This window comes from Ooceraea biroi, chromosome 7, assembly GCF_003672135.1.
Source record: "Ooceraea biroi isolate clonal line C1 chromosome 7, Obir_v5.4, whole genome shotgun sequence".
In the NCBI taxonomy this organism is placed as follows: domain Eukaryota; kingdom Metazoa; phylum Arthropoda; class Insecta; order Hymenoptera; family Formicidae; genus Ooceraea; species Ooceraea biroi.
In genome coordinates this window covers 11,574,972-12,538,824 of record NC_039512.1, presented here as the reverse complement: position 1 = coordinate 12,538,824, position 963,853 = coordinate 11,574,972, and the positions used below count along the sequence as shown (strand labels likewise).

Below are 963,853 nucleotides of genomic sequence, written 5' to 3'. Positions count from 1 at the left end.
TGCGGCAAAGTTAGATATAAATAAATGTGAGAGAAAAGATATAGCGACAATGTGGTTATTTCAAATAACGGCTTCATAAATTGAGACATATTCTAGATAAGCATTGCAGGTTTTACGCAAATATTATTTAGTTTATTATTTCAAGTGTCATTTGAGCAAACAAGATAGAATAAAGCGTGAAGATAAATCGTGTAGCTATACGCCGAAAGTAGAATGTATCTCCTTGTGCGTCACATCTGAGGAATTCTATTATATTACATTACAACAATAACATCTACATCTGCTTGGACCTAAAGTCAGGAACAATCTTGAGTCAGGAGCAATCATGAAATTATCAAAAGGGCAACTATATTGGAAATCTTGTCAATGTATGACGTGTATGACGCAATCATTACCACCATCGTTTTGCCGCAACCTTTCTCGACTCAACCCGAGTGTCAGAATAAGAAGACAACCTTTAACTACTCAATGAACATCAAAATGGATGGAGAAAGAACACTGATGAACATACAGGATCCCAGTTTGAGTCATTGTACCGAAAATCACTGATTCCTGGCAGACGTCTCTGTGAGTCGCGCACCAGAGGACCCCCGCAGGCGACAGCAAACGCGCACGCACCGTTCAAATCTTCTTAAGGGATGAAGAGGATGAAGACGGACAGAACGAAGCAGAGGAGCAAGGTGTACGAGATGCGCAGGCAGGAAACAGGAAACGAGATCTCGGTCGGAATACTTACTAAGACCGAAGAGGGCTCCCGATGGCAGGGGCGTCTCGGCGTGTCTCTCCGTCGGGGTGGCTTTGGAACGTCTGCCCTCCGAGTCCTCCCCGCCACCGGGTCGCCGCGGCGCCCTCTCTTGCCGTCGTCGTCATCGTCGGCGGCGGCGAGCTCCCCGTGTAAGGCGCGGCAGGGCGCAGCCGCGGCTAGTAGGACCCAGGGATTGGCGGCGGTACGACTATGCGTCAGCCCCCAAACCCTCCACCATCGATGGTACGTGGTGGCGGCGGCGGCGGCGGCACCCGCCGCCGCGTTCTCCGAGGGAGAGTGACGGGGATGGCAAGGGTGGCCACACACGGCCGAGAGGGTGCAGGCAGGGAGGGCGAGACCAGGTATAACGACGACGGTCGATGCTGCGCGGTATTTCTGGCGTCAGGTCGATATCGGCCTCACCTGTGCGTGGCGACCGACGAGCCGCCCTCGCCGCTCACCTCGAGCTAGCGGGCGAAGGGGTTCTCGAGCGCGTGCTGCCGCGCGTTTCACCCCCCGGACAGTGCTCGTCAACCGGCGGCGCCTGTTCGTCGTCATCTGGATCAGGTGGACCTGATCTGATAAGGGTAGTAAGGGTGAGAGGTCTCGAGACGCTGCCTTGAACGGCGACACGGTCGCAAGCACGGTTGCGCTCGCAGGTTTTCATGAGATATCATCACCGTGCTTTCTTCCTCTGATCCTCGTTTACTGGACTTGATCCGGAGCAAGGATTACATAGTAGAAGTTCGCTGGCACTCGGCGCGAAGACCGAGCTTGACAATGCGATTCGATACATGGCGGAGATCGCGATATCACTCCGCTGGAATAATGGGCGGAATTTCTCCGTTACGCGCTAGTGCAGAGCTCCTCATCATATTTAGATACTGAATTTCGAGATCGAGCAGTAGTTGGCGAGGAGTTCGCGCTCGTTTGTTCTGAGTGAAATTGTAACTGACAACGTACATACGGCTAAATCAGATTTTACTTCATTATACAGCAGATGGTTAATACTGAAATATAACTATATTGACCCTGTAACATTTCATATGGAATGCCGCATTGAAGTCTCTATCCTCTTCTTTCCTTTCCGTGCTAATACGAAATACTAGAGGAACATGGCAAAATTAAGATTGCCATGAATCTTAATGAGAATCAAAATGAGATTTTTCCTTAACAAAGTATTGAATGAAAATTGCAAAGTTAATTCCAAATTTATTGAAAATTATTCTCTACTTTTTTTTTTATTTTTTATTTTATATTATCTGCTGCCTACTTTTGTGTTCTCTCTTATTTTTTCTTTTATTACCTATTTTCTTTTTTGCTCTCTTATATCATGCAAGATGTGAAAAAGATCTGGCAAATTTACGACAGGCACAACGATTTTTTTCTCTCGCGACTTCCAAGATTGATCTTAAAAGATTTTTATTCTCTCTCACATTTCTGAAGAACATGGAGGAAGGACACGGAGGCAAAGTCAATGGTAGCCAAGTGGCTACGCACGAGCGGGTTGAGAATCAGTAACGTTCGAGAGGGGGATGCGAGAGGTCAAAAGTCGGGTGACCGAGACTGCGTAACAGGTTCGTGCTGCTGGACTTGCTCAACTCCTGCGTAAACCGATCCATTTTCATTATCGTAGATAAAGTCAAAGGTATTTTTATATCGGAGCACGCATTACTTCGTATATACTCGCGGATATCAATATAAAAAATATCGTGTCTCTTACACGAGTGCGTTATTTTTAAAAGAATTGCATTATTTTTAAACAAACTACGTCAGTTATTTTTACATTTTCCAATTTTCTCTGATCTTTATTTCCAGAGTTGAATTCTATACAGAAATACAGAAATACTAAAAGAAATAATTTTGGAATCAGATCAGAACTTCCTACAGAAAAGCCAGCTCAATACAATCTAGAATCACGTGACTTACTTGCGACTAAAAGATGCAAAATATAACAACTACATACATATCATCAGCAAATTTCAACTTTCTAATGTAAACTTTATTGCGCTGCGTGTGATTGTTAATATGAGTTTGATATGTCTGAAGAAACAAGAACTGTTGAAGGTGGTAGAGCATCCTCATTAAAGATTACAAACACGAGAGGGGATTGAATCTTTTTAACAACTTTCAGCATGAATACGCCATCGGGGTTTCTTACCCGCGCGCGGGAGACCTATGCGCGTCTATTGAAGTTTCCCATATCGAACACGAGGCTCCAACTCTATAGCTGAGGAACCTCTCGAGAAATTCTACAAAGACGCAGCATGAGCGCGCCGCTATCTGTCATTATTATAATATTACTTAGCATTCATTGCCACCATTATTCCCCACGCGCAACCGTAGATTCTCCAGAACACGTTCTTCAAATAAATAATGAAGACAATTAAATACGAAGTACGATCGCGTGCACCCCGAGTAGCTGCGTTTTCCACAATTTCGAGCGGAGGCGTTTCACGCCAGGCGGAACGTAATAATTTTAATACAGCGGATTGTTGGACGGGAAGGAGCAGCGCAAGATGCAGGACGTTAAATTTAACGTTACGGGCGGTGTTCAACGTCTCGCTACAGTAGAATTTATAGGCAATCGTAGGTGAACGTAGAAATTCGCTGGGGATTAATACCGTGGCGATGCCGAACCACCACCCTTAGCTTATGGCGCCATCGCCCTTCACGCTACGCGGCAGGCACCGTTGCCTGAACGAGCGGATGTTAAATTAAGGCTGTTCCTGACGTCGGGTCGTTATGCCACTTGCGCTCTCGAAGTGTCGTTAAACGATGTTGCCAGATACAACGCGCAACTATGAGCAGGATAACCACCGAATGAATTAATAAGTGAAAATCCAGTTTTCTCCTCTGTCGACAGGCAAAAGAGACAGGTTGAATCAGCATAATTTAACTTGCTACAAAATATATGTCTATAGGACACTTGCTGTATTTATCTTACTGTTATCGTTTTTCTTCTATTTTTCGACCTCTTTCGATCGCACGATATCCACGTTAACTACCTGATTCGTGTCTTTTCGGGACCAAAAATAGATATCGATCAGCCCAGCCAGCTGTTGACCCAGCGGGGCAACGTTACACGTGGACACATTCGTACGTTCTTGTCCCGTCGACCATAGTGACCGCGAAGAGCACTCGATCCATGTCGCAGCGGTGCAACCGCGCAAAGAGCGAGGCTGTCACGTTTTCCCATTTATCGTGTACTTTCGCGCGAGTGCGACTCCTATTTTGCGGCTAAACTCTGGATGCGGGACGGGCGGACAGACAAACGTACGGGCGGACAGATGCTGAAACGATCCCCAGCCCCGATCGTCCCATTAACGTTTCTTCGAGAGCGTGAAAGGGACGCCGCGTTCGCCTGACAGCTCCGCTTTTCCGAATCGGAGCGACTTGGGATTGGCGGTCACGACGCTCGGATTCGCGACGCCCCGTTTCTGCGGCGTGAGAACGACAGCAGGATACAAAGCGGGTGCCGCAGACCAGGTAGGGTGAGATGTATGGCCCGTGATGGCTCGGACGGCTCGACGCCCGATGTTCTTGGCGTCTCGCAGCTATTACGTGATGCATAATACGGCGAGGTAACGCAAATTGGATCTCATTGCGCAAACGGTCGCGATTATATTTCTGTTGAGATATGAACGTGTACAAGATGCATTGGAATACCTCTTTCATACTTGCATCTTGGGATATATATTGCGCATTAGTGCAATACGTGAATCGGTACGAGCATGCAATCGGTATGCAGTTCCTCGTTAATCGTTATATTAATCGTTTTTACAACGCTCGGATTCCCTCTGACGCCGCGTGCTCAAGTCAACGTAATTTCTTTAACGAACGGCCATTTGGGAAGCTCGAAGTGGCGTGTTGCAAGCTGGCGAACTTCCTCGCAACGTCTTAATATGGCGATGAATAATTACGCAGCGCGCGTACGTGAACGCGTGACGAGTCACGTCCAAAGTTGCACAAGTCTACGCGATGTGGGCAATAGAAGAATAGGAGATAAAACGAGGGGTACAAATGAGCGAGTTGAATGATATATGGACTACCGTCGTTACATAATAATGTCTGTAACGAATGCATTGTCCAATCATGTTGCGCGTCAAAGAGATTCTCGCAAATCTATTTTCGATGCGGTATTGAGAAAGATCGAGATATTGAAATATCTCTTGTATCGTATCGCGTATTGATGTGAAATATAAGAGAAATATGTGTATAACAGTAAAATTAATAACGTAATTTAATAATAATAATATAATACCATCAATAATAATGTAATAATGGATAATAACTAATACATAAATAATAATTAATACATGATATGATTATTAAAATAAAAATTGCAAAAAATATAGATACATTTGCTTTACGGGTCACACGCTTCCGCAAAGTCCACGAAGCAGAAACGGGAGATATTTCGTGGCAACGGAATCCTCGTAAAAGCGGAGGCTCACGTCTCCCGGACGCGTTCATCCGTAATTACGAAAATGCGTGTACGTGCGTACGGATCGCGGCACGTTCCAGGTCGCGGAGTCGCGGCCGGGACTTGGCGGCCGACGCGATGGAGAGAAAAAAAAAGAAGCGGGAAGAAAAGAAAGCAGAAAGAGGAATCGGTACGCGCCGAGAGGAAAGTATCCGACGAGGAAGAGTCGGCGACTGGAATATCAAGCGAACGGCCCGTGTAATTCGGTTCTGTACGATCGAGTTCACAGAGCTCCCGGCTGGCGGGGGCGGCCGGGCGCCAAATCTCTCGCAAAATCTCGTTAGAGACAAAAGAGTCGCAGGAAATAAAATCCTGCCGGATTTCAGCAACCGGCATAGAACCGGTGGCGGGGTATTGTGAAATACCAACGTCTCTCTCTCTCTCTATCTATCTGTCTCTACCTCTCTTTCTTTCTTTCTCTCTCTGAGCGTTCGCGGTTTATAATGCTTCTACCATTGTACGCGATACCTAGGTCCGAAGTCGCAAGGCGAAACGGCGGGCAGCAGCGCGCGTCAAAGAAGAGTGTGATTCTCGCTTTGAGGATCGAATAAATAATGGCGAATAAAATATCAAATTGTTACGGAAGTATTTAACGCGGAGGTATCCAGCTCACAGGATGTTGGACGTAAAAGTCGAACAAAGAACACAACAGTTAGCTGAAGCTCCTTCGAGAGAGAGGGAGAGACATTAAACTTGACTCGGAAAGTTGGAGCACCCCGCATACGAGAAATAAAGCGAGTAATATTTTTTAATTATAACCATGTAAAGTTGGCTCTCACTTGTTGAACTTTGTTCGTGGGAATTACACGGAATATACGTTTCTCTTCCGCGTAGCCGTGGCATTATATCGTCGTAAAGGATGCTTCATCTCCGTAGTAGCTCGTTAGAATCGGATTGTCGGTCAGCCGCGCTTGGACGCGATTGGACTCCCGGCTGTTTAATAGCCGGTTAAAAACGGATTGCGGAACCCAGACGGGTTGCGGAACTCGCGTTTCGAGAGGACTTTGTTGCAACTTGCGCGCGAACGCACCAAGTGTCATTAGCATAGGAGAATTCGCGAGACGGACAGCTTGCAAGCGCGTCTGCAGGGGAATCAGTGCACGTGCTCGTAACATCCGTCCACCGTGCAACGCTAATATCGTAAAGTGTTTACTTGCGCCGCATTTGCGACACTATTATGCTTGCTAGCGGACACCTGTCACGAGAGGAAGCGACGCGTGACAGAAAATCGGAACATGTAATTTCGTAAAAATAGTTAATGAATTTGTCAGTCCAAGCAATTGGAAACGCTTTGCTTGAGAACAGAATTCAAACATTGATACACACAAACTTTTCCGATTAAATGATTGCTTTTTCGAGAACAACTATAATACATTAATACTAATTGTAAGGATAATTTTAATAATAAGTTTATTATATTAACAAAATAATTATTTTTAAATATTTTATTTCTGTTTTTAATTTAATTTTTAATATTTTTAATAACACGATCTGTACAATTGCTTGAATTTAGAATCCATTTTTGAAAAATAATTTCCTTCAAGTTACAATCTAAAAAACCATCATCTTTCAATCTAAAAGACATCATTTTATTAGGCATCACAAATGGTGCGTGATTTTTATATCTTGAAAATTTATTTGATCATCATCATCATTCGCAGAAGTCTTAAACAATGTCTTTCTACGATGTTTCAACAAACGTTAGATTAATTCAGCGCGCGTGAACAAGGTCGAAGCTCTTTCTTGACAACGAGCGTCAAGATCGTTCCCGGCCTTCGCGTGGATGCAACAGCGGTAGATCGCGCCAGCCAATGGCGACGGCGGCGTGCGCAAGAGACGACGTACACCTGACGTGTACGCGAACACTTATGGGAATCCGGGTGAGGTAAGACTCGCGCAAGACGGAATGGGGAGCCAGGTGGGCGCAACACAGAAGAGCATAAATCGCGCAATAGACATGCTGAGTTCGTCCGTGAGCTCGCCCACGTCGCGTTTCCCTCCTCTACCCCCTTTCCGTTTAGCCCGCGAGGTGCAATTAAAAACTGCGAAACGCGCGCCCGAGCCCGCGTTCTGCTCTCGTGTGCTCGTGGCATAAAAATGGAGGGCGCGCACCCGGAGCGGAAAGAAAAATAGGCCGACTAGCGTGACGATTGCGCGTGAGAACGACGAGCGAAACGTGCGCTGTTAATCTTCGTCCTCGACGGAAACAGTCGCGCGGAAATCTCCGTTTCTGTCGTTGCCACTTACTTATACGTACAACGTACGTCACTTTCCTTTTCTTCGTCTTCTCTCCGGAACATCGTTAACGCCTTTTCTCTTTCTCTTTCCCTCTCTCCGCCTTCTCTCTCAAAATTAACATCTTGCTTACCGCTGCACGTTTTACTCTCGTTTTTAATAGACTAATCACAAACCTTCCCTACTTAATCTTCGACGTATGTACTTCGTGCAAGCTTCTTAAGGCATGTTTCAAGTAATCTTGAGAAGCCTTCTTTCAACAAGTTGACCTCGTTTCTTATAGACCGATTTACATATATTTCCATGTCACTTATGTGATTAATGCGATTACATGCAGAGTCGGATATTTTTTAATAGAAAAACTTAAAGAAATTTGCATGTAACATTGTAGAAGGTTTTTCTAGCTATCTATGTATCGCGCAATGTGTCAGCATTATTCGGGCGCTATAACGTCTTCCTGAAAAATATGTTTGCGCGCCTATACAAGCGACATAGAAATACTGCATATTCATGAGTTTAACGTATCAGTTATCCGCGAAATATCAAAGGGCTCGTGAGCCTTGATAAGAAACCCAAGGTTGATAAGTTCATAGATCCAACCACTCCAAGATGGCGAGATCTGAGTGAGGCAATAAATCACAGTAACGATACGGAAATGTGGAGTCTTTAAAGAGGTAAAAATAATCCCGAGATCGGGAGAGAACGATCCCGCAAAGTTAATGTTCTATCTCTGAGCGGGAGAATAATCCTGAGAAACGCCAGTCAATGTTCCCGAGCCCATTAAAAAGGTACCAGACAGAAAATCGTTCTCGTATATCCGGCAGCCGCCCCTCGTCGTGCCACCCGCGCGATTCTCACCCACGCCACTGCCATCGCGCCGGCTCGCGACGGGGGAGCAAGGGGGTTTACCAGCCCCCGAAGGAAAGGGAGGGCACCGCGTCACGGAGGGGGATGAAACGGGTCCCTCTGTTTGATCCGCAAACACTGTAATTGCCTGGAATATTATATTAGGTACGCCGTTGCGGATGACGACGGACGAGGAGTGGATGCGCCTCCGCGCGCGCGAAGGGGTGGTTAGGGCCCTGAGGGGGGCTTGGCTGGAACAAAGGGGAACGACGGGGTAGGAACGGCGGCAGCCCTCCGAACGGTAGAGAATGCAAACCGGAACAATAATTTATTTTTGGCCTGCCTCGTAGAAGAAGGGGAAACCGTCTGGCCGTGGCAGGTATGTATTAACCTTCATCCTCCATTTGCGGGTCACTCCCGTTCAAATGAGAGAAGAATTACGCTGAAACAAAGTCCGAAGCACCGCGATTATCATTGATCGAATAATGCTGCAGAGGCTTCTTTGATCCTTTGAGAAGCACTCGTCCGTTATATCTTCAAGTACTTATACGTTTATGATGTCTCGCTTTGAGTAGTACATTTTGAAGTTAATTTGTTTCGCATAAAACTGAAAGGACTGACATGTTATTTATCGCGGTATAACTGATGTGACATGATACTGAAAACCGCGTATTGGACGTTACGGTAAAAATTATTTATAACAAAAAAATATTTTTGCAAAAGTTGATTTTTTATATTTATGCATGCGTATTAATAAACTTTTTACTTCTTTTAGGATTTTAAAATATCTTTATTTTTTAACTTAAGTGTTTTTCCTTTACTTTTCATGTTAATCTCTTGCATCTTTGAATTATCAATATCTTTTAAACGTTGAAATCCGTGAATACTTAATTATCTTATCGGCTGCTTTGAGAATTTCCCATTCACAACTTCGTTGCTATGAGCGAACGAGATTTGCATAAATTGAAAGATAAATTTAGAACGATGAGCGTTGAAAGCAGGAGAGAAGCGGAACACGGGCAAAGGAATAATCGGGAGAAGAATGAGGTTTGCTCGCACGAATTGAAATCTCCAGAGATGGGCGTTGCTTTTACTCCGTTACGTTTCCGTGTTCGTCTCGCTCATTGTTTCCGCACAGCCATGAAAATTAGCGAGATTACCATTTATCTCGCTCTTCTCCTTGCTTTAAGTGCACTTGTGAAAGGATCGAGATACCGCGATTATCGTGCAAACCCAAACGATGTTTTACGCATTTTTTGAGAATAATATTCATATCAGCAAGCTACATGAGAGAATTGGCAAAATAAAATCTTATATAAAGCTAACTTATAAAATATCACAATGATGACAAAAGAGCGAAATCGTCGAATATATTGTATAATTTAACACAGACATGATGTCGAATACATACATAAGTCAGATTTATGAAAGAATTATGAGTATTAAAATAGTAATAATGTAATAAACATACGCGCAATGTATAAATATGATATGTAATATATTATCATTTATATCTTCTTCTTTTATTTATTTCTTCTATATGTTTTAAGCATAAAGATGTCAGAATACAATATTTGACATCCTGCACGTAGTTTCACTCCTAAATTAAATGCAATTGCAGAATACTGCAAAATATTCTCTTTTGCATGTTCTTGTGAATCATTGTACTTCGCGTCCTTGGGATTCACGCAACGTCCGAGACGAACACATATCGTCTGCATTGAACGTGCTGCACCACGAATAGGTGAACTGCCAATGGTGCACAATTACGGAATTTCAGGCGGGCTCTGAAGTCGTGCATTGTCGCGCACGAAAAATCGGTTGCCAGCGCAATTATGCCGGCTTCGCCGTTCCGCCGGCGCCGGTAAAGAAAACGCCACGAGTGTTGCACATTGCGCGCGTTTGTCCCGCGCGCGGAATCGTAATCACCAACTAACCGGTTAATGGCATTTACGTAAGTGCGTCTCTCGACGATTCGCAAACAACGGTTTCATCGTGCAAACAGCCGAGCCCGCTTGACGAAGTGCGAACGAAGCGTCGACAGCTGGAGAAAGCGAGAGAAAGAGATACGACGCCGGTTCTCTCTAACGAAAGCGAATACCAAAATGTTCAACTGGACTGATAATAAATTTCGAGTTTCATTAATATCTTTAATATTTAATTCCATTAAAACGTAAATATTCAAAAGTTTTACCGCATTTTAAAAGTATTAATAGGTGTTAATGAAAAAATCGATCGCTTTTATGAATTTATGAAAACATAAAATTACCGTAGTTAAATATATAGAAATTTATATTTTTAAAGCAGATATTACACAGTACTATTACTTATTATTGTACTTATATTACTATTATACTTATTATTATACTATTAATATAATAAAATTGATATAATACATTAGTTTAATTATACTTATAATTAATTCTTATTTTTGCAAACCTGGTAAAGAATACCAGTGCCGAGTCTAATATCATATGTCTACACCGTTGATTTCATAGCACTTCATACTTCACAATCACGGTGTCGTCCAAGACATGAGCGCTCGAAGACAACTCGTGCATAGATGATCGCCGAGATATAAAGTCGTAGGGTATGCGCGATGTAAATCCGTGGTGACCGTGGCCTGCGCTCGCGGAATCGATTAGCTCTGGCCTTAAAACAGAACGCAAACATTTCGCTTAAGAATATAACGCGCGATCCCGTTCGCGCCGATCGATCTCGTCGTCGGCTAGTGGAAAGCAGCGACGTGAGAGCGCGACGCGGAAAACGAGCAAGTCCTGGAGTCCGATCACGTGACCTCCGTAATTCCTCGGGGATGACTCGGGAATGACAACGAAAAAAACTCTTCGGCCGAGTTGAGAAAGCGCGAGCGGACCACAAGAAAATCCCCGAGAGTATCCGTCGTAAATAAAGGATGTAACGCTTACGTGCAGTTACGGAATGATCCGGTAATGAAAAATTCCGAAGGACAATTTTGAATCGATGAAGCTGCGGATCTAGAACAAGAAGTATATTTCGACTGACCTCCGGATTCAATGAATCAGTAAAATGATATAAATTTCCTATTAATAAAAATTATTTCCATTCGTTATCGTGTAAGTATTTTTTATGTCGTGCATTAAAAAGTTGAAATTAAAATGGAATTAACTTTATATTTCCCGGACGATGATAATCAACGGGAAGTGCACGTGATTTGATGTGCGTTTTGTGCTTATTTATACCATCATAATATCGGAGAATGGGGAAGAAAATCTTAAATTTCTTTTCCACCCCCTCTGACAATTTTTTTATTAAAAATTTATATCGGTTACAATATTAGCCAAGAAACTGAAATATATTACGGAATGTTATTTCACTGTAATACTACCAGAATCATCGAACGCACTCGAGAAACTCGAGAGTCCGCTCCTTTGAGGATTCAATGCGACGGTTGCAGCATTATCGTGCGGACCCTGAAGACACATAGCTTTCCGGGTGGGTGCTTCTACAATTCCAACATCGCGATGCATTATCGTGTGTCATAGCGGGCTCGGTGTTGATTCGCCATTAGTCACCCGCTAATACGTGAGCGTTAAGGGGGGAGCCTGCTTTAGAACGTTGAAAATAAGGTATAATTTTACGAATTTTTTTGGAGAAACTATACAGCGGATCATTATAAAACTTTGATGCATTTATTAGTACATGTTTAAAGATAAAAAAATTATTTTTTGATTTGAATATATCGCCTGTAGAGGTCGTCCTGGAGGCATTGTAAATTGGTGAGCATTCTCCTGCCTCCAAATTTCATCCAAACTGAAAAATTGAAATATTTTCTTGTTATTTATGAATTCCCATCGTCGATGAACCTTTAATATTCATAAAAACATTAAGTTAAACAATTATTTTTCATGAAAAAGTTCAAAAACTTTGCCTAAAAATCGTACTTTTGTGTTCTAAGCTCCACCATTTTGGCACTTTTAAACTTTTTTCTTCTCTCTTTGGTTCATCGACGATGGGAATTCATAAATAACGAGAACATATTTCAATTTTTCAGTTTAGACGAAATTTGGAGGCAGGAGAATGCTCACCAATTTGCAATGCCGGTGACGCGGCTGCACTAAGATTTCTCCAGGACGACCTCTACAAGCGATATATTCAAATCAAAAAATAATTTTTTTATCTTTAAACATGTACTAATAAATGCATAAAAGTTTTATAATGATCCGCTGTATAGTTTCTCCAAAAACAATTCGTAAAATATACCTTATTTTCAGCGTTCTAAAGCAGGCTCCCCCTTAAGCGAGTCCGCGACGATTTAGCGATTCGAGCATATAAATTTTCACCGACTCGTCTCTCGATCGTGATACCGGCTTCTTTGTTCCTCTTTTTCCTCGCGATGCCAGAGCACGCGCGCGCAACTAATTAACCGCAGTGTATATACTCTATTTGGCGGCGCGTAAGAGAAAGCAGCCGTCGAAATGAATCATTAACTTCGATCTTAGGCTCGATTTCTGCGAGCGCGCGTTACACAAGCGTCGTAGACGTAAACAGGGACTTTGCCGAGGTTTTGCGTGAATCACGAACGTGGAAACCATTCTGTGACGCCGAATCTTATGGGGTATTCGGAAATACATACTCATCGGAAACTCGAATTAAAATTTTCGACAATCTACTCATTAATCGAAATTTCATTTTGGAAAGATCTACCGTGAGTCTTGCGCTGTTGCAATTTTCGAAAACCTTTTGTGCATATAATATTAAATAATGTTGAAATTGCACTGGAAAGTTTTGTTATTTGTCGTAATTACCTAATAATTACATAACATTTGATTATTGATTTGACTATTCCAGCAATTTTATATTTGTTTGAGGTTGTCTTGTTTTATCACTTGATGATTACGTAACTTCGATTCTTTTGACAGTTCAAACGAAACCGAAGGTGTTTATGGCATTCATCAAAAGAAGTATAGAAAGTTACTTTACACCATCGCGGTTCGGGAATATCGTGAAACTGCTAGCCGGAAGTACTTAGCCTCGGCCGAATATGCTTCGAGGGTCTATTTTGAAGGCGAAACCGAAGACTGGAGAGACTTTTATTATGCCTGACGTATCGTCGAGGAACACAAAGGTCACTTAGCGCATTCCTGGCGAGAGGTATCCAATTATGTAAAAAAGAGAGATGAGTTTTGCATCTTCAACCATGCGGAGACGATATCCGCGTGAATTCTTGCAAAATTCATGCGCAATTGCGAAAAAATCGAATCCTGGGGTCCTACATTGTGCGTCCAGCTCTTCCTCTTTTATAGTCCTTAATGGCCGTTTTCTGTTGCGTCGTACTGCTCATTCCAGCTTTCATTTTTCTACGTTACCCCGTTATGTGCATCCGCGTACGAAAATTACCGTTCTTGCGTAATTTCGCTTACGTGTCGGTCCCTCCACGTGAATAGATTAGTCCCGCGGCGGCGAAACGCGCGCTACTTTGGCATTAAACAACCGGAATAACACACCCCCAACATTGTCCGGGAAAGATATCAGAGAGTGGTCTCTAGGCAGACGTTAAACCGATTTATGTCACGTGAAAATTCACGCATTGGTGGATTTTTTACATTTCATATCGAACTCGAGGAAGGAGCTTCGCCCGGGATTCATTTTCCGAGTTGACACACGTCAGTCTGAATGAAAAATAAGATATACGGTAAATTATGAAGTCGATTTGAGCGGAATGGCGGGTAACAAGGTTAAATCGTGCCTCGCGTGATGCCGTGTCCCGAATGAGACCCGTTTACGGGAACACAATGCCGCGACAACTTGAATCTGTTGGCCATGTTGGAGCACGTAAACGAATGTGAGAAGAATCGGCGCGGTCGTCGATGTAGCGGCGGTGTCGATCCGACGTCGACGCTATTTTTGTACATTCGATATGAATTGTGTACGAAATATAAATCGCAAGGATTGAATAGCGTCTAGCGTGACTGCGCCATTGAGCACAGCGAAATGTTGTCAAATTTATAACTCATAGAGAGCAACATGGGAATTAATTCACTCGCTTGCATTTTAGTTGGGGCCGGCTAGCAAAACACGTTACGTAATACTGCATCCGCATACACCCGGGTATTACTCATTTAATTCCGCAAAACTCATTTTACTTAATTGCAGCTCATCTTGTCGTAAAGCGTGTTTCTTTTTTCCACTGTGTTTCCACATGGCTGTACACTTTCCTCTATTAGTACGTACATAATATAAATTATCACTATATAAATAATAATACTTTTTATTACTTTAATATAAATTATGCTATTATATTACTCCGATGTAACTTGGATGTAACAACAATTTTATTCACAAATGTTTAGACCAATTTAACACGAATTTCGTTCAGCGAAATGTCGAAAAAAATTGATATTAGTACCAATATGACGTCGACATCATTTTTGACTACTAGATTCTCCGACTTGAAGTCTTCTACTTTAAACAAAAAATATGTCAGCCATGCAGAGACACGAGGGAAAAGATCCTGCAACGCGACTGCGGATCAGAATTGCTCATGAAGGACGCCTGGCTCACTTGCGTCGATCCGTGCAAGGAACCGTTTGGCTGTGCGGACGAAGTCGCGTGACCGTTGCGTGTCGCGAATGAAGTCTCCCGCGTAATTCCAGAGGCCATGGTACTTGCGGCGTGAGATCGAGTCAGTGAGGGCTGCGCGCGCGCTCGTGAGGGTGAGGGTGAGAGGAGGGTCACGGAGAGGGATCGATGCGGTTCGGCGGGATACCGTGCATCCTGCAGACGACCCGTCAGGCCTCCCTCCGCGTCCTCCGTGTGCCTGCCGGTCTCCGCAGCGAGCCCGCTTTTCGGAGGCACCGTCGCGCCCTTCCGCATATCCTCTGCCGCTCGCCACCCTCGCCGCCCCCGCTGTCGCGTGCTAGGGACGGGGAGAGAGGAGAGTGGTTTTATTGATCTCGCGTAACCACGCCTTTCACCCTCGCACGCCACGCCCACGTCTACCTTCACCCCCTCTGACGACCGTTCTCCGTCGATCGGAGACCGGAGTCGAGCGGAACTCGTGCGGTGCACCCTGGATGTACCCCGCCGCCACCCCCACGCCGCACCCCAGCGCCGCGCGACGTAGTTATGAAATTCACCCTCTTCCTCCCCCAGCCTCGACGTAATTCGGGCACGTTACACCGGCGACCCGAGCCCTCCGACACACTCGCGAACCGCTCGCTTAGACACGCCGCTCGACCTGTGACGTCAATACTTGACCGTCTTGTCGTTCGTCGTGTAGGACTTTCGGGGATTCGGAAGGAATAAATTTTCAGGCCTGTGTAAGAGGAAGAGCTTCTGTCCGCCGTTCGCTGACGATAAATTGGGTATGAGACATGAGAAATCGAGGGTAATGTTTGTTCAGTAGTTTCCGTGTGTGAGTATTCTCCATACTCACAAGCGATAGAGGAATCGCGGATCTGGTATTTGTGAATGAGTGAATTGAATTATTAATGAAATAAAAGTTCAGTAAAATTTAAAACCGAGTAAACTTGATCGTTTCAAGTCTCTGTGTATTTTTCTGTGAACCCGACTGCAGAAATAGATATAGATGCGACAATATAAGAAATACAATTCTCCCCTTCCACGGCATCACCTGTCGTATTTATTCGTTCATCGCGCCATGCCGAAAGATAAGAATCCTACGCAGCACTTCGCTCGTTATCCCCTCTCTTTATCACGTCTTAAATCTTTCAGAACGATAAAGTCTGATATTGTTGTCGCTTCATCGTCCGTTTGTACACGGAAGATACACGGGGGAATGATATGATCCTAATAAAATATTATCTCCGAGGATCACCGAGGTGTTTTCGCGCGCGCTGCGAATAAAGTGAGCGAGCCACACGTATTTTCTATCAGTTTCCACGTCAGTGGAAATACGCGAATAACAGCACGTAACGTCGCATGGCTATATATGAAAAGTCGCATGCTATTTATATCGCGGAGTGAAACTTCTCGGCAGTGCTGAAGTTACGCCATACGTGCTCTGTCCCATAGACAGGAATCAGTATTACACTGGCGTCACCCTTTTGTAATTGATGCTACCCGCGTCTATTTTTATCGGCGTCTAGCCCACTGTGCCATTTTTCCACGCAAAGTGCAATCCACGTGCGCGATTCGCATTCCTTTCTGCCAATCCGGATACAGTTGCGTTCCGTATTAACTCCAAAGTATGCCAAACATCCCTGTCTATCAGCATTTCTAAATTGCGAGGCACTTTGTAAGAAATTACTCTATGTTATCAATATGCAAGATATTGTAATAATAAAACATTCTCACAGTTCCCTATCATCCGTTCGATCTTGTGCCGTAAGATGAATGCGTTCACAGGAAACCGTCCGTTAATGACACTTGACGTCTGATGCGATAAGCCAATCCCGACGGCATCATTAGTCACAGGTGCAAATGATTTTTCCCGCATTGCCTCCAGATAGGAAAAGGATACGTTTCTCTTGCCTCGTATCGTGGAGCAATCTTTGTCAACGTCAAACCAACATATCCACGATCACACGGATCTGTCTTCTATTATCATCCGAAGAGCTCTTCTTGCGAATATCGATCTATTACAAGGTCGGTCGACCGTAGGAACTTGTACAACATGCATATTCGTGATCCTCCATTGATCATTTATCAGATAATGGGTCGCCAATATTAATAATCCAACGACACATTTTTACGAAACGTGAATTCGCTAATTGCGGATGACGTAAATTCGAGGACGTGAATAATTGACGAGAAGGGTCGATATCTTCGCATGACCTTTGCGATACGTTACAGCGCGTGAATGAACACTCCTCTTGTTCCCGAAAAACTGATAACTTTGAAATTCCATTGTTGCCTCAGATAGATATTTTCATTTTAGATCAATCTTCAATTTATTACAAATCTTAATGTTTTTATATTCTCGGCAATTTAATACTGACATCCTCGGCAATTTAATATTGACTCGGTAGTAAAACAACAGAGGTAGTAGTCAATCTTTCCGGATTAAGATAAACTGCATGTAAACATCATCATATACCCGGAAACATCACTGTAACAGGAACGGATGCATTTTCATGTCATTACACGGAGAAGCCGCTGCATCGACATGGACATCACTGTCTTCGTCACGGACTGTATTTGTATTTGCGATCAATTATCAAGTATGCTTTCACTAATCGATCTTCAGGTATCGATGGGTTTTCGCCCGGAGAAAGTCATGTCGAAGTCTTAGAATTGGTAAATAGTCGCGTCTCTTGGCGCACTGGCTTCTTACGTGAACAAACAGGGCGAGTGCAGGAAGGCATTTATCGGGAACGATGCAAAGATCTTTCGTTATTTGCCTTCTTCGTTACATTACATCGCGTGACACCGTATTCAGAAATTCCATAAAATCCATGAAAAAAGAAAAATATATTTTGCATATCCAGACATTTTATTTTCGTATCATCATGTATCATTCTTATTTTTACAGGGACTTATCTGCTTCCATTTATCATTTGCATCTCACATCTATAAAGATTTATCCCTCACTATTATTATAAAATTAGCCAATGGGGTAATCTCAACGTCAAGGGGCATTCATAGCCGTAGGCACGGTATCTGGATTGAAGCCGCGCGACATTTCATCGGCGAAGAAATTCCGACGAGACGCTCATCTCGGACGCATCCCCCGAGAAACGTAGAGTCAGGTTTCACCGTAATACCGCCGTGAATCCGCGGAATCTGCTTCAGCTTACGTGAGATTTGGCAGACATAAATGGAATCTCGACTCGCGAGCGTTCATTTCTCGGTGCGGCTCTCGTCGCGATACCACGCGCAACACAATGTAATCTTAATGCTCGATCTGCTTCATGCACCATGTCGATGAAACTATCTTGCCGCGTGAGGATCCTTTAAACCTGACGCAGGTGCAAACATTATCCTCAAACAAACTCGCGAAAGCTACTCGCGGATTTTGTACACGTGTGTGCGTTGGATTTCATATATCTTCCATTTCATAATTAGTTGTCTGCATATATAAAAGTCACGTAGAAATGGAACTTGCTGATTAACAGGGCTCACTAATTAACAAATGAATGATTCATCTCTCATTACATTAATCCCGAAAGCATTTTATTATCCTCATATTTGTATTTTTGACGGTTTGATTGATTCATGTATTATAATTATCATGTATTATAAGTATCATTATAATTATAGTACTATAATTAATAATTTAAACTGACTGCACATTAATCTATCGAATCTACATCAATTCCGTATTGGATTCCAAACGAAAGAATCATTTATCGAATGTAACAAATCAATGCTGGTTAATTAATAGTTGCAGTTATTCATCAATAATTCCAATTATTCGAGTCCAGTCAAATCCACGTGGAACGGCGTTGTGATTAAGATGTCCGCGGCAATCAAGCAATCACATCGCGCAAGAAGCAATGGTGTGAACCTCGACGGTTTCCGTCGTCGACCCTTAGAGGCCTTTCTGATGCGAGCCGCGACGGACGTCCAACCGATGCAAAGGCGCCTCGTTAGCTGCGCTTCCTGACGCTCGGTGCCTTTGACAGCCCTACACGAACGTGCTTCTTGTACCTGCGTCAGCGAAAGAAAGTAACCGACGACGTTTACTCGTACGACCTGCCTAAGTGAAAGCACAGGCGCATTCGTTTACCGGGTTTTATAGTCACCATTTTATAGTTTACCGCGAGGTCCAGCGTTTTCACGCGCGATGCGTTGCGCCGCGTCGAGATCCGGCGTTTTTCTCGCGTGATATAGGATATCCGGTGCAACCGCTGCGGATTCGAGAGTTCCGTGTGCGTGGCGCATTACTCAGCATCACAGCGCACATTTTGCAGGCAATGTTGTTACAAATAAATTACGTAACAATTGAAATATCCTGCTACCTTTTTTCCTGGGAAGAAGCATCTAGCGAGGAATAAATATGAATTTATTGCGCGATTATAATCGTCATTAATAATAATAGCTTGCATCGTTTTTTAAATTCCAGTTCCTTTCTGCTATTGAAAAAAATTGATTTCACATTCGTGGAACGTATCTCTTTGCAATCTAAAGTAAATTTACAGTTGCAATTAATTGCATAACTCAGAGAAAGTCATAGAAAACGATGTTAATTAATAAATTAAGCAATTTCTTAAAGAAACGCGAGTTTGTCACACTGTAGCTTGTCTCGGCGATTCAATAGCTCGTGAGTGTCGGCTGTGAGAAGCATACATACGTGTAGATGCGCACGGTACGTGACATCGAGGTGCACCAGTTCATTAAAGATGCGACGCTCGAGAGAAATTTCCTTTCTGCTGTCTCTCTTCGGACAGATACGGAAACGTGCTGTGTATCAGCTCTTCGTGATCCCGGGACGGTCATAAATATAGCGACGATAATGTGCAGGCGTAACCGCAACTACCGGGAGCGACCTTTTGCACTTGCCGCTATTTTCACGTTAAAGCCAGTTTTTATGTCTTTCAATAACTATTTTATATAATCGCCAGTCATGATAATTATAATATTATAAAATTTGTTTAAAAAAGTTTGGAAATAATTCAGAAATAAATTATTAATATTAACAATTGCAATATTATAAGGCGATAAATTTATTATGAACAGATATGAAAGAAATTTTTTGAAAAAATCTATCTTTACTATCTTTCCAAGAGAGAGAGAGAGAGAGAGAGAGAGAGAGAGAACAAGTCAGTAATTTCATTTGGTTTTATCGCGTGGCTGCTATCTTGGCTATCTCGACCTCTCCGGCTGTCTTGCGCGGGATCATCAATCTATCTCCGACTTTCCGGTGAGCCTCCGAAGCGAGAAGCCTCGGCCCGTAGGCTGACAATCTCACCGAGCGATTACGGAACCCGCGTGGACGCACGACGGACGGACGGACGACGGTAACCGTGAAATCTCAGGACGATCATAATTATGACTTTCCTCTCGACGCGCGGGATATCGCAATGTCACCGACAACAGTCTTCGACATTCTCCGTTTTGCGCGTCCACGTGTGTGGCTGCGCGCGTAGACGCATCGAAAGTGTGTCTTTGGCGCATGTAGTCTCTATCTTGCAAGATGCATTAATATTAATGCTTTTCTAATGTCCACCCTGACAGTTGACACTGATAATAATATTAATATTAATAGATATTAATGTTGTAAATTTCGATGTTTTAAATCTACATAATAGTGCGGAAAGAGCTATAGAAACTTGATCATTATATAAAACTTTGATGTTAATAAAATAATAAAATGTTATATTATAACATTTTATTATTTATTATATATTATAAATTAATATTTACCGATACTAATCCAAGTCCAAGACCAAGTCGACTATCACTAATGAATTCAATGAGACGCGTACTTTATCATAACTTTTAATTAGAGTCAAGTATCCTTCATAATAAAGTGACGTGTAGAATTCCGAGAAAGATAACATCTTGCTGACCCATCTATCTCGAAAGATGGATCATCGTGGGACAACGTACATGTACAAACAATTATTAAGAAGCGGAGGCACAGAGAAAGAAGACAGAGAACTAATTGTGTGCTACTAAAATAGGAGAAGTCGCGATTACGCTGGCGCATGTACTTGACGAGCTGCATGATGCAGCCTGCATCAAGTGTACTCATGAGTACTGTGTCACATGGTCTGCGAGAGCCGCTCGTAGTGCGCGCGATCGATAATCGGATCGATACCACCACGTGTAGCAAATGAATTAATTGTGAACCTGTCGCCTACTGACGGCGCAGTTCTAGGTTGTCCCGATGTGTGTAACCCTCCCCATGTAGATCATGTCTCGGCCGAGCGAGAAGGGGGAACCATGAACGGGGAACGGGACGAGGGAGGAAGGTCGACGTACATCAAGTTATTTCGAGTTGCTTCGCTCATCCACCTGAATAAATCATGTCTTCGCTCTCCGAGGGTCCCGTGACGGTTATTATGACGGGAGGCCGACCTTTCGGATTAATTGCCCGTGATGTGAAGTGGGGGGAGCGGGAGCAAGAGGACCCACTCGACTCACGTCGACGTCGCGGCAGGCGTTGCGAAAGGACGCTCGTACACATTGAGGAACCCAAAGAAGAAGATTTAGATATACGAGAAAAAAGGGAGGTGCTCGTAGAAATTGTATGGCCACGGGGAGAATTAAAACTGCGAAGATACAAGTCCCAGGTAGCGAAGAAACTACCCAAGTATCCTTCTTGTCAAGCAAAAGATACGAGATCTAAATATAAATAATTTAATATTTATTTCTTGTGTTTCCACGTTCAATTTTACTGAATTTAATTTTTTTATTTCAGTGCGGAATCAATATCTGTTTTTTTAGTACACATAATTGTAGACGAGGTGTTTCGTTCTTTGATTGTCAGCTGTACAGATCCTTGAACTATTGGATTCCTTCTCTGTCCTCGAACGAATAAATGTATGAACGAGATCCGTAGAGTAAGAGGCGGCCTTGATAAATTTCGAACACAAAGATCGGATCAGGTTTTTATCGATCATTTTATTGATCTCGAATCTCCATGCGAGATGCAATGACTGACTCAAAAGAATCCTCGGGTTGAAATGAAATGTTCGCGATGTCTAAAAAAAACTGTACATTACGACACTTTCAAGCGTATAGCGTTTAAGAGACACGAGTAACCGATGATAACTGAAGGTCTGCGGTGATTGAATAATCATCATTCGTCACTTGGGATCTTGTTCTCGCGCAGAACGTACGCTAAGTATACGCATGCAAACTATTTTTTATTACAACAATATTTATGTGAGAGAATTTCTCCCCCTTTCCCTTTTCAACAAATGGAGTTTGCAATAAATGGAAATTACTTAGAATTCTTAAATTACTTAAAAAGTCCTGCCTTTTTTAGGAATTATCTGCAGATTTACGTAGTTTCGCAGTAACACGTTACACGGCAGTCACTCGGCGTTTATACGAAAGTCGCGTAGTTTTACGAAACCCGGAAACATTGCTGTTTAACACATTTACAGTTTAGCCGAGATAATTGAACGTTAATCATAGTGATCCGAATGGCGGAAGGCCTGCTCCTGCTAAATGCCACCTTCTTTTGCTTCACGCCGCTTCCTTAAGAGCAAAAATGTTACGCCATCGCGGGGAAATAGGTACCTCGTCGAGATTGCGCCTAATTATGTGTTACGGTAATGCATTGTTATTACACGCATATTAATTATCGCGCGTGTACATATGCATTACTCGCTGAAAGAATATTGTCTTGAAAGATTCATTATGCAGAACGCGAGAGTGAAGCACCGTGGATGTACGCCTTATGCTTAGCTTTATGCTTAACGCTCATTCTTCATGCCTTTATTCTTGACTACGCATTTCATTAATCATTTTTAAGTTTTATCGTTTTTGAATAAATTACATCAAACTACACGCATTTCATAAATAATATTTAAGTTTTATCGTTTTTGAATAAGTTACATCTCACAATAATTGTAAACAAATTATAGAATAATATAAAATTATATAAAATATAATAATAATATAAAAATATATGTATAAGAGCAGAATATTTCTGTTTATATTAATTAATACAAGTAGGTTTCACTGGAGAAACTTCGTCGCCGAGAAATCTATACCCAAACAGATAGACAAAGAATTACACACACATAGAAGAAGAAGAATGTGTGTGTTGTGTCTGAAATTACTGATGAGTTTGATGATTCTGCATGATTTTAGCCTCGAGGGGAATTTTGTTCTTAGCTGCAAACATACGTATCATACGATATTCAATTTTTTCTGTTTTCCCGATTCGGGTCAAGCGGAATCGACCGCCAATCGATACGCGCCATCTGGCCGAGGCGTTGATGACGAGCTTAGACATGGTGCGACACATGAATGAACGGCATTATAAATCACAAGGTACGCGAATAGAAATAACAATGACAGCACGTATATCGGACTATGAAAATATAACAAACTCGTCAAGCAAAAATCAATTAACTTTGCGGATTGGCAAATCTTTTAATTCGCCGAAACGAGAATCCACGGAACGGAAATAGGTAGTCGTAATACTATTTGAGCAAAAACAGAAGCTATCATCTACGCCGATGAAATATGCTTTTTTCGCGTCTGCCAGTTTGTTGCAACAATTAATGAGAAACGTGAAGAATCGCGAAATGCTAAAGTAGACAGACAGGAAAAAAGACATTATAGAATCCAACTGCTATATTGAACCAAAAAATTCTATTTTCAGTTTTCTGATGAAGCCAAAAAAATTCTATTCTATTATCCAAACGCGATTAATCGCATTCGTCATTGAAGCATATTTTAAAATCGATTATAGATGCTTCCAAGATCGTATTCAGGTATGAATACTCATTGCAAACATATCTGGTCGCAGACAGTGCAATACATATGCACAGCCAATTAGAAACATATCTATGTAGAAAAAAAGAGTAGCATTCATGCGCGCGGGTGCTTTCATCATCGACGCTCATTACGCGTCGCGTTCGCGTTGCGCACTGCCGACCGATATTTCGATATCTCGATATCTGGACATGCCGCGTTCCAGACTCCCAGGCCGGAAAAATGAATGAACATAGACGGCTATGTTGAAGTGGATCAATCAAACAGGTGTGCCGATCCCTCGCGGCGTGTCATAACGATCCGCGACGATCCGTTGTGAAACGCCGTCGGGGGCCCCCCATGCGCGGGGGGGGGTGACGAGGGGCAAGAAAATCGCTCGGCTCCGCACGAGAGCGTATCGCACGCCAATGTAATAATGATGATCCCTTTAATCAATTAGCTCGACGGCGCAGTGAAGTGAGGCAACAACCGCCGCGCTCCTCGAAGACGATGATGCACCACCGCTGCGCTCGCGCGCGCGGCGCGGCCATACAAAATGGTGGCCACTCGCTACCACGGATATTAATTATCTAGGGCACAGAGATGCGCTCGCGTACAATGCGCTCCGCGATCGCGGAGACGAAGGAGGGCGACGGCGAACGTGACTTTCGCTTTTCTTACTGTAAGTTTCTGCCGGTCCCCGTCCGCACGAACCCGTCGGCAAACTGCATCGCGGTTTTGTCCCCTCGTTCTCCCCTCCGAGGGCCCCCCCTCGGAGTGTGTGCGCTCGCGCGGTTGTTGCATTCGCGGCGTCGCGGCATCGCGGCGTGTCTAAACTGCTGGAAAAACTGCGCAGCGGCGCTTTCCTCTTGGCGAGGAGAGAACGAGAGTGTTGCACTTGCAAAATACTTGTGCCAACAAGGAAGCACGCGGCCGCGGCGCGCAGCGCGGCCTCTCTCGATTACCGAAAGATGCGTTTGCGTCACGATCTCGCGCGTATCTCCCGCATATCTTCGCGGGTGCGCGCGCGGAGGGAAAACCTGTCATTGATGATGCGTCGATGTCGATGCGACCCACATTTTCCCGGGGACTCGCGGAACTTAATCCCGATGTTGAGGACGCTGAAGCTGATCCAAGTACATTTAGGTGGCTGCGAACGTCTCGATCGCAAGCTGGTCCGGCTGAAATTTGCGAATTGTTAAGAACTTATTATACACCAGCGAAATATTTCGCGACACTCGGGACATTGCTTAACAAAGAAAACGTGCCAGAGAATACGAGAATCAATCGGCGGTTCTCAATCGCAGAACGCCACGATGCGGCGTAGATAAATGACGGCGAAAAAAGTCACTCGAGGCAATAGTGCGCTTTCTTGGAACGCATTGAATAGCCGTTCTGTAATTTCGCGCGGCCGTAGAAACCGTTCGCCGCCGAGCCCGCATGCAAATCGGATCCAACGAGAGTGCGGGATCCTCGATGTAGGATCGCCAGATCGAGAGATTTAATTCAGCACCTCTCGAAGGATCCCGTAGAGGGAGAGAGGGAGGCAGAGAAGTGCAGTTGGTCATGATCAGTTGTAATTACAGCTGCTCCTGTCAATTAACGGCCGAGGCGCGAGATGAGAAAAAGAGATAGATTTTAGTCTTCAATTTGAACGTTTGCATGATATCATCAATGACGCATCAGTATGTTATAATGTTAAAGAAAACAAAAGAAGTTACGTACACGAGAAAATTTTATCGCGCGTCACAATTTATTTTTATTATTTAAAAAAAGTAACGAGAAATATAAATTGGAAAAGTTCTATCCGATTATATAACTTATATAATATAATTATTGCAGTAGCTTAACTTTACTGTAAACATAATGAAGCCTGTTAGATTGCAACGCATTTTTCTTTCGGAAAGAAGCGTGCGAGAGGAATGCACCCGCTGGTTACTGTCGATGGATGATCGATTGATCGTCGCGCAGTAACACAGTGGATCCCACATTTTTGCGGCATCCGCAATGTCGCAATGATCAATCAACTGGCAGATCGGGAACCGGGCCAACGATTCCTATTACCGCAATGTGTCGTAGCAGACACAGGCGCATCTCGTGCCGTGCGCTCGCGTTATTGCTACATGAGCAATAATAAATCGTCGATTTAGCAACACGGCAGTTCTTTCAGCAACAACCGGTGAGAGCACCGTAGGTGTCAGGACCGTTTCGTGAACTTCGCGCTCGCGGAGATTCCTCTCTCGGCGTGACTCGTCTGTCACGCGCGCTAATTGAATCGATCACCGATGATTGAGGCGACGATCGACAGTTTACAAATCTCGTATCGTTAATATATCTGCGATTTATACATTTTGCATATTTTACGACACGTACTTACGTTTCCAATTGATTCGAAGACAGGATTACGACGTCGTTAAATAAAGCGCGTAATCAAACTTTAATATAACAATCTTAAATGCGATCTTAAATGGTGGAACAAAAATGTTCTCATCTTTGATAGGAATGAATATGAAAATATCACATATTTATTTCCTAAGTATCATACACACACATACACAACTTTGACTTACATACGAATAAATGCGAGACATTACTAAACTAGGAACGTCTCGAGCATTCTGCCGCCGGGTATACATTTCATAACTTATTAGTTTGCTATTTTATTAATCACCATTTCGTGACGACACACGCGTTAATCTTCGCGCATAACAAGCAAACACGACTCGGTTCGGGTTCTCCTCTCGTCAACTTGTTTCGCGTGTGCTATTAAGCTATTATACTTCGGCCGTGACGCGCGATATTGCGCCTCCGCTCGGATAACGAGCAACGGAGTGGAGCCCAAATTACGAACTGCCGCTATTACAAATTATTATTGATTGTATTATATGTGTTGCGCCATTCGCGTTTAAAGCGATGAGCGTACCCGCTGCGCTTACGCGACTCGTAAAATCGTTTCGCTTGTTCGCGAAGGTGGAATTATTATAAGAACCTGGACGAAAGTACCCCATCGTGTACATTTTATTAAGATTATTAAATTTTCCCTGAACCAAAGTGTAATCTAAGACCCTATTAAATATTTTTAACGATCGTGTCAGCTATTTGTTAAATAAAACGTACATATTTAGCTATAAAGTCGATCTGCTTTCTTCTTCAAGTATTACTCAATTTTGAACCGGGACGAATATTGACGACGTTAGCGGGGATATGTTTATATCTTGTGTTGATTTAGTTATCGAGTTCCTGGTGTATGGGTGTGCTCCACGAGTGAAGCTGCGCGTGCGGCGAATAACGAGCGGGCAATTTTCGATCGCACGTTACCCGCCTACTGATGGTCCCCAATAGACTCGCGTTTTGGAGAAAGGAAGTCTCGGCGAGGAGTGACGCTGAAGATTTTCGAAACCTCGCTTGCGGGAGTTCGGTTCCTGAAATGAGCGGCTCATAGCGCACCCAGCTTGCGTTGCACCGTCCTCGTAAATCAATGACTTGTACTAATTTCATCGACTCGTTATTTAACACGTGATATTCATCGCACGTGCCTTATCATGCGTGCGAGACACTTTTACTCAAACTATTACTCAAGAATACCCAAGAAAGGATACGAGACTTTCTATCCTCGCGATGCGCAAGGAGGATTACAGGACTTTTACGGCCACAGCCATTCACTGTGAGTCGTCACACAAATCACAGCGATTTACCGCACTTTTCTGCTGTCCGTGCTTTATTAAAATTGCAGCTCACTCGTCGGAGTTTCTCGCTCGAGTATCTTGCGTCTCTTCGATCTTGCGACGTCCCCGTTCCGAGGAGCGAGCCGATCGATCCCACGAAGTGGAACGTTTTATTTCTCATCTGTCCGAATCGTGAAGCCACTTGGCGCACGTGTTTCGCGCGTCGACAGTCTCAGCTGATGCTGTATCACTCTCGATGATCGCTCTGCTCCATCAGAGCCAGATGACAGCAAGGCCGATCATAGCGTGCTGGCCGGCGCGCGTAAGATTTCTCGCTGAGAAGAGGACGCCAAGCTCCTCGCGAGAGAACGTTCGCCCGCGCGAATGGCGAAAAAAGGGCCGCCTCTTCTCTCATTAACGGCCTGACCAGGGTCAACCGCGGGCACAGGGCATCGCCAATCCTTCCAGTGGTCCTTCGATTCCCCACCGCGTGCGATTCCTCGCGCGGTATCCGTTCGTCCATCCGTGTCCTCTTCGTCCCTTACGTCGCACACCCACCTCCGCAGTTCCCCCCGGGGTCTCACCTGGCCGGTAGCATCCTCCTGCACTCCCGGCGAGGACTTTCTCCGAAAGACGAGCGACTATATAAGCGAGATGCACACTGTTTGAAGCACGTTAGACGAAATCGCACGGGTGCGTCGAGAACAGGCCGCGTCGCCGTCGCGTCTCGAGCGTATCTGTTTCCTTTCGTTTCAATTTCCGTGTCATCATCACGCTTACTGCACTACGCGACGGTACCTGAGAGCGAGAAAGAAAGGAGAAGCCCGCGAGGAACGCAAAGGGCTAAATTCGTGCGTGTGCGACCCGGCACCGAGGGACTCTATCCACGAGGGTTCGACCGCTGGCCCAACCATGAGGCCCGCGAGAAATTGGGTCCCCCTGGCGACCGCGCTGGCCGCGACGGCTCTACTCTTGAGGCCCATTCACGCTGAAGGTGAGAGGAAAAAGGGAAAAGCCGGGAATATTCAAATTAATTTCTTATGTCTCGTGAACTAAAATTGCTGCTAAAATTTTCCGAATTAAAGTAAATTCCAATTTTGACTTTGAGGCTTCCGCGGCTATCAGTTTCGTCAGTAGTGGTGACTTCCAATGGATACCACGTTCCTTGACAACTTTGTGCCGACGTTTCGCAAATATTATAGTTTGCATCATCAGGGCTGGTATCGGAGCAATGTTTGCGCAACGTCGGCACAAAGTTGTCAAGGAACGCGGTATCCATCCGGAAGCCATTACTAAATTCCATAATCTTTGTTTATCGTTCATAATATATGCAAAAAAGTTGAAAGTACCAGCAGAATTTTAAACATTCTGATCAAGGGAAAGAGTTCTCAGCTTCCTGTAATATGGAGCAAACAACAGTAGTAGAATTAATTCTGCACTGGAAGGGAAAACATTTTAATATTTAATTTATGAGATCAACTTATTTTTCGTATTATCGGTGATTTTCATACTAATCATTTACTGTTACCGTGTTAATATTCTCCACGACAATAAAAGCAACATTAAAATATCCGGTATTATTTCATACGAGACAAAGTTTTGCATCAACAATTTCGAGCAGGATAAAGATTTTTTTCACCACCGACATTTATATAATGTTAAAACGTCACAGCGTATGTATTCTCTCTTCTCGTCCACTTTTTTAATATATTGTACATTTAATTCATCGTTACACAAGAACCACACTGCAGTATCATTTTTATTAGAAAACACAAGGTACGATATTAGGACAGTATTATGAGGAACGTGTGCCATACTTTAATGCTTCGGTCAACACTAATTTCACGGCTAACGCCTGCATTACGCGACATGCCCGTCACGTAATATTTTTGCGCGACTAAATTAGTGCCGGGACCAATTTGAGCGACCGGGTACCTCGGAGAATTTATTAGAAAGTTCGCCAGGACATTAAGTATAATAATCTTCCTTCGCGATATGCTTTATACCTTATTCTTGCACGGATAATAAATGAAGATCACGCGATGATTCGGATCGAGATTTTACAATTGGGATCAGATTTTATTAAGATTGTGAGAGTTGCGCATTGAATGTTATTCACAAAATAATTCACAGAATGTTAATTATTCAAGATAATTTGAAAAGGTAACTTCCTTTCGATATTATCTTCCTCTTATGCGTTCGCATAAGACGGTTACGGTTAGGATAAAACAGAAGTTAATTATTATTAAATAGCGACGCGCGAGAGATTAGATTCTTCGCATCGCTCTTGACACTTCTCGAGCGTAAATATAATATCTTTATTAAATTTTCTTATTAGATACACCAAAGAATGCGGATTAGAACGTTTCGCGAAGCAATTGCGTCTCGGATCGATGTGAGGCTTCGATAAAGTTCAAGCTATTTTGTGGCGTGCTATTTTACGTATAAGTTTCACACGAAGCGATATCAATTAAGTACTCGTGATAAAAAAAAACAGGCAATCTCTCGCTATTCAAATAGAGACGTTCAATATCGCGGACCGTGATTATCGTATAATTTGATCTCTCTTTCCACCCTCAGTAAATTTACTTAATTCCTCCAACGACCACGTTACTTCTTTCGCAGTCGCCTTCTAGAAGTAGTGCAGACGAATTTGTGAAATCGGAACGCGCGAAAAAGTAGAAACCGTGCGCGCCGAGCCTGAAATAGTCGAGCATTAGGGCGATGTGAGTTATCGGACCGACATCTTTTAGCAAATTGCGCGTAGCGTGTAAAATCAGTATATAAATCAGGTCGCTATCGGTTGCGATCTAGCGTGATTTGAGCTCGAGAACGCGCGTGTTAAGCCGAAACTTCGTCGGCACTCTTGCACGTCGCGATTGTCTCGGTCTCGTTAACACGTGTAATAAACGCCTCCCGCGCACCATTGTCGCGGGCCATTGTTGGAGCCGCGCTTGTATTACAAATTATCACAAAGCGTCGTCGCTCCCGTGAGAATCAACGAAACGCGCTCATTTAACGCGCGCGGCCGTACCGTCAAAACGCTGAAATAAACGCGGAAGGAAACGAGGACTGCGCACTGGCAACTTCTGATCACAATTCGTTTTGTCTCGTTTCATTTTGTGTGCCCCTATCTCACGTTTTACGTGTCATTCTGTACTCTACTCTAAAATAAAATATTTCCCCGCGTTTCCTATTCGCGTTTACGCTTTTAGTCCACGTCGTCCAACTTTCATTCGCCCGTCATTCGATCCGTTATCGATCCGTTATCGATCGTTATCGTATATTCCAGCGTTATTCAAGTCGGCAAAGTTCGCAAATTGTATGGTCCTCTTGAAATTGTGGCGGAAACCAATAAAATGCCATTTTTCATGCAAGATTGAATCGGATATCTCCGTCCGTGCACAATTGATGGGATACGGGAGAGAAGTGCAAATAGCAACCAGCGAATTGCTAATTCGGGATTGATTGACACGCTCGGTCGGCCTGTCACTCGGTGGCCTTAGTTGGCGATTGCCGACCCGGTCATAAATGATACCGGCGATGAATCGCCGCTTCAATCCTCGCGGTGAAGCGTCACGCTCGCGCGATAAATCAATCGGACGCGCGACGTTCGCGTTCTGGCGCATCAGCCGCGCGAAGAAAGCGAGCGTGACTCAATCGGCGTTAATGCACGTAAAAAATTCAACACACGCGATTATCATGAAAATTGCGTCGGTGTCGTGAAACGGCTAAGCGTTTGTCGAACGTAAATCGTTCGCTCGCGACACGTCGAATCAGCCGATATCGATGATCGCGTGAATGGGTGAAGTTTCGTTCGATAAAAAATTATGGTCACGGTCTGATTACGCTCTCGTAGCCAGTTGTGCTGCACGATGCGATTTATTAGAGCATTCTTCGCGATACGAGCACTTCATTTTCCGATTTGCCCGAGCGAGTGATTCCCTTTCGCCCGTGAAACGCGTACACGTCACGTGCTTTGCGAATCGAAGTGCGATTTCGGAAACGCGGCTATAAATAAATAACGGTCCTTCAGACCGACACGGACAACTTGCCGGATATCTATGACAACATAATAAGACCCACGTAAATAGACTGGCATTGTGCTGTTGACTTTCATTGCTTGCGGATGTGTCTTCTGTGTTCGATTTGACTTTTAATGTTCATTTGTTACGCTAGAAAGAATTTTTTACCTTTTACTTTGCGACATAATTGCTTCGATGTTTATCTATTATTTATCTGTGAACTTTTTGTACTATGTGACATGTAAGTTTTCAATATTTTCAAATTTTATCAGCGTATATTTTACCTTTGCATTAGTAACACTGTTTAACACTATTTGTATTCAATTTGTACAGAGCGAGTTAATGTCTGATTGTATTAATATCACCTGAGGAGGACCCGAACCAAGAGTCGAAACGTTGTAATTTGATCAAATATATCGCCAGTTAAGGCCGAATAACTTAACTTTCCATCCGTGTTTGTTCTTTTCTTATAAATAAGTATATTTCAGTTGTTTTGATCATGAAAATATAATGTCGATACGGTTTTACTTGTCTGATTTTACCACGTTACCACTTTGACAATTTGAGCTAACAACTTTTTTATAGAAGAGCTTTTATTTATTTTAATTGAAGTCTCACATCAGTCAACGTAAAACGACATTTGATTAAGCTGTAAATAGAATTTTATTGATGAAGCATTATCGTGAAACGAACTCAGATATCTCTCTATAAATTTCTACAGAAGGAGAAAACGAAGTTTTCTAATTCCTACTTTGTGCTACCACTAACTTCGCGATTGCTAGGAAGCCGCGTAAATGCTGCCGTCAAAGTCCCATGCTCACCGTTCTGTCGCTATCAACGATGCCGCAAACAATAAATGATTTGCATTAGCGGTAATTTCGCCGAGATATTGCGAATAATAAAAAGTCCCCAGTAATGCAAGAAAGTAAAAGTTCTCAGGAAGTGTGCGCGTCGAAGAGTAGACAATTGAAGAATAGCAATTTCTGAGGAAGATTAGCGCAACATTCTTCTGTAATATCAATAAAAGTAATCGAATTTTTAGCCGACGTTAAAGCATAAAAGGCGGTTTACGTATCCGCTAAGAATATTTGCTAGAGATGAGATCCTAATTCGAGGATTATCATTTGCAGCGCCAGTTTCGGGCAGCTACCTGCCTCCGTCGACCAGTTACGGCACGCCTAACTTAGGTGGCGGCGGTGGCGGCGGTTATTCCGGCGGTGGCGGTGGCAGTGGCGGTGGCGGCTATTCCGGCGGAGGCGGTGGCGGTTATTCCGGCGGAGGCGGAGGCGGTTACTCTGGTGGCGGCGGAGGCGGAATATCGTCGAGCTATGGTGCGCCACCGTCTTCCAGCTACGGAGCACCACCCTCTTCGACCTACGGAGCACCGTCCGGCGGTGGCGGTGGCGGAGGTTTCGGCGGCGGCGGCGGAGGTTTCGGTGGCGGTGGAGTATCGACGAGCTATGGTGCGCCACCGTCCTCCAGCTACGGAGCCCCATCTCGTCCTTCTGGTAGCTACGGGGCACCCTCACGTCCGTCTTCCTCTTATGGAGCACCTTCCAGCGGAGGCGGTGGCGGGTTTGGTGGCAGCGGTGGCTTTGGCGGCGGCGGTTTCGGCGGCGGTAAACCATCCACAAGCTATGGTGCACCTTCGAGCAGACCCTCGTCAACGTATGGTGCACCATCCGGTGGAGGCGGTTTTGGTGGTGGCGGTAGTTTTGGCGGCGGCGGTTTCGGCGGCGGAGCACCATCGTCAAGCTACGGAGCGCCTTCTTCGAGCTATAGTGCACCCTCTTCGAGCTACGGGGCACCGCGTGGCGGTGGCGGAGGTGGAGGTGGAGGCAGACCGTCGAGCAGCTATGGAGCACCTAGCGGCGGCGGCGGTGGCGGTTATTCGGGTGGTGGTGGTGGTAGTTTCGGCGGAGGTGGATACTCCGGCGGATCAGTGTCCTCCACGTATGGTGCACCATCGGGAGGTGGCGGCGGTGGATACTCAGGTGGTGGCGGTGGATATTCCGGCGGTGGTGGCGGTGGATATTCCGGCGGCGGTGGCGGTGGATATTCCGGCGGCGGCGGCGGATATTCCGGTGGCGGCGGCGGATATTCCGGCGGCGGCGGCGGATACTCCGGTGGCGGCGGCGGGTAAGATTAAAAAATTGTAATAATCAGATATGATGCTTCGAGTATAAAATATTAAAATAAATATAAATAATAGAATAATAAGATAAGTATAAAATAAGATATATAAAATAATAAGGTAAAAGAATGGACTCTTTTTTTCAATATCGATTCTAACCGGTTTTGTTTTGTTTCATTAAAAAATGATCGCGTCGCGTCGCGTCGCGTTAACTGCTCATGCATTCTTCAGATGATCGATTTTAACATGTGCCCTAGACCTCTTCGTATTACTTCGATCTTTCATTCGTATCGGTTGAAACCTAATTTATCTAAAGTGAAATTCTCTATTACCAGGATAAATTATTCAATTTGTAATTCGAGAAACATTATTGATTTGTGCTTTGTGACGCCAAATTTAAACGTCCTCTTAAATTTAAGTTTTAGCTTTCTTCTCGCGATGTTTCATTGTTTTACTGTAATTATTTTTCACTAACATTATTATTGAAAAGAAAATTTGTTGTGTCTGTCTGTGTTTTTTATTTCTTAATTATCTATATTTTTACATTTAACTATCAGACATGCCTCATGGTTCTTCTTATTGTCTTCAGCGGTTACTCCGGAGGTGGCGGCGGCGGAGGTGGACAGAGCTACGCCAGCAATGGAGGATACCAATACTAATCCAGATACGTGTTCACACGTGGCGAAACAATCTCCGTGCTCAGTCACGTCGGCTTCCCATCAGGTTTCCCAAATCGGATGGCATAAACCAGATCTGTTACAACAAGATTCATCAATGCTATCGATCGACTCTGCATACCATGCGTTATCACGAAGCGGGCTTCTGTGGTTCTTGATAGGCTCAGTTCTGATCGAAAAGTGTCTTTGATGGACATGGTTATCCAGATGTCTCAGATGTGGTGGTGGACAACTGAAGAGACTAAAGCATCTCATCGTTATCATCAGACTTGCCCTGAATAACTGTACAGACAATCGCGCGAAACCTTGGTGTCCCCCTTGGAGGACATGTTCATCTGACGGAATAGCCAACGGGAAATGCGCGCGAAAATCGTTCGCCGCGTCGTAAATTTGCGAAATTTTTGCGCTAAGGATTTAACAACGACAGGTTCTTAGTCGGAAAAATTGTGAGCGAGAAAAAAAATACTCGCCGAATGAATGATATCAGTTTTATGTTTTTTTTTCTTTTTTTTCTTTTTTAATGTGTTATCGTACGCTTCCACGCGCTTCCACGGGAAAGCGAGTGCTCGTGAAGTTTTCCGTCGATATCAGAAGATACGTAAGCAAAGCGAAAAGGAAGGAAAATGTATAAGACAAGGAAACTCAATTCCACATTCGGAGCCTGTAATTTATTTATTTTGTAAAGACGCTTTTTGTACTAATAATAAAACTGCTGTACGCTAATAAGGAATCTGATCGAGTTGATTTATTACCACTCCTTTTTCAATACACGTCGGAAGAGGGAAGAACTAATATTTCTAAGGAATCCAATTTACTTCACACAACAAACGTGTTTAATCATCATTAATTAATTATAAAACAAACCTAGAATTTACATCATTCCAACATTTCTTCCTTATAGCTTCTTTCTTTAAAGCTTTCATCACGCAATCATCTTTCTCAATTCCTGTCCCTTAAAATCCTCTTCAAGTTTTACGGCTAATCTTATCAATTAAGTCATCATCTTTTTCTCTCTTTCTAATGGAATAAATGGAATAACACAAGAAAAACCTGAAGGGATGCTCGGTCCTTCGTACAACGGGGCGAAGACGACGAGCGAAGCGGAGGAGCTCGACATAAGGTTAGTCGGTCGACGCGAGTGGACGGTCGATTTATCGATTCCCACGCCTCGGATACTGGGAACGCATGAATAACTAAGAGCTCTCTTTCTATTCCTGCCGTTAAACGTCTAAAAGTGCATATCGATATCGAGGGCTCCGTGGCCACCTCGATTCCTTGAGAGCGGGACGTGTCCCATATATTGCGTGCCCTCCGCCAGATTGGAACGTACGATCGAGATACGTGCAGCCGCTATGATGTCCATGGTGCTGAAAGATTGATGTTGCAAAGTTGGACGATCCATAAATATCAAGTTCGCTAAAACTTCGCAGTCCTGTTATTAACGTTGCGTCGCACATCTAGCATTAAGATACTTAAGATTGATAAAGATGATATATAAAACATTTATCTGTTAAAGAGAACTCGATATAATTCAATGAAGAAATGTCTTATATTATTTTTGCAGCAATTACCTAAACAATGTTTCTATAATTGGATATTGCGCTCCGTTCAACAGATTAATCTGAGTTGATTGCAGATTTTTCCTTTCAAATGCCTTCTTCTCCTTGAAAATTTAAATCTTCGTAACTTATTCGTTCTTCTCTTTGTACCTCTCAACTCCATGTACCTCTCAATATTCCAAATATCAGAGTTCACGCTCTTTAAAGAGTGTAAGGATAAGATAAGAATAAAAGTATAAGAAGCAACATCAGCGCGTTATTCAAGGTTGCTAAAAAAACTTTAACGTATTCTAAAATTATTATTCATACGACGATCTTATTCTATATCTAGTTTATTCTGAAATACGTGCACACCTACACACATACACGCGCGCGCAATCCTAAAGTGTTGAGTTGGAAAATTCAAACGCAAAACTTATTGTCTTAAGAATTAGTACAAAGTTTCGATTTTGCTAAAAAAGTCCGCATAGATTTTCTTGTCAACCCAATAGTTGTTATATTCTACTCAAGTGTAAAACGCTTAAGCTCACCTTACCTGCTTTTACGCGGTCTCCTAAGACGCCATTGCAAAATCGCCGCTTTCCAGCGTTGTCTTCGAACTAGATAAGCCGACTTTACTTTAGATCGAGTTCGAAGAGGCAACAAGTTCCAGTGGCACCTTGAAAACTATCTTGCGAGTCGTCGTAACTGCAAAACTACATACTTGCTCTGGTACTATAAAAACTTACGTCGCGATCTGGAGTGCACGTGGAATAAGAACTGCCGTCGAAACTCGTCGTTTTTATACACCGTTTATTTTTAACATTTACAATCAACATCTCTTTTTTTTCGTTTGTCAATTATACACGTATAATGTCATAATATACAGTAACGCTTCTGCAATACATATACATGAATATACTCTCCCGGACGAGGCAGGGACACGGGGAAGGGGGATGGGCTGAATTTCTTTTGGGATCTGCTTTATACATGATTAATAAATACTCTATTCTTAGGTAGTCACCCCGTGCGTTTGTTTGGGGACGCGTAACATCAGGTGTATGCCGCATTTTGGTCTCCAAGCGGAAAAGTAATCGACGATTCGCTGGGTTGGAGATCGTCCTCGTTCTTAGCTTTTATTGAGCCGCGCGTGCTCGCATTTACCTATGTCTCGTTTCTTCTTCTTGCTTGCTTTTATTATCGTACAGGATATTGGCTGCTGAGTCGCGCGATTCCATTTCGCGGCGAAACGACGTCGCTCCGTGGGCAAGAACAAAGCCCAGAAGTGCGCGAGTTCTTTCAAGATTAATCCAATTCTTTTGCTAATACGTTAAGAATATAAGAAAAAGTTTTCGTATTTTATTTTATTTTACGAGCACCTGGATGATAAATTAGGTATTCATGCATTTATCATGTAACAAAAAACGTTTTATTAGCATAATTACACATAATTGTTAGATTTTTATATCGGGGAGAAAGGAAATGCTCAAGAAAACGTTTCACGTCCCTACGCCTTGTCTCCGCGACTTGAATCTTGAGAATCGCCAACTTTAAGTAATCTAGAATATAAATTGATGCGACGTTAACGGATTTTCAAGACTCGACTCGCGACCGCAACGAACCAAGTACTTGCGCACTTACGGATCAAGGGGAGGACATTCGCGGCTGATAAGGGCGCGCGAGTGACCTCTCTCGCCCCGTTTTCAAAGAGCGACGAACACGTTCGCCTCTCAAAGGATGCATAATATATTAATATATTGTATATACATATGTGTCTCATATATATAGAATTAGCTTATATTACGCGCCATCTCATCTCCGCGCCTTAGACTAATCACCTAATATACAATAGAGCACACTTTATGATATGTATAGGTTTCTCGTTGCGTCGTTGATTACAACGTTACGTTGATTGATATGTAAATGATATGTGGCCGTCTTACGGGATAGTCCCGTAAGCTACAAATATCTACTTAGTTTCTATCGCGTTCTCAACACGCGACACCTCCTCCCTCAAATGCATACAAAAGAAGCGGTGGGAACTGCCTAACGCTCGACTGTTAATCAATCTCATTTGTCGAAGCACAATTATCAAACAGTCAAGTATAATAAATGCGACAACGCATCCCGAAATAATGCCCGTTTGGATAAGATCGATGTGCGAATGAATCTATGCTTGGTAATTAGTAAAATCTACTTCCTTCCTCATTTATATCATTACAATAATCTAATGAGCGTAGAAAGAAATGCTGAAAGACGAATGCAAAGGCAATATGGAGATCGAGAGAGGCGCGAGGATGCAAGAACTCAAGATATCAAGGAACCGAGGACTCACATCCCGCCGGTCGTTGAAGAATTCTCATCGACAGCGTAAGAATCTAAGAGTGCAAGGCCTGAAGATTCCATGTGGGTTCGAGCGTTCAAAGCTATCATCTAATAATTGGATATTCGAGAGCCCGTTCAAGGTCCTTATCCCATCGACATTTAGAATGAACTTTCAAGTTTCAAGTTTCTGTAATCCGGAACATCGAGCTTCGAGAACATTCAATGTGGACTTCGATTGATCGAGAGACTTTTATTCGAAAAACTTGTCTCGGAAAAGCCGCGAGAGTGTACATACAAAAATAAATGATCCACGGTACTTTCGTTTGTGACACTTTCCCGGCGTTCCCATGCAGTGCGAGAAGCCAGCGGTCTTCGCACGCGGTTCATCGCACCGTGATTAGCTTCGACAGAAATATAATAAGGGTAATGATGGCGCGCGCGCGTTGTCCACGAGCGTCTCGAATTAACTAACCGGCCCGCTCGTCATCGTCTCTAATATCCGAGTGAAAGTTCGCCGAGCTTAATGATGGATGAACGCGGGCGGAAATGCACGAAGAGAGACGCGGGCGAGCTCTTCGGCAAGCGCGTTGCAGCGCGTCTCTTCGCGCGAGAGCATCCTCCTCCGCTCCGTCCGCGTCCTCCGTCGCCCGCGTAATTTCACCTGGAGCCTCGGAGCTCAGCGAGCGGGTAACACGTAGGCGCGCGAAACCGGAAACGGCCAATGACTTCCGGCCAATCGCGAAAGATCCGGAAGGATCCAGGCGCGGTCGGGAGAACGCCTCGATTCCGTTGCGTAACGGAAGAGAGGCTCGCAGACGAGCGCGATCGCGAAAACAAAGAGAGCCTTCCGAATTCGGTTCACTTCGGAAAATTGAATTGTCAATTATTTTCACTGCTGACTAGATCTCGGCAAGTGCGTGAAAAAGAGATATTACATATCCGTAATATCTTTTAATTTAAAATGTTTTTTCCTAAAATTGATAATACATATAAATATAAAGTAAATAAAATTATTAACATTTTAGATAATTTAGAATAGGTTTGTTTATAGAGTTAACAAAGAGGAAACTTTTACCGTATACGCGGATTACTGCGTCGTTAAAATTTAAAAAGCCCCTTAGTTCGTAACATTTGGATTATAAATATGTTCTTCTTTCTTTTTAATATTAAATTATGTAAGAGTTTCGCCCAACGTTATAATTGATAGCATTGATATTAAAATTCTCTGATATTTTAAACATATAAGAATTCTCTATATACTTTTATATCTACTACATATCTATAAAAGTAGATGCATGAATTAACACATTTTACACATTTAAGAATTTAACACGGAAGCAAATCTGACCATGAATCCATGAATAAATTAACAAATGAGCAGAAATTTCTGACCATGAATCCATGAATGAATTAACAAATAAGCGGAAATTTCTGACCATCGGTCGTTATTCACTCAGCAATGTGAATGGAAATTACGATTTTACAAACAATAACTCTTCAACGAACGAAAAATGCTTTAACTTAATCGCGTTGCATGCGTGGGAATTACAAAGTCAGACGCTTGTCACAATTCATCTCGGGTGAATAGGAACTAAGTACAAAATCGTTCTACAATTTATGAAATTATCTAAAGTATCTCATTCCGTCACCGCGGCAACGTCGCGTCGAGATTCGGGAAACGAGTTCTCGTGAGTGCGTTCGCCGAAATTCTGCAAAAGAAAAGTCCAAAAGAAAAGTGCCAGGACGCCGGCGAATGGCGGCAGATGGCAAAATCACGCGAAAACTGTCGAAATTTGAATTTGAGGTCCAACTCAAACAATCGCGCGTAATAATCTTCAAAAATATGTCTTTCTTCTTTAATCTTATAACTTAACATTGCTTTTTTTATCTTAGCGCATTACGTTTATTTTAATACTCTCCGATTGCGTATCAAAGTCTCATGAAAATTATTAAGTTTTAGGTCTCGAAAGACGAGAACTTCACCGTCCGCCACTGACGCCGACGTCGATTCTCAAAGTGCGGCGTTTTCATGATCCATTTTGGCGGCAAATAATGATACAATACATGAGCAATATATAATGAGCGTAATATTATGTATTTTCCTAGGCGTTTATGCGTATTGCGTAGCTTCCTCACGGGGGGGATCGGCGCTATATTTTATTTTATATATATATATATATGCATGTATGTGTGTGAACGACGCGTAACAAACAGATCCCCAAAAAATTAACAATGACGGCGATAACTCGTACCTGCGATATTAACACCTATGGATTTAGTCTTCTGGTGTATGTATATAACGTATATTCGTAGGTATAATAATTTATATATAGAGAGAGACAGAGTGATCTAAGCTTTTTTTCCTCGTAATTCCCTAAGTCACTCATCTCTCTTTCTCTCGTTTCTTTTACTGCACTTTTACTGCTCATGATTATATCATACATTTTTATATATATACTATATGATAAACACAACGGACCAGCGCTACGAACGATCTGCCTGGTTAACGCTCTGCGACTCACGTTTCACACTCGAACGATGTGACGAGCGTTATCGTGTCTAAAAAACATCTAAACTAGGAATATGTAAATTTTCTGCAAATATGCAAGTATTATCTTCCTGCAAATAATTTGTTATGTTAATCAACATGCTAATTGATGTGGTTGTTCTCTCGCACTTTTTACATCAATATCTTATCAAGAGAACATTATAAAAAATATATTCAGATTTCTCCGTTTAGATTCTGTAAAAGAAACTCTGACGTATAATTGTTCAAGATGAAAGGCTAATCATGATAAAACGGGACGTCGCACGTGAGTCGCAAAGAAGCTAAATTTCTCTACGGCTAAACACGAGCGACCATCATCATCATCATCATCATCCTCCGGTGCCACTCGATTCTACACACGTCGCATTTATACACGTGTTTCTAAATGCTAATACGTGTAAATGGATATGTTTCGCATACGTGTACGTGTTAGTGTGTGCGTACCTCGTGTGTTCTTGTACGTTCGACTGGATGAAACGAGGGAAGAACGACGATCGATCGCAAGTACAAAAGCTTCGTTTTACCTCTTCTCCTGACACCGACACGGACACCCGACATTACGACGCACGGCAACTAATTATAGCACAAACTAATTGCACAGCGATAAAGGAGGATGGATGGGGTCTTTCTTTCGTCTTGAAGGAGTGACCGATTGATATGCATATTTATCGTCAGTCAATATATCAATATAATTATATAATTTTGAGAACAATATAATTTATCATTATTATTTGATTATTAATAGAAATATTAGAGAGTCAATATCTTTTACTATTGCATTCTTTCATAACATTCTTGATATCTAGATTGACGATGAATATAAATCATTCATGTGCCTCCTTCTATATTCCTCATGCGCCCTTGATGCTAAATATAACAGTCTGATTCTTCCACACGTCCTCTTTTCTTCAATCTCTTTATTTTATTCATTTTTATATATGTTTATATACTTTATATATGTCTTTATATTATTCGTCCAAATTTTAAATTAGACGGAGATTGTTGTATTTAGCATGAAACGCGGAGCAACGATTCGAAGGATGTTTCGGAGGCATCGCGTACCCTTTCCGTCTATCTAATTTCACAATTTCGAAACACGTGCATTGTTGTGAAGCTCCGAGTTTCGATCCCGCTGGGGTAACGCTTTTGACATTAAACGAGAATCAAAGTTGCATTATCCGAAAAGGTCAGGGATTGCAGTAGACCACGTAGACCTCAGCGACGACAAATCTCCTTTGTCGTTGCAGCGACTGATGTATGCAAAGTCAAGAGAGAATACGCGATACGCCTACGATATTCCGCGCATAATCCCGCATGAACGCTAACACGTTGGCCGCTCGATCTAATTAATTTTTAACGAAGAAGCCGCCGCCGATCGATCGTGCGGGAACCCCTCGACGGGAACCCCCACGATCACCGTCGATTTTCTCAGATCAGGCAGATCGTTCGCACTTCGTACGCCCTCAAGCAGCTTCGTTAAACTCTAAATATATATATATATATATAATATCTCTTCTCTTGTATGTATTATATGTATATATATATGTATATATATACCTATCATATATACCTATCATATATACTTCTCCAAAAAGAAAACAAGGAGATCACTAGGCCTAATTGGCGGTGCGGGATAGGGACGCCCGGCCCGAATACGCCTGAAGCTCCGACTTCCGGTTTGAAAACACTACGCTTATCCCCTTGTTACCGCTCGCGCCTGCTTCCCGGCTATCTTTATATTTCTCTCTCTCTCTTATTTTTCTCTTATCTTTTCTTCATTTTGTCATTGTCTATCACTTCTCCCATGTGAACAGAAACACGACGGGAGCACGAACGCGAGCGGACGCGGGCAGGTACTGATCGTTACACGGGCACCAGCAGCGTGCAACATACACACACGTATACAGGCACATACACACGTACACAGATACACCCGCGCACGCACGCACGCACATACACACGTACACACGCACACAAGTACGAAAGAAACTTCGTTTCGGACTTACCGCAGGCCACCGCATTGTTGGCTCGTCTTGGAGCTTCGTGGTCGTAGAGCGGGTAGGAAAAAGAAAAGCGTACCGGAAATACACTGAGGAGGATTTACGCAACGAGCCGGGAAAGTCGGAAAGTCGGTTAACACTAGAACGAACCCCCGAGATAGATAATTTGCTGCGCCACTGATAATTTCGATCATCTACGGTAATCGCGGTAATTATCCTCGTAATTCTCGGGGACGCGTGTCACTAGAGAAAGCAATGCTAGAGCTAGAGATACGCGATAATGGGCGCCGCGTCGATAGCGATTACGCTCGAGATGTGGAAACGATGCGGAAAAGCAAGTACATTGGACGTTCTAGTATTAACTGTCGTCCAGCAAGATTTCAGAATAGCGCTCAACAAATGACCTCAGTAAGCAAAAATTCTATTAACAGTAAAATATATATCTGTCAGTTATATATGAACAACACAATTAATAACGTGACAATCAAATGTCAGTAAAATTAACGCGCCAATAAAATCTTTCAACAAATACGTAAAACGTATGCAGAACAATCGTTGATCGCGTTCATCGGGAACTCGCGGCACCGGAAGTCTCTCTTTCGAAAGAGAGAAAAAGAACAGCGAACAGCGATTTTAATCGAAAAGATCTCGCTGAGGAAAGCTGACCGGAAACGGGGTTCCTCCGACGAAAGAAACCTGAATGTCTCACTGAACGAAACGTCCGGAAAGATAACGACGGAAACCAGGAAGAAGAAGATCGACGAGGGGGTCACAGGAGAGAAGGAACGAAAGAGAGGGGCCCACACCGCCGCACTTATTGTTGGTCACAGCATGCGATCACGGAACCGGGAATTAGAACGCGGTGCTGGATTGCGGTTGTCGGGTCGCACCGCCGGGCACGTGGGGTACCATGTGCCCTCCGGTGCCACCGACGCCGCCGCCACCGCCGCCACTGCTGACGACGCCGTCTGGAGCACCCCCGATCATCGTGCATCCCGGCTCCATGTCGTAGTCCGGCTCGAGTGCAGGGTTCACTCGGCCGTTGGATTCGTCCTTACTGCCGTACAGTCTGCCGACGCCGGCGGCCAGGACGGCCATCTGCTCGCCTTCGGCCGGGTCCGGGCCGACCCGCTCGACGTCCTCCGGGATGTTCACCACGCACCTGAAGACGTCGTAGCCCGGCGCGAGCCGTCCGTTCAGGAAGGCGTATTGCGTGCCGTACGACACGCCGACCAAAGTCACCAGCGACATCAGCATCGCCATCGTCCTGAACGGGAACATCTGTGTCGCGGTCTCCGCATTATAGCCTGGGAAGTGGATCAGCGCGGGCAGGCCCAGCATCGGCTCACCACCGCTGATCCGCACCAGGAAGGCGATTATGTACGCTGATAGGCTGCCGTAGGTGTTGCAGTAGTCCTTGAAGTGCACCACCATCAGCAGCTGCGGGAACAGGATCACGTAGACGAGGTCTGAGCACATCGACCAGAGGCCGTAGATCGAAGGTATCGTGAGGGCCATCACGGTGCTCAGCACGCCGACCACGCCAATCCCCGCTCGCATCACCCAGATGATCTCCATCTCCGACGCCTACACATGAGATGCGAGAATCGCACACCTACGTAGGTCAGTATCGTCGTCGGGGGTGGACGAAGATAAGAGAACAAACTCACGAAATTCGTATACGGATAATTCATCAGAAAATACGAAGAAAAGAATAAAATTAAAAGAATAAAAGTAATAATACTTTTCATGAATAATTAACGTATTGTTGCACGACCAATATTAAAAAAGTATCAAGAAATTGACGAATTTAACAAACAATGAGAACAGTAGAGTTGCCTAGAAAATCAATTTTTATCGTGACGTTCATCTTGATGCAAGAGTTTTACAAAGAGCTTGTTACACAAAGACTTCCCCCTTCCCCAATTGCATATGAAGAGAGTAGAGAGATATGCTTCGACACGCTCAACTCTCTCGAGTCGAGAGACTTCGCCGCGCGCATAAATGCACGGAGGAGAACGCAGCGAGAGACAAGAGCAGCTAATGAACAAGGAAGAATGCGCATAATGAACTCACCCGCTGACGGAAGATCAATTTGTAAATGTTTCTAGCAAACATCGAACTAGCAGAGAGGATGCTGCTGTCCGCAGAAGACATCACGGCCGCCGATACCGCTCCCAACCCGAAGAAGGAGACGAAGTCCGGCGTCAGATGTTGCAAGACCAGCGGCAAAATCATGCTGGTCTCTTGCTCCGTGAAGGGATAGGGACCGGTGTATCCCGTCTCGTTCCAAGCTGCAACACAGAAATGGCGTTTCTGCAAAGACTCACGAAAACCCTTCCTTCAATTCGCGCTTTTGCATCGAATATTAAAACATAATTTTCCTGCTAATGAAAGCATGATTGCGTGATAAATTAATTGTATCGCTTGACATATTAATATCTATCAAGTTACGTTATGCAAGCATTAAGTAATTATGCTTCACTGCTCCGTCGTGTTAGATAAATATATACATGACGTAATTAAAACTATATCTATCCTCTACGCAACAGAGCGTTCATCCGTTAATCCACTTTCTATCCCCGTGCCGCATATCATCTATCGTGCCACGTATTGTCATTCTTTCTTCAGTACCACACCCATGATCGTGATGCGGAGCTCAATGTTTCTTCCTCTTTCTCTCGTCGCTCTCGTGTCTCCACGCACGTGTCCGAGATCATTTCGCAATGATCGCATGCTGTACACACGCCGTATGCACATTAGAGTTAATACAGTTAGAATAACACGTACAGCACTTTCTAAAGCTTGCTTCCGTCGCTTCAATTTATCACCGCGATATCACTGCTCGCGTCTATTCGCGTTTCTTTGTTCAGTCCTCACGTCCGTAATCGCGTAATTCGATTTCTCGTTCTCTCACTTGCTCTCTCTTCTTGCCGTCCGCATGTTCGGGATCCTCCCGCGACATACCGACGCAGGATGTCGAATTAGTTCCGGCGACGTGATCGCACGTTTGCGTTACAGCGGCCGCGTCACATTACGACCCTCGCCCTTGTGAGGCTACGCCACATGGCGGGGTCCCACGCTATTGTACACGCCGCGGGGCACCGAGGCACCCCTCGATTGCCCGCGCCCTTCGCGACCATCCCCTTGGCTCGCCGCCGTGGTGCCGCTTGTAAATACCAGCAGTTCTCTCTTTGTCGCGCCACCAAATGTCAAGTAGCCTTCGAGCGCGAGGAGAAGCGTGGGACGACGGGCAACCGACGGGTTCTAATTCGATCCTGTCGTACGGGGGGTGAAGGAGACTCACAGAAGGGGCGCGTTACTGCACCCTCGAGCGAGACGGAGACGATCTCGGGGGTGGAGCGGACGCAACGCGAAAGAGACTCGTTTTATTATTAATGTACACGAATTGGACCCTTTCCCATTGCAAGAACAAGTCCTCGAGGCACTTTCTTTGAGAGAAAGCGAAAAGCGCTGTCTCTTACGCAGAACTAACTTCGCGCGTTTTATGATTCTCCAAAAAATTTATGTACGTATTCTATTCGAATATGTTGTACATTTAATTTTAATATTGTACAATAATTTTAATATTTTAATATAATAATGTATTTATGCGTGAATGAATATAAAATTACTTGAACGTTTTAAGTTGCTTTTAAATTTAAAGATATGAAGAAATATGAAGAATAAAATTTAGATATCTTCAATGGAGAAAAGTATAACGTAAAGCTGTTATTTAGTTTATAATGAATGAACGGGTTTCCGCTTTGATTGATTAATCTATAATTAAATTTGCAGTACTCACGTGTTGCCTTGGCGATTGCACCAATCAGAACGGGAGGAATAGCCATGAGGATGCAACCCATAGCGGCAACGTAACTCAATATCTGTGCCCTGCCCGCGGTTTTCGAGGAGAGGACGCGTTGGAAGTACACTTGCCAAGGTATGCCGCCGAATACCAAAAGTAAACCGTAATCCAAATAAAACCAGTACTCGTCGGGACTCACTTTGCCGATCCAGTCAACGTCCATGGAACTGAGAGACTCCACCTTCGGATTGGCCCAAGCGAACGGAATACACATCCACTATAGACAAAATCATCATGTTGCCTTTTATAAATGCGTTGCACATACAAGAGTATAATATCAATTTACATCAATATTCTCGGTAATTTTAATCAGTTGATACTGTGAGAAGACTTTCTGAATGTCAGCTGATGCAAATTATTCTTTCCACCATCTATCAACCACCAAAAGAGAACCATCTCGGTTTATCTTTGAAAGTGATTATCTTTCAAAGGTCTCTGATTTTATCGCGATTAATCACAGTTAATGGACGACGGTCTCATTCTGGAGGGACGAGTTTGCATTGAAAACGACGAAGGAAAGTTGTACAAAGCTTAAAACGGAGGCATCGTGAATGCGAAGTGAGAGTACCAGCTAATTAATAAAACGCAATTTGTATTACAGCAAAACGTACCTGGATGTATTCTTATATACATCAATGTATTATATGTTAAATAAAAAATATCTAGAATTATATATATTGATAATTTCTTTTAGTAATGAACATAATTACATATTACAAGAAAATTATAAATTTATATCTGATTTCTCTCTTTCTTTCTCATTAGAAAATATAAATTTGACAAGCATACAAATTTTACACGTTTTTTCCCTTACACAAATTTTTTAACGCCAATGAAGTAACTTGTGATTTGCCAGAAATATCTAACAAGATAGGATCTCTTTGAACAGTGGAGTTTTAAAGTGGAGTTTCCTTTGTAACGGAAGCCTCACTGATAGAGTTTCACACAAATAGTCTCACACGATAACGTTCTTCCGGGAAGTGGGTCACTACCTATATATCACCGAGTATAAATTTGGTAATACAAACGCTCGCAGTAGCGGGGCTGCGATATCGATTACCATCATATTGTACCAGAGATTCGTCCAACCGTACAGGATCGCTTCAGCGGTGCAACGTAATGTAACTTTATTTTTTCACTCTATTTTCCAAGTTCAAACGAATAGATTGTACTTCAACGAAAACAAATTCGATAAAAAGAAATTTTACTTATGAACTGAAGACAATCCTTATTACAATTGCGAGCACGCGAATCCGAACTTACCAGACCGATAAATATGCAAAAGAGCTGAATGACGTCAGTGTAAGCGACGGAGTAGAGACCGCCGAAGAGGGTGTAGAAAACCGCGATGCAGGCACTCAGGATGACAGAAGTGCCTTGATCCATGTCGATGATGACCGCCAGCGTGGCGCCGAGGGCCGCGAGGATGCCCGCCGCCCAGAAGACCTCACCGCACAGAGCAGGCAAAAAGAGGAGGCCACCCATGCGCTCCCCGAACGCGTCTTGAAGTGGATCCAACATCGTAACGTACCCCTGCTGTCGCATCTTGTTCGCGAAGAATATACCACCTGTGACAGAGAAATCGAAGCGAAAATAGACCATTAATATGTATCTATTTATATCACGATGATCGAAAGTGAAAATAATTTCATTAAACGTATGGAGTGATTCATAACTCACACAGACACTAAAAAATGAATAAACTATATAATTCTTAGAGAGATGAAAAGTCTTTGTTTTTCTAGAGAATTTACCTCGTTAGATAAGAGTTAAAATTGTCGAATGTACATAGGCATGTGCATAGGGGTGCTCGGAAAATTCACGACTCCTTTACTGGATATTTTAGCAGCGTTTAGACGCAAAACTTTATATTAATTAAATTCTTAATGCAGAGTTTTGTGTTTCAAGATGGCTAAGGAAGTTCACGTGGACTTTCTATTCAATCCAACATATTTGCATCTTAATTGAAAATATCTTAATAGATTAATTATTCTACTTGAACCGGAAAAAACTGCTAAATTAAATAAAGAAGCGGGGGTGTTCAATGTCAATCTATAATTTGGAAAAGATTTCGAAGTTCAAGTTTCAAGAAACAAATGTCCAACAATTTCTTCTCGTAACATTGCTGGATCATTCATGGACATATGAATAGCTTCTCAGCGCGAAGCTATACCTTCAATGGACGACTTATAGCGACGTTTATTCTTTGTCGAGAGGTCGTTCGGTCGCGCGCGAGACATTGGTAACAAAGTTATTGCCTTTGTATACGCGGGTGCCGATAGCGAGCACTCTGCCGGCTGTCTATTATATTACAGGAATTCTATTGTCGGCCGTTCTAGCGTCTACGTTTGATCATAAGAAGCTAGCCTAACATGGTCTAGCGAATGCCGCACCATCGACCGGCGATCGATTGAGTAGCATCTTTTCTTCACCGGTCTTTGCTGCCGCGGACGCACGATTACGAAGTTCGCTATCCGCCCGGCTGATTAAGACTGAACTTACACAAGTCGCTTGAAGAAAAAAAGTTTCGACCAATTTGTCATCCTGCACATTCGTGCGTCTTCCGCCGCCGATGCGCGTTATTAATATTTCCTGCTAGACCGATTTTGGCGAATAACTTTCAAAACGAACAATAAATTGCTGAAGGATGTCGAGGATTGTAATTTAAAAAAAAAAGATCTACGATGCCTTTCACCAGTTTGAAATTATTCACGCGATGCGAATCTTTATAAAAACATTTTTCGGATTTTTATTGCTAATTATTAAGAATTTGTATCATTAAAGAAAAATGTAATATTATAAAATTAATGATAAAAAAATGATTATTGAAGAAATAAGAAATAAAATTGAAAAAATAAAAAGCAACGCAATGTAGTTGAGGACTTACCGAAGACCAGACTCAGGGCGTATCCAAAGGGCGCCTGGCACCAGATCAGGCCCCTCGTATAGATCGCCTCGGCGGTGCCGTTGATGTAACCGCCACCGACCCAGGTCGCCGTCATTGTGAATATTCCGACGAAGAGGCCTATCGAGCGGCCAGCCAGCATGACTTCTTCTTCGGAGTCGTTTCCCGCCTCCTTCTTCCTGGCCGCCCATATTCCTACGCCCAGGATCAGCAGGTAGAACAGAACGATCGAGATCACCCCAGCGATGTTGATCATCTTCGAGGAGTAAAGGTCCACCGGCGCGAATTCGAGCTGACGGAGACGTAGGTCCGAGAAGTTCGGCGGTCGATCCGCTTTCGGATCGTCCGGATATCTGAATGCAATTTTGAAGAAATTCTCTATTGTACTTTGAATTTTATTCTTACTGGATAATTCAGAAAAATATTGCAATTTTTAAACTCTCAGCTACGATACTTGAGAAATAATGGTGATATAACATTACCTATTATCTACTAGAGTGCATGATAAACAGGTAAAGAAAAACGATATATAGAGAGGGAGAGAAAGAGAGAGTAAATAGATAAGAATAAATAAGAAGCGGTAAAAGCGCTCGATCGATATTACGAGTCAGAAAAAAGATTAATGAGTGTCCTTCGGTAATTATTAATAAAATATACCCTTTAATCATAAAACGCATCCTGTTAACAGCAATCCATCGTCTTAATTAAACTTCGCGAACTTTACAAGAATTGATCTTGCGAGCGTGACATTTTTTCTCCCCAAGATGCGACATTTTCTTAGCTGTGTATGCCAGTGTGCTTAAAGTATAGAAAAAATTATTCTAGCACGCAGATTCTTCGTCCGCTGCGGTCGACGGTGCTAATGTCACCGTGGAGATGCAAAAACTTCGATGTGGGTTTTACAAAGAACTTATCAATTTCGCGTAGAGTGTATTAAAGTCTTCCGCTTGATTAACGCCGTAGCCGTCACGCTCGCGCCCAACAAGTGCAGTTAAGCGCAAATATTATGCTCTACCCGAGGGGCACTTAAATCGCCCGACCGAGCTCACCCTCTGATCCTATTAGGCGCGGTTTACCCGAGTCGCGTCGCATGCAGCCCAGCTCAAAAAAAAAGTGTAGCTTCGACTAATACAAATATGAATCGCGCGCTTAGGACAAAAAAAACTGCAATTCTCTTATCTTGAGGAAAAATATAATTTGGACACAGAATCATAACGTGTTGCATAAATTATTAATTGTAAGTGCATCAAATTTGAATCTACTCAAGTTCCCTTTCTAGCTGAGAGTTATTTTTCACGGGGCACATGATCTTTTTTTCTTTCATATCAGATGATGATAGCGACCAAAATAATAATGGTCGAAAAGAAGAACTTGTTCTTCTGCATTTTCGAAGCTACCAAAATCGTTTCACACAGATTAAAGAATAAGAATTTTATATTGCAAGAAAATGAAGCTATATGCCCCGGCCGCGGGAGGGACCGGGGACGCGTGGCTGTATGAAAGGGGATGCGACATGTACCTCTGAAATCCCCGCGAGGTACAATCACGCAACAGCGGGGGGCAACCTCACACGGGCACCGGCGGCATGGCCTGATGACGATGCTTCCAGACGACCGACGACGACGTTGGATTGGGGTTTGGGGGACAGCAGTCGCCCCACCGGAGCGAGGTCTTCTGGGAGGGGCTATTCCTTGTCCTAAACGCGAGGCCGCCCATGGGCGCTGATGGCCATCGATTTTCACCCAACTCACTGAGCCTGCTGCTTCCCTGCCTGCCTGGTTTCTTCGTTCCCACCTCCCCTCGTTGCCTGCCTCCTGCGCCCACGGCACCGGGACCGATCGCGGGGATCAGCACGGTTCTTCACCTGGAAGAATCAAGACTACGTGCCGTCAGGGTACTCGACGCGAAGCAACGACCAATTACCGAGGGGGATTACCGAGCACGAGGATTTAAGACGAACAGATTTATTCAATATTTTGAACACTATTCTTTACTTCAGATTGAATTTTAATGAAACAGTAATACTAAATTGATTAAAAGGAAAGTTGTTATTATCGTTATTTTCTGATCAAACAAGTTTTTAATTTTTCAATTGACAATATCCATATTGGATTTATCATAATCTTATCTAATCTGTGATGATACATTTAAAGCTCATAAATAATATACGAGTATTTCCTAATTCTAGAAAGAGGTGAACAATCGGAGAGGCAAGGATTAAAATTGATTGACACTGATTGCTTTCCGAATTTATAATACTTGTCACTTTTCTCTGTATTGAGTTATATGACAGAAAAAATTTTTAAATTTAAAAAATACTCTTTTTAACATAATTTTTAAAACTTTTAACATAAATACGATATTTTTAAAATTGATTGCGATAATACTGTGACAAAAAGCAAAATGTATTTTGAGCATCTATCACTGCAATAAATTGTGCAACAATCAAATAAAACACGAATGATACAAAGGAGAAACTTTAACATTTCCTTCCACTGAATTTCGCTTCAGAGTAACGATCGAAATTCTTTTGCTCAGAATCACTAATCACAAAAAGATACTATAAATGACGACTACTTACAAGTGACTGCTTTTTGTTTCCTATAAACTTTTCCGATTCAGCAACCCGCAACGACCATGACTACTTCATTGTACGTGGGACCAGTTACCAGCGCGGTCGATGCGGCGACGACTATGGGGTACCAGCGGCCGAATCGGAGGATCACCGGCGACGAAGACGGATATAATCAGTTTCGCGTACAAGCGGAGAAAGTGCAGTCACCGGTCCCGGAAGGGGGTGAGCGACGGACCGCGGGACGAGCCGGGACCGGAGTGTCAGACGGACCGGCGTGTCGTCGTCGTCCTCGTTGTCGTCCTTGTCCACGTCCTCGTCGTTGCGGTCGTGATCGTCGCCGTCGCCGTCGCCGTCGTCGTCGTCGTCGTCGTCGTCGTCGTCGGAACGACGCTGCCGGAACGTGCCGTCGTCCCGTACAGTCGCGGAGGCCACCACGTACTGAGGCAGTCGACCGTCCGCCGTCCCGCGAGGACCAACGACGACGACGACGACGACGACGACGACGGAGGGAGGGCACCGGCGCGATATTGATTCCATCCCCGTGACGTCACAGCGCGGCGTCGCGCGGGGGTGCGCAGCAACCCCGGCGTCGGCTCCTCTCTCTCTCTCTTTCGCTCCCTTCCGCGCGTCATTCTCCGCGCGCGGAGACCCCCCGCGTCCCGCCGCGTACCTGCTACCAGTCCCGTTCACCCCTTAGCCTACCCTCCTCGTCATTTACCCCTCCGACAACTAAAAACCCCCGCCGGAGGCGAAGCGGGGGGCGTGGACTACCGGCTCAAGCTGGCTGCCGCGAGTCTGCGCCCCCGATCGCGACTCGCGAGGAAGATCGACCCCTCCCGCCCTCTCTTCTATCTTGTCATCCTCTTCAATGCTGTTCTTCCCTCTCACCCTTTCGCGCGGCGAAACGGATGAGCGGAAATTCGGCGGGGTTGACGCGAGCGGAGTCGGGACCGTTCAGGAGATGAAGCGCCGGTACTAATGTCGCTTTTTTCGAGTGCGTTATTTCCTGGCGAACACGGCGAGTCGCATCGGTCGATCTTCACCGCGAGGAATCGAGCGAAACCTGGCGTCTGAAGTCTCTCTAACACTACTGTCTCACGTAATACTCGGGGGTACCCTGAAATCATTACTCGTCAATCATCGATTACGATCCTCTGACGTGAATGTAATACCTCGTTAACTCGAACAGATATCTTCTTAACGGATTTCGTTACCAAAGTTTTGCTGACAGAAAGAAAATGGTTTCAACTTTGTCATAGGATTATCCGCTGAAGATTCCACCCTCGGGCTGTAGATTCCACTCCTACGGCTGACGTTTGTAGTAACATTTTGGATTCTCCAGGTGTGCGGACGCGTGGGCGCAAGTCGGTGGAGGTGGTAGGCCGAAGTGGGACGAGTGGTTGGAGAACGTATCGGTAGAAAGGCTCACGACCCAACGGTCGGATCGATCACTCCGAAAAACGTACGCCCGGACGTACAGATCGCTACGGTTAACCAAGTGGGCGAAAATTAATGCGTTTTTGATGAAGCCGCGATCCAATTGTTATTTTAAGGGGATGTATTCGGACGGCGACATTTCGCAGAAACGGGAACAGAAATTGGATTTTAAGCAGAATGTGAATGTATTCACGGAATGAATATCACGTGTAGAATTGTAAAATAAGGTTTGGGAAATACGATACGTCGCGTCGGTACTTAATTATTTCTCTGTAAAATAGACACATGCGCGCAGCGAAATATCGCGCGCAAACTTCACGGTCTGTTTTGCGATTACCAAAATTATAAATGAACATTTTGTGGATTTAATACTTAATGCAGCATAAAACTTGTATAACATCATAATGTACTGTAATAATATAATAATAAAATACTGCAAATGTAAAACGCGTTTGATCAAATAAACCTTTACAATATTTGTCATTTGTTTCTCGCTTGTTATTTCCTTTTAAGATAGATTCTTAATCTTTGTTTTATCGGTTTGCTATCAATTTCCTTGCAACATCAAGTAGCAGTAGCACGATTATCGTATTTCGTAGAAATCTCATTACCCTGCCTAGATTAGAAAATCTACTTAAGCATCGTACCCCCTGAAGAACTTATGAAACTTTGAGTTTGCCAATGTATTCCGCACGAATGCCAGGAATAACGCGCGAGTATCATAGCGTTAACAATGCTGACGTCAAAAGTGAGGAGACTGAAGGAAAACCTATTAATGGCTGAATAATAGTAGCGTTTGTTATAAGTCAATAGAAAGCGCAGCCGACAATATGGGTTATCTCGGAATAGTATGACAAATGAAAATTATATAATACGACGGAAATAATCTGGATTGGGAGATCAAAGAGGCAAGAAATACAAGAATATGTTTTCTGGCTTGTTCTCTCTTTCTAGTTTTAGTTTGTGGTCAATATCGTTTCGAATCCAATTTTCGCCTAGCTGGAAGTTGTAATATTTCTTCTCACCTTGCATTTTATCCATTCGTATAACAACATAAAATTAAATTTTACTCTGCATCTTATACTACAATAATAGTTTGTATTATATTAGTTACTTTCTATTAGTAAAAAATATTCGAGATACATTATAAAACGTTAGTAGTTTAGGAAAAGTAAAGATATTTTTCACAATGTAAATGTACAATTAATAAACGCTCAAGCTGGCTGCTGCCAACAAGGTACACAGTTTGCATTTTGCCGGGTGTCGCACTTGCCGGTATTCTAAAAAGAAAGATGTAAGTATCACAAAAATGAAAAAATAAAAAGGAAAATAAAATAAAATAAAATAAAATACAAGGAGACTCGATCAGAGAAAAATATCAAAGAGACTGAACTCTCATAACTTACGTAAAATAAATTCCTTTCATCAGATTCTCTCGAATCATCCAACTTTACAAAGACCACGCGCTCGCGTGAAGCGAGCGGTATCGCGAGCGATCGCGCGACATACGCATAGGGGTGGCGGATTAAAAGAACGACGACTGGTCTCGAGTGGGTTCATACGACCCCGACGTCCCGCTCGTCACGAAGTCAAGCACCGACGTCCGCGGAGGACCGGTGAATTGAAATTCGCCCGCGTGGTCACGTGTCAGGTGAAGCACCCGAGTAACGACGATATGTGCACGTGCACCCGTCGCACATCTCGTAACCGGATACGACAAAACGGGGGAGCAACTGTTATCGAAGGGTGGCCCGAGGTCGCGAGGTCCTAGGCCACGTGACGCACTTGTGGCTCTCAAAACAGGGTGCCGTGTTCCGGAACAAGATCGATTCGCGGCCCTTCTTTCTTCCCCGTGTATTGCACTTCCGTCGTTATTATGGCGAGACAAACTACCCCATAACGCAGAAAACACCCTAACTTCTGAGTATTAATTTAGGGCCCATTAGATGAAATCTTGAATTGGAAATATCAATTACTTTGATTACAAAAAGAGTGTTTTGGACAATATTAATTTCTTGATTTGATGATAAAGGCACACGTCATTTTTATTTCAGTTACTGCCTGACAAGAAAAAATAAATAATAATAATAATAATAGGATAACAATTATTTGCCACTAATATGGCAGTAGTAATTAAACTAAAAAATCCGAGAAGATACCAGGAAATATGTTGAAGCCACATTTTGCATAATTTCTTAGTGAGCAGCAAACCCTGTGACGTGATTTATGTCGAAGATTAAAAAAGGGGTAATTCAGAATTTCTCTTGCGACCGAATGGATTGAAACTTCTAACGTAATGTTGTACAAGTATCTTCACATCAATGTGTCATTTCGATAAATGATCTAGTAGCCGGGAAGCATTTACAAAACCTACTGCATGTGTTGTGAACATTACCGCGCACAAGAACGGGGGGCTGTAATGAGACATCGCGTCACGAGAGGACGACGAAGATGAATGAAATTGCCCCTGCCGCTCTTCGCATCGCGGGGTGGAAGTAGGAGGACGATCGATGCAGCGGGTGGATTTTCGCGTGATGTGCACTACTTCGGACAATCTGTGAAAATACCGTGAGAACCGCGACGCATTTCAACGTGCAACATAAACTGGAGGATACAAGAGGCAACCTGGCGAGAATTTCCGTCGGCGAATGGAACCGTAATCCCTCGCAAGGTTTATTAACACGCGAGTGTGAACGTGAAGAAATGGAAAACTTAAAAATTAACGAATCACTTATTCGCGCGAGTCGTATCTTGCTGATGCATTACTTTTGAAATCAGAAATAAATTTCTGAGTGTTTCTGAGCGAGAATTTGAAATTAATTTTGAGACATGAGCTCAAAATGTAAACTGTATATACAAATGTACCGAGGCAGATTTTGATTACATTTCAAATTTTTATTTTAAACACACGTTTTCCACGCAAGGAGAGTATGCAAAAGTTTATAAAGACGCACTTGCTCAAAATTGCATGTAAAAGTTGAAATTTACTTAAAGAATGTATTTAATTGAAATGAAATTTAATTAATTTTATTATATTCATTTTCTCGAACGGCAAAATTTCACGGGAGACTTCGATGCTTACCTTATTGAAGACTAAATCTCCCGGACACGCGACAGTGCGAGGACCAGATTCCTCGCATATGATGTACTGCAAGCAGTCCAGTGGATAAGGCAAAGTGACCGGGGTATCGCCGTCAGTTTTTGTAGCTGGACATTTTGGGGTTCGACATTGAGGAGACAGGGATTCCTCGGAGTCTCCTGGCTGAGGGAGTGGTGGTCCAGCGACGACGAAAGCGATGATCAAACAGAACACCAGCGCGGACTTCATCATCTTTCTTATTTCTGCAATCAATCATTTTATACAACATCTACTGACGTAAATTATAAAGTATAATATTTTATTTCGTACAAATAAAATAGTGTAACGCAAAATGTACGCGCGACGTCAGGAATGTTTGTATTTCATTAGCAATTTCTGAGTTATTAGCTAAGTTAATTGCTCAGTTATTCAGGAGTTCAGGAAGTTTATGTAGATATATATTGCGCGAATACCATTATATAGATATACAAAAAGTTAGGTTCTCATCTATATTTCTATCTAGAGTCAAGAATGAAGCTACATACAAAAGAAACACGCGCATTGTTGGTAGCGCTCGCTAAATATTACATGCAGCATATTACTTTATGAAGATAAATTGTTAAAAATAGAAAAATATACGTTCTGTTAGAGAAGATTCTCTACTCTTTTTATACGAGCAAGTACAATCAACCCTCGTCACACATTTTCTCTTGGCATTCTAATCTCCGGTAGAGTATGTAGCATGAGGTAAACCTAAACTTTCTAGCCGCCTAAATTATTCCTCACCAGCGAATTGTACGTGCTGGTGAAGCCTAATGTGCGTGCGCTCCGACAATTCCTATCATCTAAAATATAGCCGCTTCTACTTCTTCAAAATACGCGTTGCAACCGATGCTTTAAATGCAAGTATGCTATTAACGTTCGCTTAAGTTTTCGCAGTGTATATTTCGCTTTGTATATTTCAAGGAATTTTAGTTTCAATTTTTATTTAACTTACATAAAAACTTGGTTTGAAAACTATAACCCAATTAATAACGATGCTGCAAAATAAATTTTATGGCACCATATCTGTTAACGGATTAATAGAACGACAGATTAATAGAATCAAAGACTTTAAAATCTCACCTTGCCGGAGATGCGACTCCAAGTTGTCGAAAATGAAGATTACCGCGATCTATGCGGCGTTCGGCCTTCTTATACCTCCCGACTCCCTGGATACAGAAAGCAAGTTTAGAATCCGGATAAATTCGTGTGAGGGTCAAAGATCGATGCACGAATTAACGTTAGTGAAGGAAAAAAAGAAGCTCTCCTTCTCCACAAACCTGGTCCGACGGGTTTCATAATTCATGTAAGCAAAATACACGCTCTCGCAAAGGTGTCTCTTTTAAACATGAGAATCTTTTGTTCTCTCTGCGACAAGTATAATCCCGAACTGGAAAGTCCACACTTGCAGATCCATATACGAAAGAAAAGATTTCCGAGACACCGTATATAGAAACGTTCCACGAGTTATTTTCCACGAGCTATATATTTAACTCTTTAAGTTAATATGTAAGTTTTGTATTCATAAACAGGTTGAACGACGATATTTGAGACACCACACGTGTGTTTCTTACTCAATCTGGAGATTATTCCAGTTCACCTTGGCCTTAAACTTATAACGAAGAGAATATCATTGCTTCAAGTGAGCGATGAGTTTAATTAATATTAATATTAATTAATATTAATTAATATATCATGATTATTTTTATTAAATAACATTTTATTTATAAAATGTTATTATTATTTGCATTTTATCATATTAAATTTTACATAACATTGTTTTTTCTTAAAAATTCTCTGGATTAATTTTGATATTACGTTTAACCAAAAGAAATACAAGTAAATATAAAAAGTTTAAAAAATTAAATATGTAAATGTAAAAAAATAAAGTATTAAAAATTAGATTCCTGAAACACTGTTACAATGTTATAATGTAAACATGGACTTGAAACTTTCAATAATGCTTAATAAAATTAAAATTAAAATTAATATTTTGTTTGCTTCGCAATACATGCTACAATATGTTAATAACAGAAAGAAAATATTTGCAGATTCTAAACTCGCAAAACCGGATTTCTCGTATCCTTCAAAAGAACGGAGTTTTTCTGTTCTCTTGAAGTAGATACAAAGCGCGCAGAAATGCTCGGTAGTCGATTTCGAACGAGCCACCTCTTTCGATGGAGAAGCATTTATGTACGGCGTCTAGTTCTCTGTTGGTGATAAGCTCCAACATCCGCCTAACCGACAGTGCCTTCATTAATTGCTCCTTGGAAACGGTGCCGATATTTTCTTTATCGTAGTTCTGCACGAAACAATAATTAACGAATCTTTCCTTTTCTTTCTTTATAACATGCAAAAAACTAACAGCTCTATGCTTTGAATGTATAGTATATGCATGCTATGATTTATTAACGATACACTGAGAAAAATTTCCATCGAATAACCGATTAAATAATTTCCGATTGTTAATCTTGTCGTATATTTGTCCGTTTATTACTATGTAATTGACTATCCGATTAGATATTTTTCCCAGAGTATATTCATACCTTGAAGAGCTCCTCCAGATTCGGACTCTGCACTTCGCACAGTTTATCCATCGCGATTTCCACTGTTTTACGTTCGTCGAAGTCAAGGAAGGTCCTGCTGCTCGCTTCGGAGGGCACATGCTGCACGGGAAGGAAGAGTGGAGCCCTTTCCAGACCGCCAGTGGCTACGGCTTCTTCCACGGTTGTTGCGAATCTCACGTACTCGACGAAGTCGGGTCTTCGGGAAGAAACAAGATCGTGATGAGATTACGAACACAGAATAAAGCAGGAAGTACAGCCCTCTTCGCACCCGACGACGAGCAGTTCTGGTAAAGATTTAAACAAAGAAGAAGGAAAGCGTTTTGTACGAAAGAGACAAGAAATGCAAGGAACACGAGTCATAATTTAATAAATACAGCCACCTGTTCGTGCCATCTGTTTGCGACTTTTGCATGGAATATTATTTTCTTCCTTTCTGTTTCAATTTTTAATATTAATCATCATAATGTCTCGTACCTCAGTGCTGCCTGAAAGATCTTCACGATCGTGTCTACTTCCGCGGGCGTCAAGTTGCAACGCAGCTGATCCAGACTCCTGACAAAATCTGGCTTTGTGATCACAAGATGATTATTCCTGTCGAATTGCTTCATGAATTCGAGCACCTACGTGTAAAATCAGCGAATTAATTCTTAAACACGACTGATCCTGTCTTCCCATCAATGAAGGAGACGAACGGATCATTGCGACGAATTACTTTGATCCTTTCGCGCACGACTTTGGCCTTAATTTTAGCCAAGATCAATACGATGTTGGTTTCGTCATCGCGAGGTTCAGAGGGTGGCTTTTCGGCGTTCAGTCTCTTCTTTTCCTCCAACATTCGATGATACAAAGGTTCCGCGATCAGTCGAGCCTCCAATTCCTGCAGGAATCGATTATAATCGAAGCCTAGATCGTCGTTGTATCTTCGTTCCAGTGCGAACACTTCCTCCGGAGACAAAAGTATGATCGCCGTGACGAGCACCTGTCTCAATTGAGCTCGCGACACGTGACCGCGATTGTGCCTTAAACAGATACAATTGTTTAGCGTAGGAAACTGCGTGAATCGATTTACAAAATTAATAATGATACTTTATTGCTATTAGCAATATATTTTATATATTGATATATTTTTAATCGAATAAGTGAATAATTAATTAAATTACTTTGAGATAGTAATATTTGTGAAGAGATTTAAATTCTCTTTAAGATATTGTAATTTTATTTAACTTTTAATTTTATTATAAGGTATAATATATCGTACCTTATAATCACGAATAATCATAAATATATATTACAATTATATATCATAATGTGGCATTTAATACAATAATTTAGAAATAACATACTTGTCATGATTTTTGAAAAATTTCTTCAGGAAAATCCGCCTCTCTTCGACTCGCTGTCTTACTCTCCGCAAAACATCCTCGCAAAGCTCCCTCGTATCTTCCGGTTCGCATCGCCAATTCGGTGCGCCACTTCGAGGAAGTTCAGCTATTTCCTGAGGTGGCGACTCCACCCTGAGATTTGGCAGCTTGTCAAGTCCCTTCACGGTGAAGACTAAGGAAGAATACACAATAAATAAACAAATCAACATAATTTGCATTTCTTATCGCACCTCGATCTATATCGTCCATGAACGTGCGCCAGCACACGCGATCAGGATCACTTGGGTCCCTATAAAGTGCGATCACAGTATCGATTTCCGGTTCGACCAGCCACAAACGGCCCAGGGACGATATTTGAAGCGCGTCCAGCGCTCTTCGGAATTGCGAGACGGTCACTCGGCTGGTATTCAGATAGTCGAAATCCTGCAACAATTCATGAGTTCCTTAATTGCGGGTAAATCGTTACGGTCGTACATCAGGTTTGCGCGCGATAACACAGCGGCGCGAGATAATCATCGAGGCCGAGTCATTGCACGCGATAGTACATCGATTCGCCCTCCGGGACACGTGAAGTTTCAGTCACGATATAACGCTGGCTGATCCACGAACGCATTTGATTAATTAATTCGGGGTAACTTCAGTGTAATCTTATAATCTTATAATTAGTAACTCGTGCAATCGCGCGATATTATTAGATAAAAGTTTCGCGACTTTCGAATAATTATGCAAATCAGGCGAGCAAGAACTCGATCGCACTTTAAGCTCTTATTTGCTCGACTTTCATTATTGTTTTATATAAATCAACTCTGTATAATTATTTTATAGCAACTATTTTGCAAATAAATAATTACAACCTTGAAGAACTCGTGAATCCGTATTCGTTGCTCGAGGATGTGCCTCTGGATGCGTTTGATAACTTCCAACGTGGGCATCGTGTCTCTCGCCGGTTCCATCACTGGATGGAACACCGTTTGCCTACCAAATATTTGACTGGGTCTTACTTTGCCTATTTCCGGTCGTGGTAGTTTCGGCAGCTCGGCTGTGATGATCCGACCGGGAAACTGATCGAGCAGTTCCTGCAAAATGCAAAATCCTAACAAACTAAATTACGCTTTCGCAGATACATAGCACATGCTGAAGAAAGACTAATTTTACACATTTTACTTAAGTGACAAACTATAAAATCACGAGAGAAAGATTTTAAGGGGAGCAGTACCCCACTGAGATCCACCATTCCATGCTCCTCCAAGTAGCATTGGACCTCGTCGATTGCCTTCAGGAATGCCACGTAATTCACGGTGTAAGCATTCCTGGCAAACCTTTTCACGAGCAGACGAAACTCCTCGGCACCGAGGACGATGCCCAGAAATTTTAAAATCCGACCGAAATGCGCGATGGTGACCGCGCCGACATTCTTTGAAATCTGCAAAGTATTTCTCCGATTAAATGAAGGCTATCATTTATTTTTCCTCCATATTTATTTTTCATGTTTATTTGTTGTATTTATAAGTTACATGTTTTATATAACAGAATATACCAGCTCGTAATCTTGAAAATACGGGCGCAATGTAATTTTCCTCTTGTTTATCAGTACAGCGAGCTGAGTGATTATCAGATTTATTTTTCGCGTTTCTGTGCCGCTCAAAATATTTACGCGCAGCGGATCTTCCCATTCCAAACCAGTCACGAGAGACTTGTTTTTTGTAAAATCAGGAACTATGGAAGATATAGCAAACATATTTTGCGAATTTGCATGTTACACTTGACATTTAAGAAAAGAATTATGTTTAAATAATTTTAAAGTTTAGAATTTTAACAGAAAATCGTTACATTTATTACGTAACATTATGAAATAAGCATAACTACACGAAAGATTTCTTAAAAATATATATTATATTGTAAATGTTGTTTATACCGCTGTCGTGAATAACTTCGCAAAATTGCGAATAAAAAATTCGACCGTCCTGAATCCGAAAATAGTCCGTCAGATCGCAAATTTCTTTATCTGATAAACCGATCACGCCTTTCAATGGTCCGGCCAAGACGGAAATAAATTTGGATTCTGCGGATTTAATAATGATTATACACGTGTCTTAATTAGAGCAAGCCGTAATACAATGACGATATAAGATAAATATATATCTGCTCACAAAGATATTAGTAAATGTTATTGCATCCACACAATTCAATTTTGGAACTTTCATTTTACTAATAAGTTATTTTACTATTTAATATCTAGTTATAGTTTAGTATTTAATAGTTAAACGTTCGAATTTCGAAAAAATGTGGTTATAATTAAGAAAAATTTGCATATCTTGAAACTTGCAAAACTGATTGTTCATCAAACGGATAATTATACCTGATATTAAACAGTGCTTGTCAGGAACCAAAGGTTTATAGTACTCCCACAAATCAAGCCCGACGCGAAATACGGCAGCTCGTATTTTATTACAGGTACGCCAGACATCCTGCAGCTTTAGAACCTGAAATCATCCAGCTGTTTGTTAGAACATATTGGTACAAACGTCCAGTACAAAATCAAGACCTTTTACTTCTCACAAATCACACGGAAGAATTTATACCTTCTGTTTTTCCGGCATTTGTAAAATTTTATGAAAGTTCTCCTGAGGATCTCATCAAAATTTTATGCAACGCTAAAATTGGTTAGGTTAGGCGAACTGAGCATAAATTCGCGAAAATTTTATTATAAAAATGACAAAAATCGATCGCGATGGAATAATATGCATAGACAGTTAAAGAAATAGATTGACGAATATTTTCTTTTATCGTTGAAATAAGTAACGAGGATTACAGTTTTAGAAGTATTTTATAATCATTTTATGCATTTTTAATATTAACAAAGTAATATTGAAAAATAATGTACAAATTGTTTGTATAAATTGTGATTTAAAGAGTATCTCTTTCTTGTGCTCTGTTATCTATTATAATTACTTAAAGTAGATTATATTAAACATAAAATACACAAAATGTTATATAATTTTTATATAGCAATAATGAAAGAATATAATTTTGTTCAAAAATCAAGTTTTACCAAATCTCATCGCTGCCTGTTGAGTTGATTAACTCATTTTTCAAGTTAAGACAGTAGAGGCTCGTAGCGGAGTTTACTGGAACTAATTTCTGCGACTTGCTATGAGACTCACGAATCTGCAGTTGTAAGAATGCAGTTCGAGCAAACTCTAATAGATGACGCAACAATTCCAAATTTTATTTAAGGCGCACATGCATTGCAATTGTATAACATTAAAAATCATCTAATTTATAATATTTAAAATACAATATTTTTTATTATAATATTATAATAAAATATATCGTATTTTGGAGCATTTGTAGCGCTAGTGGACCGCTTCTTATACATTGTGCTTTGAATGCTCCTGATTCCCTTCACGCAGTACATTCCTGCATATGGTGGAGTATGTATGGTTTTGTTATGCTTGTCTTATTTCCAAGAGAAAAATTCTTTGAATACGTCGTGCCGGCAGATATTTTGTGGCAATATAAATTTGTTTATCCGCATATTTATTTGTTCTTTTCTCACAAATAGGTAAGAAATATTTCGCAGCGGTTGGCTCAGGTTAATAATTGGATTAAACTTATTAATAAGACTATTAAAATAACATTCGTAGACGCATATAGCATATTTTTGCGATCACTGAAATGTATATACGTTTGCGGCATACTCATAAATTTTTCGTAATTGATACTCGTTCGATGTTGTGTTCAAAAACTTGTCGAGTTTCCTTTACGTCGAATCCATATATGTATTGCCATCCACTTTATTTCAGAATAGAATGTTTCATTTGTTAAGAACCCCGAGACGTTTCCAATGTGGCAGAAACTGTATAATGTTCTAACATTACCAATGGAGACTAAAGTGACCAGTAAAACCAGCAGCCTGAAGGCTCTGCTGCTACGAGCATGGCGAGAGCGCTGGACCGATTTAAAGTGGGGTATTAATATCAAAACGGTGAGCGATCTAGCGTCTCAATTTGTCGATCAACATCTTCGCCCTGTTTTCTATAACGACACAATTTCTCAGATTCTTCCGAGAGGAGTGAGCGGTGATGTATATAATTTAGCAGACTGTATATTGCAACAAGCGTTAGTAGGACTAGGACCCAATCAATTAGTGCTGTCGTATCTAAAACATTCGTTAAGTTCACAGGTTTGTTTGCTACGTAGATACACTTTGTACGTGAATTAAATGAACGTGTCAGATTCACGTTTAACATTATTCCACAGTTGGTATCGTACGCGGCAGTATTACAGCGAATAAGCAAGTACGACGCTTTCCACAAGCCCCACTGCATCGTCAGTCTACTGGAGTTCTTGGAGTCCATACAAGTCGGCATCACGTGTCGCGGCAAGCCAGAGGAGGATCTCCTAGCCGCGGCGGTGCTGTCCATTGTTCATTGGTTGTTGCAATGTTACTTGCACACACTGACGAAGGCACCTCAGAGCAACCCGCTTGCTCCGCATCCCAGTGAGCTTATCGACAAACCCGCCAGTATTTTACAGCAGATGCTGAATTCGGACTTCCTGTGCGCGATGATGTATCTGGCCAAGTACGACGACAAAGGTAATCGCGATGTCTTTTAAGGTTTACACGAAAACGCAATCAGTACCACTCACGTTTCTCCGTAATCCTCTAGACTTGTACGTAGAAGTAGTGAAGAAATGCCAAGAGATAGAGACACTGTTGAAGACGAGCACCCAGAAGTCCGTGGTGCCGATAGAGGATTCCCTGAAGAAGCTGTGCAATCTCGAGATCGAGACTTTCTGCCCCGAGAAAACTAAAATGGAGTCCATCACCCATTGTCTGCAGCCGCTCTTCGCCGTTCAGGTGTTACTGAATCCCAGCACCGAAACGACCGTGTTCGTTAACCAACTGCTGATGGTGCAACGACTGAAGAGCTACACGAACGCGCGGCTCTATTGCGAGATCATTCGCGCCTGCTTCATGTGCCTGCACAACGTAACGGGAACATTCAAGGAGTCGCAGTGGGGAACCTTTACGTTTCTCAAGGTGCCTCTCATACTCAAGGAGTTGCACGCGGCTAGTCTGAGTGGTGAGTGAGAGAGAAAAGACCTCTCTAAGCGTTTTCAAGGGCTCAATTTCATAGCTGATCGTTCGCACTGTCGTAGCTGACGAGAAATTCGAGTACTCGCAAGATATTCTGGACGCGTTTGAGCTGCTGCTCCAGTTCACGCCTCTGCTCGACATTATGGACACTACGTGCTCGTGCAATTGCGTGGAGTGCCTGTTGGACGAGTTGCAGAAGGTGAACCTCGTCACGGAGAAGCAGGCGAAGCAAATAAGCAGTAGGAGGTGACGTATGCACGGACGAACTAGCTTCTCGCTCTTGTTCAGGATTTATATTCCCGATTTTCGCGCGATCGTTGCAGGGAGGGAGCGACACCAGCTTTGCAAAGGTCAGAACTCTCGAGCACTCCGACGTCGTCGATCCCGAAAGTCATTACACGCGCGGAACCAACACTGGCTGGGATCTTGAAGACGTTGAATGCCGATTACTCAAAGATCCAAGAGCCTTTGCTGAAGATACTGTATCAAGTCCTCACGGGAAACAGCTTCGAGTTAATGCTGGCGGTAGCAACCGCGGAGGGAAAGTTGAAGACCTTCGTTACCAAGCTCATCAAGTTCAACGAGTGTAGTAAGCAGATCAACGAACCAGTGCCTGATAAAACGGCGGCAACGAGGGCAATGTTGTTCGACGTATCGTTCCTGATGCTGTGTTCTATCGTACAAACCTACGGCTCCGACGTAAGTTTCGACGTTGACTCGCATTCGAATTTTATTTCTATTTAATTAAAAAAAAAACAATTTATTTAACCCTTAGAGGGCCGGGATTTGTCCAGTGAAATTTGAAATTTTTTAACGTAAAATTTATGCATATATGCAACCTATAGGTTCCGTAAAGTTCCCAAGTTCGTACCTGGCCCATATATGGGCCAGTCCGGCCTCGAACGGTTTGGCAAATATTCAAAATTTTCAGATTTTAAATCTTAGTGTTTCTAAGGGTTTTTGATATCGCTAATCACGATTTTAAGATCAGATTATCGCAATTTTACATAGGAACAGTGTTGCCAACTTAAATAAGCCTAAATGAATAATAACAGTTACATGCATGTATAAAACTTTCTTTGGCGTTATCCAAAGCTAATTGCATGGACACAGAAAGTTTTGTAGCTCCTTTTTTATTTTATAGTTTTATATATACCTATATATGCACATTAAACAGTTATTTATCTTGTAGCCACTATAGTGGCCCATATAGGGGCCACCCCGGCCCTCTAAGGGTTAAAGAACCACATAAATCAACTGAACTTTGAGATGCACTTTGAGATTATATTCCGTATTGATCTTCGACTTTCAGGTTGTTCTGGAGGAAGGCGGAGACTCGTTCTTCGAGCAGTGGGTGCGCGAATGCATGCCGGAACGGAACAAACCCAAATCACCGCAGAGAATGTTGCATAGCCTCGATCCGGCACGCGTGGACGCTCTGCTGGCACAGATCAACTCGCCGGATCCCGACTTCAAGTCGAGCAACCTGAAATGGCACGTGATGTGCCAATCGGCGATGGGCGCGGTGAAGGAGCTGCTCTTCGCATGGGAGAGCGGTGTGTTAGGCGCGGGCGATGTTAAACGGGCGCTGGATGGCTTGCGTGCAGCAGCGTGTTGCCTGCCAGTCTGCGCTGCCGCCTGGCTGTGCGCATACATGAGCATCACGCATCAAGACGCTCTGCTGAAGCCGATGAACATGGTCCAGCACTTCCTGACGCCATTACCCGGCGACGAGATGCCGAATAATCTTAAAGAGAGGTACTCGTGCATAGAATGACGCGTGAAATAAATATAAAATTACTGAGATGTACCTTATCAATAAAGAAATAATTTTCTGTCCCTTTCCAGGTCCAGTCTGATGTTCCAGATTATTCGGAAGATGCAATACAACGTACATCCGCCTACGCAGTCGAAAACGAAGGTGTTCTCGATGTCGCACAGGTTACTACAATGTTCTCCAAAGACGAGTTATCGCGTTCCTCCGTTGAATTCTCGTTGATTTCACGAGGTTCTTGTACATTTTCAGTATTATATCGCGGCAGCCAATACTGGAGCAGCTGGAGTCTGTCTGGCAAAACATAAATCAACGTGGATGGATCAACATACAGGCCACGCAATCGTTGGAGTCTTTATTGAATACTGGCGGCTCATTGTGGTTCGTGACGAACATAGTCAAGGAGGTGCTAAAATATCGCTACCAAGAGGAACTGGATCAAGCTGTGGACCTGGCTTTCGCCGTTTTCCATCTCGACATAGAGAACTGCACTATAGATCTCATCAATCATATAATACCGCAATATCTACACAACTCATTGCAGTAAGTAGCATCCATCCATTACATTTAGATTTACATAAGCAGGTATAAAATAATGTAAATTTCTCGTTACGCAGGAGCGATGAATTGGTGGAACCACAATCGTCTATCTTGGCGAAATTGTGCGTGTACTGCATATTCTCCACTCTCGAGTACAACAACTCGAATCCGTATCGCGGGAACAACCGCAAGCGCGTGCGACGCGATTTGGACGTTGACGAGTTGGACGCGCTCGGTGTTCCGAACAAACTTCTGCGACTGAACGAGACGAGTGATAGCGTTCCCTTGTTCGGCTCGCAAAGCCCTCAAGCGCAGGGTTCGAGCAACGGACAGATGTCGGTGGTCCTAAGAGATCCTCTGATGACAGCGTTGAACAATCTGTTCACCATATTCGCCCTACTCGCCGGTAGGGACGGCGAGGTGTCCCAGCAGACACACTTCATACTCCAGTTCTTGCGACTCATGGTGCAGTGCGGGAAGGACAGAACTCGTATCGTGCTGCAAGGAATGCCGCAAACGCTGGTGCGGTATTCATTACAATGAAAGACCCTCTTTTAGTTTCCAATTATGCACTTTAGCTTTCAGCTATGCAAAAAATTTACATCAAATTTTTTGATAAGACTCACACTGGAGAGGCTCAGCTGTCGTATTTTACAGTTCGTGCATTTATTTTCAGGTGCCCTGTCTTCTCAAAGCGTTACCCGAACTGTTCACCACTGATATACTGCTAAGGTTGTACGACATACAATCTGCGACCGGGCGCAAGACAACTGCGCGGGACTTGTGCATGCTGCGGAATATTAATCTGAAACCGACTAAGTAACAACGCGAGCGTGACGCGGAGCATAACGTCGTTTCGCACACGCACTCCGTTATTTCCGAATGAACGTACTGTAGATATACGCACAAAATTATTTATAATAATATATACATATGCGAAACTATGGAACGAACTTTCAGTATGCACTGCTATATTAGCAGGACAGCTGTTGCTCGATTTAGTTAGAAGCACCTTAAATGCCTCAACAGTAATATTGAAGCTGGTATGAATGTGACAATATTTTGTGTCAATACATGTCTGTTAAATCTTTCAATTTATCAGACTGATACTCCCGACATAAACATCGTTCGAAAATTGTGTGAAAAGTTAATTACATTATTATTTGACGGTTTATCATACCTGTTAATTCGCGGGATTAAAGATACAGTACAATATGTTTATAATTTATGCAATCTACTTTAAACTCTGCGAATACTTGTCACGTGTTTATGTATAAAACTAGTTGTATGTATTTGTCAAAGAAGACGTGCCAAGTAAATTTTGCAGTGGAACTATTTGAAGTATCTAACGTACATAGAGATATAATGTCGTAGTGTGCAGAGTATGCCTCTGCATTAAGGAATTACTGGAATTTTTTAAGACTTATATTTTTGTAAATAAAGACTGTTTTTACGACCACAGGAATTATTATCTAAAATATTTTATGTAAATTTCAATGATATTATACGTATCCATAATTTACTTTGAGAATGCATATTAATAAAAATTTAGGTTGTAATATTTTTTTGGAAAATTACTAAAAGCGGGATCTTTGCAAGAACTATTTTATTTGATATAATTCATATATATATATATATATATTTGAAATTGTCAGGTCACTTATAGATAAGAGCTATTAATCAGGTGTTTTTCTCTTTTTCCGCCTCTTAACGAGAACTCTCGCGTATCAGATCCCTACACACAAATTACTTAAACGATAATTTACTTACAGTCGAATGAAATACGCTAAAAGGGAACCTAAAGTGCGGCTTTACATTACACTGACGTGTGCATTGACAAATAGTGCGCCGTATGTAAAAACTACGGATAATGTAACAAACGTACACGATAAGAGGCGGGTCATTCAAGTATATAAAAGTCGCTTAGAGCTTACACGTAATTTCGTCTTACCGTGCTGTACATGTCTGAAAAGATGTAATATGTATAGCAATATCATCTTATATAGACTATAAATACTATCCCTCCTATCGTCTAACGTGTATCTTTGTCCTCTTCCTAACAAAGTGTTCCAATCCTAACTAATTGTTTCGAATGACAGTATTACATAGTATACAATAATCCAACGAGTGAGAGAACTAATAAGATTATATCAAAATGATCGCAATCTTAATCGTTTTTTCACTCTTCGGGAGCGTGATTTTTAGGCCGGATATAGTGGATTTTTACAACCACGGATGCCACGAGGGGTCCATCCTGCAAAGATTGTCATGACTGTTGGCGGCGGCGACCAAGGTGCTGACCTTGCTGTCGACACCGTCGAAATTCGCCAAGGTGTTCAGTCTTGTGACGATGGCGCTGACCGCGCGGGTTACCATCGTTATCAGGAGCTCGCCTTTCGGGTCGGTCGGTGCTTGTGACGTGCCCTCTGCGTCCTCCTTTCTCTTATGATCCGCGATTACCTCGTCCCGCAGTATCGTACGGAGTATGGCGTGCACTTGGAACGATGGTTGCACCAGACAACGCGCCGTAGCGATTGTACTAGCGGTCAACGGTCCGCAAACTCCTGCAGAAATAGAGCATATTTTAATGTAAAAAACCTGTATTTGTAACTAGATATTTTTCCAACAATAGACTGTATCTCATTACTCATCACTGACCTGTAGCTGTAAGAAATTCGAGGATGTTGGGCGTTAGGCGGAAGGGTACCGGTCTGTTGGCGTCCAACTCCCCTGATGTGTCGTCGATATCGAATTTGAAGTATGCGATATTGATCAAGCCGGAGTCCTGATGTATATACATCATATCGGGATTGAGTCGCGTTAGATGAAGTACATATTCAGCAAAACAGTTTAGAGACAACTGCAATGTGAACTGAAAATAGAAAGACAAAGATGTAAGACACAACGATCATAGTTCCATATCGATTTTTTTTGTTCCTCTTTATTTCTTTTCAACGCTCGATAAATCAAAGATCATTTTTTCCTCGTTTCCTCCTTTTGTCAATAATAATAAAAAGACATTTAGAAATAAATGATATACAGTAAGATGTAAAATACATACTATTTTTCGAAATGTCCAGTAATCCGTAGCGCCAGGGAATGCCTTCACTGCCCAATTCTTGAGCATGGACTTGGAAACCATTGAAGTTTCCACTTCCTTCAGAATATCCCGTAGCACTTGATGGCTGGCCTGCGCGCCTCGCGCTTGTACTGCCGCCAGTTTCTCGTAATACCTGGCGATAGGCGCGTCGTGTTCAATTCCCGACTTGGCGCAACCCTGCTTGTAAATGTCCAGCAGGGAAACCACTGCCGGATTGTCCTCTACGAGTCTCATCTGTGGTGACACTGCGACTAATCGGGGCACGGTGAAATGGAGGAATCTGCGCGAAGTTTCCTTCTGTTTGCTCAGGTAATGATTCAACATGCGTAACAGCTGAAGTAAACGTTCCTCACGTCTCGCGTCGCCCAAACCAGCATCGTTTACTACTAGATATGGATAAAGACGGCCGTTGTGGCCACGAATGCGCAATCTCCTGGCAGCTGTATTGTAACGTTGAACGACTTCGACGCGTGGCATAAATCTCGCTATCTTCACGGAATAATGCGAGTGCTGAGACAAAGAAATTTCGAAAAATATTAGTAAAATAAATAACTTTCCGATCGTAACAAACTTAAAAATGTACCTTTCATTATTTAAATAATAATAATAAAACTATGAATGTTAAATATAAATATTTCTTACCCTAGGTATTAAAAATTCACCAGGTAACTCAATTTCAGCTGTTTTTAAGCTGAAGTTACTCAAGAAACGGCACTTTTCTTCAATTAGGAAGGATCTATGGGACAACGTACGAATTTATTAGTGAAATCTCTTTTAAAAATTCGTGCATAGGAAGACAGTGGAAAAATAAACATTACTTTGGCAGCTGCTTCGTTTTTTCCTCGAGAATCTTTATCCACTTTTTCAATTTGTTGATCAAGTTGTGCAGCAATCTGGCTCCAGGCACAGTAAAGTCGAAGTCGCTCGTAAACTGTCCTTTCATCTTTTGGAAGACGGGGTCCTGCACGGTGGCTTGCGCTCTACGTGCCAAGGACTCCGATGCCGCCGAACCAAACGTGCTCATATTTTGCGAGGAAGATATGTTTTCTGCACACCGTAAAATATTTACTTTAGGAACTTGGTTCTACTCTTATTTAATCTTCACTTTATCATAAAACAAATCGCTTTACCAATTCCAATACCAAAAGTCGATACAAGTTTCTTCACGAAATTCAATGTGTGCGGCGTGATAGTAGCGTCGCTGACGGCACCACGGTTTTCAAATGCTATTGCGTAACATTTCGCTAGTCCCTGCCTTAATTGTCTCAGAACTTCCTCATACCATGTCTCCCTTAGCCAAACCATCTAAAACATAAAATTATAATGTTATTTCTAACGATATCCTAGAATGTTAAAATTTAAAGATATGTAAGAATAAAAATACTGCTCGAACCAACCTGATCAACGATACCCTCCAAACTAGACAAGATAGTGGGGTGAATATCTCGTTGCAAGTGCATGATCTTTGAACATCTCCACATTGGAGGTGTGGCACGAACTGTATGACCAGTTTCCGGCCCCTGCTCCCTAGCCTGCTGCGAAGGCACATTGCCTGATACACCGGGACCTCGATCTTCGACACCGTCTTGACTTTTCCCTGCTGCCAATTCATTGCTCTTGTACCGTTCTCTCTGTTCTATCTTTAATGACAGATACAGAGTACGTATGGAGAAATAGACGGCTTGTGGAAACATACGACCAACTTGACTTAATAAATTCAGTATTATATTGCCATCGTAACGAACCAGGTACATCATTAATTGCGGTACCCAGGGTAACCACTGAATTGCTGGCACACCTACAGCGTACTTTTCTACGGTATCAATAAGAGATGATTTATCGTCGTCGTATGTAAGTAACCATAGAATTTTGGCGATATATTTCCTGGATTTGGTTTCGTTCTGATGGCGACAGGCGTGCAAAAAGCAGATGAGAGTATTCACGCCGAAGGAAATCTGTCGAGGATCGCGTATAAAGATATTTTCAAGATAGTCGCCCCACAAGGCCCAAGCTTTCACCAGAGTATCGTGAAGCTGTGTCGCGGTAGAGAACGCCTTGTTGGCATCGTCCGAGCGGCCGAGTTGCGAAAGGAGCAGACCTTTCAACGCGTAAAATTCAGAGATCATTTCCTTCGTAAAATAACTCATGTTCGTTGATTCGAGTACGTTCAGAGCATCCTGCAATTCGGTCTGTCCACCCATCGTTGACATCTGCAGGTAACATTTTACCTGTTGTCGTATCTTCTGAAAGCAATCTACCATCGGCACGCTCGTAGGGATCGAATAGATTTTAGCCAGCGATTCTAAGCACACTCCACTAAGAGACTGCTTTCTCGCAATCTTGCCGAAATGAATGATTGCTTGCATCGATGCATGTACACCGAGCAAGGAATGGTTGGTCGTTTGATCCTGCTGCGAATCGTAGTGGTTGGAGATGAAATTGTAGTGATGTTGTCGCCAGGCAAAAATGTCCGACCAGTGACTGAGATCGTCAGCTATCACGGGTAATCGATTACGCCATGTCTTTACGATAGCTTTCATATCGTGCAAGGATGTACTTCTGCCATGAAGTAATCCTTGATGTATTTGTAACGCTTCCTGAAGCTCCATAATCTGTTGTGCAGCCTGCAGCAGCGGTAAATGGACGTGACTAACGATACGTGGCAGTCGACGCCATTCACGCATACAAAGACCAGACGCAAGCTCCACATAACGTTCGACTGCGGTCAGATGTTGATCCTCGCTGTTACAAAGGGCTAAGTATCCACGGTATAAATTGATCTATAAAAATATACAAAATTAATCAGAAAAAACATACTGTAAAACATCCACTTATGAGAACCGAGAAATTAAAGCAAAAAATAAAGCTTTTGTCTTCATCTTGGAAATATATTATTATTATATCGTAAATACGTATACGTATATTTAAATACATACCTTCCAGGCCATTTCTTTTGGACAATTATGTTCGACCTGCGCGAGAGCTTCCTTCATTACCGTCCAATTAGGGATACGCCACGCACTTTCCAAGACAAGAAAGTAGTTTTTGTATTTCGGATGACTACCCAGTTCCATTAGCGTGTCCCACTGATTGAGTTGCATCGATACACGTTCCCAATGCTCTTCCCAGACCAACATTTCCTTATTGTAATGGTAAGGCGCCGGATTAGGTATATATTCCTGTCGAAATTTGTTCATGCAAACGTCATATGCACCTTGAGCCTGCTCGAAAAATCCCTGCTGCTCCAACGCGATCGCATGCAGTGTCTCTTTGTATTGAGGTGGCCTTTTCTGCCAAAGGCCCGACCACATGTCTTCCTCGCGTAGCATCGAATACATTTCCGAGAGCATGTTCATCAGCTCATAGTGGGCACTGAGACCCTCGACTTGTTCAGAATCGAAGCAATCAGGCTCACGCCTGCTCTTTGCTTGACTCGCGTTATCGTCACTTTCCAAGGCCATTTGCTCCAAGCTTAGCGTTATCCGGTGCCATATGTTGTGCGATTTGCCTAAGTATTTCATCACAGGTGTAGCTATCGATACCGGTGGATTGCAGTGAAACAGTGCCTCTAAAAAGGTACCAAGAGCACTCGGATGACAGTCCTTTTGGATGACGTGCGCGCCACTGGCGACGAATGGCACTACTTCTCTCTTTATAGCGTTGAAAAAAGGTTCCTCCACGATGGACCATATTCGTGGATACATGTTCAACCAAACACTTTCCGCCAAGCCTGTGTCCATGTGACACAGTTGGGCAATCGCCAGCAACAGTCGTTCCGTTTTGACCTTTTTCACATCCTCCATAAAGCGACCCTGCTTTTTGATCAATTGCTCCAAGGTGGGCTTCTCGATGATCTCCTCACTGACTGTGGGATCCGATATAGAAAAATTAGACATCCAGGCATCCATATCGAGCAATGTCTCCTTCACCTCTCCTTCAGCTATTTCGACAACATCCTGTGGCTCCTCTTTAATGGGACCGAGACGACAAACAAATAGCTTCTGGTCCCTGTTGTCTTTTTCTACACCATGTGTCATAATAGACCCGACGCCGGGTAGCAAGAGATCCTGATTTGTCATTTGTATTTGAGTGGTATTAACAGCGGTAGTTAACAGCAACTCGATGCATTGCTTAATCCAGTAATGCGGTCCTATATTTTCCCAATTTTGACTAACAATGATGTACAACATACGATCATGCAAAACTTTACTTATCTCCGAATTAAACACCTCGTAAAACTTCATTCTCACTTGCGGCTGGACGCAACGCAAGCCGGCCATGAAGGCCTGCTCCAATTTGCAGGCCAGATCCGACTTGTTCAGGCTCTCGTCGCGATATATATAGTTGACCAATTCCAAAAACTGTCTGTTCAGTTCTAGATCGTCAGGGAAACGTTTTTCCACATACTGCATCAATTTCCCCAGTAGAATCGATTTCTCGCGCAAGCTGGGTGCCTGATTGATGGCGATGGTGGTTTTATTCTTTATCCATTCCTCCAATATCTTTGTGATGGCTTTCATCACTTTGACGTCTTGTGTTTTCTCAATCAAAGTGACCAGGATCGTGCCTATGAATGACTTGCGCATTTCGACGCCCATTACTGCCACGCGATTCTTCACTAAATCTAAGCTGAGAATCAGCAGCTCGCTCGTTACAGGATTCGTCTCAGCTTGCGTCGTGTGCAAGTGTTCTTTCGTCATTCTGTGCAATACTCTCATAAATGGAATTATCAAACGATCGATATAACTGGGATTATTGGTACAGGCCGCTTTAAGCATCATCAGTGTGCCAAACAGAGAACTGGGTGTAGCCGTTGTGGTTTTTTCATACGTAGTTAACCCTTCGGCAATAAATCTGCCTACAGTTGTATACAATGTGTCCAATTCCTCGTACTTGGAAGCTACACTTGAGGCAGTAGGTTCAGCCGGAAAGATAGTCATCAATCGAGATAGTAAACTGTGCACCAGACGAATAATTTTAGTATTGCTACTAGCTATGCAGGCTCCTATACCACGCTGTAATGGTTTAAAGCTCGCGAGTATCTGCTCGCGCTTCATCACGCCCAACAAAAATGTTAGTACTTCCAGGGCTGTGCTAATATTACCGAAATTAGGTTGAGTAGAATCCACACTAGCAAGAACTTTATCGAGGAAGGCTAACTTAAGGTCGCACTGTTCGGCAACCCAGACATCAGGTTTGAGAGCCATTTTGAGCAGATTTACACAACGTCTTGACAATTGCTCGCCTGGATTACCATGAATCGTTGTTACATCATTCACCTGACAAGCCAGACGCAGCAAGAAATTCAAAATGGCATCCGCATGACCTCTCTCAATCGGTTTCGCTGATCCTGGCTCTATTCTTGGTAAAATGAGAGGCACGGGACTGTTGCCGGATGGTACCTGAGAGCTCATTCGCTTACCAGATGAATCCTCGTTAACTGAACGTTTAATATTACTCAATTGTCCAATCACCCTGCCAGTACTAGATTCTGCAGCCTCGGCTTCCTCTTTAATCCTATACAATTCCCATTTTACGATGACTTCCGCCAGTTCGACGGCCAGTCGTCTATGCTCGAGAGTAGAAGTGGGGCTGAAACCCATCCGTTGAATGGAATTCACTATGTGCTGGACTAGATGGTGTCTTACTGGATAGTAGACTTTGTAATGTCTCACAACAAGCTGTAAGATATGGAACAGTTGCTGCATTGAATGACCTTCCTCGACAATGATCTTCTTCGTCCAATGTGTTAGCATGGTATTACCATCTTCCATTCGTACTGGCATCGCTGGTGTCAATATCTCTAACGCCTGTCGTACAACATTACGTGCATCTACAGCATGTGCTTTCAATAAACTATGAAAAACTTGCAGAACAATACGTTTATGAATAGCAAACTTTGCGATAATATGGCTAAGAAGAAGATGACCATGATATCTCGTGGTTGGATCCACGCAATTCTTCCCCAATAGGCAGGGCCAAGCAAATGTCATCAAGCGACGTAGTTTATTCCCCTGTCTCTTATTAGTAACGTCATGAATGTGTTGTGATGCCTGTTCCACTAAGAGACAAGAGAATTGTAACAGAGAGATGCGCACACAGTCAGCGGAACCGAACGGATTGTCCGGATCGATTATTTTGCTAATAAATACCGACACCACATTTTCAGGGTTGTCCTGATACGGCATGGGTGCACCTCCTACTAGTTTAGTACCCTCGCCCCTTTCGAAGCTTACTGCAAAGCAAGGAATGATAATCAGCTGCAACACATTGGCTTTCAACTCTTGCGACATATTGTTGGTGGGAAAATGTTCGACGAAACGGAAGAAAGCGCTTCGCTTCCATTCGACTGTGTATTCTTGTGCCACCGTGTTCTCTAGGAAGTCCCTCAGGAATTGGAAATCTGGGACAAACCGATCACACGTGGCTCGCAACAACTGGAACAGCAAGTCAATATCATTCGGTTGATGACGGAAATAATGCAGCAGGATCTTGACAATGAGCTTCGGTTCTTTCCAGTGACAATATTCGACGCCCTCGACCTTCTTGTGCATCACCTGATAATCATCGTTGCACCAAATCTGTTTGAGAGCGGCTACCAATTGATTCTGCGTGGATAACCACTGCTCGTCGAATCTGATAAGTATGGAAATTATTTTGATTGCGCAATACTGCAACTCGCTTTTTTCCATATGAGTTAGATTAGAGTTCGTTTGAGAATGCGCAAGTAACATTGTAACAAGCCTCGTTGTACTGTTGTGCAAAATGTCTCGTAAAGGTTTACCGTCCTTGTGTTTGATAAGATATTCCAAGTATCTGCTCCACTGTTGATCTTTGATGCAGTTGTCATGCAAAAATAGATTGAGCGTTTCCATCGGATAACGAAGAAGGAATTTCATCAAGGGTGCTCGGAAAGGACTGGATAGTTCTACCAACAGCGATTTCTCAGCTTGGAGTACGAGTCTAGTGAGCAACTCGACGAATTTCGGACTTGCCGATGGAATCAAGTGATATATGCCTATGATAATGGTAATTTTTTGTTCGTTTTCGCCGGACTTCGATATGCCTTTATGAGTTTGAACTAGATTGTCCAGGAGTTTCTTGACATGTTGTAATAATTGCTCACACAAGGTAATGCTGAAGGTGCTTGGGAAAAGTTGTGTCAGATACGATAATCTTCTAACACAATTCAAGCTGAGATTTCTATGGTCACCCAATGTGAGCAACATTGGTCGCATAATTGAATGCACCATTTCCATGTCCATCTGATAACCGGCGATAAACGTTTTCATGCACTCGAAAGCGGTTTCCTGTAGCTCGGCATTAAACTTTTCCAGAGCTTTATAAAGAACTGCGAATATCTTCTCTCGAAAGCCTACGATGTAGTGGCAGGCAGCGAGTGCACGTAACGCCGATTTCCTCAGGGGCATTAAATTAGTAACAGATTTGTAACACGCTAATTTACTAAGAGCCGCCTCGTCTGCTTCGCAGAGAGTTAATAGTTCTTGAAAGAATACCTTGTGCTCCCCGACAGACAAGTCGACCGTGAATAGACGTGGATTCAACGTCGTGCAAAATGTATTTCCATCCATTAAGCCAATCTGCGCAGTAACTGACTGATGTCTCAAGAGATGTTTCCTAGGTGGTATCATATCTGCAAGTACTTCCTTATGTGGTTCCATCACCTCCGTTACTGATTTGTTTTGTATTTCGGCGAGTTGGCGCAACGAAGCCATGGCCTGTTCACGCACGATCGTGTGTGGCGATGTCACCTGCTTGACCAACTCGCGAGTAACTTCATACAGGCTCTTATTCTGTGCTTCTATTAATTCCGCATTACCTTCTGGGATGACAGGCTTAACACAGACTCGTAGCATCTTTTCCAGATTATCTTTCGCCATGTCGATAGCACCGTTTGAGACTTCATCGGTTAGATCCATCATCACAAATATAAGAGCTTTCAGGAAAACAAATAAATGATTCAGGACCCATTTGGTAGCCATTCGTTCAAAGAGGAACTTAATCGCAATACAGCCACCTAACTTAGCGTACCAGGCGCGTTCGTAGCACAATGAGCACATTCTGTCCGCTAGATATTCCATGAAGGGCAACTGGCAAGCTCGTTCCTTCGAGCCTAAAATGTTCGTGGCAGTGTCCAATATTAACACAAGCGCCAAGTAGCCCGATCTGTACAGCTCCCTCTCATCATGAGCCATTATGACAGTGATGGCATCAATTAACACAAGCGGATCTTGTCCTTGCATGCGGACATCTCGTTCTGCCCAAGAAAACAGGCCAGCTTGTTGCGCTATAGCAATCATAGTGTAGTGTCTCACGACGGAAATAACGGTATCGAGCACCATTGGTCTCAATTCCTTTACCTCTGCAGCGATAAACATACCGGTCAACGCGGTTTGTTGTACATTTCGTGCGACAATATCGGGGCACTTGTAATGAGATTCCTGGTGATGTGGTATCTCGCCGTCCTTAAAACTCGGATGACTGAACAAGCTATACCATAGATCAGCACTGTCCGTCTCTAATCTCATGGACGCCGCTAAGTAGCAGTATATGACCTCCCAACACTGCTTACGATAGAACAGATCTGTTGTGCTGGACTTCAATGCGTTAAACGCGGTTTCAAGTACTTTTTCTATCGGCAAATCAATTGGCTGAGAAGCTCCTTGGAAGTGAACGACTACAGTGGGTGAGTTGGTCTCGCGGTCGTTGTATTCCAATTTCTGAGGCTCAATCATCATCTTCCTATTACCACCGCCAAATTTGCCAAGGACTCTGAAAGCTACGTGAGCCTGATCGGTAGAATTGTGTAACGTTCTCCACAAGGCTTGCATTAGATCAGCACGTACCGGTTGTATGTGCTCGTACAAAAAGTCCGGCTGAAGATTATCAACGCATAATTCAAGTGTACGAAGCCCTTGGCTCACTAAACAGTAACTGCCGTTCAGAGCGGAAACCAAAGGATCCATCAACATAGGCAGATATGGTAAAAGCGAACTGAGGCGTACAGGCACAGTTAAACATAATTCGACAAAAAGATCTTTCATGTGTTGCCTGTGCAGGCCAGACTGTAATCTGTTGAGTCCTTCCAACATGTTAGGCAGTAAAGGTAAAAATTCTTGATACAACAGATCATGCGAGCCACCACCTATAGAGCGAAATAACGCTCGTAAGAGCAGAAAATAATTGTACGGCTCCTTCGCAGACATTGCGAGCTCCATGGCGCGATTGACAATTTGATTCAAATGCGGTCTCAACATGTGTTCATTTTCCGCTGGGAATAATGAGACGCTGCCGAACACGAGCTTGAACAGTCGCAGGTACAGGTTACTTCGTTCAACGTTACAGCCCATGTCGCTCATGCGTTCTAAGAGATATTCCACCAATATCGTCGCGAAGGTGGAGGAAATGGTGGGACTAGATAAGAAAGCGCTACCAATAATCTGTAAAGCGCAATTCTTAAAAATCCTTTCAACCATGTAATCTATCGACATAGAGAATATCTCCTGGAATGTCTGAGGATTCATCTGCGTAAATACGTTGCCGAAAAGCTCCAACACTTCTTTTTCTTCGCGTGTTCGTATAGTCTGGGGTTGTGCAGGTCTACCTGATTGCGCAGGTGCGCCAATCGTTGGAGGACCTATCGTATAGATATCCAGGGCTGGCAGCGCCCATTTAACGAGCTGTATGTAAATCAGCGTCTCTTTCGGTTGAAATTGATTCGATTGCAGTACTTCGCTGGTCCTGCTATTAATGCAATTAGATGTAATAGCCTTGGCGCCGTGCACAAGACTTTTCACCAGATTTCTGTAATCGGCCACGTTGTAACTCATCGCTTGGCACGTCGGGAAGCCAAATTTTGATTTTGTCTCTTTTTCCTCGTTTACGTCGGCAATCGCGGGTTTCGCCGCATCTTCCGCAGTTGTAGTTTCCGTTGTAGCAGGTCGCAACTGTTTCGTTTTATTTCGCAGTATCGGGATGTAGATCTTGGCGATGGTTTTAAATTTTAAGACGAAAATTAGAAGTATTCGCATTAACAACTCTCGTCCCTGGCTACTATTTTCGGCATCCGATCTTTGTCGTACGGTGTCCACGAGATTCATTAATAATTTGCAGGACACCATTTGAACGGCGGTGGGTAAAGTCTGGTCAAGTAAATTCTTGCTATACAAATGCACCGCACGCGAAACGTCGGTTAGTGGTAATTGCAGTCGAACATGATGAACGAGATCGGCGAGCGTGGAATAAGCCAGTGGTCTCAAAGCCTCGTGAGCGGTCCAACCGTGTCCGATAAAAATGTCCTCGTTGAAGAAGATCTCCATATGAGGAATGAACTGATTACGTAGCTCGGTTGCAAGTATATGACGAGAAGCAATGACCAATTCTTTCCGCAAATGCGCCACTTCCATAGGGCACAGAGTAAACAAACCTAGAATGCCTTTGACTAACATCGCGCTATTTTGCGATATTACATCCTGATACACTCTTATCACGTATGCGAGAAAAGACAACGTTTTAATTTGCGCGCCCATAAAATCAACGAATACTTCCTTATTGAATCCTGGAGATGCTCGATGTTGCGGACTCGGTTGTAGAGATATGGTTGTTATTACAATCGGAACAAAATCCGATACGTCCTGATGAACGTTCTGTTTGTATAACTGGTTCATCAGCACCACGATTATCGGTAATTCTTGAAGCACTTTGAGGGACAGCACTGCCTTCGGGATTAAATTGTACTGAAAATAATAAGAAATGCTTTCTAATTTTTCCCACTGTTTTTCCATTTACATTATATTTATATTGTTTACCTTTAACTATAATCTATATATAAATAATATAAGATGCTGTAACATTTTATTGTTAAAATGTAAAATATAAAGAGATTACTTACTGTCACGACAGTGCCATCCGCTGCTTTCTTTTCACTTTGTATTGCTGTGATCGTAAACGTTTCTTTCAATAGAGCTTCTATGTTAATTTCTGACAAATCTTTTACTCGTAAAGGAGGACGTGGTTCAAATATTTTCGACAAATTCTTTGGTAATTCGCTATACACTGATTTGACAAATTGGAGGAAGTATTGTATCTAAAGATAAAAGGACAAAAATTTCAGAGTTAACAATATATGAAACAATATATGAAATAATATATAAAGATAGTTTAAAAATATGTGAGACGCGATGATTTATAGAAAAGAGAAATTGTTACTCACTTCTGGATTAAATGTTGGTTTATACTGCTTGTGAAGCTCAATAATGATGCGTAAACAGACTAGCACATTCTCTTCGTTATCCGTTTCTAGCAATTTCGACACCAGAGTCAGAATTTGCCTGACATATGGACGTAAGTATTCAGTATTTGGCAATCTATGTATCATTTCCAGAATCAGTTTTCTGACTTGTTGAATGTTGTATTCCGATATAAAGTGTGGCTCCCCTTCTTGCAATATCTTCAGAAAGATCTTCATCATGTGATCGAGGAACCCCGGATATTGTGACGAAGTTATAATTATCTGCAAAAATTAATTTTTAAATGCATATACCAATTTCTTTTTGTAAGAAATTAATTAAAAATATCATGGAATTGAAATAATCTTGCTTTTGAAATAATTGAAATAATTTATCCTTACGTACCTCAAAATTTTCCGATAATTCCTGAGCTGCCTTCAGTTTTAGCTCATCCTTTGAAACTGGATCAGCCAGCATCGTCACATATGAACGATAAGTGTTCATTTGCGTTACTGGATCGGGTGCCATTTTGATTGTTACGATAGATTCTTGACAAGTATTATGAATAGTCCATTAGAAAATATCTGTTTAAAAAATCACCGTTTGCAGTATAACAAACATAGTATATGCAAAAGTGCATAAAATCATTTAAACTAAAATTAAGCATAAATTGGATTATCTGCCTCTTATCAATTTTCAAAAGTTTAAAATAGGATCTTGTATATAAGATTACACACACATTTATGTTAATTGTAGTATCAATTAGTTAGATATTAAATAGCTCACTTAATACAATCTACAAGTATTTCACACAAATGTTAAACTATCTACAAGGATATATACATGTCCTAAAATCAATGATTCTTCTTACGCTACGTAAACAAGCCTTAGCAACCCTTTCGTTCAGTGAATCAGAACTCATTTCATTTCTAATATTGTACATGCTTGCATTTCAACAAAATATGTTTTAATCCGTGAACTAACGTAGTAATAATTGTAAGATAACGTAAAATAATAATATGATGCAGATGATACAGAGACACATAAAATAGAACGTTTGAAACACAAAACTGTGCTATAAATTTCATGGAATCCAAGATACTATATTCTTGTTATAAATGTATAAAACATAGGTGACGCAGCACTGGACGTCAGACGTGTCAGTTTTTTGGCGTTGTTGCAAGTGGCAAGATGCAATTTTAATTGACCTCAATTTTCAATCTCAGAGCTGTGTGTGTCGCATTAAGGGATAAAAAAATGGATGAGACAACAATCGACTCGATCTTTTCGGGATCCTTGAAGTCTTTACCACCGGTTAGTTCCAAAATAGTGCGGATATTTACAAGTTCAACATTTACCGGTAAGTTATTAATGCTCGCACTAAGAAGCAAACATAGAAAGATAAGAATAATGGAAAAAGCAATTTGACATTAGAAAACATAAGGAAAATATTGAATTCGCGCGCAAAGTTACGATGTTAAATAATGATCGATATATTTCAGATACAACAATGGAGAGAAATACTTTGATGGCTCAATGTTATCCCAAACTCAAGGATTACTGCAGAGAAAAGCACGGTTTAGAGTTTCAGGTAAAATTTGTTAAATAAGAATAATAATAATGCAACGCAACCCGACAAGTTGTTCACACTCTGATGTATAGCAAAACTATGAATTATATATCTTGACAGAGAAATTGATTTTCACGGTGCCAGGTACCAGGTAATATATACTGTTCGACCTTTTGACATTAATCCGTGATAAAGATCAAATCAAACCTGACACCTACGTTTAAGCATGCATATATCATTACAATTTATATCAAATGTCAGGTGTGACATTTCATCACATAAACTATTGGTACATATTGCTATGTTTTAATGCAATTGATCTTATTATATATATGAGAACTTTTATATATGTATAAGTAAAATGTCTATTAACGTAAGTTAAAATATCGTATATTATTCATGAATATTAATAATATTATTTATTATTAATAAATATTAAAATTTGCCTTACACAATGATTAAATCTCCCTTCACAGGTCGTAGACATGAGATGGGGTGTACGCGATGAAGCCACTGACGATCACATGACTACAGAGTTATGCATGAGAGAAATAGAAAATTGTCAGAGACTGTCCATGGGACCCAATTTCGTTGTTAGTTAAATCAATTACTTGCTCTTAAAAAGTTTAATCGTTCCAAACCAGTTTTTGTTGGAATTTAAAAAATCTTTCGATAACTAATAAATTTATATTTGTGTTTGTAAAACGTAGAGAAATTTCCATGATCAATTGTTAAAGTTATGACAAACACAGATACGCAAGTACTGTTTATCAGTCTATGTTGGATAACAGAAGATGAGAAACTATGTTTAGGTTTTTAAATCAAGGTTTTAATGAGAAAGTAGCTTTATGAAAAAACATCATTGATATAGTATTATAAATGAATATTTTTATACACAGGTATTCCTTGGACAGAAATATGGGTATCGCCCTATACCGACTTATGTCCTCAGTTCGGAATTGGAGATGTTAAGGACGGAACTGGAGAGTCTAGGGATGGACGTTAGCGTTCTGGATAAGTGGTATAAGAAGGACAGCAACGCTGTACCGCCTACAAGCATATTGCAACCGATCTCGTCTATCCTCAAAAATTTTAACAATAAAGTAATCAACTCTCATACACTTAACTTTTCTAATTATATTTTTCTAACGTATTAGTCAATTGATTATTGTGTAATCATCTCTTTCTTACACTTATATTTTTTTTCGTTTAATTTGTATCTTTAAGAGAATACCCAAGCTGCAGCAAGAGGATCAGGCAATCTGGTGGGATACCATGTGCAAAATGCAAAAGTTCTTTAGAAAAGGCGCGCAATCCTTGTTCAATTCTGGAAAGTTTGACAAAGATACGATGCATAACTATTTCATGTCTGGTATGTAATATAAATATCGCTTCTCTTTGCTGATAATTCTTATTGATATATGGACATACTTTTTCGTATCATGTACATGACATCCTATTGCGTTTTGTAAATTTCACTGAAATCACGAATAATAATCAGTAATTTCGAAACAGTGACCGAGCGAGAAGTGATTAATGGCATATTGAATGTTAAAAACACGAAAAACCATTGTCTGGCATATGTGCGATATATAAACAACATCAATTTACAAAATCTGAGGAAAGCCAGTTTGTATATAGATATAGCCAACAGAAGCTTGGACAATGAAGCTTCAAAGTTGTTGGCCGATCTCAGAGATGAGAGAGTAACGAATAAGATCGAGAGCTCAAATTTTCAGAGGTATTCTTCATAAATGGAAATATGCGAAATAAGCGATATTACATCTCGATTACATGACTCATACTTTATAGGTACACGGTGGAATGGATTGGCAGAGAAGGCTTGGATCCTGAAACTCATAGCGAGTATCTCCAGCACTTTATAACTCATTTTTACAAAAACATGATAAAGCTCGTAGATCGTGCAATGAGAAAAGAAGACAGTTCTGCGCAGGGACAGATAATAACTGAGATCTTACAACATTTACATGCTTGTAATAATTCTGTGAAGGTACGAATCATTTGTGATAAACACATTTACGAAAGCGATCGATGAAATCAATCGAATTACTGATTAAGCAATATGTTTCGAATAATGTTTTAAAAATCGCTAATAAACATATCGATATTTCTGATCCCGGTCACGTTCCGTATATTCTGTCGCAGGTATTTTACGGACGCGAGGATACCTTGGAAAGAATAAAAAATTACATGCTAGGTGACAGCGACAAGCCATTAGTGTTGTACGGAGAGGGTGGATGCGGTAAAACCTCCCTCTTAGCGAAAAGCGCGGGTTTAACGAGTAGCAGTTGGCTTGTAGGTAAAAAGCCGATCAGTATAATCCGATTTCTCGGCACTACTCCCGATAGCAGTGCGCTCACACCCACATTGATCTCGATCTGTCAGCAAGTGAGTGCCACTCTTGCATTATTACTCTTTCTTACTCTTTCAAAGGATAGAAACGAAAATTGAGTTCGTTATTGTTCTCAGATCTCATACAATTTTGGATTGTCATTTGAAGACATCCCCGACGACCTAGTACCACTCACAGCCCACTTCAAATATCTCTTGACTCTAGCTAAGATCCAACAGCCCATCCTACTGTTTCTGGATAGCGTTGATCAGTTGACGGGTGTACAGGGTAACAAATTGTCGTGGTTGCCTACGAGATTGCCACCAAATTGCAAGGTAGACATGGATGTAATTATTATACATACAACATCGAACATCTATTCGAGATTTATAGGCTTGGAAATAAGCAAATTAGTTTGTTTGAAAATAGAGAATGTCTCTAATCTTACTCGTTGCTTTAATTCTTCATTGCAATCGACTATCTTAACACTACTAATATTTTAGTGCTTAATGTTTAGGATTTTATTATAGAAGAATCCTAGAAGATTTTACATATGCAATATGTATGATTCACGATCAAATATGTATTTCAGATGATTTTATCATGCGCGGCTGAAGAATCGAACCCGGTGATCTCGAGAGATTATCAGCTGCTGCGCAGGATGATAGATACCGAAGAAAGTTTCATCGAAGTGACTGCTTTGGGTGAAGATCTGGCTATGGACGTGATCAGGTGAAAAAGTTGTCAATGTCAAATTAATCACGGAACATTCCTTTAACATTTTTGCTATCTATTTCTCATTAAACATGATAGTTATACACTACATTTATCGTTGTACATTATTACGAAGATAATTCCTGCAGGATGTGGATGAAAACAGCCAGAAGGGATTTAAACAACTATCAATGGCGTCTGGTGGCGAATGCTATATCAAAATGTTCCCTACCAATCTTCGTCAAACTCGTGTTCGCGGAGATTTGCAGGTGGCGTAGTTACACCAAACCAGCGGATACGCATCTGGCCAGCACGGTAATGGACAGCATAATGATGCTGTTTGAAAGGATCGAGAAACAACACGGCAAGATCTTGGTCTTCCACGCTTTGGCCTACATCACGGCTGCCAAGTCTGGCCTATCAGAATCAGAACTTGAGGATCTGATCTCCTTGGACGACAAAGTCCTGGATGATGTCTATCAGTATCATTTGCCGCCAGTAAGACGTATCCCACCTCTACTCTGGACTAGAATAAGGAACGACCTGCCGAACTACTTGAGTGAGAGAGAGGCGGACGGCGTGAGCGTTCTAAACTGGTACCACAGGCAGTTTAGAGACACTGCTAAAGAAAGATATTTCAAGAACATGAATATGGCTATGTATTTTCACTCCATGATTGCGGACTATTATCTTGGAATCTGGGGCGGTGGTAAACCGAAACCTTTTAAGTACACCGAGATACAGAGACATCGGTAAGCACGATTATTATGACCAATATGATGCTTGTGCCACGCATTTATAATAAAACATTTATTTCAAATCGATCAAAGAATCTACCGCTTGAGACATATTACATTGTGATAATAAGTTTTGTATTATGTTTTGCAGATTTAATTTAACAGACAAAGAAGGTGTAGCGGACAGGAAAGTACCAGAGCAACCCCTTGCGTTTTATTCCAAAGAGGGAACTATTTCGCGATACAATCTGCGAAAGGTAATACTCGAATATTGATAAAAGAATAGTCTAATATTAATTAAAGTAATATTGTAATAAAAATAAATACTACAAATATTTACTATTTCTTCCAAAATTAAAGTTTGGCGAGTTACCATTTCATCTGGTGAGAGCACGACGTTTCAAGGATCTTTTCGCAAATGTGCTATTTAATTATGAATGGCTGCATGCTAAGTTAAGCTCTTGTCCCTTACAAGCTGTGCTTTCCGATTTTGAAGACGCCTGTAACTTCATCGACGACCAAAGTTTAGTGAGGTATACCAGCAAAAACGGACTGAATTTTTTAAATATAGTTTATACAATAGAAAAGTTTATAAAACATATCAATGTTTCTTGATATTTTCTAAATGTCTTTTAGATTTATATCGCCTTTATATCGTGTTTGAATTCTCTATATATATTTAATAATATTTGAAAATAATTCAAAACATCTTTTTAGAGAGCTTATGTTAGTCGCTGATGCTCTAAGACTAGGTGGTGCAATTTTGGGAAATCATCCAGACATGCTCGCGCCGCAATTGATTGGTCGGCTGTTGCCAGAAATTGGTGCAAATGTTAATGTAAGAATGCTACTGCGGGCATGTGATCACGATGGTGTTAAGAATTGCGCTCTACTTCCTCTCTATCACTGCTTGCATACGCCTGGTGGACCATTAAAAGTAATTCATGTGTTTATTCATGTAACAATTATTTTTTTATATTTGTCCAATCCTCTCAGTTAAATTGTCTAACATTTCCGAACTCAAAGTGTTAGAATCATGAAAAATATATCCACGAATTACAATATTTTTTAGTATTCGTTGGAAGGCCATCAGTTTGCAGTATTTGGATTCTGTCTGACATCAGATTACCGCTACATAGTATCGATATCTAATAAGTTCATCACTTGGGATTTGAGTACCAGTGACATGACGAGGGATGTCTACCCTGGTGTGGAGGGTATGATGCAACAATTGGTCCTAAGCCCAGATAACAGATATGCTGCAGCTTCCACAACTAACTCTCAGGTGCTAACATTAATTCTCAGGACTTAACTTGTTAACTAAAGAAGCAAGCAAGGAACTTGGAATTAAAAAAATAATTTAGAAGTTTCTTTCGTATTTGTATAGTTAAAAGAAATTTTATTTATGAAATTTCTTCATTTTTTTACTATACCCCTAACTTAGAAAATATTGAGATCCCAATATATTCGCTAAAAGAAGACCAATTTCAGATTAGTTCAAGAGTAAAAACAAATTGAGGTATTTCATTTTTTCACAGACTGTCGTTCTGAATACTTTGACGAGCGAATTCGTTATCATCGACAATCCTTTATCAAACGAGGATGCAGTATGTGGCGTGCATTTGATGAATCAGTATGCCTTTATCTACGGCAAATTAGGCTGGTGCAGGTTCGACCTGCGAGGAAATTTACTGGACACTCACACCAATCCTGAGGACTCCAACAAATGGCCGATTTTGTGTAAGACACTTTCACGCTCTATACATTTCATGCGTTGCATATTTTTCATTCTTGTACTTTTTACATGCAGACGTAGAATATACGAATCTGGATCACTACAGAATCGTATTCTGGTCAGGCAGCATCGACGACTCACGGATGCTTTTGCATACGTACAAGAAGAAGATATCGTTGGATCCGTTTCAATTTCACAGGTATATTTGTTCACAAAAAAAAAGAAGACACATATTGAGAACGATCACGTTCAAGAGAAGCTTCATAATACATTTTAAAAACTCAATAATGGAAAACTGTTTCAGCGCCATGGTTATGACCAAGGACAAAGGTACTTTGTACGCATGTACGAGCAAAGAAGATTACAAAGTTGTCAAATACAGGAACGATGAGATTTCGTCCTATTGGGAGAAGGTCCACGACATGCCGAGGGCGTACAATGATGACATAGAGTATCTGCTACAATTGAAGCTGGACAGAGAAGAAGAAATGCTGTTAGCGACGACCGGAAACGGATTTATCGTATGGTTCCTGGAGAGTAAAAGCGACGCACACGTACTGATGCTACCGAACGGAGTAAGAAACATTAGTACGCGTATGATGTACTCAAACTCCATCATGGTCAGCGGCACCAAGAATTATGCTGTCGCTGGTGTAAGGTGCGAAGATTGTTTATCACACATTATTACTTTTTTCAGTTTAAATCTTCCTAATCAGCGAGAAAACATGATAACTTCAGAAAGTATTGCGAGATTTGATAATAGGTGCATTACAAGGCAATATTCAATCTACAAAAAAAAACGAAATTATTTTTCGAGATCAAAAAGGGCGAGAATTATGACGCCAAATTAAATTTTAATAAGAAAAACCTTTTCAGTCTTTAGAAAGAAATACTATCCTTATTTGAAAAGTGCTATATGTATTTGAACATTGTGTATAAATAGTAAGGAAAGTAACAACAGTGTAATTTTTTCATAGGAAAAACCTATATGTATGGTCACTCGAGACAACAGATTTGGTGAAAGTACTGGACGCGCACTTTGCGAGGATAATCCAATTGGAAGCGCTGACCATTGGGAATTGGAACAGCGTGGTAACATCGAGCATCGACAGGAGCGTCAAAGTGTGGAATATCAACAACATTTTTGAACAAGTTCACGTTATCGACAGACATGAATTACAAATTGATATGATAAGGTAAATAGCGACAAATTAGGCACCAGTAAACCATTCATTGTTTATCTCCATAGTTTCTCCTAATGTCTACCTTAAAGAGATGCACATGTCCGTTCGACTTACTCTATAAATTACAAAACAGTTTAGCCGAGCAAGGTAACTTGGCCGTTACGGTCACCAGAGATTGCGTGGGCCTTTGGGACTTGCAGACAGGCAAATTAATATCGAAGCTCGCCGATAGCCCATTAGGAGCAATCGTTACACATGCCTGCATTACACAAAATAGCAAGTTAGTCAGGTTTTTTTCTTATTAGTGTTATCAAGTTATGATCGGATCCTTTTATTGATAGCTCGCTGTATATAATAGAACGAGAAAGAATAAGAAACAACTCTTATTTCAGATATATCGTATCGACAGAATCTGGTAACGTTTTGGTATGGAATAGAATTACTGAACAAGTTTTGTTCAAGGAGGAACAACGGAATGTCAAGCAACTGACGCTGATAGAGAACTCGTCGAAGTTTATGGCCGTTTCAAGGCCTAATAATCCTGCGGGAGTGGAAAACGTGCGAACTACAGCGACCTTGATCATGAGAAGCATTCCTGGTAAGCAAATTATTTATAATTAATAAAAATATGATTCACTAATTATGTTTATCAAACAATAGTATAATATAAGCATAATATATAATAAAATTTCTGCTAAAAATAGCTATCATTACTGATAGATTAAAAACTGGAATTAAATAAATTTGAGAAATTTCTCTTTTAATAAACATACAATAATATAATAAATATTATAATATATCTAATCGTTTTATTACTCTGTGAGGCACTACTTATTCGTATGAAAACTATGATAAATATCCCAAATAAGTTAATAAAAGCTACTTTGTATGTACATATATCACAGATGGTAGAACTATATTCTGTTTGGAGTACCCTGTAAGAAGCAATACCGGTACACCCTTCCGACAAGTTGTGATAACATCAGATGATGCCTTTCTGGCGGTGCCAGCGGCCGACAAGGGTAACAGAGATTGTGTTATAATTTATAGTGCAAAAACAGGAGCACTGGTCAGCAAAATACCTATAAAGCTGCCTGGATTTAAGGTAATTAAGAGCTTGTAATAATTATAATAAGTGTACTTGTAAATGTATAATAGTATTATCAAAGCTCATGTTAACAGGATATTATATGTATCACACCTATGCCTAACAAACCGCAGTGGATAGGAATCATTGGCTCCGATAAGGGTACAATTCTTGATATCAACAAGAAAAAGTTTATACGTACAATTCCGAAATGGAGTGGAAATATCAGCAAGGACGGCAAATACACTTTGTACGCTCCTAGCAGGTATATAAATATACAAGTATCGTACTATTAATTGTATTGAAATTAGCTGTATTATTAGTCACGTACTTGATAAAAATAACTAAATATTTTAGGGGTGGTCTTGAACTCATAGAGCTGAAGAAGGGTACGACCGTGAAAACATACATACCTAAAGTAGCCGAAGGAGTGTTCACCGTTATATCAATGTTTAATCGAACTGACGAGTACGTGCTTTACTACCACAGTGGCAGAAAAACCATCAGAGTGTTTAGGCAAGTATACATTTACGACTGTGATCAAAACCTGGAGATCGTAAAACTGTTTCACACAAGTTTTATTAGTCTGCAAAAGTAAAAACAGGTAAAATTTTGTGTCTGTCAAGATATATATTCTATATAAATTTCTTTCACAGATCTTTGGACTGTGAAATGATAGCAAATTATAGAGTGCAGGCAGAGTTGAGTGCCATTGACAGCACGTATGACGGCAGAAGCATTGTTCTGGGAACAGTGGATGGTTGTGTGTCGGTACTGGCAATAGCCGATCCTAAGAAACCTGAGATGACAGAGTACCTCGCAAACGTTCCGTCTCGCGATGAAGAGGTGAGCGAGAGATCGGTGAATAATGCGATTACCCAAATTTTAAAGGAATACCTGTGTGCCTTTCACTGATTCCCTCATCTGAACCGCCTCATGCGTCTTCATTGAAACAAACTTATCATAATACCGTTACACTCATGTTTACAAGCGTGTTCCACCGTGTAAAGGTTATATAGTATTTACTATTACGACACGAGTACCTAAGGGCCGCGAGACCCAACCGAAGTTTGCGCGATTGAAGAGACAAACGTAATGAAGCATGCCTCAGAACTTACCTGTCGAAGTATCGTCGTCTGTCACACAAATTTAGTCTATATCGAGCGTGTATCGTGTACGAGACTTTCACCTCGAACGAACGCGTAGTCTCCCGGAATTCCGTCGGCTTTGGGTTCGCGAGATCGCGAAATCGGCTCCTCTAGCTCATCAACTTACTTATCATTTTTCTCGTACGATCTGGAAATCGAGACGGACACTCGTAACACGTTTTCTCGAGTCGTACACCTACATGTAATGCACGTGCAGCTCACCTGTACAGCGACAACACCGGTGCGAGAAATTTACGTCCTCGCGCTGCCGCGAGTCGTCATTTCTCGCTGCACGCGCGTGCAGCCGCGCGTTCCGGGGTGTTGAACGGCGTAATTCGTAGTGAAGCGTCGATTAGCAGGAACGAAAGTAGCTTCGATTCTCGTTCACTTCGGGGACGATGCAACACTCGACCGCCGCTTTCGCGCGAGAACTCTAGGCGAAGTAGCGCTCGTCGTTATCTACATCGCGACTCGCGCATGCGCACAGTTCGTCCGCGCGCAATGAGAATTAGCTTAGCAGATTGGTGTGTTGCACTCTTCGTATTGGCTCGTTCTGTCTCCTACCGACTTCTAGTCTTTCTCTTTTTCTCTTTAACGCGCGATCTGTATCCATTTCATTTTAAGGGGATGCTGGAGTTGCTAGTGAACTATTTTTTCACTATAGCGATGGTAATTGCAGTTTCGAAAATTCTCTTTATTGCTTGTGCAGAATAAAAAATCCTTTTCCACAAATGAAGTATAGATAGAAAGAAAGTCTGCTCTACAGGACTTTATATTCAAAATGGAAAAAAGTTAGAAAAGACAAATGCAAGTTTTTAACTTTTTTCCATTTTGAGTATAAAGTCCTGTAGAGCGGACTTTCTTTCTATCTATACTTCATTTGTGGAAAAGAATTTTTTATTCTGCACAAGCAATAAAGAGAATTTTCGAAACTGCAATTACCATCGCTATAGTGAAAAAATAGTTCACTAGCAACTCCAGCTTCCCCTTAAGAGCGAGTACAGTTTGCACCATTGACATAGGAATATATGGATGGAGCCTATGCTACGAACTTAGGCAAGGGAGTTCTGAGATTTGCGGTAAGGAGAGGCTGCTGGCAAATCGGGCGAGTTCGGCTGTTCTCGACATCGCCCGAATGATACTCGATAAAGTTTTGTAAAGTTGTGATACTGAAATTACATGTACGATGAGTTATTGTGTTGTGTCGGAATGTAGTAATCGCATTAATGCAAAAAGGAAAAATTGGCAACAACTTATGAAAGAAAATGATCCGAAAATTTCTTTTCATCTGTAAGTAAAATACATACAATTGTAGGTTATACACAATGTCGGTAAAACGTTTCAGATATTGTTATGTGTTTATTATTATTTAAATTTATTATTATTGTGTTAAGAAAGAATTTTGGCTTGATTATACACCTAGACCGAGTAATGGTGGCACCGAAAGACAATCTTATTTAATTATTATATTTTTAACGTAATTTAGATGTAACATTGTCACCTACTGAAGAGGACCACATCCCGTATGGTCGAAACGTCGTTCTAACAAAGAGAATTATAGCCAGTTGTGTCGAATATTAATCGTACTCGTTTACTGAAATTATCTACTGGCGGTGTTAAGAAAGAATTTTGGCTTGTTTATTATTATATTCATATGAACAATTGTTCAATAAGTTTTTCATTTATAGTTTTTATTAATTCATATATTTAATAATAGATATATATATATATATATATATATAGTCAAATGGTATATATTATTATTAAATATATGAATTATAATAACAACTATAAATGAAAAACTGTTATCGAACAATTATTCATATGAATATAATAATAAACACTGGCGAAACCGAACATACCCGAACAGCCGAAGTTACACGAAGTGCCAGTGCTCTCCCCTTACCGCTAATTTCAGCTTCCCCTCGTAAAAGGCTCCGTCGATATATTTCTATGTCAATGGTTTGCACGCTCTCGCGCTGTCGGCGTCAGTCTATCTTTGTTCCACATGTGAACGATAGGCTGCAGCGCGAAAGCGCGCAAACCGAACGCAGTCAAATCAAACGTTCAAATGCACTTTCAATCGCAATCAGTTTCTAATATTTTAACAGTATTATAGTTAAAAATACGTATGTATTGTGATTTTAATAAACGCAGCTTGGAACTTGTTTGATATTTTGTCCATATTGTAATGAACGTAACAACTTTTAGGAAAAAAAGTAATAGAGCTACATATGTCCGAAATTTAAAGTTAGAGAGAAAAAGAAATAAAGCAGCGCGATTAAAAAGTGCAGCTAAAAAGAACAAACTTCACGTTATAGAACATATAATTTTTTAGTTTGAAATTCTTTTGAATTATTTTGATTATATTTTGCATGTTAGGTGCTTGCAAAAGTTCGTATGATATTAAAGCCATCCTCCTTCCCCTGCATCTTTTTCACTGCTTTTAAATGGCGGGATATGTTAATTGATTCATTAACTACAAGCAAGCACCTAATATTTTGTATATTACAATGCATATAATAATAATTTGGAATGAGCCACGGAAATGTGCGTTTTTTCGATACATCAATAGCAAATGCAAATCAATTGATCACATGTTTTTATTTAAATGTACAAACGTGCAAGAGATTTCTTCGACTTTCGCGTAAATAAAAAAATTGGCGGAAAACGTGGGAATTTTCACAAGAGCTTTCGAAATTTTTAACCTAACTTAGCCTTCGTGCTTTCCAGTGGAAGAAGAAAACCGAGAAGCATCGGGCCGCGATAAAATTCAAGGCTGCGGCGCGGATCGCCCGCGTAACTCACGACTTATCTACGAGCATCAAGTCGACGGGCAGTGTCTCGGAGACGATCGAGGAAGCGGACGAGAATCTGGGACGATAATTCATTATCGTGCACCTCGTAGTCTACCTAGGGTTCAATCCACCGCAGGGGACGCGGAAACTACGGAGAAAAAGAAAAGAAGATCTTACATCGATCGATCGATCAAGAAAAAGGGAAGGCGAACGAGCGACAAAGCAGAACTACAGAATTTATATTACATTTATTTATGTCCTCGTGTACTTCTTACAATCTCTCGCCCACTTGTTCGCTTCACTGCTTCTACTTCGGTCTCTCTTTCCATTCGAATGGTAAAAGACGGCACGAGACGAATTCGGTAAAATGCCTCCGCGAGGACGATGTTGGCCCCCGCGTCTTTGTGTGTGTGCGAGGCTTGATCAGCCTTGCGCAAGTCGAAATCCGGGCAGCGTTTCTCTAAATTCACGTTCGGCCTGCGCAAGGGGATGATATATCGCGCGCGGTCGTAGACGTCCCGTGCCTCGTGCACACGTGATAAACCTAGTCTTTTTCGACTCTCTCTCTCTCTCTCTCTTTCTTCTATTAATTGATGATTTCCGAAAGGTTCACGCTGTGCCGTCGGGAATAATGCGGAATATCGCTCGTGAACCCGAGCCTTGAAACTGAAACGGGATCGCCGCGTCGATCGTGGAGGTCGGTCGCGCAATTCGCAACTTCCGACTCGCGAGATTAGGATAAGAGGCACGATCGCCGACGCTGGTCACGACTACGGGCCGCGGCTGGTGGGAAAATTTATCTCCTACGCGAATCTTCTACCGCGAGTACGAAGCAGAAGCGTCGCATCGTCGCAAGAATAATTCTCGACGTAGAAGACTTTGTTCCGTTTCAGCTCGTTAGATTCAACAACAGCTGCGGCTCGTAACTTATACTCTGTATTTTGATGATAGATGAGATGCAGTGCTAAGTCGTAATTTATTATAATCGGGGAATCGATCGAAAGCAACTTGAAAGCTGCTGTCGCGACGACGAAGTGCTCGCGGTGCCGGCAACCGTGCGTCTTATCTCACATTCGTCTCGGTGTTGTAATGGCTGTGTGCGAAAGCTTGTACCGCTTCATACGGGCTTAATATCGGTTTTTTTTGTTTTTCTCTTTTTTTTTTAATGGACGCGCGGGCTTACGCTCGAAAAGCAGAATCGATCTCGAAATTCAGGCTAAAATACATCTCCGCCTATCGATGATAGTTAAACTGACCGTTAGAGTCAGTTGAAGATAGTTGAAACTGATTGAACCAACTGTATTTTGTTTTAAAACTACAATATATGTGGCTTGTTGATGTACACACTGCATACGAATGTAGTACCAGCGATACATGAGAATGCTGCAGTAGCGCGTTGAATCAATCCGATTCATCCGAATTATTATTCAGTTTCAGTAGTTTTTTTTTAGGCTGGTGACTAACAATTACGAATTGTACGTCTGACTGTATTTATAAAATGCTGCACATGCGATACTGAGTTGACAATACTCGGATCAAGAATGTGTATGATGAATTTTTGTTTTTTTTTGTTGTTGAATTTACACTTTTTTCTGTTCCTTTCCATTCAGGCGAACTGGATTTCGCACGAAGATGCCGATTTCTCGCGATAGGCTTATCTAGATTACGCTGCAGTCAGGCTGTTCTTATAAACTCTTCCTTCCTATTTCTCGTCAAAACATTGGAACCTTCTCAAAAGTTGTATTTTTTTGTGATCTCGATGATGTAGTGCCTTTTTGGACTCTTATTGCAGTTCGCCGCTTTTCTGTGTCTGCTGTTGTTCCCGTTGTTGCTGCGCTTGTAGTGTATCTTTAATGTGTTTCTCGACCTGCGAATAACAACAAATCACGAGATAAATCGGATACAATTTTTCTGATTTCTGACGACGTGTTACTCAATGTGTAATGTTGATGTGCATCAACAAAAGTAAAAAATTAAATCGCAAGAAAGAAATAAAATGTTCATAACTTTCCTAGACATCAAAAAATTCATATCATTGATCTCGTTATTGCTGCATGCACAGTTGTTGCAAAATCAGCGTTTCTTCGCCAGCGATATCATTTACTGATAAGGAATCGCGTCTGCACAATCAGATTTAAAAAAAAGTATCTATGTGCTGATACAGCTATACCACTTGCTAAAGATCTAAAGGCGTTCTGCAAATACGTACCACTTTTTTTACATGTCTATATGCCCCAGATTCTGTGTTTCCGTGAACATTGTCCACTTTGTACGGCGGTCTAATAGTGACATTATCAAATACAACAATATTAGCTCCACTCCACGTAATATCCTGTATAGTCTTAGAAATAGCAATAAAGAGTTTTTGTCCTTCTGGAGACGCTCCGGCCTGCAGAGCCATTACCAGTCTCTTCTTCTCTTCGATCTGGTTGCGAACTCTTGTGTTTAGCCTTTGTAAATTAAGGCTCTGTGGTGGTTCGATGGTAGTAGGACTAACCTCCCGTATCACTTGAACGTTTGACACGAGAGACAAATTTACTACATGCACATCGTTTAGTGAGGCTCTACCGTTTGAGGATGGGCATTCTAAGAAGGTAATTAATTAAGGAATACAACAGAGTATCAATAAATATCAGTTTGTGAATTTTCAAAATCTTGCAATTTTAATTTCATAGATATTCGTCTATGATTAATCAGCTGGGTAAGCAGCCACGACTTTATGATAAGAAAGTAACATATAATGTTGCATACTTTAAATATCTATTTTGATTATGATATCTGTTAAAAGCATCATTGGATTACAACTAATTTTTGCACTACTGGCACCCGGAAATGGGTAGAAATATGCGATCGCGTATATCGCTCGAGCTGCCAATTTGCTGCCAATCAGAAGTCTCATAGACAAATAAGATGTTCACTAGCAAAAAAGTCGACCGTTGTACCGCGAGCACGGGAATACGAATCAAGGTTCTCAGAGCGAGCACGAAATGATGATCGAAGGCGCGAACATCACGCCGAGCCGTGATGACGTGCCCGTCGTCGACGCGCGTCGGCGAGGGTGCAGCGTTGTTCACGAGCCAACAACAAAACGAACGCACGGGGGCATCCAGCATGGTCGATGATAAGCGAGCGAAACTAACCTGACTTGCGCTGCGGGTCTTCGCGTTCGACAGATTCACGAGGCGGTACGCACGTTGCGGCGTCCGCACGTATCCGTCCGGTATCGAATCGCGAGGGGCATCGCGCCGGGACGCGACGCGGGGCCGTCGCGACACCCGTCGTGCAGCCTCACCACCGTTATTTACACTGCACGGTGCGGCGCGCACGATGGTGAACGCGCGCGTCCGTCCTACCAGCGATCGGCACGATTTTTGCAGTCAAAAGGATACTTAATACCAGCATTTTCGTCTGTGGATCGAATGCCTGCACCTCACCCTCGATTTCCTGCTCGTGACAGGTTTTACAAGCCACCGTGCTTCCAATAGTAAACCAGTCGCTGGCCCCGGCCATTTTTGACTACCGACAGCCTCGCGAACGCACTGTGCGTCATCTCGTGGTCAATGTCGTCGCGACATCTCGCGGTCGCTTCCACCAACCTTGCGAGCATGAATTCACAGGCCCAATCTACAATAAATTCCTTCCAGCGTGAAGCCGCCGTGCGCTAGCGCCCTCTTGGCAACCGCTGCATTAGGTCCGTTCCTTGCAGTTGCACCACTGGTCTATCAACTTCTATTCTTTCTCCCTTTCTAAGGTCCGAGCATACGCGTAGTGCAAAAGTATAAAAAGTATTAAAAAATTCATACAACGAAGAAATCTCGTTACGTCTAGTGCGCTATTTGACTTTGCGGTACACTTCAGAATACTTTTCGATTTATCGATAGCTTCCGGATTGCATCAATCATGGAGCGCGGCGCGCGGTGAGTAACGCTCAAATAACTGTCCAATATCCACACTTTTTATTATCCGAAAGTAATAGATTTTCATAAATATCTTTCATAAAGTGCTGCACTCTCGTTGCGTCACATTAAATATCATATAATCGTGCATCGGACAAATGATACAACATAATGATTTCGTATCATACGAATACGTGTAATCGCGTTATCGATAGGATTTTAGGACGATCGGGTCGTATCGTCACATTATACTTCCGCTACTTTGAATACAAGGTATATTACAAGCTGTCGAGAGTGCGTTAAGCCTCATACGAAGTAATGCATCATATATTTTTTGACTTGAAGTATGCTTCCTCAACGATCCCGGCGCGTAAGAGGTGAAGTTGGCTGCCGCGCGGTGAGCATCGGCAATGTTCGCGACGTACGTCGGCCGTTCTCGGACGGTTCCGCGCGGTTTGGCGGGCAGTTCGTAGGTTGCATGGCGCGCTCCGTCCTCCAGTTTACGATCGGCGTTTAGATGAGTCGTGTCAACGAGTGTCGTTCGACCGGGTGCATCGTCGATCGCGAACTCGCGAAACGTGAAAGTGAAAGAGAGTTTTTTCCTCGCGCCGATCGATATCATGTCCTCCCGTAAAGATTCGGCGATGATCAGACTCGTACGAACGAAATGTGCACGCGACAAAATGCGACGTGAGTCACATTCGAATGGGAGACGACGAGCGACGGCGGATCGGATGTGATTCTTTTCCGCAGGGATCAAGATGATACCGCGCGAAGTGACGTGCCGGCATTAGACAACCGACTAATATACTTAATTCGAAGGAAAGGTATGTTTTTTTCTCTCGAATTTTATCTGTTTACGATCTGTTTGACCATTGCATTGGCTGCCATTACTAATCGCGATTATTGGCAGCAATTGATTGTGATCCATCTGTGCTAACTACCGGTTATCATTCTTCATTGACGAAGCATTACACAATGCTTTCTGATATTTTCTTAATTTTATACATTCCGTGATGTTAAAGTACACAGAACGTAAGAAATAATAGTAATGTCATTATATTATAAGCACGTTGATTGTCAGTCTCCTTTATTAATAAATTAAAGCGTTGATTAGACTAAATTACTCATATATAATATAAATTCTAAATGAAGAGATTAAATCTTCAATTTCAATTTCAGTGAAGAATCTATTTCTTAATTTCTTGTGCACTCGTAAAACTTCCCGTAAATCTTTCGCAAATTCATTCAGATTTTATATTCCGTAAATCTGCTGAAAATCCTCCATTCCACAATGAATTTCGTATATTTTTGCTTTGCTAGATCTTCGTATGGTGCATACCTGTTGATTCTCGATTCTGTAAAGCTCTCGCATACATCCCTCGAGCGATCGACGTCCAATTCGATAAACGCAAAGCCTCGCATAATTTCCTTTGATTTCCATAATAGACTTAATTTGCGCTTACTTATTTCAAGCTCCTCTTAAAACCAAATTAATACCTCTGATACTGCGATTACAAAAATGCTTTACGACCAATCTGCTTTGATTTAAAGGAGATTACTGGACTTCTCTGTCTTTCACGGATACAAACAAACTCTAAATTATTTTCTCGAGATCTCTCTAAATTATTTTTCTTCATTGCAACGATTTCTTCCGTAGCGAATTCTATTTTATTTCTTCCTCATTACGTCGCGGAACGAAATGCGCAAGATTGATTTGCATTCGCGTGCATTACTTCTTCAATAACAGATATTCAATCAGTACTCGGAATTGACGTAGACGCACTGCCAAACGGGTCGTCGTACGTTCGTCTTCCCCGACATGTTTACTCCTTTACAACTTGGCTCGCGCAAATAGATTTATTTTTCTGCACTGGTGAAATACAGTCGCGAGCGCACACGTACAATCCTACTGGTAAATATATCGTCCGGCGCGTCGCATATTCCGCGTCTATATCGCATGAGAACGAACGAATCGAGGCGTAAAGATTAGCCGAGTCGGTTGAATTTCGGTCCAGCTGCAGCGCCGCGCGCAGATCGTAAAGTCTGAATTCGCAAGACATACCGGCGGAAAATAATGGGTCATATAACTGAAATAGAGAGGAATCTCCTCTTTCTTTCTCCCTTTCACTCGCCGTTACTTATCATGATAAAATACGCGAAAAGACGTTCGCGAAATCCGTGAACTACATACGGAAAGTGGGATATCTTTTCGCTTCTTTCGAACTTTTATGTCAGAACAAGTGCTTCTGCTTCTACTTACCGCCATAAACGTTCACTTTTTATTCGTATATTACTCATTGATACTCGAAGATATTCGCGAGAAGAAATAGTGTCAGCGTTGAATATTTCACATCAATGAGCAAGAATTCGTAGATTTAACAATAATTAACTTCCGCTTCCAAAGGTTGATAATAATTATCACGTAGATAAACACTTCAGCAATTAGTATAGAACTAGACCGTCCGAGAATCTATAAATATCAAACGTGAGCGGTGGACGAAGCTTCTGCTTAACCCTGCTTGCTTCATTTCGAAATTCAAGACTTTAGATCCACTTCGTAAACTTGAAAGGGTTCGGGATCATTCCGAAGTTCTCCGGCCGTCATTTAGCGCGCAGCTTTGCCATGTTCTCCCTACCATTTTGTCGTTCAGAACACTCGGTCTGCTTCGTTGCTGATCGCTAATAAAATAAAGCGCATTGTAGTCGCTTAATGAACTTGGAAACTTGACGTGCCTTCTCTGCTGTCTGTACCGTCTTAATCTTAATCTTTCACGTTCTTCCTTTTATCTCCTAATTCCGTTAATCGTCCGGGGACTTCTTCATCTGCGGACAATCCGATCGAACGTTGAGGTAAAAACACGGACTGTAGAAGACTGTGATTGCGTTTAAATTGCCTTTGTGGATCAAGCGAATTGGATTAAGTGGTTAATAGCGTTTATTTCGAAGGGATGCGGATTATACAATACGTCGGAATGACATATTAAGCGTGTGATATATGGCACACCGTGTCGCGACGAAAGAGTTAAGAATAGCGCTTAAGCAGCTCATTCAGTTGCTCTCGTGGCCTTTGTTGCTGCAGAAAATGGCACTACTGGAAGTTATGTCGCGGTTTGTAATACAGACTTGTAAATGTCGCTATTTTGTCTTCAACATTTTACATCCTATTATTACTGAATTTCAATTTATGAATTTAATTACTTCATAATTATCATTATTATCATTGTTGCTATTCAATATTAAATTTTCTTTCGAGTTTTCCTATTTTAACTAATTAATTACACGAGCCATGTTTTAATGTGTCTTAAATTTAAAATTCTTTTGGGCACAAGGGAATAAGAAAAAGCACTCCTTTATAAATTATTACTAACATGATGTTCAGCTCATTCTATCGTGTAATACATTTTAGAATAGCTTTGCAGGCTGTTACGGGGTTGCTATTTCGCGGAAAGAATATAAAAAGCTGCGAGAGTAACGGCAATGCAGGATCATATTGTAGGCATTTCAAGACATCGTTACTAGAGATAACAAATCAAAATAATGTTCGTTCTTACGTTGCCGTTGAGTTGCTACCTCGCATGCTTACAATAAATCCTATGGAAACCATTATTATGATTGTACATTTCCAACTAACTTGAAAATACCATTGAATTATATTATATTTCGGTTATATTGTAATATCAATTAAATATCATAAAAGCACCGGGGACTGCGTGTTAGTTGAAAAAGTCCTCATTTTCTTTTCGTAATTATTATAAAATTATCACAAATTCTTTTTATAAATATTATTTTAATAATGCTCTTCATGATAATAATTTTTTAGTTTTTTAATTTAATATAAAGCCAAAGAGATAACGTTATATGGGCAGCCTGTAATTAAGACCCATATCGTATTACTATTTTAAAATTAATGAAGGTATTTCGCTCTCACGGTAAGACAATCTAAACGACCCAAGATACTATGTTTAAAATTAAATGACTTACAAAGTAGTCCCCATGAATCGTGAACAAAGACCTTAAGATGTATAAGAGAAAACTTCGTAAAAGAAAAATGAGATGAAAATTCTAAAGTGCAACTGAAGATAATGTGACATAAAACGCAGATTTACTCGCTGTCACTCTGAACTTCACGTGACGTTCTGCAAAGGAATACGTCTGAAAAATTACACGCTTCTTGCTTACTATCTACAAGTCCTAAAGGGAATCTGCATCCCTAAAATTGGTTCATCTTGTCTTGGGTAACTGTGTCCAATAATAGCTAGGACTTTAAACCTCTTTTTGTCGAGGGAACATTCAGAGTATATCTTTAGCGCTGAGCTCGCCAATGGAGCCACATTGCTCAATATGATGCTATAACAATAAACGATAATTGTCGCGAACCGCCGAATTAAGCCGCTTCGAAATTCGTGTGGCGGCAAAAATGTTTTTCCGTGATCGGAAATTTCAATTTAACGGCATATCGCTGCAGCTGGATTACACGTAAATATCAGGTTTCCGCTTTTGAGGATCCGGCTTTGTGGGATGAATTCTTCTCTGTCCATTCTCCTTCCGACTCATTTATTTTAGCGGACGCTGACAGCCGCGAGATTTCCTTTGCGCCCACTGAAAGATCGCGTCAAATTTTCATTTCCGCCCACGATCCGCTTTCATTTTTTCTTCTTTTCTTCTTTTCGTTTTCTCTGTTCCGCCGACGAACCTGTACGGCGATATTGAGTGGGCTATCCACGCCAGTCCCAGGAACAAGAGCGTGCATGGGCTTACACAAGACGCGTGGTGTATGTCGACCGTTGTAAATCAGCCTGCAGTGTACATATCATAGGCCAGCTAAGGCTGGCAGGAAGCGAAATTAGGGCAAACGGGGGATACTCCCGGACGTGTCATTCTCGATTCCGCGGTAAGGGACAGGGAGACCTTACCCGGAAATTGATTCTACATTAATATCATCTTACGCGACGCATTTCACACGCGCGCGCACGTGTATACGTACGAATTTAGCTTGAGATATACAGGGTGAGGCACCTGAAACAGGCCACCTGAATATCTCGGCTGTTATTGGTGACAGAAAAAAATGTGTCAGACCAAACTTGCATGGTTTCGAGGGACACATAATTTGTTCTAAATAGTTTTTTATTAGGTGGACGCGTAGAGGTCATATAAAGGTCAACTTTGTTTTTTTAAATGGTATGATATGTTTTTTTACGTACTATCTGTAGAGCGTTTGAAGATGCGCACATTGATCTACGGGTCAAAATCATTCGAGGTCACTGAAGGCCAACTGTAAGGGAAAATAATTTACTTTATATTGCCTAGAGTTCTCTGCTATTAAAAATACTGTAAACTCAGAAATGAAAAAGTACTAGCCCTTAGAAATTTGTTCTTTTTCCGCGAAGTTCTGAGTTGTTGTTATCATTTTTTATATTGCCTAGAGTTCTCTGCTATTGAAAATACCGTAAATTCAGAAATGAAAAAGTTCTCGAGTTAAAAATTTTTTTCTTCTCAGAGGAGTTCTGAGTTGATGATATCATTATTTTTTATATTGCCTAGAGTTCTCTGCTATTGAAAATACCGTAAATTCAGAAATGAAAAAGTTCTAGCCCTTAGAAATTTTTTCTTTTCCGAGAAGTTCTGAGTTGATGATATCATTATTTTTTATATTGCCTAGAGTTCTCTGCTATTGAAAATACTGTAAATTCAGAAATGAAAAAGTTCTAGCCCTTAGAAATTTTTTCTTTTCCGAGAAGTTCTGAGTTGATGATATCATTATTTTTTATATTGCCTAGAGTTCTCTGCTATTGAAAATACTGTAAATTCAGAAATGAAAAAGTTCTAGCCCTTAGAAATTTTTTCTTTTCCGAGAAGTTCTGAGTTGTTGATATCATTATTTTTTATATTGCCTAGAGTTCTCTGCTATTAAAAATACCGTAAACGAAGTTGACCTTTATATGACCTCTACGCGTCCACCTAATAAAAAACTATTTAGAACAAATTATGTGTCCCTCGAAACCATGCAAGTTTGGTCTGACACATTTTTTTCTGTCACCAATAACAGCCGAGATATTCAGGTGGCCTGTTTTAGGTGCCTCACCCTGTATATGAAGCTATAGTACCCGATCCCACAAATTTTCAATATCGACCCATTTCAATCTGGAAATATTATTCCGAGGATATTTGTATATAAATAAAGTGGAATTAATAATGATTAAAGAAATAATAAAATCAAATAAGGATTATTAATGATTATTAATGATCAGCACTTTCTAAAATTTTTACAAGATACCTGCTAGAGAAGTAGCTAGTTATATTAATAAAGTTGATTGATAAAATAATATAAACAAGAAAGATAGTAAAACATTCAAAGAGAAGTCGCATAATTTATTGTCAAATAACTTACAAAGCTAATACACCTATAAATGGTCTCCAAATGCTCTAAGAATAAGTTTTCGGATGATTAACGGGTAAACATAAATCACTCGAACAAAGTTATTGGAAAACCGCAACGCGCTCAATATCCCGCAGCCGAGCCGAAGTTACCATCTTCGGTGCGTTTGCATCCAAGATGCACACTGCGTTCTCATCGTCCTCTCGTGCTAACCACTCGCTCTGCTCGAGAGAACGAAATCGACAAGTCTGGAATCGATCACGAGTGTGTCGTCTTTCCTTTTTCCGTGAAATGCGAATTGATTATCCCCGCATGCGAGTACGCGTATCACGCGTATCACGGCGAGGCCACTCGGCCTCGGTGCCGATAGTCCTATAAATACAAATTTATGAGCGACACGTGCTACTCGTTTAGGGGCGTAAATCACAGCACTACCGGCGCAGCCCGTGGACAACGATCAGGTGGGAATGTGGGAAGCTTATCTCGTCGACGCTACCCGAGGGCAGCCTTGCGCGACATAAATCTTCGATTGAACAGGAGCGAAAAACTGAAATGCCATTAAGGTGCGCATTGCGGAAATAGAATAGGTCAGGCACCTTGCATATCGATTTATTTTTCTTCTTTAATCTGCTGATTTTATGCAAATCTATTCGGCTGCGAAATAGCCAAGTAGAAGGAATAGCGCGCGGTCGCACTTTGCCCGAGAGCCTGTTGTAAAATTTGGCAAATTATTAATATATTACAATTATGACGATAAATAAGAATATATTTTTTTCTTACGGTTAAAACTGCGTGCTTAATTCAATGATTAACGGAACGCTAATTCTCGCGAGCAGTAAATATTGGTCAGTAGTTGCCACTCCGAAGCGATTTATGCGATGTTTTTCTCTCGTAGTCTCATAATGTCATTCTCGTTTGTTTGTATCCGTGATCCAAGAAGAGCGAAGATACAAAGTGTAAAAGAGCGCGGTTTATCCAGTTCTGGCATGCGAACTGATGTCGCAACCTTTAGTACAAACAAGATGACAAGGTAAATCTTTGCCATAAAACGAGAATGTGATCTTCTGTCATCAGCGCATGATCGCACTCTAGTATTATCATAATTGCGTAACAAATCTACTTTTATCTATACTTAAAGATGAAGGAGTAAACGCTATGATATGCACAATTTGAAATTCATGCATATTCAATTTGCAAACGATGAATCGCGATCTTCCTGTTAACCGTGTCTAAAGACAAAATTATCTATTCTTTAAAACATTTTTTTAAATTTATGATATAGTTACGCACGCATGTAATCACACTTGATGATATGCACAATCTGAAATTCATGCATATTCAATTTGCAAACGATGAATCGTGATCTTTCTGTTAACCGTGTCTAAAGGCAAAATTATCTAGCTTTAAAAAACGTTTTAATATATATGTATGTAATCACACTCATATCAACGATCAACGAGAGCATGTTACAATTGCACAAAAATAAAATATCCGTTTCGCGCGTCCTCTCGCCATTACGCCACTATTGCACGTGGCGGAAGAAGACGATGAAGCGTGCGCGAGCGCGGGCCCGTTGCCAGCTGGCTCCAGAGAGAGCGGAAATCAGCGTCGCCGAAATAACGGCTAGTCTGTCGACCGGGGAACGTCATGGGATCAGAGCGAGGTTACTAAAAGCCGAATTGCTTTTTGCGCTCATGCAGTAGAGCCGGGCCGATCGTCCGCCGGCGATTGACGACGCGCGCGCGCGGCTGACAGCTTTAAATTAAAATCGCCGCGTCGTCATTGGCGCAGACTGACGACGCGCGGCGGCGAGCCGTCAGTCGCGAGGATTCGCGCATTAATCAACGGTGGTGTGTATATGTGGCCATTATCGCGAACGAGACGTCAATCTGCGAGCACGCGCACGCGTGTGCTATTGAATTAGTACGGAAAGAGACTCCATTATCGAATGAATCACGAGGACGAAGGATTGCACGATGTGATATCGCGATAAAAATAAAAAAGTCAATTGGAGCCTAAATTGCTGCGATCAGTGGGCGCCGCAAATAAATGTAACGGCTCAGGAAATTGGTTAGCAAACAACGCCTGATTCTCCAATTTGGATCCTTCGGACTCGTTAAAATCGCAGAAGATTGTAGATAAAGAATGTAATAAAGGGAACGAAGGGATCGCAACGCGAATAAAATATAAACGGATGTGTAAATGAAGCATTGGATGGAAAATGAGAGAGTACCACTGATTCGTATAAATTTACATTCTTTATAAAGGAAGTCTCGGACGTAATTCTACGTGAAATGCATTTCACGCATGAATTCCTTTAGACACGAAGGACACGTTCTATTAATGTGATCGTCTTGAATGGTTCTCACGTAGAGATTCATTACCGGCGGATTAATTTCGCCGACAAGGACGGGCATGTAAAGTTTCTCTAGCGGAACCGCCGCAGGATTTGCCGCTGATGCTTTTCTGATTGTGTTAGAAAGTTTGGCCAATTCCGCGCCGGTGCTTTTTCAATCCTTCATTATTGCCTTCCGCGCTTTTCCTCTCCGCTCGGTGCATTTCCTGCGATTCGCTCGCTGATCTATGTTTAATAACGGCTTTAATTTTTGCAATCGTCAATTATCGGAGACTTTGTCGCGTATTTTACACGAACGATATCTCTCGCGCGAGAGAGAAATAGAGACGAAGTGCAGATTTTCCGGAAGCGCCGTTGAGACGAAGGAAAGGTCGAGAGCGAGAACTACCTGACACTTCATTAAGGATCGAAGACTTCATTAAGTAAGCAAACACATCGAAGCTTGCATTCGTAATTTAGCGAATACAGTTCACTAAAGCAATTTGTCGCGCGAGGCGGTATCGTGTCCGCGCTTTTGTCGATACTCGGCGTCGCATTTCTGATTTTATTCCTGCTACTTCTCTGGCACTTTCCCATCGAAACGCACTGAGAAACTTTACTGACACTGCGCGATTCGCAGTTGACGCAGACAGATTATTAGCAACAATGCATAAGTCACTGTCGCACCGTTATCGACTACAAGCGCATAGTTCCACGAAGTATTGTCAGTCTAGAGATCGATATTGCCTTGTGTTTTATTTTTAGCTAATTGCAAATAAATATTCCGACCGATATATCAAAACAAATTGTGGAACGCGAGGAATGTTTTTATCATTGATATTTTCAAACGCTGAAAATCGCGAGTTTGACGAAAATCAATTTTGATCGCGATTTCGCATTTACGTTCGCTTGAGTTTGCGTTGCGCGAATTCTATTACGGGAAAAATGCCAACGGATAGAATTAGTTTCGCGCAATAACGTTAGGTAAATATTGGAAATGGCGGGTAATAGTCGTCGAAACTCGTCGATTGTCTATAAATTCGGAGATGTCCAGCTTCAGCTGGTTTTTCGCGCGTGCAGGTGCGCGATCGTTCGCGAGGCGTTTACTGTTCTCTCTCTCTCTCTCTCTCACACACACACACACACACACACACAATCAATTTTCGGCAACTGCGACACGTATGAAATATCATGCGTTTGACGTGCAACCGATTACTACCAGCTGTTGCGCGACCACGTGGTCACGAATTTTGATTCTTGCGTTTGAACAACGTGATCAGAATATTTAGTCCATTTTACGTATGCATTTATGATAATTTATGATAGTAAGCTATGATAATTTATGATAATCGAATAAGATGCGACTGCTCGAAAAGAAGATTTCTGTTCCGAAAGAAATGAACTTATATTTTGCTTTAGATCTCAGTTTTGCATTTTAATTTCTCCTGCAAAATACCTAGTAATAATTTATAGTTAACATTTCATATTAACAGTTAATAAAATTAACTATTAATAATGAAAATCCTGAATTTCTCCTAACACACCGTTTTTATTCGTATCATATTTTTTACTCTGTTCTATATTATCAGATATGGTATTATATTATTAGATATAGTTTATTCAGTCACGGAAATTTTCAAAATTTTCAAATGTATGACACTTGTACAAACATTTTATGCAGTATTTTATGCAGTAGTTTATGCAGTATTCCATTTTTTCAAGGTTATTTCCTGGTGCGATACGAAAGTCGCGTCATACACTATTTGCATATATGCGATTGTGGTATCTAAGCAAGCGCAGACAGTATTAAGCACATTATTGAGGGTTAGAAATGCTTCGTAGCTAATATCCGCTAATACCATCCTTAATGTTTAACAATTCACGAATCTCGCTATAGAATCAATGTTTTATTTAACTTAACTCGGAGGAACAATACATATTTCGCTCACGTAAAGGGTAAGAGAGGGTCAGTAAAGTTGGCAGCCCATTTTTTAGAAACCCTTTTTTTTTCTTAGAGTTCCCGCTTCTTTACGAAGAGTTCTAGAGTTCTAGCATAAAAAAGCAAGAGTTCTGCTTTATATCTCAAAATAATTAGAAAATAAAAACTGGGCTTCCAGCTTCTCCGTGAAGCTGGAAGCCTACATAACGAAAATCGATTTTCAACCAGTATTTCGAATAGATCTCGATTAATACTAGAGTTCCTGATAGTTCCCCACCAGTATAAACAAAACTGACAAAGTTCTAAATAAAAAACAGAAATGAACACAACTTTGGCAGAAATTATATAAGTTTCGATGGGCTTCTCGGCAAAATCGACGAGTTCCAGTTTTGAAAAAATATTTTTCTAACAGTGCTAATCATATTTAAGAAGTTCCTGAAGAGTTCCATGCATTATCACTGTTATACAATTTTTAAATAAATTAATAAATCCCGAAACACGCAGACCTGACATACTAGGATGGGCTTCCAGCCGAATCCGACGAGTTCCAGTCTTGAAAAAATAGTTCGTGACATGTACAATGCCTTTCCAAAGAGTTCTGATAGGAACAACGAGTAGAAAATTAAAAAAAAATTATTTCGCCCAAAGAGTGAACGTTTTCGACTTTACCAGTGAGACGCTGGTTGATTTTCGAGAGTTCTGTCTCACTGGTAAAGTCGAAAACGTTCACTCTTTGGGCGAAATAATTTTTTTTTTAATTTTCTACTCGTTGTTCCTATCAGAACTCTTTAGAAAGGCATTGTACATGTCACGAACTATACGAGAACTGTTTTAGAATAAGCAGAACTCTCGAAAATCAACCAGCGTCTCACTGGTAAAGTCGAAAACGTTCACTCTTTGGGCGAAATAATTTTTTTTTAATTTTCTACTCGTTGTTCCTATCAGAACTCTTTGGAAAGGCATTGTACATGTCACGAACTATTTTTTCAAGACTGGAACTCGTCGGATTCGGCTGGAAGCCCATCCTAGTATGTCAGGTCTGCGTGTTTCGGGATTTATTAATTTATTTAAAAATTGTATAACAGTGATAATGCATGGAACTCTTCAGGAACTTCTTAAATATGATTAGCACTGTTAGAAAAATATTTTTTCAAAACTGGAACTCGTCGATTTTGCCGAGAAGCCCATCGAAACTTATATAATTTCTGCCAAAGTTGTGTTCATTTCTGTTTTTTATTTAGAACTTTGTCAGTTTTGTTTATACTGGTGGGGGAACTATCAGGAACTCTAGTATTAATCGAGATCTATTCGAAATACTGGTTGAAAATCGATTTTCGTTATGTAGGCTTCCAGCTTCACGGAGAAGCTGGAAGCCCAGTTTTTATTTTCTAATTATTTTGAGACATAAAGCAGAACTCTTGCTTTTTTATGCTAGAACTCTAGAACTCTTCGTAAAGAAGCGGGAACTCTAAGAAAAAAAAAGGATTTCTAAAAAATGGGCTGCCAACTTTATTGACCCGGTAAGAGATCCATCCGCGTGATTTTTTTCATATTACAAAAAAACGTATTTGTTTAATTGATTAGCAAGTGCATTCCGCGCTTTAGTTAGTGAATAGTTTATTGCGACATTTTGCCCTCCTTATTCAGTCACGTTTTTGCACAGCCGCAGAAATAAAACCTCGAAAAACTGCGAAAGAGCTTAATTTGATGCGGTGTCCGCGGAAAGCTGTAAAACTGAATTTGGCGGAACGCGGGAGCAGCCAAAAGGTCGTTAATGTATTCGTTGATATACATATATTCGCGAGCTCAGCCGGTGAGCCACGTGCTTTCTGTCGACCACGGATTCTGAGGCGAATTCCAAGTCAATTATTCCTCAGCGAGGATTATTATTATCCCGATGGAAACAAGGTGATTCACAGATAGTCGGGATAAATCCTATTTGCATCTTGTTATCATAAATTGCCTCTTATGTCGCGTGGTTGTACGGTAATCAAATTCCAGAACTCGAAAGAGACGGAAAAGATAGAATGCACATCATGAGTTACTTCTTCAGTCTCTTCATGTATCATTGCGAGAATGTTTTACATAATTGATGTGAAAATCACATTTAGGAAGTACGCGAGAGATATCGCAAAAGAAGGAACGGTTCTTTTGTGATATGCGTCATTAGCAATCTTCATTATAAAACGATGTCGCATCAGAAGAACTACGTTGCAGTACACTGTGTCACACTCGAATGATTTTTCCTTCATTTTTCTTTCGTATAATACCGCGCTCTCTTGGGAAATGCATCGTGGATGCGACCGCGGTACATTTGCGAGTCCAGCTGCAGCATCACCGCTGGGCGCATTTGATAATTCGATTTTCTCTGTCGGAAATGGAATTCCCGCTTCTGGCTGGATGTGCCAAGCTTCCAAAAAAATTGCCAAATGCAACATAAAAGTAGCGATATATTGTCACAATAAGTTAAACATACTTCTTTTGTGCATAATAATTGTGCATACTCCTTTTGGCGCATAATTATTGATTATATAATTTTATGTCTAGTAATTTTACTCAGGCGAGATTATAATAGTTAATATCTAGAGATGTTATAAATTAATTAAATTAACAGTAATCCTATAATAATTCTGTTCTAAATAATCATATGCTAGAAAAATGTATTAAAAATATGGTCAAGATTGATACTAAAATGAAATATAAAAAAAGGACATAGAAGTTGTAGTTGGAATATTAACATAATTTATATTTTTATTAAAAATATAGAGAGCGTACCACACGTTTAAGTGCATAAATTTAAGTACAATATAGCACAATTTTGATGTAAATATTCGAGAGAATATTCCGTTTCTCGTCGTATACTACTATGTGTGCATAATATACGCTACGCAGGATTTAATTAATACTATAAGTAGTACAAATTATTCATGTAAATATCGCTTGATATTAATGCAATACAATAATGCAATACGGTTTTAAGGGCTCTTAAAGGCCAAAGCAACATGATGAATGTCCATCACTACAGTTCCACCATTCTGCAATCCCGTGCGCGATTTTTAGTTTGATCGCGTTCGCGCAAGCTGTTTTGTAAGCCGAGTTTAATGCATGGAATCGCAATGAAATGTACGTGTCGAGAGAGCCGCACATAAATGTTCGGAAACTATTACATCTTTCTATTACATAGAAAGCTCGTGAGCTTCCATTTCATTTGGAATCCTCGACTTGATGTGTGATCGCGCCTCTAAACGAAATGCAATTTTTATTACATCGTTTTCTCGCACGTTTACTCGAGAGCACTTCAGTGCAATATTCTTTAAGTTCCCGAGCGTACGCACGCGCGAATAAAAGAGCACTCTAAATCTTGATCCGCACGCCGTAGGTTTCAGTCACGAATCTAATATTCTTTATGATACGCAAAGCACGCAAAAAGCTATTTTCCGCGAGTGTTACCAGAAAAACACACGACACTTTAGAATTTCAGCTGCGGAGATCGATGGTTCATTCGAATTTGCTTTTAGGATGATTCGAGATTAAAATCTTCCTCCCGCGATATGAATTATTCAATGGTGCTTGACACACGGAGATCGCGTGTGCGACTCTTTTCGAATTGCGTTCTGGAATTCAAGCCTTGAAACGAAAACGAAAAACGGACGTTAGAACTGCTATTTAAAAATGAATGATACGACGCGATTTTTTCAATCATCAACTTCGATTTTTATTTTTCGACGCTCGGTCTTGATTTTGTTTCAAATCCTAAATTTACGAATGTTAGTGCACTTTATGCCCTGGTCGCGTTTATCGAGCATAAATCGGGCATAAATTGGACTCTCTTCCGTGAACACAGTTGTGTTCCACGTGTCTGCACAGCAAACACGCTCTGAGATATTGCGCGCAAATGTCGCCATGTTGATGTCGCGACGATGCATTTAGCAGCTGCATTATGTGACTGGATCACGAGGAGTAGAATGATCCATCATCGATTATCGATCGTATGAAGACGAACATTAATTCACCTGCGTGGGAAACGTGGCACATCTAACATTTAAGGCAAAGCCGTTAGGATCTCAGTCTTAAGCGCTCTAAGTATGCCAAGCTAAAGCCGAAGCTGAAGTTTCATTAAAGGAACTGAAAGAAAATGGCTCACGCTGATAGGCGAAACGAGTAATGTCCCTTCTTTCGAAAACAATCGTCGCTGATCTTTATTGATTGCACCGTTCCGAATGCATGCTTCAAAGTCCCTTTAACACTCCTAATTGAAGTCAAATACTTGAGTGTTTGATCGAATGTAAATCCACTTCGTGACTGCAGGAAAGAATTTAAGTAAAGCAATTCGATCACCTCTTACTTTTAAGAGACTTTAAAAGTTTACAAGTGGATAATTTTGCAGTTTTTTGAATTTTGACACATTTTTGCATATGTTTTATTGAAAGAAAACTTGTTCTTTAAACTTATTTTTCTTATCAAGGAATCCTTATTTTTTTAAATACCTAATATTGCAAAATTTATTTTTATCCTAGTCATTCTTACGTTATTAGAGATTTGAAGAATAGTTTCAAGCATTGTCTTTTCATGTTTGCAATACTTAAATCAAGATATTCTTTATACTATCATATAGAAGTTTTATATACAAGGTTGGGAAGGAATTTCTTTGAGAAAATAAAGAATTATATAATTTTGAAAACATATTGTGATATAATATAATCTTTTCTATTTTAACCTCTCTCTACTTGGCTGGATTTAATCCTGTTCCCAAGGTTAAAAAATATCTCAACTAATCCTGTATTGTTAAAAAACGAGGCAATTCGTTCGCTGATTCATAAAAATACTATTACACAAGTGCGTTTGATCGAACAAAGGTCCAAAGATATTGCTCGACCCTTTACAGCTGATAATTTGTCTTTGGTTTTTCCAGTGTGGTGACGACGAATTGCGGCAGGGAGCGAGGAGACTCGAGTGGAACAAGTCGTGAAGATACCTGCGAAGCAACAGGAAGCTCGCTAAAAGCTTTGCGATGCGTAAAACGTAGGGTTGCGGCACGTCCTACTTTCAGTCGGACAGCCCTAGAATTCGGCGTTTTTACATCTGCGCCTAAACGTTTCTCCATTTTTCGGACCAAGAGTTTTTGTCAATCGCGCAGTGAAACTGAAAAAAGTGATGATTAACGTAAATTCAAGCGTTACTAGATCTCTCTCATTTGACTGCTTCATTCCAGTTACGCAGTCGTTTCCGTGCACGTACCGCTTTTCCACCCTTTAAAATGCGACAACTCTAGTGAACCTTCGCGCCGCGAAGTGGTGCCGCGATAACGAGCGCGACTCGTGAGTACGTGACGATCTTTTCACGTGAGAAATTTTCAACTATGATAATCTCATCCGCCAGAATGTCGGCCGTCGATGAACTAACGACCGTCGCGACGGAGAACAGCAGTAACACGACGGACTTTCCTGATTATGACATGAACGAATCACTCAGTCATTTTGAGTGGTTAGAGCTGGCGCCAATGCTGACCATCTACAGCTTGACTTTTCTGCTCGGATTAGCTGGTAAGTTCCTTTATCTGTCTCCACTTATGTCACACGAAAGTGATTTGATAAATTGCATATCATATCGATAACATTGAAATAATGGTTGATCTAGACAATATTGAGACAATATTGGGGCAATATAGCTAATCAATAAATTTTTTCTTTCGCCACAATAATGGGAAAAATCATATCGAATCCCTCGCTTTCTGATGAAATGTTCCGAAAGTTTCGCCAAATTTTCGCTAATGAAATGGATGTGAAAGATAGCTTACTGGGAGGATTGGACTAATAGTGCGTGCCTTAAACAGGCGGATTAGATGCAGTGTATCGAGCGTGAATATTTGCGAACGACAAATCTCGTCCCTCGTGCCGAACCCATGGCGACGACGTCGCGTATGCAAACTGCGCTAATATGCTCTTAATTACGACGCCATGATTACGCTGCAAGTTACGGACACTACGAACCACTTTGAACGGCTATAAAGACCCGCTTTACCTCCTTCATCAATTGGAATGCATTTCCTCGCATTTCTCGATTCCGCCCTACATGATAAAATTATTTCATTCGCATAATCAGATTAATAATTACTCGATGATAGTTTGAAGGAGTGCGCGGAATTCATGGACCGCGGCCAATCAGCGAGCGTATTTCAATCTGCCGTAACATAATTTTCCGTAATGTAATCATTGCGATTACAATCCGAAATGCGATTTGTTAACAATAGCGCATTTCAAATTTTTCTAAAATTGAACTATATCTCCTAAACTTATGTTTGAACTATATATTACAATAAAAATACACGTATTATATAATTATAATGGAGCATCTCCTCTTTTATTATTTTACTGTAAGTGTTAAAATAACACACATATATACCTGTGTGAAGTTAGCACCCCATTTTTGAAATTTTGAAATTCTAAAAGTTGTTCCAGGTTGTTCTAGACTTGTACCCAATTGTTCCAGAAGATCAAATTTATATAATAAAAATTGTCGCGGAAAATTGAAAAAAACAATTTTTTTACCTGGCACCCCATTTTTCGAAAATAAAACTTTTAACGGTTGTTCCAGATTGTTCTAGTTGTTCTAAACATTGTTCCAAAGTATTAGATTGATTGGTCAAAACCTTTACGAGATATCGAAAAAAAAAGAATTTTGGAAAAAAATCGTTTTTGGACATTCTTTCCCAAACAAACTAACTTACAACATTGTCGATTTAGAATATAGTTATAACCTTGTAGAACAACTCAGAACAAAAATTTCAAGACCATAGCAACAATATAAGGTCCACTTTACTCTTTAACGGAAAATATTATTTTTCTATTTTCTTGGGTAAAAAACTTGTTCCAGGCTTCCCGCTTTAGAACTATCGTTTTCTCGAGTAGAACAACCGGGAACAAAATTTATACGCCCCGATTCGAAACCTAAGGGTGACTTTACTCTTGTAACCTACTCGAAAAATGTGATTTTTTGAGATTTTCTTGGACATAGAACTTGTTCCAGGCTTCCCGCTTTAGAACTATCGTTTTCTCGAGTAGAACAACCGGGAACAAAATTTATACGTAAAGTCACCCTTAGGTTTCGAATCGGGGCGTATAAATTTTGTTCCCGGTTGTTCTACTCGAGAAAACGATAGTTCTAAAGCGGGAAGCCTGGAACAAGTTTTTTACCCAAGAAAATAGAAAAATAATATTTTCCGTTAAAGAGTAAAGTGGACCTTATATTGTTGCTATGGTCTTGACATTTTTGTTCTGAGTTGTTCTACAAGGTTATAACTATATTCTAAATCGACAATGTTGTAAGTTAGTTTGTTTGGGAAAGAATGTCCAAAAACGATTTTTTTCCAAAATTCTTTTTTTTCGATATCTCGTAAAGGTTTTGACCAATCAATCTAATACTTTGGAACAATGTTTAGAACAACTAGAACAATCTGGAACAACCGTTAAAAGTTTTATTTTCGAAAAATGGGGTGCCAGGTAAAAAAATTGTTTTTTTCAATTTTCCGCGACAATTTTTATTATATAAATTTGATCTTCTGGAACAATTGGGTACAAGTCTAGAACAACCTGGAACAACTTTTAGAATTTCAAAATTTCAAAAATGGGGTGCTAACTTCACACAGGTCACATATATTCTTATTATTTAAAATAAAATTTATGTATTATATTATTTGAAAATTTAAGTAATTTTATTAAATGTTGATCTTATTAAAAATAGTCTTTATTGCTTAATGCTCATTGCGCTTAAAATTGTTCTATCCTGATGATGGTTTTACAAGAATAAGCGTATTAAAATCTATCAATGACGTTAATTGCAGTGTCTATATACAAGGTTGAACAATATCATTATGTTACTCGCTTTTTTATTATCAAAGGAAGTTTATTAAGGATTGAATACCTCTTCAGCTCTTCCTCGGAAGCTCTTGTAATATAGGGAATTCGTGCTTCTCATACTCAGATCACGATTCTTTTCAGGTAACGTCGTTATCATCGCTTCCACCCTTTGTCCACGGCTCCGACCGCTACCAGCGACGCCAACCAACGTTTTCCTGGGGGGCCTTGCCACCGCCGACCTCGTGCTTATCATATTCTGCATACCTGTGAAGGTAAGTGACGACATGCACTGCTTTTTCCTCCAGGACGACGAGCGTTGCTTCCGTCGAGCAATAATTACTCGTAATGACAGCTCCTCGTTCATATTTCACTCGTGCGTTCATATTTCATACTATATATTGACTTATTGCATCAAAACCTTGCACGCATGATCGCGCATTTAAAAATTGAGGAAGTCTAATATAATTTTTGGTAATTAATTACTTTAACGGACCCAGCTCCGATGACCTTGACCTTGACATGTTGTCAAGGTCACCCTTCTGAGTGACCTTGAAGAAGTTTTAGCCGTCGTTCGTTGTTTGTTAAAAAGTTATAAACAAAGAAAGTTTAATGATTTCGCACGAATTTTTAGCTGTCCACGGGAAGCAAGAACATGATACTGACATATATTACAGAGGTTACCTTCCCGAATAACCCGCACTAGGTTTTAGTCGTCGATCGTTGTTTGTTAAAAAGTTATTAACAAAAATGTTTAATGAATAAAGCATAATTTTACGATACCATATACGTCACATACCATGTAGGTCACGCCGGAATCCGTGGCGTGTACCAGGTGATCAAAATCTGCACGGTGAAATCTGTTACACTGGCCCCGGCGGGGGGAGGGGCTTTGCCCCTCCCCCCCACCCTCCCGCGAAGCGGGCTGAAAACGAGCGTATGTGTCCGGGGCTCCAGTTTCGGAAAATATAACCTAACCAGGTTAGGTTAGGTTAGGTTAAGTTAAAGCAGAGAATACTTTGTATTTAACTGTTTGTGCTTTTGGTTAAAGTGAAGAATACTTTGTACTTATATTAAAAGAAACTATTCTATATATTAACAATTCACTGCTTTAAATGACTTTCCTTTCTTCGTTCATATACATATTCGTCGTTTATATTTTTCAATATTCAATATTCTTTCAAAATAACTACTATATTTTCGAAATTTCTTTTGTTAATAACTTTTTCATAAACAACGATCGACGACTAAAACCTAGTGCGGGTTATTCGGGAAGGTAACCTTTGTAATATATGTCAGTATCATGTTCTTGCTTCACGTGGACAGCTAAAAATTCGTGCGAAATCATTAAACTTTCTTTGTTTATAACTTTTTAACAAACAACGAGCGACGGCTAAAACTTCTTCAAGGTCACTCAGGAGGGTGACCTTGACAGCATATGTCAAGGTCAAGGTCATCGGGGTTGGGTCCGTTAAAGTACATAATTACCTAATTTTTGAATGTTAGCAAAAAAATTTGAATTTATAGGTGATATTACCGCTAATCAATGTATTATAAAAATGCAAACCGCGCGAGACATTAACTAAACTTTCATCTATTTTCAATTAAAGCTTCCGTGAAGAAATTGATTTAGAAAAGATGATTTATCGTTTTGAGCGTGTAGTTTATAAAAGTTGGGTTGGTTCGTATCTCTAAACTAGCTTATTCACAGCGCCGTTTCGTGGCTCCATTTATTATCCTCTGTTTTGTTCCTCTTGCTCCGCGCATAACTGCCATTCCGCCGTTGTTTCCGGCAGTTTCAGGCGAATTCGCGCGTAGACGAACAAGCAAGCGTACTCCCGTCGTCGTCGCCATTTCTTACACGAATGAAAGTGGAAATCGCGCCAGCTTCTAAAATTAAATGGCCACTCGACGTGCGGTTTCGTGACGGGTCGCACGCGAGAGACGGCCGACACTCGACATGCCGCCGCCGTTTGCTTATCTTTACGCGCTCTTGATATTTTCTCATACTTCTATAAAAGCCTCCTTTGTCTTTGATCCTGATTGCGCACGAACTTCTCGATCCGTATCCGTTAAGTTCGAATGGAATTCGACAAACTTTGGCTGGCAAGCCGTAATTTCGTATTCGCGTTCGCAGCCATCTATCTTTGATAGTGTAATCTATGCACGCACGCGAATAGCGTGAAGTGTAAAAGTGTGCGTTGGACACAGTATTGTATTAATTATTATTGTAGCTTTTTTTATCTATGCAAACATTAAGTTTGAAACTTAAACCTGAATTTTTACAATGATCGAAGATTTAGATCCAAATCTGTATCACTAATTCGAATCTTCGATCTGGATGTCGATCTTAATAATGACAATTCATTTGTTACGCGTTCTTGATACGATCGTGCCTCCAAGCAACTTACGTTGCTTGTCGATTAATTACTTTCCGAGAGCGATTAATTCGCAAGGAGTAAGAATTCGTCTGCCGTGTCACGTGATGTCTTGCGGGGGAGGAGGAGGAGGTTCTTGCGGAATGATAAATTTATCAGACCCTGCAGTTTAATTGTTAATTTGTCGGTTGTACGTACGCGCGCACGATTAATCGGCACATTGTGGTTGATTCTTGGCGTGGGAGGGATTGCGGAGGGAAACGCCGTGTAATAATCGTCCTCGTTATCGGCGCGAAATGAAGCGAATTGCGGGACGGTCGCTAGAGGACCCATCGCGAAATCGGGAAACCCCGTTGCCTCGTATTCCCGACAATGGTTTAATCCTTAAGACCACGCCGCATGTGTCGACAATCTGGGTTAATTAACCTGTATTAGCGATTCCGCTGTCCTTTTTTAGATCGCAATCCCCATCTGCTAACAAATCGAGTTAAGGAGAGTTAAGCTGCTAACCGACTGCTCGGGGCGTAGTCGGGCTTAAGTATAAGTTTTAAGGAAAGCAAGGAGAGATTCTACATAGACGGTTCATTTTGTATAGGCTTGTCGAGATTAACAAGTAAAAAATTGAATCTTTCAATTTTCTCCCTTGTACTTTCCTCGTTGCACGGTTTATGTGTTTGTGAGAATAAGTGTCTAAACATATATTTACTGTACCTTTCTATTAAATACAAATAAAGTATAAATTAATGTATATTTATCTTATTTCATATTATTCTTCTATAATAATTTTAAATTTAAATATCACGATTTTAAAATACTGTCATCCATATTTACAAAATGTTGCAAAATATGGTAGAGCGATCGGACTAACATTTTTAACAAAAATTAATTCTGTTAAAAAAACACACCGTATTGATTTATACACCTAATTTTACAGTTTATGTTTTACAGTTACAATTTATGTTTTATCGCGCAGAATCTTTTTAACAACAGAAAATATGGCAAAAATAGAACATAAAATATGGCCGTGATATATGGAACATAGGGCAAGTCAGTTTCATCTCGAGTACCATGTAGAATCTTGTGAGCACGACATAGGTTCTTTCAAATGGCAACTAGCTTTCATTGCGATCTCTTCTATTTTTCAATGGCCAGCTGAGTCGTCGAATAATGGTAATAAAAATTTGATGAAAATTCGCAGTTTGTAGGTGATGGAGTGACGACAGGAGATGATCGGTGATGTACCCGACATCCCTCGGGTTATATTCTTATTACAAACCGCGTGATTGTGCGAAGAACATATTTACTTTCCCACGTACGCTTGCGTAAGCTCTCAATAAAAGAGATATGGTCGTGACATAAACGAAGGCGTGGTATAACGAAGATCGACGTTCGCCATGAAGAATCATCAATTTCAGTTTAGTTTCACCTTCCGGCCATTTTCTCGGTTCGTTGTTTTCTTTTTGACTTGTCGCGTATATTCTCAATTGCGTTTCGACGCGGAAACTTCTCGCTAAAGATCAATTATGAAGTTCGATCGCGCGATTAAGTGAATACTGTATACCGTTATATAATGTGACAAGAATATATTTACCATTCATAAGTCATTTAATTTTGCAATACACATGTCGCAGAATAACTGTTGTTCTAATATTTTAAGTTTGTTACAACTTTCAATCTTCAAGAACTGCAAAGCATTTAGATTTATTTGGCTCGTTAAATTTACTTCAGAGTTTTTAAGAGAGATTTATTATTTCGAGTATTCTCAAGTTCTTAAAAGCACACAGAATACCTAGATGTTGATACGGTTGTACATAAATGACCAATAAATAGTGGCAGCTACTCTTTATCATTTGTATAATTAGATTACATATAGTGCAATCGTTTAGATAGCTTAATCGTGGATTGCTCTTGTTTATGTCCACCATCTGGTCTACTTGTACTCTGCGTTACGCTATATTGAGTATCTCCACCAACAGGAAAACGATTCTTAACATTTAATTTTATTGAATGATTACTGACACTTAACCTCGATGTATCTTCACGATATAGCGTACAGGGTGTTCCAGAAATCTTCCTTCGATTACTGATTCCTCAACATGCTTGTATTATAATTTCAAGACTCCCCGTCTAAAAATTGTGGATATTCTGATATGTATTGGCATTTTAATTACTGTAACGATTGAACTCGCTATTAAAATATTAAAATGGTCGTAAATCCAACTTGAAATTAAGCAAAATCTTTGCATTCTCGTTAATGCTTAATTAATCCTTAAGTAGGAAAATACCTTAGTTTATTTCTACTTCCATGTCCGAGGAATTTCAGAAATAGAACAACGTTATTACCTCCCTCCCTCTATCTAAATATCAATCCGGCAATCCGTTTTCGCGATGTTATTAATGAAGAGAGCTCATTCGATGGTTTATTGGAAATAATATCGAGTTTATCGAACGTCGACGCGCGAGAGAGAAATTTGATATCGGAATTAAATTTAAATACACACGCCGACCGAATCAAATATATATTGAGGTATTTTATTTCATTCACACGTGTAATGTAAAGTACGGATGCGCGGGGGCAGCGGCCATAAAACTGGCCGCCACTCGTAAAATGCGTTGCCGATGTCGTCTGATCTTGATTAAGAATCGCGTGCGACGACAATTACGAGTAGGTTTCCGTGACACATGTCGTTTTCACTCGCGTGGATCGGTTTTACGGTTAACGATTCGATTGCTCTCGAGTAGCGTATCCGCGCTGCCGTTATATTCAGCTGCAATGACGCAATTGCGACGCGGCCACGTCGGGCAGCTGGAAAAATGATCTTTACGCGGAAAAGTCGAATATCCATGATCGAATATCCGACACCTGGCAATATTTTTACAGATATTTCCTCCTCTTCCCCAGCTATTCTCCCTTCATCGACAATTGGTGTCGTGCGAGCCCACACGCCACTGAAACTCATGAATGCGATTATCCGATTAGGAACGAGTGTGCCGGCTCGCGCGCTACATTTTCCAATCAATTGATTAATCCGTTTATGATTGATGAATGACCTTTCTGAGTGTGCGTCAGTTGCAACTCTGTAGATTACGCCATACTCGAAGGACTATACCGTTATTAGTTATCAAAACTTTATCTCTGATCTCTTCTTCATCCACAGCTCATTTACATTATACCATGTTACGTAACGGAATAAATTAATCAGCTCGAGGAGTCTCACGTTCACCAAATTATCTTTTAATTACCGGATTCTTTAATGAAACTCGCGTTAAATCCTCCTCATCGCGACAAATACGTCGTGGAAAAAGTTTTTGGTATTCCGCTACTTCTCAGTTTGCAATATTTATTTAGGATTTCTATAAATATCAAATTAAAATTTTGTTAAATTTCTGGATTGCAGAATCAGTTATCAGATGTATCATTCATTTGAATTCCAATTGAATTCCAATTGAACAATTTGCCGATGTTTTTTGCGTCTCGTGTTATTAATTTTTCAAAAACTTACAAATTTCCATATTTAAACAGAAACATGTTATCTAGATTGGCAAAAGAGTAATATCAATTACAATATAATAGGAATATGATATTTTTTATAAATATAAATTTTTTCATGGAAAATTCGAAAAAGAACTCGATACTCGCAGCAATAGCTACACAGAACATCATTATTGCTTGTCGTATTTTCATTGCATGACTAGTGCACTAATTTCCCGCAAGTGGACACGTTCGAGCCGGAAATTGTCCGGGATACCAGTCAAACGGATGGGACGTGGGGTCCTTCGGGATGCCTCCAGGCTATTTTGGACTCCGGTACTATTTGCGAACGGTACAAAGCAAACAGAGCATGGCATACATTATTTCTGGGCTGATGTGCTCGTGCGCGCCTTCACATCTGCATGATATTCGCGAGCAGACGCGCGTTACGTCGCGTGATTATCTCTCGCTGAAACATAATACACGAAACGTTTGTGGTATGACAATTTATGGACATTACCACCATCTTCATCGCCGTGCAAATGAACGTAGGATCTCGCGCGCGGCACTCACTCGATTTCGCTCGAGAGTGCCTGCGCCGATGAGTGCACTACGAGGTGCACCTGTTGCACGCGCGCAACGGCACTTCCTAAAACACGCGATGCCTCTCGCCGATTCTAATAACGGAGATGCAACTTTCGCATTCTCCCGACGCCGATGCGGCGGGGATTAATTTCTTTTCCCGGGAGAAATTAAATTACGTCGTTTTTCCTTCTTTCTGTGCTCCTTTCTTCCTTTTCTTTTTTTATGTATAGCAAGCGATAAAATTGGATTCCGCTTGTTATCCCGAAATGTATTTTTAGTTCAGTGATTTGTAAATGCACTTTTACATATACAGGGTGAGGCACCTAAAGCAGACCACCTGAATATCTCGGCTGTTATTGGTGATAGAAAAAAATGTGTCAGACCAAACTTGCATGGTTTCGAGGGACATATAATTTGTTCTAAATAGTTTTTTATTAGGTTGACGCGTAGAGGTCATATGAAGGTTAACTTCGTTTTTTTAAATGGTATGATATGTTTTTTTACGTACCATCTAGTAGAGCGTTTGAAGATACGCACATTGATCTACGGGTCAAAATCATTCGAGGTCACTGAAGGCCAACTGCAAGGGAAAATAATTTACTTTATATTGCCTAGAGTTCTCTGCTATTAAAAATACTGTAAACTCAGAAATGAAAAAGTTCTCGAGTTAAAAATTGTTTTCTTCTCAGAGGAGTTCTGAGTTGATGATATCATTATTTTTTATATTGCCTAGAGTTCTCTGCTATTGAAAATACCGTAAATTCAGAAATGAAAAAGTTCTAGCCGTTAGAAATTTTAGCCTTCAGTGACCTTGAATGATTTTGACCCGTAGATCAATGTGCGCATCTTCAAACGCTCTACTAGATGGTACGTAAAAAAACATATCATACCATTTAAAAAAACGAAGTTAACCTTCATATGACCTCTACGCGTCAACCTAATAAAAAACTATTTAGAACAAATTATATGTCCCTCGAAACCATGCAAGTTTGGTCTGACACGTTTTTTTCTATCACCAATAACAGCCGAGATATTCAGGTGGCCTGTTTTAGGTGCCTCACCCTGTATACATCAATTATGCGCATTTATTAATACATCCTTTATCGATATAAAATGAAGAGTGTGATAAAAACGTATGCGTTTCTTTGTCAATTTTCTTTTGCATAGTATTATATGTATACGATACATAACCGTAATAACAATTTTGATTATCGCGCATAAAACAATAATTTTTCACATTTGTTAACAGAAAAACGATGTACTTTTAATGTGCCAGGTGTGAAATACTACTCTTGATGTCTAAATGAAATATCTCAGTCATATTTCACATGGCCTGTCTTATCGAAATGTACTTACCGAAAACTTTTCTCGAGAGCCGAAACTCAATTCTGCGAAAGTTTCAAGCAGAAATAATAAGAGAAATTTAAAATTTTCAGTTGAGCGGAAAAGAATACTTTCTCACGGCTGATCAGAGTCAGGTCTCTACTACTGCACACTTCACGCTCACGCGCGGCTCATTTATCGCTTAATACATCTATGCCCGTATCAGTTAACTTCCTTTTCACGATCTTCTTTTTTATGCAACGGTTTCACCTACAGCCATGTTTTACTGTAATCCCATTAGAAATTCAAGATAGTGGACTGGTTTTTAAATAGCGAGAATAGTTCTTACGTCATAACGCGTTTACCTGTTTTATGTATTCTCGCATAATTTTAAAATGCAGCTCGGAGTTGTTTAGTTAATCATATATGAAACATTTTTTAACTACTTTTGTACGGCTAATTACAAAACAAAAACGCGCGACTGTACGGTACATATTTTGTAAATATGTAAATTGAGTTCTATTTCCCGGGTAGAAATTATGTTTGGTAAAAGTTAGGGCCGAGTAAGGCATGCCGGCTCTGACATTCGGTCCTGATTCGATAAACCCAATTCGGCCCGGATAAGGGGTGTAACGCATATATCATATGATATGGAATAATAATAATAATAATAATAATAATAATGGTTATGATAGGAAATAATTTACGCGCAAATGTCAAATGTAAAAGTTAAATGGGAAACTGCAGAAATTACGAAATTATTTTGAAATAAAGCAGTAATTTTCGTTTTTATTGCCAACCAAGATTCGTTTGTGAATCAACCAACTCATGTTGATTGAATAAATTTTAGGAATTAAGGCTGCTCTTGATTAATGGATGAAACCATTTTGGTAGGTCATTTCTGTATGGGACCCTCAAGCGCAATGATTTATGCACATGTTTTTCGCACGAATCTTTTTTAGCCGGGCGCCTCGCGTAATAGATTCAAACCGCGGGAGATTCATCGCGAATTAATGGACGCTCGAGTAAACCGCTTGTATAATAAATCTCGCTCGTGAAATCGACGCTAGTAACGATCGATCGATCGAGTGCGCGAACGTTTCCAAATCATGCCAAGTTTTACCGGCTGTTTTTAAATGCCCTCCTTCCTCCCCCCCGTCGCGTGCGAAGGATTGCGGGCGAGATCAATCGAGTTACATAAGGCACGTTGCATAATTCACTACAGCGGCGATCGTCCGTTTGAATCGAGCGAAGTGCCTATATCGCGATTCGAGTGCCGCGAGGAAAATCCGAGCGTAAAAATGACGTAACGCGAGAATTTTCGATCGCGCTCCATTACGTTCATGCACCTGGCACATACGCGAGAGATGATCTTTTTTTAGTCGCGAGTCGTGTGTTTATTTTGCATCCGCGCGTGTGCAATGTTTCCCCGTAATAAATCGAATGAGAGAGAGAGAGAGAGTTTCACGATACAACTAACAATTTTTACCAATTTTCAGAAAAACAATCTATCGCTGTTTGAATTGATCGTTTTAGTAAACCTTTTGAAAAAAATGAAGTACCATAAATATTTTTTTCGCGATGATGGGAGAGCATGATTATTATTAGTGAGAGATGCAATCTCTCGGACTCATCTCGCGATCAATCAGCACCGAAAATGTCGGGCGTGTATCTTCTTGTTTCGCGTAGCCGACGAGCACCGAGCGGAACGAGTGAACTCGTGGCTTAACGTTTTTACGAGGCTTTTCACATAGTTAAAGCGGCCAGCCTCGTTCGGTCTCGATATGTGCTTCGACGTGAGAACAAAGGGAATTTTTAAAAATATTCGTTTGACATACGTGGATCGAATTGCGAGCTGCATCCTTCACGTGATAAAAATGCAAATAAAGTATAATTTGAGGATTGTTGCAATGACGTTTTCCTCTAAACCATGAAGATTGATACTTTGAAATATATGGAGAATAATAATAATTTCTCACAAATATCGGGACGCATCTGTGTAAACTATTGTTTCCATTAAGCGGCTTAAAAATTTAAAAGCTCGAAAGAGATCGCATTGTTCATTTGGATGAATAGAAAATTGATATTTTATCGAAAATTTCTAATATGATATTTTATCGCATGCACGGCCATTATTAATATAACATTTCACATATGTGCACATATATCAATATTTTTTCATTTTTATTTTATAAAGCACATTTAGCAGTGAAATTTTGTGCGGTGATAGAAAATAAAAATTTGTGCAATAACAATTTTTTATTTATAGTATTTGCGGAAAACGAAGAGATTTTTGAAAAATTCATTCGTATTTTCTTTAATTAATCTATTTCTACGCATTGTTATTTCTCTGTCTGAAAATAATAATATAATAATAATAAGTGAAAAACTCTGCATCGCGACCATGACGGCAGAATTGCTATTAAGGTTTCCATCTGTTTCTTGTATTTTCCTCTGTTTCTCTTTTTCCTTTTTCCTGAATTCTACCACATCGCAATCGGACTCTGTTTTAATTGATTCTTTAATTAGCTGCGGAATTTTAAAAATAAGAAAATTTCGATACATAAACGTGTTTTATCAAAAGAAATTAAAATTATTCTGATTTTATTTCGTTATATAAATAAATAATATAAAAGCACATTATATTGCGCAATCTGTCTCATTTGACAAAATATTCTAATTGTTACTTATTTTGTATCCATCAGCCTCCTTATTAGCTAAATGTCCATTGCGTCGGATTTTATTAGAGAACGCGTCCAAAGACGCATCCGTGAATCTGCGGCCTCCTTTGTATGTGATACGCGATCGTGCTTTCTACGTGTCAAGCAATCCGGGGTGAATTATGCGTGGCACGAGTGATACAGCGCATGACACAAATTATAGTACGATTGTTTGCTAATGGATCTCCCGCACCGCGATAAATTCCCACCAACGCGTGAATTATCTTCGGCGAACAATGCCTTCTAATTCGCCGCGCTGCGTTTCATCCGCTAAGACCCCTTTTAATCCCTCTGCCTTGCACACACGCATACGTCCCGCATACACACGTATATACACACACTGGCGTTTTCTTTGAGATCGTGCAAAGTGCCTTCGTGACCGCGCATTTGATTATGTTGCGCTATTATATTATATTGATAAAATTAATATTGTGCATCAATTAATAATAAATTGACTGTAATACATGGATAACGAGCTCTAATCTAATTTTCTTTTTATACATTAGTATTGAGTTGTAATATATATTCATTTTCTTAGTATCTTTAATAATAATGATAATTACGTTGCAGATTAAACATATATTTTTATTATGCAAAGGACCATAAATCTAGGATGTCTCGCATCGTAATATTTTCTTCATCATAAAAATTTTAATAGAGACGTGACCTTATTCATTCACCGATAATCCTCGTGCAAATCTGCTAAATTGAATCCACCGTATCGTTGTTCGGGGCACCTGTTCCGCTCGGATAGAAAATATTGGCTTGCGTCTTATAGTTTATTCCCTTCACGTTCAGCCTCCGATCGTTCATATCGATCTCATGGTTCGCGATGTGTAAAACTACCACAGCGTAAATAAGATCGCATTGTTTGGCGTTTCCGGCGACGGTATGTCCACAAGCAATATGTCCTGTGCTGTGGAGGGCCCTGCTAGCTCGCGGTATTTTATTTTGCTTCATTCTGGAAATGAAGTGTGTACACCAAGCAGATAACACGGAGCGATCATTCGTATCTGCCGCGTCGTCTTCCAGCCACAAAAGCTCGACAAATTCGCAGACAATTTTTCTGTGGCGAAACTCGAAGAGTTCTTCCACTAAAACTTGCCTGCTGCACACTCCCTCCGCGAAACTTAAAAATTTTTGGAATTGGCATAAATCAAAAGAATAGCGTATACAGTTTACGTACACGCGTATGGATAACGTATACAGCATAGGCAACACATCTCTGGATCATCCTTTTCGTGCCTCGTAAAAAACGACGAAAAATGTGCATCATTATATTTATACATACTGCTAATACATAAAATATATATCAACAAAAAGGAGCTTTAAAACTTTACGGGAGCTTTGTAAGAACTTTATAGGAAAATGCGACAGAGGAGCGCTCGAAACTTTATGTCAGCTGCAGGTTTTTAATTAGGAACGTTAAAAGATACCTCGAGGTGATCGAGGTATCTCAGACCAAGATTATGTTGGATAGGGGGAGTCCCCGTCCATTACGAAGGAGCATGAAAATTCGTAGACGGCTCTAATAGATTGGCGCGGTGCCACCGCGATGCGTGTGGGTATGACACGTCAGGAGCTTGTCGGAGCAGCAAAGGCAGGATAAATAGACGTATTCCCGTGACGCTGCTCGGCATGGCGAACGACCGTGCCGTAAATCAGTTACCGTAAATTCACGCTGATGCACGGAATACGCGAAGAAAAGAAATGTGCTTGTTCCGCGGATCCGCGCGGCAGATCGCATTATTTGCGACCGACTTTCCAAACGATTCTCGCGGGAGTAATTTTAACGACGCGCTTATTGAAAATTGCCGTCGCCCCTCGACGAGAGACGAAACTTATTTCGCTATTATGAGAATAATTCGCGCGAACAGCCACCATTTCCGTCATTATTATTATTACCTACGCTCGATCGGGAAGTTCCGGCATCGCCGGTCATCCGTGTAACCGCATGCACCAGCTGCACTCGCGTTACTCGAACTTCAGAGACATGCGTCGATGATGAAATTAATATTTGTATCGTGTGCGTGAACGGTAAATTACTCCCGGAAAATTACTCCCTTACGTGCCTTTGAAAATCATCGTAAATCTTCCGGGACGGCGCGTTTTTCTTGTTTTGTGTTACTTCGGCAGGTAATTATTATTATTATTATTATTATTATTCGACGACGAGAGCAATGGATTCGTACACGCACATCGTGCGTTGTTACAAATCTCGTCGCACGATATCCGGTCTGAACTTTCGGTCAGCTAATGTGATATGTGACGTATCTCGGAGGACACATTCGGAGCGAAGTAGCTTTGGTGGTACCATCTAAAAATCACGGTGCGATATATTCTTCTTATCCCAGGGAAAGCACCAAATTGCGGCCACACACGCGAGTGCTCTCGGATGTGGGCTCGCGAAGCGATCGATTTCGTGCACGAGAGGCGGCAACGGCGCGGGCGTATCAAGAAACGAGTCCACTACTCGATTATTAAATCACATAATTTCAGAAAACTCTTAATTCGACACGATCTGTTTTCCATCGATAAACGAGTAGATAAAAGAGTATAGAGAATCAATTTTGTGTAAATCGTTCAAGTTGGCACGAAAAACACCATCTTGGAAATTTCATCTCGTCGTTCCGAGATTGAAGGAATCCTCGCCTTGCATAGGGATGACACAGTGGCGCGGATACGATATAGAAACCTCACGCGTTGTATGGAGATTTCGGCACGATCCGCACCGGACCCCTGGGACTGTAACAAAATTCCAGTGAGCACGCAAGGATTCTGCAAGGAAGACAAAAATGTGGGGTCATCGTCGGCCCCGTAGGGTTGCGATAACGAAAGCAACTAGCGCCTTGAGATTGTGCGATATGCGTCCCCTGCGAAATTCTTCCGGTGAGAAGTACCGTCCTACAGGGAGAACCACGAATGAGGATCCACGATCGTGTCGGGCACGAGTGAGTGGGACAATCCTGAGGATTATTGCCGCTAGATGAATTCTTCACGAGGAGGAAAATGTGAGGAGGAGGAGAGAATTGCTCCCAGAGTTGGGCGAACGTGCGGAGATGATTATTACATCGTGAATCGCGAAAGGGATTTCACATTCTTGCAGTAAATACTTCTGATTCTCAGTCTTGCATCTCGCGAGAACGCTATAATACGAATTGTCGAGAAAATAATTCTGCAGTGTCTGATAAAAGAACAACTCGAGCCCTCTTCCATCCTCAATTAAACGTAAACGTAATTCACGGAGGTTGCATCTCCAATTAAGTACAGAACGCAATTATGACGCAATTTAATTCAGAAATATTCAAGCATTTATTTTGTTCTTCGTTGTTTCAAATCTTTAAGACATTTTCTTCTCAAGTACCTCACTTTCAGGCAGAGCGCTAGAAGAGAGTCTCGTAATGCTCCTCTCTAAGGGATGTGCTTGAAAGATACGACAAAGTGACTGGAAAGAGGAAACAAAACGTAGAGACATTGTAACGTAACGTAAAGGAAAAGCTCTCTATAAATACGCTTGCCGGAACACAGAGATTCCGATCACGTGGAGATGAAATTGCGGTTGGTAGAGAGAAGCTGTGTCCGGCAGCGGGATGTTTGAGAAATAAGAGGAAACAAAACTTGACAACGTTTGCCGAGCCGACGGATATTTGTCTGGCGGGCAGATGTCGATTCGATGAAGTCGCATCTGCACGTGCTGCATCCGGTTTGTCGTCAATACATTCCCGTATACATGCACGTAAGTGCCGGCAGATACTCTTTCTCAGCAAGGCACATGAAAATCGGCTTAATTCTTCTTGAGGGTTCTATTCTAAAGTTACCGAGTTATTTCATTTGCTCAATTTCAAGTAAATACTACGCGCGCAAAGAGCTCAGTTCGCCTTCGGCTTTACTACTTCTTATTATGAAGTGTATATTTAACTTATTAACTCTGGGTTTATCTTGTTAACTTGGGTAACTCTCTCTACGAATACGTAGCGATATAGCATATTATCTCGAGATAGCTCGGACATTATTGAGTTGTTTCATATAAGTAAAGAATATGAAGAAGATACATATTTTATATAATACATATTTCATCTCATTTCTTTCCATTCTCTGTCACAATTCTCATTAAAAGGATTAAAAAAGAAAGCAGGTTCTTTTTATTTAATATTAAGGTGCAGACTATTATTGTTAATTCAGTAACAATCACATTTAAAATGTACATCGTTTAGTAATCCTACATGTCGAATCTGTACTTGCAAATCGCTCGTGTTTGCTGCCGTTGCTGAGTCGAGGGCTTCAATTTCACTCGATTTATTTTACAATAAAAAGCGATACGCGAGTGAAAAATGAGAAATGTGCACACAACTACCGAACATGAACAAAATAAATTTGAGTTGCGGCGCATGCTCGCACACGTCTTGCAATGTAATAAGTCTTCCTGTCGATCGACGCGATTCCCACGCGCGATACATGGGGATGCGAGACGTGCAGTAAGTGCAGTTTGCACTTCATGCACTTTGACGACACGCGTCATCACTCATCCATCGCATCGGACGTCTATAATTCACGAGGCTCGCAGCATCCGCGTACCTATATTCTCTTTTACTCTTTTATCGTTCGTATTCTCGTTGGTACGATCTTTTTCTAGATTAAAAGGGGGATGATACCGGCTTTTTCGGCCGCGCGGTTGCCCCATCGTTGCGTCGCTCCATTCCGCAATCCATCCATAATCCATGCACTATAAATCACGGAGCGTGCAACGGTACTTTCGGACGGGAAAAAATATCTGGAGGCGTTTCCGTAATCGTGTAAATGAAAACAGAAAATGACACCGCGTCTGCAGCGTCCGGTTAATTGAATAAACGCGTAAAATGCGCGGTTTCAATGCTCGTCATAGTTGCGAGATATACGATATCGTTCGTACATTTTTACATCGCTGAACGATGTATAAATATTAATAAATGGATAAATAAATATTGATGATCGTATCGCGAAGCGTATCGCGCGCGAGATGAATGTAGCATTTAACGACTCGTAATTTCGATCGCGCGCGAGGCAGATCGTAACCAGCGATTCCTACGTTTTTCTATAGTTAATGCGAATCGGAGCTGAACCTGCGGCGCTGAATGCACTTCAGTGGATTCGTTTGGAGGATTTTAAAAGCCAAAGAGGAAAGTTGTAGTCAGCTTTGCTAACGCGCTAACGCGACTTTACGTCGCGGGAAGAACGCAACTTTTCAGACACCTGATTTCATTAACTAAATTGCACTTTTTGCACTTCGCGCTCACAGTAGCATCGTAGTTTTTAACTCTGAGCGTACTGCTTTCGCACGGAATAAATTCCGCCTTCTGTCTTAATGTGAAGATCTTTCCGAACGATAGACGTGCGTGGGAGAGCCATGAGAAACAACCACGTCGCAGTCTCATTAACGCGGCAATCCTAATCTAATCCTTTACGTTTGGGATCTAATAAGACACGGGAGACGCGGAGGGATTTAACACTTTTAATCCCCGTGCGCCGAGTTTAACGCGCAGGCGGACGAAAGGCCACCCGTCAGGCAATCTGATCGTTTATTTGTCGAAAACCACAGCTTCATTGTTATGTACGAAGCGCCTTTTCACGAGCGGTAAATAAAAAACGAATTTCCGCCTACGGATCCGCGCGCGCACGTGCGATCACACGCGCCATTAGTCAAGAATACAACCGACGTTGTTTTGTTGCATAAACTCATCGGATACTTGAACGTACTTCACAAATCACTGTGCGCCCATGCGCGCAACTGCGTTCCGCAGTTTATTGGAGTCGTAAATCTCCGCGATGATTAACGCCTTTTTATTAACGCTTCGAGAGCACCAGCGATACATGGCGCTCCGGGAACCGGGTGTATTATTTCCAGAGCGTGGGTGTATGACGTAATAGAGATTTAAAACGAAGAGACGTAATCGTGTCGGCATCGAGCGATCATATTTCATGAATTAGAAGTGAAGCGAAAAAACGAATACTTCGCTCGTAATCTTAATCAGCATGAATATCATTAACTGAATCAGGGAAACGTGGGTTCGCGGAAATCAATTCGCAATCGAGCCATCGATCGCACGAATTAAAAATGGAGCGAAACGAACACTGCTCTTATGATCCCTATAATTTTAATTAGCATAAATATCATTAACTCAATCAGGAAAACGTGGGTCGTGAGGAAATTACTAGTCATTTTCAATGAACTATTTAGATTCAGTGATTCCGTCGATTTTCATGAAACGCAATACGCGAGATCTACTAGCGCGTATGCGATGACGGTAATCGCAAAGTAATTGTGACATTCTTCGATCTCGATTGCCTCGCGACATTTTTATAAATTAAATTTACATATTACATATCTTTATATATTTTTTTTAAATTATGTAAAACTTCATGCATCTAACCGTCACGGACACGAACATAAAAAGTATAATAAATTAAGAAAACTCTGTCGCGGTAATATGGATAGCAGATATTCTCAAAAGTATTTTCTTCACATGCATATCGCTATATGTTCGGAATACCTCGGACGCAGGAATTTCATACTGGCGGAAATAACGCGGCGATCACGCGGCTCGTTGTCGCGCAATTCGCATTCCTCTCTCGCCTTCCCGATTCTGCCGCGCGTATATTGTACAACAATTTACGTGTCGATATTTCCGCGCAAATTCGTGCAAATCGCGAATATATCTTCCAGTATCCTACCGTGGACCTATCATTCCTGTTAGCTGCGCCAAATTTCCTTCGTGAGTATACGAGCAATATTTCATACGATGGAAGCGCTCACCGATGCTGCATATTGCATCCGGTCATCTCGAGAAGTTGCCGAGAGCGCGCTTATGTTAATTCGTTTGCCGTAAAACTGATTGCGTCATTCAGTCGTGCATACAGACTACCTGGTGCACTCACGTGCGGGGATTTTTATTTGTTCAACGACTATAAGACATTTTTTCTTGGTAACGAGTGTACTTTTATCCTCTTTCTGCAGTTTATTAAAACATTTTTGTTTTATTCTTATTTCCCGTTTCTTTTTTTTTAGAATATTACGGTTTGTCTCATTAGAATAATTCATCGTTGAATCGTATAAACACAGTTTTTGCTTGGAAAGAATGCTTTATTCAGCAAATAGGACAATATTAGCGAGGGTTGTTTTTTATCATTAGTTATCTCGTTTAACGTTAAATCGTATAAACGAATTCTACTGTAATTGGAAAAAAGGGTATTTTATCGAGTAAATAAAGGAACATTTGAGATAATTGGCAGAATTATCTATAGGCAGGAATATAGGCAGAAGAGAGGATACACATCGATTTCGCTGATCGTTAGCGACCAGCACTTGATGAAAATTATGGTCAGGGCATGTTAAACATCTTTGAAAATTATACTCCTTGGGGAATGAGATTTCTCTCAACACCAGAGAATCTCTCACGTGTTTGTTATTCTCGAGCGATCGGCAATTTTCACGGGAATATTCATATCGACAGGTTGTGTATCCCTTTATACCCCAATTTTTCAAGCTTCCGGTCGTTATGCAGTTACGCGACGTAAGTTATGACACGCCGATATATAAACGCCCGTGCGGTGAAGCGCTCCATCGCGAAAATTTATGGCGTGGATCCGAGTACGTACGACTGAGCGATCGCCATGCTCCTGCCCGGATCATCGGCTATTTATCAATAAACACCGACATGCGGAAATAGATGTTCACACGGCTCATATTAAATAAATCGACAGGCGAGAACGTAGTGACGTTTCTCGACTCGAAATCAGCTTTACGCGAGACACTTTAATCCCGGAACATTGACGCGTTACGGACATCTCGCATATATTTCACGCGCGACAATTTGCATTCCGCGCGTAATTTTGACATACGGCCTGCGACAAAATGTGAACGAGCTCCGCTTTTGGCAGTTTTACGAAAAAAAGAAAACAGCACTCGCGCGTGCAGCCTTCAAATAAATCAACGAAATTTCTCTCGGGATCAAAAGGGTGTTATTACGCGAGAATAACAATTAATATTTTGTTTCACGTGAAAACAATACAGCAAGAGTACAAATATACAATCTTAATTTTCTCGTCGAGATATATTTTTCAATCGTTCTAAAATCATGTCAAAATATTTCTCTTGACATTGATATTATATTTTTATTATATTCTTTATATTATTTTCTTGGATATTATATATATAATTTATGCATAATTCCTAGCTTATGCGATACTACTCTTCTCTTCAATAAACATCGGCTCTTTTCCGAGAAGAAGCTAATTAAACGCGTTACGAATAATCCGAACAAGCGTACGGCGCATAGATCAAAGCGTTCCATCGAATTGTTCGCGATACTTGTCGGGTTGCACTTCCTGCCCGCATTGCGATCCGGCGTGCCCGCCCGTGTGCGGGCGGTACGCAGATAACCCGCTCGATAGCCGATTAAAATCCCCGCCGTGCGAGATGCGCTGCTCGACGGACAGGCGCGCGTGTTAATATTTGTTCTGGCGTCGATTAAGTAAACCAATTGTTCTACGCAAATATTTTCCGCGCGGTTACGGGCACGCGCGGCCTGCGTTTTATTGCTTTATTTATATGACCGCTGATTCAGCGACCGCTCGCGCTTATGTTTGCTAAGCGCAAATTGCACGAGGAGCGGCTCGTTAAGTTGAGGACCGTTTCACCTGGCGACGATGTTGGCGCGATTTCCGTTTAACACCGACATATCTCGCGACATAAGCTTTTTACGAGCCGCTAAACATCACCGGAGTAATCGGCAGGCATCAGAGCACTCGCATCGATTGTAGAAATCTGCCGAGTCGGGAAGAAATATACTTGCGAAGCAAGAAGCAAGATTTGGTTTTTTTTCCTTGTATGTGCGAATCTGTGAGAGGGTGTTATATACGATTTTTCAATTCTGGATGAAGTTCTTTATGGAAAAGGGCAAAGAGAGCATCTTCCCCTCCGGCATGGGATGCTTGAAGAAATCTTTCCGAATTTTCCTCTATCAGGGAGATCCAAGCACGTATTTTATGAACACTTTGTATATAGAGAGCAATTTCCCCCCGTGACTTCAATTGATTAATTCTTTATTATCTAGTGCTTTTGTCTTTATTTATTGCTCTTTTATCTTTTTCCTCATTTTAGCTCAATCTGGTTCTCTACTTATTTATTTAATTCTTTATCAAATTATTAATCAGTTCATTATTTGTTTATCCGTCCTAGATTTCACGTTTCAGGTTTTAAGCACGTCATTTGAAGTAAGTTAACAGCATTTCGAGTTTTACGAGGAAAGCAATCCACCGTGAATTTCGTTAAAATTTAGCCGAAAAGTACAGTTCCGAGATAGAGTGCTGCAAAAATGTAGGAACGTGTGTGAAAACTTTGCTTTCCAGCTAATCTTCCGTGAGTTCCGCGAAACTCGATATCAGTTGACGTTTAACATGCTTTCCTTTAACGTTTTACGCCGTAAAACTGGCATTAAGAATTTCCGCACGTTAAAACATACTTCGCCGTCGTGCTAGATTATGCACAACCGCATGACGGCAGCATCTCCTGCGATTAGTTTGACATTCCATGATGGCGATGTCGGTGAAGAGCCATAAACGGTTTTAGTTGGAGGTTGCGTCGGGTTTACACGAAATCCTCGTTTGATGCGCGAGAGATGAGTTCGGCTTGTACAATGTGAAACATGCGAAACAAACGTGCAAATCTTGCAATGGAAGACGCGTATTTGCAACAGTGCGTATGCTCATTTCATGGCATTACATCTAAAACCTGAAAAGTGAAGAAGATTAAGAACAGATTATTAACTTTGTTACATATTTATTTATACTTTGTTACATTTATGTACCGTATTTATGTACCGTAACAATTAAAAATACTATAAATTACGGAATGCAGCAAGCTCCGTTTAAATCTCTCGAATCCGATTAGGTACTTAAAAATTCAAAGTAACATGTTAATTCTGTTATATATAAATAATTTATATACAGGGTAAGGCACCTAAAACAGGCCACCTGAATATCTCGGCTGTTATTGGCTGTGATAGAAAAAAATGTGTCAGACCAAACTTGCATGGTTTCGAGGGACACATAATTTGTTCTAAATAGTTTTTTATTAGGTGGACGCGTAGAGGTTGTATGAAGATCAACTTCGTTTTTTTAAATGGTATGATATGTATTTTTTTACGTACCATCTAGTAGAACGTTTGAAGATGCGCACATTGATCTACGGGTCGAAATCATTCAAGGTCACTGAAGGCCAACTGCAAGGGAAAATAATTTACTTTATATTGCCTAGAGTTCTCTGCTATTAAAAATACTGTAAACTCAGAAATTAAAAAGTTCTAGCCCTTAGAAATTTTAACCTTCAGTGACCTTGAATGATTTTGACCCGTAGATCAATGTGCGCATCTTCAAACGCTCTACTAGATGGTACGTAAAAAAACATATCATACCATTTAAAAAACGAAGTTGACCTCCATATGACCTCTACGCGTCCACCTAATAAAAAACTATTTAGAACAAATTATGTGTCCCTCGAAACCATGCAAGTTTGGTCTGACACATTTTTTTCTATCACAGCCAATAACAGCCGAGATATTCAGGTGGCCTCTTTTAGGTGCCTCACCCTGTATAAATAATTTTATATAAATGTTGCAATGAAGAATCGTTGAAATGCTTTATGCTTTATAGCTATATCTTTTAAGGCAAAAGTTCGAACATTTTAAATAGACAATGTTAAGATTTAATTTACATCATTTCATACTGCAACATGAACATTTGTATGTACTTATTTATTTAACTGATCTTGAGAACGGATTCGTAATCTCAGAATTTCATGAATCGCTTTTGAAAAAGTAAGTACCTGAACTCTCATGTGCACAATAGCATGAAGAAAGAAAAGAAGGTGACGTGGGAATCGCAGGAATTTGTAATGTGCGCAAATCTTGGAATTAACTGAACAACAAAATCCCATTAGTTGAGTTGAGAGTTTTAGCAAGAATTATCAACTAATTAATTATTAACTTGCCATCTTAACAAATATTTGTCGATTGGTTATCTTATTGTTCAATAGCAGCAGTTTAAAGCGTATTTTTCGTTGTTCCTGCGCTTATTTTTCTATATGTATAAGGATTTTTCTTAAAGGATTCCTACCTGATACAGATATTAATTGTACCGCTTTCCCATACGATTTCTCTCGTGCATGTGCGCGCGCGCGTGATGGAAAAATTCCTCGATACAATACTCCGATATTTATTATCCTGCAAAATTGAACACGTGCAGCCCAACGCAATCATAAGATTGTCAGTGAATGCATGCATTTTTATATTGCCGAGATAAAATTACGTAACGACTCTAACGCAATATTACGACCTCGGAAAAAAACTATAAAAGAGTATAAAGAAAGAATGCCAAAGGGAAGCAAATTCGTGTTTGGCGATTGCAAGAGAAAATAGGATTTTGCATATCTATAATATAGAAAACATTTGAACAGAGAAAAAGAAAAAGGGAGAGAAAAAGAAACTTATAGAGATGCATATATGTTTTTACAAACATGTAGTTCTGACTTTTCGAGCGTTTTCTATATTGCACGCATGAAAAATCACAAGTGAGACCGTGCCTCAAATTCTGCAACGAATTATAGCTCTCAAGTGAGTTATAATTTAAAAGCTCAAAGTAAACTTTAAAGGACCTCAACGCATGCTTTCTTTACTGAATGACAAATATGCTCATACGTGATATCTATCGCTCGCGTATGTTATATAAATAATTTACGAAAATACATCGGAGTATTAAGGGTGGTATATCTCGCGGAATATTAATACCGCGGTTGAGGGTTGTTTTCCGAAAATGACGAGGGCGGGTACACTGCCACGAAGACGCGTCAGCAAGACGACTCCAGACACAGTAGCAGTAACGTCATGTTCTGTGAGACGAATAAAATGCTCGAGGGGAGGGGGGAGGAAACGCGGAAGATGCACATATGTGTCACGAGATGTGCAAGGGAGTCCCTTGTCGAGACAAATCGAGCATTCCGGGGACGCAATTTTCACACGGAACACGTACTTTCAGCATTACTCTTTTTCTCTTTCCTCGTTCCATGAGCGGCCGTGTGATGACGTTCGTGCGAAGCTGTCGCCACGCTTAGTGTTTAAACAAATAGCGATGAGGGCTTTTCTCCTCCCGGTAGCATCGCGCCACTGCGAGGTTGATGGCGCGAAATAATCCAACTCGCGACAATCGCAAGCGTTTCCGGTGAGTGAGCGCATTACGATGACCGTATCCGGTGCCGTACGGGCAAGCTATTTTCATTGTATTCTGACCTGGTGCCTCGCGATAAGGGAGGTTTAAAGTGTCATGTAGGGGACCCGCCACGATTTGCCGTCGTAATACAATCGAGATAGCGGAGATTATTCGCATGAAACTGGATCAGGGAATTTGGAATAAATCTTCCTTCGAGCTTTCGAGAAAATTGTACCTCTGCAAACTGAGAAACTTGAGGAGAAAAGGATTCTTATTTCGAAGTAACTCTGATTTCTGATTTAAGTACTAAGAAGCAGGACGCTGGAACATATGAAAGATCGTGACAAATATTGACAGAGCTTCCTCGGTACTTCTCTCAGGAAAATTAACCACAGATTTTACCACGCAAGAATATAACGCAGCGTTATGCGTGCGATGCACATCTTATTTGTGTAACCGCCTTTTTGTACGAGCGTACTAGCGTTGCTTATGTTACATTTCGATATATATATACAGTGCTGGCAAAAAGTTCCGGAACGGTTAAAAATCTTGGAAAATAATGATTTAGTGGAAAAATGTTTCAAACAAAAAGTATAGGGCTTAAAAAACTCTATTAGATGATGATATATATTTGACCTTGGTATGACCTTGGAAAGCCCGGTCATGGTCAACATAAAAATCTTAAATGGAAACCCCTATTTTTTATTACATATTCTTGTAGCTTAGCTCGAGAGCTTTCCGAAACGCTATAATAAATTTTTTTTCTCTTACGTATTTTTTGACTTATAAGGCTTGAAGGTTACACAGTACCGCCGGCATTAGAATTCCCCAAGGTGTACCGCGTGGAGGTTGCACGGTCGGATTTACACCTCTTGTGTGTGTGTGTGCGTGCGTGCGTGCGTGCGTGCGTATGTGTGCGTGTATAAGCGCGTGTGTGTTCTTCATAAAACTAATTTCACGAAAATAGTTTATACTCGTATGTACGAACAACGGCCGTCCGAATACCCGTGTGATCGCACACAACGATCGGGTCGCTTACACAATGCCGGTTGTAGGTGAGGTAAACACGAGCGAGCAAAATAGTTATCGGAACACCTCACCTATACGCGAGAAAGTTTATAAGTGACGCGCTTTCTTAGTGTGCGTCACACGTATTTTCGGATGGCATTAATGCCGTTGTTCGTACATACGAGTATAAACTATTTTCGTGAAATTAGTTTTATGAAGAACACACACGCGCTTATACACGCACACATACGCACGCACGCACGCACGCACGCACGCACACACACACACAAGAGGTGTAAATCCGACCGTGCAACCTCCACGCGGTACACCTTGGGGAATTCTAATGCCGGCGGTACTGTGTAACCTTCAAGCCTTATAAGTCAAAAAATACGTAAGAGAAAAAAAATTTATTATAGCGTTTCGGAAAGCTCTCGAGCTAAGCTACAAGAATATGTAATAAAAAATAGGGGTTTCCATTTAAGATTTTTATGTTGACCATGACCGGGCTTTCCAAGGTCATACCAAGGTCAAATATATATCATCATCTAATAGAGTTTTTTAAGCCCTATACTTTTTGTTTGAAACATTTTTCCACTAAATCATTATTTTCCAAGATTTTTAACCGTTCCGGAACTTTTTGCCAGCACTGTATATATATATATATATATAGCATCATATTTTAATATAGCACGCACGCAAAATTTGGTATTTCACGCATCAGGTATATTTGTACGAATAAGTCTCAAGGGGCGACATTTGTCTTTGAAATAGCTGGAACTACTGGACTGTTTTCGTATGAGAATGAGCTGAAGTAGACGGCAATGAATTTAATGTACCGCGAATATGTATGTGGCAAAATTTGCTTTTTATTGCGCCAAGATAAATCTCCCTACGTGCCATGCCAGTGGAAATATGATAAGCTTAATGAACAGCTGCACTACGGAAATCCTTGGCGCACGCGGAAATAGCATCATCCGCTCATTGCAATAAATGTAATTTACTTGCGTCATTTATATTCAAGTTACGCCTGTTCTTTATTTCGCGAACCTAATGGCCATGTCATTTAGGATTGCGATACGTTCAGAATTAAGAAAAAAAAAACAGATTTATACTCGATATCGTCAAAATACCGACAGTTGGATTTTTCTCAGAGAGAGATACGAGGCAACTCATCATTTAGTGTGTTCCGAGTGTGTTTTAACATCGTGCATTGCAAAATGAAATAAATTAAAGCAACGTCCTCTTAAAATGAGGAACGGTCTCTCTTGAAAAGCTTCTTATTTTTGGCCGTTATTGTAATTACTCAAAAGTTGTCGCTTTAATTTACGCTGGAAGAAAGATCAATCACGAATTGATCAAAGTTCCGTCCATTAAGGGGTAATGATAGAAGCGGAATGTTCTCAGCATACTCTGCATGCGATTGCTTAACAATCGATACTAATAGCGGTTATTTGACAAAGGAGCTTGTGCGTTTGCCAGATTTTTCCCACGAGCATTGCCAATTACGCAGATAAATTTAACGTGAGCACTGTAATTGATTTTCTATTTGAAGTAACGATGGCTTGCCCTGATAATCGCGTATTATCCGCTCAGTTTTACTTCATTACTCGTGCGTAATTTTATTTATGCTCTCTTCGAGATTCAACCCGATATTCGATGATTTCAACTTGAAAAATAAAACGCGCGTGAATATTACTGTAATTTCGCATATTAATTCATTACCTGTTTCAAAATTGTCAAAAGACTCGTGACGGTAATAAAAGTTGATATTATTGCATCTTTTACCTTTTAAATAAAGAGTACTTTTATTTCATATATTTTAATTCATCAAGTTTTGAAAAATCATTATTTGATTACTAATACAGTTATACTATAGAATTACGACCAATATTTATCTGAATATTGTCGTAATATTTAAAAATACAAAATATTTGCATGCAAAGAATTTCCAATTCTCAAAACTATGCAAGAGGACATCGCGTATCTCTACGCATACTTATTAATAGTTGCACTTTTTGTTTAAAAAAAAGACTTTTATTATGAATCAAAACTTTTTGTCTCACGATGGCACAATTAAAATTACAGAATCAATCATTAATAAAGCCTGAAACAAGCACGTTTTAACTATCATTGATACACGCAATAATTATTTATTCGTCGTCTTAGCGTAACCAAGTCATTACTCGCTAATTATCATAATTATCATAATTCCTCCATCTTGCGCTTAAACGTTGCATGCTACCATATCACAAGGTATCACATGCGTTAATACACGTCACCGCATCGCTTCCGAAATTAATTCGATAATCGGATGCGCAAATATTGTCACGCAACATTGCCAGTAACCATACGTTATTGAAGCCCGTTTGCATGTTCGTTACAGACATCGCCACGTTATTGCATTATTCGAGCTGCCGATCGCAGCTGATCCATGATTGTAGACACCACCGCAAAGAGTTTCGTTCATGATCCGTGCCGATAATTTATTTATTATACATGTCCCATTTCTTCATAAAGTTCATTCCGCGATCGATGATCTGAAATGCGTGCAACGTGACGAACGTGGCCTTTCGAAAGCTAGAACCGACTCCATCATCCTGTATCCCAGAGGCCAGATTGTCGATTAAAGTCTGAGTATTTGTCATCGAATGGCCTGCCGCGGGCTGCATTTGAATTAACGGGAGAACGTTTCCAATTGTTGCTCCACGGACTGTCAATACAGTAGTATTGCTGTAAACTCGCGTCCCTATCAGCTTTTCATCGTCGATAAATCTAGGCCAATGGAACATCCCTTAACTGGAACCTCGAAACATCATCATAAGCCACCAGTTTTTGAACGTTAAACTGCCCTCGTGATTAATCGCTCGAATTACGAACTCGATGAAACGAGACTTGACCGAAATTAAACAAAGAAAGCTTTCATTAATAATTTCTCATTTATCTCTTGCAACTTTCGATATTTAATGTCTCAGTACTCTCTATTTTCAGTCATTATTCTTCATCAAAGAGAAGAATAATATCTTAATTTCTGGCAAAGAAAACGATTGTTCCTTGAATAACCGATTCCGTTTCCGCACGCGATAATGGAATTTCGCAATCGCCGAGGAGTAGTTTCAGATTGTCATATCGGACGTTCCCCGTTCTATCTTCCGCGTGGAGCAAAGAGGAAATGGATAGAAATAAATTGTACTAGGACTGTTCTGATGAGCGGTTGGTACCGCGAAAATGAAAAGACCGAACGCTGCGCTCGTTATTTATAGCCCGTCCCGATTCGAACCGGTATAAAACGATTCCCGGAACGAATTGGCCACACAGGAGACACGCGATTGCGTTAAACCATGCATGACAAACTGATCTTTTGACATGATGTGATACGATTGACACAATGTAATATAACGACGCGAGATTCGCGATTCTGTAAAACTGGATATTTACAAAAACCCGTTTTATTTCGAATTAGTACACTCGAATTAGTTCAATTTCTTTATCTGGAATTATGCAAATTGTTTCAAAATAAGTCGAATGAATTTTTCCTTTGCAGAAATTTGATTGGAAAGTCTCTGTATAAACGATATCTTGGCATTTTCTTTGCGCACTTCTTTACATCCCTTGCGGTCTCAGAGTTTCTTTCACTTTTTCTTCTCTTTCCACGAGGATTTCGCAGCACCGTAATTAAGTTGCTCATTTCTTTCGCGCGTGTAACGCAAACCCTTGTTTCTTTCGCGCGATCCTTTCTTGCTGTGGCTTTGTTGCGCGCGAGTGATAGATTAATTATCGATTGTACGGTGAGTTTCTTGCCGCGACAACCCTCGCGCAGCCCTGACTTCGGCCAGGTCCTGCAAACAATCTACCGGTTCATTGCAGTCGCGTGGAAACGTCGTCGGCAATTACGGCGGAACTTGTCGCAAATTGGCCATTCCCCAATAATGGTGGCATCGCGCAAAAAGAGAAACGCCGCCGCGAAATTGGTCTGTCAGCGCGGGAAAGCGGAACACAGTCCTCGACTCGCGCGAGAAAATTAAATAAAAGAACTTTGACCACGTTGCTCGACTCGAAGAGTTTCCTTCTTCGGCGAGAGAAGGGGATTTCGGCACGCACCCCGCGAGGTTGCCTTCCGTTTCGCCCTTATTACTCGCGATGACGATACGCTAAGATTTCAAGTGTGCGTAAATATTGAATCCCATATTCGCATTTTTCGACAGTGTATCTCTTGTTTCGCATGTCATCGCAGGATTTATCCGAAATCTACATTGAACTATCGATCTCTCTCTCTCTCTCTCTCTCTCTCTCTCTCTCTCTCTCTCTCTCTCTCGTTCTTTTTCTCGTTCTCTCTCTTTTCCTAAGAAATTAGTGATAGGAATTTCGATAGCACTTCCTCTTCTTAATAATGCGAGTCGCGGCACCATCGCAATAGAATTCGATTTCCATGCGTCAACATACACGTGCGTGTGTGCACGTGAAAGAGAGCATGCGGAGATTAAATTTATCTCGCTCGCTTTCTCCGTTCCCCCCCCCCCTCTCTCTCTCCCTTCCTCCCTATCTAATTTCGCGGGTAACGCTGACATAACGTGTCACGCAGCACTCTGTATGCGAGTACAGTTTAATCGCAAACTTCGACTTTTAACGAAGTTCAAGTGTAAATGTTGAGTGTAAAGGGCTGCTTATACAAAACCGACAAAGACACCTGCGTCTAACACGTAGGAGGAGGTAGGTGGCACGTAGGGATGTTGATTAAAGACGGGATATCTTCTTTGACCCGGAAGTTTCGAATTTAATCCTTGCGACTAATCGAAGTGCTGCTTTTTGAGCGATAGGGCATTTCAACTCCAATCGCAAAATGGCTCTCCAGAAGTTACTCTCTTCTTCATAATGGAAAGAAATGAGAACGAGAAGATTTCGCTTCATTCTAATTACTCTAACTTTTCCTCGCAAGTTTCTATTTTATTGATAGCTGACATCGTATTGTTTAAAGAATTCTAAAGTTACTGGAACTGTGTCAAAAGTGCATGCAAAGGATATGTAACAAAATATTGAAAAATTTGCGTATATTGACTATTCATTCTATTCATTCAATGTTGCATAATAATAATAGCACAATTTACATATTCCACGCATTGTGTAAAAACAATTTGACGATGTGTAAATTATCCATCGTTTTCTTTCCAAACTGAGTTTTAATTAAAATGTTTTTTAAAATGCATGACAAACTGATTGCACATGCACATGCGTCATCGTTTTATGCTGTGAACATGAAAATTAAACATTCATCAATCTGCAATTGAATCCTTTGAAGTTGACAGCACCTCCATCACTCCACCGACAAGATCTATCATTTGAAACTTCGTTTGAAAAGTATCTTCAATTTATCGTTGCGCTTCCCTCGTCGATCGTAAAAGATATAGATGAAGGGAAGAAGATAAGATAAGAGAATCTCTAAAAAGGAACTTTAGGACGTTATTCATAGTCCATTCTTATAACAAAATAATCTTAAGTACACTTCTTAGATTATACAACACAGCTCTGATTGCCTACAAATATCTCAAGATCATCTTTAAGACGACCTAAATATATACAGGGTGAGGCACCTAAAAGAGGCCACCTGAATATCTCGGCTGTTATTGGCTGTGATAGAAAAAAATGTGTCAGACCAAACTTGCATGGTTTCGAGGGACACATAATTTGTTCTAAATAGTTTTTTATTAGGTGGACGCGTAGAGGTTGTATGAAGATCAACTTCGTTTTTTAAATGGTATGATATGTATTTTTTTACGTACCATCTAGTAGAACGTTTGAAGATGCGCACATTGATCTACGGGTCGAAATCATTCAAGGTCACTGAAGGCCAACTGCAAGGGAAAATAATTTACTTTATATTGCCTAGAGTTCTCTGCTATTAAAAATACTGTAAACTCAGAAATTAAAAAGTTCTAGCCCTTAGAAATTTTAACCTTCAGTGACCTTGAATGATTTTGACCCGTAGATCAATGTGCGCATCTTCAAACGCTCTACTAGATGGTACGTAAAAAAACATATCATACCATTTAAAAACGAAGTTGACCTTCATATGACCTCTACGCGTCCACCTAATAAAAAACTATTTAGAACAAATTATGTGTCCCTCGAAACCATGCAAGTTTGGTCTGACACATTTTTTTCTATCACCAATAACAGCCGAGATATTCAGGTGGCCTGTTTTAGGTGCCCACCCTGTATAGAACAGTCTATGAATACCGTCCTTAAAATAGAGAGGAAAATCCCTCAGATCGTGTGCTGGGAAACTGCGGGGAAAAGAGCAAGAAGTGCAAAAGGGAGGAACTGATGCCATAATAGCGATGTTTGCGCTATTTGATCTATGATCGCCTACAACCGATGTTGCACGAGCAGAGATCGATACATCGCAAGCAAGAGTTCCGAGATGTAATGCGCAACGCGGTCGATTAACTGGCCCCATGTGTGCACGCACGTGCAATTATATTGGCACTCGCGCGCACCCGCATAGGAAGGGGCGGCTTTAATCCGACAAATAGTAGTGTAGTAATTGCGTCGAGATATTCGAGTTGCGCACAGTAAGAGTACATGCAGGCATGTCCGCGATGTGCTCGGAAATGCAAGAGCGCCTGAGATTTCGTTGCTTCTCCTCCGTCTCCTTTCACTCCTTCATCCGGTTGCCCTTTCGCTCTGTCATGTACTCCAGACACGCGTAATAAAACTTAACAGACGCGCCTGTGACGAGACAACGTGACGATGAAGAGAACTGACGAATTATTTTTCGCACTAGAATAAGCTGACCGAGAATTTACTGTCTCTTGAAAAAAGAAAAGCACTAAGCAGAATCGAATTTTATTATTGTGAATAATAACTCCTCTGTCTCTTAATTCCTATTTTTTCCGATATATTAAGAGTCTTACTTCTAATACTTTGTGTGCATTTGGGAAAACAAGTAGTAAGATTGTTACTGCTAACTCGGATTTATATGCATGTATCTGTTTATTCTCCCTCCCCTGTTCTACAGTAATATAAAAATTATGCATGAGAGATTTCAAATTTTCTTGAAAGAGAGACGCTCGAGCCCAAAGATGGCTCCATCGCTTTGGTTTTCTTTATACGCACACGTGTACACATCTTCCTTCCTTCTTTCTTCTTCATATATTTTTATTAATAATCATGATTGGTTTGTTACAGGTAGCGAAATTGTTCTCCTACACGTGGACCATGGTCTCTTCTTATGCAAGCGGTGCACTACATGCAGAGTGTGTCGGCTATCTGCTCGGTCGTTACTCTCACCGCGATGTCGATTGAGAGGTAAGATTACGACTTCCATGTACTTTTCCTCCGCGCGAGAACGTCGGCATCGATCGATTATGTGTCGTGGTTATTATAATCGTATGTAAATCGCAAGCAGGTCACTCGGACAGTAAACATCGATTGTGTCATGAAAGGGTTTAAGAGCCGGTCGCAAGGGAGGAGGCAGAGAAGTGAAGGGTAGATAGTACTCGGGGGATAGCTAGCTATCTTTGCAAAAAGCACCATAACGTAATGTAACAATTCGCATAAATTGATCGGACCGATAGCGCTCTGAATTTATCTATCGAACGCTGATCTAAAATTGCAATCTTTCTAATTTGACGGTACACCGCGCGGTTAAATCGCGCGAAGATACGATCTCATGAATCTTGAAAACGATGACGTCACGAATAATTCTTGTAGCACTTGTAGAATACGTTTACACGCCGGTGAAATTGCAATGCTTCCATCAGAAGGTTTCTCGTTGCACAGTCATTTTATGGAATTTTTATTTAGTTGTGAATAAAAATTTGAATAAAAAAAGTGAAATGCAAACAGTACCTCGCACTAATTTTTGCCACGTCGCCGCCGAGATAATTGACAGTATCTGAGAACTCTCGCGCAATTATTTACGCAACTTCACGTACAATTAATGCAAGGGAAGGTTCGGGAACGTCCGATATGGACAATCTTGAAACTACTCCCGGCGATTGCGAAATTCCATTATCGGGCGGAACGGAATCGGTTATTCAAGGAACAATCGTTTCTTTGCCAGAATTAAGATATTATCCTTCTCTTTGATGAAGAATAATGACTGGAAAATAAGAATACTTAACATTAATATTCGAAAGTTGCAAGAGATAAATGAGAAATTATTATGAAAGCTTTCTTTGTTTTAATTTCGGTCAATCTCTTTCATCGAGTCGTAATTCGAGCATTAATCACGCAGGGCAGTTTAAACGTTCAAAAACTGGTGCTAGTGATGATTTTCGAGTTCCATAAGGGATGTCTTAGGCCTAGATTTATCACATGAAAAGCTATAGGGACGCGAGTTTACAGCAATACTACGATGACGTCCGTGGAGCAACAATTGGAAACGTCTCTCCGTTTAATGTCAAATGCAGCCCGCGGCAGGCCCATTCGATGACAAAACTCAGACTTGTAATCACAAATCTGCCTCTGGATACAGGATGATGAGTCGTTCTAGCTTTCGAAAGCCACGTTCGTTCACGTTGCACGCATTTCAATCAGTCGATCGCGGGAATGAACTTTATGAAGAAATGACATGTATAATAAATAAAATTATCGGCACGGATCAGAACGAAACTCTTTGCGTGGTGTCTACATGCATGGATCACTGCGATCGCAGCTCGAATAATCAATGAACGTGGCATGTCTGTAACCGAACATGCAAAACGGGCTTCAATAAACGATGGTTACTGGCAATGTGCTGACAATATTCTGCGCATCCGATATTCGAATTAATTTCGAAGCATCGTGACGCTGTATTAACATTGATACCTTGTTGATATTGGTAGCATGGCAACGTTTAAGCGCAAGATGGAGGATTATGATATTATATAATTTAGCGAGTAATGACTTTGGTTACGCTTAAGACGACCAATAACATAATTATTGCGTTGTATCAATATAGTAAAACGCGCTTGTTTTCAGGCTTTATTAATATTGATTCGTAATGTTTAATTGTGCCATCGTGAGACAAAAAGTTTTGATTCATAATAAAGTCTTTTGTTTAAACAAAAAGTGCAACTATTAATAAGTATGCTAGAATACGCATGTCCTCTTGCCATAGTTTTGAGAATTGGAAATTCTTTGCATGCAAATATTGTTTTATTTAAATATTACGACAATATTCAAAGATAAATATTGTCAATTCTATAGTATAACTTATTAGTACAAATAATGATTTTCAAAACTGATGAATTAAAATATATGAAAAAAAAGTACTCTTTATGTAAAAGGTAAAAGATGCAATAATATCAACTTTTATACCGTCACGAGTCTTTTGACAATTTTAAACAGTAATGAATTAATATGCGAAAATTACAGTAATATTCACGCCGCCGTTTTATTTTCAAGTTGAAATATCGAATATCGGTGAATCTCAAGGGAGCATAAATAAAATTACGCACGAGTAATGAAGTAAAAACTGAGCGGTAATACGCGATTATCAGGCAAGCCATCGTACTTCAAAATAGGAAAATCAATTACTGCTCACGTTAAATTTATCTGCGTTAATTGGCATGCTCGGGGAATAATCTGGCAAACGCACCAAATGCTCCTTGTCCAAATAAACCGGCTATAGATTCGATTGTTAAGCATCGCATGCAGAGTTGCTTGGAGAACATTGCCCTTCTTATCATACCCCTTAATAGGAACGGAACTTGTGACAATTCGTTGATTGATCTTTCTTCCAGCGTTGAAATTTAAGCGACAACTTTGAGTAATTACAATAACGGCCAAAAATAAGAAGCTTTTCAAGAAGACCTTCCTCATTTTAGAGACGTTGCTTTAATTTTATTTCATTTTGCAATGCACGAGTTTAAAAACACACTCGAACAACACTAAAATGATTGAGTTGCCTCGTATCTCTCTCTGAGAAAAATGCCAACTGTCGATTTTGACGAATCGATATAAATCTGTTTTTTTTTTCTAATTCTGAAACGTATCGCAATCTAAAGGACATGGCCATTTAGTTCGCCGAAATAAAGAACAGCGTAACTTGGATATAAATGACGCAAGTAAATTACATTTATTGCCAATGAGCGGATGATCTATTTCCGCGTGCGCCAAGATTTTCCGTAGTGCAGCTGTTTTTTTTTTTCTCATAAGTATCATATTTTCCACTGGCATGGCCGTAGGGAGATTATCTTGGCGCAATAAAAAGCAAATTTTCCACATACATAATCGCGTACATTAAATTCTTGCCGTCTACTTCAGCTCATTCTCATACGAAAAACAGTCCATATCAGCTATTTAAGCAAAACAAATTCGCCCCTTAGACTTATTCGTACAAATAACTGATCGTGAAATAACCAAATTTTGCCGGCGTGCTATATTAAAATATATCTATAATATTATATATATACAGTGCTGGCAAAAAGTTCCGGAACGGTTAAAAATCTTGGAAAATAATGATTTAGTGGAAAAAATGTTTCAAACAAAAAAGTATAGGGCTTAAAAACTCTATTAGATGATGATATATATTTGACCTTGGTATGACCTTGGAAAGCCCGGTCATGGTCAACATAAAAATCTAATGGAACCCCCCATTTTTATTACATATTCTTGTTAGCTTAGCTCGAGAGCTTTCCGAAACGCTATAATAAATTTTTTTCTCTTACGTTTTTTTGACTTATAAGGCTTGAAGGTTACACAGTACCGCCGGCATTAGAGATTCCCCAAGGTGTACCGCGTGAGGTCACGTCGGATTTACACCTCTTGTGTGTGGTCGTGCGTCGTGCGTGCGCGTGCGGGTTTGCGTAGTGTGCGTGTATAAGCGCGTGTTGTTCTCATAAAACTAATTTCACGAAAATAGTTATTACTCGTATGTACGAACAACGCGTTGCCTCCGAAAATACCCGTGTGACGCACACAAGAAGCGCGTCACTTATACAACTTCCGTTGTGTTGTGGTATAAAGGGAGTGTTCGAAACTATATTCCGCTCGTTGTACCTCACCTATCAGACCGGCATTGTCGTAAGGACCCGATCTTGTGTGATCACACGGGTATTGACGCCGTTGTTCGTACATACGAGTATAAACTATTTTCGTGAAATTAGTTTTATGAAGAACACACACGCGCTTATACACGCACACTACGCACACACGCACGCACGCAACGCACACCACACACACAAAGAGGTGTAAATCCGACCGTGCAACCTCCACGCGTACACCTTGGGGAATTCTATGCCGGCGGTACTGTGTAACCTTCAAGCCTTATAAGTCAAAAAATACGTAAGAGAAAAAAAATTTATTATAGCGTTTCGGAAAGCTCTCGAGCTAAGCTACAGAATATGTAATAAAAAAATAGGGGTTCCATTTAAGATTTTTATGTTGACCATGACCGGGCTTTCCAAGGTCATACCAAGGTCAAATAAATATCATCATCTAATAGAGTTTTTAAGCCCTATACTTTTTGTTTGAAACATTTTTCCACTAAATCATTATTTTCCAAGATTTTTAACCGTTCCGGAACTTTTTGCAGCACTGTATATATATATATATATAGCATCATATTTAATATAGCACGCACGCAAAATTTGGTATTTCACGCATCAGGTATATTTGTACGAATAAGTCTCAAGGGCGGACATTTGCTTTGAAAAGCTGAACTACTGGACTGTTTTTCGTATGAGAATGAGCTGAAGTAGACGCAATGAATTTAATGTACCGCGAATATGTATGTGGCAAAATTTGCTTTTTATGCGCCAAGATAAATTCTCCCTACGTGCCATGCCAGTGGAAATATGATAAGCTTAAAGAACAGCTGCACTACGGAAATCCTTGGCGCACGCGGAAATAGCATCATCCGCTCATTGCAATAAATGTAATTACTTGCGTCATTTATATTCAAGTTACGCCTTTCTTTATTTCGCGAACCTAATGCCATGTCATTAGGATTGCGATACGTTCAGAATTAAGAAAAAAAAAAACAGATTTATACTCGATATCGTCAAATACCGACAGTTGGATTTTTCTCAGAGAGAGATACGAGGCAACTCCATCATTTAGTGTGTTCCGAGTGTGTTTTAACATCGTGCATTGCAAAATGAAATAAATTAAAGCAACGTCCTCTAAAATGAGGAACGTCTCTCTTGAAAAGCTCTTATTTTGCCGTTATTGTAATTACTCAAAAGTTGTCGCTTTAATTTACGCTGGAAGAAAGATCAATCACGAATTGATCAAAGTCCGTCCATTAAGGGTAATGAATAGAAGCGGAATGTTCTCAGCATACTCTGCATGCGATTGCTTAACAATCGATACTAATAGCGGTTATTTGACAAAGGAGCTTGTGCGTTTGCCAGATATTCCCACGAGCATTGCCAATTACGCAGATAAATTTAACGTGAGCACTGTAATTGATTTTCTATTTGAAGTAACGATGGCTTGCCCTGATAATCGCGTATTATCCGCTCAGTTTTACTTCATTACTCTGTGCGTTATTTATTTATGCTCTCTTCGAGATTCAACCCGATATTCGATGAATTTCAACTTGAAAAATAAAACGCGCGTGAATATTACTGTAATTTCGCATATTAATTCATTACCTGTTTCAAAATTGTCAAAAGACTCGTGCGGTAATAAAAGTTGATATTATTGCATCTTTTACCTTTTAAATAAAGAGTACTTTATTTCATATATTTTAATTCATCAAGTTTTGAAAAATCATATTTGATTACTAATACAGTTATACTATAGAATTACGACCAATATTTATCTGAATATTGTCGTAATATTTAAAAATACAAAATATTTGCATGCAAAGAATCCAATTCTCAAAACTATGCAAGAGGACATCGCGTATCTCTACGCATACTTATTAATAGTTGCACTTTTTGTTTAAAAAAAAGACTTTTATTATGAATCAAAACTTTTTGTCTCACGATGGCACAAATTAAAATTACAGAATCAATCATTAATAAAGCCTGAAACAAGCACGTTTAACTATCATGATACACGCAATAATTATTTATTCGTCGTCTAGCGTAACCAAGTCATTACTCGCTAATTATCATAATTATCATAATTCCTCCACTTGCGCTTAAACGTTGCATGCTACCATATCACAAGGTATCACATGCGTTAATACACGTCACCGCATCGCTTCCGAAATTAATTCGATAATCGGAGCGCAAATATTGTCACGCAACATTGCCAGTAACCATACGTTATTGAAGCCCGTTTGCATGTTCGTTACAGACATCGCCACGTTATGCATTATTCGAGCTGCCGATCGCAGCTGATCCATGATTGTAGACACCACCGCAAAGAGTTTCGTTCATTGATCCGTTGCCGATAATTTATTTTATTATACATGTCCCATTTCTTCATAAGTTCATTCCGCGATCGATGATCTGAAATGCGTGCAACGTGACGAACGTGGCCTTTCGAAAGCTAGAACCGACTCCATCATCCTGTATCCCAGAGGCCAGATTGTCGATTAAAGTCTGAGTATTGTCATCGAATGGCCTGCCCGGGCTGCATTTGAATTAACGGGGAACGTTTCCAATTGTTGCTCCACGACTGTCAATACAGTAGTATTGCTGTAAACTCGCGTCCTATCAGCTTTCATCGTCGATAAATCTAGGCCAATGGAACATCCCTAACTGGAACCTCGAAACATCATCATAAGCCACAGTTTTTGAACGTTAAACTGCCCTCGTGATAATCGCTCGAATTACGAACTCGATGAAACGAGACTTGACCGAAATTAAACAAAGAAGCTTTCATTAATAATTTCTCATTTATCTCTTGCAACTTTCGATATTAATGTCTCAGTACTCTCTATTTCAGTCATTATTCTTCATCAAAGAGAAAGAATAATCTTTAATTCTGGCAAAGAAAACGATTTTCCTTGAATAACCGATCCGTTTCCGCACCCGATAATGAATTTCGCAATCGCCGAGGAGTAGTTTCAGATTGTCATATCGGACGTTCCCCGTTCTATTTCCGCGTGGAGCAAAGAGGAATGGATAGAATAAATTGTACTAGGACTGTTCTGATGAGCGGTTGTACCGCGAAAATGAAAAGACCGAACGCTGCGCTCGTTATTTTATAGCCCGTCCCATTCGAACCGGTATAAAACGATTCCCGGAACGAATTGGCCACACAGGAGACACGCGATTGCGTTAAACCATGCATGACAAACTGATCTTTTGACATGATTGATACGATTGACACCAATGTAATATAACGACGCGAGATTCGCGATTCTGTAAAACTGGATATTTTACAAAAACCCGTTTTATTTCGATTAGTACACTCGAATTAGTTCAATTTCTTTATCTGGAATTATGCAAATTGTTTCAAAAAGTCGAATGAATTTTCCTTTGCAGAAATTGATTGGAAAGTCTCTGTATAAACGATATCTTGGCATTTTTTTGCGCACTCTCTTTACATCCCTTGCGGTCTCAGAGTTTCTTTCACTTTTCTTCTCTTTCCACGAGGATTTCGCAGCACCGTAATTAAGTTGCTCATTTCTTTCGCGCGTGTAACGCAAACCCTTGTTTCTTTCGCGCGATCCTTTCTTGCTTGTGCTTTGTTGCCGCGAGTGATAGATTAATTATCGATTGTACGGTGAGTTTCTTGCCGCGACAACCCTCGCGCAGCCCTGACTTCGGCCAGGTCCTGCAAACAATCTACCGGTTCATTGCAGTCGCGTGGAAACGTCGTCGGCAATTACGGCGGAACTTGTCGCAAATTGGCCATTCCCCAATAATGGTGGCATCGCGCAAAAAGAAAACGCCGCCGCGAAATTGGTCTGTCAGCGCGGGAAAGCGGAACACAGTCCTCGACTCGCGCGAGAAAATTAAATAAAAGAACTTTGACCACGTTGCTCGACTCGAAGAGTTTCCTTCTTCGGCGAGAGAAGGGATTTCGCACGCACCCCCGCGAGGTTGCCTTCCGTTTCGCCCTTATTACTCGCGATGACGATACGCAAGATTTCAAGTGTGCGTAAATATTGAAATCCCATATTCGCATTTTTCGACAGTGTATCTCTTGTTTCGCATGTCATCGCAGGATTATCCGAAATCTACATTGAACTATCGAATCTCTCTCTCTCTCTCTCTCTCTCTCTCTCTCTCTCTCTCTCTCTCTCTCTCGTTCTTTTTCTCGTTCTCTCTCCTTTTCCTAAGAAATTAGTGATAGGAATTTCGATAGCACTTCCTCTTCTTAATAATGCGAGTCGCGGCACCATCGCAATAGAATTCGATTTCCATGCGTCAACATACACGTGCGGTGTGCACGTGAAAGAGAGCATGCGGAGATTAAATTTATCTCGCTCGCTTTCTCCGTTCCCCCCCCCCCTCTCTCTCCCCTTCCTCCCTACTAATTTCGCGGTAACGCTGACATAACGTGTCACGCAGCACTCTGTATGCGAGTACAGTTTAATCGCAAACTTCGACTTTTAACGAAGTTCAAGTGTAAATGTGAGTGTAAAGGGCTGCTTATACAAAAACCGACAAAACACCTGCGTCTAACACGTAGGAGGAGGTAGTGGCACGTAGGGATGTTGATTAAAGACGGGATATCTTCTTTGACCCGGAAGTTTCGAATTTAATCCTTGCGACTAATCGAAGTGCTCTTTTGAGCGATAGGGCATTTCAACTCCAATCGCAAAATGGCTCTCCAGAAGTTACTCTCTTCTTCATAATGGAAAGAAATGAGAACGAGAAGATTTCGCTTCATTCTAATTACTCTAACTTTTCCTCGCAAGTTTCTATTTTATTGATAGCTGACATCGTATTGTTTTAAGAATTCTAAAGTTACTGGAACTGTGCAAAAAGTGCATGCAAAGGATATGTAACAAAATATTGAAAAAATTGCGTATATTGACTATTCATTCTATTCATTCAATGTTGCATAATAATAATAGCACAATTTACATATTCCACGCATTGTGTAAAAACATTTGACGATGTGTAAATTATCCATCGTTTTCTTTCCAAACTGAGTTTTAATTAAAATGTTTTTTAAAATGCATGACAAACTGATTGCACATGCACATGCGTCACGTTTTATGCTGTGAACATGAAAATTAAAACATTCATCAATCTGCAATTGAATCCTTTGAAGTTGACAGCACCTCCATCACTCCACCGACAAGATCTATCATTTGAAACTTCGTTGAAAAGTATCTTCAATTTATCGTTGCGCTTCCCTCGTCGATCGTAAAAAGATATAGATGAAGGAAGAAGATAAGATAAGAGAATCCTAAAAAGGAAACTTTAAGACGTATTCATATTTTTTTCTATCACAGCCAATAACAGCCGAGATATTCAGGTGGCCTCTTTTAGGTGCCTCACCCTGTATATTTAGGTCGTCTTAAAGATGATCTTGAGATATTGTAGCAATCAGAGCTGTGTTGTATAATCTAAGAAGTGTACTTAAGATTATTTTGTTATAAGAATGGACTATGAATAACGTCCTAAAGTTCCTTTTTAGAGATTCTCTTATCTTATCTTCTTCCCTTCATCTATATCTTTTACGATCGACGAGGGAAGCGCAACGATAAATTGAAGATACTTTTCAAACGAAGTTTCAAATGATAGATCTTGTCGTGGAGTGATGGAGGTGCTGTCAACTTCAAAGGATTCAATTGCAGATTGATGAATGTTTAATTTTCATGTTCACAGCATAAAACGATGACGCATGCATGTGCAATCAGTTGTCATGCATTTTAAAAAAACATTTTAATTAAAACTCAGTTGGAAAGAAAACGATGGATAATTTACACATCGTCAAATTGTTTTTACACAATGCGTGGAATATGTAAATTGTGCTATTATTATTATGCAACATTGAATGAATAGAATGAATAGTCAATATACGCAAATTTTTCAATATTTTGTTACATATCCTTTGCATGCACTTTTGACACAGTTCCAGTAACTTTAGAATTCTTTAAACAATACGATGTCAGCTATCAATAAAATAGAAACTTGCGAGGAAAAGTTAGAGTAATTAGAATGAAGCGAAATCTTCTCGTTCTCATTTCTTTCCATTATGAAGAAGAGAGTAACTTCTGGAGAGCCATTTTGCGATTGGAGTTGAAATGCCCTATCGCTCAAAAAGCAGCACTTCGATTAGTCGCAAGGATTAAATTCGAAACTTCCGGGTCAAAGAAGATATCCCGTCTTTAATCAACATCCCTACGTGCCACCTACCTCCTCCTACGTGTTAGACGCAGGTGTCTTTGTCGGTTTTGTATAAGCAGCCCTTTACACTCAACATTTACACTTGAACTTCGTTAAAAGTCGAAGTTTGCGATTAAACTGTACTCGCATACAGAGTGCTGCGTGACACGTTATGTCAGCGTTACCCGCGAAATTAGATAGGGAGGAAGGGAGAGAGAGAGGGGGGGGGGGAACGGAGAAAGCGAGCGAGATAAATTTAATCTCCGCATGCTCTCTTTCACGTGCACACACGCACGTGTATGTTGACGCATGGAAATCGAATTCTATTGCGATGTGCCGCGACTCGCATTATTAAGAAGAGGAAGTGCTATCGAAATTCCTATCACTAATTTCTTAGGAAAAGAGAGAGAACGAGAAAAGAACGAGAGAGAGAGAGAGAAGAGAGAGAGAGAGAGAGAGAGAGAGAGAGAGAGATCGATAGTTCAATGTAGATTTCGGATAAATCCTGCGATGACATGCGAAACAAGAGATACACTGTCGAAAAATGCGAATATGGGATTCAATATTTACGCACACTTGAAATCTTAGCGTATCGTCATCGCGAGTAATAAGGGCGAAACGGAAGGCAACCTCGCGGGGGTGCGTGCCGAAATCCCCTTCTCTCGCCGAAGAAGGAAACTCTTCGAGTCGAGCAACGTGTCAAAGTTCTTTTATTTAATTTTCTCGCGCGAGTCGAGGACTGTGTTCCGCTTTCCCGCGCTGACAGACCAATTTCGCGGCGGCGTTTCTCTTTTTGCGCGATGCCACCATTATTGGGGAATGGCCAATTTGCGACAAGTTCCGCCGTAATTGCCGACGACGTTTCCACGCGACTGCAATGAACCGGTAGATTGTTTGCAGGACCTGGCCGAAGTCAGGGCTGCGCGAGGGTTGTCGCGGCAAGAAACTCACCGTACAATCGATAATTAATCTATCACTCGCGCGCAACAAAGCCACAGCAAGAAAGGATCGCGCGAAAGAAACAAGGGTTTGCGTTACACGCGCGAAAGAAATGAGCAACTTAATTACGGTGCTGCGAAATCCTCGTGGAAAGAGAAGAAAAAGTGAAAGAAACTCTGAGACCGCAAGGGATGTAAAAAGTGCGCAAAGAAAATGCCAAGATATCGTTTATACAGAGACTTTCCAATCAAATTTCTGCAAAGGAAAAATTCATTCGACTTATTTTGAAACAATTTGCATAATTCCAGATAAAGAAATTGAACTAATTCGAGTGTACTAATTCGAAATAAAACGGTTTTTGTAAATATCCAGTTTTACAGAATCGCGAATCTCGCGTCGTTATATTACATTGTGTCAATCGTATCACATCATGTCAAAAGATCAGTTTGTCATGCATGGTTTAACGCAATCGCGTGTCTCCTGTGTGGCCAATTCGTTCCGGGAATCGTTTTATACCGGTTCGAATCGGGACGGGCTATAAATAACGAGCGCAGCGTTCGGTCTTTTCATTTTCGCGTACCAACCGCTCATCAGAACAGTCCTAGTACAATTTATTTCTATCCATTTCCTCTTTGCTCCACGCGGAAGATAGAACGGGGAACGTCCGATATGACAATCTGAAACTACTCCTCGGCGATTGCGAAATTCCATTATCGCGTGCGGAAACGGAATCGGTTATTCAAGGAACAATCGTTTTCTTTGCCAGAAATTAAGATATTATTCTTCTCTTTGATGAAGAATAATGACTGAAAATAGAGAGTACTGAGACATTAAATATCGAAAGTTGCAAGAGATAAATGAGAAATTATTAATGAAAGCTTTCTTTGTTTAATTTCGGTCAAGTCTCGTTTCATCGAGTTCGTAATTCGAGCGATTAATCACGAGGGCAGTTTAACGTTCAAAAACTGGTGGCTTATGATGATGTTTCGAGGTTCCAGTTAAGGGATGTTCCATTGGCCTAGATTTATCGACGATGAAAAGCTGATAGGGACGCGAGTTTACAGCAATACTACTGTATTGACAGTCCGTGGAGCAACAATTGGAAACGTTCTCCCGTTAATTCAAATGCAGCCCGCGGCAGGCCATTCGATGACAAATACTCAGACTTTAATCGACAATCTGGCCTCTGGGATACAGGATGATGGAGTCGGTTCTAGCTTTCGAAAGGCCACGTTCGTCACGTTGCACGCATTTCAGATCATCGATCGCGGAATGAACTTTATGAAGAAATGGGACATGTATAATAAATAAATTATCGGCACGGATCATGAACGAAACTCTTTGCGGTGGTGTCTACAATCATGGATCAGCTGCGATCGGCAGCTCGAATAATGCAATAACGTGGCGATGTCTGTAACGAACATGCAAACGGGCTTCAATAACGTATGGTTACTGGCAATGTTGCGTGACAATATTTGCGCATCCGATTATCGAATTAATTTCGGAAGCGATGCGGTGACGTGTATTAACGCATGTGATACCTTGTGATATGGTAGCATGCAACGTTTAAGCGCAAGATGGAGGAATTATGATAATTATGATAATTAGCGAGTAATGACTTGGTTACGCTAAGACGACGAATAAATAATTATTGCGTGTATCAATGATAGTTAAAACGTGCTTGTTTCAGGCTTTATTAATGATTGATTCTGTAATTTTAATTGTGCCATCGTGAGACAAAAAGTTTTGATTCATAATAAAAGTCTTTTTTTTAAACAAAAAAGTGCAACTATTAATAAGTATGCGTAGAGATACGCGATGTCCTCTTGCATAGTTTTGAGAATTGGAAATTCTTTGCATGCAAATATTTTGTATTTTTAAATATTACGACAATATTCAGATAAATATTGGTCGTAATTCTATAGTATAACTGTATTAGTAATCAAATAATGATTTTTCAAAACTTGATGAATTAAAATATATGAAATAAAAGTACTCTTTATTTAAAAGGTAAAAGATGCAATAATATCAACTTTTATTACCGTCACGAGTCTTTTGACAATTTTGAAACAGGTAATGAATTAATATGCGAAATTACAGTAATATTCACGCGCGTTTTATTTTTCAAGTTGAAATCATCGAATATCGGGTTGAATCTCGAAGAGAGCATAAATAAAATTACGCACGAGTAATGAAGTAAAACTGAGCGGATAATACGCGATTATCAGGGCAAGCCATCGTTACTTCAAATAGAAAATCAATTACAGTGCTCACGTTAAATTTATCTGCGTAATTGGCAATGCTCGTGGGAATAATCTGGCAAACGCACAAGCTCCTTTGTCAAATAACCGCTATTAGTATCGATTGTTAAGCAATCGCATGCAGAGTATGCTGAGAACATTCCGCTTCTATCATTACCCCTTAATGGACGGAACTTTGATCAATTCGTGATTGATCTTTCTTCCAGCGTAAATTAAAGCGACAACTTTTGAGTAATTACAATAACGGCCAAAAATAAGAAGCTTTTCAAGAGAGACCGTTCCTCATTTTAAGAGGACGTTGCTTTAATTTATTTCATTTTGCAATGCACGATGTTAAAACACACTCGGAACACACTAAATGATGAGTTGCCTCGTATCTCTCTCTGAGAAAAATCCAACTGTCGGTATTTTGACGATATCGAGTATAAATCTGTTTTTTTTTTCTTAATTCTGAACGTATCGCAATCCTAAATGACATGGCCATTAGGTTCGCGAAATAAAGAACAGGCGTAACTTGAATATAAATGACGCAAGTAAATTACATTTATTGCAATGAGCGGATGATGCTATTTCCGCGTGCGCCAAGGATTTCCGTAGTGCAGCTGTTCATTAAGCTTATCATATTTCCACTGGCATGGCACGTAGGGAGATTTATCTTGGCGCAATAAAAAGCAAATTTTGCCACATACATATTCGCGGTACATTAAATTCATTGCCGTCTACTTCAGCTCATTCTCATACGAAAACAGTCCAGTAGTTCCAGCTATTTCAAAGACAAATGTCGCCCCTTGAGACTTATTCGTACAAATATACCTGATGCGTGAAATACCAAATTTTGCGTGCGTGCTATATTAAAATATGATGCTATATATTATATATATACAGTGCTGGCAAAAAGTTCCGGAACGGTTAAAAATCTTGGAAAATAATGATTTAGTGGAAAAATGTTTCAAACAAAAAGTATAGGGCTTAAAAACTCTATTAGATGATGATATATATTTGACCTTGGTATGACCTTGGAAAGCCCGGTCATGGTCAACATAAAAATCTTAAATGGAACCCCTATTTTTATTACATATTCTTGTAGCTTAGCTCGAGAGCTTTCCGAAACGCTATAATAAATTTTTTTCTCTTACGTATTTTTGACTTATAAGGCTTGAAGGTTACACAGTACGCCGGCATTAGAATTCCCCAAGGTGTACCGCGTGGAGGTTGCACGGTCGGATTTACACCTCTGTGTGTGTGTGTGGTGCGTGCGTGCGTGCGTGCGTATGTGTGCGTGTATAAGCGGTGTGTGTTTCATAAAACTAATTTCACGAAAATAGTTTATACTCGTATGTACGAACAACGGCGTCCGAATACCCGTGTGATCGCACACAACGATCGGGTCGCTTAACAATGCCGGTTGTAGGTGAGGTAAACACGAGCGAGCAAAATAGTTATCGGAACCCTCACCTATACCGAGAAGTTTATAAGTGACGCGCTTTCTTAGTGTGCGTCACACGTATTTTCGGATGGCATTAATGCCGTTGTTCGTACATACGAGTATAAACTATTTTCGTGAAATTAGTTTTATGAAGAACACACACGCGCTTATACACGCACATACGCACACACGCACGCACGCACGCACGCACCACACACAAAGAGGTGTAAATCGACCGTGCAACCTCCACGCGGTACACCTGGGAATCTAATGCCGGCGGTACTGTGTAACCTTCAAGCCTTATAAGTCAAAAATCGTAAGAGAAAAAAATTTATTATAGCGTTTCGGGAAAGGCTCTCGAGCTAAGCTACAAGAATATGTAATAAAAAATAGGGGTTTCCATTTAAGATTTTATGTTGACCATGACCGGGCTTTCCAAGGTCATACCAAGGTCAAATATATATCATCATCTAATAGAGTTTTTTAAGCCCTATACTTTTGTTTGAAACATTTTTCCACTAAATCATTATTTTCCAAGATTTTTAACCGTTCCGGACTTTTTGCCAGCACTGTATATATATATATATATAGCATCATATTTTAATATAGCACGCACGCAAATTTGGTATTTCACGCATCAGGTATATTTGTACGAATAAGTCTCAAGGGGCGACATTTGTCTTTGAAATAGCTGAACTACTGGACTGTTTTCGTATGAGAATGAGCTGAAGTAGACGGCAATGAATTTAATGTACCGCGAATATGTATGTGGCAAAATTTGCTTTTTATTGCGCCAAGATAATCTCCCTACGTGCCATGCCAGTGGAAATATGATAAGCTTAATGAACAGCTGCACTACGGAAATCTTGGCGCACGCGGAAATAGCATCATCCGCTCATTGCAATAAATGTAATTTACTTGCGTCATTTATATTCAAGTTACGCCTGTTCTTTATTTCGCGAACCTAATGGCCATGTCATTTAGGATTGCGATACGTTCAGAATTAGAAAAAAAAAACAGATTTATACTCGATATCGTCAAAATACCGACAGTTGGATTTTTCTCAGAGAGAGATACGAGGCAACTCATCATTAGTGTGTTCCGAGTGTGTTTTAACATCGTGCATTGCAAAATGAAATAAATTAAAGCAACGTCCTCTAAAATGAGGAACGGTCTCTCTTGAAAGCTCTTATTTTGGCCGTTATTGTAATTACTCAAAAGTTGTCGCTTTAATTTACGCTGGAAGAAAGATCAATCACGAATTGATCAAAGTTCCGTCCATTAAGGGGTAATGATAGAAGCGGAATGTTCTCAGCATACTCTGCATGCGATTGCTTAACAATCGATACTAATAGCGTTATTTGACAAAGGAGCTTGTGCGTTTGCCAGATTATTCCCACGAGCATTGCCAATTACGCAGATAAATTTAACGTGAGCACTGTAATTGATTTTCTATTTGAAGTAACGATGGCTTGCCCTGATAATCGCGTATTATCCGCTCAGTTTTACTTCATTACTCGTGCGTAATTTTATTTATGCTCTCTTCGAGATTCAACCCGATATTCGATGATTTCAACTTGAAAAATAAAACGCGCGTGAATATTACTGTAATTTCGCATATTAATTCATTACCTGTTTCAAAATTGTCAAAAGACTCGTGACGGTAATAAAAGTTGATATTATTGCATCTTTTACCTTTTAAATAAAGAGTACTTTTATTTCATATATTTTAATTCATCAAGTTTTGAAAAATCATTATTTGATTACTAATACAGTTATACTATAGAATTACGACCAATATTTATCTGAATATTGTCGTAATATTTAAAAATACAAAATATTTGCATGCAAAGAATTTCCAATTCTCAAAACTATGCAAGAGGACATCGCGTATCTCTACGCATACTTATTAATAGTTGCACTTTTTGTTTAAAAAAAAGACTTTTATTATGAATCAAAACTTTTTGTCTCACGATGGCACAATTAAAATTACAGAATCAATCATTAATAAAGCCTGAAACAAGCACGTTTTAACTATCATTGATACACGCAATAATTATTTATTCGTCGTCTTAGCGTAACCAAGTCATTACTCGCTAATTATCATAATTATCATAATTCTCCATCTTGCGCTTAAACGTTGCATGCTACCATATCACAAGGTATCACATGCGTTAATACACGTCACCGCATCGCTTCCGAAATTAATTCGATAATCGGATGCGCAAATATTGTCACGCAACATTGCCAGTAACCATACGTTATTGAAGCCCGTTTGCATGTTCGTTACAGACATCGCCACGTTATTGCATTATTCGAGCTGCCGATCGCAGCTGATCCATGATTGTAGACACCACCGCAAAGAGTTTCGTTCATGATCCGTGCCGATAATTTATTTATTATACATGTCCCATTTCTTCATAAAGTTCATTCCGCGATCGATGATCTGAAATGCGTGCAACGTGACGAACGTGGCCTTTCGAAAGCTAGAACCGACTCCATCATCCTGTATCCCAGAGGCCAGATTGTCGATTAAAGTCTGAGTATTTGTCATCGAATGGCCTGCCGCGGGCTGCATTTGAATTAACGGGAGAACGTTTCCAATTGTTGCTCCACGGACTGTCAATACAGTAGTATTGCTGTAAACTCGCGTCCCTATCAGCTTTTCATCGTCGATAAATCTAGGCCAATGGAACATCCCTTAACTGGAACCTCGAAACATCATCATAAGCCACCAGTTTTTGAACGTTAAACTGCCCTCGTGATTAATCGCTCGAATTACGAACTCGATGAAACGAGACTTGACCGAAATTAAACAAAGAAAGCTTTCATTAATAATTTCTCATTTATCTCTTGCAACTTTCGATATTTAATGTCTCAGTACTCTCTATTTTCAGTCATTATTCTTCATCAAAGAGAAGAATAATATCTTAATTTCTGGCAAAGAAAACGATTGTTCCTTGAATAACCGATTCCGTTTCCGCACGCGATAATGGAATTTCGCAATCGCCGAGGAGTAGTTTCAGATTGTCATATCGGACGTTCCCCGTTCTATCTTCCGCGTGGAGCAAAGAGGAAATGGATAGAAATAAATTGTACTAGGACTGTTCTGATGAGCGGTTGGTACCGCGAAAATGAAAAGACCGAACGCTGCGCTCGTTATTTATAGCCCGTCCCGATTCGAACCGGTATAAAACGATTCCCGGAACGAATTGGCCACACAGGAGACACGCGATTGCGTTAAACCATGCATGACAAACTGATCTTTTGACATGATGTGATACGATTGACACAATGTAATATAACGACGCGAGATTCGCGATTCTGTAAAACTGGATATTTACAAAAACCCGTTTTATTTCGAATTAGTACACTCGAATTAGTTCAATTTCTTTATCTGGAATTATGCAAATTGTTTCAAAATAAGTCGAATGAATTTTTCCTTTGCAGAAATTTGATTGGAAAGTCTCTGTATAAACGATATCTTGGCATTTTCTTTGCGCACTTCTTTACATCCCTTGCGGTCTCAGAGTTTCTTTCACTTTTTCTTCTCTTTCCACGAGGATTTCGCAGCACCGTAATTAAGTTGCTCATTTCTTTCGCGCGTGTAACGCAAACCCTTGTTTCTTTCGCGCGATCCTTTCTTGCTGTGGCTTTGTTGCGCGCGAGTGATAGATTAATTATCGATTGTACGGTGAGTTTCTTGCCGCGACAACCCTCGCGCAGCCCTGACTTCGGCCAGGTCCTGCAAACAATCTACCGGTTCATTGCAGTCGCGTGGAAACGTCGTCGGCAATTACGGCGGAACTTGTCGCAAATTGGCCATTCCCCAATAATGGTGGCATCGCGCAAAAAGAGAAACGCCGCCGCGAAATTGGTCTGTCAGCGCGGGAAAGCGGAACACAGTCCTCGACTCGCGCGAGAAAATTAAATAAAAGAACTTTGACCACGTTGCTCGACTCGAAGAGTTTCCTTCTTCGGCGAGAGAAGGGGATTTCGGCACGCACCCCCGCGAGGTTGCCTTCCGTTTCGCCCTTATTACTCGCGATGACGATACGCTAAGATTTCAAGTGTGCGTAAATATTGAATCCCATATTCGCATTTTTCGACAGTGTATCTCTTGTTTCGCATGTCATCGCAGGATTTATCCGAAATCTACATTGAACTATCGATCTCTCTCTCTCTCTCTCTCTCTCTCTCTCTCTCTCTCTCTCTCTCTCTCGTTCTTTTTCTCGTTCTCTCTCTTTTCCTAAGAAATTAGTGATAGGAATTTCGATAGCACTTCCTCTTCTTAATAATGCGAGTCGCGGCACCATCGCAATAGAATTCGATTTCCATGCGTCAACATACACGTGCGTGTGTGCACGTGAAAGAGAGCATGCGGAGATTAAATTTATCTCGCTCGCTTTCTCCGTTCCCCCCCCCCTCTCTCTCTCTCCCTTCCTCCCTATCTAATTTCGCGGGTAACGCTGACATAACGTGTCACGCAGCACTCTGTATGCGAGTACAGTTTAATCGCAAACTTCGACTTTTAACGAAGTTCAAGTGTAAATGTTGAGTGTAAAGGGCTGCTTATACAAAACCGACAAAGACACCTGCGTCTAACACGTAGGAGGAGGTAGGTGGCACGTAGGGATGTTGATTAAAGACGGGATATCTTCTTTGACCCGGAAGTTTCGAATTTAATCCTTGCGACTAATCGAAGTGCTGCTTTTTGAGCGATAGGGCATTTCAACTCCAATCGCAAAATGGCTCTCCAGAAGTTACTCTCTTCTTCATAATGGAAAGAAATGAGAACGAGAAGATTTCGCTTCATTCTAATTACTCTAACTTTTCCTCGCAAGTTTCTATTTTATTGATAGCTGACATCGTATTGTTTAAAGAATTCTAAAGTTACTGGAACTGTGTCAAAAGTGCATGCAAAGGATATGTAACAAAATATTGAAAAATTTGCGTATATTGACTATTCATTCTATTCATTCAATGTTGCATAATAATAATAGCACAATTTACATATTCCACGCATTGTGTAAAAACAATTTGACGATGTGTAAATTATCCATCGTTTTCTTTCCAAACTGAGTTTTAATTAAAATGTTTTTTAAAATGCATGACAAACTGATTGCACATGCACATGCGTCATCGTTTTATGCTGTGAACATGAAAATTAAACATTCATCAATCTGCAATTGAATCCTTTGAAGTTGACAGCACCTCCATCACTCCACCGACAAGATCTATCATTTGAAACTTCGTTTGAAAAGTATCTTCAATTTATCGTTGCGCTTCCCTCGTCGATCGTAAAAGATATAGATGAAGGGAAGAAGATAAGATAAGAGAATCTCTAAAAAGGAACTTTAGGACGTTATTCATAGTCCATTCTTATAACAAAATAATCTTAAGTACACTTCTTAGATTATACAACACAGCTCTGATTGCCTACAAATATCTCAAGATCATCTTTAAGACGACCTAAATATATACAGGGTGAGGCACCTAAAAGAGGCCACCTGAATATCTCGGCTGTTATTGGCTGTGATAGAAAAAAATGTGTCAGACCAAACTTGCATGGTTTCGAGGGACACATAATTTGTTCTAAATAGTTTTTTATTAGGTGGACGCGTAGAGGTTGTATGAAGATCAACTTCGTTTTTTTAAATGGTATGATATGTATTTTTTTACGTACCATCTAGTAGAACGTTTGAAGATGCGCACATTGATCTACGGGTCGAAATCATTCAAGGTCACTGAAGGCCAACTGCAAGGGAAAATAATTTACTTTATATTGCCTAGAGTTCTCTGCTATTAAAAATACTGTAAACTCAGAAATTAAAAAGTTCTAGCCCTTAGAAATTTTAACCTTCAGTGACCTTGAATGATTTTGACCCGTAGATCAATGTGCGCATCTTCAAACGCTCTACTAGATGGTACGTAAAAAAACATATCATACCATTTAAAAAACGAAGTTGACCTTCATATGACCTCTACGCGTCCACCTAATAAAAAACTATTTAGAACAAATTATGTGTCCCTCGAAACCATGCAAGTTTGGTCTGACACATTTTTTTCTATCACCAATAACAGCCGAGATATTCAGGTGGCCTGTTTTAGGTGCCCACCCTGTATAGAACAGTCTATGAATACCGTCCTTAAAATAGAGAGGAAAATCCCTCAGATCGTGTGCTGGGAAACTGCGGGGAAAAGAGCAAGAAGTGCAAAAGGGAGGAACTGATGCCATAATAGCGATGTTTGCGCTATTTGATCTATGATCGCCTACAACCGATGTTGCACGAGCAGAGATCGATACATCGCAAGCAAGAGTTCCGAGATGTAATGCGCAACGCGGTCGATTAACTGGCCCCATGTGTGCACGCACGTGCAATTATATTGGCACTCGCGCGCACCCGCATAGGAAGGGGCGGCTTTAATCCGACAAATAGTAGTGTAGTAATTGCGTCGAGATATTCGAGTTGCGCACAGTAAGAGTACATGCAGGCATGTCCGCGATGTGCTCGGAAATGCAAGAGCGCCTGAGATTTCGTTGCTTCTCCTCCGTCTCCTTTCACTCCTTCATCCGGTTGCCCTTTCGCTCTGTCATGTACTCCAGACACGCGTAATAAAACTTAACAGACGCGCCTGTGACGAGACAACGTGACGATGAAGAGAACTGACGAATTATTTTTCGCACTAGAATAAGCTGACCGAGAATTTACTGTCTCTTGAAAAAGAAAAGCACTAAGCAGAATCGAATTTTATTATTGTGAATAATAACTCCTCTGTCTCTTAATTCCTATTTTTTTCCGATATATTAAGAGTCTTACTTCTAATACTTTGTGTGCATTTGGGAAAACAAGTAGTAAGATTGTTACTGCTAACTCGGATTTATATGCATGTATCTGTTTATTCTCCCTCCCCTGTTCTACAGTAATATAAAAATTATGCATGAGAGATTTCAAATTTTCTTGAAAGAGAGACGCTCGAGCCCAAAGATGGCTCCATCGCTTTGGTTTTCTTTATACGCACACGTGTACACATCTTCCTTCCTTCTTTCTTCTTCATATATTTTTATTATATATCATGATTGGTTTGTTACAGGTAGCGAAATTGTTCTCCTACACGTGGACCATGGGTCTCTTCTTATGCAAAGCGGTGCACTACATGCAGAGTGTGTCGGCTATCTGCTCGGTCGTTACTCTCACCGCGATGTCGATTGAGAGGTAAGATTACGACTTCCATGTACTTTTCCTCCGCGCGAGAAACGTCGGCATCGATCGATTATGTGTCGTGGTTATTATAATCGTATGTAAATCGCAAGCAGGTCACTCGGACAGTAAACATCGATTGTGTCATGAAAGGGTTTAAGAGCCGGTCGCAAGGGAGGAGGCAGAGAAGTGAAAGGGTAGATAGTACTCGGGGGATAGCCTAGCTATCTTTGCAAAAAGCACCATAACGTAATGTAACAATTCGCATAAATTGATCGGACCGATAGCGCTCTGAATTTATCTATCGAACGCTGATCTAAAATTGCATCTTTCTAATTTGACGGTACACCGCGCGGTTAAATCGCGCGAAGATACGATCTCATGAATCTTGAAAACGATGACGTCACGAATAATTCTTGTAGCACTTGTAGAATACGTTTACACGCCGGTGAAATTGCAATGCTTCCATCAGAAGGTTTCTCGTTGCACAGTCATTTTATGGAATTTTTATTTAGTTGTGAATAAAAATTTGAATAAAAAAAGTGAAATGCAAACAGTACCTCGCACTAATTTTTGCCACGTCGCCGCCGAGATAATTGACAGTATCTGAGAACTCTCGCGCAATTATTTACGCAACTTCACGTACAATTAATGCAAGGGAAGGTTACTGTGAGGAAAACAAAAGTAAAATAAATGTCGCGTACGTAATAAAGGTACACGCAGTCGAAAGGTTACACATTCAAATTACTGCGGGCGGTGTAGGTGTAAATTTCAGCACTGTGCGCGCGAATTGCGAGAAAAATACGAGAGATGCACTTTGAAATATAATACCACGCGGTGCCTACACTATATCTCGCCAAAGCGTAAAAACTATGAATGAAACAAACTTTCTAGCTGTCAAACAAAATCCCGCGGAATAAAAACGGCACGGCTTGTGTTACGCACTAATTCTTGAATTTTATAATTTCAAGTTCTGGACAATATGTGCGCCAGAAGAATTCCAATGATTCTCCAACATCTTTCAAGATTTGCTCCGCAATATCATCGCGTGTAATATAAATTTTACGTAACGTAAAATACTATTCGTTTTATGTTAAAGAGACAATCTACATAATATTAGGTTTAGATCGCATGAAATGAGCGTGGAGACATATTGAAAAATTTTTGGATGTTATTTTCAATTTTGCATATCATACTCTTAGAAAGAAAAATTTACGTCTTTCAGACGCCCTCTCTGGAACGTACTTTTATAAAATGCAGCAATGCAGACAATAACATTCATCTCAACGCTATGTTGAATATCAAAAAATGGAAGAATATAGGTATAAAAAGAAATAAAAAGAATAACTTGTTTTAATACTCCTACACACTGTGCACACGCTCAATTGGGGTGCTAACTTAACAGACATCAATTGACGTCTGTTAAGTTAGCACCCCCACCACACAAAATCGAAATACTAAATATACAGGAATTAAGTGCTCTTTATGTGCTAATTATGTGCTCTATTCACGATTTTTGTGCTCAAGCGGTTTAGCGAGAAATCGCAATTAAAAATGGGGGTGCTGACTTAACGTAAGTTAGCACCCCCACTCATTGAAAATGCATACCAAACCAAAAACTTGGTACGCCAGAATTATGTGCTTTTTATGTGCTTTTAAGAGCATTACACAAACTTATCCTATTTGAAATAGTTTAGGAGATGCATGTCAAAAAAGATCGATACATACATCACTGATACAAGAGTAAAGTGCCCGTTAAAATAGAGATAGCGAAATGATTCTGGACTCAAAATGTTGCTCGATTTATGTGCTTTCGGAATATGCACCATGAGATTTTTGTGCTCATCCCTCTCGATCGACCAACCGTCCCGAACGTTAGCACCACCATGCTTACAAGAGTAAAGTGCCAGTTAAAATACTGTTGCGACAACGGGTGGCCCACCCGCACCCCCTCTCGATGTAGCGTGGGACTGGAACTCGCTTCGCGTGGAATGTTGTGGAAATCATACATTGTATTTTTGTATTACGTTTTTTTGTTGTTTTATATATATAATATATGTATATAAAGCATGAGCACAAAAATCTCATGGTGCATATTCCGAAAGCACATAAATCGAGCAACATTTTGAGTCCAGAATCATTTCGCTATCTCTATTTTAACGGGCACTTTACTCTTGTATCAGTGATGTATGTATCGATCTTTTTTGACATGCATCTCCTAAACTATTTCAAATAGGATAATTTTGTGTAATGCTCTTAAAAGCACATAAAAAGCACATAATTCTGGCGTACCAAGTTTTTGGTTTGGTATGCATTTTCAATGAGTGGGGGTGCTAACTTACGTTAAGTCAGCACCCCCATTTTTAATTGCGATTTCTCGCTAAACCGCTTGAGCACAAAAATCGTGAATAGAGCACATAATTAGCACATAAAGAGCACTTAATTCCTGTATATTTAGTATTTCGATTTTGTGTGGTGGGGGTACTGACTTTAAGTTAGCATAACTTAACAGACATGCTCAATTGTTTATATCATACTTTTAGAGTATGTATCTTTCCCCTTTTCTCATGCATGTGTTAAATATTGCTTTTTTAAATAAAAAAATGCTTAATATAAGCATTTTAAATTAAACACTTTTGTATTAAATTTATATTAAAAATTGATATAACTCATTATATACTCGAGAACTTTCGTGATAACATCATCTGAATATCACAGGAATTTCGCGATCTAAATTGGTCGGTGAAATTTTCAACACTTGGTGTTACGGTGTTTAAGTAGAGCCGTTCTCTTTACGACCTTCTGGCGGAAAGACGTTGACGAAAAAGAGCGCCGGAAGGAGCTGTCTTTCCGGTCGTCTGAGACGCCAGCAGGCGCCCTTCTTTCGTCCGAATAACACGTCCAGCGTAACGATCTTTATACCATTTTCTGTATCTACCCTCCACTCTATCTCTTTTTCTTGCGATGAGGACACGACCGGGTGCGATTGAATGAATGCGCAACGTGCGCTTTGAAATTGAATATTCGCCATTAACCCGAGAACTTTGCACCGCGCGCGCAAGCAGCAATCAACAAACAGCTCTTGAATCGCTCTTGAACCGGATATTTGCCGCTTCTTATCTTGCTTCTCGTTATCTTACAATACCAAAGCGCGACGGAAAGGATTCTCCGACGTTTTTCCTCGCATCGTCTTGGATCCAATGAGAGAGAGAGAGAGAGAGAGAGAGAGAGAGAGGAGAACACACCGTTCTTTGAAATTAAATAAGATTACGGCGATTTTCAAGCACCATCGGATCTTCGGAGGAATTAATGACGCAATCGTGTCAGCCTGGCACAGTTGTTGCATTCAGTAATTACAACAGGCGCCAGAATACTTTGCCACTTTGGCGCTAATCCAAGGCTAGCGATCCCTTAAACGGGAGGAAAAAAAGGGTCAAAGCGTCGGTCTCGTTCGTCTCTCTAGACGTATCCAGGTTACTAGCTAATAATACTGAGAGATATGTATTTCTTAGATTACAATCAGCTGTAATCCAGTAATATTATTTCAAAAGAGCGTTTTTCAAGCTATCGTTTTTCTCTTGTCTTTTTACGAATTTTACTTTTTGTCTTCTGAGAAGTCTGCAGTCAGAAGCCTGCAACATCGAGACGAAGATTTTATGATATAAATCCTCTGACTTGTTTTATAGCGACAGAAATATTGATGCTTAACATCGATATTTGAAGAATTGAAATTAACATAAAAATGATTTAAGAATAGTATTATGATGTAAAAGTGTGATGTTTATTTCGTTTTATTTCGCGTAATTCTTTCATATGATGACGATGATTAATGATAATGAAGATATTAGTTATTATTAGAACTGTAACAAGAATTTGGACTTGGGCAATACGAAGCAACATTAATAAAAATCATCTGATTATACGTGAAAAATAATTTCAAGATAAAAAAGAAACGTCATTGAAATTACATGAGATGTGCGAAGATTCTGAGTCGCGTGCTACGCCATTTTTTCCGGTATGCAGCAATTAAGGTAGCTCAGTAAAATGAAAACAGTAACTTTCCGCGATATCGCGGCCCGATTCAACCCACTTTCATCAAGGATTTCATGGTAGGTAAGTCCGAAGATATTTCTTTTATTAATGAGCTCGCATATTTCAAAATGATTTGGTGAGCACTTTGCTTTGCAGAAAATTAAAGAACTTATACTTGATTTTTTTGGTTTTTATTTATGAAGAACTTGGATTTACATATTTGCAGACTAATCATGTACATATTGCATAATTATACTGTCACATAATAATGCATTGGCGTTCTCAATAAATATTTCAGTAAGAAGAAAATTGATTCTCGAGTAGCCTGCGTATAAAATGCCGTGAAATGTCGCCGAGCCGTCAACAGTAAATTCATTCAATTCTTGCTCGATATTTACTCGTTAGGGATTTAATTCGCGTCGTATAATTACCAACCAAATTATCAAACAAATATTTACCACTGGTAAATCTGTAAAATGTCAAAGCGTCGCGATCAATCGGAGCGCACGTAAGCTGCTTAAATAAATCAAATTTACGAACGCAGCGGTGATCTAGCAAAGTGATGTAATCAACGGTTACATAATGCTGAACGAACAAAATCAATATGTTATACCAATTACTCTTAATCAAACGTATCCTCCTTTAATGATTCGGAGAATCGTACGAGTAAACAAAAGAGACTATCTCGATATTCGCAGAATTATCAGAACACGCAGATTTCTACGTTTACTTTTATCTCACACGTGTCACGATTTTTCCTTGAGACCAAAATACAAAATACAGGGTGTCCCATGGGAAGTTGCTGAAACTAATCAGCTGTTATTTTTAAACGTATGCAGTTATTGAAAAAACAAAAATTGCGTTGGAAAGAGGAAAGTCTGCAGTTTTTAATGGGTATAAATAAAATTTAGCAAAATGTTTGTATATCAGTTTATTTTATTAATGAAAAATATGCTAATAATCAAGTAAGCTAATGATAAATATTTTCAAAGTGTGCACTATCTGAATTTGTACAAAAATCAATTCTTTTACGAAAACTTTTTCTAACATGTCGTCTTTAATGTTGCTGACGACCTTTTTAATAGCTACTACTAAATCTGACACTGTTTCTGGATTTCCGGCATAACAATGGTCCTTAATGTATCCCCAAAGAAAGAAGTCACATGGATTTAAATCCGGCGAGAACGGTGGCCATTCTAGCCCCCCCTGGGCAAATTTGGGGTATCCCAGACCGATGACTCGATTGCCATAAACTTTATGGATTGTTTCGAAGACCTCCTGGGTTCGATGTGGTGTCGCTCCATCCTGCATGAAATGAAATCCTCTGACTAGGCCTCTTTTTTTGCATGAGGGAAGAATTGTGTTTCGAGAAGCTGCTTGTAACTTTCACTAGTGACTGTTGATTCGAAGAATTGCAGATAAATTCCTTTTACCGAGATCGCAGCCCATGCTGTTATTTTTTGTCGATGTAAAGGTTTAGCCAGGGAAACGTTGGGATTTTCCGACCCCCAAAATCTATAATTTTGTTTATTAACATAACCATTTAGCCAGAAATGTGCTTCGTCCGTGTAAATTATCAATTTTGCATCAAGTTCTCCATCTTCAAACATTCCATTTATCGTCTTGCAGAATTCCACACGTTTCGTCATAGCACGTATGGTTAGCAATTGATGCGATGTTATTTTATAGGGATGCATTTTCAGGAAATGTTTTAAAATCCTGTGTAATGTTGTTTTGGATATTTCAAGAGTTTGGGCAGCTTTCCGAATGGAAGAATTTGGATTCTCTTCAAAATACTTCTTAATATCTTCAATATTTTCTTCTGCAACTACAGACACAGAAGGATCTGGCAGATCATGTCTACGGTCTTGGATAGTTCCATACTGCATAAAATTATCGATAATTCTGATAAAAATAACACAAAACATTATTTTAATGCAGATTTATTGCCAAAAAATGGAGTGACGTAACGCATACGTTTAAAGAAATAATAAATTCTAACATTTCAGCGTGTTTTCGCTCTTAACTTTATGTGTTCTGTATTTAGTACGAAACCCCCTGTAAGCATTGCTATAAACTTTTCCTCTGGAAAAGAAGCACTCGACAAGATAAATCTTTTCTTCCGTCGTCAGATTACTCATTTTGACGCGCACGGACTTGCATCTACCACAACCAGAATAAAACTGCGGACACTCAGATGAACGATCGTTAACCGTAAGACCCTTTCTGAAGTCATGGAGGGGAGAACCAATCGTTTACTTTCAGCAACTTCCCATGGGACACCCTGTACATTTCTAATTTTAACATTAAGTTGACACGTGTATGTTTTGAACGTATCAAGCATGTCCGAAAAGCTCTTTACATAATTCATCGTGAAGGGGAGGCATCAAATTTTTGAAGTTTGAGTTATTGCCATATATTGAAGAGTGTATACGTCACGCTACTTGCCGTAACGAAGACGTATGCCATCCAAAGAATACGGACGCATATTATAAAAATGCTCCCGAATAGATTGGAAATTAAAGAGATGACGATTGCTCGTGGTTTTTACAGTTTTCTTTCCTTTTTTTATTTAATTTGTTTAACATGTTGCTTTGTTTATGTTAAACAAGTGTTCTTAGTACACGTTTATCCTCTTTACAATTTCAATTCTTCAGTATTAGGGGGGGAAATTATTTACCGATGTTTACCGTGATGCTGTTCGCGTAAACGAGGACGAGTGCCGCTCGAAAATGAACGGAAACGTTTGCGGCGAATGTTTATCGACCATATCAAAGGGATTAATTTCTCTTTTTTTCAGTTTTATTCCCTTGCTAGAAGCGACAGACGTTTTTATCTGAAGCCCAATTCGCACGAACCCGCATCGCCATATTTCGAAGCACCCTTAAAGCCCGTATCAGACTACGCACTGAAGATTCAGAGTTAAAGGTTGAGATGCGATCAAAATATGGCAGACATTTTGATTGGTTGCATCTCAATCTCCAACTTGCAATCTTATTCTTCAAAGCGTAGTCTGATACGGGCTTAACGCATAATTTCCCTCGATGCACGATGGAAAAGATCGTCGTCAAGTGACCGAAACATGCGCGGATAGTCGCGGTCGCATCCTCGCAAATGGTTATCGTCGCCATAAAACGCGAACGATAAAAAACCTTGCGGGAAATAGCTTGCCGTTCGTTTCATTTGACGCGACTCATTCGCCAACTGTTATCGTCTGATTGGCGCGAGCCAGTCGGGTACAAACGACCGAGCAATTTGCATTCAGTGCAACGATAGCGTCGCCAAAAACGAGATGGAGGTGCAGAAGGAGGAGGAGGAGCAGGTGGAGGTGATGGAGGTGGAGGCAAAGGCCTTCTATTGGGTTATTGGGCTCTTTTTGTTCTTGCCGCGCGCAGAGGAGAGGCCGCGGAGATGCAGCGCAAATGACCGGACCGATTTTCCGCGCTATTACGCGATTCGGTCTACTCGCTTATTATATTTTTGCGACTTCCATTGCGACTCGAACCATTGCGGAGTTCGACCCGCACGAGGCTGCCTTCTCGCTTTGTCTAAAACCCTGACTTAACTTCTCACAGGATGAGCCTCACACTTTTACAATGCAGTTTCCCTCGCGCCGACGGTTTTTCCGGTGTACATGATAGCCCACGCAAAATGCGGCTTGAACAATATCTCTTTTTCTACCTCTCTTTCTCTCTCTCTTTTTTTCTTTCTCTCTTGGACTCATTGTCAGAGATTATTCCTCTTGCAACGAAGCTTACGCAAATGACATTTTATTCTATACTTACGCAAATTACTTCATCTATTTTAGGACGCTATTTTTTCCATAACAAATCTCTTTACCATGCTTTGGAATTGATATTTGAGAATATCGAGAAAAAGATCATCACATTTATTTGTAATCTTTCGATTATCACCATGACATATCTTTTTAATCAAGTCTTGAAAAATAAGTTATTCTGAATAGAACTGTTTAAAATCTGGATTATTCGCAAAATGATATCATGATATTGTTTCAGGTATTACGCGATAGTGCATCCGATGAGAGCGCAGTATACGTGTACGATAAGCCAGGCTCGCAAGATCGTGATTATGACTTGGATCGCGGCGTTTCTCCTGGGAATTCCAATGCTGTTTACACAGGTATACTAGTGTTTTCCAATGAACTCGTAATTGATTTTTCTCTACCGAAACTCTGATTGCATTCCGACTGATAACAACTTTTCAATTTTTCTATTATTTTGTCAGATAAATGCAGATAGAAAGAGAGAGCTTAAAATAGAATACAAAGCAACAATTTATATTATTTAATATTATCTTTGATATTTTCATCTTGGAGAGAGCATTTTACGTTACATCACTCATAATACAAGAATTATCAATGTCTAATATTTTCGTGGAAGAGAGGTCGGCTTGAAGGAAAAACAAACAAGGAAAAATACGATTGCATATTTCGATTTGAAGTAATTCTGCATGCGGTCAAATTTACCGGCGCGTAAAGCGTTCAAGTAATTTGCATCGAGAAACGAAATATATCCGCGTGTCTATTAAAAACCTATTAAAGCTTCATTATGGAATACGAACAGTATCGAGGTTGCGAGCAACGTTAAATTGAAGGTAAATAACGGTCGAAGCGATACATTTTTGCAGTACAATTATTCCCGAGTAATTATTACTTCATTTATGATGCGCGCGCGGCCTTCTGCCGTTACTTTAACACGCGTTCCCGATACCGTGAATTATCACGGTACAGTGACACCGCGCGCTAACGTTTCGCGCATATCTCATGCCTCCGTACATCGCGACCGTGTAACTCGAGCACGGTACGCGATATGCGTATCGCTGAAGAACCGACAGAATCCAGATCCGCCCACTTAACCGCCGAAGAACGACGGTTTATCCGAACGTGAACGTTGAAAAGGATACCGCCGCGAAGCGGGGATAATAGGCGTAGCGGAAAATCAAGGGGATGCAACGTGATTGAGTTTCCATCTGGCGAAAACTTCCCTCAGGCTTGATACGTACACAATTGGGAAACTCGGAGTGTTTTCCGCTGCCGCTGCGTTATCCAAGCGCGCGGGGGTGTCTCAGCACGAGCTGTCGGCGTTGATGCTACCGGCTCAACGTCCGTTTGTTCTGCTCCTGATCTGCGTTTAAGGGGGGAGCCTGCTTTAGAACGCTGAAAATAAGGTATATTTTACGAATTGTTTTTGGAGAAACTATACAGCGGATCATTATAAAACTTTGATGCATTTATTAGTACATGTTTAAAGATAAAAAAAATTATTTTTTTATTTGAATATATCGCTTGTAGAGGTCGTCCTGGAGAAATCTTAGTGCAGCCGCGTCGCCGGCATTGTAAATTGCTGAGCATTCTCCTGCCTCCAAATTTCGTCTAAACTGAAAAATTGAAATATGTTCTCGTTATTTATGAATTCCCATCGTCGATGAACCAAAGAGAGAAGAAAAAAGTTGAAAAGTGTCAAAATGGTGGAGCTTAGAACACAAAAGTACGATTTTTAGGCAAAGTTTTTGAACTTTTTCATGCAAAAATAATTGTTTAACTTAATGTTTTTATGAATATTAAAGGTTCATCGACGATGGGAATTCATAAATAACGAGAAAATATTTCAATTTTTCAGTTTGGATGAAATTTGGAGGCAGGAGAATGCTCACCAATTTACAATGCCGGCTGCACTAAGATGCTTCCAGGACGATCTCTACAGGCGATATATTCAAATCAAAAAATAATTTTTTTTTATCTTTAAACATGTACTAATAAATGCATCAAAGTTTTATAATGATCCGCTGTATAGTTTCTCCAAAACAATTCGTAAAATTATACCTTATTTTCAACGTTCTAAAGCAGGCTCCCCCCTTAACTCCGTTTAATGCGCAGATCGCGAGAATGCTTGATTCTAAATTTTGCTCGTCCAATAATTATAGTTACGTAGCAAAGTTGCTCGAGCCGCGGTAATTATCGGATACGAGGGATGTAGGGAGAGTACTTTAGGTACTTTTAGGTGCTTCATCGGGATTCGAGTCTTTAAGGGGAGTTTGGAATTGTTTCTTCCTTGAGAGAAGTTTCAGTACTCCGTTAATCGAATTGTGCGCTTAATCGAACAACCTGTTGTAACATCGGCAAAAAACAACCGGTATCTCACGGTATTTACCGAAAGAGAACTGTTCCGATTGCACTCAATCAAGCATGTAGTTACCCCCTGCTCGTTTGGTAGATTAACTGAATTCTGATTACTTCGTTTGTTAGAGTATCGATTAAGAGATTGCGCTCTGTGCACAACTTGTTAATCGTTCTTTTTTACGTACTTCTTTCTTGTGTAACTTTATCTCGTTTGATACCCCAATCATTCTGTAATAAAACGTCGGAAGTAAACCTAATTCCGTAATCATGACGAAGATCGGGACGTAAAAGTTACCTCCTCATCAAGATTCTCGAATTAAAGTTGACCCGTGAATAAATCTCTCGTTCTCGCGCGCGCGCACAGAAGACGAAGGGTTGAATTAAATGAAATTTTTCCTCAGTCCGAACGTGAAAGCTACGAATCGTCACGAATAAAGCACAGAGGAAACGGAACACAAAGCAAATCGAAGCAAAACTAGCTTCTTATTCTCCGTAAAGCTTTCGGCAAATTACATTCATAAAGAAGAAGAGAGTGAAAAGCATCATGCCGCATCGCAATGTTGTTTTAAATCTAATTTTCTCGTGCCCGAAGTAACAAGAACATCTTTCTATTCTTGCGTGAAGTATTAATTAAAAAGTAAGTAGGTAGTGAAGATTTCTTGCCGTCTACAATTATACCTTGAACTTTTCTAGTTTAAACAAACGAGCTCGTGTTAGAAAGATAACTGACTATCCGTTTCTATTCTGTGAGAAGCATAATTCACTTTCGTTTCTAAGTGACAAGACACACTTTTTGCATTAGCAAATAAAATCGTTTGTTGAAAACCGCGATGATCTCCTCAGATTCAATCATGATTTAACTCGTTCTTTTTTAATGTTTTCAAAGATAAAAGATATGTAACAGTTCGTAAGAATATTTTCTATCTCTGAAATTGTTTGTAAAATATGTGAGCAGACGTTACTCGCGACGTTGCATGCGCATCTCTTTTTCTCTCTCTTCGATATCCATTGGAAAGTCACGTCGTAACGGATTAATAAAGTGCGACGACGAACGGGTGAGCTTTTTATGACGCCCTGAGGAAACTGGTGCGAGGGAAACGATAAAAAACTCCCATATGCCAACGATCTTATCGCCGGCATATGTAAATGCCCGTCTGAACGGCTTAATAAACTCGGCTGCGACAAAAGCGAGTCACTCGCACCGTCCCCGAGGGACGAAATCCGCCCTTCATGCGTCTTCTTATGACAATCGGGTTGCATATCGGGGAAGGCACGTAACCCACGTTGTCCTTTGCTCACTCGCGAGTGACGGGATAATCTCATCTTCTTTTCCAGACGCATAAAAAGGTCGGACTGCGAATCATTGCCTACTGGTGCGTGCGTGATTCTGAAGCCGGGCTACTTTGGCGGGCTCATGAAGTCTACATGCTCATCCTGGTCCTTGTGCTGCCACTGACCGTCATGGCATTCTGCTATACGACCATCTGCTGGGAAATCTGGCGTGTCATGAAGCGCCGGTACCACATGACGTCACGACACGCGTACGTTCACGAAGAATTCTATCTTTTAAAAGGAAAAAAATGCTTAACATCGGCAGGAAAAATGTTAATTTTCGCACATTAATTAAAACGCAATGATTAATTAATATTAATTGTTTTTAATAGTTTTAATAATTAATCAAACAATAAATTTGTATGTAGCAGAGCAAACACGATGAGATAAGATTTCAATCATGTAAAGTAGAATAGTGATAAAATCTCATTAATACATACATAATAAAAACAGTCCATTTAATTTAGCAGCGGAAGTGTCACAAAATGCGCGAGCAAACGCGCGCGTTTGGAAATTTTGGAAATTCGGACGATTGAATTTCCTCATCCTACGTATTCTATATCCCGTGTAATAATCGGTGCATAAATCCGATTGAATCGATCGTTAATTAATGCGTGACGTTCATATGGACGCGGACATGTGTAATCCACAAATGGGCATAAACTGCTATTTGCCTTTCATAGCGGCTGTTCTGAAGCTATCAAAAAACGTGTTTCCGCGTGTCTGACGGTGCTGTATGAAATGTCGATCACCCGCCCATTCCCCGCGGACGTCAATCACGTCTCGTGGAACGAGCGCAAGAGGGAAATGCCATTTTTCGGCGTTTAATGGGCCGTTTCGCGGCTGACCGAGCCGACAATTTAATACAAACTGCAACACGATAGCTGCAGATTTTCAGAAGCCCGCTGAAAATTCATATCGAGGTCGAACCACAGTAATGTGATCAGGGAAATCTCGAATGCATTTATGTAACGTATTTTACGCGCAGTTTTCTGCGATTATCATGAATTGCACGATAAAGTTCCATTACGACTCACTGAAGCGAGCTCATACATATTACCTCTAAATTCATCTAAGACAGAGAATATAATTAAAACGTAGTGAAAATGTGAAAATTTCAAAGGAATATTTTTATACGGACGTATCACGAAAAAAATACGTGATTTATATGCATAATTTGTATACTTAATTTTCAGTTTTACATAGGAAATCAAGAGATACACGGCGATACTTCGTGTCAAATTGATCTCTTTTATCTCTTTTTTAAAGCATTAATTTCAGATCACTTTTCAGCATTTGAGGAAAAGTCTGATATCGCGTTTCAAGTTTACCGACTTAGAAATTATCATTACACGCGTACGTATATGAGCGTACGATATTTGACTCGGGCAGAAAGCAAACCGCTCGTAATGAGCGCAGTCACGTCGTCGATAGTGCTTCTTTGGAAAGTGCAACCCGCAGGCGGTTCGCTTGAAATAGATCGAGGACGATCGGGCAAATATGATGGCAAATGTAGGAGTGCGCTTGCTCTTTATGACCTGACTTGATTTGATTCGCCTTCCGCGTCCCCCGCAGCTCGCAGAACGTTTTCGCAAGCGCGTGTCTTTAAGCGGCCGCTCGAAATAGATCAAGGAATCTTTGTCCCATCGATAATTAGGAAACTTATTTTGGAAAAGACTTACGTAAGTTATCCGAGCTTGCTCGAACTCGGACTGTTCCTCTTTAAGGAATTCGCTCCTTTCTAGTTATTTTAATAATGCGGAATGATCGTGAAATATATCTTTATTTGCTTGGAAAAAAAGAAAAATTGATTTAAGATTCTTTGGAAAATTAGACGCAACCAAAATAAGCATTGATTGTTTAAAAATAATAGTCTTAACTATAGTTGATCGATTTTAATTAGTTAGAATATTCAGAAATATTTTTTACCGTGAAAAAGTGTGGAAATTTCTAAGCACGCAAAGCCGACTATATTGGACTAAATGCACAAAAGGATGCGTTCCTGCTATCGATTGTCATTATTTCTGGGCCGCTATATATATGCAGAATATGCTGGATATTAAATTAACGCTTTCAATCGCGAAGGAAGGTTGCTACTTCAACATGTTCACAACGGGCAACACGGGCACAAAGTTTTAATATATCAGTCAAGTCAAAGAAATTCTTTGAGATAAAATTGCTGTCATACGCAAGGTCAAAGGGAATTTTATAAAGTGATATTATGACATAGTTAGTGCATGCAATATTTTGTGAACATAGAAAAGGTCTCTTTTTCCATGTAGAAACGCGTTTACTCGAGCAAAAATTCTCTTATAAACGATCCGTTGCATATTTCCAGACATGTAAATAATTTAAGAAAAAAACGAATGCGGGCAATAATTATAAATTTTTGCCAAAGAGAATTATTATTATAAGTTTGCAGTTTATTAGAAAATTTATAGTTTCGAGGTAATGTCATTTGTAGATTCGCGACAATTTATACGTGAAACATTTTACAATAAGTGGCTTAAGTTTTAAATAATCTTCGTAATAGCTATACTTTTTAAATCAAAATTCTATTAAAACATAAAATGTTCTCTTTTAACTTCGCAAAGCTAGTCGAATTATTTTTAAACAATCCATTTTATTTATTTCTGCATTACCACAATATCCCTGAAATATTTTCCGCATTATTCCCATGTGGCACAAAGAGAAGTGCAATGGATATGAACTCGCACGCATAATCAGAGTGCAGTTTTAATCTGTTTCAGATTAAATCCAAACAATGTGGAATCTATACCGATGACGCAGAAAGGTATGCCTATGAGGCAAAAGGGAAATGAACGCAGACCGCGTCGGGATGACGGTGACGATGAATCACGAACTATGAAACAGGTTTGACCTATCAATCTTTCTAAACAGAATTGAGAGATCGCGCATTTCGATGTTTGTAAAAATAAGTCATCATACATTCGCAAAACCATTACTGGATGCATTTTATAAATAAATTTATTATCACATGCTTTTGATTTCTATTTAGTCATCACGATGATCCGATGTTAGCTTAAAATATTTTTGCTGCGTGCTACTTTACATCATTCCTTTATTAAATTTTCGTCAACTTATACACACACAGACCCGACGCAATCATAATTATGGTTTGACAAATCATTACTCAATTAATTAAAACGTGATCAACGATTCTAAATTCGCAGGATTATTTCGGAAGAATAATTTTTGGAAAAATATCAAGATAAATACGAGTAATTAAACCAAACCACAGGGCCCACAAATTACTCGCGAACGCACCAGCGAGGCCTGAAAACAGCCTGAATGCAGCTCGGGATCGTGAATCGCGCACATTGTTTAGTAAATCCGAGCTGCATCTGGCTCAATTGCACCGCGATATTCGGTACACGACACATGCATTTTATCAGAGAATTCTGCTTTAATCGCGGATGATAGGTGGTGAAAATGCTGGTAGCGGTCGTGGTGTTGTTCGCTGTTTGTTGGGGTCCAATGCTCGTCGACAACGTGCTGACCGCTTATGGCTACCTGCCTCGCCTAAAGGGCGGCACGCACAAGCACCTCAACACCGCGTTCCAGCTGATGGCCTATTTTAACAGGTACGCATCCCACACGTACCTTGGAAAAATTAAACGCCCGGGAGTCGTTAATTTAAAACTGGCTTCGCGCCCCCGATCTCACTTTTCGCGCGTGATCACCGGTGTAGTGAGGAAGTTGCTGCCTCTCGAGAGTCGTTCCAGCGAGCTCGTGTTATCAGTAGAGGAGCCACGTCACTGGTCAGCCGCCGGTTCCATCCCGCCTAATAAATCGTGCAGTCTGCACGCAATTTATATGCTGTAAAGCAGGCAAGAGGTGCAAACGCGAGGTATTAATTTTTTTTTACTGTCCACACGTGAGCGAACAAATGCGACATTTATGCAGTTTGCATTTATGCAATCAAATTAAATCTTTATCCACTTACATTTTTAAGTAACATTTTATTTTAGTAGTCTGCTATTGTCTGCTTCGCGAAACCGCTCCACTTGGTACGTAAATGGAAAATAACACATGGAAAATAATAATTGCAGAAATTATATGAAATATTAGCAAGAATTACAAATTGAAAACACTCATTCTTATATACTGTAGTGCATTTATTTAATATTAATAAATGGAAATTGTTATGGGTTATAAATAGAAATGGATATTGTTGAGTACACCCATCGCGTTTAGAATTTCACGTATGAGTACGAAAACACTTTCTGCAGAAAGCGAAAAACAGTCTCTCGGTGCAAAACAGGCAAGGAAAGTGGCACACACAGAGACGGCGTTCCATTCATCAATTCACGAAGTTGTCCTTGCTGGAATACGAGACCTATAAAGTTAGAGACTTGGCAGTCCATATCCATATCTCTCTTTCTCTCTCTTTTTCTCTGTATTATATTTAAACCTCTTCCTCCGCGACTATTGAATCGTTCGTTATCCACGGAGTGCGAGTCGCATTCTTCGAGACAAATTTAATTGACGGTGCTTTCAACGCTCGTTGTAACGCTTCGTATATGCATGCAAGTGCCACATACGGAGTCCATCATGTGTGTGTGTCTGTGCAGTGACCTGTGCGCGATACGTTCCCGTGGAGGCACAAAGCCCGCTTTGATAATGCAAATGTTTTCCGCGATGTTTTTTCACCAGAGGCGTGAACACACGGAAGATTTTAATTCGGCCTCGTGCGCGCGGAAAAAATGTCAGCTCACCGATATTGAATCCGGCGTTTGATTCGGGGTATTTTTACGTGCGGGGAATTACGGTACATGCCGCGAGCGCGGTGCACCCGCGTCACCGATGTAAATCTCAATCCCTACGGTCCCATGCACACCCCGTGCACACGAATCGCAGCGGAAACACGCGCGGAATGATTTTTGCCGAATGCGTCCCTCACGTTACACGTTGATAACGCTTTAATAGTCCTCCACGACGTGTCACCCTGATAACGACTCCTATAACCGATTAGCCCGATCACGACTCGTCCCGCCGTCGAACAATCACGTGAATGGAATGGATAAATTGCACACTTTGCTGAAGCGATCGTTGCGAAAAAATATCGCGTTCCCCGCCTAGCGGAAAAATTTTTTCTTATTTATAATTTTTCTTAAAATTATTTTCACACGGTTTAAAGCACTTAAAATAATCCATTTGATAGGAAAACATGCTCATTTTTCTTTTCCTTTTTACACGGAAAACTTAATTTTTACGAAGAGCGTCGTATCATTTTCTGTGTTCGGTTACTGTTACAAGTTTAGCGAGGTATAGGAGAAACACCCTCTCACATTTTAAAGTAGCTCCTAAGTTTTCTCAATCGGACGGGGGAAATCTCCGTGCCTGAGTTTGGCGAGCTTCCCAAGTCTGGCTTGTCTCTGGATTTTATGAGTGCGAACATTCCCGTGTATGCCCTCGGGACAGTGTAGAAGCCTGTGTTAGTAACAAAAGCTGAATCTGTAACAAGTAATAGACAGAGATTCCGCTAGAGATATTTAATATTTATGATATTTAGTCGCAATATATAATGATATTATTTAATATCTATGTTTTAATTAATAATTTTAATATTATTTAATATCTAATAATATTATACATTATTTTAAACAAGTGTAAAAGATTTAAAAACGAATGACACGTTACAAGTTTTTATTGATTAAAATTCAATAAAAATTGAATAATAATGATGTAGTAACCACAAATTTTCGATTTAGCTTCAACGACTAGAAACTTTGACTTTACAAAGACTTCTATTTCATGCAAGCCGCGATATTTCCTTAAATCTGGCTTTGCTCGCGCCTCGTTTCTGAGCCGCGAGTGTCTAAAGTTTCTGTATAGGATCACGAAAATCCTTACATTAATACCGCGATACATCTGACATAAACGAGGCTCATTGTGATTCAGTCGTAAACTTCAATCTAATCTCGTTCGGTTTTCGGTTTCACAGTTTTAATGTCTCAAACTTCTAATCACTCGAATTATCGCAAATATCATATTCAGAAAGAAAGCATAAAAGAATTTATTAAATTCCGGGCATTTAATTTTATTCGCGTAAAATGGGAAATTGCTCAGATTCTATTTTTATAACGTTATTATTATACTTAATGTAAAAGAAGCATTTCGCTTAATATAATAATATTAAATACAAGATATTAACATTGTTATTATAAATGAATAGATTCGACGAAGAATTAATTAAAAGAATTAATCTCGGTGTTTGCCTCTCGATATATTATGATGTATTACAACAGAATTGCAAAAGAAAAGACATCTTTCGGGTGTTCTCTTTTTTGCGAGATATTTGCTACGCTTTTCCTTTCTGTTTTCGTAAAGTTGGACGTGTGTTGGTGGGATTCGCTACGGACAGTCGATACAGAATTTGCATCTAAATGGTGCGACCGATCGAAATCGCGAAGCGGTTACGCATTCCCGATTTAAACTGCAAATTTCATTTCGCAATTTCGATGCAACCGCGCGCCCGCAGCTATAGCTTTACGACAGGATAGACTTCATGCCGATTGCATTCGCGGTTTGCGTTTTTGCTGTTGGCGATTAACGCGATCTTCCGCCTGATCACTGTACCGGATGTGTGGTTTTACTATCAAGTGGGCCATTGCCAAGTTTCACTCCTGAAATCTCTCGGTATCCCTGTCAAATTTATATTTTACTCGGAATTACTCACGCGTATAGTTTTGCAAATATCTGCGCAGCAAGCTTGGAGAAGAAGATATTATTTAAATACGTTGAATTTTTTGAGATATATTGACAAAAGTACGAAACAACAACTAATTGTAAGGGGATGTTTTCCTGCAAATGTTAACGGTTAATGCTCGAAATGGTTTTATAATAATAATTTGTCTAAAATTGGAATTGAAATTCAGAGATACTTAAGCAATCAATTTATCCATTCCGCAATGCGTCACTCGGGGGATCTTCCGATCCCTCCGCACCCTAGACCTTCGCACTCCTGATCCGACGAATGTTTTGACGAAATCCATTCCTCAAACCGCGCTATCGGTATTACAGCTGCATAAACCCGATAGTGTATGGATTCATGTCGAAGCACTTCAGGGAGAGCTTCCTGTCGGCTGCCTGTGGTGGATGGCGGATCTGTTGTCCCAGAAGAGGCTACCGAACATCTATGACGAGGCACGCCAGCCTCAGCCAGACTAGGACCACCAGCGTGAGGTAGGTCCCAATCGTCAATTATTCGTTTCTCGTTTCGATCGAAGCCACGTATTTTCTTCTGCGCGCGAATTCGCCTTTGATTTTAATGTGATGTCGCCAGTCACGTTACATGTAACTCACGTATTCAAAGTAACGGTACAAACATTTTCGAACCTGTTTTGCGGAAATTAGAATTCACGGGATTCCACAGCACGAGAGTGCATTCGAAATAATTCACGTAGCTTGCGATGGAACCCGTTAATGTGCGGTTGCATTCCCGTTACAATTAGCTGTAAACTACGGACGCCTGACAAACGACGGCAAACAGCTGGTGTCGAGCTTGCTGTGTAAAGAACTTTTCAGTTAAAAGCAACGAGATGGCACGCGAGTATTCCGCACAAGAACAGAAGCTTCCGCGCGCGCGGTACCGCCGGCTTTTACGACAACCGGTACTATAAGTGGCATCATTGATCACACATTTTTATTACGGGGAGTATCTTCCACGCGATGACCATTTTACGATGGCTGTTAGAGGCCTGCAATGAAAGATCCTGTTTTTTTTTTTATCAAGATTACGAGGACAGGCAAACGTCCGTTCGCATTCTCTCGCTTTATTAATCTGTTAGATCTTCCTCTTGATAACTTGAACAAATTGAAGGATCGACTCGAGAGTTACTTCTCCGACTTCACTGAAAAATATCGTCTCGCTTAGAGTGATGTCACGACGGCCATAAAAATATTATGCTTCAAATGAGATTTGCGTGAAACTTTGATATCCTCCGATGTCGAAGTTCGGAATCGTTTCCGTCTCTCGGCGAGCAGGCTTCGCGGATAGTCCCTGTCGGTTTTGCAACTTAAGAATTTTCACCATTAACTTAAGCGGAGATTCCACCCGAGCAAAGTCCCATGTTTCTGCATGCATGATTCAGGTGGATTCGAAACTCGTCCCGCGAGTCGAAGTCACGAAACTCGACCGAGCTGCATCCCGTAGTCTACCCGTGAGACGCGCTCGCCGGGGCACATAAGTCCCCAGTCGACGATGAGACCTGGTCCTGATACTGCCAGGGACCCCCGAAAGCCCGTAACACGATCGCAACTGTCCGGCTAAGGTAGACGAATGGAGTACGATTCGATTCGAGGTAAATCAAATGGCCAGTCTGCGTCGCTATTCACTCCGCGCGTCCGTCCGCATTCGCTCGCTTCATTAATCCGCCGGCTCTTCTCTGTATCTTGATCTCTCGATAACGTGGACAAGTTGGAGAATCGAATCGGGATGATTGCTTCTGCGACCTCAAAAGAGGCGCTCAAAACTCAACTTTTCGCAATATGGGTTTATAATTTAGTAATTTGTCGAATAATGATTAGATTGTTAGTTGGTTAAATTATTTAAAAGTAGCGTTTTGCTCGGGGTCGCGTGTAGCTGAATAGTGAAAGATGTAGATCCAAAGATTAATATTATTTTCATAAGAAGATCATAGATTCGCGAAATTGCATGCTTTTGAGATCAATCGTTTTTCTTTTCGAAATGCTTGAGCAAGTATCAACAATTTCAGTTTTTCCGAGGTAACTCGGATTGATTTTGACTGAGATATATTTATTATGAGGAATATTGCGCATGTTTGTGTGAAATTGCAGCGAATTGCACTGTAACTTATTGTATTATACTAATCCTGAAATAACTGCATGTGAAAGCTTCTTTTAATTTAGTGGACTTGATTTTATAATTTATAGATAGTTTGCTTTTCTTATCACGAAAACATATAAATATAACAGAATTATATATTCTCAATGTGTTTTATTTTTTTTCTACTTTCTAAGGTATAAAAGATTTATTAATCAAATTTAATTATTCAGCTTTATGTCCGATTTTGTTTTGATGTTCTCACTCTTCAAGTATTACTTGCTTCAGATATCATTTTAATTTTCCAATTTCAATATTTTATGCATGAAAAACTAACAGGGAAGCGCCCTTTTGGCGTTTTTCAATTTGGCCTTTCGATTTATCGCGATGTCGAATGAAGAGATGCCCACATATTTGCAAATTGGGAGTGACCGCAACTCAGCAATTTAATGGTGATGGCCAAATCACGTTGCCGTGTGTTTTTTTGGGGAAATTTTTACTATAGCAAATAACGTTTTTTGCTCTAATTGAAGTCAGATTGATAGGATATAAAAGCTATTAATTATGGCCGTGTACACGTGTCCATTTCTTTTCGAGCGTTACGCTTTTACCATGAAACTTTTACGCACGTATCGAAAATATTTGATTTTAATTGATCTAAATTAATTAAATTGCAATTCTTTTCTATGTATTAAAAACTGGAATTCCGATACAACTATAAATATCGAGAAATATGACGACAATAATCAAAATACATCAAAAGCAATACGTACAGAATGTTTCCCGAAAATAGTAGAACAAATGGCTTTTCCAGCATTACAATTTTTAAATTATGAAAAGTTACATGTTAAGTGGATCCGTATTAAAGACAACAAAATCTAATCTGTCTTTTAATTACAAGCAAACTTGACTTAAAAAACTTTGCTACTCAGCTTCAAATTACTAATGTACTTTATATTAAAAATTAAAAAATTAAAAACAATGGAGCTCAAGAGAAACATAATTCTTCATGTTCTCCTGTTATGTCACTGTTAACAAAATTGTGAAAATTATTCCAGTCAGTCCACTATTTCACAATTTATTTCGTACTAATTGCTATTGATTTTTATATCTTTTGTACAAATGGATAAATTAGATTGCAGATTATTAAAGAAAGTTTCACCAATTACATTTAAATTTTTTACTATGATCATCAGTGAATATTACATCGTTTTTGCAAATATTGGTTTATCCGTAATATCTTATATTATATCCCGCAGGTGAAGATGTACTTTTCACGACTGTGCCGTATCTATGAATACAAATATGGTTCATTTACATTTATGTTCCACGACTGTACAGGGTGGATGACTGTGGAATCATACAACAGAATATTATTTTATTACAAAACGTCAGTATCAGTGACTTGAACATGACGGAGAACAGTTGCATGTAATTCCGTAACATAATAGAATTATTTCATGTTTTCGTTGATATTGAACTGTCTTCCAAGACTCTCGATACGTGATGTAGATATCCCGATATCGTAATTCCTCAAAGGAGAAGAGGGAAAAGATTCGAAGACGTTGGATCTGTTCCGCGAGTCCTCTCGGACCTGGCCATCGATCAGAAACTTCCGCAGCAATTTCGTACCTCATATTTCACCGGAAACATCATCACAGACCGCCAAAATAAATTTATTTATATATTATTCATATCGGAATAAATAATTATTACGATGATATCAAAAATCGAACTAAATTTCCAACAAGTTCATTTCCGAATGATTTCCGAGTCAATCTATCTGAAGAACTGCAATTCTTTGTGTAACACGTAATTTTGAATATCTTGCATGTCGAAACGGGCAATTAAGTTGATTAATTAACAAATCGGGTAATATAATTTTATTTAGATTAAAAATATTTGTTTTACACAAATGCCGATCTTTTCTTGATCAACGAAAATTCATAGATCTCTCTCGCGACCCCTTCATCTTCGTTGAAAGTCCCGATAACAATGTTCCAAGACGCTGAATGCCGAATGAATGATTGCCATCGAGCTAATTGTAAAAGTCAATTTGTGAGCGTTTGCTTTTCAAGCACGCTCCTCGTCGACGCGTCGCGACGCCTGTTCACTCTCAGCCTGATTCGCCCGTTGAAACGTAATCCGTTGCAAGACGCCTTTCGTGACTTGTTCTCTCTCCAAACGTTTGTTCTCACGCCGAATAATGAAATTCCATTGCCACTTGCTTTTTCCCTCTCTTTTCCCCTTTCTTTCCTCCTCTGCTCTCGCTCGTTTTCTTTCTCTCTCTTTCTTTCCATTCGCCGTTTCTCCGTCTGCTTCCAGATGGACTTGATTCTTTCTTCACCCCGAGTCAGGTCATCGAGGGAAGTTTCCGCGAGATAGGAGACTTCCAACAGCGAATGAGGCCGAGAGGGACCGCGATTACAGGGTTTGCGGAGGTGGAACACCCCTGGGGCGTCCTTGCGACCTTTCGGCCCTCGCCAACCACGACGGCCGTGCAGAAGTGAAGCGACATCAACAGTGTGACGGAAGTTCTCGCGAATTGACAGCAACTCTCTGCGATAGCGCGAGTAAAATCGCTCGCTGCGACTGCTGCCATAGTTAATGCTGATAAGTTCTTCCGCGGACTCACAGTCTATTTATCATGATCCCGTCGCAACTCGGCAGTATTATCGCTTCGCGTGTGCCGCACGTGAGATAATTGGACACTTGATTAATCGGGCGTTTGGACAATTGGACGTTTTAACGTATGGTCGAAGCCAACGTGGACGGGGAATGGATGGGGGTGAAAGTTGATTCGCCTAAGCGTAAGGGCAAGCTGAACACCCACACGGTGTCCGTGCGGGGTAGCTTCAGAAATGGCGATTATTAATGCATTATCAACCCACAGTGTGTCACAAAGACACACCTGGTGCGAATGCATCCGTCTCTTCAATTTCAATTCGTGCGTCTTCTCAATTTGTAACCTACTTAAGAATTGAATGGGAGCGAGATATAAATATGTAACGACGTAGATAGATATATACGACGTGTGTGTATTGTATATGATATTTATGTAAAAGATCTATGAGGAAAGATACATGTACATGATAAATCCGGGATTTAGAAGCATTTTCTCACCGCGTTTGTTTCACTAGCCCATGCACCACGATGCACCACAATGTCCGTCTGACCTTAAGATTTTCCAGATTTCGTAATGCATTCTACCTCGGTAAAAGTTCAAGCTCGACGGTGCACACTTTAGTTGGCTCCGAACGCATCACACGACTTGACGTTCAATATTCAATACTCACGGAATGCCAAATGCCGTTTTCGTGTTATCCAAAGGGGAAATTCGGAATCCGATAGTTATGTATGTTTATCGATAAATACACTGTGGAAACGCGGACCAAAGTGCGCCGACTAAAGTGCTCGGAGGGAAGTCACGTCGACGACCATTTACGAACATTTCCAAAGTACTCGACGCTTTATGTATCGAACGAATCGCGGTATGTATCGACGCGCAATCATGCGCCACTTGGGAAACACTTGCCCAATATTGCGCGCAAGCTTGCGCCCAATATCAGACTACGCATTGAGATTGCTGCCTGGTCTGACACGGGCTTTGCGGCAGAAACGGTAAACGCGATCGGCGGATATGTGTCGAGCAAACCTGTGCAAGTTTAGAGGCGATCGTCAGGTGAAGCTTCTACCAGAATCACCCATATTTGTATTCGCAGGCACGTGATTGTCTCTGAAATGGACAAGGTCGTAGCCGAGAGCCCGTGGCAATAACGTAAATTATTACGGACATTTGACGTAGCATATCATTCGAAGCTCCGAGCCATGCGCTTCACGATATTGTAATAATTATTAGCTCCATTAGGTAATTGTTAGCTAGATCAATTAGAGCGCTGTATCGCAGCGGGTCAATAATGGAAGGACCAACGGCTTCAAATGAGCATTCTCGGTTCGTTACTCCGGAGAACTCACGTTGCATTTTCTCGTTTTTCTCTGCGCTTGCGTGCTTTCCACGAGCCTTAATATCAAATATCAGGCTATGATTGTATATTAGTGTTAATAATAATAATAATAGTTAGTGATAATAATAATAATAATAACGTATACTATGAGACTTTTCTACTGTATAATATAATATCCTACGCGGCCGCATCTGCATGGGAGAACGGCTCTCCTTTCGTAGCGGTTCTTCGTGTCAGTAAGCCGCATTGTTCAAAATACACACTGGGGAAACCAAGTCGCTAATTCATGTATAAGAGCTACCTAAGATTACCTAGGCACTTTAAATTATCTGACGGACGTGATGGCCACGCGAGTTTGATGATGATTCTGTGCCTGCGACGGGAAAACTGGCTGCGAGTGCCATGAGAACTGTGCAAACAAGTTTCGGACATCATGGACGAAAGATACTTATATGGCTAAACGCGCAGCCATCAGCCTGTGACAGCACTTTTGGCACATTATCTCGCTGGCACAGTATTAAAGTCAACGTTTGTGGAGCGTGTAGCTTTTATCTCTCATTGTATCTACCTGGACAAAGGGATAATGCAAAGCGTTTTCATTTAGATAATATGCGAGAGAGAGAATGGTTATTTATATTTAAAAGCGTCTGTTATGACTTACTTGGCTTTAATCTCGTAACTGTAAGGAATACATTAAAATGTTATTAAATATAGTATTAAACCAACTGTCTCTGCGAGAGTGAGACAGGGAGAGAAAGAAAGAGCTTTAAACTGATTCTTCTGCTACGATTATTCTACAGTTAGTTGTCCTAGGCATTGATATCTTTCCGATTCTCTTTCTCGAAGAATTAATTAAAACTTTATTAATTCCAATTTTTACACATTGCTATATCCTATCTTCATGTAATGTGTCAATCGAAATTTCTTTTATTGAATCGGCAATGGAAAAATAATTTAATTGTTAAACTTTTATTGTTAAATTAAATTATTAAAATCGCAATCAGAATCGTAATTCTATTTTACGATTATCACAGAAAAGTATTAATAATATGTATAATATGTTGTATCGATAGCAATGACTATCGGATAATTTTTTATGATATGCATGAAGCTATTTTTGCATCTCAACTTTCAATTGCTGAGAATCACATGCGATTAATACACGAAATTAAAAATATTTCTTGCAATCGAGAGAGAAGATCAGAAACACAAAGTCGTGATTTTTATTTTACTTAGTAGTGGAAAAATTCAATTCAGACTTACAAGTTTTTTGCGAATTTTTCTATAGTGCAATATAATGCTGCAATGTTTCTCTTAGAATATTACATTAGATTTTAATTTCAATTTTGGTGTGCGAAAGTCAATATTAAAGAAACAGAATATGTTTTTGCTTTAATATTTAAATAACGTATAATGTATAATATCACTAAAAATTCGACAGCTTCAATATTGATACTATTGACTTATGTTGTATAATTTGCAGTAATTTATTATTGAATTTTTTATAAAAGCGTTAGCTAAATAAAATTTTGCTCGATCTAGTCATAAAACTCTAATCTTGTAAAATTGTTATATAACTTTCTAAAAAAACCTCTTTGATTATAAATAAGCTCCGGAGACAAGATTCAGAAGAATAAATGTAAAGCCAATGAATGCTTCACGATCTTTGCACATATACATAATTATACAATATATCAATTAAAAAGAGAATAAATGTAGCAAAGAATTGTATATTTTGGAGATATGCATGCGCATACGCATCCGCAATATGTAAGATAATTTATTCTAGGTAATGCAACATATAGCGAGTACAAACTGTATGATTTATATGATCTATACGATCTGTACCTGTACGACATATGTATTATCAGTATATGATCTCTACCCTCTCCTTCTTCCCCCCAAGATATCGCAAATGGCTTTAAATGTATTTAAGTTACATGCCAATGAACTTTTCTTAGCGCGAGCAATGTAGTTCATGTTACCCGAAAGCGAGTATTAGATAAATAAATGAAATAAACGCTATGGAAAATTATTTCTCATGTTTACACTGAAATGCACTTTATCTAGACTACCTAAATCAAAAGGATTATTTTATGCCTCATAACATAGTTTGCAGTAATAGTTTGCACATATAGTGCATAATCCGCACATAGCATAGTTGCGTGCATAGTTCGAGCGCGTTAGGTTTGCATGTTTAACAATGTTAACTCACTTTGTGTTACGAGTCGATAACTGGCAGCCGGTGGCTAATAGACCACGTCGCCCCAAATATCCAATGATCGTGTTCGTATAATTAATTAAGCCAGGATCCATTATGATCTGTATGTGGATTTTATCTCGCGCGGTGACTAGCGTTATCCGGTATACATAATATATTGTACGTGACGGGGATGATCAGGCGAATAGATATTCCTGTTATTATTCCTGTCATTATTCAACGGTTCGACGATGCGACCCTCGCATATTCCATTTGCATTCGCGTTGCTCAATTTTATCGCATAATGTCGCAAAAAATAATCGCCACGGGTCAATTCGCTGCGGAAACGTGGCAACTCTTATGCGAAAATTAACGATAGGCGTGCAGGAGGCTTGATCTGCATCAACAATCACCATCTGCATCAGCAACCCCATTGCAATCAAGCAAATACACTTGCCATCGAAGCGGACGTGCTAACAGTGACGCAAATGGTCGTGAACCGAATGTAGCAGAAGCGATACACCTCGGATGGAACGGAGTGGCGAGACTTTGGCTGGGTGGAGAGAAGAGGCGTTATTCGGGGTCAAGATGGAGATCCTGTCCGATGCTGACCAAGACGTTGGACAAGAAGCTCTGAAATATGGCACGATGACAAAACCGGCTGGAAAAAGTGAGCGATATATAGCTAATATGAGGGAGCCGGGCTAAGGCCACGTAATGCGCCTAATCATATCGTGTTGCAAGGAAGAAATACAATGGAGCTCCTACTCGAGGGCGAACGAGGGTGGAAGGGATGAAAGCATATCGGAGAAATAATGTCTTTGCGAATGAGACTACCGTACGATGTATAGAAATATATGATACATGTATATATAAGAGAACATTGCACAGAAACGGAATCTTTTGCTCTAGCAAAGTATTATATATTTATACCTCATCACATACACACAAGGACGCACGCATGCACATACAGAAACATGTTTATTCGAAAATAAATTTGTTTCTAATTAATTTTGTAACTAAATTTTGGTTAATTCGATTTAATGAATAACGTAAATTAAAATTTGTAAATTACAAAATTAAATAATTTTGGAATTAAATAGGAATATAATAACGCATACATTGTTTAGTGAAAAAGACTAAATCAGTGTTGTTATTATGAAGAATTAACTTCCTTTTAGGATATGAAAATGACAAAAGTTTAATTATTTAAAAAGGCAAATTGTTGATATAAAATTATACTATTAGGCTATTTTATTTTAGAAATTATGTGAAACTATATTCTTCTCTTTATCACAATATAAAAAACTATCAAAGTCAATAATATTAGCCTTTGTGATTTTCCACCACGAATTTCCTCACTTGGCAGATACCTACGTACGAAAAGCCGTAAAAAAGTTAATGCACCGTGCCAATTTCCAGACTGGGGACGTGGCGAAGTTACGGAAGGGATCAATCAATCGGCGTTACATACCTTATTTCCGAAGATTAATTACGTTCCCACTCCCTCTCGGATTCTGCGGGCGTAATCCAATATTCAATAGGGTGGCTTTGCCACTTGCTAAATGTGTAGGACCGCCGTATCGCGACCGGAGATTGTTTCCTGTTCGACTGTTGCTACCCCATCGCCGGATGTTGAATCGTGGACGGAACTTGATATTACTCCTGTCGAACCGAATGTGAAATCTTGGACCAGCGTGATGCGAAATTCGTGGAATCGACCACGGGGGTTGACGGAGAAGACCGCAATGCCTTACAGATCTCACGGACAAATCTGACGGCGACGAAAATTGGATTCGTCAACAGGTGAGACGATAACGCAACGGCAATCCATTCCGGATCAACAGGTTTGTCCTGAACATCGATGTGCCGAACGCTTCGGCATTAATCGCCCGTGGTGTTGTATCACTTCTGTCGATAGAAGCAACGGAATCGAGGTAGTGGAAAATTTATTTTAATCGCTTCAAGTGAAGTATTCATACTGCAGATACGTCTTTCTGCATCTGCAAATTATTCTATTACGTAACTTACTCTTGTTATAATTAATAATCTATTTATTTTGCATTCTTTCTTTTTTCTCTCTCTTCTGTAATAATTTAAACGAGGAAATATTTGAAGGAAAATATAATTATGTGATTACAAAAATTTACTTAAATCAATCTGCTCGAAATGCAAGTGTCATCAACGTGAGGATGTTAAATGGGCCAATTCCAGTCAGATGAAATGCAGCACTGTTAATTAGAGAGCGTGTAGATGCACCTCGTTAATCTTCAAGATAGTGAGCTTAATGTTTCCTTCTCGTGTTTCAATTACTTACCGGTCTCCCTCCTTACCGGTGTGAACCTGGCACCTGACTTTACCGAAATGAAAATTTTCGGGCATATTTCGTTTGTACCTCGTTTGTACCTGTTTGTACCATCGTTCGTTTCGTTTGTACCTCAACAGTTTAAAAGTTATAAGGGGTCAAACAATAGCCAGCACCCGACTAAAAGATATCCGAATTTTAATAATGCCATTCGAAAGAGCATCGTTTGTACCTTCAGGAACCATCGTTTAAATCGTTTGTACCTCAACGGAACCGGAAATACAAACTTTTAAAAATTTGAAAAAAACGTCCAAGAGGTAACATCGTAAATTTTTGAGATATCGCAAAATGGCCAACGGCATTCGAAAGAGCTCGATTAGCACCCGTTTGTACCTCCGTTCAAATCGTTTGTACCTCAAAGAAACCGGAAGTACACTCTTTTCAAAAAAACGTCAAAGAGGTATTTTCGCCAATTTTCGAGATATTCGAAAACGGCCAACGGCGGTCAAAAGAGCTCGGATAGCGCCTGTTTGTACCTCCAAGGAACCGGAAGTACAGCATTTTCAATGTAAAAAACGAATAGTTGTTCGTACCCGGTAACAAATTTTGCATGTATATTCATGCAGAATTGAATATACTTATACAAGATTATGCATAATCTGTGCAGAAAATATATAATTATAAATGACAAAGTATAGAACGTTATATATATTTATATATAAATGCAATAACTGCTACATATAAGATGCGCACTTTGCATACTTATATATAACCTTACAATGTTTTATATATAATTATATATGGATCTGTATTTATCTAATATATAATTATATATAAGTCTTGCATCATGTATAAATATACATAAACACAAGTATGATTCAGATGCCTTCATCTATAATTGTATATGATTCTATATAAACTAGGAATATGTCTTTTCGTTCCGCACCGTTACGTGGTGCACGCGTCGAGTTCTTACTCGACGTTAAGATTTAGCCTGACAGGTATATAATAAAGTTAATATACACGCCTTGGCATATTAATTTTTTTGAGAATTTTTGCGCTGCGGCACAGAGACTCCTATGGACGTCCATGTAGTTCACGCACGCAAGCAATTTGAAGTTCGAAAAATTCGGACTTCAGATTACAATAAATAATATATTTTATTACTTACATATCTTTAATAATATACAAATATATATATATATCCATTTATACATAAGCATATCCATTTATATATAAGCATATCTATTTATATATGGACAAAAATGATATATAATTTTGTATAACCATGAGTTTTGTCTGATTATATATAAAAAATTTTTTACTGGGTACCTCGACGTTGTTTGCAGAGATATCCGAAAATGCCCAACGCCATTCGAAGGAGCATTTCTACCCGTTTGTACCTCCTTTCAAATCCTTCGAATGGCGTTGGGCATTTTCGGATATCTCTTCAAACAACGGAGGTACGAACAACTATTTGTTTTACTTTGAAAATGCCGTACTTCCGGTTCCTTTGAGGTACAAACGATTTAAACGGTGGATTCTGAAGGTACAAATGATGCTCTTTCGAATGCCGTTATCCATTTTGCGATATCTCAAAAATTGACGAAGATACCTCTTGGACGTATTTTTTTCAAATTTTTAAAAGTTTGTACTTCCGGTTCCTTTGAGGTACAAACGATTTAAATGGTGGATTCTGAAGGTACAAATGATGCTTTTTCGAATGCCTTTAGCCGTTTTGCGATATCTCAAAAATTGACGAAGATACCTCTTGGACCTATTTTTTGAAAAGCCTGTACTTCCGGTTCCGTTGAGGTACAAACGATTTAAACGATGGTTCCTGAAGATACAAACGATGCTCTTTCGAATGGCATTATTAAAATTCGGATATCTTTTAGTCGGGTGCTGGCTATTGTTTGACCCCTTATAACTTTTAAACTGTTGAGGTACAAACGAAACGAACGATGGTACAAACAGGTACAAACGAGGTACAAACGAAATATGCCCGAAAATTTTCATTTCGTTAAAGTCAGGTGCCAGGTTCACACCGGTTCCCTCCTTCACGGATCGAACGCACATTTTAATTTAATTGAAATCAGAGCTATTTACTACTTCCGTGATGCTCAATTTCCTTGTAATTTAGAGTATCAAGAATCTTATCCGCAATGGGAAATGCAAATGGTTAACTCGCAATGAACTCGTAATGAGCATGATTTTTATCTGTAATGTGTGACAACAAAATATACTTATTTCTATTATTTAAGATGGATAATTGTGTATATAAATCTTATTTAATAACTAATTTATAAATTTTCCACGTAATATTAATAAAGAGAGATAAGTTATCTTTATCGTTTCATTAATTCTGCTTTGTCAAATTATCTACTTCAATAGTACAAAATATCTGGAATGATCAATACTGTTGCTGGTCTCGATGAGGAAATCGCAGGAATTGGAAGTCGAATAAATCGAATAAAAAATACCAACAATTAGTGTGTATATATATGTGTGTATATATATAATTATAATTTATTTTAAATAAATCTTCACTAACATAAGATCTTTATTTTAAATTTGTATTATGTATTTGATGCCAATGAGTAATTCACAATTTCTTATCAAACTCAATATTCGTTCGTAGGAAACTAAACCAACCCAAGCCAGACTATACATTTCAGTTGGGAAGCTCCTCTTTAACATTCGAGACACAATACTCGACCTGTCATATCGAACTGCTTCACGACAGGGCGGAAAAACTATAAACAGACTTCAAATATCGAAAAACTCTTCACTATTTCAGTAAAAAACGAAAAATAATCGATGAATTACTCATTGGCGCGTCTAATAATACTCTGTGACATGGGATCAGAACAGTACTCGGAGAAAAATATAATATCGGATTGTTGTACTTTTAAAAATCTTACTGTGACAATTCCCTATATCTCTTCGTCGTGTCGAATGAAATCGTCGGTATATAAATACAATGTACATACATGCGCGCTGTACCTTGATCGAACGGGAATTTCGTCGCAGCATACTCCCTAAATGAACTACATGTATATATATTGTGTCGTCGTTCTCCGAGGTTTGCATGCAAGGGGCGCTGTTGGCGCGTACCACGACGGAATCAACGGGTGAGTTTTACATTTATTATATTTTTTTTTTTTTTCCTTTTATCAACGAGTATGATAAGTTTTCCTCGTGTGTCTGCATGTTGTGTGTGTGTGTGTACGTGTATTGTGTGTCAGTCTTATTTAAATCTAGCATTACAAACGATAATTATCTCTATGTTTCAAACAAGCCTTATGTCGCATTTTAAAAAGAAAAAAAAAGTTACTACTACAGGTGGTCAGCAAAACTACAAAAATGTATACACGAGACACGTTATGTACACAAAGACGGATTTATTTGATCCTATCGTACTAGTAAGGAAGCAATAATCTGTTCGTCATTCGTTTCATATCTCGATCATTATGAATTTGACGTCTCTACCATCTATATCACGGCGCTTATGCGCGCCTCACAAAAAGCACATTGCCCGCTGTCTACTGATCAGCAAGAAGCATCTGCTTTGTCCTCGAAATCATCCAATGGTACGTCGTCGTGATGTCGACAGACATCATTTTCACTCTGGCCGCATGGCGACAAAAGAGCAGCTTATCGCTGATGAGTAACTGGCGAGGAGTGTGTCCTTTGTAATTAATCGGTTACATTTAAGTATTCATGATACGCGCGCGCGCGCGGGTCCACGCGCGGTGCTTTTTATGTCTGAGTGCGTGCGCGAATATCTTCACGATTATCGAACGAAAAAAAGAAAAATAAAGCGCATTCACATGCGTGTGTGTGTGTGTGTGTATATATGCTTGTTCATATATACAGGATGCAAAGCAAACGCGCGCCTCTATATTGCTGTCAATTTCTTATGACGATAAGTGGAGATGGAGGATCGATCGATCTGTAAGATTTCGGTAAAGGATAATGCAATCTAGTGGAATGATTGGATGAGTCTGGATGTTACGAACGGAAACTGCTCTTCGTGAAACCTGAAAATAAAGAAAGAGACATTTTTATTACCGAATTAACGCGCACGTTGCGTATATATTATTTATACATCGTGCAATAAGTAAATTAATCACGAGACATGAAAGTTTGACATAAAACCCCGCCCACAATGAAAGCAATAGCGAGTGAAGTATTTTCGTCGCATGCAAAATTATTTGTAGGATACTTAGCCGAGCTCACAGATGAATAATTTTAGCAATTAGAAATTGGATGATGATCACAAAAAGTCACAAAGCGAATCAAGGATAAGGAAAATGATAAGTTTCTTTTTTCTTTAGAAGTAACAGTTTAAGTAAAACAAAAAAAAAACAGAAGAAATAATTGTATAATTGTATTGTCTCTTTATATAAAAGTTTATACAAGTTCTAGATTGAAATTAGAAAAGTGGAACGTATGTGGGAGTTTCGTTTTCTGCAGTCTCTTAAAATCGATCATGACACATTTATTGTTTATCAAGGATATACAAATAATTTCGCACATCAAATTTTTTTGTAAACTCTTTTTCGTAAATATAAAACAATTTATTATCTTAGGAAATCCTTTATTTTTATAATAAAACAATATTCAGAGTGAGTGATGGAAGCAAGAATATTAGGATGTTGGAGAATGACTCACCGGCAGTTACAATGCAATTTGCATTGCAGTCATAAATAAGGATTCCCATTTAATAAGGCTGGTGCCTCTGGTTCTGACGACCACCCCTTTGCTTGCCGCCATAGCCTGAGCCTCCTGGAACATACCCACGTGACGCAGTGTTAGTTCAACCCTCCCACTCAGCTGTGTCCAACTTTTGTCTTTACAAGAGAAGTCAAACGAGAAAGTAAACTACTCATATAGAAAGAAAATCTCAAGTCGCACGCACGCACGCACGCATCTCTAAAAAGAAACAGAGCTGAGAAGTGATAAATAAAAAGAGAAGAGGCTGCAGGCTAAGTAGGCTGCTGTTTTACGCTTTCCCAGGTTTTCCTCACACACTTTTTGAGAGTTATTGACGATCAGATTAGACGGAGGGTAGCGGTCGAGAGTACAATTGTTAGACGATCATGACAGCTACGTGTTTAAGAAGGGACAAAAATACCTCGAAAGTCATCGGTTTTAAAGGGAAACTGAGAAACTGGGTATATTCGAATGAGGAGAGATTGAGAGATTGAGATGAAGAGAAAGGGAAAAAAAGACACAAATGAGACACGCTCGACTTTGCGAGAGCGCGAGTGAAACGGATGAGTTTACGTACGAGTACATATCAGAGTATATGCCATTTAAAAAACGGTATGCATGGAGGTAAATGTAAAAGTGTAACAACAGAGAAAGGACGCTACAATGCGTACCTTTACCGCGTGCACCACCGCGCCCACCACTGTAGCCACCATCGTAACTACCACCGCCATAGCCATATCCGTCTGCGTTTCATGAAACACACGGTATAAAGAGACAATTGATATCAGTTATCGGCATGTACTGAAAGGATGTTCATTTACTTCTAGATAAAAAAAATATATAATATATTTAACGTAAAAATTTCTCAAACAAAAGTAATTCAATGAAGAATTGTCTCAAATGACGATACACTAATATTTAATAACAAACAAAATCTTCTTTTTAAATGAAATATACACTCATGAGATAAATCCTGATGATATAATCAACACATAGGCATAATGCACTATTTTAGTATTTACATGAACCAAAAGACAACCATAAATTTTTCGTAAATTTTCTTGTTCGATTTCTGAGAACATAAAAAGGCTGACTTTAAATAATTTTAAGATAGGAGCACTCTATCTGGAATTATTCACAATTGTCAATTTAGGAATGGCATGCACGCAGTTAAAAGTTTATGCGGAAAAGCTATCTACGCCAGGCGAGAAATAATTGTGTACTGTGTACGCGTCATGAAAACCCGATGCAGAATCGAGAGAGATGTAAATTTACGTCGATACATCGAACGTAACGGAGTAACATAATAATCTTCTTAAAGAATTGAAAGAATGACTTGATAAAAATGAGGTAAAATAAAATCACTTTAACGCATCACAAATTTTGCTTTCTCTATTCGTTTCAACTAAAACTATCTCGGAAGCATGCTCGACAAGCTATAAATTTCTTGGAAACTCACATTCATACGCAAGCTAATCGTCATCATTCCCGTGTTCGTGATCTTATCGCGAGGACGAAGTCCGTGACCGTAATGAAAAACGTGAACGAAAGGCGAAATTTCATGCGTGTGGAACGTGACAGGATCGAAAGCGTGGTCGAAGGATTCTGATAACGACACGTGTATCGTAGTCGTCGTGATTTCATATGAAAGAAATCAGAGAATTCAGAGAGTTTGACAAATCATTAAAGAGTACGTTAGTTGGACATGATGTTTAGGAAGATTAAGACAATTTCGAGTAGAAGATAAGTTGAGTGTTTGCTCCGTGTTTTGGCTCTTGAAGCAATTAATTAGCTCATGCTACATATGTAAGAACATAATCTGAAAAACATATTTTATCAGTCCGAGTCATTCGTTTACAGATACGGTGCAGTCAACGTGTGACAATATTAATGAAGTAATTATCGGTGTCACTTTCCGCGGTCACGATGCATATTCATCGACTTCGATACATATCATTTCAACGTACGTGGACTGGCCTGATCTGTAAACCAACGCTCTCGGACTCGGTTAAATTATATAACTAACATCACGTCACCCTGTGTATACACACATAAAATGTCTTTTAATCATTCCACTCATCGCCATTCAGCAAAAAGAACGATATAGCATGTCTTTTTTATTCAAGTAAAACGAAAACTGCGCAGCACAGACGAAGATGCTATACCGGTTAATTACGGAGAAAACGACAAAAGTGAAGCGAAAGTTGAAGCGCGCAAACGTGACTTGAAGAAAAACGGCCGGAAAATTCGGACAGACATAATATGCGTGTATTTCCTGGGTATCTACGAGATCTGTTTTAATCTGTCTGTCGAGTACACTGGGACGGTAACAATGGTTAATCACTCTGTCGTTATTACTTTTTTCTCGAGAGGAAAGGCACGAGAAAAAAGCACAAAAAAAGCAGGAAAAAAAAATAAAGAGAGAGGATTCTCGACGGCAACATTGCCTCGAGACGCCAAAACTCGGCCGTCTCTCAAATTCTAATAATAGTCAATGAGGAATTACCGTATCCACTGTAGTCGTACCCGCCGTAACCTCCGTACCCACCACCACCGTAATAGTCGTATCCGTATCCATCGTAGCCACCGCCGTATCCTCCCTGGCTGTAGCCGCCGCCGTAGCCGCCGCCATAGCCACCTTGACCCCATCCTCCTTGGCCGAAACCACGACCGCGACCGCCTCTGCCGCCACGACCGCCACGACCGCCGGGCCCGCCGCGCATACCGATCATACCATCAGACTTTGGCGTTGCCTTCTTAACGTCAACCTGGTAAACCGAGTTTAGTTGCATTGTTATTTAAGATTTTCGTCAGTAATGTTAAACTAGAAACGTTATAAAGCTATAAAAGTCTCAGAACTAAAATATCGTCACACCCACTCAGTAGCAGAACTGACTTTTGGTATTATCATCATTTCTTCATTTAATAAACTTAGTGTTTAATTAACAAATGGACTGTAACGTTGTCAGTTGTAACACGATAAGTAGTAACATATTGTTGAATTCGCAATGGAGCTGTCTGAATTGTAATTTCATTTGTCTTTTGTCAGTCTTCGCCTACTCTTATCGCTTAATTAGGTGAGAAAATGCGACTCCTACCGATAACTTTGATATTTGATAAACAACAAATTAGCATCGACCGTTCGGAATATTCAAAGGGAATTTACACGCTGGTTCACTTACTTTATTAACGTGATCTTGTTACTTCATCTATATTTAAATATCTAATTCATTTGTATTTAATTTATATCGCGATCCTTATTTAAATAAATGTTTTTCTCATAATTGGCGATGCCATTTGTTCACTCACCTCTTTACCGTTTATCGTTTGCTTCGAAGTTTTCAGTAGCTCATTCACCACCTGCTCAGATTCGAAGGTGATGAAGCAGAATCCTTTCCTCTGATTCTTCGTTTTGTCGAACGGCATCTCCACTTCGACAATCTGCGGTTTTAAGTGTCTCACACTCGTGTTCTCGGGAATACACGTTCAAAGACTATTTAATTTAAAAATGCGCTTACGGTTCCAAATTGCGAGAAGAAATTCTTGATATCTTCGTCGGAGAGCTCCGTCGAGAGACCGCCGACAAATATTTTACCGTGTCGTGCCTTTGCCTTCTTGGGATCTACCTTTTTGTTATTGATAACGTGATCACCAGCCGACATAATCTGAAAGAGAAATTGTTATTAAATATATTGTTTCGATGTTGCTCAACCGAAAAAGTTGTGAAGCTACGAAATTATGAAGCTTCAGAACTAAAACATTTCGTCACACCCATTCAGTAGCAGAACTGACTTAGTATCATCATTTCTTCATTTACATGGAATAAGTACTTGGTGATATTGAAAAATTAACTATAATGTTGTAAGCTAACAATATAACGAATTATAAAAGTTAAGTATAACGTTAAAAAAAAAGGAGACGGCCTTACCTTGTCGAGAGATTCAGCCTTAGCGAAAACAATGAAGGCGAATCCTCTCGATCGTCCTGTATTAGGATCTGTCTTGACATTTATGCTTTCAATATCGCCATATGTGCTGAAATGTTCTCTCAGCTCCTCTAAAAATGCACAAAATTATATCGAATGTTTAATAATGTGCACAAGTTGTTTGCTGTATTAAAAATAACTATGTAAAAGATCATTAGGCTCAGTTCATATAGTTTCTTTGCATTTGGCCATCTAAAGTGCCATCTAAAGGTGTCCTAAGAAAGCATCATAGCCGACTAATTTCTTTTATATTTATATTCTAATTAGTTCATAATTTTCCAAGACTTTGCAAGAGAAATCTATGATCGAAAGATAATTTCCGGAAAAAGGTTACTTACTGTCAGTTGTTTCCCAACTTAAACCGCCAACAAATAATTTCCTGCGAAAAGAAAACACAAGGAAATTAAACTATGCGACGAGAAAGCAACCAGGGATATCTTTGTCTCATCAATCTTTAGCTACTGTCATGAAACTAAAAAATTAGTAAGAAATCTGTTTGTCGTTCCAATAAATTATTGTTTAGTTTATGATTTCGGCAAATTCTCAAATCTCTGCAACCGCGCGCAAACAGTTATCTGTAATAAAAACGGTAAGAGATAGCGGAGAGCAAATACTATTCTATGCCTCTTTCACAAGTGACCATTACAAGCTATGACACAATCCTATCTGATCCATCAATATACACCGTGTGGACATCTAACTTGTGTACAGATTAAGTGATATTCGTTATTTTGTATCGTCGCAATTTTTCCTTCATTGTCTTAACACCGTTGAGTATCGTTTTTTTAAAAAAAAAATAATAAAAAAAAATGTAATTAAAATTGAAAAGTACCTATCATTCAGAGAATCCTGGTTAGCCCCGGTCGACCTGTAAAGCAACGGAACGCATTTATTTTATCAAGTGAATTTCCCAAACATGTTAAAAAATTGATATTAAGGACTTAAGATCGAAGCAAAAATTTGACTTTTGACAAAGCTAAACAATTTCACTTGTTTGTTGGAAAAGAAAAATGAGTATACAGACAACTTGAACCCTGGAAAGATCAGAATCAGTGTTAAGGTATGAAAAAATTGAATGCAGACGATATGCAAAAAAACGTAACAGACCTGTAGCGTCATTCGCAAAAGGGGCACTGGATCCACTATCGGAAAGATTTAGGATACTTCACTTAAACAGTGTATATGTGTATATATATATAAATATATATGTATCACAACATACGTGTAATTATAAGACTATATATATTTATACGTACGCACATGTTTAAACTACGGCTAATTAGAGATCGCTTACGTTGAAATTTAGAAAAGGAAAAGATGCTTCTTACAGTAATAAACATAATAATCACAATCGAAAGCAATTGCAAAGTATAGGGAATACCATTCCTAGAATATACAAGTGAGAATTCGCTGACGAAAATATATCATAATATATGCATCTGCCCTTTGTAAAATAAAAGTTATATGAGAAACAACCATGAGAAGACTGCTTTGCACACCACAGAGACCTTGATTCGAACGATTTCGTTGTCAAAAGTGAAAAAAAAATGAAAGGGAACTTGCAAAAAGTAGATGTATATATATATCTAAAAAAAATCAATGCATCGAGAGAGCAAGATACTGATCATCGATGTTCATGTGAGAACCCGAGCAATAGTTATAACTCCAGTTGACATACAGCTGCTCCTAAAGGAAACAAGATTTAACTTTTCCAAGTGGTACTCTGACTGCTGATTGGCCCAAAGAATATGGCATACGGTAGGATAGACTCTGCAACTCTATATTGAAAAAGCTAAAAAAATCATTTCGTTTCATTTTCACATTACAATTTAACGAGATAGACGAGATTCCTCATACTCTCAATTGACATATCTATGTGCACAGAATACGGATCAACGAAGTTGATATTAGAGATACTTTGATTTTTCAATGTATATACGTGTTCTCTATATGTATATGTATATATATATGCTTGTCTCTCTCTTTCTCATTCCCTCTGGCTTTCTTTTTACAACACTCATTGACAAATGTACAATGCAAGGATTGTCTCAAGAGTCCCGATATTGATTCTCGTCCACTTGCTGGACTCTAAACAACGAGCTGCGAGCTCTGCTTTTTTTTTGTATTTTGTTATATTTATATATATCACTTTTCCGGCAGTGTCGACACGATATAATCGTCTGTACTTATTTACATTCGATCTTTTCGTTATGTATCACTTAGGGCTGGTGATAAATACCGTGGGCACCAGTCACTCGCCGGTAATCAGTTGTTGGTCGGGGCACGTTTTCCGCCTGCGAGCCGCCCGCCATGTGAAAACCGTTGTTGGCCACCTGCAGACCAAGCCACATAAACTGGGGTTAATGGCGTTCCGACCTACTGGAGGTTTTCGCATTGGCCCTAGTGACTCTGTGCTTTGGTCACGCCCAAACGGCATTTGCATCGGAAATTACTCTACGCGTGACCCAGCGGGCAAGTGTGTGTCTGTGCGAGACTTATCGATCTGACGTAATTGACTCGACTTCCAGTGCTTGTGTTGTGACGGAACGTGACGGACTTGAACTTGACGTAGACTTCTCACAATAATTCCGACTCAGAAATCACTGCGTAAGGCTTGGCACATATCCCAGGTAAGCTTATACATATTGTCAATCGTGAACAATTGACTATAACCAGAATTCAGCTGCAATGAACGTACGGGGATAGAAGACTCAGCTGGCCGAAAAATGGATATTCGAAAGTTTACGCTCTATAAGAACATTAGGATTATTATATTTATGCGTGATGTGTCGTGTACAAATTTGATCTTGACTGCGGAATCCAGAATTTCTCTTTAAATTACAAAAAACTGCAATTATAATTAAATAACTAGGTAGGAATAAAAATAAGGAATTCACACAACAAAGTTACGAAATTTCAAACAGATGTATATATACCTCGCAACAACAGCACATATACAGTTACAAACTAGCGCTTACCCATATGTACGCATACGTGTCTTATGTTGCACTTGGGAAATAATACAGCATGCAATATCTCGCATTCCAATTTTCTTTTTTTACCATCACAAACACGACAGACACAGTGGAGTACCGGCGTTTCTTAACTATTTTACTTCCGTTACTTCACACATAAAAGCCACGTTCCTCTCATAGGGGAACATATTTTTAGTTATCAATGTAAGAGAAAGCAGAAACTCACCGACCATCCCACAAATGTACATATGTATGCAATATGTATGTATCTATGCAGCCATAAAAACAAAAATGCTTGTATTCCAATCTTGCATTAGTAATACTAAATTTAACCACGGGGAGGATCCACTTTCTCTGGAAATTCTTTTATATACCTCTAAGTTTAATCTAACGATTGCTTACCCTTCTTTACAAAAACGTATTCCGAACTAGCGCACGAAAGTTTGCGAAAATCCACAAGGCTGTAGGAATATTAGAACGAAAGAAGAACAAAAAAAAATAAAGAACTGGAGAAAAATGGTTTTTTGCGACAAGTGCGAGCGAGGAAACGAAAAACCGGGATGTAATTGACTGAAGTATTTACATAGATATATACCAGTCCCGTATCTCGGATCAATCAAATTCATCCAGCTCGAGATCTCGTTAGGCTGAAAAGAAGAGATGAAAAAAAAGAAGACACGAGACAGAACGTGAACTTACAGTCTACGAGCACCTCGCATGAAACGTGCCAATACTTTTCGCCTTGGCGCATCGACTCATTTTGAACATACATTTTCTATCATTCAAATTAGAAATTCTATCATTCAAAGTCGTTCATCAAGCCATATTGCGCTCACTTAATTGTTGCAAATCCCGCGAACGAGCCCCGCGCGAGTGACTCATCATCCACTCATCACGCGCGGAGTTCCCGTTCGACGCACTCGCGAGGACCGGGTCCTCCATGTGCTCTCTCGTAACGGAAGTGACGAGCGCGCCCAAGTAGCAAGACGCGCAAGTCTTTTTTGCGCGGGCCGAATTACATCGTTCATTGTCGATATTCATCGCTCGCGTTCGCTACTTCGAATTATATTTTAATTTATATCGTCTTTTTTCATCTTTCTTCCTTGCACTCTTTTTCTCTCTACTTCTGTCTCTCTCTCTCCACTAAAAACTCCTGGACGCGCCCTTTCCGGGCCCGCCACCGGTACATCCACTCCGTCGTCTTTGTGCGGCCATTGCCCGCGTTAGACTATTCGACGAATAAATCCTAATCGCGAGGAAGAATCGGCGAACGACGGGTGTCCGCGTGCACGGCACGCCATGGCGAAGCGCGAGGGCCGAAACCGCCGGAACGTAAGCGCCCGCGTCACGCCGATGCGAACGGATTACGGCTCGGCGGCAAGCCGCGCGCCCTCGCCATTTTGTGAGACGCGCGGCGCGTGGCTTCGTGCGCGTCACGCGAGGCTAACGCCGAAACTCGCGCGATCGCCGGGTAAACGCGCTTGAAGACGTCCGGAGCGATCACGAAACAATCGACGAGCTGGCTTACGAGCAGAAAAAAAAGAACGGGAGAAATACTGGGGAAGTTACCTCTCCTCCTGCGACTCCTGGTTATTTTCCATCGCGTCGCCGTCGGCACCGCCGTTCTCGGCCTCGCCGTTCTGCTCCGCGAAGTTCTGTTCCGCGATATCTTCACTGAAATCCTTGTTCTCCTGATCGGCCATCGTGATACTTATCGTAGGTACCTTCTACGTTGCACAGTGCAAGGCACTTCCGCACAAAAGTGCTATTTCCGACACCGCACAACGAACAAAGCCGCTATGTACTGCCAATACCTTACGTGCACGTCCACACTGCCCGGCTGCCGAACGGAGAAGGAAGTGGAAGGAAGAGGCTCGCTCGTATTCGTGTCGTCTCGAGATTTACGCGCGAAGCATCATGGGATGTGCGCACAGCCCTCCCTTCCCAGATGCGACGCCGACCAATCACGCGCCGCCACTCAAACCCGTACGAAGCGACTGCGACACCACGATCTTTGATCTGAACAATCGCTGCGTCAACGTGCACTTTGCTACGCCAAAGAATAACGTGACGATTGCCGATTCCTTGATAAATTATGAAATAATATTATAATAATTATATTAATTGAACAGATTTCTTATTTGATTTAAATTTCTTGGTAACTTCTTCGTAAAAGTACTCACCGCGCAAGTTTCATTCATAGATGTGTGTAGCGAAAAGATTATCTTATAAATATTTAATTAAATAAAGTTTACATTTTGTAATATTCATATTCGACGATTACATCTTCTCCTCGAATCATTCATATCTTCTAAGTATAATGTAAAATTTTTTAAATTCCATCTATATATTGGAATTGAGTATTATTTATTGAAATTGGATGTTATAATTATACAAACGATATAAATAAAATTTATTTTCCATGCGAATTTCATAACGTAATTTGTTCATAGGAAGTTTCGTTACGTTAATATTCTTATTGGAAAAAAATTGCCGCAGCAAAACACATGGCTGAAGTAAAATGAACCAAGTGGTCACGCTCCTGATTACATTCCAATCGATGAATAGTAGCAGGAGATGCGTCATCGGTGAAAGGTGACGGAGAAGGGGAAGAAGGAAAAAAGAAGGAAACGGATTTAGCAGCGCGCAACAAAATTTTGGCACGTATAGACAGCAACGCAATTTCATCTGATTTTTTATTTATTAAACGAAATGCGCATAGGCGATGTAACAAGGATACGTCCACTTGCAGCTTTCCTTCCCTTTCTTTTCATTTTATTCCTCCTTTCTTAACGCGTTTATCGTATTGAGAGTCACGCAATTTGGAAATGAAGACAATACATTGCAAATAAAAAGTTTACCTGATCTCCTATCATGTCGTACTACGTGAATATAAAACTGCATCTGATTCATCGTTTCTTCGTACTATTGCTTCCTTTTCCGGCCAAAGACACTAGAGACTCGTAGTGGACTTTTTCATAATTAATTTGGAAGATAGCTGGTTATCTATACTCCGTTCGTACATTGGCCTGAGATATAATAAGATATTCGTTAGCCAATCAGATAGCAGTATATATTATTGCCGATATAAATAAATATGAATAATAATTATGTATTTTACGGATTTGTGTGTATTATGTATATCTGTTCATTATCGATAAAATAATTTGATTTAAGGGGAAGCTGGAGTTGCTAGTGAACTATTTTTTCACTATAGCGATGGTAATTGCAGTTTCGAAAATTCTCTTTATTGTTTGTGCAGAATAAAAAATCCTTTTCCACAAATGAAGTATAGATAGAAAGAAAGTCCGCTCTACAGGACTTTATATTCAAAATGGAAAAAAGTTAGAAAAGACAAATGCAAGTTTTTAACTTTTTTCCATTTTGAGTATAAAGTCCTGTAGAGCGAACTTTCTTTCTATCTATACTTCATTTGTGGAAAAGGATTTTTTATTCTGCACAAGCAATAAAGAGAATTTTCGAAACTGCAATTACCATCGCTATAGTGAAAAAATAGTTCACTAGCAACTCCAGCTTCCCCTTAATCATATGAATATGATTGCGACATTTTGATATTTCTCGCGACATCTATCGTCCTACCGAATTACAAAGACGTTTCGAGTGTCGGTATATCATCTATCGACATTACCGACCGTAACGATACCGACGTGTCGTTGAAGCTACCAGATAAAGATAGAGAAAAGTACTACTAAAATTACCCGTAATACAACTCAACATAAAACAAAGACTCTTCACCTTCGTGAAGATGATGATCTTCAACTCCTCAGGATGCACTGCGAGGATTTGGAATGACCGTGAACGCCACGTGAGGTTCTGCCAGCGCGGATAAACAATTCCGGATTGCCGAGACTTTGTTTTATTTCACTATGCATCTTTTATAAGAGGCCGCAATTGGATAGGTCTACGCCGATCGTCCAAAACCAATTTTTTAACTGTAATATACATTCTGATAATTTGTTAATGTACACTTATGATTGTGACATACGCTACACAGAATGAACGAACGAGACGTCCCTCCCCCTCCCCCCCGCCCCATTCATCCTTCACACGAGCGACAAGAACGATTTAAGTATCTACACTTACTCGTATCGCGCATGATCCTCAGACGAGACAAAGCTCGAAGAGCTTTTTCTTCGAATAGTGTATCCCGAAAGTTAAATACTCGAGGAAAGTTGCAAAAAGGGATACCACGGGGTCCTGCGAACAGGCGAAGGAAGTTCGACAGCTTCAACTGAGCGTCTACGTGTAATTCAATTAGCTGGAGAAATCCAACGCAAATCGAGAAGAAAAAGCACTTTACAGGAAATTCGTCTGGAATGTCTCAATGAAAATCCATCGGTTTCGCCAAAGCGTTTTTTTAATCACCAAAAGAACGCCGGGAGGGAAACTCCCGAGTGTGTTCTCGCCCACCATCATCGATTGTTAGAATATTATCGTGCGATCTCTTTAACTAGTAACACCTGCTCTTATCATTTTATATTGGCGCATTCATTTAGTCGCGGGTCTACGCGCTCTCGATGGAACGGGAAGCTAAAAGAACTTGGAAACAACACTGGCTGTCACACTTCTGAAAAACGCGGCCCTCGCTCTCGCTTCTGGAGAAATTGTTTCTAAAAATTTCGAAAAATGCAATTAATTCACGTGAAAAATATTATCTAGCCCACCGGAGTCACCCGACGATATTTCTCTACCGTAGGACACACTCGTGCGACTAAATCCATGCGCCGCGTTAGCTTAAGAGTATAAATTGACGACTATAAAATGCTTTGCTTTAGTTCTCGTTCGTTCAATATTATCTGCATAATAATAATAATAAAATAATAATAACGCTACTAAATTGTAAACATTAATATTAATAATATAATAACGCTAATTTGTAAATTTTTAATATTAAATATAATCAAAAAATATCTATCGTTATTACTTCTGTACTTTTTTTTCTCTCTTCTCTGCGCTTCGCATATTATTATTATTATTATTGTAACGCGTGTAATGTGGCCGGTGATAACGATGCAGCAGGGTATTACAAACTCCGATTATCGGCGATCGTTCACGATCGTCAACCTCGCGATTCCACGAAAAAGTATTCTCGTGCATCTCGTCCGGTGCATCGTATTGGTATTGGCTTTTTGTATCTCTCATCGTATGAAAAATTGGCAGCATCTCGAGGTCACACGTTTTAACTTCAAGTTTTTCTTTTCCGTTCGAGCTTTAATTCCGTTGAGTAGAATTTTTTTCATTTAAAAGGACAAAAGATTTTAAAAGTTACAATGGCATATTCTTCTCCTTTCCCTCCCCCCCCCCATCCCGGACTGCCATAAATGTTGCGTGTTTCCCCTATCACTCTCGGTCCCCCTTTCACACGGTTAAATTATCTCCCTCAAAATCACATTCTCTCCCTCTCTCGCACTCGTTCCCTCATTCTTTCGCGAGGATCTCGCTTTGCTAGACCCATTCACGGGTACCGCGCGCGCGGTCTCGCCCTTACATCGAGAGCATGCAAGGACGACCAGCCGTCCAGCGACATCCCTACGTCTTTCGCTCTGCTACAGTATCGTTACATTTAGTACTACCTATATAGTACCTCGACATATATATATATATATATTTATATATTTATATCAAGTAAAGGCCACGAGTGTGTTCAATATAAAATCGCTAATGTGTTTATCAAAAACTCGCGCGTACGAAAATAGTTTGGTACGGTAGTTTTTATCAGTAGTAAATAGGCCATGCCATCGTTGAATTGCTTATGTTTAACCTGGAGTGTGACAAATTGCGCTGCAACAAAGATTCGCGCGCGCGCGCGCGCGCGTGTGTGTGTGTGTGAGGCACAAGGAAACGCTCGCACATGCGATTCTCTCGCGAACACGACAAACGTCGACGAACGATTCGCCGTGCGAAAAATTGACGTAACTTTGGGAACTCGGCTGAAATTTCGGATCCGCATAATTGTCAAAATCTGGCTAAAAAATTACGTTTCCAACGTAGGACGAGCCACTTTGATATTTACTCAACAGGTTTTACTGGATTAATCAATTAGCCGGAAATTTCGAGCGCGAGACGTTGATCTGACAGATCGAGGGAATCGGATGTCCGCAAAGTTCCCTTGCTCGGAACGGTCGCTGCCCAGTAGAAACTCGGAAAGGTGGATTTAACACCTAAATCTCTATCTAACTCGCTACAATATAAGCCGCGTGCTCGATTGTTCTATGGCCGGTATTTGAGAGTAGCTTACAACGAATCGTCGATCGCTACCGGGTTTCACGCGAGTCCACGCGGGGGGATAAGCGGTCGGGATGACTCTCGCGGTCGAACGACCTGCCGAACGTACTGCACTCGCCTGTCTACAAATATGGCTCGAATTAAGCGTACTAATGCAAGAAAATCGTCCGTTAACGCGGGTAACAAGCGCGAGCGTCGACGCGACACATCAAGATAGGAATTAGTCGGTCAGTGCTGGTGGTTCAGACACTGTAGACGCTTTTCGAGGGCGGATCATCATCGAGGACGGATGATACGCGACGAACAGGACAAGATAGGTGACCAACGGCACGGACGATCGCGTGTCGCGACGCACGGATTAATGACCGGTAGTAGCAATACTTAAACGTGAAGCGAGATGATTGGCGTCTCGGTATTGGGACATCGACGTGCTGAGGAAGAGTCGAGTAACGATAACGGACTGATTCGGCCATGGAATTCTCGCGGCAATTCAACGCGTGCTCGCCCTCGGAGCGAAAGTAACAGACCGCGCCGTAGATTATCAGGACGGTGTTTGAAGCTACTCTCCGGTTGGTAGAATGGTTGAGAGCAAGGAATATCGTTCCTTCGCGAGGGCAAGACACTGCCGCGTAAAAATACAGCGAGGAAACTGACGCACGTGCCCGACGATTTTCCCGATTAGAGCCGATTAGATCGTGCAGCATCGATACGATCAACGTGGAAGCATGTGTGGAAGACGGTGCGAGTCGTTACGTTTCTCGCAAAAACAAAGAAACAAAAATGATCCGTGAGAGCTTTGATTATCGATTTGCGTGAGGGTATAGAGTCGTCATCTCGAGCTAATGGCAAATGTCACTCACACTAATTCGCGACACGCGACTAGTCGCGGGCGTCATTCGCGATTGAGAAAGATTCGAGTTGAAATGGAATTGATCGGAAGTATACAAGCGTTACAAGCGATTCTATTTATACATCGAATGCAGAATCTATACCTCTCGTTATCTCTTTCTCTCTCTCTCTCTCTCTCCCACTCTATCACTTTCGCTTTTTCTTTTTTTCTTTCTTTCTCTCTCGCTCTCTCTCTCTCTCTCTCTCTCTTTTTCTCTCGCATCTCATCATTGTCGTTTTACTGTATTCCCCGCTTCCGCGAAGTCAGGTGAGAAGTTAAAGATGGGAAAAGGTATGGATAAAGGTAAACGGTTAAATGCACGCGCGCGTTAATTTACATGTTCTCGAACTGATCAACGCGGCGTTTGGTGTTGCCTTTGCGGATTTCGCGAAGCGTCTTGTACTTGTCGCGGCCCTGGCGCACGTTTTCCCTGTGGATCTTGTCCATCACCGTCTCCTTGGACTCGTCGCGTGACTGGGCGAGATCTTGCTTCAGTGCCTGTCAACGAACCACGTTCTATTACGATAACGTACGCGAAGCGTCCTGTACACAATCTTTGAAATTATATCAAATTTGGATATAATACTTAATCTTTAGCTCAAAAAAGCTTGCAAAAAGTCTTTAATTGTAAAATGTAGTTATAAAATTATTCAAAACTGAAGATTAATCATTTAGTCAGAAAATCAAATTTAGAGTTGGAGAAAACAGGGGTGTTGACGTTAGATCCGCTATCAGTGTACCTTCAACTGATCGTGGAGACGCTCGTTTCTCTCCGCTAAGGTGCGCCGCTCCTCCACGGGATCGATTATCGACTCGTCGGTCGCGAGGTCCTTGGTAACATCGCCTTGAGGAACCTCGTCCTCACCTTCCTCCTCGCCTTCCTCGTTCTCCTCAACATGATGATGGTGCGGGGTCTGATTGGCCTGGTACTGCCGGTCAGCCTCCTCTTGTCTCAACCTTGTGCGATAAACCGTAACATGCAATTACTTCCGATTACGTCAATGCGCGAAGCGCTGAAAGATGAAGAAAGAAGGGGGAAAAAAAGAGAACAAAAGAAGATCGCTCGTACTTGGCGGCTTCGAACTCGGCCTGTAATCTCCTGGCTTCCGCGTCCTTGGCCTCCACCTCGGACTGTATGCGTTGCACCTCCTCCTGCTTGGCCCTTATTTCCTGCTCGAGCTTGGCGCGCTCCGCGGCCTCCATCTCGTTCGACAGCTCCAGCTTCTCCATCATCACCGTCAATTCCTACGTGGCACAAAAACACGCGTGAGAGACATTGCTAAATCCGCTTGACGGCTTGAAAGGGAAGCTAAATGAGCTCTCCCGCTAACCTTCTGACGATTCTCCAGCTCCTCCTTGGCGGCTTGCAATTGCTTCAGCTGCTCCTCCAAGCGCCGAATCATTTCCTGGGCCTCGTTCAACTCGGCTTGCCGCCTGTCCATCTCCTCTGCCATGTTTCTTAGCCTCTCCTCGTACTCTTGCTGTTTCTTTTCCGCGCGCTCACGTGCGGCTATCTCCAATTGCAGTTTCTCCCTCTGTTGCTGTTTCGCGATCTTTTCGTCCCTGGCCTGAGCCTGACACACACAAGGAGGAATCTCCCGTTTACGATCCGATTGCAATTGCAAGCGTGATAAGTCAGCGCTCGTCTCCCATTATTTCATCCCAATTAAATGAGGTGAATTTTAACGATCGCGCACTTGCTGCATCATCGCAGTCGCGCTGCTAGATATTAATTACTATAATCCTGAGATAAATTTAATATGCCATAACGATTATATAAGACGACGTCGAATATGTTAATCGGATGCCGCGATAACGTTAAAGTTACGTAATCCGGCTCTAGATAAGTAAATGTACCAGTAAATTCACTCCTTTACTGATCCCGCGGCATACGTATGATATAATGTTATTCACGCGTAATATGTCATACCTTCATCTGCTGCACGTCGATTGTGTCCGGCTTACGTCTGCGCATGTAGAGCTCGTGATTGCCCATGCATAGCGCGAGAATTCTCTTGTTAATCTTGACTCTGGTGGCGAAAAAGACAAAGTCCGGCGCCTTCTTGTCGATTGGCTTGATTATGAATTTCTTATCGTTGAACGAGATATTCCGTATCTCGGACCAGGGGAAGCCGATTTTCGGCGTGAGCTTATCGTCCTTCTCGTAGATGTTCAGACCTAAAGCATCCACACCCAACCAAAGATCTGTGCCCTTCTTGTTGCGAATTTCAAAGTAATTCACACCATACATCTCTAAGTCCTACGGAAAAAGCAAAAAACAAAGGAAAATGCTAAAACGATACCAGAAAAATCCGACAGTAGGCAGTATTCCTCAACTTCTCGCGCGACGAGATATTCGGTAAACGGGGGAAAAATAGGGCGGAGACAACGTCCCGGAAACGACCGGTTAAAAACTACTGCCTCACAGGCAGGCGAGAGTCGAGAGCTAAAGTACCATGATTACGCGAGTCGTTACTAAGCATAATTAAAGCGCGACAATCGTGTAATTATTGCAAAGTAAATGAGATGCAAGTCTGCGGGATCGCACGAAGACGGACATCATTTCCACGCGAGGAAATCCGTAAAGGAATACCGTAAATTCAATTTTTCAGATAATAATCCGCATTGACACGGAAACAGAAAAGTTTTGCTCAATACAAATGCCTAACGCAAACATCACAATCGCAATCGAAATTTGCCATTTGCTTCGGTTTTTCTTCAAGTCTTTCGCAGATCTTGAATCAGAATCCTGTATACACGCCACTTGAACAGATACCTGAGCAATTTTAAGATACTCCATCATGGCGTCCTCTCGCAGCATGCCACGGTGCTCCTGCCACCAGTTTGTGATCGAGCTGTCCCATTCCTCCTTGCTCATCTTATGCTGGTCGACGACGCGCTGCGGCAGCAGGCGATCGTTCGCCAGGAAGCCAGTGGGATGGCTGCCCTTCTGATAGTCTCCATGTCTCGCCTGAACCGCATACGAGGCCAGTAGGACGGATGTTTCCGGTGGGCAGTATATTTCGTCGGTGAGGATAGCATTCTTCACCTGCGTCAAAAGCATCAATCAGGTATATTGATAAGTAATATTTGAATAACGTTCGCATGCACGCACGCGTGAAGAAACATGATTGTAAAACAGCAATTTACGTAAGCAATTTTATAAAACATTCATATACCGATGTGCATAAATTTTTTTATATAATAAAATTGTTTATTACACGTTATTTATTGCACATTATTCGTGCTTGCGCAAGTGGCATTATCCCGCGGAACGTTATTCCTGAAGAACGCGATAACAGCCGGCTCAACTGTGCAATTCAAAGCGTGTTCCTTGTGCTCGTGCGTTCGCCGCGGGAAATAAGACGCGCGAGAAAAAGCTAATCAGGATAAACAGACGACTGTCCGACCGGCGAGTAAATGCGATGCATTGTTTTTACGATTGCACCGGCTTGCCTCTGGTCTCTCGATTCAATCTGAGGTCTAAAATTTACTTCGAGAGAGTAAGAAAATTAATAATCGCTGCGTCGCGGTGATTAATCGTGATGTACAGCTGCTCTTTACCTGAAGGTAAAAAAGTCGAAGCGTGATGTCCTGTATCAATTCCTCGGCGACGTCTTCGGGATAGAATTTTGCGCGGAACTTGAACTGCAGTGGCGTCTCCTTCTTGACCTCCTGGTTCATCACCTGAAAATATCAGAGGGATAAGTGCCAACTCTGGTTTTCAAGTGAGGCTCAATAATTCAACGCTCGACAAACGTGTAAAAGCGTGCACGGTGTTTACAGGTCGCATTGTAAGATAACAGTTGGACATGCGAACGAATAGTTCTCGTGACGTGATAATCATGTGAACGTAATGAACATAATGAGATGTGGAACTGAAGTTGCGAATTATTGAAAAGATGTTTCTCGTCGAAGAAGATAAAGCATTCTTTGAAACTTTAGATCTAATATATACCTTAATATACTATTTAACAAAATTTATAGTATATACTATATTGTTATAATTATAAATATAAATACTAAAAATTATATTAAATATAATTCTTAGTATATTTTAATAAAATGCTGATAATGTGATAAATAAAATGCTGTACATATTTGCAAAATATTCTATCAAACTCTCTCTTTGTCAACGTAGAATTTTAATCTTTGCGAGTATCTAAATCCCTTTCCTTGTAAAGATGTTCCATTCGTCGCGAATGATTTCACGTTTTATTGTCAACGTTATCACCTAAGAGTTCATCATGATTACGTAACGCAATATCAATGTCGCCGATGCGATCAAAGTCGAATATCTCCCACCGTTTCTCAAATGCACGTAGGAAATATTCGTTGTACTTTGAGAATATGCGTAACTACAATGAAAGTACACGTGCACTCGTGTGTTTTATGCTTCTTCAACAAATATATATGCCCAGCAGTTGTGCAGAAAGTCAGAAAGTGTTATCCCACTCGTTTCTAAATTTTTTACAACAACGTGTCTTATATTTTATTCCAAAAATTACGCTATTGTCGTGTAAAAGTAAGAAAAGCAAGATCAAACGACAAGACAGTCATTCATTGGCACAAACGATACTTCTGCATAATTTCTATTTAACAACAAACTGTTTACGTCATCGCCGGAATTTTCTGTTACTCATACAGCCTCGATAAGTGGAATTAATGATCCTTTTTTTAAGGACGGCAACGATCTCGACCGCGAATAATAGATCATAACAGATACAATCGGCATTATTATGTTACATTAAAAGCACTCAAAAACGATAAGTATCGTTAAAGTTATTAGAGTGCCAGGCAAGAAGGCACTTGAAACACCGGCTCCATACGCGATGAATGCATTTGCCTTAGTCACTCATTATCCATTCCAGAGGAAATACGTATCTTATCCGGGTGTATCACCTGGAAGAACTTACGTCACGACAATACTCGGCTGCTTGAGAGTTTGTTCTCCGCATCGTCGACTACTTTATCTATCTTTATGATTAAAGACGAGCGAAAGAGCCGGCATCGCATAGAACCAGCTTTACCCGTGATATACCAGAGATAAAAATTGAGAGCGTTTTTTGAATTGTTATCGTGCCGATAATTAATGCATTGCTCGCGGTATCTCTAAGCGCAATGGTAAAAAGTAATGTCTAACGTGTAGCGAACTAGTACAATAGTATGTGCAAGTCGTGTTTCCTACTTCCAGAATCGAATGAATTCGTGGAGATTTGTGTAATATTGTATTATATATGGATTTATTTATCTTTACTGTTATATTTTTGCTTCATACAACAACTGCCAAACATGCTGAACTGTCATGATTGATATTATTTCACAAGGAAACAACGTACTTTGCATTCGATTACTTCTACTTAATTCGAGGATCTAAATCTGGGCGCAGAGAACTCGTTAAAATAAAATGCAAGCATCAAAAGATTCTTTGCAATCTTACGTGACAGATTTTTTGGAGACCGCACGGAACCACCTGCAATTATTTGCCAATGTCACATATCATTTTCTCAATCAATATTATTGTACATATATTCTTGATCAAAGATGGTTTCCGTATTTATAATATGTATTATATACTTCATTATATTCTCCACCTCATTATAACTGATCATAAAAATCTCTTACGATCTTATCAAAGAGAGAGAGAGAAACTAAAAGATCGTAATAAACAAATCTCTTAATACACATACGTACAAACACACACGCAGTGCCACGTGCAGCGTACATCAATCAAGACAGAAATAACAAGGCATAATTAGATTATGAGTATGCTCGGCAAGCATACGTGTATTTTTGTACGGTGCACAGGTTTTTCGCGAATGCAAGCAGATCGTCAATTCGCGTCCGTGTGTCAGATACGTCTCAAGGACGGCACCTTCGAAAACTCACCAGTCATCACGATCGTGATCATGATGTAACGGAATTGCCCTCTTATCAAACAACGTGTAATTCATCGTTGCCGTTTTCATACGTACACGACAAGTGGTTCGAAGCGACGTATCGTTCGGCGACGTATCGTTCCAAGTCTGGCGAACGTAGAAACGCAGGCAGAAATGCAAGACTCGCGAGTAGTGTTACACAAGCGAAATATCAGCTTGGCAAGGGGTCTTTCAGGAAAGACGACTCGCTTCTCGTGAGAGAATTCGCAAGGAAACTCGCGAGAGAATTCACGTCGCTGAACGTGCATCGCTTCTCTGGGAGCATGCAACACAATTGATTGAAATGCTGGATCCATGTACTATTCTTAACAACTTACCCTAGACAAGAACGAAAGTCCACTCTTCCAGTTGTTAGTATTGCGGTTAGCATGCGTTCAAAGAATGAAAATACGGTAGAGTTAAAAGTATTGCGATATAAAGCGACCCGCTGTCTACCTCGACCACGAAATCCTTGAAATTGCCACGCGATTTGGAGTACATTAAAATTAAAATGTACAAGAGAATATGTCTAAGAAGGGAATGTTGTAGATTCTTCTTCTATTCGCCAATGCGCAGGGCAATTTTGAGGATTGTCGTGGCCAGGAACAGAAAATGAATCAAAATCAGCGGAGAAATGTTATGTCCCGCTCTTTCATTAATCATAAATCTTAATTCTAAGTTCTTGGTAGGGAGATTGTCAAAATTTGAGAAGTAAAATTTCAGTTTGAGGCTTGATTTAGGCTTGAGGGCAATTTCTCATCAGCCATTTATATGTCAACAGTTTCTATATCAAAGGCGCGAGTATTTCGCTCAAGTGAAACAAGTTTGTCATTAAAATTATACACATTCAACTTGAAAAAAAAAGTTCATCGCACACTCATACAAGTCGTAAATCCGGACAACCAGTCTCGAGTACATTTGTCGTCCCGGATGAGGTGACGTCTTCTAGATCCGCTAACACCGAAAATAACTGAAAGAGCCATGAGGTTTTCAATCTCATGCGTTCATCGATATATAAAGTCGCTATCGACGAATGATGTAGTTAACATATGCCTAAAAACTTTTCTACATTCGTTTTGAATGCTGTTTACGATTTCCTTAACGAATCATGAATCACTGTGAATATGAAACAAATTTTTGTAATATTTTTATTTAAACAAGCTTGGCTGAATTACATAAAAAGCAAGATTAATATGCATATTAATGCAATCCAAAGAAATATACGATGCCAAGTTTATCGTTCAAAACATTAGTTTCTTTTTATGATTCATATAATTTCTACATTAACACATTCACCGCCACGACATGCAATGTGTTGAGACATATGAATAGAGAAGCATAACCGGCAAACTGTATATGTATAAAGCTTAATAAGTACCTTTATTTATCAAAATTATAGAAATAATTACATGGACATCAATAAACCAATTGACACTGTAATTAATTGTGTCACTGTTTTGATATAAACGGAAAATCAGCTGAATTAGTCGTGGCTTTGTTAAAGTGAATCTGTTAAAAGAGCATACAAAAAGATATTAACAACATAAACGTTTAAGGATCAATGTCGGAGCCGTGGTGCTATTTTGGGCCAAAGTAACGGATTGATATCCGCATTTCAGCTTCTCATCTTAATCTGCAATCGATTCGTCCTGATTCTCCCGGTGTGCGACGCAATCTTGATTGGCGCCTAGCCGGTCATCTAGCCGGAGATGACCTCGCAGAACATCCAGGGTAACAGGAACACGGCAGATGAGGAGGAGATACGCTGGTGAACAGGCCGGAGTGACACGCGAGAAACGAGACGCTAGAATCCTGCTAATGTGCATTACGTAACAGTCCACGGTTCACAGGCGAGGAAGAGTGCACACCTGTGCGAAGCCGATGCCTTTTTCGACGTGCAACTCGTTACGATGGCACCATGCCAGCGATCAGATATCCTCGAGACTAGTCCGTGGCTCGTGGAGTCCTTGAAGAGACGCAGCCATCGTCTGCTTGGAAATGGGTCTCAACGCGTCGCCTTTATCACGCCGGTTTGTTGCGACTGCGCCATTCTTCTTTGACAATGACACTCGACAGCGACAATAAAATTAGGTGGTGTCAGAGAGAAGCAGAGAGAAGTAAGGAAAAACGAAGGTCGCACATGTCTTCCTTGGAATTTTCATCCTGGACTTCCTCGTCGTGAAATAAAAGCTGCGCTCGTTGCGTTATTCGTTTATCATGAGAAATCATCAAGTTGCGAAGTTCACTTTTGTCCATTTGTATATTCAGGTTTGATTTGTTCGACGTAGTAAAGATAGCGTATCTTTCATCTTTCTTTTATTTTAGTAGCATTTACGTTGCGGCGATGCAAATTGCAAACGCATACGTTTCATGTACGCTGCGTTCGTTTGCTCCATACAAAACGTCTGACGGTTCCGACATTATCCACAAAAAGAAAAAGAGAGAAGAAATTGATTTAATTTTCTGAAATCCGCGGAATAAATTCCGATGTCAAGCCGTGTCTAAAAGGTGCCTCGAAACGTTTGAGAGCGTCGTGCTTCACGGTCGCTACAACGAATTACGATCCAATTAGCGATAAATTCATCGCGCGGTTAATTGCGAAACGTGCGCTCCTAAGCACGATTGGAAGTATTAGCCGTACCTCGTACGTTACTCATTATCAGGGAATTCCGACCATGTCTTAGACACTGATAAAACTGTCATTCTTACATCGTGTATTAATAAAAGTGACAAGGACAATAATACACCGAGATACCGCCTTTTTACAAATCGGCGTAACGCTTTGTGAAGCAAAGGCAATGGTACATTTTTGTTTTTTAAAATTGAGAGCTTTTATTACTTGAAATAAATCAGAATTGAATAAAGAACGATCAGACTGAATTATCTTAATTTCTGACAGAGAGAGAATACGATTATTATATTTTATAAGATAGATAAATACGCGAATGACCAGTTAAAGAATGCTGAAATTCATAAGGACTTCCAGTTTCCATATACTTTGTTTCAATGAGAAAACAATATATTTTTCTTGCAGTATAATTCGCGACGGTACATTTCACTGCAAGGAAGAATTTATTCGTTGGGCCTTGACGGAGAAATAATACGCGCAACGTAATCTCAACATGCGTATCGCGCTGGCGAACGTTCGCAATTCACGCGAGAGTCGACCTTTATTAAAGGGTTAATATGAATCCTAATTGAGAGAAAGTGACGTGCCATAGGAAGACTCGAGAGAAAAGCGAGCGGAGCGAACAACAATTCCGCGTGGCAAATTAGGGTGCATAAATTTCTTGGGGAAAATTTCTTGCAGTCCAATTTCAGATACTTTGATCCTATCTATTACATAAATTATTATAGATTGTATTATATAAAATATTCTGATCTCCAATACATTCTGATTTACATTCTAATACAAGAAAATTATTTTTAGTTTATAATTTTAATATTGGACTTTGACCAGCGCATAATCAATCTTTCGCTCAACATAGATTTAAACGCAGTTCAGCTTGTAAATGTGAAAATGTAGTGATAAATTTCCTTTTTTTATAATTACTATAAGCAATCAGCGATTAAATGCTTCGCACTTTCTCGCGGAGAAATTCCACAGGCGACTCGTCGTCGCGTGATTCATCGGCCGGTATTTTCATACAACATGACGTAATACGCTCGATTGGATCGTTTAATAAGCGACACGCGTATCAGACAATGCGCGCGGGCGGTCAGTCGCGTTCCTCTTTCTCGTTTCTCTCCCTTTTATCGCAATCGCGATGCGATAAGCCGGCTCGCTTCTGCGGAGACCGGCGCCCTAGTTTCTTCTTTAAATCTCTGCACGCGAAATCCTTGCGAAACGACTGGCAACATCACAGGAACATATCTTTCTTCCGAGATGAGAATACCACACGATAAAGTAGGAGAATCCTTTTCTCGTGCCACTCGTGTAACTTTTTCACACTTCTGCCTGTTGCATAATCATTCCTATGAGAATTTGTTTAATCGGCTCTTATATATTCTTTCCCGATCATTTTATTAATCTTCAAGCCTTTTGCAAGATCTCATATTTTTCCAATTAATATCAAATGTATCTGAAATTTTTTTAGACGTTCTAAATATTTATTGTTTTACATACACGCAGATTTTTCCTTCTCGTAATAATGAATAAAAGATCATTAATGTCTTAGCATATTTTCCTCTTCGCAAAATGACCAATTTTTCTTGCCATCCCGGTTACGTATGCGAGACAAATATCACATTTAACATATAATTTACGATTCTCTATGGCTGACTGTAGTTAGTCACCGTCTTTCTGTCATTTGTCCCCTGGTACACCTTTGTTTCCCAGAAACGCGCGGAAGGGTCCCTTCCGAATTCTTACCAGGCCATCGTCGAATTCGTCGTCGTCCGTGTCCGAGTCCGAGCAGCCTCGCAGCTTTCGAACTTTCTTTTTCACCTCCTTCTTCACCACCCTCGCTATCGCGCTCTCCGGCTGCGTGCAATTGTCTCGTCATTAAGGGGGAAAATTTAACGGGTGCTCTAACAATAACGATACGCAGGATATCTCAACGGGGATACGCTCATGATAATCTGTGTCGAGCAGAGCTACTCTACGGATCTACTGCGGCCTAATGAACGATCATGTTGAATCACAAAATGATGAATCACAGACAATGCACTGCTGCAGCATTCGCACAGCTATCTGTAGTAACAGATAACACAATTGCATTATCTAATCTTCGGTGATGCTAAATTCATGTAAGTCTTTCGTAAATCAGATAATCTGGACTCGTCAAACACGCTTTGTAAATAAAAAATGTCTTAACCGTTTGAGACGCAGGTCTTTTCTGATACACACATGACCCGAATAATAGTGATAAAAATACATTCTCGCAAACGCAACGATAGAAACGATGGAAAAAAATTCTTGTGCAATAAATTACATTTGAATAATTAAGATACTAAATTCGTCTTTAAAATCCCTTATTCAAGAATTTACTAAAATATTCCATTGAAATGTAAATCGTTGGTTTACATTTTAGACAGTTGAAATGTCTGAAGAGAGATCCTCTTTTCTGACGAGTACGAGTCGCAACGAACGGTCGCAGACGGTCCCCCTCGTGCATTAACACGTTAACCCATATATTCTCTCCCATCTTTGTTCTTCAGCAGCTATTCACCGCTGGAATCTAGCTCTGATGTTTTATTTATCGCAGTGAAGAAGTGTGCGTAGCCGACGACGCATATCTAAATGCACTCGAAGTTCACCGTACGATGCTGCATATGCAACTACCGTAATTTACAACTCTGACAGGCAAAACGACAGACTGGATAGTTTTATTTCTGCACGCCTTACTTGGAATTTACAAAATGGAACAGCTCTTTACCATTTAACTCGAGAGATTTATTTCCACCTAATTTCATACATAAAAAGACCAATAAATACCGTTTTTAAGACAATGAATGATATAATTTAACTATTCTGTTTAGAAACTTCACTTAGAAGACATTCATGTACCGTTGGCGTGAAAGCATTAATAATTTCGCAATAATTCTAACAGAGAATACTGTTTCTTAAACATGCTTTAAACACGCGTTTAAACGTCGAGGCGCAAGAGCAAGAAAGAATGAGTCGCGTGTAATTTTCCAGCCGAAATAGATGCGAATGCTCAGGAGCGTCAAGACGGGGCCGCCTGAACGGGCGCTATTGCCCTGGCAGCTGGTTTTCAGCGATTGGTATTTGAGTGCACAGGTTTCAAGCGATTTTCACCTGGCGACCACCTGTCCCCACAGGTTTTTCCTCTGCTTTTCCTATCGCAAGCGTTTGAAAGTTCCACGAAAGGATCGCGTACGAGGACGTAGCAAGAAACCTGGAAACAGGTTCTCGCCGACGTGAAAACGACGTCGGACCGCGCTGAAAAAGGCGACCGGTCGCGAGTGAACAAGTGGCGACTGTGTCAAGGTGAAGGCGCGTCGTCTCTCCGGCTGTAACCAGCCGGTGAAAGCCGATCGTGCGTCTGTCCGGTCTGCAAGTAACTGTACTCGGGCTCGAAAACCGAAGTCACCCGATCGCGAACAGGTAGCAAAACTAGATGCTGCGATCGCTCACTGAGCATCGATATCAATCCTGAAATCGATCACATCTGATTAATTCAATCGTACGTGTACACTTTATGATGTCAAACCGAGAAAACGTTCTTCTTGAGAAACACTCTTATGAAAGACACAAACACATAATGATGAGGAAAACTTTGAATAAAGATTGCAGCATGAAGAATAATCGATATGAAATTGCAATTTTTATGATTAATTATGATGAAGGAAGTAGAGTGTCGCGTGTAATCGAACGGTAGCTTTTCGTGGGGCAACGGTCGCAAATGAATGCAAATCTCGCATAAGACTCCTGCGAAAGTTTCTCGAACCTGGTCCGATACGCATCGATAGTTCCAATTTCCTAACAAGTTACGACCTGCGAAAGTCGCTCGTAAAGTCTACATGTCGCATTACTTTAATAAACGAACGTAAATTAATACAAAGTCGAATTTAAACAATTAAACATGATAAGAATGATTATTATAAACTCTATTTCTCAAATATACTAAAACTTATTAATTTAAAAATTTGAAATATAAAAATAAAATAATTTAAAAGCAAATTAAATTTGATAACTTCTCCTAAAATTATAGAAGAAAACTCATCTATTATCTCTATTTATACTCTATTTATCTTTCAAGATATTAAAATTTTACGAGAAGAAATTAATGTACTGTAAAAAGAGTGCATTTTCGCACGAATATTTACGACTACCGCAAATTCATAGGAAAAGTTCGTGCGTTTCTGCGTGACGTCTTTGAGGAGCAAGAATCGTCAGAAAAACCACGCTCGTGGTACGCCGTCATCAGAAAAAAGAAGCATGAGAACGTCGGAACACGTGTCTCGCACTTGAAAGCCGATGACATCAGCATTTGTCACCGACGAACTAAGAAACCAAGAGCTCTTTTATCTCTGCTATGCATACGATGAAGTAAAAAAGCTATCTCGTCGGCCACGTACTGTGTATTCAATCAATTGAGTCCAATCAAGAAAACCTCGAACAGAAAAACGAGAAATCGATGAGAGAACAGAAAATAAATACCGCAAAACAAGACGCTAAGCAAGGGAGAGAAGGTGTAACGAACGGATCAAGAAATTTAAATGCCATTAAGCGAAACGAGTAGATCAACTGCTCGGTCCACTCGCCAGGCAGACCCGGCGAAATGCACATAACGGGTAGCATAATTAAAAGAAATCGAGGGGAGTAGTCTTAGAAAGTCCCAGGTGCCACGTCGCGGTCGCTTAAGCACGGATTTCGTGTGAATCGGTGCAACGTCGTGCGCCTCCGCCATCGGGTGCCGTTTAGGAACTCCACGCAACATCACCGTCAGGATACCCGCCGTCTGCAATTCCTTAGGAAGTCGGCAATTACTTGCTGCTCCGTGCATTAATTCCATATACTTTGCGCGTGCGCGTAAGCGTAAATCTGATGCACGCCCGACCGTGGAGATACCTAAATCGTATGCGAAACACGAAAAATATATCTGATATATATCTAAATTGGAGTTGCACACGGCAGAACTGACCTGCCAGAAGATGAATCCCCGGAGACGAGCCCGAGATTAAAACATTACATTACGAGTTTCGAGTGTTCTCCATCGAAAAAATTTGTTACATAAGCTGTTCGCGGACAGTCGTGAAATATATCTTCTTGATTTATGAAGCATAAGATGCAACTTTCAACTGCTCCTTTCTATAACATCTTATTTTTCTCAATATATTGAAAGTTTTTTTGTTTTTTTTTTCCAAATCGCTATCAGTTTTCAATGTAATGCAAATCAATGTAAAATAGAAAATATGAAAAATTAAGCCTTGCTGATAAATGCTAATATTTCATCGTTACTTTGGTTTCCTCATTTTAATATATTAATTTTAATATGTTTATAACGGCATTTGATCATGATTTCTAATCTACATCTAGCAATATATTGCTACATTTCGGAGCTTGATCATTACGATTCTACAATGTAAGACTGACTGCAAAGCAGACGCCAGCTCGCAACGGTCAAGTATCGCTCGTGGATAATAATTTTGACAATCTCCAGTTTTCATTCATGCTCGTCGACGACGTATCCACGTCGATGCACGCGGGTGAGCATGTCACGCGATGATGATGGCATAACCGCCGCTGCGAGATCCAGCTTTCAATACCATCAACAGCGGAAAGTGATCATGATGGTACCCTTACTCGCAGCGGACACCCTTAAACCGCCGACGAAGCCAGCGCGGAACTTCATAACCGGTTTTGATCCTCGCCGTGAATAACGTGCTCCAGAAATTATACAAAAGACGAGCAATGTAAGGCAGGTAGTCTTTATCAAGCGAACTCTTATTTACAGATCAACAACTCTGCAACAATTTTGAGAACGCTCGTAAAACCGGTATCAACACTGATATAAATATTAAAGAGAGAAAATATTGTTAAATTAATAATAATAATCACAAACTTCAAAATAACATAATTTAATAATTTAATATTTAATATAATAATTCAATATTTTTTAATATAATAATTTACTATTTTAGGACATTTTCCAGCAATTTATGTTCATCTATTTTTTAAGTATTTATTATTTATGTAATAACTTGTCGATCGTATGCTGGCTCGGAGAAGGCCCGTAATTCACGGATTTTCGGTTAGACGGTCATTGTGAGTAACTTAACCGACTCGGAGAATCAAATCCGGCTACGGGGGGAACAAGCAGGAAGCGGGACGAAGCGTTACGGGACGAATACGTAAATATATCCTACCTTCTTGTAGAGCTTGATCCAGGTGAGGTCACCCTTGTTGTCGGTGTACTGGAGACCGAAGAACCACACCTCGCGCAGCCCGATCGTCTTCACGACCTGGTCGAACAGCTGCTTGCCCGTGGTCGTGTGCTGGATCGCAAACTCCAGCTCGGCGTCCATCGTCGTCACCCTCACGTTCATCTACGCGCCGGGGCACATGCAAACAAAACGACGCCGTCAAGTCGAGTGCAAGTGAAACGCATCACCCGGTAGAACCGGGAGACTTAACTCTTTACAAACGCGCGTGAAGATACCGCGAGCATCTTTTTACGTTCTCTCTCTCGAAGCAGCGAACTCGCTTCGTCATTTTTCGCACGCGGGCTCTCACGCGTCGGGAACGAATTTGAATTTGAAAGACGCGCTACTCCGAGTGCGCAAAGTGCGCCGTGATTGCCGTGAAGCTTGCCAGTTTGAAATCCCAAACTTCAAGCAAACTTCAAGCAAACTTCAAGCGAGTCGGGAGGCATTCGAGATATCTTTTCGAGGTGTATGAAGTACACTGCCGATCGGTCGATCAAAGAGAAAGAGAGAGAGAGAGACACGAGTGAAGTTTCGAAATTCGAAATCGACGCGCCGGTACCGCCAACGGCCGGCTTACCATCTTGCCGCCGGCGACCATGTTTGCGAGATTCGTGGAGCACCTTTACAGCCGAGAACCAACCACCACTCCGACAACGATTCGCGCGAACTGTGTGGGTTCGGACACGCGAAAATTCCAAGCGCCGGGGAGCACGCGAACACACTCGTCGACGGCGCAGGATCGACTCGGCACGGATTGGAGACGGGCGAGAGCGCAATCCGCTTTCACTGGTCCCTCGAGCTGGACACAATGGTTCCCGACGCGAATGCAACCGGCGGCGTTCGCGACCCCCCTCCCTCCATCCCTCCTTTCCTTTCCTCGTCCTCCTTCTCAACCGCCGTCCTCAAGTTGCGACGCGCAACGGTGCAACGTTACCCCCTCCGCGGCGCGGCACAGATAGCGGTCACGTGGGGAAGCCGGTTCGCGACACGCCGACCAATCGCGACGCGCGAACGCCGCTAGCGCCAGGCGCGCGCGGAAGGAAGCGACCCCGCCTGGTTTGGGGCCCCGTACGAGCGTGCGTCGCTGTCGCGACGCGCCGACGTTTTTGGGCACCGGCGGCCTCCGATTGGCGGGATCCGCTGGCGCGCGATCGCACGCGCAAGCGCGTTTATTTGATTGCATAATTTTGCGCTTCTGCTTTTGCAGGATCTCCTGAGGATGCGGAAACTAAAGCTGCGGCGCGCTTGATTTATCTGCGCGCGACGGTTTGATACGCGTTGACCAGCGTCAATGAAAGCGGAAAAGCGTGGGCGACGCGCGGAATGCACATGCTACTCGTATCGAGTTAATATACAGGGTGTCTCGACGCTTTTATCGGCAAATAAATCGGTATCTTGTTTCACGAGGTTGCAGGACTCGCGGTTGGACTTTGCCCGGAAAACGTTTAACATTTATTTCGCAAGTTTTATTGCGACCGTTGAATAACGAGCAAAATCAAAGTTCAAAACTATTTTCCGATATAAATATGCAAATAGATCCAGCGCGTTCCTCTTCGTTTCGGTCTTCTCTGATTTCGCGAGTCATGCAGTTTTATTAAAAGGCACTCTATCAGTAAAACTATTGAATTTCACGAGCGGCCGCTCTCTCGGCGAAAGAACGCGCGAGATGGCTTCCGTACGACGACGCGAGTGAGATATTCCTCCTCGCAGACCTCAAATACGTTAAAGGCCGATGCCTTTCACGCGGCAATATATGCGATATCGCATTCCTTTCATCGTCATCGAGCTGCGTAAGGCAATGCGAATTGCCTGTAAGCGAGACGCGCGAACGGCAAAAGGAAGAAATGGTAACAAAAATTCTCGATTTCTTCTTGAATTGTTTAACAAACAAAATGCCGGAGAGGACAAGTTTGCATTACCTAAATGACTCGAATAACTTGTAATTTAAGTAACACAACAATTTCCAATCATCTTGATTAAAATAATTTAATACTTGTTCTTTTCTTGTTATTCGATTTCATTTCTGATCAATTTATGCAGAAAGATTCAATCAGATACAGAGTAGCTTTTCCTCAATTCGGGCGCATCGTACGCAAATAGACGGACAATTTCTTACATAATAAATGTACGTGTCTCGAATGGATTACGTAAAAAAAGAAGAAAATTCAGTTGCAAACGGCAGACGAGACACGTCTAAATAATAGAGTACGACGTTTTATTTCTGCGCGCAGGTGTTTTTCGCCGGCGATCCCAATAAAAGATAACGGTTACATAATGTAATGTTCGCAAAGTGTTGTCTTAAAAGCGATCGCCAGACCATTTTTGCGGACAAGAATAGACCACGTTTTCCATATCATTCACCACACGTCAGATAAGATGCACGTCTTCCTCCATGTACAGCAAATACGTACATAAAGCGTTTATACAAAAACTTTGTTATTATTTAATCTGGTGATTAAGACTGCTCAATTTCGATCTTGATGCTACAGCCATAGTTACGAACGTGAAGGAATCATCAGATAATTATTTTATCATTTCAATCTAGTTCGAATTTTTTCATTAAATTTCTGGAATCGTTCTTGAAAATTTTTAAATCGATAGCGATAATCTCGATGCACGTATTTGCTATCAATGTCGATAGAAAGTACAAATACTTTTCGCAACAATAACCAGGTATACATACCGGCTTCGGCATCGTGGCAGCTGTGTTCGCTCTGACCAAACAACGAAACTATCCCTCTGAAACACAGATAATAGAATTCCGATTAAAATGTAAGCCCTTCGACAAAGAAACACCGCCAGAGAGAATATTGAAATTTGCAGCGTATATCTACTCTCAAATTCTCTCTCCTCGCATCCTAATTTTTTAATCTCGATACTCTAATACTTTTGTAGTACATCCTTACTTATATTTTTACGAAATAGCGTTACGGCGGCCGTTACATTGTCGTTCTCTATCGCACTAACGTCTCCAACATGTAATTACAGCGCTTAATTAGTCATTTAATTACAGCAGATCGACTCGTCGAGTAAATTATAATAAAATTGCATGTACTCGTGAATAGAAGTCGACGGTATCAGAGTTGGCGGGTTTCGGATATTGACTTTACGTGAAATCGCATCTGGTTCAACAAGTGACGTTGAGTATTAATCATCGTCAGCACTAAACGTTATTAAGACGTCAATGAACCTCTAAAGACGCATCTTCTCTAATTTCATGTTAGCTATTATATTCATTTTAACATTAAAATTTCAAGGCAGACGGCGGATCTTACGTCAGGATAACTTTAAGCTTCGAATTAAACTTCTTTCGTACAAGCCACTTAACGTCAGTCCAAAGATAAACAATTTCATCAGGAACATTTTCTCACGAACAATTGATCGTAATGTTGTAATAACCGTAATTGATATACCGTAATCAGGATATCTTGTATGTCTTGTGATTGTTACTTCCTATTCGCACGATTTTAAGTATAGCGTGTGCGCCAAAGCCAACAAAAATTGTAAACAGCGACAATGATATAAGTGATCCGAAAGTTACGTAAGTGATCCTTCTTGTCACCGTTCGAGTCCGTTAATTATCTCGAGATAAGTATGTACATGTAATTGACGTACGCGAGATGATTTATATGCTAACGATTTATTCTGCCTCGTTTTATCATTCGATTAATAATAAATTTGAAATTATAAATATCAAAGAACGCGCATTCGTTGAAGATTTTTCACATAAGCAAAAAGTGAAAAAACACAAATAGTAAGATTGAGCAAAAAACAAAAAAAGGAATATTAAATTATTCCAATGATAAATGGAATATATAATTGTTTTAACATCGATAGAACTTAATCAACAACTAATGATAATGAATCGTTTCAGCGTTTTCACGCGTTATTACCGGTGATCTTAATTACGAACGGTGTCTTAAGCGCCGGATACGGACTCATTGTTATACACGTTCGTAGCACATAATGAAGATGCAATATTTTAATAACAAGTTGCTATCGAACAATTAAACGGTCAAATTATTTTTACATCTTACGTAACACTATAACGGAAACGCCCGCCTCGGTAATTATTAATTAATTTTTTTACTTTATCACGATGTTATCTCTGCAGACTTCCCAAAATCTTCCTCCAAGCTTTCTATGCCTCTCATGTCTATTTTCTCGTTTGTGGCAGATTTAAAGAGCCTAAGTTGAACGCACGCACGCACGCACACGAGGACGAGCCTCCGCGTCGGAAGCAGACAAGGGGACACGCGTTACAATGCAAATCCACGTGACCGACATCCGCCGCAGCGAGGGGAGTGTCCGCTGCGTCGTCTAGCATTCCCCTTTTTATCTAGGACCGACGACGTGCACGTTCGTTGAACCGGTACTATCTCTTTTTCTCTCTTTCTCCCCCTTGCCCCGAGTTGCCGGTCGAATCTTCGCCATTGAAAAATCTCGGTGCACGCGTTCCGAGTTCCGACACGAAGATGAGATGCACGTTCACGATGAACAACCGGAAACAATTCCGCGGTATCGCGGTTTTACGAAACACGGTAAAATTGCAACGTTACACGATGACGCGTTGGACAAACGCGTTGCAATAAAATTGCGACTCCCAAACGCTTTCCTCGAGCAATTCGGATTCTTCTTCGCTGTCAGTTTTAACATTTTTACGATCGAAATTATTATTTTTACTAGGCGTGTCGCGATATCGTATCTTGGACACACGTGGCGGCGCATTAGAAACGTAGGGCAAACGCTATCAAATTGTGCTATCGATTTATCTTAATTAATCGTCACTGTCTCAGATAATTAGCGTTCATCACAATTGTGCCGCCATCGTGATAAAGAATCGCCCCATGGCGATTTGTTCAAGCTGTAATACGACATGACCAATGCCAGATATGACCGTTTAATTATCATCCTGTGTTTACATTCGATGCGATCTTGACACTGAGCAAACAAAATACGGAATCACGCTGGCGACTGATTTAAACGCTTATCTCCATTTAGCGCCACTTAACGCTAAATGAAATCGCGGTGAGCGTAACGATACCGAGTTAAAGCGACTTGTAACATGAGGATTGCGTTTGAAGCCAACGTGAGATAATCGGCCGCTTTTTGCCGCTAAACGCCCGGCGAAAGCACAGGTGCCTCCAATAGCGCTAATGGTATTTAATCATCTGTCTCGAGGACGTTCATCGGGGAGCATCGGCCATCAATTGTTGCGCAAAACATAATGACTCCTTATTCCATAATTAATTAGTAACTCGCCTCCAAATGGACAAAAAACAAATGAGGATCGTTTACGTGTAATGTGTGCATATAAATATTAACGAGAGAAAATAAAAAATATTTCATACTGTAAATATGCATGATGATCAATATCCAATAATGTAATTCACTGAAATTTATGAGAAGCGACTGATCTGTATCGGTAAAATAAATTAAGCAAATTTGCATGACGATTTTACAACGAATTTATACGAAGTGTGATTAACACTTGATCGACGTGCGATTGTGAGTCTCATCGCACGACGAGATCATGGATCATCGTAATTAAATCAGGTTCAATAGGCGTGCAATTAACAGGTGATCCACGTGACGAACATCCGGACTGCTTCCGCGAGAAGCGCGGCGAAACAAAGCCCGGAAACCGGTATCTCTTCAGATAAAACTGTGCTGGATCTGAATTTTGTATATTTTCGAAAGTCGATTGTGTAGAACCGACAAATATCTTATTGTCATAAGACCTCGTATAAAAACAAACTATAAATGCCGTCCTAAAATATTAACAACTTAGCTCGTAAGCGGAAGGAAGCCGCACGATTTACCGCGATAATCCTCGTCACCGCTTTCCTGGTTATACTAGTTGTACTAGTTATTTATATTGCTGAGAGTGGTCCTTGTATATTCGTGTGCGAGAGTGATGATTCAATTGTGCCGCGGAGTCATAAAATAAATTAAGACGATGTCATCGTGAAAATATATTGTATAATAACGTTCAAACATCGTCGACCTCGACACATAATCATATGTAATACACACATATGTAATGCACATACTGTAGTATAAAAGTTCGAATTTAAAATGTTCAAATAATAGTACTGTTAAGAAAGAGAGAAAGAAAGAGAGAGAGAGAGAGGGAGAATGATATATAGGTCATTAATGTATTCATGTTTCTTATTTTTCGGTAACTTTAAGCAGCGAAGATTCTAAATATTATTTATAGTTACTTTATCTCAAGGAATACGTTAATGATGATCAACACACGCCACTGCTCGCCCGAACATTGTAAAATTTTATCAGTCGTAGTAATCAAAATTTGGTTGCATAGTTGTCCACGTGGGAATAAATAATGTTAATAATATTCGCTCGCATATTTCCTGTTTTTCGGGTTTCCCCTCAAGGCCGTCGCCGCCACATTGCTCCTGACGATTTCAATTTGACGTAGATAAGCGGGACGGGAGAGATGTATGAACGAGACATCCAAGGATCTCTCTCGACGCAACTAGTTGGAGAAGCGCCGCGAGGTATAACGAGCGTGCACACACGGGTCGCACGGGAGAATCTCCGCGCGGACGTAACCTCTATACGGTCTCTGGCGAGAGGTTAAGAAGCCATGTCGCGAGTACAAGATGGCCAAGGATGAGCAGACGGCAGACCGTCGGGAATAAAAATATTGTTAACCAATTTTCCGTTTCTCTCTTTCCTTCGATCGTAACCGAAATGTATTAGAAACGAAAATGAGACTGCAGTCCAATTGATGCTCCAAATGCTTCAAAACACTTCCTTTCCTTTTTTTTTTACTTGAAGGAGGGAAAAGGATAGACGGTGTTCTGAAGCACTTGAAACGTCAACTGAATCGCAGCCTGACAACCATCAACGGGTTAGGGAGGTGATTATGCATTTCGCGAAATAGTAAGAATTGCAGGTCAGCAAATTCACTAAAAAATCTATGACCTCATTGGTCGTCGCCTAGTAAGCCTGCAGACTCTCATCAGATTCTCATCACGATGTACATACGCTAGTTATGCACCGTTAGCTCGCAAATTGTCAAGGTGGTGGCCTCGTGATTTTCTCCCCATTGGCAAACGTAATTTTCTTGATAAATCAGATGCATTAATGACTTTCCTTTTAATATTTCAATTTAATTGATTCTTTGAGTGATTCGAGATCGACTTTCTTGTTCAGACAAAAACATTGATGAATACCGTGATTTACCGTAATTTACTTTCAAACTTCCTTACTACTTCAATACGAAAACTCTAAGACTCAAATTCAATTTCCGCATACCCCAAGTTAACACAAACGTGCTTGCCGTCTATTTACCACGTGAAAGCGAAGGCCTTCGCAAGTATATTTATCAAAATATTTTGCTCCGAGTGTACCTCCGTATTGATGAGTCTGCAGGCGGTAAATAGACAAAGGGAAATACTACTGGATTAATGGCCTAGTTAAACGACAGCTCACGCTCTTTTATCTCCTTCGAAATCACATGTCGAATGATAGTATTGATAAAGAAACTGGAAACGTAATTAAGCCCTAACGTTACTACGTGCCGCCAATCGGTGTCGGTCGCGTCGATCAATCAATTAGCAATTTCCCGTTTCATCTAATTACAATAGAGAACAAAAGGACATGTGGTTACGCGCGACTTGCTAATCAAATCGCCCTGCTTATTAATTCGCCATCTTTCATCCAACAGTCGAACAATTAATACTCCAATTATAAGACACGTAGCGCCGAGCCAGCCAATCGTCGATCAGCGTCAACCGCAGTTGACTTAACTGTTGCCATTAAAATGCTACTTATAACCAATGCATCACGCGGTCTGGCAAGGCGAGCCGACTGAATTTACATGGCGCGCGGCTCGATTGACGTGGATAAGAGCGGGCCCATTCCCGCTTTTCCTTTTCGCATCGCATCCCGCGCGGCACAGAGCCGAAAATGCGGTGGACTCGATTGGACGACTCCGAATCAACGTTACCGGCCAGGGAACGACGACGTCGGCACGTCCGGCGCGTTCGCGAACACCGGCGATCGGCGAGCTCTTCCTCTCCCTCTCGGCTCACTGCCGATCTGCATGGCCGCGAGACTCTCGCCGAGGCGAGAGACGAGTGCGAGCGACTCGCATCCTCGCACGTCGCGTGCGCTGCGACAACCGACGAGAACCGCCCGGGAAGGCTGGAGGACCGACGAGACGGCGCGCTTACCTCTGATTTTCACTTGCGACTCTCCCGGAGATCCCGTGACACGTGCGCCGCACCACATCCACGACTCACACTCGCCTGGCACTCGCGCTCGCGCTATGTTACCTCGCGGCAGCCAGCGTAAGCAGGAAATCGCGCGATCCACACCCAAAAATCCCGTCGCGCTCGGAAAATACTGACACCTCACTGATAATATGGCCGCCGCCGCCACCGCTGCCGCCTCCCGCTCGCCCGCCCGCCGCGCACGCTCCATACGACGTCGCGGTCTGGAGGGGGGGGGGGGGGGGGGAATCACGAGCACGGATCACGCGCGCTATGAAGACGCGCCCGAAAACGCGCGCGCGAATCGTGATGTGCAAATAATTTACGCGGAATTCTCAAACGCAGCGACCACTACTGCTCTCGATTTGCAACGAGATAAAAATAGATTAAAGGTGCGGTTCACTCGGCGCTACAAACGCTTCCAAATATTTTCTATCCTCTTTCTCTTTTCAGGCAAAGAGAAGAATGGAAGTCATTTTGAAGCATTTGCAGCGCGGAGTGGACCACACATTATATTATATCGATACAAATATTCGCAACGATCAGCGTGCAATCATGCGCCAATGATTCAAGGCGATGATTCCTAACCGTACCCCAGATCATGTTTCAGAGGGTACGCTATACCCCTAAAACAGCACCGTTCCTGACCTTCCGTACGTACGTTCCTGTGTCGTGGCTTTGTAACTGCCGCGAGTCGCGCGAGTCAGGGGCCGATGGAACCGTCGAAGACGATTTGCACGTATGGTATCGCGTTGTATGTACGCTAGACCTGCGGTGGTACGTTATGCCCGATCGTTAAAAGAGCCGAACGTGTGGTATCGATACTTGCACCGTGTCGCCGACTGGTCCGTATCATTCTGTTTCTGGAATAAACGGATGGACGAACCAATAAGTGGAAAATGTAAGTGAAACATCGCAGCGACGAAACGAATTGGATTATTCCATCGTTACCGCCGCTGTGCTACGTCAAACCTGATGTTGCATCGCCTATCTACCATCTCGCTCGCTCGCTCGGTCGTTCGGTTCATTCGTCGCGAACGTTCCGCGAGTGGAGCTGCGTTGTGCGTTAAAACGACGCGATAACCTAGCAATGCGGCGACTTTCAGGTACAATGACAATTTAAACTGGCCTTCGGGTCAGCGAATATTTGTTTGCAGCTTCCGTCGTCCCCTTTCTGCCTTATATTCGTGACCAAGCGTACGCAGATTTCGGATTGTAATTTTGCTCTTTTTATTTTCCGATTGTATGTATACATCGCGGTTTCGATGTACTCTTGAATAATTACCTCGTGAATAAGAAATGGTTCGGATCGTTAACTGAAGGTTACGTATCGTGATATTTAAGGCTCGATATCGCTGAAAGTGCCGTGACAGTGTCGTTCGTCGGGCAGAAAAATGCTAGTCGTCGCTTCGTGTCATTTGCGCAATGTCATTCCGAGTTCTCGAACGATCGGAGCGATTATGAACAATCGAACTCGCGCGTGTCGTCGTTGTGAAGTCGAAGTCGCTTCATCGCAATTAATAACGCGTTAGAAAAAGAAGAAAATGTAAAAAGAAAAGTGTCAAAAGGAACAGAGGAGATTTACTCATCTTGTTTTTCTAACATCTTTCGAATTTTCGGATCATCTCAACAATGGCGGAAGGCGGAAGGCTCATTTCGGAAAATTCGAACAGTTAACGGGTCAACAGTGTCGCCGAGTACGCAGGAAAGATATTCGAGTTAACCTCTTGACCTACGCAACGCGCATGGGCCACCTTGTAATCTCTTCTATTTTCCTTTTTTTCGCATTCCGCGCCACGTTGTTCGCAGAAGTAACGGAACGAGCACGTCGTGCGTTGCGCAACTTGAAATCACAAAAGTGAGTAATCGCGCGTAAAGGAGTTCACGGCCTTGCCGTAACCTGACACCTAGCAAATCTGTACACGACTTTCACGTTGCACGATGCATAATCAAAATCCCCAAAGATATATCGTCTGGCACGTGCTACCTTTATAAAAAAAAGAAATTCGCACGATTGGCAAAATAATCCCCCCTCTAAATTTCGAGGTTCCCGTGACGATCCGCAGGTGGCAGCAGTCGCTGCACCCCTTACGGCCGCCACGATTTGACTGGCTCGACCGCTCGCTCGCCCGACGTGTTATATCAGTCCGGCGTGTCGTCGCGCCTCGGGTAATTGTTTCGGCACGGCGTCCGCGCGAGAGAGCGCTGCTACGAAGAAGTACATATTATTTTTAGGACACACCACGCGTTCCTCACAAATAGCATGTCCGCCTACAAGACGAAAAAGAAAAGGGTTAGTCACGCTAGATACACGATTCTTACTGCGATATCCGCATTTGACCATGCTCGGTTTCATCCACGTGGATTCGTCGTCGGCGCTCGCGGGACGACGCTGACAGTCGTCCCCGACCGTTTCGCTTTACTGACGCGGCAATACGGAAATATACAGAAAAATAAACCGGGAAGAGCCGAAGTGCTGATGTACGTGCACATGTTGACTTGTCAGTTGACTCGCGTTCGGTAAAAGATTCTTCGCCCAGCTTGCAAGGCTGGTAATAACATCGCGTATCACGTGGTACTTTCAAACTGTCTGCTTTCTAAAATGGTCACGTACGTACGTGACACGAGTTGATCAATTATTACGAGGCTATCGTTGATACAATTAATCATGTTTACAATTTTTCGGTTGAAATCGTGTGATCAGGTGTATTTTTGCGTGTCAGTGATTGGATTGTTCATTGCTGATGAAACCGAGTGCATGTTATGACAAGTTATGACAAGTTTATGATATAATATTCAATTAGAGTTCAGTAATTGAATCATTTGGGCATAATACATTTTTATTTTGTAGTATATGTATAATTTATTTTTTAATCTACATTTATTAGTATTGTTAAGTGGCGCAAGCCAAATTGCATGCATGGTAGATTTATATTATCGAATATATATATATATATATATATATATATATATATATATAGTTGAAATCGTGGAAACTGGTTTCAGTTTGAAAATAAACAGCTTTGTCAATTTTCTGTCGAGTTTCTAATAACTCCTAGTAAACTGCTTGGGTTTTTATTATAATAATATTTGGCAATTTTACATTTATTAATTTTTTTATTAATATTATTAATTATTTATCGCTATTTTACATTTTTCTTTCATTACTAAAAAATTATAAAATATAAATTTTAATTTTTTAGCAAAATAATAACATAATATAATTATGTAATAATATAATAATATAATATAATCGGCTTAACTAATCATTTTGACTAATATCCCATCATAAATAATACAAATGCTTTTTTTAACATCCAAAAAACTAGACAATTATGTTAAGCAAATTAATAATACTGTTTTATGTGATAAGCATTCATTCCATGGAAATTTCATATCTGTGATTATACAGGAAAGGTCAGTAGAAAAGAAATGCTCCATCGATCAGTTGTCAGAAGAAAAACAGTTCAAATTCACGTGGATGATGTTTGGCTGGGGTAGTACCATCCATGGTGAGTTGGGACTGGGCGGTATCGAGGCTGAGAATATCTTCATGCCTCGGGCAGTGGAATTTACGGAAACAGAGAACATTGAGCAAAGTAAGGTTCTTGAAACATCCCTGTTGAAATAACAGTAAAACATGAAATTCTCATTGCGAGAAGAGTAGTCTGTAGAAGGTCGAAATTGTAGTTTCATGCGGAGAGAATCATACGGTGATCGTTACCAAGGATGGGCGCGTTTATTCCTGCGGTAACAACGATTACGGACAGCTCGGCCACGAGAAGACGAGGAAGAGATTCCGTGAGTATGATATGAAATCTCCGACCAAACGTGCGATTTGGACAGCTTCCACGTAGATCGTGTGAGACTTTCATCATCAATCATCTTTCACTAAGTGCACTGCTCTTGTACACAGAATTGGTATCTGGCCTGGAGGCGTTTGTGTTCAAAATGGTAGCGTGTGGTTTTTGCCACACTTTGGGGATAAATGAGTGGGGACAACTCTTCAGCTGGGGTTCTAACGGAAAGGGTCAATTAGGTAATATATATATATATATATTTTTATTATCTCTCGTGTAATCTCTACAATGAAATGCTGATAAAGTGGAGGTGTTTCCTGGAAGTTAACGGTAATAATAATTATCGCTTGTCTTGTGCCGCAGGTTTAAATAGCACTGATTCCATAGAGCGTGTGCCGCATATGATAAAAACGCTAGCTACAAAGACAGTAGTGCAAGTGGCGTGTGGCGTCGAGCACTCTGTCGCTCTGACCAACGACGGCGAGGTGTACAGTTGGGGTAGCAACATGGACGGGCAGTTGGGATTAGGGAGCAATGTAGGTTGCGAGTTAAAGCCCACGAGGATTCCGGCTCTGGCTGCTGTACCGATTGTGTTTATTGCGTGTGGCGGACACCACACAATAGCCATATCGAAATCAGGTTAGTCGATCTATTACATCGATGTGCTTAAGCAATCTTGCGAGTTCCAGGTAAATGCAGCGAATTCTGTTTTTATTCTTTCTAAACAGGAGTGGTGTATGCGTGGGGGCTAAACACCTTCGGGCAATTGGGATTGAATGATGACATTAACAGAAGCGGACCCTTTCAACTGCCCACCCTGAGAAACGCAAAAGTGTGCTATGCAGCATGCGGCGAAGAGTTCTCCGTATTTCTGACGATAGTGAGTCTCGCTTCTTCATTGCATCTTAGATTGCAGATTCTCGGAGCAATATGAAGCATCCTTTTATTCCGCAGGACGGTGGAGTGTTCACTTGCGGCGCTGGCATGTACGGCCAGTTGGGTCACGGGACTAATACCACCGAGATCTTACCGCGACAAGTTATGGAACTGATGGGTAGCACGGTGACACAAGTAAGTTGCTAGACGCAAATACGCTGGAATCAGCATTGTCGGATTCCTCTCTAATTAATTCTGCAATTCGAATATGAATTTCGTGTTGCGCAGATATGTTGTGGCAAAAAGCATACGTTGGCATTGGTGCCATCGAGAGGTAGAGTTTACGCGTGGGGTCTAGGTGGTGTCGGACAGTTGGGTAATCGCATCGCACAGAGCGCTACAACCCCGCAAGTCGTGCTTGGCCCATGGGCCTCGCCGAGCGGATCATCGGCCGTGCTCGATCCGTACTACAGTCCTCAACTTGACTGCGTTGTCAAGCATATCTACTGCGGCGGCGATCACTGTCTCGCCACAGTTACCTCGAGAAAAGTATGCGCTCCATATTTTAACGCGTTCTTTCGCCGCTCGCGAGAAGCGAGCAAGCAGGATACCTCGTCATGATAATACACGAGGAATCACTTCTGCTTAAATATTCCGCAGGATAATATAGAGCCAGATGACTGTAGAATATTAGGGCCATCCTACCAAGTTCTCACGGTGACGGAGGAGAAGCTGATCGAGTGTCAAAAGATTCCACCAGGCATGCAAGTTAATCATGAATTAATGACGTGAGTACATAGTACATCGTGCACTCTTATATCCGACAGATCGAGCCTATCGACCGCAGCTTTGATCATTCCAATCATGCATCATGGTGTCTCCAGATATATAGAGACTGTGTTCAGGAGCCAAGCGTGTATAAACGCGTCCTTCTTACTCGCTAACGACCAGCACTACGGATGCTCAAGTAAGAACCACGGTATCGATATCGAATGCGCGATTAAGTTGTTCGGGATCATCGCGGAACTCGAGAACAACACGATTCAGGAACTGGTACGTTGCGAAAACATAGCTTGATTGATATTTCAAGACGACTCTTCATTCTGGTTCTTCCGTTATTTCAGATATTTACGTGCATAACCGAAAGCTTGATACCAACGTTTGCCGTATCGCCGCCCGACGTGGAAACCCTGAGAGTGTACGTAACGTTGCCATTGTATCACGGGTTCGCGAATCTGTCCAACTACAAATGTCTACAGGCACCGTTCTGTAAGGCGTTGGTGTCTCTAAAGGAGGAATCGCGTCAGACCGTGAGTCAGTGGTGGGGCAACACCTCGAAGTATTACTTCGAGAGACTAGTGAGGATTTATAAGACAGTGATGCTGCAATTCCTGAAAGAATCGACAGTGAACAAGGTAATCGCGCGAGCTACATACGAAAGATACGTAGGGCCTCGAAAATTTCGAAACTCTAAGGCGGCTGTGTGTAAAGGTCCTTGCACAATAGGCGATAGCGATAGACAAATAGCAGAGGCGACAGTATAAAGCGATAGGCGAAATTCGGAAATTTTGTCGCCTTACTATTGCCCGTTTGATATTTATAGTGGGCTAAAACAAGGCGATGCATTATCCCCTCTTTTATTTAATTTAGTTTTAGAATATGCAATTAGAGAAGTACAGAAGAGTGGGGATGGCCTGCAGTTGAACGGTAAAACTCAAGTTTTAACATATGCGGATGATACTGCGTGGCTAGGCGACGATAAGGAAACGATTATAAGAAATGCGGAATTATTGATAGATTATGCTAAATATCTCGGTTTACAGGTTAGTGTGGAAAAGACCAAATACATGGTAACTAGTAGGGATTAGGATAACGATAATTTACAGGTTCGCGATAATATATTCGAAAGAGTAGACAATTTTAAATACTTGGGAACGATTATTAATTAGGGAAACGATACTGGGGTAGAACTTAAGAAAAGAATCAACGCGGGAAATGCAGCCTTTTATTCGGTTCGTAAATTACTTGGGTCGCGGTTATTATCTAGGCGTTTAAAACTTAGAATATATCGAACCATTATTCTCCCGGTAGCTTTGTACGGAAGTGAATCGTGGGCACTTACTTTACAAGGTGAAAAGAAATTTAGGGTTTTCGAGAATAAGGTATTACGGAAAATTTTCGGGGCGAAACGCGATGAGGAAACGGGGGAATGGCGGAGGCTACACAACGTCGAGCTGCATAAACTTTATGATAGTCCGGATATAATTAATGTAATTAAATCACGCAGATTAAGGTGGGCGGGTCATGTCGCGCGTATGGGAAAGAATAGAACCGCGTATAAAATTATGACGGGTAGACCAAATGGCAAGAGACCGTTAGGTAGACAATATTCAGTCGGATCTCAATGATATAGGCGCCGAGAGTGGGGATTGGGAGGCAATAGCTCAGGACAGGGATCGATGGCGAACTTTGGTAATTGCAGCTATGAACTTTCGAGTTTTGAATGCCAGCTAATAATAATAATAATACTATTGCCCGTTCCGTTTTCCATTCTGCTTGGCATTTTCCAGCGTTGGAATTCTCTGTTTCTATTGCTGTGCTATCGCTATCGCTTTATACTATCGCCTATTTGTCTATCGCTATCGCCTATTGTGCCAGGGCCTTAACAGTATCTTCAAGAAATACGTTCCTTGCAGCGCATTACATGGAACGAAAACCTGAGGTACGTTCTAGAAATGTTGTCCATTTTAAACAAGCGAAACAATGCGGACGATCGGATAGTACCTCACGAGACCTTTTACATGCCTGAAATAACGGAATACATAGACATTCATCACGATTATCTCAACTGGCTGATGGACGAGCTATATTACGTAAGTAACTTCGTTCCTTTACGTGAGCGCGGTTTCAAGCCCGCGATTTTGAACTCCTGCATTTGTGCATCCAGCGTGCACCCACGGCTGACATTACCTGCAATTTTTCAGCGTAAAATATACCTCTGTAACTATGCTTTCATATTTGACGTCGAGGCGAAAACCACGCTACTTCAACTGGATCAAAGTTTACAGGTATAAAAGAAAAGGAACAATGCACGAACTAAATCTAAAACTGAAGTAAAGTGTAGTACGCACTTGCTTGTTTAACACGCTTCATTTACGCGGGCAGATGCGGGGCGCAATGCAAGAAGCGGCAACGCGCGCAGTTAGGGAGATGTTGTCCGGTGTGGGCAACCTGTTCGTCGCCCATAACAGTCAATTTTTAACCCTGCTCGTATCGCGAGAAGACATCGTCGCGAATACCCTAGCTCAGCTGCCCCACTACAATTCGAGCGACCTGAAAAAGCCGCTTCGAGTACGTACTCCAGGTTCAAGTAACTAGATCCGCGTCTCGAATGTTAGAGCGGAAGATTCCAAGGACTTGCACGCGTATAGTTGCGTAGACACGTTTCTATGCTCTTTCCCCAGGTCAAGTTCAACGGCGAGGAAGCCGAGGACGTGGGCGGCGTGAAGAAGGAATTCTTCATGCTCCTCTGGCGGGAACTGCTCGACCCTAAATATGGCATGTTCAAGGAGTACGAGGAGAGCAGGAAGCTGTGGTTCAATTCTGACTCATTAGAGGACACGGACATGTTCACCCTGATCGGCATACTTTGCGGTTTGGCTATCTACAATGCAACAATAATAAACTTGCCTTTTCCAAAGGCCTTGTATAAGAAGCTGTTGAACGAAGCGATCGACCTGAGCGACATGGAGGATTTGTCACCGATAATGGCCAAGTACGTCGTAATAAAGCTCGCTTCTAGAACTAGCGTCTCAAAAGACTCCGCGCTGGAGTGTGCGCGCGTTGAGAGCGGAATCGTTAATGAGCGTTACGCGCGTTTATGATTACAGGAGTATGGAAAGTATACTCAACTACAACAAGCCGGACTTCGAGGTAGTGTTCTGCTTGAATTTCGAGATAGTCAGAGACGTATTTGGTGAGCAAAAAATTTACGAACTGATACCTGGCGGTAGCAAGATTCCGGTCGCGTTAAAGAACAAGTATGTATGGGTGGCGTCGATGCTGATGATGGATTGAAGGAATGAAAAGAGGGAGAGAGAGAGAGGGAGAGGAACAAAATGCTTTTGTGTCTGCAGGCAACAGTACGTGGACCTCTACGTCGACTACATATTCAACAAATCGGTGGAGTTGCAGTACAAAGCGTTCGACGACGGCTTCCACAAGGTATGCGGCGGCAGATTGTTGCAGCTGTTTCACAGTCACGAGTTGATGTCGCTGATGGTTGGCAATGAGAATTACGATTGGAAGCAGCTGGAGATGAACACCACTTATAAGGACGATTACTTCAAAGAGCATCCGACTATTGTACTCTTCTGGCAGGTATTTCACGAATTACCGCTGGAGGAAAAGAAGAAGTTCCTGCTCTTCCTGACGGGCACCGATAGAATACCTATTCAAGGCATGAAAGTTATCAAGGTAAGGACAGCACTCGCAGTATTGATAGAGTATGTTGACTCATCAGAGGTATGCAACAGTTCTATTTCTCTTTTATCAGTTCACTAATCAAACATTTTACTTCAATTCTCAGATTTTAATTTTCTAATTCCACGTCTTTAAGATGATCCAGGTTTCTGGCAACGAAATGATTGGACAAATGTTTGCAAGCCTCTAAATATATTTATTTATAATAGCCGCTTTCATGTTAAATTCGTTTCTGTTGCAGATAACGATACAGCCAATGAGCGACGAACGTTTCTTGCCAGCTGCACATACCTGCTTCAATCTGCTCGATCTGCCGCGTTACAAGACGCGCGAGAGATTGAAGTACAAGCTGTTGCAAGCTATTCAACACAATGAAGGGTTTTCGCTTGTGTGACAGCTCAATGTGCTACAAAGCCTCCTTCTTGACTACCTGCCTGCGATTTTTACGCGCTCTCTATTTGCGTACCGCTTCATTCACAAATTTTGACGAGAGACGAATGTTTATGTGACTTCGTCGTGCGGAATCGATCCGTGCGAGGATGCGTTGCCTCACTTTTCTGATATCTAGTCACAGATCAGTAAAGCGAATCTTACGTTGTCGGATACCAGCTCAGACCAAGCCTAACACAAGCTCAAACGGGACGCAAGGAAATCGAAAAAGGAGGAAAAACATTTTTTCATTGCGTTAAGAATAAGAGTTCGATCTTCTTGCCGAGATTTGAGCGGAAATATTTTATGCAATGCCTCATCACAATTAATGCAAATTGGACTGACACATTTTGACATCGTTGCTTCATCGAAGTAGACTGCAGAAAATTTCATGACGGAACTGATTGAGTTTCATTGCAACGTGAAAATCGGAATCGCATATCATTTTTATTATTGTATATGGAACGTTTTGATTAATCTGTATGTCTTTAATTACAAAGAGAGTCTAATAATTCGCGCTGGTGGAAATGATCGGTTGAGCGGTTGAGGAAACGCGTCTGATTATTTCTGGGAGAAAATGCTTGGAGTTTTATTTGAGTCAAGGTGACACGATACTCAGGGAAAGATATTTAACAGTATGATTCGATTTTTTTTAGCGCAATAAATTCACTACTTTTCGGGAACATATTCAATATTTAATTCGATATCTGTGCAGTGCGTTGTTCATTCAAAAGTATATTTTGAGCTTGCTGTGAAACACGAAGGATGGATATTGAAAATACATTATGTTTAAATGAATGTTTGAAAACTGAGCGTTAGACATGCAGACGTAACTTGATACTTGCGGCTAAATACATGCACCGTAAATAAAGCATTTATTTATTACGGCCAGAATTTATATTTATGTTTTTATGATACGAGGTTTTTGATAGGTGCAAGTTTTTAGGTGATTCGAGACGACATGTGACATTGAGCTGTCTTCATTTGTGATGTTGAATGTTTGAAACTTGATATGAAATATTTTGTAAATTGTTAATACTTAGATGCGTCTTATATGATAAATGAGAAAATAAAATTATCATTACCTACTCAGCTGTTTTCAGAATTCGTCACAAATAACAAGTGCACGCGCATATGACAGCAATATATGTCATATTATTACATATGATTATATTCAATTAATGATATTCATATAAATCGATAAAGATATTTATTTACTCACATCGATATGTTACATTATTAAAAATTATTCGTCAGTTAAAGTTAACGGGCAGACCGTTATATTCTTCTTGTCATTTTCGGTCGTTTATTTCGGGAATTTGTATCGTTACATCCCCATATCGTCATCGCCTCCGCGATAAAATTACAATCTGCCATTATCACTCGAAATCTCTTAGCAACTGCTTGTGTCCACCACTTACGATTTGTACGGCAAGCGTTAGTTTTGTAAACCTGCATTGTTCGCAACGTTAATTCTCTATCACAACATCGAATTCACATAGACCAGAAATTCCCAAACTCTTATGACGCGCTCTTACAAGTCAGAGAATTTCAGTTTCTAGAGAAATTAAGGAAGAATCGAAGCAGGCGGAAGAAATATTTTCTTAAAAAACCTTCCGTCTTTTTGCAAAATAAATATTTAAAAATATATTTCACTGCGTAGATCAAGAAAACAGAACGGATAAGTATGGGAACTTCTGAATGATGATGTCCAGACAATATAAATCGAATATCATAAAACAAATTTGATTTCTCCATTATTAATAATCAATTTACGCTATTGATGAAAAGCAATCGTGTTCAGTCTCTGTGTACACAGGTTTGTTAAAGTTCGAAGTCCGTTCGGAAGTCTCTAGAGATCCGAGAAGCGCATGGAGCACGCGAAACGTCTCCACGTTCGAGCACGGTGGACCACATTCTGAAAGAGCGACCGCACGGTCTCGTAAATCGTGCACAGATCTGTGGTCCAGCTAAAAAGAGGAAGTCGCACCATGAGGCGGAACTTCGCGACGCAAATTTCTTTTCTAAGTGGCATCGTGAGTGTTTCTAATTTTTTTATGAAGGCACAATTTTGCGAGTCGTTCTCCACGCACTTCTCCGGTCCTTCGCAGATCTCTCAGTCCACGTACAACGTCCTGAGCATCTCAGTGACCTCGACACACTCGCAAGCGATGATCCGCGATTGCATCACCCGTTCGTGCGAGAAACTCAGGACGATGCCTTAATGCTTGTTGCTTGAGATGGAATATTCGCTAATGATGATAAGCCGGGGTGAAGTACTGGGTGCCCGGTGGTGCTCGGTAGCCTGGATAGGTGCTGTTGAGTGCGTGCTGCGCGAAGAAGCCGCTGTAGTCCTTGCGCACTCGGCGCGGCCTGACAGCAGGGCCCCTTGCGAGTTCCATCCTGGCGCGGTTCTCCGCCTCGACCTGGGCCTTCACAGACGCCGGCGGCCACTTTAGGTCCCCTCGCATGTTGCCTGTTGCCGGAGCTTTGGTCGCTGCAGGTTGAGCTTGGTACACTGGTGCCGGTGCCTACGGATTGAAATATTCGATCAGAGAATGGATGAAGAAGCGAGGATACAATATTGAAGAGTTTTGTACCGTAAAGATATTAGTACAACTTTGAAAAATTTTATTTTACATTATTACGCCATTTGTTCATAGCCACTAACTCCTACAATTTTTTTGCAAAGTGTTATGTCCTCGCCAAAAAGAATTTAATGCATTAAAATCAATGTTATAATTTTATTTCATTTCATTTTTTAATTAATTTTGATTTGCTTAAATTTTTTTCCATTTTATATCGCCGTTTTTTACAAGTATTACTAATAACGTTAAAATCTAAAATCTGAAAATTTGTTCGAGGAATCTAGCATACGGTGAACATCGTAGATACATCTTCTAAAAGAACAACACTTTTGTTAGTGACGCAGGAAATGCTATTCTTTTGAAGCCGGATTGGAAGTGGCTAGATGCGAGGTATTCTTAGAGATAAATTGCGAACTCGCGATGTAATCGATGCTGCCGGAATGACGAGGACGTCGTATATTTAACGGCTGATATGCTGCCAAAGGCTCACCCCAACGCGTGCGAATACTTCCGCAAAAATATTGTATCGCATTGCCTCATCGACTACCTGACAGCACGCATATACTTTACGTCTTTCGCGCCTCCGCGATTCCCGTATTTTCGTGGTATTATGATGCGCAACGTTCACAGGCGTGTATAATATTACTATGATATTTTTAGCAAGATTAAAGGCGCGTGTAACATAATATCGAACGTAAATATTTGTTATACGCATCACGAGTTATTTTTTAGTGTAACTAACATGGATTAAAACATAACATCTAGATTAATTAAACTGTCCTATTTTTTTCAACAAATTCTCTGCCGACAAAAGTATAAAACCCGAACGTTAAATACTTGCAATATGTTGAAAACTTCTCTCTAAAAAATTATAGATATATAAATATATAATAAAATAATAAACAAGTAGAAACATGAATACGTAAAAATATAAATTTCGAGTACACGCACAAGCACATTCAAATATCATTGCATTACATCAAATTGACATTGACAGTTTGATTCTTCAAGCTGTCTCAGCTCTTCTAGCTCCTCACCTGCGAGATGGGCGGCTCAGGACGAAGAACGATAATGGAGGGTGGTGCCTCGAACGCCGCAGGGATGGACGGGTGGTAGCTGGGTTGAGTCTGCTGCTGCCTCTGCGGTGCCCGGTCGTAGGGATCCTGGGGGTGTTGCTGAAACGCAGAGAACACCGGTATGAGATCGCCGCGTCTTGCGTCCACCATCTATCACACCCACGCAAAAGTATGTATCTACGGCCATACCATACAGTTGCTACCGCGAGCTTCAGCGAGTTTCTTCGTCGCGCGATACCTCGCTAAAACCAAACACCTCACGACACATCGAATTGAAATCGCACGTGCGACTGACACATCTCTCTCGCATCATCGCACCGACGAAGGCATCAATCCTCTCATTCAAGCATTGCTCGCGCCATTTCTTACCGAGGAAGAGATCCTGCCGAGAGCATTACCTTCGGCTCCCCGGAAACCGCCAGCTGTCACGTCCATGCGAGCGGTCCATCCACCACTTACCTGCCGAAGCGGGACCTGCTGTTGCTGTTTCTGCTGCTGCTGGCCCGGGAACGGGGGATGTTGCTGCAACAGCGGTGAGGTCGCCGGGGGTGTCACCGGTGCCCAACCCTTGGCCGGTTGCTGTTGGAAGTGCGAGGGCTGTCGCAGGAGGGTGCCGCCAGGACTGACCGGCGACGGGGACGACAGAACGGCGCTCTGCGTCGACGACCGTGCGACCGTCGAGGGCGGTTGGGGTGACGGACCTGACGAGGGACTGCTCTGGTACGAGCCGAGATCACCGTATCCACGGGTCTTACCGGAGGAAAACAGATAATTTTGTAGGCTCGAGCGAACGCACGGATCAGCCTGTGGCCTTTTCTCGAAGAGGGGCGCGAGAGGGATGATATGCGGATTGATTGACGCTTGCGAGAATCTGATCGGATTGGAAAAATAATACGGAGGGTGAGACATGATGATCTTCTATCGAGACTCTCTTCCATCATGTATATCACCGGTTCTATTAGCGTTTCGTTTGTGCTTTCGAGGAAAATAAAAAAATTTACTATTCATTTTATTGTTGATTTATTTATTAATCAACAACAAAATGGATTAATCATCAGATAATAATTGAATTTATGTATAATTAATCTTATAATTGACAAAATCTTTATGCACGAATGTGATTTGTATAAAATATTTTTATAAAAACAGAAAGATACATATGTAGGTGTAACACTCATGATTCTCAATAATTATAAATTGAAATGATTATTCAAGATAATAAAATTTTAATAATCTGACCGCGATTCGCTCGAGCCAAATATCGTTTGATTCATCAAAACGATCGATCGTGCACCAATTTGATAGTGATCTTCCTTTTCTCTTTGGATTTTCTACAGACAATCTGTAGACCTGCCTCGACGACCGCAATGGTGTGGCGATTCGCGTGTTCAAGAGCGATCAGTTTTGCTCATAACAAGATTGGATGTCTAAGTCTATCTCAAGTTTTCCAACAATATCGATATTCATAGCGTGCACGGATTCATTGCGAATCAGAGATGGAATAACACTTTGCACACAACTCTTTGCTTAATAAGATGTTTATGCTTTACATTAATCAGTTTAGAATATTTCGCCAATTAACAAATAAACATAGAAAAATGAATATCTTATTCTTTATTTAACTTCAGAGTCATGTTTTAGTAATTTAATTTTGTTTTAGTTTCGAGATCTACTTATCGCGACTTCTGATATTAAAAATAACGGATGTAGATTACAAAGAATCAATTTCAATTTTAACAAAGAATAAATAACGGAAGATTCTATTTATAGAATTATTCTGTATATGATGCATTTTCCATCTCTGCTCCGAACGAAAGATACGCATACACAGAGAAGAACGAACGTGAGCAATACATAAAAGAAACACGTAACGAACATCGTTGCACTCACTCTACACGCATGGCAAGATGCAGGAAGAACTACTCGCACTAATTGGACATAAATAATATTATGAAAAAATGCATACAACAGGTAGACATTCAAAGGTATCCATGTTTCTCCGCAAATGCAAAAGGGTCCGTGTTTTTCCGGATGTTCTTAGAAGTAGCACGGTAATTTGCATTTAAATCGTTTGTCCGTTCAATTACGTTCGTCTATTATCAATATCTTTTTTCTTGTGAAATGACAAGTGTTGTTATTCCAAGAGAAACGGCAACAAGTGTTTGTACGAAAAATGTATATCTTTTATACATTTTTGCAGAAAATATAATATATCGCAGTTATATAAATCGCAAAATTCTCTTTCTTTGCAATTCTTATTAATTATTTTTATCGATATATTATCGATATTTCATCATTTTTACTATATCTTTAATTATATTAATTTGTATTATATATAACATGTGTGAGAGAGATAGAGAAGAGGAAGTAGGAAAAATTTAAACATTTATCTTGTATGTTGCCTTTTGCCTTATTGGAATAGTGTAAATGTGTAATGGAATGATGAAACAAAAACACGTAACGAGGAACTTGACTTTTTAGCGCGAAGATACGTACGCACATGTAATTACTCATCATCTTACCTTCGCTTGGACGGGAGCTTGCTCCACGTAGTCGAAGTCTTGATCCTCTGGAGGCGGTGGCCAAGTCACTCGTTTGAGATCTAGGAAACGATAATAATAGAAATTCGTAGGGGTTCTCGTGAAGCACGTCGTAGTAATCGATTCTCATCAATTTTTTTAATACAATTGATAGTGCAATGATCTCACGAATTAACAGACAGTCGAACGATGATTTATCAGAAATACATTATATTTTATATTTTCCGTGAGAATCACTTCTCTTTATATAAAATTTATAACACGATAGAGGCAGCAGCATATTTTTAGATGCTTCGTCTTTGTGGATCGATTCGGGTATTCAACATACATCAGATTTACATAATCTGAATTACGTATATCTTGGACCCTCGTACTATCACGTACTACCGAATCATCCCTCACTAAGATACCATCAATCAACACATATATCAACGATCCGCATCGTAGAAGTAAGAGATTACATCACTCATTCGTCACCGATTCTATCAATCACCAGCGTCATGTGTATCTAGCTATAAATGTGATATCATTCTCGTAATCGTCACAAGTCAACGTCATGAACCGTCATCAATTTCCATCGCAAGGATGGCACTTGATCCAGCTATCATCACTTCGGACGCTGATAATCGCTGCACCGTTCGCCTTCATGAATTTTAATCGCTTCATTCGAAAAATGATGCTTTATTCCAGAATTAAATGCTGCACGAGGTACGATGCGTGTCACGTAATATCAGGCTTCACAGAGATGATTTTACATCTGGTTCCCGTCGAGCATGTCGCAACGAGGGGTGGCCGAGCATTGCGCCACCCCGTATGGTGTCGCGCGTCATTAATCGCACGAGGCATCGCGCGGATGGCCCCGTTTTTCTGGCAACTAATAAATGCCTGGATATCACGCGTCACATACCGATTATTTGCGATTCTCTGCAGATCCGCTGCGCCGTCAGCCGCGACGAACGAGAGGAACGCGACTCTGCCAAAACGAACACCCGCCAACTACTAACGCTATGTTAGAGTCACCTGCACCCCTCATTATCGCGGAAACCAGCTGGCTACCGATTTTAGAGCTTTTCTGGTGACCGGCCAAGCGGTGGGGATTGACATTGTGCCCAGGGGTGACCGTGGTGGGGTCGCTTGCGCCCTTGAGGAGGGCCATGTCGCAAAAAATCTCGGGGGGAGTCTCCACGCATTGTTCTACACGCGTCTCGATGATCTTATAATAAACCGGATGATCCAGATTTATTTTTGCGCGAACGAAACACTGTATAAAGACTGCGAGAGCGTTGTACCACTTCTTCGCACTTGGATTAATTATTTTTATCCTTCGAACTGCACGCCATGGAAAGGTTCCTTTGATTAGAATAATGATTTACGTGATAGAGCAGTTTGAATATTTCGACAAAGTGTTTTAACGAAAGAATGAATCTTTTTGGTAAGAGGCCGTGTTTTTGTCGCGACTATTAGCGTGACAAAATTAGAGGAGTGAATTACCCTTAGCGAATAACTCAGGACTTCAGAAACACGCGTTGTCGAGACAATGACGAAACCTCCTCGCGTTCGTAATGGGACTTTTAGTGGGGAATTAATGCGGTGCATCCGCACAAGGCGGCCTTTCTCGAGCACAATGCTCGGTGTTTGCGGACTGAGGAGGCTTGTGTGTTTCGTGAAGACGTGTTACTAATCCGGCAGAGTTGCGTCTTTGTACCGCGGCCAAAGTGTGCGGTATACAAGAAACGGGCTGTGTCATGCTAAATTGAAAACACATTGCCAACGATACCGAGGCATTAATTTCGGTAATTGGTGCCGCCGCAGGCCAGTGATCGATGACTAGGCTGCAACGCATAGTTCGCGATATTTGCTTCTGATCTGTGATTATCGCACTCTTACGGCGATGAACAATGAGGAATTTTGGCATTTATCGATTAAACTTCTGAGTAAGTTCCTCATTTAGAGCAAAGAAACTTAAAAAATATGAAGTATTCTTAATTATGTTTGATGTTTCCTTAGAGATGCGTAATTTTTCAAGAGACATTTCTTCATACTTACTGGGTTGACCACCGCGCTGTCTTGCTTCTTCTTCCTCGAGCATACGTAGAACAGCACTGTTCTGCAGGTTTGCTGGCTTGGCCAACTGGCTGAAGTCGATCCTAGAAAAAGAGAAATTCGTCTTTAGCTTCAGTTCGCTAATAAAATTTCAAATATTAAGAGAAATATCTGTCACATAGGCAAATCAGATTGAACATGGAGTTCGCCCTTATTCTTCAAGAAAATAATGCAGAAGAATGGGGTTACTATCAGAAGTGGTACGAATAAAATAAAGCAACAAAACGTTTCTGTTTCTACTTTCCAAAGATTCATATAATTTACTTTATACTTTTATTCATACCACCCACTTCATCCCGTATTTTCATCAGCGAGAATCAACATCAATGTTGATCGAAACGCGAGAGGAGACTCTTCACTTGTCAACAACTGATGAAGTACAGTACCGCTGGAGGAGCTGCCAAGTTGGCATCACCAATTTGCGGGCAAGAGACGAGAATTAATTCTCGGGGGGATTTTCGAAAGGATCTGGGGCGCGTTCAATGAGATCGGCGGGATTCAAGAGCCCGAAAATCCGGTATGATCATCACCTCTTCGTGGCGATCATCCTGACAAGGGGGCGTCCCGACGCGCACGAGGATAGAACGAGAGAACGACAACGACGACGAGGACGGAGGCAAACCAGCACGCTCGCGGCCCGTCAAACGCGAAACTAAGTCAAGTACGAAGGGGACGATGATGCAGTCCCCCGTCGTCGTCGGCTTTGCGCAAGGCGGTGGCGACGCCGGCGACGATGAGTCCGGCCTGCGGCTGTTTATTTCCAACCGACCGGTGATTCGGCCTGCCGAAAATAACGCGTCGGAGAGAGACGTCGCAAACAAGAATTGACGACGGCTGATTCACGTGCGACGTCGTCGTCGTCGTTGTCAGACGACCGGCCGATCTGGGCAATCACGTGACACGGCAGGCTGATGCTTGATGATTGACGCAAGGTGGTCGCTGACAGTTCAGGCTCTTCGTCTCGGCGGGATTTTGGCGAGTAAACGCCAGTGAGTCACCGAAGGATCGCGGAGATCGATGCACCCGGGGGAGAAGAGGGAAGACAGGTGGTATCCCGTCTGGCTTACTAAGTTTTGCATCTCGGTCAAGAGTTTTGCAAGAATCAATTAATAGATGCAAGGGAGCCAATGCAATGGTTTCTCTCGCACAATTAATTGAATTAATAAATGGGGATAAAGTGTTGATGAAATAACTAGATGTTGATTATGGTTACAAATAGAATATAATAATTTTAAAAATTCTGTTGCGTGTTTATGAAGTATATAGAGCAAGAGTAGACTTACCCGACTGCACCGTTGGCCAACACCTGGGTCTGTTTATCCAGAGTCTCCTGTATCGCTTGTGGCGAGTATAAATTGATAGGAGAGTTGAACTGTTTGTTCACGAGTTTGGCCTTCTGCATGATGCCTTTTATTGACGCCTCAACCAATTTGTCTTCGAATTACTGTAATGTAAGAAAAACAGTCTTGCATGATTAAATAGTACATTTAACATTAGAAAATACATCAGTTCATTTACTTCAAGACTATTTTCAAAATGTTATGATCGTTGAATTTTGCAGGAACGATCCTCCATCATCACCGAAACGCTAAAACAATAATGTCGTGCTACGTGGACTGATAATAAAACGAAGAGTGATTTACGGCTGAACACGTATCTTCTCTTGTTCGTTCCAAGCCAGAAGGAGGGCGACGTTACTTATTATTTTCTTAAACCTCCTGCGAATGGCACGCGCGCCATTTATCTGCCATCGCTGCACATTCGCACGGGGGGATTCTGCCAAAAACCCACTGCAATCAGACCACGTGTCTGTAGAACCTTGCAGTCCAGATATTCATCTTATGAATAGCGATTGTATGCACACCCATAAATAAGAGTGAAGTGTGATGAATAATGAGGGTGGTTTTTTTTTGTCGTTTTACGTCGGGCAAAAACCAACCAACCGCACGGTGCTTTCACACGGGACCAGAATAATGTTTGCCTGCATTACAGATCTGCATTAAGGATAATCCAATATTTAAAAAAGGTGTGAACGTGATATCAAGGCACAGATTTATTAAATGTACATATAAAAAAAGAAGAAATGTAAGAAATTTTTCTTCTTTTAGTTTTCGGCGCAAGGATACGGATACCTATAAATAAATGCTAAATTGACGAAACCAGAGCCGTTTAATTGATCGCCGTGAAAAATGGCTGCCATTAATCTGTCGCGATCTGACAGCGACGAATTAACGTGACGAACGAACCAACCCTGACGAGTTCCAAATCGATCACGCGATGCCGAAGAGAGGCTGCGATTTCGGAAAGTGGGCCATGAGTTATTGTTCTGAGGATCGCTTAACGATCGTTCGGGAATGTTTATTTACCCAGTGAATGCGATCATCTTGCGCTGCGAGAGATTCTACAGTTTAGCTGGGAGCATTATTCCTGGATGCTCTTGCCAAGAAATCTGCACTGAGAGGCGCGCGTATAACAAACTTTATCCTCAAAGAAGAAAGTAATCCGGTGTATTTTTTAAACACGATTCAGTAATTTTGATTATTCCTACGTCCGGAAAATTAACAATTGTTTCCTTCTTTTTTCCTCTTCCTTCTCTCTTTAATAGACTTAACGGATACGTGTGTAATTAAAATTAAAAATTAATTATAATCGTTTCTCGCGTAATATGTTGATCTCTTCTGTTAATTTATCACGTAATGCGGCTCTTAATAACAATTTCTACGAAAATTGGTGTTCCTTCCCTCTCGCTCCACCAGTCAGAATAATATAACACCGTGATCACTCCAGTCGCGACGAGTAATCGCGAGTTCACTGACACACTGACACACGTGCGCGCGGTTTTGAAATAGCCAGACGTTTTCTACGGTTATCGTGTAACGGATCGCGAAAAATACACCGTGTCGCAGACGGGCATCTTCATCACCCCCGTCGTCTCTCCGAGAACGCCTTACATCCCTCTCCACACGTCGTTGCGAATTCGAGCACGCCGCGGCGCATCTATTTCGAAAGTCGAGAAAAGTGCTCGCCGAGCGGAGACATGATCTGGAGTGGTCTAGGGTGGCTCGCTAGAAGCAATAAATTTCTTCCGTGAATATCGATCGATGTCTAAAGGGTGCAAGTTTCTGGACGGTTTCGCTGAACGTGACCAGCGTGATACGTAAAATCTTTTCTTTCAAGGTTTCCGAATTTATTGAGATTATTTTAATAATTTATCGATGCTTTTTCGAATAGGATCGTATATTTCTTTTTCTTCCCACTCGGTACCAGAAATACGCTATATTTTCCACCAAATCCTATGGAAGTGAAAAAAATCTTCACGCTCATTCATTTGTTAATTACGGGTGTTAAACGCGCGCGCTTCTCGCGGGACAGCAATCTATTTCTGATGCATTTTCCGTGCAAATCTCGTACGCGTCTCTCACATTTTATTCATGTAACTTCAAGATATATTTATATCTCTATGTATCCCCACGGAAAGCCGTCGTTCTCCCGTTCCTTCCTCTTTGCTGAACATCTGAAGTATAGCTTCAGCAGTACAACTTCAGATGTATCGATTGTATTTTTTAGCTGAATAGGAATTAATTTTCTGAAAGAGTCAAGATTAAGTTCAGAGTCATTTATGGTATTTAATAATATCAAATTGCAATAATTCATACTTTTGTTCATATTTCTCTAGATATCAAGTATTATTCTTTTCTTTCTGCTATATGTTCTATATTTTATTATAATATAATATTTATATCTGACATATGAACAAAAATGATTCGCTCATATACCGCTTAGAAACTTTCAAAATATTAATTTATCTTTATATTAATGAAAAGAAGATGTAAAATAAATGCACTTTACGAAATTCTTCAAAAAATAAACAATTAATAGCTTCTCTTTCCTTTCTTCTTCATCTAGTTCATTCAAGTACACTTTTTAACATTCGCTTAATTGATTCTCGAGAGAAAGTGCAGAATGCGGACCTGTTCACGAGAATCTCGGATTCTCGCTGACGCGTCCCTGCTGGGCAGCCACCGGTGGCCTACCGCGGTTATTTTTGCCTAGAAATTCCTCCGAATATATCTACATCGTCCGCAAAATCTCTACTTCTCCCTCTTTCCACCAGCTGGTCGTTGGAGGCGCGCGCTCCTCCGGGTGGTATTGAATTACATTGAAGCTCGCGTGTCGCAATGAAACTCGTTCGACATCGAGCACGTCGGAGTGTACGTCGATTTAATGACATTCACTGACGGAATCATCAATCAGTTCCACATAACATTTTGCTTAACTTAAACAGTCATCTGAATTGTATATAAAATAATGTAAAATCAAATTGTACGCAACGTCAAGCATCATCCAAGCATTCAAAGATGAATGATACGTATTAAGATTAATCGCCGTCAAACTTAAGTCAGTTTACTTCTGGCTGATTTAAGAACAAGTGAAATATATGATAATGCGATCTTAAATGTAGGGGAGGTTGCCAAGGGTGGAGTTCAGAATCGAATCACGAAGCGAACGTGAATTCGTTCGCGCAGGGGCGCAAGAGCCAAAGTTCCTTTCAAAAATTCGCGCAGAGCCGACAATTAGACGAAAATGCATAGCGACAACTGTTTTCGCGTCAAATCCCGGAATCCATGACGGTTTCCTTTACATAACTCACGTCTATTCCAAGCTGCGTAGGTATTTGGACGACGCGCGACATCGCGGCCTCATGGAAAATTCAACTCGTCGTTAGTGCACATACCGTGCCAGATCTCACGAAAGTGATTGATCCCTGCATGAAGGTACCTGCATGCCCTTTGCTCATAGAATAGAACGTGGCCGTAATCAGCAAGTAGTAGCGATTCGCAATTCGAATCGCGTCGGATAAATGCTCTTCGGACTTACAAAACTAAAAAGAAATTAATAAAATTACGGATTCATTAAAGCTATTTATTTCAAAAATAATGAAAATGATTAAATAATAATTGAGAAATAATTAAATTTTTATAAAATGGAGATATTCATAAATCGTCTTTGAAAATAGTAAAAACTAGCAATTACAGATTTTGTATCTCAATCAATAATTTTTTTCATTATTGCAAAATAACAGAATTTAATTTTACAACACAGCAATGCTCGCTATGATTTAATACACGCGTGTGGTCGCAATAATTTCGCGTCACGAGATCGGGAGGGAGAGGGTGACGATTTTTCCGTCGTGTTGTTTACCAGCATGACGCACGACACGTTCGGCTATTTTTGACTGATTGTTTCAACGATACGATACAACATTGCATATAACAACTTTTGGCCGTGCAGATATTGTGACGGATTCATCGGTGGTGGTCGAAGCGATGCGAATAGACGGGACGGCGCGCGAAAATGCAGTTTAAATTTCAATCAACACTTCATCCGCATATCACGGAATATTCCCGAGATGACAAGACGTTTCTCTCTCTGTCGCTTTTGGCGCTAGACAATTCTGCTGTTAAACAATATAGCCCGCTGACTCAATCCTCAGATCATTCCATACTTCTTACTTGAATCGAGAATGAACGCAGCTTCTTCGTAAATGATCACGCAAGATGTTCTACGCGACGTTTGCAGTTGTTTATGACATATTGCTTGATTTATGTATGTATTTATGTACGAGTCGATGAACAGCATACAATTTAAGATGTATAAAGCAGAGTAAAGAACAAGCAAATTAATCTTGTCTTATTTTGTCTACGGTCAAATTTTTATGCTGATACGCAAGTGTCTTTTGGAATTGTTGATTCTGTCTAAAAATTCTCTACGACTTCCGAGAGTATCTGCAGCTGTCTCAGTTTGTAAAAGATAAAAATGTTTTCTAAGAAATATTTTCTGTGAAATAAACATACTTTGAAGCAAAAGTAAGAATCACTCGAGTCTGATAAGAATAAAGCTCTCGCGCGAATTATGATTGCGCAGATATCTAGATCAAGGTTTCAACGAAGTGTACGGATCACGAATAAATTTTGCGTAATAGATGTGCGGGTTATTAATAGCGTCGATAGTTTCCTATCCTAATTACAATTAATTTTGACGACTTGGCCTAGATTCTTCCGACAGTTAAGCAGCTAAATGCTAGGATGGTAATCGAGTACGACAACCGCTTTGCCAAGTAAGCCAATAGTTAAAGCCAACTACAGAAGGGTTACGCGAGTGTTCGATAATCGCGATCTCTTAAAAGAAAGACCAAATCTACAGAAGAAGAATATATAACGATTCTATCACGAAGCATTGAATTTTCTCCCAAAAAATTCCATCGACGACGTACATTACGTTTCAGTAAAACGTATAAAGAATTTACATCGCTCTCTATCGTGATTCTTTCGTTCTTTCGTTTCTCTCTCACGTTTTGCATTCTTCCTTTCACATTCTCGAGACATCCCGATGTCTCTTCCGGTCTTTCACAGATTCAAATTTTCTGTCTTGCTTTCTCCTCCACTCCGTCTGTATCCGCGTCCTCCTGTTAACGTGCTACGTTAACGCCTTCACTTTCTTTTCCATAATTTCCCTCGGATTTTCTCTCCCTTCCGACTTCCTGCATCCTCACTTCCCAAGACCTCTTCGCCGTGGAATGCAACAACGGTGGCGACGATTACAACGACGACGACAATGAATGATGCAACGAGAATGCGGCACCTACCTTCGCGCTGATATTACGTGGAGCACGCGGGTTCCTCGGGTGGCGAAACACACTGGACTCTCGGAAGAGCGAAAGCACCGGAGAGCAGCAGAAGACAACTATCCCTGGGTCCCCTCCCTCACCCGGAACCGTTGAATTCGTTCTGCCCCCTTTGCCTTCTTCCTCCGCCACGGTTATTTTCGACCGTCGAGATGCTCTCTCTTTCCCTCTCCTTGATATTCCCGACATACGGCGGATTTCCTGGCAATCGCGGGAAAGCCGTGGCTCACATTTTCCCGCATTTCCTTCCGAAAGTCCCCCCCCCCCCCCGTTGCACCCCGCCGTCGCGATCCAGGCGAGCCTGAACGACAGAAGCACGTCGCCGCATCGCGCAATTGAACGCGATTACTACAGGGTTATTACAGGGAGAGAACGATCTTATTTTTAGCAGAAGTATCGCGAGAAACGCGAGGAAGAATATTTCTTTTGGGTCTCTCTTCTTTTTATCTCTCTGCGCAAGCCGCACGATATAAAACCGCGTGTGAACTGCGCGACGTCGAATTTATGTATATCGGTTTCGATAGAATAGAAGTTGTAGAATAAACGCGGTTAATCTGCGCTGACATTCTCGGCTCGGCGAATTCGCATCGTTGATTTCTGGCAAACAATTCGGGGACACCACGCCTCACGGGATTTTGTTAAAATTTCCATATCTCTTTTTTCACGATTTTCTTCGTGATTTTTATGCGCAAGTTTCATGTGTGCTTTCTATTCGCACTTGCACTGTGCGTTGTATCGCTTTCTCTTGACCTGTATATATATATAAAAAGTTTTAAACTTGGAAAAGTCAGAGAGCATAAATTATCTACGAAAGACTGAGTGCTTCGAAATCTTCGCGAATGATCAAAACGCGAGGATCGCATGCCAACTTTACGTACGCGCTGAAGACTTGAAAATTCGAAAATAAGTGCCGCACTTGGAAACTATCCATTATTGATAATTCTGTTATTTTATTAATATTGCACATTAGGGCTTTTATTGATTTATCCGTTTGCATGTATGTGCTTAACGGTCTCTCTCATATATTTATTATTTTCCGATAAATGTTCGATAATTATCGAATAATAATAACAATTTACTATTCTTTCCTTTATCCTGCGCAATCTAACATTAGGACATAAGAGAGCCAATTGTCTATCCACATTCGATAACTGGGATAAGGGATTGCCGTACATCTAGCAGTAACATTGCTGAGAATTCCGCGCGCAGCGAGGCTGAAAGCGCGCCAGCACTCGCAGCCGGTAAATCGCGCGCTTTGTGTAATCTATCCCGCTAACGCAACGAAAATAAATCAGGCCGAAGTAGCTTGACGTCATGCTTTGCGTTGTTTCCACTTTCCAGTGGTTTCGAGCGAACCGCGAAGCGTTGTACATTGTTAAGCGCGGCGTTTATTATTTCAGTACTCCCATAAAGACAACTGCGAGCAAGATCCGTGGCTACAAAATGCCACGTAATGATGTCTTATCAATGGATAATCCATATCCGAATTAACGTAAAATTTTTCACGAACTTTAATTGATTGAATTGATGAAAATGCAAAGCACATTGACGATAAATGATTTTTCAACTAGCCTAATCATATTTATTTCTTGAATCATCCCGTTTCTAAAAAATATGTTTGCGATTTTATTTCCAAAAAAATAAAAGTTTTTAAGATGACAACTCGAGATGAAAACTGACTATTTGCTCGTCTTCTTAATTTTCGCATTGCTCCCGGAGAGATATTTATTTGCATATTCGAAGACACGTTCTAGAAAGCTTCATTTCCGGAGCAGATGTTGGAGAAGAGCTTCCGCTCCGCTTGCACTGCTGCTTGAAAGCTTTACTATCTTCGAAGTGACATTCATACAACGCGCAAAGTAACTTTAATATCAATTTAAAGCGTCACAATTTAATCAGCGCGTTCGCCGACAATATACACATCTTATCGCGGTGGAGGGGTTGTAATATCGTCGTCGAGATTTGCTTGTCTGTTACCCTGCGATAATATCGATTATGCGCAAGCCGCCAATGGAATTATGGTGTTCATTATTAGCAACTCTTGCAACATTATCGCATTATACCCCCCATGCGGCTTTGATCTCTGCATTACCGTCTCGAGAAAGAGATAAGCGCCTGTAACCACGCAACCAACTATGCAATACCGCAAGCTTGCGGCCTCATGCATATAAATTTCATTTCCCCCTGGCGCACGCAGATCATTATTTGGGAATTTTAATTACGGCAACTGTAATTGTGCTACTTCCTCGAAAAGATGCTCTCAAGCTATCTCGGCAATCGAATCGTGCAGCACGGAACGTGACGTTAATTTAATTGCAAGCAATATCGCGATCGATATGTATCGAGAGGAAAATATATCTTATCTTTGCATTATCGATATATATATATTTTTGCCGAGTGCGAGTTGCTCTGTGGCTGGTGGTAATCTGCAGAATTCGTGCGTTTTACCATAATTTTGAACGGTGCGTCTTTCAAGTGAGACGTAATAGGACCGAACGACTTAAAAGTGATTGGTTTTAATCAAGCAAGTCTTTCGGTCGCACGATTCAGCTTGATATAACGAAGGGGCTGAACCTGCGTCATCGGCAAGGAGATGTTTCATCGGCGAAGAAACGAATCGAACGCTCTCGCTCTCTCACGATCTGTCGATATAATATTTCAACATTGAAAACCAGCGGGACGATGCAACGCGTTATTTCGCATCTTTCGCGATAAATATTCGATCACGTGACCTCGCGATCTCGCTTCCAGCATCGGCAAGCTGAAAGGCAAAAGCCGAGGGGGGTTGCTTACCTCGGGTAGGGATCTCGAGCTGGCCGCGTCAAAAAGGGAGGTCGACAAGGCCTCGCATTTCCCGCCGTTGGGAAGAATGGAAAATCAATAATCGCAATCGCCCTTACCGACTCTCGCAACGCAATACCGCTCTAATCCCCCCCTCTCCTCTACATGTTCGCGCGCTCGTGTGCCGCGGTCGACTACTCTCTCTCGCTCTCCGTTCGACTCGCGGCGCGCCGATCGCGCGTCTCTCTCACTCGTGTGCGCGCGCGCGCGCGCGCGCGAGAGTCGCAGTTTCTTGCAAGGGGGCGCGCGGCACGTCAGTTAGCTGGCAGCGCCTCTGCCGCGCGCGTCCGCCGCCATTGATGGTCGACCGCCATTATAGATTCCGTTGTGAGTGACCGAGTACCGTGTACTGGCGATTGCGACGATTCCCACTCGGAAAACTCCGTCGCGTTTTCAACATTACGCTCCGTCGTGCACTTTGCCGCGAATTCGAAAAGCAAGTAGAAACACATCGCGCGGAGGGCGTGGGGGAGGCGAGGGACGGAGAGAGAGGGAAAGGGAGAGAGAATTAGGCAGATAGATCGCAAGCGGACGGACGTACGGCTGCCACCGCTGTCGCAAAGACGACGATGAAAACGTACAGCAGGAAAAAGGGCGACAGCCCGAGCAACGTGATCATCCACGTGAACGAGCTGTGCCGACTCTGCTTGGCCAAGGAGGAGGAGATGGTACCGCTCTACGACGACGAAACCGTGCCGCTGTCATTGCGAATACTCGCCTGCGTGAACATCGAGGTGGGTTTCGCGCGTTCTCGCGGAATGGTTGCGGAATGGTCCCGGTTGCGCGCGTATCGTATACCGTACTGTACTTTATATTACATCGTATCATGCATCACGTCATACGTCATCGCATCGCATCGCATCGCGTCGCGTCGCGTCGTGTCGTTCCGCTCGGCGATGACGCTCGCGCGAGCGACGATAATCAGCCGAGACGGCTCATCGAAAAATAGGAATCTAGTTTATCTCTCTGCGCACCGCACGGCGTCCTCTCGCATTATCTCCCGTCCCTCGTCTCACCCCTCCTTCTCCTACCCTCCTTTCCGTGCGTCGCTCTCTTCTACGGCATAGCTTTTATCCAGCGATCCGTGTGACGTCACGCGCGTGTATGTACGTACATACACGGTGCCCGAGCGCGCGTCAAATTTAACGGGTGTATGTGCGTGTGTAAGAGAGACACGTGCAATGTCGACGATACGACGCTGCGCGAAGCAACTACCGGCCTTACCGAGTTATCGACGAACTGTGCAATAGGTACACGCCTGTTGTGCACGTCTCGCCGCCTCATTACAGGAACCTAGGTCGTGCGAATCGCTCCGCGCGATCGTTTACCCTACTGATTTGTAGAGATCTGTAATATTAGTTGTACGTCGGGGGAACATGGTCGGCATGTCGAACGAGGAGGACGGAAGGCGACGCGCCTCCTTTCTCGATAATCTCACTTCACTCGATTGTAGGCAACTTCCGAGGAGAGTCCTACCTGGACGCGCGACGCGCTTCCTGGACCGATGATTGATCGAAACGATCGATTTCTTTAACGATGCTTTTAATGGGACAAGACTGTCCGAATTTAACGCACACACCGTACAGAGACGTTTCAGTCTTGAAGATCAGGTGTTACAATTTGGAATTTGAATTTTGAACGTTGGACGAAGATGGAGGAAAAATGGTTTTTTCCTCCTAGCTTCATCCTGTATCAGCATGCTCCATTTATACCCCATCTATATACCCTTATATGATAGATAGAAACCTGCAATGTTGATATTTGTATTAATCTATCAATTTGGATATTACGGTGCACACATGATACGCTTACGTACGTTATGCTCTATCTGTGAAATCTTAGAAGACAATATTATTTTCAATCCAATTGGAATAATTGCTCATTGCTCTTTGATGCTGGTTTTCACAGGTTTTTGAGCAGGATGGCCTGCCTAACATGATATGCCATCCCTGTAAATATCAGCTGGAGAAGTCTTATCAGTTCAGGAAGAAATGCCAGGCAGCGGACGCGAAGCTCAAAAAGCATATGAAGTTGATACAGCAGTTGACTGGACAGGACGAAGAGGGCGAGAACCAGGATAGCAAGGACAACTTGAAAGAGTCCACTACTGGCAAGTCCAAGCAGGTCAAGCAGCTGTTGGCTGACCTGGTATCGACCAAGGGTGACAGCAGTCAGGGAGACGGAGACCCCATCGAGGTGACGGAAGAGGAGCTCGTTGGCGGCTACATTTTGGGCATGTTTTTCACTATTGAAAGGAACAACTGATGTCGATGAAAGACATACGCGAGTATCTGGTTCATACGTGTATCGTTTGCCTTCACAGGGATGAATTCCGAGAATCCAGAGATGGAGGAGGCCGTGTCGGAGGATCCGGAGAACATCACGCTGGTACCAGCCGAGGAACGAACGGCGAAGGCGAGATGCACCATAAGGTCGACGCGCATCAAGCAGGAGCAGGAGTCCGAGGACGAGGCGGACGAGGTGCAGAGAGCGATCGCGAATGCAGAACACAAAAACGTGTACGTGATGGAGCTTACCAGCAACAATACCGGAGAGAGCGAGTCGCTCAAGTTGCAACCAATGGGTGATACGATTGGTAAGGAAACCCTTAACAGTGAATGAAAATATCGGCGAAGTATGTCGAGCAAGGGTAGATTAAACACTGTCCTAATCGCGTCGCACGTGTTCCAGTTAATGCGAATCCAGAACTGAAGGTGTTCCAGTGCGACAAATGTCCGAAAGCGTTCACGCGGAGGATATTGCTGAAGAGCCATCAGTCCGTACACTCTACGCAACGGGGATTCACCTGTCAGGCCTGCGAAAAGTGGTTCCCAACAAGATCGGCGTTAGTAAGACACGAACGCACGCACACAGGTTGGTACAACTTGGCAATTGCGAAATAAAAATTTTCTTCTCGAAGAAATTATTAAATTTATTGAACGCTTGTGTCTTTGATGTTGTTCAGGTGAGAAACCATTCGGCTGCAACATCTGCCACCGCGCCTTCGCGCAGAAGGAAATCCTGTTCCGCCACTTGATGACCCATTCTGGCCAGAAACCGTACCAGTGTCAGGAGTGCGAGAAGAGCTTCACGCAGCGGGAAGCTCTCAAGGTACACATGCGCCGCCATCAGAAGTTGAATCCGAACGACATTCAGCTGCACCATTGCCAGCTGTGCCCGAAAGCGTTCTGCCATGCGTCCGGTCTTAGCAGACACTTGGTTACGCACACTGGCAGAACGTACAAGTGCGTCGAATGCGAGAAAACCTTCACCGACAAGAGTTCGCTGCTCAGACATAGTCGTATACACGCGCCCAAGAAGGTTGTAGCAAATTGAGCAGTGTCTCATTGCTCAGTTTGCTACGACTTCCCTGGGTATTGCATGGGTATGACTTTTCTGAGCTCGCTAACTATGATGATGATGATTGTATCAATGAGAGAAATCAGCAAATTAGATTTACGAGAAACGTATGGTTATTTCATTGCAATAGTTAAGTCGCATAATTCCTACATAATACATTAAGTTACGAATTTAATGCTGGGACGCATTAAGGGCGTCTGCTTCGGCCATCCTTGTATAAGTACCATGGGAAACATACGATTTATATATACGAGAAGTGCAAGCAAATTTGCTTCTTTTCAGGTTTTAAAATATTCCATAAATAACACATGTGATGAAATAATATGTGTCTTTTAATGCAAATGAAACACTGAGAATTTAATGTTCAAGGTATGCCTAGTAGAATTATAAACTTGAATTTGATTATTATATTTGACAATATTTGTTATAAATTCTACGGAATGTGCGATCAGTAGACTTAACATATTATATCATGTATGAATAAACATTGTATTATAACAGCGCTATACTTATCATAATAATTTTTGCATCTCTATTACTTCATGGATGATAGAAATATGAAACATTCAATCCGTACAAACAAACATAATGTTGCTATTAAATATAACATATACAAGGATGATTGAAATAAGTCGGACATCAATTTTAACTTCAGTTTATTCATTTAATCGATAAGGCTTTATCTCGTAAGTTTATTATAAGAATTACAGCACAACTGCAGTTTTTCTATTTTACGATTAATCATATCTTAAAATTTGAATGTAACCGAACACACAAAATCTAAATTATAAATTACTTACAAAATAGAGATGTTATACAGTTAAGGAGAGATTATATTTAGTTACATATATATATATATGTATGTATGTAACACATTGTGGATTGTCAAGGGATTCAGTTATGTTTCTTAAGATTAACGAATGGCAGAAGGTATATTCATATAAATGTAAAGACGCGATGAAAGAGAGAACTTTTCCGAAAAAGTTGCTTATTGTAATTATGATTGATATATAATTTAGGAAATATTGTTGTAAAAAAATCAAACAATTGAAAAAAAACTCCAACTTTTTTATATAATATTGATACAAACGTTTCATTGCAATTAATCTAAATGAAACTATAGTCATTCCTGCAATCTGGAATTCATCAAAAATGTAGCAATTCTTGATATTTCTTTCGCAAGTTTTCTGAACGAGCGAAGAACGAGAAAAGTGCGAATTACTTCATATGTTTAGTGATCGATTATGAGAGCTGTCGAACTTGTATATGCATTGTGTACAAATAAAATGTATTAAGTATGTATTATCAGAAATTTGCAATCAATTTTCAAATTTCACTAAAGTATATAACACGTTATATATAATTCTATCGTCGAATTAGAAATAAACAACAAGCATACATAAAATTTATTGTCTTAAAATGATATTCAATTAAAAAATATTTCTTGGTGAAACATCATTTGCAAATACATTTTATCTCTCGTTGTTGAATCATGTCAGTTACAAATTAAACTTGTAAATTCTATCACAATTAATCATTTAGCAATATTACTTATAAAAAAAAGATTTTTCTACCAGTTGCTGATCAGAGTATATAAAAAAATAAAGCTACGTCTGATCTGCCGTTAAGTTGTACTACTACCTCATTCTTCACTTGAAGACAGTGGAGTCTCATAGCGGATGTTTTCCGAACTAGTAAAAAAATAATTTTTATCGAGACGCCTTTACTCGCAATTAACTTATTCAACGGACGAGGGCGCCTACAAAATGGCAACCCGTCAATGATCGTGAAATGGTAAATTGCTGTTCTGCAGGGGTCGTTGTCTACTTAAACGTTGCTACAGGCGCTCCGGAAAAATCCTTACTAATAGTTCCAAAAAATTCCGCTACGAGCCTCTACTGTTTTTGGCTGAAAAGTGAGGTAGCAGTACGAGTTAATAATGGATGAAAAATGTTATAATTGCACTTTCGAATAATGCTATTTAATGGTGAGCGTAAAGAGGAAATCTGACAAGTAAGTAACAAGATTCAGCAAAGTGAGGTTTTATAAAATGATCTGACAATGCTATGAAAATCTGTGTAAAATTTCCGTAAGGTAATATCAGTCTGACAAGGTCTGGCAAAATCGAACGAGACCTGTATAATAATTTTATAATATGCAGTAATTATTATTAACTCCGATAAATGACAAATATATATACTTTATTTATGAAAAGATTATTGCAGCTGAAGCAATACGCGCGCGATTAATATTTTAATGTTATATATAATAAATGTATGTGTTTTAATTCGAATAAATTTATACACTTGGGCCAGATAAGTAATATAGACACGTCATTGTTCAAATATATATTTTTATTTCTTCACTCAAATAATCCCTCAAGCCGAAATAATTCCAGTCCTACCAAAAATCAATACGCGATTTCCCCGTACGTAACTCGCTATCCCATCTACGAGAAAATCTGCAACTGTAACGTAATTGTAACGATGTAATGAAGACAGCATCAAGATGTATATTATTACATATATTATTACGAAATTCTCTAGCAAGTCATTGCTTATTTTGAAATTTAATTTAATTAAAATTTAATTCGTCCTATTTCTGTAGAGAAATCTGGATCAAGATCTAGCAGTTATTTATACAAATCGACAAAATTCTATTTCGAGAGTCTTTCGTATACTTTCCAATTTATATTATTGAATGAGGGTGGTGTGGTATGCAAGAAATTAATTTATTTTATTCACAGTAACAATCTGCCGATGGTTTGTGCGGATCCATTTGACAACTTTTATTCCTTACATCTGCTACGAATAGTTTCCGAATGCAGTTACACACCCTAAAGATATGATGATAAATAAATGATCGAAACGCTCCTCTAAAAAAGAGAATCCAGTTTATTGGACTTACATTTAGATTTGCCGTTTACGCGCGCTTTGTCACCTGCATATCGGCGTGTACATGCTTTTCATGATTTCCATGGCTCCTATAATCGGATAGATAATGAAAGCTTAGCACCTTATAATGTTAGTTTTTGACATTTACATCTCAAACTTGGGCAATGCTAAACTTGGGTAATTCTGTCTTATTATGGCATAACGTCTGAAATGAACGTAAAAGGTTGTAATTGATATTACTTTCAAGGCCATATCAGGCGCGATAAGGTTTCAGTAATATTACCTATCCAGAAATGAATTTCTCGTTCCACTAATGCGTAATCAAGTGAGAAAGCAAACGATCGTTCAACAAATGTTCCACGTAAAACGTGGAAGGGACGTAGGTTCCTCACATTAAGATAATTAATATGAGTTTTCGTATAAAAATAAATAGCAACATGATATTGAAAATGCAGTAATAACGTGTAAAAATATTATAATAATTACAATGAAAGAAAGTAACGAGACTGATGACAAAGTAATGCAGCGCAAGAGTATATAATGAAAAAATTATAAAAGTAATAATAATATATATGCATATGCGTGACAATGTAGTATTTGCGATTTGCGAAATTTGGTCGATTAAAGAAAGCAATTATAATAATAATATTGCAATTGCATGCAATATCGAGAGTTAACTTTATTTGTACAATAGCGATAACAACATAAAGAAGATGCGAGAGTATAAAAGCAATCGAAGAAAATCAGCGTTTCCGCAAAAACCAGTAAAAATAATTAACAAAGGATTATCAGTTATAAAATAATCTCATTTCTGTTTCTATATCTCATAGTTACATAGAAATTAAAATTAAATAAAGTTCCAATGCTGAAAGAGAGAGAGAGCAAAGAGAAGGAAAACGAGTCAAGGTGGCTAACACATACTCCATTTTACAATTATTGATAAAGCCGTAATTCCTACAAGGGTGCACAATCAAAAGAATCGTTCTTATCGGAGTATTTTTGTTATCAACAAGATACTCTCCGAAACTAAATCAGCAAATGTAACTACCTGAGTCACATATCTCCTTGAAATCCTTACTGATTTTGAGAGAATTACTGAAATGAGGATTTTATTAATTTTCAATAAAGGATTGACATTTGGTTGTCAATTAATCAATTAAAAATTGCGGAATATTACTTATTCTTTTTGTCTCATTACTTTCGATTGTAAAATATGACTATTTTTTAAATTAATTTTACTGGTGATTTTACTTACAGTACTCTGGGTATAGTAAATTTAGTTGTTTTTCAGTGAAAATACTGATTTTGGTCCAAAGAGTAACGTTGCTCGAGAGATACTACGTTATTCATTGGAACCGATCGATTAGCATTTGCGTGATTGCCAGGGCGTTGTTGAAAATTACAATGAGCTAGATTTACATTTGAATTTATGTTTTTCAATGAAAATACACTGATTTTGTTTCAGAGAGTAACGTTGCTCGAGAGACACTACGTCATTCATCGGAACGGATCGATTAGCATTTCGCGTGTTTGCCAGGACGTTGTTGCAAATTACAATAAGCTAGGTTTACATTTGATATGTAATGATATCTCATGACGTTTCCATCCAACGCATTTCCCATTTTGGAAAGCTGTAGGTCGGAATTATATGGGAAATTCACTGGAAATATACAATTCGTATTTAATGATACAAGTATCGGAAATATAATTTCATATGAGAAATTATATATGGGATCTCGGGATTTGCTTTCAACGCATAGGCCAGGAATCTAAGTCCTACATGAGATCTCGCATGTGGATCCCATGTAGAAATTAAGATTTTCTCTATGTGCTAATTCTGTGACCCTAATACTGGGTTTCCATGTGAATTTCCATAGGTGTGCAGGCGTCCATGTGACTTCGCATGGATTCCGGATACAGATATACTGTTTCATACAGATATCGATATGAATTTTTACACACTGAGTAGACTCCAACATGGGGTTTAAATGCCCATTTGGATTCTTGTATAGGTATGCCACATCACACGAATTCTTATATAAATCTTTACACACAAGGCGGATTTCGATACGGATTTTAAACATTCAACATGGATTCTCATATAGTTATACAATCCCACACATATTCCCATATGGATCTTTACATGTTACATGTGGATTTTAATAATAATTTAAAATATTCTATATAGATCTCTATGTGAGTAACTGGAAATTGTCAGTGGATTTCGTTCATCAGTATTCTCTCATCGTAACGTAATCCCCGAAAAAAACTTTTCAGTGCTACCTCATGGCTACATTACTGTCATCGATTGATTTCATTACTGTATTTAGTTACATATAGAATTGTGCATGTGTGTTTGTGAGTGTGTAACAAAGTGTGTAACTTAAGAGTTAAATATGAAATCGGTGGTCAAGCCGATACGTATGCCAAACATCTTGAATTATTAAAAGCAAGAGAAATAAAGAAGTATAAATATATATAAATACAATGCATATATAAGCGATTCTTCATTTTAATCTTTTAATTTAATAAAACGCATTTACAAAGTACGGTATTAATTTTCATTCGTTATTAATCCGTTATATTTAACATTTATCAAAGTTTAAAATGGTAATAAATGTAATAGCTGTAATTTTTATTCAACGTGAGTAACAATATTTTATAATAGTTCAAATTTCCGTGCGCGTGATTATTTTACACATTCATATCACATAGTAGAACTTACTATCAATTTATAAATTATGATTGCAGTTATTTTATCAAACTGAAGTATTACTGCGAAAAAATAAACGTGACATAAATCGCGAGAAAGGTCTCAACATATTTTACCCTATTTATTTTACCCTATATTTCTGAGCTTCTAATTTAAGATGTGTGACATAGTTATCGGCTCAAACACAATGCCAGGAATACTGTTCCTTGTATTGCATTGGTCCGGATCGCGTGAACCGAAAACACTATCAGTCGTAAATATCGCGCAACTAATATCAAATATAAACCTAATCTACAATTAGAAACCGTATGGCCTATCGTAGATCGAACCACGATATCTGAATATTTGTAGGACGAGGTTTGACGAATCGCGAATGTCTTCCTATTTCATCAGGAGCTCCTGTTGATAAGCCTTGGACGATGTGTTGACAGCCTTCGACGTGGTCTGATTCTGTGGAAGTTGAGATATCGTATTGTTCGCTGTTATTGCTGACTGCGGGGTTGACGCGGTAAATACAATTTCCTTTAACAAACAATTGCAATATAAATAACTGCAATATTACCGCTTGTAATGTTAATGAAACGGGGTATATCTCTATAATATCGGGCGTATATGTTACATAGAAATATTCTGCACGTTATTTAATTGCAACTAATTATTATTATGCATATACATATATATATTTTACTGATCATAATTTACATATTATAATAGCTTATAAATTATGTATATGTTATTACATAAATTCTATATATTATTATACATATAAATGAATATTATAATATATAGCATATACATCATATATATTGTTTTAGATTTTTATATTGTTTTTACTAGAAATTTTATCTAAAAAAGCTACAACTGAAAAACCGCTTTATAACTCTGCTTCTATTAATCAATAGCGATATTTAGTTAAATATTCTATCTCTCTTAATTAAAATGTGATGGAGTCAATTTGAACATCATTTTCCCGCTTTCAGTTTCGTTTTCTCAAATTTCAAAGACGAATCACTATTGTGTCGAAACTTCGAATTATATTTTGTATATCAAGTTTGCGATAATATTACGTTATTACAAATCCCTAGTATATTTCACGGTAATTTCTCAGGCTTGCGAAATCTAACGAAGCTGTGGGCGGAATTAGAACTTTCATGTAAGGCTATGCCCGTAGTTTCACAAACTTTAGCAATCTGGCAAGAGATCACGCAAAGTCCGAAAACTGGGGTAGAAGGCTATCGCTCACTCCTAGTCTAGCGGCCAGTCTGCATAGTCCGCTCACGTTCGTGTCAATGAATCTGGGAAATTGCGGCACGTACGCGAGGATTTAAACAACTATCTAAACAAGAAACTAAAATGTAAACATGAGACGAATAACGGCGTTGAATGGACTCGTTGTTAAAATAAAAGAAAGATATCAAGGCGCAAAATCTAAAAAAAATTAGATAGAGTTATTACCTCTTCCGTTTCGACCTCATTCTGCTTGTATGGCCACAAATCATCCTGCCTTAGCGCTTCCAGTTGATTCTCCAGCGGGTCGGTAGTGTTTCTCTTCACATGAACATTGTTCAGTTGCAAGCCGTTCTTCTTCCATGCATAAATTGGCCGTTCGCTCTCTGATCGAACTTGGTTATTCGACTGATCCATCTTCTCCGACCTAAAATTGTCGTCATGCGTCGCTTCTCTCACGTCATTTTTCCTCCAGTCGTTTCCGTTATAATTCTCCGAAGAGACCGCGGAGACCGCTATAAACGCGTTTTTCGCCTTGGCCGACGAAACATCGGCCGTCGTACCCGGTTTCAAGATCGGTACCGCCGTCACCTTGTGATAAGCAAACTGCTTCCACTTCGAGGGCCACGTGCCAGCCGAAGTCTTGCCGTAACCAATATTCCAGTCGTCGTTGATCTTTTGCTGCCACGAGTTCTGCTCAGTTTTCCAATTATCGTTATTCTTCCAGGAAGCCACGTTGTTGAACTTGCTCGCCCAGAAGTTATCATCCTTCATTTTCTGCGACCAACCAGCATTGTTCGGCTTGCCAACCCACGGATCCTTGTTCTTTCCTTTTGCAATCCAAGAAGGTAGGCCGTTGGAGCTCGGTGACCAGGAATCGGCATTGTTGGGTTTCCCCGGCCAAATGTCACCATCCGCCGTCCACGAGTCCGCATTGTTGGATTTTGGCATCCAGGAGGCATTATTGTCTACCTTCGATGCCCACGAGACGTTGTCGCCCATTTTTGAGTCCCACGAGGTAGGCGCGGATTTCATCCCCGTCGTCCAGAAATTCTCCTTTGTCTTGGATAGCCAGGAATTGTTCTCCCTCCAAAAATCATCATCGTTTATCTTCGCGCCCGGCGAGCTATTGTTCTTTGGACTGTACGTCCAGTATTTTACCAACCCCTCTTTACTTTTGTCTAACTTTCCACTCCACTTTCCATGGTTGGCACCAGCCGTATCGAAGGATGAGAAACGAGACAGTGAATTCTCATCGTTCGGGGTCTTCACTTGGTTACCATCCAATTGCGTCGTGGATAAAATTGATTGGGAATTCTTCCTTAACCAGGGATTTCCGGCAGACACTTCCGACTTTGTGTTCCAGGTGTCCACCTCGCTGTGTTCCAGCGAGTCGGATGTAGCTTGTGGTTTGATCCATTCTTTCGACTGCTTTATGTCCTGATACATCCACTTGGGCATCTCTTTCATGGATTCCTGTTGCTGCAGCTTCCTGTAATCATTGTAGTTGCTCTTGTTGCTGATCGGCTTGTACTTGAAATCGTTTGATCGCGTTAGCTCTTTTTTTCTCGCGTCTTTGGGAAAAATTGAGCTAGTTTGCTTCTCGAACACTAACTTCCCTGACTTCTCATCTTTGTCTTTCGACCAGTTCGCGTTGTCTTCCTTATCGAGGCCGAGCTTTTTTATTAGATCGGCGTTCGGGTTGTACGATTTGCCGTTTTCATCTTTCGGCCATGGTTTTGCGCTTGGTAGTTTGTACGGCCAAGTCGCGGGATCGGAGGTTAAACTGTTCCAAGTTTTCATGGTGATCTTCGGCAATACCACCTTGTTGTTGGTATCCTCCTTCTTATTCAATTCGGAATGATTCTTATTCTTTTCCCAGGTTATTAGCTCGTCGTGCCTATAAGGTTTCATCGTTTTATCTATTCGTGGCCACAAGGATGGCATTTCCTCCTCTACTAGCCACATGTGCGACTTGTCGGTTTCCCAAAATGGTGACTCCTGTTGCTGCCAGTCTTTGATCCTTGCTGAATTCATTCGATCGTCGTTCTTCTCGATTCCTAAAGTCGCCCAATGGTTTCTGTATTTCCCACGCGTTGGCCAATACCTAAAATCACTTTGCTGACTCCAAGGCCATTTGTCGGATGATACCGGGTAAAGTGGACGCTCATCCACGCTCCATGGTCGATTGTGCTTGTAAGGGATAGTCAGGTCCGGCCAGCTTCTGCTAATGGCGAACTCTCTGCTCGGTGGCTTGTACTCTTGATTACGAGCGAAATAATTCGTTTGCAGAGTCAAGTCATCCTGGTAATCATTCTCATTTCTGCGTTGCGGAAATTCGTTAGTCGAAGTGTAACGTAGACGCGGAAAAACCGCTTCCGGTGAGTCGTAATCAGCTAAGCGATCCGAATCTGGAGAGCATATTAAATAAATACATTTGTGCAATGTTATTAAATTTAATGCACAATAACATAACAAACTTATAGGTATAAATTTAAGTATAATCAAATATTTAATCCTTTTCTATTCTTCGAGTACTAACAAGTCGTAAGATAATCTGATTTGACATATTTTAAATATTAAAATTTTTTTTAACGACTAAAATTCTTCAAACACAGTCGAGTATTATTTATTTATAAATTGTATTTATTTATTTATACATTTTTTTCTTTTATTATTAACATTTCGGTTTGAATTCACAGCTATGTGAAGTCCAAAAAGTGAAATACAGAAATAGAGATATACAGAAATAAAAAACTACAGAATTACAGAAATACAAAAATACAGAAATACAGAAATACAGAAATATAAATACAGAAATTGTGCAAATATTTATATATTAATAACGTTAATATTATATTCGATATTAATAAATATTCGATATTAAAAAATATTAGAAATAACTATCTCGATGTTTGCTACGATAATATAATAAATAAAAAATACATTACATTTTTACCTGTCACAGGGATGAATTCCCTCGAATCTTGAAGATACAGTGGATGAGGATTAATCTTTCTCACACCTAACAATCGCGATTGAGTATTGGCTTTCCCAGAAGCATCCGAGAGCAAAGGTTTCTGTTCGACATTCGTCGTTCTCACAGTATTCTTCGATTTGTTTTGATCAACTAGGTCCCAAAGTGACAGAATGCGCGGTTTCGGATCGATTCGCATTTTCGCCACGTTTTCGGATTCCTCATGCGTGTTCTCTTGCCAGTGTGGTCCGAAGAGTCTCTCAGCTACGAGCCGCCATTGCGGTGTCGTCAACCACGTATCCGTTGTCGTCAAAGGCGACGTCTCAGGCATCGGAGTCGTTGTCGAGGTGGTCGTGGAGGTCTGTTGATGCCTCGGTCGTTTCTTCTTCTTCTTTGGCTTTTTACGATTCTTCTTGGGCACATCATTGGACGGGGGTGTGACGGAGAGCAACATCGTCATCGTCGTGCTGCGTTTCATCGAATCTTGACTCTTTGATACTTCCAGATCGTTCTCTATGTCAGCTGAAGAAACCCAGAATTGGAAAAGTTGAATAAAAAATGATTTAATTATGAGAAATTAACGTTTTTAACGTTGAAAAGAATGACGTGTATCTTGATATTGCAAGATCAGGTTCTTCAAAGGTTGCCGCAGAAACATTGGCAACTGTACAAACCAAGGACAGTAAAGTCTTCAGAAATAGTGCATAATTGAATTCGGTTGATTTCCGAATTATGGAACAAGTTAATTTTGACGGGCAATCGCGCGGACAGTAATGCAAACGACGGTCTCCTAATTGAGCAATTGTGAGGCTTTATTGAATTCCCAACCGACCGAACACTGCCTTTTCGCACCTACAGGAACTGTTTTCCCTCCGTCATTCCCCGCCCATTCGTTGGAAAAGGGGATAATCTAACCTTTGTACCTCTGAAAAGGCTCAATTGGAATTTATCGGTAGTACGACCGATGACCGGCGCGCACAATTCCTCATTCCTTCGTGTTGGTAGCATATCCGGTACGTACAGTAATTCCTCAATGAAACTCGGATTCTCCGCGAGCGTCTTGTTGCGCACTTCATTTCGCCGTCTTCCAACTTTACTTACTGAGAAATTTGTGCACGCGCTGCCATTTGCCCGGATCTTCCGCCAATTTCACCAAAAGTTTCAGCAGACTCTCTGCCAATGCGCCTTCTTGCACCTACACGGAAGAATTACATTAATAACATGATACTTGACGTTTAATTTTCGAGTTATAAGGATCCGAGCAGGAGAAGAGCTCCTAGGCAAACTGCCGAGATAATCAAATAGATAACAAAACTATATTATCCATTTAATTTCGCGCGAAATTTGCTTTAATAGGATTTTAACTCGCGGTTCAATTACGGTGATGCGAAAGATTGAATGTTACGCGTAATTTTACGTGTAAGATTGTAGAATTACGCCAATCACGAATGAAGAGTTTCCGCTGAGAATAAACTTTCCATTCGCCACGAGAAATCGATTTGACATTTAATGCGACTTATTCTATTTTATTATATGCATTGTAGATTATATTAGAAGATTGCTTTTATCGCGTTTACGCGTATATAATTATATTTTATTAAACAATGACACACCAACAAAAGTCGTGCAACAATCGCTTGAAACGATACGTGAAAACACTATCACCAATTTATAATAATTTTTCAACATATTTACCCCGAGTTCTTCCAACTTCCGTTGCCGCTCTTCTTCAGCTGCATTCTCAGCGAGCAAATACGCTTTGAGGTCCTTGAGAACGGTTTCCTGTCTTTTGTCCAGTCTCTTCACGCCTCCCGAAGGATTCTTCTGTTCAGCGTATGTATTATTGAAGCCGATCTCGCTCGAAGGTCTTTGGAGGTAAACGCCTTCACGCGACTTCTCTTCCGTCAGCTGGAAAAGTGTAATTCCATGAAATTGGTGAAAAGCTTTAAATCTTCTATTTGCTGCTTTTTGTTTGCGTATGCCGGAAATATGCGGGATGAATCCCTTGCCGGAAAGAAGAAAGGGTTGGCTTAAGAATCTCAGTTAATTAGTTATCTCAATCTGGAGGAAGCCAGGCTGAAGTACCGATATCCTTATTTTCCAATGCTCGAAAACATCGGGAGATAAACTGTACATAATTACATAAAGGAAAGATAACAAATTCCGAGAAGAAATAATCAAGAGCGTATTGATTTTGCAAGCCTGCCTTGGTTCTCACGTTTGCGTCTCGAGGAACTTGCACAAAATGTTTGCTGGAACGAAAGTTAGATTAGATTTCCGATGCTTTCGTCGCACTTCCGTACCCCTTCGCGAAAATGAAATAAATACATAATTATATTGTAGGAAAGATAAATAACGGCAAGATAATTAGTTGGCAGCGGATTTAGTTTACGAACTACGACGGAATGACTGAACTTTGCCTTGTTATCCGTGAAAGAGGAACCGACGTCGTGTTCCTCTCACCTTGTTTTTCTCCAGGTCCCTTCTGCGGACGTTGTCAGTTTCGCTGCTTAAATGATTCACGGGATCCTCGGAGGGTAACAGGCTCTTCGATACTTGCGTCTCATTGACCAATAATATTTCCTTCTGGGTGCTCAGCTCTTTTTTCACTGTCGGCACGCGTTTTGACTTTACTTTTGCGTCCTCTTTCATCTTATACTTTAGTAATTCTATTACCTGCAAAAATTTTTTTAAATATCTTTATCAATAAAATTATAAATAGACTGAGAGAGATAGAAGCTCGATATTTTCTTGATTTTCTCATAATGTCTAACAAAACTCCTTCTTAAGTAGCAATAAATTATCGCCGCTATAGTTGCTTGATACAAGAAGTCAACTCAAAGCACAAATAATGAATTATAATTAAATCTTTTCAACCTCTTCATCTTGAGCTTTCTTGATGACTTCACTAATGATCGCCTCGTTGGACACTATACTTTCATCGAACGTGTTCTCATTGCTCTTCTCATGGGAATCAAAGTTTTGCGCGCTTGACAGTTTTTCTCTCGATTGTTCATTTCTGATGGAGGATATATTTGGGTTTCTTGCTTCGTCCTTCGACATTGCCTCATGAGACTCCGCGACTGCTTTCAATTCATCCTCGTATTCATCATCATCATCATTATCGCCGTCATCATTATTAACATCACCTTCGTATTCCTCGTCCTCCTGCTCCTCGTTTTCTTCTTCTTCATTTTCTTCTTCCTTGTCTTCTTCTTCTCTTCGCTTCTTCTCTGCCTCGTCGTCATCTATTTCGCTTTGACTAATTTTATCCTCTTCAGAATCAGGTGTCCCTATCTGCGTCACATCATTGCCATTCTCTGTCAGTTTTATCGATGTCATTAAAGTAGTCAGCTCCTATAAAATGTAATGTTTTATACAATGATCCTGAAATTTTAGTGAACTTTTCTAGCTTTTCTAGACTTGGACGTAAGATGTTCTATAAATTTATGTATAGCGTTTTAAAACTGTAAATGCTTACATATGTATAATTTAGATTTTAATTTTAATAATATTTTATAAATCCATTTATAACGTTTTATATAAACGCTTATATACTTCAGTTTTTAATTTTAATAATAATATATTTAGCTAAACCGCTAAATTGTTAATAGAAATTACATTATCATTACTAACAGTGTTACTATTAGTACAATTAGTGAGAAACATCTCGTCTCAAATAAACTAGTACGCTTTCTTAAATTAGCCGGTGCTCGTTACCTTTCTTCAACGTAACTTCTAATTATGTTACGGCGAAGAAATATATTGGCTGACCTGTTTTAAGAACCACCCCGTGTATTCTAGGATGCCGGTACCATTCAAGCAGGTCAAAACAATGTTGCCTCGATTCTTATTTGAGAACAGGCCAATAACGATTAAGATTCTACTTACCGGGGCTGCTGTTGGTAATATTCCTTCCTGCTTGCTTTGGCCACCAACTGCAACAAGAAAGCGAAACGTGACTCGTTAGTGTCAATTTAGGTGCAAACGCGGCTATATCGAACCGAGGTTCTTTTTATTTGCCAACTGTATTGCATTCTTTCCGTTGCACCAAGCTGTATCGTGCTGCGGTGCGGAAAAGTGAATCAGAAGAGTATTGTGCGAGCAGAAGAACGTTTCAGAAAATTCTTCCGTCTTCCTGCTTCTAACGAAATGGCTGACGATGATATATGAGTTCATCCATTCGTTAAAAACTTTCTATAAAAAATTTTTCTTCTGAAGGTTTAAGCAGCTCTTTTTAACTAATTTAATTTCCCACATTTTCAATATTTGCTATAATTTTCTGTAAAGTTCGCACATTTTATATAACATTAAAAATATTTGCTACAATTTTCTGTAAAATTCGCATATTTTATATAACATTAAAACTATTTGCTATAATTTTCTGTAAAATTCGCACATTTTATATAACAGTAAAAATTCAGGTATAATACTTTCTCTAAAAAGACTGTGCAAATATGCAGAAATTTATTTGTTGTATCAAAGTGTTTCATGAAATTGAAACCGTCAGGATCTATTTTATGAACAATCTGTCCAAAATTCGTGATTAGTATAGACACAGTAGTATTGTGAAATGGTCTCGTTATATCGCGAAAACCGCTATGGCACGTCTAGGACTATTGAACTATCCTAGTTCCGAAGAGTAGTATCTAGGATGTGTTTGCTTAACGTAATTGCAGTCTGAGAACCGTCTATGTTGACTTAGTTACTGATACTCCAATAGCCGTGCATTAATATGCCTCGAATCCTTAAAGGACTGATAGAGAAAGCTGTGAGTATATCTATCACCGGTATTGTCTTCACTAACATGTAACAATTACATGTCAACAGATGACAAGAAAAACAAATTACTTTAACTGTTCTCTGTTCATCTAGCTATCAGTTAACTGATATTAGTTAGTTGAAATTATATTTTAAATAATATAATAACGCACACATACATATTCATAGAGATAAACAGACAGAGAAAGAAAGAGAGAGAAAAAGAATAATTGCAATATCACAAAATAGATGAAGAGTTCTCTTTAATTAGCTTTACATTCACATGGGCAAAATTACGATAGGAAACTACATTTCTGAGATTTATTAGAGCGCTCGCAAGATAAGGGTGGAGTAAGCGTAATAATTATTCGCCCAAGGTCTTCATACATATATTTCGCAGTGTAAAAACGCTCGCCGGGCGACGTCATGACCCGGAAAATAACGAGCGACCAGGGTGGTCGTCGAGACACGGCTTTTGTTCCTGACGACTCGCGTGAGATTAACTTTAAGACGACGGAAAAATAAATGCGCGCTTTTAAAAGCGCGCGCACGCTCACGGCCGTACGCGTGCTCGTCGCAAACTTTATTCGCAATTTACACGTTCCTAATGGCGCCTCGTCTCGCGCTGATATCGCACAATTTTTCCACACCCGCATTTCTTCGACTTAGCCGGCAGCCTCCCCCTTCTCCTAGCTTTGCCCTCCCGCCCGCTCCTCATTTCCGTCTGCCTTCTGCCGCATTCTTCTGGGATGCAAAACTCCTGCTTATTGCATTACACGGTAATAGGACGCCGCGAGATATTTCATAAGTTCTGCCTGCGGCCATTTTCCAAGTTCCACGATGGATACGATGATACCAGCGTTGCGTTTGATATTTCTGCCGGATGTATTTTAGAAAATTGTGTACGTATACAAATTGGCACAAAAAGCGCACACGAAAACTCATTAAAATTACTGTAAAAAGCCAGCTGTTTCAAACAGTGTCCGAAATACATGTACACTTATTATTTGTGTATGCGTACCTTGTTTAATTTAATAATTAATCTGGAGAAGCTAACCGGCACAAGATTAATTCGTGAGAAAAGCTAAATTTGGAACATTGCTCGGTTAAACAAAAAACTTGGCGCTGCGGATATTAACATGTGTGGGAATAATTTCTGACGAGGCTTGCACCCCCTACTTGTACAGTCAAATGCAGTCACGGTTTGTCTTGCGCTTAAAATATGCAAAATAATGCGAAGTTCACGAAGAAAAAATAAAGAAGCACACCCCCGCGCGCACGGAAGTCCTACCTCTCAGCAATTATACTTTCCATAATTCTTTTAATATGTAACATCCGGTCTTTCTAAAAAATGTCGTTCGTTCAAAGTAACATTCACTAAATAAAAGTGTTTGCTGCAGAATATGAATTTTCGCCAATTATTCCATGTAATAATGCGAATAAAATATTACGAGAGTAATGCTGCTTTTTCTTCTTTAAACGTTTCTAGAATATCCGTATCATTTTCTTTCCCTCGCTACCGCTCTTTCTCACTCTCTCACTCTCTCGTGTGGTTTTTCGCTACCATAATGGCGATGGTATTGTAATACCGCAGCCAGAATGGGGCGAGATGGTGAGACCAAGTTTTATGTATCGCATGAACGATGTCTCTATATACACGTCTCTCTGCTTTTCAGTATATATACGGAGAATGCAAGATGAATATGATACACACTGTTTCTGTCTCAGAAAGAGAAAGAGAGAAGAAGCTAAAGAGCTTTTCCCCAGATTCCTTCGCCACTTCTGCTTCGCAATGCTCGAAAGTGGGTTAAAAGATTTTTCTCCATATTTTATAATAACATATTTATACAAAATATATCACGAAACATGTCAGATCGCAGCTGCACGACAGCTATAATGAGCATTACGATATAATGACACAAAATGCATCAAGTATCTCAATTCGATGCTTTAGCCTGACTTGGACAATCCTTTTCAATATTTAAAAATATCATCTCTTTCGCACTTGATGTTGACATTAACGTTTATAAAATTATGAAACGTCACAACACGACAACACTGGTAAAAAAGAGATTGCCCTACTTCCTTTCTGTTTTGTAAATAAATCCTGAATGTCAAAATTGAATCCTGAAGTTTGCAAAAGCACAGAATTGATTCGTGGATACAGCACAATGATATTTCCTAAATTTGTCATGAGCGTGCACGCAATTGAAGTATTTTTTATCCTCCTGCGTTAGATTAATTTCTGTGAGTAGTGCAGAACGCGCATTTCAAAAGAACGCATACGGAGTTTAATCTAACCAGAATATCCTGAATGACTCCACAATGGCAAGCGCCTTTTGCAAATACCGCAGAATAAAAGGAGAATAATGAACATGATAAGAATACAAACAGCGTAATGCTCGCAAAAACCGCCGCGCCGTTTGTATGCAGTGGCCGAAGATTACGAAATGATTGAATGCGCGCGTAAAAACAATAGCGCCGGATAAATTTGTTTGCCTCGTGTTCGCGTAATGTAATTAATTAAATTTCAGTTATAATACGTTATACCTGTGAATTTAACATTATTCTTTCATAATGTTTGGTATCTGTAAATACTATACGCACACACGCGAATGCTAATATTTGTTAAGAAATAGAATGTAAAAGCTTTTTTTGCATTTTCGGGAAATCCATATATTTTCCGATAAAAATTTCGATAAAAAAATAAGTAAAAATGCTTGTTAATTTTTCTTTTTAAATTTTTATCCATGTTACTTGTGCAAAGAGTCGTATAAGGGGTCCCTCTCACCCCCTCTGCCTCCACGAGCGCGTATATGTATGTTTCTGCGTTTCTCTGTTGCGCAATACATTAAATTTACTTAATTTATCTACAAAACAGTATACTTTTAATCCGAGTGCATGTGAATAAACATAGAACATTGCCAGCAGCTGCTGGCATGTGAGTACAAAAACAGCAGCATATGACGTTTAATAGGAGCGCCGCGCCTATGGAACATCCCGATCAATAGTTAGACAGCGGCTTGCTCATTGGCGTTGATCGAGGGAAAGGGAAAGATAGATATACGGGGTGTCCCACAATCGCCAGAAGCTTTTTAATCAGAAATTTCGATCAATTTAAAAATGGCTCCGAAAGTGACCCTTATAGCGAAAATATCACTGTATAAAATCGATTGCATTCGTTTACGAAGAGAAATTTGTAATTCTGTACATTTTTAGTTTTTGGACTAATTATTTTTTTTGGATAATAGTTTAAAACTATTATCCAAAATGTTATTAAAACTTATTTGACATTTTTATTGAAAAGCATGATATTATATCATTTTTTCCTTTAAAGGTTATTTTGTTAAAAGCTGTTTTTCATGGTTGATTAATAATTACATGAGAAATCGTATAATTTCATTTAAAATTCAAGTGAATATATTTGATAATTAATCTCGCAAGGTGTAATGTAGAAATTATTGCAATTGCATTGATTACAAAGTCATTCGTGGAATGTGTTAATAAATTAATAACGTTTTAATTAATTTAATACGTTAATAATGTTTTAATAATTAATTAAATAATTTGTCACTAATTAACATAAATTTTAAATAAATATCTTTATCTCGTTTTGAGTATTCTTTTCTGAAACAGAGGATGATTGCTATATCGTGCAATTCAATTGAAGTTAAAATGACCGTTATAGCTGAACAATTCCATTTCCATCCAATTTCCACAAATTGTTTCCAAAATAAATTTTTAAAGCATCGATGAGAATACTAAAAAAAAGAGGACAGATATCTCATAGCATATTGCATTATTTTCACATTCTATATCCCCTGAGGCTTACCTGCAGTTTATTGATTTCATGATGAAATTTGTTGAGATTAAGTGAAAATCTTTTCATGATAGCTGTTTCACAATATTTGAATCTAATAATTTATTAAAAAATAATTATTAGATAAGTTATTAAAAGTTGTTGAAGTTATTTTTTATGCAATACATTTTACAAAATTACGATAAATGAAACATTCAAGAAAATCATAATTTTTCTTAATTTCAAATATTTTATATTTTTGAAATCCTGATTTACTTTATTGTTAAGTTAAAAATAGTAAAACAAAATCGGGCTTGCTGTTAATCAAGGAACATATTGTCCTGCTTGAAAGAAAGTACTGAAAAAATTATTAACCAAATTTAATTAAAATCAAATATGGTTTTTTAAAGTTTGATTATTTTGTACATTATAAGATCCAACAACATGTATTATAAATCTCGCAGAAACAGAAATCTATTTTTATCTAAAAATTTCGCTTGTCCTGTCTTTTTCGCTCTTGTAAAAGGTTGTATCTACCGCCCCGTCATCCCGCATACTCCGTTTACGAATACATTACACCCCGACGCAAGCATTGCGTGCGAATTGTCGATGATTGATTTCTGCAATCGGCAGCTCATGATTCGTCGCACCGCGATGCAGTGCCGCGCAGCTTTGACGATATGATCGATCTAATATGAGATACATTGCGTGAGATTACAGTCGAATGGCGGTACGGTAAATGCGGATTCATGTATTAACCCCGTTCGTACCCCCTTTCGCCCCTTCTCGCTCATCTGCATTTCTCCCTCGAAGTAATAATTTCGCATCCCTAATGAGGATGCACAAAATCTTTCCGGATTAAACATTAAAATTAGGACGAGCGGTACCTTCTTATAATCCACGTGATCATTAAAGATGATGAAAATATTACAGTTTGAGTTCTATAAATTATTTCGAGGAAGATCCAGCGCGGCTTTTAAGTAAATTCGAATTTGAACGAGGTAGATTGGAATTCTCTCTGGGGAACTTAGGGGAACGAAGATACATATCTTATGAGATATATATTAAAATACGATATAATCTGTACATGTACAATGTACATAATATTATATATACGTATTTATTTTCTTCAGCGTTTTGACAAGAAGGGAAACTTGGTTTACAATATTATTCTTTAGCCATACACGTATCCATCCATATTTTATGTTGCACATTTATTTTCTAGACTAATATGTATCTGTGTAAAATCCTCTTACTAACTTACTATAACTTATGCTTTATTCTTATTTATTTATACCTTAAATCTGCTTGATTTTCCTCTCATCCCTTTATTTTATTGCTCTCCTGATCCTCCTATTAAAATGTGTACAATATAATACTTTAACGTAAAATCAAAATCCGATTAAATACATCTTCACCAATTCTCCATTTGATATTATTTAGTTTACGTTATTTTATTTTTATTCTACGAGTCTTTATTAAAAGCTCATAATGCTTTTTGAGCTGTTTAGATTAGAATCTAATTTTTCTGTAAATATGTAAATATAATGTAAATATAAATGTAAATATGTAAATATAGTTCTGAAAACAATTCTGCAAATCTTAGTCCGTTTGTGGTTCCGAAATTGTTGTCTGCTTCAGATACTTTGGAAATGCAATCGCTATGAAAGAGAAATTCTCATGAGTAGTGCACGCTCGAGCTCAGCGAAATGATACTTGAATATTAGACCTGTTATGGGTTCGCGACTACTGAATTTGATCTCAATTTCAAACATGAACATGTTATTTAATAAACAGGTACACGATGTTATATCGAGAGAATATTTACATATATTCAGAAATGATAATATGGAAAACATCAACGGAGGACCAATAATGATTCACACAGCAGACGTGTTCTAGCTTGTAGTTCAATGGAATTCCTTTCATATTTAAAAGCGTAGGATACAAAACGAGAATAAAATAACGCCGACAAAATGGCGTCTAATTTGCAGCAGTCTGGGGCATACCGGCGCGTTGCAATTTGAAATGCAATTATATCGCTCACAGGAGATGCTAATTTCCCAGCGAGGCTTTTAAGAACGGTATAATTATTCCTCTTCTTTGCACTTTTTCTTTTATCATGTTGCACGGACGATACGAATGTTCTGATGTTAATGAAAATGTTCAAAATAATGATACACTCAAAACTTGTTTGCTAAAATTATTTAGATCGTCAAGTCAATGCACCATTAAAAATATTACAAACTTTATAATTATTGAATATAATGAAAATTGATATTACTTATTATTATCGTTATTATTATTAATATTATCACGACGTCAGTAATACACAATGAGAAAATAATTAAAGTAATTAGAGATAATTATCAAGTAATGTTACATTATTAATTAAAACACTTTTGTATCTTTTATTATAAAAGATTTTATTTTTTATTTTTTACAGTTGCAGAAATGATATATTAAGAGTACAGGCAAATAATGAAGGATTTTTTATTGAATACTCAGTGTAATTGATTCCTAAAAAGTTGTAGGTTTAATTTTAATTCTGGTATTAATTTTTAAAATTTTATTTTATTTTATCAATTTTGATTTCAATGTTGAAATTTACTTCAGATATTTGGAATTCAGAGATAATTTGGATATTATTAATTTTGCTTTCTCGTTTTAATTTGTGTTAATATTGATAGATTGCGATGTTATTTCATTCTAGATTTTTATGTATTAACACTTTTATAAATGTACATTTAATCTTAACTGGAAAATAATTTTCATGTTAATATTGAATGTTAATATTCAATTTCAGAGAGTTAATACGAGCTTGTAAAAGAAATCAGTCCTAGACAAAGCAATAGTTTTAAACACCATATATGCATGTAGGAATTATTGATCGGAAAATGTCGAAATGTCAGTCGCAGCAGTTTTTACTTGAAAAGCCCATAAGTCTGCAATAGGAGGATATTATTTAAAGCAATGGTTATCTTTGCGCAACTTCGAAAATAATACTTGTACATTTATATCTGCCAAAACCAGTTCTTGAAATTGATACTTTTAAATATTAATCTTCAAAAGTATTAATATTAATACCAGAGTATACGGGCGCGCGAGCATTTTATACGAGCATAAAAAATTTTAATACTCTCAGAAAGATTTATTGATTATTGAAACAATAAAATATTTCATGGCTAAATAAAATGTACACAATCTACTACCCTTTTATACATGCATATCAAATAAAGCTCGGAGTAGTTAAATTTATAAAACTTGTGATAAAAACTGATGTAACAACATAGTTAAATATTATTACATACTACACCGTATACGCTAGTCCCTCGAGATTTGACGTTCGTTTCCGTAGTTACACAGCCTGCGGGGAAATTAGCAATCTTCGCAAAGTTCTCCTACGATCGTTGACGCTTTTAGCTCTCGTGGAACGTTGTCATTTCGATAGCGGCTAATTAGTGGGACGTGTGCATCACGAATGCGTTCGACAGCGTGCAGCCGATTTAATCGAAAGCACTTTCGCTTCGTCGTGTCAATAATCGTTAATCAGATCGACATCAAAGGCCAGTACTTTGCAGCTCCCAGCAGGCGCGGGTGACGCAAACGGTGCATTAGAGATGCAAAAACTTCCGCGTTTGTGCAGAGTGCACGGAAACGTTATGTGCAACTCATGCGTCTCATGCATCATGACGTTTAATGCGCGGATGCGCTAACGCCACATTCATATGTAATTTCCATGTATCGGTTCCTATTCTCGGCAGAATTCACTGAAATGTAATCGTATTACTGGCCGTGATGACTGTGTAATCAAATTAACGATCAATGGGTATGTTTATTGAGTCATACCAGTAATAGTGATTAATGAATAACAAGGCAATGAAGGCTATAATAACAGTTTGTTCGAATTCAATTGGCGAACGTTAATCTAAAAATGATTACGCGTTTCATTGCGATCTCTCGGTTCAGCAACTTTATGTTCTCACTTTATATCACTCTATTTAGGATCCAATTTTACCAGCTAGATATTTTTTTATATTTTTTATTGCGGAAATATGCGGACGATTTTTTGCGTACGACTCGTTGAGTAAGAAAGGGACACAAGTTATCTTTCTCGTGCGAGAAGCAAGAGTAAGTGCTTGGAAAAGCCATTTTGCCGTAGTGTCCTTTCGTATAATTAAAAAAAAAGTAAAAAGAGAATTGTTGACTGAATAATTGCACTTTTTTTTTCCTTCTTCTCTCTTGTGCTCTTTTTCCTATTTTCCACTTTCCCTTATTCTTCCTCTTGCACGTTGTTTATTCTTTTCGTTCTTTGCGTGCTTTTTTCGCTCGTTCGCTTCCTCTTCCATTTTCTCTGTGTTCTTTCTCGTTCTCTATCTTTATTTCTATTTCTCTACCTCTCCTCCCTCTTTCTCTTTCTCTTCGCTTCTCTTGTAATTGCGTATTGAATATTACATCAAGCACATAACTTTTGAGCGAGGACTAGCTTGCGATAAACGGATCAGAAACTGTTATCGGCCAGCTCTTAAGCCAATTACTATTGCCCGCATCGTTATCGCACTAGCTGCTACGACACTGAACTTTGTTCGCGAAGTTAAACAGGACACATTCCGGCACTACATGTTACTCGATCACGTAATTAATCGCTTTAAACAGTCATTGATGCTTTATTGGTGCCCGTATTAAAATCGTCGGTATTGATAACTGCATTATTGAGCTTATTGTAACTTCTACGAAACGCCTGCTGTATCTGTGTTGTTAGGAGACTTAGTAATAATAAATAAGTAAGAAATAATAATAAATAATAAATAAGTAATAATAAATAATTTCGTTGAAGGAGACAAAAATACAGTCACGGTCGTGAAACGGGTATCACGTAATACTTCTGTGATTTATATCTACGTATAGTAGGTATATAAATTGAATTTTTCATGTTATTTTATTTTACAACAGAATGATTGACGATGAGAAAGAGTTTTTTGCGTAACAGAGGAAACCCTCTCGACGGAATTTGACACTTCGTCAATTTACAGTAGCTATTGACTGTGAATAAAATCAACGTATCCGATTGAACGAGAGACTCACGGCTGTAACGGGAAACGTGAAGTTTAATTACTTCAAAATATCAGCCTCGATTTCAACTGTCAAAAGCAAGGACTCGGCGACAAGGAAAAGCGTTCAAAATTCAAATATAACAGGGCTTATATCTGTTTTCACAGAAGTAACAAATAATTATTTATCGAGATCATGCAAATAGAAGTGCCAGACTGCAAAATAATGGAAAAATGTTTGAATTTTTCATTTTTGTCATTCCGATATCGTATATACTTGCTTTATTATGCTTAATATAATGTCTATCTATACAAAAATGGCAAAAATATAAAAAAATACATAACGTATATATGTACAGAGAGCTACAAAAAGAGAAAGTTTTATTAATCACATCTGCTTCATCAATCATTCATCAATCATTGTCTGCCTTTGTCTCTCATTTTACATTTCAGATTTTGCATGACATAAAAAATATACAGATAACGAAAATCAAGCAACGATTAAAGCGAATAAAAGTCAGGACGAAAACTTGAGAAACGCGGAGGTAAATGAGACATTATAGCGAGATAAAATGGATAATGTCAGAGGGAAATTTCAAGCAGTGGTAAAAGTAAATGAAAGATCAGCCGACAGTTAAGATAAATGAAGTATCGTACTGTAATTGAAGAAGTTGAAAGATCAGGTAGTACTTAAAGCAGATAAACGATAAGATATCGATAAGACGAAGAAGAAACTCCAGAGACTCTTAATCGAATGAAACGTTATTATACGGAATAAAAGACTCGCCTGCAACGACGTCGAGAAACGGTGAAACGGGCAAAAGGAACGTACGGTAAACGACCTGACGGGGCGGGTGGTCTCGCTAATAAAATATCGATTGGCTGCGAAAACGCGTAAATAATAAGATATAGCTAAAGGCGGATGAAAACGGCCGGGGGCACGAAACTCGCCCGAGTATCGGCTTCGTTATCAAAGATTGAAGCGGCAATCGCGCACCCGTATTTATCAGAGACCATTACCAACGATTGCCCGGACAATCTACGGCTCTATTATTTCAAAGGATGACTGGTCGCCGGCAGATATATAATGGATTAAAGAACTCTTTTATTTCTCTTGGTTCTGTGCTCTTTATTTTAAAGCGCCGCGTGCCACTTACCTCCAGCCTGAACATCATCCCACTGTACGGATAAGGTTAGAGGTCGTCGAGGGTTTATTAGCTGCTGACGCGTATTGTGATTTTCACCCGGATTTTATTCGTCTCGGAAGCGAGAGCTCACTCTATTCCTTCTGCGATGGCGGACTTTTATCGTGCGATCGAAGGGTGAAACAAGCGTCGAGTAGATTTAAGCGGATTCAGCGAACAAGTCAGAAATAACCGGCGAGCCATGGCTCTCGCGTATCCTGTTTGCTCGTGGTGAGGATAAATCAAGGATGCTATTTGATGTATTCTCTAAACAATGCATCGCCACTAAATTAGAGGTATTATAATAAATCATGCACTGAGATTATATTATTAGATCGTGAACTAAGTAATCCGGGTCACGTCACGTAGATGAATCAAACAAATACTTATGACAGCATAATAATAGCTTGTCGTATATTAATTTTATGACAGGATAAGCAACCTTTAAAAAACAAAAACGATATTTTCCAACACATCGCTACAATATTTATGCCGCCGTCTAAACGCGACCGGAATTATGTAGTTAATGATTAACGACCTAATATAATATGTAAAGAGAGAATTGATCACTGAAGAATTAATCACCGGAGACTAAGAGAATTAATTAATGGAATTATGCTGGATAATATGCGTCAATAATCTCGACGTGATATGCATTGTTAATCGCTTGATGGAAATGAGCAATTAATTCTTTAAGAGCGTTGATAATAATAGATTAATTTGCCTCGCGCGAGTTTACTGACGCACAGCAACGTCAATTAAGCACACTAACTGCGCTTTACTTAATTTGCCTTTTTTATTTACGGTATAAATTAGGAGTTTACATGATGCGTACTCTCTGCAGGATGCACCGTGCACCTCGGCATGTCGGACATGTTACGTAATAATATCAAAACGCAATCGCGTCTCTCTCTCGCGTGCGCTAAACGAGCGAAGAGGCGGACGGAGTGTGTCCATATGCGAGATTCACGTCTAGTTGAGAGCATCTAAAATTATGTTAACAATATCTTGACAATGCTTAATTAGATCGGCCTTCGAATACATACACAGTGCAGCGCGGTGCACATTTATTACATATTCATGCGCTTCCACATGCACGCGAATTAAAGCTGGATGCTCATATTCGCGAGCAATGAAGACCACGTTATCGTATCGTTAGCGCTAAATAACGGGCACTTCCAACAAAATTAATACAATCGCTTATCGCAATCGCGAAACGTAGAACGTGGAAGAAATATGAAATATTGATCAACATTTCCGTCGATGTAGTCGACGCTCGAGAGATCTGGAACAACGAGGAAATAATTGATGCAACGAGAGAATAAGGTAATCGGATTGTTCGTTCAAATACTGTTCATCCCAATGTGACCGATGCTGCATTTCTCTCTACGCGTACGTATGCAAGAAAAAGTTAAAAATGCCTGGGAAGCTTGCCGGAGGAACAAGCCGAGAACAACGTGTCTTCCATATATCGATCCGCGAAGCGGTCCGTTTATTCTGAGATCTGTCGCGGGTATACACAAAGCATTTCCAGGTGCACTCGGCGTCGCGAATGCCTCCGACTTCCCCGCATGAGATGCGTTTTCAAAACGCACGCATGCTGAATAAAGCGTAATTTCAGGAAACGATGACGCTGTTCTGGCCAAACTCGACTGGCGATGTGCAGTTACGCGATGTAATCAATGAAAGGCAACGATACCGATAATTGGCCCGTATCGTGACGTTTATTGCAATTCCAATTGCAATAATTTTATTTTTGAATATTTCAAAATTTTTCATTGGAAATATTAGTAATAATAATAATAATATTGTTGCAAGCTCGAAAACGTAACGATGCTATACAATCTCTTCATATTGATTTCATGTAGCATTAGCATTTTTTATGGTATGTTATGAAACTTTTTGCATATTAAGCTTAAAATAATCTCTTCGCACGTTTTCAGATTGCGGTGCAACGCAAGCTTACGAAAAACATACAGATCGTGCCGAATTTAGGACGAAAATGGAACGTTGCATATGCAACAATGTAAGATTTATCGGTGATGGCGGTATGTAAATTTTCATGATGGTATGCAAATTCTTATATCGATTTTTAAATGTAAATTTGGCAGTACCGCCATTAGCCGATCGCCTGCCATCAGCATTTATGCATGAGTTTCCTGTATTTACGTGCATCCGCTATTGGAAAATCTACAAAAAGCTATAAAGAGCGGAAAAGGCAGGAGCAGGAAAAAAAAGCGTCTATTTAGCCGCCTTTAATCAGTGCGAGCATTGAGCTCTGTCACTAAAAGTGAGCGGACATTACGCCCGTGCGCATTGCACGGATCGCAAAAATACGGTCTTTACGTACATGAAACAAAATGTGTGCCGCTCTCTCGATGAATATATTTCTAATTCTGCGCGTAATGTCACATCGCACATTACGTCAGGATTAAAAGATTGTTACAGCCTCCGTCATCCGCAGATCCAGAAGATAATTTTTAAAAATCTCACTGTTACGCAAAATTTTCTCTTTCCGATTTCTTCTCTAATTTCCATATTTCTGACTTAATAAACTCATGTAAAAGATATTTATTTTCTCTACGCGCAGTGTACGATTATTATTCATTTATTCATCCATAATTTCGATCAATTTATTTAGAATTTAAAAAACTCACTTAAATGATATTTTCTATTTAGCCGAAAAAGAGTGCTGATGGAGAAGGATTGCTTGAATGCTTCTCTCTTCATCATCTTTCCCTGCTCGTTTTTTCTTTTCACGTTTTTTAGCAATTTGCCGCTGCTAATTTTACGTCGAGTTACGCATTTTATGTAGAAGTTAAATAATATTCTGACGGCAAATCGTATAACGTTTAGCAGAAATTCAAGTAAATGAAAATAATTCTGACTGGCAAAAATTTTTGCGCATGCACAACGGCGCGGCACAACGGTGCTCGCTGGGAAATAAATTCAGGTCAAGAGGATACGTGCAATATATACGGCGGAATATGAAGAGATCCGAAGAGTTTCTTAACCGAAGAAAGAAAGCTGAAAGTATAACATAATATACATATAGAGCGAAGGTGGTTCCGGCGGATCTCTTATTTATTCATGCGCGGTGCTGTCGACAATCATGAATATTCTCGGGCACGTCTGCCATGGTTGTTCACTCGAGCTCTCTGCGAGGAAATCATTTTCTGCGGCGACGTGCCCTGCTGCTCAGGGTTTATACAAAAAATCGCAGAAACAATATTAGACCCGAGATCTGATCTTTCCGGCGAATTACGCAATTAAATGTATGAAGATATATAAGATGTCACCGACGCTAATAAGGATGAATGGGATTAAGTTCACGTCATTAGATATTAATATACGAAAAATGTACGCTGGAGAGTGCTGCAGCTTTCCGTGATTTAAGTATCTGGAAAACGCGCGGGTGGGAGCAACCCAATAAACCCGGTGCGGCTAATGCGGGGGCCGAGATCTTGTCTCTTAGCCTCCCCTAAATCAGCGGGGAAGCACAATGGAATGGAATGGTGTGGTGATGTACGCGGGATTTTCCGTGGGAATCGTCTGTTTACTCATACTGTTACCACTCACAATTCTTCGCAAAATTTCTCCGGAATTCTCGCAATTTCCCAAGATGTTCTTGCGATTTCCTCACGATTGCCCACGAATCTCGCGCTTCAGATCATTCCCCTCGTAGTCGTTCCTCAGCATTTTCTTACAACAGTTCGATTTTAATGGCGTTTTTGTAAAAGCAGCTGGACTAATTCGAGCGACTTTTGTATTAACCCCTTTTTAACTCGCAGGAACTTTCTATTTTTCGCTGCTGCAAAAACTCACGGGGAAAAATTCGCGCTGCGGCCAACGGCGGCCTTATGTGGTAGCAGACTTCTCTGTTTCCGAACAGAGAGGATGTACCAGTTGCTCGAAGGGAAACGGGGGCGAGGACAAAGTAGCAAAAAAGGAAGAGCTTACTGGGTCGTGAGTTTCCGTGGAAACTTTATCTCTCCCGGAACTTCCGGGCCATTGGAAAAGTAATTCCGCAAACAATACACAGACAACGATACACACATCACTGCACGGCGTGACAAGTGATCGATTCCTAGAGAAATGATTCCTTTATTTGTTAGGAAAGTTTTAACGTACATTAGTTGATTAGTTGAGAGATGTAATTAAAGTTTAATTGAGTGTATGAGTGAACAAATGTGACAAATCTATTATTTTTAATGATGCATTTATATTTAATACAAGAAAAGAAAGAGTTCTTCCACTTTTTCTAAATATAATAAATGTTTTTTAAATTAGTGATTAAGAATTTTATTATTTTTTATCTACCAAATTGCATAGAAAATTCAGATTATTTATATTATATATTTCTTAATTTAGTATTATTATATCTATTAAATTTAAGAAATGTAATAATGTAAAAAATTCAAATAATGTAACGTTATACCAGAAAAAATGTTAAAATGTAACGTTTAAGCGTAACGGACGGAGGTATACGTACAAGTATTTTTACGTTTCCTTCCGTTCTGTTATCTAACAAGAGAGACTTGGGATTCACGGAAAAAAAATAACTGCGCCCACGCTCAGAGTGTCGAACACCGTGCAGTTCTCACGCGTAATAATACACTTTTCCCATACGCTACTTTCCCCCGTATTCTCAACTTAGCGATAGTATAGACAGATAGCTGTAGCTCCTAACTCTTTTCTGGCCAGATGCGGCGTGTCCCAGAATCGTCGAGTGTCTTTTCAACCACGGCTCTTTGACCATTTGAGAGGTAGTTGTTGCTCCATCAAAAGAGGAAGTCGTCGGTTATCCTCCTATATTTTAAGTTGATGTAATGGACCGCGACAATTATCCAAAAGCCGATTATGCGAATGTTGAATATTCATCTGATGATGGACATCAATAGAGATCTCGAGTGTCATTTATCAAAATGTATCAAAATTCTTGTTAGGAATTAAAAAGTTTTGAGTTATTGCAGTGTGAATGTATTTAATGCATATTTTTCCTACGCATTTTATATATTGCGATAAAAACATAATTTTTCATTTGAAATTTGTTCCTGTGCGTCATGGCGGTACTCTATTTTTCACTTGAAATTTATTGCACAAAGTATAATAATGGATATAATTTAATGGAGATATACGAGTTGTGCAATATAGCTTGTCTTCGGTTAAATGTAATAACATATGTAGCCAATTATCATTTGTATGCGGAAACCGTTCTTCGTCATGCTATGGTATTCAACGACCGTTTGTGTGTGCGCGTTTGATGATAATTACGACTGGAATAATGTAATTGAACGTTCACCTGCTGTTAATTATGCCGCAGAGCTAACTTGTTCGTCATTCCCCAACGTATCCACTATACCTTTCGCATTTACAATTTATTTACATTTTGCATAATAGAAGTTTAATTAAAATTATTCTGACAAAGATTTATCGAAGAATCAAAAATTTAATCCTAAAACATTTAATCATAAATGTTGAAAATATTCTACTAAAACATTTTTCCACATATTTAATCTTAAATAAGGATTCTAAATAGATAGTCGGTAAATCAATATTTGTGAACCATCCGAAGAGAACCAAACCAAACAATTTGTTCCTGATATACCTCCTTGTATTTTTACTACAACGAAAATAGATAATATATTCGAATTAGAGGTAAAACGTTCTATATTGTTAAATTTATTGTCTTACGCTCTGACATGAAAGGGTCGAAATCAATTTATCTTTTCTTTCTTTCAGTTAACAGCATTCAGCTCTATAAAACTAATTCCAATTTCAATTAATTACGCGCTTTCTACCAGATTTGCCAGTTTGAAATATCACGCAGCCCGCCGATGCGATTCTATGCGGAGGAAGCAGGAGGGCCGCCATTTTTCTCTCCCATACACTCGCACGATCCAAATTTACGTTCTGTCCTTCGGCCACTTTTGCCCATTCCCTTAACTTCTTTGCAAATTACGGCAATCTGTTCTGGGCCTTTGGACCATCCTTTTCCACCATTCTGGTCCACGCCAATCTCCATTCCTTACATCATTCACCCGTCTCCCAGGAGGCAATCCCAGGAACGTCGCCATCCATCACGGTAAGGAACTTGTTCCGATCATGTCGAATCCTTAAATCGTTTCTCATCCGGTTCTTCTTACATACCAACTTCATCTTTGTTCTTCGACTGTGAGAATATAAAACGATATTGAATTCTTATCAATCAAAGGAAGCGAACTCATTCAGTCAGCCGAAGTTATTATTTAATAAGTCAAACGCTAAACGACGAATATTTTTCTTTTCCTTCGTGTCGACGTTCTTGCTTCACTTCTTCTGAATAATTCGTCACGTTGGAAGATTTCACGGAATTGCGACGGCTGAATCAAGCGTGATATAAAAATCCTTATTTTGTAGGGAATGTAAAGCAGCAGGTGGTAGACATTAATGCAACTGCATCGCAGGCATCCCATTATTATTTCATCCTATTGTTGTTATACAATCTTTTCTACGCACGAAATATGCGCGTCTGCATGAAAGAGAGGAATCACATGCACATCCGCTCGTTTCGTTTCGAGCACGAATACGAGCGACAACCATCCGGGGAAGACAAAGGTATTCGCGATTCCGGGCGCACAATGGTCCATTTCGTGCATGCAGTAAAACGCGGAATGGCGAAAATATTATGCTTTTAACATTATGTCGGAAACGACTCACGTAGATAACGCTGTGATAACAGTTATGTCATTTAACTTTAATTGCGAAACTCTTTATCTCTCTCCTTCTTTTCTCCTCTTTTCTCCTTCCTCCCCTTCCTTTCTTCACGATTACTGATTTCAGACACTAGTGACGGAGGTAGCTTTTAATCAAGGCTTCCTCTGCTCCCAGTCTGGTCGGGTCGCTAATCTTTTTATCAACGCCTAGACCAGTGTTGATGCTCGTAACGATGAGAGAGGGTCGTCTCACTCTCGAGTGGTTAAACGCCGTTTCATAGCGAGGGCGATATCTTCAAAGGATGTCGGTCCATTAGCTTTTAGCGCTGATGCAGCTTCCGCCTAATCCTCGACGACCTCATCAATCCAACGAGAACTCAATGTTGGAGAGGAACGTCTCCTCTGGAATTGACATGCTCCTCGTCGCGCCAGTCGTTTGTCAGAGGGGTAGTGATGGTGGAGAACGAGGTGAAATCCAAATATCCCGCAATGACGGCAAATCCGAAAAATTTCTTGTTTACTGAAAAGTTGTTACTGACAGCACACGTCGTTTTTCGCTTTCTGAAATTCAATTGGTTCCTATTTTTCGCTTTCTGCGGATTCCCATCGCGCGTTCTATCTTTCTGGAATTTTATTTTTAAATTTTGATATTTTTCATTTTTTATTTCGTAGAGTTTATATCGCATTTCTGGTTTTCGATGCCGAGGAGAGTCACCTAGAGTAATATGATTCTGAATGAATTTTTAGTATAGAAAATAAATCATCAACTTTCGACTAACGTCAGTACGCGCTGTAATATTGCTTCATCTTATACCTAATAATTATAATACCTACTTACACACTTAATGGTTGCAGGAAAGTATACACTCAGTGAAAAGATGTGAACGTGATTTTATCAATGGAACTTCTTCCAGCTTCAATTTACCATAATAAAACTCTAATAGCACTCTTTTCATGCTTTTATTAAATGTCGATGCAATCGACATTTTCAATTGCGGCCGGTCCAAATAGAATTGGCGCAGTCAATCTCGAGATGGAATCTGTATTAAAAAACAATCATAAAAGAGAGATTTCTGCTTCTACTATGTATAATAATGTTACCAACACTGACACAAACTTCTCTATAACAGAATATCGGTTGATCTCGTAACTTCGTATTACGACACTTCGACTTACGCAAATCTGCAGGAAAGCAATCTGCAGCTGCGTCTCTCGAAGAAGAGTGTTGAAAGACTTTCGAAGAAAAAGATTCAAAATTTGATTAAAGCAAAGACCCTACGGAAAAAAGAGAAATTGGGTCAGCGCGATATGAAGAAAACGCTCGTTTGGCCCACTTTTGCAAACGGCATGGTATTTACGGTCCGAAACCACCGTATCGATCCCTCGACCTTTGCACGACCGAATTTGTCCTTAGCGAAATCTCGACCCAGGGTCGACTTTTCCATTAGGCATAATGCTGAGGCCAGCGGTTTTCAATCATTTTCGAACACGACGAAAGTTGAAAACGCGTTGAAAACTTCAATAAGCGTGAAAAACCGACTCGCGCTTGTTAAAGAAACGTCGTTACAAAGTTCCAGCGTTGATTAGAACCGTACGGGAGAAAGAAGAGCGGTTGCGTGTTATGTATCAAGCAACTGCTAGCTAGCTAAAGAAATGCAGATTAGAAGGGAGCTCCTAATGAAGAAACTTGGTAATAAGAATACTTTCATTACTCTCAAGTATCAGAAAGTTATGAAAAAGGTGCACGAAAAGAATAAACAAACTTGGTCATGTTCAGAATATCCTAGATTGTTTAATTATTTATTTATTATCGCAGCTCTTCACGCTGTCGATCGTTCGCGTGATTGCATATGCGAAGAATTAACGAACGCAATCAGAGAAGACATTCTTCATCCTCAAAAGGCACACTTTTGTCTGGAAGAGAGAAAGGAAGAGAGGGAGAGACAGAAATAGTAATCTTTCTCTCAATCTCTGAAACGTGCAAATTTCATTACAATCAAATGTATTATTGCAATCTACTAAGTTCACTATTAATGCCAATACTAATCTTAATTTCAATTTTAGCTTTCTTCAGTTATTACTTTCGAATCTTAATCCTCATCCTCCATTTAAAGATTCCGTTTTATCTTGACACAATATTTTTCACGAAATATGTTTCAATCCGGCAGACCGATTTAATATTTAACCTTCCTTATTGCAGCAGCAGAAATATCATTTCTTCCGTTTCTTTCGCTCTGAATGTCATGTTCCTTTTTAAGCCGAGTGATGCAATTTCGAGGGAAAATCCCGCGAGTTTTCCCGCGACCTTCCAGCTTCGGCGAGCTTAGAGCGGCAACGAGTCGAGACAGCAACGAGGATTACGATAGCGTAAAGGTAGGAGAGAAGGATACATTGAACAGGATGCCGAAGACACCCTCTGCCTTGCAGACGTGACGTCAGCAGGTGATTTCTATAGAGCTCTTTCAATCCGGTTCAATGGTGAGAATTTTCTGTGCCAGTACAGGCCGGCAATTCAGGATCAATAATCTGCCTCGTTGAAAAACCTAAGCTACTCAAGTCGCGTAACACGCAATATCTACGTCGAATCAAGGTGATCTCAATCTTGAGAGCTTGCAACCCTAACGTGCTTCAAACGATGAACATTTATAAAGATTTTATAACATTAAGCTCTAAAAAAGATCTTATCAATCTTGATGTTGATCAATCGTTAGTTAATTTATTCGTTTAAAAGTATACATTATATGTTTTTATTAGATATATTAACGATAAATTAATTAGATATATAGTCAAGTGATTTTTTTCAATTACTCTTGTTTAATCATAATCATATTATGAAATTATAAAATATTAAAAATATTAACATATTATAATATTATAAAATATTAAGAGATTTATAATATAAATGTCAATTATACATCTTAAATAACTTCGCTTCCTGCTTTATGATCGCAAATCCCATGAATAAAACAAGAGCAATTAGCAATGTCAGTCAAGCGTCATAAATTAGTTACAGACCATCGAACTTACAGTATATCATTATCTTCATCTTTTCAGAGACGTTCAAGCGCTAATAAATTCATTTGTCGCGCCCATCTTGTCTTGAAACTGGTTCGAAATCAGCTTAGTGAATTCAGAGAGCGCGCTTCCCTTTATAAATTCCTAGTTTTTCTTTCTAGCTGCGCCGATCGAAGTAATTTCATTAAATCGCTTCGAATATTAATGGCTACTCATTAATAACGATCCAATAACGAACTGCACGTGTGCACTGCATATTTCCCAACCGGATTAGCACCGGTCGGCGCGATCAGGTGGCCGTACCATTTTATTACCATCAATTCCGTTGGTGAACTGGTGATGAAAAAATGACGTTATCTAATCTGCACGGGGATGACGCGTGACGTCGCTTCTCGTATCGAACTATTTTTTTTCTTTTTTTTTCGGAAATATATTCATGCATCCGGAGAGAGTCCCACGTGTTCGGTTACGGGATACGCGCGGTAGGCGGTTGCGCAAATATTTGCCAACATAGTAGATTGAACGCTACTCCGCACCAATATTTTTGTCATCCCTCCCCTTCCCCCTCAGCCATCACTCACCAATCATAGCGCGCATATATATATATATATATATATATATATATGTATATATAGGAAACACCCCTTCGCGAATACCAATCGGATGGAGGAGCGAAGCAACAATATTCTTTTGTTTTTACAACCGAGCAGGATATCGTCCGTCAATAATTCCCTTGGGCAGAACGGGAGAACGGAATGTCCGATCGACGGACGAGTGAAGTCTGATAACTCGGATAATTTGCGTAATGGTCCGTGCTTAATGCAAGGCAGATTTGAATTTAGGTCGCTCGCAAACGATATTTGAGGCTGACGAATCTGATGTTTGCACGATCAAATAACCCTTCGGTGGCGTTCGGTGTACATTAATAATTCGTTGGCAGCCACACCGCCAGGATATTAGCGTGAAAGCAATGTATCAGATATTCAGAGACGCTCGGGCGGAATGCAACAGCGTGTACGTTGTATATATACATAGTTGCATTTCAGAAATTATACCGAGCACAATAATTTACAGCGAGAGGTGAGCGCTGGATGGGGAATGGGGATGGGGGTAAGAGTGGGTACAGGGGGAGGAGGAGGAGGATGGGAGTGGAGATACAAAGATTAATTCCTCGCTACCGTGTAATTTCCATAAAGAAAACGTAATTAAAGCGCTTAAGACATCCAGCAGCAATTTAAACAAGACGTTAAGCGCTGTCGAGTCGCACGAGCCTTATCGAATCGAATTTATTATTAAAATATTAGAAAACTCGTGGGAGGCGCATTTAAAATTAACCGATCTGGTTTCCCGAAGTACGCGCGCACGAGTGCTTCCACGTCGCTCCGGATAAGAAGATTATAACAATTTTTTCCCTTTTGCAACGAATATCGAGAGACGCAAAAAACGCGAAACTACCACCTGATTTTTTTGCATTTTGGAATTCGTTGAAAAGAGATGTTGCAGTTTTTTGTTCATTGTAGAAATATTTCACAGTGGCGGAAGTATCCTTGGATATCTATCCGCTTTGAAGCTGACATAATTCTACGTAAAATGATATCAAAAGCACGTTTTTCAAGGCAGTTTCGTTATCTGTATCGACAACTAATTTATTACACTTATAATTCATTGTATCGTTATCAATAATAATAATAACAATAATTACGGAATATTAACGTTACAATGTGCGCTGCGCCGTCAAGGATATCACAGAGAAAAGCTATTTAACGTATCGCAATTCTGTTCAATTAATTTTTCAGGAATAATTAAACTGGATGCAACACTCTGAACATTTATTTCTAAAAATTCGGCAGAATTTTTACTTCGACATTTCAAACATTTTTCATGGCAATATTTTCCATTTTTTTCTCACTACCATTTTTCACGGATTGCATTCGTTCCATGCTTTCATCGCGTTACTTGTTACAACTTTTTCGTCAACCGCGAATCCTGTGTCCTTAGCAAACTTCTCTTTTGTATTTAGAATATTTCCAACAATAAAATAACGTATTTTCGAAACGTGCTTGGGAAATAATAGTGACCGATACACGCACAAATGCACCTGGAATTTAGTATGTACCTTTCAGAAATTGACATTACGTTACTCCGATATTGTTTACCAGTCCGTTACCGAGGCGAACTTACCGGAGGCGTAAACGACGGCCAGCAAGAACAGCAACAGCAGCAAGCAGGATGTGATTCTTGGCGAAGCCATGTTCGTCGTCACTTCACTAGCTTCGGAAAAAATCGTTTTCTCACTTCATCTCGGGCACACCGCACGATTAAATGCGGTAACGAGCAAACGCATAATGCACCGCTGTTGATAAACGTCGGCGATCCTACGCGTGGATCCTACTCGTCGCAGGTGAGCTTCCGCAAATCACGGCGCCAACCCCTCATCTCAGGCGGTCGAACGCGTACTGACAGCCCGCCGCGCTTTTACTCCCGCGCGCGGCTACTCCCCGTCTCGTACACCCCCGCTAGTCACGTGTCACCCTTGCCGCCGTACGTAAAACAACCGCAATTCATGCACGTTTCAAAGATACGTAACAAGTACGCGTATTATTGCTGCCGTTATGATTAGAGAGTGCTGCAATGTGCATTTTGCGAAATTATGCATTAGATCTGCAATGCCGAAACATTATTTTGTATAACATGTAGTTTTATTATAAATATAAATAAAACGACAGAGATTCTTTTCGGAAACAAAAGCGTTGATCTATGATGCGCTATAATGTATATTATGCAAAGTTATTAATTTGATTCTCAATATTAAAAAATTGTTCTGCGATCCATAATGAATGATCGCATAACGAGCATAACAAGCGAATTTTTCTTGAAAATAAAAATAAAACGTTATCATTATAGCATGCGCTACTACGTGCGTTTTGCAAAATCATCGATTAGATCTACAAAAGTGTTAAGAAAATTGTTTTGAGATTACGTATGAATTATGGCAAAATGAGTATAACAAGCGAGTTTTTCTTGGAAATAAGAATGTTTCACAGCATACTACAACGTGCATTTTGCTAATCATCGATTAGATCTAAAATAATGTTTCCAAAAACTAAAAAATTGTTTTGCGAAAACGTGCGACTTATCGTAAAATGAGTAACAAGTTTTTGTTGGAAATAAAAACGTTAATATTACAGCATGCTACAATGTATATTTTGCAAAATCACTGATTAGGTCTACAATATCAAGAAAGTCGTTTGCAATTGTTTAGGTCTACAATATCTAGAAAATTTTGCGATATGGTGCGAGTTATCATAAGATCAATGCAACTAGTGAATTTGTTTTATAACGAAAGAATAATATTATATACAAAACTGCTACAAGATGTTGCGAAATTTTGAATGTCTTTTAAACTTGATCCTATTTCAAATTGAATTATATGAACTTTTTGGTGATTCTCTACAAGGTTAAAGAAATGATTCCACTGAATAGATCTTTTTATATTATATTTATTTTTAATATTTATATGTTAATACATTTTTATAATATGTAAAGCATAAAATGTTTTATATGAATAATCAAGTTAATATATCATAGATGTGTGCATTGATATATATATATATATATATATATATATATATATTTATATATGTGCATGAATATATATAAAGGTGTATATATGTGCATCCATTTCGAAAAATTAATAATGCACTTCCCACCTGCGCCGGATATATTAGTTCTGGCATATTGGTTGGTGGTTTACAACTGTACAATTAAATGGGCATATATTATGAGTCACAACAAGGAGGCAAGGATTTATACACGTATAAATTATACAGCTTCTATCTGCAGCACAGTCGGTATTAACTAAAACATAACAAGTGTGATGATAAGTGTATAATAATTAGCATCATCGTACAACAAACTACATTTTACATTAATTAAACAAATTGCTTTAATAAATATTAATGCAATAATCTATAAAATAGATAATAATCTATAAAAAATAACTTATATATATTGGGTCATTAAGTATGAAACTTTACAAATAGAACATAAACTTTTGCATTTTTTGGCATATGGACATGATTTATTTTCAATCGAAGTATGCGCCCATGTTATCTACACACTTCTGCCATTTTAGTGGTAGTTGGTCTATGCCTCTACTATAGAAGCCAGGAGTACGGGAATCGATGAAGTCGCGGAAGGCTGTTTCGACTGCCTGTTGAGAATTGAAGAATTTTCCCACCAACAAGTTGTCCAAATTCCGGAAGAAGTGATAGTCGGTAGGTGATAGATCTGGTGAATATGGTGGATGACGGAGAGTTTCCAATTCCAACTCCTGTAGCTTTGCCACGGTCAGTCGTGCAGTGTGCGGTCGAGCATTATCATGCAACAGGATTGGCATTGACCGATTGACTAATTTCGGTTGTTTAATAGCAAGTTGTTGCATCATTTCGTCCAGTTGCTTGCAATATACTTCAGCCGTTATCGATGTACCAGGTTTCATAAAGTTGTAGTAGATAACACCTGACCTGGACCACCAAACAGTCACCATAAGCTTCTTCTGTGTAATGTTGGGTTTCGCGTGATGTCTCGGTGGTTCATCAGCGTTCAACCACTGATGTGAGTGTTTACGATTGTCGTAGAGTATCCACTTTTCATCGCAGGTCACAATTCGATTCAAAAAAAGATTCATTTTTGTGACGGGAAAGCAAAGAAAGGGAAGCCTCTAGACGTTGCGCCTGCTGCGCATCGGTCAATTCGTGCGGGACCCATTTGTCCAACTTCTTTATCTTACCAATTGCAGCTAAATGAACAATATGGTGGGTATAGAAACATTGAATATCGATGCCAATTCACGTGTACTTTGAGATGGATCGGACTCTACTACGGCTCTCAAGTGATCATTATCCACCTTCGTCTTTGGTCTTCCACGTGGCTCATTAGCGAGGCTGAAATCTCCATCTCTGAAGTTTTTGAACCAATTGCCCACCGTTGCTTTAGTAGTTGAACCTTCACCAAATACAGCGTTGATATTACGAGCTGTCTCCGACACTGTGGTTCCACGGCGGAACTCATATTCATAAATCACACGAATTTTGGACTTTTCCATAGTTCTATAAAAAAGAATCCACCAATAAAACTAATGAAGATATTTGAACAAACAAATATGACATTTGAAGAGCGAACATACATCTATCACACTAACCTAACCTGATATTGACGTCTGGCGCCAAATTTGAGGTAACAAATGTTAAAGATGGCGCTTTTACATTTGTAAAGTTTCATACTTAATGACCCAATATATATGTATATATCTTTAAATTTACTGAATTTTCCTGTATACTAGGTGTCCCAGAGCTCGTGTGACAGTCGTTAATGAGAGATTGTTAATGAAAGATTTTTGAGAGTATTTGGAGACGAAAATCCTAATAAGTACCAAAATGTTGAGGCTACAATAGTTTTTAAATGGGAAGCGTTTAACGGTGATCAATCGAATCGTCTAAACTGTCTAAAGTTTGCGCGCTCAGGCACGGTACATTGCACAGTAGTGACAGCCTCTAATTGTAAGTGTCCTGAGTCTGGCTCATATGCGATATTACAGTATCAATTTTTGATACTTCTTTTTATTTATACGCCAATAATGAATGCGTTGAACATTTTATTCATTCATTCTAACATCATTCAAACATTTCATAATAAGATCATCATAAAAGTTTAATCTGTCATTAAAAAGCATCAAAGCATGCATTAAACTGTCAAAGTTATCACATGAAGTATGTCAAGCGAACTGGCGTCGCTTATGATGCAGAGAGCGCGCAAACTTTAGACAATTCAATTAGTCAATTTTAAACCCTTGCCATTTAAAACCTATTGTAGTATTGTTCAACATTTTGGTATCAGGATTTTCGTTTCCAAATACTCTCAAGAATCTCTCATTAATAGCTGTCACACGAGCTCTGGAACACCTTGTATATATGCATGCATGTTCCACAATCATCGATAATAATTTTAAGGGCAAATTCTATGGAATACTCTAAGAGAACAATTGTAATACTAAAGAAAGCTATATTATAACTTCACATGCGACATTTCTGTATTAGAATTTTTGTTCTACAATGTTTTATAAAATCTCCTGTCGAAATTATTACCAATAGTTTCAAGATACTCTATATATTGTATTGTATTGAATTAAGAACTCACATCGACATGTAGTGGTTGTAGGGAGTCGCCGCGACGAAGTATATTGAAACATTGTTAATACCACGAGGAGACACAATATCATGATTGTGGCTCCTGAATAACGCATCTTGTTGTTATTGTAATTTATCTGTTAGAAATAATAAATAATTTCGAGCAAATAAAATTGAAAAACTAAAAAGGCATTAAATATAGTATCATTTTTCTTAAATATAACTTAAATACATGTGTGAATAACATAAATAACAACTAAACAAATAAAATGCAGTCTCTCAACATAGAAAAATATCCTTCTCTGAATAATGCAATAAGATATATAGAAAATATATAGATATAAGGTATGTAGAAATAAGATATATAGTCGTGAGCAGGGATCGGCATCAACGATATTTTCAGTAATATTTTCAGCTTTGATTAACAATTATTTTGATAATCAGTAATCAACTTCGAGAAATTTATTATTAATTGATTAATCAGTAATCAAGATCAACAATTTTTTAATTGCTCAGTTAATCAGTAATCAACATGAACAATTTCTTAATTACTCGATTAATCAGTAATCAAAATAAACAATTGTTCAATTACTCCAGTAATCAGTAATCAAAGTGAAAAATTTTTTAATTATTCGATTAATCAGTAATTATAGTATAAAATATTTTTGTTACTTGATTAATCAGCAATCAGAACGTAATAATTTTAATTACTTGATTAATCAGTAATCAGACCGAAAAATTTTTCAATTATTTCATCACTCAGTAATCAGTGTCAGATGTTCCTTGATTATTTAGTTGATTTTTTTCTGGATTATTTTCTTGATTATTTAAGTAGTTATCAGCGTACAGCACTAATTCCATACAGAAAAAAATGAAATTAACGCAATATTTCACTATTTAAATTATTTTTTTATCAGTCATAAAAAATCCTACTTCAACTAATTTTATTAGAAAAATATTGCGTCGAATTAATTTTTTTCTGTATATGATTGCTGCTGTACGCTGATGACTTAAATAATCAAGAAAATAACCCAGAAAAAAATCAACTAAATAATCAAGGAACATCTGACACTGATTACTGAGTGATGAAATAATTGAAAAATTTTTCGGTCTGATTACTGATTAATCAAGTAATTAAAATTATTACGTTCTGATTACTGATTAATCAAGTAACAAAAATATTTTATACTATAATTACTAATTAATCGAATAATTAAAAAATTTTTCACTTTGATTACTAATTACTGGAGTAATTGAAAAATTGTTTATTTTGATTACTGATTAATCGAGTAATTGAGAAATTGTTCTTTTTGATTACTGATTAACCGAGCAATTGAAAAATTACTTATCTTGATTACTGATTAATCAATTAATCGGGAATTATTTTTTCCTGTTAAATAAATAATTAAATACTCAAATAATATTAATTTATTATTAATATTTTGCCTATCCCTGGTCGTGAGCTCAAAAGGGTTTGAATTGTGCACTTTTTGTTAAAAGAATCTTGTAATTTCAAACCTGCGCATTTATTGTTCGAGTTAAAACTCTAAGCAGAATGACTTACCTTTTCTCTAGTAAACTCGTCCTCAGTGATGGCACGAGAAGGATTAACCGAGTTAGTTCCTTAGCGATGGTTTTATATTAATGTATTGGTCATTTACCACGCAAAAAGCAGATATTCTAAAATGATATCAGTATTAAGTTATTACGCTTAATAAGTATACTGTAGACGTCCTCGAAACCATATCTCATCCTAATCTCAAGTAATAGTACTAATTACTCTTTATTTCAAGTACTAATTATAAGTATGAAGTTAGTTAATTGTAAACTTAATAACACTGCGCAGTTTTCTATTTCTTTTTCATATTTAAACTATCAAGTCTTTAGAATGTGCTATTATCGGCTCGTCAGTAAAATATCTCTATGGTTCATAATATTATTATAGTTTGATCTTGATATAAGTTATGATAGTTTGGTGCAAATTATATTAAAAGATTTATGATAATAAGTAGGAATTAGATAGCACATATTTGTGAGGTATAAATGTATTACATGCTTTTGGAAGCATTTCAATTATTTTTATATTTTTAAATACAAATACAAATATATAGTTGCTAAATACAAAACTTTATAAAAAGACTTTTTATGTATTCATACAAGGATATTAAAGTATACATCATTTTCTAACATCGGCGAAATATAAAACAAATTATTAAAATTTATATAATCAATATTATATATATATATATAAGTGTTATATATCTCCAACTTGCGAGGAATGTCATTATCGAGAGAGAATGCATTATATAGTTCTGTATAACATGGTTCTCAAAGTAGCCGACGTCAAGCTGAGCATATATAGATTGGTTGGCTCCAAATTTAGATCAGTACATGGCAGGACCATGCCGAACGCAAAACTCTGAATGTAGAACGGTTCCATCGCTCCTCCCTGTGTTCACTCTCCGTTTCGAGAAACTTCTGTTGTGTGCATAGATTTTAGTTCACTCGTTCAATGTAATGAAAAGTGCACCCTTTCGCATCGGAACAATGAGAAAATACTGTCACTAATGTGCCTCCTTAGCAAGCAATGAGGTAAGCGTGATGATAATTCGGATACTTGAACAATTCGCTTCTGGTCTTGTAACGCGTGAATCATTAAAGTGTATAATCGTAAGCTAAAAGTCTTTAATTTAACAATATAAAATTATTTCCCCACGTGTATCTTAAAAATCTTGGATCTTTCCTAACTTTTGGGCTGGAATTATTAAATAAATAATTTTTACTAATCTTTTATAATATTTAAAAAAGTTTTTATCCTTTGAAACAACTATTTAGAATTATATATCTAATATTATCTATTCAATTCAATTTATCTCGATAAAAATTTGGAAACGTGGTTATTATTAAAATACATTATGTATCCTAAACTTGACCATGTTTCTTTAAGATATTTTTGCTTTATCCCACTGCTTCCGCGATATTCGATATTGCTGTTTTATTCCCTTAATATACGATTGAGGATGCATGTATGTATAAAAAACACAGTCTATTTGAGCTACGTTACAATATATTTCAAAACTCAGTTCATCAAAGTTAGGTCCTCGTGATGCATTAATGGATGTACTTTTCCAGCACATTCGAGATCATTCAGTTTGATAATAAAAGCTAAAAATATCGTTGTTTTTAATAAATTTTATGTACATTTTATAAATTCCATTTTCACGGATTCCACGTACTACCCGTGTCTTATAACGCAACTACTACACTTGCACACTCGCGGACGCACTTAATCTCAGTTTAGCATATTACTGTGATTCTTCCACCTAGTCTAACGTTAGTTACCTTCGCCCACAGAAACCGCTTTTCTGTTATGACTCCAGTAAACCTTTAAGGAGAATTTAAACTCAATTATGGTACTTTTTGCTGTTCTCCAATACCAGTGAACACGTGTCGATAAGATGTACAGTGTCGCATGCGGGACATAGCGAATAATCGACCGTTAAAGAAGCAAAAAGCTGAATTAAGCTGCAAAAGCTGAAGAAATTCTTCGCTGAGAAGAAATGAAGAAGAAATGGAGAAGTGCGTGCCATCCGATGAAGAGAAGAAAGCGGAAAGCAGGAATTACGATAAGCGAGATCGCTGGCCGACACACATCTACATCTAACTCGCGCAGCTTAATTATCGTAAAGCGTTGCAGCAATCAAGTCGTGTCGCCACGTCAGATGCAGCTGCACACGAATACGAACGATGACGTCGCTTTGTATTCTAATTAACGTGCAGCGCGATATTCCCGCGCGCACACCCGAGATAAATGCAATTAATATACATCTCTGTGCTTCGCAGGCAATTCATCGGAATGGATATGCGGCGGCGTTTCTTTCTCGTTGCGACGACGTTGCTGGCATTCGCGGTCCACGGCGTCCACGGCGTCGCGCGGCCTATAAAAGTCGGTAAGCCCGCACGTTTGCAGCGCGGCAAGCTCGCTCTCGAAGAAAGATAAACTTTGGGGAACGCACGCCGCCCATGCATAATTTAATACATTTCCACGATGAAACGCGCACATGCACGTGAATTTGTAACCCGCTTTTTGTTTGCGAGCTTGTTATTTAACGGCAAAACTAGCAGACGCTAGATTGAAAATCTAGCTGTTTGGTTTTGCCAACGTCACGAAATGTAAAAGTTTACTTCGATTTGTGCATTATTTATCTAGCGCGTCGCCAAATGCGCGTTTCAAAGTAAAAAAACGGTTAAGTGAAGAAATTATGAATTATTATTTAAATTTATTATTATTATTATTCTCTCTTTCTTGTTTCGATAATTATTATGTTATAAATCGAAATAAATATTTAGTTCAGAAAAGATACAAATTGCTGTAATAAAATTGTTCGATCGAAAAGGACCGGAAATTCGTGTAGGTACTTCTTTTTTGCGCCGATTTCATAATTAAAGCTGACAGCGCACTGATGAATTTTTTTGCGCGATAATAAAACGCGACTACATTCGCATACGCAGTAGAAATTTTTCTAGCGGTTCTTTTCTAGCTGCCACCCGTCATACGCTGCTCGTTACTTGGTATTGATCCGACACGCGTAACGCAAATTCCACGTGGTCGTCGGCTAGAGTTCAGCATTGTTCGAGTAAACAATTATTCGCTAATACTAATATATATCGCAAATATAATGCTGATGGCGATTAAGCACTTGTTAATTTTCATATTATTACTAATTGTTAAACAGCTTTATTTCTTAATGATTAATTATACTTTTCAGCTCAGCTTTATACCACAACAATATGCCATTTCACGTTTATTTCACTGAAAATTCAATATTAACTCATTTTGGAAGTACTTAATTTATTTTATGGAACTTCCCTGCTTAGTTTATATTTATTACGGTTATCTGCATTAATTATTTCCGTTATTCGCATTATTGTCTTTTTTACTTTACATACTTCATCTCCATTTCTGCTTTTATTTCTAAACATTGAACTACATTATAACGTTAATACTATTAAATTCTATAATAAAATTGATAGAGTTTGTAAAATTTAACGAAGTAAGTAAATAAAACATGTTTTAAATTTGAACACATTTCCCTTAACATTTCAAATTTTTTTAAATTCTCATGCATAAATGTATACAAAAGAACCAGTTAAAATACCAGAACACAAAAGAATAGTTGCATCGATTTTATTCACCATTTAATGAACACATCTACGCGTCTGGCTTTCGCGTACACGTGCCTTTAATCCTCCTACCGTAATTGCAATTTAACACATTAAACGCTAATTGGCCTAGCGACGTCGAGCTTTTGTTTATTAATACATTGATTGCGAAATTTTTTCTCTCCAGGCGCGATTTTTCATAAAGGCGATGAAGATCTCAAATTCGCGTTCGAAAGAGCAATTTATGATACGAGATACGAGCATCTCGCACCCGCGTTCAAGCTCATTCCTGTCATCGCCGAAGTGGATGTTGATACTGACAGCTTCAATACTGCAACAGCTAGTAAGTATACGAATATGAAAATCAAAAATCTGGAAGAAACCTTCTGGCAAACTCATTTTATACTAATTCTTAACGTACAAAAATAACAGATAAGCATAAATAATAAACGACATAATAATAAGTATTATAATAAATGTAATTCATAAATATTATAATGAATATAAGTAAACAGATTTTAATACATAACGAATAAGAGAGTGACTCATATTGTTGCTTTACTACACGTTGTAATTCTTGCAACGGCGTGCTGAGCTTTGTTAATGTTTGGCAAAAAATAATCAACGTTTGCCAGAGATTTATATGCATAATAACTTACGTTTTGTTAAGGCCATATGAATCTTCGCTCCATTTAAAACTTCATTAAAATGCAGCACGCGTAACAATGATAAACTGTAATGGACATTACAATTATTTACTGCGCTTCATCAATGCCTCAGTAAAATCTTTGTAGAATCGGGACTTTACCGGAATCACCATAATTACTAAAGCGCACAGAACATTCGCTCTTTCGACAAACTGCTTTAATAAAATACTCTTTATCATTAAAATTATAATGGACATGATCAACTGTAGTGGTTCATCAGTATTAGTACCGTACCTTTGTTTCTTCACTTAAAAACAACATACCGTATCGAAAATACATTTTTGCCTTCGACTGCAATCTCTATATGCTCTAAAAAAAATAACTATACTAAATTGAGAAGAGATTGTTGCGCTACATATTTATTTTTATTTAAGCACCGTTCTCGCGTTGAATTCTATTTCTGAAATTGCATGTCTTTTTGGAGATTGCATTTTTTTTAGCTTGCGAGCTCCTCCAAGAAGGAGTGGTAGCCATTTTCGGACCCGCAAGCCCGCATACTCGTGGAATCGTCACGAGCATTACCACGCGATTTGATGTACCGCATATCGAATACGTATGGCGAGAGAACGAGAAGATCAAGAACCCGTCATCGATGACTATAAATGTGTACCCGGATAGCGAGCTGCTCAGCCAGGTCAGTCGTCATACAAGAAAATGCTTCGCGACATCGACAGGATTTTGTGATTTGCTAATATGCAAAATGCGCGGATTGTTTTTTTCTTTATAACTAAATCATATAATTATCGTATTTTTCTAGAGAATTTAATTATCGTGCTGAAACGTTTCTCTTTTGTTGTTTTGATGAACGGTAATTCTGCAGCAACTGTATTGTTATAATACATTTTTGCTAAGACTGTTTGTATTATATTATTTTTTAATTTCTATTTATTTTTATTTAATAAAATTAGGCCATTGCCGCTGTTGTCGATTCGATGAATCTTCCCAACTTTGTGGTAATCTACGAGACCGACGAAGGATTATCGCGCATTCAGAAAATTCTGACTCTGAAACGGAAAAAGGACAGTTCCATCATTGTACGACAACTGGGCGAAGGACCAGATTATCGACCGGTGCTCAAAGAAATACAGGCAATGAAAGTGTGCAATGTAATCATCGACATAGACCCGCACAAGATCGTTGATGTCCTCAACCAGGCGAAGCAAGTCAAGTTGCTTGCAGATTATTGCAATTTTATCATAACATATTTGGTAATAAACATGTACACAATATCTCAGATTGTTTCAAAGACAAGTTTGCCATGAATATGTTTTTTTGAAATTGTCTCTCCATCGGGACGAATAGGATTCATCGAAACTGCCTATCTTTGAAATACGTAATGGAACCACTGCCAACATCACCGCAATCAGTTTGAGGGAAACCGATCACGAAGAAATTAAATGGGTAATTATCTAATCATCTTCTAACGTTCAGCATCTATATGAATATCGATACTTTCATCATATATTTAATTCTTAAATATTTTTAGGTAATTCTTAAATTTCTTGAGTTGCGATATTTAATTAATAGTTAGGTGTATTTGGTAAAATAAGTATTTTATGTTACAATGTAGAATATCTTGAATATCCAATGATTATTTCAAATTAAGTCAAGTTAGATAGGTAAAATGCAGAATACCTTGAATGTCGGACGATTATTTCATGGTAATAAGTAGAACGTAGTGACTCCGTTGCATGAGGAATTAAGTGTAATTATTGAAATTATTGGCAATTTTATTGTAGCTAGACTCGGCGATTCTTTACGATGCAGTATTTTTATTCAACAAGGCTCTGGAGACCTTGAACGCGAGGAGTATTGATTATGAGGATCCTGACTTCATCTATCCTCTACCGATCTCTTGTAACGATGGTATGAAGTATCAAGCAGGTCCAAATATCACTAGTGTTATGCGCGAGGTAAGTTTTAGTTTCTCCGTTTCTTAGAGAATCAAGGAAATACTTAATATCGATCAGTCATTGCTATAGTAATAACTTTCTATCGCAGTTATCGAAAATGGGGAAGATAACAGGCATCATGAGCATTGACGAATACGGCCATAGAGATAACTTCAAGATTTATATATTGAATTTTCGGCAACCAGGCAATCCTACGCAGATCGGTTTTTGGATGCCAAACTCCGGCGACGTGCAGCTTATGCAAACCAAACACGAGATCGAAAGTTACCTGTACAAATCCATCCAAGACAAACATTTCAAAATCTCCACCAGAGTGGTTCGTTATATTATTTGACACGTTAACAGCGAACGGAAATAGTCACTTTTTGTTATTCTTCGTATGTTTACGATTCGATTGCGTTCATTCAATAAAAATTAATAACTAAACTTCTGAAATTGCAAATTGCACAATTAATTATATAAGTTTCCTGTAACACGTAAATATCTTTCAAATTCGCACAGTTATAAGTAATCAAATGATAATAAACTACTACTTGGATATTTTAAGATATTATACGAAGGCAAGGTTGTATATTTGCAACAATTTAATTCAAGGGTGCACCTTACATTATCGAAGTGACAGATGACCAGTCGCGTGGGATATTGATTGATCAAAAGCGTTACGAAGGCTACTGTATCGATCTGATTGACGAGATCGCGAAACAGCTGGGCTTCAAGTATACATTTGAGCTAGAGCCAAAAAACAAGTATGGAACTTATGACGAGAAGACGAAGACGTGGGATGGCCTGATCAGGCGCCTTCTTGATCACGTACGTATGAAATTTTCCAAGTCTATATTCGCGTTTTATAAAATCTTTTTTTCTATTTCTATTTTTGCATTCGTATATTAAGTATTATACACATCTATAAACACTGCAGACAACTTAACTGTTTTTCCGATTCGATAAATCGACCGAAACAATTTCTTCTTCTAACTTCCAAGTTGTATTCTTTGCTTCTACTATTAATTATTTGCTATTTTATCTTTATGTCCTTAGCAGTCTATAAAGATATTTTCAGATAGATGGTATCAATGAACAAATTATACAAAAAATGTAGCTTACAGGATGTAGCAGATTGAAAGTTTTACCGCACTTTTTTCACGCACCGTTATTGCAATCGTGTTTTGCAGGAAGCCGATCTTGCGATATGCGACCTGACAATAACTTATCAAAGAGAAAGCGCTGTTGATTTTTCGATGCCGTTTATGAACCTCGGCAAGTATAAAATGATTTTAAAATGATTTCAAAAACTTAACTACTTGACGGAATGATAATTAAGAATACATGCATCGTAAAATTTAGGAGTGCAAAAATCTTTTCGCCTCTCTCAGGTGAAGCATTGATCATTGTCATGTTACCTGTCCGTCCAATCTGCTTTCAGGTATCAGCATCTTGTTTAGCAAGCCTGAGGAAAAAGTTCCGCTGCTTTTTTCTTTCCTATCGCCCTTGTCTGTAGATGTATGGATGTACATGGCGACTGCATATCTCATCGTGTCGCTAATGCTGTTTCTTCAGGCAAGGTAAGACTATACATCAACTCTTTAAATCAAATGCGTGATTCATTATCAAATGGAAGGTACGCGAGATATGGGAGAGATTATTCTATGATACGTAAATACTACTTGAAAAATGGATAATGCATGAAAGAAAATTATTAAAAGAGTTCTGAAATCAGCGTTCTGCAATTCGATTTAAGAATAGCACCTGGTGAGTGGGATAATCCGCATCCGTGCAATGATGATCCTGAGGAGCTTGAAAATAATTTCAATTTGAAGAATTCAATGTGGCTGACCATCGGCTCTCTTATGCAACAAGGCTCAGACATACTTCCGAAGTACAATTTTCATTAATACTACGCAATATCTTGCATTTTATTTCATCATCTATCTGCAATATATTTAATTTATAAAAATAATTTCTTTATTTTAATATACTGGGTCGACCGTAAGGTCTTTGCGGACTTGTTTTAGCTGAATTCAAACGCAAAACTTTCTAACTTAAGAATTAATTTTGCTAAATTCTTGTTAAATTTTCTTTAAAAAATCCACACGGACTTTTCGATCAACCCAATAATTATCTTTATAAAATTTTTTTGTCATTAATAGATTATATGTTTTATATATTTTATATACTATGTTTTATGTCATTATATATGTTTTACAAACTTTTTAAGAAATTTGCAAAATACAAATACTTATACAAATTGTTTTTTCAGAGCGCCATCAATACGCATGCTTGCCGGAATGTGGTGGTTCTTTACATTGATAATGATCTCTTCCTATACGGCCAACCTCGCGGCTTTCCTCACCGCAGAGAAAATGGACACACCGATTAAAAACGTGGAGGATCTGGCTAAACAGACCAAGATCAAGTATGGAGCTCTCAAAGGAGGCTCGACGTCGACTTTCTTCCGGGTTAGCACAGTAGCATATACTAAAGCTGCTGATGTAGTTCAATTGAGCTATGTCTGTAGCAATTTTGACGCGATGCTGAACAATTAATACGTTATACTATTGATACATCTCGCGCAATAATAGCAATAATCGATTGTCGCAGGATTCGAACTACTCGACGTACAAACGTATGTGGAATACAATGGTAGAGACAAAGCCAAGCGTGTTCACCAAAGACAATGAAGACGGTGAATAGTTCTACGTAATAAGTAAAGTTTTAATGCTGTTTCAGTCGTCCAATTTTTCGTTATTTTTGCAAATAATTTTGACAAAATTATAATAACTTTAAATTGCCTAAAGAACTTTAAATAAATTTTTCTTTCCCTTCATTTCTCTCTTCGCTTCATTCTATTCTTTTCTTTTTTCTTTATTCTCCTTCGCGTTTCTATGTTTCTGAGAGATCTCTCTTTCTCTCTGTTTTCTATTAACGATATATTAATGATTATTCTATTGCAGGTGTCGACCGAGTTGTCAAAGAGAAACGGCAGTACGCCTTCCTCATGGAGTCCACCAGCATCGAATACAAGATGGAGCGAAACTGCGAAATTGACAAAATTGGAGGCCTCATCGACAACAAGGGCTACGGCATTGCCCTACCGCGTAGTGAGTAAAACAGCTGCATTTTAAATTAACAATAATATGGCACGAGAAGCGTTTAAGTCAAGAGTTCCACTTAAATTTATGATATTTTTCATAGACTCACCGTATCGGACGCCGATCAACAGAGCGATCTTAACGCTAGGGGAGAAAGGAACGTTGCAACAATTAAAGAAGAAGTGGTGGCAAGAGATAGGCGGTGGACAATGCAAGAAGGCCGACGCGGACAAGAACGCCAATACGAGCGAATTGAGACTGGCGAACGTTGGAGGCGTCTTCCTCGTCCTTATGTGCGGTTGCGGCGCCTCGTTGATCATCGCTATTTGCGAGTTCCTGTGGAACGTACGAAAGGTCGCTGTGAGAGAAAAGGTATAAGACGTTTCGAAAATTTATTGATACGATAATAAATTAAGTTTAATAATTCTTTCTTCTGTGCAGATCACACCATGGGAAGCGCTAGTCGCCGAGCTAAAATTCGCCGTGAACATCTGGGCGGTGACGAAGCCCGTTAAAATCATTAAGAGCAGGAGTGCAAGCTCCATGGAGGGCGGACACGGCAGAGCCGCGTCCACGGCCCGTTCCATTGTCGGTTCGTTCCTGCGTCTCGACATACTCGATAAATTCGATAAGGATGCCAAGACGAACAATCGGAGCAACGACCGTAAAATTAATTGATCTACCGAGCGATTTAAAATAAATTATCGATTGTTGAAAGCAGAATTCTACGATATAAAGGTGTTATACGTTTATGGTAGAAATTAAAAATGAAAGAACTATAAAAAAACTATATTATATTGCTTATAAATAATATATATGTATTTTAATTGCGAAAACGAAAATTCTTTTCCGAAAGCTCGAAAATAAAGTGCACTTAGAACTTTTTTATTTTCTGCAGAACATATTGCGATTGAGATTTCTAAACATATTTTTAATATTAATTAATATATTATATATAAAATCTGCCATATATGAATGCGAAAGGATATGAAAGAATTCATTTTAATAAATCTCTTACATTATGTCGTCTCGTCTCTTTACATTATTTCTCAAGTAGATTTGGTCCTGGAAAGGTGGCGTCATCTCTCAAAGTTCGTCGATACTGTTGTTTATTAGTTTGCTCAAGCCCTGCTAGATGGCGCCTGTATGCAGTTTTCTGCCGCAAAAATTAGTTCCAGAAACTTCCGCTACGAGCCTCCACTGACTTTGATTGAAAATTGAGCTAGTAGTGCGTCTCAACAGCGAGTCAGATACAGGTTAAATTTTAAGTAGCACGATTTACGATGAATCGGAGACACACCTTTCCTTTTTACTTTAAAATAGTACAATTATATAAATGAAATTTTTTTATTTTATAATAGTAAAATTTAACAAACTTTATTTGCAAATAATACTTATTAATAAATTGCATACATTTTTCTTTTCAAGAATATGACTTAATATACATGATGGAAAAATTTGATAAATCTCATTTACTTTGTAATTATTTAAATTATTACACTAAAATTAAATAACAGTAACAATAATTGTCACTAAACTAGCGTGGGTAACTTGAGTAACTTAATAATAAAGCATTGACAAGACTTGGATTAGTTAGAAAACCATTTACTTTCACACTTTTCTAATTACTATATACACAGATATATACAATACTCGCAAGAAAATGAAAATTCGATGTACCCCAATAGTATTTACATAATATTAGAATATTACTATGCGGTACAAAGTTACAATATATATGTTTTATGCAAAAGGTACACAGACACGATCAATTGATACATTCATGTCCTTATGGAACTGGATGAAAGCGAAAGATTCAACTTATTCTTAAACTTCGTCACAATTTATATGCTAAACCAACGAATGATTTACATGTTTTATCATAGAGTGTCGTAAGTTTATAACGCGAGGCACGTGTCTCTCTTAACATTATATAATAAATATTGTCGTTCAAAAAGCAATCTCGTGGTCGTTTTATATGCAAAATCTATCTGAAATAGGCGTGCTGTGCGAATGAAAACAAGCGAAATAAAAAGGGGGAAAAGCAACTTTTTATCAAACTTATTTTAAATTGCGTATTTCAAATCCCCAAAGCACATGTCCCTCGACAGAAAGAAAGAAAGATCGAATTAAAGCAATTAAAGAGATTTAAGGTACGGTTGGAAAATTCCAATAGAGCTCGCAATTAAAAGTACAAGGTGTATGGAACGAAAGCCAGCTGGAGAAACGGAGTTTCGGGTCCAAATTCCGTTCCGAGGGAAGCTCAAACGCTCCATCGTAAAGTACGATATCATTATTAAATGGAAGCGGGATGTCCCGAGATTAACGAAGTTGCAACACGCATATCTACGAAAACCGTGTCGCAATAGCGAAGGAAAATGAAACGGTCAAGTACACTTTGCGACTCGGCGGAGAAGGATATCTTTCCAGATAGTCGCATTTCGCGTTGCATTCCGCTTATCATTCAACCGTCCCTTTAAATCGCGCTGAGTGAAAGACTTGGTGTGAGTGTATGCGTGTGTATCCGTAAATATTTAAATAAATATCGCCCATTTCAGATACGTTTTATGTTACATGTATCCACGTAAATAGCTAAATTAAGTAATATTCAACGCGTTTATAATCACATTAATGACGTAATTGCGGTCACAGACAAATGACCGTTGATCATATTGAATTATATATTTATAATATTTAGGTATATATAGCGTTATTTCCTTCCTAGTATACACGATTATATACAGCTGACATTTGGTAGTGCCTTATTATTTAATAATACCGGTATATATATACTATTACATCCATAATATCATAAAATGGAAGTATCTCGTCTCTGCTGATAATTATATAAAATTCTTGTATAAAAGTCTGAGAGTAAACAGAACGCGTGCATTCTAAATTTTGCGGATTATCGTTAGTTGGATTAGTATCCGCGTATCAGCAATTGTTTTCTTTGGCTGTGACACACCCATGCGTATCAAAAACATTTCAAAAACGTTTGAAGTTTTAAAAACATTTTCGAGTTACACAAAACATTTCCAATATATATTTTTTATATATCGTGGTATTTGTATATGCTTGTAAAACCAACGGGAGGAAAAATTGGGAAATCAATATATAAAGGAACTAATGAGGAAAAGACACGATGTGGAAAAAAACCAAATTATATTAAAGTGAAAAAGAAATCGGGAAGAAATGGTGCAAAGTACGAAGAAAGGGAGAAGATATGAAGAGAATATGAGAGTACAAATAGAATAAAGAATGAGTACAAAATAAAAAAAGAAGGGGAATAAAATGTATTTTCAATTAATATAAATCGATATTAAAATAAAGATCGATTGAACACTTGGCATAGTTATTTTCTCGCAAACATTTACATTTTTCTGATAAGCGACGTCGTATCATTCTGATAAGTGTAAGATATTTCTCGTAGACAAACTGTATTAGGCTTTATTTATCAACGTTCGTTTTTTACATCATTGAACATCCAGAATTATTCGTCGTGCATTGCGTCGTAAATGAATTTTACTAAATATGACGGCTACAAATAATTTGTAATTACGCACAGAAATTAATAAATCGAATTTCCATCCTCTGAAGGGTTTATCTAGATGTTCAATGTGAAATCATTTTCTGATACGAGACAATGCAATGCGCAAGGTACGTCGAAAGTCGGTATATTGCATCGTTTAAATTTACGCATCAATTAAATTACTAATTATAACATCATGATAACGATCCAATGCATCGATAACAAAAGGAGATTAACTGCTGCTCCATTGACGAAGTCACCTGTAATCAAATTAAATTATTCATTAAAAAAAAACCCAGCAGTAATTTCATTAAATTTTAATTCAGTGTTTTAGAGGAGGAATAAAGATTATACTGAATCGTTGTAAAATGAATTTGTATATTTGTGACTTTTTAGAATTTTATAAAATGGCATTTTATAAAAATCCAAAATGCATCCCTGGTACATTTATCTGAATAAAACACTTTTGTCTCATCGTGCCGATGTTATGCCAAATTTATAAGTGATGTCACAATCATACGAGGAAAATGTATAGAAAGTCCTGATCTTACCCCCGCCATTTCCAGATTCTAAGCTATCTAGGCCTTGGACATCCGTTTTATGTTGCAACTTCGTTGTACTGGTTGACGTTGAGGTAGTAGCAGCCGTACCTGCGCGACAAACGCAATATCGTATTATCAAATATAAAGGCGTAGACGATTCTACAATTCTAGAACAATATCACGCAGTCCTTAGATAAATTTTGCGCGCATCCCTTCCATATAAAAAAAATGTATATTAATATTATGTATATACAGGATAATTCATGTGAATTATTTCATGCCCGCTGAATTGAATTGTTAATTAATTAAAATAAACAATGTAATAATAAAATGGACACGAAATTGTATAATATAATAACTAAAAAATCAATTATATTTTTCTCTCATGCTTGATTAATATTCTATTAATAGAATTTAATCGATACTCATTAATTGGTCAGGTGCTGATTAACTGAAGCAATCGGTTAAAAATGAATTGTTACACGCAATCGGGGGATGAATTGACGATCGATCGGTGGAAATTAATTATTATCGGCGAGTAGACGTGACAGAGCCAAGTTCACTTCTGTGCGACGAACAAAATAGACGATAATAGAAGAGGGAGACGTATAGCTCGAAAGTCCTGTAACAATTTAACCTTTCCGCCGTAATTTAGTCCTTTCCGTCGTCGTACTGCATTGTGCTGTAACCGGATGAGCCGAAAACCCTTCTTTGGCCAAGATGATAACGAGGTAAGAGGAAGGACCCGACTACAAGTTTAACCGCAAAATACCCGCCGTCTGTGAGTAAACGCCGCGTACACGCTAATACTTGTCGACGCCCACTACTTGACCTTCCGTCGTAGGGATGTTTAAGGACTTTGCCCTTTGAACTCGCGAACCTTTAGCGAAGTATCACCCCGAGGGCGGAAGAGCGTAGGAATAATGAGACACGGGGCGTAATAGAAATTTAATCTAAAAATAATTAAACGAGATAACAATCGCGATTAAATCCGCATCTTTTCGCGGCGCTCTCTTCGGCCGTGTTGCATTACGTTTGTGTTTCCCAAGTAAATTTCTACAGTAGAAGTTTCCGCTTGAAAAATAACACAAGTTTATTCACAGATTTATTCGACTTATACAAATGATAGGACCATCGGAGATTTCGCAGCTGCAGTCATAATTGAATTTGTTGGCGTGCTGGCAGCATTTTGCTCTTTTCTCCCTTTTCTCGTTACGGTTATTTGAGAAAGATGCTATCGAAAGTCGCTCTCTCGCGAGATACACTTGCAAATAGACATACCGAGGGAAAGTACTGCAGAGAGACAGTTACTTTCTTATTTACTCCTATTCTCTTACACTTTTCGTTTCCGAGCCTCTTTGAAATGGCCTCGCGAGCTTTAAATATTTATTGCATATATAACATATGTATACACCGTGTCACCATTACTACCACGTCGATGCGGTTCCAGCGGTGAATTCTTTTCTGCCACTTTGAAGTTCTATTCATAATGAGAATTTATTGCGATTTTTTAACTTTTAACATCGCGTTTATCACATTACTGCGAAAAATTAAAAGACCTTGCTCAACGGCATTTTCAAGAAAAGAAGTTCCCATAAACAAGTATAAATAAAATCGAGCTCCTCTGTGCCGTGCTATCTTCCCAAAGCAGCTCAAGCTGAATTTCCGATCAGGCTGTTTGGAAATGAGATCATCTTAAAACAGAGGGAAGAAATGCAGAATATCCGTACATATTTTTATATTTCCAAGTAGAATATTTCTCTTCCCCCTCCCTCCCCCCTCCTCTTCCGCCGCGGCGTGGATGATAGCGCGGGGTGTTTAGACGCATTGAATAAAACGTTATCAAAGAAAGTTTCTCCCTGCGCTTCGAAAGGATATCAGGAAGTTCGCGTACGAGATCTTGTTTAAGGGGTTAAACCGCTCGCAATAGCTGAATCTCACTGAAGCGCATGAGATTTCTCGCGAATGCTGTCCCCCCCACCCCCACCCTCCACCCTTTTCCCGACGAGCCGTCGTAACATCCTGTATTCCGATCTTATCTGTACCCATCCATGCGCTTTGAACTTCTCCCAAGGAGAAACTTTGTACTCGCCTGTAATCTCTTTGAACCCCGAGCAACCCTCTCCACGCACTTTCATCCCGAACGAGAAACGCCCGATACTTTAAACACCGTCGAAATTCTAACAAATCGTTTTGCACGCCGTATCACTTAAACTTAAGTTACAGCGCGCATCCGCCATTGCTGAGCTTCACGTGGGCCTTACACGTTCGTAATGGGGCGCGCACCATTATTTCATCCAATCCATCTATGGGGCGCGCAGTATCTGGGGAAATTTCTGCCGACGTAAGGCGGCGAAACATTCTGCTGAATGTTTTAAATGCATTCCGCAAACTCTTTTTTCTTTTTCTTTTAAATTGGCCATTACACGTGTTGTAACAAACGGCTGAAAGTTTTTCCCCTTTACGTACACGTGTGTGTGTGTGTGTGTGTGTGCGCGCGCGCGCGCGCGCGCGTGTGGGTATGAGTGCGTGTTATTTGCGAAATGTAGAGCACGTTTCGAGTTCACTCGGGCATTCCCGTTCATGGTTGGGCACGTTCGACTCCCTGCCGATCGTATCTCATGTTTGACTGTGTAAATCAAGAAGATATTTAAAAAAGTGGTATTCAACATATGTGAAATCTTTACTGAAGGAATACTGATTGAATTGAAATGGAAAAATTGAATTAATTTCGAGTTTGTTCCTCTGTCTGTTCGCTTCATTTAAATTATTACGACATTTATTCGCCTTTTTATTAAATTTATTTCAATCACGCTCATAGATCAGCACATTTATAAATCAATTGTGCTATCTTCTTACAGCAATACGCGATCTCACGAGAAAAAACAATACAGAATACTTTCAAAATACCTAGACCAATTTTTGCTAACATGTTCTAGTGACACCATACAATAAAAAAATAGTATAACACGATATAAAATAAAAGGTATTAGATTCCCAAATAAATTCCGTGTGCCATGGGCAAATAAAATATGGACAAAATATAAAAAAATTTAGAATCTGAAAAATAAATGTTGACCCGGAATGAGATTTTCGGACAGTGATTTTAACAAAGTTGAGAATTAAATCTATCTTACAGTAATAGCATGTTTTGATAAAAATAAAAGTATTAGAGAAAAAAACTTCTTCAACTAACCAGCGTAGTAAATGGTTTTGCGGGAAACGTTGTAGTTCGCCCTCGGTATGCTGAGCGAGCATTTGACAATCGCCGCTTCCGGTAAATCTTCGTCCAGCAAGGTCATCCGCGATAAGACGTCGTAAAGTCCATCGTCTCGTAGCGTTACGATGGGCTTTGTCGCTTGCTTTTCCGAGATACTCCTGCAATAGCAGCAATGTTGGCGAAATTATCAGGGACCGGTTGATAAGCAACTGGTTGAAGCGAACAATGCGGTGACGCAGCAAAATAATCTAACGGAGTAAAATAAATGAAAAATGTTTAACATCAATGTAGTCGAAAAATGAAATATTTCTGATTATTCCATGAAACGTTTACATGCTTTTGCTGTGACGCGAGAGCAAACAGTAATACGCGTGAGCATTACTCCCTTCAGCTTATTTTCTGTAAAGTACATTAAAGCAGACGTCGAGGTGACGTATAAAACACTTTCGGATACACAAAATATTCCTTTTTGCGTAAAAGCCTCATAACATATTACGAAAAGCACTTACTCTACTGAAATATCAAGAGATGGCTGAGGATAAAGCCCTTTGGCCATGCACGTTACTTCCACTCCATCTTTGTCACCTATAGTCCTTTTTCTGCATGTCAGATCGAATTTCTCTTCAGTTGCTGCAACAGAAATTAGATGCGTTTATCAAAATATAAAAGCGAAAATAAAGTGTGAAGTGAAAGAAATTATTAGTAATGAAAATACAATTACAACGCGATGAGTCTATCAATTGTAACGTTCATTGATCCTGTTTTAAGGTTTCTCTCTCTCTCTCTCTCTCTCTCTCTCTCTTTCTGCGCATAAAAGTATTACAATAAGATATTCGAGAGAAACGAATATTTTACGAGGGATATTTCACACAAGTTTCAGGCTGTGAGAATAATGTGTGAAATATTCCGTGGAATATCCTCTTTTCGATAAGCTCACTTTAATGTTTTTCCAAATATAAATTGACAAGGAGAATCAATTTGTCCGAAAGCATTCGCATCGTTTCATTTAAAAAAGTTAAGAGTTATTGATTGTAGCAAGTAATGTTTTGTTCATTATAGCAAGTAAATAGAGCGTTTTAGCTTCTTGTCCAATATAAGAAAAACCTCGAGGCGGCACTTGGTTTCCTGCTTTCCTTCTCGCCTCGTTACTTTCTCTTTTCTTCTGGAGTTAAAGTTGGAGATTAACTCAACTGAAAGTTTGCACCGGCAAAGAAATACAAAAATCCGTCAAAATATAATTTTATACGCAACGACTTGAAACACTTTAGCCAGACGATTGCAGAAAAATGAAGCCATTAGAATGCTTTAGAACTGCGCGCCATGTTTCTTCCGCGCGAGCAAGATAAATGTACGGCGAAAATGAATGTATGCGAGTTAATTACGTGTAAAAACTCCGAGTTTCCTCGAGAAAACCTTAAGTTCCTCAAAAGCGCGTTATCTATTATCAACTCTGCGCCCATAAGTTTACGCATACTTGTCAGGAATTTAAGGGGAGAAAAATAAAAAAATATTACTCCCATTTTTAATCAATATCCTGCACCGAGCGTGTAGTAATTTTCCCAGCCGCTTTTTGGAGGGACGACCCACCGAAATTGACGAGAGACACAATATTAAACCAACGACGAGAAACGACTTTTCGCCATGATGAGTCGCCACCCCATAAATCTATGGATGTTCGCCGCCTGCTTAATATATGCTTCCTTGGAAAATGGATAGGATACGGGGAGGTCCAATAAATGGGCCGGGAAAATCACCTACCTCCTTTATGTTACATACTCGGTCCACCTAATATTGCTGTATTATTTCTTACGAGATACCATAGAAGAATATGTTTATCGTCTGTGCGGAAGCGGATCAACGACCGCACGGAATTGCATGGAGTTGAAGGTATCGTGGCAATAATCCGGAAGAATAAGAATAATTCAGAAACGAATCGATAGCCGTTGTTGCAAACTGCACGGCGCTTTTATGATACAAAATTAAATTGCTTGTGTGTGCGTTGTTATACTGCATTATCCTAACATTATTTTATCATTACGGGCCAACATCTGTACAAAAAATTATTATAATATGATATTTTAGGTAATATAATATTTTATGTTATAATATTTTATGTATTATTATGTAATAATCTGATATTATAATTATATTATACATAATATGACAAAATTACTATACAATTACATTTTAAGTTAGCATACTCTTAATTGTCTGAAACTCTTTGACAGTATTGATCCACTGATAACGGTTTGTTTGCTATTATACCAGTTTACTTATTGTTACTATGCCGCTAAACAAATTAGATAAGTGCTATCGCGTTATCTTCTTTCTTATGAGATTGCCTTCTTTTATGCGATATTGCATATTGGCACCACAGAATACGGCTTTTATATTAGGATTCACGTACGTGCGTGCGCAAGTTTTTCCCACTGGATAAAGCGAGAGGCCATAGAATAAATTTGCGCGTAAAGTGCCGTAACTGTTGCATATGGGAGCTTGCACATTTTGTCGCATTTTTCCTGTTTAGCCACGATCGAAAGGAACAGCTTATGCGCTTCGACAACGCGAAAAATGTAACGGAAAGCTATTCGCGAATCGTTTCAACAAATATTGAGGAGTGTCACGATATTGACAATATATGTGTTCGTATGTAATATTAAATAACGATTAGTCGATATGCGCGTTTTATTTCAGGCGGCTCACTTGAAATCTTGCAATCGTAATAGCGCGAATATTTTTAACAAAAACGAGTAAAGTGGTACTTGGCCCAGTTTTTACACTTCGGCGAGATTGCACGTCTATCATTAATTAATGTACAAGAACAAAAATAGGAGCGAGATAATAGCACGCAACGACACGTACAAACAGACCTAATATCCGTATACTTTCATTACGGTAGCAAATGAAACCGGAAGATAGCAATTTAGAGCTGAGGGAGATAGAGTTCATCTGTTTCTACCTTACTCATTTCATCCCGCGGCAAAAAGATATCGCTTTATTCCCGCGCCGTTTGCATGCACGACGCGTTAAAATTAACCGTCGAATTGCATCACTCTCGTCGTGCTTGGGGTAGCTCTTTCGTGACGAATAAATCTCAAAAATCTACTTGTTCGCCAATCGCGCGCTCACATAAAACAATAGTATTAAAATTGAAAACCACCAAATTAATATTAGAATTAGAATCACCATCAGCAAAAATTCAAAACCGAATCAAAGATGACTTGAATGACTTGCTGACTCTACCTGTGTTCTGCCAATTCTGTATCACCCTGTACAATCATTGGTGCATTAGTAGTGTGCTGTCCAGCTTACATCGAACCGTCGAGAATTCCTCTGCAGTACTTAAAAAAAAATATCTCCTCGTTTACATGTTCCAACTGTTTCGTGCTCGTAGAGGACTGAAGGATCCGCGAATCGCGTGATCGCTTCAGATATCCCTGCGAACCCGGCCAGCGCTCCCCCGGACGACATTAATACACCCGATTGTACGTTATATAACATTTTGATGGCTATCGGGACATTTTCTTTGCGTAACACATTCAGGGGGGGATAGAGTCCATGCCCAGAAGCACCCCCGTAGTCTTAAACTGTCAATTTCCGCTTGTACCCGGTCGGCCTGATTCACACGTATCGTTGATGGTATTCGCGCGAGCGCGCCGTCATCAGTATCGATGGCTCGTTCTAGGCAAGCAGAACGAGGCGCAGCGCGAGAATCATCCATTATACTTATTCGCAAACAAGAGGATACTCACCGTACACCACCATGGAGGCGTTCGCGATCCGCTCGTCCGCGAAAGTAGATATAACGCACGTGTACTCGCCGGTAAGATCGATACCCGGCTTATTCAATTTCATGGCTCGGTATTCGGTGTACGGATCATCGCTGGCTCTGTAGAGGAGGTCGACGTACTTGGCGGCCGGTTCGGCAGCCTGGGGATGCCTGCCATAGATCCATTGATAGGCAACCTCGTTGTTGTTGAAGAACCATTTCACGACGAGGCCCTTGCTAGACGTGTTCTCAAGGTCGTAGTCGCAGTCGAGGATTACGTAATCGGTCTCGCTCGCCTTCACCGTGGCCGGCACGTTCATACTCTTGATGATCAGCTGCCTCGATTCTGCAACGAGAAGGGTGTCTCGGTCAGGTCGGTGTTTTGCGCATTGCTTGTCACGTGTCAAACAGTGGCTTAATTTCGCGCAGTTGCGCGTAATTGCTAATCGACTTAATTGGGGACGCGATGCATTTACATTAAACAGCCGCGCGAACGGCAAAACTTGTCGGCTGTTTATAACACTGTACACTGCAACTTTGGTACTGCGACTTGGGAGCGTCCTCCCAAAATGCATTACCGAGATGGATCGCTCGAAAAAAAAGACGTTCATTCGTCTTCCTTTAAAAAGTCTCGTTATCTGGGTTACTTAATATTTCGTGAAACGCTGCGAAATAATGCGCTTTGTACACCGCGATGATCTATGTGTGTGGCGAGAATGTCATTTCTTTATGTGAAACAGCAGGTTTAATTTCGAGAGACAGAAGGGATGTGCTGTTTCATATATTATTTAAATACTGGAGCGTTGCGTTTCCTGCCTCTCTCGTGCATTGCAATCTGCATTAATGATTAATTCGTGGCGCACCAACGGGTTCCAGCAAAATTTCATTCACTTTTATTCATCTCGCTGCTTAGAGCACCGCAGCAGAAACGCGGTTTACAGTCTTGCCCTCTGTCCGATTTATGCATCGCATTAATATCTTCGGCCCCGATTATGTAAATAGCAATTTAATAAAAATTTCATCCGTGGTAAACGTTCTGGAAGAGGGCATTATTAGATTGGGTACCTATCGATCCGATCATAAATTAGAGAAGAATCGGCTCACTTTTACGATCGGGAAAATCCGCCTGTGAACCTCGTGTCGTAATGCGAAAGAGCTTAGCGTTTTTGAGTCATTCATGGCCAATCGAACAAATAAAAGAGAGCGGAAACACGGTCCTTTCAATATTTTACCGTGGAACTTTTGTTAGACTTTATTTTAAGCATCAAGTGAAACGTGAAAACCAAGTGAAATCTGTTGTTCGACGGATTCAATCGTGCAAAGTCAAGTTTAAAATAAAGATCATTATTTCTTATCTTCTAACGTGTTTCGCGTTCTATGGAAAATAATTTTCTCGAAATTAAACAAGGGAGAATCAATATTCGGTTATTATTTTAATTATCGAATAACGTCGAAGGTAGACTCTCTCATTTTTATCGAAATACAATTTTGCAAAATAATAGCACATTGATTTTGCTCGATAAACAACAAAGACTTCCACGCTCCAGAAAATCGACGGCATGTGTGCACCGTTGATGAAGAAATCCACGTTAATATTATTTCAAGCCAAGTTGGTTATCAAAACTATGACGTGAGGGTTCGGACTAATCGTACCTCGAATAATGACTGCGACTGCGTAAATGGCTTTCATTAGATGGCGTGATCGTGTGTGTGATACCGTCTCCAATCGTGATAAATTACATATAATTAAGTCAGCACGTCTCGCTGACAACGACATGAGCGAAAATGGCTGTACGTTATCGGGCTGATAGAAGAGCGCAAGGGTAAAAGAGGAAATGAGAGGCAGAGAGAGAGAGAGAGAGAAAGAGAGAGAATAATTCGCATGCTACTGACTTAATCAATACTCATACCCAGCATACGAAATGATTCTTTGCACGTACTCGCACACGAGAACTCTTTGTGAACTCTTATCACGGCAAGAAAAATGATTAAACGTCATGACTGCTAATATCCTTCTGTCTTTATCCAGATAAGAAGCTTGTTGAGCTTAATAAAACAGATTCCGCTTATTACGAGCGATAAAATATTTCCGTGACAACAGCGAGAGACTATTTCGTTGCGTTAACAAATCTATTTTGCGGCAAATTAGCAAATAAACTGTAGATTCAATGGAATTGGTATATTATGAGACGAGAGTTGCAGAAATAAAAATAGGTTTCATTCTATCGATAAAGTTTTTCTCTGAAAAACATTTTGGTTTGTCGATGAATTAACTAGTCTCTATGTTTTTCGAGAGGCGAAATAGTTTTAGCTGGTTCTAAAAATTTTTACACCGACTCGGTGGTACGTGTACGTGTGTACACGTGTATACACGTTTATCCACGCGCACGGCGTGTGTCAAAGAGAATTTTATTACAAGCGTTTAGAACTCTGAGTTAATATAAATAACTTTTGGTCAAAGAAATCGCGTTAAATCGCGCTAATTCGCGATGCGGGCAGACTTATAGGAATGTGATGCGAACGTCATTGTACCAATAAATCGACTAGAAACGGAGAATAAATAAACGTCACGGCAACTGTCAATACGGGTGATGACCCCGATGCGGTGATTTAAATTTTACATTGCTACGTGATATATCGGACATAAATTTAAAATTTCTACGTTGTTGTTGCCTTTGATTTATACTCTTTGAGATCTCTGCTTAATTTATGAACCTCGCGCGCTTTTCTTTCGCATTTCTCTATTTTGCCCGTCCTGTCATTGTAATCTCGTCGGTCAATATTAACGTGTTCCCTTTTTTTGATGGACCGTTCGTTCTTACGAGGTCGCAAATGCTAATTGGCTGAATTGACCTAATTAAAATGATACGCACATCAATTGCCGTTAATTACTTGTAATCATCGTGCACTTTTAAACGGAACAAACCGAGCACAATCGAGCAATTAAACTGATCATACATTAATTATGCTATTTCCGGTGCGGGTGGGCGAGACTATAGGAAGAGGGGACTATGGGGTATTGTTCTCCAGCGGATAAAAATCACACGAAATCGACTAGAACCTGTACTTGTTTTTCACAAGACGTCAACATCTCGGTAATGGATACTGACAGAAACAAATAACGGTTAGTAAAGTTTAATCGAAAATCTAGATTGATTATCAAGCTCTTCTCGATTAACCGAAATGTCGATTAGAAGAAAATCTATTATCAGAAAGATCGATTATATATCGAAAGAAAAGAAGCGAATCCGAGTAATATCATAAATCTGAGAATGACACAGTCTAATTTAAGATTGTGACTTATAAGCGAGTGTTTAAAAATGCCTATTTTTTAAATGTTTCACGTTTACGGTATAGTGAACACATTATTAATAACATACTCGTGTGAACCGCTAGAAGCCACAAAATAATAAGAATAAAAAATATTGTGCAAAAATCATTGAAAAAAATTATTAACAGAAACAAGTATAAAGGAAAATAAAACAGTCACTAAACACAATAAAACTACTCCTGACGAATTAATGGAAAATATAATAAACGTGAAAAATAAAATAAACATACAGAACGAACTACATGGAAAATTCCGAAATTTTCATTTCAAGTTGTTATTGAAATCCAAAAGAGGTAGAACAGAAAAATATTCGAATTCAGAGAAAAGAATTGAATAATGTACGCGAGGACGATAATGGTCAAAAAATGTTTTATGAGAATCAATAAATCAGAAAATGCTACACGCACAACTGGCTACTGCGAAAATAAATCTTGGTATGTGTGTGTGCGTACCTGTGTGAATGTGCGTGTGTGTATCCGAATTTTACACTTTACTTAAAAAATAAAGTCATTAATTTAATGAAAAAAGCTTGTCGGTAATAAAAACTTAAATGCATTCACTGATTGGCTAAAACGTCCGAGGTTCATCAAGGAAAAATCGATTTCGAATTTGTCAAAGAGATTGCCGTTGATACAGTAAAATTGGATAACATATATACGCTTATACATATAAACTACATTTCAAGCGTAAGAGGTACGCTTAAAATATGTTTTAAGCACGTAGATGCAGTATTGATATATGAGTACAAGAGTAAAAAATCAGAAATGTGTAGCATGCGTTTCAATTACGAAAAACGTTAAGTTTTATCAAACAATTCCAAAAGCTGTAGGCGCGCTGCGCAACTTTTCAAAGTTATGATGTAAATTCCACCGCTTTTCAATATCTAACAGAAAAGTTCGACAGATAAAGTTTTATTATCAAAGGATGAGGTCGTTATCGCGACAGCTCTTTACTTCTAACTACCTGCCGTCCGCATTGCTTTGTCAGCAATTTTGTTTAACCATTTTTTCCTCTTTTGAGCTTGCGTGGGCTAATTATACAATATATAATTTACTCGACAGTTAGATATTTCTTCTGTAGTTTTTATCAAACAAAATGGCTGCGTTAAAGGTGAGCATACCGTTATCAACGCTATGCTCGATCAGTTTGAATTCCTCTTTTAAAATTTGTAGTATCGTATTTATAGTATCATATTACAATAAAACCATCGTATAACGCTGTAAAAAAAAGAATTTTGTTAAGCCGATAAGACTGGTTTTATTCAATTTTTGTTATCGACAGAATCATGTAAACCATCATTTAAACCATCATTTAAACGAGCAAAATAATTATGCGCGTTATCTATTGTTTGTTGCAACCTAGAAAACAAAATTTTCATTTCCAAGATAAAACTGTTATCTGTAACAGACAGATGAAAGTATATAATACAAGAGAGAAGCGCGTAGCTTGAAGTAAACTGATTCATTGCTTCGATACAGTGTTCTTATCGTTATGCCCGTGAATTCCTCGAGAAGAGTCATAATTTCTCGTAGAACCTGATATAAAAGTTCAGTTATTTGCCTCTGTTGTAAAAGATATTGCAGCCGCGACAATGTGATCAAGATGCTTGAAGCAATTTCAATTTCAAAATATGATCCCGCGATTACATTGTTACACTTTAGTAGACTTCAGTAATATATTTCGCGATTAAGCAGTTATAATTTGCATAAATTACATATTATATGGGAACATTCTAATATTGGACCGCAATATTGTTTGAAATTGTTTATTTAACAGCACTCTTCATTCGAAAATGCTAAATTATAATTGAGCAGTAGAAAATGTAAAAAACTATTACAATTTAAACGAAAAGCTTTTGTAAAATTGCTAGGAAAATGATAAATAAAAATTACATTTTATGAAGAAGCATTCATTTCGGATATTTTAAATATTTCGAAAAACAAAAATCTTTTATTACCCGCAGTACATTAATAATAAATTGAATTCATTTTCGTTTCTCAGTAGCACATGTAGATATCGATGGGTACTCTCTTTAGCAAAGCATTATCTTTATTAGCGCCTTAATGGTCCACTTTCTCGCGGGAGAGAAAAAGGGGAAGCCTTCTTCTAATAGCACAAAGTTAGCCCCCTTTTCACGCCGAAAAGGATTACTATGGGCGATAAGGATGATAAAATAGTAATTATAAAAAAGAGCATGCTGTGCAAACGGCGAACTTCAAAATATTATACTTAGAAATTTTTCACGACTCATTCTTATCATTATTACTTATTACGTACATCAGTATTAACAGAGAAAACGATTTATTTATTTTTCACGTGGCGCGGCGAAAAGTTTACTGCACACGTTTAATGCTGAGGTATTACTCGAATAAGTTTGTTATAAGTTCATTACGCAATTTAACATCGTACGGCGTCCTTAATTATTTATGCATCCACAACTTTGGCGACACGCTTTATAGTCTTTAGGAACGGCGGAAAATAACTGAAAAGCACAGGCTGCGCTTTAGTGCTTTTATTTCAGGCAGCATTTTAAATTCATCTTTGCGACGTCAGTGCATAACACCGGTCCATTTTGAATAAGAAATAAGAAGAGAGCACCCTCTTATCCGAGATTTCAAGAATACTGTACTACTTTATGAAAAACACGACGCATGTAAACGCTCGCTCTGTATTTGTACATAAACTTTGCACATATTACAATATGTATAAGTAATGAAAAGCATAATATTATACGGAATACGTTCGGAAATACAGAAATGCGATTCTGGCCGATTCAAAATTGATTTTTCCTTAATAAACATGCCCCATTAAACAATCAGGAAGATTCTAGTTTATCTCTGCTCTTCAATTTCGAATATTAAGTACATCTACAGAACAATTTATGATGGTACGTGCATGCGATGTTCCGGAAGATGAATTCACATATTAAAGAAAGTACGGTACGAACGGATTGTATTCACATGATACCTCTCTCTCATCCATTTTAGTAGATCCGTAGATTTATCCCCTAAAGCATTCACATGCGTTTACGAATCATCCCGTGTAATTAAACTTTGAATATTAAGATTGCCGTGCGGTAAAGTTATGCAAGATTAAACGAGAAATACATAATTCACGTGTCTATTTGCCTTGAACTTTGATTAACGCCTCAATATTTTTAACTGAAAGATCAGTCTCAGTGAGTCTATTATTAAAAAATAACATGGTGGATTTAAAAATTTTATTATTAAAATTTAATTTTAATTTAATTTTACAGAGAGCGACAGAAAAACATGTAGTCTTCATATAATCCTGTTGACATTTTACATACATCTCAGACATAAAATTTATACACATAAAGCAGATATATTTATTCTATAATTATTTTATAGAAATACAGACAGAATGTATGAAATTTATATATAAAGAACAAATTTACATAAAATTTATATTTTATTTAATTTGTCTCAATTCTCATCCTCATTTTTAACAGCATCACTGTTATAAATTTGTCGACAATTACACTGTCTCCTTATTTTCTTCTATAAATATAAATGGCCGGGATCTAGATGAAAATGATTACATTTAGCAAATGGTGTATTGGTTTTTGCACTAGCCCGTGAAATGTTTGCGCAATGCAACGCCACATGCTATTCGACTGTTGAGATTCATTACGTATGAACGCAAAATATCCGAGCGCCGTCATAACGACGAGGATTATTGAATTTTTATCGCCTCATTGTCCGCCCGTAATCATATTTTATTCATCTCTTCAGCGCGCGACGGTCGTAATTGCTTCCTGCTAGACCCTGCAAATTCGTCGGGCAACTCTACGTCGAGCACACGTGCACACGTGCGCTATGCAATCTTGCACGGGGAAGAAACTCCCGCGTTAAATCTCGCATATATCTCATTTTCTAGAAGAGATACGGACATTTTCCCAGCGGTACAATCGGTGTAACGACGTAACGATATACGATAAAACATCGGTCGACATTACGTCTGAAGGGGTAAGTTCGACAGCTCAAATATGTAATGCGGACGGGGCTTTCACGGTCGTTTTACTCGTCCTGCAACTGGAAACGTTAATCTTGACGACAGATAGTAGCCGGTTTTTCTTTTCTTGGCGTGAGTATGTGAGTCAAGTATCGAGGTACGTTAATGGAGTTATAAACGACGAGAAACAAGACTTTTAGCAAACAAGTTTCTTCATTTGGCAAGCTAAACTTCGGCGAGGTGAATACGTAATGAAACCATGATCCTACGTTAGTTTTAAATGGACTTCGCTTTAATAGAGTTTTAATTTCGGGCTTAATTATAATGATATACGGTGCTGAAAATTGGAAATAACTTCCTATTTCTCCGCCGCGTTCGCCGCGCTAAATAACTTCTTTCGGGATCTCTCTCAAGGAAATGTCGACTTTTAATTTACCAGACAATTCGTCGTAAAAAAATAATGCAAAGAATAATGCAGAGACAAAAGCGAGAAGAACTGCTCAAGAGTTATAATATAATAAATTGATGTGCAAAAAACTCTACATTTAAGGCAACCAATAAAAACACAATTCTTATATAGACATAATACAAAATTCATATCTCAGCCAATAATAATTCACAGAGTAGATACTTAATTTATAGATACTTTCTTATCGAATCACTTGTAAACATTCTTTTCATTTTACGTATTTCTATACGTATCTATTGTTGCGCACTCCGTCAATTAATACATATCTCAAGACAACAGTCTATGTACGTAATTACCTATTCATTTATACGTTCATTCATTATAGGAGACAGCCGCAATCAATGCATTCGCATTGTTTATTCGTTCTTTCCTCGTTGCTAGCATCGACACATTGCTGATATTACGCACCGATTCGCAGTGTTCACGCAACAGGCATCGTATATTCCATCCCATGTTCAGGAGATTGACAAACAATTTTATTCGATTCACAGTTGCAGTTGCAATCTCATGTTACATTACTTACAAAGCGAAATTAAAAACGCCGAAAGACATGCGGCGTTTCGAATACGGCACATGCTTAATCCAAGTTTTCGTACGAAGTACTGAAAATACAAGTAGACCCAGTCTAGTTCTGGTAAATTTTAAACCAAATATGCGGCAAGAACATATGCATATATATGTATATGTATGTATGTATGTATGTATATATTTCATATATTGTATATTTTATATATGTGTGTGTGTATATATAGAGCTGCTGGCGCTTACTTTCCGTAATATAAATAGACAATGTGCAATAGAAGTGTTTTCGAGTTTCACCGCTGAAGCTAACACACAGATCAAATCCATCCGCCAGAATAATTCAAAATACAAACAAACCGCAGCCCTTCCACCCTCCCCTCCCCTTTCTCCCCATAGACGGATACTTCCTTTTTTTATTTATTTTTCTTTATTTATTTTATACTTGGATAAACCGTTGCGTGTTAGTAATGTAAATGATCTTTCGAGTTTTACGAGCAAACAAAAACAGCGAGGATTTTCTTTTTTTTGAGATTGCAACAAATTCAATTACATTGCATTGATGTTACTTAGTTTTCGAACGTTATTATCAGGGAACGTAATGTCAACTTGGTTAAATAGAAGATCGAGTTTAAAAAATTTAGATCATTAGATGTAATTTCCCATAATAAGCGATATATTTGAAACTCGGTTTTGTATTATATTTATGTTGCATATTTTGCGGATTTTCGTTCATCCATATGTGGTAAATATGTAAATGTTATTTTAAAAAATTGTGTTTAATTTATTTATATTAATAAATCAATAATTTTTCGATATGATATCGAGAAACATTATCAGATTATGTATTGAATAAATATATTATAATCCGATTACATTTTTCAGAATATTTTAACGATTACACAATATTTAAACAGGTAAATAATAAACAATAAAGTATTAGCCGCTTTAAATATGCTCTTTATGCATATATTCGCAGTCACTTTATATGTTCAAAATCATTCATTGGCAGTTCCAAATAGTTTAAAAAAATCTGCGGACGGCATGTATCTTTAGAATATCCGCGGGGCACCATATTTTGCCGTGTGGATCAATATCATGTTGCAAGAGCATTTATTTTCTTTCTCCTACATTACATTATTATTACGTAAAATAAATTTTTTGCTCGCAGTGTATTTTATAGAATCTATAATGCGTTAAAATCCGGTGTAATATTCTATGGCTTTTGATAGCATAGGAAATATTTACCCATTTTAAGCGATTTATAATGCACGTTTCTCTTTCTCTCAGTATTTGGTATAAAATTCTATAATTTTATATATATGTATGTATACATATGGGGAACATTTATAAGAATTGTATGAATAAACAATTCAGAATTACAGCGTTAGAATTTAAAACGCGCTTCACTTTAATAGATATTACGCGCCAGATATATGCAACAAATCGATACAATTCAATAATCATAACGGAATAACGTAGATTGGAATATACGATCATACAGAATTTACAACCGCGAGATGGTGATCCTGTGAATAGCTTAACGCGCTGGATTCACGTTAATAACACTCCCGCGATTAAAGACTGCTAGAAGTGGACTTGAATTACGTGTTGCGTAATCCGCGTGCGAGAAAACATGAAACAGTGTTTGGTCTATAATTCCTAACTTGTGAACATCGGGAATAGTTAGAACGGAATTGTGACAAGAGATAATTGTCATATATGCGAACTGTAACTGCGGAAATTTAATAATATGGAAGTTCCCGAGAACGCGCACGAACATCCACGAACGTGATAAATGCTTCATTTTGGTGAAACAGCTGTATATAGCGGGAATACGGAGTAAATTACTGAAATAATATTGGGTGAATTCAAAAGATTCGCGGCATTTATTAGATCAATTTACATGGGAAATTTACACGCGATTTGCGGGCAGTTTTTATTTTTATTTTTAGTAATTCTCGCTGTATTCGGATTTACGTGTACACGATATGTAGACGTTTTCCATTTCGAAAGAAGGCCACGGATCTCTCTTCGAAATGCAAGCTCGAGAGTTGCTGTTATTTAAAGCTCTCCTTCGGACTGAAATTCGACGGGACAAAATGACGGACCTTTCCCACTATCTTATATCGGAATCTTATTGTCGGATGTGGAGCTGGTCCACGTGAGGCAATATCATCCGATTTAAGGCTGCCGGTCACACGCTGGTCCGCGAAGTGCTTCCAAAAGTTATTTCATTTCGCATTTATTCCTTTGTGCTTCTAATTAACTGCGTCTTTTTAAAGCTTCTCGTTTTACTGATTAAAGCAAAGCGCGTTCTCAGAAGCCCGTCACGTATCTAGGTGAAACGAAATCAAGATTAAATTGCAATTTACGGTATTGATCGCGACGTCGCCAAAAATGGACTGTCCGAGAGTTCATATGCCGAAAATTTTCTCCCAAATTTATTTCGCATAGAGCAGTGATGGAGACAATTACGATTGACGTCATATGTTTAAAATATTATAATTCTAACCAGTCGGAGAGATTTCTTTTGAGAATTTTACGTAGAGTTTAATCTTTTGTCTACAACTTTTACGTTAAATATACATGGATAAAAAAAATTAGTAAAATTATAATACTTTATTAAATAAATTACGTGGATTATTTGGCAAAAATTTTATAAATGAATTCATCAACTTTTTTAATTAAAATACATAATTATTATTTTACATTATTAATTATAAATTATCCTTTTCTGTCAAACGCTTTACCTTATTCATATTTAAATAAGTAACGTTCATGCGCAAAATTCACTGCACAATGTTTTATTATATCGCATTCAATCTTAAAGTTTGCCAAAGTTTCTTTCTCCACGAGATTGCGATTTAAAGATTGTCCACGTTCCGATTTTTCGTGGTCAGAGAAAAATTGCTTCAGTTGTTAAGAAACGTGGGGCCACGTGCACGAAAAGCGTTTATCACGTCCTATGTAATGATATTAAGGCAAACTTTGCTTAATATATTAATGTTTTACATAGAATACCTTTAATTTCCCGTCCCATCTGTGCCGCCATTGCACCAGCTGCGGTGGAAAGGTATAATTTAAACGTACGCGGCCCGCAATTTTTTTTAAAAGAAATACCGGACTATGAATAACTTACGGGAATCGAAGACCGCAAGCGACATTTCGTAAATTAATTAACAGTGCCGTCAAGCTCGGTACGTTTGTTTTGCTTCCGTGAATTCTGTGTTGCTGTGAGGAATCTATTTGCGAAAGAGTTTCAGCGTAGTGATAGGATGGCCGACAAATGGCAAAGACAGAGAGAGGTCAGAAAAAGAGAGGTCAATGCAAAAATGAAATGGTCTGTTGACCAAATGTGTTCAGAGTTAATGACTACACGATCGTATCATCAATGATCGATCATTATTTGTTCATTAGTTGAACCGATGACCGTACCGTGTAATTCTTCGCATACACAGTGAAGCTACGTAGATTTAGGGCAAACTTATCGATCAATCATCGTAATTTTTTTATGTTTGAACTCTACATTGTGTGTCGATAAAAAAGTAACAGTTTTATATAAAAAAAGCAAAGAAAAGAACTAGTGGCTTTCGATGAAAAAATATTACATTAAAGAATATCACAATACAAAAATAATACATTACAGAATGTCATAATAAAAAACAAATACATTAAAGAATATCAGATACATATTTAAACTGTATAATAGCGTGCAGATGCAGTTTTACACATATCTCCATATTAAGCGGAAAAATGGCACGACAAGAAAGTTATTGGGACACATATTACGTGCACACTCAGCGAACACAGTTACATGATATGCGAATAAGAGCAACGTAACAACTTATAACAAGATGTGCAAGGTGATTCCAAAATAGAGCATCAAAACCTCTTTCAGCAAAAATGACGAAATATCAACGGTTCTCCAGTCACATACGAGTAAAAATATAACCTTGCAAATGGAAATTTATTATAGATAAAATTTACATTATCATAATACCAAAGTAAAAACCTTGTTTTAGTGGAACATTATATTTCAAATATAATAGAAATAGCATATGAAAAGAAGTACATGTAATTTTTAATTCAAAAAATATATCATTTTCAGTTACATATAGTTATATGTATATAGTTTTTATTCTCCCAAAAATTGGAAATATTGAAAATTATTAATATAAAATCTTTATTCTATAAAAGATTTATTTTAATAGAATTCTAATTAGAAGCAATAAATTATCAAGATATATATTTATCATTAAAAATTAGATAGCATTATAGAAACCAAGTTAAAAAAATACAAAAGAATTTGACTTTAACGCATACGAAAATAATAAAATTTCTTACCTAGTTTCAAAAAAATGCACGTATAAAATATGATCGTTTTAGTCAAAAATTTGTTTGAACGTTTCTCGACTAAAGTATCGCAGTATCATATGTGTAAATAATATCTTATATTTAAATATTTAGACAGAGAGAGAGAGAAATACGATCGTAACGTAAGTAATATCTAACTTTTAAAAGAGTTTTAAACTTTTGAATAATAATCGAAATATACGAGAGAATCGTATTGCTATGAAATTTTAGTATCAGGTCACACAATATAAGAAATGTCGATTGTATATTAACAATTTGCACTCATTTTGTGAGAAAATAAAAATATATGCAACTAAAAATCATATTTTTCTTGAAATAAAATTCTCTTTTCTCATATGCTATTCTTTGCCAATCTCGATAAAATATAAAAAGACTTATGAATGCAAGATTGTTTCATTATTAAAACTATATTCTTAGCTTCATATAATGGAAAAATGTAAAATCTTATGCCTGCCAATATCGCATATAACGTAATAACTTTTCTCCTAAAGTGAAATTTATTATTAGGAATTGACATCTAACTAATAATTTTTTAAGTAATTGGATAACGTTACGTACACACACACACACAATGTTTCGAACTCTTTTTATCCAGTGACTTTTTATTTAAGCGAAAATTTTATAAAAATACCTTACGTATACAAAAATCATCAAAAATTCATTAGATTATTTTTTTCTGTTACAATACTCTATCTAACACTTTATTTCGAGAAATTTCATAAAAAATATATCGATCTGGAATATATTTCCCGATATTGTGCGATACGTATAAGCTACTCAATAGTACCTGCGCACACAATGTGTTATACAATTTCGTAAGCCAGTCCGTCGGTGAACGCAGCTCTCGATGAAATATTTTGTGCATAATGCATGCTTATTAGAAGAGCGATGTCGACGAAGCGGGACGCTCTGATTTGCAAATGTTGCGGAAGCAGCATCCTCTCATGAAATACTGTTTGGCGCGCGCGCGCGCGTAAATAAATCATACGCAATGCAAACGCGATTTCCTTGCGCGATGCGATGCGATGCGATGCGATATTCGCATGCGGCGCGCGTGCTGCGCTAGAAAGTGGCCCGACTAAATTACGCTATCAGAGTGCATTACGGAACACGTGGGTGGAAAACCCCCACGTAGATGAAGACGTAGGGGATGGTAACCATGTAATCACAGTTCTAAGCACGCAACATGCACGCCCTCTTTCAATACACCCCACTGCTCCCCTCCTCGCGCACGGGGGCAAGAATGTGCATAGCGTGTCCGTAAGAATAACGCGCTTCGTGCCTTTGCGTCCTGTATAATTGGACGGTGCGCACAAGCGCGACGATTAGGACTATCGTTGATTCACTTCGAGTCAATTGCGACCCCGACGCCCAATGAATGCGTGTCAATGAGCGCCTAAATGGCACCCTCTCTCGCAAAGGTGCAGCCGAGCCTCATATGCATTCGTCCTAAATTCGCCGAGGCAGTTTCGCGACACTTAATTTATAATAAGCAGCGCATACATGTATTACATTTATGATAATTATTTACATAAATTAGAAATTTAATTTAATAATTACATAAAAAAATGATTAATGGTTTTTGCGAATCTCTCTACCACGGAGCAACATTTTGTAATTCTTTATAATCTTTGTATTATATTATGAGTTATGCGAGTTACGTTGAAAAATTATGAAATGTTGAGAACAACGCAGAAGCGTGTAAATATTTTCTCTTCTCCTAGAAGAGACAAAGAGGAACATTTCTCTCCGAGAATAGTGGAACCATAATTAATTCCAATTAATAATAATAATTAATCAAATAACGTATTGGAGCGCGCGCGCGCGCGCAGGCGCGTACGTCACATGATACGCGCCGACGATACACTTTACACTTTGTATTCCAGCGCGCGCTCTTTTGACTAAAGTTGAAACGAGTTTTGTTGGTAAGGACCTAATATCCTATCCTCCCCCTGCATCCCCTACTTTTCTCTCTTCTCGCTAAGCATCTCTCGGGCTAAGAATGTGTTACACATACGATTACATTATGGAGACTTCACGTATACCGCGAGTCCTTGCAGCGTACGAATGCGGTATGCGATAACATTGTGGAAACTTTAGGTATTTCGTATATTACCGCAACGTACCCCCTTAACCCTCATCCAGTTAAGCAGGATTTGTTCAGCTCGGAAATTCTTTGTTCTTTCACGTGTGTTGCACTCACGTTGCCTTAATATTAATTAACACTACACTCGGAAGAAAAAGTGCAGGTGCACGTATGCAGTTAAAATTAATTTATAAATGTTACGCGCGAAGCAATGAAATCATGAATGCGAATAGATATCCTGTTGAGGTCGACCAGATGGCAAAAATAAATTGTCTGATCGTATTATTTCATTTTCAAGTCCACTTCAATCGAAGTCTGCTTTTAGAATATGACGGCTCGATCGATCCTTCAACGTTTCTAAGTGTTTCTAAATGTCATCCTCTTGAAATGACGTTAATTTCCAATGAGTTTAAATGCGAATCATCGAAAATATATAGTCTGTGAAAACGCGATTAGTTGGAATAAGAGCAGTTCTTCGTAAATCTCGTAAAATTTTACGCGTCGAATGATTTCCTCAATAAACTGTCACAGTATTTTATACTCGTCGTAAAGCACCTGGCATGTTAGGGAGTCTTCCATGCCGGCGAATAAGTTTTGTTATAAAGTAAATGTGTGCACCGAACAGTTGCACGTGGAAACTCCCTTAATCTTTCTTTTCTGTCACGTTCAAGAACAGAAAAATACCCAGCGTTTTTCTCTGACTTCTCGTACGTGATCGCTAATAAACAACTTATCTAACAAGAAGTGGAACATTATTGCCATAATGCTTGAGGAAATATTGGATTAGAGGCAATAACATTGTTTCATATTGCCTAGACATGATGTTTACTCACGCCAATGAAATATTTCATTTAATTCTTCAATTTTTTAAGTAATTTATCTATCTCTTTGATACCACTTTTACATTTAAATTAAGTGCATTGAGACGTAAATGCGAAAAAGAGGGAAGGAGAGAGAGAGACAGGGAAGCTCAATGCGTTCTCGAAGTAATTAACGTTTTGAAAATATTAATTTATCTTCGCATCGAAGCTCCAACGTGCTGAATTATGCTACAGTTTTAACAGAGTTACATCTCGGGTTAGCATTTGCTGCTGGGAAGACTGAACTATATAAAGTGGATTTCCTTATATTGGATGCGTGCGCGTCAACGTCGCGACGGAGTCGGTGGGTATTCATCTGAAGGCTTATCAAGTAATCTACGTTACTGCGAAGTAGGGAAATAAGTTCGTAGCAGCTCGCAGCCAATGTGACATGACTAGCGCGAATGCGGAGAAATAGAGGAGGGAAAAAGGATATATATGCGGGGGATGTGCGAGCAGACATCGGGACGCAACCGGAAAATAAAGCAGATGCGGAGTTGACTTCCGAATCGAGCAGTGCGTTCCGTCGCCTAAACCATAATCCTTGATAAAATAATTATGTATCCGCCCGGGGCAGAAGTGTACATGCGCTTTTTTTCGATTATACATAAAGCACACGGGGATGCACCCCCGGCCGTCATATTATTATCAACATACCCTTTACGATCGTATTTTCTTCTGAATTATTCATGAAATATCTTACCGGTGTAAGCGTTTCGCGAAAACGTACGGAACACAATATCTGCAATAGTGACGATACAGGTAGATATTATGTCCCGCTGGAAAAATTCCCGTGGAGGGAATTAAGCTACGAGATGTTCAATGCATTTCCCTTTTTTCAAATTGCTTGTAAATACGCTCTCCTTCGCGTCGTGGCAAGTGTGCATGTAACCCTTAGCCGCGTAAAAAGTTTCTTTGAAATTTTGCGAGGCACTCAATATTTTCATAACGCTCTCAATGACTTCGATTAAACTTTTTCCTCTCTTCCTCGACATATTTTAAATATTTTCAAAGAAATCTTAAGAATATCTTTCGCAGTATTCAGTTTAAATTTCCCCTATGATATTTTACATACCTATAACATCTTTTTTTAGTCTCCTTTTATATTAATCCTTTTATATTAATTTCATATTAATCTGACAAAACCGATATACGGATATAGGTATACAGCAGCCATTGCGACTGCTCGATAACGTAATACGATCGAAACGTGAACCTGCGTGACATGACGACAGCACATACTTACCTTCGTTGAAAGAACGCAAGAACTGTCATGCATTGTTAATGCAGGCGCGTTTACTCCGCGGCGCGTCGCTTCAAAACAATGGAAACGGTGGATTGGAAGAATTATTGAACGGAACAGAAAGAGACATCGGGCGACATCCGATAATTGCTACGATATTCGCCGGCGCCCCTTTTTCCCCCCTTTCCCCGCCGACAGAAAAGCGTGAATTGCTTTACGCGGGCGCTCTGGAATATATTCAAATTTATGAACGTTATGAGAATCGAAATCGTCCCCCATTACAGCAAATATACGGTGTGCGCGCGTGATGACACGAGGCGTGTCGCAGGGGAGAGGAGGAATGATTTGTAGGTCGCGTCAACATTTAATTTCACCGAAGGGCCAGACAGTTCGTCATGCCCTAGTCGGCACCTTTACTTTGATCTTAGATATTAGATGTGCATAAGCTGGATGCGCCGCCAGCGGCTCACGCGGCCAACTCGGGAGAAGCAGTATCCTACGCCTATGCCTGAAAGGAACGTAGAAGACGAGAGACACCAGGCCATCTATAATTGACAATCGCCTCTCGATCTCGCTTAATTTATTCCTTTCCCTTCGGTGCGCGATGAGAGATGCAAAATCGTTTCGAAGCGGGGAGAGCTCTTGTTCGCGCGATATCATCCCTTTCGCAAGAAATGATCCCCGACAAATTGGCGAAAGTTCGCCACGCTCATTAAGGGGCCGCTGCATGCGGGATTGTCGACTCTGTGTTATCTCACGCTTTTGTACGCGTAAGGTCAATTTAAATTTATACTATATTTAAGGGCAAGCCGCCCTTAAATGTATAATGCTACATTTTGCGCTAGTTCCACGTGCTACACGGCTAATGCAAATGTTTCGATATGTATCTAGAGATTACGGGACAGTGTATGTTAATGCGATCCGGGCACGCCAAGTTTTCGCGAGTCGCACTTTAATGCTACAAGCTACCTGGGCAAGTCGAAAGAGCTGCACCGGCGCGATATACGTCAACGCGCTACGCTGCAATCAGCTATATCGTATGAAAACCCGCGGTGTGCGCGCTATATTTCAGAAACAGGCCTATCTTTACGTAATCCATGCTGGAAAATTTTTCGATTTTTTTTCTCAGCAATTAGTAGGTAATTGCTGATAAGAATCAAACGAGAATCGTCTTTTATCCGCTAGATTGTTTTCAACGAAGAAATTAATTCCATTTTATGAAATTAATTGAAATGATTACTGATTAAATCTCGCCAACACAGTCTTTAAAAAATTATAAAATCTTTTTTCAATATTCGTTAAAATAATATCAAAGATCTGGTGAACCTTGTCACTTATTTCCGCGCGTGTATTTTTCAGTTCAATCTGGTTCGTCAAAAAATATTTCGATTTGACATTTATTGAAGCGACTCAATTATTCAATTAAAATCCAAGATATCTAATTAGATTTTTCGCAAGCATATCTGGTTTATTTTAGGGCGAAGTGGGTCAGAGACAACTCCGTGATACTCATGAATCAATTACGCAAGCGACGGATATTACAGAATTCTACTTCTACCTCCTGTCTTTAATTGAAGGATTTACTCTTTTTTTTCGACGAAAACGAAATATCGGTCCGCGAGATTGATATCGTGCGGAAGGAACACAGAGATTCAATCCCTCTGATCTTATCGACAAATCGTCGCGCGAGACTCGGTGGTGTGAGAATTAAGGTTCTCGAAACTCCCGTTCCAGGACTGTTTACGAAAGAGCATGAGATTGGATGAAAATGGAGCAGCAGACGGATCCGAGTTTCCGGAGGTATGGGAGTTCGCCTAAATTGGGTCTCTGTTAATTTATATTAATTCTGGCGTACGGTCGCGCGCGGTGTCTTGCACCGGTGTTTATGAGATCCGCGAAAGGTAGGAGAGAGAAGCGGTGGCAGAGTCTATAAGCTAGTTTACCGTGCTATCGTGCGACATCAATTATTCATAGCTACTTTAAAGCGAATCAAAATTAAGCCGGAAACTCGGCGGAATCATCAAATGATCTCTGGAGTGCTAGTTCCCTAAGTAACCGCCGGGAACTTCCATCCTCGGTCAAACGACAATCTTGGCGGATCTTCTGAAAAATTCAGGCCTAAGTTTTTGCCACCGCATGAATTTTCGAGTTTTGCAATAAATTATGTGCCCGTAACTGTGTTCTTTCATCAACCTGCAAATTCAGTCGACTCTTTGAGCGAGATTAAAACAAGACGATCGACATTCTAAATAAAAACGATTCCCAAGAGGTACATATGACTGAAATAAGAAAAGATTTGATGCGCAGAAAGATATCTGAGACGAATAATAAATTGTATCGAAAATCTCATCATCGTCAATGTGATCGATTACGCTAAAATTGGCAAGGTTAATCGATCCAATTTCTTATATGACCATCGGCAATAAAAAAAGAGTTTACGATAATTACTGGGAAACTTTGTGTGGCTTTATTGTAATAATTAATTCTGTTGTAGGATTAATCGTGTTACAGGAAAATCTCTAGATTCTTGTCTACATAAGTTTTAATAGTATTCCTTCCTCTATCCTCGCTTCTCCTTCCAGGACGTTTCTCCGTTGAACTTCTGCAAACTCTGCATTTATAAGATTGTTTGTGCGGCCAGCAAATTTGCAGAATATTCTTTATCGAACATTCGCCATATATTTGATATAATCTCACGACAAATTATAGCAGCAAAAAGCAAGCTTTTTCTAAACATTTAAAATAATTTACGTACATTTTATAAGAAAAAGTTCATAGATATTGTTTACGTTTAAGCGAGATAATCGAGATATAATTAAGATTTAACTAAAATTATAGGTTTACGAGTTAATTCAGACTATAAGCAGTCAACATACGTGATTACGGGAGTGGGAGTATGTTGAATTCAGGTTAAGATGAATAGAATACGCTTTTAGAATTGGTAACCTATTTCAAGGACCTTTTATGTAATATAAGACACCTTTTATATAATGCAAGAGTGTTCTCTCCTCTCACAGATATATAATTAACTTTTATGTAATAGTGCACTTAAAAGAGCGTTATTAAATCTAAAATAATTATTTTCGTTACAGCTCCGTTTCTCATAAAGTGCATTAAAAACAGAGCGTGCACGTAATATTCCATATAATGACCTAATAATAAATGTACGAATCACTCCATTAAAAAAGTTACATTGTTCTGACAGAAAAATAATATGATTACAATTTATTTTATTTTATATTCGTTAATACAAAATGCACGAAGAGCCGCTAAAGAATTAAAAATGCACGAATGCTCAGCGAGTATTGCCGAATGAGAGGAACGTTCGCGCGAACGTGGATTGGAAAAGGTCTCTCCTTTTTGAGTTATGAGGGATTAAAAATGAACGACGTCGGGGAGATTCGAAAAACGACAAAACGAGAGAGAGGGAGACTAGAGGCAGAGAGATACGCTCGTGCGGACACCGGTCGGAAGAGGCCTTCTTCTTGAGTTATTACGGATTAAAAAAAATGTGCGCCCGAGCGCCAACGTTTCACTCTTCTTTTTCTCTTATCTTTTTTTTTAAGGAAGGGGAAGGGGAGTTTTTTTTTGGAAACCCGAGTATCCGAAAAGTCCCTACGCGTGTAATTTCTTCGCTCTTCCCGCCCACCTCGGCAAGCCCGCCTCTCTCTGCTCCCGGCCGTGGAACAACGGTTATCGATTGAACCCATTAGAAACACAATCGGTTCGGGATAATTACTGAGATACGATAATAGCATCATGCATTCAACTGTGCGCGTAGCGTAAATAGACGCGGCCGGGCCCAGAGCTCGCCGCTAGTAGTATTTCGCGCGCGCGAGATGCCAGCCGCCGTGTCTCTAGACGCTGTTCATAATTCGATCGATATGTCCTAACGGACCCGGGGCTCTTCTTGCGCGCGCGGAACATCCCCCGAAACCGACGTGTTTCCTTTGTCATTATCAAGCAGCGACGGCGGCGCGATTATTTGATATATCCGACAGCTCTGCGATCCAAATTTGATCGAATCGCGTCAAATCCAATTCGGGCGCACGCGCGTGCTCGCGAGCGATCGCGACGCTTAATTTTGCCCGGGAGCGCGTTAGGTTTAAGCCGGCGTTATTAGTGGAACTTACACGTGAAGTTCACCGAAAGCTTTCGGGCGGACGCGATAATTTATCTCCGCCGCGTGAAATGATTTATTATTTGCTGCGTAAGTAATATATTTATCTGAGAAAAATGTATACACATGCATTGCGTCGAAAGTTAGGCAAACGGCTACTCGCCAAGAGCTCGATCGGAAAAAATCTTACGTTCATCAACAGCGACATGTTCGAGGATGTATGCTGGTTTGGGGAAATAAATAGCTAACCATGAACGACAAAACCGAAAAATAATATTTCTACAATTTATCGTGCGCGATATTTTTGCATAAAAACAACTGACGCGGAAAAACGCGGGGTTTAATAAAAAATCCCACATTGCAGCAATCCGGCACCGCGGAATTGTACGGTCTAAAAGTTTCCCCACCTTTCCTATGCCAATAACCGAACATAAGCGATAAGTCTTAAGTATATTTATTCTCGTCGCTGTACTTGGATTCGTTATATCTTCAAGTGAAATTTCGTTATGCGAGCCATGCTTCTCTCCACCGTAGAAGTTACATTCTTACGGTGCACTCGGTCTGTTTTACTACCCATACGTGACTTTGATGCTTCGGAGAGTAGAAGAGCGAATTGAGAAAAGGAGAAAAAAATAAGAAGGAAGAGAGGGAGAGAGAAGGAGAGAGAAAGAAAGAGAGAGAAAGATAGACGGAAAATCGATAGCCACGTTACAATCTTATTTGATTCTTTATCAGCGCTGACCTAGACAATTTTAGTATTGTCTACGATAAAAACTGCTTTTCTTACTCGAATCAATCAACAATTAAGGAGGTGGTTGCGATGTAGAAATTGTTATTACCGTCTCGACAAAATGTTGCGATCGGATTTCGTATCTGTTGATTAAATCTATTTTATAGAAGATTTTTTAATTTATTATGGTTTAATCGAAATATGCAATTTTTCGTGTAACGGAAAATTAAAGCTTACGTCAATTGTTATTATCGTCGAGGAAAATGTTTTATTTATATTGAATTGCAGCAATCACATATTGCAATCTTTATATTTTTATATTTTATATCTAACATTATCTGCTTGCAATGATTGTAATAATTCGATTACTGTTTTATTTGGACGAGTTTGTGTTCTTTTCGGAATATAAAGCGTTCCGACTTAAACAACTAATAAATATTAAATACGTATACATACAAGAAAACATGCAAAGAATATCGCATCCCTTTGTTGCACGTTTATTATGTACATGATCCAAACACAACAGATATCGAAAACTTTCATTACGGATTCCTATCAAAGTTTGAAAGTAATTCGCTTCAAGTTCCCCATCGGATTATCGCAACTTTCGTTGTCCTATAAATACAGCTCGACGTAAGATCGCATTTCCTCGCTCGCTCGCGTAGTTTCTCAAGTTGACCTATATTTCTAATACCTATTATTTCTAATAGCCTCCACACACAACATATCCTGCGCTGATAAAAATGACAGAACTGCTTCTTCCGGACGTGCTCTCATAAGATACGTCCGCAATAAGATGGCGTGGCATTATTCTATCAATTCTCCATTAATCACCATAATATAACTAAAACGCCCGAGCATATCCGAACAATTAATAAGTGTCACTCTCTTTCTCTCTTGTACAATTGAAATATCTATTATAGTTTCTTTACCGCTTTGTTCACGTACGTATGATTGCAAAACATTTCTGACAATAAGTATGAAAAGTGCTAAATATTTTTTATATATATTTTCGAATTTGCCGAAATTATAGTTTTCAACTAATTATTCATGAAGAAAAACTATTGTTGATTTATTATCTGGATCATTATCATGATTCTTCTTCTGACTATCTCTGTATCCTGTCTTCGTAAAATACTTTATGAGACATTTTGATGTTTAGAAGCAACATTTTACGAGATATGTCAGGATTTTATTACTTTCCCTTTAGGACTCGCATTTTATGGCGCGTATACAAATTGTAAAGTAAACTAACCCTTACATATTACTAACTGAAATATTAACATTTCACCTACGTGGGTAATACGAGGAAATCGCATCGTGTTTAAAAAATATATGGAGGATTCACTTGAAAATAGAAAGCACAATGTACGAAATACAAATATCATTCTACGAATATCGGTTCTGTCGTTAATTATTAAAATAACAGAGTATATTAACAGTAAACAACCAAGGAATATTTTATATTTTTCAGTGTAACAATACTGACTTTAAAAAATATTTATTTTCTGATGAAACATGTTTTGTTCGCGTGTCTCACCAGTAGATGATTAACGTAATGTAATCATATTCAAAAGTTGAAAGGTATTGACATTGTACATTGTCGATAATGGGCAACGACGCGTGTTTGCGAACCACTTCCTTTTCAAACCTGTTCTGGAAATGTTGCAACCATGCACTACCATGCATTATTAACTGTATACACCCATTATCTACTGGCGCGCGCTCTCTCTCTCTCCCCCCCCTCTCTCTCTCTGTCTCTGTCTCTCTTCTCTTTCTCTGTCAGATATATGAACATATGGTCGACATAGTGCCTCTAACAAAATGATTGCCGCTTAATAAAAGTTTAATAAACTTGATAAAAGCTCAGAAGAAGCTTAGTAAATCATTTTATTCAGTCACTCAGTCGCTCAATTTAATAAACGTTTAATCTTTTCCTTTCCCTTCGCGAAACTTAATCTTGTTTGGTAGGGACATTCTGTCTTTGTGAAGTTTTTCTTATTTTTTGCATACATTACCATTAATATTATCATGAAAAGTGTGACAAATATTTTTCACATAAATTGTTTTGTTAGGCTATTTATATTTTTCATGTTTCAAAAGTTGACAGTTGACTGGTGCAATGTTTAATCGAAAAATCATTTGCTCTAAAAATATATAAAAACATCTTTTATATCTCATTTAAATATTTGTTTGTGAATTTTATTTTGCCTCGTGAACTTTTACTATGCTACATGAAAATGCTGACCTATCTTATCATTCGTGAATTCCAAAACAAAACTAGTAATTTCACGTAATTTTTGTATTTAACGTTTATACCTTTCCTAATCCAGATAGATTCTGTAATCATTTTCTTGTTTTATTTCGCCGCACCGTTTATTTTGCTATATAAGAACGTCGTTATTGTTAATGGATCGTCAATAGGAAGTGCCATTTCCAACGATATAAAGAATGGATATCATTTGAAAGAGCGACGTTGCTCGGGGCGGATCCGGCTCGGACAATTGTGAATCAAAGATCAATAACAGTGAAGGCGTCTGGACATTGAACGCGTTTCGAAATGCTTCAAAGCGTAAAAATATGGTGTGTGTCGGAACAAATGCAATAAATTGAATAAAGCCAAAAGAGCGTAATTTAACATAATTGATATTAATTAGGGCGATGCTGGTGGAGGGATACACGTATCCAGAAAGCTATTATATGCTAATGAGATATGTACACAACAAACTACTCCACTAGTTAGAATGTAGTAATCATAACATCAATAAAACCAGCTGTATGCGGCACGATATGCCGCATTAATTACATGTAAGTTTCAAACATATTTCGATATCCCGTGAATTCACCGCATTATATAATATATACATAGCAAACGTTATAATAATATATTGCATGTCAGAACGGTCAGTTTTACAACAAATAATTCGCACTTTGAATACGTGATTATCTAGTATCGTACTATATATCGCACTTTAAAACATTTTTTGACCTTAAAAATGTAGAAATTCTCAATGACATGCCTGCTTTAACAGATTAAAAAAATTAAAGAACACAAATTAATGAATCGTGCATACTTCAGTTTTAATCAATCCTCACAAAAATGTAAAAAAGGATGTTCCATAAAACCGGTTATAAAGATATAAATTTTTAAAGGTCTTACGAATTCGGAAAAACACTCAATACTCTAAATATATTACATCACACATGAACAACATCTAAATTTTAAACAAACCTTTTTCAATGTTACAACTTTCGGATTTCATCAAATATAATACATTACAGAATTATTAAAATCGCGAGAGTTTATTCTTTTATCGGCGCAAAGAAGCCAAGAAACTGTGGCGTGGAAAAGTCGAATGAGTTGGTAATTGATTGTAAACTCCCACTGTATTTTTCTTACTTTCCAGTTTTTATTGGCCAATGACCAATTAATGAGCGCGGTAAACGGATGTCGGTAGATGCATATCTCAGGTGCATACTTTTTATTTCCCTTTTATATACCTTCTCCTTATTTTTTTGTCCAACTTAATTTAGAGTACTATACCAAGCGTGCTTTTATAAGAGAAGCAACTGTGCATCCCTCGAATAATCGAATAATGCTTTGTAAATAAAAAGTGTCTTTACCGTTTGAGACACAGGTCTTTCCTGATATACACATGACCCGAATAATACTGATAAAAATACATTCTCGCAAACACAATGATAGAAACGATGGAAAAAGATATCGAAATCTAAAATTATGTTGCACAAACAAATCCTGTATATTATTCTATAGATTAATGTAAATATTTAATGTGTTATAATTTTTACGTGAATTATAAAGGAAGTTAGCAATTAGGCAGATGCCCACTCACCCAGAAGTCTTAAGTGAATTACGTTCAAGGATTACGAGTTAATTAGTAGCAACTCGAGAAGTTTTATCTAATTAAAAGCTTATCGAGAAACTTCTTCTCAAGGCATCCTCACTTTTCTTAGACTTTTCCTCGCCGGTGTGTTGCTGCATGTGACAATTACATTTGATGTTGCTTTGTTGAACTCGTTGAACTTCACGCGCCGTTTTCGATTGCTTTCGCATTCAAGAGCATAAGTAAAAATGCAGTGGCGATTGCTGCGTGGAATGTGTGGAGTGCAAAAATCAAATAATTTCTTTTTCAGTTGAAATATTTTTATCTCAAAATATATCGGAAAAAACATGATTTAATTAACTCAAAATAAATTTTTCTTACTGAAAAAAAATGTTCAGACGTTAATAGCCTTTAAATTGTAAGTAATGAAAAGCACACGTCACACGTAACTGGTAGATACAAATAAATAACGATTTTCTGATATATTTTTTATTTAATTTCAAGTAAAGTTCATTTTAATGGAAGTTTTTTATATTTACGCCAGAATACAACATCGACATATGTATCAAAAGAACAAAGTTGCGAAAAATAGTAATAGGATTAATTTCTCAAATTTGATTAAGAAAATCCATCTGTTTTTTAAAAAATAATTATTTCAGATTGATTGATTGATTACATACATGCAGAATACTGGGTGGGTCTTGAATGTTTAGTTTTAAAAATGTGTTTTATGATAAAATATCTCGAATTTTTAGCCTAATTGTCATTGATTTACACTTTACAAAATAATTGACAAAAATCTGATACAATATATATTCAAATAATTTATTGTATTGATATTCGCTATATTGATTTAAGCACTGCAACAGATTACTTTAGGAATGCTTTAGGAATGTTGATAAAAACAGATATTAAAACCGGTACAAGTTTAGTAAATACGATTTGCAAATATGGGGAAATGTATCTTATGACATTGTCACGTTTGTACTGCCACGAATAAACACAGAGATCAATTTTCCGTGTCTCTGTAACATCGAAATTTGAATTCACTGTGTTATTCATACGTTATTACAACAGATCCCTGAAACATGTATGAACCTTCTTTTCCAGTTAAAACTTCTCTTCCTAGTGCAAAAGCTTTTCACAATAGAAATATTTCTCAAAGTTTAATTGCCATTTAATAGTTCAATTTCATCGATTACACTGGACGACTAAATGAAGAATAATTTGACGTATCAAAAATGTTAGCTAATCGACAATGATTGTTGATTTTTTTATTATAATGATTCCGAAATTACATTACAAAGATAATCTTTGTATCTTTTATGGGATTCACTATTCAAATCGATTACTAAATAACGCAAAAAATCAAATACTGTACGTGATTATCGATAATGTCGCAAATAATAGATTCGCAACAATAAAAGATCACATTAAGTTGATATGGTACAATCAATATTGAGATATGAAACACAATATTTTTACACGTATTAGGAGAAAAGAACTGGACTCATAAATATCATATATCGTGGGACTTTACGAAGGTTCGTTAAGAGTACCATTCGTATTTTGTTGAATCCATTCATTGGATTCACAGCGTATCATCCTTGTTTACGAATATTCACGCTCGGTGAACGAATCGATTGGCTGGATAGTTGTTATCATTAATTTCCATTAATTAGCCGCGTTACACATGCAAATGCTGCACGTGGGCAAACAAGCAAAATAGCTAACTATCCACGTTCGATCTTCAGTAAAGAAACTAATAACACCACTCAACCGAGACTAAAAAGGGAGAAAAGCAGATCGAAAGTGTTTGACGAAAAACCTTTCAATTCATACTATAACGTAGCTGTAACGGGATTCCCGAGAGACGAGATTATCTCTTAAACATGAGCTAACGTCTGGAGCGTAATATCTGCCGCCCCGTGATGGTGACTTTTTAATTGTTTTTCATCTTTGCTCGTATCCAAGCTGTAGAACGGATGTAGGAACGCTGGAATAGTTTGTTTTTTTCCCCATCAAAACTCTCTAATTGTCAGCGAAGTGTGACAGAGTTACAACAGAGAACGTCCAAAAGACCGCGGTGCAAGTTTTGCGAGTGTCCTAACGGAGAAAGACTTCCAGAATCGCTAGCAGAAGTGGCGGAGCTGTTCGAAAGAGCACGTGTGCTCTCAAAAAAAAGCGCGCTCCCAGCACGGAGACCGTATTAAATTTTACGTGAGGATCGGATGAATAAAAAAATGTTGAGACCACGCCCGTCCATCAGAATCGAACAGGTGAAAGAAGTTTATCGGGGCTTTTAAAGTCGACGAACGGATGAGCCCTCGCTGTTTGTTTTCATCCCTGAAATATCACGATGGAAACGTTATTTCTCTTAATCGGCTGCAGCTAGATGCGTCTCGATGTATTTTCGTTCGGGCGCAATCGTTCTTGAATAAAGTCTTCTACATGGAATATCGCCACGTGCGCACATCGTACGTATCTATTATCGAACGTCCTACATAAAATACTGCGGATCACTCATACCTCGCATATACCGCATGCCTGAAACTTTCGAGAGATCCCTACGAATGTTTCTCATATGCACATAAGACGCGTAACAGATTGAGCAATTTCCGCGTGATACGGCAAGTTTAGGAGAATTCCAATAGTGACTGCCATGAAATGGAATTCGAGCGTAACTTTTTTGATTATAACTTCGAATAGGCGTGCTTTGCGTGCATTGAGGCTGAAACTTGCGTACATAAAACTGCAATGTGCCATGTACACAGAGGGGGCGTCCATTTTATGATCGCCGTGTGTTTTACTTTTCAAATAATTGAATAAAATAAAACGTCATTTTGCGCTGTTTGAAAAGGAGAAATGAAATTTGAATGGTTCGAACAGTTTAGATAAACGTGTCCGTTTCGCCGGATTGAAACTCGCCGTATCGCGGGGGAGATTGCACGTCGAAACGTGCTAGAAAAATATCATCGTAATAAAATATCGGGCGGAATAATCGCGGGGAAGGTCCATTATTTCGATTTTCCGGCCTCTCTCTCTCGCCTTATGTGTCTTATGCACACCCACCCGCGAGGCAATTACAGGCGTCAAAGTTCGATTCTATCCAGCAACCGTATTTTCCGCCAAAACACACGAAATTCCGGGCGGGATTGCCGACTGAATATTTTACGTCCATCGTAAAATCTATTTCTCTTTAGACGTGGCGCGGAGCGTCACGCACACACAACCATCGAATGTGGAAGCCTTACTTGGTTAATGAAGTATCAGTCAAAGAGTAAGTATAATACGTAGCGCGCGAGCGCCCAAGTAATACCGTTCCGGTGTTAATGCACTCGGTAAAAAACGAGGTAAGCATTAAAAAAAAGTAGGAAGCCCGTATCTTTTTTTCCAGCGAATCGTGCGAGCTTTTTATCCTCCGCTCTTTCTCCACTGTCGCCCACTCCGCCTCCCCCGGTGTCTCCCCCTCCCCTCGGGAGCACCAAATAACGTCATATAATGTGGCAATCAATAAAGGAGCCCAGAGGAATAATCTCTCTCGCGGTAGCGAGAAACAAAGCGCATTTGCAGTAGTCCCTTACTCTTGTATCCATACACGGTACTTGCAAGAGGAATTAATATGAGCGTGTCAGAGGCGCATGGAGTTTGTTGTTGCGCCAAACTGGGCATGTCGGGAATATGAATACCCCAAGTTTCGCTAACGTTTCACGGGTAATTTCTTTTATCACTTCTTCTTCAAGAACTTCGTCGCGATATTGTTACCCGAGCAATTTAGGGAGTTCGTCAGTTTTGCGTTGGTACATACACCCTCCTGAAACATGCGCGACAGGAAGGCTTTGCACGTGACTCTTTTTTTCATTTAATGCACCGTTGTGATGATGGTTGTAATTTCTACTTACAGTTAATGTGCTTGTAATTAATTACACATAATTACGGGGTTTATTACAACGGATGATTAACGCAGAGGCGCATACATGTTTCCATATAGTTTTATATATGAGAAATCTACTATCTTATTTGGAATTTACCTCCCGTGTGCTTTCAGCGCATTATTACTTCTTCTGCGTACCAAATGAGCGCACCAACCGAAATATTTTTCACTGCATATATGCACTGTACAAGTGAACGCGTTGTGTCATGAAAATCACGTTCAGCAACATTATATTTTCCCGGGTTTTAAAGTACATATTACACTAATAAGTTTGTTTCAACCGTTATTCAACGTACCGCATCGTATTTTCGGTTTTTTTCACGTGACTTCGATACTGCGCAAATAACGGGAGTTGCGCGCGAGAATATGCATATGAATTATTTTCATCACGTCCGCGGAGGGTTAACTGAATTGCAAAGTGACTTCTGCCGCTTTTAATTTCCCGCACCGCACGTGGAGCATGTAGTTTCATTAAATGCTCGTAATTATACGCATAACGTATGTGCGCGGCTAAGTAATCGGATGCTGGAATAATTTTTCTTTGGTTTTCTTTAGATCATACCGAGCGCACGCCCGCGCGCCTCGGTGTTTGCTAAGGATTTTTCGTTTCAGACATTTTGAATCGATCGCGTCGTAGACGATAAATATTGCAAATGGCGCATCGTACGCGAGATTCCAGATATCGTTAAATGTCAGACCCAAATTTGTATTTATGCATTATATAATATTTAGAGCGCTAAGCGACGCCATTCCATTTTCAGCTGGTAGATAATTCAAAGATATGTATATATGTATATCTTGGAGATAATTTATATGTATTCTTTATGTATAAACCTCCCCAGGACACTCAGCTATATTCAGTGCTAATTATGGATATGAATCTTGCCGTTGCCATGCTATAGCACTAGGATAAGATAATTTGATAATATTTTATGCTAAGCTTTCCTTACAGATGTGTTCCTTTCTTAAAATGTTAACAAAATGTTTTTTCATTTCTACTTAATATTCTTTAGTTTACACTTTAGTGGTACAGAATTAGATATTTTTTGACAAGTTTAATAAATTTACTTTATTATTTATTCGATAAATGAAACTTTTCCAACAAATCGCATTCCATGAAAAAAAGAAATGACACAAGTTCTAAACCACCGGATATTTTTCGAGAAATATTTGAGATTCTTTTTATGACAAAATTAAATTAATAATAGAATTCATACGGATTATATTCAAAAACACACAGAGAAATAAAAATACGTAAAAAGAGCACATAAAATATTACAGCGTTAATTCTGAAAAAAAGATTGTTATCCAAAATTTTACATATTATCAATATTTTACTGAAATATTATACCATAAGTTATAAATTTTCTATCCTTTACATTTCATCATATAATTTTATAATTTATGAAATTAATATTAATATACATTGTACATTTATGTATTAAACTTGAATTATCATAAAAATAATGAATTTATAATTTCATTGGTTAACTTGATATTACAACTAATTAGTATCATAAATGATTGTTATATAAAAATATTCTTATACGATGTGATTGCATATTACTATCTCAGTGCATCATACACAACGAAAATGACCAGCACTATTCCATTTAAACATTAATATTTTAACAAATAATTTATAAATTAATATTAAACAATAAATTATAATACTAATAATATAAATATAGTTAATTAATTATAATAAATACAGTAACATAGAACATATCGCACGAAATAAAATATAACGTGTAATGTTTAATAACACATACGACATATTGATAATTATACGTTTATTAATAATTTCAACAAAATAGTTTGCATGAATGTGTACGAATATTTTCAGATAAGTTCAAACTTTTCTGTGAAATAACAAAACTTTTTAACATTTGTTTAACATTTGTTAAAACAGTAGATGCGAGTTGTACAAATCTTTCTCTGTAACAATTTTCATATTTTTATATTATAAACTTCATGTAACGTCAATAAATTTTTGAAGTACAATTTTAAAAGAGCTAATAGCAATACGTAAAATCTTTCAACGATCAATGCATAAGTATCGACATGCACAACACGCGCGTGCGCGCACATGTGTACACATAATAATTTTTCTATATATTTAAAAAGTGATAGCTTTGGACTAAAGCGATAATATGAATTCACACACACTTGTGCACGTGATAGAAATACCATTTCGTTATATTTCACATCGCATAAATAATATGCCAGAGTTTAATGAGGCATTTTCCTTCCGCGTACCTTTCAGCGTGGATTTAACGTGAATCGCTACAATAATAACGAGTTTCACGATAATCATCGCGCTCGAAATTGGTTATAATGTGGATGTATAAACCGAGTAATTCACGTACACAAGAACCCATTAGTCCATGGAGCGAAATCGAATTAGCAATCGATGCTCCTGCTTGATAGGACCTATGTTTGGCGTTGCTCGGGCAACCTTAAGTACTATACATACACGAGAGATCGTAGCGGACGACAGTGACACACATGTCAATCCCAAATCAATCCCCGGTTTTGTCAGCGGACACGGCTAGGGAGGGAGCCGCAAAATTAATTCCGCAAAATGCGGCCGATTTAAAAAAATTTTTTTCAACGATCGCGCGGTCTGCGGATGAATAAAATGACGAAGACTCCTCAATGTAAAAAATAAAAAGAGAGAGAGAGAACAGAGGGAAAAAGGGACCGATAAATGATACGGACGTGAAATGAAAAATGCGAGGAGGCAAAGGGAGTCGCGAATCTGTGTCAGAATGCAGAAATTCGCGGTGCGATGTGCACGTGATCTGTCAATTACGATCGTCGGGGATAACGATCGCGGAGGGATGCCTAGACGTTTCGGCTTGCTTTGGACCCTCCTCGTCGACAACAATGCCGAATTCGAAAGAAAGGAATGTCAGGAATACGCAACAAAGAGGACGCTCGTTAAAATTCGCGGAAATTGCAATTACAGGCAGACGATGTTGCGCAAACGGATCGCGCGCGCACACACTCGACCACCAAAGCGAACGACTCGGATTTCTAAATGGAACCGATGGAATTCCGGATGTTGCAGAAACAAGTCGCGATGATCGAGCGACCGGAGAGGCTGGGGGGAGGGGGCCAGGGATCACTTTGCGAGTTCCGGTGCCGGGGGATTGTTATCGCCGAATTCGATCGCCTGCAACTTCACAGCGCGCAATTCGCGCTCGGCGAGCCGTTCGTTTTCGATTTGCGGTTGTTCCCGTATGTTGTCCTCGCGCCACCGTGAAGAAAGTAACGTACGAAGCAACCGCTGATTTTATGCACACCCCATGGGGGGTGTGCGCGCCGTGTGTTTTCTGAACGCAACCGATATTAAATTCGGTCGCGCTATTTATTAACGGCGCCGCGATGCGTCCTGGGAGAGCGCCTGTGTACACACACACACACACACACAGAGTGCTTTCGTGTACACACTGAATATGCACTGAACTGTGAAGGGTTCTTTACTCGACTTACTGCTGTTTCTTTCGTTCCCCTTGTACGTTCCACGGCCCGTGCCTTCGCGCTCGACTGCGTACGAGAAACGATAAGTTAGGTAAGACAATGCCCCCGCAGAGCCACCGGCTATGCCTCGCTACATCTTCAGCTGGAATTACTCGTAGCGAGAATCGACGAAAGAACGAGTCGGGGAAATAAATTGCGTTGTAATTAAATGTTTTCGTAAACGTTGATACGGACGACCGGTGGTCGTCCGTATCAACGATGGTGGAAGCTTTTGTGATGACCGCAAACAACAATATAAGTGAGGCTCTTTATCTGTTGCAGCGACAAAGCAGAAGCACAATTGAAAGAACATGATTTATTCCAATTTATATTAGATATTTTTATAACATATTTTTATCGCATATTTTTATAACAGGATGTAGCTTGATGCCACAATGCGAAACTGTTTTGCGCAGCTTGTCTAGTATTTCTATGTAAATCTGATTTTACATGATAGAAAGTTTTAAGTTAGATTTCGACGTTAGAATCAGAAAGCAGTATGTTGTAAGTTAAATTTAGATCTTAGAGGGATAACCGAAAAAAGAGAGAGAAAGAACAAAAGAAAGAGAAAGAGAAAGAAAAAGAGAGAAAGATCTCAGAATTAGAAAATGTCTTAAAGCTCTTTCTAGGGTTTTTAGAGAAGCGAAAAGAAGCTCCTTATTTGTCACAGTTCTCTATGTTCCCAACTTCCTAGAATTATAAATGAAGAGTTCAAGACAAGAACGTGATAAGCCCGTAATTTGTAAGGTACATTTTAACTACGACTTCATTTGAAGTTATATTTGACAAATAACGGACTTATCACGTTCATCCCTGGAATCCGTCAAAAATCTTTAGTAAGAATAATAATTCCACCGTTAACAAATATATATCTACGCATCTCAGAATCAGAAGGAATTCTGCAAATCTGTTTTTCTTAGTTCTTATTTTTAATGTCTGCATCATATTTAATTACGATGATAATATCAGTGCTTAATGATAGCATGTTATATTTATAACGTTATTTAAAGTATCACTCAATGTTATCGTGATTTCGATCTAAATTATACAACGCATAAACATTTCCCGACAATAAATCTGACAGTTGTTATATTATAAAATCATCGGAAGGGATAATTATTTATTCAACAGACACATCGTAACATTATCCGAAAATACGAAAGCAACGAGTAATAATTATATCGTTGTAAAATATTGCGGATTCACATTCATTCCACTTTTGCGATAACTCTAAATCTTGGAAAGAAGATTATTAAATTACACACATGGTGTAATCAATTTTTACTTTAACATGAAACAATATTGTATACGAGTACAATCGCGTAGATACATGCATAAATAAACAACGAAATTTCAATATTGATCCAATCTGGTCTAGATTTTGAATAAACCTTATTACTATGTAGAGAATGCCCTGTTTGAGTATTCCTGGGCACATCTATACATTGAAGCCAATTTAAGCTGTTTAGTCAACCGTTTCTACCAGTATTTTATTCGCTACAACTGCGCGTTTTAATTACTACGCTTTCTGTTCAGGCGCGATCAATATCAAGGAGAAATAAGGCAGCGCGATCAAACGGGAAATTTATTCGTCTATGCAAACAATCAGATGGATGAAAATTTGAAGAAATATCACCGTGCATATTTCAATTAGTGCACCCTGCTAATTGGAAAACTTGACTACTAAAAAGCGCAATATTTGCGCTTTTTTCCGTGGAATATGAATAGAGAATAGAGATATTGTTAAGTCTGTTACATATTAGGCATAGTTACATGTAGGCGTACTTTAAAACATGACTCGCCATCACTATTACCACACATCGTTACTTTTTTGCAAAAATACGTGTGTGACCCTATTATACTTTTGTAAATTTCTTGTCAGAAAATATCTTGTTGAAAATTCTGTAATTTGTACGCGCAATCATATTAAAAATCATATTAAAAATAAACATCTATACAAATGTATTTAAATAAAATACATATTATTAATTGCACTTTAATAAACATACAATATTTCCGCATCAAAGTATAGCAGCAACAAATTAAATTTGTCGATATTTGCAATTTTACATCTCTAATTGATACAATTTTTATATGTATATTATTTTCTGGAGAGAAACAGATTTAAACAATACAGTAGGATTCCAAAGGGATTCACAATGGATTTAAATATCCTTTATTCACAGTTTGCGCTTCAGTGTTTTTCAATTTACTTCTGTTTGCAAAGACTCATCTTAAATGATCGTGGGGAAGAATGGAAACCCCCGCTGCTGATCTTTTTATTTAAGGACAAATCTATATGAAGCATGTCGTACTGCAGGCGAAGCAGAGCCGAAATATCGCTCGCTGTTTGTATTAACGATGACTGGAATACATGAAATTTATTTCGCGGCGGATACGTTGATACATTCTAGACACGTGCTATTATCTCGACCGGAACCGGAAGTTCAGTCCGCTGCTCACCCACCTGGTCTTTCCGACAAACTCGCGTGCTGTCAACTCTGCGTCCATAATATATCGGTATGCTCTAACTGAATTATGTATATTTCTTGTTCGTATTTCCCGTGGAACTAAGCGATCTGCGAATAAAGGAGAGCCACGGCGCTGCGCGATAATGGAGAACGAGAATAACGTTTTACGCTAGTCTCGTTAAACACTGACAAAATCTTCCAAGTAAGAAAATGCCGTTTTCCATCGTCCACTATTTTATATCGTTATTGGAACGCTTGCAGACATTGCGTTTGCAACATTATTGTGCGGCACATTAGAAGAAACTGTATATCGATTTTTAGTTTTATTTCTTTTCCTTTTCGATTCGTTTTTACCACAGAATGCTATAGATCCATCATATGTAATTCCAACTATGTATCGTACATCGAACTGCTCTCATTGTCAGTTGCACTTCACATAAAAATACCCGAAACACCGAATATGAAAGCTTCAAACTTCGCTTCGCTGAAATATGCCATTTTTTCGTTAGAATATTTATCCAAATAAATACTCGCTCAAAAGAAACATTTCGTTTTTCAAATCATACATTTCTACAATTGCAACTGATCCAAATGTCCGTTTCGCAACGGAATTTGCTTTTTTAAGAACCGATTTCTTAGGAATCAAATCCACTCTAAAGTTGTCCTGATAAACAATGTATAAGTAAACATAAAAATCTACAGAGATTAATTTTTAAATCCAAAAATAATTCGGCAACCAAAGGATTAAATGCAGATAAGTTGGTATTTCGATTTCAATATGTTCTCTTTCAATTTTCTAACGCAAACTGAAATTTGTTGTTTATTAAATATAAATTTCAGTAAAAAAGTTAAATATTTTTCTTTCGGCATGTATTGGGTTGATCGAAAAGTATTAATATTCTTAATACAAAATTATGCGTTTGAATTACTGAAAAAAATCAGCATGAACTTTCTGGTCGACCCGGTAGATTTGATTCCTGAACTCGAATCTCTCCGCAGTTGTGTCATCACGAAAGGCGTCCTCGTGGCTGACTGAAAACTTGTAAATCTCGCGTGGCGGTCTAATGCGAAACATTGCGGAGAAACTTTTTTAGCTCGGGACGAGAAAGGGTATGCAGGTCTCAGCGAAACGTTTTGCAATGAAGAAGCCGCCGCGAAATTGAAACTTCGAAATCTACGTCGAAGTGAGACCAAGTTTAGTCCCGGCATGCATATATCATTCCTCTGCGGCGTTTCTTTTTCTCTTCCCCGCCGCGGATTGGTTCATACAAGTAAAATTGCCGCGGACCGCTGTCGGTTTACAGCTATTGGGTTCAGTTACTATTTTCATCCGCAGATGAAAAGAGTAAAGAGGAGCGATACGGCAAATGGGGAAAATATTGTCCCATATACGCGAGACACGGCACGGATTTTCTGCGTGGTACTCGCTCACATTGCGGATAAAAATTAAAATAACGTAAATGGAAACGCGGCTTTCCACGCATGCCGACTGCCATTATACCGGTGTTGCGAGCTACGTGTCACAAACCATGTACTTTCACGTAATGCACTTAGTAAAATACACTCAATAACGCCCTCCTCTTCCGGTTTCTGCATTTCTAGGTCAAACGCATCATGTCTACGTATTCGTTCGTCGCACAAGCATCGTTTCGGAAAGTTCGAAGCAGCTATATCTTCACCGATGAACTTAACTTCAAATAATCCGTCATTTATTTCAAACGCGAAAATCCCTCGCTTTTAATCTCACAATGTGCAATCAGATATTTTAAGACGACCGAGCTGCTGTCAGGCGCAATTCTCTACGTCACGATGCGCCCGGACATGCGACATTCGCCCGGGAGCGCCTAAACCGGAAGTGGAGGGTATTAGTGACGCCTGCCGCACGTCAGATCGCTAATCGAGCCATCCCATATGGCACCACGCGGTGCAATGTTGCAGTCGCCAACCCCGACGTCCTCGTAAGACTTCGGAAAATTACCTGGACGAGGAAATCAATGCCCACGCCGGAAGGGACGTCGGCGACGCGTGCTCGTTCAAGCCGAGATTATTTATTCTATTCCGGCGTCGTGCGCTCTCTCAGTCGCCTCTATTTTCGGTATATCGGCGGACCGGATGCCAGCCGCTCGGAAGAAGGACCGTGCAAGAGTACGAAAACTGCGAGGATGAATATTTAGCGCGAGCCCTTTTGACTTGCAACAGCGGAACGGTGTGTGCCGGCGATCCATTCGAAATAGTGACTGTTAAACGCGTCTGCTTCCGTTACCCTTCCTCTTCTTCCTCTTCTTCTTCTTCTTCCTTCTCCTTCACCATTGAGGGAAAAGTCAGTTTCAGCGCGATCGACGTAAAATTATCACCTCCCGTAAAATTATTTATTAGCTTCGGAAATCGTAAATTTTCATAAAATGTCGCGTATCCGTGCGTGGTTATCCGAATGAGTCGGCGAATTCGTGAAATGGACAACCCTCAAAAGAACGAAATTAGGAGATGGAGAATAGCAAATTTGGGTTCGTGAGAGGATCGGAAAAATCTGGAAATAGACACACATGCCTCAACCGTGCTACATAAATCGTCCCAACGATTAAACAATGAACATTTAAAGAGATAACAGCCGCCAGGACCACGCCATGCGATCCATCGAGTTGTAATTATCACAGAATCTTGTTGAAGTCGCGGCAAACCTAAACCCACGCTTTTGTTAGCGTGGCTGATACCTGGTCTAGCCTCGCCACGAGAACAAATGGGCGAACAAAACAGCAGAGCGGGAATTACTCGAATTTAAATAGAAACCCGACTCCCCAGGCACACAATTGACAGATTAACGAGAACGAAATTCCCTTTAAAAAATTTTCTCTAACGAGAACTTTGACGGGCACTTATTTTTATCTAGTACGCAACTATAGCCGAAGGTGTTGTACATCAGCTAAATCCATTTCCTGGTAGAATGTATCGTCCAGAAAACAAATCAAACTCAAAAAGGAATGAAACGCCATATATACAAGTATTCAACATCCTTAGGTCTTACCTCGAGCGTGTAAAAGAAATACATATATATATATATATATATGTATATAATATACACACACATATATATATATGTACAGAATCATCCGAGAGAGGTGTCTGCTGCTTCTGCTGCTGCAGCAGCAGCAGCAAGCGTTGCACGGGTTAGGTTCGTGCCAATAGCCGTCGATCCATGAAAGTGGCAGGGTTCTCACGTTCGTGATGCTTTACAATTGCATTAGAACTTGGAAGCGTCGATGGCGCAACACTACCGTATCGTATATAGAAAATTTCTGCGAACGAGGCTACGTAGCTTATGCCCGAACTCCATTATGGATGTTTGGAATTGTTTAACACTGTGGATGAGCATGTATGCGCTTCAAACATTAACATTTTAACCGAACTGCACTTCGGCAGCACTTTGAGTTTTCAGTCGAGGCTGCGGTTGATCCCAAATCTCGGCGTGAAACCACGACGAGTTAAAAGTTCGACGGAACGTCGAAAAGATTTTCAAAGCGCTCCACGAACATTTGAGAAAACAAAAGAAATGGTTTGGACAAGAAGAGATGAGGTATCAACAACTTATTGCTCACCGCGCGCGTTTGATTAATTTAATTTGTTAGTAACGTTCCTTTGTTTCTTTCAGGAGAAAGGCGGTATATTAGAATTGCACGTCTAAGTAAAGCTCACTAAAAATTGATTGGAAAAGATAGGAGCTTATTATTCTTGTCTTTCTCCAACTGTTTGAGGCCTTTCGCCGTTTAAGTCAATAATAATTATTTTTAACGGTCCGATATTTTTGCTGCAGCACTCAACTTTAATCTGCCCGAAGTAAATCGTTTCTCAACTTTCCAGCTATTTCTCTTGCACCTTATACATACAGAATTTTGTACTAACACACATAAAAACTTGACGTTTACTCGTTTACATATTTGCATATTGCACACGATAAGCGGAGAAATTTACGGTTTACACAAATCTCGCATACCTCCGCGAAGTCGAGAAAATTCTGAAATTAATGTTATCCGAATTATCGATCACTCCAAAAACCTCATTTATTTATTTCCCGGTAATTTACGAACTTAAGCAATGTAAGTCAAATTGCTATCAGGAACTCCGCGAAACGTTATTTGCATAACGTTTCATCCGCATTCGAGGCTCGAAGTTAACTTTTGCATATTCAATATATACGTATTACTCCAGATTCAATATGCCAAAACACGCTACCTTCGCCACTACCCGAAGTTCTTACTGCACGGACTTGGTTAAACTATTACATCGCTACCATACTTTGCTCGCACACGCAAGAGTTGGCGACAAATTAAAGCGACTCCGGAGATTTCAAAGAGCAGTACATATTTGCATATGCAAAACAGCGAGAACTAATTGCCATACCTTTTATTGCCGGTGTTTCTCTTTTCTTTTCTCTCTTTTTCTTTTGCATTTATGTCTCAACAGAAAAATAAATCCGCGAACCCGCGCGTGTAACGTCTGGTTTGACGTATTAAATAATTAAATTCAGAGATCGGTAGAGTATCTCTGTCGAATCGCTTTACGTACACGTGCGTAATTAGTAAGAGAAGAAGCGGCTGGAAGAACAATAATTTTCTGCTCTTTTTTAAATCGTGCATCGCGTTTTAAGTACAACAGCTTTTATTATTGGTTGTCCGGAACGTATATTTTTGATGGAAAACTCGTGTACAGCGCACATCCATAACAAAACGCAAAGTTATACAAAAATACAAAGGGAATGCATCTTAAAGTGAAAAATGCATCAAATGCTACGGTATTAATAACGTTTCGTTGCTTATTGCAACACAAAAAAACCTGTTTACGCAAAACACAAGTAAGTTACAGTACGATGAAAGCGTATATGTCTATGTGCGAGTGCGTTGTTGATAAACGCAGTAATAGCATAGTACTTTGTTTCAATCTTTCATGTTTGGCGAGATAAACGGTTGTCCAGACTCTGATTTTTTAAAATTTTTTCTTGCACCGCTATCTCTTGATGAGTGGTTGCGTTATGAAGCTTGACATTTCAGCTATGGCTACCCAAAATTTCAGAGCGCTAGCACGCTGCGCCATTAGTTTTGATATTAAATGTGATGGTAGCTTATTGATGCTCGTCGAAAAAGCGCTTTAGATCGCACACGCTGACGGAGGATCGAAAAGACGTCAGAATGGAGCACTGCAAAGACATGCTAAGAGCGGCAAGATATTGATTTCATAAAAAACTGATGATGTCGTAACTGATGATGAAACATGATGTTTTCAATATGAACTTCGCAAGAAAGTGCACATGTACAGAAGAGAAAGTCGAATCAAGACATTGCTCAGAATTTTCTTCGATTCGAAAGGAATCGTTCACAAGAAATTCACATCGAAAGATCAAACAATGAACGTTGATTATTATTTGAGTGTTCTGAATCATTTGTGAAATATTCTTCGGTCAGGAATTCAACCTGAATACCGAGAGCAAGTGCCTCGGTCACTTTTGCATGATAATGCACCGGCGCAAATCCAAAATTGATTTCTTGGCCCGAAAAAGCATCACAGTGCCCGAACATCCTCCGTATTCGCTCCGTGTGACTTTTGACTATTCCCAAAACTCAAGTTGGCAACGAAAAGAAAACGTTTCGACAGAATTCGGGACATCCAAAGGGCTTCGACTGGAAAGGTTTTCGAGGCGATTCCGAAAATGGAATACAGTGACCGCATTGAAAAATATTTTAATCACTTCGAGTGTTGCACTGATTTAGAAGGAATGTATTCTGAGTAAAAAAGTTAAAACCAATAAATAATTGACGTCGTATTTTTTTCGATAACAGTTACATCAGAGCCTGGACTCAGTTCGTGTATCCTAAAAACAGCCCCTGCGAAGTGTCGCGATTATTTGCGCAGAATGGAAACTTACGGCAGGAATAATAATCACTAGTTTTTCCAATCTTCATCTTATTTACGCGTTGATGTTCCATATCCGCGCGCAGTTGCTCTCTTACTTCTCTCTCTCTCTATCTCTCCCTCCGTGTGTGTGTGTGTGTGTGTGTATGTGTGTGTGTACGTACACGCACGTGTGTGCGTGGATGTGGTATGTGTGCTTAAATCGTCCGAAATTACCCGACCCGCCAAATTACAATTTCAATTTCACACAAATGAAAATACATAGTTTCCGGAAATACGTTCTACGCCACGGAAATCTCCGACCTCCGCGTCATTACGCCGTAATACAATGTACATTTCAATTACGACCCTTCGCGCTCGCAGTCTGATGGAAATCGAGTATCGCGTAGCCGCGGCATATTTAATTAACTGATTCTTAAAAGAAGAGAGAGACAGAGAGAGACAGAAAGATAGAGACAGACAGATAGACAGAGAGAGAGAGAGAGAGAGACTTCCGACCCACATCAGCGATAATCTTCCCAACAGTCGGCCGCATATCTCGACTAACTGTAGCGCCAAAGCGTGCGGGAGACACGTCATTTATATTCAATTTTAAGCTTTCACTTCAACCTCCATTTTAATCATTTGAGTGGCGTATTATTAACTCGAGGAAAAAGAAAATCCTCCTCGTTACTTAAGTATATCTCTGACGCTGAATAGAAAATTATGTGAGCTATTGGCTCACTCCTCGCAAGTATTTGTCGTATGCGTTCAACGCCATTTTGTCCCGTAAACGGGACACGGTAAGTGCATAGTTGTCGCTGTTGCAGCCCGTGGCATCCGAGGAAAAAGCGCAAAAAAGAACATCGTGGCAAAGCATATAAATGACCTAATATTCCATGCAGCGCGCGCGGAACTGGCGCCGAAATGATTAGGATCATTCCCGGGTAACTTGAGTCTTACAAATCCATTTGTACAACAGTAGACGACAATCATCTTAATTGCAGTAATTCTATCCTGAATACGTTATGTAAATACGCTGGCACGTTTACGCCCATAATACAACGCATATACGGTAATATACGATATTAATGTTTCATCATTAAACACTATCATCAAACATGAAACACATATTTGATGTTTTATCCAATAATTCCATTTCCATCCTGTATTTACTATTGTTATACGATACTGCAATTATTTATTATTACAATTATACAAAAGTGAATGAAAATGTGTCTTCATCTTTTTTCAGAAATTTTAGAAATTTCATCAAATCATGTCAGGTCAAATCATATCATGAAGCACTTAATTAATGAGAATTCAGATCGCGACTATAATAACATAATTTCCCAAACGAGCCACATCACGACGATAAGGCTAAATCCGTAAGGACTATCAAACACGAGATGTGTCCCAAAATATTCCGACGTTGATCGTGCGAAGGATTATGCGCGACAGATGAGTTAAAGTGCCGCGATGCGCGAGGAAGAGAACATCGGTGTGCGCAGGCAATTGCGAATCGTACTGCTGCTGCTGCTGCTGCTGCTCGAGCATAATCTCATCGCGTTGCAACAATTGCCTTGATAGGCGATGAGAACCGGGTAGGGTAGCATTAGGCTTGTGTGCGCTTATATCTCTCCGGTAGACGTAAGGTACGCCACGTACGTGTTGCGCTCGTTCACCGTGGAATGGTGCCATATTGGCGAGTGGTGTTCCAGCGTAGGCAAGGCAAGAGGAGTGCTTACCTCTCTCGCGCGGATAAAGATGGAAACGTGGAAGAAGATGGGAAGAAGAAATAGTGCAACACATGGCGAGGGAACCCGGCGACTGTAGTATTTCTTTCAGAACTGACAACGACCATCGCCCGCGTGTCTGTTAACTTGTTACAAGCTCTCGTGCGATGAAACAAGAAACGCGTTGAATCTTCAATGAGACGAACGATGGGAATAATGTTACCTGCCTGTTGAAGACAATGACACTTTTCCAAAGTAATTCTTCCTTAACACGATTCATTTTTTAATGCGTTCGACGGCGAGAGTTCTTATCGCTCTCCTTTGTCAAAAATTGATGGAATCGAGAAATTGGATAATCGATTATTGATAAGTTCGATAATAATAACATCTCGCGTTGAAGTCCCGTGCATTGATATGACCGTTTTTTTCCAAAGCGCGAGAATTTCAAGTGAGACAGCTGTACGCGCCCGCAAGCGCGAGCGATATAAATTTTTATATAATTTCTAGCTACGAGAGATACCTAGCTATTATTTTAACGATCGTTTAAATGAATTTAAAGGTTATCTATATCATATGAGATAAAAGAATTAAAAAGTACAATATATCGATTACTACTATGCTGCTTTGCGTTTTCATGTATTAAACTCCGCAGTTTCACATTTATTAGGAACAGCCATCAGAGCGTAAATTAAACATATTTATGTAACGGCGCATCTCTCTGTAAAAAGTACATCAGTGTATCAATAAAAAAAGGAATTACTTGCATCCAGCGACGGATTCATAAAAGCTCTTTCGTGTGTATAACGAAATATTGGCATGAGAATTTGCCGTGTCCTGTCGAAAAACTTTTTTGATCGAACCGATAATCCGTTTTATGAGTATCAAAAGATCGCTATTCAATGCTATATGTATAAGTACACGATAATAAGAATACAATCGTTGTTGTCGAGAGTTGAATTGACTGTTCGCTTTACGTTGCATTTTACATTCGATGAATTTTTAGCAAAGGAGCGATCTGCGAGCTGCTGTCTAATCGAGTTTCTTTAAATTTATGAAAATATTATCTGAATCAGTAATACACAGTTCACTAAAGTTTCTGACAATTTTCGAGGAGCTATATCAGTCAGAATATCATCAATTTCGAACAATGAAAAGACGGTAATTTGCGTCTTTCATTTTGGTCCTTAACAATTTTATTTTGTAAAAACACTGCTTCTCGAGCAGTCAAACGCGACTAATTTTTGCTCAGTTAATTTCGCTCATTACAGTGGTCTATTTGTAACCAAGTCTGCATTCTCTTATAGCAGTTTTTACGAAGATGCACTTATTCCATTTAACAGAGAGAAAGGGAAAGAGAAAAAAGAATGAGATAAAGATAGAGAAAGCCAGAGAAAGAGAGGGTGAGAGCAACGCAAGGAGGGGATGAAACGGACAGAGTTCGTACGAGGATTCTCTGTACGCGTTGAGCTGCACCCGAGCTACTCTTAATCTAGTGATCCTGATCATCGGTGTCCTTAATGGTACGCGATCGACGCTACCCTGCGCTAAGACCATTCCTGTTAGAACTTCGCGGAGTTCTCTATCTCTCTCCCTCTCTCTGGCAGTCTCTGAATCGCAGACGGCAGTTATTCTCGGATCACCGCCTCTATTTAGAGCACACGAGACGACGACCTGCACGGTAACTACCCCCCGCCATGCAGGATCTTGTCACAGGGGGGTGGAGAAGAAGGAGAACTGCACGCCCGTCTAGGTGTCAAAGGTTGCGGGTCGAACTTGACGGGCAGATATTACGGGTAATGATAAGCGTTTCCCTTGAACACGAGGAATTTAACGGGTCTTCTGTGTTCGCCGAAAAAATTTGGGTATCACTACGACTCTAGGAAATACGCTCACTGAGTTCCGTCGAAGTCTATCTCACATGGTAAATATTGCGCTCAGAGACATCGCTGAAACAATAAAGCCCGAAGGTTGTAACTGAAAGCCTCTCTCACAGAGATCGAATGCTCTGAGGCAGGAGTTGCAAACCAAGTGAACTGGCAAGTTCGCAGCGCAAGTCATCGACCGAGAGGATCGATTTTGCACAGATTAATAATTCGCAAATTTTGATTGTTTTTAATAAAGATACTTGATTTCTGTTAACTGGGACGAGAGCGTATTTGTGGAACGGACATTAACACGAATTTATGAAAAAAATTTGATGGACGTTTAACGAGGCGTTTATAGCTTATAGAGATAGTTCGCACATTTAACATTTATACGCGCGATTGTGTGTAGAAAATTTATGAGCTTCAGCTAATATTATCTATATACGCGCGCGCATTATGAAACGTAATTTATATTATACGTATTAAATGATCCTCACGCGATTAAATTAAATCTTATGATTAAAATAAATTATTTCGTTATCGTTGTTAAACATATTACATTTCCATTACTACAAAAACTATGCAAAAGAGGTAAAAATTATAAAATTGTACAAAGTAAAGTGGGTCCAGGTGCATTATAATATAATGCGTTATGTTATACCGTTCGATTAAACTGTTAATATTGAAAACGATCAATATATAATATAGGGTAATAAAGGCGTTTGGGAAATAACAGTGCGGCAATATAAAGATAAGCACATATATAATTTTTATAAAAATCACGGGGCAAAGTTCGTGACTGGAGAAGCAATATTTTTTTTAAGCCGGGGCTATTTTCCATTGTGGTCTCGGTAACAAAATAGTTTGTTACGGCTGCTATGTGCCGGAGAGAAGACGGGAAATGACGTTGTGGAGACTGTTAGATGGAGTAATAGGTGAGACTCGGTTGGCGGAACGACAAGAGAAACTGGCAGGAAATAAGCCACGCGTCATGTGGCGAGCACAAACTACATCGTGGTTCGCTTAATCCGTATCTTAATTAATGTCATCGGCAAGCTCCCGTTGCTCCCTAATTCGATTCCCGCACTAACGCCTCGCTAACGCTGCCATAGACGCTGCAATTTTCAGACATTGGCGCATCATCGCCAAGGAGTCTCCCCTTGTCCCTCTCTCTCTCACACACTCTCTTCCTCTTGCTTTCTCTCTCTCTCTCTCTTTCCCTCTTTTTGTCTCACCCTTCCTCTGTTTCGTGCAGAATCACACTTTGTCTTTCGCGCTTGATTATATTTATAATCATATTTGTGGAAGAGCTGGTCTAAAGAGGAAAATGAAAAATGTATTTTAGCACTTAGATACAGCCACAAAGAGAGAGAGAGAAAGAGAAGGGTGTATAAAACGTGTTAAAGCGTACCGGGGTGCTCGCTACGAAGGGCGAAAGTATCAGAATATATATTTTATTTTCGTGTAATTTCAAGATGCAAGATGGAGTAAGATGTTAAAACGTAACTTAATGTATCTTGGAAAATGTACACTTGCATTTTTAAATATTAATTTAAATTTTCAATGCTTCAAAGGTCAATACTTAAGGAGCGCGTATCGATATTATCGTCTCCGGTGTTGATAATATCGTAAGAAATATTGTAAAAATTATTGGAATATTCTCTGAAGAGCGCCAGAGATTATGCATTCAGTTTCGAATGATGCTTCATTACCCCATTTCATATCCTTCGGTGGCAAATAATCATAATTCACACGTATCCGGATGGTATAACGTGCCATTTCTGAGAATACCGTGCAAGAAGGTGAATTCATTCATAACGCTGAGCGCAGACCAGACGTATTCCAAATGCTTTCACGTTACAAGATGGGCACTTTGCGAAAGAACATATCGCGCCTAGATGTTCAGAAGCCATGACTACTCGCACTGAAGAAGCTGGCAACGTCGGATGGCAACTGACGTAAATGATATTTGCATAATAAACACCTTGTGAGTATGTATAAGATCAGAAAATAATATCCAGTTACAAAAATTAAAGAACGAGAAGTTTTGCTACAACTCGAAAGCAATTCTTCAATTACTCATTGTACGATTGTATTTTTCTGAATGCCGCAAGAGCTGGCGATTCATGAATAAAAGCTTATTTTAGATAAACCTGAACCATTCAGTGTATGATATAATTTAATGTGTACGTAACGTATTCTGCATTCTTGTGCAGTTTAGCGAACTAATTTCTCAAACAACCGATGCTATAGCGTTTTCGATTCACCTGATCTAAATCGCTTCGAGAGCAATTAGAACCAATTTTCATGAACTCACGTTCCGTTCGAAATGTATTCGAATCCGAGTATTCCGAATTAAAGCTTCAAAGTTAAACGCGAAACAGAAGATCGAAACCGAAATCGGAAATGCTTAGTGCCGATCTCTGTACGAAGGGAAGCTTTTAAAGTGTTTTACGATATGAATATCTCACGAGTACTCGCGTTATACATAGAAAGACTTTAGCAGTTTCACGGTTTTTAAATACAATATTTAGCGACTACAAAATATGTCTGTCGCAGGTACTTTTGACCTCAGAAAATTATTATGACATTCATCTCAATATTTCACATTTCGTAATGGTGTTTATTCACTTCACTTTACGTTCGAAAATAAATATATTACTGCTGTTAAAATCGTGACTTAATTTTCTTATTACTTGAATTTCAACTTAAACTTTAAAGCTTTTGCATGATTGATGCCAATTATGTCATGTCTTGCTTTCAAACTTGCTTTTAATTCCTTCAATGTAAACTAATCACGTTTTATATAGGATTTATTAGACGTCCGCATAATTCTTTAATTCCCGCGCGAAATTGGATGCTTCGTCAATCTTAGAGAGACATAATCATCATCAAGAATCAATTATTCGAAAGATAGAGTTATCATGTGATTACACGTGCTCACGATTATTCTTGTTTCTCTCCGCGCATCTCTTTTTCATTGAATATTCACACCTGCGAAATTCCATTTGGGTATTTTCCGTAAATGATTCGCTGATCGTACAAAACACAAAATGATTGTTACAGTCAGCCTCATTCTCCCGTATGAATAACAAGTTTCATATTGCAGGCGTAATTAGCTGCAATACAATCTGCTGATCGAATTGGCGCTGCTAATCAACTCGTTTCGATCAGTAGCAACGAATATCGACGATAGACAGAGACTTGCCCACATTGTCACGGATTGACCCGAGAGTCACTCAATATTTTAACGTGTTACACGCATTCAATAATCTATCAATAAAAGCGTGTCGGGGTTGCTGATACGCAACGCGCAACAATACTCGAAACAAGGGACCTTTTATGAAAACATGGAAAAGCCAGTCTGAAATTTGCGAGAATTAAACGCGGAGGAAAAGTAAGCTGAGGTTTTAAGCTCTTCCATTGCAGTCAACTGTCGCAATCAGCTCGCGACAGTTTTATCTTACGTCTTCTATCTGTGCATGTAAAATCTTACTCTTTTCGTTGCGCCCCGTCTACATAAAATGTCCGGTGGAATCTTACGTTACAAACGCCACGTTACAAAAGGATTCAGCGTTCCATGTCTGCACATTTAGCACAACGCCTCGAAATGGCGTCGTATTACGTGACGTCACTTACCTGCAATAATAAACGAAAATATTAACATGAGCAACCCATCAAATCGTGAGGATTACGAAGGAAAAAGGAAAGCATATTTTTCGGAGGTGTAAGTAGAAAAATAGGACTGGTATAAATATTTTCTCAATAACTTAGATACAAACTAAACGCTGCGGAGAATTGGACATATTATCAACATCCTCTTGTAAATTATCTGATTTAGATCATTTCAGTATTAAGCATAATTTATAATACATCATTCGCAGCAATAGATTTCATCTGTTTGCATGGGCAACTCAGCAAATCGTGAGAATTACGAAGGAAAAAGGGAAAAATATTTTTCGGAAGTGTAAGTGGAAAAATATGACTAGTATAGTATAAATACTTTCTGACATTTCTCAATAATTTAAGTATAAACTAACTCTGCAGAGAATTGGACATCAATATTATCAACATCCTGTTGTAAATTATCTGATTTAGATAAGTTACATCATTTACTTGTATTAGTATCAGATGTCATCTATTTGCATCCGTATATTTTCATCTGGGTCAGTTAATATCGATTGTCAGTATCAAGCACAAAAAGAGAGCATATATCTTTCTTTTAAAAATAAGTCTTTCAAATTACATCATTTTTATCCGTTTAAATTGTTTTTCGCTTAATCAGAAGTTATCGAAGATACCGTTTTCGCATGAAACGCTTAAAGGGTGAATATTAGTTGCATATTTGCTTTTAATCGTCTTAATCAGACGGCACTTTACAAAACGTACTTGTTGCAAAAATAAAGCTCTTTGCACTCTGCATATCCAAGAGCCGTTAAAATATAGCCAGAGCAAACAACGTTAGCTTTTAATTTAATACTCGAAGGGGTCGCGATCCCTTAAAATTTATTCGCCCAAAAGAGAAGCTTGACGACTCTGGAGGCAAAAAAAGTTAAAACCATATTACGGGACTGTATTTGACCGCTTAATAATCATTGACAAACGTGCACACGTTAAAGTGTCACCGTCCCACACGCAATAATCCCACGTTATAGCGCGCACCGTGTTAAACAAGGCGACGTAATGTCGTGCGAAGCGTGATGCTTTTATTAAGCAGTTACCGAGTACTGCTTCATAGCGAGCACGAACACGGATATACCGAGTGTTCCAGAAATTCCGCAGGGTGAACGTTAGAACGTGAATTCTTTTATTAAATGCGAGCTGGATATTTGTCAGCGAACGCGCGTGCGAAACGCGCCGCTAATAATCACCAATGTGGGATTCCTCGAGCGGATCGAATTTCAAATATCAGATTAAATGATCGTACATCATCCGATACCCGATACGAAGTAAATTTTAATTCAGTGGAATTTCGGATGACTCGTGCAACCGTGCTGCCGAGGAATCGAATATTGAAAATTCGAAGATTTACGCGGAACATCGAGCTACCCTCCTCATTTTTTCAGAGGAGGAATAGAGATTGAAATTTTATGAGAGGAACCCTGTGTCTTCACCTTCTCTCCAATTCTCGAGCGCGCTGTAGGTGGAGAAGCGAAGCGTGCTCACCCATTGCGTATTGATCTCATGATTAGAAGTTATTAAAAAAATCGATCTGCTAGCTTTACACCACTTTAATTTACATCTTAAGTGCTTTTTGCGTACGTAACCCGCAATAAGCAGCCAAACGATATTACCGCAGAATTTATATCGGACGAAAGTTTGTGGTTTCATTTAATCATTCTACACAATCACGAAACCACGAACAATCTCGTATCGCGAAAGAGATTGCACATGTCAACTAGCATGTTTATATTTTCTAGAAAAATGGAAGAATAGAGGGAAATGTGGTAATATGATATGCAATAAGATGTACAGTTCTACACAATTAATTTAGAATAATATTATTTGTTGCATTAGTTATCTCAAACATCAAAACTTGAATATTTTATGAGATATTCATTATATTTCAAACTCTACTCCGCCATTTATTGACGTTAAATATGAAGCATTCACTTATCGATTATCACGATACTCTTATACGCAAGGTAATGAAAACAACGGGTTTTCCTCAAGAAATAAATTTAGAGAAAATGCAGTTGCATTGCACTTTTGCATCATCAAACTGGGGTATCTGTATGTTATAATCATAACAAAAATATATGTTATACATATGAATTATATAATTATAGAATATAAATTTTCGGGGAAACTAAATAGCTTAGACATAATGAATAATACGCGAAATTATTACTGTACGCGCATATAATATGTAAATGCGAATTCGAAACGATGAATGACACGTGCTAATAATTGCAATGTCGCACGTTAATTAGATATTTATTTTAATTTGCGCAAAACATTATGCGCGCTGCCTTGTTACTATAATGTTTTACTACAGAAAAAGATTATTTTATGAATAATGAATTAATCGAAGTAAATATGATACCCAATTGGAAAATCAGATTGCCAATTCGACAGCATGAAAACGATATAACTACACATTTCAGCTATGGCTGTCGCTATTTCTCTGTACCTGCGGACATTACTGTCCTCCGTGCATTGACGATTTAATTAATTTCATTATTATTTATTAGAGTCGCATAAAGCGTATGCTAATTGAAATTCAATCGTGAAATGCAAAATCGCCTGATATTTTATTTGATTTTCGGCTCCCGTAAATTCAAATAAAGATTACAATCAAAGACACATTGCACAAACGCGTTCACGTGTATCTTATAATCGTGCAAAGCGCATGAAAATTATTAATTTTCGCCCCGGTATAATCGTGTCTCTTGACATGCAGTCGCGACACGAGTATCCTGAAATATCACGTATGTTTCCGCAATAATTACATAAAGCTTTGTATTAATTGCATTATTGTATCATATTGTTACATTATCAGGCGAAACAGTTCATAATACTTCCAAAGTACTATTTCTGTCGCTTTATTTGAAAAACCAGCTGCAAATTTGGTTTACGACTTTATTTTCATACATTTGGAATAGCTCCCGTTAAATATCCCGCGGCTATCTATATTCATTAAAAAAAAAGCAAAGTTTTCTGTGGCACCGGTGCGGTGGTGCTCGCGGTACATCCGATATGAGATTTATTCTAAAAACACATCTTTCATATCTACGGAAATGGGGAATTTATTAAGATACATATTACTTCCGCGCGAATAACGAAACAAAAACTTGATCTCGTCAAAGAGAATTTATTATTACACGATGATATTTAAATTCGCAACTTAAATTACTTGCATAACAAGATAAAATTTAATTATCCAGAAGAGTATTTTGTACAAGAATCGTACAATCCTGCAGAGATTTAATTCCCCGGTCTCGGCTCATGAAAAGTGACGAGTTACAAAATTTGCAAACGTAAAGAGCTTGCGCAAGCTAGATATCTTGAAAAGGTATATTCAAGATACCTCATATCTAAACGACTGAAAAATATTCGTTGAGAAAAGTATAAGAGGATACTTTGCTTCTAATTGTGCGCTGCACAAGCTTGCCGGATCATGTCATTTTCGTCTCTGTCACGTCATTTTGTAAGATCCATATTTATGATGCCATATGCTGTGCGCACACGCGCACACTAATGCTTGGGCCGCTGTGCACGGACTGCATATCAATTATTTCTTATTTTTGCGCGCATTAGTAATACGACGTGATATTACTATGATAAAAATGCGTTTTATAAGTCCGGAAAAAGCTGCAATAGCGATGCTTGCAGCGTGTTCAGCGTGGGAAAGATTGGACGTGATATTGGCTTATGAAAAAAATAAATTGACCAACCAAGGTAAGGCACTGTTAATGAAAATGAGATAATTCTGTAATCTTAGACATTTTGTATGAACTCGAAACCTGCCGTATTCGCTTACATCGCCGCCATGTTTGAACATGAGCGGCAAGCTAGCTATTAAAATGGTTACCAAATATCTACACGTATATCAGCATTTTCCTGTAATATTCCGGCGTCAATATATCTTCGGCTGGATAATTTCGCGTTAAGATCCAATATCTTTTGGGAATATTTTCCGAACCGTAAACCGAAAACAATATATAAAGTAATTCGCAACTGGTGCATAAAAATGCATCAAGAGCGAAGATTCCTTTCTTACGTGTATAACAAAATTCTTTAATTTATTAATAGACTTTGCACACAAGGAAACTGCATTACCCAAGTCAGGATATATAAAAGAACATAAAGGAGTTGTATTGAGACATAAAGAACGTCTATGTGAGATGTGCAAAGGAAAATCCACAGGAGAGCTCCTGCTCGACAATAAAAAAACGCTTTAAAAGAAAAATTACCAGAAAATATTTGTACAGCGCGGCACAAGCAGTGACATAAAGCGCAGCCAATTTTGGCTGCGTGTACGCGTTACTGTCAACACGATCCTCCGCGCTGGGGCATTGACTGTAATCGAATCAATAAGACACCGCCGCGAAAGAACGGAAACATCTCCCCTTTTTAATGCACGAGCGGGAAACACGATCGGCTTAGGTCTTCCCGATACACCGACAGCGTAAAACTCCGCCTGATTGACATTCATGAGATAGATAACGGGATTTATCAGCGGGGTGAGGTTCTCGCGCGCTCGCATCGATCCGCGTATCAAATTTCGACGCGGCCGATCGATCGAATTGGCGAAACCGCGAAATACCGTAAATGCGAAATTGTTCCCCCATTATCTCCGCGCGGTAGCAGAGGACGAAGATTCTGCTCATTTGACACGCGCGCGCGAGGCGAGAAGCTGAAGCTATTTCCGATCCTCCCCTATCCCCATTCCCCAACATCCTTCCTCCCGCCTCGTCGCCGCGCGATGCGTCTACCACCGAATTCAGTTCATTAAGGACTCGGCAAAGTTCCCTGACAAACGCTAGTACCCCGGCGTAACTCCGACGACTTCGCCCTAATTTGCCAGGTGATGCTCGCGAACTTCCCCCGTGTGCCCTTGATTCATTCGCGACGAGTGGATGGGTACACGCACAGTCAAATCTTTCGCAAGAATCCCTCGCTTCCTTCGCCCGCACCCACGGGATCCCTGGTGGGTGTCAGACGTGTACCTGGCACAGGAGAACGCGGCACCACCGGATTTACATATGTACCGAAGGAGCCGTATCTGTCTCGAGTTGTATCCGCCTGAAGAAGCTACGTATAAGAAGCTTAGAGCGTCGCATAAACGAAGGGCCTTGCCGACCAAGCTCCGAGCGCGCCCTGAGCCTGAAGAAAGAGAGAGAGAGAGAGAGAGAGAGAATAAAGAGAAGGCGCAAGAGAGAAAGAAAGAGAGAAGAGAGATAGAGAGAGAGGACTCCGTCATCCCCCGATTCGCAATTGCTCACGCCACCGTAGCTCCTCCTGAGGATGCAGTTAACCGAGCGCGGCGCACGATGCCACGAACGCACATCCGTATAATGTTCCGTTGGTGGAGAGACTCAACGCCTATCTCCTCTTTCGTTTCTTCTCCGCCTCGCACGGCGAGGTCGCGAGGAGGAGGGTGGAAGGAGGGTGGTTTCGCTTCGCAGACATGTGGACGCGGCGCGGTATCCTCCCAGCAGTCCTAGCACCCCCCTGGGGTGTCCTGAGTGTTACTTCATATTAAAGTAATTAAACGTAGCTGCTAGAAAAGCTGCAACTTCGCGCGCATCGTTCGCTGTCGGAAGCGACCCTCTCCCTCTCCCTTCACAAATATTTGTCGACGGTCATCGGCGATCGGCCATTGATCGCTGCGCAATTGAAAGAATTGCCGCTCGTAATTTGATTGCGCCGTTACCTCGTTTAGTTGATTCGCGCTTCCACGGTTAGTGCAACCTGGTTACCGGCGGGGCTTGAGAGACATTTTCGTACGATTATATTCCGGAATTAGGCTAAATAAACGTCCGCCGCGCAGGAACGCCAGCAGGGAGGGAGCGGGAGGGAGGGGGAGGAAAACGACGAGAAAAACGACCGCAAGGCGCAAACGGTGGCGCCGGGCGCGGAAACTAGCCAATTAGGGGGTTGAGTAAAAGTTGTTAGGTTTCAAGGGGAATATTTAGCGGCGTCATAATAGTCGCGTCATAGATTTCTGGAGGGAGAACTGCGACAACAATAATGCTGATACCGTTCCCTAATGAAAACCGCGGCGAGAATTAAAGCAAATTTCAAAGGCCGTAAAAAGAAAATGAGAATCGCAATTTTGCAGTGGCCTCCCGCTCTTCTCCCTCCCACCTCTCCCTGTCCTATTTCTGAAATGCTTTTGAAAACGTAAGGATACGGTTATTATAAGATCTCTCCTAAGATTGAAAGACACTGGAATCGTATTAAATCCTAGACAGCGAAATACCATTTCAGCTGACACCTGTCACGAAAAGCGACGTCACCACTTCAGACAGCTTTCGCATAGCGTGCTACACTATACACTTTAATCTTTCGTATTATACAGGATGCTCCATGTTATACTACGCTAAAATCTGCAATATTAACGCGTCGCTTATATACTACGATGGATTTCCGACGAAATTATTGGAATTAATGGAATTGTGCCCTAAATTGCGCAAATTCTGAGATACAATACGTGTGTGCTTTAATATTAATAATAGGAAACAAATATTTTCGCAGAATAGATCGCGGGAAGATACACATCCTTTCGTCGCATATTTAATTTGTAAAATTAAATTCTACGGCAGAGGTCACACAAATATACTGTGACCACTTTTAAATTGAAAGAATGGCACCTTGTTATTTCTTTGCGTATCTACAGCTTAACTTCTTCTTACTTTTCAATCGTAATTTGTAACTTGGAAAATCATTAATCCTTCGACGTTCCCTTCGAAGAAAAGTCGATTCCAAATTGATCATAGAATTCTTAGGTAAAGAGTGGCTCTCTGTACCTCTGCAGTCTCGTGTAATGTTACGACGAAGAAAAAGTATACCCCCCTCGAGCGGAAATAAAAATGCTAAGATGATGCTGGAAGGAAACGTTCAGCTATATATCTATTGTTGTCTGTTTGCGCTACTGAACAGAAAACGATTTTCCTTCCCGGTATGTCGTATATTCGGTACTCTCAAACTATTATGTACGTACCGAATCCTCATTTTGCGTCTCCAAACAGTATCCTTCGTGATTTCTAGGAAAATGCAAGAGAAAACGTAGACAGGAAGCTATTTCGCGCTTTTGCCATGCCTTAAGTGTTACGTGCGATAAAAATTTTGCACGGCATTACTACCTAAATAATGCCGGCGATAACATTGGAAAAGTATCATTATAACGTGGATAAATGCGATTTTTCAAGCAGAATTAATTTGCATTGCTTTTTACTCCTTTATCATAATTCTTATGATATTTTTGTATTAATTTCATAATAATCGCAGCGTTCCTTTAGGTTTATGGCAATTCAATAATCGGCATACGAACTATCGTCATGATGAAAATGATGTGTAATTGTAAAATGAAAATGACAAGAAATTAAGCCAATTTCAACTTTTCAACCGCATATCATTCGAGAACACACTGATGAAGCTTTTGCTCAGATGCCCTTTTTTCCCATGGTTTAATTCCCTTCCAACGCGTTTCCATTTTTAATTTCTTCAATTTCTTTGTTTCTTTCTGCACCTCGAGGATCGTTGCTTCTTTCCTGTTCATTATTTCAGACGTAGCTTGTTTTCTCCTTTCTATTCTGCCTTCCGATCCCTGCCTCGCGTCTGGATCTCCCTGCTTTTTTAACCTGCTTTGACTTTGAAGGGAAGATCGCTGCTGTGGAACGCCAGTAGATCTTCCAGGATTCGAACGTAGCGTAGCGGTTCGTTACGTTAATTTCAATTTCAATGTAATTATTACAAAGACAATCTGTTTTCTTACATGCTCCTTCATTCTGCACTAGCACGTATTCTCCCCTCGTATATTATGTATCTTAATCGAATCTCGTATACCGTTACCATCGATTATCATCGAGAGCACTTTTATAATTATATATATATTCACATTGCACATTTTGCTATGCCTTCGATCATTTTGTTGTAATTATTCTGGGTGCAGTTTTGCTATAACTGCGATAAGGAATTCATAATGTAAAAAAATAATGACGTTATAAATGTTATAAAACAGTACTGCGGTTTTATCAATTTTTATGTAACAATGTACAACAATAATGAAATCTTTGCGTAATGTAACGTAATATAGTAATTGGTTGCATCTAATCTAATATTGTTGTTATACAGATACGTTAAATTCCTTAATTCTAAAACGGAATAAAAATTTTAGGAAGGCATTCTTTTAGTTAGATTAAAATTTAATTGGCATATGGCGGTCCCACAGCCGCCGCTTCTGTTCCATCTCCTTCAACTTCTTTATCCTTTCTTCTAGAATCTGTACTGCTACCAATCTTCTGCTTAATAACAATGTAAGTGCATCTTATTTTTTTTGCAAATAATATGATCTAACAAGTATAAGTTAAATAAAAAACTTATAATTATATAATAAAATATATAACATAAAATTATGCATATATAATTTTACGACTAAACAAATCGTACCAATTGTATCCTGTTTATCTTTGTGGAGAATTTATCGAATTTATCGTATTTATTTAATAAATGTTATTTAATAAAAGCGCTTATGTTTTCAATATTTCAAATTTTCGCATGATTAAAATATTTTATAATTATCTATAGCAGTGCTGTATTATTATGTTATATTCACTATTTACCTCTTCTATATAACTTTCTAATAATTAGCACTTCTAATATAATTATTTATTTATTCCTCATTATACGGTGTCAATTTATCGTTATAAATTAGGTATTAATTAATGTTGCACTGCACATAAATATAGACTTTAGATTTATATAATTTAGGAAAACAATCACATATTAAACACATGTCTTATAAATGGTTTGAGAAAGATTATAGATATAACAATTCCGCTTTATTATACTATGATTTTTTATGCCAATTACTCTTGAATATTTCTGCCACTAAATATTTGTTATTACGATATTTTTATAACGGGATTTAATATATGTTTCATTGTAATAATAATTTTCATGTAATAATAAATTTTTTCTGTTAACAGGTTTCTCTATTCTGACGCGAGTGAAAAAGGCGCTCGCTTAAACGCTACATAAAATAAAAACGTAGGTTGCTCGCGGGAAATGTATAAGCGAGTGAACGCAAGCTAAATAATAAGTGATTGACATAACAAATCAATATGTCTGGTGAACTGGTTTTGTGAATTTCCCGACAACGCAACGCAACTTTTTATTTGCATTGCGCAAATGTGTAGCGTACGCCCGATATTAGCCTTGACAATATTCAATTTACGAGCGTATTGTACCGTCTACAAAAAGGAACAGAGTTATATATCCATCCTGTTTCTATGTTTCACCGTGTGTGTTCCCCTGGAAAGCGCGCAGTCGCTAAACGAATTCGCATTAAAATTCTAGCTACGTTGCACTGTCAAGTGAATAATGGTAGTTTTTAATCAATGCTTTACAAAAGAGCGCGATCGTTTCGTCTCGTGGCGGCGCAATAGTAATCCAGTTAAATAACTGGACATGTTATATACAATTGAGTTAAGCTGTCACGTAACAATTTTAAATGAAACTTAAAACGTAAAGATTTATATTTGCCATCCAACTCCACGCGTCAATTGTGTTTTTATTATATTTCTGTGGATTAAGCTTATGGATTAAGCGTTTTCGTGTGACACCTGTCAATTAACATGAAAGGTGAGATATAAATAAAAATCTTGAGTTTACACTTTTCATTTAAATAATTTGTAATCTTTGCGACGACACATTTTTGACTCGAATGTATTTTTTCGAAAATTATTCTTTAAATTTTATATTATTTTTTATTTTATTTATTTTAAATTTTATATTATTTATATTATTATATTAAATTTTATAAATTTTAATTTAAATTTTTAATTTTAAATTTGATATCTGCCGTTCCGAATTATCTCCCATAATTAACAGATAAGACTTTTTAACAAAAATCTTTTTCTTTAATTATAAGGGAAATATTTGATTCCAGAGTATTCTCTACCTCTCGTTTTCTCTATTGTTACCGCAGTATCATGTAAAAATAGAAACCACAATTTTTCCTTTTTCACTTTTGGATCAAAAATTTCTGTTTCTACAGTTCTTTAAACGGATGAACGCCGCAATATAAAATTGACAAAAACCATGCATGTGGCAGTCGTAAAAGTTTTTGATAAAATTTGCAGTCAATTTTTTCTATAGCAGAATTAAAGAACGTACATTTCGTGGTTGCTGCAGTCATACGATATTGTCAATTTTGTAAGGTTGCAATATTTACAATATTGGGGAATTCATGGATCATCTCTGCAATATTTATGCGGTTTTCCTATGCTACGTAAATCGTGGATTGCCTTAAAAAATTGCTCTCTTACAATAGTTACAATATCGAAAATCTATGAGATTATTCTACATTTGTATCCAAATCCATTGTGCACCTGCAAGTATCGATTCTGCCATTGGCGAGTATTATCAAGTTAGATATTTCAACCCTTCCTGCAACATCAAATCATCGGTCATGCATACTTGGAAACATACGCTCTTGTGTGGTATTCATTACATGCATATACCGCGAGAATATATCTTCCGAACAATTGTAGATTAACGTAACATCGACCGATTTGATATTGCGTTGTCACACAGCGGATCTGGGCGCGTAATCGAAACCTGTGCTTCCAAACGGGTGAGCCATCGAGGAATGTAGAATGAATGTTGAAACTGTATGGAATATTATGTATTTAACTTTCCATCCACATAAATTCTTTACCAAATTTGAAATCGGTTTTCCTGTCATTTTAAACGACGGAAAATGGCCATTTCCTGCAATTCTTTTCAATTACTTTAGAGAGAATAATTTTAAATGTCCGATTAATTTTTAAATTGTTAATCCCTTAAAATACGATTGGAACTAAGTAAGAAAAATGAAGTTTTATCTGCTGTTTTATTTTTACTAGCTCATAGTATTAAACTTATTTAACTATTCCTAAATCCATTTATTTCTATCAAAAAATATTCCTATCGGTTAAGAGCTTTATAGACAATAAATATCCAGTGAGTCTAGGACTAAATAGGTCTAAGTCTAGGTGTAGGTTTAAGTAATAAAGAATCAGTATGTACACTTTTAAATGTATCAAAGTATTTTATAAGATACTTGTTAACATACTTTTTCTTTGAAATTGCCTTATCGTTATCGTGTAATTAGTTCACTTTATAATGTTGTTTACTTATCTTGTTGTTTAACAAACACCACAATACAGAATATTATATTATATAATATAAGGGATGCATGCATATATTTCTTTTCCTTTTATATTTCTTCATATTGATCTATTATGAGTAATAAGATAAGGTAGCACCGCGTAGAAGGAGAAAATCAATAAAGTGTAATAATATCACGAATATGTACTTTATCCTTTTATTTTCTTTATAAAAATAATGAATGCGATGTAATGAAATACGGTAGTATCATATTTATAATAATAACATGCATGATATTACATTTATTCTAATAATCTTTTTGTTCCACTGTTCCAACTTTTGAATGAAACTCCAGGCTTTGTTGAAATTAAAACTAATTTCAAAAAGTTATTTCGCGCATGTTTTACAGTTATAATTAAGATCAAGTTTGTATAGACTGAGAATCGTCTTTATGAAGTTTATAGAGTTTCCAATGACTTTCCCTTAACGCTTTTATATGTAGAAAGGAGGGATCGATTGATGACCCTATTCTTCGCACACAAACGCATCAATCCGCCCGCCGTGTGCAATTGCGCTTTTTTAAATTGTATCTGTTTTCTTTACATCAATCGTTTCATTATTTCACGTATAAAAGTAAAATCATGGAAAATGTACTTTACAAGATATTTTACATTACGTATTCACTGTAAAATACGAAAATACCTCGCAAAGTACCTTTTTCTGTTTACATAACCGAACAAATTTCGACGCCAATTTTCGGAAAAATGTGCACGATATTTGCACACCACGGGAAAAATAGTTAATCATTTAACTCTTTGTGGCACAGCGATCAAAACCAGACCACCCTTTAAAAATTGCTATAACTGTGAAATAGGTCGATCGGTGAAAAAAAACTCTGACACGTTTTTTCAGAGCTTTTTTTAAAACAGGAGACATCCCCGACGTTACTTATCGATTTTATTACACAAACAGGAGTATCTATCCTAAAATATCGACGAAATATATAGCCAAAGGACTATTGAGAAAATATCTTTCACTTACTCATACAACGCACAAGAGCTTTCAGCTATATTGCAGCAATGTTGTGATCTAGCACGGATTTGCAAAATTTCAACAAAGCGATATTGCAGTAACCTCGCAAAAACATCGCACAAATATTACGGCGCAATTATTGTGAAATGTGATGTTGAACCACCTGCTAGGCAACTCCGCTTCTCGTATGCAAAACCGTACACACCAGCGCATGCAATAATGGTACAGTGAAAATTTGAAAGCGATTAAATATTGTGAAAAAAAATTGCCAGCGAGTGCATTAATCAACATTTGATTAAGCAGCTATGAAAGTGTCGAAATTTAAAGAACCTTTATTCAGGAATTCCTAAACGGTTTATTCAGAAATGGTATTTCACTAGTTTAGGGAAAAGACAAATTTAACGGAATCAAATACCAGTGTACGAACACGCTTTCTATTTTGCATTCGCAGAAGTATAGTGGCGCCTATAATAATAGTCGATTTATTTCTACGAGAACGGTTGTAGATAGGTCGTAGATTAGCTCATAATTCAAGCCAAGAATAAACTAAAATAAAGCAACGTGTCAAACGGCGCTTTCGCGATTAAGTAAGAGAACGGAACAGAAGTCCTGCGCGAAAATACGCGGCCGTAATATAAAGCGAGGCGCGCGCCTGGAAAGCACGAAATAAAACCCGCGACGGGGTCCGAAAAAATAAGAAAGTGGAGAGGTATCTCACATATAAAAAAAAAAGGTACCGTTCATCTCAAAATAAATGGCAGAAAGTTACGGGGCGCCCGAGAGTCCGTTCTCTTTTTACGTACTTCACGGAACTTTGTGGAACTTCGCGAGATAACGCGCGCGCGCCCGCGCGCGCTTTCTCTTTCCATTTTTTTTTATTACCCTCGCGTGGTACTCACGCGCGATGATTCTCTAATCGTAACACCTACCCCGAATGCATCCGAAAGTCAGCAACAGTGACACAAGCAGGCAGCGGCGGCTCGTCACGGGCATGATGACGGTGAATCCGCGATAACGCGCGATGGTCAGCCCGGAAATACAGATCATCTCACTGAGCGCACGCACTAAGCAGCCACCCCACACGCGCACCACCCGCGAGGCGCACCACCTCCGACGTCGGACATATGTATATGTGTGCGTGTGTGTGTATCTCCGTGCACGCGTGTACGTACGTACGTACTGACTGTATACGTATGTGGACAACCGCGCGCGAGCGCGAGAGCGTAACTTTTCTTCCCTCAAGTGACGAGGAAGACGAAGAGGACGTGGCCGCGGAGGACACGAGACTGCGCGAGGTGCGTGGCAATCGGGGTGAGGAGAAGAGCAACGTCGGAGGGTTCAGCGTGCATGACACGCGACGCGACGCGCTGCGTACCGGCGCGAGACCGACCTCGCGTACGACGAACGAAACGTAACTGAGAGAACCGCCACAGCTCGCGCTATCCGAACTTCGTATCTGACCCGACCCTCCGCCGCGCCATCCCTCCCGCTGCCCTTCCGCGCGCCCCCCTCGCCCCCGTCGCCCTCCTCCTCACCGCCCCTTCGCCCTCTCGCGCTTCCCTCTCGATCCCACCCTATATATTCGCGTTATATATACTTCTATTCCCGTTCTCTCTCTCGTGGCGCCCACCACCTCCCTCTCACTTTTCCTCCCTTCCTCCCCCTTCCCCGTCAGCGTCCTATAACCCTCCCGACCAACCGTCCGATCCCCCCCCCGTCGCAGCTTGCACCCTAACAAACCTCACCCCCTCGCTCCTTCCTGCCACCCCTCCTCCGCCCCCCCGCGCAGCATTTCAAATCCCCCCCCTGTCGCTTTCGACATCCGTTTGCGTCGTCTTCCTCCCTCATTTTTCCATCAGGAACGATCGTTCCACCTTTTTTCTGTTCCCGGCACCGGCACTGTCGGTCTCATCGACCCGCGTTTATGTACCCAAATGTCGTGTCGTGGCTCTTCTCTCTCTCTCTCATTCTCTCTCTCTCTCTGTCTGTCTATTTCTCTCCTTCTCCCGGTCGTTGCAATTATTCGTAGGCGTCAATTTATAGCGTCTCCTCCGGATTATGAGATGCGCGATTGTAACGCGCCGCCGAGTCCAGGACCGTGCGCGCGTTCCCGCGGTTCGAGTAGATCCGTCTGTGTAATGTCACGTTTCGTTATGCAACCCCTTTCCCCCTCCCCCTGCACTACTACCTCCTCCCATCGACCTCGATGAGATCACGATATTATTGAAGAGCTCATTTTCGAATCGTCCTAAATCCATATTTGAAAATGGATGAAGACTAACGTGTTATTTTTCATCATCTCCACATTTATCGCCTAGTTTTTATTCCTTACGTTATCTTACATAAGCTATTTCTAAAAACCGTATTTTTATAAGTAAAAAATAGTATAAAATTTTCTATTTTTATTCTTATTCAAACCGAATTATTAATCTTTCAGAGCATGTTGTTTCTGGTCCGACGAGTACAATTGTGTGGAGCATTTTGTAAGAGCTATTTTCAAGCTTTTTATATTTTCCTAAGACCGTCCAAGTTCGTATGGTGCGATTATTCATTTAATTCGAAGTTACGTTCGAAGACGGCAAGATTATTTTTGGAAAATAGTGAACAAATCAGGCAACAATCTGCACGCGATATACCAATTTTGTACTGCCAATGAGACAGAATCATGAATGTTTAATCATAATTTCCAAAAATAACGAGATCTAAAGACAAAACGTTTTGCAGAAAATAGTATATATATACACAATTTTGGGCTGACATAACAATCTTTTCTCGGAAGTATCCAATAGTGCAAAAATAAAAGAAGAATCCAATCGCACTTTAATTTTATTTTTTGCCATAAAATATTTCTGCTATATTCGGATCCAGTTCCGATATTGTAAGAAAATACGTGCAATGCGTACTGCAAAAAATACAGCAAATTTTTGAGCAAAATGATATTTATTCGAATAAAAAAACCATTATCGATCAATTATTGATAGTTGTGTCACACGAAAAGGCGCCATATTTCGTCGGAGGAGCCGTTATAAATAGGAACGCCACGTGTTTCGCGTTTCGCGATGCAAAATCGATCTTTTTATCTTACAGCAGCTTTGCGAAAAGCATTTTATCAGCGTCAACTGCGACGATATTATCTGGAAATTGCGACGCGGTGGAAAGTCCGGGAAAAGAAAACGTATCCTACCTTCCATGCCCGGAATGCGACGCGATGACGAGAAGAAGCAACGAGATTAGTAGCTTCTCTGTACTTTCATTACGCTGCACCGCGCGAATGCATACGTAAAAAAACACGAAGAGCTATTTTGCGCGGTGTAAAAATCATATTGTCTTAGCACACCGCCGAGAAAAGAGCAGTAGAATTAAGTTTAAATCTTTTTACGATGCAGTGGAGAGAACGCCGCGCGCGCGCGCGCGTTTCGAGAAAAAAAAACCGTTACGCAAAAAGCTTTATTTCCACGCGCACTTCATTACCGTCACTCCGCGATAGTGATAAATTAGAACATGCGGAAATTTTGTACTTCAGTTCGAGATCAATAGTTCACAAAGTAAAGTTCACTAACCGCTCTACGTTTCTCCACGCAAAATCCAACACCATGTCCACACCGTGTTTTCCGCGCAAAGCAAGGTCCACCCTCCATCTACCTCCTTAACGTGATCTATACTTAGGTTAGGTTGCGCTAAATCGGGCTCTGATTGGGTCAAAGTTATTGATATCGACATCGATATCGACCATCTATATCACTAAACCTGTTAAAATTTGTGTTTTAACAATGTTTTAAATCTGTTAAAAATTTGAATGTTTTAATAATAATGTTTTAAATCTGTTAAAATTTTTATGTTTTAACAATGCACGATCGGAAAACTGTTCACTGTTTCGCTAAAATATTTATTTATAAATAATAATAATGAAACTTTCTCGAGTGACAATTCGTAATTTGGGGAACCGGATAAAAAATTGAGTGATCCTTGCCAGCGCACTTGGAGATGTATAATTAATTTATTGAGAACAGACTTAACAAATCCTTACATGAACTCTTACTTGAATAACAATTTTAATGATTGTATATTCAACGTTTTACAATAACTCTTATCAAAATATATAATCTTGGAATTTTCACTTGTATGTAGATACATATACGCTACATGCATATAGAGCACAAAATTACTCGCTTTTCTCAAGTTAATGCGAAAAGAAGACGTCGTACTGTCGTTGCAGGAATAAATAAATCAGCCGGACAAGACTAATTAACAGAGAGCAATAACTAAAATACGCAACCAGTGATACACTTAAAGCTAGACCTCAATAAAACTCTCTTCACATGATAAAAAGGAAGTTACAACAAAATATATATGTATATATATATATATATATATATATATATCTGAAGACTGCCATCTTAACTAATCATTATTGTTTACGAGTTTGATTCACCGTTCCGTCCCTTCTTCACCTAAAATCTCTTGCAGATGCCTACTAACACACTTTATTGCAAAAATATTACCAAATGTGACTTATTTATCGCATTTAGATAATTAACAGTAAGTTCCTATCTTCAGTCAACCGAAGTAAGCTCCGCAATTTGAGCAGCGTTTCGTCTTCAACATCAAGCAGCACAGGATCCCAATCGGAAAGAAAAGGATCGCACAGAGCAGACCAAGGCACGAGTAATCATCTTCCATCACACCAACCTGTTTCATCATTGGTTTGAATACTTGGCACTTTTGCACTAACTAAGTTTAAGTAAAAAGATAAAGGCTGTTGCGCACGTACCCTGCACGCTGGGCATCCACCAACCAGGATAATCTCTGGAACAATGACAGTCGTGGAGTGCGTAGAGCCGTACGATGGAACGTAGTTGTCCTGGTAGCCAGCGTCGCTGTTACTAGGATAGTATCCGGGCGGTGGTTGCCATGACGCATTCACTGCCAACAAAAGTGTGTGACAAGTTGCATAAATGCCTTACGAGTAAACTGTATCTTCCTCTTTCCATTTTTCAATAAACATTTCTTTCAATTTTACACTAAATCATACATCTATTGTCACTTACAATCGATATACTTTGTATTCGCAGTAAGACTCTTTAGAATGATTCATTTGTAATTTGCATGACAACATTTTTGTAATCTCTATAATAATATTGTTAAGAAAAATTAATACGTAATCGAGTGACGTCGACAATTGCATCTTCACCGAATTAGCATCAATAAAATAAAACGTTGACAGCTATTGCGCCTGATTACGAAAGATTGCGTCTCAGAGATAAACAGAAGGAGAGAGAAGGAGAGAAAGAGTGTAGCGGGCGAAAACATCCTCACAAAATGCACATCTTAACCTAAAAAAAAAACTGCTACTAACCTGCCGGAGCTGTCGCGACTGAGTACGGCGGTGGCTTTTCAGGCGGTTTCAGCGGTTGAGTCTCCATAATGGTCTTGTTGAAACTTCAATAACGTTCTATAGTACGCAACAAACGTGAAATAACCTCCGCAACATTCCGTTACCGAGTTTGACGAGATGTCATTTGATAGATAACGAGAGAAGTGTTCGTAAAAATATAAAAACGACTATCGTGTTCTGAATTCTGATAAATGGCTGTTTTCATAAATGCATAATTACTGGGCCAATCAGCTGTTGCTGATACTGGCTTTAGTCCAGTTGATGCTCCAAATGCTTTAAAATATTTTTTTTAATGTTATAATCCAGTTAGCACTACAAATGCTATAAAACACTTTCTATCCTTTTTCTTCTTTCAAAGAAAAAGAAGGATAGAAAGAGTTTCGTAGCATTCACAGTGCGAACTACAGCCTGTAACATACCTTGTTGTAAAGCGCCCTAAAACAACACGTGATGCTCTATGGCGTGTGACTTGTCAGCTGATATGCGACAGACGACTCGTATAAGATCAACGACAAATTTTGCTCCTTTTGAGAGCTTTGCTGTTAAAATATAATTCGTTTGTGAGAAAATAAGAATGGCACTCCATTCTGCAGGAAAAGGAAAGCTTCTGGCGGTGATCGGCGACGAGGTAGGCTTAATTCTTCTCTCATTCGACTTGACTGAGCAACTCGACAGTGAAGGACGTTATCATTTTGATAATTATTTTCCGATTTAATTATATTAAAGTTTGTTAAAAGTTATTCTACCTTCGTTTTTATTTAAATTACTACATCACTTTTCATAAGGCGCCTTTGATTTCAATTTTATGATTGATTCCTTGATCAGTTTAATCTCTTTTTATTAAAATTTAGAAAATATCGATTAATCGACAGCACGGCAAGCCTTCATTATTTAATAATATTATTTCAGGATACTTGCGTAGGCTTTTTGCTCGGCGGAGTTGGAGAAATCAATAAACATCGTCAGCCTAATTTTATGGTTGTTGACAAAAGTATGTATAGCAGTTGCATGCAGTTGGTAATTTCAAAACTAATATTTTTCAATTTTCATGGAGAAAATTCGTGTCAGTTCGTAACAAAAATATGCAATAATTGCATCTATTAATTAAAATTAGGCAGAAAGTAATGTTAAATAATGATTCTTGCAGATACAGCGGTAAGCGAGATCGAGGACACGTTCAAGCGATTTATCAAACGCGACGACATCGATATTATTCTTATTAATCAGAATGTAAGTAATGAAATTATGAAAAGAAATATAATATACCTATTAATTTATTATATATTTATACTATTACTAAAAAGAATGAAAAATCGATCAAATGATCCGTTCTGTACATACTTTAATTTAATTTTATGCTCTGCACTCTGTTTTAGGTGGCTGAGATGATTCGTCATGTGATCGACAGCCACACTCAGCCGATACCGTCCGTGCTGGAAATTCCAAGCAAGGATCATCCGTACGACGCCAGTAAAGATTCCATCCTAAGGCGTGCCAGGGTAAATTAATCATTTCTGAATCGTTTTTTACAGCTCAATTAGTTCAATTTAATTTACAATAAAAATGTTCATGCTCGAATTCATAATTCTTATGCAACTGTTGTTTACAGGGAATGTTTAATCCGGAAGATATCCATTCGTAAATATGATGTTAACAAGATCACGTTACATGAAAATAATATATATTACTTGATTGATTATCACATTCCACGTTCTGTCTCTTACATTGCTTGATAAAACGTGATGTAAAATTGCCATTCGTACACTTTCATCGAGCGAGGAAAAATGGCGTACAAGAGCTGGACCCTTCCGTGTTACATCGAGTATATCTCTATCTGTGTATATATATATACAATTACAATATTAATAGAAATAGATAAACAGCTAGTAATTCGTGATTGTGAAATTAAACACATAATAACTTTTAATCCAAAGTTACAATACATTATTGTTGATCACTCTACTATCTAAAGCTTTGTATAAAGCTTTGTTGCACCACTCGCACCAATCGAGAAAGCTAAATACTGGAAATCATGTTAATATAATATTGAATCGCAATAAGATCGAAAGGATTATAATTAATTTTATAAAATTCCAAAATTGAAATTTTATTATATATACCAGTGCTTTTTTTATTTTGCAGAATTTTTCTCTGTGCTATTTTAAATTGTTTTCCAGAATTTAGAAATTTTTAAAATTATATTATTAGTTAAGAAGATTACAGACGTAATTGAGATAATGACAATAAATTATGTGCAATCACGTTATTGAGTTGAACGTCATATATAGAAATATAATTATCTAATTATCATTGCGTTTTCTCTCTCTCTATTGCTAATTCCGGAGTTATATAATTACTTTTATATATATATATACAGGGTGGCCCATTTTAATTTATACAGTCGATTTTTTAAAAAACTAAAAGAGATACGAAAAAATGTTTCAGACATGTCACGATTTCGAGGGGGACATAAGATGATACCATTGGTTTGACCTTGAATAGTCGTTTGAAGGTCACGCGAAGATCACCTTCAATTTCTTAAATTGAAACCCCAACTTTTTATTGCAGATTCTTATTCTCCATCGAAAAGTAAGTAACTTTTGTCTGAAACATTTTTCCGAAAAATGTCATCTTATGTCCTCCAAACTCATCTTGAAGATCATTTTAAGGACATAAGATGACATTTTTCGGAAAAATGTTTCAGACATAATTGACATAATTGACATTTTCCTGTCACTGGAAACTGGAATCACTGTCCACGTTTGTTCTTGTCGAAAGGAAAGATACATTATTCAGTACGACGAAATAATTAATGCACAAAGAACGATTAAGTTAGCTCGCTCTTGGCATCGCGATCTCACAAGAAATCTAATTAAACTAGTGAAACGGCTCGTCAGAAAGGAAACGAACAAAACTAACGTTCAAGCACGAACGACACTGTCTGCTCTTCACGCAATCCAATTTCTTAGTTACTAATTCACTCTTATTCAGAATGAACAACGTTTTTTTTCTGTCTTTTTTTGTCTTATATTTTGTAACATATAATTTTATATCAAAATACAATTTCTGAAATTCTCGGCTACTTACTTTCTTTCAGAAATGTATCACACAGCACTTCAAGAAAATCTTGCAATATATACAATAATAATATAAATCAGTACAAACAATCAAATAATGGTAATATCAATAATACTAACACACAAAAGCGCTCATTTGGCTCAATATCGAGAATAATAAAATGCAATTCTCAGATCTATCCTATTCGTAATACGTAATATATAATAAGATCATTTTTATAATACGCTCTTACATATTTTAGAGAATCAGTCTCGCTCTGAAATTCTTAAGTATAATCACTTTCTTCTCCAATTTTTTCGAATCTTAAAGTTTTCGCTCTTTCCGACTCTTGATATGATTTTTAATTCAATCCTGAACTCGATTTTCCAAATTTGCGTATCGTACAATTCTTTTCGTTCTTCACAATTCTTCCACATCATCTGAGCAGATTCTTAGCCTCATTTCGGCCAAATTCCCTGACCTCGCCGTACTCATTTAGTCATCGAGTTCACGTTCTTCCCTCGCCGACAGGAACAATTTTTGTACGGTGAGAGTAACTTTGACTGAAAACGCAGAGAAACATGATAGACACAACTACGTAAATACTAAATAAAGATTTGCTTGTTTGCATTTATTCGAGTTACGAACTGTTGATCTTCTGGTACCACAGCGGCTTGTTTTTCCAAGCGATGCCCAACAGGTACGCGGGGATGCCGGAAGCAGTGATCAAAAGACCCATGATGACCTCGAAGGGCCTGCTGAAGCACGGTACGACAACCAGAAAAGCGCACAATGACACGAATACGATAGGAATCCAGAGCGGTACCTGTAACAGAGAATTCTCGTCTTAGTCTTGTCTAATAAATACAGACAATTTTATGTGCGAGCTGATACACTACCTTGATCGGCCGTTCCATGTTAGGCCTCTTAAAGCGTAGCATCAACATCCCACCCACAGAGACCATGATGAAAAATGATTCTACTATACTACAGTACGTGATCAGTACGAATATATCGGTTGTGCACAACATCACGAGGGACAGAATACACTATAAATATGGAGAGAATTAATTATATATTTTCTACGTCTTTAATACTTTGTTTAGAAACTAATTCAGAGATATATATAATTAGTGCTGCACGTACCAGAAATACCAAGGCAGGCGTAGGCGTGAGTCTGGACATGTTAATGTGGCTCAGCATCGAGGGGAAATGACCATTCCTTGCACCGACGAAGCACATTCTTGATGAAGTCATGATATGAACGCTCAGTCCTCCAAGAGCGGACACAGCTACCATCAAGGGTATCGTCCAAGCCAAGTATCCAAGAAGCTGATTGCCAAAAGTCTAAGAAACAAACCGAAACTTACGTGTCTGCATAATTATACAATAAATTCCAATGGACATAGCAAGTACATCGCAGTAAATCTTGCCGAATGAAAGTATTGCTCACCACGGCTATAGCGTCAGAAGCGATCATAGCGGTTGGCGTTAGCACCGCGAGATATGCCACGTTCGCCATAACGTAGATCAACGTCACCAATGGCAGTGATATGTAGATCGCGCGTGGAAGATTCCTAACGACGAGAACTCACTTAGTTGCCAATTCGGTAATAGGGAATAAAATTAGTCTTCGCAGATTTTTTATTCCTCCTTCATTTTGTGTTAATAGAATAAAAATTTGAGCATTTTTACCAAACGACGTGACATATACGTACACATAAGGATTTTTCAGTTCCTCCGTCATAAAATTCAAGTAATTCCATCCGGAGTAAGAAAATATGCCGGAGTAGAAGGCTACTGCGATCTTGCCAGGATTGGTAGTCGTGTTTTTGAAAGAGTCTACGAAGTTTTCCGTGTGCCCTTTTACAATTAATGCAAACGTTAATTATATTAATGGCAAGTATCAATCAACAACGGCAAAATACGTTAACGACTCGTTGGAAAACTTACCCATAGCCAGCCAGACTAAACCAGCTATGATAATGATCACCAACGCTCCAACTTTAGCGAACATAAATACATTCTGTATCTTAGAAGTCTCTTTCACGTCGTAGCAATTGAGAAACGTCAGCAAACCTGTGTTCAACGCGTAACAGATTTTATACGTTAGATTATTTATAAGAATTTTCTTTTCTGATATACATAATACTTGTATCTAAATAACTCAATATTGTATCAGGTGCTAAAGGTCTCACATATGCTCAATGCCGCGATTAGTCGCACGCTGCCATCCGGAATAGTGCAGTTGGGAAAGAAAGGTTGTAGAACGTACTGAGCAAAGGTCAGCCCCATGATAGCGTTTGTTGTAGGTCTGTAAGCAACGAAGTACGTCTTCGTGAAGAATCAACGAGGAATCAGAACGTTCTCGACCAACAGGATCCGACAGGACCACTTGCAGCAGATTTACTCACACGAAAATTAAGTTAGCGGCCCATAAGTACAAGAATGCAGGCAACGCGCCGAAAGCCTCGTGAATGTAAGCGTAGTCACCTCCACTGCGAGGTATGCTAGTTCCCAATTCCGCGTAACACAGCGCACCTATCATGGAGAGCAGGCCACACAGCACCCATATGATCAGCGACAATCCTACACTGCTTACCTCTTGTATCACACCCTTTGGCGTGGTAAAAATACCTGTAACAGGGAGATAAAAATAAACGTACATAAATAACGGAGAAGTTAAAAGTTACGTGTACTGTTTACGTTCTCATCTACAGAAAATATATAATTTGCACGACGGACGTACCCGAGCCAAATATAATTCCCAATATAATAGCTACTCCTTCCAAAAGCCCCAACTGCTTCTTCATCTGCACCTTGTTCTTAAGGTCCAATGAATTCTTAGAGGGTGACTGAATAGACGCCTCATCATCTGAGTTTAGAAGGTGTATCTCCCTGGGAGACTGGTCAAACACTTCGTTCACCATTTTTATAAGTACAGTACCTTCACAGAGGATACGAAAATCCTTCTTGACCGAAATAGGTAATAAATTAATTTAAAGTGTCCTAATTAATTTTACTAAATGTGTATCAATAGACGAAGATCGTCATAGAAGATGATTCATATAAATTTGGTGCGGGCAGTATCCTTCGCTCACATACAGCAGCTGCATTATCTAAAAATATATGACAGATATGTATTTTCAAATTTGGGACAAGTGATGATGATGCAATGTTATAGTGACGTGAAATAATATAATTGTTATAACGTTGTAAAAAAATTTTATCTGAATCCAATAAATTCTATACGAAAGAAACATAATTTACTATAATAAGAATACATTGCTAGAAATTTATTCGACTTAACTTAAAATTAAATAAAAATTTGCAACTATTTTTTTCTCCCTAACAAAAAACGTAATATGATAAATTGGATAGAATATTTATATATATATATAATAACAATTTATAAACATATATAAATAAAAAATTGAACAAATGCGTTATCATCGCCTTAAAATAAAAAGTATAAAGGATAAAATAAAAAATGGATATTTCTAACCTGCTGTTGTTCCGAATGCTATGTTCGTTCTTTGTAATGCTTTTCCTTGCTTTGGTTTCACTGCATTCGCAATTTATCGTGTTAAATCAGTTGACCTTTCACGTTATTGCATTAATGAACCGGATTTATTTCGCATTCCATGTTAGGTTATATTCTTGCGAAACACGTGTCGACCGATCGCGACCAAACGGCCATTGCATGAAAAAGGTTCAAGCGTAATCGCAAAGTCCGTATCGAGATTGTACAGTCGAAATTGAAATTCGACCAATCAAACCATTACCCGCTACATTTCGATTGATCGAATGAATCCTCAAATCGCCATCTGAAGACAGCGATCCAGTTGGCGTTTTAAATGCTTCAAGAAAGTGAGGTTGTGTTTGATCTACAGCTGTTGATTCACAGTTTACAAACGGATCAAAGAAAAATACGCAGTATCAGTTTGATAAAGGTACGGATCGTGTACTGTTTGGCTCCGTAAGAAATTATTTATTGGTTACGACAATTAACTTATTAATTCAGCAAACGAAATCCCAGTAGTTGCATTGTTTACGGGCGTCCTAACCTCGCTTCGTTTTACCGCTTCGAGTATCGTCGAGCGACTTAAATGCCACACGACAAGAAAACTACACGGCGGAGCCGGTCGCGCGAGCGCGATCGCGAGCGTGATCGCGAGCGACGTGAGCGACGGCGCACCAGGAGTCGATCGAAGGACCGCAAGAAGGACAGGAAGCGATCCAGGTCGAGGGAACGGTCGCGGGAACGGGATAGGTCGCGCGAGCGAGACCGGGAACGTTCGAGGGAACGCCGGGAAGCGAAAGACAGATCCAAGGACGAGAAGAAGTACAAGAATAGCCCGATACTTACCGGTGAGGATGACTCGAAGAAGGACCTGAAGAGCGACGGTAAGAAGGAAGAGGAAGAGGCAGAGGGGAAAGCCAAGCTGCCGCCGAAGAAAGAGCCATTGAGTCTGGAAGAGTTATTGGCGAAGAAGAAGGCAGAGGAAGAGGCTCGAGCGAAACCAAAGTTCCTTACCAAGGAGGAACGTACTGCTCTGGCACTGCAGAAGCGTCAACAGGAGGTTGACGCAATGAGGAAGCAGCAGGAGGAAAAATGCAAATCTCTGTTTCATAATGATAACGCTGGCAAGGACAGAGAATGGGATGACAGGGACAGGTATCTTGAAATTCATTTTTCAATAAACAATTTTATTATTCAAGTATTTTGTTAGAACTCAGTTAAAAGCTTGAAAACGTTGCCGCATTCCTACTTGGGATTAATTTGATTTAATTATTTATATTTTTTTAATACATAGTAAATAATCTAATAAATAAACAATTCGTTGTTATTCATCATCAAGGAATTATTTATAATAACGTTAAAACTATTATATTATTTTGTAGTAGAAGGCGAGAAGGGCCAGGACGTTCACGCGAGGAAGAAATTAAGGATAAGGATAAAGAAAAAGAAGTGGAGGCGATCAAGGAACGATATTTAGGCCTTATAAAAAAGAAACGGCGAGTTAGAAGATTGAACGATCGAAAGTTCGTCTTTGATTGGGACACTTCGGAAGACACCTCTGTAGATTACAACAATATTTACAAGGAGAGGCATCAGGTGCAATTCTTCGGTCGAGGCAATTTAGCGGGTATCGATATTAAAGCACAGAAGCGGGACCAAAGCAAATTTTACGGCGAACTATTGGAAAAGAGGCGCACGGAAGCTGAAAAGGAACAAGAAAAGTAAGTTTTATTGTCGAGTAATTAATTATGACGGAAGTGTCGCATTTTGCAGAGAAATAATTTTTATTAACACAAGCTCTCTTTCGACTCTTTTCTTTTTTATTTTTTCTATTTAAGTAACATTAATTCTTTTAATCAGTTAAATAAAAAAGAACATGAGAAAATTGCATTCCTCTTAAAATTTTTTGATTGAATTAAAATGTTCATTATCTAATTTGATTTATGTTTTGTGTTACTGCTATTATTAATTACGAGGATTTATCGTCTCATAAATAACATATTTTTTCTACCTTCAAGAATGAGATTAAAAAAAGTCAAACGCAAGGAGGAGAAACAGAAGTGGGATGACCGGCACTGGTCCGAGAAAGCCCTGAACGAGATGACCGAACGTGACTGGCGTATCTTCAGGGAGGACTACAACATCACGATAAAGGGCGGCCGCATTCCCGATCCTATTCGCTCGTGGAAGGAGTCCGGCTTTCCCAAAGAGATCTTGGACATCATTGACAAAGTAGGCTACAAGGATCTCACGCCTATCCAACGACAGGCGATCCCTATTGGTCTGCAGAATCGTGACATTATCGGTGTTGCCGAAACTGGTTCCGGAAAGACGCTGGCGTTCCTGATTCCGCTATTACTGTGGATCACCAGCCTGCCGAAAATCGAGAGGCTCGAGGAGGCAGACCAGGGACCCTACAGCATCATCTTGGCACCAACACGGTATCGATTGTTCCACCCTCGCTGTCTGTTACACATATTTTATTTCCAATTTTCATTCATACATATTTGATTGATCGATAATTAGATTTTTTTTACTATATTTCAATGTATAGATTTAATTGAATGTTGCGTTTACGTTGCAGTGAGTTAGCCCAACAAATAGAGGAGGAGACTAACAAATTCGGCCAACCGTTGGGCATCCGGACTGTCGTAGTAGTGGGTGGTCTGTCGAGAGAGGAGCAAGGCTTCAGATTACGAATGGGTTGCGAGGTATGTGTTACACTTGGATACTGCAATTATTACTGATCGAATTCGTGATCTCCTTTCAAATCGAATAATGCGAAGGCCATAAAAATAAAAGTAAACGTTTAATTAAACATTTTTTCCTCCAGATCGTCATTGCTACACCTGGACGGTTGATAGACGTTCTTGAAAACAGATATCTCGTACTAAATCAGTGTACTTACATCGTGTTGGATGAAGCTGACAGAATGATAGACATGGGTTTTGAGCCAGGTATGAGTTATAGATGTAAAGTTTATTATAAAGTTTATTATTTTGTATAATTTTAAGAATGAAATTAAAAATTGGTTTATATTATTTTTATCTTTTGGGAGTCCAGTTATACTAAATGTATAGAAAGATTATACATAATTCTCTCTGTTTCAGATGTTCAAAAAATTCTGGAATACATGCCGGTGACGAACCTGAAACCGGACAACGAGGATGCGGAAAATGAAGAGAAGCTCTTGGCCAACTATAACACGAAGAAGAAATACAGACAAGTACGAAAGTGTCGAGTTCCAAGAGACTTTAACATTGCATAATTTATCGTTACGTTTCTGAGTGATCTAATGATTTTTTTGCTTTCAGACGGTGATGTTCACCGCTACGATGCCACCGGCTGTAGAGCGACTGGCCAGAACATATCTGAGGAGACCGGCAGTAGTGTACATCGGTAGTGTTGGTAAGCCAACGGAGCGCACCGAGCAGATAGTCCACATAATGGGCGAAGCTGACAAGCGCAAGAAACTCATGGAGATACTGAGCAGAGGGGTCGAACCGCCTGTCATCATATTCGTCAACCAGAAGAAGGGCGCGGACGTTCTCGCGAGAGGCCTGGAAAAATTGGGCGTACGTAACTTAAGTTTCAAAGCGATAGATATAAGGTTGCTCTAAGGAAGTTAGACGAGAAAGAAATTGAAGAAGATATCTAACGTGTTCTGCTCTGTTTCAGTACAACGCCTGTACTCTGCACGGTGGCAAAGGCCAGGAGCAGCGAGAGTACGCCTTGGCGTCACTCAAAAGCGGAAGCAAGGATATCCTCGTGGCCACCGATGTTGCCGGACGTGGTATCGACATTAAGGACGTATCGATGGTCATCAACTACGACATGGCTAAAACTATTGAGGGTAAATAATTCCATTTCATATATATATATTTTTTGTTTTTTATATAATTCATACTAAAATTTGAGACCAAGATTCCTATTTTCGTTTCCTCAGCAAGATTAAATTGGTTCTTTATCTTTTCTCTAGATTCTAGTTTATAAATAATTATCGCTCAGTTTTACTCTTACTAATTAATTAGTATTCTTTCTTTTATCTGGTGATAAAAAAAGACTATTCTTTCTTATCTGGTAATTAAACATGATTTATTTGTCTGTCACTTTACAGATTACACACACAGAATTGGTCGAACCGGACGTGCTGGTAAAGCCGGTCTTGCAATTTCGTTTTGCACGAAGGACGACAGTCATCTGTTTTATGATCTCAAACAAACCATTCTCTCAAGCCCGATATCTACCTGTCCGCCAGAGCTACTTAATCATCCGGACGCTCAACATAAACCCGGAACAGTGGTCACCAAGAAGCGGCGAGAGGAGAAAATCTTTGCTTAATCACGTAATTGCGATTTAACGAGAGTCTAGCGTTAGTTTGATCAAAAAAGCCTAGAATCATTTCACGAAAAAGAAGAAAAGTGTAAAAGGACAATTCTATGAATCAGAATCATCGATCGAATTTAAGGAAATTAGACAACGTGGATTCGAATTTTCCGAACACTTTTTTCACGTTTTTTTCAAGACACTGAAATCTTTGAATTTATCTTTGTATACTTGAATGTAATTTACATCCAGTGATATAAATACGATAAATGTTTCCGACATTAACTATATGTAAATAATTATTTACAGTATAGATATAATAAAATTATTTGAATTATAACATGATGAATTAGAATTTCTTTATAATTATGGAGGTGGTGCAGATGGAGTTGTGTAATTGCCTCCGACCTTGCACTCTTCCTTCCAGTCTTCCGGTATCATTGGTGACAAGATCTTGATAAATTTGTCAAGAGGACACGCGACGGTGCATCCAGGTATCGTCATAGGATACGGTTCATGGACTGTCGTGTTTCTTAGAAATATCTGCAACAAAAATATTCTTATTCAATAATCGAATCACTAAAACTCAAATACTTGTCAGCCTCAGATTATAATATTTAATTATATTATAAATATAATATTCGAATACTTATATATAATATTGTGATATTTTATCAGAAAAATCGACACTTTTGTTGAAGAAAAAATTATAAATTGACTGCAAATGGCAAAATATTTAATATTACAGAAAGCCTTTGATCTCTCAAAGTTCCCAAAAATTTCAAAAATGTAAACTTTGAATACCTGTGATATTGAATAATTAAAACTTTTATGATACTTCAATGATTGAATTATTTTGAAAATTTATAGTTACTTGAACGTTCCAGTTGCCTTCTTCATCTTCGTGCAACTCTATCATCGTCATGATATTATAATATGGCATCTGATTGTACCAAATGTGCATCGTGTCGAGCAGAGCGACGATGGTACTGTCGTGACCAACGTACATAGACATTTTTCTCCTCTGGGGCTGGAGAGTACCCTCTTCCGCTGCTCTCATGTCGTCGGTGATCTTCTTCACCATGGGACCGCCTTTCAGCCTGCGAGACTCGTCGTCGTACGTATTTAGTTGCAATTCGTACAAAGTCAAAGGTATTAATTTATCGGGATAATAATTCTTCGTCCACTCTGGCAAAGTCAAGTTCATCTCATCCTGCAATTTCGAACAATGGAAATCGATTTTAAAGACCGGTCGATTTTAAAGACTTCGATTGAGGAGTCATGCAGTTTTAACTGCTCCGGGCTAATCAGTAAATTAGATCGTTGGAACAACGCTGTAATAAATTACCTCGGCCACCAACGTGCTGTATAGCGAGCTGACATCGTCGATGGTCCTGATCGGCATACCCGTGTAATTCGTGAGCTCCTCAAACAGCTGCTTGTAATCCTCTTGAGTCTTTTGAACTTCTGGCAAGTCGTAGACCGAGCTGCGTAATTGAGTGTACCTCGGACATGCGTTCCACACCAACATAAGCTGAAAGAAGATGAAGAAAGATATGTTTTTACGACAGAGCAAAACAACTTTCAGTCCACCGCTGCAATTGCGTTCTGCATTATGACGTCAGAGGCGAGCCTCGTGATTTATTCGCACTATATACATCGAAAAATAGATTAAAAAGAATTAAGTAGAATCTGGTTTGTCTGGTCAAATGTTTGCTGAGCGCTTTACCGTGTCCTCCGCACGTTCCTGATAGTACAGCGTGACTGGCTGCCAAGGTAGATCAGCCTTGAACGACTGCTTTTCGTTGGGCTTCCACAAAGAGGCGGAGAGCAGCAACGCTGACATCTTCGTGCGATCTACGTCGGTGGATTGCAGATGAAATATGTCGGGATGGTACGTGGTCCTTAGGAAATCGTTGTAACGTTTCCGCAGATATAGTCCCTGATCGTATTGGTTTCTTCTACCTTCCTGATTCGATAAAATGCACTTCAGCTCGTTTTTCTTCACAGATTTGTGCGGGAAACGATTCGACATTCGTCCGGAGAAGTGAAATTTACCTTTGTCAGCTGACCCCAGCCATAAGGCTCCATAGTATCGTTGATATGAGGGTCGTTCGGATAGGTATTCACCGGCGCCCTTTCCCCATGTCTCGTTACCTAAAAATCAGAGGATTTCGTGCATCACGCGCCATTCAATCCCGGGTTTCTCGGAAGCAAGTTAAGAATTTTACAGGCATTTCTCGCGAAAAATTTAACATCCTCCAATTTCGATGCTCGCGTCTCCAGGAGTTGTAAGATTCTTAACTATCATATTATGATCATATTATGAGCGATATGAGCCATAATGATGACAATAATCGATAATGCAAATATTAAGATATATTTAGCAGAGTTTGCTTGGCGAAGCGATTTGAAACACCTGAGTTATTGTAAGTAGGACTGAGATGAAGAGGATACATACAGAGAATTGTTATTCCCATGATAACATTAATCCCGGCGCAAATACAATTTAACTGCTCATCCGACTTTACAAGAGGGGTCGCTGGTTTGAAGAGAATGACTATGAGGCGGCATGAATTGATGAGGCGTGAGGAGATGTTTCGATCACATTTAAATCTGTTTTCTCTTTGCCTGCTAAAAATAGATAAACCATACAATGCCATACGTAAAATTATGTAACATGTATATTATACATATATAGAATATTTAATATATAAGAGTTCGTAAAAAATTGAGCCCCCTGTCTAAAGAAAACTAGCGTGAGAAATGATATCAAACAAATTAAAAAAAATTGTTTATTATTCTTACGAGTGCTAGATTATTCGCAGGAAATTATATTTCTTTAAAGATTATATCTTTGAAAATGAAAATGTAAATCTTTTAACTTGTATGAAAGTTGCTGCAACAATGTCGACGAACTTTTGTATGAATTTGATGTAGATATGTACCACTGTGACTAGTCGTAAAGTGTCAGTTTTGTGAACCGTCTTGCATTCCTCGCTTGTAGCTTCGGAGCGCAGAGGTATTCCTGAAACATAAAAAATGATACTTTTAACAAAGATAGACATTACGTAAGTGATAACACCGTTCTTCAAATAAAGACAATACGTTTCAAGCTACTTTTCAGTACTCATTTGTTATCAAACGATGTACGTCGATATCTACATCGATATTTAATTAAAATGTTTGCTTTTAGTATCTCATTATTGCGACAATAATTGTTTCATCATTTACTTGAAGAAAATCTACGCACATGTTTGTCGTCAAAAAAGAACGCAATGTAACACGATTATTCAAAACGAAGACGATTTGATAATGAAAACGTATTCTACGTGTACGAACAATGAATCGAAAGAGAAAATTATAGGAATAATTTTTTTCGTATTATATTTCAAATGTGCGTATCACAAAGAAGAAGAAAATGAACTTTCGTGTTTTATCAGATGTACATGTGCTTATTTATATTTCTGTAATAAATTAAAAATAATTTCTACACCTAATAGAACCTTAAAATTAATTTCCTGTACTTTTTACTGCTACAATCTATACACTTCGCATTAATAAGACATGTTGCCAAAGCTCAAAACTGTATCTTCTTTCAACAGTCTATATAAAATCGAAAGGAGAACGAAGAAAGAGAAAAAGACGAGAGAAAAGTATACCTAACGCCAACGTGAACAGTGCAAGGAGAGGAAGAGCTGTCGCCGGATGGATCATTCCGAATTAATCAAGGACCAACAGGGCTGGCCGGTCCGCAAATAGACTTGCGACAGTGACTGAAGCACGTGCGAACGTACGCGATCGTATACTGAGGGTCCGCAACACGTGCGCGTAAATAAAGTCACGCATCCCCACTCTGCGAAAAAGCTACTCGCGCTTTACGTTTGCAAAATAATTATTGTCACAACGTCAGTGGAACCTTATCACATCGCTTCATTGTCAAATCGACAAGCCATATTCAGAAGCGGAGTATCCATCGGAATTGGAAAAAAATTCTAAATATTTTAAAGCCTTTTTGGCTGCTTTCTCTTTCGCAAATTCTTCTGCAAATTTCGTGCTCTATATCAGCTTATAGAAGTTATTACATGTTGCATAAAAGAAAAAAAGTTATATAACAATATGCATGCACATTGCGCGCAAGTGTTAAGCGTATTGCGGAAATTGCAGAGAACGGAATTGCAGAGATCATGAAATAAGCTCCTAGTGGTATTGCTTATTCTATCTTCTAGATCTCAATTTTCTATATATGCGAACACTTTTAAGAATTTAAAATTGAAAGTCTCTTAGAAATACATTCCATGCAATCTGTTAGAATCTCTAATCTCTGCAATTTTTCTCTAAATATTAATCGAATATTACATAATTCTATTATAGATAACAATATAATAACAGTCACGCTCAATTTACGATAAATCATGACTGCACAGATATCAAAATTTTATGTTTTACGCTGTTAATTCGATCCTTCGCTTTGTGCAATCGCGCGTCAATTTTCAAGCTGCAATCATGCACAGAAAAATTCGTTAGCAACGTCAGCAAATAAAATCGAACGAGATGCGTGCAAGTTATGTGCAAGCATGACATGATATGGACGAGATTTTTAAATATTCTCACAACGTAAATATACAAAGTTATCTGAAATTTCGTTTTCACGAGATTATCGCCGAGCGTTTGCTAACTAAACATTTCTACATTTTTAATTATTATGTATACTTATATATATTTATTATTCGTAAAAATTTTGTAACATAATTTATACAATTCCTTTGTATCTATTAGGCTTTGGCTTTTTTTGCAAAATACATCGTGCATATCGTAGATAATATGCATACATTGATATGCACGTATTTATTGTTATAAAACTCTTTTTTATTTACGCTCACATGTTACAGCCTTGGCAATACGTATGCACGGTTGGCACGGTTGAAATCGTCACAAAAGAAATATGTTTCTATAATTTGCCAATAAAAGTTTTAGAATTTTGAATTTATCTCGCGGTTATTATTTCGTAGTTTGAGTTTTCATTTTTCCGTTCAATTATACATAATTAAACGAGACGTTGGAAATTTCTCGGCAATTAAGATGCATCGGAGAACGAGTTGGATTATTTCAATTCGAAGTTAATAGCCCCTGATTTGTGTTACCTTCGCATTGAACGATCGCGATAATTCTTCCATAAACTACATCTTTCATGAAAAACCATCTCAATTTACATTGCAACGCCGTTCAAGAATGTTAATTACTCATAGAACTGTTGGCACAGAAGATAATCACAATAATCATGATAATTAGTAGATATTTCACGTAATCGATCGATTAATAATTATTCCGCAAATTGCAAAAACAGACCTACGCATTACTTTTAGTGGATATTCCAGTTACTAGAATATATTTTTTATTCAAATTCAAATTTCAATTTTTTTATTCAAATTCTATATATACAATTGTATATTAATGGATTTTTAATCCTAATATCGAAATCATTTTTAATAATTTTTATCGAACTCCAATAACTGCAAGGTCAATTCTGAGTATTTCTCTCTCAAATTTCCGAATTCCACTTTGCCAATTCCCTGAAATAATTTTGTTGTTGACGATTGCGTATTTCTTCATTCTAATGACTCGAATCGCCGATGGTCGTGAGTGGAGATCTGCGTCGGCTGCGAGATTCCGGATCATAAGTGGATCATCACTTGTCTTTCGATGAATCACCAGGACGACCGAGATGCGCGCTTGTTAGGACGGCATCAGCCTGTCGCACGAGTTTCGCTTGAAGTGAAGCTTATGCGAGTGAATAGCCCGCGACGCTGAGACGCGGTGTAACATTAATCCCTCGGAAATCCAAAATCGCTTCAGCCGTGGATCACGCAGGCGAAGCCGGCCAGGCGGCGGTCACCAAGCACCGGAAGCCCCGGCGCAAGAAACCAAAAAACGCCGCCGCCGGCGACACTAAAGTGCGTTCCTCTTATCTTTTCGCGGAGCTTCTTCCTCGAGGTTTCTCCTCGATACAAATTTTATAATTTATAATCTATAACTTGCGCGTTCATGATAATATATTTATATTAATATTTATTGTGTAATTTTGAATTTCGACAATCCATTTTCTCTTAAACTCTCCAATTACAAAATGACAATTATTTATTATTTTTGCGATAATTTCAAGTTTTGATTTTCAATGAAATTAGAGACTTTGAGAATTCTAAATTAAATTTTTTTTCGAATTGTAAGATTTTCTTCAAAGGTTGATTAGTACAATACTTATTTCGACAAAATTAATTTATGTAATAATAAATTTATACATCTTTCAAGACGAAGGGAATGGCGAATACTTGCGCAGAATTTCGGAAGGAGATACACAAGTCTTTCGTTCTACCGACGATGCAGCCAACACCATCATATTCTATGACAACGATACAAAACCAGACTAGTTCAACTACAGCCATGCGACCTCGATCTCTTTACACTGCGCACAATTATCATCCTCAAGCCGAGGATCCAAACTTTCAAGTATAGTTACAATTTAAAATTTGTTTTATATCTAATCTCTCTTTATCCTTACTTTAAGCATGTATAACTTCATAATAACATAATAACGCCGAATTCTTAAATAATAACAAAGTAATTTGAAGATATTTGCATCAAAGTAATCAAGAAGTTATTAAAAAGAAAATTGATAAAAGATGGAAAACGCGAATACGAAAAAATCCTAAGAAATTTATTATATCCAAAATTTACTCATATATGCAAGACTTAGCAACGAAAAGTAAAAATTCTGTTTTAAATAACAGCAGCAAAGATAAGATAGTAAACAAAAATTCTTTTACAGCTTTTAGAATATCAGAAGATCGTTGACACGAATTATTAAAATTCAAAAGCTGATAGCACATAAAACTTTATATTGTTACTTTTGCATCCCTGACTGACCTTTATCCTGAATGATTAGCGATACAGCGAGCTCTCCAAGTACTTCGAGCCTCCTGCTGAACAATGGAGCAGCCTGGGTGGAGCGACAGGGTACTCAGGATCAGCAGCGATCTGGCGGCAGGCTAGGAAGTCGATCGGCGGGCCTTACTATGCGGCTGAGGAAGCCTCCATTTACACGGAGAATTGGAGGGAACACGATACCGACGCTGGTGTTGGTGGTGCCGTCGCTACCCCTCATGGTACCATATCATTGAGGCTGCACAACAGAATACGCGTGGACATGACCATTGATCGTGCTGTCAGAGTCATCAACTTCAAGGTAGCTTCCTGTAAAAATACATAAATTAATTAAATTATTAAACAAATTCCGCCTTCTTTTCTAGAACAATATTGTTCTGTCGCTGAGTGGTTCCGGAGCAGCAGCCGCCTTGCTACACCCCAACGGTAGGATATATCAGTATGGTTCCCGAGTGGAGATAGTTGCTCACGACGCGCACGGGAACAACAAGTTAGTCTAAGTTTTCTCATTATTTAAGCAACCACATTAATTCCGACCGGCTTACCCCACTAGGTTTGCGAAGATGTGGTACAAAGGAGTCAGTTTCACGTCGGAGCAATGCGCGCTCGTTTATCTGGTCGACACGGCTGGAACCAGGACTACTACGGATTCTTTTTCGGATATGAGCCAGGTAAATGTGTATTTAATGCTTTCGAATCAATTAGCTCTGAATTCTACCTTATTCTTAATTCTTATATCTTGCATTTCAATATTTTCTAAAGTTTTCCTATCATTTTTTTATTTCTCTAGAATTATTTTCTTAAATTTAAGCCTGTTGTGAACTTTTCCGGGAACATTAGTTTCGCAGATTCTTAAATTCTTAATTTCATAGATTTTTATGGACTTACTTCTCGATTAACAACTTGTAGGACTTCTCGCTGAGTGTCTTCTATTCTGGTTCTCGCCATGGACCAGCGTGCCTGCAGGAAGCAGCGGCACATCTCAGTACAGCACAGTACTGGCAAACGGAGGAAGGTGTCGAAAACTGGGTTATCAATAACGTCAGAGTATCTCAAACTCCCGACGGCCTTGTCAGGTATTTACAGATCTGTAAATTAAAAATCAATATTAATATTATTCACACAAGTTTCAAAGTAATTAATTTTACTTGATATTGAGTTAATATTAGCTCCATCGTTAGTTGATAATAATAAAACGTATATATAAAATTATATTACAGATTAAAAAATAATATATATATTTTTTTTCTATACTTGTGCTGCAAATTATTATACATACACATAAAATATATTTTGTTATGTACTGGTGTTGAAATTGATATCGATATCATGTATGATATACTGAATACTTTCGATATTTTCCATAGGATTGCGCGGAATAGTAATAAGTATCAGATGCGTACGTCACCCAGCAATGGTACAGCATCACTGACGACGCCCTTCTTGCACTGCACCGCATCCCTGGGCCAGACATCGCATCTGTTCGTACGTCGTGGCGAGCGTCGCATGCACTACGACGGCACTAGCTTCATCGTAAGAAATGCAGGACACAGCGCCGGCTTCGATGACAACAATCAGTTGAAGGTTTACTAAGGAAGAGCCTCGTGCACGACGCGACTCTTTGCTGGGATTTGCCTGCGAAAGAACATCGACGAGCGTGGCCAACTCTGATAGAACAGGTCGATGAGGCTCAATGTACAACAACGTTCATTTCGCACGTATAATGTATGCGTAAGTCTCGAATCACTTTGAAAACAACGGAAGATCGGAAGTGCTTGTAAATCATGAAGACCTTCTTGGAAAGATCAAAATTTTTCTATACATTTTGCAGAAAGATGTTATATAATTACTTCAACTTCTTGAAAATGCTCAATGTTCGACGCGATTTAATTGTACGGAAAATAATTCTCTTTCGTAAAAGATATGAGCGCACGCACTGTCACATTTTATCATTTCTGAAAGTTTTGTAGACCTTTATGATCTTATGATGAGTTCCTATCTGCAAGCAGTGTCCAAAGTGATTTGAAACTTTACGACAGTCAAATTTCTTAAAAGCTTAAGAAATCGAATCTATTCTATGAAGCACGTCTTCGTGAGTAGGATGAATAACTTGGTGACAGGGTCGAAAAGTTCGATACGAGACCAATGGTTTAGCTCACATTTTCAGGAACTTGAGAAAACGGAAATGAGAAAATTCAAATCATCACTTGTGTCACTTACAAGTTCCTAAAAATGAGTTTGACCACTGTTGCCTTACCATTTTTCAACTGTACTATGCTTAGAGATTTACTTGAATTTCATTTAGATAGAGTTTAGCAATTTCATTGAATTGTCTTGTCTGCCTAATTAATGCCCTGCCTGGTGTAACAAAACGTTTACATAAAAAGTTCAAGCAACTATATTTACATAAAATTGACAATTATTATGATCCGCCTGACGTACATTTTTGCAATAAAAATTGATGTCTCACGGAATTATAAATATATTTCCATATGCTTGCTAAAACTATGTCGTATATATTGTATCTTGGAAAGAAACATATTATTGAAGATTTAATGCAAAATTTTATTAGAGCAACGAGAACGTAATTATAAACAGAACTTATTTTCTGTGGCATTATATAGTCTAAATTTCTCAAAATCTAAATTATAAATTAAAATAGTGTTAATAATCTTAATTTCTTCAACCTCTCCTTTATTTATTTATTTAAATTAATGTTTGTCCATACTTGAATCAATTCTTGAATTGCAATTTTCTATTCTTTTAATTAACTGAGCTTGAACTTTCTTCACGTTTCTTCCATTTCATCTTCATCTGCCTGCTCTTCTTCGGAGTCGGAGTGTAGTCCTTTTGCAAAACCTTGGCCTATCTTGGCCAAGACTATATACTTGCGATTTCGAATGCTGCAGAAAACTTATTATTATTATACCTTGCAGACTCTTCGTCGCAATAATTTGCACAATTTACAACGTAATTAAGCCAAATAGTATGCGCAATAATATTCAACAAAGATAATGCTGCAGCAGAAGAAATAAAATTGAGATTATCCGGAAATTACATCTTAATTTACAAAAATTAATTTTCACGAAAAAAAGGAAGCTGAAAAGATCTTATTTTACGTTTTTTGTATTATTTCTTCGATCATGTGTCATCTTTCACAATTGTATAGTAAGAAATACCGTTTTAGTGATTTCTGGGCGTCGCTATTCGACGATGATGCCGATGATATCGTTGACAGTGAAGATTTCATTTTGGTCTTCCTGGTTGTCTGGTTAGCGTTAGATTTGGCGAATATCCTGCTCTCCGATTGCACTCTGCGAATACTCTCGATGATACTGTCTGCCACATCAGAATCGTAAAGTTGCAAGCCCGAATCACCCTCGGCGTCGTAGAGACTGTTCTTCTTGTCCTCGTAGGTCTTGCTCAATTTGCTGATCGTCGATAGCAATCCACCTGGTTCCGCCAGGTCCTTTATCTCTGGCATCAGATTAACATCTAACTTGGGCTTCTCCTGATTACTGCAGCTCTGTTTCTCGATACCATACTGCGACCAAAGAATATTCTTCAATTAATAAAATCATATGTTTTGGTACATATAATTTGGCTATTTTTTAACAAAACTTTATCAGATGTTATTTTAATATTTGGCATATTAACACTTAATTTCTGATAATTTAATGACACTCTTGATTGGTCTATTATCTTGTGCCTATTAAAATAATTATTTTTGAAATTTTATATCTGCAGGAGAATTTTAAAACAAGTTCTGAGAGAACTTGGTACTGTTTATTAATATTTCAAAATTGATGAAGAAAATTTATTTACATCTCTGACATCTTTAAATTTGGCTTTTAGAAAGGACACGTTTGTAATTCTTATGGTTCTTGTAATAATCCTGATCTACGTACCTCAGTGTCGCTGATGCAATGAATAAATGCATTATCAATGACTAGCTTGCATAAGATATAGTTAGCATCAAGATATTCGTCTTTCTTAACTTGACTGTGCAACTCCATCAAACAATTCCAATCTGACAGAGTCACTCTGATTTTCAGATTTTCATTCTGATTCTTTGGCATTTTGTAATATATTCCGTACAGAAGATACAGAGCACCGATGCGCTCTTTCACACTCATACCGTTTACTAGAAACTGTTTTGATATGCAGAGAGCTTTCTTGCAAAATGTAATTAAAACTGTTTCTGTAGGAAAGTAACTGCAAGTATTTAATATCTATTAATTAATGTTTTGAGAAATTATAATCATATTTTTCAATATAACTTTAATAAAAGAATGAAATACATACGCAAAAATCAGGGAGAATTGCATATCTCTCCAAATCTCACAAAAGTTTTGAAAGTTAGTGTTGTAGGACAGCTCGAAACGTGTTATTAGTGTCTGACAGTCCATGCGAAAGGCTTCTGTCAGGCTTTTATAGGCTAACAAAAAAATAAATGTTAAAATATAAAATTTATATAATATAAAATTTTTTATCACCAGTTTTGCAGTTTATAGTTTATAAAGTAAGGCTTCTCTCAATTGCTTTATAAGGATATCAATTGCGTACACGTGTTAGTGTTTATGTGCATGCATCATTTTTATGAAATATTTGTATCTTTATTTTTATTATTAATTATTGTTAATATCTATTACACAAATTTGTTAATAGTACTTACGCTGTAAATGGTTGTGCTCCATGATTGTATATGTACCGTTGCACGTAGTCCAAGCAAATAATCAATCTAAAGAAACAAAATATCACCAGGAAGATACAAAATAAACACTCAAAACATTAATAAAAAATTAAATCAACGTAATTGATGCACAACAAATATGTAACAACGTAGAAAACAGACAAATAATTGCAGACAAGTGTTTCCTGTAACAACACAACCGCATTTGCATCTAGCAGTATGAAAATGGCTAGAGAATACGCAAACTTTACTAAGTTATGTCACTAGAAAGACTGCGCGCGCGGTGTGAATGTGTATGGTGAATTTTTAGTAATTTACCGGTTCGCACGTAACTAGGATGAAAAACTGCACGAGTCAAGCTTGAATAGGGACGCGCATGCGTCGGCAACGTGCTCTCATTGGTAGATGGGCGCGGGCCAATGAGCGGCCAGTGCCGCCGCACCGTCAGGCACGCTCAATAAACGGCGCTAGTGTCTGTCAAGTGTCACAGCCGTTCCCGTCGGCCGACAGTGTTGCGAGACTCGAATCGGTGATTTAATTAGGAATAACGTACCTCTTTTTTTTTTAGTAAAAATTGTGAAACTTTAAGCAATAATGACCGACAAGAAAGGTAACTATATGCCGTAATACCGCGCGTTATCATTTAATTGCGTGTAGTGTACACCGACAGCCGAGAGAGAAATATACAAGCATACATACAGAACGCGCGTGCACACACACGTACACGATGCGTACGAGCATACACACACTCACACGCATACACGTAAACGCATACACATACACATGCGCTCGTTAAGATAAGTGGTGCCTCACCACTTGTCATTCGACGCGACGCCCGGTTATCGCTCGACGCCGACGTCGGTGCGATTCCTGGTGCGAACAGAACTTCGGCGTCACTCGACCGTCGCGCATCGAGCCCCGGGCGCTGATACGAATCCGCTCGTGTGCCTGGGCCCCGGGGTTGACAAGACAAATCAATACCGCGCATCGCGCTGGGAATACAAAATGGCCTCCGGAGAGTTGGTCATCCTTTTTCTCTCTCTCGCCTTTAAGGAGAGAAAGAGAGAGACTTCTTTTAGTATTTACAGCGCCGAGTGCTTTTCACGGATCGTCAAATCCTGATGTTTGGATGTGTACAGATCTCTTTTCGGATCGGATCTCCTTTAAATTTCTCGAATTTCGAAATATTTCTATATCGTATCCCCCCCCGAAATCTCTTGGACTCGCGGAAATTTCTTGCTCTTGTATCGGCAAAATTTTGTGATTATTGTACACTGAACTTCTTCTGGATTATTTAGACTCATGAATCTGTGAATTTTTGACATATAATGGTTTCTTGCATCTTTTGTGAATTCCTTACGTTTCTAAATTCTTAAAAAATCCTAGTTCTTTTATTAATGTGTATACACTTTTTAACATTTGAATCATTGTTTTGGTTTTCTTCGTGCATTTATTTACTCCCAAGTTCTTTGATACGTAACTCTTTTCGTGATTCCTATTTTTAGATATTGAAATAAAGATAGTTTATATAAAGATGGATTACAGGATTAATGTAAACTTTTGACACGATTATCAAGTTGATGCATCCTCGACTCTCACTTCTCTCGTCAACATAATACGCAACAATATGTGGCTTAATAAATACGTATGTTTTTCGTGCAACGACGGAATCATTATCAACACCTCAATATCGCATTATATACTCTCCTGCGCGAAAGTAGCACACTCGTGTAGAAAATCAAAATATGAGAGAGAACTGGGCTGTTTAAGAAAGATTGCAAGAATACAAATCTGACGTAGTGTTGTTGCCACCTGATTCTTGTTTACGCCTGCGTGCGAAATTTGCAATAAACGAAGCCTCCGGAGGTCATCCATTACTAGGCCGTGTTCTTACAGATGCTGGTTTCACAAAAAGTGAGAATGCGCGAATACGCCGTGTATGAAGTGTATGACCCTAAAGCACTCGTAGGGAGCTTTTAAGAATCAAAGTTTGCCGAAGGTAGCTTCGCGTCGATAATGATGATCGTCATGTGAAAGCGATCGAGTTTACACGAGCGCCGTCCTGTTGTCCGCTTGCCCGGGTTGTTCCGGGTGTCTCGGATTCGCTCCGTTCCTCCTGCACGATGGGGCAGGATCCGAGACACCGGGTGGGACAGCTCCGGCGAAAATGCCCCCCCCTTCCTCCCCCCCGTGTAAGTGCCGTGAGAACGAACAGTAAGAACCGTAAGAACCTGGACGGGTGCGACCATTTCATTACCGAGATCTGCTCTGTCCCCAAGCAGGTGCTGCGCTCCCAGGGAGCGCAGTGTGTTTACGAGGATACGTAAAGCTTAGCCTGTAAGTGGTAAGAGCCGACGCGCTCCTTACTCCAGTAACAATGTTGTGTTAAGTAATATGAGGAAAGACACGTTACGACGTATAACTGCTGCGAGTCCGCTACCGTTTATATATACCTTATGGCGGTGTAGCAGCTGAGCGGAGGGATAGTGCCTACAGTTTGGCTGTCAATATGTTTGCAGCGGACCATTACAAAGACGATTTGATCCCAGTCAGTAGGTGGAGCTCCGGAGACCGGCGCAGCCTAAGCCACGTATCTAACCTCACCTTACTCTATATATTACCTTAACTCACTACGTGTTTATACCAACATATATTACGTATACACACATATATATATATATTATATATATATATTATATAAATATGTATACAGCTGTGTTACGCTGAGGCCGACGCAAGGGACAGATTGCTTCGAATTGTAACGTGCGTCGTGTAGGATCCTCCGGGATGAGACAAAATTTTCGTCAGAAGGGTCAGAAGAGCCCTTGAGGGTTGTCGACTACGCAAACTATTGCAAGAGACATATCACGTGATAGATATATTATTTACGTTTATGGTATTTCTTCTAGAGTGTACTTTTTGCACTTTTGGAGTAAACGTAACTTTCTTTCACCGAACCGTTGTATTTCAGAACGGGAAATATCTTATTCCCCGATTCTCATGCTTTTTTAATTCAGAATTGGATAGTTCTTCTAAAAAGATCTTCTGAAAGAAGCAACGTCGCTAATCTTCCGCTGGCCTCAACGTGCATAAAGATATAGAATGCGCCGAGCGTCCTCCGATTCAAAACAAGGAACACGCCGCACTCAAGTCGCGAGTCACGTGACTTCCAGAGCAGCCATGTTACTCTTTGAAGTTTGCTTCGAAAATTTGAACTTTCTCAATGATCGATAATCGCGATCAGAAACAACACACTGTTTTCTTTTTAAATTTTTAAATTTCCCTCACGATAGATTTTTGGAGGAAAGAGAAACACGATTTAAATCTGTGTTCACTTCGCGGTCCTGGACGTCGTGTGACATGTCGCACCATTCGCACTGGGCGTTTTTGCGAATCGGAGACGCGGGTCGCTATATATCCAAATCAATATGGCCGTAAGATATTGATATGGGTGTACCAATATTTCGTACTGAAACTTCGTGGTATTGGCTGACTGCTTTATTAATTGTTCTTTTACTATTCTTTTTTCTTTTTACGTTATTGTTCCACGCCCGACGTGCTTGTGCGTTATTCGCAATTCTGACTTGTAAAAGTAAAAATTCTTTCGATACCTGTGATAATACAATATTTGCAAAATTAAATATTTACGCACACAAATACTTTGTCAGACAAAAATAAAACAAAAGAATTTTTTTAATCTGGAATCAAATTACTGATAATAAATAAAAATCAGCTTTAAGTTACTTTAAATTAACTATCAAGTGTAATCATTGTTGATTGTTATTAATTTTAATTTTTCTTTTTTTATTAATAACTCGATTTCTTAATATTAATTAAAATTATTAATTGAATTATATAATCTCGAGCTGTTAATTTTCGACATGAAGTACGTCGAAATTCCAGAATTGCGTACGCGCTAGCATGGCGGGTTTCGCGAATGGACACGAATGCTATATTTAAGCTCGGCATACTCTTGACGATACTTTTACTTCATTAGGTACTTGCTAGCTCACTTTTAACACATAGTGCATGTTGCTTCGAACCGCGCCACGAGTTTCCCAGATATTTTCATATAACAAAGCTCGGTGAGGAGAAAAACAAAAATGTTCAACTTTGAAACGTACAAACAACGAACGAGCGAAATTAATCAGCTCGAGGAAACTCGTGGTCGCAGCTGCACGTTGTAGACATGTGACATAGTCGTAGATGTCTCGACTTCCTCCTTCGATAATAATCGTAGCATAATCTTAGATTCTCGATTTTTCGGTAGTTCGAGAGTAGTTTGACTTGAATTGTAACGAGAGAAAGAGATAGAAGCAGTGAATCACACGGAACGTAATCTCACCCCCCCCCCCCCGCCGTTACGCGGCCAACTTCACGACGAAGAATGAGAGGGAGGGGAGGGGCGATAGATTTGGCAGTCGTGACTGCGGGAGAAATTCAAAGTGAAATTACGTTCGGCCTTAGTATCCCCGTAGACCTCCGCAAGTATGAACTTTCGACTTCTTTCCACGAGATTGTCACGATCTTGAGTCGCATGCTTGAAACGATCTTCTCGACGGTCAGGGGCGCGCGATCGCCCACCCTTACGAATGTAGAGAGAAAAAAAAGAAAAGAAATCGAAGGGGGCGGTCGTGTCACTCGCCGTCCGTTGTTCCTATTATCGTGCATGTTTCTTTTCTTTCGATATGCTGTTTTCAATTTTCGGTCCTCACGATCTCGCCTCGAACGTTGTTACCGTCATCCGCGTGCGATCCCATCTCGGTGGATGGTGTGCCCGATTCCCCGCGATCATGAAGGCGAGATCGGGTGGATCGGCGTCGTTTTGAATCGTCGTGTTGTTGTGTGATCACTGTAGTTCCGTAGGTGTTTCGCCCTCGGGAGAGCCGCCGGCGTCTCGGATGTAGTCGCGAGATCATTCGATCGTTGCCAAATTTCTCATCGCGCATTCCTGTTTAGTCTCCGCGACTCGGCTTGGGCCGACAATCGCGCGCGCGCGCGCGGCGAGGTCTCCCGGCGTCGCGATGATTGCATGCGTATGGTCTCGGTAGGAATCTGTAATTGTGTACACTGTTAATAGTGAGCTTAAAGCGAAGTAGCGTTCGTTGATACGTTGGTCGATACTGGACAATAGTGTCCCCGCGACGATAGAGATCATCGGAAGCGAATCGCGAAAAGTTAGCGAAAAGTCTCTGACGCAACAATCCACTTCCCCATGCGCGCGCATCTAGTTTTGGGGGATGCGTTCTTGTTTTTTCTTATGAAATTTTTCTCTCAAATTCTCCTTCAAACTTCTTCTTTGAAAATTTTCCATTGCGTATTTAATTATTTTTCTATTTATTCCGACTTTTTATTTATTTTTTTTTATTGAATCGATACTGCGGAATGCATGTATTTCCGGCTCTCTGATGAGTTCCAATGCTTCCAGTGATCTCACTCGTTCCGGGAACACGTTCTGTTGTCCACGGAAGCACTTCGATGAATTGTTGTCAGGGCAGAGAGAGAGAGAGAAAGAGAGAGTAGATGAACCCTTAACATTGTATTGTACACGTTGATCATATAACGTGGATCGTCGCAAACAGAGATGACAAAGAATGAAACAAAGAAGTAGGAACATCTGGCTCTCGAATAGCGTCGAACTGCTCATTGGGACAAATCGAGGAAATGAAAGAAAGAGAGAGTGTGCGTGTGCGAGGGAAAGCAAGAGAGAAAGAGAGGAGCGTTGACTTTTCGAGTTATCATTAAGCCGTACTAGCATTAATATTACAATCGATTGTGATTGATTCGATGATTGTTTGCACTGTGACACATTGACACATAACTCGTCGGAGGCTGAGCGAACGTGCGAACAGACTAACGTTGATTACACCTGTAAAATAACGCGTTTTAAGATTCCCAGATGTGTTGATGAAATGTGTGTAGAGAAGATTGATGCGGTGATCGCGTTCTTTCTTAATTTCTGTCAATATTCCGTTCCTTGAGAACGCGTTAATTAGCTCTCGTTAACTTGTAATTAGCTTCTCCCAGATTTCTCATGCTCTTGGATTCTTGAAGATCCTTTTAATGAGCGTCCACATAGTTAAGATACTGAGAGGAGCATTTGCATCGCCAACGGTAAACTCGCGGAACTATGCGGCTGTGTGGGAAGCTCCGCACTGGATCCGTTCGTCTTTGCTAGTTCGCAGCCAGCCTTCGGTCACATCATAGACAATTTGGTGTGGGCTGACGTTTATGTTAGAGTACAACATGTCCATCCAGCGCCAGGCGCGACCACGCGCGCGACGCCCGAAGGACGGAAAATCCTCCTTCTTAGAGAGTTCTCTCAGAAACGCTTTTCACTACTTAATGACAGTAGCAATCTGAAATATTTTAAATCATTAATTTAGAATGATTTGATGAAGTGGACTTTATTAACTTAAACAGATATATTTTGAGAGTACATTACATATTTGGCAAAATCCAAAAACTAAATAGAGAAATAAGATTTCCAAATCTCATTTTTCTCAGCCTTTATCCCTTGACGGAAAATAGAAATTTTTACTTTACTGTTTCTGTCATTGTGTATATAGTTCATATATACATTTTCCCCGAGATGTTGGGTCTCGAATACTGTAAGACAAAGGTACAGAAACATTCGAAAGAGTAATCGGCCTTCCTCGATGGCGGCGGCGTGTGGCGCATGGCGCGATTTAGATAATTAAAAGGACTAGAGAAAGAAACAGGTGACCGAGCGTCTCGCGTGACATCGCGACGCGGCCGGTTGCCGATATTACCTATTTACTATTACACACGATTCCGAGGAACTTTTAATCATGTTTGACCTTTATCTTTGGATATTTGCAGAAATTTGTGGTTTGCTGAGTCTTGTCACGATTTTTTGAATGTGTGGAGCCCGATATGTATATATAGCACCGCTATATATGCATATATAAATATTACTTTTATATATACTTATATATATGTATGTATAATTAACATATACATATATATATTTATATATGTGCATAATCATTGTACCACTATACTCATTGTATAAATTACACATTCACCACCCCGAGAGAGAAAAAGAGAAAAAAAGTAGAGACTCTTCTTCTCGGTTTGACTTGTAAAATCGCGCCCCGTCATCATTGACGATGACGAGGGCGACAATGATGACAATGGCGATGACGGTGATGATAATTAATGATTAATGATGTCGAGACGAATCTATCGTTCTCACATCGCGAGTCCTTCGATTACTTGGGCTTGTTTTAACATCACTCTTTGGAGCAACCGTTATCCTTCTTATCTCCTTGGCTTTATTTTAGCTCTGTTTTGTCGTTTTTCTGTTTTTCAAATGCGATCGAGCCTCGGGATTTACTCAATCAGATGAAGAATTTCCAGCATAAAGGAAATTTGAATCATCATTAAATATCCAAATTTTCTTCAGAGCATTAATTTTCTACAAATGGATGTCGAGTATTCTAAATTGCAAGTATTACAGTTCAGGAGCTTCTAAATATTCAGCGTCTTATGGATCCAAAGAGCACGTGTTCCTGTGGCAAGCCAAAATATTTATCTTAAAAATTTTGCATACTGATACAGACGTTTTTAACGCCTCAGTCCACGTGAATCCCTCAGGCTCGATCTCTTAGACGAATGTATTTGGCTTCTACCTTGATTGCGTAACGCTATTTGCTTTGAGATCGGTTTCGTATTAAATCTTAGTTCTAGAAGTAAAGGTTGCTCAGTAACGAATTGTTGCTCGAGAATATAAATTTGGAATCGCGCACACTCTAAAAGCAACTTTTAAAATACAGTATTAAAATTCATTGAAATTTCAGTAACTTGCACTTTTTAATCCGGAGAAATCCATTAGTATTTCAATTTATTCTAGAGCGCAATTCGTTCCAGCTCCTCGATCGTGGATCCATTTGTGTGGATGATCTATTAGTGATCTTAATGGATCCTCGAAAGAGTGTGATCCAAGGTGATCAACTTCTCGAAAAACTGAAAGTAACGCTCTGATGAAATCTAATTGAAATTGAAATTATCTTGAATTACAGATCTCACTGCTAAAGATCCTAGCTTTCCAGCTTATTTAATTTTCTTTTCGAAAGAATATCGAAAGAATATCTAATTCAAAAGAATATCGAATTTGAAAGTTCGAAATATATTGATGTATACTTGTATCATAAAAGTTTCAAGTTACATTTTACATAAAAAATATAGTTATATGGAAATTATTTTTACTCTATTCATTCTTTCTTTTAACATTTTCATAATTTTTCATGTACAATAAATCGAAATATTAATTATATATCAGATAAGACAAATACGAAAAATCGAATTAAAGTCGTTGGAGACAAAGAGTGGTTGGTCACCTTGTAAATGTTTTTATAAAGAAGCCCGTCTGCTCGCCCCGGTGATTCACGCCGGGCGAAAATAAAGCTCGAGGAAGATCTCGGGAGCGATAGGCGGGTGCGATATCTTCGGTTATTTCTTTTCACCATTATTTAGTGACTAACATTGTTTGAGCTTTGAATAGTACCTTGATCAAAACGGTGTATGTCATGTGTAAGATATACTTGGGTGTGGGAGTACCACTCTGGGGATCGGTGGCGCGTTGGACAATCTCTCTCCGCCGTGGCGAAAGCGCATTCCTCAATTTAGTCTCGAGTACACTCTTCGGAAACGGAAATTATGCCCGATGTCATCATTTCCGACATGAATATTTCAAAGGCTGAAGATGATCTCGAAGCGGTTATTCTAAAATAAATAACGTTGAATTAAAAACGCTTTCAAAGTGACTTTCTTTTGATCTTAAATTGAAGCAACTTTTGTGGACAGTATCTTGACACAATTTTTTCCCGAAATATGTTTTAACTATTACTCATTGCAATTAAAATTGCTTGACCTGAAACTTTATTTTTACCTAGCACAACATACCTATCCACATCAGAATTTTGAATTGTCAAATTAAATTTAGCTTTTAATGGATATGCTATAAGCTTGACCCCACTATCTTCGATACTAAAATATCAAAGAAGAATGGCTGAAAGTCACTATTGGAAATTTCAAATTTGCTGAGAATTCTTCAATAATCATCACACAGATAACTAAAAAAAAGCAAATAAATCAATATCACCGTAAATTAAAATTGTGTTTACCGCTTCGAGTCACTTTGGAACCGTCGGTCCGTCTAGCCTCGAGACCGAGAAAATCGGAAAATACCGTTTCAGAACCGCCTCGGAGAAGACAATTCAATCGCGTCCCCGATCTCAACGACGCGCTCCACGCGCGTACTCGACGCGGACTATCGATTACTGATCTGCCAGGATCACACGTGGGTTCTGGTCCTCCCTAAGCGCCGTGTCGAGACGCGAACGGGGCGCGCCGGCACTCGTCCTTTCTGGCGGTGTGGTACCACGTACCATGTTGGCTTAGATTGAACACACACACACGCCCTTCGCGACTTGCGAATTCGGTGGAGCTGCATTTCGCATTACCTTGTGTTACAGCATATCCGGTGGCACCGCATCCACCGACCGGCTTTGTCCCCGCGCCAACGCAACCCCCGACTTACGGTGGTAAGACCAAGACCAAGTTGTGACCCGAGCACAGATCTACAAGGGATGAATGAAAAAAAATGAAGCATTACACAATACAAGAATTAAAACTTTTTAGTTCCCATGAGATGAGACGTTAAATAATATATCAAACGATGTAAGAATCAAGAAGGACTTATATTGTTCAATGCTTTCATTTTTCCGGCCCATCCTCTGTGTACAGGCTTGCTCGTGCTTTAATTACGCGAGCCTTGATTTTGACAATATCCTGACAGTTACAGGCGCCTCACCCTATGGAGTGTTTCCCAATCAACCTCAATTATACGCGGCGCAAGGTCCACCACCACCGACATACGATCAGACCCTTACACATCCTATGGTGAGAATCCTGTTTCGTTGAGTTGATAGGGCTCGATCGATCTGATATTTCTGTCAGCAAAATAACTGTCTTTCTATGCTTATGATTTTCATATTGTTGTTTGATTCGCTTAGATGTATCAACCAACAATGTATGGACAAGGATATCCTTTGCAATACTATCCACCGGGATATCCATTGCAATACTATCCGCCGTTGGCTGCAGCAGCGGCGTATTATCCTGCCGCTATGCAGCCCGCTCCTGTAAGGCCCACTATTATGGTACCTGTAAGTATCGACATGCACATTGTTAAAAAATATTGCGCGGTATTCTAATAAAATTTAAAGAATCTAAAATTCCTACCGATTATTGCGTGAAAAATACATTCGAAGAAGCTATATAATCCTTGTAATGCTCGTTTTGCAGAATGGCTTTGATGGTACTCGGTTCGATGGCATCTCGCAGCCCGTACTGCCACCACCGCCACCCGGAGTGGCCGCGAACGCCGCGCAGTTGGCCGCGATGGCCGGACACAGCGTGGCCCTGTCGCAAAAGAAGGGCTCGTTCCTGGGAGGAGGAACGGAGGGCGGTTATACCTTTTGGTAAACCACCTAAACACCTTTCGTAACACGCATACGCGCGTGCGCTCGCGCGCACGTACACACGTACACTCACATACACACAAGAGAAACACTCACATTAAGTCTGTCGGAGGCGCCGTGTTGTCAAGACGACGAAATCATGTAGGCAAATTTCCATTAGTGCTCTGCATTTCTCACCGCTGCTGGGGGCCAGTTTCGTCGATTTTTAATTCAGTATAGCGTGTGCGCGGACCGATCACATATTACACACGTACACATCACACACACGGACACACACGCATATATTACATCTACACGTGATACTAAGGCAGCAACCGTGAGAGTTCCCACGCGATTCACATACGGCGATATTTGCGCTCGATAGAAGCGATCCAATGATCTCAAGGACACCGCCGCCGTCTTGGTGATCGATCTGCGCATCTCACGTACTGTTGAACTGCAAAGAATCGACCCGGTCGAGCAAGACTCGGACACGACGACGCTCGTCGAACGCCCTCAAAAGCTAATTCCTTGAAAGCTCATCGTCCCGTGGGGAGGTCGGGACAGTGAGAGCGCTGCGCGAGAGTTTCGAAGGATCCGCTTAGATCCGAAAACTCCCGGGAGCCCCCGGGTTCCGAGATACCGAAGATTCACGTTTATCGAAGGCGAGTAAAATGCTCATTACAGGACCAGGAATCCAAAGTATTCGTAGTCGAGTTTCAGAGATTCAAAATTTCTCACAACCGAGTTTTGCAGAATTTGAGAAGACTCAAAACCGAAAATATAATTATTTTACGATCCGATCTGAGACACTGAAGAACTGTCTTGAGAATTCGAGATTTCAAAGCTAGACAAATTTCAAAATTCAAAGAAATTTTACTTTCAGGAATTTTTACGTTTCGGAGAACTTTAAAATTTCAAGAGTAAGAAATAAAAAAGTTCAATAAATTTGGAGTATTTTGAAATTTTCATAAATTACAGTTTTTTCTTATAGCAATCTCTAAGCAACTTCTGATTAAAAAGTGCAAGTTTTATTTAAATTATTTAAAAGCAATAATGACTAATCTAATTTTTATTTTCTCAAGATCCAAGATGTACTTCAGTGGCCTCTATTACTTAAAGGGAGAATAGAGTTTTAATTTTGTACGAAATAAATTTCACGAAATTTAATTATCTATAATTGAAGATGGAATACTGAAGATTCGTGGTCACACAAGTTTTGTCGGGTTTGTGTTTCTACCAATCCGCAAAGCCAAGAATTCGCGGTATCGGAAAATACGAAGGCTCGAAAGCCAATGTGCGTCCCCCCACGGAGGACAGTTATCGCGAATATTTTGCGAAGAGTTAACTAGTTAGACCAACAAAAAAGGCGGACTGATGCCACTGACGAGGAACGACACTGTCGTTGCGTTCATCGAAGTAAGAAAATACGAAAGATCAAGGATAAAGAGAGAATAGGAACCTAATATCGACGATTGTAGGAACTCATGGGACATATTGCGTTGATATTTATATTTAAGTTATTGTTATTTAAACAATTTATTTTGCAGACCCTCCTTAGAGACAAAATCATCAGTGTGACGATTAATTTTGTATCTGGAGAGAATGAGAACAATAAATGAGCGAGTGAGTGATGAATAAATAAATGTATGTGAGTGAATGAGAGAAAAAGGACAGACAGACAGAGAGAGGGAGAGAGAAAAGGTAGAATGGCTTTTATCACGAGGAAAACTGTGCAATAAGCGTATATCTACTGTAACATGAAGAAGAAAAACGATATTAATTGCAATTGTGACCTTGTTATTTCTTTGAGTGAATGCATGAGTGACGAAGGAAGAGTAAAAGAGAATGCACGTTGAATGGAAGAGAGTGAAAGAGAGAGAGAGAAAGAGAGAACACAACAATTGAATTGAAACGAAAATATACTATTGCAATGATCAAGTGTACCAGTTAATAAATACTACGATCATGCAATTCGTTAATCGAAATTTGTTCTCTTTTGGAGCAGAGATAAAAATATATATAAAAAAAAACAAACCTTTAGTAGTTTTAATTAACAACGTTAATATCTCCACACTTCATGCTACCGATTGTTACATCATTCCGTTCGTTAACAAATGACATTTATTTATTTATATAAATTGTACAAAAATTACCCCACAACTTTGTTCCTGAGACGCAAAATGTTTTCATTACAGTAACTTAATAAAAACTATCATTTCTTCGCAATTATTACCTGCGATTCACTGGTTGTTTCACACTTGTATTAAATCTTTTTAAATTTTGCTCCCACAATCTGCACATTCCACGATCAAATCTTACAGAGGCTTCCTCGCAAGAGCTTCCTTCTGCTGCGGAGTCAGTGGCGTGATATCGACGACCTTGGGCGTTTGATTCTGAACCAATTCCAATTTCAACAGCGCGTCCAAGCTCTGAATTTGATGTTGCGCATTGCGTAGGCTCTGAAGAAATTGATAATCTTGAAGAAACATGTTACGTCCGATTCAATCAATCACGGGTATCCGAACGTGTGCAGCAGCTTACCAGTCGCAGTTCGTCGTTTATCTGAGGATTCGATTTACAGAGCTTCCTCTTCTGTGAAAACTCCTGCACGGTAAATCCGAGGAACCTCTCCAGGAGCTAAAAGGATTTCAACGTTTTTGTCAAGTGCATCAAGTTGCCGAGCCCTCCTGCTTTCTACTCCGCGTACTACCTCAGAGTCGAAGCAGACTTCTACGCTGGCGGTGTGGTCTGCGATCAGCGCCGTTAGCACCCAGCATTTACCCTGCTTCGTCAACGTCGAGTGAGTTTTTACTTGGCCTCTCACCGTTCTATGCATCCTTCCTCTAACAGACTCGCGCAGTACGTCACTCAGGACGTCGCAGATCTTTGGTGGTGGTGGTGGAGGCTTGAAGAAGTCGTGGATCACCCTGGTCTTCGGTATTTCTTGGTTCATTCTCGAAGTGCTCGGCTTTGAAAAATGTCAAGTTAAACAAGCAAAGAATTAATAGCTCAAATAATTAAGAAACGCTTGTACGAGGATATCCGTTTGGATATTGCACGATACCATAGGCTCTTTATTTTGTGCCGCTGCAGCCTTCGCGGGAACAGATTTCTTAATCTCCGCCTGTGTATCGCGATTCGCCGACCTCGAGTTGGACGCTGATTGCATGGAAAATGTTCCACTCTTCGCGGGATTTTTCTTCTGTTGACTGAAATGACGTAAGCAAGTAAATAAATGCGCGAAGATGTACATTGAATGTACAAGGGAATAAATAGATAGGAAACCTCTGGTTCACTGGTTCAACTATCATCTCGTAATCGTCGAAATCGAAATCGTCATCAGGAAATTCTGAGGCGCTCTTGTTCCCGAGAGAATTCGCAGAAGATAGCGGCTTGCTGCGAGAATTGCATGCGGAAGTTGATGCTTCCTCGACCATTATGTCATCCTCCCCGTTGAATTCTTCAACTGCCATCCGCGACACAGGCAACGCTCGTAAAGATCTTGTGGGGGGATTACTGGGCCTGAAATGACCGCTCAATGTAGGAAAATTGAAAAATAATAAATACAATAAACGAGATAAAATAATTTTCCGCAAACAATACAATTTTATATCGATTAAATTTTTATGAGAAATTTCAATTTTCGATAATTTTAATACCAACCAATCTTCTAAGGGTTCGAAATTTATATCTTGCAAGGGTTCTTCTATGTTCTCGCTTCTTTCTTCTTCAATTATCTGTCTTCGATCGCGAGTGCTGTCGAAACTATCTTGAATGACTTCAATTACTTCTTGACTTTGTTGCTCGATCGCCGTCACTGCTTCCAGATCGATAGCTTGCTCAAAGTCGTCGTCGAAGAAACTGTCCTCGCCGCTAGGATGTGATGCTGGTTCATTCTGGGGATTCTGATTCGGAGCTCTCGGTAGCCCATTATCATTATACGGATCGGGATTCTCCGGCTCTCCACTGGGCAACAGAGTGAAATTGAAACGAAAACGTCAGAATTGGGAATAATTCCAAAACTTAATAACCTTGAGCGTCAGTCTCAAAAGAAAATCTTACAGAGCTCTAGCCAGGACGTTCTCCAGCGCGTTGGATTTTAACAGAGATTCGACTTCTCCGCCGACTTCCTTGTACCTGCCATCTTGCAAGAGTATAACGCCGCGTCTACAATCGACCGGGCCAATTATCATCACCTTGTAGCCAGGAAGTAACGTACCCTGCAGCGAGAAATGTTTGTAAAGTTATTCCTACGCTCCGACAAGATTTCTAATCCAAAAACTGTTTTGTAATTTCTCCTGCTATTATAAAGAGAATTCAGGAAGGTCCTTACAGTTATCTGCTTGACTGGTGTGTACTCTATCGCCGTGACATCCTGTACTCCATCGGTGAGACACAGCTGCATCATTCTTCTGCCTTTGGGTTGCCATTCTGCCTTCTCGGACTCCTCTTTTTCTGTCACCTCGAGATTTTCACTGCTGACCTTGCGAATCTCACACAACTGCTTATACTTGGAGCTCGCTATGTCATACATTTTATCCACCTATGCTAATACCGAACAATCTTCAATGTGTGGTCTATTTGGATCCTTCCAAGAAGAGACGTGTACAAAATTCTTGAGAATATTTTTGAAGAGTGCAAGAATATTTCTTCAAAGAACTTACCTGGAGGATATAAGTACCACTCAATACAGTGCGCATCTGTTGTGTGAGATTCCTGGGCAGACATCCATTCTCATTGCTGATCTCCCGTAAGTCGCTCAGCTGCCACTGGCCTTCCACAAATTCGAAAATGTGTCTGTCTGTCATCTATAATCGACAATTATAAAAGTAAAGTGATTAATGTTATCAAGTCTTAATTAATCTAATGAAGACTCTAATTGCATTTGTTGTTTAATAAAAAAAAGAGCAAAATACATTGACAAATGTTTTAATAATGTTCTCAAAAAATGTTACTAATTTTTATTGATAATGATAACTGAGATTAGAAATCATTCGCGATGTACATACTTCATGAGGAGCTTTGTCCCTGATGAAGAACTCGACGCAATCTCTCAACCATATATCGTTCATTACGTAAAACTTGGCGTTCAGCTGGCCTTTTATCCGCCTCAATAAATTTTCATTCATTTTCGCGCTTTCGCCGTTTTTCTTCCTCGATCATACGAATTCATTTATTACTTGCAAGATACAAAAATTCCTTTTAAAAGGATTTAGCGACATCTATATAAATAATTTGTACATCAGCGAACTAATATAAACTACTAGACCCTTTCAAAGGTCCCTAGGGAAAGAACATAGTGCTGCCGTCTATCGTAGAAATTTGATTACATATCATTTATGGTCGATGAGTAATCCTGCAACTGTCATTGTCAGTTGTAGGAGAGTGACGTGATTTCTTGTTTGTGAACATTGGGCGAATAACGTGTCACTGTAAACGTCATTCGTCATTATCATTTATTTGCGAAAAGTTTGCACTGATTCGCATGTCATGCGTCATCGGTAATCGGTGACATTAAAGCTAGCGAAAACTTTTTAGTTTTGAGGTTAGGTTTTCAGTTTTTATCAAAACGGGGGCCGAACAGTCAATGATGTCCGTCTCTCAGATGGAAAGTATCCTTTAAATATACGATTGAATGTTGCAATCAGCACGAAGGTCGACATGAAGAGTTTTAAACACCTTTCCTTATTTTAGGAGTTATACTCCAAGCGGAACCTGTCAAAGCATTTTCAAGCAATGTTCGTACCTGAAACTGTTGTTGAATTTAAGAAATTTTCTGAGATTTATTTCGTTAAAATCTTTTTTGACACTCTTACGAGTCACGACCTTTTTCTTTCTTCGCAAATCAAAAGATTCTTAGAACGCAAACGAGAGCTATTTTCCTTAATACTGCAATACAGAGAACTTGTTCAACCTGAAGTTTGCGGTGAAGGAGCTGGAGAGGAACTCGAAGAAATGCGAGAAGGAGGAGAAAATAGAGAAGGCAAAGATCAAGAAGGCGATACAGAAGGGCAACATGGAGGGTGCCCGCATTCATGCGGAGAATGCGATTCGACAGAAGAACCAGGCGTTGAATTATCTCAGGATGAGTGCCAGGGTGGACGCAGTGGCCAGCAGAGTGCAAACCGCGTTGACGACTCGCAAGGTCACCCAGTCCATGGCTGGTGTCGTTAAGGCCATGGATGCGGCCATGAAGTCGATGAATCTGGAAAAAATCTCTGGACTCATGGACAAATTCGAGAGCCAGTTTGAGGATCTGGATGTACAGAGCTCGTACATGGAGAACGCCATGTCGCAAACTACAACTACTAACGTACCTCAGAACGATGTGGACTCTTTGATGCAGCAAGTAGCAGACGAGGCTGGGTAAGAATATGGATCAATTTTTATTTAACTTTCAACTCAATTTTGCTTCCATAAATCCAGACACTAATAATTAATACATTAAGAGGAATGATAATTGTGTATAACACAAGAAAACACTGTAAAAGAAATTATTTTTGTCTTCCAAGTTATCTTAAAATTAGAAACTTTATAGTAATTCAAATGACACCAACTTGATTGCTGATCCATTATTATTTTCAGGCTGGAATTGAATATGGAACTACCTGCTGGTCAACTAGGCAGTATCGGTACTTCAACAGCAGTGAGCCAGGAGCAGGACGAGTTAACACAGAGATTGGCCCGACTTAGGGAATAATCATTGCTTTAATGTACATTGCGATTCAAATATTTAAAAAAAATTATGTAATATATTCGCAATATATGATAAACTACACGGTACCACGTGCATTCATAAGCTCCAATTCTCTGGAGAACAAGTTGACGGTCCGAAGCGAACAAGAAAGATAAATCCTTCACGTTACAACAGCTTGGTAGTCCGCACGCTGCATGTACCAAGCTTTGATTGATATTAGGTGGATAAGAACATTATTAAGGCTACATCAGTCTCTGTCTTGAAGATCTATGGGTCATTCAGTACCTCTAAACACGTGTGATTGGTCCCTCGTTATTTATTTTATATACAGAGAATCTTAAAATATTAATTTCATAAAAGTGTTTTTATAAAAACTTAACTGCAGTTAATAATTAATTAACTGATTATGTCATTATGATAAATTAGAAGCAACCAGTTAAGTTTCTATAAACTTCAATATTTCTTTAATATTATTTCGTAAGAAATGCTTATACTGTAAAGATCAATTGTATATCTACATATAAATTAGAAATAAAATATTTGTTACTTACTAATCCATGTACGTGTATTTCAAAATGAAAATTTAGATTTGCGGAAGGTGAGAAGTGAAACATCCCATAATTAATAAAATACTGCGACATAAAACGACATTTATTTCACATTTTAACTCTAGCCGCGATACAATACTGCGTTATAATTCAGTATTTAGGTAAATAAGTATTTGTACAAATATATTATACCGACCATAGTAACAATAAAGAATACACACCACCACCAAGAATACCACAAAACAATAAAGAATACAATAGAAAAAACAATTATAATGAATTCGACAAAAATTAATAATTTAAAAAGTCGGCATTAGTATTTGAGAATCAATTAATATAATACGTTTTACAATTTAGTCGAAATAAAGTTTCCTGATCCAAAGAGTACGGTAGCAAGCGCTCTGTCGCAGAACGAGCTTCTTCTTCGCATGTAGAACTATATTGAAACTAACTTATTAATCAAACGTGCCTCGGACATTGGATTAATATAATAAAGAATTAATTTAGAGAATATTGATCATTATTTTTTATCATCATCATCATTAGAATATATTGTAAACGAGGAGATATTTACCAAGAAGTATGTTGAAAACATGAACAACATCGTTTGTCGAGTATGTATCTCTTGGGATGAAGTCGTTAAATTTGACAACTTCCCGATCGCGCCACAAGACCTCCAACATAGCCAGAACGTCCTGAACTGTCAGAGGTACGGACTCCGCCGCAATCCTTGAGTCGACAATAAGAACAATATTATACATTCTTATTATACACCAAACAGTATTTTTTCATAGCAGGCTTGAGACAACAACGCGCTGAGTTTCGTGCAAACTGCAGTAGACGCGCGCTCAAAGATCCTGTTTTTGTTTTTTTTTTTTCAATTCGTGATTATCGATTCTCGAAGTATTTGTCTATGAAAAGCCTGGATCAGTATTGACAACTTAGAACGTTGTTACGTCAAGCTCTAGCAAAAAGAAAATAACTTCAAATTACGGGGTGGAAGATTTCGAGACGCGATCTCTTATTTCCGATTGACGCCATCGTTTCTCCAGCATAACTTCGACATCGGGGAGGCTGTTTGCATCCGCGTCATCTACTTTCATCTCGACATTTTGCATACGCTCGGCGCTAAAATAATTTAATTAAATAAATATTCAACAACTCAGGAAGAAGTGTCGAGAAAAATGATAATAATGATAAATAAAAACTACTAGTCGAGTTTTGACTTTTTGATTCCAATCTTGAATTTTTGATTCTTGATCATTAGTTTCATACTGCTAATTAACGGTTCCATTTTATCAATTAAAATTGTATAATATTCAGACATTTCAAATTTTCGAATATTGTACAATTCTAAGATAAATGATAAAAATATATATGTCGACAATCGCATTATCTACTTGGCTATACGATTTTAATTAGTTTTGTATTCTTGTATCTTCGTAATCTTTGATAATACAAAGACTCACTTAATATCTTGCTCTGAAATGGCCATGTCTGCCTCTGCTAACGGCACCGTTGATGCCTCACAACTGTCGCGTACCGTTGCCGTTTCTGCCATTTGAATATCGGTGGGAGGGATGTTCGAGATGCTCTCCATGGCAGTACCATCGGCAGCAGTCGTGGCCTGCACATTTCCAAGCGTACTCCATTCCTCCATAGGATGATCCAGCCTGCTCGTCGCGGCTCGTATTTCTTGCACTGAAAGAAATACGTAAGTCCTTCAGGTTACATCGCAATATCTTATTTATATCGTACATCGTTAACGTAAATGCCTAAAAATTGTTCACTGTCTACACAGATCTACATCATACTTGACATGACTGCGTCCTCTTGATCTGGAGCCGTGAATGGGCCTCTAACGTTATCAGCAAACAGATCATACAGTTTGCTGGCCCATCGCTTGGGCTGGTGCGAAGGTCGATCGAAGAGTTCCATCGCTGGGGACGGACGATGCACTTGCGGCAAGTCCAATTGCTGAAAATAAGGAAGAGTGATTTATAATCGAAACTTCTGTGGTCTCCATCAGACGAAAATGTTTACGATATTGTATTTATTTATTGACGTTTCTGGACGTTTTTTTTGTTTTTAATTTGCATGCGTGCAAATCGTGCAAAACTACGTAATCTGAAAACCCACCGATTTGCAATAAATTCTTGTATTCTGATGCCACTCCTTGAGCGACTTGTCCTCCAATCTGATTTTCTTATCGATAACTTTGCCTCTCTTTGGCTGCTTCTTGCTTTTGAAGAACTTCGGATGCACAGGCTCCAGTTCCATGTCTAATTCTGCTCGTTGTACGGCAGGCATCTGTTCCTCGGGTAATGGAGAAGCTGGTGCCACTGTCCCTTCCACAAGTATCTGGGGTACTGTCACATCCTCCAAAGGAACAGAAGGCTCAGCTGTGGCAGACAACTGGGCTACTACATCCTCCAAAGGAACGGGAATCACATCCTCAAAGGATAACTGTAAATAACATATAAAAAATAATAGTTAAGTAAAAGAATTAATGATAATATTATTATACGATTATACGAAGAGGAGAACAAGACAAAAGGGTGACAAAATTACAAAAAAGGAAAGAAAAGATGTGATTAACAATGAGAAACAGTTGATCTATTAATTTGAAATGTTCACACTGTCTCATGATGTTAGTCTTAATAATTATACATATACATATGAATAAATATACGTACACGTCTTCGTTTTGTAGGTGTTTCCACTTGCGGACGTGTCTGTCGTTTTTGCGGAGTCACAGACACTTTTCCATCGTATTTCGATTTACTTGTCGACCCATGCGCAAGTACCGGAGGATACCTGAGGATTCCCCGAGGCGATTGCATCTCTCGATGGGCCTCTGTTAACCAAATTTAATTTCATTTCATTTCATTTGATATGACAAAAAAACGTAATTATATACATGTGACGTATCCACTTATCCTACCTTCTGCGATTTCGCTGACGTCTCTGTTTCTGTTGTCGTCCGTATTTTGCATGTCACTACAAAGAATATGATTATATCAAAACAAATTATTATTTCTTCTGTGCATTTTAATTAATAGACAGAAAATTAAAATTATTTCTTCTGTAATTTTAATTAATTGTGATTAATTATGAGATTGATTTGGATTAAATTTTAGAGCAAGATAAAAGGTAACACAAAGTAGAAAATAATAAATGGTACAGGATGTAAAGCTTGTTATATATATTGCGTGAAGAACTTTTGCGATTTAGGGATTGGGATCAGCCGTTATGGTACAAGGAAGACACAGGAATCAGGCACTAACAATGCGATCTCGCCGTTACGATTGAATAAGAATTCCAGCTCGTCATCGGTGAGTACGCCAAAATTCAGGTGCGCGTCTTGCATCTGCATAAACGAAAGCAAATTCAGGATCCGTTGTCTATAGACAAGCGAGCAAAGTCAAAACAAATCATTGAACCAAGCATATTGGAATCTGAGGAACAGTGTAAGCATATATATATTATGGAATCTAAGGAACAGTAGGATGATCTGCTGAAAGAGATATAAAATTCGCCGGAAAATACATTTCCCAATGCGCGCAGCTATGACTAACTGACCCATTTAAAGTCTACGTACCATCATTCGCGACTCGACATCTTCCGGAAGAAGATGCAGGTCTTCGCGCGAGGGATCCGGTAATAAATTCTCATTTGCCACAGGCAATTCCATTGTGATATCAAGAATTTGTACTGCATCGAAGTCCTCCTCTATCGAAAGCTCGTCGAGTGTTTGCAACACCATTGAAATATCTTCTAAAAAAGCAACAAAAACAAATATATATATATATTATTAATAAATTTAAGTAAACTCATCAGCAGTAAACTAGCCAGAGATGTATCACACATACACACACACACACACACTACTCACTTTGATAGCATGTTATCTGATACTGATGAATCTTAATGATACCCCACAGCAATTGCGATGAGAGGTACAAGCTGAATCTCTGTCTTGCGCCGCCGCGCTGCTGGATTATCTTTAAAATCTCTTCACTGTCAATATACGATTGGCAAAATGTTAGAAGTGAAAGAATGTTATATATGTGTAGAGCATAGTATATGTTATGAAGGCGAACGACATACGAAATTCTTATGACGTCTAGCTTCTTTATCGCATCGGAATTATAATGTCTCTTAAATAATTTCTGGTTGAGCGTTGCAGCGAGCCAGCAAGGGGCCAATTTGCCCCTGCGACGGTGGGAAAGTAGGTCGACGAGATAGAACATATCTAATACGAACGACAATTTATATTATTTGTATGTTAATAAACATTAATACAAATATCATATTTGGAAACAATTAATATATACGCAGAAGATTAAAACGAAAATTAGATAAAATAATTAAGTTAACTGTACGATCATGAAGACAGTGAAAAAAATGAAGGCAAAAATTACCTTACGATTATTAAAGATATCTTTTAAATAATAATAATTAGTTGTTATTAATTTAAGGAATGAATTATATATAAGCAAGATATTAACAAGAAGTTTTTACTTTTCAATTAATTTCGTGGTCTCTCCGGAATGTAAGTAGAAACTTGCTACTGCCGTTGACCGTTGGAATTATTCGAAATCAAGTGCAAAGTGCCTCCAACTGTACATACATCAACTGCTATCACTTGAATGCACTCCTTGCACTTTTTCAATACTTTTCCTTCTTGTTTCGCTTTCTAGTGTTTAGATATATTAGGTAGTTTAGTTTTAAAATAGAAATTTTATTTTCTATTTAAAGTATAATTACAAGATCCAATTTTTAAACAATTTTTTGAATTATAAGTGATTTTCGAATTGGGAAAATGCACGCCGGAATCAGTAAGATGACTATCTCTAGGAAATAGAGAACAATTAGAATTACAGATATTTCGGATATTAGTAGATCGGATAATCTATTCTGATCATGATATTTATAAATAATTGTCTTTTATGCAGAATTCATTCTTCGTCTGAAACATTTGACGACCAATAGAAAACTTTGTTCTCTAGGAATTCTGATAAGCGATATTTTTCTTTACTAGGATCCCTAGAAAATAAAATCTGAACATGGAACATTGGGTAAAAAAACATCATGTCGTAAGAACTCAAAAAATAGCGCTTTGTCGTTTAAGATAAGCGCACGATAAATATTATTTGAGATTCGTAATTGAATCGCGACTGCCGAGAAAGGAATTAAACAACTAAAGAAACTAAAGGAACAGCACTCGAGCAGCAGCACGAGTGACACCTTCGCGCAGGCGCGGGACGTTACGACCGCGGTCGCGGCGCCGCGCGCGCCGTCGCCATTTGCAATCGCTCGCCAAAGGCCAGTGCACACTGCACGGCAGGCACGGCACACGCGGCCGCCGTCCCACGCCGCACGCCGTCCGCCCGTCACGAGTTGTCCGTTCACGCGGTCTCGCGATGCTCCGCTCCGAGCCTGCCATCCGCTAACGTCCGTCGCCGCCGTCGATCGCTGCGTGTAGGTGAGTGGTGTGCCAGTGACAGGTGTATGCGCGCGTACACGTGTGTGCGTACGTGCATCCGTGCTCTGCGTGCGTGCGTGCGTACGTGCGTGCATTGCGTGCATGCTTGCTGTGTCGCGCGCGCCGCGCCGCGCCGAGCGGCCGAATCGTTACCCTTCCTCGTCTCTCTCTTTCTCTCTCCTCTCCCCCTTCCCCCCCTCCGTCCGTCTGATCACTTTCTCCGTCTGTCTGTCTCTCTCACCTAACCTTCCCCCGCGGCTCGGAACGCTCGGCAGATCAGACCGCGGCGCGCGCGATAGATTATTTGTAACCGTCGCCGAGCGGAGCCCCGCGTCGGCCACCTGGAGTAATCCACCGCGCTGTTCCACCGCGTACCGTACACCAGCGTGCTAGGAGAAGCTGCTCTCGGATCTCCTCCTCCCTCCTGCCCTCCTGCGCGTCGTCTGTCCCCGCGCAGCCATGGCCTCCTCCAATCGCGGCATCCAGATCGGCTCCGGCTGGTTCCAGACCAAGATCAACCTCAGGCCACAGCATCGGGGTGTTCACCTCGTCACCGAGGAGATCCTCAGGCAGGTTCCCGAACTCTGCCAGTTTTCCGTCGGTCTCTGCCATATTCAGAGTGAGTACCAGCATGATTTCTTAATCCGTCTGCCACAGGCTGGAGTTGTGGCCGCAATGTGTTTTTGCGTGCGGATGAAACAGTGCTAATAATTTTACGTTGATACTTGTGTACCAATTTGTATGTTTTACTTGCGTATGCCTGTACGCTATGAGAAGCAAGCAAGTTTCCTTGCAGAGTGATAAATATTTGATTAATTGTTTTCCGTAGTTCTCCATACCTCAGCCAGTTTAGCGTTAAATGAGAGCTGGGACCCAGATGTGAGAGACGATATGGAGATGATGCTTAACAAAATAGTTCCTGAAGGCTTGGAGTACAGGCACAGTTGTGAGGGGCCCGATGACATGGTAAATTGAAAGCTAGTACCAATATTCTTTCTTGTTGAATTTTTATTCACTTAGAAAAGTGTAAGTCCTATATTATCGTGTTCTTTAAATCAGTAGACATTAAATTACACTTGGCAGATCATCTAATTCAATCAAATAAAATAAATAGCATTAAAAGATATTGTATTATCAGCTCCTTGAATCGTGAAATATTAAAGTAAAATGTTTAAAGTAAATTTATAAAATTGGAACTAAATATTCCTAATGTTCCACAGCCAGCGCACGTGAAGGCCTGTTTTCTGGGCTCATCGCTAAGCATCCCGATCACCGATGGTAAGCTGGCTCTGGGCACATGGCAGGGTATCTGGTTAGGTGAGCACCGTGACCATGCCGGTAGCCGTAAACTGGTAGTAACGCTGACCGGAGTCCTGAGGGACTCGGCGCGCAGCCCCCTCAGCCCGGTCAGTCCCATCGCCTCTACCAGCAGCTAGGACCACTCGCACCCCCGAAGGCGTGGCAAGCGTCAGCCGCGCGCGTCCATCTCGAGCGACTCGAGCTAGCAGCCGCTTCAAGCCCTAGTCAACTTTTAAGAGTACAATCCACAAGAGGAAGAGCGAGCCGGATACCTCGCGGACTTATCCATCGGCCCGGGGAGAGCCACCACTAAGCAAGCAGCAGCAATCAACCGCATCAACGACGAGTCGGTAACGAGTCGTAGTGGATGAACCGGGCGCGCGCCGTTCAAGACTCCTGTGCGTGCGTGTATGTGCTTCAGGGTTTCGTTCTCTGACGTCATTCCGCAAGGATACTTTCCTCTTGTTCGAGTGACGACGGCTGTCGGGGTTGTTGCAACAGTTCCTCCCCTCCCCCCAAGTAAGGAGAATTCAAGGAAATCCGGTTTCCGAGTCTGCGTCTTTGAGACATCTCCAAGCTCGTGCAGCTTGGAAATTCGAATTTTTCAGGATATTTTTCGCTTAAGTGGTCGCACAATCGTAAATAAAGGAATCGATGAAAATTTTGAATCTGATACTCGAAGATGTAGAAAGCCGAGGGCTAAACGAACGCCGGAACATTTGCGACAACTCGAAGCGCGTCACTCGTACCTTCTTGATAATTTTTGTTGGCTCGCGGGACATCTAATACAATAATATTAAAAGAAGATAAAAAGAATATAAAGGAATAGGAAATGAGAGTAATGGAGAAAACTGCCACGGCAGACGCGCGCGTCGTACGCGTCTCACGTAAAACAAAATGAGTTAAACGCGAGTATCTAGCGCCCCTTTCGCCCTCGCTCTTGAAGAGAGGAAAACGAGCGAAAGGCGGGAAAGATACGCACTCTCAAGGAAAGCAATTGAAAAGATAAAGCTAGAGAAAGGAAGACGAAAAAAAAGAAAGAGAGAACAAACGAATCTATGCATTCCGGTAACGCGTCCAATACTCCGAATTTACGTAGCTTTATTTAGGAGATCCTTTTGTATAAACGAAGTTAACGAACACGAGCAGCCACGCAGGGACTCGCATCCTTTTTTACACTCTGCTACCCTTTGGGCTGTCCCAACCATGAAGAACAAAGAGGGGGATAAGAAGAGGATAAGAAAAGCAAGAGCGTAAGGTATACGCGTTGCGAATATTCTGACTCGCCGCTTTGAAAAACGAAAAAAAAGATAAAAGAAAAGATTAGGAGCTGAATCAATCGCTCGCGAACAATGACGTTTCCATCGCATTGGGGGTGTTGTACAAGGGAAATCTGGCGATGATTCTCTACCGCTGTGCGTTTCCGCTAGAATTACAACGTATGTTATATCACGGGCACGTAGCGCGATTACATCCTACATGAATTATAGCGCGTATACGGAGTGTCATAAAACTGGCGTATGAAAACCTGCGGCAGAGAAGTCTACGAGAGACTGAATAACGAAGGCGGCATGCCATAATTTTATTTAGAATAGTGATTCTTGATACACGATTCAAGATTCGACGACTCGCGAGCACTCGTTAGCGCGACGATTCACGCTAAATAGAAAACATTGACGGTACGTATGCGCGCAGCTAACTCTTTAGTTATTGCTCGTGATTAAGCGGATTTAAAAAGTTTTTTATTTAAATAAAAAATAGGGTATTTAAATAGAAGCTGTTGCTCGAAGTAAAAGGTGGCATGTGCCTTTATTATTTAGCTTTTCGCGCGCTTTGCTGCTAAAGTATTTTTATACTCGAATTTCGTGACATCCTTTATAATTAAGGCAACGTTATTATATGCTCGAAGAGTCGATTGCACCAATGTCGATTATTTGTTCGCCGTTTGTAATATTATTCTGTCTATGTGCGCATATGAACCAAAGAGTAACATGTTTTATTGTGTTTTTTGACGTCGAGACCTTTGCAAAATTGCAAAATTAACTTATTCGATGTTTTCCTTTTGATTCGCTAACATTAAAAATATTTTACAGTTTTGAAACTCGAATAAATATTTAGTTATATATTTTTACACAGTTATATATATTTTTTTTAATGTTGAGAAAGTTAGTTTTAAGGTTGCAAGAACTAAACTAGATTAAGATTGATTTTTTCAAGTATTAAAATATGTTCAAATATTTAAAAACTTGAAATTGAAATAATACTGATTTGAATATTAAAACGAATTGTTTGAATCTGAAGAAATCGCTGGACAAAATCAATTAATTGCTCTATCGGTGCAATTGACTCTTGCCTACTAAGAGACCACTGTCCTGGAGGTCACAAGTACGTAAGGCGTCGTTTTAAAGGATTCAGCACTGCGGTGAATTGTAACGTTGGATCGTCGCGAAGATAGTGACATCGGTTTTAGTAAAGCTTTTTATCTTTTTGACCGCTCTTGTGTGCAGTTCTAGTCTCCTATATCACTCAACCCTTCGAACAATTATGAAAATTATATTTCATTTTAAAACGTTTTATCAGTCGAGGAAGAACCAAGGAGAGATCTTCGCGACGAATCGACCGAGCTACTTACACTCACACGATGTTATTAACCGAAGCTTAACTATGAGCTTGCCGCGGCGTGTTGTCGAAATGGACAGGCGGGCAAGCAGACAGGCAAAACAGGCGTTGTCGTTGTTTAGTCGTTAATCCTCAACATACATAGGCGTGCAAAAAAAAACAGAAACGCGTCGTCGTCCATTACGTGATTAAATGGACCTATGCTTTAATGTAAAGTACGTCTCTATCTATACAGTTCACTTAGCTTAAAAGGAAAAAAAACATTATCGGAGCTCAAAATATAATGTAATGTAATGTAATGTGGTACACACTGTCGAGGTTTAACGTACATGTCGCCCCTACGAATATACGCGAAACGGGGGCATAGGGGAGACGAGGAGCGGGCTCATACAGGTGCACAAAGGCGATATCTTCGGTCCCCCTGCGCGGCCCCCGGCGTGTCCTCACGAAAACGCGACTCCAGGTTCAAAACAGCAAGCCACCGGCTCGTGGCTTCGAGGCGAGGCGGTTTTAGCGTTTTAATCTGTACACATGCATATTGTAAATAATAAGCGGTTTGCTGAACTCAAGACACGAGGCTGCGTTCTCGAGATCTTAGGAGATCTGCGTTTGATACACTCAGCGCGATTTTATAGGGAGCCCACAGGGGAACTTCGCGGTTCCCTCGAACCCACCTTCTTTACTCGGACGCGTAATTCGCACGAACCGTTTGGTTCCCCTCGGTGTTTCAGGCGGTGAAAGTCTCGACTCTATTTCGGGAGAACAAAAAATATCTTTGAGATCTTCGAAGTGATTCCATGAATCCTTCGAAATCCTTGAAATTACGTTAGTTAACGCGTCGACGCTTCAGACCTCTTTTGTTCGTGAGATTTCAGATCGTCGTGTGAATAGTTTCGCTGGAACGTTTTGCTTTCAATCTTCCTTGCTCAGGAGGCTCTCGCGAATTTCTGTAAATTCTATATCTCGGAACTTTGTGTCCTGACAAAAAAATTCGAGTCCTCGAATCGGACTTACGATACATTGTGAAAGCCACGTGAGTCACGATCACTTGTTGTAATTGCCAAAAAAATGATATTACCAGTGAGAAAGAGAGAGAGAGAGAGAGAGCGAAAGATAAAAATTAATTTCCAAGCGTAGGCTTCCGCTTGCGCGCAGCGAACGCGGTTCTAATTATTGCAACGCATGCAGGCAGGCTCCGTCAATCCCTCTTTGCACACTCTTGCGTAAGTAAAAATATTTTCTACCGTTTAGAAATAAAGAACTGTTACAACACAAACGTGGCGCATTAATATATATGTAACATTACCAATTATTAAATATCTTAGATATTGTACGATAAGATGTACATATATATATATATATATATATAGAGGCAAGTGCGACGAATGTGTGGTATGAACGCGTGAATGTGCTGGCATATCGCGGTTTTACAATGACAACCTACATGCATTAACAAAAAGAAAGAAATACACACACCGAATTCAATGATCTTTTCATGGCAAAGTTAAACAGCGATTTTGTATGATTCTCGTAACGAGGTGCTTTACCTTCTTTCGCACGTTCCGGATTTCTTTTCCCTTTGTAGCGAAATTTATTTCCTTTATATAAACTAGTGGCAATAGAAATATAACATTCCAGGGGAAACCTTACGGTATCCTGCTAACGTAGTGTCCCACATCCTCCTCTCCCGCGCAGAGAAGACTACTATTAAGATACCTTGTTGAGAGTTAACTGTGTTCACTTTCATCATTTAGTGCTAATTAAATTGCGGATGTTCAAGCGAAAGAGACAAATCGGAATCCGTTTTTCTTAAGTGAAAACATTGATGCAGCATAAATTTATTCACAATTTTAATATCTATTAAATATTAAAATATTGAAACTATTTCTTTAAATTAAAATTTTATTAAAAGTTATTGAAATTATCTGGAGAATATGCGCTTCTTTATCTGCTTGATCCCACAGTAGTTCGCGAAAAAAATGGCTGAGCGTGCATTACGTTGCAAGATATGCAAAACGTAGAGATTGCACTTTTTCCTCTGACGAGGGAAAAAAAATTCCGTACAGCATGCAACGTAAATTTCTTATCTGTCTACGTTTTATAAAAATGCACGATTTTTCGCATAAACATCCACAGTTAATTACATTCTTATACGTACGTACGTAATAACATTATATTTTGTTGAGTATTAATCATTACATAATTGGCTCATCGGGTTTTCCCCACAATTTTAGATCAATATGAGTATAAAAAAATATTAAGAAGATTATATATATTCGGAGAGACACTGACGCAATGCTTGCCATCCCCGACACTGCATAATGATGATGATGATGATGGTGATGATGATGCCTGGTGATGTCGGATGTTAAATCGCTAAGAATGAAGATGGCTACCTTGCCCGCCAACTGCGAGACTAGCTCGAGCCAGCCGTCTGATCTGAGAGCAAGACATGGCTTACTTTACGGTCACAACTAGAACAGACAGTTTGCGCCGTGAAAAAGATTAAAAGGAAAAAGGAGGAAACTTTAAGATTGAATTACAGCAATCGCAGAGGTCGAAAATCAAAGATCAAATATTTAAAAAAAAAACTGTTTTAGTGTTCAGAAAATTTTATATTGCTCCAAGCTGATCGAACGGCGCGATTAATCGGAAGACCTTTGGGGAACTCTTTAAAAAATCAGTTGGAGGGTACATTGGAGAGATGATCCAGGAAATCCAAGGGGGCCTTACCATCTGGTTTCTTGGTCTCGGACTCGGTCGGGTCCTTATAATCCTCCGGAAGCGGATGGGGACCCGGATGCGGCAAGTCCAGCGCCTTCTCCTGCACCACTTTAAACGAGGCTTTAATATTGTCCAATGCAGTTCCCAGGCCTATTTTGATCTGATTGAATTCCTGCGTCACCAGGGAGAGACGACCGAGCAGATAGTTCAAGTTGTCATCCACCTCCACCATGCGTTTTGTTATCTCGCCAACCTGCGGAGTTTCGGAATCGGCGAGATTAATTGACTGCGGTGATACATATAAAATTTGGATAAATTTCGAGAGAATTAATTTTCTTGGTTTAGTCTACTTGTATGCTCGCTCTCACCTTGCTCTCCATTCCACCCATGGTGGACGTCGTACCATTAACGTAGGCTTCATTCTGTTGGTGCAGCTTGTCCAGAGCTCGAGCGCTTTCTGTCATCTGCTGGTACATGACGTTGATCTGTCTCCAGACCTGCGACAACGAAATGATGAGTCGATCGGAAACGATCAGTTCAACGATCAATCGAGTAATAAATTCTTTACTTTATTCATCTCCTGTTCCATCTTGGTGGTGAGGTTCGCCAGGGCACCGTTCTGATTATCCATAATGTCGTTCGAGATCCCGTCAAATCTCTGATTCAGAGTGCTGTTGATGTTGTTGCTTTGGGCCCTCACTAGATCCCCTACTTCCAGCAGAATCTGATGCACGCCGTATTCCACCCGTTTCTTCGTATCCAGCACATGATCGGCCATGGAAACCATCACGGACTGACCCTTCTCCAGATTCTGCAGTCCTTGTTTAACGCGTTCCGCATTGTTAGCCAGGTCCATCCTGCAAAGGTCCATCATGCGGTGTAGCTAAAATCTATTTAATCGCAGACATTTGACGATTTGATATATAATAATAATCAAATTTTACCGTAATGCCGTCACCGAGTCTTTGGTTTCCATGTTAGCCTCTGCTATCTTGTTCTCCGTATCGTCCATGTTGCGTGTGAGAATATCCTTCAACGCGTGCTTAGTCTCCTGCAGCATGGTCTGCGTCTCGTTGTGCATCGTCTGCATTTCTTTCACCCTGTATCGTGTAGGACAATTAATTTCGGAGCATTCTGAACGTTAAACGTAATTTTTGCAAACAATGCTGACTCCAATGTAAAACATATCGGGATATCTACGGAGACAATATTACTTGGGTAATTCCCGTAGCTTGTCAGAAGTGTCTTCCACCAGTTCCTGCACCCGCACCAGCGTCCTGATGTGCTCATCGAAGGACGGTGCCAGATCCGTCCACTGCGATCTGTCCTGAACGCTCTGGGTCATCTGCTTTATTTTCTCCAGGGAGATTTCAATGTCCCCGATCCTCGCGGCTACATCCTGCACCTGCAAGATCCAACGGTGATGTACTTTACAGTTTACGTTTGAACAAGAGAGAGTTGTACTTCAATTATAGGCAGATTACCTCCGAGTGGATTACGTGAGTCTTGTCCATCAGCGAACCTGACTCTTTCTCTTTCATCCTCGCCGCGTTGTTGTGCATGTCATCCTTGAGCCTCGCGATCTCTCCCATCAAATTGGTCTCTGTACTGTTCAGCTTACCGAGGAGGTCAGTGAGACCGTTGTCTTGAGCTGGAGTGGCTTCCGGGCGACTGTTCACCTCCGCCACCTTGTTCTCGATGTCCGTAAGCCAGCCCTCCAGACGGTTCTCCAGGTCCTCTAAACTGTCGGCGGTCTTTTGCATCTGTATGCGCTCCCTCTCGTCCCTCTGCGCGAAGAAACGTTGTCAGGATAAGGAAAACCCAATCTCTTATGTGTCTCACTGAGCAAAATGCGAACGTTCACCTGTGCAATCAAGTTCTCTATCCCGGCGATCCTCTCATCCAGTTTGGTCAACTGTAGCTTCAGACCATCCACAGCAAACACACGTTTGGTCAGGACATTTATGGTCTTTTTCAGTTGCTCACCGAGCTGCCGCTCCCTCGCCTCATGCCTCTCCAACTTCTCCGTGTTCTCCCGCATCATGTGCACCAAGCTCAGCATAGCGTCCTTAATATCTTCATGGCTGCAAAGGGAAAATTGATACAATGCTTTGCAACAAATATGTTAATTTAAATGAAATTTAAAGACTGGATCTTGTCTGATCTTATCTGGGAAGAGCAACTTTGATCTGTCGGCTTGCAGATTAAACGGATTACGTACGTGATCTCCCTGGTGTGACCAACATCGATGCAGAAACAGTACAAGAGCGTGAGGAAAACGAGCAGCCTCATGGTTCTCGTTGTTTAGATCCGAGAAACTGCCAAATCGTAGTCCGCAGTGTCGTTTTGACCAGTAGGATATTATGTCGATCACAAAGTCTCCTTGAACGACGATAAAATTTGATTGAAAATCGAACACGGACAATAGGAAATCGATGAAATTGCGCTGCTGTGATAATGAGTAAAGTTGCCGCTATTTCTATAAGCCACGAGTGTATGTCTTCTTCCCTACATTTAATTGAATGCACTGCCATCGAGATAAGAAACACGCAGGTCATCCCTGATGACCCCGAGAGAAACTTAGAGAGAGAAACCATCACTCACAATAAATTACTCTAGATCTTCAGCACACGAGCGTAGATCGATTATATTCTGCCTCCAATGTGTACGAAGCATACTCCAATTTACTTAATTGCACGTTAAGTTGCGTCTAATTTATTTGAAACTCGGGCACAATAATTTCGATATTATTCTTTTACGTTTAACTTTGAATTGAGCGAAATAATACATTTTAGCTTTAAATAACATATAAGTTTTTTTACTTATTAATTAATTATGATTATAAAATTTAAAATATAATTACAAAAACTAATTATATATGTCTTAAAAAAAGAAATACTTGATTTTTAATTGATTTTAATTATTCTATATCTTCGTTCTTCCTTTTCGTACTTTTATTTCCTTCTAATTAATTCTTATATTTATTCTACATATTGATTCTTGAGTTTATTTTCCCGAATTTATAAGTTTATTTAAAAAGTTTTAATTTGAGTGTTAATTGCCTCGTTAATGTCCAGAAATAATCTGAATAAAAATAAGCTCTCTTTTATATGATATACGCTGTTCTCACAAAGTAGCATGCCTCAAGCTGTAAGATGCAGTTCAATCTTTCTTCGCTACATGGAAGTAATGAAGGGATGAAATGTGTGCAGTTTATTTATAGACTCACAGACGAACCATTCCACCAGGGAGCCATGTGGTCCATTATAGCCATCACGCCATGTGTTTCAAGTGCAACACATTTGTTTTGCCCTTTATGTAAGTGCATTAGCACGAACTTGTGAAGCAAACCAGTTGTGAATCCATCAAATCTCTTAACGCATTACAGCAAAACTGGATTTTTATTTTTCTATTATTATTACTAATTTCTTCGTTTTATCGTAGATTTACAAACAAATACGGAAACTTGATTACTGCTCGGAAAAAGTATAAATAATGTAAATTTCTTCTTTATACTAAAAGTTTTATTATCACATTCTTTGCTCCGTGTTTATTATTATTTCTTAAGTAATTTAGAAACCGGTAATAAATTTTTCGGTTTTTATAATTTATTAAAAAAGATAGATTTTATTTTTACGAGAAGCAATTTTATAATTTGACTTTTTGATAGACAATCGGCATAATATTTCGAACTTTTTATAATACTTTGAAGTAAAATTAAAAAAAAGTGCAAATTTAATAGCAATACACATGATATCTGAGATGGACAGGAAATATACCTTCATAATGGGCTGCATTGTACTATAAATAGAATGCTAAGAAAGCTGCTGCATCTTAATTCAATGAATACGTTTCTTAACAAGAACGAAACATTGACCGATGAATTACAATCAATATTAACAATATAAATAATAACGTTAATTAATACAAGTTAATCATCAATTAATTAAATGTTGCTATTATTTTCAAAAAAGACAATTTTATACTTAAATATAAAGCTTGAAGAACTTAATAGATCGGAGATATCTTACAATATTCATTCAATTAATTATTCAATAAGTACAACAAGAAAAGAATAGGCAAGAAGCTTAATAATCAAACCATTAGCCGAATATTAAACTTTGTCTGTAGCAAGAAAAAAAGTCTGCTGTTTATTTACACAAAATTTCTTGCGGTATTTCCTTTTCCGTCCCTTTACTCCGACGGTAACGTTACTTCGAATGCAGAAAGTGCTATAATACAGCGCAGCGAGATGAACGGACCTATTATAATATTTACGAGACCACCCATAAACCCAGTTCTATTTTCGCGCGTAATTTGGTGCGTGTTCGACTTTCGATACGGTGCACCTCGATAATCGACAAGCGGCGGAACAAGTCGTTGCACGAGTGCATTGTTCGAAAAGGAGGAGAAAAAAAAACAGGCAAACGAGATGCGCTGTGCCGTTGAGATTTCGATCTTAGGGCGGTGCTTTCAATCGATCGATGATAACGATGATCGAGATCCACGGATCTTTGGATTGCGAAAGCCCGCGACGTAAGAAGAGCGTACGTACGTAACGCGTCCGCGAGACGCAAACCGCAACGCGTTTCTAATGCGCGCAAATGAAATGAACGGCAGCCGACATGCAAAGACGAGAAAGCGATGGAGTCGAGGGTAAAAAAAGCGCAATCGTAAGGACGCGGTCGTCACAGCGGCTGGACGATAAAAAGAGCTCGCTCGCTCTTCTCCGGTTTATCGGCGAGAGCTAGGCGAGAGAGGAGCGCACGGCGTTAGATCGATATCGAAGCGGATTCGATTTTTGTTTTGGGTGGCGAAGTTGGGCATTCAGATCGTCCGATCGGTCGCTCTACTCACTTGAGGGTGCTTGCTGTTCTCCTCGCGAAGATGCGCAGCCAACCGTTTCCCGACGTGACTAGCGGAGAACTGCGGAGAGCCGATCTCGCGCTGCCATTGCATACGGGAGGCCCCGCTCGGTTTTTTAAAAATCCTCGAAGCCGAATACTCGCGCAGCGCTGCCAACTTTCGTGAATGAAAAACATGAGGTTCGTTCTTGCCGTTCTCTGTATTCGCTTTCGTTATTACTATCGTTGAATCTTATTGTTACAGGAAAGATTTGAAGACGTGATTTTAATTTTTTTTCTGATGAGAAAAGGTTCACTTTTTGAATTCTATATATGCTGTTAAATGTAAACATGTTAAATAATATATATAATATGGTAATATATCATTTTCATGAATAAAAACGTCTTACTAAATTATACATTCAGAATTATGCTAAAGGCTTATGCTAAAATAACACAATTTTCGTGTATAAAAAATTCTTATTAAATTATAAATTTAAAATTATGCTTAAGATTGAGTTGATTTTTATGACTATTTTATTATTTATAACATAATTATTATATACAATTAATTTAAAATCTGAAAGATATAAAGGTGTTTTATGCATGTGTGTAATAGACGTAAAAAATCTAATCAATTTTATCAAATTAATCAAAGAAATTAAGAATTTGTTAGGTAGTTTAATACTTTTGCAAAGCGGAGAGAGAAAAAGAACACATATTTCACCATAAAAAACATATATTTATTAGATATTATACATAATATTAAAATTTTCAATATAGATATGTATATTTGCATATTTTAGATGCAAATATCTATACAATATATTTTGTACATTTCGCTACGAACAGAACAGAGTTTTCTCTTTTTCACATTCTGTTGCGAACATTGTTAACTAAAATTTCCCTATTACTCGCGCACTTGTTCGACCATCGCGACAACTGTAAACACTTTTTTCGATAAGTGTCAACGTGCAAAAGCGCGCGCTAATCAGAAATGCATGCACACATAACCACATAAATATACATGAGTGTCATATATCGACAGGAGCTCTGCACTTGCTCCATTACGCTGTTTGCACTCAACAATTGCAATTACGCATACATTAAATGCAGAGTAAAAAAGGGATGAGATCGAGAGGAACGCGCACGTACATTCGAACACAACACACACGCGTTCGCACGTTACATAATACTCCTACTTAACATCGCACGCACACTCGCCATGCATCCCTCATGCACACGCGTGCGTATTACGCGCATTGTTCTTCAAACACGCATTGCCCACACTGCACGCACGCAAAGCCAATGTGACTCGCATTGCCGCGCGTCCTCGTACATGCACACGGCGGCCATACTGGCACGAGCAAACTGCGCGAGGCGTTAATGAATCCGTGTTCCGTTTGAGGACCCGCCGTTGTCGCCGTTGTCGCCGTTCCCGCACTTCCGTGACTCGAATCCTCGGAGGCGTCCACCCCGCTCGCCGCCTCGTAATACCTAACCCCCAACGCACGGGCGGTCGGGCAGCCGCTCGTTTCACGCACTCCTCGTCCGTCGCTCATTCGCGCGCGCACAGGCATGGAGGCGTCCTGACTCCTCCGGATGAGAAGGCCACGAAGCGACGACGACGCCAGGACGGCTCACGCACCGTGCATCATACACCGTCGCACCGTTAACTGAACTTTGGATTCTCGCACTTTGATCCTCACCCACGTTTCTGCGCGCCTGACACGCACTCGTGATTCACTCGCACCGTGATTCCCCTCCGCGAGGACGCCGAATTTTAGGTAAGCCTCTACGCGAGAGCGTCTTCCTCGACGATACCGCGAGGAGGAATCTTGCCGGTCACGGAGGATTCGTTCTCCAGGTGCAAGAGTGAGTCAACCTACAGCGAGTCCATCTTCCAAATTGGACGTATTGCACTTGTAAATAGTTTCGCGTTTCTCTCGGCTAAGACACGCGCGTTCCTCGAATCGAGATAACGGGACGTAGATTATAGTCTAGCACGCCGTTTGTTAAATGCGTAATTGAATTAAACCCAAATGTGCGATCTGTTGGGTGATACGACGTGACAGCGACAGCTCGCCGTTGCTCGCGGCAGGATGTGAGTTGTGTAAGGCAATGGACTATGTGTCCGATTCTGTCATTCTGCTGTCCTCAAATCATGTAACTCACTGTAATTCTTCTCTCAGCATTAGCTGTTTACCTGTTTCGTACGTCAGTGCTTTGTATGTGTTCGTGTTAACATCAGCCACTTCCCAGTGCTAGGTTTCTGTTGGTTTCAGGTATCTGGATTGCTTGGAGATTTGTGAATGATAAATAATAATTTACAGATGGTATTACGTGCTATTTTGGCCACTGGTTCTTCCAGACATCCATTAAATTCCCATATAATATGATGTTTCTGTTACGTAACGTGCTTTGTGGCACAGCGAAGTCATAGTAGCTTGAAGTTTTGGGGATTCTTCAGCGATAAAAAGGCGATTTAAGAAGGATTTTACAAGGAAAATATTCTCACGATAGCTCAAGATTACGAATTAATTGGAATTAATCGAGGTTTCGATTAATACCATTAGCATGTATTTGCGTCGACAAGTGGCAAGATATAAATCCATCAATTTACATACGAAATCTGCCATTCGCCTATGTACCGTTACTTTGAAACTTTTTGAAAATGTTATACTCTGCTTATAGTAATTAATTGTAGCATTTAATTGTACATTGTTACACAGTATACACGTGTGTGTATATATATATATGCGCATATACGTATATATAAATATTTCTTTCCTTATATAAATGATTGCCTGTGCCAAATGAGTCTGGTTGATGAGCCAATTCGATGCTCGTGCCGTTTAATTGCCAATTTAATTGCCAATGGGCAGCATCCAGCTATCAAAGAATTTCACATAGCAACGCTACAGTAATTTCTTTCTTCAGGCAAGTTCTTATCCACTTGCGTAAATACTTGCACACACGTAGATGAATAATGTAACACAATAGATACCGAGCTCTCTTTCTTTTGAGATAGATGTCTCTTTCATAACAACAATCACTGATAACAGCATTTGTAATTAAATTCTGAAGAACTGAAGATTAAGAACTTCTTATATTGCTGCACTTTGATCTTTTTCTTGAGGTCTAAGTCTATTGATGTGCTTCTGTTACAGATAGAGGAAACAAATGTTTATGTCTTCTATAAAGCGTACAGCCTAGTACTATTCGCTTGTCACCATGGAAGTGCTCACGTCCGTGAAGAAATCGTCGGTGATACATCTTATGTTCGCCATTACATTTTTTACGTCTGGTTTGATAATAAACTTCTTCCAATGCATTTTGTACTTTGGACTAAGGCCCTTCTCCAAGTATCTCTATCGCAAGATTAACTACTACCTCTGCTACTCCTTCTACTGTCGTAAGTCTTTTCGCCTCCTCTCTTCTTCTATCTCGATTTTTTAAGGCATTTTTAAGGTTTCCTTTATCTTTGTCAGAGCTGGTATTCATGGCAGAATGGTGGGCAGGATCAGACCTGATATTGTACATAGATAAGGATGACTTTGCCAAGTACTTTGGCAACGAGCATGGCTATCTACTGATGAATCATAGTTATGAGACCGACTGGTTGATAGGCTGGCTACTATGCGACCGTGTGAGGTTGTTAGGTGTAAGTATCCTCCGAAAAATCAATTCTATTCGAGCACCCAAACGAAACGCGACCAAAGAACGTCCATCCTATCTAAAAAAAGATATCTGTTTGCTCCTCAGAATTGCAAAGCGTACGCCAAGAAGTCGATACAGTACATCCCGACGCTGGGATGGGCGTGGAAATTCGCCGAGAGCATTTTCCTCGAGAGGAGTTGGGAAAAGGATAAGGAGAAGATCAAGAACCAAATCAAAGAATTGGTCGAGTATCCTGACACAATGTGGGTAAGTCGAGCGTTATTATATCTTTTCTTTTTTTCTAAACACGGTTGCATCGGTTAAAAAAAGCCTTTATTTCACAGCGTCCTGAGTCTCGTTTTATTCTACAACAATTAGATAATTATTGATAATTAATTATAGCTGCTGCTCTATCCCGAGGGCACGCGCTTCACGCCGAAGAAGCTGGAGGCCAGTCAGAAGTTCGCCATTGAGAAGGGACTACCAGTACTGAAGTACCACTTAACGCCACGCACAAAGGGCTTTACTGCAAGTATACCGCACATGAGAGGTAAACCGGCGGCCATTTACGACATTCAGATAGCATTCAAGCCATCTGATCCGGTAAAACCTACCATGAAGAATCTCCTGTTGGGCAAACCGCTGGAGGGGCACATGTATGCTAAAAGAATACCCATCGAAGAGGTGCCGGAGGGAGACGAGGCTGCCGCCGAGTGGTTGCACAAGCTGTATCAGCAAAAGGTAGTATGTCAAGTATATACGTTGTATGCTCGGATGGAGAAGGATTCGCGTGACTTTTGTAAAGCTAGAGCCAACGTAACTGGTTACGTATTAGCAATACGTAGTGTACACACAGTATTATTCGAGTTTAAGTAGGCGCTTGATTGAAATTAGACGTATTGAGTAATTTTCTGCATAAGGATAGTTGTTGTTTGCAATTCTGAATAATCCTGCTTATCTTGCGTATTGTCCAACTTGAGTATATCGAATTGTTTAATTTTCGATATGAAGAAGATAAATATTTTATTATATTGGTTTTTCTTTGTAATATTAAAGACATTAATAAAGTCGAGCAATTAAATCGAGTGGGACACTACGCAGGATTTTCAATTCGCTGTTGAACGAGTTAGTTCGCACTAAACGATAGCGCTAGATGAACCGTTTGCCCCGGTAGGACCGTATGACGGAGAGCTTCTATGAAACTGGTGATTTTTTCGCCACGAGTGGAGTGCCTAGGACAGACACGTTCAAGTTAAAGAGAAGATATTATTCCCTCATTAACACCATATTCTGGACAGTAGTTGTCCTTGTACCAATGCTGTATTATCTCCTGAGGCTCCTTCTATCCGGCTCGATCATCTACTTTTCCATCGGGGTTGCTATTATCATTTTATGTAAGTAGTACCCTTCATACTTACGTATAGTTGTTATAACTAGTAGTCACATTTATCATATCATCCACATTCGAATTAATAAATAGTAATTTTTATGCCATTTTCAAAGCACTGGAAGCGGACAAACAATGTGATGAATTTTAATTGCCAAAGCTAATTGCCTTTTTTAAAATGATTATATATTCAAGGAGTAAAATTAAAAATGTTAAATTTCATCAATTCACTTTTTATATCTAGTTTTTTGTAAGCCCTCGCTTTTACACTTGGCTTACTGCGCTTAAGATACATATCGCTCGCGTTTTCTCACGTGCCGTTTTGCGGTTTTAAATCACCACGCATAGCTAGGCAGATTCTTACAGACACTGAGCACATCTTTATGGAAACAAATTCAATTACAGTTTACTTGTTAATGGACAAAACGCTTGGAATGTCCGAGATAAGCAAGGGCTCATCTTACGGCGCGGAGAATGCGACGAAGAACAAATAACTTTTAAACAATCATCAATCAACAAGTAACAACAATTGCCGTGTGAACAATGTGTCAAAAGAAAGACGTGACGGGATAATTATGTGGTTTGGGGTAATGGGGGACGAGAGGAGGGGGGAAAAAAAGTGCGGAGGACAGGGGAAAAACAGATGCGTATACATTTCATTTTTACGTCTGTGTGTGATCCATTCAGCGACAGATGCGTTTCCTGTATGGACTAGATATTAATATACACAGCCTCATACATAAATATATATATATATATTATATATATATATATATGTATATACATATATATCTATACTTGGTATTATTATATATGACGTTTATATCTTTTTTTTTTGCGTTGGCATTTTTTTCTTATATAGCGATTGTTATTGTTAAATAAACGGTTTAATCCCAATGCACTCGCAGAAATTATTTTTACAGAACACATGCGTCACGGACGTGCTGTATATATATCTACCTCTCATAATCTTGAATTATATAATTATATATATATATATATATATATATATATATATATTGAATCATATGTATGTCGAATTATTTTATGTATATTCCGACATTTCCCGCATAACTCGAAGCTTGTTCCAGTAACTGTTGTTCTTCAATTAGCGCTTGCACAAGGTTCCGATACGTGTAAATAAATTTATTAATTACTTTAAGCTTACAGGAGCACATGGGATACATTAAGTTCCAGGTTTGTGAGCGAAAGTTTCGTGATGTCGCTCTTGATAGCCGCCGTTGGGGCCCGCGATGTAACTGACAATCCTGAGTTTCCCCTTCGCATCGTAGAAACCGTATCGGCCCTTAACGCTTCCATCCTGAAGACGCTCCTCTATCCTATACTGCCGATTTTTTCTACGATAATACAAAAGCGAGATTTATCATTCATTATTCTTGATGATTGCTTATTCCATGAAGTTTTTAACATATGAATGAATGAAATATGATTCCGTATGCGAGAACCACTTATGCGGATGAATATTCATGTACAGTGTATTCACCCGTGTCCAGTGTCGAAGCCAAAAATGTACGTTCCAGGTCCCTGATGATTCCTTATTTGAAAGTCTACTCGACTTCCGTCGGACAGATACCTTGTTGGTTTCTTGGACGTCAAAATAGGATAAATCGTTGAAATATGGTTTGGCTGTATCGAATTGATCTCTCCGTTTACATTATCATAATGTATTGACAATACAATCACGCACGACCAAAGTTTAAAAATAAGCTGCAAGAAATAGTATAAGAAATATTTTCAATTCAATTTTAAATAACTAAAAAGTTGGAATGAGGAGTAGGTCTTTAAAATGTAAGATGAGAGATCGCGATGCAAACTGAATATGAAAAATACTACGAAAGAAGTCTGTTTAATAGGTGTAATGAACTCTACTACTTAGCATAATAAATATTCATAAAATAACTTGATAATGAATATACAATTATTCAGAATGAAATTTGTCGAGCAGCATAATTTAAACACTTTCACATCTTCGCGGTTCATTGCCTTCCTTGATCTACATTTCCGTCCTCAACGTAGCTCTCATCGCAATAAAAACATAGAATTACTAACGTACTTTTTGTCAAAAATGCATTTTCTCACGAAAAATACATCTTATAATAATGACAACACGAGTACTTACAAAGCACTTGGTGTACATCATATCTCCTTTGGCGGACAGTTTCCAGAGTACTGAACGCTCGGACGCGTCCAGACTCGTGTGTTATGCCTTCATGAAGCTCTCACTTTCCCCGTGATTGGATACTGTTTTTCTTCATCCTGACAATTCAATGGCTCTCGTCCACAAAGGACTCACCCGTGACAATGGTCACGATAATCCGATCACTAATTAGAAGAATTGCATAAGGGAGGTAGTGGAGCGTGTCTCCATCCGGAATATTTTGTTTTGCGACAATTATTCATCCGTCAAGTTGTCACATTAGTGATGCGAGTATCTTTAGAGACGCGCTTTATAAGTATGCATGAAAAAAAGAAGAGTATCATTTGGAAGAATAGAGTGCACGCGAGATGACCAGGGTGATCCTCGTAGCTTTGTGCAGCGTTTGCCTGTTGCTGGTAGAGCCAGTAACCGTAAGTAATTTGTTGCAGCAGTGTTTGCGCAAATTTAGAAAGAGACGAATCTTTTATTCGTTACGATTAAAATTTAATATTTAACGATATAATAATCGTAATAGAAATTCTCCACATTTATTGTTACTTGCAGTCGTTGAAATGCAGGACGGGCGTCCAACAAGCGGATGAACAGTTTCGAAAGATCGTGCAAATGTGTAAGAAGCGATATACGAATGACGACGTTTACAGCGACGATTCCTCAAGTAACGACGAGGAGAGCGATGACTCTTTGGGCGTAGATGTGTTCGACACAAAATTCTTTCTGAGCGGCGACAGCAGATCCTCCAATGCACAATCTTGGAAAGATCAGAATAACAATTGGTAGCAGAACGAAACATAATCGCAATAATATGATTTAATAAACATATTTCAATAAACTATAATTATTAAGTATTATTAGTAGGCATTATCGATATAAGTAATATTAATATAAGTAATTTATCAATAAGGAACCACGGAAATAATCAGAGAAATGGCAACAATCAGCACCATTCCTTCAATTATACAAATGGAAACTGGAGGGACGGACAGTATCCTAATCGTGGCAGCAACAATCGCGACTTTGTTTCTACTGATGGAAACTTTAGACCAAATTATGGACAGGTGTACAACAACAATCCCGAGAGCTACAACAAGGAACAGGAACAAGCTGTAAGATACACTGATAGATACATATTTATGTAATACATGCAAATAAACTATTCTTGGAAAATTCAAGAAATATATGAAAGGATAAACAAAAACATAAATTTGCAAATATAAATTAAAGAAAATTATCAATATGCATTGCTCGCGACGCTGCTTGCAGAGAATTTCGTATTTTAAATATTATAAAAATTGAAGAGATATTAAGAAATATTTCTTGAAAAAGAAATGTATTTTCATATCTTAGTTTGATTCTCAAATTATTACTATATAATGTTTTATATTTTGCATCTATGTATTAATTTGTACGAAATATTATACGAATTGCAGTGCATCATTCAGTGTTTCTTCAACGAATTAAATGTAGTAAGTATACGGGATATTCTGGGACTTAATAGGTAGCGATTAGAGCGGTCAGTTTTTTAAATTTTATGTTTGTTAGGTGGATCACAGAGGATTTCCCGAGCAGAATTCAATTATCCAGCTGATGACGCAAAACACACACAATCCAGAGCTGCAGGACTTTGTAGAGGAAGCTATTATAGAATGTTATCACTATCTCAGCTCAGATATGAAACAGGAAAAGTGTCGCTTCTCACAGAATCTTCTGACTTGCCTAGCCGATAAAGGAAAGGAGGTACGTTCTATAAAATTAATTGATAAAACTACTCAAGATATTTCGTAGATGTTATAAATAATAAAATTAGTGATTTCTTCAGCACAAGTTTTTAAAAATTGCTAGACTAGACTAGAAAGAGATATATGAAAATCTGTTATTTTAGAATATTCTTATTTTACGCTAATAAGAATATATTTCCAAAACACCCAAAAAGTTTTAATATTGTTCAAAATCAATATTAAACAATTTTTTTTTAATATAATTATTTCCTTTTCAGAGATGTGAAGATTGGGATGATTAACAGTGTATGTACATTTTAATAATTGATTACCTAATAATTTTTCCAAGAAGAAGAAAAACATGGAAGAGAGAAGCAAGTGAGAAAAATTAATCATTATCCGCGAGGAAATGATTTGAAAAAAAAGATATTACGTGTAGCTAACCTGTAAAGCACTATAGTACATGTAATGACTGTAAAAAGAAATATACAGTATATAAATTAACACGTTGTATGTCAATTAACATTATAACAATTTATACATACTTGACATTCTCGCACGGGTGGACGCACAACTAATCATTTTCGTTTCTCTTTTCTCGCAAAAGCACCGTATCGCATCGTCTTAAAACCTAGGAACCCTCTTTTTTTTTCTGGAAGGCACTACTAAATACAACGTCGCACATCGTCTCGCGATGATAAAGCAAAAATGGGAACAACACGTTTCGTACGTAATATCCGTCCACTGCCGAGCGTTACTTCCTCTTCTTCAAGTCCTCGAATCGTTTCATCAGATCGTCGAAATCAATGTCGTCGTTCTGAGCCGAGTTCGCGGGCGGATCGTTACTCTCTGTCGGCACCGCCGGCAGATCTGGAAGCTGATAATTGTTCATTGGCATCTTCGACCTCGGCTGGGGTTTCGGTTTCTCATCCGACTATACGAAACAAAAAGTATATTGCGTAGAGTTTAATAAACGGTTGAAGAAATATAGTTAGCTTTATATTTATATGCTTATGCGAATATTATAAATGTGCGTTTATTTATAAATCATTTTGTAAAAATTAGAAGGATAAGGGAAAACACGTGATTTTACCTGTTTGTTTAAATCGGGCGGAAAGTTGGGATACGGTGGTGGTAGATCCTCCTCCTGATCAACAATATTTCACACATTATTACAAATTATGAATTGTGGAAAAATTATGATCTGTTAATATAATGTTATCACGGAATTAGAGAGTTTCCGTTGGAGTAGTGAATGCACATTACTCACGGGTTTGTTTGAGTTAGCATTATCCAGAGGTATATTGTATGAAAACGCTGCAGGATTGAAGGGAGTGTTCTGGTCCTTCTCAGAAGGTGGCGACGTCGGGGATACGAATCCTATGGATGAAGTGTCTGAATTCTTTTCCGAATCCTGAAAAGATGCGGTATCCTTAGTAACGCTGAAGCTAACGGGGAAATTTCGTCTGGATAATTTTTAACGAATTGAATTAATCGCTTGTGATTGCAAAAGGAAATTAAAAGTGGCGTACCGTGCTCGTGTGGAATCCAGAATTCGGATCGGGCAACAGGGGTGGTTGTGGGAAACCTATGAATCCAGGCGGATGGGGCATGCCTCCACCACTGGCCGTGTCCAGATTGTTCCTCGATTCTCCTCCGTTGGCTCCTATGTCTATCAGCATCGCGTCCTGCGCTTCTGCCATCACTTGCGGATCTGGCTCGTACTCCACGTTGTAATTCTTTGCAATCTCTATTAGGTATTTCTCGACGAGCAGTTTCGACGGCGACTGCACGCTCATCTTGTGTTTCAGCTTCTCCGATATCGTCTGGATCGCCTCTTCGCGGCATGCCTCCGTATATTGTCTACCATACTTGGACGTCAGAATGTCTGCTATCACCTTGACCTCCTGCACATCTGTCTGGATACGAGGCGCTACCCAGAGAATAGTGGATATCGCCTCCGCGAGACCATCGTCGAGGTTTCTAGAAAAAAAAAATAATTTGCTAAAAAGCAGGATAAAGAGTGTCTCATAGCTATTCGCAGTGCTGGACTACAGTCTAAGTTAAGTTAGATCATTGTCATGACTGATGAATCAGTACACTGTTAGTACTTGACAGGTACTGACTTCATTTGCTGGATGAGACCGAACCGCGCGAGCAGCAGGTCGCAGTACATCTCCAACAGCTCCATCGCCTCCACCATGTAGTCCTCACGGATGATGTGCTCCACCCGGATCTTGGCGCGCTCCGTCTTGCCAGCGGCGATGTAATCGGCGATCTCGCGGCGTGCCTTCTGCGCCAGCTCCGTCTTCTTCTTCTCCAGCAACTTTAGCCGGTTGATCGCCAGACGCAGATGCGTCTTCAGCTTCGTGTAGTTCGGCCCGCTCGAGAACATCGTCGCGTCTCAATCACGGCCCGTCTCACCAATCTCGTTTCACGGTCTCTCCCGTCAAAAATCGCGGATTTACGCCTGCTGGATTTTAGGTGTCAGAAGCGCATCTGAGATCAGTCTAGTGCGTCTTGACAGTGGCGATGATCATATCGAATCTCTTCGACGGTATGTATAACCTGCCTGATGATTAAACGGATGACAACTCTATTCGGATGACATCACTCGACTCGCTCGATACACACATACGCGAGTCCACTTGATCTTGCTTGACACATGCATGATGCGTGCGGTTTCTCATAGGATCACGTGTAAGAAGTGGTACCAACTTACACCGCATGACAGTCACTAACTGAAAAATATGAGTCGAAGAGGTGGTCCACTTGGCGCTACAAACGCTTCGAGACACTCTTAAGAAGTGTTTTGAAGCATTTGTAGTGGTAAGTGAACCGGAAAAATTGCTTTCTTTATTAGTTTCAACAGATCTCGCTGTGAGTCTCTACTGTCTTCTAACAGTATTATCGGAGACGGAGGTGGAAAAAGAGCACAAAAATAAAACCCGGTAAACCGTATCACCGTATGTTCCAAAGGTACTTCCGTGAGAGACGGGAAGAAGTAACGGACGACTGAGGAGGACTGATAGTTTGTGCGTCGAGTGTAAAGTGAATTTCGAGTATTTCGTGAAACAAGTGCTCGTATCATATATTAATCTGATATCTTTCTCCGACAGCTCGAAGAAATCATGTGCACTTCCGTGAAAAATAAGGTATATTGAAGAAAACTTATATGTCACGCTCGATCAATTTGCATAAATTAAAAATGATATGTTTGTACATACACTTGGTTATCACGTTTATTGTTAAATTAACATGTTTTATGTATGTACATGTAAGCGCTATTTATTCATGAAAATCGATTGTGCAAGGAATTGACATTGTATTTCCTATTTGTTTAATCGTTAAATACGAAGTAAATGTAAATGTATGCCAAATAAGTGTCGCAATAGTTCCACCGCATCGCGGTGGTATTCAGTTTTTTTGCGCAACTGTTAGAACTTTGCTAACTGTTGTTAAATCGATTTTCTTATATTTTTTAAAAGACAAAACGCGCGTATATTAAATATTATTTTTATTTATTATCATTTCAATAATAATATGAAACTGAAGAAGCGCAATCGTGCTCATTTTTGAATGTATCCTTTGCAAGTGGTCTTTAAACAATTAATTTTAATGGTAAAATAAAGAACAATGAAGAGAGAAAGGAACTTGCAAAGCATAGAACCATAAAAATGTGGAATTTCGGTGAAAGTGAGTGATCACAGTGCCTGCCCTTCCTTTTTCTCTATCTCTCTCTATTTTCTCTTTACCATAAAAAAATTTTTTAATCAATTATATTAGTCACAATTATCATTTTATTAGAAACTATTTGGTGTGGGACGAGGTTTTTCTGTAAAACAATCTGTTCTTTCACAACTTTCCCCAGGGTTTAGAAAATTTTCACCTTGATTATTTTATTTTATTCGAGTTCAGCAGGTCCACAAATGTATTGACCCTAAAGTCCCATTACTGTTTTACATGGAAATCTGATATTATTTTCAGATAAATATTTGTAGTATATATTTGACACAAGTATTTATGTACAAGTAATTAAAACATTCTGATATTTCTGCACAGGATTCTGGACAGTGCAAAGACACAGTACAGCTTGCTAAGAATCTATGTTGGAAATTCTTAAGATGTATGATCGTGCATCTGCATTCCCTCTTTGATTGCTTTGTAGATTTTGCCTTTGGCTTGTATTATGATAATAAGGCAAAGAAGGTACCGCCAGTGAAAAACAATCTTCTATTAGAAAGTGCTGTTTCCTTAGCGGAGAAAATCAGGTTGAATTATTATTGATATTTTTATTTATATTTTGCTTATACATTGCGTTATACATTTACGCATTGTAAGACTGAATTAAATGTACAGATTATAATATATAATATTATAAATAAGAATATGTTATATTTGTCCATAAATGTGAAATGTCGCGTTTACCTTATTTTAGAACAAAGAAAGTTTCGTCGGAGGAGGTCGTGAGGACTTACATTGAGAGATGTAAGGAAGTAAATGGCTTAATTAACGCAATTGTGCAAGATAGATACGATGATGCAATTAAAGAGGCAAAAGCAGTGGATGACATAATAGAAAAGAGCACAGACCCAGAGAAGTTAAAGGTAACGCAGCCGTTCCTGGGTGTCCCTTTCACTACGAAGGAGAGTAACCGTGCTAAAGGTAAAGTGACATCGTTAAAATATTCTGCATCTTTCTTCCGGTTCAAAATGATTTTTAAACAGACTTGTGAAGTAAAAATGCGACTAAGTGATCCTTTCTAAAATGATAGGATTTTGACGCTAATTAATATTGTTTCCTTTACACTTTGTCAGGATTAATTCATTCAATGGGTTTGCTTTGCCGTCGTAACTGTCGTGCCGAGGAGGACGCTACGACAATTCGTTACTTCAAGGAGGCCGGAGCGATTTTAATCGCGAAGACTAATATTCCCGAGCTGAATCAATGGGTCGAGTCCAGGAACAATCTGTACGGACAGACGAACAATCCTTACAACACTAGCAGGACGGTGGGCGGTAGCAGTGGTGGAGACAGTGCTATAGTATCGGCGAGTGGTGTACCGATCGCCGTCGGCAGCGATATAGGAGGATCCACTAGGATACCTGCGTTCTGCAACGGATTGTTCGGCCATAAACCTAGTGAAGGTAATTATTATCAAAAATATAAGATAATATGAGATTGTTAATAATAATTGATAATAATGTAAAAATAGTTGATAATAATTTACTTGACTATTGATGTTGTCAGGTTTAACTCCAGTAGCTGGCATCGGATTACGCGATATCGATTATCCAAGCACGATGGTAGCAGTTGGACCAATCTGTAGAAAGACCGAGGATCTAATACCCTCCATGAAGGTATTGATCGGCCCTAACGTGTCCAAAGTAAGGCTGGATGAGCCGGTAAACGTGAAGAATTTGAAAGTGTACTATCAGGCGAATTCTTGCGACTTGAGGACGAGCAAAGTGAGCGGAGCTATGCAAGCGGCATTAATGAAGGCAGTGGCTCACTTTAAAGAACTTACGGGCTTCGCAGAAAAGGTAATCAGTTTTAGTTACAATATTTGATTGCATAACGCGATCCGAAAATAATGATTTGTTATACTTGCATTTTCTAGTACTTTATCTCTCTTAAAATTTTCCGCTGCAAGATATTTTCCGTTTTAACTCTTTCGTCTAAATATACATTTTTTCCCCAAAGGGAAGATAAGATAAGTGTGTGTATGAAAACATATTACAAAACATGTACATATTACAGATTAAAGTACCAGGCTCGGAATACAGCTTCAGACTATGGAGGTATTGGATGACTCGTGAAGATATAAATTTCAAACTCGATCTAACGGATCGGAAGGTGACAATTAAATTTGATTAATTTTTAAGCCTTGTAGCGGTTGCATGCCTACGAACAATACACTTTACATGTTCGATTTTAGCAGTGCTTAAGCTTCAAATACCCGTTCTAATACCGAACGTATTTTATCTACCTATTTGCAGTCATGACTCGACTTTCAATTCATAACATTCACTTTTTTTCAGTACGTCACGAGCGCGACCAGAGAGGTTTTTAATCTACTGACTGGAAACTCACAATTAACATTGGCCGCTCTCATAAAGCTGATAGACGCGGACTACTTTCCACAGGAGAATGCCGAGTGGGCAAAGAGTGTCACTGGAAAGGCAAAACAATTCCTGCTAGTAAGTATTGTGTGGGAAAAGTTGGAGGAAAGAGCAGCGCCAGGGTTTAAGAACGTACGTACGTATTATTATCGCACGTTCATTGTTACACGTTTGTGTAGGAAACATTGAGCGACGACGGCGTATTGTTTTATCCATCGTCTCCAACTACCGCTGGTTATCATTATTCCCCATTTCTCAAGCCCTACAATTTCGGCTACACGGCTCTGTTCAACGTTTTGCGGTTTCCAACTTGCCAAGTGCCACTGGGCTTGGACGAGCAAGGCGTACCAGTCGGTATTCAGGTACGAGACTATCGCACGAAGATTCCGGAAGTTTATATTTAAATTGCACGCTTAACGCTACGCGTACTCGAAATAAAATTTTTTCTGACATAATTCTCTTTTCATTGAAGGTGATAGCGGCTCCCTATAATGACCATCTATGCTTCGCAGTTGCTAAAGAACTCGAGGCAGCGTTCGGTGGATGGGTTCCACCGTCGTGAGTCTGCAAGTTATAATCTTTTCTAGTTTTTAGAGAAGCTAAGTCATTTGCAATTGATCACCAATGAGTGTTTATATCAATAGAACAAATAGTCTTATTATGGATGTCTAAAAACGGTTATTAAAAGTAATTTTTTGCAAATTACTAATATATGATGAAAAGGTAAAAAATATGTTGCTTTTGATATATTCTTAATGACTTTTTTAAAATTTTTTCAGTAATTATAAGCACATATTTCATTCCCTGTTGGATATGGTGTATTATTTTACTATATTACGACATCGTATGTGACTTACATGTTAGTAATAATAGTGTATCAACTTGGGCAATTAATTATTTGTATATTACTTGGTACATTACTTGGGCTACTATTAATTATAACAGTTTAAGAAAATATAAAAAAGAGAATATATATATATATAATATATATTTTACTGATACACATTTGTGGTAAAAGATATTTATGTTACATTTTTTGAATATAATGTGTTAACATTAAGCATGATGTGTCTGTTATTATTTTTATCGTTTCAACGTTTTTAATCTCTGATCTTTCTGGTAAAAATTAAATGTACAACGAATATTCGTAAAGTAATATTTGTTTGCTTTCAGTTTTGATAACTTGGTGCATCGTTATATGGATGGTAACACCTTCCTTTTCATTTTACTTGTCAATGTTACATAACTCTAAAATAGAGATTGAAAGAATAGCCTGTTTTCATCAGGCCATTATTGAAACTTTAATTAATAATCAAAATTAATGATTAAGACTGATCAGAATCTTTAACAATGATAAAATATAAATTTTTAAGTATAACATTCATTATATTTTTCTCATTTTTGTTACTGAAAAGTCCGACTGTGCACCGCCGCGCCGGTCACAAAACAAAAGCAAGCGAAGTTTCGCGCAAAGCGTTGTTTGCGCGCTTGCGGAAGCGTCGGCGCCTCTCGTCTGTGCGAAACGTTTCCTCCTTCGGTAGGAGGGGTTGCTGTCCTCGGGAAGAACTGAAGAACGCCTCAGTGCGATGCACGTCGCTCCTCGCGCGGTGTTGCGCTCGGCTCGTGACAGCGTCGCCGTGATCCCGCGCGGAGGCACGGGCGCGCGCGATGTCGCGGCATGATGGGCGACGATACCGCGCGATCAGCCACGTGCCACATCCGTCTGGCGCATCGGCACGTCGAGCCGTTGCGCGGCCACGCCGCGGAGATCGCGCGGCTCTTCAACGTGAAGCTGCTGCTGCCGCCGCCGCCGGGAGCGAGCGGAGCGCGGACGCGTTCCGTGCCGCGCGGCGGCCAGAATGCGAATGATCTGTTGCTCGTGCCGTTGCAACGGATCCTTTCCGGATGCGCCGCCGACACCGTAGAAGGGGGGAGCCAGTCGAGTGCGATGCACGAGATCGCTGCCGGAGTCCAGGTGAGTCGAGTTCGCGGCGATGTCCCACGCCACGCTCCGCGCGTTTTCCCCTTTCGCCTCCATCCCCCGACGTTCCTTGTCCGAACGAAACTTATCTTCTTCCGCCTGACGACACGCGGATGCTCCTGATGTAAAATATCGGGTTGTCCCCGAAGTTCATATGAGTTTGTTTAGATTAAAATGAAATGGTGTAAGAAAATAGTAGCGAGAAACCCAAGCTTTAAATGGTTATAACTAGTATTTTTTGGAAAGTTTATATCTCTACTATCTATTTTCTGAATCGCGCACCGTGATTAACGCCTTGATTTGATCATCGTCCGCAGTTAAAGGTCTTCAAGATTGAAATTGCCTGCTTCGAATTGGGAGGTTAGAAGCGTCGATTGAATATAAGATTTATTAGGTTGATTAGAGTTACTAAATGCATTACAATTACGACGTGCACTCGTAATAAAGTCGGTAACCAAAAAATCGACGGTATCACTATGACAATCTTGCATTACAGATAACCGGATTTGCTCTAGGTAGGAGTTATAAATCACAACATGTGCGCGCGAGATTTATTAAAGAGAAATAAAAATTTGTCTTCCCTGGTATCAAACAGGAACTTTCACGAATTTTTCAGTGATTACTGTACGTAAGCACACATTGCATGCTGAAGCATTGTGCAGCCAGGCGAGTAATTCTTGTCGTAACTTTCTAAGAATTGCGTAAATTTCGTCGGAATACTGCAACCGTAATCGTGCTCGATGTACACTTTATGATGCAAATGATCAATTTCTCTAAATTGATATTACGAAATATTTGCAAATATATTCACCGAGCAATTTGATACGGTTTCTTGCTTTCTAGAACATTATCTTGACATCTTGATAACACAGCTGTACAAACTGCAATTTCATGAAAACGGAGACTGTGCGAAGTATAGCTATTTCTTTTTATCTTTAAAGCTCTCTTTAAAGTCGCAGAAAACATCTTAATATCCATTTATGAGAAAATTGATTTCAATTACGACGACGAGTGAATTTTCTGACGTCAGTGCATTATTATCTCGATTATTTCCTCGATATTTCATCATTACGAACGTCAGTCGTCATCGTCTCGTGGCGTCATCAGGTTTGCACGCGTGTGCATCGCGAATACACCCAGCATATGTGAGAGCAATCGCTCCTGAAAAACCGCGTCTCGCGGAGACGGTGACGCCGATCGAGAGCAATCGATACATCTCGATCTCGATCTCGATTCGACCTCGAACTAGAATGGTACGCGGGGTAGCTCGCATCCTTGGCCTCGAGCTGTTTTGATGAGTCTTGTAACACATGACGTCATCTCTAGAAGGGGTGAAAGGAAATATCGAGAGATAGATGGCCTTTAGAACTCTGGATTTTTTTAAATTCTACGCTGTGCTCGAATTGGAAATGGTACCACTCCTTTTAGACTCAACTTTCAACAGGCAATTATTAACAAAAGACGTTAGATTGAATTTATATCTTTCTTTGTAACAGAATTCGAGGTACGTACAATCCAATTCGCTTTCTTTCTTTCTTTCCACAGATTAAATAATAAAGTCAATAGAAATGCGAAAGTTCGATCGGCACCGTTGTCCTGAGTGATCCTCGTCGATCGACGTGAAGTGAAACCTGCGAACGTCGATTTCCCTCGCGGGAAAGTTCGGCGCGTTTGTCTCCTCAATAATGTATCGAGCTCGCGGCGCGTGCACCTCGGAGCCCCCGCGTTTCTAATCGCGACGGCATGCGTGGGAAAAATGATTTTTCGGCGTGCCAGCGCACGTCGCTGTCGAGCCGCGTTCCTCCCTCGAGATAAATTCCCTCGGATAATTAATCGAAAATATTCTTGGCGGCATGGCTAGCCGGGCGTTAACGCCGCGCCGAGAGATTTTCCCAGCTTCGGAACTGGTTCATGCCTGTGTTCATGCTCTCATTGGCCTCCTCGTCTCGACTCGCGCGTGAGCGTCGCGACAATAATTGGGTCGCGAGAGCCGCGCGCGCAGCAAGAATGCAGCTGCGCTCGTTGCACTCAAGTGTCAAACCGCCGCACACATCCGTGTCGAGCTTTCGTGTCGACTCTCGTGTTGCATCGCCGTCAAAATAACTGGCATTCGTTCTTTCAAGACGTATACGGGTATTCAGTGAGGATAACTAGAAAACGGATTTTCTCATTGGATATTAGATAGTTTCGATAGATTTAATTAACGATATCTCGATCATTCTGCCGCTATATTCAGGACGATGATGAACATGTCGAGTCGACCGCTTCGATGCGCAGAAATGTCTAGAAACGAGGTTAAGGGGGTATTCTAGTGTAAAAGCGGAATTTGTATGCTATTTTGGTGAATTTTTTTTGAAAAAAGTATAAGGTTTTTTGAGGCAGGGTTTTCCCTGCTTATTCATACATATTTGGTGTATGTTTTCAAATTTTTGTAGTAGACAATAACTATAAATAAGCGCTGCACATGATATTAAATAAGAACATGAAAAAAAAAGTTGGTCCATGGTTCCCATGATTTCAGCTGTTCTGCTCATCTGAAACAAAAAAATCAAAGAGATTCTTAATTAGTATGAGTGTGACTATAGCAGGTACCAGAATGAAAAAAAAATGTTGAAAATTTAAAACATGACTTCATTGAGAAAATTAAGTTTCGATTTGTGCCATTTTTTTCACCATTGAAGGGCTGTAGAAATTCCAAAAAACAATATTTCGACTTGATTGTGGTAGGGGCTATAGCCACACATATACTGAAGATGTGTGCAAAAGCCTGAGTCAATTGATTAACTGGTTTTTGAGATATCATGGGAACCAATTTGAAAAACGTGGTTTCGAGAAAAACACGTTTAAAGTTTTTCATACTGATTACACAGAGATAATGTTACTTACGATCAATCGGCTAGTCCAGGGCCATACAGGGGACATTCCTCTTGTTCGTAGAAGTCCTGCAGAGCTGATCTCTCTTCCCTGCGATTCATTCTCTGATCTCGAGAGAAGTTAGTGGAGCGCCGCTCCGAGCGGGTGATACGAGCTTCGTTCCGGGAGTTTGCGTACATCACCGCTTGCTGACCAATACTAACTCCCATCACGTTCATAAGTTTGAAAATTGGCATAAATCCTTTATTGAAAATTATAACTGCCAAGAATGTTGCTATTTCAACAACTTTCACGCCAGCATGGAGATGTTTTGGAGCAAAAGTCCAAATCAATGAATTTAGAGATTCATTGTACTATATAACCTGTACTATACAAAGGCTCCAATTCAAATGTACGACCTTCAAAGAATAACGATCTTCCGACCCTACCTAAAATACTAACGCAATGCTCTGTTGTGTGCCGCGCGGTCCAACCGCCGAGCGCGCGCCAGAGGTTATTTTCTATTAGGTGCTATTACTTTGTTAATTTTGCGAATCGGGCTAAATCTTCTCGCAGACATATTTTCCATACCATATACTTGCAAAATATGCCAAAAAAATTCGATTTTTCTGACATGCCACACTAGAATACCCCCTTAAACAAGTTCCATGAATACGTTTCTACATAAATTGACATAAATCGAAGTTACCAGCGAGTCAACGAATAATAACAACGAACTAGACGATTCTCTGACTGGAGATCCGATATTAAGGTTATCGGAGCGGTAATATTTATTAACATACAACGTTCTTTATCATTCCAATTATGCTTTAACCCTTGATTTATACGAAGCAACAGGGAGAGAGAGATACATGAATCGCTCGTACGCGGAGCGAGAAGTGCCTCTCGATCATTCCGTCGCCGAGCGCGCGTTCAGGTTTGCGTTCAGGTTCAGGTCCGTTCGCACGGTGCATAGACGGCTTAGTGCGCGTGTCTGCTCCGGTTCTACCTGTTCTCGCTTCGCGTGGAGCCGCTACTTAGGTAGCCGGGCTGGCGGACACCGCGTTAACTTCGCGGATACGCCCACGATAATCTCGTTCGCTCCTCGCTCTCGCGGATGCATCGCGCGCAGCCGTGCCGCAGCCGCTCGAAATCAACTCGATGCACGGAAGGACGAGAGCATCATACGATTGTATATATTTTAAGGAAACTGTTGAATAACAGTGAAACAGTACTGCATATATTAATACTGTTACAGAAGAGAGATAATAAGCCTGTCGCGTTCCGTTGCGATTCGTGAGATCCGGAATCTCGACGTGATTCTCTTGCTTGAGTCTCCCACTTAAATTCGTATAGGACGAGACACCGGAGGGCCGAGGGTCGATCACGAATCACGGTTTCGGGCTCCGTGAGATCGGCCGGTCTCTCCACCGCGGCGGCTGTCACGTTTTTTCGTGCTCGAGATCCGCACGCGTTTTGATCCCGTGACCTTCGAGGATTCCAAGAGCCGATCGGATCTAGCTGAAGCTTTTATGTTTTACAAGGTAGATGAGATAATACAATAATTTATTGCTATCGAATATATTCTTTCTTGGAATTTAGTTGATTTATAAAATATCTGTTCGTTTTTCTACAGAGATTTGAAAGCGACTTGCAGGAAGTTGAATTTCTGCAAGAAATTCAATTGCAAATTGTGTTGTTTCACACATTTTCGGCATGTAAATATTCATAATTTATTTATTTAATACTTATGAGCTAAATTGCAATTTTGTTTGAGTATTTTATAGACGATTATTGACAATTTGTGCCGAGCTATTCGGCGACGTCGATTATGAAGGCGCATTCGGGTATCCTCGGCGCCATTAGCGATCTTCTCCGCGATTACTTTCATTATCGTGCAGACGGTCACGCGTGGGCCAGCCGATACCTCATGCGGCCGCACATGCGAATATATGCGCATAAATGCGAGTTCAAACAAGTCCTCTCCTCGCATCCGGGATCACGCGTGCAATCGACGAAAAGGTTTCCGTATTCTTCATTTTTTTCTGAAATTTCAGAACCGATATTGTGAGAATGTGATTCGGTAAAGCATTTCTCCAATTAGCTTCCCTCACGCTCCACTGTTAACATATTTTTATTACTAATTATTGGAGTTTATTACTAATCTTTGGAGCACGATTGTAACATATTATTCAAATGAAATCTTTGTGACCGCGGCATGTGAGATATCATTGCGCTTGCATTGCGCATGTGCTACATGTGCAATTGTGTCTGTCCGTTTTACAGTTTCATGTCACGTTTCTCTCCTGCTGCTCTCGAGGCATAAATATAGATTTCTTTTACTAAGAAAAGAAAGTGCTAGTTGTTACAAAAAGCAGCAAAGTGTAAAAGTTCATGCTCATAATTGCAGATAAACGTTCAAAATAACTCGAAAGTTTAACGGATCGAAAGCTTTGAAGACTCGAAGTATTCTTCAAGCAAATTCTATCGCGTGAAACCGATGGGCAAACCTGGAAAGCCTTAGTAAGGGGCATCCTGCCTCACGTTCCCGTATCTCTTTTGGAACACCCAGTATGTGAGTCACGGATATCCGCAGCCGTGCTTGGCCCGTCCACGAACGGACGAGGAAGCGGGCGATCAACGGGGCCTCAAGGCGGGTGAAATGGGCCGGTGGAACAAAAGAGCGTACCTTTAAATGATTGCCGCACGGCTCAGGAAAGGAATGCAACAAGATCGTGGCGGAACGGCCACCCGGTAGATAATAGATCCTCTCCGTTACCCCGGCCACTCGAGGCGAGGAGTCTCAGGGCCCTCCTCGGGCCTTATCCTCGTGCTATTGAAAGCATCCCCGTGCTACCACGCCGCTCGCATTGTTTTATTGCGCCAATTCATAAGTAACTCGCGATTTGAGTCGGGAGCGCATCCGGTTGCGGCAGATCCTATACCGACTCCGCGGGATCCCGTAGCTCCTCCGAGCGTAACGGGCGATCAGTCTCCGCGTAATCAATCATCGATTAGTGAACACGACTTCTGCGAATAATGGTGAGAAATGCATTGCACAATTTACGTACATATTTATATAAATGATTTATCGAACGCCGGTATTTTATGTATCTTCTTAGTTTCTTAAATGATCGCTTAAAGGGGATTTATTTACAGTCTAAAATACAGTTGGAAGACTACATGTAAACCTGCTGTTCTTGTAGGTACAATTCTTAGAGTCGGCTCGCTTATTTTCTTATCAATCCGACACATACGGCGGTCTCTCTGTTGAGACAAACAATGGCCATTGTGGACGGTGGCCGGTGCATAGCGTAGGAACGCGGAAGAAAGAATCTCATTCATGAAACTTCGCAAATACCACGCTTACGTTTCATTGTAAGCGCGTGTGCAAGACAGAAAGGAAGAAAGATAGATGGAGAACGAGAGAGAAAAAGGGTGCATTATATAAAGTCAATACATAAAACGAGTTCACCAGGAAGAACGAGCGATTGCCGAGACGGGTGACCGATGTGGGCCATCGATTTATCGCTTATCGCGGAGGAAGAATCCGGGTGAGGGAAAAGCGGATCTGTTTGATTAACCGCATTGCCGTTCAACCCAATTATCGGTCATCGATTATGCATATTTTGTCTTTCCTTTTTATACCGGATGTTTTCAGGGCCGATGCCTCGCGCTCGTGCGCTCGACATTCACGTCCAAATTCCGGGTTCTCATTAAACGTTTTGCATTTAAAGCTCTCGCGATACATTCGCACATTTTACATTTATTTGCTACGATAAATCCTTTGTTTTTTTTTTATTATTAAAGGAGCATTGTTAAGACTGTGTCATGGACGTCCACATCGAGTGCATCACCCGATGAAGAGCTTAGGAGTTCAAGCGTTTTCAGAATCGCAAAACACCGTCGTTTGCCACCGTTAAAACTCGCGTCGCTACGGCACTGGCGCTTGTCGCCTCGCGACCAATCCCGAGGCGATACACCTCGGATCCGGGTGTGTATCCGTGCCCCCCACCTACCTCCCTCACGTTAGATGCCGGAGAAAACGGACGTACGTGTCGACTGACGGACCTATGTGCACCGTGCCGGAGACGAGCAGTGCGCGCGCGCGGTCATGCGTGCGTACGTACCTACGTGCGTGCACACGCGCGTGTATGTGATCCAAGGTGCCACCTGCCCGGTGCTTCACAGCACCAACGGTCAAAGACCCGAGTCGCAGAATCTTTCCCTTGCGAGCGGTCAAGCCGAGCTCGCGATCGATTGGCAGCGAGCATGTGCGTCATTTAGCGTCACAAATACTTCTTTACCTTCTTTAGATAAGTTTTTTTTTTAATGGAGCATAGCTGCATATTTGTAAATTATGGCTGTTTATAATTTGGAAATGTGAGGATTGTCTCGAAGCAGTGGAAGAGGAGGGCGAGAATACAAGCAGATATTCGCGAATATGTTTGGATAAGAATTTCCGCTTTTTGTTCTCTAATTTTCAAATTTGTAACGCAATTATCAGCTTGCAATAAGTGACTTTTAAAATAGTATAGTTCCTTGAGAATTTTGAGTTTCGAAATTCGGTCATATTGAATACTTTGGTTTCTTTTAAACATTCCTTCAGCTTTATTCGTGCGAACTTTGTGAAGCGCGATATAATAAAGCCGAAGCTTTTGAAACGATAATAACAAAGTTTTTCAAACGCGGCAAATAATTCTAAAATATTTTTACACCCGCGCCAATGTTTTCCTTCCCATGCACAGCCCTGGCGAGTAAAATCACGTGGTCGCTGCGACAATCACAAGAGCGGCGGAATGAAGTCTATCACAGGTCACGCGCGGGGGGTGGGCGGGAGGCGCCGCCTCGGTGGCGGTGATGGTGGTGGGGGTGGCACGTCGCGCGCGCGGCTGCTCCATTCACTCGTCGGCTGATGCCGCGATCGGATGTTGCTCGCGGATCTCCACGCCCATACCCCGCATCCGAGCACAGTTGCACTCCGTCGATCGGCGCAGCAGTCCGTCCAGATATATAGGGCGCGATCTCCAGGGTGTGATACGTGATCGTACTAGCGATCGGTGTGTTGGTGCATGGTGATCCGTGGGAAATGTGTTGTCGTCCGACCAGCCGTTGAGGAGCGCAAAACCGCTCCCATTCCTCGAGAGATCCTTGTACGCGTGAGAAGGATCTACGCTTCGTGATTCACGGACGAGATGACAGTCGCTGGAAAGGTGAGCTTACCGGATCTGTCGATCGACCCGTCGCGATTTTCACGCGAGAACGCGTCGATCGCCTGTCTGTCGAATTACAGATCGTAAAACGAAAGAATTCCTGTAATTATACTTTAAAGAGCCTTCGGCCATTCGAAGTTATTTTACTTGAGGCAGGCATTTTGAATAAGAATTGCAGTTTGATTTTTTTTGCAACTTTGTTTCCTAAAAATTTTCAGCTCTTCGCCTTGATGTTATTTGCAAATGTTAGTAGTGCTCGATACTTTGTTTACAGAGTAGCCACTTGGTGTATCCGGTTTGAATTCAAAACTGATTGTGCCACGTTTTTAAAAATAGCAAATTCTGCATTTTTAATATCGAGAGAAACGTTTTCTTTGCTACACTCGAATTTTGCTGTCACATGCCTAGCAAATATTGTAATTTAACAACAGCGCAATTAGATGAAACAATTTTAAAAATAGAGCATGACATGTAAGTTTTCGTTTTCGTTTAAAAAAAATGTTTTAAAAGCTATTGCTCACTTTGTCTCGCTGTCGTTTTGTTGTCACACAAAGGGTCTCGCGATCGCTACCCCGGATACAATGTCGAATTTCGACACGCGCAAGCTATCGCGTTATCGCACATCTCGTGGCGTGATGTTACACGCCGTAATCGCATTGACGTTAAACTGTGACTATAATTATACGCGCGATTAGCTGTCATCCGGTTTACATCGAGTCGTCACTTGGACAGCCGCTAATTGGTCGCTCGATATTGTCTGATAACTGAGCGATGCGAGAACAAGGATGGATCTTTATTTTCTTCTCGTGCATCGCGTTCCGTTCTCGTATAAACAATTGTATAAACAGCGAGTGAATGTGCTAAATAATGATAAAGCTAATATTCAAAAATTCGTAATTTTTTCTTAGGAAAAATGTCGCGATACCAGTAAGAAACTAAACAGTTTCAGGTAAACTGTATCTCAAGAGAGAAAATATATTTTCTATATGTATACATAGCAAGATTATATTTTTAATTAATTTAATACAGACGGAATTTTGAGTTTTTTGTTACATGACTCGATCGTAAAGCTATAATTAAAAGTAGATAGAAGTTGGATAGAGTTAGCATGTATCTGTAATGAGCCTTCTTTGACATTTTTGTTAAAGAAAAATGTTTAGATGGCTCGTTTGGCTCTGGAAACTCTTGCAAGGTTTTGGCTCATCAGGACACGTATGTCTCATAAAAGGAAAAAAATTCTCTATAATAAAAGGATCAATAATGGAAGCCCCCCCCCCCCCCGTTTGCTCCGAAACGATGAGAGAACGATCGCGGTCGAACGAACGTGTTCGGTGAATGCGCGCTCTCGAAGGCTCGCTTCCGGGTTGGGATACTTGACGTTCTGGCCTTTCATGCAATCGCGAGAGGCACAGCAAAGTGGACAGCCGCGATCGGCTCGCATTAATCACTCGAAACTCGGCCCGCGCCGAGTTGGCTCGGCTGGAAGTATGTCGAATCCGGTTGAATCCTGTACCACGCCTTTGCCGAGGATGAGCGCAGAAACGTCGGCTGCTACACAAACGCTTACGGATACTCCTTCCAGAGCAGCAAATTCTTACATCCATTGCAAGCCTTAGCTCTTTTTTTTTAATGACTTGGATTTTTAGATTGATTATAGCCAAAGAGGTTTTTGTTATCCAACTCTCTTGTCCTTTTATTATTTAACTTCACTAATGAATCTTTTATTATCTAACCGCGTTATGCACGTCAATGCACGCAATACGCGCAACATAAAGGATATATCATTCATTAGCAGATAGTGATTTCAAACGTCTTAAAACGCCATTTTTGTAATAATTTGATATATTTGCAACTGTAGATGCAGTTGGCTTGATGATCTTATCATTTGTAGGAGTTAAGGTTTGCGTAAGTTTTTCTGGGACAGGATTCTTCCCACGGAAGGAAATTAAACGATTCTTCCAATCCACTTCTTTCTGCGGTGAGACCGCAAAGGAGACGACTCGGTGATGACAATAATTCTGGTTTCTGATATTCTGCTCGCTGAGATTCAAATTCGTTAAAACGTCGCAGAATCTAAAATTGGTGCGGCTGTTTTTTCCTTGTTTAAATAAGTAAAAAATCGGTGGTGAAGAATGTAAACTAAAAATAAAATCCAAAGAAATGGAAATATAACGGTTCCAGTTTGTCACTTATCTGCTGTTCGCCGAATATAACTTTGCTCCTTTATGTAGAGCAAGAAGAATATGAAGTGCGGACAAATAAGAATCGGCTGAAGTCAATTATCGGAAGACAAAGAGGGAAGGATCGAAAATAAAGTTACAAGGATGACGTGGAGGTTGTGCAAGATCTCTCTCTCTCTTTCTCCCTGTGTGTACATTCTGTAGTTGGCGTGATTGCGGCGCGTGAGCAGATATCGGAATAAATTAGGTGGTCCCGTACCGGTACCGGATCGTCCCCTTTCCGTCCTTTCCCGTCCTTTTCTGTAACGTGTCTCCCACACGTAGACACCGTGGAACCAGTTTCGGGAATATTCGAAGACGAAGCGGAGACAGATTCTCAAAGGTAGCTCTTCGCCTTGAGCGATAACGAGCGCCAATGGATCTCGGCTTTTGAGACACCCTAGAATGCAATAGAATTTAAAGATACCATTAAAAATAATAATGAAGAGAAATGTAAGATATTAAATAATATTTGGCTTTCTGAAAAATATTCCGAATGATTAATTATTAATTAATTTTGAACTTTATATGTGTATGATACAATTTAAAGAACTGCACAGACGTGAAAACTTTGGTACAAAGACAACATTGCTTTTTCGATACAAAGCGGATGATAATATTGTTGGGAGAGCGAGCACGGGAGAGAAAGCGCGCAATGACGGAACTTTCTTTGGAAAATTGACGTCTTCCGGTTGATCTATCTTTTCGCAAACTTTCTAGCAGAATCCTAGCTCCCATCCGCAATCGCGGACCTTCCCACGTAGCACAGCAGCGTGCGCAAAGCGCTTTGAAAGCGCTATTGAGAGTGCACCTCCCAAAACCGCTGTCAGTTACGCACTTTTTGGCAGGTGGATATTTTGATGGATTTCGATTCACAGTGTGCTAAAAATGATTTCTAAGACTAAAACGTTGCTTGAAAACATGTAATTCACTCTGAAAAACACTTAAAAACACTTGCGTTAATCACGCGCATAAAAAGCACTTTGAAAGCGCACGTAGCACAGCAGCGCGTGCAAAGCGCTTTGAAAGCGCTGTTGAGAATGCATCTTCTAAAATTGCTGTGGAAATGCAATGCATTAAAATAAGTATATATTAAAATACATAATATTGTGTGTTACTGACTATTTATTTCGCTAACTTTTCTCTCACTATATCCAGACAGCACAGGATATCCTATAGACATCCGTTTTATGTCCATTTTTTGTCGGGATATCCATGAACCTTATACAGATATCCATAGGATATACATTTGTGAACATTGTAGGACTATCCCAAAATGGATATGTTCGTATATCCATATGCTATTCTTCATTCTAACTTAGAGTGAAATCGCCTTCCCGTTTCCCACCTCTGATTCACCAAGCGACCGATAGATGGCCAGGCCAGGCGTCACGTTCTCGCAAGCAACATTTGCGTTATCACCTTACAAATAACCATCCGCAAAACCGATCTAGCATTCTTTTCTTCTTCTCTTCTTTTGAATGCCGATGCTGAAATAAGTCGACGCCGTGCACAGCGGTTTCCCTTCCCGATCCCGGCGCCCCATCGCTGATATCAGTTCACGCGACATTTACAAACCGATTTTACTGGTAGTATTTTCATTCTTCAATATCTTTGAAGAACATCTTATGGATGTCTTTCGGATATCTGTGTGCTGTCTGGGTATTAATCTACGCGCTTATAAAGTGCTTATAATGGGTTTTTTGAACGGATTTTGAGCGCGCTTTGAGCGCTATAAAACTGCATTTTTCCTGCGCCGGTCTTACGCGCTTATAAAATGCTTTTTCTAGTGGATTTTGATAGCGCTAAAGCGCTAAAAAAAGCGCTGAATTCATGCACCCGCAGTAGCGCTTTCAGAGCACTTTTCAGGTGCTGTTGTGCTACGTGGGTTAAACTTCTCAACGTCAATTGTTGATATTATAAACATCATTGCGCACAGCATTCCTGACTTTTATGGTTTTATTGTTATACCTATCGTTTCGAGAATTACGGAATAGTTTTTGTACATAGAATAAGTGATTTATGTTAAACAAGATTCTTGTCATTATGTTTTTGTTCTTTCTCTTGAATTTCGACATCTCTGACAACACAGGAAACGTGAAGAATGCCGAAAGAGAGTCTCCGGCAAATCCCATGACGCAACTCCACGACCACAGAAATGTAAACTGAAATGACGATTCATTAATATTTTAATAATGCACAGACGTACAGACAGGGATGTATCCTTCTAAAGAAATTTATTATGATTCTTTTTATAAGGGCATTGTATTATGGAAAATAAATCTCTTGTTAATCGACGGGTATTATGGAAAGTTTATAATTTGTACTTGCGTCGATTTAAAAATTAAAGGAACCATTTTCAGATATATCTAATTAAATTTTAATGAAGGATGAAGACTGCAAAACAAACTTCTTTACGAGAAATATCGTTTTGTTTACCAAAGATATCAAACAACTTATAGTGTAAGGCAGACGTTTTTTTCTTCATTTTATTCCTGTTCTTCTTCTTTTTCTGTAGAAACTTCAAGATCCGGATTTCGGTCGCTCCCGCACTTGATCGGGACGTGTTCCACTGTCGCGTGCGCCACGTACACGTCGTCCGTCGTCACTCTTCACGTGTACTCGATACGTTAGGCTAGATCCGGGAGTGGTGGGCGACGACGCAAGGTTGTCGAGAAATTCGTCGTGGCATGCATGCACTGTCGTCCGCTCGGTTTCAGTTTCGAAATCGGCGGTGCTCAGTGCTTTTCGAACACGAAAGGGACTGGCCCTCGAGGGACTGAGACCCGGATACACGAATTTTACAAGCAAAGTTACATTGGTCCTCAATGTAAAAATTATTATTCCATTTACAGTAGAAATGATTAGCGTTTTCAGAATAATACGATTTATTATTCAGCTCTTTTCACAATTTATATTAAAACTTTATATTATATATAATATAATTAATAATACTTTATCCTAGGAAAATTATGTAAAAAGGAAAGGTTTTTCTCTGTACTACATTTTAAGGTAAAAAATGCGTCTATTTTCAAGCTATTAAGTAATTTTGGTCAAAGATAAAAAATGTATGCTCACTTGGAATTTTACAGGGATCTTGAAGTTTTCTTACGTAACTACTTGTCCAACATGCGTATTCGGCACGCGATATATGCAAAAAAATCCTTGTTGTCACTTTACACCTGTAACATTACGTCGTCATACCTGTGGAACAGGAGGCGACCCTGATGACCGTTATGCGGTGTCTCTCTCTCGCCCTCGCGTCTCTCTACTTTCACCTGGATCTCCGCTAATGGTCACATCCGCCAACCTGGGAGAGCTATGCCCCATTTACAATAATTTCTCGAACCGAAACGAGCCACGCACAAATTTACTTACGCGTTTATCCCACTGGATATTTTTATATCGTACACAAAATGTCTACAAGAAAGCATTTTGCGATAGAAATATTTCGAACTAGAATCCCTATATAATTTATGTTTTATTTAGAAGAAATGCGATGCTAAATGTGCTATGTGTCACAGTATTCAATAATATTTCTTCTCATTTCTTATTGTTCCAGTTAGATCTTCATTTTCATTGTTACGCAATGAAAAATGTACTTCAACCCTGTATGCTTCTGTTTGCGTTACGTTTGCGTCATACAACTGAATGCGTATGATCGGATTACAGTCAAGTGAAATAATCGGCGCCGAGAAAATGGATAATGGCGGGCCAGGCGTAACATAAAGAGTAACGAGGACTCGGTTAAGTAACGGAACGTAAATGCACGATGAGGAAAATAGCGCCGTCAAGTGGAGTACGGATCGGCCGCTATTATTTGTCGGCACGTACTCGCTGCAACTTGCAAATCGCTCGTTTCCGCGTTGTCCGCCGTTTATTGGCACGTAGACACCGTGCGCTCGAAGGTGAATGTATCCAACGAGCGGATCGCAATCTGTCAGCGAGTTATTCTGCAGATCTGTCTGCAATGAACTTCGCTGGCAGATCCGCAGCAGTGACTGACATGACCGCGGCCTCTCGGCAGCGGAAACCGAACCGGACTTGCCGACTGCAGTCTGAAGGCATAGATCGGCAGGAGGCAGATTAGACGTTCGGTTTCTTCTGGAATTTCCTGTATCAATAAGTCCCAGATCCATTCATGAATATATGGCAATAACGCTCTTGTGCAACCAATCTCTCGTTGTGTCAAACACACTTGGATATTCTGCTTCTGCGTTAGATATGTCGCCAGCCTCTGCTTGCTTTCTTTCGTCAGTTCTGCGTCAAAATTGTCGTCGATGAATCTTGGAATTGCTCAGTAAAATTTGCTCTCGACTGAATAAATTGTTCCAAATTTCTTCATTCAACTTGTGCCATGAAAAATAGTTCTATTTATCGATTTAATATTTGTAATTAAAAATCTGGTTACGTTTTTTGCAGAGATACGTGGACTGCACTGTACTGGGTACGGGCAGCATGCCGGACGCTGAGGACTCGTCGTACGACAGCGATTACGAGACCGAGGATGCAACAACGGTGACAACGACGACGGGGACGACGATGCCGGGAACGGCGGCGACGCGACGTCCACGTGCGGAGTCGCAGGTGTCCTCGGCGGCGCATTCGGACGTGTCTCGCACCGCGTCTGACACTCTGGCAGCCGAGTTCGCTGAGTATGTCACCATCCAAGGACCGTCGCCCACGCAAAGTCCCGGTGAGTCTTTCTAGATCTTGCTGATTGCCGTATGGCTACAGACGTAGACAGAAAAGGTTCGATGATAAGTTCTCGAATGTTTCAAGCAAAAAGAAGATAGAAAAACAGTTTATATAGAATTTAATCGTCATTAAAAGGTATATAAATAAACGCAGGAATAATAGAGTAGTCTAGATAAATATGAGTTTAACTAAATAGAAATAGAATTCTATTCTTCTATTTATTTTTGTCTTCCTCGCATGCTAAATATAAATTCGCAAATCGACGGTTCAGGCAATCGCCTATAACTTTTCTCCCACTCAAGTGGAGTATCATAAGGCCCGAGAAGAATTAGAAAAACAAGACTTCACGTATAAATTTTAATGTCGATAATATTAAAAAATATTTCTGGTCAGGTTACACCGCCCGCGTGGAGTTTGCCTTGAAGCTGGGTTACACCGAGAGACTGGTACAGGCGGCTCTGCAAAAGTTAGGCCCGGATCCAGGCCAGAACGAACTGTTGGCCGAACTGATCAAGCTTGGAGCTACCTGTTCGCCGAGGCTCAGCGACGGTCCCGAGGAGAGCGATGGTCTTTTAGATGCCGAGATGGGCGCCGATGAAGGCGGAGGATCGATTTTGGCCACGACAATGGCGACGGCGACGAATACGACCTCATCGGCGGGGCTGAGGCCCGTCGTCATCGACGGCAGCAATGTCGCTATGAGCCACGGCAACAAAGAGATGTTCTCCTGCCGCGGCATCAAGATCTGCGTCGACTGGTTCCGTGCCAGGGGCCACAAGGAGATCACCGTCTTCGTACCCAAGTGGCGGAAGGAGGCGTCCAGACCTGATAATCCGGTCGCTGATCAGGAGATCCTGGGTGAACTTGAGAAAGACCGTTTGCTGGTCTTCACACCGTCCAGGTTGGTGCAAAAGTCATCTATGTGTAATTCGTTTCATCCAAAGAGATTATATCCACTTGGTTGCATTTTATTTTTGCTGAGAAAAACACTGTCTTCAAAAATAATCAATCGAATAATGATTTTGTTGAAATAATGAATCAGTTGGAAGAAATTAATTATATATAATATATTTTATTATGAATTATGAAACTGATTATAATGATAACGTAGAAGTAAATGCTAATCGCGTAGAAGTTATTAAAAATACATATCCGTAAACTTATTTACCAGTCCCCACGATGAAAACTTGTAGACTTAAGAACAAGATCGTTGAGGACGAGGCAAAGATGTTTCGTGTTGCGACACCTGGACTTACTTTGCCACCGGCTAATATTATCCAGAGCTGGAATAACCGGCCCCATGTTAATCTATCCGCGCAGACTTAAATCGTCTCAATGATCTCCCATCACCCTTCTTCGTTCTTTTTTCTTTCTTCTGACTGTTCTTCTTTGTATCCCAGAAACAAACAGTAATTTGCCGTTAAAGGCCGTTAAAAGCGTTTCATAAACTCGATAGTTATTGGATGCGATTCGAAAAAATTAATCTATCGTTTATAAAATATATGTAATATACATATATATTTATATCTTTATGTTGAATATGCGTGCAGGTTGGTGGGTGGGAAGCGTATGGTATGCTACGACGATCGGTACATTCTCAAGCTGGCTGCGGAAGTCGATGGTATCGTCGTCAGCAACGACAATTACCGCGATTTGGCACAGGAAAATCCTGAGTTCAGAAAGGTAGTCGAGGAAAGGATCCTGATGTACAGCTTCGTGAACGATCGATTTATGCCGCCGGACGATCCGCTCGGCAGGAGCGGGCCTACATTGGATAATTTCCTCAGGATCGCTCCTAAAAAGATCGATCCGGCGCCTCCGTGTCCTTACGCCAAGGTAATCTTCTTCCCTTTCATTCTCTTCTTTTCTTTTCTTCATTTATTTACATCGCATCGTCGATTTTGCACGATAAAATACAGTTCTGAAATTAAAATTTTACGAAAATTCAAAGAGAAAAATTATTTTTCCTCAAATCAAATCTAATTAAACAATACTTGCCTCTGGAATTGGATTGGATCAAACGTTCGTTTATTAAATCCCCGCAGAAATGCACGTACGGCAACAAGTGCAAGTTCCGACATCCCGAGAGGGGTCCACACCCGCACAAGTCTGTGACGGAACGACTGGTGGAGCATGCCCAGCGTCACCTGCAGGCCCGTGGGCCCAGCTTGAGCCTACCGCTGCCATCCACGACCGCGTCCGTCCCCTCGCAGCATCCACCGCTCTGCAAGGCCAGGTCGGCTCTGCCACCGAATGTTGTTCAATCCTTGTCTTCCGTTCCGAAGAGCCGATCAGTAGAGAACGTCACGTCCGATTTGTCCGCAACTAGTCCCGCCATGTACAGCCAGCCGATGCCTATTGTGCAGAATGCTCAAGGTAATGATCCTGAAGAATAACGCTCAACAATAGTCAGATTTTTATAAACTAATCTATAAAAATAAGAAGATAATTAAACATGAAACCTTTTTATATCTAATTTTCTATTTAAATAATTCTTATTGTCTTTTTTCTTATTCTTTTCTAAGATTATATAATGGCTAAAAAATTAAAAAATAAAATCACCTAATCATGTTACATTTCCGCTGAAGGCTATCCCTCTACAGTGAATTGGGCCGCGCCGAGAGTGAGTAACCCCGAGCCAGAGCCGGCAAACATGCATCGTAAATTGCAACGGCAGCTGACTCTGAACCCGGCGTGCGATCCGCGGCTTTATCAGCTCAGGCGATATCATCATCAGCAGCAGCAGGCCGGTCAGTCACCGCCGCAGCAGCAACAGCAATCAGTCATCAGCCCTCCGCGCTCCAGTATGCAACACCGACCGTTGACGAGACACGCCAGCAACGAGTCGTCCTATCCAATTACTGCCATGAGGTGGGTCTGATTTATTCGAACATGCTCGCTACCGAGGCGCGTGAATCAGAGCTATAATTGCAAATTATAATATAAAATTTACATTCTTTATAATCTTGTGATAATAATGCATAACATGCTAAATAAAAAGGCGTTCTCGAATTTGCTTTCAGCTGGGATCACCCCGATCGGCTTCAGCATCATCACCAGCACGTGACGCGCATCGCTTCTGCCCCGGATTCTTACAGAGCGTGGCCACCACGCGGTACCACTCTGGTGCCGCCGTCACGGGTGCAGAGGCTCGGCACTTCGGATCCCCAGCTGAACCTGCTGCCGTCACCGCCGCCCACGAGTTTGCACGTGCCCTGGGGCACGCAGGCTCAGGACGCGCGACGTCGTCTGCACTATCATCTCGCCAACATTTTTCCTGAGGAACAGGTGCAAGCCGCCATGGCGCTTCATCCCCATGAAACCGACGCGCAGCAGATCTGCGCTGCCATTCTGGCGATGTTTCCCAAGACTTAGAGCTGAAGAATAACGCGGCTGCGTTATTTTTCCGTTAATATCTTGCACAGGATCTTCGCAGGTCCGAGCGATTATAAATTGGAGAACCACGCATGTGCATGAGTAGTTTTTCCACGTAGGCGTATAGTACAGAAAAATATCTTTGTGCAGAGCATAACGCGAGTATACCATCAATTACTACATCAATTGTGCTTGTATCGAAGATATTGGTTGCTCCAGTGGTTAAAAAAATATTTTTGGAACGTCACGCGTGTTTGGATTTCGAAAATTTGATAACTTTAACTGCGCGTTTTCATCCTGCTAGCCAACGGCCAGTATCCTACGGACAGAGAACGCGAGAAGTGTAACTTAGCAATGTAGAAGTAGCGCGGAAAGCCAAGAAACATTTTTCACATATTTTTCATCTTCGCATTGAATTTCGAAAAATAATTAAGACGAGACGAGGAACGCGCTTCTGCAAGCAGCGCAGCGTTAGCCCAGGGCATTACAACTCGAGCGTTTGTTGTTACGTTATTCGGGGTGCAAGCGGTGAGAGGATCTGTATTTTAATCTCGTCGTTTTTTCATCTAGTAAATCTCGGTGATTATTGTCGTCTCACATTGAGCCGATCAACTTTTGTCTCTTCGATCACACTCGCGAAATTGTCTCGCTTTGCCACTGAGAAGAGTATTTAAAAGTATATCTGAAAGAAACATTTTGAACGAGGCAATCAGAATATAAAATGCTCATTATGTTATTTAATAAACAGTATATTTTAAAAAATAATGTATATTTACAGTATAGTTTGCTAAATTTGTATAATTACGCCTTGTATACACACACATATACTCTTAATAAATGAGGAATAAAATCCATCTCACGAGACGATATTGCGAGTGTCGGTCGTTCACATTAGCGGCTGTGAATTATGGAAAGCCTGTATACACGCATAGTTATATATGTATATATACATGCATATATATATATGTATGTATGTATGTATGTATGTATGTATATGTATGTATATATATATATATATATTCGATATATATGTATATCGCCTAGCGATATTAATATAATTCATATTAATATAATACATAATATATATGTATGCACGAAACATTTCGGTGACCTGAAACAGGACAAGTATATCGTGCAAATTGTACGAAGACTAATTAATACTTAACCGACTTTTATATATCGCTGTTTTTTGCCTTATAGTGGAGCACGTTATATAGTATTTTAACTCGTTGGACTATTTAATTGTTTGATGTGCCTGTAAAACATGCGAGTAAATTAATTCAGTCATCTTATGAACTTTGATGAAGTTTGATTATTTCTATTTAATTTGTGAATTTCAGTTTTGAGAGATGAATAATATGCAACTTTGTGCAAATCACAGAATGATAAGTAAAATAAATTGATGGTCCAGCCAGTTAAAATTAATCCTTTCATGCTAGATATTCTTATGTTTGCAATAAATATATATCAAAGTATTTTCCAATAATAACTAAAAACTGAATAATTATTTTACAACTATCACGTTTAAAAATATTGTTTTATATAATAATATGACCATAACTGAATTGTCAGGGAAAGGACTGTGAAAAAGCAGGAAGAAAAATAATTCAGAAAGAATATTTGTGCTTTAATAGAAATTTTAAAAAATTCAATGTAAAGAGTGATATTCTGCGACTCGCTACTAGCATGAAGGATTCTTTGAATTTTTGCAAATATTGCGCCTGCTCCTTTTGTTCTCTTTATTCGTGTTTATTTAACAAATGGCATATAAGATTTTAATATATACATATGCGTATGTTGTGGCATGTGTATACATGTACATGATAAAATCCCCCTTCGTGAACGCAATACCGTGTATTGCTGAAGATCTGCGAATTGCAAAGTGAATGCTATTACGTATGTTGCATCGAACAAAAACAGAACGGAACATATTATTCACATTTGTAAACTAAAAAGAAGGAAGCGATAATCGTTTCGGTTGTGGAAGACGATTATTATTAATATTATTAATTTTTATAATCATGTTAATCTATTAAATATTATATATATGTATATATATCTATCAAATTTGTATCAATGTTATTGCGAATGGATATATATTGCAAATAAATGTTTTTTTATTTACATTGTTAGCGACATTTACGTCTTTTGCAATTTTAACACATCTAACAATGAAGCTCCAAATCTTAAGATTGCCTGCAAGAAGAATTTATTGTACATGATTGATTTTATTGTAAACGTACACACAATCCATCTTAAACTTTTCTTTCAAAAATTTTTATTTCGTTGTACAACAAAAAAGGAAATTCATTTTTTAATATTAATAATGAAACAATGATAATGAAAAATGGGGGTTGTAGCTGTGAAAAAATTTAAGCATAACGAAGTTAAAGAAAAAGGGATGTATGAAGAGACAAAGACATCCATCATCGCAATAAGTTTATTATAAATGCAATCACGTGTACATCGTTACGTTACGTTAAGAACGCAATGGAGGTGGTTTCTCTTTTGGCTCGTTTGATCATAACACACGCACAGCAGAGATTTCCTTCGTAATAGCATATTTTGAATACAGTAAACACTAATATCACAGTTCGCATACAAATAATTGTTTAATACCAACGACCATTGTGGGTTTTTTTCATATTTCTATGAATACGTAACGCAACGTAAATATATTCTCTTTAAAAAATGCACGTAAAATATTACAAATAATCATAAAACAATTGTAATCATGATAAGTTGTTTTCAACGTCGAACATGATCATCTAGTATTTATCATAGTCGAAGTACGCTATTGAAAGAATTCTCTTCTCGTGGCGTTTCATCAATATCAAATATTCGCTCCAATTTATAAATTACGCCTATCGCGCCTTACAAGGCTTCGAGCTCTCTCAACCTCAACTTGCACATAAAATGATATATACGTAAAATATAATAATATATAACTTATAAGTGTCCTATTGTTACGAGCATTTCACATTCCATATCATAAATTGATTGCAAGAAAATAACACGCTACGAACCAAAATTACTTTGTGATAGAAGTACGCTTTTTATTATACATTTATTCTTTCCATTTTTATCAAACATGTTAATTTTTTTACAGTTTCTTTCAAGCAGACCCATTAAAGTCAGGACAATTTCGTTCTTGCCAATATGTTATTCGATTAAAAAAGAAGAAAATGTCGCAAAGTAACCTCGGTTTCGCTTTCGATGCTCAAAATTTCGCAAAACTTCGATAAATCTGAAAATTCAGATTTTACACACACAAACTATTTCCTTTTACAAAAATTACTAAAAAAAAGGGAGACCCTTCACTCGCGGTTTTGTCACTGCCTGACCGTAAGAAACAGTTCAATTTGCGATATCTCTAATAGATTGCAACGTTCTTGTGAATGTACATATAATCAAGTATATCATACTAGTTACATCTGATCGTACATTTGATAACGCGCGATATGATATACTAAACATTGCATGAAGAACCTGATTAAAAGTTCGTTTTATTTCTTTCGTTCTCGAAATCGAAAGTGAACGAACGCGATTCTCATAATTTTCGAGTCTGTTTCGCTTCGCTTCCTCTGAGGAATCAGAGAATTCTCTCGTAGAATAAGAGATATGCTTGACTCTGCAGCACTGTGTTCTCATCTACTTCCGATACTCTGCAAGAGAAACAGATAAGAATTTATGAAAACTGAATACAATAATAAAGAACAAGTGTAGAGAACTGTTTCTTTATACTTACTTTACATTATAAGTATAAAGAAAAAAAGCACATTTTCTTTGTATCATATTAAACGAAATAATGAGTAAAAAGGATTGGAAACTTTTTATTACATCTTCTTAATAAGACGTTTTACATAACGTTTTCAATATCGTAAACACAAGATTTTTCTTTAAAAGCAGATAAGAATTTTTGTCGTTAATTTTACAAATTTTCAGTTTATAAGATTAACTTTCGATAAATTATCGATAACTTATCGATAAATTATGATCGTTCTCTAACGAATTTGGTGTAATAATAAGCAACTTACCGAGAATCCGACACATAATACCATCTTCCTGGTGGTGGTTCTACAACGGACGTAGCTTTCGTTGACGCTTCCTCTCCCTCCGTATCCGAGCTCGAGCTACTCGATTCCTCGCCCGTTTTCGGATTCTTATCTTTGGGAAGGAAATTCCAGCGCGGATCATCTGGCGATAACGGCAGTCTCGTCTAATAACAAAAAATTTTTAATTATTATTATTTCATTATTAATATTGAAAAATGCATTTCCTTTCTTTGTTATACAACGAAAACGTTTTTGTTATTAATATAAATGTCCTATATTGTTATATACGTAATCTCGAATATTCTAATTCAACAGTTTTAAGTTTGGTAATGCTGCGAACGTAACCTACCTTAACATAAGCAACATAGTGACCACCATGAACAGTCCCACTGTGTTCAACAACTCCGTAGAGCGCATAAACTCGAGGCTTCTTGTGGCCCTTGCAGATCGGCGCCAAATCCAACAACATTGGGAACGATACATGCTTGAGAACCTTACGGAAGCCGACTCTCTGTGTTTGGAACCTCTTGAGATGCAGTATTAACACTGGAGGTACCTCGGAGATAAGGTACTGTTTGGTGCTCGATGTACACACCATCTTCGACGAGCTCTGCTGAGTCTGGAAACATAAAAGTGTAATGGATTATCGACTTCGGCTCGCGCAAACAAATTGATCTTCAGTATTTCTTGCAGTCAATTCATTCGCACAAAATGCTGCTTTTCTCTCTCTCATAAATTACCTTTTTCTCGCGAGCTGTGCACGCTTCGCACACGACTTTGTTGCTTCCCGTCATAAGTTCTAGCGCGGTAAATTGATTTAAGCACGATTCCACCGAACACTCGCCCTCCTTGGTTGCGTAACGGCTGGGTGACTGGTGTCCGGCGATCCCTAGTCGGGACATTCCAGCCATTATATCGCCAACTTCATTGCACAGATCCTGCTCCTCAGGATCGTCCCCGTTGGAAGTGCCGTTATTGTACTTCCTTCTGTTACACTTGGACAGAGCGGTCGTCATCCATGCCTCGACACCGTCCAATCTAAGGAAATGCCACGTCCAGTTCAACACAAGTTGTAAAAACACAAAGTAATTTTTCACAATCTTGAACAGTTCAAGCATGGGAGTTTCAACAGAGAGTCTGATCTCAAAATTTTAGAAACAAAAAACGCTACTAGATAATCTAGATATGTTCCGAACGCCTCAACGTTTAAATATCCGACCTTTCCCCAGTTTCATCACCGTTCACGGGGCTAACGGGGCTCTCCTTGGAGGCGGCCGAGCTGCTCAAACTCGCAGTGGACACCTCGGAGTTCGTAATGTCGGAGTTGACGATCATGGAGGTGGACAACGCCGCGGCGGCTGACGCTTCGTTCTCGGAGCTGGCTGCGCCAACGTTCCTGTCAGTCTTCTCGGACGGCATCCTGATTTGAGTCAAGTCCGTCATCGACACGTCAGTTGGACTAGGACTAGTTAAGGTGTTAATGCTCGCTGGGTGTCTAACTTGTGCTGGGTCCAGATTGCTGTCCGGATTACCGTCCTCCAGACTGGCTGTGTTAGCGACGTCATTGTTAAGATCATTGCTCGGTTGAAGGTGAAGGTGATCGGCGGGAGAGATCGGACTGGCAACGGCGGAAGCTTTTTCCGAGCTGTAACCAGACTCCCCGACTTCCGGATGAGAGTTGTCCACCTCAATGTTGTCTTCCACGTCGGCATCGCTTTCTTCTGCAAGTAAAATTTCTTCCGTATCACTTACGCAAAAGCTAACTTAAGAATTATAAATTATTCTCTGTGGTAATTGGTAATCAAAAAATAAGTAGATGATGTTGTTAAGCAGATAAACATGTTGTACCTGACTTCAGAACGTTGTCGTTATTTTCTACCGTAGGATTATTCGATTCCGTTAATGCAGAATTCGAGTTGCTATAATCCTCGTGCTTTTTGTTCTTTCGGTTCTTTCTGGCTGCCTTCTTCTCCTTCTTCAGTTGCTTCCACGGTATATCGGTGGCTTGATAATCGCGTTGCTGAATGTTCATCATGTCAAAGGTATCCTCGAACTCATTATTCTTCCTTCTACGAACAAAAAACGACAGCATGTTGTATTATAAAATTAATAAAATTATCATGCATATTAAAACATAATGTTTTCTTTACTTTAAGAGCGGAGGTTGCGGTTTATCCGCCGTGACGGGCAGACTCAAATCCAGAAACGGTTCCGTACGTTGCGACGAATGATGGCAGTCCAGACACTCTAGAGTCGACACTAACACTCCGCGGAATACCGCTTCTGGCCCAAGCAATCGCGTGCTGGCTTGATTACCATAGAATTTAACGCGAGATTTCAAACCCGTCTCGACGCAGTCTGGCTTGGTTTTCTCGCTTAGACCGACTTCCTTTAGAATTATGCTCTGATATCTCTGCAAATAGCAGTATAAAATATTTCAATTTTTCTATATTATTTAAATTTTTATAAATCTTGATATTATTGTACGTGAAATGTATCAAGTAAGCTTATAGTAATCTAAATTATAAATAATATTGACATCACTTCAAGTGTGAAACATTATTAGGAGGTAAAATTAATCATTAGCATTACCAGGAAACATTTAGAATTTAGAAAAATAAGCAAGAGAATTTTTCCGCTTACTCGAAGATCCTCATTGCGCACGATTTCCAGCAAATGACGAAGAAACTCGTGCGAGTCGTGCTGACCTCCATCCACGCACTGCGTAGTCTTTTTCCTGAGTTTGCAAAGAAGATTCAAAGGCGTGTACGTCTGATGACCATTGGTGTTCTGCATCTTTGATAGAGTCTCACACAGGATCGATGTGAAACTGCCCCATCGTTCTAAGGTACCTTCGATTGGCGGCTACGAATGGGGTAAAATAAAAATAAATGTAGAAATAAAATAAAGAGGTGTACACAAAATTATTTACTAATAGATAGTCGAACGTACCAGTTCTACTTCCTCTTCGGCATTGACAGGCTTGTGTTTTCCACCTGGCAAGACGAACTTTTGCCCAGGCAAACGCAAATCGTCCAACACCTTTACCAGATAAGGGGTCTGCGCTAGACACTGGAGTACGGCGTTGAAGAAACAAGTATTTCCTAAGTTGGCTAAACCCTGCAGCGGTTAAACAACGTATCACATATATAATATTAAAGAAATCTAGAGAGAGTATTAAAAATGAACTTGGATAAAAAGGACAATAGATTATCACGTACACCAACTTTGGGAAGATTGTTTAACATTTTATGCTTCTCTTTCTCTTGTACATCAACTACGATCTCTTTTTGGCACTGAGTCGCTGGCGTTTTCGACTGCTGAGGTACTTGCGGCATAGTGACACACTTCTTGATGAACTCCACAGTCTCCAACAACTTCTTCCTGCCAGGAAAGAGAAGCGAAACGATAGATATATTTGTGAATGTAAGAACAGATATTTTTATATAATATAATTTATTGTAACATGTTAACACACCTGCTACTAGGGTGAACTTCAGCTTCGCACTGGTAACACCAAACATTCCAATGATGAGTGTCCGTCACCATGCAATGGCTGTCGCTGTGAGGTTTCCTATAATGCTCCAAGGCATGCTGTTCCTGCTCCTTGCCGCAACCTTGTTCGCCGCATTGAAGACAGATCCACAGCGGTCTGGAGACGGTGTACTGCACATTCAAACAACTTGGAGTTAGATCTCAATATTATTATATCTCAATATTTGAAATGTGTTTCAACAAAATGGCATGTTTTATTTACTGTCTCCTCTGTATCTTTAGAATCCACTTCCAGTTTCTTGCACATAGAACACTCGCTCACTATGCTAGCTTTCTTTAGGTTCTTCTTCACTTTGTTCAGGTTGATGGCTTTTACTATATGCTGACATTTTACACCTGCTAACAGTTAAAATTGAGATCACGATATAAAATCAAGTAGAATATTATAGAATTTTATGGAAGAGAACTTTACGTGTATCTTAAGCTTTATCTTTATTTTACAGACCAAAAATATTAAAATTTTTTAAATTATGCAGCATGGATAAGATAAGATAAGACCTAAAAATCTGACACAATGTAGAGTATCACTGTATCTCTAAGGGAAAATTACAGAATATTTCACAAAATATTCACAAAGCACATCTTTCTGTCTTACAATTTCAAGCTAGAATGAATGGACTTTCAAAGTAACATAATTTAGTCAAACGTAATCCTAAGTCTGTTGAGCATGAAGTTTCTTTGTCCTGCATGGCAATGGATATTCCATAAATAATTTAAATGTGTCACACGTTGTTACTAAATTATGAATGTACTTTTACATACTCAAATGCTGAGAAGTCCTAGTTCTCAGAGAGTTTAGAATTTGTACTTTGAATGCATACATGAATTATACAGTAGCTAGCATCGGATATTAAAATGTTGACGTTTTTAAATTTTAAATTTCTAGATTCTTTTGAATATTTTAAAAAATCTATTATAAAATTCTTTTTTTTTATACTTTTCTGAGTATCTATACTTTTAAATTTTCAATTTGTTCAATTGTTTTCTTTAATCTGAGATTGCAAGAAATACAAGAAAAATTAGAAATCCAAGAATTAGAGGATTTAGAATGTACAGCAAAAAGGTTAAGAACCTGAGAAGTAATGACAATGACGTACGAAAAGGCCTCTGAATTTTGGAAGGCAGTGACCTATAAAGGTAGATGCTCTATTTGGGTCTACGTTTCTAACCTGTGCTCGTTTCCTCGCAGGACTCGGTGGAGGCTTCACTGACATCCGGATTCGCGTCTGGCTGTCTGTTCCGTTTCTTACTCATCTTGCAGCGTTACCTGTAAACGTTCTCGTCAATTGCGTGCACACGTACGTGCCTGCCGCACTAAGGATCACTCCTTTCGTCAGCTAAATCCTGACGTTCGCGTGCGTAAAAAAAACATGTGGAAACTCCGTCGCGTGCATGTAGCACAATGACGCACACTTGTGCACACTACTGCTGTTTCTCGCAAGACCATAGAAGAAAAATTAGTTAGACTACTCTCTTGAACGCGATGACTCGCTTCATCCAATCAGCGTGCGGACGGGCTCTGCTGTCGCCAAGAAGAGAGGCGCTGTAACAGCATTCGTCGCTGGTGCCATTTATTCGTGAGAATCGGACATTAAGTTCGGTACCTAATATAATTTTATATTTTATTTGAGTATCTGTATATAAAAAAATTCTTACAAAATTTATGAGATCTAAAAATAATGCCAACTACGGAGAAAAGTATAGGAAAAAGAATATTTTCTTATAGTATTCATGTATTATACTATATATTTTGCTGCAAACAGAATATTCATGTATAAAATAGTAATTATACTTTTAACAGTTTCATAAGCGTGAGACGTACGATATATGCATATATATTTGCACATATATGCATATTAAATTTTAAAATTCATCTTTTTTACTACTCTTCAAATAAAGATACAAAGTCCAAAGTATTTAAAAATTTTTTATTCTGTAGATAAATCTTCTGTAATACGCCTCCAACTTCAAGTTTCAAAGTTCGCAGCAATTCGCACCGTATAAATTAAACATGTTAATCGTTGTAGAACGTTGCAAATATTTTTCAATTCAGATATGAGTTCTCTAGGTTATGTATAGCTGCATACGTCATTTTATGCCAGACATTTATATTGTCGACTGTGACAGCACAATAATTGCAGGATTATTATTAAAAGAAAAGTGTATTTTGTTCAAAAATGCAGTACTCTTAAATTCTTTATTTGGGAATTCCAAAAGTGGAACGAATAAGCAACGAAAGAAGAAGCGAGACCTTCGGATGCCTAGGATAAAAATAACTACGCACGCGTTTTTTTATAGTCTTCCACCCAGGGACGTGTGATGTATAGCAAACCATTGGTCTGTTTCTTTATCGTTGCACTGCTGAACTTGTGCAATAAGTTAGAGTGAGAAAAAATATACTCTTCTCACTTTAACGCTTTGTTGATGTCGCACATGTGAAATATGAAAATAACTTTTTCACGATCTTCTTTAATAAAATATTTTATTAATTATTAATTTGATATTTAAGGTGATATTATGAATAATTTAAATATTCCAGCTTGAAAAGAGTTCTTTGAAAATATTCCAAGTGAATTATTATTTTTCTAAGTACGAGTGTGAAGTCACACAGTTCATTCACGTCCAATCACGTGCAATCGCGCCATCGATGACGCATTACGCATGCGCAATGGCCATCGTCTATGGCCGCACACGTTCCTCCGCCGGGACTACTTTCTCGGTCACTTTGACTTTTGTTCTACGAATGCTCATTCGTGTCCAATATCTCCTCGAGAGGTGTCCTTTGTTCTGAATTGAGAAATCGTGCTATTAACTCGTTGAAAATCTGCGAGACTCTTTCGAATTTTGCGACACGAGGTAGGGACTACTTCGTGTAGCGCCGCGGAGGGTTACACCATAGTGGCACTCCCTGGGGTATATAAGCTCCGTACGCCATTGCTGCCTCATCATTTCGTGGAGCAGCGAGCGTTCTTCGGCGAGCGTCGCAGGAGTCACGCGATCGTTAAATACGCAGCTCGCGTTTGCCCGTTGCAAGTAACGGAACATTCTGGACAACCGAGAGATACAGGTTGGTGTATTAGATAACTAGTCAGTTTTCTTGTGTTGTCACCTGGAATTAGAGCATCGCTGCCAGCCCGGAAGAATTCGAGAAATATGGGCAAGGGCAGCTCGATCATTGCCGAAGACTACTTCTCAGATAGACCCTGGGAAATCGAAGTGGGTAAGATGAGCAACACGGAATTGTTATCCAGATGGATTTCCCACGTGCGCAGAAAAAAGAGGAGGACCGACTCCAGGTGCAATTTCCGTAAGCGAGCCATGCTGACCTACGCGGCGAACTCGGCGGAAGTCGAGCTGCGGACGATGCAATTGTCGAGGTTACGTCGTTGGAAGACGCTCAGAAAGGAGCTCCTCAAGGGCATCGACTACGGCAGTTGCTGCGCATTCAATATGGCGGAGCAGGAGCAGCTCGAGAGAACAAAGCGGTCCGTCAATATGAAGAACGTGTGGCAGCAGAAGGACAAGGATCTCCTTTCTCTGGACAATTTCTTGCAGAAACTCTGTTCGAGTTCGCAGGCGAAGCGACCTGGCAACGCGACATCGGGGAGTCAAGCAAGTGGAACCTAACAGCGGAAACTGGAAAAGCTGTTTGGTCTTCCAATCGTTACGGTGACCATTATGGCGACCATTATGGCTACTGGACCAAAAGATCTCGCTCTACTACTAGCGACCTCTGCACGTTTCCACTGAAACCAAAGTTCCACAAGGGTCCAAAAAGTTCCTGTGATAAGCACTGTGATAAGATATTCAGCTCTAGCTTTACTAGTCACTCGATGGAGCTGAAATATCTGAATATATCGAAAGTTCCTGATTCAAGAAGAGAGAAGAAAGAAGATTGCACTGCCAACATCATCATCCTATATAGGAATTCACAAGTTCCAGACAATGTTTTGCAGCATCACGGCAATCTTTCCGACGACATCGTTACTTGGTATACATTAGGATATTTTTTACTTGCAGTCTCACCAGTGAGATGGAAGGATGATACATGTGGATGAAGAGAGAAAAAGAAATAAGGGTTAGAGATAACTCTCCGTGATGCAAGATGCCATACTTCGGGACTTTCACTCGCAAGGAGCCTCATACACTCCGATTCTCGTATTCCTGTTCTGTCATCAATATGGTTCGTAAACTGTAAAGAAACAAGTCCTTTTTTTGTTTGTTTTTTTTGGACTTTGCTAATCAAACCATATTTGAGATAGGAGTATTGTAAAAATCATGTCATACAATTCTTAACCAAATTTTTCATCTCTATCCGTTAGAATATTTTAGGAGAAAATAATTTTACTTTTTATTAAAATATTTTAGCTTAGCTTAATCGTAAGATAAAGGGCAAGACGTGTACTTGAATATAGCCAAGAATATTGCCTTACATTGTGATATTAATCTGTAATATTCCATTAGTATACAGCAATTATGCTTTCTTGGGGCTAAACAACATAATTGCAGTTCAGTAAATCAGGAGAATTTTTCACAAGACTGTTTTACTTTATTAAATTATTTTATTAATAGTGAAGCAAACATTGCATCTTTCCAAGACTGCTCTTTGATACTTCCGAGGCACTTTATGTTGTTTAGGATTGAGATCTCAAAATTGATATTTTTTTATACCTTTTTTTAATATCTCTTGATTATAGAAAACCATTCCAAAGTCATCGTAAGTTGTGATACTTTTTATATGTATTTAGTATGGTTAAGTGTATAATTGTGACAATCTAGGTGAAATAAAATTGTCTACAGGAATACAGAAGAAATAAACATATTTTTGCAAGTAACAAAATGAAACTAATTCTTTTCTCTACTCATATATTCACCATATTATTAATACCATCAATCCTTTTCAGTCTGGCACACACACACACCCTAGAAAATACACGCTATTGCGGAAGCTGTCGACTGCCAGCGAGGGCGACGCCGCTGTCGTTGTCGACTTAGAAAACGTATCTGTAAGAGCGGAAAAAGCGAGCGAGCGAGATAGAGGAGAGTATAATTCTACCTCAACATAGAGGGTATGAGGGCGAGAGAGAAAGTCTTTGTTTCTAGAGGCTGATCAAATCGGCGCGAGCGAGATTAGCCTCGGCACCCGGCACCCGCATCAAAATGGCAGTCACAAGAGCTATGATGATCGGCTGATTCATCTGCTGAATCTTCCTTCCCTCGTTAGTCGAGTCGGCCACGCGTCTCCCCATCAGGCCCAGAATTGTCGAGTCTCTTTGATTAACGTACGGGTAATAATGGTGTCCGAATCTCGAGAGTCGCAGGTATACCTAGTGTAAGATAATTCGGCATGTAAGCATGCGAGCAATCTGCTTACGGAAGTGTGAATGTGAGTTTCATTTAAAATGAAGAGTGTACGTCGTACACTCGTGTCGGGCATCGCCGTAACCATGTGTCCATAGATCATCACAATCGTCCTCAACCACAAAGAGAGCGCAGACGAGACCCACGGCCGGGATAGGACGTTAATGTACGTTGTAGAGGTTTGGAGAGCGCGTGAGTGGTGGTGGTCAAGAGATCTGAGATCCTGACACTGAGCAAGCGGAAGGCGCAAAATTCTAAAAGAGAGGGGGTGCACACAAATATATGTTACGCATCGTGAAAGGCAACGTGCGGAAAGTATTAGGTTGTCTCGGTCCGGTAATATTGATCATGAATCATGTAGGGTTCAATACTTATTTCGTTTCTGACGGAAGATGATGCACCTTGATATTTTTTTGCAAGCTTCGTATCGACTCCATCAGTCGTCCAGAGTCTGAGGATTCGAGGAGGATTCCAACAGCCGGGAAATTCGAGTGTCCAAAAAATACACACCGAGAAATCTCTCCCACGCGTTCGGAATCTGGACTGTCCATAGGGGTCCCAGAGGCGTCTCGCAGCCCAGGCGAATTTAAAACCACCTATCCCGATCGAATCTAGGTCGAAATTGAAGAGTCGGGAGCTTCAAAGTGTACGAATGAGAAACGAGGAGGGTAAAAGGACGGGAATTGCATAAGATAAAAAAACCGGAGTACGAAGTCATACGAGGATACGACGGAAGCATCGAGCTGCCACTCGCGATAATTGACGTGCTGCACTTCCTTCCACATTCGCCCGGTAATCGGAACAAATTCAGAACTTTATATACACGATATCGAATTTCACCTGGATATCCAAGCTGTTCGCTCGACGGAGATACTATTCGGTAAAGCAAACGACGGTCTTTGGTACGACACGATTTCAGATATTTACGGTAACATGTTTTACATATTGAACTCTCTTCTCTTGATAACATAATTGTGTGCTGTGATTCTCCTTGCACGGGATGATCGGAGGGAAGGGGAGCGGGGAGGGGGGGGGGACAAATGAAAGAAATCTTTTTGGCTACAGAGAACTTGCGCGCGTTCGGAAGAACTTGTGCCCCTGCACTGACCGATGACTAGCGGAGAGTATGGTTTGAATCGTTCGAGATTACACACGACCACGACACATAGAATGCAATTGCTTACCCTTGGTTGGCGGATAGAAGGCAGTTGACCATCAACGAAAGAAATATTTAGCTTCGTGGACAGCTCAAAAGAGAGAATGAGACAGAGTCGTTCGTTAGCGTAACCAACTATCGTTCCTTGTGTGATATATCTGTACTTTTTATTTATCTATTTTATGTGTATATGGCGAATTGCTTTGTCCGGCTTTGTTCTCTTTGTGTTTCACGCAGCAGGCGACAGAACGCGCGAAAGAGCTAGATCTAAACCCTTCATAAGTTAGAGAAACGGCCCCGACATGTCTGCACATCTAATCCACCGCTCGTAAGACTGCACTTTACTCCTTCACCCATCGGAGGATATTTTAAGACTCGCACATTACGTGAAAACGATGGAGGTAATAAGAGACAGAGGTTCTCTTCTACGTTAAGGTTCTTGATCCCTGCGTATGTAAGTGTTGAAAGGGGATACGGGGACGGGGCAAAACACTGTTCTTATGAGTCATAGGGCAACGTCGTGCCAATTTACATGATGGAGATGAGGAGAGAGCGCGTTTGGAAGACCTTCGAGAGCCATTTCAAGATGCGAAGTCTTCAAAACCGCTAGAGATGCTCGTTCATGTCGCGCCCTGTGCTTGATTAATTACTTCATGGAGAACCTGAAACATACGGGAATTCTACGAATTTAGGACTACTGGAAATAGAAGGACTTCAGACTGCAAGAATATATTCAATTTAAGCATTTAATAATCTCCCCCGAGGATTCGAGAATTCTGAGGCTCTGATAATTCAAGGACTTATCAACTCGAGCAACTTGAGAGGATTATTCAAGGATTTAGGACACACTCTCCTGGATCATACACATGCATAAAAATCATTTAAATTTCTCTTAATTTAACCGGAGGAAAATCATATCGTGATAACTACGTGGTAACTCAGGTAATAGGTGTGTTTTCAATAGTCTTATTTTGTAGAGGAGATCCTGCTGCAGTGAGAAAACTGTTTCATAAAAATCCAAGCTAAATCATTGATAATGAATCTCCGAAACTTAAATTCCCGAAGAAAGGAAAACGTTTAGTACCGGTGGTAACATTGTTCGTAAAAGTATTATTATAAATCGTTCTTTATCATTAAGGTAACATGTTCATGTTTACTCTTGAAGAATATCTGATATATTATGCATTGCGTAGAGGGTGAGGGGGGGGGACAAATATCACTTTATCTTTTTTCACAGAAAGCAGTCGTTTGAATCACACCGTTCGTTGCAAATATCTTCCGTTTACCAAATGAGTAAGATAGTTTAATCATTCAAAGTATTAGTCATCAACGTGATGCATCACTCGCTGTATCTGAGGTTGTGAGCAAGGAAAGTTTGACGTGCTGTTGGAAATGAGATGGACAATGAGAGTGAACATCCGCAAGACATCAAAATTTACTCTGGCGAGGAGTTGCTAGCAAGCTGCGTTGCGTAAAAGCTCGTTCAATAAGGATCTCTTCAAGAGATAGCTTTAGGTTTGCAAGAGAAAGGAGTTGGAGAAATTTTGGCATCGTTTTGCTGAACACATCAGTTTGAAAAAGCGTGAAGATGAATGGAAAAAGGACTTTGATGACGTTAAAGTTTAATGACTTTATAAGGTAGTTTTTAATATATTAAAATAGCGAATTAAAAATGTGATAAAAGAGGAAACTGAAGAATATGATGCCGGATCTGTAAGTGTATCTCTGTAATATATGAAATAAGCGTGTTAGTGACATAGAAAGGGGGGAAGGGGGTACTAATCCTGCAGAATATTCGAAGCATTTCAGATAGACCACGCAATAGAAAAGATCCAAAGTTTATATAGCGATTGCCCCGGTTAGCTTGAAAAGCAGATTTCTGGATATCTTATGGGATGATTGATTGCATTTATTGGTGAATATTGTTGAATGATCCTATTATTAGATGGAGGAAACCCGAAGTGATTCGAACTCAGATTTTTCTCGAGATTCCATAGGAGTCATGCAAGAAAAAAGTGTTTTGGACGTGAGTTATCTCCTTGTCAAAATCTTGCCCGCTAATGGAGTGTTTTAGAAAGGCACGAAAGAAATTGTCTATGAGTCATCGTTTGTGGTTGGTCTTCAAACTCGTCGTTGGTTTTTGACGTTGCTGTTGTTGGCCGTCATTGAGATCATCGAGGTCTTATTTGTGGGTACATGAGATTCTACATTCGTTTCATCGTTCACGGGTTGCTGCATTGGAGATAAAGGGTCCTTCTTTACCCCTACTGAGGTGGCAAGGAATTGAATTTTTCCAAGAGTATCATGCGGAGTATAAGCAGAGTTCCAGCAAACTAGCATATCCTCTTTTCTAAAAAAGGTAATTAAAAATTTCCAAATTTTTATATTTAATTATTTATATTCAAATTATTTAAAACTTAATTGTTTATGTTTTTATCAAAATTATTCTTTAATATGTATTTATATGAAACATTGCTTACCAGTTTTGAATAAATATTGAATAAAAGGATAGAGATAATCGTAGAAAGAGATCATTGTGGAAAAATATAAGAGAAACATAATGGATCATTATCAGAAAAAAATCATCCTAGACGTTTTTGTAGAAGAAGATTATGTTGGAATTTTGTTGCAGAAGAGAATCATCGTAGGACTTCACCGCAGGAGAGGATCATCGTGGGACTTTGTCATGAAACAAATTCATCGCAGAAGAGGATTATGATGGGGGCTTTATCGCAGAAGAGGAGCATCATGGGGTTTCACCGCAGAACAGGGTCATTGTGAAACTTAGTCACGAAATAAAATCATCGTAGGACTTCATCGCAGAAGAGGATCGTCGTGGGATTTCACCGCAGAAGAGAATTATCGTGGCACTTTATTATAGAAAAGGTTCATCATGGGACTTCGTCGCAGAAGAGGATCATCGTGGGACTTCGTCGCAGGAGAGGAGCATCGTAGGACTTTGTCGCAGAACGGGATCGTTGTGGGACTTCATCGCAGAAAAGGATCATCGTGGAACTTCATCGCAGGACAGGACCATCGTGGCATTTCATCGTAGAAGAGGATCATCGAGGGACTTTGTTACAGAAGAGGATCATTGCGTCACTTCGTTGTAGAAAAGGATCATCGTAGGATCTCGTCGTGAAATAAGATCATCGTAGGACTCATCGCAGAAGAGGATCGTCGTGGGATTTCGTCGCAGAAGAGAATTATTGTGGAGGCCTCGTCGCAGAAGAAGAGCATCGTAGGACTTTGTCGCAGAACGGGATCATCGTGGGATTTCATCGCAGAAGAGGAGCATCGTGGGACTTCATCGCAGAGGAGGATCATCATGGGATTTCGTCGCAGAAGAGGATCGTCGTGGGATTTCGTCGCAGGAGAGGAGCATCGTAGGACTTCATCGCAGAAGAGGATCGTCGTGGGATTTCGTCGCAGAAGAGGAGGATCATCGTGGGACTTTAACGCAATCTAGAAGGAACATCGTAGAACCTGAAACGTAAACATCGAAAGACCTAAGCCATAGACATCGTAGAAAGTATTTTAAAATCTGGAATCCGAACAACGAAACAACCTGAAAGCATTTTGACATGGCGAAATCTGGAAGAATCATCATTAGAAGTCGTTAAATGGAATCTAAGCAATTAACATCATGGAATTGGTAACTTTGTCATTTACATGATCTAGATCTTCAATGTATGATATATTTTAATTTCTGAATCTGAATTTTGGATATCACGAGATTTTTAGTTCGATACATTCGTGAAATTATATTTTTGTTTACAAAAGTTGCACAGTTTCTAAATTATTTTTATTAATATAAATTTAAATTTTTGCACATATATAATTACTAATTTTTAATATTTTTAGCATCTTTAATTTGTTAAATTCTTGTGGATATTCTTTGGAATATCATGTTATCTGAAGATTTAAGAGAAAGTTAAAGAAATAATATCAACATTATAATTTGTGAATTTTATCATTTTCTCTTACGATATTTTATATCTGTGATATAGATTCGTGTAAATCATATAATTTACATGTGAATGTTATTATAATTTCAATATAAAAGCTCTAGATATATATATATATATATATATATATATAATTAAAATGTATAAATATAAAGTTTTATATTAAGTGTACAATTTACATTAGAAATAAGCTACAGAATAATAATAAATAAAATATTAGAAATATTGTTATTATATCTAAAAGCAATATAAGTCATTATATATTAATAATTATTTAAACAAAAATATGAAATTATTACGTTTAATAATAAATTTGATCATTATACTGTTACATAATTTATCTTATACTATTTGAACAAAACTAATAATAAAAAAACTTTGTGTTTTATATACATTATCTTACTATCCTTTGCCTTGTATGAATTTAGAATCAAATTATTTAGATATATTTTTAATTTGCATGATTTAAGAGTATTTAAGCAATTAGAAGTTTAAAATAATCATGTATCAATGAAAAATTTATCTTTGCTGCAATTTGTTTTATAGAAGACGAAAATATTTGATAAAAGATTCATATCATGTTCTATGTTTTAGCAAAAATCAGATATTCGTTTCTCACACTCTTTAATATATCATCCTGTTGTTTTTATTATTTATCGATATACAATATCAAAACTTGCACATTTTGTATCTACAGTCATATAAATGCACGTGCATAAGTGCATACGAAACATAAAATTTATAAAAAGTGGGCATCTGTTAGCTTTATTACAATACTGCTTTTTGCCACGGGAGGCGTAAAGCATTCTCGGACAGAACGTTACACTTTCAGTTACGATCTTCTATCGACACAATTTGTATAATATCGGCACAATTGAAGGAGGAAGGAGAATTGCCAATCCTTAGTATACCTAATCTCTAACATCTCTGCGGCTGCGTCCGTGCGAATGCATTGACGTTTGTGCGTGTACGAACGTACAACTACATAGATATACAGTGAATTTATCTTGCGATGTTAGAAGTCTTAAGTCTGGAAGCATCCGCATCTATATTGTACGAGACATCCAAAATCAATTCGGAGTTGGTCCGTCACTCCCGGCGACATGATTCAATACGCACACGATAATTTATCGATACTATACATACATATCGCGGCGCATACATTGAATAGAAAAATTTATTCATACACCTCTCACGCTTGCAGAAATTTGCACGCATAAATTTGCTAAATTCATAATAAAATAATCTTCAAGTAAAAACAACAATTAGATATTCTCTACCCACTTTGTTACAAACATCGAGTAAAAATATATAACAGAAAATCGAGACATGATTAGAGATTAACGCTCTTCGAGCATTGCGAAACCATTTTTCTCTCCGTATCGCTAGATCTTGTATCCTTTCTCTGGCGTAAATAAGGATACAATTTTCTAAATAAAGTTAAAGACGATTACATGATGCAGTTCATGAAAACAATATGAATATCTCGCGGACTAACATTACTCATGGTGAAAGAACTGAGGGATAAAATATTTTTTTACTCGCCATAAATATCCTATACAAATGCCCTGGTGGATCTTTGACATCCGAACTTATTCTAGCAATTAAATCTTGATTTATCTACACTACACATCAACATCGTAGGCTTAGTAAGTGAAAGCGGTTCATTGACTTTGTTGAATCCTTATATAGTTTAACAGCTATAAACAACTATAATCCATTCATATCATGGATATTATAATCAGGACCTTCCTAGGACGTAAACTCCGTCTAAAAAACTTGGCAGTGATCAGAAAGTCTTCCGTTAGGCTTCCAGAAGTTGAAAAATTGGTGCAGTTACCTAATCACAGGCTTATAAATGTGACACTTATAAAGGTGATCAGAAGAATAGATACAAGTCGTTAATTTAGGATACAAGTATCTCGAGCTTAATACTTTGGAGGTCCTTACACATATTATTCTAAAAAACCGGGTAAAATAATCTGAGAGAGAGAGAGAGAGAAAGAGAGGTCTTGTTGGATGAATATTCTAGGATTATTGACTTAGGCTGTACTGGTGTGGCTGTTAGCGCCGCTGATGGCACTGAATAAAGCAGCGCTATTACGTTTGAAGCTTCCCACTTGCTCGTCAGGCCATATTGGTTCCCCGAACAAGGACGACAGGTTCTGGCACAATTTCTGGTAGTTTTCACGCAATACTTCCTGGTATTCGTGTTGGTCCGGTGTGATTAGTTTGCTATTGATTTGCAACGCTGTGTAACATATTTTGACGAACTCCCTGAAAATCGCATCGTAAGTTTAAATATCGCACTTGAAATTGGGATATGCAGTTGCACGAAACGTACCTGAAAACATCTTTCAGCTCCTCTACCTTGTCGTCGGGATACTGCGGAGACAACGCGGGATCCAGGAACGCGGAGGCGTAAGCCAGAGGACCGGCGTTCACCGTTACGCAAATGCTGCCTTGAAGACGTAACTGTAATTTCTTTACGTCCGTTGGTCCGATCAAAGCCACGTCTTCCAACTCCTGAACACGTTGTCTCATTTCGTCCAAAGCAACTTCGATAGGACTGAGTTCCCCTATGCGTTTCTCGGCGATGCTAATTCGTTTCTTCACGTACGGAAAAGCATATTGCGCTGTAAGAGCAAGCATGAAAAATTATTTAATTTCTTCTCTTTGAAAATTTATTAAAATAATTTCTCCTTTTCTAAGAAGGCAAGAGATAAACGAACAAGTGATTCGAATTACTAAGATCTGACGTGCTTTGCCCGTACTTGTGAGAATAGTCCTGGATTTCCACTGATCTTCCGGATTGCCCCTTGCTTTGCCCTCCTTGGTGAACGGTGTTTCGAACATGAAGCAAGATACATTGTGATTCTGCTCGAATTCCGTCTGCCGTATTTCCAGCTCGGACTTCTCAAAGTACGGCGTGACGTGAGTCACTTGAATGTACGCTACCTTAGGGTCCAATTCACTCACGTCAACCGGCACAGAATCCATTATCATCTTGACGTTCTCAGACCCGAACTTTTCGCTGTACAGACGCAACAGACGCTCTGATATCTCGGACAACGATGTCACTTTCGGTTCCTTGTAAATGTATTCTTGACCGTTTTCCTCCTCGAAGTATGCCTACAAAATAAAAAAATAAAATAAAATAAAATGATGATTAATTTCATTATTTTGCATCGTGCACGATTATTTTGTCGTTTATTCGTATTTTATTTCTTTTAGATAGCAAGTGACAAAATTAGTTCTTATCATTTTGACAAGATCGTCAATTTACATGTGTATTAGACTTTTGTATTGCAAGGAACTTCTCACGACGCATCTTACCGTGCCAAAGAACGCCACTCTGTAAAACCTGCCGAGCAATCTCTTGCCAGTTCGCGTGACCTCTACGATTTTGTTACAAGCTTGCGCCAGATGCGAGTAGCAGTTCGCCAGAGCTTCGTAATTTCTCCTCGCTTCGTACATAGGAACTATCAGACGGTACAAATGTCCAAGCAACTCGAAACGCTCGGCTTTCTCCAACGTATCCGCGCAAATCTCCAACTGTTCCAGAAGCAGGCTCCCATTGTAATGAATATCTTGAACGCCTGAAACAAAAGTAGGAGTCGAAACAAGCCAATTTTTAACATCTCACCATCTCCTATTTATACGTACACGTAATGCAACATAAAGCGTAATGAGACAGTGACAAAGACGATGCAATAAAGCAGACTACAAAAGGACGATACAACAAAACAGACATACAAATCTCACCAGCATCGAGCTTAAGGTTGCGCTCGTCTTTCGATATGTTCACAGAGATCTGATCGAAAGCCTCTGCTCCCCACGAATGGACCTTCCGCAGTTTCAGATATTCAGCCATCAACGCCGCGATGTGCAATTGGCAGCAAGCAGCCTTAAAAATGAAATTTACTTAGATATTAATTACTTGGAAATTAATAAATTAATAATTTAATAAATTTATATGTACCTCCGAGAAGTTGCCGTCTCGAGCGTGGTTCCTGGCCATCGTCTCCAGCCAGGTGTGCCTCAGTTCAGGCGTGCTGGCGTACGAGTTGGCCAAGCTGTGCTGCAAATCGACCAGCATCTCAGGGTCGTTATTGTGTTCGCGCATCTGCGCGGTTGCCATCAGGACCGTTCGTATCCTCTTGTTGAGGTCCTTCACTTCCACCGGGAAGCCCGTACCCTTCATAACCTTGTCGGAGGAGGCATAGCTATTGATCAGCGACAGCGATTCTTGAAACCGTGAATTGTTCAAGCCGATTACGTTTCCCAACATTTGGGAGACCGAAATTATCACCTATTAATGAAAAAAAAGAGCGCATGATATGATGAGCCCTGCACACGTTTAAGGTGGACGAATGTCGTGATAATGATCATGAAATAAAAGTGGAGATACGTAGCGTCGTATGAGAAAACGGAACTTGGCGATGAAGAATGAATCGGTCTTGCTGTAAATGCGAGAGCCGTACCTGCAAGTGCACCCTGGTCAATCCTTTCCGACTGGTAAACTCAAAATTGCTTCGCATGAGCAAGTACAGCAAAGCGCAGGACTCCTGCCGAATGGAACTCAACTTGCTGTTGCAACAACGCAGCAGCTCGTAACACAAGCGCCCGCAAAGCACGGCATTGCCTACGAGGGATTTCGTTCAAGCGTTTTTATTTATGATTTATAGCTAGCTTTTGGCTTTTAGAACTCGTGAAGTGGCGCAGTATGATCAAGATGATGGCAACAAAAGATCAATCGTGTGTTTCTAACTGACAGTCGCATCTAGTTGAAATTTATCGTGGAAAATTAATTATGCGTTTACTTCGTACGCGAGACGCGAGTTTCCGAAAGTTTGGAGATTTAATGATTTACCTTGAAAAAGCGCGACAGAATAGTTGTTCAAGAAAGCTCTCAGCCCAGCGAAAACATGACGTAGTAAAGTCTCCGACTGGCCGACTTGAAGAAAGGATAAATAAATGTTGAAGAACTTTTGCATTACTGGATTGTCGCCCTCACTCGCCAAAAGAATATCCTTCAAAAAGTAAAAAAAGTATATTAGTGTTTCACATTCGCCACTTCTGATTAACTTTTAATTAATAAAAACGATTTATATAAAGCAATTACATATATATATATGAGATTATCAAACGGATAATTACTTTAAAATGGATACAGAAGAGTCCTAGGCAATCCAGAGCGATAAGGCCGACTTCCGTTGCCATGTTCGCCTCCAGTAGAATTTGATACACCTTGCCGCTGTCATTTTCAACCAGATTTTCTCTGGTAGCTGTATTGTGAGGTTGTAGCGTGCCGGTAGCGGGATTGTCAGTAGTAAAATCCGGCGGCGCCATTCTGGCGGGTAAAGTCATCGCTTTGACAGTACGGGGTTTTCCAATGGTGCTCGCGGCGTTGGCGGCTATCTGCCTCTTTCCGATGTACTTGAAATGGTGCAAGCTCATCCTAAAAGTCATAGGAAATTTGATTGTTATTAAATCCGGGAGGAATTGCATGAGTATAGCATATTAATAAATTAATACTAATTTCTTTCTCTAATTAATATCGAATGATAAAACATTAATATTCAAGATAAGAACGTGAAATTAAAAATGAATTATTTATTATGTCATATTAATTTCGGCTACCCACTCGATCACCGTGAAGAAGCTCAGTATCTCCGAATCGTTGCACTGCTGCCACCAGGCAATCACTTGATGATCGCCGAGGTATTTGACGATAAACAGAAAGCAGAGTAGTATATCCTTAACTTCCGAAGGCTGCAACTTGTCGCATCTGGGTGATGACTGCGTCACGCTTAGAGTGCGCGAGTGCCTCTTCCTCTCGCCGGTCCCGTTCTCCAGCAGTTCCCTGACGATGGTGGTCTCCTGGGAAATGTTGGACTGAGACGCACCGGACACGGTCGACGTGTCGGATTCGACGCTGGTGCACGAGTATCCGTTCATCAATCCTTGACCCGCGATGGCAGCGAAGTAAGTGGAGTCCCGCAGATGCATGGACGTTCTTACGGGTGACTGACAATGCGTGTCCAGGTGAAGAGTCAGTCTAACCGACACCGTGATTTCTCATTAATCTCAAATTAATCAGTGATTAGCCTGTTGTTAGAGCCTGGCATCGATATACTTACCTGTGAAGCGACCTTGGCGTGCCCGCAGTTGTACCGCTAATAGAAGAATCCTTCGCCGTCAGGAACGAGCTGCTGGTCGACACCCTGTTCGTGCCGTTCTGTTTGATCTCCGTCTTGATCTCGTTCTCCTGCACGGACTGCAGTCGATGCAGATTTTCCAAGACGCAACCAAGCCAGGGTATGTAAATCGCTGCTATCCTACTTAGCTGACCCTGTAATGATGAAGCAGAAAGCAAGCATTGATTAAAAGCATTGATTATATGAAGAAAATCGGTTGGAAAATGTTTTTTTAGATAATGCGATTCACGAAAGGTTGCGCCAAATGCAATTTGCGTTCAATGAAACATGGTGGTTCGTTACCTTATTCTGATATCTGTCGTCTAACTCGTGTTTGGCCATTAGATCCCGCAAAGTGCCTATGGCCACCTTACGAATTTGCACGATTTCGTTGAGAGAAGTGCGAACCTCTTGCATCAGAAGACCAACCAGGAAGTGATGCTTGCAGAATTCCTCCGTAAGGCAGTACTCGTTCATCAAATCTGTCGTCAAAAGCACTCTTCAGTTTGATTTACTTTACTCGGCATTGCGTGACACTGAATCGTGTGATGAAATTAAAGTTACACTGTGGCGTACTATAAATGCATATAAAGCAGCACAGGCAAAATAGAAAAGTGCATGTGAAATTCTCAGTGCATAATCCTAGAAACGTAAACAGTGTGTGTGGATCCATTCGTCGACCTGAGAAACTTTAATTTTTGAATCAATGATATTTTTCAATCGATCGATTAAAGTTGTATGCGACTTGCACTAACACTCATAACTTAACAACCATAACAGCTTGGACTATAACTATGAGCTATAATTATATGAATTGTGTGTAGCTATAAACGGAAGGATACGTAGAAACACGCACATGCGTGTAATATAATTATGAACGTACCATCGCGTTCTGGTTCACTCTCAGTGTCATTGTCAGTATCTTCCAAACAATACGCGAAATGATTAAGTTATAATGAATGTATTAAGTTACAAGTTATTTTATGAATATGTTTTCACCACAATCCTTATACCGACGACACTTGGAAACCTACCTCTGGAAGTAATACGCGACTGCATCATCGGCAAGTTGAACGACACGTAGTGCTCGTGGGAGCAGACGATCTGCAGGAAGGTGAACTTGAAATCGTGCAGCGTGCGTTGATCGCCGGGCGAAAAGTTGTCCAGGTAGGAATTGATCAGGCGAAATACGAAGCCGCGGTCCATGAACGTTAAACATCGCTAAGACAAAATGACGATATTTATGATATAAAATAAAATAATCAAAATGAAAATAATTATCACATACACACATGTTGTATGCAAGTACCTTTAGAAATTGTGCCAAGCTTTTGTTCAATTCGTGCGTCTCCACTGGCATTTCTCTGTACTTGGTCATCAGATACGGCATAATCACTTCCAGCAATGCCTTTATCTTTTCGTGATAGTCTTTCGAAAATCGTTCGTTTCTATGCATCTGGAAGACAATACTGGAATAAGTACTGAATTTTCAAAAAATAAACGAGTCGCTCGTTTATTTTAGTAAGTGCAACATGTCCCGAATAATCGATATTCAATAATTAAAAAATTTTATCTATTTTATTAATGCTAACAGTCATCAAATCTTAAAGGTAACTTTAACATCCTCACCTTTATCCTCCCAGTATTGAGTAAATACTGCGCCATACTTTTGATCATTATTTCGAAGAAGAAACTCGAGTGATGCATGAACTTGTTTACGACCAGAAAGTCAGTGTTGCTCGGTTGCAGCAGAGTCGGTAGGTGCTTCGCCAGTTGTTCGTGAACAGTAACGTTGCCATTTCGCAGAGGAGGCAGCACAAACGCAAACTACGAGCAACGTCAGGGTCAGCAAAATCGCACAATAGTGATCTTAAATTTTTAAGGGTATTAAAAAATGATTGAGATCGGAGAGGTCTTCCAAGAGGACTTCGGATCGCACCTTGATGTATGCTTGCAGAATTTCCTTGCGCCCGGCTTCGTGCACCATGTTTATGAAATGTATCAAGACTCTGATCACGTACAGCCCGACTTCTTGGCTGGTGTTGCATGTCAACAGCACGAACAGCTGATTCAGTATAGTAGGAAGAAACGTGATAACGGTAACTAATTGGACCGCGTGTGCCGCCTTCAGGATTTTACAGGTCTCCGAATCCGACGGCGTTGTAGATGGCTTCGTGTCCAGGATGCGCTCAGCGTGGACGAATAGATTGTGCAGATGCAGATCCCGCGTGAACACTGTTGAAATTAATTGAAAGGACACCGTAAAGATTGGCCGCTGAGAATCGATCCAGGTGATTTCTGGTCCTGCGTTCTGTAAGAGGCAAAATACGAACGTAAAAATCATACAAGTTATTTCAAGTATATTTAAGTTTGCCACATCTTTCGCGTTTATTCACTTCTAATTAATCAAACAATATCGATCTTACTCTTACCCCTTTCCCTAATCCAAGGGGCTGTATGGAAAGGTACCCGGATGGCAAATGCGTCGCTACGGGCAGTACTTGGATACTCGATTCTATGTCCACGTTCAATCTACACGAAATACATAAAATATTAGATACGTATTGATTTTCGCACTGCAAATATAACAAAACACAGTGAAATATATCTTGACTCGATTAATGATTCATCGAGCACTTTATTTACCTTCCCTTGTGCAGCAACGGTGCCCATGCGTAACCGACGCAATTCTCAACGCCGTTCTCCTTCTTCTTATTCATGTCGCAACTAATGTGGAAGAACGAGAAGAGTATGTGGTGCTTCGCGTGTAGCTTCGTCGGCAGCTTCATCTTGATCTCTTCGTACCAAGAAGGCACTGCGTTGTGATGCAGGACTGCGCACGATGCTCGCAGGCACAGCAACGGCGATCCTGGCCTACCATAGATCGCCTGTTACGGGGAGGAAAGAAATTTTTAGTCCCTTTAGATAGTCTCTTCCTCGAGTGAATGCTTCCGCATGAATGCTTTCGTCGCGTACCCGTAAAGGTGCGACGTTCTCGCCGTCGTCGTCACGAAGCTCGACGATGCACGCTATGTTCCTAGCGCGCGTGAATATCTTCTGCGTGTCAAAGGAGAGCGTCTGCGGATACACGTACAGGTGATTGATATACGTAGTGTACGGATGCACATCCTTCTCGGAAGTGCCCTCGAACTCCGCGAATTCGACCGTCGGCTCCGTCGTCGGAGGTATCGGAAACGGCTTTAACGGTGCTAGGCACGTCGACAACGTATCTAGAAATCGTATTTTATGTATCGTATGTACCTGGAATCGTTCAGAACTATTGACTATAGTTTCTTTGTTCTCGTACTTGTGAGGATTATTACATCGATTTTGCTTATCGTAAGAATTGTTACAAGTCGGTTAATAAAGAGCCGAATTAAAGTTTAGTTTTTAAATTAAAAGACGTTTTAAAAGACGCGCGGAAAAGTCATTCGTAAAAAATCGGGAAAACGAAACTTTTGTAACGATCTCATCATTCGACTACGCACTTTCAGGAATGTCCGTGATGGGCTCTATCTTGATTTTCAGCCAACCAGGTATCACAGTCAATTTGCTAAGCTTCTCAGGCCTAAGAGAAAAATTTTATTGGTATGTTTATAATAGTGTACATGCACTGAGAAAGAGAGAACTTTATTACAAAATTTATTAGAAAATTTTATAAATTATGATAATCAGTTTAGTACGTACTTTCTGTATTCCGACAGAAGTTTTAGCAACTCCTCATCCTTTATCTTATTGCCTTCTTGCCTATATATCGCTGGGAAATCTGAGGAAGTATCCAGCTCGTTGCTATACAACCTAAACAGTGGCCTCGCAGTCCACGCGAACGGCATTCTATAATTTCCCAGCCTGAAAAAAAAAACCGATTACAATTGTTGTTTTACTGTCAAGTAGCTCTTGTCCCAAAACGTGAAATTCACTTCTGAAAAGCAAGAAAATGCATCTGAACTTACAATCTTACCTTTGGCAACACGCTCGGACCTGTTTGTGCACTTTCAAACCCAATCTTGGATCCTTCGTGGCTCTCAAATATGGCTCTGAAGTCTGATATATGTTTCCCTGTAGTAGCTTGTCTATTCTCACGACGATGAATATGTCCGGATGAGGATTGCTGATGTTGAATATAGCCTTGCAGGAATTGCATTTTTTAAGCTTTTACTTTATATTCGAATATTTGTCGGATTTTACATTTTCGTTTTATTTTATTTCGATATAATCGCTATTTTTACTCATTTTCCCATCTATTTTATACCTGAAATTTTCATACCTGCTTCGGATATTTGATCCAATCTGCGGGAACGTTTTTCAATTCCCCGGGAAGAGCAGTATCCTCCGTTTCGGTCGTGATCCCCATGGGACTCAATTCCTTCGCCATATCCCGCACCATCTCATGGTTGACATCGAAGTGAAAATTCTCCGACAGCTTCCTGCCATTCCTGGCGTCGAAAAGACTCAGTGTCGTGTGATAAGGTTCCACCTGGCAGAGCGACTCCTTTTCGTCGATGGGCGCTTGTAGTCTGAACTTGAGGCTTTCACACTTGACCAAGATCCGATGACTGAACTGCTCCTTGTAAGGGTCTATGTTGTGATCGACGAATTGCCCCGCGTGCGTCTTGGCGTGCGGTATGTGGGGATACACGCTGAACAGTCTTTTTCTGTTCTCTCTCCTCGCTAGGGCAATGCTGGTGTCGGTCTCCCTGGAGTACTTGATCAGTTGTGGATTCATACTCTGCTCGAGGCCCTTCAGCGTGCCGTAAACCTGGATGAAAAATCACTTTTGCCGTGACAATCGTATTTTAAATTTAAATTTACCGTTTGACGCATTTCTACGTAAAGGAAAAAATATTTTCGATTAAAATGTTTCTCGATTCAAGCAATGAAAGAACGATTGTGTCACCTGCATCGGTTGCGGCGACGGCGGAGGCGTGTTACAGGCTCTCTCCAGCGATGCGGCACGTTTCTCCTCCTGCTGCTTGTAATGTTGCAACACGTAGCTAAGTTTCAATAACCAATCCTGCATGTCGGCCTCATTTTCCGAGGCTAGAGTGTAAGACTTGTGAGTGTCGCTCATTCGTAGCTCGAAGCAGAATCTACCACGTTTTGGATTTCTAACGACTTCCGTGCAAAAGTCCATGACTATCGTCAGTTTCGCCTCGCCTTTCCTCTCATCCTTGAAGAATTCGAGGATATAAGTGCCGTCAACCTCCTGCCTCAGGTGGCAGAAACGTCTCTTGAACGATTTCGAGCCGATATGAGCGAACATCCTGTCGGTACTGCCAATCTCGGGACCTTTCATCAAATAACCCTCCCTTGTTATACCGTCGTTCTTTGTCAAGTCCTGCGGAGATACACACAAACGGCCATGCTTAGTCCTACATGTGCGATGAAAAATACAGCGTCCAAAGTGATACATAAAAATTTGAATAATTTGAGATTTGGGATGGAGGAAGTCACCATCGATCATTCTCATCAATATCGCAACGTGAGATTATTTCAAACAAAAAAAAGGAACATTTACCTCGTCCACTTGATCAACCTCGGTATCGATTTCGTACACTTCGTCTTTCAGATCATCCGCCTTCGCTATTCTGGAAATTTATGAGATAAAAGCATCTACAAAATAACATAATTTTCAGTGATTTTAACTAATCTCGTTACTAAATTTATGTACCTTGGCAATTCGAGATAACTTCCGCTATACGCCGCGTATTTATAATGCACAACGTTCCAATTGCATATATAACTGCGTAAGCACTCCTTTGTCAGGAGATTCTCCGCACATTCCTCAGATTCTGTAATGTGCTGTGCTGTCGGTACCACGGTACGGTATCTTCTTGGCAAAACCACTTGCTGCAAAAAGAATTAGTTTTTAATAATAATCGTATATAATGTAATAATAATTTTAATTTAATTAATGAATTTTTTATAGTGTTATTCATTAAGAAATAATTAATAAAATTAGATATAAATATATAAAATATATACTAATCTACTGATAATATAAATTACTATAATTATATTGTAATGACTTTTTAATTTAATGATATTTTAAATACCGCACAGCTCGCATATACTTTGTCACTTTATCTCATATCCTATCACCATTCTTGCTTTGTTGGCTTATCTATAAATGTAACGGATGTGGCCAGCATGCTGATAAGCATATAGATAAGCAGTACAAGAGGCAACTCACAGAAGTATCGTCCTGAGGATACAGCAACAGCTCTCGCTGAGGATCATTTTGCAGCAATGTCTTATTCTTCAGCACGAAAGCTTCGAAGTCAATGGGCTCAACCAAGTGTGGCTTATTCTGCAAAAAAGAAACATGCAAATTTTGTAAGATCAAGCATCGAACACAAGTACCGTTCACGAGAAGTCACTGACTCTTAATAAAATCAAATCCATCCATAAAATCTTCAATTGTACTTCTTGAAATGAACTCTGTGAATCAACACTCTGACACACGCGACGCGAGACAGAAGATGGCACGAGAAAAGAAAGACTCGCAAGGGAGACTTATAACTCGAGGGAATTGGCGCTTGTTTACGTTTTGTCATTAACGATAACGAGCCTCTCCGGCGCTTATCGCAATCAAAGACAATGGCGCGATCGTTAACCCTCCGGCGTTCTCGACCCCAGGGAAGGGAACCGGGTCGTCGAACGCGACGACGACGATCTCACCTGCACGGTGCTCTCGCGGACGACCTGCGACACGGTTTCCCGCAGCTGCGCCGCCATGCCGGGTTTCCCCAGGCCACGCGTAAACTTCCTCTCGCTCATCGTCGTAGCTACTGATCGATGCGAATCGATCCTGGGATTCCTGGACCAGCTCCACTACTGTCAGGTGCCACCATCGACCGCGTCACCACGACGCATCGGTCACCGCGCCCGGCCTCGCCGGCAAACAATTGGTGTCATCACGTACTCACGTCTCACTACCCGCGACTACCCGTGACAATCGATTATGATCGCGACCGATCGCGACTGACTAGCACCCGTCAGCCATCGCCAATCGCGTCCCGTCGGGTTGCGCAGCCGACGGGACCGTCGATCCTCGCGGCAGTGTTTGCAAATTTGCGCGGGGTTTTACGCGACGGATTTCCTCGTTTCGTTCCAGGCTGGTGCACGTTACGCGTCACATGTGACGGAGGGTATCTCCCGGTATCTCTACGTATCGCTGCGCATTGAGGTCACTGGTGTCGAAACGGGGACACGCATGCGACGAAATTACATTTTCTCGCTGGTGCGCACGAGAAAATTAATGGCGGGCTTTGATTAATTTATATATAGCACGGTATATCGAGTAACACGGTTTCAACGATTGATCGAATTGCAGTGCGCATGTAGGAATAAATTGTTTATCTAATAAAGAGTATAAATTTCTTTACCTCTTTTTGGTTAATATTGTTTACAATTGGTTGGTGGATTGTTAATAACTGCTACGTAAAAATTAGAAAAGAATTTTGATCCATTGTTGAGTCGTATTATTTCAATATTCCTTTATTGATTGTAAATATTAAAAAAATTAAATATCCTGTTTCACTTGCAGTTTTAATTAACATCATTTATAATAAAAGCATAAAATGAAATAGAATAGTTTTGCCCGTTGTTGTTGTACTGTATACTTTCAAGATATTCTAAAATTACTTCTGACTTGCCGTTGAGTCGTACTACTATCTCATTTTTCTTCATGATTTTAATATAAGTGTGGCGCGTGTTAAAATAAACTCCAGAGATGTAATCTTTAACAGACACATAAATTTATGCGAATATAACAACGCTTTGTACAATACATACAATGCCTAGCCGTTACAAAAATAATTTTTGAACAGTCATGGAACAAGAGAATATAGAGAGGAAAATGGAAATTCCTAGATGGCGCTAGATTCGTTCTCAGCTCGTCCATGTCGAATTTGTTTACGTGAATAAATTCATCGATATTTACTGTCGGATGACAAAACTTGCAATTATGGTGTGACGCCGACAATGGTGAACATGCCCTGTGTGGAGAGCGGACCGTGTGGAGACAAATATCAAACATCGAAGAGAAAAAGAATTAGGGGGCCATTAACCTCAAAGAAGAAGAAGATCAAGAACTGAAATTCAAGTACAGGTATATTAAAAAATCATGAATCAATTATGAATGCAAAACTTATTATCTAAATATAAACTTATTACTGATTTTCTATAATTTATACGCATTTATAATTATGTATTGATCTATTTGCAACTATAATTCACATTATGTTGTATGTTTACTCACTCTAGTATAGAAAAGAATTTTTGGGATTACAAAGGAGTCAATTTCAACTTTTGCCTCCTTTCTGCCTGCTAAAACAAGATTGTATTTATTATATTTAAGTAACATATAGAGAATGTCTTGCAGTATTGATGCTGATATTTGTTTTCTTGCAGAGAACATGGCTAAGGAACAATTGAATCATGGAACCATGATTTTAGAGAGCAGCTGGAAGAAAGAGAACGGACAGAAAAGGATAAAGGGTCGAGTCATGTACTTGTAATTGAACCCTCTGGAGAATGAATTGCATCTAGTGCAAAAAGACAGAAACTAGATCAAGTTTCCATAACTAGTTTGGATGCAGATGATCCACTTGATGGATCAGACTTTCATAGTCACAAGGATGAGTCTTGGCTGAACTTTAGATTATTAAAAAGGTGCGAGCAGCAGAGCAAGCTAAAAAAGTAAACTTTGCATTCTTTGGTAATCAAAATTAATTACACTTTTTGTACATTTATATGTTTACATCCATTATTTATCCTTTTGTATCAAAAGAATAGAAAAGCATGAAAGAAAACACCACTGTTTTAAATTTTACAGGAAATGGAAGAGAAAAGAATTTATATGAAGAACATCCCCCTCGCAAATCCATGGCTAAATTATTCTGTGCAGAGTGGCAGGACAGATGCGAGGAGATGAAAGCGATGGAATGATATAAACAATTGCGTACGTTCTGAGCTGAAAAAGAAGCGCAATGTATTTATCAACAATGGGAATATCATTCTATATTTATGACGAAATATGTTAAGTAATTTATTATTACATTTATAATTTATTATTACATTAATAAATTATATTACTACGTAAATAATTTTTCCCATTATCGATTAAAGAAGCATCTCTTCCAAATCCATATTACTGAGTTTAATTGACAGTTAATCAAATTGTGATCAGATCAAATTTCTCGTATGTAATTCCTCATCATTGTCGCCAAGAAAACTGTTAGAAAGTTTATTCCAACTGTACGTATGAGCAATTGACACAAAATTTAATTTAAAACTTATCCAACTAATTATTATATTGGATATACTACTGTACTCTCTAAATAGAAAAAAATATTAATGTTTTAATTATTCTCTTTAATTTAAACAGAAGAATTGTGTTCGCGTGGAGATTATAAAAAAAGATGAATTACTACTGTGCTGCAAGGGTTATGACTCTCATACGAAATATTCATATTGTATTTCTTAAATCGAGTCTTATGAATCAGACATCAATTTATTTAATTACAGAATGCTCCACTTCTTATGAAAGTGTAACAAGCACAATCGAACAAATTTAATGACTGAAAAATTAGTATATTATGTTCTGAAGGAATCTTTCTATTTTTGATAGCACTCCCTTCTGTGCCATATATATATATTCCTTTCTACAGAACTTGGTCGATTCTCATTCCACGGATAAACGTGAAGAGACCTTGGTGAAATAGGACTTTCGCTTCCGTAGATCTTCGGTTCCGTAACTGTTTCGAGCTCTTGGCATTTATGGTTGAGTAATAAACAGAGTATCCTTGGTAGCTCATCTGCATAAATACCATCTCCCGTTCCCCGTAAAGTTTTATACGCCCCGGTTCTGAATTCCTGCCAATCTGCTCCACCCCGTCGCTCCGACACCCCCCCATTCCTGATCCATATCTGTGGCGATCCGTACGCCTTCGAGCTGTGCGTTGTGTGTGTTTCGGTAGCGGACGCGCGATCCGGTCTTGGGTAGCGCGCAACGAACCGCGCGCGCTGGGTCAAGTATAACCGGTCCCAGGAGCCCTACGGGGCCCGCGCGCAGGCAGCAGGCAGTCTACCGGTGCAGCTGGTTATCGCCGGTAGACTTCTTGGCACCGACTTGACACCGACATGGCCAACCAACTTAACGCACCCAGTCGTCCCACAAAGAGACGATGGGGCCCGAGGAGCGTGAATTAACACCGATCGGTGGGACTTCATCCGGCGAGACTGCGAATACTCTCGATTGTTGAAAGACGCATCCAAAATCTCCGAACGGCGCTTTATTTTATTTTCATCCACTTCTTTCAGCCGTCCTGTGCGTGAACACGTGCCGTGCACTCTAGAAAATTTAATTTCTTTTAATAAAAATGGATATACTTCATGAAGAAATGAATTGTCATCTTAAATTAATTCTAAATTGATTAGAGTTAGAGTTTGTCAAGAGGAATTCAAAGAAACAGAAGTTAAATATATAATCAAATTCAAGAAAAAAAATTTCGCAACTACATATTTTTCAGAAACAGCATGACAAACAGCAAGAAAAGTTTTATTCAGAAAAATATCATTGTAATTACTGAACTGAAACCTGTTTTCAATAACTTTCTAAAATCGTGTATCTTCGTCAAGTTTTAAATATATTTTGCGATACAAAATCACAAAAACATTAATTTATTATCATCTGCGTAATTAATTATGAGTATTATTGTGTAATTATGAGAAATTCATCTGCCCAATTCTGAATGTTACAAATTATTGACAGAAATAATAAATACAAAATAACGATTAAATTAATAAAAATGAAGTTAATGATCAACGAGATTTCTAAAGGATCGAGGGAGAAAGGAACTTTTCGAATGTAAATTGAACAGGATTACACAACGACGGTATAGAGAAACTCGGGGAGATCATTTATTCTATTCTCGCGAGCTTCTTCTTTGTGATTTTCTGTTTTAAAATTTTAACGCGATAAGAAGAGTTGCAGGCTAAATAAATTTTCCATCTGATATAATTATTGCATTAGGGGACTGACGTGCGCAAAGAATTTGTCTCCGAGGCATTTTTATCTGCGTTCGCGTTTCTATTTGTCACATTAGCATTTGTCTTATCTACATCTTTCCACACACCTGCACTGGATTGCAGGTAATTAGCATCGAACACATCGGTCGAATGAAAATGTCACTTTTTGAAGTAACGGGAACCTCATGACCGTTTACGTAACGTTCCCGTAGGTGTAGAAAGGTGAAGCGTGAACGTTCCCATGTTTATCTGTCAAAAAATATATATAATTAATTTTTCTTCAGAAGAAATTAACCTTTTTTTAGTTAACATGAAATTCACAAATTAGAATAATGAGAGAATCAAGTAAAATTAATAAAAAAATTGAGAAAAAAGAGAAATGAACTGCCTCATCGATAATTACGTAATCGCATTCATCTTAGTTTGTACATTAAGTTTTACACTTCGAGTAATTTTATTCATCTCGAAAAAAAGGGAAAGAGAAAGAATTATCTTTCCGCCACACGATATCATAAAATCAAGAAATATTTTATTACAATATGGAAAGATTCCAAAATTATTAAATTCATAGTATTAAATATTAAACAACTCGTGAAGTTGGTGAAATCGTAAAGAATGTCAGATATAATAGACGAACGCATTGCACTTTGTCAGGAATAATCCGTACTGATTAGCTTAAACGCAAACGTGCCCGAGAAAGCCAGACGGGAGTTAAATCTCCACATTCTCCAAACGCGAGTTACGCTTATTTTTATTCGTCCCGCTCATCGCCGTCATTTGATATTTGCAGCTTGAAATCACTTTCACCACCGGTCGCTAATCAGCTCTACGCTGTTCCTCTTACGTTTTATGAAATGTGTTGGCCGTGCGCGTACACTGTATGATCAGATTACGAGAGAGACTCGTGTCTCTACCTGAATACACGATGTCCAGCTAATCAGTAACAAAATCACAAATTAATCCATCATTGCTTGAATTTAATATGATAATCACAGCAATAATGGATGTAACATCATAATTTTAAAGAAATATTTCGCAAGATTATCGCATACAAAAACTTAGTCGTTTTATGAACAATTTTTTTACATTTTTTAACGCCGTAAGACTGGCTGCTTTTTCACATCTCATTAATGTAAATAGGAGTACGATTTGTGTGTGCGAGCTGTGAGGATATTAGTTACCTGCATGAAAAGATCTTTTACAGCCTCGCAGGCCGCCATCGCGTCCTCTAGTCCTGGTCCACGATACCACCTCGTTAGAGAGTCGAGTTATCGGCGACCAGTCCTGGTTGCCAATATTAACCGCCTACTCGTTCGTCAGGGGCGGTCCTACCTCTATGATCCAGGAACGTGCAAACAGCGAGTCGAAAATTCGCTCAGTCCTCCGCTGCGTTCCAGGAATCGGAACAGTCCTGTAAATTTTGCATAATTTTAACATCGAACTGCCACAGCTGCCTAAGAAGATCTTAACTCGCTCTGAGCTTCATTTTATCTCGTACTTAATAGATCATTTAAAATAAACACTGCAATATTTCAGTCATTATTAAAAACCATTTTAATATTATTATGATTGACAATGCCAAAAAAATAAATGTAGTATTTAAAAAGAGAACGAAATTAGATTAATAATGAGAATTTTCGGAAATACCTCACCAATATTCTTTCATGCTACAAGACACTTACATGAGTTGCACGAGTGTCTTTTTGCTGTTCATTATTTCATTAAAAAATTCAAATTGAACTATTAAATAATGCAGTTAAACGCAAATCCTAAATCAGGCACAACAACATCGAATGACAAAAAGGCTGTGTCTCGTGCGTACTGCAAACGAAAGGAAGCAGATCGCGGACGCGGAAAAGAGGAGAGATCTCAACGTTGGCGGTGAACTTTGCAGGGAGTGGGACCGTGCAGCCTCAGTACGGACCTGGGAGGCGGTGAGCTTGCTAGAGAGACGACTCGGGACGACGACTGGCATGGGCCAGACAAACAGACTGGCACTGGCATCGCGGGAGTCGCCAGGAATCACCCACGGTGACCCACGGTCACTCGCGGTCCACCAACGACGGGCGTACGCGCTGGTTCTCCAGCTGTGCAACTCGCTGACAGACGCACGCTCGCAGTCCGCGAGATCATCCGAGCGATTGCTGGAGCCGTGCTTCCGAGGATCAGGAGCATCAGCAGGAGTGCCGCTTCAGCGCTGGCGGTGAACTGATAATCAGCTCCGGTAGTTTGTCAGTTCTGCTGCGACGTCGTGCAGCTGCAGTGAAGTGCAAGTTGAAGTGCCGAAGAATTGCACGCCATTGAAGCACTGGAGGAGCGGCAGCATCCAGCAGAAATAACTGAAATAAGAATACACTTTATTGGGACGGGCACGGTTGACAGTTTAGTGATTTAGAGCAATAGTTATTGTGATTTTTCGAGTGATTTGTCTGTTTCGAGGAGATCCGCGCATCGTCGTCGTCAAGAGTGACGTGCGTGCGAGAAGATCGCGTTGACGCTGCGTGTCTGCCGCGGCATGAAGAGACGCGCGAGCGGAACGATCTTCAAAACGTTGAGCAGCAAAGAGTAATGATCGGGACCTGGTAAAAACTGATCACTCGAGCGACTCACTTTCCACATTCTGAATTTATTTAAATTGTCGAGGCACTCTTGGAGAGCACGAAGAAGGCATCACAAGAGCGTGACCGGCAAGAACACGCGCGCATCAGCCGGGGGGACGCGATGCGCGGCAAATTTTTCATCTCCTTCGTCGAAGTCGCCGAATTCCGACACGGTGGTAGCAACGTAGGATCACTGACAAGGTCGACGCGTGCCGACGATAAAAACGACGATTGGGACGATCGCTCACGTGGAGATTTTCGTGGTACCAACGACCGAAGCAGCCGGACGAGTCGCAGCACGAGGTCACCGAGCCGCTAGGACACGCGAGGACGAAGAGCGCTGGTGGTACTTGCGCGCACGCGATGTCCATTCCTGACAACGAAACCGCAACGCGCGCAACTGTTGTGCCGGTCGTCGTCGATCCAGATCACCGTTCACCAGGATCCGCATCGATCAAGATCACCGTTATTCGAGAATCCCAACTCGCGATCGAGAGTTCTCTGGGTCTCAAGTTGTTTCGACTGTGAGACTTTTAAATCTTCAGCTACCGCGTCGAGCCGTTGAACGCCGCCAACACGGTGATCTCCGAATCATTGCTCGGCCATATCTGCTCCGAAACTTTTGCGTTTCCTTGCAGAGACGCACGTGGAGACGCACGTTATCGATGAGACTGTTACAGACTATAAAAAAGAAAAAGTGAAAAAGTAAGTGCGTAGAAGAAGTAGAAGAAAAGGAAGGAATTGCATGCCTGAAGACGAACGACGAGAACGGAAGTTGCAAACCTCTGTTCGGTGATTAGAACGTGAGTCGAAGGAAGGGAACATTTCACGATCGAAGGACTACATTGAACATCATCAGGATGTCGATCCGGTCTTTTTCCACTTTGCTGATCCTCACGACAGTCTTCAGCGACCTTGGCAGCACCGAAAGAATGAGCGGCCTATACGTGGACAACGGCTTCGACCAGACGGTGGTGCACCGCGTGGTCAATCAGCGTGAGAAACGCGAGGTAGAGCACGAGATATTGAACCTGCTAGGGCTTCCGGATCGTCCGCGGAACACCCACGGCAGGCCTCCTCAAGTTAAGAGATCCGCGCCGAAATTTCTGCTGGATATTTACCAGAACGCTCTCGGCGAGGACGAAGAGGAGAAATCTCCGGCGCATCATCGCAAGGCTGGAGAATTCGACCTTAGCGGGCAGGATCTGAAGGCGATTGATCAGAGCGATGTCATCATGACTTTTGCCGCACACAGTGAGTATTCACGAATTGACCTGACTCGATTGAGGAATTTACCTGGAACGTAAATATAAATATGAAATACGGACTTCTTAATTCCATGTAGAATCTATTTCTTCATTGCTGAAATTGTGTTTTGAACCGTCTGAATAATTTCTCGATGCTATACTTAATTATATTTGTTGAAACAGCTTTCTCAGTTGAAATAGCTTAAATTCCTGCTTGATTTTGAAACAAGTAAGTCCAGACATTAGACATGAAAAAATTGCAAAAGAAAATAGAATCTTTTACTAAACTTTTATTAAAATATTATAAGATCAAAACTAAATGGATCGAAGATTTTGCATCGGTTAAAAATTTTGTGCAGGATATACGTTCGCCTCCATTAAAATATTATCTTACTAGCGTTCGTTCACCTACCGTCATTTATTATTCACATCACGATAATCAAATACGAATAATTCATCCGACGTGTGGCGTACGGCACCATACGCTATCTCTGCGTCATTTCAAAGGGTATATTTGATTTGCACACTTTTGTCAGAGACTTGAACTATGGTTGTAAAAAAATATGTAGATTTCCACAAAAACATAAAAAATAGAAAGAAGTTCAAATTAGTTTCTTTCTCTCTCTCTTTTGTAAATATTAGAATTAATTTTAAGGAATTGTGACGTCCAAATATGGACATTATGGATCAATTGTGCAGAAAGAAAAACCTTCTTACCTGACGACAAAAATGTTGGATGAGACATTTAACGATCTCACATTCTCTTGCGGCAAGTATTATCCCTGACGAACTTTTTGACTTTTAAAAGCTTCTTTCGAAAACTCGATAAGACTAAAGAAGAAGAAAAATGTTCTTTCCCTTTTGGGCACGTTCCCGAAGCATGAGGTCACCAAGAACAGGCATACTTAGAGAATTCGTGAAAATCGCACTATCAGCCGACAAAGGCGAAACGATACTGCGATGCGGCCGCATTGCCGCACGTTTTCCGCAATTATCCTAGGATTCGCCGACCTGGCAAAGAATCCAGGCTGCATCGTAGCCTTTCGTTTCTTCTCGCTTCCTCTGCCTGCGAACAAAGTGGACATGTAGCGCAAGTGGACATGTGGAATTGCGCAGCGAAATCAGTTTGAAGCATCGAATGAGATATATTCCGCGCGAGGGTGAGGTAAGAGGAGAAGGAGGAGGAAGAGGGAACGTCAGATTCCACGGAAACCCGTTATTGCCTCCTCCTCCTCCTCTTCTTCCTCTCTGCTCCCCCTTCCCCCCCCCCTCGCTGTTCGTATGTCCGGTTTTCTATTTCGCTGTCGTCCTCGTCGGGAACGGTGAGAAACGTTCTAGGCTGTTCGACGCGAAATGCGGCATGCATATAAATTGATAGCCATAACTATAAATCACATTTGTCTTGTAGTCACGTGCGAGAGAACGAGAGCGCGAGATAGAGATGAAGCGACGAGCTCCGCTGACGCGGAGGAGGGACACCTCGGCGGCGGGGACAGAGAGGGATGATCGGAGAAGGAAAACGGAGAAACGGAGGAGAGAGAACGGGGACAGAAAAACAGGGACAAAAGACAATTGATTCGGATTGTGTGAATGGCCAGAATTACACACGTGCACGCACCGCGTAGATCATATATCTTCTATATATATATGTATGTATGGTCCCCCCATCCCCTACCGCATCGTGTTCTAAGGGATACCCCCCTGGGAAAGACGAGTCAATAAGTATCTCTCTTTCCCCGCGCGAAGCGTCCCACGGGCAGGTTAAAATGTCTCAACTTGGGGGCTCAGACTCGTCCCGCGTTCTCCTGCTCCTTTTTTCCGGTTCTCCCCGGTACGATCTTCCTTCTTCCTTCGCGCGGACAGCGGGACGGCCGGCCGACTGCCCGGAGGGAGACGCATGGCTACGAATTATGAAGATTAGGATCCGCTGGAACCTGGAGATGGATGGATCCGCGGCGGCATCAGATGTAACGGATCCGATCGGCAGAGAAGGGGATTGATCCGTTTTCCTCGAGTCTCCTCGGTGTGCAATAATGTCAATGCCCCTTTTGAACCTTTCACTCTTTCCTCTCATTCACTTGTGATATGTAAATGCACGCGTCAATTATCGAGTATTGTTACCACGGTTTTCAACTGCAAAAGAAACAAGTCCATGGTGTCGGTAGCGTTAATTGTTATAGGATGTATGGGGCGTAATTTTAAGATAGAAAATGAAAAGGAAAAGAAACTTGCGTGTATTTCTCGTAAAAAGAGGTTGCGATGCACATTCCGGCTTGTTTTTCCTGTATTCAGAAATTGGGATACGTGCACATGTACGTCTGTATACGTGTATATACATTCCTCTTCTCTCCTATATCGCACTTAAGACATGGCCATAATTCCTTTCATCGTCCCGGGAATTAAGAAAATGTGCGCGAGACTTATCCTACTCTCCTCCCGTGCGTGCACCTGTACAGGCATACATACCCACACATACATATATGTATATATATAGGGAGCCGCGGAGGGGGAGGCGATGGGAAGGTACAGCGCGGCGGCAGCGTAAAAAACAAAAACGCGGCTCGCCACAGAACGTTCCAGGATGGTCCCAAAAGCTATTTGGGACCACCCCGAGAGTCGAGGGGGCCCGGCAATCTGGTACCGTTGGAATGCGACCGTCAGAACGAAAAAACAAAACAAATTTTTATGTTCCCCCTTCACCCCTCTCTCCATGCCGCCCTCCGTAGGCCGCGTCCCTCCTCGGGTCCCGCCGCCCACTTCGGTGGAGGCATTAGGCATTACTTAGAGCCCCCCGAATCTGCTGCGAGGGAAGGGTAGGCTCCCTCGCTTGCGAGGGCCAGCAGTCGCTTTGGCGGTAAGAAAGAGGTCGATTTCACGCTGCGAATTGTCCACGGCTCATTTCTGAATACCTCCTTAAGAGTTCAAGTGGTCTCGGGGGTCCCAGCGGAGAAGGCCTTTCCACAGGTTCCCTCGTTTTGCGATAAAATGTTATCTCCTGTGTTTGAGTAGGGAAGGACTAATTGCCTTTCTGTCGTGAATCCAGGTTTTTCGTCGAACGGTACGGCTTCGACCGTACTCTGACTCATAAGTTTTGAAGTTTTTGAGCCGGTGTCGATAATCCGGACTAAGTAACCGTTGACGCAACCATCCCTTTGAAACTCTGCATTATTAGAATTCCGAAGACGATGGGAAGACAATTTTTCAAGATAGAGTCGGGGGTTAAGGACAAAGAATTTGCGCTTTTCGAGATTCCGACGAGATTGTCTTGCAAAGATTTGAAAGGGAGATTCCGAAGAGATTACCTGTAGCGTTCATGAGCGATTGATACTTCATTTATCTGATCGCTTTCATCTCTGAAACGCAGCATTGCTGTAACAACATAATGAAAAATAGTTTTCAATTTAAAGTATGATTCGGCAACTTTTAAAGGTCCCACAATTTCAATAAAGTTTAGAACTTTGAAGTCAGACGTAGATGTAACGCACCTTGTTACGTGATTACTGTTGTTAGCGGCCGTTCCGTATGGTTTCCGAGCTGATCGCAGACTTGTAATTTAAAACAGATCATCACGTTCCCGGGGTGAGACACGAACGTGGGAAGAGACTTTGGTTCGACGTGTCCGAGGTACCACCTGAAGAACATATAATCGGCGCGGAGCTTAGGCTGTACCACAACACGGACGTCAGGAACTGGAGAAATCGTGGATCCTACACGATCACGGCGTACCGGGTGCTGAAGACCGAGAACGGGTAAGAGGAATCACATTTTCGTACTCTTTTAGGATAAACGCAGGATAAATTTAGGATAAATTGAGAAGTCATTAGATCGTTCAATGTTGGGACCGCAAGCTATCTCCTCAAGAAACTTAAAAGGGAGAGTTTAGAGAACATTTTAACGCTACGATGATAGTAATAGGACCGGAACACGCGAAAAATGGTACTCGTTGTCTGTCCGCTTTTGTGCCAAGGACGTCTGGGTTGGACCAATTTCATGTTCCTCCGGGCATCCTTCGCGGTTTTTGACATCGTCATCGTACCCCTAATTAGGAGGTCCTTAATCCTTCGCCGAAGGAGTCTCAGGTATTTGTTCTACCTGCAGGAGCAGTACTTCAAGTACCCGCCGGGGATCCTCTTTAATCTTCGATTTCTCTGTCCTGTATCTCTCTGATTCAGATATTCAGGAATGCCTCGAGAGAAAAAAAGAGAAGATGGAAGAGTTTTCACTTCTTTTCATCCGAGTATCATCAACGTAGTTTTATGGAGTTAATTTATATGTTGATTCTTATCGCTATGATGTTACATAATGGATTACGCGCATTGATTATCTCAATAGAGATGATGTTATAGACGCTATTAAGATCTTAAATGTCTAATAGTGTAATTTCATAAATCAAAACATAGCTTTGAGGAAAAAATTACGCATAGATAGCAGTGTAAAGGCGCGGATAATCGGCGGACAATCGGGAGTACCGTGATGCGGATGTAACTGATGGCCACAGGGCCACTGGCGAACGCTGGTCCCGTCCCGATGGGGACTGAATCGTAAAAAGGAAAGCGTGGTGAGTTAATCCGTCAGGGCAAACGGCTCCTCTACGCCGGCGGTAAACGGCGACAGCCTGTCTAGAGACGCTCTATCTCTAATGGACGCGCCGCGCCGTCACAAGCCGTGAGTCACGAGACGTACCGCCGCTGTTAATGGCCGTCGTAACTGTGCCTAATGCTTTTAAGTGTTTCTTACAATAATTTGAAGATGATTCGCCCGCTTTTTCAGATCCCTGCTGCTTCCCAAAGCCCCCGTGTTGTATTCCGCAATATCTGCATTCACGGAAATGTATAATAGTCTTCTAAGTCGCATATCTAGAGTCAATTCCTAACTGATGATTTTCTGAATTTGGATTAAAACATTTTTGCCAAAATTTTGGACACTCAACATCATTTTTAAAAGTGATACGTTCTTTTTTAAGGTCCAGTATCCAGTTTTCGCGTGTCCAGTTGATGTCCAGTTTAATAACAGGATAAATAATTTGATAATAAATCATCGGAGATTTGACGTTGCTTGTCTTGTAAAAATTTAGCACAATCGCGGTAATCCGGTATTAAAAAGAACAAAAATAAATGACCTGTTTTGCCAAGCTACTTCAGTAGCTTGTAGGCATTCGAAGACTCAAAATCCTTTTGTTTCGCGGCTTCGGTGCGTTCCAGTACGTTCAGCTCTCCTCAGTCTTTTGATTTACTATGGGAGGCTGTGAAGTGACAGACGGCGACGCGCCTCGGCCTCGTCCCTGCGCGTTCCTCTGCCCCAGTGAGACTTTTGGCACCGCGACCTGAGCCTGACCGATATATAGACCCGACAGGAAACGCTATTCCGTAAATTGAGGTAAATTAGCTGTGGAGACAGCCTAACAGGCTCTCTTCGTGCTCCTCGTCTCTTCTGCCTACGCAGTTGCCCGCTCGGTTTGCGTCTCTTCCTCCTGTCCCTCTCGCTCGAATCTTTCGGCTCTTTCCATCAAAGTCGGACTATGCGTGACGTCTCCTCCACCTCCTCTTTTTCTCCTCCTGCCTCTTCGTCGCGAGACAAGCTGGCGACTCGCCGCTTTCGTAATAAGAGAGCTCTTCGCGGTACATCATTATGAACATGAATACGGAATTCTAATGATAAACGTTGATAAATGCTCCTGAAATGAGAAAAGTTACGTTTCAAATTGAAATGGCGAGATTAACCAATTAATTTGTCAGTGAAACTTGAAACACTTGTTTGTGAAAAACTTGTATAACAGGTAATTGCCATTGTTAATTCTCTTTATTGATTTAGAAAAAAAACATTGCGCTTGCTACGTATCTTGTTAGACTAGCATTTTCAAGTTTCAGTTACTCGCAAAATATGTTTAATACATATTATTTATATATTGAAATTATTAGTTAAAAATTGCACACGTATGGACCAGTATTATATTGTTTCAAAGATTTACAAATAAATATATCGACAATCATGTTGAATTAATTAATCAATTTAATACCTGATTTTAATAAAATCTTCCTTTTCATAGTCGAAAAAGAAGGTGAATGCTGAATTAAAATCTGCATTCCTAGATCAGTTTTATTCAAACATCATCAGGAAGTCGCCGGGGCTCGACCTTACACGACACGTGGATCTCATAGTCGAGTTATGATAACCGATCCGCGGAAAAACGATAAAAACTGGTCGGTTAGATGCTGCGAAGAACGTTTGTGCTCAATGGACAATGATCGGCGTGTTTCCTCGCTGAGATCTTATTGACGCGAGGCACGCGCGCGGCTTCGCGATTAATTAGAAATTATAATCCGAAGAATCACGACAAAGCATTCGTGCAGAGATATGTCATGCTGAAGATACAATATTAGTCTTCTGTTGTACATGTGTGGAATACACGTGGCTTCTCATTTAGTATCGATTGATACTAACTGCGAATATCTATCACTGCAGGAGTAAAATGTATTATAATTAATTAAGATTTAATTAACTTAATATTTCAACATAAAAATATGTCTCGTGACTATATATAAAGATCATAATTCATAAATGCATTTTTAACTTAACCAATTGATTTTCTGCGTGTATAAATATTTATATTCATAGAAGCGCTCAGCTTTTCAAACTCGTTTAGTTTTATTTTAGTGGCACAATCAGTCCTTGTTGAATATGAAGTCGCTTCTTCTTTAAACCAAATATCGTGGCAGTTTATTAATTCTCAGTAACTTTTGCAACATTATATATCAAATATTCAAGTATAATATATCATATCTAGGAAAATCCTGCAGCAACCATCTGTAAATTTAAATAAATTTACACAATTTTAAAAAATTAGTTAATTTTATATTGTTTATTGTAAATTTATCTAGAAGAAATATTATACAATTGTTTTATTTTACCTTTAGGACGCGTGAATTACAATACATTGATGCCATAAACGCTACGACTGGCAAGGAGGGTTGGCTGACATTAAACGTCAGCGAGGCACTTGAACACTGGGTGAACAATCCCGATGGGAATCGAGGATTGTATCTGTCTGTACATCCTGCTGATCGTTCAGGTAAGCAACTTACTTATCCAAGTTCTCTCTTTGCTTTTTATTGTCGTTTCAAGGAAAGCTATGAAATGCTTACCAAGGTTTAAAAACAACTTTTTCCTCAATCATAATAAACAGTACCAGATGAGTATTCCTTAGGAAAAGATAATAAAAGATTCCACTTAATAATTAAAAAAAAAGATCACTTATACTATCGCAGTTCGAATTGAAAATCTTATTCTCTCTCATTAACTGCGTTTCCGTTTCTCAGGCTGGCTTCTTAGTGTGCTAAATATAGAGCGGCTTCCGGCTTGATATAAACGCGTACGATGTTTATCGAGATTGAGTCACGTGCAAGGCGCGAAGGGATTGAAACCTTAATCCTTAGTTATCCGGAAGTGTGCCTTTCATGTCTATTCTCAAACGTGAAGAATGTAATAAGTGAAATACGGTGGTTGATCGATCATCAGTCATCGATGCCATTCCTCAGGCATTAAAATTAGGGAGCAGTGTATCGCATACGTGATTTCTTAAGTTGTTTAATTTCGATTTAAAGAAATAAAAACCTCTACTTCACGAGCTTCTATTTCTTTGCACCGAAGAAAAGTATGATACTCTTGCATTGCTTATATGCTTCACTAGCTGTGTGCGTACGTGCATTCCCTCGACGTTACACCTGTTCTGCGCTCTCACTGTCGTGCCTTCGTGTTTAAATGTCTTTCACGTGTGCGTGACACGAAAGATCAGCGGCGACTCGACGGTGCCTCTCCTGAATCTCGAATCTCTTCCTGGTTTTCCTGCGATTCACAGGATCATGGAGCGTACGCTCGATCCACTCGTGCTGATGCTACCTCACATCTTATCCTCGTGGATCCTTGACGCCACGTTTCCTTATATGTACATTTCCTTATGTAAGCTCCCTTAATCGTGTTCACGACTCTCGTGCTCGCATAGCTCTGTTAGCATTCGGGATACATCGTCTACGATGGCGTCGCCTTGTCTTCCTACGCTAATGAGATATACTCGCGAGATACGCTCACGTTGGATGCGAGAGGACGGGCAATCCCGAGCAGGCGGATAGAATGAGAGAAGGAAGGAGGGAAAGAGAGAGATAAAAAAAGAGATGGAAGGGAAGAGATTAGGCTTGATTCTCGGCCGTGGATCCCCGGTGGATCGTTGCCAGGGAAGATCGATAAGCCAGCTACACCTGTTTACTGGATTATCGAGATGAGAAGCATGATAGATTCGGTAATACAAACGCGGCCGTTGCTGATCACATGAATACTGATTATTTGGATGTAACACGAAAGTGAAACACTGATGACTGATAATATTGTATTCAGTAGAAATTATAGATTGTTATTTGAACATTTTTGCCGTGGCAAAATTTGTGAGAAAATAACGCTTAAAATTAATTCAGAAACCAAATTTTATGTGAATTCCATATGCTTGCGACAAGAAGCCTTTAATCTCTTTTCTTATTTCTTCTCACAAAACACATTAATATAGACCGATCGTGAAATTTTAGAATATATATTAAATAAAAATTATAATAATAGGATAATAAAATGTGATAAATAATGTTACATACATCTAATGGCTATGAAAAATCAAATAAATATAAATAAATATTAATTATAATAAAAATAATAAATCAAATAAATATAATTAATATAAATATAATACGTGCGTGTCCATGTATCTCTGTTTGTACATGTACGCGTGGTTTGTTGTTTGCCGCGCCTAGATTATTTCATTACATGCTTCTCTTTCTCTCATCGGACTTCCTTCCTCTTTCCTCTCGCCTCGCTCTTCGGAACGAGCAACCGGTTTACCTTTGATCGTTCAATATAAAACGCAAGATCGGAGAGTCACATGCCTCTCACGAATCTTTACGTGTGATTCCTATCTCTCTCTTTCTCTCTCCTGCCGAGCGCGCGTTTCACCTGCAAGGAGAGAGAGAGAATCCCAAGGATACATCGCAGCTGTATCTAAATATAAGCTAATCCAATTTAATTATATTAATCAATAATTTCTCTTTAATGACTCTACACCGCTCTCTGTCTTTTTTAAAAATCTCGACGGAATTAAAACTTCACACTGCTAATTCATTCTCGCCACGAAAATCAACAGTTCATTGGATAAAATAAAGTTTACATTTTCATACTAAGCTATCAAATGTTACGCAAGATCTCAATCTTCAAGTGCGAATTTATTTAAACAAATTCCGAATTAATAAAGAAAGAGGAATGTTCCAAGGACGTAGATCGATGAAACTTATGGATCAATTCCGCCAATTCCTTCAATCCGACGCGAATAAATCGGTAGCATCGTGTATGCGCTTTGGAGAACCACACTTACGCTCCTTCATGCGACAAAATGCTAGGAACAGAGGCGGGCAGGTAGATTTAACGATCATTCGTCGCTGACCAGTTGTTCTGATCTATAACTGCCCTTCTATTCTGGAATGTATGTGTGCCGGCCGAATGAATGGGAAGGATGACAAAATTACTTGACACAGAACTTGAATACGCGGCCGACACGCGCACGATCGTGCCTCTCCGTCCGTGCCGCGAGAATTCCGCCGTGCCGTGCCGTGCGCCCGTCGTGCATTCCTTGACAGCGCGCAAAGTACAACAACTGCGGCGGCAGGTGTCCGCCGCAATCACGGCAAATGCGCATTCCTGCCGGTCAATTTACTAGCTTTCTCGGACTCGCGCGGAGTGCACCGTGCACTCGGCACCCGTGGTGGATACCCGTGTGAGTGCTTGGATCATTTGCATGCGATCATTCGCTGAGCAACGAAGCCCCGGCACCAGAATTGTCGGCGTTTACATTCTTGATCCCTCGCTGGGCGATATCTAAACAAATCGGAAAAACTGTTTTAACACGTGTCTTTTTTTTTAGTTTTATTTTTACCGGGATATATAAAAGGGGAGGAAGCATGCAATTCAGATTGAACATAAATAATTTTCTAATGTATAATGCGACTATACTTTTTACAAAATAGGTGAAGAGATGACGTGTATGTACATGCACCTGTTTGGTAATCGATCTACGACGTCCGAGCAAAAATTTCAAGAGATTGCCAGATGCCCGCGTTTCTGGAATTTTCCAGGAGTAATTAAAACGAAGTGAGACCGAACCGCGCGCTGGCAAGTGAATGTCTAAGATAAGCCAGCTGACTTTGCGCCGAGATTCTTAGTGTTCTTGAGCGTTCAATATTCATGAAGGTTGACTATTAATAATCCCGAGGCGCAGGCCATTCTAATAAACACGCACAAATCCAATACATTCTACTTACGAAGAAGATGCGAAATATATGATTAACAGTCTCCTGTTTTCGTGTCGTGATGTCTCGAGTGCGTTAAGAATAGCGATGCCTCGATAGGATAATAGAGTCGATGAAGTTCCACAGGCTTCCTTCGCTTTTTTACGTATTATCTTTGCTCTCTTCTTTCATGCATGTCTCTTTAAGTATTATTACTCGATTTGTATGTACCATTTTTATTATAATATTTTTGCACTCTTGTGTATAATCATCTCAATGTTTTTATTATTATATTATTTAAACATGTATTCAACAGAGAGAGAGAAAGTATAAACTAACTGCTAGGATTGCATTATTATTTTATTAATACTACTATTATTATTATCTAGAAATCGGTTAATACCTTGACACGATCACTCTTTCATTAATACATTTTGTGTGCAGTGCACGAGGTGAGACCAGAGGACGTCGGGATTGTAGGATTCCGCGGTGATGCCGATAAGCAACCCTTCATGGTGGGCTATTTCAAGAGCTCGGGCAAAAGGGAATCCAAAGTTCGACAGAAACGCGACGCTAGAAGAAAGAAGAAGAGTGAGTCCACCAACTGGGATCACCGAAATAATCCTTACACTGGTAAGTCCACGTATAGATCTTATGCGGACCCAATGTTATCAATTCAGTAATAACAATATCTTATCAGACTAATTTTCCATATATATTTCACCATATATATCTCACCAATCAACAAATAAAAGTTTGAAAATTGTAAAATGTATTGAAAAATCCAGGAGAGATTTGACAAAAGAACACTTTTTGCAGATTCTGCTATGCAGTATCACTCGAGAACCTGCAAGATCCAAACGTTATACGTTAGCTTTCGCGATTTGCAATGGCAGGTAAGTCATTGGTCGGCACACCTTGAGACTTCCGGTCCTTCGCGCTGCAGCCATATCATGACCTCAGCAGCAAAAGAAATTGTGCGAATATTTTCCTTGAATAATGTATAAAAATTAATTATCCTTCGATATGGCCGTCGCGCAGGACCGGAAATCACAGATCACTCCGCCCCGCGTTATTCCTGATTTCTCACGATCCGCATTGATGCCGCAGGATTGGATTATTGCGCCAGATGGCTACGACGCGTATTACTGCAGCGGGGAATGCAATTTCCCACTGAACGCTCACATGAACGCGACCAACCATGCAATAGTCCAAACGCTGGTGCATCTGGTGAGCCCGGGTAAAGTGCCCAAGCCTTGCTGTGCGCCCACCAAGCTCTCCGCGATCTCCGTGCTGTACTTCCTGGACGAGAGCAACGTCATCCTCAAGAAATACAAAAACATGGTTGTCAAGAGCTGCGGCTGTCATTAAACTGCGCGCATAGCCGAGAGAAGAATGAAGAAATAATCCTCGTCGATCGTCAAACCAAACAATAATTGAGCGACGTTCTCTTCGTTATCTTGGGGATTTCGTTCTCGCCGGATATTTCGGCTCTTCAGGATCTAAAGATGAAAACGTTCAATTATTTAGAGAAGTTAGAAGCAGCGCAAGGAAGTGTTGAAGGAAACACGTTACCTCTGACCTTACGTAATATATAACTGTAAAGATTGATGGACGTTATACACTGAACGATATCATCTTCGTTTACCACTTCGAGGCGAGACTAGTATGCGAAACGTGAATTGCATCATTCCGCACATAGACTTGTCCTAGCTCTATTGTTGTGTTAATTATTCTATAGGCATAATTTTATTTCAATAATATATAAAGAATTATTTTTAAGAAGAATTGACGTACGGATGATCGAGTAAATCAGACAAAAAATTATCGAAGTACGAAAAACGACGCGAATAGTTATTCAAGTAAGAAAATTTTGCATACTTTCGAACTAATAATAAAGTTTAAGTTCTTCAAGGTACTTCGTAAAGAAGAACGCGTTTAGAAATATAAATTGTGCGTCCATTTGCGTGTGTATTCAAATATATCGTATTAATAACGAGCAACGGTCCTGGAGTTTAAAAGTATTTTACGATTAAGATAACGATTACGACGTGTAAATTATCAATTATCAAAATTTCGATTTAACGAGAAGAAGTTGTCTAATAATTCGCTTTAACTCGTGGTCAAGAATGATACTTTCTCGATTGAGAATACGACATTTACCAAATAGTTTTTTTTAAATATTTATAGCGTAAATTGTGCGCGCGTAGATTAAACCGTGGCGTAGCTGTTTTAAGGATTACGCTCGTTTGTATTAGTCACGTAAGCATGTATAAAGGTAAATAATTACATGTTCACCCTGAATCATAAGTTTTATATCGTCATTGTAAATATATTCTTATTTGTATATACTTTCTACAGGATATTCTATGCATAAAGATGAATAAACTAAGAGTGTCTATTGTCAAGAGTAGTCTTTTCATTAACTTTAGTATTTTTTTAACGATTGATCACTCTGCTGCACAAAATTGCGGAATTCTACAAAAGTGAAGCTTACAAATTTCGAAATTTTTTAATAAACTAAGAGTAAAATTTAATGAATTTACAAAGCATTTCTAGAATGCGGTAAAAAACACGCTTATTGGCACAAATAACAATATAAGTCTTGTCGATATTTTATTTTTAAATCTTCCTTATAAAATTTTTATAAAATTGCTGCTTACAAAATCGTTTCTGATTCGTTTTATTCTTATTACATTCGCATTCAAAATTTTAATTAACTATTACATATAAAAATAATAAAACTTTGCTTCTCTCTTACAACGTTTATAAAAGTGTTTGTAAAAACATCTGCTTCTGCAAGAGTTTACAAAACGTTTTAAAAATGTAAGAACATTTCTATAATTACCTTAAACTACTTGTCTTAAAATAAATGAGCAATTTGTTCACAAATCTCACTAGTTATTTGTAATATTACCATCACAAATATTACTGTTGAATCAAGTTTTGAAGCGATATCCGTGTTTACCTGGGATCTCCTTAATATAAGAGTGTGTATAAATAACGATTGCGTTCAGTCGTGTGGTGAAAAATCAGCAAACAAATGACTGGAACCAATTAAATCGCGATTATCTGTTGCATTCTTTATATAACATTTTGATATAAAAATAATAAATATTAAAAAAAAACATGTAAAAATCCGCGGAATGAAATCTGAGACGCAACCAAGCCGTGATTTGTCGTCGACTGCTGATTTCTGCTCTTCCTGCCCCAGACCCGAATTACACGCTTCGTACTGTTAAATACTTTTAGAATAGGTAACTTATACTTCGTCCTATTGTATTCTTACGGCTACGGTTGTCAAAACATTAAAACACGAATGTTAGTAACTTACATCACACTCTGATCAATGATCAGTAAATTCTCTTTGTTCGTTGGCGTTCGCTAAGTAACATACAATATATGATATATATTATATGATATATATATGATATATTATACATATAATACACATTATAGTTTATATAATGTACATTATAGTTGAGATAATATATATTATATATAACAATATAATGCTATGGCAACATCACACGTACCTTGCGTATCATACAAATATACATTGCAGAAACTTAAGATATTATTCGCTAGTAGAGACTCGTAAGTTTTCCTCAACCCTTCAGTGATTCTAATCATATCTAATCACAACCCCTTTAATTCACATGCAATTGTCACAAACGCAGTCATCGCACAGTCGGCATGAAGCCTACTTAACACCTATTTTAAGAGTAACTCTATGTCGAACGTTTCTTCTGCGCGTCATTGGCAAGTAGCACAAGTTGTATATAACTATATCCTTCTCGCAGATTAATCAATCTGCAAAAGTACAAGATTGTGTTTAAAGATTATCCTGCAATAGTAAACGATCACATCGAAATGGCATTCTGAACACAAATTAACGATAGCTCAAATCTCAGAATTGATAAGACCGACATTCTCAGCAGTTCCTGGAATGTTTAAATAAAGAGAAAGAGAGACAAGAAAAATAAAATAATCGAAGTTTTTTGCATTTAGTAAAGAGTACAAACGTAGAAGCGTTCCATAAAAACGTTTGGAAGATGTATAATTATTTAAACTGTTCTTGTTGCTAAAAATTAAAAGGATAAATCCGATTTACGTATATTCGAGTTTACCTATCTCGCTCCTGCTGCTCTATGTATAGTCTGTCGCCTCTTTTCATATGCATAATTATGCTCGTATAACAGGACACCTCCGCCGCTACGTTCGAGGTAGTAGTAGCGCACTTAACCAGCTGCTGTGGCTTCGACAAGCCCTCAGAGCTCAATAATATCCAATAAGAGTGTTTCTTCAATTCCCCAAAATAGAAAATCTGCGATACAAAGTTTCGTAAGCAAGTGATTATTAAATAACTGTAATACTATTTAATTATTACTTAGTAAAATGTTCTCTACCTGTGCGGAGATCGAGTATAAACCGTTCGTGGTAATTTCGATTGCCATTCTCTTCTCCACCAAATGAAACTTTGCGAGATCATACTGGCTGTATTCATCGCCTTTTTTAATCCACGGCCCAATTAGAGCTAGAAATAATGTTTTATGGTTAATAACAAGAGACATTACACAACTTACAACTCGCAACTCAACTAATGTGTCGCGTTATGTGCAAATGTTTTATTAAATCTAACAAATTTGGTGTACATTAAAGTGATTGTGTGATTTGTGTTATACTATTTTTATTATTAAATACCTGAATTTGTAATGCACTGTTCTGGTACTGCGCCAATAAACGTGGCTACCAGTGGAGCTAAGAGAGTGAACAAAATTATTAATATACACTAAATTAGAAATACATTATACAGAAGTCTGACTAAGAATTTAACGGATCAAAGCATGAAATTAATTGACTGGATTCAATCGATCGTTGATCGATTGTTTGGTTGTGTTTTGTAAATCAACAAGCAAGTAATCTAAAAGAGCATAAGTTCATGCTAAGAAAGAAACCAGAGATATACCCAATCGCCTGCGACTGCGGTTGGGCCTCCTTCTGTTCTTTCGCCGTTTTTTACCTCTTCCTTCGTCCCTTCGAAATCTCCTCCCTCGCGATTCTCTCGCCAAAGACAACTCGTTATCACCATCAATCGCCGCGTCTCTAGCCATGCGATTTTGCATCTCACAGGTCGTGTTGCAGAGTACACCTTGTTTCGCAGGATCGACAATGGAATCATTCTCGAATGTCATCGGTGACGTCGTGATACCATTTAAAATAGTGCTATCATTTGTCTTGGACGTGTTATTCTCATGATCCACCGATCGATCCAAAACGGACCGAGATGCCTCCTGATTGGAATAAAAGTTTGAAGTTAACGTGGTGAGGTCATCGACGAAAACGCGATCATCCGTGTTGGATTCGGATTCGGAATTCACCATCTCCTTTTCCATTAAATCGGAGAACTCACGAATGAGGGGGTTGATTGACCCAATGAGATCATAATGCGCTAATCGACGTAGACGAGAGCGATTTTGTTGAGAGTCGTATTTGTATCTGACGGACATTATCTAAGATGTAAAAGAAAAATTATGCTAAATATTAAATCTTCGCGTAGAATTGACGTCTTTTTAATTTTTCCTTTGAACTTAAAGGAAAAATTAGACTGAGAAATAAGTGTTATTTGCAGATAAGCATCATCGGAAGAGCACTCAATTTCTTTCAGAAACGAAGCATCAGAAAGCAATTAGAGATCACCACCACTATTGTTATGAGACATTATGTATGCGCTTCCGATTTCAAGAGATTAGATTAGATTCAACAGAGAAAATGTAATTAAATTCTTTTCAGAACTATTTCAGTTTCAACTGCTGTGTGAAATTACAAGGAATTGCGCGCACGTGATATTCGCGGCACACATTCGTATGCGCATTCCGCGCGATAAAAGGAGCGGATGATTAACTCTCGAAGTTCAAAACATGGCTCACATCATTGCAATTTCACGCTTGCTCAGAGTCGTTATGTTTCAGGCGCGTTCCAGTTACACGAGGCAAACATGTTTAGGTGGAACGGTGATATGGGAAGACAAAGGGATGGGAAATTCAAGACCTTCGGGTGTGAAAGATCGACTTCTCACGGCTGTAATTCCGCCGATTTGTCTCACCTGCGCTTTTAAGGCGTGTACGTCTTGGCTCAGGAGTTTTATCTGTACCATCAACACGATAAAGAATAGGAGGATAGCCAGTATCGAGACGGCGAAAAAGATATAGGCCTTTCGGAATTTGCTAAGAAGCTTCGATTTCCTCTTGTTCCAAATGTTGAGATTCATTATAAAGCGATTCGAGGGGGATGCATCGTCGTTTTGCACTGTCGGGGCGTTTTCTTCGACATCTTTTGTTGACGAAGACATCTCAGTCTTTTCCTCGGGATCTCTAACTTCGTTCAATGTTAAGCTCCTTGATTAATGTACCATTGATGAATAAATGTCCGATTACTCAGAGGTACTGGTCTTTTACATCAACGCTTGCCTGAAATACATTTGCGGTTTTCAAAGTTACACGTAAGCCAGTAATCGTAAACTATTAGTAACAATAATGCAATTAGCTAATTCTTTATTAATATTTAATTTAATTAATATATTAGATAATGTACTAAATATTTACAACTTTAGTTTTTATATATATGAATAGTGATTATAGTAATTTTGGGGAAATATAAATCCCGAAATCATATGGTTGCTAAAAGTTCAAGTATCTTAATGATAATATCTTTCAGTTTCACATTGAAAACACAAAGAGCGATTAAATCATACTCGAATTCTGTTCGATGTCTCTACTGTTTGTTTTGCTGAAATCTGTTGATATTATCGAATCTAATTTTTTCAACTAGACTAACTGAAAATAGACAGTTGAGTAAAAATATTAATAACGCTTTATACGATATAAATATAGATTTCTGATCTATCGTATCTGTATCGTATCTATATCGTGTACAGTCATTAATATAAAAATATTTTTAAATGAAACTGCGAGATAACGCGAGATAACAACTGTAAATACCAAAACGTGAGATTCAAAATGTTGCAATTACGTATAAACAGAATGTCTCGGAAATCATTGCGCAATATTTTAGTATAATACAATTAATGTGAAATCACTGACGCAATAGCAATTAAAATTGACCATCGGATCTCATACATGTATATATTTTCATACACACATATGATACTACGCATACATACATACCGATACCTCATTTATATCAATTTTCACAGTTTCAGCCGATATCAATTTTCATCGCTCGTATGATTTCATATTTCGGTTTGTTTCGCATAGATGCGCAGAAGAAGAAAAAGCGAGGAAAAGAGAGAAAAGATTCAGACAATTTGGATTAACTTCATTTGGAGATTAAATCACACAATAAATTGTATAATATGAAAATTATAATAAATGGGAAAGAGAGTATGCTTTCTAAGAGTCTTTGAGACAATTTAATAATGGAAATGCACAAGGTAATTAATTAATGTGATTGACTGCGTCAATCAACAATACACTTCTCTCCGTTAAAAAATTGTCCATACAGAATTGGATTTATTTCTAAATATACTAGAAATAATGACTGGAAGACCTACAAATTTATGTATTTCTGATTAAATTGAAAATTATAGTAAACTTCGTAATTTTAGCGATTTATACATTCTTTGCATTTGTATGTTTATTGATATAAATTTTATCAAATTTTAATATATTTTAAAATAAAAAGACACGTTTAATGTAAAAGCGTAAAACTTGCTTTTCTTTCAATATAGAGAATGCACTATTACTTAATAATTAATATTTTATTATCTATTTATTAAATATGTGTGTCGTTTTAAATCTATTAATGAATTTTATTTCCACATTTTCTGTTGTAATGTTGTAATAAGAAAATATTTGCTTTTGAAATAAAACGCTTTAAAGTTTAAGAGAAAACAAGATGATATTGCGCCAAAGAGCTAACACATGATAAATTCTTTCGAAGAATTTTAATTTGATAATTTAATCTTATCTAAAAATTAATTTCGTTTTGATATTATTTAATTTATATTTCATTTTTAATTTAATTTGAAAGAATTTCAAAGAAACTTGTTACAAAAGCTTCTAAACATTAAACTCCAGAAAGCGAATAGATAACAATTACATTTTAAATATTATTAAAAATTTTTTGTTAAAACAGATATTGGCCCTCAAATTTTAATTTAGATTTTTATTGTTGTTTAAAATTTTAACTCGTGTACATAACGTGAAAAATATGATATACACATGAAAAATTGGCTGGAAAATTGTTTAGAGGCAATGCTCCTACAAATGCCTCGAAATACAATTTACTCAAAGAATTGGTCAAAGAATGTGCAGGTCAAAACGAAAAAAGAAAATGCGAAGGACATTCCATCTGTTCGACTATTAGTGGTCAGGTATATTGCTATTTATTCGGTTAGTCAAAAAGTGTAGTTCGATTTTCTAATACGAGCAACAATGTGATAATGCAGTCTAATCATAGATAATAAAGCCTATATAAAGAACTTCATAGAGAACAATAATGATTATTCGGTTAATAAATAATTTATTTCTGAATGCGATAAAGCAAAATTTGATGCAAAAATCAACCAACTTTTTGACAGTATATATATATATTTAAAGTTACAATCGCATACAACAGTACGTGCGATCTAGTTTACAATGCGCGAATTACGAATCTTTCCTCTCTACGTGATCGCTTCGCCTTGGGATTCGCATCGATAAACGATACAAAGACGTGTTTGTATACTCGGAAACAGGACAGGTAGCTAGATAAGTCGGACACGAAAGCACGAAAGGCTCTCTTCTTCGCAAATTTACTAGACGGTTTTAGACAACGACGCTGTCGCACATTTCCCGCCAATTTTTGCCATCTACAAACATCTCTCTTCTTTTTTATATTTAATGATGAATTCGAAAAAATATAGATACATATATCTCTCGTTTATGATTTGTTTCATGAAATCTGTCAATGAAAAAAGAAGAAATTTGCAAGAATAATTGTTAGAATAATTGTCATGTACTATAAAGTATTCCGAAACCACGTGCGTGTTTTACGTCTTGATACCGTACAATATCGCGAATGTAATGAAATTTAAAGAGAAAATAGATGATAATATTATGATCCAATTTTGTTTACTTCACTACCTCATTTAGTTACGATCTTAGATCTTTCGTTAGCTTCAATTACCAACTCAAGTTCCTCCGAACTATCAAGTATTAATTATCAGCGATTTATGTTTTTCTCATGAAAACACCGGCTGCATACTTCAAATACTCAAAAACCTGAAGGCGAAAACTACTTCATTAGATTCTCATTGATTTCTTCGCGAAAGCGAGGCGCTTGAAGGGTCCAGTCCGTTACTTTCAAAGCAACAGTAGCCGGTGCAAATTTTGAGGATTAGAAAAGCTGAAGCTCTCGAGAAGCGATCTCGTGTAACGCGATCGTGTTCGGTGGGATCGGATCAATCAGCGGGGACCAACGCGGGAGGCGCGTGCACCTACCTTAATGACGTTCCCACCTTTCGTTCGCGGATGAATGAACGACACGCGGTAGATCATCGATCGCAGTTACCACTTCACGCAGAACAGACCCGCCCGAATGGGACGCGCGTCTGGATCTTTTGTTTACTTGTCCCCCGCAATCTTAAGCCGCGCGACGGCAACGCCGCGCCACGGTCGGAGATGCACCTCGGCAGCGGTTACCAGCGGTACTAGCTTAACTTCACGCGGCGAGATATCACTGGATATCACGACCACGGAAACGTGTCATTGATAGAGGCCGGTTGTCAGCTGCGGAGTGCAGGCTGCAGCTGCTTTTTTCAATGGCACGAAGCAAAGCATTGAGGCATGTTTCAGCAGAGCTGAAAGTATATTCGTATCCGCGCTTGCGCATTTTAATAACATGTGTATACAGAGCGAGTATATTTTCTGTATGTCAGGATGACAGTGATAGAAAGTGAAGATCTCACTCTCAGTCTATTTTATAGCAAGTATTGCAAGACAGAGAAAGAAAGGTTAGAATCTAATCCACCATCTGTTTTAATTGACAACGCGACGACGATGTATTCTGGTAGATTCTAACCTTTCCTTGTGTGTGTATTATATATAATATATAGTTTACACACACACATATACACCATATAAAATTATGTATATTAAATACTAAAAATTATTGAAATAATTATTTTTTCTCTTAAATAGTCGATACTCATAATATGCAATATAAATATAAATATTTGACTCATATGACGTATGTGTGCATATAAAATAAATTTAACATAATACTCCATACACAATAAACTCGATCATCATTTCTGCGAAGCAACATTTTAGCACACTTTTACACTCTAAAGTCACGAATGCTCACGTAAGTCCCGTTATTAACGCCACGTTAGGAGAAATTCCGCAACCGTAATCCTAATTAGTCATCATGCGATGCTCCATGCGTTAAACTACGTAATTGAATATCTCACGCGTCAGCCGAGTGCTTGAAATAAGGGTCAAAGGGGTAGAAAAAGAGGACAATTGATAATTCTTTTAGTTTGCTCGTGCTGCATTTCTTTCTTCTCCTCCAAGGAGCATGCAGCTAACGTTAACGTAATTTGGACTCTTTAAAATGCTGAAATCATACACTGATAAGACGAAGAATGTGTCATTTGCTCGACACTTTGCTAAAAGTACCTGCGGTGGAAAGTACAAATGATAGTGATAATTACATGTAATTACCTTCATTATCACTGCGCGATTATTAGATGACTCCTGATTAGTCACGGGATTTCCAGTCCGATACTATCCGCACGTATGTACCTCGACTGTACTCCATTCAATTACTCTTCTCGTAATTTGTCCAGTAAAACCCTGTTTAAACAAAAACCCTGTTCAATTAATCATGCGCTGTTTAACAAATGCTCGATTATCCGCGACTGTCACTATCGATTCGTTGTAACGATTAATGTGTAACGTTTGCAGATACATATACAGGGTGTCCCGGGTTTTAACCGACAAACTGCAGGAGCATATTCTACTAGTGGAAATAAGAAAAAATTCTTATATCGAGTTTGCTTAGAAATGCTTTATTACAAAGTTATAAACCAATATTGAAAAGAAATATGAGATAAGTAACAACGGATTTTTTCACAAAAATAAAAATTATCTACGCAATGATTTAGTGACGCATTTCAAAATGTTGTCCTTGCACATCGATACAAGCTAGACATCGACGTAGTACAGAATTTGTTACAGTACGACATTCCTGAAAATTTTGTTGCATCTCAGTAACTGAATTAGTAATTCGTTGCTTTAAATCTATCTGGTACTCTCCTGTTAGGAAATCTACGTCGATACTCTCGTACGGCAGCTCGTGCATTTCCGTCACAGAATCCGTACACGAAATCAATATCAGTGTATTCCTCATTTGAAAACACTTTTGGCATTCTGATAGTAATTGCTAGTTGACACGACGATTGAAATCTAACAGCTACTGTTGTGAAAGTAACAATCATACTGAATCGTTTCAACATAGTGAACATGAATACACGTAACATAAACATCTTCGACCTTCCAAATTCTACACTATGTTCCGTTGTTACTTATCTCATATTTCTTTTCAATATTGGTTTATAACTTTGTAATAAAGCATTTCTAAGCAAACTCGATATAAGAATTTTTTCTTATTTCCACTAGTAGAATATGCTCCCGCAGTTTGTCGGTTAAAACCCGGGACACCCTGTATATGTATATGCAGTAACAATGACCATACAGTGGCATTACCGTCAATAACAACAACATGAGAATAATGTTTTGAAAAATTAATATTAATTCTAGGAAGCTTTTATTTCATTGCTTCAATTTATCTCGATAAGCTGCGATTAAATTTTAAGCGCAGATGGCCGTGTGATGTCATGTTTGAATTATTTAATTTCTCAGCAGTATATGTGCAATGCACACATCGTACGAGACAAACAGACGTGTATATTCCAGGAAAGGATCCTTCGTTGTGGAATTTTATCGTCGAGTGTTGTGTGTGATATCACCAATGCACTGTCGGAGTAAGAAGAAAAGAGACCGATTATTTATATTTATGTTTTTACGTATGATGTAATCTTTCGATAATAATAATCGATGTGTATACATGTTTCTCGATATGTACCGAATGTTTGCAGTCTGTTTGCGACAAAATATTTACAAGATCTGTTTCGTTAAACCAATACAAAATATTTTGCGTTTATCGTTTTAAAAAGATGATTTCCGAATATTTTTACACACACACGTAAACAATAAAATTTATGTAATTTAGAATCAAGATATTTAATATTGCGATTTGATACTGAAGAAAAACAGTATCGAGCAAGAGATCCGTAAACGAAAATATTCGAAACAGAAATAGTTTCAAATATTGAAACAAACACGCAAGGTAATTAATTAGGTAAGATATACGACTTTTTCATTCCGAGTCAAGTGTTAACATGAATGCACAATCTATATAATTTATCTAATCGAAAGTATAATTATAGCAGAGCAAGCAACCTGTTGCGTTATTTATGGTTAAACTATTTTTTGCGTTCATTATTAACCCGTGGAACAAAGTAAGCGTAATTGGAAGCCTGCAGATACGGTCAGCACCAACTGCTTGAGTTGTGGTCATCACATTTATTTTTTCGTCATCTTGTGCATTTATTTACATTCGTTCTTCCCTCATATCAATCATTCGTCAATTCCTAAGTTTCACCATGCGCCACGCAATATTTGTGGCACACCTTGATAGCATCTTCCTGATGTGTTCCTTTTTGTCAGTTTTAGGAAAGATCTTACCCGAAGATCATGATAAACGTAAGGTATTGCTTCTACTGTAAAATATGGGCCATTTTTCGTGCAAAAGTATATGCAATTTATCTCAATTTAACGCTGTGATAATGCAGCGTAATACTGTGTCGTCTGACAAGAGATGAAGGCGCTGTGCGATGATAAACGCGGACGTGCTTGATTCTGTTCTTCAGTATGCTTGTGCCGATCGTAGGCGACGGATGCACATTGTCAGCTGCGGGTTTCTGAGCTCTTTGTGAGTGCTCCGGAAATATTAATAACGTGTGACGAAATGCCATCGGATGTATGTTCGTGAGATATATACTTATCGGCATTAATGTGGATTCCATCATTATATATTAAAATGATACATGTTAGCACGCAAGGATATCAATCGATAAATTAATTAAAAAAAAAAAATAAATTTTCTATAAACACAGAATCATGCGTTCGTAAAATGAGATGCGTTGATTCGTTAAGCAGTAGAAGTGGATAGTGTGAAGTGTGCATCTAGATAATAAAATGACGATTCAACAGTGAGATGAGAACTGTGCGAACTTTAAAAGTTATATCTCGAATTTTGAGATAAAAACCCAAATATCAGGTAAAATTCGTTTCCCTTAAAAAAATTTTGTTTATCAGGAAGTGTAAAGCTGTAAAACTCGAATCAAACGGGATTGAGAAATTTGAAAGAGCATGATAAAATCACATCACTATAATTAAGCTTATGGATATTAAATATTACTCATTAATTATAAATATTACTTAAAGTTTTAATATTGTTGAAATAACAACAGAATTATATATAGAAAACATTAAATAATTTTAAATAAAAGATTGTTAATAAGAATTAATGAAGAACGATCATGAAAGTCAAGCTAAACCTTTTGCAAAGCATTGTACATTCTTTCACTGGACTAACGTTTTCTTCAACTCTTCAATTTTTATTTCGAAATTGAGGTAAACTCTCTCTACAGTCCATTCCCTGTCCGCTCCTGTCGCAGGACGAGAGTGCGGAAAAATGACAGGGCTGAAGACAAAAGAGAGGGAGGATAGAAGAGGTTCTCTTGTAGTTCTCTTAGGGGGAAAAAAAAACTCGCCGAACGGGTTTTAAAGCGGGACAAGACCGGTACGGATATTTAACGTCCTCGCATATCGTAAATCTCTTCGAAAATATATAATTAGGTGAAGCGTGCCTATTTCGCGAATGTGGAAAATTTTTCATACACTGCTTTCGGTATTTCACCTCCCGATACATCTTTCACAGAAGCGCCAATTATCTCGACATTTTCCGCATTACGTTGCGTGCCGTATCGCAAATATATGTAATGGTTTATAAGATAAATACAAGACAAAAGGAGAGATGTCTATGTTTATCCGCATAGATGTGTCGTAACGTATCGATACTTGATAAATAGATAACGACTGAATCTTTTGCAATTTTATTCAACTATAATGGCATTCCAATGATTAGAATGTTATTTAATCGAATCAAGATTTCAATAATTCTTTCAACAACAAATTAATTTTTTTATATAATTTTATATAAATTTTTAAATAATTGTATAAATACCCTGTAGAAAGTAAAATAGAAATTAATATGTGACATCTATTTTATGACAAATATTTTTTGTTTTCTACTATGCGGGAATATTACATTGTTACGATAGATCTATCTTTCATCAATTTGTATTATTTTTACATGCATTTATCTATACACCTTCACGTATATATAATTAATTAAATTTAATATTACATTATATTGGCTTCATTATTTTTAAAAGAACGATTTTGCTATTTTTTTATTAATAATGATTAATAACGATGATGTAAGATTTCCAATATTTACGCGAGATTCAAGTTTAGAAAACGTTTATAAATAGATATAACTCTCCCCCTTTGCGTGAACCGTACACTGTCAACACAGTGTCATCTAACAAGAAAAATAAACATTTTGCGTAGGCTCGACCTTTCGAAAAATAACGTTGCTCAGAAAGGGAAGATATTCGAGCATGATCAGTTCTCACGAGTTGATCTCCTGACATTGATCGAAAATTTGACAATGATCGAAAGTTTTTCGATGTGAGATTCTACTATCCACGTGTCATTCGATCAACCTACACATCTATAGGTATATATGTGTGCAAACTTGTGAACCCTCGTGCCGAGCTTACACACAACAGACGAACATTTCCCGCTGATCCGTCCGATTCCTACGATGATGTCCGTGATACCAATGGAGGACGGTAACATGACGAGAATAAAGCAGAAGCTGATGAGCAACGATCCCAGGAAGGAAGAGACGAGATCCTTCCTAAACTTCTCGCGAGAGAATTTGAACATCTCGCAAGCTGACGTGGAACAAGGATACCACCGATCGCAATTAAGACCGACCAGGAATACGATCCTGAGTTTGATCGCCCTTGTGATCGCTGTCCTTTGCCTCAGCCTCGAGGGTTGGAGGTTCCAACGCGCACTGGTGAACACGCACGAAATCGAACAGCTGAAGAGGGACGTTGAGACCATGAAACATCAACTGTTGCAACAGAAACTCGTGAACGAATTGAAGGCCTTCGAGCAACAGGTGAGTACGTTTGATTATTCAGCAACAACGCGCCTGATCCTCGAATGTCCTCATCGGCTGAAGAAGAAAGACGAATTAGATTCGCTAGTAATTTGCTTGACACTTAGCTTTCGCGTACAATTAATGCGGATTTTTTACATGCATGCGACAAGTGTACTCGAATCGGATTGTGTTCTTCATGAGGAAATAATTCTAGCCATGAGCAGGCCATTGAACCCATCATATAGATTCTATACATCTATCACACGCGACTTATCATCGACCTTTAGTGCGATTCGCCTGTTGTGATAACCCTGTTTTTGTTTCTTTTTTAGAATCAGACGAAACTAAAACAAATGCTGAATTCGCACTTGCAACTGTTAGAAGAGGTAGGTTCGGAAAAGATAGCAAAGTTTTCTTTCCTTTCTTTTTTTGCTCATCTTTCCCATGCCCGGAGAGATGACCACGGGATATAAAGTTGGACAAACTTAAAATTAACATAAAAGTAAACAAAAGAGAAGAAAGAAATGTTATGAAAATTATAAAACTTTATAATTATCATTTGTTTTTGAGTAAAACAGGAATATCATCGAAAATAGCAATGTGAAATTTCACCAGTCGAAAAGAGAGAAATCAAAATGGTATAAGTAAGAATAAGAAAAATATAGCATGGACACTACATCTTTTTCACAATTATCAATTATTCACAGAATTTACTAACTTGATTTAACTTATTAAAATAACTAATTTAGTTCATTAACTCATTACAAATTTCTTAAGCTTGTCGGCCGCTTCGCGTGTGTGTACAGTTTATATTTTGTATTTTATCGAATACGCAAAGTTGATGTGCACGAAACGCCAATTGACTTCGACGTACATGCAACATCAATATTCATACGATTTTTCGTGTTTGACGTAGTAATTCAGCGAACCAGAAACATACGTGGAATTAATATCGCTATACATTGAAGTTACAGGAAAATTCATAAATGCACCTATTTTAGTCAATAGCAAGATTTCTGTCTCCAGCGGAATTTCCCGCTATGCGACATCGTTCGTGCTGCTGTTAGACGCAGCAATTATTTTAATTGCCATTCAAAGGGAAATCATATCACAATTGCTTATTACGTATACGCTTCCTACTATTGGATGATCGCTAATGGATAATCCCGATTTAACTTTTGCGATCACACAATTGTTAATGGAAAATTTCTCATATGTGCAGATCGATCCATACAATTCAATCCTTTTTTTTTTATAAAAAGCATGCTCTATTTGTTATAAAAATGCGTGCATTTTCATAGTCAAATGAATTTGTAGCCATAACATTTTAACATAATAAGTATTCAATAAATTTAAAGACACATACTTTTTGCAACTTTAAACATATGAAAAATTCGATGTAACACAAGATAGATTTACATGATTTTTCAGACGCGTTTGCAATTAATGTCGCTATTGAATGAGCACATTTTGCAGCTATATGGCGGAGGGTCGATCGGAGATAATGATTCAAGCGAAACGGACTTTGATTATGAGTCTAATTACGATGAAGATGACGATGACGATCACAATGACGACGTTGATGGTGACGATAATGATAATAATGATGATGATGATGAAGATGATGATGATGATACTACATCGCAGGAGCACCCTAGTAACTACCATATTCCATCAACTAATGCTTCCAAGTCGTCTGATCTTTCCAAAAATACGTCCACATCGATATCAACTTCCGAGTTCAAAACTTTCGACGAGATGATTGCAATCATCAGCAAAACGCATCCGAGTGAAGGAGAGATTGAGAAGTATGTTCGAAAATATCGCAAATGAGACGCCAACAGTGTCTTTTGTAGTAAAACAGATTGGAAGTGAAAAGAAATATGCAAATTCATAATCTACCAATTATAAATCAAGAAATATCAAGAAAAAATTTCATCATCTAAATAATGTCATTATAATCTAGAAACTTGTAATGTTACAAATTCACGCATGATTTTGAGATCAGCAGAATTACGTTAAATTATGTTTACTTTATAAATTATGTTATATAGGAATGCCGATCACATCAGTGAAGATCAAGAGAAGATCGACAATTCAAACAGTACCAAACACAAACGTGATACACTCGCGAAGGACATCGCGAATATGAAACACGTTAAGAAGAATTCCAAGACAAAAAGATTTGTAAGCAACCATAACGCAGTCATTAATGACTCTTCAGCAGATACGATAAAGTTGGACAACAATCGGACAACCACTCCATACGGGATGGATCCTAACGCGAGTGACGAGATGATTTACGATGCAGATGATTTTGATTCAATATCGTAAGTATTCGAACATCTAAAATCAATTAAATGACAATTAAATATATTTCCATTCTTTAGTAAGAATTTCTAAAGTTTAGATCTTGATAGACAAATGACTGAATCTGAAGTTGCAACTACTAAATTGTTGCACAGAAAGAGGATTCGAGGAAAGTTTTTTCAATTTTTTTGATATTGATTTTTAGAAATAGGTTGTTGAAAAGTATAATAATGACTATCAAAGAATTACCTACGTAAAGATAGAATTATTTAAATCAAATATAAGAATACATAAATTAGATTAATTAGTTTTTGAGAGATGTATATTTCCCAAAAAGGAATACTATAATTAATTAAACGAAGACAATATTTGCCTGACAGAGATACATTCAAAGGCTGGGGACAGGGGACGACTGACAATAATGGAACAACTGATGGGCAAACCACGTATCTCGACAACACGTCGGACAAAATCAAACATTCACAGGTGAGTACAACAGTCGATAATATTACGATTATTGCGCAGATGAAATCGCATATTGAAAGTTTTATGGTTGCATCGAGTGCAATGATACAAAACTATTGCAATTGCTATTAGGATTCTAAAAAGGATTCGAAAAAATCGAGCCGGAAATTGACCCGAAGAAATTTACGTACACCACGCCAGGTCCGTGCGATTCATTACGGCGCAGACAGCACGCTCTTTTCGAGTAACGACGAACATACCGGTAACGGAAGGGTGCGACACAGTAGTGGTGTCTTCAAGGCCTGGCGGCCGAGCGATTGGGTTGCTGATCTTGGCATGGAACGATTCTTCAGCCTCGCCGCTGATGGCAAGCTTACCGTACATGAATCGGGATTGTATCTAGTGTATGCGCAAATTCATTATCTGGATGAACACGATGAGAACGGTTTTCACCTGCTAGTGAACGACAGGCCTGTTCTACAGTGCATGGTAATAATGAACTAAAGAAACTAAGAAGAAAGCTATGAATTTTCAGTAGAGGAATAATTTTACTAGCACTATTATATTATATATAACTTATATTATATATAGTTTATATTATTGCTTATAATACTTTCTTGTCATTTTAGAAGAAATTTCTGCTAAAATAAAATAATGAAATTCTGTTAAAATAATAATATATATATGGCATTTGTTTAAATGTAGCAAGAAATTATGTAACAACGTAAAATAACGAATATAATTTACAGGTGTACAGTCCAGGGGTGGGTCATAAAAGTCGATCGTGCTTCTCAGCCCAAGTGATTGTTGTTCAACCAGGTGATCGTTTGCTCCTGAAAGAAGTTGGGTCTGAAAGATATACCCTCTTTCAACATGACAAAAGTTTCTTTGGAATGGTGAAGCTTGGCGAAGTGAGACACATAAAGCGCCAAGAAAATACGAGTAAAACACCTTAAAATTACCGATCCAATACCAAAAAGAGCACAAGAGAATGTTGTAGTTATGAATCTCTTAGCTGTAAGTTAGCACAATTTGTACCTAATGTAATATAACATCATCCTTAGCTTGCGAATTATTTTATAGTAAACTCGTTCTATTTTGCCAAATTGCCAGATTGCCAAATCCTTGCTATAGAATGTTTTATATTATAAGTCTCTTTACATTACGTAATGTATCAAGCTGTTTTATTTTCGTCTTATGTTTCTATATTTACAAAATAATATACATATCTAACAGAGATAATATATATATTTAAGAAAACATTTTTTTATTGGAATATAAATTTTATAACTACACAGATAAGCTAAATAAAACTCTATAAAACCAATTATGTAATTCAATTCTCAGTGGTAACACATTTTATTGCACATTTTTTTCGTGCAATATAATTTCGCGCGATGACTCCCAACCGGGATCAAATCCCCTGGCGAATCCATCAAATCAACAATAAAATTTGGCTTTATAAGTTTCATTGGAAAACCCTTTGATCCATAATCCTTCAAATACATATTTTCTGTTTTCCATCCATCTGAGTCTTTCATCTGCAAGAAGCTCAATGAAACGAAATGGTGCAATAAAAAAAAAGAATATGTCACTAAGGCGAATAACAAGAATTACTTGAGGTAGCGCTATTTCGACCCATGATATACCGTATTCCCCGCGCACCAGAGCCACTGGAAGGCACAATCTATCAGCCATTGCCTTGAAGAGCAACGCTCGTTCGAGGTAGGAGCCTACACGAAGTTGCCCAAGAGGAATTATGTTCGTTTCTAAGTGTTCCCTAATTTCCTTCAAGTGAACCTCTAGCTGGTGATCGATACACCCGATCTCCGGATCAAGTCCGCACATTTGACGCGCTACAAATCGAGCTAACGTTTTCGCACGAGAAAGAACATACGGAACACCTATCAACTCGGCGTCTGTTGCACTGTACACATTACGTCATACGTAAGAATTTGTTATCTAAAAGATAAAATATAGAAAAGGTCGCTTTGAATCAAATTTTTGGGAGCTTTACTAACACATCTTTCGACTCCGCTGCTAAAATCATACATTTGAAGTGTTCCAAGTATTCAGTAAAATGTGGATCGCATTGTAATCGTTCAAAGTTTGATCCGAATGTTGTATTTTCTACAAAAATATTTCTTTTATTACTTTTCATTGTGGAATGTATAAAATATTTGTGCAACATATTCCAATATTACTTTTATCGAAAACACGAAGGAAATAGACGATAATTGAAGTTAATTTTACAGTATAATATCTGTTAATATACCTCTGACAGTCTCTTTATTTTGTAAAGCATTTAATGTTCGTGATTGTATAGAATTTACTACGTAAATAGGCTCTAGTGAACAAGATTCAAGCTGCCAGATATCATCTAATATCGGAAAACTAAAAAGTAAAAAATTACATTAACAGCATGAATACTAATAATAAGAGAGAATTTTGATAAAATATATAATAGTTGCTATATATAATATTGTAATAATGCAAATTTACATACGGACACACGCTTCTTCGTAATACGTAAAATCCATCTTGCGTAATATCGTTTTGAGTTAAGCGTCCCGTAAAAGCAAATTTCATTGGCAAATGCGACTTAAAAAGCGTCTCTATGCAAGTATCCCATGAAGGAATCACTCTTGAAAACGAGCGATTATTTAACATGCTGCACAATATGATATTTATCTTTCATGATATCAAAATTGTGGAATATTATACTATCGTCTGATCGAAAAAATGTGATATACTTATAAAATTTTAATCATATATGTACATATTAGAATTTATTATTTTTTTCATAAATCAAAAGCTTCTGCAGTTTCCTTAAAATCCGCTGTAAAATTGTAAGCGAAATGACGTCAACCTACTATGAAAGGAGCTTGTTTTCCACAAAGATTTTTGCTGCGACTAAGTCTACAGAAATCACTTGCACGAGCTGTATTGCAGCGTTTCTTACTGAAATCGAGTGAGTGTTAGTAATTAGAGAATATAATCGTTGGACTCCATTCGCTTTGAGGAAATATTGTCTTCCATCCTTTTCCAAACACAGCATAGAAAGTAGATCGCAGCAAACAATCTTAAGTCCGTCAATAAACGGATAAGTTGACTAAAAAAATGGATAAGTATATTTTAGAGAATGCTACAGGTTTGAAATTTGATTTCACAAACACATGTTGAGTATGCATAATTATTAATGATATTTAAAAATGTAGGAAGTGCATAATATCCATTATTTTACCTCCAAAAGCATGCAAATTGTATCAACAGTGCCAAAATTAAGCAAAATGTTTTTAAATGTTGGATGACGCGCTATAATAATCAGAACTTCAAGAGCAAGAATGCAAGTTTCTACAGGAACCTGTTCTACAAAGTTTTTTGCTAATTGCAGTAGATAATCCTTAAAAAATATAAAACTAATGTTATTCATATATTTACAGATATATCTGTATCAAACATAAAGAGAGAATATGAGAGGCAGTCTGCAATACGTTGGGATGTTTTACACAACTTACTTGTCCATGCATGTCGGAAAAAATATCGTAATTTCTAATATCACTCGTTAATAATTGTCTAAGTGCAAAAACAGCAGCATATCTTGCGGACCATTGCAAGTCTTCTTTTTTCACTAAATCTAATTGTAAGATAGTATTATTTTTCTAATTTCTTATTTTATATAATCATATAAAACGATTCTTACGCATAGTAATCAATTATGTCACCTAAAACAGTTTTAATAAATTTCTTGTTTGTGAGTTCTTTTGCGGCAGGATTGTAAAGTGCCATTTTCCCAATTCCAAAACAAATAATTTCAACAATATCAGATTGCGTAGATCGCTGCAACGCATCCAGCAAATATTCGATAATCTCATACGAATGCAGGACCTATTAACATGATATTGTAAATCACGCATAGTTTAACGTATAATATTTTAAGTTTTCGCAAATACATTCCATTTATGTTATTTATAAATCATATTTCATGTGGAATTACTTGTCTTCCATTTGGCGTGTTTGCAACATGCAAAATAATTCTAAACACTTCTGCAAAAAGATTTGAATTCACTGTACGTTTTGCATAGTTAAATATTTGCAACGCACCTCTGGCGTTAATAAATTCATCCGCAGTTACAATATTCTCGGTAGCAAGATGCAGTATTCTTAGAGCTTTAATATGTAAATCGACCCATTCAATATTCTGTATGGTACATGATAAATAAAAAATATAGATAATTCAGATTAAATAAAATTAAAGATATTATTTATACATATATGTATCACATAAAAATAACATAAAAAATGTTTATAAAAAGGTAGAGATATATATTTTACTTCGAGAAAATCTAGTAGCACTTTAATGCCGTTTGTTTCTCGGAATAAAGATTGTACATCTTCGTCTCTGTTCCTCGCAATTATATCGGCGAGTATATCGAGTGCAAGATGCTGAATCTCCAGGTATGGCGATTCAAAGTTTTCATACAGTAAAGAGAAACTGAGTCCCTAATGATAAAAGATAGAAATCATGAATTAAGAATTTTTCGCAAAGTTTTTAGTAATCACAGCAAACCTTAGTTTTCGAAATATTGCGTGCACCTACGAGATCCTGCATTAAATTATGCAGAATCTCCATGTTATTCCTCTTCACATCTGGATCCGACGACTGTATCATTTCAAAAAGAAAATCCACGTTTGGACAATGATTCGCTAGAAGAGCGGTACCGTATGGATCTCCGGATAGTTTCGCGAGGATTGCAGAAAAATATTCTTGCATAAAAGTATCTTTCTCGTTCGTTAATAACTTTGCAAAATGTCCCACATAATCGGATTCGATTAAATTGATCATCACATCTGGTACTGCTATCATTTCTGCCAATAATTTTGCAGCGAACCTGTGCTTATTTAAGAACAAAAATATGTTTTCTGATGAAATATAATTTTACTAAACGAGATAAAAACGTTAAAGTTGAATTTCATTACACAAACCTTCGAATAAATAAATGCTCGTGTTCGATAACAGGAAGAACTTTGCTCACAACGTCGAGATCAAAAAGTATCTTTATGTTATCTTTCGATTTACTAGCATATTTTGACAAAGCTTCTACAGCTGCCAATAAAATGGGTTCTTCTTTAGATTGTAATAATGATATTGCCGTATTTATGTCTTTGGTGTTGGGAAGAGCTGGATTAAACGAGCCATCTACTTCGATTTGTTTCGGTCCTAGTTCTTTCTCTTGTTGCTGATCGCATTTCTTCTACAAATATAATGGACAAAATTTTATTTTTTAAATCAGAACAGCACAAGGAAATTCCTTTTTATACAATAAAAGAAACTTTTTATCTTTACATAATTTTGCTGTTTGGATTTACAGGAGATATTTTAGTAAACAAGATAAAATCTTACCTTTAAATGTATTGCTTGCATATTACGGCGCAAGAGAATTCTCCGTTGGCGCAATATTTAATCGAGATTAACTAATAACTGATTAATGAAAAATAATATATCAAATTGCTGATATCGCGCGAAGATTGCTACAATGTAGAATGTAGGTTGATGAAACAGTCACTGGGCATTAATCGCATTAATACCCTTGCGGCAAATGTGAGAAACATTTAATGAAAACTTCCCAGCAAACACAAAATATAACTATTATATAACACAGAAGTAACACGTAATATAACAACTGTTATATGTTATTAATGTTGAGGTTGCATAATTTACTTTGTAACTGCAATATAACTGCGTTATAAAACTGTTATATTGCTCTGTTATACATTGGTTATAATATAACAGTAATATAACTGAAATATGCGATATTATATAACTGTAATATTTGCATATTATGTCTATGTTATATATCATTTTTAACATTCAGATGTCGAGTTGTCCGGTAGATGGCTTCGTTTCTCGCATGCAAAATATAATACAAAATATATATAGGAACGGTGATCACGGCAGGGCACAACTTGTATCGTAAGTCCATTTCTACGATGAAGTGGTACATTTTTGAACGAATAATAAATAAGAGGAAAGTACGAACTTGTACATAACGTTTAGGAAAATAAATTAAACATACACCTGTAGTTGTAGAGACTAGAGAGAGGAAGAAAGAATAAATAATATATATTCCATTTATATAACATTTAAATAACATTTTAGTAACACGTTATATTATTGTTATATTACTGCAATTTCGTTTGAGTGGGAAATTACAACTAACATATACGTTACATGTAACGAACATGTTATATTGCGTGTTACATTCTGTTATATTATGGCAATATTATTGTTATATGACTGTGTTTGCTGGGTTAGATGATAAGAAGCATGATGATAATTATTACTATGAAACGTATAGTTACTTACTTATTAAAATGTGCATCAGTGTGACGAACGACGAGTTGTATTCTCACACGTTACTATGCACTTTATGTTAAATGTTGTCTCATCACCCACAAGCAAATCGCAATTTTATCAAGCAAACGTAGTTTTATAAGAAATTACTTAAAATAAATGCAACTTATAAATGCAAATAATAATAATAATGCAATTCAGAATTAATAATGGCGGCCATTTGAAAATGTTCACCAGAATTGCACGGCCATTTTGATAGGCGCCGAGAATTAATGCGACAAAATTCAGCATAAATTTTAATATTTGCGATGCAAATTATGCATTATACGGCACCAATCTAAACAATTATTCCTATCTTCCTCTTTACCTATTATTATCTTGTTTTTGTTTAATGAAAATCAGTGTGATCTACCAATATTACACATGCAGTATCGTTTCTTTCAGTACTCACGCGCGAAGTAGCTTTCAAAATCTATCACGATCCACCGACATGAAAGCAGCCACCATATCTGAGCTTCCATTCGCCGCCTCTCGTCGATTACACAGTTTCACAGTCACACCGAGACGCGATATTAGCCTTCCGATTAAACGAGCATATCAAGAACGAGATTTAGGGTCGCTTGTTCCAATCTCTTGGTACACTAACCAACAGTCAAAACATGTTTGTTTTTGTTTCTCTTGAAGACAAAATATAGACAGATATATGATTTAACTGTTAGCTTACCAGGAAATTGGAACTGGCCGTTACAAAGTTTGGCGAACGTCAAAGTACACGCACCTCGAGCACGATCTTGCAACCGTTATGGCGCGTTCGATAACTGACCCGTGATTCAAAGCATATCGAAGCACGATATCGAAGCGATTATCGAAGTAAGAAACGCTCGAAATCGCGAGCCAATCAAATGGCGAGGGGAAAACGAAGGAAGCGGTCTCTGGCAGAGGCTCCGTGACGTCATCAATCGCTGCGGCGCGACTGTCGTGTTGCAATTTTTGTGTGCATATGTGTGTATTGGGTACGTGTTTATATACATACTTTATACGTGCGTTGACACCATAGTGTAAACTCGAGAATTCTTTATTTATCAACCAATAGGCTTTGTCAACGTTGTCGCAGCTGTTTGTAACACGGCTTCGTAATCAGTAAAGCGGAATCTAACCTGACATAACCTCTTAATATTTGCGGAGGCACGTTCAGTATGTCAGTGAACCGAGTTAAGACTAATGCTGAACGCGTAATTTTAAGCTTCGGGGATCTGTCGCATTTTTTAGCAGTTGACACTTGCAGACGTGAGATTTATTTTTGCATCGTTATGACGTTGATGTATACAAGTTTTCATTCAGTTTATAGATGTGTAGTATGTCTTTTAAGATAATATGAGTTGTAGCATCGCTCGATTTTATTTACAGGAGTCCGTAATAGTAAGCGGTTGATCGCTCGTTCGTAAAATAAGATTGTCATATTTATGTAACATTCGAACGATCGCAAAATGAGTGAGAATGAGTCGATGTACGGGACAACGTTGTCTCAAGAATCCATTAAAGTCATAGCGGAGAGCATCGGCGTCGGCAATTTCCCGGATGAGGCTGCGAAGGAACTTGCGGAGGATGTCAGTTACAGATTGAAGGAAATTATTCAGGTTAGCCATGCAAATCAGTTGTATGTTTCACATAACCTAAATTTTCACTGAGATAAAATTTTATGTACATGTATATATAAAATTTTTCTCCATAAAAATTTAGATTCTATATGTATAAATAGTATATATAATATATATAATATATTTGTACGAGTTACCTTATAACGATTTAAAGTATATAGATCTAAAGTATAAAGTACTATAATAGCGATACATAATTTGCATTCTTCCTGAAGATATATAAAAATATATTGTAATAATATATGCTATACATAATCACGTCTCTCTATAAAATGTCAATAATGTTTTCTACTACAGGATGCTGCAAAATTCATGAGACATGGAAAACGTCAACGAATGAACACTCATGACATAGATCATGCGCTAAAGATCAAGAACATTGAGCCGACGTATGGATTCTTTGCTAAGGATCACACGCCATTCCGCTTTGCATCAGGCGGTGGTAGGGAGTTGCATTTCGTGGAGGAGAAGGAAATCGATCTTAACGAAGTTGTGTCCATGGCCGGTGGACAAACGTATCCCAAGCTACCTCTAGAAATTGTACTGAGGGCCCATTGGCTGTGTATCGATGGGGTTCAACCCACCATACCAGAAAATCCACCGCCAGTGTCGCAAGGTCTCTGTTCGATTTCGACGTTCCTTGAAGGAAGAAATGAAAAATTTTATTTTTTTAATTCTTTAACTTCAATTTTTTAATTTCATTTTTTAATTAAAGAAAAGTATCGTGCAATACGATATGCGAAAGGGCATAGGCACGATGATTCACAGGTACTCGTAATTCTCACTTGTTGCTGTGTGACTTTAATAGATGCTCAGAAACTGGAGAGCGTGGATCCGACGTCGAAGCTCAGCAATAAGAATCAGAATATCGGCGTCGGCATTCCGGGTGGTGGCGGCAAGAGTCAGAAGCTACGGAACGTGGAGACCGTCCACGTGAAGCAGCTCGCGACGCACGAGCTCAGCGTGGAACAGCAGCTGTATTACAAGGAGATAACTGAAGCATGCGTTGGCTCTGACGAAGCACGCAGGGCTGAGGCACTTCAATCGCTCTCGGCGGACCCGGGTTTGCACGAGATGCTGGCGCGTATGTGCACCTTCATCGCGGAGGGCGTGCGGGTCAACGTAGTGCAGAAGAATTTGGCTCTGCTGATCTATCTCATGCGGATGGTTAAAGCTATGCTCGACAATCCGAGTCTCTACCTGGAGAAATATGTAAGACATGGCTTTATGCTTCTTGAAGTCTGTGTTTCTTGATTCAATATGTTGTCCCACTCGAATGTAACAATATCAACGTGTATTTTTAGCTCCACGAGTTAATACCATCAGTTGCAACGTGCATAGTATCTCGATCTTTGTGCGTAAGACCTGAAATAGATAATCACTGGGCATTACGAGACTTTGCTGCTCGACTCTTGGTGCAGATATGCAAAAATTTCAACACTACCACGAACAACGTGCAAACCAGGGTCACGCGTATGTTCAGTCTAGCATTGGCGAAGAACAACCAGGTAATAGCGGTGTACGAACAAAATACGTGCAAGAGTCATGCTGAAATGTAAAGAAGCTGTTTTGAAAATAGCGTAGACTCCCAACCATGAATTTCATTTTGCGAAAGTAAAGAGTGATTTGTTGCAGACGCCGCTAATGTCGCTGTACGGAGCCATCGAGGGCCTCTGCGAATTCGGTCCAGAAGTAATCAAGGCTTTAGTAATCCCGAAGATTAAATTAATATCCGAGCGGATTGAATCGTGCATCGAGGGCCAGGGACTACCCAGTGTGGACAAAAATGCAGCCGGACATATTAAAACTCTACTTGTGGTAAAATCTGATTTGGATTTTCAAGACAGTTTCAGCTCTTTAATTAACGTGTGTCTTATCAATCTTAATTATAAAAATATTTATTTTTTTTTGGAGGAACATAGGATATTTTTACATTTAGTTATAATTATTTATTAATAAAAATTAAATTTATTAAAAATTAAAAAGAGAAATTGTATATTAATACAATTTTTTAATAATTATTAAGCATGGCAAAAAGCTAGTTCATCTCTTTTCTCTGACATGGAAAATATTCTTCAGAAATCGGTCGCGCCAGTTTTGAAAACGACACGGTCACCGCCGGATTACGTGGAGGAATATAGACAAGATTACGGATATATAGGCCCGGCATTGTGCGCCGCGGTCGCGAAAGCTCGCACGCAACCGACTGTACTAGCAACCACTGCAGCGACGACCACGGCACTGACCACGAATCAGCAACAAGGCTCTAATTGCACGGGGAAGACGCTTGTGCAAGCAGGTGAGCGATTTTGTCACTGCTATTAATGTTACGCGCAATTTAGGCATAATGTGTCATCATGTATCACAGTGAGTTCGACTCCGGGACAGCAAACGACCGGTCGCACGATTATGCTTGGCGCAAGCAGGACTGCTGGCGGAGCTGCCACTACCGGCGGGCAGAAATTCGTTATTTTACAATCACGCTCGCAGACATCCACCGCCACCAATATAAATACCAACATAAGCACCGGCACGATCCAGCAGCAGCAACAGTCACAGCAACAGCAGTCACAGCAGCAGCCACAGCAGCAGCAAGTTAAATTGGCGCAAGCGACTATCGGCCAGCAGAAAGCACACGTACAGACTTCTGCGCCGAAACTGGTCGTCGTATGCATGCCCACCAGCAGTCACACCAATTCATCGGTGACGCAGGTATCTCCTCGATTTTTCTTTCAAACTTCTCGAACCCGTTTATTTATAGTAGCATTATTTATCAGGTTTGATTTAAGGATATATATTTGAAGTGCAGTGAAATTTAAAGCGAAGATTTGAAAAGGTCGATTTTTCGTTTTCAGCAAGCGAATCTCACAACAAAAACACAAAATGTCTTCGTTACCACTCAACAGTCTGTCGAACGATCGCTCAGTCCTGAGGAAGAGCACTCATTTCAGTAAGACTACAATTGACAAAATGAAAACAGAACTTCCAAATCCTTCCGTTTAAGTTAATTTTTTAGAGTAAACACTATTAGGCCCAATTCTACCAACGTCGCTTAATTTTAACCGTAGTTTAACTCACTCTTTGTCTCTTTCTAAGGGCCAGTTCCACAAACTGCTAACCAGAAATTAATCGATTCTCTGTCTCTTCTTAGATAATAATGTAGAAAAAGATAGGTAATCTAAATCTCTGGTTACCGATGTTTGTGGAACTTGCCCTAAGGCAGGTAGTTAGAAAGAGACGAAGAGTGAGTTAAACTACGGTTAAAATTAAGCGACATTGGTGGAATCGGGCATAAGATAACATAAGAGGAAGTATTTCTAAGTAAAAAATAAATTTTATAATTCGAACAAGAAATTGATATTCTTTCTTTAATATATGATGAATATTTCATAATCTATTTTATTTGCTTAATTCGTGAATTTCTTTTGTTAAGTTATATTCTATATATATATCTGTTCAATACCTTCATATCTTTATGCAATTGTCATTACATTATTGTAAGAAACACAGATCCGATATTTTTATTCAGTAATTTTACTAAATTACTATGAAATAAATTTTAAATAGAATTAAAGAAATTTTATTTTATTACAACTACAATTACAGATTTTATATTGTATGTTGTGCATTGTCTAACGAAATACACGTCAATTATAAAAGATTTATCTTTTCTTCGCATAAACGGCCGATTCTTTTCGTTTCGTCGGGTCATATTTGAATGTCTTCAGTAGCGGTCCTTTACCGGCTCTGCTGAACTGTATTGCATCTACTCGTTGTCTGTTATCCATGTCCTTAGATATCTTCATGTTCGTCCAAGCTGAAATAGTTTAATGTGCATGATTTAACATGTGTCATGCAGAACTAAAAAATAAGTGTATTTGCTTTACGATATGTCGTCTGTAGCTATTTACACATCATTTACACATGTAAATGATTCATATTTCGTATTTGTTAGTTTCTTTTTGCATGAAACTGAAATATCACATTATCTTCTGCATTTATATGCCAATCAATGTTTATTCTTACATCGCGATGATTTTTATATCTCACGTCATGAAAAATGTTAACATTGTCGAGTGCTCTTACGACCTAATTACTCACCTTCTTTGAATTCTGCGATGAATCCTTTGTCACTCTTTTTCACTTCCGCAGCCGTCTTGGTATTTAAGATTGGCATATTAAGCTTCTTTCTTATATACGGGATCTTTAGAAAATGAGCTTGCGCCAGAGAAATGACGTTCGTCGACAACCAATACGTCACAATAGTCTGCAAATTATGGGCACGCATATTTAAAACAATGCTCACCGTTGTATCATTATTTGAATTGGACGTATCCCGCGATGTATAAACGATAATTTTGTCGAGAGTTTCCTAAGGAAATTGATACGTTGCCAGAAGCGACAACGATATTGTTATACTTACACCGGGGAAGTGAATCATGAATGGCAACACGACGAAGGGCGCAACTCGTATGACGTATCGCATCAAGCCCATTGCCCTGAGATTGGCGCCGTCCGCGCCGACTTCGATCGTGATATACATGGTCACACTGGTGGCTATTGGCATTATGTAATAAGGATCGTGCAGAGTGAGATCTGTTACCCACCAAAAGCCACCTTCCTTCAAGCTTTCCACAGGCGTGTTGGCCATCTTTCGCAGAGCTAGGAAGAATGAGATGAACACCGGCGCCTAGGGAATCCAAATTGCTTAAGAGGAGCTATTATATTTTTTATTTCTGTTTTTTTTTACGGTAGGTAGATCATGGACGCGTTAACGTAATCTGGTGTATTCCTGATTTGCCAAAATATTTTACGGTAAAGCAGTCGATTTAAATAACTGATCATGTAAGATGAAAGGAAAGACGTTTCAAATATTATTAAGAGAAATTTTTGTCATGAAACATTGTGTATTGATATTTCAACGAAGCAGCATTTATCCATTTGATTAACACTTGACTAACTTGATTCACAATTAAGAGATTGCATTACCTGGACTATCGGCATCAGTATGTTTTTCCCGAAACTGATGTCGTTATTTTTCGTGTACTGCATCAGGTCAGATGCAGCTCGTGAACCTGTCGGCGAGACATTGTTCTGTCGATTAATTAATTCCAACTAATTCCGGACGAAGTGTCCGTGATCATAGTTCTCTTTTCGAATTCCGTAAACGAATTTCGTTTACGGAGGAATGAAACACACATGCGGAACAGTTTTTGAGGAATGTAAGAACGCTAGCTTACTTTCCACGTAGTCGCCGGAGTTCCTGGCTTCCGACATCTTCTCTTGCAACTGTTTTATCTTTGGCATGTGATTGTTGAACTTGATCATATTTTTCTGCGCGATTACCACTATGGGAAACATGAGGAGCCTCACGCAGAGGGTACCTGAGCACGATTACGCTGATAATTGCGAATTCAAAAGTTTCATTGAATCTATAACTATAAAATTCCGTAATAGAGAAATACCTATGACGATTGTCGTCCACCATGGAAGGTCACAATGTATGTGCAGAAATTCCAAGGACTTCTGTATAAGACCGACTGGAGTGTAATTGCAGCCCAGACCCATGCTCTCGAAAGTTGGCTCCCCATTTGAATGCAGTTTCACGATATTTTCAACTATTTCTTGAACTATCGGCGTTGGTGCATCTGTGTGACGCATTAACAAGTATCAATGTAAATTAAATGAAAGTGGAATATTTTACGCAATTTTGATTTGTTTTCCTCACGTGATAATTAGTGGAAGTAAATTTTGTCATGAATAAGGGTAGTTATGTATTTACTGTGACATACTTAGCACAGCAACTAAACACTTGTTACAATACAGCCTTAAGAAATCGAAGAAGTGTTAAGCTCAGAAGACATTTCTGTAAATACCTGGTATCTCATCATACGGACTGATTTCTGGTGCTGCTTGTGGTATAGCTTCTGGTGCTGTACTTTGTGATGGCGTCGTTTCTGGAGGTGCTGTACTTGGTGCTGTCTCATTGGTGCTGGCATAACGAACTAAAGGGATCCCTACGACTCTGCAGTTTCTGTGCAAATCCAGCAAGGAACTTCTAGGGATCTGTCTCACTTGCCTAACTAAGTGGATATATCTGTATGCAATTACTTCCTAAACAAACACATAAAATAGCTTGCTATTTCATTAATTAATTTTAGATGTGTCGTAGCAGCTACTTGTATTAAACATATAGAGACGTTACTGCTACATATTTCCTGAGAGAGATAGAAAACAATTAGCTGGGGAATATCATTTTATCATCCTTTACACAAAACTATTATACGGAGCGTGGGAAAATATAAATAAAAATAATATATAGATTTTTCAGATTACGTTGTCCATTAACCAATAAAATGGTTATATCCAGAGATATTATTGTGCAATTATGCGATCTTCTATTATATTTATATAATTTATATCACTGTCATGCTGTCTTTCTAAATACCGATTTGTTGGTTTGCATTTCTCGCCGCTAAATAATAATCTAACCTCCAAAATCGCGGACATGTAATTTTTACCTGCGATACTACATTTGCTTTGGAGAACGCTTGCCGGCAAGCGACCGTGGCTGCACGCATGTTCAGCATTTTTGTGATTTTTAACTGAAATATCGATGATTCTTAATAAACATTCGGAAGTATATGACTCTCTTGATTCAACGTGGATGGTTAGAAAGTCGTATATTATCGACTGATAATCGACTTATGTATAGTATCGATACTTGCAATATATCGATTGACTATGAATGCGCTTCGTACTTCATGCGTGTGATTTGTTAAAAGTGAACTCGCGTTACACTTCTCGTGTGAAATTATTATTGTGTATTTCCGCTCAGTGTTCGTCGTGAAATTAATATTATGTTAATATCGAGCAGTTCATTACGGTCTACGAATACCATCCATCGAGATTTTGAAGATACTCTTCTTCGATACCGGGAAAAATCTACGTTGCATCTTTCGCACAAATATTTCTTCGATGCAGGATCATCGCTAGGTACGTGACATACGTATTATTGTTTGGAAAAGTTTAATGGCAAACAACCCTCGTAAACTTGAAGTCTCGACGTCAAGCAGGACTTCAGGTGCGGTTCTTAGCGCTAGAAATACTCCGAAACACTTTCGAACCCTTTTCTTCCATCAAAGAACAAGAAATGTTTTGATACGCAACAAGAAGAAGACAGAAAGTGCTTGTTGAGGCAGTACGTCTTTTACGTACGTGCATTTAAATTCGTATTTTATGTATTACGCGAAATCTAACTCGACATATTCGATTGATCAGATATATAGTCCGTGCCGAATTTTCTCGCAAAATTCGAATGCTTTGTATTAATTCTTAATTAATTCTTGATATAAAGTTTTGTAGTTGAATTTCGCTAATAAAACTCGCACAGATCTCCCGGTACTGCTAATTCTTAATACAAAATTTTGCATTTGATTTTTGCTAAAAAAGATGGACATTTTTAGTCATCCCAACATTTATCATATGGGTACATGAAAAACTCTGCCGATAATCTATGATGTTGATAACTTATCGATAGGCTATCAACGCTACATTCAAATTATCATTTGAGTTCAGATGGAGCCACTAATACGAAATTGCATGTCGCGAACAATTCAGTACCATTTCAGTTTAAGTGATCATTGAGAAATAGTACAAGCAATTTAAAGCCTCTGATGAAAGCAAAAGAACGTCAGTTTTTGGTATATAGCAGTCTTACAACATTGCCAATAATGGACTGTAAGCTCTCTTTTATATTACTATTTATATTATAACATTGAACATTATATATGTATTAAAATGTTTTAGTTATTCCAAACTTTACTGAAATTAATTTAATTTAATTTGTCCAATTTTCTATGATACCGCATTTGTATCACTCTTGTTAGTTTATATGTTACAAGATACAAATATGCTGGATACTAATGAGATCATTATTTGAATCATTATTCTCAATATATGCTCCGTAATTTATAAATTATTTATTGCATGACATCTTTCTATAAAATACATAAAACTGTTTTTGTTCTTTTATACTATAACAAAAATTTACATGCATCATGTATGTACAACAATAATATAGCGTACGCTATGTGCATAACTGTATAATCACGAAATCTGTACAAATTACCAATGTTTCACCGGTGATGAAAAAACTCGACTTATAACTTATCAGTCACTGAATCGATTGTTCGAAGATCACCGGTGAGAATCCCCGGGTTCCGTGCTCTCCCTCGGGAGTCCACCGCGCCGATCGTTACGCCTCCTTACCGTAGGAACAGTGCCGACTCACGTGATCGAATCTACCGCAATGACATTCAGTTTGGGCCGTGCGGGACGTGGGTTATTAAGCGAGACCTGTTATTAAAGTCCCTCTCGTGCCCTGCCTGTAGCTTCGCAGGCTGCCCTTCTCCCCCTCTCCTCTCCCTCCACCCTCTTCCTCCCTCACCTCTTCCTTTCCTCGCCGTACCTTCGGCGAACCTCCTTCGAATCGGAGAGGAGAGCGGCTTTGTTGATTTAAGGCGATAATACGGGGCTGCAAGAGATTTTACATGAAAAAAAGGAGCGAAAGCACAAGACCGGCGTGGTTATAATTACAGATTCGCATTGTCCCGGAACCCCCTTAAACCCCTCCTTAACCATCGCTGCCTGTCAGTCTCGTTCTCTCCCTTTTCCCTTCCCTCCCCCAACTCGGAAATGATTCTACGTAACGTAAGGGCGCGAACGCCGCGTCGCGAGGTGATCGTTAACTGCTCCCCTCTTCTCCCTCCTCCCATCGCACCGCGTTTCTAACACTTAATTATTTATTCCGTCATCATGTGGTAGTAATGTCACAGTATGTACAGTAGCGCAATTCCCGATCGGCGCCTTTGATACACGTGTATCACGAAATGAAGTGCGCATACCTGAAGTCCAAGCATTATACTAGTATTGTCATCTTATACGCAAAATTAGTTGCGCTACTGTGGTAATGTGTTACGATTTGTTTCTATTAATACGCGCGTAAGTAATGTTTAATTATATAATTCTCTATTCTGTCTTCCTCCACCGCGAATCTTTTTTTCCCATTTAGTCGATTAGTCTGAATAAGAGCTATAGAACTGTTGGTTAGTTCGTCCTCGATTTACATCGCCGCAGATTGGCGGCGTTCAATTATTTATTACAATTGCTGCAGAGTAATTGGCACATTTAATTATATATTTATATCGTTGCCTACATTGTTAGCGTTTAATTATTTCTGTTCACAATATTGCGCGTTGCTGAAGTTTAATTGCTTAGTTTCGTTATTGTGCGATGGTATCATTTCGATCACGAAATGTTACAGATTCAGTAAAGCGCAAATTTTCCAGCAAGCGAAAAATTTACAAGACCCGACATTGAAAAAGTACGTTTTCGGTTTTATAACTCAATATGAAAATTACCTTGGTGTCTTAGTCGAAGATTCGAGATTTCGAGAAACATGATTTGATAATGATTTGGAATTTGATTGGGATGTTCGGTGTTTTAAATTCGTGAACGAGAACTGACCCTTCTGCTAAAATCTTCTGGTTCATTGATGAAGCGCGCAGGAGTATTTGCCAGAAGCGGGACGAACTAATCTACGCTTGTGATCGTCTTCAGAGTGACTTCACAGACCTGTCGAGGCGAGTCAGGACACAAAATCTCGATGATGCCGCCGGTCACCGAAGCGGCGGTGTCTCTCCGGTCATAGCGCCATATTCCCAACCGATCATAGCTTCATCAGTCTTTCACGGATACGCGCTAGCCACCTGAGAGATCCCACAGATACGAGGAAAGCAGGCACCGAAAAAAGGCCGTACCTGTTTCGACGGTCGTGTTAACAGCCGAGACTCATAAAGACGTTTAAAGTGGCCCAAGGAAGAGAGATAGGGAAAGAGAAAGTGAAAGAGACGATGACACTCCTTTTCGGGTTTCTCTATCCTGCTTCTTCTCCCGCGCTGCCTTTCCCGACTTTTCGAAGCTGTCGGTTTCAAAAGCGGCAATAAATAGGGCATTAACGGTAACTCGTAAACACATTATATTGTATGCACGCACAGCAGAGCCACATTTTATGGAGATGTGACTTTGTGTGTACAAAAAAATTTTCTTTCCTAGCAAATGTTGTAAGTTGAGATAGAGATTATTTTCACGATTAGAGCGATAATGGTTACGTAATAGTTTGCGATGATCTGTGTATTCGTTCTGGAAGATAGTGAGAGAATTGGAAAAATCATAAATCAGAATGGCGGAATCATTAATTCCGATCTTGACAATTTTTCAATAAGATAAGCTGCGAAGTATCATCGGAATTAATGATTTTTTAGTAATCTTCATGAACAAGATAAGTGCTCTGATCTAATCAGAGCACCGTGGAAGCAACAATGTGAAAATCTTTCGCCGGTTTATCGGCGCGATCAAAGAACTCACGATGCGCCATTCATGAGTGGGGCCGAAGTGTCATCCCTTTCTCTTGACAGCTTCACTATTTCGTTCTTCTTCAGGGAGGGTCAATCCCATTATCTACCCGGTTGCCCTGTCGGACGTAAAGTAGGGAGTCCTGTCCAGGAAACGGCATCCCGATCTCGACCCCATCAATTTCAAATTCTTGAGGAGCCTTGACGAGTTTCGGTCGATACACCAGTATTGTTCTACCACCATCGTACAACCCTTACGTGAATCTTTAACCCTTTCGATACCAGGCTCAGATCTGTTTAATTTACTTATAATTAATTACAAACTATTGATAATTTAAAATATTTTTTTATAGTTTTACTAGTTATTTTGATGATATACTTTAAGTGTAACAATATATAATCATGTATATTTATTATACAGGGTGAGGCACCTAAAACAGGCCATCTGAATATCTCGGCTGTTATTGGTGATAGAAAAAATTGTGTCAGGCCAAACTTGCATGGTTTCGAGGGACACATAATTTGTTCTAAATAGTTTTTTATTAGGTGGACGCGTAGAGGTCATATGAAGATTAACTTCGTTTTTTTAACTGGTATGATATTTTTTTTACGTACCATCTAGTAGAGCGTTTGAAGATGCGCACATTGATCTACGAGTCAAAATCATTCAATGTCACTAAAGGTCAACAGCAAGGGAAAATCATTTACTTTATATTGCCTAGAGTTCTCTGCTATTGAAAATACCGTAAACTCAGAAATGAAAAAGTTCTCGAGTTTAAAATTTTTTTCTTCTCAGAAGAGTTCTGAGTCGATGATATCATTATTTTTTATATTGCCTAGAGTTCTCTGCTATTGAAAATACCGTAAACTCAGAAATGAAAAAGTTCTAGCACTTAGAAATTTTAGCCTTCAGTGACCTTGAATGATTTTGACCCGTAGATCAATGTGCGCGTCTTCAAACGCTCTACTAGATGGTACGTAAAAAAACATATCATACCATTTAAAAAAACGAAGTTGATCTTCATATGACCTCTACGCGTCCACCTAATAAAAAATTATTTAGAACAAATTATGTGTCCTTCGAAACCATGCAAGTTTGGTCTGACACATTTTTTTCTATCACCAATAACAGCCGAGATATTCAGGTGGCCTGTTTTAGGTGCCTCACCCTGTATATGTTATTATACTTGAAGAATTAGTGGCGGTCGCTTTCAACTTTCAGAAAGCAACCGGCAAAATGGCGATAGGCAAATAATTTCCGGATTATGTCTGGCAGATTACGACCTGCAACGAATTCGATTATTATCACAACAGTGTTTTGCAAAAATTGCTACTCTAGGTAATTGCACCAGTTATAATTAGAAAGTCGTGATTCCACCTCGAAACGATGTTTGTTACGCACAATCGACGGCGAAAATTACTATTATTTTGTCTTGCTGCGATTTTGCGGCTGTTTAATATATTAAAAGGTGAATATAATCCTAATTGACTATACAATCAAGTATAATCATTGATTTTGATTGATGTGGCAATTTAATTAAAAACTTTTTTACAGTTTGTAAAAACTAACATTAAGTGAATAAAATAAAATTGTAGTTCCCTGGTAAAGAATTATTTAAGAATTAGATTTTAAAGAAAGGAAACGTGATAACATCATCATGCTCTTTATTCAAATGGCCATCAAGACCATTTATAGATATACAATTTGTCAAGATAATTTGAGGTATGGTTAATTAAACGGTTTTTAAATAAGGCGATTCTATGCAATTAATCAAACTTCCACTGAAAAGAATTAACTCAAATATTAATTAAACAGAAAATTAATTGCTTCATCCCAATATTTAATTTGATCTAAGTAACACATCTTTTTATCAATCTTTTTTTCATAGTTTACTTCTCGTTTGACTAATTTTTATTTCACTTAATTGTCTTAGATCATTTTTTACCTATAACGTTTTCTTAAGAGCTTCAAAGCAGGACCGCCGGTATCTTATCTGGTCTCTTAAAAAGGAAAAAATACGGAAACGAGAAACCGGTATCTCTTAACTTTTTCATCCTTGTCCGCCGGCATGATCGGAGGCAATTTTTCCTCGCCGCTGACAACCAGCGTTCTTTTCGACTCGCGTGTCTGGTAATGATACGAGCGCGTTGGATAATCTGGGAGATAGCTCGCCAAGCGGTAGGGTGTGGGATCATAATGTGTAAAAGGAAATCGCTTTACTTTAAAGTAAATGCTCGACGCGAGCATACGTGCATACGTGCGTGCGTGCCTACGTGCATGCCTGCGTGCGTGCCTGCGTGCTTACGTGCGTGCGTGCGTGCATGCGTGCGTGAGGCAGCCTCGTGTGAACCGCCGCTAGTTTCCTTTCATTCAGTAGTTTCTTCATCGGGAATGTCGCACGATTTCTGCTCGCGATTGCGCACATCAAGAACCGATCTCGCTCGAGCAACAGCAGATCGATCACCCGCTCATCGAACGCGGCTGCGTGAGAACAAATTTATGCCTCATCCTTCAGGATTACAACTTAAACCTCTACTTAAAACTTTTTTTTTTAGAATGGCATTTCCAATTTTGCGACAGGAAAAATTTAATGAGACGAAATTTTGTTAAGGTTTAGAATTTAAAACAATTGAGCAATTGTATTTTGCAGTTGCAAGTTTTATCCATTGTGGAATAGCGCGATCTGTCCTTCATTTCGTGATGACAACCCAGACGGAAAAAATCGTGCGTGAACAGTCGGCGGGGCCCAATAGGGGCCCAAGGAGGGTCCGTGAGAGAACCGGGGACGCGGACTTGTTCGCGTTTGCGGTAGTTATCATAATGCTTGTTTAATGCTCGTCGCGAGGAGTTCGCGTGTAACTAGCATAACGCACTCTCGTGAGACCAACAAGACCTCTCTCTCTCTGTCTCTTCGGTGGCGTTGTACGTTAAGGCCTGTTTACACGGTCAGCTTTTGCTGAGTTAATGTAAGATTACTCTCCTCTTTTTAACGTATACATATATCCTCTTTATAACTCTATAATTATAATTTTCAATCGATTTGTTCACAGTATTATTTGGCAATTTAATGAAAACGGAACATTGTATTGTAAATATAACGATATTTTGTTTAGAAACTATTTCTAAATTGGTTTAGAAATTTATAAAACTTTCATAGGAATTGAAAACTGTGTATTCATATTTTTATATTAATATATATCCATCTATTAAATAACAGTTATTAAATAATATCTGTTGCATAATATTAAATAACATAGGTAGATAGAGATAATAAACAGAAGCCATCGAATATATGTGAAAATAATTTATTGTATTTACGAAAATATATATAAATACATATAAATTTAACAATGGAATTGAGAAAAGCATCAACAAATATTTCGCCAGCACAGTCGCGCTCGAAATTTCAGCTTCATCTCTTAGCATCGGTTAAAAAAGTGAACCGTGTAAATTTGCTTTTATACTGCAGCCGATGCACGGGGAGAGAAGAGTCGCCTCGTCGGCACGCATCGACGAGAATATTCCCACAAATTGGCAGAACCCGGCCGGATCGAACCGCCGGAAAATATTCCGGCCGGATGAGCGCAACGCGGGATTAACGACCGAAAATAGGAGCAATCGTTAGCGACCGTAATGTTGTTTATCGGCGGAAACGCTGAACCAGTAAAATCTGGTAACGCTGCTGAAATGGTGGCGAAAGAGGAATTTTCCACTTTGCACGACATTGTGCTTGAAAAAAGCCCCATTTTGAGCCTCCAAAAAGCACGATCTCATTTGTGAAAAACTGGTTATCCTTATTTAATATAATTCCGTTTTAATTATTTGCGATTTATAATTTATATTTATATAACATATTTTGGTATTATTTATTTTAATCCTAAAATTCGACAATATGCGGGCGTGAATGGCAAATGTAATACTTAAAAACATTTACTACCATTATCAGTAATAAATGATATTTAAAATAATTGCAACGCGCGGGATGCAACTAGTCATCGAATAGGTACACGAAATAAAGATAACAATTGCTCCGAAATACTGAATAAATTAAATAGTCGCAAACGTGTAATCTTGAATGTCTAAACCGCGTGCGCGGATTCCTTTCTCTTTTCCGTCTTCACCCGCTGCATTCTGCATGCTGCCTGTTTACGGCCAACAGAAAGAGCTGCTTAAATCATATACAATGTGAAGTACGCGGGGTATCCATTCAAGTCTTTTTATGCTTCCATGCAAGTCAAATATTTCGGATTCGTTTTAATTCAGCCGCGTCTGTGCGCCGTCTCACTCACATATGAGCGAAACGCCCATTCAGGGTTTCTTATACTTTCATGCAAGTCAAACATTAACGTATCGTTCAATTCAGTCGACGGCGCGGCTAGTTAGCGGTTACTATTGTTACTAAATTACCCGTTCGTCGGCAGTTAATCTAGTTTGCGCTCGTTATATCCAGCGCGCTGTGTAACTAGGGGGCCTTATCGCGTGCGCAGGGCCCGCCGCGAATGCGACGATACGAACGCGCGTTATTATTATTATCATCATCAGCGCACACGGCGCGCATCATACGGCAGGTGAGGCGAGGGGGCGTGGCGCCGGATGCGGCGTGTATCATAGAAACACGTGCATTTCCGGCGGCCGGATCTAAACCGACGCGCGTATCGAGAGTCGTTGCAACTCCGTAAGAACTGCTTTCCGAAATTTTCGAGCTTGCCCGCGCGATACTTTGCAACGTTTCCGATAATTCTTTACCGATGATAAATAAATTATTATGGAAAATGGATAAAAGAATGATTAAATAATTATTACACTCATTTAATTTTATTAGAAAAACGTTATTGTATTTTTCTCCAATTTAAACAATGATAAAATATCTTCTGTATATCTTCCAAACATAAAACTTGCTGCGAAATCAAAACTACGAGAAATGAATGAAATCTGATTACTACAAAATTAATCATATATAAAAAAAGAAAACAGGATTAATCAAATTTCGATCAACGTCGGTGCCACTAATTGAGAAATCAAGTAATAAAAGTATACAATAAATAAGGAAGTAATCGTATGATAAGTACATTAAATTAGATTATCTTTCATGAAATAGCTGGGAGATCGCCGCGTCGCGATATTAATCCGTGAAACCATTTTCACACGCGGTGCAGTTGCCGGTATCAACTCACGGGACTCACGGGAGTCGCGAGGGGCCGCATGCTTCGTCGCGTAAAAAGGCAGCACAGGCCCATTAGCATATCAGTATATAAGCATTGTTTCCTGGAGGAGAGAGAGCCAAGGGTCTCCGGTTGCATGCATCGGGCGCATCAGTGCGGCATGCACCTTCCTCCATCCGTTTCCCTTCTGGGCCCCTCCCCCTCCGTCTATCCTGGGCCCGTGCGAGCCGTTGCTGAAATCGCTGGCAGACACTAGTTGCATGTCGCCGAGCTGTAAACGCGACGTTACTCGATTAACGTCGATCGTCCTGGTGGATGGGCACCGCATATCGCGACCATAGATCGATGGGCGAGCGATGATAAAGGCCCAAGTGCGCGGGCATCGAGATGGGCACGCACCCAACGTTGCCTGGCCAGTCACCGGAGATACCATCGGCCGCCGCGCAATAACGCGCGGCCTTGACTTCGGCTGCGCAATATCCGATCGGGCCCTTCTTCTTCGTCCTCTCCTTCGTCTTCTTCGCTGTTGGGAAAAGTAGGGAAAGTGCAGCACTCGTGCACCTCAACACGTGCTCTGTACAGACGCGATATTTGTAATGAAAATGATGATTATTTTAGTGAAAGCATGAAACGTAATATATTATGTATTATAATAATATAATACGCGCGCATTATACTGTCATATTAGAGATAAGAGAAGTTGGAAGAGAGAACAAATGAATAAACTATTATATGATACAGAGATGAAATAAGTTAGAAGTTGCAATATTAATTTTATTGCATAGCGTCCGCGCGAGATTATAACTCTGGTGAATTTTAAATCCCAAGTGTTTTTGCAAATCTATTGAATGCATCAGTTCATGTATAAAGACAGATAAACTTTAATGACAAATACACTTTTTATTTTACACAATGTAAGCAACTGATTACTATTATACACATTTCTTTACACAAAATTTAATTTACAGAGAGAGAGAAAGAGAGAGAGAGAGAGAGAGAGAGAGAGAGAGAGAGAAAGAGAGGGAGGGAGACTTGAGTGTATATGGTTCGCAGTGAAATAGCGCGTGAATTTGAAATAGGATCGCGGTGCATTTGCATCATTTTGCCGGCGATATTCCCCATTCGAGATCATGACCGGATGATGGTCAAGGATGCCGACGAGGCGCGTCCTCGTCGCAACGATCCAGACGCGCCACTTTGTCATGGGGTATTACACTCGGCAGTGGCGCCCGATAAGCCTGCTCTTCTATCTCTTTCTCCCTCTTTCCCGCGGCGGCGCTTCCTTTCGAAGGCGCCCATTACTCGGCTTAATGCGCCGAGCTCGTTCGTTTTTATTATGCGTTCCCTTGCGATTGCCACGCGACGCCGTGTGTTACATGGCTTACCGCATTTCCGACGGACGGCGGAATTTACGGCGGTATCGGAAAACGCGCGCAAAAGTTAAGGATTACTATTAGTTCCATGCTACCTCGGTAGCCGAGATGCAATCTGCCTTTCACGTTAGTCAGACTCGTGGAAGACAGTATAACTCGAAAGGTATCGACGCGTCGAAGAAAAATTGATATTATATCGTTCAATACTAATAATTGTGGTTTGCAAATTAAAAGGGATAGTACTTTCGTGAGTTGACACAGTTACAAACTACTTACGAGTACTAATACTCGCAAGAATAATTGGTACAACTCTTCGAGAATGAAAACAATTATTTGTCGACCTTGTTCGTTATCGTAAAGATCGAAAGAGAGCCTCTCGGAAGATCTCTCCTCAATGAAATCTTATCTCTCCACTCCACCCCTTCATTCCTCGCTTGTGATGCTCGGTCGAGCCTAAAGTTGCAACTGTAACTGCAGCCACCGTCGTCGGCGCAGTTGGGGTGGGACGAGATGATGAAGGGGGAAAGTGTGACGGTAGCCAAGTCCTCATTAGCGCATTCCGCCGCGACGCCCGCGACTCAAAGCGTCGTAAAAACGGCTGAGATGTAGCGAGATAGGGACTGAGAACAAGGAAAGCTGATGTAGGAGGAAGAGAGACTATCAGCAAGCAAACTGTCACGCGTAGAATGTCTTTCGATGCAGTGATTCGATTCCTTCATCAGGCTATTTTCTTACAATGTTAAATTGGCGCTTTCCCTAAGCGAAACTTTAAATTGAAACTCGATCGTGTTTTTTTTTTCACGATGAGAAACGATCGAATTTCGCGCCGCGTGACAAACAAAGCAAAGAAAGGAAAAGATATTAACAAAATTAATGAAATAACTATTGTGTGTAAAATGGATAAGTTATATAACACGATAAAATTATAATTATAATGATGTAAACGCACGTCATTATATTATAATAAATTATTAATATAAATCATGTAAAATATTATTTTAGTCGTTTTGTAAGCTTTCTACACGTGCGGATTCATCGGAAGCAATATTGAGCATGGCACCGGCTGCATTCTCAGTCAAGTGCAATGCCGATTCCGTCGCGTCTCGCCTTTCGACGCGTTGAATAACGAGCGCCGCGTTTCTCTTTTTCCCTTTTCCATTTCGCGTCTCTTTTTTTTCACTTCTATCCAGTCGAAAACACCCGGTTTCGTTTCGCGAAAAGAGCATGAACGAACGCAAAAGGACGGATCCGTTAATGGTGACGTGCGTTTCTCAAGGAACACACGATGCGCTCGGATGCGCATCGCCCGAAATAATTCGAGCATTGTCGACGCAGAGTGCCGACGCCGCGATTACGACAGCCGTCAGCTCGACAAAACTTCAACGATATTCGAAGTATGTCGATGGAGCTCATTTATATTAACCGAAAATGATTTTTTCATGTCAAAGAGAGAGAAAGAGCCGTGCACGTTACGCGATCGCGCGAATGATTGGCGCCTTCTAGAGCAAAGGGTCCCCGCGCGTCGTGGACGATCTCACAGCTAAGATCGTAGACGGCCCGGAGAGAAATCCGGGTGATTTATGTCGCGCGGAGAAAGAGGGACGACACGACGACCCGCGACGATGCGTTGCGTCGGCAAGCGGAGACCCCGGGACGCGCGGAGACGCCGCGCCTCGACGCCGCGTCGTCCCGTGCGTGAGACGGCTTCAGATTCATGTAGCATGAGAGTGTTTATAAATACGGGAAGGCGGCCGGATTTGTCAAGTCGCGCTCGTTCCCCAGGTCTTTTGGTCCGAGACGAGGGACACGTGTTACAAACGAGCAGAAAGTGTCGCCGAGAGAAAGCGTCGGCTTTCCTTCGCCGTGACACTCGATGCCCCGTCATGGCAACGAAAACGGGAAATCGTCCGCCATTATCGGCCTGCTTTGAACTTGGTCTATCTTGAGGATAGAAAGAGCGAGAGTGTGAATCGATCGTTTCCTCGAGCGGATAAAAAGCTCCGCGAGGACCTAAATACGAATGTGCATACACGATATCTGTCACGTCTGCGTGGCAAACTCGTTTGTAAAACATCGCACGCGATCAACCATCCGTGATGAAAATCGTAAAGCCGATTTTGTGCGATTTATAATTCGCGATGAATCCCAAAATTGGGAGTGGTCTTTTGCTCAATGTTCTGACTTCATGTACCGTATAATACATTTGAGATGCAAAAAGTGCAAATAAAATTCCGTTCGTGGAATTCCGTTATGAATCACATAAATCGGATTTATAAAGGGCGTGTATCTAATGAAGGTGTAACGAATGCGCGCAATGAATATATTTCCAACCGTATTAACGCTTCAAGTGTCCACGAAGAGGTACACGCGTTGTACGTCATTTTCAAGTAAATCCCACCGACCCATCCAATCCAATGGCGATCGCTATTCTATATTTGACGGCAGATTTCAACCCCTTGTGGATGCCTTATTATCGCCTAGGTTTATTTCGGGGACGAAGTTAGCGCTGCGCGCACAAACGTTTGCGGTCATGTTTGTTCAGCCCTGACGGGCAACGTAAGCCAGTTTGATGCCTGGCTGCGCCGATTCGGATACCACGCGACGGTCACGAGGGTCTCTGTGTAATGCGCGATTATATGGGCAACCCCTTGAACAGAGCTCCCTATCTCTCTTTCTCTACATCCCGGCGGGATGAACCCATGGGGTCGGTACCCGTAAGCCGATGTCGAATGTTCCAGGGGCGATGCGGAGCAGCAGTTAGCAATTTCGATCATCCGAACTAATTGGGACACACAATGTTTGGATGAACGAATGATTACATCTTAACACGAGCAAAGATCCTTCGTTGCGTAACGCCCCCAATAATAATAATTCGAGGAAAGGAAATGATTATTTCAGATTTATTTATGCATTTATTTATGTTTATGTAAAGCCTCATCTGCATATGAATACCTTAGTCTATCCTAGCTTCAACGAAAAATAGTAATGATGAAAGCCTGGTGAAGCCAATGACCGATTCTCATTAATCCTCGTGTTTCCGTGACCCTCCGTAACAGTCCGTTACGGGAGCGAAGATTTACGACGACTATACGGCAATGTGAAATCTTGAGTTATTATTTTACGGAATGTGCGGTGCCGTGAAAAACATACACGCATGCATTTCGAAACATTTCGTGTACAGCTGTAAACCAATAAAACCATAAAACTCTCGGCACTTTGTCCAGTCGTTGGATATGGGATATCGCGGATACTTTCGTCCTTTTGCCTTCCCTCCACAATAATGACCAGCTAAACTGACTCACAGGGCGCCATGCAAAACAAGAAGGAGGAATTTACGAGCTGTTACAAGCTGGACGAGTCCATGTAACTGAACCGTTGGGCCTAGCCTAGGTCGCTACTCATTTAATTTGTCAGAATTGGAAAGAATGTGCAAAGTGTAAAAATAATGATTTACACTGAAGCATGTTCAAATACTTTAAACATAAAAAGTATGATATTTAATTAAATAATTTATTTCTCCAATTTCGTTTTCTAATAACAAATATATACACAATTTTTTCTATCACCAATAACAGCCGAGATATTCAGGTGGCCTGTTTTAGGTGCCTTACCCTGTATATGATTAGAATAAGTTTTATAGCTTTATAATAGATAATTTATCTCAATTTATAAATACAAATTTCAAAAAAGTCCATATTTTAAATACACATTTAAGGCGATTCAGAAAGGAAGTCTTTATCTAAGAATAAAATATACGTTGGATTTAAATTCGCTCAGAAGTTCCAGATATAATTTAACGTCTTTTTGTTGTAACTAGAAGTAAATCTTAAATTCTTTTCGAACAATCGTTTCGAGCTATCTTCAATCTAACTATCGAAACGTGACAAGTCTCTTTTCTCGCCATCGAAATTTTTCTTGCGTACATCGCGATAGAAATCTTTGCTCTTTTCCATTAATCGCGGTTTCTCTCTTTCTATTCTTTTCACGTACAATTCCCGCGTCGCAAAAACCGCTCGCTTATTCCGCCCTTTCGTATGCATTCCCTGTACGCGAACCGGCCGCCCTGTACCTGGCGCAACGTACGATTTCGCGCGGATATTAATCGCGCTGCTAACAGCATCCGCCTTTTTACCCCTTGCGCAGCCAAGCGGCCCGTGTAAAGGAGAATTATTGCCACAGGAAATTCAATCGGAGCGGCCGCATATATCGGACCCCGGGCGCGCATCCACACATCCAGTCGCGTTGATTTTCCACCGCGTAGGCAGGGGTATTCCCCTCGTCCGCAACTCCTTTCCCCTTACATCCTACGCCCTTCATCGCGATATCTTCGTTAAGGCCACTTACATCATGCCCGCTTACAACGACGCGGGCGTTGCGGGCCCTCTGTGTGCCCAACACGCGTAATTACGCGCAAAAACTGATAGGATCGATCCGTCGCTATCGTCCTGATCACCCTTCGATCTCCCGTGTCCTATCGATTCATCGGAGGAGGCTCTCCGAAAAGAGAGAAAAGGACAAAGTGCGTGAGAAAAAGGAAGAGAGAGAGAGTCGCGCGACACCATTCAGCCAGGGTGAGAATATATTCTATGAAAGGATTGATCGGTTCGTTAGCGCGAGGCGCTCTCTGCAATATGGAGTCTTAGCGAATAGAAATAATTGGTGATCAACATCTATGATCAAGATATAAAAGAAAAAGGGAGAGCATGGGGATCGTTATAGTCGACGCTTAAGACTCGAATGTCGAGTCAGTTTTTGATTGATTTCATCGATTTACTGCCGAATGATCAGCTTCCTCGAATAGTCCATGTATTCTCCCTGGCTACTTCATTCACATCGAAGTAGCTAAGTAACATCGAAGTCGGGTCAATTCAGCCTGAGAGGTCAGAAATAGCAGACTCACGGAAAGCCGAGCGGAATCATTTGGTGTTTCGCTCCCAGCATCCGGGAGTGGTCTCGTCGGGAACTAAATTCCCCGATCCCGCTCGATTTCCCTATCGACATATACCTGCGTGGAGTCGGCGGGACGCGTCGATATATACCTGCCTGGGACTACGTCGGGCTAGGTACACCGCACAAAAGCGGACGAGGAGGCTTATTGGGGTGGACGGCTCATCAGATAGCGTTTTGGAAGTGAAATCCCTCAAAGAAGCGGCATGCTCGTGCCAACTCGGCGGACGCGATCACGTATAAGCGCGTGTACACATACGCACGTGTATACATGGGTGCATGTGCGCGCGTATATATTTGTGTGCGTCATGCGGACGCGCGCGGATAACCATAGGTAAAACGCCACGCGACCATGGGGGCCAAAGTCCCCGTGTCGACCTAAAAGCCCATAGTTCGCACTGGTCGTAGATGTCCGCCGGATAAGACAACAAGTTGAATTATTATTCACCGGTACCGCGGGTATACCTATCCAGGATGAGTTTTTTTCAGACCCCGAGATAAAGTTAATAGCTTTATTAACTGTGGGAAAGCCGTGCACACCGAGGACACGTCTCTCTTTTACCTCTCTGTCTCCCTTCCGCCTCGGCGGTCCTGCCTGTCGAGGCTTCGTCCTCGTGTTCTGGGTCATTCTATTCTTTTCGTAACGAGAGATTCTTTACGGACCGAGAACGGTGACGATAAGTCCCATCTGACTGCCATGGGTGTTTGAGATAAATGACTTTTACTTTTAATAATTAATTCAACAAGAAGTGTAACTTATTTAGCTCTCGGCAAGATGAGAAGAGTTGGGAGAACGCGAGATTCTCAAATGTAAAAGCATTCATCCTGCAAATCAGGAATTAAAAATTTCCACCATCTGAAAAATTCAAAGCGATACGAACAAAACAAGTGTTATTGCTCAATGATCTAGCAATTAAATCCAAATAACCGTGTTTTGAAGTAACAAAAAGACATTATCAGAGATCATGTCTACGTTGAGTAAGCATCAGGTTCATGCATATGCAATCAACAATAGAAAATGTAGTCTTGAATAAATAATAAAAACGCATTTGCAAGCGAATAAAAGAAACGCATAACGATAAAGGATCCATCGGCGAGGCGAGACGTGAATCCGTCGCGACGCATGCCGCAAAGAGCTGGAAACCGCGGGGTGGACAGTGTCCCTTAGCCTTTCCCTTCTCCTTTGATCACTTCGTGTTCCATTCTGAACGCGCTGAGAGACGCGAGAATGATTATGCTAGTAGCACTCGTCCCAGATCTCCCTAATCCAGCCATTTGCAGGCTCAGCCGTGAAAATGTGTCCCGCTTAAATGTCATTATAGCCGTGGCGGCGCGTCCTCATCCTCCTTTCGGCATCGGAGAGAGATGCATTCGCGTGATCCCGGATAATCTCCTTCCGCGTGCCGGGAAATAGAAAACTGCGGCGCTGCTGCTCATTCCGCGGAAAGCGTCGGCTTGAGCTTATCAATGGGGGCTTCCGAGGCGATTTTCGATTCTAATTATGGTACCAGGTGCCGAGAATCCCTGCAACGTGCAGAAATTCCCGCACGCTGTTTGCGAAAACCGATTGTCGCTCCTCCTCGTGCAACGTTACACTAGCGTCTGGAAAAGCCTAAAGCCCATTTCATGCGATCTATTACCTGCGATACAATCCAGAACGTTTACTTGCGGTTTAGGTATAGGTAATATGCAGGAAACATTTAAAGAATTAGGGTTACAGCCGAAAATGTGTATATGTATACACATATATATACACTACATACACATGTAGTTATATATTTATTTTTAAATGTTTAAACTGTACTGTATAATATACTTAAACTTGCTACATAATATTACATATTGAATGTCATACAAAACTCGTGTGGCTATATGAAAGTATATCTACGAAAGTATATAATACCAAAGTCTTAATAATAAACTTTATTATAATATATACAGGGTGTCTGACATAAGACGAAAAACCTCTCGCCCACAGGTAGATCTCGTCAAACTGAATTAAAAAGTCCTGTACCATTTTGCAAACAACCACGTGAAATTTCGAGTAATAATTAAGTAAAGAAAGTTCGTTAATTCAGCGGACGCGATCGGCAGCGAGGGAAGTAGGCATGAATGACGCAAAAAACGGCTAACCGCGCGCGCGACGCGAGCGTATTTCTTAGAAGAACGCGATAGAAGCGAGTATCGGATTACAGCGGCAGGCGAGACGACGCGTGGACAATAATTTCTCAGCGTCTCATTCACGCGCTCGTGTTGCCGAGAAAGTGTTGTCGCATTTCTTAGAAGCGTCGTCTCGCCTGCCGCTGTAATCCGATTATCGCGTTCTTCGAAATACGCTCGCGTCGCGCGCGCGGTTAGCCGTTTTTTGTGTCATTCATGCCTATATTTCCCTCGCTGCCGATCGCGTCCGCCGAATTAGCGAATTTTCTTTACTTAATTACTCGAAATTTTACGTGGTTGTTTGCAAAATGGTACAGGACTTTTTAATTCAGTTTAACGAGATCTACCTGTGAGCGAGAGGTTTTTCGCCTTATGTCAGACACCCTGTATACACACATACACACATGTGATATAATAGAAACTTATTTTATATTATGTTATAAATTTACAGATCATGTAAAATGAGCTTGTTTTCTTCTCCATATATCTTGCTAAATCGTATTTGGTTATTTATTATATTATCCTTTCGAATTTATTCTAATGACATACCTAAAGAGTCATTATTGCCGCCAACAGGCGAACTAGAATGAGTATTAAATCAAGCATAATGCAGGTTTTATTAATGTGAGATATCAACATTATAATTATGTTGCAGAGGCCCGCTTATCGCAAATATGTAAATTTCCTCTCGCCGCAAAGATTTCTGGCATGCGTTGCACAAGCATAAAAAATTGCAAATCGCATTATAAAGATTAGAATCGCGCGGCTTCTTGCACTTTCTCGTGGGTTTCAATGCAGTCCGCGGTTTGTATCCGGCGGACGACGAGCGTTTCCTATCTCTTCGTGGATTCGCTCCCCGTTCGCCTCCGCATGTGTCCTCCCTATCACTAATACTAACTAATACTTATCTGATGATGACTGCGCGCGTTTAGCTAAAGCGATAGAGGTGCGATAAGGTGCGCGCTCGCGCAAGCGTGCCCGTTTTCCCCGCCGCGAAAAATTCACTTCTTTCACGAATTAATGGAATAGTTTGTTTGGCTTCGAGCACAGACGATCTTATCGACCCGGCAGACCATTTTTTTCTGCTTGGGATCTCACGTGGAGCGCGCCGCGCATTGCTCGCGATTCTCAATTTTCACAGCGTGGCAACGGGGCGATCGGTCGATCGAGACCGGGAGGAAGTGGAGAACCGTTAAAATGTAAACGGAAGAGGGCGAGAGAGCGCGGTCGCTCGTAATTTCGATCTCTTAATTTGTAAAATGCGAGGAATTACGATCCGCTGAGAACTTTCTAAAACTTTGAATTAAAAATCTGATTAAGCAACTGAAAATTTCTGTATTTCAGCATTCGGAAGTGACAAGATTTAATAAATTACGCGTCTAATATGTAAGGAATGACGAGAATTTGGAAATCTGCAAATTTATAGATTTAATATCCACGCAAGCGTGTGCGTATGTGTGTGTAAATAAAATGCTAAACACAGTAAAGAACAAGACGTAATTAATAAATTTCGCTTTAATTTGCATAACAATATGTTAATAGTAAACGATCGGGTACCACGATTGAATAGAAATTTGGAGCGAACAATGGCAGATTTGAAATACATGTCTTCGCATGATGTATCGTATCGTGTTGCGCTGCGATTAATTTAATACAACTGCATGTAACGTAATATTTAACATTTATCAACGCGGATCCAGCCGAAATTTCGAACCGAAATTTATTTATTTATAGTTTATTGTTTTCGCCATTTTCGGATCTCGGTCTAATTATATCAACGTTGCGATACCTCTCGCCGGCCGTCGAATTCGTTAATTGCGGCATGCGAATTCTCCCTTTAGCGAAAGTTTCGTTTCGATTTTCGTATCGGGGTACCCAAATATCAAAGATGACGCACTCGTGTCATACCGATATCCTCCAGGACAATCTTCGTCGGTCAGCTATCTTCGAAGTGCCACGTTTTTTTCACGATCTCACGGGATGCACAAACTACGTGGCGATTCGCATAAGCAGGTGGTACAAACTCCGAGGCCCGATGATGATCGATCGACGAAGCAGATACAGCCACGGGCATATACGTATGTAAGCGGGCTGTTATTTAGTTCTCAGGATGTAAGGCAGTTCCTCTCGTTCCCAGCTCGCGCCGATGTGCCAACCGCGTTCATTAAAAATCCGGGCTCTCGTTAAGTTCCCGTGGCACCGATCCGGCAAAGCATGTCGAACAGTCGTTTGTTCTGCGCTTCGTAACAATACCCGAATTAATCAACAGGCTCATCGTGTGCATGTGGGTGTATGTGTGCGTATTCGTGGACACTTCGCCGCGGCTCGGCATCGCGCTGTCGACATCGTTCAGCGTTAAACATCTAGATAAATGCGATCCTGAGTACAAATTTCGTGATTACAAGGTCCGTTTAAGCCAGAAACGGGCAATAAAGATCCGCTATATTTAGCTATCTCGCGGAAGAAGCGTTATCCGGCGGCGGAGGAAAGCCGACGAGGACGAGGTACGCGCGTATACGCGTGCGCGGAAACTCGTCAACGACCGTTGATTTCTAAGGACGGGTATGTGCGGTGAGGTTTGCATGTTACTTGATCGTTTAGCATTAATTACATATCGGTTTTGGCAGGTGGTTGCCACTCACATAACGGATAAACATCTTCGCTCAGTGACCGGAACCTGATCCCTCCGTTCCGCAGATGAATAATTATGAAGTCCGCCGTATGTGCCCGCGAAATAGCGTGTAGTCCGTTGAGGATGCCACCTAAATGCGCGATTAATGCGCGCGAAATTTACCCTCGTGCGTTCCGCTTAAAAACGGTGCTGCTCGTAAGCTGCTATAGGGTTGTTCGTACAAAAAACACGTGATAGTCGTAGCAATCGGTTATGTAATTTTTTCAACGATGCTAAATCTTTCGTAAAATTTAAAATTGATTAATAAAATAGATTCACACTTTAGTAAAAAGCAATTTCCATTATGATGTAAAAATTGTTATAATACCAATGACCAATTAATTCTTAATTTTTTAATCAAAAATTATTGCTTGCTAAATGTAATTAAATATATAAATTAAGTACCCTAAGCACCTCTGTACACTGTTTTTTTCCAAACTGATAAAGTTTTTACTGATAAATACAATTTTTTAATAAAATGCTTGAAATTCAGTGTCGATTTGATAAAATAGGTCGCAAAATTGATAGATGGAAGAATGATTCCAGCATTGACATTAGATGTGCAATATCGTTTCTCATCACACGACGCGTTCGAGCCGTCACGGCGCGTCACCACGCGTCACGGCGCGGCAGGTGCCCCACGATGCGCTACGTGGTACATGGTCCGAGCCGGTCAACGAGCCGTCCACGTAGGCCTCTTTAATAGAAGCCTTTATGGGGCACTTAATACGGGCAATTTCTCTTTGATGCCCGCTATTCGTTCTATCGAGTCACCGCGTGCACCGACCTCTTCTTCATCTTGCGAGAGAATGTTACGACAGAATTATTGCCGCCGCATCGGCTCGTCCAAGTGGACCCCCTCGGATTCCTCGCTGTGTGAATCGTCTCGCCCTACTTACGCCCTACAGTCCTACACGAAACTGAAACTGCTCGCGCAGATACCCCTGAAAATTAAATATGTAAATTCGAAGCTAAAGGAGCAGATAGAAACTGGAGAAAATGGATTTTTTAAATTTTTATTCTCTTTTTGTTTGAAATATTTAAGAATTACGTAAAATTCGGAAACGCGCGTCCGATTAAAACTTTGAATTTTTCATTGATGACGCGTCTTACGAGATTGATAAAATTTTGGAATTTTTAATTTCCTGAATTTTAAATATTGGATACCTCGAGGCTTTTGGAAGTCTCTGAGCTTGCTCATGGACATTGTGGCGCCTCGGAAGCTTCATATCGTCGTCGCGAGCATTCATCCGCTTTACAAGCGGCGCGGCTTGCCGCTTGACGCCGTGTCGCGTTCAATGTGCATCAGCCATCACTCGTGGTATTATAAAACGACAATTAACTTCGCGCGGTTAATACCGCACGTGCATGAGTAGAGCTGGAGTCCACTGAGCCCATTTACATCGAGCATTGCTCGTACGCGCAGCTTGCTCACTTGAGGCTTGACCTGGATATCTGGTGGCTAATTTTCCGCGCTATTGCGATTCCCTTCCGTTAAGTAAACTTCTGCGCAATATCACATCTTGACTAAAAATACAAATTATAAATCGAGCTTTAGGGAGCAGCGCGGCACGCCAGAATCTTTCTGCATCAGCGATTGGCTGATTATTGTCCATGGTTATCTTTTTTGTTTCTTGCAAACATCAAGAGAAATAAAATTTCGCACTGACGAAAATATGTATGTAATTGTATATTTCTATGTACATACATTTCTATGGTAAATATTTGCGGAACGCGATGCGCTGTTACGATAGACGACCTCCAGCTGTGAGATGCATGCGTAAAAATTTCTCCGGCTTTCTTCAGACGAAACGTCGAAACGAATATTAATAGAAATAATATACGCGAGAATTAAAAGAGAATGCGCATAATGTACCATAACGCTAATCGTAATATACGAGGAGAATTAATTATCCTCCTGCTTAAACCGCCATGTTAGGATACTCGAAAGTACTCGAAGTACTCCGCGCGTTCGCGATGCGGTCCGTAAAAGGGGCCTGTTACATTTTTCTTTGTTTAATTGCGCGCTCGCGTATTCGCGTATTTGTGGACGGCCGCGATATCGTGGTGCAGGCATGCGTAAGCGGTAGGATAAAGAGGAGAGGCGCCGTATTATACGGACGTCCAGGCTTATGGCGGGAATGGCAAAAAAGGGCGGCGCGGTCCCCCTTCGCGCGCGCGCGCGCGTGCACGTGAAAATGCCAAAACATAATGTTCGCAATTTTATTCACGGCGGCGCGGTGTAAATATGCGAGATTATGAGCGCCGTGCAGCGCGGAACGTACAACCCTCTAGACGTGCGCTCGCGATGTGCGTTTGCGCCTAATTCCGCGTCGTCCTCGTCCGCTGAAGCGGGTGACGCGCCGAACGTGATTATGAAAATGACTCTTAAAAATGATCCTTTCATCGCGATCTTTTTGACGGATCGTGATAGGCACAATTCTGTTTTTTGCATTAAGCGAATGAAAAACTGTTGTTAAATTAAATTCATATTAAATTTTATTTATTATGAATAATATAGTTGTTGTAATATTATTGTACATATGTACTGAAGTTTTTAAATTAAAAAAAACTTTTCTGAAAAGTTTTGCGACACGAAGCGCACAAGATGAGGAAATTGCGATTGTTGATTCGTTCCATGTTGCATAACTGCATCAGCTTTCCTCCAGAGAAGGCGGATCGCGTCAATCTATCGCTAATAAATCGACGACAGACTCGCCTTCAATCTGTAGATCTGATCCCTCAACTCGACTTTTATGTATCCGAGATTAGTGCCGCGGAAAAGGAAACGGACACATGCAGGTACGCTCTACTGCGAAGTCCGCTCGATCGCGACTTCGCAGGTAGCGCCAAGCCACATCGGGCCATAGAGAGTTAATCACGATCGCAGGCGGCATGGGAGACCAAGATAGCCGGGGACGGGGAGATTCGCACAGGCCCACGGTCCCACATACCCATAATCCCATTCAACGCGGATCCCCCCCCCTTTCCCTCCCCCTCTCCCTGCCACGGCCGGGGACTTCGTGATCCGAGTCGCCTCGATACACCGGCGCGCCGGTGGAGACGACCGCGTGCGTGCCCCGCGGCAATTCCCCATGGGATTCGCGATTCGCTAGAGATTTAATGTGGAAGGAAGTTGCGGGCGTAGTTGCGAGCAGTGCTCGCCGTACTTTACCACATCGCCGGCGTGGTAATCCGAGCGAGCGAGCGAGTAAACGCGTGCATTCGTGAATCGTGCGGAGCGCCAACGTTCTCTGTAACACCCCGCTCTTTCGCGTAACTCTTACGGGGTTACGTAAGGCTCTCCCACGATTCTTCCCCCCTGCGCCGTTCTTACGATGCTCGAGATGAAAAATTATTTCAGATGTTTTATTATTCCAGATAACTCGATAAATGAATGAACGTCGGAAAACGCATACCTCTGCAGAGTCTTAAATTTGCAGACTTTGAGGTATCCCGACGCCGCGTACACGTAACCATACTACTGTAGCATATGTCTGAAAAACGTGTCTCCTCTGAATTCCCCCAAGAAAGGAATCCGGCGGTTGATATACACCTTCCGTCTGCGTTTATAAGAGCGCGTATTACAGGTGCACGCCCTCTATAAAATGCAAACGCGCACATAGGGACACGGTTCACACTGCCGTTTAATAGGAAACTAGATCGGTAACTCCTGGCAGCTCGTATTTATTGCCCGCCGTGGCCATGAGGGATGGCTCGCACATAAAATTAGCGATACACGTAATTGTTATCGCTTATACCGGACGGCGCGGTGATAGCGGCTAATGTACGCGCGCCTTTCGTGCGAACCCGTGCGCATTTTATTATAAATGGAGAACGGTACAGGCGCTTTCCCCCGACGTGCACGCGTGTACGTCTTATACATTTAAAATTCAAAAGTTAACAGATAGACAATCTTCCAATGTAAAATCATAATGCGTGTACGTTCGTATAATATGTTTAACGCATACAATGTTCTCTTCTCTATTTCTCTTCTCTATTATTTCTGCATTATCTTTTTATTATACCATTACTTAATTATGTAACTGTATAAATTTTAATCTATAAATCAATAAGGTCATTTTTATTCGAAAAATTGAATTATTCAGAGGATGCGCAGTCTGCTAAAAGAAATGGTAATGCGAAATACTTCAGGAAATACAAACTTTAACCTGATCTCAGTTCCATCATGAATGGCCTACACGCTCCAGTCACTTCTTTGGCATCGATGAGCACGCAGTTGCTCGCTTCTAGATAAAAGGAACAATTAAGGAAACGTTGACGTTCAAGCGAGAAGCGTGCGGCATTTTTGTAAACGATAATAAGCAACGCGTGTCGGATTCTCGAGAAGTGGAATAAATTTGTTGGTCTCGTAGCTCGCAATTACGCATCATCATTTCATTTATCGTCGGTTAACCCTTTCCTTTCAGGTCTAGTTGTAATATTATGTAAGTCAGAGAAAAATTGCCAAGGAAATGGGAGGTTACAACAATTGTAAGAGATTACGAGTCCAAAATGTCGGAAAACTAATAATTTGTAAGTTTAAAACGAAGAAATCAGTTTTAAATTAGAAAATGAAAATAAAAAATTCGATATTACAATGTATATATTGTATTACATTTCTAAATTTTAAACAAAGAGCACATGTTTTTCATTTGCTTATAATTACCCATGAAAAGCTGACAAATTAAGATAGATACAATAGGATTCACGGTTGATGTAGGATTCAATGTTGAATACCATGCAATTAAATCTGAAATTAAATTGTCGAGGATAATTACAGCAAATCAGGTTTCTAAGTAAACTTGAGAGATGTAAGAGAGAGAGAGAGAGAGAGAGAGAGAGAGAGAGAGATTCGACCAAGCAGATAGAGAGAGTGAATAGAAAAGCCATGAAAAAGCAGGCGATGAAAACGCGGTCGGCTGTCATGCGTTTAATTACCAATCAGAGACGCCAGGTTATCGCGTGGTTGATTCCAGTCGTAAGTTTTTGCGGACTTCCTATGAAATACAGATACAGGGTGGCCCAAGAAAGATGGAGATTAATCGCAGAGATATATCCTATCACAAATTCAATCAATTTCTCTCGCGTGTTAAATGAAAAATTTAATTAATAGCCTCATCAAAAGTGTTTAAAATTCAAACTATAATTTGGAAAATATATATAGAGCATATCAAGAATTACATTTCTTAGGATTAATAGTCCTTTCAAAAGAGTATATTTATTTAATAACAAGAATTTTGCATTAAAAGATTGATCACAGGAATGTATAAATAAATAAATATATAAGTATACATCTTCATGTCTTCTTCAGATTTATTAAAAAAAAGTAATTTTCTTTTTTAATTTCTGTATCAGAATTTTAAATTTTAATACAATTCTTACTGACTGAATATTTAAGAAAATATGAAATATATATCAAGTGAATCAAGAGAGAGGAAAGTTCGGAATTTCTTCAAGATAGCATATTCCATCAAACTCATCCGAGCCACCCTGTACAACACGTTCACATAGCGCGTTCGCGGGACGTGCACGCGAATGCACCTAATGCATATTTGTTGGCTGCGCGTGAAGACACGCCGGCCTTTTTATTATTATACATTGTGCGCGCACACAGCTGTACGCTCGCATAATCACCATCAGATAGCGATGCGCGATCCGTCGATGACAGGAACACGGTAGACGCACCCGAGCCGCCGCTTCCCATTCTCGCGTTCATGCTCGGAAATTACCTCTGAAATTACCTTCCTCCCTTTAGAAGTCATCCTCCCCCTTCTCTGCCCCCTCTCGACCGCCCGTACGGCGATAATACGGTGCGACGGTCTGCTTCGATGACGCGCACCGGAAATCCCTTTGAAGACGCGCACCAGAAGCTCTTCCGATCTTGATGAGGAGGACTGAAGCGTGCAACGAGAGTGGTTTAGCGTGCAAATCCTTATAAACTCATAAAGAATGTGTCCTGCTGATTAAACGCCGGGAATGAATGCGAAATCCCGTGCGAGCGGATTTATCCAGGTACCGGATGTATCCTTGAAAGTATACTCTCTTGTCAGTCTGATCTAACGTGGATCTAGCGTGAATCCAGCGAGAAACTCGAAACCCGTGGAAGAGTCCCTGTTCGCGTGGCGCACGCGCGGATTCGGTCGGTCTAAAAACGAAATTCGTAAGCTCGGCCGTTACGCAAGCCGTTAGGATTCGCGAACGTGCGTGCGCGAGCACGCCTAATTAATATCTGCAGTTAAATCTGGGATCTAGATCTGAACCGAACCGCTAGCTCGCCAGCCAGCCAGCCAAGGTGTACCGGCTCCCTGATTCCGTTGCTCGTTGCTGTTGTTTCCAGCGTCGCGGTGCTGTTCGTGCGAATGTTCACTGACCCGACCGGTCGAGTCCGCCTAGATCCCTCCGCGCGAGTTCCTCGAAACCCAATCTCAGCGCGAGTGAGATCGTCGTCTGTCATTATTTCATGAAAAATTACATTACATTCATGAAAAATTAAAATAGATTCGTAAATCGCAAGTCTTTAGCTTCTTCGAAGTTTTCGTCGCAGCATTAGCTTCCGAGACTCGTAAAATTACGTTAAAAATCTTGACATTCTTTGACTTCATCTTCTTAACTTGGCATCGTTCGGAGCTCCCTGAAAGCCAGAGGCGCTCTCTGGAAAGTAAATCTCTGTATTTTAACGGCAACGAGGGAAGGCGCCTGAAGCCAAGGGCGAGGTACGTCAAGGGACGAATCGTAAAAATGTTCGTTTTCCTTTCCTCCTCCTCCAACGGCAAAAAAAAACGACCGATATACTCCGCCCGTAGATTTCACGGTACAGCTGCGACCAGGCGGTTGTAGACGATAAATCCTCGCCGCGGTTGCAGCGGAAGCGCGCGGATGTGTATCCTGCGGGAGCAAGTTCGCGGTTGCGCGAACGAATCGCAATGATCGTGCGCGATAGCTTTTCCTCGGCAGCGAGGCATTATTAGCAATGGATCGCGGGCAGGATCGCGCTGAACGATTTCTAATGCCTTCACGGACGCTTTTCAGCTATAGGCGTGTTTCAGAATAATCGGCTACCGTCAATCACAGAAATTCGCTCGTACGAATTTATGCGAATAACATGGAACTTATCAAACCAACGAAATCAATGGTCGTTGCATTATCTTTCAAAACAAGAAAAATGACCGCCGAGAGTATCTGAAATCGAGATGATTTTTGAGCGCCTCAAGGTTGCGGTAGTCATGTCACATTCGTTTCGCGAAGAATGTGTTGGCTTCTCTCGACTTCCTTCGAGGGGATGGGGAAGAAATGGCTCGCGGTACCGGACGCTCGTAGCGTCTTGAAGTTATCGACTTTGATGTTTAATTGACGCAATTGCACGCGCAACGTCCCGTCGCGTCGCGTCGCATCACGTCTCCAACCGATGCCAGAACGCGATTCGAGTATCGCCGCCGCGATCGGGACCACATTCCCCCTTTCTCCTACCCCTCTTCCCCCGGGGCCTAACGCGCGGCGTTTTGAGGACTGCATTTAGAGCGGCGACGCAATGCAGCGAGATAACCCGCATGAAGAGCTGTTGGTCCGGCCGGCGCGGTTATGCCGAATAAAATGTCTGATTTGCTGCGCTGCCACCGATTCCGATTCCGTGCTCGAGGCGGCACGATGACCAACATTCCGTGCCGCGTTTATGGGCCTTCCATGTCGATCACGGATGATCGCTGCCCTCCTCCTCCTCCTCCCCCTGCTCTTCCTCTTACGGAAAGACCGAGAGAAAGAGAGAGAAAGGGAGGATCAGTGGTAGAAAGGGAGGAACAGAGATAGGTCGCGGCAAAGATGGGAAAACACGCACGCCCCGCGCGCGTCTGCTCTTTATGGGATACTTAATAAGAAGCCTTATCGTCCAGCGGTGAAGTTAGATGCAGAGGCAACGAGGCATTCGCGGTGATACACGTCGATGATGCACGTTTAACTGCCACGGCTGTCATCGGGCGTTACATCGGCGAAAAATACGACGAGGCTCCGAAGAGATCTCGGCGCGCGTTATTACGTCATGATTTGTGCACTCGGCGCGATCAGATCCGGCGACGATCCGACGCCGATCGAGGAAGAGCTTTTTCGATTAATGCCGATCCGAAGATGCACGGGCATCCGAGATATTTCGGGCTCGAGGATTAGCTGAGAGTAATTTCACGATTATTGAATTCCGTGGATCTCGAAAGGAATCGAGTTTCAGAATTCCTACACTTGAAGAAATCGGTTTTAAATCGTTTCGTTCGGCCGGTCGAACGCGTTGAAATCCCTTTCTCGAATGAAAAAGTCTTGAAAGCCGAATCTGTTCGCTCCACGATCGTACTCTCATCGAGTGTTTTCACACACTATTATAGCTTTGTGCCTTCTCACTCATTGATGAACGCAATCGTTTTGATCGTATCGTTCTTGATACTTCCTGGATATTAAATACCAAAGCGCCTAACATTAAGAGGTCGTTGTAGCCTCGCCGAGGGGGGCATCGCCACGCTTCGCCTTTGTGTGCGTAAGTAAGCAGGCGTGTAATACAAAAAGCCGAAAAATACGTGATTCCGGTGCGAGTCGGTGTAAAAGTTAGGGCGCACAGGTAACGGGGGCATCAAACTCTCTCAGGGCCCGGACGGCGGACCGGGTCCTCCGCAGGGGGTCCAGTCACGGTGACATGTTTATCACACTCGTTCCCCGGACTCGTGCCATGCGTTATGCGAGCTTTGTGTTATGCCAGAGGGAGAAAGAGAGTGGGAAACGGAGGAAGAGGAGGAGCGAGAGGGCGAGAGAGGGACCCGTTGAGGTTTCACGTTACTGGCGACACAATGACGCCGTACGTGTCTCTTAACATTTTTCATCTCCGAGTTGAGCCACAGGAGAAGACACGCGGGATCTCGGGCGATAGCAGGATCTAACGCGAGTACACGAGTACGGATACGAGGACTGGAGGAGCCACAAGTTCCCTTCACAACTTGAAGAGAAGACTTGAATACAATTGAGAATGTGTTGAAAGTAAATGGTTATTACGGTGCAACAAGGAGATCTTTTAGTTATCTGTTTCTGTATAGTTTTTGCCTATTACTCTATTGCAGATGCACTCAATGAGGAACAGTTTGTTTTCAACAACTAGCGCATCCATGCTGACACTCGTAAACTCGTATAATAGCTGAAATGAAATTGACGGATCTCAGGTATCTAACTTTAGTTAGAAAAACAACCGTCGGCACGGAGAAGGAAAAATATAACGCTTTACTTTCAGCATAATCCTATCGCTCACCCTATCGAAATTTACGGTTCGACAAGCGCGTCACGCTTAGAAATTGCAGAAAAACACACAAACGCTTCCATATTCTTAAGTTTTATATTTCACATCGCATTTTCGTCGCATCTTTTTCCACTAACAAAACTTTCATCCGACTGTTCAAGAGTATCGAAAGGTTCCAATATTCTCTTTGATATTGGCGAACGATTATGTCTCGATCACGAATGCATGCAATATCCACAATTAACGAGCAAATTGCACTTGGGGAAGTCGAATAAAAGTATCGCGCTAAAATCGTTCGTACAGAAAAGTATCGCAGTAACGAGGCGAGACCGGTTGCGCAATCGCGTTAAGATCTATCGATAGCGCCTTCGCTCCGCAAGTTCGTGTCCCTCGGGTGCAACAAATAAAACGTTTCATTATTCATTTTCTAGCTATCATCGTCGACCATCTATATCTCCCTGCGATGCTCCCCATCGTCTAGATACTGTCTCATTGGGTAATTCTACTTCTGTCTAGTTCCTCCGTTAACGTTGTTCCCTTTTGTAGATCATGCCGTGTAAAGGGAGTAATAGACGTGGTAACGCGTGTGTAAGGAGCGGAATTCAATTAATAAGCTATCGCGTCATATAATCTGATATATAGTATGCTACCTGACGGATATTGTTAATTTTGCATATGCTAGTCGTACATAACATATTAAGATATGACTTTCATATTTACAACTGAATGTGTCAAAAGTGTCGCTGCTTCTTCGCCGCATGCTTTTCTTTGATTTTAGAGTTGTTATTTCGTTGAGAATCTGATTAAACGTCAACGTTTCGGTGATATTTTTTCACATGTTAATATTAAGCCTCTCAGTAATTAAAGCGGTATTATATACTCCCTTTAGTCGATTTAGTTTGTTGCGTGTGTTTAAGTCTCGGCTACAAGACAGATGCTTCCGGGAAGCGTTCACGGCCAGAAGTCTTTTAAAACGCGATTATCTGCTCTATTTAGATGTGCCGATACAATTAAAAGCCGTTTTAACCGATAATTTGTAACGCGAAGAATGACACTGATAAGCACAATCTACCACGAAATTGTTGCGTGTGAAAGCTGATGCATGTATATGCAGATTCGAATTATCAAAAGTTTGCATTAAAGCTTTCAGATTATTAGAAAACCCTTGTTTATATCAACGAGAAAAAGAGATTTTTTATGCGTTTTTATGTATTTTATGTTTAATCCATTTATTCATTTATAACTGATTATTTTCTAATCAAATATTCTCAGCAGTATACTGAACATTTCTAATTTATCGGTGCTTCTTAGATGATTTTAAGAAAGCAGAATAGTGAAAAAGTTCTCTTTCACTTTCTCGTATTCTTTCCTTTCCAAAGAGAAGTTTTATGGCGCTTCGCGTTTGTTCGTGCCATCTAAATATTTTCTTAGGACACAAAGCTCTTCAGGCAATCGTGACAAGATGAAGATAATAACCGAGCAAATAGCAAATTATCCTTTCGTTTTTTTTTGGTGAACAATGAGATACGCCAGCTCGATTTAGGGCAGGTAGGCATTTTGCGAAACATTGTACCTGTATGATAGTTAGGCTATTTTTGACTGATTTGGCAACGAGGATAACCAGAAAGTATTTAATATTCAATTCTACTGTCTTTAGAAGTGACTTTCCACTTCCAACCAGTTGCATTTTGCAACTGATTAAATCTGATCTCTATAAGTAAAATTTAATAACTTAATGTTCCAATAATAAATTTCATTAATTTTTTCTCAATTTATTCATTGTTTAGTTTTCAAAATTTCTTCTTTCAGGTATCACTTTATCAGATAGAACTAGAAACTCTCATAATCGCTTCGTTATCTTTCAAAATCTTATCCCTAATTCGATCTGGAAATTTATGATTGCCCATTATACATCAAAATGACATTTAAATCTTCACTATACACGAAAGTGACACATGAGCAGAGACAATTGAGCGTGGTTTTTAATGCGTATGCACATATTAGTCATATAGTCCATGATGCACCTTGCTAAGAGGATGCATGTACATTTAATGGTTTTAAGCCGAGTTGGTTAGGAGCAGAAAAGGGGGAGGGAGGAAAAAGAGGAGAGAAAGGGCGACAAAGAAAGACCGGTCGTTAAGAAAGATTTCCCTGCGATATATCTTCATTTACGTGCGGTAAATAACTCACGCGCGTCCGCGCGTGAGTGCGTGTCGTGCCACACGCTCTCGAAAAATTGTGTCAGCGCGACGCCGCGGCTTGGCTTACTTTTTCGCCGCCCTTTGGTGTCGTCGGCCATCAGCCTCAAAGATCTCGCTTGCGGTGGATTATTTTAATATCATTGACATTTGCATACTTGATCTTTCAAAAAGAAGGGAAAAAGAGACGCTAAATAGATGACACATTGCAGATTACTTGAATTTGTTTCCCTGCAACAATACGTTATTAAAAATTCATATCAAGTAATCAAATAATGGGGAAAAATATTTAATGAATTCATAATTCTATTTACTTATTATTTATAAATTTACTTTTATCGTGTTTTTAAAATAGTGTGATAGTTTTTTCGAAAATTGATTTATTCAGGCTCCTTGATTTGTATCTTTGTGCCAATTGAATTTTCAACGTTGAACTTTCAGGACCCTGAAACCTATGCGGAAGCGCATGTTGCGTTTGTAGCTGTCACTCATACTTATCTCAAACTTCGTTTGAGTGAGATCAAATGAGGACAACACGTTCATCCACCTCGTAGACTCGTACGTCCTTCCTTTTCCCATCTTCAAACTGGCAGTAGGTCCTGTTAGTCTCGTTCAAAGTACTGGAAGTATCGGAAATCCTATCTCGCAGTCGCGGACATATATTCAGCAGTCGATTTAACAGCGATATGCGTGTACTATACATGAGCAATAAAACGGCACATTAACCAAACAATATTGCTCAAAAGCGAGGAGGATGCGATCCGTCAGAGACGCCTTTTTCAGTGACGCTCGTAAATAACCACCAGTCCCAACCTGGATGGAGAACGATGGGGGGGGAGAACGGAGATGTGAACGGGTCACGAGAGGACGGGAAGCAGGATTCTCTCTCGTCTTCCGCGGGCGAGTAAGAGACATCGGGTTGCTCAAGTCACATCACTACCGGCCGTTTGATAAGGCCGATAAAGCGTATAAAGAATGCTTGTCTCACCACGCCCCCCTCCCTCCCACTCACCCCTCTTCCTCTTGTTTGGTATCTTAATGTCCGACCGCGACCGACCTCCCTGTCTCCCTCTCGCTCTCTTACTGTTAATCTTCCTTTCCTCTTGCCTTTACTCCTTGCTCTTCCTCCTCGCCTCACTGCCTTCATCTCCCCTTCGCCCCTCATCCTTTTCTTCCTTCGCCTCTCCTCGTCGATGCCATAAATTATGCGACTGCACCGTGCGCGCAGCTGTGCCGATGCCACGGACGATCCTTTCGTTCTCTTTCACTGTCTCTCTCTTTTTCTAACTTCTTGCTCTCTTTCTCTCTCTCTCTCTCTCTCTCTCTGTTTTTCTGTCTCTCTCTGGTGTCGTACCGGTGGTCTAAGAGATCGCCTCGGCCTCGAGAAAATCGACGCCGAACCGGATTAGAGAGAAGATTAGAGCCGGATTAGAGGCAAGGATGAGCCAAGAGTTTGGATATGAGATACGTTGAACCGCGGAATATTTAGAGCTGTTTAAATTACTAGCGGCGTTTCATAGCTTGATGCGCATTGTTCTATCAATAAGGTACCGTATATTCCGGTATACATAAATTGCTAATGAGAAAAAATTGCAGATGAAATTTATTTTATAAAAGACGCCAATATCTCTCTATCTTGCTCTCATCGAACAAAAGAATAAAAAAATTTAATTCAGAAAATCAGCATAAATTCATTGTTTGCGAGACTTAGGACTACGCAAAGAGATATAAATACGATATATCTATAATATATCGTACACATATAAAATATATAATTTGCAGATGAATATAATATCTTATCTTTTTTAATTTGTGCTCTATTTGTGTACTTTCGAAGCCTTTCCATTCGGTAAAAGATGGCGAGATGAAAGTGCAAACAAACACAATAGCCGCAGGATTACTCGAACCCATTGTAGCACCGAGATGGCTGACAGGTTTTTCACGTGTTACACGCGCGTGAAAACGTACACGCCCCGGTAGGTTTTCCACGGATGACAGGTGTTATAATGCCACCGTGAAAAGTCTCGGGCAGCTGCCATTTTATTGGGGTCGGCGATGCGCCGGAAAACATTTTACGATACGAGTGGTTGAGCAGCGGGATCTGAATGAGGTTTCAGTTATGCTCATTTATAGTCCAATCGATGCGCCGCGGCTCCTTCCTCGATTGCACTAATATATTTCTACTCGAAAACTCTGGGAAAGAGCCATAAATTTTCTGAGGAATGTGATGGACCAACCGATGTTGTAGAACAAAATAAACAGGCGATATTGTAGAGCTCGTTGAAAAGTTCCTGACGTTCGATAAAATTAAAGGTGAGACAATATTGAACGCATGACGATCAAAATAGCATCTGTTTTGGCAACAAGCCGAACTAGCACAAGTCTGTTACATTTTCACGTTAATCTCTACATAGCGAATTGCGATATTGTTTCTCTTAGAATTTTTGTGAGTTCTAATTAATTTCTGATTATTTCTGATTAAGCCGTATTAATTTCGACGATATAGGAAATTACAGTTGATAAAGAAACAGTCTCTTGTGTAAATCATCTCGATTATGCGAATCTCGTCTCGAGATGATAATTCGGTTGAGAAGTAAACGTGTATCGTGTCGGGAGGATATCGTTGATGTTTGCGCATGTTTTCGTCGGCGTGTGCGTGCATTCACGCAACATTCAGTCGAGTGCATCGAACGCAAGATTCGCTGCATCCGCGTCGACGATGATGCGCTCCTCGTGCGAGATGCAACGGGAAGAAGAGCGGTGCGCACCGTCACCCTCTTCACTCTCTTTCTCTCTCTCTCTCCTTCTCTTACTTTTGAGGAGCTGCGCACGGAGTTGGCGTCTGATTGATATACGGACTGTTAAGTGTTTGCAATAACCGACGTTTATATCCACCTCTAATACATCCAGCCATAAATAACTGGCCACTTCGAAGTCCGCCCGCGAAAGCCGGAGTCTGCGAGCAGCGCATCGGTGCATCCGTCGAGTTTTTGGCTGCATCTCGCGAGTTACCAGTCCGTTGCCAGTGAAAGCCAAAGGACTATTTTGCCTGTAAAACTGAACAACTGAAGGCTTGAAAGTTTTGATAATTGTGGAAATCAGAGAAATCCTTTGTCCTTTGAAACGTGTTGGAAATATTGCTTCTGTATTGTCGAGTTTTTTGTTAAAATATGGGATTATTTTTGGCTTGAATATAATGTTTGAAAATTTTGTATCATTAGATCGATGGAAGAGTGTCGTAAAATGGAGCAACTCTCTGCAGACTACCGAGGACTTGCGGAGAATTTGAGGATTCAGAGAGGTGGTAAGTAGGAAGTAACAGCTGGATGCAGAGATCACAGGTGTGTGCCGAAAGAACCTTTTCGAGGTGATTTCCAAGGTTCGGAAAAGGCACAATAGGGCGTGTCGACACGCTGAGAACGTCAAAGGTAAACGGATGATTTCACACAAATTAACCAAAGTACACGGTCGCTCATTTATAAGAGTTTACCGTCTAACGAGGTAAATCAGTAAGCTCGTGCGCACCGTTTAAAGAGCCGACAGAATCACTTTTTGATCTAGCGCTTTCGCTTTGCCGATCGAGGATTCGTAATTCTCTGTTGTCCCTGGTTGTTTTGTCGCTTACTACATAAAGTATTATACATAATATAAGAATTATAAAAACATACAGAACTCTTTTTAAAATTTCTCTTTTGAATTCTCGAAAAGTAACCACAAATTTTATCAATTTCTTTAAGCTCTCACAATTCTAAGAGTTTTAAAAGTATACTAATTGAATCTACTTTCCAGTAATACAGAATTTGGAAAATTTTGTAACCGCAAAGACTGAGATAATTATATTTTTAAATCATCACGATTACGTCACACTAATATTTGTTTTTTATGATACGCGTAAGTGCGAGCGGCTTGAGGTTGGGTTAACTAATTTGATATTTTATCAATCACGAGCTGCCACGCTGGCGGTTCCATTGCGACGGGGCTTTTTCAGGCGTGATGGATGAATCCTGGAAGTCTGTAACATAAAACGGATGGGGTGCAGGACACGAGGTCCTGCCACATACGCGTTGATCGCATTGTTTATGAGACATTTATGGAGGCAAAATATTGGGGAAAAACACGCAACCCCCGCGATAAGCCGGATGATAAAACGCTGTGGAAACTTGCCGTTTTTTTCTTTTTTTTTTAAATGTAAGTGCTCCGTCATTAACCGCAAATTTTTATCGGAGTTACTTTGCGAAAATTAAGATATTGAAATAATAAAAAATAATAATATTTTTGAAAAAACTTCTAGTTGACAATTTTCGTGTATTATTAATAATATTGAATCATAATAGTAAATATTTTTTATAACGTATTTTTGTACGTGTGCATTACACGGTATTTTCGTGCCTTTTTAGCTTCTATTTTTTTACAAATAATTATATTTTGAAAAAACTCTCATGCACGAGGGTGAGTTGAGCTCAGAACATTGTCGTTTTTCCCACAATAATAGTGCACGTGAGCTCGTGGCACAGGGCATAGAACCCATTTTTTTACGAGTATCCCTTACACGTCAGATCAGCTCTCGTCAGCGTGTCGTGTTACTTTACACGGCGGATTTAACTGTCAAGCAGCTTGCGTCAAGTAAAACAGTTTTAAGCATTTTTCCTCTCTCATTTTGATCTCATCCATTTTTACTCAAATTTATTACCGACCATTTATTTACTGTCCATTAAATCCAAACAGTTTCCATGCGCTTTAATGATACTCGAGATTTGTACCATCCGTTTTATTTGCGAATCGTATTATCTGCACTGAATTTTGGAAAATAAAATATTGTAGATGTGAAAATTTCGAACGTACGGCTTTTACAGATTGAGAGCGTAAAATACAGCGAAGTATGAATTATGAGTATGCAAGTGAAAAAATTAATAGAGAAAATTGTTCCGCGATAGCATTATTTCGTTATCAAACGTATTAATTGTCTAAGAATCAAAGCACTTAGTGCCGTGGATTCGATGCGACAGGGCTTTTCAAGGCTGAAGATAGACATTCGGATTTCGGGATAAGTAGAATTCGCGCTAAATCCGAAATAATAGGCGATCGGAGCCGGCAATTGGCCCGTGCTGGATTTCAAAGCCGGCGGAAACGTGACGCACGTTTCGAAGTTGCACGCGTACATGGAGTCTTCGAATCTGACGTGTCCCGAATCTCGCTTAATTAATAGCCTTATAGGATCGCGCTGGTAGAACCCTCCTTCGCTCTCGTACGACTAGGCAAAAGGGCACGTGCGTGCCACGTGTCAGTAAGAGGATATCCGTCCGCGCTGTCCTAAGAGGACGGTTTCGATATGAAGGAGAGGGAGCGAGATATCGTTGCCGTCGCTACAAATCTCAGGTGCCTTTTCCTTCGCAGTCAAATAAACCTTCGTAGTGAATCTTAATAGTCCTTAATAGTCCTATTCTTCAAATAAGACCTCAGGTTTAGGTGTTGTGAAACGGCGACTTGAACAATGTGGAAATCCTGTTTCAATCTTTTGCAAATAGTTTTGACAAACTTTTGGAAATATTCTCAAACATTTTCATATATTTTCAAAAATTTCTCTAAAACTTATGAATATTTTCAATGATCTGCAAATCCTTTCAAAGATTCTTTCATTAAAAAAAAATGTATACAGTACAACATTTGAAAAGCTCATCTATTCTCAAGTTGCTTTCGAAGATCCTCACACTTCTTCGAGAAAGAATTTTCATGAAACTTTATCACTGAAATCTTCTGAAGAATGATCTCTTATAATCTTTCAAGCTCTCCAGAGAGGTACCCTCAAGTTTTTTCATCCTCGGGCGTCCTCATCGGGGCAAGAGCGCACGCAAAAAAAGGCCCGAGACATCGCGCATACTAATTTCTCGCAAACTGCCGGCCGGCGCGTCGAGTCCGCGGCGCGAGTGGTTCGACAAGATTTCCAATTTTTTTCGCCGCCGTTTTGTCCGAGCTCTCGCGCGCGCACGGACGGCAAAAGCACCGCGCTTACTGCGCAGTTTATTGCGATTGCGGGACCCGGCGCATACGAATCGCGCGCATTAAGTCCCGTGAATATAGACGCGCGCGGAGTTCATTCCCGGGAACACTCGCAGATAGGATGGTCCAGCGGTCGTCCCGAGCGAGATTCTGCGCGGATGAGAAACGCCGGTTTCGCGTTTACGCTAATTTACGAGCAATGCCGCAGCCCACGTGCATATTAGAAAATCGATTCGCATTTGTGATCGAGCAATCACGGGCGAACGACCGGAATTTTTCGAATGCGCGAATGACGAGTGAAATGTCATTCCACCGTTTGAATGATCGTCGTGAAATGTCCAAACTGCTGGACCAAGCGAGATGCGGGCTTATGAGCTTACGAGAACTGGGCAAGCGCGATCGAATATGCTAAGTTAACAGAAAAAGGGACTCTTTGGGGAGAACCATTCCGTCAGTGGATCTACGCTCCCTCACAAAGCCCGTTGTCGACGAGGCACGTGTTACCGCGGAACACGTGCCTCCTCGACAACGAATCACCCGCTCTCATAATCCGCGCAGCACTCATTGATCGGCACGCGTTGCTGCTCCACGACCTGGAAATCCCGCCAATAAAGTGACCGCGTTGGGCGAGATGGGAATCGTCTGGGTGACGTATTATTCCGAATAATGGCGTACAACGCACGAACGATTGATCCAACGGCCAAATTGGAAATTTCGACTAGTCCGCCGCTTCTGATGCTTGACGCAACAAAGTTTGTTTCAAATAAAATGGATGAATTTGAAGAACGCAAAGTTCTCAAACATCGAAGATATCATAGCTTCAACTGTTTTTTTTTCTTTGAATAATTATACGTATGCATGTATGTATATGCATCCAGAGAGAACTAGAGACTACTCCTAGGTAAAGTAGGAGGCTGAAGAAATGGACGTATTAAATATTAATCAAAAAGTACAAAAGTCCAAAATTTGTCCATGGAAGTAATAGTAAATGCTGCTTGCTACTTGTAACAGTTAAACCGAGCTTTTTTAGATCAGTTAAACGCACAAAGATCAGTTAAACGCACGGTTTCCTGATGCACAGAAAGCAACCGTTGTGGAAAATCGGCGGCGGTTCACGTAGAGCGGATGAGCGGCACTGGTTGAGGGTTAATCGACTGATCCCCCGATCATCCGGCGTGCTCGAACTAAGTCGCTTTACCTTTCGCTCCCGAATTCCTAGATTTGTAAAAGAGGAGGTCGTGAGAGGTCCGGCACGGCGCGGCGGCGGCGGCGGCGCGTGTTGCCTTGAATGAGCATGTAATCCCCGCGGTGACCATTCAGCAGCACGCGTTTCCGATCGGCGGACTGTCAGGCAGAATATTCTCTATTCGTCGTTACCTCCACAATGGAGCGAGCGACATTTTCTTGCCAGACATTTACGAGGTCCGCGGCCATTGTGACGCCATTGTCGCCTCTGTGCGTTGGCGCATTTATATCTCTGTCGAGACTGCCCGGGATTCTATGCTTCCTGATGTTCGAACTATGTATCCTGTGTACATTAAATTAAATTATAAAGTAGGGTATAAAATATTCTTTTATTGCACACATATTAAACATTTTAATTGGGGAAAAATATTTTTCGAAATATCTCTTAATACAGATGACCAATGGCCAAAAGTCAACGTTCGCATATCGAGTACAAAAGATTAACAAAAAGATAAACAAATTAAAAGTTATTTTGCTTTAACAAATATAACAAATCAACTGCTCCTTAATCGGTTCTGTTGTCTTCTAAATATGTTCTTGTAACTGCATCACTGATGCCTAATGAGATCAATACTATATCCACGTACAACACGGTTTGCTTTCTGCAGCCGTATGTGAAGGGTCGCGCGCTACAGCCCCGACCTAAGAATTGGGTGTTCTATGCACACGCCCGGTTCGTTTGTGCCCTAAACTGTGTCCGAACATTTACAAGGTTCTCCTCATTGTAGCGCCGTTGTGGGCCCTGCGTTTATAACCGGCCCGACCGGGGCTTCATTGTCGCGTTCTCCGCTTCTCTACTCGTGCGGAGTCGCGCGTGCTCTCTTGCCGGCTTGCCGGCAGACAATGGCGACAATGACCACTGGGTGGACCGTTTAGCTCACTGACGACCCCAGAACACTGCCAGCCGGACTGCGGAAAGCGGGTGTCCTTTGCGTAGCCCAAGGTGCGACCTTCTGGGCGTCGAATTGCATTGCTCACTGACGTGTTGGTCATTCTCTCGTGACATAAAATTCAGCTGGAACGCTCATGACACTCATGAATACTAACTGAATTCTACATATGTATAAATCTCATAATTTGCATAATTTCAAAGTTTTGTTATAAGATTTTATCGATTCTTATTTTGCAGTAAGGTTGGAAGTTTGAAAAGCAAACCTTTACTTTCAAGTTAGATCTACATTTCTTTCACAGCTAGCTTCTTGAATTTAAATTCAGCTTATTTTTTATAAGCAAGTTTCCGCACTTTTGCATTTCTTTAGAATAGTCTTGGAAAATTCTCTCTAAATGAACTTTTCATCATTCCATCAAACGGTTCATTTTCTTTTTTGAACTCTTTTATTCGGTCTTGGAGATTTCAAGATTTAACCTCACGACTTGAATTTATGTCTTTGATTCCCTTGTGTTACCGCTCGAAGTTGAAAGCGTAAAGAGCCACACAAATTCACCAGCGAATGAAAGCCCTTTTACCCAGGTGCATAAGGATTTTAGCCAGAGACAAAGCTCAAAAGCGCCGACAGCTCTCCATCCAACCGGTACTTTCAATTCGGAAGCTCCTTTATGGTTTACAGCTCGCAAATCACTTCCGTTTGTGGAAGAGAATAATACCGAAAATGCCAAGCGTCTCGAATGTCCGAAAGTATTTCCAGCTCACCGTTTTGTCGCTGGGAGCATTACAAAGGAACGACATTGCGGTATTAATGACAGTAGAGAAACATACTGAAATGACCACTAAAATCAGACAAAAGCTGTTAAAGGTTTCTCTATGTTTCGGAGCATCGTACAATTCTCTCTTTTTTTCAGTCAAGATTAGAAACATTAGATAACGCAGTTGCGCAGGGCTAACCATCAAGAGATAGTTAACTGGTAAGTCCACGTTTGTTTTCTTGTGTGTTACTCAACCAGTGAATGTCGCGTTTAGCGGACGTGTACGCGGCGACGCAGCAGGTTGAAAGGGACATCGCTCCTCGCGAGGTTGCTCTTTATCAACGACTCATCTCGCCGTAGAATTTGAATACATAGCCACGGCGCGACAGGATCCCTGGGAGTTACCAGGAGTGCCGTGTCGGCCGTGCACGGTCGCCGACAGCTCACTTCGTCGACGTGTTTTTCTGCATTCCTCTGGTCAGTTTCCCCTGTAAACACTCGACTTAATCGCACCGTGGAATAAGACGACCGGTGGGCAATGTCGACGTGGCGCGGGTCAAGCGAACGCGAAGCCGCTGTTTTCGCGGATTCCATCATCGGGACACGTCCAGGCATCGCCAAGAATTTCTGATCGGAGCGACGGTTTCCGTCTACGTCGTGACGAAACCGGTTTCTCTTTATGACGGGATATCGGACGGTCGCCCTACGGTCTCTCAGTCGGCTCAGAGAGTCGCCCTTCTCCTCCGCATCGTTTTTTAGGGAAAACACAACAGTGGCGAGGGGATGAGCGGGTTGAGCAATACGATAAAGAGGAAAACAATCGGTATCTTTTTAGTTTTCTATGTCATCTCTCTGGGAGAAGTACTTACTCCTGTAAATATTTACCGTAATTTCATGTACAATTGTTCATTTTTAAAGGTTTGAACAAGATGTTGAATAAGTACGTAACATGGAGACAATATCAATGTAGAAAAATACAGTATATCAAAAATTTTATTTTACTTTCAAAATAAAAGTTCATATAGAAAATTATCCAGATACGCATGCAACAAGCTTTTTATCTTTTATTGTTAAAAAATGTGGATTTATCTTGATGTCACATTTATTAAAAAATAAAAGAATTGTTTTAAGAAAAAAAAAGATTTAACAAAGGCTTTTCTTTTTTCTTTTTTAGCAAAGAATAGATCTAACCCTGTAGATACAATTCCTGATTACCCCAGAGGTTACGACAATGCGAGACGCAGCGGCGCCGACTTCCTTCTCCCTCGATCTTCTTTCTACCCTTCTCAAGCAAACCCGTTTGTCGGCAATGAACGCTTCATCACAGCACGAGCGAGCGCACGAGCCGCAGAAAGAGGCTGACCGTGTGCTGTGCAGCGAATGGGACGGCGTGGGCGTGGCTTCGCGCAACTCAGAGCCCACCCCATTTCGCGGCGTTGCCGCTTATCGCAGTTCCGTCACCAGACGGCGCTACCAAACGCTCGAGACTGGATGCGATCTCGCCGGTACCCTCACTCCGTATCGCGGCTCCGGCTCGTCGGAATCGTCCGCATTTACCTTGGTGCAACCGAGTCGTCCCTCTCGTGCAACGAGCTCCGTTCTCGCTCCGTCGCCGCGTCTTCCTTGCGGAGCGCACGGACCCGGAAGATCGCCCCCCGCGTACATTGGACGTTCCTCCGTGGGTGAAGAAACAGTTACGAGTGGGGTGGTGATACTCCCTGTCAGAGAGGGCTGACAGGCTCGCGGGTTGTGAACGGTGGGATTGTTCAGTGCGGGTGCGCGAACGCTCGGTTCGGCGATGCTTGCCATCGTTAATTTATCGCAGTGCGCCGGGGCGATATGACGGAGCATAGACCGCGAATCACCGAATCCTGGATTGTCGATGACGATACCGATGACAGTTAACGGGCCTAAGTGCTAATCTGTGAAGTGACGTGGGTGTTGGTCGCGTATGACAGTTCGCAGACTGCCGCTGATTTCATTAAGGCGCAAGATGCACTTGTGAGGGCACGCTCCCTCTATCTATCCACGAAGGTGTCACGGAGGGATTCTCACCCTCTCCCGTTAGTGTCGTGATATATCGGGAGTGTTGCGGGGGTAGTAACGCGCACGGGAGGAGAAGGACGAGGAGTGACGACGGTAGAGGTGGAAGGAAGAGAGGGCCCGAGCCACAGCGGACGCCATCTCCGCGTTATCGGCAAGCGGATCCCTCGGGACTCCCCCCCGAGCAGCATCGGCGTCGCGCACCCTCGGCGGGAACTACCCCGCGACAGCAGCCACCCTGATGGGAGTGTATGAGGAGCGCGCCCCTCCTACCACCGGCATGCACTGGGTGAGTGTCATCCCCGTTGTCTGCGTTGCCCATTGGCCGTCGCGCACCAGCTGGTACACCCCGCTAGGGCGGAAGCTCCTCGCTCGGATTTTGTGATAGCGAGCGATAGCATCTCCGCGCGCGAATATTTCTCCCTATCGAATTCAATATGGTGAATGTGAAACTACTTGTCCTTTCACGTATACGAATGAATTTTTGGAAAGCAGTTTCTGAGAGATCTTCGAGAGATCTTCTCTTGTTTGAGTAGTAGGATTTGGTTCACATAACGTGATTCGACCAGTTCGGATAATTAGGCTTAATTCTGATAATGAATCGTGAGGATTTAACATATATATTGCTAGAAATAAAACGAAAATGCGTTAACACTGCGAGATCAAATATAAGTACAAGTTTCTTTAAATTACTCATTAATAAAATATATATTTTTCCTGGCGTCTAATTTTTTGTTTCTCTCAAATTCCCATATGATGATATCAATACTTTTATTAGAACTCTAAAACTCTAAAAACTTTTATGTCAAAGATATACGTGAGATTGCGTATGAGCATGCACATATATAACAAAAAAACTGACATTTAAATGATACTAATATATTTTATTCTAAAAAATTAATAAAACTTAATTAATGAAAAACATAGTACACATATAAAACCGTGCATTTTCTTTCATTTTCCAACTTGTGCATTCGTAATCCTAATTATCTCGTAAACTAATAACTCTTCAATGACATTTGCTATCAACTAATTACTAGTGGAATTGGTGCAGCTTTATTGTTTACAACTCTACGGGCAACGAACTCTGAACAAATTATAATATCGGCCAAGATCTGGTTTTGTTATATTCAATCGGAAATCATTATATTCAAGCGAAAATCATCAATTAAATTCTACGCAGGGGATGTATTTATGTCTATATATTTCTATTATGTTATATATCTATTTTGCTCCTCTTGTCAAACTTGTTACTGAAAATCAGCTTTCCAAGCTTAATACCGTTTTAGATATCACGCAACCGCTCTTTAAAATATTATTAATACCACGAGTTTACGAAACCGCTGAATTGATATTCAATGACTAAATCAGCAAAATTGATATCGTTGATGTTTATAGTCTGTCTTAATCGAAAAATTCATGAAATATTACTTCCGAAATTGATTACAGTGAAACTGCTCGCAGCGAGATCGACAATTTGTTTGATGAAATTAGTTTCACACAATTATGCAAAAACAGAACTACAATTCCAATATCGCGTAAAAATATGCTGCTGTGCGAGTTTAGTTTGGTGAATATCGATGATATGGACACTAAATGATCTTTGTGCTTATGTTCGTGATCATGGAAATATTAAATTCACACACGACATGTCCTCTCATATCTACAATATCAAAAATTATAGTTATCATCTTTTGGGATTTCATTCGGGATTTATTGTAAACTTAGAGAACTTGGCCGTCGCTGCAGAATCGAAGAGTACGTCAGCTTGAGTCGAAAGTGCGACGGAACGGATCTAGATTGAATTCATCTTATGTACATACATACGAAAAGTGCGCGACTGATTTAATAAAAAGTATTTTAGAACAGCGTTCGGTGCAAAAAACATCCTACATTCTCTATTTCATAAAATTATAAAAGGGAGAGAAAAAGAGAGAAATTTGCAACAGTAGAAACTATCTGATATATTACAAGTTTGGCAAATAACTTAATTAACGGCGAGCTATAATTTAAATCAGAACTTAGATCTTTCTGTTTTTTTTTCTCGATTACATTAACATAAAATGTCAGTTTACGTCACTCACAATAAAATGTGGTAAACACAAATTCTTCAGTTTGTGAATATCGCAAGCATGACTAATTCACTGACAGCAAAAGCACTATATATGATAATTAATATCTGAGTCAAGTTCGTCGAAATTCACGACGAGATCTCAATCTGGAAACCAGGTTGTCTTGCAAATAAACTCCAGTAGCAAGTTTACAAGAATGAGCTTAATAATTCATATTAAAAATGTATCTTTAACGACGAAACATGAAAAATCTCATGTTAATCATTCCGTGTGACTGAATTAATATCGAGCGAAACGGATGGCGATCGGGATAACGAACTAATGTTCGGTGAGAAGTCAATAGGCAATCCGATAATTATTCGATAGTTGAAAGTAAGAAGGGATTACGTAGTCAGGTGTGATAACACGGTCCACCTTCGAGTAACATTAATTTGCTCTTAATCAACCGGTCGAGGCCGCCGTAAGTAACGAGCAGTGCTTGTAAACAAACGTAATTGATTGTCCCTTGTCGTCGATTAATTAAACCGTCGCATTAATCACGCGTGCGCCGATGGAAGAAGCCGAGCGTAAAGTAACATTGCGCTAACGGACGGTAACGTGACAGTCTCTCCGCGTTTAATTGCATTATACGGCCTGTCATTAATCAATCTCCAATCCGTATAAAAGTGTTTACGTTGTTTCGGGGATCCCCGAAAATTTTTCGTCCTCTTTCTAGCGTCTTACGCATTATTATTATTATTATGCACTTCACTGCTTGTCATTTTGCCGTGTAATTACACGTGCAAATTAAGCTCACGCAGAAATAGTAGAAATAACAGAAATAAATCCGCGTTGCAAAATTTCTATTGGAATTTAGCTGATTAAATGCTCGAGAGTGGTAACACTCGAAAATAATGTATGCGAAAGATATTGAAGTTGTTTGCTACTAAGTTACCGATGGACACGGCCTTTAAAGGTCTCTCTTATTTTCGTTCTGTTATAGAATCTATTAGCATAATTAATACACTGTCAAATTCTGTGAAAACTTACTCTTGTGAAAATTTATCTCAAGTTTGTTATACATATACCTCACTCATCTTCTGTCAGGAATTCCCGCTCGAAATAAATCTATGTTCATTCAATGTATATAAAAAGATTAACGCGCAATGGGTACAGGAGAATTTAAATGGACAGATCCATTCCCGTTGGCCATTAATCGAGGCTAAAGTATGGGACTTGTAGGGACTGGTTTCCAGCCCACGTTACGCACAAGTCCATCGCGTTTATTTCGTTCATTCGGGGGATCGTCTTCTTTAATATAAACAGAGAAATACGATGCTGCTCAGTCTAAGATCTAAGAATTTGAAACTGTGTCGAGCTTACAACGAGCATTGTGCGCTGTACGAGAAAGGATAAGCGCGTCTCGTCATATTTGCGTATTCGCGGAATATGACAGACGTCAACGAAGCTGCGGTTCCTCCACCGCATCTGATCCACAGCGTTGCGGCACTTTTATCGGAGGAAACAAATAGAGCAGATATCATTCGATTCGGCGTCGTTTAGTCTCACATCGCGAACATGTTGCGTACTTTTCGCGTCTACTCGCCGGGGAGAGAAAGAGATACGGGAGAAGAGGAAGGGAAAGAAGAGAGAGAGGACGATTCTATAGCTTCGACGAGATAAGGCGATCTTGCTGCGAACTTGCTGTCTGGCGATAGAGCGCGGTTTGTGACGAGTGCAATTTATTACGCGTCGTGATTATATCCGTCGCGGCAGTCACCGTCGCGGCCGAACCCTCGACGTTTAACTTTGCACTCGAGGCCCCAACCTGGTCGTCTTCATCGCTGCACTTGTGTTGACGTTATCAATCGCCCGTTATTTCATAAACGAATACATGGGGTGGCGGGAAGAAATGCGTTCACGAGTAGTCAGGGATATTCATTCGCAGTGAGCAATGAATAGAGAATTCAGAAGGCTTATGAAAATTCGATTAAAATAAAATCGCCATTAAGCGAAGTCTAAACACGAAGCTCATGCTAAAGAAGCAGTGAAGTTAAATCTGTTGATATATTAACATTAATTAGTGTCTAATTACAGACTCTCTTGATTTTGATGCGACGTGACTGTGCGATCAGACTTTTCTGATTTCACAAAAATGGCGCGGGTATCTCTCGTCGTTATCGATATCTCTTAACATATTGTTAAGTGTACAGTAAAACATACTGTTAATTCAGATATCGAGAGAGAGAGGTTTATAATTTCAAATTAAAATATAATATTATTTTAAATTAACGTAATTGAGATCGCAGAAGAGCAAATCGCAACAATAGCGGGAGATGACAACTCGCGAGCAGGTCGCTTTTATAAGTTCAGTTATATCAAGTGAATGCTATTCACGCTCGCCGGCGAGTTATTTCGTGCATGCAGTATCAACGCGGGCGATAAATATAAAATCCACATCCGCTCACTTATTAAAACATCGGTCCGAATATTTCCGCGCTCGCGCGCACGAAAATGTTCACTCAACTCGATTTTCCAATGCGACAGAATTTCTCATTTTGAACGCGATCCCGATGGAGATTCGCTGCAATAAATGAAAATAAAGTGAAGCGAACGCCGTCGAGAAGTGATAATGCTAGGAAAGAAAATTGTCTGTGATTAATTATTAATATCAGAAATATAATAAAGTAAAAAGAATAAATAAAAAATATCGTTTGTTTTAATAATTCTGAGGCAGCGATAATTTTCAAGTCAATCCATGTAGAAAATTATGCGAATTAAGCATCACGTGAATGTGAAAAAATTTTTATTCTTCGACAGATTTTGATTAAACTTAAATCTCTTTTAAGAGAAAATTCACTCGAAATGCACTCTTCGATGGATTAAAAATTGTTGCGGCCACGAAGTCGCTAATGTGGTTATCACGCAGTTCTTCCTCGTCGAGCGTCATGTCACGCATCGTGCTTAATTTATCCCGATCAGAGGGAAGCGAGGTTTTTGGAGGGCACGGTGCTCGCGTGTCGAAATCATTTAGCATGCAAGCGCGCATTGAATGGCGTCGATGAGTCGCACGCAAATTCGCGCTGCCAATAAAGATGTTAAAATTGAACGGAGCACTAGACGTATGTAAAGTACAACTACCTCCGCATCTACAAAAGATTCTAGAATTTAACATTAAATGCTCATTTTATAGCAATTCCCTAATAACATTCAGTACAAGCTACATTCTGCAACTGATGCAAGCGCAATCACAAGCGAGCGGGAAAGAAATGATAATAGAACTCTTGAATTCATATTTTAAAAAATGTCTCATCTTCGTATTTTTCAAGAAACGAATTTTGTTCCATTCAACGATCTTGAAGATCGATTATCAAGATTTGGAGAGAGATTTAATTCCGGAAAAAGCTTGCTCGTTGTTGCGGGAGAGTAAAGTGCACTCCTCTCCAACTGGTGTCCTCTGCTAAGTTCAATAATTGAATTGATATGAGCAGCCCTAGCTGACGGGTGAGTCTCGCGGAATGTGAAAGGCAGGATGATGCCCACCCGAAGGGGGACGGACCGCTAATCTCCCAGGGGTCAGGTCGCGATTCTTGGCCTCCCCGGTATGCGACACCCACAGCTTCCAACGTATTACAGAACTCCGTTTATTAGAGCAATCGGGTAGGATGAACGGGGCGGAGAAGAGGCATGTCGGAACTTCGAGACTATTTTTCAGACGTTTCATGTTTTAGTCACTGGAAGCTTTGAGAATACAGTCGGGATTTATGTATTCATTTCTTACGCCCGTGATTTACGCGATGCTCGCGGCTATTTTTACCGGCTGCAAATGGGGATGGAGAATAAAGAACGAACAATGTGACGATTAAGCACAACGCAAACAAACAAAAATAAGTGCATTAATTGCGTAGTCATATCTTTATTTGCACTAATGTGCGTATTATTACATATTAAGTTGCATTTAAAATCTATATCTTTGCACACTTCTGTGCGCTTGCATTTAGTAAAATCAGGAGTTTCACTAAACGTTCTTATTAAAAAGAAAAAACAAAACAAATCAACAAAACAGTTGACTTCAATTTCAATATTTGACAAACGAATATAATCTGTTGGAACCGTTAATCGATTTTTTAATTTGAGATATTTTGAGTATAAAATTAGTAGAATGCAAAACTAGACTCGAGCAATGTACCCCATCGATACTCTCTTCGGGGCGGTCTAATAATACGCATCAAAGTGGAGCGCGATGCGGCGCGAATCAACGAACCGACTAATTTGCGACGTCGTTCAGACATCAGTGTTCTAAAGAGACAACATTCTCGCTTTGGCTTAAGAAATAGTATCAAAGGGAGCACCTGCGATACGCGGCCGATATGTCCGCTGAAAATTGTCGAAATAAATTGGACTCTCGTGGCGCGCATTAAATTCGCGCGCTACTGTTGTCCAACTTGTCCAAATTGTCGTGCCTGTTCATTGCCATGTGTCTGCAAGCTTACAAGGAAAAAATTGCAAACTGAAAATCTACGTTTCATTAATTTCGTGAATAATGACACGCAAGTTTGGAAGTATCAGAAAAGTGTCAAGAGAAATTTGAAAAGTTTTATTCCGCATCGTACGTCTATATGCCCTGTTAAGGAGGAACATAAAGCTCTATCCTATATTCTGTATAAGATCCCATAAGATCCGCCAGTTGCATAGTCGACTAGCGGGGAATCTACTCAGCAACTACTGATAACATCGGACAGGATAAAGTGGCCAAGTCTTAACGTTTCTCTCCTCGTCCGACCATGAGTCTCATCTCGTCTGATCTTCTACTACGCGCTGGCCATTTCGCGACACCCTGTATATCCCCGACGGTTGCGGTAGCGCACTATTCAATATTTCTGACCGCGCTGGGCGCTCTCTCGAGCCCGACCGATTGGTAGCCCGCAACGGCAACCCGGAGAAGTACAGATAGCCGGCCAGTTTATCGGCACTCCGCGGTGTTAAGCGTCGCCCACGCGTTTTCAGAGAACGAGAAAGAGAGAGAATGAGAGCCTGGCAGAGAAAGACAGAGAAAAACGCGGTCAGCGCGATGGACGAGGCTGTTTGTCGTTATCGCTATCGTTGGCCGAGCAAGGGAAGCTGATACGCGCACCACCAGTGCACGTGCCGCTGTTCGCGTGCATGAGCCACTGAGGACTAGGCCGAACAGTGAGAACAAATCTCCCGTTTCTAACGCTTTTCTTGGGAATAACTAACCGATTTTTCATTGGGAAGACCTATCGGAGAAAAGTGCCACTTCTCTTTGCCTACAACTAATACTTTTCGCAAAGACGATCGTTTGTCTTTACGGAATGGTCATGAATGTCTCCCATCCCCGACTTATGCTGAACAACAGGATGTTCCAGGACTACTGGAAGTTCTTTCGATACCGATATCAAAACCGTTCTCGATTACAGTATCAAAACGCGTCGTCATTTTCCTTGAGGCTCGTATTGTACAGAGAGAGGCTTGCGTTGTTGGCGTTGAGCGGGGGACGCTCAAGATGCCACGAAGACGACGTTTGACGCCACGGTATCGAGGACGAGTTATCCGGAGATAATTTTTTATCCAGTCGACGAAGTAGTCGTTGTCTCGTGGACGAAATTTGATGCTGAAAAAAGTTTCACTGACTTAGTCGCGCTCGACCGGGTTTCTTTTTCGGGCCGAGCGCTGAAAAAGAGAGCCGAGTTACAATTTACTGCGATAACGCTGTATCTCGGCAGGTCGTGACGTAAGGTTATCGTGCATGCTTTTCCGTGGTAGGATTGCGTTCGGTTCTCGCATTTTCAAACAAATCACCGTGTGCGGCCGCCGCGACGGCACTATTTTTCAAGCCCCGCCACGGCGCGATGTTCGTTAACATTGTTGACTACGTTGTTGATCATTATTTATACCCGGAACCAGCGAACGCTCTTTCGATCAGAAATGACGGAAACCTGATAAAATCCTCTACGTTTGAACAGTTGAGGCGGTATAATTCTGCTTACATCGCCGCGTCTAAAATTCGAAGCATAAAAATAACGAAAATAACGAACGTAAAATTAATTAAAGATTTAATTTTTACTAAAAAATATAGCTAGTTTTTCATGTTTCTATCTCTTGCTCCGTGATTTTTCCTAAATTTAATAATATCCGAGTACTTAACTCTTGTCTAAAAAATAGTAGTCTCGCAATGAAGCTTTAGAAAATTATACGCATGATATAAATTGCATAATAATGTCTCTCTCCACGTTCTTCAAATTCGCGTTCTACGTTCGCGCGGTTGCATCATCGGTTCATGTTAAACGCGTTACTCTACATTTTTCCGCGGCACTCCGATGGAACTCGCGCTCTCGAAGTTTTTCAATTATCGTCGCGCGGGGTTAGCACTCGCGCGGTCGCGATTACACGCGGAAAAAGAAAGGAAACAAGCGGATCCGCGCGCAGGTAGGAGACGCGACGCACTCTCTGCCGGCAGCCCGAGCGACATTTCTGGTGGCATTCTACTCGTTTCCGTGCCGGCATCCCGTGGCCGCGGATTCCGCGCACGTTATTTACGCCGCAGTTTCGCGAAAATGAGAGGAGGGAAGAGGGCAAAAAAAAGAGAAGAAGAAAGAGAAAAACAAGGAGAGAGAAGGCGGGCGCACGCTCTTGTGCAAGCTTCGCCGCCGGTGAAAGTCTCTTTGCAGTCTGCGAGAGTTCGCAGCCGGACCGCTCTCGAGATGGATAAGGATCTCGAGGATCGATCGCGCTCGCTCGCTGCTCCCGTGAGAAATTTATCAGCCGATCACATCTCCGCTGCGTTTTCCCGTATTGTTTCGTCGACTCGCGATCGGTCTCAGATTCTTCTTCCGGATTCGGTTCAGCGGATCTGCAGGATTCTTCGGTATCGTTTTCGCGAAATTGCGAGTCCATAAGCAGTATTGTCGTAGCGTTTTTTTATCCTGTTTGCTGTTTTATTCAAGGCGGCAGCGATGTAAATCAGAAATGAGTTACGTCGGCAGGTGAATCTATTTCCGCTGCGTTTCCGCAAAATTACGAATAATCCAATGACTCGCGAATCATTCGCGATTAGGCTGCGCGCGCGGCTTAATGAGCCTGTTACCGCACGCGATGGCGATTCATTATGGGGAGATAGTACAATGCGGGAGACACTTTGAGGAACGCGCATTCCTGCGATGCCTTCGTCGACCCGATTCGTTACATAAGAATCAACAACGTGCGCAACGTAAAGATTACGTCGCGTCACGGAAGACCGCTGGAATAAAATCGGCGAAGTTAAGTAAAGTCGGGGCAGGATTAGCGATTTCGATCACTTTCTGCGCGGCGGGATTTATGGATCGAATCGTTGGCGAGTTCTGAGATTTCGCGGGAAGAGATCGGTCAAAAAATCTAAGGTTTCGGAGATATATCTGTGTTTTTATGTCATAACATTTTCGAATAGTTATCGAAAATAATCTGTTGTATCTTTCGTAATTTATTTACAAATTATTATTTAAAAAAATATGTGTGAGATGCGCCGGAAAAATTATTACAATCATGTTGCATTTTGTTTATTCCAATTTTTCTTTTTTTCTTTAGCTTTGGATAATGTCTTGAAATTATACTGTCTTTTAAATATGATTCGGCATTGTCACAGATGAGTAATAATCTGGTTGAAGTTATTCTTGTCCTGCAATCCCATCGCGATCTCAAACGGACCACTGTAGTCGCGGCGTAGCAAATACCGGTATCCGTGTCATAAAGCACAGCATCGGTTTTCCAGGACGCATGTACGTTTCGCGCGACAGAAAGCAAGAGGGAGAAAAGAGATTTTACTTTGGGATTTATATATCAGTCCTTAGACACATAGAGAAATTACGGATTATAATCTCTTTTGGACACGCAAAAATTATAACAAATATACAAAGAAAATAAGACAAAGAGCACATAATGCATAACGACAACGACACAGTAATTCGCGAGAACGTTGTTAAGAGGAAAAGAACTGAACAGCTCAGAAGAATTGATGCAAGGCGCATTGAATTAAATAAATCGACAAATAAGTCGAAAAAGACACCGAAGAAGGGGGTAAGGGGGGAAGGAGAAAGAGACGAAACGGGAGAGGGTGAGGGGGAGCGAGGGGGAGAGACGACGAGAAGGCAGCTCGTAATTTATGTCTACGCGGCAGCGCGGCGGGCGCGTTGAACACTTGAAACACGGCGGTGGCTCGGATTGGTCGCCTTCGGGGCCCCCTTATAGGGTCGCGCACATACGCGCGGGCGCGCCGTGCGTCTTGCGACATCCATCAGCGGCCGACCGGCTACCATCGCCGGTGTGCCGCTCTTTCTCTCTGCGAGTTTCTTCCCTCTGGTGACAGCGGCGGCGGCGGTTGCGGCCCGTCGTCACTTCACCTCCGCGTTCCCTTCCCCCTTCACCGTGTGCCTCGTCCGCGATCGGTCCACCTTCTACCCGGCTACCCCGTGCCCCGTCATCCTTTGTCCTGCCTGCCAACCTGCTGCTGGTTCTCGTCCTCCTCTCTTCTCCCATCGTTCTGTTGGTCCCTTTAATTCTCCTTCCTTCTCGCTTGTTTAGTGTTTTCGTCCTGTCGATTGTCTTCTTCGATCCGTTATGATCTCTTGGCCCGTTTTTTCACTTTTTTTCCCCCTGTTTTAATCCTCTTAATGTATTTTCTTTCGCTTATCTTTGACTATACTTTGTCTGTGCGGAAATTCTACGTTCGGTACGCCTGCATTTTCCTCGTATTTTCAATTCTCTTTACCTGCTCAATGTTTTCCCTATTCTCGTTCTGATACTCTTTTCAGTGATAAGCTTATTATGTTAAGAATCTATTCATCAATCTTTTCTCGTGGCCATTTTGAATACGTTCCGATCAATGAGAAATCGTAAGCTGTGGTTTTAGCTATAATGGCAATATATATCAAATTATATTACAAATTTATGAAAGGAAATATTGCACATACGTAGGAATAATCTTTTTATCTACCTTTGATTTCTCTCTCAAGAAAAGCCATGAATGGATTTCTCGCCGAATGTAACATAAGAAACATTCGCATTACCCAATTTCCAAGTCTAGCTTGACGAAACGCGCAAACACCGTCAATTCGACGCGCCTGCTAAAGTGTCGATACATCGATTTGTTCCAGCAGCCGCCCGGCTCGCAGGAGCGTGGCAGCGGCTTGTCTGTGGGGCGCCAAGGGGGACCTGGTAGCACGGGGGGACCCGGAGCAGTGGACCAGGCGCGGGACCTAAGCCCTTGCCTGCCCGCGTCGATGGGCGATGCCGCGCGACCTACCACTCTACCGTGCAGCCCTCCTGCAGCCCATCATCATGGACCTCATCATACGCCCCTGCATCAGACCCACTGCGGCACCAACAACAACTGTTATGACAGTTCGACCACCCCTTACGACTCGAGAGACTACGACTCTCCTGCAGGTATCATTCTATTACCTGAACATAGCGGCTGAGGGGAAGAAGAATGGGATTAGGGTCATTAGAATCTATTAAAGATAACTTTTAAAATAATAACAATTTGATGAGTTCTTTTCTTTTACTTTAATAGATTTCTTTAGAATAAATCTCTTTTTGAAATTATATATTTATTATAACAGGAAATTTTTGAATTAAATATCTTGTTATATTAAAGAGGAACCGATAAGGCTAGTAATTTATCGGAACATAAATTGTGACGACGAATTATCTTGACACATTTCGCAGCAGGTCAAGACTACAGAGGCAGTGGAAATTACGAGAACGCCAGTGACCTGAGCATGCCGTCGCAGACCGCACATCACCATCCCCATCATCATCACCACCACCATCCCCATTTGCACTCGCAGACGCAGCGAACCACGGATCACCTGCACGCGGTACCGAAGCTGGAACCGCCGCCCACGCCACCCGCGCAGTCCGACGACGTACCCGGGGTGGTTTGCGCGGGATGTGGTCTCAGGATATCCGACAGGTTCTACCTTCAGGCCGTTGATAGGAGGTGGCATGCCGCGTGCCTGCAGTGCTCGCATTGTCGTCAGGGCCTCGACGGACAAGGCACCTGCTACAGCCGAGACGGAAACATCTACTGCAAGAAGGACTACTATTTGTGAGTGAATGCATATCTTAGATATCGCATTTTATGGGGTTGAGAGCTCGTTCGGAATTGACATTGTAATTGTTTTCGTAAAGAAGAATCGATTTTACAGAAGTGTTCGACAATGAAAGAATAATAAAGCTTCTTGAAAAATATTTTGAGATTATTATTAAATTCTTAACTTTTAAAATTTAACGTAATTTTAATGTAAATTTTGCATATAATATTTGAATTTTATCTTGTATTGAAATAATAAAATTCGAACGAACTTTCAGTTCCGTCCGATGAAACAAGTCTGCATCTTGATGACTAATTTTCTCCGCATTGCATAATCCTTCTGATTATAACATGATTAAAAGAAAAAGTATTTAATAAACGACGTTAGTGAATATCAGTGCAACCGAATATTGGATAAAATAAAGAATTACGCGGAAATCAGCTAAGAAATTTCAGATATTAAGGAAAGAACTTTTTATTGGTGTATATTTTTAAGAGAAGATTAACGTATCGTGAAAATCTTGATTCCACTCGCGAGCGATCTTGTCGATGTCCAATTTCGTCCTATTTCGACGTGACGAGGCTGCCATTCGTTACGAGCCGCCGAGAATAGCCGTTCTGCTCACGCGAGCAAGTCAAGCGCGCAGCAATTTCTGCGATTCCAGGGCCGATTTGCAGAGTCGCTCTGAAAATGCACCGTTTCTTGCGTAACTCACAAGTGAAGAGCCCGTGAGCGTGCACTCGCGATTTCGGTCACCACGAAGGCTCGCAAATAGCGCTCACAAATTGCGCCGGTAAAGCACCATCCTTAATCATGAAGGACAAACGCAAAGCGCAATCCTCGAACGAATTCCTTCTGAACGCTGCTTGAAAAAATGGAAATGCTCGAAACATCTGACGTAAAAATCGAGGTTTGAAATTTTTCAGAGGTGCTTGGATTTTTCATAAAAATTCCAGCACCATAAAGCAATGCGTTCAAAGCATACTTTTAGTTTATGAGAGAAAGAAAGAGAGAGAGAAAGAGAAAGAAAGAAGCATGTACCTATCTATATACGTTTTTGAAGGAAAGATAGAAGATAGATTAGCTAAGCCCCTCAGCCTTTAATTAATATTTACGAGGTCGGCCTACACACGGTGAAAGCAACTCCGTTTTCCGAAGATGTTAGATAACTGAATATGAAGAAAGTGAAGACTGACCGCGCACTTTGTGCACTATGCTTATAGATGCCCGAGACACGTTATTATGCAGGGCCGTAGTGGAGGGCCCGACGTCGTCGTGTCGGATCTCGAGTCGGGCCTCACACGGTGCCGATTCGCGCACGTTGTCGCTACGTAGGTACGGACCCCGGCCCGTGCGTACATGGTCCACGGACTAATGGTCACGACTCGACCATTTACCTCCGGCGGAGCGTCGATTGTTGATAAGTAAATCACTGGCGATCTACATTTCGCGAGAGCGGTGGATGGACGTACACGTGCATCGCACCGACGTCATCTGGGGCGCAATTCGATCATCGCTTCTCAGTGACTTCTTCTTTCCAACAATTGTTAGCAACTCGCCAGTTTCTTCAACCATCTTGATTCTGGCAAAGTTATTTACTCGGTTATTTACTCGGAAATTGATTTCTTTTTAATCAGAATTAATATCTGCTTTTATGCATTTATGAATCAATTATAGTTCGATTTAACACATTTTGTGTAGCGATCTTAGAAATATTGTTAATATACTAATTTTGTCACTTATATTATAAGTTACATACGTTTGTCGAAGAAGGAACACATCTTTCTGCGTCGAATAGATTTAACTTCAGCGGCCGCCGTTGTGGCGTCGCCACGCCACGAACTCATCAATTATGTGACTTCATCGGTGTCTCCTTAATGCCTTATCATCTTAAAATCGTCGCGAACGAACATAACTCGCCCGCTGGTTCCGTCGCAATTTCGGGAACTGCCTCTCTTTTACATCCTCCCTTTCTCGCGCTGCACCTCCAAAATCGCATTAGCCGATCTTAGAGGGTGAACCCAAGATCCTAGGATAAGCAGCTGGTTTTATTGGACGCGTGCTCATCGCGTCCGACGGCGAAGAAGGAAGAAGGACGAGCGTCGCAGAGTGCATTCAGTTCGAGGGAACTGAATTAGCCAGTGCTCGTCACTTTCGGTGATTCGGTTCGTTAAGCGGCCGATGTAAGATCTTAACAGTGTGATATGAATAAACATATAATAAGGTTCGAATGATGGATAGATTCGAAGCTGATTGCTGGATTCATTGAACTTACATACTTATTCTCTCGTTTCTCAAGTTCTCGATCTTTCAGTCATGATAACAGTAATAACGATTTATTCACTCTTCCAACTCCAACTGCCGAGGAACTCGCGTTCAACGTGCAAAGCAAGGAAATATAAAATACAAAACGCTACGACCCCGTTCGTAACAAATTGATGGCAGCGGTAGGATATTTCAAAGATTCGCCCTGACCACCATTACATTCGAATTAAAAATTGAAATTTAAATATAAGAGGGGATAAAACGTTAGCTAGACGTAACAAATCGGAAAAGCCAAGCGCTTCTGTTAATCTCTGTTAACTTCTTCGCTCTTCGCTTTTCGCTCGAGATGCTTTCCGAATTAAGCGTTTTCTGCTCGGCGCTCAGCTTTCCGTTAGCGCGACTTTGTGCATTTCGTGTTCGGGGAACACGATGCGCGTTCCCCGGGAGGCGTGTGCACGCGCGTCGCGTCGTTCACACGTCGCGCACTCGTGCACGCGAGTTCGCCAAGTGTGCGCACACACGACAGCAACGGCACACGAGGCCGACACCGACAGGGAGACAGACATCAGCGGCACAGACATCCCGTCACGACACGGTTTTAGCCCGGAGTCTTATCTCGTCGCTTCGCATGCGCGCGATCGGCTCGTATGCACGCGCGTCCGCACTCCGCGTATGTCCGCGCGACGACCGGCTGTTATTAGTCGGGGACGTCGCGTCCGCGACTCCGCGGTGCGGTGAACTCGGCTCTGCCGTAAGGTATCCATCTGAATGTTCTGGAGCGAATAATAGTGAATAATAGTGACGTTAAACATTCGATGGGTCCTCGGCAGTTGGATGTCAGAAAAATGGCAAAAAATTGTCTCTTGTGAGACACTTTCTGATTGGAAACTGATCGGTCACATGTTCAAACGATGTCTAAAAGAAAGAAAAGGTTGTTATTAGGTCATATTAGATTATTAACAACTGTTTAGGGGGGAAAAGTAATAGAGCACCTATAGCAAGGATTATTTATAAGAACCTTTACAAATTGTCAAACAATCTGCTTCAAATAACAAGATTGTAATGACAAAATAAATGTTAAGTTCAAAAGTGCAGATCTCACGATAAATGAATGGCCGGTGCACTTCACCATTTCTTTGATTTGTACACCTTGCGGCCGATTGTTAACCGAAGATGGCCCTGCGTGTCGACGGCTGTTAAAGCCTTAACGAGTCACTTTCCGGGAGAGAGAATGCGAATATCGCCGCGTTACATGTCGAAAGTACCTCGTCACCTTGCGTGTTAGTTCGGCCCGCCCGGGTGGCTTCGTCGTAAAAATTGCTTGCCCGTAAAGAGATCGTTGCACGCCGAGGAAGTACGAGCTTCCTGGACTGCCCTGCACCTCTTCTCCTTCCCCTCGTCCAGCCGCTGCTCCACCCTTTTTCTTCAGCGCGATATATTTTTCTCGAGCGTGCTCTTCGTCGTGCTTCGATTCGCGACGCGAGATATACGCTCGCTGTTAATCGAAGCGTGAATGAAAGAACACAAAGTTGCAGAAATCTGCACTTCCAAAGATGCACGAAACTTGATGCATGAAAAACGGAATTCGAAAGTTCTGAATTCATCCTTAGATGCAAAATTCACAATATTCGAGAATTTAACAGCAATTTACTTCCAACTTTGCATCGCAAGATTGTAAAGTGGAACATTTCGAGTCTCGAAAATTGTAAAAGTTATAAATGCACCAAATTCCACGGAATTTACAAACCTCTTGAGTACCTAAAAAAACTAAATAGTTTAGGATTTAATGATTCAAATATAATATGTAAAATGAATATGAATCACGAGGAAAGCTTCGGCGAATTTGAAAAGTTTAGAAGTACTCTGTTGCACCTCGTATTGCGGCACACGGATAAGAGGGATGGCGGAGGGTCGTTAAACTTATTCAGCGATTCCGAGCACCGAAGGATGCGTCGGATCGGATTTGCCGGAATATAGGCTTCGCGAGTTTATTTTCGTTATGGATGGCCGTTGAAGCCGATTGCCGGTGTAGGGACGACGCGGCCCTCGCGCTTTCCTCGCCACCGGTTATTTATCGGCCGCACTCGCGCGCCGGCAACCACGTGGGACGCCGGACACGCATAATTTATCGCGCGCGACTCCTTACACATGGCGATCGCCGAGACTCCAGACGGGTCCGTGGAGTCCTGATTGGTCTCGTGCGATTATCGAATCCCCCGGATTTTGCGAGGCACCCCGACCACCCTGATGATATTCAACATTGATGCCGTTACATCCTGCGTGACTATAAAAAGATTATAAAAAGAAAAACAGAGAAGCAAAAAAATGTAAGTTGGAGATCGTTTAATTAATACTCTCGTTAAAAAATAATCGATATATCGATAATTTTATTAGAAAAATTTCGCACTTTAAAGCTTAGAAATTTAAAAGAACTTAATATCGATTTTTTCTATATTGTTGCGACTTTTTGTTGCATCACTTAAATAGAGATCGTAGAAGATAAATTCAGTCGTTGCACGTTGCTTCGTCGGCCGCGAACATACTACGACAGAGTACACGTAGTGCAACAGTTAATATATGTACGTAGTACATATACGACGTCATCACCGCAAACCGTCCCAAGGATGCACTTTAAGCGGTAGATGCACTCTGCATGCCGCGCGACTCGTGTTGCCACTGCGTGGCGCCGTAAGTGCGCTTGGATCTCCGACAGTTGGACCCAATTCGCGAGTTCTCGCGAGTTCTCGCGAGTTCGCGGTCCATTTTCGCGCCTGCGCCGCATTGCAGCGCCAGTTATTGCGCAACGCTGATCTCTCGTCGTAACGAGTCGTAACAGAAATTACTCGATCGTCTCGGTATCCTCAGGTCGGATAATCATCACGCCACGCACTCGTTCGTTACTAATTTCCGCGCGGCACTTAACGCACACGACGCACGCGGCCGCGTGCATTTACCTTCCTGTTTAAGATGAAAAAAAGAGAAAGAGCGCACAGCCGCGTGCTAGTGCGCGGAATTCAGGCATACCGCCGGATCTGCATTCGTGTATCTGCCCATTCATTAAACGCATTAGCGCGATTTATCAGCAATCAAGAGTATAGACACGCTTCGATTACCACCCGCATCTATGTAGCGCTAACGAACGGAGCGGAAAGAAGGCAGAGGGCGAAAAGAAAGAGAGAATGAACGTAATTGCGAAATCTGCGATTTCTCAGATATTAATTTAACAGATAACTAGGCTTTGATCCTTAAAAGATCGGCCGTTCGAATACTCTTAACTTTTCAGATTGGGCATTTTTGAATTGCAAGATGTTTGAGACTTCGACATCTGAGATATCTAAATTCAGGATAGCTTGAATTCTTGGAATTTTTAGCATCTTTTATTTTTGGAATTTTTAATTCTTATCCTTTGAAGAACACATCAAGGTTCTTATGATCCTTTTATGTTCAAAAGTGCAAATTTCTTGAGTGCTCTTGAATGTTTTAGTGCATATACAAAGATTTAAATAATCGTCGCCCGTTACGTGGTGGGTATGCGACATTATTAGACTTATAATTCCATGTGTTTTTGAACGTCCCCTTATACTTTCGAGAGCGAGGCTGCACGATCGTTATCAGCCACGAGGGATCTTGTTAAAGGGATGCGAAACAAGTTCTCCGCGAATTCTGTCGCTGGCGATGATCGCCGGACGCTGTTTCCGTCGTAGAAAGTGGCCGCCTTAAATCAACGACTCGCAAAGGAAATAGCGAGTGGTAATTGAGCCATAACCCTCGGCCGACGAACACACAAATATTTCAGCGCCGGGAGCCCGTTCATAATTTAGCCCTTATAATTAAGATGCGCCGGCGACTTTCCCCACTGGAAGCACTTTGCTTTCGTTACACCCGCATGGATTCCGATAAAACGAGGAGCAATATTGGCAATGTTCTCATCAATAAAAGGACGCAAGCTGCATCCATGAATGCTACTTTACTACGCAACTTTAAAGTAGAAAAGATTTTTTTTCAGAGATACGGATTTCACAAACTTCCCATGATATTTACGGTTCAAATTCAAGACCTTGAAAATTTTAAGGTTTAAACATTTCAACCGAAAGTAATGTTTAGAAGAATTTTAAGTTTTGAAAACCCACAATTCCGAAGAATCAAAGTAACAAAGATAAATTGAAGACTCGAACGTTTAGCCAAGCTTAAAAAAAATTGATTTTTTGTACGATTCCCATTTGCTTTTCTTCATCAGTCGCTTGATCAGTCCTACGGCGAGAAATATAGACGTCGCTTACGCTTACAAAGATACCCCTCGGCGATGATTAAATCCCGGTAACAATAACGGTTAAGCTATCGGCTTGCTTATCAGACGCGCGGATCTCTCCACAGTGCCTCCCGGAATTTCGATGCGCCCCTTTCGGGTGGAGAAACGTGGTCGGGGACATAAATATGACGACGGAGTCACGACCTCGGCCGACCGACACACGTGCTGCGGCAACGGCGGAACGAGCAGGGTAACATAATACGCGCGCAACGACTGGCCGGGCGACTCTCGCGCGCACCGTAACGCATCGCGGAGACATGCATCATCGGTAGCCATTCTGGTGTCGCAGTATATTTCTCGACCCTTTTCTTGGATCATAGTAACGCCGCGCATAGCCTCTTCGTTATCGTGTCTTTAAAAATTCTAGCATATTAAAACTCTAGGAAATTTTTTATCGTAACTATATCTTGGAATTATGAGATTTTGAGATAATAGTAGCAGGAAGGTGCAATTGGTGTAATAAAAGTAATAAATGCAAATAAAGCAACAAATGTCCGATTTGCGTGCTAAGTCCAGCACAATTGTATTTTAATCGTAATTTATTAAATTTACAACTTTACCAGAAAAAAAAGAATACGACAAGAAACAGCTCTTGCTTTGTTGGAATTTTAAAGAACACACAACAATAATGCCATGAGATCTTCCGGAATATTATATTTCCAGTAACATGACTTAAAGCACATCCGTCTTCAAAATTTCGAAAAATTCAAATTTTTATCGAGAATACTCGCATCAACAACTCTCAAGGCATAAACAGTTCTCATGAACGATGGGGATCATTTCGAGTTAAGATGTCAAGTGTAAAGGATTCTCCTCTGGAAGTTCTCGACGAGTGAATTATGTCCGCCCAGCTGGAGAACACGGCTAGTCTCTTTATTACGGATGGCAGGACGCGAGTGATCGGTGCGATACCCCGATGTAGTAGATCTCATGAGATAGGGGGAGGAGGGCGTATTTGTACGGCGACACCTGCACGCGCGGGGCCCTACTTCATGCATCACTGAAGAGAATGCGAACGACGGCTCCTTCCGTCGACGATGTACCAGCCCGCGTTATCAGATTCACGGACAATGGCGCCCCGCTAGCATCCGTTTGTCCGTCCGCATCACCAGACACCCTTGCAGAATTAATTTCGGCGAAACGCGGTGATACAAGAGCCACGAGCGGATATACTTCGACGTCGCAATCGGCGTCGCGCTGTTCCTCACGTTCCTCTTACGCTATGCGGAATTTAACACGTTACGTAACTTCACATTACGAGATTATTACGTCGAAGATTTCGCGTCATGAAGTGTCTAGTTTATTTTGTTCGTGAGATGTAAGAAGCAAAGAGCGGAAATGTTGAGTAACTGTAATTTTCATGCTTAAGTGAAAATCCTATTTTTAGACTCACGTGCTGACTTTTATGTAAACCTAAGAAATACATATTATTCATGAATTTAAAACTACATTATAGTGTAATTATACCAACTTTTAAATTTATTTTGAGAAATTTCCTGTTTTGGTTTTTATTAGGAGCAAGAAATATGTCTGTGTCTTCGGTTTATCGAATCACTCCTCAAATTTGTAACGAATAACGAAAAGAGACTCGGTCCGAAGGAGATGAAGAGGGAGGAGGAAAGAGCCTCCGCTTTCGCAGACATAAACTTCGTTCTGCACGCGTCTCGGCGGGAATTCGTTGGTGGTTTTTACGAGTGGTCGGTCGTCGCTCATCGCCATGTTCGCCGAGGGATTCGGCGCGTATCCCGGCAGGGGGTGCGTTTTCCCCCATGGGACCTGCCAAGGTCACACGCGCGGCCACTCGCCGCGAACGCTGGAGAGGACCGCGAGTGTCGCCGCATAAACCATCCCCCGCGAAAGTATCGCGTTACCGCTGTGCGAGCCACCGCATGCAAGATGGACAGCCGGAGATTGCCGGTGCGCGTGACTTACGAGCCCCGTGGACTTTGTAATCCCACGTGTAGGTTACATCGTGCAGACGCGCGTGCGCGCACCTCGGCGTAAGGTCCCCGTAAACCAAGCGGGAATTTACGACGTTACGAAGGGAAGTTACGTAAGTAGCGCGGCCCGGCAGACGAGGAATGCGGTTGTTTGATTTTTCAGACATTCAATATTCCTAATTTCGGGAAAATTTCAGACGTTTTCGAAAATTGGAGCTGCAAAGTTTCTCAACTGTTCGATCTTTTAACGGAGTAAGAGATCGCTTTCTGAAACTCAAAGATCAAAAATTTGAGATTATCTATTTTCATATTTTTCAAAATGTCCGTCTCGCAGTTTTCAGTATCAAGATTTCGACGAGAAATGTTTCATAAGAATTATGAGACCATCCTTCGCATTCTTCGCGATTCTTACAGAATGAGAGAAGCTTCTTTCGCTTGTCGTTTTCCAAGTAGTGTTATAAATTACGCTCAAGACGCACAGCCGCATCAGTGGTGAACACATAAGCCATATTCCGGATAAATTACAACCCTGTAATTTCCCCACATCTATTACAATGTCCGATGAGGTATCTTACAGGATTGTCCCCAATCGCGGAAGCATAAATTCGCGCGTCCGCCACCTCCGTGTAAAGCCGCGTATCTCGTACAAGTATTGGAGACCGCTTCTCGCGTTGGTAAATCGCCGCTAGTCGTTCGGTTAGCGTCGCAGGTAAGTTAAGTCGGGAATCGTGGAGGATGAAGCTCGGAGTCATGTTTCTGCGCTGGCTGCGGCGAAGGTGGAATGGAGGGCGAGCTTCCGCCTTGTAAAAGGAGCATAGATACTCCTTAGGATTCGTATGAGTCGTAAAATTCAACTCGAGCAACCAAGAGTCGCTCGGCAGTAATAATGAAACGAAAAATCCAACGCTGCCACTTGACTTGAAAGGTAGAAACTTTATTTTCGATAAAGTCCTTCAACTTCTTCATCAATAAGCGTAATCCATGAAATTCTCCACATTGTGAGTTTTTCAAAAGTTTGGGAGCGGAGATAGGAGAAGAGGGCCTAAAAGAGAGCTAGGCGTCTGACAATCCAAGAGTCATCGGGTTGAGAACGAGGGTGTAACGTCAGGATCTCGCGACGTATCACATATACATCGGCTGTCGAAGGGCCGGTCCGATCGTCGCCGTTGGTATGCCAATAAGAAGGCGGCCGGCGATATAGCGTCGTGATCTAGATTAATGCGAAGCGGTGCCGGCAGCAGTCACGTAGCGTCCCACGCGCAGCGTGTGTCCGGCGCGCTCGCGAGCGTTGCGGGCACCGGCGTCCGCAGGCTGTCGCTACATTATTCATAAAATAAAACCCGCGAGGAGTGGTAGCTGGGCTCGACCGCGCGCGACGGGGGGAAAAGCGAAAAAATCGAGTGCGCGCGCGCACGCGGGGACCGGACCCACCTTGTACGTACGAGCGTCGAACCCCGCGTGAAGAACCCGGCGCTGGTGCGCACGGTCGCTGGGGATTAACGCGAAAATCATTCATCAGCCCTCTCTGTCTCTCTCTCTTTCTCGCTTTCATTCTCTCTCTCTCTCTCTTTCTCTTCTGCTTACCGGCACTTCCGGCGAGCGCGTATCGTTAATAATGCGATACATGCAGGCGCGCTTGTCCGCTATTAAGACCGCGTTACTCGCTGACAGCGACGATTTTCACGATTCTTTGGTTGTTGGGAATATGCTACTAATGACGGTCACGATGGACAACGTATACGTAACGAATAAACGACAGCAAGCATGTGGATAACGATATGCAACAACGATACACAGAATATTCTTTCAGTGATCCGAAAGTCTTCTCAAGATCCTCGAAACTTGAAGTCTTGGGATGTCTCTCGGGTTCGCTGGGCCTCTAGAAATCCTCGAACGTGTGAAAAGTACCAAGTGCCTGACGAGGACCTGACGAGGTCTCGGATCTCTGGGACCGGAAGGCGAGGCAGAAATGCTCCGCGGACGTTATCGCGGCGCAGACAATCCCGTAAAGATGGCTGGCGACCTTGATACAGATTCTGTAGGCGCTTTATGGTGTCGTGTCTCTGTCGTATTAGTCAGCGTCCAAAAGATACGAAGGTCTGGCGATATCTATTCGTACATGTGCTCGCCACATACGCAGTGTCCATGTGCGACATGCGAGAATTTAATTTTGAATAACGAGCACTCGTAGCGGATTCCCGATAGCGAGGACATTTTATTCACGCGTGCGTTCATCGTAAGCTGCGTTAATATTGATTAACGCTGCTGCTAATATAAATAGTTGTCGATACAGGTACCGTTAGGATGGACTCCGCGTACGTAAAATGGCAGCTTAAACACCATCAAGATCCACGCCGTCGATATATCATCATCCACGTGAATATCATCAGTCTGATACTACACGGGAAGCGCAAATTACACATTACGCGTATTTTTCTCACGATTCCTTGCATTATCAGTGATTATTGATGCAAGCTCGATCAGGAACGCAAGTTATCACTTCGAATCATTTATAACGCTTGACATTCATACATTTATGGGAGGAATAGAATTTAGCTGAGTCCTCCGCTTAAATTTGTTCCGCAGGAAGGTTCGAGCTAAAATTACGCGAAGAATGACCGTCCGCCGTCCGGGACGAGATTACGTCTGTGTTTCGGGACACCATGTATCGTGTCCACGGTCTCTCTACATTTCTGCCGGCAACCCGTTTCTCCGCGCGCGCGTTCGGGGATTAAGCGACCCGGCCTTGCCTGACGACCGATGCCGTAAATTATTATTTTCACGATAAAGGCCGTCGGGCGCAGAGAGCGCTGCGCTGAGTGGAAATTCCCCCGGTTGCACTGCAATTAATGCATCTGACGATAACCGCGGCGCAGATCTAATCGGCGCAGATCCGCCGATTGTGGCGCGGCGCGCGAGATAAATGCGCCTGAGCGGCTTGAGAAATGCGACGGCGACACATCGCCGATACGCGGACGATGAGACCGACGTGCGGCAGGATTAAAGACGCCAAGTGTGCTTTCGCCGTATCGGGTCTCGATATCGTAATCACGCGCCTTCGTACCGATACTTTCGCCGCACACCTCGTACGCGTCAAATATTACGTAAAATACGAGCCTGAACGCGCAGATCGGACTTGAGATCCGCGCGTGAGAGAAGTCTCGCTCCTCTCGGCGGCGAACGAGTCTCTTCACGAGAACGCGGAAGTCGTTTAGCAGTGAATTCCGAGCGCCGATTGTCGCCCCGCGGCCGCGACAATTGGAAAAATGAGCAAAGAATTGTGAAGATAAGTCGCGAACGGCCGTTTCGGGAGCGATCCTCACATGAGAAACCTCGGCGGCGCGCTCGCGCAACTTCCCTCCCGGAAGAAAAGAAAGCGCAGCGGCGTTTCTCGCGCGGCGCGAAGCGGGGCTCGCTCGGGAAGGAAAGAACCGAAATGAGGGGAAGGAGAGCCAGAGAAGAAAGAGGAAAAAGGCCGAGTCCACGTGGTCCGAGTGTGCGAACGCACGGCGAGCGGTCCGCCGCCGCTCGCGCTCGCGCGAGGTTCCATAAAGGATTTCCGCCGCTTTTTTTCCCCTCCCTCCCTCCCTCGGAACGAGGGCGACCGCTCTTGTGTAGACCGCGCACTCTCGCATTGTATAATAATGTATCGCATATGGCGCATCTTGTAAAACTCTGCGGGCGTCCGCCCGGTCGCGCCTCCCCGCCTCTCCCCCCGTCCGGGCCGGGGATGGAGACTTGAATGAGGTCGTTCCCGGGGCCCGATTCATTCATCCGGCTCGACGGGCCTCGGAGGTGACGAAAGGTCCCGAAAACCGCCTCCAGGTCGCGTCCGGCGGGGGGGCGAAGTCTGCGGATTTCGGTCGGCCTCGTCCCGATCGCCGGCTTCGTTTACCTGCGATGGTTAGTCGGTTGCCTGGTTGGTCGGCCCGTGAAGGCGCATAGGGTGTGGTGTTTCGCCCGAGGAGAGTAAATAGGGGGAAGAATGTTTTATGGGATTGAGGGCAACACGGCTCGCCTGTGAGAGCTTTGGTGCGCGTTATGCGTCATGTCACAATGTCTCTCGTGCCGTTTCACGCTACGTCATGTGTTCCCGCTTTTATACAGCCTACCGACGTGAATTACTCCGCCAGGGAACGAGAAGAATTCGCTTGTTGAAGATATATCGGTGACAGGGAAGTTGCCCGGTTGAATTTCTGAGATAAATCTGCCTCAAATTTGCGGAATAAATGGTAGATTGCGATTTATTATTTCGGAGACACCCAGCATCGAAACTGCTAAATTATCTTGTAAATGCTTGTTAACGTTCTTCGATTTTTCTCTGTAATTTTATTGAACTGGAACAACATGTATATGTTTTACAAGACATCTTATTGAATTTTCAGATGCTTAGTAATGTATTTTGAATGACGTTTCCGAATTTTCTTGCTTTTTAGGTTTCAAGTATCTATCGTCTTCACGTATTGTTCACTTTCAATTTTTGTTGGGCGGAGTTATCCGTTTGCGCGGTGTCTCGCTCGATTAGCCAACTAGAGAACGACAGATCCGATTAGGTAAAAATATGCGCTGTTACACCGCTGGAGACGAACCGCATCCGTGGTCATCGGTCCATTGAGATCGGGGTAGTCAATAGGATCAGAGACGATAACAATGTGTCCCGAGTCAAGAGACCCTCGAAAGAGCGAGAGACTTGCCGCGGTTAATCCCGCAGATTAGGCTTCGGTCTTACAAACAGCCCTCCGAATTTACGATTTTCTTCCGCTCTTGAGCTGCCACCAAAAAGGATATCCTCCCTTTGTGACGGTAGCATCACCATTTTGGATCATTTCCTTCTGTGCACTTTCAATCGCACCTTTCATTTTCACTTCCTTCCTTCATATGTTCAGCTTTCCTTTAACGTTGAGGAGAAACCAAATTTGATTTTTTAACAAATTTGTTAGTAAGCCGCGCACACGTTTACTCATGTTATTCGCGTGTAGCATTCTCGTTGCGCTCAATTGACGTGATGAGTCTCGTAATCCTTCATTTGCATTGAGTATAAATGATGATGATACCAATCTCGTTTTTCGTATAATTGTTCCGCATCTTTTCGTTTTCTAATCACGCAGATTCTATCGCGGATGCCATTTTATGATATGCATGCACATCCTCCCTTTGTTCTCGTCTATTCTATTCTCATTGATATCTCCTAATCTGTGGAAACTTGGCTCGCGGCGATTGCAAACATATTTCGAAGAAGCTCTGAGCAGTAATCGTTCCTTCGACAATCTGGAGATTCTCACGTTGAATATTTTAGGAGGTGAGAATATGCACAATCCCAAGATCTCTCAGAATCTGTCATGATGATTCAGTTGTCTAATCAATTAGAAACATAAAACTGATAAGACAGATTCCTACGTTTTTATCTAACAGAAGAACCAAAGTCCAACGTGTCAATAATTCAGGCATCAAATATCCCACACCCGTGAGTGTTTAAGAACCTAAAGGAGCCTGCGAGATTTGAGGACCGTATGGGATCCGAGTGCGTCTCTCCCTAATCGAGGGAGGAGAGACGCGCGAGCGTGTCGCACGTTTTATTCCATCGTCACGAAAATATCCATTTCCGATCCCGGGCCCAGCGCGGCGGCCTGGACCGGCCTGGGAGACGTGTCGTAAAGGGCCGCGCGTATACGCGCGTATACGCTTGGGCCGCGGGACCGGCTCCAAGAGGATCGGCGTTATAAGATCGGCCACGTCTTTATCTAGGTTCTTTAGTAGGGGGTGCGCGGGGAGGTAATATATTTGGAAGGCGCGGAGCGAGATAAGTGGTTAGGTAGGTAGCCGCGGCGCGGTTGTCGGCCAGATAGTCGACCGGCTCCGGTAATGGAGACTGCAGGGTGCCGCTAATGCAGTAGCGATGTCACGGCGCCCGGTGCATCGGTATACTCTCTCTTCTCTTTCCGCCCTTTTGCCTCTCCGCGCGGCCACCATACGTATATCCAGCGGCCTCCGGCCTCCGCGATATCAGCCGACGTGCACGTTCCCCCCGTCGCCTCCTTTTCCTCCTTTGCTTTTTTCCTTTACGTTTTTTGCGCCTTTTTCTCGCTCCTCGTCCGTCGTTCGACGTCTCCACTCTCTCTTTAACGGAACTCTATTGGGGACGTTGATATCGGGGGATATCGCGATGCGATAGCAGTCGGACGTGCGGAATGTGTTCATACAGGATAACACGATGCAGCGTCGCGCGATCAGGTTTATTTTCGTGCGGATTATTTCTTCGTTCGTTGATTAATTGGATGCGAGAGATACATCGGGGGATACGGGGTTCTCCGTCGACCTGTATAACATTACGTACGTAATTTCTTCTGCTCTTTGGTATGTTAAATCTTAAGTGGCATAAATACACTGTTAGTGTCGCGATTATTCAATTGCGCGCGGCATTTAATGGTTTAAAAAGTTTTATAAGGAGATAATAGCAAACAATTTAGATCGATTTAGTATAATTTTTATAATATGATATCATGCTGTTTTAATATACAAACATTTTGCAAAACATACACGCGAATATCTACAATATAAACACGCACATAAAATAATGCAAACTGCACTCAATTTATTCAGTACATTCGACATGCATTGCGGTATAATATTGATTTCTTCTCCGTTCTGTTTGCAGGATGTTTGGCAATATGAAGCGGTGCGCGCGCTGCCAAGCGGCGATCCTGTCGTCCGAGCTGGTGATGCGCGCGCGCGAGCTCGTCTTCCACGTGCGCTGCTTCTCGTGCGCGGCGTGCGCGGTGCCCTTAACGAAGGGCGACCAGTTCGGCATGCGGGACGGCGCCGTCCTTTGCCGGCTGCACTACGAGATGGGGAGCGAGTTGCATCCGGCGCAGAGCCCGCCGGTCCCGGTCTACCCCGGGCCGCATTATCCTGGCCAGCCCTTCCCCTCTCCCGAGTTCCTTCATCATCATCATCACCATCATCACGCGCCGCCGCATCCTCATCACTCGATGCATCCCCAACACCCTCACAGTCACGTCAGTCCGGTACCCTTGCAGCCCTCTATGCCTTCTGTACCCGATGCGTCCTCACCTCCCAAGGTGCCCTACTTCAACGGCGCCGCCACTGTGGTCCCGCCACCCAGGCAAAAGGGCAGACCCAGGAAGAGGAAACCCAAGGATCTCGAAGCTATGACTGCGAGTCTTGGTGAGTTTCAAGAGCTTCATAATAAGGACTTTAACAGGGAAAAGAGAACTTTAATTATCGTGTCAGTCAAAAAAAGATTGTGCGACAGCTGGGAAATATGGAAAGAGCTACCGAATTCTGAGATTCCTAAGTCACAGTTTTAACAATTTAATTATTAAAATTTTCTCTTTTAAATTTGAGATAATTCGTTAACGTTCAAACTTCAGAATTTTTTAATTTTCAAATTTCATAAATATTTGACCGTTTCCAACTCACGGTGTGCCAAGATGCCTAAGTCTCACGGTCCTATAAAGCAACCAGACAGTTCGAAACTTGGAAAAATCCGAGTGCCTAGAGATCTGAGGTCCAGATCTGTCGCCGTTCTCGTGAGAGGCGACCTCCGATCGCGCCTCGCGGGTGGAACGCATGACCGTGCTCCCGACGTGATTTACGGGTGTGCGTGGGCGCGCGCGATGCTTGCCACCGAAGCCTGATAAAATTTGTCGGCGCGACATAAATTCCCGAATCGAATTCTCCAACAAAGCGTGTACGCGTTGCGTCGTGCTCGCCGCGTGGGCGACTCGCTCGCCGGCAGTCGTCCGAGAACTTAATTCCTGATTGTTGACCGATCGTGGGAACAACTGGTTCCCAGCTGGTTTCGGCCGAAGAACCACTGCCGGACCTCGAAGCTTCCACTTGCCACCTTCTCTCGCTGTTCCTTTTCGTCGTCTCCCTCCCCCTCCTTTCCGTCGCGCTGGAGGAGGTCGCTCGATGTCGCCGTGTCGTCGTGAAAAAGGATCGTAGCAGCGTGCAGGTGATCGCCTGGTACCACAAGCTGGTCTCTGATCTATCGTGGATCATGCCGGCAATTTTTTACGACCGTTGCTAAGGGCTGCGACGATCCACGCTTTCGAGGCGGGATAAATGACCGTGCGTTTGGTAATTGCACCTGAGTTATCGTTGTAGCTCGAAGCAAGCGATCTCGCGCGCGAATAAACGCCTCGTACAGATTTCTCGTATTAATTGTTTAGCAAGGAAACCCGTGCGATTGATGTCAACTCGAGCAGTGAATGAATCCGTGTCGTCAGATTGGGATACGTCTCCGAAAACTCGTTCGTAATTTATGCTTTCGTAATAAAGAAATCATAAACAGCATCGCTTACGAGATTCTACTCAATGAGAGATATTCCAAATTGCTTTCTTTCAATCTTTCCAGCTGATAGTTTACTTCACAGGTCGTCGAACGATCCGCGGTTGTTCCGGAAAGATTGGCCGAGCTTGGATAAAGCTATCGGCCAGGCTTGGCTTTCGAGTCATGCCGAGGCAACGCGATGTACCGACGGAAGCGAGTTCTAACGCTGTTTGATGCGTATCAACAACTCATTAGCTCCTCGTGTGCGAGAGGCGGGCTAGAGGGAGGACGGCGATAGTATACGCGAAAGGCCGCTGGATACACGGCCAATTACAACTCTATGCGGCAAATAGTTTGTAGACACGATACCTCATTCTGGCGCAGCGATCTATTGCTTTTTCCTGTCTAAGAGGATGATATTGTCAATGTCATCATCAATATCTGGCCCTGGCGGAAGGCAAAAGAGTGGCACGAATAAATTCAAGCGCATTGCTATTTTTCTGCTGCGTCAACTTTTCTCAAAGATTAATGCAAACTCCGCGACAAACTTGGATTTTAATACTAGACGTCTTCAAGTTTACCCAGTTTCATAACGGCGCTATCCGGATTCGTGTTGCAGACCTGAATGCGGATTACATAGATATGCCATTCGGCAGAGGTCCTGGAACTCCTGGCATGCCCGGCTCCAATAGTAGAACGAAGCGAATGAGGACGAGCTTTAAGCACCATCAGTTGAGGACGATGAAGGGCTACTTCCAGGTCAATCATAATCCAGACGCGAAGGACCTCAAGCAGCTTTCCCAGAAAACGGGCTTGCCGAAGAGGGTGCTGCAGGTAAGCGGAATTTATTTATTTGATTGATAATTTGGAACGTAGGTTAATTTCTTTTGAATTGAATGAATATCCCTTATATAACTTTAAATTCTAGCTATGTAGCTAATATTACCGAGCAGATTCAATTTACGAATGTTGATAAATCACTGCAAACACAAGTACGATTGCGGCGCGCCCGCAAACGCGAGCGCAAGTCGTAAAAAGAAAATCCAAAGATGGATAGCCGGTGGTTCTTGCCGCGGTCTGTGCGTCCCTCGTTTTTCTCTTGGAGAGGGTGCACCCTATAAAAATATTCACGTGCGCGCGTACGCGAGCCGCGTAGAGACACGCGCTCCTCTCCCAATTAGTGTGACGCGCACGGCGTGGCTGCGAAGTTAAAAGAACCGCGCGGAACGGAGCGATATTTCCGTCGACGCGAGCTGTGGCCTTTCTCCGTAATTACGAGCCGGCGTCAATCCGGAGACAGTCAAAACCCCCGGCAGGCGGCTAAGTTTCGTCGTAACGTCGGGCCCGCGCCGGCTTGCTCTCGTTAACCCACTACCGTTAAATTATTAGGCTGTTACGAAAGTTTCGCGCGCTCCTTTGTGAAGCGTGGAGCGCTTGGGGTGAAAAGGGTGGTCAAATGGGTGTAGGAGACATTGAGGATTTAAAGGTGAAGGAAGCGAGGTGAAATGGGATGGTTTGAACGATTTGGGTGAAAGTATAGATCCTGTTAGAGTAGTTTCGTACTTTACATATCCAAGTTACATTTTTTCGAGAGCTACAATTAGAGATTTAAAGACTTGGAGATTTAATCATGTTCTTATTTGTAATCAGGGATCTCAGTTATCTATGTTCTAAAATATCAACATACAAAAATTGCAAAAGCTCGTATTTTTAAAGTCCCAAAATTTAGAAGTTCCAGATTTGCAGGATTCATACATAACTCGAAGCAATGGAAAAACAAAATTTTCAGATACGAGAATTTAACAAATCAGAGTTTGACACCAAATCAGAATTCTAATCGGAAGCCTAAGAGATTTCCGAATGGTTATCGAGCTGGGATATAATTTTAGAGAGATCCAATATCAAATATTGCGCGGAGTCGTCGCCATGTTTCTCTCGCCTTCCGTATAACAGTCATTTCGTTACATTGCGCCCGCTTCTGCGTTCATTCGTGGAGGCCAAAGGAGAGGGTTGGAGGTGGCTACTATTGTATTCATAGGGTTCTTGGTCGCCATCTTGCTTGATATTGATCGCGAGACGCACGAATACTTGCTGGCGGCTCGCGCGCGCGCGCGTCCGCTCACGTACTCGAAGGGGAAACACACGAGTCGCGCCGACCTCTGCGAGTTCTTTCGTCGCGGGGGAGGAGACTGTCTTGAAAATGGCGACGTGGATTGCACCCGTCTTTCATCTATGTGAATATGAAAGAAATTTCTGTAACACGCGTGATCCGTACGTGTGTGCGCGCGCGTGATCGTGCAATAAGAAATTGTCTAATGTTGCGCGGAAATTGCGGATGCAATAGACAAGACATAGTGTTCGCGAATTCCTTGCGTAACGTAAATGGCATAATGGCGACGTATCTATTCAGACAACTCGAGCTTTATGATTGGAATCTACTTTGATTACAAAATCTTGAGAAATTTTTATATGCGCGCGAATGTTGCGATATTATTATTATTTGTTTCTTAAAACATTATTTTATTGTTTTTTATTTTTATTTAATTGCATCTACTTCAAACACAAACAAGGGTTTGTCAAGGAGCGCTGCTCGTGCAAACTTTGCGACGATTTCGACTTGAACGTAACGGCTGAAGTCCTCGACTTGTCTTGTTCTCAGGTATGGTTCCAGAACGCGCGAGCAAAATGGCGGCGCATGGTGCTGAAGGAGGGTAAATCGGACAAATGCGACAGTGGGGTGGACGGTGGTAGCCTCGGTGACCTTGAGCTTTACGGGAACAGCACCGGAAGTGGCGGACCGCCGATGAGTCCGTCCTTTGTCCTTGGTGGACACAGTCCCGCGTCTTTGGGTTCCCTGGATTGCGCGTGATCCTTGAGGTCCAGGTTCATCCTTCCTGACTAGCGTCGCGTTCTCGTCCTAGCCAATAGGGATGATCGGAACGCTTGCTCTGCTGGACAATCGATCGCGCGGCGAGATTGCGAGTGCGCGAGACCGATGTATTGTGAATAATAATTGAAACGTGTTGTAAAAAAATAACGTTTCCGCTATGTCGATAGTTCGAATGGGAAATGAACGATCAGCGAAAATCAGGTACGAAGCGGGATTCGCATTTCCTTGCTTTTTTATATATTATTTCACGTTTTCGAACGTCGTTCGAAAGCACCGATCGCTCGGTCGAATCGGGGTCTTTAGACGAAAATTTCAAGAATTTTTTGTTATCCTGCAATCTTAAAATTCGTTTCTTTAAGGTTGCTCGCTTCGCTCCGAATGGCTGAATCTAGGAGATGTGAGAGATCGGCACGAATATGCCGATGCGTGGATCCGTTTAATCGAAATAGAATCGTTGTATTTATTGTAGCTCGAATTGCGGCGCACCGTCGCAGAATACTAAAGTCGTTCGTGTTGAAAGTAATGTAATTAGTAACGAGATCTATTTATTCGTCTAAGCCTAATTAAGGATCGCGAACATTACCAGTGCTGTGAAAATTCAGTGTTTCGAGGATTCTCGCAAAATCGTCGACATCCTTAAGCAAGGGAATTCGATGTTCCTTTCACGGATTTATTTAACGTTCGAGGAGTGTCGATTATTATTGCGTTGAAATGTTGTGAATCAATTTATTGATTATACGAAGATAATAATTAATATCATATACTTTTTTTTCTTGTTTACAGCTTATATTTTTTCCATTCCTGTTTCAGACATGATGTAATTTGTGACGTAATTATCTTAAATGCTTTTTTCCAGCCATGCAATATTGATCATTTTTAATTTACAAAGCAATAAAATTATAATACAAATGTCATAATACAAATTAAAAATAACGAAATCAATAAAAAAGTAACAAATCAAGATCTCTCCGAAAGTTGCTACCTTGCCAGTTTTTACTTTTTTATTTATTCTGGATGGATTCTTAAACTCTTGTTGACACTCCATCGAATATGCGAGACGCTGGATTTTGACGGGGACAATATTAATTATTTATAAAAAGAGCTGCGCGCTCTCGGCGTTATTATAATTGTACATTATTGCTCAAAAGATCAGACCGCAAGACACACAGAACCAGAGATAACACACGGAGGTTCGACGGTTATTGTAAATAAAGGACGTTCCTTAAGGCACCGCTATAGGTTGTAGGGCCCTATTAATTGCATTCGGTAGCGGTCGTGCTTCTCTAGGCGAGAGGTAATAATAGTAATGACGATACGCAGGACTACTGTTATTATTGCTCCTACTAGTAGTCCTCCTTGTAACGATACGGAAGAATTGTCCAATTTTTGCAAGATCATTTTTTCATTGAATATATTTTGACAATATATGTTGTGCGTGTCTCTCTATGTATTTCCCTCTCTCTCTCCGTTTCCCAAATGTTCTTTCAAGATGGTAAGTGACACTGATCAAGCTTAGAGATTATTCGGAATGCATTTATTATTTGTGGATGTAAAAATAGTTATATTATATTAGGCATTACATAACAGTTTTTACAAAATTTTAAGGAAACATTAATGATGCTAATTAAATATTAAATAATTTTGCGCGTGACTTAAAAGAGAACACTTCGTTTAATGCGCGCTTTTTGTCTAGGATATGAAGTAGATTGAGAAGTGCATTATCCCATGGAATTCTTAGAGTCAGCTTTCGACAACAGAATCCGAGATCCGAGATCGACTTTCCACGAAGGAGACGCAATGGAAAGTCGCACGGTGGCGTGCAAACCGCGATGGTGAACCAGAATTTCACCTGACAAAAACCGGCGCAACAATGTCCGTCTTGTCTTGCCAGTTGGTTAACTGGATTCACTGACCAGAGATAATGGCGGAGTATCCCATCGTGCTCCATTTATACACGCGCGCCGAGTATTACGTGAAACTTGATTTATCGGTCCAACATTTCAAAATGACATTATACTTCGGACACCCTCGGAGGAAGGTACTGTCGCAGGACTGAAGCGTTATGGCATAAATCCTAATCGCATAAGTCTTGCGTGCACCGAACTGACGAGAGAACGATTATTTTAAAACGCAAGGTGTTGTCTCAGTGTAGCAATATATCTGAGCGCATTATTAATGCAAAATCGGGAGGAGGAGGAGCGACAACAGTTCCTACTCGCGTAATTCATGCCTCTCATCTTATTTTCAGGCTTCTGTCCATCGGGACCGGCGACACGCGGCATCCGTAGATCTCCCGACGCTGCAGCGTCGATGATTTAATGGGCCGATTATGCAGAGCTATGAAAATGTGACGTGCGTGCCGTGACCATTAAAACTGAAATCATGTCCAGCGCGTCAGACTGAATTACGCAAGACTGGATATCAGAGCCGTCGCAAATTACGTGTTCTTTCCATTTCTTCCCCCACGGTAGCTCGCACGAATATCCATTACGAAGCATCGTAAACATCTGCATTTTGCCGGTCCATTATGTCGTTACCGATTTATGTCCGTTCGTTCTTCGTGAGAAGGAGCGCGATGCAAAAAACACCTGAATCGCTGGATTTAGCATAAAATGAGCCACTTCATCCGCGTATATTGTAAGATTTACAAGAAAAATATAAAAATAAATGTTACTTTGTGGCTTCCTGTAGCAACGTAACAATGCGAGAAGAATCTCATATTAATTAGGTGCATATAATTATACTCCGTGATGTAATAGTCTCATAATCGGAGGCAAGTGATGAAAAAGAAAAGGCCTTTAACAGGCCGATTTATGTGCCTATTTATTTGCCACGCGCGCTGAGATTCTATTTGTTCGGGCCACTGCCCCCTTTCCATCCGTCAGGCTTTGAAAAGTCCATATAAATGTCGTTTCGCTAACGTCGCCCCGTTCTGATTTCTAAAAGAACTCCGCGTTCACACACCGGGATTGCGACGCGAGCGGCAAACGGCTTTCCTCCGGCCATGCAATATGCATCGGGCTGCATTCAGGACGCATAGCGAGCGCGCCGATGCGATTTCAGCTCGCGATTATTCGTCGGATTTCTAAGCTAAAAAAGGATGACGGGAGATAAAAGGAGCGGCAGCGTGGCGTCACACATCGGCGACGAGGAAATACGAACGACAAGCTCAAGTCTCGTTACTTCTGGAAAACAAGTCGTTTTCGTTTGTCGCGTACACAACTATGTTGAAATTAACGTTTACGGATTCTCCAGCCTCAAGCTACCCGAGTCTTTCTATACATCATCGTTAGCTGTCAAAACGTCAAGTATTATAAAGTATTATAACGCCTACCCGATAAATCGCTGATTTTGTTTCATCTAATTAACTCCGTTCTCAACTAATTAATTTTCATACAATGTTCGTAATCCTATCGAAGCAAATACACTTTTTGCGTGTATTTCGAAGACGTCTTCGACGATATACGATGTTTGCCAGGACGTTCTCTTCGCGATGATGTGGCTGCAGTCCTGTCCCGCGGAGGATTCACGAGGACACGATCGCTGCCACGAACGGTCGGCCGTTGCATTCGACGAAGTAAATGAGACGTCGTGGATGTTCGACACCGTCGCACTGTCATCGACGATTTTCTGTCCGCGTATAGTCCGGCATCGATCATCCGCGTTATCGGTATCTCGATCCTGGAACCGGTCAGTGGACAGTGGGTAAACGAGCCTCGGCATCGGCCACGGGGATCTAGGAATCCTTCGGTCGCCCTGCGTCACGCCTCATCGGCTTTGAAAATGAACGATCTTTGAATGTGACTGGAACACGCGCGATCAGTTTGTCCCTTATTCAGTCTCGATCGAGTATCGAAAATATTTCTGGGTTCTCTGGATATCTCTCTCTGAAACTGATATCGGGATCAATATCAGGAGAAGAGCTTTTCACAATCGATACATGTCGATCCCATAAATAGTTTTTACATTATGAAAAGTCTATGGAAATCATATTTGTGAAGTCTCGCGGAATATCCGGTTTCAAAAGCAAATTCTTTGGGAAAGTTGATATCTAATTGTAAGATTCATCGCTGTCCATTCGCTTTCTTGTTATTTCTTGGAATTTGAAAATGTGTGAATATGATATTTCGATAGGCATTTTGAAGAGATAAGATATATTTTAAGAATAATGTGATGAAAATATTGATAATTTACACACGATAATTTAAATACGTTAAATACTAAAAATAAATTCTATTGCCGCATGCGTGAAGATGCATAATTTAAGTAGGAATTAAATAAATTGATTATACCTAAAATTAATGTACATAAAATTCTGTTAAAATTTAATTCATTGTTCTTAAATCTGTAAAACAAGTTACAAAAATTCATATTTTAGGTTTGTGAAATGACGGGAAATAGCAAACAGGTGATTTCGGTACATCAAAGGAGCCGATCTAGACGGACGATAAAATAAAGGCGTAAATAAATGAATTAATTAAGACTTTATTCCGAATGACTAATTTTTGATTAGTTATGCCGGCGGTGTGATGTCGGCATAAAACGCATATTTAGTTAATTAATGGCCGCGTACGCGGTTGAAATCATGCAAGTCATGAAGATAGTGACGGATCGATGATAACACGCCGTCGGAATTATCGCTATTTTACTTTGATCTGCTGATTGCAGAGTTCAACATTAGCTTCCAATTTTTGCACACTTTCTCGTTTTTCATGCTTTAATCTACATTTTCAATATTACTTCTTGTACTTGACGTTCAAAGTGTGTTTCACGAAGGACGTCTCTCGCAGTTTGTATTTGCGCGTTGTATTTTACATTCGGAATGCGATATGTCGCATCCGTGGCCGCGTGTGATTTGTCGTATTTGCGTTTCTTCTGATCCCCCCGTCGGCTTCCTTATCACGATGAACGATTCTGCGTCGTTCTGCGCTCTTTCTGAAAACCCGAGAAAGTGTAAAAGGAGTGAGTGTCGTTAATAACTCCCGCCACGTGACATTATTTCCTGGTGCTAGTCGCTCATTAAACTCCGCTTCCTGATTTTTTAATGCCTCGCTCTTGCGCTACGCGCGGATGCACCTCTCCCGGCTTCACTTTCAGTTCAGGAGACGTCGTCTCGTCTTAGTGCGTCTAGCTCCCAAGTTCTACTCCGTGCTTGCTACTCATCCGCGAAACACTCGCACGCACCCTTTCGTTTTAACCCCTTTTTAGCGCCCCCTCCGTGCTCGAACGCCACTCTACAAGAGATCCCCCAAGCATCGACGCGACGCGTTTGTGCGCGAGTGAATTCTCCGGAAGGAGACTCCTCGACAGGTAGTGCGCAGGAAATGAGTCTCCATCAAGAATTACTGGCGTAAAACCATCGAGGCGCGACATGCAGTTCCCTTCCATTGGACCTACACGATCATCGGGGATCTGAGTCTGTCACTTCTTGATGCTTCCTTTACACTTCTATCTATAACTGAAAAATGTAGAACTAGGGAATAGTCAATTATTGAATTGATTAAAGCTAGCTTTGGTAAGACTCAAGAGTTTAGAATTTATTACAGCTATGAGTCTCTCATTGAAGTGATTCGATAATTCATGGGCTGAAGAGAAATTATTCGGAGACTGAATTATTCCATGGAGGATTCTCACGGGTACATCATTTAAATCGGATATATCATTCTGTGATTAGATGCATCAAGTAATGATCGACTGCGGGTATCGTGCTGAACCTTTTGGAAAGGCTTCGACATTTCTGTGGGCACAGTCTTCTCTTGCCAATTCGTCTTCCTCTCCCTGTTTCTCTTTCCCCGTCTATGGAGAGAAGCACGCTTCTGTATGCACGCGTTTGTGGGATATTTGCGGGTTCCGTTTTTCTCTGCCACCCACCGGGCGCTGTTGACGTCACGCCCGGATACCATTCGACAAGGGGCGCCGCTCTTCTGGGCCAATAATTTAGACTTCAAGGCGCGGCCGCGAAGATCGCCGTGACGGAGTATCAAAAGCCACGTGCTCACCCTCCATTCGTTCCCGCACCCTTCGTCCCTTAGCCGGTCAAAGCGGAGCACAGCGAAGCGAAAGAGAGTCGAAAGAGCGAAGAGAAGCACGGGGGAAAGAGGGAGGGGGACATGCTATTTATTCATACTCTGCAGCTCAGCACGTTGTCCCCCAAATACGTTGGATAAACCTGAATAGGGTGTATCATAAAAGCTGTATATCAATAGTAGGATCTCGAGGATCTAAAATTACTGGGACCCAGATTTTTATAAATCCATAATTTGAAGATCCGGAATTTTGCACACTTAAGAAAACTAAACATTTCCAATTTCCAGATGCTCTTGCATTTAAAAAAATTCCAGAATCTTTAACCGATTAATCATCAGTTTAAAGAACACACTTGTGCCGTCACACACTTTGTCCCGCAAATGCAATATGCCTCATCTGTTTCTAACAAACATTGCTGCTGGTGGAGAAAACGAACAAATTCGTCCAGCGAAAGTGACGGGCGCAAGGAAGCCGCACAATCACCGCACCAAGAAACAGTATACGAAGCGAAATGAAGGAGCCGTCACTAAAGAGCCGCAGGGAAAAAAAGGCAACTACCGATTCTAGCGGTGAGCCAGACGGGGTGCCGTTAGAGGGCCGCGCGTGGAGAATTCTGGAGGAACACGAGATGGGGCGTACCAGAGGGGGTGAGTTGAAGGGGGGGCGTGGAGGGGGTGAGGGGAAACTTCCTCCACGTGACAAATAACCGTGCGGATTCCACGGATCCGCGCGGCGCGCAAAGTCCGCGCTAATTAGCGGCTCACGAGCATGCCGAAAAGAGACACGGCTAAAGGCGAAAAGGAAAAGGAAGGCCGAGAGAAAAAAGCGAGGCGCGAGAGAGCCACACGTAGGCCGAGTAACCTAGGAATACGGTGGTGGGGGGTGTTAGACGGCGGAGGGGGGCGGGAGGGAGGGGCCCGCCGCAAGATGGCAAGCCGAGCGACGGCAGCGGCGGGGCATTTGAATATATCGGCTCGGGGACAGTGAGCAATGTTGCACCTGCCGCCGCGAGTCAGCGTAATAGCTACGAGATGTCACGCGAGTACAAGCACGAACAAAATTCGCGCACAGGCATGTTTCTAACAAATCTTTGCGATGGTGACTTTCATCATAATGAAGTTTATGTTGGATATGTTGTTTCTACATACTGGTTGCATCGGTGGCATCCAGCGTGACGTAACAAGTAGTTTTCAAACTTTTACGGTGTCATATAAATTTCGGAGAAAATACAAATTATTATTTATGATTATTTATTGATTATTATAATTAAAATGATTATTTAGTGTCTTGATTACTATTCTCTGTTAGTTTTCAATATTTTAATTAGTCTTCAATAGACTAATGGAAGCTCTATATAAGCTATGATGGCTCACAAGCATTATTATTATAAATTGTTGCAATGCCGATATTTGATTATGCACGCATGAATATTTTGCATATAAATTGCAGCTTTTACGAGTAAACGATTACATCGATCATTGAAATTATCGCGCGACAAATCGGTTGTCTAATAGTCTAGGAAATCAAGTGATGGATGGTCGCAAAGATAATCGATTGTGCGCGATAAATCGCGCTTGACAAACGGGCGCTAGAGTGCCCAAGTAGTTTCTAACACATCGGCAGGCGGAGATGACTTTTGTCTCGCGATGTACCTTCGTCGTTCGCGATATATGTAACAGTACGCATCGCTGCCGAGCAAAGTCGGTAGGCGGGACCGCGGAAAGACACGCATGGTTGTTACACTCCCCTGCATATTTGTCATCGCGATCGCCCACGTGGTTATCTAGACCGGCCGACATCCCCTACAGTCCCGAGATCAAAAGGTGGAATTGATAGAATGCACCAATAGAATGCACACTAATTGCAATAGTTTAAGTCTGATCTAAACACATCTTCAAGTTCCGCATTGAAAACGCACCATGCTATTTTAGATGTTGCAATATCTGGCACAAGCTTATGGAATACAGGTGGATTCGGAATTATTGCGCAATCTAATAATTCAATAAAATAGCGTACGATATAATAATCTGGAGAAAAGGGATAAAAACATGTTGATAAGTTTGTTGTATCTAGGAGCGTCTAGAAATCCCGACTATCAATTTCCGGTTGCAAATGTGTGCGAGAGGATGCACCCCGGATGATCGGCCACGTGAGAGTTAACGTATTTCTAAGTAACCGGTCGCGATCAGCGATGCGGATAGGCGCGGGATTATGTCATTAAAGCTGTCACGGTTCAGCGGGCCGTCATCCAGCATCGATCGGCGGTTGCACCTGTGTCGTCGTTGTTACTCGCCGCTTTGTTGCACCCCGCACCAGCATCGTACCATTGATGCTGAAATAACGCACCACGTGCGCATACGCGTGGTCACGTGTGACATCGCGCGCGCTAACGAGCCCCGCTCGTTCATAAGCTGCCAATTAACGAGATATGGAATCTTGCGCGGGATCGGCCGTCAATTAATTAGTATTTTTACTCTTTTTTGCCCTTTGCCCAGCGAATATTTTGGGCGAGGATCGTTGGGGCAGAGCTTTTTGTTAATGTTCGGTGCGTTTAAAAGCGTGCTTTTCGAATGTCTTACCGATTTCGCTCCGTGCCGATTTGTTCTATTTGATTGGACGACGCGACACCCCGATCTGAACACGCACGTCTGACGCGGACTTTACGGTGCACAAACCGCATTCTGTAAAAAGGACGAGCAGATATTTTCTGGATTACTCATCTGCCGTTGACGACCATCCCATATCCAATCGCGGTAATCTTGGGAAGAAGGAACAATGTTGGCGCCGCGACGGCGCGTCGCAGTAACGCACGTTGATATAATTAGATAATAAGCTGCCTCGTTAAGAATAAACAATGACGACGGCGTTGGTGGCATCCGACCAGCGGGCAATTATGTCACGCATATTTTTCGAGACTGCAGAAAAATCGACGAAGTCTCATAAGCGAGCATTGTCGGTTCGGCAAAAGTCACGGAGAGATCGTGGCGGGTTAACAGAGAAAGTAGGGGTTCAAGAAACGTCTGCGTTTTCCTAGCCAGCTTTGAAGTTGATTAATGCTTCTTTTGCTAACAGTGTGACATATTACTCCGCTCTTGTAATTAATAGAGATCTTAAAATATTATAAATCAAGATTCCGAGAATTTGAATTAAGATCACGTCCAAAAACTTAAATCTCTAAACGCTTGGAGATTTGTAGGATTAAAATTGTTTAGTAAACTCATAAATAAAAAAATTAGAAAATTTCAAACATTGTGACATTTCGAGAATTTAATATTTGAAAGACTTAAAATATTATGAATCACAATTGAAGCTCAAATAGAGATTTCTCTGAACTATAATAAGTTAGAGATGTTTGCAAAGTGACGCAAAACGAGCGAAATTATTGAGATATGCGTCTCCGATCGGGAAGTACGCATCTTCCGATCGAGAAGAGGGAATCTGTGGAATCGGAGTGCGAAATCCAATCACCCTCTTACTCATTTACTCGCTATCTCCTTCGGGTGAGGCAATAAATCCAGACAAATGGTAAACAGTGCGGAGTGGCGAGTGCATCGAAACTCGAAACCCTAAATCACGACGATCCTTGTGAGAATGAATGAGGGGGAAGGAAAGGGAACATGTGGGTGTGTGCGTACGTGTGTGTTCGCGGTCTTTGCTCGTTGTTTCGATGAATCAACAAATACAGATTAGTTCCGAGGACGCGAGACACGTAAATCATCGCGAAACTGGTTACGCGCGAGTCTGTTCGGAGACCTCGCGACGTTAAGACGCTTGTAGCACGGTTTGCGAAATAAAGAGAGTTCGTTTAATAGATTGTTTGATAGTTCGTGATTGTTTTCTGTACATGAGTGCGAATAAAATTCGAATGAGGAACACTCTGTTTCTCGTCGATATCGAAACGCACCCTCGTCACGAGGATAGCAGTATAGTCGCTCAGATGCGCGATCGAAGCTCGTGTTTTCCTCTTCCTGGAAGCGGCGCCGAGGATCATTAATCTCGAGGTTCACATTAATTTTCCGCGGACGCGTGGAAGGGAGGACGCGACGTCAGTCTCTCCCGAAGCTGGTAACCAGATGGCATAAAACGCGGCCCGGTTGTTCCTCATTAGGTCGTCACCGGACCTTCGCGCCTCTTCGATGCCGCGGCGACGATCGGTCGCGCCTACATCCGAAATCCGACGAGGAGGCACCGAAAACGACGCCGCAACAACGAGCGCGTTCCGTTCACGCTACACACGCATACCTCACATACATGGGCACAGGAAGTCGGAGGTGTGCGCTTTCGTGTCGGACCACCCAGCGCGCGCCCCTGGATAATCGTCAGTAGCCCCGATAGCTCATTCAGGCCGCGAGGAAACGCGTCGCGTGCGATTAGTCGCGCGCGTTAACGATACTAAGGGCCTGCAAGATGCACCGGAAAGCTCCTCGTTTCGGAACTATATCGCGACATGGAGGAGAGAAAGATTGATTGATTAAGAGAGAGAGAGAGAGAGGGAGAGAGGGAACAGGCGTTCTTCATCTTTTCGAGGAACCATATTGTTATCGAAATGCATGAGTGGATGATGCGTTAATCTTTTTAAAAGAACAAGGTGAAGTCTGGGAGATCGTCTGGTTCTCCGGTCTGATCGTTAGTGCCGTCTTCCTCTTTTCGTTTTAATTAATTGGCCATAACTCTCGGGAAAACCGTAAATCTCCGATCGCATTTATACAAGCACGCGCCGCTGGGCGGAAGAATGGGCCTGTAGGTGGCGATTGTCTGAGGGCCCACGCGACGCCGTGTAGGTGTGCAGAAACCGGCCTGACATAAAAAATGTTCGACCGGCCGGGCGAACTTAACTACCACTTTGTTGCGTCGACCCGCCACTACTCTCTCTGTCTTTTCACTCTACGTATGCTTGCGTAAAGGGTGATTTTTAATATGAATAGTAACGTCACAATAACGAAAACTAGTAACTTTATCAGTGCGGGAATAAGAGAATTATAATATACAATAAGTCCAAATCATAATCAACGATGAGTATGTGAAGCGATAACTAATCATTGATTAATACGTATGCTAAGAAGAAAATGTTACATAAATTGCCAATGCAAGAAACAAAATACTTGTGAAAAATAAGGAGACTATACTTATCAAAATCTACAACATCGTGAATATCTTCATCAACGGATATTGATCATTGAGAATCTCCTTGCTTGCACACTATCGCGACGTGTTCCAATAAAGAAAAAGATTTCTCTACGAGGACGATAAGCGACAGATCAAAAACGACGGGGAGAGAAGTTAGTAGCTCGTTTCGTGTCGTCCGGTCTGTGCCACGGCATCATCGATCACATCTCGAAAAACACTGTCTGGAAGAATGAGGAGTGTGAGAAGCACGAGGAGAGAACAAGCGGGACAAGAAGAACTTTCGAAACTTTTATGCCATAAGGAAAGGATGTACCACGTGTCCGGCGGACCACACGTGATTTCAAGGATACTGCTTGATACTCCTGTGCACCGCTGGCATAATAAAGCTTCCTTTGTCTCATTCGTTCCCCAATAAATTTGATGCATTGAGAAACGAGTGATGCAAGTCACTCCGTCAATAGAAATTGGCATGTTGTTGAAATGCAACCGAATTAACAATTCAATTTTAGCAAAACGTTTAACAAAACATATTACTTTATTGATTCTAAAATTCTAGAAACATTAAAAAGGAATATACATATATGTATAAAGAAAGTTTATATCAGAAATAACGCGGAAGGGCATGTACGAAGGAATCCTTGAATTTGGGCTCGGAATTTCGCGATCAATCGAGAAAGTGTAATCGGATCGCCGTACGGAGTACGTACCTTACTGTACTCGGGAAGGGAAAACAAAATGACGAGAGGAATCCATCGGGACTCGAACAAAGTTTCAGGCGAGGCGTGAGGCCGCATCGATGCCTCGATCTCATCGAGGGGGGGCCCTAGCTGGCACGCCACGGGGTTCTTGCTACCCGCCAACTTTACAAACCTCTTTACAGATCGTTATTCGTCCGATCATGGGGCCACACATAAATCGGGGCCCGAATGGAGAGAGCGAGCGAGAGGAGATGAACGCTTGTATATACCGCGTATTATGTGCGATCGACACATATTGCGAACGGATCACGTGTACGTGCGAGGATTCGTACTCCAACGAAGTAGAAAACTTATTCCGATCGGCCGGGGGTCAAGGCTGTCGTAAATATGTACCCGGGCACCTGCTGGGAGCTTCTCTCGACCTCGTAGAAGGGCCCTTTGCGCCCTTTCGCGGGCGAATTCCAGCGAACGAACGGTCGAAGATACTGAGAGGTGAGAATGGGAGCGCACAGCAGGTTGGCGCTTCTACGGGATTGTAATAGGAAGTATGGCATCGGAATAAGTAAAACAAAAGTTCAAGATCGCCTTACTTTATGAGTAAGAAGTGTAAATCCTCGAACAGCAAATACTCTGAGAACTGAGTAATTTAATCCAAAAATCTTGAAAAACAGGTCTGCAAAGGTTTTATAGTTTAAATGAAGATTTTGGAATTGTGATTAATTTAGAGATTTAAGAATTTCAATATTTCAACAGACACATGTCTGAATAATGCCATTAATAATATAAATTTTAAACAATCGAACATTCAATTGAAAATTTGCAGAATTACGGAACGTAAAATCTGACAGATGAAAAAGAATGTATCGCAGTATTGCAAAAATAACATTCTGCTTATATGGGCTGTCCGTAAGGAAAAATTTTAAAAAATCAGTTGCACCAGAGTCTGGACGGCCCATTATATTGATATTTATTCGGTTTCGTTACTCCTCCGTCTGCGCGCTCTGTGCTCGGTATAATGCGGGAACATTTCGTCGCAGGAAATCGTTAGATCGCGGATCGGCGTCGTGATGGTTCACTTAATGCTCGCGCCGGACGTGTAATGCCTCCACCGGTAAAACCGGGTAATGCCGGGTAAAACCGAATGGACTCGTAAAAGTAAGACGTAAAAAAGTGAGGAACGCCCACCGTACGCCTCGCTCGCTGGCGAACGTTTCTTGCGATCATTATTCATAAAATGCTGGACGAGTTCGCCGTCTGTCTCCTTTCTTTTTTAGTCCTTCGGAGATTCAATGAGCGCTTCTCGTGAATTTCCCGCTCGCTCTCATGACCGAGATTTTGAAAAGTTGTTACCTTCTCGAATTATTTAAACTTTGCTTATTCTTGTAAGTTTATGTAGTATTGTGCTATCATTAGCAAGATTTAAAAAAGAAATTTTGAGGAGCATTGTTTGAAATCACTGATGAAATTCTTGGAATCGATGCAATTCCTGGAATCACAATTCTTATGAGTTACATTTACATATTCATATTTTTAATGATTATGAACATTATCACAACCTAAATATAGAAATTTTCAAATTTAAATCAAACACACAAAAGATCAATCTTTTGCTGTGGAACTGGATGGTTTGCGTCGTCACTGAACATACCGGAAGGTATCCAGTAACTCTCTCTATGGTATTCTGAAGCGGACGTACGGATTGTTATCGATGATAACAAGATACTCGAAGTGCTTGTGAAATGCAATACAAAAACTGGCTCTCGATAATTCCGCGCAGCTTTCTGCTCGAAAGAACGACTCACTTAATTTCGGTAGCTATACTTGATACTAATACTTCATTGAAAAATCATATCTTCTCGAAGAATTATCGAGTTCTTACGATATTCTTTCCATCGAAGAAAAAAGATTAATAGAAGAGTGCATCAACAAATCAATAAAACGGAATAAAAAAATAAGGAACACTTTTTGGGCATTTTAACTCTTCCTTTTTATTTGTTGTTCCTTCTCGTTACATATTTGCGATCACTCGTATGATCGCCAGAGGGTTAACGTCATGGAAATGACCTCGACAGCACGTGTGGATCCCGTTCGAGTGGATTTTTGCGGGTCGCCACAAAGGGCCCGAAATGGACCGCCGCGCGATGATCCTGGCGCCAGAGCTCGTTGCGTGGGTGACACGTGATACGTCTGCGGGGGTGTGAACCCCGTTGGTGCCCCAGGTTCGTCCTGAGGCTGCACCCGGCTTCTTTCCTACAACGTCCTTTGCCCTTAGGGCCGCTAATGATGCGTGGAGAAAAGGAAGGCAGGGCGTGACCCGCGGAATCTGAGCTATTTTCAAAAGATGCCGTTCGAGCGAACGCAGGAACGAAAAGGAAACCTTCCGTCTGGATGGCCACAACTGATTATTTATTGCGACCGAGATGTCGTCGCGATTTCCGAACACGCCGCGAACATGAAAATGAGGAATGAGGTAAAGCAAGAACAAAGCAACGTATGTTCAGTACTGATACCAGAATTATTAATCTAGCAATTCCAAGTTACAGCGATATAAACATGCGACTGGAAACACTTTAGATATTTTTATCTCCAAGTAACATCAGCAAACCGTATTAGCTCATTGAATAATTTATATATTTATATATATCAGAGTGCAAGCTAATGAGATCGAGCTGTCATCGTGCGTCTCATTAGATCACTTCCCATTCTGGCTCGTCGCGGCGCCCTAACGCGAGCGGTGAATCTCTGCATAGCGGATTTGACAAGGTGCTTTCGTCCGACCATGACGCGTGATGATCCCCCCAACGCGCGATTGATCGTTCATCAATGTACCTACCCCATTTATCTTCACGGAGATAATAATTCTCATCGTGGACCAGGAGACCTCCGTGCCCAGGTGCGCGCATGACTGTGCCCAGCAAAGAAAGAAAGCGCCCTTTTGTCGCAACGTTGGCGATGATAGATACACGGGGGACACGATGAGGAAAAGCTCGGGTGTGTTCGAGAAACGCTGGATGTTCTCGGAATCATAGAGATCTCGGGTAATCCGTATGCGCCTCTTAATATCGCGTACAATCTGTGTTGTCTAATTTACTTCTCCGCCGAGGTGAAATAACCCTCCCGGTGCTCCTCTTATCGTGTCTTTCATCGCCCAGGGAGACCTCGCTCTCCTCCCTTTTGGCCACGGCGAGCGTGCGCTCGAGAGTGCGCGCGCGCGAGCGATGTACCTCTCACTGGACAGAAAATAATAAAAAGTCTCGTCGTCACGACTGACCATAAATCGCGAGCGTCACGTAGTCGAGTCGAGTTGCCGGTCTCTGAAGGAACCATTACTTTCGTAGCATCATCCCCAGGGGCCGCTCGGAGGAGGTAGCAAAAATGGTGCAATAAAATCCTTCCCGTAACGCCTATGCACGAGTGTACGTGTACGTTTGTGGGGGTGCGCGAGCGCGCGCGTGTACATGTGACATATACACGTATACGTGGCGCCTCGGGAAAAGGAAAAGGAGACGAAGGAAAGAGTAAAGGGGAAGAGGCACTAAAAATAAAAAGAGAGGGTGAGCTCGATACAGGGGTTGGGGCGAACCGAGTTTCGCGTAACGAAGGTAATTTCACTCTTCGTAAGGAAGGTTAGCCTCGACGGGGGGTGGCGAGAGGAGGGAGCAGGAGGGAGGAGGACGGAAGGGTGAGAACGGTGGAAACGGGGTGGAAACCGAGGCGAGCGAGCGAAGGGGCGAGGAAGCTCGAGGAGGAAAGGGAGAAGGGAGGAGGGAGAGGCTATTCTGACAAAGCGGAGGGCTCGGCAGGCTGTGTCGAGTTTCTCGGGATAAAAGGCGACCTCTGCAACATAACAAACTGCGAGAAAATGGCGGAAAAGCCTAGGCGCTACCGGAGGCTGGCGAGAGAGGACGCGGAGTTGTCATTATAACGAGGCACTAAATTAAACTTCATGGATGACGGAATAACACGCGCGTAATGACACCGTCGTGATCGGATGGAATACGATCTCGTTACGTGGTCCCGCGATTGTTTAACCATTAATATTTATCATCCCTCCAAAAGTCGTGTTTAAGAGAAAGCAAAAGAGAGAAAGAGAGAGATCGAAATTCATACGGTGATCATAGACAGCAATTATAAACGATTCGGTGGCGAAACGACCCTTTGACGTCGGCAGTCGTGTATTTATAAACACACGTCACCCCGTATTAACCGTCGGCGCACCTTTTGTTGAACGTCGAGAGCTTAACATAACACAAAACTCAATAAACCCGAACCTGGGAGCGTGATTCGTGATGCCGGAAGGGGCGAAGCCGCAGGAAGCATTTCACGCTTTGCCGGGGTGAACGCGTGGACCTAACGCGATCACTTCCGCTATTTATGTTAAGCACTCGCCGCAGCAATGGCGAATGATTTTTGTATACGTTCGTATATACCGCGAAGAGGGTAGCATGAATACCATGGACGTTACGTTACCATGACTGTCCCGTCAAAGTTTATAGAGAATTACATGCATCGATTCAGGAACATTGTCAGCGAGAAGAAAGAAAGAAACATAAGATGCATTTTTATTAACGTGATATGTTAATTTTTTAGATTTCAACAAAATGTAACAGTAAAATTCGCGACACATCTCGCTGGAAGAGAATCTAGTTTCTATTTTTGCGAAAAGTAAAAATCGCGAGAACTTTCGCGAGTGCAATAGAAAACATACTGAAGCAGCACTTGAGTCTTTCTGCCGCTCTCATTTTTTAACTTCAAGGGTTAGCTCCCTTTTTTTGTGAGCGTGTCTTCAATCGAAAATCCTATAGAGCGAAGCACGCAATCGGTCACGAAGAAGAGGGTTGGTGCTCGAAGAGGACGGTAGCCAGGATTTCATCCCCGAGCGCTGGTCGTCGTCGCACCCCAATTAGAGAGGAACTTCGACGACGGTTCAACTCCCGCCTGTCTCTCCCTCTCTTCCTCTCTCTTTCTCTCTCTTTCCACCATCGCGCTTCCTCTCTTTCCGCTTACGCCGCAGTGACGTCGGCGCTCTCGATTTCACTCAAAGCCGACGCTAACGAGCACATGGAAGTCACGTGGAAATACGATGTGAAAAATGTAGGCGGGGTTGCGTATTCATCCCCCGCGCCGCGGGAAAGCCGCGGCGGTCACGTGGATCTGACAGGTGAGCGCGACGGCGACATTTATCCGGCGTTGCAATTGGTCTCGCGACCAATAAGAGCGGCTCTTGAAAAAGAGGAGCCATACGCGATTTTTCGTGATTTCGTACAATGGATGAGAAACTATATGATGAAATAGAAAAAAATCTGTCACTTACAAGTTGTAGATAAATAAATGTCGCTTGAGAAAATTCAAAAGTTTGCTATCTGATTATTTAAATCAGTATTGTTTAATAAAACAAAATTGTATCTCACAGAAGAAACGTTTCGAGGAGTTTTGCAATGCATTTCTTTTCCAAAATATGGACATGAGATTAAAAATAAGCTCCCAATTTAAATCACTAATAAATTAATAATTCTGAATCAACCGATATACAAGATATTGTTACTGTTTAAAAACAAGCAACTGTATTATCGTTTATGACAGCATAATCCAAAGGTACAGATTTATCTATTATGTGCGGATCGAATTGCCCGATTCTGTGAAGAAGGAGTCCGAGCAATAAATGATAGAAAGAGAAAGAAAGAACCGTGAAGAGCATATGTTAGGGGTTTTCGTCGTCCCCTGGGGGTTGCGGGTAGAGTGGCCTACCCCCCAATTACTGGCTCCCCTCTGGCCTCGTCTTCGCTATGTTAGGTGGGACCGACCCTCCAGAAACTACTTCATTACGCAGACAGCCGTGTTGACTTGTATTGTGCCCCTGCTCCCCACGAGGGAGCCCCTTCAAATAATATCTGTGACGAATCGCTTGCACTTCCCTCGCGCCCCTTTCTCGCTTCTCCTTTTTACACCGTTGCTATCTGGTCCTTCGTCCTGCGCGTATTTTCGCTGGGTTATCCGGAGGTTCCAGAAAATATCCAGCAGAGTTTTGTAAGATTTCTTATCACGAAGATGTTTTGTACATGTTTATTATCATCATATTGCATGCTATTTTTATTATTATAGTATTATAGTATTATTATTATAGTATTATTATAGTATTATTATAGTATTATTCTTATAGATGTCTTCTATTTTATATTATCTTCTTTAGTAAAATTTTATTGATTGCACTATATATTGTACCAAGCAATTGTGAGTTTTCAAATTCGGTTTTGAAGTGTTGCATGAGTCCTAAGCTTGAATAAACATAACATAATAAGCTTATACGACAGATAATCTTGTGAACAATTATAGGTACTATTTTGTCTTATCTATATCGTAAGCGAAGAAAAAATTTAACAATACTCAATTTTATCACACAACACGACAGCTTATGTGTGGAATAATATTATTACAATCGATCAAATAATTAAATTCCATTTAAATCCACCGTATCACTCGCAATCGAGCAGTCGCATTTTCTCGCAACGAGTCCATCGAATGCGTGCCATTAAACGGTACCAGAAATCGCTTGTTTATCCCTCTTCTGATATCGGACGAGCACATTGCGAGCCGCATTATGCCACCCTTGTGGATTTAATACCGAAGAGAGAAAGTAAAAGAGAAAGAGAGAGAGAGAGAAAGAGAGTAGGGGCTGGGCATTTGTTCCAGCATCCCCAACCCTTCTCCAATCCCGATCGTCGCCATATGAAGACATTAAGTGAATTTATGGTCACCGCAATCAGCTATACGCCCCGTGTACAGCCTTTTTTTCCGGTGGACGTTCATCGCGAGATTATGATCCTGAATTGTCGCGTTTAGACCCGGTTACGTGCCCCAATCGGTCGTGGCCGCCGGCTTAATTGTACGCAGGGGTAGAAACGCGACACCGACAACGCACGGCAAGATCTATCTTTTTCTCTCTTGCGATCAAGATTAAACGACGTGTAATGAATAAAAATCACCGTAAAATTCACGGGACGCGTCTGCTTCAGAAAGTCGACAGCAGGAAGACAGAAATCCGACAGCGAAAATCGCACGTCAGAAAAAAAGAAGAGCGATAGCGATCGGTCCACCTGTCGGGTTTCCCCATGAAAGATGCAGCTTCGACGCAGATGAAATCCTTTGAGCCTCGCTCGAACGAATAGAGTTACGCCTGTCCGAGTCAAATCCTCACAAAACGACATATCGGAACACGAGTAAACAATGAGGGGGACCCAGATAAACGTACGACCAACCCCGTCTTAACGCTACTAGATTAGGCGAGCGCGCGCGAGTAAGTATTTAATCAAACACATTTTAATCTGTCGGGCAAACACTCGCGTAAAGGGAGTAGTGTGCTCAGGGAAACATTGATGGTGTAAACGAATTGCTCGGATTATCACCATTTCAATGGTGAAAAGAAGTTTAAAGTCGACGATACGTCTAATCTCGACAATTCGTTTATTTTTTACGCTTTTGCAATGGAAAAAAAAACATTTTGCACGTTTATAATTTTTTAAAATAATTTTGTACAAATAAAAGAATATTACTGCAACGTGTTTCTGCTGGAATGCATCGTTTTTATTTTTATTTAAATATACAATGAATACTTTATAATAAAATCCTTCTTCTTCGTGCGAAATTAATTAATAAATTGAAAAAGCATTTTGGATATTGCATTTATCTTTCTTTTTGTTTGCGTTTTTAAGTTGGTGTAGATGAAGATCGTTCTTTGCAATTTCACGCGCACCATTTTGAGGTACCCAAGACCACGCATTTTTGATGCATGAGCTTGATGATTCGCCGATGATTCGCGTCCGCCTTTACGAGGCGATGAAAAATGCGCGCGCGTCGCGGATCGCGACGTGAGGAAGGCTATCCCATCAATCATGCTCGATTCGGAATTTCGCGAGGCGCGCACACCGATCCTCGTGCCGCGTCCCATCGTATAATTAGACCGAGAAAGGACTCAATCTAGCGCAGAGCGCCGAAAGAAGGTGGAGGGAGGGGTGAGTAAGGTGGCGCGAGAGGTAGCGGTAAGACACCCCGCTGATTAATGATCCGCAATCAGAGTCAAAGACGGAGGTTTGGCGCGGCGGCTCGTAAAAGCGGCGTTTAACGTCGCGCATCCGCCTCATCATCCCCTCGCTATAAATCAGTTTAAGCGCGCGCGCGCGCCGACCTCGTCCTTTTCGACAGTTCCGCCAAGTCCAGACGCGCTCGTAGAAAACGTTCTGAACCGGCGCGGGAACCAGATTGCCCCCTATTCAAGAACCATTTCAGGTTGAACATCAGGACGTGCGTCTCCGTGCATGATTTGCGATCGAGGAACTTTATTACCTTCTCTCTCTCTTTCTTTCTTTCTTTCTCTCTTTTACATTGGTTTTCCAAGTCACAGAGAAACGAGAAGAAGAGGCGGTTGGACTCTTAGTTGTGGAACCACTCGACGACGGCTTGACGGTTTATGACGGTTGGTGACGACGATGAGTCGACGGTAGCTTCGCGCAGCGACATTTTCCTGGCGACGTAACGGATTGCCTAATCCGGTCGGCTGCGTGCGTGTAAACGATTGGCGATTAGCTAATAATCGATTCGCGAGATTAGAAGATGCGTCTTGAGTGCGGAGTCGCTGCGCTCTTGATGCGTGCATGACGACCCGCTCGCTCGACCTGCGCGAACAATCGGGGACTAACGAAGGCGCGGATCCCCGCTTATGTCGTGCTTATCAGCTACCAAAAGCGACGCGTAGCCCGCTACTAAATCGTTAAGGGCATTATGCCGCGGAATTAAGACGTGAGTGTTGCGGCGGTGGCGGCGGCGGCAGCGGCGACGACGACGCATTAATCATTCCGGTGCACAAGCCGCCAACGACGATGACGCCGATTCTCCTCTCTGTCGCCATTGTTGGCTACGCGGTCTCAATGCCGCGTGATTATACCACGAGTTACGTGCGTTCTCCCTGCACGTGGGCACTCTCTTTCTCTCTCTCTCTCTTTTTTTTTCTCTCTTTGATCTCTTCGTGAGTCGTTATTATCGGCGCGAATCGTCGACTAACTCTGCCGCCGCGATAGTGTGATGTAAAGCAGCAGGTGGCGGCCGCGACGGGTTTGTTTCCCTCGAGGTATCGACGATATCGCGAATATCGAATCCTCGAGCGGCAGATTAAGTGTATTCTTCGCGGGGGTGATAATGCGCGCTCTTGAACGCGCGCGCATGCAAAGAGATTTTACACATTTTGGTTTTATTATATTGCACGCTAATTGAAAGCAGAATAATCTTTATTTTGCACTCGGACATTTTTGCAATTCTTTTGATTAATTCGTTAGAGGCTTATATGGTTATCACTATCGCAGCGTTTAGTAAAATGGAAAGAGATGATGTCATGCTTCAAGCAGTATAAAAACGATATAGCAATCTTGCGGTTGGTAATACTTTCCACTGGATTCCACTGGAATTCTCTTTCTTTAAAAAAATATATTATTTCGATGACAGTATTCATTGAAACCGATTTCGCGAATGCGGCGCGAGCACCCTCTAGCGCGTGGTTTGTCTCCTCGATTCCGCCTCGATCATGCCGCAACAAAGAACAATGGCGCACGGTGGCCGGCGCGGATAGACCGTCATTGTTCCCGCCTGGGAGCCTCGTTTCAGGACTGCCCGGGACGTTCTGACCCCGTCGCGAGATAAGGGGAGCCGCCGGCGGCCCCTTTGAGCACCAGTCGGATGCGCCGATCGCCCGACGAAGATGACTTCGACCGACTTTCCAGCGAGACGTTTCGATTCACGGACACGGCGCGCCGGCAGGTCTTACTTGCAGATATCGATGCACCGTCGCGGAATTGTTCTCGGTACCGCGGGAGATACCGACCCGCTGCTGCCTGCAGGATCATTCCTTTATCGCCGACGACGCCTGCCGAAATCGTCGGTAATAATCTGGCTACGACGATGATAATTACAGATAAGACGCTGCGATCGCACGTGTGGCCTTTAATTCGCCGGTTGGCCTTCGAGTATGCTTAAATCCATCGGATTGTCGATATCAGACCTATTCATAATCGAAGTCTGCGAGCGAGGAATGAAAGTTTTTGAGGGAGTCAAAAGTCTGACGGATTAAAAATAACTGTATTGAAAGAATGGCACTTTCCTTCGAAATTCTTGAAATATTTAAAAATCAGTTGGTTATATATTAATTTCACAAGCTTGTTCTCTGACTTTGAAGCATCTTTCTTCTTCTTTTCGCTATTTGGAATTTTTGGGTAAAATCTTCGAACCGTGTCCGAAGATTTTTGCGTCTTTACGTGAAAGTCCTAAAGAGTTTAGACACATATCATGTTTGGATCTTCTTGTCTTAAAACTTTAAGTCTCTTATTTGAGACTTGTCTCCATTCTGACGTCGTAACGTAAAACCCTGGATCTCGAAATCCTTAACGATCAACCCTATCGCGCCTGACAGGAACGGTTGAAATCTCTGCTTCCGTTCACGGAAGATCCTCTCTCACGGCCGACAGACTCGCCTAAAATCGCTATTGCCTCGTCATCGTGCAGGTCCCGACGGCGACGCTGACTGGCATATTCCGTTCGATGTCAACGGGTCCCAGGAAGATACTCTTCAGGTCTTCTCACCGCCGTGGAAGAGAAAGAAAGACGAAGAGGCGAGGAAAAGAACGAGATGAAGAAGGGTAGAAAGCAAAAGAAATAGAAGAGGAGGAAGAGAAGAAGAGAAAGAGCAGAAAGCGGCCGTCCTGCCGATTGGGTTGGGGTGTCATGAGTCATCGTCCAGTCATTCTTAAACTGCCTTTTAATATCCCGGCTGCATCCGTGGTGACACGAAAAGAGGTGAGAGGGCATACACGATGATTGTGGAGGCGACTACCTGCCTGTGCTCTCGGCGCTTCGAAGCCGGTCGTCGAAGTCGCGGCTCGTTGACGCTCGGGGGCACCAAGAGGGGGATGAAACGGTGAAAAGTTTAATAATCGGAGGCTCGAAGGTATTACGAGGCGAATTCTTTCGTGGCCCGACGCGCTCTCGGTGCGTACTCGGTCCTCGTGATCAGTTGACAGTCATCGCATTGTCCTACCGTCCTGCCTACTGTCCCCTCGAATCCCTGATGCCGTCGTGCCGCGCGTTACGCACTTAATAAAATTCATTTGCAGCTCTGAAAGATATCCAATAAAATTTACGAAACAGAAATAAGGATGGGATCTAATACGTTCTTTGACAAAGTTGATGGATTTAGAAGACTACTACAGAAGTAGTCAACATGGCGGGGAAGAAATCGGCTGAGCTGTCGCAAGCTTTGATCACCTGCGTGTGCCCGTGTCGGAATTAGTATCGGATGTTGAGAACGGATGAACGTCTCAAGAGTGGTCAAGGCAGATCGCGTGCATCGGACTCACAAATGCACTGATCCGAAATAATCCCGTGTTCGGGAAACACTTATACCGCGAGTCGACCTACTCCGCGACAAGGGAACTGTACTTTTCCGGTTGTACCGGTAATTACTACACGCGCGCCCCCCTCCCCCTCGCTCTTCCTCCCCCAGTGCGGCATCGACACATTAGACGGGCACACGCGATGCACCGCGCTATAATCGACCGCGTGTCCAGGCGTGTATCATTAGTACCGTATCCTTTCTCGCCCCATCCCCATCGTCCTCTTTCTCTTTCCTTTTCGCTCTGTTCCTTCCTTGCTCTGTGTCTTCCCTCAGCTAAGTTATAAAAACGCGCGTTCTGGGAAACCGCGCACGCACAGGCGAATCTGACCGGGGCGGATTTTCGGGAAAGGAGGCGCCTGTCGTCCTCCCGCGGGAGAGGCACGCAACATCGATTTCGAGGGAAAGGAACAGGAGGGCTGAGGAGAGAGGTACCCGGCGGGCCCTTCGAAGAAGACCTAAACCACCCCGGGTGCTGCCTTGCGATAGGTAAACAAACGTCGGGAGCTCTCTCCGGTAATTTGGAGCAGCAGGGTTGGGGGATGATTATCGATGTATCTATGTAACAATGTGCGTCGGTTAAGAATAGGCTGCACCTCTCGGTCGGAGCCGAAGAAGAGCGTCGTGCCATCCTAGAGACATTCTTCGTGGGCTTCACTGTGGGCTCCGTGATGCGCCTAATGTGGGTCACACGACTCTTCCTCCTCTCCCATTCTTCTCCTGCTTTTGGGTTCTGCAGCGCGAAATTGGCTTCGTTACGCGCGGTCGCCTTCGAGTGTGACGTTTTTTCGATGATGATTAACGTAATGATTCGTGGAAGAGCGGATAGGCAGATAAACGCGACGACATGAAACGCATTTATCAGCCGCTGGTGAATCAAACGTCGCTCACTGTCTCTCTACGTCCAACACGGTTTATCATTACAATAAGTTATGCTTTCATGTTTCTAGATTATCTTGCATTTCTACTTTTTATCTTACTTTTTATATGTCTATATTTTTCTAATCAGCATTCTTCAAAGTTAGCATTGAACGTTCTTAGTGATTTGTAGATGATTCCAAATTCTTTATTTAAAAATTCATTACTATAACATGAAAATCATTTATTAAACTTGCCTACTTGAAACGGTTTTTAGTTAAAATTATTCGTTTCTCAAGATCCCTTCCCGAGAGTGAAGGAGACGCTCGGAGGCCCCGGCACGATTGCTTCTTCGAAAAATTTGAGCGTCTGGCTGCAACAATGTCGGCGAGATAAAGACAGGTTGCGTGGTAGGTGGTTGTGAATGGAAATGACAAGGATTGGCAGATCATCGGAAACTTTCGTGAATCGTCAAGAGATTTTGTTTCTAACAGAGAACCTCATCGTTGCACCGTCGGTGATTAACATCTCGCTGTTGAGAATTTTCGGAACACTTTCGAGTAAAACTATCTGCAACTCAAGTAGAAACGCGGCAAAAAACAAACGCGCACATTATCATCCTCCTACAAATAATTCATTTGCTGTTTCGACGCGTTGTAAATTTCAGTAATTTTCTATCAAAGTTTCGTTGTAAAAGTTTATCAAGATAACCATAAAAGATTTACCAATACAAGTAATTCTACAGGTCGGAAGGCTGCAGGATAAGCCGTAGTACGCAAGGAAGAGAGGAAGATAAAGAGAAACGTGCGAAGCCTTCGTTAACGTTCGTTCGCCGATTGTCGCGGCTTCCTTATTTACAGTCTCGCTCGCTCGAGGGGTGCTCGAAGTCGGTCATTGTTTGCGCCGGCGATGTAATAGCCGTCGTTAGAGCGGGCATTAGACGGAGGTGGCAACAAGGGTGCGGACATGACATGTCAGTGACGGCGCAAATCGACGCGGCGCGGAAGACATCGACCACCCCCGCGCCTGTGCAAACATGCCGGTGCTTTTCCGCTTGACACCTTCCGCGACACGTCGAAGCGAACGACGACGCCACGACGCCGATGACACCGCTCGCACGCCGTCGGCGACCCTCTGATGTCGCCCCCACCTTATAATAAGCTACACTTTCACCGGCGCGCAGCTACGCAAACAACGATTTTATTTTCAGACGGAACCCATCCAAAGTCAGCCAGGCGAAACCGAATGCTTACAAAGTTGCGTAAAGGTAATGTAGTAGGTTCGCTTCGTTTTGGGGCACGCAGAACAAACAGCGGAAGAGAGATAATTATATCGATATATTAGATAATTTTAGAGGAAGAATGAAATAAAGATTAAATAAAGAGGATAAAACAAAGAAATAGTAAAATATAGTAGTGAAAGAAGATAATAGAGATAAATAAAGTTATATTAAAGACACGATAAATATATTTCAGAAAAATGTTCCTCTGTCGAATACCAAGCTCGAACTTTAAATTTTATATCATCGCGTCTGAAAGATTCAATCAAGAGTTCGTAGTTTAAAAATCCAGAATTTCATGAAAGTTTTGTTGAAAGCTTTAATTTTGCCGAGCATTGAAGAACTCTTGGAGAACGCGTCACGTACACGAAAGTGCCGGCCTCTCACGCGGCGGACCTGTCAGACCGCGGACTCTCGTCGACGGAATTATCGGTTTGATAATTTCAAATCGCGCGTGCATATTCTCGGGTCGTTAGCGGCGCGAACGTACCTTATGCGCGCGTACATCGTTACGTACCTACCGGCCGTCCTGGCGGAACGGGTTCAGAGCGTTATATCCTTCGGCACGATTAAAGGACCGACGACTTTAATCCCGGCGAGCATCCACGGCCCGAGAGCGTTGGAATACGATTCCGGCATAAAGCGGCGACTTTATGATTATTCGTCGTACGATTCGCTGACGGGCTCACTTTGTGGGAGACAGCTACGGGAAGAAGGAGGGAACGACGCGAAAGAGGAGGCCAGAGGGAGAAAGAGAAAAGGCGAAAAGGAGAAGAGACGCAGCAGGAGGAGGAGGAGGAGGACAGGGATAAGGAGGAGGGCGACAAAATGCGGCAGCCACGCCGGTTTGCTACCTGAAGCCTCGCTGAGTGCACGCACATTTTCTCCTTCGTAATGCGCATACGGACTACAGGGTGGTTCACAGTTCTTTTTTTGCCATCTATCGCTTTTAACATGTTGCATACGTATTACCGTTTCTTCTCGTTTTTTACGAGCCGATCGTGTCCTGTGTTGCTGCACAAATGAACGTTCTGACTCGGTTGTTCGTTACGTATTCTACGTAATTGAAAGATAGAAGGATAAATGAACGTGATAATTTGGATGTACTACTATAAGTGCAGTATGAGGATAATTGATTCATGGAATAATATTAACGTTTTCATTGTAATTAAATATTATAAGAGAAGAGAATTTATTGAAATAATTATTTCTCAAGTTACTATGCTAAATGTACACTTTAAATAATTTTTCAAGAGACACAGGATATACTATATAAGAAAACTTGTGATATTATACATGTGTGTATAATATCGCACAAAAGTGTCTACTTTCTTCCTCATATTCGTTCGTAAATTAAGCATGAAATAAAGTACTTTCATAGAAAAGTTGATAAAACGATCAATTTTCAGGCAGGTTGAAATTGAACCGTCTTCAAGGGGGATACTCTGATGAACTGCCATGTGCACGCACGTTCCGCTCGGAGGTGTAGCTTGCAGGAGAAAATGCGCGGCGTTAGGGAGTTGATGTGTGGCCACTGTGACGGAATTTTGATAACGACAGGCAGCACCGCGGGGTATCCCGCGGGATTCGGAGCTCGGGCATAATTCTCGTAAAATTCTCAGCTTTATGGTAATGTATCTCCTCCCTTCACCGCCAACCACTGCCGCTTCTCTTTCTCTCTCTTTCTCTCTTTCTCTCTCCTGCCCTTTCTCTCTACTGGTCGCCGCAGTCTCACTCGAATTTTGTTCCTCGTCCGGCGGTCTCTTCGGAACCGCCTGGTGATTTTTTTTCTTATCACGATCGCCAGCCACGAACGGCGGCCGCCGAGACGCGGCGCGCCGGGTGGAAGACGATTTTCTCGTAAGCGGTTGTAATTTTCACGGCGGTATTTGCCGTTACGCGTCTCGTAAGTTTGTCACCGCGGGGCCCAACGGACCCGATTTAACGCGGTGATTAAGCGCGAGTGTACTGCGAGATTGCTGCGCGGGATCGACGTCTCCCCGAGTTTGGACCCGGAGATGAAATTACCCTCGATCGATTCAAGAATCCTGATAAAATTGGAAAACATAAATATATATGACAGAGAAATGAAGAGATAGTGAAAGATAAATAAATAAAGAAGTAATTAAAGATAAATAGAGATAAATAGAGAGAAAAATGGATGGCGAAGGGAAGAAGGAGAGGAAATTAAAACTTTATCCTCGGCTAGTTGCAATTTCTATGAATTCTACGAGTCCTGTGCAATCCCTAATCGCGCACGATCGATGATAATTCCTCGTTATTTTAAGTCAGCGAGGCAACGAGACGAATTAATCACATATCTGTATTTCATACGCTTAAATTATCTCCGAAATCAGAAATATGTAAGCCGCAATTTCTAAATTTAGTTAACGCAAGCAGGTTGGCGAAACGATCGCTCGCGTTTCACACGCAAGAGGATTACCGCGTCGCGCATCCATCTCCCTTCCCTCCTCGCTCTTTCTCTCCTGTTGCCTCTTGTCTCCACCAAATTTCTCACAATCGCTCGTCTACGACGAGCAGTTCCCTACCACCGCGAGCACCGTTACTAGACCCGATAAGATCACTCTCGCGGTGATTACACGTAATGCTGGAAAGCCGCGCGCGTCAGTGGCCTTAGCCGGGCAGTATCAGCTCCATCTTTATCATCGTCCGCGCGGCGACACCGCGGGACGTCGAGCCTCCTTTCGAGTTCTAATCTCTCCCGGTCCTTTTACGAAGAGAGGAACGTGCGAGGAGAGAAGAAGGCTGCCACGACACTCTCTCACGACTGCCTCTTCCGGCGAGAAAGCAAGACGCTACGAAAATTCTACGGAATTTCTGCTCCACGGAATGCTGTAACGCAGGATGTTTCAATCCCTGATGGCTTTAATCTCTAATTTCTAATGTCCACGCTAAGCATTGTACTTTTTCGACAATGCGATCGAGTTTTTGATATTTCTATGCCGATATCTTTGTGTTTCTTAATCGCTGAAGTGTTTGATCGTGGGATGCAACTCTTCTCTCCTTCTTTCTTTCTCCTTTTCATTGATTTTTCCAGTTTTCAGAGGAATTCTTATTTATTATAATATTTTTATGTTACGAAAGAAATGATATTCATCAGCGCAGAGACTTGCTTTTGTTCTTCTCTTCGATTAATCTTAAGACATTGCGATTCACAGTGCTCGTTCCGGCACCTCAGATCTTGAATCTCTTGCTGATCCAGAGGGCACCGCGAGGCTCCAGGACGTCTGGAATCCCGCGCAGAGCACCATATTCCGCATATGGTATTTCGTATGTGTCACGAATGGGTCGTGGCGCTAGCCGTGAGTTTTTTGCGCTGCTGGAAGAAGCGGAGCTATTTATCAGTGGGCCCGCTCTACGCATACTAAATGGGCCTTAATCAGCGCGCACGATTTTCCCGACGCGCCACGCGCGAGAACAGTCGCTGGGAAAAAATCAGCGAGCGCGCCGATCACGATAACTGAATTATCCTGAGATATCCTCGGTAACAATTCTTCAGTCGCAAATATATATAAATTATTGTCTAATCATAGGACACCTAAAAATTAGATTAATAAATAAATTAGACTAATTATTTAAGATATTCTGAAGGACTGAAACGTTTTACGAATGCTTGCAAGTTGAGTTTTTATATCGTCGATCTTGGAAGTAACAATTTTATATTGACGCTTGATGTAATTATATTTATCTTCAAAGATTTGATATGCAACAAAACGATTGTGTATTGTATTTTTAGGAAGTCAAATTTTTCCACAATTGTGACAGCTAAAAAATAAAGAAATTCTTACTGTACAAAACTGTAAAATTGTTTGATAAAATTATGAAAAATAGTGAAACTTAAATATAAAGATTTTGTACTAAAAACTATAAATTATCGACTTCTGCATAAAGTCTGAGAATATTAAACTCTTTAAAAATGTTTAAAAAAACGCTCGCCATCTTTAAGAAACATAGAACGTGTCGTATGAAGAAGGCAGAAATGGATGAGACAGGAACTCATTTAGAAGCTGAACTAAATCAAAATGCGTGGAAGTTTACTCTCTGCGCAGCAAAGCATGCGTGTGCAAGAGAGACACGGATACGGAATAGGTCCCTCTTCCTCCGAGGGGGGCAGAGGCCAATAATTAAAATGCATTCAGCCGAGTTATAAAGACTTAACGACGTGTGTGCACGACCGATTTTTTGCCACGTACCGGCGTCTTTACGATACAATTTATTGCGTATTTAATTTTACCTTTCCGCTCCATTGATTTAGACCCTGCCGGTAGTATCGGCGTTTTGGATTTTTAGGGGCGCGTCCGCTCGTACCGTCTTTCCCGCCGCCTATCCCCGTCGCTCTATCTTCCCGTTCACGGTGGCGTCTCGGTTCTCTTCTAGAATCCCGAAACCCTTCATCTTTAAATTACCCGTGATATTTAATCTTAATGCCTTTCGGGAATCGCGCGTATGCGTCACTTTGGGGCCCGCGCTTACTTTACGACACGTGAAAAAAAATATGGCGGTCGCTTCCGTTCGCTTCCACGAAAGGTCCTTCACGGGCGGGGAGAACGGCGCTCCGACGAAATTAATACTTAAACCCCTTCCCCCCTCTTTCTCCCGCCTAATCGCTCTTGCGGTCAAGACGGTAAAACCGTACCTTTATAACTCGAACTTAAAACAACAAGTTCTTTAAACTGATTCCGAGCGCTGAACAATTATCAAGTAGTCGTATTTAGCTCTAAATGCACGACGCGCGTACCGAGCAGCTATTTCGAATGCCGCACATTCATTGGGTGATGTTACAGGCGCAATTAACATGCATGTTTATCCCTGCGCCGTTATCTTCCTCTCGATTTTTTTCTCGATACGACGGCCCATGTCCGCGGAGCCGCACGATGCGTAATTTAATGCGCCGCGTGAAAATTCGCGGGAGTTTTAACCGAATTCCTTAATAAGCGCGCTAGCAGATAGATAGGCTGATCCTGCGGAGATGCCGATACTCTGGACGAATCCTCTCCGCTTCTTATCTGTTATTTGTTTGCGGCTTAATGTCAGCGCGCAGAGTGAAACGCGGATCTCTCCAATGTATATGCGTGTATGCCATACGCCGTATGGTAATTCCAGATGCAGCTCACTTCAGTGCTTACTTACGCGGATTTTTTAAATTTCACCATCAATTTACAAAAATCTTCATTTCATGACAGACTGAGAGAAACTAAATCTTAACTTATATATTGACAATATATAAGAGATATATAAGAGGTACACAAGAAATTATAAAGTGACTCAAAGTGACTAAATGAAGTAAACGCAGAATTTCAGAATTGAAGGTAAAAGAACCTAAAAGCCTCAGGACTTTGAAGTTTCTTGAGAACTTTAGAATCTAAATATTGGAAGAATTAGTTGTAAAAGCTCAAAAAATTCAGAATCATATTTAGATAATCATATATTAAAATAATATATATATATTATATTAAAATTAAATATGAAGAGAATTTGACGGTTTGAGATACCTCAAGTTGAGAATCATGTGATTAATTAGTACAGCATATTTTCAATTTCTATCGCTTGTTGATTACGTGCACGACAGTGTCGCAAACATTGCGCTGCAAACATAGAAACAGCGAAGCACGCGAGCTTACACAGCTTCTAAAATACAACGACGACGATGCCAGCATTGCCGATGCGATACTCGCATCTCGCGGAATGATAAATCAAGCTGGGAGCCTGATCGATTCGAGAGAAAGAGAGAGAACCGTGCGGAAACATGAAGCGCTCGATATTTCCAACAGACCAGCCACGTTCTCTGGCTGGTCTCGCTGGGTTTCGTGCTCGTTTTTCTTACTCCTACTGGTCGTCCGGTACCTCACCCTTTTCCTGGTCGCCCCGCCTCGATTTCTTACGGATACGTCTTAAGGAAACGATAAATCATCTCGTTCGTCGGCCCGCAGTTCGGCGAGCATTTTTATTTCACGGCGCTCGAGGGACTCCCCGAACGCTGCATGCGCGGTAAATTCAATCCGCAATGTCCCTAGCTGGACCGCGAATAAACGACGAAGGATAATGAGTTTTGCTGATCAGGTTTAGCGAGAAGTAGAAGTCTTAAATTTCTTCAAGGTTCTTTTGTATTCAATTATTTGATCTTTTGAAAACTTTGAAATTATATACTTTGAAATTTGGCATCTGCGAAATCTTTGAAGCCTAGATTTGTTAGTCATGCTTTGCAATTTTTAGAACGCTTTAGAGGGTAGCTATTTTCATCAATTGACAAAAACCGAAAGATTGCGGCAAAATTAGATTTGTGGAATTGGCGGATATCGGCACGTGAAGCATAAGCGTCACCAATGTGTTTAGGGTCCCTTACTTATGCGTTAGGGATGCAGAGTCTGCTTCGAATAACTTCTGCGGTGGCGCCTTGACGCATGGATAACTAACCTCTGGCCCACGTGAACGGGGGTCCTGACACAGTGTGGGTGGCGTTGAATTTTTTGCGGGAATGTTCGTCGGCATCGGTCTCGGAAACTATAAGCTCAGTAGTAATTATTACTCTCCCTTCCTCGCCCTCCTTTCCCATCTTTCTAACGTACGCTTAGCCTCGTTTCTTTCCTACCATTAATAGAGCGTTCTTTCTTCTTTCCAAGGCTAGCAAGAAACGTTATTTTCTCTATTTAGAAAAAGCGGTTTGAAATGAGAAGAGTTAAAAGTTTCATTCATAATTTGAGAGTCGCGCATAAACCTTTGCGCAATGGTTTTGCAATCCCCGGAGAAGAGTAACCGTTCACAATCCATCGCGACGTATTCTCCTTTTACATTTTTCATGTAAAGAAAAGATGTAAAAAGTCCTCAAACGAGGGAGGGGAAAGGGTAGGACTGGAGACAGACGGGAGCCGGGCGAAGGAGCACGGGTTCCCGAGGAGAAAAAGAGAAAGGACAAGAGAGAGATAGAGAGAGAAAGGGGGATTCGCCGTGCAAAAGTGCCGAGTAAACATGGCACTGGAATGACTAGGAATAGCGCCGGGGCCGGCAGTGCTTTCCAGCCAACGTGATGAGATGCGAGGCAATCAATGCGCCATCAACTCGCCTCGATTTACGGCTACATCGTCACGAGGCCTATTCCAGCCTCCATTGCTCGCCTCCTCTCGCGCGTTTAAAGCACTCCTGCCAGCTCGTCCGATTCCACTTCGGACTGCCCGACGGCTATTCTCCTCGCTAAGAATTATTTCAATTTACTCTCCCGCCCTCTTCAGCCCCTGTCCTCCTCTCCCGGACCTTCCCCGTACCCCAAGGCCCGCTCTGCCCCCGGTCCCCGGCGTCAGCGCATTCGAACCCGACCGGGGATGGACTCACTCGCCCTTTTTCGCGACCTTTTTTCGCCCAAAGCGCGCCGTGATTTATGGAGACGCGTCTATTAATGTCGCGACGCGCCGTTTTGAATATTAGGTTGTTACGAGGGTTTTGTGGGTTTTTGCACGGCCGTGAAGATTGAATATAAAAGAGAGGGGTTAAGCGAGGAGGATCGGTGGTAGGCGACAGACAGTCGCTTCAGTGGCTTATGACTATGAGAGTCCTGGTGCTCAACGATTCACAGTTGTCAATATTCGAAGAAGATTTAGGGAACATAAAAGCGCGATCGAAATTTTTAAAGAATTTGCATACCGTAAAACTAGAAATATGATTATACTACGTTCTACAAATGGTTTAGAGTGTTACAAAAATGCTACTAAATAATATGCGAAATTTTTGCAATGATAATAAATAGCAAGCGTGTTAATTTCTCAATAGTTTAGTTCTCTTCCTACATTACGACGAGTGTTAGCGGAATGTATCAATAATGACGGTTAAATGATACAAATTGCAATACATATTGAATGTAGCAGCGGGGCAAAGTTCACTCGAACACGAATCCGAATGTAGAGCCGGAGGTACAGTTCGCGTGCTCTTCAGACACCGCGCGAAAACTCAGTCTCGATTACCCCCGACGACGTAAATAACGGCGAATAGACAAGCGAGCGAGTTATTTACTTTAGCAATGCGCCTCGTATCGTTTAACTCATTCCTGCATCCTGCCATCAATATTAACCGTCGAACACCCGACGGCCGAGCTGCGTGTTCGTACGCGGACCCCGTATATAGGGGCACCGACATCCACACGTACGCATCCACGCGCATCTAAGCGCCTGTCAGCGTCCTCGCAAAGAGGAATATTTAGTGATAGTCGCCCGGAGCAAGAGCAACGGACGTTAACTAATACACGCGGGGCTCGGTCCCGGGCCCCGAGTGACGTATGGGCCCCGGTAAATAAACTATTAATATTATGGTAACGTCACGCATTCCTATCCATATTGGCTGGCCGAGGTCCCCGGCGCCTCCTCCTCGTCCGCCGCGGAAGGCAGGCAGGCATCGCGAGATTTACAGGCCCCAAGAACAAATACGTAAATTACGGGGCCCGGGTTAATGGCCGTGAACGCTAGGGTGACCGTTCCGGTGAACCCATTCATACTCGCGAACGGTTCGCCGTTAGCGCACGTGACAACGCGCACCATCTTGCAAGCTATAAAGGAAATGGAAAAGCTATAAAGGAATTTTCACCAGTTTCGCTTAAGTTGATATAATGCCTATTTGTATCAATGGATGATGGATTCTAAAATTACTTCCATTTTCATAATTAATTAATTAATTAAAAAAAACCGCTGTTCTGAAGTTTCTTCGTTCGTGCCATCGTACGTATCATGACGCATCGCCGCGTAATAGAACGCGACGATCATCACAATCTTCCGCAGCATCTCGCGCGGAGCTTCCGCGTTCGCGTTGCATCGCGTGATAATAGAAACGGAGTCAATTACAACGGCGTGGTGGACCGGCCCAGTTATGGCGCTATCGCATGAAGCGGCGAATCGGTGACCATCACCGGTCACTTTGGCGGTCGACCGAGACTCTCACGTAGACTCAAGCAGGCGAGACGGTTTCATGCGAAGCGTCTTGTTTCATATTAAATGGATAATGCGGGCGCTTGCTCGTTCACCTAAACAGAGGGACACGCGATGAGCGGCATGCGATTCGGGAAAGGAATCATATTCTAGTCTCGGCGGATGCCTTCCCTTCTTCCTTCTGTCCTTCTCTCTCTCTTATTCATCTTTATTTATCTCTCTCTTTCTCGCTCTTTCTTTTCCCCTCCTCCACCCTCCCGTTTCCTCTCCTTACTCTCTCCCTCCATTCGTTCCTGTCGTTTTTATTGCCTGGCGAGTACTAGCCGAACGCTCGTATCTGCGGATCTCATGAATCTTACATGCATTGTATAATTATTCGTGTGTAGAAATACAGAACGCGCGTCTGATCAAAGATGGCGACGTTGCTGGTGTTGCTGGCGAGAGCGATCCGCGATTTCTCCCCGCCGCGGTACCCCTCTCGGTCGTCTTCACTTCCGTAAAGCTACGCTTCTAGATAGTCGATATGGAGATTAGTCGGTGATAACAACAATGTTGAGACCAAGAGTATGTTTAGGCTGGTGACGACGATTTCATTAACGGCCCCACTGAACGCCGTATCGACTTACTAATTTTTTTAATTATAGAGGAGAATCCCCTATTATGCGATATGCTCCTAATATGAGATAATGGGGTTTCTGCTAAACTAGTGAGCACCATCCACCATGAACTTATTACTCTTGGTGTAAAATGTATTTAGTGAAAAATTCATTGTTCGTTATTGCGTTTAGCTTTTGCAAGAAAAAGTTTGTGAAATTGTGAACATGTCAAAGGAACTTGAGGTAAGTCTTTAAACCTTGTTTATTATATAATAAAGAAATGGTTGGCAATAAATTCAGTATGCAATGATAGAGTAGAATCGTAGTAACAGGAAAATATGCAATTTGTTGAATTGCTTAATTGTAGAGGTTAAATTTCATGATCGCGGAACCGCTAGACGTGTGGCTCGTATAATGAGATGTTCAGGGTACTCTTAATATGAGATAATTATTGCTCGAATATGAAGATTATGTAGTGTAATAAAAAGAAAGAAAATACTACTTAAGGTTAAAGAAAAGTTAATACGAATTTATATTACGCAGTTTTGTGTATTTAATTTTTATAGAATCTGACTATGGAGGTTAGAGATACGAGGAAGCGTCGACAGTGGAATCGTGAAGATTTGGCGAAGGCTGTAGCAGCAGTATTTTTATAAAACTATCTAATAAAGTTTTTTAATTGCAATACTGATGTATTTTGCACTTTTAACACCGATTTCTCGAGGTATCTTATATTAGAAGCACATTTCTCGATCCTGCGTAAAGCTTTTTTCAAATTTTTTTAATTTTCAGACAAAATAATATTTAAATTAGATTTTTCATTTCACCAACCTAAAGCTTATTAAATTCTCTTCAAGATAAAGTATTACATTTTAAAATTCTGCCTATAGATTTCCTTACATTCGGCAAAATCGATATGGTATCTCATAATCGGGGACTTTTCTCTATAAGTAATAAATAACGCAAAATAACGCGGCGCAACGGGATGCACCGTTCTAATCTCGAAACGAATGTACTTTTTATTTAACGCTTCTCTGAATCGAGTTACTGAAGCGACGTGGTGGCGTTGAAACAATAAGATTGAAGTTTCTTTCAATCGCTGACTCGCGCTCCAAGTTGAAGGAGGGGGGACGTTAATAACGACGAAATGAAGAGCGGGACGTGCGTCGGGGTATCGTGGGATCCGCGGGCTTCGAGCATCCCTCGTCGACGTTGACGTGCGCTCGCTCGCCTTTACGGAGTGTGAGATGCGTTTTTCAGCTTCCATTTGCAGACAATCGACGCGGTAATCACGGGTTGGGCGCCGGAAGCCGGGAAGATATTCGCGCGCTCCCAATCAGATAACCCTCCTAGCTGCCTCGGTCTGACCTACCTCGCTTCTCCTGCCTCTCCCACCCTCCCATACCTCCTCCGCCTTCGTCGTCCCTTACTTCCCTCGCGTGCGCGGGAGTTATGCGAACGATGAGACGAGTTAACGTGAGTTCATTCATATCAGCCGCTTCTTTCTATTTAATTCACTTATTACTGTTCCGTATGATACTCGTATCTTTTCATTGTACTGTGTAAACTGAATGTAACATGTTACTTTTTTAATATTTTTTTCTATTCTAAGATAATCTATCCGTTAACCATCTCGTATTGTGTGCGTTGAGAGATTATTTTAAGTACAATATATGAAAGTAATTGCTCGGGTAGAGATAAAGTTCAAGTGCAATTAAGACTGACAACAGTTCCTGAAGTCGGTTTTACCGGTGGCGATGGAATCCTCCGGTCGCAGGAAACGCTCCGGAAGACCGCGCTAGGAGCTACCGGAACAGACCGCGTGACAGCCGCAGGGGTGCGCGCGGCTCCCTGACAAGATTCCGCGTAAGAGCGAGGCGGCCAAAGGCGGGTCCTTTTTACGGGCGCGCATGTTCTCGCGATCGTCAATTACCCGGACGACAAGCGGCGCTGCTTTTTGCGAGTCCGGCCGTGGAGGAGCGTCGCCGTCGACGTCGTCCTCCACCTCCTGCTCCTCCTCCTCCTTCGTCTTCTCCTCGCGAAGCTTCCTGAAGCTCTCCCGCGGCACAGAGTCCGATCGGCTGTTGCACCGAGGCCCCGGAAGATCGCCTGGGCGCGCGTCTCCCGCGGGGAAACGCGCCATTTATCCACGTCAGCCTCATTCACCGACACGCACACCGGGGCCCCGGTCGCAATCTACGATCCTTACCCACGTGACGGTGCCGCGCATAAATACACTTCATGCGCACGCACTCGTCCTCCTCCTTCCTTCCTTCCTCTCTTCCTTATTTCTTTCCTTGGCCCTCTCGCGTCTTCTGAGAAGGCGAAACTCTTGCGAGGCCGCAAAACCAAGAATAGATTTTCGACGATACCAGAGGTATTTGGTGCACAAGTGGTATTATTCAAAGTTGTCACGACATAACATTGCAAATATTATGTTTTGCGAGAAATACTCGGAATTTTATACATTCCTCAAATCGTGTACTTTACCATTGATGCAGACGCATAAAAAATATATCTTATTGTCAAACTTGTTTCATTGAGCTTCAATAAATTCCTCAAGTCCAACATTTTGCCGAAGAGAACGATAATATAATCAGAAACTAAAACTTCCCTCTAATCAGCTGCTTCGACGTTCGATCGCTCGAGGGATGCACGGAAATTTTCGGAGAGCAGCATACGTGCAAACGCACGTCCCGTTCGTCTCCCTCTGACGCGCTTACGCGCTCTAGAATCTCTTTTCCCTCTTTCTCTCCCTCGTCCTTCCACGTGCGCGTGTGAAACACACACACACACGCGCGCGCGCGCGCGCGATTAAAGACGCGAGCGCGGAGTGAATTCACGGTGGAACAGCGGCATCCTGCTGCCCGTGGATACGGATAGACGTCGCGATAAAACGCGGTTAACGCGGAAATTAACCGTTATATCTTTGCACTTATTTACTCTTACGGCGGCAGATAACCCAGCGTGCGCGCCGTGCGCCGTATTTTACATAATGCAATCGACCCTCCTCATCCCGCCAACTCGCTGCCGCCACGAGTGCGGGACCACGCACTCGTAGACGCTCCCGAGGCTGATCTAAAGGATCCGTTAAAACCATTCCCGCCAGGTGTCTTGAATTACTTTCATGCTGCGCTGCCGAGGGAAAGACCCACTTTTGTTCGCCGTGCAGGGAACTTAACGGGGAACCATTCCCGGCCGCGGCCGCGCGCGCGCTAACGACGCGCCCGACAGCCACCGTCTCGCGCCCCGGCCGCGCCGTCGTTCCTCGTCTCGGCGCGGTGTCATCCAACGTCGTGATCGATGATGCTGGAGGATTCCGCAGTGACGCGGCAGTCTTTTCGGCGTCCTCTCGCCTCTCGCGCTCTCGCCCGAGGGAGACAGTTAATTCCAGAATGCTTCGGAATAACGTTAACTTACGCTCGAGTGGATGAACGGACAACACGTCTAGGCTTGCCCGCGTAAGTTAATTATTAATTTATCTTAATTTTCTAATTGCTTATGATGAAACAATAGTTAAAGTGATTAAAGCAGAATCGATGACAGTAGTATTGATTGCTGAATCGCAAGGGGTGCAACGTTCTTAATTCGTGTGTGTCAGTTCTGTGAGATTTCGTCATGGAGTATGAGAGAAAGAAAGAGCGAGAGAGTATCTCTGTCAGTGAGATAAACCTTTTCATCTTGCGCATGTAATTCATTCATAACACGTGACCGTGACGTGTCCTCCAGGCATTTCGCCCCTCGACCGAAGAAACGGAAGAGAAAGGCCGTGCGACGCGGATTCCGCGAGCGTAACGTCGCGACTCCGAGCACAGCGCAGCCTCCATCGGTGTCCACCAGATGACTCCTATTCTCGGCAGAATCCGCGAGAGATGCTGGCGGGAGTATTTCCATCTCCATCTGCTCCTTTATCACCCCTGATGTCGGCGGCCGAGCCGGCGCGTCGACCAATCCGGCGACGGCTTCATCGTCACGCGGCGGCCGCCATTGGCTGGCACCGGGCGAGCTCCTATCGAGCGGGCGTCGGAGGGCCGCGCCTCGCGGAGGCTGAGGTTACTGTACCCTCACCTTCCCCGCAGGAAAAAGACAGAAACGAGAAGCCGACGAGGAAGAGAAGCGGGCGGGAGATAAGCCAGCGCTCTCTTGGCTGCTGCTGCTGCTGGTTCTTCTTCTTCTTCTTCTTCGTTAGTATCGCTTCCAGCTGTCTATCCGTCCAGAAAGTCTCTGATCGATATGACAGTATCCTCCTCTTTCCCTTACCACAATGACAGCTTTCTTACATGGCGCACTGCGCGATGGGCTTCGTTCGCATCGCGAGGCGTTGTGCGTCGGAGGATGGGAAACTGTATGTGATTGAATTAGGTCGGATTTGATCGAATCGGCAATTTCCAGTGGAGGGTGCTCCATGGAAAAATTGACTCCTCACCGACAACGGGAGATGTACTTGTTTGGAGACCACTCAACTTAAGTTACGTGACTTCACAATATTTGCAAGCTTCACATCTTGAAATATTGAGAGTGATGCACAAATTGAATGCGACAAAATATAATATTAATTTTTAATTAATCTTGAAAATAACGCTGTAGCCGTTAAAAATTAAAAATATCCTTTTCCCACTTTAGACCTTCTGTAATCTTGAAGCCATCATTATTTGAACATGATACAGAAATTTAACAAAAATGGGAATTAATTTCTGATTAATTATTAATCCTAGAAATGAGAAGCGATCAAGATTAAGATTCCATTTTTATTCTAGATTATCATTTGAAAATTGCACTTGAATAAGGTATCAACGAGCCGAGGCGCGAGTTTTGACTGGGAATCATCTGCACCTTGCACCTCGATTGTGAGCAGCAGTCGCAACTCCGGCAGGGCGGCACGCGAGATTAACGACGGCCTCGCGTTTAACGGGAGGTTCGATTTGTAGAGGCAGCTTGATCGTGCCACCCGCAGTTAATGAGCCTAATGGGACATCAGGAGCGAAACAACTCTGTCGCGCGGAGACGCGATGAATTTTCGCTTTGCTGCGCTTGCGTGTGCCATCGTCGCCGTCGCCACCGTCGCCGCCGGGTTCGGCCAAATATAGTTGACCGCGCGCAAACCAGGCAAATCCAGAAGAACTGGTCCTGACGGACAATGTATCTAACTGTCACTTGCGTTCTTCCAGCTACAATTAAAAGGCGCTCACGCCACGCAAGCCGGATCGCGCACGCGTGACCGTAGAATGGAAACGCGTCAGATGCGGTTTGTGGTGGCGTGCTCTTACTTTCATTGCGCAGCATTGAAGACTCACTTAAAAGTATTACAGGATTTTAATAAAAGTTAGATCAGTCGAATTCAACTGTCTGCTACATGAAATATTTAAAATCCTTTGTGTTCTTTGCAGTTCTTTGGAACCATTTTCTAAAAGATATAAATAAAAAATGTTTAAAGCACAAATGCGTGTGTGTAAATGTTTACGTATTGCACGCATTAAGAAATTTTACAGTGATGTCAACAACTTGATCCTTAGCCGAATATTTGGAATATATTATAATATTTTATGAAATATTTCTTATCTGAGAATACAATGCGCAAGATCACGATTATGTGTTTGAGTAGTCATTATTTAGTACGAAGGACGACAGGACCTTTTCTGTTCTGAACAAGAAGGATCTCGGTCGTAATTTTCGAAGAGACAGAGTGACAAACTGTTGGCGATATTAAAATCGCCGCGGAACACGTTTTTCGCCAGCTGGCGTCGTTTAAGTAATAATTTGTACCTGTATGCGTGACTGACGCGTGACTAACCACTCGCGTGTCACGTCATTTCTCTTCCCAAGAGCTCTTCCCATTGGGATACCCCGATTGCAAATTAATTGAGAGTGAAATGTGAGCGCGCGCGAGAGAGCTCCGCGACCGGCACGTCGCAGCTAATCATGAATAATGAATATCGCTCTAACACGGTTTAGAATGCTTCTGGAAACACATAAAATCGGTAATGTCACCGGAAAGTGGTAAAGCGGAAAATTATAACAATTCAAATAATGCGATATGTTAAGTCACTAATTTGATACGAAGAATTTGCCTTTCTGAAAATTATTGAAATCAATTTTTACATATCTTTTTCATGAAAACGCGTAGAATACATCTTATTACCTTTTGCAAACTGAATGGCTTTGAAAAGCTTCGATAATTATACAACTTTAAACAATTAGAAATTGGATTCCTTGGAATATTGCATTCTTGAAATTTATTACTGTCAAGCGCGGAATTCCTACAACATCAACTCGTACGAATAATTACGACGATAAATAAAGGAAAATTAAACTAGATAGATACTGGGAGAGGATAAGATGAGGTAGAGAGAGTCAGACGAAGAAGAGTGAGGTAATAAGTTACGTAAGACGTTTCAGGCAATACGTCTCCCGAATCAGAGGGCTCCTTCAGGGAAACGTAGCGATGCCCGAACAAACAACATTATCACCGACACCAGTAGTAACACGACCATAGACGATACCAACGACAAGCAGTAGCCAACCCCGATAAAAGATAGACAAGGGCGGAGTGCGACGGAGCGAAAGCACCTTCGCGTAGGAAACTGGGAGAGCGAGCAAGAAATAGAGAACGAGCGAGACAGAGAAAGAAACAAAGGGAAAGAGAAAGAGACAAAGGGAAAGCCGCAAAGGCGCCGGCGCAGCGCGCAGACGCCCGGCGTCCCGACGTCTCTACCCCTCGTGAGCCGGCTTCAAAAACCCCACCCCGTCGCCGCCCGGCGGGATCGCAGCATGAAGGGGGCCAACCCCGCTTCCCTGCCGCGGCGACGTCCGCCCCTGGCCCTGGGTGGCCCAGGATCGTAATATTATGCCGACGGGGAGCAGCTTCCATCCCGCACGAGTCCACCGCGTCCTTCGGGTTTCCTTCTCGCACCCGGCGACGCTCGTCTACGCGCGCGAGTTTTCCGCCCGCGGGTTTCCGGCGCGCCAGTTTCCCGCTCGCAGGTTTTCCGCGCGCGCAAGTTCCGCTCGCGGAAATCCCATTCCCGCTCCGCGGACAAGTTCCTCGCGAGTTCTCGTCCACTCGCGGGGAGAACTCTCCCTCCGGAGAGAATTCGCGAGTGAAGCCTGTTCGGGAATTCCCCTCTCGTCTCGCAATCGCTTGTGAGTTCTCCGCTCGTGACAGCTTTTGCTGGCGAGTTCCGTCAAACACAAGTTTTCCAATGCCGGATTTGTAGTCGGCGACTCCGACTTGATCGTTGGAAAAGTGTCAGAGAAAAGTGCTCCAATCTAATAGGATAAATCTATAGTGATTGGTGTTGTGACGTGTCGATGTTTGTCTTTTGAGACTATACAAGAGATTCGACGTGGATCTGAAAGATTGAGAGATCTAATAAGAATGCAGTGCTTCAAGAAGCGAATGAATTGGTGGGTGAAGAATAAAATGACGAGTGCGGAAACGAGCGGCGTGACTCTCCGACGGCTCGTGATAACGACGATCCGGTTATTCTGAATGAAGAATTAAGAATTTGAATATCTAAGTTTTGAGAACCCAAAGATTTAGAAACTTGAAATCTGTTGCATTCAATCATTAAAATTTGCAAAAATAGAGCAATAAAGAATCTTCCTAAGATTAGAGATTCACATTAACGATTTGAAACGGGCAATCTAAAATTAAATTTGTTATTAATATGAACTCGCAATTGCGAGTTATTAGATATTAGATTCGACTTTATTGATCGCAATTATGGTTCAACCGTTACATCAATGATCGAATCAGGAATAACCAGCATTTTACTTTGGATAAGCGGCCATCGTTACATTCGCGGTTTTTACCTAACCACAATCGAGATTTAATGATCTCATTCAAGCTTTCTTTACACGCAACGCATCTTCTCTCTTTTCAATATCTAATATAAATCAAATAATTAAATACAGCTGTCAAAGTTTCTTCGGAACTCGATTCGCGCATTCAGTCGAGTGTTTTATTCAGAATATCTCGCTTGTAAGCGATGCGTTAAAATAGATACAATGTTGCGACCACACGAACGCTTCCTGTCGCGAGGGATCTATTACCATAGAACCGCGACGCAATGTGGAGAGATGTCATGTAGAGAAATTATGCTCTCCGCATTCTCACGGCTTTTCTCTTGTCCAGAGCATGATTGATGAGCGCAACAACTGGCTGGACGGTTCGAGGCAGCCGAGATTGTCGGAGCGCCGGAGTATCCGGTGTTGGAACCACGCCGCCACCGAGCCGAACTCTGGAAAAGTTGCCGGATCCAAGGTGACCGCGATCTGGATGGAAATAGCGAAGCGGGGATAAATCCGACCGCGAGTGCTTCGTCGGTTTGCTGCCGGCAAACGAGAAGCGAGGGACGGCTGACTCTTGCAGCGCTCGCCGTCGCATTTCCAACCATTTAATCGATTTCAGGTAAGAGAACACGAGAAGAAGGCACGATCATCGAGGATTCTCAGGAGATCGACCTAAATGTAAATGCAACGATCTTATTTTCTGGATAACTAAAAACAATTTTTTTTAATGCCTGGAAAATTTCTGACAAGTCGTTACCCAAAAATCTGTGATACGTTACAGGCATATGAAATAATTTATTGTCAATTATAATCAATTTAAATTTCTTAAGACAAATCGTAATGCAATTGGTAAACTGCAACATTTTAATCGGAGAATTTATCCTATGTTCGAAGTGTAAAGACATAAAGATCAGACAATAATACAATAAATATTTAAAGTGATTTCTTGATCGTATTGTAATCTGAAGTCTGTATCTGCGTTGTCAGTTCAGATATTTCGTTAGCGCTTTCGATGCAAATGCATCAATGCATTATTTTGCTGATGCTGGTAGCTAAATAGCCGGGCGCACTTCTCGCTGTGGAGCTTTCGTTATCGCACGATCGCGGATCGATTTTATGGAAATATGGCATGCGATAATATCGAATCCATACTGTTGCAAACGTAATAGCACCGCGAATGCAAATCCGCGAGGATCGCGAACGCATTGCTTTTCGCTTCAAACAATGCCATTTCCAAGGATGAATTAATTAACGTCGAAGAATCGTTCTGCTGCGATCGGTGTTGCGTTACATACCGGCAATGCTCGTGACGGCGCTTCCGGTATCCAACGTCGTTCCAAGAGAAATTTGGAATGACGTAACACCTGTGACTCAAGCCGAATTTATTCCGTGAAAATCTGATCAAATTATACGATCGACGATTTCTCTTCTCGAATAATGACCGGACCTGTCGAAATCGAATTTTTGTCGCGGTTTTTTATTAACGAATCATTTCGCGAACATCCAAGAGAGGATTTAACGTGCCAACGAGCGACGTGACAAAACACCTTTGTACCGAGAAACGTCACGCATCGGCCTCGTGGAAATCGCGCGACGACTCGTAAATCACGATTCGAAACCGATTCAGTCGTTCATTAACGGATCGCCGACCACGAATTGTTTTCATTCATCGGTTCCTGTTTGCGTGCGTCACCTGGGCACCTGAATGAGCGCACCTGCGCGCGAAGCTAGATAACTCATAAAGATCCTGATCCTCATTTAGGATCTCGTTGTGGTGACAGAAAGAGGACCTAAATTTCTTTTTCTACAACTAACTAAACTCGAGTTTATTATGCTTTAAATTGATACATAAGAATTAAAATAGGAATCATAGCTACATATGTTTATTAACATCCAATCTTGTTAATCTTAAATCTTTGACAGTTTCTTTTTCATTTTGTACAACTAAATACACCAATCGCGATTCGAACCTTCAAATCGCGCCATCCACGCCTAGAGACCTCGTAATTCGTTCAGCTTTACAAAAGTTCATCAGCACCCCTCCTTCCTTAGCACCCTTTTGCTCCCCCTCATCAAGAAACTCCCTTTTTCTCGCGAAGCTCCTTGAAACTCATAAAATCCATCTAACAATACCAACTGCTCCGCAGAATGCAGCGGCATGCGTCGTAGCGGCGCGCGTCCAGCGAGATGCTGAAGGAAGTCGGCTGCGGGAGTACTACACCCCCGCCTGGAGAGGGCGGCGGGGCGAACAATCGACAAGTCGGTGCGAACGAAGGCGGCGGCGGTGGCGGTGGCAACGGTAGCGGCAGCGGTGGCGGCGGTGCCGGCAATGGCGGCGGGGGTGGCGGGGGTGGTATCAGCGAGGGTGCCCTCGGCTGCGGCGGCTGCGGAAGAGAGATCGCCGAGCGCTGGTACCTGAGCGTGGCTGGTCGCGCATGGCATTGCGGCTGTCTGCAATGCTGTCACTGCCGAATCCCCCTGGCCGCCCAGCTCTCCTGCTTTGCCAGAGACGGCAACATCTACTGCAAGGAGGATTACTACAGGTTAGTGCGGCGCGAGATTGTTGGCGGCAGGATGGAAGAGTACGCTGGGATGGCGTATCCATGCATGTATATGAAGGGAAGATTGTTGTTCCATTCCTCTTCCGAGAATGAGGCTCTGATGCTCACAAACGCGAGGGTATTTGACATACGCTCGAAATGCCGTTCAGCATTTAGAGGGTTGATGGATATAATGAATTTCATGAGTCTGGTATATGCTGGAATTTTTGATTCGACAACTTATTGTCTTAGGAAGCTTTAGGATTCTAAATTATATTTTGGAATGTACCTCAAACTACGGAAATAGAAAATCATAGTTTTGTTTTCTAAAGAGATTTTCGAAGCCTGAAACCGTCCTTTGAAGTTACTTCTGTGCAGTTTTTCAAAGTCGGTTATCGTAAATTTTGCGATGTTGCGAAGAGGATTACAAATTGCGGGTCGGAATATTATGCGACTAATTACTACGGCTACTGAATGATATGTTATTAATTAAAGTCGCATCAGGCAGTGTATACTTCCTTGTTCCAAAATATTTATTAGGATAGCGTTCGATTTACATAGGAGCGTTATCCCCTTACCTCTTTCAATCAAAATAACTTTTTCGCGAAACCCTGTAGACCACACAAAATGTCTACTAACAGCCGTCTCCGCATACAATTCTAGTCGTTATTCAGGAATTGGACCTTAAATTCCACACTCAACGTGGCGATACATTCGCCGATAAGAAATGTGGGAAAAGAATGAGAAGAAAGTCAATCTCAAAGAATCAAGAATACTAAATGGCTGCTTATTAAAGTATCAACCAATTATACAATTTTTAATTCAAATTGGGAAATTTTGTTATTTAAGAAACTCAAGATATTAAACGTTCAAAGTTGCAAGATTTGAAAAATTCAATAATTTAAAGAAGATGAAGTTGAAAAATTGGGAAAGACGATAAACATAAGCGGATAAATAAATATCACACGGAATAATGCGCTTTACGCAATGACGTCCAGCGTTTCGGGACGAGGGTGGAATGAAAGGCTGAGAAGCGAGTTCGTTAAAGCGCACAGGGGAGGAATTCAGCAGCCGTCGTCCATGCAATATGCAACAACGCCAGCCCTTTGTTTCCGTCTACGCGATTGTGAATGGCCCGCTTCGATCGCTTGCGAAATTCAGCTCAAGCGAAATTTGTAATACACATTCGTAAACATTCGCAAAACGGATAATATACCATTACACATTCCCAAATATACGTACTTAGTATAATTACAACTTTCTTCAATTTAAATTTTTGTCAGCAAAGTTAAGAAAAATTAAGATACATGATAAATAGAGAAACAAAAAGAAATTCAAAAAATTATTGTAGAAGAACATGAAGAACTGCCAAGATTTTAATTTAATTACAATATGATTAAAATGTAATGTAACATTAGTGCAAAACAATGGTTCAATAATGACACAGCACTATTACAATGAAAACTAAAACGGTATGCTGAAATCTTAAAAGCTGCAAGTTTCGAGTTGTTAAATTTTAAAGTATCAAATTTTTAACAATACGCCAAGTGATTCTTCAGCTGACAATTCTTTCAACGATTAGAGACTCGAGAATTCGATGGAATTATATAGTGTGTTTCAACAATCTACAGTAAAGGCTAATTTTTGAATTGTTCGATTCTCTGATTCGCAGACTATTCGCGGTGTGTTCGCGATGTCGCACCGGTATCTCGGCCTCGGAGCTGGTGATGCGTGCGCGCGACCTGGTGTATCATGTGGCGTGTTTTACTTGCGCCTCCTGCGGCACTCCGTTGAATAAGGGCGACCAATTCGGCCAACGAGACGGACTGGTGTATTGTAGGTGAGAAACGGGAGCGTCCGATCATTACTATCTTTCAAAGCCGTCTCTCCTTGTTATCAACGAGTTCGATGACGAGGTTGACAGGAACACGAGGCGCTTTGTCGCACCGAGTCATTCTCCCCTTCTCCCTTCCACTGCGCTAATGACGGGTGTTGAGTGCTAATGATGGTCATTGAAACGGATTCGGTCTCGGGTTCTAAGAAAACGACCGTGATGACGGATGCTGTGAGGTGTGAGAACGCCGGCATTCGCCGGTGACTCTTAAAAATCTTGTAAGGAAATCAATGATTTAAGGGTTAATGAAATAAGCACTTTTCGAAATTACAACCGCGAACATTTTGCAACAAAAAGTCCTGCAATTTATCTATCCAGCTGACAACATTGCAACCGTGAAATCTTCATGAAAGATTGATTATAAACTCTCTGGATCCAGTAACGGCCAACAACTTGCCGAATTTTATAACTATCTTTATTTAAAATCATATTTTATTTTCTTATCTTTATCTCATGCTACTCTGCGCTTGAGAAGCTCGTGTACACGAACGCGAACGCGATCATCGCGCGATTTAGCCTGCTTGACGACCCCGCATTTAAAATAATCGGATCATTGATACCCCAACCCCATGGAATCCGACGACCACGTTCACAAAATCGAACTCGTTCATCGAACTCGACTCATAACGCGGGGGTCAGGTCGTCTATCGACTACTTGACAGAGAGGTTGACGACTGACGAGCACGTCGCTCCCAAGACCGCACTACGAGTTGCTGTGCTGTGCCGGGGATTACGGGAGTGGCACCGGCATCGAGGACCTCAGCTCGCCGGGGGTGTCACCATTGCCTGCCTACTACGAGCAGAGTCCGATCGCCTTGTCCGGCACCGTGCAGAAGGGTCGGCCCAGGAAGCGGAAGCTGTCGGAGGTCACCGGCTCCGAGCTCCCCGTTACGATGAGGCTGGCCGCTGGTGAGTCAAGCCAATGTATGTTCCGCGATCTTGTACGATCGTGAACGATTTTCTTTGCCTCCGTCTCTGCTCCTTTCTCTCGCCCCCTGAGCGAAAACAGCGATTCCCGGATTCTTTGACTTGGCATTCGCTTTTCACGTTTGAGGAATGCAAATATGAACTTTGATCGCTCTTTTCCTCTTTTCTCTCTTTATCTTGCTGGTCTCTTTTCATCTGCTTCTCCGTCTTTTCTCTTTCTCTCTCGCTCTCTCTCCCCATTCCACGCTACAGTAAACGAGTTAATCGGCGGAGTTGCATTATTTGCCGAGCTACGGGCATAATGGGGGCGTCCATACGCGTGCAAACATTTGCTCGGGCGTTCAGGAATCGCAGATGTTATTTCGTTTCGTCCGCGATTATTCGGCTCGTTAGCTGGAGCGTTCAACATCGGCGAGCGGGATTCTTTGACGGGTTCTCGCGCGCTACGCAGATGTCTGCCTGATCTACGATTCCGTACGCGACTCCCCGATAACAGAGACCTATGTCTCATAGCTTTCAAGCCCCTCGATCCACCTTGTCTCAGTCGCTCTCTCGATCTTTAATCGCTTCATTTCATTGAATAAACGTTGCAGCGTAGAAGCGCGAAGAATCACGGCACCACAAAGAGAGTAAACGATCGCGAAAAATCGCGGTGTGGGAAACCGGATGCTGCGCTGGATGTTGCGGTGCTCCGGAGTAGGAAAGTCGGCGCGTAAATCGTGCAGTTAATTGTTACGATCGCGGTATCGTCGGCGATCTGAATGAGGCGCGGACAGGCGTCTCGCGGCGAGTCTCAGTCGAGGGAAATTAGCGGAAATGGCGATTACGCCGAATCGAGATCGGTGTCATCAATTTCCTCGTCCGCTCGGTTTACATCATTTGTCGTGCGGCACGATCGTATCGCGTACCGATATGGTTCTCGGCGGTTTTACGATCGTTTTGGCCTGGCCGCGAATCAAGATGGCGAGATGTGGACCGACCGGTACCGCGCGCGATTCCCAGTTATTTTATAATCGACGACAGCGAGGATCATTCTCTCCCCCTTGGACTACCGACCGGAATTTACGACCAACAGCCATAAAATCGTCCATGAAGCCCTGCGCGCGCGAGGCCGCGGCTGAGAACAACCGGACCTGGGAGAGAAAGACCCTCTCCCGCGGTGTTTTATTGTCTTTATATATAATTGGGACAGTTTTTGCGAAAGAGAGACACGCCGACAACGAGAGATATTCCATTCCATCGTGAGACGTCGAGCGACCGACGGCGGATCGTAGAGGCACTCTCATAGCGATCGGCATGGAACTAGCAGAAGCAGGCCTTAAGAACTGTTTCCAAGTTGCAACGTGGTCATGTAATGCGAACCTTAATATACTGTTATAAATGAAACGTCTGATCAATACGAAATTAAAGATTCAAGGATTTGAAAGGTTTATTATTATTTCTGAGCATGAAAACTACTTTCTTTATGATGATGAAAAGATGTTCTTTGCATGTATGTGACATATAAATTTTACAAATTTAGAAATGTAACTATAATGTATTCAGACATAAAACAATGAATTATATACCAAATGTAAAGAGCTCCAAGGAATATATACTTAAAAAGACTGTCTTTACGTACTTTATAGTCTTGTTAAACGCTTTTGTTGACTAAGTGTTGGTAAATCTGAACTTCAATTAACTTTTAACAGTTCCAATATCATACATCAGCATCTTTATCTCTCAGCCAATTGGAATTTCCTTCTCTGCATCCAAAGGATACAAATCACAAGTGCATTCTTTCAGAGGAACAATTTACACGATTGCGAAATTAAGAAATTGATTTATATTCCACGCAAAGAATGTAACAACTTAATATAAATTTGAGTTGCCTTATACGATAGGAAAATTATAAATGATTACATTGAACATTAAACGCACACGATGTAACTTTATCACGCTGTGAACAGATTTAATACCAGCGAGGATATTTTGCGTGACCGAAAAATGGTGAGACAGTCGTGTCTCGTACTTTTTATCTCGAAGTAAAAAATGAGATACTGCCCTTGTGTGCAAGGCCAGGGAGCGCGAACCCTGGGAAGTTCTCTTGAAGCGGCAGGGAGGGTGGGTGGGCAGACTTAGCAGTTTAAGAATGAGATTACAATTTGTCAGGGCAAGTTAGAAGTCAAAATCGCCGGCGACCGAGGACCGACGATCGACGAAGAAGCGAAAGAAGGGATTCCTGCTCATGGCGCGAGCAAGAAACTCGCGCAGGCGGCATTATAGCGCTCCGGCCGACCGTTCTGCTGGCAGCGGCCACGCATTGGCCGCGGCAGCATTCTTTTCCGGACAGATCGGCCAATCGATGCATCTCACGATGCCGATACCTATCTGTCACTGTCCACCGGGGCCCGAAGCCGTCTCTCTCGAAAAGATAGAAAGACCTCGCCGCGCAGGGCGCGCTGGAGAAATTCTAATTCCCGATTCGATTCGCGCGTAGAACCATGCCGGAACTCGAGAGGCCATTTCGAACGGGTCCGTGTGTCCCCGCAAGCTGCACTTTCTCATACTTTCTGCACCTGGCAGAACGAAACGAGTATACCATTCAGATTTTCGACAGACGAATAAGAAATTGACTTTCTCATAATATTATCTTGATGCCTAAATAAGTTTGTTTTAAGCGAAACATGATTTTTCGCAAGCACGGGACATACCGGTGCTGTACATTTTGCTCCAAGTTTCCAGAGGTGCAGAAGAAGTCGCAACCCATCGTCTTAATTGATCAATTAGCAGTTGTGTCACCTTGCACGAACTTATCTAAATTATGGTGGACGATAATAAAGAAGCGTAGACAGAGTAAAAAGAGAGGCAGAAAGAGCGAAAGAGAATCGCAGAAAGAGGACGAGTGTGCGCGCAGTTGCGGTTGTTGCGCGCCGGCCGAGCGAAGGAACGCATCCAATAAATAAGACGACGAGGGTAACCATTGAATTCAATCGGGAGAAGAACGGGTTCCAGCAGGTGAGGGGGGATGGAGGCGAGAAGGGATTCCAGAAGTAAATCCCCGAGCACGTATGCGCCATTACTGTTTATTGTTCCGAACTTCCATTCCCAATGGACGGCGATCCGCCGGTTCGCTAAAAGAGAGAAGAAGACAAGGGCTGCGGAGGGCGATGGAGAGAAAAACCGTTTTCGCGAACGGTTGCAGCCGCCCGCGGAATTCGTTTTCTTGCCGAAGTGAATGACACGGATTTCGTTTTTTCCTGATGCCATGATCAGAAAAGCACAGTTACCCGCTTGTACGATCGGGGAGAAGAAAGTACGCCTTGCAAAGGGGTCGACATCTTGGATCACACGGGAGTCTCAAATTCTTCTGAGGTCATGGCGTTCAATCGAACGTGGCCAGCGAATGAATCAAAAGAGACTACAGAATAAAACATTATTAGCAGAATTAACGGGGAAATGTAGTTTATGAAAATTCTATTGATCTTTGCGTAGTAATTCTACACCCTCAGAAAGGATTTCTGATAACAAGACGAAAAATATTCTTGACTAATTTAATCGTATTACAAGTATAAAAAATATGAAAATAAAACAATTTTTAATTTAAATCAGTAATTTCTATTCTTCTCTCTCGAATTAAATAAGATTGTCTTACTGTCTCGAGACAAGAGTAACATATACAAATTTATACTTATATATTCTTGTATGTAGAATAATTTGATATTAGCGCCACTTTATAGTAGGCTTTGTCGATGTCGACGCATCATTTTCTCACAGTCGCTCGTCGACTCGGCGCTTCTGCGTCCTTTATTCGGATAAAACGGCCAATATTTATGTGTTGCAATCGAAAATCGGGAAAGTGTTTCTGTTATTTACAATGAATAAGTGCAATACTCTACAAGAAATATTAAAAGATATGGAAATGTAAGTAAGTATATACAATATACTTACTTGAGAAATAAGATTCGAGATAAGACATTTCCATACCTTTTAATATTTCTTGTAGAGTATTGCACTTATTCATTGTAAATAACAGAAACACTTTCCCGATTTTCGATTGCAACACATAAATATTGGCCGTTTTGTGCAGATTCTACAAATTCTCTTAGAAGAATAGAATAAGATGTCTTTTAGATCTCACAATATTCTTAAATCAAGAATATTTTGAACTTGCTACAAATTTGTATCTAAATCCTTCTGAGAAAATTAATGAGATAGCACCAAGATTATTTTAATCTAGATTTTAGAATTTTCTATTCAAGATTAAAATATGCTTCTTTTCAATAATAAATATGATTGTTGCTATAGCGATCTTATTTTATGATAAATTAAAGAGTAATAGCATTAAGTCCAGAAATCTTTTCTGTGGGTGTAGATTCTAGTAATTTCAGAAAATTCTAATAATTCTAATAATTTTAGAAAAGAGTATTCTATTTCAATTCGAGTACCCAATTCGAGTAACGTGACGCTTAAAAGTTTTCAAGTTTCCCAAAACTGCCAAAAATTTTCGAGATTTTGAAGATATCCTTCAGATTTCTTTGTGGCTTTAATTCTTGTCTTGGAAACTTAAACAATTCTTCGAGGAATAATCTTTCAAGTCATTTGATTCTGAAGTTTGCGATTTCTCATACGCATAAATGTATTAGAATAAATAACTTAATGAATTTTAAAGCACGATGTGTTGTCTGGCACCGTTTTCTTTCCTCATGCGTTCAAACGCTTCGCAGACTCAAAATACGTTATGTCGCTAGTTCAAAAGAGGCTTTCTAGTTGACATCGCCATTGCAGAACTAAGTCTGCATCCCACGGAGCTATCCTCATCGATGGAGTCACTGGCATACGACGCGTCCGTGAGCTCCCCGGCGCCGATGCACCAGAACCAGCGGACAAAGCGAATGCGCACCAGCTTCAAGCACCATCAGTTGCGTACCATGAAGGGTTACTTCCAAGTAAATCAGAACCCGGACGCTAAGGACCTCAAGCACCTCGCGCAGAAGACCAATCTATCGAAAAGAGTGCTGCAGGTAATATCTCCTATCTGTGTGATAAAGTGAATCTGACTTGAGTCAAATCTGACTTGAGTATTCTTCAATCTTAAATGTTTGACAAATTTTAAGTTAGAATAAATTAGCGCTAACAGTTGTTTGGCTTAACATGTTCCTTGCTTTTTGTGTCTCTGTATACTTTCTTTCCCCATAAAATTTCATTCTAAAAGGACTAATAAATTATTGAAGTTCCGATCACAGTCGTCAAGATAAGTCGATTATAAGCTTATGTCATCTTTTTTGACTTTGCGTTTAGGTGTGGTTTCAAAACGCACGCGCGAAATGGCGACGGCAGCTGATGCGGCAGGACGGCAGCAATACCGGCAGCAACGTCGGCTGTTCTGGGACGCCGACGGTGTCTTCCAGCACTGGCAATTCGCCGAATATCGGACCGACCGCCAGCATCCTCGATAGCAACAGCATGCCCTCAACCTCCATGGAGGAACTGCACGCCCTGCAGCATCTGCACTCCGGGGTGTCCTCTCAGGTCTCCTTCTCTGACCTGTCCTACTGACGACGGCTTGAGATGGAGGAGGACACTTACAGCAGCCTCCCCAGCCATCTTGGATGATAAATTATTTTATGCTTCCTTGAGAATCGATCTTAAAAATCTCGGCTCGTCAATAGACGTGCCCATCGTTTCTCGAAGAAGTCTCTCATTGCTAACGCTGGCATTTAAGATGATCGCTGATGGCGATATGACGAAAGTGATGACAGCGGTTCAAGCTTGACTTGTGTTCCGGAACATCCAGAGTGATTTTCACCGCGACAGTTAGATTTAAAAACAATTGCTTTAATTTTGTGGCAAAGCCAACGTAGTCTAAGGGCGAGTGCCCACCAAGTGCGAGATACATTCTTCGATCGCGTTGATTGGATTAATCGAAGATTCGATTTTTCGGCGAGATTTTCGACCTGGCATCGTTTCTTATGAGCGAGATGAGACATCCGAAAATGTGACTTTGAAAATGTGTTGGCGGATTTTATGAAGGAAGTCATCCATCGAAGGATTTTCCCGAAAGGGCAGCCTAGTCAGATAGAGTAACTAGTGGGTAACTCCAAGAACGATTATGCTTAAGTAATCAGTGATAATAATCATAGTTCCATGCACATCCGAATTACCAAAGATTACTAGACGAAGATAGTAAGAACGTAATCTAGGTATGTATGTGAAAGGAGGGTGTACCATTAGCGATTATATCAATTATCAATTATCGATGAGACCTCGGGCACTGTTTGACAAATGGAGTGTTCCAGAAAGATGTACACTAATGCACAGGTTCCTAATGAAACTTGAAAGATTTCTCTTTTTAATAAATATTTAATGTAAGCACTCTGCTTACTACAAAAATGTTTAACACCAATGTACTCTATTTATTACTTAATTTATATTTAATTTATTATTTAATTTGAAGTATTATGTGAATGGTCAATGTAAAATACAAAAGGACAAGAAATATTATTAAAATTGTCTCGAATACTTTTAATGAGACATTTCTAATAATTTATTGATAAAATTTTGGAACGTTAGAATAAAATTTTCATAGATTCTTAAAAACGCTTGATTCAAAAAGCTTTTTCTTTCTCCTATTAAATATCTTTATGTTACATGAAATATAAAATATTGAATGCATTGTATGTAACTATCTAGAACACCCCGTATAATGTCGTAGGGGCCGTTGAATTGTAAGTGAAGAATCGCCCATGCGGACGGACACGTACATGTGCAATCACGTAGCGAAATTATTTTATTTGTTCTCATACTGATTTTTCATGGAAATTTACGCGCGACTAATTTTTATCGGTTTCGCGCCGTTCAATCGATCAAAATTAATCAACTGAATATTCAGTCGAATCTATCATACGATTGTAATTAAACGATTACCATATACCACAATGGTGATTGCTAATACATTTGGTTTTGTTTCGCAATTAGTTGTCCGTAAATAAAACAATGAAATTTTTATTGTCATAATGTAAAAGTGTTTGTGAGGTTTTACAATTTGGATTGCTCAAGCAGCAAAAAAATGGCCAAACTTCGCATTTCTATTATTTATTCATCATTTTCATCTAAGAATCTTTTGAGAAGACGATAATAAATGCGCTACAGGCAATTAACATTCATTACAGATGTTAAAAGTAATTATTAAAATAACGATTCCTCTCTGCTTCACGTTGATATAAAATAATAAAAAAGATTTAATTTAATTCAAGATGCATTATTGCTAAAAGGAGAATATTGTAAGCAGAGATTGATGGAGTTTCACGATTAAGTGAAATCACGTGTAGGTCGATAAAAATCTATGCGCACGTCTGCGATTTTTATATTTAGCGGCGTAAATGTATGAAGATTCTGAAAAAACGGCGTTCCTCTGCTCGTGCCAAAACGTAGCTAAGAATCAAATTTTTTAACGAGCTGCTGGAATTCAAAGAGCGTGGTATATTTTTGCAAATCGCGGCCCAGATTTTCAAGTGAACCGCTTGAGAGACGAAGAACTTCGTCCTGATCAAGTTTCTCGCGTTATGTGTTCTTGCATTCACGTTTCTCCCTCTGGATCATCTTTGAATTCGAGCAGTATAAGGCACACATGCACATACACACATACACACGTGTTTGACGCAGGTATGTGCACACGATTGCAAACAAAGATTAGGTTGTCGCGCGAGTCCGCGAAACTTTAATCGAGTGTAAACTCTCAAGCATATATGCAACGTATATATATGCTGATAAAAATAGGAGACTCTATTGTAGATTTAATATTTTTCCAATATTGAAATATTTGAAATTTGGAATATTGGGGAATCATTCAACTTGATCACCGACGGTCTATTTTCACGGAGTTTATTTGTTAGCACACTAATCCTTTATTCCGTTCAGCCTCATTTATTCGGTAAACACAAGCCTTTATTTTAACACAAATTCTAATACTTTGAATATTGAACCTTGAACCATATTTGCGAGAAGCTGAAAGAGATATTCAGAGTTTAACAGAAACGTGTAACACTTTGCGAGCATCAGCGTGGCAATATAATTATATTAATTCATTTAATTAGATAAAAAGCTGTCCCCAAAAGTGTCTTTTGGAAAAATTAATAACGCTTCAGGTTTCCGCAAATACTACATAATACTTGTAAACCGCTACATTTATTTCGTTTATTCTGCTTTCTAGAATTACAACAAGTTATGTGATGTCGCGAATGCTTTACATCCTTTACGACGTATCTTGTCACGCGATACTCGACAGAGAAAATCGATAGATCGCACGTTAGGTATGTGTAGCGTAGCGATGATTAAGTGTATATGTTAAAGAGCGAAGCAATTATTTCCAACTCTATAGGCAAATTAATGTGCTACATTCGAGTGCAACTATTATCGCATAATAAATAGTTACGTACGACTCGAACTTGCTCTCCTCTCTAATTTGCTCTGCACCTTTTCCGTTCAGCGTTCGACCATGAAGAGGTAAGTTCGTCTTCTAATTAGCATAAAATACAACCGGGACTTGCGTGCTCCTCCGCGAGCGTGGCTCTGACTCTCTCGTGATGGTGATTTTAATACATTAAACTTTTGCCTAGATAAGCTTCGTGTATATGCTCTGCGTATAACGTATCCTAAATGTGCGTATAATGTACTCGACAGCATACCAAACCGCGTGAAGCAATCCAAGAATGTTGGTATTTATATGCAGAGTCGTTTACAATTCCGATCGAAAGAAAGTTGCAAACGCTATCGCACATCCAAAGTTGTAAACTTATGTACATGTGCATGCGCTTAAAAATGTTTAAATTTTCATAAAAGCATAAAACTCCGAAAGATCTGATATCGTAACGATCCAAATGAGCGCAGATCTAAATTAAAGCGCTGAGAATTGGAATTTGCTAGCAAGGTCTGATCGACAATTGTTGATCAGATTCCAATAATTCTGCAAAAATCAAGATTTATGGAATCGTGCACTTCGAGAAATTCGAAGTTTCAAGAGCGCGCAAGTTGGGGAAATTCGAATCTGATACTTCACCGACGGCATCCTTCAGCAACCATTACCTTGTCGAGTGCTGCACTGCTGCACCTTCCCCGCCGCACGCGAGCGCACTTTTGCCGCTCGCGAGGCGCAAGTGCGAGTTGTAATTAGCATCAAATTAGGTATTTAAGGATTTCACGTTCGTGCGTTCGACCAGAAGCGGATAGGCCGACGGGGAGATACGACGACGACGACGACGACGACGAAGAGAAAGAAGAACAAGAAGAAGAAGAAGCAACAGCAAACACAGCAGAAGAAGAGGAAGAAAGACAAGAGGGAGAAGTGGGCGAGGGGCTCTACTTAGGGGTTATACCAACATAGCGAGCCCTCGTGTAAATTGTAGGCCTCTTGAGTCGTATAAGTGCAGCGCATGCCGTATATATTTTGTCGGCGCTCATATAAGTTAATTTTCAATCTATATGCGGGTTCTCTCGGATGGCGCGCGGCGACTCATCAACGAAATGAAGAAATTGAGACTCTCGTTAATATTTAATGAGCAAGCGCGCGCGCGTGTTGCTCGCTTGCTCGCTCGCTCGCGCGCGGATACAATGGCCGTCGGTCGCCGGGTCCCGGCGGACCCCGAAATATCACCTCTCCGAGTCGCGTTGCGGACTATGTGCATGTAAATGCCGGTTCCCTCTCGGCAGCCGAGCGGGTAAGAAGTTTCGGCCGCGTCCGCGCGATTCCCGATGCATTTTCTCCGCGGTGGTGCCTTCTTACGGAGGAGCCGGCAGGTGCGCGCGGCGGCCCTCGCTCCTCTTTTTGGACTGGCGATCGTGAAATATAAGCGATTGCCGTCTCCCAATTCCTCCCCGAACTGTCTCGGCTTTGTTCGGAATGTCTTGGAACGAGCATCTCGTTGTGTCTCTCGCTGACAGTGCGTAACTGCTCGCGCGATCGATACGACGAGGACGACGGATGCCCTTATTTTAACGATACGTTCGATATGTCAGTGTGAGTATGCGAGATTGCGGTCTCCATCGGCGTGGATTACGAAGAAATTATATCGACAACAGTTGTCCCGGAAAATTCCGCAATTCAGCGCAATTTAATTTTGTGAAATTTGGACTTTTAAAATTCTCTGCTAATTACATGCATAATTCGAAAATGAATTGCAGGTCCAAAGCTTTCAAGATAAAAAGTACTGTTAACCCTTACTTCCTGTTCCTTGTTCTTTGCTATACGTAATAAATCGTATCCACTATCGTGCGATCGATTGGTTACAGGCATTTATACAAGTCGTCAGGCTCACTTGAAGATTGTTTGACCTTTGACATCTCGAGAAAATAGCGGCGTGACGGTCGGAAGTAACAGGTTGTCACAGGCTTCGCAATCACTTGCACGCTTGCAGGAGGAGTCAGACGAAGAATAGACAGAGAGAGGAAAATCGCCTTCCATGACCGATCAAATTTTATGTTAATTAGCTAAGCGTCGTTAAGTCACACGCGAGGCCGTCTGGGTGAATAATGAAGGGCCCATTGTAACGAGAAACGCGTTCAAGTAAATCGACATTTCTACAATGAGAGAGAAAAGATTTTCATGGAATTAAAACAAGTCAGGAAAAAATTCCTACATTATAAAAATCTTTTTTGAATAAACTTGACGTAATATTTATTTGCGTCATAAACGAAAGGTCATAAAAAATGGAAAAACGAAATTTTGAAGTATGAAAACTCATCGGAAAGTTTTAAAATCCTCAAAACGTGAAGTTTTGTCTTATGTAAAGTCAGCCCCAAAGGAATGTTCTGGAAATTTTTGATTGGACAATCGGCATCCAGTCAAGTTTAATATTCGAAATTACTCACCGATTTTCGGCAATTTGGTCGCACGAGCGGCTCCAATTTTCTAGGATTCAGAAACTAGTGCTGTGGATCTCGAAAATCACCCAAAAGCCGACGAAAAAACTGTCTCGCACCCGAAGGGGACAACAATCATCGCGCTGCAGTGCATTACCCCGTACGGTAAAAAAGAAAAAAAAATGCGTCTCAAGGATGAAGGACAATAAGGAGGAACTATGGCGGTTACCGATGTCGAGAGGTATCCGAATGGCTCAAAAAGTGGACCAATTTTCGGTAATTTGTACGCGATGGCTCGTTGGACGCGCACGCAGGAGCGATCTGGTCAAGAAGGGGCCTCCCTCCGTCCTTCCTCAACCTTGTTTCTCATCCAGAAGAGATTGGCGGACGTACATATGGACACTCGGAGGAGGTGTAAAGAGAAAGAAGGATTGTTCCTGGGAGAGAACGGAGAGGAGGATCGTAGAAGTCTACTTTTGAGGGAAAAGGAGGGCTCCCCTAGCGGATCCGGTCGATAGTCTTTTGTTCTGTCAAACGTCGGATGCGTCTGTCTCATGAGGGGGTTTCGAGGAGAGGAAAACGAGGGAGAAAAAAAGAGGGAACGAGGGAGAGAGAGAGAGAGAGAAAGAGGACGGACAGGAGAGACAACGAGGAGCGAGACTAGAGGAGGAGTTTTTATTGGGGCGGTTGTGAAGGCGGCGAGGTCGGCGAGCGTTCATCGTCGGCTCGATATATACAGGGTGTTTGGTAATAGGTGGTACAAGCGGGAAGGAGTGATCCTTCGGTAGGAAACAGAATCACTTTCGTGTTTTTGCAAATGGATTCCTTCAGACTTGAAGCTCAAAACATTTAAAAATCTCAAATTTCAAATCTGTCAAAGTCAAAAATATTTGATGAATTCTAAAGGGTACAAATATAAAAAAAGTGACACTAAAAGTTTAACGAACTTGAGACTCAAATGTTCAGAGCTTTTGTAAATTCGAATGTTCATGAAATGTGGACTTTAATTAAATTTAAAGTGATATTAAAAATTCTGCACTATTACAATTTTTTCTAATTGATATTATTTTAAAGATAACGACAACGCAAATCGATAAAAAAGAAAACAGAAAAATTAAAGCTTATTAATCAATTACTTACATTTAGGCTTTTTACGAAACAGTACGTGGTCCACTTTAGTAATAAAGTAGATAAAAAGTAAATTCGGTAACAAGGTAAAAGAGTTCGACCGCCCTAAATACGAGCCGAAGGAACGCACGAAACGATCGACTCGCAAAATTTCGCCGGATTGTAGCAGGGAGGCTCGCGTTAATTATGGACACGGCGAATGTGCACATATATGTGTGTCCATTCCGGACTCGTTTCTGAACAAGAAGGGTAAGCCGGTCAGCTGCTATTCAGCGCCATTGCTTCCGCTGATATCGCGAGGATGTAATTCCTTTTTTTGTTTTACATGTTTCCTCCTCTTTCCATGGACCCGCGCCTCTCGCTCTCACGTTAAAGTAACGATAAGGCCGCCGTCGTCGTCGTCCTCGTCGATTCGATCGGCCGATGGGGGCTGCCGGACACGGCAGATGGCCGCCGAGAGGGTGACAGAGGCACGCGTTACCGATGTATGTCGGTACGCAAGAAAATGCGGTGCGGGGAAACTTCTCGTTTTGGCGCGCTGCAACTGGACCCACCGGCGATCCTCTGATGCGCCGGCATCATGCGACGTTCAGAGGTTCGCGTCGTTCTCTTTTGCTCATAAACTCGGGAAAAAGTCGGGCGCGTTGACCCGCGATCGCCGTTACGTTCAGCCGCCCTTTTGCTCCTTTTAGAATGACCGCGCAAGGTGAAATCCGATCCGTTTCGTAAGATCCAACCGCGACCAGCCGAATCGCTCAAATTTGTAATCGAAGTGTTCGCGAGATGGAGAGACATTTCAGCATTATTCAGCCATGATACCAAAATTGTAAGATTGTTTTTCAACGATTATTGATTTCAATGATCCCAATGCGAGGAAATGCGACGAATGGTACTGGAATATTTTACTATAGAAAAAGTAAGATGATAGACAAATGTAAAATATAATTGCATAATGTTTGTCATAACGATGAATTAACAAACAAATAATTGAATAAATAAATAGATGTATCGTGGAGGAAGAAGTCACTTTTTTATGAATATTCGTGACGGACATTTTATGTATGCGTATAATGTACGCTCGTCGGAGTACTCGAGGTACTCATTATGAATATGCATGACACTTTATATTCGTGTAATTCGCAGCCTCCGAGACACACTTAATGGACGCTCATGAAGAATCTCAGACGGATCTCTATCAGACGGGATACCCCTTCGAAGGGGTGGCCGACGCCGTCCTATCTCGTTTTTTTGCCCTCGGAAGTATAAAGAATTTTTTCTCGTTTTTTCTTTGATCCTCTCTCTCTCTATCCCAGAATACAAATCATCATCCATAAATATCTACAATTTTAATCGGTCTTTTATTCAGATGATTAATTAGAAGGACAGTTCACATTTAAATATCGATATGTTGAATATCGATACCGGGTGCGTCGCGCTTGTTAATAATGACGTTGAATTTGAATTGATAAAAGTCTGGTTTGGAGTTATTAATTTTAGACAAATTGGTATCTCGAAGATTATTCTTAAATCTGTCAGCTATTTTCAGTACAAAATTTAATCAGTTTTGAATAAACTTCCAAATTTCTTATCTTCGTTTGTAATATAAAGAGATGTTATCGATGCCTTTGTTATCTTTTTCACCGTCAACTTTGTAATCTATAGTTGAACGTAATGAGTATAGGTACAGGCGATAAGTGTACGCCTTTCGTTGGCTAACACCTGGTATGAATCCAGACGTATTCTCTCCTCGCGAACGAAGCTCCTCAGCGAGTTTATGATAACGATAGCGAGTAATGTTAGCAACGTAACTACCGCGTAGGTTGCTGTTCATGTGATAAACGAGCGAAAGAAAGAGAATCGTGCGAGAAAACAGGACGCGCTCCCTCACAACTGCGATAAGGGAGGCAGAGGAACAGATATGTACAGGATGTTCCAGCGTAACCGGCCACCCTTTTATTTCCTGCTCCAAAGGGAACAGACTGCAATAAATACAACTCAAAATTTAACGATTCGAACCGAACTCTATTGCGAGTATGGCATTTACATTCCTTTATTTATTCATTTAGCTACAGAGGCAGGACAAGAAAGAGAGAGAAAGAGAATCGGGGAGCTTCCTGACGGAACGACCGCGGCAGATGCTGCTGCATATAGGGAACAGAAAAGGAACGAAAGATGGCCGCGGGTACCCGGCATTGTCTACCGGAGACTTCGTTGTAAATAATGCCTCTCCATGGCGGCAAACCAGAAGGTCGGAGAGTTGGCAAAGTGTACGGTCTGGTTGGCCCCTCGCTATCTCACTCTCGCTCATCCTCTCCCTTCTCTTTCTCTCTCCTCCTTGCTTGCTTGTGTGTGTGTATCCCCGCGTGCGCGTTCCTCTTTCCCTCGCATCCGCGTCTCCTCCTGTCTTCTTCCTCTATCCCTATCTCTCTCTTCCAGAACCTGTCGCGCATAAACTGATTCGATCCCGATGTCTCCTCGCGCGGGACTCCCATTGGCCACCGCAGTCACGCCGCTCGCTTTGTTCGCTTTGTCGCTCCCTTCTTCCCCCCCTGCCCTTTCCTTCGTCCTCTCTGTACACCCCACGGGACCGAGACCACCCTTTTTCTCCGTAGGTCCCCAAATATTCGCGAAAGTTACGTGACCGAACGGTTCCGTCGAGCGCGTAAATCCTCGTTGGGAGAATTGTCGGGAAGGCGAAAAGGGGGAATCCCTCACGGTCCTTTAACGAATCACTCGCTGAACGCGATCCTCCGGGATCCACTTCCGAGATAGCGCGGGGCCCTTCGAGAGGGCCGCAAGACGGTCCGTCGATCGAAGGGCGCGCGGCGCTGATTCAACGAGAACCGAACCGGATCGCCCGAAGACGAATCTCTGGTTCTTCGATCAGTATTGACGTACGCGTCGTCAATATGCATTATTGTAGTATCGACAGATGAGGCTCAGCTGAGCGGAACGTTGCTACGATAAATGGATATACTAATATTATCAGTAATAATATATAGTATCAAAAATTTATTGTTTAAATAATTTCTGGAATTTTAAATATTATTTATGATTATGATTATTAATGAGTATTAATATGAATTATTGTATCAATATTTTAGAGTGTACGTACTAAATCGCACTAGTGTAAATATTAGCAAAAATTACGGAGCGCCAAATGGTTACATCCTTTAGATATAAATTCCAGAAATAGTAATTTGCGTAGGTTCAGATGTAAATGGCGAAGCCGGGATATTCCTAAAACGTTTCAGCCGTTAAAGAATCGCGATTTGCATGAAAACTTTTGAGTATCAATTAGCATCGGTTAATACCACGGGATATTCGCCGGTTACGGCAACGATTATGTTCAGAAAATCTAACGCGCGAACACAAATGTGGAATAACGATGCTCTCGGCTTCCTTAAACAATTCCTACTCGCCGTAGCATCACTTTGCATATCGTCGTTGAATGCGAATGCATTATACATACGGTAGATGCGCGTCATTTATATCGCGCTAGTCGTGCTTTGCTCTATCGGCTATTAACGATGCGTGGCGTTCAATTAGTTCATTAAAGTTGGTGCTGTTAATTACACAGTCGCCCGTTTAAGTAATCCCTGTGGCTTCTAGGCAATTAGATTGTTCAACTGTTTTCATTAGGACTATTACCTCCGCGCGCTACGTACTTGAGATTAGTAATATAAATATTATAATGTTAATTATGTGCACGAAACGACCGAATTATCTTGCATAAACCTCACAGTATATTTTATACTGAGGTCGAACGCGTTCTTAGCTTTTAAAATTTCTGAAAAAATGACACACTAACAGAACTTTATAAAATTATATATTTCTCCAGGAAATCCTCACATATTGAGGAACGCAAACAGTTTTCTGTTATATTTATTCCACCGTCATCTAAAATCCTGAAATCTGGTGAGTTTCCGAAGATCCACCCTATACATGCTCCTATCTCCGATGGGTAGGCAAAGGGACGGGGTGGGCGATGGTTCGCCACAGTGCGAGTTCACGTTTCGCGGGGGTCTTTTTTCTTGGATTATCCAACCGGCGCATCGCTTATTCGTGTATCGACCTTTTTCGTCGTTTTGGCCCTTTTCTCCCGAGAGGGCGCAGGGAGGATTCTTTGTTTGCACCGAGTTTCTCTCCAGGAAGAGCAGGAGAGCCGGTTGGGGGAGAGAAGATAGTGGCCATTGTGGTACGATCTGGACAAAAGTCGCTATAGCGACGGAATTCAAAGGAGCTGAAGAATGGCGGCCGATGCAAATTGAAGCTTTTTTCTCTCCTCCCCACTGGCTGGTACAATATTCATGAGCTTTTCGCGAAGAATGTTCTCGCGTTGTCTCTAATAAGCTAAGAAGGAAACGCTTAAAACTACGAATATACCTCCAAGAGCGCGTAAACTGTGGAACGTTTCTTGCTCCGGAACTTAAACTTTTGAAACATCTTTACTTCTGCTGTTTGAATTCTTACTTCTACAACTACTATTTTAGAAAAAAGTATCTTTTTTCAAGCATTTTGATTCGTAGAAAATTAATTATTAATTCCTGGATGTATTTGATTTTCGAAGAATTTTAACATATGTAAATTTTAGAACTTTTGTTTCCTTAATTGATGACGGAATATTGCCTCAAGGTACAAAGTAATGGATAAAAAATAAGATGCTACTCTTTTTTGGGTGCGAACCCCGAAGCGAGTTCTCAAAGCTGGCTTCGATTCTTGAAAGATGCGTTCTATCGGTGAATCCGTGTCGCTAGGGAGAAATTTCGTGAATGGAACCTCCTAGGAGGCACCATTTATCCCGGAGTTAATTCGCTATCGTGCCTGTCGAACGCTGCCTGACAGTGGTTGGGAGATTTACTCCCGATCGGTTGATAACCGAGCAGTGGCCATGTCTGCTATGTCTACAGGGTGTTTTTCAAGCAACGCTCCACTAGCACGAGCATACCCTCCGGTGGCTTGGTCGGCCACTAAACGGACGCAGATAAATATCCTGCAATTTTTTCATTTGCCATTTATTAACGCGCGCTGTGAAAGTAAAACAGCAAGACGCACGATTGTGACACCAATAAATGTCAGTGTCTGTCAGCGCGCTTAGGATTTATGTCGATAGGATTAAAGTAAAACTACGCTAACAAAAATAAATGTATTATTTTTGTATGAAAAGGTAACAAATTAATTGCAGAAGTAATATTAAATAAGTGAAATGATATCTTACAAGATTACAAGATTAAAACTTTAATTTTATACTAATTAAAACAAATTTAGATCTTCAATAAGGTTTAAATATTTGAAGACATCAGATGCACTTTTTTTTAAGATCACGAAATGTGAACAAATGATTAAAGTAAAAATTATAAGACTTTAATATCATAGAAAATATTAAGGATTGATATATCAAGACATTAGAAATTCATGCTAGAGCCATGATTTCTAAAATTTAGAATCTATATCCAAGATCTAACGCATAGTTTATAATCCACAGCTAAGTGCTTGAGGTCCAAACACTTACAAGTACAAATTTCTTCTTTGAAACCACATTCGCGACCGCTTCTGTCGGCGAACATTTACCGTTGGCTGAATCAACAGATTACTGTCCGATAATGTTTGATTGATTCCTCGCCACGTTAAAACCTGCGATAAACTGTGCTGATCGATAACTCGTTGACACGCGCAGCTCGTAGATCAGGAACTCGCGATACTCGTTTCTCGGTCTACGCGAAGACAAAGTCAGCTCATTTCCCGTGGCAGTCAAGAAGTTCGACCTTTCTTTCAATCCCTCCCTCCCTCTCTCTCTCTCTCTCTCTCTCTCGTTCTCTCGCCGTGTGTTTCCATTCCTTTCTCGAGTGGTTTAACGAAGCATTTACACGCGGGAGAGCGGTAGGTCATCGACGAGGAGCTATTCATCACTAATTTCATCTCGCCTCCCGAGACCGGCTCCTTTCGTCGTGGGCGCGATTTGTTCCGAAGTGGCGTTTAGGCCCGTCCAGGAGAACGGGCCCCGAGAAGTTCGGCTCCTTAACGCACTATAACTCAATCGGATGATGAGCTATGGGACACGCCCCGACCCCGCGCCTTTTCCCATAACTTTCGTACTTTTCCCGAGGAGGATCGAGAAACGGTATATATTCACCTGCGGGACCTTCTCTCCCCCTCTTTCTCATACTTGTCGTTGATTTTTTTTATTCTACATTATGGTTACATATTTTGCATACTGTAACACGTCTAATACGTAATCACTGTTGCACAGAATCACAGAAGGGAGGCCTAAACTGGACGCTTGTCAAGTTTGGGGCAGAGCTTAGTCTTAAACGCAGTTCAAGCAGTATATAAAGTAGTATAAATATTGAAATATTGTATGAGAAATGTGCATGTATATAAAAGATTATTCACGAAATGTTCAGAGTTTTATCTGAATCGACAAAAAGTGGATTGGCGGAGTTAACGGGGGACGACAAACGCACTACTCTGTCGTTTTCCTCCTCCATCTTCCACCTAACACTCACGGGAGTATATAAAGTATCGCGTTCTTTTTTTCTCTCTTCGAGTAGTAACCTCTTGCGTTCTTTAACCTTCGCCCTTCCTTGCCATCCGAAGGCGAAGCTTCGCGAAGGGTCAGGGAGAGAGTTTACGTCGGCGCTGGTCGTGATATATACTCGTCGGATGGGCATGGATGCTGGGCGAGGGGGGAGCCACAGAGGGAAGGCAAAAAGGGCGCAGTCCACCTCGTACGGGCGTAGGTTTGTTTTAACAAGGCATTTAAAGCGTACTCGGTAAACATTCGACGAGAAATATTGGTTGTTTATGGCGCGGTGATTTATCACCTCGCGCTTGGACGAGCCCGGCGAATGGGATGGGAGTGAAAATAAGTCCAGGTACGGTTCATTTGGCGCGAGCGAAAAGGTGGAGGGTGGTGGAGTGGGCGAAGGGCCCCGAGGGCGGATGAACCCCTTTCCCCCTTCTTCCCCTCCCGTCCTATGCCGATGCATTCATGTTTTAGCGCCGCTTAGAACGATGAAGCGCGCTTGGACTCACGGATGCGCGCATTTGTTTCGCGACGCGCGCGAATAAATTTCATCGGGGATTCTAATAATTGTCCGTCCCCCGCTCCACCCACCTGGCTCAGCTGGCTGCCCCGGAGATATGTATTAAGGATCCGAATAATCGTGTTTATGCAAAAAGGTTGTGCTAAAGTCTGCTAGGACAGTGAAATATTGTTAAAGCAGGTTTGGGAGTTTTGAGATGAGTCACAGGTATATCGCTCTTCCTAGACTTGAAGATTGATCATTAAAGAACTTCTCAAAAAAAATTAAAATCAATATTTCGAGGGAAATGTAAATTACTCAAAAAGTTTTAAGTTTTAATTTTATTGAGTAATGTTTGGATATATAAGAATCCATCTTTAGGAATCGTGAAACTCTTTCACGACTTTACGTAATCGACATATATAACACCATTGCGGCATAAACTCAAAGCGGACATCGGCAAAGAATCTGCCAATTAAACTTTCGCTCCCTCCTGAAAAAATGCCAATGTTCTTCTCACTATGCTCCTTTTTATTCTCAGGATCTCCTTCTGTCACACGCCCTTTCGTTAACTCTTACCGAAACCGTTACCGATACCTTATTAAAGAGCCACGCATTGATTCTGCTCGACTAAAATATTACAAAACCGCCGATTCCAGGAAGGGACACGAGGAAGCGTTTGAGAGACGTCCAAAAAATTCGTCGAGCTATTAAGAGGAATCCCTCATCGCTACCGTTGGAGATGATAATCTCAGGTGGCTACCGTTGCGTCCGGTCCGGCGATGACAGCCCCAGGATAGATTTGACCCCGCGGTTAGCCAAAGTTCGCCCTAGGAGGTCCTGCAGGCTTGACATTATTAAATCCCACGTGGACAATGGCGGGAGCCCGGATCTCACAGGAATGCGCAGTGTTGCAGGGTCGTTAGGGGGCAGAAATGTTTTCGAAATGAGGCGAACTCTTTTACTACTACCATTCTTAATCTTCATTAGTTCATTTAGGATTTGCATACCGAGACTCGCTCGTTTATCTGATCGGAGGATGCGACCATGCTGAGGGAGGACGAGCTTTATCGCCGAACTCGTCTATGAAGGCGAAGAATATTTCTAAAGAATATTTAGATGTTCAGGTAAAGATCAGAAGCTCTGGATAGAAAGATCTTCAAAGCATAAGAAGTATCAGAAGTAACTATTCAAATTAAGAAGTCAAAAACTTCGAAGATGCAAAGATCGAAATTTGCACAAATTTAATAATTGATAATACATGTATATATTATCTACAATAATCTATATATTATCTAAAAAAATATAACATTTTCAGCATTAAAAGCTTTATAGCTTCAAAGTTATGAACGTTTAATCAGAAAATCTTGTTTGGAGACATTCAAAACGGAAAAGAATAACGAAAGTTTCAATCCAAAGTACTAAAAGTGAAATCTGCATAAATTTAATCGATATAATAATCGAGATTCGTCAATAAATCAATTCGATTCGATCAAGTTGAAAAGAGAATTAGATTAGAGCATTAATCAACAATCCTAAAGCTGCAGTTAGACCGCTCCGGAGCTCCGAGACTGAAAAATATCCTAGTGGTATTACGCAAGCGACCGTAAAATGATTTGTTTCGATCCGTCGCAGGTCGATGTACCCTCGGTGAAAGTTCTGCATACAGTCCCCGGTTATTAGGCCCACCCAATCGGTACTTAATCGTGACCTAACCTCCAGCGCGCAGCGAGGAACGTAGGGGGGCCAAGAAGGTCAAGCTTAGCCCTGAGACGCGGCCACGGCAAAGCTCACCTTATCGCGCTCCTCCGAGCCCGGGTGGCCTACTCGGCCTTAATTGCAGGCCCATATCACGATCCAATATGGCCGCCCACAGCGAGTATTAGACCCTGTAGCGGACGTCAATGTCCGCTTTATGTAAGAAATACGGTATCATGCATCGTGCCCGGCATATAGACAGCCAAGGACACCCTGGCACACAGCGGTTGCATTTACATCGTGCATTAAACACACAACAATATGCTTGATATTTTCCTGTTTTGCGGGAATTTGATTGGAAGAAGTTGACTGGTTTTGAACGATGATCGAGTGATTAATCATGATTGAAAAACTTGTGGAAACGCTAGAATTTTCTCAAGAATATTTAAACGGCGATGTAAATATGGAACAATTCTGCAAGTTTTCAAAGAAAATAGCTTTGTTAAACGTTTAGTACCTTAGACTACATTTTTAGATTTGTATTTATGTAAAAAACATGTTGAACTAGTATATTGAAATGTTTTCTGATATTTTTTGCAAAGTTCTGGAAATGTCAGCATTAACTCCAGTGTAACACTAGAAGATTTACATTTCTCATCATTTAAGCATGGGATTAAATGAAGGCACGAGCAGCAATCAGGTTATTGAGAAATTTGCCGGACTTGTACACCGGTCGAGCGAAATGAAGATAAAAATTCCCAAACATTCCATGCCAACGTCGTCGTGCCGCGAGTCGCGCAAGGATCGCCGACAACTGGTTCGCGCGGTGGAAAGGACGAGGGGGGGAGGAAGAGAGGAGGCGGGAGACGGAGTGTCTTGAACAAATAGCAAGGTATCCTCCGTGAAAATAATTAATCACGGCGCCGATAAGGACCGTCGATGCTGACAGGCGCGGATTGGTTTCACGATGCCATGCCGTATCCTCCGTTCGGCGAGAGGAAATGGTTATATGCCGGGATCGGGATGCCATCTAGAATATGTGAGACTAATGGTCGGCTACCTAACTGAAAAAGGACGAGCAGGACGAAGGGAGGACCGAGAATCGGCGTTACCAATCTGGAAAAGTGACGGGTCACACGTACACGTGATCCGCTGCGCGGCGGCAGGATGTATCCTACCTTTCTTTCTCTCTCTCTCTCTCTCTTTCTTTTCTGCTCTCTCTAGGACGAAGTAGATTGAGACACCGAGCAGCTAACTGATCGCTGATAGGCCGATGGTAAAATGAACATCGGTGCGCCATGAGTCGACCGCGAGATAAGCATCATTTTTCAGCGTGTTACACGATGAAGAGGCCGCATGATGAATGAACGTATCGGGCTGCCGCGATTTTCCACGGCGCGAACTTGAGTGAGTGGATCCGCGCGGATTGGTTGTTTGGTGGAATGGATGCACGAAAAGATAACGCAGTCGACATGCCACTACAAAGAGAGATCTGGAAGCTCAGTGGAGTTAAACGGTTCAACAGCGTACGAGAATTCAGAACGCTTGACGTGAAATGATCGCAAGCCTTAGGGATTTCACGACGCAAGAATTAAGTTACCTTGAAAGATCGAGAATAATTCAGAACCTCTTGAAATATCGAGATTCCTGATTTATCAAATAATTCTGAAAATCAAGAATTGAAGTACATATAATTGAAGGCAAATAGATATCTAGATGTCTGAGATCTTTCAATTATGCAAACTGTCATTTATGAAAACTCGAATGATACAACCATCTTATTGTGATTATAAAATCTGTCATTATTTTCACAAAGATTATCAATATCTTAAACGACAGATGTCTAATCAAGTTAACCTGTGGGACGTTCCTTCTTACCTCTAATTTTAAGCCTCCTGTCACTTGTGCTCATCGAGCAAATCACTCAAACCGAATTTGGTCCGAATCTCCATGTTAGCGTATGTTAAAACTGTCAGAGTTCTTTTTATTCTTACGGATGCGGTAACGTGCCTTCTTTTTTTTATCCAAAACTGGCCGAAACCGTGACACCCATCTAAATAAATAACAATCTAATCAGGAATCTGGGGACTATCTGGCCACATCCGTCAATTTTTCGCTTTACTTCGCCTTTCAGGATCTTCACCACAAATGGAGATGCGGACGATTGACAGCACGCGTGTATAGGTGTATACATTTCAAATAGTCCGTTCACAAACAAGCAACACGACCATCGGCACAACCACTACCACCATCTTGAAGAACGTTTTCCCTCGCACGCGTCGCCAAGAGGAACATTCGAAGAGAGAAAGAGGGAGACAAGCGAAAGGCAGGGCGAAGGCAGAGGGTCGCAGGTGCAATTTCGCGCGAATGTTGCACGCATGTCGGATAGCCGAGAGGGGCGATCAAGGCAAACGCACCCTGGAGGACTGGGCGACGAGAACAAACTAGCCTCCGAGCATCAGTGGTGGCCGTGTTCCGTTCGCTTCCTCTCCGCGGAGCCGAAGAGAGAAGTCGCCCGGTTATGGCTACGCCTGCTACGCCAGAAGAGGCGGTTAACGAGTCTAATTAGCGACGAAAACGAAAACGAGTTTGACCCTTTTTTCTCTCTTTCTCCGTTCCTCCGCCGACTCCCCTTTCGTTCGCCACTATCTCTTTCTCTCTCGCACGATCCCCACCACGCGTGCGTCCTTGTCCACGAAGTGTCTCCTTTCTTCGCCTACATTCGATTACTTGCCTCCTTCTCTAACTAGATATCTTAGGATCTAAGGATTGAACAATCGAAGAATATGTAAAAATTTAAGAATGATTCAATGATTGAAAGGACTTTAGAATATGGCGATTCAATGATCAGAGAGGACTTTGATCATTTAAATTATAAATGTCAAAGGAAGACATATTATCAGAGAGAAGACATCAGCATATAAATTCCTATTTCAAAACTTTTAATTCGAAAAATTAAAACCTAGGTGATACTTGGATCTGAAAGATCTAGAAGATCAAAGATCGAAATGTCCAAAGGACTGACGCCTGAAAAATTTCAAGAGTCACAGGAGTCCTAAAAGGAATTCCAAGACTCAGCCATCCAACGAGAGAAGGAAGGGGATCCAAGGATCCAAACGTTCAGAGATCCGAGGATCCATGAGTCTCTTCAGGTATCGTCCGCGCGTCCTCTTTTTCTCGTCGCTCGCGATCGTTCTCCTTCTCCCGACACGCGGGACGAACCCCGACTGACTCGAATCCTTGGACGTCCTTTTCGCTCGATAGGAGCGGGAAGGAGCACGAGAGGAAATGGGGTCAGTGGGACGCAACGAGGTAGGTCGGCTGACGAGACTTTAATTTGCGTGCTTGGCCTGATTACGCTTAGGTTGCTATCCAGTGGAGACTCGCGAAACGCGTTGCTAAAAAGGAAGTTGGAGAGAGAAGGAGATAGAGAAAGAGGAAGAAAAGGAAAGCAAGAGAGAGAGAGAGAGAGAGAGAGAGAGAGAGAGAGCGCGACAGAACGAGCAATGGTAAGGGGAATAGAAGAGAACGGGGAGAGCACTATCATCGTCGACGTGAGAGCGAGAGTAAGGACGCGCGGAAGGAGACGAGAATGGCCATTAATTAAGAGGAGGATAACGACCCCGGGATTCGTTAGTATGCCCGTGGGCGGTGTCCTAAGACATTCCGTTCGCCGGATATACCCAGATGCCGAACTGCTCACCGAGTATCGCGTCCCACCCGTCACCCCTTTACCTCTATCATCGCGTCGAGGAAATTTTTAATTCGACGACAGAGTTATCGCGCTTCCACCCTCAAAATAGACCCATGCATCTAGTGGTTCTCGATTTAAGTTTGGGTAACTGATGAATCTAGAATTATCGATGAGGGTGGAAGTGGTTTTTGATAATGAAGGTGTCTAATGAATACTGAATCGAAATAGAGTAGAATTTCTCTTTTCTTTTTTATTAATAGTTGAAGAATTAAATGAGTAAAGAAAAATAAGACAAAAAATAAATGTCAACTGAAAATTAATTTATATAATGTATATATGCAGAATCTTTATTTAATAAAATTCCATAAGTCAATGCAGTATTAGAATTTATGACATTTAATTAAATATAATTAAAGCACATATATGGTTTGTTTGGATCTTTTCTGAAATGTTTCTAACATTCTATTTTATTGATGACACATTTGAATTATTTTCATTTTTCACGTATTTCGATTACCATATAAATTCGAAGGAAATTGGGGTGTCGTGTGAATTGAAGCAAATTCGATTCGACTTGTGTGTCTGCCTTCTTTCCTCGTTTTGTTACATTCAATACGATCGGTCACGCGGTTCGCGCGGGCTCGACCCGCTAATTCTTTATGATCCTAATCGGGGTCTAACCCCGTGGCATTTTTTAGGCTACCGTATGGCTTGATTGAGCCTCGGTGAAAAGCATTCGATTTATACGGAGGATATCTTGATCGGCGACCGAGAGAAGAATGTACCTTCATTAAGGCGGCCCGGACGTACACGGTTTCGCTCTCGGTCCGGACTTCGGACCAATAATCACATTTTTTCGTAGAAACATAGGAGTCCCAGGAATCGTCTGAAAAATTTGTTTAATCGCGCCGGTTCCATGGGATGAATATACGATGCTGGTCACGAACACCGTTATTGAAGTTGATCCGCTATTACACCGAAACCTGAGGTCTAATTTTCGATGAAATAAATGCGATAAAAAATGCGTTATTTAAAAATTTCTTGAGATTATTTCTTAACTAATTCTTCAATAAATTCGTGCCTTCAAAACTGTATTACAATTGTGTTATTATTTGGTAGATCTTGTCAAGAAGTCGATCGAAGTCAAGAAGAAGAAGAATGGTCGATCGAGATTACGTTATATCACGGCCTTGAATAGTCATGCGTTTGTAGATAAAGGAGGTCAACGAGTTCACACGAAATGACAGACAGCTCGACAGACGAGCGTTAACTTGTGCAGATAAAAGGCGAGATTCAAAAATCTTATTCTGGGAAAGCCAAATGTAATCTTTTATGCACTTTGACTGCGTTGCATTTTACATCTGGCAGCTATCGGTTGATGTATTGGAAATGTCAAATACGACACAATAGGTCACTGTATATGTCAAAAATAATGACTCCGCATTTACACACACACATACAACTGTACGTTAAAAATACTTTAGATACATCTAAAAATCATGTGCAAACATTAGCAGTAACCATAACAAATAATAAACAAGTGACTTGCATGCAAAGCTTTCATCACGCGCAGCACATCGAACATCGTTCGCAGCAGTTCTTATAAAATCGCCAACGCGCGAGTCCCGTTGGAGGAAAACCGCACAATGAGCCATCCTTCCTCGCGCGGAAAAGGGGCAGAAGATCGATTTCGCAACGCATTATTGAAGATGTTCATGGAGCGCGCGCGATGACGTGTACGGAGGCGCAGGAAACATTGTCGGGCCGTAGCTGTCGTCAGACCGAGGAGAGCACTCCGTTAGTTCGAGAGCCCGTTGTGTCCGGCTAACAAGTCGACCCGCGTGGCCCCTCGAGGGTGGTCGGCCCCGGGAGGTCTCCCGATCACGCGCCCGGTATCGGCTACTCGGACACGCCCGCGGTCCGTCATCCCATCATCCACGTTCGAGGCACGGCCGTGCACGACACGGCCGACTCTCGAAGCGTCGCAGATCGAGGAGGGATGCGGACGAGGGGTACCCCTTCGCCAAAAGAGGGGGCGAATACCCGCGCGCGCGCGCGTGCACGGCCACGAGTAACCACCGCGGGAGATAGGATAATGTTCCGCTATTTATACGATGCGGCCCACTTCGGACTGGCCCCCAGCCACCCATGAAGAGCGCGGGGCCTGGAGAAGAGGCTGTGGTCCCCGCGGCATCCCCTGCTCTCGATTGACAGCGTGCTGCCGCGACGGCTCGATTAAATCATACCCGATGAGAGATGATGAGAGCGGAGTTTACGCGAGCAGAGTTCGCGATAGCGACGAGTCAGGAGTATTTTGCTAGGAGAATTACGCATTTCTGTGGATACCACGCGTGATAAGATTTTGTTATTTGCGTTGTGATGGAAGACTTGGCTTATTTGGATCAAGCTCGAAGAGCACGTCTGAGAGATATTATATTAGTCTTTTTTTAACTCAGGATTTTGATTGAATACGTTATTATGTAATGATGTCAAACGGATGCTTCTGAATTAGTGTAGAATGTTCAGAAAAATCAGAAAAATTGATTTTCTTATCTTATTTTCGACGTCTGTCATGCAAAACGAGATGATGTATGTTTGAGAAGTGGTGAATGGAATTGACTGAGAGAATGCGTCATCGAAACTATTAGGTTCGATTGATGCGTGACAGACGTCTTCTCACGATGCTCGAGAGAAAAAGCTGCATTGCGTCCAGCAAAAAAGCCACGACGTTTCCCACGTGACCCGTCGAAGCGAGGGAGGTTGGTCTTACCCCCCTTGCAGATTGCCGAGTGCTCATTGTTTCACGGAACAATAATATACCGCCGCTCGCAATAATCATCTATGCGACAAGTGTGCGAAAATGTGGTGAGCGGAGATTCAAAAAGCAAGAAGCGAGGTATAGGGGGATAGTGAAAAAAGCATTGACAAAGAGCAAGGTAGAATAAAGTAGAGAAATAGAGAAAGAGAGAGAGAGAATGTGTGTGGGAGTAAAAAAATAAAGAGCTGCATGAATTATTTGTTTCTGAACACATTTATGTAATTTAAAATTAACAAACTTTTTATGAAAAACAATCAGTCTAAGCCTGTTTGTATTGAAATTCAAATAATATTCAGATATTGATTATTAATTATTAGAGAGCAGATATTAAATTCGGAACAGAAAATTTTATTTGAAGTTTGAAATACATTTATTACATCTTTTCATTTTCTCAGAATATTCAAAATTTACTATCGAGATTATGCATAAAAGAAAAAGGAGAGAAAGAAGCTAAGGATGAGATAAATACACAAGAAACAGAGGAAGAGAGAGACGAGAAAAAATTTGGAAGGCGAAGAGAAAAAGAGAGGAGCGAAGAGGAGGAGAGAAGAGACGGATCATGTAGGGGGTGGTGGCGTACAAAGACTGCGCAAAACACACAAACAGGCGTATTACAATAATGGCCGTGCGTGTTGTACAAATACGATATCGGCTTGAGGGGTCTGCCGCACGGGCACGTGACCCTCTCAAAGGGCTCGCAGCATAACGAACACCCCCGACGGCGAGGCCCCCCGTCGGGGACGCTCGTGTTCCGCGACCAGTTAGCGGGGTTAACTTACAACCCCGCGGCTAACACGCTCGTCTCGACCCCCGAGAGTTAGCTTTTTTCCTATTTCTTTTTTTTCACACGTTATTACGATTGCTCGGTAATTTTGTCCGTTTTCCACGTTTTTCGTAGGGAACGAGAATTTTATAACGCGCGTTGCGCCATTGTAACCGGAACCTTCATTAGAGGTGGATAAATTTCAGTGATAATGACGTTGCAGCGCGGTAATGAATTCGCAGAATTTTAAATTGACATCCATATTGAAACTAGCTCTGGCTACATATTATTCTTCTTTTTGGAATTAGGAAGTACTGTTAGAAGGAGGAAAAAGAACGAAGGAAGGTATGATAATTGATTATTTTATCATTGTTCTTTTAGACTCTTCACGGAAATTTCATACAAAAGCAGTAAATTTAATATTGAAAATTGTTCCTTTTAAATTAAATTCAAGATTTACGAATTATTCTGTATTCTTTCAATGATTACAACATGCTACGTTAGTAAAATACGTTTATAATTTATTAAAGTAACTTTTTATATAAAATTAATTATAATAAAAATCTAAGAAAAGTTATTTTATATATAAGAATTATACATAAATCAAAATTTATTTATTAATTATAATAAAACTTCCTAAATCTCGCGATCATTCTTCGCACTTTAGTTTTCAGTTTTTCTTAATATATTAAAAGCATGTCGAGCTAAATCTCGGTCGTGGTCGTACGATTTAATAACATAACAAATTGACGGTAAAGACCAAATAACGCCTCCACAACGGCGCGACAATTAATACCCCGGCAACATGCATGGGAAAATTTCGTTCACTGAACGTGGGCGAGCGTATCCACTCTCATTAATGATCCGCATCCTCGCCTTTTATCGTCCCAAAGCGTTTTTTTACACAAGATTTCCATAATAAAGAGGAACGCACCACGATATCGATGACGAATGTCGTCAATACGTTTCGCATAGTGCGTGATTCGCATAAGGGAGGCGACGACCATTCGAACGGACCAGCAAGGGCGTGTAATGAAGGGTGTATATTCGAAAACTATTACGAGTACACGTCATCACATATTTCGGCACGTGCTCTTGCAAGTTGTAAATCACTTGCGCGTGTATCTCTCATAAATCCAGCCACAAATTACCGAAAAATTACCGGTTGGAGAAAGAAATATGGAAGAAGAGATCAAGAATTTGGAATTTATAATCGAAGAATGTCAAAACTCTTATATATTTAATATAATATTATTATAAAATGTATAAAATATATTTATGTTAAGTTTGTTGAAAAATAATATCTAATAAAAAAATTAATTATATATTAATTTTATTATTATAGAATATGTATTATTATAGAATATGTATGCTTGCTATAGTTTCCATAAAAGATGCTTGTAATTGTATTGCGTTGTAACAAATGTTCGTCATATTTTTCTTTATGAAATTCTAAGATAATTATAATATAGTATGTATATAATTATTTATTCAATTACATATGCACTGTTTTGTTCCATTATCATTTGCCATCTTTGCGATAGCTACATGATTTCGTTCTTCCAAAATTTCCCATTTCTTTTATAAAACAAATTAAACTTTTATTGCAATCCAATATTATAACCTGTAATGAATTACAATTGTACATTTTATCATTTAACGCGTCAGCACTTTGTATTATAACTGTGCATTTTGATTGCTGTCGAAGCGACGATAAGTACCTTGTCAAGTGAAGTTTGTATTTACACGTACTGACATAAAATTGACGTGTGAAGCACACACTTGTGTCTGACAGGTTGGCCTTCAACGACAGTGGAAACGACACGAAATCGGGGTGGAAACTATTATTCGAATGCGCGCAGTTTCCGTTCATGCAAAAATCATTATAGAACAATACATGTCATGTAGTTTGATTCCTACTTACAAAGAAATACATAAATCTATTCAACGTTACAATAACAGTCATTTATAATTTATAAAAATAATCTTCCAATTCGTTTTTCATCCTTTTAAATAGATAGCAGAAAATACTAATTTCTGTATGCTTTTAAAATATTCATTAGGTGATATAAAAATTAATGCTTATCAAAAATTAAACTTTAGTTATAATTAGAAACACATATTTACTGCAAAATAATAAATATAAATATTACAGCTGCATAATTTATTCTGTTGCCATCTGCAGAAGCAGTAAGTCAACTATATACGTCATTGGACAATCTGCAATATTTCTCGAGCAAAAATCGAAATTTTAAGATATTATATACAGAAATTATTGATTTCATTAAAAACTTTTAATAAAATTATAATGTATAATTAATATTTAACATTATATTTAATGCATTTATCTATCAGATGCTATTAAATAACAAATTAATTTCTTTTTTTTCTTTTCATAAATGTTAATTTTTCTGCCTTTCAAGTCAACAGTAAATAATGTAACTTTTTATTTAAAATAGATGAACCAACGATAGATATAAATGAAAAATAAATTTTACTTTACTCACTGATAGTATTGAACATGTATCATGTATCATCAGCTGGTATTTTCGCGCGAGATAAATGTAACAGATGAGACCGCCATCGATTGTAGGCAAATGTTCAAATCTACTGGTAAGTTACCTGAAAAATTTATAAAAAGAAACATAAATAGTTGTAAATTCATAAAATTGTAGGTAAAATGTAAAAATTATAAAGACAATTTTGTCATAAGAAAATAATTATTTGTATCTTTATAACAAATGTAGAAACATATATTTTTGTATTATAGTAATTATTTTAAAAATATTAGAAAAATAAAAAAGCATGCATAATATGGAAACAAGTGAAAAAATCTTCGGACAGTCGTACAAAAGAACTTTGTCAATGAAAAAACTTTGCCGGACACCGTGGAAATGTGCATCCTCACATTTTATTTGTCGCTTTGCATTGTATCTATGGCGCATAAATTTCGAGCTGTCGTTTAAAGTTTCGAGTACGTCGTGAAACAAACAAACGGCAAGTTAAACAAATGCAAATAACATCTGGCGCGCGGCCAATATCAGCGATCGATTTTACGGCGTGCGGCGATGCCTTTCAAGAAATTCAGGCCGAAGTTCTCCGTTTACCAAGTTTGCGTAACTATACTCGAGGCTAGGCACCTGCCGCAAAATGCGAATGCATTGGTCATCGTCAAAGTCGGAAATCGCAAGAGAAGGACAATAGTGCGCGAAAGTACTGATAATCCTGTCTACAACGAGGTTAAGTTCTATCCAGGCTGTCAAACCTATGTTTTGGTCGACCTAAAATTAATAGAATCCGATTTGTAACGGCTAGAATTTGCAAATTGTCTTACATGTCTGTAAATGGTACAATCCTTAAAACTTTGTTACTGTCTGATCGTTAGAAATTTGAGGAACTTTTTCTCTTAACAAGTTGTTTAATATTTTCATAAGGGGATCACAGATCGTTAAACTTTCAAGAGTTTTAAACTTTTTAAATAATTATTTTCCAATTCTTAGCGTTTCTAGAATTTTAATTTTAATTTTTAGATATATTAGCATTTAATAGAGATATCTATGTGTAAAATTGCACATTTGTAAGCTTTTACTTCATGCAAAATACGCAGTATTTCGTGTTCGACTTCACGTGCAGTCTGGAGACTCTCCTAAGCACGGAAATCACGATAGCGGTGTATCTACGGAACTTCCTTCGGCGACGAAAGTTCTATGGAAACATTTCCTTTGAAGTTGCAACAGTATGGGAGCAGCCAGGTTATAAAAGAGTATTTGAAAAAGAAAGAAAACGAGAAACCTTAGAACTTTAGGAGTTACAACAGATTTAATTAAAGGAAAACAATTCACATGCTTTTGTAGATAACAAGCTAGTTAATTAACTAAATTCCTTGTTATTCACAAGATAATATTACGTAAAAGACAATATTATACATTCACAGATTATAATAAATTAATTTTAACAGATAAAAAAATAAAGATGTTTCAGAAATTTCGAAAAATGCTACGTTGCAAATTAAAAGGAAACACTTTTGTAAACAAATATTTTACAAATAATATCGTTGTTTATAGATCATCAATACTATCACAAATGGGTGGTGCTGACGGATCCAAGAGATTTAACGACGGACCCGAAAGGCTACATAAAGTGCAACATCACGGTGAGCGCGAAGGGTGAGAGAGTCAAGGTGCACCCAGAGACAGAGGGCGAAGATGATATCGAAGGGTAATTTCCTCTCTAGATAGATAATATAAATAGAGTGATGATTATTAACAGTGTGCATAATTTATGCCGGCCGACTTGTCGGAACATTCATCATTCGTGCACCTATCACGTGAGTATAAATTAATAAAACGACGTAGAAATCTACTGTTACCCGTCGGAGGCGAGAGAATGCTCTTCCGGCAACGCGCCCGATACATCTTCGTCGTTTATCGCGCCGACGGATTGCCGGACATGAGCAGCCTGTGCAGGAAAAGTGACTTCGAGAACGTTAATCCCTACGTGCAAATATCGTTCGCCGGAATGAAAGTACGCCGGAATTAATTATCTTTAATTTTGAAACAAAAGTCTAAAATGTTATGTTTTGTACTTTTGTACTCAATTTCGAGAATTGATATATACGAGTATTGAATTACATTTTATTAAACTTATTGTGCGCGATTTAATATATCGCGAGCGTTTCATTTGTCACAAACAACGTTATCACTATCAAAATATTTGTTTGTACTGGTCGGTGCTTATTTAATTATTTTATGTAATGTATTGCTCCAATTAGTATATATAGCGAGCATTTCATTTGTCACGTGCACCGTGCTCTTTATCAGTGCAAATTATTTGTGCATGACGGATAATGCTATACTTTATATGCTACATTACTACACAAAGTAATTACGCAATATGGTGCTTTCAGGGATCGACAAGTGAAGCATGGCAGACCTACTCCCCGAAATTCCACGAGGGTGTCGTTTTCAAGGAAATGTTCCCTGTTCTTTGCCGTCGTGTGAGAATCTCTATAAAACACCGTATCGACAGTTGCCGAACCTGCGTCCTAGCAGTTCATATCCTGGATATGACGAAGATTTCGAATTCCGGAGAGCACGGTAAGAATTACCAAGTCGCCCGTTGCCAAGAATACAAGATATCTTGACATACTTTACTTTGATGAACAGATAATTGGTGCCGGATGGTAGGAAATAAGATGGTACGAGCACTGAATCGATAAGTTATTTGTACAGTAAACTTGTAATTTATTCTCATGACTAACTAAACATGTTTTATTATTTTACGTAAAGCAGAAAGACGTCTTGTTTAATTTTTTACATGTTGTGTATAAACAGAAGCGCTTGTAATAACATCTTTCTTCTTTCTGTAAAGTGATACCATAAAGGATGGTATAATGTATAGATATACTTTTCCTTAAACCCTAAATTTAAAAGTCAAACAACCCATTTGTATCCGACTTAAGCCGAAGCTTAAATGTGTACAATGGGCTTCAAGTAAACATCAGAAAGTAATAACGTAAGAGTGCGACACTGCGTGGGAAATTACGAAAGGTGGCACATTTGGTCTTTCAACAGGATTTTTGCCGACTTACGGCCCGTCTTTCATCCACTTTTACGGATCTGGCTCGGTGGAAAAGAACGGCTGCTCGGGCAAATGCTTGACGGCAATGCCTTTGTATCGTGGGAGGGTGCTTCTGTCGCTGAAAACTGAAATGGATGACCCAGAACCATCTCCCGGAATCGGAGTCGAGACTGTTCCGGCATTCCCTATTATCGAAGTGATTGGATTCCTTGTGATACGTTTTATTTCCGTGATTTGTTATTCTATTCATGGCAGAGAGTAGTTTTTGTTTTAGAGAAATAGACTTCTTATTTCAGCAACTGAGACACTTCAAACAATTTTAACAATTTTCATAAATTTATTATATTTTTATGTAATTTAATGTATTTTAATCGATTTTTTCTATCTTCAGCAAGTTGAGCGTAACAGTTCAATGAATATAAAATGTATAGTAATCCGAATAATTTGAAATGGAAATGTGGGGAATTGAAAAGAAATATTTTAAATGCTAATTAGAAATAAATTAATAGAAATTTAAAAATTATTACGTTAATGTAATATTAAATAATTAAGATTATTTCTTAATAATCCGAAATATATTCTATTACTCTTTTTAACATTAGAAAAATTACGAAATTTAGAGAAACTTGTGGTCAACCGAGGAGTATCTTTTGGTTGGTGTTCTGTATGATGTGTGTATGATCGACCGTTCTCGATTCGGGTCGAAATTGATGAGCTTCGAATTGAGCCTGGGAAACGCGGGCAATCGACAATTTCCGCATAGTCAATGCATCGAAGACAATAACGACGGCTTATCAGGTGCACCAGAGATTTTTACTCTAGCTGGCTATATTTGCGCCTTTATCCAGAAATCCTTTTAGTGTGAAATGTGCTCGCGGATGAAAACGGAAACGAGAATTTTGAGACACTTCGTTTTAAATATCTGATATTTTTCTCTATTTTTTTTTCTCGATTTCCGCGAACACGTTACACTATCGACCGCGATTTCTACAGGGTGGCTCTCAAGTATGAACGTCTATACGTAGTAAAAGGGAATCACGGTGATTATTTCGTGACTCGTGTCGGACGATGCTTTCTTCCGACTTGACGAAGCACTGAAAGGAACACTTAATTTTATCTCCCCTAAGCCTCTCGAGATATCGGATACGATGGTAATCTTCTCCATGTCATCCCTAAGATTTGTCACTGCTGGTTACAGAGCCACTCTGTATTTGTCTAACGTGAAGCATACTCTCGACACCAACGCGGGATGAGACTCGGCGAGTCACATTTAGCAGTAAAAATGCGCGATGAGAACACTTATTTTCTCTGTCTGTTCTCACTTTTGGCAGAAAACGAGCAGCTAGAGAAGCGACTGAGCTTCGAGAGCCAATCAGCCCCGCGAGCCACTGGCACCCTGAATGGCAAGCATAATTATCTGCCCCTGGGCTCCAGGAAGCCCTGTTTGTATGTGAAATCCTGGTGGCCCAACTTGGAATGGCGAATGCACAACAGCAACAATCTCCACTACATCGCTCATTTTTTGGTCAGTATTTATTATTCATCAGTTTTATCATGAAGCACGGAAATTCTTCGTTTTGCGCTAGCGAGACGTGGATGAATTTTCTGCGACGGCGAATTTAGGCTTACGACACATTAACTTATTCGTTGAAAGAAAGGGTAGAGCTATTGTTCAGAATTGAATAATGGTCGGACTTTTTCGATACTTTCGAACTGATCCTACTCACATTTTAAAGTATCAGGAAACTTTCGATGCGTCCCGGAGGCGCTCTTTTCGCATGAATTACGTATCTTAGAAACTGTTTTAATACATTCCCAGGAGGCGAGATTGGAGAAACTGGAAGCTCTCATGACTGTGGAGAACCCGAGAGCCTTCGAGGCTTACAACGAGACGATTCGCGCGCTGAAAGCTCACTGCACGCGTTATCTGCATATGTTGGATACTGACAAACACGAGGACAAGGGCGGGACCACTAGACTTGATCATCATCGTGTGAATCTGTGTCACAACAACGTCGAAGATATCCTCGACAAGATCAAGATTACTGGCGAACTGCCTAACAACAACTACATGAGAATCGCGATGATCCACGCGTATCAGTACCTGAGAAAATTGAGGGATTTGTGCGAAGATGTAAGTCGACCGTGATTAACGACGTAACTCAAGTAACACTTTAAGTGCTGGAGGCAAGATTGAAAGACATCCTTCAGAGTGAAGCCAAGTAAATTTGCTTCCTCGGATACCTCAGTATGATGAATAGTTCAAAATTTTCTGAAACTTGCTAATTATGACTGAAGTTGCGAGTAAAGATACTCTTTTTTAATAATGCTTGCGTCGATATTTTAAATTGTCAAAAAATAGAAAAATTCTCATGATAGCAACACACTAATTCCAAATTTCTCATCTAATCGAAAATTTTATTATTTTCAATTATATTTCGATTATATGTATTAACGATTATAAAAAATCGTTATTTTGTTTATTCGTCATTCTTATTTTGCGATAGTTGTTCATCAATTATAGCACTGGCAAGTATTATTAACACTGATATTACTAATTTACTATTTTTGTTCGATCAGCCCCAGCATAGCCTACCAGATGTCTTCGTCTGGTTGATCGCCGGCTCGAAGCGAGTCGCCTGCTCGCGATTGTCCGCGGAGCAGATCGTCTACTCCGAGGAGATCACCGAGATGGGCGAAAAGTGCGGTCGGCGTATCAACCTCTTCCCTAGTAATCCTGACGATGAGGACGTAGGTGCCGAGTACTTCGCTTGCAAGGTAGACGCTTTTTTGTGGCTCGGTAACGCAAAGTACACTGCGGCGTGTTGGAGTGCGATACCACCAGGATACGAGATCGATCACAGCAGAAACGTCGACACCTTCCCGAAGTACATCGAGTACAATCAGTCCACGGTAAAAAAAGTAGCAAGAACTATCTCGGGGAAGCATTATAATCTTGCGTGACTTATTAAATGTAATATAATAATAACTAGGTGCTGTGTTATAAGCGCTAAGTTTATATTTAATGTGAAGCTATGTACATTATTAATATATTCATTAATATATTATATTATAATAATATTATATTATATAAATAATATAATTTATTAATGTATATTAGTAATGTATTATATTAATATTGTATATTCACTTAATATTAATATACACGCTTGTATACAAATACTATTAATATAATAGTTATATTACTATTACTGATGTTGAGAGCAATAGAGAAACAGAAAATCAAAGAGAAAGAGAAGGAGGGAAATTGTGACAATTTGATTATTACAGGTATTTCGACTGCGAGCACACATATTCCAAGGTCGCTTTGATCCTGGGATGGACGCTTCCGGTTTGCTGAACTCGTTTGTACGTGTTGCGTTTCACGGATACACGCTTTCCACGCAAGTGAGTTACGCAAGATTTTCATTACACGTAACGTACATAAGTCGCTGTAAATTTTGCACTTTCTCTCTTGTATTCTTAGATTATGAGATTTTGAGCGGAATACAACTCTTCTGTTCCCGCGCGCAAATAGTATCGCGATTACGAGTCCTGATCGTACTGTCTGTGTATGCATGCACGCAACACTAATGGTTACGATCATGATACCGTAAAATTTCTACGGCGTGTACCGTTACGACAGTTCACTTCCATGAAATGTATGAGAATAATGACTAATGTAACGTGAGCATGATTAATGTTCCCCGTGCCATATAACATTTAAATTAAAACATTACGTTAATAGCAATGCATCTGTTTCGTGCTGTGTAGATTATATATGAAATGCGAAGTTTTAAAGTTAATTGCTTGTACGCACGAAATTATCTCTTGCTCCGAAAATATGTTTATCTCGTTTACTGAAGAAATGTTAAATTAACAAATTAATGATAAATTAAACGATAACAGAAAACGCAGTTTCCGCCTAAAACTATATTTTATTAAACATATTTAATAATACATTCTTTTGATCAATAAAATAATTGAGAAAAAAAATATAAAAGAAAAATTAGGTGTGACCGAAAAGAGAGATAAATGTTGTTTTAAATTATACGAAATATTTATAAAGAAGAAATATATCTTGCATCACTTTGAAATCTTTAAATAGGTAATAATGTTTTTATGTTTGCAGGTAGTAAGGCAGAACTTAGATCCATTTTGGGACCAGACGTTGATATTTCCTCCTGTTATCTTGCACGGTACTAAAGAATATATTAAATCTCTACCACCCGAAGTCGTTCTACAGGTTTTCGATCAGGATTTATGCGTAAGTGAAACAACATATCCCTCAAAATCTCTGGATAATATTTTTCCAAGAATAAGATAAAGGAAAATCTAGCATGCATTGAAAGAGTACATCAAAAGAATATAAGTACAAAACAAATATTAATAAATCAGCTGTACGTGCTTACGTGTATGCTGATAAAATCACTTTCGAACTTCAAATATAAATTTGAGAAGAACTTGAACTACTGCTGTTACATTCGCTATCTCTTGCGTGTATTTTTTGCACAAAAAAAAAACACAGAGCACGAGGGAGTTCTGCGGCAGGTCTATTGCGGTGCCATTAGTGAAACTCGCAGCAGAGACTTACTCGCCGCCCGATTTCCCACCGAAATTAAACTGGTACAAATTTCAGTCGCAGAAGGACCATACTGGTTCGGTCCTCGCCGCATTCGAGCTGATAGAAGTGAGCTATCGATTTTTTCCCGCGAAAAAATGTATTATATACGATGTGCCAACACTACTCTTACATTCTTTGCGTACAATATGTTCAATTTGCCGTTTCGTATTCTATTTCTCGATTTTGAGTGAACACTGCAGAGAACAATGCCCGAATAAAATACATGTGCGCACTACTACAGACGGAGGAGGAGATTTTGGACATTCCAATGGGCGCGTTAGTCGACGACAAGATTTACAGCATCCCGCCGGATATCAGGCCGAAAATGGCCAACTACAGACTGGAGGTGATCTTTTGGGGTGTTCGCGACATGAGGAAGATAAAGTATACGCCCGTACGCAGGCCGAGAATTATAGTGGAGTGCACTGGTGTCCACGTCAAGTCGGAAGTGATGAAGAACGCCCGGAAATTCAGCAATTTTCAAGAACCGCACGTCATGGTGGAGCTGGTAATCTCGTGACGATTACGAAAATACTTATTTAGCGAGCCTCTGTGCGTCCACTTTAACTCTTTCGCTATAACTTTTCCAGAAATATAGAAGCAAAAATGAATGTATGTATAAAAACAATATTTATTTAAACTTATATTTAATCAGCAGAACATTTCATTGATGATGATTTTAGTCGTTAGAAGCGAAAGAGTTAGAAAGTAAACGCAATTAGGTAATTGTTCGATAGATTCTAAAAACAGTCGAGGAACTATTATTTTTCTTAATAACAATTTAATTGGAGGTCCTCAATGATTGCCATTTGCTTTGATTATACTCGTCATCGTTAACTTGACAATTAAGAATAAAAATTGCATTAAGAATAAGAATGAATTGTTATTGATAACGGGAAAACGGAGGCTTTAAAACGCATTTATCATGAAGGAACTGCCGGAACTTGACATTTACTATCCGAGCATCAACATAAAAGCTTACGATTCTCGTGGATTCGGTTGCTTCAAGTACGCGGGGATCTGCGTTATTCCCAACATTCACGTATTCCTGGAGCAATTAATAACCGAAGAGGATTATAACATTCAGATATACGAGTCGAAATTCATGCAGAAATTTCAGCTAGCGAAACGACAGACGACAGTAGTGTGTGAGTACCACATCACTATTTAAACGATATTTATGTGAACTTTTAATTTCACATCAAAAAACAGAATATAAATCCTATTTTAGTATATATTTTTGACATCACAAAACTGAAGTAAAAATCTGATTCAAAATTAGATCTCGAAAATTAAAAAAAAAGTTAAAAACTATTCATTGTTCCTTTTTTCCTATTAATACTATCAGTACTATTTTTATAATAAAATCTTCTATTATAATATCGCTTCTGTTTTGCTATTTTGAGCATAGTACCTTTGCCGATCGATTATACTCCTTCGAAGGAAGAAAGCAAAAGCCTCATGGCGTACAAAAGGATGGCTGCAACCGACATCTACTCGAAACTAAAGAGATGGCTTGTAATTATAAAAAAGATGTTAAAATTTAAGTTTTTTATCAAGAAAAAGATAATGGAAATTTATCAGGACGACGATGACGAGACTCTTGATTGGTGGAACAAATATTTCGCTTCTCTTCAGGTGAAAGAACAGAATTGATTGTAATAAAATAGAATTTTAACTTATTTTTTCTTTTGCTTGGACTTCACTAATATAGATAATATAGATAAAGGAATTGTTATTATCCTAACTTTTAATATCTGTACTTAAAGTGTTTTAATTCAACAATTATAATATATATAATTGAAATTATAAGAAATTAAATTCTTAGCTTTCGGAATTTTCTAGTTTCGAAATCCTCAAGCTCCTTGTAATCTCGTGAAGCTTCAGCTTTTCTAGAGACCTACTTAACTGAGTTTCATTTTATACATAAGTTGCGCCTCTGATAAGTGAACCGGTTTTGCTGATAATTACATAGAGCATGAAGCTTGACTAAAGCCAATCAGCCGAAACTCCTGATAATGTAAATTACCGTCGAACCACGTAGGAGGAGAGAAATCGAGAACTAGGAATTACGACAGCGTTCCATCGTAAGCCCGTGGTAACGTTCAAGGTACAGTTTAATGTACTTGCCTGAACTTCAGACGCTCAGACACTGAAATCAGATCTATTCTACGGAACTGGAGATGCAGCCACAATTCAAGGGATTTCAAGATCAACTCAGTACTTTCGAATTGTGGCGCGGGAAAAAGAGCGAGAATGCCGACCTCGATGGAGATAATTACGCAGGCAAATTTAAGGTTAATTTATTTCGAGAAATTATTTCCTCAATTAAATCAATTTTTTTAAATTTATAAAAAGAGTACAATGAAAACATCCTTCCTTGCAGGGACATATTTCTATATACCGATGGCCGCATCCTGACAATCTTCCCTGCAAGACGAGAAGTGGGAGAGACGCGGTTAATGGCCTGTGCAACGATTATCCGCCTCAAGAGTCTGTTAAGTTTCTCGTTAGACTTTACGTAGTAAAAGGTAAGTCTTTGTGTCATATCACGTGCGCCGAAAAAAGAAAAGTGTATATTGCATAACATCTATATCACTCGGTGTTAGATAATTTCAAATTTTGAAATTAAGATATTTATATTTAATAATTAAAAAGTCGTGGCGAAAGCATCCACAAAATTTAACTTTAAGCTTTCAAGATTTCCGAATTCCTTTTAAGAGACACTGTATTGTGAGTAAGAGCAACCGCGGAAAATATACGACTTCCTATAAGAAATTTCATGTATATCGTAACTTTCTATCAAGAAAAGCTTCTTTTAAATAGCTGAAAAACGACATAGACTTCCTTTCTCTCTGGTTTACGGGAATTTTCGACACACCTTATAATTCTCGGCAAACCAGAAAATGCGTTCTCAGGCCGACGGTAAATTTGCTTTTCGCCCAGGCATCAATTTACAGCCTAAGGATCCCCTCAGCGGCAAGTCCGACCCGTATCTCTGCGTGAAGCTGGGAAAAAATTCTATCAGCGACAGGAAGAATTATATAGCCAATCAATTGAATCCTACGTTTGGCCGGTAAGGTGCACAAAAAAGCCATGATAGCTTCTTTCAAGGCGCTTTGCAATATAGTCCTCACCCTTAAGGCGTTATCGAGCAAATGTTTTATCGATGTCCATCTGTGCATTCGCATGGATGGACTTTTTATACCTTCCAAGCTGCACGATCAGATTTTTTTTGCAGATAACGATTGATACGCGTTATCTTGATAATCAATTCTTCAAGGCAGAATAATTAATAAATATAAATCTTTTTGTCTTATTAGAATGTTCGAGATCGAGGCAAGCTTTCCGCAGGACTACATGTTGGTGATTCAAGTGTGGGACTATGACATCGCGACGGCGGACGATTTGATCGGTGAGACGCGGATCGATATCGAGAATCGCTTTTACAGCCGGCATCGTGCACACTGCGGCATCGCGAAGGTTTATAATACCGGCGGTTACAACGCTTGGAGGGATCGCGAAAGACCGACGCAGATATTGGAATCGCTGTGCAGAAAGAACAATCTGCCGTCACCGGAATACCATGAACGCGAAGTCAATATCGGCAGGCGGTCGTTTCCCTTTGACGCAGTGATCGAACGCGATGTTGAAATCGGTATGCGATATCAGCTGATCGAAAATCGCGATAAATATATGGTGATAAATGTAATATAACATGAGAGTATCATATTATAATAAAATTATATGTTATTAATACTATGTTATTAATACCATGTTTGATTGATAATTCAAATGGAAGATTCAACTGGATAATTGGCAACTGTCTAACAAAGCGCAATAAGAAGCAACTACTGTAAGCGAATTTCTGTTCTTATAAACGCTAATGGTAGTTTCACCGGTAAACGAGAAGAACGAGAAGAAATGCCTTGAAAATCGGGTTTAATTTAATCCTTTCAGTCGCCAATTATATTTGACATGTACAAAGTAAAGTAATCCGTTAACCGAATTTATGCTAAATGATCGATGCGGGTTGACAGACAGAGAAGAATGCATGGCCTTGAATGTGCTTCATCAGTGGCAAGATTTTCCCATTTGCGGATGTGCCCTAGTGCCAGAGCACGTCGAGCGACGACCACTTTTTAACGCTAAAAGACCTGGCCTCGAGCAAGTAATACAAAATATATCAGAATGCTGTGAACAATAATTCTTCAGAAAATATAATCGTTACAGAAAGCGTATTGCTTCGTAAATAATAAACTATCTTTATACTTTAATTACATTGTCTCTTGTCAAAGAAGTTCTTTTAAATTACCAGAATAATATGAATAGCAATATAATTCAAAATTATGCAAATAAGAAAGTACATTACTGTGACGCGTTTTGCTCATACAATGTTAAATATTAGTTTGCGTGAGCGTTCATAAAAGAGAATTTCTGATTCGAAAAATTTATATAAATATGTATTTAGATACGCACAAACATTTTACGTGTTAAAAACATTTTCTCATATAAATTGGTATTAAATTCTAGGATGTGATATTGTACTTGGAATATGAAAAATTTTTGTTTATATAAATATCTTTTCGTAAATGTATACACAAAAATGATTATATAACTGTAATCATTTTTATAATATTTTCCAGGGAAAACTGGAAATGTGGATCGATATGTTTCAAACCGGACAATTACCACCGAAACCAACGGTCAACATTGCTCCTCCGATACCGGAAGAATATGAAATTCGCGTGATTATTTGGAATACCGAAAATATACCGCTGGTCGAGAGCCAATTTCTTACTGGAGAAAAGTGCTCCGATATCTACGTCAAAGGGTATGTTACAACATCGTAAATATTGAAAAGTGTCAAAGAAAAGTGCTTTTTGGAGACTACGCTGCAATATGAAACCGCAGGAAATTTGTTTTCAAGATTATGTTACAGTATGAAGTGCAACAAAATGTAATGTAACACAACAACTATCACAAATCCACTCAAATAAGCATCGAATTTCACAGAGTATGAAAATATTCATATTATTTGCATTAATCCTTCATAATGATCCTTTAATTCTTGCCACACAATTGTCGGATAAATTCGTGTATTTTTCGCTGTTGTTATAATTGTAATCCAATATGACGGCAGCGATGAGTTATTTTAATTAGTCGGAATTTAATATTAATTCCATTTTCAACCAATTTTGCGTTGTAATCGATTGCAACTGCGATAACAAAATATCCGACTTTATGCTCAAAATTGCCCGATTGATTTATCATTTAAAACAGAAATTCCATTAGCAAGTAATCAAAAACAATTTTGCAGATGGATCTTATACGAGCACTATCAGAAAACCGATATTCACTATAACTCTCTGAACGGGGAGGGTAATTTCAATTGGAGATTTGTGTTTCGCGTTACGTACTCGAAAGGCGAGAATGTTATGATAGTCCGCAGGAGAATGCCAATATTCGCAAAACACGAAGCCGAAGAGAAGTTGCCCTGCAAGCTTCGGCTACAAGTCTGGGACAGCGATCATTTCTCATCGGACGATTTTTTAGGTAATTAAAATGGTCGACGTGACCGCGCGCAAACGCTTCACTCTCAAAAATGTTGATCGATGATGGAGAAGCATGATACTCGGTACACGATATACAGCTTCACTCTCAAAAATGTTGATCGATGATGGAAAAGCATGATACTCGGCATGATACACGACATACAGCGCGCGGTGCATCATACATACTAAATGGTGCACACTGCATGTAATATGTACAAACAACGCATGTGTTCGCCATATGTAATATACGTACGCAATACATAGCGTATACAATATAATATGCAATGTAAGATACGTAATAGCGTATCTCCATCCTATCTTTCTCCATCTTTCGAAACTGCCAAGAATGACGCAATTGCAATTTAATCGAATATTTGCGGACAAAATAAAAAGATGCAAATGAAATTATTGGGTTGGCCAAAAAGTAATTGCGTTTTTTTCCAATAGATGGACATACATATCTTGAAATGTAACTAACTTCATTCTAAACCGCAAATTCATTATGTAGGTTAACAACTCACAGTTCAAGCTTGTTTTACAAAAAGAAAGTACACGATTTCGTTAACAATTGTTTGTTTGCCGTCGATTTCAAAATGGAAAATCAAAAAGAACATTTTCCTCATATTTTGTTTTATTACTTCCGAAAAGGGAAAAACGCTGTGCAAGCTCATAAAAAGTTATGTCATGTATATGGCGAAGATGCTTTAAAACTGCGGCAGTGTCAAAATTGGTTTACTAAATTTCGATTTGGAGATTTTAATGTGAAAGATGCACCACGCTCAGGAAGGCCAATCGAAATTGATGATGACAAAATAAAGGCACTGATCGATTCGAATCGGCGTTTAACAACACGAGAGATTGCTGAGAATCTTAACATATCGAAATCGAGTGTTGAAAACCATTCAAAACGACTTGGATCATTAGTAAGCTCGATATTTGGGTAGCACATGAGCTCAAAGAAATTCATCTCACTAAGCGTATTGACATCTGCGATTCTCTTTTGAAACGTGAGGAAAATGATCCATTTTTGAAACGTATAACAGGCGACGAAAAATGGATCGTCTACAACAACATCAAACGAAAAAGATCGTGGAGCAAGCGTGATGAACCTGCTCAAAGCACTTGAAAAGCAGATATTCACCAAAGAAAGATTATGCTGTCAGTCTGGTGGGACTTTAAAGGTATTGTGTATTTTGAGCTGCTTGCAAGGAATCAAACCATTAATTCAGACGTATACTGTCGTCAACTGGATAAATTAAATGATGCCATCAAACGGAAACGTCGAGAATTGGTGAATCGCAAAGGTGTTGTGTTTCACCATGATAACGCTAGACCACGTACAAGTTTGGTCACTCGTGAAAAATTGTTGCAGCTTGGATGGGATGTGTTACCATGATGTTACCACATCCACCATATTCGCCAGACCTGGCACCATCACATTACCATTTGTTTCGTTCTTTGCAAAACGCCTTGAATGGTAAAACCTTGACTGCTGATGAGGATATCAAATCGTTCTTGGAATTGTTTTTTGCTGAAAAAGATAAGAACTTTTTTGAGCGCGGAATCATGAAGTTGCCTGAAAAATGGCAAAAGATAATCAAACAAAATGGACAATATATTGTTTAATAAAGTTTTTGTTTCCCATGAAAAATTCGCCTTTTATTTATATAAAAAAGAACGCAATTACTTTTTGGCCAACACAATAGTTCCTCACTCACCCGACCGACGCAGCGCCATTGTTTCGTACCTGGCTCCGGCATTGATCGCGGCATTTCATCGCGCGGAGGTGTAGATTCAGCAGCGAAGTGTTGCTTGCTAATCAGGACGCACTAATCAACACATTATAACGTTCCCGATACGGCACTCCCGGCGTTCATTTCACGTGCGATAAAGTGCGATGCACTTTAAACGAGCAAACAACGCGAGACATGACGATCGCACGGCATTCCCGGCGTTACGCGCGCGCGATATAGAGCGCTGAAAAGTTTGGCCCACACGAAACCACGCGGCAGCAACTTCACGCTGTATGCGAATCGCCAGCAGCTCATCTCACGGCGCAAGATACGTTAACCGCGAACCGAACCTCGATTTGCTCGACCGGAAAACGCGCATAATTAAAATGGAACGCGTTGATTAATTAACACGTAACATTCTCTCGTCATTTCTCGCGGCATTCCGGATGTTTATTATATGCGCAGTACACTTTAAACGAGCAAAGAACGCGGAATGCAACGACCGCGCGGTACTTCGACTTTAGTTACATGCGGAATGTAGATGTACCGCGATATTGGAAAACATTCGTACCAACACAACGGCAAGTTCACGCTTGTACGCGAGTTACCGCGTCATTTATAGCGCGAGATCAATTATTTTTGAATTGCGAATTTCTGAAATCAGTTTCAAGAGAAACAGACTTCACTCATACATCTGAAAAGATACATTATCGTGTTGTGAATTGACATGATCTGTGATATGTTGCGTAATCGTTGCGTGAATGTTGCGCAATCATCTTACAGCTTAATACACGCTTTACAGGTGAGCTGACACTGGATTTGTCGAGAATGCCGCGGGGCAGTTCGAACTCCAAAACCTGTACGCTGAAATTACTTGAACCGCAGCTACCCACGGTGAATCTATTTAAAGTTACGCGAACTAGAGCTTGGTGGCCCTTTGCGCGCAGGATTGCCACCAGAAAATATATTCAAGCGGTAAAATATCATAAGAGTTTATCGGGAGATTTATCAGGAAACTTTCTTAGCTATCAAACCATAAATAATTATAAATGAATATTTAGAAAAAGATTTTAAGGCACGATTAATCTTAATTGATTATTATTTATGTGCTTTTTCAATGTAGGGCAGTGTTGAATTGGAAATATCTATTTTAAAAGCGGAAGACGCAGACAATCAACCGGCAGGCAAGGGAAGAGATCCACCCCAAAATCTTTCCCCTCCAAGGTCCACTCTTTTCTTATTTTTATTTATTATTAATTCGGATTTAGCAATATTGCATTTAACATCTTATTTCGAATAAAATATTACTCTTTCTTTCACAGTATGTTTCCAGTTATGAATTATTGCTATGTGTGTGTTTATAGACGTCCTGATACCTCCTTTTCTTGGTTTCGCAATCCATGGAGAGCATGCTGGTTCGTCGTTTGCCGGTATTATAAATGGCGAATAGTGTGCTGTCTCGTGAGTACGCTTCTCTTGCTTTTAGTAGTATGCGGGGTTTACGCTTTCCCCGGATATTTCGTCAAGCGTCTTTTAGGCGCTTAGTTCTCAGACGAGTGTGTAGTTGACGAATGTATATGTAGGATACATCTGTCTAGTTCTTGTTTTATAAACTTACCAGATGCGAAAACTATTGTGATAAGCATAAACTCGTAAGATAAACATAGGTAAAAATAATTAAAAGTGATAATATAAGTTAATAATGTCATACATCCCTTTTAGCCGTTAATGGTTTTGTCAAACATTAATAAATAATTCTTATAATTGATCGTTATAATTGATTAAATTATTAACGTAGTAAATTATTAACGTAATTATATCACATAAAATACGCAGAAATATGCGTAAAGCCACGATGCGAGAAATCGATCCGAGAAATGTGTGGCCAATCAACTTGCACTTTTACGGGAAAGCTGCAAGTTGATTGGCTACATATTTCTCGGATCGAGATCTCGAACCGATTTCTAGCATCGTGGACACAAAGGATTAGAGGAATTTTCCACAAACATTATCTAATAACGTCAATAATATCAAAACGACACTAATATCACACGTGACCAAATATAGGGAAATGATGGCTCTGTTTATTTAATGGCAATGTCGCGTGTATACGCGTATACAAGAAGATAGGTCGTAGAAATAAGAAATAGTTCTCTCTCTTCAGTCGCGCGCGAAGTGCCGAGCCGTGCCTCGCGTTACGAATCTTATTACGAGCTTCGATCAGTAATTAGCGATTAGCAATTAGTCATTCCTGGACGCATACGCTTTGGGTTTGTGGTCCACCTATCTCGCGGCGCTGCGCGATGCGACAGCTCGCATGCCAGCAGCGTGAAGTTGCCGTCGCGTGGTTCGCATATTGCGTCACAGTGCTGCTCTAAATCGCGCGCCTCAGGAAAGTCGGGGAGTGCTGTCGCGCGATCGTCGTAGTTTGCATTATTTACTCGTCTGAAGTGCGTCGCGCGTGCAATAAACGTCGAGATTGCCGAGGGGGAATAATGGACGAACGCCGTGTCGCATTAATCAGCGCGCGCGAGCCTGATTAGCCGTGTTTTCTCGATTCGGACGGGTCGGCTTTGATTCGCGATCGGCGCATTGCGCTCCGAGAGGTTACCCGGCGATCCAGCGTGAAGTTGACGCCGCGTGGGTCGAATATTCCAAACGTCACGCGGTACTTTACATTTCGCGCCTAAAGGAGTGCCGCCACGTAATCGCTTTGTGTTATTTACTCGGTCAGGATGCACCGCGCGCGCAATAAATAACGAGAATCGTCATGACGAGTGACGAGTGGCAGTATGTGTTAATTGGTGCGCGCGATTCTAATTAGGAGCACTTTACCGATCGATCTTCATTTAAGTGAAGTGAAGTGCTTGAATCAATGGCGGGGCTAGGGAGGAGACAGAAAGCAACGGCAACGCATCGACCGGTGAGTAAATTTGTTGTAATATGTGTAATTAATCGTTTGTTTATTTAATTCGCACGGACTCGGTGACGTTGCAATTGCGCAATTTTCTTCGTGAATTATATTATATTTGATATATTCCTTTTTAATTAAGCGCGCTGAATTTGATTAATTTATTTCGATGCTCATTAGCGCAATTGAAGGATGATGTTCCGGATTCACCAAATTTCGAATGGTGAAATTTGTTTTATTCGCGCTTCCTTTTTTTCCATCGATTTAAATATGAAATGTCGTGTGTGTGTTTTGTCACATATTCTCACAAATTTTCTTGATATCTTTATATTGGGTCGTCCGGAAAGTTCGTGCCGATTTTGAAAGAAAATTCAAAGGCAACATTTTTTTATGTCGATAAATATTTATTGACTATGTATGCACCGTTTTGTTTCATAACCTTTGTCCATCTTTCACACAACTGGAAGATTCCATTCTCCCAGAACTTCTTAGGTTTCTCGGCGAAAAACTCCTCAAGGTGGTTTTTTATGTCGATCAAAGAGTTGAAGTTCTTGCCGCTAAGAGAATTTTGCAAAGACCTAAATAAGTGAAAGTCTGAAGGTGCAATGTCTGGTGAATACGGTGGGCGAGGTGGCACATCCCAGCCAAACTCCAACAATTTTTGTCGGGTAGTCAAAGGAACATGAGGTCTGGCATTGTCCTGATGGAACACGACGCCCTTCCTATTAGCTAATTCTGGATGTTTTTCCTGAATCGCTGTCTTTAATTCGTCCAGTTGCGAGCAGTACTTATCTGCATTTATCGTTTGGTTGTGTGGTAGGAGCTCATAATATAGGATTCCTTTCCAATCCCACCAGACACAGAGCATGACTTTTTTTGGATGAAGGCCGGCTTTCGAAGTGGTTAATGCTGGTTCATTTCGCTTACCCCAGGATCTTTTTCGTTCTACATTGTTGTAAATGATCCATTTTTCGTCACCCGTCACTAATTGCTTCAAAAATGGTACGTTTTCGTTGCGCTTGTACAGTGAGTCGCAGATGAAAATGCGATCCATTAAATTTTTTTCGGCCAAATTATGCGGAACCCATACATCATAGCGACTTACGTAACCAAGCTTCACTACATGATCGTGGACAGTGGTTTTCGATATTTTCAGTATCTCTGCTAATTCACGTGTCGTGTAGCGCGGGTTATTCTCGATCAGTGTCTTGATTTGGTCATCATCAGTAGTAGAGGGTCTGTCCGAGCGTTCTTGGTCTTTAAGGTTAAAATCACCAGCTCTAAACTTAGCGAACCACTTACGTACGGTTCTTTCAGCTAAAGCGCCTTCTCCGTAAACAGAACATATCGAATTTGTTGCTTGTGAGGCATTTTTGCCTTTCCGGTAATAGAAAAGCATCAAGTGTCTAAAATGTTCTTTGTTTTCTTCCATCTTCAAAAGAGTACAAAACTGACACGAATCAATTTATCTGAAACAACTTTTTTCCTAAAGATGCGTTGAAATGTCACCTTTAAGCATATGTATATAAATCGTATGTTTTCAATAACATTGATATATTCAGACATGTTTCAACGCCATCTATTAAAAATCGGCACGAACTTTCCGGACGACCCAATATAATATTTTCTGCTCTTATCTCTGTGTGAACTTTTATCTATAAATCGTCTATAAATCGCAGAAAATTATTCTTATTTTGACCTTTATGGTTATCTCTGTAAGAAGCGCTTTGATTGTGGCGTAAATGTGAATGATAATGACGTGATTACTACTATACATCATTATTATCCCATGCCACGATTTTCAGTCGTGATTGATCGTGGCCCTGGAGATAAGCCATTCCATGAATTAATCAGTGTCCATAATGACTCGTGCGTATTGCCCTTAATATAAATAATATAAATAATGTATTCAATATGTACCTTACACAAGTAATAAAGTGCATTTACTTTGCGCGGTAAATGTTGCATATTACGTCTTCCTCGCGTGTCTCATTACTAATTAATGCACTACGGATCAATAATAATAGATTAACCGCGATACGACGATACAATGGATGTCATTCTGATGTTTAGCGATAATAAAGGAATTTTAGTTAAATTTACTTAGAATGTAATTGAAGCTTTACTGGAAAATCTCCGCTGAAAAAGTTTTTGTAAAATACATACAAAGTAGAATTTTAGTATCATGATGTTTCGGTATCCGATATGATTAAATTTCATTCCATTGTCTAGGAATTATCGTTTGCTTGACTGCAAATGCAGTTGCCCGAGAAACTCTTAATCCATAATTTGCAACGGTGTAATGCGGTGTAATTTAGATCTAAAACAAGATTTAAATCCACGTACGAAGGTCTCAATATGTTAATCGATTAAAAACCAAAGGACGCTTTTTTTCATCTTGTTCAAATTCCTTGTTCACGTTGAAACATTAATAAGTAAAAATTAATAAGTAATAGTATAATTGTATATTCCCAGAAATTTAGAAAAATTAAAAATCTTTTCGTAATATACAATTTATTGTAAAACTGAACATATGATATAAATGACATAAAAGTATAAATATACAGGGTGAGGCACCTAAAACAGGCCACCTGAATATCTCGGCTGTTATTGGTGATAGAAAAAAATGTGTCAGACCAAACTTGCATGGTTTCGAGGGACACATAATTTGTTTTAATTAGTTTTTTATTAGGTGGACGCGTAGAGGTCATATAAAGGTCAACTTCGTTTTTTTAAATGGTATGATATGTAAGATAAATATATAAGCACGGGCTGTAGTAACTCACAATATGATATTTCTCTGCTTTATTCCATCGTGATTTCAGCACCTTTTTCCCCTAATACGTCTAAAATAGAATGAGTGTTATCCCTCATTCTAATCAACTATCCTAGCCCTACCTGATTAATATTTTATCCTTCTTAAAAGATTAAATAAACTCCCTTGGTTCCCTCTTGAATTGAGTATGATTGGCGGTTGAATGAATAACATGACGTAACAGAGATCGATATCTTTCTACGTCGTATAGTTTGTTTTGTTCGGCCTAACTGCTACTCACAATCAGTATTATGCCCTAATATCAAAATCTGCAATAAATTCTTAATCGATTCGAAATACTCATACAAAATGCCGCGGGATATGTATAGAAAACAATATTTGTAACGTCAATCAAATCCGTTTAACTCGTGTTCTACGTCAATCTTTGTGGTTATCCGAACAATAATCGTCCGTTGAAATTTAATCGTGCGTGCGACACGTGAATGTTTCAACCCTTTTGGATCTTCACATAGTTACGATATTATATTTGTCATGATTATTGGGGAAAACCCTTTTCCGCCACTGTGATCAAATATTTCTTTTATTTTCGGAAGAATAGAAACAAAGAAATACACGTGTCCGTGTGTGCGTAAATTTGTTTCCAAATTTAATTATTTGTATAATATATAATATAGCTAATTCCTTTTACGTGTATATTTTTTAATTAATTGGAGATTTATATGACTGATTTTTAAAAATGAAATTATGAAAAATTATTATAGAATATATATTAAATAGCAATCCCTTTTCTTTAAATACGTATATTTCATTTGTATTTTATACACTTATTATATTATTATCTTATTCCGGTAATAAGTGTCATTAAAATTATCAGACGATAAATAATTGGTTATTTATTGAATTTCAACAAGCATCAATATACAGTGTTGTTTGCAATGAATAATTGTAGCAGGATAATGAAGATGCTGCGTAATAAGTAATTATAAATCAGCATTCAATTGAATCCAATTTCCGAGCTTTCAAGATATAACGATTTTATTATATTTCGAACGGACACTGTCTTAATATTGCAAATACACGCACGGAACACTTAAAACCTCTTATACTTGCATAGGCCAAGTAGGAAAATATAATTTGTCATATGTAAAAAAAGACTTCTATTGCAACAATCCATTAGCAGAAGCAAATCAGTAAACACACATTAGTAAAAACACTATCGATATACTCGAACGCACGATATGCCGATAGGGATGTTTGTCGGTCAGGACGGTGATGGCTTTCGGGGGCAAATGAGTAGAACGCGAATTCACTTATTGCGGACTGCGGAATCACGCGAGTGCATATATGCGGTTCGGAATGCACGTGCTGGATTGCGGCGTGCTCGGGGCAAATTCGCCCTTAGTGCCTCGCGTGTGTCCTATCCACGCTCGTATCTCGGTATCACGGCCAGGGCACTGACCTACCTCGCTGCCTACAGCCTGGTTTACATGATGCTTTGTTACTACTTGGAGAATATATACTATATATACGTGGTGCCTGGTGCAGGATCTGGTAATTTTATTGAGGGGAAGAAAGTGTTATCAGATGTCGTAAATACATGCTTTCTCATTTAAGCCAATTTATGCAAGTAAAGATACGCATACGTGTATAATTTTCAACTATGTTACCGTTTCAGAATAATTCTATTAGTCATTTCTGAGAGTGTAGAAAGGGTCTCTTATCGTTTATTTAGTTTTTATTGTGAGAATAAGACTCTAAAGTGCGAAAAATGTTAGTAGCATCTTAGCAAGTTTCGTTTTCGTTTTGAGATGTCTTTAAATGTTGTTCAAATGTTAATTTTGCTAATTGAAATTGTAAATTCTAAGTTTTAACATCTGCAGTCTATTAATTGTTCATAGAATTTATAGGATTCTCGCACTCTGCCGTTATGAGTTTCCATCTCTCTCTCTCAATAATAGAAATTTAACTGAAAGAGTTATGTAGCTTTAGCTTCAAAAGCTCAGTTTGAATAGTTGGCTGAGCAATGAGTAAATTGCGGAGGAGATGTCTAATTAACTAACTAGGAAAACCGAAATTAATCAACGAAACTTTTAAATGAAAGCAGCGATATATTAGTTCTGCTGCATGTTGCGTACTGTGAGCAGACGGCAAGTCCGTTCGCCGAGCGTCTAAATTATATGATGCTTTTTAGTAGTGAACTAGCGTGTTAGTAGCTAGTAAAGACGCGTGGTGTGATCCAGTCTTATGAAATGTAACGCGATAACATCGCGAACACCGGTATACATGCGTGACTTATCGTCACCCTAGAAAGCCCGACTTAAGCTCGCACCGGTATTAATTTACCTCGTGTCAAAATAGAACCGATGCCCGTCGAAGGTTTAACACCGGAAATAGGACCTTGTTTGCGATAACGCTGTACAACAGATTTAAATTTTTCCTATTAAGATTCTTGTGCGAGATATTAAACATACCGAGAAATAATCGTGCCCGGGCATAGATAAAAATACAAAATGGAAATGAGAGGAAAAAAGCATGAAATATTATAATATTAATATTAAATTATGAAAATATTAAATTATTTCACATTCACGTCCAGAATTTTCATTTAGAATTTTGTTTCTGTAAGAACGTTTCGCAGGAACGATAAATTCTTTTTATAAATCTTATTACTAAATCCTATTTATAGAAATATGTCGTCCTATTCAAAAATAATTAACAAATTCGTGTTTCTTTGTAGTTTATTGCTTTAGCTTGAAAAGAAAGTCAAGTAACATTCTTCAAAAATGTCATTACTTACTTCAGAAACATTTCACATTGTCCTAATTATTGGATCTTATGTATGTAATTTTTACAAACAAAATTATGTAGAGAATTCTCGAACTTGAAGTTTTCTCCGAAGCGAGAAGTCATCTTTATATTTCAAAACGTCTGCAGCTGACGGGAAGTGCGTTAGTTTCCGGCGGTTCTGAGCATCTTTTTAATAACTTAATCCGTGCCTTCTTCCAAGGCAAAGGCGGAGTTTCTCGGTCTACCTGAGAGAAATGGGCGACACTCCTCCATTTTTCTTCGACTTTTTCGCAAGGCGATTTCGTATATCTTCCCAAGAACTGTCGAAAGTTTTCGTGATCTCGGCTTGCGCCGAGTTCGCCTTTTCCACTGAACTTTCGCACAATGGCGGCCACCCGGCGTTCTTTTCCTCCTCGCCGCATCTTGTGACTGCGAAGATACATCGAATACTCTTTGGCGTTTAGGTGGCAAAGAGAGAAATTGAATTTAAGATGAGAGAATTGCAGGATTATGTGAAAACTTTGTTGTAGCGTTGATAGCTCTCATACGTGATCATCGTGCACAAAGTACGTGAAATAGGAACAGATGTGTATAGATCCTGTTTGTGTCTTTCTCGGAGGCTATTTTCACATAAGTCAGATTCAGATTCAGAAAAGCAGATTCCAAATCAAGGTTCTACTCTTTTCTATAACAAATGCAGATTAGAATAATTAGTTTCTTGATGCTAAAGCTGCTGCAAGAGCATGGATCATGTATTTTAACAGTTTTATACTAATTTTAATTAGATAAAGAAAGAAGCTTTTTGAGGATTCAACTGATTTCTTCAAAAAAGAAAATTAAAGCTGAGAATCATTAGGACTGGGCAGTCTTCTAGCTAAATATATTCTGAGAACATGGATCGTATAATTTTCTTGGCGACGCATTGTCCGCATGTCTTTAGTTACGACTTTAGCTACGACTCCAACTACGTAACGTGCAATAATCTATTCCGCTAGGCGTGTATTTTTGAGTTTACGTTGTCATGACGACCCAGCAAATCGTACGAGTATACGGCAACAGTGTTGCGTTCGTAACGATGACGTCGACGACGAAGAGAGAGATCATTAGAAGTGCGCGGTATCATGATACTGCTTACAAGGGTGGGTAGTCCGATTTGCCCAGGTTCGAGAGTTCTTGAGCACTCGTTTCATTGAATACAAGGAGCTAAATTCGCCAATATTTCATAACAATTGCACGTTTACGAAACAGTTGACGTATACTGAAGTTGAATAAACTGAAAATTTGAAACGCGATATTTTCAGGATATCGCAGAAGGAAAACATCGCGGAGTATGTTAGTGCCGCGTTCATTACGTATGAAAAATGGCTGCGATGATAAGAGACTCGTGCTCTAAATGTCTGATGGCTCTTTTTTATGAATGTGATGACAAGAAACACGCTTATTATTACTGTCCAGATGAAGATATTGCGAGAAATTTTGTTTGTCACGTTCGCACGGAGGAATCTAGAGTATGTCAATTTGTAAAAACACGATAGATGACAATTCGTTTCGCGGAAAGAATTGTTAGCGTGATGAAGGAAATTTGTTGGATATTGTTTGCAGAACTATTGTGAAATAAACGCGTGATGAGTTATCGCGAAATGTGTCTCATGAGCAATTTATCTCGGCATTCGTAAACTGTTGAGTTGACTTGCAAAATTGTGATTCTTGTCTGTCGCCTGCATCGCCATAAAATCGATCGTTGTAATTAATATCGATTTACGATATGTCATATGTTTGTTCTAACATCGGTCGAAAACGTTTCAATTGAAATTCTTTGTCGTGCGTGGAAGCGTGAATTTCAATTTATCAAAAATTTAAAGTGTCTCTTGATCGAAGAGATATAAAAAATACTACTACGGGAGTGGCATAAAAAAGAAAAAAGAATTATCTCTCCATCAAAAAAGCTCCACGTGCTGGCGCCAAACGCTGTGAAATAATATAAATGCTGTCTCCTGATCTTTATCCCTATAGTAACATTTTTCACGCCCAAAACAATTGCAGAGAATGTTTTTCGAGGCTTTGCCAGACCGTGTATTCGTTTCGGACACTACAGTCATTCCGATCTTGAACTTTTACATTTGTATAATAAATTTTCACATCAAGAATTAATCGTTCCTGTCAAATGCGAAAATGTAGATGAATAAAAGATTCTCGCATTTTCAAGTGGATTGAAAATCCACTCTGCAAACGGCATAATGTGGAAGCGGAAGAGTTAAGAACAACGTGGTATTCAATCCAATTAAAACTGGATTTTACCGCACATTGTAACGTTGAGAGAACGTGGTATCCCGTACAAGTTAATAAAGAACGTCAGTAGAATTATCGCGATATCACGGGCAATTTCGAAGGGATGAGGAAGCATTACGAAAATTGTTGTTTCGGAAGATGGGGGAGGGGACGAATTAACTTGCAACAGTGGGTTAATCCGTTTTCAGAAGAATGAGCAGGACACGCGATAAAGCGAATATTTGCGGCTGATTCCGTCTTTCGAGAGCTGCGGAATTCCGTCGGGAAATCTTCCGTTACGCCATGATAACGCTGGCCACGTCGGAGATATTATTTATGGCATACACCGTAATCGCATTCGGTCTGCACGTGGGTTTATAGTGGCCTCGCATGCGCTCGTAATTACTCAGCAGTACATTAATTAATTTTACGGAATTATATCGCTGGCGAGAGGGAAACAACGCCTTACAAAAATGTTAATACAATGTCATTATTTTGAAACGATTATGCAGTAATTTTGTAAAACCGTGTTACAGTGAGCTTTCGTCGAAGCTTTCGCGCACGAATTATTATTATTGTCAGGTGTGACTGATAATGTAATTATGTCATGTAAATGCAATTTAGAAAATAATACGAAATTATAAATTTGAATTATTATTTATAATTTATATGAAAATACATCGTGTAAATATGGATTTATATTAAAAGATTGAAATATCGAAAGTGAAGATTATAATAGTGCGACAGGAGAACATAGATATTACAAAATCGATATTCTTCTGTCTGACGTTCCTCCTGCGCCTGGACTATTTGTTGAAATCAATATAGCAATAATGCTTTCGATCGATCTGTGCACACACAGGAAAGTAAGGGATAATATTATTGCAGACTCCAGTGCTTAAATTAAGGATGGCAATTGCTGGATTAATCATGAGGCAAAGTGAACTGCAAAAGCAGTCCGGAACGAGGATCGATATCCTCGTGCGCGATATTCTCGTTGCGTCTATTTTTTCTAGCCAATGAGCTCTCTCACGATAAAATCCGCGTTAATCAGGCTAATCAATCACTGGATCAGAACATATCTTTTTCGATAAGTTTAATGGAAATAGATGACAACAGTGGGGACGTTATCCGCAAAAGTTTCATCATTCTTTCAAAATCTGTTGACTCACTGAACTCACTGAACTGTGGTGATATAAGACTTTTCTGAAACATTTTAGAACAACTTTTCTCTATTAGTTATCCAAACTTTAAATCACTGAAACTACATAACTTTTCGGAATCTTGGAAAGTTTGACGTCTCGCGTTTTAAATTGTGCTTTTGGGTGTTTACACCCGTGTTGCTACTTATTTTCGTTAAAAGCTTCAAAATCTGAATCTGTTAAAAGATGTCGAAAGCGTTCGTCCTAAAAAGATTAGATTCCAAGACACCCCGCGACATAGCGATTCTAAACGCCGCACGCTCTCCGCCACGCGTCTATTTTTACCCATCTCCGCTCCGAAATCGAGTGTTAAAATTTTCTCGGGGAAATCTAGAGATCGAACGCTGCATGTCGGAGTCAATAATCGATACACCGCGGAACGGCGCTCCGAAAAGCCGGTGACCGCGTGCGCGCGGATTGGGAATTGCAGCGTGCAGCGGGTGCAAAACCTATCCCTCTGTGCTCCACCCTCGCGTCGCGCCGCACGTGACCCCAATGGCGCCACAGGCGAGTGCGACGGCCCTGAGGCCGCTCGCGGACACGACGCGGCTCGACGGAGCGCACCGAAGCCGGCCGACGGCGCACGAGGGCGTAGCGACGGCAACCACGTTTCTACCCTCGTTTCCAGTCCGTCGTGGTGTGTCTCGTCGGCCGCCGGCTCGTCCGACAACCACGCGCGCGTTGCTCTGTTTTCTCTCCCTCTCTCTCTATCTCTTTTTTCTATTTCTCTTTCTCTCTTTCTTTCCTCCCCCGCCTTCACGGGTTTTCTTTTTTTTTTTCTGCGCGCGAGCCGCCGGTGGTGGTCCGCGGGGGTGGCCCGATCACGTCGCACGCGGTGTGTGCGTCCGTTCGCGCGAGGAGGGAGGAGAGGGTGGAAGAGCGTCAACCCCGTTGCGCGAGTTATTATGTTACCGCGCGGCTCGCCCCGTGTCTTGTGCGCGCCTTGAACTCCGGGGGACCGGGGTGAGCTCGCGGGTGAGGAACCGGTCGACGCATCGTCGCGGCCAACGTTACGGCGGAGAGCGGCAGAGGAAGGGCGGCGATGCAACGCGGCGGGATGAACGTGGCTGCGTGCTGCCGTCACCCCGGCGCGAGGGGACGTTAAAGGTAAGAGGGTTCAACGATCGCGCTGCCACGCGTAACTTTCACCCCGCTGCACTCTCTATCTTTCTCTCTCTTTCTTTCTTTCTCTATTGCAAGTAGGACGGAGTTGCTTACGAAGTTTCAGGGAACTTGCGAATTGTCCTGAGCTTCGACTTCAGCTTCATTACGGCAGGATCAGTTCTCCGACTCCAATAATGTTGACGGAGATGTCCGTAGGCGTGCATAAACTCGTGCTCTTAAATCGTCAGTCTTCTGACGTAACTCTCTGTAACTCGATGTGCGAGCAGTCTTTTCTACTTTTCTACTTGTTTACCACTTCACTGCGAAGATTATTGATCAAACGTGATGTCAGTGTGAAGAGTACCATCAATCGCTATTCGCATGATCCGTCATTTTGTCACCCCTTGGCTTCTTTTTCTCTTAACTCTTTTTTATGATCTCGTATGTTCGTTTGCTGTATCGATCGATGACGGAAATTCCGTTAAGCCTGTTCTACGACGTTGTTTTTAGTGTAGAACGTTAATGTTGTTTATCACCTTAATTGCATTATCGAAACGTAATTATATCAGTCGAGAGCTAGACTTTTATTGCCAACATCGTAATTTTCCAGTTGAGAACTTCCTCAATAAATATAGAGAATCATTCCGATTTTCGTTTTTGCTGAAGGGTCTTACTCTCGAGAGTCGCTCTTGAGAGTGCAGAAGCTTTTCAGCAAACACGTGACTTCCGCGCAAGTGGACTTTCGCATCGGATTGCGTTGGCTCTAGGTTGGCTCTTGCTTTTGGCTATCTTGCTCGAGAGTGTGCTGCCTGTCATTCTCTGTCAAAATTTAAGCACACTAGGCGTGATGTTGCCAGAGAATATATAAACTATAGTCTTAACCTGTACTGCTGTGCCGGCGAAACGCAGAAGTCCGTAATAGCGTGTTTTTCACGCGAATTCCGCGTCAAGTGTCCGCCTGATGCGATAACCGAGTCATGTGTAATTTTTATTGGCTTGCCGCGGCTATTTCTGGGTCGCTCCTCAGTTACTAGACCCCAGAGAAATTCGGGCGCTGTACCGGGTGATTAATAGTGCCGATGATCGGCGAGAATCGATTACGCGATGGCCGATAGTCCGAGTCACGTAATACCCCAGCGAGGAAAAATAAACGCGCGGTCGTAGGTTAGTGTCTAGCCGGGGAATGCTCTGGCAATGATTTCGAGGTCGATTACCCTGGAGACTCGCTTCGGTGGTTGGTGGTATCGTGGAGCTTGTCCGTCTCTCACCACGCTGAATGCACTTATCGATTTCTCCTTACTTTGCTCGCCGAGTAAAAAAAGTACGAACGCCCGATACTCCCGAAACTCATCGTTCGCTCCTTTATTCGCGAAATCTCCCCGCCGGGAGAAAAATACTCGACTTTAACCATCAAAACTAAGAGCATAGGTTTCCGAAGAAAAATGAAGTAGCCATCCAGACATTTTTCAAGACTATTTCAAGTCGCGTGCTATCATCGCGAGCCAGTCGTTCGTAGGTGAAGCCAGGGCGTTAATCCCGCTCAGGGTTGTTTCGGAACGGCATCGCGGGTCGATATCCTTTCGCGCGGGATGACCGCGCAAAATTGGCGCTGCATAATTCCCGCGGCCGTCGACATAAATGAACGAATTGACGAATCGGGGAAAGAATTATGGGACGCGTCCGCTCGTCGTTCGGCGACCTCTCCGAGTCAAATATAGCGGCATAAAGACGGAGTTATCCGACAGTGCATTACGTTACACCTGAGGTCGTTGCACCTGGCACCGCGCGGAGCTATTGACAAAATGCTCTAGGTTTCACAATTTAATTTCCGTCCATCCAATCCCTTTTTAATTCGCTCTCTCAGTCCGTCGAATTTATTTCCGATTTAATTTCCGCTCCTCATCTCGGCGAGCTGAATTAAAGAATTGTTTGTAAGATTTGCGTATTCAAAAATTAATATTGCTCATCAGCAGGCTGTCGCATCATTTCGAAGGCCGATTTGGGAATGTATACGTATCGTTGCATTACTTGAATGTAGCTTTTTTAATATTATATGTGGCTGTTTCCTATTGTTACGTTTATTATACGAGTCACATTCTTTCCAAAAAATATATCTCCCATTTGTTCCGACGATACTAGATGCCAGACACCCTTTTTCTTTGCTTTCTAGGACGGAGAACAGGAGCAGGCCCGTAAAAACTCCATTCATTCCACTTATCGATACATCTTTCCACCCTCTGCGTCTCTCGAACACAAGTTATCACGGCATAGGGTGCGTTTCACCGCGAAATTAACGACCTATCATTCTTCTTTACGCTCATGATCTCTCTCAGTTAAAATTTTTTGCGCGTTACAAGCAAGAAAAGCAAAAATTACGTGTGACAAGAATTTTCAACGCAAATTTAACAAAGGTTTGATTCAGTGATTTATTTTTCAAAACTTCTTGCGTTATTTTTCGAAGTAATTAACGCTTAGCGTTTAAGCCTGTTTATAGATAATAATAATCGTTATCTCTTTTACCGTATTTACACATAGTTCTATATACACATGAATAATTTGCATTAATGGACTGCAATTTAGTCAATTCGCGTTTAAGTATACATTCGTAATCCTCTACGTTACTTTAAAAAACGCTCGTTTGCAGTTTGTAGTAACGGTTTAATCTTAAGAATTAAAAAAGGCCTTCCAATTTTTCTAAGTAAGAAGAATTTTAAACTAACGAACTTCGCAGACGAAGGTGCGCTCTGTTCGGCGACTCCATTCAGCGAAGCAGGTCGTGCACGAGATGATTATCGTTCCCGTTCCCGTTTGTAAACTATTTGCCGCCGGTTTTCCTACTCTTCGTGTGTGTGAGCTACGTTAGCAATTGCAGAAAAGCATCCGCGCTGGTTTTTCCGCTATTCATTGTGAATTCTATTATCCATCGTGGCAGTCGTTAGACTTTTATCGAGCTGCGTTATAACGCTGTACCCTTTGCTCAAGGCAATACGATGCATCTTTCACGATTGCACGAGTACTTTTCAATTTCGTGTTCCCGCGAGCATTATGCAGAAAATACAGAATTTTTCAACAAAAAGTAGATCGCGCGAGCGAGAAACTCGGAACACGTGTCTCATGAATATCGAAAAAATTTGTTAAGGTAAAGTCTTTTCCAAGGCTCTTGAATCGCAAATTACGATCGTATTAAAAAATGTTAAAACAGCATGTTCTGGTTATTTTTGCGCATAAGTAACACATTTTGATCTTTGCTATCACTAGCTAATTTTCTTTCTAATAATCCGCAATTCTAACGATATTCTCGTAAATATATAAAACTCGCAGAGAGGGAATGAAATTGGAGTTTCCCGATTTAACCCTTTCACGAGGCACTCCGTGGAATTCATAAAACGGCGAAATGCGATTCGCGCTACCTGGTTGCGCATTTATTTATACCGCGGTTGCCGCGTCCGGAGAGGACTTCCTTTTTTCCCTGGAGCTCTCGGCATGAAAGGCCCAGCGGATGCAGTGTGCTCGACAGGATGAAAAGGGAGCACGAGGGAGTCAAATACTGAAAGACGTTGACACGCGAAAATCTGGCGCGGAGCTACTGTTTCTTCCTGCTCAGCCATCTCGACTAATTTACAGCTATACATTTTGCTTCGAATTCCCTTGAAAGCCTCGTAACTCGACAGGCCTCGAATGTCTCACGTGCTCCAACGTACTTTACACGAGTTTGCATACGTGCCAGTTCGTCGTTATTCCATTACAAATATTTCCTTATCCGAGGTATTCGAAAAGTTCGATCTCGTCTTTGATTTATTGACGGATTTGTTCGACGCGATTTTCTTTAGACTTTCTTGAAATGAAATGTCGGAGCACCGGAGATAGTTCGTGCAAGCTACAAGCGATCGAATCGGATATGTCGGGCTTTAAGTCTTTCCGAACGGTATATTGCTATCCCGAAGCTCAAGATGATTTGGAGCGTCTGAAATTTTTCGACGGTTAGAAGTTCCGTGCAAGCAGACGAGTGCGGATTCTCGCCGTATCTTCTACCGCGTTCCAAGCTATATTTGCGCAACGACGATCGTGACGAACGCGCGATCGCGTTTTCATCGATGTTAACGATGTGTACCAAAGATCTTTCCGCGATGGCACGTTTTGAGTCGCGTCTCGCGTATCGATCTCGTTTTCCCATGCATTACAATGTGCACGACATTGCATTCTATTCTGTTACGTTGTTTTGCAATAGCAGCGACAAAAGCTCGAGCCCGTGGCTATGAATCTATAGAAGTGTGTCAGAATACATATTTTAATCGGTGCAATCTCGTTAAAACATCGTTTCGAATCGGGAAACCGAGCTTTTCGCGATATATTTGCGAAAGATGAGTATATCGTTCCGCTCAGATCGCGGATATATCGATTTCCCTGTTTCGCATGTTACAACTCAAAAGGACCAATCCCTCTGACTCAATTGTGTCGCGCGGTATTACATAACAACGGCGGAGATCATTGGATATGTCGGTGGGAGTCTCTCTTTAAGCTCTTTAAGTCGTTAAGCTCACGTCGCAAATAGAAGGTTCGCGTGCACATGTTGTAAATGGAGGGCACGTATACGTGTTGCGTCGCCTTTGCTTCGGGAAGCGGTAATATTCTTATCGTTAACAACATAATCCGGTAATTATAGGGAAAATAAAAAATCTGCTAGTTGCTGAGAGAACCATAATCTTTATAGTCCATAATCTCTGAAAACGCATCAATGTCGTAAAAACAATTATTTCTTTTTAAACAAATTTTAATACTTTAACATAATTTAGCTTGAGAAGACAACAATAAATAAGGGATTAATAAGAAACAGTTGTCTTCAGTTTATATGGTTAAAACATTTATTAATCGTACAATAATCGCTATAGTTTAGAAGCATTTTTAATAATTTAAGATTTATTCACAGATTTAAAATAATAGCAAAATAAATATAATTATCTTTGCGTAATTATGTACCCTGGATCATTTCTTACACAGAAGTTTGCAGCAACGTTGCAACATCGCAACAACGTTGTTGCAATATCGCTGCAAGCTTTTATAGATGTATGTGTTGTATAGATTATTTCGGTTTACACGTAAATCGTAAAATAAATATGACGCATTGGGATTTTATATGACTCATCCTCATGCACACATAATCACCGTACGAATACGATCAGAATATCGTGAATATCGTGAATATCGTGAATAATTACCCAAAAGGGCTTTCATTCATTCGAGTTCATGTTCGTTAAATGATTTACCTTATAAGTTTCACACGAGGGTTTATATGTAGGCATTTCTCGAAGGATCACAATGTTCCCTTCCGATATTATCTTTACGATGTCTAAATTCACCTTCGAGCGTCTATTATCTTTTACCGTATGATGGGACGGAAGAGACTCTCGAGGGACAGAGTAACCCCGTACCTCATGGCGTGTCCCAGACACGCACGTGAACGTGTAATCAGCGAAAGGTCGCGGCCGTTAAATTATTACGACTAACCGAGACAATCTGGATGGGCGCGGGTTCGGGCTCCGATTACGGCTCTCCATTCGCGATTAAACATTAATCGCCGCTTGGTTTTTTAAACAGATTATAGCCGTATGTATCGACCGCGCCATGGCAAGTGACGTTGCTCGCGGTCTTAAAGATCGCCAGCGTTTATTTCGAGTCCGCTCGGCTGGGAGCCGGCTTTCGGAGCTGCGACGTCATAATAAATCGTTTATCAGTCGTCTCTCTCTCGTCTCGATATACACGATCTGAGGCACCGTATTCTCGCGCGTAGTCGCTAAATTGTACGAACTTCATTTACTCGTCGACTGCCAAGAGCAACAATGGCGCGGTGATGCAGCGTACGGTTTAGCTACACGCTGTCCCAAAATCACAAATATCACGTATCCCAAAATCGTCGCGTTTCTCTTTGACTCTTCCTGTGAGTTCTATCTTTCGTTGATTCGCTGGGCGAACGTTCTTTCTCACGACAAGCAATTTAAAAAATGACTAATGTTTCCACGTTTTACGTGCTTTTCATGAACGAATGAAAGTTTTGCCAGCGTGTAGATGTAAGAATTAAGCTTCGATAATGCAAATGGATTACGTAAGAATATCTAACAAGTCTATAGACTTTCATTGTGTGTTTAACCGATACTTCGATGAAAGCTGTCATTGAAAGCCCAACGCTACGTATCGCTAATCTTGAGATATACGTCGCACATAAATTTCACAAAGCGTCTTGCGTGTGAAAGGAAGTCTGAGCGATTGTTAAGGGTAACATTTCCATAATAGGAATGAATGTTTCAGTAAATTTAAATAGCGTAACTTACAGACGCTGCATGGAAGCGTTGACCTTTCGCAGCTCTGAATCTTTCAAACTTTGATACTTGCAAACTTTTGCATTATCATAGAAATTGCGGCATCGGTGTCGCGGCAATAAAGAGTTTCAAAAGAATTCTTACGAGTCGCTACTCAAAGGCACTCGGTTACAAGACCACCTTTAAAAACTAGCGCAATTTTTCGCGGGCGACTTTATGCGGCTCAAAACGTAATTGCAATTCCCGTAACGTAATTTTCCGTTATCTGCTAATTACCGTGCGAATTTAACGGCATCAATTAACGTCTTCCCGCAGGGACAATCCGGAATCATACAATTGATAAGCAACTTTCTTGCAAACTGCTTACTGAACGAATTTTTAAATACGTTTATTCAAAGTAATAAATTAATACGATGCTTAAAGACGAATATTACAAGCGCTTTATACACAAGCGTCTAATCCGTCGCGATTGATGGAAAAAATTGCAATACTTTAAATAGATTCTTAACACGTAATCGTGGAGTTGCTCTAAAAATAGAAAGAAGTTGACACAACAAGCTTCCAGAACGTACTTATGCGAGTTTCAAGATAAACGCCTTATATAGTTAGAGGGTTCAGCGGCAATATACATGCTAAGCATGCAGCAGCACGCGGCACATTTTACGGCCAAAGCAGCTGAAAATATCCATAAATTTTCGTCGGAACGCTCATAACGCCGGCAAGGTAGTTTTCCTTTTGGAAAACGACAAAACGCTTAACATTGCCAAAAATTTGTTTTTTTACTATTACAAAGGGGAATAAACAGCGCCGCCTGAAATGACCTCATTTCATTTCGTGCATAATTTCATTAATTATGACCCTTTGCCGGACGTACGGTCCTTCATATGGTCGCAATTTGTAATAATCACTCCCGCAGCGTTTGAATGCTTCAAAAGATGGCTCCCGCGCGAGTTTCCGGTTTGGCACGCGGTGCTAGATCACGCCGGAAGCGTGTCGACATTGAACCGGCGCAACGTGTACTCGATTTGCATAATTACGGCGCGTCCACACCGGCAGCTAAGTGTAACGTCCCGCCTTAATGAATTCTCGATAATCGACGCGCCCGACCGAAATGCCGATGCATCATAATTAGTTCTTGCTTGCCTCCGACAGCGCGGTACCGCGTGATTTTGCCGTCGCGACGTGCACGTGGAATTGATTTTTTGACACCTCGCGATTCGCGCGCGCACAAGTTATGAAATATTCCCCGGTGCCTCGTGATTGGCCGTAAATCTCGCGCGCGCAATATAAAGCGCTGGCGCGCTTTTGTACTACGGTCCAGCGGAGCGTTTATTACATTATTTTTATTAAATATCGGTTATTTATTATATTTTATATATTATTATTTAGTGTATCGATTATATATATATCGTGTTTATTTGAAGCGAAGGGTGGATATTATAAAATATGCGGCTGGTGTTATAAAAAGAGAAGCTTCTATGCCCCGTACGCTTTGAAACGTTTCTTTAAATTATGCACTTTTAAACTCTCTATTAATATCCCGGCACGGATCGTCCAATTTGCATTAGTTATAAAGATACGTCAGAAACAGCGATAAATCATCATATTGGAATTTAATGCATCGCTATCATTTATCACTATCGCAATCGGCAGAAATAAATATGTATCCTGATATCATCGGTGCAGTTCTATGATTATTATGACATTATGTGTTATCTTTAATATCTCTGCATTTTATTTTATAATCCTGAATATTATCTGAAACAGTGGTTTCTGGATATTTAGATTGATCAAATGTTGTTTTATTTCAAATTTTATTCCGATTCGATAGAAATGCATAAAATTATATAAATATTGCAGTATAGCCAGCATTTGTATTTTTGCATTATTTTGATGGATTACTCCTTTCATGTACACGTTTTCCTGTGCACCTCGGGATCACACGACGTGAACTATCCCGCTCTAGCTCGCGATATCAAAACGTATTCTGCATAATATTCTTGGCCATCCTTCTCGTCTGGCGCTTCCTATTTTTATCGACGTTCTGTCGGGGCTCGCCGACATGGTAGAACATTCGACAGGGAAAAAAGGATGCGACTGAAACAAAATGGTCGGAGATTGAAGAAAGATACGCGACCGCGATCAATCGATCGGAGTGACAACACTGTCCATGACACTCGTGCAATATTGCTCCTGAGTACTGCAGAAACAACACAGTAATCGTTCCTACAACGGGACACGAATTTATTGCCAGTCTTAATAAGCTCAGCGAACGAGGTCACATGTATCACACGTTAGATATACGTCTACGAAGCGCATATACCTCGTGTGTACACAGTAAACCACGTCGACGACGGATGCCGAAACTTCGGTGCGGTTGAGGGCGCGAACGAAATAAACGGCGTTGAAACACACACGGAGCAATAGCGAAGTAATATGACGCTCCCAGTTGTACCCTAAATAAAACGTCCCTAAATTTTCCAATATTGCAAATATTCTGGGTTTCAATAAGATGAGACAATGAATATCAATGTGTTTGCAAAGGGCCCGATGCCAAAAATACCTCACTTTTTTAAAGGGAAAGATCAAACAGATTCATAGTCTTCGGTAACATCAGTCAATACATCAATATTTCAAAGTTCGCGAATTGAATAATTTGTAAGATTTAAAGTACAGGGGGCAAAGTTTGGGTTATCCCAAGCTCGAAGGATTTCATGTTCTGGAGAATAAAAGTATTCAAAATCCAGAATTTACAGATCCTTGAGTTTTAAGCTAAGTCTAATAAGTTAGAAAAGTCTCGAATCTAAGTTCTAAGGATTCAGAAATGTAAAATCGCGAACATTAAAATTTCAAAATCTTCAATATTAAAAATTTAATTTTTTAAATGCAAAAAGAGATTTAAAGGAAAACACACGAGAAAATCAGAACGGCATTAAATGTATCTAAAATATACTGTAAATCTCCACAAAGCTTTTGATTGCCATGGTTTCTAATTTTGTAGGCTGATTCAGTATCGGAATGACCTCGAGACAGTCGTGTCTCACTCTGGCGTGCTAATTTCCATTTCAACACATCATGGTAAAGCCCATCAATGAATTAAATGGTCCCAAAAGGCTGACGATGAAAATGTAGGCCACAGCTGCATAATGTCATAAGGAAATATTCGCCGGAAGCGGCCCATTATTAATCACTTCTAATTACGTCGACATATTTTGGCAGGATAAACTATGCTGGCAAATTAAGTGCTGCATCCTTGCGTGACGGAATTTCAACGTTATCTTTTGTGCTGAAAGCTGGTTTGCTCCATAAAATATATTTCTTTCTTCACGTCCAGAAACCTAGAAATATGCGCCATGGAAAAACTAACACATCCATGACATATTATTTTCATTATAATCTTGTAATTGGTACTTTATTATTAAATATTTTATTAATATGATTAGAACATTAAATTAGACGGGAAATATAAATGATATTTTTCGATAGGAATAATGGCGGAAATAATTACTAGGTTGTTAAAAAGAATTTTAACCATTTTGGAATATAAAAAAACTTGAAAGTAAAAGGAGAGTGAGTAAAAAGCTAATTCTCTATACTCATTCATGAATATGATTTTCGAGGAATTATAATAAAAAGAATTATAAAGCGGTAGAAATTATTAAATAGGGAATTCATGCTTGAACATTCCTTGTATTTATTTCAAATGTAAATTACTCGTCATATATCTCACTTCGCAGAAAAGTGTTGAATCATTTTAGTGAGACGAAAAATATAAAGGCGCTTTCGCGTTTACGCTGCTCGAGGTGGTTGAATTGTTCATTATCACTCAGAATTGCTGATCTTCTCAAAACAAGACGTCTCCCTTCGTTTCTCGTTCTACCAATTTAAGCCCTAGACACTCAGAACATCTGACAGTTTCGAAATTTAGGAGACGAAGATAAGCTTCTTCAACGAACTTGCAAATTACAAAAGTGACTTCGCTATCTATCTCACCTCATGGCTCCTCGTCGTAAATTTATCGTTATCCCCCCGCTCATTGTAATTCACCTTTGAGCTTAGGCGAATTCCGGGGTCGGCCCTTTCCTTTGACCTTCCCTTCACCACAAGTGGAATGAGAAATATTCGGTGGAGTGTATTGAGGTGTTAGGAGCGGTCACGCAGCTCTAGACATCGACGTTATCCCCCCGGGGTCAAGTGGATAGCCTCAGTCAAATAACTCTTAGCTTAACTCGCCATGGCATCCGAGGGTGGCTCTGTGTTTAGTTTATTAACTGTTGGATTAATGAGGTACATCCGTGTGTCTTGGAGCGCAAAAATTCGCATAATCCGATCAATCATTAAGAACATTATGTTGCCGCCCGTAATTGCATCGGAAGTTGCACTATAAGCCATTAAACTTCGCCCCCATTAACAGATTATTGAACTGAACAAGCAATATACGTGGACGATATTTCGTTAAGGGAAGCCGCGTGCTATTATTATTATTATATTATTTTGAGTATAATCTCAGGCAAATTCAATTAAATAGCAAAACAGAATTTTTTAATTATTTTATTTCATTTATTTAAAACATCATAAAATAATCAAAATATATACAGGGTGAGGCACCTAAAACAGGCCACCTGAATATCTCGGCTGATATTGGTGATAGAAAAAAATGTGTCAGACCAAACTTGCATGGTTTCGAGGGAAACATAATTTGTTCTAAATAGTTTTTTATTAGGTGGACGCGTAGAGGTCATATGAAGGTCAATTTCGTTTTTTTAAATGGTATGATATGTTTTTTTACGTACCATCTAGTAGAGCGTTTGAAGATGCGCACATTGATCTACGGGTCAAAATCATTCAAGGGCATTGAAGGCCAACTGCAAGGGAAAATAATTTACTTTATATTGCCTAGAGTTCTCTGCTATTAAAAATACTGTAAACTCAGAAATGAAAAAGTTCTAGCCCTTAGAAATTTTTTCTTTTTCCGCGAAGTTCTGAGTTGTTGTTATCATTATTTTTTATATTGCCTAGAGTTCTCTGCTATTGAAAATACCGTAAATTCAGAAATGAAAAAATTCTCGAGTTAAACATTTTTTTCTTCTCAGAGGAGTTCTGAGTTGATGATATCATTATATTTTATATTGCCTAGAGTTCTCTGCTATTGAAAATACCGTAAACTCAGAAATGAAAAAGTTCTGGCACTTAGAAATTTTAGCCTTCAGTGACCTTGAATGATTTTGACCCGTAGATCAATGTGCGCATCTTCAAACGCTCTACTAGATGGTACGTAAAAAAACATATCATACCATTTAAAAAAACGAAATTGACCTTCATATGACCTCTACGCGTCCACCTAATAAAAAACTATTTAGAACAAATTATGTGTCCCTCGAAACCATGCAAGTTTGGTCCGACACAAATTTTTTTCTATCACCAATAACAGCCGAGATATTCAGGTGGCCTGTTTTAGGTGTCTCACCCTGTATAATACAGTAAAACTTTGGATTGTATAGATTATAGCTTAGTATAGAACTCGCAATATCGATTCAAGAATTAAGATATCGATCTAAAGTTAAAAATTCATTTGATTATTCCTGTTGCTCTTGATTGATTTGTTCAGCAGAGTGTGCGCGAATATCTATAGAAAAAATCACGTTTTAAATAATTCAGTAGACTCGCAAAGACTCAGAAAGCGTTAAGTCTATTCACTATCTGCCTTCATTAATCTCAATTCGTCCGATGACGCGGCAATCCGGTCTGTGTAACTTTGGAATGTCGATAGATTTATCATAGCGCGATCGGCGCACCCCCAACGGCGCAACCGCGTGTTATTACGTTGCTTTTACGTGTCAAGCCACGTGTAACGATCACATGTCTACATCGCGATGGAAACTATGACTGAAACTCCATTGTACCTACGTGGCCGTATTAGCCGTGCTCGCAAAATCCTATGTACCGCCGCGAGCATAATTCACGGTACGATGAGACGAGCGACTTCAGATTTGAGCACGAGTGCAGAAACTTTTAATCCATGTTTCGCCTCTGCTACGGTCTAGACGTATAGACACGGTGAGAGCGGGGATGAAAACGTTTCGCTCATGAAATTGTGAAAAATCGTACGGAAAATTAAAATCGGAAAACTCGCCAGCGGTTTCAAATCTAATTTCCGTGATTGGAATGAAGGATAGATCCAAGATCGCAACTTTTGTAAATTTTTTCAGCTGTCTGTTACGTCAATTAACAAATGCTTTAATCGGAGTTGTCTTCTTAATTGGGAAAAGGAAAAAAAGGATTAAATTAATTACGTAATTAAAAAAGACACGTTGAACTTTGCACGTATATTTTTTTTATTTTTTCACACACAATGTTTGTAATTGGAGAAGTGCTCTATTTTCTTTTGCAAATGTAATTGCACCTGCGCTCTAACACACCGCATTTCATTTACCTCTATTGTTTGTCTGTTCTTTACGCATTCCGCAGAACAGCAAGTTACGTAATATCTTGAGAGCGTATCTTTCCCATCTATGCCTTCTTCTTCTTTTCTTCTTTTCATGCACTCACTAGATCCTCGTTGAAAGAAGCTTTCCCTTTTCCTCTTTCCTTTATCTTTCTTGTTCAGTCTGTATTTAACAAAAGTGTGTTCTACCTTAATCAGCTTGCCGGATGTAGCTTCCGGTCAGGAGCCTTTTATCATCATATGCCAACAGTATCATCGTGCTTACAGAAAAATATACGGACGCCATGTTCGCGTCTTCGTGAAATTTATGTAGCACGAAAGAGTCGCATTTAGAATGAGATTGTAAATTTCTTGTTTGGACACATCAGTTATTAGAGACGAACAAAACATCTCGTGAAAGGTCAATTGGAAAAAAGGTTTCGTTTTAATTGCTTCTCGATACAGCCAGACTGGCGTTTGATCGAAATTTATTTTATTTTTACAAACGAGCGTTTTAATTGGTTTGTTCATTCCGCTTCCTAACGCTCTTCCGCTATCGATCGCCTCGGCGTATTATCAGAGAATGCGAAAATTTGCCATTCACACAGTTGTGTTTATTTTGTCTGTTTATCAAGAGATAATTAGCAGATTTTACCATGATAACGAAATTTATTGGCATATATAATTATGAAAGGAAACATGGTATCACATAATAATAAGATAGAATTTAACGTGTCAATTGAAAAGACTTGCAATGTTTAATCGAAATATGTAATATAATTTAATTCTATTATCATATCAATACGATAGAAAAACAGAATATTTTCGATAATTTTACATCTCAAATGTTCTATAACGTATTTTCAAACTTCGGACTTCTTGAAAAATAGAATTCTACTATTTAAAAGAAAACGAAAAGAATAGAACGATAATTATGATTAGATTATGTCAAATCCATCAGATTTTCAGTCAGACGCACACGCAATGGAAGATAACAATGATTTTCACGCCGCGCCGTTCTGCTCCGTCACGGTTCATTTGTCTTAGATAAATCGGCCAATCATCACTCTTTACACCTAAATAAACAATCGGACACGGTTCGTGCCCGGGAGAGAAAATGTAGCGCTCGCTTCTCTCGAAAGCCCGCGTATGCGTTTTCGCCCGTCCGCAATTTCCGACGATTCATCCTCCAAAATACATGTGTACATCCCGACCCTTCCGTTCTCATTTCCGCAATCTCGCGTAGGAATTCGACACTCGAGTTCTCTTTTATTTTTGATCTCGAGCTTGTTCGCGATTCCACGACTCACCCCCATGCCCAGAAGACATTTTCCTATTATTTTTCTATTACTCCAATCGCTCCCACGTCTCTCGCCTCCGCAATCCCACGTCCGCCGTGTGTTGTTTCGCATCCCCCATTCCGCCACCCTTATTCTAGGATGGCTGAAAAAATAGCCAGGCTGGCTCGTCGTCGATCGGCGTTTACTCTATCGATCGAGCTTTTATCTGATCCGCCGTATATTAGCAGGCTTTTGCGGGCGCGGGGACGTTAAAGCAAATAAAGTGCGTCGTTACGTCGTCGATGTTAACACTTTGCCGTATGTTTGCGCTAACTCCCCGCGGTGCAAGTTAATGTTGTCCGCGGTTGCCCAGCCTTCGGATATTCTCTCGGTTATCGTGGTATTAATACATCTTGGACACTTCACTTGCACGAACGGTGCACAATGTCAGACTCAGATGTACATTTTGCGTAGATATCTGAAATTTTATCTCGCTGAGATACCACATATGCATATTTGCATTGTTATATATTTAAATAAATTTCACTCCCATATTTTGTGCAATTTTCTCGTCGGTACCACGCGAAGTCTTCAGTTCTTCTGTTCCTCCATAATTCCTGCGATATCGGCTACGGTTTTGTGATTGATTATTGTACAATATGCAACCCTGTTCTTTCCAAATAAACGCAAAGCCGCGAACCGAGCGGAAGAGAGCCGCGGTCTTTTAATAAATTCACGAACATCCCGACGTCAAAGGGTTCGGTTTGATCCTGCACTTCGCTTTGAAGGATCTACAGGTCCTGCGGTGGATCCTCTTAAGCGGACTTTTTAATCGCCGTATAAACTCGGAGAGACATACATGCAACGTGCAGGTACACGTTACAGCACGAATCCCTGCGCGACCGACGCTCTTATTTCGCGGCCACAAGACTGAATCATCGTTCTGAATATTTAACGCACCCTCGAGTCGCACGCGCAATGCGGGGGTGCTCGATCGGTCCGGCTGCCTGGAAATTGGAAAAGGGTTCTCCTCGCGCACGTATACAATGTCATATGAATAAATGAGATCGTACGCGCATTCGCATATCCTATCCATGGAGCGAACAGTTGCCCTTTCGTTCGTTCACGAAGAACAAGACGGGGCAGTTAGATACGGGAAACCACCCCGGGCACCACCTAGGGTTCTTTCGCATGTCAATAATTTTATCGATCCCTCAGGACAACCCGCGGTGAAGAGTTGCCGCGATGCGGTTCGAGAAAAAGCCCACGGCAAGAGTTCGATTGGAACTCCGGAAAATTCTTCCCCATTCCACTTCCTAATGCAACCGGTTTTTTGTTCTCGTACGGCGCGATAAATTCTTCTCTGTCTCTTCATCTTAATTTTTTGATTATTAGTATTTTAATTATTAGATAATTAAAATACTAGTAATAAAAAAATTAAATAGATAATCCAGGTTGCGTTTAGATGGCGATGAGTCAAACTAAACACATACTTATGTCAGCACAACGTAGCTTATTATACAGGGTGAGGCATCTAAAACAGGCCATCTGAATATCTCGGCTGTTATTGGTGATAGAAAAAAATTTGTGTCGGACCAAACTTGCATGGTTTCGAGGGACACATAATTTGTTCTAAATAGTTTTTTATTAGGTGGACGCGTAGAGGTCATATGAAGGTCAACTTCGTTTTTTTAAATGGTATGATATGTTTTTTACGTACCATCTAGTAGAGCGTTTGAAGATGCGCACATTGATCTACGGGTCAAAATCATTCAAGGTCACTGAAGGCTAAAGGCCAACTGCAAGGGAAAATAATTTACTGTACATTGCCTAGAGTTCTCTACTATTAAAAATACTGTAAACTCAGAAATGAAAAAGTTCTAGCCCTTAGAAATTTTTTCTTTTTCCGCGAAGTTCTGAGTTGTTATCATTATTTTTTATATTGCCTAGAGTTCTCTGCTATTGAAAATACCGTACACTCAGAAATGAAAAAGTTCTAGCACTTAGAAATTTTAGCCTTCAGTGACCTTGAATGATTTTGACCCGTAGATCAATGTGCGCATCTTCAAACGCTCTACTAGATGGTACGTAAAAAAACATATCATACCATTTAAAAAAACGAAGTTGACCTTCAAATGACCTCTACGCGTCCACCTAATAAAAAACTATTTATAACAAATTATGTGTCCCTCGAAACCATGCAAGGTTGGTCTGACACATTTTTTTCTATCACCAATAACAGCCGAGATATTCAGGTGGCCTGGTTTAGGTGCCTCACCCTGTATATTAATTTTATAGCAGAATAGGCGGCTTTTAAAAAACAAAAAACATTTTTGAAAAACATCACTATAATATTTGTATAGCCATTTAGACGCGACCTGAATTATTTAGTTAGTGACTTAATACAATAAATTGCCGATTGCCGTGATGTATCGGAGCAACACAGCGGCGAATAATCTGTTCGAGAGCGTTTAACTTCCTTGCTAAGATTAAGAGATCAACTGCCATTATAAGCGTACATCAAACATATCTACCGAGAAAGAAAGAAGGCATGTTAGAGAGCGTAATCTTTATGAAGATGATCGGCGAATTAATATTTTCAGGCGCTCGTAAAATCCGTGCCTCTTGAGATGATATAAAATACAAGATCTAGAACAATATCTTATCTTCTTTTATTTTCTGTGCCTGTTAATAATGTAATATTTCTCGTTTTTATTTTCACCGTCGCACATTATGGGTTATTAAAACACTGATAGATTAATGTATCGTTAAATACGCTTTTTCATTGGTGGCTCGTAAGGTAGTAAGAACAAAATGAGGTTCGACGATACCACCCTCTGCCTCGCCGTATGAATCCGGTTAACAATGAGCAGGCAGAGAGACCGGCAAAGGGGCACTATTAATAGCGAATTGCTGCACGTTCTGGCAGCAGTTACTTTAATTCGTGCGCGCAAACGTGATTACGTGAATTTATAACTACATGATAATTGAGGACCAGTAGTATTTTGCATGCAAAATGCGAGTTGAAAAATACATAATTGGCGTTATGCAGATATGAAATTTCAAACATATGCCAAGACCACCACACTTCCATGAAAATTTATTACTCCTGAGCGGGAAATCCGTGTGACATTTCAACAAACCGGCATTGCAAAATTATATATGGGACGCAACATTTTCGGGACGGGGACGCTTGATTTTTATTATTTATGCAACGACCCGTCTGGGGCGACCTATATAAAATGCCAGTATGCAGGCGGCTTGTATGCAGAGAAACATTCGACCTGGGACAGATTAAAAAAAAGGGTACGAAAGATCGTTACGCAAGATGTTTTTCCTGCGCAGCATCGTCAACGAAAATTCCACCGTGCTTTCATTTGACCGAGCTTGATCTCTCGAGTAGAAGCATTAACCTCGACTTATGGTCTCCGACAATATGCTCATCCCTTGACGAAGTAACTGTTTTCCAATTTTTTGTATTTCTTGTATTTTGCATTTCTTGCAATGTGGATGATCAATTGCAATTAACAGAAATTAATTTATTATTAAAATTCATATTGACTGAGTGCCCGAGGTATTCTTGAGAGAAGAGCTCCTCTTTCTAAATAATTATAACTAAAACTTCGAAGCGAGTAAGAATAATAAATAATCGATATTTCATATAAATATCGCTCGGATAATAAAAATATCCATCATATGTACCGATTTTTAATGATAGTACTCGTAGAGACTATTGAAATTCGCGATCTGTATGTAAAATCCTTTCGCACATTGGTCCGCACTTGGAACTATGACAAACTATAACAAAGTATAAAACTGCGACAAAGTTGTAGCAAAAGCATCGCAATAACGACCCGCAATCTCGTACGAGCGCGGCGAGTCAACCCGAACGCGTACTAGGCCAAAGTATTTCGGTCGTATCGATCGGCCGGGAACTGGTTTTCTGATTTTTGTCGTTTCCGATGCGAGACAGACTCGTGGTTTCTACGAGGAATCGGGTCGGATGATCGATTGGATGCTCGGTAATGAGGTAACTTTTTAAGCAGTCAGTACCGGCCCGGCCAGCCTAGCTCGGTATAAATGATTCAAACTCTCTCCCACGCCCTCTCCCCTACGCCGCCTAATTATAGATGCCAGCATATACAGCAAACGTTGTTAGAGCTCATAAATCATGGAGATGAAAGAAAACGAACAGATCTCGCCAGAGATGGCAAAAGCATTGACGTTTTCCGGCCCGAAATCGACATTTTGTCGCCGGAGCGAATGGCGCAAGTTGATAACACGTGGTGCGGATGAAACGAACTTCGACGTTTCCCAATCAATTGTCGACATTCATGGGATATATTATGTCGCAGTTCCTACTTATACTTTGTACGCGGTCGTACGTAGATTGTCTGGAAAGCCGATATACATTATGTGCCAACAGACACTAGAGTACAAAGTAAGAGAAATAATCGATAACAGGCATTCACAATGTTTCGAATTGCAAACGAAATATAAATCTACGGAAATTTATGAAACTTGCTTTAATTGAGATAATTAATTTTAAAGGATGTAACTTTACCTTTAGTTACTTTTAAATGAGTTTTGTGTTAATGAGATTTTATTGTAGCTTGAAATTAAAATACGTGAGCATTTTCTGATGACAAATATTAAAACGCACCGCGACAGAATTATTCTACCGAGTATTTTCCAATATCAATATATTCCGCGATGATAAAGGTTGCGGTTCAAATAATGACGACGAGTTGAATTCCCGTCATTGAAAATATTTGTTGAAACAAAGCCTTTCCTGCTAAAAGCTTTTGCGCATTTTTGTAGGTATGCAATTCCAGCTTCACTTCTTGGTTCTCGCTTAATTGTTCACCGAATGCTGTACGAATGCATCGGCGCCATATTCATTTATCGTCGTTTATTAATCGGGGGCTTATTTCAGGGGAGAGATTCAAATTGCTATTGCGCAACGCTTATGCCTCACGTTCGATCGGAGCAGTGATATGTAGCGGACGATACCGAGAGAGAGTATTATTTACGGCACCGGTATTTTATATTTCATACCAGCTAATTGTGAGCATCGATTCCTGCGAAAGCAATCGCACACGAGTGCAGCCCCGAAAAATCTCCCGGGGCGCGAAACGGAAGCACTAACGATTTGTACACATTTGCACCGTTCTCGCGGGCGTATTTCGTTTTTTCGCCATTCTGTCGCTTTAATCAAGCTTCCCCGCGGAACGAGAACTTGGAGCGGTGAACTATTCGCGCGAGAAATTAATTATTATGCTCCCCTTTCCCTTCCTCTCTCCTCTTTCCGTGTCGGCGAAGGCCATGAAAAATTTTGTTTGGCCCAGTGCCCAAGTCACATGAATGTTTTACTGCCAACAACGAAACTTCTCACGAGATGCACAGGCGTGAAGCACGGTGATCTTCTTAGTACGATGTTCGCATCCGCAGATTCCCAGAGAACGCGGGATCCTCTTCTCCAAAGGAGCGAGGTCTCTTCTCTCGGCGAGGCTTAAAAGTTTAAAGGTTACGACAAATAGCTCGTGCAGAGGTAACAGCAAATGGATGCGGCTGTATTAGATTCTCATCGATCTTTGTTTAATTTGGGCTTGCGCGGATTCCGGATCTTTGTCTGGAAAACCCCCCGTAGCGGAATTTTCGATCTATCAATTAACTCTTTCAATCGGGTCTTGAAATTATAATAGGAGCTGCTGCGCTTTTACGCTTGGTAAATGTTTTATGTTTGTTTCTTTGGCTCTTGTAATCTTTGCACACCCTTTTCAATTCGCGGGTTTTTTTCAGCATTATCAGTTATCATTCATCATTCATTTTATGATGTAATGTCGCGCGAGATGCATTATGATTTCACATTATGCTTTGTGCAACAACTCCTTAGCCTCATATTTCTCGAATAACTCGCCTTAAATAGTTTAACCGGGCTCATAAAATTGCGAGTCGGTATCGATTCGGCCGTAAATAAAACGCTCCCGGCAGCGATTGAATTTCGCAGTCGTCAGGTCATTAAATATTTCGCATCGGGGCACCGGTATTAATAAACAAAGAACATACAGAATAACAGTGTGCCAAGTTAATTAACGGTTAGTTTCTATGAATACGCTCCGACAAAATTCCGCGCCTATATCGACATGATGATTTAGAGGTTCAAATTTGCTTACTATAATTGGCGAGTCCGAATTCCAATTTATCGGCAAATTTCAACGAGAAAAATACGAATGCGACATCGACACAAATAAGAAACACAAACAATTAATATCTGACTAAACTCAGCTACAAATAAAATAACGCTGCTAGTTTAGTTTGAGGCGCTTAAAAAATACAAACTTTATGTTCGAAAGCATTCAGAATGAGTTTTTTAATTAAACTGAAAATACAGAAAGTGTTGTCTGCACGAAGACTTACGAAATGGGCACCGCAATAAGGTAAAACGATTGCAAGATAAAAGTGTACTATTCTGGTAAAGGAAAAGGGTTGAACGACACTTTAACACGTTGTTCGTGCATCGTGTTGTGGATCGGCTTTTACATCCGTTCGATTTATGTTATGGCTCATTGAACGTCGACTGTAGTTTCCTTTTTACTCTTTTCTGCCTGTCCTCCGGGTGACGGGAAATGGAGATCGATATATCGAACCCTCTGGGGACACCAACGCGAGACAGACTTTAATTCTCATTGATCATTGACTGGCTCGGCTTGGCCCAGCTCGATTCTGCTCTGCTTTGTGCTCTTTCTTCCTTTTAGCCTTTATCCTTTTTCAAGGACTATCGGTGTGAAATCTTGCTCGAGGATTTCCGACCAGATTCGAAAATTTTACGAGTGACAAAGATAAACCATGTCTTGTAATCCATTTATTTGATTCTGATTTAATCAAAGAAACCTCGAGTTCGAAATAATAATTAGTTTTTATATTTCCGCATGAGATAAATAATTATAAATTAAATAAATATATTAAGAAAGTATACATTACGTTATTATTTAATACTCAAGATAAACAAGAAATGTTCTGTCGAAATTATCAAACAGACTTCAGCAAAAAGAAGTGAAGATATGTAAAAAAGAAAGGAAAGAAGCGATTATACACGAAAGGTTCTAGAGACCATCCTCCCAAAAAACGCGACTTTGCGTGCATTCCGGATATAAATCATTGGTCCTTTCTTCCTTGTCCGCGCCCTTTTTTCACCCCTTTGAAAGTGGAAATTGACAAATAGCGTTTCAGCTCACCGTCGTTCTTGCCGCCGCAGCTCTTTGCACTTTATTTCTGCGAATAACGACCATTCGATCCGTTTTATTCATCGAGATTCTAACATTTTCTCGAAATTCGTATCGTTACAATCAAATTCAATTAGTTAATTAGTAAAACCACGATGTTAATGAAACGTGATACCTTTCTGATTTCGTATTCGTAACATTTCGTGTTTCGTGAGCTTAAACATTTGCAAAATTACATTTCCGGAGCTTTTAGATTTAAAAAAATAAAACATTCAATAATTTGATCTTCAAATTTTACGAATTATGTTTTAGTCAAACCTTGGCTGGATTTTTTAAGGTTTACGTGCTTTAGACAATCTAAACTACGTGAAAAACTGGCGCAGAATGAAACAAAAATGTGGAAGTGGCCTTGCGTTTTCAAGGTGTTTCCACGTACAGTAGAGAAAAATTGTGCGGTTGTTTTGATACGCAGCGTATCTGAGGTGGACGCACAGAGGGAAAGAGAGAGAAAGAGAGAGAGTGTGGGAGAGAGACAGAGATATGGCAAGCTGAGGAAAGACACGATTGGTCGGAGATACCCCGCACAAAGCTTTGACTAGGCGTTTGTGCGCAACGAACCGACAGAATACACTCGCAATTGCCTATTCTCAATTGCAGGCTAGAGACTGGCTTCCCACCGTCCACCCTTTGCCGGGCAGGCCTTTCCCTCATCGATCCGCGAAGCCTTGATTGGATTTAGCTCCGGCGATTGAGTCGACCGCTTCATTACATTAATCCTATAGTATTCAATTCGGTACGCTCTTTTCTCTCTCTCTCTCTCTCTCTCTTTCTCTGTCCTGAAAAAGCTTAGCGTTCTCACCCCCGTTGCCATTCCTCTTATAGCGCTTCCCCGCTATTGCCGCTCGGTAAAAAGAGTACCGCAACTCTCTAATGCTCTCCTCCACTCAGGAATAATTCGGCAAGAAAGCACAGTCTCTCCACTTTGGTTTCACTGTAACGAGGTGTTCTTAACTGGATCGCCGCTTCTCTTCTAAGAAGTCAGTCGTCGGGATTAATCAGAGAAGAATATTTCATCAGGCTATATTGGAATCAATCTTCAGTGTTAATGAAAACAATTGTAGCCACATCATATCATTACCGCATTCTTGCGTAGGAAAATACTGATATAACCGGTCAATGATGCGGTTCGATTATCGATGATAACTTGCAGTCGTGGCGGAAAATCATCGGGGAATAACAATCACCTCACCGTCGCGTTGCGCGGGATATCGCAGCGCCGTGATTCCATTTCGAGCGAATTATTTGCAGATTACCTCGTTTCGCTTTATGCTCCCGAAACCGAAGCCTATTGAAATTTTCATTGGAGAGAAACGAGCGTGCACATCCGAGGAGACGTATCTCGCGGAGGTCGGGCCTCTCCGATCCAGCCGGTACGCTAGAAGAGAGACCGGCTGAAAGGAGAGCTATAAATTTCCTGCCCCGACAGTCTTTTCGTTTTCTATTTCCGCGGGACGTTCTCGCGCGTATTCGGCGAGCCGGAAAAACGAGCGTCAGCCAAAGCGCGCACAATGCGAGATCCGCGAATACGATCCCGCGCCGGCCACCCGGAAAGAAAGAGCGATCGTACCGCAGGATTGCGTTGGACGTTTATCGGGAATTAAAGAGATCGCAGGGGACTCTCCGATGGTCTTCTCCGACCGAATGGCGACGCATCGAATCTACGACGTGAGCACTTCGCCCTCGGTCCTTGCGTCATGATTTCCCCTTCGGCCTGTCATGCGAGAGATGATCATACAGAATGCCGTAAAAATGTGAGTGTCCTCAAATAGCACGAGTGGCCATCGACACTCGGAAAATACCCGGACAATAATGAAATGGAAAATGCAAAGGGTATTCGAACAATAGAAGTTGATGCGACAAATATGTCGCGGAAATTGTCCGGAAGTTCTGATTTCTTTTTACATTTAATTATCATCGCGATGATCATTGAAACATCGTTAAATCACTAGTTTGCAATAAAAAAAATAATGCGGAGGTGATAGTGATACTAAGATGAGTGATGCAATCGAATGAAAATATTTATTGAGCTTTCCAAGTTACGGAGCTTTTGTCGTTGCATTGTCATTTACGGGCGAAATCGTTTTGGTAATTCTGCATTGTCGATTCTCGTCAGAACTTTCCCTTGGCGAGTTTGGGGCAGTGGCGAACGGCAAATCGAAGAGGAGTTACTATTCCGCGACGCGGAAGTTTCGCTAGTGGAACGAACCATGAAGAGAAACAAACTGCAGAGAGAACAAGAAGTGCATCTCGCAATACGCCTGGCGATACTCATTCGCACTCGCGCGGGCGGAAAATGGCGTTCCAGCGCGATGCGTTTAGTGATCCGATGATGGAAACGCCATTACAGCGCATAAAAGCGCCGTCGACGCCGAGAGATCATCTATTTTTACACGCCGGTCCAGGATCCAGATGATAAAGCACTCTTGGAACTTTGCACCCCTCCCCCTATTTATAAACCCGGATTTGGCATCACCGAGGCGAACACGTTGCTGTTCGTGGCAAATCTAACTACGAAAATCAGATACCGGGCCGCGTGTTGACTCATTTTACAGCATCATTCGCTGCTTGATTCGAATAGCTTACAAGAGACACGTGTCGGCTTGGTTAGAAACGTAGTAAAGAACATTGACCGCTGCTAAAAGATTTTCCGAGAAAATTGCGATGCTGAATTCTACATTCCAAGCCTAGCAAGAATATATTCGATATTTCATGCTAATAAAATCCATAATAAATAATTGCGAGAGCTTTTATCAATTCTTCTGCTTGCCTGCTTAATTTCTATTAAATAAAATAGAAGCTTTAATTAATGTAATGCTGTTATAAAAATTTTTTATTAGTGTTAATTTTTTATTTGTGATTCAAGAAAGATCGATCTCTTTGCACAAAATAAAATTTTTCCACCAACGTATGACTTTTCGCGTTATTTCGTGTGCCGTAGAACTCGAAAGGCATGAAATTGATGTAATCTACCTTCGCATTTGCGTTATTCGTCACACAAAAAGAAGAACGTTTTTTTATTCCGGGAATTCGCCATTGTAAAATGAACAGAGTAAGATGACCTGGTTCGGCCTGACCATCCGGCGAAATCCTCGGTATTAATTAGTCAGCAAAGCCCGACATATATACTGTGTACACTACATTACGACTGCCGTGCGCGATCGATCGCTCCGCATAGGCTACGCGCTGCGATAACGTATACTTTGTCACCGTATTATGTTCATTGATAGATATACGCAATTATGTTATCATGCTGCGCAAGGCTTCCGATTGAATTAATTGGACATCAATAACTAAGACGGTTATAGCGGCTTTCTTCCATGCTCTACATGATAGATTGTCGCATTTGTACGATTTCCTCCGATAAACTCACGTGTTTCATCCAAAGAATCGTAAAGATTGCAAAGAAATACATTCACGGAACGAAAGGTCGAACCTTTCATATTGCATTATTACATTTACAAAAATTACATATGTGTACAATTTGAAAAATTCATCGATTCATCGTCTCGGAAAAAAATATTTTGAGGATTAGCTCTAAATCCTAAGGTACGCGAGTGACTCGCAACGTGATTTAAAAATCCGGAAATTCGAAGATACGGAGGTACCTGATAACCGGCGCTCGGAAAATGTAAAAATTTCAGGATTTGATAACACGATGTCGCGCGGCGCGAAAAACAGGAGGACTCGCGAGTGTAAAGACCCGGAACTATTTGGGGAATTCTAATTCCGACGTTCACCGGCCGGACGGACGTTCACCAGCCAGAATATTTCTATGAACCCCGCGAGTGGAGGTGGAACGGTGGAATCGCGGGGTTGCGAATCGAACGGTAGCATTTAAAGCTTTAAACGGTCTAAATCGACGAACGGGCCGACGTGTCGCTTATCGTTAAGCGGTGTCAGTTCCTGCGTCAGTCGGCGTCCATAGTTATTTAAAGGCATCGCGTCTGAGTGCTCCCGAAATAGTGTGACGTGGCTGACGTGGTTTGCGAGGCATCGGTACGAGCGCTCGGTCCGCGTAAAGAGAGCGCAATATTCAATTTCACGTGAATTACGATGAGAATATCCGAAATTTGATTCTCGAAAGAGCGAGGTTTCTAAGAGACGCTGGGACAAGGTTGATTAAATAATACCGCGCTTCAGGGGATCTTAAATGTCGTGGAAATACGGAACACTATACACGATCGGTCGACCTGGTCCCTCTTTCAGAGAGTAACTCCGTGAGTCGTGTTTGAATTGTTCCTCGCGGGATAAGAATATCTTGTTCGCAAATATATGCATTAGCTGAACCGCGTTGCTCTTATGGAATAGGAATTTCTTATTTATACGTATGGGAATGCGTATCGGTATATACATGTATGTATAATATAAGCAAGATCTGATATTCTTCCTTTCTCTTTTTCTTTTCATGACGGAGGACTAGGAATGGTCTTATAACGTTTCGTCTAACATTGGATTTTACACAGTTGCACGTACCAAATATTGGAATAATTAAGAATAGTTAAGAATAATTAAATTACGTCGTTCATTTTGTCTCTGCGACATCGAGTTTCGTATTAGCGATTATTGGCTGACGTGGCCGTATGGCTGGATATTCAATTTTCCTGGAGAGTTGTCCTCACGATTTTAGATTCCGCTCGCGAGTTAATGAGAACGACTTCCTGCTGACAAAAGTCTGCGGCGTGCACCATTGGTTCTCATTACAGCTGGATATTTCCGAGTAAATGAGAATCGACCGGAGCATTAAACCACCCGATTATTTCACCTCGCATCCCACTGAAACGAGCATTCGAATACGTTACTCGGCAGGTCGACGATATTACCATTGAGAAACTTAAATCGGACGAAAACCGCTTGTTGATACCAGTTTTAGCTACTTGGCAAGGTAGACATAGATTCGTTTCACAGATGTGAACAGTTAGGTAACTTCGTCCCGATGCCATTTCTATATCAGCATGCTACTTTAATACGCGCTTAATCCGATATATTTCTCATATTTAAAACTCAATACAATTCTCTATTTCTCGTTTCAAAAAATAGAATCGAGATAACTCGTGTTCGACAGTACGATTTTGCTACGTGGAATGGTAGCCTCATTTAGATTCGTTGATTCAGCAGGTAATTCTTGATAATTCTTGATGATCCATAAATCAATTATTAATTAAAAAAACGTCGCTCCTAAAGGATGCTCACGCGCGAAAAATCTCTTCGCGAATTGCATCGTTTAATTACTGCACAATCACGATCGGGTTGGATTCAGAGACGGGAGCATTCGCTCGCACGTTTCGCCATGCAATCTGCCTCAGCGTAATATCGCATGTAATATCGAAAACATATATGCAATATAATATCCAACATGATAATTCTTATTCAGCCGAGCGTGCGGCGAGGCGAATCGATTGCAGCCGCATGTAATTTTGTTTAACGCATCGTCGCACTTAATTTTTTTTCTGGAATCACATCGTTTCTGCACTGCAAAACATGTCCACTTTAACTATAACGGAAAAAAAGTCATTTTTTTCCGCTTTAACTTGTAAGTGTGAAATTAAAGCGGAATCATATATATATATACTGCTGCCATATTGCGAGTTGCCATAGTTACGTTATTTTCGTCCGCTTTAAATATGTGTGACCGAAATCGTAACCGATGATCACATCCTTTATAATATCCGTTATAATGCTAGATTATTACCAGTCCTATTTATATAAAGGATTTTATAATAAAATTTTAATATAAAACGTAACTATGACAACTCGCAATGATTCCGCTTTAATTTCACACTTACAAGTTAAAGCGGAAAAAAATGACTTTTTTCCGTTATAGTTTCGCGGAATTTAAAGTGGACATGTTTTGCAGTGCGTATAACAAACATTGTCAAATGATATTATATCGTTGCTTTTCACGCGTCGCTCAATGACACACCAATTTCTGAAGCGATCGAATGTCTCTCAACCTCGCGAGAGAGCAAAAAAAACTGCGAACGGAATCGTCCGCGTTTCAAAGAACGAGCTTATCGCATTACGTGGGCTGACTTGCACGAGACCCTTTTATTTTCCAAGGAAAATCGCGTACAAAGCGTGCAAACGGATTCCGTCATCGCGCGAGTCGCGTAGTTCGTCTACGTGAAGATCGCGAAGAATTCGCAGTTTCTATTTCTTTGCGCGCTCACGAGAGGACCACTCAGGCTGCCCTTCACCCTTCCGTGCCCCGTTCCACTCCCTTGTTTCCTCTCGCGCTCTCGAGAGCGGCCGCTCCTCTTCCCGCGCTCGCCCCCGCACTTGATTCACCCTCTCACCCTCTCGGCAAGTACGTGCCGTAACAAGACGGGACACCGAGTGCACGCGACCGAGACTGGAGAGGAGCTTGAAAAATAAGGCCGACCAATCCCGATGGCGCAACCCCTTGCGCGATCCTGCGGTCAATATTGACAAACCCCGGCATATATTGGTCCTTGCGGCGGAACGCGATCGGCGAGGAGGGTCCTCAATCGCGGTTGCACCGATGTGTGACTCATTAGCGAGCAAATTGGACGCAACACGGTCAACAGGACAAACCGCCATGGTTTGAGACTTTGTGAAATTTTGCCTCTGGTTAGAAGAGATTGGACCACGGGAATCGCACGGTAATGATCGTGCACAGGATCAGCAAAGCTGCAGAATCGGAGACTTATTGCAGACGCAGCGTTCGAAAGTTGGCATGCATAGACGGAGAATTTGGCGCCTGCGAGAAAACTCGATTTGTGACACGAAAACACGTAAACAAGAGTGTAAAATGTATGAGACGTGGAAAACGCGTGTCATTACGATTCACGGATCAACGAATGGGAACGCGTGGGTGTTTCGAGTTTGAAAACTCGGAAGTTGTTTTCTTTTATCATTTTACTGAATGAAGTTCATCGCTACCGTAATTTTATTCTGTGCTTTTTAGCGACAAAGACCCCTACTTATCAAGCGTGAAGTGCATCTTTATGATGTCACGACCCGTAAAGTGATGCTTTCTCTCTGGAACCTTAACAAGACAAGTTACAAAATGTATCTAATTAAAGTAGCACATTCCTCGCGGGAGCGCTTTATTTATTTCTGGTCGCAAGCAGCAACTGGATTTGCCAAAGCACAGCATCCGAATTTTGAAATTGCGTAAATCGTATTTCAAATTTAGAGATTGAGCAGCTGAATGTCATTTGCAGTTTCCCAAACTTGTCAAGATTTAAACAAACGTGAATTTAAAACGCCTAATTAGATAAAATAACAAAGTTGCAAGAAGTATCAGCAAAACTGGTCATTATCTTAATGTGCAATTAGAGCCATGCAAATTCTTCGTTCTTCTTCCTTCTTCTTGTTTTTACTATCATGGAACTTGCCAAGGAAAAGAAAGAATAACGTTTCGTTCGGATGGTGGAAAACAAATCTAAATTGTATATGCGGTACATGGAGGAATAAATCGATCGAGGCCATGTCAAATGAGGACGTCACCAAGCGATCACGGCGATCCTGAAGATCCACTTGTCGAGGGTTAAACGATGGCGCGGATGAACTCGAGAAGCTGCGATCGTAATCACGCGCGACGGCACATGAATAAAGCAAACACGCGCTAATGAGTGTCGACAGGAATAAGCAGACAAGAAATTTCCGGTTGACGGTCCGTGAATAATAACGGTCTCTCGATTTGTCATTCGACGAATTTAAAGACGACGTCGGGCCAGTGCGATCGTTATTTTCTGTGTTGTTTTAACCCGAGAACCCTAAACGCTTCGTTACATTTCTCTTGAGAATCCTCCAAAAATGACAAATAGTTATAAATAACGCGAACGAGTAAATGATAATAAACGACAATGATTATTTACTGTTAACGAGTACGTCTGAAATGAAAAGCAAATCTTCCAGACATCACGTTCCAGACGATCACGTTCAGCGATTTGAAACGGAGTATACTCGCGTTCGACAGATGGAAACATCTGTTTCACTCACGGCTGTTTCAGTGGTTTGAGGATTTTAATAACTGGGGCATGACACGTTCAGTCAGTTGGCAAACTCTTAGAGACGCAACACGTTTCTAAATCCTATTAGCTTCCGAACTCAAGTAACTCCGGCGAAACCCCGGTTTCCCAAGATTGTCGAGGCAATCTGGAATTTTTACCGCGCCAGAAACTTCGGCACGTTATTCTGAATAAGTTCGGAAGTCCTCCTTAACTAGTCTGAATACTTGATCGAGGTGTGCCATTGAAATTTGCACGCTAATTGCGAAGATGCGAATCTAAATCTCCAAGTTGTTTCCAAGTTGTTTCTTAATCTTAATATTGAAATTTCTGATAAATTTGTTCAGTCAAGTCGACCGTTCAATTTTCTTCTAAATAACGATCATCATTGCTGTGTCATCAATATAAAAAATAAAAGAAACATGAAATGATGGACGATTTGTTAACCGCAGCGGTGATAATGAACATGTCAATGCCACCAATAAGTTTCCAAGCAAATTCCCAATAAAGAGTTCCAAGCAAGCACCTGTCATCGTGTCAATCCATTCCAACGAAACGCATTCCAAAGGAGCTGAAGCTTGAAGATTTAAAGACAGAATTTACAAGCTCGCAGAATATCCAATCGTCAAAACCGGGTGAAACGGAAGAGGTAATCGTTCGTAGGTGGCATTTGTTATATCCGGGTTTGCCGTAGTCGGAGCGTGTGGTAAACTGTGCATAACTTGAAACGGCTGCGGTAAAGGACGCATAAAATGTGGCGGTTGACCGTCAATTGTCCGCCATAACTTGAGCGCAACGCGCGGTTCTGTTAACGTAGTATTACTTGGCGCGAACCTGACAAGGGAGCAAGAGAGATAAAGAGAAAGAAAGATGGAGAGAGAGAGAGAGAGAGAGAGTCGCTTTAGAACCAGTAACTTCCTGGTGCAGCCAGTGCACGGCTGTGTCTGTGCGTGTGCATGACTGACACTTTAATTCCTAGTTAATTTCGCGGAGAAATCGATGTCGGGCCGGCGGCGGCTTGGATGGTTTAAGACCGGGCTAATTTATTGCTAGCCTCCGTTGCATAACGTCGCGTGACGCGACGCCGGTACGTCCGCGACCCATAAAGGGAAACGCGATGTGTCCGCAATTTTTTCGCGCGATGCGATACAAACGACACACGCTCCGGCGCGTGCAGCGTGCAGCGGGCAGGTGAATATTTTCAGCTGAAAGCTGAAACGTGTTTTCGTAACTGGAATACCGGAGCATCAATCATCCTTGGGTTATCCGAGAGATTAGAAATAAAATTGACATCCCGTGCGCAGATAGAGAATTTCGGGATTCCAAAACTGCGAATTTATTGCCGTCGGAGTTTGATTACTGTGTACGAACATTGATATTTTCCTCGTATTATGAAATATTATCACGTTATTAAAATTATCAGATTATTAACTAAGTAAGTCGAGGTCACCTCTAAATAGCAATGGATCAAACTAAACACTTATGACAGATAACACAACGTAGCTCGTCGTATATTTTATAGCAGGATAGGCAACTTAAAAAAAAATAAATAAAATTTTCTCATCAAAAGCATCGCTACAATAAAGCAATTTGCATCGCCAGTTAGACGCGACCTGGATTATTTAATTAATGACATAATATTTGGAATTATTCCAACATTTGAAATTTTCGTTCAACTGCGAAATTTGTACAGCAAGCAATTTCGTGGCAAGAATCATAAAGAAAATGAGACATGAGCGCGACCTCGCGCTCTCCAAGTTTGCACGATAGCTGAGCTCGCCTACCTCGCAACTCATCATTTATCGCCTGCTGCAGTGTATGCACCCTTAGGGTTCTCCACGTACGTGGAGGGTACGTGGAGAACGTACGATAGTATCGTAACGCACACATGGCAGTGGTCACCGTCGACGTCGCTTCCTTCCGCTTCGCGCTATCTGCGACGACGACGACGACGGCGACGACGACGACGATGATGACGACGACGACGACGACGACTAAAAGGTTCGCCCCGATTAGATAACGAAGCGTGCATCCAACGTCACCAGGTGTTCTGGGTTAGACGCGGGGCCAACTGTGTCGTTAAAGTTGCTGCACGATAGCCAACTGGTCAGATCGCCGTGTCAGCAATCGTCAGACGAGTTGGTCATTTCAGGGTCAAGCGAAAGGAGAACGCAAACGAGAAACTGATGAGTAAAGATTTGGAAAGACAGAAGAGACATCAACCGGCACGTTACAGATAAATTGAGAACTGTTATGGGATTATTCTGGATTATTGCAGGGCGCATTTTTTTCAAAAGAGTTAAATGCCAAGGATACTATGGGGAGCCTATTGCGGTGCGGACCTACATTTGACGCGTGACTGGTTGCTTCAAAGCGAAAAAGTTCGAGGTCGTTCGAGGCGGACTCTCGTCGAACACGAATTAACCCTTAAATTAAATATTAAACCCCCGATGTATCGATCTCTTGAAATATGTATGTGTACACGTGTGTGGATTGAATTTTATCAAAAACAAAAGAATAAAAAGACAGCTTGACGGCTCATCAAATCTAACGCGTCAAATATAATGCATTTCCAAGCCTTGAATATTATTCGAATCTTGGCCGTCCGAATCCGTTTTTAAGTCTCGAAGGTGCTTCTCCCCCACTTACGTCATTACAATAATGTATTATTAGAAACACGAAGAGCGCGACGGAAATTAAAGGTTTTAACGGCGAGTTCCATCTCGTTAACGATCGCGAGCATCTCTTGCACCGATGCGTGTATAAATTACGGAGTGCTCGCTCCTCTAATTACCAGCTAGGCGAGAAGCGGCCTCTAACGAGCTCGCGATCGCTTCCATAAAGTCGCCCGACTTTATTCCGTGGGGAATCAAAACACGATGCGGCTGTGCCGTGTGTGCTCCTCGCGTGCTAGGACCACCCGTCCATCCGTCTGGTATCTCATTTCGCTCGTGCGAGCCGCACGGCAGTCACGAGGGAGAAGAATGCATGCCCTTGTACGCTCTTCTTATATACCACGCACGGAAACTTCATTTCACCCCAAGATTGCATGACCTGCCCCATCGTATGAACGCGGGAGTCAACGCGATCCATTCACACGTTTAATTATTTCCGCTCAGGTGCTACCGAGAGTATGCACCGCTCAGATGCAGTGATGTTAAATTTTTTACAGAATCGAGGAAGTAAACTACCACCACTGTATATCGATACAATAGCTCGAGAGACGTTAGTGAGAATTATGTATATTCCTCGCCGATTAAAATAGTGCTTGCTGTTATTTCGGAGTCTCTCGTTGTTTCTCGGAACAATTTTTTATTTATTAATTGTCGTTACGTACTCGGAACGTTCGACGTCGTTTCCAGGGTGGTCAATTTGCCTTTGTCCTATCTCACGCTGAAGTCTATCAGGCGGGAGAGTACCGCCGCGTACTATTTACCCGACTATTTTCCATTTTCGATAACGCTCCTGCGCAAAATGGCGAGAGTGCATCGGGAGGGAAATTGTATTCCGCGCATCGTTCGCGTCGACCGACATTCGCTTTTCTCTTGCAGAGCTGACGCGAGGCACACCTGTATTTCGACGGGAAAAAATTACTCCGCGGCTCCCGGGGCGACATAAGGGCTCTGGGGGATGCAAGGTAACGAGCGAGCAGTTCCTCGAATCTCGCGAGGGAGCCCGCTGAAAAATTGAGCGCCGGAGGTGGGGTGCGTAGCGAATTCGTGCGACCCGAGTCTTCCTATTCACGTAGCGAATTTTATAGGGCGTTTTACATCGTTATTCGTGCTCTTTTCTCCCAGAAACACTACCGTCCGAATAGCTTCATGTCGCGCGGGAGACACCGCGTGTAGCTTCCATTCCACGGGAAAAAAATAGCTTGGACTTTCTCGCCCTGTCCCGCATACGAAATGTACCAGTCTGCTTCTTATTCCGCATTTACACGTTGAACGCACGCAGACGTGGAACGTGATAAAGATGCGATGCGAAATGTTATTACTTCCACTTCGTAACTTGTCGATTTTTTTATTTGTGCTTGTGTTTTGTTCATTGCTCTGAATGAACGTGATATGAGAAGGCAAAAGAATCCTGAGATATTTCGCTTGAAATACATAATACGAATCAGGTTCTTGTATTTTCAATGCATAATTAGCGATTTATTCTTTATGTTATCGCCGATTTATTTTTTATGTTAAATCATGATTAAACCCAATTCTCATATTAAACAGATAAAAAGTCATATTTTAAAGTTAAATGTGCACATTTATAATAGTGAATGTATGTTTAGGACGCATTTATTTTGGCAGAACTTACAGCACTTGTCTTGTTCTAATTTTCTACGTAATTTGCTTATGCAAGGTGCAAGACACATATCTTATAAGATATTCTTCTCACCCCTAATTTATTTCGCCACGCTACTCAGAAAAAGAAAATTTCGCAAGACTGGGCAGTATAATAAAGCAATAAATAAATTGGGAAAAAATGCCCCCTTCCCCTCGTTTAGATCTTCCCAGGCAGGCGAGCACGTGGATATTGACCTAACAGGAGTAATTGCCTTTTTATGGCCGCTTTTAATGTCGCTCATAATCCCGCTCGCGCGTATAATCACTCGCTTTATGTATTTGACGATCATTTAATTGCACTAATGTCGTTTTTACGCGACCGTACTCTGTGACGAAATTGCTCGACTAACGGCACCATTTTGCCAGCCGGGATCCAATTTCCACGTGGCGAGACGAAATTTTTCTCCTACAGAAGCCTATACCTGCAGAATTAACGGTTCGCGTAAATCAGAACACAACTGACTGTAAAATTGAATCAACAGAGAAGCGAAGCTGATATGTCTTGAATGTCGCGAATTTTTTATCAAATGGGAAGCTAGCCCGAGAAATTGGCCGCTTTGCCCAATTTCTCCGACGATCGGCGGCAGTTACATTCTAATGAAAAGTGAATGCACGCCCATCGGTTCTCGACGTTGGACGTGAAATTTTTACGTGAAAGCCCGATCCATCCAACATTGACGTATATATCGACTCTCTGTTTGCCTCTCGTGCCTAATTCAGGCTTGGCCTCGATGTAACTGGCGTCGTGAATGAATAATCCCGATTCGCCGCTGGCCGCGTGCGCATCTCGCGTTCTGCACGTTGCCCATGCACTCTAAATGAATCACCCTCTATGTATTAACGTATGTACGTATGTGGCGGAGCTCGTCAGCGACCCGACCGGTGGCCCGGCTTGGTAAATCTTGCGGCGAGTACATTTCGCACCGGAAATCTCGAAAGGCCGCAGACCAGCCACCCTCTCGAGCCATTACCGCGTCTGCGGTCGATACTCCCGAAACACTTTTGCATGGTGACGCTCGAAATTCATGCAACGACGACTGCTCGACGACAACTCGGAAACCGATAGCCACGCCGATCTACCGCGAACTCGTGCCTCGTTCATCCCTGATTTCGCTCGACATGTCCGCGTACAAGTCCGTTTCCTGTCCTTCGAACTAATTTCGGAGAACGTAGGAGGCGAAACGTGCAGTGCGGTGTGCATGTGAAATCGAACAATGGAATAAATAATTCGCAGAGTTAACTGCAGACGTAACTTTGTCAGTAGAACTCGCGTAAAACGCGATTTTCTGCTGCTGCAAATCCTTTTACACCTAACTAGACAACTGATGGGTCCGAAGATTAGAATCGGGATTAGAAAATTAGCGCTGGGATCGGGATTCGAATCTAGGATCAATTAGAATTGGCGTTGCAATGAGTCAACCGCTCATTTGCATATCGTTCCAGGACCCCGGCGGCAACTACAACTTTGTAAATTGAGCCAATCAGTAGAATTGGGTCGGTCGACGTACATTCGCGCTCCACCCGCGCACACGCTATCGTTTTTGCTCGTATTAGAAGCAGCCGTTCTCGTTTTGTCATTCCGTCAACAGCAATCTCCCTTCATAGAATATCTTCACGGTTGTGTTTATTCTACTTGTTTCAGGGGATGGCAGCATAACGTGGCGGCGGCGTGACTACTAGCCGGCTCGACATGAACACGAACAGCAACGTCGTCGGTCAGGAAGGTGGTGCCGGTACCGATTACGGCGGTAACGAGGAGACGGCGGCTCTGCTGGGCAGGCCGCCGCCGCCGCCGGTCGTGGTGGCCGCGGCGTCTCAGGGCAAGCCGGTGCTCACGCGGCAGGATCGGGCGACCTTCCTGGTCGCCTCGCCGCAACTGTCCGTGTCCGGGCTCGGCGGCTCCGAGGAGAGCGGCACCAACGAGGACCCGGCGACCAGATCGGTACCGGACATCGAGCTTCACTGCCGGCTGGACGGCGAGTCGCAGCCACAGCAGCAGCAACAGTCGCAGCCGCAGTTGCAGCAGCAGCAGCAGCAGCAGCCGTCGCAGCAACAGCAGCAGTCGCAGCCGCAGCCGCAGCTCCAGCAATCGCAGCTGCAGCAGTCGCAGCTGCAGGCGCAACCGGTGTCGTACCGCGCGTCCAGGCAGTCGCATCAGTACAGATGCAGGTGCGACCGGAGAGACTCCCTCGCGCCCGCCTCGGCCCTTCATTTGGCTCGTAGCGTCTCCAGGTAAGGTGGAATGAGATAAATCTCAGGAAGGAAAGAGATTGATACGTGACGTAATAGCGCGGAACGAAATTCAGTACGCTGCAATATGGTGCAACATGAAAGGAGAGAATGGAGAAGTAAAAAATGAAAAAAGAAGGTGATTCGAGATGAAAGTAAACAGTGCTTTACTTATAAGCGCGAAGAAATTGGATGATCCCGAGAAAGTAGAATGTAATACGACGCCGATCAGATCGTTGATTCTCCAGAAGGTGGATGTGGTGTCACGTTCCGTGGATCGCGGTTTAGGTTTACGCTATTACACACGTATATGTCGAACGGTTTTCATTTGCAGCTCGTAATAGCGTTCAATATTGCGTCCGACTTTTTTTTATTTGATGGGAATGGACGTGGGCATGTACGTAGGAAAATGCACGTTTCGATCGTTGACACGGTGGTGACATTTATTTTTCGCGAACCAGCAAGCGCAAGTTGCGCACGTCGCGCAGTCCTTGCTTATTAATACACCATGTGTGTACTGGACGACGTATAGCTTTTCATCCAGCGAGTAGAGAATAATGAGCGCTTCGTAGTTTTATACGTGCCTACGTACAGTAATAAATGGTTGAACTAGAATGTATGGGGAATAATGGCCAACGCACAGAGGAAGAACCGCTGAAATATCACTGCGAGCAGCCAATTATTCTCTCTAACATACGATACCGCGGAATTTTGCATCGCCATTAAACGCAGTTGCGCAGAGCGAACTGAACGGGACTAAGCGCGGTCCATTTAAGAAGATTAACTGCCGTCCATCCAAAATGGATGAGAATCGTAACTTTGTCACGCTCTGTCACATTATATCGTGCATTAGAAGCAAAAAGATGGATCGTTTGGCACATAATATTCGTTTGCGTATAATGTTCGCGGTACATGATCGGCGTTAATCTGCGAGACCGTAGAACGCGGGTCGAAAGAAGGAAACAGCAGTCGTGTACCTTGAGGCACGCGCGGAAAGTTCGACTTGTGTAATTGGTAAAGTTTAACTACTCCGTGAACATTAGCCGATCGTGCTACGTATAGATATAATAGAATTGGGCCGAATAGCGCGAAACAGTTCTCGATAGGAGGCATGCACGAAACAGAAATTTGCTTCGCAAGCTGCCGACGTCGCACATATGACTTCGTTATTTCATCTTCGTGCCCTTATGCTACCCATTTGTCCAGCACATGTGCAGATATACGTTCGAATCGTACAATATATAATAGGTACGAATAAAAGACTCCAGAATTTATCGAATTTGCGTCTTTCACTTGAAAACAAGAACTTCTCACTTACTTTTCGTGAGAAAAGAATCTTCGAAATCAATTACAGCGGTAATTATGTAATTTTTTTGTTCACTTTGCGTTACGTAATGCGTTACGGAGTTAGCTGGGTGAACGTTCCCGGGTGAAGGAACTCCGCGATTACCCGGCAGCGTGGGTTTTCATCTGGACCACGAGAGGAGAGGAGAATCTATTTCCGGAAATGGCTGCGAATCGGCCACTTTTATGTAAGTGCGCCTGGCAATTCCGCCGGGAATCGCCGTGGTGGCCAGGAATGCGTCGCTCTCAGAAAAATGCGACGCCTTTGTTTCCTTAGACGAGCTCGTCCAAGCGGAAGAGGCCTTTCTCTTCGCCGGTCCAGGGAATCGCTCGCGCTTGCCGCCCGCCCTCACGAGTTTCTAGGACGATCACGTTCTCGCCGGGTCAAAAGTTGAGCCACGAAATTTTACGTCGTTCTGCAGCTCCTCCACCGGAGACCGAGAAATATACACCGGAAATTGCAGCGGGTACAAACATAACGTACGAAAAAAAGCGACTCGAGAATTCTTGCCGTGAAAATCGCGACGTTGATCCTTCCCAGAATATATCTCGTGTATTTCGCCTAATTACATTACAACTGTTTATTAGCTACTCATTGACTAATTACATTATTAAATGTAATGTGGTTTCGTGTTTCATATTGCAAGTTTTCATTTTTTTATCAATAAAACTGAATGTTTATAATGTGAAAATACAATATGTAAAGTCTGGATAAAAATAAGGTTGAGGTATATTAATAGCTACATCCTTATTGAGATCGAGATGAAAGAATCTTGCCTGCAGGAATAGGGTGCGGGGACATAAACAGGGAAACTTTAATTCCAAGTTTACCTCTTATCTTAAATTTAGCATCTTTTTAAATTATTATCTACGGTCATAAGTACATAAGCTTTTAGTAAAGAGATTTAGTAGAGAGAAAAAAAAAGCTTCGCTGGAAATTACTACAAATGAATAATTGATAAGTAAGAAAGCAAGAGAGATGACAGACTACGTTGTCGCTGATTGAAATACCGCTTGATGCTATTAGCACTGGCGTTTTAGTTATCATCAAATTTATATGGTTGATATACGAATCTCCCATATTTATGACGTCAAAAAAATGTATGGAATTATGAATAAAAGATCCATTGTTATCCGGAGAAGCCACTCAGAAGCCTAGGGACTTCGACGAAGATCGAAGTGCGAGACAGGTAACGATATCTTCGGGCGACATCCTCGTCCTGCGAGACGAAGGCTCTTGACTTTGGGGGCACCTTTAGACAAAGAGCCGCGACATATAGCAACACGAAAATTTCATCGAGAAAATTAAATTACGCGCATCCAACGTTATCAACCAACGAGGCCCACCGGCACTTTGCTAGCTCGATAATTTCGCGCGAAATTTCGTGTTTGCGCAATATTCCACGAGGACGTAAGCTCCAAAGTTTTATATCCACAACATTTGCCCTTTTCAATAGACCTGGGACCGGCCCTTTCAACTATTAAACTTTTAACGAAAGTTTAATGGCAGTGTTAAAGTTATTTATAAACGCTTGCTGTAATCACGTTTGCGTTTAACTGTCGGATGAAATTTCTCCACAGAGCTGCAATTAAAACCAGTCGAAGAAGTTTGCGTCGTCATTTACTGTAAGCTTTTGCTTACGGGTCGCGAAAGCAACCCGATTCGTGACTTGTTTTGCAACTCGAAAATCGATGCCTCGATATTGAAATAACCGTTATTTGCAATATACATGATGAGAGAGCGCCTTTGGGATACGGTGTGTACCAGCAATTTAGCGGTGCAGTAGTTTTCAATGAAATTAGCTCACGGACGAGTGGATCATATGCAATATTGGATCGCATACCTGAGACTATCGGCCCAACTTTATAGTCTGTGTCAACCATAAAACTGTACTATCCGTAGGATTTTCAAGCATTATAAGCGTTACAGGAACAGTCATTGGCGGTATCGTATTTTAGAATAAAGTTGTAGGCAGGGATCGGCATCAACGATATTTTCAGTAATATTTTCAGCTTTGATTAACAATTATTTTGATAATCAGTAATCAACTTCGAGAAATTTATTATTAATTGATTAATCAGTAATCAAGATCAACAATTTTTTAATTGCTCGGTTAATCAGTAATCAAAATGAACAATTTCTTAATTACTCGATTAATCAGTAATCAAAATATACAATTTTTCAATTACTCCAGTAATCAGTAATCAAAGTGAAAAATTTTTTAATTATTCGATTAATCAGTAATTATAGTATAAAATATTTTTGTTACTTGATTAATCAGCAATTAGAACGTAATAATTTTAATTACTTGATTAATCAGTAATCAGACCGAAAAAATTTTCAATTATTTCATCACTCAGTAATCAGTGTCAGATGTTCCTTGATTATTTAGTTGATTTTTTTCTGGATTATTTTCTTGATTATTTAAGTAGTTATCAGCGTACAGCACCAATTCCATACAGAAAAAATGTAATTAACGCAATATTTCACTATTTAAATTATTTTTTTATCAGTCATAAAAAATCCTACTTCAACTAATTTTATTAGAAAAATATTGCGTTGAATTTTTTTTTCTGTATATAATTGCTGCTGTACGCTGATGACTTAAATAATCAAGATACTTAAATAATCAAGAAAATAATCCAGAAAAAAATCAACTAAATAATCAAGGAACATCTGACACTGATTACTAAGTGATGAAATAATTGAAAAATTTTTCGGTCTGATTACTGATTAATCAAGTAATTAAAATTATTACGTTCTGATTACTGATTAATCAAGTAACAAAAATATTTTATACTATAATTACTGATTAATCGAATAATTAAAAAATTTTTCACTTTGATTACTGATTACTGGAGTAATTGAAAAATTGTTTATTGTGATTACTGATTAATCGAGTAATTGAGAAATTGTTCTTTTTGATTACTGATTAACCGAGCAATTGAGAAATTGTTCTTTTTGATTACTGATTAACCGAGCAATTGAAAAATTGCTTATCTTGATTACTGATTAATCAATTAATCGGGAATTATTTTTTCCTGTTAAATAAATAATTAAATACTCAAGTAATATTAATTTATTATTAATATTTTGCCGATCCCTGGTTGTAGGTACTATAAATAACGCAGGACCAGCCATTACGACGATGTGTTACGTGCTAGCATAAAGTCTCTCTTGCTTCTCTCTTTTTAATGTTTTTTTTTAACCCTACGACATTAATGTAATCGTACCAAGCTGAACGTGTTTAAACTCACTTACACGCTCACAAGATGTTAAAGGACGTTACGAATAACTTCGAAAATAAAAATCGTAGAAAGATTTTCCACAAATAATAATATACGGTACGATATGAAAACCAGCGCACTGCGAAAGCTGATTTCATTTTTCACCGTGGACGAGATAAAATGAGAAAACGAAAAACTTGCGGCAAACTTGTACGGTTCTCCAACCAGCCAGTGCGAAGCAGACAATTATATCAATGTTAATTGTTCGAAAAATATATAAATAATCTAATTTTCAAGAAAATTGCACTTCTGGCATTGCTTGTCAGACCAAGCAGAAAAACTCCCCAAGAATTATCCTTTAATCTCGCTTACTCTATTTGCTATTTCAAACAATTCGCAATTTAACAATGATTGCCGGTCGGTCTCCTGCAGTCTTTCGCGAAAACCGTGATTATTGTCGGGAATCACGCGATCCGCAAGCAATTATCCGCAAACGTCTCTGCAATTCGAGTCAGGCAAGATCCTTCAGAGTTGAATCGATCATTCAGGATCGCAAAGGGAATGATTCCGGCGATTGGACGTCCTCTCCTCCTCCCCGTCTCATTTCAAGAATACTGGTATCTAGTATATAATTGCACGATGTTTTTTGTTGCCGAAGGGAGAGCGTGAAGAGCGGCCACCACTGCTGCCCTTGTCAGGCGCCGCCGCCGCCGGTGTTGGTCACCACGTCGCCCAACGCGCGCATAATACGCCAGAGCTCGCAGCCGGAAGCGTCCGCATGCTGTTGCTCCGGCTGTTGCTGCCCGCTGCACACCGGCGCGACTCCGAGCGCCGCCTCGCTACGGCAACTCCGCGAGCCGGGCGACGGAATCGCCGGCATCGCCGCGGACTCGCTGCGGATCAATGGTGGTATACGACAGTTCCGGCAGGTAAGCGCCGCGCGGCCTCACCACCTTGCCACCCTCCTTCTGTCTCTGTCTCTGTCTCTCACTTGGCGCGAGCCTGACGACGGCATGCTCGCGCCCCTGCGATGCAAGAACCACCACCTGCCGACCACCGCGACACACCCTGACGAGAACTGGGTCCGTTGGCTCAGCAAGGGTGGCTGTCGTTCTCTTTGTTCCTGCGAGGAATAAAGAGGATGAAAGATTGTTCGTGTCTTACGCGTTGTCTTGTTGGGAAATGAGAATCTCGAGCGAAGATCCCTTTTCCATTAATTTAACTTGATTGATTGGTCCGGGGGAGTAATCGCTAGCTGAATCGCGAGCGTCATCAACCGCGTGTCAAGTAAAGAACACTATCTGCGATGAACGTTTAGCCTCAGAACAAAATTGCGAGAATTTGTGGCAGCGGCGATTATACGGGATTATGACTAAGGGATTCGATTTGGGGGATCGCCATTGTCCATGACATATGACCGTTCAGTATTATCTCCCACAAGTATTTGCTGATAAATAATACAATAACGTCGCAACGGCGTAAATTGTAACACGCAATTATATGCAAACAGTTATATAACCAGTAAATTGTAATGGATCCCTCGAGATTCGAGAATTTCGCATTCGGGGCTCGGGATGGATGCCTAATTTATCGCGGCGCCATTATAGTGCCGCAGTAGGTATTCTTGCATCGCGGGGAGCACCACCTGTGCGCGTCGAACCCTCCCAGTATCGGCACTCCCACACATGCCTCCATTTGTCCGCCTTCCTCCCGTGTACTGTTTGTTTTCACTTCCCGTTGAGCTTGTTAGTTCGAAGCGAAGGAAGGAGAGGGAGAAAGGGTTGCATTTAATTGGCACGCGCTTTTGTTGAGCAAGAGCTCGAGCGAACTTCGAGGGACTGTCTGCATTTTACGTAGACATATTTTCAGACGCCAACCGGTGACGTGGTGTCGAATAGGCGTCCCAATAATTCCTCGTTAGGAATTCCCCATGAATATCTCTCGAACACTTTGGTGTTCCTGAGTTTCGTGAATTAATTTACCGTGCCGCCTTCATTGGTTGCACTTCATGGGAAATGCAGGGAATTTCCAGGGAATCGCGCAGTTATTTTCAACTTTGTAGAATTGTTACTACCAAATAGCGATTCGACAGACGGCAAAGTTGAAATTGCGCAATTTCAGTTGCAAGTGATCCTACTTTCTCTCTTTCTCTCTCTCTCCATTTTGCTTTCTCTTCCTCTTTTTCTCTTGTTTCCTCATGTTTCTTTCCATCGGCTTGTTCTACGTTGCTCTTCTAATTCTCGTCACGCATGTGCCTTTCATCTGCGCGTTCTCGTTGCTATTTTATTGTCACGTTGCTCGATTCTTTTATTGGTGTCTCCACTCGTTACACTCCTATTCGATCGTGTCATAGCTGTTCGTAATGTCGTTTGTGTGTCAAATGTGTCTTGTAACGTTCCGTTGTCTCCTACCGTTCGTTCCGGGCTCGTCTTGTCTCCTCTTGGGAACAGATCTCTCCGTTCGTTCTCCAAGCGCGTTTCCTGCTCCTGTTTTCTCTCCACCCCCTCATTATTGAGGGTTTCACCGGCGTAGGCCCGGCGGAATCGTAAAAAGCCGAAGGTACACACAGAGCAGGTCTTTATGGGATCGAAAACTTACAACGCGAGCTTTACGAGACAGTCGATTGCGCAGTTTCCATCACGAGGGTGATCCGTGACGGTTCTTTATCCTCCGGTTCCGATCTCGTTAGCCGTTGAGGGATTGATCGTTTGTCATGGCGTGCAATAAAGCCAGCTAGCTGAGGTTTCAGTACCTCTTTCAATTTAATCTGCTAGGTCGCTTTTTATGATTTCCCGCGCAAATAATCACGCATATTGTTTTACGGTAGATTTAAGCCCTCGCAACTCGAGAAATTTGTATAAATATAAGAAATCATTAATACGTGACTTAACACTTGCAAGAAATTCATTTACAAATTTAAAAGTTATTTATTGATTTAATAGTTTTACGTATCAAAGTATGCAACAACTGGTCGAATTTTTAAATAAATGCGATGGTTGAGAGTATAAATTTAAAATAATTCACGAACATAGATTATACTCATATGAAGAAGTAGAGATACAGAAATTCAAAGTCTTGTGGAACAGAAAGGGAATAAATTCCCAAATTCTCGTATCTGAAGTTCTGTCGAAGTCCGCGAATAGATTCGATATTTTTGGATTCAGAAATACATCGATCTGCAGCGAACTCGATAATTGCTTGCTGCAGAAGATACAGGTCTGCAAAAGCAACCCTTATCGTTGGAGCTCGTTTACTGCCACCTGGTGGAGGGTAGAAAGAAGTGCGGAGAATCACCCTCAAATGGTAGCTCTAGAATCGTACCGGCAGAGAACACAACGTTATATGCTCGACGTTCGATATCTTGCTCGCTGGATTTTTTACCACATTGTCGTGAAATCGTGACGTGATACAGATGGCAGTCGTTGTAAAAACGACATTCTCTAAGAGTCTAAGGGATATATCAGACCCGAAGAATCGTGGCACTTTAAATCATTCTAAATCAAATTTTACGAAATTTTCTTCCAAATTTTAAAATGTATGGCAAAAAAAGAGAATGACGAGTTCGAATTAAATATTTTTTGACAGCAAATTCTATTTCTTATATAAAAATTAAGCAATATACATTTTTAAAAAAGAATTGGTTGACCATTTCTAGATAAAACGTAAACTTTCTTTCTGAAAAATTAATCTGATTTTTCCAGAGAATCTTTCCAGAGCATTTAGTATTAATATATCGAATCAATATCCCCTTTTATTGTTAGAGTTTCAAGAAGTTGTGAATTGAGCTTGCAGTCGAACCGTTTCATATCTTTTCTAGCATCATCTATCTTTGTAATTAACCCCTAACTCGTAAAACTTTCTTCGGGGAAATCGCGAGTACAATTTGCGAGACAATCTTGCCTTTTCTGGGACACTCCAGGCGCATTAGCCTCGCCCTATTTTTTCCTGGCCGTATTCGTAATTTGCTTAATTCTGTTCCGAGTGGTGGTCCTCTCGGGCAAACCGAAATTTCTGTCATCATTATACAAGAACCGCTTCGTAAAAAGGGGTTGCTAGAAGGGATTGGGAACGGGGACGGGGGCGGTTCTCGCGACATTGTTAGTTTAATTATGTCTCCTTGGCGCATAGAAACCCCGCGCCTGCGGGGTGAGGATGCTTTCAGGATGAGGGCGATAGGGCTCCCGTCAGTGTTTTTGGCCAATGGCCAACCGGGGTACGTCCTCATGCATGCTACCACGATTCGCTGTGACGAGAACCCCTTGACATTTTCCGCGAGTTGGGTAATCGCGGGGAAGCGCGGAGACCAATCGAAATGGACGTCAGTATGTGATACAGGTATAAAAGCGACACGTGTGATACCTGCTGTCACACGTACGTTCTGTATCGCTCTGTATCGCTCTTCTGTAGGTACAATACGTTTTTGGCCAATCAGCGCATGTTGCTTCAAACCACTCGCACCGATTTCATCAACTTTGAACATTTAGCAATTTTAATCCCTCGCGTGAGTTACTACTGTTCATTTTTATTTATTTGATTTTATTCTACATATTCATTTAATATCTCCAGAATTATATTTGTCCAGGATGCATTATTGGATACGATCTCAAAGTATTAAACATTTGTTTTTAATACAAAATTACGTCATATTAAATAGCATTAATTTGTTATTGAGAGAATAGCGAAAATGTCTGAGGATTTTCGAAATGAGGTGGTCGTACAACGTTTTGCCTTTGCATTATAATCACGTGCGAACGATTACAGTGCGCGCTTTTCCTGTTTCATGTTTTTAATTATTATGAATTTAGATGCGTGGCAGCATTTTCTCGCAGCGGTGAAAATTCAGTTTCCGCTCGGGATCGCGTTTCTCTTTTGCAAACCGATATCTCCGTGATTTTTCCCAACGTGGTTTTCACTTTTGGAATTCTCTTTTTCTTTCTCTTGTGTCATCCTCGCTTTGATATGAAATAGTTCTTGTTGCCAGGTCTAAACATTACAACATTTGCTTGGTTGTGTGGAAATACATCAGTTATCCATTTTGCCATTCGCCTGACATCAACGTGTGACTGCTTTCTTAGAAGAGTGATCAAAGAGTGATAGAAAAATAGTAAAAGAGTGATATGATAGAGTGAAACACAAAACTTTTATCGTAGATTTTTCGCTCCATTACAATATACAATACTTGTTGCAAAACACAGCTTTTAAATATAAACAGAATTTCTCAGTAGAATTTATCAATATAATACACTTTTTCAACTCGATTATATTAATAGAGAAAATTGATATTTTCTATATTATTAATATAGAAAATGCCCTGGATTATAATACAAACAAATTCGTAATATATTGTTAATGTTTCTATCTTTTTCCAAATGAAAAGAGATCAATCAATAATTTTTCTGACAAATGCAACACTAGTATCATATTTTTTTTTTATTAAATACTAAATTAAATTAAGTAATATCTAAATTAAAATTGAATCGCAAATTTGGAATTGGATCCGTCAATATAAGCGCTAATTGCTTCTAACAGACTACTCTAAAATGATTAACTCAGTAAAAATGTCAGCAAATATCTTCCAGTGTGCACGTGCGAGATGCATATCTGCTGCTCGCAGTGCACATTGCAGCCGACTCTTGCGTATCGGACATGTAACGTCGCGCAATTTTCAGGCCATTCTATCTCATGTCTAAACCAGGGCAGAGTATCCTCGAAACGGTCCATGGTCCGAGATTTTCGCTGACCCTTTCGCCCGGCACTTACACGATTACACATGATTACTGTTACACGCGTTTAGGTCCGTATGTATCTCGCCACCGTAATTACTTTAATCATCCAATGGCCGGATGTTCGAGCCTCCACTCAACTCGCGAATGAAACTTGAACCGCTGCCGACGCAAATTCGCAGAACCAGTTAGACAACAAGAGGTAGTAATTCTCCGAATTGGATGTAATTGTAATTGAATGTGATATGTAATTTTTTTAAATAATTGTTTTATTTATAAAACGTTGGATGTACATATCGAATGGATAGACACTATTTTAAACGAAATTAATTTATTCTTTATTTATCTCTATTTATCTCCATTTATCTCCATTTTATCAAGATTGCATTGGTTATCTTAATAGAACGCTTCCCTTGTAAATATCTTTATATCAAATTTTCGATAAATCTTCCCCTTCGAAGCAGTAATCAACTGATAAGTGGAGTGGCGAACATATGGTACGGCGTTAATTGCGGATCAACCTATTAATATTAATCTTCATTAGTTAATTAATCGTCACGTGACTGTGAGAAATGGGGTGTGTGGGTAAGACGAGACGTGCGACTTGTTCCAAGAGTTTCGCGGGAAACTTGGGCATTGGTTCCCCATTTGTCTCGGGGACTTCTCTCATTATGCGAGATTAAATACAAAGGATCTGCCCGCGAGCTGCCCCCGGCGGATGCTGAATCTGAATCTTTCATTGCGCGTTCCGCATATATTAGCTCGCGGAACTTTTAATTTCGCGCCCGTCCCGCAAGGATAATAGCCGGCATTTGCATAAGGATAACTTTCAGCCACTTCGCGTTTTGAACCGTTCCACGAGATCGCCGACGAGGACAGTCACATGTCCTTAATCGGCGGAAAAAGAATTTTCCAATGCAAAATGCATTATGTAAAGTTTTCCTCGAAACTCTGCAATCCGGAAGAGACATTTGAATTATACACCGTTTCTCTAATGAGGATTCATTTCTCCCTAATAACTCGCGATTTAATAACTGTCAATTAAGAAGCGCAAACGCTAAGGGAAACTGATTGGTCGATTAACGTGTAATTGTTATTTAGTTTGTTCATGTCACTTCTACGTTCACCTGCACGGTTGTTGATATACGCGAGACACTGAGCTTCGCCGAGAAACTGCCCGACCTAATACAAGTTAATTAATAAATTGTCATTTATTTTTCATATCTTATCTCATTCATATCTTCTCTTAAACGTTACATATTTTTCTATAAATATGATGAAGAGTCGGTTAATTCAAGTCACGTCCATGTCGTTCGTCTACGTCAATGACAAAATCGTCTTTTTCTCTTCCTCTCTTTTCCCTATCTAGAGATGCGTTTTCGAGGGCACGAGCGCGTGGAAATATTACGAGTAGATCGTTCGATAGAATTCGCAGACTACCACTTACTCTAATGGTGAATCACCGTGCTTTTCCCTTCTTCCAGGCGGATCGCTTTCGAATTGTCGCGTCCATCGCGCAGAATCGCGCGTACTGCAACGCTGCTATTTTACGCCCTCGCAATCACTCACCCTCGACTCTGTCGATCGCTCCGATCGATTGGCCGCGCGAGATCTTCGCTCTTTCCGCATCTCGTGTTTCCGCATCGCGGAAAACTTTTACACTCGATCGCAATTTCACGATGAACTGCCTGAACTCCACTCACCAAGTGGACGACCGTAATTAGCCAGGCGCGGCTAATTAAGCGAGGGGGAACTTGATCAATGTCTCGGTTTCTTCGTCCCGGGCGCGGTTATTACGAGCATTAATCGCGCGCCACGCGCTCAGACGCCGGCGAACGAGGGTGAGCCGTCGATAATTTTTCATCGCTCGAAGCATATCGCAAATGTTAATTGCGACGGTGATAAAATGTCCGCATAGTCATTCGTGCGATGCAGAGAAGATATACCGCGATTTATAATAGCGGATCCTCTTGTTTTACGTGTAATTTAATGAATATTTGTTCCTGCGCGGATCCGGAGAACGTTTCCCTATTATTTGTTTTATAATTCCAGTCTATCTTCTGCGAAACATTAAGTGCAAATTTCCTTGTATTAATTGAATAATGAAATTATAACGTACGAAATGGAAATTGAATATATTAAGTGCCTCCTCCCCCTTCCTCCCCTAGCAAGAATAACAAGAATTATTTTTATGGGTCATTGGCGATTCCTTTCGATCATCCGCAAAAACGTGTACAATCGTATTGTCGGGCTCCATTACGTCGAAAATTGATTACCCAGCTTCCCCTAGCTGCAAAAAAGGGCTCGAAATCGTGGTGAAAAGGTGACTCGATTCCTTTCGATAAGGGTTTCAACCCTCGGGGAAAAAACCATCCCTTGCGAAAGTTATCCGATTCTTCGTCTCGATGTTTCCGATTGTGGATTGAAGAAGTGATGATGGTCCTCGTCTTCTATTGTCTTTCTTCACAATTAATTCTTTTCGAAGATTAAATATCCCGATAATTTACAACGTATGATGTTCTATCAAACAATTTATGGACAATTTAAATTTAAGATTATAAATAAAGCAGCGAAGTCCCATTCCACATTTAAACCAAATTTTAATGATTCAGGTCACTAATGTTTTAATAAAATTTCAATTTTTATCATGATGTGTTAAAATGTACTAAAAATCTAGAAGCCAGGAAAGTGAATTTTCTATTCGAGACACTTGACATCCATTTGATCGAAATATCCATATCTCGCCCGGTGACACACATTTCGTGACACCCGGTGCATCATATGGCTTCACACTTCCGAGCCACCGGAGCCGATGAGTTTAATACGAAACCAAATTTGCTCTTCCGGCGTCGAGAGAGTTAATCGCCGGTCCTTCGTCTCACGCACGGGCGACAGCTTAACCGGAACTGAAACCGCGCACCATCCCCGATAAGATTAGAGAGACGCCGATCCGTTTCTGTCGTTATCCAGAGTCTCCGGATTCACGTCATAAATCTGCGACGTGGGTATCCTAGATTTCTACCCGAGAAGGTATTTCTCGGTCTCGACTTCTTCGTCGGCTTACCATTTCCGGGATTCGATCTCTTTGACATCACACGCGCACATCGCATCGTCTTTCTTTCTTTCTCTCTCTCTCTCTCTCTCTCTATCTTTTTGTCTTTCTCCTGTCCAACTTGAATACTCCATCGAGCGCCTTCAAGTGCTCTCTCCTCGGCGTGCGCCGTTCGTTTCATCTCCCGACCAAGCAACCTGCCCAGTCTTTAGTCTAGATCCCTTTGGTCGGTTTACGCGAGCGTCAGCGGGGAGGCAAATCCGGTGTGCAAATTACTCGTCTGCTTCTTGAAGCGCGAGCAACGGGTGTTAAAATTCGGGTGTACTCAAGAGTTTTAGCATGTGACAGCGCAAGACGATGGCAGATGGAAATAATTAGGATCAGCATAAATCAGTGAAAATAACTTCTCAATTAATGTCCATTTCAGAATTCCGCTTTTAGAAATTTTAAGCATAGTAAACTGCAGAGAAAATAATTATATGCAAATTAAATTCTTGAATTGGCATGTAAAATATAGTAAATTATATTCCTCTCGAAACGATAATAATAATGACACTCGTAATTGGAGACAGTCAGCAATTGTTCAATTTAAAATTTGGCAAACGCAGAAGATGCTGCCTCATCAGATTCTTGAGGACATTCTAGCCTGATTCGGACAAGTATCGATGACAAACTCTCCATGCGGGTCGCTTGGAGACGTGGATTTACTTAGAATGTCCGTCCAAACAAGTCGAGTGGACCGGATAAGTAGCTTGCACTCGAGATATCGGCGTAACGAGGGAAGGCCAAGCACACGCCAAGATATTCAAGGGTTTTCTATTCGCTTGCTTGTCCCGCAACTTGTCTCCTACTTGACTTGTCGTTGATTATAAACGAGTGGGTGCTCGCACCGTGCGACAACTAGCTTGCGGCTAACTCGGAGCGCGGAGTACGTTGGTCAGAGTAAAAAGGCAACCCCGAGCTCATCCGTTTCCGCGTGGACCGATATCCGGCCAGGATGTCCTCACCAGGCCATATCGCTACGATGAGATGGATGACTTCCTGTGTGTCAATCGTAATCGCAATCGCAATCACGGGTTTATTTAGATAAATTCAATACATCTAATACGTAATCAGCTAATGTATCAGCACTGCTGATCATACACCCTCAGAAAGGATTTCTGATAACAAGACGAAAAATATTCTTAACTAATTTAATCGTATTACAAGTATAAAAAATATGAAAATAAAACAATTTTTAATTTAAATCAGTAATTTCTATTCTTCTCTCTCGAATTAAATAAGATTGTCTTACTGTCTTGAGACAAGAGTAACATATACAAATTTATGCTTATATATTCTTGTATGTAGAATAATTTGATATTAGCGCCACTTTACAGTAGGCTTTGTCGATGTCGACGCATCATTTTCTCACAGTTGCTCGTCGACTCGGCGTTTCTGCGTCCTTTATTCGGATAAAACGGCCAATATTTATGTGTTGCAATCGAAAATCGGGAAAGTGTTTCTGTTATTTACAATGAATAAATGCAATACTCTACAAGAAATATTAAAAGATATGGAAATGTAAGTAAGTATATACAATATACTTACTTGAGAAATAAGATTCGAGATAAGAAATTTCCATATCTTTTAATATTTCTTGTAGAGTATTGCACTTATTCATTGTAAATAACAGAAACACAGAAACACTTTCCCGATTTTCGATTGCAACACATAACTATTGGCCGTTTTGTGCAGATTCTACAAATTCTCTTAGAAGAATAGAATAAGATGTCTTTTAGATCTCACAATATTCTTAAATCAAGAATATTTTGAACTTGCTACAAATTTGTATCTAAATCCTTCTGAGAAAATTAATGAGATAGCACCAAGATTATTTAAATCTAGATTTTGGAATTTTCTATTCAAGATTAAAATATGCTTCTTTTCAATAATAAATATGATTGTCGCTATAGCGATCTTATTTTATGATAAATTAAAGAGTAATAGCATTAAGTCCAGAAATCTTTTCTGTGGGTGTACCTTTGACATGGTTCAGCGGAATTTAATGATCATATCTTTTTAATGAAGCTTGTTAAATTCGAGAATTGCACATATAGAATGCCAACGCGCGATCATGAAGCGTGTAGTTGCACGTTTTTCCGTACGATGTTTTTATTCCGCAGCGCGGAATAATATACTTGAATCTCGCGTGTAACATCAGTGTTCACAGAGAGGAATCCGCTTGCGTTCGCAATTACTCTACCATCGTGTGACGTGCTCATTACGAAAGTTGGCGGTCGTCGCTTCGTGACGGGTAACGCGCCCGCTGAACTTGCCTCTCCGCCTGATCTTGCGTAGTACCAACAGCCAATAGTTTAGCAGTAGCAGGACGTCGCGCCTAGATAGTAGTTGTCGTAGATGACGAGCGCTTGCTTAGAAACGACAGAGGTGGAAATTTGGGACTAACACCGCGATAAGGATAAAGGGAGATAGCTTCAACCGCTAGTATCGCGCGCGAAGGGGATCATTTGTCTGTTGCATCTCTCTGGGCTGGTTGCACCAACGTTGGTTACCGCTAACTGTGGTTGGCTAAATCTTCTCCCTCCCTCTGTCTCTTTCTCTTTCTCTTTCTATTCTCTGGCCGTGTTACAGTGAAGATGTTAATCTAGTAGAAAGCAGAGAATTGTGATTTGAGTAGTATAATAATTGCAGTAATTTATCTTTTCAATGTCCACTTCATCGCTGTTTGTTAATATCAATAATAATTAGATGTTATGTCAAGATTAGACATAAAATTGTTAGATAAAGCCATTTTTCTTATCAATATTATATAGCTAAGCTTACAGGAAATGGCGAGAATTCGCTTATACTATTAATGTCAGATGTTGAATTAATTAATTAATCTCTAGGAGCAATTGTACATCGTTACTATTTTGCACCTGCGACCGATTATAGATTTTTTTCTCCTTTCCGATATCGTAATTGTCGTTACAATAGAATCGAGGCGCAACTGGTCCTTCAGTCCAATTGCATCATTGTCCAATTACCAAGATCAAGCAGATTATCCTTGTTCACGTCGTAGCCAGGGAACTCCAGAAAGGGACGTATGATCAGTGTTAGCCATCCATGGCAGTCCCCGTAGACGGTCCATCGTGATTGACCTAATCTCGTAGTCGAGTAGATCTTCTCCGCTGGCATCGTGTAGCTAGGGCCTATCCCAGAGGGTCAGAGGGACTTAGCAAACCGCGGCAATCTTGTTGGTGCAACCGATCCCGTGTCCGTCCACGTGTCTGTCTTATGCTGTCTTGCACTTGTGCTGTCTGTCTCGTCGTCCACCACGTGCACTCGCGAGCGTCGCGACACGACGCGACGCAGGACGAGAAGGAGAGCTCTGTGTTATTAACCACGTGTTGTCGGTATAATGCGCGGTCCAGTTCCCGTGGTGGTGCAAGTCGTCTGATCGGGCGTCGATGGCAGTGGCGCCTTCCTCCATGGCCACAGGGCCCGGCCCAGCACCCGCCGGCGCTGCTTCCGGTACGCAGGGCGCCCAGGGCGTCGTACTCTGTCCACGTACACTGTCGCAGGTGCGACGATCACGACTACGCCGGGCCCTCACCGAGGCGACCTCCGAGACCGTCAACTACGTCAAGACGGTGGGATGACGATTTTTCGCTATCAAGTCCTATTATGCCACGTATACCGGGTGTTCCAGATCTCGTGTAAAATCCAAAATGATCTCAGATGTTGCTTAAGTCATTAAATTCTTTGGATAAAAAAATTAATTTTGTTATTACCTTTTTGTCTATTTCGTGTTACTGAAACTTTGATCTCGTAAAATTTTTCGTTGAGAACAGTTTATTTCGTTATTGTTTTAAATTTACGAGTCAGTTAGAGGAGACATCCTCGTTTTCGTTTACGTAAGAAAATTGAAATCTTAAATTAAAATCTCTAATTGAATTTCGAAATCTATTTGGGGCCATAATATCGTGTAACTGTCGCCATTTGTATCGATATGAGACCGCAATATCAGCGGTCGTGGGAAGCATGCGATTTCTGGGATACCCCGTATGCGAATATGCCTTGCATAACGTATGCACATGCACGCACGACGCGATTGGCGATGGTATTAGCGGGACGTTCGACGGGAACACTTTGACCGTAAGGTCATATAAAATGACGTCTGCTACAAACGGCCATGCTATGCTTCCGCGAGCTTCCCCTTTATGGTCTTCCAACACCAGACGCCATAATTTCATTTATGTGACAGAAATTGCGAGGAACACAATACACTGTTCGCACATAAAGACATTAAAATACAAGAAAGCCATAAAGAACATTTACGAAAAACGTTGTTTTTTGATCCCAGATTGCACAATATACGGTAATATATGGTATATCCACAGTAATATACATTTACAACGTATTGTTAGTGATCGAGCATGTTAATCCGTTTAACGTTAGTTCGTACTCTTCATTTTTCTTTCTCCCTCAGTTCACTTTCCTAGTTAAAGAAAAATTTTAACGAGACTTTCCGAGCAACGAATAAACACGATCGCTCGAGGAAGGTAAACGTCACTTAATTTCACATTTTGCAAGAATTAGATACCTCGAGCAGCGTTAATCTGCATCTGACAATTCAAAGAGCGGTAACCGCGCGTTATTATTCATAAAGGGCGAAATTTACACATTCGCGAGCCGCGAAAACGCGGGATGCACAAAAGACATGCATCAACATGCGTCGGAGAGAGAAAGTAGCATAGTAATAAAAGAAAACTAAAAAACAAGCAGAGCAACAAAGGAGCGCGCAATAAAATCCGAATTTCCGCGAGCTCGCGTTAAGGCAAGTACATCTGGCAAATATTGATCGTAACAATCCGCGCTTTACGTCGCTGCATTCCTTCGCACAAGATGCGTTCCCTGTAGTAAACGGCGAAATACGACGCCCAAGAAATAATAAAATCCACCCCCAATCCCCCTGTCTGTCCCCCGGGTGCGAAAAAGAGCGGCGCCTCGTGTACTATGCACGGTCGGGCGCGCAGAAATTTCCTCGCGCGAATTTCATGCGCCAGAAATCGCCCGACCAATGGGCTTGCGCGCGCGAAACTTTCGCGAGTTTCACCCCCGCGCGGCGCATATAATTTACGAACCTGCACCGACGCCCTCTTCCCTCTTCCGCCCATTCTTTCATCCGCCGCCACCCTCCGCTGACCCTTTCACAGGTTGCGGACAAGATCCTTCTTGAGCTGCCTTAAGAGCGCCGGAGTTTTACGTTCTTGAAGATAATACTGGCGCAAGTGCTTGGCACATATTGTAGCTGTCGACGCGCGCCCGATGATTCCGTTAAGATGAAAGCTGTATTACGGCCGGTGTATTTTGAAACAACGGTGTAAGCGTATTCTCGTGTGTATGATGAATTGTTTCCAAAAAAGGAAGTCTCGCGAAAGATACAATTAATAATAATGGCGAATTTTAATTATCCTTTCTTTCGAAACGCCCACTCTTAATTAGGTTTTAATAATGTAAACGTTAATGGCGCCACGTTTCACGCACTACGCGAAGATATTAAAGCGAAATAATATAATATATAAGTTTTCATTATCGTGTATTCAGATAAAAAAATCGAAGTAAATCAATGATTCCTTTTGTGCGATGATAATGAAACGCAAGAAATTGGCGTCAATAACGAGTTTGGAGCTGATCCAATAATGTCCAATTTTCTTGGACACTGCACTTATCAATTGTTGCTGATATTTGCAACTCTCTCTTTCTCTCTCGCGCACGCGGATATGCGAAAGCTCTCCAGTACCCGATATCGTAGCTACCGTAAATATTTCAACGCTAGCTTTCCGCGCGCGTGAATAACATTTCGCGCGATCGCTTCCGATGTTTCCTGCAAAGCTCCGAGTTTATTACGCTGTATTTCGAAGCTTTTTATGCGCGAATTTTCAGGCGGAAATTTCCGATGTAACTCTTTTTAATCCACCCATCCCAGTCAAAAATAATATCAACGATTATTTCATTATGGATTAACATTCCTCGATCACTAACTTTTGCATGAGGAAGAAGTGAAAATTAGTTTCACAAATTCCTTCTGCTGTATTAATTTGATCATTTATTACTACGAAATTCCTAAAGTGGAGTTAGAAATATTATAAATGTGAGATTTTAAATACATAACAATTTAAACGACATTTATCTCAAATTTGTTCCAAATTATAATTATTATACACAGGGTGAGGCACCTAAAACAGGCCATCTGAATATCTCGGCTGTTATTGGTGATAGAAAAAAATGTGTCAGACCAAACTTGCATGGTTTCGAGGGACACATAATTTGTTCTAAATAGGTTTTTATTAGGTGGACGCGTAGAGGTCATATGAAGGTCAACTTCGGTTTTTTAAATGGTATGTTTTTTTACGTACCATCTAGTAGAGCGTTTGAAGATGCGCACATTGATCTACGGGTCAAAATCATTCAAGGTCACTGAAGGCTAAAGGCCAACTGCAAGGGAAAATAATTTACTGTACATTGCCTAGAGTTCTCTGCTATTAAAAATACTGTAAACTCAGAAATGAAAAAGTTCTAGCCCTTAGAAATTTTTTCTTTTTCCGCGAAGTTCTGAATTGTTGTTATCATTATTTTTTATATTGCCTAGAGTTCTCTGCTATTGAAAATACCGTAAATTCAGAAATGAAAAGGTTCTAGCCGTTAGAAATTTTTTCTTCTCAGAGGAGTTCTGAGTTGATGATATCATTATTTTTTATATTGCCTAGAGTTCTCTGCTATTGAAAATACTGTAAATTCAGAAATGAAAAAGTTCTAGCCATTAGAAATTTTTTCTTTTCCGAGAAGTTTTGAGTTGATGATATCATTATTTTTTATATTGCCTAGAGTTCTCTGCTATTGAAAATACCGTAAACTCAGAAATGAAAAAGTTCTAGCACTTAGAAATTTTAGCCTTCAGTGACCTTGAATGATTTTGACCCGTAGATCAATGTGCGCATCTTCAAACGCTCTACTAGATGGTACGTAAAAAAACATATCATACCGTTTAAAAAAACGAAGTTGACCTTCAAATGACCTCTACGCGTCCACCTAATAAAAAACTATTTATAACAAATTATGTGTCCCTCGAAACCATGCAAGTTTGGTCTGACACATTTTTTTCTATCACCAATAACAGCCGAGATATTCAGGTGACCTGTTTTAGGTGCCTCACCCTGTATATATATTAATATATAATTATTATATTCTATTCTATTTTGGTTATAAAATTATAGTACATATAATTAAATTACTATAAGTATACATTATGAAATTATACGTACAGTTATTGCACAAAGACGCCACGTCTATACTCCTTCACGACTGCGACCTACACAAGTCTCTCGTAACCGGAAGTAGAATTAGCAAGCATGAGCGGACTTACAGAGAGAGCTTCGTGTTTCGCAAACGTTTCGGCGAACTTTCAAGGGAGCGGTTGCGGAACGAAAATGGCGTGCGCTTCCGTTCTGAACGCGATGCGTACGATTTCCTCCAGAGAGGATTCGCAGCATCTGCGACTACCAATTTTCCTCGAACGATTCCCGACTATACACCGCTCGATGCGCATTTCACATGTGTGTACATGCAAATGTTACACTCTCACGTTACACGTAGTTAACATGAGTAACTTGTACAGGATGATCCAGAAATATCCTTGACAAATGCCGGCAGAATTATGTCAGAAACTAGAAATGATAAGAATTACATTATGTGGATGTAATGTTTTCTGTTACGGACAGAAAGTTTTGTATTTCGAAATTTCAAGATTTAAGTTTTACGGAACTTAAAAATTCTAAGCTCTGTAATTCAAAGGATTTCAGAATCCTCCAGAATCAGAATCTGAAAATCTTGAAATTTTCTGAACTTATTAATATACATATAGAATAGAAAATTAAAAATGTTTTATTCCATATGTGTGTACGTGTTTTCTAGATTCTTAATATTTTTTATATCTGAACGCACAATATTATTTCTCAAATTGTATTCTCCTGAATACAAGAATTTTCAAGCATCTGGGTATCCAAGAGACTCGATGATTTTGAATATTACGTTTTGGAGATGTCGATTATCCAAATAGTCGCATTCTCAGATTTTTAGTTATAAAAAATTTGAATTTTTATGTTCATTGTCCATTTGAAAGAAGTCTACGAACGAATTAAATCGAAATTTTTCAGAATTATACGAACGGACAATATATATATAGTTTTACAAAAAATATTTCTCATGCTGATTGTTATGTTCTCTTGTTTTCATTGTTTCCGAAAATTGCATACTCTCGAATACACGCTTCATCCGCTTAATTCGCGAATCTCGGGTCACCCGATATTCTGCCAAGCATTGTCGGTAAGATGACACTTCCGGATCACCCTGTACAGCATGCTCTCGCACACCCCGCCGTCTCTACCGGTCTCTACCGCTGGAGATGTTAGTTCTGTCCCCTTCCCGCCAACCCTGACCTGCATTCTCGAACGGCCGTTGTATATCAAAGAAGCGATGAGCCGATCAGTGGAACTCTAACGCCTCGGCCGCTCCGTTCGATCTTTATTCTGCCCTTTTATGTGCTAAAGCGGCTGGTGGCGTGAGGCTTTTGCGCGTGTCAGTCGGTCGACAAACAGAGCACGATCGGAAGACTTAATTCGAATCCGATCATCGGAAAGCGCGTGAAAATTACCGCTAAAATCACCAGCAACTGCCTTTTTTGCTTCTCTCTTTGTACAATAAATTGGAAAATTCTTTGACCGTTCGGTACTATTAAACTTTCGGAACATTGTAGTCTTTTCGTCATTTCATAATTTTTCACTCCTTTTCCAATGATTAAAATTAACGATAGATATTTTTTTCTAGATATCTTTTTCTTTAAGAGATATGTGCATTCTCGAGATAAGTCATTGGAGAAAAAAATTAATTTTAACTGAAGTTCTCTCTTTTGCTTAAATAATATATTGGCTTTATTTCGGACTTAGAGAAAATTGTTGTAATAATTTAGGAATATTCTAAATATTAGGTCATTAACTAAGTAATTCTATGTTGTGCTGCCATAAGTATGTGTTCAGTTTGATTCATCGCTATCCAGACGACACCAATATTACTTAATTAATGACCTAAGCATACAAGCATTCTTTCAATAAGTTTTGATCGTATTATTGTTCGATCGTTAAGAGTCCGCATTCTCATATTCACCCTCGAAGTCTTGAAGAGAGGGTGATACTTAGAATACACCGTTCTCGGAATCGATCAAGAGCGGAAGTAATGCGAAACAGCAGACAAACATCGGCCGCTCCTGAGCGCGAGCGCCAAGAAAATAGAAATCCCTGTCGGTGGTTTCATGGCCGCGCCAAGACTGCAAAAAAGAAACCGACAAATCAGAAAGAAAAAAGCTGATCGATCTCCCGATGATCGACGAGTGCGCACAAATATAGAACGAATCTGAAAAACTCCAACGTCCCACGTTTCAGAACGCAGGTTAGGGTTGATGCCGACCCCAACTTGAGGTGCACGGAGAGCAGAACGTGCAGTTTGCGCCCCTACGGTTATTAAGTTTCCCCTAGATCCCCCAACATTTAAAACTGGCACCAGTAGTTGCACAGAGTTGCACAAGAGTTTGATACGAAATTTTGTACAGCACAATTTTCCTGTATTATACACCTTATATTATTATTATACAAATATCGAGTCAGCGTGCACGAGCAGGGCACGCTGCATCGGGAGGAAAATTATAAAGCGTCGGCAAATTGTTGACATTTATGTAACCTTTCGATGATGGAGGATGTGGGTAGGAAAAAGCACTACGGTGAAAAATTTTATAGGAGATCCTCTCCTCTATTTTTCCGCATTTATGTTTTAACGTTTGAATCGTTGACGTGAAAGGCAAACGAGCGTGCACATAATTTTCCGAGAAGCTTACGTAATACGACAAATTGCTGGTAAATGGCATAAGAAATATTTCGAATGTTAGTTTAAATATCCACGTCCTTTTCCGCTGCTTTTTACACCCACGTAAAAAGTCATAACTAACAATTACATATTGACTGTTGCAAGATTAATTCTTAATTAAAAGTTTCTAAAAAATGTTTAATTAAATATTGTTATATTTTACTATATCGAAATATAGACGAGTTATTGACTGAAAGAGCTTATTATGAATAATTTTTAATTAATATCGTTAATCGCGGTAATTTTAAACTTAAATTGCGTACAACGCGATTCTATTATTATTATATTATTATTTTAATTAAACTTTTCGTCCTAGATCTACACGAAATATGCGACTATAAATTATAGTTCCAAATATATTTAATTTATTAGACCACGCCTGAAATTTATACTCGACGACGCAAAAGTTTCGTCTGTGATACATTTAGCGTATCTTTTATTACAAAACCGCTCGTCAAACAGCACGTGAAATATGCCGTGCGTGTTCGAAAAGCGTGAATTAATCACATAGAATGCAGCTGGCGAAAATTTAATAATTAATCATTCCTCGTCTCACTCGTTCTAGTTGCGCCGCCTTTCTCACCAATCCGATATAGTCGCGACGCAATTCCTCTTTCATACATCCGTCGCTGAAAAAAATGCCGGATTACGTCTGGTTACTCTAACCACGGACTGTGGCCGGTAATGCATATTCCGCAAAAATGTGGAAGTCGATTCCCGCAAAAATAAACGCTCCGCGATTCCATTCGTTCGATACATCAGAGTCATGTGCGCGCACATCGATTGTTTTTTCAAAGACGCGCGCGCTAGGTCGAGATCGCTGGGACAACTGCGACGTACCGTGACGTTACGCCGATTGAAATTTCCCGATTGACATTTTATTAAAACGTCGAATTTCGTTTCCGATGGCGTGCGGTCTGGAACGGCGTGCGAGCGACGAAACGCGGATATCGGTTTTGAAAAATTGTTTTTTGCCCTTGACTTTTCACTCCTCGGTGCGTTCTCCCGCGTTTCATCTTTTTTTCTCTTTTACTCTCTTTCTCTCTCTCTCTGTCTCGCTCTTCTGCTCCCTCGGAAATTTTTTTCCGCTTAACGTGCGACGAGCCGGCAATCCGTGAAGCAATGCATTTTCGCGTCGCGCGGCGGCAGACCCAGCGCGTCCGGCGTCGCGACGTCTAATTTTACGCTGGACAGATTCGCGAACGAATTCATTAACGTCGAAAAATTGCACGTAGACGAGAAACTTTGATAATGCGACGGCACTGCATCGTCGCTAGGATGCATCATGCACGCAGAGATCGGGCAACTAGGCTAATGAGGACGAAATAGAGATCTTGCGCGAGCGAAGCGGAAGGAAGCGATGCCTGCGGGAGAGATGTCCTGCATGAGACATACGGGGACATGTGAACTACGACGTAATGCAAACGAAAGTTTCCGCATCGCAAAGTTGCATCTTTGTGAACATACGGTTTTTGACTTTTTGCTGCGCTCGACATTCTACAAAGCGCTGAGCTTAAAAAGAAGTTTAGATTTCGAGGGGCACAAGAGATTACACAGAAACGAATTACAAATACATTATAAGTAATTATTGCTCGTAACAATAACTCAGCGCGTTAATAACATAAAATCAGCGAAAGCCTGTATGAAGTTATATGCAAAACAAGATCGCTAATTAAGCATTTTAATAAATTCTCTTTCATGTCTGATATATATTATAATATTATGATAAACAAATAAATCCGTAAATAAATTCAACGGATGACATAATATGCATATTATATTATGACAACGTTTTAACATGAATTCACGCTTTAGTACTTTTGACTGTACTCTCTTTTGAAAACAGTGTTCTTCGATAGAATAAATAGAAGCAGAAACGTCAGCACCCTCTTTTGTCCTCGCGATTCCAAGAGAGGAGCGTAACATTGCAAAAGTTCCGAATAATAATAGCTGCAACGTAATAACGATAATGATGGGCGAAAAGACTGCGCATTTATCTGAACTAGACAATCCCAATTATAGTTATCGGAACAATTATTAGACTATTACTCGCAAATATGTACGAATTGGAACGACCGGAGTTCATCAGCGACAATAATGGCGGTCATTAAGCTCCGTGCCTATTTAAATGTCTCAAGCTAATTTCTATTAGTGCCCGCTTTGAAATATGGAACGGTTCTTGTCGGAGCTGAGTCGCGCTCGATTCCTGACCTCGGAATTATTCAGGCGATCTTTAAGGGGTACCGACGATGATTGTCACTAGAACGAGACGGATGTGTCCCTCTGCGAGAGAATCTATTCTTAATGAAGACAAGTTTAATAAATCTCCGGGCGAGATAAGTCGATTCATTTTGCAAATAAACCACCAACTACATTTAGAAGATATATATATATATTCAAGTGGATTAAGAATGTTTCATTTACTTCAATTCATTAATTTTTGCTCAGTTCGTTGGAAATGCAAACTCGTATAACTCATCTTTAAAGGTTTTTGAATCTGAATTTGGATGTTAAATGGAAGCTGACTAAAGATGATCAAACAGTTGAGCATTTTGCGAAAAGGACACTAGAGAGCAACGATGGCTTGGGGGAGTATGAAACTAATTAATGGCACAAATTCCGCTCGAGGTATTTTGAATGTAGAATCTAATTAGGACGCTAAGTTGGTGCAACAAAAAGCCGGAAGCCAGACCAAACGCGCACTTCTTGCGCGAGGCGGGTTCTCTCACAGAGCAGTAGTATATGAATCTTATTCTGTGTAGCTTCAGCTCATTATCACAGGATTCTTAATCTCAATAATTTTCACGATGTCACGATGCATTTTAAAAGGGAGAAAAGATGCCAACTAAGCCACTGAACTTGTATAGCATGTAGGGCAGCAAAAGATAATTAAAAGATTCTTATTCAATAAAAATTTTTATATTTTGTCAGATTTTTAACAAAATTATAAACTACAATTGTTTAATTACATTAGGTTCTTTTAATAGCAGTTAAAGTTACAGAATGATATTTTTAATGGGACTCGGATTTTTATAAACGCCTTTCTCGAAATTTTTATATTACTTGAACAAGTAATATTAACAATTAATGAGTTGAATAGAACTTTTAATTAGTAATTTTATATTGCTAATGATTTTCACTTTGAAATTTTCTCGATATGATATACACTATATCTTATTTTAAAATAAATTAATGTTATCTCGATAAAGCTGCGCTTGGGCTGGAGAAATCGAAGTCCATTTAAACGATATCCCATTTCATTCCTCATCGTTCCTGGCTTCTATAGCGCGTTTGAAAATGGAGGGAGATCGGAAGCGAGTTACAAGTCGCGTGTCCCTCCCTGCCTCCACCCTTTCCAACAGGCATGTTAGGAACTGGTGTAATGGCCCGATGAAAAACGAGGTTGCTGCTCGTTGCCGTCGGACGTGCCGGCGTGTTTTACTACTGGCAAGTGGTTCGCGTCGGAATGCTGTGCCGGCGCGGCGGCCGCGAACGGACGACGACGCGTTTCCCCGGGCGAGTTTCACCAGTAGTACATCACACGGCATGTCAGCCGCAGCGCTCAGTCGCTGTCGTCGCGCTAGTAATGAAACTACCGAGCGCACGGCTTAGGGCGGTGCAGAATGCACGATTCGATCGTTTCAAATACGCAGCTACACTCGCGCGAGCAGCGACCACTGGAGAGATTGTTGGATGAGTTTGCGGTTGATTATGTAATTTCTCGAGTCGCCAAGGGGCTCCGAGAGGCCGGAATCAAGGTTTGCGCCGGTGAACCGGAAGGCGACTGCAAACAGCGCTCGAGCGATTCCCAATGAACACGAATGTGTCCGGGATTTGACGGGGCATCCCATTTAGTTGGGGATTGCTTTTAGAGATTAATTGCGAAAAGTGCACTGGGAAAATACGGTGACCCGAAACGTAAGCGCTATTGCGAAAGAGCATGGACGCTAATTAATGTGGTGCGATTATAAATCCGCTTAATGAGTGAAGCAATTCTCCCTTGACAAAAAGTCGTGAAAGAATTTTCCGGACGGGGCCGATGACGGCACGTCGCGCGTAAAATTGATATAATGATACTCGCATTATAAACAACCTCCGTTGGTCGGATTTTCATTTATTGACGTTTATGCGGTTCATCTTCGTCAATGCGGCACCAGCTTCACCTATAATTCGACGGAGTTAAAAATTGGTTCGCAGTGCGAACTTGTGGCATTCACTTTTTGTGAGAATTATTTACGCAACATCCCTTTTTCCTAAAAAAAGTTTTTGGTTGCCACAGAAATGAAATATTAAATAAATATGACACTATATGGTTGCAAACTATATTTTTACAGAAATCCGAAAATTTGTATAACGCATAGTAATATGAAAAATTTTATTTCATGAATTAAAAATGTTAAGATATTTAAAAAATTTCATACGACATTGAGAAAAATTTTAAATCTATGATAAATAATATAAAACTCAATTCACATAGTATTTATTATTAATTTCGCATACGTAATTTCCGTAAAGCATGACTGGATGAAATAATTTTTAAAGTTTGGATACCCCCTGTGGAATTTTCATGACACAAGCAGCAGCTAAAATCCTGCAAGCGTAAACCCGTACAGTCCTCGTAATAATCGCCCAAAAAACCGCAAGGTTTTACCGCGTCGTAAGCGCGGTACGTAATACGTTACAGCAAACGCTTCCTCCTTTTTTGTGAGATCCTCTAGCCGGGTCATAAAGATGGCAGTTAAAATTGCACGTTGCAAATATTGTCCGGCAGTTTCACATTGTGACCTAAGCGTCGGGTTTTAACTCGCTGCATTACATTACACACACACACATACACTACCCATTACGCTACCTTGCAGTTCTCACACAGTTCGCATACAATATGCTGCAAGTTTTAGCTCTTCGAGCGCCCGAAGACCTCCGAACGCTTTGAATCTTTAAATTCCTCGTTGAGAATATTAATTTCCCGTTACATAATATCTGCAGTGCAATATTTTGTCACGCTAGTCCGCAGCACGACGTTAAATACAGTTACATCTTTTCGCGTATTATTCGCAGTATCGAGTGCATTACGTTAATGGAACAATGTTTTTCTTTGGACGTCTTGATGAACCGCGACTGGGTGGAGGCTGTACACTTCCGGTGCGCGAGATTGGCGCTGGTGTCAGAAGTATCTTGTTAATTATACGGGACTTGTTGGGTAATTAGAAGAACGCGGACAATAGCGATCGATCGTCAGCATGCGCCAGATCTCATCGCGATACGAACAAAGGCGAGCTCCAAGATAAGCAACGTTCCAAACGTTTAAAGTTAGACCGGTCCAAGTATAACAAATATATTATTCTAAAATTGCACATTGCATTATATCTTTAAAGTATTTAAAAGATATTTTATATATATTATTATTAACTAATTCTTTTTTTTTGTATTTGAGAGTCGAGAAAGCAGGATCCGAAAATGTAAGAGCTCCAAGTTCCAGCAATTCGAAAGTTTCTATCATGTTAAGTTTCAGTTCGCATTTCCCGCGGAGAATTCCAAGTGCACGAAGTTCCGGATATTTCCGAGATGAATACGTATGCCGTTGTCGAACGAAGAAACAGAGATCGCTTTTAAGCGCCACAAAGGCTTGATAATTCTGTCATCACATCCTTTTTTTTCACGAGTCGAACAGCAGCGCGTAGACGGCTTTTTCGTTTCGTGCCACGTGTTGCGCGCATATTGTGCACGCAGCACGCACGGACGCTCGCTTATGCTCACGTGAGAATTTTCGCGAGTTTCGCGCGTTGCATGATGGAAATGCCGTGTGAATAACGTCCGCCATCGCGAATTCATAAGCCTCTCGGGCGACTGTCAACTATATCCTAAATCCTCGCTCGTCCTGGAGCATGGTTCCGCTTCTAACGCGCCCGAAATTCATATCGTTGGTATTTCACGCAAAACACGCGCCGGTTTTCACTTTTACCTTTCGCGAGGATGATGCATCGCGCACAAACATAAAATAAACTCGCGTGCACATTCGTCGTGGATCCGCTAATCTCTGACACTTCGCCGCGTGCTAAAAGCTTTCAATCCTGATGTGTTCGCTGCTCGCGATGCATTCAAGAAATGCTAGAGGCTCTCTCCGTTACTCCAAATTTTTTAAAGCTCCATTTCCGGAATTTCTGTCCTTTTTCTCTCTCCTTTGTGTTTGAAACTTCAGTATCAATAGTTCGAAACTTCTATCTTCTTCTCCGGGACTCCCAGGTTTTTTCGTGGACCGAAAATTTTTGAGATACTTGAGCCGGTTTACGTCGAGCAGATTTCTCTCCGTGGGTTTAACACGTCGATTTCGCGAGACCCTAAAGCACCGAATATCCTCGACTCCCCTGAGTCCTGTGAACAAGATCTAAGCAGTCACCTGCGGCGATGCCAAGAAAACGAGCGCTTTTTACAAACGAGAAAATTTTACCTTCTCTATTTTCCCTATTTCATCCTTTTTCCTCTTTTCCCTTTTTCCCTTTTCAAAGAAAAAGGTGGGAAGCGTTGGGACAAGGTCCTTTCTTCTCGTGCTTCGATGGTCCACTTTTTGTAGACGCTTATCCTGATCCAGGTTTGAGATCGCAACACTTTTTTGCGCGTGACTGAAAGAAGATGGTGGCAAGAATGGAAACTGCAGGTTTATGGAACGGCGATCCGAGTTCCGCTGTATACAAATGCACGGACTCATCCTTATCCTCTAACCGTATGCTTCTCGCCTTCTCCTGTTATCGTGTACACGTACATAAGCTTGCAAAAAATCGTACTCTTAAAAATTTATTTTCATATTTTTCTCCCCTTGCGTTGTCCGTATATTTTTCGCTAAAAAATAAAGCTTATAAATAATAAAATGAGCTATTGAAGAGAAAATCTTTTCCGCGTAGCTTCGTCAGATAGAATTTTTGATCAACTTATAGCCGATGTTTCCTTGGCGAAAGGTCGATTGGCCGTCTATGAACTTTCTCATCAATTTTATTATATTTATTATTATAAAATAATTTCGCGTAGTGAGATGTAAATTTTTACGGTCGGCGCTTGAGACGCTTGTGATAAATATGATGTACATGTCGTACGACAATTTGCATATTTGGAGCTTTGGCCTCTCGCAGAAGCGGACTTTTCGAACGAGACATAGATATAACTGGGTGACGTTCTATTGACAATATGAATTAATCGCGCGCGCCCGTTAATGCATCGCTGGGTACGTATATCCGGCTGGCAGACACGATCCGCGCGGATTCGTATAATCAACGCGCTCACAAACGGAGCATCGGCGCACCTGCGCGCGATCTATTCGTGATCTATCGTGCGCCTTATGTAAATCACCATAATAGACACCATTAATTCCTCGTGTGACGTACTGTTTTGCGCCGCATGTGTCTCGCGGCCGCGCGGAATCCACGCGGGATCCGGTTACGGGCGCACTCTTGAACGGCGTGGTATTGTACCTCATGAATTATTGATACCAATATCTCGATATCGAGTCCTCGGGAGATACACCAAAACACCGAGCCACGCTGCATATCGATATTTCAACCCCCGTGTAGGAATTAAAAAACGATTCGGCCTCTGCGAGAAATTGGCGTATTCCATCTTCAGAGCTTCTATTTATAATTGACGGAGCTCCGGTTCCTCTTCCCGAAGCGACCTGCGATTTCTGGTATAATTCGAGAACGAGCTTGAAATAACGATGAAACCGAGAAGAATATAAACAAATTTGCTTGATTCATTTCAAGTCGATTACGCGACGCGAGCAATCAAGATGCTGACGACATTAGGAATTTTGATGCTCGAATATCACATGCGTTACATCGATTTCAACCGTCATGTGGAAATTAAAAAATGATACAGCGGGCCACGGCAGCAATATAAATCGCCCTGACATTTATGCGGAATGCGTAACAAGCTTCTACTGAAAAATTCATGAGCGACCGCCGTGATCGAGTCGCTCGTCGATCTGCGGGATGCGCGTATTCGCTCGTTGAATTCGACGGGGTTTATCGTAGTCTGTGCCGATTACGAAAGCATATTACTTTAATCTCGAGCGATCGCGCGGATTGTCATGTATTACTGTTCTCGCCGCCTCTACGTTAACGCAAAAATTTTAAATAAATATATCTGACAAGGAGTGCAAACAAATGCTGTATTCTTATCTCGATTAACATTGTGTGCAAACTTTATTTAGAAGAGAGAAAGAGAGAGCATTTGGAATTTTTTTATTTTTCAAAGATATTAACGCGCAAGATGGAATTCATTGCGAGCAAAAGAAAGAAAAGAGTCAATGAAATCTTTTTTTACGCGGGAGGATCAATTGAATTAAAGAAGGGTGGAAGAAGGAGCGTGAATCTAGGACAACCCCTTTGCACCCGGTTGTTACACATAAGGAATACGCAAGCCGAATGCGTTAGACGGAGCGGTATGTTTTCCCTTGTCCAATTTACGAGCGTAATCTTCTCCTTCGTGTTGCAGGGATGCGCGTCACGCAGCTTTGAAATATTTGCTCGCTACATTTCTCGCGCGGGGCACCGCTCGTAAATCATAATCGGCGCGTAACGCTTGGAGTTACATCACGAGTTACGATATGAACGGTCTTCGCTGCGAATGGGATTCCGCCAAATAGAAAGGAATATGTATCAAGATGTACGTTCGTCTTCGGAGGCAAGTCTCCGCCCTATCTCGGGGTGGGTTTTTCGAGGGGACAGTTGGGAGACCAGTTGGCCCAGTTCGGCGCTCGAAACGAGCTGCAGTTTCTACGCTAGAGAAGCTCTCTTTCTCTCGCGTATCCGTGCATATCTCGTTGCGGGCATTATTACGACCGGCGTAAATCCCGTCAAGGATCTCCGCCGCTAATTTCTGGCGAGAGCGACGCGGGTTATAAAGCCCGTGTATATCAGTTACGGAACGCGCAGCCTGGGGGTAAAGGAGAGTTATTAGGCAAGGGTTATTGACAGTTTCAGTGCCTGGACACTATCGACGCTTTTATCGGAATTTTATGGACTTCCACGGCAACTGGTGCTCTCGTGTACATCAGATGCAGCCCTGCGCCCTATGCACCCCTTCGCGGCAAACCGATGCTCCGACAGCGACGAACGCGCGCGCGATTAAAGGATTAAGCCGAACATACGCGAGCTCGCGAGCTCGCAAGATTCCATTACGCCATGTTATTTGTTATCCTCTTGGTTAATGCTTCCTATCCAATATTGTTGCATTGCCTGAAAATACAAATATTTGTTGCCCTTGCACCGGAAAGTGTTATTAATCAATTCTGCATTATTCATCCCCTTTTAATCCTCGTTTTTCTATTTACTGAGTCATTTAAAACAACAAACGATGTTGAACGAGAGCGCAATCTTAACTCAAATCATGTTCGCGATTGGAAATACTGAGATTGAAGGGTTAATCAACCGCTGAATCGCATCTACCTCGCATTCGAGCCGTTTTCATTCGCGTCACGCGTTCGTGAATCGCAGGAGTCACGGCTCGCGTATAAACGAGCTGTCGTGATACGCGCACTTGTTTATATCGCTACAGCGACAAGTAGTTTTATAGTGCAGCAGTGCGGTGCAGTGAGTTATCGTCAAACTGAGCTCTTTTTCACTGTCAATCGTTTCAGTACGACGCGACGTTTCGTTTCGGTGATTAACGTCAATCATGTTAGCTATCCAAGAATCAAGGATCTGGAAATCAAAGATGATAACTTTCTCAAACATGGAGATCTTCCAAGGAAAAAGAATTTAAGAATTTAAAACAAGTACTCAAAAGAGAAATTGAAAACTCAGTTATCGAAAATATAAAAGTTCAGAATTTAATCCATGTACAAACATCCAATATAAAAGTTGCGATCCCGAATAAGAATCTGGCAATTTTCGAGGAAACTATAAAATTGCAAATTTGAAATGTATGCATTAAAAAAGTATATTTAATAATTTGCGGATTTTTGAAACGATCGATGGAAAAGTTTCTTGAGGATCATGCACGAACATGGAAGTAGCATTGATCCTTCCGTTATAATCTAATTTCGACATCCCTGCCGGGTTCTTATCGCGTCGTCGAAGACGACCCTAAATGCCCGAACTTTCCATCGGCGTGATTTAGGTCGCGGAACCAACGGCTTGGATTTACTTCCGCCCATTCCACTTCTTCCGTTTCGCTTTCCCGCCTATCGCGCGCAATAAAAAAAGTGTGTCGACCACAGCCGCCATTTGTTTCCGAGTATCACATCCCGCGCGTTTCGAAGACGAGAATTCATCGAGATTTCTCAAGGCAGCCGTTTTCAAGTCCAATATTTTTGCCACAGATGTATTTATCGCTAAAACTTGAGAAGTTACCACTTTATTAAACATTAAAAAGTTGGAAAATTTCGACGCAGGACATATTTGATGTTGGAAATTAAAAAGTTAATGCATAAGGCCAAGAGAATTTAGGAGGAGCGTGAAAAGTGCCGTAATCTCACTTCAAATTTTACTTTGAAAGGCAAAATTATGTTTGCCTTCGATAATTCAAAAGATACATGAGAGGGACAATCTGTCATGATATTAATGAAAAATCGTGAGAGTGAGCAAGATCAATTTTTATCCGTTAATTAACGTGGAGAGGCAATAGCGACAACAAAACAAAAGCCTTAGTTAGCACCTGTCTGTTTGTCAATTTTCAAAAATGCGGCCGAAATGTTAGTTCCATAGCTGGTTTTGTCAGGGGTAGCTTTCGGCGAAACAAATGGCAAATTATTAGATGTTAGCCCGCGATAGTAACTCTGTCGGTTCCGTTTATTCCTCGTTTCCCTATCGTGGCCACCCTCGTCGTGTCCTCTATTATATCTATCAACCTCTGCATCAGCACGACTACGTTGCGCTCCCTTTTTATTGCCGGCTATTCAGAAGTCCAGAAAACTCTTGCCGGATTCCCGCTCCAGCGAATTTGCATCCAAGATTTCTTCAAGACTTCTTTGCCTCCCGCTATTGCTTTCGTTTCTCGGAGTCGACAATCGAGTCTCGCGGAGAGAACGAGACGTCGATTTCATCCCGCCACCCCTCCCGCCGCCCCGGATGTCTCAATCGTTTCGTACTTTACTCCATTCATCCGTTCGATACGTTCAACACCTGCTGTCTGCTAAAAAACCTACTTTCCTCCCTCCTTTTTTTCGAACCTCGATTCGCTTGATTTATTTCGCATTTGGTATCTGTGGCAGAATCGTTTCGGATCCTCGTTAATCGATAGTACCGCGAGTCAGGTATGTGCACGCTCCGCGGGCTTCCGATGGAGTTAACGTTCCGGGCTAATCCGGAGATGAAAGGGCCGAGGGTTAATGCGCAAGTAATACGAAACGCGCACATCGCTGGTCGACTAATGGCGCGTCGTCCAGCCGTAATGGACAAACGAAGCGCGATGGCCCGCCGAAAGCGACTGGAACCAAGGAGAACGACGAAGATTCACGGCACGACTTGTGGAATCCAACGTGGACGAGGATCGTCGTAAAGAAAGACGAACCCTCGAATCGAGGGCAGGACAAAAATTCCCGCGAATAAGTCGCAGTTACAGCGAGACGCAGAAAAGAATGTCGATGAAACAACCCCGGAGGGATTCGGAAGGACGTGAGGGATGAACTCGGTCCGTTCCGGGACCGAGGCTCAGCAGAATGCAAGATCGCAGCTGCGCCAGTCGACCGGATGAGGGGTCGATGGGTTTAATCCTATGCGCTTCCGGGGGTCGAACGAGCGATCCTGGAGAGCGACCGACGGGGCCGTCGCGCTAACAGGATGACGATCCCGGGACGGCCCGTCTGTCTATTGATTTATGTAATTTGCGCGAATTATCCGGAACGTTCAATCGAACGTGATCGATGTGCGACTGCGTTGGCGCGACTGTTGGCGGCTCATAATTGCGGCTAATTATTTACATGAGGCACACTGATTGCGCACATTCAGCACTGACACCTGTCCGAGAATCCCGGCGAGCTGCTGCCTCGTGGACTGCTTACCTCTCTTTCTCTCTCTATCTCTCTACTGCGCTCTCACTCTCTCACTCTCTCTCTTTCGCGCCGATGATATTAATTTATTCACTGAAATCCCGGGGCTATTGTTCCCTATCGCGCCGATGACAGCATTTCGCTGACCAAAGTTCTGTTTGAGCGTCGCTACGTTATCGATTTCCCCGTACGTTGTTCGTCTGAAAGTCGAGCTCCTGGCGGTAATGAGCTTTCCATCAAGGGTGAGGGTGAGAAATTAGTTCTCACGGGTTTTCGTGAGCTCCGTTTCTTTTCTCCCTTTTCGGCACGATTACAGAACGTCGAAGTTGAAAGGATAGTTGAACAATAAAATCGCGTTACGTCATCATCGCGAGTTGCTCATAATCGGAATTTTGCCGGGGCGAATTCCGCTCGAGCTGACTGCAGAATCGACTCTAATGGTCCATTTGCAGCCGTCGCGAACTTGTCAGAAGAAGAATCTTAAATGCCTCGGTACTTTAACTGCCGCAGTAATCAACATGTAATAATCGCAATCAAACAATAATCGAGTTATATAAGTTACGTCTGCATTTCCCTAGGAATCATGATATTTAAATATCAAGGGTCTCGCTGCTGATTTAATACTTTTGGTGGTGAATGAATTATGAGTGCACATGCATGAGTACATGCAAATTAAACATGAAATGAAATCACTTTTAAGCAAAACACGCAGGCGTCATCCATTACGTAACAATTAAAATGTTAATAACCTTCTTCAAATATGTTTTTAATACTGCTGTTATAAAAAAGACAAAATTCAGAGAAATAAAGAACTAAATAATAGACGAATTTGTCGATCCAAGCAAAGAGAAATATAAATGCAATAAAGGACGAGTGACACGATTTTGTTCGCGACGTATTAATTTTCCAAATAGTACTTTTCAGTCGGAATAAATTAGAATAATTCTACGTCACTCATCGCGTCAGTAACTGACATATTTGGCGACACGTAATTGTTCTTCTTTTATCTGAGATTAAACAAAAAGACGAATTAGCACTCGAATATAGCTAAGATTCCAAGACCCTATTAAGATAGCTGAAAACTACCGGGCAAGAAAGTTCAAGTGCCAGTAGCACTCGCTGATTTCACTTTCAAACGAATGCAAAATTCCGGCACAGGCGAATAACTGCAACACGCACGCGACACCGCTATTTTTATTTTCGCCGGCCACGTGTTTCATCGGTAGTCACTCGGTCGCGTGCTCGCGCGAGGAAGAAGAAGCAATGCTGACTTTGCTGAAATCAAGTTAAGCACAGTCAAGCACACAAGACGCCACGTGGATGCTTCCTCCGTCTCATATCCGACCATAAGGACGAGATTGACGATGTTCAAGTAACATCCAAGTCACGTTTCCAGCATCACATTACTTCGCGTTCGCGTCGGAAGCACTGAACGCGATCAGCTCGGCGTTATCGGGATGAAACCGCTATTGAGTATCTTCGGTAAGCGTTGCTTAGAAACACACCTCCGAGGCGGATCGCGAGTAATCGACATGTGTTTCGAAGGAGGAAACGAGGAGTCCGCGGTTGGTTATACATCAAGGATGTCAAGGGAAGCGTGGGAGAATGAGGAAGTGAGCGAGAAAGAGAGAGAGTGAGGGGAATAATCCGAATGTACAGTAAATTACGTCCCTACATGAATATTCATCGTATATAGGGAGCTCACGCCAGGTTCATTTCCCAGAAGCTCTCCTTCGGGATAGGAGGGTCCTTTGACTCCCGGTTTCATTAACGGCAGGCTTCTATCCGCCGGAAGGGCGACGTAAGCACGCAAGAACGCGCGCGAGTAAAACTTGGAACACTCATTTTGGCGACTTTCCGCGCGACACGAGACGGACATTCGTAATCGGCCAGAGAGAGGAAAGGGAAACATCAGAATTTACGGCGGAAGTCGCGACTGGCGCGCTACCCCCTAGTTATCTGCCGCTTCTCGCTGTCCGGTGTCCCTCGAGCGGTGTGATACCACCGAAATTAGCCAGTACGCAAATATGTTTACACGCGGCGGAATTGTGCAACCACCCACTCGTACCATCCACCGTTTTTCCCACCCTCTCCCCAAGCCGCGTGCAGTCGACGAAGCGTGTACGAGACGAGGTGGCGAATGGGGAGAGGAGAAGGGGAGGGACAAACGAACGGATAGATGGAGGAAGAACACATAGACACGCACACATATAAACAAATACATACAACATACACAAAACCACCCCGCCGCGCTACTCGCTCTCTACTCGCGGCGTGGCGATCGAGCTGGTGGGGCCAAGAGACGCGGGGTGAGCGACGAGCGCAAGGGTGGCTGCGCCGTGACGAGTGACGCGGACGGGGACGGGACGCGGGGACGTGTGGCCGCGGAAGGGAAAGGCATTAAATGGGGAGCGAGACGCAGTCCTGTCGGGAGCGTCGCAGCGGGCGGACGCTCACCACTGGCGCTTCTCTCGCTCGCCTCGCCTCGCTCGCTCTCTCTCTCTTTCTCTCTCTCTCTCCTCCTTTCTTCTCCTTTCTCTCTCTTTCTCTCTCCTCTCTCTCTGTCTCTCCCGTCCCTCTCTATCTCCCTCTCTCACACTTTCCCGCTCCGTCTGTCTTTCCGACCTACCCGCCCCCACGTCCATCCCTCCCCTGCCCCCTCCCCCCATAACCCAATCAGCATCCTCGGGCCAAGTCCTGGCGGGTGTCTCTTTCGGATCGCCGGAGCGGGCGTCGCTCGCCTGTCACAGGCAGCGTCCATCGTTTCCCCCTCCTCCCACCTGTCCCCCGAGCAACCCTTACCATCATCCTCCTTCCAACCACCCCGTCACCTCCGATTCTCTTCTCAGCCCTCCTGATGAGCGCGGCGCGCGACAACTTTCTCGCGAATCGCGGGATCCACCGTCGAAACGGAGGCTGCGCCTTCGATCGATTTCTCTTCGAGACGACGGCAACGACGACGACAACGACGACGACGACGACGACGACGACGACGACGACGACGACGAGGCTGTCGACAACGACGACGACCAGTAGACGCCGTGATCGATGAGCGCCGTCGGCGGCGGGGTTAAAGGAAAGGCGGCTTTGCCTTCGTTGCCGCGACGGTTGCGGGCAACGATTTCGTCGCGGAATTGACGCGGGTCCGCTTCGAATCGCGCGCGGAGCGTGTTGGCTCGTCGGCGTCCAGGAAGACAGCGACGAGGATTACGAGAATGCCGCCGTCGGCGTTCGCGTCTCGGAGCCGTCGCATCCTCGTCGAGAAACACGAAGAGAAAAACTGATTGTGCATATACACGCGCGTGTACCTAATTAAAAAAAATATATATATATACATCGGGTGTTCGCAGTCTACGACGGCCGATCAAGATCGCCGATCACTGCCTACGTGTGTGTGTAAGAGGTATCCTCCAGTAGATCCCGTGGTTCAGCAAGAGATCGGCGGCGGCGATCTTCGCTGTCGGTGATCCGCGATCTCGTTTTGCGTGAGACGATTGTCCGGAGAACGCGTGAAAAAAAAAACACAGTGATGGATATCTCTGGGGGTTCATTGTGGGGTTGTTGAGGGAAGAAGAATGATCATCACCCAGAGAGTTCCGGTGTTGTTGAAACTGCGGGAGGTTGCGCTCCCGTTACAATGAATCATTTCGTATTGTCGCGAGAACGCACATTGAATAGTGAATGATTATTACCGCCGCGGGAAATGAGAGCAAAAGAATGAATCGGCGTTTTGTCCTCCACTCGTGTCGCTCGTTTTTGGGTTGTTTAAACGACAAACTGTTAACGACAAAGCTAAAAAGGGAACGAATAGAAGCATAGTAAAATGGGAGAATAGTGCTTAGGGTGACGAAGCATGATTAAACAAAATCAAGGTAAAAATAGCACGATCAGATTAGGGATGGGCAATGGAACTTTGTTAAACACGTCAGAACGTAAACAGCCAAAAGAAAATATAAAAATTCATACTGTAATAAAAGACGAGTGATATAATTCAAATAAAAAAGCTTAACATCAGTAAAGAATTTGAATGAAGCAAAATACACAATGGAATCCAATCGAAGTAATCGAATACGCGCATAATATTAAAATAAAAACGATTTGCTTGAAATAACAAAGTTAAATGTGAGAACCGCATTTGACTAGAATCAATTCTATAGTGTTATTTAGTTTTCATTGCTTTATGTGCAGTAACATTTCATAAAATATTAAAATATTATCATATTTTAATAGAGATATAACAAGGAAGTGACGACCAAGAAATAACGATAAAAGTTATTTACATGGCTTTGTTCATTTTCTCGAAAACCAGACTCTCCTGTACGGATCGTGTTCTCTCTTTCTGCAGTTTTCGAAATTTTTTCGATCGCCTCGTTAATCACGGACAAGACACTTCAAGAAGCGGAAAGATACCTTAAGAAGATTCGCCGGATGATCGCTGCACTACTGAAACCACCATGATTAGGCAAGCGAGTGCCTTTTATTCCGCCGGTCGCGAATTCATCCAATCGGGATGACCTTTTTTATTTTCTTGGCGGTTCAAAGAGAAATTCATTTTCTGCTGTGCACAGGGAATGTTTTGAAGTTGCACCAGCATTCACGGAAATTTTTCAAATTTCAATCCAGCCAGGGTTTCTTAATATAAAAATGCTAAAGAAAGAAAGACAAACGAAATATAATTTATTTTTCTCAAAAATTCGTTCTCCGCAAAAAAGGGAGACTATTGTGATTCAGTACAAGTTGATTACTTTTATATAATTGAGAGACAGAGCTGAATGTTTTTTGGAATCAATAATTTTTGCTCGGCGAGAAACTCAATGAAATCGGGTACGAAAGATCATTAGCAAATATCGCGAATACGAGAATAAGTTGAAAATAATTCGTCCGATTGTCCACATCGGAGTAACGCGTAATTACGCGAAAATAAGGGCTAATCTAGCGGAATAATTTTATTCAAATAATGTCCGGGTCACGTTCCCGGGTAATTTTCCGATACGCAGATTAATTTAACAATGATGAAGGAGCAAAAAGGTGGAGAGGGAGGCGACGCGGTCACGTGGCCGGCGGAGGTATTTGCTTGATTAAAAATTCGTCGAACACGATCGCGATGCGTGAATATCCGATTATTACATCGAAAATTGATCGTTTACTCGTTGTAATGAAATTCTTGAGGGGCAACTCGCACCGTGGAGGGTAGAAGTGCATGTGCGAGCAGTTAAAAATGCTTCGGTTTTCGAGACTCCCGCGCAGGTAACGATCAAAAACAGGATAAATCTCGCTTTTTTTTATTGCATATCGGGAGCGAAGCGTATATCTGTGAAATGCGATAGGGATTTTTTTATCTGCTATGGAGGATAAAACGCCAGCGCATTCGCGACGTAAACGCCACCGTCGTTGGATACGTATGAGACTATTGTTCGCGAAATGGAGCGTGACTGCGTTTACAAGTCGTATTTATCGAGATAACGTTCGATTGCGATTTACGTCGGGTTGTTATAAAGCGATTTTTTACGCCCCGAATCGCGGGGCACGATGAATGGACAATTTCCGATCGCCCGGATGTCGGAAGCGTCAGATAATTTAATTAAAACCGATAACATCCGTACCGATAATCGAGTATTCAGCACGCACCTTTCAAACTGCCGAAACTCGCATTATCGCTGCGCGTTCCTCGCGTGCATCTTGGAATTTTCAGGCATTAGAATCCAATCGATCCAATTTTGAGAACCTGAACGTCGAGCATCCCGATCTCTCGATCCCTTCGAAGCTCTGTCAGCATCTTGAATCGACAAGGCTCGCGTGCCAACCCGACGCACATCGCACTCTCGGCAAGGTTTCGTTTCGCGACGAATCCATCGCACTCGAATCGTCGACTGAACAACACAATTCCTTTAGACCTACAACACTACCATTTACTCGGGACGCGACTCGCGAGCAGACTCGCGTACCTCGGCTTCAACTTCCTCGCCGGCACGGGGACAATGCCTCCTCGACACGGGTCCGATCTCGGGAGTTGCTTTCATGGGAAAGGCCGGCCGTGTTAGCCGACGTCGTGATGGAGGAGGAGGAATGCGAGGATGGTAGCAATCGGCCGGCGAGCGGAAGGAAGCGCAGTCGCGAGCAGCCCGTAAGAGGATCATCACGGGGACGCACGATGTTGCTGCGATATCGTCGCAATGTTGCTGCGGCAAGGACGTCGAATCGATACGGTGCTATCGGTCATCGAGTGCTCGCTTGTCGAGGGGCGACGCGCCCCGTCGCGACGGCGAACGGTCCCCGTCATTAATTCATCGGGAAACTCATTGCCCAGACAGTCCCGGGGACGTTTCCCCGTGTATCGAACACGCGTGCGGACGAGTGCGAGGTGTGACAAGCGTTATGCGAGCAGCTCGCATGCGATCGTCGAGCGCACGGATCGCGATCGCCCACGTGTGATCACGCATTACAAACTCGTAAAACCACTCCGGCGCTCACGAAGCCACGAAAACTCCGAGATGAGCGGCTGGACAGAGCCCGCGGGACGATCCCGCGCCGCGACGCGGCGGATCGAGTTCGATCAAGTGCTTCTATTCGGTGATGAACAATCGGAGTTACGCGTGATAAGTGCCAGCGACACTCCGGAAACGGCGGATCTCACTTGAGGGCCAGAGGACAATTATACGTAAATGTCACTAAACAGGTTGGTAAAGTTGCACGAGAGAAAGAGAGAGATGGCACGAATTTTCCTGCGGCAAGCGAGTTTTGCCTGCGCCGTTAGTCGAGGGGAAAACCGATAGACCAATGTGGACCTTTCGTATTTTTTTTAAATATTGGTTTCTGATTGTGGAATCTGCATGTTTCGATTTAGGTACATTGATTTCCTAATTTTTAGACGAGGGAATAATTCTAGACGTAGATTTCGAGATGCTATTAAGGGGTTTATTAATGGAATTTCAATGAGAAAATTCTAACGAAACACAAACCTTATATCTATATAATAATTATTTATTAAATTATATGTACATATAAATATCTGATGAAACTTTAATACAAATGATAAAATTATGTCTTATGAAAATAATCTGAATATCTCAATATAAAATGTATTTACACATTTATACACAATTTTTCAGAGTTTCTTATAAAATTAGATTCTAATTTCATTACCTTTATAAATTATTATGCAAAAACTGCTTACGCTTTTTACTCATAAAATAATTCTTACGTTTACTTATCGCGTTATTGTACCGCAAGGGATAGACAAGCTCGATATCCTCTTAGCACTTTAAAGATTTTCACGAAGGAAAAATCGACCTCTCAAGCTGTCGCAAGAACCTATCATCAGAGGGACAGCCAGGCTTTTTAGAACGGCCGCTTATTACATCGCTAAGCGACATTAAACTCGATTATAACACCTAAATGGATTACAATTTGCGTGTGATGAACGTGATTGTCACGCTCAATTGAGTGGTCGAAAATTTAGCCCTCCCGAAGAGATTATCAGATCGTAACTCAACAGTGCATTAGATCAATTACTGAGGAGTCCATTTGCCCTCCCTTTCTCCGTCCCCTATTTTCCAAGACCCACTACACGTTGTCCTTCGCGCTTTCGTTGAAATTTTCTCCACGTTCCTCGCTCCGTGCGCTTCATATCCGTTAGGGGTGGCTGCGTCTACGTGCGACTCATTGAGCGGTTCGCGAGGGTGTCCCGAAGGACGCGCGTGAAGTTACCGTATGAAACGATACAGGATATAATTAACGGTGGTCTTCCAATGGCGGTCCGCAAATCGTGACCAAAGGGTGAAGGAGAAAGAGAAAAGGAAAGAGAGAGAGAAATTCCGAGGAAACCGAGAGGGCGGTCACGCGTATTTCGACGGAATTGCCATTAATTCACGTTGATCGGGGCGTCGCAGGCAGCGACTGGAATTTTCACCCCGAGCACGTCCGATACCCCTCAACGCCGGAAGTTGCTGTCGGCAAAGGAAGACGATGAGGGGCTGACTTTCATATACCGTACGAATCAGACAATTGGGACACTTTATCATTTCGCTTCGCCGGCTGCATCGGGGATGGATGGCGAGAAGGAGAGCGAGAAGGAGAGCGAAGGGAGGAGAGAAAGAAAAAAAGAGAGAAAGAGGCGGAGAGTAGGTGTGAACGGGGTCGAGGAAACAATATTACATTTATTGACGGAAGGGTCGCGATAGTTGGCTGAAGTTTGCCAGTAAAATTATCCTCGACGTTTCTCCTCCAGGAGAAGTTGCGCGAAGGGCTTCTCTACACGCCTCTGGATTTTCAACGCGAGGAATATCAACGAAAAGTAATGTCATCTCGAGAAAAGTTTCGTGAAACAACCGTGACATCTTTGTGTAGCGTTTCACGTCTGCATTTCAAATTTGGTTTTGACGTAAAAATTGCATGTTTCACATATAATGTTAACGTTTGATATTCGCTTCTGGTCGGGTTTAATGTTATAGTTTGAGCGTAATTATTACAAATGTTTTAAATTAAATTTTAATAGTAAGAAGAATAAGTAGTCGAAAACGTTGCAATTTCTTTTCGACAATGATGATTGAAAAATGTGACAAAATTATAATTTTTTAACATTTTACTTGTGATAACTTTTCTCTAGAAAATAAGTAGTTGTTTTATTTTTTTTAATAATTTTGTTGAAACAAGAAATGGTGGTGAATAATTTTTGTCTAGAACATAGTTACGTTATTTCCTGTTAATATCGCCGACTACGCAACACGAGGAATAGAAATTATTCCAAGAGATCAATAAAATAAATTAATTTTTAATTAATAAATAATTGCCAGGATATAACATGGAAATTACTTTGCGAAAGAGGCCATTTCATGGCACTCGCTGTAATAATCAAGTTGAGCGGAAACAATTAACCGAATAAGGTGGATTAGGAAAATTACTGACATTTTTTCCAGGATCACCAGCGAAAATCCCGCGAAATAATTCCGCGTTGGATAGTCGGTAAACGACACGATTTCGGAATTCTTTTTGCCCGAAGTACATCGCTTTATCATTTCGGCGTGCTTGACCTTGCGATTATCAGAATCCCCGAGTGAGTTTTCCACGTAATCGTGAGATAATGGACACCTCCTCGTCTCCCTCTACCCTCCTTTCAAATCAAATCTTTATCATCCGCGCTTGTTGGACACTTTTTGCTCACCGCCGACATCGAAATTTTCTCGTTGGATGTGCAAAGAAAATTAATACATTGCCGATTAATTGGTCCTCGTTTATCAGGAGCGAGAAAAATTCATAGATATTGGTTTTGTTAGGGGGGCAGGCAAGGATTGCAGAAATCGGCTTTACTACGATGAAAGCATGAGAAAAATTAATGATAATTGCTTTTGCCAGAGGACCGAGATTATAAAAATTGATTTTGTTAAAAATTGGCCTAGAAAAAAGATAGCAAATGCTTCCGTATAAACTGTTAATTATGTTAATAGTGTTGATAAAAACATTATTAATAATAAACGACTTAAATCGCACAGATTTGTGCTATTCTTCTTTAATATTCCGATAACATACTTTTTATCGTTTTCTCCGAGCTTAAGAATAATTGTGTCTTTCCATACTTTTTCAAGATTGCGCAGAAAGTAGATAAAATATGTATATTCGCCAAAGTTTATATCTAGAAATAGAGTAATCTTAAACTACGAATTCTCTCTGCTGCCCCGAGTTCCCGATATTATTAAGGTCAATAGGAAAAGTTTGAGTAAACTGTGATATAAGTTTATGTCAGTCGTGAAGAAAATTCACTTGCAACTAATTCTTTTTATTTCATTTTAGCCAACTGTATAAAAAAGGTGTGAAGTTACAGAAGTACAAAAATATTGAAGGCATAGAACCTGAAATTTGACAATAACAATAACAATGATAATTTTATCGAACGAAAAACGCATAGAATATGGCTTGGCTTACGTAATACAAAGAAAGAAATATTAAGAAAACGCGGCAAAGAGCGAGGTGACAGCAATAATGCAGTTTCGAGGAGCAACCTTACGCGCAGTTCTCTTTCTCTCTCTCTCTCTCTCTCTCTTTCTCTTCCTCGGAAAACCGGAAGATCTTGGAATTTATATTTATTTTTCCGAGAGACTGCGGCGAGATCTCAAGATGAAATTCTCTTCAATGTCTGCCATGACAGCTGAGCCGACGCTTTTACCGCGCTCGGAAGGCTTGATGCAAAACAAGTCGTGACTTAATTGTTACTTAAAATGCACTGAACGTGTCACATGTGTCTTATTGAACTTTTAATTGAAAATCTGAAAGTTAAAGTTAAGTTAACTTTTATTAATTAATCTTGTACGTTCCAAGTGTGCCTTCGAGGTACATCGCTGAATAAATTGTTATTATTATGACCGATTATATTAATTAAGAGTAATTGGCGTTATTTTGTTATTAAAAAACGCCAAATAGTGTCAGTTGGTTAATTATTTGTTTTATTTTTAATCTCATTTATTTCTATAATTATTATTACTCGATCTGTCACATAAGAATTGCGAATTGTAAAAGATTAACATACGCAATATACTCCGCAACTGCTTTCTCAATCTTGCGCGAAATCTTTCCACGCATATCAAGCACGAATACGCATCGGATTGTCAGAATCGCAGTTCTGAATCGTGACGCAGATTAACATCCGGACATCCAAGCCGAAAATGCCCCATGAATGCGAATCCGGGAATGTTAGGGCGCCCGTAGGGCGGCGAATATTGAGGACGTCACGGCGCCGATGGGAGTTCGAAAGCGAGCGGATTCGGCGTGCGGGGCAATTGATATAGAAGGGAAATTACGTATTCCCGTAAGAGAGCCGTTCGTCCATCGCGAGTTGATTAAATTCCTCGGTAATGGCGATGCTCCAAAAAGCTCGCGAGCACATCGCGAGATCGCGAGGCGGAGATCCGGTTGACGGATGCGACTATCCGGCGAGTAAATTACCGCGCGAGTTCTCTATTAAAAGTGGCCGCTCGAGCTACCACCCGCTCCGGGTAAACGTAATTAAGAGACCGTCTCGCCACTTTCTTACTATTACTCCACCCGGGGTTTCATTTCCCCTTCGGGAGAGTCCGCGATCAATGCCGCATTCCTCCTTCCGCTCGGTCGGTTTTTCATCGAATTATCCTATTTTATCGAATATTCCGATGCGTAGTTCCTTAGCCTGCAGCAACGCGAAATTTCTTCCGTGTCGTAATTTCGCGTAGCTTCCGTTATCCAAACGTAATCGTTTGGAAGAAAAACAATCCCGAAGATAAAATATCAATTTCGCGAGATTCATGTTTTCGAAATTAATAAATCGATCTGACATTTCGAGAGACCTCGTTGAAGCCAGGAAGAGACTTGGTACCACCAGGAAAAATAATATCGGGAGATTAATCCTCGCGAGATTCGCGATTATTTCCCATGGGTTCGAGCGGCGATCTTTTTGTTTATTGAAAGAAAAATCGAGACTCTCGCCGTGACTCACACGGCTGTAGACATCCGTGGAATTTCTGTCGTTCTGCCTCTTCGTTTTGCTAGCGCACCGTCTTTCTCCCTCTTGTGTTTGCCCTTGACTCGGGATAAACGAGATTAAAAATTTAACAATACAACCTACGGACGATTGATCGCCGGCATTACGTGCGCTCGCCAATGGGCGACGCGAGCTCGCCGTCGAGAATGCTCTTTCGCTGATAGCTCGATATCGTGTAAAGGGACATTTATATTCGACTGCTGCTTTATTTCTTTATTCTTATGCTACTGCCAATCGCTTGAGAATCGTAATCGAAGCGCTGTCCGTGTGAAACATGAGCAGAGGACTCGTGCGTGTCGGCGACGGGGTATTTCAAATACAAAAGAGCCATGGAAATTGTATCATGCCTTTAAAACCGAACGACTTCTCTGGAACGCTGCACGCGCGTGAAAGCTCAAGGTCGCGCGTTCCGGACCGCCCCGCGACAGTTTGGCTCCGAATTTCCGAAATTACCATCAAAAACCATCATGCGTCAATTCGACGGACTTTTACGCGACGCGACATGCGAATCCTCCCTTTGTAGTTTTGCTTTTGCGCCACCGTTTGCGTTTGCCGCTGCACGGCGCTGAAACTATTTCACCGTCGCTCACCCCCAGTTTCACCTATTCGTGAGATCGACGTGAAAACGCGGAGGAACGGCGGTAACAAAGGCAAACGCCACACCGAAACCGGGAAGCAATAGCCGGCAGATCCCGGAGCTGAAAATTGCCTCCGTTTTCCCTGCTTTTCTCATTCGAGTCGAGCCGAGTGCCCGAATATTTTTCCTTTAATCCTCAACCGGGTCGGTCGCGGCAACTGGATATCGCAACCTGCTCGGAGAACTGGAATTCCGGAAGTGATGAGTCTGAAAATCTTAAGCTGCCCGGAAATCCTCGGACATGGAAAATCCGAGGATCTAAGAATGAAGGGTCCGAGTTGGTCGAGTCTTTAAATTCGAGCGGTCGAGAGAATAAAATTTCAACGTCTCGATGATTCCGGGAGTGGTCCCGATGCTGCGGATCCTCCGGGGGACTATTACGACATCGCATAATAATTATTTCCCGAAAGCCTCGCTTTCGATTTTGTTCGAGCTTTTTGCCGGGAGAGATTCTGTAGTCAACGGAGCATCCCGAGCCCCCCCGAGACCGCGGAGATAATAATAATCCAAAAGAGACGGGCGCAATCCAATCCAAGATGGAGGATAATCCGACGAATGGAAACAACGAAGCGATGTTGGCGACGCGCGTGAGCGGAATAACTCGGAAAATATCACCGTGAGATTACAGGGGCGGGACTGGACGAGGGGGTGGCTGTAGGGAAAGGGGAGGGAAGGGGTGGCTGTCGGTTGGAAATTGCGGCCGCTGTCTTTACATCTTCCTCGAGTATCCTTCGCGTAATCCTCCGTGGCCAGGTCGGGAAATGACTGGCGCGTGAGGAAAGGCTTGCCGGAGCACGTACTTTATATCGCGCCGAGTCGTCCACGTAATGTCGGTAATCTCGGGGAGAGAATACTGGCACTCCTTGTAAAGTTCGTTAAGCGAAACGCGCGCTGGATAAGTCGCTCGAAGCTCCCGATCCCCCGTTATTATCCGGACCGCTCATCGCGCGATCGTAAAGTTCCTTATTTCGATCCGGGATTATTTCGTACGTGGAATGCGAAGAACGTGATGTATCGCGATATATTGCGCACGATATTCTTCACTATTTTTGTAGGATTTTTGCTGCATCGCTGGACTGCGCGTACAATTAATTAAAAGTTTGCTTCAACAGCGGCTTTAAAGTAGACTTTTTTTCAACTAATGAAATCCGTTTAAGTGCGCATGTAGTAATATTAATTAAAATAATCTACAATAAAGCATATACATATTTCAAGAGAACTGTTTATAATTTTCCTCGTTAACGCGACTGCTAAAGTAGGCATTAGAATGAAATAAAGCAGAAATGTATGTAAAAGTAAAATCTGTGCGATAACATAATAAATTTTTGTAGTTAAACTTTTTAATACACGAAAAAAAATGTTAATGATTAAAAGGCTCCGCGATTAATTTTGTAGAGCGATACATGCAATTTCGTGCCGTCAGTTCGAGAGTTGCTGCCAGCGAAATTTTCGAGCGGCGCAAGGCGGAATTAACAAGCGCAGCTCATCACATTATCTTTATTAAAACTCCATGCCGAACAGTTCCTCATTTCCTCGGAATTTCCGAAACACGAAATGCGTGATAATTCAAACAATTTTTTCGATACGTGTCCTCGTTCGATTAACAAAGTTGCGAAGCGCTGGAGAAATTTCTCGTCGAAGTTCCCGGATTAATTCTGACGATTCGAATCGGAGAATCAATTAACGCGAATCTCGTCCCGATATTCCGCATTTTGTGTTTTATGCCTCCAACGATCGGACCTCGTATCAATAAATATGCTTTCGGGAAAAGTATAATTTCGATTTGCTCATATAATCAAGATTCCTGCCTTGTAAAATTCCACTCTCCGAGCTTTTTATCTTCGGTGCATCTCTCTGCAATCAGACGCCAGCTCTGTTTACGGAATTGATCTCGCAAGCCATCGTGTTATTACGAAAAAACGAGACTCCGCGACTTGATGCTAAGGCGACGAAAGGAAAATCGAGGAAAAAGGAAAAGCAGCGCGGATAATGGGCATTTTATTAGAAAGGATGACGCCGATGGGGGATTGAAGCAAACATTAATATAGCGCCGCTCCATTGGCAGTGTTCCCGGCCGTTCGTCAATAATAACACTCGAATTTCTCGGCAAAGCGAGATACAAAAACAGAAACACGGTTTTGATTTGATTTCGCAAATATTGATGCGGCACGCGTTGACAAGGAATCGAACGAGCCTCGGTTATTTTGCTGGAAAATACAGCCGCGCGGGACAGCTTGAAGCCCGCGAAATCGCGAAGAAAAAAAGGATTCCTATGGTATTACGGTGGAACGGTAGATCGGACGGCGGACGGGTTGACCGGGCGCGAGGGGCCGAGGACGGCAGGGAAGGTGGACGTCGACGATTTGATTTTATCGATTTGATGTCACGTAAAACGAGCGCAAGCCTCGCACGACGAGGTGCGCCGAGATAACGTTATGTCCGCACGACATCTGCTGCATTATTATTACCCACCAGTTATACACTCTGCCACGGGGGAACCAGAAGGAGGAGGAGGGGAGCAGAGGAAGAGCAGCACCCCGCGAGGCGCACTAATCTCGCTCCTGGAACATTATCACGCGGTTCCATTAGAGAGATTATGTTCGCGAACGTGGGGGAGAAGGTTGGAGGAGGTGGATGGTAAAGGGGAACGAGGGGAAGGGGAGGGGGGAGAACCGAGATAATCGCCGAAAACTGGAGCGAAGCGGAAACGCTGCGCGGCGGAAAGCTGCCGCGATTATTGTTGCATCCTGATTATTGTTGTTCACGCTGAGTTCCGACGCGACGCACCCCCGTTCGACTTGGCGCTGCATCGTGTCACCCCCTTCGATGCGCCGATGCACGATAGCACAGCTAATGATGGTCGTTTATCGTCGCGAGTTATCGCCAGGATAGCATAGGGTAGCGTGCGGTATGGCATCGAAGGGTGCAGGGTGGCACTTACGGCCGTGGAAATTAAAAGGCGAGCGATCGCGGCGGCCGATATCGAAGTACGTAGCGCTCTATTGAAAACCTTGATTGCGGATTTTATTAACTTTACTGACTCGCCTCTCGAAATGCTTTTGTTTATTGACTGAGAAATTTGAGTGTGTTGCGTTTCTCTAAATAATCGTTGAGGCGGATCGTTTGCGAAGTTTTCCAAACGGCTTCCAATTTTTATATCGGAAATAATTAAAAGCGTCTCTTATACTCGTTATATTTGTATATTTGTTACATTTATTATGCATTTCTTATATCGTACATATTTTATATTTTCTACATTTCCTTTTTATATTTTTTATATTTTATATTTTTATATTTTATATTTTTATATTTTTATATTTTTTATTTTTTAATGTATTTTATACATTACGTTTTATTCTCAAATGTCTTTTTAATAACGTTTCGTTCAATCTGTGATTGATTCTTTCATAACGAAAATATCATGGAGCTAATTATTCTCGAATTATAAGCGATCAAAAAGGAAGGATCTTCTGCAAATTAAATTTTTACAAATCCAAATGAGATGAGAAAGTTATTCATCATTTCTCAACTAAGCCGGGGACGGAGTAAACTTTAGGGGGGAATTTACTTTAATTAGAATTTTAATTGGAGGCTTTATTACGAAAACATAGCATGGAGAAACATAAATTTTGGTTAACGATTTCCTCCGACATCTCTCCCAGGACACAAACTTCATTTGAAATTAATTCAGAATCTATCGCCGAAAGTTGCTGCTTTTGGAATTCTCTTAGAATTCATGTACGACTCGAGAGATCTCAGGAATTCGGTCCTAATCCGAAGTACGAACACGTGTACTGCCACTGAACCGCAAATACGCGCATCGGGCACGCTTGACTTGTCTTGCCACTTGACTTTCTTTCTGGTTTTGTGCAACAACGCTTTCTTGCCAGTCCCAGATCTAGCAGTGTGGCGAATCAAGTGTGAAACCCGAATACGAGTATCGAACGCCCGACAGATACATGACGAAGATTATATCCGTCCAATCTCCCACTCTTATTCACCCTCTTTCGCCCTTTTCCTTTTTCTGTGTATCCATTTCTCCGCGGACGCCGACAGTTTTATCGCTTTTCACGCGCGAGAGAAGACTGCAAGTCGCCGAAAAGATTGCGGCATTGCGAGAAGCAAGTTGACTCTAATAAAACGTCTGCAAGCGGAGAAGTGAAAGGGGAGAGAGAAGGATAGAAAGTTTGCGAGGAAGATTAATATTTGAATAAATTCAATTGCGTGTAAAGGAATTCAGACTGCGCGAACACTCACTTTCGGCACGGTGACAAAGAGTAACATTGCCTATAAATTTTTAAGTATAATATGATAACAGAGGGGAAGATAAGAAAAGGGCACGTGAATATGAAAAGCAAAATCGAGATAAACGAGGGTTGCCAAGCGGCGAAAGTTATCAGCAGTAAATTACAATTATACCGTAAAAATTGAATGAGTATCGTTAATCCAGCTGTTAACATTAACAATCATTACTCATTCATTTGATACCCTATGATTTAATCTGCCTCGGATTTCTGCTTGACGTAAATTCGAAACGAATACACGCTCGCGATGCACGATACGATGCGAGTCGTCGTGATAATCAACCGCGGACTGTCAATTTTTAATCAAGGCGCTTTCCGGGCGGGATATCGCAGCCCGAAGAATCGATCCACGCCGATGGGGTCGACATGTACGACGCGGAAGCGACGTCGAATGACGTTCTTGCGTTACTGTCCGCCGGCGCGCGCGTGAGGGTGAGAGATGACGCGCGCGAGAGTGAAAGACGGCGCGCGCGGAGTAGTTGTCGGCGGTGCTCGCTTCTTTGTAGCGGTTATGAGCAACCGCGAGCCGCGAGGGTGAGAAAGAGAGGACTCTATATCGAGCATATACAAGTTTAAGATTGCCCGAGCCAATCAAGCTTTGAATTAAGGAAGTCTCTCGGGGCGGTCTCCATGACTACCATCCTGGTCTGCGTATTCCCCTTTCTGTCCGTTCTCTCTCTTCCTCTCTCTTCTTCTCTTCCTTCTCTTCCTCCTCTTGCTCTCCCTCCTGCCCCCCAATAATACAGTCCTCCTCCCTTAACTCCACCGGCTCATGAGAAAGGTCACGGGGTCATGCCGCGCGAAATTCTCCCCGCTCCCGGTGCATTCCAGCAACTATCATCGCGTTGATTACTCCGAGATCACAGTTAACTGATGTTCTACTGTCGCGAGGCGACGAAATGCAATCGAGCCACGGGGGTTTACAGCCTTGCAGCATCCGCGAGCGTTATCCTTTTTTAATTCGCTGAGAGTAATTAATTTCGACGCGAGATTTCTTTTCCCTGATTCCATAATGATAACCTGGAGACTCGCACGGTTGTCACTTTATGACGCTTTCAACGACGGAGAAATGCAAGAGATTTCCTCCTGCTGCTGTCGGAAACCTCTCCTGCAGCTTTTAATTTGCAAACCGTGACTAATTGAAACGCAAGCTTCGCCGTTGCATTAATGCATGGGGAAATTTAAATCGTCGCTTTTCGCACGGCACCGGACACAGGAATAAATTACAAGAAGCCACGAGATAATCTTTAATTCACAGACTGCAATTGCTTTCGAACGATGTTAATATTCCCAAAAAGCTTGTTATACTTTTTGATGTTTCACCATTGCGAGAGAGCGGAATAAGCTGGCAGTTTCGCGGAATCCGCAGTGCTTTTACTTTTAATTTATGGCCCGTAATTAATTTGCCTGCAGGATTGCCTGTTACAACGATATTAATGCCCCGGAAAAATCCAGTTGTCACCTAAATGCCTTTTAATTACACTTTTATCTGCTGCCGCCGGGGAAGAGAAAAAGACATATGGAGAAAAACAAAGAGAGAGAAAGAGAGAGAGAGGAAAATCCTCGTAGAGGGTGCAAACGGGGTGAAAAGAGGAAGGATGCATACGTGGCACCCGGCGCGAGACACACTCCAACACCCCATCGGTTTGAAAATGTATTCTCGCGCGGAAGATACCGCGCGTCCGGAAAATATAGCGGGGGATCGATAGGCGGCACGTAGATTCGCGTACGTGCAACCCCATACACTGGCGGCAGATGCGTGCATGCGCCCCGTGCAACGTACTCCGTATGCGGGGTGCATCGGCAAAGCACAGTGTGCCCGACATATATACACATATAGGGTGGAATCGGACGGCGCATACGAGATAGATGCTGACGGGGTGTCACGTGGCGCGATGCACGCTCAGATTTCGCTCGTCCGTCGCGAAATGAGAACGGACCGGAAGAAAAATAGCGGCAATCAGGATTACCGCGGCGCGTTGCGGCAACCTGCGATGAAAATATAATTAGAGGGTGGTTTTTTCGATATTGAAATTGATATGAAACACCGACGCGTTGTATAAAAATTTTGTCGGGATTTGTTATTAGCACGGAAAGATTAGCTAAGGGTGTTTCTTTTTCTTTCCCTGTCTTAATTTTGTGTCAGTGTAGTCTTTTGCATTGATAATTTAATTTGGAACTTTTTTGCTTAATATGGAGGATGAGATTCATTACTGGCATAGCTTAAAGAACATATTCAGCGTATTCAGCATATTTAGCATATTCAGCATATTCTGAGAGCAGAATAAAAACACTCGTAGCCTGCCTTTTTCATTAGAGTTTGTTTACTCCGAAGTGATCCATCAATTCATCAGCGGTGGTAGGAAACCGGAAGACGAAGGGATAAACTTTATACTTTTCCCGCGTTTAAACGGAAAAAAGGGCAACTCTGGCCTTTGTGTCGAACAGCTGAAATCTTTATAGTTCGTACTTATTTATGCTGTCTGAGAGCTTCGCCTGAAGCGCGAGACGCAAAAACAACCATTCCGACATTGCGCTCCCGGCTTCTCAGCGTAGCTCTGGGAGAGCTTAACGTGATTAGGGGTGCGCTTTTGTTACACGGGAATTCCATTCGAAGTACTCACAGGCACGAAGTGCGTAATTTTTTTGAGGGGACGAGTATCATCGCGTGCTTCGATGTGTGCGACGCGAAATTGCGTGGAGACGCTCGTTAACTTGCGTGGTCGTTTGGGTTACCAGACGGAATAATTTTCATCGATCGAAAGCTGTCTCGAGCATCTCTCTCTCTCGCTCTTTCTCCCTCTCTTTCTCACTCGTTTACTCTTTCCGAGAGAGCCTCGGTTGGAAGATTTTACGTGGCCGCCCACATTCTCGTCCGATAAATCAGAACTACAGTTGCTATGTTGAAACGAGTCGCTCTTGCCTCAAAGCGTTCTCGCCTCGAAGAGTCACATTCTCAGAACAAAAACTTAATAAAGAAATAGAGTTAAGATGTTGGGAGGGTTATAATCCTCCCTAGAGAGGATGGACGTAACTTAATACAGTTAATTAACGCGAAGCTTCACACCAAATGAATTTTATTCTTCATTTTTATGATATTTCTTCATGTGAAGTTCTAGCTTCTTCTTGTCCGCCTTAAAAGTTTAATGCACGTTGGATAAAGTTTGATTAAATATTTCCACGTTATTACGCGATGTACAAGGGTAATAAAAATTTATTTAATATTCCACCAAGTTTAATATTCTACCAAAATTTCTTTTCTTATAAAAAGAACATTTTCGTTACTTTCGGAACTATCCTTCCATTGCACAACACCGCTGAATATCTGCATCTCGAAAATATAATTTGCAACTGTGTGCATATTCTATATCACGCATTGTCGAGAACAAATATGCTTTATTACCGGAAATGACCTAATTATCTCATCCCGCTGAATTACGCAAACTACCCCTTTGAAAAAGGCAAATTAAGAATCCCCAAGGCGAAAATTTGCAGAACCAAAGTTCACGTCGCCAGGATAGAATCTGTATCCGCGAAAAGAGCAAGGTTGTTTTCGCGACCACTATGCTTCCGCTTTGCCCTTCTATCCGCGCGTGTTCGCGGAGCGCACCGGAAGCTCGTAAAGCGCCAGCTTCCTCTCAAGGCAACAGCAAACGAACAAACACAGGGTGCACGCATTCGCAGAAGCTTAACCGTTTCCGTTCGCGTTGTTCCAGCTGCGGAAGCCAGTGTCGACTCTCTCGATCCCGGGGGCGATGAAGAACAGCGGCGGGGTGGCCGGCGGGGGCGGCGCGGGGGCGGCCGGTGCGGCCGCTGGCTGCGGCAGCGCCGGGGGTGCCGGTGGCGAAGACGCCGGCATCGCCCTCGTGGGCGTCCACACCGAGTATCCCCGTTACATGGACGAGCGCATGCTGGGCGGCGGCGGCGGCTCCCAAAAGGGCCAATCCGGCGGGGGCAGCATAGGGCCCGGGTCCAAGCACAAGCCGAACGTCGGCTACCGGCTGGGCAGGCGGAAGGCCCTGTTCGAGAAGCGCAAGCGCATCAGCGACTACGCCCTCGTGATGGGCATGTTCGGCATCATCATCATGGTCATCGAGAACGAACTGTCCAGCGCCGGCGTTTACAGCAAGGTGAGTTTCACTCGCTGAGGACCTTTGAGGTTATACTCCGCGGATTTCGCGAACGCGAGGCTGGGTAGTTATGAGGGTAACGTTTGTGGAACAGCTTTCCGTTATTGTTTGTCTGTACATGTGCATAGGTATACATGTGTATACTAGATAAACTGCGTTTTAGTTTGGAACTACGAATTTTTAGGAACCATTTATATACATGTATAATATGTATAAATATCGGTCGTCCATCGGTCATGACAGAAATGAAATACTGGCTAAAACTACGATTTACAATTTTTTGGAAATGCACAATGTAAATTTTGCAGAAGAATCATTTACGAGATATTTTATTTGTGACTTTTTGACCTGTCCCGATTAAATGAAATATTACATAAAGTACATTTACAATTCCGAAAAAAAGGTGGACAAAGGTGTAAATTTTCGAGAGAATTGTTTCGTTTGTTTATCGACCACAAAAGGGGTTAAATAAACGTGAAGTCACGTGGATTAAAGCTGCAATATTTTTTGGGAACACGTTACTTATAGATCAATGTTGAAAAGTGAATTTCATCGGGAGCTCTCGAAAACGCAGTTATGATATTTTTCATCGGCGGCGTTAAATTGATAAACAACAGCACAACAGAATATTAAAACTATTTTTCAACAGAATAGTAAAATTTTAGGAAATCCATATCGAAGTCTAAAATCAGAGGAAAATAAGACAAAATAAAATAAAAACAAAACAAACAAAATAAAAGAAAGCCATTAGTTTGTGTAACACGTGTACCTGTCGTGCAGACCGCGAACCTTCGAGTATAATTACCGCAAGATTTTCTAGGGCGATAGCGACACATGTGTAACGGATGCTTCAAGTAATTCACACTTGACCCGTTAATAGACCAGTCAAACTTCCCCCAAGGCTCTTGTAAATTCATCTTGATCGAACCGCTCGCGTGCGGGAACTACCTCGTCGGCAATTCAGAAGTTAAATACAGGGAGTGTGTGTCACGATCTCGGAAACTTCTGGTTCCTGCACGGAAAACATCGCTAATATGATCATCATTTGAAGAACTTATAATCAAATTGTCACTGACAGGCTGCAATCAAAATTTCAACAGACAAAACGGTTTCTCAAATTTTCCACAATTGCACCTGCTCCGCTCGTTTATCTCTTTTTTAACATCTGTTCAATTTTGATTCCCCAATAATGTTGTAAATTCAATAATTATGCCACTTTTAGAATTGTTGTTTCAACCAGTTAGAAAATATACGCTGCTGATGATAGAAATTGCAATTTAATTTACACGTTTAATTTATCGAATTCTTAAATAACAATTAATCACAGCATTGTATTTGTGCAACAGTTGCGCCGCCGTAGCTCAAGATAGTGCGTGATTTATAGGCGAAAGATACGACAATTCGTGCACAATTTCCTGCGTACACGTTCGGTGACATTTTACAAGTGTTCGGCATTCAAGTGTCTGAGAATATCGCTCGCAAGTTTGTGCATTCTGCTTATCGCGGCCTCCTCCTCCAGAGCAGTCCGAATAAATTACAGAAGTCACTGATAAAGGCGCGCAATCGAGTCCAAGAATGGGCGAAGATCGAGACTGTTCGCTGAATATTTATCGACAGACAGAATCACTCCCACGACGGCCGTTAATTCATTCGCAATCGATCAGGGTCCTTGAAACCGCGTGAAAAGTGCAGAACGCTGTAGCCGCGTTAATATTACACCGACCACTCCGGAAAGGGCAAACCGACAGTTGGATTTTGCGCTTGGCAGCGTTTTCCAATTGATTCCTACTTCTGAGAAGATCCAGCGCATCGTGGCCGTTTATCCTCGTTACAAGCGTTTCATTTACAAAATTGAATAGACGCTAGCAGCAACATAGATATCAGATCAACGAAATTCCCCTCAGCGGAAGATCGTGGAGGCGAAACGCGGTAAGATCCAAAGGATGAAACGGAATCACAAAGTACTGAAAAGGAAGGGCGTAATTCAAAAGTTTAAAGACTCGAGGATATTAATACTCGTCGATTTGACAGTTGAGATCAAGAGCTCCCTTAATTACGTTCTTACATCACTTCACCCCATCAAGTCCGCCTAATTGATGCGCTCCGATCAAATCCGCGCGAAAGAATGATCGATTCTTAATTATGCGAGGAGGATGTACGGCTGTTCGCGGATACTCTATCCCGGATATTCACAGGAATCCTTCGGAGGAGTCTAACGTATAGGCAGATCACGAGGGGGATGATAGGAGGGAGTATTCGCTGACGCGATCGTGTCTCGGCTCCTTTCAACCCCCGAGAAGGGCTTGCGCTCGAGCGAGCGACACGAGGATTTCCATGTCGGCGAATGTATTTATACGGTAGTGTTCGCTTCGAACAATCCTTGCAGGATGTGGATTGACCTTTCCGTCATCCATCCACCTACCTGTCCGCCCGACCTCCCCACATATCGTTATCCCTTCGTGTCTTAACTCAACTCGACTCACCGCGCTCGAGAAAGAATCAATGCGCTGTCGAGTCACTCACGCTGTCGCACGTAACAATTCTTTTCCATGTACGACGGGGAAAGGAAGGCATGTCGTCACCGGATTTGAATGATAAATCTTCGGGGGGAATGTGTCAGCCGGGTTTGGGGGCTCTGAATTATGGGGACATCCGTGAGGATTGGAGATTGACGAATGAGCTCTGCGGCTGCGAACAACTTGCAAATGCGACAGGATATTGAAGGATCTTAAAAATAAAGCTTATCTTTTAACACTAGAACGCCTGGTAGTGCACAATTAAATTTTACAATGATTGTGAAGTTATAAAATATTATGTAAAAATATTAGTAACTTCTTCTGTTCTTTCTCGTTAAAGAATCGTTAAAAAACAATGATTATCGTTAATTATTGCTCTTAAACGTAATTAAATAAAAATAAAATCAAGAGAGAATTTTTTAGAACGTAAGGAATAGGAATAATGATGGCAAGGAAATGCTGAAGGGTTCAAAACAATTACGTTGAACGTTCTATTGTTAATGCTGTGAATGAACCGTATATGCTTTATTAATGTATATATCTGTGTTACTATGAAAATCTGTTATTTGCTTCGGATGGAAACACCGTTTGTTACTAAACCCTTCATTTAGGACAATATGAATCAAATTGAATACATATTACGTGTTTCCTCTTTAATAGCTCGGAGTGATTCAAAATTGCCCATTCAATATACCTACGTGATTCAACAGAATATAATAGGAAACATGAAAAAACATATGTTTTTATTTAACAAAAGCAATTATAAAACAATTTTCTTATATACATAATATGCTTAAAAAAATATTAATTTTTTATAATACATTTTTGCTCGCTAAATCTGACTAGCTATGACATTTATCTCTTTCCAATAGTCAAGACAATGTTTGAAAGAATTCATTTTTCACCAACAAATGAGAAATTGGAGAGGATTGCTTTGGAGTGACTATTCAGTCTATTTTAATTTATTAAAAAGAACCGAATATACTAAAACCAATATACTATAACCTCGTTTTGACAATGTACTTAAGTATCGTACGCAATAGTCTAATATAATAATAAATAATCTGGAACAGAACACGTCAAGTCAAATTATTGTTCGCGAATCATTTTTAATTCATTATTAAGTACCATATTGAATAATTATTGAATAAATTGTTTACAAAAGTCTCAAAAGTGTCTCAATCCAGCATATATCAATATGAAAACGCAAATGTATCGTATATACGTTAAGTTGGAAAATATGTCAATCTAAAATATACATGTATATCAATATGAATACCAATGGAGAATACCAATGGTTGATAGACCGACTCTTCCAATTTCATCAAGTGGGACACAGTAGCATTGAGTAATCATGCGGTTTTGTCGCAAAAATATATCAATGTGTCAATACAAATGTTAATACGAACCGAAGTTGATCGATAGACCAACTTTCCTAATTTCATCGAGTGGCATCACAGCATCGATAATCATACATTCCCATTTTAAAAATATTACTGGTCTATCCCGTTTCCTTCGTGCATCAATATACGAAAGCTGAGACGTGAGCCAAAGTAGATGCCGGAAATATGTTGCCTCAAAACCTACCGATATGAACACCAATACCAAGCAGAACTCGCGTGGTTAAAGCACTCCCAATCCACCACCGACTGACACGATGTTGAGCAATCAAGCGTATTCTTTCTTTCCTCTTCTTGCAAAAATATACGCTGCATATCAATATGAAAATCAGAACATAATATTCATACGAAAATATATATTCCGCAAATGTGTCGTTCCAAAAAGAAACAAATGCATACATATGAATTCCGACACCGAGGGAACTTGCGTAGTCGGCAGACTGCTTGCGATTCACCACCTGGTGTCATGGTAGTATTGAGTAATCACGCGTTTTTCATATTGAGCGGCTTTTTTACGCCGGGAAGGTCGAAGGGTAGAGCCTCACCGTGAACCGCGCGCACCAGTAAATAGATGATTCTTATTAAAATTCGCCGCGCGTTTATCCGCAACAATTTCGAGACTTACAAACGCCCGGCACGCGGAATCCGAAAATGGTTCACGCTTTAAGTTAGAGTGGAATGTTTCTCCGCGAACATCCCAACGATTTTCCTCCGCGCTGCAAAGAGTACCTCCAAGTACAAGCAGGGATCAGGGAAGGAATCAAGGAAACAGGGATTAAAAGGATCCTTGTTTATTAAGAGAACGTCATGTGACGTCCGCAATATATCGGGTTTAAACTTGGCAGATTTAAAACTGCGCTGTAGCAAGAGAGAACAGCAGAACGCACAGAGAATAATAAGTAATATAAAGCTGATATCATATTTTTCTCAGAAACTTCATGTACGTAAAAGAAGTCGGAAAAATATTCCGAAAATATTGTTACTTCAAAGAAGAAATAATATACAGGGTGAGGCACCTAAAACAGGCCACCTGAATATCTCGGCTGTTATTGATGATAGAAAAAAACAGCAGAGAACTCTAGGCAATATAAAGTAAATTATTTTCCCTTGCAGTTGGCCTTCAGTGACCTTGAATGATTTTGACCCGTAGATCAATGTGCGCATCTTCAAACGCTTTACTAGATGGTATGTAAAAAAACATATACCATTTAAAAAAACGAAGTTAACCTTCATATGACCTCTACGCGTCCACCTAATAAAAAACTATTTAGAACAAATTATGTGTCCCTCGAAACCATGCAAGTTTGGTCTGACACATTTTGTTCTATCACCAATAACAACCGAGATATTCAGGTGGCCTGTTTTAGGTGCCTCACCCTGTATGTGATAATATATTCATAGCTCTTAATATTCTGAATACATTTTAATTAATAATCGGATAATTTTGGGGAAACATCTTTAATTTAATCACTTTCGATAGCAATTGATGCGAGGATCTAAAAAAGAAATTGTTTCCCATTAACTGAATTATCACTTGATGTCCTTCGCGAACGTTATCGACCAAAAAGGCTCCGTCGATGCGCTGGATATAACGAACAGATATTCAAGGCGACAACGACGGCCGCGAGTCGTTCTGTATATTCCTTCGGTATCGAGAGCCGGTTCAATAATCACGATTGCGAAGGAGGGCCGCCTTGACCCAGCCTATCCTTTTCCCCAATGTCGAGTAGGAAAGCCCGTTCCCCAGGGCGCTTTCGGCCGAAAACTCGCGAGTGTCTTTTCGCTCCTTCTCGACGTCCATATTTATTCCTCTCCCAATGGGAATATTTCTCCCGGAGGAATTTCCCAGGAGACCGCCGAATCCCGTTTTGTTGACCGAGCAATCCTCCGTGCTTGATCTTGTGCCAAAAGCGTAACGACGGATTAACAATATCGATATTGCATGCTCGGGGACAATCGGTCTTTCTCTCTTGCGCTCTTGCGCTCTTTCTCTCTCTCTCTCTCTCTCTCTCTCTCTGTTCTGTGTCTTATGAGGATCCATTCGAGAATTGGACGTAGCCATGCGAGAAAATCGACTGCAAGACGTTGTTCTTCAGCTGAATTTTAGCGCAAGCGTCAATATTCATTCGCATTTTTGCAATGAAAACAGAAATTGCTAGTTGCATTGGACTGGGAAATTTTTAAAAAAAGTCCGAATCTTTTTCGTTGGAAATCTTGAAACGTTCATACGCTTGAAGTCTTTTTAGAAATATCGAAGCCTTAGATCATCTTTAAATCTCATTCCGATGGAGTCTCTTAGGTCTGAAAACATATGAAAGTTTAGGAGACATTAGAGGTGCATATCGGTAGAAATATGTTTGTATCTTTAAAGCTTCGCGTATCCCAAAAAGTTCATATTTTTGTGCTCTCACAATCAGAATCGGAAAACTCTAGATCCTTAAAACTTGTGCTACGGAAACTTTAGGTCTTTATTTCGATCCTTAAGATATAAAGAATTTAAGTCGGACAGGAATTTTTCTATTTTTGACATGGAAAGATCTTTGGATCAATTTTCGAATTTTCGGAAGCCCTTTCCTTTCTTATCTTACACTTTTCGGAATTATATGAATTCGCATGCCGAATGCCAAATTTTTATGAAGAAAGTGGATTCTGCTGTTCTTAGCTTTTTAGCCGTTTCACATTCCTCATACTTCATCCCTTTATTGAACCTTTAATCTTCGTACCTCTCAATTCATGAATTCTTGAAGATTCTTGGCGCAACTAGGTTTTCCGACCTTAGCTTTATATCCGAGCAATGGCATAACATGAAGCTGCACGCTGGATACGCAATGCATGTGGAAGCGCTAACTTCGGATATTCGGCTGCCGGCAGTTTAAGGATCGTCGAACGATCCTGCGGTTCGCGATGCACGCGCATCGAATTGCAAATTCAGCGAACGCCGGGAGATTCCGCGGCGTCGCAAAGTCGAGAGCATTAGCGTCGTTATGGTCGCACCAAAATTCGTATGCACGAAGGCAATCGAATTATTTATTTGGTCGAGTTCGTTTAGCTCCGGTTCGTTTAGCCATTATTTTTCTGTGACATACACAACGTATCTTGTTTTGACAAAAATGTGAAAAACTAATATGAAATTGCAATTTCAAAAGTTATGATAATATGTTACTAATTAAAGGTTCGATTCTATTTAAACAAAATTATTATGTAAGGGCAAGCAGAACCTATAAAACGCGGTTTTATATATTTCAATCACTCCATAATATTACAATATTCATTGAATGGTCTGATACTATTTCGGATCCTCTTCAGCGGATAATTAAAGAATATTTGGAATCATATTATAATCAATGATTATATCGATTGGGTGTGAAAGGATCTAAATATCGTAGTCTTCGCAAATCCCAAACAAGCTTTTCTTTGTAATAGAATTTTAATTTCAAAAATTAGTTAGACGATTATCTAAGAATTACAAATTGTAAAATTGCAAAATTTCTTAGATTGGAATTTAAAAAAGATGTTCTTTTCCTTTATACTCTACTTTTACCTTTTAAATTAAGTATCTTAATTGATGTATTCCTTTAAATTGCACTTTTTTATTGCCAATTAGATTATTCTTTTTGTCTTATTAGACATTTAATAAATTTTTGATAATTTTTTTGTCAAAACTGACCAAAAAACAGCGCAATATATCTCAATTAAGATAAGCAGGATTTATGTAGATTTAACTGGATCAAAACTTCATCTATTACTGAGACTAGTTGCATTTACGTGGGTGACAGTTAAGAAATGTTTGCAATTACAATTAAATATAAATGAGATCATCCTTCAGCCGAATCGATCACAGTGACAGCTATGGTGAGGAATGAAAAATTGCACCGTCACGTCGTCGCGGGGTATCCCCGAGCGACCTCGAGGACTGCGAAGACCTCGACAAAGTGGTGGATGAAGACGGCAATTATGCGGCCGCGAAGACTAATGTTATTATAAAATGGAATCGTGACAAGGCGGAGGCGAATCGTCGGTGAAGCCCCAATGGGACGGAATGGAAAGTCGAGAATTAACTCGAGAATCGCGACAACGACGACGACGACGACGATAACCACGATGATGACGTCGGCGAAGAAAAGAAAACATTGTGGCGTTAAATGTTGCGTCTGTGGTGCATCAAGTCTCTTGGCGTCGTTTATCACATCTCCTCTCGTCTTCCTTCCGCCTTCATCAACCGTACGTTAAGTGATCGTGAAATTTTCAGTGCGTCGTTTATCGTCCTTCTTCATTTGCGCACGCCGACGCGATCATTTAGCGCGCTCCTCATAAGGTGTGGACTTTCTTTTAGTTTCTTTGCTGTTTTCCATTTTCTTTTTTAAATCTTTTTTAATCTTCAGTTCGCGGAATCACTCATTTCGTTGATCAATGAGAAATTGCTGACTTATTAATAGACGATAAAATAAAAGAAATTATTATCTTATATCTTATTGGAAAGAAAAGCTTTGAATAGATAACGTAGTCTACGTCTGTATCGAACTATTTCTAAAAGTAGATTTATATAACCATGTAAAGGTTAGTCGTTTAATATTTTATCCATCAGCTATTGGATTACACCTCTGATCTATTGAACCACATCTATTTCTGAAGTTTCCCCCGTATGATTGAATATCAGGATAGAATCTTGCAATTTGATATGGTAGAATGTATAAACGTTTGATATGTAAAATAAATATCACATACCTGTGAGTAAGGTCTCAAACACTTTTGTGTTGAAACGCAAATCTACTTTCGGAAACATACGTGTGTGACTTGGAAAACGGATTTAGATCGTGAATCTGCTACATACAAACTATATACAAAAAGGTATTCTGTCAATAAGAAAATCCAATATTTCTCAAATTTTCTTATCGACGTTAGAAAATGTTTTCTGTGCTTTCAAAAATCTCGACGAACTGACAAAGAAAATACAATTGCAAAATTTATGCTATTATTACATACGCTATTATGACAAGATTCAAAAAACTGTTTTCTATTTTAGAAGATGATATGACCTATGTAACAGAAATATAGAACGAGTTGTGCGCGCTCGCAGAAATGACAAGCGACGCGACGCAAATTTCGGCTTGATCGTTTAACGCCACGCTATCTTTTTCTCTCGGGACCGGCTATTAGGGGCTTACGAGCCGGTCCTAATGCCTGATAGCAAGCTCTTGTGCACCTTCTTTCTTTCGTCGGTGACCTAGCAGGTCGCCTGGCGTACGGGCTTCGTGCGTTATGCAAGGATTAGGGTCCTCCTCCCTCGTATCGTTGTCGCGAGATAAAAACGGGTCAGAGTGCTTTTACCGTGGTGGATTAACGAATGGATCCGCCGTGTCGTTCAGCTGTGCCCCTTGTCTCCCGGCGATTTTATCGAGTTTACCGATAGGCTTTACGTACGATCTGTAAATCGCGGTGTATTAATTCCGCGAGCTTATTCACTGCTTTTTTAGAAACTTCTGCGTTATCTGAAGCTGGATTATTCGCATTGACTGACACGAAATCCGGAATTTCCAAATGCCATAAAAACGTAATTCTTGAACGTCTGAAATATTTCGATGACCCAACATTTCAAAGTCTTGGAGCTTTAACGACGTTTTAACATAATTATGTAAAGTTCCATATTTTAGCGCAAAAATGCAAAATAGAAATATATTCTTTGAATTGAAAACTTGCTAAATGTTAAATGGATTTAAATTTTCAAAGACGCGGAATTTTTTTTTAATTCATATTTTTATGATTTGATGATTTAGAAAATTGCAATCTAGCGAAATTAACATTTAAATAGATAAAAGATTTCACATGCTAAAAATTCCGTGCATTTTCTAAGGCTTCATAAATATAGAATGGAAATTTTTCTATTATAAATGAAAAGTTTCTATTCTCATAGGTTTCATTCGTAGCTCATAGTTTCCGATTCGTACATTTCTCGTCGCAACCGTCGCGAATTCGTCTACGTTGCATATATATTATTACATTATCCGAATGCGAAGCATTTCTCTTAGCCTCCTAAAGCCGGCGCTCAATCACCGTCGCTATTACTTGGCGCAGTTTCTGTGTCGATGGAAGGGAACTATAATTTAAGTGTGAGTGCTTTACGGTTTGGAGAAGAGATTCCTCCAGCGGGGAAAACCGACGTGGAAAATTTCCGGGAAATTCGGCAGGCGTTCGTTTTCGCGCTTACGACTCGTCGCGAGGATTAAGCTTCCATAATCGAGCTTTTTGCGGCGATAAGTTTGTTGGAGGCTAAATCCAGCGAGAGAGTTGACTCTCAAGTTCTCGGTTGGCGACGTGTTCTTCTTTCTCTCTTCAAGTCCGCGAGCGGACTTCCTATTCAGTGAGCCCAGCCGGAAGTGCATCGTCATGAATTGCTGCAGAGTAAGCGACATCTCAAGCGTGCATTTCGCGATGAATTCTCAAACAATGCGTGAAAGTAGATTTTTTCATTATAGGACAAACATTTAGTTTTATAATTCCAGACAGATGCAATTTATAATTTTGTATTATGTATATATTTAAAAATTATATAAAAATTAGCATTAAATTCTATTTTACCTTTATTCACACATTTTATATTAGTTATTTATACTTCTCTGTATATCCTAATATGATATATTTATATAAGAATAATCATATACTAATCACTTATTTATTACTTGCGTTACTCTTGCTTAGAATTCATCCGATGTACTCGTACGCTTCCCGGAAACACGCAATCGTCTTTCCTTCGTTCACGCAAATTGTAACAAATTACGCGTCGTGCAGCGAATCTAAATGAAATTTCTCGTAAATGCAATTTTGCGTCGAAATTCCATCTTGCGGCAGCTTGATCGTCCCGAGAAATAATTATTTTTCATCCCCAAAGGCAATATTTCGGCATTCCCCAGCGAAATCACGGCATTGACGTCAAAAGAATATCCCACATATCATACAATTTGCTTGAATTAATGAATATTAATTTCCCAGGATTAATGTTTTCTGAATGTTAAATTGCCTTGCTCTATATGAAAATATAAATATCTAAATGTAAAAAATTCGCTTTGCGATAATTTTGAATAAACCAAGTTGAAAATGTAGGAACACTGTATCTAGGAGATGTCAAGTAACTTTTCTTGCAAGGACTGCTGCCTTCTGCGGGAAGAAACCTTCTCGCATTTCGATCTTCCAAAGTTTGCAGTTTTAGAATATTGGATTTGCCGAATCGTGACTTTTTGGACTGTTGTTGGAGCTGCTGATTGCTCCCAAGGTCCTCTTTTTAACTTTGTAACTTCAACCTCTCTTGATATTTCTTGTTATAGGAGAGTTCAAACAATATGGAGCCCTAAAATGTTTCTTTATCATACCTTCGACCATTGAGGGCGCCCTTTTCTTTATGCCTGAGATCTTTAAGCAGGCCGATTCTCGTTATCTCCATCTCCAGAAAAAGCCCCTGCAAGTTCTGTCAACTGCGAAAAACTTTGGAATGTCTGAACTTTCGCGCGAAATCTTCGCAAATCTCTCGGCCGATGAAACTTTGTTTTGTCAGTCAAACGACGAGTACTGCGAGGAGCTTGGGTAATTATTTCCCCGGCTTCAAAGGAACAGTCGATTCTCTTTCACGTCGTTTAGTTTCCCGCCTTGGTCTCTTTCCTCTTTAACGTCAAGGAAACATTTTCCTCGTCGAGGATTAATTTTTCAGGCGCGTCGAAACGGCGCGGGTTCACTCTCGAGTCTTTCTTCTTATTTTTCCCTGTCAGGTTTCCTCGCAAAAAGATGTCCCATATCAAGCGAGAAGAAAGGGGTGAGAAAGAGGGGGAGAAACCGCGCGATGATCGCTTTATAATCCGCGCAGGGCGAGAGTACATTGCCGTGATGTATCGCCGGAAGAAGCCACCAAGCAGGGAGAAGTCTGTCCGCCACTTCCTGCCGACCGTCGCGGAAATTGCGGGGGTAAAACGCCAGACAGCTTAAGAAAATCGTTTGTCATTCTTCCCGGTATGTGACGACGCAGCGAGAATTAATTCCAATAATTAAGCCGTAAGCTCTGCGTCCGCAGTCTTAACAATTCACTTGGAACTCGGAAGTCTCCCTTCGTTTCCATCGAGGAGAACTTCCGTTTAGGCCGGAACGCGATTCGTTTATCGGTGAAGCGTTTTGCGATGCGTAGTACGGCGAACGATCTTCGGGGTCGATTTTTATGGCAAAGGGTAAAGCGTACACGCGTCGAAAGAATGTTCGACGGCTAAAAGCAACCTAAATCTAAAATAACATCGTCTATAAATAATCGCCGATGTTATAAATCGCTCGTTAGAGGGATCAAAACGTAGCGCGCTGAAGATCTCGATAAAGACATTATTGGTGAATTATAAAAAGTTACTCTCTTCGTCGCGTTAATTGAAAGTTCCAGTTTGACGTAGCGCGTTTTTCTATATTTTATGATGCTTTCATTTTCCATTTATTTTCTGTTTCTCTTTTTATTTCGGGATTTTTTTCTTAAATTTAACATACCTGTATTATATATAATTCCTTGTTTAACGTATAGATGTAATTGTTACAAGTTTTTATCTTTAGAATCAGGATTCTGCATAGCAGAATGTCATATTTTCCAGAATTGTATCTTTGTGAAAACTGAATTCCTCAAAATGCGAATATTTAGAGATCGGATTTCAGCGTATATTTGGATATTGGAAAATTTTTTTCATTTTTCAGACATTTTTGGTTCCCCAATTTAAATGATTGCCGCGATAAAAGCGATTCAACGATTCAATGAAGGTATTCCATTATGTGCATACGTCCCTTTTGCCGAATGCTTTCGCACACCGGACTACCGTACATATTTCGTGAGTTTTAAAGTTCGCACGATCGTGACACGTGTTACACACATATCCCCGACATGTCAGAGAGAGCAAAAGAAAGAGCCCCATCGAACTTCGCGGCGATGCTCATGAGAACATGACTACTTTAACGCTTATGATCAGTGCTCGTTTTTTGACAAGTGAAAAACAGTAAAAGGATTTTTGCTAATTTCATAGGGCGTGACCACACAAACTCGTGCCGGTCGCTCGGTCGAAAGCGCGACATGCGCACGAACACGCACAGATAGATCATGCCGTCGCTATAGTAACCCCCGTGAGTCTGAAAGAGCGCAGTTCGACGGATGTTTTATTCGCGAGTCGCGATATTACGCGGTATTACCGTACGCGCATCGATGTGGGGAATGATTTCGAGCGTCGCCCCCTCCCTGTCTCGATCCTGCTTTTTTTCCTTTTTTTCGTAAAAGCTGCATATTTCAAATACCGGTGAAGGGAAAATTAAATGAAAAAGCAATATAGTATCTGATACCTTTGATTACAGTGTATCGTAATAAAAGCTTTGCGTAACATTATGCGGGGAAACGTTATTCCAGCAATATTTACTCTGAGTGCACTCACGGAAATGAAACGGGGGAGAAACTGTAGCATTTACTACTAAAGAAAAGAAATTTGCGAGAAATAATTCAACTATTAAGCTTTAAATGCAAAAAGGCAAGCGAGTGCGCGCACTGTTGCGTTAAATTAATGTTAATTTACAAGACCGGAAGTGGTCTCCGAAGATCATTCCTTCAGAGATCCCTTGAATGGAGATTCTGTGGGGAATCGCAGCAGATTTTCCATTAAGGGAAAATATTCAAGAGGAAAAAGGGAGAGAAAGAGAGAGAGAGAGAGACGTGTAATCGCCGTCGGCCATTTCCTTATGAATGCCGGGGCGAGGAAGAGCGGAAGCTAATATAATCGACGTCAAGACGAATGGCACGATGCATCCGTGCCAGGACATCATTGTGAAGCGCTCGATGACGCGAAACAAAGAGGAATCCCAGACCGCCCGGAGGTTCAGTTTGGCACAGCTTCCTACATTGCCCTAATCGATCGGCGAGCCTTTAAGGGGATGATTACCCGCTTAAGTTTAGTGAGGACTTTATTTCCGCGGCTGCGAAAACATTTTAGATTCGACGAGAAAAATCGGCAGACGACTCCGTAAAAGATAATAGAAAGATAGATTAGGATTGGGACAGGGTTGAAGAGTACTTTCATTTCTTAATTTCATAATTGTGTATTAATAAAATTCACGTATTATTTATGTGTTTAATATTTATATTTTATTATATACATGCATTCATTACTATTTTTTATGTGCTGTTTTATGTTATATCCTATTATTCAGCAAGATTCTTTTATTGGATATATTTTCTCTGTTTATTTTCAATATTCAATTATATATATTTTCTCATTATATAAAAGTAAAACTTTTCTTTTACAGTTTAATATTTCTAAAATTACGAGAATTAATATTTTTTATTATTTGATATTTAAAATATATATCTGAAAAGTCATTTATTTTTAGCTATAAATGAAGAGTTATTCATACTTTGGCGTTCTTATTAGGTATCAGGAAATCGATTCCGATTTATGCAGTGTCGACTAATATTAGCTGAATGTTATTTTAACGGCAAATCTTCTCAGACAAGTCAGAAACCGATTATTTCTCAGAGAAAATTCGACAGACAGTTTCCATTGAGAATCTAGCATCGAGCCATTTAAAAAAGAGCGTTGAAGTAAGAACTTTCAAGCGTCACTCGCAAAAGATCTCTCTTCCTTTCAGACGCCCTTTAGACGTTTTTTACGCGTCTCTTGGACTCTTACGTCGCTGCATATAAAGCGCGTGACGCGCGCACTACGTCCCGCTATAAATATAAATACGCAGTACATAAAAAGTATACATAAGAAATGAGAAAAGCTAAATAAAACGAAGAGAGAGCAGTTCTAAAGATACAGAGATACGTAAACCCTCCATCTCGCGTCGCCCTCCACCTCGTCCAGGGGGAGCTGCAGTCCTTCAGCAGTCGCGCAAACACGATTTTCCGTGGACGGACGTATCCACTGCACGGAAAACCGGCCTCGTAGATGCAATCGCGTTAATTCATCGACTGCGGCCGCAGCTCGTGTAATCTCTCTCTCTTTTTCCCTCGCGTCCCCGTTCTTTCCGCCCTACATCGATACGATCTTTCGATAGCGGCCCGTAAATTTATTACGGGGGCTCCCAAGACCCGCATGCGTGGTGCAGGTCCGCGGATTTTTTATCTCGCAGAGGCGACACTCGATAATTGGATCGGTCCTGCGGTGCGATCCGATCACGCAATCCCGAATTCGGCCGATCAGCGCCGAGACACGCCGGGGATCCCCTCGGCGTCGGCGTGGCGGTGACGTTCGCAAATGAAGAGTTTTACGAGCTCCGTTACCCCTGCGTTTCGCGTCCATGCGCGCGACAGGCAATTTTCCCTTCGAGATAAAGTTTCTCGCGGTCCCGGACACGCTCACGCGTCGCGCGATTCTGCCGGTCTTTTTAAATCGCGGCCCCTCGCGCGGAAAATCGGGCGAACGAGATTTCCCCTATGAGAGGAGACGCGACGTTCCGGAATACCTCGTTCGGATTTATTATTCCCGCGAGCGTTCGTTAGACGTTCCGCGAGACTTCGAGCGCAGATTTTTCTCGTCCGCTAGCTGGCTGGCCGTGTTAACTGAATTTGCCGGAAACACGTACGTCTCGTACGTATCCGGCGAAACGCTCGGGAACACGGATGCGCGCAGCCATGCACGCGAATTTCATAACTTGTTACTGCAGTGTTATGTGCCACGTAATCTCGCGATAGTAATTTCACGAGCATCGCGGTGCTCGCAAAGTCAACGAAGGACCGGAGCGAGAATGAATTTCGCGTTCCCGCCTTGCGGCTTGTGCCTCCCAATCCTTTAATCCATTTATACGGCGACCAGAGAAATTTCATCTAACAGATGTGAAAATTCTGTGTAAGTATCGAGGAGATATTCCAACATCGCGAATTGAGCGGAATTCCGCAGTGATATTTAACGAAATACACATTTGCATTTCTCCTTTTGTGTATTCCTAATTTATATATTGCAGCACGAGCGCAAATTTACAGGACATTTTTTGATGTAAAACAACGATCCACCTCCGGATGCTTTAAGCCTGCAAATCAGTATAAGGAAAAGATCGTTTAAAATTTAAATGTACTTTGCGACGATATTATTTTTTGGATGTGGAAAGGAGATTTCGCGATGAGCGAGCGACATTTCGGGCTAACTCCCTTCGTTCTTACGAGTCCTTAATCCCTTTCCCAGGTTACACGGCGAAAAGAGGCTTTGCCCAGCCAGCGAGCCCGTCGTCGTCGTTCTTCCGGAAGGCAGCGCGTTATTGCGATCCACGATTCACCTGCTCGCAAATCTCTTAAACCGCGCCCACACTCGCGCCGAATGCATTGTGCATGTGTAAATATTGCACAAGAGATATCACTTCTCCCGATGAAGGTACGGAGAACGAATCAAAAGAGGAAGTTAAAAATTTATTAGTTTCGAAATCGCGACGTCGCGCAATTACAAATAATTGAAAATAATAGGGTTACTTCCGGTAAACTACCTTCCGCGGCAGAACAAACTCAAAATCGAGCGTTTGTATTATGCAAGCTCGAAAAATGTGGCCCGTAGGTATTTTATCTCGGGAAAATTGCCTGTTGCATATAGATTAAAGCACGGTACAGGGATAACTACAGCGTAGGAATAATTAGGTTGTAACTCTTCGTTTACGAGCTACATAATCAGGTAATGCTAATTTGTTCCTCCGGTCAGTCTCTCTAGTTTTGCTTTAATCTTTTTGAATATTTTAAGCACTTAAGCTCTTTTAAGGCTTTGAATATTTTAAGTCTTTTAACACCTCGAATTTTTCGTGAACTATTAAGTATCTTGGTTCGAGAATTTGGTTATTGGAAGCGTTTCAGAATATTTCGGTTATTTCGATTTTTTATTTCGATTTATTTTTAATGTAAAACCCGATAACAATGTTATTTCAGTTTGAGCCAGAAAAGCCGCAGAGAGTAGCGACGTTTTTGGAACATTCTGTGAATACTCGGGCAACCGCTTCAAGCACACTTCAAGCCGCTTCAAGTCGCTTCAAGCCGCGTTAAATACCGTGCGATTACGTCGCGCGGTCTAGACAAAACCAGACACATCTGACAATACTATTAAGTTGACAGAAAATAATTGCACGACGTAGCTTGCAAAAGCTCGGCGCTTACGTGGCATCACCGACGAGCGATGCGCGTCATTTTACATTGATATCTCCTCTCGCATTCGCTTCGCGGCTATACAGACGAGTACGCATCGCACGCGTCAAGTCGCGCTGAATTGCTGAAGTACGCGAAGTCACCATGTAACTGAACTTAATTAAGCGAAGCTAAAATTGCTGGCAGTATGTAACTTAAATTACTGCGTACCGCGCGACGCCCGCAATCGGCGAAGCTGAACGCAAAGCAACTACCTCGCGACACGCTCTTGGCAAGAATTAGCCTTCGTAAATTTCCAACGATAGCAGAAGCTGCAGTAAAGTCAAGATAAAATCGTAAGTGGATTTACGACGCGCGTGGATAGAGCGCGCGCCGCACTTTACGCTGGAATTTTCACGTGATCTGGAAGATTAGCGGGTTAGTAGATGCTTTCGCGATTCTACCCCAAAGGGCGCTTACATTTCTCAGCATTGCCAATACTCTCTGTTCGTTGAACTTCCTTTGACATCACGCCGTTCAATACCTTCCTCCAACGCAAACAGTTCTATGGATGTGGCACCCACGCGATAAATTAATGGAAGAATCAATAATTACTATACGTATGATTAATATACATCTATTAGCATGAGCATATAACTAACCCTTTGCGGTCCTTTGTCGAACCAGATTCAATATATGTCTTACGGCCATTTTGCGAATAATACTCTCATTATTACTCCAAGTCATGTATAATTATAAGTATTAGACTATATTACCAAAATCTTCACGAAAGTCTCTTAAATGATATAAACTCAAATATAAACTGAAATATAAATATTAGATTACACGAAAAAAGTTCAAATAAGGATGTTTTGAGGCTGATAAAAGCCTATTTGATGCTTTTTGAAATACATTTTTTAGACTCGACCTCAGGATATTGGAGATCAGAGGGATCAGCAATGATCGGGAAAGATCGTAAACTTTTATAGTAGTATACATTTATATAGCAATGTGTATTTATATTGTACCTTCCGATCTTCCCTTTGCACTGGCATGCAAATGCGGCGCAGAAAATGACTATTCCTTTAAAGCAATATAGCGTCGACTCTTTACGCTGACTCTTTACGAGCGCTAGCACCTTTTCTGGCCGCGTTGTGAGTTTAAAGCTGTTGTTAAAAGCGACATGCCTGACTTTTACGACGGAACAATAAGCAGCTTTACGCAAATGTGTGAACATTTCGTTGTTCCGCATCTAAGAACTGGACAATTAATGCCTAATAAGATTGATATTCGCTTTTATCGCGTATTCAATTGTCGAGGTACTCGATATTGTAATTTGCCGATATTCTGTAGCTATGAATTACCTATAATGTCAAAAATTTCGATATTGAAACGTCCTAGCGGTCACCGTTTATTCCAATTTGTCTTTTAGTCGAGTGGAGTGGAGCTTTAATTTCCTGCGATGCGTTACACATGCGTCACACATGTATCAATACACTCACACATCTAATATTTATAGCTATGAGTTCTGCACTTCTGAAAGAGAATTAAGAATAAAATTTTATTATTTAATTATCTAGATTAACAAACACGATCTAGAGTAATCTATAAGAATATCTATAACAATTGTTATGTAAATTTAGGTAATGTTACAAGTTGGAAATACATTACACATTTGGAAAATGTTTTGTGTTCCAGGCCTCGTTTTACTCGACAGCACTGAAAACCCTGATCTCTGTGTCTACTGTGATACTGCTTGGCCTCATATTTGCTTACCATGCCTTAGAAGTTCAGGTATGTATCACACGTGTAACAGAGCGTGGAATATGGCGTGAACGAATGTTTAAATAAAATATTTTTTTCAAATATTTAAAAAACAAATATTTAAATAAAATATTTAAGCGTTTAAATAACAAATGTAACAATTTCCAAACGCTGAACCAATTAAATCTGAATATGATATAGGGACTGCATGCATTGATTGTTTCAAAAAATAAAGAAGTTAATTTGTCCACTCGCTCGTCCCCATGATTGCTTGTCGTTTTACACATTCGTTTAATTCATAACAAGTTGGATACATAAAATAAAATTTTGCACTTCGACCGTTACGTAATTTTCAAAAAAAAATTTAATTCGGAAGCTCGACAAATAAACATTTTTTTTGTTTGTTTACGCTTAAGGGGTTACATACCTCCATAGCGGCGAAAAATTGATATGTTTGGGGAATTATTTTAGGGGGTATATCTGAAATAATAAAGTAAAATATGAATTGCATATGATTTACTGGTCCTTTAAGTGTAAAAAAATAATTAATAATAAATTTTTTAATATTAATAAAATGAAGTTTTGTGGCATTAATTGGACCGCTGCTGAAAAAATGTCCCCTCAGAGTCGGCATGATATCTTCTTGTAACATTGATGGATCTGACAAATGCAAGAAATTTCTTGTAAAGTAATGTTGTAGTTATAGTCTGTCGAGCCAGATTTTTTAATTTCAAAAAAATAAACAATTTATGCCATGTCAAAGTTAAACTTCATGTTTTCATGAAAAATTTTGGTCTTTAATTGTTTATAAAAATTGTATTAAACAAAATTGCAAAAAAATGGCTCGACAGACTATAGACAAAACGATTACGAAGATTTGAGAACAAAAAATTTTAAAAAATATTGAAAACTCTTCGAGTTATCGTGCCGACCGTGTCAAAACAACTGGTTTCGAGAAAAACGCGTTTAAAGTTTGAGAAGTAAAAATCGTGTAAATATTAATTTTTGTAGTGAGCTTAATCTCCCATTCCAATTTCATATTGCGTGCCTTCCTTCTCGATAATTTTTATATTTTGTACAGTTTTCTGTAATCTGTGGGCTGTTCGAGCTTCTTTGCGGTAGCCTGCGCCGCACGCAGCAGCTGCGTGCCGCGGCCCGCCTCCTGACGCGCGGTCATATTTATTGTTATATCTTCGTTACGGATTGGAATTTTTCACTAATTCTTTTTTATTATATTTTTAAAAGTATAAAGAATGAAAATCAATAATAAAAAAAATCGATTGTTTGAAAATTCTGAAGGTATGTAACCCCTTAACCGAGCAAATTTAACGATAAGTCGAAAGATATTTCCGGTTTTATCACTATTGGAAAGGCGTATCATCACGATAGCAAGGAAATAAGCAACATTTCTGCATAATAATAAAATAATAAAATAACAAAATAAATTTCTCTCATATAGGAGAACGTAATTCGCGGCAGTCGTTTTCGCGTTTCGAGCGGATCGAGCGTGACATTATGCCTCGGTGATCGCAGAAATTTAACGGCCGTCGTCCATTGTGCCGTCAGCCTAGATCGCGGGAAACCGACATGGAGCTAATCGAAACGGTGCTGCGCGAAATAGCGCGGACAATTTCGTCAGCGTGCGTGCATACGTGTGCATACGCGCGTGTACGCTCGTACACGCGCCCGTGCACGGGAGTGTTAATGCGCCGCTAATAAAAGGCCAATTACGTCGCGCGCGATTAAATTTTATCTACCGGATGCACAATGCATCGCCATCGACTGCCGGTTATTTATGCGGCGGGAGCTGCATTTCGAGTTTCCCGCTTATGCATCTTTAAACCGCGAACTGAATCAATAAGGACATATTTGCGGAGCAAATGAATATATAACGATCTTTCGGCTTTGGATGTCCGGATCGATAAGTGACAATAGCACGCGAAACTTCACGTAAAACTTCAAATCCGCAATGAAATCTTCAGGCCGACGAGGCATGCAGATTGCCTCGGCGGAATTCTCGTTGTGTCTACTTTCGCCTCGTAACGGCGAATCCTCATTGCGATAATGGCAAATAAATCCTTCTTGTGGCCGTTCTTTGAAGTAAAAGTTTCGACTCGTTACTTCACTACGCAAAAGCGGCGCGGGGGACACTGAAATGCGCTGACTGTGAGTTACTCGTAACTTTAACAATGCAACGCACACAATTCTTCTTTTGTCACAAATACAGGAACAAGTAAATGGCTCTGTCTCTTTCTTCTTTCTCACGAGAATACCACCCAAATGTGGATTCTGTTTCAGTCGCTTTTGAGTAACACCGTAAATATCGTAAAATACTGTAAAACACCCTGAAATATCAAACATCGCATCTTCAAGCGCTTTTTATTCGGAATCACAGATAATTTTAATTTTAATCTCTTGCATTCGGTAGATATGCGATGTGACGAGAGTCATCAAACGATTTTCAAACTTAATCAACCGCATTAAGAATTTATCTGCAATCTCATGTGGTAATCGAGAAAAGTGACGACGTTGAAGCAACTCGAAGAGAGCCAGCGAAATATTCCGCTATGATATTCTCAGAAGGAAGCCGAGGCTTTCGCCTCGCTTCCGGCCGACAGGCCGGAACTCGTCTTAATGAGGTAACAATGGTCGGCAGCGAAGCGAGCTTCGCAAAGCCGCGCAAAGCTTGGACGAGCTCGAACGTTTAAGCGTCAACTCAAATATTGACGCTACGACCGGTTCTCAAGTCTCTGCGGAGACGGAGAGACTCTACCGTTATCTACCGGGTGACTCGCGCGGAAGTGACGTTGTTAACTTGAGTGTCCCATCTCTCGGGTACTTCCGCATGAGTGGATTTGTAAGAATTCTTATTCGTATTCTTGACTGGAAAGAAAAAAAAGAGAAGAAACAAGAAAGAATAAATGTTCTGTCTTCCGAATGACAGGTCTTGGGTGCTAGAAAAAGTATCACGAAGAAAAGAGGAGATTTGAAGAGCAAATTCGGCGAGGATCGTCGATTCTGCAGTCTTTTTCCTTTTTTCGCAACTATTTTGATATTTCAAGTTTCTCGTTAAATAAACTTTCGACAAAATTCCTGTTAGTTTAACATCGACGTGTAACAGGTGCGACGAAAGCGAAACGGAAAAGTAATTTCGTCTCGATAATCAACGTCAACACGTTCGATAAACAACAGTAGCAAATTTCATTTAAATCTCTCTCATCGATCTCCAAGACGATCTCGCGTTAAATGTAGATCGCTGTTCACATGCGTTTGAGTAATACATTTTAATCGGGAAACATACGGATACTTGGCACAGAGCGTGAATAATTCGTATTCTGGCGTTTTCCCATTAATGTGTACATGCTTTACGTGAATCGCGCTGAGCGCGGATTAATTTTGCGGATCAGCTGGGCTCCAACGACGGAAATCGAAACCGGTCACCAGGAGAAAAGGAAAAAGCCGATGTAGCGACCGACGCACGTCCCCCGCGTATCCCGAAACGGATAATCCGGACTCAATGTGCCGGAAAAACGTTCTCGTCAAGCTCGCAGTAGTCGCGCGATGCAATTTCGACGCGATATGTCGGGGTCCTAGATATTGCCGCGATCCCGACAACGAGAATCAACGTGGTGGCATCGATTCGAGACGAAGAGAGTCCTGCGGTTCCGCTCGCCCTTTTTCCCATGGAAAAAAGACCGCTCGGAAATTCCGGTTCTAATCGAACTCCGCGCACGCTCGCTCCCTCGCTATGCACGCTTATTTAAAAAACGCAGTTTTTTGTACGGAAATAGCAAATTCTTGAAGATGAAATATCCTTCTACATATACGAGCTCTCTTGCGAATCTCGTGAACCTAATTTAACAGCGCACTCTCGTTGCTTGGAATTGGTTTCGCTTCGACGAGAAAGAGAATATTATTCAACTTACTGAATTAACATTTTACATTAATAAATATGTGAATATATAAAATATTGAATCTTAAATTACAATAATGAACGTGTGCTGAAACGAATTTGGATTTAAGCGAACGACGAGTCGTCTATTAATCCATTATCGAAATATAGTTCATCGTGTGATTACGAAGCTTCGAAGTTAAATCTGCTGGAAATGCCTTGAAGGCACTTATAGTCAGGAGAGTTATCGGTATCTGCGATTGGAAATGCCAGGAGCGAAAGGTTTAACGATGGCCAGTCCTGCTGCTTTAAGCTGGCACACGCAATCTTGCGGCAACAACGGCTGGCTTAGAGCCTAATGGCCCGCTGACCTTTCGGCACCTGTTGATTGTCGTTTATCAACGATTTGCATGCGCAGATTTGCTGGGATTCACCTGGCACTGCAAAAGGTTTCCCTCGGGAGACGTCGTCCTGATCGATGTCGCCCACGCCAGTTTCCGATCACCTCCCCCTCTTCTACCATGCGTCTGTGTTTTATCTGAAATCTTCTGCAGATTTCCGTAACGCAATCTTTCACTCATCAAATCCCTGATGTCAGATGTAAAAAGTTTTATCTCGTACTACACCGAGTAATGAATTTTAAATCGGATGAATTCGAATTATGAATTTTAAAGACACGACAACCTCTCAACTTTTAATAGATCAGTTACGATTAATCGATAAACCGCGTTTGAGGAATCATTCGTGATTTTAACGAACATTGTTGAGTTTAGGGAAATTGGTAGAATCCGTCATAAATATTTCATATCCTTGGTATCAGGAATCTCGTAATACAGTTTATTTTAGTGTCACATAATTTGTTATTTCGCGTTGTTTTTGTGATATAATAAATGCATAATGTTGCGCTGGCTGGCCTGAAGGTCAGGAGTTACCGAGTGCTACCGTCACGAATTCTTGGATCCATAAATCATCGATGTTAAATCGACGCTACTTTCTCAGCTCCTTAAATATGCGCGCAGGGCACGCCAGATATTTCTCGCCGTCGTCGATGTCGCACGTTTCTTCTTTCACAGCTTCCCGATATATATGTATCGGGAGCTTCTCTTTTCTTGTTACTCTCCGTGTCTCTCTTCCGAATTATTCTTGCAGATAAATCGACCCCCGTTGCATTATACTAATCTATTCAGGACCACCCGGTGGGTCACGTCTTTCGCGCCGGCTGAAATATACGAGCTGCAAAGTATCCGCTATGTACATATCAGGGATGAAGTATATCGGCCGGATGTGAGAGGTCTCGCGCATCGAGTGATGGATGTATCGTATTCTGCCGTAGATTCCGATCCTCAGGATGGAACAATTCCATTGTGAAAGCGGCGAAAATTTAAAATTGCAATTCCGACCGACACTCGAGAGACCTCGCGAGATGATTTACGACTGTGAGCTCCAATGATTCTTCGATAGCAAGAATCTTCGCGGCATTATGATAATCCGCCGGGACTTAGCAGGGACTCTGCCTCGGAGTCCACGACGATAACATCAAAGTTTCGCGGTATCGAGGATCTGCGCGGATGGAAATTTACAGAAGTGAAAAGCCGAGAGAATTGAGGGAAATAAATTTACGAGGCCAGAGACGACGCCTCCTTACGATGTGGAATCGAAAACTTGGAAGTGCAGAGTCCGTGGGATCCATGATGGAGCTAGGAATTTTCGCCAGTAAAGCTATACGACGCGTTATCAGTATATTTGCGAGAACAAAACCGCGACCGTGTATCAACGTTGCACGATACGAGATATGTGTCGTTTCGGCACAAATTGCTCGGCACGAATTGTTATTCGGGGTAGAATAATACTGTGTCACGGTGTGTAGGACCCTTTAACCGCGCAGGCTGTTTAGATCTGGCAGGATCGTTACCGCGTTAAGGATGATTTGTTACTGGAATGGCGACGGAGCGTACGGTTACGGCAACGCTTACGATCTCTTGTACGTAACGGATGGCAACGATAAGTAACGAGTACGTGTTGCAGCGTTTTAATCAAGTTACAGCGAAGCGGCTGGAATTCATATTAACTGGAGCCTCAAAGAGACGAGCTCTCGTATCGAAATACGCGGGCTCATTTGTCTTGATTGGCTAATTGGCAATATTACGCGCGACCGCGAGTCAACAGTACCTGAAAGTTGCTTTGTACAGCATCCTGTGTACGATAATGTGATGAATCGGTATGATTAACTCACTCGTTTTGTTTATTCTCGTCTGCAATCGTGCAAAATGAATGAGCACTGCACACGAACATTTTTCAATAATGCTCGGGTTTAACGAGAATCGTTAATACTCTCTTTTTAACTCCTCATCGCGTATTTATGCGAAATTTATACTAAAGAAGACTGCTTCGAGGATATTTTATTCGACAAAGAAAATCTTAATTAATAAAGAAGAGTCGAATGTCGAGAACTGTTTAAAAATTCAAACGTTGAATAATCAAGATATCGAATATCTGAATAATAATTCAATAACACTCGCGTATTACTTTTCCACTATTTCTCAGATAACGGATGGACTTTCAAATAACCAGATATTATTTCCTACCATTCGAATATCGAGTATAAATCACAAAGTAATAAAAGCTACTCAGATATTTCTGGGAAAATCATCGTGGAAATTTACAGAGAATGTTTTTGTCGATGTTGGCAGCGTTGGGATTTAGATGCATTTAAGGGATGCAAGTGAGTTATCCTGTTATCCGTCGACTTTGTATATGTTGCACGGTAGTTGTTCATGATCGATAACTGCGCGGACGACTGGCGGATCGCGATGACCTGGCAGCGGATCGTGCAGATCTCGGGGGAGCTGCTGATCTGTGCACTCCACCCGATCCCGGGCGAGTACTACTTCCTGTGGACTACGAAACTGGCGAACAAGAACGGCGACATCGGCTCCAAGTGGGTGCCGTACGACGTCACCCTCTCGCTGCCGATGTTCCTCAGGCTCTACCTCATCTGCCGGGTGATGCTGCTGCACTCAAAGCTCTTCACGGACGCGTCGTCGCGAAGCATAGGGGCCTTGAATCGCATTAATTTCAACACCAGGTTCGTCCTTAAGACCCTGATGACCATCTGCCCCGGTACGGTGCTGCTGGTCTTCATGGTCTCCCTGTGGATCATCGCCTCGTGGACACTGCGACAGTGCGAGAGGTGAGTACTCGTCTTCTTGACTCTTTACCGTATAGAGGATGGGAGGAGAAAAGGGTTACGAGTTGCAGGGAATTGCATTGCCAAGTTCCTGGCGTTAGTTAGTGCAAGGTTCAACGTTAATCGCTGCGCGATTAAATCTTGAGTTAATCCTACTGGAGAGTAAGGTCTCCATTTAAAATTAATTAAGCAACGAAAATTCGTCGTCTCCCCGTGTTCGATTAATCAAAATCCGTCAAATCTTTCGTATCCGACAGGCTTTCATAATTATCAACGTCGAAATAATCACCGTTCTTCGGTCAGTTTGTCTTTCGTTGCCCGGAGGGGATTGAAAGGACACTCGACTGGCGTTTCATCCGACTGACGTTTCCGCGCTGGCCGTTTCCTGCACTCGCACACAAGAACAACCGGCCGGCAGTGGTTTCATTTTATTCGCGCGATCCATTATCTGCAGACAGCAGAAAAGCCGTGACATGCGCATTTCGGAAATATACAGTCCGATAGACGCGACTCATTTGCGTGCGAGTTCCACGCGATGATTGATCTACGACCTAATGGTGCATCCTCGTCCGTCCGCGTTATCGCGTCGTAATCATAAATCTCGGTATTCTCGGTATCCGATCAAGCCCGCCACCCCATTCCACCCTACACTTCCCCTTCCTCCCGAGTTTACCGATTGAGGTCGTCGCCGTTGGCGATCGGCAGGATTTAGTGGATCTCGGGTGGACCGACTGATAATTAAATTCCCTTTCTCGCACTGTCCCTTCTTCTCCCCTCCTCCTGTAAATAGTCGTGCTGATTTCAGGGAATAATCAATCTTGCGTCCGGGCAATATCGCAAGACGCGACTTGAAGGATCTCCCTGTCTGCTGAGGCCGTCGTTCGAAGGGGGTGAGCTGGGAGGGAGGGAAAGGAGGAAGACGATCCTTCCTGTGTTCTCCTGCGTCGCCTCAATAAAACGTCCAGTTCCCCCTTAATGGACGGAGGTCTCCCTCGCAGGAGCGTAACTGAAATATTTATCACTCGGCGAACATTGATCTCTATCCTTTTTGCCCCCTATTTCGCCCTCCCTTGCCCACCCTCTACCCGTTTGGTTTGGCTGGCTGACTGGCAGCAGCAGCAGCATCCTGCGGAAGTCCTCGGCGAACGCCCGCGAGCGATCCTAAATCGCGAGAAATGTCGGCCGACTGTTTCATTGTTCATTTGAGGGCGATCTCGTTGAAAGCGAGAACTCTCCTGCGCCCGCGCACGTTTGATTTATTGCGTTCCGCGAGTTTTCCGATAGTCGATTATGATAATACTCTCGATAATGTTAGGTTCAGCTGACAGACACGTTTTCGTGCTGGCGCCTAGATAACTGCGCGGATATCGCGAATATTGATGCCTCGTGAAAAATCCTGCTTACACGGGAAACACCGCTTACGGGAGCAGTTAGTGCTTAATGCTCCCTCCCCCCTTTCCGGTAATCTCGGTGTTTGCAATTTTATTAAATAAATATTACGCGTGCAATGTGCACGTGACACGTGGCCGACGTTTGTGAAAGAACTTTTTTACGATTTAATTTTTTCGGATCGGCTGGATTTGAATATTTCCGGATTTCTTAGTCGATGTCCATTCGATTCTATCGAACGAATGAAATTAATTTGAGACAAAGCTAGCAGAGAGAAATTCTTAATGCTATTACGCTAAATTGTATAATTACGAATTACATCGCAATAAATCTTTCGGTAACCGTTAACAGATTATGTTTCCCGTTAATAATTGTTAATAATTTCACCTTGCGCGAAATTTCATTGATACTTTCATGTATTATATTTTTGTATTCTTTATAAAGCGAGCCATCGATAACAATATGTAATAGCGCCGCATTATTTACTAACGCGTACCGTTTATTATCGAATTTGCGGTCGCGTGTTTTGCATCTGCATTCACAATTAAAAGATCAATTCAATAATCTTTGCGCGTACTGTAAACATCAAGCAGCGAACCCCACGGCCAGTTTTACGCGCGGATCACAGGGAAACTGTCGCAATATTCCAACAATATTTTATTCAACGTGCGTGCGTGCAGCCGCGCGGATTTCCACGACAATAATACGATTCTCGCGGTACACGGCCGGCAATCAATCATACAGTCAACGTAGCTACGGGAATAATCCGTTCCGCATTAGATCCATAGAGTTGACCATTCGTTCCAACGCAAATGGACGATTTCAACAGCAGAACAGCTGTTGAAGAGGGCGTGAGGGACTTGTATTACGCGACCGATTGTATTGAAATCTCTTTTCTCTAACTCCAAGTTTTATTTTTTCTCTAATTTTTATCATCGTCCAAAAACAAGAACTACTTTTTTTTACGCGTCGACTTTAATATCTGTGCACCCCTTGCGGAACCCGAAAGAGAAGAGAGAAGATCGGGAAGAAGGTAAAGGCGGGCAAGGAGAGGCATGGAGTTTCCCAATATACTCTCAGATGATTCGCTTCGAGCGCAAGTTTCGGAGTTAATAGCACCGCGTTCGCGATTTGTTGGTCGGTGAAGCGATAATCGACCGGTCGGGGGTGGAAGATACCGTCGAGGGTCGGAACTCTTGATGGACCTTAAAAGATGGTCTCGCGCCCGCCACGTGAACGCGCGAGCGTGTAACGCCGGTCCCGGAGGCTGTTAAAACACGCTTTACGATGCGGATTACAGCCGACATGTCGACCCGCATCCCGTCCCAAACCCTCCTTGCGCCCGATAATGAATCTCGCGCAATGGGGGGAGGGAGGAACGACAGGCATAATGCCTATTCGTCCTATATATATAACTCGCCTCCTCCCCCGGTGTTCGCTTATCCTGCTGGATAAGAGATTGAATGTTCCGGCTACGGCGGAATGGACACGTCGAACCAGCGATGGGGATAAGCCGCTACTCACGCGATTTCGGTCCCCATAAACGATATTGTGCCTTTACTGCCAGGGAAGTTAAGGTAGAAACACCGAAGTAGCCTTTTATCGTATTTCGATGTCAATTAGAGAACTTTTATTAGTGTATATAACTGGCCAAGGAAACCAATATAGGGTGAGAGATAACGCTTCAGAAATTCCATTACTCCTTGTAAGACACAGATCAGATGGGATTAAAGGAAAAAGGATTATTTCGCAAATGCCCTTAAATCTCAAATGCGATCTTCTCTGTTGTCGAGTAGATTGAGAAAGATTTTAAATTTATGAGTCCTCGCAGACCTGAATACTTAAAACTAAGTATTTTGGAGCTTGAAGTAAGGCTCTCACAATCAGAGTTATCGACTTTGTTGAAGTGTAACAAAATTCTGCGAAAAAGTGGAATTCAAAAACTCGAGACCTCATATGGCAACATACATCGAATATCGAACATCGTGGTATTTATTAATTTACATTGAATGTTAACAAGAAAGCATATATTATATATAGATTCTTTTGACTTACGACCGCCTCAGGCACTCAAATTTAATAACAATACGTTAGAATGCTCCCTTTGAGACTATAATGCACAGTGATGCACAGTGAATTGAGCAATACGCGAGTATTAGATCATTAACTAAGTAATCCGGGTCGCGTCTAGATGATGATGAATCAAACCAACTCATGATAGGGTAACATAGCTTGTCGTATATTCATTTTATAGCAAAATAGGGAATTTAAAAAAATAAAAAACAAAATTCTCGAAAACATCGCTACATTGAGTATTACCATTTAGACACGATCCGGATTATTCAGATAATGACTTAATAATATTCATGAATACAATAAAAAGGAAATACTAAAATAAAAAATAGAAAAGTGAAGAGGAAGATGAACGACAAAGGAGATCTCCATCGCCATGTGTTCCTTGCTGAAATGATCATCACTTTGTCACGACAGGTTCCACGACGAGGAACACGCGAATCTCCTCAACGCCATGTGGCTCATCGCCATCACGTTCCTGAGCGTCGGTTTCGGCGACATCGTGCCCAACACATACTGCGGTCGAGGTATTGCCGTCTCCACCGGAATGATGGTAAGGGCAGATGTATAAAAAAGTAGCGTGAATCATCGCGAGAATCTTCATCGTCTCATCAAATCCTCCCACGAACCGGGGCATCTCGCTTGCTTCGATAACCATCGTTGTTCTTATCGAGACCGACTGTTGAGAATTACGGGCGCCACGTTGCTGTATCGCATACCACCGATCGTCCCACGATCGTTAATCCTCTTAGCAGAGTTAACCGCAAACTACGAGAGACACAATATGCGTCACCGCATCCGTCGAGACGCGAAATTGTAACTCCGTGTAACTCAAGCGCTTCGTGCTTCATTACGGTCGAACAATTGTAGCAGTCAACTACAGTGCCACGTTGAAAGCATCGGTCCTTGTTAGAAAAGTACAAGCGCAAACTGGAGGAACGTGTTATTCTTTCGTGATTGAATTAATTATGAGTGTTATAATAAATATAAATGTTACATTTTCACAAATGAAATTATATACATACATCTTGAAAAATTATGATACGAGAGAATCGATAGAAATCATTATATTCAATAAACAAGAACATAAAAGGAGAAATTTGTTTTAGACAAATAAAGTCAAACGTTGAATGTGTTTGATATTCGGACGGGTGATCGCTTGAGCATATCGAATACGTCGAGTTTTTTAAATAATAAAAATATCAGGACGAGCACGGAGTCGATTCCGAATATGATGCATCGCACTATTGTTTCAAGAAACAACGAACATTTACGAAAAAAAAGAAGAACACGATCGAGGGAACGGAAGAACACGTCTCGCGAGCGATAGATGCGATTCGGACCGCAGCCGCAGTGCAAATCACCCATCCTGATTTACACCGTCACGTTTCGGCGATCGCCTCGCTTTACGGTGTTGCACGTGTAACCGCCTGTAATTAAGGGCAATGCGGGAGACACAATAAACGTCACGTCCATTCTCTCCCTCCGGGAATGCCCGGGTGTCATTCCTTATTGTCATTGCATCCACCCTTTCTTCTCTCTCTCCCTTCCTCCCTCATTTTCACCACCATTTGCATCACTCCGACATCACCCACTCACTCCTGTTAATCCGTTAGATTTCCAGCTATCGTCGAGCTTTAAGCACGGTTGGCTTCGGGGCTCGATGTGAGCTAATTCCTCGTAAACTTCCGGTTCCCGGCTACGCCGGTTGTTCCCGGAAGTCCAGTCCCGGTCACAATTCACAATACGGTTCGAAGTCACCCCTTCACCGCTCCCGCCAATCCCTTGCATTTATGAGATTTTCTCTCCCCCTCCCTCTCTCGTGTGCATTTATGCGCTCGATGCGTCCGTAAATCGCGCGGAATTGCTCGGTCTTCGCGTCCGCGATTCCAGCTATTAATTTCTAACGGCGAACGGAGAGCAATCTCGTGCTCCACTGGATGACCTGTTTTCCAACGAAACGGATAGTCGGCCCGGCGATTAAACAAGAGAGACTGACCTCGTTTAAAGAAAGATTATAAAACTAGTAAAATAATCGCGATGATCGTTCCATTTTATTTCAAGTACATTTGATTCGCTCTGATACAGCACAGTTCATTGACAGAATGACACGATTTTTGGAAGTGCCACTTTGATACAGCCTGCAGGAAGATTGTCACGGTCTTTTATAGCTCTTTGATATCTTCCGAAAAGTCTTGCCTTTAATGACTAGCTTTTGGCTCGGAAACGAAGATGCGCGCTTGCTCGCTCACTATGTCCCATTTAGTTTCCTGCTCTTGAAATTGAAACGATTTTTCGCAGATATTAGAGATCTAAAAGATTGCAACAGTCTCCTGCACGATAAATCATCATCGGAAACCGGAAAGTGTTATAAATCGTTTTGTTAGATGACATTTTTTACTCGAGCAGATTTATGTTTATCTTACATGAGAAAGTAAATCGTTTTTGAATCATGCAGATTTTGATAATTAGTAGCAATAACGCCGACTCAAAACTATTATAAATTACAATCCGGAGAAAGTTTCCGAAAATGAGACTTCCAAAAGTTCTAAAACTAGCAGAAGCCAATGTTTCAAAATGCAAGAATTTTACATGGATAAAAATTCACAAGGAATTACATTTTCCATATTTTCAGGGTGCCGGATGCACCGCTTTACTGGTGGCAGTCGTCTCCAGGAAGCTCGAGCTTACGCGAGCGGAGAAGCACGTGCATAATTTCATGATGGACACACAATTAACGAAGAGGGTAAGACTGCTACGTAGTCCAGAATTTTTTTCTTTTTCATCGTAAAAAGATAACAACGGAATATTCGAACGTAGAGAAAAATTTCCCTATCGCGGCAGAATCGCACCGCTGCTACTTGCATACGTAATGCGAAAACGATGGAGTTTCGTTATCACGATAAATTATTCGATATCGCAACGAAACCCAAAATTTGCCGATACAATAGAAAACTCTTGCTTAAGCAAATTTGAAAAAAATATATTTCTCCCTCGCAAATGCAAATTGTTGCGAGATCGTCAATGTTACTGGTAAAATAAATAAAAATCAATTTGTTAATATACAGTAATGTAACGAGATTAGCAGATTTGTAGCAAAATTATTTTCAATATAAAAATAAATACACTACACATACAAATTTATGTTCACAATATAAAAATTATTTTTAACATAATACGTTAAAGATAAATTTACTCCTACAACAAACTTCTGCGATATAATAATTGACTAAATTTACGACAGTATATATAAATATACTTCTTGAACAAGCTTTCCTTCTTCATAAAGCTACTATAGGCAGTTCCATTGTAAGTCGTATGTTGTAAAACCCTAACAATCTTCGAATAGCGTTCTGCCATATATCGAAAAATTGGAACAACTTTTTTTGCATAGTCTTCTAGTCCAGTATCATCAATTGTAAAACAATAGAAAACTCTGTAAATAGAATGTAACAGAAAGCTTTGTAAACAGAAGACGATGGAAAACTCTGTACCGCGAGTACTTCCATTTAATATCATGAATTGTGAAAGATCCTGAAAAATCAAGCGTGAAGGACCAGTATTCGAATTGAACGGGAAAGATACTGAATACAGACTGAGTACAGAAGCGCCAGCGAATCTATACTAGTTTACGAATCTATAATAGTCTTCATCACTTTTACATTGACCGACAATAAGGGTGGCTATACATATACATATATAGTCACGCGCTTGCTGTTACATAGTCGTCCGAGCTACAATTTCTTTGCAACTGAAACTTTTTTATTTAAACATTCATTCGGCTCGTAGAGCACTTCGCTTAAGTGGCGAGAGATTTGTTTTGCAAATTTGTTTTGCTTTGGTTTACATTTTCAGCCCGACGAAAGTTTCCTGCGAAAAATGGCATTTTAATCATTCCTATATTTACTGGATGACTGGACACAAAGAATCCATATAAAATAAGAAACAAATTTCCTTTATTTCTGGCGAGCAGCCTTGTTTCAACAGCTTGCTCGGGATTAGACAACATTACCGGTTAAATTAGAAATTTTACAAATATTAAAGTTACGCTCTGTTGTTATAACAATTAACTGCACTATGTTCCTACTACGTAATATGACCTGCGCAAGTTTCTGATTTAAACAGGGTAACTTTTAATGATATGCATGGCAAATAAGTTCTCAAAGCGAAACGCCAAGTTATGAAAGTAGTTATAAAAGACGAAGCTACGTGAAATGTTCTTAAACGCAATTTTTAAATGGCTCCGGAACAACATAAATATCGACGCGACGGCTATTGTTGGTAGACAGTAGACATAGTAGATCTCAAATAAAGTTAAACAAGAAGCATAAATCAACCATTTCAAGATAAACGAATTTATTAGCAGAATTTTGAAGATTCTAAATTTTGATGAATTTATCTCACTTGGAAAGTAAGTTGTTGATAGCTTCTAATCACCTTATAGTATATATCATAGTGTCAAGGTGAAAAGCCTCAAATTATGCTATTGTCTCGAAAAGTACGGAATTTCTTAAGCAAAGGGAATAATAATAACCGCGGGTGTAATTTGGAGGGAGATTCTGAAATTAAAGTCACCGGCGGTACCCCGCAAGAATCAGGAAAGCGAATTAAGTACGTAATGAGAGTATGATGGATATCACTCTCTGTGTATATAGTGCGACGTAATTTTCCGGCTGAGCCACGTAATAAGAAAGTATCCCACTGCGAGTAAGGTTGCCTCGGAAATAAGCAGACTGCATGAAGTCGGTTGGCAAAGTTGCTTTGACCTTTAGGCAAAACGGACTTCCCTTCACTGCCGATCTGAATTTTTAACTTCGATATCGCAATACTTAAGATCGCGATAGCGAATCTTGGAATTCAAAGAGTCGCAAGCATCGAGAGGTCTCTCGCAAACCAAGATTCCAAGATTAGATTTTGAGCGCTCAGATAGTCAGAAATATTAAAGTCCAATGATTTGGAAATTCGGAAATCTGTTTATTTAAAAATTTTTTAATTTAAGAACTTGTAAGAATTTAAAATTTTGATTCCAAAAGACTCATAGACTAAAACTTTAAATATCTGAAAATAGAAATAAAAAAATGAAATATACTTTAAAACTATTTCCACATTCAAGTGTCCAAAAGTTTAAGCTTTACAAGTTTATTTTAGTTTTAATATTCAAATTTCATGAATCGAAGAAACTGAACTGTTCAATATTAAAAAAGAACAAGATTAAAAAGCTCAAGAATTTAGATACTTATGAGATTAAGCAAGGAAGATCAAAAATATTGAAGAATCCACAAATATGGAAACTTAAAGATCAAAATACTTCTTGCAAGAAGTACTTGCAAGAAGACTCCAAAAGTTCGTCGAAATTCAACGACTTAAGTAGCCCAAGTCAGTTTAAAATGAACTTTAAATACTTTCCATTCATCCGTGTTAGATGAAAAGGCGCCTGTCAAAATGTTGTCACGAGTAGTGTCACATCGCCTGATCAAGTAATAAACCGAGACTTGAAACGAGGAAGTTGGCTAATGTGTCATTGTCATTTTAGCTTTTATTACCGCTAAAAGAACGCGACCGATCGATCCGACTCCAGCGAACTTCCAAAAAAAAAGGCGTCTCGAGGTAAATCGTAAAGCAATAATAGAACGCCAGCTAGAAGCAACTCGCGAGAATACTTTCCGGCCGTATCATACAATTTTGACATTTCTAGAGCACTTCGTAACAAGAATGAACGTCGCGATTCGCTATTACATTGATCGTGAATTCCGAGTTGATGGGATCTTTGCAACTGGGACTTTAGCAGAGAATTAAAAGCTCAGTATAAAATCTTTGTTAAAAACTTCGCGATATTTCAAGTTTAAAACCGGTCATGAGAGAGTGACAATACGATCGTAAAATATGTAATATCTCAAATTTAAAAATTAATTGTAACTTAAGAGATGAGAAGCATCGCCGATTTCTGTAAACTTGGAAAATACTAAAATTATTATAATTGTCCAGAATTTATAAGTAGGACTCACTTTTACGGACGGTTTTATAAATATTTCTTCTTGAAAGACATTTGACAACTTGTCGTACAAGTTCCACAAATCATGATATAATCGATCGCTCATGCTAGGGGTAAGGGGTTAACGCAGCGATTCGCAACCTCTCTTTCACAAAGGCAGACGTTGCTTTAAACCATGTTCCGCGAATTTTTATACCACGCCTCCACAACACCGTAAATATTTTAGCGTAAATATTTTTTTTAGTACTGCAAAATGCCTCTAATTAAAATGTACGAGATATTCCACTCTCGATGCAATTTCGATTCGTCGAGTATTCCGCTCGGTGAGCATTGCATAAGTACGGTCGCTTCTCTCACTTCTGGATCGAAGCCTTCAACCATACGGCTACTGAAATAATTATTAGCCAGCGTTATTTATAAACCATGCAAATATCAAGGAGTGGTAACGTAGAGCTATACACGTGACCGTATCGATGAGTCTTTTTACGCTGCTTTAACCCTTGGATGCATATCGCTTTTTTCACGTCACTGCATAAGTGAAATCGATCTGATCCCATCAGCGGCAACAAAACACTGTTGGCCCTTTTCAAATCTTCCTGTCTTGGCTAAAATTTCTTTCGAAAAAGCATGTCTCCGTTTTCTTTCTATCTTACAAATCCTTCCCTCGACGATGCGTAACGCGAAAATATGCGGCCAGTATTACTATCCGGAATGCACACGTAATCCCAGCGGACCATTAATCACTCTTCGGGGGACAAACCATCCCCTTAAGATCTTGAAGGGTTAATTTGCCGTGACATTAAATATCGTCGTACCTAACGAGTTACGCAATTAACGTCTACACTGTAACGTCTGCTTTAAGCATAATGTTTGCTTTAAGCGTGATATTTACTTAGTCAATATGTTTTTTACATAATTCAATGGTTATTTTTCATTATAATGTTAATTAAAGGTGTAAAAGGTATTTTTATAAAGGACGTTGGTGCAATTCTATGAGCATCGCATTAATTTTCGCAACTTACAATAATATAATTGTTTAATTGAGGATGAAACAAATTTGGATATTTTTAGAATAACAGAAACGTTTCTGCAATACGAGATATACCAGTGTAATTTTAGAGATTGTTAGACATTGATGAAATAGTTGAAGTTAATGGGCTCGACTGGCAATAATGATTCGCTCTGTTCCAGTTGAAGAACGCCGCGGCGAACGTGTTGCGGGAAACGTGGCTGATCTACAAGCATACTCGCTTGGTGAAGCGTGTCAATCCCGGACGCGTACGGACCCATCAGCGGAAATTCCTATTGGCTATATACGCGTAAGTCGATACTAATCCAGCACGGCTATTAGCACGCTGAGAGTACCGTGGCAGGCTGACACGTGATCGTGCTCTATCTCGCAACTTCCTCGAAATTTCAGACTCAGAAAGGTGAAGATGGATCAACGTAAATTGATGGACAACGCCAATACTATAACGGATATGGCCAAGGTGAGGATCAGTGCTAACGAGGGAAACCGCTCTCGCTCAAAATTCGATAGAATATCGCTGCGATAGCAAACAAGCGGGAGATGAAAGATCAAAACAGATTACTACAATCACAATTAGCAGTTCCCTTTATTTCTGTTGTCAGGACAGTTCTCTCTACGAATAAAAATCACCATTCATTGTTTTTGTTTTCGTTACAATTTGTATCAAATTTAATTCTCGTAACGGGATTCAGTTCTTTACGGTCTAGTCATGTAACAAACAAATGTGGGTTGTCCATAAAATCCTCGCAACAACTTTGTTCGCGAGCTGATCTCCCTTGACACCTCCTGCTAACGTACTTGGTCTGATTCCACTTCGACAGACGCAGAACACCGTCTACGAGATCGTCTCGGACATGAGCACGCGACAGGACGCGGTGGAGACGCGTTTGGAGGGTCTGGAGGACCGTCTGGTCGGCCTAGAGGAGAAGCTCGGCGCGCTGCAGGGCCAGCTAGAGCTGCTGCCCGAGGAGCTGACTCGCTGCTTGGCCCAGCACGCGGAGCGGATGGAGCAGCGTCGTAATTTCCTTCACCCGGACACCGCGGTGGCGATGGCGGCTTCCGCTGGAGGCGGCGGCGGCGGTGGCGGCGGCGGTGGCGCGGTCTCGTCGGGCACAAGCCTGGGCGTAACCGGCAGCGGCAGCGCGTCCGCCGCACACCACCCCCTCGCCAGCCTGTCGAACTCACCCCTTCTACCGCATTCGCGCAGCGTGCCCAGCGCGCCCAGCACCATATCCCTACACCCATGGCCGGTAAGCCCGGTCCTACCGCCCGTCTCCAGCCGCACACCCCACCTGGTGCCGGAAACCGGCAGGCATCACGGCCTCAGTCACTCCGCCACAGTGAATACCACCACGACCTCGCAGTCGGCCACCAGGCTCACCTCGCAGGCCGGCATGGGTGGACTAGGCAACAGCCAAGGCTCGGATACGTCGGCGCACAGCTGAGTCTCGTCACTGCAGCCGCAGCATTCGTACTAAAAAGGGCCCGAGGCGCTTGGTTTGCGCGCGATCACAGACCGCGGCCGTGTCCGCGTCCAGATACCGTTGGTGGTCGCGATGATCATCGGTGGATGATCATCGCCGCGGGTTGATACAGTACTGCCGAGGTATAAACGCGTCACGGTCGCATAGATCGGCCGGAAGTTCGCTCTTCGCACAAACGAATGTAGGGACTCGCGTTTGGAGCGGCGTCTCCTTCTTTCTTGTCGAATGATTATCTGACGGTCCATCGCGATGGACGACCTGATCGTTGCATCGCGGTGATTCGTATAGACTCGGAGGGAAAAACAGGAGACGCACTCCAAGCGAGAGTTCTAATTCTGGTGACCAAATCGTGATACGGCCGTCTGTTCTTCGCGCGAAACTCGTCTTGACGACGGGCCATCTTGCGTCCCGCGCGTACCTTCGAGTCCCTCCTTGAGAAGCCGCACTCTCAGCTTAAAAAATCTAGTTAGAACGACGAAGCGACCGTTGTTCAGGAGGTTCAGATTAGATAGAAAAAAAACTGAACTTACATAGAGCCTCTACCGGACGCCACTCAATGCGTGTTTGCGATATAGTTGCCATCAATCACTCGATATTCGTTTCTCGCACCGAATTTTCCAAATCCTGTTCTGTCTAATCTTCTCCGCGAAAGGCCGTGCCATCCGCGTCCAAATCTTCAGTCATCTACTTCCGGCAAACGTTCCCGCTCGATTATTTCCAGTCCTCCATCCTCCGCTTGCCAATCTTCACAAAAGTGTGCAATTAAAGGGTTGAAGCTATTCGCGAGTAGACAGTTGAGTAGTCAGGAGGGATCGCGATCGATCGATCGATCTTAGGCAGACGTGAAGGAGAGGAACTCATGAGGTACGCGCGGCTTCTTCCACTGGCTGCGTGCTGCTCCCCTGCCCAACTTGCGTGCCTGAATAACTTTCTTAATAATTAAATGTACATTCGACACACAGGAACTCCACCTTGTATCTCTGTATACCTCGTGAAGAGCGCGGACGGGCATAACGTTGCGTGTACAGGAAGCGCGTGTGCGGACAGGGACTAGGCCGGCAGGTAATCCAAACTGGCCCTTAAAGCCTCGCGCGTAATTAAGGTAATCCGCCCCCTTTGCCTCCCTAACAACGCGGAAGCGCTTAAAGGACTATCCGTATCTCGCGTTTGAAACTAAATGCGACCGATCGATCCCCGACCTGGAATGAACAGCGCAAAACGGATTTTCGCGCATCTCCTCTGTCGAATCGTAATTCTCAGCCCTTCTACAGAGAACTCAGCCCTTTTGTGAAACGCTTCTACACGAATGCGGCGCGAAAAAGCTGGGCTCTTTATAAAAAGGCTGGAGGAACAAAAATCCCGCGATATAAATCCATTCGGGTATAGCAAGGTACCGCAGCTGGGCAATTTACAATTTCTGACACATTCGAGTATCCGGGGGATATTAAATTCACCCTCTCGCTCGAACAAAACGTTAGAAATTGCAAATTCTCAAATACAAAAAAGATTCGAGATCACATCGTCGCGTTTAATACTGAATGCACGCGATACGGATTTCGGGTTGATCAATTACGGTCAGCTATTGTGTAATCACGCGTGCATACATTCCTCCCCTTTATTATCTCTAATCATCTTCAGATCCACTCGTCGATGAAACATTTTTCTTCTTTAACTGGCAACGATTAAAACAATCGTTTATTACGCGTTGTGTTGAGAAAAGATTCTTTTTCTGATGAACAGTGCGCTTTAAGGGTCGGCGCGGAACCAACCGGAGGTGTCCAAGTATCGAATAGAGAGAATGCAAAGTGATCTTATCCGCTTTAACGTCCGTAGGTTACATAGGATATTATATTGTTAGTGTATACTTGTACACATGGCGCACGGGTACAAAAGAAAGCGGCTACGTTTCCACTGAGGGGAAGAGGGATGGGGGGGGGTTGAAGATTTTTTATAACGGAACCGCGGAGCCGCGCGTGGGTGGCGCGGCGCGGCACGTGCGGGGAGGGTAGGCTTAATTAAAATGGATCGACCAGACAATGGGAAACTAATTATTGCCAACGACTTCCCGTTCGGCGGCGCGTTCGGCCAGGCTTTTTCGTTCACCGTGTTCTCGCCGTTCCTAATTATTGTCGCTTAAATTTATCTCCATATTAATTTACGGCCACGACCGCGCATCGAACATACACGCGGATTGCCCGTGTGGAATAGCGTAGCTATTATTCCTTTTATAATTATCGCCGGTATATTTCATTTTCTCCTGTCATAGGCGAATGGCTTAATTTCGAGAGGTAGAACTGCGATATTTATCGAGGAAGAAAAACGTTGTCCCGCTCGGGAACGAAGAAACCTGGTGCGCCGGAAGTACAGGGTGTCTCGAAAAGAACCGAATGCGGATTAGTTTCAAAGATGTTGAAGGATCTGAATTGAAGAAGCAGCCATTACTCGATTCCTTCCGGGACACAATGTACGTTCGCTGTAATTCGCAGCGCGTGTTTTTCAATTCTTTCCGACGCGATATTTGTCCCGAAGATGTTCAGATTCTCGACGTATCGGCACGACGATATATTTGTTAGCGCAACCATTATAATCGCACGCGGCAACCAAGATTCTATATCGGGGCTCCACAAGGCGAGTTCGAGCGATTTTCATCTCTTCATCGTCAAATTAGTTATGTAAAAATATCCGCCGCTTGCAGTTAATTTAAAATGATTCTCAATTCAAGAAATTCAAGATTAAAAGAAATTAGCACAAATTAACTTTATGTGGAATTATAAAAATATATGTTGAAATTGTTAAAGATGTGGATAAGCTTAATGTTAAATATCCCGATATTTTTATAGGAAAGAGTTCATTGTTCCTAATCTGATACGAAAATGGATTCATTGAGTTATTTCTGATTTAATTATCTCCATTAATCAGATTTCCTGCACTGCTTTATTTAGATTTATTTGAACTGTTAACCTTCAGCAGGATCTACTCTTTTAATCTCGGTTTTAATTAACATTTATTTATCGCCATTGATTAATCTCGCGGAATGAAAGGAGGAAAATCGGTCGAGCCGCTTTCATCCTCGGCCATTCACAAGGAGAAGCTCACGCGGAAAAAGCTCACTAATGCGGATAAAGCTGGGACCTGGTTTGTCTTGTCCGTCATCGTTTCATTTCGAAAGCGTAGTTTCGCGGCTAATCGCAATGCGAAACGGGACCAAAACAGACACAATTTTCACAAGGTTCTCATACTATTCCTCTCTCTGTTTCCTTCTCGTTCTCTCTTCCCTCTTTCTTTTATTTTCTACCTTCTCCCATGGCTGAACAAATGTTTCATCTGGATAAAAGAAGCAAATGCGAACTAAACGATGAAAAAAAAACTTGTTCGATGATTGAGGTACTTCAAAGTACTTTGCTGTCCTGTAATAGATTGGAAATTCATTCAAGAATAAAAATGATCTCTTTATTTAAGAATGAGGTATATTTTCGCCGAGATAAAAATTTGCGTGATTACCTACTCTGATTGCGTGAATTACTTTTTTATTTCTGGAATTTATCTTCACTGGAATTTTATGATATATATAATATGACAGTTATTCTTTAACAAAGGCATACTATCTCAATGGAACAATTCAAAGAAATTCTTCTGCCTTCGCAGAAAAGACTACACTAAAGTTCTGCCATTTCCCATTTTTATCACGTTTCAATTTCATTTTCTAACATTACTCTTTACTTTGATTGTTCATTGCTGATTGATCAAAGATTAATAGTACGAATAACTTATTTAAAAATATGGAAAATAAAATAAAAAGAAAATAAAAATTCAGTCTCTTTCTCGTGCGATTGTTATTTGACCATTGAATAAAAAGATCGCAGAATGAATTTCCATTCGATATTCGGTACAGGAAGATTATCTTCTGCACGTCAAGATAACTCTTTCACATTTCTTTTTTATTTATAACTTTTTATCCGAATGGAATGTTCGATCGATGTCCGACTCCAAGACTCTGCTTTCTTCCTCTATTTTTCTCCAACCGGTTAGATTTCCTTGAACTCTTCCGACATTTCCTGTCCATCCAGCCTTTTTCTCCCTTTTCCTTGTTGCTTTTCTCCTCCCCCACATCCTGTTCAAGGAGCATTCCTCTTTCGCGACTCAACGCACTGGACACGACAACTCCACGATATTTTTATATAGATTTCTTAAAAGTGCATTATGGTGCCAGGAAGACCACGCCAAGTATAAAAACGTAAAGATAAAACAGTCTCAATATTGGATTCTTAGGTGATAGACACCGACTCTATAATATTGTTAGTATACGTAATAACGTGGATATGTAGATGATTACCGAACTCTTCGACGTAGTGAAGGCTACTTAATGCGATGAGAGATAAAAGAAATGAACGATAACAAGAAGAAGCGTAATCGGCAAATGCGTTTGATATATTAAGCTTACAGAATCTCAAATCATCGGAACCTCGAAAGTTAGAGTCTGTGAAACCTTAAATTTTATATTGGGCGATATTCGGCCTTTCTAGCCTTGGGATCCTTGCCGATCCTTTAAATTCCGATCTATAGGACATGCGTACATAAACTTTTGATATATGGTTGCTTCAGACGTTGAATCCTTAGGATCTTCATTTCTCGAATCGCTGGAACCGGAGAACTGTTCTTGAAACTCCGGTTCCCCCAAGATCGTAGTAATTTGAGAAAAATTTCGATGAGGACTTTAGATCTTTAGATGGAGTTTTTTCGTTTTCGGAATTGCGGGCCTGCGGAATGTTAACGTCCGCTTTAGGAACTCGTGGAACTATGCTTTTCTAAAACGTGGAGCTCTTGAAACTTTGTATTCTTACGACTGTCGTTTCAGTGTAGAACATGCGTGTAGGACTGCGAGTTTTGTATCCTCAAAATCTTGGATCTTGGCACTTTCAAAAATTCTCAACGCCTTAGAATTTCGAATTACCGAGTTTTCCGGCTTTAATTTAGCGTGCACGAAGAATATAAAACGAGACGATTTCTCGTCTCTTCTCACGTGCAGATCACAGATAAAAGATTAATCGAAAACGATCAAAATGATCATAATTTTCGAAGTGATACGCATACTATACATTGACATTTTGAGGGTAAACCACGACGCGATGATTTCACACGCGAGAGACGGGAAGAAAGTCGAAGGTGTCGAAGATCGAGAGCGGTGATCGACTTAATTCTTTACACGCAGTTAACTAAAATAAAGAGTAAAAAAAAATAAAGAGTATAAAAAAAACAAACGAGACGAAAAGCAGAAAAATAAAGTTAAGCGCGCGCGAGAGCGCAGCCTCGGGCGAATTTATATGAGCATTACAGTTATTACTATCTATATTCGTTTATGATTGTTATTGTTATGATTATTACGAATTATCGTCACGACGATGAATAACGGTAGCGTTTAAACGGTTTTAACTCTCAGAAACTCTTTACGGAGGATCTTATACCAATATTATACCTAATGGGCTGTCGCCATCTAACTGTTACGTAAAATGACCAACAACTATTAAAGTAACAAATATTACTTATTAATCTATAGGGTGACCTAGCGACCATGTATTAAGGAAACGTTGTTTTTAACGAGCTCTCTTTTCCTCTCTCTATCTCTATCTCTACCTCTATCTCCCTCTATCTCCCTCTTTTCTCTCTCTCTTTCTCTCTCTCCCTGTTTTGAGAGCATTGAAAGAACCCACATAAGACGCAGCGTAACACAATTGTTATACTCGTGCTGTTAATATCGTCGTCATCTCATCATCATTGCATGCAATCCCAAAGCTTTAACTCGTCATTCGTTCTATTCGCTTCATTTGGATCATTCGGTCATTTGAAAATATTCCCTGAAATGATATCTGGGATTTTTAACGTCGGATTTTAGAATTTTAAAGGTTGGTTCCTTAGATATTTGCGTTTTCCAAAATCTTTGAAAACTTGCTATTACAAAATTTGATATTACGATCTTTTGCAGTCATGAATAGTTTAAATTTAATATTCTTGAAAAAGCTGGATTGCTGCAATTATTATCTACGTGCATGCGCAATTTATGACATTACGTTCTTAGTTCTTAGAAGTTTGAGTATCTGGTACTTGGAATTTTGCAATCCTTGGAACTTTAAATCTTACTTAGAGCTTAGAAGTCTTTCAAGTCTACAGCCTTGTTCAATTTCTTAACCTCGGATTTCAAATTCGTAGAACTTTGCATTCGTGAAAGCTCAAATTCATGAAACTTTGGTTTTACATCACGTTCTCGAAACTACGTATCTGTGAATTTGAAGCTTTAATTATGTGAAATTTTATACACCTCTTCGCAGCTTTCTGAAACTTCGGAAATATATATTCTTCGATACATTGACTGGTTGGAACGTTCTGTTTTGCGATCAAGAAGGTTGAAAAACATTTTGAGATCTTGTAACATCATCATCATCATCATCATCGTCGTCGTCGTCGTCGTCGTCATCATTATCATGATCATGATCATCAATATCAACACCATCATTATTATTATTGTCATCATTATCATCATCGTTATCGTGATCATCATCGTCAGCATAATCTTCACCATTGCCATCATCATCTTCATCATCATCACCGTATCATCACTACTGATTAGCGTAATTTCCAAAGACATGCAGAACATTGCAATCCTTCATAATTTCTGCTATTGAAAACCAACATCACAGGACATGTTATAATAACGCACCATGTAATCCATGCCATTCAGTACCGCTGGGTACATAATCCGCTATAATCTTCGCCATTACACACCTCTGTGTCATTTGCGGCACGCGACTATAATACTTTCCCCATTTCCATGATAACTATACCATTAAAATAGCATTCACGATCTTGGAACAAAACGGACTACTGTTAACGACTATAGAGAAAGTTTCCTCCCTACAGGTTTAGGGCGATATAGGACTATATATTAACATTAACATTTATACATATACCCACACATCCGCATATACATATATTCTAACTCAGCTAATATGATATCTCGCGTAAGTTGTTACTATTAATTAGTCTTGATTACTTTACGACGGCGGACATAGGACGAGGCACAAATTAGCGTACATAACTACGTACGTATATGCATAAACATACTGATAAAGTAAAATAAATATGTATGAGTAAAATTAAAGCAAACCCACACACACATATATACAGACACACACACACACACACACACACACACACACACACACACACACACACACACACACACACACAGAGCAGCAGACATACAGTATTCATTAGAAAGGACGAAGGCGCACCGTTAAGGGCAATGCGAGTGCAGCATCATACGCGGTAGAAAACTCGTAGGGCTAAAAGTGGTTTTGATACTATACGAAGCACCGAGAGCGAACCTTTTCTTACGACGAGACTTAACGATATTTTTTTAGACTCCGCTAAACGAATCGACTAAAATATGTTTAATCGCGCGCACGCCAGATCGCGGCGAACGAAACACGTCGCGGCACACGTCGACCGGTTAATACCGGCGTTCCTATCGACGATTTCCCCAGCCGATTTCCCACCTCCCGCTGATCGACCATCGACGAGAATGTACACACGTAGAGTTACCCGGATAATGGGAATCCAAGATCTGGGTTCTGGAACCTGAAACACTCGCGCGACTGTTTATCCTGGATACTTCTCGATCACGGATTCCGGAATGTACGATCTGTGATTCTTCAGATAGTACTCCCAAAACTCAATGTACATATTAAAAATATATATAATAAAGCCAAAAAGGTTCAGATGATCACCAAAACTTATAGTGCATTGAATTTGATATTTCTGAATTCTTGAAATCCTTTAGCCAAATACTTACCTAACGTTGGATCTCTGAACTTTTGATTCAAGATTTTTGCATCATAGCAGAAATTTATCTTCAGCTTGGGGATTTTACAATTTCAGATTTGACAACTTTGAAGTTAATTCCTAGAAAATCCTCATGATTATGGATGTTTGTGACTTCTCTCAGAATTGATCGTTACGGATTCCGGAATGTTTGATCTTTAGGACTCTGGATTTCGAAGCATTAGACCTTCATAACTTTGGACTTATCCTCGTAGAATTCTGAATTCTCGCATTCTTAGACGCTCATCACTGGAAACATCGGATTTATTCTGCTTCTAATGTTTCAGCGTTGATTATTTCCGATTAATATCCCATAACGATCATAACATATTTTATCAACGCAAATATTTTATCAAACGTTCAATGATATAATGCCATCTGCCACGGAATTCCAGAAAAGTACGCGTAGAAATAAAGTACACTTAAAAACAACTTGAAGCGTTTTGCAAAGTTTTGCTATATCTCTGAGATTTATTACGACGACAACGTAGGAAAAGATACAAAATACTGCCCGTTAATCCTGGAAAAACATGCATCGTCCGATACCGTTTTTCATGCAACTGCAAAAGATTCGCGTTCGCGACGAACGCGCGTTTTACATTTTTGCATGCTGGCGCGACAGACAGAAAATTATGATCGGGAAAGTACACAGGGCGAGAGAATAATTTATCGTCGTTGTAATCTCCGGCTGGTCTTGGAGAAAATCAAGTCACAGCTGCTACTGAACAATTTTAATACACTCTCCCATTAAATTATCTTCAATAAACTATAATTAGGGAAAGAGCACGTGAGCAAAAACACTGTTTCGCGAAATGTGCGCAAAGCTCTCTCTTTCTCTCTCTCTTCTATGCTATTTTACAAGATATTTCAAAACGAGATTGCAGTTTTATTAATAATCGATGGACTTGTAAATGGCTGAAATCGATCGACGGTGTTTTTGCTATGTGTGCCTTCTTTCTAGCCATCCTTTCAATTATTATCGTGACTCTTAGTCTTGAACAAATAATTTAATCTCGAGTGAACATATGATTTTTAACAACATATTTTCCAGAATACTCGGATATTTATTTTCGCATATTGTACTTTGCGTAAAATTTCCCAGAATGTTCCGCTCATACGCTCGCTCATATCCAAAAGTCCTTTATCAGTTTCCTTCATCAAGTTTCTACACGCACCTATAATCGATATTTCGAAACACAGGCGATTCGCGAAGCGTTCGCCTGTAGGGACGTGGGGGATCCTCCCAAAACTCCTTCTACGCTGCATCTTCTGTGTATCCTTTCCGATCTTGAGCCGGCTCAATAGGTCGGGCTCACGAGGAAGTAACACACAGGGTGTCGTGTTAGTACTTCACATCGTTGTTCAAGGACTATGTAGGCGCGATATGCGCTTGAACGAGATTGTTCCTATAGTTATAATTATATAATTACGTTTATACATATGTATATCACATGTACAGGATGTCTCTTTCATTCAGGAGTTCTTTCATCAATCCGCAATCGATTTTTCTGTGAAAATGTCGAAGGCGGTCATAATTCTCGAATTTAGATAGCGCCATAACAAATCCAAATTATAAATCTATCACAATAAAATCCACTGGATATCAAGTAAACAAAAACTAAGATTTTGGTAGCCAATAAAACTTAATTCCTGAAAAACCTATCAGTTTCAGTTTTTTCTAAGATCTGTCAGTCCCTCGATATTTTCATTGGAAAAAAATTTATTCAAGATTAGTCCAAGGATCTTGATAGGCCACTTGATAAGGTTGAGACACCCTGTATTTATCTTTAATCTTTTAAAAATTAGCTATGGTTGCAAGCGTTAGAAAAACGATTATCTCTGATTTGAGATTTGCGTTCTTGTAACTTCAATTCCGCAGAACAACCCGTATCTCTTAAAATTAGTTCATTATATGCATGAACCTTCCGATTTCCGCGCAGCTTGCTGTTCCCGAAGAGTTCTGGCATTCGATAGTTTTAGATCCTCAAAATTGCGGATCTCTTTTTGATAATATAGACACTTGTAATTTTTAATTAAAATCTGAATCGAGCAAAAAATGCTTTGTCTTATCTTTCTGATCTTCTAATTCGCGCGAACTTTGCATATACACGTACGTACGTGCATAGATTCCTGATTTCTTTTAAGCTTTAGAACTCTTTGGCATTTTTCCGATTCCTGTATCTCTATATGATTTCAACTATGTATAATACAATTATATAGTGTAATATATATAATTATAACTATGTCGCGTCGAGAGAGAGACGAGAGATCTAACGATGTCGATCGTCGAAGCACAGTCAGGCGTTTCTGTGATTCCTAGACTTGAACGATGTAACGACGCTGAAAGGTTCTCACTTAACAAAAACTCACGCGGACGATGACGCTCTTCCTGGTGGCCATCAGGATCACTCAATGATCCTCGACGGCCACCGAGATCCTGACGAAAGGATTTACTTCGCGCCATCAGCCGATCGAGCTTGGGCCAACCCTTCCACGAGACTTAACTCTTTGAATACTAAACAGAATGCTAAGTAGAGAGCATTCTCGTTCGCGTAAAAAATTCCTGAATAAATTTCAATACTCGCACGAAACGCGCGTGAGATTTTAGCTACATTCTTCGATCGCTGCGGAACGTGAGCATTAATCACGCCGTAATCGCAGGCTGTTACGATTAATTAGTTCGAGCGACTATATCGCTCTCCTTTATCATTTAGCTAATCTTCGAAAGCCTATTTGCGAAGCTAATTATTACAGCGCATTTGTACAGATAACTCTTTCGCGTTAATTAATCACGTGCGAAGGGTGACGTGCGGGCGAAATCCGGGATGCACTTCAAGGGTCGAAGTCGACTCGCAGCTAATTACAATTAGCGTGTCTCTCGGCAGGGTGTGTAATTTATTATAATCGCAGCTGATAAGGTCGGCTCGGGGATGAGCGTCATCGTCCGCGTCGCTTTAATCTAAAGGAACAAATTCCACGCAACGAATCTTGAAAGTAGTCAATATCTAATCAATTCCGAGGATAGGGTCAACTTAGGGGATTAATTAAAACAGGAGGGGAGGAAGAAAGAGGGAAGTATAACCCCAGTAAATCTGTAAGCGGGACGGAGACGTCACGACGGAGAGAAACGACAAGTATCTTCCATTATTAGACATGAGGACGGTGGTGAGCGTTGCGACGAGTTTGCCATTATATATTAATTGTGAGAGGGGAACGGGAGGGGGAGGGGGGAAGGGGTTGCGATACTACGTGAGGTGTGTACATAAACGTCACGTGTATTAATTATAATAGCGGTGACAGAAACGTAGCGCATATTTTTAAAGGAGAGAGAGAAAAAAGAAGAAGAAGAAGAGAAATATACGAACGCCATGGCACTAAAGCGACCGATTAAAAATTGCGATCACGCGTTAAAAATAGGGCCCCGGTCGATAACTCTTTAAAAACTAGCGTAATCACGAAGCTGATCGATCACACTATTAAACGAACGGGACGACGAAGCGCGCGTATGTAACTATACGGTGTCTGTGAACCAACGCGTTTTCATGCCGAGAACAAATAAATTTGCAAGTCGGAGAAGGATGTGTCCTGCGTGTTTTTACTCCCCGCTCGCAATCGATCCTGAACTTATCCTCCAGCGATCGTTTCAGAGGTCCGGAAGATATTTTGTGGATGCATTCAGCAAGGCGACACCGATCATTGCGATCATCCTCGTGGTTTTTGTAAAACCATGAAGTCGAAGATCACTGCACGCTACATTCCGAGATTTTTACGGCAAGGTAGGTTACCTTTGGTATTTCTAACGCTTATTTTTTTTAGTTCGTTGGATATGAAGCGTATTCCTGTCGATCATTTTATGCAAAAATAAAAAATGAACCTTCTGCTGCTGACATTTCCTCAATCGAGAACTATAAAGAAAAATAATGTGAGAGCACAAAGGTTATTAAATCACGAGAAGAAAAATGGAAAATAGTGGAAAAAACTTTTAATGGAGAAAGCAGGATACATAGAAAAAAAAACAAAGTCAAGTAAAAGTTTGAAAAAATACAGTAGCACGTTCGCATCATGAATTGTTTAATATTAAACAATTGGCCTTCGTATATGTGTAAAACATTAATTATTAATTTTTTTTAATTCATCAAACAAGATACTTCACAAACTCTTGCGATTTGATGACAAAAACTGAGTATTTTTCTAAAGAAATATTTTCCATATACTTTTGACGTCAGTATTAACTAAAAATTGTTTCAATGCAAAACATCTGCGTTTTACATCTTCAACGCAATACTTCAAACAGATTTTATCATATAAATAAACATGTACAGGCAAACCCACATTCTCCAGCTTAAACGTAAAAACCTATAGGCAATCAAATGCAAAGAGAGTAATAACGATACAATTATTTACAAGTTATATACAGGAAGAAAGATCATACAAAGATCTACAAGAAGCATTTCCTGATATTTCTTTGTAGTATACAATGATAAACACATCAATAACATCATCAGAAAAGCAGTATTTTTGGAAAACAATTTTCTCTTCGATGAAAGAAGAATTATAATACACAGTTCGCTTCTTTCTGCGTTTCCGTCGTTTCCGCCGATTGTTCTTGAGTTACCTCGCTCGATGTCTTGTTCACGTTTTCGCTATTGGACTCGGGGGCGTTTCGCGACCAGGAACAGCTCCTCCGACCTGGCGACTTCGGCATAGACCAAGAACTGCTACGTGATCTCCGCCTGGGCGACATGGTACGCGACTTCGCTCGCGTGACCCTGACAGAGTTGGATCTTCCGCGCCTTCTTCTATAACGGTTTCTGGAGCTACCGCGAGACCTGGAGCGGCTCCTGGACCGCGATTTCCGCTTGGACTTGGAGCGACGCGACCTTGATTTCGACCTCGACCTATTGCCGCGACTCCTGCTGCGCGTGCCGCTGCGTTTTTTGCTGCGCGACCTTGTGCCGCTCTTGCGCTTCGTCCTGGAGCTCGATCTCGACCGCTTTCTCGAGACAGACCTGCTCTTCCGACGATCACGTGACTTCGAACGGCTCCTCGATCGTGACTTCCGTCTCGAACGTGATCTGGAGGAACGCGATCCTGATCTCGACCTAGACACTCTGCCGCGGCTCCTCGAGCGCGAGCCGCTGCATCTCCTGCTGCGCGATCTGGACGCGCTGCCGGACTTGGGCTTAGAGCCTGATCTAGTCCGCGCCCAGCTCGCGGATCTGCTCGTCGATTTTCGACGATTACGCCCCTTGGCCGAGTCCCGATTCACCAAATGCGTGAAGTACTCGTAGTATTGACCGTTGTACAGATACGGATTGGACAATACGTACGAGTTCATGTCGCATCGAGGAATGTAACCGCGGCCCATGGGTAGCATGGAATGATGGATCGAGTATGCCGACATTGGTGATCTTAGCATGCGCCCTCCCGGATACCGCGGCATCCTCGGCGGATGGTGGAACGGATTATGTGCGATCGGCGGCAATATCGGTATCCTTGATAGTGATATCGAGTCAGAATAGTCATAAGGAAGATTCGCGGCTGGGACGACGGCACCTGCGACGGATCGATTGTTAACATTATGCCCCTCGTAGTATAACAATAAGTTTTATTTAATCAAGATTTATACCTGCAGACGAAGACGTGTGGTCGTTCTTTATCAGGACGCTCTTGAGCTTCTTTTTTGCCGTCTCCTTGTCCGAGTCTTCGTCAGTCGTGCTGTCCGACCCGGACTCATCACCCTTCTTCAGCTTCTTCTTTCGTTTTTTCTGCAAACAATAGTTATATTATTTAATGATGCTTCATAAATGATCGTTGCACTGCATTAAATAATCATGACGAAGACTAGTAACGAGTTTTGTGTAAGGTATTGCATAGAATACCTTCTTCTTTTTCTCTTTCTTCTTTTTCTTGAGCTGTTTCTCCTGCTTAGTTTTCTTATCTTGCTCCGTGTCTAGTTTGTTATTGACAGTTTCGTTCTTCTCGTCCTTCTTCGCCTCCGCGCTTACGCTGTGATCCAACTTAATCTCTTTCCTCTCCACTTTCATCTGCGATTAAAGAAATGTATTGGCTTACAAACAATTTTATATTTTTCCATCAACATGCTTGAAAAATCATTGATATCTATCTCACCTTTATCCTGTCAAACAATTCGTCCATCAATCGTATGCTTTCCAACTGTCGTTGAGCTTTTATCAATTTTTGTTCCTCTCTGGCGATCTTCATCGATACCTTGTCTTCCTCCTGCTTGCGGAACATTGTTAGAGCCTTACGTTTCCGTTTCTCCTCCCGTTTCTGCTGCCGATTCTTCTTCGCTGTCGAATCTGCCTCTTCCCTTTTTCTGAAAGCAAAATGAAAATTTTATGTTGCACAATCTTGTGTTCGCAGCACAACTTCTTACGGCACTTTTTTAGGGCTTACTTTTTCTCCTCCCGCTGCTTCTTCTCTTCTTCCTCTTTCCTTCGCAGTTTTTCTGCCGCTAAATTGTCCTGCGCTATTAAGCGTTTCCTTTCGAAGTCTCGATGCGATACTGTGTTGTCGCTCATGTGCTTGGTTTTATCAAAATCAACCTGTACGGAATTATTTTACTCGTTAATAATAAACATTCGATTCTCTAATGCTTCATATTTCTTTCCAATTGTTTGTCATTACTTTTACATGTCATTTCAAGCCATTGTTATTACACTATGTTGCTAGCGATATATATAGAAACAATAAGTTATAAATAATTTTTATTTATATTGGCCGTCATACTTCTCACACTCACACACCTTTATTGGCGTGGTCAGCGCTTTCTGACCATCCTTCTTTAGCAACTTCATACCGCGCAAGGCGTCCATCGCCCTGACGAAGTCCATGTACTCGACATATTGCACGTAAACGTAAAAAAATATGCCGTCTTCGTAGCTGAATTTGTGTATATTATTGCCGAGTCGCATTCTAGACCTGTATGTGTCTGCCGCGGGTACGTCGACTCTCCTCAGCGTACCCCACTTCTTGAAGATCTTGACGATGAGTGACTCGCTCGGCACGCTCGCACCGTCTTCGGTGAACCATTCAACCGGAAGACCGGTAATGTGGATAGTGTCCGGTCTTTCGCCAGCTTTCAGTTCGTTCATGTGTTTCGCATCCCTGAAGTATGAATCCCAGCTGTGTCTTGTCGGGAAATCGTCCTTCGCCTCGGCCGCGCGGACCTTGATAAATTAGGATAAGTAAACTAATGTAATTTTAACGCTCTTAATATGTTCCACATCATGAAGACTAAGAAGACATCATTTCTGCATTAACGGTGTCCATGTTTTAATTTCATAAAAACAACAATCAAGTAACAACTGTAGCTTCATGTCACGATTAAAAATCTATGAGCCTAACAGTACCTTGAGGACGTTGGGAAAACCAGCGAGATTCAAACGTTGCGAGTCCAACCTGGCGAGCACCCTCGGCAACCTGCACCGGTCCCGCAGGTCGCCCTCCAGCCGGATGAATTCCAGCGTGCTCTTGGCCACTTTCAGAGACGCGAATTCGTCCGGCAGTATAAGCGTGCGGATCTTCTCCATTACCTCCCATGTTGATATTGTTTTGCCTGTTCATAGCGCAGTTAAGTTTCTGTAAGAAGCTGTGCTTACTAGACTGTTACAAGTGCTCGTGGCATCGCACGGATCACTTGACATCATGGTATTCTCTTCCATTGGTTGAACGTTACGTTATTCCACTGTTGGTAGAGATCGTTGAGGGCACAAGCACAAATGTATGTGTATGTTTGATAAAATTGTGGCAGAGAGAAATAATTGCAGATTGATTAATATGAGGCAAGCTACTTTAATCTGTTAAGTCGATTTTAAACTGATCAATCGCATAAATGTTAAAAGCCTGCCGAAAACACATCTGGAATTATATCACAACTAATCGATATTCAATTAAAATCAAATGTAAAATATATCATTTTAACAAGTTTTAGATTTATTTTAGAACATATTTATATAATAATATTAATATTTCTTTAACAAAAACATGTTACAAAATTTACTCAAGATCACGCTTTTAAAAAGCAAGAATATCCCCTCTCACTCTCCAAATTTACTATCAAAAATTTACATCATAAAATCTTCAGCTTGACAAATATACCAAAGTTTGCAATAACGGGAAGAATAATATGATAATAAATTATATAACAAATATATGCTGCAAAAGAACTCGGTGAAATATATAAAATAGTCGAAAGAGAAAAAAGAACAGAAGATACAGAGAAAAAGACAGGATTATGGTGCAACCTCTGGGGAGGTGGCCACTCGTACAGAGGCCACATTACTGATGATGATGATGTTTTACCTGGAGTCTTCAGTTGGGGCAGAGTGACCGACACGTTAACTTTGGCAAGCGGTTTCAGGTAAAGCGCGCGTGGTGCGTACAACGGTACAATGTCGCTCAGGTCCCTACAGCTTCGAAATCGGTTAACAACCTCGTTACTGGGAGTTTCACCTACCTGCTTATTGTCGCTCATCGTCGGCTAAAGAAAGCTACTACAGAGTGAGACGCGCTAATGGTCACGATGGATCGATCAAATTAGGCTCTCACTCGCTACTTCTCTCTTTGAGCGTGTCTCGCGACAAGCTGGCGGGATGAGAACGCCTCAGTAGAGAGGTTGCGTCGCGCGACGCTCGCGAAGATGCTTCTCCTCGAAGCAACTGACACCGCTGCGATTACGCTGCGAGTCTGCCAAGTTCAGATTTCAGAACACGATGCGTGAACGAGTCGGCGATAATCGGCAAGACGACGCGAGGATCAGCGAACAACGCGAACGCGAATGCGCCACCCGCGCTCCTCCTCTCACGCGCGTCCGTAAGAAATATATCTCAATGGATTTCGATGTATCCCAAACGATCTAAAGCGATCTCGAGGATAAACAAGCGTTCCGAAACGAATGACTCGCGGGATGTCGCAGACTCATGGATCATGAATCACGGTGTAAGATGATGTGTCGCGTTACATGCCATAAGGTACACCAGAGTGCACTTGGGTCGCGGGGAAGATAGAGTCCCTAGAAGTAGGGACTCTACAGTTAAAAAGTGAGGTAGTAGTACAACTCAACGGTGAAGTAGTCAAAGTTTCTTTTTCCCTTATTTTTAAATGTACGACGAGCTGGATAACGCAAGAATAGGCATGCGGATGGTATAAAACGGCGCAAAGGAGACAGCAGTTCAAACTGCGTTGCTGGATATCTTGTTTACCTTGCACACGAGATTTTTATTTCCACCAGCACCCACATCAAGCCGCCGATAGGGAGTTACGCACGTACTGTGCCAGCGGCGCCATTTGTTTGGACGCGCCGCGAAGCAGCTTCGCGTTGGAGGGAGGCTCCGCGAGCGAGAGTATCAGAGGACACGCTCGGAGAATGACGCGATCGTGAGCCAACTCGGGGAGCTCGGGAGAACATGCTACCGGGAACGATAAATGTCGCCTCGCGAACCGACCGCAACGCACGACCGCCTCGTCGTAACGGCGCTTGAACGAGTGGTGTTCATCTGCGAATCCTGAAGAAGACAAGGCGAAGCCAGAATGTCTCTGAGCGCCAGCGCGGAAAACCTCTCGTCCGAGGGACAAGTGAGTGCATCGGAGTCGAAAGATCGTTGAGAGATCGCTGATCATACCGCGCGTGACTCATGCAACGCTGACCACTGCCACACCTGTTTCTTCTTGCTATCAGTTGCTTACTTCGTGCATTCACTCGCATAAGTTTTGTATGCGACGTACTTTATGTGTTTCGGAGATCGCGACCGACAACACTGCACTCCGCCTTCGGTTTTTGCAGGCTTCATTGTCATCCCTGCTTAATGCCTTTATGTTCTGCAGCAGGTTTTGCCATGCTAGGATGTCTGTTTATGCTGTGACTGTTATGAGTGGAAACAGTTTATTCTATGAAAACTTTAATTCCCAATTTTGTCAAGATGGGATGTGTATATAAGAGCTTTCAATTTTTTTAACTTTTCATGTTGTAAAGTAAATTATAAACTTTGTGTATGTAATAATATCAGTATTTTTCTATCTTTCATTTTAGAATTCTGTCAGTTGAAGTATCGTGACTTTTCTTGATACTATTTGATACTGCAAGATAAAGAGATTTATTTTTCTAGTGTATTTTTCATTAAAAAATATATATATGTATAATGATCACAATATATACATTAGTATTCAGTATCTCTTTCTCTCAAAAACTTTTTTTTTTAAAGAAAACATCTTAAAAAAGTGTTTCTAAAAATTATTGTAGCTATAAAGTAATTCCACTAATTTATGAATAATTGTGCAAGTCTATCGACATGCACAAAATTTATGATCAGAAGTAATTGATTTACAAACCGTTCATAAAACAAAATATATAATATGATGTTTTTCATTATGTTTAGAATAGTGAACGATGGAATATGTGTCTGGAATTGGCACTGGAAGGTGAACGCCTGTGCAAATCCGGCGACTGCAAGTCAGGCGTGGCGTTCTTCCAGGCCGCGATTCAGGCCGGCACGGACGATTTGCGGATACTGAGCGCGATTTACAGTCAACTGGGCAACGCGTACTTCTACCTGGGTGATTATGTCAAGGCGATGCAATATCACAAACTAGATCTGACACTTGCCAGGAACATGGGCGACAAGTTGGGTGAAGCCAAGTCCAGTGGCAACTTGGGCAATACGCTGAAAGTTATGGGCAAATTCGACGAAGCCATGATATGCTGCAAGAGACATCTGGAGATCTCCAGAGAGATCGGAGACAAGGTATATTGGTATTTTTTTCATCGCTCTTTCACTGTTCTATCATTGTTGCAAGAAAATCAATGTTTCAATCGATTGCAAATTAATCTTGATTTAAAAATGCATGAGAAAATTTTTTGACAAGCAAGGTTCTGTATTTTCTTATAAATTCATTTCTCACTATATTACTGTTTTTTAGATTACTTTTCTCTTAGCAAAAAATTTCTCAATTTATTTTCAACATCTGCACGTGTATTATTTTATTATACATTCTTGATTTTTTAATATATAGCTCAGCGAAGGAAGAGCTCTTTACAATTTGGGGAACGTGTATCATGCCAAGGGTAAGCAGGCGGGTAGGATAGGTCATCAGGATCCGGGAGAGTTCTCCGAGGATGTTCGACAGTGCTTGCAACAGGCTGTACATTATTATGAGTAAGATCATGAGTCGATTAATTCGCATCTTTTTATTAATTTTTATTGACAATTAATGATGTGACTCACTTTTTATTTTACAGAGAAAATTTAGAGCTCATGAGGGAACTGGAAGATTCCGCAGCACAAGGGAGGGCGTGTGGCAACTTGGGCAATACGTTCTATTTGCTGGGCGACTTCCAACAAGCCATTTATTACCACAATGAACGTTTAAAGATCGCCAGAGAATTTGGCGACAAGCCGGCTGAGAGAAGGGCCAACAGTAATCTGGGCAACTCGCACATATTTCTGGGCGAGTTTGAGAAAGCTGCGCAGCACTACAAGTAAGTATCACGATTTTACTGGGTTAAATATCTTGCGATTTTGGCATTTAATCAATTTTTTTGCAAGAATGAAAAGTTCTAAGACTCGGCTACGTCATTTCGCGATTTGCGCTTTCATTGATCGCAATTTTCAGGAGGACTTTAGTGCTTGCACAAGAGCTGGGCGACCGCGAGGTAGAGGCGCAAGCCTGCTATTCTCTGGGTAATACGTACACCCTGCTGCGCGACTACTCGGCGGCCATAGAGTACCATTTATGGCATCTGGGTATCGCCCAGCAACTGAAGGATCGTGTCGGCGAGGGACGTGCTTGCTGGTCGCTGGGCAATGCCTACGCCGCGATGGACAATCACGAGAAGGCGCTGCACTATGCGAATCTGCATTTGCACATCTCGAAAGAGCTGGAGGATCAAATGGGGCAGGCCACCGCGCAGATGAACGTCGACGATCTGCAGAAGATGCTTGGCTTGGAGAAGAGCCAGCAACAGGAGAGCAATAAAGAGAATCTGAATACGCAGAAGTCGGCGAACGCAACATCGAACGTCCCAGCAACCACACCCAACAGGTACAGACTCAGGCGGCAGAGCATGGACAATCTGGATCTCATAAAGGTTTGTATGATCTTCGCTCAATCTAGTTGTCGTGAAATTACAGTTAGATCGGTGCAGTTGTTTTATATTATTTTTCAAACTAGATTCTAATTTTATAATTAATTACTGTATTTCTCTTTTAAGATATTGCATGAAGCTAAATTGGTCGAGAAGTTTTTTATTTCTTTTGTTTGGAATACCTTGCTCACTTATTTTATTAATTTATTAATAAAATCGGATCTCCTTAATTGATCAGCTCACACCCGACGCAAAGCAGAAGGATCAGTCAGATATCGCGTTGGACAAAGGCAGCAACGTTGCGTCGCAGCCATCTCAGAAGGAGGAAGATAATTTCTTCGATCTGCTGTCCCGATTCCAGTCGGGCAGAATGGACGATCAACGCTGCGCGCTCAACACGAAGCACAATTCGAAGTACCGAGCAATCACGCCGGAAGCATCCGAAATGGAGGATAAGTACGTAGAGATATCGTTTCTCATCAAAGACGAGCACCGTCTTACTACGATATATCGAATTTACACCTTTACGGCCAATAAAAATTTGACGATCTTATTTTCAGGGACGGAGAAGATCTGCTGGAGTTAATCGCCGGAATGCAAAGTAAACGCATGGATGAGCAACGGGTGACGTTGCCTTACCTGCCAGGACTGAATACTAACAAGGATGCGGATGATTCCTTCATCGAGATGCTTGTCAGATGTCAGGTATGCGCTGTGTTGCATTATCGAGAACTTTACTACATGCTACTTGGAATTCCACGCATGTTCGAGATACCTCGAGATTTAATGCGCAATAATGCGTTTCTTCTTCTAAAGATTTTTATTGTTTAAAAATTATATCACAAATTTAAAATTAAATTAAATTTAAAATTATATCATTAAATTATAATGTTGTCTTTTTGCTTGCCAAAAACTGATTTGTCTCGTAAAATTGTTTTGTCTGTTTTGAAATATGTTGCCTTTTCTGCCATCAAGAAAGATATCTCGAGCGAAGCATCGTATGTCTGGTTCCAGAGTTCACGTTTAGAGGATCAGCGGAGTCCACTACCAGCTGCGTCAAGCTTACAGGACGCCGAGGAGGAAAGGGGTCGAAGAGCCAACGGAAACGCTCAGTCAGGTTCCACAGTGCCCGAGGAGGACCTTTTCGCCCTAATCCAAAGACTTCAAGCCGGGCGGATGGAGGATCAGAGAGCTTCCGGACCTGGCAAAGCGTGCTAGACGAAAGCAGATGGTGACCCGAGTCGCCATAATACGTTCCATTCGCTAAATTCTTTCGCTTTACGTATTTGTCAACCACATTCCTTCGCTGACCATTCAATCGTCGCTGCAATGCCGTTTTCTTGATTACTTAATAGGATATCGAAGCTCTTGGTACTATATCCGAACGGCCTGGCTCCGATCCAAGAAGGCGACGATTCGAAACGCCTGATTGCGATTGACTAGACATCGTGCCCGAGTGCGAAAATACTTTTAAATCGTAGGATAGTGAGAAGAAGCTTCTTTCCTCACGGTCTTCTCTTAAGGATAGAGGATTTAGGATGAACCTCTGCACCCGGGTCGTCATTTCGTTCGGATGGACTTAACTGTTTATTCGCGTAGATTGTCGCGCGTCTCTGCCAACGATAAGTAACCTCCCGTAATTAATCTATAGTTTAGCGATTGCTGTAGGAGTCAGTTGTGCAAGAGCATTATGAAACAATAATGCAATAATGAACGAGTTTTCAGTTGACGTCTAGGAGTAATAACTGCCGTCTAGTGTCTCCGGCTGTCTGATCGAGTAAATTGTTGAAAAAAAAAAACTGGCTGGTACGAGCTACGTTCGATAAGTAAGTTATCCGTCAACCGCGAATGTTAAATAAACGTAAATGCGTTTGCCGAGCGACCACCTCGTGATTTATGTGACGCGGCGCCGGTAACCGCCATGCACTGGTTAGTATTATCAAGAACTTCACACGACACCTGTTTTTTACACGGGGCTGGAAACGCGCGTGGAAAAGCAGGTCTTCCGAGCACTGCCAGCTTTTGAGGGTGTGAACCGTCCTCGGGAACGGTTTACTTCGCGACGAGGACACGCGGAGACGCGCCCCCGCAATGTTCACACCCTCAGGATCGTAGTTTCATTATTTTTTATACACATATATTTTCTCGCGCGTACTTTTCAATTTACTTCGATCTACTAAGGAGAAGCGCAGGATTATTTTTTTAAGGGATATATATTACGCGCGCGTAGACGTTATGTACAGTGAGTGAGAAGAGTATTCGTGCACCGCCGAGTCTCGCTGTCGAGCGCAACTCTCCTAGTTGCTAAACAATCGTGGATAATCGTGACGCTAATAAATAACTCGCGTGGGAGTAAAAAAGTAAAGTGAGCATGTTAATTATTCACTATGCAACAGAACTGACAAATTGCATAATTTCTCGATAGCACTCTACGTCTTTTCCGATACATAATGTGCGCTTTAGAAAGTTTTCTGCTGTCGTCTTTGAAGTTGTAATCAAAGCTACAATCATGAGCAATTCCTTTAGGCATATTGTTGTTGTTATTATTATTATATTTGCATAAGTATTGAAACAACTGCTAAATCTTGCCGGGTGGCATAGGGGAAGAGGGGTGGCGTGCGTTGACTGCAACGCATTGCAAACGAATAACACTTTACTTTTCGATTCCTCTTCGCGTATATATGTACACATATAGCTAATGTTGGATGAAATATTTTTTAAAGATTTTTAGACAGAGGGGGAGAAGAGTGACAAATCTCTGTAGTTAAAAAAGGATGATGGTGTATGAATATTATTTTTACTTATTGTATGTTTAATAGAACGGAGCCTCATGACGAATATCAGTGCCAAAGATTCTCGATACGCTGAGAAAGGACCTGACAAAAAAGGGGGAGGGAAAGAAAACTTGTTCAATGAATCCGTTATCGTTGCCAGTACGAATGCCATCGCTTGTGCGAGAATTTACTGTCGTGTCTTGTAACAGAAACGTTGACGTGGAGCTGAATGTTACCTGAATTCGGTGAAGCATTGAATTCGTAATTCATGCGTATTCCGTCTCCACTCGTAGAATTATTAATTCGAAACAGATTTCCGTGTCCAATATCGTTTCGATTTCGTTTTGGTTTCGACTTTGAACAATTCGGATTCGTTATGACGCAGTACATCTGTTGCTGTTTCAAGACTTTGTGAATCTAAATTAGGCTGATTAGTCTAAATGTACAAACGTGGAGGACGTACGTAACTGTGGCGTGTCATCTGTTCTAATGATCAAATGTGTACATAAAGTAAATCAAGTAACTCCGTACCAATTAAGATGTCGATTTAGCGACAAAACTGCAACGACATTGTTATCTGCGCTAAAAAAAAAGAAAGAAAAAGTATCGATAATATAAGTTGATTCAACAAGAGTGCAAGAGTAGTGATATACTAATTACCAGATCGATTGCTGAATATGTTTTTGCTATTATGAAATTATGATTACGAGAAATATTGTACATATATGTGCTTTGATTTCATCGCGCGCAATCAGAGAACAGGGGCTAAGAATATTACTGCGACAGCTAAACGATAAATAAATCATGCCGATCGTAGAACTTGCGTGAACTTTTGTAGGACTTACCATTTTTTTTTCTTTTTACTTATTTTAGAGATTATATTATATATTATTTTATATTAATTTTTTTTTTCGTAACGGGCACTCTCGTTACGCTAGACATTAACATAGGTTTCTCTATATTAATCAAGGCGTAATTTTTAATTTGCGATTATCCGGAGTATAAAGTACATTCCATCCTGTCTATATAATACTGTATAATATATATAGAGGATCAATAAATATATACACTTTTTCCAGAATGCTTGATGTATTCAATCTATCACCCTATAAATGTTTTTGAGGTCTGAAGGTGCTGCTTCACGTGTGCTTTCGCTTACGTATGCTTCTCCCATTTTTCACGATATGTCAGAAAAATCCAAGAGCTTTGCTGCCGAAACCAATCGTCATGCTGACGCGAGCACCATGAATACACCATGGTTGGAATGGAAAGATTTCGATCTGAATAACGAGAAATGGGAAATCCCTAAAGATGATTACGACGGATTGTTCCTGGATGCGGAATGTGTCGGAATGCCAAGATCCTTAGAACCTTATCAGTGGATACGAGCCAGGGATTTGAAGCATTTGACTGTACTCTTCCCTCCCTCTGCAATTTTTATTTAATTTAAATTCTGATATGTATATTACATTTATTATCTTTAAATTGAACCAGAATGATCACGTTATGTTACTAATATATTTACGCAAAAATATTGGAATGCGAATTCTTCAGGGTCCTTTGACAGTGTACACGACGACCACAAGATATCCTGATTTAGTCACAAACAATAAGCATCTCTTGAGCAGTGAGGTATTTCTTTGAGTTTAAGTGAAAATGGTTTAATGGTTTGCAAATTATTGGAACATAATAATATACAAAATAAATAATACAATAACGTAATAAAAATAATAAACGGCAATTTTTAGTTTGTAAGATGGTTCATCTCTGCGATAACAAATTTGCAATATTGTGGTCGAGAAGGGTTGGAAATCAGCGGAGAAAATTCGAATTTTGTCTGGGTCAATCGCCATAATCCTTGGCATGGTTGGATGCATGTATACTCCTTGAATAAAGCTGGGAAAGGAGCCCAGCATTTACCAGTGATAAACCCGAATGGTAGATATAATATACGCAGTATTTTGCAATATTTCTTCAATGGTGTACACAGAAAATTTTAATCATCATCTCGAATTTGGAGAATCTAGTCAAATGATTCTCCCTGTCGCTTTCAATATTTCATTATGTTGATCATAAATTTAATTTATATTATATCGCTTCTCTAACACACAGGGGCTAGCACTTCATTCAGTAACTCGCAATCTTGCCAAACAATACATCAAGCAATATTTTTCAGGCAAATACATTGTAAGATTATATTATATGGGATGCTGGCGTCGCATTCTGGTGGATGACACTATTCCCGTGGATAAAGATAGCAGGCCTCTTCTACCGTGTACCTCCAATAACTTCGAGCTATGGCCGATGCTTCTTGCCAAAGCGTTGCTCAAGATTGCTTCGCAGACCTGGACAGAACGCCGCGAAATCGTCGACTTTCATCCGATTGCTTGCCTTACAGGTGCATATTGCATCTCTCTTTTGTATCATCTTATTTTATCTTCTGCCTACACATTAAACAAAAATAAGAAATTACTAAATTTGAACAGAGTTTTCTCCATTAACATTTAGCAAATTTGAAATCTAAAATCTTTAAAATTGTTACTGTTAGATTAATTAAAAAATTACTCTGTTCTAAAAAAATTCTTTATGATGATATAAATCTCAATAATAACTCAGGTTGGATCTGCTTGACGCTAAATATCAAGCATTTATCGTTGCAAGACAAATGGGATTTGCTGACGAAGTATTCCGAGCGCTTTGAGTGGACGCCGCAAACCACTCCAGGTGCGTCCAGATCGAATGTACCTGACCACATAGATCCAATCGCCAATATCCAGATTACTTGTTGCACTATTTCTGCCTTGGTTTCCGAATAGAGAACTCCACGAGTGTTACGACGGGGAAACCCAGAGAAACTCTGCGGCCGCTCGCCGAAACCGAGAAACCTCAACCGATCAGTCTGTTTCTCCTCTTGAGCAACACGCGAGAACTCGGAAGCGATGCAGTGCCTGGACTATCACCCTGCTGGGATCACGTAATCCATGTTGTTCAATCACGTGACGTCCCTTTAGACCCCAAAGATGTAAGAGCGAAATCTCAGCTAGACATTTACCTTAACAGAACGATAAATTTATTGCATATCACAGAAAAGTCTGGATTGTACATGATTGTTTCAATTTTATTTTGATCTTAAAGGTAAAAGAGCCATTAGCACAGTGGAAGATGCATCGCTGGTTGAAATGGGCCATTTCGCAAAACGTAATCAATCCAGCTGATTATTTCGTGCCGATTCGTTACTTAAGATTGATTAATCCTCTCCAAGAGTGCGACGAAAATGTTGTTTATGAATATGATATTGAAGAAAAACCTCTAAAAGTGATTCAGCAACCCAAATCTGCGTGGAAAACGAAATCTCAGAAAATACCGGATTCCTTCACCACAAAAGAGGAAGTTACAGAAAACATTAGCCGATGGATTGATTTCAACAAGCTGGCACCACACATAACGGAAGTGCATCTATTTTACAAACTGAAGTACTTTCAATGCTCGATTCAAGCAACGGGTGACATTCTGAAGACTACAAGTGAAGATCGCAAAGCAACAGCCACGAAAGAAATCAAGAAAGAAAAGAAAGGTATTATCGAAACTGTGGTCTTTGATTTCAACCTATATCTAAATATATTAATCCAATAAACATTTATATGCAATAAGAAATTTTTATTACAAAGTTTTCAAATGGCATATTTAATATTACTGATAGAAATAGATTCAATAATTTAGTCTTTTTTTAAATAATATGGCAAAGAATGGAAAACTCTTGATATCTATAATCCATTTTTTTTATTTACAGATGTCTACGATTGTTCCAGTCAGAATCCAAAGTCCAAAATAAAACCATTGTATTTGTTTTGTGACTCTTTGGAAAGAAAATTCTTTTTGATCAATCTTTGTAGCATACCAAAGAAAAAGAATATCAATTCGCACCAAAGTGATTACGTAATCCTAGAAAAGCACAACTGGTTCTTCGAATCAGATCAGACGGATCAATCGATAACTATTATCACAACTGGCACCAAGTCAACCGTCCTAGAATTGGAAGCTGGTAGACAACTTTTACAAATTTATCGCAGTTCAGAATCAAGTGTAATAATTATCTCCTCTAACACGACATTCTGTCTTGGAAATCGAGCGACGGTGCAGCAGATGATGATGACGGAATCTGAGCAAATTAAACAAATGTCAAAAAAAATCAGCGACAACCTCCGCGCAGCTTATCGATCGTTTGGAACAAAGGATTACCTGGCAATGTTGAAAAATTATTATCAAAGCTACATGCCAAGCTTGCAGAAAGAATCTCCAGTAATCAATAAAAATATTCGAACGCTAATACATCATTCTTTCATGGAAGAACAAGTTCGATTAATCAGAAAGGCCTTTCCCAATGAAGAACTGAAAAATATTTTTCACGCCTTAAGGGTATTTTTCCTAAATCCAGATATTAGACTAGAATACTTCAATTCAGTGACAGATCAGAAGATTCTTCAGGAATTTACCACAGCAGAGATTTCAGAAGACAACAAAGACGTTTTAAGATACATTCAGGGAGCTACGATCATTCAGTCCTTTTTCAAAATGGCTCGTGTAAAAGGATATAAGGATCTTCACAATCCCGATCATCCCATGCATACACAGATCCGCAATGAACTCCACAAAATATCCGATCTATTTGATTCATCCTTCACAAGCCAGTTGCTGAGAAACGTCATCAACCGCCACCATAGTCTGCGAGATCTGTATCCTTGTTCAGAAGACTTCGCACATGTCCTAAATATCCAAGAGTTCAGGGGCGTCCTGGGAAACATCAAGCACGAGCAATGGTTCCCAATCGTTAGACTCGTTGTGAATGCCAAGCCTGCGGAAACGGTTTTAGCTGTCTTCGAACTGCTGGTCGATCTCCCTCGTGTCGCACTGAGCGTCTTCAACAACCAAGACCGACGGGAGATGCCGCGTGTCGTGAACCATGTAGCTCCAGCTCGTTATGAACACCTGCCAACTGGATACACGGTGTTTGCTTACGGTCGCAGCGAGAAACAGCGCTTCAAGGAGCTCGACTGGATGATTCGCGTGATTACTATGAAGGGAGAGTCGATGCTTTATCAATTGGGTGAGCAACAACCTTTATCTTTGGAGACCAAACTACCCAAGCTGGCGGTTGAGACATTGGTTGGTGTGTATATACCGAACATTAAAAATTGCATCTCACGATGGATTCTGCGAGCGACACCGGAAAGCATTGTCTCGATCAGGTTGGCGACTTCCTACAGTCTGGCTGAGGTCAGAATTAGAATCATCGATGAGGAAGGAGACATTCTAACTGATACGAAGGGTGGTTGTACAATCCTGTTACCCGTAGTATATCTAAAACCAATTGAACATCATAAAGTCAAGAAAAGATACGCAGGCGTTGATGAAGAGTCCAAAAATGCAGTGCAAGGGAAGAGTTCGTATTACGTAGAAGCATTTGTGCTTAACGATAGTTGGCCTCTCACAGATGCCGAATGGATGGTCGTAAATCAGGCAAAACTGAAGATCGTGGGAAATCTTGAAACGAAGATACGAGTTGGGAATAAAAAATCGTCAAATTCATTGAAAAAAGACTTAAGACAATTTGTGAATGACGATCAAGTTTTAGAATCGCCATATTGGATTCTTCAAGTTGTCACAGATGCGCAGGATGCTGTAGAAGTACATACGATTTATCACATATACTATTGCAATCTTACTAACAAATGTATGTTAGAATATTTGTTAATAACGTCGTACTAGTTTATACAAAATTCATGAATTCTTTTTAATATCAATTCTCATGAAAATCTTACTTTTTTTGAGCTCTTCATGTTTTCAAAATTGAATACATAATAACAAGTAATGCTTTAATTGAGAAATATTCATTTGCTAGATCTATCAAGATAAAAGAAGAGACGAAGAAATAATACGACTGAAAGAATTCTGGTGGTCAAAAGATCCAGGTCGACGTGAACGTGGGAGAGAACTGCGAGAAGCTTTTCTGAACGCGCGTGCATCGAAGATTGAACCAGAAGCGTCTTCAAATCAGAATGACAGACAGTCAAGAAGAATAATAGAAGACGAAGACATGATATTTTGTCTATCAAATGCGAGGCAACGCAGAACTCTGAAGCCACCAGATTCTCATCTGCTTCCTTTGGATCTAACAAAATACATGCGAGCGAACGAAATCGTGAAACATCGTCAGATAAAAACGAAGAATGACGACGAAATACTGAAGAACCAAGTCGCCGTCAACATTGCCGATAGCGAGAGAAGTTACACCAGTTATCTGGATAAGTTAATTGAACTGGTGAACGAGCAACTACAGCGTTATTCAAAGTTCTTCAGGAAGAAGAAAGAGAATTTTCGACAAAGGAGAACCCTAGTGGATGCAGCTTATGAATCAAGAAAGGTCTACGTTGATAGTCTGGCGTCCGACAGAGCGAAAACTAAAGAAAAGAAGAGGAAGAAGGAATGAAGAAGCTGTATTTTTTCATGAAATAGTGCGATATAATACTTTATGAATTATATTTATCACTTAATAATCTAAAACTAAAAGCGATAACTTAATCGATTAATATAATAGTGTAATAAGAAGATGAATCGGATTATTAAATGATCGTAACAAGCGGTTCTATTTTCAAGAAAAACCGAATGAAATGTGCTATTCAAGACGTTGCTCTCTCTCTCTCTCTTTCAGGAACGCTGTTTTCTTGCGATAGGCACACTTGTTGCGTTGATGACTGTCCACGATCTGCCTTTTAATGGCACTACTCTGACCAAGAAAGAAGTAACAGCAATCTGTCCCGCCCATTTTTCATCCGAGACCAGTCCACGTGGTCTAGCAGGATTATTATGGAACCACGAGAGAGAGATTAGACTAAGGCCTCTCAAGACGTACAGTAGACGCAATAAACGCCCTCGAGTATCGCAACGTTCTTATTAACAGAAATATTCATATATCATTAATACTTTTTGTAAAACCAATTATTTGACTAATTAGTAATAACGTAATTTACTTTTAATTGCAATTTTAAATAGAAATAAAAAAATTAAAAAATTGAAAATCTATTTAAAATTGATTTTGAATTGATTTCAGTTTCAGTTTTGATTCCAATATCAACTTTTATCTACTTTTTATTCTCGTTTTGATCTCAATTGTAGCTTTACTATTTTCGTTTTACAACGTTAACTCTGTCATTTGTATTTTGGCATATTCTCAAGTCTCATATGTAGCTCCCAAGTTCTGTACATCAAGATCATCTATCGTACGCGCTGTACGTACTACGCCAGCATACACGCTGATTGCAGGTGCGGCCGTTAGTGCACCCAAGATTGGCGGCAGCCCAGCTAGCAATCACTGTCGATCATGTTTGTGTTAGGCGATCTCGTCTGTCGCATAGCGAATTACGATCATGGCGCATATCGCCGCATCCCATGCAAAGTGCGTGCGCGTAAATACCGTATCTAGGCATTTAATCCAAGAACGTGCGCGTAACTCGCGGGCGACTCAACTTCATTCTGCTATCGCTTTAGGTATCTTCGAATTATCTCGAATCGGTCGAGATACAACTGAAGTAAAAAATCATAATGTAACAATAGATGTAACAATAATAAGTATAATTTATGTAAAATGTTAATCTTTTAACAAGCATCGTTATATTATTCTGATAAATATCATCAATTAGTTTGTGTGATATTTATAAAATATTTATATAATTACAATTTTTAATACTTGAATTGGATGATCATAAGCCTAATTTTCCATCATTTGCTGAAGGTGTTCCATTAGACTGTTGATTACAATAGACATTAGCAATTCCAAGACTTCATCTATGATATTACGTCGGTGATTTTTGCGCAAAGCTATTCTTCGTCGTGAAACATTACCTATCCCGACATTCGACACGATGTCGAGGCCGCCGGAGTGAGTCTCTACTTTGCATACGGGAGAAAGCGTTCGATTCCTGGATAACCCAAGGGGAGCGAGCAACAGCGTGCTTAACATGGCTCGTTTGCTGCCAGGAATTCGCGTAAGAAAAGTCGAATTATAAAGCTCCTTCCCACAAGTTGCTCAGCGATATTACATTCTTCGATCCACGTTGAGATCAGCTTACTTCTTCAATGATCTATCAACTTCATATTCGTAATGTACTCATTAAAAATAATGCGATACCACAAACCAGTGGTCTCCATCACCGCATAATTCTCAATTAAATCATTCCCCAACTGATCCAACCAAAACCTGAATGGTCTCTCCTTAATCATCAATCTTAAACAATACAGCATGCGCGCAAAGTATTAGGTCATTAACTAAGTAACTCGGGCCGCCTCTAGATGACGATGAATTAAACTAAACGCGTACTTATGACAGCACGATATAGCTCGTCGTATATCAGTTTTATAACATAAGATAATCTTTAAAAACCCATAACCCAAATTATCCAAAAGATCGCTACATTGAGTTGTATATTCAGACGCGACCCGGATTACTTAGTTAATGACCTGATATCAGACAATCCGAGCACAGTAATCAAACATACATTTTCTGCAGTCTCTTCTCACGCACCAATCGACAGATCGTCAGTATAACGTAAGCGTTATTTTCGTTTGATGAAAGCGTGGAATTGTGAATCTGCCCATCACGAGTACTGACACGTACATCAGCGCGTCGCGCGGGTACGCCTGATGCTTGCCCAAGTGCGTGACCAAGTGCGTGAACCCACGTGGATGCGACGCGGTCACGTGATCGTTAGCGAGGGGCAGCCTCCGCTGACAGTCGTCGGTTGGACGCAGAATGCGGACGGCGATTTTACCACGCGGTTCTCGCGGCTTTTATCGGGCATCTCCCGTGGCCTCTCGACTCGCGCGCGAGTCGGCTCCGGCATACCGAGAGTCGCGCTCGAATACGCTTCACGCGTCCCCATTAAGCCCGTGTATCTCGGTTCTCCCCGTTCCTCCTGCTTCCCTCCGCATCAATGCGTATATGTACGTGCGAGCGTGCACACGCGGCTCCGAGCATCGCCGACGCGTTCCCACCCGCATCATCATCGCTCCCAAGCCAAGGATCCTGAAGAGCCGCGCTAAATGCCGTCATCGGCGATGCTGATTACGTAACGGCGGCCGAAGGAACCAGCGCGCAGCTCTCTCATGATCCTTGATCTCACTGGAAACCAAATTTTTTTAATTGAAATAATGTATATTATGGGAAAAATTATAGAAGATGATTTTTAAAAATTGTTGAAATTTTTAAACATTCTAACAAGCTCGCTTAATATTAAATTAGGAGTAGAATTTTTAATTAATGACGACTGAATTTTGCTTCATGATTATTAGCTTAACAGTGACAAAAATGTCTGCAAGTAGGCAAATAGTAAATTATATGCGCATTAGATGTTCTACATAAATGGGACAAAGCTTCCGGACTCTGGAAATGTCGGCCCATTTCTAAATTCCGTGCTGGATCGAAAGGCCAATGTCATCCGGATTTCTCAATCAAAGTCAGTAACCCAATTTGATAACGTCCAGCTCAGGCGTGTGCAGCATTGTGACAGAATGGTCAGCACTAATTTTGAAATTACAGAAATCGTGAAAACTTATCTAATATTACTTATAAAGTTACGAGAGTGCATGTGTCGCGAAATATCGTTCGCCTGGTAAATCGAGACCGTTCCTTCGTTACATAATTATCGACTCCTGATGTAACTGTGGGCGCACAGTAAGATAGATTACATAAGAAAGAAACAGTGATCCCCGTACGAGATGTAATGACGCTATATTTTCACTTGCCCCGAGAAAGATAATTATTCGAAGACAAATGCAAGCTCGCGCTATCCAAACAGACGTAATGATTTACGAGAGCAATTAATTTTTATGAGCCGGCCATTTTTCATGAGACAATTTGTCGTTGCGTTCTGTCTAATTAAAAGCTAACAAAATAGGCTTCTAGATTAATGCACTGACCGTCAATCAAACCAATTTAATTGGAAAACACAAGAAAATATTTTAATTTTCTTTAAGAGAAGCATAGAAGTATAAAAATATAGAAATGTTACTAATTGTTTAAACATAAAAAGCGTTGTTATAAATATTATAATTGTATTTTTTAAATGGCGAGATTTTCAAGAAAAATTTATTCTCTTTCTTGATAATTACAAATTATAATATAACTATAACTATAAAATATAACTATAAAATAAAAACTATGATACATGTAATACAAAAGAGGAATTTATTCTTTCAATTCCCGATGATCCCAGATCCACGGTTCGCTCATCGTACGACCGTCGAAACAAATTAATGGCGATTAATGGATCGACACGAGCAAAAGAAGCTTACTGTCCCGACTTCCGCCAATTTCACGCAAATCGCATTCCCGGCTGATCGATCGAGCATCGGAGCGCATCCTTACGGAACGTATGCACGCGCGTGTCCGTGCCTTCACACATGCACGCGTGGTGTTAACAGCCAAGTAGAAGGGGTGGGCCCGTCGTCGTTGTCGTCGTCTTAACTCAAAGAGGGGGAGAACGAGATCAACACGATGTGTGGACCAGAGGAAGAGACGAGAGACCGATACAGAGAAGCAGAGAGCAGGAGATAAGGATGGCTAAAGATGCTGACGAGAAAGAGAGAAGGAGAGACAGAAGGAGACAGAGACGAAGGCAGAAAGGGAAAGAGAAAGAGAAGGAGCCCTCCCAGATGAGTCTCCCCGAGTCCACAATCTGCGGCTCCAGTCTCGCGTCGAGTCCCGTCGCGGCGCATCTTTCCGAGGTCCGTCTCCCTTGGGACCCCGATCGATCTCGAGCGGGCCCCCCGATTTCGTGTGGTCCGCCGGAAACCGGAAGTACAGCGCAGGTGTCCGGGAAGGTCGCTCGCGCCGGGAGGTCCCCTTAACTTAGTTCTCTTCGTTGGTGACGTGGGATTTTCACGGGTACTCGGAGCCAGAATATCTTGCTGTTGCTTGTGGACAACTAGACCGATGCACCGCCGCTCGATAAGATCCGAACATCACGGAAAGAGAATCTTTTTTCATGCAAAAATCTTGCGCGCAGACTTCAGCAGTACATCGCGCCTCCTGTTGTAGGAGGCTGCTCGCTGACAAGCGTGGTTCATTGTTAGAAATTAAATTACGAGCTGTTGGAGACGTAATTTTGAAAGCAGCTAGAAATAATCAATTGTTCTACGTTAATTTCTCGACGATGTTCCGATTCAAATGGTACGGTGGTGCATGTTACCGATTCTTCTTTTCGTCCTTGCTTGAAGTTCTTAAAACTGAATATTGCGAAATTATGTTTGAGAAATATTAAAATGTTAATGTTTTGAAACACGGATATAATCGCGAAGTCAGACTTCAGGAAGTTCAAAGTTCCAAGTCTCCTTGATCGCGAAATGATCTTTTCGAGATCCGCTCTGACCTCATACGTTAGATAGGAAGAGATGCAGAAAAATTTGACACACACCACATCGCCAATTACGTCACAGATCATCAGCTGGACACCAGTTAAGAATTAGATCCAATCGTCGATCTGGATTGGGCTCTCTCGGTCCGTGAAGAGTGCTGATCTAAGCGAACAATTTTTTGAGGATGATCTTTGATCGCAACTCTTGCCTCGTTCATGCATGATCGCGCACATCGTCAGAGATCATCGCGTCGAACACGATTAATCGCGAATCTCGATCATCTCTATCAGTCGTCACGTGTGTCAGAAATTTGTTAGCGCGAATACTTGCAAGCGATTCATTCGAGAGAGAGAGAGAGAGAGAGAGAGAGAGAGAGATTTTATTTCTTCAAGAGCAACATGATGATAAAATAAATGTTTAACTGCAAGAGAAAAGATACTTCTCTATTTTTCAGTTGAAATATTCTATTCCAAATCGAACTCTTCTGAGAGGAAGAGATTTTCGTTTTGTTGCAGGGAACTCTCCACAGGCTCGATAACGCTGTAGATTTTACGAGCTCGTTCGTTGCAGTGATACGTTTCAAAGTCGAAACACTCTGGTCGAGAAAGCTATCTCAATTCGCTTCGCATGTAATAGGACGGACAAGGCCTGATCTTTTTCCGCGAGAGTCGCGCAAGTTTATGGGACTTTAATGATAGGCCTCGCCGGTCCCATCTTTGCGTTATGATAACGAGTGAAAGCTGCATGGACAGGCGCGAATTTGCGAGGAACGCTGCTTCAATCGAAGTCGACTTTTCCGCTTTTGTCTCAGGGTAGGGAAACTGGTTCCAAGCGATAGCGACTTCTCTAAAAAACGGAATCTGCATGTGGGAAATAATTTCTGAAGCAATAAACATACGCAATGTAGACAGTTAAAGTATTCGATAATATTATATTTGACTTGAAATCTGTAAATTGTTCTTTTAGTTGTACGTTTGTTGAACTATCGATTTTTTCAAATCGATTTGCGATATATACTTGTTCGGTTAAAACAAGTGGACGTTAAAGTTTGATTTGTTTGTCTCTACTGAATGTTGGAATTTTATATCTTGATTCTGATCGTTTCAAGACCTTGACATTTTAGAACAATTGCTGATTGACAACTCATTAGAATCTTAATAAAATTATAAAAATTAATATAAATCTTTATAATAAATTATTATAAAGATTGGTGCATAACAAAGACATTTCTGTTAAAAGCTTTCAGAATTTACATTTACAAATATGCAATGTTCAAGATAATTGATTTTACATTCGGTTAAAAAATGATTGCAGAATAAGAACTTTTAATTCACGCGTGTGTGTGAGAGGAAGGAATTAAGAAGAGCATTTTCTAAAGGAGCATATTAAATTTGTGAATTGTTTTATTAATTACGTGTTAGTATACATCTTAATACGAGACGTATTTCAGAATAAAGATAAATTATTCGCGCGGTAGTGTGAAATTAATCATAAATTCTCGCCTCTCGCTCGCCAAAACGCCAGTTATGGTGGATATTTATATCAGGAGATAGTTGCTTCTATCTCGTCGTACTAATTTGGCGCTTCCGGAAAGGCGTCACAGTCACGAGCGAATTATCGTACGTCGTCTTTCTCGGCGAACAAATTTACACGGCAAAATGGAAGGTGATGAGAAAAAGGACACCTGAAGTGCTTATAAAATCTTACTATATAATTGCAAAACGATATATTAATATTGTACGACTCTCAAAAAATTCCAGACTGTTAAAATAAACTTGAAACTAAAAAAAAGTGTAGTTGCAATATTACTCGCGCAGCAGCACGTTGTAAAGGACGCAAATCGTTCTTGCAGACGGTGGAATGATCGCGACGGCTTGGAAAAACTCGAGATCGATCGAGGATCATGCATGTTAGGTGCGCATGTGTCGACGAGGTTGCAAGCTAAAAGGACAATCCGGGAACAATCGAAAAGGGAGTCACAGACGACTAGGAAGCTGCGAGTTCTTTGCACAGGATGTCCGCTTTGGTGTTACTGACCGCTTGGATCGTCCTGGCGTGTCATCTCGTCCAGGATGGGGTAGCAACGGGACAACGGTTCACCCAGAATCCCTCTCAGGACCTGGACAACACTCTGCAATCGATACCACCCCTCGGGTGAGTATTCGCACAGTTTTATGATTAATTTGATCACACAGTTGAGGCCGTCTTTGAGTATGATTAAATCCGCAGATAAGGCTTGAAAAGTTTCATCAGCGAAGATCTCGTGATCGATGTCGAAATGGCTTTGCGAAAATAGTTCTTGTAATATTCAAGTATTTAAAGTATTAATTCAATTAATTTTCAAGACGAAGATATTTTATTTCATTTCATAGAAATTTCTGTAGGAATGAGGAAGATATTAAATTTTATTTTTGCTCTTGAATTTAATTGAAAAAATAAAAAAGTGGATTATGATATCTCATAATATATATTTCTTAAATAGTGTATATTTTAGATTGTGTAGTCTTCTCCATATCTGTTAAAATGCTTTAACAATTAAATAACTAACAATCAATATAATGGCATTATTAAAACTAATATACTAAATGTATTCATTATTTTATTTCACTTGTAGCATGTCTGCAATCTTGATCGGAAACAATAACGTTAATGTCTGTCTCCTTGAGATAAATAAAAAACTGACAATGTTGGAATAACGAGATAATTTCAAGTAATAACGACGGGACTCATGAAATATATTTATAATGACAAAGCGTGTGTCAGAAATTTTGGCGTCCTTGAGGTTGCTCGGTCATTTAGGAAGCTTAATTCATCTGATCCAACTGAGATACTCTTAACAACCCAGTATTTCGTTCCAACGCGGATCTCTCGAGAGAATCCGATGATTCTGTCGCGCGACTACCATCCTCGTGAGTTAAATGGTGCGATAACACCTAATTGGGTTATCGGAGTGTTACGTTATACGCAACGCGTTGAATTCTACTCAAGTCGCGCCTATTTTTCGCAATAAAAGTCAAGTAAATAAGTCAAATAAAATCCTGCACTTGCGCTATTTTTACACTCGCTCTCTCGGCTTCGGCATCGCCGCGGATGTTTTTGCGATCGTGCGGAAAGCGAATGGGATAATAAACGGGATTAGCCGCATACATCCATCCATTATAGCCAATTGACGATGGTATGCGCGCAATAGCGGAAATATTTTTCCAGTGTACGTGCCAGGCGCGTTTTAGCAGGCTGGCTTCCTTCGTTTTCTGCTGACTTTGAACTAATTTTCACTTCCTTCCACTTCTAGAAACCTTAAATTGAGTTTCAAAATTGAAAAAATATCAATATACAACTGTTTTTCGTGTAATTGCTTTAATTACTATTTAGCTATAAATATTGCAATTTTATGATATCTCTATTTACAAGAAATACATAGCAAAAATATTTTTCTAATCTGAATTATATTGAAATGAGTGTATAACGTATTCTTACACACAATATACTCAATACATTGCATTACAGTCCATCGAATTTCGTATGACCCAGTAAGAACTTCTTTCGAGGGAGTTAAAGAAGACAAGGTTGCATAATTATGCGAAACGAAGATTGTGAGCTTGCATAATTATGTGAATCGTTACGAATCTAATACGCGTGGGAATATCAGCAGATCTTAAAGAAGCAATTTTATAGAATAATTTGATGGTGTCGACACTAATTTCCATTACTAATTTCATCATTATAATATGTCGTAACTGGATGAATAATATTAATCGTGTCTCATCAAAACTCGGCTAAATATTAACTCATGCGCGTTAAGCGGTGTTCAACAGTGCCATAAAATTATGTAGTTTATTATTTAATTCATTAATTTTTCCAACAAGGATTTATAGTTTTCCTTGCTTTCGTTTAATGATATTATTTTCGCTCGTGATTTAATTTGCACTTTCCGAAGCGCTCGATAGCGACTTGAGAAAATATAATTTCGCCTATGAGCCGCCTGTAAATATGAATAAGTTTGTTTCATTATCTTTACAGTCAGTGGAATATAAATGACAAAGTTCAGCGATTGTAGGGCAGCAGTTATCTGTAGTCGGCTGATTACACGTTTTACAATCCTTCGCGTCTCCGTCCAGCCGCGACAAATATCTCCTCGCTTTAGTCGCCCTCGCACACCTTCATCAGTGTATAATATTTAAAACTCAATGATCCCGCAGCTCTCTGCATCCAGCATCCAGCCGTTCGCGTCTTCAAAAGGACGCCGACAACGAAGTAGCGATGCGCTAAATGGAGATCCCATCGCGGAATTATATCTAATTGATGTGTTACGGTATTAATAGCGCTCTTAAATGTCGGCGGTTAAGTAACGCTAAACAGTGCTTTTAATTGCTTCTGACAGGATAACCATTAATACATCTTCATTAACCGAGTGCTCGCTTAACCCTTCCGGTCGCGAATGCCTGCTTTGTCGTTTAATCTTAAACGTTTATAATCGCGCTTAGATTGTAAAAAACAGTTGGCGACGTTTCCTAGATTCTTTGTAATTTTGTATTTTTATATACTCTCGACTTAAATATTATTAATCTGTTTATATTATCACTATTCTCTCTATCTCTTTTCGGGAACCCGCGTTCGTCCAGCATAGTTCATCATATCAATCAGAAACGGTATCAGAGATGTTCGCGAAAAACGCGAACGCGACACGCAGACCGGATGGCCGTGGAAACTTTTACAAATCCCGCGAAAGACGCTTCTCTCCTCCTCCGCGGTGGTTGCAGCTGCATTATCTGGCCGCTTGATAAACGCGCGTCTCCACGTTAATTAATTAACGCGGATGCTGGAATGCGGACGAGCGGGCGAGCGCGATAAGCCGCGCGGTACCCCGGAATATGAAGTGCATTCTGCGGCGTTTTTATCGGAATCCCCGAGATGACCCGATCACCGTCATCCGATGATCATCTGCGTATTATACCGGCGAGTCATCAGGTTTCGCTGAATGATGAACGATGCCCGGCGCGAAGCCTCGGCGTGCCGTTCGTCGTTGTCATTATCGCTTGATCATCATCGATAACGCGGCGCGAGAATGATCGACCATAACTCGCGAAGAAAACCTCCCCTTGGATGGACGCAGCGATGCATAACCGACGAAGAAATACTGCCACACATTACAACAACGTGATTGCGCCGTTCTGCATTAAATTTGCCGGTAAATTTTATCGTACAGTTGTGGTTTTTTATTCCAATAATTAAAAGCAATCGAGGACCGATAAAAGGTTCTGAATTTTACGGTTTCTAATTTAGTCAAAGTCACAAATATTTTAATAAAATATTGCAAGTTGTAAATTTGATTTATTTGAAATTCAATTTATAAGTTACTCAATGTACATGAAAAGTTCTTTCAATCAAACAGTTTTTTAAATAATAAATAGTATTATGAGAACAGCAATGATGTAAATGATGGAATAACACTGACTAATCAAGTATTCTACCGAACTGTACCATTTGTAAAATTTATTCAAGGACAAATCAGGTATTATTCAGTGGCTCTAATAAGACGACAGATAAAAAATAGGATGTAGGGTCGGTTTTCACTGTAACGGGATCGCCAGTTAAAATTATCCACGGTTAGTCCGAACTACTTAGGCCGATTTGAGTCGCGTATTACGCGATGCCGCCAGCAGGAAGTGAAAAGGCAATTCCTGGGGATGCGAAGGCAGTTAGCAGTTACAACCGCCATTGCAACCTTCGGAGCGAATGTACGACAAGACGCCCCTCGTTCAGGGCAAATCTTCCATCGCTACGTTAAAGAGAAACTCGTGTTTTAAATCTTAAAATTAATAACAGATAGACGACAAAATTTCTTATAACAAAATTTAATTTAGATACAACATTGTAATGTTTGCCATTTATTTATAATTTTCTTATATGTGAATATAAAGTGTAGATGTTTCGCTGTCCACTCAGAAGAAATGTTCGTGTCGGCGTTAAAAGGAATTAATGTCTAGGAAGATTTTGTTAGGAGTGTACAGGAAACTATGTCGAAGTAATGAAGCTGTCAGCGGCCGAAGGTTGTTAAACCTAACCGACAGGCAACGTAACGATAAGAAAACATGTCGCGCGTTAAGCTGTTCTTGCGCCGGCTCATCACGCCGACTAATTTTGATTTAAAGCGTAATTCAGCCTCGTTACACCCCGCGCGATCGTAATGCAGCGAGATCTTCGAATCGTCGACATAGAGAACTGATTGTGCAGGACATGTCAAGATTGCACTCGAGTCGCAGTGCTTGCAAAACTGCAACAAGACTCCAACTCTCATCTTGTTTAATAATATTTGATAATGAGATATAACGTCGTAAAGATCTGACATTCTAGAGAAACATATGTGACAAAATTAATATTTCATCAAGTTCATAATTAAGATATTCATATTTGCAAAATTTTCAGAATTTATTAATAAATTAGTTGATACAACTTAATTAAACTTAATAACAAATCTACCGGTATCTCAAAGTTCGGAAAATGCCAAAATTTTGAGAATCAATGTCTCAAAATTTTTTAAATTTCAGATGTTGATGTCCGAAAGTTTCAAAGTTCGGAGAAAACACCTAGTTAGAACGCTAAGATTAAAGATACTACTATATTAATTGACATTTGCAGTCCTGTTCGGGGATCAGAGATGCAATTGCACGCGTGTCGCAATTGCGTGACCGATTGCGCTTATGACATAACGCTCGTTTAAGGGTGGATCGCGAACAATTGCCTGGCAGTGCTTTTTGCGATGGCAATCCTTCGCGCGCAAAACGTCATTTGCTCATTTGTTGTCCCTTATCGCAACGAGAAGCGACTATGCTCTTTGATCACTTTTATTCTTAATGGCTCGCGATTCGCACGGTCGTTTCGAAGCTATTATATGACACACTTTCCAATTGATGTGTTACAAGCAGCCGTTAATCGATTAATTATGAGTTACATTAATTAGGTCTAGAAGCCAGTCGTTTGTAGAATGCCCCATTAATTTATCAAGGATGTTAATTAATTGCTAGTATTAACTCCTATATTACAAAATTAATTTCAATACTAAAAATATTGATATTATACTTTAATTTATTATATTCACAAAAGCAAAAAAATTTAATGAAATATATTTCACTTAATTTACAATTTTAATTTACCTTTTTCATTACTGCTATTAAAGAAGATCTCGTTATTTATTAATTACTGTTATTACTGGCGTGGCTTGAAAGACACGGCTTTCGCCACGACTACAAGAATCGACGCGAATGCGGAAAGATCTCTGAATAAAGATATCGATGAACACGGCGCGCATTGATTTCAGGACTCGTTAGGGCGCACTATCATTACGGGCGGGTGTTAAAATTACACCCTGCCAGGGCAAGTTAACGGCACGCCACACGATCGTGCGCGATCGCGGCCGCGATACAAGTTTCGGCGGTGTTAACGTTCTCCAAAGAAACGGTCATCTGCATACAGATTGGATTGAGGCTTTCGCGGCCGCGAGATGATGATCGACCCCCGTCTCCTCGTAATTTTCCCGTCGATTATTGCTATTATTGTTATTACCATTCGCACGCGGCCCTCGCTATAATTTTCCAATTAACGGCGAACACGAAAATAAAACAGCGCCGATCTCGGGCGTTTGCCAAAAACCGGCGTTTCGGCCCCAGAGATGTTATCGTCATCGGAGAAACACAATGATGATAAAATATAGGGCGTTTCAGAGCTGGGATGGGAAGAGCGCGAGGAGAACGCGAGGAAGCAAGGATTTATTTCCGAAAGAGTTTGGAGAGAGGAAGCTGGGCTTGTTTGTATAACGCCGAATTATTTAAATAACTGTTTCTGGAGCCGGGGGAGAGCGTGAGCGATGCTGTTCAGCGGTGTAATCACGTGTAAACACTCGTCAGGTACATATCCCGCAGCAGTTTAGTAAGCCGGTGTTTGAACGCCGAGATTGCTTCATCACGCACTCACTCTGTGTATGCACACGCATTTAATATATCGCCTTACAAACACCATGTTTCTCCCTTTTCCTTTCTCTCTCTCTCTCGCTTTCTCTCTCTCGCCGTGTAATGCCCCCGTGGTGCGGCGCGAGTTAATATGCAGCAGGCGTGAAACGCGTACGTCAGAAGTCACGAGGCAAACTAAGCAAAGGGAGTGATGCGAAGAGAAAGAGAGAAAGAGAGAAGAGGGTGAGGGAGCGTGTCGGACACGCGGAGGACATTAATCTCCCTCGCACCCCAGTAAAAAACGGGGAACTCCGCGAAGCCGCGAGTCACGTCGCGCTTTCTCCCTCGGTCCTGCTACGCCTAAAGGGCGCGCGAGAGAATGCGAAGGTCTTCGCGCGAAAAAGAACTTCCCTTCGTAAAAATCGCAGAGATCGCATGGAATCTCGCGGAGGGCCCGTCTTGGTATCATCTCGGAATCCCGAGGCTTTCTGTGGCGGAAGCGCAAAATCCGAGAACCCTTCGCGAAGGGGGTCGTAAAGTTCGCACGGGGATCTCGCGGGGTTCAAAGCTCTCGAGCAAAGCTCTTCGCGTGAACCGTGCCAGATAACGATCGTGTTCTGTCGCGGTGCGATAAAAAGGTGCCCTGACGTAAGAGGGAACCCGACGACGTTCGTAATCGCGGCGCCGGGGGCACCCACAAGTGGCGGCGTTTAGAGTCGGCCTCGTAAGCAGCTGACGTTAATTACCAGGCGCCAGAAAGTGAATGGCCGCCTTGTCCGGAGGTGGTACTCCGCTCTCGTCCCATTCTTCCCTTTTTCCTCTTTTTCCTTTTTGCCTTGTTGGCTCTTCTCTCTTCTTGCGCGTGCCGCGGAAACGCCGCGTTTCCGCCTCTGCTGCCTCTTCAATCGGGCGCTGCATGAAGAAGAGATACGTGACTAATTTATTCTATCGTGGGAGTTAATGAAGAAACTGCTTGGAGTTTATTTATAAGTTTTATGAATTTATGTGTATAAAATATGAATATGAAGATGTAAAAGTTCTTGTAAAATGGATTTTTATATAAACCGACTAATAGAGAATTTATTAAATTATATTTATAATATCGTAGGATATTAATAATAATATTAACATAAATCATTGTAGTGAATAGTATGTCTCTCATTTTTGTTAAAAATTATTTTGACTTATATCTTATCATAAATTTGTATTTGAAGCTTTATGTACGTACCGTTTTTTTTAAAGATTGTTTTTCATTTTTACACTAATATTTTATTAATAATATATCTTTTAATTGATAAAGTTAAATCAACTTGCAAATCTATACGAAGTTATATGAAAATAATTTTATAAAACTGACATGCATGTTAAATATGTTTCTAGGCCAAATGTCTGCAGTTCAAGGTACAAAAACTATTGTTGTCCAGGATGGTCGAAGAAGCCGGAGACAGGCCTGTGCGTCATTCGTAAGTAAAAGTACAAATAGTTTCAATAATTTCAAGTTCACACAAAATATAGTGTGTAACGTATATATAACTAGTCTCTTAATCAAAGCAGCGCGACACAAGTTAGAAAACAGGTTTAGAAGATGAAGAAATCGTAACTTTGACAAAAGCAAAATCTAATTATTTAACTCCCAATTAAAAATTTTCCAATAAAAAAAAGATTTCAAATATAAAATTACTATTAAATACTGTGAAAATAACTGTATTATTGACGACAATGCAGCAAGCAACAACAGAGGATAATAATGATTCAAATGCTTTTGATCTCGGCGTGTGATTGGACGTCGGAATCTCTAATCAGACATATTTGCAGGATTGAAAGCGGTTGTTGCTATCGTATTGGGGGAATCGCCTATCATTATTGGTATTGCTCGCAGACGATGATAATCATCGGTGCAATTACGTAACAGGCAAATGAGTATTTTATGCGACACGAGCGGTCGCCTCGGATACAACTGGTTTAATGATCTGTTATGCACTTCCTGTCAATCGCATTGTTCGATAATGCGGCCACACTTCATGATCTGTGTTCCGTCAATTTCCGGGCGCCTAACAAATCGTTTATCAACCGTTAATTAATTTATAATTAGAAGATAGAACGGAATGAATGGATGTCGTTTCATGTCGCTTTCAATTCGAAATTATAATTAATTCGATAAACAACTTTATATCCAATACTACTGGAATATGAGTCTTATATAAAGTATTGTATGTGAATATGTCATTCACATGTTTTATAGAAAATGTTGTTTATGACATAGTGTAAAAATACTTTACATGTCCTAATCTCTCTTCCCTGAATTTATTTAAATACGAGAAAATTATTAATCGATACGAAATCTTAAAAAATACTTATATGTTTTTTATATGTTAAATATATATTGTTTGCGTATTTCAGCAATTTGTACGAGACGCTGTGGCTCTTTAGGAAGATGCATAAGGCCAAACGTCTGTTTATGCGAAGGTGGTGTTGTCGCTTCTAGCTGCAACGGCGGACAAAATAAAGGTAAAATACATATAATTCTTCTCTGCTATATTAATAACTAATTAGCATCTTTAGTGACAATAATAATTCATGTTCACTAATAATATTCATTATTTAATAAATTTGTTGACAGTAATCACTCACGAAACTGGACATGGCAGCGATCGTGGCGAGAGTGGTAGATGCAGGGTTCACTGCATGAATGGAAATTGCGTTGACGGCCGGTGCCAGTGCCGCAGCGGGTACCAGGGGGAATTTTGTAACGAACGTGAGTAGAAAAACTCTGTTACACAAGCCGATATTAATTTAAAAAAAGAGATTAATTGGAAATTGTTGATTAGCTATTTGTCGAGAGCCTTGCTTAAACCAAGGAAGATGCATCGGTCCAGATCGTTGCGCGTGTATTTACGGTTACACCGGAAGACGCTGCGAGGCCGATTACAGGTAACGAACGTAAATCTTTATGCGTAAAATAATAATAAATGCGAAAATAAATTAAATTACATAATTTTACCTAAGATATTCGTTTATTCATTTTGAGCATATTTTAATACATAAAATAATTATTAACTAAGTTTGTTCTGCGTATTATTTCAGGACTGGACCTTGTTACACCAAAGTAAAGAACGGCCAGTGCCTAGCGAGTCTTCCGGGAGTGGTTTGCACGCGACAGTTATGCTGCGCCACTGTTGGCAAGGGCTGGGGACACCCTTGCGAGCGATGCCCAGCCAGGCTGGACTGCGAACTGGGTTATCTAAAGACCAATCAGGGTCAATGCGTCGGTACGTGAAATTTTAATGATAATCACTTAGATAATAATTACATTGCATTTTTTTACAAGTTGAAAAAGCGTAATTCAACTCCCAATCTTTTATATAGTAAAATGAATAAAATAATGAATAATTTATACACGTTTCCTTCAGACATCAACGAATGCGAAGCGATTCCTGGACTATGCGAGGGTGGAAAATGCCTGAACACTCCCGGTTCGTTCACCTGCGAGTGCCCCGTGGGACAAGCGAGAGATCCCGAGACTAATCAGTGCAAGGACAAAGACGAGTGCCAAGAGGAAGGCATTTGCGCCGATGGTCGATGCATAAATACGAACGGCGGTTATTATTGCCACTGCAATCCGGGTTTCATACAAAGCCAGGACCGAAAATATTGCATCGGTGATTATACATATATTATCATATTATTACATAATACATATTTCATATAACATTATTACGGAAATACGAAAAATATCATAATAAAAATTTCGATGAACTTTTGTACATAGTTTTTCACATTCTTCTTTTACGCCATTTTATAATTTTCCAGAATTTCGTACATTTTTTTATGTCCATTTATTCATTAATATTATTTAATTTATTATTATTTGTCAGACGGCAGGCAAGGGTTGTGCTACACGGCGGTGAACCGTAATGGACAGTGCAAGAACCGGCTAGCGATGAGACTCAGCAAGAAGGACTGCTGTTGCGGCAAGAATATGGGTCGCGGATGGGGTGACGAGTGTTTCATCTGCCCGAATGTTGGCAGTGGTACGTACATGTCTTTAGGAAAAGATCCTCGACACATATACATTTATACTATCTACATATTTCATACTATTTACATAATTTTTGATAACATCCACATGATCTAATTGTCTCGTTGACGTTATTAAACTTTGCGAGTCTTTAAACGTAAGAGTGTTTTTGAATAATTCAACGGACAGTTTCGAGTTGATTCGCGGGACAAGCCTCGTCTGATCGAAGTAGGTAAACGAAACTAGAGGAATTATAAAAACGAAGGCCTGACGGAAAAGGCAGCGAACGCTAGATAAAAGCGAGCACTACGGCGACTGGCAATTCTACAGGATCCACGTTATTACTCAATTGTAGACGATTACAACAGGCTTTGCTCGCAACTGGAACCGTTCACCGAGGTGAACGAGTGCGTGCTGCGGCCGGACATCTGCGGAAACGGGAAGTGCATCGACACGAAGGAGGGCTATGAGTGCGAGTGCTATCTGGGATTCACGCGGAAACCAGGGGGCAGATGCGAAGACGTGGACGAGTGCCAATTAGGATATTGCCAGGGCGGGGTATGCCGCAATTTTCCTGGTAGCTTCTCCTGTGACTGTCCACCTGGCTTCGAAGTTTCTGGCGAAGGCAGATATTGCACTGGTAATGATCACTTGGATTGCTTTATGGACAAAGTAACAGTGCTAGCAACAGCAATATCGGAAGTAATATTATTAATAGAAGTACAGTATCTAGTAAAATATTATGATATTAGTATGCATGATAAGAGATTATATTAGATATGCATATATGTAATAATAATAAATGTTCATGAAAGTTTGAGATATGAACGAATCTCTCTATAGATCATGACGAATGCCAAGACACCGGAATGTGTAGCAACGGACACTGCATCAACATGAACGGATCCTTCAAGTGCAAATGTAACGATGGTTACACACTGTCACCAACAGGAATTACGTGCATAGGTGAAGAATATAAAAAATAATATAAAATGAGTATTCTTATATTTGTAAAATTCGTCACAAATTTCAGAATAATGATTGTCATTGAATTCTAAATTTGTAAAATACATATATTTATATAAAAAAAAGAGAAAATATCTTTGAGGTATTTTGAAGATTTCAGACATGCGATAATAATATGTGCCCAAATTTTTTTAGACATCAACGAGTGTGTGGAAAATCCAAGAATTTGTCTAAACGGTCGCTGCGAAAACACACCGGGATCTTACCACTGCATATGTCAATCAGGTTTTACTCCTTCAAGGGACAACACCTTTTGCGTGGATATGGATGAATGCTCGACTAGCGGGATGTGCGAGAACGGCAAATGCGTCAATATGGAAGGCTCTTTTAAGTGCGTCTGCGACTCCGGTTTCAGGATCGGCCCCGATTTGAGTCACTGCATCGGTATTGATCTCACAATTAATCTCATAATTGATTCAATTCAATAATGACAAAAATAAAATTCCGAATTTTCAAACTCGCATAATCTCTAAATTATCAGAAAATTTCAAGTTTGTTATATGAGATTCAAAATTTCAAAAGTTTAAAGTTTAATCAAGCTTTTAGATTTTACAATTGAAAAAAAATAGAATTAATTAAAATCATTTGTAAAACTCTAAGAAAGGAATTAAATGTATAATTAATCGTTATTATTTATTATACAACAAGATATTGATGAATGCATAAGTTCGCCCTGTCAAAACGGACGATGTATCAACACTCCTGGCAGTTTCCGATGCGAATGTCATCCTGGATTCAATTTGGGGCCTGATGGTAGATCCTGTCTAGGTTCGTACGATTTCTTTCCTGTTCTAAATATTTTATACATGCACTTTGTGGAATACATTTAAAAAGATTATAAATACATTAAATGGATTAAAACATCGATAAAACTGTGGGTTCAATTATAAATGACTTCATTAAATTGACTTTATTAAATAATTTAATATTCTACTTGTTTAACGAAAATCTGAATTTCTGTCGAATGATTCTGCGCTGATCAGATACGAGAAGAGATCTGTGCTATTCGCAGTACAGAGACGGCCAATGCTCCAACCCGACGTCCACTGCCGTAACGAAGTCGAGTTGTTGTTGCTGCACGGTGATTCTGGGCCAGCCTATGGGTTGGGGTAGTACTTGCCAACCCTGTCCACTTCCGAACACTCCGGAGTTCGATGCCTTGTGTCCACATGGCGCCGGAATGACTTACAACGGTGACGGTAAGAAAGAGAGGCATACATTTTTTAAACATTAACGTTCTAAAATTTAATATTGTAATCTTTGCAGTTCTAATTCAATAAATTTTAATGTCAAATGTTTTGTTATAGATATTAACGAGTGCGCGCAAAATCCCAACATCTGCATCAATGGCGGATGCGAGAATCTTATGGGGACGTATCGGTGCATCTGCGACAATGGATACGAAGTGGATGCAACGGGGAAGATATGCAGCGACATTAATGAGTGCGAGCTGGAAGATTCCTTGTGCAGCGGTGGCCAATGCCGAAACACCCCCGGTAGTTTTCAGGCAAGCATATAAATCATTTAATTATAATTTTTAAAGTTACGTAACAGATTATTCTGTGTTTTGTGAATTAATTTTATAAGTAGAATATAAATGATGCAACTATTAACACATTATTTTACTTGCAGTGCATTTGTCCAACGGGCATGAGATACAACGGACAAAATCAAATGTGTGAAGATGTGGATGAATGCGAAGAGTTGGGGCCAGACGTATGTTTTAATGGCATTTGTATCAACATTCCGGGGGCTTACGAATGCGAGTGCTCTCCGGGATATATTCTCGACAACACCGGTCATATCTGCATGGGTATGATTTATTTTGTTAATTGGCTCCGATTTTATTTTAATATTTAATTCCTTTAATATTTGACATCTGATATTTTCACGATAAATGGAAACACGCATTTTTAATATATAAAAATGTTAAAAGTAAATATTCTATCTCTTCTTTCTGGTCCCAGATAATCGGAGAGGCTCCTGCTGGACTAAGATGGTAGACGGTCGCTGCGAATACAATTTACCAAAGCTAACTTTGCGTTCGGAGTGCTGTTGTTCGGTAGGAGTGGCTTGGGGCAGTCCCTGTGAGATCTGTGATCACTCTCTCTGCGAGTGCTCGAAGGGCTACGCGAAGGTGGACGGCAAGGGCTGCGCGGATATCAACGAGTGCGAGCTCAATAGCGGAATCTGCAAGGGTGGCGGCACATGCGTTAACACGGAGGGCTCGTATCGCTGTGAATGTCCGCCTGGTCTCACTCTAGATGCGACACGTGAGTCAATGATCTTTTATTGCAAACAGATCGCGCCTATTCTGCTTCATTGAGAGAAAATATGCTAAACTTTTGTGTGATAAATTGCGCGCTAGATTATATTAAATTAAACTGAATTATTATCAAATATTTTTCGAATACGCAATTATTTATGCAGTGCACTCTTCTCGTTCTCTTTTATCTTCTTCTTCTTGATTTCTTGATTACAGACACCACGTGCACTGACACCAGACAAGAAACATGCTACTTGGACTATCGTCATGGTCAATGCGTCAGTGCTATAGAAGGTCATTTCTCAAAGAGCCTATGCTGTTGCTCAGTGGGTCGCGCCTGGGGCAGCGACAAGTGCGAATTATGTCCCAAAGTCAGCACACAGGCTCACGCAGAGCTATGCCCTCGCGGAGACGGTTTCACCGAACGTCAGGATATCAACGAGTGCGTCGAGTTCCCGGGCATGTGTCTAAACGGTAGATGCAAGAACACCATCGGCAGCTACAGTTGCAGGTGCAATCAAGGCTACGCTCTTGACGAGCATGGCATCAAGTGCAATGGTACGTAATTTTTTAGAAAAATTTCGGAATTCGGGACGCAAACGATTTGGATTTCAATCTTTATTTGGAACCCTGTGCTTTTAAGACATAAAATTCATTTTTCCAATATTGATTTTTTTAATTTTAACTTATATTGATGAAAGAGAACATTATAATGATTGCTTATAAAGCGATAAAGATCTTATTGGACGTAAAAACGATGTATCACAATTGAAAGAAGCGTGAATCAATTTTGAAAGAATTCTACTATGAAGATTAACAAGGATCATGGAAAATTCCGGTAGTTTTTGGGAAATTTTGGATAGTTAGAATTTTTTATCACACGCAGATATCGACGAGTGCGAGATCATGCACGGAGTGTGCGGCAACGGCACCTGCAGAAACACGCCCGGCAATTTCCAGTGCGACTGCAGCTCCGGTTATCGCGGTAGCGATATCATGAAGATCTGCATGGGTACGACATTAGAAAAGACGTTTCTCTTGCAACATTGTATTATATTCTCAAATATAAGAGAAATAATATCTGGAAATAATTTGAACTTTACTTCAGACATAAACGAGTGCGAGGAGACGCCAGGACTATGTCGCGGCGGCACTTGCGTCAACACCGAAGGGAGCTTTAATTGTCTGTGTCCACCGGGGCACGAACTAGGTCCTGACAAGCAATCCTGCAAGGATATCGACGAGTGCTCGAGGACCAGCGGCATATGCTCGAACGGCGTCTGCGAGAACATGATGGGAACTTATCAGTGCATATGCGATGACGGCTATCAACAGACGGGACTTAGATCTCACTGCGAGGACATCAATGAGTGCGCGATTGGCAATGGTGGCTGCGAGGACCTTTGTCTGAACACGCCGGGCAGCTTCTCCTGCGCCTGCCGGTGAAAAATCATTTTTTCTTCTTCTGATAAATTGATCTCTTGAATTATCTTATGCATAAGAAATCATTAATATTGCATTATTATTTAGTGTTATAATTAAATCAAGACAAAAACAGATTGATGATTTTATAGATAATTCAAACTTTTCTAATATTTTAATACTTAATTTCTGTTTTAATTATAATGTGAACAGCTATATTATAATATAATGCGATATGTAAGTTAATAATATTGATTAAATACTTATTATTATTATAATTATACTGCAGCACTGGCTACGCTTTAAATCTGGACGGTCGATCTTGCGTGGATGTGGATGAGTGCAAGGAGAATCCTCGTATCTGCAACGGAGGTAAATGTAAGAACATACCAGGTGGCTACGTATGCAACTGCACTAATGGTTTATTACCCGGACGAGACGGCATATCCTGCATAGGTAAATTCTTTCATTCCTGCTCGCATTAAAAAATTACATTATACTGTTTTTACGAAGTTACTCATGTTGCTCAATCACCAGATGTCGATGAATGCACGACGCAACCACGAATATGTGGACACGGCGAGTGCTACAACACGATCGGCTCTTTCAATTGCCGCTGCGAGGAAGGATACTCGGTAAAACCAGCGGAAGGGCCGGCATGCACTGATGACGACGAGTGCCGGCTGAATGCCTACTCCTGCAGCGAGTTTGCCGAGTGCCAAAACACCCAGGGCTCGTACGTGTGCACATGCCACGAAGGCTTCACCGGAAATGGAATTGAATGCTGGGACATCAACGAGTGCTCCACGAACAACGGCGGTTGCGACTCCAATGCGCACTGCATTAACACCGAAGGTTCCTTCAAGGTATATGCTAAATTTATGACAGACTCTTTTTAAGGCTTTAATGTAGTTGTATTAGATTATGTCAGAATAAAAAAATATAAAAATATAAAAATATATATGTACGTTTAATGAAAGAAATTTTATGTAAAACAAACAGTCGCCACGTAAAGTTCATTTTTTCTGAATACGTAAAACACATAAATTACATTTAAATTATTTCTTCCTTTTTAGCAGCAATAACTGCAATAAACAATTAAAAGCTTGAATATCTGAAAAAGAATCTTGCGAGTAATTAGCGACTAATGATCAAGGCGCAAATTTTTGTCTTTTGTGATTTAAATGGCATTTAATAATTTTCTGTACAATATATAAATGTCTGCTCGTCAAGCTTAATTCCATCTTGCTAAAATCAACGATTCTTGCAGTGCGTGTGCGACGCCGGCTTCCGGGGTGATGGCTACAGCTGCAAAGACATCGATGAGTGCGTGGAGGATATCACACTCTGCGAAAATGGGCATTGCTTGAACTATCCTGGCGCTTATCGCTGTGAGTGCGAGATGGGTTTCATGCATCCGGACGAGCGCAACGAGCAGGCGTGCGTGGACATCAACGAGTGCGAGATGTTCAGTAATCTGTGCGTGTTCGGCCGTTGCGAGAATATCTTCGGCATGTTCCGCTGCGAGTGCAACGAGGGCTACAAGCTGGATGGTTCCGGTGGCAACTGCACCGACGTGGACGAATGCGAGAGCCCGCAATCTTGTCAATATGGCATTTGCATCAACACGCAGGGCAAATACATCTGTAGGTGTCCGCCGCATCATGAATTAGTGGAAGCCGGAAATGCTTGCGTCGGTAGGTGCACTGATTCAAGAATGATTTTCGCAAGTTGTGCGCTAAGAAAAGAATATTTTATTAATATTAATATTGTTAATATTATTAAGAATGATTTCCTCTTATCTATTTTTATTTCTTCTCTTATTTTTATATATGTTAAATTTTGTATTCTTACATATACAGGGTGAGGCATCTAAAACAGGCCACCTGAATATCTCGGCTGTTATTGGTGATAGAAAAAAATGTGTCAGACCAAACTTGCATGGTTTCGAGGGACACATAATTTGTTCTAAATAGTTTTTTATTAGGTGGACGCGTAGAGGTCATATGAAGGTCAACTTCGTTTTTTTAAATGGTATGATATGTGTTTTTACGTACCATCTAGTAGAGCGTTTGAAGATGCGCACATTGATCTACGGGTCAAAATCATTTAAGGTCACTGAAGGCCAACTGCAAGGGAAAATAATTTACTTTATATTGCCTAGAGTTCTCTGCTATTGAAAATACCGTAAATTCAAAAATGAAAAAGTTCTAGCCCTTAGAAATTTTTTCTTTTCCGAGAAGTTCTGAAATGATGATATCATTATTTTTTATATTGCCTAGAGTTCTCTGCTATTGAAAATACCGTAAATTCAGAAATGAAAAAGTTCTCGAGTTTAAAATTTTTTTCTTCTCAGAGGAGTTCTGAGTTGATGATATCATTATTTTTTATATTGTCTAGAGTTCTCTGCTATTGAAAATACCGTAAACTCAGAAATGAAAAAGTTCTAGCACTTAGAAATGTTATCCTTCAGTGACCTTGAATGATTTTGACCCGTAGATAAATGTGCGCATCTTCAAACACTCTACTAAATGGTACGTAAAAAAACATATCATACCATTTAAAAAAACGAAGTTGACCTTCATATGACCTCTACGTGTCCACCTAATAAAAAATTATTTAGAACAAATTATGTGTCCCTCGAAACCATGCAAGTTTGGTCTGACACATTGTTTTCTATCACCAATAACAGCCGAGATATTCAGGTGGCCTGTTTTAGGTGCCTCACCCTGTATATTAATTCATTTTTATTCTCTTTACTTCTCTTTCTCTGTCTCTTTTTTTAAATTCTCTTTTTCCTGTATAATATATTCTTATTATTGTAATTTTCTGTCGGATCACACACACAGATAGACGCGAATCGTTGTGCTTCACGGACTACGAGCACGGCAGCGGAAGACCGCAATGCATCTTCGAGGTGGCGTCATCTGTGACAAAGGCAACCTGTTGCTGCAGCATTGGCACCGCCTGGGGCAACCGTTGCGAGGAGTGTCCAAGAGTTGGCACGAAAGAGTATGACCAATTATGTCCCAGCGGACAGGGATACAGACCGAATCGTGTGACTGTTATTCTAGAAGACATCAATGAATGCGAAGAACACGAGAACATCTGTCAAAATGGACACTGCACTAATACGTTCGGTAGTTTCATGTGCTCTTGCAACGAGGGTTTCATCTTGGACGATACTAAGACTAGTTGCATCGGTAATAGAAATATACGTTGTACAAATTCTGTATATTCTAGTTTACATAGTTTAGAGCTCCTTTTATTTAATATTTCTCCTTAATGAGTTTGAATATACTAATTTTCTTAAATTTTAATATCTTTACGAAACATAAGTATCTCCAAATTTTGATATTATTAATATTTTTAAATATTTATATGAAGCTTTTTTTAGATTTTTATGTGTGTACCATTGTTCTTTATACGTATAGATTCAAGAAAAGCAAAATGTTTAATCGCGCGTTGATTATTACAGATATAAACGAGTGCGCGCTGCATCCAGGAATATGCGGTGTTGGATATTGCATCAATGATCAAGGAAAATATCATTGCGAATGTCCCGAAGGATATATGGCGATGCCCGGCGGAAGTGAGTGCACTCAAATATTATAAAGAAAATTTAATATTTATTTTATTATATTTTAACAGTGCTTGATAACGTATCCCATAGAAGAAATAATGATATAAAGTAAAACGACACTAATATAAAAATATTGTTTATAAAACCGATAGAAGAAACCGTAACGTACAACAAATGTAATAAATTTGTCTTTTCAGAGGAATGCGTTGACATGAGAAAGGAAGCCTGCTATCTCACTTACGATGCTGGACAATGCCTTAATCCCATGGTGCAACCGCAGACGAAAATGTTGTGCTGCTGTTCAATGGGGGCGGCATGGGGCAGCCTTTGCGAGAAGTGCCCCGGCGAAAGAACTCGTAAGTATTCATGTAATTAAATAATATACATGATCGAATAGAATTAACGATCACTGATCACGGCCTTATAGGTGAGCACGAGATTCTGTGTGGACTGGTGCCGGGACAGATTATGAATCCGATTACAAATCACTCCGAGGAGATCGACGAGTGCGCTCTGATGCCAACGATGTGCACTCACGGACGATGTATGAACACGCCCGGTAGTTTCGAGTGCCAGTGCGAACGGGGTTACGTCTATGATCAGGACTCGCATCAATGTATCGATGAGAACGAGTGCCAGCAGGTGCGATTTTTGATATTCTTCAATAAATTAAAAAATTTCGGTTTCTTCTTGCTTAATACTGAAGAGAAAGCAAGGCGACATTTTATCGTAATACATAAATAAATTAATATATATTAATTAATTTATTATAATTTATTTATTTATTTATTTGTGTGTATTATTGTACAATAAAATTTATATATGTATATGTATATTCTTTTTTAAAAAAATTAATAAAAATTATTAAACTACCGTGATACTTATCGTTCGGATTAATTGATAAAAATAACAAGAGTATCTATAAAATTAATTTGAATAATTATTATTCATAATAATCGTTTCTAGATACCGAATCCCTGCAGCGGGAACGCGCAGTGCATCAATCAACAGGGCTACTTCGAGTGCGTGTGTCCAGCTGGCTACAAGCTTGGTCCCAGTCAACACGATTGCATCGATATCGACGAGTGTTACGAGCGTCCAGGTATCTGCAACAACGGCGCGTGTAGCAATCTACAAGGCGGCTTCCAGTGCGTTTGCCATCCCGGCTTCTCGTTGACCCGCGACAGGGACAACTGCGTCGACATCGACGAGTGCCAGCGCAACCCGAACATATGCAACAACGGCACTTGTATCAACACCTTGGGCTCCTACAAGTGTCAATGTTACCAGGGATTCAAGCTCAGTCCGAATAACGATTGCGCCGGTGAGTTGATAGCTGAAATTTTTAATTGTTTGCTTTTTTGTCTCAAGTATTAAGATCTTTTCAATCAAAAATTTTTCTGTAGGTGATTCTTTGCATTTTTACAACTATAACAAATTTTCTTTCAGATATCAACGAATGCCGAATAATGCCATTTTTGTGCCGCAACGGTCGATGCCGGAACACGATTGGTGGCTTCGTCTGTGAGTGCGCGGACGGTTACGTGCTGACGGAAGACAGCCAGCATTGTCGCGATATCGATGAATGCCGCGAGGTACATCATGATTTATTTTTCGTGATAATTTAAATTTGTCAGAAAATGTTTTTCTCAAACTATCCAAGTTTTAAATAATTTTTGCATAATACCTCCTGGAATCAATATTACTGTTATTTTGCAGGTATTAGGACTGTGTCCACCACCAGGAAGGTGTCAGAATCTAATGGGATCTTACATATGCTCGTGTCCGCTAGGATACGAACTGGATCACACCAGAAAAAAATGCGTCGGTTCGTAAGCTTTCGCACAAAAGAATCTTAATTGTTCGCATAGTTTTGTATCACATATATCACATAATTTTATATCGTACGTACGTTCAATTATGTATCATACATTATCAGGCCTTTATATTTAAACCGCAATTAATATTTTGTTCAATTACACTACAGATGTAGATGAGTGCGTGGAAACGAGAGGCATTTGTGAAAACGGTCGGTGCATCAACACGGAGGGTGGCGTAATTTGCGAGTGCCCGGTCGGATATCGGTTGAGCGACAGACCGAATTCATTAACGTGCATCGACGTAAGGGAGGACGAATGCTATGACAGCTATCGACGTGGTCAATGCACTTTTCCACGCGAGGGCAAGATGAGCAGGAAGCATTGCTGTTGCACGATGGGCAAGGCCTGGGGTCGCTATTGTGAACAGTGTCCACCGGAAAATAGCGGTATGAAAATAGCAGTTTTGTGGAAATTTAAAAATTTGTATTCTCGAAAAGTTCTTAATTCAATTAATACAAATTTTTCTGTCTTAATTAAATATTTTGGTTAATTTTTATAGGTAAAGCATGTTTCTCTTGATATTTCGAATAATTCAAGAAACCAGAAACTAGAAAAAACAAACTATTTTAAAATATTTAAAATATTAAGATTTCTATATAACGTTTTCTACAATATGTATACAATATTCTATGCTTTTATATTTATCGAAAAATTCTATATCTATTCTATATCTATTTTTAGAATCGTTATCTCTACAGTGTGAGACACCTAAAACAGGCCACCTGAATATCTCGGCTGTTATTGGTGATAGAAAACAATGTGTCAGACCAAACTTGCATGGTTTCGAGGGACACATAATTTGTTCTAAATAGTTTTTTATTAGGTGGACGCGTAGAGGTCATATGAAGGTCAACTTCGTTTTTTTAAATGGTATGATATGTTTTTTTACGTACCATTTAGTAGAGTGTTTGAAGATGCGCACATTTATCTACGGCTCAAAATCATTCAAAGTCAATGAAGGCCAAGGGAAAATAATTTACTTCATATTGCCTAGAGTTCTCTGCTATTAAAAATATTGTAAACTCAGAAATGAAAAAGTTCTAGCCCTTAGAAATTTTTTCTTTTTCCGAGAAGTTCTGAGTTGATGATATCATTATATTTTATATTGCCTAGAGTTCTCTGCTATTGAAAATACCGTAAACTCAGAAATGAAAAAGTTCTAGCACTTAGAAATGTTATCCTTCAGTGACCTTGAATGATTTTGACCCGTAGATTAATGTGCGCATCTTCAAACGCTCTACCAGATGGTACGTAAAAAAACATATACCATTTAAAACAACGAAGTTGACCTTCATATGACCTCTACGCGTCCACCTAATAAAAAACTATTTAGAACAAATTATGTGTCCCTCGAAACCATGCAAGTTTGGCCTGACACATTTTTTTCTATCACCAATAACAGCCGAGATATTCAGGTGGCCTGTTTTAGGTGCCTCACCCTGTATATTCTATATCTTTCTATATCTTTTTATATTTTCCTGTATCTTTGTTTATATCTTTAAATTTATTTATAGAAAAATTTGATGAGGTTGCACACGCGAACGATTACATTAATTTTACGAAAACTTGGAAACTCATATAAGCAGTTATGTTCATTCAGAGGAATTCAAAAGGATGTGTCCGGAGGGACCGGGACGGGACGATACCGGAATCGACCTGAATGAGTGCCTATTCATGCCAGATGCATGTTCAGGAGGTGAGTGCATCAACACAGATGGTTCGTTCCGCTGCGAGTGCCCGACGGGGTACATATTGGATGAAACAGGAAGACGTTGCGTGGACAACAACGAATGCCTAAACGTTCAGAATATTTGTGGCAATGGTACCTGCCGCAACATTGATGGCGGTTTTGAGTGTTCCTGCAACGAAGGGTACGCACCGGGGGTGAATCAGATTTGCGAAGACGTGAATGAGTGCCTGGAATTGGGCAATCAGTGCGCTTTCAGGTGTCACAATGCACCAGGTTCCTTCCGGTGCATCTGTCCTTACGGGTACACCTTAGCACCGGACGGCCGCCATTGCATAGGTAATTGAGAACGGTCATTGCTTCATTTTTTAGATTCAATTTTACATATAATCGTATAAATATAAATTATGAAATTATTATATTATTAGATTTATATTATTAGATTATTAAGAAAAATAAATTATGTAGATACAAATATTTATAAAAGTTATAAAATTATAAATATATAAAAATTTATATATATAATAATTTCCAAGTACTGTGTGTATTTTTGCTAGTTCAAATATAAAGTTTATATGAACCAAAGAAATTCTTGTTTATGTAAATTTCTGTTTTTAGACGTCGACGAATGCACTACGCCAGCAAACGACTGCAGGTTCCAGTGCAAGAACTTGATTGGAACCTTCATGTGCATCTGTCCACCTGGTTACCAGAAAATAGGAACGGCGGACGAGTGCAAAGATATCAACGAGTGCGCGATTAACTCTGGCCTCTGTCAGCATGGTCGTTGTGTCAATCTGGAAGGCAGCTACCAATGCCTTTGCTATGACGGTTTCGAACAAAGCCTGGACGGAAAATCATGTATCGGTACGAAGAATCAGTCAAGTTACATAACAGATAAGAATCACAGCGAACAAGTGGAATAAAAGCGTATTCTGTATTTCTTATGCGGTCAGATCGAAGAGTCGGCTACTGCTTCCTGCAAACAATCGGAGGCAGATGCACCGCCAGAACCTTGGAGTTACGCACCGTGACAAAGGCGGATTGTTGCTGCACCATGGGAGCGGCATGGGGTCCCCATTGTGAGATTTGTCCGTCCAGAGATTCTGAAAATTATAACGAGCTCTGCCTTGACAAAGGCTTTTCCGTGAACGGTCAAGGTATTGTATAGCCTCTTGGGCATTGCTATTATCTATCTCATTATCGACTCTATTCATATAATATTATCGATGTTGACTATGAAAAGAAAAAGAGACGAAGACTGTTCTTTATCGATGTAAATTTTCAGATATTGACGAGTGCAAGACTATACCTGATCTCTGCAGAAACGGCCTGTGCATCAACACCTTGGGCTCCTACAGATGTATCTGTAATAAAGGCTACAAGGCCGACAAGTCTGGCATTCAGTGTGTCGGTAAGTTTCTCTGACCACTTGAGCAATGATAATTCTACAACTCATAATTATGAACGTGTGCGGAATTGAAATTGCAGATATCAACGAGTGCGAGTTGACGCCGAAACCGTGCAAGTACAACTGCCAGAATACCGAAGGCAGCTTTAGCTGCTCGTGTCCATCGGGTTTCATATTGAATCCTGATGGTATTAGCTGTAGAGATCTGGATGAATGCGCGACCGGGAATCACTTGTGCCAGCAGAATTGCATAAATACGCCGGGAAGCTACACCTGCGGCTGCCAGGAAGGCTATACCCAGCAGGGAGACGCGTGTTACGGTATCGTACCTCTTAATTATTTCTTAATTCTTCTTTACGACTTAAGAGAAGATAATAAACACATCATTAAACAAAATTTTTATATAGATAAAATATTTTCTTATTTTATCTCTAAAATGTCTGTCTAGTTAATATTTCACGATTTATTCCTTATAATGTAACTTTTTCCAGATATAAATGAATGCATTCAACCAGGCATCTGCCCGAAACCTGGCAAATGTATTAACACCTTGGGCAGCTTTCAATGCATCTGTCCTAGAGGCTTCAAGTTGGACCACACCGGACGATTTTGTACGGATCACAATGAGTGTGCCGACGACAGCACTTGCGAGCATGGTTGCCAGGTAGATCCAACTTTTTTACAGATTGAATTATATCATAACTACATAATTACATAAATTTACATAATAACAATAAGGTATTTATCAAGAAAATTATATATAATTTTCATGATCAAATATCTCTCTCATTCTCTTTAGAAAAATGTAATCTGTTATTTAATTGGAATCTGTCACTATTGATTGATTTTGCAGAATTTCATGGGCAGTTACCGCTGCGGATGCCCAGACGGCTTCGTTCAACATCTCTACTACAATCAGTGCATAGACGAGAATGAGTGCAACACATCACCATGTGGCGACAGTACTTGCATCAACACGATTGGCAGTTACAAATGCGGCTGTCCGGATGGCTATCAGTTCGATAACAATTTGGCAATTTGCGTACAGGTAACGTTCGAATTCCATTATCTTCTCGTAAATTTCTCACATTACTTTTCACAAAATATTATACATCTTATAACTGTCAACGTTAGAAAAGAAGCAACATATTTTATTTAACAATTTGCGCAGGTGAGTGCCGGATGCTTTGGTAGTCCTTGCTCCTTCGGCTGCACCCCTAACGGAGCCAACGGATTCATCTGTGGCTGTCCCACCGGTTATCAACGAATAGGACAGGTCCGTTCTCGAATCGTATCGAAATAAATCAGATCAGATGGTCGGCTATATTTAAGAGAATATTTATTAATTAAGAATTTTCATTACAGGGCCATTGTCTGTCCACTATCAATCCTTTGAGTCCAGGACGCTACGACGAAGAGATCGGAAATGTGCCGACTTTCCAAATCAACCCTGATCCTTATCACATACCGCCGGCTGATGATAAGACCATTTCCACAGAAGGATGCTTCTCATGCAAGGTTTGTATATTGCATATTACTTTTAATTCATTGCGAGTTAAAGCGATAACAAAGATTTTCAATTTTAGGTGAACGGAAATGGACGGCATAGAAGAGGCGCTAAGAACAGATCGAACACGGCGAACGAAGAGATCAAGACAAGGAGACACGGAATACGGAAGAAACGTCGACACGCTAAACCAAAGAGGCATCATCACGGGATGCAGCACGTGCTTAAAATCAATCTGCGTCAAACAAGACACCGCACGCGGATCATCAAGCTACAATCTGCCATCAAAGTAATTTTTGCAAAATTTCAGTCGATTTCAATAAACCGTATCTTTTTGCTAGAAGTGTAATTTTTTAATATTTACTCTAAGAGCATTGACGTTCGACATTTAGTTGAATATATTTCAAATCAGATTACCTTAGATCAGAAATTATGAAAAATATAGTTTTGTATTATTGATCTTTTATATTTTTATTAGTTTATTTTTATTATTCATTATTTTATATTCTTATCTGAGTCCACTAAATTCACTTAATAGTATACAGGGTGTCCCAGACTTACCGAATCACCGATTCAGGGTAGATTCCTGACGTCATTCCGAGACGATAGTTCCTCTTGCAAAATGTCGAGGGTGGCGTAGTTTCGGCGCTACGAAGGGTTGTAGTTATCCTATCCTTGTGCAGAATTTTCCCGCGTTCAATGACGGTAGGTCGAAGGGGCCCCGCGCATCGCGCACACTTCAATTTGATATTAATTTTTCGCGGCTGTTCACTGCGTGTTTCTATTCACTGCACAATGTCCTGCAAGCACTGTATCCTGTTCCTGTAAGCACTGTTCACTCTTCAGGGTCAAATCCGAAGACCTTGCTGGCGAAATCACTCGCTCCGCGTTCGATCCATTTATCCGCGTATGTCTCGTTAAACGCACTTCCACATACGTGTACACCAAGATTTTCACGCGTTACCGTTCGACTTTCTGCGACATCGGCAGTACGATCGACGAGAAAAGGCGGACCGATCGCTTATCATGTTGCACGAAATCGCGATACACGAGGAACTGTCAAAACATACGTGAAGTGCAGCGCGCCTCCGCGATGACAGAAAATCAATACGAGCGATGCGAAGCGCGCTGCACTAATATCGATAAGATGTGATTCATAAAGACGATACAATTTACAATTTATTAAATAATTATGCTCGCCACAGATAAATCGGGATCTCGCGAAGCATCGTATGCTGCGTGGTGACAGATTCCAAGCGTATCAAAAATATAAATCATAATTATTTAATAAATTGTAAATTGTATCGTCTTTATGAATCACATCTTATCGATATTAGTGCAGCGCGCTTCGCATCGCTCGTATTACACCCTGTATAATCAATGTAGTAAACTTAATAGTATATAATAGTATATAATCGATGTAGTAAATAGCCATAATTAAATTTCTCGATTCGGGATAAACAATAATCACATTTTACAGGGCGAGGACATAGATTACACCATCGCGCGGGGCAACGATGGAGATCACTTTGAGATCCTCCGGGAACGTGGTATCTCCGCCTTGCACTTCCGACAGCGGCTGAAGAGTCCCGGCGAATTTCACATAGTGATTCACGGTCGTTCCAGAAACGCGACGATCACGAGGACAGAATGGGAGAAACCGCTGACGTTCACGGTCCATCTAATAGTCACGGAATGAAGTCGGCGGGAGTTCAAGGATAATTGAATCGCGTGAGAAGACACTGCCCAACACTGCGTTACGCTTTCTCTTAGTCAATTTCGCGGGATTGTTTCGAGCTGCGGTGAAGTATTAGAAAGAAAGCACCGGAAACGCCAACGTACGAGGCGGGAAAAGATGGAAAAATCAACGGCCGAGATATTTCGCACAGTTTGGGATCTATTGAGCGAAGCAACGATACATGTAAAACACGGAATGGTGAAGAACGCGCCTCGGCTTTTTGTGTTCACCCGCGCATGAATTGCATTTAACTGCCAGATAATGAATATTCTATTTACGAGCGATGACGATTCTTTATACGACTGCCAGCTTAAACATCTTCGATCTTTCTACACTGCCAATGTGCCTATCGGGTGCCTTACCTTTTCGACAATTAACGAGTTTGCATTTATTTGTACATTTATTTCTTCTTTACGTTGAGTCGCGCGGAATAATCTGTACGCCAAAATGCCGTCAGTGTAATCAACTCCCTCATAAATTAGTCTATTAATAGTGATAAACACACGGAACGCACTAATAATCTCTAAATAATTATTATCTAAATAATTATCTAAATAATTATTAGATAATAATTATTTGTGCGTTGTAAGATAACGCAAAACACAGAAGTGTTCCCTCTCGATCTACTGCCTGTAATTGTTACGTAAATATAAAATAATTAGATTAGAGGAATAAAATATGCTAGAAATGTACAAACGCTAGATTAACTGTAGTTTTAAGCGAGGCGAACGCACGTGTGTACTCATATGCAGATAAAAAACGTAGCTTTATATAATTTATAAAATACAGTTCGAGACGAAAAGCGGTACGAGTGTAATTCATGTACAAAATCCGTACATTTTGCGCTTAGACTTCAAAGAGAATATCGTATATATATACATATGTATCACTGATACACGATTGCTTATGACATCTACATTAGTAAGGATTTTGATCATGTACATTACTAAAGAACAGAGAACTGGTACAATAAAGATGTGAATACAATTTATTAAAAGCTTGTTAGTTTGTTTTTCATACGAGATTCACTCAAAATTTCTCAACATTTTCATATTTTTTATCGTGTTTGTAATAAACTCTCAGTTAAATATGTCATCTTTATTTTTAGATCTTTCAAAAATCTTGAATAACAAGATTTACTTTTGAAAAAAACATACGCTCTCTCGCAAGAAAGTCTTTGAAAAATATATTGTAACAGGAAGAGTTTAATTGTTGGAAAGCTTCACTCCAAATTTATAGCTCATGTCGTGCACATAAATTTTTCCAGGATATAGTATGCAAGATGGAAAATGTTCGATGTTAACAGTGCCAGGATAATTCTGAGGTGATAAAGCAAATCCACCATAACAACGATAGGGGATGCCTCCTTTGCCATAAATTTCCTTCGTTCTTGCATTTTGAATTTCTTTTGCCTGTTCAAAATGCAATGTTCCTAATCATTTATTTTAGAAGTAACTGTATTTTAAATAAGAATAGATGCTGTTTAAAACTCTAAAGAATTTTATCGTATTGAAGCAATGCAACAAAGTTGGAGATCAATATTAATCATTGGATCATTTTTGCCGCGATAAATCGATAACGCTTGCAGTAGCAAACCTTCAATTTAATTAACGCTCTCATTTCATTTAGCTTAAACAAATTTATTTCTTTTTTGGAATTATATTGTTAGTAATTTCAAAATCCCATTTTGTATTTACCAATTTTGAAGAATTAATTTTGGCGTTCTCTCCACCTTCCCAATCACAATTCTTTAGATCAGGAGGATAAACGCGTTCAGGATGTGGCAACTGATTGCCTGTATAAACTTGCAACCCGGGATGATTCGAGTAAACTTCTAGGAAACGTCCCGAAGGAGGATGCAAAATTCTTCCATGCATAAAATCAATCAATTGATAAAATGAAATTTTTAAAAAGTATGACAATGTGTTGAAAGATTACCGAGCGTGGAAACGGTAACACCAGGAGTTGGGGCTATTGATGCACAGATTGTGATCATAACCGCCACCCGGTATGTTATATAATCGGCGTCGGTTCAACTGTGCCGGTACACGTAGCTCGAATGCTGTACAGTCGACTGGAGATATAACGCCGGTCGGCAAATTGTTCCTGAGATCCATAAGGGTCCAACTGTCGGCATTCACCGTAAGGACATGCTGTTCCAACTCTTTAGAGCCTGTACCCTACGATCAAGATAACTCAAATTGTCTGAGAAAAATCGAAAGCGAATAATCTAAACCGGAAAATATCAATTCTGATTTTCTTCTCAGAATCTTAAATCCCTATGTCTCTTTTCTATCCAAATTTAAAAGATTACTTTTAATATAAAAAATAAAGTGATAAATAAAATGAAATTATATTTAAATTATATTTAAATTACGACTTTGTAAGTTTTAGAAGCTTCTGAAGTTAATTCTGAATCAACGAATAGGTAATTAACATTTATTCGCTATATTTCTGAAAGCTCATTACGCAAATGGAACGATTAAACATTTGCAGTCTGAGTAAAAAGGCAACATTGCCGCGATATGAATAACTGAAAGCTGTTACGTGTATGAGAAATAAATGTAATGTTTGCAGGGGTTGCTAAATCCCTGCCAGATAAATCTCGTTATGCTCGACGAGAGCGCGGCTTTACATTTAAATCTTACATGTCCGGCGAGATTAAATAAACAGTAATTAGTGACGTTGATGGGGGTAGGCATCGTGGTGGTGGCGCGAATGTTAATGTGAAGCTGATTGTCGTCTGTCCAGGTGTAATTAACTTGCGTTAACACATCACCGGAGTATCCCTCGCTGTTGGCCCGGCTCAAATGAGACATCACCTCGTCAAAGAACACAACGAATAGAACGAGCAATAATTTTAATAATTTTGCAATCGGTTGCAGGAAATAAGTTACATCCTACCACTCGATTATTCACTATCTGCGACTGCCAATTAATATTGTCGAACGCGACTGTGCTGCTATTCAAGCGACCCTTTTCGACGGCCTCGTTAATCGACAAAGGACCAACCGCATTGTCAAGACCACCGGAAATGCGACCAGCAACGCGACCGATGATGCTCCCCATGTATCTGTTCTTCAAGTATCCTGATTACGTCAGCGATAATAATGAAAATTGCAACATGTTCAAGCTACAGTTTCTAGTATTTCATTAAAGAAGAAGAAGAAACATAATGATGCTTTCTCGATAAGAAATCTCGATGCATAGCAAAATCTCGATTTTATTGACTCTTCGATAGAGAGTGCCTATTTCAACAAACTTGCAAAATAAAGCAAGATTTACCATCTAGATCGTCGAATCCTAGAACAACGTCGGCCAGTTTGCCATCTCGATTGGGAATCTTGATCGACTGGATACTAGCACCCCAGGATATCAAACGGACAATCGCCTGGTGTTTGTTGATCATTGTATACCTATCCATGACACAATGTCTAAATTATGATAATCCAATTATGAACAGTTGAGATAATTAAAATGTATTATTTTATATAGTATATATATAGAATAGAGAGAGAGAGAGAGAGAGAGAGAGAGAGAGCACTTGTATGCATTTCTGTCAAAAATTCTTTTTAATTCGATATAGTAACGAATTCTCATCATCGTATCTTTGATACAATGTTTAACTTGTACCCTGACAATAGTTATAACGGTCTAAATAAAATAATCGATAATAGTCAACAAGATAAAAACTTTGATTTCGATAATTTAAAAATTTCTTATAATACCTTCTGACAATCTCGCATGATTTCCCGAATGCAGCATTGCGCGACCTCGGCACAAATCCGAAGCCATCCTCTTCAATCAACGTGTCCCCGAAGGACATGATTTAATGTGCTCAAGCGAGAATTAAAAACTTTAGATATTATTCATTATTTCCACATGTTTTCAAGCTACATTTTACTTGCTTCTTCATACATTTCCGTTTGTTATAATCAGAAAAGAAGAAAAATTCAATGAACCTCAATCATAATGCAAAGATTTGAAGACATTTCGAAAGAAATGTCTAACCTCTAATTTGACTAACTGAAGTCAGTCATTTCACCATTGTTGGCTTTAGAAAAGCCCAATATCTGCATGTAAATTAACTCTTAGTCGATATTTCAACGATACAGTCAAGTTTTTCTCTTTTCGTCCTAAACAAAGTACAAATCAAAGTAAAAAATACAAAATAAAACCAAAAGGAAGAATAAAAACATCAATTTTTTAGAACATCTTTTATTAATTTAATATTAACACTTTTTGATACTTTTCTTTTACACTATGTGCAACTTCTTCTCTTCAGATGTTTATCTAGCAAAGGTATGAATATTCTAAAAGTTTCAATCCCTAATTCAACATATTGTAGGTGTTGCTATTCTACACTTGACAACCCTTCTCTTCGCTTTCTACCCTTGTATTATCAGTAGCTGATGCGTCGCAAAAAAATCGCGAGTCGCAGTGTCGCGATTCGATTATCCCGAGGGACATGGCTCCTTTATCCGTCCCGGTCGGCTCTGATCAGGGTCTCGGCTCCTCCCCGCTGCCGAGATCCTGCGCTTCAGAACAGTCGATGGAAATAATTACATTAATGGCGTCGCCGACAAGAGAAAGAGAAAGAGAGAGAGAGAGAGAGAGAGAGCGCATACCGGCAACCCGGGTACTACACATCCTCCCCTTGCCATCGAGCATTCGCTCGTCGGAAGACACCCCGAATGAGAGAGCGGAGCACCGGCACCTCGACGAAAGCGCGCGTAACGCTCGCTTCCACCCCCGCTATCACAGCGAGTTACACAGAATGGCGCGCTTGCACCATCTCGCGCGGCGCGAGCGAGCCCGCGCGAGCTTTCTTCGCCACAATGGGGTAATGCCATTCTCGACGCGGTAACGCGACAATAACGCCGCATCCTGCCGCTGGAAAGTAATTATCTTAATGTTCTGACGAGCTCGCGCGGAATGGAGACACTCGCTGGAAACGACGACGACGACGACGACGACGATACGGATTCGCCAGGGGTTGTTGGGGCGGATTCGTCTTGCGGCAACCCCGTTCTTGTTCCTTGGGAGCGCGAAGCCGTCGATCAATGCGTGAAAACCGCGAGTCTTGCGACTCGCTTGTTGCGCAAAGTGACGCACTTGCTTTATTATCGTTGGGTTGAATCAAGTATAAGACATGGCGTTTTCTTAAGACGCAGCATTAGATAAGGATTAAGAGATTCAGCAGTGATGCACAAGAACGCTAGTTTGCGCTGCACCAGCATCTAGCATTATTCACTTCATAAAATTTCTAATCTAATCAATCGTTCGTTTCTTCCATCGTACAACAATAATACAGAAAAAACTACGGATTTGTTAATCTCATGTCATAATCTGATTATGTTTTTACATACTAATTCTTTTTTATAGCTCTCGCACATACGAGGAGTAACACATCCATCAGAACGCATCCGTGAATCCCTCTCCCCCGGGTGAGGTGATCTTCGCGGTTTGTGCTCACCTCGCGAGCACAATCCTGCCCGATCGATTATACGGAAAATCGTGGCAGAATCCGAAAGCTTCCGGCAGAAGAGGAATCCATAATTCCATTGGTACGCCTGCAAGCGAGTGATCCTTTGTCCACAGATCCTAGATGGTGGAAGGAGGGTTACGGATCCCCGTTGGGAGGAGAGAAAACGCGCGTTTTACCGTGACCACGCACCTCGTATTAACCCCCTTTCTATTCTGCCGTTTCTCTCCTCTTCCCCCTACCCGGGCCTCTCTCTTTCCGATCTCAATTAGTCATTACGTCTCACGGCATAGCGATGCCCTTCTCGAAACTCCCTCCACAACGTCCACGCCTGGTTTCCACATTAATTGCGTCTCGACGACGCTCGCGCCCCTTGCCTGCACCACCTCCTCCTCCTTCTTCTTCCCCATACAGTCGTACTATATAGGGTGTTTTCAAAAGGATTAGTGTCGACGCCACGAGCCGCATAATTCGGCGAAAACCCCTTCACCTCTCGGAGAAATCAGATCGGCAACCTAATCCACCCCCTAACTCGACGTGCGCGTAAATCGGAAGCTCTCTAAGGATCGTCGGAGCGATATTTTTCGATAATAGCTGTACGTTATGTCGTTAAACGTCGTTACCGTCCTTTGGCTTTCGTTAGAGACTGGCATTACATCAAGGGACAAGCTCGATTTTGTCTCCCAAGGGAGGATTTAAAATAAATTGGAGCACATAGATCGCATTCATGCACATTATACTTTCTTTGGTTCGTCAATTTTAATTAATATCGACTTGTATTATTCAATCCTTACTACGAAAGGATTGAATAATACAATTCGTGTTTATGAAAAAGTTATCTGATGCATCTAGAATTTTTTGAATTTTTACAATTCGCGCAACTTCATCTTTTTCGCATGGAAGAAACACCCCCATAGATCGTGCACGTGTACCTACGCACGAGGTGAATTTTAGCGCAAGTCGCACGGACGGATTCTAGGGTTGCACTTCGTCGACCCTTTCCGCGTTCCACCCCTCTCCGCCCCCGACTTCTGCCGCTGCTGGATACAACCCACCTACGAAACCGGGGAGGCAGTCGCTAATTACGCAACGCGTTCGAGCGTGATCTTCGGGGTGGCACCGCGATGGATCCGGATTTCTCTCCTCTCCTCCCTTACTCTCTTCGTTGCGCTCCTGTGCTCTCGCACGGCTTTCCTGAACTCGTCGCCCGTCCTCTCTATTTCACGTACCCTTAAAGTTGCGTTCGCAACAAACGAGCGAAGAGCCCACAATTTAATGTTAACTGTAGCAATATTAAAAGTAAGGTATAATCTCTATTAAACATTTTTCTTTTAAATATATAAGAATGGAAAAGTTTTTTTATCTAACTGTTCATAAATATAAGAAATATAAAGCAGAAATATGGAAAAATTGATTTTTTATAATATTATTACTATAATTTGAAAGCAAATAAAAATTTCGAAATTGCAAATTTTCAGAATTTCAGAATTTCTCAAGTTGTGTATTTTTTGTAAAAATTCCACAATATCGGAAACTTCAAGATTTATTACTTCAGGATTTCGTGACACTTTAATACCTCGAGATAGCAGCATTGTATGCTGAACGCACAGAAAACAATTATTGCGGACGGAGCTTTACCTGTCTACTCTCACGCCTTCGCAATCGCCCATAATCAGCGCTTGAATGAGGCCGCTCTACCTGCTGCGAGCTCACGGGACGAAACTTCCACCAGTTACTACCGGCCTGACATCTCGCCCCGTCGGTCGAGCAATCGACTTAATTTGCAGGATCAACGCCGGGAACGTCGACTGCGTGGGATAATCTCGTGCATCCGAATTACATGCTCCGCGTGCGATCCGTCATGTGCACGCGTACATAAAACACGTGAAAGACGCGTTACATCTCTCGTGCCGCGACAGGATTATTATTCATTAGCTTCACCCTAATTGCCATCCAAGCATACGTCTCACAGTTCGTGGAATCATCGATCATCGACTCGTTGGCTCCTCTGTAGGATCACGATGACTGTTTCAAAGTTGGCGCGTTATTTGAACTGGATGATACCATGTGTCTTGCGGTCGACTCTGATTTATTTAAGATACTTTGGATCCATTTAAATATTCGATGCACGATACCGTAGATTATTAACTTGTGAAGCATTCCGATTCTCGAACAGATAATAGGACTTTCAGGCGTATTAAACACCGGGATACTCCGCGCTCAGTGTTCCCGCGGCTTTCGGATTTAGATCTGGGATAAATTGTAAGAGCGATCATTAACGCGAGGACAACAGGATTCTCTCACGGACGGGCAATGAACGAAAACCCGCGAGCCGTCAGGGTGCGAGGGGGATGAGGGGGAGGGAGGAGACAATATCGGGTGGGCTATACTTAAATTACCTAGGAAGCATTCATACGTGGGATAAGCATTGTCGTCTCGGGGGATTGTCTCGCAGACACCTCACGGGCACGCTTTAATACTAGCGGGGGTGCCACAGGGGTAGAAGAAGCTAGCGAGCAGGGACGGGGGCGGGAGTAGTGGAGGAACCTTTATTAGGTAGATAAGCGAGATGCGAGTGCGTTATATAGATGCCCATCCTCGTTTTACTCACTTCAATGCCTAATGGAATTGAGTTCTTGTAAGGGAAGACCCCCTCCTCCCATACACCCTCTCCTCCTGGTCGCGCCTGGCCGGGGAAAGGAGAGGACGGGAGAGGACGACGGCGAGGACATGAGATAATTGGTATTTTGTCTCGCCGGATCCTTTGTGCCCGGAGTTTTAATTGACTTCGAGATTTTTCAATACCAATTTGCACCCGACTACATGCGGGCAAGAATATATATGTTCGCGCGCGCGTGTGCGAGGTATTCGCGGAGAGGCCGACGGAATGGCGACCACGTCGCTGGATTTTTTCCGCGACGGAAGAGACGTGCTCCTCGTTTTTCCTTCCGCCACCTTTGTCGTCGCCACGACGAGGGTGGGTTTTGTTTTTCAGGGTGGCGCACCCGGCGAGATAATAAATTATTAGCTGACGCGGGCTCGCTTTCTCTGAACTTTTTTATTCGATCGCGCCGAGATCGAATAAAATATTTCGTGACAGCAAACCTTGAAACGGGTCTACCTCAAAATATATATAAATATAAAATAGTTTTCTACTCCAATTTTTTCATTATTTTAATTTGATTTAGCGTGCACTGGTGCTGACATTTTAGACATTTTAGGCAGTCGCGTAACGTATAACTCGTTCGTTCGTTGATAATAATTATTCGTATTAACTTCATCTGCCACAAGGAAGACAAAAATATGTCTGGATGGTCATGGACAACTGCGAGGGCGACGCGATCTCGGACGAAAGGAAGAAAGCAAGAAAGGCGGGAGGCGTTTGATCGGCGACGAGACGCGGAAGAGCAATCGTAATACGCGGGAGCACAAAACAACTAATACCCCGTGTTCACCGAAAGCGAACGGCGTCTATTCGTTCGCATCACTGAATGTCCTCCGGGAGCTACGGGAGGACGGGAGGATGGGCCGGAGCGAGACGACAGAGGGGTTGATTCGAGATTGGGAAAAGGGGGCAGCGCTCTCTCCTTTCGCCGCTTTTCATTCTAATCCAAGTGCCCTGTCGTCGAGAGGATTTTTTGCATTGTGTCCGCAGATTTCCCATAGGAGGGTAACCGTCAGATTTCGCCCGGCATTGTTTCACGGAAGCGACCGTTCCTCTCTCTCTCTCTCTCTCTCTCTCTCCCCCTTTTCTCTCTTTCTCCTCGCGTAAGTAAACTAAATGAAGTCAAAACTATTTATTTCATATTTCATTTATCTGAATTAGAGAATAATTCATTTTATGTAATTATATTTATTTATATAACGTCACTATTTAGGTATTTGGAAGATATTATCTGATCTCAGCTATACAAGCAAGCAATTGTATTGAGTATTGTATTATAACCAGCAAAAGTTGACGAGCCAACTTTTCCTAACTTCACCAAAGTTAACAAAAAGTAATAATGAAAATATACGTGAATCTCTTATCCAGCGTCAGTGATTCTGAAGCTATCATTAGGAAGAAATAAAAATGATTTCAATTCTTTCATAAATATGTACTTGTTTTTTAGTCACTTGGATTGGTTAGTCATCTGGCCAGCCTGATGAGGATTAGTCCAAAGGATGCCGAAACAGATTGAACTTTCGAATTTACAGAAGGTCAGGTAAGAAGACACCTAAGAGTGACCTCGGTAAGAGAAACTTAAAAAGGAAAAGAGAAAGAGGGAAGAAAGCAAGATAGGAACAAAACGTTCGGGAAAGTGAAGACAAGTGTGCGAGCATAATCGCAATTATCGCGCGATACGTTCTCTCGACGGGGGTGAGAAGGGGTAGGACTGCATACGCGCGCGCGTGGGCGCTCTCGCGTGCTCGCTCGCGCGACGGCGGATACTCGAACGGAGCTAGTCAATAACGGGCCGGTCTATACACGCTATTTGTACTTCATCGTATCGAGGTAATCGATAATAATAATTACAGAGTCCGGAGTACATATCGTCGCGCGGTGGGGACGCATGCGGAGGACGAAGACGCCGGCGACCAATGGAGCACGAGGGGTCGGCCGATGGGTCGACCTTCGGATAAACGCCTCGTAAGGACTACGCCCACAGCCCCAACGGGTCGACATCCTGTATCCACGTTGGATCGACCGGGGGTGAGAGGAAGAGAGATAGAGAGTGAGAAGGGGAAGAAAGAGAGAGAGAGTGAAAGACGGAAAAGGAGGGAAGATGCTCGGGAGAAAAAGAGATGGAGACACCGTCAGTAAGTCCAGCATCAACCCTCGAAGCAGGTTCATCGGTCCGTTCAGTGTAGGTCCGTACGTCGTTTGAGCAAGAGAGGAGTTTGTGCTGCACAAAATTTTACGGTAAATATCTAAACGGAGCGAATCTAAACGAAGCGGAGACTGATCGGCGTTAAAGGTTGGCATGCATGGGGAGAAAAACAATCTCTTACTTGTCATAAATGTTAGTTCCTGAGAAAGAGGGAGAGAGAGAGAGAGAGAGAGAGGTGTGCTTGATGAAAGCTCGAATAATGATATTAATTTCGTGACACTATTTCTGTACAAAGTGAGTGATATAGATGAACATGATACCCAGAATCGCGGCTAGATAACATTTGGACGTTTGTGTAAAACAATAATTGTATTATGACTTGAAAATAGAACATGCGTCGATAAATAAAGAAAAAGAAAACATCTAAGATTGACAATACACAAAAATTTGCAGACTTTGAGATACGAGATTTTCTTTCGATAACAATACAGATTTTATATAATTATATTAGCATCAGTAAGAAAATTAATAATCCATAAAACTTATTTATATTCGCAGTAACGTTGCTTCTTGTTATAGAATTTGAAAATCCAAATATTTGTTCCTAGATTAGATCATAGTATGATCTCAGGAAATAATATTGATGTATCGTTCCGCTGGCAATCCGTTGTTTGTGACCGTTATATGGTTTCATGTTTGTTTACAAGACTTAGGCCCGGTTCCATCAAAGTCGCTCAACTTTAATCGTAGTTTAACTCACTCTTCGTCTCTTTCTAACTATTCGCCTTAGAAAGAGACAAAGAGTGAGTTAAACTACGGTTACAATTAAGCGACGTTAGTGGAACTGGGCATTAGTAGAGGTTGGACAGGGTTTTGTGCTTAAACGGGATTTATAAAAGAGCCATTCGTAAAGCAAGTGTTTAAGTAAACATAAATTCTTCTCAGCAATTACCAGAAAAAAAACCGTTGACCATCCGATGGGCGTAATGCAGATGACCGAGAATACCGCAAAGGAGCGTATTGAGACTTTATTCAAGGCAGCTCATCGTTCCGGCCGTCGGATGTGGAGCCAAGAGCGTTATAAGATACTCTGCATGTACGATCTGCAAATGGACACGGAGAAAATGCGCAAGCAACTAATCCCTGAGTGGAAGCAGATGCCTCTTGAACAAAAGTTGTCCTATATCCATAGGGCGATAATGAACAAGACGTACCGGATAAAGCGGCGCTCCTCGTATCCATGCATAAGGTCAGATAAAAAATTCGAAAATATAATAAATTCAAAGTCAGTCCTCGAATTCAACTTCGAATGCTCCGACACCAGTTCCAAAAGCAGCGTCCTGACTGATGATGACGTTGTACATCAATCGGATATCGTTAACAACAATAATGACAATAACAAGAACGACTCACAGCAGGACATCTCATCCGACGACGATTCTAATGCGTTGACTAACGGTAACTCTGATAATTCTGATTCGAACCCGATGTCACCAATTTGGGACATCCCGATAACGAGTCCACTCTGCTCGACCAACTCGAACCACGAACAGGATCCTTTGTCGTTATTGATATACCCCGACATCGCAATTGACGAAGATTACGATTTTGCCTGCGATCTTGACTGTTCGATATGTGCCCCGTTTATAAGATACGAATGCAGCAACATGTCGTAGCGTTCATTCATATCGAAATAGTACAATCAATAATTATAAATATTACAATAATTTCAACAGTAGTACAATTAATAATTAACGAAAAGGTAACTAGTTCAATTGCAATTTAAAATTCGTACGAGGAAGAAATCGAATAAATTTATCAATGATAGGAGGAATGTATTATATTATATCAGGTGTACAAATTAATTCGGTGCTCTTTTTTGAAGAAATTGAGTCTTTACGTATTTTCTTTTTTTTGAGAGAGAATTCGTCAGCTGCCCGACAGACGGAGAAAAATGATTAGAAAATTGAGCCTTTTTTGCGCCAGCACCAACATTGCAAGGGGACGTTGTGTTTTTAAGTCCCCCGTGGGGTGGTCCTGATTACATTAAACAGAAAACTTTTAATCTTGATACCATTCTGCCTCCCCGGGGTGGGAAAACATTATTTCATGTAGCAAGGAAAATCACAGAGAACGTGGCCTATTACCTACCTAGAAACACAGACATGTCACAGGTCATCAGATTAGTTGAAGATATTGGTCACCTAGAAATTACACAGTACAAACTCGACGGAAAATTAAAAAGTTGTACGCTGTACTGCGGTGATCTGGCTACCTCTCTATGTGAATCCTGGAGGCAAAAATCCGATGATGACGAATATTTCAAAGATTGACTATTACTTTTTTTCTAAATATACAAACAGTTATTTACAATTAATGACGGAAGATTCTACTAGTCTTGTCTAAGTTATCGTTAATTATCCATTTTCTTTCATCAGGTTTTTGCCTCCAGGATCCACATGGAGAGGTAGCCAGGTCACCGCAGTACAGCGTACAACTTTTTAATTTTCCGTCGAGTTTGTACTTTCTAGGTGATCAATATCTTCAACTAATCTGATAAGCTGTAACATGTCTGTGTTTCTAGGTAAATAATAGGCCACGTTATCTGTGATTTTCCTTGCTACATGAAATATTGTTTTCCCACCCCGGGGAGGCAGAATGGTATCAAGATTAAATGTTTTCTGTTTAATGTAATCAGGACCACCCCACGGGGGACTTAAAAACACAACGTCCCCTTGCAATGTTGGTGCTGGCGCAAAAAGGCTCAATTTCTTCAGAAAAAGCACCGAATTAATTTGTATACCTAATAGTAGTAATAATAGTAGTAGGAAACGAGAAGAAAAGAGCGACCCTTGAGAAGAGAAAGAGCGTTACATTAAGTTTATCGTTTTCGAATTCGTGGAATCTGGCCTGGTGACCAGGTACGAACTAGTCCAGTCACAGCAATTTCTCTCAGGGTGGTCCTCAGGGTGAGAATGTCGGCGAGCTTGTCTCGCTGTCAACGACACGGGTAATTGAATTAGCATATTAATGCGGCAGAACAATGGAGTCGTTTAGGCCCCGGATTCATTTTGTCTCGTTCAATGGGTTTTATTGTTGAGTGCGGCGCACACAATGAACGGTCGTGGTCTAACCCTCCGGAGATGTCTAGCGTTGTGTCCAAATAATGTTTCCTAATTGCAAATGCACTCTTGCCTCGATGTGAGGGTGGTAGTCTTTTTATCGAATTTTTTGATGAATATTCCAAAATTAGGATGTAAAAAATACTTTGAGCTACAACTTGATATCAATGTTGAATTTTATGATATATGCATGGACAAGAAATTGGACCAATTAATGAAATTCTGTAAAGAAATATGCTTATATTTTTATAGTATGTACTTGTTCGATACACGGTCTGTCCAAGCTTTAATGCGATTGATATCGACAAATATATAAGATGTTAATTATTTTTGGCTTTTATTTTTTTATTCAAATTATACTCCTTCTAAGTCAATACGATACGCTTGACGAAAAGTATGTATGTATAACATATACTAGCTACAAAAATAACGGTACAAATAATATAGTACAAATAAACTGTAAAAAGTAAATATGTCACAAAACTGGAAATGTAGAAGCAAATATTAATATAAGCAGATATTCTAATACGCATTAGTAACTTATGTAACATCTTTTAAAGTTTATGTTAAGAACTAAAGTTGCCAAAATTATTGCGCAAATATAATTCATACAGGTTCTGCAGCAATTCTGGATTTTGATATATGTGCATGTATAAATATTGTTCATTCTTGCTGGCACTGTCATAAATAAAGCATAATAATTTAATTTAATTAGTAATAATGTAATTAATATTAGTTTTGGATTAAGAGATACGTTCAGTGTGTACGAACGATGTTAATTATATGTATAAGCCAGGTAGAAACCTAAATCTAAGATTGAAAATTACTCTTGTAAGTATTTTAATAATTCTAACTAAAACAATTAGAGTTTTTTGACATTGTTGCTGAGATTTCAGAAAAGATGTGATCCTTTTACGCTTTATATGCAGCCTTTTAGTCTATTTGTTAAAAAAAATATATATATACATATATATACATGCATATATTTATATATTTGTCTGCGTTTATTGTAAAGACTGGCCTTTTATTGTAACATATATATGTTATTCATTTTATATATTTTATATATTGTCTATTAGAAACATATATTATATATTTATTCACAAACAAAGTTAATATCATAATATATCTTCAGCCAATAAAATATATAAGATGAAGGAGAAAATTAATAACTATTCTTGATAAAAGAGCCTTTAAGATACTTTAAAAAGTTTCGAGAAGAAAAGACTGATATATTCTGTCCATATATCTTTCTGCACGTGTGAACACGCGCGCATAAATGTTTTTATATAGTGATTATTATAACTACATATTCACGGCAAGTAGTATTTAGTATGCATGAGTTTTTCTTCTTCGAAAAATTCTTATTTTATTTCCATAATGTATAAAGACCAATTTACTTCTCATATCATTTTAATTATTTCAGAGCGGTTAAAAAAAGATAAAAACTCATGCATCTAATATTGTCAAAAAGTATAATGGTATTTACAAAATATTAGACACTTGAGAGAAATTTTTGCAAAACTTAATATTTTGAAGTATATATTATACTTTATATTTGAAATATAAACTGATAAATAAACATTACAAGAACATGTACAAGAACATGTAATTCTTGTTTACCTTTATTCTTAGCACCAGAGTGAAAAAACTGCTTTCCGCAAAATTTACTTCTTCTATTTTTTTGTCTATTAGTTCTGCTTTTAT

The 963,853-nt window shown here is 40.6% G+C and overlaps 56 protein-coding genes and 4 long non-coding RNA genes across 140 annotated transcripts; 31 read left to right on the top strand and 29 right to left on the bottom strand.

Moving 5' to 3' along the window:
- Nucleotides 1–26,053: 26,053 nt before the first annotated feature.
- LOC105279747 (loricrin) lies at nt 26,054–34,309 on the top strand. The gene is made up of 3 exons (XM_026971561.1): nt 26,054–28,292; nt 32,454–33,462; nt 34,047–34,309. The coding sequence occupies exons 1-3, from the start codon at nt 28,211–28,213 to the stop codon at nt 34,114–34,116; spliced, it is 1,161 nt and encodes a 386-aa protein (XP_026827362.1). The 5' UTR covers nt 26,054–28,210; the 3' UTR covers nt 34,117–34,309.
- Nucleotides 34,310–36,468: 2,159 nt separating this feature from the next.
- On the bottom strand, nt 36,469–52,028 carry LOC105279746 (high-affinity choline transporter 1). The gene is made up of 7 exons (XM_011339728.3): nt 51,900–52,028; nt 50,838–51,197; nt 49,301–49,671; nt 47,677–47,981; nt 46,351–46,630; nt 44,622–44,839; nt 36,469–44,132 (listed from the first exon to the last, which is right to left on the bottom strand). The coding sequence occupies exons 3-7, from the start codon at nt 49,572–49,574 to the stop codon at nt 43,398–43,400; spliced, it is 1,812 nt and encodes a 603-aa protein (XP_011338030.1). The 5' UTR covers nt 49,575–49,671; nt 50,838–51,197; nt 51,900–52,028; the 3' UTR covers nt 36,469–43,397.
- Nucleotides 51,933–52,445, bottom strand: LOC113562334 (trigger factor-like). The gene has a single exon (XM_026971562.1). It carries the CDS (start codon nt 52,428–52,430, stop codon nt 52,041–52,043), a length of 390 nt encoding a protein of 129 aa, XP_026827363.1. The 5' UTR covers nt 52,431–52,445; the 3' UTR covers nt 51,933–52,040.
- Nucleotides 52,446–52,547: 102 nt separating this feature from the next.
- LOC113562335 lies at nt 52,548–53,808 on the top strand. Its single transcript, XR_003406858.1, has 2 exons — nt 52,548–53,058; nt 53,153–53,808. It is a non-coding gene; the product is annotated as an uncharacterized LOC113562335 (long non-coding RNA).
- A 450-nt stretch (nt 53,809–54,258) lies between these two features.
- Nucleotides 54,259–57,604, bottom strand: LOC109610999 (peritrophin-1-like). Its single transcript, XM_020031814.2, has 3 exons — nt 57,535–57,604; nt 56,413–56,672; nt 54,259–54,610 (listed from the first exon to the last, which is right to left on the bottom strand). The coding sequence occupies exons 2-3, from the start codon at nt 56,659–56,661 to the stop codon at nt 54,545–54,547; spliced, it is 315 nt and encodes a 104-aa protein (XP_019887373.1). The 5' UTR covers nt 56,662–56,672; nt 57,535–57,604; the 3' UTR covers nt 54,259–54,544.
- A 933-nt stretch (nt 57,605–58,537) lies between these two features.
- On the bottom strand, nt 58,538–63,000 carry LOC105279922. The gene is made up of 12 exons (XM_026971105.1): nt 62,983–63,000; nt 62,760–62,883; nt 62,316–62,462; nt 61,938–62,116; nt 61,617–61,823; nt 61,255–61,476; nt 60,631–60,823; nt 60,362–60,572; nt 59,731–60,037; nt 59,493–59,638; nt 58,998–59,214; nt 58,538–58,753 (listed from the first exon to the last, which is right to left on the bottom strand). The coding sequence occupies exons 1-12, from the start codon at nt 62,998–63,000 to the stop codon at nt 58,538–58,540; spliced, it is 2,187 nt and encodes a 728-aa protein (XP_026826906.1).
- Nucleotides 63,001–63,731: 731 nt separating this feature from the next.
- Nucleotides 63,732–69,283, top strand: LOC105279748 (mediator of RNA polymerase II transcription subunit 24). Of its 6 annotated transcripts, none has more exons than XM_011339731.3 (12): nt 63,732–63,834; nt 64,230–64,388; nt 64,461–64,586; nt 64,664–65,000; nt 65,074–65,490; nt 65,567–65,750; nt 65,828–66,203; nt 66,817–67,262; nt 67,353–67,445; nt 67,531–67,821; nt 67,896–68,340; nt 68,495–68,641. In XM_011339731.3, the coding sequence occupies exons 1-12, from the start codon at nt 63,790–63,792 to the stop codon at nt 68,639–68,641; spliced, it is 3,066 nt and encodes a 1,021-aa protein (XP_011338033.1). In that variant the 5' UTR covers nt 63,732–63,789. The 6 variants fall into 6 exon arrangements, with proteins under 6 accessions (XP_011338033.1, XP_011338032.1, XP_011338035.1 ...); XM_011339730.3 differs by having other exon boundaries at nt 63,741–63,834; nt 64,212–64,388; nt 68,495–69,283; XM_011339733.3 differs by having other exon boundaries at nt 63,792–63,965.
- Nucleotides 69,284–69,412: 129 nt separating this feature from the next.
- On the bottom strand, nt 69,413–93,157 carry LOC105279752 (transformation/transcription domain-associated protein). Of its 3 annotated transcripts, XM_011339739.3 has the most exons (14): nt 92,918–93,157; nt 92,666–92,843; nt 84,189–84,265; nt 82,573–82,751; nt 82,152–82,451; nt 81,831–82,025; nt 73,855–81,675; nt 72,316–73,698; nt 72,049–72,223; nt 71,737–71,965; nt 71,561–71,654; nt 70,880–71,428; nt 70,477–70,690; nt 69,413–70,382 (listed from the first exon to the last, which is right to left on the bottom strand). In XM_011339739.3, exons 4-14 carry the CDS (start codon nt 82,693–82,695, stop codon nt 70,042–70,044), a joined length of 11,424 nt encoding a protein of 3,807 aa, XP_011338041.1. In that variant the 5' UTR covers nt 82,696–82,751; nt 84,189–84,265; nt 92,666–92,843; nt 92,918–93,157; the 3' UTR covers nt 69,413–70,041. The 3 variants fall into 3 exon arrangements, with proteins under 3 accessions (XP_011338041.1, XP_011338042.1, XP_011338043.1); XM_011339740.3 differs by lacking the exon at nt 84,189–84,265; XM_011339741.3 differs by lacking the exons at nt 84,189–84,265; nt 92,666–92,843; nt 92,918–93,157 and adding an exon at nt 91,961–92,039.
- LOC105279751 (NACHT and WD repeat domain-containing protein 2) lies at nt 82,758–96,835 on the top strand. Of its 2 annotated transcripts, XM_011339738.3 has the most exons (26): nt 83,425–83,527; nt 83,670–83,758; nt 84,214–84,330; nt 84,637–84,840; nt 84,965–85,109; nt 85,253–85,478; nt 85,550–85,748; nt 85,904–86,146; nt 86,228–86,425; nt 86,683–86,822; nt 86,954–87,556; nt 87,693–87,798; nt 87,902–88,074; nt 88,259–88,478; nt 88,614–88,826; nt 89,080–89,281; nt 89,352–89,475; nt 89,581–89,934; nt 90,254–90,472; nt 90,594–90,740; nt 90,853–91,058; nt 91,366–91,565; nt 91,643–91,812; nt 91,905–92,063; nt 92,204–92,393; nt 95,429–96,835. In XM_011339738.3, exons 1-26 carry the CDS (start codon nt 83,425–83,427, stop codon nt 95,579–95,581), a joined length of 5,103 nt encoding a protein of 1,700 aa, XP_011338040.1. In that variant the 3' UTR covers nt 95,582–96,835. The 2 variants fall into 2 exon arrangements, with proteins under 2 accessions (XP_011338039.1, XP_011338040.1); XM_011339737.3 differs by having other exon boundaries at nt 82,758–83,527; nt 89,352–89,934.
- Nucleotides 96,836–96,933: 98 nt separating this feature from the next.
- LOC105279750 (protein LSM12 homolog A) lies at nt 96,934–99,046 on the bottom strand. 2 transcript variants are annotated; one of them, XM_011339736.2, is made up of 3 exons: nt 98,883–99,043; nt 97,703–98,079; nt 96,934–97,360 (listed from the first exon to the last, which is right to left on the bottom strand). In XM_011339736.2, exons 1-3 carry the CDS (start codon nt 99,001–99,003, stop codon nt 97,277–97,279), a joined length of 582 nt encoding a protein of 193 aa, XP_011338038.1. In that variant the 5' UTR covers nt 99,004–99,043; the 3' UTR covers nt 96,934–97,276. The 2 variants fall into 2 exon arrangements, with proteins under 2 accessions (XP_011338038.1, XP_019887341.1); XM_020031782.1 differs by lacking the exon at nt 96,934–97,360 and adding an exon at nt 97,367–97,613 and having other exon boundaries at nt 98,883–99,046.
- Nucleotides 99,047–99,863: 817 nt separating this feature from the next.
- On the top strand, nt 99,864–196,926 carry LOC105279753 (QRFP-like peptide receptor). 6 transcript variants are annotated; one of them, XR_893998.3, is made up of 11 exons: nt 99,864–100,216; nt 114,955–115,585; nt 118,040–118,170; nt 170,508–170,629; nt 178,663–178,786; nt 182,121–182,326; nt 184,868–184,991; nt 185,562–185,722; nt 189,165–189,326; nt 190,235–190,444; nt 193,252–196,926. XR_893998.3 is itself a non-coding variant. In XM_011339742.3 (10 exons), the coding sequence occupies exons 2-10, from the start codon at nt 115,402–115,404 to the stop codon at nt 190,305–190,307; spliced, it is 1,287 nt and encodes a 428-aa protein (XP_011338044.1). In that variant the 5' UTR covers nt 99,864–100,216; nt 114,955–115,401; the 3' UTR covers nt 190,308–190,752. The 6 variants fall into 6 exon arrangements, 4 of the variants coding, with proteins under 4 accessions (XP_011338044.1, XP_011338045.1, XP_011338047.1 ...); XM_011339742.3 differs by lacking the exon at nt 193,252–196,926 and having other exon boundaries at nt 190,235–190,752; XR_893999.3 differs by lacking the exons at nt 189,165–189,326; nt 190,235–190,444; nt 193,252–196,926 and adding exons at nt 185,830–185,988; nt 186,110–186,303 and having other exon boundaries at nt 99,865–100,216.
- Nucleotides 196,927–202,546: 5,620 nt separating this feature from the next.
- LOC105279756 (RNA-binding protein squid) lies at nt 202,547–213,149 on the bottom strand. 8 transcript variants are annotated; one of them, XM_011339747.3, is made up of 10 exons: nt 212,645–213,136; nt 208,933–208,968; nt 208,439–208,479; nt 208,044–208,171; nt 207,634–207,780; nt 207,425–207,556; nt 206,622–206,883; nt 204,787–204,858; nt 204,074–204,187; nt 202,547–203,439 (listed from the first exon to the last, which is right to left on the bottom strand). In XM_011339747.3, the coding sequence occupies exons 1-9, from the start codon at nt 212,776–212,778 to the stop codon at nt 204,123–204,125; spliced, it is 1,017 nt and encodes a 338-aa protein (XP_011338049.1). In that variant the 5' UTR covers nt 212,779–213,136; the 3' UTR covers nt 202,547–203,439; nt 204,074–204,122. The 8 variants fall into 8 exon arrangements, with proteins under 8 accessions (XP_011338049.1, XP_011338052.1, XP_011338051.1 ...); XM_011339750.3 differs by having other exon boundaries at nt 206,664–206,883; nt 212,645–213,135; XM_011339749.3 differs by lacking the exon at nt 204,074–204,187 and having other exon boundaries at nt 212,645–213,149.
- Nucleotides 213,150–214,938: 1,789 nt separating this feature from the next.
- On the bottom strand, nt 214,939–241,441 carry LOC105279759 (moesin/ezrin/radixin homolog 1). 5 transcript variants are annotated; one of them, XM_020031784.2, is made up of 12 exons: nt 241,228–241,441; nt 235,707–235,762; nt 232,964–233,143; nt 224,467–224,490; nt 223,651–223,683; nt 221,775–221,897; nt 220,987–221,259; nt 220,141–220,470; nt 219,542–219,784; nt 219,280–219,455; nt 218,951–219,167; nt 214,939–218,708 (listed from the first exon to the last, which is right to left on the bottom strand). In XM_020031784.2, the coding sequence occupies exons 2-12, from the start codon at nt 235,716–235,718 to the stop codon at nt 218,544–218,546; spliced, it is 1,776 nt and encodes a 591-aa protein (XP_019887343.1). In that variant the 5' UTR covers nt 235,719–235,762; nt 241,228–241,441; the 3' UTR covers nt 214,939–218,543. The 5 variants fall into 5 exon arrangements, with proteins under 5 accessions (XP_019887343.1, XP_019887342.1, XP_019887344.1 ...); XM_020031783.2 differs by lacking the exons at nt 235,707–235,762; nt 241,228–241,441 and adding an exon at nt 233,601–233,814; XM_020031785.2 differs by lacking the exons at nt 223,651–223,683; nt 235,707–235,762; nt 241,228–241,441 and adding an exon at nt 233,601–233,814.
- A 408-nt stretch (nt 241,442–241,849) lies between these two features.
- Nucleotides 241,850–251,940, top strand: LOC105279760 (probable E3 ubiquitin-protein ligase HERC4). Of its 7 annotated transcripts, XM_011339762.3 has the most exons (19): nt 241,851–242,167; nt 242,909–243,124; nt 244,679–244,865; nt 244,957–245,067; nt 245,183–245,305; nt 245,430–245,705; nt 245,795–245,946; nt 246,021–246,137; nt 246,231–246,491; nt 246,603–246,730; nt 246,827–246,995; nt 247,067–247,357; nt 248,639–248,815; nt 248,927–249,010; nt 249,108–249,293; nt 249,407–249,717; nt 249,833–249,982; nt 250,079–250,418; nt 250,666–251,940. In XM_011339762.3, the coding sequence occupies exons 3-19, from the start codon at nt 244,748–244,750 to the stop codon at nt 250,816–250,818; spliced, it is 3,147 nt and encodes a 1,048-aa protein (XP_011338064.1). In that variant the 5' UTR covers nt 241,851–242,167; nt 242,909–243,124; nt 244,679–244,747; the 3' UTR covers nt 250,819–251,940. The 7 variants fall into 7 exon arrangements, with proteins under 7 accessions (XP_026827072.1, XP_011338064.1, XP_011338063.1 ...); XM_026971271.1 differs by lacking the exons at nt 242,909–243,124; nt 248,927–249,010 and adding an exon at nt 243,502–243,559 and having other exon boundaries at nt 241,850–242,167; XM_011339761.3 differs by lacking the exon at nt 242,909–243,124.
- A 106-nt stretch (nt 251,941–252,046) lies between these two features.
- LOC105279761 (ataxin-2 homolog) lies at nt 252,047–268,657 on the bottom strand. 4 transcript variants are annotated; one of them, XM_011339767.2, is made up of 7 exons: nt 268,639–268,657; nt 260,444–260,604; nt 259,104–259,204; nt 257,040–257,119; nt 254,977–255,267; nt 254,479–254,616; nt 252,047–253,384 (listed from the first exon to the last, which is right to left on the bottom strand). In XM_011339767.2, the coding sequence occupies exons 2-7, from the start codon at nt 260,560–260,562 to the stop codon at nt 253,106–253,108; spliced, it is 1,008 nt and encodes a 335-aa protein (XP_011338069.2). In that variant the 5' UTR covers nt 260,563–260,604; nt 268,639–268,657; the 3' UTR covers nt 252,047–253,105. The 4 variants fall into 4 exon arrangements, with proteins under 4 accessions (XP_011338069.2, XP_011338067.2, XP_011338070.2 ...); XM_011339765.2 differs by lacking the exon at nt 268,639–268,657 and adding an exon at nt 265,807–265,928; XM_011339768.2 differs by lacking the exons at nt 260,444–260,604; nt 268,639–268,657 and adding an exon at nt 259,691–259,830.
- A 324-nt stretch (nt 268,658–268,981) lies between these two features.
- Nucleotides 268,982–273,358, top strand: LOC105279762 (zinc finger protein 543). Of its 2 annotated transcripts, none has more exons than XM_011339769.3 (5): nt 268,982–269,420; nt 270,595–270,919; nt 271,010–271,282; nt 271,378–271,560; nt 271,652–273,358. In XM_011339769.3, exons 1-5 carry the CDS (start codon nt 269,256–269,258, stop codon nt 272,020–272,022), a joined length of 1,317 nt encoding a protein of 438 aa, XP_011338071.1. In that variant the 5' UTR covers nt 268,982–269,255; the 3' UTR covers nt 272,023–273,358. The 2 variants fall into 2 exon arrangements, with proteins under 2 accessions (XP_011338071.1, XP_011338072.1); XM_011339770.3 differs by lacking the exon at nt 268,982–269,420 and adding an exon at nt 269,620–270,498.
- A 77-nt stretch (nt 273,359–273,435) lies between these two features.
- Nucleotides 273,436–324,322, top strand: LOC105279763 (glutamate receptor ionotropic, kainate 2). Of its 2 annotated transcripts, none has more exons than XM_011339771.3 (17): nt 273,436–274,059; nt 316,394–316,500; nt 317,901–318,056; nt 318,861–319,054; nt 319,329–319,628; nt 319,723–319,821; nt 320,160–320,333; nt 320,422–320,649; nt 320,928–321,143; nt 321,506–321,590; nt 321,757–321,895; nt 322,072–322,209; nt 322,591–322,789; nt 322,932–323,016; nt 323,285–323,431; nt 323,526–323,794; nt 323,864–324,322. In XM_011339771.3, exons 1-17 carry the CDS (start codon nt 274,031–274,033, stop codon nt 324,098–324,100), a joined length of 2,802 nt encoding a protein of 933 aa, XP_011338073.1. In that variant the 5' UTR covers nt 273,436–274,030; the 3' UTR covers nt 324,101–324,322. The 2 variants fall into 2 exon arrangements, with proteins under 2 accessions (XP_011338073.1, XP_011338074.1); XM_011339772.3 differs by lacking the exon at nt 273,436–274,059 and adding an exon at nt 314,937–315,142 and having other exon boundaries at nt 323,864–324,100.
- Nucleotides 274,759–308,853, bottom strand: LOC105279766. Of its 3 annotated transcripts, none has more exons than XM_011339774.3 (9): nt 308,544–308,853; nt 285,749–285,795; nt 284,735–285,214; nt 284,321–284,533; nt 283,553–283,765; nt 282,959–283,052; nt 281,840–282,379; nt 279,109–281,291; nt 274,759–278,175 (listed from the first exon to the last, which is right to left on the bottom strand). In XM_011339774.3, exons 1-9 carry the CDS (start codon nt 308,611–308,613, stop codon nt 278,035–278,037), a joined length of 3,981 nt encoding a protein of 1,326 aa, XP_011338076.2. In that variant the 5' UTR covers nt 308,614–308,853; the 3' UTR covers nt 274,759–278,034. The 3 variants fall into 3 exon arrangements, with proteins under 3 accessions (XP_011338076.2, XP_011338078.2, XP_011338077.2); XM_011339776.3 differs by having other exon boundaries at nt 274,759–278,103; XM_011339775.3 differs by having other exon boundaries at nt 284,735–285,154.
- On the bottom strand, nt 309,894–314,199 carry LOC105279764. The gene is made up of 3 exons (XR_894002.3): nt 314,115–314,199; nt 312,561–312,687; nt 309,894–310,220 (listed from the first exon to the last, which is right to left on the bottom strand). It is a non-coding gene; the product is annotated as an uncharacterized LOC105279764 (long non-coding RNA).
- Nucleotides 324,323–325,011: 689 nt separating the features above from the next.
- LOC105279767 lies at nt 325,012–396,740 on the bottom strand. Its single transcript, XM_011339777.3, has 6 exons — nt 396,233–396,740; nt 334,469–334,831; nt 331,226–331,346; nt 330,693–330,874; nt 327,506–327,604; nt 325,012–327,214 (listed from the first exon to the last, which is right to left on the bottom strand). Exons 1-6 carry the CDS (start codon nt 396,348–396,350, stop codon nt 327,141–327,143), a joined length of 957 nt encoding a protein of 318 aa, XP_011338079.1. The 5' UTR covers nt 396,351–396,740; the 3' UTR covers nt 325,012–327,140.
- Nucleotides 396,741–399,281: 2,541 nt separating this feature from the next.
- On the bottom strand, nt 399,282–400,862 carry LOC105279768 (brain protein I3). The gene is made up of 3 exons (XM_011339778.3): nt 400,660–400,862; nt 400,075–400,226; nt 399,282–399,992 (listed from the first exon to the last, which is right to left on the bottom strand). The coding sequence occupies exons 1-3, from the start codon at nt 400,724–400,726 to the stop codon at nt 399,861–399,863; spliced, it is 351 nt and encodes a 116-aa protein (XP_011338080.1). The 5' UTR covers nt 400,727–400,862; the 3' UTR covers nt 399,282–399,860.
- Nucleotides 400,863–401,134: 272 nt separating this feature from the next.
- LOC105279769 (V-type proton ATPase subunit F 1) lies at nt 401,135–403,008 on the top strand. Its single transcript, XM_011339779.3, has 5 exons — nt 401,135–401,326; nt 401,608–401,689; nt 401,846–401,928; nt 402,075–402,197; nt 402,308–403,008. Exons 1-5 carry the CDS (start codon nt 401,273–401,275, stop codon nt 402,338–402,340), a joined length of 375 nt encoding a protein of 124 aa, XP_011338081.2. The 5' UTR covers nt 401,135–401,272; the 3' UTR covers nt 402,341–403,008.
- A 692-nt stretch (nt 403,009–403,700) lies between these two features.
- On the bottom strand, nt 403,701–407,471 carry LOC105279770 (Y+L amino acid transporter 2). Its single transcript, XM_011339780.3, has 11 exons — nt 407,261–407,471; nt 406,505–406,874; nt 406,170–406,392; nt 405,954–406,069; nt 405,709–405,834; nt 405,474–405,618; nt 405,209–405,332; nt 404,902–405,102; nt 404,655–404,804; nt 404,404–404,581; nt 403,701–404,318 (listed from the first exon to the last, which is right to left on the bottom strand). The coding sequence occupies exons 2-11, from the start codon at nt 406,683–406,685 to the stop codon at nt 404,251–404,253; spliced, it is 1,512 nt and encodes a 503-aa protein (XP_011338082.2). The 5' UTR covers nt 406,686–406,874; nt 407,261–407,471; the 3' UTR covers nt 403,701–404,250.
- Nucleotides 407,472–407,594: 123 nt separating this feature from the next.
- Nucleotides 407,595–411,941, top strand: LOC105279778 (probable ATP-dependent RNA helicase DDX23). 2 transcript variants are annotated; one of them, XM_011339793.3, is made up of 10 exons: nt 407,595–407,708; nt 407,795–408,433; nt 408,661–408,999; nt 409,297–409,719; nt 409,863–409,989; nt 410,112–410,235; nt 410,389–410,504; nt 410,593–410,853; nt 410,957–411,131; nt 411,396–411,619. In XM_011339793.3, exons 2-10 carry the CDS (start codon nt 407,865–407,867, stop codon nt 411,617–411,619), a joined length of 2,358 nt encoding a protein of 785 aa, XP_011338095.1. In that variant the 5' UTR covers nt 407,595–407,708; nt 407,795–407,864. The 2 variants fall into 2 exon arrangements, with proteins under 2 accessions (XP_011338095.1, XP_011338094.1); XM_011339792.3 differs by having other exon boundaries at nt 407,597–408,433; nt 411,396–411,941.
- LOC105279776 (prostatic acid phosphatase) lies at nt 411,813–418,665 on the bottom strand. 3 transcript variants are annotated; one of them, XM_011339791.3, is made up of 8 exons: nt 418,529–418,665; nt 414,553–414,632; nt 414,066–414,238; nt 413,663–413,761; nt 413,334–413,573; nt 412,953–413,138; nt 412,479–412,817; nt 411,971–412,147 (listed from the first exon to the last, which is right to left on the bottom strand). In XM_011339791.3, exons 4-8 carry the CDS (start codon nt 413,693–413,695, stop codon nt 411,971–411,973), a joined length of 975 nt encoding a protein of 324 aa, XP_011338093.1. In that variant the 5' UTR covers nt 413,696–413,761; nt 414,066–414,238; nt 414,553–414,632; nt 418,529–418,665. The 3 variants fall into 3 exon arrangements, with proteins under 3 accessions (XP_011338092.1, XP_011338093.1, XP_026826917.1); XM_011339790.3 differs by lacking the exons at nt 414,066–414,238; nt 418,529–418,665 and adding an exon at nt 415,267–415,376 and having other exon boundaries at nt 411,813–412,147; XM_026971116.1 differs by lacking the exon at nt 414,066–414,238.
- LOC105279775 lies at nt 415,475–420,139 on the top strand. The gene is given in 5 exon segments (XM_020031755.2): nt 415,475–418,111; nt 418,548–418,847; nt 418,912–419,217; nt 419,456–419,622; nt 419,914–420,139. Coding segments are annotated over 5 exon segments (1,188 nt in total). The 5' UTR covers nt 415,475–417,922.
- A 946-nt stretch (nt 420,140–421,085) lies between these two features.
- LOC105279774 (snRNA-activating protein complex subunit 1) lies at nt 421,086–423,484 on the bottom strand. Its single transcript, XM_011339787.3, has 5 exons — nt 423,222–423,484; nt 422,852–422,984; nt 422,455–422,761; nt 421,726–422,090; nt 421,086–421,449 (listed from the first exon to the last, which is right to left on the bottom strand). The coding sequence occupies exons 1-5, from the start codon at nt 423,241–423,243 to the stop codon at nt 421,335–421,337; spliced, it is 942 nt and encodes a 313-aa protein (XP_011338089.1). The 5' UTR covers nt 423,244–423,484; the 3' UTR covers nt 421,086–421,334.
- A 206-nt stretch (nt 423,485–423,690) lies between these two features.
- Nucleotides 423,691–435,763, top strand: LOC105279773 (DAZ-associated protein 2). Its single transcript, XM_011339786.3, has 5 exons — nt 423,691–423,849; nt 432,740–432,808; nt 433,063–433,166; nt 433,280–433,432; nt 433,572–435,763. The coding sequence occupies exons 1-5, from the start codon at nt 423,834–423,836 to the stop codon at nt 433,749–433,751; spliced, it is 522 nt and encodes a 173-aa protein (XP_011338088.1). The 5' UTR covers nt 423,691–423,833; the 3' UTR covers nt 433,752–435,763.
- Nucleotides 435,764–435,835: 72 nt separating this feature from the next.
- Nucleotides 435,836–438,969, bottom strand: LOC105279772 (recQ-mediated genome instability protein 1). Of its 3 annotated transcripts, XM_011339783.2 has the most exons (10): nt 438,739–438,969; nt 438,394–438,537; nt 438,063–438,272; nt 437,792–437,949; nt 437,393–437,695; nt 437,015–437,251; nt 436,794–436,938; nt 436,440–436,697; nt 436,271–436,366; nt 435,836–436,188 (listed from the first exon to the last, which is right to left on the bottom strand). In XM_011339783.2, exons 1-10 carry the CDS (start codon nt 438,856–438,858, stop codon nt 436,045–436,047), a joined length of 1,815 nt encoding a protein of 604 aa, XP_011338085.1. In that variant the 5' UTR covers nt 438,859–438,969; the 3' UTR covers nt 435,836–436,044. The 3 variants fall into 3 exon arrangements, with proteins under 3 accessions (XP_011338085.1, XP_011338086.1, XP_011338087.1); XM_011339784.2 differs by lacking the exon at nt 438,739–438,969 and having other exon boundaries at nt 438,063–438,277; nt 438,394–438,522; XM_011339785.2 differs by lacking the exon at nt 438,739–438,969 and having other exon boundaries at nt 438,063–438,317; nt 438,394–438,475.
- Nucleotides 438,970–439,065: 96 nt separating this feature from the next.
- Nucleotides 439,066–440,977, top strand: LOC105279771 (charged multivesicular body protein 1b). Its single transcript, XM_011339781.3, has 3 exons — nt 439,066–439,341; nt 439,630–440,095; nt 440,315–440,977. Exons 1-3 carry the CDS (start codon nt 439,317–439,319, stop codon nt 440,427–440,429), a joined length of 606 nt encoding a protein of 201 aa, XP_011338083.1. The 5' UTR covers nt 439,066–439,316; the 3' UTR covers nt 440,430–440,977.
- A 74-nt stretch (nt 440,978–441,051) lies between these two features.
- On the bottom strand, nt 441,052–446,159 carry LOC105279779 (meiotic recombination protein REC8 homolog). Its single transcript, XM_026971104.1, has 13 exons — nt 445,499–446,159; nt 445,085–445,229; nt 444,870–444,994; nt 444,576–444,751; nt 444,226–444,395; nt 443,919–443,974; nt 443,671–443,831; nt 443,114–443,440; nt 442,789–442,951; nt 442,444–442,675; nt 441,968–442,102; nt 441,549–441,703; nt 441,052–441,410 (listed from the first exon to the last, which is right to left on the bottom strand). Exons 2-13 carry the CDS (start codon nt 445,225–445,227, stop codon nt 441,328–441,330), a joined length of 1,926 nt encoding a protein of 641 aa, XP_026826905.1. The 5' UTR covers nt 445,228–445,229; nt 445,499–446,159; the 3' UTR covers nt 441,052–441,327.
- Nucleotides 446,160–446,322: 163 nt separating this feature from the next.
- Nucleotides 446,323–449,070, top strand: LOC105279780 (UPF0047 protein YjbQ). Its single transcript, XM_011339797.3, has 4 exons — nt 446,323–446,462; nt 446,848–447,081; nt 447,292–447,428; nt 447,683–449,070. The coding sequence occupies exons 2-4, from the start codon at nt 446,922–446,924 to the stop codon at nt 447,896–447,898; spliced, it is 513 nt and encodes a 170-aa protein (XP_011338099.1). The 5' UTR covers nt 446,323–446,462; nt 446,848–446,921; the 3' UTR covers nt 447,899–449,070.
- Nucleotides 449,071–452,531: 3,461 nt separating this feature from the next.
- Nucleotides 452,532–458,038, bottom strand: LOC105279782 (paramyosin). 4 transcript variants are annotated; one of them, XM_011339801.3, is made up of 9 exons: nt 455,326–455,906; nt 454,969–455,188; nt 454,589–454,891; nt 454,319–454,509; nt 454,049–454,204; nt 453,673–453,961; nt 453,473–453,601; nt 453,114–453,357; nt 452,532–452,854 (listed from the first exon to the last, which is right to left on the bottom strand). In XM_011339801.3, exons 1-9 carry the CDS (start codon nt 455,394–455,396, stop codon nt 452,838–452,840), a joined length of 1,620 nt encoding a protein of 539 aa, XP_011338103.1. In that variant the 5' UTR covers nt 455,397–455,906; the 3' UTR covers nt 452,532–452,837. The 4 variants fall into 4 exon arrangements, with proteins under 4 accessions (XP_011338103.1, XP_011338102.1, XP_011338100.1 ...); XM_011339800.3 differs by having other exon boundaries at nt 452,532–452,819; XM_011339799.1 differs by lacking the exon at nt 452,532–452,854 and adding an exon at nt 457,962–458,038 and having other exon boundaries at nt 452,975–453,357; nt 455,326–455,486.
- Nucleotides 458,039–458,765: 727 nt separating this feature from the next.
- On the top strand, nt 458,766–467,389 carry LOC105279786 (1-acyl-sn-glycerol-3-phosphate acyltransferase gamma). Of its 2 annotated transcripts, none has more exons than XM_011339805.3 (10): nt 458,766–459,735; nt 461,119–461,363; nt 461,440–461,612; nt 461,714–461,875; nt 462,011–462,349; nt 465,718–465,947; nt 466,076–466,277; nt 466,602–466,637; nt 466,714–466,908; nt 467,168–467,389. In XM_011339805.3, exons 2-10 carry the CDS (start codon nt 461,183–461,185, stop codon nt 467,189–467,191), a joined length of 1,542 nt encoding a protein of 513 aa, XP_011338107.1. In that variant the 5' UTR covers nt 458,766–459,735; nt 461,119–461,182; the 3' UTR covers nt 467,192–467,389. The 2 variants fall into 2 exon arrangements, with proteins under 2 accessions (XP_011338107.1, XP_011338106.1); XM_011339804.3 differs by having other exon boundaries at nt 458,766–460,888.
- On the bottom strand, nt 463,401–465,534 carry LOC105279785. Its single transcript, XM_011339803.3, has 3 exons — nt 465,136–465,534; nt 464,500–464,723; nt 463,401–464,353 (listed from the first exon to the last, which is right to left on the bottom strand). Exons 1-3 carry the CDS (start codon nt 465,154–465,156, stop codon nt 464,182–464,184), a joined length of 417 nt encoding a protein of 138 aa, XP_011338105.1. The 5' UTR covers nt 465,157–465,534; the 3' UTR covers nt 463,401–464,181.
- Nucleotides 467,386–469,566, bottom strand: LOC105279784 (IST1 homolog). Its single transcript, XM_011339802.3, has 5 exons — nt 469,016–469,566; nt 468,422–468,872; nt 468,160–468,303; nt 467,983–468,036; nt 467,386–467,823 (listed from the first exon to the last, which is right to left on the bottom strand). The coding sequence occupies exons 1-5, from the start codon at nt 469,282–469,284 to the stop codon at nt 467,644–467,646; spliced, it is 1,098 nt and encodes a 365-aa protein (XP_011338104.1). The 5' UTR covers nt 469,285–469,566; the 3' UTR covers nt 467,386–467,643.
- Nucleotides 469,567–469,794: 228 nt separating this feature from the next.
- LOC105279788 (fatty-acid amide hydrolase 2) lies at nt 469,795–473,966 on the top strand. Of its 4 annotated transcripts, none has more exons than XM_011339808.3 (10): nt 469,795–469,935; nt 470,009–470,044; nt 470,952–471,160; nt 471,328–471,554; nt 471,707–472,036; nt 472,140–472,432; nt 472,650–472,745; nt 472,931–473,089; nt 473,191–473,373; nt 473,484–473,966. In XM_011339808.3, exons 2-10 carry the CDS (start codon nt 470,021–470,023, stop codon nt 473,571–473,573), a joined length of 1,611 nt encoding a protein of 536 aa, XP_011338110.1. In that variant the 5' UTR covers nt 469,795–469,935; nt 470,009–470,020; the 3' UTR covers nt 473,574–473,966. The 4 variants fall into 4 exon arrangements, with proteins under 4 accessions (XP_011338110.1, XP_011338109.1, XP_011338111.1 ...); XM_011339807.3 differs by having other exon boundaries at nt 469,795–469,940; XM_011339809.3 differs by having other exon boundaries at nt 469,796–469,924.
- Nucleotides 473,967–474,089: 123 nt separating this feature from the next.
- LOC105279789 (probable ribonuclease ZC3H12D) lies at nt 474,090–495,486 on the top strand. Of its 3 annotated transcripts, none has more exons than XM_026971114.1 (7): nt 474,090–474,986; nt 489,700–489,973; nt 490,369–490,876; nt 491,526–491,811; nt 492,021–492,351; nt 492,579–492,846; nt 492,999–495,486. In XM_026971114.1, the coding sequence occupies exons 1-7, from the start codon at nt 474,690–474,692 to the stop codon at nt 493,348–493,350; spliced, it is 2,316 nt and encodes a 771-aa protein (XP_026826915.1). In that variant the 5' UTR covers nt 474,090–474,689; the 3' UTR covers nt 493,351–495,486. The 3 variants fall into 3 exon arrangements, with proteins under 3 accessions (XP_026826915.1, XP_026826914.1, XP_011338113.1); XM_026971113.1 differs by having other exon boundaries at nt 492,564–492,846; XM_011339811.3 differs by lacking the exon at nt 474,090–474,986 and adding an exon at nt 482,730–483,058 and having other exon boundaries at nt 492,564–492,846.
- A 292-nt stretch (nt 495,487–495,778) lies between these two features.
- LOC105279790 (ubiquitin carboxyl-terminal hydrolase 45) lies at nt 495,779–502,400 on the bottom strand. Of its 2 annotated transcripts, none has more exons than XM_011339813.2 (13): nt 502,130–502,400; nt 501,163–501,299; nt 500,884–501,071; nt 500,627–500,789; nt 500,358–500,525; nt 500,049–500,270; nt 499,556–499,818; nt 499,254–499,474; nt 498,625–499,126; nt 498,146–498,443; nt 497,755–498,024; nt 497,388–497,569; nt 495,779–497,015 (listed from the first exon to the last, which is right to left on the bottom strand). In XM_011339813.2, the coding sequence occupies exons 1-13, from the start codon at nt 502,212–502,214 to the stop codon at nt 496,943–496,945; spliced, it is 2,772 nt and encodes a 923-aa protein (XP_011338115.1). In that variant the 5' UTR covers nt 502,215–502,400; the 3' UTR covers nt 495,779–496,942. The 2 variants fall into 2 exon arrangements, with proteins under 2 accessions (XP_011338115.1, XP_011338116.1); XM_011339814.2 differs by having other exon boundaries at nt 501,163–501,296.
- A 1,633-nt stretch (nt 502,401–504,033) lies between these two features.
- LOC113562327 lies at nt 504,034–505,792 on the top strand. Its single transcript, XM_026971485.1, has one exon. The coding sequence runs from the start codon at nt 504,114–504,116 to the stop codon at nt 504,585–504,587; it is 474 nt and encodes a 157-aa protein (XP_026827286.1). The 5' UTR covers nt 504,034–504,113; the 3' UTR covers nt 504,588–505,792.
- A 6,261-nt stretch (nt 505,793–512,053) lies between these two features.
- Nucleotides 512,054–524,463, bottom strand: LOC105279795 (dedicator of cytokinesis protein 9). 4 transcript variants are annotated; one of them, XM_011339817.3, is made up of 29 exons: nt 524,327–524,425; nt 523,839–523,955; nt 523,317–523,495; nt 523,164–523,233; nt 522,543–522,983; nt 521,913–522,404; nt 521,607–521,773; nt 521,333–521,494; nt 521,134–521,213; nt 520,622–520,875; nt 520,292–520,533; nt 520,078–520,177; nt 519,585–519,956; nt 519,275–519,472; nt 518,955–519,101; nt 518,680–518,866; nt 518,529–518,567; nt 517,949–518,127; nt 517,589–517,800; nt 517,093–517,506; nt 516,606–516,906; nt 516,319–516,478; nt 515,930–516,090; nt 515,428–515,757; nt 515,202–515,352; nt 514,782–515,044; nt 514,220–514,577; nt 513,790–514,081; nt 512,054–513,722 (listed from the first exon to the last, which is right to left on the bottom strand). In XM_011339817.3, exons 1-29 carry the CDS (start codon nt 524,423–524,425, stop codon nt 513,488–513,490), a joined length of 6,402 nt encoding a protein of 2,133 aa, XP_011338119.1. In that variant the 3' UTR covers nt 512,054–513,487. The 4 variants fall into 4 exon arrangements, with proteins under 4 accessions (XP_011338119.1, XP_019887380.1, XP_011338123.1 ...); XM_011339821.3 differs by having other exon boundaries at nt 513,488–513,722; nt 515,211–515,352; XM_020031821.2 differs by lacking the exon at nt 518,529–518,567 and having other exon boundaries at nt 512,061–513,722; nt 524,327–524,463.
- Nucleotides 524,464–524,719: 256 nt separating this feature from the next.
- On the top strand, nt 524,720–527,459 carry LOC105279793. Of its 8 annotated transcripts, none has more exons than XR_002193299.2 (4): nt 524,720–524,806; nt 525,478–525,758; nt 526,061–526,367; nt 526,485–526,931. It is a non-coding gene; the product is annotated as an uncharacterized LOC105279793 (long non-coding RNA). The 8 variants fall into 8 exon arrangements; XR_894009.3 differs by having other exon boundaries at nt 524,801–524,888; XR_894007.3 differs by lacking the exon at nt 524,720–524,806 and adding an exon at nt 524,857–524,939.
- On the bottom strand, nt 526,484–530,667 carry LOC105279792. The gene is made up of 4 exons (XR_894006.2): nt 530,604–530,667; nt 529,861–530,090; nt 528,787–528,928; nt 526,484–528,002 (listed from the first exon to the last, which is right to left on the bottom strand). It is a non-coding gene; the product is annotated as an uncharacterized LOC105279792 (long non-coding RNA).
- A 36-nt stretch (nt 530,668–530,703) lies between these two features.
- Nucleotides 530,704–545,248, top strand: LOC105279801 (protein 60A). Its single transcript, XM_011339835.3, has 6 exons — nt 530,704–532,533; nt 536,089–536,275; nt 539,441–539,595; nt 543,287–543,475; nt 543,662–543,738; nt 543,953–545,248. Exons 1-6 carry the CDS (start codon nt 532,140–532,142, stop codon nt 544,211–544,213), a joined length of 1,263 nt encoding a protein of 420 aa, XP_011338137.1. The 5' UTR covers nt 530,704–532,139; the 3' UTR covers nt 544,214–545,248.
- LOC105279800 lies at nt 545,154–552,480 on the bottom strand. Of its 4 annotated transcripts, none has more exons than XM_011339830.3 (7): nt 552,346–552,480; nt 548,949–549,312; nt 547,812–548,355; nt 547,547–547,603; nt 547,252–547,379; nt 546,973–547,169; nt 545,154–546,655 (listed from the first exon to the last, which is right to left on the bottom strand). In XM_011339830.3, the coding sequence occupies exons 2-7, from the start codon at nt 549,192–549,194 to the stop codon at nt 546,574–546,576; spliced, it is 1,254 nt and encodes a 417-aa protein (XP_011338132.1). In that variant the 5' UTR covers nt 549,195–549,312; nt 552,346–552,480; the 3' UTR covers nt 545,154–546,573. The 4 variants fall into 4 exon arrangements, with proteins under 4 accessions (XP_011338132.1, XP_011338134.1, XP_011338135.1 ...); XM_011339832.3 differs by having other exon boundaries at nt 547,866–548,355; nt 552,346–552,479; XM_011339833.3 differs by having other exon boundaries at nt 547,812–548,136; nt 552,346–552,479.
- Nucleotides 552,481–555,823: 3,343 nt separating this feature from the next.
- LOC105279798 (protein PFC0760c) lies at nt 555,824–562,311 on the top strand. Of its 6 annotated transcripts, none has more exons than XM_011339827.3 (8): nt 555,824–556,249; nt 557,777–558,229; nt 558,544–558,597; nt 559,643–560,019; nt 560,266–560,541; nt 560,902–561,007; nt 561,119–561,475; nt 561,736–562,311. In XM_011339827.3, the coding sequence occupies exons 2-8, from the start codon at nt 557,864–557,866 to the stop codon at nt 561,940–561,942; spliced, it is 1,743 nt and encodes a 580-aa protein (XP_011338129.1). In that variant the 5' UTR covers nt 555,824–556,249; nt 557,777–557,863; the 3' UTR covers nt 561,943–562,311. The 6 variants fall into 6 exon arrangements, with proteins under 6 accessions (XP_011338129.1, XP_011338127.1, XP_011338128.1 ...); XM_011339825.3 differs by having other exon boundaries at nt 557,608–558,229; XM_011339826.3 differs by having other exon boundaries at nt 557,529–558,229.
- LOC113562269 (armadillo repeat-containing protein 3) lies at nt 562,157–566,411 on the bottom strand. Its single transcript, XM_026971103.1, is given in 13 exon segments — nt 562,157–562,948; nt 563,004–563,116; nt 563,262–563,380; nt 563,493–563,657; nt 563,860–564,098; nt 564,231–564,389; nt 564,505–564,623; nt 564,712–564,874; nt 564,984–565,187; nt 565,322–565,489; nt 565,557–565,878; nt 565,973–566,241; nt 566,391–566,411. Coding segments are annotated over 13 exon segments (2,583 nt in total). The 3' UTR covers nt 562,157–562,426.
- Nucleotides 566,412–568,271: 1,860 nt separating this feature from the next.
- On the top strand, nt 568,272–572,654 carry LOC105279804 (transcription initiation factor TFIID subunit 6). Of its 3 annotated transcripts, none has more exons than XM_011339840.3 (9): nt 568,272–568,354; nt 568,749–568,978; nt 569,297–569,615; nt 569,808–570,211; nt 570,304–570,507; nt 570,635–570,817; nt 571,079–571,298; nt 571,368–571,711; nt 571,855–572,654. In XM_011339840.3, exons 2-9 carry the CDS (start codon nt 568,829–568,831, stop codon nt 571,951–571,953), a joined length of 1,923 nt encoding a protein of 640 aa, XP_011338142.1. In that variant the 5' UTR covers nt 568,272–568,354; nt 568,749–568,828; the 3' UTR covers nt 571,954–572,654. The 3 variants fall into 3 exon arrangements, with proteins under 3 accessions (XP_011338142.1, XP_011338140.1, XP_011338141.1); XM_011339838.3 differs by lacking the exon at nt 568,272–568,354 and adding an exon at nt 568,361–568,628; XM_011339839.3 differs by lacking the exon at nt 568,272–568,354 and adding an exon at nt 568,361–568,662.
- Nucleotides 572,569–575,693, bottom strand: LOC105279802 (mitochondrial inner membrane protein OXA1L). Its single transcript, XM_011339836.3, has 8 exons — nt 575,521–575,693; nt 574,876–575,113; nt 574,465–574,647; nt 574,240–574,383; nt 573,989–574,074; nt 573,423–573,689; nt 573,101–573,266; nt 572,569–572,816 (listed from the first exon to the last, which is right to left on the bottom strand). Exons 1-8 carry the CDS (start codon nt 575,587–575,589, stop codon nt 572,662–572,664), a joined length of 1,308 nt encoding a protein of 435 aa, XP_011338138.2. The 5' UTR covers nt 575,590–575,693; the 3' UTR covers nt 572,569–572,661.
- Nucleotides 575,694–617,751: 42,058 nt separating this feature from the next.
- On the top strand, nt 617,752–651,386 carry LOC105279805 (protein apterous). Of its 3 annotated transcripts, none has more exons than XM_011339843.3 (6): nt 617,752–618,409; nt 629,321–629,609; nt 629,892–630,273; nt 645,429–645,958; nt 647,689–647,903; nt 649,729–651,386. In XM_011339843.3, the coding sequence occupies exons 1-6, from the start codon at nt 618,362–618,364 to the stop codon at nt 649,936–649,938; spliced, it is 1,674 nt and encodes a 557-aa protein (XP_011338145.1). In that variant the 5' UTR covers nt 617,752–618,361; the 3' UTR covers nt 649,939–651,386. The 3 variants fall into 3 exon arrangements, with proteins under 3 accessions (XP_011338145.1, XP_019887390.1, XP_011338144.1); XM_020031831.2 differs by having other exon boundaries at nt 629,318–629,609; nt 629,895–630,273; XM_011339842.3 differs by having other exon boundaries at nt 629,318–629,609.
- Nucleotides 651,387–694,347: 42,961 nt separating this feature from the next.
- LOC105279806 (LIM/homeobox protein Lhx9) lies at nt 694,348–704,452 on the top strand. The gene is made up of 5 exons (XM_020031832.2): nt 694,348–695,236; nt 696,906–697,073; nt 697,825–698,036; nt 702,822–703,057; nt 703,335–704,452. Exons 1-5 carry the CDS (start codon nt 694,881–694,883, stop codon nt 703,590–703,592), a joined length of 1,230 nt encoding a protein of 409 aa, XP_019887391.1. The 5' UTR covers nt 694,348–694,880; the 3' UTR covers nt 703,593–704,452.
- Nucleotides 704,453–729,054: 24,602 nt separating this feature from the next.
- Nucleotides 729,055–746,785, top strand: LOC109610987 (otoferlin-like). Its single transcript, XM_026971336.1, is given in 23 exon segments — nt 729,055–729,255; nt 729,624–729,768; nt 730,081–730,234; nt 730,372–730,540; nt 730,923–731,112; nt 731,590–731,792; nt 733,416–733,730; nt 734,177–734,509; nt 734,888–735,008; nt 735,733–735,863; nt 736,125–736,286; nt 736,462–736,728; nt 737,152–737,368; nt 737,632–737,858; nt 738,265–738,345; nt 738,348–738,517; nt 739,544–739,878; nt 740,261–740,391; nt 740,867–741,054; nt 741,541–741,776; nt 744,311–744,483; nt 744,632–744,732; nt 744,873–746,785. Coding segments are annotated over 23 exon segments (4,401 nt in total). The 5' UTR covers nt 729,055–729,084; the 3' UTR covers nt 745,054–746,785.
- Nucleotides 746,786–756,056: 9,271 nt separating this feature from the next.
- LOC105279808 (small conductance calcium-activated potassium channel protein) lies at nt 756,057–810,496 on the top strand. The gene is made up of 4 exons (XM_020031830.2): nt 756,057–756,559; nt 791,813–792,402; nt 797,630–797,900; nt 809,163–810,496. Exons 2-4 carry the CDS (start codon nt 791,861–791,863, stop codon nt 809,388–809,390), a joined length of 1,041 nt encoding a protein of 346 aa, XP_019887389.2. The 5' UTR covers nt 756,057–756,559; nt 791,813–791,860; the 3' UTR covers nt 809,391–810,496.
- Nucleotides 810,497–820,145: 9,649 nt separating this feature from the next.
- Nucleotides 820,146–897,534, top strand: LOC105279927 (small conductance calcium-activated potassium channel protein). The gene is made up of 10 exons (XM_011340055.3): nt 820,146–831,089; nt 833,579–834,362; nt 847,850–848,263; nt 866,968–867,063; nt 873,694–874,115; nt 877,992–878,127; nt 880,210–880,320; nt 884,758–884,885; nt 884,987–885,056; nt 885,418–897,534. The coding sequence occupies exons 3-10, from the start codon at nt 847,889–847,891 to the stop codon at nt 886,039–886,041; spliced, it is 1,962 nt and encodes a 653-aa protein (XP_011338357.3). The 5' UTR covers nt 820,146–831,089; nt 833,579–834,362; nt 847,850–847,888; the 3' UTR covers nt 886,042–897,534.
- Nucleotides 897,535–897,922: 388 nt separating this feature from the next.
- Nucleotides 897,923–902,930, bottom strand: LOC105279810 (A-kinase anchor protein 17A). 4 transcript variants are annotated; one of them, XM_011339846.3, is made up of 8 exons: nt 902,284–902,930; nt 901,332–901,537; nt 900,726–901,148; nt 900,376–900,524; nt 900,088–900,295; nt 899,838–900,002; nt 899,585–899,723; nt 897,923–899,511 (listed from the first exon to the last, which is right to left on the bottom strand). In XM_011339846.3, the coding sequence occupies exons 1-8, from the start codon at nt 902,453–902,455 to the stop codon at nt 898,508–898,510; spliced, it is 2,466 nt and encodes an 821-aa protein (XP_011338148.3). In that variant the 5' UTR covers nt 902,456–902,930; the 3' UTR covers nt 897,923–898,507. The 4 variants fall into 4 exon arrangements, with proteins under 4 accessions (XP_011338148.3, XP_026827150.1, XP_026827149.1 ...); XM_026971349.1 differs by having other exon boundaries at nt 901,332–901,560; nt 902,226–902,427; XM_026971348.1 differs by having other exon boundaries at nt 901,332–901,666; nt 902,284–902,423.
- Nucleotides 902,931–903,510: 580 nt separating this feature from the next.
- On the top strand, nt 903,511–909,913 carry LOC105279813 (G-protein-signaling modulator 2). The gene is made up of 8 exons (XM_011339853.2): nt 903,511–903,555; nt 904,356–904,721; nt 904,990–905,132; nt 905,216–905,455; nt 905,590–906,064; nt 906,300–906,517; nt 906,622–906,766; nt 907,076–909,913. Exons 1-8 carry the CDS (start codon nt 903,511–903,513, stop codon nt 907,277–907,279), a joined length of 1,836 nt encoding a protein of 611 aa, XP_011338155.1. The 3' UTR covers nt 907,280–909,913.
- A 102-nt stretch (nt 909,914–910,015) lies between these two features.
- On the top strand, nt 910,016–915,322 carry LOC113562268. The gene is made up of 6 exons (XM_026971102.1): nt 910,016–911,233; nt 911,452–911,559; nt 911,652–911,857; nt 911,971–912,409; nt 912,626–914,520; nt 914,735–915,322. Exons 1-6 carry the CDS (start codon nt 911,038–911,040, stop codon nt 915,320–915,322), a joined length of 3,432 nt encoding a protein of 1,143 aa, XP_026826903.1. The 5' UTR covers nt 910,016–911,037.
- Nucleotides 915,323–919,681: 4,359 nt separating this feature from the next.
- LOC105279814 (fibrillin-2) lies at nt 919,682–949,715 on the top strand. Its single transcript, XM_026971269.1, has 41 exons — nt 919,682–922,398; nt 929,571–929,653; nt 930,591–930,698; nt 930,811–930,945; nt 931,019–931,121; nt 931,275–931,459; nt 931,601–931,849; nt 932,066–932,221; nt 932,564–932,848; nt 933,052–933,174; nt 933,370–933,618; nt 933,883–934,002; nt 934,218–934,433; nt 934,542–934,741; nt 934,867–935,047; nt 935,202–935,507; nt 935,717–936,058; nt 936,387–936,512; nt 936,609–936,942; nt 937,212–937,378; nt 937,460–937,788; nt 938,193–938,619; nt 939,772–940,125; nt 940,401–940,514; nt 940,703–940,861; nt 940,933–941,147; nt 941,472–941,829; nt 941,955–942,100; nt 942,225–942,333; nt 942,493–942,771; nt 943,986–944,411; nt 944,691–944,939; nt 945,029–945,232; nt 945,361–945,486; nt 945,564–945,803; nt 945,975–946,147; nt 946,337–946,531; nt 946,655–946,759; nt 946,849–947,001; nt 947,070–947,279; nt 948,471–949,715. Exons 1-41 carry the CDS (start codon nt 922,259–922,261, stop codon nt 948,687–948,689), a joined length of 8,598 nt encoding a protein of 2,865 aa, XP_026827070.1. The 5' UTR covers nt 919,682–922,258; the 3' UTR covers nt 948,690–949,715.
- A 106-nt stretch (nt 949,716–949,821) lies between these two features.
- Nucleotides 949,822–952,554, bottom strand: LOC105279929 (aldose 1-epimerase). Its single transcript, XM_026971268.1, has 7 exons — nt 952,457–952,554; nt 952,014–952,144; nt 951,633–951,817; nt 951,377–951,550; nt 950,667–950,908; nt 950,426–950,594; nt 949,822–950,140 (listed from the first exon to the last, which is right to left on the bottom strand). Exons 1-7 carry the CDS (start codon nt 952,552–952,554, stop codon nt 949,934–949,936), a joined length of 1,206 nt encoding a protein of 401 aa, XP_026827069.1. The 3' UTR covers nt 949,822–949,933.
- A 6,449-nt stretch (nt 952,555–959,003) lies between these two features.
- Nucleotides 959,004–960,801, top strand: LOC105279815 (GATA zinc finger domain-containing protein 12). Of its 3 annotated transcripts, none has more exons than XM_011339856.3 (2): nt 959,004–959,171; nt 959,970–960,801. In XM_011339856.3, the coding sequence occupies exon 2, from the start codon at nt 960,002–960,004 to the stop codon at nt 960,698–960,700; it is 699 nt and encodes a 232-aa protein (XP_011338158.1). In that variant the 5' UTR covers nt 959,004–959,171; nt 959,970–960,001; the 3' UTR covers nt 960,701–960,801. The 3 variants fall into 3 exon arrangements, with proteins under 3 accessions (XP_011338158.1, XP_011338159.1, XP_011338160.1); XM_011339857.3 differs by having other exon boundaries at nt 959,005–959,116; XM_011339858.3 differs by having other exon boundaries at nt 959,007–960,273; nt 960,349–960,801.
- The last annotated feature ends 3,052 nt before the right edge of the window (nt 960,802–963,853 follow it).

What these genes read in the sequence shown, in the direction of transcription:
- LOC105279751 (XM_011339737.3), top strand. Translation starts at nt 83,425, where the DNA reads ATGGATGAGACAACAATCGACTCGATCTTTTCGGGATCCTTGAAGTCT. An exon ending in GATTGCCACCAAATTGCAAG is followed by an intron (nt 86,426 to 86,682) that starts GTAGACATGGAT and finishes TATGTATTTCAG; the next exon opens with ATGATTTTATCATGCGCGGC. An exon ending in AAAACCATCAGAGTGTTTAG is followed by an intron (nt 92,064 to 92,203) that starts GCAAGTATACAT and finishes TTTCTTTCACAG; the next exon opens with ATCTTTGGACTGTGAAATGA.
- LOC105279785 (XM_011339803.3), bottom strand. Translation starts at nt 465,156, where the DNA reads ATGATGTACACCAAGTGCTTT. An exon ending in TGATGTACACCAAGTGCTTT is followed by an intron (nt 464,724 to 465,135) that starts GTAAGTACTCGT and finishes TATTTCTTGCAG; the next exon opens with CTTATTTTTAAACTTTGGTC. An exon ending in GGCTTCGACACTGGACACGG is followed by an intron (nt 464,354 to 464,499) that starts GTGAATACACTG and finishes GTATTATCGTAG; the next exon opens with AAAAAATCGGCAGTATAGGA.
- LOC105279752 (XM_011339739.3), bottom strand. Translation starts at nt 82,695, where the DNA reads ATGGCACCCGATCCAGTAACGCAAATGAACACTTATCGTTCATATGTG. An exon ending in CGGATGGCACTGTCGTGACA is followed by an intron (nt 81,676 to 81,830) that starts GTAAGTAATCTC and finishes TATTATTTTCAG; the next exon opens with TACAATTTAATCCCGAAGGC. An exon ending in ACTGGACATTTCGAAAAATA is followed by an intron (nt 70,691 to 70,879) that starts GTATGTATTTTA and finishes TTCTATTTTCAG; the next exon opens with TTCACATTGCAGTTGTCTCT.
- LOC105279808 (XM_020031830.2), top strand. Translation starts at nt 791,861, where the DNA reads ATGAACACGAACAGCAACGTCGTCGGTCAGGAAGGTGGTGCCGGTACC. An exon ending in TTGGCTCGTAGCGTCTCCAG is followed by an intron (nt 792,403 to 797,629) that starts GTAAGGTGGAAT and finishes TTGTTGCCGAAG; the next exon opens with GGAGAGCGTGAAGAGCGGCC. An exon ending in GTATACGACAGTTCCGGCAG is followed by an intron (nt 797,901 to 809,162) that starts GTAAGCGCCGCG and finishes TGCGCGGTCCAG; the next exon opens with TTCCCGTGGTGGTGCAAGTC.
- LOC105279813 (XM_011339853.2), top strand. Translation starts at nt 903,511, where the DNA reads ATGTCTCTGAGCGCCAGCGCGGAAAACCTCTCGTCCGAGGGACAA. An exon ending in ACAATCTGGATCTCATAAAG is followed by an intron (nt 906,065 to 906,299) that starts GTTTGTATGATC and finishes TTAATTGATCAG; the next exon opens with CTCACACCCGACGCAAAGCA. An exon ending in GCATCCGAAATGGAGGATAA is followed by an intron (nt 906,518 to 906,621) that starts GTACGTAGAGAT and finishes TCTTATTTTCAG; the next exon opens with GGACGGAGAAGATCTGCTGG.
- LOC105279750 (XM_011339736.2), bottom strand. Translation starts at nt 99,003, where the DNA reads ATGGCCGGGGCCAGCGACTGGTTTACTATTGGAAGCACGGTGGCTTGT. An exon ending in GACGAAAATGCTGGTATTAA is followed by an intron (nt 98,080 to 98,882) that starts GTATCCTTTTGA and finishes TTACCTTCTTAG; the next exon opens with AATGCCCATCCTCAAACGGT. An exon ending in ATAGACATGTAAAAAAAGTG is followed by an intron (nt 97,361 to 97,702) that starts GTACGTATTTGC and finishes TGTTATTCGCAG; the next exon opens with GTCGAGAAACACATTAAAGA.
- LOC105279814 (XM_026971269.1), top strand. Translation starts at nt 922,259, where the DNA reads ATGTCCGCTTTGGTGTTACTGACCGCTTGGATCGTCCTGGCGTGTCAT. An exon ending in TCTCACTCTAGATGCGACAC is followed by an intron (nt 935,508 to 935,716) that starts GTGAGTCAATGA and finishes TCTTGATTACAG; the next exon opens with ACACCACGTGCACTGACACC. An exon ending in ATATCGATGAATGCCGCGAG is followed by an intron (nt 942,101 to 942,224) that starts GTACATCATGAT and finishes GTTATTTTGCAG; the next exon opens with GTATTAGGACTGTGTCCACC.
- LOC105279922 (XM_026971105.1), bottom strand. An exon ending in GGATTCACGAGTTCTTCAAG is followed by an intron (nt 60,824 to 61,254) that starts GTTGTAATTATT and finishes GAATTGTTGCAG; the next exon opens with GATTTCGACTATCTGAATAC. An exon ending in CATGGACGATATAGATCGAG is followed by an intron (nt 60,573 to 60,630) that starts GTGCGATAAGAA and finishes ATTCTTCCTTAG; the next exon opens with TCTTCACCGTGAAGGGACTT.
- LOC105279780 (XM_011339797.3), top strand. Translation starts at nt 446,922, where the DNA reads ATGGCCTCCTCCAATCGCGGCATCCAGATCGGCTCCGGCTGGTTCCAG. An exon ending in CGGTCTCTGCCATATTCAGA is followed by an intron (nt 447,082 to 447,291) that starts GTGAGTACCAGC and finishes TGTTTTCCGTAG; the next exon opens with TTCTCCATACCTCAGCCAGT. An exon ending in GTGAGGGGCCCGATGACATG is followed by an intron (nt 447,429 to 447,682) that starts GTAAATTGAAAG and finishes AATGTTCCACAG; the next exon opens with CCAGCGCACGTGAAGGCCTG.
- LOC105279801 (XM_011339835.3), top strand. Translation starts at nt 532,140, where the DNA reads ATGTCGATCCGGTCTTTTTCCACTTTGCTGATCCTCACGACAGTCTTC. An exon ending in CATGACTTTTGCCGCACACA is followed by an intron (nt 532,534 to 536,088) that starts GTGAGTATTCAC and finishes AATTTAAAACAG; the next exon opens with ATCATCACGTTCCCGGGGTG. An exon ending in GTGCTGAAGACCGAGAACGG is followed by an intron (nt 536,276 to 539,440) that starts GTAAGAGGAATC and finishes TTTTACCTTTAG; the next exon opens with GACGCGTGAATTACAATACA.
- LOC105279766 (XM_011339774.3), bottom strand. Translation starts at nt 308,613, where the DNA reads ATGGCTTCGCCAAGAATCACATCCTGCTTGCTGCTGTTGCTGTTCTTG. An exon ending in TATTACCAACAGCAGCCCCG is followed by an intron (nt 285,215 to 285,748) that starts GTAAGTAGAATC and finishes TACATTTTATAG; the next exon opens with GAGCTGACTACTTTAATGAC. An exon ending in GGAATTCATCCCTGTGACAG is followed by an intron (nt 281,292 to 281,839) that starts GTAAAAATGTAA and finishes TATGCTCTCCAG; the next exon opens with ATTCGGATCGCTTAGCTGAT.
- LOC105279763 (XM_011339771.3), top strand. Translation starts at nt 274,031, where the DNA reads ATGGTGAGCGTAAAGAGGAAATCTGACAA. An exon ending in CGCGCGGCCTATAAAAGTCG is followed by an intron (nt 316,501 to 317,900) that starts GTAAGCCCGCAC and finishes TTTTCTCTCCAG; the next exon opens with GCGCGATTTTTCATAAAGGC. An exon ending in ATTTTATCATAACATATTTG is followed by an intron (nt 319,629 to 319,722) that starts GTAATAAACATG and finishes CGGGACGAATAG; the next exon opens with GATTCATCGAAACTGCCTAT.
- LOC105279761 (XM_011339767.2), bottom strand. Translation starts at nt 260,562, where the DNA reads ATGCAGAAGGCCAAACTCGTGAACAAACAGTTCAACTCTCCTATCAAT. An exon ending in AAGCTCCCGTCCAAGCGAAG is followed by an intron (nt 255,268 to 257,039) that starts GTAAGATGATGA and finishes TCCTCCGGTAAG; the next exon opens with ACCCGTGGATACGGTGATCT. An exon ending in CTGAGCCGCCCATCTCGCAG is followed by an intron (nt 253,385 to 254,478) that starts GTGAGGAGCTAG and finishes TTCAATCCGTAG; the next exon opens with GCACCGGCACCAGTGTACCA.
- LOC105279804 (XM_011339840.3), top strand. Translation starts at nt 568,829, where the DNA reads ATGAGTGAGAATGAGTCGATGTACGGGACAACGTTGTCTCAAGAATCC. An exon ending in TCCACCGCCAGTGTCGCAAG is followed by an intron (nt 569,616 to 569,807) that starts GTCTCTGTTCGA and finishes TGACTTTAATAG; the next exon opens with ATGCTCAGAAACTGGAGAGC. An exon ending in CCAATTCATCGGTGACGCAG is followed by an intron (nt 571,712 to 571,854) that starts GTATCTCCTCGA and finishes TTTCGTTTTCAG; the next exon opens with CAAGCGAATCTCACAACAAA.
- LOC105279771 (XM_011339781.3), top strand. Translation starts at nt 439,317, where the DNA reads ATGATGTCCGTCTCTCAGATGGAAA. An exon ending in GTCCGTCTCTCAGATGGAAA is followed by an intron (nt 439,342 to 439,629) that starts GTATCCTTTAAA and finishes ACTGCAATACAG; the next exon opens with AGAACTTGTTCAACCTGAAG. An exon ending in CAAGTAGCAGACGAGGCTGG is followed by an intron (nt 440,096 to 440,314) that starts GTAAGAATATGG and finishes TATTATTTTCAG; the next exon opens with GCTGGAATTGAATATGGAAC.
- LOC105279778 (XM_011339792.3), top strand. Translation starts at nt 407,865, where the DNA reads ATGCCACACGACAAGAAAACTACACGGCGGAGCCGGTCGCGCGAGCGC. An exon ending in ATCATCTTGGCACCAACACG is followed by an intron (nt 409,720 to 409,862) that starts GTATCGATTGTT and finishes TTTACGTTGCAG; the next exon opens with TGAGTTAGCCCAACAAATAG. An exon ending in CGAAGAAGAAATACAGACAA is followed by an intron (nt 410,505 to 410,592) that starts GTACGAAAGTGT and finishes TTTTGCTTTCAG; the next exon opens with ACGGTGATGTTCACCGCTAC.
- LOC113562327 (XM_026971485.1), top strand. Translation starts at nt 504,114, where the DNA reads ATGGGCAAGGGCAGCTCGATCATTGCCGAAGACTACTTCTCAGATAGA.
- LOC105279929 (XM_026971268.1), bottom strand. Translation starts at nt 952,554, where the DNA reads ATGTCCTTCGGGGACACGTTGATTGAAGAGGATGGCTTCGGATTTGTG. An exon ending in TCATGCGAGATTGTCAGAAG is followed by an intron (nt 952,145 to 952,456) that starts GTATTATAAGAA and finishes TGTCATGGATAG; the next exon opens with GTATACAATGATCAACAAAC. An exon ending in TGTTACCGTTTCCACGCTCG is followed by an intron (nt 950,595 to 950,666) that starts GTAATCTTTCAA and finishes TATGCATGGAAG; the next exon opens with AATTTTGCATCCTCCTTCGG.
- LOC105279805 (XM_011339842.3), top strand. Translation starts at nt 618,362, where the DNA reads ATGGGAGTGTATGAGGAGCGCGCCCCTCCTACCACCGGCATGCACTGG. An exon ending in AGACTACGACTCTCCTGCAG is followed by an intron (nt 629,610 to 629,891) that starts GTATCATTCTAT and finishes CACATTTCGCAG; the next exon opens with CAGGTCAAGACTACAGAGGC. An exon ending in TGCAAGAAGGACTACTATTT is followed by an intron (nt 630,274 to 645,428) that starts GTGAGTGAATGC and finishes TTCTGTTTGCAG; the next exon opens with GATGTTTGGCAATATGAAGC.
- LOC113562268 (XM_026971102.1), top strand. Translation starts at nt 911,038, where the DNA reads ATGGGATGCTGGCGTCGCATTCTGGTGGATGACACTATTCCCGTGGAT. An exon ending in TCCGATTGCTTGCCTTACAG is followed by an intron (nt 911,234 to 911,451) that starts GTGCATATTGCA and finishes ATAATAACTCAG; the next exon opens with GTTGGATCTGCTTGACGCTA. An exon ending in AATCAAGAAAGAAAAGAAAG is followed by an intron (nt 912,410 to 912,625) that starts GTATTATCGAAA and finishes TTTTATTTACAG; the next exon opens with ATGTCTACGATTGTTCCAGT.
- LOC105279815 (XM_011339856.3), top strand. Translation starts at nt 960,002, where the DNA reads ATGGGCGTAATGCAGATGACCGAGAATACCGCAAAGGAGCGTATTGAG.
- LOC105279747 (XM_026971561.1), top strand. Translation starts at nt 28,211, where the DNA reads ATGAGGCCCGCGAGAAATTGGGTCCCCCTGGCGACCGCGCTGGCCGCG. An exon ending in GAGGCCCATTCACGCTGAAG is followed by an intron (nt 28,293 to 32,453) that starts GTGAGAGGAAAA and finishes TATCATTTGCAG; the next exon opens with CGCCAGTTTCGGGCAGCTAC. An exon ending in TACTCCGGTGGCGGCGGCGG is followed by an intron (nt 33,463 to 34,046) that starts GTAAGATTAAAA and finishes TATTGTCTTCAG; the next exon opens with CGGTTACTCCGGAGGTGGCG.
- LOC105279802 (XM_011339836.3), bottom strand. Translation starts at nt 575,589, where the DNA reads ATGCTGAACATGCGTGCAGCCACGGTCGCTTGCCGGCAAGCGTTCTCC. An exon ending in GTGGACGACAATCGTCATAG is followed by an intron (nt 574,384 to 574,464) that starts GTATTTCTCTAT and finishes AATCGTGCTCAG; the next exon opens with GTACCCTCTGCGTGAGGCTC. An exon ending in TACTGATGCCGATAGTCCAG is followed by an intron (nt 573,690 to 573,988) that starts GTAATGCAATCT and finishes TGGATTCCCTAG; the next exon opens with GCGCCGGTGTTCATCTCATT.
- LOC105279753 (XM_011339742.3), top strand. Translation starts at nt 115,402, where the DNA reads ATGATAATCTCATCCGCCAGAATGTCGGCCGTCGATGAACTAACGACC. An exon ending in TTTTCTGCTCGGATTAGCTG is followed by an intron (nt 115,586 to 118,039) that starts GTAAGTTCCTTT and finishes GATTCTTTTCAG; the next exon opens with GTAACGTCGTTATCATCGCT. An exon ending in ACCGCGATGTCGATTGAGAG is followed by an intron (nt 170,630 to 178,662) that starts GTAAGATTACGA and finishes ATATTGTTTCAG; the next exon opens with GTATTACGCGATAGTGCATC.
- LOC105279786 (XM_011339805.3), top strand. Translation starts at nt 461,183, where the DNA reads ATGGAAGTGCTCACGTCCGTGAAGAAATCGTCGGTGATACATCTTATG. An exon ending in CTGCTACTCCTTCTACTGTC is followed by an intron (nt 461,364 to 461,439) that starts GTAAGTCTTTTC and finishes TATCTTTGTCAG; the next exon opens with AGCTGGTATTCATGGCAGAA. An exon ending in ACAAGCTGTATCAGCAAAAG is followed by an intron (nt 462,350 to 465,717) that starts GTAGTATGTCAA and finishes TGTTACTTGCAG; the next exon opens with TCGTTGAAATGCAGGACGGG.
- LOC105279759 (XM_020031783.2), bottom strand. Translation starts at nt 233,621, where the DNA reads ATGGTCGCCGGCGGCAAGATG. An exon ending in GTCTCCAAAAAATCTGTCAC is followed by an intron (nt 221,898 to 223,650) that starts GTAAGATTGCAA and finishes TGATATTTTCAG; the next exon opens with GTGATGAACCAGGAGGTCAA. An exon ending in AGCTGGAGAATCGTCAGAAG is followed by an intron (nt 219,456 to 219,541) that starts GTTAGCGGGAGA and finishes TGTGCCACGTAG; the next exon opens with GAATTGACGGTGATGATGGA.
- LOC105279767 (XM_011339777.3), bottom strand. Translation starts at nt 396,350, where the DNA reads ATGATCTGTATTTCCGGGCTGACCATCGCGCGTTATCGCGGATTCACC. An exon ending in GACTTTCGGATGCATTCGGG is followed by an intron (nt 334,832 to 396,232) that starts GTAGGTGTTACG and finishes TTCTCGTTGCAG; the next exon opens with AATCGAGGCAGCTGATCATC. An exon ending in CGCCTCCATGGTGGTGTACG is followed by an intron (nt 331,347 to 334,468) that starts GTGAGTATCCTC and finishes TTTCTGTTGCAG; the next exon opens with CAACTGAAGAGAAATTCGAT.
- LOC105279760 (XM_020031816.2), top strand. Translation starts at nt 243,530, where the DNA reads ATGTCCGCCTACAAGACGAAAAAGAAAAGG. An exon ending in AATAGCCATATCGAAATCAG is followed by an intron (nt 245,706 to 245,794) that starts GTTAGTCGATCT and finishes CTTTCTAAACAG; the next exon opens with GAGTGGTGTATGCGTGGGGG. An exon ending in TGGGTAGCACGGTGACACAA is followed by an intron (nt 246,138 to 246,230) that starts GTAAGTTGCTAG and finishes CGTGTTGCGCAG; the next exon opens with ATATGTTGTGGCAAAAAGCA.
- LOC105279776 (XM_011339790.3), bottom strand. Translation starts at nt 415,321, where the DNA reads ATGATCCATCCGGCGACAGCTCTTCCTCTCCTTGCACTGTTCACGTTG. An exon ending in ACTGTTCACGTTGGCGTTAG is followed by an intron (nt 414,633 to 415,266) that starts GTATACTTTTCT and finishes TTTATGTTTCAG; the next exon opens with GAATACCTCTGCGCTCCGAA. An exon ending in CTTTACGACTAGTCACAGTG is followed by an intron (nt 413,762 to 414,552) that starts GTACATATCTAC and finishes TCTGATTTTTAG; the next exon opens with GTAACGAGACATGGGGAAAG.
- LOC105279746 (XM_011339728.3), bottom strand. Translation starts at nt 49,574, where the DNA reads ATGATCAACATCGCTGGGGTGATCTCGATCGTTCTGTTCTACCTGCTG. An exon ending in CGCCCTGAGTCTGGTCTTCG is followed by an intron (nt 47,982 to 49,300) that starts GTAAGTCCTCAA and finishes TCTCTGTCACAG; the next exon opens with GTGGTATATTCTTCGCGAAC. An exon ending in TTTGCATATTTATCGGTCTG is followed by an intron (nt 46,631 to 47,676) that starts GTAAGTTCGGAT and finishes TTTTGTCTATAG; the next exon opens with TGGATGTGTATTCCGTTCGC.
- LOC105279762 (XM_011339769.3), top strand. Translation starts at nt 269,256, where the DNA reads ATGAAAACGTACAGCAGGAAAAAGGGCGACAGCCCGAGCAACGTGATC. An exon ending in CGTTGGCGGCTACATTTTGG is followed by an intron (nt 270,920 to 271,009) that starts GCATGTTTTTCA and finishes TTGCCTTCACAG; the next exon opens with GGATGAATTCCGAGAATCCA. An exon ending in ACCAATGGGTGATACGATTG is followed by an intron (nt 271,283 to 271,377) that starts GTAAGGAAACCC and finishes CACGTGTTCCAG; the next exon opens with TTAATGCGAATCCAGAACTG.
- LOC105279770 (XM_011339780.3), bottom strand. Translation starts at nt 406,685, where the DNA reads ATGGTGAACGAAGTGTTTGACCAGTCTCCCAGGGAGATACACCTTCTA. An exon ending in GCCGCTAACTTAATTTTCGT is followed by an intron (nt 406,070 to 406,169) that starts GTGAGTAAATCT and finishes CGTTGCTTACAG; the next exon opens with ACCTACAACAAACGCTATCA. An exon ending in TTTAGTCTGGCTGGCTATGG is followed by an intron (nt 405,619 to 405,708) that starts GTAAGTTTTCCA and finishes TAATTGTAAAAG; the next exon opens with GGCACACGGAAAACTTCGTA.
- LOC105279810 (XM_011339846.3), bottom strand. Translation starts at nt 902,455, where the DNA reads ATGAGCGACAATAAGCAGGTAGGTGAAACTCCCAGTAACGAGGTTGTT. An exon ending in CGCTGACCACGCCAATAAAG is followed by an intron (nt 900,525 to 900,725) that starts GTGTGTGAGTGT and finishes AATTCCGTACAG; the next exon opens with GTTGATTTTGATAAAACCAA. An exon ending in AAGCAGCGGGAGGAGAAAAA is followed by an intron (nt 900,296 to 900,375) that starts GTAAGCCCTAAA and finishes TTTTGCTTTCAG; the next exon opens with AAAAAGGGAAGAGGCAGATT.
- LOC113562334 (XM_026971562.1), bottom strand. Translation starts at nt 52,430, where the DNA reads ATGGAATCAATATCGCGCCGGTGCCCTCCCTCCGTCGTCGTCGTCGTC.
- LOC105279748 (XM_011339730.3), top strand. Translation starts at nt 63,790, where the DNA reads ATGCTCCTGATTCCCTTCACGCAGTACATTCCTGCATATGGTGGA. An exon ending in GGGGTATTAATATCAAAACG is followed by an intron (nt 64,389 to 64,460) that starts GTGAGCGATCTA and finishes ACAATTTCTCAG; the next exon opens with ATTCTTCCGAGAGGAGTGAG. An exon ending in GCACGCGGCTAGTCTGAGTG is followed by an intron (nt 65,491 to 65,566) that starts GTGAGTGAGAGA and finishes GCACTGTCGTAG; the next exon opens with CTGACGAGAAATTCGAGTAC.
- LOC105279773 (XM_011339786.3), top strand. An exon ending in AGACCCTTACACATCCTATG is followed by an intron (nt 433,167 to 433,279) that starts GTGAGAATCCTG and finishes TGATTCGCTTAG; the next exon opens with ATGTATCAACCAACAATGTA. An exon ending in GGCCCACTATTATGGTACCT is followed by an intron (nt 433,433 to 433,571) that starts GTAAGTATCGAC and finishes CTCGTTTTGCAG; the next exon opens with AATGGCTTTGATGGTACTCG.
- LOC105279798 (XM_011339827.3), top strand. Translation starts at nt 557,864, where the DNA reads ATGATGTCCGTGATACCAATGGAGGACGGTAACATGACGAGAATAAAG. An exon ending in TGAAGGCCTTCGAGCAACAG is followed by an intron (nt 558,230 to 558,543) that starts GTGAGTACGTTT and finishes TTTCTTTTTTAG; the next exon opens with AATCAGACGAAACTAAAACA. An exon ending in AGTGAAGGAGAGATTGAGAA is followed by an intron (nt 560,020 to 560,265) that starts GTATGTTCGAAA and finishes TATGTTATATAG; the next exon opens with GAATGCCGATCACATCAGTG.
- LOC105279774 (XM_011339787.3), bottom strand. Translation starts at nt 423,243, where the DNA reads ATGGAGCACAACCATTTACAGC. An exon ending in ATTGCATCAGCGACACTGAG is followed by an intron (nt 422,091 to 422,454) that starts GTACGTAGATCA and finishes CTTTGGTCGCAG; the next exon opens with TATGGTATCGAGAAACAGAG. An exon ending in GCCCAGAAATCACTAAAACG is followed by an intron (nt 421,450 to 421,725) that starts GTATTTCTTACT and finishes AGTTTTCTGCAG; the next exon opens with CATTCGAAATCGCAAGTATA.
- LOC105279800 (XM_011339830.3), bottom strand. Translation starts at nt 549,194, where the DNA reads ATGTCTTCGTCAACAAAAGATGTCGAAGAAAACGCCCCGACAGTGCAA. An exon ending in ACAGTGCATTACAAATTCAG is followed by an intron (nt 547,380 to 547,546) that starts GTATTTAATAAT and finishes CATTATTTCTAG; the next exon opens with CTCTAATTGGGCCGTGGATT. An exon ending in GAGCAGCAGGAGCGAGATAG is followed by an intron (nt 546,656 to 546,972) that starts GTAAACTCGAAT and finishes GTACTTTTGCAG; the next exon opens with ATTGATTAATCTGCGAGAAG.
- LOC105279927 (XM_011340055.3), top strand. Translation starts at nt 847,889, where the DNA reads ATGAAGAACAGCGGCGGGGTGGCCGGCGGGGGCGGCGCGGGGGCGGCC. An exon ending in ACACTGCGACAGTGCGAGAG is followed by an intron (nt 874,116 to 877,991) that starts GTGAGTACTCGT and finishes TTGTCACGACAG; the next exon opens with GTTCCACGACGAGGAACACG. An exon ending in ACACACAATTAACGAAGAGG is followed by an intron (nt 880,321 to 884,757) that starts GTAAGACTGCTA and finishes GCTCTGTTCCAG; the next exon opens with TTGAAGAACGCCGCGGCGAA.
- LOC105279795 (XM_011339817.3), bottom strand. Translation starts at nt 524,425, where the DNA reads ATGAGCGAGAGGAAGTTTACGCGTGGCCTGGGGAAACCCGGCATGGCG. An exon ending in AGAACGTCGCACCTTTACGG is followed by an intron (nt 520,534 to 520,621) that starts GTACGCGACGAA and finishes TCCCCGTAACAG; the next exon opens with GCGATCTATGGTAGGCCAGG. An exon ending in CCGTTGCTGCACAAGGGAAG is followed by an intron (nt 520,178 to 520,291) that starts GTAAATAAAGTG and finishes TATTTCGTGTAG; the next exon opens with ATTGAACGTGGACATAGAAT.
- LOC105279769 (XM_011339779.3), top strand. Translation starts at nt 401,273, where the DNA reads ATGGCACTCCATTCTGCAGGAAAAGGAAAGCTTCTGGCGGTGATCGGC. An exon ending in TGGCGGTGATCGGCGACGAG is followed by an intron (nt 401,327 to 401,607) that starts GTAGGCTTAATT and finishes ATATTATTTCAG; the next exon opens with GATACTTGCGTAGGCTTTTT. An exon ending in TTTTATGGTTGTTGACAAAA is followed by an intron (nt 401,690 to 401,845) that starts GTATGTATAGCA and finishes TGATTCTTGCAG; the next exon opens with ATACAGCGGTAAGCGAGATC.
- LOC109610999 (XM_020031814.2), bottom strand. Translation starts at nt 56,661, where the DNA reads ATGATGAAGTCCGCGCTGGTGTTCTGTTTGATCATCGCTTTCGTCGTC. An exon ending in GAGATTTAGTCTTCAATAAG is followed by an intron (nt 54,611 to 56,412) that starts GTAAGCATCGAA and finishes CTTTCTTTTTAG; the next exon opens with AATACCGGCAAGTGCGACAC.
- LOC105279789 (XM_026971113.1), top strand. Translation starts at nt 474,690, where the DNA reads ATGATGGGCGACGATACCGCGCGATCAGCCACGTGCCACATCCGTCTG. An exon ending in AGATCGCTGCCGGAGTCCAG is followed by an intron (nt 474,987 to 489,699) that starts GTGAGTCGAGTT and finishes CGTTTTTTGCAG; the next exon opens with AGATACGTGGACTGCACTGT. An exon ending in GTCGCCCACGCAAAGTCCCG is followed by an intron (nt 489,974 to 490,368) that starts GTGAGTCTTTCT and finishes ATTTCTGGTCAG; the next exon opens with GTTACACCGCCCGCGTGGAG.
- LOC105279782 (XM_011339799.1), bottom strand. Translation starts at nt 455,396, where the DNA reads ATGAGGCTGCTCGTTTTCCTCACGCTCTTGTACTGTTTCTGCATCGAT. An exon ending in CTCACGTAATCCACTCGGAG is followed by an intron (nt 454,510 to 454,588) that starts GTAATCTGCCTA and finishes TGGATCTTGCAG; the next exon opens with GTGCAGGATGTAGCCGCGAG. An exon ending in TGGGTGGAATGGAGAGCAAG is followed by an intron (nt 453,358 to 453,472) that starts GTGAGAGCGAGC and finishes GAAACTCCGCAG; the next exon opens with GTTGGCGAGATAACAAAACG.
- LOC105279784 (XM_011339802.3), bottom strand. Translation starts at nt 469,284, where the DNA reads ATGTTCTCGAGCGGGCCGAACTACACGAAGCTGAAGACGCATCTGCGT. An exon ending in CTGGATTCCACACGAGCACG is followed by an intron (nt 468,304 to 468,421) that starts GTACGCCACTTT and finishes GCATCTTTTCAG; the next exon opens with GATTCGGAAAAGAATTCAGA. An exon ending in CGCCCGATTTAAACAAACAG is followed by an intron (nt 467,824 to 467,982) that starts GTAAAATCACGT and finishes TGTTTCGTATAG; the next exon opens with TCGGATGAGAAACCGAAACC.
- LOC105279790 (XM_011339813.2), bottom strand. Translation starts at nt 502,214, where the DNA reads ATGAGTAAGAAACGGAACAGACAGCCAGACGCGAATCCGGATGTCAGT. An exon ending in TGCGCAATGAGGATCTTCGA is followed by an intron (nt 499,819 to 500,048) that starts GTAAGCGGAAAA and finishes TGCTATTTGCAG; the next exon opens with AGATATCAGAGCATAATTCT. An exon ending in GCACAGCTCGCGAGAAAAAG is followed by an intron (nt 498,025 to 498,145) that starts GTAATTTATGAG and finishes TTATGTTTCCAG; the next exon opens with ACTCAGCAGAGCTCGTCGAA.
- LOC105279756 (XM_011339747.3), bottom strand. Translation starts at nt 212,778, where the DNA reads ATGGCCGATCAGGAGAACAAGGATTTCAGTGAAGATATCGCGGAACAG. An exon ending in CAGGATTCTCTGAATGATAG is followed by an intron (nt 208,480 to 208,932) that starts GTACTTTTCAAT and finishes TTCTTTTCGCAG; the next exon opens with GAAATTATTTGTTGGCGGTT. An exon ending in GTACGACTACAGTGGATACG is followed by an intron (nt 204,859 to 206,621) that starts GTAATTCCTCAT and finishes CATGAAACGCAG; the next exon opens with ACGGATATGGCTATGGCGGT.
- LOC105279779 (XM_026971104.1), bottom strand. Translation starts at nt 445,227, where the DNA reads ATGTTCTATCTCGTCGACCTACTTTCCCACCGTCGCAGGGGCAAATTG. An exon ending in CTAGACGTCATAAGAATTTC is followed by an intron (nt 444,995 to 445,084) that starts GTATGTCGTTCG and finishes GTATATTGACAG; the next exon opens with TGAAGAGATTTTAAAGATAA. An exon ending in CACCTACAAAACGAAGACGT is followed by an intron (nt 443,441 to 443,670) that starts GTACGTATATTT and finishes TGTTATTTACAG; the next exon opens with TTATCCTTTGAGGATGTGAT.
- LOC105279788 (XM_011339808.3), top strand. Translation starts at nt 470,021, where the DNA reads ATGTGCACTTCCGTGAAAAATAAG. An exon ending in TTACGGGCTTCGCAGAAAAG is followed by an intron (nt 472,433 to 472,649) that starts GTAATCAGTTTT and finishes TACATATTACAG; the next exon opens with ATTAAAGTACCAGGCTCGGA. An exon ending in TCGATCTAACGGATCGGAAG is followed by an intron (nt 472,746 to 472,930) that starts GTGACAATTAAA and finishes ACTTTTTTTCAG; the next exon opens with TACGTCACGAGCGCGACCAG.
- LOC105279772 (XM_011339783.2), bottom strand. Translation starts at nt 438,858, where the DNA reads ATGAATGAAAATTTATTGAGGCGGATAAAAGGCCAGCTGAACGCCAAG. An exon ending in GGGACAAAGCTCCTCATGAA is followed by an intron (nt 438,538 to 438,738) that starts GTATGTACATCG and finishes TGTCGATTATAG; the next exon opens with ATGACAGACAGACACATTTT. An exon ending in CACCAGTCAAGCAGATAACT is followed by an intron (nt 437,950 to 438,062) that starts GTAAGGACCTTC and finishes TTCTCGCTGCAG; the next exon opens with GGTACGTTACTTCCTGGCTA.
- LOC105279768 (XM_011339778.3), bottom strand. Translation starts at nt 400,726, where the DNA reads ATGGAGACTCAACCGCTGAAACCGCCTGAAAAGCCACCGCCGTACTCA. An exon ending in AGTCGCGACAGCTCCGGCAG is followed by an intron (nt 400,227 to 400,659) that starts GTTAGTAGCAGT and finishes TTTTGTTGGCAG; the next exon opens with TGAATGCGTCATGGCAACCA. An exon ending in GTGGATGCCCAGCGTGCAGG is followed by an intron (nt 399,993 to 400,074) that starts GTACGTGCGCAA and finishes ATGATGAAACAG; the next exon opens with GTTGGTGTGATGGAAGATGA.
- LOC105279806 (XM_020031832.2), top strand. Translation starts at nt 694,881, where the DNA reads ATGCTGAAGGAAGTCGGCTGCGGGAGTACTACACCCCCGCCTGGAGAG. An exon ending in TGCAAGGAGGATTACTACAG is followed by an intron (nt 695,237 to 696,905) that starts GTTAGTGCGGCG and finishes TCTGATTCGCAG; the next exon opens with ACTATTCGCGGTGTGTTCGC. An exon ending in TACGATGAGGCTGGCCGCTG is followed by an intron (nt 698,037 to 702,821) that starts GTGAGTCAAGCC and finishes TCGCCATTGCAG; the next exon opens with AACTAAGTCTGCATCCCACG.